The following is a 1,153,433-nucleotide window of genomic DNA, read 5'->3' as shown; positions in this document are numbered from 1 at the left end:
GGCAGGAATACTGGAGTGGGTTGTCATTTCCTCCTCCAGGGGACCTTCCCAACCCAGGGATCAAACCTGTGTCTCCTGCTTGGCAGGTGGATTCTTTACCACTGAGGCACCAGGAAAGCCACATATTGAAAAGGAACTATAGCAAATATATCCAAAATGTGAACAAACATTGAACTAATCTAAGGTTAGGAAGCACTATTTTTTTTAATATATGAGTAGGTCACATTGTTTTAGTTAAACTTTTAAAGAACAAGAAATAATATTAAGATATTATGTTGTAGAAACTTGGCAAGATAGGGGGAAAAGCATCTAATTAGTTTGTACTGAATATTGTTTCAACCATCATTCAATAAAATACTATAAAGCGCTATACTGTGAGGCATGGCTAGAATAAAAAGCTTGATGACTTAGGTAATGAAGCAAAAAAATACTTTATACTTTTATGTATAAATGGACTAAGAATTTTTTTATCTTGCTTGGCTATAGCTGCTATTAGGAGTAGTGAATATTCTATACATTACCCTGATGTGCCATGCCCAAATTTCAAATAGACTTTAATTTTCCAATTAAAACATTTATAAAATATGAACACATATAAACTGATACATTTTTAAAATACATATATAATAATCCCTATTACAAAAATGTTTCACTGTAAAAGAATTATATTTATAGTTTTCTTCAAATAATGCTACAAAATACATAAAATACTATAAATACTTATATGTAGTACAGAAAGTCTACAAATCAAATTTCTTTCTTTCTTCCCTATTTCACTGTTACATGGGTCTTACTATACACATATCATTAACATACACACAGATTCACATGCACACCTAAAGTTAAATTGTCCACTTATCTTTCCATTGATAAATACAAATTTACATGACATTCACTGATATATCAGAAAAAGCTAGGCAATGAGTATTTTCAGTAATGTATAGAGTTCATCGTACTTACTGAAGAGCCCAGTGCAGATTTTGGAGACCTAATGATTCCAGCAATTGAGTGACGAATAGACTCAAATCTGGACAGCCTCTCCTTCCTTTCCTGGAAAGATGCAGAAAGAAACCGTTAGCAGTAGTAAACTGTCTGGTACGTACACAGCTACGCTAGGCAATCAGGTGTTTATCTGCAGCTTAAGTCCATTCACTCTGTCTTGCAAGTAAATAAAATGCAAGTTTGCTAACATTACAAGTGATAAGTAATCAAATGCACATGAACTCTGCAGCATTTTATTTGCGTGTTCACTCAATAAATATGATTTGGGAAAAAATAAGAAATAGAAATTCAAGAGATAAGAGAAAACAAGAAATGCAAAGAAAACCCACAGAAACACAAGCATTAGCACACAGGGGGGAAAAACAGACACAAACTAGAAGGAATCAAATACAGAACATTTTTGACGGTTGTGAGGGATTTTCAAGGAAAAATCGGGAGAGGAGGCGGCAGGAGGAGAATTGTACGGAATGTATTTCTAAACAGCGAATTTCACTTGAGCAGCGTGGAGGTTTCCCGAGGACTGACATGATGATGAGAATGATGGCAACGGAACAGGAGAAGGCAAACCATGCAGGCAGGGGCGGCAGCTCTGCTACTAAGGGAGCACATCCAGGCTATTTGCTACAGGATGCATTTCTGCGGGTCACATACCACAACGGAAGCAAACTCTTCCTTAAAATTTCAAATCCTTAGATCCGCTCTACAGACACAGGTGATGGGAGCGGTAACAGAGGTTAGGAAAGAAGAGCAGGAGGGAAAACAACGCTGAGACCTGGAGGTGAGAAGGACAGTAGAGCGCGAGGGAGGGGAGTAAAAGCACCAACGGCCCAGTAGCGACTACAGTTCCGCCGCTGCAGCAAAGAGCCGGCATCACAGCGCCAAGCTCTGCACCTCCATGTCTTCCGACAGCAGCGATGCTCCCTCCGGCGCGTCAGTGGGAGATAACTAGAGCAGGCCACAGACAGCATCCTCTCAGGGACAAACACTGCCTCCTGCCACAGCAGTGAACAGAGGACGTCGCGGCATCGCGCCGCCAGCCTCTGCGGCTGCCTCAACGGCCCACCCTGAGAGCACTCAGGACGGCGAAGAAAGCGGGCGCTGGCCCTCGATACTCGAGGCGCACGCCAACGGGACGACTTTGGAGAGCGGGCCCCTGCGCCTTCCCACGCGCAGAGAAGCACTCCATGCGTCACCACGAGACGCCCGCCTTCCTTCAGTCAGCAGTCACCTGCCGATGTTCCGACTACCTGGCTGGGTGCAGGGACTCCCTTCCGTCATGACCCCTCCCTCGCCGCGGGGCAATCTCTCGAGACCTGTCTGAGGGGCTGTGTCCCGGGCTTCCGTCCTCAACAAGCCCATCGATAAAACAGAATTCCCAAGCTTTAGGTCGAGTGTGTGTGTTTGTTTGTTTTTCAATTGACACTTTGTCTCCAATACCTAGAGTGTAGTATATCTCTTTATATAGTAAATATTTTTCATCACATGCTACCTGGTAAACATCATGTTTCCTGGAGTTTAGCCTTTGTCTCTCCACTTGCTTATTGCCAGGTTATTTGCTGCCATTCTATGAGTGGTGGTACTGTTAGTTTTTATTATTCTACAAACATATACCTACTAATACCTTAAAATAACCTTAGGAGATCAATTGAGTCAATGCTCTTAAAATATTAAAGAGAGCAGAATCCCAATGTAGGAGTACTATGAGAACAGAACCGAAAATTACATGGGAGGATATGCAGAAAAGTAGAAAATTCAATGGAGAGACTTAAGTATCAGGAAGTATTTTATTTGTATGTGATTATAGCAATATTCGCTGTCATGGTAAAAATAACTCTCCTCAAGCTACATCTTGGGCATCAAACCCTACAAAGTAAAGAGAATAATTTCTCCCCAAGCTCCTTAATAATACTAAAGAGAAACATTTTCTTAAAAAGCTATTACTAACTAGGTAAGACTAGTAGATAGGTCTAGGTGTGGAATAAAATAATTGCTTCCCTTATATCAAGTTACAAAGTATAATATTGTCTGTATTTAAAGGAATATGATCAGTGAAAGAACCCTTTCATTTAAAAACACTCTCTAAATAACGTGATCTTAAAAAAATGTATTATTAGAAGGAATAAATAGACTTTAATCAAACACAAATAGAGTTCATAAAACATTTTAACCAGTGTCAGCTCACTTGGTGCCCAGATTTCCACAAATAAAATGTGAAATTCTTTTACCAAAAGAATTTCTGGTCAGTGCAGCATTACATATCAAGTTTAAATAATCCACCTAACAATATATTAAATTATGCTGATTATTGTGTCAATGAATTAAATGGCAACTTTAACAATTAAAATTAAAAAGCTTCTCTTCAATTACCACGGACAAAGCATCTAATTTTGCCTGTAGGCCTGCTAAGGCTGGTGATGATTTAACAAGGTAAAGAGATTTCTCCAGATAAATAGGGATCAGTTCTGGCTAAAAGTCCCTCAGAGTGGAGACAGCTGTGGGCCAATGAAGGAGGGAAAGGAGAGGCAATGTGATGAAGTAATATATGATGTTATGAAATAATAATATGATGAGTAGCCTATAAAAATTCCATAGTACAGCCGTAAAGCTATCTTGAAAGAATAGATGCAGGATCAGTTTCACATCTCATTTAAGAACAGCTTTTCATGCCATTAAAATTAAAGCAGAGCTTCTCAATAGCTCTCTCAATCTATATACATATATACATAATAACTAAGAGACTTCCATAATAATTAAAAGCTTATCTATGATAAATCTTTCAGAATATTTTGAAAGAAATATCTTAATTACAGTTCAAGCAAAACCAAACCTATCCAGTTTCCAAATCACTCTTCACTGAAACTCTCAAATTATAGTAAAATAGGTTCTCAAGTTACCTTTATCTCCTGTCCAAAAGCAAAGATATAAAAGGCAAGTACTGAGGTTTTGCTAAAAATTAACAGCAGAAAAACATCTATTTCTCCTTTATTGACTATGCCAAAGCCTTTGACTGTGTGGATCACAATAAACTGGAAAATTCTGAGAGAGATGGGAATACCAGACCACCAGACCTGCCTCTTGAGAAACCTATATGCAGGTCAGGAAGCAACAGTTAGAACTGGACATGGAACAACAGACTGGTTGCAAATAGGAAAAGGAGTAGGTCAAGGCTGTATATTGTCACCCTGCTTATTTAACTTATATGCAGAGTACATCATGAGAAACGGTGGATTGGAAGAAACACAAGCTGGAATCAAGATTGCCGGGAGAAATATCAATAACCTCAGATATGCAGATGACACCACCCTTATGGCAGAAAGTGAAGAGGAACTCAAAAGCCTCTTGATGAAAGAGAAAGAGGAGAGTGAAAACGTTGGCTTAAAGCTCAACATTCAGAAAACTAAGATCATGGCATCTGGACCCATCACTTCATGGGAAATAGATGGGGAAACAGTGGAAACAGCGTCAGACTTTATTTTTGGGGGCTTCAAAATCACCGCAGATGGTGACTGCAGCCATGAAATTAAAAGACGCTCACTCCTTGGAAGAAAAGTTATGACCAACATAGATAGCATATTGAAGAGCAGAGACATTACTTGGCCAACTAAGGTCCGTCTAGTCAAGGCTACGGTTTTTCCAGTGGTCATGTATGGATGCGAGAGTTGGACTGTGAAGAAAGCTGAGTGCCGAAGAATTGATGCTTTTGAACTGTGGTGTTGGAGAAGACTCTTGAGAGTCCCTTGGACTGCGAGGAGATCCAACCAGTCCATCCTAAAGGAAATCAGCCCTGGGTGTTCTTTGGAAGGAATGATGCTGAAGCTGAAACTCCAGTACTTTGCCCACCTCATACGAAGAGTTGACTCATTGGAAAAGACTCTGATGCTGGGAGGGATTGGGGGCAGGAGGAGAAGGGGACAACAGAGGATGAGATGGCTGGATGGCACCACCGACTCGATGGACACGAGTCTGAGTGAACTCCGGGAGATGGTGATGGACAGGGAGGCCTGGCGTGCTGAGGTTCATGGGGTCACAAAGAGTCGGACACGACTGAGCGACTGAACTGAACTGAACTGAGCTGAACAGCTCTTCCAAGTGACAGTCTATATAGATGCCGAAGTAAATTACAAATTAACAACCTGAATGAAAAAGCACGTAACCGGTCTCAAAGCAAGGCTCTTAAAAGAGGCACTAAGGAAGAAAGAATAAGATTCTTGATGTCAGAAGAAAAAAGAGTGTAAATCTGGGCAAACCACTGAACTACTCCGGCTCTTAGGTTTCCATATCAGCAAATAGACGAACCCTGAGCTAGACAAAAGTTTTCATCTTGAAACTTCTGTGACCATTGCTCAACTGCCCAGTCATCTATACTGCTCTGATCACTAAGGACACTCTCAGAGAAGAGTTCCACTGTATCAGGCTGGCAGCCAGAGTTACTCCCCCTGGGGGACTCAGGCACACCCTCCTTGCCAGTGCCCTCAGAACTTGTCCCTAGACGGGAAGGGGGAAAGAACTATGGAGAGAAGTGACACCAGAACACTCTTCGGTTAATAATAGCGCATTCATTGAAGCAGTAGCCATGTATTATTTCTCATAGACTTCTGTAAATAAACTCAATCAAATAACATTCTTAGAAGGAACAATGAAAGTGATTATTTGTCCCTGCAGGAAGAGTCAGATGTTTATTCAAATCAGCAGGCAGTAAGATTCAAGAAAAAGATAATATTCACAATATTCACTCTCAACCTCCAGGCTGTGTGCCAAATATCTTTGGGACTTCTTATGCAAAGCAGCCATGAAATTTGGAGTGATTTTGTGAGGAATAGCTGCAGGGAAATTACAATGCTAGAGAAGATTGTCTCTCAAAAAAAAAATTCTAAACTGTCTATAACTCCATAATATAAATGAAACACTGCAAATATCAATAAGTCCTTCATAAAAGGAATGAATTTATAAATAAACAAATACCTTAGTCTTCTGCAGATGCTGATCTGCTGGAGAGAATGAAGGACACACAGTTTCTACTCCCATCACAGTACAGAACTTAAGCATCAAAACAGTTTCTAAATGATTTATTCTAGCAATTGGGTTCTTACTGAAGAAAAATTATTTTAGAAGTATTTACTGCATGGGAAACTCGTTCATCATACTGTTTTTCTTGGATGCTTGCATATTAAGAATATTTATTAAAGGAAAGACAATAACAGTGAAATTTGCTCAGTTGTGTCCCACTCTTTGCGACCCCATGGACTATACAGTCCATGGAATTCTCCAGGCCAGGTTCCTGGAGTGGGTAGCCTTTCCCTTCTCTAGGGGATCTTCCCAACCCAGGGATCCAACTTAGGTCTCCTGCATTGCAGGTGGATTCCTTACCAGCTGAGCCACAGTTCAGTTCAGTTCAGTCACTCAGTTCTGTCCGACTCCTTGAGACCCCATGAATCGCAGCACGCCAGGCCTCCCTGTCCATCACCATCTCCTGGAGTTCACTCAGACTCACGTCCATCGAGTCGGTGGTGCCATCCAGCCATCTCATCCTCTGTTGTCCCCTTCTCCTCCTGCCCCTAATCCCTCCCAGCATCAGCATATTTTCCAATGAGTCAACTCTTCGCATGAGGTGGCCAAAGTACTGGAGTTTCAGCTTCAGCATCATTCCTTCCAAAGAACACCCAGGGCTGATCTCCTTTAGGATGGACTGGATGGATCTCCTCGCAGTCCAAGGGACTCTCAAGAGTCTTCTCCAACACCACAGTTCAAAAGCATCAATTCTTCGGCACTCAGCTTTCTTCACAGTCCAACTCTCACATCCATACATGACCACTGGAAAAACCGTAGCCTTGACTAGACGGACCTTAGTTGGCCAAGTAATGTCTCTGCTCTTCAATATGCTATCTATGTTGGTCATAACTTTTCTTCCAAGGAGTGAGCGTCTTTTAATTTCATGGCTGCAATCATCATCTGCAGTGATTTTGAAGCCCCAAAAAATAAAGTCTGACACTGTTTCCACTGTTTCTCCATCTATTTCCCATGAAGTGATGGGTCCAGATGCCATGATCTTAGTTTTCTGAATGTTGAGCTTTAAGCCAACGTTTTCACTCTCCTCTTTCTCTTTCATCAAGAGGCTTTTGAGTTCCTCTTCACTTTCTGCCATAAGGGTGGTGTCATCTGCATATCTGAGGTTATTGATATTTCTCCCGGCAATCTACAAGGGAAGCCCCCCAAAAAAGAAAGACAACCCCCTTGCTAAGTCAAGCGTTTTCACGTTTTGAAATAGGAAACTAAATGCACAAAAGGAATGCTTGAATGATTAAGATTTTGTCTTAAAATAACAATGCTGAAGAAATCTATGGTATAATAGAATGGGGTTCAATGAAACTCAGGCTGTAATGCTCCCCATCATACTGCCTGCTTTCCTGACTCTGTATCCTTTAAATAAGGTGCCTTCTCCTCTAGGGAAACAAATCCCAAGTGTCAAGCTATAATCAGCTTGCTTCCTGTTCAATATCTACATGTAATTTTTGTTCCATGGAGCTTTTCTCAAGTGTAGGAACAAATATGTATTAAAATTCTTTTTATAAAGTATCCAGAAGAGCAAGATGCACACCAACCCGTTTCCTTTGAGGACCTCACTGACTCAATGTGCATACTGATAGATTTTGTTCAGTAAGCAACAGTGCATTTCAGTAACGTAAAAAAGTACACTATTATGAATTAAGTCATTAAGACATCTTAACTGAAATTCTGCTATTAAAATAATTAAGGGACATAATAATAAGACCATACATTTATCCCCTTTGCTTAAACTAACAAGTTGTAAAACATATATGTTATAATGTAGAGAATATGTGGAGAATGAAAGTGTTACTCCATTAGAGGTCCCTATGTCTAGCAATCGAGGCACTTTACCAAGTTCAGCCTCACCCTCACGAACTCCCAAGCTCATTATCATATTTAACACACTGCTCTGATCAGGCCAAAACCACCCCTTTGTCACTAGTTGTATAAGGGGCACATGCCTCTCCCAGCGTCTTTGTTCTCTCTCCTCCTCTTCCCTCTCTGTCTCCCGTTTCCCTCTTTTCCTCCCATCTGGCTCCCGGCTCACAGTGTTTAGCTACCATTATTCGGGTTTTACTAATACTGACAAGGACATGTGGGCAGTTCCCATCTTTGGTCTGTTGTGAATAGTGCTGTAATGAACATTCATACATACATACTTTAGTATCTGGTTTCAACTCTTTCGGGGATTTATCTAGGAATGGAATTGCTGGGGATATGGTAGATTCAACCAGTCCATCCTAAAGGAGGTCAGTCCTGAATATTCATTGGAAAGACTGATGCTGAAGCTGAAACTCCAATACTTTGGCCACCTGATGGGAAGAACTGGCTCATTTGAAAAGACCCTGATGCTGGGAAAGATTGAAGGCGGGAGGAGAAGGAGACCCCAGAGGATGAGATGGTTGGATGGCATCACCCACTCAATGGCATGAGTTTGAGTAAACTCCAGGAGTTGGTGACGGACAGAGAGGCCTGGCATGCTGCAGTCCCTGGGGTCGCAAAGAGTCAGACATGACTGAGCGACTGAACTGACTGAACTGATGGCAATTCTATATTTAACTCTCAGAGGAACTGCCAAACTGGTTGACCCATTTTACATTCCCACCAACAATGTATGAGACGTCTAAATTTTTCACATCCTCACCAACACTTGTTATTCCTGTTTCTCTGATTATAAACATCCCAGTGGTTGTGGAGTGCTGCTTGCCTTCATTGTTTAAGGGCACTTTCACTGAAGACAGAAGTCAGAGTTGAGGTTTTTTCTTCTCTTCCAGAGCTTTGCGTTCTGGTCCCTATTGTTCCTGGCATGAAGTCAGCAAGAATCCATGCATTATTCCCCTGTACATAATGCTTCTTTCATTTTTCAGTTTGATTTTTGCTTTTATTTATTTTTTTAATATAAATTTATTTATTTTAATTGGAGGTTAATTACTTTACAATATTGTATTGGTTGCGTTGTAATCAACCAGGATATAAGTACATGTAAATTTTTCTTTTAACTATTCTTTTTGGGGTCTGTTAAATATCCTGGACTTCTGGATTGAAAGTGTTGGAAAACACAACCATGTCTGTTCAAATACGTTTCTACTCTCATCTCTCTTTCCTTTCTTAAATTCTAATTATACATGTATGTTAGTACTTTTGATATTACCCCATGATCTCAAATACTCAGTTGTCTATTTTTATCTTTTTGCTTCATTCTAAATACTCTAAATCACCTGTCTTCACAGCTCATTGTAATTTTCCTGTGTCCAGTCTACTGACAAGTCCAGCTAATGAATTTCTCAGTTCTGATAAATTTTTCATTCTAGAATTTCCATGATCCACATTGCTAATCAGCTGCTCCATACACTGCTGCTGCTACTGCTAAGTCGCTTCAGTCGTGTCCGACTCTGTGTGACACTTATATCTTTTCACACATATTGTATATCTTTTCTTAGACCCCTAAGCATTTTCATAAGCTATACCAAAGACACTAATAATACCAGGGCCATCTCTAAGGCTTCTTATTTTCTGAGCTGTAGGTCACATTTCTTACTTTTTAGTGGCCATCCAATGTTTAACAGATGGCTTCTATTAAAAAAAAAAGTAGAATCTGAATTCTACATGTTTACCTCAAGAAAGAGGCACACATATTCCTTTTTTCTTCTTTCAGGATGCTAGACCTAGGCTGTAGTAAATAAGCTGGGCTTCTCCTCTGCTACTGCTTTGGTTTGAATTAATCCATCACCAGCTTCAAACATTTGAGGCTAGATAAGTTTTTCTTCTGGAGAAGGCAATGGCACCCCACTCCAGTACTCTTGCCTGGAAAATCCCATGGACGGAGGAGCCTGGGAGGCTGCAGTCCGTGGGGTTATGAAAAGTCGGACACGACTGAGCGACTTCACTTTCACTTTTCACTTTCATGCATTGGAGAAGGAAATGGCAACCCACTCCAGTGTTCTTGCCTGGAGAATCCCAGGGACGGGGGAGCCTGGTGGGCTGCCGTCTATGCGGTCACACAGAGTCGGACACGACTGAAGCGACTTAGCAGGAGCAGCAGTAAGTTTTTCTTCAGCTGTGGATGGAATCTGAACTGTGGCCAGATTCCAGCAGGCTCTTTGGCGGGGGTAAGGGGGGCAGAAGGCGGGCTCTGGGGAGCTCTCTTTCCTCTCCAGGCTCACCCGCTACTTTATATCTGAGATAACTTTCTACCTTCTCTAGCCTTCAGAAGGCCCCTGTTCCCAGCTCTGTGAAGACCCACAAGTCGCTGCAGAGAATCCATCTGAGAGAGGGCTCCGGTGTTCTTTTGTCAGTAAAAACCCAGAGGGCTCAGTCCTCCTGCCCCTAACCTCAAACAGCCACCCCGCCCCCCTCGGACAATACGGCAACACTTTTTACACTTGAGGAGGATGTCACTCGGAATATCTTTCTCAAGCGTCCATCTCTGATTCCCTGCTGAACTCAACGAAGATGTGAGCAGACCAGAAGCGGCTTCACTCTGCGGGACGGGCTCCCCCAGATTCTAATCTGTCCCGCCAGCCTACACACTGCTATCACCAGTTTGGTTAAAGCTTGTTCAGTTGATTTCTCCTTATTCCTTTCAGCGGAACTTTCTTCTTATCACACAGCTCCACCAAAGATGGAGGAAATCATAGGTCTTTTTTTTTTTTTTTCCTAAGAAAGCTTGTCACTTTCTGGATTTTGGTTCATTTAGGTTTCTTTCTGTCCTCAGATCTCTGATGAGTCTTTAACTATTCTTTTGTACCATGTTCTCTGATAAGTAACCTACTAGTCATCATTTTATTTATCCTTATTCACAAACCAAGAAAATAAAAAGACATACTTTAAGGGTCTTAAGTATGACAAAGAAGTCGTTAATTTATCAGAAGTTACAGACTTGAATTTAACTACTATTTTCTACAGCAGTCAACTATCACAAAAGGCCTTTAAAGACTACATTTCTCAGAAAATTATTTAAAGGGTTAATGTCCAGACTTCTCAAAAATTTTGATTGCTATTCTGTTCTGGTTTTCTTTTGTTGATTGCTTTTGGGAGGTAAGGGAGATGAAGTTTACTGGTCTTGTATTTGCTGCAGGCCTCACAACGATCCGATAAAGACTACTATGTAACATATTTCATTTTTGTAAAAGGCTTTAAGTTTCCAACTTTAGCTGAGAAGTTTCATGAATGGAAACATACTGTTTGATAGTCTCATACTGCACACGTATCAATAATCCTCTTATCTGTTCAGAGCTCCTTTTGTAACTAGAACTGAGAACATTTCAGGTTTCAAGGCCTCAGTCAAGACTTAGAATGGAATCAGAAACAGCAGGATTCAAAAGAAAATCCTGACTTTAAAAAGAGAAAATCATAAATTTTAAAGAAAGGAATGTGGTATGTATAATGTTACACCTGCATTATCAGCAAATAAAACGCAACCGGGAAACCTGTTTTGGAAAGAAGCAAACTAGGTTCTAAGCGTCTGTCTCAGCCTCAGCCCTCCTGAGAGAAAATACCACACTGCAGCCTTGTGGCACCACCGCCTGAGAGTGAAGACAATGTGATAACAGGCACAGCTGAGAAATGAGGGCAAATGCTTGACGACATGGTTTTGAATTTCTGGGCATATCCAGAAATCTGGGGGGACAAATTCTCTTTTTCGCTTTAACTAATCTGCCATTGTTGACTGCTATTATGGAATGAATACAGTAGGCTTTCTTAGAATATCCATGAGTAATTAAAGATTACTAATAAATAATTACAACTATCACAACTGTCACTAACAAAATCATGCACTAACATTTTTAACGTTTTGCACATATGTTAACTTCTAACAGGAAAATGAACATTTTAATATTGAAATGCATTAACATAAATGTAAAAATTCTTTGCAAAATAAACATTTACTATATTGTGGTGATCCTTCTTACTGATTCCCATTAGTTGAACAGTTTCAGCACATGGCACACAAAATAACTGCCCAATGTGTTGGTGAAAACCCCAGTGTAGACGGTTATTAATAGATATTAGATTGCAAAAGGTTTAGTAACTGCACAGATTTTAGAACTGCTCAGTTAAACAAATTTATGCAGATTTCTTAAATGCAACATGTCTCAGAGCCTCAGAAATGTACTTTTTTTGGAGGAAATATTATTCTACAAAAGTCACCTCAAGAAGTGATGTCATTAGGATTTCATTAAAGGCAGTAGGAGAGAAAACATCCTCTTCCACTTTACATCAGTCACGGCTTTTCCTGGACATTATCTCACATATAACAGGTCCAAATTAACAAATTCCAGTTTGTCTCCTTCTGGCCACAAGCACCTACCCCATTGGTGTGCTTTTAACTAGTTCCACTAAAACCATGTTTCAACTTCACTGAAGCTCCAAGGCTTTGAGTCTCCTAGTTTCTTCCACCCCATCGCCTTCTCTTTTGTTCCCTTCCTCACTGAGATGGCCATGACGCCTCCCTCCACTGACACTCGCCATATTCTCAATTCCCTTGCTCTCCGGTCTCTTAGCTGTCCCCACACAACAAACCCCAAGCATGGGCAGGTCCAACTTTCTGCTCTCTCTGAGCTAACATCTGGCAACGCACCACTGCTGAGAGGGTCACATGATGATTGCTTCAAATGGACCCTAAATATCCGACATACGATGGCGTTTCGCTAGTCAGCTCACTTCTTAACACTCCCACCTCCACTGTCAACCCTTTCCTACTTTCTGTGTCGAAACCACCCTGATCTACCCTCCCCTGCCTCTAGAAAGGAACTACAAGGCAGAAACCCCCTCAGTGTCCCTTTTCACGCCCACACACGTATCCCTTCCCCTCCCATTCTCATCCCGTCCCCATGTGGACACATGGAGCTGTCTCTCTCCCACCAAGGACGACCACTCTACTTGTGCTTCCTGCCTTTCTGCCCTCCCAAGGACTTTACACCTTTAGAAACCTAACAGGCCTCTCTGTGATGTACTGCCCCATTGACTTTCACATTTAAGTTGCTCTCACAGGGAAACAAGAAGAGTCAGGAGGAGAGAAAGGAGGAGGAGGAGAGCACTGGAGAGAGGAGAGGGTGAGCCTTTCCCTTAACCACACACTCTGCTCCATTTATTGCACGCTCTTCACAAAAGGAAGAAAAAAAATCCCTAAAAGAGTTATCTATGTCAGCTAGAAACCTCGGGACCAAGTCTCTGCTTCTAAGTGACAGGTACTAATCTGTTTAAATTAATAAAGCACTCATCGTATTTACTGGTATTTTCAGAAATTCATTCACTATTTCACCACCAGGCACCAGGCAGAGCAGAATCAATAAGAAAAAAGAGACACCAAACTACTAGCCTAGAATACTCAATGTGCAGCTCCAAATATCATACTTGTAAATCAGGAAGAACTCTGATTAGGTATCACCATACAAGCCACAATTTCTCATTTGAAAAATAAGAGTGGGTATTCATCATCTAACCATACCAATGGTCTCACAAAGTTATTAAAACATAATGGTATATATGAACACAATGTATATAATGCTACAATAATTCTAAATAATTAAAATTATATTTTTATTAAGCAAAATTATTACATTGGAGGAAAAGTTTAGAGATATGAGAATCTGAACATCCCGTAAATCCCCTTATTCCTACTGAGTTGTCCACGGATTTTATAATTAGCATTGTCTATCTCTGTCTTTATAAAGGATACCTTAATTTATATCTATTGGAAATGCTCATAGACAAGATTATGACAAACTATAGTCCAGAAATACTAGCAGCTTGAGGAAAAAAATGCTATTAGCGCTGAATAGAGTTGACTAAGCCCTCCAAAAAAAAAAAGCCTCTCCAGGAAGGTTTCCTGTAGTTACCTCATTCAGAGCAAAACTTCATGAAGATTCTAATAACAGTACCTGAAAAGTTATGAATGGTGTTTAAATTTTTATTCCTGATGAATTTTTCACCCCACAACATTCTTTTGACTCTGATTATATTCTATCTATCTCAATATACAACTAGAGGCAAAAAGTGATTGGTTCAATTGGAAGTGGCAGCCCTAAAGGTTGAGAGGCTGTACCTGTTTAAAATAATGGCCGAAGTGAGTGCCAACTGTCTTGACTAAACTCCCCTAGGTCTGCACGACCTGCATATCTTAGAAAGCACGGCATGTAAAGGCACTGATTGCTCTACACTATCTCCATTTCTTAGCCAAACTGGCATCCCTATTTCAAGATATGTATTCAAAATATTTTCTCCTTGCCAAGTATTAGCTTCCTACCTTATTAGCAGCTTCAATGTGTTTTATCTGAGATTCAAAACAGTTTATAGAGAAGAAAATTTTCCTATGAAAGGGGAGGAAAGCTGATACAAATGTATATAAAGTCTGGTAGTACTTAGATAAATTCACCACTTCTCAGGATGGGTAAGAAAAAGAGGAAGTGGTTTACAGTGTATCCAGGTCTAATTTAACATGAATAGCTATGCTCAAAGGCACATAGCAAGCTCAGCAGAAATATACATATGTATATATATATGTGTGCGGGGGGGGGTATACACTCAAGAAAACAAGAATAATACTGTATAGGTGTGTTTGATTCTAATCATATTTTCATGGCCTTGGACACAGCAAAAGTTTTTCCAGAGCCTCAAAATGCCATTTAGCCATATTCAAATAAGCTTCTCAGAAGACAAAATTTATCCCTCAGAAAGCATTTTAAACCCGCTTAGTTCATGATAAGCTCACAATTCACATTTAAAATTCAAAGAGCATAAAGAACTTTATCTCTGACAGATATGAAACTGAAAAAGACAGGTATTGCTTTTTCTAATCTTCAATATAAGACTAAAATATCAATGATTTCCTTGGCATAGAAGTAACTGAAACTGCACAATTAATTTGCATTATTTCTAATTCAGAATACTTTTGCATAGCTATACTTTATCTCAATCAAAAACCCAATTTTTATCAGTGCTACTCAATATCTATAGAACTGACTGACAGAAACATAATATTTTCATTTGAAATAATACCAAGAGAAATAACTCAATAAAGGATGAATCTTAATTAAACAATAATCCTCTTTATCAAAGGATAAAGAAAAAAGATTATGTCATTAAAAAGTTTTTTTTTTTAATTCTAAAATGGAGTTTGGAATTTTCCTCTCATTAAAAAATAAAATACAAGCAATGAAATAACCCACCAGAAGCAATATGAAAGCATTATGAAAAGTACCCTAGCCTACGTTCTTTTTGCTTCATGTGATAAAACAGATGAGTTAATGGAGGAAATTATACAAGGACAGCAGATAATCAGGAAGTACTCTATCAGCGGATGAAAGACCAATAACACCCACGTGTTATTGTAACAGACACACACAGACACTTTAACATTATTGGTTAAAGACCAATAACACCCAGCGATGATCAACCTCAACACTGGGACAGCAGTACAACAGAAACACTCTCTCATTCTCCACAGATCACCACGCTGCGTTTTCCTTCCCTCCGAAACTTAGCCACCTGAGAGTGTGGCTAGAATAGGGAAAAAACCAACCACACGCCCATGTCCCCCTGTCCCTTACTGTCCACTTGCCCACAGGTCACTGACCTTTGACTCGCCCCCCACGACCGCAGCGCTGCCAGGCCCACGGGCACCACGACGTTCCCTTCTGATGGCGCGCCTCTCCCTGCATTCAGGAGCACCGCCGCCTCTTGGTTTTCTCCGTCTGTCAGCCTGATGCACCTCATTCGTGTGTGTCTGTGGGTGCGCTCAGTCATGTCTGACTCCCTGAGACCCACGGACTGTAGCCTGCCAGGTTATTCTGTCTGTCTGGTTGATCCACCTCATTCCCGGGTGTGTGTGTGTGTGTGTGTCTGTGTGTGTCTGTGTGTCTGTGTGTGCCTGTGTGTCTGTGTGTCTGTGTGTGTGCTCAGTCACGTCTGACTCCTTGTGACCCCATGGACGGGAGCCTGCCAGGCTCCTCGGTTCATGCAGTTTCCCAGGCACGTACACTGGAGTGGCTTGCCGTCCCCTACACGGGGGATCTTCCCAGCCCTCCCCAATGTGTCTCCTGCACGGCAGGCAGGTTCCTCTCCAGTGCGCCACCCGGAAAGCCCTTATTACCATCCCTTGTCTCCGCCCAGCCCTCAACACCAGTCACCCAACATTCCCCTCTGTGGCCCTCTTCTCCTGTCCCACAATCAAACACAGTTATCTCCATCACTTCACTTATAAACTGAACACTGAGGATTCCCAAAAGCCACATTTGTAGGCTGACCTCCAACTAGCACTCGGCATCCTTCACCCAGTCCCATCTGTTGTACTTCTGTTCCGACGACCCTCATCTTTTGCAGCGAGCACCACCAATGACGGAACTCCCAAGGCAGAACTCTGGAGGGCAATCTTGGTACTCCTCCCTCATATCCATCTCCAATCAGTTACCAAATTCCGAAGTTTGTATCTATAAAATACCTCCAAAACTGGCCCCAGGGACTCCCAGTCCAGGGGTTGCAATTTCACGCCTCCACTGCAGGGGACACAGGTTCAGTCCCCTGGTGGAGGAACTAAGATCCTGCACACGGCGCAGCACAGACAAAAAAAAAGACAGATTTAAACATCGGCCCCTTTCTTTCGGTACTCCCTGATTCGATTTAGTTCAGCACCAGCCTTCCTGGACTGGATAGTTCTTTGCTCCTGTTCGTTACAAAACCCCCAGAGTCCTCTTTGTGAGAAGGTAAGCCAGACCGATTCACCCTGCAGCCTGCTGTCTTGAATGGCCCCCAGTTCACACACAAAGGTTTTTCCATAGTATAAGCTCCGACATACTTATCCAATCTCATTTCTCTCCACTTAACTTTTCATACCCATAATGTGGTCATACATAAATGCTGAAGATTTAGAATGCACCATATTTTCTCTTACCTGCGTAATACATGATGCTTCTCCCTTTTCCTGAAAAACTATTCCAATTTTGTGTCTTCTGGCCTGTCTATCCCCTGCGTCTTCTTCAGACACAAGCAGACCTTCACCTGGAGGACTGGAGCTCTAAACCCAGGGCATTGCGTTATGTTCTCTGATGGGACCCAGGCTTAACCCTCATCGAACTCACCGTACTCTTGTCATAATGATCTGCTAACCTGTCTTTCGCTCAACTCTCAGCTCCTTGCAGACAAGGACTTAATCTCACTCAGCTTTGTATTCAAAGGTGAGACAGTGTGGGTGGCATATGAACTTCCCAGAACGGCCTCAACAGTAGCTCCATCACACGTGCCCTTCTTACCATAGACTCTGACTCCACTTTCTTGGGAAGTGGGGCATATGTCCTCTCCTCGGGATTCTGGGTGAGTACGTGACTATGGTGAAGGGACACTACGGGATGTCTGAGCCCGGGTCCCACAACCAGCTTCCTTCTGGTTTTCTCAGAATACATATTCTGGAACCTAGCCACCTCAAGCTGTAACAAATGTCAAGCAACCCACAGACAGACCCACAAGGAGATAACACAGCTCAGCTGAGCCTGGAGCCAGCACACCCAAACTGCAAATCATGGGCGTGAACCACTTAGGAGGTGGAGCTGAAGGCATCTAGTCCAAGCGTCCCAGTTACGGCACGTGAAAGAGAGATAAGCCTTCTGCACTGAGTTCTTCCCAAACAAAGATTCATGAACATAAAATGACTGGGTGTTTCAAGCCTTTACGCTTTGCAGTGATCTGTTGCATAGGAATAGAAAATCAGAACAGTGCCTGCCAGAGTACACACATACAAACACACACACGGGTTTACACGTGCACAACACATACTCACAAACGTACATAAAATCTGGTGAATCAGTAAATATATTCCCTATCAATTTTACTATGTAAGTTAGATTTGGCGGATAAAGGAGAGAATTTCCAAGTATTTTAATTGGATAACTAAACTATCTCAGCTTTTTTTACCATTAAAAAACTGAAAATCAAACACAAGAAATATATATGCCCTTGTAATCATCACCCAAGTCAGGAAATGGCACCCTGCTAGATACTGCAGAAGGCTTGCAGGCGACACGCCCAGGCACAACCATCTGAGTCCCTCTGAAGCTGCCACTATCGCGCTGTCCACAATAATCACTCACGTGCATCATTTGCAGTCTCTGGTGTGCATCCCTAGACAAGACAGTCTTGGTTTGGGGCATTTTAAAAATTTTATTTAAGGTATCTTTAAGCACCTTTTAATCAATAAGTTCCCTCTCTCTCCCTATATTTTACTTACAATTTAGCTGTTTAAAGACCCAGCCATAGGATTAAGGGTTCCACAGCGTGGGACTGCATGATTCCACACTCCAGGGGCAGTCCGGCATGTCCTCCGTCCTCTTTTCTACAAATTATCAGCTGGGATCAGAGGCTAAATTAGACTTGGTTCAACATCTTCAGTGAGAGCATGGTGGCGTGTACCAGGAAATAATGTCTGGTTCTCTCTTGTTGTGATGTCAGCAGGGACTGATGCTCAGCGTTTACCTTTACCAGTTCACAGGGTATTGTAAATGGTGGTGTTCAAATCCTATCATTCATTTCCCATTTGTTAGTTGGAATACTTCTGTAAGAAGATGCATCCCTTCATCAAATATTTGGTTAACCATTATTATGTGGTAACAGTTCATACTTACTCCTTGGAAGGAAAGTTATGACCAACCTAGACAGCATAATAAAAAGCAGAGACATGCTTTGTCAACAAAGGTCTGTCTAGTCAAGGCTATGGTTTTCCAGTGGTCATGTATGGATGTGAGAGTTGGACTATAAAGAAAGCTGAGCACCAAAGAATTGATGCTTTTGAACTGTGGTGTTGGAGAAGACTCTTGAGAGTCCCTTGGACTGCGAGGAGATCCAACCAGTCCATCCTAAAGGAAATCAGTCCCAAGCATTCATTAGAAGGACTGATGTTGAAGCTGAAACTCCAATGTTTTGGCCACCTGATGCGAAGAACTGACTCACTGGAAAAGACCCTGATGCTGGGAAAGATTGAGGGCAGGAGGAGGAGGGGACAACAGAGGATGAGATGGTTGGATGGCACCACCGAGTCAATGGACATGAGTTTGAGTAAATTCTGGGAGATGGTGATGGACAGGGAGGCCTGGCGTGCCGGGATTCATGGGGTCGCAAAGAGTTGAACATGACTGAGCGACTGAACTGAACTGAACTGAATAACTATATTATTATAAAGATAAACTATAATGATTATTTTGCAAAGGTTAACATGAGAAATTGTCTCTAAAATCTTTCATTGAAATATGTTTTCTAATGGTCTTCTGAGACAGAAAGTTCCAAAGCTATTACATAAAGTAATAATCTCTGTACCAGAACAAGGTGTTTTAACTTGGTCTCTACAATTTAATGTACACAGATATTTGTTCTACCATTTACTTATGTTTACTTGTAAAAATTATTCTTCAGAAGTCCATTCATTTGAATTACAAAAATACCATAATCTGAAAAAGATTTTAAAGAAAAATCAAAATACATAAATTTGAGACTGGCTGGCACATTAGACAGATTTCTCATTATTTTAAAGCTTTTACACAAGAGTGAACAAGTAGAAAGTAATAAAAACTACATCAGCCAATGAACACAATTCAACCAGCAAAGTACTCAAGCACACTGAATCATCTCACGGGAACAGATTCTTGAACAACTAAATTTAAATAAAACTGTATTTTCAAAGATTCAAATCTGCTATAAATAACTTTGATTATAGAGTTTATCCTGAAATTCTTATAACTTTAACAAAAAGCAATACTACTCAGATAATATTAGATGTAAAAAATCAACAAGAACTCATGATTTTGAAATGCATGACGAAGAGAGATTAATGAAACAAAATAGGTTACACAGATGTAACTCTAATCATTGGGCCTAATACTAACCAGAATACTTAAGAGTGTAAAGACAATTCTTTCTTAACCAGTTTTGCTTTTATATAAATAATGCTTATATAAATGCTTATATAAACCATTGTTTTATATAAACAATGCTTCTATAATCCATGTACAAGTACATGCATTAAATCTCATGTGGCTATCTGGATGACAACTATTACAATTTCATACTTCTTCCTTCAACAGGCAGGTACCAGCTCATTAGGAATCATCTGATAGATACTTACAAGAATGTAATTTCAACAGAACTGCAATATGTAGTTCTCTTAAGTAAGACATTTGGTGTAGATTTAAATGAGAAATCTGTATGGGGTACCTATTCTTGACGAGCTAACTGGACTATTCAGGTACATTTATTACATTTAAGCAAACAGAAGTTTCACTTAAGATTTAAACAATATTTTCACTTTCTTCATACTAAGCATAAACTAGGTATACCAGTGAAGAATGTGAATCACTTGAGTGAGTTGCCATTCCCTTCTCCAGAGGATCTTCCTGATGCAGGGATTGAACTCAGCTCTCCTGTGTTGCAGGCAGATTATTTTCCATCTGAGCCATCACAGAAGCCCTCTGTGCTAGGGGAAGTGCCTCTCAAATATAAATAAGTAAATACAAGTTATCAAAATAACAAGGGATATTCTACTACATGCAATTACCTCAAGTATAAAAATATTGACTATAATTTTAGACATTGCATTATGAAGCTGACATAATATCCTATAATTTACAAACTATTATTAATATGCCTACGAATATATTTTTACATACAATTCCCAATTATATAATTTCCTAAATATTTAACTGGGGCTTCCCAGGTGCCTGCTCATCCAAGAGACCTAAGAGATGTGGGTTCAGTCACTGGGTTGGCAAGATCCCCTGGAGGAGCACCTGGAAATCAATCCACTTCAGTATTCTCTCCTGGAGAACCCCATGGACAGAGGGGCCTGGCAGGCTACAGTCCATAGAGTTGCGCAGAGACATGACTGAGGTAACTTAGCACGCAAATATTCACTACCATTCCCCAACTACTAACAAATATTTATTATGGCATATAATATTAAAAATAAATGTCAAAAATCTAAAACTTTACTTAGAACTTGCCTTTTTGAAAAAGAAACCTAAAAAGAAGTTCTTAACGTTTTTGCCATAAAAGCAATAAAAAGGTAAAACTAATAATTATCAGAGATACTACATTGGCTGGCACGTTTTTCTGTAAAGGGCTAGACAGGAGATATTTTAGGTTCCTGGCCCATATGCTATCAGTCATCACTACCCAAAAGGGCCAATGTTTGTAGCACTGTATTATGAAAGCAGCTACAGACAACATGCCAAAGAAATTAGCAAGCCTGTGTTCCAATAAAACTTTATAGACACTGATTCCTGAATTTCATATACACTTTACATATCATGAAGTAGTCCGTCTTTTGATATTTTTTCAATCATTTTGGGGGAGAAGAGGGAGAAGGTGAGAGGAATGGAGAGAGTGGAACAGAAGCATATACGCTAACATACGTAAACAGACAGCCAAGGCAGGTGTGCTGTGTGACCAGCGGACTCAAACTCAAACTCTGCAATAACCCAGAGGGGTAGGAACAGGCAGGGGGTGGGAGGGAGACTCAGGAGGGAGGAGACATATGTACACGTACGGGTGATTCCTGATGATGTATGACAGAAACCAAAACAATGCTGTAAACCAATCATCAATCAATGAAAAATAAAAATAAAAACAACGCTTAGCTCACAGGCCATCCAAATAGAGACAGCAGGCCAGAGGCGACCCATGGGCCATAATGTGAGACTCCTCTTATGTCACTTAAATTACAGAAGCTACATAACCCAGGTGATATAAGCAGGTTCCACAGTCAGACTAAATGGGGTTCACATGCGACCTCCCTACTTCCAATCCACATGACTTCAGACGAGTTGCCTAACTCTTCATCAATTTCCTTCTGTACTAGTTGACAAGAATAATTGTAATGCCTATTAGGAAAAATAACAGTTCATGTAACAGTCTTACTTTCACAGCATCATCTTTCAGGATTTGAAATACTTCAACTGGAATTCCATCAACTCCACTAGCTTTGTTCGTAGTGATGCTTCCTAAGGCCTACATGACTTCACATTCCAGGATGTCTGGCTCTAGGTGAGTGATCACACCATCATGATTATCTTGGTCGTGAAGGTCTTTTTTGCACAGTTCTCCTGTGTATTCTTGCCACTTCTTCTTAATATCTTCTGCTTCTGTAGGTCTATACCATGTCTGTCCTTATTGAGCCCATCTTTACATGAAATGTTCCCTTGGTATCTCTAATTTTCTTGAAGAGATCTCTAGTCTTTCCCATTCTGTTGTTTTCCTCTGTTTCTTTGCATTGATCGCTGAGGAAGGCTTTCTTATCTCTCCTTGCTATTCTTTGGAACTCTGCATACAGATGCTTATATCTTTCCTTTTCTCCTCTGCTTTTCGCTTCTCTTCTTTTCACAGCTATTTGTCAGGCCTCCTCAGACAGCCATTTTGCATTTCTTTTCCGTGGGGATGGTCTTGATCCCTGTCTCCTGTACAATGTCACAAACCTCCATCCATAGTTCATCAGGCACTCTGTCTATCAGATCCAGTCCCTTAAATCTATTTCTCACTTCCACTGTATAATCATAAGGGATTTGATTAACATCATACCTGAATGGTCTAGCGGTTTTCCCTACTTTCTTCAATTTAACTCTGAATTTGGTAATAAGGAGTTCATGATCTGAGCCACAGTCAGCTCCCAGTCTTGTTTTTGCTGACTGTAAACAGCTTCTTCATCTTTGGTTGAAAAGAATATAACCATTCTGATTTCGGTGTTGACCATCTAGTGATGTCCATGTGTAGAATCCTCTCTTGTGTTGTTGGAAGAGGGTGTTTGCTATGACCAGTGCGTTCTCTTGGCAAAACTCTATTAGCCTTTGCCCTGCTTCATTCCGTACTCCAAGGCCTGTTACTCCAGGTGTTTCTTGACTTCCTACTTTTGCATTCCAGTTCCTTATAATGAAAAGGACATATTTTTTGGGTGTTAGTTCTAAAAGGTCTTGTAGATCTTCATAGAACCATTCAACTTCAGCTTCTTCAGTATTACTGGTTGGGGTATAGGCTTGGATTACTGTGATATTGAATAGTTTGCCTTAGAAAAGAACAGAGATGATGCAGTGAAAGTGCTGCACTCAATATGCCAGCAAATTTGGAAAACTCAGCAGTGGCCACAGGACTAGAAAAGGTCAGTTTACATTCCCATCCCAAAGAAAGGCAATGCCAAAGAATGCTCCAACTACAGCACAATTGTACTCATCTCACACACTAGTAAAGTAATGCTCAAAATTCTCCAAGCCAGGCTTCAGCAGTACGTGAATCATGAACTTCCAGATATTCAAGCTGGTTTTAGAAAAGGCAGAGGAACCAGAAATCAAATTGCCAACATCCGCTGGATCATCAAAAAAGCAAGAGAGTTCCAGAAAAACATCGATTTCTGCTTTATTGACTATGCCAAAGCCTTTACTGTGTGGATCACAATAAACTGTGGAAAATTCCGAAAGAGATGGGAATACCAGACCACCAGACCTGCCTCTTGAGAAACCTATATGCAGGTCAGGAAGCAACAGTTAGAACTGGACCTGGAACAACAGACTGGTTCCAAATAGGAAAAGGAGTCCGTCAAGGCTGCATATTGTCACCCTGCTTATTTAACTTATATGCAGAGTACATCATGAGAAATGGTGGACTGGAAGAAACACAAGCTGGAATCAAGATTGCTGGGAGAAACATCAATAACCTCAGATATGCAGATGACACCACCCTTATGGCAGAAAGTGAAGAGGAACTCAAAAGCCTCTTGATGAAAGTGAAAGAGGACAGTGAAAAAGTTGGCTTAAAGCTCAACGTTCAGAAAATGAAGATAATGGCATCCGGTCCCATCACTTCATGGGAAATTGATGGGGAAACAGTGGAAACAGTGTCAGACTTTACTTTTGGGGGCTCCAAAATCACTGCAGATGGTGATTGCAGCCATGAAATTAAAAGATGCTTACTCCTTGGAAGAAAAGTTATGACCAACCTAGATAGCATATTCAAAAGCAGAGACATTACTTTGCCGACTAAGATCTGTCTAGTCAAGGCTATGGTTTTCCCAGTGGTCATGTATGGATATGAGAGTTGGACTGTGAAGAAAGCTGAGTGCCGAAGAATTGATGCTTTTGAAGTGTGGTGTTGGAGAAGACTCTTGAGAGTCCTTTGGATTGCAAGGAGATCCAACCAGTCCATTCTAAAGGAGATCAGTCCTGGGTGTTCATTGGAAGCCTGATGCTAAAGCTGAAACTCCAATACTTTGGCCACCTCATGAGAAGAGCTGACTCATTAGGAAAGACCCTGATGCTGGGAGGGATTGAGGGCAGGAGGAGAAGGGACAACAGAGGATTAGATGGCTGGATGGCATCACTGACTCGATGGACATGAGTTTGACTGAACTCCAGGAGTTGCTGATGGACAGGGAGGCCTGGCGTGCTGCAATTCACGGGGTCGCAGAGTCGGACACGACTGAGCAACTGAACTGAACTGAATTGAACTGCGTTAGTATAGGATTAAATGTGGCACAGAAGGGACTAAGCAAAGTTCCTAGCATCCAATAATGAGTCAAATAAATATTCTGTTGCTGCTGCTGCTGCTGCTAAGTCGCTTCAGTCATGTCCGACTCTGTGTGACGCCATAGACGGCACCCCACCAGGCTCCTCTGTCCCTGGGATTCTCCAGGCAAGAACACTGGAGTGGGTTGCCATTTCCTTCTCCAATGCATGAAAGTGAAAAGTGAAAGTGAATCGCTCAGTCATGTCTGACTCTTAGCGACCCCAAGGACTGCAGCCTACCAGGCTCCTCCATCCACGGGATTTTCCAGGCAAGAGTTACTGGAGTGGGGTGCCATTGCCTTCTGCTGTCACAATCAAAACACAAGGAAAGTTCTATCTCATAATAGTACACATTCTAATACGCTAAGGCATTCTACTTACAAATGTCTGTGGGCATAATTAGAGAAAAATCTTTAAAAAATAGCCATAACATTTCCCAACTGGGAGATAGCATAAAAGTAATTTTGTTTCACTGGAAGCTCAAGGATGTTTCTGGTTCAAGTCTGAGTTAAAGTCAAAACCAGAACTAGAATCAAGTGTCTTCATCTGTTATTTTGAGGCCAGAAAATCCTCTGTTTAATGTATCTTTGTAGCAATTTAGTAGACATTTATTGACCAAAATTTAGACAACATACCTTTTTGAGGGACTTCGAAAAGAGTTCTTGTGAAGCATGAGGTCAGGCGCTGGCAAAACTACTCCAGACAGACACAACAGCATAGTGATTAAGAGCGAAAAATCGGCATCAAAGCGGGATTAACGTTTCAGCTGATCGGCCTTGGGTAATTTATTTAATATTTCTGGGGCTCACAGAATAGGTACTCAAAAAATATTTGAATAAAAGACGAAAAGAACCAGCTTTTCTCAAAGTTAAGGGTCTTGCTCACAATCAAAGCTTCAACTTTTGAAAATTTTGACAATTAAAGAGAAAACGTACACAGCTATAACGGGCTGGATATGAGCCCCCGCCAAAGATAAATCCACCCAGAACCTATAAATGGGAGCTTTCCTGGAAAAGGAGTTTAGAATCAAGGATCTCAAAACGAAATCAACCTGGATTGTCCATGCGGGTCCCGAATCCAAAGATAAGCTTCCTTACAAGAAGACAAACAGGAGAGGAAAACACACAGAAGAAAAGGTGTTATGAAGAAAGGGGACAGAGACTGGCATGACATGCCCACAGGTCAAGAAATGCCAGGGTTTGCCAGCAGCTACCTGCCAGAAGCCTGGAGTGAGACATTCTCACTCAGAAGGAACCAACCTGGGGGCACCTTGATTTTTAACTTCTGGCCTCTAGAAATATGAGAGAATAAATCTATGTTTTTTTAAGCCACCAAGTTTGTGGTCATTTATGATAGCAGTCCTAGGAAACTGATGCACAGCTGACAAAGAGTCACTGAATATTTACCTCGTAAAGTGATCATCAGCTGCCCTAAACATCAAAAACAAAACAAACAAACAAAAAAAAACAAGCTTACATGAATTCTATTAATCAGGAAAACTGGTCCAAAAATTGCATTATTCTCATAAATTCTATACAGTGAGATTAAAATGTGCATACATGCATTTTTATTGTTTACTCTTTCCACTCCAGGTTTTAGACACTTACTTCAGACCAAAACAACACCGTGCCCTCAAATGCACTATCAGAAGTATAGCTGCAGTCTCAAAGACAGTTTTTCCCAACAGGAACCCTGACTACTCCAGAAACTATACAGTAATATGCACAACTCAGCAGCAGCAAGGTCACAGGACCTTTTTATTCATTTACAGTACAGTAGCTGGAACAGTAGCTAACTTTTTATTTGCTTTGCTAGCATCTATTTTCACACTAATTAGCACACGCGGTTTTCACATTTTTGGATCCAGTATTGTTTCCAATTATAAGGCGCCAGCAAAGAAAAAAGGAATTTCAAAGGCAACCAACCACTAATCAAAAAAATAAGTTGATGTAAGTTTACACATATAGGGCATGTAGTAAAAACACTGGAAATAAGTATAAAATTACTGGGCCATAGTCTGTATTCTATCAGATCTTTTTCATGGTTTATATAGAAATGGCACTGGAAGGACTCTTCCAAGCTAGCTATTGTTCTACTTCAAACTTTTCACTTCACATAGTTGAGAAAAATGGAGATCAGCGGTGAGATGACTCAACTCACGACACATGTATGATGACAAAGCCACCTCCCTTTTCTACTGTGACGCCTGGCTTAGACTACATCCACTAAGTCAACCAACGCTGGGCATTGGTCACTAACTCAGAAATTTAGTGTGAGGTGAGGGGAAAATGCTCTAATGACATTAAAGTAGAAATGTTACATAGAAACAATGACTGCATTCAAATTTAGAACATTTAGTGTAAAACTGTTGTTCATTTACACCCCAAAAGATGCACTATTTTGAATATCATATCTCAAGAATGTACAAACAGAAAAAGACCATTAAAAATTTAAAATAATTATAAGAATGCTGCTAATAAGAACATACACTCATGCACACACACACACACACACACACACACACGCATTGGGGACTGGAATGGCAAAATGTTAGACATGACTGAAAACTACAAAACATCAGACAGATAAAATTATCTATTTTTTCCACTAAAGATAAAAACTAAGATGGGGAGAGCCCTGTGAATATGGATACAGGAAAGGCTGGATCCACATGTCAGAAATGCTTCATTCAGTGCCTATAAATTCCATTACATTTCAAAGTAGTTCAGTGAGAAGCCAAATGATTTTAAGTACTGTCAAATACTACTGGTAGCATCACTACTGCTAAAATTTTAGGGGCTCTGTTAAAGAGAACGGCCATAATACACTGCTTGAGGTCACTGTGGAGAAAATTCTGACATGCTCTGAAAACGGCTCTAACACTGACAGGAGCTGACATTTACTGAGCACGAACTATGTGCCAAGCACCACGCAGCCCGTCCACACAGTCTTCTGTACATCTGGTCATCTCTAACACTACGTAGCAGGCCCTCTTAGCCTCACTTCACGTATTAAAAAGCCAAAGTTTGGAGTGGTTAAGTAACTTTTGCAAGGGCAATAAGTTCTCATCTAGAACACTAATTCTTACATTCAGTCTTGTAATCTCAATCACATCACCTGATCTCTTCCCTACGATTGGGTAGGAACAAGATAATCTACAGAACCAAAAGACTAATGTCTAGAATTTTTAAAAATCAGCTTCAGGGCTCTAAGAGTCATGCAAAGATTCAAAAGATTACCCACAAATTGTCCTAAGTCTTAAAAGGTACAAAATAAAATCAAATAGCTAACTATGGTATCTTTAAACTTCAGTAGAAATTAAGAATTTTTAAAAGAATAACTTACTTTAGAACTAAATGGCACAAATGAGATGCGTTATTAGACCATATTTTGAAAAAAAGACTATCTTCACAAAACAACATGGTTCAAAATGAACAAAATCTTACTTTGCTAAGTCAAAACTACAAGATAACTGTTTCAGACTTTCTTCCATCTGAATTTCAGGCCTCTCCCCACCCTCCAGATTTCTCCAGTGATGTTAAAATATGGGTCATCACTTCTGGCCACTGACAATGCCTGATTCTGTTCCTCCCCCAGTCCCTTGCCACTCCACGCCTGCACTCGGTATATTACCATTTGCTCTTTCTAATCTATAATACTTTGTGAAATCATGAAAATAACTTCTTTACAACTGCTTCTAAACAAGAGTAGAAAGTTCAAAGATTATTTCTAAGTAAAACATTTGATCTTTATTATGTGAACTTACACTCATCTGTGAGATCCAAATAGAATATTTTTCCCCTACTTCTTGTTTCAGAGTAGAAGTCACAAAGACAATGGTTCATGGAGAAACTGGATGTTTTCCTACTTGCTTTTAAGCATGAAACTGTCTGTTGTCACTTCAGTCGTGTCTGATTCTGTGACCCCGTGGACTGCAGCCCACCAGGCTCCTCCATCCACGGGATTCTCCAGGCAAGAATGCTGGAGCGGGCTGCCATTGTCTCCTCCACGGGATCTTCCCGAGCCAGGGATCCAAGCCGCGTCTCTGATGTCTCCGGCACTGGCTGGCGGGCTCTTTGCCACTACTGCCACCACCTGCATGCCTTACTTGCAGCCTTAAATTTGGATGGTCTTCCCAGGGTTTCACCACCATCCTGGAAAAAGGTATTGCCATATCCCCTGTTCTCTATTCAGCTTTCATTTCACTTGAGCCCTGGAGAAGGCAGATTTCTCAAACAGTCTCTAAAATCCCCACCCCTTTGTGTGCTCACCCTGCATGATCACTAGGACAGTGAACACGGTGGAGTTTGTTCCACGATTAGGTTATGTGAACGTGACACAGTTGATTTTTAAAAAGGGAGAATATTCTGAGTGTGCCTGACCCAATCAGGTGAGCCCTTGAAAGAGACTGGCGTCTCCCTGAAGGCAGAGATTTAAAGCTTAACAGAGATTCAGTGTGAAGAATGTCCTCCACTGCCAGAGGGGATTATACAGCAAAGTATTCTGGGACCTCTATGAGCTAAAACTAGCCCCCAGGTGAAAGCCAGCAGACAAATGAGGGCCTCCATCATCAAATGCAAGGAACTGACTTTTGCCACAACCTCAGGAGCTTGAGGCAGACCTGCAAGCTTCATGTGAGAAGATAGCCAGCAAACAACCTGAGTTTAATGGAATCCTGAGCAAGGAGACAGGCCAGGCCTGGACTTCTGACCCAGAGAAGCTAAATCCAGGTCTTTTTTGAAGCCAGTAAAAAAGTGGTGGTTGGCAACATAGCACAGAAAACCAAAGTAAGACCTCTCAGCCTCTGCATCTCACTGGGGGCTCCTTTCCTGAAATGCTTCTTTGGGAGACTCTCGTTTCCTCTCATCATTCCTGTCTCCACTGTGAGCCTTATTTGCCCCATCCTCCTCAGGTTCCCCAAGCTTCTGGTCTGAGCCTTTTCCTCAAAATCTACCATTTTCCTGTGTGATCTCTCTCCTTTTTTAGGTAATGTCTGTTGACCAACTACAACGTTCCAGATAGTAATGCAAGCTCTAGGGAGCTATCAGTGAGGTGCGGGGGTGGGGCTGGGGGGGTGGGGGGGGGGGACAACTCCTGCTCCTGTGGAAGGTTCACTGATTCTGTTGTAATGAAAACAAAACTGTCTCCCGTGTTCCAGATTCAAATCGCCAACCTTCTTTTAGGAAACTCAGACTCAGGGAGGTAAAGTGAAGTCGCTCAGTCACGTCTGACTCTCTGTGACACCATGGACTGTAGCCTACCAGGCTGCTTTGTCCATAGGATTCTCCAGACAAGAACACTGGAGTGGGTTGCCATCTGCGTCCCCAGGGGAATCTTCCCGATCCAGGGACTGAACCCAGGTCTCCAGCACCGCAGGCCGATTCTTTACTGTCTGAGCGACCAGGGAAGCCCACGTAAAAGTGTCTAAAGTCCCTCAGTCTGAACCCAATCTGGAATACATCTTATCCTTCAACATTCTGAAACCCTTCCTCAGCTGAAAGCCCACTTCTTCACCATTCACTCCTGTGTCTACTGCAGCCCGACCTTCTCCCTGCGCACTCCACAGCACGTACGTGCCCTCTGAGCTCACTGAGAACCTCGAGCTGCCAAAGCCACAGAAAGCTCCGCAGCCTGGTCCGTCTCTCCACTGAACTGCCTACTCCTTTGTTCTTCTATCTTCCAAATTTCCCTACTTTCTTCTTTTTCTTCTCTTCCTCTTTAATTACACTGGCCACTTCCAAGTCTTCATCTCCAGCTTCAGAAGGACATCCCAAACTGGGGCTACTCATCTCGACAAGAAGTTCAGGACCCCTCAGGCTGTGAATATCCCACACTGAACTCAGTCCTCCCACGGCCTGGTGTCCCCCTGCTCGGGGCACTAGGTGGACGGAGCCAGTATGACCCCCGTCGCCTGTCGGTGGCCATCCCCCACCCCACCTCTATCTCTCCCTGTCACTCATTCCACAAAGCCGGTCAGTCATCTTTCCTGCCCACTGAGCACCCCCTAAAAATCACACTTGCTTCTCTGCCTTAGACAGAAAAGTCTATAATAATTGATAAAATATAAACATTAACATCTATTCAAAATCTGTTAGATGTTAATGCTTATATGAACAGTCAACTAAGCGTGGAGCTCAAAATTTTTATGTTTATAATAAGCATTCTTGGAGAAGGCAATGGCACCCCACTCCAGTCCTCTTGCCTGGAAAATCCCATGGACGGGGGAGCCTGGTAGGCTGCAGTCAGTCCATGGGGTCGCCAACAGTCGGACACGACTGAGCGACTTCACTTTCACTTTTCACTTTCATGCATTGGAGAAGGAAATGGCAACCCACTCCAGTGTTCTTGCCTAGAGAATCCCCGGGACAGGGGAGCCTGGTGGGCTGCTGTTTATGGGGTCACACAGAGTCAGACACGACTGAAGCAACTTAGCAGCAACAGCAATAAGCATTCTATGTTTATTTCAAAGATGAATAATAGCAGAGATTTGTGATTAAGTAGCAAATCATAATTTTAAAACAAGTAGTAGTTTTCCTACCACTTCTTACAGCTCTTCTTTGCTCTATTGCTCTTCCCCTCATTGATAGAGAGCCCATGATAAGCAAGTCATAATAGTCTTCATTTCTCTCTGGCCAGCCATTCTTGGTGACCTTCCCTTTAGTTTAAAAAAAAAAAGCAGCTATAATCTTTACAAGCTCAATTCCATAAGATGCCTGTGTATCTTATTTCCATTAATATAAATGAAACACAAAAGCTAACCTTCCATTGGTGAATAATGCAATAGATAAACTACGTAACCAAGGATTTCTGGAATTCCAGTAAATAGTAGTTCAAATGATGTCTAGATTCTACCTAGAAACTTCTAGCTTTACTTGATGAAATATTTTCTTTTGGTCCCATTACCACCTAGATTGATCAGTGCAACATATCCTAGAACAGAGCAATCTACTTTTGTGTGCTTTGTTAATTCAAGATTTGGGCGGGGGGTGCGTGGAGGGGGTACAGGGCGAGGAAGAAGCTTTAAGGTAGCCAATGCTTTCTTGCTACCACAAACAAAACAACAGACGTGGACTTTACTAATTACTGAAGGATATATACCTTTATAAAATTAGAAATGTAGAAATACTTTATCTGCTGTGATTGAGTAAAAAAAGCTAAAAAACATCTCATGCCATTTCTCTTTCATCTGTAACCTCTGCGGTCCTACAGTGCTTTGGGATGAATTTTCAGCATATATGTTCCAATGTTCTCAGATATCTATAGGTATGCCTCTTAATCAGAATAAAGCTTTATGTAAATAACACTTTAGTACACAGAGAAGCACTATGAAGAGTGAACTGTAAAGACTCTGGGGGTGATTTGGCTAAATGACTAGCTACAGGGTCTCAAGCACCCATCTGTCATTCTCCCTTCTGGCTCATTTCACAGTGGTGGCCATGCTTGCTCCCACCGCCACCCTCTCTCATCCTCTTAGGAAACAAGCAAACCCAGCCTTAACAGGCACGTACTTTCAAGGCAGATGCCATAAAAAGCACGTCATTCATACCTAGAATAAATCTTGTTCAGAAATTAATTAGAAATTGAGAATATAAAGCAATAACCTAAAACTATAAAATTATCAAGGGCAATCTGAAATATGTACAATGACCCTGTTTTCCCTTAATATACGTAGAAGCCCATAAAATCTTTAAATCTTTGCTTTTGTCCTCATGAAAAAGATTAAGTCCTACAATAAATCTCAAGAACTCACCAAATTAACTACTTTTATTCATATTATCATATTACCAAACACTGAAATATGTATATAACTTTAAAACATCATGTAATATGCTGTAAAGCTACACAGGCAATTAAGTCTTCCTAATAATCCAACCAAAAACTAGGGAGGTGGGGGCAAGGTAAATTACCATGCTTTCAAAATAGAGGTATTTATGAAAACAAAATGTGATAGCCAGATTCTTTAATATTAGAATCAATAACATCTATTGATGCGTTAAAATTCTTCTACTTTAATAATCTCAGTGCCACAAAAGCTCCTGTGGAAGCTAGCACCTTCTCAAACATACAAACATATAAACAAATAATAACAAAAGTAGCAGCTTTGTGCTGTGCTACATTTTCTATTTTCACTAAAATTTTACTTAATCTTCCACTCAGAACTGCATGCAAAAACACATCTAAAGCTAACCAAATCAGGTTTTGTGTTTCTTATAAAACAAGAAGTCTATAAAGTAAGCAGCCCAGAGTTGATGCCAAAAACTCGAAAGGAACAAGGGTCAAGGAGCCCTCTTCCATCTTTAAGAAAAAGACTCTTGACCTAAACTTGCTTACCAGCTATCAGACCTCAATCAGTACTATTTTTAGATTGATGAACATAGAAACTACGATTTTGGATGGAACTTACACATGCATGCTAAAGTCATCCCAAATGGCTACGGGTAGAAAAAGAGACAATGAACCACAGAACACTTATTCTTAGATAAATGAATAGGAATAACCAGAAACATAAAAGAATTCAGTAATTAATGAAAAAATTACTTCAGAGAAGTAAATATATAGTACAACCAAACCCCAAAAGGCTTGACAGCACAGAGGCTTTCACATAAAGTGAAAGAATAAAAAAGGTAGCACTTGTGAACATTTCTTAACACGGGGTTATGCTGATACGAGAGGACACATCTCTTGAAAAGGAAGTGCGTTTACCAGAATGAGATTCCAGGGGGCACAGTAAAGAAGGGTTAGAAAGTGCAGAGTTGTCTGCGGATGCTTTGGGGAAGTGAAAATAAGGTAAAGAATGAACGTGCCATAGATAACACAGAGTGAATATGACACACTAACTGACAGAGGGAGAAGACGGCTAGAGAAAGCAACATGGCGGCAAAGCTCAGCAAAAGAAGATGAAGCAGGCTTGCACCTGTCACCAGAATCTGAGTTTCCAGTAAAAAGAATGCCTCCTGATTAAGATCAGCCCTCATTACTCAGTATACATCTTATGGTGATAGGGATTCACTGAAAACATCATAAAATAATAACAGAGTAAAAATGAAAGAGGTCAGAACATCCCTATGAAATGAGGATAAACAGTGACTCCATGGGCCTCCTGACAGCTCAGCTGGTAAAGATCTACCTGTAATGCAAGAGACCCTGGTTCGATTCCTGGGTTGGAAAGATCCCCTGAATAACAGGCTACCCACTCCAGTTTACTTGGCCTTTCCTGGTGGTTCAGATGGTGAAGAATCCACCTGCAATGCGGGAGACCTGGGTTCTATCCCTGGGTAGGGAAGATCCCCTGGAGGAGGACATGGCAACCCACTCCAGTATTCTTGCCTGGAGAATCCCATGGACAGAGGAGTCTGGCAGGCTATAGTCCATGGGGTCAAAAAGAGTCAGACACGATGGAGCGACTAAGCACAGCACAGCACACAGTGACTTCATAAGAATATAGAACCCTCCTTTGATCAATTCAGGTATGGATCATCACATAAGCTAATATAAATGAATCTGAATATGTGTGTTTCTGAGTGGATGTAGTAACATCCGACTAAGCAAGACTGACAATAAATGTTTAAGTGCTTAAAAGCCTATTTACAGATTTATCATAAGCTAAAAAGTCCCATTATATTTAGGCCAGCATTGGCTAATAACCAAAAACAAATCATCATAGTTATAGATGGGTGTTCACAGGTATAAAAGTTCAATAAATATCTATTTGAAGATAGTGTGCATATCTATACATAGTATCTACCTGAGGATGGTGTCTGATAGCCATCTAGACAAAAACTCTCGTTCTATGTGCCTTAAGATAATGTAGGAGTAACGCAGAATGATGTAGAAATTTATATAATAGCTAATAACAAAACTTTAATCTTTTCCACTTTATTTTGAAAACATGCAGTAGAGTTGACACAAAAGAAAAAAATAAAAATTAAGAGGATTAAACACAATTTCAAGAACAAGAAATACAGAGCGTAAGTCTGTTTGGCAAAAACAGTAATGAGATACACAAAAAGTAGATACAGAAAAATATCAAATAAGGATCATAAAAATATATCAGGAAGAGAAAAGTGAAAAGGAAGCAAGACTTTAAAGCTACAGAAAATTACAGTTGTACAAATCACTAGCTAGCTACATGAGTCACTAATTATCTCGGTCTTCAGAGACATTGTTATATATAAAATGACAGATTAGACAGGATGACACCAATAGATTCTACATCCTCTAACATTTTTATGACTCCTTAAATCAAGGTAATGTAAAACTTATAAATATAAGAAATGATTCTTATAAATGACTCTAAGACACTAGTATTTAGAACACCGTAACTTAACCACGACTTTTGTAACATTAAAACAGAAATTACGTCTATTAAGTTCTCTTCAAATATAAAAGAAAAAATATATGAAGCTACATAATCACTGAATGTTCCTTTTGGACATGTCCCATTCTTATCTGAAGGCCAGAATTTACTTTCTTAATGTAGCGAATCTAGAAGAATGCCAGCCTAGAATACAGGGTCATTAACCGAGCGACTTGCGGGAGGCAGGCAATTAAATTTAAACTGCAGAAGAGCATATAAACATATGCGTTAACTAACAAATTTAAGATGGGACCCCACTCTTATATAGAAATGACAGGCACTAAACTCCTAAAATATTAGTGTGTTCCAGATAACTGAATTAAAGCACAAGAACTGATAACAGCAGTACTGAACTACACAGTTACGTATCGCAGTGAAGAGCGCCACCAGGCATCATTACCGATTACTTAACACCATCCGGAAAAATATTATTTCCCTTTGCTGACAGAAATTGAAACGAAGAGGGTCAAACTGGGCTCACCAGCCAATAAAGAAACTGAAATCTGGAGATAAGAAACCGTAACCCCGCCACAGAGGTTAAACCGAGGGCTACTTCTCCTCAGACGGCTGCAGCGCGGCCCTCTCTCCCACCGCGCCCGCTTCTGCCCACCAAGGGGATTCTCCTCAGCCGGCTGCAGCGCGGCCCTCTCTCCTTCCCAGGGCGCCCGCCTCTGCCCGCCGCGCGTGCTTCTCCTCAGACGGCTGCGGGGCGGCCCTCTCCTTCCCGCCCGCCTCTGCCCGCCGCGTGCTTCTCCTCAGACGGCTGCGGGGCGGCCCTCTCTCCCCAGGGCGCCCGCCTCTGCCCGCCGCGCGTGCTTCTCCTCAGACGGCTGCAGCGCGGCCCTCTCCTTCCCGCCCGCCTCTGCCCGCCGCGTGCTTCTCCTCAGACGGCTGCAGCGCGGCCCTCTCTCCCCAGGGCGCCCGCCTCTGCCCGCCGCGTGCTTCTCCTCAGACGGCTGCAGCGCGGCCCTCTCTCCCCAGGGCGCCCGCCTCTGCCCGCCGCGTGCTTCTCCTCAGACGGCTGCGGGGCGGCCCTCTCCTTCCCGCCCGCCTCTGCCCGCCGCGTGCTTCTCCTCAGACGGCTGCGGGGCGGCCCTCTCTCCCCAGGGCGCCCGCCTCTGCCCGCCGCGCGTGCTTCTCCTCAGACGGCTGCAGCGCGGCCCTCTCCTTCCCGCCCGCCTCTGCCCGCCGCGTGCTTCTCCTCAGACGGCTGCGGGGCGGCCCTCTCTCCCCAGGGCGCCCGCCTCTGCCCGCCGCGTGCTTCTCCTCAGACGGCTGCAGCGCGGCCCTCTCTCCCCAGGGCGCCCGCCTCTGCCCGCCGCGCGTGCTTCTCCTCAGCCGGCTGCGGGGCGGCCCTCCCCTCCCCAGGGCGCCCGCCTCTGCCCGCCGCGTGATTCTCCTCAGACGGCTGCAGCGCGGCCCTCTCCTTCCCGCCCGCCTCTGCCCGCCGCGTGCTTCTCCTCAGACGGCTGCAGCGCGGCCCTCTCCTTCCCGCCCGCCTCTGCCCGCCGCGTGCTTCTCCTCAGACGGCTGCAGCGCGGCCCTCTCCTTCCCGCCCGCCTCTGCCCGCCGCGTGATTCTCCTCAGACGGCTGCAGCGCGGCCCTCTCCTTCCCGCCCGCCTCTGCCCGCCGCGTGCTTCTCCTCAGACGGCTGCAGCGCGGCCCTCTCCTTCCCGCCCGCCTCTGCCCGCCGCGTGCTTCTCCTCAGACGGCTGCAGCGCGGCCCTCTCTCCCCAGGGCGCCCGCCTCTGCCCGCCGCGCGTGCTTCTCCTCAGCCGGCTGCGGGGCGGCCCTCCCCTCCCCAGGGCGCCCGCCTCTGCCCGCCGCGTGCTTCTCCTCAGCCGGCTGCGGGGCGGCCCTCCCCTCCCCAGGGCGCCCGCCTCTGCCCGCCGCGTGCTTCTCCTCAGACGGCTGCGGGGCGGCCCTCTCTCCCCAGGGCGCCCGCCTCTGCCCGCCGCGTGCTTCTCCTCAGCCGGCTGCGGGGCGGCCCTCCCCTCCCCAGGGCGCCCGCCTCTGCCCGCCGCGTGCTTCTCCTCAGACGGCTGCGGGGCGGCCCTCCCCTCCCCAGGGCGCCCGCCTCTGCCCGCCGCGTGATTCTCCTCAGCCGGCTGCGGGGCGGCCCTCTCCTTCCCGCCCGCCTCTGCCCGCCGCGTGCTTCTCCTCAGCCGGCTGCGGGGCGGCCCTCCCCTCCCCAGGCCGTGGGAGCGCCGAGGGCACGCCTCCCTCAGGTCTGAGAGGAGACGGACGGACACCCAGCACACGGGGCAGCCTGGCACGCGGCTGGCACGCCCTCCCAGGGCGCCTGCCTCTCCCTCCGCGCCCCCGCGGTGGGCGGAGGCCCCGGGCCGCCTTACCTGCTCCCTCCTGACCCCCGAGGTGGACGGGCAGGAGGCCTCGGAGCCGTCCCCGGGCCCGTAGGGCTCACAGGGCTGCGGGTCACAGGCAGCCTCCGGCGCGCCCTCACCCTGCGAGCCCCGACAGCTCCTGTCCATGGCGGGGCCTCCGCCGAGGGCCCGCGGGACGCACCTTCTCTCGGCCTCCCCGCAGCCGGCGGCCAGGGCAGGAAGCCGGGCTCTGCCGCTGGGCACTGTCTCCCCCTGTTGGCACGGAAGTCTGACACTCGGCTCCCGGAGGACAGGGAAGCACACACGCCACGAACGGAACGGGTGGACTCGGCCACAGACTGAAGACCCACTGTTTGAGAAACAAACCCACGCTGCAACTGACCTTTTTAAATGAAAATACCTGTCTCCTCTCTATACAACCGGTAGACGTCATCTGCTTTAGAAACTTGGATCTTGAGATCTTCGAGAAGAGACCAAACTTTCAAGCACTTCTTGAAACATAAATCTTGCAAAAAGCCTTCTTAAAAAGTCTTTCTCAACCCAGTGTATTTTAATTGATTTCAAGAAGGGATAATTCTCCAATGCTTTATAATTCATCTCATTCAAAGAGAATCTAAATTACACACAAAAATAATCTTTAACATCAATATAAAACTAAAGATATATGTACAGAAATGTGTTGAGCTTAACAATGTACAATGAGGTGAAAGGGCTGGAGAAGCAATATCATGCTCAGGATACTTAACACCACAAATGTTTAATTTGAAAATAAGGCTCCTATTTTGTTACTCTGTTTTATACTTACTTGTTCACTGCTACATAAACCGTTGTTCTATTCATTCATTTCTTTAGAAGAAGGCACTGTGCTTCTGCTAGGTGCCAGATACCACATTCAGATACTGTGCAGAACATTCTTTAAAACGGGCCAAGGTTCAAGAAACTTTTTTTAAAAACCAAATAAGAAAAAACAGGGAAAAAGCAAGAGAAACTAATTATACAAAAGTCTTTTCAATAAAACTTTCCTAGCTCACAATTCTGACATAAAGTCGCTTTCTTTAAATCGTTTGCTTCCTTTTTCAATTCCATGCACTTAAAAAAAAAAAAAAAAAAGAGGTATCTCCTGTATAATTTCATCTATTTCTCTAGTCTAAACACATACACATTTTGATTCTGCTGTTACAACAATCATTCATTTTTATATCATGTCCATTAGGGAAAAGCCTCATTTTATATTTTGAGAATAACTTAATAACATGTTACAATTAATGAATAGTAATAATAGACAACATAGGATGGGGAGCCTTTTATGACCTAGACCTTCTTTAAAACATTCTAGGTAGATTATCTCAGCACAAGCTGGAATCAAGATTGCCAGGAGAAATATCAACAACCTCAGATACACAGATGACACCACCCTTACGGCAGAAAGCAAAGAGGAACTGAAGAGCCTCTTGATGAAAGTGAAACAGGAAGAATGAAAAAGCTGGCTTAAAACTCAATATTCAAAAAGCTAAGATCATGGCATCCAGTCCCATCACTTCATGGCAAATAGATGGGAAACAGTGGAAACAGTGACCAAATTTATTTTCTTGGGCTCCAAAATCACTGCAGATGGTGATTGCAGCCATGAAATTAAAAGACACTTACTCCTTGGAAGAAAAGCTATGACCAACCTAGACAGCATATTAAAAAGCAGACACATTGCTTTGCCAACAAAGGCCATCTAGTCAAGGCTATGGTTTTTCCAGCAGTCATGCATGGAAGGATGTGAGAGTTGGACTATGTGAGAGTTGGACCATGAAGAAAGCTGAGCACCAAAGAATTGATGCCTTTGAGCTGTGGTGTTTGTTGGAGAAGACTCTTGAGAGGCCCTTGGACTGCAAGGAGATCCAATCAGTCCATCCTAAAAGAGATCAGTCCTGGGTGGTCATTGGAAAGACTGATGCCCACACTGAAACTCCAATACTTTGGCCACCTGATGTGAAGAGTTGACTCATTAGAAAAGACCCTGATGCTGGGAGGGATTGGGGGCAGGAGGAGAAGGGGACGGCAGAAGATGAGATGGCTGGATGGCATCACCGACTCGATGGACATGGGTTTGGGTGAACTCCGGGAGTTGATGATGGACAGGGAGGCCTGGCCTGCTGCAGTTCATGGGGTCGCAGAGAGTCGGACACGACTAAGAGACTGATCTGAATGGAAATCTCACTTAATACCCCACGATAACATTACGAGACAGGTTCTATCACAAACCTTAGGTTATAGAAGAGGAAACTGAGGCACAGAAAGGTTAACTAACTTGCCCTAAGTCATACAGCCAATATTTGGTTAACTCAGAATTCAAGTCCAAGCAACTCTACTCCAAAAATCTATACAATTAACTTATACTACGCTTCTCAGGTTAAATCTCTGCTCCAGCTCACTGAAAGTATTCTATTGCCAAAACAGAGCCTCAAAGGGTGTATTAGCAATTTATTAATTTTCTTTTTGCTATATGCTGACACACTCAAGAAACAATGAATTTTGATTCTCAATTTTCTTTCCTTTGCCTCACCTTTTCCCTAGACCATTTTAAAAATATAATTTGTAGTTTTATACCTACAAAGATTTACTTGTATTTTCCTACCTTTCTTTATTTCCTGTAGGTTTTATTTATTGTTTCAGTATTCACTGAGCATTTACAAGATGCTTGGCATATAAATTCACAGGCTCATAAAATCACAAAACTTTAAATCTTAAAACAATCTTGGAGATAAAATAAATCAAAATTAATGTTCACAGTCAAGGAATATAAACTCTAGAGAAGCTAGATTTCTTGCCTCTTGGTCTAGCACAGAAAAAAAGCTAATTCAGTTATTTCTCCTATGATCATCTGTACCCATTACTTTTCATCTTCACAATTAGAAAAATTTTATGTCATCTATTTACTTCACTGGGCATCCCTGGTGGCTCAGCAGTGAAGAATCCCGCCTATCGATGCAGGAGACACAGGAGATGTGGGTTCGACCCCTGGGTCAGGAAGATCCCCTGGAGAAGGAAAAGGCAACCCACTCCAGTATCTTTGCCTGGGAAATCCCATGGACAGAGGAGCCTGGCAGGCTACAGTCCACGGGGTCACAAAGAGTCAGACACGACTTAGCTGCCTAAACAACAACAACGAGAAACCTCACTGGGTTGTCTTTCAGGTCACTTCTAAAGATAATAAGCACAATGGATGTTATAGCAGTGTCTGAGGTCTGCTGCTAACAAAATGCCACAAACTGGGTGGCTTAAAGGGAAAGAAATCTATTTTCTCACAATCCTAGAGGCTCTAAGTCTGAAATCAAGGTTCTGACAAGGGCATGCTCCCCAAAACCTCTAAGGAAGTAACCTTCCTTGCTCTTGCGGCTTCTGGGAGCCCCAGTCAACCCTCTGCTTGTAGCAGCATAACTCCTGCCTCTGCCTCCGTCTTCACGTGGCTAAATGCCCTGTGTGTCGGGCTATCTGCCCTCAAGGGCACCAGTCATACTGAGTCAGAGCCTACTCTAATAACCTCATCTTAACTTGATTTCATCTACAGACACTATTTCTAATTAAAGCCATATTCACAAGAACCAGGTATTGGGATTTCAACGTATCTTTTTGAAGAAACAATTCAACCTGTAACAGGTAGGATTATTAATAGCTAGGTATGTTAATACCATTCTAATGGCAGAAAGTGAAGAGGAACTAAAGAGCTTCCTGATGAGGGTGAAAGATGAGAGTGAAAAAGCTGGCTTAAAACTCAACATTCAAAAAACTAAGATCATGGCAGCCAGTCCCATCACTTTATAGCAAACAGAAGGGGAAAAAATGGAAGCAATGACAGATTTTATTTTCCTGGGCTCCAAAATCACTGCAGATGGTGACGTCAGCCAGGAAATTAAAAGACACCTGCTCCTTGGAAGAAAATCTATGACAAACCTAGACAGCATATTTAAAAAACAGAGATATCACTTTGCTGACAAAGGTCTGTATGGTCAAAGTCACGGTTTTTCCAGTGGTCATGTATGGATGTGAGAGTTGGACAATAATTCTTCAGTTGAAGCTGAAGTATTGATGCTTTTGAACTGTGGTGCTGGAAAAGATTCTTGACAGTCCCTTGGACTGCAAGGAGATACAACCAGTCAATCTTAACAGAAATCAACCCTGAATATTCACTGGAAGGTTTGATGCTAAAGCTGAAGCTCCAATGCTTTTGGCTAACTGATGCAAAGAGCTGACTCATTGGAAAAAGACTCTGATGCTGAGAAAGACTGAGGGCAGGAGGAAAAGGGGGCAGCAGAGGATGAGATGGTTAAATAGCATCACCAACTAAATGGACATGAATTTCAGCAAACCCTGGGAGATAGTGAGGGACACAGAAGCCTGGCATGCTGCAGTCCATAGTGTCACAAGGAGTTGGACATGACTGAGTAGCTGAACACCACCACCTTGACTTTTACATTTTCCAGTTGAAGAAATACCTATTTATTCCTACCTTCTGATTTCTGAGTTTAAACCTTTTGCTGGGCCAATGCTGAAAGTATATTTCCCACCCAGTGGTGACTTAATATGTAGTAATCTTTCGTAAAGAACATTGCCAAGTCTTGCCTAAAACCTAAGTAGATGATTTTCGGTTCTCTATTACTTTCATAAAAAAAGAACTCTAAGAATTATCAGTTAGGCATGATTCCTTCCTTAGAAATTATTCCCTTTCCCCTAGAATATTTTTTTACTTAAATATTTGATGATTCTATTTATTATTATGAATTCTAACAGCCTGCCCAATATTCAAAAAATACTTACTAAGTCTCCTCTATTTGCCAAGTACTGCTCAAGGCCAAGGAATTCACAGTAAACAAAATGAAAGTGCCTATCTTTGTGGAGCTACAGATCGAGCGTCTAGCAGGGATTACAGTGAAAAAAATAGACACCAACATCATAGATATGTACGAAATAAAATTCCATAGCTAAATGAATTAATAACATATAAATACACATTTTAAAGTACTTAATGCATAGAAACACATAGAAGAAACCTGTGAGTATATGCTACATCACTTCAGTCATGTCTGACTCTTTGCGTTCCTAAGGACCATAGCCCACCAGGCTCTTCTGTCCATGGGATTCTCTAGGCAAGAATACTGGAGTGGATCGCCATGCCCTCCTCTAGGGGATCTTCCTGATCCAGGAATCGAACCTGAGTCTCATGTCTCCTGCACTAGCAGGCGGTTTCTTTACCACTAGTGCCATCTGGACCCACTCCAGTGTTCTTGCCTGGAGAATCCCAGGGATGGGGAAGCCTGGTGGGCTGCCGTCTATGGGGTTGCACAGAGTCGGACATGACTGAAGCAACTTAGCAGCAGCAGCAGCAGCAGCAGTGCCATCTGGGGGCTTCCCTGGTGGCTCAGCCGGTAAAGAATCCACCTGCAAGGCAGGAGACCTGGGTTCGATCCCTGGGATGCAAAGATCCCCTGGAGAAGGGAAAGACGACCCATTCCAGTATTCTGGCCTGGAGAATCCCATGGACTGTAGAGTCCATGGGGTCCCAAAGAGTTGGACACGACTGAATGACTTTCACACAGTGTCACCTGGAAAGCTCTAGAAAAAAACCTACCATATAGTAAACATTAGCCAACAGAACAGTAGTAGTAGCAGCAAAGATTCTAGAAGTGCCATGGAAGAAATGGAAAAGCATGATAAGATAAATTATCATGGCAAGGTGTAGAAAGGCAGTCAAAGAGCCTCTGACATCTAGAGTAGTCAGAGCGGTGTCTCAGAATGACATTGGCGTTGAAATGATGAAAAGAGTTCTTCCTCTAAAGAGGGAGGAAACAGAAAGACCCTGAGATGGGAAGCGGCGTGACCTGATCAAAGGACAAATAAAATCCGGAGGCCAGACAGCAGGGGATGGGAAGCGGTGGGCGGCTCTGCTCAGAGGAGGTAGGCAGGGACCCGCTCATGCAGTTTAAGCTGGGCTACAAAGCCTCATTCTAATTACACTGGGGTGCCCCTGGAGCATATACGCAGGAGAGACACAAGACCACAAGGAGGTCTCTCAGCCACATCATGGGAAACAGAAGTATGGGAGGCAAGGACACGGGAGCAGGCCAGGCTACAACTTACAGAGCACTTTCTCAGGGTGACCACAGGGGTCACCCTGGTGACTCAGGGTGACAAGACGCCAGATCTGGGGTGTATATTGGAGGCAACACCATGATAACTGACGGACAGAATGGATGTGAGATTTCTGAAAGTGTGAACACAAGGGTAATGCTCACGATTTTTGGCTTTAGCAGCTGATTAAAGGTGACATCATTTACTAAGAAGTGGAATACTGTGAGAGTGGCAGGTCTGAGGGTTTTGACCAATAAAATATGAGATTATCGGTCCAAATATGAATGAAATGATCAAATTCTAAGTCAGTCTCTTAAACAAAGTTCACTTTAAGTACGTCTTCTTTAGGCAGATAACTGTCACCCATTATATAATACCAGAAATAACAAAGAATTTTAGATGATATGAATAACCAAAACACTATTGTTACATATTCAAGAACCAGCTGGCAAGGTGATGACTTTTGGTAGGCATGCTAAAAATAGAAAACCTTCACATATAAATTTCAAAACTGTATGCATTTATATTATTTTTAAAATGTAAGGTTAAAAAATAGCTCAATTTCAGAAATTTGGTTTCTCTGACACTGAGCTCCACCTGCTGGTAATTTCTTATCTTTAGGTATTACACTACAAAAAAATTTTTTTAATGTGTTTATGTAGAATATCGGAGAAGGCAATGGCAACCCACTCCAGTACTCTTGCCTGGAACTCCCATGGACGGAGGACCCTGGTAGGCTGCAGTCCATGGGGTTGATAGGAGTAGGACACAACTGAGCAACTTCACTTTCACTTTTCACTTTCATGCACTGGAGAAGTAAATGGCAACCTAGCTTCCAACATGAATATACTGAAAAGTCACATTGAGAATACATCATGGTAACTTTTTCTCTCTTTATAGCTACCTTTTATTAGCTATATGCCAGGTACTGTGCTAAACATTTTTTAAAACATTACCTCATTAATTTTCAAAACAATTCTATGAGATTTCTATGACTTGGTACATTTTACGAGCAAGGATATTTACCTCAGAAAGGCTATGTGACTTCGCATATGGTCATATCTTTCATAGCATAGAGAGGATCTGAACTAAATTCTCTCTGACTACAAGTCTGCTGGCTTTATAAAACCGGTGACAATGCTGAGAATTTAGACAGAAAATTCTGAGCCTGAATCTGAGGCTTTGATTCTGATCAAATTCCTTATCTCTCCAAGATGCTCTCACCTATAAGGCAGGAATCACTGCCCCCTTGGAGGCTGCTTCTCACTGACAGTATTTTATGTCTAGCATGCAGTCAGCCAGTTTCTTCTAGTAATTTTCCTGAAGGAACATATTAGAGCAACCTAATGTGCGAGGCTTTAATTGGCCAAATGTCAATGAGTCAAATCCACTGTCTCTAAAAGAATAATCTTTCAGGAAATTTTAAATTTTGAATTGTAATAGACAGTAAAAAAATCTGTTCAGAAAAATCCTCCAAGATGGAACATTTCAAATAACAGCAAGATTTTCAGAATTCTTTACTTATCTTTAAAATCTATAGAGTGATTATACATAAAGCCAACAAAAAATAAACTACCAACTTAAATTAAGAATGATCACCTTGTAAACAGTGAGATAAACAGTGAGACATCAATTTATCTTGAACACTGCAAGTAAAAATTGAAGTTTAACATTGACAACTTCCTTTTAAATCATCAGTAATAGTTTCTAGCCCTAACAAAGGACAAGCTTTAGATAATTTTATGGGAGCTTTGTTTTCACTAACAAATCAAAATTATTTTAAACATATAAAATATTTCCAAGAGTCCCTTGGACTGCAAGGAGATCCAACCAGTCCATTCTGACGGAGATCAACCCTGGGATTTCTTTGGAAGGAATGATGCTAAAGCTGAAACTCCAGTACTTTGGCCACCTCATGCGAAGAGTTGACTCATTGGAAAAGACTTTGATGCTGGGAGGGATTGGGGGCAGGAGGAGAAGGGGACGACCGAGAATGAGATGGCTGGATGGCATCACGGACTCGATGAACGTGAGTCTGAGTGAACTCCGGGAGATGGTGATGGACAGGGAGGCCTGGTGTGCTGTGATTCATGGGGGTCGCAAAGAGTCGGACACGACTGAGCGACTGAACTGAACAATTTTTAAACATAACCTAATTTACTAGTAAATCCTTCTAACCTTACAGATCTACCTGCAAACAAGTATAGGATACCTGCAGTTGAAAACTTTTTCCAGGGAAAATAATCAGTCACCGCATAATCTAACTGCAGCTGAGAAAAATGGTACTGAGTCATTAGAAGGACATACAGCTCATGAATTATTCTAAATCGAGATTATATTCCTGGATAGACTCAATTTATAGACAGCTGTATTTTTAGACATCCATGGGCTGATTCTGATGTTATAGCCTCTACTTCCATGAGGGATTCTAGATTCTGAAAGAGATGGCCTTATGAATCTCTTTCCAGAATGAGCTGGAATCGTAGTAGTGATATCGTCAAGGGCACTGTCACAGCAGAAGTCAATGTTAAAGCCTCAGGTAAGAAATTCTGTTAGAGCCAAATACAGCAGAAAGCTCTGCTTCCCCTGCAATGTGACATGCTTTCTTTTATTTAACAGTAACTACTAACGTTATCTTCTTTTCCATTCTGGCCTTTGGGAAGCTTAGAGACAAAATAATCGCTCTACTGTAGTAACTAAGTGTGTTATAATCTACGTAGCTTTTCCTCCAGTCTTAATACCCCTGTTACAACCTCCTTTTCTCTGGTTCTGATTTTGTTTTTTATTTATATTTTTCTGGTTATCACTATCATCAGCTACCTCGAATACTCTGAGGACTAAGGCAGGAACTGAATGAGAGAATGACACAGTATATAAACGATAAATTTGAAATGTGCACAAAAAGCCTTGTAACGGGAAGATCACAGATCCCCAAAGTTAATGGTCTTTTTGGCAAACAATTTAAAACAAAACCTGATTATCTAATGTTGGTGACATCACTGTCTCTGCAACTTTCAGACCCCTAGACATGGTCATTCTACTAGGCTGCCGTTTTTAGAAGCGACACAGTGGAAGCTTCCAGCAACAGCTCTTTTTCACTTCCTGTAAATCAGCCGAGGAATTCTGCGGAAACGGGAGGGAACGCAGGAAGATTTCCTCGCGTTCTTTGCTTTTTAGCATTCTAATCCCCAGTCACACTGTACAGCCACTGAGCAAGAAGTCAAGCTGTCTCTGACTCTGACACTGGGAGACAGGAGAGAGGCAACATCCCTGAAAATCATCCAAGAAGTTCTACAAGGAATGGCAAAGAAAAACTAAATGAGCCTTTCAAATTCCTATGGAAAACAACACACCAGCATTCTCTTCACAGCATGGCTAGTCCATGCTTGTTTTACTCCTCACATACCAAATATCTTAAGTATCTACACAAATTATTTCATCACTTTAAAAGCACGGTCTATCTTTCAAAATAGATATAATTTAATTCCTCAGCACAATTCTCAAATTATAACATGCAACCACTAAATTATAATGAGACCTCTAAATTGTATGCTGTCGTGAAATGCTAGAAAGTAGAAAGGTACTTTCTCTCGGTGAGTTAAAGAAACAGTGAAGAGTAAAAATCAACATGCTCGTAACAACAGCCTGTCTACATCACTAGGTACATCAATTAAAAAACAAGAAACTGCAAGGGGCTTCACTATCAACAAAGGAGACTGGCAGAGAGCCTTCCTGATTAAATGCACTTTTAATATACTAAGACAATTACACGAATAAAGGGTGACATAAAATACTCACTGCATCATATCAGAAAACACTGCCTGATCAAACTGTGGGATCCCACGTTCAATTAGTTTTTATTAGTTGTGAACTCAGGAATTAAATTATTGCAAGCATGATCAAATGTGATATAAACTAACGATGGCTACAAAAAAAGTCTATGCATTTTCTATTATGCACAAAGGGAGGACAACAAAGGGTTTCAATGAGAATTTTCATGCTGATTTGAATTCCCTCTTTTGTCATCCAACCATGAGTGAATATAAAGAGTTATCTCACAGTCTTCTTTGCTAATAATTTACCTGCATTGGAGACTAATACATGCAAAGACTATAGCTATTTTATAAATAACAAAAATGAAAAAGGCTCACAATATCAAAAGTACAGATATTTGTAACAACTACACACTGTTAACATAAGCTATCTCAAATACCCATGATGTAAATAATAGCAAACCAAAGCAGCTATAGGTATAATGGAAGTCTATTCTCACTCATACCCTGTGCCAATAAATTACAAATTTCTCTTTGGGGGAACCAATTATTTGGAACTAAATTATTTCTATTTGTGGGTAAACATTAAAATTTTCCATTTCATTTTTTCTTATTAAATACTACCCAATAAAAACCTTTGGGAATCAATCATTATAATTTGGCTCTTGATGTAAAACTTGAAAATAATAAGAATGAAGTTTACTAAGTATTGGAACCACAAATCACATCCATATATTAGATATTTCTGAACTACAAAGTAAAATTTTGACACCCTTAGCTTGGTTCAATAAATGTTTTCATTTTATTTTCAATTAGCACGCAGTCCTCTGCCGTCTCCTTTTTCTGAGCCCCCTTCCACTCTTTCCTTTACGTACCTCTCGTTTCTGTATTTTGTTTGCCTCCTGTTCTTTGCCTGCCGTCTTCTTTGCCTTTCTTCTCTTCTTTCCCTCACCAATCCGATCCTGTTTGGCCAACCCTGCTCTTAGTCCTTCGCTCACTGGCCTCTGAACCAGCTGCCACTCGCCTTTCTGGCCCACCTACCCCACGTGCTCCTTGCTCTTGCTAAGCCCATGTGTTTCCACCTGTAGCCCTCTACCATTTCTGGTTATATCACAGAAAAAGAGGTCAGTTCTCCTTTCCAAAATTTTAAGACCTTTTCCTTTAGCTTTCTCCTCTATCCTAATTTTCCCCCCACCTCTCTCAACCTAAACTACTTCTGAAAAAGGAAAGGGACAGGCTTAAAGACAAAATTATGAAAGAAACTAAATTCATCTCCAGCAATTTCTGAGTTTCCTTTCTAACACCAACATGCACTCTCCAGCTTACCTATCTGTATTAGGATTTCATTCAAAGGATCTTTTCACACACTAGCACTGGCCACATTCAGGGTGACTGCAATTTCTGAGTTTCCTTTCTAACACCAATGCCCACTCTCCAGCTTACCTATCTATATTAAGGCTTCATTCAACGGGTCTTTTCACATGCTCACACCGCCCACATTCAGGGTGACTGCCACTCTGGTTACCCCCACGCCTTGATTTGAGGCACATTTTATTATCTCACAATGCTCAATATGCTACTTTCACAAGAGGCATTCAGAACTCTAAAAGACAAAAACTTTATAAGACAAAATTCTGTGCCCAATAGTCCTCAAACTTTTTTCAGCCCCAAAACACCTGAAGGGTGCAACACTCTCACAGCAAGCGCTACAGGTAATTATGGCTCGTGTGCAAAAGAGAAAGGAAGGGAGAAATGCTGTCCATGGAGAAACCCTCAAGCTTCAAAACGAAGGCAGATGAAAGGATCTGAGTTTGTTTGTCTTCTCTTGTAGCCCCTGTAACATCTACCACACAACAACTACGCAGCAGGAGTATAAATGATTTCTTTCTGAAAGTTATCTCTCCTTCCAAGGATTAAATGATTTTTAAGCAATTCTGAGAATGTATCTGCAAGAATTAGCCTCTACTGTAAAAGATCTCTAGATATATTCTGACAGAGAAAATCTTCCTTAGTTCAAGATCTTATCATTTGCCTGGAATTTGCACTAAAACAATGATTTTAAAAATTAACACTTGAGTCTTAATCTTTTAAATATTAATACTGAGAAAGAATTTTCTACAGAATACTATAACAAAAGAGAAAATATATTAGGATTTTAAATTCTATCATTAGGTACCAAATGAAGCAATCAATCATAATATTCACATATCCTCCTTATGAAATCCTTCAATTAAATTAAAGAAATTAATATGTCATAAAATAATTTTCAAAATTTAAGATGAAAGGCTTTGGAGATAAAAATATATGAATTCCTTACCACATGCAAGGTCAACTGTCTGCCTATAATTCAAATCAAAAGATGACATATTCTCACATGAATTTTAAGACAAATACTATTCAACTTAATACAGGAATTAGCAAATAAGTTGTAGAGACTGAAATAACTTTTTTCAGGTTGAAGGAAATTAGATAATTTTTTAAATTTAAAAGAATATCCTAAACACGACATGCAAAAGTTTATATGCCAAGTAGTTGCTTTTGACTGACCTATTTTTAATGGGTGCAAAAAAAACACACAAGACTATTAATGTATTATGGAAAAAAATACATAATGTATTATGTATTCATGATCAATAGGAACTATTAGCAATTTATTATTCACGATTATCATAACAAATTAGTCATGTACTTAAAAGTCTTTTTCATTCTTCATATATTGAGATCTCTCCTCTGTCTTTTCAAATAATGTATCTGCATTAAACTACCATAAGATAGTCTATTTTTTTTAATTTTAAATAACAGAGAATCTGTTAACACTACTTCTATAAGTAAACAGTCCAAAAAATACACAAAAATGAAATCTAATTACTGTATGAATAATAATGAATTTGTCAATAAATTAAAATCTGTATTAATTTAACTTTTTTGTGTGAATCTGCATATTGCATTTAACTTCTCTGCTTTCATTTTTTATGTTTGAGTATTATTTCAGTATTCCTAATTTCCTTGGACATGTAGATATGGGGGTCATAAGTTAACGTTTAAATCATGACAGAAGGTAACAAAGCCCACAGATAACATAATTACAAAGAAAAGAAGGCCTTGGGGTAAAGGCAAAAATCTGAGGAATATTAATGATCAATTTCATCACAGCCCTTAACTCTGATGTTTTCTTGTTAATCAATTATTCATTACAACTTTCTGCCTGCTGAATGTAGATTTTTCAGTACAGAGACTGTTTTACTTTAGGATGTCTCCATCCATGGCACACAATAAATATTCATGCAAGTTGTCTGACTGTTTACTAAGAAGGCAAAGGAAGGAAGAGGAGAAACAGGGACAAAAGTGCAAGACACAGAAAAGAAGAGGAAAATGAGCAAGGGGGAGAAGAAGGAAAAGAAAGGGGGCAAAAACCTACTGCGCACTAAACGCCTTCCTCCCTAACGCCGCCCAGGGCTTCTGATAACAGTCCCTAACGCCGCCCAGGGCTCCTTAAAGCACCTCTGCCTTTGCAACACGCGTTTAGTCCTGATAACAATCCTATGAAGGGCACGTCACTAACCGCAGTTTACAGATGAAGACATTGAGCTAAGGTGGGGGGAGGCAGAAATCTACTTAAACACAATGAAAGTCATGACGGTTTGACTCAAGTTTCCACATCTTTCTCTACCCTTTGTGCTACATGGAAAGTCACTCAGTCGTGCCCCACTCCGAGCGACTCCATGAACTGCAGCCCGCCAGGCTCCTCTGCCCATGGGATTCTCCAGGCAGGGATACTGGAGTGGGCTCCCATGCCCTCCTCCAGGGGATCTTCCCGACCCAGGGATTGATCCTCGGTCTCCTGCAGTGGCAGGCGGATTCTTTACCACTCGTGCCACTTGGGAAGCTGCTAGGAACAGGGGCTGCAGACGACCTTTTCAAGTTAGTGTTTTCATTATCTTTGGAATAAATACACAGAAATGGAATTACTGAATTGTGTGGCAGTTCTACCTTTAATTTTTTTAGGAACCTCCATATCGTTTTCCATAGGGGCTGAACCAATTAATATTCCCACCAACAGTACCGAAGCATTCCTGCCCATTCACATCCTTGCCAAACACTGTTATCTACTGTTCTTTTGATAATGGCCATTCTGATCAGAGTAAGGTGACATCTCATTGTGGTTTTGATTGGTGGTTCCCCTATGGTTAGGATGTTAAGGAATCTTGACCTGAATCATTTGGAAAAATCAACAAATTTTTTATAAGGACGCAACTCTGAGTGAACTCCGGGAGTTGGTGATGGACAGGGAGGCCTGGCGTGCTGCGATTCATGGGGTTGCAAAGAGTCGGACACGACTGAGTGACTGAACTGAACTGAACTGAACTGAATCATTATCACCTCCTAACATCTTTGTTTTATAAATTAAAAATCTGTCCATCAAATAAACATAAAGCACATTATCTCTAAATACTCTTTAATTATCAGACCCACTGGAGAATTTAATAATTTAATAAAACCCCACTCCAGTACTCTTGCCTGGAAAATCCCATGGACGGAGGAGCCTGGTAGGCTGCAGTCCATGGAGTCGCGAAGAGTCGGACACGACTGAGTGACTTCACTTTGACTTTTCACTTTCATGCGTTGGAGAAGAAAATGGCAACCCACTCCATTGTTCTTGCCTGGAGAATCCCAGGGACAGGAGCCTGGTGAGCTGTCGTCTATGGGGTTGCACAGAGTTGGACACAACCAAAGTGACTTAGCAGCAGAGAGCTAGTAAAAGATCAGCATGATAGAAATCTATGCCAAAGGACAGCTGAAAGCGAGAATTCATTAATCTATAAGACTGAAATACTAATGTCAATATTAATATAGTAATTACTGTCCATAACTTACATTGTTCTCAGATTAAGAAACTTAAATTATTTTAGAGTAAAATCTAAACCTATATAAACTGCACAAAATCCTCTAAAATGGATCTTACATATAATCTCCATTTATATACATAGAAAAAGTATAGGATTTCACCAAAGCTGTCTTAGTAATAACAAAATATTGTAAACCATGTAAACGTCATTCTTTGCTCAGAATCTTATTTCTGAGTCAGCATCACAGTGCTCACAATGGTCTGCCCAACTGTGTGATCTAAACACTTGCTACTTCTCCAACCCCACCCCTACTACTTCCCTCTGTTCCAAGCACACTGCCTTCCTTGGTGTTCCACCAACGCAAGAAACAAGCTCCTGCATCAGAGCCTTCCCGCTGCTTTTCCACTGCCTGAGATATTCTCACCCCAGGCAATCCCACCGTTTGCTCCTCAGTTATTTCAGATCTCTGTATAAACGCCACTTGATCAGTGAAGCCATATTTGACCACCATCCATATAAAACACCTCCCAGCACCCTCTTCTTCCTTCCCGTTTCATTTTTCTCAAAGAACTTACCACCATCTGACACTATACATACATATATGTAAATTTACTGTCTGTGTCCTTCATACCCTCTTCTTCCATCATTTTATTTTCTCCAAAGAACTTACCACCACCTGACTGCATATATATATGTGTGTGTGTGTATGTATATATACATATACATGTGTATATGTATATATACATAAGTCTGTCTGCTTCAGTTAAGAGTGCAAGGTCCACGAGAATGAAAAAAAGTTGATTTTGTTGACTACTGCATCCTCAGAACTTAAAATGGTACCTGATAGCTGACATGAAATAAATAAATATTTGTTGAACAAATAAATGAAAAAAAGAAGTATATATTCACTGTTGTAAATGATACTTAAAATATATTAAGCAGAAAAGTAAACAGTATTGTTATATGCTTTACCATTTATGTCAAAAGAGCAGAAAACATGTAATATAAATCCATGTTTATATCTGCATACACTGCTGCTGGAAAGTCACCTCTGAGGCAGGGCACCGAGGACTCACAAAAGGACACTGAGACCCCGTGCGTGCATATGTTCTACATATTCAGAGAAATTAGTTATGATGTTTGCCTTCATAAATAAGAAAAATAAAAGATAATCTAACAGAAATATCCACAATTCATAATTAAGAACTAAGTATCTTAACAAATTAATTTAAATGTGAACTAAGGTACATTATTAGAAAAAAAATGAAATAGAAATGTGTTTTAACAGTATTTCATAAAACATAAAATACATAATCTCATTTCAGTGTCACAGAAATCCTGGCAGACAAGCTGGGGACACATTTGCTCCTTTTATGGAAAAAAACACCAACTCAGAAAGGTTACGTAGCCTCACAAGAGCCCCACGGCAGAGGCAAAGCTCAGCTCAGGCCCCCTGGTCCTGGTCGAGCACTTTGCTCAGCACATGCGACAGGGAGGCTTGGGATTAACATTTAACTTCTGTGTTTAACAAAAGAAAATGTACCTGATGATGAAAACAGATAAAGCTTCTCTAATGTTGTCAATATGGTATCTCAACTGATAGCATTCCAATTTAGGGACTAACTATTAAAACTGAAAATACATTGAACACTACGGTAAAACGAATTACCACTGAATCATAATGGCAGACAATATTTAGTCAACAAACAAGATATTTTGTTGGCTGAAACGTAACAAAACAGGAATTTATTGACAGTGCTGTTCAATTAAGCAGAAATCAATAAAATACATAGAGAAGATAAATTTATATTGTGTATTACGCTAGTAAAAGGGCTTAAAATGTACAACTTCAGAAACATCAAAGTAAAGGCAATTATCTTACAGTAGAGCTAAAAACATTTAAAAAGAACTCATTCCACGGTGCTATCAATTCTAGCTATATCTGACATGTAAAGGAGGTTGAACAAAAATCATTATATTTGGCCTAATGTACACTCTGCTATAAAGTAAAATAATTAGATTACTCTGGAATAAAAAGGAAGTGCAATTCCTCAATTCAACAGACACTGTTTGAAAACTTAGTATGTTCTACAACTAGATAGCGAAAACCAATCATGTAATACTTTTTAACGAATTGAGAGAGAGAAAGCGAGAGAGTAAAGTCAGGCAATGTTTAGTCAGGGACTAGAAATCTTGGTATTGCCATCATTATCCAAGGGCAGCCAACAAAGAGTTTATCCTTCTACACTGCCCCAAAAGGCAGATTCTTCTGCCTGCAGAGCTAAAATTGCAGAATAAGATAAAATAATCCTTGGGTCCATAGAGCATTTAAACAACGCAAAATGCCTTTACCATTAACAGCACATTTAATCAGTCAATAATTCAATTTGATAAGAAAGGACTTGTCTTCTATATCACTTCTCAAAGTACAGTTTCCATTGCACAGTGGTCCCTTCAGGACACTCTGAAAAAGGATTGAGAAAGGATGGGACCAGTATTTCCAGAGAGAGAGCATTCTGTGCTATAGTTCTCCTCTTGGGCATTTGATACAGAAAGTTAAGCAAAGTCCTGCAGTCAAATCAGGAAGTGTCCTAACCTGGCAGGTCCCAAACTACAGAACTCATTTCTCCGTGGAAGGTATTTCGAGGACACCAAACTCTTGACTTTCTACCACCTCACTGGTCACTGCTCCTCAGTTTATGCTGACTGCTCCTTGTCCGGATCTAACTTGCAGCACCCCAGAGTGCAGCCCTTGCTTCCCTCTTCTTCTCTGCCTTCTTTCACTTGGTGACCTTCTACAGTCAAATAGTTTTAAACACCATTTGATGCCTGCAACTCTCAAATGTATATCTCCAGTCCAAAACATGCTCTGGAACTACCAAATGTCCACACTGATCGGGTGATTTATTATTTTTCTTTCTTTCTTTTTTGGAAAGACAGACAGAACCCTTGCTCTTCCTCACCAAGGCTACTCTGTGTGTAGTCTCTCCCTGCACTTGAAAGGAGAGTGAAGTCGCTCAGTCATGTCTGACTCTTTGCGACCCCATGGACTGCAGCCTACCAGGCTCCTCGGTCCATGGGATTTTCCAGGCAAGAGCACTGCAGTGGGCTGCCTGCACTTGAAACCAATGCTGTTCCTCTAGAGCTCCTCCTCAAAACCTTAAAATTGCCCTTGACTCCTCTCTCTCATACCCCAGACTTAATCCACAGGAAATCTCATGGGCTTCCCTGGTGGCACAGCCGGTAAAAGTGTCTGCTTGCAATGCAGGAGACCCGGGTTTGATCCCTGGGTTGGGAAGATCCCCTGGAGAAAGAAATGACAACCCACTCCAGTATTTTTGCCTGGGAAATTCCATGGACAGAGGAGCCTGGTGGTCTATAATATAGTCCATGGGGTCACAAAGAGTCAGACATGAATGAGGAACTTCACTTTCACTTTCAAATATCAAACCATACCCAGAAACGAATCACCTCTCACTGCCTCCCGTGACACCATCCTCACTCTCTCATCTTCTACCACCCGGGTGTGGCAAAAACCCTATTCTTCCAACCTTATCACCTCTAAGTATGTTATTGACACAGCGATCACTGAAATCTCAAGTCAGAGCACGTCCATCTTCTGTTATGACCTCCTCACCCAGCGGCTCCCCTTTCAACCAGAGAAAACACATGACCCTTCATTAGGCCAGAGAAGGCAATGGCACCCCGCTCCCGGACTCCTGCCTGGAGAATCCCAGGGACGGAGGAGCCTGGTGGGCTGCCGTCCATGGGGTCACACAGAGTCGGACACGACTGAAGCGACTTAGCAGCAGCAGCATCCTCATTATGCTCCCGGGACCTGAGACCTTCTCTTATCGCTCCTCACTCATTCCCTGTCCTCTCACCTTCCCCCTGCCCAGAGCTCCTCACTGTACCCTGGACAGTCCAGATAGGTCCCTGCCTTTGTCTTCGACATAAACACATCCTCTGACTAGAATGTTCTTCTTCCGGAAATTAAGCGGTCTACTAGCTTCCCAGTTCAAGGTTTTGTTCAAATGTCACTTTCTTGTGTAAAAATTGATCACTGGATGCCTCTGAATGCTAAGCAGGACTATGAGGTATTTTATTTTATCTACTATTTTTATTTTATGCAGTAGGAATATATTGTATTTATTTAATAACACTCACTCATTTGTAGTTATTAAACCAGCATATGTTGTTTTCAGAAATCTTGAAAATTAAGAAAAATAATACAGAAAAAAATTTCCACCAAGCAGAGATTCTGTGATGGCTATTTACCTATTATTTCATTTTTTTCATTAAAAAGAACATTGTTAATATTAAAATGTCACTTTCTCAAAGATGCTTATCTTTATTTCCATTTAAAATTGTATCCCAACCTCTGACCCACTAGGCCCCTGACCCCCTATCCTGTTTTGTTTTTATGCCCTGGCATTTAGGATCTTCCAACATAATATACAGACTTCTCTGGTGGCTCAGACAGTAAAGTGTCTGTCTACAATTCGGGACACTCGGGTTCAATCCCTGGATAGGGAAGATCCCCTGGAGAAGGAAATGGCAACCAACTCCAGTACTGCCTGGAAAATCCCATGGACGGAGGAGCCTGGGACTCCATGGAGTCGCAGAGAGTCAGACACGACTGAGCGTTCATTCAATCACAATTACAATATAATATATAGTTTATTTATTAAGTGCCACTCACCACAGAATGTCACTCCTAAGAGTCTTCATGAGTTTTATTCACTGATATATTACAAGTATCTAAAAATACCTTTGACACCTAGTAGGTGATCGATAAAGACTGCCTTAAATGTATAAATGAAACATACTTGTCCACAAATAATAGATAATTACTGTGCAATGTTGTTTTTGTTGTGTGTTGCTGCTCAGTCGTGTCAGATTCCTTGAGACCCCATGGACTGTAGTCTGCCAGTCTCCTCTGTCCATGAAATTCTCCAGGCAAGAATACTGTAGTGGGTAGCTATTTCTTTTTCCAGGAATCGAACTCACGTCTCCTGCTTTGCGGGCAGAGTCTCTACTGTCTGAGGAAAAGTAAGGAAGCCCTTACTTTTCAATACTTGATATTTATCGTTTTCTCCTTGGTATTTTGGCCAAAATTAGACTTCGGGTGAAAAAGACAACATTAGAGGATCAGCTTCCCTGGTGACTCCGACGGTAAAGAATCTGCCAGCAATGAAGGAGGATCGGGTTCAACCCCTGGGTCGGGAAGATCCCCTAGAGAAGAGAATGGCTAGCCACTCCAGTATTCTTGCCTGGAAAATTACACGGACACGGGAGCCTGGCGGGCTACAGTCCATGGGGTCACAAAGAGTTGGACACAACTGAGCGACTTTCATTCTTGCTTTCCTGGCAAAGATGTTTATACTACTTGCCTACACAATCTTTCAGATTTCTGTAAATTAACAGATGGGCCGTTATTCTCATAAAATTACAAAGCTGAAAGAAATGTCAATACATCTGACAGCCTAACGAGACTTCTAACCGTGATATCTGAATCACCTTGGAATTTTTTAAGAATATACACTCCATGGGCCATCTCAGCAGTACAGCTCCTTAAGGACGCTCTTCCACAGAGGCAATCACCACTGAGGAGTCTGTGTCTTGGTTAACACCGCCATTAACTGGGAAATGTAGAATAGTTAGTGGGCTTCCCTGGTAGCTCAGCTAGTAAAGAGTCGACGTGCAACGCAGGAGACCCCGGTTCAGTTCCTGGGTTGGGAAGATCCTCTGGAGAAGGGACAGGCTATTCACTCCAATATTCTTGTGCTTCCCTGGTGACTCAGATGGTAAAGAATCCACCTGCAGTGCAGGAGACCTGGGTTTGATCCCTGGGTTGAGAAGATTCCCTGGAGGAGGGCATGGCAACCCACTCCGGTTTTCTTGCCTGGAGAATCCCATGGACAGAGGAGCCTGGCAGGTTACAGTCCATCGGGTCACAAACAGTCAGACACAACTGAGAGACTACGTACAGCACAGAAGAGTTAATACCTACTCTTAAATAAGACTGAGGCCAAGCTTTACTATTTTTCACTGCACTATGGTTTAATTTTTAGTTCTTCCAGTTCTTCCAGTACTCAACTAAATTTCCCTTATTGAAATACAAAGATAGAATTTATAAAGAGGAGAAACCAATGGGCCTGCTTACCTGAATTTCAAGTATTTTGGTAAAATTACTCATAATGCTTAAACAGACATTTAGGGAAATACCATTCATAGTTTTAATATTTTGACTTTTTGAATAAAATGAAAAGTTATATTCTAATTATTACTGAAAGGCTGAATTATGCAAAAATTTCATTGGTATATGTGGGAGTATTATTTAGTTGTAAGAACTATGAACTGAAAATAGTTTTTACTTGTTTTGTAAAACATACTGTAGAACGTCATTAATTGGTATCAATTGGTGGAATGTCCTGTTTGATTTATAAAATGTTACTTTATTACTTTAAACTACACACAGCATTTCTTTGTAAATTCCTTGAAGACTTACTACAGGCATTACTTCAATGGATAAGATGTATAGAAACAAACAGCATTTCAGCTATTTAAAATAAATTGAATAAAATGAAACACCTGATATCACTTCCTAAAAGTTCATAAGATATTATCATCATTTAAAAAATGGGTACAAGAGAAGGTCTGAAAGTACCAGAAAGCAGTTTAGTCTCTTAAACTGTATTATGTTGTGGTTCAGTTCAGTTCAGTTCAGTCGCTCAGTCGTGTCCAACTCTTTGTTGGGTCCAATTCATTGCGACCCTGTGGACCATTGCCAGTCAGGCTCCTCTGTCCAAGGGATTCTCCAGGCAAGAACACTGGAGTGGGCTTCCGTGCCCTCCTCCAGGGGACCTTCCCAGCCCAGGGATCAAACGCATCTCTAGTTTCTCCTGCACTGGCAGGAAGGTTTCTACCACTGATGCCACCTGGGATCACAATCTGTATTAGATATACTACTCATCCATTCATTGAAACACCTCTTCTTCAGTGATTGCTGCTGCTGCTGCTAAGTCGCTTCAGTCGTGTCCGACTCTGTGCGACCCCATAGACGGCAGCCCACCAGGCTCCCCCGTCCCTGGGATTCTCCAGGCAAGAACACTGGAGTGGGTTGCCAAAGATAAAACTCTGAAGGATTATGAGTTCTTAATGAAATACTTAATGTCTCATTATATTTTAAATTGCAAACTCTAGATTTTAGTTGTAGTTATAAAATGGGGATATGTTACCATTTAGTGACAGTCTACCATTATATCAGGCTATGAAGTAACCACTTCCACAGTCATATGAGGACAAGGAAATATTATAAACCATACTCAGAGAATAAAAGCTTTACTAAGGTTTGAAAGCCAAGCAAAAGAATGACCTTCAGAAGTTTCTCTGTGGGAAAAAAAAAAAAAAAGACATATACCAGATAGTTACCAAAAATCATGAAATGAGAAAATTAACCTAGGAGGGTCCTCGGTCTATATAATAAGATCCTTATTATCTGGCAGGACAATAAAGGAGAGCAAAGAATTATAATTCACAATGTATTGCACAGGTCATTATGGCTCAATTAATTTAAAAACTGCAATAATCACAGTAACTTAAATACTTCATATTCATACCCAGATTTATCTGGAATTGGAAATTTCAAATGCAGTCTTTTTTCCTATGGAGATATTTCCTATGAATTCATTTAACAATTAAACTGTACTATTTAGAATAACATAAACTAAAAATTATTCAAATATCATCTATAGCATCATTAACTATAATAGCTCTACCTATGGACTGCACCCAGTTACCCACAGAAAAAAACAAGGAAACAGCTCAGGCTTTTTCAGCCCTGGCACTGTTAATATTCGAGGTTGAATATTTTTTTGTTGGGAATAAGAAGAGAGGGGCTGTGGTGGGCACTGTGTGATATTTAGCAGCGTCACTGGCCTCTATCAACTAGATACCAAGAGCATCCACCAGCTGGGAAAATCAAACATGTCTGGAGATATTTCCAAATGACTCATGGGTGTCAAAACTGTCCCTTGATAGAAACCACCAACATAAGATGGAAGAAGGAGGAAAGGAAGGGGAAGAGAGGAAAAGTATTTACACTAAGCATTCTTAAACAGTTAATAAATCTATACAAAATAAGTTGAATTACTAGTTGCTAGCTTTAAATGTGTTTATTGTAGTTAAAAGATATTTATAAGAAAAAATCTTTATAAGCAAAATCAATGTTTTATATTGTGAAAACAACAAAAACATCATCAATCTCAGATAAACTTCTACTGTTCTTAATAAGAAAGAAATCAATAAATATGTTTCTTATTTCTACCTTAAGAATAACACCCTACCTTCCTGCTGTATCCCAGGAATAAAAACAATTGCAGTCTTTGTTTTCAGATTTAAAGGCAAGAGAAGAGCTTTTTCCTCTGACTCTACAGGTGGTTTCTGAAAGTGCTCTCCAGGTGACCTGAGGTGACCAACAAGTTTATTTTGCATTTACACACAAGTTTAATAGGACCTGCATATTAACAAGAGTAATAACTTGTTATAGCAACCAAAATTAATTTTTGTATTCACTTATTACCTATATACAACTCCCTCAGCCTTCTCATTCACTTCCTCTCTGGCTTACCATAGATGTAACTGATCGTGCGTCCTCTTCATAATTGACTACTGGAGGTGGCTCTTTCCCGTCATTTTCTTGCACTTTTTGCTCCAGCAATTCTTTCTGGGCTGTGAACTTTGCCTCGGTGCATCTCAGCTGCTGGACTGACTGTTTCAGCTCTTCAAGTGTCTGTTTTTGGCTTAGCAGAAGTACAATACTAAAAGAGAACACATTTAATATAAATTATTTCAACTACTTTAGGAAATAAAGACTTTGAAGGAAATCATATACTGTATATATGTAGATTATGTTCCTTTCTTCATTTTCCTCTTTATAAGAGTCTTTCAGAACTATAAGAATTATGAAACTAAACAGATTTTGAGTCATCACAGTAGTTGTTAAATATTAGCATTAACAAAATGGAAGGAAGTGTTTGGAAGCAAAAACCAAATTCAAAATGCTTTCAAATTATTACGATCTATGGCACTCATTTTATTTTACAGCTAAACTGTCTACCTCACAAAGTACAGACATTTTGGTCCAGAAATGTAGAGCCTAAAATGAATTAATATGACTGAAGCAGAACCTTAATTTATTTTAAATCTCAAATGGAATATGGCTAAAATCAGATCTGTGCCTAGAGAATAAATCAAGTCAAGGTGACAGCTGGAAGCGAGCTGTGTCCTATTGTGAGGACTGTGTGCTTAGGGAAAGTTTTCTGACGAGGACTAACGAGCAAGTGAGAGCCCTCGAATCTTTCCAATACACACCGTTAGAAAGACAGCAGACCTCTTCATTCCTCCTTCAGAGCACTACAGAGGCCACGCGTTACCTTACTGTGACTTTTCTTACCCTTCAGGGCTGTCCCTAATAGGAACTTCAAATTAGTTAGCCCACCCTAAAGGCACAAGAAAGCAGGAAGCAGTGGTGAGGAGTGTCTTGAAGATGCTGATACCTGAAAGAGCTGCGCCATGCGCTGCTGAAAGCAAGTTAATAATGGACTACAGACCGTTTGGAAAGAGTCTCTTCAGCAAATGCTGCTGGGAAAGTTGGACAGTGCATGTAAATTGATGAAGTTACAACATGCTCACCACACACAAAATAAACTTAAAATGGCCCAAAGACTTAAATGTGAAACAAGATGCCTAAAAATCATAGAAGCGATCATAGTCAACAGGGTTCTACCGCACAACAGAGGGAGCTACATGCAATACTCTGACAAGCCGCCATGGGAAGGAGCGTTTTTTAAAAGTATGATCGTGTATAACTAAAGCACTTCGCTGTACAGGAGAAACTGATACAACACTGTAAATCAGTTACACGTAAATCTAAAAAATTGACCAAATACATGAGAAGATAAGCCAGACTAGGAGAAAAGATAAATGAACGACATATCTGATAGAGGACTGTTATCCAGCATATGTGAAGATCTCTTAAATATCAATAATAAGAAAACAAGCAAACTTCTTAAAAAACGAGCCAAAGACCTTAAGAGATACCTTACCCAAGAAGAAATACCGATGACAAATAAGCACATGAGAAAGTGCTTCACACTGTATGCCATCAGGAAAACGGAAATGGAAACGGCAGTGAGATAGTATTGGACATTTATGAGGAAGGCCAAAGCCCAGAACACTGACACCACCAAATGCTGGTGAAGAAGTGGACTGCAATCACCGACTGGAATGCACAATGGCACAGCCACTCTGGAGGACAGACCGGCGGTTTCCTGCAAACTAAGCTTACTTTTAACATGTGATCCAGCAGTCCTATTCCTTGGTATTTACGCAAAGGAGCCGAAAACTTACGCTCACATAAAAGCCCACATGTGGATATTTACAGCAGCTTTATTCATACTTGTCAAAACTGGGACGCAATCAATATGTCAGTCATCAGAAGAAAGGATAACTGTGCAAGGGAATACTTTTCACAACTCAAAAGAAACGAGCTACCAGGCCCCTGAAGACATGAGGACTCTCAAAAGCACATTATTAAGCAGAAGAGGCCGATCTGAAAGACTATATACGCATGACTCCAACTATGTGACACTCTGTGCAGGCAAACCTACATAAAGAGACAGCAAAAGGACCATGGCCACCAACAGCTGGAGCTGGTGGATGGATGAACGTGTGGAGCACAGACCATCTTAGTAAACATGCCCTATACGATGCCGTGATGATGGGCATAGGTCAGTACACACTAATTCACACCCACAGCATGCACACCACCAAGAGCGAGGCCGGATGCAGACTACAGACTCAGAATGACCATGCTGGGTCATTCTAGACTCATCGATTGCAGCAAGCCTGACGCTCTGGCAGGCGGTGCTGATCATGTGGGAGGCTATGCACTGTGGGAGAAGTGTGTTGGCAATCTCTGTGCCTCCCCCTCAGTTTTGCTGTGAAATTTAAACTCCTCTAAAGAAGTCTTAAATTTTAAAAATGAAGTATCAGTACAGATTTAGTAGAGTGACTCGGATAAAAAGTAATGGTAATATCAAATGCTGGTGAAGATGAGGCGAGACTATCGCGAACACATTGCTGGTGGGAATGTATAATGGTACGTGCATGCATGCTAGGTCGCTTCAGTCGTGTCTGACTCTTCGTGGCCCTAGGGACTGTAGCCTGCCAGACTCCTCTGGCCGTGGGGTTCTCCAGGCAAGAATACAGCAGTGGGTTGCTCCTTCAGGGGATCTTCCAGACCCATGGATCAAAGCTGTGTCTCTTATGTCTCCTGCATTGGCCTAGGGTTTAATGGGATCTTTCTGCATTAATCCTTCCAACTACATGAGTGACAGTCACTCAGACATATCCAACTTTCTGCAAACCTATGGACTGTAGTCCACCAGGCTTCTCTGTCCGTGGGATTCTCTAGGCAAGAATACTGGAGTAGGTTGCCATTTCCTTCTCCAATGGTAATTATCTCCATTAAAAATTAATTTAAACATATGTATCACTGGGAGTTCCCGCCTAGTCTAGTGGTTAGGATCCAGCACTTTCACTGTTGCAGCCCAGGTTCAAACCCTGGTTGGAGAACCGACATGTCACAAGCTACACGATGTGAGCAAAAAGAGAAAAGAAGTTTCACTACTATTGGTGCTTCCTGTTGTAATGTGAGGATTTTATTATCTCATATACCTTGGGTTCTTAACTAATCTCTTTAAAACAGGCCTTTTTAAATTCTTTTTCAGGAGCTCTAGATATCTATTGTGTCATATAAGAAATCACTTGAACATTTTGAGACACTATCCTAACACCAAGAATAGGAAATAAATAAAATGGAATACTATGCAGCCATGAAAAAGAATGAAATCCTGCCATTTGCAGCAACGTGGTTGGAGCTATCGATGATCATACTAAGTGAAATAAATCAGAATATAGACAAATACCACATGATATCACTTACATATAGAATCTAAAAGAGAAATGATAGAAACGAACTTATTTACAAAAAAGAAAAAGACTCACAGACATCGAAAACAAACATGATCACTGAAGAAGAAAGGTGGCACAAAGGGATATATTAGGAGTTTGGGATTCAAATATATATACACGACTATAGACAAATTACATAATCAACAAGGACCTACTGTATAACACAGGGAACCCTACTCAATGTTCTGTAATAACATACGTAAGAAGATAACCTGAAACAGAATGGATACATATACACAGGTAAATGAATCACTTTGCTGTACACCTGAGATTAATACATTACAAATCAGCCATATTTCAGTATAAAATAAAAATTTAATTTAATAAATAAGTAAATAGCTAAGCATCCTGGCTTTTAATTCAGATGTTTTTAAGAACAATGAGATTTGGGAAGGTAGATGCCCTATTACATAGCTCTAGTCCAAACGTTTTTTAGTTAATACATCTGATCAGCAAATTAAGGAACAATATTATCTTCATCCAGTTAAGTTCACTGAGCTCTACGTATAATGACCATTTCAAAAACATTATCACCTTATTATTGTTTAATAATTACTTTTAAAAAAATATTGCTGTAATCACTATATAATTATTTTATATGCTTATAACATCATTCAGCAAATGAGCTATACATATTTCAATAAGAAGTTAATTATAATAAATGCATAACTGTATAAAACAAGATGCACAGGAAGCTGTAAATAAATCGGAAACATGCAAGGGGTCAGGATTTATGCACGTGCTATTCACTGCCTACTTCTGACTACTCTTGTCAAAGTGTTAGATGCTCAGTCGTGTCCAGCTCTCCGCGATCCCACGGGCTGTAGCCCACAAGGCGCCTCTGTCCATGGGATTGTCCAGGCAAGAATATTGGAGTGGGTAGCCATTTCCTTCTCCAGAGGATCTTCCCAAGCCAGAAATCAAACCTAGGTCTCTCACACTGTGGGCAGATTCTTTACCATCTGAGCCACCAGGAAAACCCTTCTACCCTTTAGTTCAGTTCAGTTCAGTCGCTCAGTCATATCCGACTCTTTGCAGCCCCATGAATCGCAGCACGCCAGGCCTCCCTGTCCATCACAGCTCCCGGAGTTCACTCAACTCATGTCCATCGAGTCGGTGATGCCATCCAGCCATCTCACCCTCTTTCTTCCCCTTCTCCTCCTGCCCCCAATCCCTCCCAGCATCAGAGTCTTTTCCAATGAGTCAACTCTTCGCATGAGGTGGCCAAAGTATTGGAGTTTCAGCTTTAGCATCATTCTTTCCAAAGCACACCCAGGGCTGGTCTCCTTCAGAATGGGTCTCAGCAAAAATGCCACTTCCTAAACAACCCCTGACCACCCGTGTTAGGTGAGTGCTCCTCTGCCATTCTTCCATCTGAACTCCTGGTTTCATAGCAATTACCACAGTTGTTAATGTCTCATTTTATACTGGTCGACTCTACAAAAGCATAAGCTTCATGAGCCATGTGCCCACATGTGTCTTACGTTTCACTGCACTCATAGCCCCTAGTAGATATAACTGAAACATGCTGAGACAAAAATAAGAAACAGATACCTGAATTTGCAAGCCAGAACAATACTCCAGATGGTTCAAGCATTACCTTCACTATAAGCTGGATGTGAATCTTTGCAAGCCTCTGAAAATTTCTGGCCCTCAGATATCACATAATTTGCAAGATGAAATGATCAAATTGACTTCTCTAGATTCCACCTGGCTCTAAAAGTTATGATTTTATAATGTGTAAAGTATTTTTAAGTACCAGGTGATAATGGTTCATAACTATACAAAACTGAATTATCATTCACTCTCTGGAGTCAAATCAAGCATTAAAACGAGTAGCAACATTACCAGTTCTTTATGCCAATGAGTCATAAATGACATATGCTTGGTATATTTTCCCATAAAGTATTTTCTAATACAGTAGTCAAGGATCATAAATCAGAAAAAAACGGATATTACTTCCACTTGAATAAACATGTTTTGGAAGTAATAAGTAAAGATATGTATAATAGAGTGATACTTTGTGTTGTATTAAATTATACCACTTCAAAAAGTTGGTTTTATTTCTTTCACCTTATTTCTTTAAATAAAAATTTGCAATAGCTATATTTCAACTAAGACCTGCATTATTTATATAAGTCAAAAATCTGTGTTTCTTAGTGTGAATTTCATGTCACATAAAAACCATTCTTTAAGTTCATTTTTCACTTTATATAATTCAATTATAAGAATCAAAGTTATGAGATGATTTTTCATGTAGTTTTTCATGTTTTGGAGAAACTTATGGCAAATCTAAATTCAAAGGTTTTAACATTAGTCTCTCATACGTTATACTTTCATAAGAACATGAGTGCTATTTATAATAAGTAAAAATTCACATAATTTCCTTAATTTAGAGATCATTTAAGAAGGCAAATATATTATAAAGGATATTATAGTATTGGGGGAAATGTAGTTTTGTTTCATTGTTTTATTACTTTTAACTAACAAACATGATATTTGAAGCTAAAAAAAGTTCTGGAGTAAAAGTAAATCTTTGGAATTAGATAAAATTGCTTTAAATCATATATTTAAATAAGTATCTGTAGACATATATACAGGTCTTCCCTGGTGGCTCAGCAGCAAAGAATCCACCTGCAATGCAGGAGAGGCAGGTTTGAGCTTTGGGTCTAAAAGATGCCCTGGAGAAGGAAATGGCAATCCACTCCAGTATTCTTGCCTGGAAATTTCCATGGATAGAGGAACCTGGCAGGTACAGTCCATGGGGGTCACAAAAGAGTCAGACATGACTTAGTGACTAAACAGCAACAGATTTTATATATAAATATAAATATATGTATATATATAGAGAGAGAGAGAGAAATGTTTAAGAAATATTCGGTAGACGAAATGCAAACATTAACCCTAGAATTCATTTCAGACTGTTTGTTTTGCAAATTATTTTAACATATAGTTCAAAGACAAACTTCAACCTTACCAATGTCTAAATTAATGAGATTTCACAATGACTACTTAGTTACATAAATATACTTAACATTTTCAAGATTATGCCCTGATGTTAACAATAAAAACTCCATGATAACAGAGTGCAAACAGAATTTGGGTTAAACCGGACTCATTCGCTGAACTGCCAGACATACTTATCCCTTCTAACTTACTCTCCTAAGAACACTACTAAAATCATGAGATCAACCAATTGCTGCGATCAGACAGAAACTTTGGGGTCAAGAACTCATGAGTTTTCTATGCCTTCCTAGGTGTACGATTTTAAGTTATGTAAAATCTCCAAGTCTTAAAGGTAAAAAGTTCATAATTACACGGAGAGCATAGTAAAGATAACATTAAAGTGAATTAATATGTATAAAATACCCAGCATAATATATGGAAATGAGTAAGAACTCAAGAGGTGTTGTTTCCCATATATCCATCACCCATTAAGCCTCCTCTCCTCTCATCCCATTCTTATCTCCTGATGAATATAAACAGGTGGAGAAATGTGGATCACCCTGATAATGCAGATGAAGACAGAACTGAAGACAGGAGTCAAGAAAACATACCAAAAAGATAAAAGAATCTCACAAATTCTAGGTTAAGATAACCCTTAAAGACTGTCTCCTTCAACAATATATAACCAGACATGCTGGTGAGAGGGTCCTACTGTATTTCTTCATATCTAACAAATTTTAAAACAAAAGTCATTTACAATGTGTACATTTACAAAACTACAAAAAGTAGAACTATTGAGTCATCTGTAGACATGTGCAGAGATTTACTTGCAAATAAGAAAAACAAAAGATAATTATGTTTTTAATTTTATATGTGCAATGGTTGATAAAATCTATTTTTATAATCCAAAGAAAATCTAATCCTGATTCAATACTGAAAATTTTCAGATTTATTAAAGGAATATCCAGAGTAACTCATACTTTCCTGTTCTCGCCTTTAAAAGGCTCATCAATTTCAATGTGACATTTAATACCAGTTGTAATAAGAGCCACAGTATTAAGTGGGAGTGGAGAAGGAAATGGCAACCCACTCCGGTACTCTTGCCTGGAAAATCCCATGGACAGAGGAGCCTGGTGGGCTATAGTCCATGGCGCTGCAAAGAGTCAGACACAACTGAGCAACTTCACTTTCAGTTTCATTAAGTGGGAGAGGTAGGCTCCTGCTAACCTGAGTTGCATACTAGAATAGATGGTGTTGCCATTCACTGAAATTGAGGGAAAGAAAAACTAAAAGTGAACTAGTTTGGGCTGGGTTGGATTGCATTTAGGGGATTTTTAATTCAGTCTTAGATATGAGAAATGCAGGGTACTACTAAGACATCCAAGGAGGCATGTCAAGCAAGCAACCAATTACATGGGCATAGAGTTCCCAGAGGAAATCTGAGCTAGAGTAATAAGCATGAGTCATCCTCAGGGGATCACCCAGGGACAGAGCGCAGGAAGGAGACTGGCACAGCCTAGGACCACGCCGAGGGTAACTCCAAAATATACTGGCCAAGTGGGGAAGAATGAGTTTACAAAGCAGGAGTGGTCAGAAAGGGAGAAGCAAGATTTGGTATCTTGGTTCGCAAAGGCCAAGGGAAAGGAAGTCAACAAAGATACTCTGAGGAGGTCAACTAAGATAGTTGCAAAATTTAGCAACGTATATATTGTCATTGAGCACTGTCAGCCTTTACACTGTATGCTGGAAAGGCTGTATACAGTAACCTTGCTTATTTAACTTCTATGCAGAGTACTTCCTGAGAAACGCTGGGCTGGAGGAAGCACAAGCTAGATTCAAGACTGCTGGGAGAAATACCAATAACCTTAGATATGCAAATGACACCACGCTTATGGCCAAAAGTGTAGAGGAACTACGCTTTCCTCTAAAAGAGGACAGTGAAAAAGCTGGCTTAAAAAATAGCATTCAAAAAATGGAGATCATGCCATCTGGTCCCATCACCTCATGGGAAATAGATGGGGAAACAATGGAAACAGTGACAGACTTTATTTTCTTGGGCTACAAAATCACTGTACATGGAGTCTGCAGTCATGAAATTAAAAGATGCTTGCTCCTTGGAAGAAAAGCTATGACCAACCTAGACAGCATTACTTTGCCAGCAAAGGTCCATCTAGTCAAAGCTATGGTTTTTCCAGTAGTTATGTATGGATGTGAGAGCTGGCCCATAAAGATGGCTGAGTTTGGAAGGACTGATGCTTTTGAACTATGGTGCTAGAAAAGACTCTTGAGAGTCCCTTGGACAGCAAGGAGACCAAACCAGTCAATCCTAAAGGCAATCAGTCCTGAATATTCATTAGAAGGACTGATGCTGAACCTGAAACTCTAATACTTTGGCTACCTGATGCAAAGAACTGACTCACTGGAAAAGACCCCGATGCTGGGAAAGATTGAGGGCAGGAGGAGAAGGGGATGACAGATGAGATGACTGGATGGCATCACTGACTCAGTGGGCATGAGTTTGAGCAAGCTCTGGGAGTTGGTGATGGACAGGGAGGCCTGGCATGCTACAGTCCTTGGGGTTGCAAAGAGTAGGACACAACTGAGCAATGGAACTGAATTTAGCTGAAAGGTCATTGATTTTTTTTGTACAGTTCTTCTGTGTATTCTTGCCACCTCTTCTTAATATCTTCTGCTTCTGTTAGGTCCACAGTGTATCTGTCCTTCAATATCCCTATCTTTGCATAGAAGGTTCCCTTGGTAGCTCTAATTTTCTTGAAGAGATCTCCAGTCTTTCCCATTCTATTGTTTTTCTCTATTTCTTTACACTGATCACTGAGGAAGGCTTTCTTATCTCTCCCGGCTCTTCTCTGGAACTCTTCATTCACCTAAAGCCAGACATCTTGGAGTGTGAAGTCAAATGGGCCTTAGGAAGCATTACTATGAAAAAGGCTAGTGGAGGTGATAAAATTCCAGATAAATTATTTAAAATCCTAAAGATGATGCTGTTAAAGTACTACACTTAGTATGCTGGCAAATTTGGAGAACTCAGCAGTGGCCACAGGACTGGAAAAGGTCAGTTTTCATTCCAATCCCAAAGAAAGGCAATGCCAAAGAATGCTCAAACTACCACACAACTGCACTCATCTCACATGCTAGCAAAGTAATTCTCAAATTCCTTCAAGCCAGGCTTCTATAGTATGTGAACCAAGAACTTCCAGATGTACAGCTGATTTAGAAAAGCCAGAACCAGAGATCAAACTGCCAACATCTGTTGGATCACAGAAAAAGTGACAGGGTTCCAGAAAAACATCTACTTCTCCACCACTGACTACACTAAAGCCTCTGACTTTGTAGATCACAACAAACTGCGGGAAATTCTTAAACAAAGGGGAATTCCAGACCACCTTACCTGCCTCCAGAAAAATCTGAATATAGGTCAAGAAGAAACAGTTAGAACTGTACATAGAACAACGGACTGGTTCAAAATTGGGAAAGGAGTATATCAAGGCTATGTATTATCACCCTGCTTTATTAACTTATATGCAGAATATATCATGGGAAATGCCAGTCTGGATGAAGCAAAAGCCAGAATCAAGAGTGCCAGCAGAAATAACAATAACCTCCGATATGCAGATGACACCATCCTTATGGCAGAAAGCGAAGAGGACCTAAAGAGCCTTATTGGAGGAGGAAGATCAAGGAGATCAAACTAGTCAATCCTAAAGTAAATCAACCCTGAATATTCATTGGAAGGACTGATGCTGAAGCCGAAGCTCTAATACTTTGGCCACCTGATGCGAAGAGCCAACACACTAGAAAAGACTCTGACGCTGGGAAAGATTGAAGGCAGGAGGAGAAGGGGACGACAGAGGATGAGATGGTTGGGTGGCATCACCGACCTAAAGGACAAGCATTTGAGCAAACTCTGGGAGTTGGTGATGGACAGGGAAGCCTGGCGTGCTGCAGACCATGGGGTTGCAAAGAGTTGGACATGAATGAGCAACTGAACAACAAAATAGTCATGGAGAATCTTACAGATGCCTACTTCAATAATGCTGGGGCAGAAACCAGGGATTCGTGGGTTAAGTACTAAGTGAGAGTCGAGGTACTGAGTACACATTAGCACTCTTAGGACAAGTCTGACTAAGAAAACAGAAGGCAAAGACAGTAACTGAGAGAGAACACTGAGGTTGAAGAAGGGTTATCCAGGGTGAGCAGAGGTTACTTTCAGGAGTTGGGACTTACAAATATTTAAAAAGTGAGCACGGGACACAGATGAGAAGAAAAGGTGGGCATAATATATAAAACAGTGTAAACTTTCAGGGAAAGTAAGAAATGATGAGACACAAAACAGGAACAAGGAACAGACTCTTTAAGAAAATAAGGAAAGAGAAAGAGTACAAATGTGGTGGATGTGGATAAGTAGCGCAAAAATGAGGCATTCGCCACCTGATGACTTCCACTTTTTCTGCAATGTAGGACACATCCATTTGTCGACTCTGATCAGGCACATAACAGGATCAGAGGCTCGAGAGACGTGGGAAGCATCTGAAAAGCTGCACAGCAAGTAGCAGAGACCAGAGAAACGTCACACATCACAGTTTCCTTGGAGGTCTTGACAAATCAAGCCAATCGTAAAAGTACGAGAGCAAGAAATATGTATGTTCTCGTCAGGGATTAGAGGAACCACAGAAAAGTAATCCTCATTGCGCACACAGACAGTGACCAAAGTCAGACTAGAAATTTTAAATTTCAGATCAAAATGTAAACCTGAAAATAAGAGAAAACTTAAGTATTAAAATCAGTAAACATAAGAGTACAGCAAAATGAGTCAGAGAATCCATGAACACGTTTACTGATTCAGACCAGTTCAGTTCTGTCGCTCAGTCGTGTCCGACTCCTTGCAACCCCATGCATCGCAGCACGCCAGGCCTCCCTGTCCATCACCATCTCCCGGAGTTCACTCAGACTCATGTCCATTGAGTCCGTGATGCCATCCAGCCATCTCATCCTCAGTCGTCCCCTTCTCCTCCAGCCCCCAATCCCTCCCAGCATCAGAGTCTTTTGCAATGAGTCAACTCTTCACATGAGGTGGCCAAAGTACTGGAGCTTCAGCTTTAGCATCATTCCTTCCAAAGAAATCCCAGGGCTAATCTCCTTCAGAATGGACTGGTTGGATCTCCTTGCAGTCCAAGGGACTCTCAAGAGTCTTCTCCAACACCACAGTTCAAACACATCAGTTCTTTGGCGCTCAGCCTTCTTCAGAGTCCAACTTTCACATACATACACGACCACAGGAAAAACCATAGCCTTGACTAGACGGACCTTAGTCGGCAAAGTAATGTCTCTGCTTTTGAATATACTATCTAGGTTGGTCTTAACTTTTGTTCCAAGGAGTAAGCGTCTTTTAATTTCATGGCTGCAATCACCATCTGCAGTGATTTTGGAGTCCAAAAAATACAGTCTGACGCTGTTTCCACTGTTTCCCCATCTATTTCCCATGAAGTGATGGGACCGGATGCCATGATCTTTGTTTTCTAAATGTTGAGCTTTAAGCCAGCTTTTTCACTCTCCTCTTTCACTTTTATCAAGAGGCTTTTTAGCTCCTCTTCACTTTCTGCCATAAGGGTGGTGTCATCTGCATATCTGAGGTGATTGATATTTCTCCCGGCAATCTTGATTCCAGCTTGTGTTTCTTCCAGTCCAGCGTTTCTCATGATGTACTCTGCATAGAAGTTAAATAAGCAGGGTGACAATATACAGCCTTGATGTACTCCTTTTCCTATTTGGAACCAGTCTGTTGTTCCATGTCTAGTTCTAACTGTTGCTTCCTGACCTGCATACAGATTTCTCAAGAGGCAGGTCACGTGGTCTGGTATTCCCATCTTTCAGAATTTTCCACAGTTGATTGTGATCCACACAGTCAAAGGCTTTGGCATAGTCAATAAAGCAGAAAGAGATGTTTTTCTGGAACTCTCTTGCTTTTTCCATGATCCAGCGGATGTTGGCAATTTGATCTCTGGTTCCTCTGCCTTTTCTAAAACCAGCTTGAACATCTGGAAGTTCACAGTTGATGTATTGCTGAAGCCTGGCTTGGAGAATTTTGAGCATTTCTTTACTAGCATGTGAGATGAGTGCAATTGTGCGGTAGTTTGAGCATTCTTTGGCATTGCCTCTTTGGAATTGGAATGAAAACTGACCTTTTCCAGTCCTGTGGCCACTGCTGAGTTTTGCAAATTTGCTGGCATATTGAGTGCAGCACTTTCACAGCATCATCTTTCAGGAGTTGAAACAGTTCAACTGGAATTCCATCACCTCCACTAGCTTTGCTCATAGTGATGCTTTCTAAGGCACACTTGACCTCACTTTCCAAGATGTCTGGCTCTAGATAAGTGATCACATCATCATGATTATCTGGGTTGTGAAGATCTTTTTTTGTACAGTTCTTCTGTGTATTCTTGCCACCTCTTCTTAATATCTTCTCCTTCTGTTAGGTCCAGACCATTTCTGTCCTTTATCAAGCCCATCTTTGCATGAAATGTTCCCTTGGTATCTCTAATTTTCTTGAAGAGATCTCTAGTCTTTCCCATTCTATTATTTTCCTCTATTTCTTTGCATTGATCACTGAAGAAGGCTTTCTTATCTCTTCTTGCTATTCTTTGGAACTCTGCATTCAGATGCTTATATCTTTCCTTTTCTCCTTTGCTTTTCACCTCTCTTCTTTTCACAGCTATTTGTAAGGCCTCCCCAGACAGCCATTTTGCTTTTTTGCATTTCTTTTCCATGGGGATGGTCTTGATCCCTGTCTCCTGTACAATGTCACGAACCTCAGTCCATAGTTCATCAGGCGCTCTATCTATCAGATCTAGGCGCTTAAATCTATTTCTCACTTCCACTGTAGAATCATAAGGGATTTGATTTAGGTCATACCTGAATGGTCTAGCGGTTTTCCCTACTTTCTTCAATTTAAGTCTGAATTTGGTAATGAGGAGTTCATGATCTGAGCCACAGTCAGCTCCTGGTCTTGTTTTTGTTGACTGTATAGAGCTTCTCCATCTTTGGCTGCAAAGAATATACTCAAACTGATTTCGGTGTTGACCATCTGGTGATGTCCATGTGTAGAGTCTTCTCTTGTGTTGTTGGAAGAGGGTGTTTGCTATGACCAGTGCATTTTCTTGGCAAAACTCCATTAGTCTTTGCCCTGCTTCATTCCGCATTCCAAGGCCAAATTTGCCTGTCACCCCAGGTGTTCCTTGACTTCCTACTTTTGCATTCCAGTCCCCTGTAATGAAAAGGACATCTTTTTTGGGTGTTAGTTCTAAAAGGTCTTGTAGGTCTTCATAAAACCGTTCAACTTCAGCTTCTTCAGCGTTACTGGCTGTGGCATAGACTTGGATAACTCTGATATTGAATGGTTTGCCTTGGAGACAAACAGAGATCATTCTGTCGTTTTTGAGATTGCATCGAAGTACTGCATTTCGGACTCTTTTGTTGACCATGATGGCTACTCCATTTCTTCTGAGGGATTCCTGCCCGCAGTAGTAGATATAATGGTCATCTGAGTTAAATTCACCCATTCCAGTCCATTTTAGTTCGCTGATTCCTAGAATTTATACGTTCACCCTTGCCATCTCTTGTTTGACCACTTCCAATTTGCCTTGATTCATGGACCTGACATTCCAGGTTCCTATGCAATACTGCTCTTTATAGCATCAGACCTTGCTTCTATCACCAGTCACATCCACAACTGGGTATTGTTTTTGCTTTGTCTCCATCCCTTCATTCTTTCTGGAGTTATTTCTCCACTGATCTCCAGTAGCATATTGGGCACCTAGTGACCTGGGGAGTTCCTCCTTTGGTATCCTATCATTTTGCCCTTTCATACTGTTCATGGGGTTCTCAAGGCAAGAATACTGAAGTGGCTTGCCATTCCCTTCTCCAGTGGACCACACTCTGTCAGACCTCTCCACCATAACCCGCCTGTCTTGGGTTGACAGCAACACAAAAGACATAGTAAGACAATGGCAGGGCGCATCTCGGGAGGATGCATGAGGCAGACGGCTCCTTTTTAATGTTTACTTGCTTCCTCCTAACACAGCAGAAGCCAGTTTCCTGATTATACTGGTCTAATACTCTTTTAGGGGCTTCCCTGGTGGGTCAAATGGTAAAGACAAGGAATTCACAGAGAACAAAGTTCTGTATAGTCAAGGCTATGGTTTTTCCTGTGGTCAGGTATGGAAGTGAGAGTTGGACGGTGAAGAAAGCTGAGCACCGAAGAATTGATGCTTTTGAACTGTGGTGTTGGAGAAGACTCTTGAGAGTCCCCTGGACTGCAAGGAGATCCAACCAGTCCATTCTGAAGGAGATCAGCCCTGGCATTTCTTTGGAAGGAATGATGCTGAAGGTGAAACTCCAGTACTTTGGCCACCTCATGCGAAGAGTTGACTCATTGGAAAAGACTCTGATTACAGGAGGGATTGGGGGCAGGAGGAGAAGGGGACGACAGAGGATGAGATGGCTGGATGGCATCACTGACTCGGACGTGAGTCTGAGTGAACTCCGGGAGATGGTGATGGACAGGGAGGCCTGGTGTGCTGCGATGCATGGGGTCGCAAAGAGTCAGACACGACTGAGCGACTGATCTGAACTGAACTGAGCGCTTTATATTGGAGATGGCAATGGCACCCTATTCCAGTACTCTTGCCTGGAAAAGCCTATGAACGGACCCGGGGTGTCACAGAGAGTTGGACACGACTGAGCGACTGGACTAAACTGACTGAGCTGATGCTGGACTTTGACTTGTGCTGTGCTAAGTTGCTTCAGTCACATCTGACTCTTTGTGACCCTATGGACAGTAGCCTGCCAGGCTGCTCTGTCCATGGGATTCTCCAGCCCAGAATACTGGACTGGGTCGCCATTTAAGGCAGAGTAAAGACAGGTTTTAATGGGGCTTTTCAGAAAATAATTCAAACCACTAAAACATTGAGACAAATGATAAGTAATATTATACGGATAAAAACACAAAATCAGTCCTCTAGAGTCCTTGAAAGCAACTCAACCATACACTGTTTCATACTTCTATACATGAAATTTCAAGTTTTGGAAACTTTATGTCTCTAATTTCATGTAAAATGAAGTATTTCTATAAAATTACATCAATTAAACTTTCTTTCTTCAAATTACCCCTTTTGTACTCACTCTGACTTCTTTTCATAGGTCTTAGAAGACTCCTCAATCCTCTTCTCCAGCTCCAGGACAGCTTCCTCCTTGTTTAGAAGCATCTGCTGTGTCTGCATTAGCTCCTCTGCTAAAGTTCGCAACCTAAAAGGAAGTTTCCTCATTATCATCAACACATTAATTATGCTCACTTCATACAGACCAAAAAAGGCAATCATACACCTAAGGCTGCAACGTCCAAAACAGGAGCCACAAGTAGTTTAATTTAAATAAGAGTAAAATTTCAATTCCTCAGTTGCATTAGCCACGTTTCAAGCACTGAACAGACACACACTGCTAATGGCTACCTCTCTGGACAGAGAAAAGAACATTTCAATAATCTCAGGGAGTACTCTTGGGCAGTCTGTTTTAGAGGGTTTTATTCATCAAGCAGCAAAAGAGAAAAAGAAACAGGAAATGGAGAAAGAGAAAAGAACTAAAGAAAAAATACCTGTAATTCTCCCAGGAAAATAACCATCATTTTTGTTTCAGGCTAACATGCATTTATATTCTGGCTTTACCATTTTTTCTCTGAGATCGTATGAAACTTGCTGCAGCTCACTGACTCTATTTTCTCCCTCATATTTGGGCTGTAACACCTGCTTCAGTGCATTGCTTTGAAGATGAAATACACTTAGCATAAATAATGAATGTTACTTAATAGGTATTTGAGTAAATAACATCTAGTGTTATCTGCATATGTTACCTCATTTAATTCTCACAACAAGCTATGAGATACACATTGTTATCCTCAAAGAAAGTAAGGCTCAGTCACACGGTAATTTAAATTAATATCAGCTACTTCTGTTTTCACATGTTGCAATAATGTTTTGGAGGTACTGTCTATATAGATTTGAAATTAGTATGTACCCATAGATGAGACATTTTTTTATTACGTAAACTGCATCTGGCCCTGAACAGAAATATTTCTACCACAAAAACACACAACTGGAATCTAAAAAACAATACAAATGAACTTATTTTTCAATACAGAAACAGACTGACAGACATAGAGAATGAATTTATGGTCATCAAAAGTGAGAGAGAGGGGGAAACAGACCAGGAGCACAGTAGCAACAGCTGCAGATCACTGCACGCAAGACAGACAAGCATCAGGGACTTCCTGTAGGGCACCGACAGCCGTATTTAGTGTCCTACGGTGATATACACTGGGCACGAAGCTGAAAAAGGATGAACACAGATGCCGAACCCAATCACTCTGCTATGTACCTGAAACTAACACAGCATCTTGAATCGACTATAGCTTAATTAAAAAAATAGATAAATAAATAAAATCACTATAATCATAAAATATACACACACAGCTATCCTATCACATTGAAATTTTTATTCTGTTTCAGCCTTTTAAAGCAAGACAGGAAACCCAAACTATCCAAAATACTAAATAACCCAAGTATATGAGATTTTGAATTTAATTTAAAGAGATGATAAAGTCAAAAGTAAAAAATCAAACCATGAAGAAATATTTGCAATGGAAGTTACAAGGAAAAGCTCATGTAGAAAAACTTTTAGAAAAAAGTCAACCTACAATGAAAATGAACAATAAACACAGCTGGAAGTTCAAAAAAGCTTCAAATGATCAATAAGTACACGGAGATATTTACAACCTGAACCACAATTTAAAGTCTTCAGATTAAATAATCAGTAAATTATTTTTCACCTACTAAAATTGACAAGCATGAAAACAAGTGATAGTACATAGTATTCTCAAAACTGTAGAAAGAATGAGGGGGAAGGAAGGAAGGAAAGGAGAGAGGAAACTTGGAATTGTCTCTCAAACCTCAAATTAGAATCTCCTTTGACCATCTAAAAATCTGTCTTATCAATATACATTACACATGCTCACAATTAGTCCACATGAATATCTTTGTACTACAGTGTTTATAAAATAACTAGAAAATATTTAATTGTTCATCAACAGGGGAATAACTGAATAAACTTTGGTCTGATTTGAGAGAGTAACGATGACATATACACACTGTGAAGTCGCTGAGTCGTGTCCGACTCTTCGTGACCCCATGGACTGTAGCCTACCAGGTTCCTCCATCCATGGGATTTTCCAGGCAAGAATACTGGAGTGGGTTGCCATGTCCTTCTCCAGGAGATGTTCCCGACCCAGAGATTGAACCTGGGTCTCCCGCATTGTAGGCAGATGCTTCACTGCCATCTGTAAAACAGCCAGCCAGTGAGAACTGCCGCATGACACAGAGAAGCCAAGCCTAGGGCTCCATGACAGCCTAGAGGGGCAGCTGGAAGGGAGGGGCAGGTGGGAGGGAGGCTTCAGAGGGAGGGGCCGTGTACACTGATTTGTGCTGATGTCCAGCAGGAATCATCACAACACTGCAATTATCCTCCAATTAAAAGTAAAATAAAAAATGTTAAAGAAACAGAATAGTCATTAAAAGGAATGAGGTTCTTCCAAAACATGGTTCTTCCAACACATAAAAGGTGCGTCCAAGGCATTACTTAGAAGGCATGAGGCAGAAAAGTATATATAGCCTGGCTCCATTTATACTGAAATCAATGAATGTGTATACACATACTACTGACTGAATTGTATTCCCTCAAAATTCATATCTTAAAATTCTAACCCCCAAAGTGATGATATTTGGAGAGGGGGACTTTGGGAAGTAAATAGGGTTAAATGAGCTCCTGAAGGTGGAGCCTCATGATGGGATCAAGGTCCTCAGAGGAGATACCAAGAGCTGTGCTCTCTCTCCCTAGGCCTAGATGAAGCAGAGGTCATGTTAGCACATGAGACGGCCGCAGCCTACAAGCAGGAAAAGACTCTCGCCAAGACCCGAACTGGCCGCCACCTTGATCTGGAGCTTGTGACACTGAGAAATGAATTACAATGAGAAATAAACTGCTACTGTTTAATCCACTCATTCATGGTATTTTATCATGGTGGCCACAGCAGAGTAATACACTGTTATATATTTATGTGTGGAGAAGAGCCAGATTACTACAAGCCAAACTTTCATCATCACTCTGACGGGTATGGGATGAGAATAGGGGGTGATTTAAGGACAAAAGGGTTTCCCCAGTAGCTCAGCTGGTAAAGCATCTGCCTGCAATGCAGGAGACCCCAGTTTAACTCCTGGGTTGAGTAGATCCACTAGAGAAGGGATAGGCTACCCACTCCAGTCTTCTCGGGCTTCCCTGGTGGCTCAGCTGATAATCAGCCTGCAATGCAGGAGACCTAGGTTCGATCCCTAGATTGGGAAGATCTCCTGGAGAAGGGGAAGGCTATCCATTCCTGTATTCTGGCCTGGAGAATTCCATGGACTATGTAAGCATGGGGTCACAACGAGTTGGACACGACTAAGTGACTTTCACTTTTGGACAAAAAAGTCTCTCATACTTTACTCTGTATTTATCTATTAAATCTCATAACAAAAATGAATTTGAATTTAAGCTATTAAATAATAGGTAATGGAGACAGAAAAGGCAGAAAAACCATGAAACATGGTAAGAACTCAAAATATAGTAATCCAGGTTTCCTCATCCATGTTTAGAGTTAAGCAACATAATAAACCTCAACAGGTTTCTGAGGACATTATTATACAAAATATAATCAATGATGCTTATAATAATGATCCAGAATCGTAAGAGAAAAATTAAATTTAAAGCATTTTTCATTAAGAATATACATATATTTATAAGAGCATATATCAAATCTAGTAAAATTATTTTGTTGAACTCGATAGCAATACAAGGTTGGTTTAACTGGAAAATGCACTTCTGTGGAATAGTTCATACCCTGACTACCAGACACACAAAGTTACTATATTAAAATCTGAGGTCATTCTCAAGAAATCTACACTTCAACTGCTGGCCTCAAGTTATTTATTACCAACTACAAATAATATAAATTAACAACACGCATACTGCTTTGCCCTTTATAAAACTCTGCCGTATATATGATCTCATTTCATCCTCATGGGAGTCTGGAACACCTACCTCTGTGCCTGTCCCCACTCGAGCCTGGAGGGAATAAGGACCAGCTTCTCTCGCGCTGCCCTGGCCATGCTGCACCAGAGATGAACTGGAAAGAAAGCTCTCCCTCTCTGAGCACTCCCCTCCCCTCTGTTCGTTTACTTCTCTCTCCTACACCTTTCCCGAAGCTCTTCCTGCTCAGTTTTCCATTCACCCCTCTTTTCAATTCCTCACTCGTTCATTTAAACCAGGTGTTTACTAAGCCCATTCCCTGTGACAGGCACACTGTTAGACACTTGGGATACAACAGTCAGCAAGTCTGGCTTCAGGAACCTTAGACGCTCGCAGAAGAAACGGGGACCGCTTTTCCCTCTGACCCTCTCTCTTCTCCCCATCTCCTCTCTGACTGTTCGTTTCTTCTCAGTTCTCACTGTACTGCTTTCTCTGCTCCATCCTGAAATAAGCACACAGCCCCACCGACCTGCAGGACGCAGGCAGCACGGCCTCCTCGCTGCTCAGCCCTCACACCTCGCTCTGTCTTTCGCATGGCAGGTGCCCAACTCGGTTCCGCACGTCCTGTTTCTCTCATTAGACTCTCACACATTAAGCATTTTCTGCAATTTCCTAATAACTCCCAAGGCTCTCCTGATTCCTATCGTTCTGAATTATCTAAAAAGAGAAGCCAAAGAGCTACCTCAATGTGGGAGCAGCACAGTCTACAACTTTCGCCCACCACGACAGCTAAACTGGTACATGAACCACACTGCAGTGCAGGAAGCTTTAATTCTCTGCACAGACGTCATTAATACACGTCAACATTTTGTCATCAAGCCGATCACTTTACCTTCCACTTCAGAGTAAGAAAATTATTTGTGTTTGCAACTCTACACGTCTCTGCTGCATTTTGTAAAGCTCCTTACTCTGGTAAAAGAGACACCAGGTCGAGAAGCAGACACCTTCAGGGTCAGTGTTTACCTGGCTTTCCTAGACTTCCATTTTCTCCTCTAATAAAATGGAAATTAATATCTAACTTAAAGGGTTCATGTAACTATGATACATATTTTTAAAGTTTCTAGTATGGATTTTTAAGCATAGAATATTCCCTATAAATGTAACTATATATTATTAACCAATTTTACTACTGATAACAAGAAATATTTTTCTGAAAAGTAACTAAATTTTGACTTCTACCTTTTTTAAAGAATGTTTTATTAACACTGGATGCAAAAATAAACACTGTTCCCAAGGCAGGGGTCAGACTGAATGTATTTTAAATAAAACTTAAGAACAGGTTATACTATTTATACATTTTTCCCAGTTAAGGACAAGTAAAGAAATATTGTAAGAATTCTATATTAAAAGTACATAAGTTACTCATAATTCTTTAAAGCTGTTTTTCCCTTTATAACAATGTCAAGAACATTCACTTTTTGGAAATGTGCAAATTTTCAGTTCAAGAGAAATTAATGGAAGCTTGCGTGTCATTGCTATCCTTGACACAAAACAATAAAAAATCTCTACACACACACACACATCCTGATTTGATGTGACGTAACGGTAACCCTTGGAAGAAAAGTTATGACCAACCTAGACAGCATATTCAAAGGCAGAGACATTATTTTGCCAACAAAGGTCCGTCTAGTCAAGACTATGGTTTTTCCAGTGGTCATGTATGGATGTGAGAGTTGGACTATGAAGAAGGCTGAGCACCAAAGAATTGATGCTTTTGAACTGTGGTGTTGGAAAAGACTCTTGAGAGTCCCTTGGACTGCAAGGAGAGCCAACCAGTCCATTCTAAAGGAGATCAGTCCTGGGTGTTCTTTGGAAGGAATGATGCTAAAGCTGAAACTCCAGTACTTTGGCCACCTCATGCAAAGAGTTGACTCACTGGAAAAGACTCTGATGCTGGGAGGGATTGGGGGTAGGAGGAGAAGGGGACGACAGAGGATGAGATGGCTGGATGGCATCACCGACTCGATGGACACGAGTTTGAGTGAACTCCGGGAGACGGTGATGGACAGGGAGGCCTGGCGTGCTGCGATTCATGCGGTCGCAAAGAGTCGGACATGACTGAGCGACTGAACTGAACTGAACTGAATGGTAACAATATCACAAGTCAAAAACTGAGGAGTTTTATTACTGATTTCTTCACATATATGATTGAGAAAAATTCAAGGGCAGACATCTGATTGTGGTGGACATCATGTTTACCCTAGGTAACTGGAGTACAGCCCTCTTTTTACTTTGAAACGGGGTAAGAAGGGAGGAACGAGGTGAAAGCCAGAGAGTCCTGATCCACTGTTTAAACCACCTGATACAGCCTGATTCTATTTATCAGAGGTGACTGGCACGTGTGAATTCTAACAAAGGATATTAAAATCCCACACTCTCACTTCCTTTAGCAAGCATTTAGCCTTCTGAAAAATACCCCTTAGTCTTTCAGTGAGGAACTAGATTTGAAGTTTTGTATATGCACAACTTTTGGAGTACACGTGTACGCTCATTTGTGAGAAGAATGAGGTGGTACTCATGATTATTTCTCTCTTCACACATCTGATCTGTGCTAAAACTTTAACCCAGAAAGAGAAAGAAAATTGTTGTTGCTGCTGTTGTTCAGTCGCCAAGTCTTTGCAACCCCATGGACTGCAGCATGCCAACCTCCCTGTCCCTCACCATCTCCCGAACTCTGCCCAAGTTCATGTCCATTGAGTCAGTGATGCCATCCAACCATCTCATCCTCTGTCTCCCCTTCTCTTCCTGCCCTCAATCTTTCCCAGCATCAGGGTCTTTCCCAGTGAGTCAGTTCTTCGCATCAGGTAGCCAAAGTATTGGAGTTTCAGCTTCAGCATCAGTCCTTCCAATGAATATTCAAGACTGATTTCCTTTAGGATGGACTGATTTGAAGTCCCTGCTGTCCAAGGGACTCTCAAGAGTCTTCTCACAGTTCGAGAGAGTCCTACCACCAGCTTATTAGATTCTCTAAAGAGTTGGAAACTCTAGAAGTTAAATGAAGTCCTAGAAGAGCTAACAATACTTCTGTTCTCTGGCAGATCTGTTATGTTACCTAGAATTTACTGTTTCACTAAGCAATGAAGGTTGGAAAAAGAAAGGAGATAAGAATAACAAAAGGAAGATCAGAGGAAAAGGACTGATAATATTAGCTAACTTTCCTTTTTCTAGCTCTTGATCATATAAAGAAAATAGTGGCGCTTCTTGAGGCCTTAATCTTTTACAGCCTTGGCACAAAAAAAACATGCCCAAGCTTTATGCAAAATCTTCTTAAAAAAATAAATCGAGCAAAGACAACCCTTTGAAGTCGAAACTTCTCAATATTTCTCAGTCTCTACAGATCCATGGCTGTAAATCCAAAGTAGAAAAGACAAATGATTTAGAACAGAGTTATATAGAGAAAGCATTTGGCCTTTTTTCACTTGCAGTAGAATCGATTAAGAGAAAACCATTCTAGTAGATACAGGTTATATATACATGATTTTTAAAGATTTAGTTGTATTTAAAGATTGTTGTTCAGTTGCTAAGTCCTATGTGACTCTTTCAATCCCATAGACTGCAGCATGCCAGGCTTCCCTGTCCTTCACCATCTCCCGGAATTTGCTCAAACTCATGCCCATTGAATTGATGATGCCATCCAATCATCTCATCCTCTGTCATCCCCTTCTCCTCCTGCCCTCAATCTTTCCCAGCATCAGGGTCTTTTCCAATGAGTCGGCTGTTTGCATCAGGTGGCCAAAGTATTGGAGTTTCAGCTTCAGCATCAGTCCTTCCAATGAACACCCAGGACTGATCTCCTTTAGGATTGACTGGTTTGATCTCCTTGCTGTCCAAGGGACTCTCAAGAGTCTTCTCCAGCACCACAACTCAAAAGCATCAATTCCTCAGCGCTCAGCCTTTTTTATGATCCAACTCTCACATGATTACCAGAAAAATCATAGCATTGACTATACGGACCTTTGTCCACAAAGTGGTATCTCTGCTTTATAATGTGCACTTTAGGTTTGTCATAGCTTTCCTTCCAAGGAGCAAGAATCTTTTCGTTTCATGGCTGCAGTCACTGTCCTGAGTGATTTTGGAAACCAAGAAAATAAAATCTGCCACTGTTTCCACTTTTTACCCATCTATTTGCCATGAAGTATTGGGACTGGATGCCATTATCCCCATTTTTTGAATGCTGAGTTTTAAGCCAGCTTTTTCACTCTCTGCTTTCACCCTCATCAAGAAGTTCTTTGGTTCCTTTCCACGTTCTGCCATGAGAGTGTATTATCTACATATCTGAGGTTGTTGATATTTCCCCCTGCAATCTTGATTCCAGCTTGCAACTCATCTGGCCTGGCATTTCACATGGTGTATTTTACATAGAAGTTAAATAAGCAGGGTGACAGTATACAGCCTTGACAAACTCTTTTCCCAATTTTGAACTAGTCTGCTGTTCCATGTCTAATTCTGTTGCTTCTTCACCTGCATACATGTTTCTCGGGAGACAGGTAAAGTCTCATCTCTTTAAGAATTTTCAACAGTTTGTGGTGATCCACACAGTCAAGGCTTTAGTGTAATCAAAGAAACAGAAGTGATGTTTTTCTGGAATTCCTTGCTTGTTCTGTGATCCAATGGAGGTTGGCAATTTGATCTCAGGTTCCTCTGTCTTTTCTAAACCCAGCCTGTACTTCTGGAAGTTCTTGGTTCATGCACTGTTGAAGCCTAGCTTGAAGCATTTTGAGCATTATCTTGCTAGCACGTGAAATAAGTGCAATTATACGGTAGTCTGAACATTCTTTGGCATTGTCTTTCCTTGTGATTAGTATGAAAATTGACCTTTTCCAGGCCTGTGGCCACTACTGAGTTTTCCAAATTTTGGAATTTTGCTGACATATTGAGTGTAGCACTTCAACAGCATCATCTTTTAGGATTTGAAATAGCTCAGCTGGAATTCCATCACCTTCACTGGCTTTGTTCTTAGTGATGCTTCCTAAGGCCCACTTGACTTTATACCCCAGGATGTCTGGCTCTAGGTAAATGACCACACCATCGTGGTTGTCCTGGTCATTAAGATCTTTTTTGTACAGTTCTTCTGTGTATTCTTGCCATGCTAAGTCGCTTCAGTCATGTCCGACACTTTGCAACCGTTTAGACAGTAGCCCACCAGACTCTCCTGTCCATGGGATTTTCCAAGCAAGAATATTGGAGCAGGTTGCCATTTCCTCCTCCAGGGGATCTTTTCTGGTGGCTCAGATTCTTCCCACCTCCTCTTAATCTCTTCTGCTTCTGTTAGGTCCTTGCCTTTTCTGTCCTTATTGAGCTCATCTTTGCATGAAATATTCCCTTGGTGTCTCCAATTTTCTTGAAGAGATTTCTAGTCTTCCCATTCTTGTTTTCCTCTATTTCTTTGCACTGTTGACTTAAGAAGGCTTTCTTATATCTCCTTGCTATTCTATGGAACTCTGCATTCAGTTGGGTATATCTTTCCTTTTCTCCTTGCCTTTCACCTCTCTTCTTTTCTTAGCTATTTGTCAGGCCTCCTCATACAACTACTATGTATATTTAAAGATACAAAAGCCTAAAGCAACTATTGTGGATGATAAGAAGTTTTCAGTACTCATGACAATACTTTTTATATCCTCAAACCATCTTCTATCCTTATTTAAATCTCCGAGCACTTCTAAAGAGATCCAACTTCCTAAAAAAATATAAATTAAAAATTCCTAATACTGTCCCATTAATTGTGACATTTGGGTTAATAAAAACCCAAATGCAATAAAGGTTACAGTTGCCTGATATAACTTTTTTGAGACTCCTTATTCGCTATTGTTGTTCAACTGCCCAGTCATGTTCAATTCTTTGTGACCCCATGGACTGCAGCACACCAGGCCTTCCTGTCCCTCACCATCTCCCGAAGTCTGCCTGAGTTCAGGTCCACTGTATTGGTGACGCCATTTAGCTGTCGCATCCTCTCACACCCTCTTCTCCTTCTGCCCTCAATCTTTCCCAGCATCAGGGTCTTATCCCATGAGTCACTGTTTGCATCAGGTGACCAAAATACTGGGGCTTCAGCATCAGTCCTTCCAAATGAGTTTTCAGGGTTGATTTCCCTTAAGATTGACTGGATTGATCTCCTTGCTGTCCAAGGGATTCTCAGGAGTCTTCTCCAACACCACAGTTTGAAGGCATCAGTTTTTTAGTGCTCTGCCTTCTTAACAGTCCAGCTTTCACAACTGTACGTGACCACTGGGAAGACCACAGCCTCGACTATACGGACCTTTGTTGGCAGAGTAACGTCTCTGCTTTTCAACACACTGTCTAGGTTTGTCGTAGCTTCCCTGTCTAGGTTTGTCATTTGCTCTGTCAGAAGCAATTGTCTTCAGAATTCATGGCTGCAGTCACCATCCACATTGATTTCAGAGCCCAAGAAGAGGAAATCTGTCGCTACTTCCCCCATTTCCCCTTCTATTTGCCATAAAGAAATGGAGCCAAATGCCAAGATCTTCATTTTTTTAATTAGTTTTAAGCCAGCTCTTTCACTCTCCTCCTTCACCCTCAGTAAGAGGATCTTTAGTTCCACCTCACTTTCTGCCGTTAAGAGTGGCATCATCCACATACCCACAGGTCGATGTTTCTCCAGCCTGTCTTAATTCCTGCTTGTAACTCATCCAGCCTGGCATTTCTCATGATGTGCTCAGGGTACAGGTTAAATGAGCAGGGTGACAGCAAACCGCCCTGTCACACTCTTTTCTCCATCCTGAACCAATCAGTTGTTCCATGCAGGGTTCTAACTGTTGCTTCTTGACCCGCATACAGGTCTTTGTTCAACTAAACCTCTTTTCGATCCACATTTATTCTTAACACCATCAGCTGTAATACATCATAACAGATTCCACGTCAGTCTATCCTGGGTTAGTGTTTTCTCAACTTCACTGAGAATACTCCTATTTGTAGGTGACCCACACAGGACATTCATTGAAAGTAAGTCTTCAATCGCTTCAAACCTGGTTTGACTTCTCAAGTAAACAACTGAGTAGTTTGGATCATATCTGCTGACTCGGCAAGAGCCAGGGGAAACCACGTTGAATAATTTGTCATGTTTTCTATTAATTAGCTAATGATGCAGCTCCCAAAGTTCTCAACCCCTCAAGCAAATGTCCTTACTGAAAATGTAATGGTCATAAACAAACTTACTTCCTCTGAACATATTTCTTCAGTTATTCTTTATAATACTATTTAATTAAATTACCTCTGATAAATGGGCTTTCCCTACCTGGCTAACAAATAGGTCACCCAGAAACTTATTTTCATTCGGTTTTATCCTCATTCATATTTTATTTCTCTGAAGAAAGTCTGCTGTGATGAAGCATTTCAGCTTAACTTTTATAATCTTTCTTGGCTCTTGTGTGTTGGTAACACTGAGAAGAGTGTTGCATCTGGTAATGTCAACAGACGCTATTCCAGCACAGACACAAGGCCCGCGCACGATGAACACAATGCTGCGCCACCTGATTCAACAACAGAATAATCTGCACTCTACTGTGTCTTAAAGTGTGACAACCGAAAGCCATTTTCTCTTCTCGTTTTGAAATGACATGCGTGCACTGATAATAAAAAGGAAATAAATGCGGCAGTCCAGTGATATGTGCGGCATTCAGAATACTGCTGAGTTACAGCCATGGCGCTGCGGTCTGTAGCGCGCCGAGCAGCAGTGTGAAGTGAAGAGAATGCCATACGCGGTCTCTGTCTCAACTGCTCGACTCTGCCCTGCAGCAAATCCACCCAGAGACAACAGGTGAAGGACGAGCACGGCTGTGTTCCAGTGTAACTGATGTACTCTGATGTTTAAGTTTCATGTAACTTTCATATATCACAAATATAGTTCTTCTTTTGATTTTTTTAACCGTTTGAAAATGTAAAAAGCAGTATTAGCTCATAGACTGCACAAGATAGGTGGCTAGCTGGATGCGATCTATAGGCTACAGACTGCTCATTCACAGCTCAAAAAATCCAAAATAGTCACTTTCCCATGTAGAGAATTACCATTTTTCAATTAAGAGATCTTATTTATATTTCACTGTAAAAGCTAAACACATGTTGACTTTAAATTTTGTTAAATGATCTGGGAAACATGAGACCTGAGACTGGGCTTTACTTTAGAATATACAACTAGACATTTAACACAATCTTTTGGAGCTCAAATATATTTCCTACTGCTAGGTGGTAACAACTCATTATTAAGAGACCTCACCTGAAACTGGAAAACTGACCCCACAGAAAGGCAGAGGCCCTCTGCTCGCCACCATTTAGTAAAATCAATAAAAATTCCTCTTTTGGCAGACATGCTACTGTTCATATTTTGGAACAACTTGCTATCCGTAACTTGCCTAGCTTAAACTATGGATTCATAATGCTATTTACCCTGCTTTAAGTTTGCACCAGATCACAAATCAATGCCTCATCGATCCAAAATGCAAAAATCCACACAACAGATACTTAAATATATTCTTCTAATGTTCAACAGACTTGACTTTTTCAAGTTATTTTGATGAACTAAATTAATCCCAAATTAATCAATTAAATACTGATTGGATGAGAGGAAATATTTACATATACAATCTTAAACAAAAAGGTTAGTATTCTCTTTCAGCCTTTGGCCAAGAAGGGAGATCCAAAAACGAGGCAGATGTGAAAGCGGTGATGGAGGGGAAGCAAAGAGACCGCAGATGACAGAGACAAAGGAAGCAGTCTCAGAGTCGAGCCTCAAGGTGACGCAGCCTGAGTGCGTGTGTGGCGGCTTGTGCACGGTCAGGTGCAGAATCTATCAGAGGCTGAGAAGCAGCCCTTTCCCACATAGCAATCTGCCATTCAAAACATTTCCAAGATAAAAGAGATAAACAATCTACAAATAGCTGAGATGAACTCCTCTCTCTGCATATATGCTGGGGTGGGGGCGGGCAGGGGTGATATTATACTCAGTCAAGTCCAAGTCTTCACAACCCTATGTACTGTGGCCCACCAGGCTCCTCTGTCCATGGGATTTTCCTGGCAAGAATACTGCAGTGGTATTACCTTTATCATTATAGTTGATAGACAAATAATGAGAGTATGATAAAAATGTTTTGTGGCACATATTTACATGGATAAATGCAGTAACTTTGCCATTTAGTACTATATCATTAGATTTCTATCAGATCTGAAAAGAGGCAAGGAGTAACACTGTATAATCTTTTTCTGGATGTAAATAGTAATTGTGTAATAATCTCAGAATTCCATACATTTATTTGAGAAGCCTCTACATGATACATTAAAGAGCAACCTAAACTATTAATGAGTGTGGTTAATGAAAACAAAAATTTTTATGTTACATTTAGGAATCTAAAATAAGAAAACTTCACGGGTGTCTTTTTATGACTAGCAAAGTGAAAAAGATAACCTCAGGAAAAGAGGATCTCTTTAACTTCAAATACCTTACCAGTCAAGACGAGACCAGAAGTATGGCAGATCAAAAGAAGAAAAAGAGTCAAAAAGAAATTCCCTGATTCACATTGTTGTATGAAAGACACCAACAACACTGTAAAGCAATTATCCTATTTAACATTTTTTAAAATTCCAGTTAGACCACTATAAAAAATGCTAATTTTTGCCAGTAATACTATAAATTTGAGAAATATAGCTTCACTAGAAAAGTTTAACAAAAAGGACACCTTTAAATATGAAAGATATTCAAGTAGAGCAGTCCTCAGGCATTTTGGGTTGAGAAACCCTCTGAAAATCTGCACACACCCTCCCTGCAGAAAGTAAAACACATATTTCTACAAACAGTTTTAGTGGGCTTAGGGCAGACTTTCAATCCTTTCTACACTAAAGTCATCTGGAAAGTTTACAAAAAATTCCAGTGCCTGGATCTAACCCTCAGAAAATCTGATTTAACTGGTTTGGGTCAGATTCCACACATCAGCACTTTTTGAAGGCTCCCTCAGTGATCCTAATATGAAGCCAGAGACCCGCTACTGAGAAACTCCCCAAAATCTCCATAAAATATCTCCATTCACTCACTCATTCAAAAAAGATCTTCATAAATCATCTGCAACATCTGACATCTAGCCAAGAATTCTGAAGAATCTAAGAGAAATGCAGCCCAATTTTTTCTTTGTTTCATAGTCAAGACTAATCAGCAGTCTGACAGATTGCCAGCATGACCCCTATTTACAGAAAAACTCCAGAGATCAAAAATTAATGATTCTCACTTCCAAATGAACATAACCTTTCACAAAGGATAGGGTCATGGATCACTTAAACCTAAAGGAATGCAAAACAAAAAGAAAACTATTTCTGAAGTCTTCTTTAATACCATCCCTTAATAACGCATTAAAGTTTTCACACAGGACAAGAAAAAATGTAGAACACAGGGAAACACAGGCCATTAAATATTAGCATTTTCAAAACGAGCTTTGAGAGTGCTCTATTATAAAACTATAGAAAGCAATGTTGCTGAAGTTTTCACACAGGACAAGAAAAAATGTAGAACACAGGGAAACACAGGCCATTAAATATTAGCATTTTCAAAAAGAGCTTTGAGAGTGCTCTATTGTAAAACTATATAAAGCAATGTTGCTGCTATTTAGTCGCTAAATCATGTCATGCCCCGTGGACTGCAGCCCACCAGGCTTCTCTGTCCATGGGATTTTCCAGGCAAGAATACTGGAGTGAGTTGCCATTTCCTTCTCCGGGGGATCCTCCCAAACCAGGGATCAAACCCACATCTCCTGCTTGGCTGGTGGATTATCTACCACTGAGCCTCCAGGGAAGCCCTACAGCAATCTTACTAATGAACAAATGCTTAGTGAAAGGCTAAGAACTGACATAATGGAAAGGAAAATATTTAGCTTATATTCTCAAGAACTAACATAAGCTTTCAAATAATACTGCAAAAAGATGTGAAATAATACTGTATTTATTTAAAATTATTATAAATATGGGCCCCAACATGCTTCCTTATAAAACCTGTCAATTCATCTCCATTCCAAAATAGTTTCTATGTATATACAAACCTATATGGACTTTTATTTATTAATAGACTCATTCCATAAGTATTATTCTACAGCTTATTTTTGTTCTCTATCATATTCTCTGGTGATCTTTCCATACAAGCATATATAAAAGCCTATCTTATTCTATTTAAAGCCTGAATAATATGGAAAAATTGTGGAATTAGTATAGACCTACTATAATTCATTTAACCAATACCTTATTGATGAAGATTTATGGTATTCCCAGTATTTTGCCAAAATGAAAGGACTACTTAGAGACCTTTACAATACTTGGCCTCTATCCGAAGTGTGTGTGTGTGTATGTATATACACCATCATTCATACATATATATTAAAAAGTGAGAAAGTTTAACCTATAAATTGTTTGAAATGTTTTGGTGTATATCCAATTTAATAATTAATGACAGTGATATTATGCTTTACAACAGTTTTCTTGCCATATTTTGAAACAAACAAAAATTTTTCAGATGTCAAGTATTTCCAAAAGTCCCAAGAATTGTACTCAGAGTGCTTATTATCCCAAGCATTAAACACTAAAAGAGAAACCAATACAGAGAAACATAAAAGAGCGCCAAATAGACAAAAAAAAAAAAAAAAGAGTTGGAGTAATCAAGCCCTCTGACATTAGACTACCCTACAAACCTACAGCAATGAAAACAGTATGGTACTGTTCCAAAAATAGACTCATACATCAATAGAAAGGAATAGGGAGCCCAGAAATAAATCCACACACTTAGGGTCAGTTAATCTGTGACAAAAGATGCAAGAATATACATGGTGAAAACACAAACTGTTCAACTGGTGCTGAAAAACACCACTTTTTTGTGTATAGCCTCTTGAAGAAACTGAAAGAAGAGTGAAAAAGTTGGCTTAAAACTCAACATTCAGAAAACTAAGATCATGGCATCCAGTCCTATCACTTCATGGCAAATAGATGGGGAAACAGTGGAAACAGTGACAGACTTTATTTTCGGGGGGCTCCAAAATCACTGCAGATGGTGACTGCAGCCATGAAATTAAAAGATGCTTACTCCTTGAAAGAAAAGTTATGACCAACCTAGACAGCATATTAAAAAGCAGAGACATTACTTTGTCAACAAAGGTCCATCTAGTCAAGGCTATGGTTTTTCCAGTGGTCATGTATGGATGTGAGAGTTGGACTGTGAAGAAAGCTGAGCGCCAAAGAATTGATGCTTTTGAACTGCAGTGAGAAAACTCTTGAGAGTCCCTTGGACTGCAAGGAGATCCAACTAGTCCATCCTAAAGGATCAGTCCTAGCTGTTCATTGGAAGGAGTGATGTTGAAGCTGAAACTCCAATACTTTGGCCACCTCATGCGAAGAGTTGACTCATTGGAAAAGACCCTGGTGCTGGGAGGAATTGAGGGCAGGAGGAGAAGGGGACAGCAGAGGATGAGATGGCTGGATGGCATCTCCAACTCAATGGACATGAGTTGAGTGAACTCCAGGAGTTGGTGATGGACAGGGAGGCCTGGCGTGCTGCGATTCATGGGGTCGCAAGGAGCTGAACACGACTGAACAACTGTACTGAACTAAGATGAGTGCAACTGTGTGGTAGTTTGAGCATTCTTTGGCATTACCTTTCACTGGGATTGGAATGAAAACTGACCTTTTCCACTTCTGTGACCACTGCTGAGTTTTCCAAATTTGCTGGCATATTCAGTGCAGCACTTTCACAGCATCATCTTTCAGGATTTCAAATAGCTCAACTGAAATTCCATCACCTCCACTAGATTTGTTTGTAGTGATCCTTTCTAAGGCCTACTTGAGTTCACACTCCAGGATGTCTGGCTCTAGGTGAGTGATCACACCATCGTGGTTATCTGGGTCATCATGATCTTTTTGGTATACTTCTGTGTATTCTTGCCGCCTCTTACTATCTTCTGCTTTTGGTAGGTCCCTGGTGGACTTCCCTGGTGGCCCTGATGGTAAAGCCATCTGCCTACAATGTAGGAGACCTGGGTTTGATCCCTGGGTCAGGAAGATCTGCAGAAAAAGGAAATAGCAACCCACTCCAGTATTCTTGCCTGGAAAATCCCATGGACAGAGGAGCCTGGTGGGCTACAGTCCATGGGGTTGCAAAGAGTCGGACACGACTGAGCAACTTCAGTTTCACTTTTACTTTTCTGTTAGGTCCATACCATTTCTGTCCTTCACTGAGTCCATCTTCGCATGAAATATTCCCTTAGTATCTCTAACTTTTTTGAAGCGATCTCTAGTCGTTTACATTCTATTGTTTTCCTCTATTTCTTTGCATTGATCACTGAAGAAGGCTTTCTTATCTCTTCTTGCTATTCTTTGGAACTCTGCATTCAGATGCTTATATCTTTCCTTTTCTCCTTTGCTTTTCACTTCTCTTCTTTTCACAGCTATTTATAAGGACTCCTCAGATAACCATTTTGCTTTTCTGTACTTCTTTTGTTTGGGGATGGTCTTGATCCCTGCCTCCTGTACAATGTCATGAACCTCCATCCACAGTTCATCAGGCACTCTGTCTATCAGATCTAGTCCCTTGAATCTATTTCTCACTTCCACTGTATAATAGTTAGGAATTTGATTTAGGTCATCCCTAAATGGTCTAGTGATTTTCCCTACTTTCTTCAATTTAAGTCTGAATTTGGCAGTAAGGAATTCATGATCTGAGATACAGTCAACTTCTGGTTTTGTTTTTGCTGACTGTATAGAGCTTCTCCATCTTTGGCTGCAAAGAATATAATCAATCTGATTTCACTATTGACTGTCTGGTGATGTCCATGTGTAGAGTCTTCTCTTGTGTTGTTATAAGAGGATGTTCGCTACGACTAGTGTGTTCTCTTGGCAAAACTCTATTAGCCTTTGCCCTGCTTCATTCTGTACTCCAAGGCCAAATTCGCCTGTTACTCCAAATGATTCTTGACTTCCTACTTTTGCATTTCAGTCCCCTATAATGAAAAGGATATCATTTTTGAGTGTTAGTTATAGAAGGTCTTGTCAGTCTTCATAGAACCGTTCAACTTCAGCTTATTCAGTATTTCTGGTTGGGGCACAGACTTGGATTACTGTGATATTGAATGGCTTGCCTTGGAAAAGAAAAGAGTTCATTCTGCTATTTTTGAGATTGCATCCAAGTACTGCATTTTGGACTCTTTTGTTGACCATGATGGCTACTCCATTTCTTCTAAGGGATTCCCGCCCACAGTAGTAGATATAATGGTCATCTAAGTTAAATTCACCCATTCCAGTCCATCTTAATTCACTGATTCCTAAAATGTTGATGTTCACTCTTGCCATCTCGTTTGACCACTTCCAATTTTAATTGATTCATGGACCTGAATTCCAGGTTCCTGTGCAATATTGCTCTTTATAGCATCGGACCTTGCTTCCATCACCAGTCACATCCACAGCTGGGTGTTGTTTTTGCTTTGGCTCTATATCGTCATTCTTTCTGGAGGTACTTTTCCACTGATCTCCAGTAGCAACCTGGGCACCTACCAACCTGGCAAGATCAACTTTCAGTGTCCTATCTTTTTGCCTTTTCATACTGTTCATAGGGTTCTCAAGGCAAGAATACTGAAGTGGCTTGCCATTCCCTTCTCCAGTGGACCACATTTTGTCAGAACTCTCCACATGACCCGTCTGTCGTGGGTGGCCCTACACGGCATGGCTCATAGTTTCATTAAGTTAGACAAGGCTGTGGTCCATGTGAATAGATTGGTTAGTTTTCTGTGATTGTGGTTTTCAGTCTGTCTGCCCTCTGACGGAGAAGGATACAAGGCTTCTGGAAGCTTCCTGATGGGAGAGAGTGACTGAGGGGGAACTGGGTCTTGTTCTGATTGGTGGGGCCATGCTCAGTAAATCCTTAATAACTCTTTCATCTTGCATTACATTAAAATATATACATATATACACACATATACATTCATATATATTTTTTAATGGAAATGAATTATTTTAACAGTGCCTATAGACACACTGAATAACTCATTCTTGGAATAAACTTCTTGAGGATAGTCTAATCCTAAGCTCATAACCTGAATTTAGACACTGTTCATTGAAATGTAGCTAAAGCTTTACCTCAGTAAGATGTAAGCAATTAAATCTTACACCACATTATCAAAGATTTATTATCTCTAATTTACTGAATTTTTGTTCACTGCTTCATCAACATAATTAAGAAATAATGATTTATGAGCATAACTATTTTTAGCTCTAATTATACCCTAAAAAGCAATAAAACAAATTCTTCTTTGGCCACAAAATCTCTTACTTTATATATGCTTATAACAGTTAGCAATATTTAGTTTTACCCCATAAAACTCCAATATCTATATGTTCATTCTTTCTTGGTGTATTAAAATAAATTGATCAATTAGAGCCTAAACTCCTTGAGAGTATTAAACCTTGCAACCTTAAACACATAGTAAATATATCTTGAAGGGGCAATATAATGGTTTAAAAAAACAAGAATAATTTATGTCATGTTCCTTCACCAAGCAGCTCAGGAATTAAGGAATGGAATTTATCACTGCACAAGAATTGAGAAACGCTACCATCCATTTTATGACATGCATTCAACTCTATTGGTACAAGCATAGTTCCTCAGCCTCAGCATTCCTGACATTTTTGCCAGATACTCTTCGCTGCATGAAGATGGCTCAGACATTGTCAAGTGTCCCTTGAGAAGAACTGCCCAGGCGAGGGCCGCTGATTTAGAGATAGCTGGCACCGTAACACAAAGTCAAAGTGAGTCTCCTGTGAAGGGGATCAAACTTGGAGGAACAGATTCCTCCAGAATCATGTCACGCCTTCTTGGAAAGACCCACTAATGCAGGGAACACCCGATCCACCGTGCCTCTCGTCGATGGTCAGGCCACCATAACTGTCAAGCCCTCAGCTTCAACAAGTATTTGGTAGATTCTTCAACCCCGTCTGAGCAACTTGAAAGACATTAACCCTTACCAAGAGCTAGTCCCAGGATCCTACCACTCAGTTAATTATTTGTAAATGCTACATTACTGAACAGTAGAAGGGAGACTCTTTGATTATATTACATAGGGATTTTTTGCTGAATCTTTTGAAATAAAATTTCATTAAGTCAGATGATATACCACATCCAAAACTGAAGAGAAACTGAGAAAACGTCCAGCTGTATTTTTCACACAGGGATAGGTACATACAATACTTATCAACAAATTTTAGTTTCTGTCATTCCTGACAAAAACCAGGAGACAGATTAAATATCTTTGTTGCTGTTGTTTAGACAGATTAAATATCTTTGTTGTTGCAAATATCTGACGCTTTGCAACTCCACGAACTGAAGCCTGCCAGGCTTCTTTGTCCATGGGATTTCCCAGGCGAGAATACAGGAGTGGATTGCCATTTCCTTCCCACAGGACCTCACTGACCCAGGAACTGAATCCATGTCTCCTGCACTGGCAGGCAGACTCTCTACAAGAAGCCACCAAGGAAGTTCTAAATTTACTTTAAAAGAAGGATGCCTTAATTATGTTTTCTTATATGCAGAGTACATCATGAGAAACGCTGGGCTGGAAGAAGCACAAGCTGGAATCAAGATTGCTGGGAGAAATATCAATAACCTCAGATATGCAGATGACACCACCCTTATGGCAGAAAGTGAAGAGGAACTAAAAAGCCTCTTGATGAAAGTGAAAGTGGAGAGTGAACAAGTTGGCTTAAAGCTCAACATTCAGAAAACGAAGATCATGGCATCTGGTCCCATCACTTCATGGGAAATAGATGGGGAAACAGCAGAAACAGTGTCAGACTTTATTTTTGGGGGTTCCAAAAATCACTGCAGATGGTGATTGCAGCCATGAAATTAAAAGACGCTCACTCCTTGGAAGAAAAGTTATGACCAACCTAGATAGCATGTTGAAAACCAGAGACATTACTTTGCCAACTAAGGTCCATCTAGTCAAGGCTATGATTTTTCCAGCGGTCATGTATGGATGTGAGAGTTGGACTGTGAAGAAAGCTGAGTGCTGAAGAACTGATGCTTTTGAACTGTGGTGTTGGAGAATACTCTTGAGAGTCCCTTGGACTGCAAGGAGATCCAACCAGTCCATCCTAAAGGAGATCAGCCCTGGGATTTCTTTGGAAAGAATGATGCTAAAGCTGAAACTCCAGTACTTTGGCCAACTCATGCGAAGAGTTGACTCATTGGAAAAGACTCTGATGCTGGGAGGGATTGGGGGCAGGAGGAGAAGGGGACGACAAAGGATGAGATGGCTGGATGGCATCACTGACTCGATGGACGTGAGTCTGAGTGGACTCTGGGAGTTGGTGATGGACAGGGAGGCCTGGAGTACTGTGATTCATGGGGTCGCAAAGAGTCGGACACGACTGAGGGACTGAACTGAACTGAATGTTTGAAAAGAAAAAAGATTAGATTTCTCAAAACCTTTTAAAATTTTATACACTAATAACAAAAACTGGAAAGGAAACTGATATAATAGTCTGTAAGTTCAGTTCAGTCACTCAGTCATGTCTGACTCTTTGCGACTTTAACGTGATGGACTGCAGCACGTCAGGTCTCCCTGTCCATCACCAACTTCCAGAGCCTACTCAAACTCAAGTCCATTGAGTCAGTGATACCATCCAACTGTCTCATCCTCTGTCATCTCCTTTTCCTCATGCCTTCAATCTTTCCCAGCATCAGGGTCTTTTCCAGTGAATCAGCTCTTCACATCAGGTGGCCGAAGTACTGGAGTTTCTGCCTCAGCATCAGTCCTTCCAATGAACACCCAGGACTGATTTCCTTTAGGATTGACTGGTTGGATCTCCTTGCAGTCCAAGGGACTCTCAAGAGTCTTCTGCAACACCACAGCAAAAGTATCATTCTTCAGGGTTCAGCTTTCTTTAGAGTCCAACTCTCACATCCATACATGACCACTGGAAAAACCATAGCCTTGAGTGGACGGACACAGTAATGTCTCTGCTTTTAATATGCTGTCTAGGTTGGTCATAACGTTTCTTCCAAGGAGCAAGCGTCTATTAATTTCATGGCTGCAGTCACCATCTGAAGTGATTTTGGAGCCAAAAAAAAAAAGTCTCTCACTGTTTCCAGTTTCCCCATCTATTTGCCATGAAGTGATGGCACCAGATGCCATGATCTTCGTTTTCTGAATGTTGAGCTTTAAGCCAACTTGTTCACTCTCCTCTTTCACTTTCATCAAAAGGCTTTTTAGTTCCTCTTCACTTTCTGCCATAAGGGTGGTGTCATCTGCATATCTGAGGTAATTGATATTTCTCCCGGCAATCTTGATTCCAGCTTGTGCTTCTTCCAGCCCAGCGTTTCTCATGATGTATTCTGCATAGTAGTTAAATAAGCAGGGTGACAATTTACAGCCTTGACGTATTCCCTTCCCAATGTGGAACCAGTCTGTTGTTCCATGTCCAGCTCTAACTGTTGCTTCCTGACCTGCATACAGGTTTCTCAAGAGGCAGGTCAGGTGGTCTGGTGTTCCCATCTCTTGAAGAATTCTCCACAGTTTATTGTGATCCACACAGTCAAAGGCTTTGCCATAATCAATAAGGCAGAAGTTGATGTTTTTCTGGAACTCTCTTGCTTTTTTGATGATCCAGTGGATTCTGGCAATTTGATCTCTGGTTCCTCTGCCTTTTCTAAATCCAGCTTGAACATACGGAAGTTCACGGTTCACATACTGTTGAAGCCTGGCTTGGAGAATTTTGAGCATTACTTTGCGACCATGTTAGATGAGTACAACTGTGTGGTAGTTTGGGCATTCTTTGGCTAGCTTTTCTTTGGGACTGGAATGAAAACTGACCTTTTCCAGTCCTGTGGCCACTGCTGAGTTTTCCAAATTTGCTGCCTATTGAGTGCAGCACTTTCACAACATCATCTTTCAGGATCTCAAATAGCTCAACTGGAATTCCATCACCTTCACTAGCTTTGTTCATAGTGATGCTTCCTAAGGCCAACTTGACTTCGCATTCCAGGATGTCTGGCTCTAGGTGAGTGATCACACCATCGTGATTGTCTGCGTTGTGAAGATAATTTTTGTACAGTTCTTCTGTGTATTCTTGTCGCCTCTTAATATTTTCTGCTTCTGTTAGGTCCATACCATTTCTGTCCTTTATCAAGCCCATCTTTGCATGAAATGTTCCCTTGGTATCTCTAATTTTCTTGAAGAGATCTCTTGACTTTCCCATTCTATTGTTTTCCTCTATTTCTTTGCATTGATCACTAAGGAAGACTTTCTTATCTCTCCTCGCTGTTCTTTGGAACTCTGCATTCAAATGGATATATCTTTCCTTTCTCCTTTGCCTTTAGCTTCTCTTCTTTTCACGGCTATTTGTAAGGCCTCCTCAGACAATCATTTTGCCTTTTTGCATTTCTTTTTCTTGGAGATGGTCTTGATCCCTGGCTCCTGTACAAGGTCACGAACCCCTGTCCATAGTTCATCATGCACTCTATCAGATCTAATCCGTTGAAATTATTTGTCACTTCCACTGTTTAATAGTAAGGGATTTGATTTAGGTCATATCTGAATGGTCTCGTGGTTTTCCCTACTTTCTTCAATTTAGTCTGAATTTGGCAATACAGAGTTCATGATCTGAGCCACATTCAGCTCCCGATCTTGTTTTTGCTGACTGTATAGTTTCTCCATCTTTAGCTACAAAGAATACAATCAATCTGATTTCAGTGTTGACCAGCTGGTGATGTCCATGTGTAGTCTTCTCTTGTGTTGTTGGAAGAGGGTGTTTGCTATGACCAGTGCATTCTCTTGGTAAAAGTCTTATTAGCCTTTGCCCTGCTTCATTCTGTACTCCAAGGCCAAATAATAGTCTATAACAGTTATAATAGTCTATAAGTGTTATAACAGTCTATAATAGAAGATATTTCTGCTTAAAGAGAAAACTCCAAAGTCAAATTTTTATACTAAATGCTTTTGACATCTGTAAGTTTCTTTTTATCTCTAATACTCATTGTCCTCATTGAGGACAAATATCTCTTACAGGATGAAATGGGGTTAAAAAATTATATAAATTTTGGAAAAAATAAAACATTATTCTAATATTCTTATGTCATTAATAATTGGGCAAATGAATGTAACATCACACAGAATTTTTATTCTCAGAATTATCAAAATTAGTGATGATAATGGGTAAAGTTAACATATTTCTCAAAACATTTTAGTTTGACCAAACAAAAATCAGTTCATTTTTAGTTACTTTTCATTACTTTCAAGAAAACAAAAATTGGAATTTTAATCTGATAAAGGTAAACTGTAAATAGTAACACTAATATTTAAGCTTCAGATTTTCTAAATACTTACATTACTTGCAAACTTTCTGCTGTTAAATTATTCCACATAATCTCATTTGCCTGTAGATTTTCATTTTCTTCTAGTAAGGAAGTATCAAACTCAATTTCTTGCTCCTTAGCAGCCGTTGTTCTAGTAAAGCATGCCAAATAATTTTGATCAATATGAATACCCTATCATAATATGTCTTAGTATACACTAAAGGCAGAATATTTGTTCTTATTTAAAATTATGTTAACAAAGTAGAGCAAAAATAAATAGTATAAATCAAACTAAACCTTAGGCCTCAACAATCTAGTCAAGTAATTTCAGCTTAGTTTCCTCATTTGTAGAACACAGGTATTAATCTGTTTTATTCCTTCTTCAATGATAATTAATGTAAAATAAGATGATGCATACATGAAAACATAATAAATGTAGTATCACTATAAAATTTAACACAAACAGAAAACAATAGGTTTATTATTATTACATAATTGTTACAAAGAAAAGTATTACTTCATGAATTAAATATGGGTTTAAGCAATGATGTAGTAACAACTGAAAAACTTTTAAAGATCATTAAATAAATTAAATATCAATAGTTATAATCACTGAGAAAGGACTTTGAAAATAATTAAAAACAGACAAATTAGTATGACACAGCCTATGTCCTAACCAAGTTCGTCAGTATTTCTTATTTTAATTCATTAAATAATACATGGCAAAACATAATACCGTCAAAAATACTGAAAGAAGAATGAAAGTATCTATACATACCTATGAACATCTATGAAACTGTTGTATTCTGTGCTGGGGTCTATCTGCTCAACCGACATTTGAATCTCTTTATGAACGTTCACTATTTCCTCTGTAACAAGACTAGTTATCTGGCTGTATTCATCAAATATACCTTTTCTGAAAAGAAGAAGAAAGTTTTACAACATTTTAAAGTTTTATCAGGGAAACACAGGCCCAGACAGGACTTGGAATGATAAAAATGAGAAATGTAATGCCAATTTTTACAGACGGTGGCTCCACGCACCACCTTATTTCATTCATTTACCTGGATAGTGAAGTAAACGGAGTATAGAAATGTGTGCATTACCAGTTAACATTTGATGAAACAGAATAATTGCAAATGATCTACAACATGACATTTTTCAACATCTATCTAACATACAAAAATGGAAGCCTGAAACTGATCACTTTCTACTTCTAAACAGTAGCGCAGACAGGCTGGTCCTGCCACATGGGGATCAGGTCAGCTCCTGACCTGTGGGTCAGGTCCTGCGTCGGGAATGTTACTTTCACTGCGTGCGGCTTCCTCACAAGCCTGACCTCCTGGGTCTTCTCTTGCTCCTCGGCCTCTGTTCTTTTCCATATTATACTCAGAGTTTATCTGGCTTATATCTCCAATGACCTTTCAATCTCTTCTGACCGCCAGTCAGTAGCAAAAATGATCGTAACAGTTATTACCCTAATGTAATAAATGCAAAAAGAAAACTATTCTGTTGCAAAGACCCTAATCCTCACCTTAATAATGCTATGTTGTAAAAATACACAACTGCTCATTTAGTAGCCTTAAAAAGTGTGGATAGAGATGTTCATCCTGCATGTACCCAAATAAATATAAGACCCTGATTTTCTTTTCCAAAATCATCACTCACAAAAAGGAATCCCTACAAAATCTCTCTTATTTTGAAGAATTCTTTTACTTTATTTTGAATAGTGAAATACTATTTGGGTAAAAAAAAACAAAAAAATTAAATTCAAACTGCTTCAGGCAATGCTAATTTTGAACAATTACAGAAATCACCTGATAGATACAGTTGAAAGAAAAGAGCGAGGTAGAAAAATCAATTCAGATTTAGTAAATGTCCTTGGGGCCTCACAGTTGAAAGTACTGGATGATATGAGTGTAAATGAGCCTCTCTAGACAATTCTTAAAAAGCAATACAGTAAGTTGTTATGATGTTAACACTCATCTTTAAGACAAATTGGGGGAAAAAAGGAAGAAGTCTCCTAATGTTATATGAATGAATGTGACAAAGCATTCAACTTTAGTTATATTATATTTTTAAATGCTAGATCTAAAAAAATTTACTAGACAGTAAAGGTAATACACTTGTGAAATTATTAAATGTCTCTAAAGTATGTTCTCATGACGGTAAAGACACTGTTATTTCATATGGGGAGTTTGAGAAAACATTGATTCAGAAAATGAAAGTAGGAAAGGAAATATAAATTTATAAGTCAGTAATATGTAATTTAAAGAAGACATAACTAATTAAATATTTTAAGTAGGCATCTCACTATTTTATGAATACCCTTAAACGCTGACATATTCAAGTTAAATAAAATCTCTTTATCCTTCATTGGAAAAATGGGGACTCACCAGCATTAATAATGAGATGAAGTCTACCAGAGGGCAGTGTACTGAATTGATATGTATGGTAAACATGTATGCATGTGAATTACTAACCAACACTGTTAGCCCCCTAAGGGCAAAAATTGTGCCCTATTCATCTCTACATCCCCAAGCACCAGTGTGCTTTGCATACAGACAATTTCAATAAACATTTGTTCACTGTAATCTCATACAACTAGAAACAGGCAAATAAATAAATAATTTCCTTTGGGCTTATCAGATGCTCAAGATTTAAACATTCAATGGTCTACAGATAGATATCCACTTTTTAATGCCTATCAAAATAATGATTTTTTTTTTCATTTAAATTTCCAGCTAACTGGAACAAAACAAAAGCATCCAAAAAGAAGAGTGAGTGAGCATCAAATGAAGGGATACCAGACAGGAAAATCAAGAAGGACCGAGGGAGAAAAGGTCTGAAACACCCTCTGAGCTAGTCCAGTGACACAGCTTACAAAACAAAGACAAACTTTATACAAAACTTTTAACTGGGAGGAAAAAGCAATGCTACAGTCACTTCAGGAAGGACTTTTACATCAAATGGGAAATGAAGCTTACAGTGCTTTAATCATTTCTTCTTGCATCTTCTGTAAGGAATCGAGAAGCAGAGGAAGCGTAGTGTCATAATACTGACTCTGATGAAGCTGTGCCCCTTTCAACGCCAGAACATACTGATTATGCAACACATGGAGTTTCATCGTGGCTTTATCATAACGTTCCTTAGCCTTTTCAGTTTCTTTCCCTGGGGAAAAAAAAGTTGAATGAAGTTAAGAGATCATTTTAAAAGTTCTATCTTCACTGTATGCAAACTGAGTTTCTCATATATTTTATGAATAATCAAAAGGCTACTGAGCACGTATTAATTTGTCAGTACTTTGTACAAAGGATGCTCTGAAGCAAGTGTACCCTGCAGGAGCTGTTTGATGAATAAAGGTCAATATACAATTTTTTTGAAAAACTGTACAGATATTTGCTCCTTCTCATCTTCAAGGAGCTTACACCAAATTGGAGTGACAGTACACATGAAACTGCATAGCCAAGAAAACTAGAAAGTTTGTAAATAATGTTAAATTTGAAGGTCTACTTTTGAGATGTCGATAAAGACCAGGGAAGTCAGAGGAGACTCTGTGGAGAAAACAGACCTTAAAAGATAAGGCAAGTCTGGAAAGGTATAAGAAAACAGGCGAGACAATAGTTCCTTCACCTCACTCTCTTTCTCCATTTATTCCTTCATTTCATTCAATAAAAATTATTAACTGCTCATCCCCAGGAACTGTGCTAGACATTGCGAATTCAGCAATTGGCAAAACAGAGTCTTTGACAACAGCCCATGGTCTGGTGGTTTGGAATATTGAGTGAAAACATGGAGAGAATAAGCAATGTTACATAGGCAAGCAAATAAATAGCTCAAAGATAGCAAGTTTTGAGGAAATGAAGGAAATAAGCTGTATAGCTAAGACAGTTTTAGGTTGTGAATGACTTGAAAATCAAGCAGAGAAATTTAGACTTGATACAGAAGAAGTCTAGAAGATGACAAAGTAATAAATTAAAAATTTCTGTGATTCCCCTACTAAAATCATTCAGAAAATATTTATAGGTTGACAACATAAATGAATGATGATATAAACAAATAAAATTTTTAAGCAAATCTTCAATTTTTTAAGCAAACAGAGCAAATATTTCTTGTCAATTATCTAGACTTCAAGTGTTTGCCCTCCACCCAAGGAGAGCTCACCAAATGAATCTTTCCCCCAAAATAAAACTTATGTTGAGAATTTTTGATGCCAGAGGCTTTTCTCTGCTTCCATTCTGTTTAGGCTCAGCACCCACTTGGATATTCCCTATAGACAGGAGTCTGAAAAGTATCTCCTGTTGAAGAAAGTCCCCAGCCCAGGGCCAAAAGCAGAGAACAACCCAGAGTTTTTGCAAAGAGAGGAGACATCAGACTTCCTCAGGCAGACCAACAGAATTGGAACAATTTTGTCTTTCTCCTCACTCTGCCAATTCTGAAGGAAAGGAGCCACATTCAGCTGGTGAAAAAGCAGACAAATCCTTCCAGCAAACTGGCATGTCTCTATTACCAAGAAATTCTAGTGTTTCCAAACACCAGAACCATCGCTGACTCCTCCAGGGAAGCTGCAGCTTGACTTCTCCCGTTACAGACATCAGCTTGTTTGTGTGCAAGAGGGTATTTTAATAATTATCCAAATTATTCACAAAATATTGCCCTGGATAACCTATTTCACTTTATAACATAAAGAACTCGTTGATGAGAAGATAATTTAATCACCAGAGTGTCTTTCCTAAGCCCTTTCACAGCTGACTGGAAAGAGGTCCTACTACTACAGCAGGAGTATAGGGGCAAATACATTAATTCAATTCTGATCTGAAGGGATCAGAAAAAGATAACACTAGCTATCAAAGAAGTAGGTTTTCTCACTTTTTGATTACAACACACAGGACAATATATTATATGCCATGAACTAGTAAATAATCATATAAATTATAAAATATATAACTGAAATAAGAAATTCATTTAAAAAATTCTTACCCTTATTAAGAAGGATGCTGTGATTTTTTTAAAAAAATTCTGTCATCTGAATTTTTAATTTTTAAAAATGTTCACTCAGAAACCAATATATTTTTGTCCTCTGTTAATATAAATTCCTAAAGTGATTGTAACTTACTCTGGATGACATGAAGGCTAATTTTTTAACTTAGCAATTAATAAGACACTTCAATAATAATAATCACAAATGATTTTAAACATTCTTAGGAACACATCTGCTTACATGTGCAGTTACTTTAATCATTTCTTCACCGAATACTCTGTATAAATAATTTGGCCATAAACATTGCTACTTAACATCATTCTTGCAGAAATACATTTCCCAAAAAGTCTCCAAAAGCCAGTACAATTGATACATCCATGATCAGTCCTGCAGCCTTCCTCTAAAATAACAACCCCCTTTTCTACCAACCCACACAACTCAGGCAGAGACTCCCATACGAAGCTGTCACCTGAGATCCAAACTGTATACCCAGCCAAACAGGAACAAGTCTTTCAGCTGGGCGCTAAGTCACATTAATGCCTGAACACCGGCTGCAGTGAAAGTCCATGAAAATTTGCTGCAGAAACTGGAGAGCAGTGCTTTCTAAGGTCCTTTTCTTACAGTTGGCTCTATTGGGGTTTGGTTTGGTTTCATCATTTTTAAGCTGGTTTATGGTGCTCTTGCTTGATATTCAACAAATTCTGACGACATGTCAAAATTTCACGTACAATTAGGCCGTTAAATCAACTCCAAGAAATAAAGACGCCTTCTAGAGTCCACATGGCCCTAATCAGAAAACAAGGCAGCACTGTTTGAGGACTGTACCCTAACTGCATTCTAACTGTATTCTAATTTGCCGATTTTTACCGTAAGCTTAAAATTATAACTAGCAAAGTCAATGAATTCCACATTTTTCCCCCTGCATAAAAAATATTGCTTTCTTTGTATAAACTCTATTATTCCCAATTAATTACTTAGATATTTTTAGTGTAACTTCAGGAGTAAAGCTTTCCACACAAACATTTTCATGGAGACATTTAAACTATTTAAACCACCCATCTGTCTTCCTATTTGCACAGATTTTTAAGCTGTACATGACCATCTGTCTTTCTAGCTGGTATAGAAATGACTCACGAAATATGTCACACTTGGCTCACTAACATTTTATTATGCAAAATAATATTAGAAAACTTCAGAACTTCCCAGCTAATTTTTTTTCTCTTTACCAGATATCCCTGGAGAAGAAAACGGCAACCCACTCCAGTACTCTTGCCTGGAAAATCCCATGGACAGAGGAGTCTGGTGGGCTACAGTCCATGGGGTCACAAAGAGTCAGACACAACTGAGTGACGTGGCGGTTTATCAGATACAGTGTATGACCAACAATCTGAAGAAGGCTAGGTAGCCAAAGTCTATAAACAGCTTACCAGTAGTCGTCTGCAAGTTTAGAAAACAATTAAAAGCCTCTGAAAACAGCCAAGGCAGAATCCATTATATTAAAATAATAATAATAATAATAATACATAGCATGAAAATTTCTTTTAAAATAGCTTTGGGTCTGAAACTGAAACAAATCAGGGGAATGTCTTGGTGCAGTCCACTGTCCTCCAGGCGCACAGACACTCGCGCACTTGGTCACACTTATGCGTGCACCCTGTACTTCCTCCCTTGGAGATATTAATAAAAAGTTTCAAAAACACCAAAAACATGCCATGATTTGAAAAGAGAGTCTAATGTACTTTTACTTGATTTGTTTAAAAAAATATTTAGGGTTCCAAAGAGACTATGTAAGTAAATTCAAGAAATAGTAATACGGTGTGAAAACCAGTTATAACTAAATTTTTTAAAATTCTATTCACTTAACAAAATATATTACAAAAACTATGCACCATGATCCCTGCTGCATAGCATTTTAGTTCAGAATATCTCAGATCAACATTATACTTTCCTAGCTTTTAAATAACCATACCTTAGCTTAAAATTAATGTGAACTACAAACAGTAAATAAATTCTAATGACAGACACAGAATCATACCTCTGGTGATGTATGCTTTTATTTTTTTTAACCACCAAGAAGCACTGAAGCAGGGCATGGAGTCATTCTATGTGTCAATTAACAGGGGAAAAAACATCCAATTTTTCCTCCTCCACATAACAAAATTCACAAAAGAGACTAAATTACAATTCTTTTTCCTCCACTTGTTGACAAATCCATTTAATGTTTGTAATAACAGAGTGTGTATACAACATGTCATGCCACAAACAATATCATGAAGCCAGCAAAACTCAATTATAGATGTTTGACATTTATAGGAGACAGGCTAGACTAGTCATTAAGTTAGTCTAGAAAGTCAAGTATTTTTTATTAAAAACCTCTGAAGCATTTACCATTTGTTAAATATTATGGTGAAAAGCCTCCGGGTAACAAATGAGAAGTGATTATTTTCCAAAAGTAAAGTGCCTGCAAGTAGTCTCTGCTTTGATGTGGATAAATAAACGTTTTATCACCTTACATTTTTCCTTTCTTTCAAAACATTCCTTCTCAACTACACAATACTTATTACTCTGAGTAAGAAGAACATGAACAAGAATTCATCTTAACTTACAAGTTACTTGGCCCAAATGTCTGCATGTGTTTTTTTCTCATGGAAGCTAAAGTAAGAACAAGTATGCTATGTGGGAACAATGAATAAGCTATCTATTCTACTCAGTGATGTTCTGACAATAACAAAGTTAAGAAGTCACTTTTCATCTCGGTTTCTCCTTCGATTAGCTGTACAATCCAAGCATGTCATTTAATATAAATTTCAGCTTCTAATTTTTAATCCTGGGAGTTAAATTGTCTGCCCCTACTCAATCCACTGGGTTGTGATGGAAATTAAGTGGCAGAAAACTGTCAGACACACAGTTAATAACAAATAAGACAGAATTTGGAGAGCGGAAAACAATCTTTTTGATTATATGTTCCTATAAAGTATTAAAAAATATAAGAGATGCATCCATACTAGTATAACAAGATTTTATGTATCAATCAAGAAATATTTATTGAAACACATTATAGGTTTTAGACTGTTCAAAGAACTAAAATAGTGATATTTTAAAATTCAATATAAAATACCTTTAAAAAGCAAGCTCCCTAGCTCTGTGCAATATCATTTCCTTGTACACAGTGACTGCTAGATTCAATTGACCCACAGTCTTTTAATAACTGACAAATTGAATGATATTTCATGGTCAAATCTATATTCCTAATAACAATGCGATGAATGGGGGGATTCTGAGTAGCTACAACAGGGGTAGCAGCATAATTCTGAACCACCCACATATTATCTAAGAATATAATAAAGAACAAAAAGAAAAACAAATGAAACCTGCACCCTCAGTATAACAGAGAATGTTCAAAGTTTAAATTTGCAGTTAGTAGAAAAATAAACATCAAATCTTTGAAAATGATCTTGCATCCTCCCACTGCAAGCCTTCATGGGCACCAAAGACTGTTCTGGCGGAAAAAAAAGGGAAATAAAAAGAAAAATGCACTGAAGAGAAAAGGGAGACATATAAGAGTTAGCAGTGTGCCTAAGATTCGTCTAAAACCACCATCAGAGTATGCAGATCTACCCTACATGTGAAAACACTGAAGAAGTGTAACGTCTAAACCACCATCAGAGTATGAGGGCTACCCTACATGTGAAAACACTGAAGAAGTGTAACATCTAAGCCACCATCAGAGTATCGAGGGCTACCCTACACGTGAAAACACTGAAGAAGTGTAACGTCTAAGCCACCATCAGAGTATCGAGGGCTACCCTACACGTGAAAACACTGAAGAAGTGTAACGTCTAAACCACCATCAGATATGCAGGTCTACCCTACACGTGAAAACACTGAAGAAGTGTAATGTCTAAACCACCATCAGATATGCAGGTCTACCCTACACGTGAAAATACTGAAGAATTGTAACGTCTAAACCACCATCAGAGTATGAGGGCTACCCTACACGTGAAAACACTGAAGAAGTGTAACATCTAAGCCACCATCAGAGTATCGAGGGCTACCCTACACGTGAAAACACTGAAGAAGTGTAACGTCTAAACCACCATCAGAGTATCGAGGTCTACCCTACACGTGAAAATACGGCAGAAGTGTAACGTCTAAACCACCATCAGAGTATCGAGGTCTACCCTACACGTGAAACCACTGAAGAAGTGTAACGTCTAAACCACCATCAGAGTATGAGGGCTACCCTACACGTGAAAACACTGAAGAAGTGTAACGTCTAAAACCACCATCAGAGTATGCAGGTCTACCCTACACATGAAAGTACTGAAAAAGTGTAACCGTTGATCACAGAACCGACCTCGAGAAAGGTACTTTAACATGCACGTGAAAGGCAAGGGAGGCAGTCTTAGAAAGGTGATTCTTCAGAGGGAGAAATGGTAAGATGAAAGAACTCTGAAAGGGAAAAAAGAAAAATCCTACAGAAAAGCAAATAAAAATACAAGGACGCATACTTCTGTCACAAAAATGAAAGGCATGAGATTGTACCCTACTCGGCAAGCTAAAAAGTTGGGTTGCCTCAATTTCACAGATGCAGGCAAAAGACACAAGGCTCTTGGGACAGAGACAAAGGAGAGTTTACTTCTCGGTTTGTTTATGAGCAGCTAGAATATCATCATTTGTGGGAAAACAAGACTATAAAGTCAAACAACAACCAACAAACTCACAGAAAATTTGTGTCCCACGTATAACAGAAAAGGGACTATTCACTATAATATATCTTCAAATTCTTTAAATTGTAGGGAAAAAAATCAAACTTCAATTTTAAAAAATGGGCAAAAGAATTCACTAAAAATTACTTTTAAATGGCCTTTAAAGATATGAAAAGATGTTCAACCTCACTCATAGTAGAAGAAAGGTAAATTAAAATTACCTACCAAATTAACAAACACTGTTCTGACAATGATGTGGAGAAACCAATACTCTTATACATAGTTGGTGGGAATGTAAATTGGTATAATTTTTATAGAAGGAAATCTGGCAATATCTAACAAAATTATACACACATTTATATTGTTACGCTACATTCACACTTCTAGAAGTTTACACTTAAGATATTGCTTCAAAAAAAAAGATATTGCTTCAACAATTAAAAAAAAACTTTATATACAAGTTTATTCATGGTAGTAGTGTAAATAATTGAAAAAAACTGAAACATGTCCATACATAAAAAAGTGCTTAAATAACTTATAATGAAGTGCTATGCAGCAGTTAAAAAGAATAACAAAATCTACAAACTAAAATACTGTGATCTTTCAGGACACAGTGTCAGGTGGAAAAACAAAATGAAAAAGCGTATCATAATATTATGATTTTTGTATAAGAAATAAAGAGAAATGAGGGAGATATTCCCTAAGAATATAGTTCTATACAGTTCTGACTTTTGGAACCATTAATGTCTAAACATGGAACAACAGACTGGTCCCAAATAGAAAAAGGAATACATCAAGGCTGTATATTGTCACTCTGCTTATTTAATTTATATGCAGAGTACATCATGAGAAACGCTGGGCTGGAAGAAACACAAGCTGGAATCAAGATTGCCAGGAGAAATGTCAATAACCTCAGATATGCAGATGACACCACCTGTATGGCAGAAAGTGAAGAAGAACTAAAGAGACTCTTGATGAAAGTGAAAGAGGAGAGTGAAAACGTTGGCTTAAAGCTCAACATTCAGAAAACGAAGATCATGGCATCTGGTCCCATCACTTCACGGGAAATGGATGGGAAAACAGTGGCTGACTGTTTTTTTTGGCTGCACAATCACTGCAGATGGTGACTGCAGCCATGAAATTTAAAAGACACTTACTCCTTCAAAGGAAAGTTATGACCAACCTTGATAGCATATTAAAAAGCAGAGACATTACTTTGCCAACAAAGGTCCGTCTAGTCAAGGCTACGGTTTTTCCTATGGTCATGTATGGATGTGAGAGTTGGACTGTGAAGAAGGCTGAGCGCTGAAGAATTGATGCTTTTGAACTGTGGTGTTGGAGAAGACTCTTGAGAGTCCCTTGGACTGCAAGGAGACCCAACCAGTCCATTCTGAAGGAGATCAGCCCTGGGATTTCTTTGGAGGGAATGATGCTGAAGCTGCAACTCCAATCCTTTGGCCACCTGATGCAAAGAACTGACTCATCTGAAAAGACCCTGAGGTTGGGAAAGATTGAAGGCAGGAGGAGAAGGAGACAACAAAGAATGAGATGGCTGGATGGCATCACTGCCTCAATGGACATGAGTTTGAGTTAACTCTGGGAGTTGGTGATGGACAGGGAAGCCTGGAGTGCTGCAGTCCATGGGGTTGCAAAGACTTGGACATGACTGAGCAACTGAACTGAACTGAACTGAATGTCTAACCATTAACAAAATATATAAAGTCAACTAGGGTAAGAGAGGAAATGCAACTTAAAATGGGATACAATAGAAGGAAAAGTGGTGCCAGAGAAGATTTTTGAGTCCCTTGGCCTGCAAGAAGATCAAACCAATCAATCCTAAAGGAAATCAACCCTGAGTATTCTTTGGAGGGACAGATCCTGAAGCTACAGCTCTAATACTTCAGCCACCTGATGTGAAGGGCCAACTCATTGGAAAAAGACCCTGATGCTGAGAAAGACTGAGAGCAGGGGGAGAAGGGGACGACAGAGGATGAGGTAGTTGGATAGCATCGCCGACTCGATGGACATGAGTCTGAGCAAGCTCCAGGAGTTTGTGCAGGACAGAGAAGCCTGGCGTGCTGCAGTCCACAGAGCTGCAAAGGGTCAGAATGACTGAGCAACTGGACAACAAGAAACAAGAACCAAACTGCTCTCCCCAGTTTGTAATGTAAACAGTGGGGAATAGAAAAATTAACCCGAGTAATTTGGCAAACAACATCTGGCCACACTGGAAGACAAAAGGAAAAAAGGGCTCTAAACAAGTACTGAACTGCAGTAAGTAGGTTTCTTTTTCTCAGAGGCATGAGTTGCAATTCTGAAATCACCTTTTAGGGCTGAACAGATAAGCAGACTGCAAATAGTAGTAGCCAGGTTTCTCACTGTCAAAGGAGGAGACTGCAAATGTGTAAACAGGGACAGACAGAGCGAGCTGTTTGGTGTTTGAGTAGCATTAGAAGTACCAATGTGAATACTTCAGTTGCAATACAGATAGAGCAACAGACACAGAAGTCGGCACAGATGTGCCTGCATGTTTGTGTGCACTCGCTCATTTCCTATCTCTGTCTACTGAGAACAAAGACATCCCAGTAGCAATGAGCACACCCAGGGACAAACATTGGTTTTTAACTATCATTTTCCACTAAGTGAAAGCTACAGATCCTTAGAGAAATGAAGCAAAACCCAGAATAGGAAAAGTATAAGATGAGCCAGAAAATAAGTGCTCAATAAATAACAGGAACATGTCAAAAAGACAGAGGAACCAGTTTTCAGCTTCCTTCTCATGTACAGAGAAGATGATAATGTTGCTAAAACATTAATATTTGTAAAATATGGCTGAAGTACATATGAGAATTCTTTGTATTAATCTTCCAAAACTTCTGTTGTTCTGAAATAATGTCAGAATTAAAAATAGAAAGTTGTAAAAACTCATTAAAGCTCAAAAGTATCTAAATGTTCATTATATCTAAAAATTCAGTTATTTACCCTAAAGATAAAAAGTCTCAATGACAGAAAAAAAAACTTGGTTTTAATATGTATGCTTCAAAGCAAGTATATTTACACAATAAGAAAAATTAATAAAGACAGCAGAAATAATTTTTTCATGATACTTTTGTTGGTAATTCTGCTGTTTAAAATAATCCCCCAGCACTGTGCCAAAGTGTTGCCTGGTGCTTTTATGCTCAAGAAGCCTGCGACATGCCTTATGGAGCAAATATGTGTCAGATAGCTCTGTTGAGTCATGAATTACAACACTGCTAGCTGTGAGTTTAATATCAATGAGTCAACAATATACATTAAAGAAGGTGTCTTTAAACAGAAGCACACAAAAAATAAAGTGGTGTATTGACCAACTGTCAAAAATGCTGTGACCCTGCTTGCTGCTGCTGCTGCCGCTAAGTCGCTTCAGTTGTGTCCAACTCTGTGCGACCCTATAGACGGCAGCCCACCAGGCTTTGCCGTCCCTGGGATTCTCCAGGCAAGAACACTGGAGTGGGCTGCCGTTCCTTCTCCAATGCGTGAAAGTGAAGTTGCCCAGTGGTGTCTGACTCTTTGTGACCATGGACTGCAGCCTACCAGGCTCCTCCGTCCACGGGATTTTCCAGGCAAGAGTGCTGGAGTGGGGTGCCATCACCTTCTCCGGTGACCCTGCTTAAAGGGATACAATTTCTTATGTTATCCTCACCCAGGGCAAAGATTCAGTAATCAGCTAATGCTAATTCAGTATTCACATTGATTTCATAGAATGTAACTACCACAAATAACAAGAATCAATGGTGTATATATACCCAGAATTTGACCACTTCTCATCACCTCTGCTGCTGCCAGCCAGGTCCAAGAAAGCATTGAGCCCTTGCCTGGATTATTCCAGTAGCCGAGAAGTAATAATACTTCCATCCCTCCCCAACCACTCATATTATTCTCAACAAAGCTAGAATTCTGCCGGGGTCCAGCCCCGGTGGATCCAGGGTGATTCGAAGGTGGGGACGGAGTCGGTGTCCTGGAAAAAACTTATTTAATTACAGATATAGAGGGAGATTAGAAACAGATAGTGTAGTAGGAGAATTAGTGGAGAAAAGAGGCTGAATAACTGGTTTACATGGAGTATCAATCACCACCTACGTAGGCCACAGGCGTCTTTCCATTCTCCCAAAGGAGAGAAGGCACTGAGGCCTCCCCGGTCCGATCTCAGAAACCCAGGCAGAATTAGCAGGCTTGGTGAGTACCCACATTTCAGATGGGAATTCAGCCAGGAAAACGGGGAGCGAGAAAGAAACGACATGGGGGAATCAGTCTTTCCAGAAACTGATCCGATTTCTTTATTTTTCAGGTTTGTTTATATACCTTTTTGTTATACATAGGGATGAATACAGAGTCACGCAGGGGTCAGCAGACCTGACCCTTGTCACAATCAGGTGCTTCATATAAAATTATACAAAGGTCTTATGAGTTTCATCATCTTTTAGCCATGAGATCTGCTGACATTTTATGGCCCTTTCTGATACTGGTCAGTTAACCAGAAAACTTATTTTTCCAGGGGTGATTTTTTTCTTAAATCAGGCCCCACCCTCCAAATAAAGTTGCATTCCTATAGGGTGAGGGTGTAGTGAGTTACAATCAAGAAAGGAATTTACTTAACCTAAGGTTTAACATGATTAATCTTAAAGGTTAATACTTATTTCTCCTATATGCTAGTTATATTCATTATAAGGACAGGAATATGGAGATTTAGCAGCAAGTATTGGCTCAACAAATGTAAACCCTTCACCAATGTTCCCCTTAAGATCTACTTTGTCTTAAGATAGTGATAAAGTTACATAGCATAGTGATTTATAGTGATTTATAACAAAGTACAGTGATCTATAACAAAAGAGAAGATTAACTCAAAAGTCTAGTATTGCTAACATCAAAAACTACTATATTTCCTTTTCTATATTTCAAATACATTGATTAATATATTCCCAGGTGCCTAAGGATATGGAGGCCTGATGGCAATCATTGACTCATCAATGAAAAAAGCCCTATGCTAATACTCCAAACTCTCTGTGCTGTTTATGGCTGAGAGGCTGTCACACAAGCTAGTCTGTCAGCAGAGAGGTTTGACCTGAGACATCCTTGTCACACCCAGGGCAGGGAATTAGCAGTAATTATTGGCAGGACAAATGAAAAAACCCTTCACCAGTATAATTCCTAATCAACCTACTAATGCTATACTAATAATCTTCTAACTGCTCAAAAGAGTCTGTATTTAGAAAGTTTTAAAACATCCCGTGCCTCTCACAGTTGGGAGGCTGTAAACAATCACATGCGGCCAGACGAGCCTGATCAGGCAGGCCAGAGAGCCTCCAGAGTTTGTAAGTTGAAACACTCTTGTCACGCCCAGGAATTTTTATTAACTGGAGCTGCAAGTTAACTCCTTCTCTGAGAGAAATGGTTATGGGGGAGAGCTCCCCGTAAGGTACTCTGGTTTTGGGATAGATGCTCGGGAACAGGGGGTTTCCTGAGACTTGATCATGCCTTTGCGTATGCCAAGCTTCCTTCCTCATGACCTTTGCCATGGGCGGAGTTCCTCACGCTGGCTCCCAACAGAATTCTACTCTTAAAACTTAAGTTCATGTCGTTCCTTTGCTCAAACCCTCCAAAGGCTTTCCACTTGCAAAGTGAGAGTGAAAGTCACTCAGTCGTGTCCGACTCTTTGTGACCCCATGGACTATACAGTCCATGGACTTCTCCAGGCCAGAGTACTGGAATGGGTAGCCTTTCCCTTCTCCAGGGGATCTTCCCAACCCAGGAATTGAACCAGGGTCTCCTGCATTGCAGGCAGATTCTTTACCAACTGAGCTACAGGGAAGCCCTAGCAAGACCCCACATAACCCGCGCGTCCCTTCCACTTACCATCGTTCTTCGTCTCCATTCTCATCTCGTGCCTCCACACCTTCCCTTCACCAGCCCCTCAGTTCCAGCCACACAGGCATCTGTGCCACCCCTCAAAGGCGCCAGACATGATCCCGTCTCAGGACTTCACTTCCACTTTCCCTCTCTCTGGAGCACAGATAACCACATGTTCACTCCCTCACTTTTCACCCTTCATTTAAATGTCTTCCTTTGTGACACCTGACTTGATCATCCTCTGCATCCTATCTACCTACCAGGTTTTCCCCATCACACCTTTTATCACCTGACACACTATATGTTTCACTAATCAGCTGGCTTCTGCTCTGAAACGCAAGCTCCAAGAGGCAGGGATTTCCTGTGCTCCGTTATCTACAATATCATTTATACAGATGACAGTGCCTGGTATATAACAAGAAAATGCACAAACTGAGATAGTTCTTATTTTTTTTAAGTGAACTTAAATAATTTTTTTAAATTAAAAGTTAGAGGAAGATTACAATTTTACCTTCTGCATCTGTTTATATCATCTTTCTAGTAATCAAGTCCAAAACTAATATTGTTAAGGAGCTCACCTACAAAATATAGAGGAAAATCAGCAAAAGAATATAACTTCTGTTAATCTTGTTGTATATGAAACTTAGCTTTATTTACTTAATAAAACTAAGCAAAGTAGGGACAAATCAAATTATTGTTCTTACATATTATTTTTAGGAAGTTATCTGCAGAATATAAACGAATCATGTAGCATATCCTATCCCACATAATATTTCAGCATCTGATGCAAATATTATAAATGTCATTCCAATTTATACAGCTTTAACCCAATGTAAATTAGATTAATAATTAAGAGTATCATTATTCCTTATGACTTTGTAAAAGTCCTATCATATTAAGTTCCATACACTGAAAAGTATTCATGCCGTAAGTTAGCTGCTGATATATATAAATAAGTAGATCCAAAAAAAGAGAAAAACCTCCCACTTTCAGCTCATTTCAATAGACCAATAACCAACAAACATAGCCTGAACTCTATTTTGGTCTTTAGTAAATTCTGTATTCAAAACACATTTCTTCCATATGTTGAACTGAGAGGTAGGTAATTTGAATTTCAGAGTATTTTCCTAGGGGACCTCCATACATCATTCATACATGATTCTGAATTTTTTAAATCCCCAATATTTAGGGGTTATCAAATAAGAAAGCCAGTTGCCATTCTTAGTGGACTCAAGGAAATCAACTAAAAGAGCTTTTCCTAAGTTTCATTCATTTTTAAGATTTAGATTTATTTAAACACAAATTCAACCATCTGTCTCAAGTCTGGGCTCATTTCAAACTGGTTTTCATAATTAAAGTACTCCAAAGAGACAACTCAATGGATCTAATCACTTTTAATTGGCTATAATAAATCACAGAACCATTCATAACGCATGAAGAAGCAATTTAAGAAAATCTACTTTCCCATTACTGAAAATTTTACTTTTGAATGAGACTTACAACTAATCCCCCACAGCTCAAGCAGTAGACACGCTGGCACTCTGTCTGCTCTGGGTGAGTGAGGGCTGGTAGATAATCAGGCGTTTTACCAGTCCTTTCGTTTTCCTCTCTGTTTCTCATACAGAAGAAAAGAATTTGAAAAAGAGTTTGTTTCCTCTCTCTTGTTACAAAAGCTGATAAAGAAGGTTCCTCACAAGCTTCTCTAGACTGACTGGTATGGGCATGTATAGTGTGGAAGAGTTCATCCTGTCTTTCCTGAGTATGATATGCACAAAGCAGACACAGTGAGACTCCCCCCATGTAAGAGAAGCCCCACAAATGTTTTTGTGGGTATTCTGAGGCTTAGTAAATATAAAACCATTAGTGTAATTCTAGGTATCAGAATACACAGCTGTGAAGCAGTTGTTTTGAATATCTTTTCCGATATTTCAGTATATCTTCGAGCAAACTATAAAACTCCAAAGGAAAATCATATTTAATTTCACTTAATTCAACACTATATAGCATTCCTTATATTTTATAAAATTAGCATGCATTTACTCCTTAGAAGTATTTTTTAACTTTGAAAAAGGTACTAACATGGTGTACAAACAAGGCTGTGCATGGAAGTATGCGGATAAAGATGACGCATACTTTCTACAATATAGACAAGATGATGGCGAAACAAACAAACAAAATCTGGGAATGAATAAACTCAGACAACTTTACCAACAAATGAGAAGGAAGGATAAAGCCCACTAAGACTCAAAAATTTAGGTGAATGTGTCAAGTGGATATACGGAAGGTTGAAGAAAAGACCCAAATCATAATTATTCAGGCACATCTATAATACCTGAGATGAAAAACACAGTGCATGAAGTTAAAAGCAGGTTGGACACTGCAGAAGACAAGATCAGTAGAACTGTAGACGTAACCATACAAACTAACCAGCAGGAAGCAGAAACAGAACAGGACAAAGGGGGAAAGTGAACAGACCATCAGAAGGCTGTAAGAAAGGCAAATAGCATGGTGCGCACATCCTGGGGTCCTCAAAGGAAACGAGAGGGAGAGACGCAGACAGAAAATATGTGTGAAGAAATAACGGCTGAAAGTGCCCCAAACTCGGCAAAAATTATAAACTTCCAGATATAAGAAGCTCAGAACCCATAAACACAAAAAAATTACATAAAGGAGTATCAGAATAAAATTCCTCAAAATCACTAATAAATAGAAGGAGATCCTAAAAGCTGCCAAAGAAATACAAACCATGTACAGCCACAAAGAAAATGATTAGAACAGACTTCTCCTTCAGAGCACCAAAGGGCAACATCTTTAAAGACCTAACAAGAAAAAAAAAAAAAAAACTGCCAAGAAAAATTCTATACCCAGCAAAATATATTTCCAAAAAAAAAGGTGAAATAAAATCTTTTTTAGACGTACAAAAGCTGAATTTACCACTTGTAGACTTTGTTGTTGTTCAGTTGCTAAGTAGTATCTGACTCTCTGCAAGCCTATGAACTGCAGCACGCCAGGCTTTTCTGTCCTTCACTTTCTCCCAGAGTCTGGCTCAGCTCATGTTCACGGAGTCGGTGATGCCATCCAACCACCTTATCCTCTCTCGTCCCCTCCTCCTTCTGTCCTCAATCTTTCCCAACAACAAGGTCTCTTCCAGTGAGTTGGCACTTTGCATCAGGTGGCCAAAGTAGCAAAGTTTCAGCTTCACTATCAGTCCTTCCAATGAATATTCACTGTTGATTTCCTTTAGAATGGACTGGTTTGATCTTCTTGCTGTCCAAGGGACTCTCAAGAGTCTTCTCCAACACCACAGTTCAAAAGGATCACTTCTTTGGTGCTCAGCTTGCTTTATGGTCCAGCGCTCACATCCATACATGACTACTGGAAAAACCATAGCTTTGACTATATGGATCTTTGTTGGCAAAGTGATGTCTCTGCTTTTTAATACATTGTCTAGGTTGGTCATAGTTTTTCTGCCAAGACGGAAGTGTCATAATTTCATAAGATCCGTACCTTTGCCAACAAAGATCCATATAGTCAAAGCTATGGTTTTTCCAGTAGTCATGTATGGATGTGAGCGCTGGACCATAAAGCAAGCTGAGCACCAAAGAAGTGATCCTTTTGAACTGTGGTGTTGGAGAAGACTCTTGAGAGTCCCTTGGACAGCAAGAAGATCAAACCATAATTTCAAGGCTTTAGTCACCATCCACAGTGATTTTGGAGCCTGAGAAAATAAAATCTGCTACCGTTTCTAGTTTTTCCCCATCTATTTGCCACAGAGTGATGGGACTGGTTGCCAAGATCTTCAGTTTTTGAATGTTGAGTTCTAAGCCAGCTTTGTCACTTTTCTCTTTCACCTTCATCAAGAAGCTCTTTAGTTACTCTTTGCTTTCTGCCAATATAGTGGCATCATCTGCATATCTGAGGTTGACAGTTCTCCCAGCAATCCTGATTCAAACCGTGCTTCATCCAACCCGGCATTTCACATGCTGTACTCTGTATAGAAGTTAAATGGGCAAGGTGACAATATACAGCCTCGACATACTCTTTTCCCAATTTGGAACCAGTCAACTGTTCTATAACCAGTCAACCAGTTCTAACTGTTGCTTCTTGACCCACATACAGGTTTCTCAAGAGACAGGGAAGATGGTCTGGTACTCCCATCTTTTTAAGAATCTTCCACAGTTTGTCGTGATCCACACGGTCAAAAGCTTTAGTGTAGTCAATCAAGCAGATGTTTTTCTGGAATTCCCTTGCTTTCTCTATGATCCAATGAATGTTTGCAATTTGATCTCAGCTTGTACATCTGGAAGTTCTCAGTTCACATACTACTGAAGCCTAGCTTGAAGGATTTTGAGCATTACCTTGCTAGCACGTGAAAAGAGCGCAGTTTGTGATAGTTTGAATATTCTTTGGTATTGTCTTTCTTGGAAACTGTAATGAAAACTGACCTTTTCCAATCCTGTGGCCACTGCTGAGTTTTCCAAATTTGATGACATGTTGAGTACAGCACTTTAACAGCATCATCATTTAGGATTTGAAATAGCTCAGCTGGAATTTTATCACCTCCACTAGCTTTGTTGGTAGTAATGCTTCTTAAGGCCCATTTGACTTCACGTTCTAGGATGTCTGGCTCTAGGTGAGTGACCACACCATCGTGGTTGCCTCAGTCAGTAAGACCTTTTTTGTATAGTTCTGCATAGTCTTGCTACCTCCTCTTAATCTCTCCAGCTTCTGTTAGGTCCTTGCTGTTTCTGTCCTTTCTTGTGTCCATCTTTGCATGAACTGTTCCCTTGGTATATCCAATTTTTCTGAAGAGCTCTCTAGTCTTTCCCATTCTACTGTTTTCCTCTACTTCTTTGCAAAGTTCATTTAAGAAAGCCTTCTTATCTCTCCTTGCTATTCTCTGGAACTCAGCATTCAGTTGGGTATAATCAATTGATTATACATTCTTTGCAGCCTAAGATGGAGAAGCTCTATACAGTCAGCAAAAACAAGGCCAGGAGCTGACTGTGGCCCAGATCATGAACTTCTTATTGCCAAATTCAGGCTAAATTCAAGTAGAGAAAACGACTAGCCCATTCAGGCATGACCTGGGTCAAATCTCTTATGATTATAGAGTGGAGGTGATGAATAGATTTAAGGGTTTAGATCCAGTAGACAGACTGTCTGGCAAACTATGGACAGACATTCGTAACATTGCAGAGGGGGCAGCAACCAAAACTATCCCAAAGAAAACAAAATGCATGAAGGCAAACTGGTTTATCTGAGAAGGCTTTACAAATAGCTGAGAAAAGAAGAGAAGTAAAAGGCAAGGGAGTAAGAGAAAGATATACTCTACTGAATGCAGAGTTCCAGAGAAAAGCAAGGAGAGAAAAGAAGGCCTTCTTAAAGGAACAAGTAAAATGATACCAGATGGAATAAAGAATTCTATGAAAGACGGCTACATGGAAAAATATATAAGATGCTTTAATATAATTTTAAAGATATCTGACTAAATAAAAACAAAAATATTAACAATATATTATAAAGTTAAAAACATACACAAAAGTAAAATATATCACAACAATAGCACAAATACAGGAACCATACCAGTTTCAGGATTCCTTGTTATACACAAGGAGATACACTGTCACTTGAAGGTATACTATGGTAAAATAAACATAAAATACCAAAACAGTTATAGCTAATAAAACAAAGGAGATATGACAACAAAGAGAATCTTAAGAAATTTTTTCAATTAATTCAAAAGAAGGAAGAAAAAAGGAAAAGTACAATAAAGAACAATGGAACAAGGGAGAAACAATTGCAAGATGACAAATTTAAACCTGACACTGTCAAAATCAATCACATTATAGTCTAACTATCCCACCAAATAAAAGGTAGAGATTATCAAGATAAAATAGCAAGACCTCATTATATGCTGCTTATCAGCAGTGCACTTCAACTATAAAGACTAAAAAATGTTGAAGTGAAAGGATTAAAAAAATACCATGTAAACATTAATCAAAATATCTAATATTAACATCAGAACAGATAACACAGTAAAGAATAATACCAAGGATAATAAAGGTCATTTCCCATGAGAGAAAGGTCAGATCATTAGGAGGAAACAGCAATCATGACTACTTTTCACACTCAATAGCAAGCTTCAAAATACATTACAGCAAAAACCTGACGAAACTACAAGAAGAGACAAACACAATCACACTGAGAGATTCCAATTGCGCTCTCTCAACAATCCAGAGAGCAAGTAAACAGAATATCAGTGAGAACACAGCTTTTAACAATACTATCAACCAACTGGCCCACACCAACAACACAGACCAGTGCAACCAACAACAGCAGAACATAGTCTTATAAAGTGCACATGAAGCACTCACCAAGGTAACCCAACTATGGACCTTATACATTCATAAGTGTAAAAGGAATAAAATCATAAAAAAATTTCAGAACAAGTGAAATTAAATTATAAATCAAAAATAGAGACTTTTTTAAATGTCAAAACTTTAGGAAACTTAATACATTTCTAAATAACCTGTGGATCAAAGAGGAAAAAAAACAAAAGGAAATACTTCAAGTACTTTGAACTAAAGAAAATGATGGCATAATACATACAAATTTATGGAATGTTGCTAAAACAGTACTTCGGGAAATTCATAGCATTAAATGCCTATGTTAGAAAAGAAGACAGTTCTCAAATCAATGAGCTTTGTTTCCACATTTTAAAAAAAAACTTGGACAAACTGGTGTAAACAAAGCCTAAAGCAAGCATAAGGAAGAAAAGAAACAAAGATCAGAGTATAAATCAATTAAAAAGAAAGCAGAAAAACAGAAACAAAAGGAAGCCTAAAGCCGACCTGTGAGAAGATTAATGAAGCCAATAAACCTCTAGCCAGGATGATTAGGTAAAAAAGAGAAGACACAAAGTGTCAATAACAGAACTGAGAAAGAAAATATCACAGCAGATTCTGTAAAAGGGTGAAAAGGGAAGTATTCTAAACAACTTAGGACCAATAGACTTAACAAACGAACAATTCCTTGAAAGACACAACCTACTAAAACTCAAAGAAAAAGATAAACAAATAGCTGGTCTCACCTAAAGATACTGAATTTATAGTTTAAAAATTTTAGCTATAAAGAAAAAAATAAAGCAAGCAGACCCACATGGCTTCACAAGTGAATTCTACCAATATTTAAGAAATATTATGAATTGAACACAAGGATCTCTAGAAAATTGAAGAGGGGGAAAATCAAGCAGAGGATAAGAGTTAAAATTATACCAAAATGAGACTAGCTATTAAAAGAAACAAAGACAAATATGAAAATTCATAAAAACTTAGCCAATCATATCAAATAACATCAAAAATAATAATACATCATAGCCAAGAGAAGTTTATCCCCCAGATGTGAGGTTGGTATAATATTTGAAAAATGTGAAAATCAATCAAAACAACTCACTGTATCAAACTAAAATAAGAAGAAATACACATCTCCACAGACACAGAAAAATCATTTGATAAAATCTAACTTCCATTACTAAGCAGGAATAAAAATGAACTTATTCAAGCCAAGAGAATGAAAAGTCTTTGAGAAACTATAGTTAACTTCATCCTTATGATGAAAGTCTTCCCCGCTAAGATCAGCAGCAAGGCAAACATGCTTGCTCTTTCTTCTTCTGTTCAACACTATATTGGAGATTCCAGCTAGGGAAGTTAGGCAAGGAAAAAGAAAAAAAAAAAAAAAAAAAACCGTCTAGATTGAAAAGGAAAACTGTCTTTATTTACTGCTAATATGATCCTGTGGGAGTCCTCCTGAGTAGTTACTGACTCTCTAAAAGGAAGATGTGACCACCTGAAAATATCATTATGTAGTTAACTGGCTCTACTCCAATATAAAAAACGAGTTCAAAATATTAAAAAAGATTAATATTACAAAATATTTTAAAAAGAGAGGATACTACAGCAAATTTTTCCACTTAACAATCATTATGTCAGAACCTTAGTTTGGATACAAGCTATATGGACTCACAAAACTGTTTTATGGCAAACCTAACCATGTATTTAATCAACTGAAAGCATTCAGAATAATATGCAATAGGAAAGGAAAACCTGTGTATTTTGCAATCAAGAACTTACTATTCCATGCAATCAAGAAACATTCTAAATTTTTAACTTCAGTTCAATAGCTAAATTTAGTTTGGTTGTTCTCACAGACTACTGTCCAAATTAGCACAAGTTAATTTCAGTTCAGTTGCTCAGTCCTGTACAACTCTTTGAGACCTCATGAATTGCAGCACACCAGGCCTCCCTGTCCATCACCAAATACCAGAGTTTACTCAAACTCATGTCCATCGTGTCAGTGATACCATCCAGCCATCTTATCCTCTGTTGTCCCCTTCTCCTCCTGCCTCCAATCCCTCCCAGCACCAGGGTCTTTTCCAACGAGTAACTCTTCACATGAGGTGGACAAAGTATTGGAGCCTCAGCCTCAGCATCAGTCCCTCCAATGAACACCCAGGATTGATCTCCTTTAGGATGGACTAGTTGGAACTCCTTGTAGTCCAAGGGACTCTCAAGAGTCTTCTCCAACACCACAGTTCAAAAGCATCAATTCTTCAGCACTCAACTTTCTTCACAGTCCAGCTCTCACATCCATACATGACCACTGGAAAAACCATAGCCTTGACTAGATGGACCTTTGTTGGCAAAGTAATGTCTCTGCTTTTCAATATGCTATCTAAGTTGGTCATAACTTTCCTTCCAAGGAGTGTCATTTAATTTCATGGCTGCAGTCACCATCTGCAGTGATTTTGGAGCCCAGAACAATAAAGTCTGACACTGTTTCCCCATCTATTTCCCATGAAGTGATGGGACCGGAGGCCATGATCGTCGTTTTCTGAATGTTGAGCTTTAAGCCAACTTTTTCACTCTCCTCTTTCACTTTCATCAAGAGGCTTTTTAGTCCCTCTTCACTTTCTGCCATAAGGGTGGTGTCACCTGCATATCTGAGGTGATTGATATTTCTCCCGGCAATCTTGATTCCAGCTTGTGCTTCTTCCAGCCCAGCGTTTCTCATGATGTACTCTGCATAGAAGTTAAATAAGCAGGGTGACAACATACGGCCTTGACCTACTCCTTTTCCTATTTGGAACACAGTCTGTTGTTCCATGTCCAGTTCGAACTGTTGCTTCCTGACCTGCATATAGGTTTCTCAAGAGGCAGGTCAGGTGGTCTGGTATTCCCATCTCTTTCAGAATTTTCCACAGTTGATTGTGATCCACACAGTCAAAGGCTTTGGCATAGTCAATAAAGCAGAAATAAATGTTTTTCTGGAACTCTCTTGCTCTTTCGATGACTGAGCAGATGTTGGCAATTTGACTTCTGGTTCCTCTCCCTTTTCTAAAACCCAGCTTGAATATCTGGAAGTTCATAGTTCATGTATTGCTGAAGTCTAGCTTGGAGAATTTTGCGCATTACTTTACTAGCATGTGAGAGGAGTGCAATTGTGCGGTAGTTTGAGCATTCTTTGGCATTGCCTTTCTTTGGGATTGGAATGAAAACTGACCTTTTCCAGTCCTGTAGCCACTGTTGAGTTTTCCAAATTTGCTGGCATATCGAGTGCAGCACTTTCACAGCATCATCTTTCAGGATTTGAAACAGTTCAACTGGAATTCCATCACCTCCACTAGCTTTGTTCGTAGTGATGCTTTCTAAGGCCCACTTGACTTCACATTCCAGGATGTCTGGCTCTAGGTGAGTGATCACACCATAGTGATTATCTGGGTCATGAAGATCTTTTTTGTACAGTTCTTCTGTGCATTCTTGCCACCTTTTCTTAATATCTTCTGCTTCTGTTAGGTCCATACCATTTCTGTCCTGATTGAGCCCATCTTTGCATGAAATGTTCCCTTGGTAGCTCTAATTTTCTTGAAGCGATCTCTAGTCTTTCCCCTCTGTTGTTTTCCTCTATTTCTTTGCATTGATCACTGGGGAAGGCTTTCATATCTCTCCTTGCTATTCTTTGGAACTCTGCATTCAGATGCTTATATCTTTTCTTTTCTCCTTTGCTTTTCGCTTCTCTTCTTTTCACAGCTATTTGTAAGGCCTCCCCAGACAGCCATTTTGCTTTTTTGCATTTCTTTTCCATGGGGATGGCCCTGATCCTTGTTTCCTGTACAATGTCACGAACCTCCTTCCATAGTTCATCAGGTACTCTATCTATCAGATCTAGTCAGATCAAGTTAATTTAAAACAAATATTTGTTCCCGCAACATGGAAGAGAACAAAATGAGTTTGATATTTAGGATATATTGCAAAAGAAACAAAAAATTTAACTAAAATGAAAGTGAAACTCGCTCAGTCGTGTCCGACTCTTTACAACTCCATGGCCAGAATGGTGGAATTCTCAAGGTCAGAATACTGGAGTGGATAGCTCTCCCGTCTCCAGGGGATCTTCCCAACCCAGGGATCAAACCCAGGTCTCCCACACTGCAGGCAGATTCTTTACCAACTGAGCTATCAGGGAAGCCCAACATAAATGATGCTCTAGTAATATTACAAATGAAGCTATACCTTACATTTGATAACATAAATCAGTGTTTCTTTGATATAAATTCTAACATTGAAAACCTAAAGTATTTTGTGTAATTCATACAGCAGGGTCAGGAGTCTGGAATGTCAATATGAACCCAGGCTGCTTATCGATCTATACTGTGGCTGAACCTCCAGTTGCAGTCACTGAACCTGGATTCTAAGCCACTTCTCCATCAGATCCAGAATTTGACTCTGACTCACTACAGCAACTACTGCCAGATGCTATACCCTCCAGAGCCGTGTCTTCTCAGGGTGGATCTCATGTGCTGGACTGAGTTTTCAAACAGCTTTCCCAAGACCTCCCGATTTCTAAAGTAAGGACTCTAAACGCCAGAGCCATGGTTTGGCTCTCCACCGCCAGTGCCCCAGCAGCTCCTAGAGCCCGTTCCAGAAATGGCCTGGTGGGGCCTCCCCAGATAAGCTACAGTTCTGACATAAAACCTGTAAATGCTGCAAGAATCTGCCCACACGTCATGCTTATCAAGAGTAAACAACCTCACACACACATAAACAACCCCTATTTCCATGATAAATGTAGCAGCAGTTTGAAAACCAGGTTTTCAAAAGTAGTTTTATACTTTTTCATATAAACATGAGTATAAAGATAGCTATGATTATAAAAGGGAAATTTACATATGTCTCATGCATTTACACAGTTACATAAGAACTTACTTTAAAAGTACATCCTCTACACATTATAAATTGATTTAATGACAGCAATCAAATTCTTGAAAACAGAAACACACTAACACCTTTAGAAAGGAAATATATTAATAAATAAGCTCACGTATTTTAACAGGAGACTCAGTCAAATAATACACTTCTTAAGATCAATTAAAGCTATGGTCTTCAGATTTTCTAGTTTCCTTCTTATTACTAACACAGCAATAAATGGTGTTTTATCTCTACCAAAAGTAATAAAGACCAATTATTACCTGTGAATAGTCTTTGATAATATAAACATTAAGTACAAGAACTATTTAAAATTTATGATACCAGAATTAGATTTCATGTTTTAAACAAAAATAAACTATCACTAAAAGTAGATATCACAGACTTGGGAGTAATAATGTATTTCTTTTCCTAATTAATCATTCTCCAGCAGATATTGACCTACTGTGAGTACTTCACACAGATGGATTACAATATAAATGAATTAAGTCATCACTTGCTCTGAGTGAATTCAAATATGGATATTTATACTACAGGAAATTTCAGAATGCTAGCCAAGCATTAGGTAATGAACTTTATAAAACTTACTCTTTGACAGACTGAGTAGTAATGCTCAAGGTACAAAGCTGTTTTTAAATTACTCTTGATGGCTTAGCAAAGGCTAAATTTTGAAACAGGAGAAGACTTGAAGTTCCCAGGTTAGAACATCAACTAGCAATGGGTAAGTTCCTTGAATGTCTGAATCTCAACTTAAAGATAGCAAATAATAATCAGTAAATATTTCTTGATTATATAAAGCACTCTTTAAAACAAATAAGGAATAATACTTAGGTATATGAAATCTGAAAACTATGAAATAATCATACAACATTGGAACTTACATCCAAGACTGACTCTAAAGTCTGACTGATTTTTCCACTATTGCACTTTTCTTCTTTTCTGCACTTAAATAACTTACATAACTTAACTACAAACGCATTTTAAAAGATAAATTTGCGTTAAAAAGAGATCAGGGTCTCAAAATGTTGGTTGAGGTGCAAGAAAAAGTAAGTAAAAACAAGCAAACTGTGAATATTAATTCAGCTTCCCTAAAAAAGCAGCAGAAACCCTGCAAGAAACAGAAACAGGAAAAGCAATGTGGGAGGGGTAGAGACAGGGTGAGAGAGAGACGCCAAGGAAACGCTTTAGGGAGTCCTGGGCTCTGGGAGCGCCAGGGAAGAAGGGAGGGAGGCAGGGGAGGGGCGGGGAGGGAGGAGAGCAGGAAGGCCAGAAAGGGCAGCCGGAGGAGGCGGGCGAGGGAGGCAGAAAGGCCGCGACGGAGGACGGAGGACGGCGAGCGGAGAGCGGGGAGCGGGGAGCGGGAACACGGCTTCGAAACCCCCTACTGGGACTAACAGGAACACCGCATTCTCACTGCGCAAAACATATCCAAACACGGGAGCTGCTTATCTCATTTACCTCAACGACACAACGGAAGAATATACAAGCAGAGGACAAAGAGAGAATGCAGTAATAAAAGAGGAAGATAAGTTAAATGATAACACTTTTTCAGAGCTGCTTGTTGTTTAGCAGCTCGTTGCGCGTGACTGGAGCACACAAGGACGGTGGCCCCCAGGCTCCTCTGTCCATAGAATCATCCAGGCAAGAATGCGGGAGTCAGTTCCCATTTCCATCCCCGAAAGAGCAGCTACTAATGTTTATATATAACCAGGGAAAAAAGCTTTTATAATTAAAAAAATCTAAATATGACGACTATTTAATCACATTTACAACTATAACCAGAAATCTCTGTTAAAAACATAATGTTTCTCTTTCCATTTATTTCCAAAGTGTATTATGAAAATTTTATGACAATAAAATTGAGCTATAAAAGCAAAACTAAGCTATAAAATGACTTGTGATTTTAATGGTACTTAAATACAGGTAAAAAGAGGATCAATAAAGGCATCTAAACAAATATGACTTTATTTTTCTTATTTAATATTAATTCAATAAGTAAATCTGAAAGCTGAGGGAAATTTTTAAACATTCTTTGCTCCCTATCACAAGTACTACATAATTCTATTTAGTATGAACTACTCAAAAAGTTTCCACCTCAAAAAGAAAAAATTATTCAGTTTGATAATTTGTTTATTTAGGCTTATTTTAATATACCTATATATTAATCGGTCTAAGCGGATTCATTCCACCACTTATAAAGATAACTTTCAAATGATAAAAGTCACTACAATAAACATTATTCCTAATTGTGCCATACCTTTAGCTACAGCTTCTTTATATTTCTCTTTTGCGGAATTCATTTCTTTTATTAATTGTCTATAGCTGGTTTTTAATTTCTCTAATTCTGTCTTTGTAACCTGTCAAAAAAAAGAAATGCAAAAAGATTTTTAAAAGCTTAAATTTACATCTGTCAAGAACTTAAATTTCAAAGCATTAACTGATGCATCTTTTACTGCTTATGAGTCAGAAGTGCTCTTTAACATATAATTATAAACAATAAACTAAAATTAGCTTAGAAATTGGTGATAAATTCAAAGCATATGAAAAAAAGAAAACCATTTCTTAAAAAGAAGAGCAAATCATAAACTAGTGCTGTCATTATCTAAAATTTAAAGGGCAATAATTTATTTCTATGTACAGAAATATTTTCTTTAATAAAAAAACTAATTTAAAATTCTTATTTTAATCATACAGAATAACTCCGAGTTGTCATAATTCATCAGTTGTAATATGAATTTTTTTTACACTGTAACGTCTCTAAAAAGATGCATCCAGTTAATGTTGACCAGGCAGCGTTCATGACAGTGGTCACGGCATGCACACATTAACTTGGTCATTATTTCTGCAGAAAGGCTTTACAAACCCAAGTCCTTGAGTCTGCAGTCAGCCATAAAAAGCATTCAAGAAAAAACTGAGAATCTTAGGTGGTATCTGAAAAACATCTAATAAGACTTTAGAAAAGAGTTCAGAAATCAGCAGCATTAAAAACTTGCTAAAGGGACATAAGCAATTTGGAAGAAAGTCCTAGAGCCTACTTTAAACAAATTCTGCATCACCAAGGTCCTTGACAGCATGGAAGATGGCACTGTGTAAGTGAACAAACATGTCAACAGCTATGATAGATGTGTGCTAAGTCACTTCAGTCGTGTCCCCCTCTTTGCGACTCCATGAATTGTAGCCCACCAGGCGCCTCTGTCCATGGGATTCTCCAGGCAACAATATTAGAGTGGGTTGCCATGCCCTCTTCCAGGGGATCTTCAGAACCCAGGGATCGAACCCACATCTCTTATGTCTCCTGCATTGGCAGGAGGGTTCTTTACCACTAGCGCCACCTGGGAAGCCCCGTAACATATAGATACCGTTCGTCATTTAGTCGATAAGTCATGTCCGCCTCTTGCAACCCCATGGACTGTAGCACTCCCGGTTTCTCTGGCCATGGGATTCTCCAGGCAGGAGTATTGTAGTGGGTCACCATTTCCTTCGCCAGGGGATCTTCCCGACCCAGGGATCCAACCTGCATCTTCTGCACTGCAGGCGGATTCTGTATAGGCTGAGCTGCCAGGGAAGCCCACGATACAGATACAGATAGAAATTACTTCAGATCATGTCTCTTTATAAGAAAACCTCACCAGTTAACATGTTTTAATGGCCTTCGCCTTTTAGAGCAGTTTTAGTATCACAGCAAAACTGAGCACAAAGGACAGAGATTTCCCATTTGTCCCTTATCCCTACTCATGCACGGCCTCACTGATCATCAGCGTACTCCACTCGAGTCTGTCTGTACGTTTGTTACAACTGATGATAACTGATAAGAACATATCATTATCGCACAAGTGCACAGGCTACATTAAATTCCACTCATGGTGTGTATTTTACGGCTTTGAACAAACATACAGTGACATGCATCCCACCACTACAGGACCACGCACAGCTGTTTCACCATCATAGGACCCTCAGGGCTCCACGTGTTCATGCACCCCTAGCAACCAACAGTTCTGACCTTTCGAGGATACCATGTAGGTAGGATCAGATATATTTTTCAGACTGGCTTCTCTCACTTAGTGGGCTTCCCTGGCGGCTCAGATGGTAAAGAATTTGCCTCCACTGTGGGAGGCCTGGGTTCAATCCCCAGGTCGGGAAGATCCCCTGGAGAAGGGAATGGCAATGCACTCCAGCATTCCTGCCTGGACAACCCCATGGACAGAGGAGCCTGGCCAGCTACAGTCCACGAGGTGGCAGATAGTCAGACACAACTGAGCAAGGAACATTTTCACTTTCTTTCCCTTGGTAATATACATTTAAGGGTCCTTCATGTCCTTCTTGGTAGCTCATCTCCTTTGAGCACTGAATAATACTCCACTGTCTGGATGCACCACAGTTTATCCATTCATTACTAAAAGACATCTTGGTGGTGTCTAAGTTTTGACAATTATAAATAAAGCTGTTATAAACTGCTAAGTGTGGGCTTTAGCGTAGACATATGTTCTCAACTCCTTTGGATAAATACCAAGGAGCTCAATTTTTGGAACCAACGGTGAGACTATTTTTATTCTTGTAAAACACAACCAAACTGTCTTCCAAAGTAGGGTTCTGTAATCCCACCAGCAATGAATGAGAGTTCCTGTTGCTCCATAACCTCACCAGTATTTGACGTCATCAGTGTTCTGGATTTGGGGCATTCTAATTTGGGGCAGTGGTATCTCACTGTTCCATCAGTTTGCATTTCCCTGATGGCATAAAATTTGAGCATATTTCTATCTGCTTATTTGCCATCTGTGTATCTTGTTTGGTGACGTGTTTATTTTTTCATAAGGTTGCTTCTTTTCTCAGTAGACTTACTGGAGTTCCTTCTGTGTTTTAATAACAGTCTTTTATCAAATGTCCTTGCAAACTTTTTCTCCCAGTTTACAGTCCATCTTCTCATTCCCTTGATATTGTATTTTGTAGAAGTGTGGTTTTGGTTTTGTTGTTTTTTTTTTTTTTTGAGGAGAATGTCTGTGTGTGTGTGTGTCTCTGTGTGTGTATAAATACATATTTGCAGCAGGCAAGAAATATGGACACTTCCATCTGCATGACTGCCCATTGCAGTTTACTGCTCTGGTCTCAGGGAACTGAACATTTTCCTATCTGGCACACCTTTAAACTGATGTATCCCATTCATGTCTGTTGTTGAAACCTGTCTGAAAATCCTCCCAACTGGTTCATTTTATCTTGCATATCAGGCTGCTTTCAGTTCATTGTTCTTTTAAATTTGTGAAGTCATTATATAGTTTATACTCGCTTATAGACCACCCAGAGTGTGCTTGAGACCCTACTGAGCTTCACTTTCAATGCCCTTCAGTTCAGTTCAGTTCAGTTGCTAAGTCGTGTTTGACTCTTTGAGGCACGCCACCTCCCTGTCTATCAGCAACTCCCGGAGTTCACCCAAACTCATGTCCATCGAGTCGGTGATGCCACCAACCATCGCATCCTCTGTCGTCCCCTTCTCCCACCTTCAATCTTTCCCAGCATCAGGGTCTTTTCCAATAAGTCAGTTCTTCGCATCAGGTAGCCAAAGCATTGGAGTTTCAGCTTCAACATCAGCCCTTCCAATGAACATCCAGGACTGATCTCCTTCAGGATGGACTGGTTGGATCTCCTTGCAGTCCAAGGGACTCTCAAGAGTCTTCTCCAACACCACACTTCAAAAGCATCAATTCTTTGGCGCTCAGCCTTCTTCACAGTCCAACTCTCACATCCATACATGACCACAGGAAAAACCATAGCCTTGACTAGACGGACCTTAGTTGGCAAAGTAATGTCTCTGCTTTTCCATATACTATCTAGGTTGGTCATAACTTTTCTTCCAAGGAGTAAGCGTCTTTTAATTTCATGGCTGCAGTCACCATCTGCAGTGATTTTGAAGCCCCCAAAAAATAAAGTCTGACACTACTTCCACTGTTTCCCCATCTATTTCCCATGAAGTGATGGGACTGGATGCTATGATCTTCATTTTCTGAATGTTGAGCTTTAAGCCAACGTTTTCACTCTCCTCTTTCACTTTCATCAAGAGGCTTTTTAGTTCCTCTTCACTCTCTGCCATAAGAGTGGTGTCACCTGCATATCTGAGGTTATTGATATTTCTCCCGGCAATCTTGATTCCAGCTTGTGCTTCTTCCAGCCCAGAGTTTCTCATGATGTACTTTGCATAGAAGTTAAATAAGCAGGGTGACAATATACAGCCTTGACGTACCCCTTTTCCTATTTGGAACCAGTCTGTTGTTCCATGTCCAGTTCTAACTGTTGCTTCCTGACCTGCATATAGGTTTCTCAAGAGGCAGGTCAGGTTGTCTGGTATGCCATCTCTTTCAGGATTTTCCACAGTTTGTTGTGATCCACACAGTCAATTCCATTACTTTCCCCTAAATTCTGTAATCAAGATGCCACATCTTTGGAGACTAGAGTCACAGCTTCGTACCGTGACTTGCATCCAATGTAAGTAAAATTTCTCGGAATGAAAACTCACGTTGCTCCTTTGCTGTATGCCACACACGTCACACACACTTCTGCAGAGTTATAATTTTTTAAAAAAGAGAGAAAGGAGGGAATCCCCTTGCAGTCCTGCGGTTAGGACTCCGTGCTCTCACTGCTGAGGGTCTGGGTTCGATCCCTGGTTGGGGAACTAGCACCCCACAAGCCGTATGGTACAGCCAAAAATAAACATTTTTTTAAAGAACAAGAAACAAAAAGGAAGGGCGGAAAAGAGACCAGAAGTCTTACATTTTTATGAATTCCGGCTTATCAATCATTTCTCCATGGATCATGCCTTTGGTGTTCTATCTAAAAAATCATCTCCATATCTAAGGTTATCTAGGTTCTCTATTTATCTTATAGGTGTTTTATAGTTTTAAATTTTATATTTAGGTCTGTGATCCATTTTGAGTTAATTTTTGTGACTGGTGTAAAATCTGTGTAAAGATTCATTATTTGCACATTTTTTTTGTCCCTGTTCCAGTGCCATTTGTTGAAAATATTAACTGTTCTCCCCTGTGCTGACTTTGCCCCTTTTTTTCAAAGATCAGTCAAATACATTTATGTGAATCTACTTCTGGACTCTATATTCCGTTTCACTGAACTATTTGTTTATCTGTTCATTTTCTTTCACAAATGCCAAACTCTCTTGATTACTGTGTCTTTATAATAAATCTGGGAGTCACATAATGCTGGTCTTCGAATTCTGTTCTCCAATATTCTGTCGCCTATTCTGGGTCTTTTGCTACTCCATATGGATTTTAGAATCAGTTCAGCATTTGCTGGGATTTTGATTGGGATCTGCATTAAATCTATAGTTCAAAATGGGAAACACTGATATAGTCACAACATTGAGAACAAGGGATAACAATTATTTCTCCTTTGATTTCTCTCATCAGTTCAGTTCAGGCGCTCAGTCGTGTCCGACTCTTTGCAGCACACCAGGCCTCCCTGTCCATCACCAACTCCCAGAGTTCACTCAAACCCATGTCCATTGAGTAGGTGATGCCATCCAGCCATCTCATCCTGTGTCGTGCCCTTCTCCTCCTGCCCTCAATCTTTCCCAGCATCAGGGTCTTTTCAAATGAGTGAGCTCTTTGCATCAGGTGGCCAAAGTACTGGAGCCTCAGCCTCAGCATCAATCACTCCAATGAACACCCAGGACTGATCTCCTTTAGGATGGACTGGTTGGATCTCCTTGCAGTCCGAGGGACTCTCAAGAGTCTTCTCCAACACCACAGTCCAAAAGCATCAATTCTTCAGCACTCAACTTTCTTCACAGTCCAGCTCTCACATCCATACATGACCACTGGAAAAACCATAGCCTTGATTAGATGGACCTTTGCTGGCAAAGTAACATCTCTGCTTTTTAATATGCTGTCTAGGTTGGTCATAACTTTCCTTCCAAGGAGTAAGTGTCTTTTAATTTCATGGCTGCAGTCACCATCTGCAGTGATTTTGGAGCCCCCAAAAATAAAGTCTGTCACTGTTTCCACTGTTTCCCCATCTATTTGCCATGAAGTGATGGGACTGGATGCCATGATCTTAGATTTCTGAACATTGAGCTTTCAGCCAACTTTTTCACTCTCCTCTCTCACTTTCATCAAGAGGCTCTTCAGTTCTTCTTCATTTTGTCATTGTTCTCCTATAGATTATGTACATACACTTTGTTAGATTTATACCTAAGTGTTTAATTTTTGAGATTCTAATGTAGATGGTATCATGCTTTTAATTTCATATTGCACCGGTTCATTGTTAATACATAGGCAAGTGATTGATTTCTTATGTAACACTGTATCCTGCAAAGTGAAGTCGCTCAGTTGTGTCTGACTCTTTGCAACCTCATGGACTATGGCCCACCAGGCTCTGTCCATGGGATTTTCCAGGCATGAATACTGGAGTGGGTTGCCATTTCCTGCAAACTTGCTATAACTGATTGTTTGTTTCAAGAGTTTTTGGTTGATACTCTTGGATTATCTACATAAAGAACCATGTCATTTGTAAATAATGACATTCATTCCCAATCTGTATACATTTTATTTCTTGTCCTGGTCTTGTTTCATTAGTTAAGATTGACGGGATTTTTTTAACAAGCAGTGGCAAGTGGAGGACATTCATGTCTTGCTCTGACTTAATGGGAAAGTTACATGTTTCTCACATTTGTGTATGATGTTCGCTGGAAGTTTTTTGTAGATATCCTTTATCAAGTCGAGGAAGTTCACCTTTATTCCTAGTGTACTGAGAGTTTTTAATCACGAATTGGTGGTAGATTTTGTCAAATGCTTTCTCTGCATCTATTCATATGCTCATGTAATTTTTCTTTTTAGTTTGTTGATATAATGGAGTCCATAAATTAATTTTCAAATATTGAACCAAACTTTCACACCTGAAATAAATTCCACTTAGTCAAGCTGTGTAAATTCTTGTTCTATACTGTTGGATTTTATTTCTCAATAGTTCAAGGATTTTTGCATCTATGTTCATGAGAGACATTGGTCTATAGTTTCCTAACATCTTTATCTGCTCTTGGTGTTTGATAACACTAGCATCGTAGAATGGAATTGGTAACTTTCTGTTTCTTTTTCCGAGGTAAGTTTGTAGAAAAGTGGTGCAATTTCTTCCTTAAATGTTTGATAGAATTCATCAGTGAAGGCATCTGAGCTTGAAGCCGTCTGAGCCTGGTGCCTTCTGTTTTGGGCTCCTTCCATGGTGGCTCAGAGGTTAAAGTGTCTGCCTGCAATGTGGGAGACCTGGGTTCGATCCCTGGGTCAGGAAGTTCCCCTAGAGAAGGAAATGGCAACCCACTCCAGTATTCTTGCCTGGAGAATCCCAAGGACGGAGGAGCCTGGTAGGCTACAGTTCACAGGGTCGCAAAGAGTCGGACACGACTGAGCAACTTCACTTTCAATTACTTTAATAGATACATGCCTGTTCAGACTGTCCATCTCGTCTTCTGTGAGTTTCAGCAGATTGTGTCCTTCAAGGCATGCTCCCATTTCTCCCAGCTTATCAAATTTATGGACACTGGGTTGATTAAAGAGTATTTCCTTCATTATCCTTTCAATATCCATGGGATATATGTGATGTCTCCTCTTTCACTTCTGATATTACTAATTTGTACCCACACTGGTTTTTTTGTTAGCCTGGCTAGAGACTTGTTGATTTTATCACCTTCTCGAAGAATCAGATTTTGTTTTTGTTGACTTTTCTCAATTGGTTTCATGTTTTCATTTTCACTGAGTTCTACTCTAATTTTCATCAGTTAGTTTCTTCTGTGTACTTCAGATTCAATTTGTTCTTCTTTTTCTACTGCCCTAAGGTAGAAGCACAGATGACTGATTTTAGATCTTTCTTTCTTTCTAACAAATGCAGTCCATGCTATAAGTTTCCCTCTAAGCACTGCTTTTGCTATATCCCATACATTTTGATAAGTTTTCAGTTTCATTTAGTTAAAAATATCTTTATACTTTTCTTGAGATTTCTTCCTTGGTCCATGGGTTATTTACAAGTATGTTGTTTAATCTCCAAGTATTTGGGGATTTTCTAGCTATCATACTGTATCAATTCCACTCTTTTAAATATATTTTGATGTAGCTTATGACCTTGAATGTGGAATATCTTGCTGAACTGTGCAATATAAGCTTGAGACGAATGTGTATTCCCCAGTTTTTGCCTGAAGTAGTCAACAGATGTTCATCATATCTAGCTGATTAATGACATTATTGAGTTCACTCTGTCCTTACTCACTTTCTGTCGGCTGCATCTGTCCATTTCTGATGGGGGTGGGGGAAAGGTACCGAAATCTCCAACTGTAATGGAGGTCCACTCATTTCTCTCTACAATTTTAACCGTTTTTGCAGTCCCACCAATATTTTGATGCTATGCTGTTAAGCACATGTACATTAAGGATTGTACTGTCTTCCTGGAGAACTGACCCCTTCAACATTGTGTAACTCTCTTCCTTATCCCTGATAAACGTCCTTGCTTTGAAGTCTGTCTTATCTGAAATTAATATAGCTACTCCCACTTTCTTTGGATCAGGGTCAGTACGGTGTATCTTCCTCCATCCATTTACTATTAATCTCTATGTGTCTTTATATATAAAGTGGGTTTCTTATAGACAACATACAGTTTTCACCCTTTCCTCAGGTCAGTCAGGCTCCAACTCAACAGCTTCTTCTGAGGACAGACCTCGTTAGAAACAGAATGCTCTAGCCTATGTCAAAATGGTTCCCTTCCTCTTCCACGGCCAAGATCGTGGGTTGTTTCCCCCACCCCCATATTCACTGTGAGAACCTCACAGAGATTCAGGAGGTAAAATTCACAAGTGTGAAGACCACTCCACGAGTGGGTTCTCCTAGAGCTTTCAACCATCAGAGCGTCCAGAGTTTGTCCGTTATAGTTCAGGTTTCTACACCCAACACCTGTTCTTTCCTATCTCTCCTCGCTGTTCTCTGGAACTCTGCGTTCAGATGCTTATATCTTTCCTTTACTCCTTTGCTTTTCACTTCTTTCCACAGATGGCTGGATGGCATCACTGACTCGATGGACATGGGTTTGGGTGAACTCTGGGAGTTGGTGATGGACAGGGAGGCCTGGCGTGCTGCAGTTCATGGGGTCACAAAGAGTGGGACACGACTGAGCGACTGAACTGAACTGAACACTTGTTCTCAAGTCTTATGTTGCTCTGATTAGTTGTGATCCTCTATATTCACTTGTCCAGTTTCGGGGACAGTCATTTTGCTCTGTGACCTATCTTCTCTAATGGATCTAAGAAGAGTTGCTGATTTTTCAGTTTGTTCAGATTTTTATTTGCTGTTAGGATGGAGTGACAACTTCCAAGCTTCTTACATGCTGGATTGGAAAATGGAAGTCTTAACTTCTGAAGTTGCTAAAGAACCAATTCACTGTTCATAAACTGGTAAATTAATGTCTAAAAGCAAGTATTTATCCTACCTTTCTTACATGATCTATACCTCATGGCAACCAAACAGCTGATAGAGGAAACATTTTTACTGAAAATTCCAGCTAACAACTGCATCAGGAATGACAGAAGGGAAATATCGTCACTTTACAACCTCCACTGAACCAACGGGTCTAAGCAGTGGACACCAAGTGCTTCAGTAGGTGAAAGGCCGAGAGAAAACTTTAATGATTGACAAGGCTGGCAACACTGGAACCTAGTAGCAGATAATGTATACCTCTTGTTATGAAACAACAGGAAATCTATACCAGCCCGAAATAAACAGCCAGAGTATTATCAAGCCTCTAGATCTATCTTCCTGTTTGCTGGAAAACTGAAGGATAAAGGAATACATGAAACAGCATTACAAGACACTAACAGCAAAATCCAAAATGAAAGAATTCAATTCTATGGAGTAAATTACCCAGTTTCTTTAAATGCATAGCATTTTAATAGTGGGGTGGCAAGAGGAACCTACAGATTAAAAGACATTATTAAAAGACAATGTATAAGCCAGATCTGGATCATGACTCAAATGAACCAACTGCAAAAATAACATTGAACAATTATTTGAGCACAATCATGATAACTAATAATATTAAGGAATTATCTTTATTTTTAGGTGAGTTCATAACATAGTTTTCTTAAAGAGTAATTATTTAGCAATAAATAATATTTACAGATAAAATTTAAAAACTGGAATTTTCTATAATTATCCAATGTAGAAGAAAGGCAGGTGAGAGTACAGATGAAAAAAAACAAACCAAGATGTTGACTAGGTGGATGGGCAGGTCAATGGGAGTGCATGTGATCATTCTCTCTTCTTCTGTACACTTGCAAATTATCACAATTAAAACCACTGTAAAAAGTTAGGCAGAAGGGACAGGCACTGGTTGTGAAGAAAATGTAGAAGTATCCCAACGAATTTATTTTGGCAGCATTTCTTTCGTGCGAATATATACTCACATATCTTATAATCAATAATGTTTTATATTCAATAAAAATAAGATACTACTTATTAGAGACATTGAAGTCTATTTCTTACCAGGAAATGGTGACTAAACACTTTTTAAAGTCAAACAGGACACAGCATCTCAGCGAACCTAAAACTGACACTGAAGGAAGAACCCCAGAGCGGAAAGACAGACCTTGATCGTCTCTGCCTCCATCTGCTGGTGGACGCCCATGTAGCTCTTCTTCACCTGCTGCTTGCCTTTGATCATCATGGTGAGCCTGTGCAGGGGCCCGGAATTCAGGTCCTCTGCATGCGTCTTCATGATCCTGCTGAGCTGTTCGGTCTGCTGAATCATAAGTAGCCAAGACTTTTTAAAAAACAAGAAACAAAATTACATTTGTATTAGAGGCTTCCATTTAGCTGTGTTCAGGAACTTTAAACATTTAGTTTTACACAAATTATTACATTAATATAAAAATAACAGGTTTCTGGCAATTATGCAATATGCTATATGAATGTTTTGTATACAGCATCTTTAAATTCAAGTACAAATGCTCCGAAATTCAGTAAGCAGAGACTGCGGAATAGCAGGACAGGACTGAGGGCCTCATGGAGAGTCCACTCTTGCAGTCTTCATCTTACCACTTGTCTGTTTTCCAACCCTGATATATTGCTTCTGCCCACACTTTTCTACTGTCTCAGTAAGGTAACAGAAACTTACCCATCTTCATTCTAACCTGTTTCTCTGCAGCATCTGATCCTACTGACTCACACTTCCTGAAACTTTTTTTTTTTTTTACTTTATTTTACTTTACAATACTGTATTGGTTTTGCCATACATCAACATGAATCCACCACGGGTGTACACGTGTTCCCAATCCTGAACCCCCCTCCCACCTCCCTCCCCATACCATCTCTCTGGGTCATCCCAGTGCACCAGCCCCAAGCATCCTGTATCCTGCATTGAACCTAGACTGGCGATTCATTTCTTATATGATAGTATACATGAAACTCTTGTTGTTGGTTTCCATGGCCTCTTTTCTTCCAACATACTGACCTGCCTTCCTCCCTTTCTACAAATTCCTTCTCAATCTTCATACCTGCTCTGCTTTTGCTGCCTATGTCTTAAATACTTGAATTCTCTAGATTTCTATCTTTTCTCTTCTCTTAATAAATTAGTTATAAACCATTTGTTTTTCTAGCTTAACACATTGCTTCAACAGCAGACATACATAATGCTGGGTTTGGGACAAGTGGGCATATAGGTACAGCTGGAAGAACAAGTCATTTGTTATTAGACTTTCTAGCATATAAGTGGAGACGGCAATGGCACCCCACTCCTGTACTCTTGCCTGGAAAATCCCATGGATGGAGGAGCGTGGTAGGCTGCAGTCCATGGGGTCGCAAAGAGTCAGGCATGACTGAGCAACTTCACTTTCACTTTTCATTTTCATGCATTGGAGAAGGCAATGGCAACCCACTCCAGCACTCTTGCCTGGAGAATCCCAGGGGGATTCTGGTGGGCTGCCGTCTATGGGGTCGCACAGAGTCAGACACGACTGAAGCGACTTAGCAGCAGCAGCATATAAGTACTGGGGAAAAAAAGCAACAGAAGAATGCTCTTCACTATAGGTCTTCAAAATCCTATTCAGAAACAAGTTTAGTTTGGTCAGAGAAGATCCATATTAAAGATACAAAAAAAAAAAAAATAGACAAGGTATGTCTGGGTATTTCCTGAAAGTAATTTTTCTACACTATTACTTTTGATCTGTGAATGAACGGAATTAATTTTGTTACTGTTAGTATTCCAAGGTAATCCTAAAACAAAATGTAATAAGTATCTCAATCACAGGCTATCCTAAAGGAAGCAAATTTGTGGTCACAGTCAGAACTCTCCAGGGTCTAACTGGGTATTCTTGTGTTTGATACACTGCAGTATATGTTCTTTTAAAAAAAGTAATCTTTGAGGACACTTCTTTAGGGAAAAAGGTCATTTTTAGTTGTAAAATTTCAGTTGCTTTTACAAACACAAAATAAGACAGGTGGCCTATGAACTCATCATATTTACTTTCAAATTCAAAACCCTGAGTACTAAGATACCATAAAGCCATTTAAAACTGACGTAGCTCTTCCATTAAAATATAAAATTTAAGAAAGATGAAAACAAAAAACTATACAAATGTGGATTTAAAATATAACCTAAACTGCCCTAGTAACTGCCACAGCTCTGCCTTTCTAACTTGGTATTTTCACTCTAAGAAATACAGTGTTAGGAAAACACTCTATATAGCATGTGCAGAAATGTTGAGGCTACCAAAAATAAAGTGAGAACAATCAGTTTCTTTCTCAAAAAGCAAATATCCTCTATCTTCGGAATACAAATGCTCCCTAAGCGCTTCGTAGCAACAAATGCAACAGATTTTAGTGTTTCTGTGCAGGAGTCCTTGAGGCCCAGGGAGACGTCTTCTTAGAAGCTAAGGTTAAAGGTCACACAAGTAGGTCAGATTGCCCTCCAGCTCACAGGACAGCCCACCTCATTGTCTAAAAGCCCTGCTCACTGGAGTTAGTGTGGAAAGTCAAAGCCCCCCGAGGAATATATTATCACCCCGACTGTCAAAGCCTGAGTGACCTCAATATCTTCCATTTTGACCCAGGGCACAATCTATAGAATCCTATACTGTCAAGAACTCCTGCTCTGTGATTAAAAACTCCTTATGCTTTTTATCAGAACCTTCCATTTATCTTGTATCTTTAACAAAAATCTGCTCGCTCCTACTACTAACAACCTAATAAGGCTAATAAATACTCCCTCTCTTCGTAAAAAATATCTCTGCTCTTCTGAAGCTGAAGCAACCCTCGAACATGAACAGCCCATTAGCAAGTCCTTCTGATTCTCCCGCCAAAGTCTGCCACAGGCCTGCCCATTCTCTTCATGGTCACTGCCACCCCTTTTGGAAGTTTTGATTGTCTCTGGTTTAGACCTAATTGGTGTCTTCTCTTCTGCTGATACTCCTTTCCACACCATTCCCCTTAAAGCAGCAAAAGAAACTGCCATCCTCCTGCATAAAACAGTATACAGGCTCTCCTTTTCATTTAAAGGAAAATCCAAACTTCCTTCTAAGACCTAAAGTGTCTCAAATTATGTATCCTCTATCTATCCGTTCAGTTTCTATTTGGCCATCTTCCATCCAGCTGAATAAATTCGAGGAGTGTTGGTCTTTAGTTTCCTGAACATGCTCTCTTCCTGGGAGCTTATCCTCTCTTTCACATGGCAAGATCTATCTCTTTCATTCAGTTCAGTTCAGTTCAGTAGCTCTTCCATTAGGAACCAGCTAAATCGCATGCAGGTCTCATCCTTGCTATTCTCTATCTGAGCACTTAAAATAATTATTTATTTGTGTGTATACTTGTTTTTTTTTAAAAATCTCCCCAACTACAATGGAAGCTCCATGAGGGTTAATACTGTGTCTCCTTGTTCACTATTTTATGTATTAATGGTGATATAAAACCATGAAGTGAAAATATGCCACTAAAAGATTTTTCTTAATTGTTTCAAACTGGAATTAGATCGCATGAGTGAGTGAGTGAAAGTCGCCAGTCGTGTCCTACTCTGCGACTCCATGGAACTCTAGGCCAGAATGCCGGAGTTGGGTGGGAGACCTGGGTCTGACCCCTGGGTTAGACAGCATGAAGCAACGCCAACTACAACGGGGAAGGAAACCTTAACAGGCCTATCTTCAACTGATAAAACAAGCGAGGGATCGGAGCAGCGATGCAGTAAGAAGTACTGGCCCAAAAGGAACGAGTGAGCGGGCAAGAAATGTTCGGGTGGTGAATTAGACACATGGCTGGAACATTTGTCATATAGAGATATGAGTAAGATGTTAACAGATGCTTGACAAAGAAACAAACAGAAAAGGATGCATTTCAACATTTATAATAAAACTGATATAGCACTTTGCAGATAGAGCTCTTTAGTTCTGGCATAGCACTGGTCAAAGCATAAAATATTTGTTGATTAGGATAATTTCTGGAAGATAATTCCTTATAACCTAATAAACAAAATAATCATCTCATCTGCAGGCCATCTGCAGACATTCAAATTGCTTTATTATACAGAATCCTGTTTAAATGATTAATAATGTTCCTCATAATGGAATTCTACCAGCAGTCAGAGTCACTGATGCTGAAAGCCACAGATAGAGTAAGAAATAAAAAAAAAAAAAAGTAAAAATAATTGGTTTAATTTTACAAAAATTTAATCACAGGCAAAGAATAATAGAACTTGAAAATAAAACCACTATGGTTAAGTTTATAAAATAGAATATAAGTATATTAACTTTTCAGAGAAGAGCTATAAAATATGAAAGTAGGAATAATTTAACTATAATAAACTAGACAAAAATCCCAAAGGATACTAACAAAACCAAGAGTGAGAGACTGATAAGAAGCAGATTCATTTCTTAACCTTCCATATATAAGTCAACAGACAGCATTAACTAGAAAGTTTATAAATAAACAGATACAGATTTAAGCTTATAATTCTTTTTTTTTTTTTACTTCATTTTACTTTACAATACTATATTGGTTTTGCCATACATCAACATGAATCCACCAAGGGTGTACATGCGTTCCCAAACATGAACCCCCCTCCCACCTCCCTCCCCATAACATCTCTGTGGGTCATCCCCGTGCACCAGCCCCAAGCATGCTGTATCCTGTGTCAGACCTAGACTGGCGATTCGATTCTTACATGATCGTATACATGTTACAATGCCATTCTCCCAAATCATCCCACCCTCTCCCTCTCCCTCTGAGTCCAAAAGTCCATTATACACATCTGTGTCTTTTTTGCTGTCTTGCATACAGGGTCATCATTGCCATCTTTCTAAATTCCATATATATGTGTTAGTATACTGTATTGGTGTTTCTCTTTCTGGCTTACTTCACTCTGTATAATCAGCTCCAGTTTCATCCATCTCATCAGAACTGATTCAAATGTATTCGTTTTAGAAAAGTACAATTTTCCAAAACTGAACCAGGAAGAAATAGAAAATCTTAACAGACCCATCACAAGCATGGAAATTGAAACTGTAATCAGAAATCTTCCAGCAAACAAAAGCCCAGGTCCAGACGGCTTCACAGCTGAATTCCACCAAAAATTTATAGAAGAGCTAACACCTATCCTCCTCAAACTCTTCCAGAAAATTGCAGAGGAAGGGAAACTTCCAAACTCATTCTATGAGGCCACCATCACCCTAATATCAAAACCTGACAAAGATACTACAAAAAAAGAAAACTACAGGCCAATATCACTGATGAACATAGATGCAAAAATCCTCAACAAAATTCTAGCAATCAGAATCCAACAAGACATTAAAAAGATCATACACCATGACCAAGTGGGCTTTATCCCAGGGATGCAAAGATTCTTCAATATCTGCAAATCAATCAATGTAATTCACCACATTAACAAATTGAAAAATAAAAACCATATGATTATCTCAATAGATGCAGAGAAGGCCTTTGACAAAATTCAACATCCATTTATGATAAAAAACTCTCCAGAAAGCAGGAATAGAAGGAACATACCTCAACATAATAAAAGCTATATATGACAAACCCACAGCAAACATTATCCTCAATGGTGAAAAACTGAAAGCATTTCCCCTAAAGTCAGGAACAAGACAAGGGTGCCCACTTTCACCGCTACTATTCAACATAGTTCTGGAAGTTTTGGCCACAGCAATCAGAGCAGAAAAAGAAATAAAAGGAATCCAAATTAGAAAAGAAGAAGTAAAACTTTCACTGTTTGCAGATGACATGATCCTCTACATAGAAAACCCTAAAGACTCCACCAGAAAATTACTAGAGCTAATCAATGAATACAGTAAAGTGGCAGGATATAAAATCAACACACAGAAATGCCTTGCATTCCTATACACTAATAATGAGAAAGTAGAAAAAGAAATTAAGGAAACAATTCCATTCACCATTGCAACGAAAAGAATAAAATACTTAGGAATATATCTACCTAAAGAAACTAAAGACCTATACATAGAAAACTATAAAACACTGGTGAAAGAAATCAAAGAGGACACTAATACATGGAGAAATAGACCATGTTCATGGATCAGAAGAATCAATATAGTGAAAATGAGTATACTACCCAAAGCAATTTACAAATTCAACGCAATCCCTATTAAGCTACCAGCCATATTTTTCACAGAACTAGAACAAATAATTTCAAGATTTGTATGGAAATACAAAAAACCTAGAATAGCCAAAGCAATCTTGAGAAAGAAGAATGGAACTGGAGGAATTAAGCTTATAATTCTTAAGCTTCAAAAATTAAACAGGTGAATGTTTAAAAAGGCTGACTTTGCAGCCTTCCTCTACCACAAAAATAATTTTTAAGGAAAGATAACATTGTCCACTAAAAAAGGAAAGACATTGTCCAGTAAAAAAGGAAAGACATTGTCCACTAAAAAAGGAAAAACACTGTCCACTAAAAAAGGGGAGAAAATTTAAAATCTTTAGTGATTCAAAATAAAAATAAGTTGCAAAATAAAAATAACAACATCTGTTAAGTGCTACATAAAAATATTACCTGTTAAACATCTACAAGAAGGAAAATCATTATCAAATCAGAGGGGGAAAGACTTCATTGTACACTATAAATAAGAAATAGCAGTAAAGTAAAAAAACATGTAACAACAACAAAAAATGGTAGGGGAAATCACTCCAGAAAAATATGAACAATAAAATTCAAGTCATTATATTCAAGTGATCTAAAACTGAATTTTGGACACAAAATATAAAACAAGGAAGGGCAAAGTATAATGCCAAAGAATATCAGTCACAACAATATATGACCGTTGTGGTCCTTTCTCATTCTAAAAATCAGTGCACCCAAACAAAAAGCACAGATGAGGGAAAGTGACGATAAATCAAAAGTGGTGGGAGAACTAAATATACTCATCTCTACCTACGATTGCTAAGTTGCTTCAGTCGTGTCCAACTCTGTGTGGCCCCGTAGACGGCCGCCCACCAGGCTCCCCCGTCCCTGGGATTCTCCAGGCACGAACACTGGAGTGGGCTGCCATTTCCTCCTCCAACGCATGAAAGGAAAAGTGAAAGTGAAGTTGCTCAGTCGTGTCTGACGCTCAGTGATCCCATGGACTGCAGCCCCCCAGGCTCCCCCGTCCCTGGGGTTTTTCCAGGCAAGGGTGCACTAGCCTAAACCAAAAAAATTAATAATACAGAGTATCTGAACAAGAAATTTAGTAATTAATGCGTTTGATCTATCATCATATATAAAACACCACACACTATAGGTCTAGAAAATATCTATTTTTAGAAGAATATTTTTAAAAATTAGATAATATTGGGCTATAAAAATTTGTATAAATTTTCTCAAAATAGAAATAGGGCATACTAACTCCACTATCTAGCTTCTTTCAATTAAAGAAAAAAAATCAGAATTTTTTAAAGGAAAAATTCAAATCATTTCTATAAAATGCACAGGCCAAAAAAATTTTTAATCGAAAAGAATTCCTGGAAGAAGTCAGTAAAATACTATCAAGATCCATGATATATAGCTCAATTTGCTCAAAGATTGACATCTATTTCTAAGTAAAAAACATTAAAAAAAAGTTTATTAAAATTCAAGTTTAGAAGTTTAAAAAGGGAGAACAATGTAAAACTAAGGAAAGTACAAAGGAAAAGCTGAAAAGAAAAAATTTAAAATATTTACGAATTAGATAAATTAAAAATAGAAAAAATAATGTTGATAGCATTAAAAAGGAGAGCTTAGCAATGACAAAGGAAATAACAATAAAAGAAATTAAGTACAAAAGATCTATCATTAGAAAAGAGAAAACACCGTAAGTTAAGACGAAATTGATCTGAAAATAAATGAAGTGGCTCCTTTATTTCTTTTAAAGATAAACTCAAATTAGTAAAACTGACATTTCAAGAGAGAGCACACAGATCATCCCACTTTCTGCTCACAGGCACATTCTCAGTCCTTTACCAGCTAGAACCTGATCTCTGCAAACTGCATTTCCCAGGCGTCCTCCTGCTAACTGGCTTTTGTTTTGTTGTGCAACTGGAGGTCCTGGCACAAGACGGAGAGGCGGGAAGAAGGGAGAAACCTGGATGTATGCCTCTCTCCGCTTAGACTTCTTCCTCTGTCTGTCTCTCTTGCTGACTGTAATGAGCCTTCCTCAGCCCTTTGGGGCTTCCTGATGGCAGAGGCTCCATGGAGTTACTAATCTCTGAGGTGCCTCACCTTCCTCTGTTCACTCCTAGACCTTCAAAAACCTTTGAACATATTTCCCCCAATTAAATTCTATTTATTGAAGTACCTGGTATAAGTTTTATTTTCCTGACTGAATCCTAACTTTTACAGATAGAAAATTCAAAGAGGCCAATAACCATGTAATACATGGTTCAGTTCAGTTCAGTCGCTCAGCCATGTCCAACTCTGCGACCTCATGCATTGCAGCACGCCAGGCCTCCCTGTCCATCACCAACTCCCGGAGTTTACTCAAACTCATATCTATCGAGTCGGTGATGCCATCCAGCCATCTCATCCTCTGTTGTCCCCTTCTCCTCCTGCCCCCAATCCCTCCCAGCATCAGAATCTTTCCCAATACTCAACTCTTTGCATGAGGTGGCCAAAGTATTGGAGTTTCAGCTTTAGCATCAGTCCTTCTAATGAACACCCAGGACTGATCTCCTTTAGAATGGACTGGTTTGATCTCCTCACAGTCCAAGGGACTCTCAAGAGTCTTCTCCAACACCACAGTTCAGAAGCATCGATTCTTCAGCGCTCAGCCTTCTTCACAGTCCAACTCTCACATCCATACATGACTACTGGAAAAACCATAGCCTTGACTAGACGGACCTTTGTGGGCAAAATAATGTCTCTGCTTTTGAATATGCTATCTAGGTTGGTCATAACTTTCCTTCCAAAGAGTAAGCATCTTTTAATTTCATGGCTGCAATCACCATCTGCAGTGATTTTGGAGCCCCCCAAAAATAAAGTCAGCCACTGTTTCCCCATCTATTTCCCATGAAGTGATGGGACTGGATGCCATGATCTTTGTTTTCTGAATGTTGAGCTTTAAGCCAACTTTTTCACTCTTCTCTTTCACTTTCATCAAGAGGCTTTTTAGATCCTCTTGACTTTATTACAAGGCCTTAAATGAAGCACTGAACAGCGCTAAGTATTCACGTAATGTTAGATGTTAAAATATTAACAACTTTCACCTACAGAAAATGTTTAAAAAAAAATTTTTTTTAATGGATAACCCAACCAGAAGCTGACTGTGGCTCATATCATGAGCAACTTATTGCAAAATTCAGGCTCAAATTGAAAAAAGTTGGGGAAACCACTAGGCCACTCAGGCACGACCTAAATCAAGTCCTTCACAATGGTGAAGTGGATGTGACAAATGGCTCCAAGGGTAGATCAGGTGGGCAGCACCTGGAGAGCCGTGGGCAGAGGCTGGCAGCACTGTACGGGGCAGCGATCAAAACTCCAGAAGAAACAGAGACGCAAGAAGACAAAGCGGTGGTCTGAGGAGGCCTTACAAATAGCTGAGCAAAGAAGAGACGTGAAAGGGAAACATACATCCAACTGCACAGAGAGTTCCAGAGAACAGCAAGGAGAGACAAGAAAGTCTACTTAAGCAAACAACGCAAAGAAAGAGGAACACAACAGAATGGGAAAGACAAGAGATCTCTTCAAGAAAACTGGGGATACCAGGGAATATCTCATGCAAAGATGGGCACCATAAAGGACAGAAATGGCAAAGACCTAAGAGAAGCTGAAGATATCAGGAAGAGGTGGCAAGACTACAAAGAAGAACTATACAAAAAAGGTCTTAATGCCCCAGATAACCATGATGGTGTACTCACTCACCTGGAGCCACGTATCCTGGAATGTGAAGTCAAGTGGGCCTTAGGAAGCATCACTACAAACAAAGCTAGTGGAGCTGATGGAATTCCAGTTGAGCTATTTCAAATCTTAAAAGATGATGCTGTGAAAGTGCTGCACTCAATATGCCAGCAAATTTGAAAAACTCAGCAGTAGCCACAGGGCTGGAAAGGTCAGTTTGCATTCCACCCCAAAGAAAGGCAATGCCAAAGAATGTTCAAACTACCGCACAACTGCATTCATTTCACATGCTAGCAAGATTATGCTCCAAATCCTTCAAGCTAAGCTTTAACAGTATGTGAACTGAGAACTTGCAGATGTACAAGCTGGGTGCAGAAAAGGCAGAGGAACTGGATATCAGATTGCCAACATCCACTGGATCACAGGAAAAGCAAGGGAATTCCAGAAACGTATGCTTCTGCTTAATTAACTATGCTAAAGTCTTTGACTCTGTGGATCAAAATAAACTGTGGAAAATTCTTAAAGAGATGGGAATACCAGGCCACCTTACCTATCTCCTGAGAAACCTGTATGCGGGTCATGAAGCACTAGTTAGAACTGGACATGGAACAATGGACTGGTTCAAAATAGGGAAAGGAGTACGTCAAGGCTGTATATTGTAACCTTGCTGATTTAATTTTATGCAGAGTACAACATGTGAAATGCCAGAATGGATGAAGCACAAGCTGGAATCAAGATTGCTGGGAGAAATATCAACAACCTCAGATATGCAGATGATACCACTCTAATGACAGAAAGTGAAGAGGAATTAAAACCTCTTGATGAGGGTAAAAGAGGAGCGTGAAAAGGCTAGCATAAAACTCAGCATTCACAAAACCAAGATCGAGGCCCCCGTCCCATTATTTCATGGCAAACAGGTGGGGAGACAACGGAAACCATGACAGATTTTATTTTCTTGGGCACAAAAATCACTCTGGACAGTGACTGCAGCCTTGAAATTAAAATATGCTTGCTCCTTGAAGGAAAGCTATGACAAACCTACACAGTGTATTAAAAAGCAGAAACATCACTTTTCCAACAAAAGTCCATATAGTCAAAGTGGGAGGAGAAGGGGACGACAGAGGATGAGATGGTTGGATGGCATCACAGACTCAGTGGACATGAGTTTGGGTGAACTCCGGGAGGTGGTGATGGACAGGGAGGCCTGGCGTGCTGCAGTCCATGGGGTCACAAAGGGTTGGACACGACTGAGCGACTTAACTGAACTGAACTGAACTGAACGTGTTTCAGTAGTCATGTATGGATGTGAGAATAAGACTGTAAAGAAGGCTAAGCACTGAAGAATTAATGCTTTTGAACTGTGGTGTTGGAGAAGATCCTTGTGAGTCCCCTGAACAGCAAGGAAATCCAATCAGTCCATTCTAAAGGAGATCAACCTTGAATATTCACTGGAAGGACTTATGCTGGAGCTGAAGCTCCAACACTTCGGCCACCTGACTTGAAGAACTGACTCACTGGAAAAGACCCTGATGCTGGGAAAGATTGAGGGCAGGAGGAGAAGGGGATGACAGAGGATGAGATGGTTGGATGGCATCACCGACTCAATGGACATGGGTTTGAGCAAACCCCAGGAGATAGTGAAGGACCCCTGTCCAGCCCAGTGTGCTGCAGTCCTTGGGGTCACAGAGAATCAAACACGACTTAGTGACTGAACAGCAACAATCAGAACCATGTCTGAGTCAGCAGCCTTGGGACATTCAAATGTTTTACAGTGACTATAATAATTTTCATAAGCTGATTACATATATGAAACCATCAGCTATATAATTTATTTTGATGAGTTTCTGGATATCTTCTTTTCTTACAGCATTTAAAGTTTCTTTCCCTGTAAACAGAGCAGGTATTGACTAGTCTCTTTCTCTGCATGGTTTATATCCCAGTATCCAGAAACGTCTACAGATATGATCTCATCTGGTGGATATTTTTAAAGAACCAAAGGACTAAGCTTACTTAGTGAGTCAGCAAGAAATGGGTCATCTGAGTTAAATACATCCTTTAACATCAGGAGAATTTCAGCTTCTCTGTTTAATAGGTGGTGGTTTAGTCACTAAGTCATGTCCGACTCTTGAGACCCCATGGACTGTAGCCTGCCAGGTTTCTCTCTCCATGGGATTCTCCAGGCAAAAGTACTGCAGTGGGTTGCCATTTCCTTCTCCAGGGGATCTTCCCGACCTAGGGATCGAACCAGGGTCTCCTGCACTGCAGGAAGATTCTTTACCGACTGAGCTACAAAGGGAAGCCCACCTTTATAACAACGGAAGGGCTGAAACTTTGAAGACCCTGTTACTCAAGTAGTATAAATTCTCAGATTATCAAACACTTAACATAATCAAAACAAATCCTGACTAAAAACACTAGGTAGGCAAGACAATTATTAAGCACTTTAAAATAAAACAGAATCAAAATAATCAACACAATCAAAGTCAGTATCTGGGTTCTAAAGACTGGTCCCAAATATGCTGGCCCACGTCCGCTCACTTGTCACCCAACCTCAGCAGTAAGGAAACCACGGCACTACTAGAATACCGCTACTACTATTGAAAACGAGCAAGTCTACACGTCTAAGCAGGGACTTCCCTGAGCCCAGTGATTAAGACTTCGAGCTCCCAGAGCAGAGGGCAGGGGTTCAGAGCACTAAGTCAGGAACTGAGGGAACTAAGATACCACCTGCCGCTGGTACAGCTTTAAAAAAAAAATGTCTGAGCACAGATGCAGGCTACAAAGGAAACCAGATTACCTTCTCTTTTCTAAACCTCTTCCAGTTTTCTAGACTCAGCACCCCTCAGCTGCTTCTGTTCTTCTTGGAAGGTCACCCATGTTGTTCTTCTGAGGAACAGAGGTGCCTGGCCAGAGTCACCATTGTCCTTCAGAATCAAATCGCATCAGTTCAGCAGTCTGTCCTACCAAAGGTCAGGGGCTGGATTCCAGATCCCCGCAGTCCCTTCCAGCTCCAACACCAGTGGACCGTTCTCTGCTTAGCTACTTCCCTTGTCAACCTTACAAACTCCCTGCAGCTCATAGCCACAGGACTCCTTTGCTGACCCAGCTCTAGCGGATCTTTGTTAACACAGGCATGGCCTGTTCGGAAATTTTAGAGAAAGCAGTAAGTTACAGTACGGAGATGCGTGCCTACTCCCCTCCAGCTTCTGTGCTAATATTCCTGTCTCCGCCCTGCTGCAGCCCACTCCCGTTCCCGTTCCCTGGCCATGTCCCAGAGAAGTAGTTCTGTCGTTCCCTAGTTCCTGCACCCTCAAAATTTCCTCGAATGGCTCTTTCAGTTCAAAATATTTTATGAAAACAACTCTTTACTTCCTCAGTCCAACCAGTTCTTCCAGCTACTGCTCAATCTAATCTTTTTTAAAACCCCTGAAATAGAGGGGGTTAAAGAAAAAATTAAAACTGCATTTGTTCCCAGGTGGCATGAATCAGGCTGTATACTTAGGATACTCCCTTTCTCTGAAGCTCTATCGAATAAATGCTGTTTTCTTTTCTTGCATTCTCTGTAATAAAGACCCAAGCGGTGAGTTTTACGTTCTGCATTACTTTTCCCCAACTCCACCCCTATTAAAGCTGACCTTGCTTGTCTAGACAGCCTTTTCCTCCTCCTCTTTAACATTATCTACCTCAGATATACCCACAGATTGTCTCTCACTTACCCCTTATATCAATAATCTGAAACACATATCTTCATCTTATAAGTGGGATCAGAGAGATTAAGTAATCTTAATTACTTAAGGTCATACAGCTAAGGAATGGAGGAGTTCAACTTCAATCCAAACCCCCCTCTCTGTGAGCTGGACCAACACAACCTCAGATGTCTGGAGGATACAGAAGGGTGGGGACCTAAGGACTCCCGCAGCAAAGAAATCAAAATTACTTTGAGAATAATTACTACGACAAACTGATGGGAGGACCTTACAAACTGGTTACAGATCACACTAATCTGTCTTTAGCACTTTTACCATTAAAGTACAAGCTTAAGAGCCAGAGGGAAAAGCCACCGACTCCCTGCAGACCACCTGCTTTGTAGCATGAGTCACGAACAGCTAAAGTGAAGAAGTCCTTGCAGGCCAAGATGAGTGAGTCATTCTTGGTGTGTGTGACACACTCTGTTAGAAGAAACGAAGAAGGAAACAGAAGAGGACTCCCACTGGATTTAAGTTTCTAATGAACTTATTTAATAACGAACCACACTTCAAGTCTCCCTAAGCAGAATCATTAAGAAATGATTATTTTACCTAACCAACCCCAATACCACACTGAATAATTAGAAACAGCACCAGTTTAAGATGGACACACTCGCAGTATACATTTCTTTATGCTCCAGGAAAACAAAATGACTGGTTTGGGACTTTCAATTTCTAGAACATTTTTCAGAATATCGATTCATATATTAAAGAACACTAAAATTATCTCATAAAACACTGTTTTTTACATGCATGCATGCTAAGTCGCTTCAGTCGTGTCCAACTCTGTGACCCTATCGACCGCAGCTCACCAGGCTCCTCTGTCCATGGGATTCTCCAGGCAAGAATGCTGGGGTGGGTTGCCATGCCCTCCTCCAGGGGATCTTCCCAACCCAGGGATTATGTCTATTATGTCTCCTGCATTGACAGGCAGGTTCTTTGCCACTAGCACCACTTGGGAAATGCATTATTTCTAAAGATTTTCCGAATTTCTAAATGTGATTATTTTATATTTTATCTTATATTTATATTTGGTCACATTGTTTTGTGATCAAAAAAATTCCTAGAAATAAATGCATCTCTTATTTCACAGTAAAAAAGACAAATAATGATTCCATTTACAGAAATTTTAACCTCCTCTACATCCCCTCCCCTCCCAAAAGGAGACCAGTTGCATACATTAGATGTCATCCCAGCTTTCTAAATCAATGAGCATAACTCCTGAAATGTCCATTTTACTCTTAGGCAGCCAACAGAGGTCAACATCACTGGTAATACTAGAATGAATGCACAATATAAACAAAAGTAAACACTGGACTCAATTTTTTGAAAACAGAAAACTACATATAGGGAAATTTTTTGTCTTTTAGAAAAGCACCTCTAGAAAAGCATGCTTTCCACATATGAACTAACAGATACATGGTGAGAGGAATGAGTATTCCACAAACAGGTAGTAATTTAAGTCTTCTGAGTTCATTATACCAAAAAACACTTATTCTGGGACACTGAGTCAACGAACAAACTACTACTAGAGCTGTAATTACAGTAACACATTGAAAATAATCAACAAAGTGACTCAAGCTTGAAAAATACCTAAATAACAGTTGTCATAAATAGCTTTCTCTACAAAGTATATCTTCCAACTACTTGCTTGCCTTCTTCTTGGTTGAACACTTTTAAATACAACATAAAAATACATAAAGAGAAAAGTACAGTTTCTGAGCACAATAATTCAAAACATGTTTCTCCGAAACGACACTTTTTGTTCAGAGTTTGCCCATTACAAAACAAGGATGTTTTTGAAATCTCTGAATTCTTATGTGATACAGAAATTTAGAAGACAAGCCATTAAATTTCCCTAAAACTGAGCTTGTCAAAGACTGAACTGCGAGTGCAAGGGAAACCTTAGGCAGTTTCCGCTCTGAACAGCCTACCTTTCTACACTTTTTTTTTAAGTTTCCCAGTTTTCCCAGGCCAGCTCTGCAATAAGCTCTACAATAAGAATCATGCAGCAGCCTTTAAAAAAGACAACTTCTTGAATCCCATGGCCAGAGATTCTGATTTAGTAGGTTTGGAATGGGGTCTCGGCGTCAGTACCTTAAAGCTCTCCAAGTAACTCTAATGTATAAGTTCTGCTATAACAAAACATTTGTGTCTCTAAATCACTATGACATGCAAAATCACACAGTAAAAACCAAAGACCTTATGGGAAACCAGTGTTAAAGGTACAATGCTCAAAAACGTCTTCAGGGATAGAAACTGACTATAACTTTTTTAAGAGTAAAGAAAAAAAAGATAGAACAATAAAAACTTTACATGATCTTACTTGCACTAAATAACTGAGATGTAAAGTCGGTACTCCATAGTGGCGAGTTCCACATCCACAGATTCAATCAACCTCAGATCAAAAATACTCCAAAAAAAATTCCACAAAGTCCCAAAAGGCAGAACTTCAATTTACTATACACCAGCAACTGTTCAAACAGCATTTGTATTATATTAGGTATCATAAGTAATCTGGAGATGATTTAGACTAAACGGGAGGATACACAGTAGGTTATATACAAACACTGCTCTGTTTTATAAAAGAATGTGGGTACCCTTGGATTTTGATCTCCACAAGAGCAGCTGTGCTGTGTGCTCAGTCGTGTCCCACTCTTTGCAACCCCATGGACTGCAGCCCGCCAGGCTTCTCTGTCCATAGGAACTCTCCAGGCCAGAATCCTGCAGTGGGTAGCCTATCCCTTCTCCAGGGGATCTTCCCAACCCAGGGATCAAACCCAGGTCTCCCGCGTTACAGGCAGATTATTTACCATCTGAGCCACCAGGGAAGCCCAAGAACAGGGCAGTGGGTAGCCTCACCCTTCTCCAGGGGATCTTCCCAACCCAGGAATCAAACTGGGGTCTCCAGCACTGCAGACGGATTCTGTACCAGCTGAGCTACCAGGGAAGCTCCAACCTCGAGGGAGGGGCATCCCATGACATGACATCACCTTGAAAAGAAGCTTGTTCCTCAAAGCAGGTGTCACAGGGGGTGCAGCTTCTCAGTTACTATAAAGTGATAGGAAGAGCTATCTGATTTGACAGAAAATTGCAGTATCACACGTAAGCGGATATTCCTCGTAACAAAAGGGGTAAACAAGGCAGCCTGGATATGAGGGAAGTGCGCGTGCGCGCGTGTGTGTGTTTTATATACTCCTAAGCAGATCAGTTCAGAGATGCAGTTTGCAGCAGTCTTCCAGGTTGTTTTTTTTTTTTTTTGAATGTTGAGTTGGTTTTTTCTTTACTTTACTTGACAATACTATATTGCTTTTGCCATACATCAGCATCCAGGTTTGTGCATCAGTTCAGTTTAGTAGCTCAGTCGTGTCCGACTCTTTGCGACCCCATGAATCTCAGCACGCCAGGCCTCCCTGTCCATTACCATCTCCCGGAGTTCACTCAGACTCACATCCATCGAAGCTGTGATGCCATCCAGCCATCTCATCCTTGGTCGTCCCCTTCTCCTCCTGCCCCCAATCCCTCCCAGCATCAGAGTCTTTTCCAATGAGTCAACTCTTCACATGAGGTGGCCAAAGTACTGGAGTTTCAGCTTTAGCATCATTCTTTCCAAAGAAATCCCAGGGCTGATCTCCTTCAGAATGGACTGGTTGGATCTCCTTGCAGTCCAAGGGACTCTCAAGAGTCTTCTCCAACACCACAGTTCAAAAGCATCAATTCTTCAGCACTCAGCCTTCTTCACAGTCCAACTCTCACATCCATACATGACCACAGGAAAAACCATAGCCTTGACTAAATGGACCTTAGTCGGCAAAGTAATGTCTCTGCTTTTGAATATACTGACTAGGTTGTTCATAACTTTTCTTCCAAGGAGTAAGCGTCTTTTAATTTCATGGCTGCAGTCACTATCTGCAGTGATTTTGGAACCCAAAAAATTAAAGTCTGACACTGTTTCCACTGTTTCCCCATCTATTTCCCATGAAGTGATGGGACCGGATGCCATGATCTTAGTTTTCTGAATGTTGAGCTTTAAGCCAACTTTTTCACTCTCCTCTTTCACTTTCATCAAGAGGCTTTTTAGTTCCTCTTCACTTTCTGCCATAAGGGTGGTGTCAACTGCATATCTGAGGTGATTGTATTTCTCCCGGCAATCTTGATTCCACCTTGTGTTTCTTCAGTCCAGCATTTCTCATGACGTACTCTGCATAGAAGTTAAATAAGCAGGGTGACAATATACAGCCTTGACGGACTCTTTTTCCTATTTGGAACCAGTCTGTTGTTCCATGTCTAGTTCTAACTGTTGCTTCCTGACCTGCATACAGATTTCTCAAGAGGCAGGTCACGTGGTCTGGTATTCCCTTCTCTTTCAGAATTTTCCACAGTTGATTGTGATCCACACAGTCAAAGGCTTTGGCATGGTCAATAAAGCAGAAATAGATGTTTTTCTGGAACTCTCTTGCTTTTTCCATGATCCAGCGGATGTTGGCAATTTGATCTCTGGTTCCTCTGCCTTTTCTAAAACCAGCTTGAACATCTGGAAGTTCACGGTTCACGTATTCCTGAAGCTTGCCTTGGAGAATTTTGAGCATTATTTTACTAGCATGTGAGATGAGTGCAATTGTGCAGTAGTTTGAGCATTCTTTGGCATTGCCTTTCTTTGGAATTGGAATGAAAACTGACCTTTTCCAGTCCTGTGGCCACTGCTGAGTTTTCCAAATTTGCTGGCATATTGAGTGCAGCACTTTCACAGCATCATCTTTCAGGATTTGAAATAGCTCCACTGGAATTCCATCACCTCCACTAGCTTTGTTCATAGTGATGCTTTCTAAGGCCCACTTGACTTCACATTCCAAGATGTCTGGCTCTAGATGAGTGATCACATCATCATGATTATCGGGGTCATGAAGATCTTTTTTGTACAGTTCTTCCATGTATTCTTGCCACCTCTTCTTAATATCTTCTGCTTCTGTTAGGTCCATACCATTTCTGTCCTTTATCGAGCCCATCTTTGCATGAAATGTTCCCTTGGTATCTCTAATTTTCTTGAAGAGATCTCTAGTCTTTCCCATTCTGTTGTTTTCCTCTATTTCTTTGCACTGATCGCTGAAGAAGGCTTTCTTATCTCTTCTTGCTATTCTTTGGAACTCTGCATTCAGATGCTTATATCTTTCCTTTTCTCCTTTGCTTTTCGCTTCTCTTCTTTTCACAGCTATTTGTAAGGCCTCCCCAGACAGCCATTTTGCTTTTTTGTATTTCTTTTCCATGGGGATGGTCTTGATCCCTGTCTCCCGTACAATGTCACGAACCTCATTCCACAGTTCACCAGGCACTCTATCTATCAGATCTAGGCCCTTAAATCTATTTCTCACTTCCACTGTAGAATCATAAGGGATTTGATTTAGGTCATACCTGAATGGTTTAGTGGTTTTCCCTACTTTCCTCAATTTAAGTCTGAATTTGGTAACAAGGAGTTCATGATCTGAGCCACAGTCAGCTCCTGGTCTTGTTTTTGTTGACTGTATAGAGCTTCTCCATCTTTGGCTGCAAAGAATATCATCAATCTGATTTCGGAGTTGACCATCTGGTGATGTCCATGTGTAGAGTCTTCTCTTGTGTTGTTGGAAGAGGGTGTTTGCTATGACCAGTGCATTTTCTTGGCAAAACTCTATTAATCTTTGCCCTGCTTCATTCCGCATTCCAAGGCCAAATTTGCCTGTTACTCCAGTATTTCTTGACTTCCTACTTTTGCATTCCAGTCCCCTGTAATGAAAAGGACATCTTTTTAGAGTGTTAGTTCTAAAAGGTCTTGTAGGTCTTCATAAAACCGTTCAACTTCAGCTTCTTCAGCGTTACTGGTTGGGGCATAGACTTGGATAACTGTCATATTGAATGGTTTGCCTTGGAGACGAACAGAGATCATCCTGTCGTTTTTGAAACTGCATTCAAGTATTGCATTACGGACTCTTTTGTTGGCCATGATGGTTACTCCATTTCTTCTGAGGGATTCCTGCCCACAGTAGTAGATATAATGGTCATCTGAGTTAAATTCACCCATTCCAGTCCATTTTAGTTCGCTGATTCCTAGAATGTCGGCGTTCATCCTTGCCATCTCTTGTTTGACCACTTCCAATTTGCCTTGATTCATGGACCTGACATTCCAGGTTCCTATGCAATATTGCTCTTTACAGCATCGGATCTTGCTTCTATCACCAGTCACATCCACAACTGGGTATTGTTTTTGCTTTGTCTCCATCCCTTCATTCTTTCTGGAGTTATTTCTCCACTGATCTCCAGTAGCACATTGGGCACCTAATGACCTGGGGAGTTCCTCTTTCGGTATCCTATCATTTTGCCTTTTCATACTGTTCACACTGTTCATGGGGTTCTCAAGGCAAGAATACTGAAGGTTTATGCATAAGCAACCGTAAAACCCATTACTCAAATTGCTCCCTGATATGTCCATTGCACAGGAACAAATTTCTGTTCTTAAATCCAGAGTTACAGCAGAGCTGACTCTACACTTAGGCTTAAGACTTACTGCCTTCAGATACAAAGGAAGTTGCAACTCTAGCTATGTAAGTTACTTGAACTCTTGAACAGCTTGGAGGTTGAGGGCACCGAGCCACCACCTTGCAGACAATTTCCATGTAACTTTGCAGTCGGCCCTCAGAATGTGAGCGCCAAATCCTCAGACATAACCGACCTCGGAAAGCGCAGTGCTGTAGTAGGCATCTGCATCTAAGCCTGACTGCTGAGCAATAAGGCTGGCTTCCTACTGGCTCCGCAAAGAGCATCTTTAATTACTTTGAATGCCCACATAGTACATGGAACACTGTCAATATTTCAAGCCATTTCATGTTTAAAAGGTAAGCTTAATATCTCCCTTCAAATATGTTATGTTATTTGACAATTAATCTATATCGGAAGATGCCCTGGAGAAGGGATAGGCTACCCACTGCAGTATTCTGGCCTGGAGAATTCCATGGGCTCTACAGTTCAGGGGGTTGGCAAACGGTCAGATACAACTGAGCAACCTTCACTTTCACTTCATACAATATTCTACTTCTATATTCCCTGCAGTGCGCTCACCAACAAAGGTTTGCTTCCGTCTCTCACCATACAGCCACTCCCCTTTACCCATCTCAGCCCCGCCCCAGCCCCTTCCCCTCTGATAACCACTGCTCTGTACTCTGTATTTACGTGTTTGCTTTTGTTACATTTAGTTTCCTCATTTAGTTGGGGTTTTTCTTTTTCTATTTTTAAAAGTATTCCATTTAAGAGTAAAATCATTTATTTTTCTTCAACTGACTTATTTCACTTGCTGTTGAGTTGTATGAGCACTTCATGTATTTTGGATATTAGTCTCTCAACAGATACATGATTTGCAAACATCTTCTCCCAGTTGGAAGGCTGTCTTTTCATTTTGCTGATGGGGACAGAAAGCATTTAATTTGATATAGTCTCATTTGGGTTTTGTTTGTTGGTTTGGTTTTTTGAAAGATATTGCTATGACTGATAAAAAGTATACTATTTCTTCTACGAATTTTACGGTGTCGGGTCTTATATTCAAGTCTTTAATAGAGTTTGAGTTGATTCTTTTATATGACATAGGACAGTGATCTAGTTTCATTCTTTTGCATGTGACTATCCATTTTCCCAACACAATTTATTGAGAATATTCTTTCTCCATTGTATGTTCTTTGCTCCTCTGTCATAAATTAATTATATATATATATTTGGATATATATGTGGATTTCTGGGCTCACGATTCTTTTCACTGATCTATGTGTCCAATTTTCTGCCAATACAATGCTGTTTTAATTATAATAGATTTGTGATATAACTTGAAGTCAGGGAGTGTGATGCCTCCAGTTTTGCCCTCTCTTCTCAGGATTATTCTAGTTATTCAGGGTGGTCTTTTTGGTTCCATACAAAATATAAGACTTTTTGTCCTATTTCTGTGAAAAATATCCTTGGGATTTTGATTTGTTGTTGTTGTCTAGTTGCTAAGCGAGGTCCAGCTCTTTTGTGACCCCATGGACTGTAGCCCACCAGGTGCCTCTGTTCATGGGATATCCAGGCCAGAATTCTGGAGCAGAATGCTATTTCCTTCTCCAAGGGATCTTCCCAGTCAGGGGTTGATGCAGCAGGAGGGTTCTTTACCACTGAGCCACCAGGAAAGCCCTGGGATTTTCATAGGCATTACACTGAACCCATAAATCATTTCATGTAATAGGAACGTTTTAACAATCTTAATTTTTCCAGTCCATGAGCATAGCATATCTTTCCATTTCTTTGTGTCATCTGTAACCTTTTCCCATAATATCTACCAGATTTCAGTGTACATGTCTTTCACATCCTAGAATAAATTTACTCCTCAGTATTCTGTTTGTTTCAGTTGTAAATGGGACGCTTAACTTCTAATCCTGCGAGTTGGTTGTTAACGTATAGGAACACACAAAAAAATTTTGTTTTACACTGACTTTGTACCCAGAAACTTTACTGTATTCGTTAATTATTTCTAAGGTTTTTTATGGAGTCTTTAGGGTTTTGTGTACATGACATCCCGGGATTCACACTCAGTGATGGATCTACTTCTTCCTTTCCAATTCGGATGCTTTCTTTTCCCTGTTCTTGACTGATGGCTGTGGTCTGGACTTCCGATACTTGGTCGAATAAAAGTGTGAGAGTGGACATCATCATCTTGTTCCTGGTCTTGGAGATCTTTTTCACCTTTGAATATAAGCTGCGGGTTTGTCATGAAAGTGAAAGTCACGCAGTCGTGTCCAGCTCTTTGTGACCCCATAGGATTCTCCAGGCCAGACTACTGGAGTGGGGAGCCTTTCCCTTCTCCAGGGGGTCCTCCTAACCCAGGGATGGAACCAAGGTCCCCCACATTGCAGGCGGATTCCTCACCAGCTGAGCCGCCAGGGGTGCTGTGGATTGGTCATATATGCCCTTTACTATACTGAGGCACTTTCCTTCTATACACGTTTTATTGAGAGTTTTTATCATAAATGGGTTCTGAGTCTTGTCAAATGTTCTGTTGCATCAATTGAGATGATCATATGCTTTTAATCCATTATTTTGTTAATGGGATGAATCACGTTGATTGATTTGTGGGTGTCAAACCATCTTTGCATCCCTGGAATCAATCACACTTGATTATGGTATATGATCCTCTTAACATACAACTGCAGTATCCAAAGGGGGTTGGTTCTAAGATTTGCCATGGACACCACAACCGGCTAGACACTCAAGTCCCAGAGCTGGCCCTCCATTCCCATGGTTCCACACCAGTGGATTCAACCAGCTGCATACCATACAGCCTTGTCTTTACTACAGGGAAAAAAGCCATGTATAAGTGGACCCATGAGTTCAAAACCTGTGCTTTCAAGGGTCAGCTGTATTGTTTATCTGGTTTACTAATATTTTGTTGAGGACTTTTGCATCTATGCTCATCAGACATAATACCCTGTAATTTTCTTTGTGTTTCCTGTCTGATTTGCAGATTCAACTAATGTCAGCCTCATAAAATGAGTTGAGGCATTCTCTCCTCTTCAGTTTTTTAGGAGAATTTGAGGAGAATTTGAACGTTTGGCAGAATTAACAGTGAAGTGGTCTGGTTCTGGACTTCGTTTTTGGAATTTTTTTATTACTGTCTCAGTCTTCTTCCTGTTGATCTGTTTATGCAGATTTGCTTTTTCTTTGTGATTCAACCTTGGAGGGTTATATGGGATGACTGAAAAAACAGTGCACTGCTTCTAGGTGTCCAATTTGTTAGTGGACAGCAGCCCATAAAATTCTCTTATAGTCCACTGTATTTCTGTGGTATCCACTGCTATTTCTCTTCTTTCATTTCCAACTTTTATTACCAGAGTTTTCTTTTTTCCTACTGAGTCTAGCTAAAGGTTTGTCAGTACTGAGCACTGCCATCTTCTGTTTTCTGGTTGTTCTGTGTCTCCATTGTTTCTTTTTCCTTGTTTTTCTCTCTGCCATTTTACTTCGGTGATTTTCCATGAGATTTTTCTCAGTTTCCTTTTAAAAAAAAAAAAATTTTTTTTTTTCATGTCTCTGCTCTAGATTGGTGTTTACCACGAGGTTTGCATGAAATATCTCACAGATAAAACAGTCCTTTTTTCTGCTGGACAGTTTTCATTTGCTTACATGGGTTGCTTCCTTTCCTTCTTCCACTTTTGTATCTTGTTGTCTCAAATTATCCGTTTTATGTTGTGTTTATTACCAAGTTGAAGTAGCCATAGTTTTATTTTGTTTTATTTCTTACTGTTTCCTGCCCCCCCCACCTTCATCCAATAATTAAATGTTTAATAACTTATTTTGATAGGGTTGCAATTTCCTGGTTCTATTCTATCACCTTAGTCACATTTTTGTGCATTCTGCCTTTTTGTTTTAGGAGAAGAGCTCCTTTCAACATTTCTTATAAAGCACGTTTACTGGTAATGAACTCTAGGAAAGACTTTTTTTCTCCTTCATATCTGAAGAATAATAACTCTGCTGAATGTAGTATTATTGGCTGACATTTTTCATATTTCAGTATTTTGAGTATGTCATCCAATTTTCTCCAGGCATGTAGAGTTTCTGCTGAGAAATCTGCTGATGGTTGAATGTGGGCTCTTTTGAAGGTTACCATCATTTTCTTCCCTGGATGCCTTTAACATTGTTGTTGGTGGTGGGGTGTTTGTTTGTTTGGGGTTTTTTGCATTTACTTTGGAGAATTTTAATATAATGGGTCTTCAGTTCAGTTCAGTTGTGTCTGACTCTTTACGACCCCACGGACTGGAGCACACCAGGCCTCCCTGTCCATCACCAACTCCCGGAATCTACTCACACTCATGTCCATTGAGTCGGTGATGCCATCCAACCATCTCATCCTCTGTGGTTCCCATCACCTCCTGCCTTCAATCCTTCCCAACATCAGGGTCTTTTCCACTGAGTCAGTTCTTTGCATCAGGTGGCCAAAGGATTGGAGTTTCAGTTTCAGCATCAGTCCTTCCAATGAATATTCAGGACTGATCTCCTTTAGGATGGACTGGTTGGATCTCCTTGCAGTCCAAGGGATTCTCAGGAGTCTTCTCCAACACCACAGTTCAAAAGCATCAAGAACGTGTCTTGGAGAAGGTCATTCTGCGTTGAGGTTATAAGGAGTCCTCTTAGCGTCATGTATCCAGCTCCTTCCTCAGGTCTGGGGAGTTCTCAGTCATTATTTCTTTAATTAAAGTCTCTGCTCCCAGTCCCCTCTCGTCTCCATCTGGGATACCCAGTATTCTAATGCTGCCCTTTCTAATAGAAATGGGCATTTCTCGCAGAATCTCTTTTAAGGCCTTAGTGCCCTCTCTTCCAACCGTACCATTCCTAGATTTCTGTCTTTGGACTGACTAGCTCTCTCTTCCATACAGTCTGCTCAACTTCCAATTCTTTCGAGAGAAGTGTTCATCTCCTTTATTGATGTAACTTCAGAATTTGTTTGGTTCTTTTTTAGAGTTTCAATCTCTCTGGTAAAGTATTGCCTCTGTTCTTTCATTTTATTCCTGACTCAGGAATATTCCTGAGCTGCGTTTCCTTGCAGCTCCCCAACTTCCTTCATGACAGCTGTTCTACAGTAGGGGGCACAAGAGCACAAGTTTCTGGCTCGTCCCACCTGAGCTGCCTCTGGTATATTTGAGAGTTGGCACTTTCCACTTGCCACCACCCACTGACAGGTACCACCCAGTCCCCTAGAAGTCACTGTCTGGGCCTGCAGGGTTACTGATGCCTTACTACTGCTGGAGTCAACAGGATCATCCCCTGGGAAACTAGGATGTCAGGTACCTCTGGCACCTTCAGAGTCTCCCGGGTGGCAGGGTCTGCTGCCACTGGTAGGGGTGGGGGTGCGTGGAGGGAGGCCAGGGTCACGGGGTCTCTACTGTGACCGGGCTGGAGGGTGCCCAGGTCCTGCCACTGTGGGCACAGGGGCCAGGGACGGAGTGCTGGGCACTTCTGAAGCTGCACTGATGTAGCTGCGGGCTCCGCGGTCCCTGCTGCTGTCGCTGGGAGCTGGGGACAGCTCTGCGGCCAGGGGGCTGCTGCCGTCTCTGCCGAGTCCGGCGCCACCAGGCTCTCTGGGGCTGCGGCTCAGACGGCGGCCAGGGCTCTGGGGCCGCAGCACTGTGTACTGTGCTCCCCCGCGGCCTCCTCTGTGTGTTCCCAGACGGTCACCTTCACATGGGCGGACACGAGTGGCTCTCCAGCATCGAAGTGCTTTGCACAGATGCACGTTTGCTGAGTTACAGATTTTACAACTTGTTGTAGATTAAAAGGGAGAGACAAAGGGAGTATCTCATGTGGACATGATTTTTTAATTGGATGACTTGAATTTTGCTCTTGAGTAAAATGAGTTCCTTATATATTAACTCCTTACCAAAGAGACGTTTTGTAAATATTTTCTCCTATTTGGTTGGCAGCCTATTCATTCTGCTGATAATTTCTTGCTACATAGAAGCTTTTCATAAATGCTTTTGTTGCTGATTTATTTTTTGCTTTTGATGCTTGAGTTTTTGTGTCTTTTTCAAAAACCCTGCCAAGAACAATGTCAAGGAGGTTTTTATTATTCCTATGTTTTCTTCTAGTAGCTTTACAGCTTCACGTCTTACATTTAAGCTTTTTGTCCATTCCAGGTAAATTTTTATGAGTGGTGTGAGTCATACTTCATCCTTTTGCAAAAGGCCACTCTTGGCTTCCTTGTCAAATTTTAGCTGACCATATACTCACGGGTTTATTTCTGGGCTGTCAGTTCTGTTCCATTGATCTAGGTCTCTGGTTCTAAGCCAGTATCATACTGTTCTGATCATCGCACCTCTGCAATAAATTCTAAAATGAAGGGAGTGCAATGCATCTAGATGTATTCTACTTGCTCAGAACTGTTTTGGCTATTTGGGGGTCTTTGTGAGTCCATGTGAATTTTAGGGCTGCTTTCCTGTGTCTGCAAAAAATGCCATTTTGATAGAAACTGCATTAAATCAACAGATGGCTTTCGGCAGTAAGAGCATGTTAACAACACTAACTATCCCATTGCATTAGCACAGGATGCCTTTCCATTTTTGTGTCTTCTCCAGATCCTCACATCAGTCTTATAATCTTCAGTGTCCAGGGCCTTCCCTTTATGGTCACATTTGTTATTAAGGATTTTACCTTTTACGACATTGTACATGGGATTACTGTCTTTTTCAAATAGTTTATCATCAGTGTATAGAAACAAAATATATTTTACTGAATTCGCCTATTAGTTCTATTAGTTTCTTGGTATTATTTTTATTATTCTCTATAGATAATATCAGTCCTCCACAAACAGAGGCAACTTGACTTTCTCCTTCCCCATTTGGATGCCTTTTACTTCCGGCAGGTGTAATTTTACATAAATAAAGAAACACAAAGTAAAATTCACATTAGCATAGAATAAAACAAGTATTCAAACTAAAATAGCTGTCAAAATAAGGAGAGATGTTCAATTTCATGCATAATTAGAGAAATAAAAATTTAAGCTATACTAGCTATCATTTCTACCTACCAGATTAATAAAAATTCGTAAGTTTGACAACATAATCTCTTGCCTAGATCAAGTAGAAGCTGGTAGTTTCATGTATTCCTGCTAGATACATAAAATGGTGCAATGGCTACAAAGGAAATTTATATTTATAGTGACAATATATAGCAACACTACAAAGACATTTACACTTTGACCTAGAAATGACCTAGAAATTTCCAGGAATGTGGGCAGTACCAAAGAATATGCTAACCATCAGACAACTGGACTCATCTCCCGTTCTCGCTCACTTCAGTTCAGTTCAGTTGCTCAGTCATGTCCGACTCTTTGCCACCCCACGGACTGCAGCACACCAGGCCACCCTGTCCATCACCAACTCCCAGAGTTTATTCAAACTCACGTCAACTGAGTCAGTGATGCCATCCAGCCATCTCATCCTCTGTTGTCCCCTTCTCCTCCTGCCCTCAATCTTTCCCAGCATCAGGGTCTTTTCCAGTGAGTCAGTTCTTCACATCAGGTGGCAAAGTATTGGAGTTGCAGCTTTAGCATCCAGTGAATACTCAGGACTGATATCCCTTAGGATGGACTGGTTTGATCTCCTTGCTATACTAGGGACTCTCAAGAGTCCCTAGGTGTTCTCCAACACCAAAAGCTATGGCTTCTTCCAGCAGTCAGGTAAGGATGTGAAAGCTGGACCTTAAAGAAGGCTGAGTGCTGAAGAATTGATGCTTTTGAATTATGGTGGATTCCTGAGAGTCCTTTGGACTGCAAGGAGACCAAACCAGTGAATCCCAAAGGAAATCAATGCTTTGGAAGGACTGATGCTGAAGCTGAAGCTCCAAAACTTTTGCCACCTGGTGCGAAGAGTCAATTCATTGGAAAAGACCCTGATGCTGGGCAAGATGAAGGCAGGAGGAGAAGCAGGCAGCAGGAGATAAGAGGGCTAGACAGCACCATCGACTCAATGGACATGGATCTGTGCAAACTCCAGCAGATAGTGAAGGACAGGGGAGTCTGCTGTGCTACAGTACGTGGGGTCGCAAAAGAGTCGGACACGACTCACTAACCGAATAACAACAACAAAATAAATAAATTTTTTTTAAAAAGGAATCAGGATCCCTTGGGGAAAGGGTTTACTGAAGGACTGGAAAACAAACATTCAAAAGATGAGCCTGGAACACTTTAGTATGCCAGGAAATAGAGAGTACTCAAAGATTCTTAGGAAAACACTCCAGGTAACCGAAAGAAAACATGCCTACCTAGGCTTCTATCACCCAATATTTTTCCAAAAGCAATACAATGAAAACATAAAAATAAAAATAAAAAAAACACAAAATCATGCCCTCAGGATAAAGACAGAATGTACACACTTCAAAATAAATTTAAGAAAAAGTACCAAAGCACAGAGTGTGACTTCTCACCAACATGTTTCAGATTAAAGGAACAAAGGAAACCTAACAACTAAATGCAATGAGTGATTCTCAATTAGATCCTGAATCAGGAGAAAAAAAAATTTCTCTGCCAAAAAGGGACCTTATTGGAAAAGTTGACAAAAGCGAGATATGCAGTATAACTTTGACCCTAGCATGGTAACAATGCTATGCTTCCCAAATCCGGAATCGTCACAGTGTGCATGCGCTCTTAGAAAAAAACATGTTTAAGTATTTAAAAATAAAGATACATGATGTCTTCAACCAACCTGCCAATCATTCAGAAAAATGTACACATATATATATATTTAAAATACAAATTATATACAGAGAGGAAGGGAGCTACAGAGCAAATATGGCAAAAGGCTAATGACTAATAAACAGAGTGCCCTTCATAGCGGAATCTTTGTTCTGTTCTTGAAACACTGTTGCACATTTTAATGTTTTCAAGTAAAGACATAAAAATTACTAGCTACAAGATTTCTGCTTCTGTCAAGATAGGAGAACAAGCAAGGGAAACAAGAGGAACTTATCCTCTTGCATAAAACAACTAAAAGTTGGACAAAAGTATAAGAAACAGCATTCAAGTCACTGGACATCAAGCGAGTAAGGGCAGTGAACTCTGAGAGACTATAAAGAAATGAACTGAACCTTCAGATTATCCCAGTTTACTGAGTGCTGAAAATATCCAGGATATGGCTCGAGAAGAGCCAAGTAGAACTTAGTCATCTCCGTGCGTTAGACTGTTCCGAGCACAGCGACGCCAGCGCAGTCAGCATGCTGGGGAAGAGACAAGGTGAAGAGGCTGGGGAAGAGACAAGGACAGAGGACGAGAGAAAAGAGGGCGGCAGGGAGAGAAAACTCGGGAGACCTGCAGAGACTCACCACTACGTGCCTTAGCTACGTAGTGAGTGGGTCAGGGCATGAGGAAACGCCTCTAAGCCAAGGAAGTAATCCACCCCAGGATTATGACAGGCAACACCATTCAGGGCTCAGTGGAACGGTACCAGCTCCCAGTACCCAGAATATAAAGCCCCAGAATATAGGCAGCATCCTTTGCATATTAAGAATGACCTTGCCTCAGCAGAGGAGATAAATCCACCTAAGACTACACACACACTGCTGGTCCACCACACGAATGTGAAAAACCAGAGCCAAAAGATCAAGCTGAGTCCAAGTAACTTCATCATATCTCAAAGCTCAAGAATATATAAAGGCAAAACTATTCAGGACCTAATAAGGTAAAATTCATAATGCCCGATACCAAGGGTATGCAGATGCAGGAAAATACAACCCAAAATGAGGAGAGAAATCAATCAGCTGGTCCAGAAATAACAGCAAATAATAGAAGACAGGGAAAATAAAAGAGTCACTATGACGGCATTCCATAGGCTCATAAAATTAAAAGAAAGAACACATACATTAAGTAGAGACATGGAAAATATTTTACAGGATTCAAACTGAACTATTACAGATGATTCATGGATGACTTGCTCATTTTCAACATGCAAATGACTCAAGCACTTCCTTTCTCTTTTCTTCTCTCCAAATCTTCCACCTTAAGCACAGGTGTGGGGTAAAAGCAAGATGTGAGTTTCGAAAGGTATGAAAAGATGAGGATTGGCATACAGGGGCATATTCAAATTGGAATACTGGTGAGACAGGAAGTGGCACTGCCAGAGGAAGAAGGAACGAGGCAATGATATTGTTGGAACAGAAAAGGTCTGGGAGGGCGAGCTAACTCACTGATACGATTACTAAAGAGCGAGAGGGGAGGCCGGTGCAAACCAGTGGCACAGGAAGACCCTTAACACGCCTCCCGCCTCGCCATCCCAAACCTACAACCACACATGTGACCAGTTCAGCTCAGTCACCCACTCGTGTCCAGCTCCTTGCGACCCCATGGACTGCAGCACGCCAGGCCTTCCTGTCCATCACCAGCTCCCGGAGTCCACTCAAACTCATGTCCATGGAGTCGGTGATGCCATCCAGCCATCTCACCCTCCATCGTCCCCTTGTCCTCCTGCCTTCCATCTCTCCCAGCATCAGGGACTTTTCCAAGGAGTCAGTTCTTCGCATGAGGTGGCCAAAGGACTGGAGTTTCAGTTTCAGCATCAGTCCTTCCAATGAACACCCAGGACTGATCTCCTTTAGGATGGGCTGGTTGGATCTCCTTGCAGTCCAAGGGACTCTCAGGAGTCTTCTCCAACACCACAGTTCAAAAGCATCAATTCTTTGCCACTCAGCCTTCTTTACAGTCCAACTCTCACATCCATACATGACCACTGGAAAAACCATAGCTTTGACTAAATGGACCTTTGTTGGCAAAGTAATGTCTCTGCTCTTTAAGACACTGTCTAGGTTGGTCATAACTTTTCTTCCAAGGAGCAGGGGTCTTTTAATTTCACGGCTGCAGTCACCATCTGCAGTGATGTTGGAGCTCAAAAAAATAACATCTGACACTGTTTCCCCATCTATTTCCCATGAAGTGATGGGACCAGATGCCATGATCTTAGTTTTCCAAATGTTGAGTTTTAGGCCAACTTTTTCACTCTACTCTGTCACTTTCATCAAGAGGCTCTTTAGTTCCTCTTCACTTTCTGCCATAAGGGTGGTGTCACCTGCATATCTGAGGTTATTGATATTGCTCCTGGCAATCTTGATCCTAGCTGGTGCTTCATCCAGCCTAGCATTTCTCATGATGTACTCTGCCTACAAGTGAAATAAGCAGGGTGACAATATACAGCCTTGACATATTCCTTTCCCAATTTGGAACCAGTCTGTTCTTCCAAGTCCAATTCTAACTGTTGTTTCTTGACCTGTATACAGATTTCTCAGGAGACAGGTCAGGTGGTCTGGTATTCCCATCTCTAGGAATTCTCCACAGTTTGCAGTGATCCACACGGTCAATGGCTTTGGTATAGTCAATAAAGAGAAGTAGATGCTTTTGTGGAACTCTCTCACTTTTTCAATGAACCAACGAAGTTGGCAATTTGATCTCCAGTTCCTCTGCCTTTCCTAAATCCAGTTTGAACATCTGGAAGTTCATGGTTCATGTACTATTGAAGACTATTGGGTTGGAAGATTTTGAGCATTACTTTGCTAGCATGTGAGATGAGTGCAATTGTGCAGTAATCTGAGCATTCTTTGGCCTTTGTCTGGGATAGGAATGAAAACTGATCTTTTCCAGTCCTGTGGCCACTGCTGAGTTTTCCAAATTTGCTGGCATATTGAGTGCAGCACTTTCACAGCATCATCTTTCAGGATCTCAAATAGCTCAACTGGAATTCCATCACCTCCACTAGCTTTGTTCGTAGTGATGCTTTCTAAGGCCCACTTGACGTCACATTCCAGGATGTCTGGCTCTAGGCGAGTGATCACACCATCGTGATTACCTGGGTCGTGAAGATCTATTTTGTATAGTTCTGTGTATTCTTGCCGCCTCTTCTTGAATATCTTCTGCTTCTGTTAGGTCCATACCATTTCTGTCCTTTATTGTGCCCATCTTTGCATGAAATGTTCCCTTGTATCTCTAATTTTCCTGAAGAGATTTCTAATCTTCCCCATTCTATTGTTTTCCTCTATTTCTTTGCACTGATCACTGAGGAAGGCTTTCTTATCTCTCCTTGCTATTCTTTGGAACTCTGCATTCCAATGGGTATATCTTACCTTTTCTCCTTTGCCTTTCACTTGTTTTCTTTTCACAGTGACTTGTAAGGCCTCCTCAAACAACCTTTTTGTATTTCTTTTTCTTGGGGATGGTCTTGATCACTGCCCCCTATACAATGTCACGAACCTCTGTCCATAGTTCATCAGGCACTCTGTCTACCAGATCTAGTCTCTTGAATCTATTTCTCACTTCCACTGTATAATCATAAGGGATTTGATTTAGGTCGTGCCTGAGTGGTCTACTGGTTTTCCCTACTTTCTTCAACTTAAGTCTTAATTTGGTAACGTATAACACATGTAATTGCAGCCATGAAATTAAAAGACACTTACTCCTTGGAAGGGAAGTTATGACCAACCTAGATAGCATATTAAAAACCAGAGATATTACTTTGCTGACTAAGGTCCATCTAGTCAAGGCTATGGTTTTTCCTGTGGTCATGTATGGTTGTGAGAGTTGGACTGTGAAGAAAGCTGAGCGCCAAAGAATTGATGCTTTTGAACTGTGGTGTTGGAGAAGACTCTTGAGAGTCCCTTGGACTGCAAGGAGATCCAATCAGTCCATCCTAAAGGAGATCAGTCCTGGGTGTTCATTGGAAGGACTGATGCTGAGACTGAAACTCCAGTACTTTGGCCACCTCCTGCGAAGAGGTGACTCATTGGAAAAGACTCTGATGCTGGGAAGGATTGGGGGCAGGAGGAGAAAGGGATGACAGAGGATGAGATGGCTGGATGGCATCACCGACTTGATGGACATGAGTTTGAGTGAACTTCAGGAGTTGGTGATGGACAGGGAGGCCTGGCATGCTGCGGTTCATGGGTTGCAAAGAGTCGGACACGACTGAGCAACTGAACTGAACCGAACTGAACACATGTAATGCTGCTGCTACTCGCTTCAGTCATGTCCGACTCTGTGCGACCCCATAGACGGCAGCCAACCAGGCTCCTCCATCCCTGGGATTCTCCAGGCAAGAACACTGGAGTGGGGTGCCATTGCCTTCTCCTGAACACATGTAATAATTCCAAGCAAAAAAGAACTGTAAACTAGGGGCTGCTCCACAATAAGGGATAAAGAGACCACAGCAAGATGCACAGTGACTCTGAAACCCGTCCCCCAGTGTAGTGGCACACAGCTGGGAGGCATCTCACGAGCCCAGAGTTTGTCTTTAAGGGTCAAAGGGTCTGTGCCCCACGTTGGGCACCATCCCAACCCTTGGGACCTGCACCAGAGACAAGGCCCCCAAATACCTCGCTTTAGAAACCAATGGGGCTTATGTCCAGGGTGGGCTGCGTGGATCTGAGATCCTCCTATGAAGGGGTTCAGGTGCGGACTCACTGGTTCCAGAAACCAGCACAGGGGCCAGTTTGCAAAGTGACTGGATTGTACCTGACGGAGATGTGGCTGCTCGTCTGCTGGAGGGACAGATTACCTAGGATTTTTCCTCCTGGGTTTCTGCACTCTGACCCCACCTTGCTGCTGCAAGGGGGAGAGCACACCATCTTTCTAGAGCCAAGAGCCTGCCCCACCCACAATGCTCATCACAGGCCTCTCTAAAGCAGGGGGCATGCCCCATTCCCACCACTCCACCCCCACGATGGAGAACACCGCAGGCGTGCCCCTCCCCAGCACTCTCTCCTTCCCACCTCCCTAAATCAGGGGCAAGCCCCATCCCAGCACTCCCCCCATACCCCCCATGATGGGGAACACCACAGGTGCACCCCTGCCCCTCCCCAGCACTCTCTCCTTCCCACCTCCCTAAATCAGGGGCAAGCCCCGTCCCAGCACTCCCCCCACACCCCCCCCATGATGCGGAACACCACAGGCGCACCCCTGCCCCTCCCCAGCACTCTCTCCTTCCCACCTCCCTAAATCAGGGGCAAGCCCCATCCCAGCACTCCCCCCATGCCCCCCATGATGGGGAACACCACAGGTGCACCCCTGCCCCTTCCCAGCACTCTCTCCTTCCCACCTCCCTAAATCAGGGGCAAGCCCCATCCCAGCACTCCCCCCATACCCCCCATGATGGGGAACACCACAGGTGCACCCCTGCCCCTCCCCAGCACTCTCTCCTTCCCTGCCTCCCTAAATCAGGGCAAGCCCCTTCCCAGCACTCTCTCCTTCCCTGCCTCCATAAATCGGGGCAAGCCCCTCCCCAGCACTCTCTCCTTCCCTGCCTCCCTAAATCGGGGCAAGCCCCTTCCCAGCACTCTCTCCTTCCCTGCCTCCCTAAATCGGGGCAAGCCCCTCCCCAGCACTCTCTCCTTCCCACCTCCCTAAATCAGGGGCAAGCCCCGTCCCAGCACTCCCCCCATACCCCCCATGATGGGGAACACCACAGGTGCACCCCTGCCCCTCCCCAGCACTCTCTCCTTCCCTGCCTCCCTAAATCGGGGCAAGCCCCTTCCCAGCACTCTCTCCTTCCCACCTCCCTAAATCAGGGACAAGCCCCGTCCCAGCACTCCCCCCATACCCCCCATGATGGGGAACACCACAGGTGCACCCCTGCCCCTCCCCAGCACTCTCTCCTTCCCTGCCTCCCTAAATCAGGGGCAAGCCCCTTCCCAGCACTCTCTCCTTCCCACCTCCCTAAATCGGGGCAAGCCCCTTCCCAGCACTCTCACACAGCCACACTAACTCTCTCGAAGAACAGCCTATACAAGGAGCCCTCCTGACTGCCCAGTTCTGGGGGCCAGAGGAGTTTTCACTCCTGGCCCCACAGGACTCGAACAGTCAGAAAGACTGTTCTGGGCAGAATACCACACCCAGGACGCTATATAAAGAGCAAAGGGAAACACCCCTAGTCTGCACAGGAAAAATACCCCATTAATCGTTCCAGACTTCAACCTGAATGGGAGGTTTCATGCCTGCAATACACCTAAAGGCTATATAGGTTCTCTCTGGGAGCATAAACAAGAAAACACCATCTGCGCACCATTGCATCCTCACGACAGCACGCTGGTACATCCCCAGAAAGAAGCCCGTGCACTCATCTGCAGCCCCAGTTCTTCCAACTGCTACCAAGGGGACGCCTCTGGAGCTCGATCTGGAGGTCAGCAGGGTATACAGCCCTGTGCTGTAAGACTTCATGTATCTATCTGATTACTTCAAAAGCTACTGTCTGAGAAACAGGCTTCCAATCAGCCTGAATCCAGGTGCTGACTGAGATCACTCCCTTTAGAACTCCTGGCACACCCTGGACAAGTGAGAGCTATCAAGAATAAATCAGACTACTTAGGCAAGCACATAGGACCCAGAGACTGTCAAGAGCTGGAGCATGGCTGAATGAGCACAGCCCTCTCTTACATAAGGCCTGGTTCTTCAAGACTGGGAGAGGGAGCTTTTTTATCTAATACATAGAAACAATTACACAGAGTCAAGAAAAGGAAAAAACAAAAAACAAAAACAGGAATATATTCCAAGCAAAAGAGTAAGATGAAACCTCAGAGAAAGACCTTAATATAACAGATATAAGTAAAATGCATGATACAGAGTTAAAGAGATGCTTACTGAACTCCAAAGAAGAACGGATGAACACTGTGAGAGCTATAATGGACAGACGGAAAGTATTCTAAAATATTACACGGATGCCACAGAAGCAAAGAACACAATAGCTGAACTGAAAAATACACCAGAGGGGTTCCAGGGCTGACTAGATAAACTAGAATAACAAAACAGCAACCTGGAAGGGCAGCTGAACCCACCCAGACAAGCAGCAAAAAGAGACAAGGATTTTAAAAAGTGAAGATAACGAGACCTGTGAGACTACACCAAGCAGAATAACACTCACATCATAGCGGGCCCCAGAAGGAGAAGAGAGAACAGGGGCAGAAAAATTATTTGAAAAAAGGTGACCATAAACTCCCACAACCTGGGGAAGAAACCATTCAGATCCGGGAAGCAAAGAAAGTGCCAAATAAGATGAACACAATTAATCAAAACATCAAAAAAGGTAAACATAAAGAGAGAATCTTAAAAGCTGCAAGAGAAAAACAAATTGTTGTATAAACAGGAACTCCCACAAGACCATCTGCTGATTTTCCAGGAGAAACTCTGCAAGTCAAAAGAGAATAACACAACATACTTAAAGTGACGACAGGGGAAAACCTACAACCAAGAACACTCTATCATTCAGAACTGAAGGGGAGATTTTTTAAAAAGTCTTCTAAACAAGCAAAAGCTAAAGGAGTTCATCAGGATTCCCCAGTGGCTCAGTGGTAAAGAATGCATCACCAATGCAGGAGATGGGGGTTCAAAAAGAGTTAGGAAGATCCCCTGGAGGAGGAAATGGCAACCCACTCCAGTATTCTTGCCAGGGAAATGCCACTGATAGAGGAGCCTGACAGGCTGCAGTCCACAGGGCTGCAAAGGAGTCGGACTCGACTTAGTGACCAAACAACAATGAAAAGGAGTTCATCATCACTTAACAACACCCACAAGAAGCGTTAATGGGTCTTCTTTAAGCTGAAAAGAACCGGCACTAACCAATGAAAACCATGACGGCAAAAACCTCACCGGTAAGAGCAAATCTACGGTAAAAGAAGCAGATTAACCACAACCACGGGTAAGAGGGTTAAAAGATAAAGTAGCAAAATCAATTAAAACCACATAATTAGTTAACGGGTACACAAAAAGATGTAAAATATGACATCAAAACATAAAACATGACTGAGGGGAATAAAAATGCAAGTTTTCAGAATGTGTCCAAATTTAAGTTGCTACCAACTTAAACTAGACTGCTATATATATAGATCATCACATGTAAACCTCATGGCAACCACAAAAATATATATATATACAGTAGATACACAAGAGATGAGAATGGAATCTAAACATAACACTAGAGAAATTCATCAAACCACAAGAGAAACAAGCAAGCGATGAAGAAAGGAGGAGACAGAAATTACAGAAACAGCCAGAAAACAAACAACAGAATGACCTAAGTACACACCTATTAATAAGTATATACCTATTAATATTTATTTTCAATGTAATTGGACCAAATTATCTGGTTAAAAGCTATAGGTTGGCTGAATGGATGAATTTTTAAAAATTAAAAAATAAAAGGCTAACTTATATGTTACCAAGAAGAGACTTAGTTCAGGTTTAAGGACATGAAGACTGAAGGCAGAGGGATGGAAAAAGATATTCAAAGAGAAATGAAAAGAAAGCTCGTACAGCTATACTTAACATTAGACACAACAGACTTTAAAACAAAGAACATAACAGAAGACAGAGAAAAGCATTATATAATATAAAGGGGTCGATTCAACAAGAGGATATAACATTTGTAAATATGTACACACCTAACATAGGGACACTTAAATGTATAAGGCAACTATTAACAGATCTACATGGAAAATCCGACAGCAGTACAATTGTTGGAGACTACCCCATTTACATCAATGGGGAAACAACAGCTTGAAATGAACCATTAGACCTGGCTGGTTTGAGAGAAATACACAGAGTATTCCACCGCAAAACAGCAGAACACACACTCTCCTCAAGGGCGTGCAGGGCATTCTCAAGACTCGGCCACATGCTGGGCCACAAAACAAGTCTCAATAATCTGCTTGAAATAATATCACACAATTTCTATCAAAATTCTAATGGCATTTTGCACAGACTAGAATAATTCTAAAATCCGTATGGAATCAAAGTCCCCAAATAGCCAAAGCAATCTTGAGGAAGGAAAGAAGGGAGGAATGAACAAAGCTGTGGGTGTCATGCTCCCTGATTCCAAACCATGCTAATGGAAACAGGACGATGCTGGCAGGAGACACACAGATCAATGGAGCAGAACAGAGAGCCAGGAAACAAACCCACACGGGAATGGACAGCTGATTTACACAAGAGTGCCGGGAAAAACACCAATCACCTCAGAAATGCAGGTGACACCACCCTTATGGCAGAAAGCGAAGAGGAACTAAAGAGCCTCTTGATGAAAGTGAAAGAGGAGAGTGAAAAAGTTGGCTTAACACTCGACATTCAGAAAACTGTGATCATGGCATCCAGTCCCATCACTTCATGGCAAATAGATGGGGAAACAGTGGAAACAGTGACAGACTATTTTTTTGGCTCCAAAATCACTGCAGATGGTGACTGCAGCCATGAAATTAAAAGATGCGTGCTCCTTGGAAGAAAAGTAATGACCAAACTAGACAGCATATTAAAAAGCAGAGACATTACTTTGCCAACAAAGGTCCATGTAGTCATAGCTATGGTTTTTCCAGTAGTCATGTATGCATGTGAGAGTTGGACTGTAAAGAAAGCTGAGCACTAAAGAATTGATGCTTTTGAACTGTGGTGTTGGAGAAGACTCTTGAGAGTCCCTTGGATTGCAAGGAGATCCAACCAGTCCATCCTAAAGGAGATCAGTCCTGGATGTTCATTGGAAGGACTGATGCTGAGGCTGAAACTCCAATACTTTGGCCACCTGATGCAAAGAACTGTCTCATTAGAAAAGACCCTGATGCTGAGAAAGATTGAAGGCAGGAGGAGAAGGGGATGGCAGAGGATGAGATGGTTGGATGGCATCACCAACTCGATGGACATTGAGTTTGAATAAGCTCCAGGTGTTGGCAATGGACAGGGAGGCGATGGACAGGGAGGGTTGCAAAGAGTCAGACACAACTGAGCGACTGAACTAAACTGAATTTACAACAAAGGAGGCGAGAATATTCAATAGGAAAGGGCAATCTCTTTGATAAATAGTACTTTGATAAATAGTCACATGCAAGAGAATTAAACTGGATTACTATCTTACACCATACACAAAAATCAACTCAAAATGGATTAAAAACTTGAACGTAACATCAGAAACCATAAAACTCCTAGAGGAACACACAGTCACTATGTTCCTTCTCATCACTCTTAGAGATATTTTTGGATCTGATTCAAAGGTAATGGCAACAAAAGCAAACATAAACAAGACTAAAAAGCTTTGGTACAGCAAAGGAAACCATCAACCAAACCAAAAGTCAACCTACAGAATAGAAGATATTCGCAAGTCATACATCCAATAAAGCACTAATATCCAGAACATATAAAGAATTCATACAACTAAACAAGAACAACAAAACCCAACTCTACAGTAGGCAGAGGTGCATAAAGAGATGCTCATCATCACCAACTATTAGGGAAATGCAAATCAAAACCACAATGAGATATCATCACATATTTGTCAGAAGGGCTATTATCAAAAAGACACGTACTGGAAATTTTTAAGAGAAAAAGGAACCCTTATACACTGTGAGTAAGCATGTAATTTAGTGCAGCCACTGTGTAAAACAATGTGACAGTTCCTCAAATAATTAATAACATACCTCATAGGTACTAGAACCATATGATCTAGTTATTCCACTTCTGGATATTTATCTACAGGAAACAAAAACACCAACTAAAAGGGAGAGATGCCTCCTTATGTTCACTGTAACACTGTTTAAAACAGTCAGACATGGAAATCACCTAAGTGTCCATCAGGGGATGAAGAGATAAAGAAGACGTGTACGTACACGCGACAGAGTACTTCTCAGTCATAGGAGAGAAGGGAATGCTGCAATTTACGACAGCATGCGCGGGCTGTGGGGCAAAGTGAAGTCAGTCAGTCAGAGAAAGACCAACACCCTATGATTTCACTTAAACGAAGAATCTAAAAAATCAAAACAAACGAACAAAGAAAACAAAACTCGCAGTAACAGACTGGTGGTTGTCAAACGGAAAGAGGGTTCGCGTGTTAGTGAAAAGGGTGAAGGGGTCAATTATATGCTAACAGATGATAACGAGACGCTGGGATGATCACTTCATAGGGTACACCAGTTTTACTGGAATTAAAACAAACGAACAAAAAACTATCCTAACAACAAAAAGAGGTAGGAAGGGAGGAAGGGAAAAAGGTTAATTCATTTGTCAAAAAAGGGAACAAGTCTAAGTAACCACGTACTTTGTAACAGAGATTCAAAAGATATGAAATAAAAAATGACCAAACTGCAGGGAGAAACAGAGTCACAATTATAATCAGAGGTTTCAACACCCCCTCTCAATAACTGATAGGATAGGAAGACAGAAATGAGTAAAGAAACTATCAACCATCATGACCCGTCCCTTATAGAACAGTGCAAACAGCAAGCACAGAACATGAAGTGCGTGCGGAAGAGGTACCGAGACAGATCACACTCTGCCATGAAACAGGCACCCACAGATTTAAGAGGATCCGAGTCACATAAAGTCAGATCTGAGAGAACAATGGAACTGAATTTGAAATTAATAACAAAAATTTCTCTTAAAAGAAAAAGCTTCTTGGAAACTAAATAGTAGACTTTAGAAGACTACATGGGTCAAGGGAGAAGTCAAAAGTGAAACTAAAATGTATTCTGAACTGAAAAAAAAAATGAAAATAAGCATCAGAGAATTTTTTGAAATGCAGCTAAAACAGTACTCAGAGAAAACTGAGAACACTACAGAAGAAGATGGTCTTAATCTCAACTTCTGCTTTATTAATTCAGAGAAGAAAGAGTAAATGAAGCCCAGGTCAAATGGGAAAAAATTAATAGATTGCAGAGCAGAAATCAATGCAATAGAAAACAGAATATCAATAGAGACAATGACTGAAATCAAAAACTGGTTCCCAGATAACATCAGTAAAACTGAGAAATCTCTAGCCAGTCTGATCAGGGAAAAAGTTAGTCAGTTAGTTAGTTAATTCAGTCGCTCAGTCGTATCCGACTCTTCGCGACCCCATGAATCGCAGCACGCCAGGCCTCCCTGTCCATCACCAACTCCGGGAGTTTACCCAAACTCATGTCCATCGAGTCGGTGATGCCATCCAGCCATCTCATCCTCGGTCGTCCCCTTCTCCTCCTGCCCCCAACCCCTCCCAGCATCAGAGTCTTTTCCAGTGAGTCAACGCTTAGATAAGACCACTACAGATTCTCCAAATAGGAAAAAACAATAAGGCGAAATAATAAACAACACTAAAAATTAATGGACAACTTAGAAAAAAATGAACAAATTCCTGAAAGGCACCAAAGTTCACTCAAGAAGAAAAAGATAATCTGAATAGCTCTCTGTTTGAAAAATTAAATTTATAACTAAAAACCTTCTCCTGAAGAAAACTCTAGACCAAGATTATTTCACTGCTGAATTCTATCAAACATCTAAGCAAGAAATAAACCCAATTCTACATAAACTTCTTCAGAAAATTGAAGAGAAATACTTCCCAACTTGTATAATGAAGCCAGAATAACTCTGATACCAAAACCAGACAATATTAAAACAAAAGGGCTCTAGAGCAAAATCCCTCAGCAACACTGATAAATAAATTCTCCAAAAACTAATTTTTAGCAAACTGAATCCAGTGATATAAATAAGGGATAATACAAAAAAAGATGAAGTGGGATTTAATGTAGGAATACAAGTCGCATTTTGTTTTTTTTTTAGCAAACATCAAATGTTTCAAACACCTGAAAATCGATGAATACATTTCAACATGTTACCAAACTGAGAAGAAAAAACAACATAATTATCTAAGCAGAAGAAGACAGACCAGCTGACAAAATCCAATGTTAATGAACAAAGTCTTAGCTAGGCAGGAACAGAAGGGAATTTTCACAAGCGTATAGAAGATATCTACCAAAGTTAACATCATAACGAATGCTGAAAGACAATGCTTTTCCCCTAAAATCAGGAACAAGACACGGATGTCTGCTGTCAGTACTTCTACTGAATTTTGCACTGGGGGTTTTAGCTATTGTTAGAAGGCAAGAAAAATAAATAAAAGGCATCCAAACTGGAAAAGAAGAACAAAAAATCTCTTTGTTTACAAATAATATAATCATCTATGTAGAAAAGTCAATGGAATCTACAAGGAAAGGGCAAATAAGTATGTTTTGCAAAGTTTACGTTATGAGATTAACATATATAATAACCATGAACAGTGGAAAATGGAAAACTAGGAAAAATGCTACTTAAAAGAACATCCAAAAATATGAAATACACATAACTCTGAAAGGTCTATACACTGAAAACTGTAAGATTATTCAGAAAAGAAAATACACCATGTTTATGGTGTATATATAAAGCTCCACTACAATATGGTGTATAATAAAGCTCCAATACTGTTAAAATATACATTTTTCCGAAATTTACCTATATATATATATTTAATGCATTCCAATAAAAACTCAGTAGCCTCTTTTTTAAAAACTGATGAGTTGTTCTAAACTACATATGGAAATGCACAAGAATTAAAATAGTCAAAACAATTTGGGGGGAAAAAAGCACAAAGAGAAACTACACTATCTAACTTTGAGATTACTAGAAAGTCACAGTAATCAAAATAGTGTTACTGGTGTCACGGTGGACAAGGAAATGGATGGGACAGATCAAGAGTGTAGAAACAGACTTACTCATTACGGTCAACTGATTTTCAACAAAACAGTAAAGAAAGCTTAATCCTGTCTAAAAATGTTGATGGAATAAATGGATATCCATTAACAACAACAACAACAAAACTGACTTTAATCTATAGCTTGTCCCATATACAAAAATTAACTAAAAATGGGTCATAGATGTAAATATGAACGCATAAAAGTATAAAACTTCCAGATGCAAAGACAGGAGAAAACACCTTTGGATCAGGCAAAGATTTCTTTTTTAGATATAATACGAAAAACCTAACGTGCTAAAGAAAAAACTGATATATTGAACTTTACTTTTAGGTAGAATAAATGATGCATTTTCAGCATTAAGAGGAAAAGCTGACATGCTCCTTGTTTTCCTCTGGGTTTCCAACCATTGTTCAACTGTTATCTCTCAAGGTTTCCTCTTTGAAAGGCAACACTACCCACTTAGACCACTTCCTCTCAATCTATCACCCTTCCCTAGCCCCCTTTTCCATGCCCCACATTCTCCTGCCTTTTTTAATCATCTTAGCATTTGTCTCCTTCTATGGACTCCGGGAGTTGGTGATGGACAGGGAGCCCTGGCATGCTGCGGTTCATGGGGTCACAAAGAGTCGGACACGACTGAGCGACTGAACTGAGCTGATCCCTCACCTTGACACTTCAATATACACGTTGATGATTCCTCCTTTGTCCTGACCTCACAAATTCTGTATCTTCTTACCCATTAATCCTATCTCTTGTTCCTTTCAGTACCTTACTTTCCTAAAGAGAATAATTCCAGTTAAACATAGTCTATAAAACATGGCTAGTTTTCCACTCCTTTCCAAAATCCCACTGACATACAAGATAGTTCAAGTGTAAATTTACAATCGCAAAGAAGATAGAAAAGGCAACAATCACAGATAAGACATGCCAATAAAAATCTTGGAAAATATTATAAAAGCAGGTAAGGGGTAACTGAGCAGCATCAGGAAAAGCTGAAACACAAGTGTCCTACAAAGTAGAGGTCAAGAAGAAAAGGCCTTGTGATAGGAGGGGAAACTGGAGGAAAGCGCGCGAAGAGGCCGAACTCCCGGGCATGGTGGCCACGGCTCACGCCGGCGCCTGAGAGCGGGGAGCTGCTAAGTGAGTCTGTTCTGAGAGTTCTTGTCCAAAGGAGAAACCTTTTCTTTCCTTTTTAATGGGGCTTTCCTCGTGGCTCAGCAGGAAAAGAATCCGCCTGCAATGTGGGAGACCTGGGTTCGATCCCTGGGTTGGGAAGATCCCCTGGAGAAGGGAAAGGCTCCCCACTCCAGTATTCGGACCTGGGGAATTCTCCATGGAGCTGTATTAGTTCATGGGGTTGCAAAGAGTTACAATCTATTGCAGTAATCATTTCACAATATACATAAACCATCACACTATAAACCTTAAATCTATACACCGATGTATGTCAATGATATCTCAATAAGACTCTGGGGGGCAGGGAGAAGAAAAGACCAATCTACATGGCCAGATAACTCCAGGAAAGCCCGGGAACTGGGAGGAAATGAAGGAAATGGAGAGGGCGCTGAAACAGGAGGATCGGTTCAGGCTACATAAGGAACAGCCAGGATTCTAGGGCCTACTGCTCAGCCCACAGACAGGCAACTATTCCTCCCCCAGAGCAGACAAAAACAAGCAGAAAACATTAACCAGAGAGCCTCTGGATGCAGAGACACCAGGCAGCTTACCAAACCAGGAGGATTAACTAAAACATGGCTCTCTGAACACTCAACCTACTTTCTCTACATATTCCCATAACAGAGTAGTCACACAAAATACAGGACACCAGTGAAATCTGAATAGCGGACAAAAAATAGTCCTTAGTGTATGCATCCCTGGAGGAGGAAAAGGCAGCCCACTCCAGTGTTCTTGCCTGGAGAATCCCACGGACAGAGGGGCCTGGCGGGTCGCAGAGAGTGGGACACGACTGGGCACACACAGGCTATGCATTTCTCATTTCTGTGTGCAGATTTAACTGATGATCTATATTTTAATTTGCTACATCCGGCAACCCTACCTTCAGACTAGAACCTAGAGAAATGTTCTTTGGGGAACCTCACTGGCCCAGGAAAGGAAGTTAAAGATATTCACATTAGGAGTTCTCAGAGAAATCAAAGATCTTTCCCAGATCACACATACCACACACACACACATTCCCCATAAGAAACAGCATTTCCTCTACAATTTACTCAGATCTTAACACCCGTGAGTGCAAGAAACACACTAATTCTGACTTTCCAAAGTAAAATAAAATTTTCTTAACTTTGAATAAATACAGTGAAATGTGAAGTCAGACAATGGAAACAGAGCAAAAACCCAAGAACTATTAAGGTGTGTAATATTTCACCTTTAATGCCTTCAAAGGAAAATGAGCAGTAGAATACTGACCTTTATTTTTATAGCCCTTAATTTTTAATTTTATAAATTTTATAAAATGAATAATAATAATATAACCTTTACGTTAAAAAACCATATTGCTCATTCAAAGAATTTTGTGTCATTAAATCATCTGTATATTAGCATTTTAGTAATGAAATGACAGCAAAGAACACCTACACATTAAAATATTCCATGTGACTATACTAATGACTCACAGAAGAATTCAAGGAAGGTGGGTTATAAAGAAAGTTTGTGCCAAAAGGATAAAACCACAGGGCTCAAGGGACCCAAGGAAGTAGGGTACTTAAGAAAATGGTTCTCAAAGGTGACTAATCATTAGAATAATCTGGACATCTACTGGGGAAAAAAAGATTTCAAAGCTCAAAAATTTCAGACCTAATGACCCAGAATACTGGGAGACGGACCCAAATCTTAGAGTCTGTGAAACTCTCCCCATGCGATTCTGATGGACAACAGGATTTCGGAGCCACTGCTTTGGAATGCTGACTTAGGCGTGCTCATTCACCAGCGTGATCTATTTGCTTTAAGGACAATTCGAAGCTACAGACGATAAATGACGAGAGTATGCTTCTTACCTTGGATACATTGCTGACATAATTCATTTGGATAGTACTTTCCTTATCAACTTGATTACAAAGGTTCTGTAAAGTAGACGCATATTCTTTATCACTTTTTATTCTCAGGGCCATGAATTTCTTCACTGTTTCCAGTAACCGTAATTCCCAGTCTTGCAATTTTAACACAGCTTCGTGTGAATTCTTCAGGTCACTCCCAAACCCCATCTTTGTAAGGCACTGTCTTATCCTCCACACCGCACAACTGAGCCTTCTAATCAGCACATATCTGTGTACGTAAACAAAAGGAAAAGAATCTTAAATCAAAAGCAAATTAATCTTCAAAGCAAAGTTATGGCCCATTTTTTTAGAATGAAAAAAAAAAAAAATCATTACAATAGAATGTTTTCCCCCAAAGATCAGGAACAAGATGAGAATGTCCAATCTCGGCACTTTGATTCAACCTTGTTCTAGTCAGTACAATGAAGGAAATGAAACACTTTCCATTGAAACTGGGAAGGAAGAAATGAAACTATATTTATTTACGGATGATATGACACTGTATCTAGAAAATCCTAAGAAGTACAATTTTACAAGTATTACAACTAATAAATGAGCTCGGTAATATTACAGGGTACTAGATCAATATACAAATAGCAAATGTATTTCTATACTCTAGCAATGACCAACCTGAAAATAAAACTTAAAAACAATTCCATTTACAACAGCATCAAAAAGAATAAAATATTTAGGAATAAATTTTGCAAAATAAACACAAAACTTAACTCTTAAAATTATAACACATTGTTGAAAAATGCAAAGAAAACCTAAATAAATGGAAAGATTCATGTTAATGGATTCAAAAGACTTAATATTGTTAAACAGGCAATCCTGTTCAATTTGATCACCAATTTAACTCAATCCACAGTAAAATATAAGCTAGCTTTTTTTTTTTTCCAGAAATTGATAAACTAATCCTAAAATTTACTTAGAAATGCAAAGGAGCCAGAACAGTCGACCAAACAAAAAACCAAAACACCATGAAGAAAAAGAACAAAGTCGGAGGACTCAGAACTCAGGGCCATGTCTATTCAACGGAGGGAAAAAAGTCTCAACTACAGATGCTGGGACGACTGAATTCCACATGCAGAAGACTTCAGCAGGATGCCTCCTTACACCACACACAAAACAATTTACTCGAAAGAAATCACAGATTCAAACAGCTAAAACTGTGAAACTCTCAGAAGCAAATAAGCAGTAAATCCGTGACCTGGGCTCAGACAATGGCTTCTAGATATGACACCAAAAGTACAAGAAACAAAATAAAAATATATAAATTTTGTTTCATCAAAATTTAAAACTTCTATACTTCAAAGGCCAACATCAAGTAAGTGATAATGCCACAGAATGGGAGAAAACACTCACAAATCACGTGTCTGATAAGGAATATCTGCCTGGATTACACAAAGATCTCTTAAAGTCAGCAACAATGTGACAAACTAATTAAAATGGGCAGAAGGCAGATACGACAGACATTCCTCCAAACAAGATCTACAGACGTCCACTAAGCACGCGGAAAGGTGTGCAGCTTCACTGGCCATCGGGAGAATGCCAACCAAGACCGCAATGAGATGTCATTTCATATCTCTAAGATGTCTAGAACAAAAAGACAGATAATATCTAATGTTGGAGACTGTGAGAGCAGTCTCTGAAGAAATCAGAACCATCATATATTGGTGGTATAAACTTAAAATAGGCAGTTCCTCAAAAATTAAACACAGAGTTATCATATTTGACCAAGAAATTCCACTCTTAGGCATATACTCAAGAGAAATAAAAACATATGCCCACACAAAAACCTGTGTATGAATATCTGCCAAAGAGTCATCAACTGATGCATGGATAAATGAAGTATAACTATACAAGGAAACATTATTTGACAATGAAAAGGAACAGATACGAGGCACGGCATGGATAAACCTTGCAAACATTCTATGTGAAGAAGTCAAACACAAAGACTGACACGTGTCCTCTTATATGAAATGTCCAAAATCTATCTTTAGAGACATAAATCGGATTAGTATTTGACTAAAGCTGGCAATGGAGAAGGCAATGGCAACCCCCTCCAGTACTCTTGCCTGGAAAATCCTATGGACAGAGGAGCCTGGTAGGCTACAGTCCCTGGGGTCGCCAAGAGTCCCACATGACTGAGTGACTTCACTTTCACTTTTCACTTTCATGCACTGGAGAAGGAAATGGCAACCCACTCCAGTGTTCTTGCCTGGAGAATCCCAGGGACGGCGGAGCCTGGTGGGCTGCCGTCTATGGGGTCACACAGAGTCTCGGACACGACTGAAGCAACTTAGCAGCAGCAAAGCTGGCAAATGTGGGCAGAAATGAAGGGCGACTGCTAATGGGTAATGGATTTCCTTTTGTGGTGAGGAGAGTGCTCCAAAATTGATTGTGGCAATGGTTGCACAACTCTGTGAACAATAAAAGCCACTAAATTGTACAATTTAAATGGGTGCATTATTCAGCATGTGAGTTGTATCTCAGTTGTTTACAAAATCACTAGAGCATAACTTGTAATCATCTAAAGGTCAGTGGGCTTCCCTGATGGCATAAGGACACTCCTTAAGGACGCTGTTCCACAGAAGCAGTCGCCACTGAGGACTCTGTGTCTTGGTTAACATGGCCACTAATTAGGAAACGTAGAGTAATTAATGGGCTTCCCTGGTGGCTCAGCTGGTAAAGAATCCACCTGCAATGCAGGAGACCCCGGTTCAATTCCTGGGTCAGGAAGATCCCAGGGAGAAGAGATAGGCTACCCACTTCAGTATTCTTGGGCTTCCCTGGTATCCAGATGGTAAAGAATCTGCCTGCAGCCTGGGTTCAGTCCCTGGGTTGGGAAGATCCCCTGGAGGAGGGCATGGCAACCCACTCCAGTATTCCTGCCTGGAGAATCCCTATGGACAAAGCGGCCTGACAGGTTACAGTCCATGGCGTCACAAGGAGTCAGACACGACTGACTGACTAAGCCCAAAGGTCAATTATCAGAAAATTACCCCAAATCTATTCCTGCTGGTTTGATATAAATCCCAAGAACTATGATAAAATTTATTTTCCCCTCCAGCCTCCTAGAATTTCAGGCAGTCAATATTTCAGGGTCAGTTATAAGAAAGAAACAAAACACATCTTTAATTTTTAGGCCTGGCTCATATCAGAAGTCAATTTAATTGAGCTGAAATCCTCTAGGCTAATCAGAAAAAATGAGATTTATCTCTCTAACCTCAGTGATACACATTTAAAATGATAAAACTGTGAGTTTTCCAAATAGGAAGCAAATTTCAATCTTTTCCCAACTGAAAACTGTTCAGTTTTATTCTCAAACAAGTGGGGGGTAGGAGGGAAAGATGGTGGGAAAATATACTTCATCAAGGTTTCCAAAGTACCAACCAGGACACTAAATGGACCTTAACATAAATAAGTCAACAACAAGTAGCTGACTTTTCCACTTTAAGATCAAGTAGGAGAATTCCAGGGGCTTCCCTGGCAGCTCAGTTGGCAAGGAATCTGCCTGCAATGCAGGAGACCCCAGTTCGATTCCTGGGGTGGGAAGATCTCCTAGAGAAGGGACAGGCTACCCAATTCTGTATTCATGGGCTTCCCTGGTGGCTCAGACAGTAAAGAATCCGTTTGCAATGTGGGAGACATGGGTTCGATCCCTGGGTTTGGAAGATCCCCTGGAGGAGGGCATGGCAACCCACTCCAGTATTCTTGCCTGGAGAATTTCATGGACAGAGGAGCCTGGCGGGCTACAGTCCACGGGGTCACAAAGAGTGGGACACGACGGAGCGACTAAGCACAGCACAGGGTAATTCCAGTCTTTTCACTTTGCAGGCAGTAGCCTAAAAATGTACTTTGACAAACTGTATCAAAAAAAATTTTTTTATAAAAAAGAAAATTTTTCCATTATTTTACGTATAGCTCAACTAAGTCTCAGTGAAGATATACTCTATCTCATACCACATTTTCAATGGAAGAATAAGAAACATTTTTTTTCCAGACAAAGAAAGGTGAAACATTTTGCTTTTTAAAGAAACTATTTCTGAGACTGTGGTTCACTTTATTCTGTAACTTAGAATAAATATCACTTCTGCTTCTAAATGCATCTAGCTGTGATCTAAGCTTTGACAATAATTTTTTCTCTCATTATTAGGAATTTCAACAGAAAGATGAAGAGCTTAGATGAATAAAAACGGAAACAGAATCCGGCAGCTGAGACACACTCCAGCCCACTCTGAGGGCTTGCCTATCTACTCCAACATTCTAGGTCAGGGCAAATATAAATATATAAATAATTCCTTGAAGAATGACAAATAAAAAATTTCTTAACTCCATAATTAACTGATGTCTAATTATTAAATTAGTAGAGACGATAAGCGGTTTAGGAATTAAAGGAAATGGTATCCGACAGATAATTATTCCATAGATGTCAAACAATGTATGTAAGACTATTCAATTCAGTAGTGTTTAGAATTTTTTTAAAAACTGGAAATATTAAGAGGAATTGACTACATAAATTGCAATCAAAGCTACTACATTTGACTGTAACTGAGAAATCCTAGGGAGTACCATTCAAATCTGGTCTATGCGAGCTTGTTCAGGATTCAGTCTTCACAACTGTATGTGGTGGGCGTGATCGTGGCACAGGCATCCAGTGGAGTGCCGTTCAGCCCTAACACAGAAAATGAGAAAATCCGCGCGTGGATCTGGAGCCATCAAGAGCTAGTACTAGAAAAAAGCAAGGTACAGAACTAGCTTTCTTCACATTGTATAAAAAGAAAGCAGAAAAATAGAAATTAAATTTACTTGTAAGTGCACAAAATATTTCTAGAAGAACATACAGCGGCTGGGACACAGGAATGAGAGGAGACTTTCATCAAATGCCCTTCTGAACGTTTGAAGTTTGTTTTAAGTGAACATACTATACGCAAAAATTAATGAATTAAACAATTTTTGCAAGAATCCTTCAAGCTAGGTGTCAACAGTACAAGAACCAAGAACTTCCAGACGTACAAGGTAGGTTTAGAAAAGGCAAGGGAAACAGAGATCAAACTGCCAACATCCAGCAGATCATAGAAAAGGCAAGGGAATTCCAAAAAATCTTCTGCTTCATTGACTACACTAAAGCCTTTGACAGCGTAGGTCACAACAAACTGCGAAAAATTCTTAAAAGTGATGGGAATACCAGACCACCTTACATGCCTCCTGAGAAACCTATATACAGGTCAAGAAGCAACAGTTAGAACCAGACATACCACAATGGATTGGTTCCAAATTGGGAAAGGAGTCCGTCAAGGCTGTATATTGTCACCCTGCTTATTTAACTTATATACAGAGTACATCATGAGAAATGCTGGGCTGGATGAAGTACAAGCTGGAATCAAGATTGCCGGGAGAAATATCAATAACCTCAAATATGCAGATAACACTACCCTAATGGCAGAAAGTGAAGAGGAATTAAAGAGTCTCTTGACAAGGGTGAAAGAGGAGAGTGAAAAAGTTGGCTTAAAACTCAACATTCAAAAAACTAGGATCATGGCAACTGGTCCCATCACTTCATGGCAAACAGATGGGGAAAAAATAAAAACAGTGAGAGACTTTATATTTTGGGGCTCCAAAATCACTGCAGATGGTGACCAGCCACAAAATTAAAAGACGCTTGCTCCTTGGATAAAGAACTATGACAAACCTAGACAGCACATTGCAAAGCAGAGACATCACTTTGCCAACAAAGTTCCACATAGTTAAAGCTATGCTTTTTCCAGTAGTCGTGTACAGATGTGAGAGTTGGATCATAAAGAAGGCTGAGCGCCAAAGAATTGATGCTTTTGAACTGTGGTTGGAGAAGACACTTGCGAGTCCCTTGGACTGCAAGAAGATGAAACCAGTCCATCCTAAAGGAAATTAACCCTGAATATTCATTGGAAGGACTAATGCTGAAGCTGAAACTCCAATACTTTGGCCATCTGATGTGAAGAGCTGACTCATTTGAAAAGACCCTGATGCTGGGAAAAACTGAAGGTGGAGGAGAAGGGGACGACAGAGGATGAGATGGTTGGATGGCGTCACCAACTTGATGGACATGGGTTTGAGCTTAATGCGGGAGACAGTGAAGGACAGGGAAGCCTGGTGTGCTGCGGCCATGGGGTGGCAAAGAGCAGGACACGACTGAGGAACTGAACCACAACCAAAAAAGGTTTGATGAGAAAGAGAAAAAAAACTAATGAAAGCTGGAGTAACCCAGGAAAGTTTCTTAGAAATGGCAAGATATGAGCTAAGATTTGAATGATCATGATTTAGATTATAAAAGGTCAGAAAGGAAATGTATTTCAGGAAGCAATATAGAGAAAATAAGTGAATAGGGGTGAAGTAAAAAAGAAACGTCTCCAAAATCAAGCTATATGTTGCGAATAGTGGCATGCCAATTTATCTCTTGCTATTCTAAAGTTAAGGAAACTAATAAGGCTCAAACTCCTTTAGTCAATTGGTGTTAAGGCAAAATGACAAAGTCATGAAAGTAATGTATTAAATGATTAAGTTGCTGGTGCTATTCAAGTGTGTTCGGTTTGAAAAATTTCCTAAAGCTGAGCATCTGTGATTTGTGTACTTTTCTATATGTATGTTACAGTTAATTAAAAGAGAGAAATATAGATTTTAATATGGAAGCTAGGTATAAAATAGATTGATAAGAGCAAAAATATAAAAAAAGACATAAGAAGGAAAATTTATAAGTCATTATAGCTATACAGCTTGAGAAATGAGGATCTATCATTGACAATGTCAGTGAGAGGTAAAAAGGTACCAGGCTTGACCTGATAAATGGATTTAAGGAAGAGACAGATGATACAGGACAAGTTTAAGGTTTTTAAGAAATGAAGATATCAGTAGAAATGGAAGAATGAGAATAAGGAGCTACTTTAAAGAAAATACCTTCATTTCAGCAGGAAATAAATGCTTAGGTAAAGCATCAAGGCTAAAAGATACAAACCTGAGAGTCAAGTGCTTAAAAGTGATAAAGCTAAGACCGAATGTTGACAGAAAAGCAGATCATTAAGGACAAAGCCCATGAGCATCTGTCAGCGGAGGAGCTGGAGGAAAAAAGGCAAAGGGCAGAAATTAGGTAAGCAGGAGAATAAAAGAGGTTTGACAGTTACAGACACTGAGATTTAAAAAAAGAAGCTGTTAGCAATGTCAAATGTCAGAGAGAGATATGAAAACTGCAGAAAGTCATTATTAGAATTTTCAGGTAAAGCCGTCATAGGAAAAGAAGTACTTCGGAAGCTCCTACCACCAACAACAAACAAAAAGAACAAACAACTGTTAAGGAAAAAAGCAAAAATTCAAACACACCATCAGCAGGTAAAGGAGCACAGCTTCAAGCCACAAGTTTCACTGCACAGTTTCAAAGGGAAAAAAGGGAAAGTCCTGGCACTCTCGGCAGCAGCAAATGTGCCCCAGAACCACCCAACGTCTAGAAGCAATCCTGAGAAGGAAGGAGGAACACAATCTTGAGAAGCCACGCTGGATACCCCAACATGAAAAGAGGCAGCAGAGACCAAAGAGGCCCACCAAGGGAAAAATCAAGAAGACAAAGAAGCAAGCTTCTCTGGACCAAGACAGGACCTCAGAAAATCAGGGAGGGCAGCCTTGCCTTGCCGTTTTCCAGGGCTCTGTGAGAACTGGTGGATGAGATGAAACCTAGGAGCGCAGGATGGTTAGTGGACTCTCAGGAGAGAGAGTGTCTCTCAGGGCGCCAGGCAAGGCCAAACTCAGTCCCAGCCAATACCTCTCAGCCCTCGGTCGCCAGGCTCATATGACAAATGAGCCAAAATCAAAAGCAAGACCTTTTAATCCATGGACAGAGGAGTGTAGTGGGCTACAGTCCACAGGCTGCAAAGAGTTGAATAGACTCAGGGCTCAAAGAGTTGCGCAAAAGGAAAACCTAGCTTCTGACCCAGGTAACACGGCAGAGGCCGTTTTCCCAGGTCCGCCCCACAAAACACAGCTGTCAACGCTGGGAATAGCAAAAGGGACAGCCACAGAAGAGCTCTGAAAGTCAGGGGAAGGGAGGTAGAGTCCTTGGGCCCAGGCCTGGGAGAGCGGCAGAGGCAGGGCGTCCTGGGCCCCCTCACCCGACAGGAGAGGGTGGTCCATCCCTGGCTGCCCACCCGCTAGTCTGGGGGCCCCCTCACCCGACAGGAGACGGTGGTCCATTCCTGGCTGCCCACCCGCTAGTCTGGGGGCCCCCTCACCCGACAGGAGAGGGTGGTCCATCCCTGGCTGCCCACCCGCTAGTCTGGGAACAAAAGGCCGTCGGCGAAGGCCAGCTCCCCCGGGATGCCACGGGGGTCCCTCTGGCAACATGGGGCCAGCCAGCACCACCAGCAAAGAAGACAGACGGAGAGCCTCCCCAAAAATAAACAGCCAGGGGAGGCAGTCTCCTTCCCATCGGGGCCCGAGAATCCCCCTTTCCGCCCAGAGAATCGGAATGCAGCAGGAAGAACCAGCGAGAGGGACCCGGCCACAGCAAGAGCCCACAGCAGGCCTCTCCACCCCGCAGGCCCCAGGCTCTCCTGCCCCCAGAAACTCCGGAGCCGCTGCACGGAACTGGCCAGAGGGCTGAGCTGCAGCAGGAGGTCCCGTCCAGGAAGCCCCTGCTCCCTGAGAGGCTAGGGTGCTCCTCTCCTGCCCAGAGGCAGCAGGGCAGCGAGGGGCACGGGGAGGAAACCCGATCTCACCCCTTCCCTACCAACCAACAGCCAGCAGCTCAGCCCAAGAAAAACGTCCTCTGCGCCCTCAAGCAGCACCAGCGAGGACCAGCGGGCGCCCTCGTGACACCGGATCAAGCAAACCGAAATAACAGCAGGAAGACCCTGAAAATGAACTGTCGCTAGAGCCACAGCCCACGAGAACGGGCCAAGGACTGCTTGCTAAACCTAAACAGGGATGGACTGCCGGTAAAGACAAAAGACTGAAATAGGCCCCCGAGTCTCCTAACCCAACAGACAAAACACTGAGGCTTCGGTCGAAACTCACCTGTCGTATCAAGAACCAAGAAAAAAAATTACAGTTGAAACAAGACAAACAACTAATATCAACATCAAGATGAATCAGATGCTGGAATTATCAGATGAGGATTTTTATATCAAACACCATAAGAAACTCTTCCACAATCAGTTACAAGTTCTCTTAAAACAAATGCAAAACAACAGTTTTAAGTTCCCTTAAAACAACTGTAAAAATAGGAAATCTAAGCAAAGAACTAGAAGAAATTTTTTAAATATATGGACATGATAGAAATTAAAAATGCAATAACGGGAATAACAAGCCTCACTAGATGGGCTCAGGAGTCGACAACAGAGAGTCCAGTGCAAGCAAGAATCCAGGAATAGAGCGCAATCAACCCGGACGAAGAGAAAACAGACAGAAAACAATAACAATGATAAAGCCTTGGGGACCTGTGGGACAACGAGAAGGACCCAGCACTTGGGGACCTTCCCTAGCATGGCAGTGGCTAAGACTCCCCGCTTCCACCATAGCGGGGGAAGGTTCAGTCTCTGGTGGGAGAAAAAGATCGCATATGCCACACAGCCAAAAAATTGGCAATACTCTAAAGTCTTAGAAAAATGACCCAACATTTGTATCATCTTAAGTTCCAAAAGAAGAGGAGGAAGTAGGGCTGAAGAGTATTCAGAGAAATATGCGACTCTTCACGAGTCAGGAATCACGACGGTGGTGTCAGTCGGGGGCAGACAACAGATCGAGACAAGAGAGGCGAGAACCCGCAGACAGACCCACACAGACATGCTCCACTGTTCTGTGACAAAGGTCCAGAAGCAAGCTGGCAAAAGACAACTAGCCTTCTTAATAAATGACACGGAAGCAGTTAGGTAACTACAGGCGAAATAAAAGGGCGGAAATGAACCCTGACCTAACACCATACACAGAAATCAATTCAAAAGAATCACAAACTTGAACATAAAACTGCAAAACTTCTAGAAAAAAGAAACCAGAAGCAAAATCTTCAGGATCTCAACCTAGGCAGAGTTCTTAGACTTCAAACAAAACACATAATCCAAAAAAGGAAAAAATGGATAAACTGGGCTCATCAAAAGTAAAAAGGTTGCCCTGTGAAAGTACATGTGAAGATGAGAAAAAGACAAGCCACAGGACTGGGAGAAAATTTTACAAACCACGTATCTGACAGAGAACTAGTCCCTAGAATTCATAACATCTCTCAAAATTTAACATTTAAAAACAACAATCCAACTAGAAAATGAGAAGACGACAGACACTTCACAGAAGAGGATACAAAAATGGCAAATTAACACGAGAGGATGTTCAACATGAACTAGCCGTTGGGGAAATGCAGTCAAAACCACAATGAGATACCATTCCATAGCTATCAGAATGGCTAAAATAAAATACGACAAGACCAAATGCCTGTATGGATATGAAAAAACTGGGTCACTGATCTGCTACTGGTCAGTAGACAAGAAATGGTACAGCCACTCCAGTTTCTGATTAAACTTTAATTCAACACCGTATGACCCAGCCATTGCACTCTTGGACATTTATGCATAGAAATGAAAACACACATCCACACAAAAACCTGTACCCAAATGTTCACAGCAGCTTTATCTGTAAAAGCCAAAAGCTGGAATCAGCACAGAGACCCTTCAACAGGTGAATGCATACCGTGGAATAATACCCACATTAAAGGGCAACAATCTCTTGACTCAGACAGCAACTTGGATGAATCTCTAGGAATCCTGATGAACAAAAAAGTCCACCCAACAGTTACACACTCTATGATTCCATTTATGTAATATTCTTGAAGTGAAAAATCTTGGGAAAACGACAGATTAGGGGTTGTCAGGGTTTAGTGTTTAGAGTAAGCGTGGTTACAGGAGAATACCAAGGATACTAGAAGTAGTGTTGGAACTGTTCAGTATCTTGGTGGTAGTGGCGTATCCGTCAATCTAGACCGGTGATAAAATGCTACAGAGCTTAATATACACACAGCAAAGGAGTACAGTGGAAACCGGAGAAATACATGAATAAGGTCAGTGGATCATGTCAATGTTAATATGCTGGTTGTCATAGTTTTACTAAACTTTACTAAAAGGGGAAATGGGACCAAATGTAAAGGGATTATTATTTCTTATGATTGCATATTAATCTACAATTACCTCCAAAGAAATTCCAGGTATAAAAAAAGTAATGCCCGGACCTCAAACTATTAGTTGGAGGAAAAAAAATAACATGGAAAGCATGTCACAAACTTAGGTACTGTCTTCCACAAGTCATAGGGCAGAGATGCCTACGTCAACCACAAAGAAGTCGAAAAAAGAAAAGTAAGAGGAAATCACAGTCATGCTGCAGACAAGAATTACAAAGACAGACAGAGCGCAGGTGGGGGTATAATACAGACTCCTTTGTAGTCTAAGCTCCGATCGGGCAAGGGATTACTCTGCTCTCTTCCCCCATAAGCACTTCAGTGCTTGAAACCATGCCTTGCATGCTGCTGCTGCTGCTGCTGCTAAGTCGCTTCAGTCGTGTCCGACTCTGTGAGACCCCATAGACGGCAGCCCACTGGGCTCCCCCGTCCCTGGGATTCTCCAGGCAAGAACACTGGAGTAGGCTGCCATTTCCTTCTCCAATGCAGGAAAGTAAAAAGTGAAAGTGAAGTCGCTCGGTCGTGTCCGACTCTGTGCGGCCCCATGGACTGCAGCCCCCCAGGCTCCTCCGTCCACGGGATTTTCCAGGCGAGAGCACTGGAGTGGGGGCCACTGCCTTGCATAGTGCACAATAAAAGCCTGGGACATGGACTCACCGGATGAGTCTCCCCTGCCTTATGCTCGCATCTCCGCGTGCCCTACAATCCGCACTTAGCCCTCTTGATTCTTCAGGATATTCAGTGATTCTGGATATTAATTCTATCATTACTTGTAATACTGAGTATTACATTTACAACCCTGATCTATAGGTTAGAATTCAAACCCCTTTGTCTGGTAATCTAAGATGGTCTCAGATCGCCTTCCACCCTCAAAAACAGCACCACAGCTTCCTACCTATGGTCCCTGAATGTCTCACCATCATACCTCTCTGCCTTTGGAGATGTTGTTCCTTCAGTCTAAATGTTTCTGTCCCTTGGCCCCCTGGAGAATTACCAACAACTAAACTGTAAAGCCATTTTCTCTGTGAAACCTTCTCTGACCATCCATACAACCATCACTACCCAGGACAACTTAGGGGTTCCTTTTTCTCAGCTCTCAGGGATCATGTATGCACACGTGATTAATGTAGCACTTCTCATAGTATAATTATTTGTTCAGGTGTATCTCTCCCATCATACTATGATCTACATGAAAATAAGAATATTACAGATTTTCATCTATCACAGGGGCTAATATTACTACTCATGTGCAGTAGGCATTCAATTTATCAAATAATTGCAAGAGCGAATTCATTTTTTAAAAAGATTTACAAATGAGACTTTAAAACAAAAATTCCTATAATTTAGTGGATACTAAGCACAAATCGGGGCTTCCCTGGTAGTACAGTCATGAAAGAATCTACCTTCAAGGCAGAAAACTCAGGTTTGATACCTGGGTTGGGAAGATCCCATGAAGAAGGAAATGGCAACCCACCGCAGTATTCATGCCTGGAGAATCCCATGGAAAGAGGAGCCTGGTGGGCTACAGGCAGGGTGTCACCAGAGTCGGACATGACTTAGGAACTAAACCACCATCAGCTACAAGTCAGGCAGAAATAGAGTAATATACAAAAGGACATGCATGTTATTAGCAAAGATGTTCATTTTAAAATACCATCTTTTTAAAAGGTAAAACTAATAAAAATCCTAAAAAACTACTGACTTTTCAGTTCAGTTCAGTCGCTCAGTAGTGTCCAACTCTTTGCGACCCCATGAATCGCAGCACACCAGGCCTCCCTGTCCATCACCAACTCCCAGAGTTCACTCAAACTCACGTTCATTGAGGCAGTGATGCCATCCAACCATCTCATCCTCGGTCGTCCCCTTTTCCTCCTGCCCCCAATCCCTCCCAGCATCAGGGTGTTTTCCAATGAGTCAACTCTTCACAACTGACTTTTAGACTTATTTAAATCTTTCTTATTTAATGGTATTCAGTTTGGTATTTAGGATTGAGTAAGTTATCTCAAATTTTCAATTCACCATAAATAGTGATTAAAGACTTTAAAAGAACCATTAAAAGTTGCCATATTTTCAAAAATTAGAATTTCATTCTGTATAGAATACATCTATAAATACATACTGCTTAGACAAAAACTGACATTATTAAACAGCAAACTATGAAACAGATACTTAGTCTTTGGGAGGACAATGGAATTCCAATGGCATATTTTATAAGGATGTGTGTAAGTACCTGTTCTAAAATGCCTCCTCATTTTCAACTTTTGGCTTCACAACTGCCAATTTTTTTTACATCCTCCAAATACACAAATGAAAATAATGTTTTTATATAGCATAAGGAAACTTTAATCTGTATTTAACAATTCCTCTCAAGTAAGGGGAATTTATTTTAACACAGACGGTATATTGTAGTCAAGAATATTTCCTTAAATATTTCCTTTCTTAACACTGAAAAAAAAATCAAATATACCATGGAAGATATGCTTATTTAGAAAAATCAAAAGATAAGTGAATAAAAGCTGTGTAAAGAATCAGGAAGCCTTTCATTCTTCCCCCAAGACAGATGTTCACAAGCTAGAATAAATTTAACAGAGTTTGAATCTATAATCCTTAATTAATAAAACCTATCAAATCACTTTATGGTTCAAGTTACTTTATCAGAATATGTTTGCTCATTGATAAAGACTATAAAACCATTAACCAAAGAATAAAAATAATTACTTAACAGTATTTCTTACCTTTTATATGCTTCAATACTGACAGAAGTCAAGAAACCGTGACTATCTGAGCAGAATTTTAAGCTGCTTGCAGTAAGACAGAAAAAAAAGGTCACAAAAAGCCACTGAGTGTGCAAGTAATAACCACAGTTACAAACCAAAAAACTGACCTCACATGAATACAAAACGGGGTGCTTTTTCAGAAGCAGTTAAGCAGGCAGAAATGAATGGTCACCAGAGTTTAACTACAAAGACAACGTCATTCATTACCAGTTAATACATACTGACCTTGACCGCCTTTCAGATATGGATCCTAAAACTCCTCCTACACTTTCCTTATTTCAAAGTGTCGCTTTAGATTAATTCAAAATAAAAGGTGCTTTTTTCTTGCTGGCTTTTAAACTTGTCTAATTGTTTCTGGGTTTTTTTAATTGCAGTATAACTGCTTTACGATGTTGTTAGTTTCTGCTGTGCAAGGTGAATGGGCTATATATATAGCCCCTCCCTCCTTAGCCTCTCCTGCTCGGGCAGCCCTTAGGGCAACGCAGAGCAGGAGCTGAGCTCCCCGTGTCACACAGCAGCTTCCCACCAGCTAGCTACGTTACACACGGCAGTGTGTATACATCAGTGCATCCAACTGAAACTGCACTAGATTAGCAGACCGCCTGCTGGAACAGCGTTAACAGACAACAATGTTTCATTAAGAGAGAACACTGAATAAATCCCTGCTTTATTGACTATGCCAAAGCCTTTGACTATGTGGATCACAATAAACTGTGGAAAATACTTCAAGAGATGGCAATACTAGACCACCTGACCTGCCTCTTGAGAAACCTATATGCAGGTCAGGAAGCAACAGTTAGAACTGGACATGGAACAACAGATTGGTTCCAAATAGGAAAAGGAGTATGTCAAGGCTGTATACTGTCACCCTGCTTACTTAACTTATATGCTGTGTACATCATGAGAAATGCTGGGCCGGAGGAAGCACAAGCTGGAATCAAGATTGCTGGGAGAAATCTCAATAACCTCAGATAGGCAGATGACACCACCCTTATGGCAGAAAGTGAAGAGGAACTAAAAAGCCTCTGGATGAAAGTGAAAGAGGAGAGTGAAAAAGTTGGCTTAAAGCTCAACATTTGGAAAACTAAGATCATTGTATCTGGTCCCATCACTTCATGGGAAATAGATGGGGAAACAGTGGAAACAGTGTCAGACTTTATTTTGGGGGGCTCCAAAATCACTGCAGATGGTGACTGCAGCCATGAAATTAAAAGATGCTTACTCCTTGGAAGAAAAGTTATGACCAACCTAGATACCATATTCAAAAGCAGAGACATTAATTTGCCAACAAAGGTCCATCTAGTCAAGGCTATGGTTTTTCCAGTGGTCATGTATGGATGTGAGAGTTGGACTGTGAAGAAAGCTGAGCACTGAAGAATTGGTGCTTTTGAACTGTGGTGTTGGAGAAGACTCTTGAAAGTCCCTTGGACTGCAAGGAGATCCAACCAGTCCATTCTAAAGGAGATCAGTCCTGGGTGTTCTTTGGAAGGAATGATGCTAAAGCTGAAACTCCAATACTTTGGCCACCTCATGCGAAGAGTTGACTCATTGGAAAAGACTCTGATGCTGAGAGGGATTGGGGGCAGCAGGAGAAGGGGACAACAGAGGATAAGATGGCTGGATGGCATCACTGACTCAATGGACATGAGTTTGGGTGAACTCCAGTACTTGGTGATGGACAGGGAGGCCTGGCGTGCTCCGATTCATGGGGTCGCAAAGAGTCGGACATGACTGAGCAACTGAACTGAACTGAATAAATTCTGTGTGAGGTTATAAACAAATTAACAACATGTTCACTTTGAAATTAACTTTTTTTTTTCATTTTAATAATGTATGTGCAATACTGATATTTAAAATTATTTGGGCAAAAAAAAGAGCTGGACCTATTTGCCAGCATATTCCTCAGTGCCGGGAATATCAAAATGCATAAAATGATAGCCCCTTGTCTCAAGAAGCTCACCACCTACTAAGGGTAACAAACAGGGAAACAAACAACACGCCACAGGATTAAACCGGTTCACAAACACAGATCGGGTATAAGCTCAGCGGGGATAGACCCAGAGAGCATCAGCGAAGCCTCCACAGAATATGAAAGCCTGGGGTACAAAGTCCTGCAAAGACAAGAGAAAGGAAAGAGTACAGCTGAGCAGAGCACTCAAAAAACCTTTACTAAGAAGAAAACATCATTTCACAATCATGTGTGTGTCATGCTGTGCACCTTAAACTCATACAATGCTGCATATCAATTATATCTCATTAAAGCTGGAAAAACTATTGTTAATTGAAAAAAAGACAATCCCTGGCAAGCCTTGAGGAATAGTCACAAAAGGAGCACATGTACACGCACGTCTCTCGGCAAAGGTGTGCGTAGGAGGCGGCTTGGGAAACACTCCTGGGCTGAAATCCTAACCTAACACGTCGCAGCTGAGCAACTGTGCATTTCAATTAACCTCCTAAAAGATCTTATCTTTAAAATAGGGACAGTAATACTGAGGTTGCAGGGCTGTTATGAAGATTAGAAGACATAAAGTATTTAACATGTAAGGCTTTGGAGAGACATTAAAAAGCAGTCATTGCTAAGAAATCATGAGAGAAAGTGCTACTCAAGACAGAACATGGAGGAGCAGGTGATGGGAGAGGGCTCCTTTCTAAACACAAGTCTGAACACAAGCAAAGACAGCAGGTGGGAAAGTGGAGACCATGTGTGTGAACCACGGCCAGTCTGAAGGAAAGAGGGAACAAAAGGTAAAAGGATCGAGTGTGGCCACACAGCATACAAATCTGTATGTCCTAACTTCTAAAAATATCAGTTATCTTCAGTTCAGTTCAGTCGCTCAGTCGTGTCCGACTCTTTGCAACCCCATGAACCGCAGCACACCAGGCCTCCTTGTCCATCACCAACTGCCGGAGTTCACTCAAACCCATGTCCATTGATTTGGTGATGCCATCCAACCATCTCATCCTCTGCCATCCCCTCCTCCTCCTGCCCTCAATCTTTCCCAGCATCAGGGTCTTTTCAAATGTCAGTTCTTCACATCAGATGGCCAAAGTATTAGAGTTTCAGCTTCAACATGAATCCTTCCAATGAATATTCAGGACTGACCTCCTTTAGGATGGACTGGTTGGATCTCCTTGCAGTCCAAGGGACTCTCAAGAGTCTTCTCCAACACCACAGTTCAAAAGCCTCAATTCTTTGGTGCTCAGCTTTCTTTATAGTCCAACTCTCACATCCATACGTGACTACTGGAAAAACCATAGCCTTGATTAGTTATCTAGGTACCTCTTGACTTTTAACTCTTCCTATATGATCAATTATTATAAAAGAGTTCAATTTTCAAATTAAGGCCAATTTTTTTTTTCCTTTCAAAGAGAGTTACAATGTAGGGAGAAATAAATAATTTCTCTCCCGGAACGTTTCTGGTTTCCAATGAACAATGTCATCCCTGTTCCATATCCCAGACTCTTGAACCAAAAGTCTCACCCTTCTCTGGTCCCTTACTTTTTTCAGGTTTTATCTGAACTAATTCTAGCTCTAATTTCAGCACCTCAGTGATAAATTGGTCTAAACTGCAGGTCGAACCATTACCGTGGTTGCCTAGGGAAGGAATCTGTCTTTTTGCTCTGGGTCTCAATAAAAGACTTTCATCCATTCATTTATTCATCCAATAAGTACTTCTAAAAAATCTACAATACGCCAGACGCTGAGTGAGGTCCTGAGCATAGAGATCAGAAAATTCTGGCCGCCACCTCAGGAAGTTTACGAGCAGAAAGGAAGAGCTCTGACATCAAACAGTGACTGCTCTACGGAATCCCTGTACCAAGTGCAGTAAAAACACAGACGCACAGCAGAGGCCCAGCTGAAGTAAAAGGAAGGAAAAGCCTTCAGAGACAGCCCCAGCACGCTCAGAGCAGTGCTTTCCTCACCGCCACTTTCTTCCCTTCCTCCCAACCAAAATATGACTCTCCCCACCTGGAAAATATGGCTAAAATCTTACCTCCTCCTTTCTCCCCACAAATCTCCACTTGTTCCTTAATGCCGTGTAATGCTTAAAGAAAACCAACTAAATCTGTAAACTCCAAAGCCAGCAAGGAAGGAAGGAAGACAGCAGCGACTGCTACGCCAGCACCAGAGGGAGCAGGTACCGCGGTCTCTTCTTGTGCTTAGCTCTGCCGGCCTCCACGCACTTGCTTATGTTATCACCAGCATTTCAGCCTACTTCCCGCTTGAAACTGCATTTTTTAAAGATGAAAACGTAGGCTGCTACAGCCTTATAATGTCCACAGCGATCACACACACATTCCTAACAAAAACCAACTGGCGGGGAGCTGGGAGTGGGCCATGGTGGGTGGGGGAGCAGCTCCTGCAGATTTCTGGTGCTTTAAGCGAGCTCTAACTGCCAGCTGGTGCCCACCTGCCAATGCAGGAGATGTAAGAGACACAGGTTCGATCCCTGAGTCCAGAAGATCCCCTGGAGGAGGGCATGGCAATCCACTCCAGTATTCTTGTCTGGGAAATCATACTGACAAAGAAGCCTGCGAGCTACAGTCAATGGGGCCACAATGAGTCAGACACGACTGAAGCTACTGAGCACACACACATGGCACCAGTGGGTTGAATACAGCATAAACCGCCTAGCTCTTTTTATCTTTCACTTCTGCAACCAAATGTAAAAACCTGAGCAAATGTATATTTAAAGCTGGAATGATTAAAAAAATAAAAACTCAGAATAAACAATTTTATCTCCAGCAACCTTAGAGAATTGGAAGGAAAAAGTAAACTGTAAATAACCTTTGAATGACTAATGTTCCATGAAACCAAGGAAGTCTCAAGAAAGATATTAAATATACATAAACTACATATTGTAAAAGAAAATACAGATAAATCATGAAAAACAAAAAAGGTGGGGACTGTTCAAGATTAAGAGAATAAAGAGATAAGACTCAAATGCAATGCATGAAACCCAACTGAATCTTGAATCCAAAAAACTCAAAACAAAAAAAAATGTTCAGGGACAACTAGGGATATATGTATACGAAACATTACATTAAACATATTCTTAAGCTAATGTTATTTTCTTAAATAAACACTGACATGATAATCATGCAAAAAATTACCCATATTATTCGGAAATACATGCTTAGCTTTATATCCTGTAATATAATGTAAGAGATGTTTAATATCTCTTCAAATGGCTTTTAAATAGATAAGTGCATAGAGAACATGTAACAGCGTGCTGGCGTGAGCAGACCCAGACGGACGGCAGCGTGGCTTCTCACCACCAGCACACTCACTTCTCCGCAGCACTGAGCGCTTTCAGAATGAAATCTGGAAGGGGTGGCAGAGCGCGCGGGGCTGCCGGCTGGATGGACGCGCCAGGTAAGGGCAGCACCAGTACCAGCAAAAGGCAACCCAGCGCTGTGACCCTGGGCAGCTCGCAGACCCGCTGGAGGCCTCAGCCAAGCTAGCCTTACCTTACCTCCAAGGTGACCTTCCAGCTAAAAACCCCACTACTCCACGACTTCCTCTCAGGTCTAAAATTCAAAAGATAACCAGATATGAAGACACAGGACTGTCAATAAAAACATTTAAAACAGCTAGCCAAATGCCTGGCACATAGAACACAGAACAATAAATATTTACTCCTCTCTTTTGAAACTATTGTAAAACTTCTTCAGCAAAAAAAAAAAAAAAGATGTGACTAATTGACTTATAAAAATAAGTAACACAAAATTGGAAAGATCTACTTTAATATCTATTCAATTTCTACTGAATTAAAAACTGTCAGTTTGAGCCACAAATAAAGCAAAACAAAGTATTAACTAGAACATGTAACAAGTCTGTCAGATGCTTTTATTTCCAGCACTAATGCTATTTGTAGCATTATACTTAGTTTCCCTTCTGGAAAAACAACCAATCCTTGAGGTAACGGGAAAGATAATAAACTAAAAAGATTCTGCACCTGATGCTAGCATCCACACAGTTGCTCAAAACCCCAAAATCATCCTTGAGTGTGTTGTCTCTTTCCACACCAAAAATACCCATAGATTTTTTTTAAAAAGGAATCCCAAATTCATCCATCTCCCTCTTGTTGCCAGCATCTTATCAGGGCACCACTCTCTCTCACCTTAGCTCCTAAAATTGTCAACTTTTACCTTCAGCCCACTCAGTCCATTCCTCAGAGTACTAGAATAATGATATTATTTAAGGAGAAATCAAACGACATGCCAAACCCTTCAAAACTCTGAATATTTCTGTAACTTCCTCCTACCTATCTTGGTTTCTCCCACTATGTCAGCCACACTGAAGTTTTTTCTGTTCCTCAAATTCACCAAGCTCTTTCCCCCTTCAAAGTTTTTGTACCTGCTATTCCTTTCTTTTCTTTGTCTCCACTCAGCTTTATTGAAATATTATTGGCGTACAACATTTGTAAGTTTAACTTATACAAGGTGACAATTAGATGCACGTATATACTGTGACGACTGTCACAAGCTGGATTAACATGGAGATACCTTCACATAATTACAACTGTGTTTGTGTAGCAGGGGTCATAATGTTTCAAATCTATTCTCTTGAAAATTTTCAAGCATACAACATTTTTAATTAAAGTCACCATGTTCTGCATGAGATCCCAGAACTTACTCATCTTATAACTAGCAGTCTGTACTCTGACCAGCATCTCCCTATTCCCCCCACTTCTCAGCCTCTGGCAACTATAATTCCACTCTATCTCTATGCGTTTGGCGTTTTAAGATTGCGCATAAAAAAGCGAGCACACACAGCATCTCTGTGTCTGACTTATTTCACCCTTCTACTCCTTCTAATGAGAACACTTCCCCCAACAAAACTATCACCGCTGCCGCCCTCCCACACAGCCTCGGTGACACAGCTCCTTCTCACACACAGCTTTCCCCTTCACTACCAATTCCTCAGAGGAGCTTTTTGTGACTCTGCTATCTGAAGTGGCTCCTGAGACCATATCTCCAAGTCATTTGCTTCCGTTCAAAAAATATTTACTGCAATTCATAATTGTTTTGCCAGGTTATTTTTTCACCTGTCCCAATTTATAGAATACAGGCTTCCCTGGTGTCTCAGCAGCAAAGAATCTGCCTGCAATGCAGGAGACCTGGGTTTGATCCCTGGGTTGGGAAGATCCCCTGGAGAAGGGAATGGCAACCCACTCCAGTATTCTTGCCTGGAGAATCCCATGGACAGAGGAGCCTGGCGGGCTATAGCGCATGGGTCACAAGAGTCTGACATGACTTAGTGACTAAACCACCACCACCACCACCAATAACCTCAAGAATATAAGCAATAAGACAGGATATCCAATTTATCCATCATTATATCTCCAGAATCAAGAAATTCTCTGATCCTTAAATAGAAGTCTATTCAGTTCAGTTCAGTTCAGTTCAGTCGCTCAGTCGTGTCCAACTCTGCGACCCCATGAATCGTGTGTACATTAAATGAACGAATAAAACAGTAAATGAATATAGGACTATGTTAAAATAATGGCCTACCAGAAATACAAAAACCAGAAGGAGAAATGTCTTTGAGAAGAAAAATAAAATACATGGAGTTTGGTGCCATGTAGTTGAAAATAAGGGATTGGTGAGCACCCAGGTCAGGGAAGAGATACAGATTGGGCTTCTGCTGATTGTGTTAGCTGAAAAAAAAAGAGTAATTACATCACAGATATTAACAGAATTCAGGATAAATGCCAAGCAAAAAAAATTAGTATCACAAATATAAAATGATCGCAGCTTGCCTAAGCAGAAGAATAATCTAACATAAAGAACACCATGAAATTAAGACAAGCCAAAACTGCTTCAGTTTGAGAAAAAAAAAAAAAAATATATATATATGTATACACACGTGTATGTGTATGTATATGTATGTATATATATTTAGTAATTTACTAAGAAGAGTAAAGTAATCCTACCTTGCTACTATTCGTTGCTGGCCATATCTCAGCTAAAGTAGCAGATCCATGTTGAAGCACAAAGCATTAGGGGAGAGGAAGATAGTTGAGAAAACGAGCAGTGAAGTCTCACAGGGAGCGACCTCGGTCTGCGCAGAAAACACGAGCTGCAAGAGGGGACTGAACTAGTCAGAGCTGGTCCCCACGGGCAGAACGCTAAAAATGGGCACCCGGAGTACGGTGGGCCCCCACAGTTCGCCAGGCTCACCACACTGAGGACCAGGATCTTCTGCTTACCTAGCCTGCCCATTCTCTGCTTCCTCTCTTCCCTTTCTTTCCACAGCTTTCCCCGTGAGTAAAGCATTTTATTTTCTCCCCAACCTGTATCTTCAGTTTTGAAAAGGTAATTCTTGTTTTTCCTCCATTTTCACAGCATAAAACCAATTTCAACTTTGAAACATATTAGAAGAAGCAAATTTTTAAATATTTATATATAACATGTTAAGATATTACAGCCTAAGAAATAACTATATAAGGAAAACTTAGTCAAAGGCTGAGAAGGTTTGGGAAGGATGCTCCTGGCAGACACCTACTTTCCCGGTCTAACATGACTCAGTATGCCAAAGCAAGGTACCAGCATTGGCTGTTCTCTCAATCCTTGAAGCTAGGAGAATCTCTAAGATGTTCCTTGGCCACTGACTCTCTTTGAAATCTGAGGTTTACACCCCCATCACAGCTTCTCACTTTTTGTCTCATGCCCCCGTATTTCTAACCTTGACTTCTCGGTTTATAATCAACTCTTTTCTTTCAAGCTTCTCTTTTTTGTTTGCCTATTCTATATCCTGTCATCTCCCCTGCTTCCTTCACCTTCACATGAATCACGTGAAACATACAGATGTTACCAATAAACATCTCCAACCTTGGCTCAGACGGTAAAGAATCTGCCTCAGTAGAGGAGGCCCGGGTTCAATCCCTGGGTCGGGGAGATCCCCTGGAGAAGGGAATGGCAACCCACTCCAGAATCCTTACCTGGAGAATCCCATGGACAGAGGAGCCTGGAAAGCTACAGTCCACGAGGTGGCAAACAGTCAGACACAACTGATCGACTAACATATATACTTCAACCGGTAAATAGCATTACTCTTTTCTTGCTGGTCAGGAAACTAACCAAACACAGTACATCACGAATATCTTCCAAGTCTCCCACTCATCTAAGCCCTTTAACCGCTTCCAAAAGCACTCCTTCTTTGCCCCTAGATAAGCATTTCACTCCGAGATGTGGCAAGGTTCTCAACGCTCGATGGGTTGGACATCTACATACACTGAAAGTATTATAATGCCTCTTCTTCCACTAAACTGCAACAGAATTAAGGACAGAGATTATTATCAGCATCTCACACATACAGTCAGTACCCTACACACACAGACAGCATCCCACACATACAGTCGGCACCTACTCACTACAGTCAGCACCCTACACACAGACAGCATCCCACACATAGTCAGCATCCCACACATACAGTCGGCACCCTACACACTACAGTCAGTACCCTACACACAGACAGCATCCCACACATACAGTCGGCACCTACTCACTACAGTCAGCACCCTACACACAGACAGCATCCCACACATACAGTCAGCATCCCACACATACAGTCGGCACCCTACTCACTACAGTCAGTACCCTACACACAGACAGCATCCCACACATACAGTCGGCACCCTACTCACTACAGTCAGTACCCTACACACAGACAGCATCCCACACATACAGTCAGCACCCTACACACAGACAGTCAGCACCCTACACATACAGTCAGCATCCCACACATACAGTCAGCATCCCACACATACAGTCAGCACCCTACACATACAATCAGCATCCCACACATAGTCAGCACCCTACACATACAGTCATCATCCCACACATACAGTCATCATCCCACACATACAGTCAGCACCCTACACATACAGTTGGCACCCGACACACTACAGTCAGCATCCCACACATACAATCAGCATCCCACACATACAGTCAGCACCCTACACATACAATCAGCATCCCACACATACAGTCAGCATCCCACACACACAGTCAGCACCCTACACACACAGTCAGCACCCTACACACAGTCAGCACCCTACACACACAGTCAGCACCCTACACACAGTCAGCATCCCACACATACAGTCAACACCCCACACATAGTCAGCACCCCACATACAGTCAGCACCCCACACATACAGTCAGCACCCTACACACACAGTCAGCATCCCACACACACAGTCAGCACCCCACATACAGTCATCATCCCACACACACAGTCAGCACCCTACACACACAGTCAGCACCCTACACACACAGTCAGCACCCTACACACACAGTCAGCATCCTACACACACAGTCAGCACCCTACACATACAATCAGCATCCCACACATACAGTCAGCACCCCACACAGTCAGCACCCCACATACAGTCAGCACCCCACACACACAGTCAGCATCCCACACACACAGTCAGCACCCTACACACTGTGGTCAGCATCCCACACATACAGTCAGCACCCTACACACACAGTCAGCACCCTACACACACAGTCAGCACCCCACACATACAGTCAGCACCCCACACATACAGTCAGCATCCCACACATACAGTCAGCACCCTACACACACAGTCAGCACCCTACACACACAGTCAGCACCCTACACACAGTCAGCACCCCACACACACAGTCAGCACCCTACACACTGTGGTCAGCATCCCACACAATACCTGTAACATTACAGCCACCAAACAAGTGACTACCGAATGGATGAAATTCCAAGGTGAATTATGACTTCCTCTGATTTAAGCCTTTAACAAGCGTTGTAGCATTAAATGATAAAATCAATACTTGGTATTGATTAAAATGGTATTTAAGTATGAAACTTTTAATCATGACTTCTCTCTTAAACTGCTTTCTATAGAGTATCTTCAGTCTAACCTTCAGTATTATAGTAAACAGTATTACTTATAGATTTCCCAGAAACAAAACTGTAGTGAATGTATGCCTAAGTGTAGATATTACATATGTCATCCAATTCCACCTGAAACACAGACTTCAAATTTACTGGACAATTCATTTAACTTAAAATTTGTTCAGCTTCTCAATCAGCAGAAGAACTTGAGAACTGTCTCGAATTCCATATTCTAGTCTCTCACTGTGATAAAGAAACATGACTTCCAAAGACCTAAGAACACAAAAGACAATTATTCAACTGGGACTTCATATCTGACATTGAGAAGTGGCAAACATCTCGCTTAAGGAAGTTAGTGAAAGCACCCGTTTGTTACTTATGCATCAGCCTCATAACTCAAGTCTTTTCTATAATCTTTATTGTTCAATAAAAATTCAATATTATTCAATGAAAAAGTCATATTTTCCACTTGAAATAGTTTGGGTTAAAAATAAGTAACAGCTTTCAGGGTAGCAGCTCTAAATGGAATATTTCCTTGTTCAAACAAACCCATGAATAAAACTTAGATTCCTTGTGTTACTTCAAAGGTATCCTTATCCTTCTCAGAGCCCAGCAAAGGTTTCTACAGACAAGTGAAAGTGTGTAATAATTACTCTCTAGTTCATCTTAATCATCCCCACCAACGTGGTCAACTGCACAGGCTACCATCTAACTCACGCTCATAACCAAACCCAGTTCCTGACCCCTGAACGTGCTTCCCTTTGTGAGAGGACTAGGTTGACACGGGAGAGAGACCCAGGGTGCAAAAGAGACAGACTCATTCTCGGGGCCGTGCACGTGCCACTCTGCAGCTGCGTGACCCTAAAAGTGAGCACCAACGTACACTGTGTGTCCCGGTCTCTCACCTCACCCTAGTCCTGGCCCTGCTTCTCCTTCTAAGCTTTCCTTCTCCTACTTCTCTAATCACAAATGTCCCGATTCTGATAAACCAAAATCTAATTCTGACAAACCAAATATCTAAAATCAGGTAATGAATTCAGATTTCATTTCATATTCATGTAAAACCATGTTTTCAAAGAAAATTTCTTGTTCATGACATGATGTCAGGTGAAAAATATATTAGGTAGGGATAATATATATACAGTATATTATTATACAATATAATAATATATAATAAGGGCCTAAGTCAAAGAAAGTAAGTTGCAGGCTTCCCTGGTGGCTCAATGGTTAAGAACCCACCTGCCAATGCAGGAGACACAGGTTCAATCCCTGGTCCAAGAAGATCCAGTACCCCAGGGAGCAACTAATCCCGAGCTTCACAACTATTGGGCCTGTGCTCTCAAGCCCAGAAGCTGAAGCCACTGAGCCCGTGCTGCAACTACTGAGCCTGTGCACTCCAGAGCCCACGCTTCACACCAAGAGAAGCCACCGCAAGAAGCCGAAGCAACGCAATGAAGAGTAGCCCCCACTCGCCGCAGTGAGAAAAGCCCGCACAGCAACCAAGACCCAGCACAGCCAGAAGCAAATAAATATATTTCTTAAAAAACGAAAACTGCACGTGTATGAGATCGACCTGCTTTGTCCTCACTTCCAAGGAAATGGCAACCCACTCCAGTGTTCTTGCCTGGAGAATCCCAGGGATGGGGGAGCCTGGTGGCCTGCCGTCTATGGGGTCGCACAGAGTCGGACACGACTGAAGCGACTTAGCAGCACTGGGCTCGGTTGTGTCCAGTTCTTTGCAGCCCAATGGAATGCAGCCCGCCAGGCTCCTCCGTCCATGGAATTTCCCAGGGAAGAATACCGGAGCAGGCTCTCATCTCCTCCAGGGGATCTGCCGGACCCGGGGGTTGCACCCGCGTCTCTTGTGTTTCCTGCGCTGGCAGGCGTATTCTCTCCACTAGCGCCACCTAGGAAGCCCCCTTTCTTTGGGCAGCAGCGTTTCACAGTTTTCTTCTGCTGAACTACCCTCCTCGGTTGTCAATCTCTGTAGTCTGGGTGGCACTAATCATTCCCACTCTTAAGTTCCTGGAATAGGTGCAGGGGGACCAGGCATCCAGGTCTGGACCATCAGCATATTCCCTGCCCCAAGCAGTAGTTCAGGGACGAGCATGTGACCCAACTGGACCGATAAGACTCAGCGAAAAATGCTATAGGAACTAAGACAACTTTCAGCAGAGACTGCGAAACTAAGAGAACACAGTAAGTTCCGACTTGACAGTGAGCCAACCCAAGAGGCAACTGAGAACACTCTGCCCCTAGATTCAGTCACCTTTAGTTTAGCGAGTTCAGACGCAGCTGCCGGAATTCGGAGTTACTGTGGGGAAACAATCCTCTTTGCATTTCTCAAGTCCCTGCTCAGAGTCTCCTAAGGAAAAGGTACACAGGGATACCTGCGTAACAGATAGAAATGGGAAGAATAACTCCCTAAAGATAGGGACCCCCAACGAGCTTTAGAGAAATAAAGTCCTTTTCTTCCCTTCCCTGGTAGACATTCACTCACATTCTTTTCTTAACACATTTCTTCTGCTACATCGTATTTTTTACTCATGCTGACCAATATTCTAGGTTACTAAATCTAAAGACACGTTCCCTCCCCCCTCAGATCCGCTCAGTGAGTAATCTCTCTCCCTCTGCAGGGTGTTCTCAGCCCCACCAGAGTTTCACACTTAGTAACATCAGGCAATAAGCTACTTCTGGTGGCTCGGTCACGAAGTCGTGTCTGACTCTCGCGACCCCGTGGACAGAGGAGCCTGGCAGGCCAAGGTCCATGGGATTCTTCAGGCAAGAAAACTGGAGTGGGTTGCCATTTCCTTCTCCTGCATTGTAGGCAGATTCTTTACCAACTGAGCTACAAGGCTTACTTATTATTTTATTCAAGAAATATTTGCTGGGAGGCTTCTAAGCTGTATGTCATGCATTTTTCTATACACACATACACACACCCACACACAACAGAGGGGTACCCTTCTAATATAGGGTAAGAAGTGACTGATCCGTAATCAGCAAAACATCTACCAAACTCACAGCTCTTGAAAATCAGACTGCTTGCCTACTAAGAATGGAACAGGAGGACACTTAGTAAAAATGCCAGGATGTTGGTATATTGCCTACTATGCCGCAGTCTTCAGTAAGGCCGTTCAAAAAGGCGGCACACTTTGAGTCAAGTCTTAATGAAAGGAAAACCTTTTCAGTCTTTCACTGCAAACGCAAGATGGCTGATAATCCTGCAATTTACAATGCTGAAAATCAAATATCCCTAAACTAAAATTTGTGTTTTTAACCACACAAAATAAAAGGTGGGGAAACCCTGGAGCTCCAGGCCCCTCCACAAGCATCCTAGCAAAAGATATATCAACGCCCTGGGAGCAGGGACAAATGAGCTGCGCACTGTTACTTCCAAGAAGTTGCTCAGAGTGGCCTAGAGATGGAGGCCAAGATGAAGGTTCAGAAGCTACGGCTTGCTTGATTTCAAATCCCTGACTATTGACACACTGAACTGGGAAACTCTTTGTTGTGGGAGGCTGTTCTTTGCATGGCAGAATGTTTATCAGTGCCCTGGGGCACTACCTCTCCACGCCAGCAGCACCTGCCTACTCACCCCTCAACGGAGCCCCTACTGTGACAATAATAATGTCTGCAGACATCGCCAAAGGTCCCTGGAGGGTTAAAAAAAAAAAAAAAAACGCCGCCTGTTGGAGACCCACTCACCGGCTTAGGGTGGCAAAGTTTAGAGACATTCAGGTAACAGTTTGATCCAAAGACCAGGGTTTTGCCTTTGGGAACCTGGGAGAAGTTGATCAAATACAAATAAATCAGAAACTTACTAAGTTCATAAGAAAGCTGTATTGCCAAAGAAACTCCCAACAAAGCTGTTACTGCCCAACCCTCAAAATGCCTCCCTGGACTCCAGCCTCTCAACAGCAAAACGGCTCCTGAGGCCACACAGCCCCCAGCAAGGACATTCTTCTCAACACCCATCTTGGCCGTGACCAGGAGGAAACACGACAACGACCTTCCTCGGGGGAGAGAATGGACAGACACAGTGCTAACCAAAAATCTGGTTCCACTGCCAAGGCGAAAAGTTCGTGCCACCCTTGACCGATGAAACATGTACACAGCGCGAACTGGAAAATCTCCGTGGGTTTCTTCCCCTTTTTCTCTTCTCCGATTCAGAGTCTTTATTGCCCTTAGATTCTTCTTCTTCTATCACCAAACGCTGGCTTTATTATAATCAGCTATATTTATGACTGAACCGTAAGTTCCTTGACCCTAAGGCTGTCTTTTCAAACAGAACTGAGAGAAATCAGCCAGTGATCCTAGACTTAGGCAGTAATTAAACAAGTCTTTGGGTTGTCCTCCTCTGCTGGGCTCAAGTGGTAGATAGATTGGAAGCTGCAAGTGAAACACTGCGTCTCGTTAGCAGAGGGCATTTTTCAAAGGTTTCTATGTAAGGGAGGACACAGAGGCAGGCTGGGAAGATTGCGGTGAAAGCCTTTTCATCACGCTGGGCTAGCATCCACTCCCTGTCCCCACGGTCACAGGACCGTCCTCCTGCCTGAGGGGACCTCCCGCCCGGACTCTCCGTCTACCCGGCTCCCACCACGGGACTGACCACGCTTCCTAGTCTCAGCTGCAGTAGTTCATACCTGATTCAGACCTGGGTTATCATCATATGCTAACTGCCCAGACCACAGGATCAAGGATGAAAAAATGACCCAATTCCTTCAATGAAATGCAATCCCAGAGCCTTTGCTAAAATTACGAGTAGGAAAAGGGCTGTCTAGGCTGGGCTTGCTAACCTGAAACAGTGTTAAGCCAACAGGGAGCACCACAAGGAAAAACTCTCCCTGAAAGCATATCTAACAAGAGAGAGCCACCGAGGTGGCTGAGGCCATCGTTTGAGCCCCTCAGCCATCCACACCTGAGGAGACTACACCCCTCTTGCTCCCAGTGCCCCGAGATACTGTGAATGGGGTTTTGGTCTCATGCAACTGAAAGATATTAAAAAATCTAATATCAGTTACCAGTTATCAGACAAAAGTGGTGTTAATTTTCAAACCAAAAACAAAACAAACAACCTGAAGCGATATGAATTAAACTCAGTTCAGTCACTCAGTCATGTCCGACTCTTTGCGACCCCGTGGACTGCAGCACGCCAGGCCTCCCTGTCCATCACCAACTCCCGGAGTCCACCCAAACTCATGACCAGTGAGTCGGTGATGCCATCCAACCATCTCCTCCTCTATCGTCCCCTTCTCCTCCTGCCTTCAACCATTCCCAGCATCAGGGTCTTTTCAAATGAGTCAGTTCTTCGCATCAGGTGGCCAAAGTATTGGAGCTTCAGCATCAGTCCTTCCAATGAATATTCAGGACTGATTTCCTTTAGGATGGACTGGATCTGTTGCTATCCAAGAATTAGAATTACTTGCCTGAATTCACACACCTAATCGCTGGCAGCACAGATCCAAGCCTGAGTGGGTCCAGCTCCAATGCTCTTTGCACGACATCTACTCTTCCTCAAGAAAACAGTGTGAAAACTCCTCTGTGCTTTAAAATCCCCTGTAGCCAAAAAGTAAGACCTTACCTGAAGTGAATATAGCATTTGCTAAACAACCAAAAAAGGAAGTTTCCCACAACTTCCTGCTTTCTGTCCCATTCCTGCAACAACTTGCCTCCTGAATAACACAGAACATTTCTGCATTGTTTTTATAACGTAAGCTACTGTAAGGACGTGTAACAGCAAGTGTCTCTAAGCAAAGCCATGTCAATCTTAGGGTAAATCAGATCCAAAATAATGATAGAACATCAGAACCTTAGAAAAAGGCCGTCACCACAGACAAGCGACTATTCTGTTATGATTAATTGTAAAACTCAGAAAAGGACACCCAAACCATCTTATAAGTAAGAATACTATTATTTATGTTAGTATTTTAAGATATTTGTCAGAATGATATTAACTTGTAAAAAGGAGCAGCTACTTAAGAGTCAAATCTCTTTCAATATTATTGTTGAGTGTGAGAGAGAAGGGAAATGGGATAGAATTTATGAATATAAGACCCCTGACATTTTCAAAAAACCTAAAAACTATGGGAATTTTTGATGGAGCCTGAACATTAGATAACGACGTTTCGCAAGCCAACTTCTGTTTCCCTAGATGCACACTGACTCGCATCCAGTCACTGGACCCGCCGTTCCATTTTAAACCGACTGAAGCATGCCTATGCTCTGGCTTTCATCTACCACTCTCTTATGCCTCTACTTCTCCTTCACTTCTAGCAGTTGCTTCCCTTTTCAATAAATTTTTTTTACAAAGCAGCAACATTTTATCACTTGACAAAAGTTATTATACAGGATAACTTCAAACTGAGAACACAGTCAAGGTGACATGTGGACACTGGGCAGCTGAGTGGGGTCATGAATATCTCAGGATCTCACTTCCAATAAGAGGAAATTATTTCAGTAACACTTCAGATATTTCAACATGAACTTTGAGTCATTCCCAAGTGGATGAAATTGCTGCTAAATCCAGGACTGCTAATGGTTCACTATATTTTTACGTTTTTCCTTTATATGAAAGACCTAAATTCAAATCCCAGGTATCACTTTATTGGAAAATCTCCTTGGATATGACCTAAGATTGGTTCCAGATCACAAAATGAAAATACAAGTTATCCAATCTACAAGGGTGTGATGAAAATCAAAACAAATGCATAGAAAAGTCTAACGTTTTCAGCAAGTACTAAAGAAATGCCAATGCCCCTTGCTCATAACAATATCTAAATCCATGCAATGTACCCAAAAACTTTTACAGATGGAAACTGCTTTTTACTTTGAGGTTAAAATGTTGAGGAGGGGATAAAGGGTTACGCATAAAAGTAATAATACAATATATATGTGGGTGCGTGCATACTCAGTTGCTTCAGTCGTGTCCAACTCTTCGTAACCCTATGGACTGTAGCCCACCAGGCAGGCTCCTCGGGCCATGGACAAGGCAGGAATCCTCCAGGCAAGAATAACAGGTGGGCTGCCACTTCCTCTTCCAGGGGATCTTCCCGACCCAGAGATCAAACTCGTGTCTCCTGCATCACCTGCACTGCAGGCAGACTCTTTACCCACTGAGCTGCCTGGGAAGCCCATATACACACATACACATATACACGTACATGACTATTGGTAAGAGAAAGAATCAGCCTCCTGCTTTGTAAAAAGCTATACTATATTTAAGTCTAGATGAAAATTCTTATACTTTGTCCAACATAATCCTTTATAAATAATCAGGCTAATGGTTTATCAAGTTATTTGTCATTAAAAATCACCTGAGATGACTGCATTGCTCTATTCCTTTTAACTCCTCTCCTACTGCCAACTTATTCAATATACAGAAAGCAAAGAGGCTTGACAAAGTGATGGTACTTAGAACACATGAATTTGGAACAAATTCACAGTGGACTAAAAAAAAAAACACAACAGTGACTGGGTCAGAATCATTAGAAATTCCACCAGACACCACAAACTCTACACTAAAACAAACAAAAAGGTAATGCTTAACATGTTTCTTTTGCTCCTACCAAAGCAAAATTTTCAATCCTCAATGAAAGTTAAAATGATGACTAATCTGTATAAGAATGTATATGGAAAGCATGTGATTCTGAAGCAAATATCATTCAAGAGAAAGTCAGAATACTGTATAAACACTCTCATGAAGTAATCGTGTGGCTGCTAGGGCGGCTACCGACGCATCTGTTGCCAAAACTGAATACTGGTAGAAGAGTCAAATGCATTTTTGTTTGCAGAATGTGAAATTAACAAAAAGCCCAAACGCCTGACGGGAAAAGCTCGGGAAACCCTCCCAAGCTGAAGACATTCAGAGAGCAGAAGGGACACAAACTCCTGAGTGTCCGACTGCTGTCAAATATCACCAAGAAACAGCAGCAAGCAGCAAGCACTACAGGGACCGAGGACGAACTCTTTAGCTTCATGACAGTGCAGCTAGCTTTGCAATCAAGCCAGAAACACTCTTCTGGTCGACAAACCCACAGACAAGAAAAGCCAAGTCGAAGAAACTTCATATGTACACTAACAACGTAATGTAAAGACATCCAGCCTTCATTTTAGAAGCAAAAAAAAAAAAACTGTTTAACAACTTTGAGGACTGGAGTTCTGTTTACAGAATTATTAAGGGTCTGAAGGGATCACCTGAACTTTCAATTAAACCTGACTGCATTTTACGAAGGTAATTTTATCCTAGGTCCGCAAAGATTTCAAGAAATACCACTTGCTAATGCCAAGGGTCTAATGACTATAATTTTTCTAAATCTTTACTTCAACTTATATATTATATACACTACTTCTATGTAGGATGAACTATTTAAGAGCAATTTCATTCACAAAATGTAATTTTTAAAAAATTTTTTGATTGAGCGAATGTAAAGAACATCATTTATACTAAACACCTAGAATATAAATATTCTACTATTAAGAGTTTCCCCTTTTCCTAAAACCATTTGCCCCACTCTGGAAATACATTTTCTGTAAGTAAAATAAGTTATATTGGAAAACTAATTTCAATTTTTCTATAGTAATATTATTTACTATAAAGACCATGGTGCTATTAGTCAAATATTTTTAAACGTTCATCATCAGTTACTCTTAAAACTGTAAGGCTCTTCAGCGTCAATTACATAAAATTAGTAATCTCTTCTTCTGTAGCATTATAAGACTGATATGAAAAAGTGAAGAGTATTCATTTCAGGAAAAGGCAGAAATAACTTGGGCCTCAATGATATACTGTAAGGTGTGTCTCAAGTATTTGTTACTAATAACAGCAATTTAGCTTTTTTTAATGACCCACTTTCCTCGGAAAGAGTGGATTCAAGTTTATCCCTATAGCAGTGTCATTCTCAATCACAGATGGAATTACAGAGGGCACAGTAGCAAACTTCATGTTAGAATATGTCCCACATCCACATGTCTTGTACTGAGGTGGGGGAAAACATTGAGAATCCCTGACTAGAAGCACAAAATCTTTGTTTTCCTGCTGATGAGACAGTAAGGACTATTTAGTTCAAATCTTATCTCTACTCAATTCAGAGTTTGTCACAACACCCAAAAACTACAGGATGGTCTGTGTATTTAATTATAATTGCATTCTTTAAGAATCAAAACCCCACACTTTGAACACACATTTTGAAACGAGGATGCCTGTAAACACTGCTCCCTAAAATGTAACCCTATAGGAGACCGGAGGAGACATTTCTGTAGGAGACAGAAAACACTCAGTTAAGAGTTTTGTGTATTATTACATTTGAAAACAGAGTTTTAAACAGATTAAGTAAATGTAGCTTAAAGCGGCGGGCTGTATTAGTTAGAGATTTAAGAAGGTGACATTTAGTTTTTCTGCACCACTTTTAGGCAAATATTTGTGGTTGAAAGCAATGTAGGGAAACCATCCAAAAACAGATGATAACAATATGAAAGAAAAATAATCCAGGAATTCAGACGGACTGGACATGTTTCGAGGTAAAAATCATTTAAGGTCAATTTCTGATTATCACTACTGAGATAAAATAAGCCAACAACTATTACAACAACAACAAAAAAAAAACAGCTAATCTGAGATACTTCTATTATTTGGTTGGTACAAATGTAAATGTCTTTCAATTTCAGTCAATTTAATGTACATTATTTTTATTTCCAAAGTCTAAAACTTATGGACTTTTAGGATGGCAGAATAAACACAGTAACACCTGAAGAGCTAAAATTAAAACGACCGTGAAAGGAACTGAATGTGAAAGCTGAGTGCTCCCTGAATGCAGGCATCTTACCTCGACTGTCGCATTTCTTCTTCATAACAACCTTACGGGGCAATTTTATTAATACCATCCCCTTTTTACAGATGAAGAAACTATGATTTACAACAAGGACTTATTGTATAGTACATGGAACCTGTTCACTGTTATGCCACAGCCTGGATGGAAGGGGAGTTTGGGGGAGAATGGATACATGTATATACATGGCTGGGTTCCTTCAGGTTCACTGGAAATTATCACAACACTGTTGATCAGCTATATCTCAATACAGAACTAAAAAGTTTTTAAAAAGTAAAAAAAAAAAGAAACTATGGTTTAAAGAGATTTTTAAAAACTTGCTCAAGATCCCACAAAAGAAAATCCTCATTTCTGACTGAAACCTAGATTATCTGGCTCCATAATAAAAAGAATTTTCTTTTCACTATACCCTGCGATCTCACAAGAAACACATACATTGAACTTTACAGTCTTTTAATCATAACCTTCTGAAGGAGGAGGCAATATTAAGCTTATAGTGAGCAGTGGTACCTTATAAGGCTAAAAATTAGTCATTGTTTGATAAGTATAAATTAAAACTTAGGAAATAATTCCAAGTTATGCATGACATTAAATTTTTAAAAGCTGAACATGAAGTATCTCTCCAAAATAGAAAAATCCAAAAGTTTCTGTAGACAGGCAGTAAGGAAACATCTTACTTAGACATTCCGAATTCCAAAGAAAAAAACTTGAAAGGCTTCATATTTTGTCAGTTATACAGCAGTCTCATATGGTTAACTAGGACTATGTTTATACTTAAGAAAAAAGAAAAAGTGGGTAATTGCCTGGGACTGATTCTTTTGTTCTGACTCTATTCTGTTCTCTATTGATTCTTTTCCATTTTTCCTCCAGATCTTGGAGCCCTCTTCTAATTTAGGCTAACTGAGTCTCAAGTTCAGGAACTCCTCCAAGTTTAGATGTAAGTGCTGACACACTGCAATGAAGACCATAAAACTGCAAAGGTTGGTAGAGCGTTACAGAAGAAACAAGAGTTTCAGTTATTTTCAAAACATTAACTACCATGGAATTACTTTTCTTCTGTAGTTTTCTGAATTGATTTTAAAGCATTTAACTTTCATAATAAAAAAAATAGTTGAGGGAGATGGAAGGGAAAACTTGGAGCTTTGATTAAAAAAACATCTCAATATTTTATTCTTTCCAAAGTTCCAGAACTATGACCTGCTTGTTCCCTTTTATTTCCCAATGGCATCGCATGAAAAATTAACCATACATAAGCATGCCTGGTGGTGCAGAGGTTAAAGCGTCTGCCTGCAATGTGGGAGACCTGGGTTCGATCCCTGGGTCGGGAAGATCCCCTGGGGAAGGAAATGGCAACCCACTCCAGTATTCTCGCCTGGAGAATCCCATGGATGGAGGAGCTTAGTGGGCTACAGTCCATGGGTCGCAAAGAGTCGGACGCGACTGAGCGACTTCACTTTCACTTTCACTTTCAAGCATGCCAACTGGTTCCAAATAGGAAAAGGAGTAGGTCAACGCTGTGTATTTTCACCCTGCTTATTTAACTTATATGCAGAGTACATCATGAGAAACACTGGGCTGGAAGAAGCAAAAGCTGGAATCAAGATTGCCGGGAGAAATATCAATAACCTCAGATATGCAGATGACACCACCCTATGGCAGAAAGTGAAGAGGAACTAAAAAGCCTCTTGAAGAAAGTCAAACAGGAGAGTAGAAAAGCTGGCTTAAAGCTCAACATTCAGAAAATGAAGATCATGGCATCTGGTCCGATCACTTCATGGGAAATAGATAGGGAAACAGTGGAAACAGTGTCAGACTTTATTTTGGGGGGCTCCAAAATCACTGCAGATGGTGACTGCAGCCATGAAATTAAAAGACACTCCTTGGAAGGAAAGTTATGACCAACCTAGATAGCATATTCAAAAGCAGAGACATTACTTTGCCAACAAAGGTCCGTCTAGTCAAGGCTATGGTTTTTCCTGTGGTCATGTATGGAAGTGAGAGTTGGACTGTGAAGAAGGCTGAGCGCCGAAGAATCGATGCTTTTGAACTGTGGTGTTGGAGAAGACTCTTGAGAGTCCCTTGGACTGCAAGGAGGTCCAACCAGTCCATCCTAAAGGAGATCAGTCCTGGGTGTTCATTGGAAGGACTGATGCTAAAGCTGAAACTCCAGTACTTTGGCCACCTCATGCAAAGAGTTGACTCACTGGAAAAGCCTGATGCTGGGAGGGATTGGGGGCAGGAGGAGAAGGGGACGACAGAGGATGAGATGGCTGAATGGCATCACTAGCTCGATGGACATGCGTTTGAGTGAACTCCGGGAGTTGGCGATGGACAGGGAGGCCTGGCGTGCTGCGATTCATGGGGTCGCAGAGTTGGACACGACTGAGCAACTGAACTGAAGCATACCAAAGTCAAATGAGATATGGAAAAATAATGAGGCAATCCAAAGAGCTATACATTGTGACACACAGCTCAATTTCAATATTTAAGAATGAAATATTGTTAAGTATGAAAAACAGATTTTGGGCATACGAAAATTGAAATACTTTAGCCACCTGATGTGAGCAGCCAAGTCACTGGAAAAGACCCTGATGCTGGGAAAGACTGAAGGCAAAAGGAGAAGAAGGTGGCAGAGGATGAGATGTGTAGTTAGCATCACCAATTCAATAATCACAAACTTTGGCAAACTCCAGGAGACAGTGAGGGACAGGGAAGCCTGGTGTGCTGCAGTCCATGGGGTCGCAAAGAGGGGTCAGGCACAACTTAGCAACAACAAAAAAAAAACGAAAAGCAGGATTCACATACTTAAAGGGCAGGAATTTCCTAAGTATGGGAAAATTATAAATATATATACACATACATGAACTTATACCCATTTCTTATTTTTTATCATAAATTGAATTTTTGTATTAAAATATTTATCAACACCATGAAATAACACACCAGATAGCTTTGAGTCCTACCAAAATTAACTTCAATCTCTCTAAATTACTTCCTTTTCCATGGAAAAGTTATATTAAAAAAGTTCATGTTTGTAAGGTTTCTTTTTCCACTACAGAAACATTCTTCTTCCAAAACAACATACATAAGGTTGATTCAATTAAGTATGTTACCAAAACAGTGCATAATTGATAGTCCCTTCAACTCATCTCCAAAACATGCTCATTTAAAAATCAAGTACAAAAGTATAATCTATTAACACAAGTCCAATTTCAAAACAAAACTTTTATTTGTATAACAAGTTCATTAGATTTCCTTTTTTTTCTGATTACCAAAACACAATTAACTTAAGGCTTTGATTTACAAAGATGATGACTGCTTTATAACAGCCTCACGGAATTCAATTACTATGGTTGTTATAAACACTATTTCCATCTACAAACAGAAATAAGCACTTTACAATATTTTGGTATAATACATATTTATTCTGGTTTTCAAAGTTGATCATTTCAGTTCTTCTGTTCCTTAGTATATACCATGTAACAGCTGTTCCTATTATTGTTGTGTAGGTGGTGAGTATTCACCAGCAACTGAACTTGCCTGTATTGTTTGAAATTTTTCAACGTGAAATACTGGAGGGGGGGGAAAAGGCAAATGTGAAATGTTCACAGACCAGAGTTATAGGTACATTAATAGCTGAAGATGAAATGAAAAGGGCAGGTCTACCAAAAGCCTGACTTATTTCAACTACTGACATCAAACTTTGAAATAGTGCAGAAGCTGCATTAACCCGACCCCAAATAATTTACCATGGTATATATTTAATGAAGAGAAACAGATCTTCTGCAAAGGTCTTTCATGGCAGAAACTGGAAAAAGGTTTCCAAGTATGCCTATGTACTCCCTTTGAAAACAGTTCTCTTGGCTCAAGAGAACTAGCAGAAAAGACGACACAGATGACAAAACACACACTGAGTCTTCCTTTGCATTGACTGACAAAACGCTAGGCTCTTCACGTGTGTGTTTTCCTAGAGCCCACATAGGCGGATACAGCAGGACTGCAACACTGCTGTCCAAGAACTCCACTTGGCAAAATTAAAGCCCCCAGTCCGTAGTTGAAACATACTTTCTAGTCTTTAACCACTGAAATAGTTTTGGTCTATTCTTACTGAGTTTTCTATTAGACTTTTTACATCGCTGACTCCATTTGACAACTTAGTATTTTAAAACATCTGGAGAAAGAGAAAAAAAATAGCACCACACCTTTAGAGTAATTTATGTCAAACTGATAATGGGGCCGCTACGAGTCTATATACAGTGGCTTACGAATTTAAAAGATTAAGGCTTTTTAACCCTAAGGCAAACGAAAATAAAAGTGCCAGCCTTATGAAATTAATACACGGTGGGCTGCACTGCACCGCCTATCAAAATCATAAATGCGCAAAAGTAAAAAGCGATGGCTTCACAGTTAATTTGTGCCAAATGTAGCACGCTACCAGCACCAACCCAGGTAGCGTGTTTCGGAAGGTGGATCCTGAACGTGGGAGGCAAGCACAGAGCTGGCCCCGAGGTGCCTCCAGACACCTCCCCAGCCCTAAACGGCAAGGAGGCAGCAGACCCGCCGGAGTCAGCTTCACGCCCCGTCCGCCTCCCGAGGGCCGCTGCGGGCCGCAGCGGGAGGGGCGCGGACGCCGGGGGTCAGGGGTGACCGGGGCGAGCTGGGGGCGGGCGGAGCGGCTCTGAGAGGCCGCGGCGCCAGGACGGGCCGCGGGTTCCGCGGAGACCAGCGGGTGCGGGCGCGATGGGCGGCGCCCGCGCTGCCCCGGCACCGCCCCGCAGCCCGCAGCCCCCGCACCCGGCGAGCGGGCGGGGCCGCCGGCCCGCCTCACCCCGCCGCCTCAGCCCCGCGGCGCCGGCACGCGCCCCCTCAGCGTCCAGGCGCCGGCGGTGAGGAGCGCGGGCCTCGCCCAGTCAGCCGGGCGGCCGGCCCGAGCCCCGAGCAGGGGCGCGCCGCCGCGGGCGCGGGACGCCGCGGAGACCCCGGCGCCGGGAGCGGGAGGAGGCGGCGGCGGCTGAGGGCGGGGACGGAGCCCCGGGCGCCCCTCGGCGGGCGCGGAGCGTGGCCCCGGCTCTCGGCCGGCCTCCCCCGCTCTCCACCCCACCTCCCCGCGTTGCCCTGGGCAACAGCGCCCGCCGCGGGCGGCGCGGAACTCACCTACCTAGAACCTGACAAGCGGGAGCCCCTCGGACGCGGGAGCCCGTCGCCACCCCGCGTCACGGGGCCGCCCCAGCCAATGGGTGCCGCCGTCACGGGCCCTCGCGGCCAATCCGGCGGCGCTCCGGTCTCCGGGCGCCCGAGAGCTGCCGGCCAATGGGCGCCGGCAGGGGGCGGGCGCTGCCGTCCGACCCCGGCCCTCCCCCACCAGCTCCCGGGGGGCGGGGCGCGGCCCGGGCTCCAGGCCCGCCGGGCGGGCTGCGGGCGGCGGCCGGCGTCGTCACAGGAAGCCTGGGGAGGCTCGCCCGCCCGCGGCCGGGAAGCGGCCGGGCCGGGGGTGATAAGCCGGGGCCGCCTGGAAGGGCCTGCCCGACGGCTCAGCGGCCGGGAGGGACTTCAGGGCGTAGGGGCGGGGGCGTGACTAAAACGCCAAGGGCCCCCGCAGGCGACGCCGGGCACTGAAGTCGGCTTTGGGGGCGCGGACCCTCCACCCGGAGTGCGCGCGCGTCACTCCTTCTCTTCGTGTATCTTGCATGCAGCTCTTGTAGCCTTCATTCTCCTCAACTAGCTTTCGGCTGGAATTACCATAAAGACGGGAGCTCCTCATTTCTGTAATTCCCAGTACCTGAGACCCTCGTAAAGAGGCAAGACACGAGGTGCTATAGTTGTGATCAGTTCCGTCAGTTCAGCTCAATTCAGTGGCTCAGTCATGTCCGACTCTTTGCGACCCGATGGACTGTAGCACACCAGGCCGCCCTGTCCATCACCAACTCCCAGAGTTCACTCAAACTCACGTCCATCGAGTGAGTGATGCCATCCAACCATCGCATCCTCTGTCATCCCCTTCTCCTGCCTTCAATCTTTCCCAGCATCAGGGTCTTTTCAAATGAGTCAGCTCTTTGCATCAGGTGGCTAAAGTTTTGGAGTTTCAGCTTTAGCAGCAGTCCTTCCAATGAACATTCAGGACTGATCTCCTTTAGGATGGACAGGTTGGATCCCCTTGCAGTCCAAGGGACTCACAAGAGTCTTCTCTAGCACCACAGTTCAAAAACATAAATTCCCCGGTGCCCAGCTTTCTTGATAGTCCAACTCTCACATCCATACATGACCACTGGAAAAACCACAGCCTTGATTAGACGGTCCTTTGTTGGCAAAGTAATGTCTCTGCTTTTAAATATACTCTCTAGGTTGGTCATAGCTTTTCTTCGAAAGAGCAAGCATCTTTTAATTTCGTGGCTGCAATCACCATCTGCAGTGATTTTGGAGCCAAAAAAAAAATAAAGTCAGCCACTATTTCCACTGTTTCCCTATCTATTTGCTATGCAGTGATGGGACCAGATGCCATGATCTTCATTTTCTGAATGTTGAGCTTTAAGTCAACTTCTTCACTCTCCTCTTTCACTTTCATCAAGAAGCTGTTTAGTTCTTCTTCACCTTCTATCACGGTGGCATCATCTGCATATCTGAAGTTATTGATATTTCTCCTGACAATCTTGATTCCAATTTGTGCTTCATCCAGCCCATAATTTCCCATGATATACTCCACATAAATAAGCAGGGTGACAGTATACAGCCTTGACATACTCCTTTCCCGTTTTGGAACCAGTCTGTTGTTCCATGTCCAGTTCTAACTGTTGCTTCTTGACCTGCATACAGATTTCTCAGGAGGCAGGTCAGGTGGTCTGGTATTCCCATCTCTTGCAGAATTTTCCACAGTTAGTTGTGATCCACACAGTCAAAGGCTTTAGCATCGTCAATAAAGCAGAAGTGGATGTTTTTCTGGAACTCTCTTGCTTTTTGTATAATCCAGTGGATGTTGGCAATTTGATCTCTAGTTCCTCTGCCTTTTCTAAATACAGTTTGAACATCTGAAATTTCACCGTTCATGTACTGTTGAGGCCTGGCCTGGAGAATTTTGACCATTACTTTGCTAGCATGTGAGATGAGTGCAATTGTGCAATAGTTTGAGCATTCTTTGGTGTTGCTTTTCCTTGGGATTGGAATGAAAACTGACCTTTTCCAGTCCTGTGGCCACTGCTGAGTTTTCCAAATTTCCTGGCATATTGAGTGCAGCACTTTCACAGCATCATCTTTCAGGATTTGAAATAGCTCAACTGGAATTCCATCACCTCCCCTAGCTTTGTTTGTAGTGATACATCGTAAAGCCTGCTTGACCTAGCATTCCAGGATGTCTGGCTCTAGGTGAGTGATCATACCATCGTGATTATCTGAGTCGTAAAGACCTTTTTTGTATAGTTCTTCTGTGTATTCTTGCCACCTCTTCTTAATATCTTCTGCTTCTATTGGGTCCATACCATTTCTGTCCTTTATTGAGCCAATCTTTGCATGAAATGTTCCCTTGGTATCTCATTTTCTTGAAGAGATCTCTCATCTTTCCCATTGTATTTTTTCCCTCTATTTCTTTGCATTGATCACTGAGGAAGGCTTTCTTATCTCTCCTTGCTATTCTTTGGAGCTCTGCATTCAGATAGGTATATCTTTCCTTTTCTCCTTTGCCTTTTGCTTCTCTTCTTTTCACAGCTATTTTTAAGGCCTCCTTAGACAACCATTTTGCCTTTTTGCATTTCTTTTTCTTGGGGATGGTGTTGATCCCTGTCTCCTATGCAATGTACAATGTAACCTCCGTCAATAGTTCATCAGGCAGTCTATCAGATCTAGTCCTTTAAATCTATTTCTCACTTCCACTGTATAATCATAAGGGATTTGACTTAGGTCATACCTGAATGGTCTTGTGGTTTTCCCTATTTTTTTCAATTTAAGTCTGAATTTGGCAATAAGGAGTTCATGATCTGAACCACAGTCAGCTCCCGGTCTTGTTTTTGCTGATTGTATAGAGCTTCTCCAAAATCACTGCAGATGGTGACTGCAGCCATGAAATTAAAAGACACTCACTCCTTGGAAGAAAAGTTATGACCAACCTAGATAGCATATTCAAAAGCAGAGACATTACTTTGCCGACTAAGGTCCATCTAGTCAAGGCTATTGTTTTTCCAGTAGTCATGTATGGATGTGAGAGTTGGACTGTGAAGAAAGCTGATCGCCGAAGAACTGATGCGTTTGAACTGTGGTGTTGGAGAAGACTCTTGAGAGTCCCTTGGACTGCAAGGAGATCCAACCCGTCCATTCTGAAGGAGATCAGCCCTGGGATTTCTTTGGAAGGAATGATGCTAAAGCTGAAACTCCAGTACTTTGGCCACCTCCTGCAAAGAGTTGACTCACTGGAAAAGACTCTGATGCTGGGAGGGTTGGGGGCAGGAGGAGAAGGGGAGGACAGAGGATGAGATGGCTGGATGGCATCACTGACTCGATGGACATGAATCTGAGTGAACTCCAGGAGTTGGTGATGGACAGGGAGGCCTGGTGCGCTGCAATTCATGGGGTCACACAGAGTCGGACACGACTGAGCGACTGAACTGAACTGAACTGATAGAACTTCTCCGTCTTTGGCTGCAAAGAATATAATCCGTCTGATTTCAGCTCTGACCATCTGGTGATGTCCCTGTATACGGTCTTCTATTGTGTTGTTGGAAGAGGGTGTTTGCTGTGACCAGTGCATTCTCTTGACAAAACTCTATTAGCCTTTGCCCTGCTTCATTCTGTACTCCAAGGCCAAATTTGCCCTTACTCCAGGTATTTCTTAACTTCCTACTTTTACACTCCAGTGCCCCCTGTAATAAAAATGAGATCTTTTTTGGGTGTTAGATCTAGAAGGTCTTCATAGAGCCGTTCACCTTCAGCTTCTTCAGCACACTGGTCAGGGCATAACTTGGATTTCTGTGAGAGCGAGTGTGATGGGTGCTGTTAAAAAGCCTACAGCAGTTCTGTGAGTAGTTCCATGTTGCACGTTCTCACCTCTTCCAGAATCTAGAATGAAGGAAGAACTGAAGCTGGGTTGCTCCGCCTCTGAGGCACCGTTCCCCCAAAGAACTTAGTGGAAAATGAGTAATTGGAGCTGAACAAAGACACCTGGGTGGTCTGTACCTGTGTGACAGGTGTTATTAGTCACTGTTCCAGGGTGTGTTTCTGTAACCGACTCTTTAAAGCATTGTATAGTACACTGCATTGGCTGAACCACATTCTTTTTCTGGAGCAAATTTTAAGGTCAACCCAAACTCCATCTCCCCCTCCAAAATTTGTGTATTACGTGGGAACTAGAGAACAGTGAATAATTAATTCATAGTTGATCACTTCTAAATAGTTCCTTATTTTACTGTAATGGACAGCCCTATACATAGAAAAACAAATTTTAGACTTTACATGTATACTCTGTTAAAAAACCAAAATGTGCTGTGAAGACCAAAAAAAAATTTTTTTTCTATTGTCTTTTGGGGGTTTTGTTTATTTGTATTTTTTCAAAACTAAAAGAGCTTTTATTCTTAAGTTATTCTATATTTGAGAAAGGTTAAGCGAAATTACGAAGGTTAGACATAATCAATTAGAATCAAAATGTAAAGACAGAAACTTTTAAAAAGTTGCTTAATTTACCCTACTGAAGCTAGAAGGTATTTCCCTTCTTAGAGTATTTGCCTTAGAAAATTGGTAATTGTTGCATGCTTTTTCATCACTTTGAAATGTATACAAATTATTTTGAAGACTGGATAGATCTTAGTCATTTTGTTTTGTTAGCTTTATATCCCAAAAATGTCTTTATTAAGGACCTGGGACCTCTCTCTTTGAAATGCAAATATCAAGAAAAATAGTGCCAATGAATGGGTAAAGATATTGTGGTATACATATATATACAGGATAGAATATTATTCAGCCTAAAAAAAAATGAAATCTTGCCATTTCAACATCATGGATAGACCTTGAGGGCATTATGCTTAGTGAAATAAGTCAGACAGAGAAGTACAAATGCCACGTAATCTCCCTTATATGCGGAGTTAAAAAGTAAAATAACTCGTAGATCACAGATGCAGAAAACAGAATGGGTGGTTGGCAGAGGCAAGGGGTGAGAGGTGGGTGAAATGTGAGAAAGTGGTCAAAAGGTACAAACTTCCAGATATAAAATGAATAATGGGGATGTAATAGACATCATGATGACTGCAGTTAATAACACTGTCTATATATTTGAAAGTTGCTAAAAAAAAAAAAGGTAGATCTTAAAAAGTTCTCTTCATAAGAAAAAAATTGTGAATATATAAGGGATGTTAACTACACTTATTGTGGTGATCACTTAAAAATACATGCAAATAAGGAACCACATTGTCCATCTCAAGCTAGTGTAATAGTATATGTCGATTAAACAGATGGGAGAGAGAGAGCTAAGTCGCCTCTCTCCCAGTTTCTGTGGGATGGTAGGAGCCAAAATTCCTGGGCAAATTTTCCCAAATTGCAAAACTACCTTCTGCCATAAAAATGAAACATTTGGTTTTCCTGTGAATAATACTTATTAGCTCACACTGATGGTCATCCCAATTATGAAATAAAGGTAAGATGAATTATATGTGCCTTGTTATCAAGGCCTGTTACTTGATGACTAGCTATTGTTTAACTTGGAAACATAAGTAATAGGTTGTGTCTGCTGGGCTGTCTAAAAGGATGGCTGCTGTCTTTGCAGTCTCTTTGTGGATGGCCTGCACTGCCCATCACATTCTGGTCTAATGCTTATTCAATAAGAAAAGTGTTTTATTTCTCCACTACCTTTGTGGAGAGACTTTCTGGGTTGGGAGAACATTTTGTTTTTAACTATATTCTCCCCAAAATACCTATGCCCAAAATATTAAGACTATAAAGAAAGTAATTAGTTTCTAGGTTTTTATTTACTCTTGAAAATGATGTCACATTGGGTAATAACATCACCAAAACTAACAATACATTTTAATACAGTCAGAAATAATAAAATTAATGTTTGGTGTGTATTTTGTAATGACTGTTCAGTGCACAAACTAAAGATAGGTGAATAAACCTCTTAAAATAGAATATTTTCTGTGAATATTAAATTCTGTGGTATGTGTCAAATCAATGTGAAAGAAATTGATGAATGTTTATGCGTGAAATGGCTAGACAAAGGCAAAATACAACTTTGGGGATTGCTTCACCAAGGCACATCTTCTCCGAGAAACTTAGAATGCCTCTATCCTTATACAAAGAAAAATCTAAAGCTGGAAAGATGTGTTTGTCGAATTTGTGATTACGTATTTGCAGAGGGTAGCTTTAAGTAAAAGTCTGGTGTGAAAAATATAACTGTTTGCTATACACTGTGTCTTTGTGTGTGTGCGTGTGTGTGTGTGTGTTTTAAGGAACTCAGATCTCTGAAAAGATTAAGAATCTTCCTAGTTCTTCAACAGTTCTCTCAGTTCTCACCTGTTCACTCCAACTGAAAAACTGCCTGCCATATGCCAAGCACTGTGCCAAGAAATGCAGTTTTGAATAAATGTACTTGAAATAAATGAATGTGGCAAAAATCTATGCTATATTTTTGAAACTCAAAAAAACAATTATAGGAAATCCATTTAAAATGTTCCTTCTGTTATAATTATCACTGTGCATTGCAACACATTTAGCAAACACTTTGTTTCACTTGATTGCTGTTCAAATTTCCTTACATCTTGTAAATGTAGGGAGATTACAGAAGAATAAAGGAAAATAATTTCCTGTCTTGATGATCTATGGGATCCATAAAATACTAGACACCCACAAAGGGCCTGAAGGGATATGTATCTCAGTTGAAGTTGTTAGCATAAGACTTAAAGATGCATTTTCTGTCATTAAAATTTAGATCTATACCAGGCACTACAATGACTGTAGAAATGACAGTCTTCCCTAGCTATAGATAAATTTCTGCTGTATAGTCCATTTTCCCAAGTACCAATTTTTTACGGTTCTAGTAACATTACTTACCTGAACAAATGAATACAATAACATTGATGTTGAACCTTTGGTAGTAAAAAATGATTTATAATTTTTTTCCTTACCCTATGTCGCCACTCCCCACTCCCATTTACCTGTGTAATCGTTTCTCACAATAGTCTTTAAGAGAAATTTTGGCCATGTGTCATCTTAGTTCAGTGGCCTCCACATCTATCCTTCCCTCTCTTCCCTAAATTTATATCTCCTCTTTTCTTCCTGTTCACCAACTCCTGTGCTTTGTACTTTCTCTAATCCACAATTCATACCTAACAGCTTACACATATCACTCCTTAAATGAAGAGGCTTAAGGCATGCAATATGAAAATCATACCTACCTTTATGCTATACATACTTCAGTTTCTGTTTTCAGTGCATACAAATTTCTTTGATTTTTAAATTGCTCTCTTGAATGAATACTGTCACTAGAGGTCATGTCTGTGTGAAATTTTATTTTGATATTTTTTTATTTTTGTTTTTCCTTTCTAAATTTCAGTTTCTTTTAAAATGGCTATGTGGTTTTGTTTTACAAATCTACCACGAAAACCCCATGAACAGTGTGAAAAGGCAACAAGATATGACACCGGAAGATTAGCATCCTAGGTCAGAAGGTGTCCAATATGCTACTGGGGAAGAGCAGAGGGCAGTTACTAATAGCTCCAGAAAGAATGAAGTGACTGGGCCAAAGCAGAAACAACACTCAGTTGTGGATGTGTCTGGTGGTGAAAGAAAAGTCCAATACTATAAAAACATTGTATGCGAACCTGGAATGTTTAGGTCTATGAACAAAGGTAAACTGGATGTGAAGAGGAGATGGAAGAATCTTCCAGGAGATGGAAAAATTGAACATCAACAACTTAAGGATCAGTAAAATAAAATGGATGGGAATGGGAGAATTTAATTCAAATAACCATTATATCTACTACTGTGGGCAAGAATCCCTTAGAAGAAATGGAGTAGCCTTCATAGTCAACAAAACAGTCCAAAATGCAGTAATTGGAAGCAACCTCAAAAATGACAGAAAGATCTCAGTTTATTTCCAAGGCAAACCATTTAACCTCAGAGTAATCCGAGTCTATATCCCAACCACTAAGCTGAAGAAGCTGAAGTTGACTGATTCTGTGAAGACCTAAACACATTCTCGAACTAAAACCAAAAAAAGATGTCCTCTTCCTCATAAAGGATTGGAATGTAAAAGTAGGAAGTCAAGAGATACCCAGAATAACAGGAAAGTTTGACCTTGGAGTACAAAATGAAGCAGGGCATAGTTTAACAGTTCTGTCAAGAAAACAAGCTGATTATAGCAAACACCCTTTTCAAACAACCAAACAGACGCCAGACTCAACGTAGAAATCATCGGATGGTCAATACAAAAATCAGATTGATTATGTTCTTTGCTTCACCTAGCCTGACTCTTATTGAGTATGAGGGCTACTCCATTTCTTCTAAGGGATTCTTGCCCACAGTAGTAGATATAATGCTCACCTGAATTAAATTCGCCCGTTCAAGCCCATTTTACTTCCTGATTCCTAAAATGTTGATGTTCACTCTTGTCATCTCCTGTTTGACCACTTCTAATTTGCCTTGACTCATGGACCTAACATTCCAGGTTACTATGCAATATTGCTCTTTCCAGCATCAGACTTTACTTTCACCACTAGACACAGCTCCAGCTGAGTGTTGTTTTCACTTCGGCTCTGCCTCTTCATTCCTGCTGGAGCTATTTCTTCACTCTCCTCCAGGAGCATATTGGGCACCTACCAACCTGGGGAGTTCATCTCTTATGTCATATCTTTTTGCCTTTTCATACTGTTCATGGGGTTCTCAAGGCAAGAATGCTGGATTGGTTTGCCATTCCCTTCTCCAGTGGACCATGTTTTGGAAGTGTGAAATACCAGGCTGGACGAAGCACAAGCTGGAATCAATGATGCCAGGAGAAATATCGATAACCTCAGAGATGCAGATGACACCACCTTTTTGGCAGAAAGTGAAGAAGAACTAAAGAGCCTCTTGATGAAAGTGAAAGAGGAGAGTGAAAAGGTTGGCTTAAAGCTCAACATTCAAAAAATAAAGATCATGGCATCCAACTCCATCACTTCATGAAAATAGATGAGAAAACAATGGAAATAGTGACAGACTTTATTTTGGGGGCTCCAAATTCACTGCAGATGGTGACTGCAGGCATGAAATTAAAAGATGCTTGCTCCTTGGAAGAAAAGCTATGACCAACCTAGATAGCATATGAAAAAGCAGAGACATTACTTTGCCAACAAAGGTCCGTTTGGTCAAAGCTATAGTTTTTCCAGTAGTCATGTATGGATGTGAGAGTTGGACCATAAAGTACGCTGAGCACTGAAGAACAGATGCTATTGAACTGTGGTGTTGGAGAAGACTCTTGAGAGTCCCTTGGACTGCAAGGAGATCAAACAAGTCAATCGTAAAGGATATCAGTCCTGAATATTCATTGGAAGGACAGATGCTAAAGATGAAGCTCCAATACTTTGGCCACCTGATGTGAAGAACTGACTCATTGGAAAAGACCCTGATGCTGGGAAGGATTGAAGGCAGGAGGAGGGGACGACAGAGGATGAGATGGTTGCATGTCATCACCGACCTGATGGACATGAGTTTGAGCAAGCTCCAGGAGATGGTGAAGGACAAGAAGACCTGGCATGCTGCAGCCCATGGGGTCACAAAGAGCTGGACACGACTGAGTGACTGAACAACAACAACAGTGTTCTTTGCGGCCAAAGACGGAGAAGCTCTGTGCAGTCAGCAAAAACAAGACCTGGAGCTGAATGTGGCTGAGATCGTGATCTCCTTATTGCAAAATGCAGGCTTCAGTTGAGGAAAGTAGGGAAAACCAGTAGGCCATTCAGGTCTCGCCTAAATCAAATCCCCTATTTATTGGAGGTAAGGAATAAATTCAAGGGGTTAGATCTGCTAGACAGAGTGCCTGAAGAGCTATGGACAGAAGTTTGTAACATTGTACACAAGGCAGTGACCAAAATTATCCTAAACACAAAGAAATGCAAGAAGGCAAAGTGATTGTCTGAGGAGGTTTTACAAAATAGCTGAGAAAAGAAGAGAAGTGAAAGGCAAGGGAGAAAGGGAAAGATATACCCAACTGAAAGCAGAGTTCCAGAGAACAGGAAAGAGAGAAAGAAGGCCTTCTTCATGAACAGTGCAAAGAAATAGAGGAAAACAATAGAATGGGAAAACTAGAGATCTCTTCAGAAAATCTGAGGTATCAAGGGAACATTTCATGCAAAGATGAGCATGATAAAGGACAGAAACAGCAAGGACCTAACAGAGGCAGAAAAGATGGCAAGAACACACAGAAGAACTGTACAAAAAAGGTCTTAATGACCCAGATAATAACCATGGTGTGGTCACTCACCTAGAGCCAGACAGTCTGGAGTGTGAGGGCAAGCGGGCCTTAGGAAGCATCACTACAAACAAAGCTAGTGGAACTGACAGAATTCCAGTTGAGCTCTTTAAAATCCAAAAAGATGATATTGTTAAAGTGCTACACTCAATACGTCAGCAAAGTCAGAAAACTCAGCAGTGGCCACAGGACTGGAAAAGATCAGTTTTCATTCCAATCCCAAAGAAGGACAATACCAAAGAATGTTCTAACTGCCATACAATTGTGCTCATTTCATATACTAGGAGGGTAATGCTCAAAATCCTTCAAGCAGAGTTCAGCAGTATGTGAACCGACAACGTCTAGATATACACGCTGGGTTTCAAAGAGGCAGGGGAAGCAGAGATCAAATTGCCAATATTTGGTGGGTCATGGAGAAAGTAAGGGAGTTTCAGAAAAACATCTGCTTTATTGACTATGCTAAAGCCTTTGACTATGTAGATCACAAGAAACTGTGGCAAATTCTAAAGGGGATGGAAATACCAGACTACCTGACCTGTCTCCTGAGAAACCTGTATGCAGGCCAAGAAGCAACAGCTAGAACCAGATGGACTGGTTCAATGGACTGGTTCCAAATCAAGAAAGGAGTATGTCAAGGCTGTATATTGTCAACCTGCTTATTTAACTTGTATGCAGAGTACATCATGAGAAATGCCAGGCTAGATGAATCACAAGCTGGAATCTACATTGCCAGGAGAAATATCAATAACCTCAGATATGCAGGTGACACCATCCTAATGGCAGAAAGTGAAGAAGAACTAAAGAGCCTCTTGATGAGGGTGAAAGAGGAGAGTGCAAAAATTGGCTTGAAACTCAACAGTAAAAACAAACAAAGATCCTGGTATCTGGTCCCATCACTTCATAACAAATAGAAGGGGGAAAAGTGGAAGTAGTGAGATTTTTTTCCCCCTGAGCTCAAAAATCGCTCTGGATGGTGACTGCAGCCATGAAATTAAAAGACACTTGCTTCTTGGAAGGAAAGCTATGACAAACCCAGATGGCATATTAAAAAGCAGAGACATCATTTTGTTGACAAAGGTCCACAAAGTCAAAGCTAGGGTTTTCCCAGCAGTCATGTATGCTGTGAGAACTGGACCATGAAGAAGTTTGAGTGCTGAAGAATTGATACTTTTCAATTGTGGTGGTGGAGAAGACTCTTCCGAGTCCCTTGGACTGCCAGGAGATCAAACCAGTCCATCCCAAAGGAAATCAACACTGGATATTCATTGGAAGGACTGATGCTGAAGCTGAAGCTCCAATACTTTGACCATCTGATGCAAAAAGCCAACTTTTTGCATTGGAAAAAACTCTGATGCTGGGAAAGATTGAAGGCAAAAGGAGAAGCAGGCAGCAGAGAATGAGATGGTCGGATAGCATCACCGACTCAATGAACATTAATTTGAGCAAACTCTGGGAGATAGTGAAGGAGCGGGAAGCCTGGCATACTGCAGTCCACGGGGTTGCAAAGGAGCGAAAGTGACTGAGCGATTGAACACTCATTCACTATTCCCAAATAGGTGCTTCCTAGGCGGCCCAGTGGTAAGGAATCTGCCCGCAAGCAGGGGACACAGATTAAATCTCTGGGTTGGGAAGATGCCCTAGAGAAGGGAATGGCAACCTAGTACAGTATTCTTGCCTGGGAAATCCCATGGACAGAGGAGCCTCCTCAGAGGACTAGAGTCCATGGGATTGCAAGAGTCGAACATGACTTAGCAGCTAAACCACCACAACAACTATTCCCAAATAAACTTATTTTGCTGGTAATATAGCTGGTTGTTTTGGTTTTTAAGTCAACACTTTCTAGGGAAACTGACTTGTCCATGGAAAAATACTTTTACAGATACTCTAGGGAGGGGAGAATCTTCCAACATTCAGATTCGTTGCCTTATCACATCAAAAGTAAGTCTGTCAATCTATAAGTTCCAGTAATGCAATTAACTTCTCTCATCCTTAAATATGAGGAGACATTGGGACTTACCACACTTTTGAGGAAACCACTGTCATGAAAATCAGACACGAAAACAAACAAACAAAAAAATTACCAGAAAAGGTGAGAAAGATTTGAACAAAACCAAAGGTAAGAGCAGAAGAAAGTTTCAGCACTATGAGCAATACCATCAAAGAAAGAAATTCCATGAATAAAAAGAGGATACTTAAAAAAAAAATATTCAGAGGAAAGAAATGAACTTTTGGAAATTAAAAAAATAAAAAGTCTTAACTTGGCAGTAAATGATAAAACGAAGTTGAGAAGTTTTAAGAGAAAAGCGAAAAGACATTTGAAAAATATGAGATAAAAGAAAATTCAGGATCAATCCAGGAAGTTGTACAGGTAAACTATAGCAGTTACAAAAAGAGAAGGGGAGCAGGATGGAGCATGTGTGGAATTACCAAAGAAAGGCATTTCCCCAGAACTAAAAGAAGTATGTTTGCAAATTGAAATGGATCTAGTGAGTGCCTGAAAAATAAATGAAAAAGATTCACAGAAAAGCACTTAATCCTAAAATATCAGAACAGCAGAGATAAAGAGAATTCCCTAAATGCTTCAAATAGAATAACAAACAGATTGCAGACAAAAGATCAGACATGATAATAGAGGATGACATTGGGCTTTTCAACAGTAAAACTGGAAGCTAGAAGAAAATAGAGCAATCTCTTCAGATTCCAAAGGGCTATTACTTGCAATTTACAATTTCCTGTAAACTCAACCATCAATCAAGTCTAAGAACATAACAAGGGCATCCTCAGATATGCAAGATCTCAGAAAGTTTTCTTCGAAAGGAACATTTTATTAGGAGGACACTTGAAAATGTTTTCCACCAAAAAGGACTGAAAAAGAGAGATGAAGACATGAATCAATACTGGAAAAAGAAAATTCCCAGAATGATGATGAAGGAAATTTCCAGGATAATAACTATATGAGAGACCTGAAGAGCAGCCAGTACAGACTGAGGCAAGAGAATGGGAGTCTTGAGAACTGATGTCTCCAAATAATGAAAACAGTAACAGGATCAGCAGATAACTTGATGCAGTTCACTACTAGACGAGATGTATTGGCATTATGACACAATTTGGAGATGACTGAAAGCGTAGGCATGTAAGATATGAAGCAAATGAAAAATGACAATTATGAGCCACAGGAATGTAACTTTATTGAAAAAACTTTACATTAAAAAATGTAACCATAGTGTACATGTGACTCAGCCTTAAAAGATAATTCCATAATCATCCTACTCTAAACACTGAATGTTGATTTAACAAAAAATTACAATATTGTCCTTCTTGCAATACTGTAAGAATAGAGTGAAGGAAAGTCTTGAGTGGAAATAATTTGAGAGAACTAAATCTTCTTCTTTAATCGTAGGAAGTCAGCATATATTCGCTAATTCTGAAAAGCCAAGACAGGGTATTGAAAGTCTGCCTCACACTTCCAAGGATAAAGTCCAGTGTTAAGAAGCAGAGTTCAAGCATGGGGAGGAGGGTGGGAACTGAAGGGTAACAGTGGTTAGGGACAAAGGCTCCTTTATGTCATGAATCTTGGGCCATCGTTTCACTTGCATTGCTTTGATAAGTATAAACATTAAGAAGAATATGTTGGTGAATCTGTCACACAGCCAGATTTAAGAACTGCTAGAATGAAGACCTGGTAGCTCAGATGATAAAGAATCTGCCTGTGATGCGGGAGACTCGGGTTCGATCCCTGGGTCGGGAAGATCCCCTGGAGAAGGGAATGGCAACTCCAGTATTCTGGCCTGGAGAATCCCATGGACAGAGGAGCCTTGTGGGCTACAGTCCACGGGGTCACAAAGAGTTGGACACAACGGAGGGAGAAACACTTTCAGGATAAAGAACAGGACAAGGAACACCTGTCTCTGTCACTGCATGTAGCATATGTGGTTAAAAGAATCGTGCCAGACATAATCTGCTTTCTAACTTGGATGGCTATTCACTCACATATTTCCTGAGCACCCAGCACATGTCAAACGCTGTGAGAAGCTCTGAGGTTATGACAGGAAACTGCAGGGCAAGCCTCTTCACCTGAATGCAAGCCGGAGATGCAGACAATAAGCCACAAACCTGCAGACCATCGAAAGAGATGAGGCTAGGACAGGGATAAAAAAATGGGAGAAGACAAAGACAGCTGGAAAGAGCCAAACAGCTAAGATTCGGGTCTTAGCTTTGGATCTCTACTTCACAGTATACTATGGACGCAGACAAAAGCCTTAGCCATTCTGAGGCTCCGTTTCTGTACCTATTAATTGCATAGTAATTCTATCTTCACTGATTCTTATGATAATTGAGATAGAGTAAATGAATGAATTGTCAATAAATAAATTCCTATTCAGATGTAAGGTTTTTTTTACCCTTGGAGAGCGCTTATCAGTTCTTAATTGGTTTCTTGGTCTGCTTCTCTAGTGTTCTACAGTACAGATTAAGCTACCTAACCATCCTTTCCATTTTGATGTTCCCACATTCAAATGCTTTAGCTTGCACGCAAACCTAGTCTCCTAAACTCGACTTCAGCCTTGGCAAATCTACAAGCAATCTGACTATCCACACGTCTCTCCACCTCACTGTTGCCTCTCCCCATTCACCTTCACCGATAGAATACGTTGTGTCTCCACATGTAGTTTCTTTTTAATTGATTTACAGCTATAGTCACTGTTTTGGTGTACAGCCCCATGCGCTTTGAGCGTGGCACAGCCATGGAACCACTACCCTGGTCAAGACGCAGAGCAGCTCCAAGCCTCTCCTGCCCTCGCAACCCCGCTCCCCGACACACACACAGTCTCTTTACCTAACCCCTTTGAAGTCGATGCTGCCTCACACGGCCCCTCGTCTGCTCTCCCTCTCTATAGTTTCGCCTTTTCCGAAATGTCATTTAAATGCAGCCTGAGAGCATGCAGCATTTGAGTCCGACACCTTCGCTTAGAATAATGCATTTGAGAACCATCTAGGTTTCATCATGCCTCGGTAGCTTTTTCCATTTTATCGCAGCGTAGTATGTCATTGTTCATCAGTTTCCCAGCTGAGGGACATTTGGGTTTTGTTTTGCAATTTTCAGCTATTATGAAAAAAGTTGCCATAAACATTCACATAGAGGTTTTACGGAGTGAACACAAAGACTTGTTTCACTTGGGAAAAGACGGAAGAGCGAGATGGGAGAAGGCGGAAGAGCGAGATCGCCGCGCCCTGTGCTCAGTGCCGTGCCCAGTGCCTATTTGCAGGAAACTGCCAAGCTTCCTCCAATCCGGCCACACGGATCTACACTCCCACCGGTAATGCACGACAGTTCCCTCATTTCCACCCACACTTGGTATTGTCAAGTGTTTTTCTGAGGAGGGGCATGAGGATTAGTGGTTTGTTTTCTCATTCTGATAGGTGTATAGTGGTATCTTGTTAGGGATTTAATTTACATTTCCCTGTGGACTAATAGTGTTGAGCATCTTTTCATGTGGTTATTTGCTATCCACTTATCTTCTTTGGTGAAGTATCTGTTCAAAGCTTTTGCCCATTTGAAAAACTGGATTGTTGTTTTGAAAAGAAAGAACAAAGTCAAAGGACTATTACGATCTGATTTTAAGACTTATTATAAACAAGAGAGTGAGGTATCAGTGAAAACATAGATATATAGATCAATGGAATGGATAAAGAAACCAAAAATATACCCATGTAAATATGATTAGTTGACTACTGGCAAACATGCAAAGACAATTCAGTAGAGAAAGGAACTGTCTTTTCAACAAGTAATGCTGTAACTCTTGGACACTGACCTGCAAAAGTTTTTCTGGTGGCTTGTTTCTTTTACCCATATCTCTCACCTTACACAAAAAACTAACTCAAAATGAACCAAAGACCTAAATATAAAATGAAAAACAAAAAAAAGCAGGAGAAAAATCTTTGTGATTTTCAGTTAACAAGAGTGCTTCAATAAAACACCAAAAGCACTAAATGTGGAAGGGAAAAGCTGGTAAGGTGGGCTTGATTAAAATTAGGGGAAAATTGATCTGTGAAAGCTATGGGCAGGAGAATGAAAAGACAAACCACAGGAAATATTTTCAAATCACACATCTGATGAAGGGCATGTGGGCAGCATATAACTCTGATTTTAAAGAACTGCTTTTCATTCTTTCAGGCTCAACTCAAATTTCATCTCTGTGAAAAATTCAAAGACCAGATGAACTAGAATTCATATGTCTAGACCACTAGTGGATGAATGAATGAGCATTTCTCAGCCATTACTACTTTTCCGTAGAACAGTATTCACTAGTAAATATACTCATATATTCTGGCCTCTTTTTAAACTGAAAACCTAAATATATTTGCCAGACACTTGATACACTGTAATATGTTCCCATGGAATGAAATGAAACTTTATTGACTGAAATAACAAGTGCTATGAATGGATGGCATCATCTTACAGATTTCAAATTGGTCACATTATGTGTTAGCCTTAGGGAGGTTATATCTAAGGAGGGCAGGTCTGGCAAAGTATATTCTGAAGGTATCAGTTCAGTCAGTCAGTCGCTCAGCTGTGTCCGACTCTTTGCGACCCCATGAATCGCAGCACGCCAGGCCTCCCTGTCCATCACCATCTCCCAGAGTTCACTCAGACTCGCATCCATCGAGTCCGTGATGCCATCCAGCCATCTCATCCTCGGTCGTCCCCTTCTCCTCCTGCCCCCCATCCCTCCCAGCATCAGAGTCTTTTCCAAAGAGTCAACTCTTCGCATGAGGTGGCCAAAGTACTGGAGCTTCAGCTTTAGTGTCATTCAGATTCGCGACTATGTATTTGTCTAAGTATATAGTTATAGACAGTTAAGAAAATGGAAAACCTCTAAGTTAATATTTGATCTGTTTTGTTGAAATAGCAATTCCCTTCAGTTTTGGTTTTTGCCAAATATACTGTTGTATTATTATCTTCTTTGAAAATCAGATTTGGCCTCTTCTAGAGGCCATTTACCTAACTGCATTTGTCAAAAGTGCATGATTTCCTAAATTTAAATGCAGCCTCTTTGCTAGGCCTAGAATTAGTGCCAAGAACCAAACAAGAAGCCCATAACAAATCAGTATCCCAGGCAGCACTATCCTAGGAATCCAGGAAAGTACGTAGCATTGATATTTCCCCCAAATATTTAAAGACCAGAGGCTTATGATAAACAGGGCTTTCTAAGGGAAGGGTGGGCCCAGCCAGCAGAGTGAACACAGGTGAATGCTGGCACAGATGCCACGCTCAGGAGACCCTGTCCTTCATTGAATGCTCCCCTTGGCAGGCTTGGGATGCTTAGTAACTTTATCTTTGAACTTGTGCCTTGTTAGTCAAGTTGGAGGGAACAATGGAAAGTGCATGTGCACAGAGAAGACGCCCACGGTGTGAGTTTGCACTGTTCCCTGCCGCTCTCCTCAGCAGTGCGCCCAGCGCCCCAGCGTCCCGGCCTCCTGAGGACCCACGTGCCTGGGGCTCAGCCATCCACAGTGTGCACAAGGCCAGCGCATCACACCTGTGACGGCATCAGTGTGCCCAGCACCCCGGCGTCCCAGCCTCCTGAGGACCCACGCGTGAGAGGGCTGAGCCATCCACAGTGTGCACAAGGCTAGCGCGTCACACCTGTGACGGCGTCACCAGGGACACCGACAACCCTAGAGGCTAGGCTTTCCATCCAAGTCAGAACTTCTTCAGATGCAGGAAGAAGCAAATGGCATCCTTCGAAACGTGAACCTGTAAGGAATCCTATCGTATTCTTTCTTATTTGTGTTCCTGCCTGTATTGGCCAACTACTCATATTAAAATGATGGCGTATGAGGACACATGATACGTGAGAGCAGATGACGTAAAGTAAGGACAGATTTCCCTTTTTGTCCTTTCTTACTCATTAGGAAGCTAAAGCTAGAGGGAGCTGATAGATGTGCAAACATCAAAAAGTGAACTTTTAAAAGCTGAGTTAGGAAAAAAGAACTGAGTTAGTTTTGTGCAGTTTACACTGTTCTGGTAAGAATGAAATACATACTCATATATGAACTATGTAATATGAACTCTGTAGTTTTTGGTGATTATACAAGTTAAATACTCTTATATTTGCATTTAAAATTGCTAACACATCATAGAAAGATGAATGGTAAAATAATTTAAAATTAAAGATTCTATCTAGTGGCAAATAAAAAGCCTATCTCAATAGAGACAGAGAAAGAAAAAGAGGCTGCAGAAGAAAGGTGGGGAAAAGCCTTCTATTTTAGCACCTTTAACATTTTTTCCCCTGCTTTAATGAGCACAGTTTGATTGATATAAAAAAGCATTCTTTAAAAAATCCTTTCCTTGCAGAGTGAGCCTGAGATTTTTTTGCCTATTTAATGTTATTAATCAATGTCCAAATTTAGTAAGAACTCTTTAATACTTAGTCCATTACCAGTGGCATAAAATACACAGAAATTTTTTTTCTTGTAGCAGTTATAGATTGCATTTACTCACTGATAAATTTATATTTCATCTCCACTTCCCCAAGCCTGAGTGAACTACTCACAAGCCCAAAGGGGCCTAAAGGTAAAGGTTTTACTGTCTTCTTCTATCAGCTGGGCCTCTGAATATCAAATGTTGTTATTCAGTCACTCAGTCCAACTCTTTGCGACCCCATGGACTGCAGCAAGCCAGGGTTCCCTGTCTACTATTTCCCAGAGTTGGCTCAAACTCATGTCCATTGAGTCGGTGATGCCATACAATCATCTTGTCCTATGTTGTCCCCTTCTCCTCCTGCCTTCAATCTTTCCAGCATCAGGGACTTTTCCAATGAATCAGCTCTTCGCATCAGGTGGGCAAAGTATTGGAGCATCAGCTTCAGCATCAGTCCTTCCAATGAATATTCGGGGTTGACTCCTTTAGGATTGACAGATTTGCTTTCCTTGCAGTCCAAGGGACTCTCAAGAGTCTTCTCCAACACCACAGTTCAAATGCATCAGTTCTTCACTGCTCAGCCTTTTTTACTGTCCAGCTCTCACATACGTACATGACTACTGGAAAAAGCATAGCTTTCACTAGACGGACCTTTGTCAGCAAAGTAACGACTCTGCTTTTTAATATACTGTCTGGGTTTCTGATAGCTTTCCTTCCAAAGAGCAAGTGTCTTTTAATTTCATGGCTGCAGTCACCATCTGCAGTGATTATGGAGCCCCCCAAAATAAAGTCTGTCACTGTTTCCCTTCTTTGCCAACTATTTGGCATGAACTGATGGGACCACATGCCATGATCTTCATTTTCTGGATGTTGAGCTTTAAGCCAACTTTTCACTCTCCTCTTTCACTTTCATCAAGAGGCTTTTTAGTTCCTCTTCACTTTCTTCCATAAGGGTGCTGTCATCTGCATATCTGAGGTTATTGATATTTTTCCCGGCAATCTTGATTCCAGCTTGTGCTTCATCCAGCCCAGCGTTTCTCATGATGTACTCTGCATATGAGTTAAATAAGCAGGGTGACAATATCCAGCCCTGACGTGCTCTTCCTGATTTGGAACCCGTCTCTTGCTGCATGTCCAGTTGCTTCTTGACCGGCACATAAGTTTCTTGATAGGAAGGTAAGGTGGTCTGGTATCCCCCTCTCTTTCAGAATTTTCCAGTTTGTTGTGATCCACACAGTGAAAGGCTTTAGTGAAGTCAATCAAGCAGATGTAGACGTTTTTCTGGAACTCTCTTGTTTTTTCGATGATGCAACGAATGTTGGCAATTTGATCTCTGGTTCCTCTGCCTTTTCTAAATCCAGCTTGAACATCTGGAAGTTCTCACACTGCTGTTCTCATACTGCTGAAGCCTAACTTGAAGGATTTTGAGCATTACCTTGCTAGGATGTGAGATGAGTACAATTGTACAGTACTATGAACATTCATAGTTCATACTATGAACAACATTGGTATTGTCCTTCTTTGAGACTGGAATGATTTTTTTTTAAGTCGCTCAGTCGTGTCTGACTCTTTGCTACCCCATGGACTATACAGTCTGGAATTCTCTAGGCCATAATACTGGAGTAGGTAGCCTTTCCCTTCTCTAAGGGATCTTCCCAACCCTGAGACTGAACCCAGGTCTCCCGCACTGCAGGTGGATTCTTTACTAGCTGAGCCACCAGGGAAGTCCTGAGATTGTAATGAAAACTGAACTTTACCAGTCCTGTGGCCACTGCTGAGTTTTCCAAATTTGCTGGGATATTGAGTGCAGCACTTTCACAGCATCATCTTTTAGGATTTCAAATAGATGAGCTGCAATTCTATCACCCCCACTAGCTTTGTTCCTAGTGATGCTTCCTAAGGCCCACTTGACTTCACATTCCAGGATGTCTGGCTCTAGGTGAGTGATCACACTATCATGGCTATCCAGGTACTGAAGATCTTTTTTGTATAGTTTTCCTGTGTATTCTTGCCACCTCTCCTTAATCTCTTCTGCTTCTGTTAGGTCCATACAGTTTCTGTCCTTTATTGAGCCCATCTTTGCATGAAATGTTCCCTTGGTATCTCTAATTTTCTTGAAGAGCTCTCTCGTCTTTCCCATTCTATTATTTTAGTCTACATCTTTGCATTGTTCACTTAAAAAGGCTTTCTTATCTCCCCTTGCTATTCTTTGGAACTCTGCATTCAGATGAGTGTACTTTTCCTTTTCTCCTTTGCCTTTCACTTCTCTTATTTTCTCAGCCATTTGTAAGGCCTCCTCAGACAGCCATTTTGCATTTCTTTTTCTTGGGGATGGTTTTGATCACTGCCTCCTATATAATGTTTTGAACCTCTGTCCATAGTTCTTCAGGTACTCTGTCTATGAGATCCAATGCCTTGAATCTATTTGTCACTTCCACTGTATAATCATAAGATTAGAGAATGTTAGAGAATGTTTTTATATGCAGTATTGGGTTCCAATAAAAATAACAAACTGAGTATTTGTTATACACTTAGATATGTACCAAGTGCTTTGACACTCACTGTATCATTTTAAATCTTATAAAAACCCTATGGGATAGGTACTAATATTATCCGAATTTGCAGAGGCTAAAACAAGAAGAAGAAAAGAGAGTTAAATATATGACTTTTAGTCTCACAACTTGTTAGTATAGATACTGTGATTTGAATCCAGAAGACCTAATGCAAGAGCCGTTTAACTGTTCTCTACGCTGCTTTGCCAGTCAACTCTATTGATTCAGAAGTAGGGGAGTGATTTTGAGAGGAAAGAAGGATGATCAACATCCAAGCAAAATGACAAAATGGTAGGGGATATCAGATTTTTAAATAGCATGCTATTTTTTAAATAGCACAGCTAATATGAAAATCTCTTTAAATAAAATACCTAGGAATAAATCTACTTAAGGAGACAAAAGACCTGTACTCTGAAAACTATAAGGTGCTGATGAAAGAAAGCAAAGAAGGCATAAACAGGTGGAAAAATATACCATGTTCATGGACTGGAAGAATCAGTATTGTCAGGATAACTATACTACTAACTATAAGGCTGTCTACAAATTTAATGCAACCTCTCTCAAATTACCAACGGCACTTTTCACAGAACTAGAACAAAAAGTTCTCAAATTTTTTATGGAAACACAAAGACCCTGAATAGCCAAAGCAATCTTGATAAAGAAAAAATGGAGCTGGAGAAATCAGGTTTCCTGACTTCAGACTATACTACAAAGCTACAGTGATCAAAAGAGTATGGTACTGGCACAAAAATAGAAATATTGACCAATAGAACAGGATAGAAAACCAAGAAATAAGCCCATGCACTCATGGTAAATTAATCTATGACAAAGGAGGCAAGATTACACAATGTTGAAAAGACAGTCTCTTTAATAAGTGGTGTTGGAAAAACTGGACAGGTACAAGTGAAAAAAAATGAAATTAGATCGTTCTTTCACTCCATACACAAAAATAAGCTCGAAGTGGATTAAAGAGCTAAATGTGAGACTGAACACTATAAAACTCCTTGAGGAAAACATGTGTGTTGCGTTAGTTGCTCGGTCATATCTGACTCTTTGTGACCCCATGGGCTGCAGAGCACCAGTCTCCTCTGTCCCTGGGATTCTCCAGGCAAGTACACTGCAGTGGGTTGCCATTCCCTTCTCTACGGGATCTTCCCAACTAAGGGATCGAACCTGGGTCTCCTGCATTACAGGTGGATTCTTTACCAACTGAACCACCAGGGAAGCCCAAGGATGCTGGAATGGGTAGCCTATCCCTTCTCCAGGGGATCTTCCCAACCCAGGAATCGAACTGGGGTCTCCTGCATTGCAGGCAGACTGTTTACCAGCTGAGCTACCAGGGAAGCCCAATAAGGGATTAGTCTCCAAAAGTTACAAATAGCTCATGACATTTAACAGCATCAAAACAAATGACCCACACTAAAAAAATGGGCAGAAGACCTAAATAGACAGTTCTCCAAAAAAGACATACAGATGGCAAATACAAAAATGAAAAGATGTATAACATCACTAATTATTAGAGAAATGCAAATCAAAGCTACAGTAAATTACCACCTTACACCAGCCAGAATGGCTATCATCAAAAATCCCACAAGCAATAAATGCTGGAGAAGGTGTTGAGATAAGCAATCCCCCTACACTGTTGGTAGGAATGTAAATCGGTACAGCCACTATGGAGAACAGTATGGAGGTTCCTTAAAAATCTAAAAACAGAGCTACCATATAACCCTGCCATCCCACTTCTGGGCATGAAAAGTAAATTAGTCCCTCGGTCATGTCTGACTCTTTGAGACCCGTAGCCTGCCAGGCTTCTCTGTCTATGGGATTCTGCAGGCAAGAATAGTGGAGTAGGTAGCCATTCCCCTTTCCAGGGAATCCTCTCAACCCACAGATCAAACCTGGGTGTCCTGCATTGCAGGTAGACTCTTGGCCATCTGAGCCACCAGGGAAGCTGTATTCCTGGGCATGTGTCTGGAGAAGAACATGATCTGTGAAGATACACACACTGCATCGTTCATGGTAGCACTGTTTACAGCAGCCCAGACGTGGACGCACTCTAAACGTCCATCAGTAGGGTAACGGATAAAGAAGAAGTGGTACATACATACAATGGAATGTTAACCATGAAAAAGAACGAAATAATGCCATTTTCAGCAATATGGATGGACCTAGAGAGTGTCATATTGAGTGAACTAAGTCAGAGAAGGAGAAATATGACACCCCTTAAACGTGGAGTCTAAAAAGAAATTAACAAACAGACTCGCAGACTTCAAGAACGAGCTTATGATTGCTGGTGGCGGGGGCGGGGGGGCTAGTTTGGGAGAAAGGAATAGTCAGAGAGTTTGAGATGGACATGTACACACTGCCTTATTTAAAATGGATAACCGACGATGACTTCCTGTATACACAGCGAACTCTGCTCCATGTTATGCGGCAGCCTGGATGGGAGGAGAGTTTGGGGGGAGAGTGGATACATGTATATGCATAGCTGAGTCCCTTCACTGTTCAACTGAAACTATCACAGCATTGTTTGTTAATCAGCTATAACCCAACACAAAATAAAAATTTTTTTAAGATCTCGTTATTGCTCTAAAAGCACAACAAACCTAGGTTTGAGAACCTTCTCCATGATTTCCCAGCTTTGTGGCCTTAGGTAAATTATTTGCCTAAACCTTAATGCTCTCACTTGTCAAAATGAGGACAGCAATAGTGCCAGCTTCACAGTGTTGCTGTGAGGATTAAGTGGCATTACACACATTATGTTTATCCTGGCACCTGGTATTTAGTAACTGCTTTACAAGTGTTAGCTGCTGTTACTGTTATTTTTAGTATTTTACTTACTTGAGTTTCTCATCTTCAAACACCCCTTTTCCTTCTGTCTTTGTAGTCTGAGTCATTCTTCCTACAATTTAAGCAGGAGTTGACCCCTACCCATTAAATCTCCAGGCAATCAGAATCTTCACTATCTTCTTGCAATTTTATTTGCCATCCACTATGTCTCAACTGATTTAGTGCCAGATTATAGATTTTCATCCACACATTTTAATGCAGAACCTTCCTTTTTATCTGGCTTTGAAGCATATTGTGTTAAATTCCCAAATGGTACCTTCAGAGTTCACAGCAAAGTCCTTATCATAACTCTCAGAAAACTTAAACTTGTTATTAGGGGAACAATGATTGCTTTGCATTTCATTATTGAATAAAAAATCTAGAAGGACAATATCAACTTTTAAATGAAATTATACACCTGGAAGGGGAGTATAAATGTAAAAAAAAGAGATCACCTCATTATCACTCTTTCAAGCTGCTAGAGTGAACTTGAGTCATTGTATATTCCAACATCAAAAACTCTCTGGGATATACTAAAGAACATCATTATGCGCACAGCAATAAAATGAGGTTATCAGAGGGAGCCACTAAAAATAAAAGATTGCCAAGACAGTTTCTTAAAATGGATATTACAATAAGCTCATTAGTAAGTATTCTGAAATAGCTCTAAGATTTTCCAAATGAAACTGAATTCCTTAGAGTTCTTAACTAGTCAAAGGAATCAACTTTATGGTTATTTTTTTTTTTTCTGTTTAGTTAAATCATCTATACCTTTTTGCTGATCCAGGCAAGAATGTATCTACCTGTATCTGTCTAAACACGAGAAACATTTGACTTCAGGATTGGTATTTATTAGAGTACTCATGTGAAAATAAGTGGAATTAGGCTTATTTTTAAAGACCTGGGTTACTAACAAAAGCCTTTTGAATGAAGAATAAGGGTACGAAAGGAGTCACTCCTCACCATCTTGCTATAATCCTCTAAACTGCCTTCATAAGTTAGAAAGTCTTCTAATTGCAGAATATTTAGAAATTGGTGCATGTTTCTTCAACAAACCGGCATAAAAAAACTTATTTTTGGTTGATAAGCCTACGTTTATAAATACATATACCAACCACTTCATTTCTCCCTTTTCCTTTCATCTCATACAGAGAAAGCGAAGTTTCAAATGGGATCTAAGGCACTCTTTCAGTACTTTCGGCTCTGTGAACTTCTCATCTTTAATGTTTGAGGTTCTAATAATATCATTTTCCCCCCTTTCCTTGGTACTTATAACAAAGAACGTTGTTAGTTCTATATGGGGTGGGGGGTGGGGAGTCCTGATCCCATTCTCTGCCCAATGCTTAGGCTATTGCTGTGTGGGGCTCCTTTCATCCGCTTCCTCCACATGGAGCTGCTTTAGTAGAATTAGAAACAAAGAAATGCACAATTAGTCATTTGAAAGTAATAAAGACAAACTAAGAAACACTAGGATTTTTTTTTCTCCCCCACGCAGCAAAGAGAGGTGGAATTGTGGGCTAAAACTGACCACGGTTGTTCTCTGAGATTTTTAGAAATCAGAGATTTTCCAGAGACAGCCAGCCTGTGGAAGCAGACCACCGGCCGGAGCGTTCCGCTCTTCCAGCCTTGCTCCAATTCCTATCCCCGCGCGCTCTCAGGAGCATTAGCCCCGGCCCTGCGTCTCACGCACGAGCCGGGTCGACACAAGCCCGAAAGTGGGCGGTCCCGGCGGGGGTCGGCCCGGCCCCCACCACAGAGAGGCGGTGCCTCCGGCGTCCTAGAGCGGCCGCGGGCAGCCGGCGCTGGGCCGGGGTCCTGGGGCTAGTCTCGCGGGTCCCGAGCTGCGCCGCCCGCTTCCGGTCGTGGAAGACGCTGGCCGTCCTTCGCTCGGGGGCGCTGGCCTCGAGTCCTCTCGTCAGGTGGCGACGCCCAGGCGGGGCGGCTCCCTCTGAGGAGTCGGGTTCCGCCTGTTAGGCCCCCGCGGCCTCCGCCTCTAGCCTCCTCCAGCCGCGGAGACGCGCTTGTCTGCGGCGGGCCGGCGGGCGGAGGGTGCGTCTGTGGGCCGCCGCGTGGGTAACCGAGGCCCCGGGCCCAGAAGGGCCGGCTCCCGGCCGGGCGCGCTCCCTCTTGTGTCGCCTGACTTCGGGCGGCCTGGTGAGCCTTCGCGAGTTTTCTAGAACCCGGCTTCCATACCTAGTGGGCTTTGTGAGAAAGAATTGAGATAATAGATGTGGACATGAGTCAGTGCTGTTTATTTCTTGAGCGCTTCCTGTGGGCCTGGTATTGTTAACCGCTAAACACGGAAACACTTCTTCTCAGTAAATGCTTGGAGATTGCGTGCTGTGCAGCAATCAGCACTGCAAAGCTGCGAGGTGAGAACACTCACCCCTGGTGAGGAAAACTGTCAGGGCCCGCGCCCTTCTGAATGAAGCTTGTTTGAAGATGAGCGGTTGGTTGGCGTATGAAAGAGGAAGTGTGTTAGTCACTCAGTCGTGTCCGGACTCTGCGACCCTGTGGACTGTAGCCCACAAGGCTCCTCTGTCCATGGGGTTCTCCAGGCAAGAATACTGGAGTGGGCTGCCATGCCCTTCTCCATAAAACGGGAACAGATTCTAAATAACCCCCAAAACACACAATTTTAATTGTGGCGTTGAGGATTTATAGCAGGGAGATTCCTATGGGAAGGAGGTGGAGATGGGGAAGAGACCTGAAAGATGAGGAAGAATCAGCCAGATTCTGCTAGTATTGCACGCCTGGGCAAGAGTACCTGTGAGGACTGACGCTGGAAGGATTTGCAAAGCACCGACAGTGGGCTTTACTCCTGTTCTCTCTTCCTCCTTGATGTCTTTCCCTCCCCATGGTAAAAGGTGATGAAGCTGGCAGCTAATTTTTGTCCCGATCGGTTTTTACTTATCCTAAAGCACCACACAGTTTCTGTCTCCTGTTGGATCAAAACAAGAAGTTTTTGAAAAGCTAAATAAAACAGGATCCTATCATCTGTGGTTTCTCATTGCCTTCAAAGTCAAATTCCATCGGCCAACGTGCTTATGTAGTTCTCTGTTAAGAGAACCCTCTTCAATTCCAACTTTTGTTCTGCGGCATCTTTACTGTTTTCAGTTGATGTTGGCGTCTTATGGAGTCAGTCTTTATCTCAAAGTTTTCTAATCTAAAAGCTGTTCAAAGCATTGCACATTATGAAGCAGTTGTGTTATTAGGACACTGATTCCTGGTATCTGAAATATTTCCTTTACTCCAGAAAATGTTTATCCTTTAACCGCTGTTTGCTAGCACAATAGAACAATACTACTTTATATAGTTGCAATTATTGCAATTAAGAATTCTATCCAAGTCCAACATATAAATTGTTACTGTGCCTGGATTCCTTTTTTACCCACTCCGGAACCTTTCACTTCCGAGTCCCCCACCGCAGAGGCCAGCCAAGAGTTCCAGAACCATCTGAGACTTCCAGGATGGAGGCTGGCTCACCTCATCCCACCATCTTTCCTCCCTGACTGGATGTTGTGTATATATCTTATTCTTTAATTTCATTTGCTTATTGCTGCTCACAGTACCATAATTCTACTTTAGGCATCTTCTCTATGGTCGTAACCATTGCTTTTTTTGGTCTTTTCTGTTGATGATTAGAAAATTTATTGTTTTATTTGTGAACTAAAAGAGATCTGATCGTAAGATAGCATAGTCATAATACTGTAGGATGTTAATACTAGGTGGTGTCAGCTAGTGTAGCTAACTGTTCCTCCTCTGTTTCCACAGTATCCAGTGAATATGTCCAAGACAGGATTATCACATTATGACTAGTTTTTTGTATTATTCTCCACTCACTAATTAAACTTCCCTACTGACAAAGAGACTGAGTCTGTCTTTGGTAGAAACCAAAATTTGTATTTTTCTTCTTGTTCAAGTAATATAACGACCAATAGAAAAAATTAGAAATTCCAGGTAAGCAAAGCAAAACAAAGCAGAAGGAAATAAAATTCATCCATGATTTTCATCATTCAGGACCGACAGATTTATGCACTATGTAAGTGTATTGCACACACATTACATACACATAGAGACAATCACACTTTTTCTTAGTAAAAATGGAATCACACAACTTTAGCCTTTTGTAATCTTCCTTTTTGCTTAACAATATGTGATAACTGTTTTCTCTTGATTCACTTTTTCAAGAGTTTTTTTCAGCCTCAGAGTTATTGATACTTGGGACAGATAATTCCTTGGGGAGAGAAGGGAAGTCAGGGCTTCTCTATTTTAAGGTGTTGAACAGCATCACTTTTACCCACTAGATGCCATTAGTACCATTCCTCACTTTGGTGTGACTAGCAAAAATGTCTCCAGACATTGCCAAATATCCCTAGGGGGACAAAATCAGTTAATTTATATAATCACATGTTATAGCATATAATGTTAATCATTTTTCATGACACCTGTCTACCAACTATTAGAAATCAATAGTAAATGCTTTTCAATTTTTTTTTTTTTTTTGGTCTGCACCTTGTGGCTTGTGGGGATATTAGTTCCCTGCCCAGGGATTGAACCCAGGCTCCAGCAGTAAAAGCCCTGAGTCCTAACCACTGGACCACCAGGAAATTCCTGTAAATGCTTTTCATTTTGCTTTTCATAGTTTGCTTTAGAAATAGTAACATCAAAAGAATACTAGAAATTTTTAAAACGTTAGATGTTTTAAATTCTTTATTAAACTCTGCAGTAATGCCACCAGACTCATGAATTTTTTCTTATCTTAAAATGTGCCTTCTTTATAACTCTCAAGTTTGTTATTGTTCAAAATTTAAAAGGTGACCTTGAATGATTAGAGCCAAAGTTATCTCAAAGCAAAGATATAGTAGCAGTGTGAGAAAAGCATTAGAACTTAATAGCCTTTGAGAGGAGTGAATTGCCAAATGAGTGATCTTGATAGTTTTCTTGCACAGATATAAGGCATGTGATGATTATTGTCATTGTAACCTCTTCTAGATTTTTCCTTTTCAAAAGATTTTTTAAATGAAAGCATTCTTAAACTAAAAATTTATTAACATCTCTCAAAGGCTGTTTTAAAAATTCAAGAGAAGTTTTGGAATCTGTTACATAGTTTAAAAGTTTGTTATTGTTAAGCATATACAGAACATGCACATTGCATAAAATATAAACATGCAGTTTAATGAATGACTACAATTTGAACATCGTGTAAAGAGGCAGGTCACTGGCAAAACTCAAGGAGCACCCCTACTTCCATGCCCATTCCCAACCAGCTTCTTCTTAAGTGTAGCCCGTTCCTGATATTTATGGAAGTATCACGGAGTTACTTCTTGTCACTCTTACTATGTAAGTATGAATCTGTTTGCATTAGAGTTTAGCTTTGCTTGTTTTCGAAGTTACATAAATGGAATCACACAGTAATCCTTCATATGTGTGGTCTTTTTAGAACAGCATTATGTTCATGAGATATATCTGTGTCATTGCTGACTCTGTAATGCATTTATTCGCATTGTTGCGTTGTTTTACATGGTGTAAATTTATCATTACCCTTGACAGACATTGTTTCTGGGTTTTGGCCGATGAGCATTCTTATACATGTCTGCTGGGACATGTATGTCCACATTCCTAATGAGTATATATCTGGAAATTGAATGGCTGCTTCATGGAGAACACATTCTTCAACCTAATGGCGTAAAAAGTTGTCTTCCAAAGTGGTTCTATCAGTTTGTACCCCCACCAGCAGTGTATGAGACTTCCTAGTTCTCTATATCCTCACTGACACTTGGGTTTTTTTTAGTCTTTCTAATATTTAGCCTTTCTGGTGGGTTTGTAGCAGTATTAATTTCTTTCTTTTTTTTTTTTTACTTGAAGAATATCACACTGCTTGAAGTAAGTCAGAAAAAGCCAAATATCACAAATATCATTTACATGTGGATTCTTTAAAAAATAATACAAATAAACTTATTTATAAAACAGACACAGTAAATAAACTTATGGTTGGTTAAAAAAACAGAAAGGTGAGGGAGGGATAAATTAGGACTTTGAGATTAACAGATACACACTACTATACACAAGGTGGATTAACAACAAGGACCTAGCATATAGCACAGCGAACTCCATTCTATGTCTTCTAATAACCCGCTGCCGCCTCCCTGTAGCAGCTTTAATTCCTGAGCCGCAGTGAGGTCGAGCACCTTTCCACGTGTTCATGAGAAATGTGATCTTTAACAATGTCTGCTCAAGTTTCTGGCCCACTCGTCTATTGTTTTCCTTCGGTCTCCTTTTTAATATTTTATAGCAAGTATTTTCTCCATCTTATTTATGTTTCACTCTGTGACTTGCTTCTGTACTTTTTAATGCTTAATATTTTAAAATAGCTTGTATTAGGAATATATCATATATAGCATTTAATTAGATTTTGTTTTACAATCCTTTTGAGAGTCATTTTGTTTTCATAGGTAAACTTATTGATATGATAGATATCCCTTCTGTTTTCTAGCTTTTATTTTTTACTAAATATGCTCCATATATTTTGTATTTGTATTTTATATTTTGTACATGTGTTTCTCCTGAATATGTGAAAAAAATTAGTACTCTCAGTTGCTTTAAGCTCAAAGTTACCATAACTTTATATAACATACTTTATTCTCTATTTCTTTTTTAAAAAGATAATATATAATAAAAAATTTTTAATATATATATATTTATATCACCACCATGAATAGTATCCAGTTTCTACTTCCTACCCTCTAAAACCTAATTTCAATTAACTGCATTATTTTTCTATTTTTTCTAATGTTTGCTTTTATATCTTGAAATGTGGTTGTACAATGATTACTTGATCTGTCAGCTTTAAAACCTACCTTTACAACTTCACTGTAACACAGCAAGTCAACAGCTTACACACATTCCATCTTTACACCCACTTCTCCTTTCCTCTTTTTTATTTGTGTTATGTCTACATTGTCACAATTCATAAACTTTACATTATATTCCGTAACCGTAATTTTCATGGTTGTTTTCATTTTAAATTAAATGGATTAAATTAAATGGATTCACTGCTTTCCTCCAGCAGTGTTGGAAATATTATTAGCTCCCCAGTGTTATTAAGAAGATCAAGTGAAAATACTGACTCAACATCCGTTAAACTTAACTGAGGGTTTGCATGCCCTGTGCCAGGCGCCTGGAAATACAGAGGGCAACACCGTTTCCTCTGCCTTTAGGGCATTCCATGTCTGTGGAAGACACAGACCATTTCAGTGCCGCGCGATGAGAGCTATGTCAGACATGAGAACGATGCGCTCCAGACCTGGGGATGGGGCAGAGAGAGGATTCCTGGCAGAGTGGTAACTGGGTTGCATCATGGAGGATGAATACAATAGGGCCTCCTGATGACAGGGTGGAAAGCATTCCTGGCCTAGAAAACAGCAAAGGCAGAGGCCAGAGAGAGAATCCAAGGTCAGGGATTTGTAGGAACTCTGAATGTCCAAACATGAGCTCAGCGATTAGGTGGAGACAGGAGAAGGGACGGGGCTGCAGAGATAAGCAGAGGGAGTCCCGAGGCCTGTGTGGGACTTAAGACGCGACCAGATCTGGCTTTCTGAGGAACAGAGGCAGCAGGGAAGGAGGGAACTCGGTGAGACTGGGCCAAAAGAAGGAGATTAGTTGGAAAGTCATCTTGGTCATAACCAGGTGATTCTTGGTGAGACTGATTTCGAGATTTTAAAAGTTTCATGAGACTGAAAATAAACTAGAATAAGGTAGGTGCAGCCAAACAACTTCACTGGGTTGTTGATGGCCCATGAGAGATTATTTTAAGATTGATTATCCAGGCTCTGACAAATGGACTGAAATTGGCACTATTCTGATAGTATTATTTGGGAGGACTGGGTCATATACTTCCATGTAAGGAGTGTGGTGAAGTTTTGTCTACAAGGAATTTAAATTCAAATGAAGGGAAAATGACCCTTTTTCTGGTAGCAGAATCAGTTTGGAATGGACTGATTGAATTGAATTGAATTGGAAGCAATTCTTGTCCTGAGCAAGTTGTAACTACCTCATTCTATATCCTTTTTTAAAATCCCTAAGTATGCATAAAAATTTGTTAAAACTGACAGTCTGTACTCTACACCATGGGGGGTGGGGGGTGGGGGCGGGGATTCAGGAAATGCTCTTCCTGTGCCGCAGAAAGAGATCCAAAGGGGTTTGCAGTATACCTCCTCCTTGAGACCAGTCTGCAGTAAGCCAGGCCCAACCGAGTCATCAGTGTGATCTTAAGGAAGACACAGCAGCATTCAAACCTGAGCAAGGGCGAGAACCCTGTGGACCTGCTCAGGAGACCACAGGGCAGAACCCTGGGAGGTCTCAGAAGCAGCTGGCAGAAAATTTGGTGAGATGATTTCTGGGGGTTAGTCAGAATTGAGACTATTATAGTTTGTGTACTAAGAAAAAGGTGTTTCCTTCTTTTACAGCTGCAGGATGGTGTGATCTTGGACAATGAGGTCACATAGTAATCTGGGAAACAAGGATAAGGCCAAAAGTGGTATGAGGGCCAGAGAGTGACAGGAAATACTGAGGACAGAAAGTCAGGATGCGGTAACATATTGCAGCCTGGACTAGAGATAAATATTTAAAAGTCATAGAGATGAAAGTTGAGGCTGTGGGAATAGATAATATTGCCACAGAGAGAGTGTTGAGAAAGAATTTTGTAAATGGTAAATCATTGCTGAAATGTTAGCAATTAATTTCACATGCTATCAGAGTGGTTTTATTACTTTATAAACGTGTCATATATGTATATTCAGTATGAATTATATCCATATATATGTTTTAAAAGAACATTTTACCTTTTTCCATATACTAAACTTACAGGGACAAAAGTCTTTAGTGAGTTCATTGGAGCTGTTGGTATCTTTAGTTTCCACTAGAGGAGTATCTCAGCCCTGGCGCTGTTAATCACTTGGTTTGGGGTCAGGTAGTTCTTTACTCTGGGGGACGGGCCTGTGCACTGTAGGCTGTTTAGAGGCAGCCTTGGCTTCTCTAATCATTAAACACACTCACTGCTAGTAGCACCCACCCTCATCCACCCGTGTGGCAAATAAACATGTCCCCAGATATTGCCAAATGTCCCTTGTACGCAAAATCAGGCCTGTTTGTGCACAACCCTGGGAAGGTATACATCCAACAAGCTTTATGAGTGAGAAATAGAAGAGTGAAATTTTGTAAAATAACAGATTCTTTAATGGGATCATTCATTCATTTTAGCTGTCAGTTCAGTTCAGTCAGTTCAGTTGCTCAGTCGTGTCCGACTCTTTGCGACCCCATGAATCGCAGCACGCCAGGCCTCCCTGTCCATCACCAACTCCCGGAGTTCACTATAAACTCATGTGCATTGAGTCAGTGATGCCATCCAGCCATCTCATCCTCTGTCATCCCCTTCTCCTCCTGCCCCCAATCCCTCCTAATATCAGAGTCTTTTCCAGTGAGTCAGTTCTTCACATGAGGTGGCCAAAGTATTGGAGTTTCAGCTTTAGCATCATTCCTTCCAAAGAACACCCAGGGCTGATCTCCTTCAAAATGGACTGGTTGGATCTCCTTGCAGTCCAAGGGACTCTTAAGAGTCTCCTCCAACACCACAGTTCAAAAGCATCAATTCTTCAGCACTCAGCTTTCTTCACAGTCCAACTCTCACATCTGTACTTTTTTTCTAATTGCATATGTTCTGTGTACAAGGCTCAGGCATTCATAAAATCAAAGCTGTGTTTCCCATAGAACATATCAAAGACAGCCTCAGTAGAACAATTAATTTTCATCAAACCAATTTGAAAACTTGTCAGTATTCATATGGAATCTATGTTGAAGTATAGCCTAGACACACTACATCCATGGCTTCCCATGATTTCAGGCTCTCTGGGTCAATAAGGGGCCCAGCATAGATCAGGGAGAAGGAGGAGAGTGAGAGCAGGGTGATATCGACTACTCTAGCTACTACGAGGCTGGCGTGGGTTGGCTGAGGGTTACTTCTCTTCTCAAAGTGGTACACTCTCTTTACAAGTCACTCCCTGCATCCTTTTGGGTAAAGAGTGATAATAGCTTCTTAAGGAATAAAGAAGAATACTACAAGGATTAAACATTAAGGACTATATAAGGTTTGTGCGTATAAGGATTCAGAAGCGCGCCAGCTGTGACGGACCGCGCAGAAGCATGGTCGAGAGGAGTTACCCCTCGCCCAAGGTTGGGGGTTGCGACGGCACAGGAGAGGCCTAGAGGAGCTACCTGACCCCAGAGGTCAGGGCGGCGGCAGAGAGGAGCAACCCCACGTCCAAGGAGCAGTGACTGGACATGGGCAGCACGGCCAAGAGGAGCTACTCCACGTTCAAGGTCAGGAGGGGCGGCGGTGAGAAGATACCCGTTGTCCAAGGTAAGGAGTAGCTGCTGCACTTTGCTGGAACAGCCGTGAAGAGATACCCCATTCCAAGGTAAGAGGAACCTAAGATGGTAGGTGTTGTAAGAGGGCATCAGACGGCAGACACACCAAAACCATAATCACAGAAAACTAGCTAATCTGATCACATGGACCACAGCCTGGTCAATGAAACTAAACCATGCCCATGGGGCCACCCAAGATAGGCGGGTCATGGTGGAGAGGTCTGACAGAATGTGGTCCACTGGAGAAGGGAATGGCAAACCACTTCAGTATTCTTGCCTTGAGAACCCCATGAACAGTATGAAAAGGCAAAATGATAGGATACTGAAAGGGGAACTCCCCGGGTCGGTAGGGGCCCAATATGCTACTGGAGATCAGTGGAGAAATAATTCCAGAAAGAATGAAGGGATGGAGCCAAAGCAAAAACAATACCCAGCTGTGGATGTGACTGGTGATAGAAGCAAGTTCTGATGCTGTAAAGAGCAATATTGCATAGGAACCTGGAATGTTACGTCCATGAATCAAGGCAAATTGGAAGTGGTCAAACAAGAGATGGCAAGAGTGAACGTCGACATTCTAGGAATCAATGAACTAAAATGGACTGGAATGGGCGAATTTAACTCAGATGACCATTATATCTACTACTGTGGGCAGGAATCCCTCAGAAGAAATGGAGTAGCCATCATGGTCAACAAAAGAGTCCAAAATGCAGTACTTGGATGCAATCTCAAAAACGACAGAATGACCTCTGTTCATTTCCAAAGCAAACCATTCAATATCACCGTAATCCAAGTCTATGCCCCAAGCAGTAACATTGAAGAAGCTGAAGTTGAAGGGTTCTATGAAGACCTACATGACCTTGTAGAACTAACACCCCAAAAAGATGTCCTTTTCATTATAGGAGAATGGAATGCAAAAGTAGGAAGTCAAGAAACACCGGGAGTAACAGGCAAATTTGGCCTTGGAATATGGAATTAAGCAGGGCAAAGGCTAATAGAGTTTGCCAAGAGGACGCACTGGTCATAGCAAACACCCTCTTCCAACAAGAAGAGAGGACTCTACATGTGGACATCACCAGATGGTCAACACCGAAATCAGATTGATTATATTCTTTGCAGCTAAAGGTGGAGAAGCTCTATACAGTCAGCAAAAATAAGACCAGGAGCTGATTGTGGCTCAGATCATGAACTTCTTATTCCCAAATTCAGACTTCAGTTGAACAAAATAGGGAAAACCACTAGACTATTCAGGTATGACCTAACTCAAATCTCTTACGATTATGCAGTGGAAGTGAGAAATAGATTTAAGGGACTAGATCTGATAGACAGACTGCCTGATGAACTATGGATGGAGGTTCATGACATTGTACAGGAGACAGGGATCAAGACCATCCCTATGGAAAAGAAATGCAAAAAAGCAAAATGGCTGTCTGGGGAGGCCTTACAAATAGCTGTGAAAAGAAGAGAAGTGAAAAGCAAAGGAGAAAAGAAAAGATATAAGCATCTGAATGCAGAATTCCAAAGAATAGCAAGGAGAGATAAGAAAGCCTTCCTCAGCAATCAATGCAAAGAAACAGAAGAAAACAACAGAATGGGATAGATTAGAGATCTCTTCAAGAAAATTAGAGATGCCAAGGGAACATTTAATGCAAAGATGGGCTTGATAAAGGACAGAAATGGTATGTACCTAACAGAAGCAGGAGATATTAGGAAGAGGTGGCAAGAATACACAGAAGAACTGTAGAAAAATGATCTTCACAACGCAGATAATCACGATGGTGTGATCACTCATTGAGAGCCAGACATCCTGGAGTGTGAAGTCAAGTGGGCCTTAGAAAGCATCACTATGAACAAAGCTAGTGGAGGTAATGGAATTCCAGTTGAGCCATTTCAAATCCTAGAAGATGATGCTGTGAAAGTGCTGCACTCAATATGCCAGCAAATTTGGAAAACTCAGCAGTGGCCACAGGACTGGAAAAGGTCAGTTTTCATTCCAATCCCAAAGAAAGGCAATGCCAAAGAATGCTCAAACTACCACACAGTTGTACTCATTTCAAACGCTAGTAAAGTAATGCTCAAAATTCTCCAAGCCAGGCTTCAGCAATACATGAACCGTGAAATTCCAGATGTTCAAGCTGGTTTTAGAAAAGGCAGAGGAACCAGAGATAAAACTGCCAACATCCGCTGGATCATTGAAAAAGCAAGAGAGTTCCGGAAAAACATCTATTTCTGCTTTATTGACTATGCCAAAAAGCCTTTGACTGTGTGGATCACAATAAACTGTGGAAAATTCTTCAAGAGATGGGAATACCAGACCACCTGACCTGCCTCTTGAGAAACCTATATGCAGGTCAGGAAGCAACAGTTAGAACTGGACATGGAACAACAGACTGGTTCCATATAGGAAAAGGAGTACGTCAAGGCTGTATATTGTCACCCTGCTTATTTAACTTATACTCAGAACACAGCATGAGAAATGCTGGGCTGGAAGAAGCACAAGCTGGAATCAAGATTGCCGGGAGAAATATCAATAACCTCAGATATGCTGATGACACCACCCTTATGGCAGAAAGTGAAGAGGAACTAAAAAGCCTCTTGATGAAAGTGAAAAAGGAGAGTGAACAAGTTGGCTTAAAGCTCAACATTCAGAAAACTAAGATCATGGCATCTGGTCCCATCACTTCATGGCAAATAGATGGGGAAACAGTGGAAACAGTGACAGACTTTATCTTTGAGGGTTCCAAAATCACTGCAGATGGTGACTGCAACCATGAAATTAAAAGACGCTTACTCCTTGGAAGGAAAGTTATGACCAACCTAGATAGCGTATTCAAAAGCAGAGACATTACTTTGCAACAAAGGTCCATCTAGTCAAGGCTGTGGTTTTTCCAGTAGTCATGTATGGATTTGAGAGTTGGACTGTGAAGAAAGCTGAGTGCTGAAGAATTGATGCTTTTGAACTGTGGTGTTGGAGAAGACTCTTGAGAGTCCTTTGGACTGCAAGGAGGTCCAACAAGTCCATCCTAAAGGAAATCAGTCCTGGGTGTTCATTGGAAGGAGTGATGTTGAAGCTGAAACTCCAATACTTTGGCCACCTCATGCGAAGAGTTGACTCATTGGAAAAGACTGTGATGCTGGGAGGGATTGGGGACAGGAGGAGAAGGGGACGACCGAGGATGAGATGGCTGGATGGCATCACTGACTCAATGGACATGAGTTTATAGTGAACTCCGGGAGTTGGTGATGGACAGGGAGGCCTGGCGTGCTGCAATTCATGGGGTCGCAAAGAGTCAGACACGACTGAGCAACTGAACTGAACTTAAGGTTTGTGCCCTAGAAGAAGAAAGAGAACGTCTTTAGTATGTAGGATAACCATGATGGTGTGATCACTCATCTAAATCATAAACCCCAGAATGTTAAGTCAAGTGGGCCTGAAGATGCATCATGACATACAAAGCTAGTGGAGGTGATGGAACTCCAGCTGTGCTATTTGAAATCCTAAGAAATGATACTGTGAAAGTGCTGCACTCAATATGCCAGCGAATCTGGAAACTCAGCGGTGGCCACAGCACTGGAAAAGGTCCGTTTTCATTCCAATCCCAAAGAAAGGCAATGACAAAGAATGTTCAAACTACTGCACAATTGCAGTCATCTAACATGCTAGCAAAGTAATGCTCAAAGTCCTTCAAGCTAGGCTTCAGCAGTATGAGAACTTCTAGATGTACAAGCTGGATTTAGAAAAGGCAGAGGAACCAGAGAACAAATTGCCAACATCTACTGGATCACAGAGAAAGCAAGAGAATTCCAGAAAGATATCTGCTTCATTGATTATGCTAAGTCTTTTGGCTGTGTGGATCACGGCAATGTTAAAACTGGACATGGAACAACAGACTGGTTCCAAATTGGGAAAAGAGTACGTCAAGGCTTACATTGTCACCCTGCTGATTTAATTTATATGCAGAGTACATCGTGCAAAATGCAGGGATGGATGAAGCACAAGCTGGAATTAAGATTGGCAGGAGAAATATCAATAGCCTCAGTGTTCTTGCCTGGAGGATCCCAGGGATGGGGGAGCCTGGTGGGCTGCCGTCTATGGGGTCACACAGAGTCGGACATGACTGAAGTGACTTAGCAATAGCAGATATGTAGATGACACCACCCTTATGGCAGAAAGTGAAGAACTAAAGAGCCTCTTGATGAAAGTGAAAGAAGAGAGTGAAAAAGTTTACTTAAAGCTCAACATTCAGAAAACTAAGATCATGGCATCCGGTCCCATCACTTCATGGCAAATAGAAGGGAAAAAAGTGGAAACAGTGATAGATTTTATCTTCTTGGGCTCCAAAATCACTGCAGAGAATGACTGCAGCCATGAAATTAAAAAGAAAAAAAAGTTTGCTTCTTGGAAAAAAAGCTATGACAAGCCTAGAAAGCATATTAAAAAGCATGTAAGAATTAAAGATTTTAAAAATTTAAAAAAATAAATTAATTAATTAATTTAAAAAAATAAAAAGAGCAGAGACATTACTTTGCCAACAAAGGTCCATATAGTCAAAGCTATGGTTTTCCCAGTAGTCATGTATGGATGTGAGAGCTGGACAATAAAAAAGGCTGAGCACCAAAGAATTGATGCTTTTGAACTGTGGTGTTGGAGAAGACTCTTGAAAGTCCCTTGGACTGCAAGGAGATCAACCAGTCCATCCTACAGGAAACCGTGAATATTCATTGAATGGACTGATGCTGAAACTAAATACTCTGGCCACCTGACTCGAAGAGCTGACTCATTGGAAAAGACCCTGATGCTGGGAAAGATTGAAGGCTGAAGGAGAAGGGGACGACAGAGGATGAGACGGCTGGTTGGCATCACTGACTCAACAGACATGAGTTTTAGCAAACTCTGGGAGATAGTGAAGGACAGGGAAGCCTGATGTGCTATAGTTCATGGGGTCACAAAGAGTCAGACGTGACTTAGTGACTGAACAACAGCAAACAGAAATGTCAGGTGAAATAAAGAGTGTAAAAAGCCTTTTAAAAAATAATCATGAGGGTGTTGAGTATCACTTCTGTGTTTTGCCTATGATAGGTTCTTTAGACATTTTCTCTCAATCCTTGTGGTAATCTTAAGAGATTAAATTTATTATCCTGATTTGTCAGAGAAGGTTCTAAAAAATGCTTCTTCTAAGTCACAGACCTAGTTCGTATGTAATGAAATCAGAATGTTGACCCAGGTTTTCTGACTTCAAAGCTCATCCTACTAACTGCCATGCTATTCTGTCAACATTTTACCATAAATTAACAATCAGGGAATTATATTCTCTTAGAATGTAGTTTACATGGCTTCCCTGGTGGTCCAGATCATAAAGAATCTTCCCGCAATGCAGGTAGACCTGGGTTCAATCCCTGTTTTGGGAAGATCCCCTAGACAAGGGAACTGCAACCTACTTCATTATTCTTGCCTGGAGAATCCCATGAACAGAGGAGCCTGGTGGGCTACAGTCCACAGGGTCACAAAGACTTGGACATGACTGAGCAACTAATGCTGATTTCAAAGCTCATTATACTAAGTCCCTTGGTGTTCTGTCAATATTTTACCATTAACAATCAGGAGGTTACGTTCTCTTAGAATGTAGTTTCAGTTAAGTGATCAGAATGTATTATGGTTTCAGAGGAGTGATGAAGCTCAATCTGATCATCGATGAAGATCATCCGATCTCGAGAGGTTAAGAAATGAAATGTCAAGGATATAAAGATGGCAGTGGCATACCAACTATTTGATAAGTCTAGTAGTAACAGCTTGGAGATGAGTAGTATTGACAGGTAAAATGTTTTGTTTTTTTTTCCTAAAAATTCTGTGTCACACAAAGTCTGACCTTTCTCATTCTGAGATATGTCCACTACATTATTCCAATAGTGATGCCTCAATTCCAGAGGTCTTTCCTACCCTCATGGGAAAAAAGAATCTCAGACAAGTTCCACAAGGCAGAGCATCTCATTTGTTTCTGCATTCCGACCACAAAGCCTGGTGCGCTTTGCAGCAGACATTCTGATCTGGGTTCTACAGTCTGAGTCTTGCTGTAGGGCTTGTTTATCCTCATTAACAAGCCTGTGACTGTCTTCCAGGTCACCTTGTCCCCGCAGCACAGAAAAAGATATTTATGTCTGCTGTCCTCCTAAGCTTTTCTTCCTAATAGCTTTGCTACCTATTATTTAAGGACAGACAGGTGCCATTTAATAAAACATTTGTAAGAAGGTTGAGGGAATGTAAAGTTTAACCTTGGATCAGCAACTCTCCAAAGACAGGGACGATTGCAATCACTGGAAGCAGAAGAATTTCTCTGAGGATAGTAGTAAAAGTGTAGAATGAAAACTAATGCCCAGATTCCTGGTGAATAGGTAATGGAACAGGAAACTAAAAGCCATTTTTCCTCCCCATCATAAGCAAAAATCAAGATTTATCTCAGGTCTCATAAGAAAGATACGGAATTTCCTAAACAGAAGACCACCATTCAGCTAACTTAAACTTTGCTTCTTTTCATATGTCTTTCATATTGCATTTTTACTTCCTTCAACTCACATATTTTATGCTATTAAAATGTGTTTCTTAAAAAACTCTTTACTATAAAAGTCACCATTATTAAATCATAGAACACAGTAAATGCTCTTCAAATAATTAGGTCAATAAATGCGGGGAAAGAAGGGTGGTAAAGGCTATGGTATAATCCTCTCAGTCAAAGGTCAAATGCACCTACCTAGCCTTGAGGGAAGGGTGTCCGCAGAACACGCGCTGTCCTTACAGAGGACTGACAATGGCGATAATGATGATGACAATCACAGGTGAAGCTCCAATCTGAAAATTTAATTAAATTGGAAGCCAAGGAAAATTGCTAAGTATAGAGCAAATATCTACTATTTCTGGTTTAAACTTTAGAGAGTGAATTAAAAAGGTATAAAAAGAGTGCTTTACTACAGTACAGATGAGGAAAAGTGATGCTTTGAACAACAGTCCCAGCAGCTCATTTTAACCATAACCGGTTGACATGATAAAACATAGGACTTCAAGAAAATATCTGATCTAAATGCTGTTAGAGAGGTTTTTCACAAGACATAGAAGCCCAAGAAGTATAAGACAGAAGACAGTTCAGGGTGAGGCTGGATGTCCATGTTCTTTACAACATAGAAATTGTGAGACACTTGTAAGTTTAGAAGAAAACTTAAAAATCTCTCATATTTCATTTGGCAAGCCAGTTAGATTTTTTTCCAAATAAGTGAAAAATTAGTTACTTTGTAATCTATTTCCTTACCATAGGCACTTTTTGCTCTCAAAGGTAGCCTACTAAATTTAGTGGGAAAATATTTCTTCCTATATAAAGGAGAGCTAATCTTAAAGATCAAATTCCATCTTATGCAAAATAACTATTATTTGACAAAAGTTTGCTTGTAATGCATTGTAAAGCAGTACAAATAGTTTTAAGTTCTAGTTTAATATAAATTTTAATATATATTTGTATACAATTCATTTCAGTTCAATTCAGTTCAGTCGCTCAGTTGTGTCCGACTCTTTGTGACCCCATGAATCGCAGCATGCCAGGCCTCCCTAGTTCATCTAAAACGTTATTCTTTTGACAGCATAATTTTGACCAGTAGCACAATAGTAAAATTATCTCAACAAAATAAAGATGAAAGTAAATTCACACTTTGTAAAACTTTATGTGAACTTCAACTGGTATGATCCCCAAAATTATGGTGAAAAAACAGTTGAAATCAGATCTCTATTCCAGAATAGGAGTAGAATAATACATCTAAGCTTTTAGAAGATCATTAGCCATTTTGAAATAAAAATATATCAGATACATAATGTATCAATGAAAATAAATGACTATTATTCCAAGCTTAGTGAAACAAAATCAGCCCTATAAATGCTCCCGTCCTCAGCCATCACAGCCTTTCAATTACATGTCAAGAGAAAAGGTTAATTATAAGTTTAGTGTGCTTCCCTTTTGTGTCTAATGAATCAGTGTTACCCATGAAGAACATGAAGGAAGTGGAACAATGAAAGAGAGAGACAAATACTCGAAGACTGCTACTTCAGCAGGTTCTGAAGAACTTCCTAAACATTGATGTCCCACCACAGTGGAAAACACTGCTTCTCTATGTAAGTTGTTTATCCAACAAGCATTTACTGAGCATTGACTTGGGTCCAGCCATACAGTGTTGTAAAAGGAATGAACACATATGACAATATTTCTGCCCCCTCAAAACTCACAACTCTGAGGTAGTGATCTCATGTATTTGAAGCTCTGTTCCTACCGTTCCTAAAGAAGCCCATGACCCCAGCAGCTGTCAAAGTCATCAGGGGTTTCTTCTCACCAAAGAGTTTCTTGGTTTATTTCCCAAAAGAGCTATGTGCATGTACTGAGTCACTCAGTCATGTCTGACTCTTTGTGACCCCATGCACTGTAGCTCACCAGGCTCCTCTGTCTAGGGAGTTTTCTGGGCAAGAATACTGGAGTGAGTTACCATTTCCTACTCCAGGGGATCATCCCAACCCAGGGATAGAGCCCAGCTCTCCTGCATTGGCAGGCAGATTCTTTACCACTGTGCCATTTTACAGACATTTAAAAATGCTACAGCATTTTGTAAATTTAAAGCAACACACAATAATTTAAATATAGCCAAAGACCTTTAATATAACAGGATTATAATTTCATTGTATAATAAGAGAAAGAATAACCTATATCTCCATCTACAAGTCATTTTAAGATCACTCTGGTTTCAGAGTTACAAGTGCTGAGGCACTGGGAGCTGGCCTGCTAATTATTATACTTCATTAAGCTGTGCTTCTTTTCACAGCTATTTGTAAGGCCTCCTCAGGCAGCCATTTTGCTTTTTTGCATTTCTTTTCCATGGGGATGGTCTTGATCCCTGTCTCCTGTACAATGTCACGAACCTCAGTCCATAGTACACCAGGTACTTTCTCTATCAGATCTAGCCCCTTAAATCTATTTCTCACTTACACTGTATAATCATAAGGGATTTGATTTAGGTCAATACGTGAACCATGAACTCCCTGATGTTCAAGCTGGTTTTAGAAAAGGCAGAGGAACCAGAGATCAAACTGCCAACATCCACTGGATCATGAAAAAAGCAAGAGAGTTCCAGAAAAACATCTATTTCTGCTTTATTGACTATGCCAAAGCCTTTGACTGTGTGGATGACAATAAACTGTGGAAAATTCTTCAAGAGATGGGAATACCAAACCACCTAACCTGCCTCTTGAAAAATCTGTATGCAGGTCAGGAAGCAACAGTTAGAACTGGACATGGAACAACAGACTGGTTCCAAATAGGAAAAGGAGTACGTCAAGGCTGTATATTGTCACCCTGCTTATTTAACTTCTATGCAGAGTACATCATGAGAAACGCTGCACTGGAAGAAACACAAGCTGGAATCAAGATTGCCAGGAGAAATATCAATTACCTCAGATATGCAGATGACACCACCCTTATGGCAGAAAGTGAAGAGAAGCTTAAAAGCCTCTTGATGAAAGTGAAAGAGGAGAGTGAAAACGTTGGCTTAAAGCTCAACATTCAGGAAACGAAGATCATTGGATCCGGTCCCATCACTGAATGGGAAATAGATGGGGAAACAGTGGAAACAGTGTCAGACTTTATTTTGGGGGGCTCCAAAATCACTGCAAATGGTGACTGCAGCCATGAAATTAAAAGACGCTTACTCCTTGGAACAAAAGTTATGACCAACCTAGATAGTATATTCAAAAGCAGAGACATTACTTTGCCAACAAAGGTCTGTCTAGTCAAGGCTATGGTTTTTCCTGTGGTCATGTATGGATATGAGAGTTGGACTGTGAAGAAGGCTGAGCACCGAAGAATTGATGCTTTTGAAGTGTGGTGTTGGAGAAGACTCTTGAGAGTCCCTTGGACTGCAAGGAGATCCAAGCAGTCCATTCTGAAGGAGATCAACCTTGGGATTTCTTTGGAAGAAATGATGCTAAAGCTGAAGCTCCAGTACTTTAGCCACCTCATGGGAAGAGCTGACTCATTGGAAAAGACTCTGATGCTGGGATGGATTGGGGGCAGGAGGAGAAGGGGATGACTGAGGATGAGATGGCTGGATGGCATCACGGACTCGATGGATGTGAGTCTGAGTGAACTCCGGGAGCTGGTGATGGACAGGGAGGCCTGGCGTGCTGCGATTCACGGGGTTGCAAAGAGTCAGACACGACTGAGCGACTGAACTGAACTGAATGGTCTAGTGGCTTTCCCTACTCTCTTCAATTTAAGTCTGAATTTGGCAATAAGGAGTTCATGATCTGAGCCACAGTCAGATCCTGGTCTTGTTTTTGTTGACTGTATAGAGCTTCTCCATCTTTGGCTGCAAAGAATATAATCAATCTGATTTTGGTGTTGACCATCTGTTGATGTCCATGTGTAGAGTCTTTTTTTGTGTTGTTGGAAGAAGGTTTTTGCTATGACCAGTGCATTTTCTTGGCAAAACTCTATTAGTATTTGCCCTGCTTCATTCCGTATTGGAGAAGACTCTTGAGAGTCCCTTGGACTGCAAGGAGATCCAACCAGTCCATTCTGAAAGAGATCAGCCCTGGGATTTCTTTGGAGGAAATGATGCTGAGGCTGAAACTCCAGTACTTTGGCCACCTCATGCGAAGAGTTGACACATTGGAAAAGATTCTGATGCTGGGAGGGATTGGGGGCAGGAGGAGAAGGGGAAGACAGAGGATGAGATGGCTGGATGGCATCACAGACTCAATGGACGTGAGTCTGAGTGAACTCCGGGAGTTGGTGATGGACAGGGAGGCCTGGCGTGCTGCGATTCATGGGATTGCAAAGAGTCGGACATGACTGAGCGAATCAACTGAAGTGAACTGAAGCTGTGCTACTCTAGGGACATCAACTGTGTGCTGTGAGTAAGGGATCATTCATTTGATCTGCTGAAGTGTAGAAAAGTGAGAAAGTGAAAGTGTTAGTCGCTCAGTTGAGTCCAGCTCTTTGCGACTCCATGGACAGTAGTCCGCCAGGCTCCTCTGTCCATGGAATTCTCCAGGCAAGAATTCTGGAGTGGGTAGCCATTCCTTTCTACAGGGGATCTTCCTGACCCAAGGATCAAACCCAGGTCTTCTGCATTGCAGGCAGATTCTTCACTGACTGAGCCACCAGGGAAGCTGTAGATTTACTCTAAAGTGTACACTCTGTGATTGTGCCTCACTCAAGGAACCTTTGCTCTTACAATGGGGTGGGGGGCACAGAAGGGGAAGAGAATATATGCCTCCAAGTGGAAACATTTCACCAAGCATTTGACTGTTTTTCATTGTTGATGCAAAATAACATTTGCATTAAGGCAGCACAGGGTACCTCTAATGAAGCTCAGTGGCATCCAAGTAATACACAAGGTCCTTAGTTGTCCACTCACCCGCTTCTTTGTAAGGTGAATCTACTGTCTAAAATAATTTGGCTGTGCAATATTTTTTAAAATATGCCATCTCTAGTCTTCACAAATGTATAAAATGCACTTTATAATCTTTATTAAGAGACCTGGGTTTGATCCCTGGGTTGGGAAGGTCCCCTGGAGGAGGGCATGGCAACCCACTCCAGTATTCTTGCCTGGAGAATCCCCATGGACAGAAGAGCTTGTCGGGCTACGGTCCATGGAGTCACTAAAATTCGGACATGACTGAGTGACTAAAGTGAATTATCTAATATTTGATAATTATTAAATTCTGATTTGTCCTTTTGAAGAAATATTAAGCAGCCATATAATGAATATTATGTAAAACAAAGGAAAAGTTTTAGAAGAATGGCAGCATGGCTTACTGGTTAAAACAGTGGCATCTGAACCAGACTGAGTACATTTTAAAAACACCTGCTTTTTAATAGCTAAATATCTGGATGACCTTTTTGATTCCCAGCTTTCTTAGTTGAGGAAGAATAGAATTGACTTAAAGCTTTTCTGAGAATCAAAAGGATAATGTTTCATCTATTCCAAGGAGAATATTTTTCACACATCTCTGATGTTGGACTGTGACTTACAGTTGAAGCTGTCTTACAACCGCAGAGTTGCTGTTGCTTACACATGTAAACCAGGCCATCAGTGTTCATGCGATTGTCACATCAGCTGAACTACCTACATTGTAGTAGCACACAATTTGAATTTAATTGCCATTTTAAGTTCCTTGTAATAACACTATGATCAACATGGAAATGAAAGTTATTGTGGAGGATGGTCCTAAGATGGCGGAGGAATAGGACGGGGAGACCACTTTCTCCCTCACAAATTCATCAAAAGAACATTTCAACGCTGAGTAAACTTCGCAAAACAACTTCTGAATGCTGGCAGAGGACATCAGGCACCCAGAAAGGCAGATCATTGTCTTCAAAAACAGGTAGGAAAAAATATAAAAGATGGAAAAAAGAGACAAAAAAGGTAGGGAGGGGGTTCCATCCCAGGAAGGGAGTCTTAAAAAGAGAGAAGTTTCCAAACACCAGGAAACAGTCTCGGTGCCGAGTCAGTGGTGAGCCTTGGAAGCACAGAGGGCAACATAACAAGGAGGAAAAATAAATAAATAATTAAAAGCAACAGATTACGAGCCCAACGGTAACTCCCCCAGCGGAGAAGCAGCGCAGACGCCTGCATCCGCCACTAGCAAGTTGGGGCTGGGCAGGGAGGCGCAGGCTGCAGTGCTTTTTAAGAATTGGGCCGGAATGCCTCGAGCGTAACCAGAGTGAACTAACTTGGGCTAGCAAACCAGACTGTGGGATAGCTACCACGTGAAAAGCTCTAACATAAGACACCGCCAGGACCATGCGCAGAACAAAGGGAGGAACAGAATTAGCCGGCTGCAGACCATCCCCCTCTGGTGACAGGCAGCCAGAGCCAGAAGGGCTGGAAGGGGGCAATCGCAGCCCCAGAGAAACATTAACTTCCAAACTGCAAGCAGGCTTCTTTGCTAACTAAGACTTCTTGGGGTTCTGGACAGTCACCATCTGCCTAAGAAGGGGCACCAGTTGTACACCCAGAAAACTGAGCAGCAGGGATGGGAAAGGCGATAAGTTGCAGCGGCCGCGCTCACCAAACACCCGAGCTGCTTGGACCTGGGAAGGGCACAGAACGCAGGCCCAACGGAGTCTGCACCTCTGAGGACTACGTGGGTGCCTGAGCCTGAGCGGCTTAGACTGGGGAGGTGCATGCAGCCCAGGGCTGGCCTCAGACGGTTCCTGGTGGAGAAACCTAGAGCCTGAGCTGTGTGTGCCGTGAGCGGGGGCAGGCCCAGCGTGGCTGAGACACTGTGAGCACACGCCAGTGTTATTTGTTTGCAGCATCCCTCCCTCCCCACAGCGTGACTGAACAAGAGAGCCTAAAAGAGTGTCCACCACCGTCCACCTTGTGTCAGGGCGGAAAACAGACACTGAAGAGACCAGCAAACAGAAGAAGCTAAAACAGAGGAAACCGCCTTGGAAGTATAGATCTTGAGAAATATAAGCCAGACCAAGGAACTATCCGAAAATGAACTGACCCCACACTGCCCACAACACCACCAGAGAAAGTCCCAGAAATACCTTTACTATTTTTACAATCATTCTTTTTTTGTTTTGGTTTTTTCTTCTTTTCTTTTTCTTCTTTTTTTTTCATTTTAACATTTTTTAATTTTTAAGTTCTTAAAGCAAACGCCATATATACATATATTCTTGTGGTTGTTGTGGTTTTTTTAAATAATTCTTGTGACTTTGTGGTTTTTTTTTTTTTTCTTTCTTCTTCTTTTCTTTAATATTGTATTTTTGAAAATCCAACCTGTACTCTAGATTTTTAATCTTTGCTTTTTGGTATTTGTTATCAATTTTGTACCTTTAAAAACCCAAATTCAGTACCCATTTTTACTTGAGCGCAAGATTACTGGCTTGACTGCTCTCTCCTCCTTTGGACTCTCCTTTTTCTCCACCAGGTTGCCTCCGTCTCCTTCCTCCCCCTTCTCTTCTCTACCCAACTCTGTGAATCTCTGTGTGTTCCAGACGGTGGAGAACACTTAGGGAAATGATTACTGGCTGGATCTGTCTCTCTCCTTTTCATTTCCCTCTTTTACCCTCCTGGACACCTCTGTCTCCTTCCTCCCTCTCCTCTTCTCTGTATAACTCCGTGAACATCTCTGAGCAGTCCAGACAGTGGAGCGCACATAAGGAAGTGATTACTGGCTAGCTTGTTCTCTCCTCTTCTGATCCCACCTCACCTCATTCCAGTCACCTCTAACTCCCCCGTCCCTCTTCTCTTCTCCATGTAACTCAGTGAACCTCTCTGGGTGTCCCTCAATGTGGAGAAACTTTTCATCTCTAACCTAGATGTTTTATCATCGGTGCTGTATAAATGGAGAAGTCTTGAGGCTACTGTAAAAATAAAACTGAAAACCAGAAGCAGGAGGCTTAAATTAAATCCTGAGAACATCAGAGAACTCCTAACTCCAGGGAACATTAATCGACAGGAGCTCATCAAACGCCTCCATACCTACACTGAAACCAAGCACCACCCAAGGGCCAACAAGTTCCAGAGCAAGATATACCACGTAAATTGTCCAGCAGCACAGGAACACAACCCTTAGCTTCAATATACAGGCAGCTCAAGTTACTCCAAAACCATTGACATCTCATAACTCATTACTGGACACTTCATTGCACTCCAGAGAGAAGAAATCCAGGTCCAGCCACCAGAACTCCGACACAAGCTTCCCTAGTGAAGAAACCTTGACAAGCCACTGATACAACCCCATCCACAGTGAGGAAACTCCATAATGAAGAGAACTCCACAAACTGCCAGAATACAGAAAGGCCTCCCCAAACGCAGTAATATAACCAAGATGAAGAGACAGAGGAATACCCAGCAGGTAAAGGAACAGGATAAATGCCCACCAAACCAAACAAAAGAAGAGATAGGGAATCTACCTGATAAAGAATTCTGAATAATGATAGTGAAAATGATCCAAAATCTTGAAATCAAAATGGAATCACAGATAAATAGTCTGGAGACAAGGACTGAGAAGATGCAAGAAAGGTTTAACAAGGACCTAGAAGAAATAAAAAAAGAGTCAATATATAATGAATAATGTAATAAATGAGATCAGAAACACTCTGGAGACAACAAATAGTAGAATAACGGAAGCAGAAGATAGGATTAGTGAAATAGAAGATAGAATGGTAGAAATAAATGAATCAGAGAGGAAAAAAGAAAAATGAATTAAAAGAAATGAGGACAATCTCAGAGACCTCCAGGACAATGTGAAACGCTCCAACATTCGAATTATAGGAGTCCCAGAAGAAGAAGACAAAAAGAAAGACCATGAGAAAATACTTGAGGAGATAATAGTTGAAAACTTCCCTAAAATGGGGAAGGAAATAATCACCCAAGTCCAAGAAACCCAGAGAGTCCCAAACAGAATAAACCCAAGGCGAAACACCCCAAGACACATATTAATCAAATTAACAAAGATCAAACATAAAGAAGAAATATTAAAAGCAGCAAGGGAAAACCAACAAATAACACACAAGGGGATTCCCATAAGGATAACAGCTGATCTTTCAATAGAAACTTTTCAGGCCAGGAGGGAATGGCAAGACATACTTAAAGTGATGAAAGAAAATAACCTACAGCCCAGATTACTGTACCCAGCAAGAATTTCATTCACATATGAAGAAGAAATCAAAAGCTTTACAGACAAGCAAAAGCTGAGAGAATTCAGCACCACCAAACCAGCTCTCCAACAAATACTAAAGGATCTTCTCTAGACAGGAAACACAAAAAGGGTGTATAAACCCGAACCCAAAACAATAAAGTAAATGGCAACAGGATCATACTTATCAATAATTACCTTAAACATAAATGGGTTGAATGCCCCAACCAAAAGGCAAAGACTGACTGAATGGATACAAAAACAAGACCCCTATATATGTTGTCTACAAGTGACCTACCTCAAAACAAGGGACACATACAGACTGAAAGTGAAGGGCTGGAAAAAGATATTCCATGCAAATAGAGACCAAAAGAAGGCAGGAGTAGCTATACTCATGTCAGATAAAATAGACTTTAAAACAAAGGCTGTGAAAAGAGACAAAGAAGACCACTACATAATGATCAAAGGATCAATCCAAGAAGAAGATATAACAATTATAAATATATATGCACCCAACATAGGAGCACCGCAATATGTAAGACAAATGCTAACAAGTATGAAAGGGAAAATTAACAATAACACAATAATAGTGGGAGACTTTAATACCCCACTCACACCTATGGACAGATCAACTAAACAGAAAATTAACAAAGAAACACAAACTTTAAATGATACAATCATTGGACCTAATTGATATCTATAGGACATTTCACCCTAAAACAATGAATTTCACCTCTTTCTCAAGTGCTCACAGAACCTTCTCCAGGATAGATCACATCCTGGGCCATAAATCTAGCCTTGATAAATTCAAAAAAATTTAAATCATTCCAAGCATCTTTTCTGACCATAATGCATTAAGATTAGATCTCAATTACAGGAGAAAAACTATTAAAAATTCCAACATATGGAGGCTGAACAACATGCTTCTGAATAACCAACAAATCACAGAAGAAATCAAAAAAGAAATAAAAATATGCATAGAAATGAATGAAAATGAAAACACAACAACCCAAAACCTGTGGGACACTATAAAAGCAGTGCTAAGGGGAAAATTCATAGCAATACAGGCATACCTCAAGAAGCAAGAAAAAAGTCAAATAAATAACCTAAAGCAACTAGAAAAAGGAAGAAATGTAGAACCCCAGGGTTAGTAGAAGGAAAGAAATCTTAAAAATTAGGGCAGAAATAAATGCAAAAGAAACGAAAGAGACCATAGCAAAAATCAACAAAGCAAAAAGCTGGTTCTTTGAAAGGATAAATAAAATTGACAAACCATTAGCCAGACTCATCAAGAAACAAAGGGAGAAAAATCAAATCAATAAAATTAGAAATGAAAATGGAGAGATCACAACAGACAACACAGAAATACAAAGGATCATAAGAGACTACTATCAGCAATTATATGCCAATAAAATGGACAACGTGGAAGAAACGGACAAATTCTTAGGAAAGTACAACTTTCCAAAACAGAATAAGGAAGAAATAGAAAATCTTAACGGACCGATCACAAGCAAGGAAATTGAAACTGTAATCAGAAATCTTCCAGCAAACAAAAGCCCAGGTCCAGACGGCTTCACAGCTGAATTCTACCAAAAATTTTGAGAAGAGCTAACACCTATCCTACTCAAACTCTTCCAGAAAATTGCAGAGGAAGGTAAACTTACAAACTCATTCTATGAGGCCACCATCACTCTAATACCAAAACCTGACAAAGATGCCACAAGAAAAGAAAACTACAGGCCGGTATCACTGATGAACATAAATGCAAAAATCCTTAACAAAATTCTAGCAATCAGAATCCAGCAACACATTAAAAAGATCATACACCATGACCAAGTGGGCTTTATCCCAGGGATGCAAGGATTCTTCAATATCTGCAAATCAATCAATGTAATTCACCACATTAACAAATTGAAAAATAAAAGCCATATGATTATCTCAATAGAGTCAGAGAAAGCCTTTGACAAAATTCAACATCCATTTATGATTAAAAAAAAAAAAAAAACTCTCCAGAAAGCAGGAATAGAAGGAACATACCTCAACATAATAAAAGCTATATATGACAAACCCACAGCAAACATTATCCTCAATGGTGGAAAATTGAAAGCATTTTCCCTAAAGTCAGGAACAAGACAGGGGTGCCCACTTTCACTGCTACTATTCAACATAGTTCTGGAAGTTTTGGCCACAGCAATCAGAACAGAAAAAGAAATAAAAGGAATACAAATTGGAAAAGAAGAAGTAAAACTCTCACTGTTTGCAGATGGCATGATCCTCTACATAGAAAACCCTAAAGACACCACCAGAAAATTACTGAACTAATCAATGAATATAGTAAAGTTGCAGGATATAAAATCAACACAGAGAAATCCCTTGCATTTCTATACACTATTAATGAGACAGTAGAAAAAGAAATTAAGGAAACAATTCCATTCACCATTGCAATGAAAAGAATAAAATACTTGGGAATATATCTACCTAAAGACCTATATATAGAAAACTATAAAACACTGGTGAAAGAAATCAAAGAGGACACTAATAGATCGAGAAATATACCATGTTCATGGATCAGAAGAATCAATATAGTGAAAATGAGTATACTACCCAAAGCAATCTACAGATTCAATGCAATCCCTATCAAGCTACCAGCGGTATTTTTCACAGAGTGAGAACAAATAATTTCACAATTTGTATGGAAATACAAAAAACCTCAAATAGCCAAAGCAATCTTGAGAAAGAAGAACAGAACTGGAGAAACCAACCTGCCTGACTTCCAGCTCTATTACAAAGCCACAGTCATCAAGACAGTATGGTACTGGCACAAAGAGAAATACAGATCAATGGAACAAAATAGAAGGCCCAGAGATAAATCCACACACCTATGGACGCCTTATCTTCGACAAAGGAGGCAAGAATATACAATGGAGAAAAGACAATCTCTTTAACAAGTGGTGCTGGGAAAACTGGTCAACCACTTGTAAAAGAATGAAACTAGAACACTTTCTAACACCATTCACAAAAATAAACTCAAAATGGATTAAAGATCTAAATGTAAGACCAGAAACTATAAAACTCCTAGAAGAAAATAGGCAAAACACTCTCCAACATAAATCACAGCAGGATCCTCTATGATCCACCTCCCAGAATACTGGAAATAGAAGCAAAAATAAACAAATGGGATCTAAGTAAAATTAAAAGCATCTGCACAACAAAGGAAACTATAAGCAAGGTGAAAAGACAGCCTTTGGAATGGGAGAAAATAATAGCAAATGAAACAACTGACAAACAACTGATCTCAAAAATATACAAGCAACTTATGCAGCTCAATTCCAGATAAATAAATGACCCAATCAAAAAATGGGCCAAAGAACTAAATAGACATTTCTCCAAAGAAGACATACGGATGGCTAACAAACACATGAAAAGATGCTCAACATGACTAATTATCAGAGAAATGCAAATCAAGACCACAATGAGGTACCATTTCACACCAATCAGAATGGCTGCAATCCAAAAGTCTACAAGCAATAAATGCTGGAGAGGGTGTGGAGAAAAGGGAACCCTCTTACACTGTTGGTGGGAATGCAAACTAGTACAGCCACTATGGAGAACAGTGTGGAAAATCCTTAAAAAACTGGAAATAGAACTGCCTTATGACCCAGCAGTCCCACTGCTGAGCATACACACCAAGGAAACCAGAACTGAAAGAGACACGTGTACCCCAGTGTTCATTGCAGCACTGTTTATAATAGACAGGACATGGAAGCAACCTAGATGTCCATGAGCAGATGAATGGATAAGAAAGCCATGGTACATATACACAATGGAGTATTACTCAGCCATTAAAAAGAATACATTTGAATCAGTTCTACTGAGGTGGATGAAACTGGAGCCTATTATACAGAGTGAAGTAAGTCAGAAAGAAAAACACCCATACAGTATACTAACACATATATATGGAATTTAGAAAGATGGTGATGATGACCCTGTATGCAAGACAGCAAAAGAGACACAGATGTAAAGAACAGACTTTTGGACTCTGTGGGAGAGGGAGAGGGTGGGATGATTTGGGAGAATGGCATTGAAACATGTATACTATCATGTAAGAAACGAATCGCTAGTCTAGGTTCAATACAGGATACAGGATGCTTGGGGTTGCTGCACTGGGAAGACCCAGAGAGATGATATGGGGAGGGTGGTGGGAGGGGGGTTCAGGGTTGGGAACTCATGTACACCTGTGGTGGATTAATGTCAATGTATGGCAAAACCAATACAGTATTGTAAAGTAAAAAAAAATAAATAAATAAAAATTAAGTAGACTAAAAAAAAAAAAGAAAGTTATTGTGTATGGACAAGGCAGACTAATAGAGCAGGAGGACTTACATGTGGTACTAGCAAACAAATATTTGTCCCTAAAGGAAATCAGTCTTGAATATTCATTGGAAGGACTGATGCTGAAGCTGAAACTTCAATACTTTGGCCACCTGATGTGAAGAGCTGACTCATTGGAAAAGACTCTGATGCTGGGAAAGATTGAAGCAGGAGGAGAAGGGGACAACAGAGGATGAGATGGTTGGATGGCATCACCGACTCGATGGACATGTGTTTGAGCAAGCTCTGGGAGTTAGTGATGGACCGGGAAGCCTGGCATACTGCAATCCATGGGGTCACAAAGAGTCGGGCATGACTGAGTGACTGAACTGAACTGAAAGGAAAGACTGCAATTTCACACAGTCATGCAACGCAGCCTTGAAGAGGAGGCTGTGTTATGTTTTGTCGCTGTGGGATGAGCTTGTCATATACCAACCAGTGCCACAGAGGGCAAGAGAAACCATGAAATAGCTTGAAATTGATGAAAGGAATCTCAAAGTAATGAGAGGGTGGTCTGACCAACTCATGCCTTCTGTAGAACCATCACCAGAGTGGTAGAGACAGTGTGTCAGAAATGCCCTATCGCCTTTAGATAGGAGGTGCCTAACTTCCCAAGACATCTGGCTCATGTGAAGGGGAAGGCCCATGTATTGTCTGTGTAATAATTTAGCAGGCAGTTTTTAAAAGTTCTTTCTTCATTATATATAAGGTAATGATCCATCTTAAATCAATAACACTTTGATTCCAATGAAATATGATTTGAGGAAATTTCTAATCATATGAAAAGTATTTATTTCCTGAGTTACATATGATAAGAAAAACAAAATCAAAACAAAAAACAAGCAAACAAAAATAAAACCAGACTATAAACTAGAATGTGTGTATATTTTGCTGTAAAAATTTAATAAAGATGGATTTAGAGAAAATGTACACCAAAAAACCTATAATAATAGGTTGGGAGGTTAATTAGTATTTTTTTCTTTCTGTTTAAAATCTGTTACAAAACTTGCCACTTTCTTATAATTACAAAATGCTTTGAATCGAAAAAAATGTATTTAATGAACATAGCAAAAAATTTTTAAAGTCAACAGGTTAAGGGGTATATATAAAGCAAATATAAAGCTCTTTCTGATCCCAGACTCCACTTTTGTCTTCCCAGAAGCAATTATTGATTTCATTTTCTTATATGAACTTCTCAAATTTTCCTATGTATGAACAAACATATATGTATATGGTGTAAAATATTAATAAACAGAATATGTAATAAACAGAAATTACATAGAGTTGGAGACCAGAATGAGGAGATCTCTTGCCCTGTGAGGTAACAGAGTTCAAAAGGAAGCAGACGCTTCTTTGCTGGCAGGGACTCAGCCAATGAAAAGCCATGGCCTCTGCGTCACTACAGCCTCCCAACTTCCTCTCCCCTCTGTAAAAGGCTTCTTTCCCCCTGCCAGGTGGTGGCTTGCCGTGGTTGCCGACAACCAACTGTGATTCTCTCTGACCCCAAATAAACCCATCCTTGCTGGAGAAATATATGGCTACTTGTTTCAGGTCAACAATATAATTAAATATACACATGTGTAGTTTTTACATGAATGAAAATGCGCTTTACATACTCTTCTTGACTTTTATTTCTTAGTCTAATGCTATAACCTGAATATTGTTCTACAGCCCAGAGAGACTTTAATTCTTCTTGACATCCATATCGTATTTTATCTGTCAGGATTCAGCGCATGAAACAGAAATCAATCCAAGTACTTCAGATAGGAAGGGATTTAAATATGGTACTTACGCAGTTGTAGGCTGGTTCAAGAAACAGAAGACAGCAATGCGCTACCAAATACCAGTTTCAAGGGCAGGGGGTCGGCTGATTGCTGATGTTTTTTCACTGCTAGAGCCCACAGCAGCCTCAGATCCCCCTGAGGCTGGTGACCAGGCTCTGACTGCTGCATCTGGGCTGTGGCCTCTGGATAATGACAAGGCTGATAACTAGACTTTGGAATGCTGAGGCTGGCTGTAAACACTAATGAGCTGGCAGCTCATTACAAGGGAGGCCTTCCTCTAACTTCCAGCTTCCAAATCTTACACACACACACTGCTTGGTGGAAGCAAATTCTCATCGAGAACCCTAGCTGCAAGAGAGTTTGAGAAAAATAATTTCTTCCGGGAAAGAATGGATGCTAAATGCTAATTGACTATAAACCGCACAGTGTTCCCCCGTAGCCACCCACTGTAAATTACTCAATCAGTCCTCAGCTGTGTGTGTTCCCTGCGTATGATACGTAGGGTTCTCAGAGCATTCTGCTGTCACAAACAAGGCACCAACAAGTGTCAATATAAATATGTCTTTGAGCACCTTTGAAATTCTAAGAATAAATTTTAAGAATTTAATTCTAAATTCTGCAGTAAATTCTAAGAATTAAAATAGAAAGAATTAAAATAGGAGGGGCTACCTTTGGTTTGTTGATTTTAAAAAAAAACCTAATAAGCAGTCAATCTAAGAAAGACACTGAAATTTTCATTCAAGACAAATTGAGGGTTATAACCTGGGAACAGCCTCTCAGAAAGCTCTAAGAACTGTTCTGCTAGTTAAAGGTCAAAGCACACGTATTCATGAGGTTTTTCACGAAATGACATATTATCAACATTTGGCACAATCCTGATCTAAATGTACAAACCTAGTAGCGGGTCATGTGTTGCTGTGGATCCTTCCAAGATTAAGCAGAAAGGTTATCTCCTAAGGAATTACCTTGTTGATGCTAGGAAAATGTTGCTCTTAATGGTTGAGCAGCTATTTCTGTGGATGGGTAGGTTTGGTCAGTAAATGATTAGGTTACACAATGTACCGTGGAAGGGAGAGAGGAGATCAAAGGGCAGGGGAAATTTTCTTGTTTAAATTATCCTTGCCTTAGACTACAAACTTTTATTTCATCAATAAAAATTGATGAAAAAATTGTACACATCTCTACATGGTGAGATGGGAAAAAACTCATTCCATACTGCCTGAAATACAAATGACATTAGTAGCTCAATTGTGACCCCAAAGATAGATTAAATTATTTTTAAAAATGCTAACCATGTGACATTTTAATCAGACAGAAGAACATCCCACACCTCCACTTGTTCTCCTAGCTCTGTGATACAAATGAAACGCCGTCATTCCCCCGCTTAAAACCTGCAGTGGGGCTGGGTTTCTAGGTTCATGCTTCTCACCAAATCTCCAGCCCCTGTGAATTCACGGTGTTTACCAATCCTGCCCCGAGGTCAGCACAGGAATGGGTGTGGCTGGCCAGCCAGCCACCAGGGAGGGAACCTAGGCTTCACCAGTGCTGCATCCTGACCACCTACGCCACACCCAGGCAGAGGTAATAACAGCGACTAGCACTCTTGGAGTGCTTGCCAGAGACCACGTTCCTTCTTTCAATTCCTAGGATGATCCTTAGAGGAGTAGGAGAACTTGCCCAAGGTCAGAGGCTGCCCTTGCCACCCTCCTAGGGTGTGAATTTGTTCTGTGGTTCATGACTAAGCAGGAATTCCTGACATATGAGTCTGGCAGAGGCAAGGGAACTAATATTTGGTGTAGCCAAACAAGGGGTAGAATCCCAGTCTCAGGAAAACCCACAAAGGGTTCTACAGCCGCAGACTCCACCTGATACCGGTGGTTCTTACTACGATGATGAGCAAGAAAGTGACTGCAAATTAAAATAAGTCTACTACTGGAGAAGCAATGCAGAGTGCGTGTATATATTCATTTAGTCCATCAACCAGGGATTCCTTCACTAACTGTCTGCTATTTACAGAATACCGGAGGCCTGTGGGGCCAAGGAAATAAGACAAGGTACAGCTGCCTTATGCTCTCAGGGAATTTACAGTCACTTTCAGTTCAGTTCAGTTCAGTTCAGTCGCTCAGTCGTGTCCCACTCTTTGCGACCCCATGAATCGCAGCACGCCAGGCCTCCCTGTCCATCACCAACCCCCGGAGTTCACTCAGACTCACGTCCATCGAGTCCGTGATGCCATCCAGCCATCTCATCCTCTGTCGTCCCCTTCTCCTCCTGCCCCCAATCCATCCCAGCATCAGAGTCTTTTCCAATGAGTCAACTCTTCGCATGAGGTGGCCAAAGTACTGGAGCTTCAGCTTTAGCATCATTCCTTCCAAAGAAATCCCAGGGCTGATCTCCTTCAGAATGGACTGGTTGGATCTCCTTGCAGTCCAAGGCACTCTCAAGAGTCTTCTCCAACACCACAGTTCAAAAGCATCAATTCTTCGGCGCTCAGCCTTCTTCACAATCCAACTCTCATATCCATACATGACCACAGGAAAAACCATAGCCTTGACTAGATGGACCTTAGTCGGCAATGTCTCTGCTTTTGAATATGCTGTCTAGGTTGGTCATAACTTTTGTTCCAAGGAGTAAGCGTCTTTTAATTTCATGGCTGCAGTCACCATCTGCAGTGATTTTGGAGCCCCCCAAAATATAAAGTCTGACACTGTTTCCACTGTTTCCCCATCTATTTCCCATGAAGTGATGGGACTGGATGCCATGATCTTCGTTTTCTGAATGTTGAGCTTGAAGCCAACGTTTTCACTCTCCTCTTTCACTTTCATCAAGAGGCTTTTGAGTTCCTCTTCACTTTCTGCCATAAGGGTGGTGTCATCTGCATATCTGAGGTTATTGATATTTCTCCTGGCAATCTTGATTCCAGCTTGTGTTTCTTCCAGTCCAGCGTTTCTCATGATGTACTCTGCATATAAGTTAAATAAGCAGGGTGACAATATACAGCCTTGATGTACTCCTTTTCCTATTTGGAACCAGTCTGTTGTTCCATGTCCAGTTCTAACTGTTGCTTCCTGACCTGCATACAGATTTCTCAAGAGGCAGGTCAGGTGGTCTGGTATTCCCACCTCTTGAAGAATTTTCCACAGTTTATTGTGATCCACATAGTCAAAGGCTTTGGCATAGTCAATAAAGCAGATATAGATGTTTTTCTGGAACTCTCTTGCTTTTCCATGATCCAGCGGATGTTGGCAATTTGATCTCTGGTTCCTCTGCCTTTTCTAAAACCAGCTTGAACATCAGGGAGTTCACAGTTCATGTATTGCTGAAGCCTGGCTTGGAGAATTTTGAGCATTACTTTACTAGCATGTGAGAGGAGTGCAATTGTGTGGTAGTTTGAGCAATCTTTGGCATTGCCTTTCTTTGGAATTGGAATGAAAACTGACCTTTTCCAGTCCTGTGGCCACTGCTGAGTTTTGCCAATTTGCTGGCATATTGAGAGCAGCACTTTCACAGCATCATCTTTCAGGATTTGAAATAGCTCAACTGGAATTCCATTACCTCCACTAGCTTTGTTCGTAGTGATGCTTTCTAAGGCCCACTTGACTTCACATTCTAAGATGTCTGGCTCTAGATGAGTGATCACATCATCATGATTATCTGGGTCATGAAGATCTTTTTCGTACAGTTCTTCTGTGTATTCTTGCCACCTCTTCTTAATATCTTCTGCTTCTGTTAGGTCCATACCATTTCTGTCCTTTATCGAGCCCATCTTTGCATGAAATGTTCCCTTGGTATCTCTAATTTTCTTGAAGAGATCTCTAGTCTTTCCCATTCTGTTGTTTTCCTCTATTTCTTTGCATTGATCGCTGAAGAAGGCTTTCTTATCTCTTCTTGCTATTCTTTGAAACTCTGCATTCAGATGCTTATAGCTTTCCTTTTCTCCTTTGCTTTCGCCTCTCTTCTTTTCACAGCTATTTGTGATTAGAATAGATAAATACACACCAAACACTGGAGTAACAAGTAGGGTTCAAGACAATACAGGATCTTTGTAGTGGCTGTAAGAAATTTGAAAAAAATTTACACTATAAGTTTATATTTTAAATATAATTTGTTTCATGGGATTTTCCAGGCAAGAGTACTGGAGTGGGTTGCCATTTTATTCTCCAGGGTCATATCATACAGTCCTATCAAAAAAATTGACAGCTGTAACTTTATTACCCTACTACTGTGGGTTATATGAAAGGGGAAAAAAAAAACCTCTTAAAGGGCTCTAACAGTGAATGTGTTAAGGTTTCTCAGCACAGCTACAGGAACTTTAGCGATCTATCATTATGTGCTCCATTCAATTTTCAACTCCATGAAAATTACATGTACTTTTGGAGGGTGCTAGAAGTTTTTATTTACTTATTTTATTGAAGTATAGTTGATTTACAATATTGTGTTAATTTCAGGTGTACAGCAAAGTGATTCAGTCATATATATATATACATTTTTGGATTATGTTCCATTATATATTATTACAAGATATTGAATACAGTTCCCTGTGTTAGTAAATCCTTGTTGCTTATCTATCTTATGTATAGAAGTTTGTATCTGTTAATCTCACACTCCTCATTTATTCCTCCACCCTCCCCTTTCCCTTTGGTAGTTTTCTGTGTCTGTGAGTCTGTTTCTGTTTTGTATATACATTTGTATTAATGTTTAGACTTCACATATAGATGGTATTACATTCGCCTTTGTCCAGCTTACTTCACTTAGTATGATATTCTCCATGTCCGTCAATGTTGCTGCAAACGGCAGTGTCTTGCCCTCCCTTCTCATGGCTGAGTCATATTCCATTCTATATGGGCCACACCTTCTTTGTCCATTCCTCTATTGGTGGGCATCTAGTTTGTTTCCATGTCTTGGCTACTGTGAATGGTGCTTCTATGAACACTGCAGTGCAGGTATGTTTCCAAATTTGAGTTTTCTTCATCTTTTCCTGATAAATACCCAGGAGTGGAATTGCTGGATTACATGGTTAATTTCTAGTTTTTTAAGGAACCTTCATTCTGTTCTCCATAGTGACAGTACCAATTTCCATTCCTACCAACAGTGCAGGAGGGTCCACTTTTCTCTACCCTCTCTGGCATTTACTATTTGTGGACTTTTTGGTGACGGCCATTCTGACTGGAGTAAGGCAATAGATTCTTCACTGTGGTTTTGATTTGCATTTCTCTACTTATTAGCAATGCGGAGAGTCTTTTCACGTGCCTATTGGCTATCTGCATGTCTTCTTAGGAGAAATGTCTATTGAGGTCTTCTGCCAATTTTCTGATCGGGTTGTTTTTTCTATATTAAGTTGTATGAGCTGTTTTTGTATTTTGGATTTTTGTTGTTGTTCAGTCACTCAGTGGTGTCTGACCCTTTGCTACCCCTTGAACAGCAGCACACCAGGCTTCAGGCTTCCCTGTCCTTCACTATCTCCTGGAGTTTGCTCAAACTCATGTCTATTGAGTCAGTGATGCCATCCAGCCATCTCATCCTCTGTTGTCCCCTTCTCCTCCTGCCCTCAATCTTTCCCAGCATCAGGGTCTTTTCTGATGAGTCAGCTTTTTGCATCAGGTGGCCAAAGTATTGGAGCTTCAGCTTCAACATCAGTCCTTCCAGTTTTGGATATTAACTCCTTATCAGTTAGACTGTTTACAAATATTATCTTCCAAACAGATTGCCTTTTTGTGTTGTTTATGGTTTCCTTTGCTGTGAAAAATCTTCTAAGTTTAATTGGGTCCCCTTGTTTAGTTTTTCTTTGTCAGAGAACATTTTGCCTATGTTCTCTGCAGGAGTTTTATGGTGTCCTGACTTATATTTAGGACTTTAAACCATTTTGAGTTTATTTTTGTGTACAGTGTGGAGTGTCCTAGCTTCAGTGATTTACATGTAGCTTTCCAGCGTTCCCAACATCACTTGCTGGAGAGACTGGCGTTTCTCTATCGTATACTCTCGTCTCCTTTGCTGAAGACTAATTGACCATAAGCGTGTAGGTTAAGTTCTGGACTCTACTCTGTGCTGTGACCCATATGGCTGTTTTCATGCCAATACCACTCTGTTTTGATTACTGCACCTCTTAGTATTGTCTGGACTCTGGGAGGCTTATACCTTCAAATTTGTTCTTTTTCCTCATGATTGCTTTGGCAATTCTGCATCTTTTGTGGTTCCATGTACATTTTAGGATTATTTGATCTAGTTCTGTGAAAAACACCATAAGTATTTTGATATGGATTGCATTAAATCTATAGATTGCTTTGGGTAGTATGGCCATTTGAATAATATTATTCTTCTAATCCAAGAGCAGGAAATTACATGTATTTTTAATCCTAGTTCTAATTTCTACCAAAGTCAATGATTTTGCTGAGATGTATTAGTAAAAACTTCCCATAGAAATCATTAAAAAAAAAAAAAAAAAAGCCCTGTCCCCTGTGAATAAACCTGAAGAGTAGCAAATAGTCCCTCTCTCATCAGCTAAGGCGCCTGGGGAGGGAAGGTGTGTGTACTGCCAGTCTTGGCCAGCTGGATGTACCTCTGTGCGTGAGGGTCAGGGCATAGCCTGAGATGGATACGTCATGGCAGCCAGCACTCATGCCATCCTGCTGGAGGGTGGAGCCTGGGAGAATGGCCTGAGCACCTATCCAATGGTCACAGACTCTTATGGGATGTATTTTTGACTGTGGGTTGACCCCGTTGGCTCCTGTCCTCTGTTTAGTTCACATTCTAGCTCAATGGACTGGCTCCCCAATAACCTGACAGTAAGTTCATTCTGTTTGTCTAAATTAGATGGACTCAGTAGTTGCTTTTTGCCATCAGGAATACAGAGGAATCAAAGCCTGGGGAACTTGGGGCCGGGGCTTGAGGGCACTGAGTGTGTACACGGTGGGTAGTGGGTGGTGCTGCTGAAAGAACATGCTGGGGCCTCTGTTATCGACAGTGGCAAGAATACTTCAGCCTGCTGCTCACTTAAAAAGCAAGAGGCAGCTTGGGCCCCTACTTTCGCCACCTGCTGTGTGACCTTTTAAAGCCTAAGTTTATCATTCACCCTTTACAGTGAGGAGGACAAAGAATCTGTAAGAGCCCTTCCGACATGAAGACTCTGGAAAGGCTGTTTGGGCAGTCTAGGCATCCAAGGTTGTGGCTTTCAAAATGCATTTATTCTTTGTTCAATAAATACCTATAGGCCATATGTTTCTAATAACAAAACAAGAAGTTATTAAACTAAGTCACCATAACTAATACTTACTGAATATGTATTAGGCACTACATTATACTATATTATTAAATACTATATTTTATGTACAGTCTTCCCAGGTGACTCACTGGCTAAAGAATCCGCCTGCCAATGCAGGATTTGATCCCTGGATCAGGGAGATCCCCTGGAGATGAAAATGGCAACCACTCCAGAATTCTTGCCTGGGAACCCCACGGACAGAGGAGCCTGGAGGGCTAGAGCCCGCGGGGCCACAGCGAGCCGTACATGGCAGAGGCGGGGAACGCGCGCGCCGTGTGCAGGGCAGGCCTCATCCCGCTGTGTCCACTTTCCTGCGCTTTGCAGTCACTGCATCTTTTACAGGCTGAAGGGTCCAGCAACACCGGTTTGAGGAAGTCCATTATTTCAGTAGCATCTGCTCATTTTGTTTTTCTGTGTCCCATTTTGGTAATTCTCGCAATATTTCAAAGTTTTTATTATTATATTTGTTATGGCGACTTGTGATCCGTGATCTTTGATGTCACTGTTGTGATTGCTTTGGGGCACCACAAACCACAGCCGTACACAACAGTAAATGTAGCTTTAAATGTTGTATGTGTTCTGACTTCTCCACTGACGGGCTATTTCCGCATCTTCACCTTCTCCTTGGGCCTCCCTATTCCTTAAGACACAATAAGTTGAAATTAGGCTAATTCCAGTGGTCATGTATGGATGTGAGAGTTGGACTGTGAAGAAGGCAGAGCGCCGAAGAATTGATGCTTTTGAACTGTGGTGTTGGAGAAGACTCTTGAGAGTCCCTCAGACTGCAAGGAGACCCAACCAGTCCATCCTAAAGGAGACCAGGCCTGGGTATTCATTGGAAGGACTGATGCTGAAGCCGAAATGCCAATACTTTGGTCACCTCATGTGAAGAGCTGACTCATTGGAAAAGATTCTGATGCTGGGAGGGATTGGGGGCAGGAGGAGAAGGGGACAACAGAGGATGAGATGGCTGCACAGCATCACCGACTCGATGGACATGGGTTGAACTCACTCCCGGGAGAACTCCGGGAGTTGGTGATGGTCAGGGAGGCCTGGTGTGCTGTAGTCCACGGTGTCGCAAAGAGTCGGACAAGACTGAGTGACTGAACTGACCTGAAGAGGCTAACAGTGGCCTCTAAGTGTTCAAGTGCAAGAAAGAGTCCTACATCTTTCATTTTAAATCAAAACAGAGAAACGGTTAAACTTGATGAGGAAGGTATGTCAAAGGGCAAGATAGGTCCAAAACTAGGCCTCTGACACCAAGCAGTTAGCCAAGTTGTGAATGCAAAGGAAAAATTCTTGAGAGAAATGAAACATGCTTCTCCAGTAAACACAAAAATTATGTGGGGGGAGGGGACAAAAAAACAGCAAAACAGCCTTATTGTTGATGTGGAGCAAGTTTTAGTGGTCTGGGTGGAAGATCAAAACCGCCACCACATTCCCGTAAGCTGAAACCTGATCCAGCGCGAGGTCCCGAGTCTCATTCCGGGAAGGCTGACAGGGGTGAGGAGGCCGTGGAAGGCAAGTCTGAAGGTGGCAGAAGCTGGCTCTTCAGAAGATCTGCCCAAGATAACGAATGAAAGTGTCTACACTAAACAATAGGTTTTCCGTGAAAACAAAACAGTCTTTTCTTGGAGGAGGATGCCTTCTCGGGCTTGCATAGCGGGAGAGGAGAAGTTAATGCCTGACTCCAAAATTTTCAAGCATAGGCTGACTCTCTTATTAGGGGCTGACTCTCTTATTAGTCGACAGCAGCTGACGACTGGCGGTTGAAGACAATGCTCATTTTACATTCCCCAAACTCTAGAGTCCTTAAGAATTACGCTAAAGCGACTCTGCCTGTGCTCCATAAACGGGGGAAATGCTGAATGACAGGACCTCTGCACACAACGCGGTTTCCCGAATATTTTAAGCCCAGATTTGAGATCTACTGCTCAGAAAAAAAATTATTGTCCAAGTAGGACTGCCTGTGGACAATGGTCACCCAAGAGCTCTGATGGAGATGTACAGTGAGGTTTTCACGCCTGCTAACACAACTTCCATTCTGAGGCCTGTGAATCAAGGAATAATTCTGAATTTCAAGTCTTATTATTTAAGAAATATATTTTATAAGGGTACAGCTGCCATCAACAGTGATTCTTCTTATGGATCTAAGCCAATTAAACCGAAAACCTTCTGGAAAGAATTCACCATTTTATATGCCATGAAAAACATTTGTGATTCCTGGGAAGAGGTCAAAATATTAATATTAGTAGGAGTTTGGAAGAAGTCCGTCCCAGCCCTCTTGGATGACACTGAGGGGTTCAAGATTTCTGTGGAAGAAGTAACTTCAAATGTGATAGAGACAGCATGAGAACCAGAATTAAAGTGGAACCTGAAGCTACAGATGAATTGCTGCAACTTATGACGAAACTGTCATGAATGAGAGCTTCCTGCTCATGGAAGGAGTTTCCTGAGATGCCATCTACTCTTGGTAAACACGCTGTGAAGCCTGTTGAAGTAGAAATGAAGGATTCTATTACGTAAACCTAGCTGATAAAACAGCAGCCGGGTTTGAGAGGATTGACTCCAAATGTGGAAGTTCTACTGTGGGTAAGACGCTATCAAACAGCATTGCATGCTGCAGAGAAATTGTTAAAGGAAAATTGCCTAGATGAGGCTAACTTAATTGTTGTCTTATCTTAAGGAATTACTGCAACCACTCCAGCCTTCAGCAGCCAACCCCCTGATCAGTTAGCAGCCATCAGCACCAAGGCGAGACCTTCTACCAGAGAAGATTACAGCTCATTGAAGGCTCAGGTGATGTTTAGCCTTTTTTAGCCATAAAATATTTTTCAAATAAGGTAGGTACATTGTTTGCTAGGCATAATGCTATTGCATACTTAATATACAGTATTATATAAACATAACCCTTATATCCTGGGAAGCCCCCCAATTCTTGTGACCTGTTTGTTTGCAATATCTGGATTATTGCATTGGTCTAGAACCAAACCTGCAATGTCTCCAAGGTATGTCTACATTAGGCACGATATGTATTACACTACAAAGAGAGTATTATTTAATTCCATAGACATAAGGCACAATACTTTAAAATAGGTGCTGTTAGTATTGATGCTCTATAGATACAGAGGGCTTCCCAGGTGGCGCTGGTGGTAAAGAACCTGCCTGCCAATGCAGGAGACGCAAGAGAAGCAGGTTTGATCCCCGGGTGGGGAAAATCCCTGGAGGAGGGCATGGCAACCCACTCCAGTATTCTCGGCTGGAGAATCCCAAGGACAGAAGAGCCTGGCGGGCTATAGTCCATGGGGTCGCAAAGAGTCAGACACGACTGAAGCAACTTAGCACGCATAGATACAGAAGACTGAAGCTCACAAAAGTTAAGCAGCTTGTCCAAATTACCCAGTTAATTAGAGGAGAAGTCAGGATCTAAATCTAGGCCTGCTTGGTGGAAAAGCATGTTGATTTTAACCTCTTAATTAGATGTAAAAAAGAAAAAAACTGTGCCACCAAAATAAGAAATTGCTAATTCTTTAAATTTATCTTAGCTTGGATTCCCCTCCGAGCGAATTTGAGACAAGGCTTTGAATGTATGTGAGGTCATCTGAGAGGGAATCTCAGGAGGCCCAGGGTGAGGAGGTCATGCGGAGAAAGGAGAGGGGCTGATGAAGGATGCATTAACAAACACACTTCTGTGTGGGGTCGGTCCCCTTTGGAACTTTGAGACACTGTAGAACACAGCTCAAAACGGACCGACCAAGGAGAAAGGAAGCTGGCATATTTACCTGCCAATTCTCATCCTTTATTGACTGATTGAGGCTCCTAAAGGGATGAATTCCCAGCCATTTCTGGTCTGCAGCATACACATGCTGAGCCAGAGGTGCAGGTGTTTAAGCAAGGATGTCCTTGGTGTACGTGGGAACCACCAGTGCAATACAGGAGACCTTTGGGCTAGGCCCATGAGATATGAGCGGGACGTCGACAGCATCTGCTACAGGACATGAGCTAATTCAGAACAATCACCAGAAATTTTACTAATTGTATTAGAGCAGCTTACTTCGTAAATAAGTGAATTTCTGCTTTAGTCAAATTGTAACAAAATAAATTAACTTTCAGCTTTAATTCTCAGTTTAAGGAAGTTTTATAATATAAAAACAAAGTAAGTAAATGATGTTCATTTCCAAGACCATAGTACAACTGATTACAGGTGGAATTACATATTCAAAAACATTTGCAGCATTAACTGGGCCAACCCAGCATTACTTTGGAGTATCACTATTGCTGCTGCTGCTAAGTTGCTTCAGTCGTGTCCGGCTCTGTGCAACCCCATAGACGGCAGCCCACCAGGCTCCCCCGTCCCTGGGATTCTCCAGGCAAGAACACTGGAGTGGGTTGCCATTTCCTTCTCCAATGCATGAAAATGAAAAGTGAAAGTGAAGTCACTCAGTCATGTCCGACTCCGTGCGACCCCATAGACGGCAGCCCACCAGGCTCCGCCATCCCTGGGATTCTCCAGGCAAGAGTACCGGGGTGGGGTGCCATTGCCTTCTCCGGAGTATCACTAACCATTGTCAAATAAATAACTGCTGCTTTCACACGGAATATGTAAGTACATGGGATCGAATTGCCCCTGCAAGTCTGAAAGTCTACAGGTATTCTGGAGGATGTGGTCTTGTTTCATTGAAATGGCATCCTAATGACTTTTCCAAATGAATCGTGTATATACCCTTGTGACCTAATTTTTATTTGATTTTGTTACATCAAACCACCCTGAACATACAAACTGGTGAAAATCTCTTCAGCTACTTTTTCATCCTATAGCAATAAGCAAGCAAAGACTCTGTTTTATTTAAGAAACCCCATTTTCTTTATGTAGGTAACAAATTGCATTTCAGAACTGAAATAGACACAGATAGTCAACAGTCAGACTGAAATTTCCCCAGAGTTCAGAACTGTTTTAAAAATTGTTTGCTTCCTTCTCATATAGTTTTTAATTGGTTCTAAATCATGAATGCCAATAAATGCTTTTCCTATGCTTCTCGTAGTAGAGGAAGAGGAGGCCCAAACACTTTCCTTTTAAAATATTGATTCCTGTATGTTGACTTTGTAATTGATGAGTTTGCAGGAAGGTTAGAGACTGGCAGTTTAAAAATAAAGCATTTGTTATGGAGAAATGAGAAATTAATTACAGAATTTTTAGATTTACCCTCTAAATGTGGAGGGACTCAGTGAAGAAGTTCTTGAAGAAAAATGGAAAGGGGGAGAGAGATGCCAATTCAGTGTAACAGCTAACTTGAGGGTGTACTCCTAGAAATACTCAATTATCATCAAATCCTAGGCTGAAAAACCCTCTAGCTTTTTAGCTTTGAGTTTATTTCCTATAAATACCTCAGCCACTGAGTTTATTTAGTGGAGGCTGCAGTTATTGCCTCATAGAAAGAAAGCACACACAACTCATCTTCTTAAGGAGAGAGGGAGAGAGACTGATATAAATCCAGAGGTGGGTCAAAGAGGATTAAATATCCCCGGAGTCTGAAAAGCTGAAAACTTGTTGATGGGAAATATATACTCATTCTAAAAAAATTTTTTGGCCTCCTAAGAAAGAATGGCAGAAAAATCCAAATGTGGCTTGGGATTATAATATTCATTTAATATATTTAATATGTGGCTATTACCATTGATATTTTCTTTAAATCTAGAAAAGCGTTTCAAAGGATAATTAGACTGAATAACAACTTAAGAATGAAATTATTTCCATCGTAATCAAAGTCTTGTTTCTAATTTAACATTCAGTATTTGAACCCATCTAGGTGGCTAAGCTGGTAAAGAATCTGCCTGTGATGTGGGAGACCTGGGTTCAATCCCTAGATTGGAAAGATTCCCTGGAGAAGGGAAAGGCTACCCACTGCAATATTCTTGGGCTTCCCTTGTGGCTCAAATGGTAAAGAATCTGCCTGAGATGCAGGAGACCTGGGTTCGATCCCTGGGTTGGGAAGATCCCTTGGAGAAGGGAAAGCCAACCCACTCCAGTATTCTGGCCTGGAGAATTTCATGGATTCCATGGAGTCACAAAGAGTCGGACAAGACTTTCACAGGTGGCCAAACTTGGGAATTTGGAGTTTGTTTGTTTTTTTTTTTTACTACAGTTCAGCAGGCAAAAACTTAATCTAAAACTGCCAGAGCTTGAACTCTATGAATACGCAGTCACCCTTGTAAAACTCTCTGCCTGTTTGCTTTGTCTGCAATGATTTCTCAGGTCTCAGGTGTAATTTACATTGATAATTTGCTTGCGTTAGGACACTGGGAATGCAGAATATACATTACCTGTCCTTTGCAACTGTTATCACCAGTCTTACCATTAGAATTATTATATGGGATTATCTTGTTATTGATATCTGCTCACAGATATAGATAAATATTTGAGGTAAAAAACAACAACAACTTTACTTGAAATGATAAAATATAACCACTTCTAAGACATGATATCTTATCACTGCAGATGGTGATTGCAGCCATGAAATTAAAAGATCCTTACTCCTCGGAAGGAAAGTTATGACCAACCTAGATAGCGTATTCAAAAGCAGAGACATTACTTTGCCAACAAAGGTCCGTCTAGTCAAGGCTATGGTTTTTCCAGTGGTCATGTATGGATGTGAGAGTTGTACTATAAAGAAAGCTGAGTGCCGAAGGATTGATGCTTTTGAACTGTGGTGTTGGAGAAGACTCTTGAGAGTCCCTCGGACTGCAAGGAGACCCAACCAGTCCATCCTAAAGGAGACCAGGCCTGGGTGTTCATTGGAAGGACTGATGTTGAAGCTGAAACTCCAATACTTTGGCCACCTGATGCGAAGAGCTGACATTTGAAAAGACCCTGATGCTGGGAAAGATTGAGGGCAGGACATTTGAAAAGACCGACATTTGAAAAGACCCTGATGCTGGGAAAGATTGAGGGCAGGAGGAGAAGGGGACGACAGAGGATGAGATGGTTGGATGGCATCACCGACTCAATGGATGTGAGTTTGAGCAAGCTCCAGGAGTTGGTGATGTACAGGGAGGCCTGCTGTGCTGCGGTTCATGGGGTCGCAAAGAGTCAGACACAACTGAGCAACTGAACTGAACTGTAGACATGATATAAAAATTTTAAATCCCACATATACAGTAGTAGAGATAGCTGGTCTCAGGTTTTCTTAATTGTTTTCAAAAATGAGAAAACAAAACCTGACTACCATGGACTGGGTAGGAATGAGGGGCTTCATTTCTTATCGCGCTACATCTATATTAATGGAAAAACAACCTCAGCATGTAGATTTCTGGATATTACATTTTCATAAACACAAGCACAAATGAAGTCACACAGTGCCTGCCATGAGTGCCTATTTATAGGTAACAAAATCACTGTATTCCTGTCTTCTGTTATCTTTCTTCATTTTCAATTTTAAGCACAACTGTTTTTGTTCCTGTGTTTTGATCCGTACATTCTCTTTGAACCAACCGTCTTCCTCTCTTTAGCAGCATCTCGCTCTCTTCCAAGGGTTTCAAAATGTTTGTTCAATTCTGCACACTCCACTCTGCCATTAAGACAGTGGTTCCTAGGAGAGCTGCTCGCTGCCCTGTGACCCAACTGCAATCGCACAACGCCACTTTCTGGAGGTGCTTACAGTGTGAAGAGACTTGGTTCATAAATTAAATAAGACGACAAATTTACAAATGTTTCTGAGTGTTCAGTTATTCTCCTGAAGGTCAAGACTCACCGGCCCCGTGAACCTGTTTCTGTGTCTCTGAAGTGAAGTGGGTAGAACGCACAGCCTACAAGGTTTCTTTTAACTCTAACATCTGTGCCTCGGCTGTGGGATTGGAAGGCCCAGGTTAGAATCCTGGGATATTTCTCTACCGCCACAGGAAAATCACTTAACCTATCCATTAATGAGGACAATAATCCCTGCCTAAGGGGGGTGACTATTACTAAGTCCACCAGGACTTCCCTGGTGGCTCAGAAGGTAAAGCGTCTGCCTGCACTGCAGGAGACCCGGGTTCAGTCCCTGGGGCGGGGAAGACGCCCTGGAGAGGGAAATGGCACCCCACTCCAGTGTTCTTGCCTGGAGAATCCCATGGATGGAGGAGCCTGGTGGGCTGCAGTCCATGGGGTCACAAAGAGTCGGACATGACTGAGCGACTTCACTTTCATTTTTCACTTTAATAGGAATTACTAGAAAATCAAATAAGTTAATGCACGTAAAGCACATTGGACAGTGCTTGGCATATAAGTATCCTTTAATAATTATTCAAGTTAATTTTATAATATCTTTATTTTATAAGTATTCATTTAAGCCATGTATTTAACAATTATTTATTCAACACCTTACTTGGTATAGGTACGGGGGAAGATATTATCACTAGCGTCAGGGATCCTAGGGTCTCCTGGAGAAGAAAATCAAGTAACCATATGATTACAGTTCGGGGCAGTAAGAGCCTTAATAGCAGAAAGAAGGCTGGGCCTGGGTGGGGTGGGCTGAGGGACGGCTTTGGGGCTGGATGAGATCACGTCTAAGTTAAATCCCCACACTTGAACTACAGTTAAGCAGAGTCAGCACAGGCAGAGGGCACTAGCTGGTGCAGGGCAGAGGGACCAAAGGAGCGAGGAGGGCCATACAGACGGAAAGTCTTGGCCAAAGACCCAGCCCAGAGTGTTCAGGACGGTAGCTGGTTCTGCACGCCTGGGGAGGAGGATGTCTGTGTGCGGCAGACAAGCTAGTGAGGCAGAGAGGACCAGCAGCTAAGATGGAGAGACCTGGGGAGGAGACTGAGAAGGATCGGTCAGAGGGGCAGGGGGAGAGTCAAGGATAACTCAGTTACACGAGCTCAGTTACACAAGCTGGAGCAGATACATCGCTACTTTACTCCCCTTTGTCTGGCTTCCTTCGAATTAAGTATTTTTTTCATGCTTCTGTTTTATCTGCACTATTGATTTATTAGCTAGACTCCTTTGTTTTGTTGGTTTTCCAGTGGTTATTCTAAGGCAAGCTTGACAGATTTTACTCTCTAGGTCCAGAGAGTAAATCTTTTAGGCTCTGTGGACCACACAGATATGAAAATAAACAGGCTTGGCTGTGGTCCAATAAAACTTTATTTATAAGGCATGGCAGGTCAGATTTGGCTCACAGGCTACAGTTTGCTAACTCCTGCTCTAGGGTTTACAACATACGTCTTGAACTTACCACAGTATGCCTGTAAACAGTATTGCGCCAGGTCAAAGAATCGTTCAGAACGGCGCCACGGTTCATTTCCAGCTTTGCTCCTCTCTTCCTTTGTACTATTATTGTCATATTCTCAAAAATGTGTCCCTTGCATTCTATAACCTCCACAACACAGTTGCTATTTTTGCTTAATGTCAGTGATCTTTTTTTAAGGATTTTTTAAATGAGAAAAAATATTTTTTTTTCTGCACATGCTACTATTTCTCCTGCTCTTTCTTTCTTTCAATTCAGTTCAGTTCAGTCGCTCAGTCGTGTCCTACTCTGCGACCCCATGAATCGCAGCACGCCAGGCCTCCCTGTCCATCACCAACTCTCGGAGTTCACTCAGACTCACGTCCATTGAGTCCGTGATGCCATCCAGCATCTCATCCTCAGTCGTCCCCTTCTCCTCCTGCCCCCAATCCCTCCCAGCATCAGAGTCTTTTCCAATGAGTCAACTCTTCGCATGAGATGGCCAAAGTACTGGAGTTTCAGCTTTAGCATCATTCCTTCCAAAGAAATCCCAGGGCTGATCTCCTTCAGAATGGACTGGTTGGATCTCCTTGCAGTCCAAGAGACTGTCAAGAGTCTTCTTTACCTAGGTTCAAACTTCCTTCCAGTATCACTTTCTTCTGCCTCAGCTGAGATGGAGATGGTTGGAAATGTGAGGAGGCTGGTCAACATTTGTCTCTTTCCCCGTGTGGCCCCTTCACTTGGCTAGCTTGGCTTCCTCACAGCATAGCAGTTGCAGGGTAGTCAGAATTTTTATATGAAGTCTGGCCCTCCCAAGACTGGGTCGTGTCAGGGACCCAGGAAGCAGCTACCAGCTATTGTATTGCCTAGGCTTAGAAGTTATGCAGTTCCATTTCCACCGCATCCCCCTGGTCAAAAAGCGAGTTAGAGAGTCAGCCCAGATGAGAGCTATGCAGGTGTGTTGTGTGTAGGGTCCCTGAGGGTGAGGAGAGTGAAATACCCTTAAAGGCAAGGACCGGTAGCCCAACGACTGTACACTGAGGAGCTGTCCCTTCTTCCTGCACACCGACATACACACAAGGCCAGGCCCAGGGGTGACAGAGATTCTCCTTCTGACAAAGCTCCTGGGTCAAGCAGGCCGCCCAACTTGGCGACACTCTTCTTTCCGACACAGGAAAAATCACGGGAGGAGTTTGGCAGTGAGGACGTGCTTATCGTTTATCACATCTCCCCTCTTCTCCCAAGAGAGCACCTCGCTACTGCTGCTGCTGCTGCTGCTAAGTCGCTTCAGTCGTGTCCGACTCTGTGCGACCCCATAGACGGCAGCCCACCAGGCTCCCCCGTCCCTGGGATTCTCCAGGCAAGAACACTGGAGTGGGCTGCCATCGCCTTCTCCGTAGCTAACGCTAGCCTATATAATGGGTGTTGTTGAACACATCAGTGACGCAGACTGCGTCACATTGTTTTCCAGGGTTGCAGACACACGGAAAACTGGAACTCTCAGAATAAAAATGGACATGTGTTGGCTGTTCTGTCTAGAGTATGTATCATTATTAGAGCTCATTTTTTCTTCTACACGTTTCTCTCCAGCTGATCACAAATTTGCTAAACTCTGACAGAAAGCTACATGAGGAAAGTCACAGTGGGTTATTAGAAAGTAGAGGGAAACCTAAATATTGCTAAACGGGTCATAAATGAAGCTTTAAAATGAGTAGCTAGATAGTCTGAGTACTGATTAGAGAAATTTTAAAGATTTAATTCCATGTGAGATTGGGTTAAAAAAATTAAACTATTTAATGAATTTACCCACACCCCATAGATATGAACATGCTTTAAAGAAGAAATGCTTTTTATGTCTTTAGTGAGTTTGAGGGTTTTTTTATTTTATGAACTAACCAGCCAAAATCAGTTTCTTCCCTGTAATTATATGCCTTTCCATTCAAACTAGAATGATAATCAAACAAAAAGTATTTATAACCAATGTTTTAAAATGAGTGCTTGTCGTCAAATTTCAGTGAAGAAAACAGTAAGAAAAAGCAGCCACAGACAAGGTAGGCAAGGTGCAGACGCTAAATGTGAGGGACTAAAAACTGCTTATAGAGAATATGTTCCACCCTCGTAACAGAGACTCAAACTGATACCGTAACGCGGTACTGTTATTTTCCATCACAGCCATGAAAAGGTTTTAAAAGGTGGTATTTGATACGGGTAAGTGCCCAGTTGCTCAGTCGTGTCTGGCTCTTCGCAGCCCCACGGACTGTAGCCTGCCAGGCTCCTCTGTCCAAGGGGTTCCCAGGCAAGAACGCTTGGGTAGGTTGCCGCTTCCTTCTCCAGGGGATGCTAGTAAAGGTACATTGAAATAGTCACCCATACATGGCTGATCGGAGTGTAAAATGATGCGGCCTTTCTCAATAAATTTGGCAATACACATGAAGAATAGTAATCATGTTCCTACCTTTTGACCTTGGATTTTCTCTTCAGAGATTCTATTCTAGGAAATAATCTGAGGGATAGACAAAGATTATGCACCAAGTTTGTTGTAATGGCAAAATTTATAAAATATTTCTGTCAGAATCATTTTAACTGCAAGTACCAGAAACCCTGATACAAGCTTACTTGAAGAAAAGAGAAATGTATCTCATATAAAAGTACGGAGGGGGAGGGAGGCAGGTTTCAGGCTTGCGATTCAGTGGTTCAGCAATGTCATCGGAAACTAGGTTTCATTAATCTCTCTGCAGCCTTCAGAGCTGGTTGTCCATCCACAAGCCACAGTGGTCTCAAGAAGAAGAGAGTCTATTACCTCTTGTGACTCTGTCTTAGATGCGAGAAAACGTCCTCAAATCTCTCCATCAGAACTTCCCTTCACATCCTACTGGCTGGAAGCAGCCATATACCATTTCTGAACCAATCGCTGGGAAAGAAAGTTGTATTATTCTTAGACCAATCAGGTCTGGGAAAAAGTTCCAGACACACCTTGGAATTGTTGAAAAATAATTTGGGGAGATTTCATATTGCTTTTTTTTTCTTTTCTGTTTTCTTATCAGACTCTCTTTCGGAGTATTCCAAGCTGGTTCTGTTGCACTACTAAGCAATGGAATTTTTTGTGTGTGTGCCACTTTTCAACCTCCAGTCAAAGGCACAGAGAGCCTCAGGAGGTTGGGTGCAGTGGCAGCTTCAAATAACCTTTAGGAGGCAAGGAGATAAGCGCTTTGCCCAGGGATTCTTGCAGGAACCCTTCCATCGGAAAATTTCCTTTTAAAAAATTAAAGATCTGATCATAATCAAATGAGGTCTTCAACCCAAATTTTCGTTCAACTTTATTCTCGCTTTTCATTTCCTTGAGCTCTGTTGCCATGGCAACATCATGAACTGAGTAGCTCAGCCTGAATGCTTGTCCATGTCTGCGACACTATTTAAACCTGCAAGGTTTTCTAAAAATGAGTCTTCATATTTTCTCTCTCAATCTCTTCAGAAATCTTTCTGTGGATTTACGATGCGTCTTCCTGATGTGAACACCAGCTCTGTGTTCAACACATAAACAGTCTCTAAGAATTTTATCACAGGCTTCATTCCTCACGCACAGAGATTATGTATAAAATGACACCTTATTTTTGCAGAATTATACAAATAGATGCATTCTGTGTTGTATGTTATACACTGTCCTATACTTTTTTCAGTAAATGTGATTATCAGAAAGTTCAAAAAAAGAAGAAAAAAATCTTAAAATGTGAAAATCTTTATATAGCTAACAAAAGCACACAACCAACAACTTTGAAAAATATGAGAGTAAAAAACATATTTAAAAAGAAATGATTGGTATGTTTTCCAATACAGGGTGCTATTGAAAAAAAATGTATATATTTAATATTTAAATTTACTGCTCCAATCTTGACAAGTTCTTTGAATGCTTCAGAAACTACACTGAAAGCATGATTCAACTCACTCTAAAGACTTTAGGCTAATGAGATGCATTTTCTTTGTTTTCCTGAATTAGCATGAGAAGGCACGACATTAGCATCTTAATGCTTTCGTGTATGTTGACTGAATCAGCCTATTTAGGATGTGCAGCAGGAAAGTATGTTTGAGAAATTAACCGTTATCTTTCTTTTCATTTCTTCTGCCTTTCTCTCCATCAGGCTATGTATTATTTCGATCAGATGGGGAATGGGGCAGAGTGAACTATGCTGGCTATCAGGCAGACGACTGCTCACACGCCACTTCCAGGTACAATGCTTGTGCTCCAGATGATGCACAGGAACGGCAGAGAGCCGCTGGGCTTGCAGGAGCTGTGCGGACCAGCACAGTGGACCATAAACTGGGCTTGTGGACAACTGACACTCCAAGAGCTGTCTGGAACAACCTAACTGATGAAAGGCAGCTAGGGTTGGAACAAATCCTAGAATTGGGATGCAAAGCTCTCCAAAGAGACCATGTTTACATTTTTTGAAGGTAAGCAAAATGGGGGCTGACCAAGATGGCCTAAATGTTTCCCTCAGCTTGACAAAGCTTTAGAGGAACTTGTTCTTGACCAAGGGCTTCCCAGGTGGCGCAGTGATAAAGAATCTACCTGCCAATACAGGCAAAGCAGGAGACGTGAGGTTGGGAAGATCCCCCAGAGAAGGAAATGGCAACCCACTCTTCTTGCCTGGAAAACCCCACGGACAGAGGAGCCTGGTGGGCTGCAGTCCACGGGCTCAAATAGAATCCTTGATGATAGGCTCCTGACCATCTCTTTCCTGGAGCACTTACTTTAGAAAACCTGCAGTTGTAAATTATTGTTCTCTTTGAAATGTAAATTTTATGCAACCCAGAAATGTTTTTCTCAGGGACAAAGGGAGCCATCCTTTTGAAATTTAATCATCAAGAAAGATAGAGGCCCTGTCTCCTAGTCTCTGGCAGAAATTAGGAACCTAACTTGGATAAGTGACAATTAGTAAATATGGATAGCCTAATCACATTGACAGACGGCTCCCATAATTTTCCACTAGCTCATCTCAGCATTTAAAAATCCTCCCACTTTTCATGTCAATGGAACTGAATTCAATTTCTCTCCCCTATTGCAATCATATTGAATAAAGTTTTCCCTGGCTATTTTACTGGTCTGGCACAATATTCCTTTTATAGGACTCAGAAGTAAACAATTAAGCTGTCATATAAAAATTTTAAAATTTTATGTATTGTACAGTTCAGTTTGTGTCATAAGACTTAAAAATAGAAACATTTCTGCTCTGTAGCTGGCTGAAAGCCTGGTTATTTTGTGTATTGGAGTCAGATTAAAAAATGAGCTGTTTCCTTATATACCTGCTTCCTTTTTGGAATGATGTTTGCCTATTCCTCTTGCCACCTAAGATGGTTCTATTTCTTCCCCAATTGGATCATTTATATTCTTTTCTGGAACATAAAAGTTATTCTCAAGATTGAAAGCAGGGTCTGTAAACTAAATAGCCTTGTTCCTGATAGACATTCAGCCAATGCAGAGAGAGCTGTATCCTTTCCTCACAAGGCCAATGCACTTCAGTCGTGTCCACCTCTTGGTGACCTTATGGACCATAGCCCGCCAGGCTCTTCTGTCCATTGTGTTCTCCAGGCAAGAATGCTGGAGTGGGTTCCCATGCCCTCCTTCAGGGGATATTTCCAATCCAGGGATCACACCCGCGCCTCCTGTGTGCCCTGCATTGGCAGGCAGGCGCTTTACCACTGGCGCCACCTGGGAGGCCCCATACATAGAATAGTCCCTTAGTCAAGAAGGGACAGTTCTAATCTCAGATTTATTTTCACAGCTTGAGAAGCAGATATAATTCTTCTTTCAGCTATAAATAACAAAGGTTTTAAACCCCCCGTAACAAGAAGGAGCACTCTAATAGTTTTACTGCTGCAGTAAATAATGACCACAAACACAGTTCCACGGGTTAGAAGTCTGCGCACAGCCTCTCTCAACAGGGTCTGCTACTGAGGGCCTTCCCAAACTGAAATCAAGAAATCAAGGTATCAGCTGCATTGGGCTCTTATCTGGAGACTCTGGGGAAGATCCTGCTTTCTGTCTCATTCAGATTGTTGCCAGAATTCAGTTCTCTGGGGCTTTACAGGACTAAGCTTCCATTTCCTTGATATGGCCTCCCCCATCTTTAAGTCAACAGTGGTCAAATCCTTCTGATGCTTTGACTATCTGCCTTCATCTCCTGCTAACAGCTAGAGAAGTCTCTCCTCCTTAAAGAGTTCCTGAGTAATCTTCCTATTCTAAAGTCATCTGATTAGTGACCTTAATTATACCTGCAAAGTCCATTATGCCATGTAAAGTAACATATCCACAGGCGAGACATCACCAAGTAAAGATCAAGGGGACCAAAATTCTGCCTACCATAGATGAGTTTGGAATATATTTTGGAGGTGCAGGTGAAAAGATGTGCTTCAAAAAACATTTCATATTTTATCTGATGAGACATTTACTCCTTCTTTAGAAACTTATTACAGGCCCCCATCATTTCCTTGGATACATGGCATTCATTAGTCCACAAATATCCTGTCTGAGGGCTTTCTATGTGCAAAGACAGGGGAAAGGCCACTCTCATTCAAGAAAAGTTTGAATGTGGTCATAGGAAGTGGTTTGTGAGGCAAAGACAGGATGAAACTAAGAATTTTTGAGTGTGGAAGTTACTTTCTCCACTGTTCTTCTATCTAGGTATGGTGGCATAAACAAGAGTAGAATAAATGAAGAGGAAGGTGATCTCAGCCTTGAGCTCACATACAACATGTGATGAGGGAAATAAGAAGTTTGTCATAGTAACGAAGGGAAAATGGGAAAGAAGACGCAGAAAGTCCTAAATAGGAAGAGGCCAGATAAAGGTAGAAACAGCCCTCGGTCCACGCATCACTGATCAGCTAACCGCTTTGGAAGAAAAAATGATCAAGGTTCATACATTTTGAAAAGAAACCGTTTTCATGTAAGTCAAATCTCACCACCTGGAATTAATCTGGTCATTTCCTAATGATAATGCATTGCTAATGAAATGCATTGAGATCCTTCACAAGTACACTATATATACATACATGCAAACATATATACATATTCTTTGATAGGAGGACTCCTGTTCTGGGGACAAAAGTCCAAGTGGAGATCAAGCAGACAGCTTGATGAACGTAAGACAGGAAAATACAGAGAACCAAAGGGCCCCTTGGAGCGTGCTCCACTTTCTCTCGCAAGCCCAAGGCCTCTGCAAGAAAAGCCTACGACCCCCACGGAAAATGCACGTTTCATTCTGCTGCTCCTCCTTGCAGGTACTGACTTGGATTTTTAATGAGAAACAAGCCTGCACCCATGATCCAAAATTTAAAGCCTCTAGGTCCTTGTATGAGAAACAGATGAACAGATTTTGCTTTTCCTTGCTTTGGATCAGCTATAGCAATCATGCCCTCTAGCCTCTGAAATCTGTACTGCAAAGGCCATTTTAACAGCAGTTTTTTTCAGCTTTATCCTCCTCAGCTTTGGTTCTTGAACGCAAAAGTCAGTAAAAAATGTGATTCAGATGCACAAAGACTCCTCCAGGTGAAAGTAAAGCAAGCAAGTAATCTCATCTGGCTGCGCAAATATGGCTATGCAGCAATTCATTTGCCTTCCTAGCTCTATTTTTTAAAAAAGAATTTAAAGTGGCATTTATGCTATATACTTTCGTATTACAGGAAGAATACTCCCTAAAATATTGCCAAGTAGGAAGTTATCCATCAATTCCTAATAAAGGCACCCAGCTAAACTCATAATGACAAATTACGAAAGTTGCCTGCCTGACCTTCATTAACCATCTGGCATTTAGAATGCTAATTTTTAAAAAGCCACATTGGCATCTATAAAAAAGACTTTCAGTTGATTTCTTTCTGCTGCTTTGAGATCATCGAACAGGAGGTCTGGGCACACTTACTGTTTGCTCACTTGTTCCTGTGACACCTTCATGTCCTGTCTGCATGCCAGAACACACCTCCCCCGACAGAACAGAAGCGGTTCTCAGGGCAGGAGTATCAGTGCCACCATCTCGGGCCACCTTGAAGAGAGCTTCATCCTTTTCCTCCTTGATTTTGAACAGGGCACACATTTGTACACACTGAAGACATTCTGGCAATGGATTTGGAATTCAGATTGGTTGTCAGGCTTTTGAAAATGCCTTCCTACCTGAATTGGATCACGGCTAATTGCTCTGATCAAGTGTAATACATACTTAGGAAAGGAAAAAAATTATGAGAAGTGACTTCAGTCTATATAATTTTATTTCACGGACAGAGACAAATGACTGGTTTATTTGGGTGAGGAAACGTTAAAGATTAAATGCTCCCAGCAGCCGCTTTCTGGGTCTCCACGCACAAATGACTGATCTCATTTGGCTATTTTAAAGGCTACTCAGAAATCAAGTGAGAGTAGTTTGAGAGATCTCCCCTAGTATAGAGAGTATCTGATTCATAGCAATAGCTATGTGTAGGGATTCCCAGGTAGCTCAGCTGGTAAAAAATCCGTCTGCCAGCACAGGAGACACAGGAGACCTGGGTTCGATCCCTGGGTAGGGAAGATCCCTTGGAGAAGGGAAAGGCTACCCACTCCAGTATTCTGGCCTGGAGAATTCCCTGGACTGTGGAGTCCATGGGCTCGCAAAGAGTCGGACACGACTGAGCGACTTTCACTTCAAATACTTCAGTGGCTCTGTGCACTGGGCATTTTCTAGTACACTAACTTCTCTGTTTGACAGCTCCATCTGAGAGTAGAAATAAACAACCCAACATCACCTTGGAACTTTGAGAGCTGAAACCATCTTGGAACTTCAAAAGGTGTCACTTCAGAAATGGAGGAGTTGGGGGTGGTATGCTCAGGAGCTAGTGCAGCTGAACAGATCTCCCAGAGCCCAGGACTTTTCCTCACATTTTCATTGTTTCACATTGCTTACAATTCTTGTCAGTGAGAAACTAATTTGATTAACTAATATCAAAGGCTTGTATAAGGACCACAAATACCTCTCAGATGGTTAGTGTAATATCTGTCATTCAGAAATGTATGTATGTAACTGGGTGAGATTGCTTTAAAAAATCTTTGGGACAAGAAATGATATTTTGTTTAAATTTCAAGACCGTATTGCATGGGAGGAAATTAAGTATAAGTCCTGTTTAGGAGGCCTTCCTCTCTGGTATGGGCTTCCATGGGGGCTCAGATGGTAAAGAATCTGCCTGCAGTGCGGGAACCTTGGGTTCAATCCCTGGGTTGAACCACTCCAGTATTCTTGTCTGGGAAATCCCATGGGCCGAGGAGCCTGGTAGACTACGGTTAAGGGGTTGCAGAGTTGGACATGACTGGGCCGCTGAGTCTCTCTGGTACTATGTGAGATCCCAGGTGGCCAGAATCCCCAGAATTCTGATGAGCCTGGTGCTGAGCTCATCCAAATTGAACTGAGACACTCACGATTCGTGATTATGTGGTTTCCTTGATCCTTGTATCCACTGCCTCTGCACCAAGTCAGCCACCGGGCACAGCTTCAACCCCACCACCTCTCCACTTCTTCTAGGTTCTAGAAGGCAATTGTATTCAATACTTAGAGCTGGGTTCTCCCCCTCTTATTCAATTAACAGAGGCTTCACACTCTATACAATCTTGCTGTTTAAAAATCAAGACTTTGAAATGAAGTCATTAACCTTCCCCTGAGCAAGTGAGGCTCTAGACCTTCAGGATATTATTCTGTTGAGCACTTGTGCCCTGCTCTGTAACTAAGAATTAGGTAGAATTTCTCTAAGCTTCTTCCCTCATAGCTCAGTTGGTAAAGAACCCGCCTGCAATGCAGGAGACCCCGGTTTGATTCCTGGGTCGGGAAGATCCCCTGGAGAAGGGACGGCTACCCACTCCAGTATTCTGGCCTGGAGAATTCCATGGACGGTATAGTCCATGGGGTCGCAAAGAGTAGACACGACTGAGCACCTCCCACTCTTACTTTCTCTAAGCTTTGCGTCTTTCCTCTCAAATGCCACAGCCCCTCACAGGATGCAGAACACACACCGGCCCTGCCAGGGTAGACTAGCTCCACGCGGGCCGCCTCTGGGCCTCCATTCTTTCATCATGAAATGCACAGCCTCACTGGATCAGCTATCCAAAGGACTGGGTATCTAAAGCTCCCTACCATGATGAGTCTGACCCATACTGGTTCTGTAGCAGTACTTTATTCTTCTTTAGCAAGATGTCTCAAGCTCTGAACTACTCACTTATGAAAAATTAGAAACAAATCTATTGTAATCTGGGTATTACTTGCAATGAGCAAGGGTCTTAGCACATTAACAGTGATTCAGAATCAACTTGTAGTCCAAATTCTTTCTGGCACTCCTACTGACCTATTTTTTTTTTCTTTTAAATAATCCATAAACTTTCCAAAGATCTGATTAATTTTGGATTTTTAAAATACTATTTTAATAAAATTTCTCCCTAATGAAGTGGTTACACATCACACATAATTCAGTGCATTATCTCTCTCAGCCCCAGTAAGAAAACACCAGGAAAGTAATTTCGTTCCCTCTTTGGTATATAATGAATCTTTTCATGTTTCTTCTAGTTAATTCCTTGAAAAATTAAAACGAATGACAGCCTGAACCGTTTTCCCCACATTCATCTGTGATGTTGTGTGGTTAATAGTCCAGTCTCATATTTGTGTGGGACCAGCTGTCAAAGATGGCACCGTGGGGAATGCACTATAATTTTAAGACCCATTGCAGAGTCACATATGTCCATAAATCTGCATCACTAGAATGCTTATGGGAAGACAGTCATCACCAGATTTGAAAATAAATCCTTTATTGCTTTCATTTTGAACTTCACTCTTTACTTGACTCAAATTATCTTGATCAGCTAATGGATGAGGGGGCCTCATAATGAGTGAACAAGTTTTTAGAAGCCATCTCATTTGCACAACTTCTTAAAGTTCTTGCCAGAGCCCATTTTGAACACAGCCATTCCAATTATCTCTGTTCCCTTGAAGAGATATCGTCTTGACCTAGTCAAAGCCACATCTTGGGTGAGTTTTTCAATACATAGAACTATGAGGGAAAATATTGGGCTTGTTCTACAAACCTCTCTGAGCCTCCAGGACTTCATCTGTGGGCAGAAAATACTTTCATGTGAGAGAATTAGACAAGATACACGAAGAAAGGTGGTCAGTTTATTACTCCTTCAGCCTGAGTGCCTTCCTTGAAAGCGGTCGCCGGCAGCCTCCTCTCCCTCACTGGCTTCCGCCCCACGGCCCTCCTCAGAGGCTGCTTTCCCTCCCTGTATCACCACAGCGGTCTACCGTCTCCAGTTCTTCACAGGGCCTGCTCGGGGAGGCTGAAGACATCCCCTGGCTGGAATCACAGACGCCTTGTTCTGGCCTCAGGACAGCCGGTCCTGCCAGCCTTCCGCCTGGCCCAGGGTGCTCTGCGGCCGTTCACCACGGGGCTCGTTCCCCGCACGGTCTCTACCGTCCCTCACCACGCGCGCGCCCTCTCTCAGCAGATGCCCTTTCCCCCCATGACACTAAAACTTAGAGACTCCAAGGCAGTGCTCAGCGTCTCCGCTGCTCCTCGTGCTCCCGCCCAAGCTCTGCGCCACTCATCTGTCACCCCATGTCGAGGCCCTGCAGTCTCGCCCTCTTCATTGACTTCTCCTCAGCATATAAACCTGACCGCGCCTTCCAGCTCCAAAAGAACTGTCAGTCGCGCCTTCTCCTTAGTTGCCCTCACCCCCAATCCTGCTGCTATTTCTCTTTCACTGCCAGTATTTCCGAAAGAGCACCCGGCCTTACTGTCTTCTTTTCCACCCAGTCTGGGTTGCACTCCCACCGCGCTGTCGATGCTGCTGGATTCAGGAGGGCATGACTGACTCCGTTCCTAGGAAAGGTGCAGGGCACCGGGGACACGGCGGCAAACAAGGCAGGCATGAGTCCCACCTTCACGGAACACCAAGCATGGTGGGTGCATCTTTCAGGACTTCTGAAAAAACAGTCACCGAGACGGGATTAGACACGCAAGAGATCCGCTGGGGGAAGTGCCTGTGCAGGGCAGGAGCTGGTGTAGGCAGGGAGAGCTCCTGGACACCGTCAAAGGAGAAGAGGAAGGAAGGGTGGGATGGGAGAAGTCACAGGCTAGAGCGAAGCTCCAAGAAAGTCTCAACTGCGCTGATGGGCCCTGACCGAGCAGAAGTTTCCTGTTGGAGAAGCCGTGGAGCAGGGCTGGGTGGCTCTCCCACTCCCGCCGTGCTCAGCCAGTGAGGGCAGGCGGCCTGAGCGGAGCGTGGCTTAGTGCTTCTCCGAGCATCAGGAGGATAGCGTGCCTTTATTGCTGGCGGGAAGCTTGGAAGAGGGAGGCGTGTGGAATGAACTGTGCCTCCTGTGGCTGCATTAGGTCTCACGGCCTCAGTGATAACCGAGCTTTCCCTCCTTCCACTCCAGTCCTCCTCACTCCCAGACGCCCCCTTTGCTGGCTTACCTAGTGGTGTAACCCAAACCCTCCTACCCGAGGGGTCTGATACACTGGAAATCACAGCCTGCTCAGGCCAGGGTTGCTGCATACGTCTGTTCACAGTTACAGCTGGGTAAGGAGTGCCAAGGAGCACCCAGCTGGGCCATCCTGCTTCCACACAGCTTCTTTTCTGGCCTCGTCTTGTTGAAACAGCCCTTCCTTCCTTCTGTTGGTTGGGGTAAACGATCTCTGCCAAGACGCTGGCTCCTCTTCTCACTTGCTGGTCCTTGGATTGGAGGGGTCCGAGTGGTTGGGCAGCAGTCCTAGCTTGTAGTTCAAGGGACTCTTGCCATCCTTCCACACAAGAGTGTGACTCCGTCGGTGACCAGGCCCTCCAGCCTTGCAGAGTCCAGAACTGAAGGAAGGAGATGCCCAGAGCGCCCTGAGAGGTCACAGAGGGTGGTGATAAGTGGGGCTCTTCTGTGCCCCCTCCTGGCTCCCAGGTACGTATTCTTCCTGCGTGCATGCGTGCGAAGTCGCTTCAGTTGTGTCCGACTTTTCACAACCCCCATGGACTGTAGCCAAGCAGTCTCCTTTGTCCGTGGGGTTCTCCAGGCAAGAATACTAGAGTGGGTTACCGTGCCCTCCTCCAGGGAATCTGTCTGACCCAGGGGGGTCGAGCCCATATTTCTTAACATCTCCTGCATCAGCATGCAGGTTCTTTACCACAAGCGCCACCTGGGAAGCCCCATGTATTCTTCCTACTGAGACGTTTAGAGGCCCTCTGATGCCAGCCCATTGCTGACAGCCTGCTGGGCCTAAAGGTGGTGCTTCAGGTGTGTCTTTAGTAGGCTGTTCCAGTATTCTGTGAGGCTGGCTCATTCTGGAGGGAGCAGTGGGGGATAGCAACTGTGTTCTTGGCCGGGAAGAGGTTCCCCTGATTGGATGCCATGTTACCTGGGATTCTGTCCTGTGGCTCAAGCATCCTGTGAGCCTCCAGACAGGGACACTGCCTATGCATCTGCGAAGAGGAAATAGGGATGATTACTCTGAGGGCGGACTACCAGCCCTTCTAAAGTAGAAGGGGCTCAGTGTTGTTTGCCTGCCGCCAAGCAGACAGGTTGGTTTGCTCAATGAGTAACGCCAGGGCATGGAGTCAACACCAATTTGCGCCTATGGTTCACAGGCTAACTATTCAGAGGCAGTGGCAGCTAGATCAGCCTTAGCAAACAGAAGTACACGTCGTAGATTCCTGGGAAGCGTTCATCTCTGCTCCTGGCTCAGTATTTCCACTCTGCCGTGACAATAATGAAAGTTGGCTCATGTCAACTGTCATTTTTGTTTACTTGACTGCTCACTGTCTCTTCCACAGTAGAGACTTTCTGCCGGGTGTTACTGTGGGAAATAAAAATTCCTCAGAACTTGCCATCATTTGCTTCCATCCCAGAACTTCCTGTCCCTAGTTTTCCAGTGCTGTGCCTTCTAGGTTCCTGGTTAGTGGTCTGGGTAGGTCATCGCTCACTGCCCAGGAATCTATATAGATATTCTTGCCTAGGGTCTCTTTCTGTTACACATAAAATTAATGATGAGATGCATCACTTGCATTTTGGGGAGATTTCTGCTCTCCACTTGCCTGGAAGCTTCCATGGATGGAGGAGCCTGGTGAGCTGCAGTCCATGGGGTTGCGAAGAGTTGGAGATGACTGAGCGACTTCACGTTCACTTTTCACTTTCATGCATTGGAGAAGGAAATGGCAACCCACTCCAGCATTCTTGCCTGGAGAATCCCAGGGACAGAGGATCCTGGTAGGCTGCCGTCTATGGAGTCGCAGAGTCAGACACAACTGAAGGGAATTAGCAGCAACTGTGTTACAAAGCCATTTCTGAATAATGTATATACAATTACCATCCACTTTTAGTTTCCACCCACATATCGACCTGATCCATAGGCACACCAAGCTTAGGCTTCTTTTCCCTCCTACAGATGGTCATAACGGGCCCCACAGATAGTCCTAGATGTGATCTGGGATAGAGGCTACCTGTTCATGAAGCTGATTCTTGCCCTCTGGTCTTGCTCCTGCTTGTAAACGTTAAGCAGCACTGGCCAATTTTGCCCCTTGGGATACCATACTCTCTTAATTTTCTCTACAACTTCCTGGATCAAGCATCCTGGGCCACCACCCTGTCCTTGCTGGTTGTTATGATAACTGTGCCCTTCTGGCTGTTAGTGGCTGAGCTCCACCGACTAGCTTCTATTACCTCCCATCCTGAGTGCAGTTCTGTGAACTGCCTGGCCTGCAGACAAGGCCACCCCTGAACTCCTGAGTGTTATTGGTGCCCCCTCACCAGCACATTCCCAGTGGCTTTGGAATCTTCTGGGCCCCTCATGGAATATACAATCCCTCAGTAGGCCTCCTAGCGTCAATAATGTATCTACTTCAGCATCCCAGTTTCTTTAGCTTTTTCATTCACTCCTATATTATATGAAGGGCAACTCGGGCATTTCCACTTTGCCCAGCCTAGGACATTGTTTTTTCCAGGCTTCTAAGTGCCATCATAGCTGAAGACTTGTCCCATCCCCTTGGGTCCTTGCCAGGGTAGTAAATCCCATGTCCTGAGAAAGTTGTCTCAGGTTACTGAATTTTTTCTTATTCAGTTTTATTCTGTAACCCCCTTGATCAAATGCTGTATCCCCAGAATGCAATCCCAGAGGCAGCCTCCAGTTCATGTATTAATATAACACATGCTAATTCTTGCAGCTTCTTCAATGGAAATCGGTTTCCTTCCTTCCTTCTCAGGTACAGCAAGTCTTCAGTCAGGTAATGTGGGGTTAATCCTAGTAATTAGCTTGGCAGTCAGACATGTGGGTAGAATTAGTTCCTGAGGGGGTTATCTGGTGCTTTGTGGGAAAAAGAACTCAGCAGAATCTTCCTTCTTGGAGCTTCTAGTTCTTCCTCCAGGGAGGTGGGCCGCTTCTCCAAGCTCTGGGAATTCAGGGGGCTCTGCAAAGAAGCACCCAGCCATGGGCTGGCCGTAGCTCAGCGGTTCCTTCGACTACAAAGAAGCACCCAGCCAGATTTTCCCATTTCCCATTTCCATGTCCCAGGTTTTCCCAGTTCCAGTCCTTCACTTATCACACAGACCTCCTTTGGCTGAATACTTAAGCATCACTGATGTTCAGCAACCGGATCCTGATGCTTTCCCTCTGCAGGAGATAAGGGCCTCTTTGTAAACTAGTTAAGCGCTCACCTTGAGCCTCGGGTTCTAATTGTCCCTCTGTGAGGCTTCAGTATAACTTAGTAGTAACCAGCCAACAACACTGCAGGCTGTGTTCCCCACATAGTCTCCATACGCCTGCATCACCTCATCAACCACGAGGGCATTTCCCTCCCCTGGATGCCTCCCAGATCATCGCTTTCCCAACATCGTTCCAAACTCCTTTTCCAGTCTCATCTCCCGCCGTCCCTCTCCTCCTACCAGCACATCAGCCTCCTTGCCATTCTCCAGGCATTTTGCTTGGCCACACCGTGCCTGCACTGCACGCTGCTGCCCGTGGTATGCCCTCTGCCTACAGCTGCACTTTCTGCACCTCTGTGACCCACTGGTCAAGCTCAGCTCGGGCACTGTCTGAGAAGGTCGTGCAGCAGACACGCATTTGCTTTAAGGTCAAACAGACTCGGGTCATAATTCCAGTTTTCTCACTTCCTGCTGCAGGAACCCAGCAGCTTCCCCGGTGGTAACTCTTCTGTTGGCGCTCAGACAGCGGGGAGGATGGGTCTGTTGGTGCAGCGCAGAGTGCAGCTCCAGGCAATGCTGGGGGTGTGGTAAAGTCTACCCGTGTGGGGTGCAAATGGAGCTGGGCTGGCATATTTTCAATGCATCCAAGGATTTCTAAATGTCAAACCACCTCTGCAGGCCGTGGGAGCCCTACGCCAGTCAGAAGAGTCAGGCAGTGATTGCTGGAGCGGGTGGTGAGAGGTGTGAGGCCAACTTAGCAGTCAAGATACTGGAGCCAAACGGGTCTACACTCAAACCCTGACTCTGCTGCTCAGTGGTATGGCTGTGGGCGATTTACCCAAGCGCTCTGGGCCTCGGTGTCCTGGGAAACCTGGGAGCAGTGAGGGTGTCTCACAGCATGGTCGTGTGGGTTAACTGAGGGAACGCACAGAACGTATCCAGTGTTCTGCTCAGAGCTCTGCAGGTATGGCTGGATGTAAACGTGGCACTGATTGGGCCCCATTCCCGCCCAGGTGAGGCTCGCTAGGACAGAGAAACTGTCTCAGGCGGGGAAAGGCATCTTCCCCTTCCCGGCGGCCTGCGGGCCTGATGAGCCTGCTGGCCTCCTCTGGTCGTTAAAGCTCCTTGCCCCTCCTTCTCTCCTGACTCTTCTCCTTTGTATTCGGGGCCCCATTTCTGCCCAGATTCCTGAGCCCCATTCTTCCCAGGCTGTGCCCAGTGCTTTGAATCTCATTTACTCCCTCACCGTGTCAACATTTACCTGTTCTGTCCCCGTTTGATTAGGGCCTTGCTGGGGAGCCAACTAATTAATCTGGTGAAGCAATTAAGGGCAGGGCATTAGTGGCTGGTAATGCTCCATTCCTCCTGGGGTGTCTGCCGTTCCCTTTAATAGGGGTCTCCTTAACTTGATGCAAAGGAGGGACTGATGGGCTCATTTCAGGGCCCTTGCAAGGTCAGCATCACTGGAATGCCGGCTTTCACAAAATCCAGCCGGAGGGTTGAACAGGAGCGTGAGGCTGAGAGCAGGGCTCTCCTGCTCCTTGAAGTCAGTTCTCATTGCTGGGGCACAGAGCTGCTTCAGGGGCCATTTCTGAGCCCTGCGTGGATCTGGGCCTTTTTTTGCCAGGACTGGTGGAGAAGCCCTTTCTCAGGGCTTTCTGCCTCCTTGAATAAGTCTCTCTCTAACCTTTTCCCAAACCACCAGTGAGGGACTTTAGACCATACCTTTCTAAGGATGTCATCCTCTTGCTTCAAACCAGTTGCTGGGTCCCTACGACCTTCGGGTCAAGCCTGAACTCTTTAGTCTGACATCCCCTCCTGCTGGCCCCTCTGCGCCCTCCCCCAGGGTCAGTTCCTGCCGCCCTTGTCACACCACCCGCGTTCCAGGCAAACTGAACGACTTGCTGTTCCTCAAGTCCCGGGGACCTGGTGTTTGCCCCCACACCCACGCCACAGCACTCCCATACCACCCTCGTCTCTCTCTCCTCCCCCCATAGATGGCCCTGTGAGCTCCTATTAATTTTTTCAGAACTCATCTATTATTCAATCAGTTCAGTCACTCAGTTGTGTCCGACTCTTTGAGACCCCATGAATCGCAGCACGCCAGGCCTCCCTGTCCATCACCAACTCTCAGAGTTCACTCAAACTCACGTCCATCGAATCGGTCATGCCATCCAGCCATCTCGTCCTCTGTATCCCCTTTTCCTCCTGCCCTCAATCCCTCCCAGCATCAGGCTTTTCCAGTGAGTCAACTCTTCACATGAGGTGGCCAAAGGATTGGAGTTTCAGCTTCAATATCAGTCCTTTCAATGAACACTCAGGACTGATCTCCTTTAGGATGGACTGGTTGGATCTCCTTGCAGTCCAAGGGACTCTCAAGAGTCTTTTCCAACACCACAGTTCAAAAGCATCAATTCTTCAGCGCTCAGCTTTCTTCATAGTCCAACTCTCACATCCATACATGACCACTGGAAAAACCATAGCATTGACTAGACGGACCTTTGTTGGCAAAGTAATGTCTCTGCTTTTTAATATGCTATCTATATTGGTGATAGCTTTCCTTCTGGTAAAGTCTTCACTATCCCTTCACTATTCCACCTTGGCAGAATGAGCCATTTTCTCTTCTGTCCTATCAAGTGTGAGAAAAGCGAAAAGTAAAAGTGTTACTTGCTCAGTCGTGCCCAACTCTTTGCAACCCCGTGGACTGTAGCCCGCCAGGCTCCTCTGTCCATGGGATTCTCCAGGCAAGAACACTGGAGTGGGTTGCCATGCCCTCCTCCAGGGGATCTTCCCGACCCAGGGATCGAACCTGGGTCTCCCACATTGCAGGCAGATTCTTTACGGTATGAACCACTCGGGAAGCCTACCAAGTGTACCTCCATGATGATATTTCCACTTTCAGAAAGGTCCTTGTTTTATATGTATCACCCCACATTAAGTGAAAGCTCTTTGGGTATTTGGAGCATGTCCTGTTTGAATCCTCAGCCTCAGGGATTCCAGGTGATCAATAAATGTGTTCTGAATGGGATGAATATGGCTATGGATGAACAAAACTGAATTTGCATTCTGTATCTATCACACATTATCGAGCAATTTATTTAATCTCCGAGTGCTCCCGTTTCCTATTTTGGCAAACGGGAACAAAAGATTAACCTATGGAGACAGAAAGGAGATTTTCTGTACACAAGAGCTCTGCGCCATGCAGGGCACAGACCAGGCTGTCAAGTTGGGCTTCTCCCCTCTGCATGGCCCGCCTGGGGACAAATCAAAAGTTGAGCTGAGTCATAGTACTTTTGAAGACATATGCCCAGATTCACAGGAGAAATCAAGACACTTAGGGGAAATCCAGTGTTTGCTGAGCACCTTCTGTGTGCCTAGCCTTGCACTTGACATTTTACACGCTTTTCCCAAAGCTCTTTCTTTGGGTGTCCAGCTTGCTGACTGCATTGTGCTTAGAGAGTAACGGTGGTTGCTCAGTGAACATTTTAATTTAAATAAATTGAACAATCTTTTCTACATCGATTCAGAGTTTGAGGACCATTTCTTCTGCTGCACCTTCGTGGCAATTAAGTTACAGATTTGCCTTGAACAACTACTATTATGCTAACAGATTTATATGCTGTTACTCCTGATGGCTTGAAAGAGACTAGTCCTTCAGAATGGAACAAACGTGTTTGGCTTGCAGTTTCTGCCTGATTCATGAGCAAAGAATTTGAAGAAATAAATCTCAACTGTAAATTGACATTTTGTCCACCAATAACATAGAGATAATGAGAGAGAGAGGGAGAGAAAGGGAGATTCCTATGTGTTTATGAACATGAGGAGATAAAGTTTCCTCCTGTGGTAGCTATTCAGAGCCTAGGCTGGAATTTTGGAATAGCTTGCTTGTTAAATGCTAGGAGACTCAAATAATTGCAAGTTGTTCAGATTGCTATGGAACGTCAATCTTTGAGATGTATTGTCTGTAAAGACTGACAAGAAAATCTTTCAGGAGCCAGGACCCGAAGACTTTCTAGAGATAAGAGGAAAAAAACCCTACAATGAGCTTTCAGTTACAAAACAGTTTCAGACAAAGGGAGGTGAAAATGAAACATCATTTCCTGGACTTTGTGCAAACTGTCTGTCAGCGCCTGGGTAAGACTCTCAGTCCTTCCCTGTCAGACACGGATCCTACTGTATGCGTACAGAATATTGCCTCCTAAGAATGGTGTACCTAGAAGGGCACACAAGTAATGGTATTTTGCTGGTGTCTGATGAGTATGTATTTATTTATGATGAAGCAATTATTTATAGGGTACCTCATAAATGCCAGATCTTTAGGCACTGGGGAAATGGCAAAGAGCAAAATAATGTCTGCTCTCACGGAGTTTAGCTTCCGAAGGCTGGGGCTGGGGGTAGCTGGAGAAAACATGGCTGCCAAATAAATTAATGAACAAGAAAAATATCAGAGTGAGAAGTGATAAGCGCAGGGGAACATTAAAGTCCCTACTGTGGGAATGGGGTTGGCAGCTGCAGGGACAAAAGGCAGGTCACCGAGGGTGGAGAGAGGAGATAAGGGCATGGTGGGGTCGCGCTGAAACAGCAGATGGAGGCCCAGGTGCTGGGTTTGGATTTTACTCAGTGCAGTGGGAAGCTGCCAGGGGATTTTAACCTGAGCAGCGACAGACTCCAAAGAACATCTAGAAATGTGGGCAGAGAACAGATCACAGCACGCTGAGAGTGGACGCGAGGTTTCTAATGAGAAAGTGCAGTTCTGGCTCGGGAAAACCACGATGGTGGCACAGACCGGGAGACACTAGTGAAGACGGAACGAGGGGAATGGCCTGTGATTGGCGTCTGGCTCCTGTCTAGTAACTGCTCATGGAGCTTTTCCAGATGAAACTTTAGGCAGGAAGACAAACTCCCATGAGAAGGGAACGTAATTCTGGCAAAGACGTGGCAAGGAACTAGACTGCCTTAGCCTTTTCAACATTTAAACACTGAACGTAAGCCAAGATCTGTGGTTTACGCTTTATCTTATTTAATTGTTTCAATTCTAAGAAGGAGATATTACAATTATTTCTATTTTATGATATGGGGAAACTGAGGCTAAGAGACCCAAGCTCACACAGCTAATAAACAGTGTAGTTAACAAACGATACCATTTTAAAATAGGCATATAATTAACAAACAGTATCATTTGAAAAACAGGCATTTTTCCAAAGAAAACATTCAGATGACCAATAGGTAAATGGAAAGATGCTCAACATCACTAATTATCAGGGAACTGTAAATCAAAGCTACAGTGATATCACCTCAGACCTGTCAGAATGGCTATCATCAAAAAGCCAACAAACTCTTAAGTGCTGGCAAGGATGTGGAGGAAAGGGGAGCCTTTTGGTAAAGCCTTTGGAATGTAAATTGGTGCATCCACCATGGCAAACAGTATGGAGGTTTCCCTCCAAATTAAAAATAGCACTATCATACGCTCCAGTATTTCTATCCTGGGTATTTATACAAAGAAAGTAAAACAGCAATTAGAAAATATATATGCACCCCAATGTCTATAGCAGCATTGTTAACAATAGCCTAGATACGAAAGAAATCTAAGTGTCTACCAACAGCTAAAGAAAATGTGGTGTACACACACACACACACACACACACACACACTGAAATACCAGTCATAGGAAAGAATGAATCTTGCCATTCGTGATAAATTGAATGGACCTGGAAGTGAAATTTGCTCAGTCACGTCTGACTCTTTGAGACCCCATGGAGAATTCTCCAGGCTGGAATACTGAAGGGGGAGCCTTTCCCTTCTCCAGGGGATCTTCCCAACCCAGGGATCGAACCGGGGTCTCCTGCACTGCTGGCAGATTCTCTACCAGCTGAGCTGCCAGGGAAGCCCTGAGCCAGACAGAGAAGGACGAATGTTGTAGCTTTCCCTTGCAGGCGGACTCTCAAAAACACACAAGTACAACAAACCAGAAACAAGAGCTGCAGGTACAGAGAACAAACGCACGGCAATGAGAAGCGGGAAGGGTGGGGGCAGGGGTGAGACAAATGAAGGGGATTAAGAGGCACAAATTCCCAGTTATCCAGTAAAGGTCACCGTGCTGTAACGTGCAGCTGCTGACCCTCTCCCTAGATGGTTGGATCCTGGTAACAGTTCCAGCAGGGTGTTATTCCACCAAGGGGAGTTGTGCATTATTCCTGCACCAGACAAGTCTGGAACAGTATCCTGGTTGCCCACCACACCCTGACTATCTCATAAGCACTTAGTACAATCTCAACACACCCAGAAAAACATTCTGGCTTCAAATCTGTACGAGCTGCTGTGAATGGACGTATCGGAGGACACCCAGAAAACATTAACGCCTCCCTGCACCAGGCCCAATGCTTCCTCCCAGCTGGCATTGCAGTGGTTCTGAAGACTCCCCCAGATGGGCGCTTGCCGGAGTCCAGGCATTTCCACTCTGGGACCCCACTGACCTGCAGGCCTGTCGTATTTGCAAGACGTTCTTGCCTGAAATGAAAGAAATGTCATTGGTCACTTTCACTGAATGTCTATATGCACAGTTGGTGCAACAAAAGTTAGTGCCAGACCAGCGGGGCGGGTACAAGCTGCCTCCACTGTCTCATCCCCAGTCCTGAGCCCATGAATTGGGCATGAAGTGGGCTTGTGGATCTGAGATCTTATGCTCCAAATGTAGCACATTTTTCTGACTCCAAGAAATGCTTCGTGACTGCCTCATCACTCTGGGCTGGCTTCCTTGAAAGTCTGAAAAAGAACGATCACTTCAAGGGATTGATAGAAGATATGCTTAGTGCCAGGAAAGGCTCGAGATGGCAAAGAGCTGCTTCCGGCTCTCTGTAAATCGGCCAGAAAGTATGCACGCAGAAAGAATCCGCCTGCCATTGCAGGAGCTCCCTGGGTCCGGAAGATCCCCTGGAGGAGGAGGAAATGGCAGCCCACTCCAGTATTCTTGCCTGGGGAATCCCGTGGACAGAGGAACCTGGTGAGCTGCAGTCCATGAGGTCGCAAAGAGTCAGACACGACAGCACCACACCGCCACCAAGTAGGGAGCACAGTCAGTGTTTTATAATAGCCTTGTACTGTGTGGTGGCTCAGCTGGTGAAGAATCCGCCTGCAATGCGGGAGACCTGGGTTCAATCCCTGGGTTGGGAAGATCCCCTGGAGAAGGGAAAGGCTGCGCACTCCAGTATTCTGGCCTGGAGAATCCCCTGGACTCTAAATTCCATGGGGTCACAAAGAGTCGGACATGACTCAGTGACTTTCACTTTCATCAAACTGTACTTGTTTTCAAGAATGAAATATATGTGATTTTCTGTAAATAGGCAAGGACATTTCTTCACTTTGCCAAGGGCTCTCTCTGAATCAACCACTGAATATTTGTCAGGGTCGGGAGCACATGGTTTGAGTCTGCGGCTGTGACTTTGGAATAAGATCTAAAGAGGGCCAAGGACTTGCCAGGTGGGTTGGTGGCTCAGACGGTAAAGCGTCTGTCTACAATGTGAGAGACCTGGGTTCGATCCCTGGGTTGGGAAGATTCCCTGGAGAAGGAAATGGCAATCCACTCCAGTACTCTTGCCTTGAAAATCCCATGGACGGAGGAGCTTGGTGCAGGCTACTATCCATGGTGTCGCAAAGAGTCGGGCACAACTGAGCAATTTCACTTCACTCACTTTCACTATGAGGTTCTAACGTAGGTGCACGCACCTCACCGCTCACTTACAGGACAATCTTCACCAGCTGAGAGCTGCTAACGACGCAAGTTTGTGTTCTAATTCTGAAACCCTGCTGATTCTACTTCAGTGCCTCCTAACGCCGTAGCCCTTTCCTATGGCCTCTTTCAACAGTTTCCTTAGGCCCTTATCTCCTGGTAGTTAATCGGAACAATGTCACTTCTGACTCATCTTTTCACATTATTACCTCGACTCTCATGGCATTGTGAAACAGATATTATATTTTGTCGGTTTCTTGATACATAAACCTTTTTTCACATTGCAACGTCTTTGAGATTGTGATGGGTTTTGTTCTCAATGGCCACTTAACACTTGCTCTCCGTGTAGCAGCGGTGCTGTATTAACAGCAAGGTATCAGCAGTGGTGTACTTGTCATTGCCTAAGCTAGCTTGGTCTGACATATTTTTCCTGGTGAAATAAATGCATTCGTTGTTGTCAACTGCTAGCTCCTAACAGTCTATTCAAGGAAGGAATATGAGTCTTGGTTATTGCCTTAAAACCTTCTATTGAACAAACTGGGATATTTTCCAGCAACAATATTTTCAGAATGAATGAGGCTTTAAAATTGCAGAAACAGCAGTGCAGCATTCTTTAAAACATGGCACATCATCAGGGCATCCGTGGCACAGACGATGTTTCCGAACAGGTGAAACGTGGGTGCAGACTGCTTTGAAACTGAGAGGGACCCAGAACAGGTACATAATGAATGTGAACCAACTTCAGGAGTACCCAGAGATTCTCCAACTTTATTGGTGCATGACATTTCTAGGGTCTGAGTTCTTTTTCATAGCACATCTAGGCTAAAAGAAATATCCAACAGTTTCATTTTTTAAATCCTTTGATCCAACAACTTAATAGCCATTTGTAAAAATAACTTTGGGGGCTTCCCTGATGGTGCAGGGGATAGAATCCACCTTGCAACGCAGGGGACACCGGTTTGATCCCTGGTCCGAGAAGATTCCACATGAACAGAACAACTAAGCTACTGAGTCAGTGCTCTAGGCCCGCGAGTCCCAATCCGAGCCGAGCCTTCGAGCCGCGTCTGCAGAAGCTTGTGCAGCTACAGTGGGTTCTCTGCTGCTAGAGAGGCACCGCAATGAGACGCCCGTGCCCCGCGCCCCGCGCCCCAGGGGCGCCCCACTCCCGGCTAGAGAGGGTTCACGCCAGCAACAAGACCCAGGACAACCCCAAATGGAAACAAACAAATACAGAAAGAAGCTCTTAAAAAACCCTTTTAATTTCACTCGTAGATAACTAGAATACTCACTAACGGAATGGGCGTGCCTTTGGGGCGCTACACAACTTTTCAAACCGTGGAATCAACCTGGACACCTTCCCTTCCTGACCCACATTGTTTTTTCAGTACAGGCTTTCTTTTATCACAGCAATTGCCAATAACCCAACTTGACAAAATACAACATCATCAAAGTATAGTCTGATCCCACGTTGAATTTATGAATAACTTGGAGCTCATAGTTGGCACCATGTCTAACATATGTCAAACATTATTGTGTCTCCCCTGAAAATATTAACTGCCCCGTGGTACCCCCATTAGTTCACCGGCTCCTTGAGGTGGCTTGGTGCTTATTTTGGGAACCATGACCTTAACCAATCCATTTGGCTCATGGTTTATTTTTATGAATGCAAAAGGGTAATACATAATAAAAAAGTAATGCCTAAGTAAGTTATGAGACCAATTCAATACATATAAAATAAACACTCCAAAGTGATAAATCATTTGTCATAGTTGTAGTGACAGAAATTTTTCTTTCTTTGAGGAACATAAGTGCTTCTTATAACAGATGGCATCTTATGTCCTATAGATCAAGCTAATAAGGCATTAGATTCTGAATTGATCTCCCAGTGTCCAGCACTTAATGCTATGCTCCTTTGCCAGATTCGTTACCCTAACTCAGGATTTCCAACACTTTTCTTTATCAGAATATTCAAAATTTGCCTTTGCCTGTATGATAAAATCTAGGTCTTCAATGTGACAAGTAATGCTCTCTGCAGCATATTCTAACCTACCTACCTCTGTAGCCTATTCTTTACCTTTCAGGGCCAAGAGATGCTCAGCTTGCATCTTCTAGTAACTGGTAAAGCACTTCACTCCAGGCTTCAGTCTCCCCATCTATAAACTGAAAGGTTGGGTCACTTCTGCAGTTTAGCTTTTTTGAAAAAAAAAAATATGGAGACTGACATTGGGTTCCCAACATTTTAGTCTATGATTAAATTTGATGTCCATATAGTTGGTCTATTGTAACAGGACTGTGTTGCAAATAAAGTGAACTATAACAACATAAATAATAAAAAAGCTGAATGAAGTTAGCTATATAAACCCAGCAACTGGAGTTTGAAGAGCGTCTGGGTTGGGGTGCTGGGAGGGAGGCATGCCTTTCAGGGTGTGGAAACTGCACCCGTTCTCCCACACCTTGTCCTGACAGCGCCTCTTCCATCTGGCTCTTCCGAGTGGTATCCTTTCATAGTAAGCTGGCAATCTAGTAAATAGAAAAAGAAAAAAAAAGCTCAGTCCATCATCTTCATTGTTTTCACTGAGCTTTGTGGACCTTATAGACCACTGAGCCTTGGTTCTTAGACCAGCATACGGGCCCGTCTAGATTCTTTCTAACTACTCAAATTGAGCTCAGACCAGGAGCATCACGTCACCTGGAAATCTGTCAGAAATGCCGAATCTCAGGACTGGTTGAATCCGTCTGCAGTTTGAGCATGATCCCCGGGTGATTCACAGACACACTGAAGTGTGAGAAGCCCTTGCACCCGGTGCTATTGAGCAGGAGTGTTCAGCATCTGTGGTTCCCGGGTACAGACTTCACCAGCTGCCAAGCCCTGGCTTGCAGTCTGACTTGCATCTGACTATCTGCCTTCGTGTTTCTGCATTTCTTACCCCATCATCTCCATGCCCCCCTCCTACTGGCTCTTCAGGTTCATCTTTGCTTCCCTGTCCTTTAGCTCTGCCAGACTTTAGTCAAGTTCCTTTCCCAGTCTAAGTCCCCATTTCCTCAGCTATGAGACGGGAATGATAGTATCGATTTCATGAGGTTGATGAGCTAACATGTGGAAACTTGGTGCCACAGGGCTTGCGTAGCACTAGTGTTGTTGTTCCGTCTGGAACGGTGACGGCAGTGTACGGCGCAGACAAAGCCCCCTGCCCTGGGGTGTGGCGCTGCTTAACCAGCGCTTGTTGGATGCTGGAGCCTCGTCTTGACTTGCCAGGCAGCTCCTCATAGGCCCAATGGGTCCCAGAGATTGTCAGAAAGCCGACCGTGAGATTTCTGCATGTGCGTGACATTGCATTTTTGCATCATACAGGTTTTTCTCATGCATCCAGGCCAAGTGCCTCGTTTCTGTGTTTGGTCCTCTGGCACTTGACCCTTGACAGGCAGGCTTGGTGGGTGGAAGGCTTTCAGGAAACCTCCCTCTCAGAACCTCTCCTGTCCTTTCCTGTGGGGTTGCTGTGGTGCAGGGTGTCTCAGCAGCCAGCCAGGGTGAAGGTGTCCTGGTCCCAATCAGACACTGTCTCTCTCCATCACGCCGCTTGTCTCAGCTCTTCACCGTGGACGTCTGCATTCCAGCCTCGCTCTCTCACAGCTGTCTTGTCACAGATGCTGATGGCTTTAGGGAACACGTCTGCCTAGAAGGAAACAATGACAACCCACAGGCTGGTGCTGGCGCTTTGTCCACTGTAGTACAACAGACATCCTTTCTCCCTGACTTCCGGTAGTATCACACGCTATTGTAGAAATATCTTGAAAACTCTTGATTTAAATGTTAAATCAATTTCAGAGAAATAGAGATCCGTCACGTGGTTCCTTTGGGCCTTCTCTGCCCCCATCTCTAACTGATGCTCATTCTTTTTTGGTTAAATCACCAAATTTATTTTGGCAAATCTAAAGTAAACACACTTCACCCTCTTTCTTACCACTCCCCTTTGGTAAGGTCAGGGCTAGTGTTTGTGTGAATCAGTTTCCTGAAACCAGGTCAACATGAGCAGAGAGGGCTTAGAAACCAAGGCCCTCTGGCGTTCACTGGAACACCTTAAAATCACTTCTAAACTGAGGCCATCATCCTCACTGGGATTTCATCACCATTTTGGTGATTAGCTTCTCTTTCTATTATAAGCCCTAGTAAAGCTGTATGTCTCACTGGAAACACCCAGGTTCTTTGCACCCTCAAACCTACCATTTAAATCCAAGACACTCAGGGAGATCATTAATCCAGACATTCGACTGAACAGAGCCCTTTACCCTTTTCTCCCCCCAAGTAGCAAGTTATGCTAAGTGCGGGAGAGGAAAATGCAATAACTCATGGAAAAGGCATTCATTTTACTTTTAAATTTCAATCACCAGAGTGAAGGGTCAGGAAAGGCCACGACAGAAATTCTTACAGAAGAAAATCTCCCTGTTGCCCCACAGCCAGTCATCTTCCTGCTGCATAAATCACTGCATTCTGTGCTGTGTCAGCTCCAGCTGTAATCCAAGTGCCAAAGAGAAGGGCTTTCTTCAGGGCTTCCGAATGTGACGGTTGTATTTATTTTGGGTCAGCCTGATGGATGAAGGGCCCTTTCAAAATAGCACGATTCATGAAAGGGCCATTCCTACATATGCTCTTGGTGCTGGCCCAGTCCCACTGTGGGAACGAGGGATCCGCGGTGCTGTGCACGGCCCTGCCTGCAGCCCACACAGGCCTCCTGTCCCCACTGGGGCTCCCACGCCGCTCTCCATGTCCTCCTGCTTCACTCCTTTGGTGGGATACCAAAATACGCGAAGATGAGAAAGGTGTGTATTAAAAGGCGGAGATGTTACTTTGTCAACGAAGGTCCGTCTAGTCAAGGCTATTTCTCTAGTAGTCACATATGGATATGAGAGTTGGACTATAAAGAAAGCTGAGTACCAACGAATGGATGCTTTTGAACTGTGGTGTTGGAGAAGATTCTTGAGAGTCCCTTGGACTGCAAGGAGATCCAACCAGTCCATCCTAAAGGAGATCAGTCCTGGGTGTTCATTGGAAGGACTGATGTTGAAGCTGAAACTCCAATAGTTTGGCCACTTGATGCGAAGAGTTGACTCACTGGAAAAGACTGTGATGCTGGGAGGGATTGGGGGCAGGAGGAGAAGGGGACGACAGAGGATGAGATGGCTGGATGGCATCACGGACTCGATGGACGTGAATCTGAGTGAACTCCGGGAGTTGGTGATGGACAGGGAGGCCTGGCGTGCTGCGGTTCATGGGGTTGCAAAGAGTCGGACACGACTGAGCGACTGAACTGACCTGAAGAAGCCAACAGTGGCCTCTAAGTGTTCAAGTGAAAGAAAGAGTCCTACATCTCTCAGTTTAAATCAAAACAGAGAAACGGTTAATCTTGAGCTTGAGTTTCATGATTGAGCAACTGAACTGAACTGATGCTCTTTTAAAAAATAATTTTATTTATTTTAAAATTGATTTTCACCATGCTGGATCTTCACTGTTGCACATGGCTTTGCTCTAGTTGCAGAGAGTGGGGCCACTCTCTACCTGCAGTGCCCAGGCTTCGCATTGCTGCGGCCTCGCTTGTTGATGAGCACGGCTCTCGGGCAGGTGGGCACAGTGCCTGCGGTTCCCAGGCTCTAGAGCTCAAGGGTCGTGGCACATGGGCTTCGTTGCTCCACGGCAGGTGGGATCTTCCTAGATCGGGGATCGAGCCCGTGTCTCCTGCATCACCACTGAGCCACCAGGGAAGTCCAGGCTCTTGACTCTAACCGACAGCAAATGAACAAAGTAGAAAGTCTCGCAAAGCTAGTTTTCTCAACTAGATGTTCCCGGGCTTCTTAACCCTTCAGATTCTTTCCCACCCTCCGCACAGTAAGAGGTTGGAGGCTGGCCTCAAGCACGCAGAGAAGAGCACGACCCACGGCTTTGGCAGCCTTGCCTTGCCTTTTGCGCTCTCCCACATGGCACAATTTCCTTCTCACCACCTGTCCTCAGCTCACCTGCCGTCTGTGCTCGTAGCCCTGTCCTGCTCCTTTCCCCCTCCCTGGAACATGCCAGCCTCTCGCCTGCCGTCTCTCATGACAACGCACCTCCACACCCCACTTGCCCCTGGGTCCTCACTTGGGTTGGAACGAATGTTAGCGGCATTCTGGTTTGTTTGTGAAGGAGGAGATCGCAGCTCAGAGGCTTGGAAGCTGCCTCCGCCCTCCCCTGCCCCTGCATGCCCAGGGCCCTGAGCACCTCTGCCACGCCAGCAGCCTCACCGTGCTCTTGGCGAAGGTGAAGGCTTCCTCCGCAGGTTCACCGTCCTCCACTGTCCTCCGTAGGTTCTGTGACCCATGCAGCTGAGGGCTGTCTGCGGGGGTCTCAGACTGAACTTGTCCGTGTGCTTCTGGAGGAGAGCACGGAGGAGGGCTCAGTGAGGAGTGGAGTAAAACAGATCGAGAGCAGGACGATGGAGTTCTTATCCAGACTAAAACTCCTGCCTTGCAATTACTTTTCACTAGGACGTACAACTGGGTATGTTAAACACACCATCATTGCTTCTGCGCCACACGTATTTTACTTATCTTCACAGCAACCCTACTAAGTAGGTATGGTTACTATTTTTTTTCAGCTGAGGAAATGGAGGTTTCAGAAGATCAATTCTTTGGCCACAGTCACATGGTGCCTCTGCTCCAGAGCAAAGATCTTAGTCCTGCGCTGGAATGCTGCTTCCACAAGAACTGTTGGAATGGATGTGACAGAGATGAGAGGAGCTGATGATCCACAGAGGAGTTATTTTGAGAACAGTTAACTAGAGACTTGGAAATAGAAAGATTGTGCGGACCTGCTAACAGCCTTGGAGAGTCAGATTATACATGAGGAGTGAGAAGACCGTGGAAGGAAGAAAGGAGAACTTTCAGTTATTAGGGAAGGGACCAAGAAACACATCAGCTGCTCACACCATCTGCCCTGCACGCTTTCCTGGTGCCTATCCACTGAGACCGCCCGGGCGAAACCCCAGGCTCTAGACTGCTCTTCAGTACCTCCTGGGACCGTCACACAACCGCTGGGTGCGAACGTAGAAACCGGAGCGAACGGTCACTCTCCGCCCAGGATCGCTCTTGCCCTGGGCCTCCGTTGCTGTCTCCTGGGATGACCTTGATGCTTCCCCTTTCCAGGCACCTGGCTCTGCTTCTGGATTGTATTGACTTCCCTTCCCAGCTGCCTGATGAAAATCTCCACTGGGAGCATCACCTATCCTCAAACTCAGTACTGCCAAGCTCAATCAATTTCACCCCCAAACTACTCCCCCTGACTCCCTGTTTCCCCAGCTGACCAGGTTTGCAAGCAGTAATCATCTCTGAAGACTCATTTTCCTTCTCTTCCACAGAATTCAGCTGATAGCCGAGCTGATGCAGCTTCCATCTCTAATCTGTCACCTTCACATTAGGACTACAATTCTAGTTTGAACCCTCATTTTCTTTTTCAGAAATGATTATTGATAAGATTTTTGATAAGAGAGCCTCTTATCTCTCAGCTCTGTTATTTTTTCCTTCATCTTGGGGCCAGTTCATTCTGGAACAGCTTCCATTATTCTGCTTCTCTGCATTAAAATGTTTGATGACTCTCCACAGCCAAAACAAGCGCATATTCTTCAGCTTGGCTTCAGAGCCCCCAAAATCTGGCCCCTTGTGGGGACACCTGCTGTTTTTCCATCCCAGAAGCCAGCTCTTGCAGTGGTAGTGTCTTTCGGATTCCTTATGGGGACTCATTCCCGCGTCCATGTGAATTGACTGGCACTGATCCCTCTTCTTGGCTCCGGGAGTGGACATAAGACACAGTAGCTGGTTCGGGGGAGGCAGAAATGACTTAAATCACAGTAAAGGGTCTCTGTTCTGAGTCTTGGCTGAGCGGTTGAGAAAAAGAAGCTCGTTTTCTGTTGAGACTGCTAGAATTGGTATGGTAAGAGACTGAAGCTGCCCGGAGTTAACAACTAAAACGTGATAATGAAACCAACGGGGGGAAAAGAGACATTTACAGGGCAAGGTGGGAGTCCCCGGATCCAGCTTTGATTGAAGCCAGAGCTCCCCTTGACTTTGCAGTGAAGTGGGCCAATTCTTGTATTTCTGAGCTTAAAGAATCCTGAACCTAAAGAATTCTCATACAGCCTTTGCCTACCCTTTCAACTGTCTCCTCCTACCCCTCTACAGTTACGCCAAACTATTTGCCTTTGTCTCAGAGCCTGGTGATCTTGTATGCTCAGGCCTGTGCTGTTCTTCCAGCATGGGACACAGCCTGTTGCCATCTCCACCTGCCTGGTCTTTATAGGTTTGTTTCGGATGTTACTTCCCATCGCGTGTCTTTTCTGCCCTGTGGCCACACTTGCCACACTTCTACTCTTGCCCCCGTTTGAATCCCACTCTCCACACTGAGGCTTCTCTGTCATTAAGGATTCGGCATCTTTCACCAGTGGCCCATACTAGATGCTCAATAAACTAGTGTGACTTGGACCAAAGAGAATAGGAAAATAAAGTGTTTCCCGTGTAAAAATAAAGCTAACATTCGTTGCAGAGAGCTGACTTGAAGTCCTAAGAAAAACAACAGGAAATAGCTTTTATCCTTTCTACTTCTTACTATTCCAGAAGATACATTGGCATTTCCACCGTACTTCCTTAATCACACAGGGACAGTAAACTATAATTTTGGGGGCACAAAAGCACTTAGAACCTGTGGGAAGCAGCAGTACTTCTGGCTGCAGGAAGACATTGCGTTTACTTTGATATTGGCTGCTTCCTTTTAAATATAGACTCTGTTGTTGTTTTGTTGTTGCTTTAGTGTTTGGGTTTTTTTCTTCTCAAAGTCAATACTGTAGATTTATTTCACTAGCAATGTCAGTATTTCTGAAGCTATTGTATTGCTTTCTTCTTCAGAGTACTGCGGATTCTTTGAGCCTTGTGGGTTTTACCATGACACTATTTGAAAGGAATGTTCAGTTGCGTTCAGTGTTTATATAACACCTGCCAGTTTATCCTCTAAGTGATTTGGGCTCCTCTAGGGAAGAGGAGAATAATGACAGTGCAGTGTGGCAGAAGAGGGGCTCTTGCCATAAATGCTAACTGAAGAGCTTAAACAAGAAAAATCCTTGCGTCTCTTGTCTGTGTGGCGTCAAAGACTCCCTTTTCACCTCACAAGTTAAAATAGTTACTTTGATGTCATATACACACAACCTATGGAATCAGACATTGAATTCAAAAGGAATCCTAGGGCTGAAATCCAGACCTTTCCCCGCTGTATTTCTTCACTGCCATAGGCTACATATACTTGAAGAGCTTCTTTATAGCTTAGCAGAAAAGAAATCACGGAGGTTGTGTTTTCCTCAGTAAGTAGCTTAGAAAAGGAACTTCAGGTAGTCTGTGCTTTTTCCAGCCTTCCTGCACTGATATTTTTAGTGTATGGGACTGTTATTTTCATGAAAGGTTAAAAGCAGACAAGCGTGCTGACCAAGGCTGTTCTCCTTAAAAAGGATTCCCCAAGGCCCTGTCTGAGTCCACTGGCCTTCGTCTGCTTACTGTTTCTGCTTTTCCTGCTCCTGCTCTTTCCCACCACCTTCCCCTCTTTTGCACGGCTTCTATTTATTGTCGCTCAGTACTCCTGATTATTCATGACTTTGATGTCTTACTTTCTCTCCTTGGGTATTTCACTTAATTCCCCAAATGGCTGGTTCAGTCTAACTCCTTAAATTCAGAACTCTTGAGAGGGATCTTTCTAGGGAAAACTCACCTGTTGGCTCTCCTAAATTGGGTTGGAGATCACATGCAACAGTGAGATTTGGGGAAAGATCACGTCTGAAAATGGCTGTGGGCGTGGCAGTTCTTGGCCCATCCAGACAAGGCAGCTCATATTTTATCACCGATGTGTATGGCTACATTGCCTAGAAGAGCATATAAACAATAAAGGATTTCCACATCCTTATGGTATCAGGGGACATTATCAACACATTTTAGAAAGCTGTTTAAAGGCTACTCAAAGGAAAAAAATTTTTGAAAGGGTAAAAGAAAGGAAGAGTGTTACATATTACCATCATTTATCCCTCTTTGGGTATCTTGACTGTCATTTCTTTGGGATATGGAGGAGGAAAAAATAAACACAGGTTTTCAGTCAACTTTCTGAACCAGAACCTGGCTTCTGCATTGGGCTTAAAGTTCACTTTAACATAATTTGCATCCTTAAAAGCAACATCTTTTCACCAAGTAAACATTCTCACTGCTTTCTTATTACAGCAGCATCATAGTGAGCAGAAAACGTTAAAAGAGGTGAATTTTAGGGAAGGCAAAGTTCAACCACTCCAGCAAACAACTGAATCGATGGACTAATTATGAACATCATTGTCTGGGATGGACTCATCTCATGGGAACTTTGCTGTGACGGACCATCAGTGGGTTTTTCCTGATATGCTTTGTGCCTGGGAAAGAAAGGAAGAAAACTAATTTCTCGAGGTCTGAATCTTATTTTCAGGATGCAGTGAAGTTGGTAAGAAAAATCTAGAGGCTCAACTCAGATGGGCAGCAAGTAACATTTGTTGTCTGGTTGACAGTCTTTTTTTTTTTAAGTCAGCAAGTGGTAATGATGACATCATACAAAACCATGAAACAAAAATCAGCAAAATTCTCAGCACAAAAGATCTGTAGTGAATGCTTCTTTTCCTCATTTTTTATTGACATTTTTCTTTTCCTCAAAGGTGTGACAGACCGTCCACTGCTGGGGTCAAGCTCAACACTCACTCAGCTCATCTATGCTCTAATAGACAGCACATTTATCAAGCACTTCATGGAGGGTACGTTTTTAGCCTTTGGTCAAGGGACAGTAATTTCATAAATAACCTATTTGATATTGAAACATATGATCCTGCCTATAATCCTTGGGCTTAAACAACTGATAAAATCAAACAGGCTGCCTAGACTTACTTATTTACCTACTTAGGTATTTACTTACTATTAATTTCTGTTGCTGCCATGAAATTAAAAGACACTTGCTTCTTGGAAGAAAAGCTATGACAAACCTAGACAGCATATTAAAAGCAGAGACATTGCTTTGCTGACAAAGGCCCGTCTAGTCAGAGCTATGGTTCTCCAGTAGTCACGTATGGATGTAAGAGCTGGACCATAAAGAAAGCTGAGTGCCGAAGAATTGATGCTTTTGAACTGTGGTGTTGGAGAAGATTCTTGAAAGCCTCTTGGACTGCAAGGAGATCCAACCAGTCCATAAGGAAATCAGTCCTAAATATTCATTGGAAGGACTGATGCTGAAGCTGAAGCTCCAATCCTTTGGCCACCTGATATGAAGAACTGACTCATTGGAAAAGAGCCTAATACTGGGATAGATTGAAGGTGGGAGGAGAAGGGGATGACAGAGGATGAGATGGTTGGATGGCATCACCAACTCAATAGACGTGAGTTTGAGTAAACTCTGGGAGTTGGTGATGGACAGGGAGGCCTGGCATGCTGCAGTCCATGGGGTCGCAAAGAATCAGACATGACTGAGCGACTGAACTGAACTGAACTGAATTTCTGTTGTGTATTCTGTATTATGATGTATTTTAGGAATAGGGGATGGGTTGGGGTCAGCAATCTTCAAGTAGAAACCCCAAATATTAACTGGGAGTCTTTGAAACCCCAAATATTAACTGGGGATCTAGTTGAGTAGATAAAATACATGTGGGGCAAGTTGTAAGGTAGAATCCCAGTGGTGCTCAGTCTGAACTCTACGTTATAATCACTTGGGGAGCTTTAAAAATTACTGGTGCTGAGTCCTTCCTCCAGAGACCCTGATCATACAAGGTCCTGGATCGTCTGGGGAAGACTGTAAGTCCTAGTGTTTGATTCTTGACCTTGGGACCACATCTAGAGTCATCGGGACGACTTTCAAAGGTCCTTGCTCATAGAATCTCTAGGGATGGGCAGAATCTCTAGGGATGGGAGCTAGTCTGCAATGTCTCTTGGGTTGACAAGCATGCCTTTAGAGACGTTCCCAGCAAGGGAAGAGAAATGATGTCTGGTATAGTCAAGAAGATCCCACGGAGAAGAGCACAGCATGGTTTGACCCAGGGGGTGGCAGGCTTTCATGTGAGGAAAAACAAGGGCACAGACCTGGAACCAAGGCCAGTGGGGGCTCAGTTGGAACACAGGCTGGACAACAGTAGGATGTTCCTGTTTGAAAAAATGGCAAACACATTTGGAGAAACAAGGTAAATAGAATCAGGATTTAAAAGTCAGGCTGCAACACTTACAGAATGGCAAAAATCCCAAACACTGGCCACAAAAAATGCTGGCAAGCAAGTGAAGCAATAGGAACTCTGATTCGTTGCTAGTGGGAATGCAAAAAGGAACCGCCACTTTGGAAGATAATTCAGCAGCTTCTTACAAAATTAAACATATTCTTACCATAGGGTCCAGCAATTGCACTTCTTGGGATTTACCCAAATGAGATGAAAATTGTGTCCACACAAAAACCTGCACTCCCATGTTTATATTGCAGCTTTATTCATAATTGCTGAAACCTGGAAGCAAATGGGAATCCCTTCAGTAGGTGCAGAGAAAAACAAACACATCCAGACAGTGGGATAGTATTCAATGCTAAAGAGAATGGAAAGCCATGGAGCAATCTTAAATGTATATTGCTAAGTAAAAAATGCACATCTGAAATGGCTGTGTAATACATGAATCCAACGATATGGCATTCTGGAAAAGGCAAAACTACAGAGACAGCAAGATCGATGGTTGCCAGGGGTTAGAGAAGAAAGAGGGATGGACAGGCAGAGCACAGAGGATTTAGAGGAGTGAAACCATTCTGTATGGACAACAGGGGTGGGGACAGGTCAGTGTACATCTGTCAAAACCCCAAATATCACACCAAGAGTTAACCCTAACCTGAGCTAAGGACTTTGGATGATAATGGTGTATCAATGCAGGCCCAGTGATTGTAACAAACATACCACTCTAGTCCAGGAGGCTGATAATGAGGGAAGCTGTGTGTCTTAGGGTGACGTGGGGGGAAGGAATATATGGGAACTCTTCATTTTCTGCTCAGCATTGCTCTCATCTTAAAAAGTACTCTAAAAAGAAAGTCGTCTTTTTTTTTTTTTTTTTAATGGGGGCAAAAAAGCCAGTATGGGGAATGGAAAGTTTAGACTGGAGGCAGCAAGGTGCTTTTATTTCTTGAGCAAGGAATAAAGTGATAAGAGCAATGTCTTAAGAAGAAGACCTTGGCCACAAATGTATGGAGTGGATCAAAACAGCAAGGAGCTGTGGCAACAAAACAGACGCTAGATGATGAGAGAGGGTTGAGGATTTGGTGGCGATCTGAGGCTCAACATGAAAGCAGCCTTGATGATTGGCATCTCATCTTGAGCCCCAGGGTTCTCTTTTCATTGTTCTGATTAATGAAAGCAGCGTTGAAGCTATCTGAAAGGGAAAGGTATGAAAAAACAGAGTTGAAATGTGCACTCTGCTCTGAAATATCTGTGCTTCAGAATGAGGCTAGAAGGCAGCATATGGGAAGCACTTGAGTACATTAAAAAACCACCGTGTGAATTATTTTAAAAATCTAATTTGCAAAGGCCATTGGCATTGCTTGGGTGCATTTGTAAATCAGGCAGTCGCTGAAGTCATCTTGAACAGCTAGAGCTATAATTTCCATGAAAAGCCTCAAAATATTAAAACATTAATTGAAAAAGAGCACTTTGAAAACCCTGTTTGCAAAGTTCAGTCAGCTGGGCAGGATAGGGTCAGGCCAGTTTTTCATCTGCAAGATAGGCTAAGCCTTTTTGCATGATTGCCCTGGAAAACAAATCCTTCATACGGTAAATGAATGGCTCCTTGGTCTGTTTGCTTTATTAAAGGCGAGCAGTCCTTTTTATTTATCATGCTCTCAGTTTCTGCTAAACTCTCAAACTAGAATATAAAATATCCTGCGTTATTTAATCTGCAAGCTATTGTTTATTCCCCCATCGTGTGAAGCCAGGGCTGGCAGACTCCGCTTTTATCCTAATAGCTGTGAAGTGTCAGGGGCATCTGTGATGAGCAGCCTAGCAGGACAGGGGTCTGTGTTCCCTGCCCTTCTCCTGCCGGCTGGCAATTTGGTGGGGGTGGGCACAGGCGCTCCCCCAAGTGCTGCGTCCTGCCAAGCCTTCGATCACCTTCACAGAAGAGAGGGCGGCGCAATGTCAGCAGCCACACAGCCTCACGTTTCCTCCGAGGCAGCTGGCAGAAGCCGCGGAGAACAGAAGGGTGAGTGTGGGCTTGTCTCTGAAGGTCTTTGCTGGTTTCAAGGTCAGGTAGTGAAGGCACGCGGAGCCTGGAAGCATGGAGGAGGAGGAGGAGGAACTCGGACTCGCCCTTCCTGGCGCAGGGAGTTTACATTAGCACGTTTTATGCTCTTTCCATCTTATGAGAGGAGAAACGTTCTTCTCACCAGCAAGCTGCCGAGCGGGCGCTGAGCCCCGACTGCCCAGTTTCCCAGCCCGAGTCCCCCCAATTCCACCGCTCTTTGCCCTGGGCCTTCGGCCAGCCCTTCCGGGACCGCGAGGGTTCTCTGCTCCCCCGTCTGCGTGAGCCCCCCCTGATGGCCGAGCCCCACCTGATGGCCGAGCCCCAGGGCTCCCCCATGGAGAGCCGCTGCTCCGCCCCGCAGGCGGCAGGCCCGCTGAGGAGTGCTCCTTCGCGCCACACGCCCGGTTTCCGCGAGCCGGGATTAACGCAGGCCGCGAAGCACCTTCCCATTAGGCTTGCGGCTTCAGTGAGGTGTCAGAATGTGGTGTCTAACGTTTTACGAATAACACTGATGTGCTGCTGCTTGGATCCCTTTCCACAGCCGGTGCTATGACCATCTGGACACTTCCTTCTCTTGGAGTTTCTTGGCTGGTGGCCAAAGCAAGTACAGAATGCTGAACAGATCGATATAGTTAAGCACATCACCATAATCCGCAGACATTCAAACGTGAAGACCTCATTCCCCTGACAAAGCTTATATCCAGCAGAATGTTCTTCGGCACAGGAGAGAGATTCGTGAGGACGTCACCCCTGGGGACGGGTTTCCGCACAGCTTAGGCCACTTGGGCAGAGTTTCGCGGTGTGGACTTTGCCAAACTGTGTTTATTGGCACTAGGGTTCCCGTCACAGTCTGATCACGCCAGCAGCCTTTCCTTACAAAAGGGGCGTTTCCCACGTTTGTCACCTAAAACACGGCGGTGACACAGGAATTCATTTGAGCTCTGTGTGATGGATATCCTGGTCTAGTGAAAATAAAAAACACCTGTGTGTGTGTTTTTTTAATGTTTACACTGTAAAGTTTCACATGTAACCCTTTCAGCATGTGAAGTCAAGACAGGAAGGCTTTTAAAAATCAAGGAATATTTCGTGAGCGTCTCCTGTGTGCCCAGTGCTATTCCAGGCACTGGCGATGCGGTGACGCTGTATCGCAGGCTAGGGGCTTTCCCTTCACGGAGACAGACAAGCAAACGTAGACAGAAGGTAATTTCAGGGGCCTGGAGATGCTGTGAAGAAAGGCGATGTGGAAATGCAAGGCTGGACAGGAAGGCAGCATAGTGAGATAAGGAGTGCAGAGAAGCTAGGTCAATTATGTGGAGAGACGTCATGCACACGTCAGGAAGTTAGGGAAGAAGTAGCCTAAACAGAAAGAACACCAAGGGCAGTGTCCTGTGTGAGAATGAGCTTAATTTACAGGAGGAATAGCCGTAGAGCCACTGGGAGCTTCAGAGTGAGATGAATCGGCAGAGCCAGATGGTGCGGAGCCTTCCTGGACGCGGAAGGCCCGGGGAGTCAGCGGGGGGTCTAAAGTAGGGAGGTGACATTAGTTTTTATTATTTTATCTTAATATTTATTATCTGTGATTCCTTGTTTTTGTTTTAATAAAAATTGCTTTGGCTACAGCAGTAATTCTTAACAGGGGACGATTTTGCCCCCCAGGGGACCTTTATCACTGTCTGGAGGCATTGCTGGTTGTCACAACTGGAAAGTGCTACTGACATCTAGTGGGCAGAGGCCAGGGATCCTGCTCAACACCCCATGATACCTGGGATAGCCCCACAGCAAACAGATCGACCGCCTAAAAAGTCAGTACTGCTCTAGTCGAGAAACTCTGAGCTTTGGTATAAAGACCTGATATTTTAGCAAGGAGGAAAGAGTGGAAGTAGAAGCCTGGGGCAGGAACCCCGGAGAACTGACGGTTATTTGGACTAAAATGGCAGCAACAAAGCTGGAGAGAGGTGGAGAGATGCAGGGTAAGTTGGATAAGTTGGCTGCAGGATGTTAAGGAAGGGAGTCAAGGGTGACTCCCACGTTTCTAGTCTGAGCAACTGGATAGATGGTGAAGTCATTTTCCAAGGTGGGAAAGAACAGGTCCGAACTAGATTGGGAAGGGAATGTTCAAGAGTTTTGCTCTGGGCATCTTCAATGTGACATGTGTTAGACCGCAGAGAGATGGCGTGAGCAACTGAATGTGAATCTGAAACTGAATGTCAGGGTTGGGAATAAAACCATGGGTGACCATTAGTCAAATCCATTTCACCTGACTTCACTAATCAAGGTGGTCTTCAAAAGACTTGCATGTCTCCCAAGCTGCAGGTAACTAAACAATAAGGTATTTGTAGTCTGCTGTGTCTCGTTCCAGCTGAGCTGGTTAAGACTGGTTAGAATTGCCAACGCTCCAAATGGGCCTGCGCAAGTGTCCACCTGGTGGGTTTTGTGACGTCAGAGGGCCAAAGCTCCACCCTCAGAGCGTGCTGAGTACCTGCAGAGACCTGGCGCTGGTTATGCCTGGGCAGGATAATCACCATGCCTTTTCCAGTCGCCTTTCCCCACATTCCCCATGCCTGCTTCTTTATTCTTTATCCTGCAATTACTCCGAGCCCATTGCTTTTGGAGAGGCAGATCTGAGACCTCTCCCCTCTCCTTGCTTGGCCACCTTGCAAATATACCCTCTCTATGCTGCAAATTTTGGCATGTCAGGGCTTTGGCAAAGTGAAACTAGTTCAGTTAACAGTTCAGTTCAGTTGCTCAGTTGTGTCCAGCTCTTTGCAACCCCGCGGACTGCAGCGTGCCAGGCCTCCCTGTCCATCACTAACGCCCGGAGTTTACTCAAACTCATGTCCATTGAGTCAGTGATGCCATCCAACCATCTCATCCTCTGTTGTCCCCTTCTCCATCCTTCAATCTTTGCCAGCATCAAGGTCTTTTCCAATGAGTCAGTTCTTTGCATCAGGTGGCCAAAGTACTGGAGTTTCAGCTTCAGCATCAGTCCTTCCAATGAACACCCAGGACTGATCTCCTTTAGGATGGACTGGTTGGATCTCCTTGCAGTCCAAGGGACTCTCAAGAGTCTTCTCCAACACCACAGTTTAAAAGCATCAATTCTTCGGCGCTCAGCTTTCTTTATAGTCCAACTCTCCCATCCATACATGACCACTGGGAAAACCATAGCTTTGACTAGACAGATCTTTGTTGGTAATGTCTCTGCTTTTCAATATGCTGTCTAGGTTGGTCATAGCTTTTCTTCCAAGGAGCAAGCATCTTTTAATTTCATGGCTGCAATCACCATTTGCAGTGATTCCGGAGCCCAAGAAAATACAGTCCATCACTGCTTCCATTGTTTCCCCATCTATTTGTCATGAAGTGATGGGACCAGATGCCACGATCTTAGTTTTTTGAATGTTGAGCTTTAAGCCAGCTTTTTCACTCTCCTCCTTCACTTTCATCAAGAGGCTTTTTAGTTCTTCTTCGCTTTCTGCGATAGGGTGGTGTCATCTGCATACATGAGGTTACTGATGTTTCTCCCGGCAATCTTGGTTCCAGCTTGTACTGCCAGTTAACAGTTTACCAGCATGTAGGTAGTGTGTACACCCTTGAGATTGGATTAGAGAGCCTAAGAGAGGGTTACTGGGAGGAGCAGAGGGGAGAGTGCTGATCTCCTCAGTATTTAGGGGCCAGATTAAGGTAGAAGATGCAGAGCTGGGCACCGTGAGGGATGTCAGGAGAGAAGGGAAACCAGACAAATGTGGCGTCCTGGAAGACATAGGGGAGGTGGGAGAGGTTTGGAGAGTGGAGCTGTCATCTATGTTGAATGTTTCTGAGAGGTCACATAACATCAGAGCCAAAAAAAACAGACCCCAAATTTGGCTTAATTTGGCCAAGGCAGTGTTGGCACAGGCTAGGGTAGGCTTCTGTGAAGTGGATGGGATTGAACCCCCACTGGAGAGGGTTGAAGGGAACATGGAGGTTTAGGAGATGTAAGAACAAATAGTAATTCTTTCAATAGATATTGCTGAAAAGAGAAGCAGAGAAATGGGATGGTGACAAAATTCCAACTGTAGAAAAACAATTATTTTCTTCATAGAATCCCCTTGTTTTTGCAAGTCCTAATTTGTAACGTTTACTTATGAAATTAACCAATAAGAATTCAAATGAATAATCTCATGGTTTCCTAGGTGTTGGTATATAACACATGTATTTTATTAAAATAGAACTCTATTTCATGAATGAAGTTTAAGTAAAATATTCTAGAACCACTGAAGAACCACTAAAACTTCAGAGCAGTAGTTTTTCTAAGAATGTATTTGGAAAACCACTACACAAAATTAATTTCAACAACAAAACTTCCTGTACCAGCAAGGGCAATAAATTTCTACTCTCAACAATTCCTCTCTTCTGAGCCTGAAATTATAGCAAGATTTTAATCTTGGCACTGTCACTTCTTAGCTCTTTGAACAAGTTGCTTCATCTCTTGAAACACAAGATTTCTCATTTACAAATCAGTAGGGGTTACTGTGAAGATTAAAGGAAATAATATATGCAAATCGTGTGTGTCCTACATGGGCCCATCTCCTTTTTTCTGGAACCTTTTCTCCAGGACTCTGGCTGAGGGTAGTGGTGCAGTGACCTCGTGCTGCCATATTATATGTAACAGTGCTGGTCATCGTAGGGGGCTCTGCTTTTTTCTCTCATCTCACCTTTGCTGTCTTTTCATCTTAGCAAGTACAAAGCCCACAAGGCAACAGACTTTGCATCCACTTGCTTCCTGTTACCCTTGAAGCATCTAAGTGACATTAAAAATAAGGCAAGATTTGTTTCTGAGACCCTGCAGATAACCAAATATGGAAGCTGTGACAACTTCAAGGGAAGAATACCACCAAATTTTTGGTTTAGGATTTTGATACAGCCAGAACCATAAACAATTAGCTTTCCCCAATGCTCCTAACATAAATGGAAGATTCTTCTAAGAAACGAAAACCAAAAAAGACCAAAAAAAAAATTAAAATAAGAGCTCTTCAATTATTTATACAAGTAGAAGTGAGAAAGTTTCTACTGACTTAACCTTGAGAGTGCTGAAGGGACCTGTGAGAGGAGTATTGATGAGCAAGAGTGTTGGGGGAGGACCATGCCCTTTGTAAATACAGACCGAATATCAAGTGATGGTTTGAACCCTCCGGATACACTGAAGGGTGCGTGTGATCTCTGTGCCAGCTACAGCTGTAAGAAGTTTCAACACGTTTGTCTCTTCCAGATCCCAGGTCCCCACTGCTAAGTCACTTCAGTCGTGTCCGACTCTGTGCGACCCCATAGACGGCAGCCCACCAGGCTCCCCCATCCCTGGGATTCTCTAGGCAAGAACACTGGAGTGGGTTGCCATTTCCTTCTCCAGTGCATGAAAGTGAAAAGTGAAAGTGAAGTCGCTCAGTCGAGTCTGACTCTTCACGACCCCATGGACTGCAGCCTACCAGGCTCCTCCATCCATGGGATTTTCCAGGCAAGAGTACGGGAGTGAGGTGCCATTGCCTTCTCCGCAGTTCCCCACTACTGCACTGCATTCCCTTAGGTTGGAGCCTCAACTTCCTAAAACACCATCGATGTGAATATTCTGAGATGTGCCTAGTGGACAGGAGATAATACCCCTGCATCAGAGTAGAGAACTGTCTTTGACTCTGGCCTATGCCTAACACCCTTCCTGGGGTAGCTTCCATAATGAATGAACCCTATCTTCAAACATGGAGCTCATCTGGGCTTTTGAAAACATGAAAAGCTTTCACCATCATACCAGTCAGCACCAGTGAGGACTAACCAGGTCTGGTGGTGGTTTCTGCCATGCAGATATCTTTACGTACACTGGTTGAGAACTTTCAAACTCAGGGGAGTGAGGGGTTGGTTACAGAAAGCCCATGATCCCTCCCACATTATCAGTATCTTCAGTACCAGATTTCTGATACAGAAAGGCTCCAAGAAAGACTGCATTCATTCTTCAGAGGATTTCTCCATTTCTGTCTTATTTCACTTTCCCTTAATATCATTGTATTTGCCTCGGCATCATTTTACTTTCTTATATATATATATATATATATATATATATATATATATATTATATAATGTTTCAGTTTGTGTGGATTAGCTTTTAGCTTTGAGATAAAAGTCAATTCATAGCAACTTAGCAGGGTCTAGTGATTCTCAGGGTTTTCACACTTGAGATCCTTTAACAGGTTAAACATCTTACCTGATCCCCACGTTATAATAGCAGATCTTTCTTTTCCATTGACTGAGAAATTACATAATGACAAAAGCAGAAGCATGTGAATACCTTGCAGTAGAAGCCAAACGAGTTCACAAGTCCAGTGAGCGCGAGCGTTGGGTTGTGTCAGCCCTCGCTGCCGTCAGCCCTCGCTGCCGTCAGCCCTCGCTTCCAGGGAGCGGATCCTCTCCTTCAGCGGCCGCTCAGGAGTCTGTGCCCCTTTCCCACAATCCCCCGCGTCCGCACACAGACTTCCATGAGAAGAAACCGAGCAGCTTCCTGAGGCGCCTTCCTGAAGACAGACTCCCTCACCCGCCAGGTCCCACACCTGCCTCTCATTTGCAGGAAAGCTCTAGCCTCCTAAGCCTTCCCCAAGTTCCAGAGAGCAAATTTAATCAGAGAAGTGAGAAAATGCAGAAACAGAGGGAAACAGTCAAGCAAGACAAAAAATAATAATAGTCACCCTGCTTATTTAACTTCTATGCAGAGTACATCATGAGAAACGCTGGGCTGGATGAAGCACAAGCTGGAACCAAGATTGCTGGGAGAAATATCAGTCACCTCAGATATGCAGATGACACCACCTTTATGGCAGAAAGTGAAGAAGAACTAAAAAGCCTCTTGATAAAAGTGAAAGAGGAGAGTGAAAAAGTTGGCTTAAAGCTCAACATTCAAAAAACTAAGATCATGGCATCTGGTTCCATCACTTCATGGCAAATAGGTGAGGAAACAATGGAAACAGTGAGACTTTATTTTTCTGGGCTCCAGAATCACTGCAGATGGTGAATGCAGCCATGAAATTAAAAGATTCTTCCTCCTGGAAGAAGTCATGACCAACCTAGACAGCATATTAAAAAGCAGAGACATTAGTTTGCCAACAAAGGTCGGTCTAGTCAAGGCTATGGTTTTTCCAGTGGTCAGGTATGGATGTGAGAGTTGGACCATAAAGAAAACTGAGCACCGAAGAATTGATGCTTTTGAACCATGGTGTTGGAGAAGACTCTTGAGAGTCCCTTGGACTGCAAGGAGATCCAACCAGTCCATCCTAAAGGAGATCAGTCCTGGGTGTTCATTGGAAGGACTGATGTTGAAGCTGAAGCTCCAATACTTTAGCCACTTGCTGCAAAAAACTGACTGACTCATTTGAAAGGACCCTGATGGTGGGAAAGATTGAAGAGCAGCCTCCACTCGCCACAGTGAGAAAAGCCCGCACAGCAACCAAAACCCAGCACAGCCAGAAGTAAATAAATATATTTCTTAAAAAACAAAAACTGCACATGTGTGAGATTGACCTGTTTTGTCCTCACTTCCAAAGAAATGGCAACCCACTCCAGTGTTCTTCCCTGGAGAATCCCAGGGACAGAGGAGCCTGGTGGGCTGCGGTCCACGGGGTCACAGAGAGTCGGACACAACTGAGCGGCTTAGCACACACGCCTGCAAAAGCCATCAGTGAGAGCCCGTGTCCTCTGAGCACGGCTGCTCCTTCTCCTGGCTTGGCCCCACTCTGGACGACGTGCACTAAATATGCTCTTTATTTCACCAGAAACGAATGTCAGTCAATTGACTTTGCTGCACATCAGGCAAATAGACCCAAGTTTGGTTTGGTAACAGAAGTGCCCATATCTTTCTTAAGCAGCCTCCCAATTCAGAACACTCACTTGGTTTTGGCCAGTATGCAACATAAACCTTCTGGTTTGACTTTATTAGATCCTAAGATAAAACCTTACCATTTTGGAGCTAGGAGTGAAGGTAGCGGTCCTCTACTTTTACCACTTTAATTTCCAAATAAGACACTTAAGGCCAAGGCAAAGGACTGGCTGGCCCGGGGGAGGGAGAGGACAGAACTAAGTCCTCAGAGCATTTGGCCCCTGTCCTGTCTGGGCCCGTGTGGGGACAGGCAGGCCTGTGTCCTGGGGCCGGGAGGTCCTCCAGTGTGTCAGGCTGTGCCCTGCCCTTAGCACTCAACTCCTGTAACTTTTACCCAGAGTTTATTCCTCCCCACAGTTACCTGGCAGAGATTTAATTTATTGTCAGGACTCAGATAGAGGAAAGCCTTTCCATGAAGCATCTTTTGGTTCAGTTCAGTCGCTCAGTCATGTCCAGCTCTTTGCAACCCCATGCACTGCAGCACACCAGGCCTCCCTGCCCATCACCAACTCCCAGAGTTTACCCAAACTCATGTCCATCAAGTCGGTGATGCCATCTAACCATCTTATTCTCTGTCATCCCCTTCTCCTCCTGCCTTCAATCTTTCCCAGCATCAGAGTCTTTTCCAATGAGTCAGCTCTTCGCATCAGGTGGCCAAAATATTGGAGTTTCAGCTTCAGCATCAGTCCTTCCAATGAACACCCAGGACTGATCTCCTTTAGGATGGACTGGTTGGATCTCCTTGCAGTCCAAGGGACTCTCAAGAGTCTTCTCCAACACCACAGTTCAAAAGCATCAATTCTTCAGCACTCAGCTTTCTTCACAGTCCAACTGTCACATCCATACATGACCACTGGAAAAACCATAGCCTTGACTAGATGGACCTTTGTTAGCAAAGTGATATCTCTGCTTTGTAATATGCTATCTAGTTTGGTCATAGCTTTTCTTCCAAGGAGCAAGCATCTTAAAATTTCATAGTTGCAGTCACTATCTGCAGTGATTCTGGAGACCAAAAACATAAAGTCTGTCACTGTTTCCACTGTTTCCTCATCTATGTGCCATGAAGTGATGGAAACCATCTTTAGACCTTCACAAGCCAACTAAAACAGGGTTTTCGTTTCTACTGTAGAAAGACCAATAACAATGGCTAACAGTTATGAGCACCTACTATATGCCAGTCATGTTTACATGTTTTATCTCAGTTAACCTTCCTAACAACGTATGACATAAAAACGAATTTTTATTTACAGCTTAAAAAGGAGGAAACTGAAGCTCAGAAAGATTAAGTCATTTTTCAGAAGTACCAGCAGTGAGAAACCTCCCCTGGCAGTGTGTCAGTTAGCCACTGTGCTGAATCCCTATGCTGTGTTGGAGAGCAGTCGCAGTGTAGCAGTCATAACGTGGACGTGCACTTGTGTTTAATGTACATCTGTCTTTCTGACTGGACTGTCAGCCTCGAAGGGAAGGGATTTCTCTCTCCCCGTACCTAGCAGTTTCTGGCAGAGGAACTTCTCAGTACGTATTTGCTGAATGAATGCATGAATGGAAGAAAGTGCAGTTCCCAAACAGTCCATGAGTAATGGTCATTTATAAATGAGGGCTGGTCTAGTGATTTATCGACCTGAAGATGATTTCCCAAATAGATACTACAGATTATTGGCAAAAATGTCACATAATGAAAAGGCTTTGTGTGTGAGGTCAGTATGAGAACTTCGGATTTCTCTTGGTCTGTCTCTCTTTTTCTTGCTGAGGAAGACACCGAGAGCTAGAGAAGACGCAGGGGCGGGGGAGCAGTATTAGGGTGGTGGTCGGGACAGCTGGGCCCCCCGCCTCCCCATGGCTTCCTCTGAGACCCTGCAGCTGAGACAGCCTGCTCTTTCTAAGCAGGGCATCGCGCGTGTTCAGTCGCTCCAGTCGTGTCCGACTCTTTGCAACCCCATGGACTGTAGCCCACCAGGCTTCTCTGTCCATGGGTCCTCTAGGTAAGAACACTGGAGTGGGTTGCCATGCCCTCCTCCGGGCGATCTTTCCGACCCAGGGATCGAACCTGAGTCTCATGTCTCCTGCATTGGCAGGCGAGTTCTTTACCACTAGCTCTGCTTAGGCCTTTTCATTGCAAACCTTCTTGAATTCTGAGATTCGCCAGGTGGCACGTGGGTGGATCCAAAATCCAAGTCAAATAAAAGAGCTCTGTCACTTTGGACTTCCCCAGAATACATATATTCTGTATTGCAAATTTGAAGCTACTTTTTATATGACAGAAAATAGAGACTTAAAAAAATGAAATTTAACCTACGCTTCTTTTCCAGGGACAAGGCCCTCAACGATCTTGTGTTTGTGATGGTGAGACTAGCGAAACTCACCTGAAAGTTGTCTTCAGACAGAAAGATACTGTGACTTTAAGCTAATCCCCCAGCCCATCCTCTGCATATCAGATGGAAGGGCGGGGCTCACTGAAGGGCTTCTTCAAGGGCAAATGTTCCATGATTTCATACTTCTGGAATCAACTCGTGATCTTTCTTCATGCCACCAACATGTGTGGGCCCTGGATCGAACGCCCCAGGACGACACGTGACCACTTTCTTTCTGCCGCTGTCTTTCTGTTAGCGCTCCAGCTTCGGCCACATCTATCACCTGTCTGTGACTGTGGTCAGTTGAAAGTCATTGCTTCTCTTTCTTTTTTAAAAATTTGATCCCTGTTTACAATTTTTTTTATGATTGTGAATTATCTAAGTAAATACCAATTCTCACTATGTCATCCTCTAGCCATGAATCTTGGGATTGACACCCATCTCTTATGATAAGAGAAACACAATATGTTTGTGTTTAAAATGTGACTTCTTTGGGGAAGAATATCCTTAATATCATAAATAAGTAGTTTATTTGTTCTGACATTTTAAATTTTCTTGATTTTTAATCTTCATAATGTTCTCTTGAAATGTATTTTGCTTTTAAAAAAACACAAGTAATAAAGATTAAGTGTTTGAAATTAACTCTGAGTGCCCATTATTCAATTAATAAGAGAGACTGACATTTTCAGTGATGTTATGAAGCCCACCACATACAAGTTTCTGATAGATATTTTTGGAAAAGTCACATCAGCTGTTCTTAATATCATGAGCTTCCTTTTATCCTCTACCACTTTCCTTTTTAAACTTGCTAGATATATTTACAGAGCATCACATTTTCCCCACAAGCTGTTTTAATTTGCATTTTTCTCAATGACTAATCTGACATACCAGATAGGAGATTTTTATTTTTTTCCAACTCAGTAAATGTTAACCAAGTATCTTGTTCTGTTTTTGTGAATTCTGAGAAATCTCGCAATGATAGATGAGAAATAGAGAGTCCAATGTCTTCGTGTTCTCGCTCTCAAAATAGCCGTGTTTTTGAGATTATCCTTTTTGCACAATGGCAGTCCCCGTTTCCACTTCAGTAACTTTGCGGTAATGGAGAGTCGTACGAGTGCTGCCAGAATCACTGTTTTAGACTCTTGTGTCTGTCTCAGAGGATTCATGGTGGTAATGCTGTGACCATGTGCTTCTATTTGAAATTATCTGAGTTTCTTATTTGTAGTTATGCTGCACAACGGTGTGATTCGGAGTCTACTTTTCTTCCAAAGCAATACGTAATTTTATTACCTTGTTTTTCAGTAGAATGCACTTTCTTATTTCTCAGACATTGAGAGATTGTTCCATTTCTCTGTATTCGTACCAAGAAGAAGGAAGCAATTATCCCTTTCTATTTCTTCTCTGTTACATTAGTTGCCAAGCTAATCCTCCTGGTGCTTCCAGTGGACATTTGTTTTCCAGTTATTTATAGTCAACTAAAGATCACTCTTCAGGAACTCTTGTCTGTGTTCCACATGTTTGATTGTAATAAGGCAATCATCTGGCAAGAGCATTCAATGAGGAACTACGCAGAGACTGGCTTCAGGATTTTCCACATTTATTGCTGGTTAGAGATGGGACTTGGGAAGTGAGGCTGCACCTCATTTTATTGCACTTTGCTCTATTGCGCTTTGCAGATGCTGCATTTTTTACAATCGGAGGTTTGCAGCAATTCTGTCTCGCGTAACTCTATTGGTGCCATTTTTTCCAACAGCGTTTTCTTACTGTGTCACAGTTTGGTAATTCTCACAGAATTTCAAATCTTTTTATTATTATCAAATCCGTTATGGTGATTTGTGATGTTACTATTGTAAAAAGATTACAGTTCACAAAAGGCTCGAGGATGGTTAGCCTTTTTTAGCAATGACGTATTTTCAATTCAGGTGTGTACCTACTAGAGTATGCAGGGCTTCCCCAGTGGTGCTGGTGAGAAAGAGCCCACGTGCCAGTGCAGAAGGTATGACAGGCATGGATTCAGTCCCAGGGTTGGGACGGTCCCCTGGAGGGGGGCATGGCAACCATTTCAGTATTTCTGCCTGGAGAATCCCATGGATAGAGGAGTCTGGCGGGCTACAGCTCATAGTGTCACAAAGAGTCAGGCACAACTGAAGTGGCTTAACACACATACCGTCTACACTACGGTATAAACACAACTTTTATACACCCACTTGGAAATCAAAGATTTCCCGTGACATGGTTTGTTGCAATATTTGCTTTGTTATGGTGGTCTGGGACTGAACGCACACTATCTTCTGGTGTGCCAGCATTCATTCTGTGCTTTTCACCAACAGCACATCCGGGGTCACAATACACGGAGGCATCCCCATGGGAGCAGCAGTCTAGGTCCCTAAACATAGACTGTGTGTCATTCTGCCTTTGCCAATGGTGTTTGCATATCTTAAATAAACCTTGCATCTAGGTGACGGGATGATTCTTTTCGGAAACACCATGACTGAGGCTATAGAAGCTGCTAAGTTCAAACAGGAGCCAGGAGTTGAGCTGAGGGATAGCAAAGACTGAGAAGGAAAAACTATTCCAGTTTTCAAAAGGATCGAGGGAAGTCAATGGCCTGACAGACTGCTAGCTTTACTTGTGAAAAAATCATCAGGTCCCTTGAGAAGTTAGGTAGAAGGACCCCAGATTGACAATAGGGATGAGACAGGTTAAACAGAAATCTCTAGACAGAGAAATGAGTAAAATCTGTTTCTAAAGCTAGAGAACTCAAGACGAACTTTCCTATTCAGTAGCACTGACTGAAGGTCTGTAGCAGGTGAGTCAGCAGTCACTACACGACTCATCCACTTCACCACCAAACAAACGGTTCCTTCGCCGGCATTGGCATCCTTAGTGGACAGGCATTACTGAGCCTACCTAGAGCGGTGCCCCCGCCCTTCTTATGCTCCTCACTCATTTCGACCACGTAACTCCGTACAGGCCTGCAAGGCTCTATCTATCAGGAAAAGGGGGCACTTGCCCAGGTTGGTCGAATCTTTGATCACTTCCTCTGGGCCACAATGACTGTGGGACGGTTTGTGACCTATGTCAAGCCAGTGAGAGTATTTATAGCTTATGTCATCCCTCAAGATTTTCCTGAGGTGGCAGGGCAGAGCTTTCATTCATACTGGGTCAGGAAGTTACCAGGATGTAAACCCACACCTGGCCATTCCCAGAGCCTTGTGAGGGCGGCTGGCCTGGAAGACCAAAGCTGATATGTGGAAAGAAGCAGAGAAGAAGCTTGAAAAGACACATAGAGAGAGACTGTTTTGTTCAGCTTTTGAGTCCTATATCCAATCCCTGGAATCAGATCCCAGCTTTTCCATGGTGTGTTTTATAAGCTAATTCATTTCTTCTTTAAATAGTTGGAACTGTGTTTCTACACTTTACCACTGAGATCTTGAGAATCCATGGAAATTTCTGCTTTAATTAAGAATATGGAGAAGACTATCCAATTCTTATCAAGACCATCCTAGGAGGGAGTTTTGGGGGGAAAGAGGGGGCTGGAAGGACTTCCCAGGTGGTCCAGTGGCTAAGATTTGCATCCCAATGCAGGGGCCCAGGAGTGATCCCTGCTCAGGGAGCTAGGTCCTTCATGCCACAACTAAAGATTCTTCAGGCCACAGCTAAGACCGAGTTCAGCCAAATAAATAAATACTAAAAAAATTTTTTCAAGTTGTTTTTTTTTTGTTTGTTTTGAGAGATCACATATATATTGGGAAGTTGGAGGCAGAGGAGGTGTGGAGAACTACATTCCCAAGGCTTGGCTCCTGAAGAAATCGAGCCTGCAGTAAAAAGGCAGGGAGCAAGCTATCCACCAACATCCACAAGAGACCACTGGCTCATTCAGACACCAGGTTTGTCCAGAGCTACCTCACTGTCTTATCAAGGAACCATTGCTAAAGCACACACTCAGGTTTATCTTCTGAATCCTGATCTAATATCATGCAGTTCAAGAGTCACCCTACTCTAATAGCATAGCGTTTAGTTTATCTGTCTTTCAGGATTACGCAGAAGCCAAGCACTCAAGAAAATAATATTCAAATCTTGGAAGAGGCAGGACAATACAATGGAATAAAGGTTAAAAAGCAACAACAACACATTTTAGGCTTTATTGTATTGATTTAAAGAAAGCAACTAAAGGGAAATAAAACTTCAATGGAAGATAAGTGTGCTAAGTTTCCTCAGTCGTGTCTGACTCTTTGCAAGCCTATGGACTGTAGCCCGCCAGGCTCCTGTCTCCATGGAACTCTCCAGGCAAAAATACTGGAGTGGGTTGCCATTTCCTTTTCCAGGGGATCTTCTCCACCCAGGGATCGAACTCCCGCCTTTTATGTCTGATATACTGGCAGGCAGGTTCTTTACCATCAGCACCATCTGTCTCCCAGACAACTTAGTCTTCTGAGTTACACAAGCTGGAATCAAGACTGCCGGGAGAAATATCAGTAACCTCAGATATGCAGATGACACCACCCTTATGGCAGAAAGTGAAGAAGAACTGAAGAGCCACTTGATGAAAGTCAAAGAGGAGAGTGAACAAGCTGGCCTAAAGCTCAACATTCAGAAAACTAAGACCATGGCATCCGTTCCCATCACTTCATGGCAAATAGATGGGGAAACAGTGGAAACAGTGAGACTTTATTTTGAGGGGCTCCAAAATCACTGAAGGCAATAGCAACCTACTCCAGTATTCTTGCCTAGAGAATTCCATGGACAGAGGAGCCTGGTGGGCTACAGTCCATGGGGTCACAAAGAGTCGGATACGACTTTGCCTATGTGTAATGAACTGTAACTTCCTCCAATTTTAAAGGAAAACTGGAGAAGGAAATGGCAACCCACTCCAGTGTTCTTGCCTGGAGAATCCCAGGGACGGGGGCGCCTGGTGGGCTGCCGTCTATGGTGTCGCACAGAGTCAGACATGACTGAAGCGACTTTGTAGTAGTAGTAAAATCACTGCAGATGGTGATTGCAGCCATGAAATTAAAAGACGCTTGCTCTTTTGAAGAAAAGCTATGACCAACCTAGATAACATATTCAAAAGCAAAGACATTACTTTGCCAACAAAGGTCCATCTAGTCAAGGCAATGGTTTTTCCTGTAGTCATGTATGGATGTGAGAGTTGGACTATAGAGAAAGCTGAGTCTGGATGGCATGACATGGACATGAGTTTGAGCAAGCTCCAGGAGTTGGTGATGGACAGGGAGGCCTGGCATGCTGTGATCCATGGGGTCACAAAGAGTCAGACACTACTGAGCGACTGAACTGAGCTGAACTGATAGATAACTAAAACTCCAACTGATGCTTGGATGGGATGTACAGCTTATATCATCTACGGTTGGGGCTTCAGGTGAGCTTTGATTAGGGTTTCATGTCTTTCTCTGTTATTCTCTTAGCTTTTCCAGCACCGCAGATGCAGGCTTCCAGAGAAGGCCTCTCTTAGAAAACATGCACTTTCTTCTTTGTTTTTGTACAAGCCCTCTTGCCCCTAAGCTTGCCTTTTTATTTTAGGATCTTAGTGAAGACCATGCGGCGGTCTAACCTACTGACTCTTTCTCACCAGTGTTTCTAGCGCTATAGCCTTGTTAGTCACATGACCACCATTCTTAGGCTCAACTGTTTTGCTATCACATGACAGCAGTTGGCAGTTTCCCAGCTTAGAATAAAGTCTGTTCAACACCTAATTTCCATTCAACAGCTCTCACACTAAACAGTCTGTTACTTTAGGCACCGTATTTCCGGGAATAAATTCTGTGTCTGTTAGGATGCGTTTGGTTGAAGGGATTGGGATATAGAAAGTGGTTTAAGCCCTGAGAAGTGCGTTATTGGTCTGTGTGGTGCAAGGGGGCTGCAGGCACGGTGTGATCGGGGCTTTGGCTCCATCCCTTCCAGTGCTGGCTCTGCCTGCCTGCTGGGTTGGTTTGGCCTTCAGCCTGGCTTCCTTCAGGTAGTGAGATGGCTGCTGATGACTAACAAGGCCACCTGTTTCTTATTTACAAATAATGAATTTCCCTCTAAATTTCAGTCTTTCTGGCACATTAGTAGAAAGATAGCAGCTCCGGTTTGTGATGAATCTGTACTTACCAGTTTCCACATCTCCATATGTACTCCTAACAAAATGTAATCCCCTCATTCAATAAGGAGAGAGGAAATCTTGGTCCACCTATTTTCACAATCATTTTATTTCAGAATACTTTATTCTAAGCAGCTTTTTCTTTTATCAGGCTCAGCGACCTATTTTTCTTTTCCTCTTGTCATCAAATAGAACAATTTTCTTATGTCCAGATTGATGTCTGAGAGCAAGGAGGATACCTGGTTGTCGGCAAAAATGGGAAAACCCTGGAAAAGAGGCTGCGCCAAGAAAATAACACTGTTATGCTACTTCTTGCTTGATGACTCTCTTCCTGTTTACAGAGGTGTCATAGAGAGAGATAATGTTGCCATTCCCTGTATACACACAGCCTGGAATTTAGAGATCTCGTTGCGCTTTCGTGCCACCTCTGCAGGGATCCGTGGACCCCACTTTGTACTCAGCACAGCTGTATTTTAGACTCTTTAGTTCGGTTCAGTTGCTCAGTCATGTCCGACTCTTTGCAACCCCACAGACTGCAGCACGCCAGGCCTCCCTGTCCATCACCAACTCCCAGAGTTTATGCTAATTCAAGTCCCCTGAGTCAGTGATGCCATCCAACCATCTCATCCTCTGCCATCCCCTTCTCCTCCTGCGTTCAGTCTTTCCCAGCATCAGGGCCTTTTCTAATGGCCAAAGTATTGGAGTTTCAGCTTCAGCATCAGTCCTTCTAATGAACACTCAGGACTGATTTTCTTTAGGATGGACTGGTTGGATTGCCTCATAGTCTCAAGAGTCTTCTCCAACACCACAATTCAAAAGTATCAATTCTTCTGTGCTCGGCTCCCTTTACAGTCCAACTCTCATATCCATATGTGACTACTGGAAAAACCATAGCTTTGACCAGACAGATCTTTGTTGGTAAGTAATGTCTCTGCTTTTTAATATGCTGTCTAGGTTGGTCATAGCTTTTCTTCCAAGGAGCGTCTTTTAATTTTATGGCTGCAGTAGCCCTTGCTATTTTATTCCTTGTTGCTAAGGCATAGCCCAACACATTATGATTTTCAAGTAGAATTCAAACCACTTCCTTAGGAATGAACTTAGTAAAAAGAACCCAGTAGTAGAGTAGTTCATATATAAACCTGGGTTTACTTAGAATGTAAAACCATATGTTAAACTAAAAAGAAAAGCAGTTATGAGGAAGATGTGGTCACAGTGGTACCTGCTAACCTGCCAAGGCAGGAATCCAGCTGTCATGCCCTGTGTCTGGGAAATGTGCAGAGGTGTACAGAAAATGGCCTGTGGGAAGTCAGAAGGGAGATGCTCCCTGCTTCTTAGAAGTTCTGGGAAATTCCCAAAGAGAAAGAGGAGAAGAAGAGAAATTTGAAAGAGACACAGAAAGAACTCAGAATCTGCAGGAAACCTCCCTGGTGGCTCAGCCGGTAAAGGATCCGCCCGCAATGCGGGAGCGCTGGGGGTTCGGTCCCTGAGTGGCGAAGATCCCCTGGAGGAGGGTCTGGCAACGCTACCCCCCCCGCCCCAGTATTCCTGCCTGGAGAGTCCCCGTGGACAGAGGAGCCTGGCGGGCTACAGTCTTTGGGGTTGCAAGGAGCTGGGCATGACTCAGGCACACACACTGGACTTGGCGGCTCAGGCTCATAATTCCTCCCCCAATGCCATTCTCTGGGGCTGTACATGGAACTGTATCTCAAAACCTAGCCTTTTCCATCACAAGGCCCTTTGTGAATTTAGATGTCACAACCAGAGTACAATCTGACACTACCTTAGTCATGACGGCAGATTAAAGACTATACGTTTACAGCCTGAAGTAATCTGCTTGCGGGAGCGCTCTGCTGGACTGGAGACGGTTGGGGTTCAGTGGACAACTGGTCTGAATCGCGCAGGCTCTGGTGCAAGGGTACCTGGTTCTTTCAGAACAGCTCTCACCTCTCTTGCTTCAGGCAGCTACCCTGTCCCGAAGCTGCTCAAATGCCCAGCAGTTTGACCACGTGGCGATGCATACAAATACAAACACTTTTGGCTGTTCTCTCTTTATTATGAGCCCTGAAGGGGAGTCCATTTAAGCCAATAAGCATTCCAAGGGCAGAAACGGTTATCGTGTTATCACTGTGCCAAAAAACAGGTGGATGTCAATTCCTCACGTTATTGCCTTGCTTCATTTCCATCCAGCCAGACCTTCTTCCTCTTTCCGTCACCTGCTTTGTATTCTGCTGGTAGATCTCGCGCCTCCTCACCAAAGAATGCAAGCTAAATTGTTTTTAGATAAAAATGTCATCTGCCTCCCTCCAAATGGGAAATTCAATCATACAAATGACTGTACAAACGCCTGTGGAGGCCGGTTCTCCGCTTCCGACCTGGTGTCACTTAGGCGGAGATGTTCTTTGGCAGCTGTTGCGCATTATTATAGAGGCTGAAAGCCCGTCCCACCAATCACGGGAGAGGTTACCCAGAGCTGCGCTCCCTCCCTCAAACAGATGACTTCAGGCTATAAAATCGTAATTGTCAAAAGCAACCAAGAGAGCAGACTGCATTTGGGAAGTTCAAGGCATCAAGTTTAGACTATAGGGCAGAGACAGAAACAGGCTCAGTGATTCGCTGTGCCGTCTGGGAACAAACAAGGACCAATCACACCTGGGACATCCCCTGCGACAGCAGGTGTCGCAGCTCTGAGAGCTTTAGGTGGGGAAGGGGCTGCAAAGCTTGGTGACCTGTCAGCTGGCTTCAACCAGATTTCTCTGCTCATTCCAACAGAATACTTCCCTGCTATTGCCGCTCTTCTCTGTCGAATAGTGCTCTTAGGTATATTCAGAGCACGTTTTTAAGATCTATTCATTTTATTAGATGCAGCTTAAAGAAAACTTTAGTTTATGTAATGCATGTATTTGGAAGGCAAAGGCTAATTATTAAAGACATCTAACAGGAAACAAGGGCTTCCCTGATAGCTCAGTTGGTAAAGAATCTGCCTGCAATGCAGGAGACCCCGGTTCCATTCCCGGGTCAGGAAGATCCGCTGGAGAAGGGATAGGCTACCCACTCCAGTATTCTTGGGCTTCCCTTGTGGCTCAGCTGGTAAAGAAGCCGTCTGCAATGTGGGAGATCTGGGTTTGATCCCTGGGTTCGGAAGATCCCCTGGAGATGGGAAAGGCTACCCACTCCAGTATTCTGACCTGGAAAATTCCATAGACTGTAGAGTCCATGGGATCGCAAAGAGTTGGACACAACTGAGCAAATTTCACTTCACTTTCACTTCAGTAGGGAACAAGTCAGTGAAAGTGTGCAACAAATTCATTCTAATGTAGTCAGATGACTGCGATCCCCCAAAGAATGGGAGCAATTCATCAACATGCCTTAGCTTCTTTATAGCATCACCAACTCAATGGACATGCATTTGAACAAACAATGGGAGACAGTGGAGGACAGAGGAGTCTGGATAGCTGCCGTCCAGGGGGTCAACAAGAGCTGGACACAATTTAGCAACTGAGCGAGAACAACTGGCTTCTTATCTGGCATCCACAGAGATGGTGAAAGGGAGGGAGACAAGGATGCACCCCGGGCTAGGCTTCAGCGCAAGGGGGTTCCATGTCCATTATCTCAGACAGTCCTAGTAAGCCCTGTTAGATAGAAATTATTACTTCCATATTTCCCGGTAAGGATACTGACGCTGACAGTATCTAAATTGCCCAGGTTTCTACACAGAGTGAGTGAGCTAAACTTTGACCACAACCATGGGAATTTTCAGCAGAGTAAAGCATCAATCCTAGGAAAAATGTGATCAGAGCCCTCTAAAAACTACTGAAGTTACAGTCCAGAACAATCCATATAATTTCTCCCTCATCAAAACTCACCCTTCCAAAAAACAAATACCAACCAACCAACAAACAAAACCAGACAAGAAAATACACACACACATCCCACAGAAAAATTTTGCCTGTGTCTTGTGGCCTGGCTGGTGAGCTTATTATGTAAAGAAATCATTGGCCTTAGACCTGGTTGTCAACTCAGGACCTCTGATGGGAAGTGAATGGTGGTTTAGTTGGCTTGGCACTGCACAGTGTGTTGGTCTGAGGGTTTGTCCAGAGAATTTAGAGAGGGAAGGGACAAAGCAAGACAGCAGACTCCCTTCAAGAGAAGGGCAGACCAACGGTCAAAGGCAGGACGAAAGTTGAAGGTTGCAGAGCCAAGATGTTAATCTGGTGGAAGCAGAGAGTTAGACAAAGGAGGACAGGGAAAGAGCAAAGACAACTACCATGGACAACCATGCTCAGTCCCGGTCAGCTCAGTCGCTCAGTCGTGTCCAACTCTTTGCGACCCCATGAACCACAGCAAGCCAGGTTCCCCTGTCCATCACCAACTCCCAGAGCCTACCCAAACTCACGTCCATCGAGTCGGTGATGCCATCCAACCATCTCATCCTCTGTCGTCCCCTTCTCCTCCTGCCCTCAATCTTTCCCAGCATCAGGGTCTTTTCCAATGAGTCAGCTCTTCTCATCAGGTGGCCAAAGGATTGGAGTTTCAGGTTCAACATCAGTCCTTCCAATGAACACCCAGGACTGATCTCCTTTAGGATGGACTGGTTGGATCTCCTTGCAGTTCAAGAGACTCTCAAGAGTCTTCTCCAACACCGCAGTTCAAAAGCATCAATTCTTCGGCGCTCAGCTTTCTTTCTAGTCCAACTCTCACATCCATACATGACTGCTGGGAAAACCATAGCCTTGATGAGACAGGCCTTTGTTGGCAAAGTAATATCTCTGCTTTTTAATATGCTGTTTAGGTTGGTCATAATTTCCCTTCCAAGGAGTAAGCGTCTTTTAATTGCATGGCTGCAATCACCATCTACAGTGATTTTGGAGCCCAGAAAAATAGTCTCTCACTGTTTCCACTTTTTCCCCATCTACTTCCCATGAAGTGATGGGACCAGATGCCATGATCTTTGTTTTCTGAATGTTGAGCTTTAAGCCAACTTTTTTACTCTCTTCTTTCACTTTCATCAAGAGGCTCTTTAGTTCTTCTTCACACTCTGCCAGAAGGGTGGTGTCATCTGCATATCTGAGGTGATTGATATTTCTCCTGGCAATCTTGATTCCAGCTTGTGCTTCATCCAGCCCCAGTGTTTCTCATGATGTACTCTGCATAGAAGTTAAATAAGCAGGGTGACAATATACAGCCTTGACATACTCCTTTTCCTATTTGGAACCAGTCCGTTGTTCCATGTCCAGTTTTAACTGTTGCTTCCTGACCTGCATATAGGTTTCTCAAGGGGCAGGTCAGGTGGTCTGGTATTCCCATCTCTTGAAGAATTTTCCACAGTTTGTTGTGATCCACACAGTCAAAGGCTTTGGAATAGTCAATAAAGCAGAAGAACCTTGAAGAATCTGTAAACCTTCCACTTCGGGATTGCTCAGTTTTTAAAGTATAGGACATGTGAGGTGGGTGTTATATGGTAGAGTAGACAAGAAACGAAGATGGAGATTCATAAAAATTATCCATGAAATAGACTTGGGTTTCATTGTTGTTCTTATCATATTATTCAGATCAACTCTCCCCAGTCCCAGCAACTAGTAGCTCCATTCTCTCCCTGAGGAAGCATCTTGTCTGTGCTTTCTACTGGACCTCTTCCTGATGCATGCGTGTTGTTGTGCTTCTATCTTGCTGTTTTTCTTACCTCCCATTTCTTGCTATGTTTTCTATTATCTATATTATCCCAAATGTGACTTGCAAGTTTTTACATTTCCTGCTTAATTCTATAGTCATTTATTTGGATTTTTCACAAAATCCCCTGAAAAAAATTTTTACAGTCCATGGAAACAGAATATTATTGCCTGTAAATTAAAATAGAGATGCTCAGAATATCAGCATTCAGATAACTTTTTCGCCATACAAACAGCCCCCTTTAGTGTTCCACAAAGAAGAATCTGGTACTTAAAGAATCTCCCTGGAAAATATGTAAGCATATTTATAAACTTGCTTTTCAATACCTTCATAAGAGACGCTGTCATTCAACCTTGAATAATAAGACACTGAAGTACAAAATGTTGTTGGGAGTTCTTCTGTGATTAAAATAAAACTGACGCAATTCTCAAGCTAAAATTCAAAAAGGAGGTAGTTATAATCTAAAAGTGGGCTTGGGTTAGGCTGTTTGGCTGACTCTTTACCCTTCTGTAGATCCCCTGGAGGAGGAGATGGACACCCACTCCAGTATTCTTGCCTGGATAATCCCAGAGACAGAGGAGCCTGGGGGGCTACAGTCCCTGGTGTCACGAAGAGTCAGATGTGACTGAGGCGCTTAGCTAGCACACAGAGGAGAGGAGTACCTGGAGCTTTTTCTTGGCCAGTACCCTCACCCTCTTCCAAGAGAAAGAAAAGTTCTTTACATAAATGTATTCAGAAAGCAGGACAGTCTGCCAATCACTCTTTTCCTTCTGCATGCACGTTCTCAGAGAATGAGGGAGGTGTCAAGACCCTGCCACCAGGCTGGTCCCAGCAAGCCTCTGAAACCACTCTTGAGTTCCATTTGGGCTGCCACCACGGAGTGGTATTTTCTTCTCTCTGTGACTCTGGAGTTTGCTTTGACGGAACATTTCAAGTCAATATGAGACACAAGTCAGACTCAAGTTTTTTCAGGGTTGAAGTGTGTCTGAGAATAGGTGGCTGGCATACTGAGCCAAAATTCACAACATTGTCTTCTCTTGAATTCAGAAGCCCCCCAGGGTCTCCTCAGTACATCGTCACACAGTCTCCTTTGCAGGGCCATGGTTAGGCCCCTTAACAGCAAATCCAAAAGCGATTTCCCTTAATGCATCTGCTCTAGGCTCAGAGACTAACTTAGTATTTGTTGTATTTCCAGATCTCTTCGGTCTCTGATGGTTTGCAAATGGGAACGCACAGCTGCAATGTGGCAATGAAAGTGGGGGAGGCAATCATTTACATTCTCACACACAGAGATTTCCTAGTCAAGGTTACTTATAAATCAAATAGATGTCATTTCATAAACACCCTGCCAAACAACTGTACTCCATTACCGAAATGGGAAGCAGGGCTGTTAATGGGTACCTAAGGACTAAAATCAATCTAACTTACAGGCACTCAGCTGCTACAACAGTTGTGAACATGTCTGAATGTTAATAAACACTGATTAGTATTAATATCATACAAGATTTTAAATGTGGCTGGCATGAAATTCTCATTCTAACGGACAGAGAAGCCTGTTGACACAGATTTATTCTCTTTATTCCTTTGTCCAAAGAAATTTCCCACAGGTTTGACAGTATTATTATCAGTTTCACAAAGATATTATGGCACTTCTTGAGTTTAGAGACCATAACATTCTCATGAAAAGAGAGGAAGTTGAACGTTCATTTGTCACTTGAAGACAACACTGAAATGATACACCATGAGCTGCAAGTGGAATGTGAAAATTAGGAGAAAGGGTGTGTATATGCGGACCACGATAATGCAGAACAGCTGGGAGTGAGGGGCTGCTCCTCAGAGAAGCTGACAGCAGCCAGGCCTGCATAACAAGTGGTAGAGCTTGGACAAGGCTCTGCTTTTGTTTCCTTACAACATGAGTGTAAAGAACGAAAACAAAGGGAAGTGAAACAGCTCGACTGGAATTTCAAAGTGGTCTGATTTTAGCAAGTTTCATGTGAACTCTGAGAACTCTAATTTCTTTCTATTTTTTCCATCATTATCTGCCTTGTCTACCCTGTGATATGAAATGATTAGACTCAGACTGGAGAGTTAGGATTAATATGAATCAGTGGATTTTACTCGAATGGCTTCTATTATCTAGGATTGTTATGTATTTTAATAGCTTTATTGAGGTATAATTGACAAATGAAATTTGTATACATTTAAGGTACACAACTTGACCTTTTGAATTATGTGTACACCATTAAATGATCACCACAATCCAGGTAACAGTATATCCATCACGTCACATAGTTACCATTTTTCCTTTTTTGTGGTGAGAACACAAGCAAATTTCAACTGCACAATAAAGTTTTGTTAATTGTATTCACCATGCTGTACGTTAGCTCTCTAGAAATTATTCATCACCGAGATAATGAGGCAGTGCAGGGGGAAAGAATTATCTTTTCAGCAGTTAGTGCTGGGTAACTTGGATGTCTGTATAGAAAAAAACGGAATCTGTGTCCCCCTAAGGATGTATATAAAAATAAATTCTAAGAGGGTTGCAAATTCTAATTGGTGAAAGGTTAACGTTTTAGCAGAAAAAACAGGAGAATATCTTCATGACTGTGGCACAGGCAAAAAAAAAAATCTTTAACAAGACACACAAGGCATTTAAGTATATTGAGAAAATTTGATAAATTGGACCATAAGATTAAGAACTGTGTGTCAAAAAATACTATTACAGGAGTAAAACTACAGCTCATGGTGTGAGGAAAGATATTTGTGATACAGATATCCAGCCAAAGACTTGGAAACATGTTGTGTTAAGAAAAACACAGACAATATAAAATTTTATTTGAACAGAGAATGTTCCAATGGCCAATAAACATATGAAAATGTCCTCAACTTCACTGGTCACCGAAAAAATTTGCCACACTGAAATCAATAAAACAAGCTTGTCAAAAAGTATAGTTTTCTAACAAACTTATGATTACCAGGGGGTAAGGAGAGGAGGGATAAGCTGGGGGATTGGAATTGACACATTCACACTGCTATGTATAAAATAGATGATCAGGACCTACCGTATAGCACGGGGGACTCTACTCAATACTCTGTAATGACGCAGATGGGAAACGAATCTTAAAGAAAGAGTGGATACATGTGTAAGAAAAACGGATTCACTTGGCTGTACACCTGAAACTAATACAACATTGTAAATCAACTATACTCCAATGAAATAATTTTAAGTATTTTTTCACCTTTTAGGATATTTAGTTATTGATGTTCTTTCTCCTGTGTCTCTGTGTTTGTTCAGTTCAGTTCAGTCGCTCAGTTGTGTCCAACTCTTTGCGACCCGGTGGACTGTAGCACGCCAGGCCTCCCTGTCCATCACCAACTCCCGGAGTTTACTCAAACTCATGTCCATGGAGTCAGTGATGCCATCCAGCCACCTCATCCCCTGCCGTCCCCTTCTCCTGCCTTCAATCTCTCCCAGCATCAGGGTCTTTTCCAGTGAGTCATTCTTCGCATCAGGTGGCCAAAGTGTTGGAGTTTCTGTTTGTACATATGGCCAATTAGCCAATGGTAACAGGTAGGTCTCATGTTAGTGTCTACACGTACGACCCAAACAGGTGAAGAAAGTCGTGTTTATCTTCTTTTTGTATCATGTATATATCTATCACTCCCACACAGCCTGCTGACTCAAAGCATAGGGTCTACATAGTACACACATCTTTGCTTTATATGTGGGCTTATATGTAGGAACGCAAGGTGTCTTCATCTGGGTGCTGAATATATGATGTGCTCAATTTATAAATATGCATCCAACTGTGCACTTATAATTTGCTTACACCTCTGTATAAATGTTACACACCTGTTATAACTGTTACGCTTCAGAAAAAAGGTTTAAAACTCAAAGAACACCTGAACTAGAGTGTTTGCTATGCCCTCCAGAAGAGGGCTTCCCAAGCGGTGCTAGCAGTGAAGAATGTGGCTGCCAGTGCAAGAGACGCCAGAGACTCGGGTTCGATCCCTGGGTCAGGAAGGCGCTCTGGAGAAGGAAATGGCAGCCCACTGCAGTATTCTTGCCTGGAGAATCCCACGGACAGAGGAGCCTGGCGGGCTACAGTCCATGGGGTCACAAAGAGTTGGACATGACTGAGCACACGCCACACACACACACACAGAAAAGTTGAAAGATTGTAAATACAATTGGACACACGTGTGTGCTAAGCAGCTTCAGTCATGTTGGAGTCTTTGTGAGCCCGTGGACTGTAGCCCGCCAGGCTCCTCTGTCCCTGGGAGTCTCCAGGCAAGAACACTGGAGTGGGTTGCCATGCCTCTTCCAGGGGACCTTCCTGACTCAGGGATCAAACTCGTGTCTCTGGCATCTCTTCTATTGGTAAGCAGGTTCTTTTCCACTGGTGCCACCTGGGAAGACCACACTTAGACACATGTATACTCCATGCTTATATCCACTAGTCATTAAAATTTTGCTGCAATTGTTTTCTCTTCCTCTCTCCTCCTCTCTCTATTCACTGCTGCTGCTGCTGCTGCTGCTAAGTCGCCTCAGTCGTGTCCGACTCTGTGCGACCCCAGAGACGGCAGCCCACCAGGCTCCCCCGTCCCTGGGATTCTCCAGGCAAGAACACTGGAGTGGGGAGCCATTTCCTTCTCCAATGCATGAAAGTGAAAAGTGAAAGTGAAGTCGCTCAGTCGAGTCCGACTCTTAGCGACCCCATGGACTGCAGCCCACCAGGCTCCTCCATCCACGGGATTTTCCAGGCAAGAGTACTGGAGTGGGGTGCCATTGCCTTCTCCAGTTCACACACACACATTTTATTTATGCCAAGTAAAAGCTGTAGACATTACTATACTCCACTTCTGAATTCTTCAGTGTGTATCTCCTCAGAACAAGGACATGAATCACATTAAAGTACTACATAACCGCAATTCTACTACCACATCGAAAAAAATTGTTTTTATGTAAATTCTGTATTCAGATGAGCTCAGTTGTCCCCCAAATGCCATAAAATTTGTCTGTTTAAATAGCCAGCTCTCCTCAGGGGCGGTGGCCCCCCTCTTCCCAGCTGCCCCAGGAGCGAGGCCATCCACTCTCTCCACCCACGGCCCCCGGGGGTCTGTGAGCGAAGCCTGGAAGCACCAGGGCGGCCTGTGTGTGAGGCGCCCAGAGGCTGTGTGTTCTTGTGCTCGCCTGCCCTCATCTTCTGGCAATTCACTGGAAGAGACCTGAAATCCTCCCACTTCATCGCCCTTGGTGCCCTGCCTCAGGCAAACCAGGGCTCATTCTCTCTCTCTTCTTGAAGGCATCTATTTTTAACTCAGATTTCATGATGGTTGGATGCACTTAGCTCTTAGATGGGTTGAAGAAAGCGGTTGTACAATATACAGCCTGTGCCTGTCCGAGGATGGGAATGACACTTTCTAACTTTGCCGATCCTAAGGGGAAGCCAGAAGCTCACTCTGTTTTTAAAATTCAATGTCTTGTCTTTCACAGTTATTCTTTTTGATGCTCAGGTTGTCCCAAATTCCAAATGTGGCCGGTATGATGCCCTCAAGCTGGCTCTTGTGGCCTTTTCTTGACTTGTCATTTCTCCTTGAGCATTCTCCTTCTAGCGTAACACCTTCCAGGCTTGCTTTGTGTTTTTGCTGCCTGAGGCCTGGAGTCACATCGTTTCTCCATGGACATTTGGTTCCTTTTATTGGGGAGTAGCAATGAGAAACCCGAGCACTAAATATGCTCATTGCCACATGCGTCATTATTTCTAGGCCATTTCAGTGACAAAGAGAAAAAATACGAGGTTCCTTTTCTTAATCATCAGTTCATATGGATATTGTCTATTCCATTTCAACACCACCTCCATTTCTTATGGTGCTTTCACTCCCACAGTGAGAACTCGGGTTCCAAACATTGATATATTTAATCATTTACTCTATTCTATAATAAAAATAAAATCATTTTAGAATCCTTCTCCAGGGGATCTTCCTGACCCAAGGATCATATTGGGTCTCGTGCATTGCACACAGCTTCTTTATCATCTGAGCCACGATACTTATACTGCTACCAATAATAAACCAGCTAAGTGAAACCCCAGATTTTTTTTTGCAGTTCTGACTGCATAACTGTGTACGTATAATAGACCGTGTTCAGATGTTCCTTGAATTGATGCATTTTTGTGTTCATGTTGCAAATTTGATATGAAAAATTCTAGGTTCACTTGTTTCTGTTTATATGCCATTTTAGGTTTTTCCCCCTCCTTGTTGTTATAATTATACTGGTATAAATATATAAAACACTGATTTGATTCAAAGGTAAGACTTATATTAAAAGATATACTCAAAAGGTCTCACTCCTTCCCTACTCCTTCCCTTCTGTTCTCATCCGTCACTGGGTCATCAGTTCAGCTCTGCTAGTTTCTGATTTGTATCACACCCCCTACCCACCCAGCCACATGCACATTTTCCCTTCTTGACTTGAACTAAAGATCATCAGGGCATTCAAGAGGATTTTCTATCAGTTATCTTGGTTTACAGCGCAAGTGCATTTGTAGTAGAGGAAGAAAATTCTAGAAAGCTTTTTTTTTTTCCATAAGGGTGACAACTGACTTCAAAAGCTTATTGAAAATAAAAGCTGTGTGCAGAAAACTGCATTCTCTTGCATCATTTGTCAAATATAAATCTTGGTAGTCTAAAAGTATAATAGGAAATGTAATTGCTACATTAGAACTGTAATAAGTTTCAGTTAATTTCTTCCACTCTTGTTCCTGTGTTTTCCTTTTCCTCTTTCCTCCTCCTTTCTTCCTTTCCACTCTTTCTTTATTGCATGGATACTGGACATCCTTCTTTGCACGGGGGTACAGAGATGGACAACAAAGACGAAATCTCTGCCCTTAAGAAACTATTCTATTTGGAGAGACAGACAGTGCATGAATTATAATAAAGTAGTGCAGTTTGCCATTTCTGCACTGTACTGTTGGGTGGTAACAGGAGTTAAGGTGATAGATAAAGAACAATAGTTGCATTGTGTAAATATCTCAGGAGCCATGGAATTCAGGGAAAGGTAATTAGGGTATGAAATTTTCCTCCTTCCCTGTGTTGAACTGACCAAATTTGCTTTGACATGATGTGCTGGAGATAGGAGTATTGGGAATAAAGACAGTAAAACAGAAGCTCCTCTACAAACCAACTTTCGCTTAGGAATTTGGAGAGATTAAGCTGAGCTGCATGCTTGTGCAAGAGCGTCAGATCCGCCCCCTTGTAGATAAATGGGGTCAGCAGTCGTCTGCTGACACAGTGCTGATCATTAGCAAGTCTGTCACATTTGTGCTCTGTTTCCAGCTCTACAAACCCTGTCAAATTCCCTAAGTGCAAAAACATAATAGTATTCACTGTATTTAGAAAAACAGGTGCATGTTTATGATGGAAACCAAAGTAATTGTCTCTACACAAATATTCATACATTGTCCATAGACGTGTTGTCCTTATAGATAAATGGACATAGGACTGAACTTGGAATTAACTCAAATTTAACTCAGATGACCATTTTATACACTACTGTGGGCAAGAATCCCTTAGAAGAAATGGAGTAGCCATCATGGTCAACAACAGAGTCCAAAGTGCAGTGAAAGTGAAAGTGAAGTCGCTCAGTCGTGCCCAACTCTTTGCGACCCGTGGACTGTAGCCCACCAAGCTCCTCCGTCCATGGGATTCTCCAGGCAAGAATACTGGAGCAGGTTGCCATTTCCTTCTCCAAAATGCAGTAGTTGGGTGCAATTTCAAAAACAACAGCAATCTCAAAAACAACAGAATGATCTCTGTTCATTTCTAAGGCAAACATTCAATATCACAATAATTCAAGTCTATGCCCCGACCAGAAGCTGTAGTTGAACAGTTCTATCAAGGCCCAGAACACTTTCTAGAATTAACACCCCCAAAAGATGTCCTTTTCATTTTAGGGGACTGGAATGCAAATTTAGGAAGTCAAGAGATACCTGGATTAACAGGCAACTTTGGCCTTGGGGTACAAAACAAATCAGGGCAAAGGCTAACAGAGTTTTTGTCAAGAGAACGCACTGGTCATAGCAAACAGCCTCTTTCAACAACGCAAGAGAAGACTCTATACATGGACATCACCAGATAGTCAATACCGAAATCAGATTAATTATATTCTTTGCAGACAAAGATGGAGAAGCTGTGTACAGTCAGCAAAAACAAGACCAGGAACTGACTGTGGCTCCAATCATGAACTCCTTATTGCCAAATTCAGACTTAAATTGAAGAAAGTAGGGAAAACCATGAGACCATTCAGGTATGACCTAAATCAAATCTCTTATGATTATACAGTGGAAGTAACCAATAGATTCAAGGGATTAGATCTGATAGAGTACCTGAAGAACTATGGATGGAGGTTCGTGACTGCACAGGAGGCAGGGATCAAGACCATCCCCAAGAAAAAGAAATGCAAAAAGGCAAAATGGTTGTCTGAGGAGGCCTTAAAAATAACTATGAAAAGAAGAGAAGTGAAAGGCAAAGGAGAAAAGGAAAGATATACCCATTTGAATGCAGAGTTCCAAAGAATAGCAAGGAGAGATAAGAAAGCCTTCCTCAGTGATCAGTGCAAAGAAATAGAGGAAAACAACAGAATGGGAAAGACTAGAGATCTCTTTAAGAAAATTAGAGATACCAAGGGAACATTTCATGCAAAGATGGGCTCGACAAAGGACAGAAATGGTATGGACCTGACAGAAGCAGAAATACAAAGAAGAGGTGGCAAGAATACACAAAAGAACTATACAAAAAAGAGCTTCATGACACAGATAACCGTGATGATGTGATCCCTCACCTAGAGCCAGACATTCTAAATGCTAAGTCAAGTGGACTTTATGAAGTATCAATACAAACAAAGCTAGGGGAGGTGATGGAATTCCGGTTGAGCTCTTTCAAATCCTAAAAGATGATGCTGTGAAAGTGCTGCACTCAATATGCCAGCAAATTTGGAAAACTCAACAGTGGCCACAGGACTAGAAAAGGTCAGGTTTCATTCCAATCCCAAAGAAAGGCAATGCCAAAGAATGTTAAAACTACCACACAATTGCATTCATCTCACATGCTAGTAAAGTAATGCTCAAAATTCTCCAAGTCAGGCTTCAGCAGTATCTGAACCATGAAATTCCAGATGTTCAAGCTGGTTTTAGAAAAGAAAGAGGAACCAGAGATCAAATTGCCAACATCCGTTGGATCATTGAAAAAGAGACTGAGTTCTAGAAAAACATCTATTTCTGTTTTACTGACTATGCCAAAGCCTTTGACTGTGTGGTTCACAACAAACTGTGGAAAATTCTTCAAGAGATGGGATTACAAGGCCACCTGACCTGCCTCCTGAGAATCTGTATGCAGGTCAGGAAGCAACAGGTAGAACTGGACATGGGACAACAGACTCGTTCCAAATCAGGAAAGGAATACGTCAAGGCTATATATTTTCACCGTGCTTATTTAACTTATATGCAGAATACATTATGCAAAATGTGGGGCTGTGATGAAGCACAAGCTGGAATCAAGATTGCTGGGAGAAATATCAATAACCTCATGTATGCAGATGATACCACCCTTATGGCAGAAAGTGAAGAAGAACTAAAGAGCCTCTTGATGAAAGTGGAAGAGGAGAGTGAAAAAAATGGCTTAAAGCTCAACATTCAGAAAACGAAGATCATGGCATCCAGTCCCATCAGTTCAGTTCAGTCGCTCAGTCGTGTCCGACTCTTTGCGACCCCATGAATCGCAGCATGCCAGGCCTCCCTGTCCATCACCATCTCCTGGAGTTCACTCAGACTCACGTCCATCGAGTCCGTGATGCCATCCAGCCATCTCATCCTCTGTCGTCCCCTTCCCCTCCTGCCCCCAATCCCTGCCAGCATCAGAGTCTTTTCCAATGAGTCAACTCTTCTTATGAGGTGGCCAAAGTACTGGAATTTCAGCTTCAGCATCATTCCTTCCAAAGAAATCCCAGGGCTGATCTCCTTCAGAATGGACTGGTTGGATCTCCTTGCAGTCCAAGGGACTCTCAAGAGTCTTCTCCAACACCACAGTTCAAAAGCATCAATTCTTCAGTGCTCAGCCTTCTTCACAGTCCAACTCTCACATCCATACATGACCACTGGAATTAGCCTAATTTCAATTTATTGTGTCTTAAGGAATAGGGAGGCCCAAGGAGAAGGTGAAGATGCGGAAAAACCATAGCTTTGACTAGATGGACCTTAGTCGGCAAAGTAATGTCTCTGCTTTTGAATACACTATCTAGGTTGGTCATAACTTTTCTTCCAAGGAGTAAGCGTCTTTTAATTTCATGGCTGCAGTCACCATCTGCAGTGATTTTGGAGCCCAGAAACATAAAGTTTGACACTGTTTCCACTGTTTCCGCATCTATTTCCCATGAAGTGATAGGACCAGATGCCATGATCTTTGTTTTCTGAATGTTGAGCTTTAAGCCAACTTTTTCACTCTTCTCCTTCATTTTCATTAAGAGGCTTTTTAGTTCCTCTTCACTTTTTGCCATAAGGGTGGTGTCATCTGCATATCTGAGGTGATTGATATTTCTCCCGGCAATCTTGATTCCAGCTTGTGTTTCTTCCAGCCCAGTGTTTCTCATGATGTACTCTGCATAGAAGTTAAATAAGCAGGGTGACAATATACAGCCTTGACGTACTCCTTTTCCTATTTGGAACCAGTCTGTTGTTCCATATCCAGTTCTAACTGTTGCTTCCTGACCTGCATACAGATTTCTCAAGAGGCAGGTCAGGTGGTCTGGTATTCCCATCTCTTTCAGAATTTTCCACAGTTTATTGTGATCCACACACTCAAAGGCTTTGGCATAGTCAATAAAGCGGAAATAGATGTTTTTCTGGAACTCTCTTGATTTTCCATGATCCAGCGGATGTTGGCAAATTGATCTCTGGTTCCTCTGCCTTTTCTAAAACCAGCTTGAACATCAGGAAGTTCACTGTTCATCAGTCCAAGGCAAATAGATGGGGAAACAATGGAAACAGTGACAGACTTTTTGGACTCCAAAATCACTGCAGATGGTGATTGCAGCCATGAAATTAAAAGACTCTCACTCCTTGGAAGAAAAGCTATGACCAACCTAGGCAGCATATTAAAAAGCAGAGGTATTAGTTTTTCCAGTGGTCATGTATGGATGGGAGAGTTGAACTATAAAGAAAGCTGAGTGCCGAAGAATTGAAGCTTTTGAACTGTGGTGTTGGAGAAGACTCTTGAGAGTCCCTTGGACTGCAAGGAGATCCAACCAGTCCATCCTAAAGGAAGTCAGTCCTGGATATTCATTGGAAGGACAGATGCTGAAGCTGAAAGTCCAATCCTTTGGCCACCTGATGCGAAGAACCAACTCATTGGCAAAGACTCTGATTCTGGGAAAGATTGAAGGCAGGAGAAGGGATGACAGAGGATGAGATGGTTGGATGGCATCACCAACTCGATGGACATGAGTTTGAGTAAACTCTGTGAGTTGGTGGTGGTCAGGGAGGCCTGGCGTGCTGCAGTTCATGGGGTCGCAAAGAGTCAGACATGACTGAGCGACTGAACTGAACTGATCGAACTTGGAAATCTAAACTGTACGTAAGTGTAGGGGTTTGTGAACTAACAATATGAGACTCAATCCCACGTCTTTTAGATCAGACATATTCCCTTAGCATTGAGTTCTAAAATTTGTGTGTGAGTCAGAAATCCTTTGTACTGTGGAATATTGGGGCAAGACCCTAGCAGCTGCCGGGACCATTTGTCCTGAGGTTCTTTCCTTTAAGTTTCCCTGAAGCAGCACAGGCTGCCCCCAGTGCTTGGCAGCTGAAGCTAGGAACCGACAAACTTCTGCAAGTCAACAGACTCAAAAAGAAAAAACAGGAAATCCCCTGTAGTCAAAATAGTCTTTGAAATTTTCTAAAATGGCTTGTGTATGCAACTTTAAATAGTAATTCTAAAATTTGAGCACTACTGATTCAGTCTTTCTAAAAAGGTGGGAAGTGGGGGACAAAAGTAAGCTCTCAATGCTGATGCAAACCGTTCAACCTTTAAGACCATCATCTGAGTGTAATGGAGGAAGGAAAAGGATTCTAAAGTGCTTTTGTGTATCCTCGGACTGATTTCATGTTTCAAAAGCAAGAAGCACGGTTATTTTTCACACTTGATAATGTGTGTGTTGTTTTGAGGAATAAATGCACTATGTATGTGAAAGCACTTCGTTCAGGGCTCAGCACGTGGTTGCTGCTGCTAAGTTGCTTCAGTCGTGTCCGACTCTGTGCAACCCCATAGACGGCAGCCCACCAGGCTCCCCCGTCCCTGGGATTCTCCAGGCAAGAACACTGGAGTGGGTTGCCATTTCCTTCTCCAATGCATGCAAGTGAAACGTGAAAGTGAAGTCATTCAGTCGTGTCCGACTCTCAGCGACCCCATGGACTGCAGCCTACCAGGTTCCTCTGTCCATGGGATTTTCCCGACAAGAGTACTGGAGTGGGGTGCCATTGCCTTCTCCGAGCACGTGGTTAGTTCTCAATAAATAAATCGGAACTGATTTGGGGCCTAGGATTTGCTTGACCAGATTCTCATGCAAATGACTTAAAAGAGTAAGAAATACTCCGCCGCCTGCTGCCGGTCATTGCAAATATGCGTTTCTCCAGGCGTTGCTAAACTGCTGTCGCACTAACGCGGTAGGGAATTGCCCCCAGAGCCCCTGAAGTGGGGTCGTGCTTACCCAGCGGGGCGATTCTCAAATCAGTATGAAAAACAAATGCCTTTGGACAGCGTACGTAAGGTCTAGCTGTCTCCTTACCTGCAGGTCCGTGCACAGTTGTCCCTCTCCACTGCTCCTGAGCCTCCAGCCCCTTCCTATCCTCCCGCCTCGTGCCCATCAGAGCCCACGGGAACTTGCCGCCCAGCGCTCCAGTGCTTTTCCTCAGCAGGTATGTGCAATCTCTGCGAGAAATTCCTTGGTCACTATTTTAATTCTCAGTAATGAGATAGAAAAAAATTAATAACACCTTCTCTTAATGTTACTCACTTGAGTATTAATTAATTTGGAAGGCAGTGTGTGTTTTTCTCTGTACATGTTTGGGGCTAAACTAAAATTAACCCCTAAGAGGAAATATAGACTGTTTAGAGAAGTGCTCTTCTTTAAATATTTCACTATCAATTTTTACAAGGAAATTGCAAATATAGTCCTCTTATTAAAAACAGACAGTACAGAAGAATATAAAGTGAAGATCATAATCCTTACCACTCCCCGCCAATTCCAATCCAGGCTCCAGAGACAACCAAGTGCTCTTAACAGTTCTGTGTGTATCTTCCTGGATTTTTAAAATTTATATATGTTATTGATATGGAGTCCCTTGGACAGCAAGGAGATCAAACCAATCCATCCTAAAGGAAGTCAGTGCTGAATATTCATTGGAAGGACTGATGCTGAAGCTGAAACTCCAATACTTTGGCCACCTGATGCGTAGTGCTGACTCATTGGAAAAGATCCTGATGCTGGGAAAGATTGAAAGCAGGAGGAGAAGGGGACAACAGAGGATGAGACAGTTGGATGGCATCACTGAAAATGAACGTGAGTTTGATCTAGCTCCGGGATATGGTGAAGGATAGGGAATGCTGACATGCTGCAGTCTGTGGGGTCGCAAAGAGTTGGACACAACTGAGCGACTGAACAACGACATGAATTGATATGTAAGTATATGATATGGATGTTGGGGCACATAAAAATATCTAGAGTTGTTTTCTTTATGCTTTACAAAACTGAAGTTAAATAACAATGTGTCATAGTTTAATTTGCTTTTTCCAGTTTATGATGTCTCGTGGGAAGCTTGCCCTATGATTGATCGCACTATTTTAAACTTTGTCCTATTTCGTAGTAATGCATGGACTATATAACCTATTTGATGTATATTTCCTCATGGACAACATGAGTAAGAAACCATTCAGTAGTAGTTTTCACTACTAAAAATAATGTTCCAAGCAATGTGATTGCTCCATGAGTGTGCATATTTGTGCTTTCCTAGAGTAGATGTCCGGAGAAGGCAATGGCACCCCACTCCAGTACTCTTGCCTGGAGAATCCCATGGATGGAGGAGCCTGGTGGGCTGCAGTCCATGGGGTTGCTAGGAGTCGGACACAACTGAGTGACTTCACTTTCACTTTTCACTTTCATGCGTTGGAGAAGGAAATGGCAACCCACTCCAGTGTTCTTGCCTGGAGAATCCCAGGGACGGGGGAGCCTGGTGGGCTGCTGTCTCTGGGGTCACAGAGTCAGACACGACTGAAGCAACTTAGCAGCAGCAGCAGCAGCAGCAGCAGCAGCAGCAGCAGCAGAATAGATGTCTCAGAGTGAACTTCCTAGGCCATAGGTAAAATCAAAAGACTTTACTAGATGCTACAAAACTGTTCTCTAGTAAAGGCTTGGTCACTGTTCACCAAGAATGCAAGAGAATACCTGCTTCCCTTACACCCTTGCCCTCAGCAGGTAGTGTCCTCATTTTGAAAATAAGATAGAGAATAAATTATACCTATTTACTTTATATGCTTTGTTCTCATATCCAAAGAAGTAAACCATTTAAAAATTGCCTTTATTAGTTTATATATTTTCTTCTGTGTATTATTCTTTGTATGCATTTTAATGTTTGAATGTTTGTCTTTTTCTTGATGAGCTTTAAGAATTCATTACATAATCTTGACATTGTTTTAGGTCTAATACTTCTGTAGGTTTTTATTTTATATAAATAATTCCTTAATCATAGGAATTTCTTTTGGTGTACAGAGTAATCATCAGCCTTTTTTCTTTTTTCAAATGGATAACTAGTTAATCCAACTATTACTGAATAATCTATTCTTTTCTCATGCATTTGAAACATTTCCTTTATCGTACACTAAAATCTCCTATATACTTGGATTTGCTTTAGAACTCTCTAAGCTGTTCTATAGATACATTTGCAAATGGCCCCTCAAATACTGCCCTATTCTGATTGCTAAACAATATACACATTTTTTATATCTGATGAAGTATGTGCCACACTGTTCTCAGTTTGCGGGCTTCAAAATTCTTTGTATAGCTATTAGATCATACTTGCTAACATTGTTATTTAAATAGCAATGCTTATTTTTCATCTATCTTGTCAAATATTTATGAGAGGAGTAAGTTGACATCTTCTATTAAAATTTTTTAACTTTTCTTTTAAACATAATGATAAATTTACATATCAGTGATTGTCAGCATATTTCAAATCCATTTTTTCAGATGCATAAAATTTCTTGACTGTTAGGAGGAATTGGTGAATAATAATGTCTGCTAAATTTAAACATCACTCTCTCTTTCTTTTAATACATTTTATCTTTCAAAACTCTTGTCACATTTGTTTTCTTTTATAGCCTTTGTTTAGAATATCCGTATTTTTCTTTTACTTTTTAAATTTCTTGTGTCATTTTCATCTTGTATCTTGGTTAATAGCATATAGCTGGATATTTTTTTCTGTAACCTGGGGTTATTTTATTTGGAGTTCAACTCATTCTCAAATACTACTGTTCCCACTGTGTTTATCCACTGTGAAGAAGTTGATTTTGCCTGAAATTTCTGGCTGTACTGTATGCACAGCAAAGGCTGTAATAATGCCTCTGCACTGTTAATGGGTTCTCGCCCCACCTGAATACCCGGTGCATGGGGAGCCAAGGCAGTTTCACCGCCTTCAAATGACTAGAACATTCTGATGAAATAGATTTTGTAAAGAAGCCATCAGGTGCAAAAAGAGAGTGGAATCAAGTTAGTAACCTCTCTTAGGGAACTAATGTGGAAATCCTGAGAGAGCATAACTTCACAGGGAGTGATGAAGCTTCCTAGCTGGATAGTGAAGTGCAGAATGTCTTATCAAGAGATAGCACAGGACAGCTTAGCCCATGATTTAGGGGAGAGATTTTAAAGAATCAGACTTTGAAAAGGGCATGTAAGTATGAAATCAAACAACATATACAACATTTACATACCTGTACCAGTTGACTGGTCCAACTCACAGGTGGTCAGATTTGACCTCAGTTTACAGTGGGCCTGTAAGCTAAATGCACACGAGAGACTAGGACATAAATTCCGACCCTGAGAGGGTAATAGTGACTGACACATAGGACAGGGGAGAGCCATTGCATATGCTCTTTCAGCAGAAATGATAGTAAGGGGAATCAGAGGAAAAATGTTTTAGAGAAAGCCAGCGCTTGCAAAATGGGCCAGGTGAAAAGAATACTAATTGTAATATATAAGGCAAGCATTCAAGGGTGAAGGACTCAAGACTGTAATCCATCCTTTTCTATACCAGATTGAGTGCCATCCACACCATGCCAAGAAAACCTTCTATGTAGGGCCATGAACTCGGCGGAAAATTGAGGAGCATCTATAAATTCTATTCACTTCCTTTTCCAGTTCATTAAAGGCATTCAACTAGACCAGACCCAACATGGACTTTTGCAACAGTCCACTACACATTGCCCTAGACTTAATTATGTGATCATTAATCATTGCAGATTGTTTATAATCACCCAGCATTTTCAGTATAACTAGATTCTTACACAAGCCTGTTTTGAATTAATTTTGTCAATAAGATTTGGAGGCTCAGATACAACGATCCATTGACACCTACGTTCATCAGTTAGGCAGCGCTCTCCCTCCCGCCGCCTTGGGGGTTGTTCTGGGGAGCTCTGCCTGCCTCCTACGCAGAGCCAGCTTTCTGTGAGACACAGTTCTTCTGTGCGCTGGTTGCTTGTAAGCCTTTTCTTTCACTAGCTGTAGTACAACTTTTTAATCTGTTGACATAAGAACAACCAGACGATGCTCACCCACATCATGCTTGCTTCTTACATGTGGATTACACACCTGTTTTCTGTCCTGTTCACTTTTGCACCTGCCGTGCTCCTGTTTTCAGCAATATGCCTTTGTTTTCCATTGGAAATAACTTGATGTATTTCTCTAACATTTAGATCCTTTTATGGTCTGCGGTGCTGGAGAAGACTCTTGAGAGTCCCTTGGACTGCAAGGAGATCCAACCAGTCCGTCCTTAAGGAGATCAGCCCTAGGTGTTCATTGGAAGGACTGATGCTAAAGCTCAAACTCCAGTACTTTGGCCACCTCATGCGAAGAGTTGACTCATTGGAAAAGACCCTGATGCTGGGAAGGATTGGGGGCAGGAGGAGAGGGGACGACCGAGGATGAGATGGCTGGATGGCATCACCAACTCGATGGACATGAATCTGAGTGAACTCCCGGAGATGGTGATGGACAGGGAGGCCTGGCGTGCTGCGATTCATGGGGTCGCAAAGAGTCGGACATGACTGGGTGAATGAACTGAACTGAACTGAACTGAACTGAACTCTTTTTTAGATTCCTGTCCCATGCAGGTCATTACAGAGTATTTAGAAGAGTTTCCTATGGTATTCAGTGGGTCTTTATTAGTTACCTATTTTATATATTGCCATTTTGGATGTATTAAATGTTTTATAACTTTCTTAGACTACATTTTGAAAAGAGCTATTTTTCTTAATTTTTCAACAGACTTAAATTTTTTCTACAGACTTAAACAAAAGTTTCTATACTTTCCTTTAAAAAGAAGTTACACATCTCTGCATTTGTTAACAGGTTCTGTTTTTCTGGACTCAATTCTTTTCTAGCTCTCAGTATCTTTCCCTATTTTTAACTAATAAAACCCAAGTTTTATATGTACATACTATAGAATCAAATAGTTCTACAAGGTTTATAATGAAAAAGAGTAGTTCTCCATTCTCACTTCAGCATTTACCTCTCCAAGAGACAATAGATTTCAACTCTTAGCTGAATTTTGGTATTTCCTTCCAAGACTTGAGAGAAGGTGCTTGAATTTTTATCATTAGTTTTTGCTTTAGACATTATCCATTGCCTTCCCATTATAAAAATTAGAGTTGGCTCCTTTTCTTTCCCTGATCCTACCATACGTGTGTTCCATTTCTTTTACCTTATCCTCCTAATATGATTGCATATTTTATTATTATTATAATTAATAAATTATTAATAAAAACAAGATTTATTTTGATTATGTCAGTGCTATCTATAGCTGGAATGGTAAATTCTGATATAAACTTTTATATAAACTGTTATTCTTTCTTGCACAATTATCTTTTCTCTGGAGTTAATAATTGTCTTAATTTTTTATTTTCTTGATTTTTTAATTTACTTATCACTAATTTATCCCCCCTGGGCTTCCCTCAGAGCTCAGTTGGTAAAGAATCTGCCTGCAGTGCAGGAGACCTGGGTGTGACTCCTGGGTCAGGAAGATCCCCTGGAGAAGGAAATGGCAACCCACTCCGGTACTCTTGCCTGGAAAATCCCATGGATGGAGGAGCCTGGCGGGCTGCAGTCCATGGGGTCGCAAGAGTAGAACACAACTTAGCAACTAAACCATCACCAGCCAATTTATCCCCTGACTTGCCATCAGTTGTCAAAATTTCCTCTTAATGCTGTCAGGCTCATTAGCATCACCTCCATCTTACCCTTCTAAAGAAAGGCCTTACAGAAACTTCTGCCGTGATCAGTCTGGAGTGCTGGGTCTCCAGGCTGATGTATAGCTCTCATCCTGGGATCTCCTTTCTCCATCATCCTGGCATTCCTTTTGTCTTCTAGTCCACCGCCCCTCCTGGTCCCTCTCGTCTATGTTTTCCTCTTTCCTGACTTAATCTCCAAGATCCTTGAAAATACAGAAATGGGAGGGGATATTTTGGGGAACTTGCATGTCTGAAGACACTTTATGTAGGTCTTACACACTGATTGGCTGGGAACAGATATCTGGATTTGGACCAATTTCTTTAAGGCATTACTCTGCCACCTCCAAGCTTTCAAGGTTGCTGGTGAGAATCCTGAACTTTTCTGATTCCAACTTGTTTAATATTTGGCTGGTGTCTTCTTTTTTCCTTCATGTTCCGGGTCTTGAGATTTCACAGGGGTGCACATCAGTGGAGATCTCTTTCCATCCGCATACACTGTGTACGTGGTAGGAACTTAGTTTTCTACGTTGTGCAATTCCAGGAGTTCCTTCCTCGGTTACTTTGTTGATTATTTATTCCTTTCTATTTTTCTTTCTTTCTTCTTTCTGAAACTCCAGTTATTTGAACATTAAGACTTACTAAATTAATATTCTAATTTTATTTTCATTTTGATTCCTTATTTTCCATTTTTTGTTCTTCTCTACTTTCTGGGATATTTCCTTAATGTCTTTCAATTCTCCTATTAATCTACTTGCTTCTATTATATTTTCAGCTTCTAAAGCATTTCCAGTTTCTAATATTTTTTCTAATAAGTTTAGTTTCAGGTTCTAATAAAACTTGAATCCTGTCTTGTTTCATATTTGAACTATTTTCATTATCTAAGCGTGTTTCCCCCAACATTTTATTACAAAAAATTTCAAACATACATACATGGTGAAAGAATCAGTCAGTTCAGTCACTTTGAAAATATAATAGAAGTGAGTAGATTAATGAATAATGAAAGAATAGTATGATAATAACCACGTGGACCCTATTCAAATAACTGTAAACATTTTACTATAATTTGTTTTACCTATCTCTACATACTATATGTGCATATATATATTTGCCAAGCCATTTGAAATTAATTGCAGATAACATGTCACTTCACTCCCAAATTCATTGGTGGGTACAGCAGAGAAGGAAATGGCAACCCACTCCAGTACTCTTGCCTAGAGAATCCTGTGGACAGAGGAGCCTGGTGGGCTGCTGTCCATAGAGTCGCACAGAGTCAGATATGACTGAAGCGACTTAGCAGCAGCAGCATAGGGTGATAAGCTCATCCTTATTTGCCCAGAATTTTCCTGGTTTTAAAGTGACTGTCTGTGTCGTGAGAACCCCTCCAGTCCTGGACAAACCAGTACCCTTGATCAGCCTAAGTGGGTCACTCTAGTGATGACATTCTCCTACAGAACCATAATAGCATCACCACACCTATGAAAAATGCTAACACCATCATGAGATCATCTCAATTTTGCTCTACATTAAATTTATCCAACTGTCTTTTACAGTATCTATATGTGTATATATGCTTAGGTTCCACTCTCTGTTTCTCTTTGCTTTTTAAGAACTTAAACCAGTCATCTCACAGAATAATGTTTTATCATATTTTGGATTTGTTTGATCCCTTCTTGATGTCTTACTCCTCTTCTAAACCTACATCCTATATATTAACGGTAAGACTGAAAGTTTATTTAGATTGAGGTAAAATATATTTGGCAAGAACGATCTGTAGGTTACACCATGCACCTCAGGGCACATCACTTTAGGAGGGACAAAGTGTTGAGTTTTCTCCATTGTTAGTGATGCTAAGTTTGAATCCTCAGGTAAGCTGATGATTCCCAGATCTCTCCATCAGGAATACATGTTACTTCCTTGGCAATTAGCAAACAATCCATGGGATGATACTTTAGGACCCTTCAAATATTCTGCTCCTCACAGTCTTTCATCTCATGGTCTTAGCACACATTGATTATTTTTATCTGGAACATTCTTTCAAATGGTGTTGCAAATGGTGTCATTTTAAAATTCACTTATTCATTCTACATTTATTAGCCGATATTCTTCTCTAATTACGAAATTTCCCTGAACTTGGGATAAACTGTATTTTCTCCTAAGAAGACTTAGTAAATGTTTACTCTTTACTCTTTCACTGCAGTCTTCAGAGTGAAGAATGGTACTATTGTCCCTCCCAAGGTGGAAAATAAGGTCTCTCTCTCTGTCTCTTTCTCTCCCTCTTTCTCTTGTCCAGTATGGACTTCTGGCTTTTGTTGTTAATGTTAATATAAGAGATTTAAAAGTTAGTTTACTAAGTCTTTTTCAAGTTATACTGTATAAAAAAGATTGATGGTTATTTTGGTTTTAAAATGAACCATGTGTTTCATCACTTTCCTATTGCAGTAGTGCTTAATAAAGTGTTTCTTGCTTATTTTTGAAAAACAAAATTTAGTTTCCCAAATTACATTATACATTTATCACCATATCTTCCCCAGTGGAATGTAATCCTCAGGAAGACTCTGTGTTGATCTCTAAACACGCTGTACAGCTGTTGCATTAACCAATAACCGGGATCCAGACAAAGACACACAGAACTGAATAAACACATTTAAAAAGAGAACTCACATCAACACAGTGCCTAACATACGGCAATTTCTCAACAATGTTATTACATTTCTAAAGATATTTAACGTTCAATACTGTAAAAATCCCATTGAGAGTACTCTCAAATCAAGATAAACGGCATTTTTAAAAAGTATATTTAATGAAAGAATAGTCTTTTCAATAAATGGTGTTAGAACAACCAGGCATCCATATGCAAAAAAATGAAGACCCCCTATCTTACACCATGTATAAAAAGTAACTCAAAATGAATGATCAAAGACCTAAATGCAAGAGCTAAAACCATACAATTCTTAGAAGAAAATGCAAGTGTAAGTTTTGGGGAACTTGGAATAGGCAGCAGTTTCTTAGATATGGCACCAAAGCATAAGCCACCAAAAAATAAATAAATAAATTGGATTTCATAAAAATTTCATATTTCTGTGCTTCAAAGGATAGCAAAAAAAAAAATTAAATGACAGTCCACAGTATGGGAGAAAATATTTTCAAATCATATATTGGGAAAGGATCAGGTGTTTATAATATATAAAGAACTATTAATATCAATAATAAAAACTCTTTTTAATGAGAAAGAATCTGAATCCACATTTCTCCAGTGGATGTAAACAAATGGTGAATGAGAATATGAAAACATGCACACTGTTTTTAGTCACTAAGAAAAGGAAAACCAAAACCATAATGAGATGCACTTAACACCTATTAGGATGAATGCTATAGCCAAAAAAATAAAAGGAAAATAATCATGGGTGAGGATATGGAGAAATTAAAACCTTCATAAACTGCTGGTGGGAACGTAAGATAGTGCAGCCATTTCGGAAAATAGTTTAGTACTTCCTTGAAATGTTAAAATGTAGAGTTTCCATTTGACCCAACAATTTCACTCTTATGTATATACCCAAGATGTCTGAAAACATATGTCCAAACAAAAGTTTGAAAAAGATAAATACAAATTATGAGCACGTTGAAAATATCTGGATAGGGAGGGAGATGGGTGGGAGGTGCAAAAGGGAAGGATATATGTATACCTATGGCTGATTCACCTTGAGGTTTGACAGAAAACAACAAAAGTCTGTAAAGCGATCATCCTTCAATAAAAAATAAATAAAATTTAAAAAATATCCTAATACAAGGAAGGGCATCATTAGTTTTCTCAATCTGAGCTATAATTTTCCATTTTTAAGCTTTTAAAAAAGCTTTGAATGAAAGACAATTATTAAAAATTTTCAGTAAAACAAAGCTAAGGTGAAAATCAGAATGAAATAACTTAAAGCAGCGCTTGGCCATTTTGCACTTTCTATGTGGTCGTTATATATCTGAAGAGAACTGCCTCGGGGCTAGATGTCTTCCCAGGTTCTGCACCTGTTTCCATGATAACCTGTGGTATGGTACTACGGTTTGTGTTTCTGGAAATTCATATGAATCTCTTTGTAGCTAAAATAATCCTCCTTTAATTGGACTGACATGGCTAAGTTACTGAAATTAGTTGTCATACAAACCTGATAAGAACTAGTGTTTATCTTCCGTTTCATAACTTTTTCACTTAATCATATAGTATGAAAAATCTTTTCAGTGTCAACAAACATACACATGGCTCATTTAAAATGACTGCATAGTATTCCATTGTGTGACTGACATAAAATTTGATAAGTCTTCTATGATTAGACTTTTAAAGACATGACTATCCTCCCCACTTGCCTGATTTTTGTCCCATTTTTAAAAATTTATTTCCCAAATAGGTTTTTGATTAGACAAATCCTGAAAAATAGTCTTTAGATAAAACAAAAACAAAAATCTCAAAGATGAAAGATCTGTAATGAAAGGATGAAAACTATCATTCTGGGACTTCCCTGGTAGGGTAGTCTCCACACTTCCACTGCAGGGGTCACAGGTTTGATCTCTGGTCAAGGAACTAGGATCCCACAGGCTGCACAGTGCAACCAAAAAATAGAAAAAATAAAACCAAACAAATAAATAAAACTAATATCCTAACAGTTATTTCTCAACAACATGGCTGAACATGAACCAGAATTCAAGATTTCAAGAGAGAGAGCTGGGGTCAGAGAGTTGATGGCACAGAGCCTATGTCCTGACTGGCATAAAAGACAGAACCGAACAATGACTGGTCTCCCTTCTCTGTCAGAGGAACGTGCTTCTAAAAGCCAGATTTTAAAACTGGGGTACGATTCAGGCAGAGTTTTGGCTCTGGAAACACCAATCAGCTGGGTTATTTACAGAGTCTGAGGTCTGAGTGTCCTGCCAGTCATAGCAGAGCAGCAAGTTACCACCCTCAGAGAAGGACGTCCTTTTCTTACTTATGGTTAGCTAATGTTGAAGGGTAGTGTGTATCTGTGGATGGCAAGCAGAGTTTTCAGAAAAAATCATTTCTCTCCCAAGAACGCATTTCAGGTTTTCATTTTTTCCTCTCAGTATAGTTTTGTCTGAATCTCAAACATTTTGATTTGTGATTTAACTGGTATCGTTTTAAATGTCTTTACCAAGCAGATATTTTTAATGAAGCACATCCATTTGGAATTTTATTTCTTGAAATTTAAGATACATATTTAGTTCACAAATGGCTTTCATCTTAGGAATAACTGACAAAGGAGGCTGTATGGATCCACGTGACTCTCCTCTTCCCATAGGGTTAGAGCTCTAAGTGATGGTTGGAATATTTTCCCCAAATAAAAATAGAGTCAGCTTTCATGCACTTCAGTATGCATTTCTAGATGGGACATGAAAAAAAAACAACAACAACTTGGGTACAATTCATCCATAATGAGGACCCTTCTTTTGCAGTCATATATTTGAAAAGTGCTTCACTAAAACGATCTATTCCCTAAAACTAATTTTGTTTTTAGCTTTCTTTTCAGTCTACCCTAACCCAGTTATAGGAAATTAGATTCAGATAAGTGTGGATGGTACTAGAATTGTTTATTCTTCTTTCTTAGCTCACTTACTTCAATTATTATTTTAAGCATAATAGATTGTAATGAGCTAACTCATTGGAAAAGACCCTGATGCTGGGAAAGACTGAAGGCAGGAGGAGAAGGGGACAACAGAGAATGAAATGGTTGGATGGCATCACCAACTCAATGGACATGACTCTGAGCAAGCAGGTTTGAGATGGTAAAGGACACAGAAGTCTGGCGTGCTGCAGTCCATGGTGAGCAGTCGGACATGACTGAGCGACTGAACTGAACTGAATAGCTCAGAGTGTTTGACCAAATTGCTTATTCAAGAGAAACTGGATTTTCAGGGGTTAAATTTATTTCGGAGGAAAAATGACAGAAAGGGGTGGGTGGGTTTATAAGGACAGAATGATGAGCCTAAAGGAAAGGACTGGCTGGCTGTTCTGTAATATCTCCTTAAACTCTAGATTTCTTGACCCAGTTTATCCTACTGATAATTCAAAACTCTTTCCCCTAAAGTTCTCATTTACAAAATGGATTGTGATAGCTTCAGTTTGTAGGTTTAACATTTTGAAAAAAATTATTCTGAGTCATTCCCAAAGGATAGTTTTTACCCTGATTTGTAGTAAGGGATTAATTCTGCTTCACAGTGAGTATATTTTGGAATTTCTAGGTGTGTGGAAGTAAAATTCTCCTCAAAGATGGGCCAGTTTTCTGGACATTGCTACACACTACTTCATCAGTCCAGTTCAGTTCAGTCGCTCAGGTGTGTCCAACTCTTTGTGACCCCATGAGTCACAGCACACCAGGCCTCCCTGTCCATCACCAACTCCCAGAGTCCACCCAAACCCATGTCTATCAAGTCGGTGATGCCATCCAGCCATCTCATCCTTTGTCGTCCCCTTCTCCTCCTGCCCTCAATCCCTCCCAGCATCAGAGTCTTTTCCAATGAGTCAACTCTTTGCATGAGGTGGCCAAACTACTGGAGTTTCAGCTTCAGCATCAGTTCTTCCAATGAACACCCAGGACTGATCTCCTTTAGAATGGACTGGTTGGATCTCCTTGCAGTCCAAGGGACTCTCAACAGTCTTCTCCAACACCACAGTTCAAAAGCATCAATTCTTCAGCACTCAGCCTTCTTCACAGTCCAACTCTCACATCCATACATGACCACAGGAAAAACCATAGCCTTGACTAGATGGACCTTTGTTGGCAAAGTAATGTCTCTGCTTCTCAAAATACTATCTAGGTTGGTCATAACTTTCCTTTCAAGGAGTAAGCGTTTTTTAATTTCATGGCTGCAGTCACCATCTGCAGTGATTTTGGAGCCCCCCAAAATAAAGTCTGACACTGTTTCCACTGTTTCCCCATCTATTTCCCATGAAGTGATGGGACTGGATGCCATGATCTTCGTTTTCTGAATGTTGAGATTTAAGCCAACTTTTTCACTCTCCTCTTTCACTTTCATTAAGTGGCTCTTTAGTTCCTCTTCACTTTCTGCCATAAGAGTGGTGTCATCTGCATATCTGAGGTGATTGATATTTCTCCCAGCAATCTTGATTCCAGCTTGTGCTTCCTCCAGCCCAGTGTTTCTCATGATGTACTCTGCATAGAAGTTAAATAAGCAGGGTGACAATATACAGCCTTAACGTACTCCTTTTCCTATTTGGAACCAGTCTGTTTTTCCATGTCCAGTTCTAACTGTTACTTCCTGACCTGCATATAGGTTTCTCAAGAGGCAGGTCAGGTGGTCTGGTATTCCCATCTCTTAAAGAATTTTCCACAGTTTATTGTGATCCACACAGTCAAAGGCTTTGGCATAGTCAATAAAGCAGAAATAGATGTTTTTCTGGCACTCTCTTGCTTTTTCGATGATCCAGCGATGTTGGCAATTTGATCTCTGGTTCCTCTGCCTTTTCTAAAATCAGCTTGAACATCTGGAAGTTCACGGTTCATGTATTGCTGAAGCCTGGCTTGGAGAATTTTGAGCATTACTTTACTAGCGTGTGAGATGAGTTCAGTTGTGTGGTAGGTACTTTGAGCTTTCTTTGGCATTGCCTTTCTTTGGAATTGGAATGAAAACTGACCTTTTCCAGTCCTGTGGCCACCGCCGAGTTTTCTAAATTTGCTTGCATATTGAGTGCACCACTTTCACAGCATCATCTTTCAGGATTTGAAACAGCTCAACTGGAATTCCATCACCTCCACTAGCTTTGTTCATAGTGATGCTTTCTAAGGCCCACTTGACTTCACATTCCAAGATGTCTGGCTCTAGGTGAGTGATCACACCATCGTGATTATCTTGGTTGTGAAGCTCTTTTTTGTACAGTTCTGTATTTTCTTGCCACTTCTTCTTAATATCTTCTGCTTCTATTAGGTCCATACCATTTCTGTCCTTTATGAAGCCCGTCTTTGCATGAAATGTTCCTTTGGTATCTCTAATTTTCTTGAAGAGATCTCTAGTCTTTCCCATTCAGTTGTTTTCCTCTATTTCTTCGCACTGATCGCTGAGGAAGGCTTTCTTATCTCTTCCTGCTATTCTTTGGAACTCTGCATTCAGATGCTTATATCTTTTCTTTTCTCCTTTGCTTTTTGCTTCTCTTCTTTTCACAGCTATTTGTAAGGCCTCCTCAGACAGCCATTTTGCTTTTTTGCATTTCTTTTCCATGGGGATGGTCTTGATCCCTGACTCCTGTACAATGTCACAAACCTCATTCCATAGTTCATCAGGCACTCTATCTATCAGATCTAGGCCCTTAAATCTATTTCTCACTTCCACTGTAGAATCATAAGGGATTTGATTTAGGTCATACCTGAATGGTCTCGTGGTTTTCCCCACTTTCTTCAATTTAAGTCTGAATTTGGCAATAAGGAGTTCATGATCTGAGCCACAGTCAGTTCCCAGTCTTGTTTTTGTTGACTGTATAGAGGTTCTCCATCTTTGGCTGCAAAGAATATAATCAATCTGATTTCGGTGTTGACTATCTGGTGGTGTCCATGTGTAGAGTCTTCTCTTGTGTTGTTGGAAGAGGGTGTTTGCTATGACCAGTGTGTTCTCTTGGCAAAACTCTTTATCCTTTGCCCTGCTTCATTCCATACTCCAAGGCCAAATTTGCCTTGGAGTGTTTCTTGACTTCCTACTTTTGCATTCCAGTACCCTATAATGAGAAGGACATCTTTTTTGGGTGTTTGTTCTAAAAAGTCTTGTAGGTCTTCATAGAACCGTTCAACTTCAACTTCTTCAGTGTTACTGGTTGGGGCATAGGGTTGAATTACCATGGTGTTGAATAGTTTGCCTTGGAAACAAACAGAGGTCATTTTGTCGTTTTTGAGACTGCATCCAAGTACTGCGTTTTGGACTCTTTTGTTGACCATGATGGCTACTCCACTTCTTCTGAGGGATTCGTGCCCACAGTAGTAGACATAATGGACATCTGAAGTAAATTCACCCATTCCAGTCCATTTTAGTTCGCTGATTCCTAGAATGTTGACGTTCACTCTTGCCATCTCCTGTTTGACCACTTCCAATTTGCCTTGATTCATGGACCTGAGATTCCAGGTTCCTATGCAATATTGCTCTTAACAGCATTGGACCTTTTTTCTATCACTAGTCACATCCACAACTGGGTATTGTTTTTGCTTTGGCTCCATCCCTTCATTCTTTCTGGAGTTATTTCTCCACTGATCTCCAGTAGCATATTGGGCACCTACCGACCCGGTGAGTTCCTCTTTCAGTATCCTATCATTTTGCCTTTTCATACTGTTCATGGGGTTCTCAAGGAAAGAATACTGAAGTGGTTTGCCATTCCCTTCTCCAGTGGACCACATTCTGTCAGACCTCTCCACCGTGACCCACCCATCTTGGGTGGCCCCATTGGCATGGCTTAGTTTCATTGAGTTAGACAAGGCTGTGGTCCGTGTGATTAGATTAGCTAGTTTTCTATGATTATGGTTTCAGTGTGTCTGTCCTCTGATGCCTTCTTGCAACACCTACCGTCTTACTTGGGTTTCTCTTACCTTGGACATGGGGTATCTCCTCACAGCCGCCCCTCCTGACCTTAAACGTGGAGTAGCTCCTCTCGGCCCTCCTGCGCCTGTGCAGCCGCCATTCTTTGGATATCAGGTTGCACCTCTCAGCCGCTGCCCTGACCTCGGGTGTGGGGTTGCTCCTCCCGGCTGCTCCTGTGCCATCGAAGCCTGGCACTCTCAGCCACTGCCCCCGACCTCAGACGTGGGGTAGCTCCCCTCGGCTGCTCCTGTGCCAACGCAGCTACACACTATACATCGTGGAATAATAATTCTCTTGGATTTTCTTACTCCCTGATTTTGCACCTCAGTCTTTTCAATTCACAGTCAAATCTTTGTTCCACTATCGAGCCAACTCTAGGACCCGTGGCTTCCCTGGAAAGGTTTAGCAGTCTTTTTAATTTTAATACAGAAAGATTTTTAGTGGAAAGTTCTTTCTTCTTCCATATTGAGGAAGCATGTTGAAGTTGCTAACTGATGGGAAGTTACATTCGAATTCACCATGGGTCTGCACTTCTCTCCGAGAGGAGTGTGAGTCTGTAGGTGTTGTGACAAACCTTACTGTCAACATCTTTGCCATCTGCGTGGTTTTTACACGCAGGCTGATAGCTTTTCTCAGATTCACAGTTCATCCTTCCCCTTTAAACGGGCAATGCAAAGCTGTGAGTCACTGTGATCTGAGTAATAGCCCCTCAGATTGGATGTCTGGGCACTCTCTGGTTGAGCAGCGTCTTTCCTGACCGTATGGACATGTAGACTTTGCCCTGTGATGTCAAGAACCGGAGGGGAGTTTGAACAACAGAGAGGTTAGATTTGAAATCTTGGTGGTCTTCTCTTGAAGGGGGTTATGACCTCACAAGGAGAATGGTCTCAGCCTGATGGCCTGTGAGTTAGTGCAATTTTGCTGTTGTTTTCAATAATTTGACTGAGTTTAATACCAAGTGTTCAATTTAACACAAAACTGACTCCGCACTCTCCTAGACACTGTAGACCTAGGATGCTGTGGGTTACGGACAGCCTCCACCCTGTGTTCATTCAGGTGACCAGGTGAACTTGGGCCTGGGTCGGAGACCTCTCTGGTTGTTCGCTCTCATCATCCATGGATGCCTTGGGAACCATGAAGTGGTCTATAGGACTATGGGGAAGTTGAGCTCCTTGGAGCTCCAAGGGAACAAACAAATAAGAAGAATGTATTAGTCAGACTACAGACAAGTAACTTGAATCTCTTCAAAATGTTTCCCACTGTTTCTGGAGCAGGGGGGCAATTACCCAAGTTCTTACATCTGAAAGCTCCAGTGCTCACATCTGCGGTGTGCTCGGGGCCCAGATTGTTCCTGATGCTCCACTGCTTCTCTGTCACTTGCAGTGAAGTGGCTTTATGCATCAGTAGCCAGATCCTGCCATCTTGCACGCAGTAGTTTCTGCGAGAAACACGCCATCCTCAAAGTCAGCCTTGGCCTTCATAAACCCTAAATCAGCATTTTTTTCTTTTTTCAGCAGTGCTGCATGGCATGTGGGGTCTTTATGCCCCACCTTCAGTTCAGTTCAGTCGCGCAGTCGTGTCCGACTCTCTGCGACCCCATGAATGATCAGACCTGGGCCTCCTTAGTGGAAGCACAGAGTCCTAACCACTGGGCCACCGGGGAATTCAAAATCCTATATGCACATTTTTGATGGGCATGAGTCACTTTTCCAAAATCTGCAAATGTCACAAAGGAATAACATTTTCTGTTAAAATGTAAATTTTGAATATACATGGGCTGAACACAAATTTGAACTACGTTCTTTATGCAGTGGGCACTGGTGGGAAGTTTTCCAACATATACAGTATCCTTTATTTCCTTTTGGTGTACTGTACAAGTCAGAGCTTTGCTGGGCTTCTTTTTAGGTGATGTATCTGATTTTCACTCTGGCTCACTGATTACCTGATCAGCCCAGCAGCCCTTGCCCTGCCTCACACATCCTTTTCTTAATAGCCAGTGTCAAAACCGCACCTGTTCTTGTGTGCACCCAACAAACCTCATGAAGTTTCATTGATTCAACTTTTCCCCTCATAAATTATAATTATCCTTCTTTCACTAAAGTCTCAAATTTTGTCAATGGGAACCCCTTCAGGCTGGTTTTTGTGTTCTTTAAATACACTTCCATTAATCGTTACTGATTTGCTTTTTGGCAAAACAGCTTGTTCTTTACCTGCCCTACACCTAGAATCAACCATTTCTCCAAGGAGTCCTGATTCTGTGAGTGGGGAATAATACAGAAACCAGAATCTTCCAGAAAATCATAATAGCTGCATAGTATCCCCAACAGGCCACTTTGGAAAATGCACGGAAAAACAGATAAAGAAACCCACATGATTCCCCTAAGCATACCTAAATGCACATAGTGAGAAATCTGGAAGGAATTATCTGTCAGAAAATGACACTGTCACAGTTTTCCCTCGTGTTAAGGAAACTCTCCTTTTTCCCCTTATCATCTGTGGTAGTTTCAAAATATGTTTACAAATGTTTAGACCCACCTCTTTTCAAAGATGAGATCTAATTCCTCTCTCCCTGAAAGCAGGCACTACTTAACGTCTAAGAAAATGTGACGGAAGTAATGCTCTGTGATTTCTGTCTGGTCTGTCTCTCGGGACACTTGCCGCTGGAACTCAGCCACTGTGTTATGAGCGAGCTTGAGTCGCACAGAGAGGCCACATGTGGGTGTTTTGCCCTGCAGTCTCAGCCAGGTCCTCAGCCAACAGCCGGGATTAACAGGGAGACCTGAGAATGAAGACGCTTTCATGAGATTTCCGCCCCTGAACACTGTGGAGCAGGGATGAGTCATTCCCACTCACAGAAACCTTGAGAAATAAGAAAGAATCACTGTTGCTTGAGGTCTAGTCTCTTCAGTGAGCCTGAAATGGAAAAACACTTAACTTACCCTTGAGAGATGCGCTCAAACTTTCAAAAACACTCTGCTGACCTCCTTTTCAGGAGTAAGGACAAGAGAGAAAGCACACCAGTTGGCTTTTTACTTCCTAACAAAGCATCATGCTGTTCAGCTGATCATTTGTAACGTTCTTGGTTGCAAGTTTTGGAAAATTTAACCAAAAGTAACCTAGTACAGAAGGATTTATTGCTTCATGCATCTGATGGGTCCAAGTGTGGATCTGGCTTCAGAAATGGCTGAAGTAAGGAAATGGAACAGCGTCATGCCAGTGTATGCCCTGTTTTCTGTGACTCTGAGGCTTTCCCATTTCTTCACTCTTAGATGACAGATGGTGATAAGACGGCACCAGTAATTTCACACCAACAACCTTCCAGGTTTAAATCTAACAACAACAGCAAATTGCCTTTTCCTCAGCATACCCAGCAAACAGTCTTATTACATTTCACTGGCTCTGATAGGGTGTGTGTGCATCTCTGGACCAATAACTACAAATTAGGGGATACAAGTTCTGACGGGCTAGATGAGTTACCTGAACTTCCTGAGGCACTGGAAATGAAAACGGAGAAGCTGATTTTGAGAAGAAATCAGGTGTTAGTAACCAAAGTATAGATGGGTAGATAAAGATAATCATACAGCAAAGTTAAGCTAAATGTACCATATGGATAAGCTGAAGTTTTCTAGTGCACATTAACAAAACACCTTTTGGAATTTCTTCCCTCCTGCCTCCTCAATCTAATGAACAAGTACAAAGAACAGCATACTGTTCATTGAGGTGGTGTAGCAATTTCATCTTTCCAAAGAAAAATGAATTTCCCGTTGATTTTTTTCCATCAATTTTTAAACACTATTTACAAAAAGCATTACTTACTGCTTCTACTTTTAAATACATTGAGCACTTCTAAATATCCGGAAATCCTAGCTATAAGAATTTACCTGTCCACTACATACACAGCACTGCTAAACAAAACTGCTGATTACAGGGGCTTTCCAGGTGAAGAATCCACCTGCTAGTGCAGGAGATGTACGAGATGCGGGTTTGACCCCTGGGTCAGGAAGATCCCTTGGAGAACAGAATGGCTACCCACTCTGGTATTCTTGCCTGGAAAATTCCATGGATAGAGGAGCCTGGTGCGCTACAGTCCATGGGGCTGAAGGGTCGGACGCAACTGAGCACAATAACGGTGATAATCTGAGGCACCTTTCAAATACGACCATTCGGGCCTTAAACCATTCCCCCGCATTGCCCATTCCTCACCACCAATCCAGTGGACAAGTGCAGGCATGCGTAAGGCTTGGAGGTGAATTCAGAGAAATTCACATCTGAGAGTCATTTACAGAGGACAAGCTTTCCCATGAATTTCAACACAAAGTGTACAATATGTACTAACATTACCAAATACTTCGTCATATACTGGCAACTTCTTCAACAACCAGAGATTAGATGTTGCAAAATTAGGACTCATTTTTCAAGTGTGAACACATTAACCTGTAACATTTTGCAATTTCTTTCCTCCCACTTCCTGCAAACCAATGAAAAGTATAGATAATAATGTACTGCTCATAGAGGTGATTTAATAATTCTAGTCTCCAAAGACAATATTTCCTATGAATTTTAGCAAAAAAAGATATTTACAAAGTGTATTTTTTTGCCTCTACATTTTACATATACCAGGCATTTCTAAATTATTGATAGACTAGATGTTTCAAATAAGGACTTAATTTTTCCACTATATATATATCCACTTTCTGCAAATAGGGTGGTGTCATCTGCATATCTGAGGTTACTGATAATTCTTCTGGCAATCTTGATTCCAGCTTGAGCTTCATCCAGAAAGCAAAGAGGAACTAAACAGCCTCTTGATGAAGGTGAAAGAGGAGAGTGAAAAAGCTGGCTTTTTAAAACTCAACATTCAAAAAACAAAAAGATCATGGCATCAGGTCCCATTACTTCATGGCAAATGGCAAATAGGGAAACAATGGAAACTGTGACGGATTTTATTTTCTTGGGCTCAAAAATCACTGAGGATGGTGACTGCATCCATGGAATTAAAAGGTGCTTGCTCCTTGGAAGAAAAGCCATGGCAAACCTAGACAACGTGCTAAGAAGCAGAGACATCGCTTTGCCAACAAAGGTCCATCTGGTCAAGGCTATGGTTTTACCAGTAGTCATGCATGGATGTGAGAGTTGGACCATAAAGAAGGCTGAGCCCTGAAAACTTGATGCTTTCAAACTGTGGTGCTGGAGAAGACGCTTGAGAGTCCCTTGGACTGCAAGGAGATCCAACCAGTCAGTCAGTTTAGTTGCTCAGTCATGGCCGACTCTTTGTGACCCCATGGACTACAGCACGCCAGGCCTCCCTGTCCTTCACCAACTTCCAGAGTTTACTCAAACTCATGTCCATTGAGTCGGTGATGCCATCCAACCATCTCATCCTCTGTCGTCCCCTCTCCTCCTGCCTTGAGTCCGAGCAAACTCTGGGAGATAGTGAAAGACAGGGAAGCCGGGCCTGCTGCAGTCCATGAGGTCACAAAGAGTCAGACACAACTGAGTGACTGAACAAAAGAAGCATATATATGTGTGCGTGTGTACATATATATATATAAACAAGCAAAAAGAAGCATATATGTGTGTGTGTACGTATATATATAAACAAGCAAAAAGAAGCATATACGTGTGCGTGTGTACGTATATATATAAACAAGCAAAAAGAAGCATATATGTGTGCATGTGTACGTATATATATAAACAAGCAAAAAGAAGCATATACGTGTGTGTGTACATATATATATAAACAAGCAAAAAGAAGCATATATATGTGTGCGTGTGTACATATATATAAACAAGCATATAGATACATATACATATCCACAGTCTTGAATAAACTACACACATGTAGCAACAGCTATAATCTGAAAGTGTCTTCAAAATGTGAATATTCTTAAAACCCTTCCCTCCTCTCATCCCTCTGTCAGTCTAGGAGTCTATAATGCTCAAATTTTCAGAAGATGATCTTTTCCCAGAAATTGTTGTGCAAAATGCACCAAATTTACCGGTTTATAACTCAACACATTTTCATACACTGCAACCTCTTTAATGTCTAGAAAGACTAGATGTTGTCAATTAGGACTCATTTGTCCATTTTATACACAATGTGCACTTGTCCATTGTACACACAACAAAACACAGGAACACAAGAGACAGCAGTAAGTTCTTACATCGATACAAACACACTGGCACAAGGCTCTCTAGGTCCTTCTCCTCTGCCCTCCCCTGTGTACTGCTTAAAGACATTTTTGGTTATTCCTCTCAAAAAACATTTCACATGAATTTTAATGAAAATATACTTACAAAATGTGATGTATCATTACTTCTACTTTTAATATGTATCAGGTATTTTATAACATCTGGAAAGATTAGATCTTTAAAAAAGCACTTAAAATTGGCAACTATACATGCAGTTAGCAAGAACAGAATGCACTTAACAGCACTGGTGAGACTGTTAGTCACTCAGTGGTGTCTGCTCTTTGCCACCCCATGGACTGTAGCCCACCGTGCTCCCCTGTCCATGGAATTCTCCAGGCTAGAATTCTGGAGTGGGTTGCCACGTCCTTCTCTGGGGGATCTTCTTGACCCAGGGATCAAACTCAGGTCTCTTGCATTGCAGGCAGTATGAAAATGCCCTCTATATTTGACCTGTCTGGCCCAGAATATTTTTCTTTCCATCTCATGGAAGCAACGTGCGTATTCTGACTCTCCTCTCTCTCACCCTTCTTGCTCAGCATGTAACCTGCCTGCGACAGATGGCATCGATTATCAGAGCTTTTGTGCTCAGCCTCCGTTCTGAGTTCTTGGCCTTTCTTTGGTGCCCCTCCATTAACCTACTGGCCCTTCCACAAAGCTTCACTGTTTTGGCTCCAGCTAAGTCCCAATTTTCAATATAACACCACAATGGAAATCTCTATGGCCTTTAAATTTCCCTAAGTCCCAGACAATATGCTTGCTTAGTTCGCTTTTTTACAAGTTGAAGCTGAATTCTAGTGTAAGTATAGAATTGAGTTAGTCCTTGAAGGCCACCCTAATTGGATTTGACTCGATTCTTATTATAAAAATCAATCAACCAGATCTTTTAGTCTCTGAAATTCTTAACCTTATAGGAGGATGAGAGGAAGCCAGAAGTATAAATTCAATGACACTTTTTTATTTAACAGCAAGAAAAATGAAAAGCAATCTGAAAATTGGGAATTTCTTATCTTCATCACACAATCTTTTCTCCTAAGAATCTGCAGTATGTGGCTAAATTTTAATTCATGACATTATATACTTCAATTCATCAGAGCTTATTTGAAAGAAAGGAGGGGTTTAATATTAATTTTCATTAATATTATAAAAGTTATTTATAATGAAGGAATCTCTATGTTATGATTTTGAGTCAAAACAAGCAATGCCTCTTTTTTTTACTTTGGAGTCTTTACTATTGTTAGTTCTGTAATCACACTTAAAAAATTTTATCCTCGTCCCCATTTGGGGGGAGAATTTTACTAAATAGATCATAGGATGTTTTATCAAACATACAGAAATAACTAGCCAAGGATTCTGTTACATGTAATCGTAAGTGATATGATACCTATATAAATATCTACCTTCATCTGAACTACAAATATGCTTTGCCCAGTACAGTGATAAAAGTATGATTCTGGATCTATAGTGTAAAAAGTCTTATATTTATATGCATTATTCTTTATGAATTACATAAAATGCAGTTATGGAAATGTATTTAGAATTATTTACTTTTCTTTGTAGTTACATTTTAAAACTGCATATTTTTTCAATAAGTTTTGTGCACAAATTTTAATCATCATTTTAATTATTAATTTTTGCTGTCAGAAGACTGTTCTATCATCTACTAGTTTTGGAACCCAAAGGACCCTGAGCTACAGCCATAAAAAGGAACAAATCGGAGTCAGCTGTAGTGAGGTGGATGAACCTAGAGACTTTTATACAGAGTGGAGTAAGCCAGAAAGAGAAAAATGAATATCGTGTATTAGTGCGTATATATACGGTATCTAGAAAACCAGTGCTGACGAAGCTGTGTACAGAGCGGAAATGGAGACACAGACGTAGGGAAGCACTTGTGATACACAAGCGTCCTTTCTGACACCACGTCCAGAAACGTTTGATGATCAATTAAGACACGTATTCCTAGTCTCTGTCTAACCCTGATGACATCTATGAATCATTGAATCTGCCACATAAAATATCAGCTCTAGAAAGAACAGGCAGAAGAGGCCTACTTAGACTCGAACCTTACTTTCCACTATTCTTCGAGAGTTGCCTGATTCCCTGCATAATTTGGCAGTCACCAGCCCAGCTATAGACCTTATGAACCCCATGGTGTGGGAACCAACGCTACATGTCCCACTTTATGGAGGACCAACACGTGGAGAACGAAAGGAAACTGATCAACAGACATTAACAGAAAGGCCAGGAGAAAGTAGCATTGTCATATAGACACTACCATGTTTAAAGCAGATAGCTAGCAGGAAGCTGCTACATAACACATGGAGCCCAGCCTGGCATTCTGTGATGACCTAGAGGGGTGGAATGGGAGGGGCAGGGAGGCTAAAGGGAGAGGAGGTTATATATATATATAATTATGACTGACTCGTGTTGATGTACAGCAGAGACCACCACAATATTAGAAGCAATTATCCTCAAAAAAAAAAAAAAAAAAACAAAAACGAACCCTGAGCTAGATAAACTGAGGCTTTGAGCTTTACATTTAAACTATGCAAAATTCTCTTTTAACAAGAAGAAAGGGATTTTTATACACTCATCAGTTGGCTGATGTTATTTATGCTTCATGAAAGTAGAACATGGGTTTAGCCCTAGATAGGGTGACTTATCAGTTTTATCAGTTAGCAAAACCAAAAGATTCTAAACTGAATATTGTGTCTGTCTGACAGACACGTGCATGTTCAAGATCTGTGACTGCTGTGATTATTATTGCTGACACATTCTGGGCCGTGCCCTCTGTCAGTATCGGCTGGTCGTCCTCTTTTTGCTCTCCACGTGTTGGTTCTCCACAAAGCAGGACACGGAGAATTTGTCCCCACACTTTGGGGCTCACAAGGTCGATTGCTGGGCTGATGACTGCCAAATCATGCAGGAAGTCTAGCAACTCTTGAAGAATAGTGGAATGTAAGGTTCGAGTCAAAGTAGGCCTCTTATTCCTATCCTGCCTAGAACTGATATTTTATTTGGTGGGTCCAATGATTCCAAAGATGTCATAAAAGTTAGACAAGAGACCAGAAATGTGTGCCTTAACTGATCATCAAACATTACTGAATACAAATGTCAGAGACAAATTGTATAACAAAGATGAGTAGCCTCTCCTGGCCGTGCAGGTGGGTCTGTTTCTTTGTGGGCTCCATTTTGGTTCATGTGCTAATTATCCTTCATAATTTAAAAGACAGTGCTAATTATCCCTCAGGTTCATTCTCCTTTGTTCCTTTTACTTAAAAAAAAAAATGCCCTCAGTTTTAACTTGACACACCACTGCCTGGTTGGAGACTGCTCTTCTCAGCTTGTGTTGTGGCTACATGAGGCTAGTCGGGGTGCAAGTCAATGGGAGGAGAGCATAAGGAACGTGGGAATATCTGGTCATGTCCATAACGGCAACTCTCTGCCTCCTCCCATCATGGGGAAACGGCAACAACAAGAGGTGCTGCCTAGGATGGAGATGGAAGTTGCCTAGCAAGGATGCTTGGGCCAACACGGTACCCTGCTGTTTGGCTGAGAATGTGGGGCACAGATTGCTTACTTCTGAGTTGTTACATGAAAAGGAAGGAAACTTCTAATGTAAGTTACATTATTCGGGGTCTCTTTGTCACCTCGGCTTAGCCTGTGTCCTAACTAATGGAACAATAGAAAGTCTTAACCGCTGTAAGAGCCAGCATAGCCATTACCATTTTTGATAATGACTAATGAAATATAATTGTCCTCAGTTCAGTTCAGGCACTCAGTCGTGTCCGACTCTTTGCAACCCCATGAACCGCAGCACACCAGGCCTCCTTGTCCATCACCATCTCCCGGAGTTTACGAGACTCACGTTCATCAAGTCTGTGATGCCATCCAGCCATCTCATCCTCTGTCATCCTCTTCTCCTCCTGCCCCCAATCCCTCCCAGCATCAGAGTCTTTTCCAATGAGTCAACTCTTTGCATGAGGTGGCCAAACTGCTGGAGTTCCAGCTTCAGCATCATTCCTTCCAAAGAAATCCCAGGGCTGATCTCCTTCAGAATGGACTGGTTGGATCTCCTTGCAGTCCAAGGGACTCTCAAGAATCTTCTCCAACAGCACAGTTCAAAAGCATCAATTCTTCAGTGCTCAGCCTTCTTCACAGTCCAACTCTCACATCCATACATGACCACAGGAAAAATCATAGCCTTGACTAGATGGACCTTAGTCGGCAAAGTAATGTCTCTGCTTTTGAATATACTGTCTAGGGTGGTCATAACTTTTCTTCCAAGGAGTAAGCGTCTTTTAATTTCATGGCTGCAATCACCATCTGCAGTGATTTTGGAGCCCAAAAAAATAAAGTCTGACACTGTTTCCACTGTTTCCCCATCTATTTCCCATGAAGTGATGGGACCAGATGCCATGATCTTTGTTTCTGAATGTTGAACTTTAAGCCAACTTTTTCACTCTCCACTTTCACTTTCATCAAGAGGCTTTTTAGTTCCTCTTCACTTTCTGCCATAAGGGTGGTGTCATCTGCGTATCTGAGGTTATTGATATTTCTCCCGGCAATCTTGATTCCAGCTTGTGTTTCTTCCAGTCCAGCGTTTCTTATGATGTACTCTGCATAGAAGTTAAATAAGCAGGGTGACAATATACAGCCTTGACGTACTCCTTTTCCTATTTGGAACCAATCTGTTGTTCCATGTCCAGTTCTAACTGTTGCTTCCTGACCTGCATATAGGTTTCTCAAGAGGCAGGTCAGGTGGTCTGATATCTGGTCCCAGATATATAATATGACCACCTAATGTATTCACTGATAAACTTCTCAAGTCAAGATTAGCATATTTAAAAATCCGCAATGACAACACACAGCATAATAGGTACAATACAACATCCTGTGAAGACACAATGACAATCGCAAATATACACCCTGAGGAGTATTTCCCGGAGAAGGCAATGGCACCCCACTCCAGTACTCTTGCCTGAAAAATCCATGGACAGAGAAACCTGGTAGGCTGCAGTCCATGGGGTCATGAAGAGTCGGGCACGACTGAGCGACTTTACTTTCACTTTTCACTTTCATGCATTGGAGAAGGAAATGGCAACCTACTCCAGTGTTCTTGCCTGGAGAATTCCAGGGGTAGGGAAGTCTGGTAGGCTGCCATCTATGGGGTCGCACAGAGTCGGACACGACTGAAGCGACTTAGCAGCCGCAGAGGAGTGTTTCCATGCTGTGCATGTGCAGGCTTCACGCCACCTCACCAGAGACTGGAGTGTCAGATAGGAGGTAACATGCCTACAGATCCTTTGGAAAAGGCAAGAGTGTAACTGAGAAATGGGAACAGAGAGATGTAGCTAAAATATGGAACCACAAGTTGTGTTTCTCTTGGAAACATGTTTGCTGATAAGTAACTGGTACTAAAATACATTTTGAAACTAAAATTGACAGTTTCAGTGAAACCTTAGGGCAAATATACCACTCACAGAGGGCAAAACAGTGGAGGAATAACATGCCTATCCAATTTGTGCCTTTAGGTAAAATCTATCACCTGTTTAGACTGCCACAGAACAGGCCTGCTTTCTGCCACTCACCCCTTTTATCTTCAAGAGATAAGGCTGGCTAAGCAGAGACTCAGGGCAGCTGCAGGCTGACAGAAATTCCTGGCAGTGAAGCTGTTTTTAGGTTTCTCTGTATAATTAGAATTCTATTTCCAAAGGTTTTTAATGCAACAATGAGATAAATGAGAATACTTGTTTTATTCACTAGTCTTGCTTAGCTACATACTAAAGAATTTATTCTAGGTTCGGGGCAATGTCTCTGAGTCTTAGAAGTCTCATGGACTTGTGCAGTCCTTTGAATATTCCGCAAAAGAGGCCAATGTGAGCATTTCCTTGGAAGATAAAACAGCCTCAAGCATCTGAGACCTTGGTGCCACAAATTTACCCTCCCCTGAGAAGCTCAAATCTCCTCTCCAAATGGATGAATATGTATAGAGGATCTTGCCTTTCATGCCTGAATACATGGGGGGCATGTACTGCTGAAAACCTCTGAAAAATAGACTTAATTAATACAAGAATATGCCTGAAAGCATTCCTATAGAGACAAATCAAACGAGTCTTTATAAAGCTCAGCAAACAATGTTTCTTGCTCAGAAATCTTGAAAATACAAGTTATTCAAGTGGTCATATTTATAATTCAGATTAGTGAGATTATCATATTCCTGCAAAGTCACCAAAATCTGCACCACTGTGACCCCTCTGTTGTCTATTGTGTGTCCCCTCGTTCATTCCATGCTTTAAGTCACTTGAGGGCAAGACACTGTGACAGGTCCCTGCAAGGTGAACGCATTCCCCATTTTCACCACAGAGCCAACCATTTCCGAGTGTTAGATGTTGCACTGACTGTAAAGAATAATGACAACTGGGCATTGTTTTTATAAAACCTAGAATCTAGCTGAGGAATGTGACTGGTTTAACTCTTTTTCAGGTATTTCAAAGCCAACTGTAATTAGCTGCTAAGCAGAATGAGTGGTATAAAAAAGTAGGCAAAATTCTTAACAAAGTGCCCAGCCCTGGGCCAAGGACTTTCCACTTACTGTTCCATCAATTTTCTTTACCACCTCTGAGTGACTGTTTCTATTTGAGGAAACTGAAGTTTAGAGAGGGAAAATAATTTGATAAAATCCATGTAAACTAGTAAGGGAAGGGGTCAAGGACTAAAATCCAGACCTCTCTCCTCCAATGACCTGAGTTTTTAGGGGCAGAAGTGATCTGACTTGAGCACAGTCTTGAAGGAAGGAAGCTTTGGCAGGGGGAAGAACAAGGGCCTCCTGAGCTGGGCTCTGAGGGAACCAGGGACTGGAAGGTAGAGCCTGAGGCATGCTTGCCTGCCCAGGAAATGCCCGTGATCCTGGGGTCAATCACCTCTTCCTCGTGTTATACAGAGAGCTAAGCAGCTGGCTGTCTCTTCTATACTCACTTTCTAACTGAGTTAGTTTGGGGTACAGAAAAACCTGCACTCTATAATTCAAATAAAAAGCCCCGGTTTCTTTATGGAGAAGGGCATCTGGATATTAGCATTTCCAATTGTGCCTTGGAGCCAGGAAGTAGATAAACACATCAGAACGTTGACTTTTCATTATGTCCTTGAGCAGATCACTGCAATGGAAACTTCAGCCCAATTAAGGTTTATGCCACAGACCTAAGGTTCCAATAAAGCCACTAAATTTGTAAAGAAGATTCTGTTTTAAACCTGCTGGAAATTTCAAGCTGGTATCTCCCAGGGTTTCTAAGATACAGTTGCCTCCAAATTGGCCCTTTGTGTCGTGCCCTAGGGCAGCACAGCAGTGTTGCAATTGTGTCTAATTAACCTCCTGCTAAACCCAAAATGTCAGAAAGGCGAATCATCAACCTAGAGCTAGATGCTGGGTTGTTGTTATTTTCAACAGGAATAGAACTAGCTGTTTTCACTTTTGAGGCAACTGTTCTGGAGTCAAAGAGTCGGACACGACTGGGCGACTTTCTCTTTTCATTCTGAAAGTTGGCAGGATATTAGCACTTTGTATTAGGATATTTGCATGTTAAATACGAGATCTGAATATGTCTTAACTTTGATACAGTCACATTTTAAAACCAGTAGTGGGGAAAGACAGATAAATATAGCTTGATATTGATTTAGGGGGATGATTTTTTAACTAAGTTTGATTCCATATAAAATTCTGTTTTCTACATAACTCGAGGTAACTAATATAGCTGGTTTTCTTTTTTTTTTCTTTATTTAAAAAATCTGGTAGCCAGGTGGGGAGAGCAAAAGACTGCATTCTGATTCAGTTGGGACAGGCTACACCACGCTGGAGTAGCAACTCCAGAATCTCCGTGGCTTTAAACATCATGGCTTTATGCTTCGATCATACTGCTTGTTCTTTAGGTCAGCTAAGACCTAGCTGAGAGCAGATTATATCTCGGTGCTGCCGCAATTGCCAACCGCTCCTCTGTTGCCGTGTACCAAATTATCACAAATTAGCAGCTGGAAATAACACACACTATTATCTTACAGATTTTGTAGGCCAGAAATCTAGGTACCACTTAGCTGGGTCCTTGGATTTATGGTCTCTCAGTTCAGTTCAATTCAGTCGCTCAGTTGTGTCCGACTCTTTGCGATCCCACAAATCGCAGCACGCCAGGCCTTCCTGTCCATCACCATCTCCCGGAGTTCACTCAGACTCATGTCCATCGAGTCGCTGATGCCATCCAGCCATCTCATCCTCTGTCATCCTCTTCTCCTCCTGCCCCCAATCCCTCCCAGCATCAGAGTCTTTTCCAATGAGTCAACTCTTCGCATGAGGTGGCCAAAGTACTGGAGTTTCAGCTTCAGCATCAGTCCTTCCAATGAACACCCAGGACTGATCTCCTTTAGAATGGACTGGTTGGATCTCCTTGTAGTCCAAGGGACTCTCAAGAGTCTTCTCCAACACCACAGTTCAAAAGTATCAATTCTTCAGCACTCAGCTTTCTTCACAATCCAACTCTCACATCCATACATGACTACTGGAAAAACCATAGCCTTGACTAGATGGACCTTAGTCGGCAAAGTAATATCTCTGGTTTTCAATATGCTATCTAGGTTGGTCATAACTTTTCTTCCAAAGAGTAAGCGTCTTTTAATTTCATGGCTGCAGTCACCATCTGCAGTGATTTTGGAGCCCAAAAAAATAAAGTCGGACACTGTTTCCACTGTTTCCCCATCTATTTCCCATGAAGTGATGGGACCAGATGCCATGATCTTTATTTTCTGAATGTTGAGCTTTGAGCCAACTTTTTCACTCTCCTCTTTCACTTTCATCAAGAGGCTTTTGAGTTCCTCTTCACTTTCTGCCATAAGGGTGGTGTCATCTGCATATCTGAGGTGATTGATATTTCTCCCGGCAATCTTGATTCCAGCTTGTGCTTCTTCCAGTCCAGCGTTTCTCATGATGTACTCTGCATATAAGTTAAATAAGCAGGGTGACAATATACAGCCTTGACATACTCCTTTTCCTATTTGGAACCAATCTGTTGTTCCATGTCCAGTTCTAACTGTTGCTTCCTGACCTGCATATAGGTTTCTCAAGAGGCAGGTCAGGTGGTCTGGTATTCCCATCTCTTTCAGAATTTTCCAGTTTATTGTGATCCACACACTCAAAGGCTTTTGGGCATAGTCAATAAAGCAGAAATAGTTGTTTTTCTGGAACTCTCCTGCTTTTTCGATGATCCAGTGGATATTGGCAATTTGATTTCTGGTTCCTCTGCCTTTTCTAAAACCAGCTTGAACATCTGGAAGTTCACGGTTCATGTATTGCTGAAGCCTGGCTTGGAGAATTTTGAGCATTACTTTATTTGCGTGTGAGATGAGTGCAATTGTGCAGTAGTTTGAGCATTCTTTGGCATTGCCTTCCTTTGGGATTGGAATGAAAACTGACCTTTTCCAGTCCTGTGGCCACTGCTGAGTTTTCCAAACTTGCTGGCATATTGAGTGCAGCACTTTCACAGCATCATCTTTCAGGATTTGAAACAGCTCAACTGGAATTCCATCACCTCCACTAGCTTCATTCGTAGTGATGCTTTCTAAGGCCCACTTGACTTCACATTCCAGGATGTCTGGCTCTAGGTGAATGATCACACCGTCGTGATTATCTTGGTCGTGAAGATCTTTTTTGTACAGTTCTTCTGTGTATTCTTGCCAGCTCTTCTTAATATCTTCTGCTTCTGTTATGGTCTCTCACAGGGCTTCAATCAAGATTTTAGGGCTAGGAGTCTCATCTGAATGTTTGACTAGGGAAGGAGTCGTTTCTAAGTTCATGTAGTTGTTGGCAAAAATCAGTACTTTGCAGGTTGTGAGATGGGGACCTATGTTTCTTGCCATGTGGGCCTCACCACAGCAACTCAAAATATGGCACCTTGCTTCAGGAAAGCCCACAAGGACAAGAATAGGCCTGCAAGACAGAATTCACAATCTTATGTTATATAATAATGGAAACGACATCCCATCACCTTTGCAATATTCTACTCGTTGGTATTGAGTCATCAGACCAGTTTATACTCAAAAGGACTGCACAAGGACATGAATTCCAAGACACGGAGGTCTTTGGCTCTGTCCACCACTCGCCAAGACAGAGAAAAGCAAGCGTGAGGGGCCATGCACTGAACTAAAGATACAGCACTTCACTTCTATTTCACTGGTCAAACCAAGTCACATGGTCATAACTATCTTGGGAGACGTATGTGCTGGTGGTCAGCCATGTCTGACTCTTTGCAATCCCATGGACTGTACCCACCAGGTTCTTTTGTTCATGGGGATTCTCCAGGCAAGAATACTGGAGTGGGTTGCCATTTCCTTCTCCAGGGCATCTTCCCAACCCAAGGATTGAACCCATGTCTCCTGCATTGACAAGCAGATTCTTTACCACTGTGCCACTTGGGAAATTAATGAAACTAATATCTTGGGAGAGGGGAGATGCAATTCTACATATGCCTGGGAAGAAAAGAAACAGGACACTTGCCAACACCCCCAATGACAGCCATGTTTGTCTATGAAATAAAAGTACTTTAGGCTCTGTAGAGGAATTCACCAGTTACAGACAGATCAATGCATAAAATAACAGATTAAAAATTAACTAAATAAATTAGGTGCTCAGTCACTTTAGTCATGTCCAACTCTTTGTGACCCCATGGACTGTGGCCCACCAGACTCCTCTGTCCAAGGGATTCTCCAGGCAAGAATACTAGAGTGGGTTGCCATGCCCTGCCCCAGGCAATAAATTATACCAACATACAATTGTCTTAGCTTAGGCTCCCCTAGAAGCAAACCCCGAGATAAGAAATTGAGTAGAAGTAATTTATTTTAGAATTAATAATTTATTTAGATCATAGTGGATAACGATGTGAAAGAATAAGGAAAGAAAGCTAAAAATTAGTGTGTGATAACAGTTGCTACTGTGGGCAATTGGGGCTCAAACCCTCTGACAGTACTCCAAAGAGGATGTCTCATCTGTAGGATAAGTCAAGTAGGATATTTTCCCTTTAACGCCTGTCTGTCTTTGGCTCAGGACTCTTCCCAAGGGAACAGCTAGCCTGTACTTGATTGGGCTGAGAGAAAGGTCTCAGGTAAAGAGTTCTGAGTGCTTGTAATATCTAAGTCGACCAGCATGGTGAGTGATAAAAGTGTTTATGGGCCAGATCCAACAGCATCTTCTTCAAACCATTGGACTTGTCTTGTGTGTAAACTGGAAGTCAAGGGAACTGGTTTCAGAATCAGGTTGTTATGCTAAGTGAGCTGATAACTGCGTCATTGAAAATCTGTGCTTCTCTCCTACCCTGAGCTCAACTTCTAAGTGTGTTTAGGGAAAAAAAAGTAATAAGAAGGAAACTCTAAGCTTCTTAGCGGTGCATAATCAAGATAGCTTCTTTTATTACTATTATTACTAATAGTGATGTGTAATAATAATGACGGGTCTGAAAGGCCATGTTTGCTTTTATTAATATAATATTACTGGAGGATTGCAGAGGAAGAGGAAAGAGGGGGCAGTTTGCTATCGTTACCAACAACCTTCCTAACTTCTTATCCACTGACAGTTGCTACTGAAGTGCTATGGAGGTGGTAGGGTTGAAGGCGTCAGAGGGTGGGGGCTCTGGAGGTTGTGGCGACGCAGGAACAGGAAGGTAACCTTGTGGCTTATGGTAACTTCTGCCTCTGTGTGTTAACGTGCTAGGGCTGTAATAATGCATGTTCAGTTGGTCAGTTTTGTCCAACTCTTTGCAATCCCAAGAATTGTAGCCCGCCAGACTCCTCTAGCCTTGGAGTTCCCAGGTAGAAATGCTGGAGTGGGTTGCCCTTTGCTCCTTAGCAGGACCTTCCCGACCCAGGGGTCGGATCCATGTCTCCCGTATTGGCAGGTGTATTCTTTACCACTGCACCGCCTGGGAAGCCCCAGGGCCGTAATGATAGAGCACCACAAAGCAGGCAGCCCTAACAGCAGAAATGCTTTGTATCACCATTCTCGAGGCTGGAAGGCTGGGAGAGAGTTGTTTGGATTGTTTTCTCCTGAGGGTTGTGAGGAAGACTCCATTCCAGTCCTCTTGCCTAGCTTCGTATGGCTTGCCGGCAATCTTTAACATTTCTTGGCATGTAGAAGAAACACCCTGACCCCTCCCTTCATCTTCACATGGCCCCCTGGCTTTGGGCTTTGGGTACGAGTCTGTGTCCAAGTTTCCTTTTTTTTTTTTTTAATGACACCAGTCGTATTTGACTGAATGACCACATCTTAGCTAATTATACTAATATCTGCAGCAACCAACCCTATTCCAAATCAGGTCACGTTCCGAGGTCCTGGGGGTTAAGAATTCAAACTATTAATTTGAAAGGGGGGACACTATTCAACCCATAATATCACATAACTCAAAATATATTGTTTCTCTATAGGTCCAAAATTCAGCTTTCCACCTAAATCCTAAAGACTCCATGAAGATCCTCTCTTTGTAACCATGTAGATGTCTGCCTTCACAACCTAACAACTGGCAATTGATTTTACATAAGCTTGCATTTTTCCCTGTTACACATGTGCAAATATCTCCCAGTCAAGTTCCTCAAAGACTGGGATCATAGGAAACATAAGTCCAAGATGGGACACATTTTACATTGCCTTAATATGTGCTGATAGAACATAGGGTAACTTGCAACCTTTTTCAAAGTAAGTTCTAGAAAGGCAGAGGATCCAGAGACCAAATTGCCAACACTCATTGGATCATAGAAAAAGCAAAGGAATTCCAAAGAAACATCTACTTCTGCTTCATTGACTACGCTAAAGTCTTTGACTCTGTGGATCATAACAAACTGTGGAAAATTCTTCAAGAGATGGGAATATCAGACCACCTGACCTGCCTCTTGAGAAACCTGTATGCAGGTCAGGAAGCAACAGTCCAAACTGGACATGAAGCAATGGACTGATTTCAGAGAAAGCAGTACATCAAAGCTGTATATTGTCACCCCCTGTTTATTTAACTTACATGCAGAGTACTCATATGAAATTCTGGGCTGGATGAAACTCAAGCTGGAATCAAGATTGCCGGGAGAAATATCAATCATCTCAGATATGCAGATGACACCACCCTAATGGCAGAAGGAGCAGAGGAACTAAAATGCCTCTTGATGAAAGTAAAAGAGGACAGTGAAAAAGCGGGCTTAAAACTCAACATTCAAAACACCCAGATCGTGGCATCTGGTCCCATCACTTCGTGGCAAATAGATGGGGAAGCAATGGAAACAGTAACAGACTTTATTTTCTTGGGCTCCAATCACTGCGGATGGTGACTGCAGCCATGAAATTAAAAGATGCTTGCTCCTTGGAAGAAAAGCTATGACAAACCTAGGCAGTGTATTAAAAAGCAGACATTACTTTGCTGACAAAGGTCTGTATAGTCAAAGCTATGGTTTTTCCAGTAGTCATGGTACGGATGTGAGAGTTGGACCATAAAGAAAGCTAAGCACTGAAGAATTGATGCTTTCAAACTGCTAGAGAAGACTCTTGAGAGTCCCTTGAATAACAAGGAGATCAAACCAGTCAATCCTAAAGGAAATCAACTCTGAATAATCACTGGAAAGACTGATGCTGAAGCTGAAGTTCCAATCCCCTTGCTGCCTGATGTGAGGCGCTGACTCATTGAAAAGACCTTTATGATGGCAAAGAATGAGGGCAGAAGGGGGCACCAGAGGAGGTGATGGTTGAATGGCATCACTGATTTAATGGACATGAGTTTGAGCAAGCTGCAGGAGATAGTGAAGGACATGGAAGCCTGGTGTGCTGCAGTCCATGGGGTCGCAGAGTTGGACACAACTGAGCTACTGAACAACTCTAGATGAGCAGTAGTTCACAGCCTTACAGAACTTTACAAACACACATTCCTGAGCCACATACAGATCTGGAGAATCATATTTGGGGATATAAAATCAAAAAGGCTGCATGCTCATAAGTTCCTTTTGTGACTTTGATTCAGCCATACTCATTGGACAATACTTAGGAACCTCTAGGATAGAGTTCAGTTCCCACTGAGCCTTTGACCACTGCTTTCAAGGCTAATGTCAGTTTTATATATTTCTAATTCTTCTGGGACAACAAAGTATAGAGCTTAATTTCTTAAAGCTCCTAGGCATGATATTGGCAGAGATCCATGATCAAATATGGGAAGTTATGAGTCAATCAGAGTGAAATAAATTTCCTTACTGTAGGACTTTTTAAAAATTTTAATAGGATAATGTACATTGTGAACTGGGGTAAACAGGATAATACAAAACTCTTCTTACCTTCTTTTTACATTTTGTTTATTTATTTTGGTCCCATCAAGCGGGTTGTGGAATCTCAGTTTCCCAACCAGTGACTGAACCACAAGTTCACCAGGGAAGTCCCTCTTCCAGCTTCTTTTATTAAAGAAACTTCTATTTTTCCTAGAACATCTCCCAAGACAATTCCTTTTAAGGACACTTTTTAGAAAGTGAAGCTATTTTCAGGAGGCCTAACTCTCAGCTCCAACGTATTATTCACAGAAGATAAGACCTCTTTGACTTTTTTTTTTTCATCTATAAAGTTGAGGAAATTTGCTCCAACATATTTCTAGATCTTTTAAAAATAGCTTACTGATGTGGGGCTCACGATTTGTCATGATGTTATTTAATATAAAGCCTGCTTTACTGTGGTATCTTTGCTTCTTTCTATCACATTAGGGAGAAACTGAGTTTCCGCTGTTACAAGGTACTCTGCTAGGCACTTCTGGGGAGATGAACGAGACAGAATAATGACCCTTCTCCTCAAGGAAGTCTTCAGTCGTGTTGGCGAGTCAGACACGTATACCTTCATTTCTCTCTTCCCTCTGTCCCCTCTCTCTTCATATCACCTACATCTGTCTTTGGTATCCAGAAGAAATACCTGCAGCCAAAGATGCAGTACAATGTTATGTTATTTCTCTATTTGTCTTCATTATCTCCAGCAAGAAGATATGCCAACATAAAAATTAGGAAAGGTCAACTGTCCCTTCTCCTAATATGGGAAGTGTTTTAAATGGTTTCTTAGAAAAAATGGGTGTTGGATCCCTTTGTGACTTCCTTTAAATTAAAATGAGCAAGGAGAGGGACTTCCCTGCTGTTCCAGTGTCTAAGACGCCACAGTTCCACAGCAGGGGCATGGGTTCGATCCCTGGTGGGGGAAGTAAGATCGCACATGTTGTATGATCCGAAAAAGAAAAATAAATAAGCAAAAAAAAAAAACCAAAAACCAAAAACTAGTTTCTTCTAAAAGAATAGTGAATGATTATTTTTTAAAATAAAAATAAAGTTATCACAGAGAACAAGCAGAATGAGAAGTAAACCCAATACTGTAGGCGAGTTTGGACTGACCCCCAAAACAGCTTCTGATATGAGAGAACCCGTGCATGCTGAGCGGGCGACGCAGAGGGGAAGCAACTGTGCACTCGCCCCTGCTGCCTGTCTCTCCTGCTTGCGAGATGCTGCGCGTGCCCTGGGGTCGTGATTCCAGATGCTGGATGTTTGGTTTGGGGTCTTGAGGGTAGCCTGCTGAGCAGTGGTTCTCAAGACATCAGTACCTCCTTCTAGGGTGTGGTGGCCAGGGTTAGCATGTAAAAATACAGGATGCCTAGTAAAATATGGATTTCAAATACATAGCTTTCTTTCACTGGAAGTATGTCCCAAGTATTGTATAGGACAAATTTATATTGAGAAATATTTTGCTGTTTCTCTGAAGTTCAAATATAACAAAGCATCCTGGATTTAATCAGATAAGTCTACTCTAGAGAGATTTTTTTTTTTTTAAATAATTTGTGGCAGGAATTTTGTCACCACGGTGATGGAGGGAGGAGGGATACAAGATATTGTGCACATGTTGACCACTCTTACAGGACAGAGAATTGTCCCAAAGCCATGTGACTTCTGAATATTCCACTGGACACTCATGAAAACAAAGTAGGAGTCGTTTTAATCTACAATGAATTTAGCAAGTAATAGAGTCTTAAAAGTCAGAAGGCAACAACTATGTAAATTAAAGTATGATCCTATTAACACCCTGTTTCATTTCGTACGCCACCAACAGTCATTCCGGAAAACCATATCACTTGTGGCACCAGTGCGCATGGTATTTGAGTCACCAATATGCCACACAAATTATCTGTGGCTGTCACCATCATAGTGCTCCTATATGTGTGTGCCCAAGTACCGGATTATTCACTGTTCTTACAATATTGAGCCCAGATTCTTACGTATGAAAAAAGGAATCTATTTCTCTTTTTCATTAAAATTAGGACACGAAATATTTTGTTAAAAATATCTGTGGAGCTAGACCACATTCCCTATGAATTCATTTTAGGAGAGGAAGGGGGACTTGGGTTTGATAGGTTCAACACCCGCTGGTGGAGGGGCTTGGGACCTGTTATGTCTACAAGGCAATGTGGATAGGCTCCAGTGAAAGAAAAGAACTTTGAAAGAAGAAAGGGTCTAAAATTTTAGAAGAAAAATCTAAACGGCACGACTGTGCAAACGACTGCAACCTTTTCACCTTTTCTTTTCTCGTCTAAATCCCCCTGAGAAACACAGAATTCCAAACTTGATTCTGCTTTGAATATTTTTTAAATGTTATTTTTTTCCTGTACGTTTTTGGACACTAATTACATCACTGCAGGTTAGATATATTTCTTTGCATTAATTCAGGTTGTGCTTTATTAATTCTGACAGATCTGAATGGAAAAGAAAGTCAAACCTTGAGGTGCCATACGGCTTAGTAATACCAATACTTCCATGAACATAAGTAATTATAATGTTGATTAGAGCTTTTAAAAACTCTATTTCCAAGTGAATACATTGTCTCACCATGTAGAAGACAGACCTAAATCCTGAAGACATCCAAACGTAATGATTACAAATCACATTCTAGTCTATTAAGCAATTTGTCTAGCAATTAACTTTCTATATTGTTCTCTGAACCACTGTTATCATAATAAATAACATTTGGGTAAAACCAAAGTTGGGGAAGCTATGAGGCTGTCCTGGGGAGAAGAAGGGAAAAAATAGATGCCAGTGACAAGGAGAGACGACAAAGAGGAGGAACAGCGATGAACTGGGGCGCTCCAGTTATCATCGCTGCGTAATAAATCCCCCTCATGTCAGCAGCGAAAAACAACAGCCACGTTAACTATATTTCACAATTTGGGGGTCAGGAATTACTACAGGGTTCAGGTATGCAATTCTTCTGCTCCACGTGGCATCCACTGGGGTCGCTCAGGTATTTGGCTGGAGGATGGGCTGGCCTGCAAGCTTCAAGATGACCCATCTCACGGGCTCAATGCCTTGACAAGGAGGTGGGAAGCCTCAGCTTGCCTGGGCCCCTTGTGCTCTCCACATCACCTTTTCTGCAAAGTAGCCAAGCTGCTCACGTGGTGGCTCAGGAGCGCTTCCCGAGAAGAGGAAGCAGAAGCGGCCCAGAAACCAGTGCAGTGTCGTTTCTGCTGTATTCTCTTGGTCACCGTCACAGGCAGTGGATAAATTGAGAGGGAAGGAAAATAAACACGCCCCGTCAATGGAAAAAGATCAAGGAATTTTGGGCCACTTAATCCACCAAATCTGAAGGGAAAAAGAGGTTGATGGATACACATTACACCACCCCAAGATGCAAACTCATGTCCATGCAGAAAAAACAGTGAGAAAAGAGACAGAGGGAAACAGCCCAGTGTAAAAAGAATAGGAAGGTCAGCAGAGGCACTGCTACTGTGCTTCTGGAGGAGTCTGACAATGAGTTACATTTACATCATGAAAGATTACAGCATCTGTAATATGAGAACGTCATATTAGCTAGTTTAAAAAGTATATCAGGCTAATATTTTGAAGTATTTTATTACCCATATTTGATTCCTATAAGATTACTTCTCCAAAGGCCCTCTTCAGAGTGACGGAAGAACTCAGCAAAGACAAAAGTTTATATGTTCCCATTTGGCCTTCCTCATTAAGTTCATCAAGCCCATTACACACAACAGTGTGAGAGTCTCAGGTTGTTTACCACCACTGAGGACTTGTAGTTTTAAATGAGCCCGAACTTATGGGGAATCAGAAATCAAAGTTGTAAAAGGGACCACGAATAGGAAGGATAAAGACACAAGAACTGTGATGTGTTATGCCACTTGCACAGTTACTTTTTATATGCGAACACTGCAGAGGTGGGAAGCATGTGGGCCAGAGGAGAGCTCTTTATTGACACAACCAGATCAACAACCAGAATACCTTTGCAGCACGAGTCCCTCACATCTAGAACCACAGGCTTCTTGATGAGAGCCGTGGAATCTTTTCAGTTGTGTTGGTGGGTGGGGGTTGAAGAATAATGGATTTTCTGTTTATGCTCAGGAGAGAAGCCGCCTCCACTCACCTCCCAAAATAAGAGAAGAGAGGGAAAAACCTTTTGTTGTTTTCCAGTGAAGATGGAAAGGATGCTAGGTTTTTACCCTAACCATCTGGATTGTAAATCAAATCTCTCTAGGAGTCAGCCAGCCCAGAGTGTTCCACCTACAGAGGTCTCTAGAGGTCTCTGGCTTCACATCTCTTTATAGATATATTCCTAGGAGCCAACCTGGGTGCTTATCTCCGGATGTTTGGTTTGGGGAGAGATAAGAAAGTTTTATTACCCTTTCAGATCAGAGCAATTAGCTGTATCATTAGGGGAAAAAATGGCTACAGATCTAATCCTTATGGTATGTGAAAACGTGTCCAGGGGAAATGAAAGCCAATATTATATTCTCTATCTTAAAATCATTTACATTTCTATGTCTCGGGAGACTCAGGCTTTTTATGATAGCAGTAAGGAATCCAGGGAAGTTTTATTTCCCCACCATGATGTAATAGCGGTTTCCTGACATGTAGCGTGGCAATAAAAAAAATCCTCGCTAATCTAAGGGGTGCAGGTGGAAGTATATTTACGGTCAGCAAGACTAAGGTAAATAAGCTGCTCAAGTCATTCAATTTATTTTGTTTTTACCTTCAAGTAATCTGATCACAAAGGTGTAAGTAAATAGGGCTTTCTTTTTTCCCCTCTAACAAGTGGTTGTTAGAGGGGGAAATGGTTAAAGATAAGTGAATAGATGAGTAGTTCAATCTGTACTCAATCATCAAGGGTCCTCAATCACCGAGGCCTCCTCCGAGCTTCTCACTGCCGCCAGTATGTGTCTTGCTGGTTGCAAGATGGCTGCTCTACTTCCTGGCATCACATGCGCATTCTAATCAGCAAGAAAGAGGAGAGGCAAAGGCTAGAGGCTTTTTCTCTTCTTTCTCTTGGAAACAGTAACTTCTAAGAAACTTACCCCGTAATTTTCACTTATATCTTACTGCCATCCCTAGCGAAAGGAAGTCTGAAAAGGTAAATATTGTACTGATCACTTTGATACCGTGAATATAACTGGGTTTCTTGTAGCAAGGAGGATGGAAGGAAGAGCTAACAGAATCATCACCAGTAATGTCCCCCATCCCCTGATCCTCAGTGTAAAGGAGACTGAAAATCCCAGTGAAAGGTCAGGGTGAGGTCAGGATGAAGGTCAAGGCAAGGTCAGGCATGCTGGGGCATGCCCCAGCAGAGGGCGCTGCAGACACACCCCGGAGACGGGTCGGCAACCAAGCCGACCAATCAGGAGCCAACACGAAGCCCTCGCCGTCCAATCAGGAACCGACACGGAGCCCTTGAACACCAATCACCGCTGAGCCCGCGTTTTCTTCCTTATATGGGACCCCCGGCCCAGGCGATAAAACCCCTTCCCCACCCCTCACACCTCGCAGACTCCGCAGACTCCCTTTACCCCGCAGACTCCCTTTGCTTCGCAGACCCCCCTCACTCCCCTGCTTACCCGCCCCCGGGAGTTCTGCCCGAGAGCAACCGCCCAATAAAAGGCCCTGTTCAACGGTCCATAGGGGTGGTTCCTTCTTCCCGCAGCGTTTCTTACACCCAGGTGGCTTGGGAGTAGCCTGAAAGCGAAAGAGGTTTCCGTCCCACTTCCTGTCTGGAACTGCGGAAGGAGACTTCTCAGTTGGCATCATCTCAGGATGGATGGGTAGGACGGTGTGTTTAGGCAGAGAGAAGACCTGACGACGCAGAGGCCCCGGGAGGGGGAAGAGGATGCAGAAGATGGATCTGGTCACCAGAGGCTGTGGCCGAAACAGCAGCATCAGCATCATTTCCTGTCCAGGCCCCCCAACCAAATGTGACCTGGTACCTCAGCAGCAGATGAAGTGCTACAAAGACTGGTCTCTAAGGAGCCAGTGGAGGTTGGCAAAGAGCTGAGGCCAGATGGTAGACCACATATACCGCCCCAACACAAGTGATGGTATGTACGCTCCCCCTGCACCCCAGGACCATGGGGAGGATGGAAAGAAAGGCTATGAACTTCGAATTGTGTGACTGACTCTAAATCCTGAACTGAACCTAATTAACTGAGAGACTAATTTTTAAACCGAATGTGCCTAAATTATCTTTAATCTGCAAGGTCAAAATTATTTTTCCCTACCATCTGAAGAAATGGTGAGTGGGGATAGGGTGAGGTCCTGAGTCAGCTGAATTTGGTCATGAAGATATGAAAAAGTTACATTTCTACAGACTTCAGTAGTATATACTTTTAAAAGCTATAGTCATGGGTAAGTCTATGCTTATGGTGGGAAAGGCATTCAACATTAGAAATAAGTGTCTGACCATTTTTGATACACAAGCAAAGAAGTTCCTTTATTCAGACAACAGTGACAAAGCCTCCCATGAACAGATGCTTGCATCACTCGAACGGCTAGATTGCAACTAGTCAAGTGGGGGTACAGACCGTCTCTGGGGCTCTCTGAGCACAGAGGGGGCCCCACAAAGACAGCTTCTGCGTGTTCAGGTGCTGAATAAGGTGACTTATACAGTGTGCATAAGGCTGAGCAAGTCTCAGCAACGTCGGGAGAGATACTGGGCAATATCTCTGCCTCAGTACCTAGGTCACTCCTAGAGAAAGCAAGAGAGAGAACGTTTTTCAGGACTTAGCTGTCACCGCAAGGAATTCTTAGGAGGAAGTGATAGAAGCAGAAGATGATCAGAAAATAATCATGATGACACACACTTATAATAGCTATTATTGGCTATAAATTTCTACTCTGTGGGAAACATGAAAATAATAGTTATTTATCATCTTCAGTTCTCACAATGATTCTTGTGAGGTAGGTATTTTTAGCCCCACATTTGCATGTGAGGGAACAGACTCAGGGGGATTAAGGCACTTTAAGCCGATGGTGGCCAGTGAGTCCCATGTCAAAGCAGGGTGCTTTTCACTACGCCAGTACATAGGTGGCTACTGCACAGAAAGAGGGAAACAGTCTTCAGTCATTTGTCCCAATCCTCTCACTCTGAATGTGGGGAGAGGTTGTCAGAGACAGGGAGTGGGTTTTACCCTTTGTCCCTGGATGCCCCACCTCCCACTCTTCTCAAAAAGGCAGTTCCTGAAGCTCCCCGTGCTTCCATCTGGGTCCCTAACCAACAAAATATGGGTCCATAAGTGGGAGGAATAGGATCTTACACAGACAGTTTTGTGGTAACAGCAATAGACTCCTGATTCCTAAAAGATGCAGTCAGTGTTCCTGGTATAAACACAGAGAACTTTCTGGAATTCATAACCAATTACATGTGCATTTGGGATTTTTCCATTACATTCTTTGAGATACTCCCTCTCAACCTCATAAGTGATGTCACCCCTGGACGGCCACCAGGGAGCACAGGGATTTCATGTGTCTTAAATCTGTGTCCAAATTATAATAGCATAACTAAGTCACATTATAGTATTTATAAATATTCAACTCATTATTTTCTTTGACTCACTGGAGTATAGCACTAAAAAAAAAAAAATCCAAACATCAGCTTTTGGTTTATTTCTCAGAATACAACTCATTACATCCAGAGTTTTATGAGTCCCTTTGGGAAGATAAGGACAGATCGAATCTTACTCATAACAAAGGAAAACAACCATTGCAGCTACTCTGTGGCTTCCAGCTCTTAGATCTAACTTTCTCCTTTTGCCCAAACTTCTAAGGGTTCTGTGGGGTGAAAAGATAAGGGGGTCCAGATGGGTAGGAGAGAATTACAGTGTGTCCTTCCCTGATTCAGGATAAGAGGATCTGATGCTTGGGAATTGATATTCCAAATATTTTGAGCTTTTCATATATATAAAAAAAGTAGAAAGAATATGGTATTTATTGACATATTTCATGGGCTAAATTTAAAACTTTGCTGTCACAGACTCTTAAAGTAATTTATAACCCGGCCCACACTGAAAGGTCCACAAATACGGATCTATAATGGGATAATGTCATCTCTTGTGTTGCCCCTAAAAGTGATCATGTAAGAAGAGGGAATAAGTCCAAGATGGCAGGATCAAGGCTGGTCTTGATTCAACAGCAGGACAAGTCACAATGCCTTAGGGGTCAGACACACTTGGACTTGATCTGGGTTGGATATGGCAGATGAGTTTTGCTAGAAAGAATGTCTAGAGTAGATTAAAGCAAACTTAGCTTAGTGGGACAAGACCAGAGCCAAATGTTGGGTTAGAACCTCAAGGATGTTTACAAATAATTGATTCCAGTCCCCTAGAGAAGAGAATGGAAGTGCTGGGTGGGTTTTGGGCAGGGTTCTAGTACCAGCAGGACAACACGTTTAGAAACCAAAGCAAAAGCCCAGTTATAAGCAGTATGTGCCATCAGGGCAAAGGGGAAATTCTGCAGTCTGGTAAGCCCAAGATGCCCAGAAGCTGGTAAGCCCACAGCCTATGTCACAGATGGGAAAGAGGCATTTAATATGTTCATGAGATTGGTTCATGGCTGAAGGAGCACAGAGGTTTGCTTCATTCCACAGCTCAGAGGAGCATGTGGATGGCACCTCTTGGCACTTCCCAGGATGCAGGCTTCAGAGGGAATGCGATGTGAATAGTATCCACTGGAGTCCTCCCACAGGGTGGCTATGAGTGGGGGATATTTAGTCCAAACACTTAAGCCTTTACAGTTCTTAGCCTGGTGCAAATAGAGCAGAAGGTACTGACTGTAAGTTCATCTTTATCTGTGCACATTTAGACTGATTTATGAGCTTCCCAGGTGGCACTAGTGGTAAAGAACCTGCCTGCCAATGTAGGAGACATAAGAGATGCAGGTTCAATCCCTGGTTGGGGAAGATCCCATGGAGGAGGGCATGACAACCCACTCCAGTATTCCTGCCTGGAGAATCCCATGGATGAAGGAGCCTGGTAGTCTATAGCCCATGGGATCTCACGACTGACAGTCGGACACAACTGAGGTGACTTAGTATACACAGCACAGGCTTGTTCAGATGTAATTTTAAAACCTCTTGCTCCGTGTTTTATACTATACATTGCTGGATGTGAAGAGCGAGGGAAGCAGTTCTGCTGAGGCAAAATTTGCTTGTTGGAGATAAGAATCAGAGATTTTTTTTTATTACTAAAGTGCTTTGATTCTCATCTTTTGAGAATCATTTATGAGAACCATTTTTAAAGTCTTTATTGAATTTGTTTGGAGAAGGCAATGGCACCCCACTCCAGTACCCTTGCCTGGAAAATCCATGGACGGAGGAGCCTGCTAGACTGCAGTCCATGGGGTCGCTAACAGTCGGGCATGACTGAGCGACTTCACTTTCATTTTTCACTTTCATGCATTGGAGAAGGAAATGGCAACCCACTCCAGTGTTCCTGCCTGGAGAATCCAAGGGATGGTGGAGCCTGGTGGGCTGCCGTCTATGGGGTCGCACAGAGTCGGACACGACTGAAGCGACTTAGCAGCAGCAGCAGCATTGACTTTTGTTATGATGCTGTTTCTGTTTTCTGTTTTGATTTTTTGGCTGTAAGGTATGTGGGATCTTAGCTCTCCAACCGGGGATGGAACCCACACCCTCTGCATTGGAAGGTGAAGTCTTAATCCCTGGACTGCCAGGGAAGTCCCTGATTCTCATCTTTAAATTGACTTGTACAAGTTTCTCACATGAGCCTGGAAATTTTTACACAAGGAAGATCAGCAGACAGCTAAGCAGTGAAACCAAACAGGCCTGAAAATTTGAACCCAGGGCATTTCCTTGCCAGAGACCACAATTTCTGGTTAATAGAGCACATTTATTTCCCTCCATTGCTGTGTCTTCAGAGAGTGCCCATCTGTTACTCCTTACGTCAATAAACCACATTTTTATTCTGGTGTCCAAACCACCTTCCACTCAGGCTGGAATGGCAAACTATAATCTGAAGAGTTGTAAATGTCTGCCCAGAAAATCATTCACTCATATTTTCTTCAGGCATCTTGTTTGGCCCAGATCTGAGGCCATAATTGATTAAGGTCGGTCATGATAGCACCAAGCTAGAGCTGTGATCACTCAGTGTCCCTTCATCTGAGAAAATAAACCAAGGGGAGCAGTACCACATGGCCGGGAAGTGAGGTATTTCAGAGTTGTTTCTGTGGCAGGCTGGGAGAACAAGTCAGCTTCCCACAGAGCTTGAGTCTCTCAATTTCATTTTCATGATCAGCTTAGCTGCTTTTCAAAGACGTACCGTGACACTCACGTGGGGGGAAAGCTTGTGTTACTTGGCTTGGCTAAATATGCTGACAGTGAAAGGGTTAGGAAGCACTTCCCCCTTTTTCCCCTTAGTGAATTGAAAGGCACTTTGAAATTATATTTAGTGTCTTTGAACTTTTCTGTGCTCACTGCTGGTAGCATTTATAGAAGCCACATGGTGATAGAGAAGTCTCAGTCTCAAAGGCAAGCTGAGATGAGTGAAAATAATGATCTAAATAAATATTCTGTCCTGGTTTGGATGACAAGGCAGGTTGAGATGACAGCAGGATCCCAGTTACCAGAAGCCTAGACTCCCCGCTGAGGCCTTCCTCTTCCTCTCTTCCCTTTCAAATCCTTCATGCAGCCCTATTGATGGTACCTCCTAAATAGCTCTTGAATCTATCTGCTGTTTCCATCTCCACCACGAACACCTGACCTTCAGTTTTCAGCAGGGTGGACAGACACACACACTCACCATTCCCAATCCAGGGGCTCCTTCCTTTCATTACTGTGCTCTCATTGTCCATCCCTCCCCCCTTCCTCAGAGCTGAAGTGATCTTTTTATAATGAGGTCTTTTTATAACATCAATCAAGTTATGCATCAATCAAGTTATGCATCAATCAAGTTATGTCACTCTTCTGAATTAAATCCCTTTCTGGGCTTCCTCTCCCACTCCAAATAAAATCCAAACTCCTTACCAAGACTTTCAAGTCCCCCAATTATCTACCTCCCTCTCCATGTTCATTTCCTACAACTCTCCCATCATCCATACGGCTCCAAACACACTGCCCTTTATCCTGCTCCTTCAACTTGGCACTTCTGTCTCTTTCTAGAATGTGCTTCCTTGCCATCTTGATTCCTTAGTAACACTCAGGTAATCTGATTAAATGTCCACTCCATAGTTTTTCATGATTACCGATGGATTTTCACTCCCTGCCAAGTCTGTCGTTTTGTAATTACTTAATCATTTACCCATTTGTTGTTACCTTCCAACAGACTACAGGACCCATGAGAACAAGTATTTCTTCAGACAAGTATCTCTCACTGGTACCTCTTACTCTGGCTTATTTCTCTAAAAAACCAGATCAAACCGCTAAGGGATGACCTCCTTTCCTATGGGCAGAAGAGCTGCTACCACCCTGTTAAGGAAGCTGAAAAGTTAGCATTTGGTCAGCTAATCACTATATAGACTCCGCCAAGTTCAGGTTTTAGTAAGTTCTAAGGGAAAGGAATGTCTATCCCCTGGAAGGTCAATTCAAGTTCAGGCTATGCTTTTAGACAACACAGTGGCTACCATAAAAACCTGTCACATGCTAAATCCTGCCATCCTGCTACCCACAGAAATAGGTTCCTTGGAACGTGATCGTATAGAAACTGTTGTTGTTTAGTTGCTAGGTCGTGTCTGACTCTTTGTGAACTCATGGACTGTAGCCCACCAGTCTCCTCTGTCCATGGGATTTTCTAGCCAATAGTCATGATCTCTTCCAGTTGCCTGATCTAGGAAGTAAACCTCTCCCAAGTGCCAAAGAGGAATGATTCATAGACAGAAGCAGTTTTATGAGTGAGGGGAAAGGCTGGTGGGATACCCAGTAACCTTCCAGATGCAAGTCACAGAGACAAGAAGCCTACTCCCAGGGACTTCTGCCCAAAAGACCGAGCTGAGAGCCCTCACCTGAGCTTTAGAGCTCAAGACAGGAAAGGTCTTACATAGACTCCAGCTACGCATATGTCATCCTATACTGACACTTGGCTATTTAGAAGGAAAGAGGTATGCTTACTGCAGAGAATTAAGCAGATGAAACACAGCTGAAACATACTGAGAGTCCTAGAAGCAGTGCAGCTTCCCAAAAGTGCAGCAGTGACTTACTGTGGGGATCACCCACAGCGGGGTGCAGAGGCGACCAGGGAAATGACAAAGCTGACACAGCCGTCTACAGGGGAGTCCTGGAACCGCTAAACTGGCAACTACCTCTCATACTCCAAGGTCAAACCCATCCAATTACTCCCCAATCTAAACAAAGGACGAATTAGACAAGTGGGGCTCCAGTGGAGATCTAGGAGGCCACGTGTGGCTAGTTAGTGAACATCAGCAATAGTTCTTTCCTCAAACTACAGCTTATCAAGCCATCAGAAAGGCTCATCCAGGAACAGGAGACAAGCCCTATGTAAGTGGTCAGCTGAGGAAATGGTACTTCCTGGCATGAAAAGTAAAATCAGTCGACTAGTGAGACATGTCCCATCTGTACAATAACCAACTCCAAAACTATACCGCCCCAGAGGTCCCCAGATAAGGCCCAACCAGACCAGATGAATATATCCTGGGGAAGACTGGCAGATTAGTTTTACTGTCATATCAAGAGTACCAGGAAATTTCAGGTATCTCTTGTTGTTAGTGGACACAGAACTGAAACAGCAGCTGAAGTGGCCAAAGTATTAATGAAAGAAATAGTCCCCAAGTTTGGGCTTCCAGGATCTCTACAGTGATAATGACCTAGTATTTGTGTCTGAAGTGACAGAGGGGATAATGAATGTCCTGGCATAAAAGGACCTTACACTCAGCTTGGAGACTTCAATCATCCAGGCAAGTAGAGAAATTCAGTGAGAACTTGACACAGACCTTACCGGAGCTATATCAGGAAACCCAAGAAAACTGAATTAAGTTGCTTTCAATTGTTTGGCTCTTCAAGCGGTTAGCCCTGGAGATAAGTTAAGTGCATTTGAACTCCATTCCCCAATGCCCCAGAGAAGAGACCCTTTAAGCCCCTTGAAGTGGAACAACTCAACTATGCCCTCAGGTAGAAGAAACCAAGAAAGGTCTCACTGAACATGGTAACCAAGGGGGCTTCCCTGGTGGTCCAGTGGTAAGAATTCACCTCGCAGTGCAGGGGACACGGGTTCAAGCCCTGGTCTGGGAGGATCCCACATGCCACGGAGCAACTAAGCCTGTGCGCCACAACTACTGAATCCACGTTCTAGATCCCACGAACAGCAGCCACTGGGCCTGTGAGCCTAGGGCTCCTGCTCCCAACAAGAGAAGCCACCGCAGTGGGAAGCCCGCACCCTACAACAAAGAGCAGCCCCCGCGCCCCGCAGCTAGAGAAAGCCTGCACAACGAAGACCCGGCACGGTCAAAAATGAGTAAATAAATCTCACAGTCAAAAATTATTGAATAAATCTCTTTCAAAAATATGGTAACCAGGTGCTGTCTGCACCCACTGACCGGAGCCTGGGCGCACATAAAATGTGGAAAACCAGCAGCCCGAGAGACCCTCCCCGCTAAGTGGAGTGGGCCCCACTGGGGGTCCTAACCAAAGCTGCCCTGGAACTGCAGGGTCACTCCATGGGCACATCACAGCTGAGCCAAGAGGGCCCCAGGCCCCAGCCGCCAAAGAGACAGCCTGCGGCCACAGTTGCCCACGACTATTCCTGTCTGACCTGAAGTTTCTCTTCTGGGAAAACAAGTGTGACCAGAGAGGCTCAGGTCACAGCAGTGAGCCTCAACATCAGGGCACACTTGTGCCTACAGACTAAAGACCTAGATAATGTCATTTTTAGGAAAACGTGGACACATGACCACTTTTCTCTTGCTAATATTTGGGCCGTGTATCTTAAATTGCCTGGCATCGTTTGTCACCAAAACTTTAGACAGATGGTGGTCGCTCAGGGGCTTGAACCGTCAACCCTGAAGCCTGGTGATATCACCCACATGTAAAAGCGGCTGGGAGAAGTCCTGCTTCTCCACCCGGGGATAGGACGAGGCCCAGACTCAGCAGGAAAGAGTTTCAGAAGAGGAACCTCACCCCTCAGAGCCCCTCCAGAATGAGGAGCAGGACAAAAGATGGAAGAGGGATTTGTCACCATTAACAATTCTTGGGAAATAAAAATAGAGCCTGGGTAATAAAGTCTTGATGCTTCTGAATTGTGGTGCTGGAGAAAACTCTTGAGAGTCCCTTGGACTGCAAGGAGATCCAACCAGTCCATCCTAAAGGAGATCTGTCCTGAATATTCATTGGAAGGACTGATGCTGAAGCTGAAACTCCCATACTTTGGCCACCTGATGCCAAGAGCTGACTCATTGGGAAAGACCCTGATGCTGGGAAAGACTGAAGGCGGGAGCAGAAGGAGACGACAACGGATGAGATGGTTGGATGGCATCACCGACTGGACGGACATGAATTTGAGTAAACTCCGGAAGTTGGTGATGGACAAGGAGGCCTGGCGTGCTGCAGTCTATGGGGTTGCAAGGAACCGACACAACTGAGCGACTGAACTGACCTGACTGAATCTTTCTTTCCTTTGTGCTTGGCCCAGTTTCACTCGCTCACGGGCACTGCGTGCGGAGGTCTTGCCTTTGTCTTTTCAGACCGCAGCTCCAGCCGCCAGAGAGCTGCTCCTGACGCCTCAGCTCCACGGCGCGTGTGCGCAAGCGCCGCCCTGAGACTCAAGATGGCGGCGGGGAGTCCGGGGCTGAGGCGTCTGGGGCGGGAGGAGCAGCGCTCAGCAGGCCCGCGGTGCGCCTGACGGTGAGAACTCTGCCCCCTCATTTCCGGAGGACAGGAACCCTACAAAGTAGTCCCATCGGCGGCCTCGCAGGGAGTGTGCGCTCTAGTGCCGAACTTAGGTCCAGGCCTGCGTGCTCAGCCGCAGAGTCCTGTCAACTCTTTGCGACCCCATGGGCTGTAGCCCGCCAGGCTCCTCTGTCCAGAGGATTCCCCAGGCGAGAAGACCGGGGTGGGTTGCCATTCCTTTCTCCAGGGGGATCTTCTCACACCTCTCCGTTTAAGCTTCCTTTTACTCCTGAACTGAACTTGGTCTCATTCTGTTGCCTGGAGCGACACCGGGCGGGAGAACCCTTGCGGGGAACCGACTCCAGAGGCTTAGTAATGGTAACACTGTGCCGGTATCTGAGGCCAGGGCCTTAACGAGCTGGGGGCTTTCACTTCCCGCGCTGGGGAACACACTCTCTTAGAGCCCTGAGCCACCAGGCAGGAAGTTCAACACCCCCTGGAAAGAGCACGTGGAAAAGCCCTGAGAGGGAAAGGGGCCCCCGGAGCCCAGACGTCAGTCAACACAAATGAGGCACCAGACATGTGAACGAACCTTCCTTGGACCCTCCAAATCTAAATGACCACCAAATAAATACAACTGGGGATCATGGCATCTGGTCCCATCACTTCATGGGAAATAGATGGGGAAACAGTGGAAACAGTGTCAGGCTTTATTTTGGGGGGCTCCGAAATCACTGCAGATGGTGACTGCAGCCGTGAAATTAAAAGACGCTTACTCCTTGGAAAAGTTATGACCAACCTAGATAGTATATTCAAAAGCACAGACATTACTTTGCCGACTAAGGTCCACCTAGTTAAGGCTATGGTTTTTCCTGTGGTCATGTATGGATGTGAGAGTTGGACTGTGAAGAAGGCTGAGCGCCGAAGAATTGATGCTTTTGAACCGTGGTGTTGGAGAAGACTCTTGAGGGTCCCTTGGACTGCAAGGAGATCCAACCAGTCCATTCTGAAGGAGATCAACCCTGGGATTTCTTTGGAAGGAATGATGCTAAAGCTGAAGCTCCAGTACTTTGGCCACTTGATATGAAGAGTTGACTCATTGGAAAAGACTGTGATGCTGGGAGAGATTGGGGGCAGGAGGAGAAGGGGATGACAGAGGATGAGATGGCTGGATGGCATCACGGACTCGATGGACGTGAGTCTGAGTGAACTCCGGGAGATGGTGATGGACAGGGAGGCCTGGTGTGCTGCGATTCATGGGGTCACAAAGAGTCAGACACAATTGAGCGACTGAACTGAACTGAGTGACCTCAGTCAATGCCCCATGAGGCAGGAGAATGGCCTAGCTAACATTCCTAACCTGAAGATTGAGGCAGGAGAATAGCCTAGCTAACATTCCTAACCTGAAGATTTTGAACTTAATGAAATGACTCTCATTATAAGGGATTAAGTTTTGGCTGGTTTGTGAAGTCACAGGCAGGTAGATTGACTTTTATCCTTCAAAGAAGGCATGACTCTCTACTCCTTAAAAAAAAAAAAGGTTATAATCACTTAATGATATGATTGATATGCAAAGAAGCTATAATCAATACTTAAGAATGAAGATGATGGGGGGGAAAAAAAGAATGAGGATGCTGAATGCTGGCTTCACAGGTTCAGAAGCAGATTTCTGGCTGTTTTCTAAGATAGTCTAAACCACAATAATATCAAGAATATCTCCTCATAAATAAAAAATACCATCATACTGTCCAATTTAATTCCAATACAGTTTTCCTCCAGGCCTATCGAATGAGTCTACCCCAATAGTGTGTAATGTAGTAATTATAGGTGCACTTTATCAGATACTGATACAGGATCCAATCAAAATATTTAGATTTGTTCGAGGATGTACAGCATTTTCAGAACTGAATCCCAAAGAACCTTCCGCACCCTCTACCAACTCGACTAACAGCAGATAAGAGAAAATACCTAGCAATTTTCGTGATGTTGTTTGAATCTGATATGCAGGAGAATATAGTTTCTGTTGGTTTTAATCACATATGTTATCTCCAATGCCTGGAATAGGGCCTGTGGCATAGTAGAAATTCAATAAATACTATTAATAAAATACATCACTGAATTAGAAAAAAATTAAAAATACAATTCTGGGAGAAGAGTTCCACTTTCTGAGGTTATCAGACCACCAGCACCTCTTCAGGACCTTAGGAATGAATAGCTGCTATTCAAAAGATTACAGTACCAATGTATATCATTTTAAATTTAAGAAATTACAAAAGGGGAATGAAGAATAACATAACTAATACCTATGTACCCTTACCAGCTTAAGTGACAATATATTGCCAACAGCATTCAATTCACCCAGTATGGCCCTCCCTAGGAGACTTCCCCACTCTCCCCTGCAGTGTAATCACTGGGCTTAATTCGGTGTTTATGTCATATTTTTTTGGTAATTATATGGATATGCATCTTTGAGTAACAATCATTTTATGTTACGTGTTTTTTAAAATTATCAATTGAAATAAAGTTGTGCAATATTATGTTAGTTTCAGGTATACAACATAGTGATTTAACATTTGCATATATTATTAAATGATCACCACAGTAAGCGTACAAACCATCTGTCCCCATATAAAGTTACTACAGTATTATTGATCATATTCCTTATGCTATATATTACATCCCGTGGTTTATTATTGTGTTGCATATTTTAAATTGTGTGTTATCATGCTCTGAATTCTTCTGCCATTTACCTTCCTTTGTATTTAAATGTACCTCCTTCTAGAAGTCCTACACACATGCCTGTGCACATACATACAGATTCATGCTACTTGGTAGCCTCATTTTTTTCTTTATGGTTTTTCATTCTAAAATATTTCACAAATACAAGAAGTAATAAAACAAGCTCATTTGGACATCCCTCAAGATATAAAACATTGCAAATGTACTAGAAACCTATGTGAGCCCTTCACTGCGTTTGCCTTATTCACGCCCACGCTTGTCCTCCTCCCATAACCAGAATCCAGCGTTATTTTCTATCCCCTCAAAATATCTAATATTCGTTTTATTATTTTAAAGCTTTATATAGCATCCTCTTCTAGAAAGAAAAATACTGATTTTCTGAGAGTCTGGGCTTTCTACAGGGGTGTCAGTTCCAACACCCCACCTGCTAAGCGTCCCATGCCTAATTTCAGGTCCTGTTTACAGCCTACCTTCCAGATTCCTCAGGACTTGAGATGCCCCAGGGCAGCCTGTAGGCATCACCACCATCAGGTTTTCTCTCTTCATTTTTGACACTGGCAGATTTTCATTGTTTTATTGTAAGCTCATCTACACATTTAAAATATGTTTATTTAACTTTATACAGCAGAGAGTTTTTCAAAATATCAAAGTTGCTAAATTTCTGGAAGTAAACGTCTCTAAAGTTTTTCCTAAATATTCTAAATATATGGCAGTCAGCACAAGCATACCGTCATCTCCCATAAGAATCTGACAGTTTAAATAGCTGACAGATACTTAATGAAACACCTGCTGGAATTTTTTTTTTAGAGGTGTGTCAATTTCTTTAAACAACTCACTTTGTTTCAGGGTTAATGTATTCATATGATAATTTTTGTTTACATAAATGCATTTTTAAATAGAGAATAACAATATATGCCTAAGAGATTAAAAAACTAGCAGACATTTCCTTTGTTAGAGTAAAAAGAGAGGGAACTCTTTCAGAGGCAATTGGTAGAGTGTTTGTTAAAAAATGTAAGGCAAAAACAGCAGGACAGCCTCCAAAATGGTTAGACCAGGTTTAGTGACAGAACATTTCTGAACTGAATTGGTTAACTCGAGTACGAGGAGGGGCCTACTGTCTAGTGAAGGGCGGTTTCGGAGATGACGGTAAAGCAGGAGTAACTCTGGTCACCACCAGTGGAGCTCTGTGAAAAGTCTATGTAATCGAAACTATATACAGCACAACAAATAGACCGGCATTCCCAGTGAGGTTCAAGTTTGGAGGTTATGATTATCTTTCTATTGGCTATATGAGTTAGTCTTTATTTTGCTTTGATACTCTTTCTACGTTTGAAAATCCTTCCTGATTTAGTAAGCATTCCCCATCTTCATTTGCCCCTCCCGCAGTGTCTAAACTTCTCCGCCCTGCTCTAGCCTCTGGAGGCTGACTCACTGTCACAGCGGTCACTTTTGGACCCTTGACTTTCAGTTGATGCAGCTAATGAGAGAGGCCCTGGCTGGGAACAGAAGGGAGAAAGAGAATGCATCTGGTTGTTGATTTCCCCAGCACCCTCCCTGACAGGTAGTCACAGAGTATCTGCATCCCTCTACCCAAGGCCCCAACTCCAGCCAGATAATATTTCTATCAGTTACCATCTCCTCATTATGATAATTCTCCTACTCTTGCCCCTCTGGCATTGGGTGATCCTTTTACCTCTTACTAGTATCCCCATAGCCCATAAACACTGCCCATATCTTTATTAAACTCTTTACAAATTATCCAGCTTGATTATACCATGTAATTTTTGCTTGAACCCTGACTGACATAGATGGATGATTTTAGTATGAGATGAGACTGAAGAGATAGGTAGGGGAACAGTCATGCTAACATGATCAGATACATTTTAAAAAAAGATTTCTCTGGCTGTAATACTGAAAACAAATGTAAGAAAGCCAGAATGGATGTGGGTATATCAATTAGGACATTTTATCAGCTGCCCAAGAGACACTAATTGTGCTTGTTATGGATAAGATGAGGAGATAATGAAGATTACTCCTAGGTTTCCAGCTTGCATAACCAGATGATATAGTGGCTTTAACATGGAGAATGCTGGAAAAAAAAAAAAAAAAAAACAGGCTTTCCAAGTCAAGCAAGTGAACACAGTGAGGAGCTCCTTTAGTTTGATTCAGAGTATATTTGATATGAGGGGCTTTTGCAGCATTCAGGATAAAGGCAGGTAACCAGCTGGATATATGGTTTTGAAGCTCAGAAGAGAGTACCTAAAGATGTAAATTTGTGAGACATTGACCTAAGGACAGAGTAAAGAATGAAGAGGAGAGGGCTAGGAATGAGATTTGAGGAATCCTGTCATTTAATGACTGGTTACAGGCAAAGTCTGCGAGCAGACTGAAAAGGAACAGCCAGAGAGGAAAGAGGAGACCCACCTATAGAGATGAGTCTTTGTGTGATGAGAACACCCGACAGTCTGACTGATGAGAGTTTCTAACATGCAGGCCCATCTCACCTGGTGTTGGCAGCCTAGGGTGGTGGAGTCTCATTAGATTTCTTTCCATCCTTGGAAAACTACAGAGACAGCGCAGCTAAAAGCAGGGTTAGAAACAGTGGTTTCAGACTCAGATAACCCAGATTGGCATCCTAGCTTTGCCTCTATCAAGTATAACCTCAGGCAAGTTGCTTCACCTGTCTCATTGGTAAAATGGGGATAAATTATTTTTTCACCTTAAGATTTTATGAAAATTAGATAAAATAAATGTATTCAAAATCTATATAGCACAGTTCATGATAGAGTAAATGTTGGATATCTTTCTTATTTCTCATGGAAAATTAGAAAATAACACTAGGAAAGCAAACAAAATAAAAAACATAAGAAAAATGAGTAAAATTTAATAAAATGACTGGATGCACTTCATTCAAAAGGTTGGAGGGATTGGGGAGTGAGGAAAAAGCAGGGTCAGAACACCAGTTGTAGCCTCAACCCACAGAACCGAGCTTTCCCACCAGCTTCAGTGCCCCTTCTAGTGCTCTTGCAAAAAGAAAAAGCACTGAAAAGGTCAAAAAGGAAAGGAGAGTGGGAAAATGAGGGAAGGGGCTGGTCTTCCACCAACTGCACAGTAAAGTATCAAATGACCAAGAGAGAATACTGGATTTTTTTTTTTCCCCTGAAGTTTTGTCCTTTACCGTAAGCAAACAAACTCATAAATACACTTTTGTAATTCAATGAAAAATATTATATGTGGTTCACATTGAAGTTTCTGATTCCAGACATTTTAAAGATGTAGGGAGTCATTTCAGTTTGTAAAGTGACTACTTTGTGAGGGTAACCACCTTGTCATGGTTGCCTAGAACCTTCCTGGCCTTAGACCTGAAAGGCCATGTCCCAGAAAACCCACTAGTCTTGGAAAAACCGGGATGGTTGGTCATCTGACTGACATTTGCCTCTGATATTTGCCTCTTTGCAGAAGAAAGAGACTTCCACCCGAATCGGTTTCACAGCAGGGGACCTAACCAGCTTGCTGTTTGTGCAGGGAGAAGAGGCAATCTGTACAGGATCTAATTTGAAGGGTTATCAAAAACCTTGTGCTTCCAGGGGTCTTCTCTGGTGGTACAGTGGTTAAGACTCACTGCAGGAGGTATGGGTTTGATCCCTGGTCAGAGAACTAAGATCCTACAGGGTGCATGGCCACAATGTAAGATTTTAAAAAAACAACAAAAAACCTTATGCTTCCAAACCAAACTGTTTATTATCCTCAGCCCTGTTTCTGCTTCCATTGAAATTCTGAATTGGTTAACTTGAGCTGGGGCTACCTGAAACTTCTTTTCAATGCCAAGGTAGCCTGGGAAAGTAAGAAAGCTCTTATTGGGTCCTCACATTTTCAGTTCAGTTCAGTCACTCAATTGTGTCCTACTCTTTGCAACCCACTGCAGCACGCCTGGCCTCCCTGTCCCTCACCACTCCTGGAGTTTACTCAAACTCATGTCCATTGAATTGGTGATGCCATCCAACCATCTCATCCTCTGTCATCCCCATCTCCTCCCGCCTTCAGTCTTTCCCAGCATCAGGGTCTTTTCCAGTGAGTCAGTTCTTTGCATCAGGTGGCCAAAGTATTGGAATTTCAGCTTCAACATCAGTCCTTCCAATGAACACCCAGGACTGATCTCCTTCAGAATGGACTGGTTGGATCTCCTTGCAGTCCAAGGGACTCTCAAGAGTCTCCTCCAAAACCACAGTTCAAAAGCATCAATTCTTTGGCTTTAAGCCAACTTTTTTACTCTTCTCTTTCACTTTCATCAAGAGGCTCATTTTACCTCAAGAGGCCTAACATTTTACCTCAATATAATTTATCAGACTAGTCAGTTCCCTGGCAGAGTCTGGTGAAAATGGGTTAAAATCACATATTTTGATGGAGTATGGAACAGATCAAGAGAAATTCAGATCATGAAAGGACTTTACTTGTGTTGAATTTAGATAGGGTAAAATTGCAGAAACTGAAGCTGTGGGTAATTATTAGTCAAACCCATTTCACATGCCTTCACAAAAATTTTCATTGTTGCCACAAAAGACTTGCATGAGGACTTGACTGGTGGTCCAGTGGTTGAAACTGTACTCTCAAGGCCAGAGGTGCAGTTCAATCTCTGGCCTGGGAACTGAGATCCTAAATGCCTCTGGGTATGGCCAAAAAAAAAGACTTGCATGTCCTCCAGTCAGCGTGTAACTGAAATATTAAGATGTTTGCTACAGCTGTTTCCCATGAACTTGGGGTCAGCTGGGTCTAGTTCAAGCTGAGCTGGTTAAGACTGGTTAGGACCACTCACCCTCCAAGTTGTCCTGTGTGTGTCCGCTTGGTGGCTTGTTGATGTTTTGATGTTGGAAGGCTGAAGCTCCACCCTCAGATCCTGCTAAACACCTCTGTGTCTATACCCGCAAGAGGCCCATAGCTTAGTTACATCTGCTCAGGGCAGTGACTACCACACCTTTTTCCAATCACCTTTCCCCGCTCTCCCCACACTTCTCAGGCCTCAGACCGCATGCTGCTTTATTCTTTATCCCATAAATACCCGAGACTCTGGCCTTTGGGGTGGTGGTTCTAAGATTTGATTTTCTGTTTCCTTGCTTGTCTGCCTTATGAATTAACCCTCTGCTGAAAATCCCAGCATCTCAGCATTTTGGCTTCTTACACATAGGGCAAAACCAACCCGGTTTGGTCACAAAACATCTAGACAAGAATTTCCAGATTTTTTTCCTTGAAATATTTGGTCCAAGTTTCTCTGTATAAAAGTGCTCCATGGAAAATTGATTTTGGAAAATCCCATTTGCTCTTCCCTTTCTCTGGAGACTCTTCATGATTGTAGCATGTTAAGAGCTCTGAGAAGTCCAGCATCAAAGAATCCTTTTCATTTCTGTTTGACTCATCATTTCTCCACTTTATTTTATTACTTAATCCTTTTGTGATAGCATCTTGAAGAAATAATGTATCATAGAATGCTTTGGGGGAAAGATGTTATAATTTTCAAGAAGAAAAACCTTTTTTTTTTTCCTTTAGCACATTTGAAGTAAACAGGTTCTAAAGGAGTAAACTGACAACCCAACCAGATGGGAGTTTCTTTAAAAAATTTTTTCACGTACTTCACAACATAATGATGCACATACCTGTCCATTCATTTATTGCACAAGTATTTATGAATATTGAGCATTTATGATTGTCCACTATATGGCAGGCAGAGTTCCAGATGCTAGAGGTATAAGCAAGAGCTAGATGAAGACCTTGCCTGCAGTGAAGTGTCATTCTAATGGGAAAATATAACACTGAATCAGGGCTTTCACCACAGCTTGAAACGTTTGTAAAATCAACCTCTAGGCTTCGAACTAAGAGCCCTTACTGGTGTCTGGACAATTACCCCACTATCTCCTGACTTTACAAACCTGGCTCTGAACTCCTAGCTCTACAAGCACCCACTGCCCCCCTCAACTCTTCTCCCAATGTCCTTGAACTTCAGCTTTCTCCTGTGGAATTGTCTCTCCAGATGTCAGCAGGGTGAGGTATCTTCCTCAGAGTAACCAGCTCCAGCTCTTAACTGCAGTTCCCAGCCCTGACCCTGCAGGTGGATCAGCCCTAAATCTTCAGGGGGCAGGTGGTGGTGAGGCGGTGGTGCTGAGGGAGGTGTTCAGAAAGAATGGGTCCCACACAGTGTATATGCAACTGTGTGTATACTGGATACACTGAACATTTGAAAAGTCACATAAATTTGGTAAAAACGCTCCATTTTGTTAAACAGCAAGGGGGAGAATTACTCTAAAACTCAGACATGACTACTAATAGACATATAAAGTACTTGTCTCCGAAAGCAAGGATTCAGTCATGTCTGCCATAGACCTTTTCAGATGTTTCACATTTATTCCTTTTGAGGCAGAACATCTGAAGCTCTGTTATGCAGTTATATAAATCTAAAGAAAGGCAAGAGGAGTTAGAAAATTAATGTTCTGGTATGTACTTGAATTTGTAAGATGAAATCATTACCCAAGTCTTCTGGCCAGTGGCCCAGGGAGCATGTCTGTTGCAAAAAGTAAGGGTAGGGGCTTCCTTGGTGGTCCAATGGTTAAGGATCCTCCTTGCAGTGCAGGGGACACCGGTTCAATCCCTGGCCTGGGAAGATCTCACATCCGTGGAGCAGCAAGGCCTGAATGCCACAACCACTGAGCACACAGGGCCTGGAGCCCAGGCTCACGACTAGGGAAGCCACCGCAGCGGGGAGCCTGCTCACAGAAACTAGAGAAACCCCAGGATGGCCAAAATACAGCACAAGTAAATGAGAGTAAACCCATTTCAGTACTTCCTCTGAGGCGGAACTAAGTTAACATCTTAGTTAACTTTGATGACATCTGAAAAGCTTAATTTTACTTTTCAATTTCCTAAATGCAAAATGCCTGGGAAAAAGAAACACAATGCTAATAATTTCCTAAAACAACTCCATTCTCTTCCATTTTAAATTACTAAAATATTAAGACACTTGTCCCTATTTTATAACTATAGACAGCAATGTGCTGATAACTGTTTAGCAGCTGGCCCTTTGCAGGGAAAATATTCTGGTTTGTAACATTCACCAATTTCTACAGTGTAAATTCGCACACCATGGCTGATTCCAAGCCACCAGTGTGACAAAGACTGCTGAGTTGAGAAGAGATGCAGGTGATTAGACCTGGAGTCAGTGACAGTGGCCCACCGAGCACCACTGACTCTAAGTTGACAAGTTCTTGGAAGACATTTTTTTTTTTCAAGATTCTTCTTTTACAGTGATGGGAACTGCCACCAAAGATGCTCTGATTTTGTTTATGTTTGCAGAAACACAGATAAATTCATATCACGAATCTTGTATTTTCAAAATCTACCTGAAAGAAAAAAAACCTCAAGCTGTAACTCTGTTAGAATTTCTAAATCACAGAGATACATATAACATTTTCCTTAAGAGGCATAGAGCGCAGTGTGCTAGACAGTCAGAGTCCTGGCTTTGAGTTCAGGTCTCACCCCTCTGTCTGTGATGCGGGCTCCTTATTTTCTCTCGCTCTGTGCCATCGCTTCATTACCTGCGAATGAATAGGACTAATTATCACACTGGGGGCTTCCCTGGTAGCTCAGTTGTTAAAGAATCTGCCTGCAGTATAGGATACCCGGGTTCGATCCCTGGGTTGGGAAGATCCCCTGGAGAAGGGAATGGCAACCCACTTCAACATTAACAAATAGAGTTATTGTGAAAGTCAAATGCAAAAGTGCTTTGCAACAGTGCAGAGCACAGAGTGAGGATTTAGTAAATATTAATGTTTTCATCTATTCCTGCTTTATTGACTATGCCAAAGCCTTTGACTGTGTGGATCACAAGAAACTGTGGAAAATTCTGAAAGAGATGGGAATGCCAGACCACCTGACCTGCCTCTTGAGAAACCTATATGCAGGTCAGGAAGCAACAGTTAGAACTGGACATGGAACAACAGATTGGTTCCAAATAGGAAAAGGAGTGCGTCAAGGCTGTATATTGTCACCCTGCTTATTTAACTTCTATGCAGAGCACATCATGAGAAACACTGGACTGGAAGAAACACAAGCTGGAATCAGGATTGCCAGGAGAAATATCAATAACCTCAGATATGCAGATGACACCACCCTTATGGCAGAAAGTGAAGAGGAACTAAAAAGCCTCTTGATGAAAGTGAAAGTGGAGAGTGAAAAAGTTGGCTTAAAGCTCAACATTCAGAAAACGAAGATCATGGCATCTGGTCCCATCACTTCATGGGAAAAAGATGGGGAAACAGTGTCAGACTTTATTTTGGGGGGGCTCCAAAATCACTGCAGATGGTGACTGCAGCCATGAAATTAAAAGACGCTTACTCCTTGGAAGAAAAGTTATGACCAGCCTAGATAGCATATTCAAAAGCAGAGACATTACTTTGCCGACTAAGGTCCGTCTAGTCAAAGCCATGGTTTTTCCACTGGTCATGTATGGATGTGAGAGTTGGACTGTGAAGAAGGCTGAGGGCTGAAGAATTGATGCTTTTGACCTGTGATGTTGGAGAAGACTCTTGAGAGTCCCTTGGACTGCAAGGAGATCCAACCAGTCCATTCTGAAGATCAGCCCTGGGATTTCTTTGGAAGGAATGATGCTAAAGCTGAAACTCAAGTACTTTGGCCACCTCATGCGAAGAGTTGACTCATTGGAAAAGACTCTGATGCTGGGAGGGATTGGGGGCAGGAGGAGACGGGGACGACCCAGGATGAGATGGCTGGATGGCATCACTGACTCAGTGGACACGAGTCTGAGTGAACTCAGGGAGTTGGTGATGGATAAGGAGGCCTGGCGTGCTGTGATTCATGGGGTCGCAAAGAGTCAGACACGACTGAGCGACTGAACTGAACTGAATGTTTTCGTATAACTGGCTACTTCTAATGAAATAAACACATAGTTAATTTGGGGGATGGCTCAGCAGCAAAGGGTGAAGGGGCTCTGCACTTGGCAAGGGAAGAGAGTGGGTTGGGGTCATGCAGAGGCTTGGCTTGGTCTCCTTGGTCCACAGCTTGCTCACTTTACTTCTGTAAGGCTGAACTTTCTTATATGGAAAGCAGGCATGACAATAGCACCTAACTCATGGCATTGTTGGGAAGTTTAGTATAAATGCATAATAAAGCGCTAAGAATAGCATCCAAGCATGTAGTAAGAACTAAATATCAGCCACAATGATTGAAGTACAGGCTGTGTTGAACAGGAAGGGTGCTATAGCTGTAACTTGAACAGAAGCACAAGCCCAGGACTCTAAACATTGTTACTACCTCCCACTGGTGTGGACTCAGGAAATGGGGTGGAATTGCACATAAGGGCAATTACTTGAATTAACTCATGGGAAAGAAGAAAAACAAGGAAATGAGCTACTGTCTGAAAAAGATAACTTGATATCTTTTCCAACAATAAATTCTAAATTGTTTTGATAACAGCTTAATATTTCTCTAATTCTCCATGTTATAGTAATAATTGCCTTCTAACTTGTTTGAACTTGTCTCTGGGAGACATATTGCTCCTAGACACTTCACTGTACATAAAACCACCTGGAGTAATTATAAAACACTCTGATGCCTACGAACTGGTTCAGTTGTTCTCAGGTAGGACCTGGACATTTGTAATTTTTTTCAACTGGCCCATATTATTTCAGTATTTAGCCAGGAGTGAGAACTTCTATCCTAGAAAAAGTGTTTCAGAATTAAATCAATTGTCATCAAAAACCTTTTTCTCACAGCTGCTAGTTCTGAGTACTTCAACATGATAAGTAATTACTGACTGTCCCTTTTTCTAACACTCTACTGAATTCAGAATTTAATTTCTCTTTCTCCCACTAAGCAAAATGAGAAAGGGAAAAAAAAAGAAAAAAGAAAAAATAAGCTTCAATCAATGTTTTTATCTTTATTCAACCAATATTTATTGAATTAATTTTTGCATGTAGTGTAAGATAAGGGCCCTTCATCCTGTTGCATATGGATATTCGGCTTTTCCAGCACTATTTGTTGATAAGACTGTCCTTTACTTCGTTGAATGATCTTGCCACCCTGCTTAAAAAATCATTTAACTGTATTTGCAAGGGGTTACTTCTGGGCTGTATGTTCTCTTCCAGTGTTCTGTGTCTGTTTTTATTCCCGCTCTTCGGGTGAAATTTTGATAAGTGAAAGGTAACTGGAGTGTCAGTAAAGGATCAAAGAAAATATCAAAGTTAGAGAAACCTGGGCCAATATTTTATTTTTAGCCTGGCAACATATAAGCCATATATACCCATTACAACACAGGTTTAGCCACCTCCAGTTTGTTTTGGTCTCTTTAGAAGAAGGAGAAACGTAGAATCGTCCAGTATAGCCTCTGATAGTCTCTTCTCCTCACCCTTCTTCCTGCCAGCCTCTGTTATCCTGCTTGCTTGCTTTATCTGCTCTTCTCCCAATTCCAACACAAAGGCTGAAAGAGAGGGGAGACTTCTATTTTCAGGATCTGAACTTACTTGGTGTGGGGTAAATTAACATGCCTGGTTGTCAGTCATTTATATACTTTAATATAAAATACACAATGCTGATACTCTGGGATGCTTAGAGACCACTGAGATGTAAAGATAAACGTCTAATCTGACATCTGCCTCTTTTAGAGTCAGGACTATATAAACTCAGATACACATTTGGGGTGTTCTTCGCTCCTATTGCCTCTTCAGGGTGAAGACAAGAACAGGAGTTTTAGAAGTGCGACCAAGGAAAGCTTGGTGCTTTGGATTGGGTTATGAATGTTAACAGTGTGGAACAGGATACAGAAAAGGAAGGTAGAAATGAAAAGCATTGCCTTCTTTTGTATTTTGCTGAGTCCTAGTTCTTGATCAATTTAACCATTGGAGATGAGTTGGGTATTTTGGAATTCTGAACTAGCCTCAAAAAAGCTGATGTGTGTGCTATTCCTACTGAAGTTTGCAAGATGCTCAGAGCGCCTCAGAGCATGCATGAAGAGCACATATTTGAATATCAGCCATGAGAATAAAGCTATTTTTGTCCTGGGGTTGAATGGAGGATTTCTATCTCCCACTGTTTCACATTCTGCTTATTACGAAAAGAGAGAGTGAACTTCTTTCACAGCAGGTGAAGCTCTTTCCTCGTCAGTAGAAATCCTCAGGGATGTTGTGGCTTCCAGTTATTCTCTTAATCCCTGCCATCTTGATTTTGAATTCACAGTATACAAAGGATAAGACATTTGTAAATGTCTTATACAAAAGACATCCCTCATAATGACAGTTTAGAATAATGCTATACAAGAAAGGAGTCTTCGATGTGTTTACTGTGTAATCAGGCAAAATTTACACAATTAGTATATTTTCTTCATTATTCCCCAGGGGTTCAGCCAAAGCCCAAACTCAGGTCAAATCTAGGCTGGAAGACAGTCTACTTGCACTGCCTGACTCTGGAGCTTTTATCTTCCTCACTTGCGATTTTCCTGGGCTACCAACCTGATACAAAGTTGAGTGTTTCTAAAATCCATGTTGAATGTGAAGATTTGCTCTTAAAAATGAAGGTGAAACAGGAAGACAACATACAATTGCACCGTTTTGAAATTATGACTGGATGGCATTTGTTCAAAAAAGATTTGTTCTGATATCATTCCTAATAGCTATCAGGTATGGTCTAGGGCCAAACTTTATAAATACCTTTTAAAATTAAGATATTTTAGAAAGGTCTTTTTGATGCTGCATGTTTAGTCTTGAAATCATTTGCTTGGGTGTTGCTGCCCCAGGTTCTCAGTGTTTGGAGAGAGGTTTCAATGGATAATCACTTAGAACATTTAGAGTACTCAGAGGAAATAATCATTTGAATGAAACATTGACTCAAAGAAGAAAAGTGTCTATATTATTTTAAATGCATCATACATGCTCAGTCATTCAGTCACATCAGACCCCATGGACTGTAGCCCGCCAGGCTCCTCTGTCCATGCAATTTTCCAGGCCTAGTGGAACATCCCTGAAGCCCAAACACATCAGAGACCCTAAAGTAATTAGTAGCAAATGTGAGTAGAGTGGAACATCCTAGATCTTTCCTCCAAGACTAGAGGGGTGAACGGTCATTCTGGGGCCCATCTAAAATGAACATTCTTCAAGACTCCCTTCATAGCACTTACTACAGAATATTTCACTTCATCAGAGAAGAGTATGAGTAAGCTGGTGTTAAAATATACAGTCCAGCCAGGAAAAAAAAAAGTTATTCGTTACAATTTTGTTTTTCTGTGAAAAGAAACTTTTGATATCATTATCCAAAACAAAAATCACTGCAGATAGTGACCACAGCCATGAAATTTAAAGAGACTTGCTCCTTGGAAGAAAAGCTATGACAAACCTAGACAGTGTATTAGAAAGCAGAGAAATCACTTTGCCGACAAAGATACATACAGTCAAAACTATGGTTTTTCCAGTAGTCATGTATGGATGTGAGAGTTGCACCATAAATAAGGCTGAGCACCGAAGAACTGATGCTTCCAAACTGCTGGAGAAGTCTCTTAAGAGTCCCTTGGACAGCAAGAAGATCAAACCAGTCAATCCTAAAGGACGTCAACTCTGAATATTCATTGGAAGGATTGATGCTGAAGCTAAATCTCCAAAACTTTCACCATCTGATGCAAAGAGCCTACTCATTGGAAAAGACCTTAATGCTGGGAAAGATTGAAGGCAGAGAAGGGGCAGCAGAGGATGAGATGGTTGGATGGCATCACCAATTCAATGGACATGAGTCTGAGCAAACTCCAGGAGACAGTGATGGACAGGGAAGCCTGGTGTGCTGCAGTCCATGGGGTTGCAAAGAGTTGGACATGACTGAGTGACCGAACAACAACAACACTATCCAAAACAACTCCACTAAATAAATAATAAAAATTAAAATGTTAATTGGCTATACTCTCTTATCTGTCCAAACTGACAGGTAGACAAGGGTGTTTGTAGCAGTATTGCTCACAAGAGCAGAAGATAGGAAACAGTCTACATATCTACCGGTAGTAGACTGATTAAATAATGGTACAGTCATACAATTACATATTCTTAACCCCAGAATGTGGATGTGACTGGTGATAGAAGCAAGGTCCAATGCAGTAAAGAGCAATATTGCATAGGAGCCTGGAATGTCAGGTCCATGAATCAAGGCAAATTGGAAATGATCAAACAGGAGATGTCAAGAGTGAACGTCCATATTCTAGGAATCAGTGAACTAAAATGGACTGGAATGGGTGAATTTAACTCAGATGACCATTACATCTACTACTGTGGGCAGGAATCCCTCAGAAGAAATGGAGTAGCCATCATGGTCAACAAAAGAGTCCGAAATGCAGTACTTGGATGCAATCTCTAAAGCAACAGAATGATATCTGTTCATTTCCAAGGCAAACCATTCAATATCACCATAATCCAAGTCTATGCCCCAACCAGTAACACTGAAGAAGCTGAAGTTGAACGGTTCTATGAAGACCTACAAGACCTTTTAGAATTAACTCCCAAAAAAGATGTCCTTTTCATTATAGGGGACTGGAATGCAAAAGTAGGAAGTCAAGAAACACCTGGAGTAACAGGCAAATTTGGCCTTGGAATACGGAACGAAGCAGGGCAAAGACTAATAGAGTTTTGCCAAGAAAATGCACTGGTCATAGCAAACACCCTCTTCCAACAACACAAGAGAAGGCTCTACACATGGACATCACCAGATGGTCAACACCGAAATCAGACTGATTATATTCTTTGCAGACAAAGATGGAGAAGCTCTATACAGTCAACAAAAACAAGACCAGGAGCTGACTGTGGCTCAGATCATGAATTCCTTATTGCCAAATTCAGTCTCAAATTGAAGAAAGTAGGGAAAACCACGAGACCATTCAGGTATGACCTAAATCAAATCCCTTATGATTATACAGTGGAAGTGAGAAATAGATTTAAGGGCCTAGATCTGATAGATAGAGCGCCTGATGAACTATGGAATGAGGTTCGTGACATTGTACAGGAGACAGGGATCAAGACCATCCCCGTGGAAAAGAAATGCCAAAAAGCAAAATGGCTGTCTGAGGAGGCCTTACAAATAGCTGTGAAAAGAAGAGAAGCAAAAAGCAAAGGAGAAAAGGAAAGATATATCCATTTGAATGCAGAGTTCCCAAGAATAGCAAGAAGAGCTAAGAAAGCCTTCCTCAGTAATCAATGCAAAGAAATAGAGGAAAAGAACAGAATGGGAAAGACTAGAGATCTCTTCAAGAAAATTAGAGATACCAAGGGAACATTTCATGCAAAGATGGGCTCGATAAAGGACAGAAATGGTATGGACCTAACAGAAGCAGAAGATATTAAGAAGAGGTGGCAAGAATACACAGAAGAACTGTACAAAAAAGATCTTTTAAGACCAAATAATCATGATGATGTGATCACTCACCTAGAGCCAGACATCTTGGAATGTGAAGTCAAGTGGGCCTTAGAAAGCATCACTACGAACAAAGCTAGTGGAGGTGATGGAATTCCAGTTGAGCTATTTCAAATCCTGGAAGATGATGCTGTGAAAGTGCTGCACTCAATATGCCAGCAAATTTAGAAAACTCAGCAGTGGCCACAGGACTGGAAAAGGTCAGTTTTGATTCAAAGAAAGGCAATGCCAAAGAATGCTCAAACTACTGCATAATTGCACTCATCTCACATGCTAGTAAAGTAATGCTCAAAATTCTCCAAGCCAGGCTTCAGCAATACTTGAACCGTGAACTTCCAGATGTTCAAGCTGGTTTTAGTAAAGGCAGAGGAACCAGAGATCAATTTGCCAACATCTGCTAGATCATCAGAAAAGCAAGAGAGTTCCAGAAAAACATCTATTTCTGCTTTATTGATTATGCCAAAGCCTTTGAGTGTGTGGATCACAATAAACTGTGGAAAATTCTGAAAGAGATGGGAATACCAGACCACCTGACCTGCCTCTTGAGAAACCTGTATGCAGGTCAGGAAGCAACAGTTAGAACTGGACATGAAACAACAGACTGGTTCCAAATAGGAAAAGGAGTACATCAAGGCTGTATATTATCACCCTGCTTATTTAATTTGTATGCAGAGTACATCATGAGAAACGCTGGACTGGAAGAAACACAAGCTGGAATCAAGATTGTCGGGAGAAATATCAGTCACCTCAGGTATGCAGATGACACCACCCTTATGGCAGAAAGTGAAGAGGAACTCAAAAGCCTCTTGATGAAAGTGAAAGAGGAGAGTGAAAAAGTTGGCTTAAAGCTCAACATTCAGAAAACGAAGATCATGGCATCCGGTCCCATCACTTCATGGGAAGTAGGTGAGAAAACAGTGGAAACAGTGTCAGACTTTGTTTTTTGGGGCTCCAAGATCACTGCAGATGGTGACTGCAGCCATGAAATTAAAAGACGCTTACTCCTTGGAAGAAAAGTTATGACCAGCCTAGATAGCATATTCAAAAGCAGAGACATTACTTTGCCAACAAAGGTCCATCTAGTCAAGGCTATGGTTTTTCCTGTGGTCATATATGGATGTGAGAGTTGGACTGTGAAGAAAGCTGAGTGCCGAAGAATTGATGCTTTTGAACTGTGGTGTTGGAGAAGACTCTTGAGAGTCCCTTGGACTGCAAGGAGATCCAACCAGTCCATTCTGAAGATCAGCCCTGGGATTTCTTTGGAAGGAATGATGCTAAAGCTGAAACTCAAGTACTTTGGCCACCTCATGTGAAGAGTTGACTCATTGGAAAAGACTCTGATGCTGGGAGGGATTGGGGGCAGGAGGAGACGGGGACGACCCAGGATGAGATGGCTGGATGGCATCACAGACTTGATGGACGTGAGTCTGAGTGAACTCCGGGAGTTGGTGATGGACAGGGAGGCCTGGCGTGCTGCAATTCATGGGGTCACAAAGATTTGGACACGACTGAGTGACTGAACTGAACCCCAGAAAAGAACGGTAATGTTCTTTATGAGTTGTTGTGGAAGTATCTCCAAGATCTACTACAGGTGAAAAATAAAAATGGAATGAAGGACAGTGTGTGCAGTATGCCATCATTCACACAGGAGGGGGACAATGTGTATTAAGATTTGCTTGTATAGGCACAAAATGTGCCTGGAAAGACATACCAGAAACTCATATCATTGATTTTCCAGCCGGGGAAACTGAATGGCTTTAGAATAAAGATTCAAGGAGAACTTTTCACCATATGGCTTTTTGAACATTTTGAGTACTGGAGTGAATGTGTTGTTTCCAAAATAAAAGGATACATTTTTTAAAACATGTCTATGAATTATTTCTGTCTTTTTGAGTAATTCTTGCAGACTGGACTAACTGGGTGCACAGGGTGATCTAGCTTTAAGGACTCAGCAGGAAAGACAGTCAATGTATAGGGTACAGTTATGTGAAAGTTCCAGCAACTTGTTTTGTGCTGTGTGACAATTTTTCATGACTGTGTTCCTGAGTTGCCTTTGTTACAAAAAAGGTAATTGCTAAAAAACTACTCTAGAGGTAAAACTTGTGGGAGGTAATTATACAGTCTCTTTCAATATTAGTTCCATTACTCTTAAGAAATTCCAGTAAAGAATGTGGTTCAAATTCTAATTCAGTTCTATATTTGCTGAAGTGTCACTTATGTTTTTGGAAGAATGTCTTTGATAGAAGGCCCTAAACAGAAGCGAAAGGACACAAGAAAAGACAGTGTTGGCATCAAGACCACTGGCTTGCTGGGTTGGTGTCATGTCTCATTTTATATTCAGCAGGCATCCAACACTGAAAATAATCAAAACAGGTTTTGGCAGTTAATTATCAAATGGCAGGGCTGTACAGCCAGTCTAATTGACTGCGCCAACACTGACCATTAAAATTAAAGCAGCTGAAAAAAATCACACCACATGTAGCAATGGCCTTAATTACCCCATGGTGGTAAGATATATGCTTAGGGAAATTATGTAAATCTTTCATTCTATTAGGGGTGACAGGAAATTTTGTAGTGATCACATTTCGCTTTCTACGTGGCACAGAAATCACACATTGAGGAGAGGTGAATCTAACTTTCAAACCAATTTCTAGCCAGCATTAAAAGACCAATTTTTTCCCACTACAGTATTTTTATGTAAGCTATTGCCTGTATTTCATTTTGCCAGCTGACCTACAGCACTTTTTTCTCCTCTAAAACAGGCTGAATCTAGTTTAGGATAATTGCATATAACTGTCATGACTCTAGCCTCTTTTAATCTGATACATTTCTATAGCCTTTCCCTTCCCCCCAACCCCACAACACTGACATTTTTAGAGAAAGCTATCCCGTCTAGAGCCTGGCTTCCCAGGTAGCACAATGGTAGAGAACTCATCTGCTAATGCAAGAGTTGCAGGAGATATGGGTTAAATCCATGGGTCAGGAAGATCCCCTGGAGTAGGAAACGGCAACCCCCTCTTGTACTCTTGCCTGGAAAACCTCATGGATAGAGGAGCCTGGCAGGTGGCGAGCTACAGGTCGTGGGGTCACAAAGAATCAAGCATGCACACACACATCCCTCTAGAAGTTTCTCCCTCTTGTGTTTGTCCCACATTTTCTCTTCCTTAAGTCTGGCATTCTTGGGTGGAGGTTTGCACAGGACAGAGATGTTGAGTTCTTCTTAGAATGTGTCATCTGGAAGCACACATCCATTTTTCCCACGTGGACAATGCTAGTTTTGATCACCTGGTTCAAGTGTTGCCCAGTTTCTGCCCTCTTTAATTTCTGGGGTGTGTCCCTCACCTGCAATAAGCAGTCTATGGGGAGCTACTTTAAGGCGATGCAAATACCCTGCTCTGCTCTTCTAGGTCTGCCATGCATTGATGATTCTTGTATAATCCAGTCTTTACCATTGTAAATGATGACTTCCTGAATCCAGCACTCTCTCTGCATGTACCAGAAAGGCCTAGTCATTCAACTTTAAGCAAGAGAAGTCATCCGTCTATCCATCACCAGTAAAATTTCATGAATACATATTTTTCCATTGATTTAAAACTCATTTGTGCTCGGTAGTGTCCAATTCTTTGCAACCCCATGAACTGTATTAGCCCGCCAGGCTTCTCTGTCCATAGAATTATCTCGGCAAGAATACTGGAGTGGGTTGCCATTTCCTCCTCCAAGGGATCTTCCCGACCCCGGGATGGAACCTTTGTCTCCTGAGGCTCCTAAATTGTCAGGTGGGTGATTTACCACTGAGCCACTTGGGAAACTCATTATTAAGACATTATTTTACTTATTTGCAAATGGAAATTCCTTCAACTGGCTTCTGTGTCTTTGTGACATGTCTCTATCATGTTTTTGAGTACTTGCTTAGTTTCTAGAATAACATGGTGATCCCATATCATCTTCTAACTACCCTGCCCCAATCCTGGAATCAGTTATTTCTCTGAGAAAACTTAGTTGTTTTTAGTGAAACTGATATTAAAGACAAAAATCTGGATGCTAGGTACATTGATTGCTGCTAGCGTGTCTTTTCCTCTTGGCCCTTTCTGCAGACAGGGCTAGAAAATATACACCTTTATATCCACAGATTCGTATACATACACAGAAATAAACATACACATATACACATACACATGGTTTATGATAGCCATGCCAGCTTCCAAGGTGGCCTACAGTGATCCTTGCCTCCTGGGGTTCACACCTTGCTGTGCATACGACATTGTATTTAATATAAGATTTGGTCTGAGTTTGGGCTTCCCTTCAGAAGATAAAGAATCCGCCTGTGATGCAGAAGACCCAGGTTCAGTCCCTGGGTCGGGACAGTCCCCTGGGAGAAGTAATGGCTACCCACTCCAGTAATGCTTGCCTGGAGAATTCCCTGGACTGAGGAGTCTGGCAGGCTACAGTCTGTGGTATTACAAAAAGTAGGACATGAGTGAGCAACTAACACTTGGACTTTTTCGCTTTGGTCTGCAGGACCAACAGGACACGGCAGAAGTGATGCTATGTTTACTTCTGAGGTTAGTTACTAACCACACTGTGGCTTCAGTTTTGGTTCCTTTCTCTTTCCTTTTCTCGTCTCTCTCTGGGGGATGTCAGCTGCCATGAGCAATGTATGCGGAGGCCAATACGGAAAAGAACTGAATTTTCTACAACAACCATATCGATAAGTTTGGAAATGGTCCTCCAGCCTCAACCAACTGTTTAGATGGCTGTAGCCTTAGTCAACAGCTTGATCGATATGTCATGAGAGACAATGAATCAGAGCCACCCTGTCAAGTCATTCCCTGATCTTTAACCCACAGAAACTATAAGATAATAGATGTTTGTTGTCTCAAGCTGCTAAGTTTTAATTTGTTAGGCAGCAATAGATAACTGATAGGTGCCCATGTACATTTTCACAGTCCATATATCCATTATACAGCCCATATCTCCAACTCCAGCCCGTTGCCATAGTTCATATTCATATATCCCTTCTTCCTCACTGGAAACTCATGTGCCCAGCATCAGTATCTTAATTCATTTGCTCAATTCTGTGCTACAGCCAGAGTTCCTTCGAAACTATAAGAGTCCACCTCTCTTCATGTCCTCCCCTTAGACTCATAGCCTTCTATTTAAATAAAATATATGTCATACATTAAACAGTTAAATTTCTTGGCATATTCCTTGATGTTAAATGTGCATTTCCTTTATAGAGACTATATTACTTTTCTATTGTTGCATTAAAAAATTACCACAAAATTGACAGCTTAAAATAAAACACCTTTATTTTCTCAGTCTCTCTGGGTCAAGATATTGGATATGAATTAGCAGGGTCCTTTGCTCAGGGATTCACCAAGCTGAAATCAAGGTGTCAACTAGTGATGAGGGTCTCATCTGATGTTTGAGGTCCTCTTCCCACGTTCGTACAGGTTGTGGGCAGAATTCGGTTTCTCGCAGGTGTGGGTCTGAGAACCTCAGCTTCTGGGGACCCCTCTGTGTGTAGGCAATTCACAGCATGCCTATTTTCTTTAAGATGCACAGGAAAGTATTTGCTGCTGTTTCTTGACTCTTTCAGGGTTTTCCTGACTAGGGTTAGCCCACCCAGGTGTTCTCCTTTTGATTAAGTCGCAGTCAACTGTTTAGGGACCTTGTTGTGTCTATAATATCTCTTGCCATATAACATAACATAATCATGAGGGTGTCATTCATTATACTCACAGGTTCAGCCCACATTTGAGAAGGGGGATTATACAGGGATTATATTGTATACCAGGGAAAGGTGGAATTTCCCTGGGCCATCTTGGATTTCTGCCACAGATATTACAGATGCTTTAGGGGAAAAAATGCCCTAAAATATCCCACTTTGGGGGGAGCACACTGAAGTGACTACAAAAGCTGGGCAAGTGACATAAATGAGTAACCTAAGCCAGGCATGGCTCTGTTCAGCAGCGGGGCAGCTACCTACCCCCAAACGAATGTCACTCAAGGATGTGGACCACTATTGTCAGATCACCTGATTTTTTTCAAGAGAATTTAGAAATCTGAATTTGCATATGTAATCTGCCTTTTTAAGCATGTTGCAAACTAGCTCAAATTAAAAAAAAAAAAAAAGAGTTGTGTGGACCAGTGATTGCTAATTGGGACTCCATTCAGACTGCTATCTACCATTTTATGAAATGAGTGGTCCCATGATTGTGTGAGTAAATAACAGGTTAGGAGACCTGCCTGAGCATCCCAGAAATACTTGTGTCGGGCTTTCAATTAGAACTCAATTCTTGTGTTCCTGAGCATTCCCTTTATCCTTAGTAATCATTGAACTTATTCCACTGTTATGTATTCAAATAATCCATTTGAAATTCAATATGCTTTAAATAGGTTAATCATTTCTTGAGACATTTACCTTTCAAACTAAAAAAAAAAAAAAAAAGAATTGAATCATTTCCCCTTCCTTTTATCTTGAAATCAAATACCACTGGGCAGATTTTTATTAAAAGTTCCTCTACTAAGACAAGGTATAATTTATCAAGCTTTAGTAACATTTTGATGTATCATTTTTGAAAAAAAAAAATCTGCCAAGAGACTAGTGATGTGATATCTGGATAAACAGTTGCCTGCAAGTTGAAAAACAAAGGTTCTTCTCAATTAATTTATATCACATTAGACATTTATGTCAAGTGGATGCTTCATGGAGTTTGACATCAGGACAAATATTATTAGTAATAAATCAATCTTTCAGGTATTTTGTAAAGTATAATTAGTTACTATCTGAAGAGTGCTTTGTATGTAGAAAATGCTTTATAAATCCCAAGTATGAGTTCTCATTAATAACCTTGAATGCATTTCACATTAATCAAATGTGAGTTAATATGACATGAATCAAAATTGCCCATGACCCAAGAGTGGTATAAATGGTGTAATTATAAAACTCAATGAGTCTAACCAAGTTCAAAGGAATGAAAAGTGGAAATAGATACAGTTAAACACAATTTCAAAACAGTTTTAAGAATCTAAGGGAAATTGTTGTATAGGGGAACAGCAAAATTATAGGGCATAATAATAAGCTTTAGCTATTTGACTATTGCTTTGAATTAAAGTAAGATTTTCTTCTTTTTAGAATTCATCATTTGACTTCATGTGAAAACCTTAAAGGGATCAAATCAAGGAATAACTACCTGCCATAAATCCTTGCAGTACTGGAAGACTTATAAAGACATTCTAGGATTTACAGATTGGAATCTTTTCTGAAAAGAAGAAAAGTTCCTTTTCAAAATGTTGCCCAGTAATTTGGAATTAAAACTATTCCTATTAGAACTTAAAAGTTAATAATAAAAAGACAACTAAACCAATTAAAAATGGGCAAAGGATCTAAATACACATTTCTCCAAAAGAAAAGTATAAGTGTTAGTCACTCGGTCATGTCTGACTCTGCAATTCCATGAACTGTAGCCTGCCAGGCTCCTCTGTCCATAGAATTCCCCAGCAAGTATGCTGGAGTGGGTAGCCATTCCCTTCTCCAGGAGATCTTCCCAAGTCAGGTATCGAACCCAGGTCTCCTGCACTGCAGGCAGATTCTTTACCACCTGAGCCAACAGGGAAAGCTTTCCTCCAAGGAAGACATTGAAATGACTAGTGAACCCATTTGAAAAAAAAAAAAAGTTATTGCTGTTTAAGTTCCAGTTCAGTTCAGTTCAGTTCAGTCGCTCAGTCGTGTCCGACTCTTTGCGACCCCATGAATCCCAGCACGCCAGGCCTCCCTGTCCATCACCAACTCCCGGAGTTCACTCAGACTTGTGCCCATTGAGTCAGTGATGCCATCCAGCCATCTCATCCTCGGTCCCCTTCTTCTCCTGCCCCCAATCCCTCCCAGCATCAAAGTCTTTTCCAATGAGTCAACTCTTCGCATGAGGTGGCCAAAGTACTGGAGTTTCAAGCTTTAGCATCATTCCTTCCAAAGAAATCCCAGATACTTCTTAAATATCACTTTCATGCAAGCACACAAATAAATGTATTTGTATATAGCGTCTCTGATCTTGGGCAAGCCCCTGAGCGCCTCTCTTCCCATCAGAGTCGATCCCATGATTTTCTTTCATAGCACTTACATCATGGTTGAAATTTCTCCCCTACTGTATTACTTTGATTCACTCTTGTTTCACAGTGCCCAGCACAGTGTCTGGCACACAGTTAGTGTTGAATGAGGGAATGATTGGGGTCAGGGATTGCATGAATAGCTGTGGGTTTTATCAGTTAATAAAGTAACACTTGCAGAATCGATGGGTTGAAAAGCACAAAAAGAGTTCATATAAGGCAGTGAATGGCATATGATTCTCAAAATTGCCTTAGGAGTCCACCCCAGGAGACCTATTATAAGCATTATTGAATACAGGGTATGCATCTGTCAAAGAAAAGTTCACCCAATTGTGACTTTAAAGTGATGAAAGGGTAATACTCCATTGTGTATATGTACCACAGCTTTCTTATCCATTCATCTGCTGATGGACATCTAGGTTGTTTCCATGTCCTGGCTATTATAAACAGTGCTGCGATGAACATTGGGGTACATGTGTCTCTTTCAGTTCTGGTTTCCTCGGTGTGTATGCCCAGCAGTGGGATTGCTGTGGTACATATACACAATGGAGTATTACTCAGCCGTTAAAAAGAATTCATTTGAATCAGTTCTGATGAGATGGATGAAACTGGAGCCGATTATACAGAGTGAAGTAAGCCAGAAAGAAAAACACCAATACAGTATACTAACACATATATATGGAATTTAGAAAGATGGCAATGACGACCCTGTATGCAAGACAGGAAAAAAGACGCAGCTGTGTATAATGGACTTTTGGACTCAGAGGGAGAGGGAGAGGGTGGGATGATATGGGAGAATGGCATTCTATCATGTATACTATCATGTAAGAATTGAATCGCTAGTCTATGTCTGACGCAGGATACAGCATGCTTGGGGCTGGTGCATGGGGATGACCCACAGAGATGTTATGGGGAGGGAGGTGGGAGGGGGGTTCATGTTTGGGAACACATGTAAGAATTAAAGATTTTAAAATTAAAAAAATAAAAAACAAACAAAAAAAAAAGTGATGAAAGGGGTTTCACCACCTAATGGTTAGGGTGGTATTTTTTATTTGGATAAAAGATTGACTTATCCATTATATGAAAATTGAATTGGGGAGATAAAATGGTAAAAGAACCTTAAATTCTAGAAATAAACCCGAAAAGGTGCCGATATTAGAAAGAAACTACCAGAAAGAGCTCAGGAGATCTGAATTTATTTAGATGGAAGAAATGACATTTCAGGTAGAAAAACACTTTTAAAAATAGTGGCTAACTAAGAGGAAAGCGGACTTGAGACTGAAGAGACCTGAAGAACAGCAAGACCAGAGCAAAGGGCAACCTCAACCTGATAGGAGGAAAATATTCCTGGAGCTAATCGCAGTTGGGAAGAGGCACCATCTCCCTAAAGAAGTGATGATGGTAAGCTCAACAGTGATGTTCAAATGGAAATTAAATGTTTACAGAAAAACGTGTTCCCTCCTCTGACATAGGAAGTTCTACCAGCCGACTCAGGAGTTTGTCATCCTCTTCATGCTCTCCTCTCCTTTTGCTTCCTGTGAGGTTTCCTATTGTATTCGAGACGGGGCCTGACGAGTGTTTACACTTGTGTGCTTAGTTAGCATCTTATGATTGATTAATTGATTGATTGATTGATTTCTGGCTGGGTCTTCCTTGCTGCACTCAGCTCTTCTCTAGTTGCAGGGGGCAGGGGCTACTTACTGTTCATTGCAGTGTGCTGGCTGCTCATTGTGGTGACTTCCCTTGTTGTGGAGCATGGGTGCTAGACCACATGGACTCAGTAGTTGTGGTGCTTCGGCTTAGTTTCCCCAAGGCATGTGGAATCTTCCCAGACCAATGATCAGGCCTGTGTCCCCTGCCTTGGCAGGAGGGTTCTCAACTGCTAAACCATCAGGGAAATCAAAGAGGCACTTATTTGAACGCCGTATTTAAAATCTCACCTGAAAGACTAGGCCAATGAAGGTTATACAATACGGTTTTCTCAGCTTGGTTTCAGTGCAAGAAATGCTATCTTGGGCCAAAACTTCCAAACCTAAATGCCATTGTCCAATAGTAAGAGATTCAAAATATCTGAGACACTTAACTTTCTACAGAAATATGATATATTTGTGGATTTCCCTGGTGGCTCAGACAGTAAAGCATCTGCTTACAATGCAGGAGACCTGGATTCGACCCCTGGGTCGAGGATACCCTGGAGAAGGAAATGGCAACCCACTCCAGTATTCTTGCCTGGAGCATCCCATGGACGGAGGAGCCTGGTGGGCTACAGTCCCTGGGGTCTGAAAGAGTCGGACACAACTGAGCAACTTCACTATTCACTTATGATATATTTATTATACATTTGAAGATACAAATTGGAATTTGTGGTTCAAGCAGCAAATTTATAACATATACTTATTTCTTCTTTTCTTCCTAGACCCCAGTAATGTGGCAATAAAAAAACAAGCCCATATTATATTTTGAGAATGGAGAAGGCAATGGCAGCCCACTCCAATACTCTTGCCTGGAAAATCCCATGGACAGAGGAGCCTGGTAGGCTGCAGTCCATGGGGTTGCTAAGAGCCGGACACGACTGAGCGACTTCACTTTCACTTTTCACTTTCATAGACTGGAGAAGGAAATGGCAACCCACTCCAGTGTTCTTGCCTGGAGAATCCCAGGGATGGGGGAGCCTGGTGGGCTGCCGTCTCTGGGGTCACACAGAGTCAGCCACGACTAAAGCTACTTAGCAGCAGCAGCAGTATATTTTGAGAAATCTCTGGAAGATAAAAAGGAGGCCACCTTGTTCACAGATTAAACAAAGCAAAGACAGGACAACTCCGAGGATGGTGTGGCAATGAGAGGGGAATTCTGGTCTTTCTGGCAGAAACTCAGGGGAAGCAGGTTCCATGGGGAGGTGGGAGTGCAAAGGGGAACCAAGAGAGAGGCTGAGGCCTGCTCACCCTGTGAACAACTCCACCCTACAGCCTCCGCCCCTTTCTCTCTTCCCCGCTGTGCAGGCCGCCAAACCTTCAGTTCAGTTCAGTCGCTCAGCTGTATCCAACTCTTTGCAACCCTATGGACTGCAGCACACCAGGCCTCCCTGTCCATCACCATCTCCCGGAGTCCGCCCAAACTCATGTCCATCAAGTCAGTGAGGCCATCCAACCATCTCGTCCTCTGTCGTCCCCTTCTCCTCCAGCCTTCAATCTTTCTCAGCATCAGTGTCTTTTCTAAAGAGTCAGCTCTTTGCATCAGGTGGCCAAAGTATTGGAGTTTCAGCTTCAGCTTCATTCCTTCCAATGAACACTCAGGGCTGATCTCCTTTAGGATGGACTGGTTGGCTCTCCTAGCAGTCCAAGGGACTCTCAAAAGTCTTCTCCAACACCACAGTTCAAAAGCATCAATTCTTCAGTGCTCAGCTTTCTTTATAGTCCAACTCTCACATCTGTACATGACTACTGGAAAAACCATAGCCTTAACTAGACGGACCTTTGTTGGCGAAGTAATGTCTCTGCTTCTTAATATGCTGTCTGGGTTCTTCCAAGGCGCAAGCGTGCCCACCACATCCAGTGCATCAAATCCCCGAGGATGACCACCCCCAGCCAGGATAACTAGGGACTCCTGCAGTAGCTCCTCTGGCCTTCAGTACTCACTCCCATTATACTCTACCCTGTAGCGTGTAAAAATGCAAGTGTGTCAATTTCTCCCTAGATTAGAGCCCTCTAGTGACTTCCCAGTGCTCTCAGGATGAGGACTACAATAATTAGCTTGGCCGGAGATGCCCTGTGGGCTTCTTCAGTGGCTCAGAGCTAAAGAACCTGCCTGCAACGCAGGAGATGCGGATTCGATCCCTGAGTGGGGAAGGTCCCCTGGAGGAGGGCATGGCAACTCACTCCAGTGTTCTTGCCTGGAGAATCCCATGGACAGAGGAGACTGGTGGGCTACAGTTCGTGGGGTCACGAAGAAGCGGAACCAGCTTATGGGACTTAATGTGCACGCATGCACGGAAGAGGCCCCGCAAGGTCTGGGCCCGCCAGCCTCTCCAGGCTCGTCTTGCACATTCTCACCTTTGTCCTCTGCACTCCATTCACACAGACCTTTCTCTGGACGGAAAAGCAGTATTCTCTCTCCTGCCCCAGGATTCCAGCATCTGCTGCCCTGCTTGTATGTCATCCTTTTAGCAGGCTATATTTTCTTGAGCCTTCAGATTTCATTTCAAATGTCACTTCCTCAGGGGGGGCTTTCTTGATTAGGTCAGGCCCTAGGTCTATCATTTCTTGTACTTTTTCCTCCACATCAATCTCTTCAGTTTTCTGACAGCAAGAACAATGTGTATTTTCCTTACACCCCCAGACCTTGACAACAGTGCCCAGCATACAATAGTGCATCAGCAAAGCAGACCTTTTCCTCTCAAGGCCCTGGCTGTCTCTCAGTTCCTGGCCTTGCCTCGCAGTGTTTGACCTTTTCTTTCACAGGAAGGACAAAATGAGCTGTGCCAGGCTTCTCCTTGGCCAGAAAGATGAAGCAGGTCACCATTCCCTAGAATGGGTGTAATGGGAAGGGATGGGCCATCAGCACAGCAGGATCTCGCCCTGTCCCACTCTGGCTGCCTTTATGGCCCTCTGCACACTAGTCTGCAGATCAGAGGTGGTAAATGAAAGCCAAAGAAGAGAGTTCTGCCCTGGAGAGTAAACCCTGAGGCTGATAACCCCGGGTTATCAGTGAAAGACTACCCTGAGGCAGGACTGCCAGCGAAAGGAGCCGAGCTCCCACTCCCTGTAGGACGGGGCAGGGGTGGTGGTGGTAAGTATGAGAGGCCATTCAAAAGTCTTTTAAATGACTTATGTTACGGTAATATACTATTTATCAATCATTTATCATGAGATGGGCACTGAGCCAAGCATTTTAAACATATTACCTTATTTAATCCCGTCAACAACCTGTGAGCTAGGAAGTATTATTTTACCCATTTTACAAATGAGGAAAGACCCTTGGAGAGTTCAGTAACTTGCAGTTATCTCATAGCTAAATAACTGGCAGAACCCACTCTCCAGGGCAAATCACTGTGCTGTGTACTGCGCCATCAATGGTAAAAGTGGCGCAGACAACTGCAATTGACCAGAGCTAAGACATTAACCAGGCAGTCAAGACATGCTGTTAGGCAAGTTTTCTAGCAAATGTAGCCTGCTGCTGCTGCTAAGTCGCTTCAGTCGTGTCCGACTCTGTGCGACCCCGTAGATGGCAGCCCACCAGGCTCCCCCATCCCTGGGATTCTCCAGGCAAGAACACTGGAGTGAGTTGCCATTTCCTTCTCCAGTGCATGAAAGTGAAAAGTGAAAGGGAAGTAGCTCAGTCATGTCCGACTCTTAGCGACCCCATGGACTGCAGCCTACCAGGTCCATGGAATTTGCCAGGCAAGAGTACTGGAGTGGGGTGCCATTGCCTTCTCTGAAATGCAGCCTAATGTAACTTTTTTTAAATGACCAACTCAGCATCTTTGCCTCAAGTATATTCATGGTCGTGTTAAAGCATAATATGCATGATTTTAGATGTGCTGGGTACTGCCATAAGAATTGTTATTCCAAGGCATAAGAGCTATATATATAAATGGTTAGAGACTACATAATATGTTCCATTAGTGAAAAGTGTGCCTTGAAGTCTTTAGGTCAGTAAACCCTGCAGTTGAATCTGTTTGGACCATTCTGAACAACTTGCTATCAAGCACTTCACCTGTGGCTATAGTATGTTGAAACTTCCAGCTGGGGGTGTGTGTGCATATCTACATCCTAAAATTAGACAATTGCAGAGGCAAAAAGAACTTTCTGTTTTTCAGATATAAAAACCAAGATTTGGAGAGATTAAGTGAATTTGCTTTTAAAAAATAAAAATTTCCCAAAGAAATTTCCAGAATTCAAGATGATTCTTAATTCATCAGAATAAAAATGGTTCAGTGGATGGGGAGAGCATTTAGACATCCCTTTTATAGCTTGGTTCAAATGAGATCTTTTAGGACAAGAAAACAAGAAAACCTCTTTCTGGGTTCCTTTTCTCTGTACCTCACCTGTCTACGGCTCTAGGTATTAGTTTATGCCATACAAAAGCTCTAGGCTTTTAAAATCTGTCCAAAACCCCCCTACCCCCTTGTTATATAAGGTACCTGAGAATTGGACATAGGTGATACTGGGCGGTTAGATGACCTAAGTATGAGATGATGACTGTCCAGTAGAGAAAATCAACTGCTTTCCTTTCCTCCCCAGAAAGTGCCCTGCAGGGGCTAGATAAGCGCAGGCTGTAATAGTTGCTTACTTGCTGGTTCTTCCTAATGGCAGGCAGCCCTGAAGCTGACCAAGTAACAAGTACTCACTCAGCCGAAGGTCACTTTTTCTGGCCTAGCAGCCTTTCCACTTGGAAATACCATCTGGGTCTAATGTTGATCTGAAAGGGGAGGCCATTATACCACAGAGCTCCAGGCATCGACGTTCTGAAGGTTTTTAAATTGTGCTTCTGTTAAAAATGAACTCAAACCTGTGGCACTTGTGCTTTATTGCTAGTGAAAAGAGCTGATTACCATGGTTAGCGTAGCTGCTTTTATTGAGATGTGGAAGCCAAGTAGTGGAAAATAAATCCTGTAGCTCTGTATAGGGAGTCTGAAATGAAATTCATCGCTCCAGTTAGCTTTCAGAAAGAAAAGGCCTGGGGACGGGGCTCTGGTTTCTTTGGATTACCATTGTCCGTGAAATCAGAGAAGGGGGCTGAGTAGGGTATAGAGAAGGTCACTAGGGGTTTCCAGGCAGAGAGAGGGACCTCCAGACAGCATAGACTCAGGTCTAGTAGCAAAAGATGAGATCTGGGTTACCGTGCTCAAGGCAGAAAGGCTAGAAACCCCACAGACAATTGGATTTACCTTTACAGTTAAAAAAAAAAACAAACCTGCCCTGGAGGCTAAGTCTAAGCAGTTCTACTGGAATTGGGAGAGGGTGATGGGCAGTTTAGTTGCTCAGCCATGTTCAACTCTTCTGCGACCCCGCGGACTGTAGCCTGTCAGGCTCCTCTGTCCATGGGATTTCCCAGGCAAGAGTAGTAGACTGGCTTGCCAGTTGCCGAGGATCTAGTGGAACCTACATCTAAAGATGCAGTTTTTATCTTCATTCAGGGAGCGCACTCTTCCCCTTTTGGATTTACTGACTGTATCAGCCGTGTTGGCCACGGCCAGTTCAGTTTCACTCATTTGGCGTTGATTCAGGTTTGGCTCTTCCAGGGCCAGTTAGCTGCAAGTTGAATGATATTGATTATTACATATCTGTTTTCCTGATGACATCCCCTGTTTAATCTCCAACACTATATGAAGTGAAGTGAAGTGAAGTGAAGCCGCTCAGTCGTGTCTGACTCTTTGCGACCCCATGTTCTGTAGCCTACCAGGCTCCTCTGTCCATGGGATTTTCCAGGCAATAGTACTGGAGTGGATTGCCCTTTCCTTCTCCAGGGGATCTTCCCGACCCAGGGACTGAACTCGAGTCTCCCGCCTTCTAGACAGATGCTTTACCGTCTGAGCCATATATTTACAAGTTTGTTTTCCTGAGGTAACTTTGGCTTATGACATTATGTTTCATATGTCTAACAGAATCTGACCTCTGTACACACTACAGAAGTCTCTCTCTATATATATATATACTCACCGTCAAAATCCAGTCTCCATTCATCGCCATACAGGTAACCCCCTTTACCATTCAGACTTTCCTCCCAAGGGCCCCTTTCCCTGCTGGTAACAACCGATCTGTTCTCTGTATCTTTTTCCTAATTTTGTTTTGTTTGCTTGTCATATTTCCATGTATGAGTGAGATCATACAGTCCTTGTCTTTCTCCTTCTGACTGATTTCACTTAGCATAGTACCCTCAAGGCCCATCCACGTGGTTGCAAATGGCAAGCTTATAGTCACAAATTTCATAACACCTGCTTGAATATATCTCCCAAATCTCTGAGTCTATGCAGTCACTCCTAGAAGTAGACTAACTGCATATTTCATAGTTCAGCCCATATTACTTGAAAAGGGACAATGACTCAGCCACAGTGTATACACATTTCATGGTTCACATTTTGAAACCTAACTGTGAGCAGGTTATTCAGCATGTCTAATAATTTCTTTGGGAATTTCTCTTGCGTATGTGAATATACTTTAGACATGAGCTGTTGAAGCTAGCTTGAATGTGTGTGCTGATCTTGTAGTAACTTTGTACTATATTGGCCATGGTTCTTTCACTTGGACAGCCCCTACTTGTCCCACCCGGTAGCACTGTAGCTTTATCAAGGGGCCATCACCACTGCAACCCTCAGTCCTTGGAGGGACCGCATTACAGGCCATTTTGAATCACATGGAGCTGAAATCAGAGCTTTGGTTCCTAATATAATTCCATGAAGAACATGCACTCTCAGAATTAAGCTGACTAAAATGAACAAGCCTCACTTGAGGTCCAGTGGTTAAGACTCTGTCTTTCAGAACTTCTTTGGTAGTCCAGTGCCTAAGACTCCACCTCGCAGTGCAGACGATATGGACCCAATCCCTGGTTGGGGAACTAAGACCCCATAGGTCATGGAGCAAGTAAGACCACACGGCACAACCGCAGAGTCTGCACACTTCCACAGAAGATCCTGCGTGACACGAAGACCTCGTGTGCCACAGCTAAGAGCTAAAAATTTAACAATCTTTTTTTAAAAAAGGGGGATGCTGGGGATGTGGATTCGATCCCTGGTTGGGGAACTGAGATCCCACATGCCTCAGGGTGTGGCCAAAACTTAGATGAATAAAACAAACAAGGGATTTTATTTCAAGGAAAATAGATGCATTCGTGACAATTTATAGATTAATCAAATCATAAGTGAAAGTGAAGTCGCTCAGTCATGTCTGACTCTTTGCAACCCCATGTACTGTAGCCTACTAGGCCCCTCCATCCATGGGATTTTCCAGGCAAGAGTACTGGAGTGGGTTGCCATTTCCTTCTCCAGGGGATCTTCCCAACATAGGGATCGAACCCGCCTCTCCCACATTGCAGGCAGATGCTTTACCATCTCAGCCACTAGGGAAGCCCAAGATCCTAATAAATGAAGTGCAAAATGCACAGAGACAATCCTCAAAGAGTAAATACAGCCAGTAAACAAACTTGAAGAAATGTTCAATCCTTATGTCCCTACCAGTAATCCAAGAAATGCAAATTCTTAAATGAAGATACTGCCTTCATTCTTTAAGTCAGAAAAAAATTAAATGAAATTAAAATAACCAGTGCTGCTTAAGTGACAGAGTCTGTCACTTTGATCCAGGCTGTCTTTTTACTGGCTCCTTCTTTTAAAGACTATTTTGACAATAAATACTGAGAGCATTAAAGCCAGGTATACTTTTGGTTCAATCCTTTCTAAGAAAATAATCTAAAATGAAACAAAATCGCTTGTGCATAAAGATATTCACTTCAAAATTATTTACATTAGCAGAGATTTGAAACAAGCTCAGTAGTGAAAAATAGGAAAACGTTAAACATAAATTAATGCAATCATGAATAATTATTCATATAAAAAACTGTTTCTAGACTTCTGGTCAGTATGATAGTTTGATATTCCTTCTCCACCTCAAGTATATTAAAATTCCACTTAAAAATTTACATTTATAAATAAGCTCAATTTAAAAAATGTTAAGCCTCAAAGCACAAGTTGAACAGTGGCCTAAATACAGCCAAAAATGAGGTATTGAACTGGGAAACCTAGAGAACACACTGAGAATTCCAAAACAAGATAAAAAGACAGAAAACATGAGTGAGATATTGAGACATGGAGACTAGAAAGTTCAGGTATAACAGATAGCCAATTGAAGTTTCAGGAGTAGAGGGACAGAATGGGAAGAGGCAACATGTAATTAAAAAATGACTTAGATTCTCCAGCTGTAAGGAGACATGAGGTCGAAAATAAAAAGGACATGCCAAAATGAGAGTAAAACCAGTGCACATCTAACCACATCACAGTGAGGCTGCAAGCATCAAAATTACAGAGAAAATCCTGACAGCTACCAGAGAGAAATTCTGATTACCTACAAAAGAACAATAATGGCCTTGGGTAACTCACTTCTAAGGCATATTCACATACTAAAAATCTCAGTGGTGTTACTGGAAATGCTGAGCCTCTACCAGTAGTTGGATTTCTCAGTGTTGCCTGTCCTTTGTATCTACGAAGATTATGTATTTCTATATAATTTTGTACTCTGATGCCTTACTGAATTTTCTCAGGGTTTACATAGTGTTTTAGTTGATTCTCTTATTTTATTCATGTATATAATTTTATCATCTAAAAATAATAATACTTACACCTTCTTTTACTAATGTATATTCATTTTGTTTCTTGGTCTTATCTAATGGTGTTAACCAGAACTTCTGGAACAATGTGAGTTAGCCATGACATATTATCTTGCTCATCACTGTAAGGGCCATTTCCAGTACAATCTTAAATTATTTGAGGGTGGATTCATCTTTAACATAAGAAAGCATAACTACTGTTTCCTGCTTTATTTTTAGATTCCTTATGAAGAATAAATGTTGAGCATTATTAAATACATTTTCAGCATGTGCAAAGATGATCATGTGATTTTCCATTTTGGTTTATTAATATGATAAGTTATGTTAATAGCTTTTCCTGATGTTGAATTATTTGTGCACTTCTAGATAAAATGTCACTTGGCCATGGTTTATTATCTTTTTAATGTGCTGCTGAGTCTTGTTTGTTAATGTCTTATTTAGATTTATTACATGGATATTCATAAGAAAGACTGATCTGTCATTTACTTTTTATTCCTTTTTGGTTTTTTGTTGTCATATTTGGGTTCTGCTATTTCTATTTTGTCATTTTATGAAAAGAATTTGGAAGCTTAATTTGTTTCATATGTTCTGTAACAATTTACATAGCACTGGAATTATCTGTCTTTTAGGAGCTAGGTAGAATTCTCCTGTGAGAACATCTGGATCTGATGATACCTGAGGGGTTGCTTTTTGACCACTTTTCATATTTCTTCTTTGGTAATGGCTGCTTGTATTTTCAAGTCTCTTCTGAGATCTTTTATTTTTTGTAATTTAAATTTTTGTGTAGTAAATTAATTATTTAATGACATGTCCATCTTTCTTCATCTGAATCCCTCTTTGAGAGGAATAATGTCTTAATTATTTGTTAATTAACAATGCTTGGCAAATAATTCTCGATGCCAATGTATGTTTATAAAATGAATGACCTAGCGGATTGTGTCCATCACAAACCGACTCTGCCCTGTATAAAACATAAGTGTTGCCTCTTCCTGTGGTTTTATTTTCTATGCCATGCAAATTCAAAACTGAGAGTTTTTTTGCTCAGAGTATGGAGAGAATGTAGTATTTTAGACTTGATACATTATGAGACATCATTAAAGTGCTATTTCTCCCAAAGTAGTTCTGATAGCGAGGCTGCTCTTCTTGGCTTGACCGACCCTCCCAGTGCCTGTGCTTGGGAGACATCCAAGACGCCACAGCTGCGCACCCCTTGTCAGCCCTGGGTGTGCTTGCTGACCTCACAGTTTGTGGAGTTGCTGTCAGTATCAAAACTCTTCTAGCTAGGCAAGAAGGATTTCTCTCTGGGAATAAAAACCAAGGATATTTTTCAAAAAAGTAAGTTTTAGCCGAAACCCACTGAACACTGTGTGTGTTTATCACAATCACATTCCTCCACTCTAGTTTTTACATCTTCCCTCTAAAACCTCAACTTGAACTCACAGTGAGTTCTTAAAGCTTCAGAAAAATACAGTGCTTTCTGATATTTTCCTGGTTTGCGTTTTCCAGGAGAGGAGTTGCTCAATTTCAGTGAGATGTGAGAAGGTGAAGGAGGAAAGTGTTAAAGATAAAGGGAAGAGCCACAGAATGATCTGACCCAATATGTTTTTTTTCCCCCAAGTTCACAAAAATAGCTTTATTTTTTAAATTACCTTCATTTTTTCTTTTTAAATTAATTTTTATTGGAGTATAGTTACTTTACAAGATTGTGTTAGTTTCTGCTGCACAGCAAAAATGAATCAGCCACAAATATAAATATCCCCTCCCCTTTTGATCTAATCTGAGTTTTCAGAGTGCCACCAGCCTTTCAGAATCAGTATTCTAGTGGTCATTCATCTTCCAATGGGCTTAATTTTTCAGAATATGGGTGAGGGAAATGTGTGGGGGTGGGGGTTGTGTGATGACAAGGGCCAGCTCATTTGGGTGCGGCTAAGCAGGTGGGAGACCTTCCCGGCCTTCTGCTTGACTGGGGAACGCCATTGCTTTTCATATGGCCTGAGGGAGGGATATTACCACAGGAACTCTTGAGACAGGAAGGAGGGGACACCATTCCAGTTTGTGCAGTGAGAAAATGGCCAAAGAGGAGACACCACAGGAAACAGCAGGACCTGCCACTGGTGGCTAGAACCAGGCTGCAGGCAACTAAACGTGGCCCTTGTGTCTCATCTCTGAAAAATACAGATGGCCGCTTCTTGTCCTGTATCAAAAAGGATTGAGAAGTATTGCTTGACAGAGTCTTTGGGGCTGAACCTTCATCCTCATAATCTGGGGGAGAGTATTACATCTGTGATTTCCTACATCAGTTTTATCTCTATTCAGAGTAAAAAAATACAATTAGGTTATGACATTTCTCTCCAAATATTAAGTTCTGGGTTTCCTGCTATTTTAGGAGGGGGGAATGGTAAACAACTTAACAAATGATCTCAGTATGGACAGCATATGTTTGGGGATATAATATTTCTACAACTACTATTTGAACAAAATTTACATTTTTAGTTCAAAGTGTATAATGTCAAGGTGAAAAAAGATAACTTTCTGAAATCTAAGATATTTTAAATCCCTCCACATTTCAAAATGAGAAGCTAACACTTTTCTTCAAATTCAGGCCATCCCAAGAATTCTTGAAAAAACACACTTCAGGAGACTCATTTCTTTCTGAGGGCTGTTTGCACAGTCTGCGATGACTAGGGGTTTAAAGGTAATTAAGGTTGGTGTCCTCTAACTGTCTGATAATCTAGATTGTGTTGGTCATAAGATTAAATTATCATCTCCGTAACACTAAAAGCAACACTTTTAATGTTAAAGTTCCATTGATAACTTTTGGCTAACTGAAAAAAAATAATTCACCCCATTGCCTCTTTTTTAAAAAAAAGTATGTATTTATTTAGCTGTGCAGGGTCTTAGTTGTGTTATGCAAGATCTTTTAGTTGTGGCATACAGGATCCAGTTCCCTGACCAGGGATTAAACCCAGGCTCCCTGCTTTGGCGCTTAGAATCTTAACCATTAGACCACTAGGGAAGGTCCTACCCAGTTGTCTTTTAAATTCTTGCAGCCATTCTCTTGGCTTTCCCTACAGCAATATAATTTATCATATCACAAAAAGAATGGCCATTTTCTTTGCTTCAGTCACTATGTTTTAGGACTGGGTTAACAAAAATACAAATAAGTCTACTTTAAAGTATTAGTACATAAAAGTGTCAAGAGATTGGAAACAAGCTTTGGAAGGGATCTGCAACTATTCCTCCCTCTAACCTGAAGAGATGCAGAATATGCAAGATAACCAAACAAATTCAGGATTTAAAAGCCGCTGTAGTAGCTACTGATGCACAGAAAGCAGACAGGAAGTCTCCGGCTGAGTTCATGATTGCTGTGGTGCACAATTCTAATATTTAATTACTCCTGTTTAGCACTACATAACCAATACTCTTGGTTGTGGGGACACAGCTGAACGACCTTGCTAGCTTAGAAACTCAACTTGTGACCTCAGTCATGGCACAGCCAGGGCTTCCCGGATAGCGCTAGTGGGAAAGAACTCACCTGCCAGTGCGGGACACCTAACAGACTTCGGTTCAGTCCCTGGGTTGAGTAGATCTCCCGGAGAAGGGAATGGCAACCCACTCCAGTATTCTTGCCTTGGAGACCCCCATTGACAGAGGAGCCTGGTGGGCTACAGTCCACGGGGTCATAAAGAGTCAGACACAACTGAAGTGACTTAGCACACACCACAGCCAGCGCTTCTACAATCAACAGCAGAAAATAAGAATGTTCTCTGGTAATAAATGTTAGCAAAGGGTATATATATTTCTGTTCTTCAGATGACTGTGTCGGTTTAATCTAATTTCAATGCAAAGATCCATTTGTCTCTGGTTCTGCATCAGAGGCAAAAATTACTTTATTTGATTAACTCTGAGAACTGGGGAGAAGTCTTCTATATATCTTAATATTCAATTCTAATGCATTCATTAGGAAGAAACAATTCCATAACCTCAAGTAAATCGTTTCAAATTGGAATGGTCAAAACAGAAAAGTTAATATCCAAATAGAATTTGGTGTGTTACATAAGCATGTGCAATCATCTAAAATTAAAACTAATCACTTCATATCAGAAGCAGTAATAAAAGCCAAGGTTCTGCCTCATTGTTCTCCACTGAAGCGTGAATAATTCATAATTCAGGTAAGCGTTCCTTCTCCCCCAAGTATTCCATAAGATTTTACCAATTTTATTATTAAAACTGTGTCTTTCCAGCATTTCAGCTTCACCAGAATTGAACTGGTAATATGTGTTGTACCTTCCAATATTACTGTTCGTAGTTCTGTCCTTCAGCCCTCATGCAAAGCAGACCGTGACCAGGTCTCATGGAGCAAAACAAACTTTGAGGGCCTGGCCTTGCTTCAGGGCTTCTCATTCTCCCTGAATCTGACCTGCTTCCTCTCCACAGTTTCCAGTGTTCTCTTTGAATCCAAATCTCTTCTTATTCAGAAATATCTGGTCCCATCTATCCTTCCCAGAAAGCTGCCAATAGTGAAAAATTAAAATTATCCTCTTCTAATAGTGTTTTGGGGCTTCCCTGGCAGCTCAGAGGTTAAAGCATCTGCTTGTAATGCAGGAGACCTGGGTTTGATCCCTGGGTCGGGAAGATCCCCTGGAGAAGGAGATGGCAACCCACTCCAGTATTCTTGCCCGGAAAATCCCATGGACGGAGGAGCCTGGTGGGCTGCAGTCCACAGGGTCGCAAAGAGTTGGACACCACTGAGTGACTTTACCTCAGTAGTATGTTTTACTTCTCAATAAATGCCCCCATCAATAGTGTTCCTAGTTTCATCCATCACATATATACATTTTTTAACATTAAACATTTATTGAGTTTCTACTGTGGGTGATGTGCTAAAGACAGAAAAAACTCACACTTTGCCTCCAAGGGGGTGACAGATGGAGCAGGCTGGATACTGAAACACCAGCGGTAAGAGGTGCTATTTCACATAGAGCAGAAATGTGAAAACGACAAGCAGGGGTGGAGCAATTATCTCCACACAGACACAGCTGAATCACTCGGTATCTTGGGGGAAATTGAAGAGGTTTCTGCCTGACTGATTCTAATTTCTCCGTGAAGCAGGAGATGAGATCCTTTCTTGAGAGTCACGGTAGGTTGAAAGATATAAAGGCTTGAAATGGTTGCCAAAGTGATAGAGAAAGACAGCTACTTAGGAGAATTAGGACCAGTTCCAGGTAACATGGAAGACTAGCTCACAAATCTGTGAAAGTCCCATAGCAGCCTGACTGAGTGGTTCTTCTCCATGGAGGCTACAGTGGAAAGAAGGGACCAGAGTGAACGGTGCTTATACGTCACAGATCTTTGCCAGAAGGAAGGAGGTGAAGCCAGGACAAGGCTGATAACCTGAGAGATGATGGATGGATGAACAGGCAGGATACTATGGAGTAAGGCACTATGAGAACAAAATGATAGGATGTGCAGGGGTTTAATATTTCAGTGGGATCCAGTGTGGTTCAAGGATAAGCCATGGTGCAGGTGACTGAATGGAAGGACTTCGGGTGGGGAAGTATGCAACAATTCAATGAAGTTTTACAAAGCCCAGCCTGGTGTCAGGTACTGTATTAAATCATGAGTCAGACCCTATACAAACTAAAAAAGTTCAGAGTAAAACTGGTAAATATCCCATTGAGCATGTGATAAATAGTAACCAGGGCTTCCCAGGTGGATCCATGGTAAAGAACCCGCCTGCCAACGCAGGAGACACAGGTTCAATCCCTGGGTTGGGAAGATCCCTTGGAAAGGGAATGGCAACCCACTCCAGCATTCTTGCCTGGATAATCCCATGGACAGAGGAGCCTGGCGGACTACAGTTCATGGGGTCACAAAAGGGTTGGACACAACTTAGCTACTAAACAACTACAACCAATAGTAACTGAGATTAAATGCCCAACTATACAAAGGAGAAAGTATAGTCCACAGCTTGGCAAGTTCAGAGAAGACTTTGCCAGAGTTATTCGAGGGAGTGCGGTGTGAGGAAGAAGACACATGACAGTGATGAAGAGTAGCTAACAGCATCCAGTCTCGTGATTGGCAAGTGAGGGCTGCAAGCCCCAAACGTGTTCAAGAGGAAAATTATCTCTCCTTCCCAACAGCTCTGGCTGCCCTAAATCCCACCGAAACATTTCAGCACATCATCACCTCCACTGCTGGCCTGAAGTACCACTTTCAACACCTCAGTTTCCTCTTTAAATCCTTCCGTTTCTTCCCAGCTCCTTCACCATTAAAATAAAAAGCCTTAACTCTCACATCGCAGAAATGAGTATTATGAGAGCCTTTGGCCTTCCTCTCCCCACACCCCCTGTCCAGCAGCGTTTCTCCCCGCCTTCCCACCATGTGTTTCTGCAGTGTGTCACCTGCTTCCCTTCTCTCTGATTCATACACTCGTGCTCATTTCCACATGTTTTGCTCATCTGTAACATTTCTCCCAACCTTCCCTTCCAAGTTAAGTCACTTTTCACAGCCTGACTGGAGAAAATCAGTCACGATGTGACTTTCCTTGACTCTCTGAGTTATCTTACTGCATAATGTGGTCCTTAGAACTGTGTTATCTCCTGGTATTCTCCAATAGTTCTCTTTTCAGCTAAGGTCCCTGAAGTCTTGATGTGTACCTCTAGATTCCCACAGTGATTTGTAGAGAGTTGAACACAGAATAGGTGTTTGAGAGGCAAATTACTCTGGTAGAAAGTACCCAAGTCAAGAGATCCCATTTTTTAATTCCAGCTCTACCCCTCAGGCTAAACTCTCTTTACTCGTGAATTGAGGAGCCTGATCCATGATCACTCAGATGCCCTTCACCTGCTGCAGTCTGAGTCTAGAAATACTAATTATTTTATCTGACCAGAAGCTCTGATAATGCATACCATGCACTCATATTGCTCTTTTTCTAAGATACTATCACATAGCATGTACTATATTTAATAAGATTCAAACTAAATATTCAAAGTACACTTTAATTGTAGGAGTCAAGTGCAATGTATGACTTAATATAAATATTCAACAAATATCTATAAAATGTATTCATTCATTCAACATTTCAAGCACAATTCTAGACATTGTAGGATGAAGTGGTAAATAAGATAGGCAAGAATGACTTTTTTCTCTTGGAGTTTATATTCTAGTGGAAACAAATAGATGGTAGGTAAATGTATTAACATAAGGGCTTCCCAATAGCACAGAGGTAAAGAATCCCCAAGCCGCAAGAGACAGGCGTTTGACCCCTGGGTCAGGAAGATCCTGTGGAGGAGGAAATGGTTACCCACTCCAGTGTTCTAGCCTGGGAAATTGCATGGACAAAGGAGCCTGGCAGGCTACAATCCATGGGGTCACAAAGAGTCGGACACACCTGAGGGACGGGGTGCACACACACAAATGTAATATAATGCCACGTGCTATGTCATTCATGTCAATAACTGCTACGAAGAAAAATAGAAAACAGCAAAAGGATAGAGGCATGGGTGATTTCTGAGGTAGTCATCTTAATTTCAGTTCCATACAGTGACGATATGGGCCTTCTTGTAGACATGACATGTATAGATGTAAACATAGACACAGGCGTAGATGTACAGAGAAATACAGATGCTAGCGTTCTGCGCACAGCGCTGTGTGCCACACAACGAGCTAAAGTGTGTCATACTCACGAGTTCAGTTCATCTTCCCAGCAATCCTTTGAGATACACTGCTTCATTTGATAAATGAAAAGACTCAGAGTTTAAATAACAAATGCAAAGTCACTTCACTAAAAGTGCCAGTACTGGAAACTACATTCTATTTCCATGTCATATGCACAAACATGTTACACTGAGTTTCTTGTACAAAGATATTCTAAACTAAAATAGGAAAATAAGCCATCATGTGTGCTGATTGCCATCTTCTTATTTTAAATATATCTTAAAAGGTCAGTCCTTTGCATATTCAAGAATTGTGATGGAGGGCCATATCACCATAAAAGCTGATAAAATAGCTGAATGTAGAGATCTCCAAGATATACTGGTATAAGAAAAGGCAAAGTGTAAAGATGTAATATATTATGCAGCCATGTGTATATAAAAGTGGATGGATTTTTTCATGTGTGTGTATAAGCACAGGATATCTCTAGCAGGATAAAAAACATATTCGTATCAGTGGTTTCCCTAAAGATGAATAAGAAGGAGGTTTATTTTTTACTGTATGTAATTTTAAAAACTCTATGTGCATGTATTACTTATTGAAAAATTGGTTTGAAAATTTTAATGCAATAATTACCAAAAAGGCACCTGAGGACTTCCTGGTGGTCCAGTAGTTAAGACTCCACATTTGCACTGCAGAGGGGACACAGATTCAACCCCTGGTCAGGGGAGTTCCACATGCTGTACGGTGCAGACAAAAAAAAGACACAAATTATTTAAAGAAGAAGCTTTTGCAATTAGATCCTATTCTTAACAAGGCATACAGATTTTCCATGAGAGAGCTTTCACTAATGTGTGACCACAGTGAAAGTTAATGCTATGAGAAGCTTGGCCTACTTCATGGTTGTTGAAACATGATCCTCAATAGCCAAAGAATAAATGGACACTAGAACAAGTAGAGTAGAAGTGATGACTCCAGAGAGCAGGAAGTTACAACATAATTGATCTAAACACTCCAGTTAGAAACAGTAATTCTCCACCAGACATCCACACAATACCAGGATCCTAAAAGCTGCTTGTTGGAGAAGGCAATGGCACTCCACTCCAGTACTCTTGCCTGGAGAATCCCATGGACGGAGGAGCCTGGTAGGCTGCAGTCCATGGAGTCGCGAAAAGTCAGACACGACTGAGCAACTTCCCTGTCACTTTTCACTTTCATGCATTGGAGAAGAAAATGGCACCCCACTCCAGCGTTCTTGCCTGGAGAATCCCAGGGATGGAGGAGCCTGGTGGGCTGCCATCTACGGGGTCGCACAGAGTCAGACATGACTGAAGCGACTTAGCAGCAAAAGTTGCTTGTAAGTATAACAGAATAAGGATGTGGATTATTTTTTAATCCTTTACTCTTTTGTAATAGTTTTCCTTCAAACTTTCACATCTCCACTGAAAACTTACAAAGGAATATGTTATACACAAGAAAGTGGTGGAGAACAAGTGAGAAAATATCAGAAATCTCTGTATGAAATTTCAAGAATGTCAAATTCCAGGGTTATACTGTTATTTAATGTATTTAAAATATAAAATGTAGTTTATACTAATCATTTGCCCTTTTGAGTCATGAAATGTAAGTTTGTAGGTAATGAGCATGTAAGAAATTCTACCTAATTCAAATGCATGCCTCTATTAAAACAGGTGGAGTCCAGGGTACACCCTTACCATAATCCACTGGGAATTCAGATCTGTAATTAGTCACTCTTGGGACTCACTACTTGCCATTCAGTGTGAGTGCAACTGAGAAAGCATTTATCTGGCAATCAAAAGCTTTTTATATGTTATATGTGTCAGCTTTGTGTAGTCAGTTAGCTCTGTAATTAACTCTCCTTTATAAAACTCTTTGGAGAAGGATGTAGGCGTACAGGTAAAGAAATGTGGCTGGTTGTCACTTTGTGTCATTTTGTAAACTAGCTATAGCATCAGGAAGAGAAAGGTGCGGGGTCAACACAGGCTGGAACACAGCATTATATGGATATTTAATTTCTGACATGATTTAGAAATAAATGACTCTGGTTTGACATGGACCCTGCATCCACAGAAATGTGAGCTCCTCACTTTGGAACTCCACTCACAATGGTGAGGTTGCCACTCAGTTTTCTTCCTTACAGAGCAGGCAACTCACTGAGATCACTGTCTACACTAAAAAAAAAACACTGTACATATTTAGAACAGAAATTTCAGCAGCATAAAACCACTTGGGCTGAAATGAGGCTCTTCTGACCTTATGTAATTAGCATCGTGTTGTAATCAAACACCCTGGATAACTTTGAGTCTTTCCCTGGGTTCCATAAATAATTAAGCAGGGACTCTGATGGCTTACCCAATTAATGATATAAATTTTATTTCCAAGAAAGATTCTATTTATCTCTAATAAGTGTTTACCGTTTTATGAGATTTTTTTTAAAAAGAACATTTGGAATTTGGGTCAGGAAAACCCAAGGGATTTCTGTGACTCATTGACAAGTGATCAGAACAAGAGTAGAATAACCTGGAATGTACAAAAATAAATAGAGCAGATTTTCCATTAAAGTGGTTTCATAACAGAGAAAAACATATTGGAAAATATTTCCTTTGATAAAACATAGAATTATTAAAAAAATGTTTTTTTAGTAGTTGGAAAAATGAGATGTTCACAATTAGAGAGCTCTATTAGTCACATATCTGGACCATATGCTTGAAATAAGAAATCCTCTATCTGAAAAAAAAATGCCCTGAAATCACCTTCTGTCTACAGATGGCCCTTGTTGCTCAGCTTTTGTGTATGCAACTAGATCTCTGAGGCCAAGTTTCCATTAAATCCCCGCACAGGTGTATGTGGAAGACTGAGGAATCACTTTTCCTACCCACTGTGATGTAGCATGACAACATCAACCCCTTTAAACAAAGAAGGCTTGAGCCAGGAGAAGCAACGATGTGTACAAAGAAAGGCCAACAGTTCTGCTCAGATCTCTAGCCTTCTTGTGTTACTCCATCACCCCTGACTGAATAATGTCATTTCTTTTCTACCAGACACAAGACAAGATGATGGGAATAATATAAAAAGGGACATTAATAATATTCTTTTCTTCTCTATACTGAATAAGGAGCATGCAATTGCTCAGAGCAGATAATAACATAGTGATAATAAGCTTGCATTCTCCCAAACACAGAACAATAAGTAACAGTATTTGATCAGCTCTCCAACGCTTGGGAAGGACCGTACAGTTATAGACAGTTTGAATGGGGAGTGATTCGGGTGGGCCAGAGTCAGAGTCTGGAAACAATAGACTGTGAGGTGACTTTGGAAACCTGAGAGGGTTGAGACAGGTAGGAAAATGTGCCTTAACTCAAAGCAACTATTTAAATATTGCATAAATGCAAGAACGAGCAAGGCCATTTCAGGAAACAATGATAAGGCCAATGATTGTCTTGGACTGGCTACAGAAAGAAGAGGGGGTCAATTTAGAAGAGCAGCTACTACAAAATATAGACTATGGATTGGTCCCTCTTGACATCGAACACCCTCACTGAAAGGTCATGAACAAGGTGGTAAGCAAGGGAAAATAAATTATGCATAAGTGCAGAGCTTAGCTATATAAAAAGTCCCTGAAATTTTAAATTAGTTATAAAAGCACTTAACCAAAGGTCATGTCCTCATCTGGACATGGTTGAGAAAACATGAAAGAAAGCAACAAGGATCCTTTGAATATCCAGAGGGGGGAAAAACACAAACTCGTACCCTAAGATTATTCAATTCTCCATGACAAAATTGACGCTCACTTAGAGGCTGTTCACTCTTACTTTAGAGAAAATCTAAATCCTCTCTTCATTGCAGATTAGAAGCAAGAAATTAAAAGGGGGAGCTTCTAGACTCGGGCATTCTTACCATTGTAATATTTGAGAGCTGACAGTCTGACAATAAAGAGGAGGCGGAAAAAGTATTAAAAATAGCCAGAAATTGAGAGATGTGGTAATTGTTTACTTGAAACTAAAATCAATTACCTCAGTAAAAAAAAAAAAAAGTCCTCACTAAATCATCTTACTGCTGTATTTTCACTTTCTAATAATTTTGTTTCTGTAATAGAAGCTCATATTGTACAATACAAGCCAAAAGAAAATGGTTTAAAAATGTGCCCAAATAGCCTAACTTTCTCTGATTTTCTGACCAATTTCAGATGTTACATCCTGTACTTAATTTCCCATTACAACATGTGGTTGTGCTTACACTAGACATCTATAACATTTGCTTCAAGGGAGCTAAACGAAGGCTATTGTACCTATTGAACTACAATGTCTTCCTTGTAATGCTGTAATCCTATCTTTGCCAGGAAATAAAAAAAATTTAAGTAACAATGTTTAAAGGCATATGTGGTCTAAGAAAATGTCTTTTTTTTTTTTTAACTAGGGAGAGTTCTTGCCAACAGAGTTCTCTTCTCATTGATTTCATATCATACAAAGTGTTCTAAGTGAACACATAAAAATGGAAATTTCTTCCAGGCTGAATAAAATCCTGATGCAGCAGTCATACTTCGTTGCTTTTGTATATTAACCATTAACCTACAAGAAACCAAAAAGGCTAAGGTCTAGCCTAGAGTCTTTTGTCTGCACTTTGAGCTGTCAGACCGTGTCCAAATGGGGCTGAAGAAAAAAATAAGGAGGGGCTTCCCTGGTGGTCCAGTGGCTAAGACTCCTTGCTTCCAGTGCGGGGGGCCTGGGTTCAATCCCTGGTCAGGGAATTAGATCATACAGGCAGAACTAAGAGTTTCCAGCTAGAAAGATACTGCACGCTGCAAGGAAGATCGAAGATCCTGCACCCTTCAGCTAAGACACGGGATAGCCAAATAAATCAATAAATATTTAAAAAAAACAATAAGGATGATATCATGATGTGAGAATCCAAGGACCTATTCTTGGGCCATAGGTTATGATGCCTAGTATTAAAGCATTTTGAGTACTTCTTATACCCAAGCACTGTTACAAGCTTATGACCTACATTAACCCATTTAATTTTTTTTAAGCCCTATTATGCAAGATTAGGGTTTCCCTGGTGGCTCAACTGGTAAAGAATCTGCCTACAATGCAAGAGACCCCAGTTCTGTTCCTGGGTCGGGAAGATCCCCTGCACAAGGGACAGGCTACCCACTCCAGTATTCTTGGGCTTCCCTGGTGGCTCAGCTGGTAAAGAATCCGCCTACAATGAGGGAGACCTGGATTCGATCCCTGGATTGGGAAGTTCCCAAGGTGAAGGGAAAGGCAACCTACTCCAGTATTCTAGCCTGGAGAATTCCATGAACTGTATAATCTATGGGACTGCAAAGTCGGACACGACTGAGCAACTTGCACTTTCAGGCAAGATTAATATTATTCCTCTTTTAAATAGGAATGAAGTAACTGTGGGTGGGAAGTTAGTAAACTGACCATGATCTGGGGAGCAAAACCTATATTCAAAAAACGATTCATCACATAGGAACTCTTTTTATTAATTACTGTACTTTTCAACCAAATACTAAGATTTGTTTCAAAATTATGGAGTTGACAAGATGATATAGCACCTGTGGTGATTATCAGCACCAGCTGGTTATAGCTCTCTGCCATGCCAGTTTTACAAAAAGAATAAAGGACAGTAAAGCAGAATTCCAAAACACAGCACCAGGAACCTGCAATACAGTTGCTGATCTTCAGGAACATGGCAACAGCTGATTTTGTGGAAAGAAAGTGAAAGTCGCTCAGTCGTGTCTGACTCTTTGCAGCTCCATGAACTATACAGCCCATGGAATTCTCCAGGCCAGAATACTGGAGTGGGTAGCCATTCCCTTCTCCAGCGGATCTTCCCAACCCAAGGATCAAAGCCGGGTCTCCCAAGTTGCAGGTGGATTCTTTACCAGCTGAGCCACCACGGAAACCTTAATTTTGTGGGCTCCTCCTTATTAGCTGAAGTCCTCAGTGTAACAGTACTTCCTTACAAAGGCAAATACAGCCATACAACTGCTCATGAGATTCAGTTTGTGGTCACTCCCATTGTGTTATTCAGGATTCTTTTCATTGCAAAGGGCAGAAACCAACTTAACTCACTTAAGCTAATGGAGTTTTAAGGGTTCACCACTGGCTTCAGCTGAAGCTAGACCTAGGTGCCCAAACAGTGTAGTTTGTGTGTTCTCTACCTCCCAGTTGGCTCACACCCCATGTTGCTTTCATCCTCAGACTGACTTCAAGGGGTAGCAAAATGAGTATTAGAAGGTCTAGGTTTAGCATTCCCAGAAAACAATGAGCGCTTCTCTTTCCCAGTGATTCTAACAGAAAGTTCTAAACTGATGTTTATGGCTCCGACTGGCATGCTTGAGTCACATGTCTGTCTCTGAACCAGTCTCTCTGGCCAAGGCATATAATGCTCTCATCTGTCATGGACCAACCACTGGCTTTAAAAGAAGGTTCAGCCCCAGCTGACTCACAGGCTGCATCAATGGAAGAATGTGCTTCCCCCAAGAGAATGGCTTTACCTCAGTATAGGGAAACAAACACTGAACAGAATAAACCACAGATGTCCCTTATATTCAGCCTGGCACGCCAGAAGAATAAGTTGCCATCTTACCATAACATTTTGAGGAGCTGTGGGAGTCTCCATCAGAATGTCTTTCCTACAGTGAACTATCCTCTGGCGAGTTAAGGCAAGAGTGAGCCAAAGAACGTCAACAAGGCTTCCCTGAATCAAAGCTATGCAGATGTGCACACAGAGCCGCAGCAGAATACCAGCCAGCTGTGCCCACCTGAGATGGGCAGCTGTTTGGGCAAAGGCAACTTTTAGCGTAGAGGGTAGAGAGGCATTGCTACTAAAGTACTTTGCCACACCACAGTCAACAGACTGAATTCACACGGATGATTCTTCTTGTGAAAGTAACTGCAAGTCATGCATTCATCAGACTTCGTGGCTTTGCAAATATGCAGAAAGCAATATTGTCAGCAGTAATACCTTCGAATGCCAAGAATTCCATTTGGAAATAAAACATGAAAGAGTTTCTACATTTTCCTGTACACAAAGGTTATTCTGATTTAACTCAGTTTTTCATGCTGCATAGATTTCCATTCATTAGAAGTTGCAGTCACCCAATTCAGAGAGTTCTCTTCTTATAAATACATTGTATTAAAAATTTCCTTTGTAAGTCAATGCCTTTAAAGTTGGAATCTATTTTTCCATTGAAGATGTATTATAAATGGTGACTGGGTTCCAGGGCTAACCCATGAGTATTAATTAAGTAATTTGAATATGCTAGCTACAACTGCTTGCTTGCATGCATGCTAAGTCACTTCAGTCATGTCTGACTCTTTGCCACCTGGTACAAGGCAGCCTGCCAGGCTCCTCTGTCCATGGGATTCTCCAGGCAAGAATAATGGAGTGGGTAGGCATTCCCCTTTCCAGGGGATCTTCCCGACCCAGGGATTGAACCCAGGTCTCTAGCATGTCTTGCACTGGCAGACAGGCTCTTCACCACCAGCGCCACCTGGCAAGTCCCGGTGTACTGCCTATCACATGGTAAAACACTCAATGGGTATAGCTATTACCATTAGTTATCTAATGTGAACAAAATGATCAAATTAAAATTGTTATTAAAATAATAAGAATCAAGCTAATGAGCATTTAGAAAAAGGATAGAGAGGACACTCAGTAAGTTACTATGAAAAAACATGTCCTACTTCTTTTAATTCCTAATTCTACTTCAAAGAAGAAGATATTTAATAATATATTTTAACTTAAAATTATTTTTATTACTAAAAAAACGTTTAGGATTTATCTTACTACTTTTCAATATAGAAAAAATTTTAAACATTGTATTATATTTTTATTTTGCTATTCTATGTAGTTGCAAAACTGAATCAAATATTATGCATAAAACTAGGAGTAATGTTTAATGAATTGCTTTTTACCTACTGAGAACTTTTCACAACTTCTCTCCTTCCACCTGCTTGCCTCCAGATATAATTTCATTTAAACTGAGGACACAGGATATTTCTATTCCCTTAAAAAGAACTGTAATGGAGACAACCATAATTGAATTTACATCTTAATTATTTACTTTTTTTTTATAGCCTAAATATTGTATGCCTTAGAATTATTTTGCAGATAAAATATCACCATGATTAGTTACGCAGATACTCTTTTGACATAGGTGAAAAGTTCTCTTTGGTAACTCGCATAATTTCTCATAAAAATTAACTTCATTTAAGAATGAATTCCACAGAAAAGGGAATGCTCCCGCACTGTTGGGAATGTGAGTTGGTGCAGCCACAGTGGAGAACAGTGTGGCAGTTCCTCAGAAAACTAAAAATACAATTAGCATATGGTCCAGTAATCCCACTCCTAGTCATTTATCTGGACAAAACTACAATTCAAAAAGATACATGCATCCCTATGTTCATAGCAACACTATTCACAATATTCAAGGCATGAAACATTGACAGATGAATGGATAAAGAAGATGCATATGCAATGGTATGAAAAAGAATGAAATAATAACACTTGCAGAAACATGGATACAACTGGAGGTTCTCATACTACAGGAAGCAGGTCAGAAAGGCAAGCACCTTATGAGATTGCTTTTATGTGGAATCTAAAATATGACACCGAGGAACCGAGAACTGGGAGAGGCCAGACCCTGCAGAGCATGCAGGTCACGGCAAGGAGACGGCTTCCTTGGGTTGCAGTGGGAAGCCATTGGGTAGTCGGGAACAGGCGAGGGACAAGATGTGAAGTTTGGAAAAGAGACTGAGAGAGACAAGAGGAAGGGCGTTTCAGTAGCTCGAGCAAAGGCCGACACTAATGCACTAATATTCCTCTCTGCTGCCTAATTCCAAGATGAAAAATAAAAATCGTTTCTGCACAAGTGGTGTGTTGGGAACAGAGAAGTCAGCTATTTAGCTAGAATAGTACAAATGGAGCTAGAATAAAATACCTGTTTCTACAATGACTGTAGAGAAACTACTTACCCGAACTGTCAGTTTACAGTGGATAGTAAATTAGGGGAGAGTGTGAGAGGTCAGAATATTCTGAAACACATCTACCACCTTGCCTCCTTCCCCTCCTGCTAGCGACAGCAGGACACCCGGGTGCTGTTATGAATAGAAAAACACCGAACACCTTCTTTCAAAGTAAAACGCTGCCATCTTGAGGTTTCCAGAGCACAAAAATAATACAGAACACAAAAAATCTTTCAATTTGTGGGGGAGAATATAGATAATTATATGTATGTAAATAATTTGAAAGAAACAGAGTAACCTGACCAATTTAACTCCCGTGCTTTGCTTGGCCCAACCTCTGTTCTATTAAATCAGCCTGTTTGCCGCTGATTTTGCACACTTTCTTTTACAGTGGGCGACAAATTCATTAGCGTGTGTGTTCCTTCGGGCTTCCCCCCAACCCCCGCCTCTCCCTATAATAATCTAGGTCTGTTGCCTTTTCAAGTGGTAAATCTTCGGCTTCCCTTTCATGATTATTGGCCTATTCAAGTTTTATATTAAATTTTGATAATTTATATTCTTATAGGAAAACTATTACTCCTACATTTTCAAATTCATTGTTGTAGAGTTGCATATAATATTCCTCTATAAAAGTTTTAGAGTCTCACTTACCTGTTCAGTTCAGTTCAGTTGCTCAGTCATGTCCGACTCTTTGCAACCCCATGGACTGCAGCACGCCAAGCCTCCCTGTCCACCACCAACTCTCAGAGTTCACTCAAACTCATGTTCATCGAGTTGGTGATGCCATCCAGCCATCTCATCCTCTGTTGTTCCCTTCTCCTCCTGCCCCCAATCCCTCCTTTAGGATGGACTGGTTGGATCTCCTTGCAGTCCAAGGGACTCTCAAGAGTCTTCCCAACACCACAGTTCAAAAGCATCAATTCTTCAGCACTCAGCTTTCTATACAGTCCAACTCTCACATCCATACATGACTGCTGGAAAAACCACAGCCTTGACTAGACGGACTTTTGTTGCAAAGTAATGTCTCTGCTTTTCAATATGCTATCTAGGTTGGTCATAACTTTCCTTCCAAGGAGTAAGCGTCTTTTAATTTCATGGCTGCAATCACCATCTGCAGTGATTTTGGAGCCCCCCAAAAATAAAGTCTGACACTGTTTCCACTGTTTCCCCATATTTCCCACTGTAATTATATATAATTTTCCATCCTTAATATTATATTTTTGTCAGTTCAGTCAGTCAGTTCAGTCGCTCAGTTGTGTCCAACTCTTTGCAGCCCCATGAATCGCAGCAAGCCAGGCCTCCCTGTCCATCACCATCTCCCGGAGTTCACTCAAACTCACATCCATCAGGTCAGTGATGCCATCCAGCCATCTCATCCTCTGTCGTCCCCCTTTTCTCCTGCCCTCAATCCCTCCCAGCATCAGAGTCTTTTCCAATGAGTCAGCTCTTTACATGAAATGGCCAAAGTACTGGAGTTTCAGCTTCAGCATCATTCCTTCCAATGAACACCCAGGACTGATCTCCTTCAGAATGGACTGGTTGGATCTCCTTGCAGTCCAAGGGACTCTCAACAGCCTTCTCCAACACCACAGTTCAAAAGCATCAATTCTTCAGCACTCAGCCTTCTTCACAGTCCAACTCTCACATCCATACATGACCACAGGAAAAACCATAGCCTTGACTAGACGGACCTTAGTTGGCAAAGTAATGTCTCTGCTTTTGAATATACTATCTAGGTTGGTCATAACTTTCCTTCCAAGGAGTAAGCATCTTTTAATTTCATGGCTGCAGTCACCATCTGCAGTGATTTTGGAGCCCCCCAAAATAAAGTCTGACACTGTTTCCACTGTTTCCCCATCTATTTGCCATGAAGTGATGGGACCGGATGCCATGATCTTCGTTTTCTGAATGTTGAGCTTTAAGCCAACTTTTTCACTCTCCTCTTTCACTTTCATCAAGAGGCTTTTTAGTTCCTCTTCACTTTCTGCCATAAGGGTGGTGTCATCTGCATATCTGAGGTGATTGATATTTCTCCCGGCAATCTTGATTCCAGCTTGTGCTTCTTCCAGCCCAGCGTTTCTCATGATGTACTCTGCATATAATTTAAATAAGCAGGGTGACAATATATCTTTGTATCTCTCCCTTTTATTGCAGAATTTTGAGCAGGAGAATGATATATTTGGACTCTGTAACAGGAAGACAGCACTGATGATAATGTATAGAATGGACTGAAAGAGAGAAGCTATGGAGAATACCATCTAGGAGGCATGTATTCCTTCTTGAATTCGTGGTAACTATAGGCGCAGTGGTAAAGAATCTGCCTGCCAAGGCAAGAGATGTAAGAGACACAGCTTCGCTCCCTGGATCGGGAAGATCCCCTAGAGGAGGAAATGGAAAACCAATTCAGTGTTCTCGGGGGGATAATCCCATGAACAGAGGAGCCTGGTGGGCTACAGTTTGTGGGGTCACTAGGAGTTGGACACAACTGAGCAACTGACCACACATGCGCACAACAGTCTGAAAGAGGGAAACGAAGATCTAAAGGGTCCTACAAAATGAAATCAGCAGGAGTTGGTGACGACTGGCCTGTGCTACAGAAAGGAGGAAGGTTAATGCAATGCTGCAGTTTCCAGCCTAGGATGATGGAAGTGTCCTTAACCAACGTGGGGAAAATAATGATTTCCTCTGGGGACACTGGAGTTTGAGATGGTGGAAGGGTGGTCTGGATTCAGAAATATAAGTCAAAGCTGGAGATGATCACTGAAGATGTAAGAAAACTTGAGATCAGTTGAAAAAAATCTACAGAGGGATAAGAAATAGTTGGTGTATTAAAATGTGAATAATTCAGAATTTTTTGTAGATACGTAACATTTTCAGGCAGCTGAACAAAATCAGAGAGTATATGAGAGAAGCCAAAAGAGTAACAAATTTAAAAAGAAGCAGAGAATTTAGGAAAACCATAGGACAACACACTAATTAAAATGATGGAGAATTAGACTACACAAATAGAAACTTGGACATGGAACAGGTACCCTGAATAAACTAATACAAAAAATTTTTAAGTACTTCCAACATACCTGACACTCGTAAGATGAATTTCTCTAATATATGAGCCCTTATAAATCAATAAGAAGAGCATAAAAGAAAAAACAATAAACTGGACTTTCTCAAAAATTAAAACATTTGCTCTGTGAAAGGCTCTCTTAAGATGAAAAGACAGTCTTCAGATCAGAGAAAAATAGTTGCAAACCACATATCTGAAGGAATTTTATCTAGAATATATAAAGAATTCTCATATCTTAACTGCAAAATAACAGATCCAATTAGAAAATAGGTAAAAGGCACAAAGAGACTTTTTATCAAAGATGAAATATGAATGGTTAATAAACACGGGAAAAGCTGTTCAACATCATTAACTGTGAAGGAAATGCAAATTAAAGTCACCGTGAGCTATTGCACACCTAGCAGAATGTGTGACTTGTTTTAAACAGTGAAAATACCAAATATTGGAAAGTATGCAGATGCATTATTCATAAACTGCTGGTGAGGATGTAAAACGTCACAGCCACTCTGGAAAATAACTTTGCAGTTTATTATAAATGAAGCATGCACCTGCCACACAGCCCAGTAGTCACATCCCTGGGCCCTTATCCCAAGAAACAAAAGCGTAACATTCACACAAACTTATGTATATGAATGTTCAAAACACCTTTATTTTCAATGTCAAAATTGTAAACAATCCAAGTGAATAAACAAATGGTTAACAAACTCTGGTTTCTTCATGTAATGGAATATACTGTGTGTGTGCTCAGTCGTGTCTGACTCTGTGACCCCATGGACTGTATAGCCTGCCAGGCTCCTCTGTCCATTTACTGGGTAAGAAAAAAAGGTCAGTTTTCATTCCAATTCCAAAGAAAGGCAATGCCAAAGAATGCTCAAACTACCACACAATTGCACTCATCTCACATGCTAGTAAAGTAATGCTCAAAATTCTCCAAGCCAGGCTTCAGCAATACGTGAACCATGAACTCCCTGATGTTCAAGCTGGTTTTAGAAAAGGCAGAGGAACCAGAGTTCAAGTTGCCAACATCCGCTGGATCATGGAAAAAGCAAGAGAATTCCAGAAAAACATCTATTTCTGCTTTACTGACTATGCCAAAGCCTTTGACTGTGTGGATCACAATAAACTGTGGAAAATTCTTCAAGAGATGGGAATACCAGACCACCTGACCTGCCTCTTGAGAAATCTGTATGCAGGTCAGGAAGCAACAGTTAGAACTGGACATGGAACAACAGATTGGTTCCAAATAGGAAAAGGAGTACGTCAAGGCTGTATATTGTCACCCTGCTTATTTAACTTCTATGCAGAGTACATCTTGAGAAACGCTGGGCTGGAAGAAACACAAGCTGGAATCAAGATTTCCGGGAGAAATATCAATCACCTCAGATATGCAGATGACACCACCCTTATGGCAGAAAGTGAAGAGGAGCTAAAAAGCCTCTTGATGAAAGTGAAAGAGGAGAGTGAAAAAGTTGGCTTAAAGCTCAACATTCAGAAAACGAAGATCATGGCATCTGGTCCCATCACTTCATGGGAAATAGATGGGGAAACAGTGGAAACAGTGTCAGACTTTATTTTGGGGGGCTCCAAAATCACTGCAGATGGTGACTGCAGCCATGAAATTAAAAGATGCTTACTCCTTGGAAGAAAAGTTATGACCAACCTAGATAGTATATTCAAAAGCAGAGACATTACTTTGCCGACTAAGGTCTGTCTACTCAAGGCTATGGTTTTTCCTGTGGTCATGTATGGATGTGAGAGTTGGACTGTGAAGAAGGCTGAGCACCGAAGAATTGATGCTTTTGAACTGCGGTGTTGGAGAAGACTCTTGAGAGTCCCTTGGACTGCAAGGAGATCCAACCAGTCCATTCTGAAGGAGATCAGCCCTGGGATTTCTTTGGAAGCAATGATGCTAAAGCTGAAGCTCCAGTACTTTGGCCACCTGATATGAAGAGTTGACTCATTGCAAAAGACTCTGATGCTGGGAGGGATTGGGGGCAGGAGGAGAAGGGGACGACAGAGGATGAGATGGCTGGATGGCATCACGGACTCGATGAATGTGAGTCTGAGTGAACTCCGGGAGATGGTGATGAACAGGGAAGCCTGGCGTGCTGCGATTCATGGGGTCACAAAGAGTCAGACACGACTGAGCGACTGAACTGAACTGAACTGAACTGAATATTGGAGTGGGTTGCCATTTCTTTCTCCAGATATAATGGAATACTACTGAGCAATAAAAAGGAACAAATTATTGATCTGCAAAAAATTTGAATGAATGAAAAGGTCATTATGCTTAGTGAGTGATGCCAGTCTCGAATGGTTGCATGTTAGATGATTGTACTTGTATACCACTCTTTTTTTTTAATTAATTAATTGCTTGGCTGCATCAGGTCTTAGCTGTGTGGGATCTTACAGCACATGGATTCTCGGGTTGTGGGGTGTGGGCTCAGTAGTTTCAGCTCATGGGCTTAGTTGTCCCACAGCATGTGGGATCTTAGTTCCCTGACCAGGGATCAAACCTGAGTCCCCTGCATTGCAAGGTGGATTCTTAACCACTGGACCACCAGGGAAGTCCCTTGTACCATTCTTAAAATGACTCTAGAGACGGAAAACAGATCAGTGGTTGGTAAGGGGCAGGAAGGAGGGTGGGCCCAACTCTAGATGAGTCATATGATGGGGACCTTTGTGGAACTAAAAGAGCTCTGCATCTCCATTGTGGTGTTGGTTACACGAATCTACGTGTGGGATAAAATTGCATAGAAGTTTCTACACACAGTCAACTGGTAAGATGCATGAGAACAGGCCCTTATCTGCCTTGTTCCCTGCCGCCTTAGCTTGGTTTACTCCCTAAATGGAAGAATATCTGGTTACTAGGAAAGTAATCACAGGCCTAGGCAATCCTGGGAAGGAGCGGGCAGGAAGAGAGACAGAGGAGGAAGAAAAGTCAATAAAAGCAATGACCAGCAATGGGCAGGTCAGTACTGGGATCACACTAGGTCTCAGTGCGCTGGAAGGGTAGGGAGGCTGGCGCATTCATCAGACACCTCCCGGGCCCGTTGGTTAGAAAGACCTTCAGAGGCATTCAGGCATCTGTGAGCACACGCCCAGGGCTTAGGAGAGACGGCTGAGGAGCCCCGGGCACCACGAGTGGCAACTGTGCGCAGGCAGCCCCAGACAGGCTGGGCAGGAGAAAAGGCTCCGTCCGTGGGGGCCTCGGGTAGTAGTTAGGTAGTGCTTCATAAACTGCACGTAGTTTGTGTAGTTCTTCATGAAGAACTATGCAAGGTTACTATAGAACAGGGCAGACAAGGTCCTGTTCTCACAGCTTACTGCGTGTCTGTGTGTAGAGACTCCTATGCAATTCTATCCCATGCATAGATTCGTGCAACCAACACCACAATCAAGATGCAGAGCTATTTTTAGCTCCACAAAGATCCCCGTCATATGACTCATCTAGAGGTGGACCCAGCCCCATTCCTGCCCCTACCAACCATGGACTTGCGTTCCATCTCTAATGTAGTTCTAAACTACACATAGTTTATGCAGTTCTTCATAAACCACACTCAGTTCACAGTTCAGTCACTCAGTCGTGTGCGACTCTTTGCAACCCCATGAACTGCAGCAGGCCAGGCCTCCCTGTCCATCACCAACTCCTGGAGTCCACCCAAACTCCTGTCCATCAAGTCGGTGATACCATCCAACCATCTCATCCTCTGTCGGCCCCTTCTCCTCCCCCCCTCAATCTTTCCCATCATCATACAGTTGCATAAATGGAGGACTGGGGATGAATGAATCAAAGAGGGGATGAAGTAACTGATATGCCAGAGGAGATTGGTTTTTCTTTCTCAGTGTTGGCCTTGATTTTGACCCAAGAGCTTAGCCTCCATTTGCCGGGCTAAGAAAGGTCCGTCAGATTTCTCCTGCCATGTGTTCTTCTCTCCTGTTTGCCTCCTTGGATGCTGCTTCATATACCTCCTTGCTCAGAAAGAGGTGTTTCCTGGGCTTGTTCCACTCTCAGAAAAAAGACCTTTCTGATTGACTTCATTCCTGCTCACTTTTCAGTGAGAAAAGCACTGCTAGGTTTCTTGGACATAAATATACACTACTTATTGATCCAGTTTTCCTGGTATGAAAGCTATTGCCTATAAATTAGTTGGCCTACTTTTAGAAGTTGCATTAATTCTTTGGGGCCAGCTGAGTACCCTTTAGTGCACAAACAGCAAGAGAAGTTGAATTTACAGTGTTTCACACTGCAACCATTAGTTTAGATCAATGTATACTAGGGACCACTTCCTGCATTTCTCCTTTTTATATAGTTTTCATCTGGGCTATGAATTGGACATCCTGTCCTGAAGAAAGAAATATTGTATCTTTGGGATATTTAAATTCTTGATTAATAATAGTCAAAAATCTTTTAACCTTAAGTGAATATTGCTGATGTGTGCATTCTTATTTTCCTCCCAGAGATCTTGGTTCACATAAGCTCAGCTTAATTTCTTTACATAGCAAATCTTCTGTGGGACTGAACTTTCTTTAACCATGCACACAGTAATAATGAATTTGAAGTTGCTAAATAGATCTGATTATATTTCTAATTGTTTTCTATAGGACCTTCTCTCTCATTTATCATAATCAATTGTTTCTTTTTTTTGTTTTCTGGCTTCCTAATGACCTGCTACAATGCTCAATAATTAATGTAGCATTCCTGGCAGAGGTCATCTAAGTAGTAACATTTGAACATAAATTTATTAAATAAACTCACTTATCTTTATGGTTCCTGCGATGGTTAATTTTTTGGTGTCAAGTTGGCTAGGCCCTGGTGCCCCAGTTGCTGGTCAAACACTAATGTAGACATTACAGTGAAGATATTTTTTAGATACAACATCAGCCCAGGGATTTCTTTGGAGGGAATGATGCTGAAGCTGAAACTCCAGTACTTTGGCCACCTCATATGAAGAGTTGACTCATTGGAAAAGACTCTGATGCTGGGAGGGATTGGGGGCAGAAGGAGAAGGGGACGACCGAGGATGAGATGGCTGGACGGCATCACTGACTGGATGAACGTGAGTCTGAGTGAACTCTGGAAGTTGGTGATGGACAGGGAGGCCTGGCATGCTGCGATTCATGGGGTCACAAAGAGTCGGACACGACTGAGCAACTGAACTGAACTGAACAGTTAAACCAACAGACTATGAGTAAAGCAGATTACCTTCCATAATGCAGGTGGGCCTCTCCAATGAGGTGAAGGCATTAAAGGAAAGGACTGAGATCTCCCTAAGGAAGAAGAAATTCTGCTATTAGATCACTCTGAGACTTGAGACTGCAACATCCACTCTCCCCTGAGTTTCCAGCCTGTCTTGCAGATTTCAGACTTGCCAGCTCTCGCAGTGGCATAAGCCAATTCCTTAAAATAAATCTCTCCCTTTATACATATATATGCATGCGCGCGCGCGCACACACACACACACACACACACACACACATCCTATTGGTTCTGTTTCTCTACAGAACACTGACAGTTCCTAAATCTTCAGAGGAAAGTCCTATATGACTTTTTCCATATATATAAGTATTCTTTCTTTGCTTCTCCTCCATCCTTCCAGACATCATGTTGGGTGTTAAGAACATGAATAAGGAAGTCTGCAGTTTCAATATGATGAGATAATAAGAGAGAGAGGTGGGAGGGAGGCAGAGATATACAGACAGGAAGGGAGGGATTACCCAATACCAGGAAAACCTGAGAGAGCATGACAGAAAAGTCACATTGAAGCTGGATCCTGGTAGATCAGTAGGAGTTAGCTAACTAGTGTAGGAAGGAGGGGATCTTCTAGAGTTATGACATTGGGTTCAAAAACATGGCAGCCCCCTGTCATTACTTAACTCATTAATTAATGAATGAATTAACTCATTCAGCAAAGATTAATATTTATAGACTGCCTGTTGTATGAAAGATGTGAGCTTTGTCCTTAATTCCGACTCACATCTTTTCAGCTGCAGAAGGTCCATCATAGCTCTCGCGCTGGGTGGCTGCCTCTCCGAGTTGTGTTACTGTCAGGTACCATAACAACTGCTGGGATAAAATTGGGAGCAAAAGCAAACAGATAAGTGAGAGATGTTTAGGATTACCTGAGAAGGCAATGGCAACCCACTCCAGTACTCTTGCCTGGAAAATCCCCTGGACGGAGGAGCCTAGTAGGCTGCAGTCCATGGGGTCGCTAAGAGTCGGACACAACTGAGCAACTTCACTTCACTTCACTTTAGCATCTAGTAATGGAAACCCCCAAATAACAATGGCTTGAGCAGGAGAGAATTTTATTTTCCTCTCCTCTAAATGCCTGGCCCTATGGCCTAGACTTGGAACGCTAGCCTGAGGTGTCTTCAGTCTTGCGGCTCTGTCAGCCCTGATGATTCAAGATGGTGGCTCTGGCTCCACCCTCTTGTCTCCGTTAAGCCAATTAGAAAGAGGAACAGAGGAGGCGTGGCTGTTCGTCTTCACAGACACTTCTGGAAGTCACTTACACCACTTTTCATAAATACCCGCATTTCCCAGAGCTTAGTTATACAACTAGCTTCATTGAAAGTAACAGTTGCTCGTATCCAACTCTTTGTGACCGCATGGACAGTCAGGTCCCTCTGTCCGTGGGATTCTCCAGGCAAGAATATTGGAGTGGGTTGCCATTCCCTTCTCCAGGGGATCTTCCTGACCCAGGAATCAAATCCGGGTCTCCCACATTCTTTACTGTCTGAGCCACCTGGGAAGCCCATTAGTGGTAGCCATATGCCCAGAGAAAAACTGAAGAAAGAAAGAAGACTTCCCTGGAGGTCCCGTGGTTAAGACTCCAGCTTTCCAATGCAGGGGACATGGGTTCGATCCTTAGTCGGGGAGCTAAGATTCCATATACCATCCAGCTGAAGAAAAAGGAAAGACAAACATGGAGAGCCAATGAACTCTGCTGCAGAAAGGAGAGAATACGAATGAATGTGACTCTGCAGACTACACCCTGAAGCTGAGAAATAGAGTTAATAAGCAGGAGTTAATTGCTGTTTTAATGACTTTTAAGATCTTTACTACATAATTACATTGTCTTGATGATAGCCATTTAGAGCTAGTGGTTTAAAAGTAGTTGAATTTTTCAAAAAATCAGGAAACAAATTTATTGTTTTTGTGTGAGTCAATTGACCAATGGTTAAAGCAATTGGTTTTTAATAGTAAATCTATATCTATTAGATATATCTTCATTCTTTCACGTTTTGAATGCTTTATATGATACATATGAGAGGAAAAGACAGCCATTGAAAGCACAAAATAGAATTCAACAACAAGATTTCTCACTGATGGAAAATGTCTAAAGTTTTTGTTTTTTTAAATATTGCATTTAACCACATCTATGTAGTGGCCATGAAGGAGCACTGCTCACACTCACCCCTCTAAGAACCTACTGTGAGGAGGATTATTGATTGACTTGACATGACATGTGTCTAAAGCTTCAAAAGTTTCTCACTGAGGCAACACGCCCTCCAGATGCTCCCGGCCAGAATGACTGAGCACAGTGGGAGAACTAGAGAAGGGACCCTTGGATTTCCAAGTCTGGTTCTCAAAGGGTTTTCAGCTTCTGCTCTCAGTCTTCACCTTCCCATACCACACAAAGCCCAGGCATCTGCCTCAAAAATAAGAAACTAGTAAATAAGAGAGTGGTTAATCAATTGCTGACACCAACCACCAAATCTGTGAAGACGTTTTAAAACATCGAGCTCCCAGTCAAATTGCCAGATGACTTGCAGCCACATGAATAATCCTAGGTAAGACCTGTAGAAGAACCCCTTGCTTGAGTTCAGTTCACTTTGCTGAACCACAGAATCATGAGCAAGTCAAGTGGTTGCCCTAATAAGCTTCTAAAGTTTGGAACAGTATAACAGGCAGCAATAGATAAAGTGTGTGTGTGTGTGTGTGTGTGTGTGTGTGTGTGTGTGTGTGTGTTAGTCGCTCAATCATGTCCAGCTCTTTGTGACCCCAGAGAATGTGGCCCGCCAGGCTCCTATAGCCCATAGGATTCTCCAGGTAAAAATACTTAAGTGGGTAGCTGGTCCCTTCTCTAGAGATAACTGATACGCACCCAAAATAAAATGTACTGAGTGGAGACTAATATATAGATATATATATTTATAAGTATATAGTAATAACATATGGCAAATACTAACAAGATGAAAGTTCAGCATTCTATATTAATATCAAACAGAATAGATTTTAAGACAAAAACTACTATTAGAGTTAAAGAGGGTCAATATAATTCTATGCTGCATACATCTAATAAAATATTCTGAAAATAAAGTAGAAAAAAGAAAAAGATGGAACTACAAGAAGAAATAGGCAAATTCACAATCAGCACAACTATATTAAGGATTAAAATATCTCAGTTGGTAAAGGATCCATCTGCAATGCAGGAGACCTGGGTTTAATCCCTGGGTTAGGAAGATCCCCTGGAGAAGGGAAAGGCTACCCACTCCAGTATTCTGGCCAAGATAGTTTCCATAAACGGAGGAGCCCGTTGGACGACAGCGCATAGGACAGCAAAGAGTTAGCCAAGACTGAGCGACTAACACACACACCATATGGGAAAGCACAGGGCTAGAAGCAGAGTGGGCTTTAGATGCTAAGAGCAAACCTGGGCCAGGGCCCAGTAAGAAAGTGAGGCCTGAGGGTCTCAGTTGAGAAACGCAGTTCTACAACTGCAGGCAACTGCAGTCTACCAACAACCCAGTGAGCTTGGAAGAAGACCATGAGCTGCTGATGAGAACACTGCTGCTGTATCCATCAGTTTTAATTTTGTGAAACCCTAAGCAGGGAACCCATGCCTGGATTTCTGACTTACAGAAACTGTGAGATATTAAAAATGGATGTTTTAAACCTCTAAATGTGTGTTAATCTGTTACATAGATTATAATACCAATATAGACTCAACCATTAGAGAAGCATATTCTTCTCAACCACACATTGAATATTTACTAAAATTGATCACAAGCAGGTCTTAGGGCAAGTTCCAGGAAATTTCAAGTAACTAATGTTGCATAAGCTATGTTCTTCAATCTCGGTACAATTAACACAACAGTCTATTCATGAGTTTTGGTGAATTTAAAGTTTTTGGTGAAGGAGGAAAGAGGAAAGTGAAAAAGTTGGCTTAAAGCTCAACATTCAGAAAACTAAGATCATGGCATCTGGTCCCTCACTTCATGGCAAATAGATGGGGAAACAATGGAAACAGTGACAGACTTTATTTGGGGGGGCTCCAAAATTACTGCAGAAGGTGACTGCAGCCATGAAATTAAAAGACGCTTACTCCTTGAAAGAAAAACAAGAAAAGCTATGACCAACCTAGACAGCATGCTAAAAAGGAAAGACGTTACTTTGCCGACAAAGGTCTGTCTGGTCAAAGCTATGGTTTTTCCAGTAGTCATGTACAGATGTGAGAGTTGGACTATAAAGAAAGCTGAGTGCTGAAGATTTGATGCTTTTTAATTTAACTTATATGCAGAGTACATCATGAGAAACGCTGGACTGGAAGAAACACAAGCTGGAATCAAGATTGCCGGGAGAAATATCAATAAACTCAGATATGCAGATGACACCACCCTTATGGCAGAAAGTGAAGAGGAGCTAAAAAGCCTCTTGATGAAAGTGAAAGAGGAGAGTGAAAAAGTTGGCTTAAAGCTCAACATTCAGAAAATGAAGATCATGGCATCCGGTCCCATCACTTCATGGGAAATAGATGGGGAAACAGTGGAAACAGTGTCAGACTTTATTTTGGGGGGCTCCAAAATCACTGCAGATGGTGACTGCAGCCATGAAATTAAAAGACGCTTACTCCTTGGAAGAAAAGTTATGACCAACCTAGATAGTATATTCAAAAGCAGAGACATTACTTCGCCGACTAAGGTCCATCTAGTCAAGGCTATGGTTTTTCCTGTGGTCATGTATGGATGTGAGAGTTGGACTGTGAAGAAGGCTGAGCGCCAGAGAATAGATGCTTTTGAACTGTGGTGTTGGTGAAGGCTGTTGAGAGTCCCTTGGACTGCAAGGAGATCCAACCAGTCCATTCTGAAGGAGATCAGTCCTGGGTGTTCATTGGAAGGACTGATGCTGAAGCTGAAACTTCAGTACTCCACCTCATGCAAAGAACTGACTCATTTGAAAAGACTGATGCTGGGAAAGACTGAAGGTAGGAGAAGAAGGGGACGACAGAGGATGAGATGAACTCAATGGACATGAGTTTGAGTAAACTCCGGGAGTTGCTGGTGGATGGAGAAGCCTGGCGTGCTGCAGTCCATGAGGTCACAAAGATTCAGATACGACTGAGTGACTAAACTGAAAGTTTCTGGTGCCTTAGTGTAGCCTAAAAGTGCTGAGAGGGCTGGCTCTACGTGAGCAGGCACTGAGGTCGGAAGGAGGCTCCAGGAGTGGACACTTTGGAGCCAGGAGCGCCTGACTGTGCCCGTGGCCCCACCAGCGGTGCCTGTGCCTGACTAGGGCACGAACAGCCAGTCGCTAGGGCCAGCCGTGCAGCCACTGGACAGGAGGGCCAGCAGCGACTCTGAGGAGGCTTCTCCCCGTCTCTTCCAGACTCAGGAGAGTCCTCCCTCACCCCAACACCACCTGAAGAGAAGCAGGCCACAGCGAGGAAGCGGCCGAGCGAGCAGCTCGATGCTGTGTGATGACCCGGATGGGCGGGATGGGAGGCGGAAGGAGACCCCGGAGGGAGCGGGTGAATGTGCCCCTCGAGCCCATCCACTTCCTGTCCGGCAGGAACTAGCGCCGCCGCTTCCCTGGTGGCTCCGGGGCAAAGAACCTGCCGGTCAGTGCCCGAGAGCGCGGCTCCATCCCTGATCTGGGAAGATCCCACACGCCTGTGCGCCGAGACGCCTGAGCCTGCGCCCTGGGGCCTGGGAGCCGCAGCTCCTGAACCCCGGGCGCCCCGGAGCCTGTGCTTTGCAGCAGGAGAAGGCGCCGCAATGGGAAGCCCGCCAACAGGGTCCAGAGAAGAGCCCGCACCGCGAGGAAGACCCCGCCCCGCCAAAAGTAAAAAAACAAAATCATTCCAAAGCCCTAAAAGGTATTTTTTAAAAGAACGTAATGCAGCACTATAAAACAAGTATTCATATACCCCAATAAAGAGAAACTTAAAAATAAGCACGAGCCTTGAGCCCAAAGAGAATGAATCTCCCCTTCGATGATGGCAATGAGGACAGCTGGAAGGGAGACAGATTAAGATACGAATCTGGCTTGTTTTAAAATTTGGTTGTTTTCTCTGCTATAGGGCACAGGTAGCTGGTGAGGTGTTTTTTTTCCCCATACCCGAGAAATGTGTGATTAAGAATTTTGTTTTAAACACATTACACATAATTTTCTTTAAAACTAATTTGAAAAAACTATTTAAATTTTAAAACCACATCTAATGGCAAATATCTGCTTGCTTGATGGCAAATCAACCTATCTCTACATCAGCACCTGAAACTCAAGTGCTTAACAAGGACCGAGAAGGTCACGTGCATGAAGGAAGTGGACTAAGGTTTACAAATTAGGATATGGTGGAGCCTTTGGTAGCTTGAGAGGCACATGCCCTGAATAAATAATCTTAAATTCTTAAATTTATTCCTTTAAATTCTTAAAATATCTTAAATTCTATCCAGTGGAGCATCATCTTGCTTCTTTGATAATATGCACTATGTGTCTATTTGTTTTCTGTATTATGGCTTGATCGAATTGTATCATAGCTAAATATTTTTATATCAGTTTCCTCCACAGAGAGATCTGCCAGATGCTGAACAAGTATCCTATTCATCTTTCTATCCCCAGAATATATCCCCTAGCATACAGCAAGCCTGCAGTAAACGCTTGTGGTGGAATTGATGAATGAATGAATACATAAGCAGGGGCCCATCGGAGCAGATTGTCCAGATCAATGCATGAACTGAATGATGGCAAGATAATCAAATCACCAAGGAGAGCACGAGGCCCCTCGAAAGGGCCTGCCCATCCATGACATGACGAGCAAACAGCTGACAGCCCTCGGCTTCATGACAGTCTGCAACCTGGGACGCTAGAAGCTCAAATTTGGAAAAGACACTGATTTCTTTCATTTTTAATTAGGTGACCAGTGGTTAGATTATTATTGCTAGAGACAGGCTGATTAAGAAGTCGCTGATGAGTCATCTGTCCTGCGAGGAGGGCTGTCCCGCAGGCACATTTACAGAAGGATAGCTTCCCTCTGGGACCTCTGCTCTCTGGTCCTGTCACTTCTGGATAAATGCTGGTCCCTCGCTGTTGGGGGCTTCAGGAACTTTCTCTGAGCAGGCATCCTTTAGAGGCCATTTTAATGGAAAAACTTTAGAAATGGAAATGCACCCAAAATGAATTTGCCAGGGCTTCTGGGTGTGTCTCGGAGAAGGCAGTGGCACCCCACTCCAGTACTCTTGCCTGGAAAATCCCATGGATTTTCCAGAGGAGCCTGGTAGGCTGCAGCCCATGGGGTCTCGAAGAGTCAGACACAACTGAGCGACTTCATTTTCATTTTTCACTTTCATGCATTGGAGAAGGAGATGGCAACCCACTCCAGTGTTCTTGCCTGGAGAATCCCAGGGATGGGGGAGCCTGGTGGGCTGCCATCTGTGGGGTCGCACAGAGTCGGACGTGATTGAGGCAGCTGAGCAGCAGCAGCAGCTAGGAGTGTCTCTCTTTTTCCTGGAGAGTAGGTGTCTTAAGGTGGCAGTGGTAAGGCAGCTGAAGGAGGCAAGGGTTCCACCTGAGAAAGACTGCTCTGGAGAAGTGATTAAAATAGCATCAAGGGGCAGGGGAGAGAGAGTTTAGGTGGGGGGTGGCCGGGGTAGGAGGTGGAGACTGGGGATGGTTGAGAGGGTCTCTCCTAAATATTGGTGTGTCTGAAAAACAGAAAAACATCTTTTGCACTTGGCAAAATTTTCAAACTACTGCCAGCCTGTAGGCAATCTTGTTACTTCTCTTTTTTCAATTTTTCATTTTCAAAGGGCTTTCAAGGCTCATTTGTGTTTCTCCATTTTTACATAAACAATTGATTATATGCATTAAGTGAAAGAGTCAGTGAGATAAGACAAAGAGAGAAAAAGAGAAAACTCCATCTCTGATTATTTTAGATTAGTAAAGCCTTGGTTACTTTCTAAATGGAATGCTATTAATCAAGTTCCTAAGTTGAATCAAAAAACACACACATATACACAGCAAAAAGCCAAACAAACAAAAACAAAAACAAAAAAACTAAACTTCAAGTGCAGCCTTCAAAACAGTTTGAAAAATACAGCACATTTGGATTAAGGGTTCCAAATTTAAAAGTCTAATAGCGTGAAATAAAGAAAACTGGTTTACAGTGGTGCCAGCCAGGAGTCCTTCTGGACTACCTAATGCGTTCTGCCTATGTGTCTCAGATTTTCTGAAATAGGTGAAACATTTTTATACATTTTCTAGCATTGTTCATTTGCTTGATAAATTTATTTTCCCATAAATGGTAATGGTTATGCTCAGTGAAGTGTCCGATACAGTGGGACTGTATCAAGAGTTTTTAAAAAGGTATATTCCAAGAACACAAGGAATTTAACAACAGAAAATTAACAGATTAAAAAGGAAAAACTTAGCAACACCCACTATTTCTTTTGCTCAAGAACTTGTCATTTGGGTAGGATTTGGTAGAGACAGTCCATCTCTGCTTCACACAGCTTTAGCTGGAGTGGCTTGATTGGGGCTCGTAATTCAGCTGCCAAGAGAGCTCCCTTACAAGCACGGTGGTACCAGCTGTTGTCCAGAAGCCCCGATGGAATAATGGGGAGATTCAGTTCCTCTCCACAGAGCTGCTGGGGCTGCATGCAGCTGGGCTCCAAGAGCTGGTGTTCCCAAAGACTTGAGTGGAAGCTGTAAGACTGCTTAGGAGTTAGAGTTGGGAATTGCAGAAGGCAATGGCACCCCACTCCAGTACTCTTGCCTGGAAAACCCCATGGACAGAGGAGCCTGGTGGGCTGCAGTCCATGGGGTCGCTAAGAGTCGGAGACGACTGAGCAAATTCACTAAGAGTTTTCACTTTCATGCATTGGAGAAGGAAATGGCAACCCACCTCAGTATTCTTGCCTGGAGAATCCCAGGGACAGAGGAGCCTGGTAGGAGGCCGTCTATGGGGTCACACCGAGTCAGACACGACTGAAGCGACTTAGCAGCAGTAGCAGCATGATGCCTGCCTTCTAGTAGTTAAGCAGGTCTCCTAAGGCAGCCCAGGTTCAAGCAGAGAGGACAACCTAGTGTGGTTTGGAGGTGCTGGCTTTTGTAGGAGTCGTATGAGAATGCTAGCTGTGTGCACTCAGAGATGATGGGGCCTGTGGAAAGGAGCAGCTCCTCTTCTTTTAAGGGGTAGATGTTCTCATTGACATGTTTGGTAGTTAGAATAGGAAACAGGAGCCCATAATGGCGGTGGCTCAAGTCTAACTCCTAAGCAGTGTTACAGCTTCCACTCAAGTCTTTGGGAACACCAAAGATAAGGAAGGGAAAAACCCGGGGAAAATAAAGCAAAGGAAGGTCCGAGGACCAGAGTGAGGATCTCAGGTAGAACAAACAGCACTCCTGGCTTGCCCCATTTACACAAGACACCCCGGGGGGGGGGGGGGGCCAGAAACATAGAAAGAGGAGCCAAAGGGCCGGGGGTGTTGCTCTTCTCTTTGTGTCTTGTGGGTAGGCATGCCCTCATGCCTCAAGGATTTATTTTCCTTTACTTTCTAAATAAAACTGAGCTGTAACACTGATCTGTCTCTTCAAATTTTTGTTGTGATGAGACAGAACCGAGGAAATCACACACTCCCCCGACAAAGACTAGTTATTTACCATCTTAAAACAAAATATTACAGCCATTCTTACAGTAAGGGTGAAGTCATATCTCAGGGTTTGGGTTAGCATTTCCCTAATGACTAGTGATGTTAAGCGTCTTTTTCCCGTGGTTCTTGGCCTTTTCTGTATCTTCCCTGGAAGTCCTGTTTTCTGCGTTGGCTCTCCTCATGTGCCTGGAAGTCCTTGGCTTTCTGCCCTTCATTGTGGAGATCTGGAAAACTACCTAGGAACACTTCACCTGTGAATGAAGCCTGTCCACTCTGAGGTTCTCTTCTGGTTTATCTGGATGAGGCCATTTGACATTGATATATTTAGGGATTTCCTCTTGGCCTGATTGTAGCTATAAGAGTCTTCCGACGCTGACTGGAGAGCCAGAGTCTAGTTGACTGTTTCGGAAGCTCGATGAAGGGCACGGGTCTCTGCATTCAGCATTCAGTTGAGTAGACAGTCACTTATCCCCTGACTTTGGCGTCGTACCTGTGTTCCCTCAATGTGGATGGATTCTCTCTACTATCACCGGCTGTACAGAGATCCTGTTTTACTTTCTCTAGAGATAAACCTCCATCTTCCTGCCTGGATGGACAGTGGGCAGCTGGCCAGAGGCATGGAGAGGAGGAGGGAATTTTAAAATCTAGTCATATCTCAAAAGATACTTACATTATTATTGTTGCTGTTGTTGCTCAGCCACTACTTTGTGTCCGACTCTTTGTGACATCCATGAACTGTAGAACGCCAGGCTCCTTTGTCCTCCACCCTCTTTCAGAGTTTGCTCAAATGCATGTCCATTGAGTCGGTGATGCCAGCTAACCATCTCCTTCTCTGCTGTCCCCTTCTCCTTTTGCCTTGGAACCCCATGAATGGTATTTACCCTATACTCTTCATTATAGCTTGACCCCAGCACACACACTCATATCAAACACACTTCACATCCAGTCCCAAAGCTACCTGGAGCTAACAGTTCCTGAGCCTTCTCAAGACCAGAATAAACTGTGAATTGTGTTCATTCTCAGTCTCTCAGCTGTTAGCACAAGAGCTGGGCTTCTAGTCGGTTTACTCTCCACAATCCACTTTTCACCTTACAACATTGTGTTGCTGTTTTGGCCTCTCAACTTGGGACCATGTTGACAATGTTTGACTTTTTAAAATCAGTATTTGTTTATTTATTTTGGCTGCACCAGGTCTTATTTGTGGCACTCGGGCTCTCCAGTTGCAGCGCTTAGTTGCGGCACGTGGGACCTCGCTCCCTGACCAGGGCTGGAACCCGGGCCACTGCACTGGGAGCACCGAGTCTTAGCCACTGGATCGCCAGGGAAGTCCTGACTTGTTAACGTACACCTCGTCTGTGGTCAAAAGATATAAGACTCTTTCATCATGGTGGCTGTAGCTAATACTGTAGTTAATATAATACTGCATTGTCTGTTTTAAAGTTGCTAAGAAAGTGGATCTTAGTTTTCACAAGAAACAAAATTTGTAGCTGTATGAGGTGATTGATTTTAACTTAAAGTTACTGTGGTGATCATTTTGCAATATATACATATATACCAAATCATTATGTTGTACAGCTTAACTAATACAACGCTGTATGTCAATTATACCTCAATAAAACTGGGAGGGGGAGAAACCTTGCCTGAAGTTTTAGCATGGTTTGGGGAAGGAATGAAGTTATATACATCGTTTTATTCCAGTCAGCATCTTCATGTAGAGTCTTTGCTTTGTTTTATATATACATACACATAGACACACACACATTTGTACATATTCTTCTAGCTGCTGGATAATGTTTAAGTTTGTTTCCTACTGGAAATGTTAGCTCTGAAAGTGAGTAGGGAAGACGTAAACTGAGGGACTATAACTTTCTGATATATAACCAAGCTTGTAAAAGTACTCTGAAATGGCTAACTACTGTATATTCTTTGGTAGTTTAACATCTAAAAAATTCTAAGTTTATTGGTGTGTAAAAGTTTATTGGATGGCATAGCAGTGGAGCCTGGAACCAGACTTCATGGGTTTGAAGAACAAGAACTTGAGTAGTTTATTGAACTCCTTTGAGGCTTATTTTGGTCAGTTCTAAAAAACAAAATGATGAGTATTGACCTCATAGGTTTATTGAGAGGATGAAGTGAGTTAAAACATAAAAAAAGCTTTCAATACTCCCTGGTATCAAGTAAGTACACAATAAATGTTAGAAGTGAAATGCAATTTAAAGTATTGACTTTAAATTTTTAAGTGTGCAAAACCTTAAGATAGTCTTCATTTACTATTTATGAAATTAAATGACCTTACCTATCTTAAGTATATTCAAAAGTATATTCAAAAGAAGAGACATTACTTTGCCGACTAAGGTCCATCTACTCAAGGCTATGGTTTTTCCTGTGGTCATGTATGGATGTGAGAGTTGGACTGTGAAGAAGGCTGAGCACCGAAGAATTGATGCGTTTGAACTGTGGTGTTGGAGAAGACTCTTGAGAGTCCCTTGGACTGCAAGGAGATCCAAGCAGTCCATTCTGAAGGAGATCAGCCCTGGGATTTCTTTGGAAGGAATGATGCTAAAGCTGAAGCTCCAGTACTTTGGCCACCTCATGCGAAGAGTTGACTCATTGGAAAAGACTCTGATGCTGGGAGGGATTGGGGGCAGGAGGAGAAGGGAACGACAGAGGATGAGATGGCTGCATGGCATCACTGACTCGATGGACGTGAGTCTGAGTGAACTCCGGGAGTTGGTGATGGACAGGGAGGCCTGGCGTGCTGTGATTCATGGGATCGCAAAGAGTCGGACACGACTGAGCGACTGAACTGAACTGAACTGAACTGAACCTATCTTAAAAAGAGTGACCTTTGAAAAAGTTAACACTTTTCTTTCTTTAACAGGACAAGTTAAAACATAATAATTTTTAGTTTGTACCTACCTTAAACTTCATCCATTCTGCTAAAACTTAGGAAAAAATAACCCTTTACATTTTTATTGTAACTCTATTGACATAAATTAAAAGTATGAAGTAGTCATAAGTGAAAGTGAAGTCACTCAGGCGTGTCTGACTCTTTGCGACCCCATGGACGGTAGCCTACCAGGTTCCTCCATCTATGGGGTTTTCCAGGTAAGAATACTGGAGTGGATTGCCATTTCCATAGTGTATGTCAAATTAATAAAGCCAGTGTATAATTAAGAGCAACTTAAGATAATCCCTTAATTCTTTAGATGACATGTGTTTTAAAGAATTACCTCTTTCTTTTAGTAATTAAAGCCACGTACATTTTTTTGTCTCCCTGCTACCAAAAATGAACTTCCTTTTAAGTCTTGTTGCTTAATTAGAGGGTATAAGGCTTCCCTGCGGATAAAAAGATTTTACCACTTGAAAACCTGCATTGCGTTATCCCGTCTAGCGGTCGGCTGCAATAAAGCATGAAGCAAGAGTGACATCTGGTGGTCACATCGGTTCATTACATACAGCTATGCCCTTGGAATTATTTCATCGGGGTTTTAAGGCTCCTTTTCATTAAACAAACAAACGAAAGTAAAAAACGTTTCAGTGAGTACTTTCATTTTTTATGAACTTCAAAAGTTGTTTTGAGGTAAAACTTGTGCTCAGTAGCCTCGGTCATGTCCGACTCTTTGAGACCCCACGGACTGCAGCCCACCAGGCTCCTCTGTCCTTGGGGATTCTCCAGGCAAAAATATTGGAGTGGGTTGCCATTTCCTTCTCCAGGCTATGTTCTCAACCCAGGGATCGAACCCGCGTCTCTTATGTCTCCTGCATTGGCAGGCAGGTTCTTTACCACTAGCGCCACCTGGGAAACCCCAAATTAAAAAAAAAAAATTCAAATTTATTTATTTTAATTGGAGACTAATTACTTTACAATATTGTATTGGTTTTGCCATACATCAACATGAATCCGCCAGAGGTATACACGTGTTCCCCATCCTGAACCCCCCTCCCACCTCCCTCCCCGTACTATCCTTCTGGGTCATCCCAGTGCACCAGCCCCGAGCTTCCTGTATCACGCATCGAACCTGGACTGGTGATTTATTTCACATATGATATTACACATGTTTCAGTGCCATTCTCCCAAATCATCCCACCCTCGCCCTCTCCCACAGAGTCCAAAAGATTGTTCTATACATCTGTGTCTCTTTTGCTGTCTCACATACACACACAGAAAACTTGTAGAAGATTACAAAAGTAATAAGGGATTTGTGTACGATGAAAATCAATTAGGGGATATTTTGAATTCCAAAAATGCACACACGAAAAACGACAGCTAGATTTATCTTGTTTTGTTGTTTTTCGGTTGTTTTTCTCCAAAATATGTATTGATTCAGAATTCTGGAACTATATAGGGGTTTTGCAGATGATTCCTCCCACAAATCAATTTAAAAGACATCAAAACCAAATATATACATATATGTGTGCATATACAACAGCACACACACACACACACACACACACACACACAGACTTCCCTGGTGGCTCAGTTGGTAAAGAAACTGGCTGCAACGCAGTAGACCAGAGTTCGATCCCTGGGTTGGGAAGACCCACTGGAGGAGGGCATGGCAACCCACTCCAGTATTCTTACTTGGAAAATCCCATGGATAGAAGAGCCTGGCAGGCTATATATAGTCCATGGGGTCACAATATATTGTGACACAATTTAGTGACTAAACCACAACGACAGCAAAATAAATAAATAATAATCAAAGCTAAAGACAATATTATCAACACAGAACTAAGGGGACATGTGTGATCTTGTCTATAAACTTCACGAGGCGCCAGTGAAGAATAATTCGGTTTCAAGCAGGGTACGTGTAAATGGCAGGAGCAAAGAGTAAAGGACAAGCATGCAGGGCAGACATTGTAAAAAGCTTCTCTCACGCTGTCCAGTGTGGACGTATCAGAGCTGGAACTGACGACAGGAGCATATGGGGGAAACGACATGGAGTCTGGTCTTTGAAGCCCGTTAGCCCACATCCCAAGACAGAAGTTACAAGAGACAGCAAGCAGGAGAGCTGTTGTCTGTGACCCCTCACTACATGGAGAAGGAATGGGAATCCTGGGACTGCTATCTTTTTTTCTAATTTATTTATTTTTAATTGAATGATAGTTGCTTTGCAGTATTGTGTTGGTTTCTGCCGAACAGCAACATGAATCAGGCATAGGTTTGCCCTTTTCCCCTCCCACCTGAACATCTCTCCCCCTTCCCTCCCCATCCTACCCCTCTAGGTTGTTACTGAGCCCATGGTTGAGTCATACAGCAAATTCCCGTTGGCTATCTATTTCACATACGGTAGTGTATGTTTCCATGTTGCTCTCTCCATACATTCCACCCACTCTTTCCTCCCCCGCCCTCAGCCGTGTCCATAAGTCTGTTCTCAATATCTGTGTCTCTGTGTATCTGTTGCTGCTCTGCAAATAGGTTCATCAGTACCATCTTTTTAGATTCCATATATAAGCGTTAGTATATATTTGTTTTTCTCTTTCTGACTTACTTCACTCTGTATAATAGGCTCCAGGTTCATCCACCTCATTAGACTGACTCAAAGGTATTCCTTTTTATGACTGAGTGATATTCCATTGTATATATGTACCACCGCTTCTTTATCCATTCATCTGTCAAAAGACATCTAGGTTGCTTCCATGCCCTAGCTATTATAAATAGAGCTGCAATGAGCAATGGGGTACCTGTGTCTTTTTCAATTTTGGTTTCCTCAGGGTATATGCCTAGGAGGGGGATTGCTAGGTCATATGGTAGTTTTATTCCTAGATTTTTAAGGAATCTCCATACTGTCTTCCACAGTGGCTGTATCAATTTACATTCCCACCAAAAGTGCAAGAGGGTTCCCTTTTCTCCACACCCTCTCCAGGATTTTTTGTTTGTAGATTTTTTGATGATGGCCATTCTGACTGGTGTGAGGTGATATCTCATTGTAGTTTTGATTTGTATTTCTCTAATAATGAGAGATGTTCAACATCTTTTCATGTATTTATTGGCCATTGGTATGTCTTCTTTGGAGAAATGTCTGTAAAGGTCTTTTGCTGGGACAACTATCTTGATCTCGAGTGATAGTGGCAAGTAAAGGCAGATAAGTGTGGAGAAGTAGGTGTAGCCACATACATACAGACACACACACACACACATGAGACAAAAGATATGATGACTGTTCCCCAGAGTGGTTCACTCATCCTAAACAGAAGAGAAAACCACACTAGAGTAAAATGTCTTCACAATTGGTTAGGAAGTATCACCATCTCAATTCATCTAGCCTCAGGAGTGTGAATAGAACTATGAAGAAACAGAAAGCAGAGATAAATTTCCCTGAAGACAGGTACCTATAGACATAGCTTGGGCTTCCCTGGTGGCTCAGAGGTTAAAGCATCTGCCTGGAATGTGGGAGACCCAGGTTCGATCCCTGGGTCGGGAATATCCCCTAGAGAAGGAAATGGCAACCCAATCCAGTACTCTTGGCTAGAGAATCCCATGGAGGGAGGAGCCTGGTAGGCTACAGTCCATGGGGCTGCAAAGAGTCGGACATGACTGAGCGACTTCACACCATAGACATAGCTTCCTCCCTATTCATCTCATGCAGCTACAGAAATGAACAGAGAATACAAACCAATAACGTTTCATCTTCAGGCTCTAAAGATTCAAACAGTGCCCACAGAAATAGGAAAATAACTCAGTATGAAGCCATAGGTGGTATTTCTAGGCAAATAATAACCTCAAATAAATTATTCTGATTTGAAGTTCAGAATAAAAGAGACAGAGACAATCTTTAATAATATCTATAAAAAGAGAAAAAGAAATCAAACACCAGCATCAAACAAGATACCCTAGACAAAGTTTACTCTTGCAAATAAAAATTAGGAAAAAAATTTAGAAAATAATGTTTAATAATGTCAGGGAAAATTGATACCAGAATAAAATAAAAATAGCACAGAGTTCTGTTGCCCTAAAGGTCTGGGAACGAGCAACAAGAATGAAGACAGAACAGGAAATCTGGTGCAATGGGTGAGGAGACCTGTAGCCTCTATTGGACTGAGGTGTAAAGTCCACTCTGAGTCCAGCTTTTATTCCCGATTGCAGACTACAAGACTTTCTTTGATCTATCTTTCCCAAGACACTACACTGACATAGTCCAGCTCTGCTTGTTTTCACCCCAGGCCATTTCTCTGGGATAGTCTCAGGAACAACCAGCAATGTTCATACCTAATGCCGATCTGGTGTTCCAAGGTCCATGCTTTCATGATCCCAGTCATACTCCCTTCTGGGTCTGGCCCTGGAGTCTGTAACAAGGCTATTACTCTAAGAAAAACATGAAAAATAATCATCAACACAGTTTCTTGATATATGCTGTTTTTCCAGGTGCTATTTATATGAAATTTCTCAAGGCTGTGAAAGTACATTATTAGAAATTCCCTCTACAGAGTTCAGTGTTTTAGGAGGGAGATAATATTGCTGGATCTCAAATTCATTTGCAAAATTTACCCTACAGAAAAAAATGAACAAATAGAACTAAGATATGTTCAAGATGTCCAAAAAATGCAGAAGAAAAAATGGATCAAGATAATTTAGAAAAAAAGATAATTAGATATAGAAGAAAGACAATAAAAACTCAGACTATAAAGAATTGGTACAAATAAAAGGACAGGCTCTATAGAACATTAACAATTTTTTAAAACTTTCAGTAAGTAGAGGCTTACCTAAATCTACAGATTTAAAGGGATCATTAAAAATAAATAAAATCAGATTTTGTATTAAAAAATAAAGGGATCATTATACCACAGATAAAAATTAATTAACTGGAATAAACTGCTCTACGAAATCATGTATAACTATGATTAACATCTTATTCATTTGATTTAATTATTCAGATTCCCAGCTGCTTTATTAGCAGGAAGTCCAATTATCTCCCTCTTGAATCTCCATCCTCCTACAGAACTATCCAAGCATTCGACGTCTCCAAAAGGTCAAAAGGAGGCCACTCTGGCCTCCACCTCTATGCAGGAATAGAACTGCACCAAGATTTGTCCGCTCACATCAGTAGCCTCCACCGCAACCCAAGAGGTTACTGAAAATCAGTTCATATAGATGAGGCTAAAAGCAGGTTACCATTAGGCAAATAAGAGAGTAAAAATGTGGCAGGAGAGAGCCATTCATGGATGCCAAAATGAGTCTCAAAGAATCTCCCTCCAAGATCTTTATTGATTGAAGAGAAAAAATCAAAACACCACATCGGAAAGATGCTGCCAACACCACTTTAACCAAGGGATCCATGTTGATGTCCTCTCCAGCAATGGGACATCGTTATAGTTCATGATAGCAGGCACTGATAAGAACATCTTCATTTGTGGGATTTTTTTTTTTTTGCCAAAAATATGTAATTTCCATCTAATTGTGCATGATAAAATACCAGACAAACACAAATTGAGGGAGATTCTAAAAAAATAACTGACCAGTAGGTGTACTTCAGAAGAGTCAAGGAGAAAGACCAAGGAGGACTGAGGTCATGTGACAGACAGAGGGGGTGAAGGAAGCATGACCTAAAGGCAGCGTGGCATCCCGAATAGGATACCGGACTGGGGAAGGGACACTGACAAGAACGGAGCAGATCTGAAGAAGCTCTGTGGGTCAGTCAGTTTACTGTGTCCATGTTAATTTCCTGGTTTTGGTCATTCTGTTAAGATTATGGAATCTGTTGTTAACTTAGGGAAAGCTGAGTGAAGAGCAAACAGGAATTGTCTGTACAATTTTTGCAACTTTTCTGTAAGTCTAGAATTATTTCAAAATAGAGAGATTTTTCTAAGTCCATAGAATTCACCTAATCCTGACACAGACGCCGGTCAGGGGCACATTGTCCTTTGAAAGGGAGGGATCCTCAAAGCTGTCCCAGCCAAGTTAGTCCCACTGTTGGGCTCCTCAGAGAGTAGCTTTTAGTGCTCAATTCTTTCCTTTTTTTTTTTTTTTTTTAATACACAGGTACATCTCAGCGTCCCTGTTGGGTCAGAAGTTCTGGGGTGAGACTGGTTTCTGATTGTGACTTCTTCGTGATATCAAAGGGCACTCCCCAGGTGGCACTAATGATAAAGAATCTGCCTGCCAATGCAGGAGACTTAAGAGAGGCGGGTTTGATCCCTGGGTCTAGAATATCCCCTGGAGGAGGGCATGGCAACCCACTCCAGTGTTCTTGCCTGGAGAATCCCATGGACAGAGGAGCCTGGTAGGCTACAGCCTATAGGGTCGCCTATAGACACGCCTGAAGCAACTTAGCAGCAGCATAATGTCAAAGCTATGTCTGCCTTTCACCACAGAAAACAATCCACAGATCAAGCAGAATCTTTATTTCCAATTCTTGAAACATGGAAGGTCAGATTATTGCCTTTCCCTATTTTTCTCACCACTCACTCATCCCAGATGGGCAGACACAGCTGGTTCCCATCCTGCGCCCTGGCCCTGTGAGTCATGTGCTCCTGCTATCGGCAGGCTCCAGTCCGCTGGGTTGTCACCTACAGGGACTCCTCACCTGAGAGAGGGGAAGAGGCACTGAGGGACCTCAGTCCTGGGCAGCAAGGAAACCTCCAGTGGCGGGAGGAGGTGGGATGGCTTTGTGAGACAAGAGAGCGTACTGCTCAGATAAATCCAGGGTTTAGGATCAAGTCCATTGATTACCAGTCTTCTCAGATGTGACTTTCATCAGGGCCCAACTAGCTGCGCTGGTGCAGGCGTGAACAGCAGAGAGCTAGGTTCATCCAGGGTAAGGTTTTGCTAGACATGGAACAAAAGAGAAAAGGCATAGCAATTTAGGGTATAAGCAAAGGCATCGTTGAAATGACAAACCTTTTAATTTAAGCTGGAAAAAAAGAGGTGTTTAAAAAAAAAGGCTAGCAAATGGGGAGAAAATGCAGAGATGAATGAATAAGTATATTTTTATGCATTTCCATCTTTGTGCAGATGTTCTACATTTGCTGAATGAATTACTTCTTTAAAAGAGTGAGATTTTATTTTTATTCTTTATATTTTGTATAATATATGTTATACATTCTTGTATCAGTTCAGTCACTCAATAGTGTCTGACTCTTTGGGATCCCATGGACTGCACCAGGCCAGGCTTCCCTGTCCATCACCAACTCCTGGAGCCTACTCAAACTCATGTCCATCGCATCTTGTATATTTTATGTTAATTATCAAATATTTTACATAAAAACACAATGCAGAGGTGAAAACACAAAAATTCTGTTATAAATCTCTTTACAAGGTAGATAATAAAGCCCAACCTTCCATTTACAAATTATGCCACTCACGCTTTGTTTCTCAGATAGAGGATTTCTTTTTCCTTTGAAGAGTAGTCATGCTTAGTTGATAAAGGATTCGAAGTGCTTGTTCTCGGGGAGCTTCCAGTCGGGGCAAGAATTTTGTTCCGGGTAGAACTGATAAAACATTGCTTTAGGAAGATTTTCTGCCCACACCTGATCATTATATTCTAGCGTGTTTTCCTCACCATGTCAAGTAAGACCTGGCTCATGCAAACAAAACCCTCCAGCTGCCCTGGCCCAGCCAGCAAGGATGGTGGAGTCTACACGACAGTGCAGATGATGTTCGGTACCGGCGGCCACAATCTGGCACAACCGTGAGGGGGCTTCCCTCATTGCTCAGCTGGTAAAGAATCCGCCTGCAATGCAGGAGACCTCAGTTCGACCCCTGGGTCAGGAAGATCCCCTGGAGAAGGGAATGGCTACACACTCCGGTATTCTTGGGCTTCCCTGGCGGCTCATTCGGTAAAGAATCCACCTGCAATGAGGGAGACCCCGGTTCGATCCGTGAGTCAGGAAGATCCCCTGGAGAAGGGAATGGCTCCCCACTCCAGTATCCTGACCTGGAGAATCCCATGGACTGTCGCAAACAGTCAACACGACTGAGCGACTCTCACTGAGGCGACAAGAGAGTGCCTCACAGAGACTCCCCAAACGCCCTCGGACGCGCGGCCGGCCTCGCCGCAGCCGACCCCGCACCTGTGAGGAGAGCCGGCAGAGACCTCAGGGCTTCCGTGTGACGCGCCTTTGGCCTCAGGCTTGTCTGACCAGCGCCCTCTGCTGCCCTCTGGTGATCCTTAGCGGAAACGCACGCCCCAAAGCTCCATGAAGGGCTGCAGGAAGGCAATCTAGTTCCGGGTGAGAGATGACCCGGAAGTGAAGCTGCAGGCGCACCTTCCAAGAGGTCGCTGTGGCGAGAGGCGCAGTGACAGAGGCAGAAGGCCCACGGGTTCGACTTGTGCGCCTCCTTTCCGACCCCGCTCCCGTCTATTCCCTACAGCTGGAGGTTCTGACTAACAGCACGGCGGCCCCAGGCCCGGCACCGCGTGCCCCGCTGCACCTCAGAGGTGACAGCCAGGGGGCGGGAGCGGCCCTCCGAAGACTTTGATGCCAGCCCTCAAGGACTTCTCTGGTGGCTCAGACGGCAAAGCATCTGTCTACAATGTGGAAGGCCTGGGTTCGATCCCTGGGTTGGGAAGATCCCCTGGAGAAGGAAATGGCAATCCACTGCAGTACTATTGCCTGGAAAATCCCATGGACAGAGGAGCCTGGTAGGCTACAGCCCATGGGGTCACAAAGAGTCGGACACGACTGAGCGACTTCACTTTCTCAGGAGACCACAACAGCTGTGGGTGGGTGGGCTGCCCACCGCGCTCACACTGGCCCGCCTGTGCTCGTTCCCCTGAGCCACCACCCCAACCCCAACTCCTTTCCAGCTTTACTGCTCCAGCCCTTGTCCAGTTCCTGTCAATTCAGTCGCTCAGTATATAGGACTCTTTGCAACCTCATGGACTGCAGCACAGCCAGGCCTCCCTGTCCATCACCAACTACCGGAGTTTACTCAAACTCATATCCATCCAGTCAGTGATGCCATCCAAGCATCTCATCCTCTGTCGTCCCCTTCTCCTCCTGCCTTCAATCTTTCCCAGCATCAGAGTCTTTTCCAGTGAGTCAGTTCTTCACATCAGGTGACCAAAGTATTGGGGTTTCAGCTTCAGCATCAGTCCTTCCAATGAACACCCAGGACTGATCTCCTTTAGGATGGACTGGTTGGATCTCCTTGCAGTCCAGGAGATCCTCAAGAATCTTCTCCAACACCACAGTTCAAAAGCATCAGTTCTTCAGTGCTCAGCTTTCTTTATGGTCCAACTCTCACATCCTTACATGACTACTAGAAAAACCATAGCTTTGACTATAAAGACCTTTGTTGGCGAAGTAATGTCTCTGCTTTTTAATATGCTGTCTAGGTTGGCCATAGCTTTTCTTCCAAGGAGCAAGTGTCTTTTAATTTCATGGCTTCAGTCACCATTTGCAGTGATTTGGAGCCCAAGAAAATAAAGTCTGTTTCCATTGTTTCCCCATCTATTTGCCATGAAGTGATGGGACCAGATGCTGTAGTCTTAGTTTTTGAATGTTGAGTTTTAAACTAGCTTTTTCACTCTCCTCTTTCACTTTCATCAAGAGGCTCTTTAGTTCTTCTTCACTTTCTGCCATAGGGTGGTGTCATCTGCACATCTGAGGTTATTTTTATTTCTCCTGGCAATCTTGATTCCAGCTTGTGCTTCATCCAGCCCAGTGTTTCTCACGATGTACTCTGCATAGAAATTAAATAAGCAGGATGACAATATACAACCATTATGTACTCCTTTCCCAATTTTGAACCAGTCCATTGTTCCATGTCTGGTTCTAACTGTTGCTTCTTGACCTGCATACAGATTTCTCAGGAGGCAGGTAAAGCAGTCTGGTCTTCTCATCTCTTGGAGGATTTTCAACAGTTGGTTGTGATCCACACAGTCAAAGGCTTTGGCATAGTCAATAAAGCAGAAGTAGATGGTTTTTTGGAACTCTCTTGCATTTTCGTTGTCGAACAGATGTTGGCAATTTGATCGCTTCTTCCTCTACCTTTTCTAAATCCAGCTTGAACATCTGGAAGTTCTCAGTTCCATATACTCAGAGTGGTTCTGCTTCCCTGAATGAACTTCACTGAAACACTCCCTCTGGGATAATGAGTGCCTGCTCAGTCACTCAGGCATGTCCAACTGTTTTGCTAACCCATGGACTCTAGCCCGCCAGGCTCCTCTGTCCATGGGATTTCCCAGGCAAGAATACTGGACTGGATTGCCATCTCTTTCTCCAGGAGATCTTTCTGATCCAGGGATCAAACCTGCATCTCCTATGTCCCCATTGGCAGACAGATTCTTTACCACTGAGCCATCTGGGAAGCCTCTCTGCAATAATCCATAAGAGCAAAGTGAGTACCCTGTGCCCCTCCTGCTTCCCTGGATAAATCAGCACCAAACACAGATCTCTGGAAGCTGCATTTCATTGGTGGAATCCAATTCATATTTGCATTCTTGCAAATAAGGTAAGCAGAAAGTGTGTGGTGTTTCTTTTGTTTTTAAGTATTAAAACGTGGAGGTGATATTTGTTAGTGTCCTGATTGAAACAGATGGCATCATTAATCTGGGTAGTTTAATGATAATTTATGATGTGGGTAAGGTTTAAGGCAGGCTTCCCTCCTGGCTCAATGGTAAAGAATCCATCTGCCAAGGGAAGAGACACAAGTTCAATCCCTGGGTGAGGAAGATTCCCTGGATAAGGAAATAGCAACCCACTCCAATATTCTTGCCTGGGAACTTAGTGACTAAACAATGACAACAACAAGGTTTATGGCCAGTGGAGAGCAGTTGCAATCCCAAAGCCTGAGGAATAAGGAGAGGGAGCAGATAATAAAACCAGAGAAGGGTGAGGAGGGTGTGTTTAATTGGAGCTTTAAATATTAGAGTACATTTAGAAAGTCCAACATTTTGCAGAAGTGACTTCTTCAGGATGCCTCCACTGTCCCTCCCCGCCTTTCTTTCTTTTTCTTACCTAAAGTAATTACTTCTGTGAGCTTTTTTCTCATGTCATGCCAACTCTGATTTCTCTTATACTTTCAGGGGGCTAGCCTAAAAAAATTTCATATTGCTGTAATCCATGTTCTCAAATATCTCAGAAATTTTTAATGTACATTCACTCATAAAACTATTCTGTCTTCTGTATTTATTTCTTTATTTTGCAGTTGGCACTTTTAATTTTTCTCAAGAGTTTTCATGAAGCTTATTTTCCTCCACCAGTATTCTTATTTCCCCATAGTCTCGAAGACCTAGGACTGTATGCTTTTACGTAAGTTCTACTAGGATTTCCCTAGTGTCCAATGGTTAAGACTCTGCGTTTCCACTGAAGAGGGCATGGATTAGATCCCTGGTTGGGGAACTAAGATCCCCTATGGTGGAGTCAGTGCAGCCAAAAAAAAAAAAAAAACCACCAAAAAGCATAATAAAAAGAAATAGCTCTACCAGTTTCTTCATTTTCACTTTAAAGGCTCTAAAAAGCCCTTGTGAAGATTCTAGGGGTTCTGGAATAATTTTAAGGAGAATTAAAAAAAAAAAACAAGTATTCTTTCTTTGCCAGTTTTAGATTCTTAAAGACCTTAGTGGATTTTTCTAAATGAGAAGCTTCAAAGTAATTTGTTTGCTTTCTTTCTCCCTATGAGCTTTCTTGACAGTCTGACCAGAGAGAAGATGAAAATTTCACATGAGCCTCTTGGAAGTACTTTAGGAGGCTATCCTTGAATCTGATTCTTTCTCTTCTACTTAATAGAGTTTTATCCCTCACTCTGGGCTGATGTTAGTTGCTCAGTCATGTCTGACTCTTGCAACCCCATGGACTATAGCCCGCCAGGCTCCTCTGTCTATGGGATTCTCCAGGCAAGAATACTGGAGTGGGTTTCCATTCCGTTCTCCAGGAAATCTTCCCCATCCAGGGATTGAACCCAGGTCTCCTACATTGCAAGCAGACTCCCTACCTTCTGAGCCAAGAAAGGGTTTTTAATGAAGTTTTTCTTTTCTCCTCCTGGTACCCTAATTTTAAAATGAAGGTGAATTTTTTAAACATGAAAATTTTTTGGAGCTCCTTTCTTCCCTTTCAACTTTAACAGTCTCTGACTTCTTGTAAGAAATGTGCTTCAGCAAAGCTTAAAGGCAATGGGGAATTCATTACTGAGAAAATTTTGCATGAAGTTGTAGCCTTCTTTTCTGCTTCAAATACCCAGTTCTTCCTGAAAGCCTCAGGACACGCAATGGTCTTCTCTCATGAAGAAAGACATGATGCAAAAATTTAGACTCAAGCTGGTACTGCCTCCCTATTGTGAAACTGAGGAGTAGATGAAAGAATGTGGGTTTTAGAGTCGGAATACAGAGCTCAAGCTTTGTGTCACTGTCACCAAATATCGGCATATTTGTAATTGATTTGCTTGGTCTTTTTCAACCACATTTCCTTTACCTGCTAAAGAGGGAACCATGTCTACTACTAAGAATTTAAGAGAATTAAATTTAATAGTAAACATAAAAGTGTCAAATATGACTTAGCACATAGGGGGGCATTCAGAGGAGAAGCTATCCAGATATCCAAGCCCAGATACCAAACAAACTGACCGAGGGGTGCCTATTAATTGATAGGAATGAAAAATATCAGACAAGCCCCACCCATTGATTCAGTTCAGTTCAGTCGCTCAGTCGTGTCCGACTCTTTTCGACCCCATGAATCGCAGCATGCCAGGCCTCCCTGTCCATCACCAACTGCCGGAGTTTACTCAAACTCTTGTCCATCGAGTCAGTGATGCCATCCAGCCATCTCATCCTCGGTCGTCCCCTTCTTCTCCTGCCCCCAGTCCCTCCCAGCATCAGGGATTTTTCCAATGAGTCAACTCTTCACATGAGGTGGCCAAAGTATTGGAGTTTCAGCTTTAGCATCAGTCCTTCCAATGAACACCCAGGACTGATCTCCTTTAGAATGGACTGGTTGGATCTCCTTGCAGTCCAAGGGACTCTCAAGGGTCTTCTCCAACACCACAATTCAGAAGCATCAGTTCTTCGGAGCTCAGCTTTCTTCACAGTCCAACTCTCACATCCATACATGACCACAGGAAAAACCGTAGCCTTGACTAGACGGACCTTTGTTGGCAAAGTAATGTCTCTGCTTTTTAATATACTGTCTAGGTTGGTCGTAACATTCCTTCCAAGGAATAAGCGTCTTTTAATTTCATACCTGCAATCACCTTCTGCAGTGATTCTGGAACCCCCCAAAATAAAAGCTGACACTGTTTCCACTGTTTCCCCATCTATTTGCCATGATTTGGAAGGAATGATGCTAAAGCTGAAACTCCAGTACTTTGGCCACCTCATGCGAAAAGTTGACTCATTGGAAAAGACTCTGATGCTGGGAGGGATTGGGGGCAGGAGGAGAAGGGGACGACCAAGGATGAGATGGCTAGATGGCATCATGGACTCGATGGACATGAGCCTGAGTGAACTCTGGGAGATGGTGATGAACAGGGAGGCCTGGCGTGCTGCAATTCATGGGGTCGCAAAGAGTCGGATACGACTGAGCTGATGGGACCAGATGCCATGATCTTAGTTTTCTGAACTTTAAGCCAACTTTTTGCCCTTGATTATGCCTTAATGGGTTTCCCAGGTGGCACTAGTGGTAAAGAACCTACCTCCCAGTGCAGGAGACCTAAGTCACATGGGTTCAATCCCTGGGTCAGGAAGATCCTCTGGAGGAGGGCATGGCAACTCAATCCAGTATTCTTGCTTGGAGAATCCTGTGGACAGAGGAGCCTGGCAGAGTCCGTGGAGTTGCAAAGAGTCAGACACAACTGAACACAAGATAAGACAAACACACTTTGAATGTCTGTTCTTTAAGAACTGTCCAACCACCAACAAAAAGACATGCCATGGCTTGGAAGAAAATGTGTGTAAAACCCAAGTCTGATAAAGGACTACTGCCGAAAATTTGCAAAGAACTTATTACCAAGCAAGAACTTATTCCCTGTTATGCACAGAAGCCAATACTATGGCACTACCTTTTCAGAAAAGAAAAAGCTTTATTGGTGGATTGGCATTGCAAGGAGACAGAAAGCTCTCAAATCTGTGTCTGATTCAGGATTCCGGGTGAAATTTAACGAGTGATGGGGAATAGATTGGTATGTGCAAAAGCTGGCAGGGTGGGTTTCAGTTGAAGGACTTTGGAACCTGGCCATTTATAGCAAGATCCTGTAAAGGGGCTTCAACACAGAGTCTCCCTGGACAGAGGGCCCTTCCCTTGCCACAGGGCTCCAGTGTCCAGGTTCTGGTCATGGCCTAGTCATTTGGCTCTATTTCAGAGGTTGGGGGGAAGAAATTTTGGTTCCAGTGTTATTTGAGGTCAAAATTGTCCCCTCTGTGCATACTTCAGCTGCATGACCTGTGGTTTCTGTTCTGTCATCTCTGAAAAACAATTAAGTATCTTTTCATTGATAGAGCAGGTCCAGTTTGGGCTGGTCCTGCGGTTACAAATTCTTACAGTTCAGTGAGAAGGAAACAACTCAATTTAAAAGTGGATGAAAGATATGAACAGATAATTTGTATTAATCATTAAAATTTTTTAAATTTTCTTTTATGTTATTTTGAGAGGTTATGAAGCCATCTGGGGAGAGACTGCCCCTCCCAGGGATAGCCAGTTCTTAGAGACAGCAAAGACTGCGCTGGAAGCACATCCTCCTTTACAGACAAGCCCATCAGTCCCAGATCTGTAAATGCAACCACCTATTTGTCTTATTCTCACATATCAAACCATTATTCACCTGCCTTAAATCATCGCAGGGCCAGGTACCATCAGCTGAAGACCCATATCCCGCTGGAATCACTCAGACTATCTACTCCTCAACTTTTCTTTGCCCTCAGAAGCTCCAGTAAAGCTGCCTCCTCTTCCCTACTCACAAGTGGAGGGGAGGGGAAGGGGGTAGGTTTCGTAGGCAGCACCAGCGCTGCTCTTCGGGAAGATTGTAAAGTGTACGTGTGTGTGTGGATTCCTCAGCACCCTTTCTATGCTGCCCCCAAATTTCCCAAGGTCTCCCACCTTCCCCTGTCCTCTTGGTTTCTTGGAGAAGGACCCAAGTGCCTCTCTCCATTCTCTAGGGCAATTGTCTTCATTTTTGTTCACTTATCCTTTAAAATAAGAAAATCTGTGTACCCTACTGCTCATTTTAAGAAAAAAACAACCAAACTTTGTATTTAAGTGTAGCAGGTTTAAGATGTTGTGATAGCCTTAGGTGAACAGAGAAGGGACTCAGCCACACGTGTATATATATACATGTGTCCATTCTTCCTCAGACTCCTGTCCCATCCAGGCTGCCACACAACCCTGAGCAGAGTTCCCTGTGCTCGTCAGCAGGTTGCTTGTCCATTTTAAATGCAGCAGTGTGTACCTGTGCACCCCAAACTCTTCAACTATCCCTTACCTTCATCCTTCCCGACAACCAGAAGATTCTTCTCTATGTAAATAGAGTAAATGACTTCATTTGTTATCATTTCTTTTTAGGTTCCACTTGTAAGAGATGTCATATGATATTTTCTCCATCTCTGACTTACTGCACTCAGTATGACAATCTCTAGACCTATCCATGTTGCTGCGAATGGCATTATTTCCTTCTTTTTGATGGCTGCCTACTGCTCATTTTTAAAATCACTAAAATTGTATCATACATTTGAATAAGTTGGTTTCTTGTTAATCGTGCTCATGTGTGCTTGCTCAATTGTGTCTGACTCTGTTTCCTTAATGGACTGTAGCCCGCCAGGAATACTAGAGCAGGTTGCTGTTTCCTGCTTCAGAGGATCTTCCCGACTCAGGAATTGAACCCATGTCTCCTGTGACTCCTCCATTTGCAAGTGGATTCTTTACTTTTGTGGCACCTGGAAAGCCTTCTTGTTAATAGATGGTCCAAAATATTAAATATCTTATAATTTGAACTAGAATGATTGACTGTAAGTGGAATTAATATTTTAAAATGCATTTTGATGAAATAGGTCTTGACTACTCTGCTGAGTGGGCTTCACAGGTGGTGCTAGTGGTAAAGAACCCACCTGCCAATGCAAGATATGCAAGAGACACAAGTTCAATCCCTGGATTGCGGTCAGGAAGCTCCCCAACTGGATGAGGGCCTGGCAACCCCCTCCAGTATTCTTGCCTGGAGAATTCCATGGACAGAGAAGCCTGGCAAAGCCTGGCAAACCATAGAGTCGCAGAGACACGGCTGAAGTGACTTAGCATTCATGCAGCTTGCTGAATAAGCATAGCTCACCTAAAGAAGTGACATTGCACTTTATCTGTGGGTGTTATCCAGATTATGTATACATCATCATTTTGGTAGCCTCACAAACCATTCGATTTATATTTAAAGGAATAAGCATCATTATCTATGCTTTTTACCCTGTTGTGAATTTAATGTTCCAACATGGGCCTAACACCCTATTTCTCAAGCTAAACTTCACTTTTAATAGAAATGTATGTAAGATACCTGTGCTTTGTTTAATCGTTGTAAGAGGGTTACTTGAACAAAAGCTTTGATACTTGTTTGTTTTGCTCTCAGACGGATGAGCCAAGTACTGTGGTGAGATCTGAAATAGGGGTGGAAGACAGGTATGCCATCATCTCATACCACTGGGGAGTGAGGCATTTCAGGCAGATCAATTTTAGGAACAAGTACACAAAAATGGTGACATCACTTACAACTATTTGTGTAAGTGCACACTTTGGAAAGTTTTCAGGTATCATCGTGACTGTGAATGCCTATTGTTATCCTTTAAACCTTAACTCTATTTCAGACTTTATATTAATGAACTAAAATCATTCATCCTGTTTAAAGAAACTTTGGATATCATGGAGCTGATTGTAAAACATATTTTGGAAGGTACTAGTACTTGTACATTGTCCCAGAAATTACTCAATAATGATTATCAACCTTTTCCTGCACTTAAGATCCATTCTGGTTTATTTTATTTCTAAGCTGTTAAAATATAGGTGTCTTTTTCAGATTACTGACAAAAGCTATTTTTTCCTTCTCCATTTTACATAGACTCTTATTTCTTCCAACCACAAAGACTACAGATTGTATTCACTTAAAATTTCAGTAAATTTTCATGTTTTTTTTTATTTTAATTTTATTGGAGTATGGTTGATTTGGGCATCCCTGCTGGCTCAGATGGTAAAGAATCTGCCTGTAACGCAGGAGACCCAGGTTCAGTCTTCCTGGGTCAGAAAGATCCTGTGGAGAAGGAAATGGCAACTCACTCCAGTATTCTTGCCTGGAGAATTCCATGGACAGAGGAGCCTGGTGGGCACCATTCCATGGGGTCGCAAAGAGTCGGACATGACTGAGTGACTGATAGACACACATGGTCGATTTACAATGTTGCATGTTTGTCTTCAATATATAAAATAATGCATTACTTGAGACATTTCAAATGGGATTGATTTTTTTCCCTTCTGCCCAAGTCCTCATTTCTTCTTTAAGTAGCCTAGAAATGAAAACCTAATTTTTTAGTAGTTGGCTTTCCTGATTGGACAGATGGTGAAGAGTATGCTTGCGATACAGGAGATACGGGTTTGATCCCTGAGTCAGGAAGATCCCCTGGAGAAGGGAATAGCTACCCACTCCAGTATTCTTGCCTGGAGAATTCCATGGATAGAGGAGCCTGGTGGGCTTCACGGATTGCAAAGAGTCGGACACAACTGAGCAGCTTTGTAGTAATGTCAACTACAAATTGGCTCATGTCACAAGCATTGCCAGCAACTGAACAAGGGCATCTGCCGTCTGCCTCTGTGGAGCCGGAGCCCGGTGCTGCTGCAGCTACTGACCGTCAGTGCCCCCGAGGGAGTTCAGGGCGGACTGGGGCGCTCTGTGCTCCATGGAATCTGGTGGGACAGGTCTTCAGAGGGTTGGAAATTTTCAGGAGCAGATTTTAAGGTCCTAATCCTTGCATTTCCTCTTATCTAGAAAGGCACTAAATCCCTTCATGATGACATCAGATCCTCATGACTAGCAGAAAACCTCTGATAAAGTAAACACTTGATTGCATTGAAGTCCCCCTTCACTGAAATCTTATATATTGACCTTCCTCCACTACATCTTTGGAGCAGTCTCTCAGAGCTATCTGGTGCTGCTTCCCATGCAGAGCTGGACCATAAAGAGAGCTGAGTGCTGAAGAATTGATGCTTTTGAACTGTGGTTTTGGAGAAGATTCTTGAGAGTCCCTTGGACTGCAAGGAGATCCAACCAGTCCATCCTAAATGAAATCAGTCCTGAACATTCATTGGAAGAACTAATGCTGAAGCTGAATCTCCAGTACTTTGGCCACCTGATGTGAAGAACTGACTCATTGGAAAAGACCTTGATGCTGGGAAAGATTGAAGGTGGGAGGAAAAGGGGACAACAGAGGATGAGATGGTTGGATGGCATCACTGACTCAATGGACATGAGTTTGAGTAAATTCCGGGAGTGGTGATGGATAGGGAAACCTGGCATGCTGCAGTCCATGGGGTCGCAAAGAGTTGGACATGACTGAAAAACTGAATTGAACTGAAGTCTCATCCATACATTGATACTGGAAAAACCATAGCTTTGACTAGATGGACCTTTGTTGGCAAAGTAATACCTCTGCTTTTTAATATGCTATATAGGTTGGTCATAGCTTTTCTTCCAAGGAGCAAGCCTCTTTTATTTTCACGGCTGCAGTCACCATCTGCACTGATTTTAGAGCCCCCCCCCCCCCAAAATAAAATCTGTTACTATTTCCATTGTTTCCCCATTTATTTCCCATGAAGTGATGGGACCAGATGCCATGATCTTCGTTTTCTGAATGTTGAGCTTTAAGCCAACTTTTTCACTCTCCTCTCTCACTTTCATCAAGAGGCTCTTTAGTTCTTCTTCACTTTCTGCCATAAGGGTGGTGTCATCTGCATATCTGAGGTTATTGATATTTCTCCCAGCAATCTTGATTCCAGCTTGTGCTTCTTCCAGCCCAGCGTTTCTCATGATGTACTCTGCATAGAAGTTAAATAAGCAGGGTGACAATATACAGCCTTGACGTACTCCTTTTCCTGTTTGGAACCAGTCTGTTGCTCCATGTCAAGCTCTAACTGTTGCTTCCTGACCTGCATACAGATTTCTCAAGAGGCAGGTCAGGTGGTCTGATATTACCAACTCGAAGAATCTTCCACAGTTGGTTGTGATCCACACAGTCAAAGGCTTTGGCATAGTCAATAAAGCAGAAATAGATGTTTCTTTGGAATTCTTTTGCTTTTTTGATGATCCAACAGATGTTGGCAAATTGATCTCTGGTTCCTCTGCCTTTCCTAAATCCAGCTGGAATATCTGGAAGTTCATGGTTCACATACTGTTAAGGCCTGGCTTGGAAAATTTTGAGCATTACTTTACTAGTGTGTGAGATGAGTGCACTTGTGTGGTAGTTTGAGCATTCTTTGGTATTGCCTTTCTTTGGGATTGGAATGAAAACTGACCTTTTCTAGTCCTGTGACCATACTGAGTTTTCCAGATTTGCTGGCATATTGAGTGCAGCACCTTCACAGCATCATCTTTTAGGATTTCAAATAGCTCAACTGGAATTCCATCACCTCCACTAGCTTGTTCCTAGTGATGCTTTCTAAGGCCCACGTGACTTCACATTCCAGGATGTCTGGTTCTAGGGGAGTGATCACACCATTGTGATTATCTGGGTCATGAAGATCTTTTTTGTATAGTTCTTCTGTGTATTTCTGCCACCTCTTCTTAATATCTTCTGCTTCTGTTAGGACCATACTATTTCTATCCTTTTGTGTGCCCATCTTTGTATGAAATGTTCCCTTGGTATGTCTAATTTTCTTGAAGAGATCTCTAGTTTTTTCCCATTCTATTATTTTCCTCTATTTCTTTGCATTGATCACTGAGGAAGGCTTTCTTATCTCTCCTTTCTATTCTTTGGAACTCTGCATTCAAATGCTTATATCTTTCCTTTTCTCCTTTGCCTTTCACTTCTCTTCTTCTCTCAGCTATTTGTAAGGCCTCCTCAGACAACCGTTTTGCCTTTTTGGTTTCTTTTTCTTGGGGGTGGTCTTGATCCCTGTCTCCTGTACAATGTCACAAACCTCCATCCATAGTTCTTCAGGCACTCTGTCTATCAGATCTAATCCCTTGAATCTATTTCTCACTTCTGCTGTGTAATTGTAAGGGATTTGATTTAGGTCATACCTGAATGGTCTACTGGTTTTCCCTACTTTCTTCAATTTAAGTCTGAATTTGTTAATAAGGAGTTCATGATCTGAGCCACAGTAGCTCCCGATCTTGTTTTTGCTGACTATATAGAGCTTCTCCATCTTTGGCTGCAAAGAATATAATCAATCTGGTTTTGGTGTTGACCATCTGGTGATGTCCATGTGTAGAGTCTTCTCTGTGTTGTTGGAAGAGGGTGTTTGCTATGACCAGTGCGTTCTCTTGGCAAAACTCTGTTAGCCTTTGACCTGCTTCATTTTGTACTCCAAGGCAAAACTTGCCTGTTACTTCACGTATCTCTTGATGTCCTACTTTTGCATTCCAGTCCCCTATAATGAAAAGGACATCTTTTTTGGGTGTTAGTTCTAGAAGATCTCGTAGGTCTTCATAGACCCGTTCAACTTCAGCTTCTTCAGCATTACTGGTTGGGGCCTAGACTTGGATTACCGTGGTATTGAATGGTTTGCCTTGGAAACAGAGGTCATTCTCTCATTTTTGAGATTTTTATCCAAGTAATCGCAAAATGCAGTCCTCATTTTTCCCCAAATAAAACTTTATTCACAACTCTCAAGTTGTGCATCTTTTTTAGTCCACAGTAGTTACAGTTTAGATAAAGTTTGGCAAACTATAAACTGTGTGCCAAATTGGGTCCAATGCATGTTTTGTATGGCCCCTAAGCTAAGAATGGTTTCTGCATTTTTAAAGTGTTGAAAAAAATCAGAGAAAAATAATGTTTTATTAGAAGAAAACTTGGAGAAGGCAATGGCACCCCACTCCAGTACTCTTGCCTGGAAAATCCGATGGACGGAGGAGCCTGGTGGGCTGCAGTCCATGGGTCGCTAAGAGTCAGACACAACTGAGCGACTTCACTTTCGCTTTTCACTTTCATACATTGGAGAAGGAGATGGCAACCCACTCCAGTGTTCTTGCCTGGAGAATCCCAGGGACGGGGAAGCCTGGTGGGCTGCCATCTCTGGGGTCGCACAGAGTTGGACACGACTGAAGCGACTTAGCAGCAGCAGAAAAACTACATGAAATTCACATATCAATGTCCATAAGTAAAATTTTATTGGAACACAGGTACAGTCTTTTGGCCACAGGTTGCTTATACACTGCAGTGACAAGGTTGAGTAGTTGCAAAAAAACTGCATAGACAGAAATGTCAAAAATATTTACTCTCTGGTCCTGTACAGATGTTTTTGTTCTCTGCATCAGATAATTTTCGTACAACTAAGAGTATGCTCCAGGGTCAAAATAAAGTAGTGTACAGACTGAGTTGACTTGGCACATTGTCTTTAAAAGAGCAGAAAAGCATGCTTTGAAATAGGATTCCATCTAGTGGTTTTCTATATTCTTCAGAATGAAGTCCAAGTTCATTATCATGGTCAAGAAGGTCATTCCTGATATTGTCCTTCCCCTCCTCTGCAATTTCTGCTGCACTCCGCCTCCACTCACCCCGACTCAGTTACTCTGGCTCTCTACTAACAGACCCTGAGGCTGGGAAAGAGGGAGGGCAGGAGGAGAAGGGGCGACAGAGGATGAGATGGCTGGATGGCATCACCGACTCGATGGACACGAGTTTGGATAAACTCTGGGAGACAGGGTGATGGACAGGGAGGTCTGGTGTGCTGCAGTCCATGGGGTCGCAAAGAGTCAGACACGAATGAGTGATGGAACTGAAGTGCTCCTGTGGGACTCCTAACTCAGGGCCTTTGCATTAGACCTCCCTGCTCCACCCCCCTACACACACCGCCCCCCCCCCACCCCCACACACACAGGTATCAGCATAACCTACTTACTCATTGCATTTTCCATTCTGCTCGAATGTTATCTCACCAAGAGGCTTTCCTTAACATACTCTTATTTGCTAAAATATAAACCACTTGAGAGCAGGAACTTTAAGACAGTTTAATTCAATACTGTATTTTAGAAGTGCAGCTCAGAGTCGATGCTCAAGAGTATTTGTTGATTGAATGAATTCATGATCCCCTGAAATGGATGTGTGACTTACTACATGCAAGAAAGATTCATATTTAAAATACTGCAAGTTCCATTGACAGAAGACCTGCGTGCACACATGGACTATCCTGCTTCATGAATGAAAAGACTTAGGGGGGAAAAGAAAAAAGTGAGTAAACGCCTTGGAACTCAGAAGACATTTGCGGATAAAACTGAACTGGTAGCTCAGATGGTGAAGCGTCTGTTTACAATGCGAGAGACCTGGGTTCGATCCCTGGGTTGGGAAGATTCCCTGGAGAAGGAAATGGCAACCCACTCCAGTACCCTTGCCTTGAAAATCCCATGGACGGAGGAGCTTGGTGCAGGCTACTGTCCATGGGGTCGCAAAGAGTTGGGCATGACTGACCGACTTCACTCTCTTTCACTTCCACTGTTGGCCAGGCTTCATAGACCCGCTACAGCCGTGGGCACTCAGAAGCTACCTGCAGTGGGCTAGACGCTCAGTCGTGTGCGACTCTTGGCCCACCAGGCTCCTCCATCCAGGCAAGAATACTGGAGTGAGTTGCCATCTCCTTCTCCGGGTCTCCAGCACTGTAGGCAGATGCTTTACCATCTGAGCCACCAGGGAAGATCCGTTGTATTATGAGGGCCTCTCATAATTGTCTGTTGGCCATGAAAGGGGTCTGTGGTGTGGACTTTTTTAACGTTTAAGATTACTGACTCCCAGAGAAGTCATTTGCCTTAACTTTCACTTTCCAATGCAACTGAGCTAGTGGATTCTGTAAGTTTAAGGATCACCAATTGGAAAACCAATATGCGGGTGGTGTTTTGCAATATGAAAATGTGCCTTATTGAAACTCTTCGAAGCAGAAAATGCTGACATAGTTTTTCTAACAATCCGCTATGGAAATAAGACAGGGAAATGGGTGGGATTTGTCCAAAACTGAAAGTTGGCCTGGAGACAATGCAAATAGAGCAGATAAGTGAGAATTGTGAAGAGTTGATCTCTTAAGAATTGGTGGTAGAATCCACCTTACTTAGCATCTTTTTAAATGGCCTGGAGGAAGCTCTATTAAAGAATTATCGGATTTAAATTGACTTTTTCATTGTCTGGCAGGAAGGGTTTAGATAAGAGATAGCAGTCATTCGCATGTTAATGAATCCTATCTCCACCTGAGGGATTTGAAAAGCTGACTTTGAGCTGATAAAATGCACTCTTACCACCCCAAAGAAGTATGGGTTAAAGGAAAAAAAAGTTTGTGTGCCCACTTGCAAATGCATGCCCTGTTGTTGGAGTTGTGGGGGAAGTACTCACTAACTGAAGTACTGACTGAACGTGAAATATAAACAAGAATTTTGGAAGACAAGGAGCACGAGTGAGTTTTGGGTTAAAAAGTAATATTTTTCTAAGAGGTAACCAAAACCTCCCTTGGAAATTCTGACACCACCTCCAACCACCACCACAAAAGACCATTTCCTAGTCTTATGTAAAGGAAGGGGGTTGATACAGTAGCAATATTGTGTATTTTTTCTCTTTTGTTACTGAGGAAAACAGCATTTTTGAAGGGCAACTAAACTCACTGGAAAGACTTGGGTAGGCATGGGTAGGAGACGGCTGAGAGATCATGAAAGTGCTATGAATAAGTTGAGAAGAAAGAGGAATATAAGACAGAGGGTGAGAAGGTGATTTTTGTCTGCTTTTTTTTTTTTTTTCCCAGTCAAGACCTGCCAAGGTTTGCATATCTATTGTTGGTTTCCCTGAGTGTTACTGAAGACTTTACATAAACTGGATTCAAATTACCTTTCCAAAATCTTCTTTCCTTCCAGTCTCAGACCACCAGCAGGCCGCACTGAAGTGCACCTAACTAACAAATGTTAATTGCTGGCATTCCCATTTTTATTCTTGAAAACCCATTCAGCTGCCCTATTCTGTGAAAGTGAAGTCGCTCAGTTCTGTCCGACTCTTTGCAACCACATGGACTGTAGACCACCAGGCTCCTCCGTCCATGGGAATTTCCAGGAAAGAATACTGATGTGGGTTGCCAGTTCCTTCTCTAGGAGATCTTCCCAACCCAGGGATCGAACTCAGGTCTCCCGAAATGTAGGCAGACACTTTACTATCTGAGCCACCAGGGACATTGCCCTATTCTGTGACGCCTTCCCAAAAGGCCTCCCTGCCTCCTGTGTCAGGATTCAGTTCAGTTCAGTTGAGTCGCTCAGTTGTGTCCGACTCTTTGCAACCCTATGAATCACAGCACGCCAGGCCTCCCTGTTCATCACCAACTCCCGGAGTTCACTCAGACTCATGTCCATTGAGTCCGTGATGCCATCCAGCCATCTCATCCTCAGTCTTCCCCTTCTCCTCCTGCCCCCAATCCCTCCCAGCATCAGAGTCTTTTCCAATGAGTCAACCCTTGCCATGAGGTGACCAAAGTACTGGAGTTTCAGCTTCAGCATCATTCCTTCCAAAGAAATCCCAGGGTTGATCTCCTTCAGAATGGACTGGTTGGATCTCCTTGCAGTCCAAGGGACTCTCAAGAGTCTTCTCCAACACCACAGGTCAAAAGCATTAATTCTTCGGCACTCAACCTTCACAGTCCAACTCTCACATCCATACATGACCACTGGAAAAACCATAGCCTTGACTAGACGGACCTTAGTCGGCAAAGTAATGTCTCTGCTTTTGAATATGCTATCTAGGTTGGTCATAACTTTTCTTCCAAGGAGTAAGCATCTTTTAATTTCATGGCTGCAGTCACCATCTGCAGTGATCTTGGAGCCCAAAAAAGTAAAGTCTGACACTGTTTCCACTGTTTCCCCATCAATTTCCCATGGAGTGATGGGACCGGATGCCATGATCTTAGTTTTCTGAATGTTGAGCTTTAAGCCAACTTTTTCGCTCTCCTCTTTCACTTTCATCAAGAGGCTCTTTAGCTCCTCTTCACTTTCTGCCATAAGGGTGGTGTCATCTGCGTATCTGAGGTTATTGATATTTCTCCCAGCAATCTTGTTTCCAGCTTGTGTTTCTTCCAGCCCAGCGTTTCTCATGATGTACTCTGCATTTAAGTTAAATAAGCAGGGTGACAATATATGGCCTTGACGTATTCCTTTTCCTATTTGGAACCAGTCTGTTTTTCCATGTCCAGTTCTAACTGTTGCTTCCTGACCTGCATACAGATATCTCAAGAGGCTGGTCAGGTGGTCTGGTATTCCCATCTCTTTCAGAGTTTTCCACAGTTTATTGTGATCCACACAGTCAAAGGCTTTGGCATAGTCAATAAAGCAGAAATAGATGTTTTTCTGGAACTCTCTTGCTTTTTCCATGATCCAGTGGATGTTGGCAATTTGATCTCTGGTTCCTCTGCCTTTTCTAAAACCAGCTTGAACATCTGGGAGTTCACGGTTCACGTATTGCTGAAGCCTTGCTTGGAGAATTTTGAGCATTACTAGCGTGTGAGATGAGTGCAATTGTGCAGTAGTTTGAGCATTCTTTGGCATTGCCTTGCTTTGTAATTGGAATGAAAACTGACCTTTTCCAGTCCTGTGCCCACTGTTGAGTTTTCCAAATTTGCTGGCATATTGAGTGCAGCACTTTCACAGCATCATCTTTCAGGATTTGAAACAGCTCCACTGGAATTCCATCACCTCCACTAGCTTTGTTCATAGTGATGCTTTCTAAGGCCCACTTGACTTCACATTCCAAGATGTCTGTCTCTAGATTAGTGATCACATCATCATGATTATCTGGGTCATGAAGATCTTTTTTGTACAGTTCTTCCGTGTATTCTTGCCACCTCTTCTTAATATCTTCTGCTTTTGTTAGGTCCATACCATTTCTGTCCTTTATCGAGCCCATCTTTGCATGAAATGTTCCCTTGGTATCTCTAATTTTCTTGAAGCGATCTCTAGTCTTTCCCATTCTGTTGTTTTCCTCTATTTCTTTGCATTGATCGCTGAAGAAGGCTTTCTTATCTCTTCTTGCTGTTCTTTGGAACTCTGCATTCAGATGCTTTTATCTTTCCTTTTCTCCTTTGCTTTTCACTTCTCTTCTTTTCACAGCTATTTGTAAGGCCTCCGCAGACAGCCATTTTGCTTTTTTGCATTTCTTTTCCATGGGGATGGTCTTGATCCCTGTCTCCTGTACAATGTCATGAACCTCATTCCATAGTTCATCAGGTACTCTATCTATCAGATCTAGACCCTTAAATCTATTTCTCACTTCCACTGTATAATCATAAGGGATTTGATTTAGGTCATACCTGAATGGTCTGGTGGTTTTCCCTACTTTCTTCAATTAGAGTCTGAACTTGGTAATAAGGAGTTCATGATCTGAGCCACAGTCAGCACCTGATCTTGTTTTTGTTGACTGTATAGAGCTTCTCCATCTTTGTCTGCAAAGAATATAATCAATCTGATTTCGGTGTTGACCATCTTGTGATGTCCATGTGTAGAGCCTTCTCTTGTGTTGTTGGAAGAGGGTGTTTGCTATGACCAGTGCATTTTCTTGGCAAAACTCTATTAGTTTTTGCCCTGCTTCATTCCGCATTCCAAGGCCAAATTTGCCTGTTACTCCAGGTGTTTCTTGACTTCCTACTTTTGCATTCCAGTCCCCTATAATGAAAAGGACATCTTTTTGGGGTGTTAGTTCTAAAAGGTCTTGTAGGTCTTCATAAAACCATTCAACTTCAGCTTCTTCAGCATTACTGGTTGGGGCATAGATTTGGATAACTGTGAAATTGAATGGTTTGCCTTGGAGAGGAACAGAGATCATTCTGTCGCTTTTGAGATTGCATCCAAGTACTGCATTTCGGACTCTTTAGTTGACCATGATGGCTACTCCATTTCTTCTGAGGGATTCCTGCCCACAGTAGTAGATATGATGGTCATCTATGTTAAATTCACCCATTCCAGTTCATTTTAGTTTGCTGATTCCTAGAATGTTGACGTTCACTCTTGCCATCTCCTGTTTGACCACTTCCAATTTGCCTTGATTCATGGACCTGACATTCCAGGTTCCTATGCAATATTGCTCTTTACCTCATCGGACCTTGCTTCTATCACCAGTCACACCCACAGCTGGGTATTGTTTTTTGGCTCCATCCCTTCATTCTTCTGGAGTTATTTCTCCACTGATCTCCAGTAGCATATTGGGGACCTACTGACCTGGGGAGTTCCTCTTTCAGTATCCTATCATTTTGCCTTTTCATACTGTTCATGGCGTCAGGATTAGCTGATCCTTTTTATGGCCTCTCAAAGTAGTTCTCTTACTGCTGACCTCAGCACTTTTATTCTGTCTCATTTCATAGCTAACTGTTTACTCCTCCCCACCCTGCAATCAGTGGCTCCTGTAATAAGTGAAGAAATCTTGTTATATCCAACTTCACAATTTGTTCTGTGTCTTAAAATTTCTACCCAGTGTACAAAGAAGGGAAACATATTTTTAATGTTTTTCTAAGAGAGACCTGATCTCTTGCAACGTTTGAGACTCATTTAAAGGTTCTGGGCAATGGTATAGATCGTGCGTGACATTTGGGCCCAGCCAGGGTGGATCATTAGTTCCTGTCAGAAGAAAATGACTGTAAAATTATAAAAATTTGCTGGCGTATGCTTTGACTTATACCTTTGGTACTTCCTCACCGTGTTCTTAGAAACTTAGCTCAGAGAAAGGAAAATGAGAACTTGAATTCTAACTGTTTGGTGATAGTAAATCACAAGAGTAGGGACTGGAGTGATGCTAAGATGAACACAAATTTTTATTGATTGTTTTCTGCCAAAAATGAGAATAATAAGAATCTTTCCCAAGATACTGTTAGCAGAAACACACTGACTGAAACCATCCACCCTGGCCAAGCACCATAGTAACCATTTACATGAGTTATTTTACATGGGGAGATCCTAGTAAGGAACAGGGAACTAACAAGCCACCACCGATCAGAAGAGTTTGGGAAAGGTCACAAGGAGACTTCACATGTCTGACCACCTCCCAGAATCCTTCTCTCTGGCATCCATCTTGGCTGAGAAATGCGTTTGCCACCAGGAAGGACTCTGGGTCAAAATGGTTGGCCAAGATCAAACCCAGGTCTCCTGCATTCTTAACTGTCTGAGCCACCAGGGATCGTAGGAAAATGGAAATTTATAGCCAAGGAACAGGGTGGGATATCAGTGGATGGGAAATTACTAAGAGAAAAAAAAAATCAGAGATCAGGAGATTTCTGGCAAAATATTAACTGTGACGCGCCAAGGGCTTTAATGTCTGTTGCGAGTGTGTGTTCCTCGGTTCTTTGTCTCATCATAAACTAACCAGATTTTTGCTGAAGACAGGCCAGGGTATACAGACCTCTTCTGGGGGATTGTAGAAAGTGTTGGGCTTTCCTGGTGGCTCAGACGGTAAAGAATCTTCCTGCAATGTGGGAGACCTGGGTTGGGAAGATTCCCCTGGAGGAAGGCATGCAACCCACTCCAGTATTCCTGCCTGGAGAATCCCCATGGACAGAGGAGCCTGGTGCTATAGCTCATGAGGCCTCAAAGCGTCAGACATGACTGACTGACTAAGCACAGAGGTTGCTGGAGGGAATTAGCAACCTGATCAGTTATCCTGGGTGGTCAAATGTCTAGGTGAAGGACTCTGGTTAAAATGACTAGCAGGGTTCTTGGTAAAATTAGATTTTACAGGGAAATTCATGGATGGACCTAGGAGAAGGCTCAGGAGGCTGACTAAAGTTTGGCCAAGCAAAGAATCTTTGTCGTCATTATTTGCAGGAGAAAATATTTCAATAACTTAAATATGTGTAGTAAGTTTCAATAAATTCCACAGTGTTAAAAACTGCATGAGATGTGAAGAAATGTGAAAATAAAAATAACATTAAAGACTGTAACAGTAGAGCTCTAACTGTTTCAACTCTCCTTAATAAAAATAGGAAACATCACCAAATTTAAATGATCTAAATCACCACATCGAAGTATCTACTTTTGTTTTAAGTAAATAAAGTTCTGTGCTGTGCTTAGTCACTCAGTTCTGTCTGACTCTTTGTGACCCCGTAGTTTTTAGCCCTCCAGGCTCCTCTGTCCATGGGAATTCTCTAGGCAAGAATACTGGAGTGGGTAGCCTTCCACTCCTCCAAGGAATCTTCCCAATCCAGGGATTGCACCCAGGTCTCCCTCATTGCAGGCAGATTCTTGCTCAGATTCCCTGAGCCATCAGGGAAGCCCAAGAATACTGGTGTGGGTAGCCTATCCCTTCTCTAGGGAATCTTCCTGAGCCAAGAATCGAATCAGGGTCTCCGGCATTGCAGGGGGTTCTTTACCAGCTGAACTACCAGGGAAGCCCAAGTAATTAAAGTACTTCATAACAATTCTCCCACTTTTTGCAAAATGGAAACCACATTACTCACATTTTGTCACTATAAGTTGAGTTACAGGAGCAAAATGGTTTTGAATGACTAGAGCTTAGTCATTTCCCCAGTGACTATTGTCCCCTTCAGAAACCAGATGGGCACAGATTTCGAAGCATGCCACTTACGCAAGCGCTGGTGTTCTCAGTGGCATCCAGCTCTTCGGGGCCTCAGGGACTAGCCCACCAGGCTCCTCTGTCCCTGGGTTCTCCAGTGCTAAAGTGGATTGCCATTTCCTCATGCAGGGGATCTTCCCGACCCAGGGATCGAACCCAGGTCTCCTGCACCTCCTGCATTGCAGGCAGGTTCTTTACCTTGAGCCACCAGGGAAACCTGCCACTTATACAAGATCCACCCGTGCATCCAGGCTGCTGCCGAGCCCTGTTCGTTTCCCTGGCCGCTGGATTTCGTATGACCTTTGCTGTGAGCTTGTCCTTGAAAACAGAAGATCTGAAGATCAAGAACGGCTAGAGCTGGACTGCCTGCTTGCCTTGCACCGAAAACGTATTCCCTATAAACGGCCTAAAGAATTTTTACTGTATTTTGCTACCCATTAAAAATACCTTCAGTTAGAGATCTCTTTTAGGACAACAAGCATCTTTACTATTGCTGTTAGCGTGCCCGCACCTTTGAGAAGATAAGGTGTAAAGGGCTGATAGCGTCTTACTATAAACTGTCATAGTTAATAAATCAGTGCTTTTTCTCAACGTTGATGGAGGTGAAGTAGACGGAGCCAAAGGTGAATGGACTTGTGATGAGGGAGGGGAAATACAAAGGGAAAGGGCAGGTCTCATTAGGCTGCCTTTGTGAGGATGGAGAGAAGGGACATGCTGAGAGCTGGAAAAAATCATGTCAGGAGAAGTTGTGCAAGACTTTGAAAAATGGGGAAAAAGATTACTGAGTGTTCTGTGGAAGGTTAGGTGTTATCCAGTCCAAGCTTCCTGGTTGCCCACATCTTTCATGGTCTCAGAGATATCTTATCACTGTCCACTGAAGGAAAAGGTAATATGGTGGGGCTTAGGACACACTCTTCCAAAGTATGGCGCCTTGGAGCATTGAACATTTGAACCTGCAGGAGTCTGAGAAAACTACAGAAGCAAGAGGACATCTCTGACACTTCCTTCCCCACCCCAACGCCTTCCCTTCTCCCCTGAAGTCAAAGGACCATCCTATGAGAAGGCCTCTTCCCATCCCTGGAAGAAAGGGTCAATCCTATCTTTAAGATGGAAGAACGTCTTGGATGCCATCACCAACTCGATGGACGTGAGTCTGAGCAAACTCTGGGAGATGGTGAAGGACACGGCAGCCTGATGTGCTGCAGGCCCTGGGGTCTCAAGAGTCGGACGACTTCGCAACAGAGCCGTGAACCGCAGCCTCACACCCTTTGTCCCAGTCTTTCTCCACGACTGTCCACGCCTTGGCAGACCACGTGTGAAAACATTCAGGTTTAACCAGTTCTTTAGTTCTTTATTTCCTTATGAAGACTCTTGTGTCAGAAAAAACTGAAATAAACTCACATGCTTTTCCTTTGTTCATGTCTTCGTCAGTTTAATTTTCAGACCCAGCCAAGGACACTTAAGAGTATCAAGGAAAATGTTTTTCCTCTTCCAGAAATACAAATAACTCTTGTACGTAGAAACGCAAACAAGTTTTTGCTGGTGGGATGTGATTAATTACTGTGTTGGGAATATTGGCCAGTTTGGCATCTGCTGCAGATTCATTTCAGCCTATCTGATTGCATGTATCTTTGTTTGCTCTTTGCAGTCTCTTCTGACTTGCTTTTTCAACACACCTTCCATTTTTTCCAACACCTTCCTGGTTACACCATTAATTAACACATTTTAAAAATATCTTTGACATATATTCATTTTACATTTGATCGATGGCTATGATTTTCCTTTTTTTAAAAGATTTAAACTTTAACAATTAAAAAAATCATCCTCGAACATCCCCAGTGGCTTTTCCTGACAGAGCCAGGGAACACAGACCTGAGAGGCAGCCCCAGCACCTCAGCTGTGGCTCCAGGAGACGAATACCAAGCAATAGCAGAATTTTAGTCTTTGTTGACTTTTCCCAGTGTTGATGCAAACTTATACAGATCTCTGAGTTTTTATGTTTCTTTGTTTAATCTTAACTTGTGGCTGAAGGTATAGAAATGGAGTTATGAGTACTCAATGCATCTCCCTATATGTGTGTGTGTGTGCTTCTATTTCAGAAAGGCCTTTGAAAATGATAGTCACTCAGTTGTGTCTGACTCTTTGCAGCCCCATGGACTGTAGCTCTCCAGTCTCTGCTGTCCATGGGATTCTCCAGGCAGGAATACTGGAGTGGGTTGCCATTCCCTTCTCCAAGGATCTTCCCAACCCAGGAATTGAACCTGGGCCTCTTGAATTGCAGGCGGATCCTTTACCGTCTGAATCACCGGGGAAGAAAAGCCTTGACCTCTTGGTTTGTAACTATAGAAGTTTTTCCTATCTTTGGGTAATATTAATATACTAGTTAATAAAGTTACTTAAACCACTTTATTCTGACTGGTTTATAGAGAACTAAGAGTTTACATAAATTGTATGCAGAAAATAAAGGAATTAAATATCCAATATTTTGAAAGTCTTGTACTTAAAAACAAACCTATCCTACAGAAAGAGTGAAGGTCTAACATTTTAATAATTTAAATGCACATAATTTAGGTGAATCTTGGATAAAAGAGAATAGCTAAATAATTTTGGTTAAAAAGCACTCTTGTCTTCTCTTTGATTTCTCAGTGTTGAGAATAATATAAATGTATGTCATGGAATAAAAACTTTTCCTCTACATTCTTAGGTTTAAGATTTGGGTGCTTCAAATTAAATTGACAAAAGATAGATTAGCAAGAGAAAAGATAGAGTTTTAGGTATGTACCTACATATATGTAACAGAATTTCACGGGAAAATGTGACTCAGAGGGGTGATTAGAATTTGAGGCTTATATACCACTTCAAGAGGACAGGAGCAAAACAGAAGAGCATTTATGGAGAAACACATGGCTTTTTGGAACGATGAATGGGTCACGGGGGAGACAAAGTTTTGTTGCAAAATGTGCTTAGGTGTGGTGTGGAGTCTTCTCATTTCAGGTGATGGCTCAATCTTCCCTGGTTGCTCCCAGGGAGGGGAGTTATGCCCATTAAGTTCTTCTGAGTTCTTTCAGAGGCTCTGCTTTAAGGCAGATAAGGGATTTCAGGCACTCAAATGCCTTCTGTTCAAAATAACTTCTGTGCTGCCGTAGCAGATTCTGGACCCCTTCCTGGACATTTTACTTTACTTGGATTTATTTCCCTTATGTTACAGGTATATTGATCAAATACACTGACGTTGCTCTCACACAATGTTTAGGACTGTGGAAAATGTAAATTTTGTTAAATTAAGTCACTATTCTGATAAACTTTTTAAAAGATAGTTGCTTTTACTTTATTTATTCTGTTGAAGCACAGTTCATTTACTATATTGTGTTAATTTTAGGTGTAGAGCATAGCGATTCAGTATTTTGCAGATTATATTCCATTATACAGGTTGTTATAAGATAATGCATGGAATTCCCTGTGCTGCACAGCAGATCCTTGCTGCTGGTCTGCTTTACGTTTCAGTTCAGTTCAGTTCAGTCGCTCAGTCATGTCCGACTCTTTGTGACCCCATGAATTGCAGCACGCCAGGCCTCCCTGTCCATCACCAACTCCCGGAGTTCACCCAGACTCACGTCCATCGAGTCTGTGATGCCATCCAGCCATCTCATCCTCGGTCGTCCCCTTTTCCTCCTGCCCCCAATCCCTCCCAGCATCAGAGTCTTTTCCAATGAGTCAACTCTTCGCATGAGGTGGCCAAAGTACTGGAGTTTCAGCTTTAGCATCATTCCTTCCAAAGAAATCCCAGGGTTGATCTCCTTCAGAATGGACTGCTTGGATCTCCTTGCAGTCCAAGGGACTCTCAAGAGTCTTCTCCATCACCACAGTTCAAACGCATCAATTCTTCGGCGCTCAGCCTTCTTCACAGTTCAACTCTCACATCCATACATGACCACAGGAAAAACCATAGCCTTGACTAGATGGACCTTAGTCGGCAAAGTAATGTCTCTGCTTTTGAATATGCTATCTAGGTTGGTCATAACTTTTCTTCCAAGGAGTAAGCGTCTTTTAATTTCATGGCTACAATCACCATCTGCAGTGATTTTGGAGCCCAAAAAAGTAAAGTCTGACACTGTTTCCACTGTTTCCCCATCAATTTCCCATGGAGTGATGGGACCGGATGCCATGATCTTCGTTTTCTGAATGTTGAGCTTTAAGCCAACTTTTTCGCTCTCCTCTTTCACTTTCATCAAGAGGCTCTTTAGCTACTCTTCACTTTCTGCCATAAGGGTGGTGTCATCTGCGTATCTGAGGTGATTGATATTTCTCCCAGCAATCTTGATTCTAGCTTGTGTTTCTTCCAGCCCAGCGTTTCTCATGATGTACTCTGCATATAAGTTAAATCTAGTAGTGTGTATTTGCCAGCCCACCCCCTTCCTTTGTCCCTCCTCCTCCGTCCCTTCTCCACTTGGTAACCACAAGTCTGTCTTCTACACCTGTGAGTCTGTTTCTGTTTTGTATATGAATTCATTTGTATAATTTTTTAGATTCCACGAATAAGTGACATTATATAGTATTTGTCTTCCTCTTTCTGACTTATTTCACTACGCATAAGCTTATCCAGGTTCATCCACATTGCTGCAAATGGCAGGTTTTTAAATTCCTTTTTACGATTGAGTAAAATTCTATTATATATACATATGGAAAGAAAAAAAGGAAGTGTTAATTGCTCAGTTGCATCCTACTGTTTGTAACCCCATGGACTGTAGCCTGCAGGTTCCTCTGTTTATGGAATTCTCTAGGCATGAATACTGGAGTGGGTAGCCATTCCCTTCTCCAGGGGATCTTTCCAACCCAGGGATTGAACCCAGGTCTCCTGCACTGCAGGCGGATTCTTATTGTCTGAGCCACCAGGGAAGCCCCTATGTAGCACAGCTTCTTAATATAATCATCTGTTGTTGAGGCACTTAGGTTCTCTCCATGTCCTGGTATTCTGACAAACTTTTAATTTCCAACAGCAGTTATGTTTTATTATGTCAGATTTAAGATAAAATCAAGATCTTCAGGTAGTTTAAAACCTTGTACTGTTAGTAATTTAAACTACCTAATAGATAATCCCTGAATACCAGGATAATACTAAGTAAATTAGAAGCAAAGTTTGAGGTTTATTAACTTTTCTTCTTATTTTGTATGCTACAGAAAGACTGTATCTTTCAGCCATGTTAATGAACATGCTCATTTTTGCCATCTTAAGAGGGGTAAAAGAGATGTGCATTGCTGGAGAAACATACTTGCATCACAGGCTAGTTTGCTCAAGTGCTTGTGTATGATATCCAGTTCAATAATTGATCCTTTTGGGGAAGAAAACTTCTCCTTTATCCACTTAGGTTCAATTCTTTGGGGCCTTGTGAGTTAACTGACAAATGAACAGGAGAAAAAAACAAGGTTTATTTGAATACACCAGGCTCATAGAGTAATGAGTAACTCACTGAACAGCTGGGGGCAAAAGTTTATATACCAACTTAACAAAAAAGAGGTAGGTTTAGGGTTTCAGTGGAAAGTATGGAAAGTTCTGCTGGGCATCAAGATGCTAATGAGTAGCTGAATTTGCACTGCCTGGGGCGAAGGGCCAGCCTCCTTTAAACAGGAAAATCTCTGAGAAGGGTCAATGGCAGTTGTGTTTTCAGGAGTATCTGCTTAAGTACAGATAATGTTTCTTTCTGTAGCAGCTGATTGTTCAGATGTTCTAAATTTAAAGAACTTGTGATTCCTTCACCCCCAGGCCATCCTCTTTTCTGTGAAATAAAAGTTACTTAGTTAAAAGTTAAAATTGTTAGGAGTAGTTGAAACCATAATAGGAACAAGAGTAACAGAGAAATAAAATTGTGAGTGTGCTTTTGTTCATCAAAACAAGAGTAGGGTTTTTCCTCTTAAAATAACTTTTTTAAAAATTCTTTGGACTCCTTTACATTTAAAAATGATTGAGGCCTTCAGAAAGCTTTTGTTTGTATGAGAAATATACAAAATATTTATTTCTTGATCATGGGAAAGCAGCAATATCATAGGTGGAGGTGGTAGAGTCGCTAACTCCTGTCTGAATCTTGCGACCCCGTGGACTGTAGCCCGCCAGGCTCCTCTGTCCATGGGATTGTCCAGGTAAGAGTACTGGAGTGGGCTGCCATTTCCTCCTCCAGGGGATCTTCCTGACCCAGGGATTGAACCTGGGTCTCCTGCTTTGCAGGCCGATTCTTTACCGACTGAGCTGTGAGGAAAGCCATAGGAACCCAATGCATGTTAAAATAATAATATATTTTATGAAAAATATATTTTCTAAATCCAAAAATATTGTGTTTCTGAAATCTCTTAAATGCCTGGCTTACCAGAAAAAAGCTGGAGTCTCTTGTCTCCTTTTGCATGTAGTCAGCTGTAATATTACACATTCCATAGCATCTGTACTCTACACTTGTGAGAAAGTGAAATGAGAATGAGAAAGGCAAAAATCATTTTAATATTGTTATGAAAACAGTTTTGACTCCGTGCATCCCTGAAATGACCTTTAGGGCTCTGTCCTGGCTATAGACTGAATGTTTGTGTCCTCTTAAAGATTCATATGTTGAACCTAATCCCCAATATGTTGGTATTAGGAAGTGGAGCTTTTTGGAGGTGCTTAGGTCAGGAGAACAGAGCCCTCATGAAAGAGACTGATGTTCTTACAAAACAGATCCCAGAGAATCCTCTTACCAGCTTCCAATCCTAAGAGGACACAGTAGGACGCAGGCATCCATGAACCAAGAAGCGGGACTCCCACCAGACACTGAGTCTGCAGGGCCTTGACCTTGGGCCTCCTGGCCTGCAGAACCGTGAGAAAGAAATGCTTACTGTTTAAGCTGCCAGTTACGCAGCCTTCTGTTATAGCAGCTGGTTGACAGAAGGAATCAGTAAGCCAGTCTGCATCAGGAATAGAGCACAGTTTCATTTCACCTAAACAGGACCATGGCCCGGGAGACACAGACTCAAGAAGATCTGAACTGTGTTTCTCTGGACTACAAAATGGGGGAGGCTTTTAAAGGCAAAACCCACAGAATTACGTAAATTGTTTGTTAAGAATTAGGATTGGAAAAAAAAAATTAGGATTGGAGTTGGCAGGAAGAAAGTGTGCTTGTTGGCTTCCCCGCTGACTCCGAGGTAAAGAATCCACAGGTGATGAGAGTTCCATCCTTGGGTGGGGAAGGTCCCGTGGAGGAAGCATGGCAACCCCCTCCAGTATTCTTGCCTGGGGAATCCCATGGACAGAGGAGCCTGGTGGGCTACAGTCCATGGGGTCACAAAGAGTGAGATGTGACTGAAGCGACTTAGCATGCACATGCTAAGGGTACATGTTAAGCAAGGGTCCAAAATGGTTGCCTAGTTCCAAGGGGAGACATCGAGACAGTAAGATTGCAGCTGCCACATGCTAGCAGGTATGGTTTTGAAAGTAATGCTCAAAATTCTCCAAGCCAAGCTTCAGCAATATGTGAACCGTGAACTTCCTGATGTTCAAGCTGGTTTTAGAAAAGGCAGAGGAACCAGAGATCAAATTGCCAACATCCGCTGGATCATGGAAAAAGCAAGAGAGTTCCAGAAAAACATCTATTTCTGCTTTATTGACTATGCCAAAGCCTTTGACTGTGTGGATTACAATAAACTGTGGAAAATTCTGAGAGAGATGGGAATACCATACCACCTAACCTGCCTCTTGAGATATCTGTATGCAGGTCAGGAAGTAACAGTTAGAACCTGGACATGGAACAACAGACTGGTTCCAAATAGGAAAAGGAGTATGTCAAGGCTGTATATTGTCACCCTGCTTATTTAACTTATATGCAGAGTACATCATGAGAAACGCTGGGCTGGAAGAAACACAAGCTGGAAACAAGATTGCTGGGAGAAATATCAGTAACCTCAGATACACAGATGACACCACCCTTATGGCAGAAAGTGAAGAGGAGCTAAAGAGCCTCTTGATGAAAGTGAAAGAGGAGAGTGAAAAAGTTGGCTTAAAGCTCAACATTCAGAAAACGAAGATCATGGCATCCGGTCCCATCACTCCATGGGAAATTGATGGGGAAACAGTGGAAACAGTGTCAGACTTTACTTTTTTGGGCTCCAAAATCACTGCAGTTGGTGATTGCAGCCATGAAATTAAAAGACGCTTACTCCTTGGAAGAAAAGTTATGACCAACCTAGATAGCATATTCAAAAGCAGAGACATTACTTTGCCGACTAAGGTCCATCTAGTCAATGCTGTGGTTTTTCCTGTGGTCATGTATGGATGTGAGAGTTGGACTGTGAAGAAGGCTGAGCGCCAAAGAATTGATGCTTTTGAGCTGTGGTGTTGGAGAAGACTCTTGAGAGTCCCTTGGACTGCAAGGAGATCCAACCAGTCCATTCTAAAGGAGATCAGCCCTGGGATTTCTTTGGAAGGAATGATGCTAAAGCTGAAATTCCAGTACTTTGGCCACCTCATGCGAAGAGTTGACTCATTGGAAAAGACTCTGATGCTGGGAGGGATTGGGGGCAGGAGGAAAAGGGGACGACAGAGGATGAGATGGCTGGATGGCATCAGGGACTCGATGGACAAGAGTCTGGGTGAACTCCGGGAGTTGGTGATGGACAGGGAGGCCTGGCGTGCTGCGATTCTTGGGGTCGCAAAGAGTCAGACACAACTGAGGAACTGAACTGAACTGAACAGTGTCCTTCGGAGAAGGCAATGGCACCCCACTCCAGTACTCTTGCCTGGAAAATCCATGGACAGAGGAGCCTGGTACGCTGCAGTCCATGGGGTTGCTGAGGGTCGGACACGACTCAGTGACTTCACTTCCTCTTTTCACTTTGATACATTGGAGAAGGAAATGGCAACCCACTCCAGTGTTCTTGCCTGGAGAATCCCAGGGGCGGGGAAGCCTGGTGGGCTGCCGTCTTTGGGGTCACAGAGTCGGACATGACGACTGAAGCGACTCAGCAGCAGCAGCAGCAGCAACAGTGTCCTTGAGACTGATACAGTTCACAAAATTCAAGTTCTCAGTGATGCAGGAATCCTTCTGAAACCACACCCACAATGGCCACTTGGCTTCGTTTTAAATATCTGAACCACAGTAACTTCATTATGATTTTTAACTGCGTTCTTTTCTTTAATGGTTAAAGCAGATATAGGCCACAAAACAGGTTGTCGAGTTAGCATGAAGTTCAAGCCAAATCACCTATAAGCCAGAAAGACTTCCCTATACCTCTGTATGCGAAATTTCTCCCATCAAGCCCAAATGGATTAATATGGTCTTTAAGAAAAGTGTCTGTTTATTCTAGAATATGAAACAGTACAATGGAGAAAACTTGGAAAGTAAATTTTATTTTCTTAGGTTTTATAACACCTGAGTTTGAAATGAGGCTATAAAATATTTTAAATTTTAGCAAAGATGACTCCATTTTAATTGATTACTTCCTTGGTTCACTGATTAATAACCTTCAATTATAATACAAAAGCTCATTCTGTAACTTTTGTGTTATCTGCCTACATAGTCGAGATTCTGTGGCTTATCAGAATAATTTTGTTTATTTAAGGAAAAAAAAGAACAAAATCTTCTCACTTTTGAAAGGACTAAGGTTCTTTACATTCATGTTACCTTGTATATTTACTTTAAAAGTCTTTTATTGTCATTTTGATTAAATGAGTAACCGGGTATTGGTGCTCAGTAGCCCATGATCCTGCCTTAATTAAGTTTCCACATCTACTCTGCCAATTCTTTTGGAGTTGCTCTCCCAAAATCAAAACACTCAATTCAGAAAAAATAAAATATCAGGTTGTTCTTTACAGCTAAATGTGTCTTTGGATTTGGAAAAGGTTACTGGGAAAACCGCAATGATTTGGTTTCTCGTCTTATAGATAGATAGATGCTAAAAATAATGAGGTTCATTTCAGATGTTCCTATTTTGAGACTTGGGTGGGAAGAGTCATCATATCAGAGGAGATGTTCACTCTTTTCTAGAATCGGTTCGGAAAGACAAATATTGAGATGAGTTTCAGAGCTTGTATCTCTTTTTAAGAAACTGATTGTTACAAGCTCTGTTTCTGTTTGGCTGAGCTGCATCTTCTGGCTGTGTGGGGTTTTCTCCTCTCCAGCTGAGGTCCGCAGACTCCCTCGCAGTGGGCTCTTTTGCGGTGGCACGCAGTCTCTAGGGCCCGTGGGCGTCAGTCGTGGTGGCGCACGGGCTTAGCTGCTGCGCAGCATGCGGGATCTTCCCAGACCAGGGATGGAACCCGCATCCCCTGCACTGGCAGTTGGATTCTTTACCACTGAGCCTCCAGGGAAGCCCCAGAGTTTTATTCTTCACTGAATGTCGCTAGAGGTTTGCCAGTGCCCTTGCTGGCATAATAGGTTTTTACTCTCAGGGGAAATCAGACCAAAACTTATGAAACAGGAGTGCACCGTACCCCAGTAGAGAGTTTCCCTTTCTTTCTCTCTGATGTTATTAGCCACAGTAATAAATGAGTCACAGCCACTGAGTCTTTGAAACCTATCTCTACCTATTTCCTTCTATCTATAGGGCTTCCTAAGTGACCAGTGGTAAAGAGCCCAAAGACACGGGTTGGGAAAATCCCCAGGAGTAGGAAACGGCAACCCACTCCAATATTCTTGCCTGGGAAATGCCATGGACAGAGGGGCCTGGCGGGCTACAGCCCACAGTCTCAGAGAGGCGGACACGACTGAGCGTGCACGCATGCCTTTCCATCCATCGTCTACAGCTTGTAATCCGATGCGTGCCTGAGGACTCTTGTAAGTTACAGCCCAGAGTCTGTGTCCTAACAAATAAGGACAGTCTCAGAAACTAGTGGGAAAAGACCATAACAAGCACTTCAAACTGCTAGCATTTCTAAACCAAACTCTTGCCCACCTAGCTAACTTTCAGACCTTACCAGTAAATAGAGTCAGAACTTCCAGAGCTCTTTTTAGTCCCAAGAGCGGACGGATGAAGAGCCAGCAAAGCAGGCATTAATGACAGAGGCCTAAAGGGAGTGAGGGGCAGACGTGAGGACGACTACTTCTTTGGAATATTGTTCAGGAGCCCCCTTGTTTGGAATATTGTTGATGCTGTGTTGTTGTTTCAATTTTTGGTTAGATAAAGAAGCCCTTTCTCTTTCTTCTTAAGCAATCTATAACCCATACAGCTTAGTAGACTGCTTTTTGAGCTAAAACAAAACATTTTTATATGGTGTTTGATTCTCACTTGCTCTCCCAAATTCAGACACTTTCGTGGTCTCGTAGCTATTTGCATACATTCAATAGGAATCTATCTGCCTTTCTATCAGGATACAATTGGACAAACTGCCTGGAATTTATGATTTGAGAATAGCCCTTTTAATCAGTTATGACAGGGCATTTTTTATGGAAAAAGAAGATTGATTTTACATTGGGACCAATACCTGTTAAGCCCACCTAGGAAAATTGCCTTTCAGAGTCCCAGGCCTACAAATGAAGAAAATATTTACTGGCAAGCTAGGAAACTTAGCTAATTTTGAGGACCTCAGAAAGAGTGGATGTCATCAAATTTACATGTACTGCAGAAGAAATCTGGTGGAGACAGGTTTGGGAACTTGATTTCTTAGCCTCAGGGTAGCAAATAATAGCAGCATTTAAGATTCCAGTCCAAGATTCCTTACAGTATTTCCAAAAAAAAAAAAAAAGATTCTTTACAGTATTTCCCAATCAGAAGTTTATTTTGTGGGCTTAATGCTTAGTGGTTAAGTCTGAAAAGCAAACTCAAGGAAGCTTATATGGTTGGTTAACACTCTTGATCACAAACTTTTCTATGAAAGGCTGGTAGTAAATATTTTAAGCTTTGCAACAGGGCCAGGATCAGGGTGCGGTGAAATGCAGCAATTCCTTGCCAAGCCATATTGGAGCCTGAGGCTAAAGGGAGAAAAGGGAGGACATCATTACTGATCCTGCCTTCATCTAACATTTTGACATTGCAGTCAATTGGCGGGGATTGGGGGTGGCATTCTTTCAATTTTTAAAAAATATGCGTCAAAGTATCATTCATTCATTTCCTCATCACTTAGCTTTTGGTGCCTCTTAAATCTTGTGCGCAAGGGACGTTCCTCAGCCACTTCACCCCATCCTGGTCTTGTTTTGTGAACCATATGTTCGCTGTGACGTTTCTCAGTTCTGCCCGTGTATCCAGAAAGGAGCAACAGACGTGTCACGGAACGAAGGTATTCCAGTGGATTTTTAGCTATGGAGACTGAAATTTGATTTGCATATAATTTTTATGTCACAGCAAATTATTCATCTTTTGGTGTTTTTTTTTTCCAACAGTTTAAACATGTGAAAACCGTTCCTAACTTGCAGGTTTGGAGAGTCAGTCAAACAAGGCTGTCTTTTGCTGATTCTTGCCCTCGCTTCACCTACGTAGACAATCAGGCCAAACCTAAGAAAACCAGTCTGTGAGTGTGTGTGTGTGTGTGTGTGTGTGTGTGAGACTAAGAATAACTTTTAGAATTATCCTTATTACAAGGAGAGGAGACTGAAGGAAAAGTTGTGGAAGACTCTGAAATGACAGAAGGGAGCATGCTAGAGGCGGCCTGTGAAATGCTCGGTGCGGTCTAGCCCCTCTTGGCCATGACCTGTAACTTGCACTCCCCTGGGTGACTTTGCCACTTCCTTGCTTGTAGTCAACTGCTAGTAAGGCTAACGATTTTTGTTGGTGAAGATGCAATTAATAACTTCCCTGTGACTTTTTGCCCGTTTTTTCATCTGTTGAATTTATTTCGGTACTCCTGATTGCCATTATTTGTGTCTTACCTTCAGAATCTCCTTAAACTGGCTTTTTGCAGTTCTCTAGTTTCCTCAATAATTGAGTTAAAGCATTCTTTAGCACATGCCTATTTTATATTTGCACAAGGTTCATGATTTTATCTTTCAAAAATATATCCCTTAATAATAGGTTAGGACAAACATAAAATTATGAACATCCAGTTTACATCCAGAGGAAAAGAGAACAGCTCTTGGATTATCCAGTCAACATTGGCTAATCACCAACTATGTGGCAGAGTGTTGGGGATACAGACATAAATATGGAAGACCAGTTCCTTCCTCTGAGAGTTGATGATCTAGAGAACATCCTGGTCCTTAATACTGATTCATCCACTCACTTATTCTCTTACACTACAAGTATTTATTGAGGCCGACTGTTAGCACTATAGCTCAGTCACATTTGAGTTGAATTAACTTTTCCAATCTGATCTTCATGTGTTTTAACACTTTTAACATTGTTGCTGTGGGAAAAATGTGTTATGCACTTCAAGCAACATTCTTTGATTAAACAAAAACCTTAATAAGCTAACACAACATTGTTAACCAACTATATATATAAAAACATGCTAAGACGCTCAGTCATGTGCAGCTCTTTGTCATCCCATGGACCGTAGCCCACCAGGCTCCTCTCAATGGAGGATTTCGCAGGCAGGAATACTGGAGTGGGTTGCCATTTCCCTCCCCAGAGGATCTTCCCTCCCCAGGGATTGAACCTGGGTCTCCAGGATTGCAGGCAGAGCCGCTATGTTCTTATTAAAAAAAAAACAAAAAAAACAAACCTTAGTAACATTTCTAAAGCTTTTAAAAATAGAGGTGGTAGAGGTCCTACTTTCATAATTTTTCATCACTAAAGATTAGTAACAATTTATGAATTTTTAATTACTCAGTTATATTGGGAATTGCCTGTATTATCCATGAACTGCAGATACTTTTCTGAATCATGCTGTTTTTGTTGTGAATGTTTTTCAGAATTCTTCTTTGGAATTGCCTGCAAATGTAGAAGTGCACTATTGTAGAAATTCCTTTAAAGAGGATTTTATTTTAGAAAGAATCAAAAGTCTTTGGGGAAGAATTTTGGTCTCATTGTACAGATATGAGACTAAGGATTAAAAATGATAAAGTTTTAGATGACTTCCTTTCCACCCTGAGTCTTTTACTACAAGAAAAGTAAAAATCATCCAAAAACCTTTTCAAGTATATAAGGCATTAACTGTAGAGTACTAAATGAAATTTCTACTTGAATTCTGATTCTGTACTTCATTTACCAGTGGGTACCACTATTAACAATATGATGTGTGTCATCACCAAATTATTTAGGAGTTGATAAAGACAGCGGAGAAGGCAATGGCACCCCACTCCAGTACTCTTGCCTGGAAAATCCCATGGAAAGAGGAGCCTGGTGGGCTGCAGTCCATGGGGTCGCTAAGAGTCGGGCACGACTGAGCAACTTCACTTTCACTTTTCACTTTCATGCACTGGAGAAGGAGATGGCAACCCACTCCAGTGTTCTTGCCTGGAGAATCCCAGGGACAGGGGAGCCTGGTGGGCTGCCATCTATGGGGTCGCACAGAGTCGGACACGACTGAAGCGACTTAGCTGCTGCAAAGACAGATGCTAATACACTAATCCCATATGTATTCTAAAAACCTTGAATTGTGTGATACATATTTGCCTACAATTTTTCTTTTACTCATAACACTCATGGCCATTTGATATATAATAGAGGTGACGTTCCGTATCAGAGTTTTATCACTACACTGAAAAGACACTATGTGGTAAGGACATTATGCCCACAGATTCTTCCAGCTGGTTTCAGTAATGGTCAGCATTTCTCATGTCTCCCTCCTGCCTTTTTTTTTTTTCAGTACCATTTGAAAGTAAGTTATAAATACTATGACATTTCACCTTAAATCTTTTAGCATACATCTCCTTAACAAAAATTTGTAATTGTAATATTCTTTTAATGCCTAAGATAATTGAAAATAATTATGTAGTATTATCTAATATCCAGTCCATATTCAAGTATCCCCAACTGTACAAAGGTAATTATCTTGGTTATTTTGTTACATTATTTTAAACTAGAATCCATTCTAAGTTCATATATTTCATTGGATATTTTTGCTTTTTCAGTCTCTTTATGTTTAGTTCAGATACCTACTTTCTTTTCTTTTTTTAAAATTAAGGACTGAATTTTTGAAAAGCCTGGTTTATATGTCTTATAAATTACTGTTCTATATTCCTTTCTCTTAAACTCGGGTTTATTAAGATATAATTTATATAGTATGAAATTCATCCTTTTTAGTGGATAGTTCTATGAATTTTGACGAATTCATTCGGTCACGTAACCACCGCCAGGATCAAGATATAGAATACTTCTAACTCCCCCACCAGAGTTCCATTCTGCCTCTTCGAAGTAAACCCTCCCCCCAGTGCCAGGTTCTGGCAACCATTGTTCTATTTTCTGTCCCTGCAGTTTTGCCTATTTGGGGAAAGTCATGTAAATGGAATCACACGGGATGAAGCCTTTAAGTCTGCCTTTTTTCACTTAGGGTGACGTGCTAAAGATTCGTCCACTGTGTAGATGTACCACAGATCATCTTTTCACCAGTGGAGAATGTTTGTGTGCAGGTTTTAACAGCTGTGCATAAAGTTGCTATATGTATTTGCATACAGGCTTTTATATAAACATATGTTTTCGTTTCTCTTTCATAAACACTTAGGATTAAGATCTCTGGGTCATATGGTAATTGTGTCTTTTATTTCATAGACACCTGGCAGAATGTTCTCCAAAATGACTGTTACCATTTTGCACTTCCACCATCACTACATGAGGGTTTAAGTTGTTCTACAGCCTTGCCAACATTTGCTGTGCCAACGTTTTAAATTTTAGCCATTCCAGTAGAGGTGTGATGGTATCTCAGTGAGATTAATTTGAACTGCCTCAAGGAATGATGGTGTGGAGCCCTATCTTTCAGAGGTCAGGGAAGTTCCTGGACTAAGTACCATTAGAAATACACTAGCCCACCAAAACATTAAAGTCATTTCTCTATTGCCTTTTTGTTTCCTCCTTTCAAGCTTTCTCTCTTTGGGCTGAGGTTATAAACCAGGCATGATACCTGTCTCAGTCTAGTCAGAGGCTGCCAAAATGTTCCTGCTATTTTTTACCTGCTTGTGTGAATCAGAGTTTCTCTGCCAAAGTAAGAAAATAAGTTAAAGTTAGGGATTGTTAGGTACTTCTTGGGAATCATTATCAATGGGGGCACACACAAGTGGCTTTCTCTCTCTTTGTCTCTCTCTTGCACAGAGACACACACCTACACGCATCTCACAGTCAAAGAACTGATGGCTTCACAGAAAATGTGTCCCATGCTCATACTTTTCCTTTAGAAATGGTTATTCCCCCATTCACCCACCCTGTAGAATTTCTGTTCAGTGTAATCATTCTCCAATTTGATCTTAGCAAATAGTCCTTATACTGTGTCTGAAAAGAATGATTCGTTTTCTCCGTAGACTATTCTACAAAACTTGATCTATAAGAAGAGACTCTGGAAGCATATCTCAGTACTGCTGAGGTGTAGGCTGGAGTAGAGAGGCACACTCAGAAATGCAGCATCTCGGGGCGAGGGGAGGCTGGTTGGTAATGAAAGCAGGTGGGACAGCATGACATAGGCAATACAATGTAAAGCAGGTTTTAGGGTTAATGTTCCTTAGAATTAAGTTTCTTTTGAAATAACAAATCTTCTTACAGTTCCTATTCTTGTCACTTGACTACGTGCTCCACGCATCTTTTCAGTCAAGATTCTGACACACTTGACATGCCCTTAAGACCACAAAATAACTGTTCTTCTTTCATTTTTTAATTTATAAGAATGTACATGGTATGTTGGTCATAGAGAAATTGTTATTTATCATGTTGTGGTTGACATGGAAAACAGCTGTATTAAGTTTAGAAACAGAGTGCCTCTGGTCCACAGCATGTGAAGACTTTGCCTATCACTATCTCAGTTTTGTTACCTGTCAGTAAGTAAACACCTTTGATTTGTAGCCCAATAAAGATTCAAACTATTCCAATTAGATCCAATTCATGAATGTTTAAGAATGTCAATTTTTACAAATACAGAGGAAAATATACTGATTTGTCGGGGGAAATCATTGGCAGAGCAGTAGGAATTGGGAAGAAGTCCTCTTTCCCCATATTCTTCCCCAAGATACACACACTCACACACACACTTACTTCCAACATAAGGTTGAAATGAATATATAAAGTGAAAGGAAAAGAAGTCACAAAGAACGGCGTGCTTCCTATAACAGTTCAGTTCAGTTCAGTTCAGTCGCTCAGTTGTGTCTGACTCTTTGCGACCCTGTGGACTACAGCACGCCAGGCCTTCCTGTCCATCACCAACTCTGAGTTAACTCAAACTCATGTCCATCGAGTCGGTGATGTCATCCAACCATCTCATCCTCTGTTGTCCGCTTCTTCTCCTGCCCTCAATCTTTCTCAGCATCAGGGTCTTTTCTAATGAGTCAGCTCTTCCCATCAGGTGGCCAAAGCATTGGAGTTTCAGCTTCAACATTGGTCCTTCCAATGAACACTCAGGACCGATCTCCTTTAGGATGGACTGGTTGGATTTCCTTGCAGTCGAAGGGACTCTCAAGAGTCTTCTCCAACACCACAGTTCAAAAGCATCAATTCTTCGGTGCTCAGCTTTCTTTATGGTCTAGCTCGAACATCCATACATGACTACTGGAAAAACAGTGGTTCTCAGCTCTCTGGATCTATTCCCCTGGAGGGGGCAAAAGGTCCTGGGACCCTATTTCCTCATTCCCATCATTAGGTGGAGGTGGGAGGTGCGAGAGCTGACTCTGAATGGCAAGCGTTGCTGCATAACCAAACTTAGAAGAGATTGTGTTTATCTCTGCCTTCACAATTGGGTTATAGATGATATAATTTTTAATCCCTGTACCCTAGTCTTAACATTTAATTAGTGGGAAATGATGGACTCCAAACAGGGTTGATTTGTTTGCTTCACAACATACAGTAGGCATAACTGAACAAACACACAAAAAACTAAACATCAGCAAACATTAATGTGCAATTCAAAAGCAAGTAGAACAGAACTGAAACCCAAAGCTACTCAGGATAACACAGGTGGTATACCGATAATGTGCGTCCTTCCAGAAAGTTGAGGGAATTTATGTAGTTTATGAGGTTAAAGAGAACAGTTGCTAAAATCATTTCTTCCATTGTTTCATACTTAGGTATGACTCTAACTTTCTATCTTTGGAAAAAATAAAAAATATTTTAGAAAAGAAAAATAACTTTAAAAAGTACCTTATCATCCCTTTCTACATCCAAAGAGAAGTGTCTACTCCCTGAATGGCAAAAAAAGAACATCTTATCACTTGGCTAAAGAGGCAACATAAAACAAGAAAATCTCATAATCCAGTGGCTATGAGCCAGCAGTGTCAGACAGAAGTCAGAGGTGAGAGTCACCCCACATCACCTCTGGGCCACCTTCCCGTCTCCCACCTGCCCCAGAAGGGGTTACACCTTGAACGGTCCATTCAGTCCCTCTAGTTTGCGGATCCTGGTTATGACTGCCTTACCTCTGGAAGGAGAGAGAAAACCCTTAGTACAAAGGGAACAGGTTACGAAGGGGCAACTTGAGAGTTGTGATACGATTTGGGAACGCAGCAAACAAATCTGGAGTGTAGACGCTTGATTCCTACACTGATGCCACCAGTTCTCAATGTCTAGAATTGTGGCTTGCCATCTCTGAGTCACTTAATAGTAATTATAAGGACCTGTCATTTCTTTACTGTGAGCAAATGTACAACTCTTCTACATTTATGTAATAAGAAACAAAAATGTTATCAAATTTAAGAGGGAAAAACATTAAATTGGTTAGGGAGTCACGCGTAACTTAATTCTTTCTAAAGGTCCTACTTTACCAGTTGACAGTGAAAAAGTATTAGCTGTGATATAGAAGCTGGGCACAGAATTGAGGGAAGAAGGCTCAGCAGTAGAACCTACCTGACAACGCAGGAGACGGGGTTCATCCTGTGGGTGGGGAAATGGCCAGCCACTCCAGAATGCTCCCCGGGGCAATCCCATGGACAGTGGGGCCTGGCGGGCTACAGTCCATGGGGTTGCAAGAGTCGGACGTGACATAGTGAGTAAACAGCAGCAAGTGGCACAACATCCTTGTGCTTTAGTAATTTCATTTAAGGCTTCCCCAGTGGCTCAAGCCGTTAGGAACCCGCCTGCAATGCAGGAGACACAGAACGGGTTTGATCACCGGGCACAAGAAAAGATGAATATGTGAATCTCAAGTTTAAAAAAAAGGGAAAGAAGCCCCTGCATCTGCCTCAGTCACCACATTAACTTATATAGAAGTGGGAGAGCAATGCATTTCCTGCTTTAAACTTGGTTAATCGCTTCCTTTCATGAGCCTGAGTTATCTTTGGAGAGTTATGGGTGATAATTGGTTGTTTTGCTTTCTTTTTCTCCCGTTAAGTTGCACGAAGGCTTAGTTTCACAGGCCTCTTTGGTGAAAACATTTCTATTCCCTCGATAACAAATGATGACACACGGAGTGATTTACTGTTCACAGCTCTGTAGTCAGGGGTCCTGGCCGGGGCACCGGTCCCCAGGGGGCTGGAGTCCCGGGGTTCGCAGGGCCGGGCTCCCTGGAGCCCACGGCCTTCTCCCCAGTCTGACTGCAGAACCCCGAATTCCGCGGGATGGGGCCCCGGCGCCCTCCTCGGCAAGGGAGACTGCGTCTTCCAGGCCAACAGTGAAGCAACGGCTGCTGCTTTGAATCTCACCATCTGACTGTCTGTAAAGATTTCCCACCATTACATCAGGCCATCTGGAATAACTTCTCTTTAAAGTGCAACTGATTAGCGACTTCAGGTGCTGGTGATTCGAGCATAAAGAAAAGAAAGTGAAAGTGAAGTCACTCAGTCGTGTCGACTCTGTGCGACCCCGTGGGCTGTAGCCCACCAGGCTCCTCTGTCCATGGGATTCTCCAGGCAAGAACTGGTTGCCATTTCCTTCTCCAGGGAATCTTCCCAACCGAGGGATCGAACCCGGATCTCCCGCATTGCAGGCAGATGCTTTACTGTCTGAGCCACCAGAGAAGCTCGGGATAAACAAAGTAGGCCTTAATTCTGACAGGGGCTATGGTCAACAAATCCTGCAGGCCCCACAGCTGCCTGCGGTGGTAACTGCTGTAAAGGAGATGGACGGGGAGGTGTGACTCCAGGGAAGGGTTGCCTGGGCTGAGAGCTGCAGGTGAGCAGGACTCAGTCACAGGGTGAGCTGAGGGCAGACAGGGGAGGCAGCTGCTACACCTTTATACTGTGCCCGAAACAGACCCACTGGAAAAGACCCTGATGCTGGGCAAGACGGAAGGCAGGAGAAGGGGCCGACAGAGGACGAGATGGCTGGATGGCATCACCGGCTTGATGGACATGAGTTTGGGTAAACTCTGGGAGTTGGTGATGGACAGGGAGGCCTGGCGGGCTGCAGTCCACGGGGTCGCAAAGAGTCAGACACGACTGAGAGACTGAACTGAACTGAACTGAAACAGACTCTTCAAGAGAACCGATCACTTCCTGAAGGAAATCCCTTGAAAGCTGGCTATTTCTCCATCTTTGGCTTTTATTAGTGTAGCAAAAACACAATTGAGTAATGAATTAAGTTTATTGAACACTTGGGGTGTTGCATGATTTCCAGATGCATAAAACCATGTCTTCTGCCCTCCAGAGTGTCCTTGTAGGTCATCCAATGTACCTACCACAGCCAGTGAGACCAACAGAACATTAACCGAGCTCTACTTACATCACTGGTGCCATAGGGTGCTTTGGCCATTTATAACAGCCATTGTTACCCAACTGCAAGCGTGCAAAATTTATGTCTGTGGGTGTGTTTTTACAGGCAAACGTGAACTTCAAAGTGAGTACATATATCACCAGAGAAGAAAGAAAAGGCTTTTCTTTTAAAGTTTTAAACATTTTAAATTTAGATACTGGTTTTTAGTGTGAATTTGAGTATGAAGTGAAGTGAAGTCGCTCAGTCGTGTCCCACTCTTTGCAACCCCATGGACTGTAGCCCACCAGGCTCCTCCGTCCATGGGATTCTCTAGGCAAGAGTACTGGAGTGGGTTGCCATTTCCTTCTCCAGGGGATCTTCCCGATCCAGGGATCGAACCTGGGTCTCCCACATTCCAGGCAGATGCTTTAACCTCTTAGCCAGCATACCCCAAGTTTGAATTTTATTCAAATATGCAAATATTTTGTATTATAGAATCTATTAATCATTATTACACTGAAATAAGGCATATGAATGTACAAGTTGCTCTCCTGGGCCCTTCATTTCTTCCCTATCCATCATCCTCTCTCTACCTAATTCATAAATAAGTTACTAAATCCTGAAGACTCTGTTTCTCAATCCCACGCCACACTTCACTATCCCCACCATGACAACCTTAATTCATGCTTTTAAAGTCCATCCACTGAACAGTTCCTAAGTGGTCTTACTGCTAAGAGCCTCTTCCTACTCTAGTTCATTTTCTATACAATTGCCAGATTATCTTTCTAAAAAAACTGAACAAAGTCCCAGTCCTCAAGGAGTTTGCACTCTAGTGGGAGAGATTAAAAGTGAAAAAAGAAAAGACAAAATAAACATGTGCTAATGCAATACAAAGAAAGTGAAAGCATGATAAGAGGAAAAGTGGGTTTCCCAGGTGGCGCAGGGTAAAGAATCCTGCCAATGCAGGCAGAGAAGGCAACGGCACCTCACTCCAGTATTCTTGCCTGGAAAATCCCATGGACTGAGGAGCCTGGTGGGCTGCAGTCCATGGGGTTGAAGAGAGCAGGACATGACTGAGCAGGTCTGCAGGAGGGAAAGTAAAGGCGGGTGTAATTTATTTTATTTCAGTTTAATTGATAATTGACACACAGTGTAAGCATAAGCATGCAGCAAAAGGAAGGAATAACTTTAGATACAGTAGTAACATTTGATCAGGTGGTAACAAATGTTAATGCCCTCTAGCCAAAGACCAAGAGGAACACATGCATAGTTAAATGAAGTTGGGTTTACTGACCTGTTAGAAAAAGGCACATAGCATACTATGAGGAATTGTGGAGAGTCTCAGTAAGAAGGCTTAGAAGATCTGCAGGATTGGGTTTGTGCTTGGTGATTTCTGAGGAAGGTTTAAGGCTTTCCTCTGGATTGGATGCTTTCAGGAAGTAGAAGTTATTCTGATTGGGTATTTTAATAATTGCTAGCTAGAATGGGGAAGAGTGAAGCAAGGCTCAGGTTGTAATTGTTCAAGAAAAAGTAATAATAATTCATATTAGGCAGAATGTTGGGTCATTTTTGTGGTCTGGAGTGTGCTTGTGTGTGTCATCCCGGACATGATTATGGAGGCATCTTATTTTTTCTTCTCATAGTCACACGGAGTGGCCATGTCCGATGTTGATGTTTGTGAGATTGTTTTGTTCAACAGAACACTCAAGTCCAGTTGAGAACACCAGTAACATCAAGCCCTGGCAAAGAGTTCCAGGCCAGCTGCTGGTTGTTCAGGCTGCTTTCCTTTTTTTCACTAACAAAGCCATCCAGTGCTGTTACTGTCTCTACACTGCAATTTGTTACTCTTGTTCATAATTCTGTTTCCCGAATATTTAAAATACTTGTCAGTATTACCGAGTGATGAATTCTAAAATTCATTTATCTCTGGTGACGATAGTAGTAGCTTCAGTTCAGTTGCTTAAGTCGTGTCCGACTCTTTGATACTTACTAAAACAAAGGAACCCCTCTGCTACATGCTGCAGGATAGCAGGCACCTGCTTGTGGCTGAGTGGCTGTGGAACTGGGAGGAAGAACCAGTGCTATAAATTTCAGAAACCCCTTCAGAAGTCTCAGTTACTTGCCTTCTCTCTGAAAACAAGAAACTGTAGGTAGATTTTCCGTGTAGTTCTGATAGGTCTGCATGGTGCCAGGCTGTCTCTTTAGTAATCATGCAGGGACCTTGTTAAAATCAGGAATTCTGGACCTCCAATTCCAGCGTCTAATACAGCCAAAAGTTTATGAGATGCCTTCATGTTGCTTACCTCCCTCACTTCAATTGTGAGTAGTATTCTATCAAATGAGTATACCAGTTCAGCCATTCTTTACTGATGGACATCTAGATTATAGATTTTGATTATTATGAATAAAGATGCTATGACTATTTCTGCACAAGTCTTTTTGTAGGTATATGCTTTTATTATTCTTGGATAAATATCTGTAAGTGGGATTGCTGGGTTGTATGTTTAATTCATATGCAACTAATGGGTCCACAATTTTGAGATAGAGAAATAAAAAGCTTAGAATACCCTCTCCTTTTGCTCAAAGCATAGCCTGGAAGAGATGCCAAGGAACTTGTTAAAAAGCCTCAGATAACCATGTCACTCCTCACCTTTCTTCTGGAACCCTGAGAAATTCCTTTTTCCTCTGGAACCCTGAGAAATTCCTTTAAAGTTAGAGGGATAAAAGATGTGTGGATAATATCTGTAGGTGAATGCAGTTTGGGCAGTATCTTGGAAGAAACCTATGTAAAACCCTTCGATCAATCTCTGCCTGTAGGATTCTTGGCATTCCATCTCACTGTGATCAAGCTCAGAAAGGGAGATCTTAAAATAAAAGTGATTCCTGATAAGGAGGCCTCGATTAGCAAAAGTCTGATGGCAGGTCAGGTGAAGACTGGGTAAGGCTGGCCAGTGTGGTGGTGAAGTCAGGATGTTCAAAGGTCTCTGTGCAGACAGGCCTTGAGTGCTGCAGACAGGCCTTCAAAGTTGCAACGCTGTTTTCTCAGTCATCCTTGATCTATCCTTGCCTCCTTCCTTCCAATCACAATGAAGACTGTATCTGTCCACAGGTGATTGCCATTTCATCTTCTCAAGGGCCTTGCTGTATTCTCTCTTTGTATTTCCCTACCTCCTCCTTTCTACTGGCTCATTCCCATCAGCATGTCCAGTTCAGTTCCGTTCAGTTCAGCCGCTCAGTCGTGTCCGACTCTTTGCGACCCCATGAATCGCAGCACGCCAGGCCTCCCTGTCCGTCACCAACTCCCGGAGTTCACTCAGACTCACGTCCATCGAGTCAGTGATGCCATGCAGCCATCTCATCCTCTGTCATCCCCTTCTCCTCCTGCCCCCTTCTCCTCCTGCCCCCAATCCCTCCCAGCATCAGCATGTCCAAGTCCTTGTGAAAGCCACTCCCAATTTCTCCCTTGTGAAAACTAACCTTCTTTCAACACCAGGTACAACTCCTAGTTACTGGTTTATGTCTCTGGTCTCATTACAGTCAAATCTTCAAAAGGGCTGTCTGCAAAGACTATTTCCTAGTTTTCTGAGGAAATCTGAATCTCCAAAGTCCACCTAGAGCCCTTTATCTCTGAGCAAGCAGTAAGCAATCATTTTTTAAAAGTCCTGTGCGTGATGGATGGAGCAATGGGTGCAGAGGATGGAGTCCTCCATAGCTGTGCGGCCTGGGATGCTGCATGACTAACTGGGTTGAGAAACTGTTTATCTGTGTGTGTCTAAATAACCGGAAAAAGTGAAAAAGTTGGCTTAAAACTCAACTAAGATCATGGCATCTGGCCCCATCACTTCATGGCAAATAGATGGGGAAACAGCAGGAACAGTGACAGACTTTATTTTGGGGGGCTCCAAAATCACTGCAGCCATGAAATTAAAAGACATTTGCTCCTTTGAAGAAAAGCTATGACCAACCTAGACAGCATATTAAAAAACAGAGCCATCACTTTGCCGACAAAGGTCCGTCTAGACAAAGCTATGGTTTTTCCAGTAGTCATGTATGAATGTGCGAGTTGGACCATAAAGAAAGCTGAGCACCGAAGAATTGATGCTTTTGAACTGTGGTGTTGAAGACTCTTGAGAGTCCCTTGGATTGCAAGGAGATCTAACCAGTCAATCCTAAAGGAAATCAGTCCTGAATATTCATCGGAAGGACTGATGTTGAAGCTGAAACTCTAATACTTTGGCCACCTGAGTGAAGAACTGACTCACTGGAAAATAACCTGATGCTGGGAAAGACTGAAGGTGGGAGGAGAAGGGGACGACAGAGGATGAGATGGTTGGATGGCATCACCGACTCAATGGACATGGGTTTAGGTGAACTCGGGGAGCTGGTGATGGACAGGGAGGCCTGGTGTGCTGCGGTTCATGGGGTCGCAGAGTCGGACACGACTGAGCGACTGAATTGAAATTACCTGATAAGTGCGTTCATCCTGAAATGCACTTAGGGAAAGCCGGTCCGTCCCTAGCAACAAGTGTCTGCAGACAAGCGCAGAAACACGGCAGAGCCGGTCCACCCGTGAGTCCCTCGCGGGAGAACCATTCTCGCGGAGAGCACGCCGGGCACCCAGGCTGGCCTCGGGCGGGACCGGGTCTCCTCAGCGGCCTCGGCGTCCGGGTCGGGCGGTGAGAGCGCCGGTTCCCGGCCAATGGCGGTTCCCGAACGTGCGCCTAGCGACGTCAGCGCGGCTGTGCCCACGGACGTCACCCGACGAGCTCGGAGGCGGCTCCCCCCGGCCCCACGAAGGGGGCGTGGGCTCCGGGAGACCGCGGGCGACGCGGACAGGGGGCGGTGAGCCCGCACCGGTGACGGCGGGCCCGGCCGAGCGGCCCTCTGGGGGCGAGCGGCCACGCGCGCCGCCGAGGCCCCGCCCCCTTTCCGATCGGCCACACCCCCTTCCCGAGCGGGCCGCGCGCTCCCGAGCCGGCCCCCTGCCGCTGAGGCCCCGTCCCCTCCCCGATCCGGCCGCGCGCTCCGGCTTCGCCTCCCCGCGCGCGCCTCCGCCGCGGCCCCGCCCCTTCCCGATCGGGCCGCGCGCTCCCGTTTCGCCTCCCCGCGCGCGCCTCCGCCGCGGCCCCGCCCCCTTCCCGCTCCGGCCGCGCGCTCCCGGCGCGCCGAGCTGTGCCGCGGGCGCGCGCGCCGCCGCCGGCAGAGCCGCCGTTAAAGTGGTCTGAGGCGCGCCCCGCGCTTCCCCCGCCGCCGCCCTGACCAACTGAGGCGGCGGGCCAGGCTGCGAGCGGCCGCGCGGTCAGCAGGCTCGCCGGCCTCCGTCGCGTCCCAAGAGCTCGCGCCCCGCCGTGGTCTCCCGGCGTCCCGGGGCAGAGCATGTAGCCCCCCAGCGCCGCGTGTGTGCCCGTGTGTGTGTGTGTGCCCGCGTGTGCCCGCGGGCCCGAGGCCGACCCCCGCGCGGCCTGCCCTGACCCGGCCCCTGCGCGGGGCCTCCCCTATGGGCCTCCTGCTCTCGAAGGAGCCGCGCCGCCGCCCGCGCCAGAAGCGGCCCCGCTGCGGCAGCTGGTGGCGCCGCCGCCGCCGGCCTCTCCTCAGGTGGCCCCGCGGGGCCCCGGCCAAGGCGGCGGCGGCGCCCCGGGGCCGAGACTGCCTCTTCCGCGGGCCCTGCATGCTCTGCCTCGTCGTGCACGGCCCCGGCGCGCCCGCCCCCGCCGGCCCGGAGGAGGAGCCGCCGCTGTCGTCGCCGCGGCCGCTCGGGGCCTACGGCGCGGCCGCCTCCTCGCAGCCCCCGGCGCGGCGCCGCGCGGGCCTGGCCGCTGAGGACGCCGCGCGCCGCCTTCTGCTCTCGGCCGCCGCCGCCGTCGCCGCGCCGCCCGCCCCCGGCCGCGGGGAGCTGGGGCCGGCCGCCGCCGCCGCCCGGGAGCGGCCGGCCCGGAGCCTCCTGTGGGCCCGCGCGGGGCCCGTGCGTCCGCCCGCGCCGCCCGCCGCCTCGCGGCTCTTCCGGGCGCCGCCGGCCGAGCCCCCCGCGCCCCCCGAGATGGTGTGCAAGCGGAAGGGGGCCGGGGTCCCCGCCTGCACCCCCTGTAAGCAGCCCCGCTGCGGCGGGGGCGCCTGCGGCGGAGGCGGCGGCGGCGGCGGGCCTGCGGGCGGCGGCCCCGAGCAGCACCCCCCGCCGCCGCTCCGCGCCCCGCGCTCCCCCGCCGCTCCGGGAGGGGCCCCCGCGGAGGCCGGCGGGGACGCGGTCCGAGCGGGGGGCGCCGCCCCCTCGGTCGCCCGGCAGCCGCAGCACGAGTGCGGCGACGCCGACTGTCCGGAGGGCCCCGATCCGCCGTGCGACTGCCACAGGGAGCCGCCCCCCGACGCCCCGGACATCAACCAGCTGCCGCCCTCCATCCTGCTTAAGGTGGGTCTGCGTGCCCCCCGCCCCCCGCCGGGCCCGCTCGGGGGTTCTCTCTGCTGCACGCCCCGCGGGGGGGACTCCCTGACACCCGGTTATTTCAAGTGCAGGGGCTTGGAGTCCGCTGAAGGTCCTTTTAATCGCTTGGGTCTGCTGCGCGTAATCCCGGTTCACCTAGGGGAGTCCCAAGCCCACTGTTGTAGAAATTGTAGGTTTTATGTGGAAAAAAAAAATTTTTTTTTTTAAATCCCTTGAGCGGTTTGTACTTAACCGAGTAAAGACTTGTATATTAGTGTTGGAAAGTGTTCAGACAGTAATTTCAGATTTGATAACTGCTAGCTGATGTCAAAAAACAGTTACCTTTTATCTATCGAGCACTTGACCACGATGATCAGGCATAGTGCCAGAGCTTTATATACATAATATCTCACCGAATCCTTCAGCTGACGCCGTGAAAGAAATATTGTTAACATCTTTACACAAGAAGAAACCGATGTATCAGCGCAAGTGCCTACAGTCGAAAGTTAGGCCGACGTGGTGTGTGTTCCTGTGGAGCTTACAGGCCAGCGGTGCTTCAAGGGGCGGAATGACTTGCCCAAGGTCACACACAGACAGATCTGCGGAGTTTAGGCCTGTCTGACTTGAAAACCCTTTTATTTATGCTATGTTCTATTATCTTAGGTAATGCAGACAGATTACCAGACGGTAAGGACAAGTGTATTTTTTGTTGGGGGGATACGTGAGTGGGGAAGAGGTAGATATCCCGTGGAAACCTGGTCCCACTTTCAGCTACCAAGTAAAATTTGCAGTTTTGTCAAGCAGCAGCAGCAGTGATAAACTTAATTACGTGATACTTTGTAGTAAGTTAGTATTAAAAAGTTTCTTTTCCGTTTATTTTCTCTCCTCTCACCCCCACACTGCAGCTTTCTGGAGCTTAATAAATATAAACCCCCTTTATCACTGTGGATGATATTTAAGACTAGAAAAACCTAGATAAAAATTTGGCTAGTTTTATTGTTACTGAAGTAGCTGTCATCAATTATAATTTTTATTCTGAACAATATACTTTGATTGGACTCTTTGCATGTTGATAATCCTGTGTGCTTGGATTTGTTTTACTGTGATATTAATATTTTTGTAAATAATATAGCAAAGAACTGGGAAAGCTTAACTTTTCCACATGTCCAAGAGGATGCGATGGTTGGATGGCATCACCGACTCAATGGACTTGAGTCTGAGTGAACTCCGGGAGTTGGTGATGGACAGGGAGGCCTGGCGTGCTGTGGTTCATGGGGTCACAGAGTCAGACACGACTGAGTGACTGAACTGAAGTTGTTTACCTTTCAGTGGTGTATTTTTGAAGGAGTAATTACTGCCTCTGTATGTTCAGGCTGTGCATTTTAGGGCAGAGGGAATGTTCTTGAATCTTTTAACTTAGTGGACAACATGGACAAATGAAATATCAACAAATATTTGGCATAGAGGTTTGATTGCTGTCCTGTTATTTGGTAAGTAAGACTGTTTAAAAACAAAGTAAAAAGCAGATACTTCCCACTTTCTACCTAAAGTATCATTATTTCATGAGGTAGAGGACATTTTAATACAAAAACAAAAATAAAAGAAAAGAAAGGAGGAAGGACATGATTTCATAATAAAGAGAGTTCCAATACAATCAGTTTATTTACAACATTGTTCTTTTCCACATTTTTGCTAAGGACTGTCGAAAACTTGTTCTAAGGAACATTTGGGGAAATTATTCATTGGACTTCCCCTGTTGTGTTGCAGTATTTACACACGTTATGTAGATTTCCATTACTTGTATTAGAAACATGGATAGAGCTACTCTGTGTGGTTTTCATGGTCCCCGTGGTATTCAGCATAAGCATGAGTTGGACTGTCTAGAATGAATTGAAGTTAGAGTTTTTTAGTGTTTAGCAACCCAGTTAACTTTTGGGGATCAAGCTTTGAAGGGCAGAGGCTCTTTCTACTTAAATATTGTTCATTGCTCTGTCTCCTCCCCTAAGTGCAGTGCCTGGCATTTAACAGCACTCAGTAAATATTGATGAAGGAGCAAATGACCAGGTGTTTTAGGAAGTCTGGGTTGAGACTCTGAGTGAATATACACCATGCCAATAATGGAAGTCTCCAAGAAGTGTTTCTATCCTGAGTTGTTTTGAGCCGCAACAGAGCCTTGGATGGTGAAGAGTTTCTGGCTCTTATGGCTTGAAGAAGAGAAGACTTAGGGAGCTATGACTTTTTTTTTTAACGGTACCAGCGGGTTGTGCTTATAGAGGCAGAAATCCATTACCCCCATTAGAAAATATGCCCAACTTCCCTGATAATGGGCCATAACTTCTAAAATTGTACTGCTGAGTCCTTTGTACCAGAAGTTACCATAGTTACAGAGAATGGGAAGGTGGAGGGGAGAGATTTTGGGAGAAAGATGTGACGAGATATGATTTAAAGATGTTTTTAGGGAAGTTGACTCAAACTACCATACTTGTTCACTTTTTCCCAGGTATGGTAAAAGCAAAAGAGAAAAAACTCAATTCTTTCTACTCTGCTTCAGTCAAATTTTTGACTCAATATCAGTAGGTCTTTTTCAGTTTTGTTTTTATTTAAGTAGTGAGTATTACCTGCTTTAAGTTCACATAATGCGGGGATAGCAAAAGTTTGCCTTGGTTCACCGCTACCCTCCATCTAGTTTTTTCTCCAGAGGTCACTAACTACCACTACCAGTTTAGATTTTTTTTTTTTCTAGACCTGTATTGTGGGGTACAGTAGTTTCTAGTCACATATTACTATTAATATGAGAGTCCCTTGGACAGCAAGGAGATCCAACCATCCATTCTAAAGGAAATCAGTCCTGAATATTATTGGAAGGACTGATGCTGAAGCTGAAACTCCCATCCTTTGGCCACCTGATGCGAAGAACTGACTCATTGGAAACGACCCTGATTCTGAGAAAGATTGAAGGCAGGAGGAGAAGGGGACAACAGAGGATGAGATGGTTGGATGGCGGCATTGACTCAATGGACACTGGGTTTGAGTAAACTCTTGGTGTTGGTGATGGACAGGGAGGCCTAGCAGTCCTTGGGGTCCCAAAGAGTTGGACATGACTGAGCGGCTGAACTGACTGAACTGATTACTATTTAAATTTACAGTAGTTAAAATTAAGTAAAATTTAAAATTGAGCTTCTCAGTCACAGTAACTGTATTTCAGAGATCAGTAGTCATGTGTGGCTGGTAGCTACTGTATTGGTCTATGCATATCCAGAATATTTTCTTCATTGTAGAAAGCCCTATGTAAAACTTCATAGCCTTTTCCACAAATGGCATAAAAATGTACATGTTCAATTTTTTTCATTAACTGTATGAATTGGAGGTTTTTTTGTTGTTAGTATATGGTTTCCTTCATTCTTTTTAGTTGTGTAGTATCGCATACTATTATGCCATACTGTATTTATTTCAATATAGTGTGATATTCAGTTCCGTCGCTCAGTCGTGTCCAACTCTCTGTGACCCCATGGACTGCAGCATGCCAGGCCTCCCTGTCCATCACCACCTCCTGGAGTTTACTCAAACTCATGTCCATGGAATTGGTGATGCCATCCAACCATCTCATCCTCTGTCTCCCCCTTCTCCTGGGAGCTGTGTAAAAATGAATTCTTTCTTGAAATGGTGAGCTTCACTGGGAATTGTAATTATGTAACTTCAGGAAGAGACCTTTGAGGTCATTTGATCACTCCCTACTCCTTATGCATGAAAAAAAGCAGGCCTGGAGAAGTGAAATGGCTTACCCCAGGGCATTTTAGATAGTGAATGGGAGACCCTGGGCTAGAACTCAGTTCAGTGTTTCCAGGTCGTGAGGTCTTTTCAACATACGGTGTGAAAGGGCTTGATTAACCTTCTCTCAGAGATTTTATGAAAGAAATTGCTTAATTGGAGGGTAGGTGGAAACTTAACACCAGTCAACTTCTAACCATTATGAGTCAGAGGCTAATTTTATAATTGGGTCTTTGGGGTTGAATTGTTTTTAAATACAAGAACTTTGAGAAGCAGGGAATGGCCCTTCAAAGTTCAACTATGGGGATATCATTTTCTTAGGTATTGAACACTTAATTAAGCCCATTACGTTTGATCTTGAACTGGTAATGCATTTTTTTAGATCAGATAAGGTAGCCTCAGTCTTTGGTACCTGTTGCCTTTAAAACTTTAATCGATCTTGCCTACTGATATGACAGTTAGGTTTAGGTTTTTATATAGTAGAATCACTATAACAGTTTTATCAAATGACAGCAGTGGAACATTTTTAAGTAGTTGCTATTTGAGTAACTGGGTATTTTGAATCTATATTTAAATTTCAGAGGCTTTGTGTGCTATATATTTAGATACCTTGGTCTCTGTCAGCGGACTATTTCTTTTCTAAGCCAACCGGGTAAGAGATCCAGAATCCATCACCACCATTAGAAAATCACTTTACCATGAATGCGTCTCTGATAGTGTGTCAGTAGTTAATTAAATCTGTATTTTTATAGCTTTATTACCAACAGGTTGCTTTAGTGATCAAGGAAGAGTTTTACAAGAGAAATGTGTTTTGGAGGAAAGCTTATGTATCTGATCTGTTTTTTTCAGATATTAAAAAAGCAATGAAAATGGAAGTCAAAGAAAATGAGTAAATACAACTTTTTAAAGCTTTGAATGTAGATTAGTAGTGGGTAAGAGGAACTAAGTTAGTGTAGCTTTTTGTGAATGCTTTGACCTAAGGTTCTGGTACCACATAAATTCTAGAAGGTATGTCTCTAGAGTTCCAGGGATGATCTTAGCCAGTGCTGAAATGAAGTGTCCTTAGGAAGTCAGGTTCAAGATACCTTTTGGCTGAAGAATGCCTGGAAATCTTGGATAACTTAATTAAATCAGGCTACCAAAAGGTGAGACTTGTTTTCTTCTCATTTTGGGAAGCCTGTAAATTTTTGTGCCTTGTAATGAGTAGCTGTCCAAGGGAGTTAACCTTGAGCTGTTCTTTATCAGCTTAAGATATCAGGTTCTATAAATGATAGGGAATGTGAGGGAAGATATGTGAAGGCAGATATGGAAGCATTCACTATTAAAATAATACTTTCTTAAAAAGTTATTTTCCTTTGGTTAAATATCCTGTTTTATGCTCATCAAGAGTCTTGAAGCAATAAGCACATAGTGTCCAGCACAGGGAGATACAGCCATTATTTTGTGTGACTTCACATGGAGTAAAACCATTGAATCACTGTGTTGTACACCTGAAACTAACATAATATTGTGAATCAACGATACTTCGATTAGAAATAGCGAATCCTGCCCAACTGTTGGCCACTTTGGAGCCCCGGTGGCGTGGTAAGGACACCCGTGTGGTGGGAGAAGCTAGGAGCAGTGTTGGGAGATGGGCTCATGTGTGCGTTCATGGATGCGGTGCCTTCCTCTGCCCTGAGAGAATCTGAGCAGCAGTGCCCAAAACAGTGAGCATGCTTAGTGTCCGTATCTTAGCTTCTAAATACCATTGTCTGCGAAAAGGAATCAGTGTTCTTGGAGAAGTGACTGATTCCAGAGTTGGGACAAGGAAGACACAAGATGAGCTTAGACTGTTTTGTGCCGGAACACAAGGAAGTGCTCAGAGTCCTGGAGATGTGTCAGAGGGCACATCGTTTCATAGAGTCTCCTCCCGAATACTTAAGGAGTCATGTTTTATTGAATTTGGTGACTTGCTTTAGAATAAAACTTATTCTTCTGTGAATACTTGACTATAGACTGACACTCAGTGTAGTCATAGATGGGGTTTTATTGGTTTGCTGTGCTTTAAATTTTAAAGGTTAAACTATGAGAAATTATTTTGATTATAGATGAGGAAATAGTTTTAGAATCTATGACTTCCCTTTGGCTGTATGGTTAGAAAAATACCAGAAAGGGTTCCCTGGAGGTCAGTGGTTAGGACTCCATGCTTTCACTGCCGGGGCTCGGGTTCACTCCCTGGTCGGGGAACTCAGATCCCTGCAAGCTGCATAGTGCAGGTTAAAAAAAAAGGAAAAATACGAGAAATATATTTTGTGTCTCTGTTTTTCTAAGTGGTGCTTTATTCAACAGACTAGTTAGTAAATGTTTCTTTCAAGCTTTCGGCAAGTTGTTGTAAGTAGACTTTAAGAAAGAGACAATATATGATGTTCATAGGAAAAAAATGGAAAAGACCAGAAAAATTGAACTGACACAGAGGAGATAGTCAATCTGAAATTGCTACACACATTTACTTCTTTTCTTTCTATAACTTGCATGCAACCTGCTTGCTTATAAACCTTATCTCCATCTTGTAGTAGTGTCTGATAGTAGGTAAGATCTCTTCATTAACAAAAGAAATGGCCAAATATAGGTGTCACATGGTTAATTTTTAAAGGTCTGTGGGATATGTATGCCCAAATGTTAAGCAACAGTACATTCTCTGGAAGTTTCTTTAGTCTGAAGTATCTTTTGATGACTTATAGTGATGCCTTAGTCAAAAGTAGAATCTTCAAGGCTTGACAGTACTTGGGTATTGGCTTGGTAGTGGTTAGTTCAGATTGTATCAGTAATATGACTTGTACATTTTCTGGTAATTAATAGTTTAGTTGCATTGTCCAGATCTGCCCCTAAAGATCTAGGAATACTTAGCGTGTTTTCAACCCAGGTCTTGACTAGAAGTCATCGCTGTTTCCCGATATCTTTCCCTTTATATTGCTGTTGTAACAGAACCTACCGTGTTCTAGCTAGGCACATGGGCTCTAACCAGAGACTGTTTCTTAACCTCTCATGGATAGGGGTGGCTGTGACTAAATATTAGGCAATAGGGTGGGAGCAGAAGCAACGTCTACATCTTCCAAGTCATCCTGTGAAAGCCAGCCGCTTGCCCTCTGCTTCCTCTTCTGTTTTCCAGGGCTGCTTGCTGTTCAGTCGCTCAGTCATGTCGGACTCTTTGGGACCCCATGGACTGCAGCACACCAGGCTTCCCTGTCCTCCGCTATCTCCCGGAGCACGCTCAGACTCCTGTCCGTCGAGTCAGTGATGCCATCCAGCCATCTCATCCTCTGTCATCCCCTTCTCCTGCCCTCAGTCTCTCCCAGCATTAGGGGTCTTTTCTAATGAGTCAGCTCTTCACCTTAGGTGGCCAGAGTCCTGGAACTTCAGCTTCAGTCCTTCCAGTGAACACCCAGGACTGATCTCCTTTGGGATGGACTGGTTGGATCTCCTTGCAGTCCAAAGGACTCTCAAGAGTCTTCTCCAACATCACAGTTCAAAAGCATCAATTCTTCGGTGCTCAGCTTTCTCTATAGTCCAACTCTCACATCCATACATGACCACTGGAAAAACCATAGCTTTGACTAGACGACTTTTGTTGGCAAAGTAATGTCTCGCTTTTTAATGTGCTGTCAAGGTTTGTCATATCTTTTCCAAGGAACAAGCATCTTTTAATTTCATGGCTGCAGTCACCATCTGCAGTGATTTTGGAACCCCCCCAAAATAAAGTCTCACTGTTTCCACTGTATCCCCATCTATTTGCCATGAAGTCATGGGACTGGATGCCACGATCTTAGTGTTTTGAACGTTGAGTTTTAAACCAGCCTTTTTACTCTCCTCTTTCACTTTCATCAAGAGGCTCTTTAGTTCCTCTTCGCTTTCTGCCATAAGGATGGTGTCATCTGCATATCTGAGGTTGTTATTTCTCCTGGCAATCTTGGTTCCAGCTTGTGCTTCATCCAGTCGGCATTTTGCATGATGTACTCTACATATAAGTTAAATAAGCAGGGTGACAATATACAGCCTTGACATACACCTTTCCCAATTTGGAACCAGTCCATTGTTCCATGTCCAGTTCTAACTGTTCTTCTTGATCTGCATACAGGTTTTTCAGGAGGCAGGGCTAGATGACCTGGATTAAAAGAGTAACTCATTTTCCCCTGTATTTTAGGACAGTGAGCAGCAAATACAAGATGACCCATGCCTCTATCTTTTGCAGCCTTAGAATACCTTCTTGGTGTGGACTTCTGTCATGCTCAGGCTGTTCTTAACAGAACTGTGTTAACGTAAGCAACTTCCTGGCTTGATCCAAGTGCCATTTCAGTTTTTCCATTGTCATTTTTTCCTCTTTCTTATTTAACAGAAATGTTGGTCCAGGTCAGTCCTTTATGTTCTTTTCTTCAAAGCACCCTTTGAAATGCTCTTTCTCTTCAATCTCAGCTTATCCAAAGATAATTCAGACATGTCTTTGAATATATAATTTTGAGGTCAGTGAACAAATCTCATACCTTAGTGTCTCCCATAGAAGCCCAGATACATGTACACACATGTTTGTTAAATGAATTAAGAGAAACACCATGGGGCAGAGTCATTATTTTCTGAGAAGTTAGGGTATGGGCGAGATAGCATTTTAATGCCCTGTTTAAGAAAAGCCGGTATATTAAAACATATGTTAGTTAATTATTCCTGTTTAACAAGTTTGGCAGTTTAAGACCACAAACATTTATTATTTCATGTTTTCTGTGGGAATCTTTTTCATAGCTTTGCTGGGTCCCTCTGATCCAAGGTCTCTTACGAAGCTATGATCAAGATGTCGCTGGGGCTGCTCGGCTGGGGCGTGAGAGTTTTCACCCAGGCTTACTCGCGTGGTTGTTGGCAGGTCTCAGGTCTTGCTTGGCTGTTGGACAGATGTTGCAGTTCCTTGCCATGCCATTTGAGACTTCTCCAAAGGGCTAATCACATGCAGCAGCAGAGTCAAGAACACCCAAAATAAGAGGCCGCAGTTTTCTTAACTCAATTTCTTCTGCCGTACTCTTCATTAAAAGTGAGTCAACAAACCCTGCTTATACTCATGAGGAGAGGCTTACACAGGTGTAACTACCAGGAGGTGGGGTCATTGAGGGCCATTTTATAGGTTGCCTACAACAGACCATATGCAGAGATCTGTTAAATATGCACTGGTGTTTCAGCTTCAATTTTGCTTTTTTTTTTTTTTTAATCCATCTTTGCTGGTACAGGTGTTATCTTCCCTTCACTCACTCATTGAATTTCATTTCACCTGAGTAAAATCTACCTAGATTTAGTCAGTTATCTGTTGTGACAATCATCTTACTTTTACAAAAGAACAAATTAAGGTCCAAAGAAGGTGCTATCCAAAGTCACACATATTTTAAATAAGGTGTTTCTTGGTTCCAGAATATGCCAGACATCTTCTGTTTGCTAAGGGACAAGTTAGCCCTTTAAAATCATGTAGTCCTTTAACCTTCAACAAATGATCTAGTTTCTCTAAATTTTTATTTTCTTGTCTATGAAATGTGGAGGACAAGAATAAAAAAACCTACCAGAGAGAAACTTCTAACTTTGGCTGTATAAAAAGTTTGGTGAATCCTCTCTGCAAACAGTATATGTATATATATACACACACACATATGTCATATATGTGTATACCCACATATCAATACCCATATACATATGTATGTATATAACTGGGCAAAATTGCCCTAAACTATTAGGGCTTTGGGAATTGACCAAAGGCAGACAACAAATTAATATGTATTAATTCTTAGGAAAACTACTAGAGCTTCAGGTAAGAATAGTGGAAGTCTATACCACTCTTGAATTGAGACCCCTAACAGCAATAGATCAAACCAATCAATCCTAAAGGAAATGAGTCCTGAATATTCACTGGAGGGACTGATGCTGAGGCCCTAGCTCTAATACTTGGGCCACCTGATGTGAAGAACTGACTCATTGGAAAAGACCCTAATGCTGGGAAAGATTGAAGGTGGGAGGAGAAGGGGACGACAGAGGATGAGATGGTTGGATGGCATCACTGACTCAATACACGTGAATTAGAGCAAACCCCGGGAGATAGTGAAGGACAGGGAAGCCTGGTGTGCTACAGTCCATTGGGTCACAAAGACTTAGTGGCTGAATAGCAACAACTAGCTGTTTTGGTGTCTTAAGAGGGTAACTCAGTTGAGTTCAGTTGCTCAGTCATATCTGACTCTTTGCGACCCCATGAATCGCAGCACACCAGGCCTCCCTGTCCATCACCAACTCTCGGAGTTCACTCTCACTCATGTCCATCAAGTTGGTGATGCCATCACTGACTCAGTTAGGGGCAATGAATAACAACCTGTATCTGTCAGCTAAATGTGATGAACTTTGTAGGAAGAAAATGGTTAAAACCCACATATTTTCAAGTTTCATATTGTGGTGCCAGTTCGGATGAGGTGGGGATCAGCTAGGAATTTAACCAGCGGATCTTGGAAATGAGAGACCCATAAAGGGATAATAAGCTCTTCACATATCCTTGGTTTACTCAAACTACGCACATGTCCTGGGGAGACTTGAGAGTATCTAGCAGAAAGCAAGGGCCAAAGCAACCTTGAGAATAGGCCTTGAATATGCTCTTCCAACCCATGCACAGATTGAAGGGCAGCCTCGAGGTATTTGAGCATTTTTTTTTTTTTGCCCAAATTTAGACACGGAAGCTACGCTAAAGAAATATGAATAAGAATTAAAAGTTGAGCAGAGACATGCAAACAAACATTCAAACTTCAGATCCTACCATTTAACACCAGGGAGATTAAAGTTGAGACAGATTTCAGAGAAGTAAATCAAATTCCAGAGTTGCTACAGTATGTTATCTAAAATGTCTGGTTTTGAATGCAAAATTATGAGACATGTAAAGAGACAGAGAAAAAGTGACCTATACTGAGAGGAAACAAAACAGTTAATAGAAATTGAGTAAGCACAGACATTAGACTTAGGAGATAAAAACTTCAAACTATAATAAACATGTTAAAGATTGGAAGGAAACATTGTTCATATAACATTGACCCGAAGAATGGAAAGTTTCAATGTAAAGACACGGAAATTGTAAAAAAGCATTTTCTGATGCTATTAAAAATAGAAGTGCTTTCCTGTCTTACAGTTGTATTTATTTATTTGTGATTATGTAGGCTGGCTCTAGTTGCAGTGAGTGGAGGCTTCTCTTACAGAGCACAGGTTCTAGATTGAATGTTGAGTAGCTGTGGCGCACAGGTTTAGTTGCTTTTCAGTATGTAGAATCCTTCTAGATCAGGCTTCAAATTCATGTCTCCTGCATTGGAAGGTGGATTCTTATCCACTGCACCACCAGGGAAGTCCCTCCTTATTTTATTTCTGAATTGTTCATTGATAGTGTATACAGATATTTGCTTCTTAGCTCTAAATTTTTTTGTATATAATTTTTCCATATAAGATCATGATAATTGTAACTGTTCAGTTCAGTTCAGTCGCTCAGTCATGTCTGACTCTTTGCAACCCCATGAATCACAGCACGCCAGGCCTCCCTGTCTATCAACAACTCCTGGAGTTCACTCAGACTCACGTCCATCGAGTCCGTGATGCCATCCAGCCATCTCATCCTCTGTCATCCCCTTCTCCTCCTGCCCCCAATCCCTCCCAGCATCAGAGTCTTTTCCAATGAGTCAACTCTTCACATGAGGTGGCCAAAGTACTGGAGTTTCAGCTTTAGCATCATTCCTTCCAAAGAACACCCAGGGTTGATCTCCTTCAGAATGGACTGGTTGGATCTCCTTGCAGTCCAAAGGACTCTCAAGAGTCTTCTCCAACACCACAGTTCAAAAGCATCAATTCTTCGGCACTCAGCTTTCTTCACAGTCCAACTCTGACATCCATACATGACCATAGGAAAAACCATAGCCTTGACTAGATGGATCTTAGTCGGCAAAGTAATGTCTCTGCTTTTGAATATGCTATCTAGGTTGATCATAACTTTCCTTCCAAGGAATAAGCGTCTTTTAATTTCATGGCTGCAGTCACCATCTGCAGTGATTTTGGAGCCCCCCAAAATAAAGTCTGACACTGTTTCCACTGTTTCCCCATCTATTTCCCATGAAGTGATGAGACCGGATGCCATGATCTTAGTTTTCTGAATGTTGAGCTTTAAGCCAACTTTTTCACTCTCCTATCTCACTTTCATCAAGAGGCTTTTTAGTTCCTCTTCACTTTCTGCCATAAGGGTGGTGTCATCTGCATATCTGAGGTTATTGATATTTCTCCCAGCAATCTTGATTCCAGCTTGTGTTTCTTCCAGCCCAGCGTTTCTCATGATGTACTCTGCATATAAGTTAAATAAGCAGGGTGACAATATACGGCCTTGATGCACTCCTTTTCCTATTTGGAACCAGTCTGTTGTTCCATGTCCAGTTCTAACTGTTGCTTCCTGACCTGCATACAGATATCTCAAGAGGCAGGTCAGGTGGTCTGGTATTCCCATCTCTCTCTGAATTTTCCACAGTTGGTTGTGATCCACACAGTCAAAGGCTTTGGCATAGTCAATAAAGCAGAAATAGATGTTTTTCTGGAACTCTTGCTTTTTCAATGATCCAGCAGATGTTGGCAGTTTGATCTCTGGTTCCTCTGCCTTTTCTAAAACCAGCTTGAACATCAGGAAGTTCACGGTTCACAAATTGTTGAAACCTGTCTTGGAGAATTTTGAGCATTACTTGACTAGCGTGTGAGGTGAGTTCAATTGTGCGGTAGTTTGAGCATTCTTTGGCATTGTCTTTCTTTGGGATTGGAATGAAAACTGACCTTTTCCAGTCCTGTGGCCACTGCTGAGTTTTCCAAATTTGCTGGCATATTGAGTGCAGCACTTTCACAGCATCATCTTTCAGGATTTGAAATACCTCCACTAGAATTCCATCACCTCCACTAGCTTTGTTCGTAGTGATGCTTTCTAAGGCCCACTTGACTTCACATTCCAAGATGTCTGTCTCTAGATGAGTGATCACACCATCGTGATTATCTGGGTTGTGAAGATATTTTTTGTATTCTGTGTATTCTTGCCACCTCTTCTTAATATCTTCTGCTTCTGTTAGGTCCATACCATTTCTGTCCTTTATCGAGCCCATCTTTGCATGAAATGTTCCCTTGGTATCTCTAATTTTCTTGAAGAGATCTCTAGTCTTTCCCATTCTGTTCTTTTCCTCTATTTCTTTGCACTGATTGCTGAAGAAGGCTTTCTTATCTCTTCTTGCTATTCTTTGGATCTCTGTATTCAGATGCTTATATCTTTCCTTTTCTCCTTTGCTTTTCGCTTCTCTTCTTTTCACAGCTATTTGTAAGGCCTCCTCAGACAGCCATTTTGCTTTTTGGCATTTCTTTTCCATGGGAATGGTCTTGATCCCTGTCTCCTGTACAATGTCATGAACCTCATTCCATAGTTCATCAGGCACTCTATCTATCAGATCTAGACTCTTAAATCTATTTCTCACTTCCACTGTATAAGCATAAGGGATTTGATTTAGGTCATACCTGAATGGTCTAGCGGTTTTCCCTACTATCTTCAATTGAAGTCTGAATTTGGCAATAAGGAGTTCATGATCTGAGCCACAGTCAGCTCCCGGTCTTGTTTTTGTTGACTGTATAGAGCTTCTCCATCTTTGTCTGCAAAGAATATAATCAATCTGATTTGGGTGTTGACCATCTGGTGATGTCCATGTATAGAGTCTTCTCTTGTGTTGTTGGAAGAGGATGTTTGCTATGACCAGTGCATTTTCTTGGCAGAACTCTGTTAGTCTTTGCCCTGCTTCATTCCGCATTCCAAGGCCAAATTTGCCTGTTACTCCAGGTGTTTCTTGACTTCCTACATTTGCATTCCAGTTCCCTATAATGAAAAGGACATCTTTTTGGGGTGTTATTTCTACAAGGTCTTGTAGGTCTTCATAGAACCGTTCAACTTCAGCTTCTACATTGTTACTGGTTGGGGCATAGACTTGGATTACGGTGATATTGAATGGTTTTCCTTGGAAACGAACAGAGATCATTCTGTCGCTTTTGAGATTGCATCCAAGTACTGCATTTCGGATTCTTTTGTTGACCATGATGGCTACTCCATTTCTTCTGAGGGACTCATGCCCACAGTAGATATAATGGTCATCTGAGTTAAATTCACCCATTCCAGTCCATTTTAGTTTGCTGATTCCTAGAATGTTGATGTTCACTCTTGCCATCTCTTGTTTGACCACTTCCAATTTGCCTTGATTCATGGACCTGACATTCCAGGTTCCTATGCAATATTGCTCTTTACAGCATCAGACTTTGTTTCTGTAACCAGTCACATCCACAGCTGGGTGCTGTTTTTGCTTTGGCTCCATCCTTTCATTCTTTCTGGAGTTATTTCTCCATTGATCTCCAGTAGCATACTGGGCACCTACTGACCTGGGGAGGTCCTCATTCAGTATCCTATCATTTTGCCTTTTCATACTGTTCATGGGGTTCTCAAGGCAAGAATACTGAAGTGTCTTGCCATTCCCTTCTCAAGTGGACCACACTCTGTCAGACCTCTCCACCATGACCCTAATCCGAATGCCCTTTAATTCTTTTCCTTATGTAATTGCCCAGGCCAGAATCTCTAGTACAGTGTTGCGTAGAAGTGGAGACAGCAGAAATCTTTGTCTTGTTCCTCATCTCAGGGGAAAGTATTCAGTCTTTCACTATTAAGTATAATAATAATCGCAGGATTTTTACACATGCTGTCTATCACATTAAGGAAGTCCCTTCATTCCTAGTTTCCTGAGTATTTTTGCCAAGAAAGGGTATTGCATTTTGTCAAATGCTTTTTCTACATTAATTGGAATGATTGAGTTTTCTAAACCTTTATTTTATTAATGTGGTGTCTTAAATGGATTCATTTTTGCCTGTTGAACCATTTTTGTATTCTTGGGATGAGTACCACTTGACTGTGGTATATGATCCTTCTAATACGCTGCTTGACTTACTTTGGTGATATGGTTGACTCTTGAACAGCGTGGATTTGAACTATGCAGGTCTTACATGCAGGTTTCTTTTCGACAGTAAGCACTGTGATAGTATGTGGTCCTTGGTTGGTTCAATCTATGGATGGTGAATTGCACATAGGGAGGGCCGACTATGAAGTTACACTTGGATTTCAACTGCATGAAGGGTCAGCATCTCAATCCCTACGCTGTCCAAGGGCCAAGTAGGCTTTTTAAGGGTTTTTTGCATTTAAATTGGTAAGAGACATTGGTGTATAGTTTTCTTGTGATGTCTTTGACTTTAGTGTCAGAGTAATGCTAACCTCATAGAGTTAGCAAGAGTTTCCTTAAACTTCAGTTTTGGGAGTCATTTAAGAAGGATTTCTGTTTGTTCTTTAAATGTATCACTGTTAGGGCCGTCTCGTCCTTGGTCTTTCTTCGTTGGAAGTTTTTGATTACTGACTCAACATTTTCTCTTATTATAGGTCTACTGAAATTTTCTATTTCTTCTTGAATCAGTTTTTTGTAGTTTGTATATATCTAGAAGTTTGTTTCGTTTAGATTATCTAATTTGTTGGCATACAGTTGTTGATAATACTCCCCTATAATCCTTTCTTTTTCTGTAAGGTTGGTAATAATATCTCTTTGTATTCATGGTTTTAGTAGACTGAGTGTCCTTTTTTCCTTTCTCGGCTGTGACCTTAGCTATTGCATGTCACGCTTCCTCTTTAGGACAGTCCGTAATAGTGACTCTTTGAGTAATGGGCACTTGTACTAGAATGGTTTTCTGCTTTAAAAAGGTAACTTTTCATGGCTGGAGGATGGCTGCCCCCTCACCCACATTTTTGTGGGGTCACACAGCACACATTTGTGGGGAACCTGGTGCTCAGCCATTTACAGACAGTGTGCTCGGGGTTTCTTATGTAGTGGAGCAGCTCCCTTGCTGTGATTAGCCCTTGATATGAGGGATACACTTTTTAAAAAAGATGAATGTTTTCTAACTGGTAAAAACTTTTATTGCCTTTAAAATGTTTAACACATATAATGTGGTTCCTTTTTTATTCACAGATATTTTCCAATTTATCTCTGGATGAACGTTGCCTTTCTGCGTCATTGGTTTGCAAGTACTGGCGTGACCTTTGCTTAGATTTCCAGTTTTGGAAGCAGCTGGATCTTAGTAGTCGTCAGCAGGTATGGATTCTGATACTAGAAAAACACTCAATTTGACCTACTCAAAAAATGTCTTTTTTCTTCTTAGAAATCACTTCTTTCACACTGTAGTTTTTCAGGATAGTTCAAATGACTAAAATCTGTAATTCTGTGCTTTAGTAATTTATTTTTTTTTTCAAATTCAAGTTGAAGCTAGGTTTCTGTGATAGATATATCTTTTAGTTTGGATTGGCAATTTGGGGTTGCTTCTGAATCCTTTTTGTTGTGGTCCTCTTTGTTTCCCCCACCATATTATTATTTTTTTCTACTACATTTGAAAAGTTACTAAACTTTTCACTTTTTGGAGAGAGAATTAGTAGACAGCAATGGCAAACACCTAAATAGTACTGCTTACTTGCCATGTATGTACTGTTCTGTGAGTTTTATGTATATTCATTTGATATACAACCTTACTATCATTATCCCTATTAATATAATAATTATTATACTTTTGATAATAGTATTCCTATAATGTTATTTTGTGTGAAGAAATGGAAGCAAAATGGAATAAGATAACTTACTTTGTTTTAATTTTCACTTTGATGAGTTTTCCAATCCTCCCCTTTGCCCAGCTGCCCATTATGTTTATATGGTGGTGTCATTTAAGAAAGAAAGTACTTTATATTGCCTTATTACAGACAGTTGGTTGGACTTGTTAAATTCTTCCTTGGCTGTCAGTACTTGAAAATATGATTTTATTGGAGTACTACACCTGCTCGAAACCATCCATGATCTTGTTAGTAGGGATGCACTGGTGAATGTTTTAACAGCTGGCTTTCAAAAACAAATGAACAAAGAAAAAGCCCCGATTTGTTACATTTTCCAGTTTTTGTGGTACAGATGCTCTCACCATGACCAATTTCAAGCTAAAAGTGTGATGTCACAGAATGTGATGCTATCGCTGATGTGGAAAGGGATACATACTCTAGACTGCCTGATTTGGTACAAGCCAACTCCAGCATACCACGGGTAGCCTGTGTGTCTGTTTATAACATGCCCTGAAAAAAAAAAAACAACTTCCTGAGCATTTGTTTTTAAGTTTCCTTTTTGTTTTCCTGCCTTATTGGTAAGGGTAAGACAGTTATACAGTGTTTACCTGCCTGAGTTCATGAAGTTTGTATCCTGGGGGAATGGTGAAAACTTAGTTGTGGCTGAGAGTGTAGAGAGCGGTAATGTGAAGTAATCCATTGGGTTTTAACTTCCTTAGTCTTGAATATCCCAGCTCTTTGTTACTAACTCAGACTAATAGCTTTTCTCCTCTCCTGGTAGTTAGGTCTGGAGGTTTGAAAAAAAAGAAAAGAAAACAGAGAAAGAGGCACACTGTTTCCAACAAGTAGAAACAAAGCTGGTTTCAGCCTTGGTCCGTACTCCTTGTACTCCTCAACATGCCCCGATTGTTTTCTTCTTCCTTTCTAACTTTCAGTTCAGTTCAGTCGCTCAGTCGTGTCCGACTCTTTGCGACCCCATGAATCGCAGCACACCAGGCCTCCCTGTTCATCACCAACTCCCGGAGTTCACTCAGACTCACGTCCATCGAGTCAGTGATGCCCTCCAGCCATCTCATCCTCGGTCATCCTGTTCTCCTCCTGCCCCCAATCCCTCCCAGCATCAGAGTCTTTTCCAATGAGTCAACTCTTCACATGAGGTGGCCAAAGTACTGGAGTTTCAGCTTTAGCATCATTCCTTCCAAAGAACACCCAGGGCTGATCTCCTTCAGAATGGACTGGTTGGATCTCCTTGCAGTCCAAGGGACTCTCAACAGTCTTCTCCAACACCACAGTTCAAAAGCATCAATTCTTCAGTGCTCAGCCTTCTTCACAGTCCAACTCTCACATCCATACATGACCATAGGAAAAACCATAGCCTTGAGTAGACGGACCTTAGTCGGCAAAGTAATGTCTCTGCTTTTGAATATGCTATCTAGGTTGGCCATAACTTTTCTTTCAAGGAGTAAGCGTCTTTTAATTTCATGGCTGCAATCACCATCTGCAGTGATTTTGGAGCCCCCCAAAATAAAGTCTGACACTGTTTCCACTGTTTCCCCATCTATTTCCCATGAAGTGATGAGACTGGATGCCATGATCTTTGTTTTCTGAATGTTGAGCTTTAAGCCAACTTTTTCACCAATTCAGTTCAATTCTGACCCTAACTCCTGGAGTCAGTGCAGACCTTACAGTTTACGGGCTCAGTCCCATGCCTGTCCCTGCTTAATGTACCTGCCACAAGTCCTGAAAGTGAAGTCAGTCAGTTGTGTCCGACTCTTTGCGATCCCATGGACTGTAGCCTACCACACTCCTCCGTCCATGATATTTTCCAGGCAGGAGTACTGGAGTGGGTTGCCATCCCCTTCTCCAGAGGATCTTCTTGACCCAGGGATCGAACCTGGGTCTCCCGCATTGTAAGCAGATGCTTTACCATTTGAGCCACCATGGAAGTCTGGAGCCACCTATACTTCTGACTGACCATTTTTAAAACTAGAAGTTCCCCATGTCCCCTGCTCAAGGTGATTATTTGCTAGAGTGATCAGAACTCGGGAAAATACTAATGTTTACTCTTTTAGTGTAGAGGATATAACCCAAGACCAAACAAATGGAAAAGATGCCAGGGGCAAGATTTCAGGGAGAGGGTATGGAGCTTCCATGTCCTCTAAAGGCATATCACCCTTACAGCACTTTAATATTCACCAACGCAGAAGCCCTCCAGATCTCATTGTTCAAGAGTTTTTATCACCTATCTTTGGCTGTCCTCTCTTCCCAGAAACTCAGAGGATGGGACTGGAAGTTTCCATACTCTAATTACATGGTGTCTGGTCTTTCTCGTGACTAGCGCCCATCCTAAAGCTCTCTAGGGGCCCCAACTTAGGTCATTTCATTACTGTAAACTCAGGCATGGTCACAAGGGGCTAACTAAAGAAAACAAAAGACATTCCCATCACTCAGGAAATTCCTAGAACTTTAGGAGCTCTGTTCTAGAAACTGGAGACAAAAGACCAAATATATTTTTAAAATTATATGACAGTTCTTATTATGCTTTAATATTAAGAAGCTTTTCGATTGTGGTTTTCATGCTATAATCTAATTGTTATATATTAGAAAAAAATTAATGAAAGAATAGAAAGTAAGTTTCCATTTTTAGCAAAGTTTTAAATTTATTGCTTTTTTTTCCCCTCTCATAGGTCACTGATGAATTATTGGAAAAAATTGCATCAAGAAGTCAAAATATAATTGAAATCAACATTTCTGATTGTCGCAGTATGTCTGATACTGGCGTATGTGTTCTAGCATTTAAATGTCCTGGACTTCTTAGGTATACAGCTTACAGGTGTAAACAGCTTTCTGACACCTCTATTATTGCAGTTGCCTCTCACTGTCCTTTACTTCAGAAAGTTCATGTAGGCAACCAGGACAAACTGACTGATGAAGGACTCAAACAGGTAAATTTTAGAATCTATAAGATGGTTTTGCATGTATTAATGTGTTTTTTTGCAGTGTCACTTTGAAAGATTTTTATGTTAAAAGTAGTACTCAGAGAATAAGTCATTTTTTTATGTATCCATGAATATTTGGGTTCATGAACTAGAGTGCTGTGGCTGTAATGGACAAATTAACTTCTTTGGGTGTTTTAATGAGTGCTTGAACTTTTTTGACCAGCCATTTTATTTCTGTATTCTTTTGTTACTTAAATTTTGTACTAAATTTTGCTTTATGTAGGAGCTTCCCTGATAGCTCAGTTGTTAAAGAATCTACCTGCAATGCAGGAGACCGTGGTTCAGTTCCTGGGTCGGGAATATCCTCTGGAGAAGGGATAGCCTGTCCGCTCCAGTATTCTTGAGCTTCCCTTGTGGCTCAGCTGGTAAAGAATCCGCCTGCAATGTGGGAGACCTGGGTTTGATCCCTGGGTTGAGAAGATCCCCAGGAGAAGGGAACAGCTACCTGCTCCAGTATTCAGGCCTGTAGAATTCCATGGACTGTATAGTCCATGGGGTCACCAAGAGTCGGACACGACTGAGCAACTTTCACTTGCTTTATGTAACAACAGTATGCAGTTTGGGTTAGCATGAGCTTTTAAAAATTAACTTTTAATTCCTCTTTTATGTTACTAGGTGAAATGCTTACATATTTTAAAATATTTTAAATGCAACTCCACCTTAAGGAGTATAAAATGAAGAAAAAGATGGTAACTGCCTATATTAGGCACAGTAGTTGGGTTTAAATACAGTATTGTGTATTTTCTAGTTGATTCACTTTCTTTGGAAATGGTGTTTAAAGTTTCTTGTCTCAGAGTGAATATTGAATGGATTCTATGTGCCAGTCCCTGAATTTGTGAATGTTTTGAGTATTTAGTAATATTACCACTAATGTACTGGTCACTTTTTGTGTTTTTATATTTAGCCCTTGAAGTAACTTTGTGGGAGTTGTTGATATTGAACTTTTTGTTTAATTTTCATTTTGTAAAGGAAGAGATTAAGTCTTAGAGAGATAAAGAAACTTGGCTAATGTTCGGCAGACAGTGGACCTGGGACTGAAAGCCTGGGTTCCCTGAAGCCCTGCCGCCTTATTATCTTTCTGGTTTTCCATGCCAATCGACTGTACTCTCCTAGACCTCAAATAAGGGAGCCTCTCCATGAGGGCAGAAGCTATGCACATTTACCACTCTACACACAGTGCCCTTGGCAAGCATTTGTTGAAAAAAAGAATCAATTATTAATAATTCCGTTTAAGAACTTTGTCAGAACAGTTTTTTAAATTCAGAATTGAGATGTAGTCCCAGTACTTCCTAGTAAAAGCAGAATATCAGTGAAGTCCTAGATTTAAGTCTCATCTCAGATAAAACCAGAAATAACATGTATATCCCTAAATTTAGACATTATATATGGATTAACTGAAAACTCAGTACTAGAAGAAATTTGGAAAGTCTGTCCTAAATAGTACTGGGTTTGTCAATCCAATTTACACATTACGAATGCTTCAGTTCCCTGGTGGCTCAGACGGTAAAGCGTCTGCCTACAAGGCCAGAGACCCGGGTTCGAACCCTGGGTCGGGAAGATCTCCTGGAGGAGGAAATGGGAACCTACTCTAGTATTCTTGTCTGGAGAATCCCATGGACAGAGGAGCCTGGCGGGCTACAGTCCACAGGGTCGCAAAGAGTCGGACACGACTGAGCGAATTCATTCATTCATTCATTCATTTTGTCTGCAAAGACTAATTGTGCAATAACAGGTTCTGCTATCTACAGGATTACTCACTAGCAAAGCATTTTACACAGTTAAGTCTATTGAAATAATCTTTAGGGTAAACTATAAATTTTGTAGACATGATGTGATTTTTTTGTGATTAGAAATTTCTCAGCAAATTATACTTTGCAGTGAAACATTTTAAAAAGTCTATGTATATTAAGAAATGGATTAAATTTGTTATATATTTAAATCTGATGTAACACAAATAGGTGCCAGCTGAGCAGAGTGCCATGGTGCATACCTTACAGTAGAGTAAAGTCATATTTATGGTTGAAATAGAGGGAAGCTAAAGAGTTCTTTAAGGAGCAAGATTTAATATGCTACTTAAGTGGTATGAATTTATCTAATGTTTACAGCTTTGAGACTAATTATGTAAATCTTTCCTAGAATGTGATGTGTTTTGAAACCTGAAAATTTATGACAGATTAGAAGTTTGCTTCAGATTTTTATGGTTTCTGAATTATGAATTAGTTATATATGAAGAAATAACCTGATAAAAGTAATAAAATAGTTTAAATCTTTTTCACCTAATTAAAAAAAATTTATATATTTTCCTTTTTTTAAAAATCAATATTTTCAATTTTCAATATTTTCAGTATTTCAATTTTCAGTATTTTTAAAAATTATTTTTAGTATGCAGATAATTGCTTTACAGGGCTGCGTTAGTTTCTGCCGTACATCAGTGTGAATCAGCCATGGGTATACATATGTGTTCCCCCTGTCTTGAGCCTCCCTCCCGCTTCCCAACCCATCCCACCCCTCTGGGCTGTCACAGAGTGCTGGCTGAGCTCCCTGCGTTATACAGCACCTTTCTATTAGCTGCCTGTTTACACGTGATAAATGTATGCATTTCAGTACTGCTCTCTCAGTTCTCTCAGCCTCTCCTGCTCATTCCCCACCCCCCGCCGCTGTGTATATGAATCTGTTCTCTGAGTTTCTGTTCATCCCAAGTAATTTTTCAAAGTAATTGCATCTGAACCTCACTGTAGTTCAGTGAGAAATCCTTTCCTGTGCTTAAGACTGTGCTATGGTGGGGGGTGTATGTCCCCTTTTAGCCTCTTTGTTCTGATGAAATAGTGTTGTGGAGTAGTATGGTAGAGAATGGCTTTCATGTATACATAAAATACAAGTAAAAGTTTCACGAAGCAATTTTCTGTTCTGTACTGTTATGTTGAATAAATATTGATCTTGATTCCCTCAGTAAATTAATTTCTCATTGGTATTTGATAAGCTCTGCTGTGGAGTGTATTACAGTTTTAGTGAATTAACAACTTAAAAATGTATAATAAAGTTTCAAAGGCCTAGGACGGAACTTTCATAATTGATGAATTTTCCTGGTATTTTCTTTTCTACTCATAAACGTAGCAATTAAACTGTTTATTCTACAGATCAAGTTAAAAAGTTTTAGGAATATTTTCCTGTTAGTAAAAACTAACAAATGTTTTAGAATGGTATACATGTATTTTATTGATAATATCTTAAAAAATATATTTTCATCATAACTACTATAATTTTAGTTGACTTTAGCAAATACCATATGAATGTGTTTCTTAAAAAAATTATTTTTAATTAGAGGATAATTGCTTTACAATATTATGTTAGTTTCTGCCATACATCAACATGTACATATGTCCCCTCAGTCTTGAACCTGCCTCCCACCCTGTCCCACGCCTCTGGGCTGTCTGTGAAACACCGAGTTTGAGCTCCTTACATGATACATCAGCCTCCGCCGGCTGGCTGTCTCACACACGGTAGGGTATGTGTTCCCGTCTTCTCTCTGAAGTCCTCACACCTGCCCCTTCCCCTGCTGTGTCCACAAGTCTGTTCTCCGTGTCTGCCTCCATCGCTGCCCTGGGACTAGGGTCATCAGTACCATCTCTCTAGATTCCATATATATGTGTTAATCTGTGACATCTGTTTTTCTCTTTCTGACTTGCTTCACTCTGTATAATTGGCTCTGGGTTCATCCACCTCATTCGAACTGACTCCAGCCTGGCGGCTGAGCACTATTCCAGGTGTGTCTGTGCCTCCGCCTGTTCTGCATTCATCTGCTGGTGGGCGTCTGGGTTGCTCCCATGTCCTGGCTGTTGTAAACAGCGCTGCAGTGAACACTGGGGTACATGTGTCTCTCTCGGTTATGGTTTCCTCAGGGTATGTGCCCAGTAGTGGGACTATTGGGTCATATGGTAGTTTTATTCCTAGTGTTTTAAGGAATCTCCGTACTCTTCTCCATCAGTTTGCATTCCCACCAACAATGCAAGAGCACACACCCTCTTTAGTATTTATGTTTGTAGATTTTCTGATGATGGCCATTCTGACCTGTGTGAGGTGATACCTCATTGTAGTTTTGATTCGCAGTTCTCTAATATTGAGTGATGTTGAGCATCTTTTCATGTGTTTATTAGCTATCTGTATGTCTTTGAATAACGTCTGTTTAGGTTTTTTGCCCACTTTTTGATTGGGTTGTTTGTTTTTTCCAGTGCTGCCTGAGCTGCTTGTAAATTTTGGAGATTAACCCTTTGTCAGTTGTTTAATTTGCTGTTATTTTCTCCCATCCTGAGGGTTATTTTTTTTAACTTGTTTATAGTTTCCTTTGCTTTGTAAAAGCTTTTAAGTTTAATTAGATCCTACTTGTTTATTTTTGTTTTTATTTCTATAAATAGGAGGTGGGTCATAGAGGATCTTGCTGTGGTTTATGTCAAGCAGTATACTGCCTATGTTTTCCTCTAAGAGCTTATAGTTTCTGAACTTATATTTAAGCCTTTAATCCATTTTGAGTTTATTTTTGTGTATAGTGTTAGGAGTTGTTCTCGTTTCATTTTTTTATATGCTGTGTCCAGTTTTCCCAGCCCTACTTATTGAAGAGGGTGTCTTTTCTCCTTTGTATATTCTTGCATCATATATTCTTACTGTATTCTCCATTGTATATTCCTCCTTTGTCAAAGGTAAGGTGCCCGTGGGGGTGTAGCTTATCTCTGGGCTTTCTGTCTTGTCCCATTGCTCTTCGTGTCTGTTTTTGTGACAGTGCTGCACTGTCTAGATGACTGTATCTTTGAGGTATAGCTGAAGTCGTGCTGTGTGGTCAGTCGTGTCCAGCTCTGTGTGACCCCATGGACTGTTGCCTGCCATGCCCCTCTGTCCATGGAGTTTTCTAGGCAGGAGTGCTGGAGTGGATTGCCATTTCCTTTTCTAGGAGATCTTCCGGACCCAGAGATCAAACCTACGTCTTTTGCGTCTCCTGCATTGGCAGGCAGGTTCTTTACCACTGAGCCATGTGGGAAGCCAGGAAGATTAATTCCTCCAGCTCCTGTTTTCTTTCTCAAGATTGTTTTGGCTATTAGGGGTCTTTTGTGTTCTATACAAATTGTGAAATTATTTTTTTTCTGGTTCTGTGAAAAAATACCATTGGTAGTTTGATAGGGATTGCCTTGAATCTGTAGATTGCTTTGGGCACTATAGTCATTTTCACAATATTGGTTCTTCCGATCCAAGTAACTGTGTATCTCTCCATCTGTTTGAATGTATTTTTTGACTTAAGTTTATAAAAGCAGTGATGTAAATCATTTTAGTTTGGAGTTGTAATGGGTCTAAAATTTAATATATTAAGTATTGGATTCACCTAACAATATTTCTTAAACTTTTGGTGAAATACCTGATAAGCTTTTTTTTGCCGTATTCTCTGTTCTTTGTGAATTACCACCTTGAAATCCTGATATTCTTATTTCTATTAAAATTATCATTGCCATATTTCTATTATTTATATGTATCTTGTAAAACTAAAATCACATATTTAGGGGGGAAAAGAGCTATTTAATTAAGAATAGTAGGCCGTGTATGTTTTTCTAGTATTTTACTCCCATGTAGCACGTCACAGCAAACAGGAGACAGCAGAGTAGTGAAAGTATTCAAAGAAATCTAAGAAATTGTATCCATTAAGTTAATATTTTATGTGACTGCTCGTATTTGATTACAACAGTTTAACCCCTCAATCCAGTTAATGGATCTCTGTAGAAATTCTGGAAATAGTCACTGAAGGCATCTCCTAGATTAAAATGTACAAGATAATAGATGTTGTGTTGGTAAATTTGGGTCTTGCTCTATTACGGGTTTTTAGGCCTTTAAAAATGAATATGTAAAGTAAGATCAGCAGAATGATGGAGTGGACAGCTCCCAAACCCCATTCCTCCACAGAAATGTTTGAAAACAAACAGAAATCATCACAACCAACTTTGCCAGAATTCAGAAAAACAGTGTTTGACAGCAGAGTGAACGCTGGCAGGGAAAGGCAGTTTAAAGACAGCAACAGAGCTCTGCAACGCTTTGCTTGTCTGTGCCTCCTGCCTTCCCCAGCTTGGCAGCAGCACTGAAGAAGCAGCCTGAGCTTCCAGGGCATGTCCCTGGTTCCACAGGGAGCAGAGCAGACTTTATTCACAGTCCACTGTGTGTGTGTGTTCTGACCCGCTTGGGAGCTTCTTAAAGGACTCATGTATGATGCTCATGTTTGTTTCACCTAATTCAAAATACATTCAGGGTGGGTATTGTAAGCAAATACAAAAATCTGCAGTCGTTGGGACAGAAGATTATGGCTGAATCATGCACTGGATCACACAAGGCCTGAGAGGAAAAAGCCAAGGAGAGAATTTCTTTGGAAAATTAGGATAATCAGCTTTCTTTATGGTCCAGCTCTCACATCCATACATGACTTCTGGAAAAAACATAGCTTTGACTATATGGACCTTTGTTGGCAAAGTGATATCTCTGCTTTGTAATAAGCTGTCTAGGTCTGTCATAACTTTCCTTGCAAGGAGCAGGCATCTTTTAATTTCATGACTGCAGAACTTACTTTGATTATAATTGGATTAAGTTCTCTAATTAAAGGGCAAAGATTGGCAGAATAAAAAAAAAAATCAACCATGCATATAAAGTCCAAAAAACATCCCTTTTAGATATTGACACAATGAGGTTGAAAGTTAACAAAAATGGAAAGAATTATTCCACTCGAACTCTAGTAACCAAGGAAGCTGTAGTGCTCCTCAACTTATGGTGTTTTGCCTGAATAATTTTTTGACTTTGTGATGGTGTTCAATAGGTGCTGCACTTCAGATTTTGAACTTTCATCTTTTGCTGGGATACGACACTCAGGTTTCTGGGCGGCGCCAGTGGGCTGAGGCTCCCAGTCAGGCACACAGTCACGAGGGTAGACAGCTGTCACAGCGACAGCCACTCTGTACCCGTACTGCGGTTCTCTCTCTCACTTTTGGTGAAATTATACAAAGTGCTCAACACTTTGTTATAAAGTAGGCTTCATGTGAGGGGGTTTTGCCCAACTATAGGCTTTGTTATAAAGTAGGCTTCATGTGAGGGGGTTTTGCCCAACTATAGGCTGATATAAGTCTTCTGAGCCTGTTTATGGTAGGCTAGGCTCTCCTGTGGTGTTCAGTAGATTAGTGTATTAGTGCATTTTTGACTTAGGATATTTTCAACTTACAGGTTTATCAGGAATTAAGTCTATTGTAGATTGAGGATCTGTATTATTATGAAAAAAAAATTTTAAGTAAAAAGGTTACAGGAAGCAATGAAGGTCATTACAGATTGATAAAAATGTCAATTCATCAGAAAGATACATCAGTTATAAGCATATGACCCAAACAACACAGCTCCTAAATATATAAAGGGAAAATTCTCCTAAATATATAAAGGGAAAATTCTCCTAAATATATAAAGACTTTAAGGGAGGAAAAGACAGTTTCACATTAATAGTTGGAGATGTTAATACCCTGCTTTCAGTAATGGAGAGAACAACCAGAAAAAGATCAGCAGTAAACCAGAGGGCTTGCACAGTGCTGTGAACCAGTTACAGCATGTATCTGCTGACGGATGCAGACAGTGGACTGCACTTAGCAGCAAAAGAGCGTGCGTGAAATAGTCTCAAAGTTAGACTGTATCTCCAGTCACAAACAACTTTTAATAAATTCGGCAAGATTGAAGCCATACAAGAATCTTTTTTGACCATAGTGACATGAATTTAAGAATCAATAACAGAAAGAAAACTGAAAAATACACAAATGTCTGTAAGGTAAATAATATTCTCCTACACGACCAATGGGACAATGAAGAAATCACAAGGGAAATTGGAAAATATATTGAATGAAAATGAAAATACAATATACCAAAATTATGGCAACAAAAATAGTGTTCAGAGAGATTTATATTGTAAAAGTTTATGTTTACAAAAGAAAAATCTGAAATAAGTAACTTAACTGCACACCTGGAGAACTTAATTGGACACTTGGCATGGTTGCTCAGTTGCTGAGTTGTGTCCAGCCCTTTGCCACCCCATGGACTCCCACTGAGCTCCTCTGTCCAACCTGGGAAGGATACTGAAGTGCGTAATTTAATACCTGGAGGAACTTGCAAAAGAAGACCAAACTAAATCCAAAGCTAACAGAAGGAAAGAAATGATGATCAGAGCACAGAAAAATGAACTAGAAAGCAGAAAAGTTATAGAGAAAATCAATGAAACCAAAACCGGTATCTTTGAAAATACCAGCAAAAATGACAAACCTTTAACTAGATTGACTAAGTAAAAAAGAAGACTCAACTTACTAAATGGGAAATTTAAGAGCAGACATTACCACTAACTATAGAAATAAAAAGGATTATATAAGAAAATTATGAACAACTATATACAACAAAAACTGGATAGCCTAGATGAAATGGGTAAGCTCCTAGAAATGTACAAGCTACAACACTGATGCAGAGATAAGCAGAAAATCTGAATGCAGATTTGTAACAAGTAAGGAGATTGAATCAGAAGTAAAAATCCTTTCAACAAAGCGAAGTCTGGAATCAGATGACTTCCCTGTTAAATTTGGTCTAACAGGTAAGGAAGAAATAATACCAATCTGTCTCTCAAACTCTTTCAAAATATTTAAAATAAAGCAACACTTGGTAGTTTCTGTGAGGCCAGCATTACCCTGATTCTAAAGCCAGGCAAAGACACTGCAAGAAAAGACAACTATAGACTAATATGTTTAATGGCTATAGGTGCAGAAATCTTCAGCAAAATACAGCAAACAGCATGTTAAAAGGATTATATACTATGACCGAGCATAATTTATCCCATGAATGGGAGGATGACTCAACATACAAAAATCAGTCAATGTAATGCACTGCGTTACCAGAATGAAGGAAGAAGCACCCATATAATCATCAGAAAATGCATTTGGTGGTCAAACCCCTTTCCTTGATAAAACACACAATGAAATAGGAATAGAAAGGTACTTTCTCAACATGATAAAGGTGATATGTGACTGAAGTGCAGCTGATATACTCAATGGTGAATAGCTAAACAGTTTTCCCCTAAGATCAGGAACAGAAACAGTGTTGCATGTGCTGTGGAAGAATTTGGTGGTTCATCAAAAGATTAAATGTAGAACTATCATCAGTCACTCAGTCAGTCCAGTCGCTCAGTCGTGTCTGACTCTTTGCGACCCCATGAATCGCAGCACGCCAGGCCTCCCTGTCCATCACCAACTCCCGGAGTTCACTCCGACTCACGTCCATCAAGTCTGTGATGCCATCCAGCCATCTCATCCTCTGTTGCTCCCTTCTCTTGCCCTCAGTCTTTCCAGCATCAGGGTCTTTTCCAGTGCGTGGGCTCTTCGCTTCGGTGGCCAGCATATTGGAGCTTCAGCTTCAGCATCAGTCCTTCCAATGAATATTCAAGATCGATTTATCTTAGGATTCACAAGTTTGATATCCTGGTAGTCCAAGGGCCTCTCAAGAATCTTCTCCAGGACCACAGTTCCAAAGCATCAGTTCTTCGGTGCTCTGCCATGTATCAGCCACTGTTCATATATTCTGACTGTATATTCATAACATTTAATTTCTCTCTTGATTTACTGCCACTCTGTGAGATTGGTATTATTTCATTTTTATAGATGAGTAAGTTGTTACAGAGAGGCTATTAGTAATTTATCTGAGATAAAGTAGTAAGTGATAGGGCTGGCATTCATATCCAGAGGTGCCTTGAGTTCATACTCAACCCATTTAGCTCATTTCCTTCCCTCTGCACATGGCATCCTTGTATGCCTGCTTAATCGTGTCTGACTCTTTGTGACCTCACGGACTGTGGCCTGCCAGACTCCTCTCCCCATGAGTTTTCCAGGCAAGAATACTGGAATGGGTTGCCATCTCCTTCTCCAGGGGATCTCCCCAACCCAGGAATGGTACCTGTGTCTCCTGCATTGGCAGGTGGATTCTTTACCAACCAGTGCCACCTGGGAAGTCAAACACTCATTTTTTGTCCCTGTAATGATGATTGTTACTTACAGTGAGGGTGAGAAAATAGAGATCTCGAGAAGCATTCTTTATCAAAATGTTTTATAGTTAAGTAGTTTTAAGAGTGTTTTAAGCATTCTGTCTCTAAATTAGGATCACAGTTGACAATGGGAAGTAAATGTATTTTGGGTGCTTTTTATGTGACAGGCATTGTATTTTGTGCTTTCATATTTTGTTATCCACTTTAAGCTTCACAGTAGCCCTGAAGTATTTCAGGATGAAAAATTGAATCTTTTGAAAGTTAAATAACTTACCCATGTTCACATAGTTGGGAAGTTATGGAGCCAATATTCTCTTTCTGTTTTGCTTGATTTCTGAATCTTGTCATGTGAGACCATATATAGGATTTTAAGCTGGAATGTACAATTCAATGACTATAGAAAATATTTTCCCTCTGTAACTGGGAGTATTGAGGCTTCATATAATTCAAGAAGCCCTCTTCATGGGAATTTATAGTACTTATAAAAATTTTTCTTCTCATAAATCCTAGTGAATAGTGTTCTAATAGCTTCCTTCTTTACCCATTGATAGTAATTATAATGTATAAGATGTTTACTTAGTACTTTTATATGCTTTTCAGTGTGCCAATATGCATTTCTAATTGTGTTATTAAAAAAAGAACTCCACAACCCAGTGAGGTACAGGTATGCATTGTTAAAATTCAGTGTAAGTCTTCTCACCTAATGGGCCTGAGAATGGAAGTTGGTCAGTTAACTGAAATTCAGTTAAATGATAGAATCACAAAATCAATATGTATGATAAACATTTAGATTAAAAGTGCTATATAATTGTAGATTCATTTAGTGACTCTTTTGATATAGAGTCAAGGCCTTTTTCTTGAATTAGAGATAGAGTTTTACTTTATTTTACTTATATAGATTTACCCACGGCTCAGTGGTAAAGAATTTGCCTGCAATGCTGGGGACACAGGTTTGATTCCTGGGTCGGGAAGATCCCCTGGAGGAGGAAATGGCAGCCCACTCCAGTATTCTTGCCTGGAGAATCTCATGGATGGAGGAGGCTGGTGGGCTGCAGTCCATCGGGTTGCAAAGAGTCAGACGTGACTGAGTGTGTGATGGATGGATAGATTTTATTTGAAGTATAACAGTGATGTGGCACTGCTGACTTTCAGTTTTTATTAAGAATTGAAGTGGGACAGGAATATGGGTGCAGCTTCTTTGAGGTTGTGATTTTCCCAGTATTTTATAATTTTATAGTGTCTTACTGAAAACTAATTTATTGGCATGTTTTCATGGCTTGTTCTCATTGAATGTAGAACATTCAACCTACTTTTTATAGCATGAGCTTTCTTTTTCTTTCTCATTTAAGTCAGTTTATTTAATATCTATGGTAATTATGTTAAAATAATTATAATTAGAAAAAACAGGTTTGGAAAGAAACATCACTTCCTGTTGACTTATTATTTTTTTTAATCTCAAGTTTTACTGGCATTTGTTTTTTCAATGTGGTGGTGGTGGTTTTTTTACTGTGGTAGACTCTTCATAATATTTACTATTTTAACAAGTTTTTCATTTCAACAACTTTCAAGCGTGCAATTCAGTGGCATTACGTACGTTCACTACGTTGTGTAACCATCATGGACTCTATTCTGATTTCTAATTAGTATACTTTCAGGACCTTTTCTAGCTACCTCATGTAAGTGGACTCATACACTTCTAACTCTTCTGTGTCTGGCTTATAACTTGCATAATGTTTTCACTGTTTGTAAAGTCAAACAATATAAATCTAGGAAAAAGATTCAAATCTGAGTCCTTAAAGTGGGTCAGATGAGTGGCAGTTTGAAAAATTTGCTTTGCTTTCTTTGATATCTCATTGTTTGTGTTCCTCTACTACCAATGATGAAACTACTGAATCAAATTATGAAATTGTTATTTTTATGATTTCACAAACATGAATATTTAGTGTAGTTGGGCGAAGTTACTATGAGATATGGATTGGGTTTTTTTCACTGCTTTCTTTTGTCTGTGTGTAATAGTGACAGCGGTGAGATAGCAGTAATGGAAAGAAGGAACAAATTCCCTCTTCTGTTGAAAGTATGCCTCATGTTTTAAGAATATGTTTTCACTACTGGTTTTGACCCCTTCCTGTGACCTTGGAAACCTGATCTCACTTCATCCCAGTGCAGTCTGTGTTGTGGTTTCAGTTATCTCGATTCTTTGTCGAATTATACTCTTCCTAAGGTGTTTGTTTTATTAAAAAAGTGACCCAGTAACAGCAAATAGCTCATTAAAACATATTCTCTTTTGTAAATTCTTAAGGGTAGTGTGCAAAATTTTAGTTAAATTTTGAGATTCAGGGAAAATCATCTCCAGGTATTTTAGAGAAAATTTTGAAAAGTACCTTTGGAGTTCTAAGGGCTTCCCTGGTGCTCAGAAGGTAAAGAATCTGCCTGCAATTCAGGAGACCTGGGTTTGATCCCTGAGTTGAAAAGACTCCCCCCTGGAGAAAGTAATGGCTTCCCACTCCAGTATTCCTGTCTGGAGAATTCCGTGGACAGAGGAGCCTGGTGGCCTACATCCATGGGATCACAGAGTTGGACATGACTGAGTGACTAACACCCAAGGTTCTTGAGCAAAACTGTGAATAATCTTAAATGACTATTATAAAGAGGAAAAGAATCTTAAATGACTGTTATAAAGAGGAAAAGAATAAGTCAAGGATAATCCTGTTTATATTGATTTAGTCTGTTTATAGTTCTAACTGCTGCCATGTGCTAAAGTGAACTATGGATGAATAGGTGGCTTCATTTAAGTGCCAATACCCTCTGTATTAAATGCTTTGCTTCAGAGCTGACTGATGGGTGCCCTTGACACAGGAGAGTTGGAGGAGAGTTTCTGTGACTGCTCATTCGACTTGCACCTTTCCTAGGGAACCAGATACTGGACTTGAATTGATAGAGATTCATAGCCTCCTAAATGACATACTGGGGTTCTGTGTCTTTGGTACCTAAGAACATTTACTTGGTGAAGAATGAGAGTTCAGATTGTGCCTGGCATGTCAGATGCAAACAGCACTGAAGGGCAGGCTGGGTGTGAATGTGTGTGTGTATGTTTACTTCTGGGCTCCTTGTTCTGTCCGTTGATCTGTGCCTGCTTTTGTGCCAGTATCATACTGTTTTGATTACTGTAGCTTTGTAGTATAGTTTGAAATCAAGTGTGTGATGCTTCCAGCTTTTTTCTTTTTTCTAAGGATTGTTTTGATTATTTGAAGTCTTCTGTGGTTTCATATAAATTTTATGATTATTTGTTTTAGTTCTGTGAAAAATACCATTGGTATTGCACTGAATACGTAGACTACTTTGGATAGTATAGTCATTTTAACAATATTCTTCTAGTCCACGTGAATGGTTTATCTTTCCATTTATTTGTGTCATCTTCAGTTTCTTTCATCATTGTTTTATAGTTTTCAGAGTACAGATCTTTTACCTTCTTGATTAAATTTATTTCTGGAACTTTAGAACATTTATTTGGGGTAACAGTGACTAGTACAGATAGACACCAACATGGATGTGGTCTTTCCTGGTATGTTTAGTGAGGCTGTCTAAAACAGAACATCAGTTTCTTCAGTGAGACTAAATGATGGTGATTGTCCCTTGAAATGCTCTTCCCTAGTAAGTTATTAGGGTCCCGTGCTGCTAATATCAGCTGAGGCCATTATAGTGGTTCTTATGTATGTATGCTGCCCATGTGGCTGTTTGCTCTATGGAAAGTCACAGTCACTTGTTTATAGATAAGCCATCAGAGCTACTTGCTAAGGTCAAAACACCATGTAATTGGTTTAAACATCTCTTCCAGACTGCAGCAGTATTCAGTTCAGTTCAGTTGCTCAGTTGTGTCTGACTCTTTGCGACCCCCCCATCAACCGCAGCACACCAGGCCTCCCTGCCGGGGTCCAGCCCCAGTGGATCCAGGGTGATTCAAAGGTGGGGACAGAGTCGGCGTCCTGGAAAAAACTTATTTAATTACAGATATAGAGGGAGATTAGAAACAGATAGTGTAGTAGGAGAATTAGTGGAGAAAAGAGGCTGAATAACTGGTTTACATGGAATATCAATCACCACCTACGTAGTCCACAGGCGTCTTTCCATTCTCCCAAAGGAGAGGAGGCACTGAGGCCTCCCCGGTCCGATCTCAGAAACCCAGGCAGAATTAGCAGGCTTGGTGAGTACCCACATTTCAGATGGGAATTCAGCCAGGAAAATGGGGAGCAAGAAAGAAACGACACGGGGGAATCAGTCTTTCCAGAAACTGATCCGATTTCTTTATTTTTCAGGTTTGTTTTTGTTATACATAGGGATGAATACAGAGTCACGCAGGGGTCAGCAGACCTGACCCTTGTCACAATCAGGTGCTTCATATAAAATTATACAAAGGTCTTATGAGTTTCATCATCTTTTAGCCATGAGGTCTGCTGACATTTTATGGCCCTTTCTGATACTGGTCAGTTAACCAGAAAAGTTATTTTTCCAGGGGTGATTTTTTCTTAAATCAGGCGCCACCCTCCAAATAAAGCTGCATTCCTATAGGGTGAGGGTGTAGTGAGTTACAATCAAGAAAGGAATTTACTTAACCTAAGGTTTAACATGATTAATCTTAAAGGTTAATACTTATTTCTCCTATATGCTAGTTATATTCATTATAAGGACAGGAATATGGAGATTTAGCGGCAAGTATTGGCTCAACAAATGTAAACCCTTCACCAATGTTCCCCTTAAGATCTATTTTGTCTTAAGATAGTGATAAAGTTACATAGCATAGTGATTTATAGTGATTTATAACAAAGTACAGTGATCTATAACAAAAGAGAAGATTCATTAACTCAAAAAGTCTAGTATTGCTAACATCAAAAACTACTATATTTCCTTTTCTATATTCCAAATACATTGATTAATATATTCCCAGGTGCCTAAGGATATGGAGGCCTGATGGCAATCATTGACTCATCAATGAAAAAAGCCCTATGCTAATACTCCAAACTCTCTGTGCTGTTTATGGCTGAGAGGCTGTCACACAAGCTAGTCTGTCAGCAGAGAGGTTTGACCTGAGACATCCTTGTCACACCCAGGGCAGGGAATTAGCAGTAATTATTGGCAGGACAAATGAAAAAACCCTTCACCAGTATAATTCCTAATCAACCTACTAATGCTATACTAATAATCTTCTAACTTCTCAAAAGAGTCTGTATTTAGAAAGTTTTAAAACATCCCGTGCCTCTCACAGTTGGGAGGCTGTAAACAATCACATGCGGCCGGACGAGCCTGATCAGGCAGGCCAGAGAACCTCCAGAGTTTGTAAGTTGAAACACTCTCGTCACGCCCAGGAATTTTTATTAACTGGAGCTGCAAGTTAACGCCTCCTCTGAGAGAAATGGTTGTGGGGAAGAGCTCCCCGTAAAGTACTCTGGTTTTGAGGGTAGATGCTCGGGAACAGGGGGTTTCCTGAGGCTTGATCATGCCTTTGCGTATGCCAAGCTTCCTTCCTCATGGCCTTTGCCATGGGTGGAGTTCCTCACGCTGGCTCCCAACACCTCCCTGTCCATCACCAACTCCCGGAGTTTACCCACACTCATGTCCATCACATCGGTGATGCCATCCAGCCATTTCATCCTCTGTCGTGCCCTTCTCCTCCTGTCCCTAATCCCTCCCAGCATCAGGGTCTTTTTCCAATGAGTTAGTTCTTCGCATCAGGTGGCCAAAGTATTGGAGTTTCAGCTTCAGCATCAGTCCTTCCAATGAATATTCAGGACTGATTTCCTTTAGGATGGACTGGTTGGATCTCCTTGCAGTCCAAGGGACTCTCAAGAGTCTTTTCCAGCACCACAGTTCAAAAGCATCAATTTTTCGGTGCTCAGCTTTCTTCACAGTCCAACTCTCACATCCATACATGACTACTAGAAAAACCATAGCTTTGACTAGATGGACCTTTGCAGCAGTATAACTTACCTATTTTAACATGAGACTCTACCAAGCTGTCCACAGACATTGATGTCTAAGAGTCTTGTAGATACCTGTTACTCCTTTTATCCAGATTCTGTTCAGATTTCTGTTCTAATCCTGACTGGTGCACTAAGTGTTGAGGTCTCTTTATTGCTCAATATCTGAATAAATTGACAAATAAGACATTGGAATAGTGGCAGAGGGAAAACACCAGCTTTAATACACAGAAAGGCTAGATTGGGAATGTTGCTTACTAATAGAGTTGAATACATCTGTTAATGCAAACACTATAGTTTGGTCAGTGGGCGCAGTCATCATTCACTAGGCTGAATCAGCAGTGCCCTGCAAATGTAGAAGTAGGTTGCTCCTTGTGGGCAGTTTATTCTCAAGGAGCAAAAGAACAGAGATGAACTGAACATATTCAGCTTATTAATATAAGCTAATTAATAATCCTTGTAGAGACCAGGAGTTAGACCGGAGTTCACAGGAAGGACGCAATAGTAGAGAAGCGTTTCCTGTGTGTTTCTGTGTGTGTTTTCTTGATTTATTCATTTTAGAACATCTGTGCTGTTTCCTTGCTATGGAAAGATGAGGATTTAGCTCACTTATCCTTTTCTGTTTCCTATCCCTTCCTAGTATCAACATAGTTCTAATTTTGATCAAATAAGTATTCAGTATTTACATTTTATAATTGTGTAAATACCTTTTGTCCTCATTTACTTTACTAGTTTTTATATCTTAACAGTGATGGAGCCCACAGCTTGCCCCTTCCTGTTTTAGTATCTATATATAGATACTTAGTTAAATTTATTTTCTTAAAGCAGACAACAGTCTGGACTTCTTGAATGTATACTTTTGCATTATTGGTCATCTTCGTGTCTTACCTTCACTGTTATTCTTAATGTTCTCTTCTTCTCGCTGTTCTGTGAGATGTTCTGTTGCCTAGATGTCATGCCTTCTTTCTCAGGATGTAGGCTCATGTTTTATAGGGCACAGACTGTGATCTCTTCCTGTACGGGATGTACGAATATATGGGACTAAGGCTTTTTTGAGAATTTGCATGTGTGGAAATGTCTCTTTTCTACCTCTCACACTTAATAGAATCGTATATTTGAAATAATGTTCCTTCAGTGCTTAATGGCGTTGCTCTGTTGCTTTCTCTCATTAAGAAGTTGATGCTATTTTCGTCTTTAGTCCTCTGTATGAAATCTGCTTCTTCCTAGCGGTCTGTGGAATACTTTTATACCCACAGCTATGAAACTTTATGCTGGTTTGCCTTGGCATAGAGCTACTTTTGTCATTTGTGGTTGGACGTACGGGTGAGTCCTTTTGGTCTGGAAGTCAATATCCTCTCATCCTGGAACATTTTATGGAGTTATTTCTTTTAATTCCTCCATTTTCACTGTGAAAACAATCATCCTCCCATTTTCAGAAGTGTGCTTTTGCTCTCATCTGTCCATGGCCTACCCCCGTCAGAGGACGCTGTGGTGCAGGGCCCTCAGTGAACTGCACTCTTTCCCTGCTGTCTGAGAGGGGCAGGGGCGGGCTCTGCAGTGGCGGGGGGTGCTCTGAGGGGCTGGCAGCTTCTTCAGTGGACGTCTCAGGAGCCCTGGCGCCCTCCACACCAGCCCTGCCCTCGCCTCTGCACACGTGAGCTTGTTGGGTGTTTTGGTCGTCAGTTAAGATATTACTGCTTTCTTCACTTACTGACTTTCAGTTTGGCTCTCTCTGGTCTGAGTAGCATGCCAGTGTATGTTTGTTCTAGAAATATATGTGCCTTTTTAATGCATTGTAAGATCTGGGAGCACATCTAACGAACATGATGAAAACTGATGACAAAAAATGCTGCCACTGAATCTGCGACAGCGGTTATGTTCCATGAGACTATTTTTGCTTCCTGTTGTTTACAGAGTTATGCATACTGCTGAGCTACTATGATTGTCCGTTAGTAAGGGAAGGAGAGGTTAAAGTTCATCAGAGAATAGCAAGTAAATAAAAATGTACCTTTTTTTTTTCCTCTTATGCATTTACCTGGAATCCTTGATTTCCACCTGTGGACCCAATTTAGAACTGCTGAATTAAATAGAACATGGTAGTATATGGGACCATCATCATGGATCCCTTTATTTGTCCATTTTTCAAAAAGACTTCTTTACAGTGAAAAACTCTGATCAACCTTTTCAGTCATTCAGCAAATATTTACTAAGTATCAGCTGACTATTAGACACAGGCACCATGGTTACATTAGTGAAATCTCTGTCTTCATGGAGTTTATATTTCCAGTGGAAATATATTTGGTTATCGTGTTACCTAGATTAAAATAACATGCCTTGTGTATATCACCATTCCTAGAAAAATAGTTGAAATTGTGTATCTTTCTTACTTTATTTGAAACAAAACTTGAAAGTTTTTGTTTACGAATGATTTATTTGCAAAAAGATGTGAGAAGATTGGTAAAAAAGAAAAAAAAAACCCCAATACCCATTATTGTACCCATCAGAAATAACTACTGTAAACACTTGGGTGTATATTTCATCTCCTTTGTATACATATGTATATATTTAAATATGTATATGTGTACAGAAATATTCATAATTAGTAGAATTATATTATAAAACATGTACAGTTTACATTTTATTTGTCAAGTGTTTACTTCAATTTTGTTGTTGTTGTTCAGTTACTCAGTCGTGTCCAACTCTTTGCGACCCAATGGACTGCAGCACGCCCGGCTTCCCTGTCCTTCACCATCTCTCGGAGCTTGCTCAAACTCACGTCCATTGAGTCAGTGATGCCATCCAACCATCTCATCCTCTGTCATCCCCTTCTCCTCCTGCCTTCAGTCTTTCCCAGCACCATGGTCTTTCCCAGTGAGTCAGCTTTTCATATCAGATGGCCAGAGTATTAGAGCTTCAGCTTCAGCATCAGTCCTTCCAATGATGAATAGTCAGAGTTGATTTCCTTTTGGACTGACTGACTAATATTACTTGCAGTCCAAAGGACTCTCAAGAAACTTCTCCAACACCACAGTTCAAAAGCATCAATTCTTCAATGCTCAGCCTTTTTATGGTCCAGTTCTCACATCTGTACATGTCTACTGGAAAAACCATAGCTTTGACTCTATGGACCGTTGTCAGCATATTAATGTCTTTGTTTTTTAATATGTTGTCTGGGTTTGTCATAGCTTTTCTTCCAAGGAGCAAGTGTCTTTTAATTTCATGGCTGCAGTTATCATCTGCAGTGATTTTGGAGCCCCCCCAAAATAAAGTCTTCCACTGTTTCACCATCTGTTTGCCATGAAGTGATGGGATGGGATGCCATAATCTTAGTTTTTTGAATGTTGAGTTTTAAGCCAGCTTTTTCACTCTCCTTTTTCACCTTCATCAAGATGCTCTTTAGTTCCTCTTCACTTTCTGCCATAAGGGTGATATCGTCTGCATACCTGAAGGTATTGATATTTCTCCTGGCGATCTTGATTCCAGCCTGTGCTGCATGCCGCCTGGCCTTTCTCATGATGTGCTCTGCATATAAGTTAAATAAGCAGGGTGACAATATACAGCCTTGACGTACTCCTTTCCTGATTTGGAACCAGTCTGTTGTGCCATGTCTGTTTCTAACTGTTGCTTCTTGACCTGTTTATAGGTTTCTCAGGAGGCAGGTCAGGTGATCTGGTATTCCCCTCTCTTTAAGACTTTTCCACAGTTTGTTGTGATCCACAAAGTCATAGGCTTTCAGTTCAGTCGCTCAGTCACATCCGACTCTTTGCGACCCCAGGGACTGCAGACGCCAGGCTTCCTTGTCCATCAGCAACTCCCAAAGCTTGCTCAAACTCATGTCCATCTAGTTGGCGATGCCATTCAACCATTTCATCCTCTGTCATCCCCTTCTCCTCCTGCCTTCAATCTTTCCCAGCATCAGGGTCTTTTCCACTGAATCATTTCTTCCCATCAGATAGGCAGAGTATTGGAGCTTCCTTCAGCTTCAGCATCAGTCCTTTCAGTGAATATTCAGGACTGATTTCCTTTTGGATTCATTGGTAGAAATTACTAGTCAGTCAGTGTAGAACTGCCTGAAGTCAAAGGCTTTAGTGTAGTCAATGAAGCAGAAGGAGCTGTTTTTCTGGAATTCGCTTGCTTTTTTTATGATCCAATGGATGTTGGCAGTTTGATCTCTGGTTCCTCTGCCTTGTTGAAATAGCTTGTACATCTGGCAGTTCTCGGTTCATATACTATTGAAGCCTAGCTTGACGGATTTTGAGCATTACTTTGCTGGCATGCAAAATGAGTGCAATTGGGTGGTACTTTGAGCATTCTTTGGCATTGCCTTTCTTTGGGATTGAAAGGGAAACTGACCTTTTCTAGTCCTGTGGCATCTGCTGATTCTTCCAAATTTGCTGGCATATTTGGAAAAGTGCAGCACTTTCACAGCTTCATCTTTTAGGATTTCAAATAGCTCAGCTGGAATTCTATCACCTTCACTAGCTTTGTTTGTCCTGATGCTTCCTAAGGCCCACTTGACTTTACATTCCAGGATGTCTGGCTCTAGGTGGGTGATCACACCGTCGTTATATCCAGGTCATTAAGATCTTTTTTGTGTAGTTCTGTGTATTCTGCTTCTGTCCATACTGTTTCTGTCCTTTATTGTGCTCATCTTTGCATGGAATGTTCCCTTGGTATCTCTGATTTTCTTGAAGAGATCTCTAATCTTTCCCATTCTATTGTTTTCCTCTACTTCTTTGCCTTGATCACTAAGGAAGGCTTTCTTATCTCTCCTTGCTATTCTTTGGAACTCTGCATTCAAATGGGTATATCTTGCATTTTTTCCTTTGCCTTTCACTTCTCTTCTTTCATCAGCTATTTGTAAGGCCTCCTCAGACAACTGTTTTGTTTTTTGCCTCTCTGTTTTTTGGGGATGGTTTTGATCATCGCCTCTTGTCATGAACCTCCATCCATGGTTCTTCAGGTACTTTGTCTATCAGTTCTAATCCCTTGAATCTATTTCTCACTTCCACTGTGTAATCTGAAGGGATTTGACTTAGGTCATACCTGCACGGCCTAATGGTTTTCCCTTCTTTCTTCAATTTAAGTCTGAATTTGACAATAAGTTTATGATCTGAGCCACAGTCAGATCCCGGTCTTGATTTTGCTGACTGTATAGAGCTTCTCCATCTTTGACTGCAAAGAATATAGTCAGTCTGATTTTGGTATTGACCATCTGGTGATGTCCATGTGTAGTCTTTTGTGTTGTTGGAAGAGGGTGTTTGCTATGACCAGTGCATTCTCTTGGCAAAACTCTGTTAGCCTTTGACCTACTTCGTTTTGTACTCCAAGACCAAATTTTCCTGTTACTCCAGGTATCTCTTGACTTCCTACTTTTGCATTCCAGTCCCCTATGGTGAAAAGGACATCTTTTTTTGGTCATTACTTCTAGAAGCAACTAGACCTACTTCTGGTAGGTCTGCATAATAACTGTTCAACTTCAGTTTTTTTGGCATTAGTGGTTGGGGCATAGACTTCAATTAATGTGATATTGAATGATTTTCCTTGGAAATGAACCAAGATTATTTCAATTTAATGGTTATCTAATATTCAATTTTATGCAAACCCCATAATTTGTAACTTTAAGTTATTTTCTCTGTTTTACTATTTAAAAATGTCTTGTGCTAATTTCTTGTAGCTAACTCTTACCAAACACCTTTAGTTAATTATTTCAATAATCTGTTATGAATAATTTTAAATACATGGAAAATTTGAAAGAATTTTAGAGTGGACACCTGAATACCCACTATGCAGTTTGTATAATTAACTTTTAGTGTGTTGACTTTACTGTACATCTAGTCAATTATCCATTCTTCTTACATTTTTTGGTAAATATTTAGATGCTGAGTCATATAATTTTCAGGCAAATTTTATAAAATTTAAAAAATTTTCTAAATCCTCCATGATTTGTAGTAATAATTTATACACTTTGAACTCTTGTCAGCACTGGGTTTCTTATTTTAATGTAACTTTTTAGATACTTTTTGATTTATAGATTTTTACTAAATTTTCTCATTTTATCTAAGATGACTTTCTTCATATATGATACTCATAAAACAATGTTTATTTATCGTTTGCTTTAATTATCTAATTTCTCCTCTAGATTTTGGAAAGGAATGTATGTAATTTGTTCTATATGGTGTTTAATGTTTTTTAAGGGGGACATTATATTTGTAACTTTTAAATGTACAGTTGAGGAAAGTAATCAGGAAATCACTAGTCCCTTTTCTTTTAGTGTTTGTAATAAGTGTGTAAATGAGTGTAAACTGGAATATTGGCTCTAGGACATTCACTCTTTTTTCTCTGTCACAGTGTCAATGGGCCGATGGAGAAAAAGGACACATTGAGGGCAGTCAGAGCTAGAAGTAGAATCTCATGAATTAAGCCCTCGTTCACTCACTCACTGTATCATGTTTCACTTCTTGGACTTTGGTTTTATCCCTTGGACCTCTATTCCTTTCAGTCTAACAGTATGACTGATAAAAAGACTTAAGAGTAATGAAGATACAGATTTGAAGTGTTAAGGAACCTAGGCCTCTTCGTGGATGGGTAGTGTGAGGCAGTTGAAGCAAGCACGGAAATGATTAGAAGGTCGCAGGGTTTACACAGCAGTGTTTTAAATGAGAGATTGCCTGCATTCTATTTTAAGAGGAATTGATAAATAATTATTTAACTTTGGTATAGCTATTTAAAAAGTTATTTGGAAATCCCGCTAGAAATATGTTGACTTTGTTATTTTTGGACCATTCAGCGAAATCTCTTTATTTACAGCTGGGGTCGAAATGCAGAGAACTGAAAGATATTCATTTCGGCCAGTGTTACAAGATCTCAGATGAAGGCATGATCGTCATAGCTAAGGGCTGTCTGAAATTACAGAGAATATACATGCAGGAAAACAAACTAGTAAGTACTTCTTTTCATCCTTCTGTTTTTCATTTAACTCTTGAATTCTTTATAACTCAGTGTTATCAGTTTTTTTCTGCTGATTTCTTTTGGTGGTTTAGAGGCAAATTCTACTTCAAAGAAAGAATCTTCTTAAAACAGTGATTTTTATAATTTGATTTTATAGTCATGTGGATGCTTGCTTGCATGTGGTACTTACATGTTAAAAATTCTTCATTAGCATGTGCTAATGTGTTTTTTCTAAACTGTGACAGTGGTAAAAATTAATTGGAAAAAATGAAATTTGGCTGCCAAACATGAGTATGTAGTTGTCATTCCTTCTGGTTCCCCTAGGGATTATAGTAATTTTAGATAGTTAGAAATTTTTAATATTCAAGAAGATGTACATTTGTAAAATAGACCCTTTCACTTTGTATGGCGTAAAATGGAATTCAGTAAATTGAGACAGATAATCTTGGTAGTTACATAGGTTTTAGAGTGTTACATAGAATTTATATTATATTTTAAGCACATGTGTAGAGAAGCATACACACTGTTTTATAAATATATTTAAAACCATGTAATTTTCTCTTTTTGAGATATACTTTACATATCATAAAATTTACCTTTTTAAAATGTACAATTCAGTATTTTTTAGTATATTCATAAAGTTATACAGTCATCATCACTAATTCTAAAATGGTTTTATTATCCCATAAAGAAACTTTGTGTCCGTTAGCTGTCCCTCTTCATTCCGCCTTCTGCTGCTGCTGCGAAGTTTCTCGCTCGTGGCAACTGGTAATCCACTTTTGGTTTCCATGGATTTGTCTATTCCAGACATTTCATGTCAACAGAACACAATATGTGGTCTTTTGTATCTACCTTCTTTGCCTGACCATATTTTTTCAAAGTTCATTTGTGTTTGTAGCATGTATCAGAGCTTCATTCCTTTTTATAGCTGAATAATATTCCAAATTCATTTAACTTTGATTTGATGAGTATGCAGTATAGAAAAAGAAAACTTTTTAACAGAAAAAGTTGTCACTGCAGAGGCATTAGTAGAGTTCTTGATGTTGAAAAAATACTCTACATTAAAATGTAGGCAAGATGGTCCTGACCATGTATCAGATTTACAAAGAAGATGTGCTTTTTAACTGTATCTACAAAATTAAGAGATCTTTTTTTGTTGCCCCTCCCCCCTAGAGTTAGTTTACAAAATTTAGTAAATACCTCTCACGTATTAAGGTAAGTTTTGAAAAGTCTCTAAGAAACATCAGCACTTCAAGTAACATAGTGCTTTTTTTTTTAAAAAAAAAGATTATAGTAAGAAAAAATTTGAAACACTGTGAATTAAAAGTATATGCTTTTATTAACACATAGAATTATATATTTCTCTAAAATTACATAATAAAAATACTTCCTATTCCTCTTTACATTTAATACAATTTTAATAATCACTCCTGAGTCTTTATGTTCTTTTGGAGACAGTAAGGTCTTCCGGGTCAGAGAGAGTGAATTTTTGAATCCTACATTGTGACCCTGGGGAGGCTACTTAGGGTTTCTGAATGTCTTTTGCAAATTGGGTTATTAGTATTTCTCTTTTTGCGGGTTGTGGTTTTGAGGATTAAATGACATAATGTCCTTAAATTATGCAGTATTAATTCTGACTCATAGGAAACATAAAAAAACTAGTGGTTTTTATGAGATCTTGACTGTGTTTGTCGTCTGTTTCCAGTTTACACTCAAGATAAATTAAAAGGTGGTAATCCCAACTTACAGTTTTTATATTTCTCCCATAATGGAAACATTTGTTGACTGATTAATATTTGTTTTCTTGTTGAGCAAAACCAGAGAAACATTTTTATTTTTTTATTTGTCTTTAGGGTGAAAACCTTTTATTAATTAGAGAAAACAACATAAAATGAAATTTAAAATTGACATTTAGAAAGGGCAAAACAAATCCTACCTGATCAAAGTCGTGTTTGTTTGGTTGTTCACTTTTAATGTCCCAAATCAACATTACAAAATACACAGGTGGCGCCTCTGCACCCAGGCCAGTTTTCTTTACCTGTCTCTTGAAATGTAGCCGTCTGTGAGCCACTGATTCCAGGAACATTTCAGCCACCAAGAAGCTGACTGATCTACAGCTTTGAAACCCTGCCCCGAGCATAGAATCCCACATACAGACGACGCTCAAAACATCTTTGTTTCAGTGAAAAATTTTGGTCAATGGTTTCTCAAAGGAATTGACCATGTTTTTTGAAGATTCTAGTTATATTCAAATGTCCTTGATATTATGGTCCATTAGAAAGATATTATGTACTTAGATGCTAAAGGAAATAAGTTTTTATGTAGTGTTAATCAGGAAACATTTTGATTTCATTGTAAATTGAAGTAATTTTTCCTATATTTTAGTTCAGTGAAATTCTTTCAATTTAGAAAGAGAAATTGAGAATCATTTGAACTCTTTCTGTTGGACAGTTAAGCTGTTGTTAACTCATCTCCCATAGGAACTTTGGTTTGTATTTTTAGGAATTATGAATAAGGAGAAATATTTGAATTACTTGCAAAGCTGTGATTTTAAGTAGTCTGGGTTTTTTCTCTCTGAGATATACTATCATTAGTTCCTTAGCAACAAATATTTTAAACAGGGTAAGTAGAAATAATAATCTGGTTAATGACAAATAATATTTATATATGTGGATATGTAATTATACTGTATATTTAATTATAGACAGGGACAGTCAATGTCATTTAATGGAACAAACAGCTAATACAGATACTTAGGAGAATATTGTGTTTGAAAGGATGCCAGCAGAGCTTTACCTGCACAGATAGATATTGATCATTAGCCCAATTATTTTGCTGATTCTCGTATCAGTCTTCTTAGGAAGAACCTTCTCGAGAGTGTTAGAGTTTCATTGTGTGGCCTGAAAACAGTCACAGTGTGGTGCTTTTCCAAAGCATAAAGCTTGCTGACTTCAGAATGTCAAACTGTGTGCTTTTATATACACTGAGTATTTGACTAAGTATATACCGTTTTTAATATTATATCTTGGCCTTTAGATGGCAGCATTGTCTTTGTGTATTTCACTGACATAGCTTTTGTGTCCTTCATGTAACTGTAAAGATAAAATGCTTGTACATGGGTTTTTGCAGATATTTATGGTTTATTTTTAATTTTGTCGTTTAAATGATTTTAGGGAAATTTTCTTTAAAAACATGAAATGCTTAGCTTTATCTTGAATGTTACATGGTGAACTTGCCATCTTACTCAAAGTAGCAGAATATTTAAGTGTGCTTATTTGTGGCACTGTAAGTAAGGTAGACGTTAGAATGGGGAAAGGGATGTGTTATTTACCAGAGGGAGCTTTATGCAGGCGTCAAGTGAGGACAATGACTGGACATTTTTGGATTCAGATGATTGATGGTGGAGCAAAGAATTGAGGACTTAGATGTAAAATCTTCCGCCTCAAATAATGGGTTTTTGTTTTAGTCATTTTTTGAATGAGACAGGTGCCATGCACCTAGATTGGATGTATCTTGCATTTTCTATAAAATGTTGTATAGATTATGAAAACAGATCTGAGGAATACCACTATAACAGGTGTCTAGCATATTGTATACAGCCATCTGTTGTCTATTAGCTATAGCATTAATATCACTTCTGTGCAGTACTGGCTACAGAATTATTCTAAAGCCATGTTTAGTTTGTGTATATAGTTATTGATGATCTAGAAACTTCCGTAAGTACATTTTCTCTGCTTTTTAATTTCCTTGCTCCAGATTCTGCTTCTCTACATTTTGAACAGACGTTCTTTGGGCTCCTTTTCATTTAATTTTAAAATGATGGGGTCAGATAGATTATCTACATTTGCTATCCAACTTGATGTCTTGAAGTACTTATGTCTTAAAGATGTCTTAAAGTTTTATGATTTTGAAAATGGTTTCTATCCTAAGGCTTAGGGTCAGCATATTTGCTATATATGTGTTATACTTATTTGACTTATGTTTAGGATCTTCTACTTTGTAGAGTTGAGTTATAAACTAGCATAGATTTTGGAGTTACCCAAGAAACTAGTAATATATTATGAATAGATTTTAGAAAGTTTTTGGGAAATGATGAATGTTTTCTGGTTAAAACTTGATTTCCTGTCAGGTAATTATGACTTTTTGTTTTTTTCAACCCCCTGGTAAATTATTTTGCTAGTTTTATAATTCTGTACCATCTCCCTTGGCTCCTGCTGTAACATTATTTGTAACATTGTTTTTAATGTTGCTATCCTTTGGAGGCCTACATGTATGAAGTAGGATCTAAATTTACCTCTCCGTTTCCTTCTTCCAGGCTGGAAGCATTTTAGGGAATGAATGAAGCAAACACTTAAGTTTGAGTTGAAATGAATTCATCCCATTCATGATCCAACTGTTTCTTAATCGTGTGATGCAGTTAATTATCTTAATTTTTGTACTTTGATCTCCTTGTTTGTAGAAAGGATATAATACTACCTCAGACTTGTTCTTAGGCAGATCAGACTAAAAGAGATTGAGGTGAAGTACAAAATGTTGTTCAGTCGCTCAGTTGTGTACAACTCATTGCAGCTCCATGGACTGCAGCACGCCAGGCCTCCCTGTCCATCACCAACTCCCGGAGTTTACTCAGACTCATGTCCATTGAGTCAGTGACGCCATCCAACCATATCATCCTCTGTCTTCCCCTTCTCCTCCTGCCCTCAGTCTTTCCCAGCATCAGGGTCTTTTCTAATGAGTCAGCTTTTCACATCAGGTGGCCAGAGTATTAGAGCTTCAGCTTCAGCATCAGTCCTTCCAATGAATATTCAGGGCTGATCTCCTTTAGGATGGGCTGGTTGGATCTCTTCGCAGTCCAAGGGACTCTCAAGAGTTTTCTCCAACACCACAGTTCAAAAGCATCAATTCTTCAGTGCTCAGCCTTCTTTATGGTCCAACTCTCACATCCATACATGACCACTGGAAAAACCACAGCTTTGACTAGATGGACCTTTGTTGGCAAAGTAATGTCTCTGCTTTTTAATATGCTGTATATAGTTCCAAATGCAGAAGTCTTTATTATAAACTTTTTTCTTCCTCTCCTGACTGGAGTTCACTTTCTGGAGTGTACCAGTTTGCACTGGCTGTTGTCGGTGCCTGCTGTCACTGACTGTTTCTAATTTCATCCATTAGTCACCCAGAGTTTAATTCTTTATTTTTGCTGCTTGCTGTAATTTGAGGTTGTTGAAGCAGCTAAGTGAATAGATTGGTAGCCATATTATCGTCAACTAGGGTAAGTAAGGTAAACATTTGCATCAAAGCTTAAATAGCAGCAACTAATTCAGCATCCTATTAAGGCTTGTCTTTCCTGACTCTTTCTTTTCACCTTAGAGTGAATATATTAAGGGATTTGGTCCCCGCTACCCTCCAATACCCCCACTACATTTTTGTTGTCTTATTCCTCAAATACTCTTTGAAAAGTGAGTTTACTTGTAATCCAGACATAAGTGATGTACATTTATGAAGGATTCCATTTTATAAGTACTCACTTTGGCTTCCAAAGTCTCCTAGGGTGGATATTCATCTTCATTGCCTTTCCCCTCTGAATGGACAAAACATTTACTTGCATCAAGAGTGGTAGTTTCCAGTAAACAGTGATGCGCAAATATGGCATTCTAGAGAAGGTGACATTAAGTTATTAAACTTCATCTTGTCTTTGTTACTACATTTCAGAATTTTGCTTTCAATTTTTGATATTTAAAAAGACTTAGTAGTGGTTATCTCACTGAGTGTTTATCATGTACCCAGGCACAATGTAGTTTTACATAATTAATTTTCACTTATTCCATTTTACAGATGAGGAAATTGAGCCCTCGAAAGATTAAGTAACAATAGATAAATGTCACAGTCAAGGTTTTAACCCAGATCTGTTGGATTCCCAAGCATTTGTCTTCAAGACCTTTGATTGCCTGGATACATCACAGATGGAGCTAAATCTATATGTCTTTGAACCAAGCAGTAATTTCCAAAAGGCATTATCCCTCTTAAAACATTTACTGACAGGTGCTGTAAGCCATCAAAGGAGGAAGTTAATTGTTAGCATGAGCAGAAGATCCTTTTGCTAGAATAATAACTGATTTTAGGGGGAGCTGCTAATACTAATAGAGATACACTGAACTCTTCTAGGAAAATTAGTAAAATTGTCAAAGAGAAGAAGTGTCTTCTGGAGAGTGTTCAATGTTGATATTAATCCTGTATAAATATAAACGTAATTTTATTAGAATTGCACTCATGCAACGTTTTTTACTTTCCACAAACATAATGTATTTTTTATGAAGTTTGTGTTTAGAAGCTAAATACTATTTCATTTTTGTCTAATAGATTTAATAAAAATTCTAATGAGTTAATGAACTGAGAGCTTTCCACTCTATCCCTTAACTCTGTTTCAGATGTTGATTTGGTGCAGTTAAAAATGGAATACCTACTGTGTGCCAGGCACTCAAATAGTGTTAAGGAATTTAAAAAGTTATACTGCCAAAGAAAGGATATCCTTTTCTAGTGATAAGTGCTGTGGAAATGCCAGTCGCAAAATAAGTACTTCTGTGAGAGACCAGGGAGGAATCCGGAAACCCTTTAAATAGTCGGTGGCATTTGAATGGGGTCTTGATTGCTACTTAGCGATGTGGTGACTGCGATGCAAGCAAACGTTCCTGTGAGGAAAGTGCCGCTCTGGGAAATAGCACTGACAGAACAAGGCGTTAGGAAAACATGTGGCATGTCCAGTTAGTGGTGGGGTCAAAGTGAGATTAGGATTTTATCGTGGTGGGAGAAGTGTTCATAATTGGGTCTGTGAAGGAAGGTAGGGACCAGGTTGTTAAGTTTCTTGAGTGTTATGCTAAGAAATTTGTGTATCTCTTGCTAACTGGGATTGTAGTTTGAGATTTCTAGTTTGAAATGTGGTCAAATATTTCAGTCTTGTATGTTTTCTAATTTTAGGGAATTAAAAACATTCAAAATACTGAAAAGAGTAATAACATCTGTAATATATGCCCGTCACCTAGACATCGACAGTTGTTAGCCTTTTTGTTAAATTTGTTTCTTCTTGAATTAATAAAGCAAATACACTTGAAGTCTCTTGTCTTACATCCCATGTTACCACTATCTCTTTCTAAAGGTAACTACTGTGATGATCTAAAACACTTAAAAAACCAACAGCTTTAGCAAACATGATGGATACCACAAGCAACAATCTAGTCTTGCTCAGTGTGTGGCCCCAAGTAGTTTGTGTCTGATGCTATCTGGCCAACTTCTGGTCTCACACAGTTTGTCAGGCTACAGTCTCCTTTGTTTACTTTTAAGTTGTTTTTGGTATCTAGCTTAATGAGTATGTAATGCTTTCTTTTAAACTTTTAGTGTTCTATGTATGAATGTGGGACCCTTATATTGCTTCCATTGTTTTACTTTATAGGTAAGGTTAACAATAAAAGCTTTGTGTAAGTCTCTTGGCTTATCTGTGAGAATTTCTCTGGGAGCTAGTCTACAAATGTAATTAAAGGGAGCTAAGATATCAGATACATTTTGATATTTTTGATAGATGATGTCAAATTGCTCTTCGTGAGTAACTGAAATCATGGTTTACAGGTGTATCTTACTGATGGATTGTCAGCTCTTTCAAGGGTAAAGAGTACCATGTTTCCTTTTTATCCCATCCACCCACATATTGGCACATAGTAGATAATAAATGTTGGTTTAGTGACTAATGGCTTACTGTTGTATTGAATATACTTTTCAAGGTATTTCTTCTAGCATTGGGAACATGCTTTAAAAAGTGGCTGGGCTTAAGCTTATAAATAAAAGCTTGAAAAATAGGTTAAAGATGGAGAGTCAGTGGTTTTCTGACTTTTCAAGTAAGTAAATTTCTTTGATCTAGTTACTCTATTAATGATGCTCTTCTTCATGTATCAAGTTTACCTAGCCAAAGTCATTAATGTTCTCAAGGATTATTTTCTGGGATAATATTTCTTAACAACATGCCATTCTGGTGAACTAGAATATAATTTTATCCTTGTCAAAATTACATTGACTCATACCTTCTTACCATTAATAAAATTGGTTTTATTTTGTTCAGTGATATTCAAAAGATCTACTTTAATTAAAAGCTAGAGTTATTTGGCAAACTTGAAAAAAAGTTAAAATGTTACTTGGCATATTTTTCAATCTGCAGAATGAATGCATTTTTATTCATCATCCCTTCTTTGGTTGAACTTACCATCTCTCTTTTAAAACTGCTTTTCTGTTTTCCTTCTGTGGGTATCTTTTTTTGTCAGATATCTTGGTAAGGACTTAACTGAACTGTATTCTTTCATTTTAAAGGCATAGAAAACCATAAAGAGTGCGTGCGTGCGTGTGTGTGTCTCTCTTCTCCTGTGTACCGGTGTGGTAGAGGGCAGGCAGCAGCTTCGAGAATATCCAAATAAGTTTTCTTTGGATTGTATCAGTTTTGTTTTTTGTTTCTTTTTTACCCAGCATGTTTATTTAACTAATGGTATTAATTTAATAACATTGAATTTAGTTCACAGATTTTTTGGGGCCCATCAGCTGATGATAGGAGTTCCTCAGATTCAAACAGAATCACAAGTTGAAGTAAGCTTGGTATTAAAAACTGATACAGATATTCCAGTATTGATAATGAAGAATTTATTATAGCTAAAAGTTTTATTGTTGTTTAGTTGCTAAGTTGTGTCTATTTAGCGACCCCATGGACTATAGTCTACCAGGCTCTTCCATCCATGGATTTCCCAAGCAAGAATACTGGAGTGGGTTGTCATATCCTTCTCCAGGGGATCTTCCTGACCCGGGGGTCGAACCTGAGGCTCCCATCACGTCTCCTCGATTGCAAGCGGATTCCTTACCACTCAGCCACTAGGGAAACTCAGAATAGGAGACTCAGTATTTGCATATTGTTAATTTTTTTTATTTTGATCAGATTCTAGATTACTGAAAATAAATTTATTCTGGGTTTAAAATTTATAGTTGATAGATTATCCCTAGTATTGCAATTCTTTTACTGGTGTTATTTTCCACTTACATACTCTGTAGTTTAGATCCTTTTTTTTTTTTTTAGTTTACTTTACTTTTTGTTAGTTTTTGTTTACGTTTTCTAGGAGTGCATATTAAAAAATCAGAAAGAGGTTTGGAACAAATCAAATTATTTCTCAAATATAAATGTGAAAGTTTGGGGGCTTCCCCTGTAGCTCAGTCGGTAAAGAATCTGCCTGCAGTGCAGGAGACCCGGGTTCAATCCCTGGGTTGGGAAGATCCCCTGGAGAAGGAAATGGCAACCCACTCCAGTATCCTTGCCTGGAAAATCTCATGGACGGAGGAGCCTGGTGGGCTGCAGTCCATGGGGTCGCAAAGAGTTGGGCACGACTGAGTGACTAACACTTACAGATAGTTTGATATTTTATATGTTTTAAGTTCTTGCAGGACACAATTTTATACACACACATATATTGATATATTAAGTACTTTTTAATCATATGTAATTGTAGTCAGTTCCATTGTATAATCTATGATATATTTTCATAAACTATAATTGTTTCAAGCTTATGAGTGAAGAACTTAAAGGAAAACAGTGTGAAAGATAATGGTATGTTGTGTATTCCACTGGATTCTGTCATGGCCTAAGACATTTCTAAAGGCTGGCTTTGTTATTTTTTATGTCTACAACTCAGAAATACTCTTGCTAAACTACTGTATTCATCATTTCAGGAACTTGTGGGGGTCGACTACAAAAATTTCTCCGGTTACTTGTCTCTGTTCTCATGATGTTCTCAGCTAGTCTGTTTACTCGACATTCTCTGTTGCCATCTTGCTTTCTTCCAGTATGTGTTCAAGCTGAGCAAACGATGATTTTTTTGGTTAAATATTCTTCAAGAATTCAACCACATTTATTACTTTCTAGTACTCTGTCAGCTTCCTTTATTATTTCTTATTAATCCATTGATAATTTGTTGTAGGTTTCAAGGCTTCAGTCTAATCATGTACGCTTCTTAAAAATGGGGATGTCTTTTTTTAAATTTATATATAGTAACTGACTGTATATTTGTTAATGTTTTGACTAAATGGTTAAAAAGTAATCTTTTTATACTTAAAAATTATAAATTTTCTGAAAAGGACAGTTAGTTAAGATGAACCATTCTATTCTGAAGTCCATTTGGTTTTCTTCTGGAAAAATTCTTTTTGTGCCCAAAAGAAAGATCTTAAAAATTAATATCTTTAATGAGGCACATGTCAGTCACTTTAAGTATGATTATTTTTACTTTAGTATATATATATATATAATATACCTTTTACTATAAAAGGTTCAGTTTTTATTAACAGCTAAACTGGTGATATATATTTATTCTGTAGTGGTGTCAAGTAATTTTCATTAGTGTTCTTCCCAGAAAAATGGCAGTCATACTTTGAGGAAGTAAAATCTTTCCTCAAAGATAAGAGAGAGGTATGTCCTCCTCAAGAATTAAGTAGCTTTTAAGAACTGATTTTTAAAAACTGAATCAAGGCTTGTGACTTTAAAGTTGTTTTCTTTTTTATTGCGAATTACCCGGTAGATACTTGGTTTGCACTCCATCGAGGGTATTTGAGTTGCTTCAGTGCTTTCGCCAGTGTGTTTTCCTTCCTTGCTTTCAGAAAACGCTAACAAAAATCTCTTGAGCTTGCTTAGAATTGTGGTCCTCTTTCTGTTGTCATTTTTAATCACTTGATTTTTCTTAAAAAGATGAAAGTCAACAAATTGCATTTATGTTTGTTTAGAAGAGCTTGCTTTTATTGTTGCAGTTAGAAAGAGATAAGTATAATATTTGATACATATCTTGATTGCATAGTACCCAGAAAATGTATCAAACATATCTGGCATTAAATTTAATTAGAATATTGACATTGTATGCTTTCAGCATGATATACCATGCAGAAGATTACACTGACAATTTTTAATACTTTATATTCTTATTTTTTAAGTATCATGAATTGGTTGCATTTGTGTTATTATCTTTTGGTTCTTTAATATGTCCTAATAGTTTTATAGAATCAAAAATTAGGGAAAGAATACAGCAAAAGAAGCATAGATAGGTATCTTGTTAGAATAATGTTGTTTATTTCTTCATTTTCTTGGAGAATTAAGTGGCATTCGGAAAACTTAAGGAGAAAATTGGGCAAGTATTGGCTCAGCAAGCTGTATTGTTTATCCTTGGATTAAATTGTGCTTTTTCAGTTTAGAAGTGCTACCTTTTTCTGGTGTACTTAGATGACTTTCTTCTGTAAAGTCAGTCCAACTGTGTATATAAGCATCATCTGTTTTTATATGTTAGAGTCTATTTAAAACCATCACATTATAATAATATACTTTATGATACTTTTAGATTACTACAGTCAAGATAGACTTTTTTTTTTTTCTTTTTAAGAAGAGTAAAATAGTGCTGACTATTGGTCAGTATTAGTATAGGAGATATTTCAGATACAGTCATTTTCAAAGGTGTAAATCATTATCAGTTGGTGTATGGATTTGCCCAGTGGCACAGTTTCATTCTTCAGATGTGAGAGCCTTTCCCCTTTCTCTCCATCAAGGCATATCTTTCTTTAGCTGTTGTACATACTAATTTCTCCAGTTATTGGAATTAACTTGTAATCACCTTAATGCTTACTCCTCACCTTGGAGATTTTGTATTTATCCATGTCTAAAGTTAGTTATTTGTTTTTATGCATTATAATATTAAGTTTGCATGGGTATATTATTGATCAAGTACTTCCTTCTTCTGACCTTTCCTTTCTTAAAAAAAAAATAAGTGACTTAACCTTGAAAGTGATCTTAGAAGGCCTCTAAACCTGCTTTCTGCAAATCCTTTTATTGCATGCCTGATGAGCTGTGTGTGTGTGAAGGTTATTTATTAATGAATATATAAGAACTCATGCAATATTCTAATGACAGTTGAAAATTTGTTAATGAAATGGTATCAAAGTGGTATTTGACCAAATTTTTTAAATTTCTAGCATTTAAAGTTATTGCTATTATTGCCTTAAAGGTTACATATACTTACCACATTGTTTAAACAAAACTGGAGGAACTTATTTTCAGTACTGATTAGTACCAAATTAGTGTGAGAATCCACAATTTAACAGTCTAAACCTTGCCTCTTCTGAATATGTACATTGTTTTAGGGGACCTTCCCATTTTAGGTGGTGTATGGTGCTAAGTAGTGGTCCTGGTAAAACTTTTGTGGTTTCATTTACAATTAACATGCTCTTTGACAGCTGGCCTTTATTAATCTCACACCATGGGTTTGAAACTTTTTCCTTAAAGCTTTATAGTTGAATTAGAATACATTGTGTCCTTTGTTTTCTCCTGGAAAAGGATTTAAACAAACTTTCTATTGCACCTGTTGAATATGTATTTCATAGTAAGCACCATGAAGTTTGCAGCATTTAAGAAGATGAAGAAGCAGAGATAAAAGATACATATTCAAGAAGGCTTGGTTTCACAGTTGGTGCATAATCCTTTCTGCTGTCATTGGTACCCTAACCCTGTAACTTCCAGAACAAAAGCAGCTGAATTGGAAATTGTGGGAGCTGGGGAGCATTCAGTTGGCAGCCCATCGCTTGGCCCATAGGCGTTGTCAGCTCTCAGTTTGATGCTCTTTATTCTTTCTGACAGATGTGAGGTAGGGTCTACGAGGGGGAAGTCATTACTAGAGAGAGGGCAGTGTCAGATCAAAAGTAACCAGTGATCAAACAAGGTAAAGGGCTGTGGAAAATAGGCTCTCTTTCTGGCCTCAACACCTGCCTGATCACTGAAGGGGATAGTTTTTCTGTGTCAGGGCAAGTTGATTTTCTTTGATGTACAGTGAATTAGAAGTCAGAATGGAAGCTTAACTGGAGTGCAGAAGATTTTACATCCTAGTTCTTGAGCAGTTTAGATGTTTAAATGATTTATTTTAATTATCTAGAGGTTATAGAGTCATTCTCTATAGAATATAAAGACCTACCCCTACTAACTTTGTTATCAGTATTTCTTTAGAGATAGTATTAATGAACAAGCAGATTTCAATATAGTATACTACAGGCTGAGAAGTCATCAAACTCTTTCTTTCAAACATCTAACTAGAACTAATCAGAACATTTATATAATTATAATGGTATATAACAAATGCTAAGCATAGCACATAGTAGGACCCTTCAGTGGTAAAATTTCAAAAGTAACTTCACTAAGTAATTTAAAAAAATTGAATTAACTCTTTCTCCCCAGTGGGAAAATTATTACTGTTATTATTAGAAATTATTATTGTATTTTGTCTTAAGGTAACCCTTTCTAACCAAATTATTTGAAGGAAAACTTAATGAGACAGTTCTTGAGGTTTTATATGTGTGGTTCTTTTCTGTGCCCTTTCATCTTTGTAGGTATGTGATGAAAGTCTGGAAGAGGATGATATTTTTATCTTCCGTTAGTTTTCTATATGGATGAATTGACAATTGAGGCATATTTCTAAAAATTTCAGTTTTTCTTCACATTAAGGTTAAAGATTTGACTGCTACTAGATTTCACTGTCCAATTTTTGGTATTTTAAATACTGCTGAATTTCATCCAGGCTTATAGTTAGCAGTCATTTGTCTTCAAATGAGAATTTACAGCCTTTTAAAAATTATTTTTAATCTAATAATTTGTCTGCTCATCTTTGCCAAAAGTTTCATTTTTGTCTGTTTTTGATAATTAGGTGACATAAATCTCCTTTCTTCATTCAGGGTCTCCTTTTTCAGTATGTAATTTGACTTAGGAATTCTAATATTGGCATTGAGTCAGGTGTCATAAATTTCTATTTGATTAATTTCATTTGGAATAAAATGTCTTATAAATTAATATTCTATTTCTATTTTTGAAACTTTAAAATTCAAGAAATCTTACTACAGACTCATTACACCATCTAAATTTTAACATATTATCTAAGAGTGATATAATTTAGTAAATTAATCTAAGGAAAGTATGTTTCTAATCTTAAACTTGATACTATTTAAATCTAATTTTTAAAATATTCTCTGTTGCATTTTTATGTTCTTTTTAGATTGTTAGATGGAAGGTTCAGTGGCTCCATGTTGGTCTCTTGGATTTTGTAACTTCCATTTATAAATTGTTTCCCTAAATGTGGAAAATGAGGTCTTTTCTTCTTAGGTTTGATATACTGCAATTGTAGCAATTCCCATTACTTGATTTATGGGTTAGAACATTTATTTTTTAAGTGGTAGTGGTAGTTTGTCAGGATTATCTAACTAATTACTAATTTGATATGGAGGTAAGTGAATTTTAACCTTACCAAATGACCTTTATGTTTTACTTACCAGTTTAGAGTATGTCACTGATAGTTTAATAAATCCAACCACTGTCGTCTTTCATAAGAATAAGATGATTGTACTCAATTTCTTTAACTTTTAGACATATTATGACTTTTTAATAATAACTTTTGAGGGAATAAAAGCTTGTTAAATATTTATATTGGTTTTAAGACTTTGATTTTGTGCTTAGTCGTGTCTAGACTCTTTGCGACCCTTTGGACTGTAGCCCAGCAGGTTCCTCTGCCCATGGGATTTCCCAGGCAAGAATGCTGAAATGGGTTGCCATTTCCTCCTCCAAGGGATCTTCCTGACCCAAGCATCGAACCATGTCCTGCATTGCCAGGTGGATTCTTTACCACTGTGCCACCAGGGAAGCCTCCGATGATTTTAGAGTTACTTGGTTGTAGAATGGCTTCCCTGGTGGTGAAGATATATATATATTCATATCTGCCTTTGTATTTTTGCAAATATGGTTGATTATACCTAGGAATAGTTCATACTCAGTACACAGGTATTTTCTGTATACCTAGGAATAGTCAGTTTAAAGATATGTAAATATTGAGTGAGGTAACTAATAAAATGTTTTTAGAGGTCACATTAGCACATTTCAACTTTGATTGCCACACATTTTTTCCTTTGAAGAAGTTGCAACCAATCATATCTGTAAGAATGTGGAATAGGAATAAATTTTTGTACCAGTTTCCACTTTTAGAGAGTTTCAGTCTAAATGGCGATCTCAAATGTGTGTGTATATGTGTGCTTATATATAAATACATATGTAATATATATATTTGTGTCTATATATTCAAAATAACATAAGATAGTGAAGTAATTTCAAATTAATGTAATTTGGATTTAAAAGGGAGTGTTTTGTTCCGTGGATTATGCTTCTTTGCTTTATGAAGGAGTCTGAGGTGTCCACATTGAGTGTTGATTTGTCTTGTTTTGCTCCCTAAAGTATATCTTAGTGAGATTGCTTGAGTGATAAATACAGCTGGCATTAAGTGTTTAGGGTTATAGTTTGAGAAGCTGCATGCAATTCATTCCGTTGAGGTTTGTTCAGTGTCTTATAACGTGAGGCATACCTGAAGAAGTGGAGCAGTAAATCCCTTGTCTGCTTCTTAGAAGTGTCAGATAGCTTCAGGAAGATTTGGTGGTTTAGTTTTGGTCTAGTTCCTTTGGTTTTTCTCAGTGTAGACCAATCATTTAGGTAATTTATTGGAAAAAAATTATTAAATACATTGATTTATAATATTTGGGGAAAGAGAAGCTAAAATTAGAGCCAAAGGTTAGAGGGTGGAATGACATTTTATACCCTAGAAAATGATATTGAAAGCCTGGAAGTTAACAGGTTAATAGTGCTAAAGTTACAAGTGGTGTAATTCTGGAAAATATGTTTTCCTTAGCTCCTTCATGGTTGTACACTACGTGGATCAATTATTTTCCATAAGTCCAATCTCCTCCCATTCACTTATTCATTCATTCATTGTTTATTGAGTAATAACCACATACGTGGGCTTCCCTGGTGACTCAGTGGTAGAGAATTCACCTGCTGTTGCAGGAGATGTGGGTTCGATCCTTGGTTTGCAAAGATCCCCTGGAGAAATGGCAACCCACTCCAGTATTCTTGCCTGGAGAATCCCATGGACAGAGGAGCCCTGGTGGTCTAAGGTCCATGGGGTCCCAAGGGTCGGACACAGCTTAGCAACCAAACAACCACACACACTGCCCTGTGCTTCTAGACCCAGGTTTCCTTGGGTTGTGCTAGCCTGCTTACTATAAAGTAACTCAGTTAACATGAGCAGTTTCTTTCCATCCTGTTTACCTGTGGATGAGCCCACTGGGGAGGACAGTACCATTGCCCCGGCAAGACCATTGCGTTAGAGCTTGGACTCAGCCTTTCTTATATTGAAAACTACATTTTAAGAATATGAAAATAATGGTGTTTAGATATTTTTTTTGCTAATGATGATAACCTCTAAGTTAGTTACCAAACTAAGGTGAAATATTTTGAAGATTAAAATTAAAAGGAGCTAGTATATGGTATGGGCTTCCCTGGTGGCTCAGAGGTTAAAGCGACTGCCTGGAATGCAGGAGACCCAGGTTCAATCCCTGGGTTGGGAAGATCCCCTGGAGAAGGAAATGGCAACTGACTCCAGTACTCTTGCCTGGAGAATCCCATGGAGGGAGGAACCTGGTGGGCTACAGTCTATGGGGTCACAAAGAAAACATGGTATATTCATTAAAATGACTTGCTAGCTTTTAAAGAAGACTTTGCTGTTAAAGGTAGATTTGTTCCATTGAGCTGTAATAGTATATGGGTAGTAGTACTTGAAAAATTAAATCTTATGAATTGAGTTTTTGGCATTATTTTGTTTATTTTAATTATTATTAGTATATTTGTAAGGACTTTGCCATCTCTATCACACAGAGTCCTCCCTCATAGTTATATAGTCTCTCTGGGCTTGATGCTGGGGATAGCTAGATTCTGAGCAATTGCTTTCCTTTATGACTTACTACTGTGAATTTTATGAATGATATTGTGGCCTCATTTCCCTCTTTTCTTTGATATCTTAGAAATCAAGAAACATAGTAATTGATGTAAAAGCACTCAGAATTTCTCTTTTTACTATAGAATAACTTTTTCGTTTTAACCCTCATTTTCCAGTGCCTCAGTTTCTACTTGTTTTTCTCCTGTAGGGTGGATTTCCACGAACTGTCTCAATTCCTTTTTGGAAAGAGGAGGGATATACCTAAATACAAACTGAAGTACTTATATAAGTTTATTTTAACTTTAAAACACCTTTGTCTTTGAATAGGCAGTATGGTGTAATGGAAAGTGCTTTGAGGTTTGAATTAGGGAGCTATAGGTTTATATATATATAATGGGGCTTCCCTGATGGCTCAGAGGTTAAAGCGTCTGCCTGCAATGCGGGAGACCCGGGTTCGATCTGTTGGTGGGGAAGATCCCTTGGAGAAGGAAATGGCACCCCACTCCAGTTTCTTGCCTGGAGAATCCCATGGACTGAGGAGCCTGGTGGGCTGTGGTCCACGGGGTCGCAAAGAGTCAGACACGGCTGAGCGACTTCACTTTAACTTTCACTTTCAGGTTTATATAAGGATTCTGTATCTTAGTTGAGCAACTTTGGGAAAATCCCTGGGAGGTGTTTGGTCATTTGTACTGAACACTCATGCGTACTAAGTTGCTTCAGTTGTGTTTGACTCTTTGCAGCCCTATGGACCATAGCCCCCCCAAGCCCCTCTGTCCATGAGATTTCCCAGGCAAGAATACTGGAGTGGGTGCCATGCCCTCCTCCAGGGGATCTTCCCAACCCAGGGATTGAACCTGTGTCTCTTGTATCTCCTGCACTGGCGGACTGGTTCTTTACCACTAGCGCCACCTGGGAAGCCCATTACCTCAGGCAGTTTATGTAAAAGTGGTAGTCTTATATTAAGTGAATAGTGACACTTTTCCCATAGTCATTTATCTATTACACTATTAATAATATTGAAAGTGAACTGTAATTAAAAGAATATTTGAGAGGATCTTACAAAATACTAAGAAATATAAGAGGCTTAAATAACCCTTGTTGTCAGAAAAAATCTTCATGCACGTTTAAAAAATTCTATAAGTATAGAAAAGTACAAAATGAAAACTTCCTGCTAATCCATCTGACAGTTATTTTTGGAAAACTTTTAATGCACATGCAAATATGTATATATATTTTTTTATTTGTCTATCATTCCTTTAAAATTTTTTATTTAAAAAATTAAATTGAAGTAGAGTTGATTTACAATATTATTTTAATTTCAGAAATAGTGATGCAGTGTTTTTCTTGATATATGGCATTTAAAGTTATGGCAGAACAGTGGCTACATATCCCTGTGCTGTACAGTGTATCCTTGTTGCCCATTTATTCCATGCATGGTGGCTTGTATCTCATAAATCCCATACCCCTGTCCTGTCCTTTCCCACTCTGCCATCTTCACACTGCCAACAACTAGTTTCTTCTTTATATTTGTGAGTCTGCTTCTGTTTTGTTATAGGCATTTGTTTATATTTTTAGATTCCACATGTAAATGATAACATAGAGTGTTTGTCTTTCTCTGTCTTATTTCGCCAAGCAAAATAGCCCCTCTGGGGCCATTCTCATTGTAGCAAATGGCAGAATTCTATTCCTTTTCATGGCTGAGTAATATCCTAGAGTGGGCCTTAGGAACCATCACTACAAACAAAGCTAGTGGAGGTGATGGAATTCCAACTATTCAACTATTCCAGTTGAGCTAAATCCTAAAAGATGATTCTGTGAAAGTGTTGCACTCAATATGCCAGCAAATTTGGAAAACTCAGCAGTGGCCACAGGACTGGAAAAGGTCAGTTTTCATTCCAATCCCAAAGAAAGGCAATGCCAAAGAATGCTCAAACTACCACACAGTTGTCCTCATCTCACACGCAAGTAAAGTAATGCTTAAAATTCTCCAAGCCAGGCTTCAGCGATACATGAACTATGAACTTCCAGATGTTCGAGCTGGTTTTAGAAAAGCAGAGGAACCAGACATCAAATTGCCAACATCCGTTGGATCATTGAAAAAGCAAGAGAGTTCCAGAAAAACATCTATTTCTGCTTTATTGACTATGCCGAAGCCTTTGACTGTGTGGATCACAATAAACTGTGGAAAATTCTGAAAGAGATGGGAATACCAGACCACCTGACCTGCCTCTTGAGAAATCTGTATGCAGGTCAGGAAGCAGCAGTTAGAACTGGACATGGAACAACAGACTGGTTCCAAATAGGAAAAGGAGTACGTCAAGGCTATATATTGTCACCCTGCTTATTTAACTTACATGCAGAGTACATCATGAGAAACGCTGGACTGGAAGAAGCACAAGCTGGAATCAAGATTGCCGGGAGAAATATCAGTCACCTCAGATATGCAGATGATACCACCCTTATGGCAGAAAGTGAAGAGGAACTAAAAAGCCTCCTGATGAAAGTGAGATAGGAGAGTGAAAAAGTGGCTTAAAGCTCAACATTCAGAAAACTAAGATTATGGCATCTGGTCCCATCACTTCATGGCAATTAGATGGGGAAACAGTGTCAGACTTTGTTTTTGGGGGCTCCAAAATCACTGCAGATGGTGATTGCAGCCATGAAATTAAAAGACACTCCTTGGAAGGAAAGTTATGATCAACCTAGATAGCATATTCAAAAGCAGAAACATTACTTTGTCAACAAAGGTCTGTCTAGTCAAGGCTGTGGTTTTTCCAGTTGTCATATATGGATTTGAGAGTTGGACTATAAAGAAAGTTGAGTGCTGAAGAATTGATGCTTTTGAATTGTGGTGTTGGAGAAGACTCTTGAGAGTCCCTTGGATTGCAAGGAGATCCAACCAATCCATCCTATGCAAAATCAGTCCTGAATATTCATTGGAAGGACTGTTGCTGAAGCTGAAACTCCAATACTTTGGCCACCTGATGCAAAGAACTGACTCACTGGAAAAGACCCTGATGCTGGGAAAGATTGAAGGCAGGAGGAAAAGGGGACAACAGAGGATGAGATGGTTGGATGGCATCACTGACTCCATGGATATGAGTTTAAGTAAACTCTGGGAGATGGTGATGGACAGGGAAGCCTGGCGTGCTGCCGTCCATGGGGTTGCAAAGAGTCAGACACGACTGATAGACTGAAGTGAACTGAATGCCTAGCAGTGGAATTGCTGGCTCATATGACAGTTCTGTTTTAGTTTTCTGAAGACATACATTTTAATTCAAAAAGGTACATCACATATTCTGTTCTATAGACTTCAGTATTGCTGAATACTTTGACTCTTTCCTTTTGTTCCCCATTAGAAATGATAATGCCTATAAATTTCAGTGGTTTTCTAGCAGAAGAATATATTTTCATATGTACCCTTTTTATGATATCTTGTTGATAATTTTCAAAAAACTAAGAAGCATGTCTTCTCTACATACTATCCTTCATCTCTCTGCCAAGTGTTTTTGTTTTTCTTTCAAATAGTGACCGTGTCCACTGCTGGAGTTTTTTGAGAACATCAGATAGTTTTATACTTAGAGGTGGGATAAGAATAAACAACGTACTTTAGGAACTCGATACTCCTGTGTTCTGTTCTATCATTAAGGGACATGTTTTTCTTGTGAGAAGTGACTGATGCCCTCCCTTAGGACGGCAGGTCAGACAAAGGAACCAATGACACCTCTTAGTGCTTATTCTTGTCAAAAGGTTGAGCAAGGTAGCTTCTGTGTCAGAGATGTGTTGATTCTCATCCCAGCACGACCAATTAACAGGTCACAAGTTCCGGATTTCTTAAGCACTTGGATTTAAATATTTTGAAGATTTGATTTCCTTAGGCTAAATGGACAGGAGTTTGAGCAAACTCTGGGAGATAGTGAAGACCTGGAAGCCTGGCATACTACAGTCCAAGGGTTGCAAAGAGCCTAACACAGTTTAGCAACTGAGCAACAATAGGTGTTTAAATTGGAGATGGTACCATTTGCTCTGCTTGACCTTTGATGAAGCTACGTGGATTGAGATGGTGTATATGTATCATCCAACAAGGCATCTTGGCAGATAGCATTTCGTAATTAAGTTAAACGTTTAATGTGTGAGAGTTAAACGTTTCTTTTCTTGTTAACTTCCCAACTGCCATTCCACTTCTCTCTCTCTGTGACTAAAGAAAACCTGGAATGGAGTCATTGCCAGAAGTTTGCTGGTGGTGAACATTGTTGTTGTTGAGCAGTTTGGCAAGTGGTAGAAGTAACTGTTGGTCATTTTGCACATTTGATAGGGCCCAGTCAGCCTTCCGTCTTACAGGGAATTTTTGAAAGCGTTATTTTAACCCCTAGTATTTGTGGTTTTTTCAAAACACTATGTTTCTTTTTCTTTTTCTTCAATTTATTTATTTTAATTGAAGGCTAATTACTTAATAATATTGTGGTGGTTTTTGCCATACATTCTATCTGTGTTTCTTACTGCTTTTATATTTTGTACTCCTAGTAAATTATCCACAGTGGTTATTCCAGTCTGTTACTTTTTTTTATGAATCCCTATCATTTTCTTTGCCATAAGCTCCCATCATTAGCAATTAAATCCTCCTACTATTTAATGGAGAATATGGAAATCGATCTCACAATGGTGTGATCACTCACCTAGAGCCAGACATCCTGGAATGTGAAGTCAAGTGGGCCTTAGAAAGCATCACTACGAACAAAGCTAGTGGAGGTGATGGAATTCTAGTTGAACTATTTCAAATCCTGAAAGATGATGCTGTGAAAGTGCTGCACTCAATATGCCAGCAAATTTGGAAAACTCAGCAGTGGCCACAGGACTGGAAAAGGTCAGTTTTCATTCCAATCCCAAGAAGGGCAATGCCAAAGAATGCTCAAACTACTGCACAATTATACTCATCTCACACACTAGTAAAGTAATGCTCAAAATTCTCCAAGCCAGGCTTCAGCAATACGTGAACCATGAACTTCCAGATGTTCAAGCTGGTTTTAGAAAAGGCAGAGGAACCAGAGATCAAACTGCCAACATCCAATGGATCTTGGAAAAAGCAAGAGAGTTCCAGAAAAACATCTATTTCTGCTTTATTGACTATGCCGAAGCCTTTGACTGTGTGGATCACAATAAACTGTGGAAAATTCTGAAAGAGATGGGAATACCAGACCACCTGACCTGCCTCTTGAGAAATCTGTATGCAGGTCAGGAAGCAGCAGTTAGAACTGGACATGGAACAACAGACTGGTTCCAAATAGGAAAAGGAGTACATCAAGGCTGTATATTGTCACCCTGCTTATTTAACTTATATGCAGAGTACATCATGAGAAACGCTGGGCTGGAAGAAGCACAAGCTGGAATCAAGATTGCCGGGAGAAATATCAATAACCTCAGATATGCAGATGACACCACCCTTATGGCAGAAAGTGAAGAAGAACTCAAAAGCCTCTTGATGAAAGTAAAAGAGGAGAGTGAAAAAGTTGGCTTAAAGCTCAACATTCAGAAAACGACGATCATGGCATCCGGTCCCATCACTTCATGGGAAATAGATGGGGAAACAGTGGAAACAGTGTCAGACTTAATTTTTGGGGGCTCCAAAATCACTGCAGATGGTGATTGCAGCCATGAGATTAAAAGATGCTTACTCCTTGGAAGGAAAGTTATGACCAACCTAGATAGCATATTCAAAAGCAGAGACATTACTTTGTCAACAAATGTCTGTCTAGTCAAGGCTATGGTTTTTCCAGTGGTCATGTGTGGATGTGAGAGTTGGACTGTGAAGAAAGCTGAGCGCCAAAGAATTGATGCTTTTGAACTATGGTGTTGGGAAGACTCTTGAGAGTCCCTTGGACTGCAAGGAGATCCAACCAGTCCATTCTGAAGGAGATCAGTCCTAGCTATTCTTTGGAAGGAAGGAATGATGCTAAAGCTGAAACTCCAGTGCTTTGGCCACCTCATGCGAAGAGTTGACTCATTGGAAAAGACTCCGATGCTGGGAGGGATTGGGGGCAGGAGGAAAAGGAGATGACAGAGGATGAGATGGCTGGATCGCATCACTGACTCGATGGTCATTAGTTTGAGTGAACTCTGGGGGTTGGTGAAGTACAGGGAGGCCTCGCGTGCTGTGATTCATGGGGTCGCAAAGAGTCGGACACGACTGAGCAACTGAGCTGAACTGAAGTATGAGCTAAATCGTATCATCTATGATTCACTTAATTGCAAGTAATAAGACAGCCTGACTCAACCCGGTTAAACAGTAAGAAGTTTATTGGCTCATGACTGCTGTGTGTGGAGTCCAGTCAGGCTTTTGCTTTGATCTGATTCTGCATCTTTTACTGTGTATATATGGAGCCTGTTCTTTCTGACTCTGCTTAGCTCTTTTCTGACTCATCTTCAGTCTAAGTCTGGATCCGTTTGTAGTTTAGAGATTGTTGACGGTAGTTCCTAAGTACACGCTGTGCATTTTTGTAGTTAATTACTGTTTACTAGTACTGTTCACAACGTACCTAGTATGTTCTACTTAATTTGATATTTGGGTGCAAAGTATAAAGAAACAATAATTTTTTTTATCCATTTACCTGTTAATGGACATTTGGGTTGTTTCCAGTTTTTCAACTCTTAAATATAAACTTTTCATGAATATTCATGAAGAAATCTTTAGTGGGCAGAGGTTTTCATTTCTCTTGAGTAAATGCCTAGGTTTGATATGGCTGGGTCATGTAGTTTGTGTCACTTAAATTTCACTCTATGAATAACTGGCAACGGATTTTACAGAACAGTTGTAAACTACTTGTTTTCTGGTCCTTCCAAAGGTGTCTGATGCTCCGTTCGTGCTCCATCCTCTCTATTGGTGGCAATGTCTGACTTTTACATTTTAGCCAGTCTGAGTGGATGTGTGGTTGTATCTCACTGTGGTTTTCATTTGCTTTTCCCTTTTGTCTAATGATGTTGAGCACCTTTTAATTGTGCCTGTTAGCCATTACTCTCACTTCTTTAGTGAAGTGTCTGTACAGATATTTTCAAAAATTTTGGATTTCTTTTATCAATTTGTAAGTTCTTTATATATTTTAGATGCAAGTTCTTGTGTCGAATATATGCATTGTGGTTACTTGCTTGTCTGTGTCTTTCCTTTTCCTTTCATTTTCCCTTGAAGAACAGGTTTTAGTTTTGAGGATGTCAGATTTGTCATTTCTCCTTAATGATGATTGCTTTTGTGTCTTGTGTAAAACTTTTGGCTAGTATCAGCTGTTTGTCCTTCGTTACTCTTTGTGTTTCATATTCCTCTCCTAGAGTGTAAACTCCAGAGTAGGTAGCTCATAGATGTATCTTCTGCCTAGAAAATGCCAGGCACATAGAAGTTGTTCAAAAGTAATTTTTGAATGAATGGATTTTGTTTGTCTTATAGCCTTGAAAATTGTATACCAGTTAAGCAACAAAGCAGCCCCAAGCCCCTGGGAGCCACCGTCACACATTGCTTGTCCTGCTCTCTTCCATGCTCTGGGCTTGACTTACCCTTTACTGTCTTGACTGATGCCTTGCTTCCCCTGTCCTGCTGCTCATTCTTTTGTTCGAGGCCCTTTAGTTGTTGTGTCCGCAGTGCAGTTATTTTCTTAAGCTTGCCAGATGCCACCGTCTTCCCTTTAAGGTTTACCTGTAAACCAATTTCAAATGAATCAGTAAGATACTTACTCTGTGTCTCAAAAATGGTACTTTTTTTTTTTTTTGCAAACTAACTAAAGTTTTATTGTGGATGATGAGGTAGAACCTGCCATCTTAATATTCATCTTCCACTTTGTTCTTATTTTTCATAGTGGTCACCTTTGTTTATTCTTCTCATCTCTGGAATACTATTTCTTTCCCTCTTTCCAAAATAAATTCTACTTACTCTTTAGGACTTTTACTTATTTTTAAGATCACATTTTTGCCTAAATCCTCTTGCTGAGTGTTTTATGTTGTCATGTTTTACCCTTCTGGATTGTTTTACTTTGTTAAGAATTCTTATATTCTTCTTTGGTAAGGTTTTGGTGATAGAGGTGATGCTTCTTGGTTGGTCACTTTTTTTTTTCTTGAGTGAGTTTGATGGTGACACTGCATGAGAACGTGTGCCTTCTATTAGCCTTTACCGCTTTTAAAAATCGTTTTATTTTTAATTTTAAAACATACGTAACATAACTTTTGCCATTTTAACCATTTTAAAGTGTACAGATCAGCAGTGTTAAATAAATTCCCATTGTTGTGCAACCATTCTCTAGAACTATTCATCTTATAAAACTGAAATTTTATACCAGTTTAGCAACGAAGCAACCCCACGTTCCTGGGAGCCACCATTATACTTTCTATCCCTATGAATTTGATTCCTTTATCTCATATAAGTGGAATCTAAGGAATCCATGTTTGTTTTTTGGTGTTAGCCATCTTAATGGATGTGATTTATTATCTCATTGTGCTTTTGATTTGTATGTCCATAATGAGCATCTTTTCATATGCTTATTGGCCATTTGTATATCTTTCAAGAAATGTCTGTTGAAGTCCTTTGCTCATTTTAAAATTGGGTTATTTTCTTGCTGTTGTTGAGCTGTAGGAGTTCTTTATATGTTCTTTGATTATTAACATGCTATCAGATATATGATTCAAAAATATTTTCTCCCAACAAATAGGTTACTTTTTCACTCTGTTGATTGTTTCCTTTGATGCATAGACTTTTAAGTTTTGATGTAGCCCTACTTAGGTATTTTTACTTTTATTGCCTGTGGTTTTGGTGTCATATTCAAGAAATCACGGCCAAATCCAGTATCATGAAAGTTTCCCCCTATGGTTTTTCCTAAGAGTTTTATAGTTTAAATTTTATGTTTAGGTCTTTGATCTATTTTGAGTTAACTTTTGGATATGATGTAAAGGAAGGGTCCAGCTTAATTTTGTTTTTGCATGTAGTTATCCAGTTTTCTCAGCACTATTTATTGAAATGACTGTTCTTCCCCCATTGAATGGTCTTGCCACATTGTTGAAAATCATTTGACTGTGTAAGTGAGGACTTATTTCCGGGTTTTCTGTTCTTTCCATTGATCTATATGTCTGTCTTCATGATGGTACTATCTATACTTTTGATTACTGTAGCTTTATAATAATTTTTTTGAATCAGGATGTGTGAGAGCTCCAACTTTGTTCTTTTTCACAATTGCTCTGGCTGTTTGGGGTCCCTTGAAATTGCATGTGCATTTTAGGATAGATTTTTCTGTTTCTACAAAAAATGATGTAGAGATTTTGATTAAACCTATATTTATCCATTTGAGTAGTATTGACATTTTAAATATTCCAGTCTGTGAACACAGGGTGTCTTTTCATTTATTTGTGTCAACTTTAATTCTTTAAGCAATGTTTTGTAGTTTTCAGTATACAATTCTTAAAACCCCTTGGTTAACTTTATTTCTAAATATTTTCCATTTGTTGCTATTATAAATAGAGTTATTTTCTTAATTTCGTTCTCAGATTTTTCATTATTAGCCTAGAGAAATAAAACTGATTTTTTTGTTTTGATTTTGTACATCTCTGCTATACTGAATTAATTTAATAGATTATTTTTTCATTTAATATTAGGGTACTCTATGTATAAGATCTTATACTCTACAAAGATAATTTTGTTTCTTTCTAATTTGGATACTTTTGATTTCTTTTTCTTGCTAAATTGCTCTGACTTTGACTTCCAGTACTATATTAAATAGAAGTGGCAAAAAATGGACATCTTTGCCTGGTTCCTGATCTTCATAGAAAAGCTTTTATATATATTCATTTCACTCTTGAATAGGATGCTATCTATGGTATGCCCAATTTTTTATTGGACAGTATTGGTTACAAACCAGTGTTCACAGTATACTGCTTCTAGATGTAAACTTACCAAGCTTATTGGCATTAAAGTTTTAAGCTTGGTCTTCTATTCCAGTAAGCACCTCAATAGTATATTTAATGACTTTACAGGTATTTATATGGCTCTTGTGATATTATCATTCTGTTTGGGAACATCTATTAAATAATTGATTTCAATTTTACAAATGATTTAAGAGAGCTAATGTAGTACTTTTTGCCACTAATATTTGGCAGGTCAGCCATTTTGATTTTAATTTTTGGAGAAGTTACTGGATCAAAAATAACATACCAAGAAATCTTGCTTCTGTCCATGTCCATCTTCTCCCTTGCTCCCTATATATAACCTGTGTCTTTAATGAAAATATAAGAAAATAGAATACTGTATTTTTATATTTTTTCTTAAATAAAAAATAGATAGTACTTACATAAAGAGTGCCATGCCATTTACACAAAAGGTAAAGTAGTATATATGCTGCACTTGTATTTTTTCATTTCATAGATCTCTCATAATACGATCATCTCTTCCATAAGGTTGCTTTCATTGTTTTTTTCTCTCTTCTGTAACTGTGATATAGCAGTTAATTTTTTGGAAGTAGCATAATACATTCATTCATGTATGCACCTAATTTGTGCCAACTCTCTTGCTAGTACAAGAATTATTAGGTCAGTTATATATTTATAATTTTGTACAAGTTTAAGTATATTTGTAGGAGAGATTATCAGAGTAAGATTGCTAGTTCAGTGGGTACAGGACCTATGATATTGGCAGATAGTCCCGGATTCCGCTCCTCAGGGGCTGAATCATTTTGGGTTCATGTAAGCAGTGGGTTTGCATCGAGCGTGATCATTGCCCTCAGCCTTGCTAGTAGTGTATTGTCAGTCTGCTTGATTTTTGCTGTTTTGATAGGCAAGAAATGGGATCTGAGTTAGTTTTAATTGTTATTTATCCCTTTATGAGTCTGATTGGGCAGCTTTTCATATGTTTAAAAAAACCATTTGGATTTCTTTATGATTATTCATCATTGGGGTATTTTGCCCCCAAGTTGCTGGTCTTTCTTTCCTGTGTTCCTGGAGCACTTGTAATATATGTTATTAATTCCTTGTAGGAGTTCTAAATGTTTTTTTTTTTCCCCATTTTGTCGTTTTGCTTTAGCCTTTGCCTGTAGCACTTGTGCCATGCAGAAGTTTTATTTTTTAATGATTTTTTAAATGTGCATTAGTCTCCCACCTCCCCCTTTTGGCCTCTGAATCTTGGGTTTCAGTTAGAAAGGCAGAAGAAGTACTTTGTGAATGGACTGGACTATCATCAGCCACTTACTGGCCACCCTAGCGGGTGGGAGAGGCACTGAGATGTTTCCCGGACACTAGGATACAGATACAGTCTTGCATGATAGCATCCAGCACCAGCCCGCCCTTGTGTAAGGCAGAGGCCCCTGCATATGTGGACAAAGTGTGGGAAGAGTGCAACCATTCTTTCTGACCTGCATTAATAAACGACCTGCATTGAAATTTGGTCAGCATCCGGGAAAAAGCATCCTTCTTCACTCTTGTATCCTCAAAGAAGAAGCAGAATAAATATAAAGTCCTGAATATATCTCTAGCCATAGTCATTCCAATATCCATTTCTTTCAATTTAGCGCCTTATTGGTAATATATTCAGTAATTAAAGATTTTAAATGTCAGTATTGCTATAGATTTGAACATATTACAGTAAGTGCATACATGCCACAAGAGTAGTAGTAATAATATAGTTATTAGCAACAGCTGTTAGGCAACATGAAAATTACGCTCATTAAATATGTCACTGAATGCATACTATTAGGACACCCTTGCTAAGTGAACTAATTGGTGATAATTTGTTTAACTTTAGATTTTTGTCATAAAGCTTTGTTTGCATAAATAGGGGTTAAACTTGTGCTTTTTCTTTAAATGAATTTGTATGATTGTTCTGAAATGAAAACCAGCATTATCTGTTGTTGCAAAGCTAATCTTTAAAAGAAAAAAACTTTGAAAAATAACCTAATCAAATATAATGATATGCTGAAAGTCACAGTTTCAAAGGATTATGGAATTACTTTAGCTATTTATTTTTAATGCAAAATGTTGGATTTTCATTCTAGAATAAGCTAGAAATTACATATTTAGTAACTGACCCTCCATTAGTTCAAGCAGAAATTGTGAGAAGCAGAAAACAGATGTCTTCTCTCAGATGTCAGTGTTTAATAAAAAATAGTTAAAATGTTTAGAGTCCTAGCTTATAAAGATTTTGTTTAAAGAATTTTTGTGTTGAATAGACTTGTAAAAGTGATTGAATTATTATAGTCCAATTATTTTTTTAGCCCTTTTTTTCTCAACAAGGGAGAAGAAATGAAAAAAAAAGTTGGATGCTTTCCAAGAACTCTATGTATGTGCATGAGAAGTTCTAATCACTTGCTTCAGGTCTGAGTTTTATTGGACAGGCTTGTCTGGTGGGTTAAAATCCCCTCATGCTGTCGCAGATGATAACTAGCTTATTTTCCTCCCCTTAAAAATAGTAAGAGTTTATTTTTTATAGCTGTCTCCGACCTGGGGATATAAGCCACTTTGGCTTATATGATGCTGGCTTAAAGAAAAGAATGAAATATGAAAAGACAAAAACAAAGAAGGGCGTAAAAGACAAGGTAAGGAAAGGAACAAAGCTCAAGGTAAAAGAACAGGAAGATTTTGGAGATTAAAAAAGATGAAATAAGTTCAGAGTTAGTGAGGAGAGGAGATAGGTATGCAATGCAATTCTGAAGGAGAATCTCATTGTCATCTTAGAAAATGTTTTTTGAGGTGATGGAATGAAATTTTTTAAAGAAAGTAATTTTTTTTTTTAATTAGGGATATCAAAATTGAGTAATTTTTCATGGTGGTTAAATAATACTCAAGGCCAACAGATCACTTTCGGACCTTAGGACACAATTTTAGATTATACGCGATAGACTTATTTTTCTTTGCACACATTTCAGATACACATATTTGAGAAAAAATATTGCTCACTTTTTGGTAGTGTCTAGCCTAGGTTTTAGAGGTAATTATTCTAGTTTTTATAATACTATTAATAGAAGTGACACATTTATAAATAAATTGTTAAATTTAAAATGAAAATTATCAAAAATTTAAATTACTTTGTTTCTCTGAGAAAATTTTATCTAATTAAAATAATTAGATAAATAATTAGATAATTATCTAATTAAAATACTTTTAGAGTATTGATTTTTATTTAAAATACATAATTTTTAGGAGTGGCAATAGTAATTATTTTCAGTATTAATTTGCATTTATTTAAAAATAAAATATTTAAAAATATTCAGGAAATAGCAATTTAATGCTGATAAGAAAACATCAGAATCTTCACATTATTTCAAATGTCTTATGAAGTAAATTCTGTTGAAAAATTTTAGTAATTCAAATTTTTTCATTTGTTAATACTTTCTGTATGGCAGTGCACAGCTAACATTCATTAAATATAACTTCCCCCTAATGGTAGTTGCTTGTCCTGACAAAAATAGGGCTACTTTAATCCAGGAAATATGATACTTAGTTTTTGTTCCACTGTAGCTTTAATGCCACACTGATAATTTAAATATCCAGTACATTTTCTGTTTTAAAAAATGTCTTTATAGGAGTTTTTCTTCTTTATGTTGATAATTCTGCTTGTTCTGCACTTAGAATGGTCCCTTTCAAGAATTGGATTGGTTATATAAATTTAACTCTGTTACATGGAAGAAAACTAAGTGAATGCCTCTTTAAATATACCTCTTTTGCTCTCTGTGTGTGCAGAATGGAACTGCTGGAAGGCGGCTCTGCTTGCCCCCACCTTGTGTCTTTTGGGGGAGCAGACAGAGCAGAATGTTCCAACTGTGTCAAAGTAGGCATGGTTGTGTTTGGCCTGGATTTTGGGATTTGCTGTAATTTGGTTTTAAAATGAATATATAATTTCCACTGTTGATTTTTATAGCTGTAAAGTTAAAAGAATTTTTAAATTATTAGTTAGTTGTGTTATCATAAATGTAATGGATGTTAGACAATTGTTTTTGTAGCCATCACTTGTTTGGTTTATGATTTTAAATGCCATAGACAGGAATGTTAAATGTTTCACTATTTGAGAGCAGTCACATTGTATCTTTATCTTGTTGCTAGTGATTCTTTGTACTGGAAGTCTCTCAAGCCTGTGAAATTAGACTGCTGTTTTCTCTTTTCTCTTTCTGTTTGCATCCAGTGCCAGAAAAGCTTAATTAAGCACAGTTTTGGTGAAGAAGAATTAAAATGATATTTGAAGAATTATGGACAAATAGTAAAAGATATCAAATGCTATCCATCTTTAAAACTAGTTTCCAGTTCTTGCATAAAATTTCATGTTCTTTTTGCATGTTGGTTATTGAAGAACATTTTTTTCGGTATGCATTTATTCTTTTAGCAATATTGGATTATTTGAGACCTATTTAAAAATTGAAATAGAAATAATTGCAAATATATTAACATATAGCACATACCACAAATATATTAATACATAATTGCAAATACATTAAGATAGTAATAGGAAGTTGGGAAACATTTTTGCCTGATGTCTGTACATGCTACCTGCTGTTTAGCAGAGCCTTAGGAAGGGTATAAACCTGCTCATAAGGCATTAAGTTACTGGATGTTGTATTCTGTTTTTGAGTATGATATAGTCAGACACGACTGAAGTGACTTAGCATGCATGCGTGCATTGGAGAAGGAAATAGCAACCCACTCCAGTATTCTTGCCTGGAGAATCCCAGGGACAGAGAAGCCTGGTGGGCTACCGTCTATGGGGTTGCACAGAGTCGGACACAACTGAAGCGACTTAGCAGCAGCAGCATACTGGATATAGCTCTAAAATAATTAAGAATACTGGATATCTTTTTGTTTTGTGCCTGAGTTTTTTTTCTCTGTATTAGGGAATCTAACATTCATTTGTTAAAAGGAAAAATGTTTACAGTCTTTATATATATCTCTTAGTCTGTTTTTTTATTGTATGTACAGACATTGAATTGTTTTATGAACTATTTCATAGAAGTCATTTTGGGCAAGAAGCATGTATTGAATTTTATAGTTACTTAGTGATCTTATTTGCTTTCATTTGGCAAATACAGTATCAATAAAAACAAGCCTTATGTGATTATCTGCAGATAAAGATACATACATTAAATACCTTTGCATTTAAATATCCATATTTGTTTATTTATACTTCTAAGATTCTTATTACTTTTACACTGAACAGTACTGTCACTTGATTAACACTGACAGTTTGAGTAGATCTTGGAATACATGTTTAATCATTTTGTTTTAGAATAATATTTTTAATGTGACTGTAAGTAGTATGTGCCTACTTGCATAATTTTTTTCATGAATCTGTCTTGTTAAGATGTGTGGAAATGTTTTCTTACTGTGCTTGAGGTGGTTAACCTTCAGCATAACATTTTAATTTTTATACCAAAATAGTTAATGGTATGTTCTTTAGCAGGTTGCAGAAAAATTAATGTCATTATTAAAGGTGTTCTTTGTATCAGATTTTTTGAAAAGTTACGTCCAAGGTTTTGGGAATATGATTTTTAACAAATAAATGAATATACATAGGTTTAATTGTTGGAGAACTAATGTGTCAGATTTATGTATATTGAAGAAGACTTTACAATGGAAAATTTAATGAGAAGAAAGTTAACATTTACCAGCCCAACCATTCCACTTGAAGCTTGATGGGATTTGACAGAAATATAGTATAGAACTAGATATTGAGACCATTATATATAATTTGAAATTATTATTATAAAGATAATAACTAACAAATAGCTTTTAAAGAAGCTAATGAGGAAAATATATTGGCTTGACATTAAAACTTATTTTATAAAATTAGCTGGGTTTATAACTTACAGGGTCTCTAATAGTTTAATAATTTGCTATGAATTAATCACTACTGATCTCTAAAATATCAACAACATGATTTCCAATATGTATAATTTTTTGGTCTCTTCTGCTGTACTTTTACCTAGTTCATTATTTGTTTATTGTATTAGGCTATTATTGTACTATTTAAAAATGACTACTTGATTGTCTAATAATGAATAGATTACATTGAACCCAGGAAATAGGTGTTGTCTTCTGAATTTGAAGATGTTACTTTTTGTTTTGACATTTTCATATTAAACATTTTACAATTCTTTTCCAAAGGCAGTCATTTATAAACTTTTGAGTGTCTGCTAGCAGAATGATGACCAGTGCTTGCATTTTGAATGATAGGATTTTATTAATCATCTATTAAGTGTCTTTCTTAGGTTTAATTTGTAATCTATGACAAATAATTTATTGTTATAGAGAATTATTTAATGAGAAATTAGAATTTAAATTTTATATTGCTGTATAAAAATGTCTTACATTTCAACTATGGTTCGTTTCTTGTTGTTTACCTTTTAAAAATGTATCTGTCTAGCAGGTATTTACTAGCACATCACCAGACTTCTTCTCCTGTTACATTTTTAGAGGGTCAGGTAAGCAGGATGGACTTTACTGAGTCTTACTCTTTTTTAAGGATAGAATTTCACTGGATACAGAATATAACATTTTTCATGGATCATAATACATTGTGTTCGAGATAGATCTGTGTGGACCTCTTTCAAAGAGGTTACATTGCTGAGGACCCTTGTTAAATAGATATCCTGAGATGGCCTCATCAGCAAGGTGTGTGTGTCTGCATTGCGATTAGACTCCAGTTATGTTTTGTACCCATTTTAGGATGTTTAAAAAATGATTACCTATTAAACATACTCTATGTATCAAAGATGACTTTCCTAACATTATAAATTTAAAGTATTATATAGATTTAGAGCATGTTAATTGGCTTTTAAGTAGTCTATATTTTAAAATATTTGAAAGATACTAGATTTATATCGTAATTGAATTACCAAATGATGTATATTAGAAAGCATAATTTCAAGTTGTGTTTGAGGATTCTTTGAGTCTTTATGAGACTATGTTAGTGAATTAAATAAGCATATGTTGATACTTAGTTACTTAAAGGTTCATATTTTGGGGAGAATATGAAAGGTCTCTTAGTTGTATTATAATTGGAAGAAAAATAGTGAAAGAGAACTGTTAACAGATTTAGCTAAAATTATGCACATTTGGAGTAACTTGTAGTGTTTTTTCAATTCATTGACATAAGAAAAATATTTTGAAATTTAGTGTATTTAACATAATTTATAGCAGTGCTACTAAAAGTATACATAAATTACATATTTTCTCATTATTGAAAAACAAAATATTAAATTATAAATGAGAGAATCTTCATGATCTCTTTCTCTAATCTATCTCAATACTAAGATATTTCTATTTTTAACAACAAATTTAAAAAAAGTAAAACTGAGAATAAGTCACTCAAGCTGATTTTCTCTCTGTCGTCTTCTCTAATCTCATAACTCTAGATAGATTCTGGAAAATACACATGAGGATTCTTTTTGTGAATTAGTTTTTTTTTACTTCAGTAATAAAGCAACCTTACTGATACGTTATTTTTCTTGCTAAGTCTCAGCTATTCCCCCTTACTCTCTAGAAGCTTCATCTTTACAGTCTTGTTAGCTGATCAGTTGATCTGTCGCCCTTGATTGATTTTTAGAAATAGTTCGCATAGTGAACATGATGATATATTGCATGGCATTTGTTGAGTATCTTTGTTTATGAAGCTATAAATAAAAATGGAAAAACTTTTAAAATATGAAAACAAGACAGTAAATGATCTTAAATTTTATAATAGGTTATAAAACTTTTTTATTAAATTAGTAATATACCCATCTTACTTGGCATGCAATGTTATGAGACTAAAATATGATTGTAGATTTTAAGAATTTTATAAAGTATTAATGTTACATAAATATAGTAGTTATCTTTTAGAACTGCAGTGATTTTAAAATAATGACATGAAGTTAAAATATTTCACTACTCTTGTAAGTAGTAATTTTAGAATCTGAATGTTAATTTATACTATTTGTGTGTGTGTGTGTGTGTGCACACGTGTATGGTTAATTTCTAGATAGTATAGACAGACCATAACTATTGAACATTGTATTAAACTTAATTAAGTTTATAATGTGGAAGAAGAAATAAACTAAGAGTAAAATTGAGGATTAAAGTAAATATTTCATCAGTATGGCATTTGAAGCACAACATGTGCCATCTGTATGAATAGGATACTAAATTATAAATTATTTCACTTATTGCACTAATTTTTGAAATTTACCTGTGGAAAATCTTAAGAATGTGCTGTTTCACAGTGAATTATTTTTCTTTTTTAAATCTAGTCTTTATAAACATAATCTTGATCAAACCATTTTGATTTTGGCAGGCTATGCAAAATCTGTGATTAAATACAAATAAGGGTGTATTATATTCTGAAGAATATGGAAAATGTTAGCATTTAAGGCTGGTTGATTACTTTTAAAATATTGGTTGTACTAAAGACAGTGTTTCATAGCTGATGTTTCTTGCCTTCATTTTAGGTGTTTAAATTGTTTTATTTTGAAATAATTTCAAAGTAAAGTGTTCTAAAAGTAGTACAGATATCTCACAAACCCTTTACCTAGATTCAGCAATTTTTTAAATTGAAGTATAGTTGATTTGCAATATGGTTGTATTTTGATTTACAATATGGTATTTGATTTATGGTATTTGATTTACAGTATGTATTTTGATTTACAATATGGTTGTACACCCAAAACCTTGGTGTACAGTTGCACATATATATGTTGTTTTTTCAGATTATTTTCCACTATAGTTTTATTATAAGACATTGAATATAATTCCCTGTGCTAAGCAGTGAATTCTTGTTTTTATCTGTTTTATGTATAGTAAGTTATTAATATGATTATTAGATTTATTAATTTTTAATATTTTGATTGTCAAAGCATATGTTTTTCTTGATGCTTGTACTACTAAGAATTTTATTTTCAGATATTTAAATTAGGGTACCTTTACTTTTGCTATTTAAATCTTTTGTTTATAAAATATAAACACTGTAGCAGAGAATATTCAGAAATGGTTTTCATATATGCTTTGAGACTAAGACTTAGGCATTAAATAACTGCAATGTATATTTACCTACATATTTTACAGAATATGTTGTCTTCTTTGTCATTGAGGCTGTTGAGTTGAAATGATAACATATCTTAGTAATGAGTAGAGAAGTAACATACTTATATAATATATAAATATAAATAATTGAGGACAGTCACTAAACCTGATACTGACCTATGTTTAATCTTTCTGTTGCTACTATCCAACTCTGACTGAAAGGTTAATGAGCAGAATAGTTTACTGTTGCTACTAAGGGTATATTTTGCAGTTGTTACCTTGCTGTAATGACTGACAGAATTAGGTCTCTCTGTTTTAATTTTTCCCCAAATAACACAGTGATGGACTTGTATGTGGTGGAAGGTACAGTTCAAATTAAAGGGCCTAAAGTTTCTTCGTTTTGAAGGTGCTTGGTCTACCGTTTTCAGATGGTCATATCTCGTCCTAAAGTGTATGTTTCCAGTCAGGTGCCCAAGGCGGGAAGTAAATGTAAGTGGCGTGCAGGACTTCTCCAGAGCTGGTGTGATCCCAGGTGCTTCTCTGAATAGAAGGGTCTATGTGTGTATCAGTATTGTTGGAAGGCCTGCTCATCAGGCAGAATGCTGGAACAGATGAATTCTTTTTTCTAACGACTTTATGCACCATCTTTTCTTAAAAATTCTCCTGTGTGTTCAACGGATCAGAGGAACTGAAAGTGGAAGATGGAAGGAGAAATAAAAGCAGCATGCTCATTGGACAGTCAGATCTTTAGTAAGTGAGATTTGGCTGTAAAGAGGACGGAAAGAGGACAGAAATCATCGGTGGGAGTTTGTAGTTAATGAAGTTTAAATTCACGTTGTATTTCATATGAGTAACTTGGGTCTGACTTAGAAGCACAGAGTTCAGAGTCTCTCCCATTATTATGGTGAAATTAGGAATATGTTTTAACTACTGAACTGAGTATGCATTAGCTTAGAAATGGTCACTTTTGGAACATTTTAATTACAGGGTTCTGAAAAAATAATACATTTGTGAGTAGATTATATAGACTAATTAAGTTGATCTGCAAATAATAATGAAGTAAAAGTCATTCTTTTGTGTTTCTATGAAGTGGTAGATTTACATGGTTGTATTTTAAAGGCTATATAAACATTTACTACTTTACCTGTACTTTTGAAGTAACAAATGCATTAGAACACCAGGCCTTTTTTCCCTAAAGTTTTAAGGGACTCTTCAACTGAAACTTAGGTTTATAAAAGTTAATTTCTTTGCTCACACTTTGGCATTTGGACAGTGTCATAACATGTGTGACTGCTTAAATAGAAGATACGTGTGAAATTACTCTCATCCTACTGTTGGATTGCCTTCCAGCAATGGCTTGGACTGCTACAATCAGGCAATCTGCTACTGAGGATATTTAAGTTTAGAAAAAGGAGATCCATTTTTTTATATATGTAAGAAGAAAGGAAATTGCTTTTCTACATGGAAATCTTGCTATACTAGCTTTGATTGCATCAGAAACATATAGGTAGTTCATGATATACAAATGAGCAGTGTTTTAATAGTTGGTTTTTTAAGGTTGTGTATTTTAGGAGTTGAACTAGGAACACATTTTCTTTCTAGGAGTGTTTTATGTAATGGGTCCCTAATCTGGTCTATGGTAGCTTTTTACATGAACTGTAATGTTGATATTATAATGGGATCCAGCCAGCCTTTATAAGACTGTTTCTGTGGGAAAAAAATCTTCAGAGCACTAGCTTATTTTAGGTGGTTCAAAGGACACATCTCTGTCTTCTGTTGTTGGCTCCACAGTGCCATTTGGGTGGGCAGGAGTGGATATTGGGGTCTAGAGAACAGGTCTTTTAGTTTTAAAGCAAAGGGTCTGACTAGAACTCTTCCACTGGAAATACTGGAGCACACTCAACAGTTCCTGGCATTGAGCCTTCATCTCTTTTTTTCCTCTTCCCCAGTTCATTATTAGCCTCTTGTTATCACCTATTCTTTTTGTAACTAGGATTTCGTTCCTCTTCATTTATGAGACACAAAGTAGTATTAGCATTTCTTCATTTTTTCTTGTCATCAGAGCAAGTCCTTTATCTTTTTGAAACGTTTTCCAGAGTTTATACAGATACCAAACAAATAGGGATTTGGGAAAGGAATAAAAAGACTCCTAGGAAGGGAGCAGACCAAGAAAAGATACTAATGGTGGGTTTGGGGGTGCCCACAAACAAAGTTATTTTCTGTATATATTTGGAAGAATACTCAGACTTCCTTGGAGCATTCCTAAGGAGGAGCGTGAAGAGAATAAGTGATAGAAAGTACATGAGGAAAGGGTAGATAAGTTTCTCCAGTGGGGATTAGAGGCAAAAATGCAGTGATTTCAGTAGTGCTTATCTTACTCTCCAGGGAAGTCATGACTTCCTGGTGGCTCAGATGGTAAAGCATCTGCCTACAATGCGGGAGACCTGGGTTCAATCCCTGGGTCAGGAAGATCTCCTGGAGAAGGGAATGGCACCCCACTCCAGTACTCTTGCCTGGAAAACCCCATGGACGGAGGAGCCTGGTGGGCTACAGTCCATGGGGTCGCAGAGTCAGACATGACTGAGCGACTTCCCTTTCACTATCTTACCCTCACTCCCTTTCCCCCTTCAGTCCTAAATTTAAATCATGTTGACTTGGTCTGGAATTACGCCTTATTCAAAACCAACATGGCATGGCTGAAGTTAAGCTGAAGAAGTTTAGCTCAGAGGTTAAACCTCAGCCAGGAGCAGCAGCTAGTGAAGGAAAATCATCTGTGGACTTTTCATCCTTGGATTGTGTAGCACATGTGTAAGTAAGGGATGCTTGTAAGTCACATATAACTTGTTTAAAACCAAAGACTTAAATTCCACAGTATGATGCTTCTGTGATGGTTGTTTAATATGGCAGTTACAGAAGGGCCCTGCAGTAAAACTGAAGAAATGTCCTGACATATATGTAATTGTTAATTGTGAGTAGATCCTTCTAAATTGGTTTTTTGAAATAGTTTAAAAATATCTCAAAGTTCTAATGGAAATTAATATTTTATTCTTTATTAGAATATTTCAAATTATATATATTGTAACCACAGTTAGGTTATGTATGTGAAGCTATAGAGTTTAAGTGGTCAGTTTCTGACATAATTAAACATTTAGAGGTATAGATAGCCTGATGGGATCATTAAATGGAAATAAGGTAGTTAAATTTGGGACAGAGAGTCTTTAAAAAATGGTTTCTTACAGTAAAAATAGCTTTCACATTTTGTAATGAAGAGATACTTGGATAGTCAAGGGATGATTAGATCATAATATAAGGGTTAGGGTAAGTGGGTATGTGATAAATGCTTTTTTCTTAACCTCACAGTCCTTTGGCAGCTATTAAAGAAGGTAGCCCACTCACATACTACCTGTTTTGTGAAACCTTGCAATTGTAAAACTGATTTTCTATAGGAAATTCTATTTCAGAAAATCCTGGTCATGGTCAGGAAGACCTTGAATTTTCCTCAAACAGAATTATTTAAAAGTAGCTCTTAATGCACAGAAATTCACCTGCTTAAAAAAAAACAAACCTTAAATATTTAATTTATAGACTGATACTTTGCATTTTGATAGAAATTTTCAATTTTAGAAAAACTTTTTAGTGATTTTTAGCCATCTATTGTACATATTCTAAATAGAATAATTTTCATTTGAAGTGTTGAATATAGAACTTGGTGTCTTAAGTATAAACGGGTAAGAGGCGAAGGATCCTTATATTTCTTTGTTTTTTTAAATTACCAAGTCGGTTCGTCCTCACTAAAGAAAGCTTGGGAAACACAAAGCACAAATGGCAGGAGTCACAGGTTGCCCACAATCCCTGACACAGAGGCAGATCAGTCACTGTTACCTCTGAGGGCATGTTCTGTTTTCTTATGTAAATATAACTTATATTTTACAAGGAAGTTATACTTAATTTACGGCTTCACTGATTAATATATTTTGAACATTATGCCACAGCAAGAAATAGTCTTGTAGAACATTAGTTCTTCATGGCTGGGAGGTATGTTTATTTGGTATTTAAATTGTTTGTTTTTTGCTCTTTATGGTATGGTTCAATGAGTGTCTTGGCACATGATGCATTTTCATAGGTATCTTGATTATGTCTTTTGTTTTTAAAGGATGTAAAATGCAAGAATATCTTGAAAATGGCCCCTTTTCTTATTATGAAAATAATACATGTTGATTGGAACTTAGTACATAAAAGTATTTCTTAAAGTATTTGTTTTCAGAGTTTTTGCAACTCCATAATCTACTAGTAACAGTTTGGTCAACTCCATTTTAGACTTGTTAATGTATATAGGCAGCTGATATAAATATTTATTTTAATATAAAAATGGCTCATATTAAGTGTTGCTTTGTATAATCTTTTTCCAAATTATCTCAAACGTATTTTTCTGTTAGTAATTACAGGACTGTGCTGTTATTTTTAAAAGTTATTTTGTAATACATTGTGTTGATGTGCCATGTTTTGTGTAACTATTACTATTAGTGCATATTTAAATTGTTTCTTCTCATTATTAACATCCCTGAAGTAATGAGCTATTGCTATATCAGTTTCTTCTTTTTTCTTTCAATTTTGTAATTGTATCCTAGGAATTTATTCTGAAAGGTAAATTTGGAGTCTAGGGGGTATTTGTTTTTTTATTTTTATTTTTATTTTTAATTTAAATTTTTTTTTTTTCCTTTTTTTAAAAAATTTTAAAATCTTTAATTCTTACATGTGTTCCCAAACATGAACCCCCCTCCCACCTCCCTCCCCATAACATCTCTGTGGGTCATCCCCATGCACCAGCCCCAAGCATGCTGTATCCTGCGTCAGACATAGACTGGCGATTCAATTCTTACATGATAGTATACATGATAGAATGCCATTCTCCCAAATCAGCCCACCCTCTCCCTCTCCCTCTGAGTCCAAAAGTCCGTTATACACAGTTGTGTCTTTTTTCCTGTCTTGCATACAGGGTCGTCATTGCCATCTTTCTAAATTCCATATATATGTGTTAGTATACTGTATTGGTGTTTTTCTTTCTGGCTTACTTCGCTCTGTATAATCGGCTCCAGTTTCATCCATCTCATCAGAACTGAATCAAATGAATTCTTTTTAACGGCTGAGTAATACTCCATTGTGTATATGTACCACAGCTTTCTTATCCATTCATCTGCTGATGGACATCTAGGTTGTTTCCATGTCCTGGCTATTATAAACAGTGCTGCGATGAACATTGGGGTACATGTGTCTCTTTCCATTCTGGTTTCCTCGGTGTGTATGCCCAGCAGTGGGATTGCTGGGTCATAAGGGAGTTCTATTTGCAATTTTTTAAGGAATCTCCACACTGTTCTCCATAGTGGCTGTACTAGTTTGCATTCCCACCAACAGTGTAGGAGGGTTCCCTTTTCTCCACACCCTCTCCAGCATTTATTGCTTGCAGATTTTTGGATCGCAGCCATTCTGACTGGTGTGAAGTGGTACCTCATTGTGGTTTTGATTTGCATTTCTCTGATAATGAGTGATGTTGAGCATCTTTTCATGTGTTTGTTAGCCATCCGTATGTCTTCTTTGGAGAAGTGTCTATTTAGTTCTTTGGCCCATTTTTTGATTGGGTCGTTTATTTTTCTGGAATTGAGCTGCATAAGTTGCTTGTATATTTTTGAGATTAGTTGTTTGTCAGTTGCTTCATTTGCTATTATTTTCTCCCATTCAGAAGGCTGTCTTTTCACCTTGCTTATATTTTCCTTTGTTGTGCAGAAGCTTTTAATTTTAATTAGATCCCATTTGTTTATTTTTGCTTTTATTTCCAGAATTCTGGGAGGTGGATCATAGAGGATCCTGCTGTGATTTATGTCTGAGAGTGTTTTGCCTATGTTCTCCTCTAGGAGTTTTATAGTTTCTGGTCTTACATTTAGATCTTTAATCCATTTTGAGTTTATTTTTGTGTATGGTGTTAGAAAGTGATCTAGTTTCATTCTTTTACAAGTGGTTGACCAGTTTTCCCAGCACCACTTGTTAAAGAGATTGTCTTTACTCCATTGTATATTCTTGCCTCCTTTGTCAAAGATAAGGTGTCCATATGTGTGTGGATTTATCTCTGGGCTTTCTATTTTGTTCCATTGATCTATATGTCTGTCTTTGTGCCAGTACCATACTGTTTTGATGACTGTGGCTTTGTAGTAGAGCCTGAAGTCAGGCAGGTTGATTCCTCCAGTTCCATTCTTCTTTCCCAAGATTGCTTTGGCAATTCGAGGTTTTTTGTGTTTCCATACAAATCTTGAAATTATTTGTTATAGTTCTGTGAAAAATATGGCTGGTAGCTTGATAGGGATTGCATTGAATTTGTAAATTGCTTTGGGTAGTATACTCATTTTCACTATATTGATTCTTCCGATCCATGAACATGGTATATTTCTCCATCTATTAGTGTCCTCTTTGATTTCTTTCATCAGTGTTTTATAGTTTTCTATATATAGGTCTTTAGTTTCTTTGGGTAGATATATTCCTAAGTATTTTATTCTTTTCGTTGCAATGGTGAATGGAATTGTTTCCTTAATTTCTTTTTCTACTTTCTCATTATTAGTGTATAGGAATGCAAGGGATTTCTGTGTGTTGATTTTATATCCTGCAGCTTTACTGTATTCATTGATTAGCTCTAGTAATTTTCTGGTGGAGTCTTTAGGGTTTTCCATGTAGAGGATCATGTCATCTGCAAACAGTGAGAGTTTTACTTCTTCTTTTCCAATTTGGATTCCTTTTATTTCTTTTTCTGCTCTGATTGCTGTGGCCAAAACTTCCAGAACTATGTTGAATAGTAGCGGTGAAAGTGGACACCCTTGTCTTGTTCTTGACTTTAGGGGAAATGCTTTCAATTTTTCACCATTGAGGATAATGTTTGCTGTGTGTTTGTCATATATAGCTTTTATTATGTTGAGGTATGTTCCTTCTATTCCTGCTTTCTGGAGAGTTTTTATCATAAATGGATGTTGAATTTTGTCAAAGGCCTTCTCTGCATCTATTGAGATAATCATATGGTTTTTATTTTTCAATTTGTTAATGTGGTGAATTACATTGATTGATTTGCAGATATTGAAGAATCCTTGCATCCCTGGGATAAAGCCCACTTGGTCATGGTGTATGATCTTTTTAATGTGTTGTTGGATTCTGATTGCTAGAATTTTGTTGAGGATTTTTGCATCTATGTTCATCAGTGATATTGGCCTATAGTTTTCTTTTTTTGTAGTATCTTTGTCAGGTTTTGGTATTAGGGTGATGGTGGCCTCATAGAATGAGTTTGGAAGTTTCCCTTCCTCTGCAATTTTCTGGAAGAGTTTGAGTAGGATAGGTGTTAGCTCTTCTCGAAATTTTTGGTAGAATTCAGCTGTGAAGCCGTCTGGACCTGGGCTTTTGTTTGCTGGAAGATTTCTGATTACAGTTTCAATTTCCGTGCTTGTGATGGGTCTGTTAAGATTTTCTATTTCTTCCTGGTTCAGTTTTGGAAAATTGTACTTTTCTAAGAATATGTCCATTTCTTCCACGTTGTCCATTTTATTGGCATATAACTACTGATAGTAGTCTCTTATGATCCTTTGTATTTCTGTGTTGTCTGTTGTGATCTCTCCGTTTTAATTTCTAATTTTATTGATTTGATTTTTCTCTCTTTGCTTCTTGATGAGTCTGGCTAGTGGTTTGTCAATTTTATTTATCCTTTCAAAGAACCAGCTTTTGGCCCTGTTGATTTTTGCTATGGTCTCTTTTGTTTCTTTAGCATTTATTTCTGCCCTAATTTTTAAGATTTCTTTCCTTCTACTAACTCTGGGGTTCTCCAATTCTTCCTTTTCTAGTTGCTTTAGTTGTAGAGTTAGGTTATTTATTTGACTTTTTTCTTGTTTCTTGAGGTATGCCTGTATTGCTATGAACTTTCCTCTTAGCACTGCTTTTATAGTGTCCCACAGGTTTTGGGTTGTTGTGTTTTCATTTTCATTAGTTTCTATGCATATTTTGATTTCTTTTTTGATTTCTTCTGTGATTTGTTGGTTATTCAGAAGTGTGTTGTTCAACCTCCATATGTTGGAATTTTTAGTAGTTTTTCTCCTGTAACTGAGATCTAATCTTAATGCATTATGGTCAGAAAAGATGCTTGGAATGATTTCGATTTTTTTGAATTTATCAAGTTTAGATTTATGGCCCAGGATGTGATCTATCCTGGAGAAGGTTCCATGAGCACTTGAAAAAAAGGTGAAATTCATTGTTTTGGGGTGAAATGTCCTATAGATATCAATTAGGTCTAATTGATCTAATGTATCATTTAAAGTTTGCGTTTCTTTGTTAATTTTCTGTTTAGTTGGTCTGTCCATAGGTGTGAGTGGGGTATTAAAGTCTCCCACTATTATTGTGTTATTGTTGATTTCCCCTTTCGTACTTGTTAGCATTTGTCTTACATATTGTGGTGCTCCTATGTTGGGTACGCATATATTTATAATTGTTATATCTTCTTCTTGGATTGATCCTTTGATCATTATGTAGTGGCCTTCTTTGTCTCTTTTCACAGTCTTTGTTTTAAAGTCTGTTTTATCAGATATGAGTATTGCCACTCCTGCTTTCTTTTGGTCTCTATTTGCATGGTATATCTTTTTCCAGCCCTTCACTTTCAGTCTGTATGTGTCTCTTGTTTTGAGGTGGGTCTCTTGTAAGCAGCATATAGAGGGGTCTTGTTTTTGTATCCATTCGGCCAGTCTTTGCCTTTTGGTTGGGGCATTCAACCCATTTACGTTTAAGGTAATTATTGATAAGTATGATCCAGTTACCATTTACTTTATTGTTTTGGGTTCGGGTTTATACACCCTTTTCGTGTTTCCTGTCTAGAGAATATCCTTTAGAATTTGTTGGAGAGCTGGTTTGGTGGTGCTGAATTCTCTCAGCTTTTGCTTGTCTGTAAAGCTTTTGATTTCTCCTTCGTATTTGAATGAGATCCTTGCTGGGTACAGTAATCTGGGCTGTAGGTTATTTTCTTTCATCGCTTTAAGTATGTCTTGCCATTCCCTCCCGGCCTGAAGAGTTTCTGTTGAAAGATCAGCTGTTATCCTTATGGGAATCCCCTTGTGTGTTATTTGTTGTTTTTCCCTTGCTGCTTTTAATATTTGTTCTTTGTGTTTGATCTTTGTTAATTTAATTAATATGTGTCTTGGGGTGTTTCGCCTTGGGTTTATCCTATTAGGAACTCTCTGTGTTTCTTGGACTTGGGTGATTATTTCCTTCCCTATTTTAGGGAAGTTTTCAACTAATATCTTCTCAAGGATTTTCTCATGATCTTTCTTTCTGTCTTCTTCTTCTGGGACTCCTATAATTCGAATGTTGGAGCGTTTCATATTGTCCTGGAGGTCTCTGAGATTGTCCTTGTTTCTTTTAATTCGTTTTTCTTGTTTCCTCTCTGATTCATTTATTTCTACCATTCTATCTTCTATTTCACTAATCCTATCTTCTGCCTCCGTTATTCTACTATTTGTTGCCTCCAGAGTGTTTCTGATCTCATTTATTGCGTTATTCATTATATTTTGACTCTTTTTTATTTCTTCTAGGTCCTTGTTAAACCTTTCTTGCATCTTCTCAATCCTTGTCTCTAGGCTATTAATCTGTGATTCCATTTTGATTTCAAGATTTTGGATCATTTTCACTATCAATATTCGGAATTCCTTCTCAGGTAGATTCCCTACTTCTTCCTCTTTTGTTTGGTTTGGTGGGCAACTCTCCTGTTCCTTTACCTGCTGAGTATTCCTCTGTCTCTTCATCTTGGTTATATTGCTGCGTTTGGGGTGGTCTTTTTATATTCTGGTAATTTGTGGAGTTCTCTTTATTATGGAGCTTCCTCACTGTGGGTGGGGTTCTATCAGTGGCTTGTCAAGGTTTCCTGGCTAGGGAGGCTTGTGTTGGAGTTCTGGTGGGTGGAGCTGGGTTTCTTCTCTCTGGAGTGCAGTGGAGTGACCAGTAATGGGTTATGAGCCATCAAGGGTTTTGGAATAATTTTGAGCTGCCTGTATATTGAAGCTCAGGGGAGTGTTCCTGTGTTGCTGGAGAATTTGAGTGGTATGTCTTGTTTTGGAACTTGTTGGCCCTTGGGTGGAGCTTGGTTTCAGTGTAGGTATGAAGGCATTTGATGAGCTCCTATTGCTTAATGTTCCCTGAATTCAAGAGTTCTCTAATGTTTTCAGGGTTTGCATTTAAGCCTCCTGCTTCTGGTCTTCAGTTTTATTTTTACAGTAGCCTCTAGACTTCTCCATCTATACAGCACCGATGATAAAACATCTAGGTTAAAGATGAGAAGTTTCTCCACATTGAGGGACACTCAGAGAGGTTCACTGAGTTACAAGGAGAAGAGAAGATGGAGGGGGTAGTTAGAGGTAACTGGAATGAGATGCAGTGAGATCAAAAGAGGAGAGAGCAAGCTAGCCAGTAGTCACTTCCTTATGTGCGCTCTATAGTCTGGACTGCTCAGAGGTATTTATGGAGTTATACAGGGAAGAGGAGAGGGAGGAAGTAGACAGAGGTGGCCAGGAGGATAAGAGAGAGGAATGAGAAGGAGAGAGACAAATCCTGCCAGTAACCAGTTCCTTAGGTGTTCTCCACCGTCTGGAACACACAGAGAGTCACAGAGTTGGATAGAGAAGAGATGGGGGAGAAAAGAGACAGAGGCCACCTGGTGGAGAAAAAGGAGAGTCCAAAGGAGAAGAGAGTGGTCAAGCCAGTAATCTCGCTCTCAGGTAAACTTGGGTAGTGAAGTTTGGGTTTTTAAATGTACAAAATTGACAACAAAAACCTAAGAGCAAAGATTAAAAATCTGTTTTTGAAGACAATGGACTGCTTTTCTGGTTGCCTGATGTCCTCTGCCAGCCTACAGAAGTTGTTTTGTGGAGTTTGCTCAGCTTTGAAATGTTCTTTTGAGGAATTTGTGAGGGAGAAAGTGGTCTTCCTGTCCTATTCCTCCGCCATCTTTATGCTCTCCTCGGGGGTATTTGTTTTAAAGTCTGCTGCCTGTTGGCAGAATATACTTCAGGATGAATGGGTGTGTCAGTTTGTACTCTCACAGTGTATCTGAGTGCGCATTTCCCTGTGTCTCTTCTGAACCATTTGTTATCCATCTTTTAATTCCTGAAAATCAGCTAATGAACAGTTGTGTTCATTAAAAATTAATGTTACCTATTTATTTTCTTTTCAAAGCAAAATAGTTTTCTCATCTATGAAGGGCAAAGGATGGAGGAAATGAGGACAAAGGTCACTGCTAAATAGCAGCAAGAGATGCCACCCTGCTCGTTTCGATCTTTTAGGGGTTTAGCAGTTTTAAAGAATAATTGCTTACATATATTCCACAAGGGAGGTACCCCCCAAATTAGATTAATATTTCTATCAAAATTTCTATAAAGCAAAATTTGTTTTGACTGCAGAACATACTAGCAAGAGTCAGGGTTATATGTAGTGTTATGGAGGCCAAGTTGGTTTGAATTTCTGTCCCACTATTTACTAGCCATGTAATCTTGGGCAAGCTACATAAACCTCTCTGAACCATAAAATGGTAATAATATTTTCCTCATATAATTGTTTCATTGAGAATATATATGTGTGTACGTGTGTGTTTCTGTGTGTGTGTGTATGTGTGTGTTTATGTGTGTGTATGTGTCTGTGTGTGTGTGTGTGTGTGTGTATCATATGCCTAGCATAGTGCCTATACATTCTAGGTACTCAAAAAATGAAAATCACCATTATTTGTTGTTCCTATTCCTGTTCTGTTATTTTTACTACTACTACAATCACTATTGTTACTTTTACTATTAGTACAAATGTTCTTTCTCAATCCTTATTTTTACTTGATATAAATTAAAAAATGAAAAGCAAAATAGTGAGAAATAGTTGTAGTAGCAATTTCCTTAGGCATATGGGGTAGAAAGGGGACAAAGTTGTGTTTCTGTCAATTTATAGGAATAAACAGAACTTAGAACATGAATTTTTAAGGCTGTATTCACTGATCAACTGATATTTAGGAAATGATTGTTGTTATGTCTTTCATAATACATACTACTTAAATAGTTTTCTTATAAACTGCATACACACACAGACAAAACTTAAAGCAAACTGGAGGTCTTAGAACCCTTTCAATGGTCAGTCTTATCTTTATTCCTCAAGATTTTATAACAACATATCTCAGTAGAAGCTACTCATTACAAAGAAGATACCTCCATGGGTCAAGATTAAAGGTAATTTGTTACATAGAATATTTTGTCCAGTAAATCTTACTGTCTACATATCGGCCAGTTGCTTTCATTCAAGGATTACGTATAAACAAATGGAAATACATATGTTTAACAGAATCAAAGTTTGGTATTTATAGAGTAAAATAGAATTTTACTTATACTACAGAGGAGTTAACATCTTAGACTAGATAACTGAAGGTCACTCATTACAATTTAAACCTTTTTTTAAAGGCAGTCTTTCTAAAATATCATGTTAAAGAGAATGTATGAAGATAATTAGCCTTTTCTTGGTGGCCCGAGGTCATCACTGTGACTATCAGTGACATTACTCTGTTACCTACAGTGATACACGCAGGGATAATTGAAAGGTATGGCGTACTTGACCTGATACTCAGTGGTTCCAGACTTATTACTTTTTAGGTATACTATCAAAAAGGGAAAGTGTTAAGTACTGAAAAATGACAGCTATTGAGAAAGGCATAGTCATTAAATGGTAAGGGGCAATTACTAGTGTCAGTGTTTTGGATTTTTTATATACTCACAAGTGATAATTAGAGAAAAGAGTATGAAGGTTCAAGTTCTTTTTTATACAAGAACTTCAAATTGCACTTAAAATACTATGACTCAGCAGTCTGTGGACACTGTGATGGAAAAACGTCAGCTTTATTTGCTGTACACAGGATGATAAAATACTTGACAAACCACACAGTGGAAGCCCCTTCACTTAAAAGGAGTGAGAGTCTAGTTGGATAAGTTAAATAATAATAATTTTTAACATTTCAGTCCAACACTCTGTGAAACAGTGTATGTATATTCCTTTGATTCCTTTAATCCTCACATCAACCCTGTAAAGAAGGTACTGTTATTATTTCCATTCTCCAGATGAGGAAACTTGCAGCGCAGAGATGACAGCTACTAAATTTCAGGGCCGAGGCTGGAATCTGGGCAGTGTGACCCTAAAAATCCAATGCTCTCTGCTACCTCTGTTATAGCAAATTGCTGAACCTAGTGAAAATACCTCTTTGAGACTTTTATCCATGAGTAATGTGGGTCAGAAAGCTAACCACCAGTGTATCTGTCTCATTCATTTCACAGCATCACACATTAAATCTTTAGGTCTACTTGAGACATTGGAAGGCCTATTCTCTCTGAATATTAAAGTACTCACAGAATAAAAACAGTGATAAATATATACTGGGAGGGATTGGGGTTAGGAGAAGAAGGGGACAACAGAGGATGAGACGGCTGGATGGCATCACTGACTTGATGGACGTGAGTCTGAGTGAACTCCGGAAGTTGGTGATGGACAGGGAGGCCTGGTGTGCTGCAATTCATGGGGTCGCAAAGAGTCGGACACGACTGAGCGACTGAACTGAACTGAACTGAAATATATACTGTGTATACATCTTTTCATGAAAATACATAAAGACTTAACCCTCAAAAGGATCCTCTAACAATACACAAAGTCACATATTCTTCTGTGTACATAGCTGTGAATAAGACTTAAAAATCCACATCTAGTAGCTGCTGGATGTAGGAGTCTGCTCTGAGTACTGCAAGAGTTCCTTACGTCATTATTCTGTCAGTGAAGCCTCTAGGAGTGCGTTTTGATACAAATTCATTGGACCCAGTTTGACAGTTTTTTGAAATAAAAATGTAAGCTATCAGATATATTACATAGTAAAGGTCAATATTGTTTTTTTTTTTTTTCAGTATTGTTTTAAGAACCTTTAGTTTTTAGAAGTTGATAGATAAATGTATGGATGTTTCTGTGGAGGTTGGTCTAAACAGTTCGAAAAGGACCGTTTAACAACTGCTTGAGTTCTGACATGAGCTGCTCCCTGTATGCTAAAACTGCTGATAATTCTCTTAGTTTTCTTCTCTTTATAAACCATTATTTTCAGTTCAAATTAAGCATGCCAAAACTCAGTGGAACTAAACTCATTATCTTATCTACCTCCTTCTTCTCAGTCTATTTTTGTGTTGTGTTCTCACTTTGGGGTAAAATCCCAAAGTGTTTCTTCCTCTCACATAGGACAGAAACCCCACACTCTCTAAAATGGTCATCTTGATTTCTGCTAGGCAAGCCTTGTTCCTGCTGTGTCCTCGCAAACCCACTCTGCCTTAGCTGAGTCCACATGTGGTTTGCAGAACATGCCATTCACACTCACTTCTTCCTGCTCAAAGTTCTCTTTCCCCTGTTTCTCTCCAGGCTCATCTTGTAAGACTTGTTGATTTATGACAGCTTTTTGAGGTGGGTATTATTATCGCCCCATTTTTCAGAGAAGGAAATTAAAGCCTAGAAAGTTTACCTAAGAACTGATCAAATTTTTCTCTTGGGAATTAGAAATTGGTAAAGAAAAAATGGATCATTTTTTTCATAGAAAAATTCTGTTGTAGATCCTCCAGTAGAGGATCAGTTTCAAATGGCAGTGTTTTATTTTTTTACTTTAGAGACAGATTCAGGAGGTCTCACTGTGCACAGGGTAGGGAAATTGTTTTTTTATCAAGCATGTATAAAGGGTGTGATATGAGGTAAGAAAATAAACACTGAGTGTGAAAGGCAGAAACAGCACCTAGAGAGGAGTTGACGAGCTCTTCCGGTGCCCAGGTCTTTCATTCTTGTGTTGGTAAGTGTTGAGATTTCCTTTCTCTGGAGTTCATTTGAATTGATTTCTTGTTCTTGGCAACCCAAAGGGAAAAGTAAAGCAACATGTGTATTTGTGTGTACTTGCCAGTTTAGTTTCAATTAATTAGAGGAGCTCTTCACTGAAAAGTGATTGTATTCCATAGGTTTATTTATCAATTTGATTGGAATCTAGAAAGTGGTTTCTCATGAAAACAATTATAAGTACTAACAGTGTTCTTTATAAATGTGGGGTTAACCTCTTAGATTTAACTACTAAAAGTTATAATGAAATAAAAATAGATAACACTCCTGAAATATAGTCACTAAAGCAGAATCAATAATTCAAATTAAGACTAAAATAGTTTTTCTTGAAGGCTGGTACTTGAGGAAAAACAGATTTAATTAAAGAAGCATACAGTAGTAGATATAAATTTGGGTGGAAATTGTGGCTGCTTTGTATTTATTTAAAATAGCTATATCAAGAGAGCGTTTCGTGTTCCTGATAAATTGTTTTGTGTTTAAAACCCCAGTACAATTAAAAGGGCTGGAGATAGATGTCTTGGGGCTGTGAGAGAGATTGAGGAAGGAACTCAGTGTCTGATCTACCCTCCGCTGAGAGCAGTCTTTCTGGGGACCAGACCTCCTTGGGTCCCTGCGTGTGTTTCTGTGGCTGCGCTGGGCCTTCGCTACTGCGCCTGGGTTCTCCCTGCGTTGTGGAGAGCGGGGGGTCGGCTTCGTTTGGTGGCCTTGCCTTCTTGCTGCGGTGATTTCTGTTGTCACGGAGCACAGGCTCTCGGGTGTCAGGCTCAGCAGCTGTGGGGCACAGGTTTGTCCACAGCATGTGGGATCTTCCCAACAAGGGATCGAACCCGTGTGCCTGGCATTGCAAGGCGAATTCTTAACCAGGGAAGTCCCTGGTCAGTGGTTTTTAATCTCTTTGGTTTATGGACTTATTGTTTACACTCTTAAAATTATTTAGGACTGCAAAGAGTTTTTGTTTGTGTTTTGTTGACCTTTGAAGTTAAAAAATGAGAAAATGTGAATATACAATCGTATATTCCACCATTCATCCACTTACCTCATCACAGGTCATAGAGTTCCTGAAGAACCTCACTGTATATTCAGAGAATGAGTGGATATAACAATTAATGTGTTAATATTATTATTAACAGATACCCAAAGCAGATACCCAAAGCAGAGAATCCCTGGACCAAACTTTAGAACTTGCTTCTGTAGTTAAAACACTTCAGTTTTGAATTTCTTTATTGTAAATGAGAGAAGCCTTTAGTTGAAGTAAAAATGTATATTTTATGTTGAGCAAACTCATATCTCTCAAATTCGGAGTTATTTTCCACACTGAAATAAAGCAATTTGACTTCTCTTTCTTTGCATTTAGTGTGTATGCCCAGCAGTGGGATTGCTGGGTCATATGGCAGTTCTATTTCCAGTTTTTTAAGGAATCTCCACACTGTTCTCCATAGTGGCTGTACTAGTTTGCATTCCCACCAATAGTGTAAGAGGATTCCCTTTTCTCCACACTCTCTCCAGCATTTATTGCTTGTAGACTTTTGGATAGCAGCCATTCTGACTGGCGTGAAATGGAACTATATTGTGGTTTTGATTTGTATTTCTCTGATAATGAGTGATGTTGAGCATCTTTTCATGTGTTTGTTAGCCATCTGTATGTCTTCTTTGGAGAAATGTCTATTTAGTTCTTTGGCCCATTTTTTGATTGGGTTGTTTATTTTTCTGGAATTGAGCTGCAGGAGTTGCTTGTATATTTTTGAGATTAATTCTTTGTCAGTTGCTTCATTTGCTGTTATTTTCTTCCATTCTGAAGGCCGTCTTTTCACCTTGCTTATAGTTTCCTTTGTTGTGCAGAAGCTTTTAATTTTAATTCTGTCCCATTTGTTTATTTTTGCTTTTATTTCCAATATTCTGGGAGGTGGGTCATAGTGGATCCTGCTGTGATTTAAGTCGGAGAGTGTTTTGCCTATGTTCTCCTCTAGGAGTTTTATAGTTTCTGGTCTTACATTTTAGATCTTTAATCCATTTTGAGTTTATTTTTGTGTATGGTGTTAGAAAGTGTTCTAGTTTCATTCTTGTACAAATGGTTGACCAGTTTTCCCAGCACCACTTGTTAAAGAGATTGTCTTTTCTCCATTGTATATTCTTGCCTCCTTTGTCAAAGATAAGGTGTCCATAGGTATGTGAATTTATCTTTGGGCTTTCTATTTTGTTCCATTGATCTATATTCCTGTCTTTGTGCCAGTACCATACTGTCTTGATGACTGTAGCTTTGTAGTAGAGCCTGAAGTCAGGCAGGTTGATTCCTCCAGTTCCATTCTTCTTTCTCAAGATTGCTTTGGCTATTCAAGGTTTTATTGTATTTCCATACAAATTGTGAAATTATTTGTTCTAGTTCTGTGAAAAATACCGTTGGTAGCTTGATAGGGATTGCATTGAATCTATAGATTGCTTTGAGTAGTATACTCATTTTCACTATATTGATTCTTATATTGAGTCTTCTTAAAAATGAAACATATCTATGAATTCCATAGGTTACCTTATAGAAAAAAAAAAAGACTGTTAGTGTATATGTAAAAGATACATGTCAGTTTCTGAAAAAAATTTTTTTGTCTTAAAATACCCCACAAAATAAAAGCATTTTATTCCTTAAAGTATTATTTAAACATAGTAGAGCATTTAAATTAAAACGTTTCTTAATGGTTCAGTTGGGTTTAAGGATTTGATGAGGTAAATTATTATCTTGATTGCAGTTGTTTAGTTAGAAGAAAATTTTCAGACTTTGTATGTAGTAATTATATTTTGCAAGCATCTTAGTTTTTTCAACACTTCTCTCATCCTAGACAATGATAAGCTAATTTACTTTTTAAGAAGGGTTAATTTGAAAGTGATTATTTCCTTGGGCTAACTCACTTTGGGAGGCTTCTAAGATTAGAAGCCTGATTAAGGTCAGGAAGCAGTATGTGTTTCCAACTTTAATTTTGGAGTTTTGTTTGAAATGGTTATTCCATAAACGATAGGTGAATCCTCCATCCACCTTTTTGAGAGAAATTGCTCTTCAGTTAACAATGGATTGATGTGTTCAGGAAAGTATTTTTGACTGCTGATGACTTTAGAGTCATATAGGGATATCATTACCCTATCTTTGTCTCTATTTTAGTGTAAACTTTTGTTTTTCCTGGGATGCGCTTGTTTAGTTAAATTGACATCTGTATTTTCAGCTAAGTTAGCCTTGACCAACTGCTTTATTGATTGGTCCAAATTTATGGCATATTTTTCAGAAAGACTTATGATGGGTTGGCGCAAAGAAATGTCATATTCCAATCACGACATGAGAAATGGTTGGATTCCCTGTCCTACTAGGAGGTATTCTTGAAATTAGTTATCCTGTTGTATCTACCACTAAGAATGAGAAATACCTGGATTTTGTTATTAGACTTAAAAACATGATAAATAATTTTAGATCCATAGAAATTATCTTTCTAGAACTGATGTGCCAAAGATTTTTGGATCCCAAATTTTTTATGGTTCTCCTAAATAGAAAAATAGTGTCTCTTAGTTATTAACCCACTCCATTTATATTGATACCTAATACATATTTTCCAGGAATAATGCAGTTTTGTTGCTTATAATTCATGCGAGAATAAGTGTTATTTCTCCAGTGTTTGTCTGTTTTCTTGGGGTTGGATCTATGGTAATGCAATTAAAAATACAAAACTTACTACAACTAATTTCCATTGCATTCACATAGTAGTTAGTTAATACAGTGTTTACATTTCTGCCTGTTGGAATTGTAACTTTAAAGTGCTGCATATGAAAGATATAAGAATTTTGCAGCATGGACAAGCTGTAGTAATTGTGTGCTAAAAGAAATTTGGTAAAATTGCTGGCTTAGATTTGTTTTGCAATTCAAGTGATGCTAACAGTTTTCCATGAAAAGAACTGTTTTGTTCTTAAAATTTCCTGAATTAATATGAATTTTTAAAGCTCTTAAACTCTTCATAGATTGTTATTGCTTAATTTTTCTGTATAATTCTGTGCCCCCTTCATTTTAAGACAGGGTAACAGAAAACTGAGCAACAAAGCCAAAGGTGAAGAATTAATAAGTGGTGGGAATCATAGAGTCCACAGATCCCTGAGTTTCATCTGATTTCTTCCTAAAATCAGGAGACAAAAATCCAGTAAAGAGCTAAAATTAAAATGCTATAGTGGTTATTCCAGGAATCAATTTCATTTCAAAGAAAAAAAACTTTAGTAGGTTGATTACTTTTTATTATGTTCATGTATATGTATACTACATTTTATTTTCTACAATCTGACTATAGAGTATATTTTAAACTATGAACATTTAAGCATATATACATATTCTTTAATACTCATTTTATTTCACTAACTACCATCTTTTTTGTAAGTCATTTTGAGGCATCAGTTTTTTGGAACTAGGGGAATTTTACCCTTATATATGTAAAGCAATTGCATATAGACCTTCTTTGTAAAAATTTGAGGTAATGAAAATGTAGCCAGAACTACAGATCTTTATTTTCCCCTTTCTCTTTGTTGCCTGTTTCTGTGTAACAGAGGCTAAGTGAGTCATTTTATACTAATGGATCATTTTTAGGTTTAGGAGCTGCCCTCTAGGTTTTCTCAAATTGGTACCATAGCAAAATAAAACTAAACAAAACTTCATAGAATTAATACATCTCTTCTGTATATAGAGCACTGTTAAACATATTTTACAGGGAGAAAAAAGAACTCCATATGGAGATAACTAAGTAGTATAAAAGAAACAGACCTTTTATAGTTATTAATTTTTTAACAACTGCCCTATAATACAGTAGATAATTTGGTCCACACATTTAATTAAAACCATTATCTTTCTTCTTGGAAGCATTTATTATACAGTTCCAAAATTGCTCATGAAAACAAAGTCATGACTCTCCTTGTCTCTAAATGGGGCATTGAACAAGCAGTGTAAAGAGAGTGTGTCTCTTTATAAAGAATCCTTCATTTTTAGATTGGAATATGTTTTAATTTTCAGATGAGTTGAAATTTAATTTGCTGTAATTTTTTTCATCAAATAGAAAGAATTGTATCAATTGAGTGAAACTTTTGAAACTTATTTAAGTCCCTAAAAGTTTTTTGAATAAAAGATCTAAACACTAAGTCATTTAATTTAAACAGTAGCACAACCAAGGAGTCATTTAAAATGTGTTTTAAAAATTAAAAGTGAGACACTGATACATCTCTTTGTGGCTTTAAAAATTCTACTTTAAAAATTTTAAATTCTACTTTAAAAATTATACTAACTCAAAACTGTAATCAGAATTCTTTGTGAGAATGGACACATTCCTTTTGAGCTTTAAGAAATTAATTTTCTGAAACTTTAAATATAGGGGATAAATTTGGACGTTTAGGTTCATTTACCCATCACTTCAGATGTTCTGGGAAGAAATATCTAATGATTTTTCCATGACATCTACCCTTTTTTTCAGATTCTCGACTGACATTTTATCGTGTTATTGTGTTCCACGCTATTTAGTTCCTCCTGGATTCTTCCGAATTTCACATGCACTGCTTCAATCAGCTCCTGCAGAGCGGATAACATACCTAGGGACCCAGGTCTTACTGGACAAGCAGCCAATCATGAACAGAGGCAGACTTGGCCTTAAATTTTAATTCTTATATTTTTTTGCATTTCAAAGTATAGATATTCATTTTATCTATTAAAAAGTAAAGCCCAGTAAGTGTACTGTAGGGAATATTTATCTTACAAAGGAAGGATTATGTAGAAATGAGCCCACCTGCTGGTTTTACTTTCCTTTTCCAGTAATGTTTATGTTGTAACTTAAACATTTTTCTGGCTCTACAAATTATGTATGTCTTTGTTTTCTAGTGCATATTTCTGTTATGTAAACCTGCTTGTATACATATGAAGAAAACCAATTTGAAACATTTCTGTTTATGCACAAAGTATACCTTAATGGTATCTTGGGCAGAGGGTAAGAATTTTACCTTTACAAGGGAAGTAGAAATGGTGGGTTTGCTTACGGAACTTTAAATTATGCAGCTGTAAATTGGGAATTTAGTCTGTATGTCAGAAAGACACAGTCACTTCTGCCATCAGTTTAAAAGATAAATAAGATTTTGGTGAAATCTTGTCTAAGATTAACACTATTAGAGAATTTAAAAAACTGTTATAATAATTAGACTGTTTTAGAATAGCAACATAAAGTTGGGGTTACTGTTTCAGATGTATATTCATGTAAAAATTAGGTTTCAGTATTGGCACTTAGGTAACAAAGGAAAATATGGTATATTTATATTTTAATGAAATACTGGCACTATATAAAATGTTAATTTTTAAATCAGTGAGCCAGAATTTCAGTGTGGATATGGAAAAAGAGATTGTCATTTTATAAACTGCAAGAATAAATACATGTGTTTTAAATGCTGAAGTATTCAGTTTTAAATTTTTGCTTCATTTTGAAAACATGTAAGAACTAAATTAGACTTTTAATTAGTGGTTAATAGAAGTGGATAAGGAAACCTGTCTGAAAATTAAAGAATGAATGTAGAGTAAGATTTCTGACACTTGAAACTTCTGTATGAGGAGGATAGTATGTTATCAAGGAACATAGTGTATTTTGTGTTGGTCATCGCTGTTTTAACATGTATGTGTTCTACGATTACATTGTTTCTCATACCTCAGACTGAACTTGAGTTGATGTCTTCATAGCATGATTGGGTTAGTAACCAGTGGCATTTAAGTTTTGCAATGCAGAACTTAAGGCTTTAGGTGTTCCCAATAAAACTTTTATATAAGCCTCTTGAAATTGTTTTGTTTAGATCCTGCTTTATTGCACTCCCTTTCACTAGTAGAGTAGCCACACCCCCTCCTTTTTTAAAATGCAGTTTATACAAAAAATAATTTTTCTTAGTGTCATAAGTTCTTTTTTTTTTTACATTTAGAAACCAAATACCATATGCCTTTTTCCTACCTTTGTATTAAGCAGCAAGAAGACTATTACATGAATAGATTAAATTTGGAGAAGGAAATGGCAACCCACTCCAGCGTTCTTGCCTGGAGAATCCCAGGGACGGGGGAGCCTGGTGGGCTGCCGCCTATGGGGTCGCACAGAGTCGGACACGACTGAAGTGACTTAGCAGCAGCAGGGCATTTTCTATCATATATGCTATATTATTGCAAGATTTCTGTAGTACTTGTGTTTCTCTCTCCCAAAGAAGAAAAGAAATTTAGTTATGTAACATAAATTTTTATAAACCCCACTTGGGCATTTGTGGTATTGCAAAAGTGAAATTGTTTCATCATGGTTCAAATAAGAAGTAACATAATTGCTTTTGGTGAGAATAGCTTACATTTAGAATCTGCCAGAAAATCGAGTCTTAAGCTGTTTTTACAAATAAAGAATATAATGCCGTATAGAAACCTGAATTTTAAAAAATAGGCTGATTCTATTTTAGCCAAATATCTTAGTTTTTTGTTAGTTTTAAAAACTTTCTAGAAAAGTATAGAATGTTAAGTATTATACTTAATAAGAATCCTAAAGCATGATTTAAGCTGGTATAAAATGACTTTAGTTATTTCTTAATTTATCATGAATACTGGCTAAATTTTAAAAGTTTATTTCTGTGTTGTGTAAAATTTTACAGTATTGAAAGTTGCTTTTTAAAAGAAATGTTACCGCAACATTTTAAAAACTTTTAACAAAGTCTTCTGTGGATGAATGGCAATCAGTATCAGTTTTAAATTCTTTTGCAGTGTAACCAAAGCAATTTTCTTCTGCACAGTACAACATTTAAAATAAAGTTTATACATTGGATTTTTTGACGTTTGAGTTTTAAAATGGCCACGTAGTCTTAAACTGATTTCATTGTGTTGGATTGTTTACTGTTTGAGCCACCAGGGAAGCCCATTTGGAAATGCTTTGGGGAAAATTCTCTTTATAAATGGAGGTTGAGCACCACCTGTTGGTCAAACTAATGTATTTTAATTTGTGAATTCAGCAAAAATGTTTTTGTTTTAATTGAATAATTGCATTCCTTAACTGCTGATGTCTTATATATTATATAATGCTGTCATAGTATAGATTTATGTCTAAAAGTTATGTTCATGAAATTCACCAGAATGGCTTATTATAGATGATAAAATAATGCACCTTTACCGCCTTCATTATTTAAGTTTTCATCACTTTGCTCTTTGCCACTGAATTAGAAAGTTACCCTTTTTTAAGGAAGTGAGTGGTCTCAAGGCTGGGTTTATTTATGAAGTTTTTTAAAGAAGATGATTATTTTATGTGCCTCATGTGGAGATTATAATGAGAAAGTCAGTTAGACAATTCCTATGTTATTACCTATGTCTTGGCTTCCCAGGTGGTTCAGTGGTAAAGAATCTACAGGAGACGTGGGTTTGATCCTTGGGTGGGGAAGATCCCCAGGAGGAGGAAATGGCAGCCCACTCAAGTGTTCTTGCCTGAAAAATCCCCTCGAAAGAGGAGCCTGGCAGAAAGTCAGACATGACTGAGCATGCACCTGTGTGTTAATTTTTAAGAAAATGAAATCATTTTTTATCTGTTTTTCTTATTTAATAACAAGTTGAAGTTTAAAAACAATGAATTCTTGTATTGAAAACAGCAATTACTAATTTTATTACAGTTTTATGTCTTTTATAATTTAGACGATTGAATGTTTTATTTCATTTGAAATGGATGCTTATAACTACTATACATTAATAAAGCAAATTGATTTTAATAGTTATTAATGTTAATTTTAATATAAATGCAAAATTAAGAAAATAAAATATTAGAAGAAAGCAGAAAATGTCAAAAGTGACATTTGATACCCCAAGGTATTAAAAATATTTTTTCATTTAGACTAAGTATAGAAGGCAGCTGGGGTACTTCTACTACTACTGGCATCAAAGTGAGTGCTACAGCTGTATCAAAGTCGTAACCTTCATACATTAATAACGTACAGTAAATAAGTCAGTGCTTTTGGGTTTTAGAGGTTGATCTTTTTATTTTAGGTCATACTTTCTAAGAAGAAATTATTCCATACTTAGTATTAGATGTATTCATAACAAGAAAATGGTATAAATAAGGGTCAAAGAAAATAAGTTTCAGGAACTTACATTAGTATTTCATACATGGTGACAGAAAGCAGCTCATTTTTTAAAACATGAAAATCAAGACTTGTAGTGTCAGCTATATTGTTTGAAATCATGAATTATACCCCAATTCCCCTCAATTTATGTTGCTTTTTTCTGTATCCATTTAATGTTGTCACTTGTAACTCTTTCAGTGCAGAAATTTCAGACTTGATCCCATCTCTCATCTTTCCCATCAAACTCAGTTTCTCTACTTTGAAAATGACTCTTCATTCTTTCTTCTCTCTATATTTTCTTTCTGACTACTCTAGAAGGTTTCTAACTCATGTTATTGTCTTCAACCGCTTTTCTTTTCCACCTGTCTTCAGTAACATTGAAGAGTATTTTTGCATTTTTCTTTTGAAACGAAAACACTTGGCTGGACAGAGGAAACAGCCCTTCACTCTCAGTTGCTTACACAGTTGAATCTAATAGCCTTAGAACAGCATTCACTGGGACCTTAGCAGTTGTTTCTAGTGTACCTTTCTAGAGTTCCCCTTCGCATCCCCACCCTTTGAAACTAGATGTCACCTGCTTTGTGAAGAGTCACTTTGTTGTTTTTGTTGTTCAATCACCAAGTTGTGTCAAACTCTTTGCAACCCTGTGGACTGCAGCACGCCAGGCTTTCCTGTCCCCTACTATCTCCTGGAGTTTGCTCAAATTCATGTCCATTGAGTCAATGATGCCATCCAACCATCTCATCCTCTGTTGCCCCCTTCTCCTCCTGCACTCAATCTTTCCTAGCATCAGGGTCTTTTTCCAGTGAGTCAGCTCTTCGCATCAGGTGGCCAAAATATTGGAGCTTCAGCATCAGTCCTTCCAATGAATATTCAGGGCTGATTTTCTTCAGGTTTGAGTTTCTTGCAGTCCAGGGGACTCTCAAGAGTCTCCTCCAACACCACAGTTCAAAAGCATCAATTCTTTGGCTCTCAGCTTTCTTTATAGTCCAACTCTCACATCTATACATGACCACTGGAAAAACCATAGCTTTTGACGATGTGAATTTCTGTTGGCAAAGTGATGCCTCTGCTTTTTAATACGCTGTCCAGGTTTGTCATAGCTTTTCTGTCAAGGAGCAAGTGTCTTTTAATTTCATGGCTGCAGTTACCATCTGCAGTGATCTTGGAGCCCAAGAAAATTAAATCTGCCATTGTTTCCGCCTTTTCCCCATCTATTTGCCATGAAGTGATGGAACTGGATTCCATGATCTTAGTTTTTTTAAATTTTGGGTTTTAAAGCCACCTTTTTCACTCTCCTCGTTCACCTTCATCAAGAGGGTCTTCAGTTCCTTTTCACTTTCCGCCATTAGATTGATATCCTCTGCGTATCTGAGGTTGTTGATATTTCTCCTGGCAGTACTGATTCCAGCTTGGATTCCATCCAGCCTAGCATTTCTCATGATGTACTCTGCATAGAAGCTAAATAAGCAGGGTGACAATATATAGCCTTGCCATACTTCTTCCCCAGTATTGAACCAGTCCATGGAACCATTACTCCATGACTAGTTCTAACTATTTCTTCTTGACCTGCATACAGGTTTCTCAGGAGAAGGTAAGGTGGTCTGGTATTCCCCATCTCTTTAAGAATTTTCCACAGCTTGTTGTGATCCATACAATCAAAGGCTTTGGCATAGTCATTGAAGCAGAAATAGATGGTTTTCTGAAATTCCTTTGCCTTTTCTGTGGTCTGACAGATGTTGGTAATTTGATCTCTGGTTCCTTTGTCTTTTCTAAATCCTTTGTACACCTGGAAGTTCTCAGTTCATGTAATGCTGAAGCCTTGAAGAATTTTAAGTATGACCTTACTAGCATGGGAGATGAGTGCAATTGTCCGGTGGTTTGAATATTTGTTCAGTTCAGTTCAGTTGCTCAGTTGTGTCCAACTCTTTGCGACCCCATGAATCCCAGCACGCCAGGCCTCCCTGTCCATCACCAACTCCTGGAGTTCACTCAGACTCACGTCCATCGAGTTGGTGATGCCATCCAGCCATCTCATCCTCTGTCATCCCCTTTTCCTCCTGCCCCCAATCCCTCCCAGCATCAGAGTCTTTTCCAATGAGTCAACTCTTCGCGTGAGGTGGCCAAAGTATTGGAGTTTCAGCTTTAGCATCATTCCTTCCAAAGAAATCCCAGGACTGATCTCCTTCAGAATGGACTGGTTGGATCTCCTTGCAGTCCAAGGGACTCTCAAGAGTCTTCTCCAACACCACAGTTCAAAAGCATCAATTCTTCGGCGCTCAGCTTTCTTCACAGTCCAACTCTCACATCCATACATGACCAATGGAAAAACCATAGCCTTGACTAGATGGACCTTAGTCGGCAAAGTAATGTCTCTGCTTTTGAATATGCTATCTAGGTTGGTCATAACTTTCCTTCCTTCGTACTGCCCTTCTTACGAATTTGGATGATTGACCTTTTCCAGTCCTGTGGCCACTGCTCAGTTTTCCAAATTTGCTGGCATATTGAATACAGCACTTTCCCAGCATCCTCTTTTGGGATTTGAAATAGCTCAGATGGAGTTCCATCACCTGCACTAGTTTTGTTCGTAGTGATGCTTCCTAAGGCGCACTTGACTTCTCACTCCAGGATGTCTGGCTCTAGGTGAGTGCTCACACCATCGTCGTCATCTGGGTCGTGAAGACCTTTTTGGTACAGTTCTTCTCTGCTCTTCCACCTCCTCTTGACCTCTTCTACTGCTGTTAGGGCCTTGCTGTTTCTTTCCTTTGTTGTGCCATCTTTGGATGAAATGTTCTCATGTCATCTCCAATTTTCTTTCCCTCTAGTTATAAATTTTTTTCCTATTTCTTTGTATTGTTCACTTAAGAAGGCTCTCTTCTTTCTCCTTCCTATTCTCTCAAACTCTGTATTTGGTTAGGCACGTCTTTCCCTTTCTCTTTTGCCTTCTCTTCTCTTCTTTTCTCAGTTATTTGTAAGGCCTTTTCAGGCATCCGCTTTGCATTCCCGCATTTCTTTTTCTTTGGGATGGTTTGGTCACCGCCTCCTGCACAGTTAGGAACCTCCGTCCATAGTTCTTCAGGCGCTCTGTCTACCAGATCTAATCCCTTGAATCTGTTTGTCTCTTCCACTGTGTAATCACGTGGGGTTTGATTTAGGTCATACCTGAATGGCCTAGTGGTTTTTCCTACTTTCTTCAATTTATACTTGAATTTTGCAATAAGGAGCTCATGATCTGAGCCACTTTAAGAATTAATTACACTGATTTGAGCTCTTTGAGCAATTGGATCATATTACTAGAAGTCTCTCATCACTAGAAAAGCTATTGGTTTATGTGTGTATAGTTATGAACTCTTTGAAAGCAGTGACTGTGTGTTTTGTTTGTTTGTGTGAACTCTTGAGTTGCAAGTCCTAGGTATAGACCTTGGCACAGAAGACGATGTAAATTTATAGTAAAGGGTATGAATTCTGGAGCAAGACTGCCTGTGTTCAAATCCCAGCTCTTCTGCTTTGTCCCCTGGAGTAATTTATTTTCTCAACCACTAAATAAATGTGTTTGTATATGTAATATGGTTAGAACAGCACCTGATACATAGTAAACTTAGTAAATGCTGACAATTTTTACTTTAAAAATGAAATAAGCTAGTTAGATAATATATTTGAAATTGAGAAAGTACACAAATTTGAAGCATAGTTCTTAAATAATTTTTTTTTTGCAATAAAATGGCACATTTTATAACTAATTTAAAATCTTTCTTTGAATACATGTAAATGATTTTGTTTGAAAATTTCTTAATTAAGAATTAAATTGTGTTAAGCTTAGTAACCTTATACTTAAGACTTTGGAGGATATGCACATGTGTATAAATAACTTTTTAATCTTTTATTAGAGTTGTTGCTATATTATGTTATCATAAAACCCTCATAACTATGAACCATAATGGAGATTTAGAGAACTGTTGTTGGAAATAGAAGATGAATTGGCACTTGGTCTTTTTAGGTAGATTTTTAAATTAAAAAATGAAGATGTAGCATAGGCTTTTTCATTTTTTTATCATAGGGTGAGTACAGTCAGTGTCTTCAATTTAATGTGTTGTTCTTATAACTTTTCTATCCTTGTTGGTGTGATGAATTTTTTTCATCACTTCCAACCAACTTGGAAGTAAAGGTTTTCCTGTTTTCTTTCCTTTGTTCCTGGGGGAGGGAGGACAGGTGGGGATGTAAGGAAATGTCGAGGAACTATTTTTCATACACACATGCAGTGTTATAGTTAAATCAGATTTCTTCAGTTACTGATTTTTATTCACCATTTGGCATTGGTAAGATGAAGGTTAAAAGCATCCATTGGGATCTGTGCTTCTGAATCAGACAGTTCTCCTCAAAAATTCATAAAAACATTCATAATGAATGAGAATCACTGAGTAGTGTTAATATTAACTTAGATTGTAAATGCAAAGTATTTTAAATGAGCTTACAACTTCTTGGAATTATAAAATGTATGTATTTCAGACAATAGAGTAAACAAATTTGATCTTCTGTTTGATTGAATTGTATATTTTGCAATCTGGTACCACTGAATATACATACTGCATAAGTTTTTAAAAATATTATTGATATGTATCATTTTTTCCTATGGTCAAATGCTTTTATTAGAAATAAGTGTAAAATTGACTTCCTGTGTTTGCTTAATATGTGTGTCTGCATTGAATTATTTTTTTTAATGATTGATATACATTACTTCTGAGTTAGATCCTGTTGATAGTGTTTCTAAGTAATGTGTACAGTTTAAAATGAATAATTTAACTGCAGATGGCTTTCTGCTTATTTTTGTATGTTTCATCATATTGTTATAAAATATAAGATGATTTAGTAAATATAATTTATTTAGGGGATTTAATTAAATATTTGTGTGTGAAATTAGTTTAACTACAGAGTTTTAAAGTTATATTTTTTGGTTCAGTAAATTGAAAATTATCCCCTCCAGGCTGTATATTCAGAATCAAGTAGGGACATTAAAACTTAGAGGAAACATTAATATTCCAGAATTATTTGTTGGGAACAAAATTATGCTCATCTTCATATTTGAAAATAGCTTTTAATTATTGGATTTATAATTTTCACACTTAAAGATTAGAAAAATTTTAACCTTTTTAAATGAATAAGCCACTTAAAATTAGTACAAAGTATTTCAATTTTATATATAAATCATATTAGTAGGCAGTATTTCATTTTATAACACAAATTCCTTATTGTAAGATGTAATGACTCCTACCCAGAAATATTTTAATTTCAAAGTATCAGTGATAATTATATTTTCAGATTAATAAGAAGCTAGTAGAAATACATAGTATTTATTCTGATGTTTTTTGGTGTCTGATGAATACTGACACTGTGCTGTAAGTCTGGGTTAAATGTTATTTAGGAAGAGAAAGACATTAATAGAGAATTAAAATGCAGTGTTATATGTGCCTTTTAATAAGTCATGATTCAAAGGAAACTTTAGAGCAGTGCTTGTCTTCTTCAGGGTTCAGAGAAGGTCTTTGTGAGATGATGATGCTTTATCTGAAGAATATTTCCAGTTGGTAATAGAAAGTGAAGAAGGAATTTAGGTTAAGGGAACATTATGTGCAGAGGTGTGGAGGCATTCAGAGAGTAGGGCTAGGAAGAAGAGGTTGTGGACCTGTGAGGGTGACTGGAAACGTGGGCTATGAAAGCTCTTTGGATGTTGCACTAAGAATGTTGGGTTTTATCCTGTAAGCATTGGTTGGGCATTAAAGAATTTTTGAGTGGGAGAGTAACATGCACGTATTTGCATTTTCAAAAGGTTTTCTGGTGGAGAGTGAAGGTGGAAAGACCACTCAATTGCTACAGTAGTTAGGGGAAAGATGACGAGTCCCTGATGCAGGCAGGGGCGGCGAGCAGAAAGGGGGAAGGCTGACGCAGAGTCAGTCAGCGTGTCTCGATGCTTAACGGGGTATTGTGGTCCATAACATTCTGTGGTAGTGCCCGAGAGCAGCTGGCCTCTAGGTTCCCAGGTGGCGCAGGGACGCTGGAGAGGGGACCTGGTTTCGGGAGTTGGGGAGGACTCCCCTAGTGAACAGGCCACGTCTGGGACGTCAGAGGACTCTCGTGTAGGAGACGTGCAGGTGGGCAGTCAGAGGCCCAAGATTTGGAGCCCGAGAGACAGAGATTTGGGAGTTAGCATGCTGGTTCCAGACTCGTTTCCTCAGCTGTTTTTGTTTTTCTGCTAATGACTCATAAACACAGAGAATAAAGACATTTTAGAACTTGAATTAGAGAAATGTGGGGAGAACAGATGTCTGCGCATGGTCCATTTCAGATCTTACGGAGACTGTCTGGAATTCGTTTCTGCTGCCTCTTCTCTGCCACCAGCTGTCTCGTGTAGTCAGTGAAGTTGTCTTGAGGGAGAGGAGAGCAGATGACCCAGCTTTCCGGATACTGATAAATTTAGCGGGGGCCTGATTGTTGAGTGTGCTTTCCACTCCCTCGGCTTGGTTACCTGTAGTTCTCTGTTGTATGCATCAGGGTCTCTCTCTGTTGGTGTGGGCAGTTGAGAGTTGACTGCAGTAAAATCACTGAAGTGAGCAAGAATAATTGTTTTGCTATCTCACTACCACTCCTGTTATTTGTTTCAAGGTTGCAGAAATGAATCTCATCCAGTATTTAATAGCCCAATATTTTATAGGCATTGTATAATATTATACATGAATATGGGTCTTTTGGATGCTGAGTTCTTTCCAGGACAGTTTAAGTCTGTGCTTCAGTTGTTTTAAATGAAATTACCTGTGTTACCATCCTTATTTGGACTTTTGAAGTCTTAATAGTCTGTATATCTTGGAAGTGTTTTGTTAGATTTTAAATTATGATACATGAAATATATAGAAAAGCAAGATTAAACACATTAACATTAATCTTATTATTATATATGCTTGAGATTACTAAATAGTCTATCAATTTACAGAACATAATTTAAATGCCATTTGCAATAAAAAAATCCCCAACAATAAATATCAGGGACTGAATCCAACAAAAGATGGGTATGACCTTTATGGAAGAAATTATACAACTTCATTGAAAAACCTAAGAGCTAAATAAATGGAGAGGGATACTATGCTTTTGAATGGGAAAGTATAAGAATAGAAATTTTCTCCCAAATAAATGTAATGAGTTCAATAATGAAAGTCTGATCAAAATCTCATCTAGTATTTTTTTTTTTTTTACAGCATTAAATAGTCTAACTTTAAAATTGATACGGAAGTGTAAGGGGCAAGAAGAGCCAGATAATTTTGAAGAACAGTGTGAGTGAACTTGCCCCATCACATACTAAGATTTATGCTCTGTCCCACAAAGCAGTAGTTAATTAACTAGGATGCTGATGACTCAGGTAAACAAACTAGTGGAATGGTTTACCTTTCCACCCTTGTTTCCTAACTCCTCTTTGTACACAACCACCTGCCAGCCTACCTGAATTATACATGCCAACACTCATGCCTTAAGAATTTCAGTTCTGTGCCTTGGGTTGCCATTCTGTACAGAATTCCCTTCATCCTTGTCTACTGTACTTCACTGAATCTAAGAGCATTGTTATTTTATGCAGCACTAAGAAAAATGTTGTCTGTTAAACTGATACATCATCATTGCGGGATACGTTGTTTCAGAGAATATTTAAAATGCCAGTGTCTCCGCATAACTTAATCCTTCATTTCTCTTGAGTGAAGTGAAAGTCAGTCAGTCGTTTCTGACTCTTTGTAACCCCATGGACTGTAGCCTGTCAGGCTCCTCTGTTCATGGAATTCTCCAGGTTAGAATACTGGTTCTGCAGACTTAAACTCCAAGCTCCAGTCTCTTATGTAAAAATCTAGGTAACAGAAATTGCCTTACAGAGTTGCTTAAGGGTCAAGATAATATTCTTACAGCAACCATCACATGATTCACTGTACTGCTCAATATTTGGTAACTCTTGCTCATACTAGAATTGTAGAAAGCACATACTTTCAGAGATGGAAAATTCAGTGCAAAAGCCTTCAGACATATCTGTCATTCTGTAGAACTTTCGCAACAAAGATGTAAGTAAATGATGTACAAATTCTTAGGAATTTACTTGCAGGTAAGAGAAATGGGCTTCCCTAGTGGCTTAGATGGTAAAGAATCCACCTGCAATATGGGAGACCTGGGTTCTATCCCTGGGTTGAGAAGATCCCCTGGAGGAGTGTATGGGAACTCGTTGCAGTGTTCTTGCCTGGAAAATCCCACGGGCAGAGGAGACTGGAGGGCTGCATTCCATGGGGTCACACAGAGTCGAACAGGACTCAAGCAGCTCAGTACACACATGTACCAACCGCTTCACCTGCAGTATCTCACTTAATTCACAAAATAATATAATCAGGTAGATATTGTTGTTACCCATATTTTTCACATGAAAAAATGGAGGTGAAGAGCTGGTAAGTCATTTGTATGTGGTGTCATTGCTAGTTAATAGAGGAGTTCCAGTATATTTCAGTATGTTTCATGGAGTTGCACAGATCTGTTTATGCTTGCTCAAATCTGTGATTGAGTTCCTGTAGTAAATTCTTCGAGAGATTCCCCCATAGCTCAGTTGGTAAAGAATCCACCTGCAGTGCTGGAGACCCCAGTTTGATTCCTGGGTTGAGAAGATCCACTGGAGAAGGGATAGGCTGCCCACTGCAGTATTCTTGGGCTTCCCTGGTGGCTCAGCTGGTAAAGAATCTGCCTGCAATGTGGGAGACCTGGGTTCGATCCCTGGGTTCGGAAGATCCCGTGGAGAAGGGAAAGGCTACCCACTCCAGTATTCTGGCCCGGAGAATTCCATGGACTGTATTGTCCATGGGGTCACCTAGTCAAAGCTATGGTTTTTCCAGTAGTCATACCTTAACCCTATCCCTCTCTGTTTTGGGTTCCTGTTTTTAAACTTGGTGTAAGTGATTATCAGTAGTTTGCAATTTTCTTTTCTCCCCCCAATATTCTTTTTGTTATTTTGTCAGTGTTGATTCATGTGGTTCCACTTCATTCAATAATTTAAAGAATTTCGGAAAACTCAGTGTACATAGTTTAAAAATTCAAAATATGTTAGGTTTAGAATGAAAAATGGGCAGCTCCCTTTTCATTCCTTAGATGCACAGAGATAACTGCTTTCAATATTTTGTTTTTGTCTCTCCTTTTTATTTACCTCTATATCCTGAAATTCATACTACCATTTTCTGTCTTTGCAGTTTTAATTACATAGTGTCTTTCTACTATGAAAATTATTTAAAATTTTTAGCATATTATTATTACTATGCATATTTCCCTCCTTTCCTCTGACCGCATTTTGCTTTCCTTTTTTTCTCTTCTTCTCTTCCATTATATTTATATCATACTATTATGACTATCTGAACATTTACAACAAAGCTATATAATGTACTATGCTCACTTTTTTCCCTTGTGTAAATTTTTTTGAGTTACTAACTTCCCCCCCATTAGCTTGATTTTCTTTGTACCAGTTACCAGTTCTTACCCTGAGTTCTGACAGAACTATGAACTCTTTTCAGTATGGTGAAGCTAGTAACATCACGCATGAGTGTGTCTGTGTGTTCTGGTTGGAGGCGTTGCTCCTGGAGCCGTACGCCCTGCTTCAGTATAGACTTCTTCTGTCTCTTTTCTGCGTTAGACCCCTGTTTCCTGATTTCTGTGTTTTCCTTTTACTTTTTTTACTTCCTCAGTTTTAATTCCAACAGTGGTTTCTTGAGAAAGCATGCATGGAGTTTATATTTTGCTACTTCCCCCACCTTGAAAGTTTAAGGTGATATTTTATGTAGAGTTAATTCTCTAAATCCAGTGAAATCTGATATTTTTTCTAATTGCCCAATAGTAAATAAAAGTTGTTTATTCTTATCCTGTGGTTAAAGAGTTCAGGAGGAAAAATATGAACTGCTGGCTTGCTGAAACTTTGCCCCTCCAGTTAAGCACTGTCAAAGATGTCAGTTACTTGAGTTTAATAAATGATAAAATACATGGAGATTTAGAGAAGACATAGTTAATATAACTCATTATATAGAAGAGGTACCATCAGTTACAAAGCAGCGTCATGCCTCTGTTTTCATTGATACAGTGGCATTTAAGTAATTCTTGGCTTAAATGAAAACATTTAACTTGTAGTGTTTAGAGGCAGTTAGAACCTGATTTCCATATGAAGATATTCAAGGTACAGTCTAAATATAGATAAATTAAAAAAATGTCTTTTCTAGTTTCCCGTGGAAAAAATTTAACCAGAGTAGGCATGTAGGCTTGTCTTTTATGGTTTTTAAGTGGAAGCTTTCTGTTTCTGACATTGTGGAGAAGCCTTTTCACATAAATAACCTCCCATAAATCATTTCAAAATGTCTGAGTAAGGGCCTGAATAATTTTTTTCTTGAGTAGTCTGCAAATGACATCTCAGTCATTAACTACTTTAGGATAAAAGCATTTTGCTAACATTGAACTTCACTCAAAATTCTTAACTTGTTTAGATTGGCATATGCTGTTTATAGTATTGTGTTTGGCTTGTTTGTTAGATGTCTTTTTTTTTTTCCTTAGAGAGAAATTTTACTGTTAGTTAGTTTGTCAGACATCATTGTAGATAGGGGGATAAAAATCTTGGTGGTAGATTGCAGTGTTTTATACTGAGCATTATTGATCCATAAAGACTTACAATATATTATTCTAAGATTGTCATTGCTAGAAAGGCTTGAGGAAGGATTAAGAAACTACATTGACAGAAGTCATCATTTTAATGACAGGCAATTTAGTTTGAGGTAACTGAAGCAGGGAAAAAAGCAATCAATCATCACAGCAAGGATTTTCACAAATGTTTACCAGTCTATAATGAATGTTGTGTAGATCATCAAGGTCATTTGATAGCATCTCTGAAAGTAATGTTTTCATACTCTAACAAAGCAATTCAAATATTTAAAATAAGCTACTATGTCCACTCTATAAAGTTTTGTGGCACAATGAAGTGATGAAATAGACAGGATCAAAAAGTTGGGAAATAGGGAAAAAATCCAATTAATTCATTAAGCATTTCATTTCATCCTTGAAAATAGACGTGCTTTCTCTCCAAGTGATAGTTTATGCAAGTCTTTGGCTGAAGAACACATACACATAAAAGATAAATTTATATTGGGTCACATTTACTTTCTTGTATTTTTGTTTTCAAGTTTTAATGCTGTGTTAAAGTTTACACTTTAATATCTTCAAATTCATTTCCCTTGATTACTTTGAAGGGATAATCTGCGTTCAGATGGTCAGTATCAGTTCTCTTTGGTTTGGAGTTCTCATCCACAGCAGTTCTGGGATTGTAAATGGGAAGGAGTGCTGAGTTATGACACAGATTGGCCCAGAGAAGGAAGTCAGAGGAGGTGTTTTCCAGCGTGCATCCTGGGCTGCTTACGGAATCCCTGGTTGCCAAGGCCATCTAGTTAGTTTGGGGTTGAAATCTAGGCTCTGTCCTTAATGTATGGGTGATCTAATCCAGAGCCATAAATCTTCTTTGTCCTCATTTCTGTTTGTGCAGAATGGGAATAACACCTTGCCCAGGTGGTGGTTGTGGAGGTTAATCTCACGACTTCTGTAGGGGGTTGCAAAGAGTGGGACGTGACTGAGCACCTGAGCAGCAACAACGTGGTTCTGGAGGCAGAGTAGGGCTGTGAAGAGGCTAGTTCACACCTTCCTCCCTCTGTCGGAGAGCAGAGATAGCAAAGCACTGATCTCTTTAATGGTTACAGAGGCGGGTAGAAGGGAGGCATTGTTACTAGCCTACATTTCAGGAAAATAAGGGTGAGTCACAGCAGGTTTACCATAGGCCACACCGCCTAGAAGGTGAAAATTGTGATGCGTTTTTAGAGTTTTTTTTTTTTAAATAATGATTTCATATAACTGTTTGGATTTAAATTATACCCCCTACCTCCACCTAAACAAAAACCTGACTTTTTAAAGAATGATTTTTTAATTGAAGGATAATTGCTTTACAGAATTTTGTTGTTTTCTGTCAAACCTCAGCATGAATCAGCCATAGGTATACATATGTCCCCTCCCTCCTAAACCTCCCTCCCATCTCCTTAGATCAAATGGTTTGTTGGAATCTTGGGTCATAGGCACCACCTCCATCAACCAGGACTCTCGTTGTAGTTAATGGGGAAGGACATACACTTGTCATCTACTTTGTGAGGTACATGTTTGCATTTCATTTAGCATTCTTGATAGGTAATCTTATAGGTCTGTCTGTCTGTCTCTGTCCATGTATATTTTATATATAAATTCCGAGTGAATTGATGATTGTGGATGCAGTGTTCATTCTGACGAGCAACTCTGATTTGGGGTTACACAACCTGGACTTTAATTTGATTGTCACTTCCCTTGTGTGGATTTGGGCAGCTGTTTAACCTTTCTGTTCTTCCCTTATATCCTCAATTAGAATAATAAATAGTACCAGCATTTGTGGTGTCTTTAGATGACTTAGGTATCTTGAGACAGAAGAACAAAGCTGGAGTCCTCATGCTTCCTGATTTCAAGCTGTATTACAAAGCAGTAGTAGTCAGATCAGTATGATATTGGCAGAAACACAGGCACGGATTTAATGGAACAGAACTGAGAGAACCCAGAAATCAGCCTGCGTGTCTGTGGTCCATTGGCCTCCCTGCTGGCTCAGTGGTGAAGAAGCCACCTGCTAATGCAGGAGACAGACTTTCGATCCCTGGGTCAGCAGGGTCTCCTGGTGAAGAAAATGACAACCCACTCTGGAATTCTTGCTGGGAAATCCCGTGGACTGAGCCTGGCAGGCCGCAGTTGCTAAAGAGTAGGGCACGACTTAGTGACTCAGCAACACAGCGGCATGTGGTCCATCAATTCACGACGAGGGAGCCAAGAGTGTAAAGTGGGGAGAGCACAGTCACGTGAATAAACGGTATTTGGAAAACTGGACCCCTTACCTTACACAGTACACAAAAACAGCTCAAAATGGATTACAAGCTTGGAAAACATAGGCAGTAAGCTTCTTGATACTGGTCTTGGCGATGATTTCTTGGATTTGACACTAAAAACCAGGGCAACCAAAGCAAAAATACACAAATGGGAGAAGCTCAAACTAAAAAGCTTCACAGCAGAGAAAATCATCAACAAAATGAGAAGACAACCTGTCTAACGGCAGAAAAATATTTGCAAATCACCTATCTGATAGGGGGTTAATATCCAAAATATATGAAGAGCTCATTCAACTCAGTATCAAAAAAATCCAGCTAAAAATGGACAGAGCATATCTCAAGTATTAATAACAAAGAGATGCAAAAGTCCAGACACTGAAAGTGCTTCATATTCATTAATCATAATTATTTTTCCATACTGTATAGATTATTTTATTTTTATATACACATACACACATGTATAAAAATATTCATGACTTTTTACAGTTAGGAGGCTCATGATATATGTAATAGATTTTTGACAAAGAGAATATTGGTTTTTTCTCCTAAGTAGTTTGGAAGGATTTTTCCAACTGAATGAAAGGATCTACATGACATATTAAGATTTCACAGAAAGATACATGGTGCAAGCTTGCATTTATGACTCTCTCTCAGCGTGGTATTTTACAGTTGTTGTTTTATAGTGCATGATTTATTGGCAGGTATATCCCCAAGTCATAAACCACGTACCAGAACACAAATGTGTTCTTAAGAAATTGGCTATAAAAAGAGTTTTATTTGTATTAGAAGCCTGTCTTTCATAGTGAGTGGGTTGGTGCACTTTCCCATTGTTTCCTCCGTAGTTTGAATCTGTGTTGTAATGAATAAAGAGAACTCTTGTGACCAGGTGTCAAAGGCTCACCAACTGTCTTAACTTCCTTTGTTCGTGTGTGTGTGTGTGTGTGTGTGTGCTTAAGTCTTGGGTTTGGAGCAAACTTTCTCCCTCATTTCAGCCCTCTTTACCCAGCAGTGATCCTTTCTAGCCCAGGTTTAGGGTCTGAAACTGGGAAGATGCTTGTGATGAATACGTATAAATGCACGGATGGGATGACCGGTCCCTTTCTCTAGCTGTAGTTTGCTTTTCTTGTTGCAAACAAATACTGGATGTAAAGTGAAGGGAGGAGAGGCCTCTCCCATGCCAGCGACTTGGGCGTTTGTGGGATTAATAGAGAAGAAAGATCTTTTAATAGAAAGGGAAGAAGGCTCCAGGTTTAACAGTTTATTTCAGCAGTTCAGAGTACAAGGTGGCATTTTTACCACGATTTGCTTAGGTATAGGTATTGATTTTCATTAACCATTTTCTTTCCTGTGCCATTCTTTCTTTTTTTACACTGTTTTACTTACTAAATCATTTCTGTTTATCATGTAATTATGTGGAAAGGAGATGAGTTCCTGTGCATGCCATGGTATGAGGTGAGAGGGGAAGGGGAAGGAGACGGGGAGAGGATTGTATACTGAGAATAAATAGACTTCGGGACCGAATTTCAGCAATCTATTATGCCTTGTTTTTATGTGATTCCCCCCCGCCCCACCACTGATACTATTAAATGGGATGTGGAGGACATAATAAAATATTGTTAACAGAAGTTTATACAAAGTTAATACTGAGAGAGGAAATTTTAAGTGGCATTCATTCTCAAGGTTAATGACTAATGAATGCTCTGTTTCTTTAGTTTTAATAGATGAATTTCCTTGGGGACATGAGGTTTTTTAAATAAAGTGTGACTCCTTTTCATTTTATTATAATGGTTGTTCAATGTACAGTTTAGCTGCATTTGTAAATGTGCGAGGGGAGTACCCTTGTTTAGATTTGCCGGTGGAATGGAGTGTAAAGAAGTTATCACTTCTTAGTGGGATGTCTGCAGACACTTAGAGTTTCTCAGTATTCCAGGTGCCCTTTTTGTTCTTACGCGCGCCTGCTGTTTCTTTGGAGTCTTACCGTTTATATGGCAGCATGCCTGGCAGCCCTTCTTTCTACCTCTCCTCAGATGTCTTCTAGGTTCCTGGAGATTGTTTACTTCTCTGGTTTCTAATCTGTATGTTTGAAAACTCTATTTCGGAGTTGTTGAGGAAATCTTTCAGCTTTGGATATTCGCTGGTGCTGCTTCTGTTTTCATTTTGCGGGGACCTGGTTAGTCTCTTACTGAGGGGCTATTATAGCCATACCACTTTGCACTGAGGTTCGTAGTAGCAGAAGGAGGAATTGTGTTTTAGGGCAGCACCAAAGTTTTACTTGGTATTTCTAGTAATAATTTGTTGAGAAAAAAGCTCATCTAAAAGATTTCAGGAACATTATTCTTTTTTTTTTGTGGTAGTTTTTGTGGTAGTTTTGTCTTTGGTGCTGGAGATTCAGCGGTGAATAGTACATGGTCCTCTCTTTGTTTTTTGGGGGAGATATGAGTCTGGGTGGTGGAAGAGGGGCAGGGAAAGAGAGAAGGAGATACAATACCCCCATTTTTATATTCTTGCCTCTCCTCAGATCGCTACAGGATGGAGAATCAAGATTCTTCTTTTGTGCCCAGCTTTATGATGATACGACAAATACTTGTAAGTGAAAGGATTTAGAGGGGATGAATAGGCAGAGCACAGAGGATTTTTTAGGGCAGCAAAATACTCTCCGTGATACCATAATGATGGAGATGTCATTGTACGTTGCCTAAACACATGGAATGTATTACAGGTCTAAGAGTGAATCATAAAACAAGAACTTTGGGTGATTGTGACGTGTCAGAGTAGGTTCATCAGCTGTAACAAATATATATATATTAAAATACTCTGGTGGGATGTTGATAATGGCAAAGACTACGCATATGTGTGAGGGCAGGAAATATGTGGGAAACATCTATACTTCCCCATCAGTTTTCTCTGAACCCAAAGCTATTCTTAAAAAATAAAGTCTCATCAAAAAATAAAGGAATTCACATAGTTCTTCATTTGTATCCAATATAATTAAGTTTGACGAAGTTAGTCTTTCTGTGTATATTCTTCCTATTGAGTTCTTCAGATTATTCCTGTCTTGAATTATCTCTAGATAATGCTCTCAGTACTCATATAAGTTAAGGACTGAAAGCTTTCATAACAGTATAAGGAAAGTGTACATTCCAAGATAATTTAATTTATACAGTCAATTGCAAAGTCCTTAAGTTAAAAACCTACAGAAAGAGTTATAACAAGCAACAATTTATATCAACTCTTGTTAGTAGTGTTTGTATATCTTTAAAGAAGATGAATTTCTCCCCTCTAAAGTCATTTTTTCCCCCCAAGGGTTGAATTCTAACTTTTTAGTTTGACACTTAAAAGTAAATTGAACTTAGTTCTGATTGAACAGTTTATCAGGGAAGGAGTGAGGAATCAGGCTTTCTGCAGTGACTGAAGTATTGTGCCAAGTGGCTGATGCATCTCCAAAGAAAAACATGAGAATTTATATAATCTAAAGTTCTGGTCCTTTTCTGATAACGTTGAACCAGAGCCGTTTCATAGTTACAGATTTGCCTTTAAACCTTACACTTTGAGATAAAATTCTTTGAAAGTAAAAAGGGGAAAGTGCTGGGTGGAGTTGGTATAAAAGCCATGGCACACACACGCCCGTGTGCAGAGACACACACCCCACTCCACTGAAACTCTTGCCTCTTTGGAGGAAAATGAGAATGGAAATACCGCTTACTCATGATTTATTCATGAGCAGTTTATCCAGTTTGTTGATCATTCAGATCCTTTACTTCTCATTATTCTTCCCCTCTCCCCTGTTTCTCACCTCTAACTTCCTACCAGTAAACTTCTAGTTTTTCTTTCTCATTACTAACTCTCTACCTACCAGAGGGTGGAATGTGCCTGGGACACACAACAAGTTAAATTAGCCAGCTTTGTACCTTGTTAGCAGCTACTGAACTAAAAACCAAATCTTGGTGGGAACTGTTTTTGGCGTATAGTTGCTTTTGCCATCTCTGTTTATAATGGATAAATGAAAGTTAATTTTTCAATAATAACATTTAGAAAATATATTTGAAATGAAAAGGACATGATCACACATTCTAGGAATAGGTCTCCACACAAATGTAGCTTTCTCAGATGGATCTTCTTGGTGGTGGCAGTGGTTTAGTTACCAAGTCGTGTCTGACTCTTAAGACCCGATGGACCATAGCCCCTCAGGCTCCTCTGTCCATGGGATTCTCCAGGCAAGTATACTGGAGTGGGTTGCCATTTCCTTCTCCAGGGGATCTTCTTTAATCTAACCCTAATAGAGCAACTCAAGTCTTTCTTTATCTTTTCACCTAAGTTTATCTTCATCGGACTGGCTTACCTGTGTACCATGTTTATTAGGATGGACTGACTGACCTGTGTACCGTGTTTATTAGGACTGACTGACTTACCTGTATCCCATGTTTGTTAGGACTGACTGAGTTACCTATGTACCATGTTTATTAGGACTGACTGACTGACTTGTGTACCATTTTTTTAGGACTGACTGACTTACCTGTGTACCATGTTTATTAGGACTGACTGACTGACTTGTGTACCATGTTTATTAGGACTGACTAACTGACCTGTGTACCATGTTTATTAGGACTGACCAACTGACTGACCTGTGACCTATGTTTATTAGGACTGACTGACCTGTGTCCCATGTTTATTAGAACTGGCTGACTGACTGACCTGTGTCCCATGTTTATTAGGACTGGCCGACTGACCTGTGTCCCATGTTTATTAGGACTGGCCGACTGACTGACCTGTGTCCCATGTTTATTAGGACTGACTGACTGACCTGTGTCCCATGTTTATTAGGACTGGCTGGCTGACCTGTGTCCCATGTTTATTAGGACTGGCTGACCGACTGACCTGTGTCCCATGTTTATTAGGACTGGCTGACCGACTGACCTGTGTCCCATGTTTATTGTGGCAGGTAGTTGTGCACTCTAGCACATTGCAGCCCCAGACTAGGCACAAAATATTTGTTGAACAGTCAGCAAGGGAAGCAACTTTTTCCATTTTATAGGAATGGAAGTTAATACTAAAATATAATAATTTTACCAAGGTTACATTACTACTAGTAGGGGTAGGATTAAGTAACATTGTAAATCTTATAATGAATGTCCTGAATATTGACAATTCACATAATTAAGATTTTCCAACCACTTAAATTTGTTAGTCTATATAAAGTAAAAGTTGAATATTTTGTGGTTATATATCATTTCATAGTGGAGCTTTTTGATTTTCAATGTAGTAGTAAAAAATTTGGTCTGATTTATTAAGGTGTTGTGAAGTATGTCTTGGAAATATTTTCTCCACTATGTTTGTAGGATTCTGTGCATAGCCATTTCAGAAATACTAGATATTCTGTTATACAGTAACTGAAGAGTCTATTGCAAAAAAAAACTTCAACATTTGGATTCATGTGTATAAATTTAGAAGCATTTCAGTAACAGAAGGGTACACATTTTAGAAAATAGTAACATTTCCAAACTTAAATCTTTTTTCAAGGTGGTATTTGTAACTTTTGTTTAACAAACTTATAGCTCATATCAATCCAAAAAAGTAAAATTAGGTGAACACATTATGAAGAATTTAATAGAAAAACTTGAATATCTAGATGCAAACATTGCTAGATGTTTGATAGATTATATAACATAATGGCAAATATAAAATATAATACTATTGATAATAGTATTTGTTTTCCTTCAAGTTTTCTTTATTTTATTTAGGGAAACTGGTTCTGTAATGACAACTAGATTTTTAATGATTCTCTAAAAAATTTCTAATGATATCTGTTACTGAAAAATCCTGAAAATATTATGCTAGTCTTTTAAAAATTTCACTAATATCTAAATGTTAAATACTTTTAATGGTGGAAAAATGGATTTTAAAATAATTTTTGTGGGAAATTTTAAATATTTGCAACTTATTATGCTATCAAATAAACATAAATTCCTCTGTCATTAATATTATTAAAAGTTATTTCCCGGTTGTTGTTTAGTCACTCAGTCATGTCCAACTCTGTGCGACCCCATGGACTGCAGCCCTGCAGGCTCCTCCGTCCATGGGATTTCCCAGGCAAGAACACTGGAGTGGGCTGCCATTTCCTTCTCCCGAAGATCTTCCCGACCCAGGGGACCAGTTGTGTCTCTTGTGTTGGCAGCTGGATTCTTCTAAGGGATTCTTGCCCACAGTAGTAGATACAATGGTCACCTGAGTTAAATTTGCCCATTCCCATCCATTTTAGTTCGCTGATTCCTAAAATGTTGATGTTCACTCTTACCATTTCCTGTTTGACCACTTCCAAATTATTGATACATCATTTCTAATCATTCTGCCTCAGCACATATAGAAAACCCCTCCAAAGGACAGTTAAGGGGGCCCGAGTTTCTGGTGGTGTAAGTGCCAGAACGTGCGATACCCGTATTGGTGGAGTGTCTAGAGCAAGCCTGTGCATCTCCCCTGCTGGAAGATCAGGGCGCTGGTGGAGTCAAATCTGGTCTAGGGCTGGGTGCGGACCGCGCCCCCTAGTGGCCATACACCCTCTGGCTCCTTTACCCGGGCGCGGCTCCGTTAGCTGCAGGACAGCTGCAGAGGCGCTTCTCTTTGTGGGCCTGACTGTAACACTTGGGAGAAATCGGGGAACCCACTTCCTCCCTGCCTGTTTGTAGAACTGGTTGCCTGGCATGACTTTGCCCTCTCCTCCACTTCCCATCTCCCATCCTTTCTTCACACCTATCGGAAGGGAAAGCCAATGTGCTTAGGGTTCTGTGTGTATTTACCTGTGGGTGTCCCTCATAGTCATCTGAGTGTGTAGATTGCTAGATCTTTTCTCCTTCCCAGGACATAGCCTCTCTGTCTCTTAATGTGAACTGAGAAGGCTGAAGACCAGCCTCTGGTCATGATTAATCTTGCGTAGTGAACTCCAGGCCCTGCTGACTTCCTGTGGATCACTCTTTGTCTGCACTAACTAAGGGTTTTGCTTTCATCTCGTGAAAGCCTTTAAGCTGCCCACCTTTAACCAGTTCAGTTCAGTCGCTCAGTTGTGTCCAACTCTTTGCGATCCCATGGACTGCAGCATGCTGGGCCCCCCGTCCATCACCATCTCCTGGAGTTTACTCAGACTCATGTCCACTGAGTGGGTGATGCCATCCAACCATCTCATCCTCTGCCATCTGCTTCTCCTCCTGCCTTCAATGTTTCCCAGCATCAGGGTCTTTTCAAATGAGTCAGCTCTTGGCATCAGGTGGCCAAAGCATTGGAGTTTCAGCTTTACCCTGTTGACATCAACAGCCGGGCCTCTGTTGCCCTGTCTCCGTGACAAGGTGATGGTGTGTCTGTTTCGCTCATCTCCCAGAAGGCACAGGAGCGGCCCTGCAGAGAGCTGGCTCCTCAGCCTGCCTGCAGCACACCAACTCCAGCGCAGTTTTCTTTTTCCTTCTTTTTTTAAGTTCCTGGCACTGCTTCCCTGACTAAACTGTGGTTTCTCCTGAACTGATGTTTGTGGAGACAGCCAGTGCTGTAGGGAGTTTATCCATCTTGGTAGGAAATATACTACCTTATAAGTAGCTACAGAGCAAGTTTCATCTTCACCGAGGTTAAAAGACTAGTAGTCTCAAGTTAGAAAGTTTAAAAATGTTATTTTATTCCACCGCCTCTGGTATTCAGATTTTACTTTTACCAGATATTGAAATAATTTTTTTTTTTTAGGGTACTGTTGGTATCCTTATATGATTCTTTTGCTTTGGGAATTCTTTTTTACCTTTTGCTTTGCTTTGTGCTTTTTACACCTCATATTGTCCCATCTTTGACATGGGGAAATTGAGTGTGCCTTTCGGTGCAGACTGTAAAGCGGCTGCCTGCAGTGCAGGAGACCTGGATTTGATCCCTGGGTTGGGAAGATCCCCTGGAGAAGGAAATGGCAACCCACTCTAGTACTCTTGCCTGGAAGATTCCATGGACCGAGGAGCCTGGTAGGCTACAGTCCATGGGGTCACAAAGAGTCGGACACAACTGAGCAGCTTCACTTTGGACTTCCTAAAAACTCCCATTTTTTCACAGCATCTTTATGCAGCCCTTTACCACCTGCTGGTCACATTACTTTCTAACTGGTTCCGTGTGGAGAAAGCTGTAAGGCCCAGAGAGGTCGCCCTGCTGGCCACAGTGTCACGGTCAGGTTCAGCTCCAGGGCTCTGTCTGATGTGCTCCAACCGTGCGGCAAAGAATTACTTTACATTAGAATTCTCTGGACTTTTTGATAACTATTCCTAAGTCTTTTTTTAATAGTAAAATGAGTTTCACAGTTTTTGCTATTTGGAAACTTCTAAGCCAAGGATTGCCACAAACCCATGTATTAAATGTTGATATGCATTTCTGATAGATTGTATTTTCTTTAAACCAACATACTTACTTTGTTCCCATCTCCCTCCTCTATCAAATCTCTTCAATTCCTGAATCTCACAGCTTGAAAAAGTGTTGTTTGTGCTTTCCTTTTCTCCGATTCAGATTATGCTATGAAAATAGCTGATAGCAGCCAGGGACTTATTGTTGGGAGGAAAAACCTGCCACTTTTAAATCACAGAAACTTGTTATTTAAATGGAAATTATGTAATTGCTTTCATTATGATCTATAGACTGCCTTGGAAATATGTATACTCTGGGTATAGCATATCACAGGTTTTTGTTATGTTCAGTTTTTCTCTTGGTTACTGGGATCTAATTTGTGTCATTGGAATTTCTTTTAAATTCTCAGTGTGTTACTGCTTTAAGTATCTATCTTGAGCAGACTCTTCTGTTGACTAGTTTTCTACCGCCTACATTGTAGGAACCTAGGGTGTTTTAGCAGAAAAAACTTAGAGATCATCTCGCCTGACTTCTGTGATCATGTCTGGGCAAAGGGAAAGACTGAATGACTTGGCCAAAGCCAGCTTGCAAATGAAGACCCAAGCCTCCTCGTAAGCCAGGTCTTCTGGTCCCAACTCTCGTTCTTTACACTGTTCCACGTAATCTCCTTAGTAAATGGAAAACAGAATCTTTGTGTTTTTACTTGAATCTGTTCCTCTTGTGGGAATCACACTTAGGTTTTCTTTTCAACAGTTGACTGCTTCTTGCTGCCTGTTTTTAGCTCCAACATAGGAAAAGGTAGAAAGAGGAAGAAGAGAGAGCTAATATTATTAAATTTCTTCTAAAGTCATGCTCTGTTATTAGTCTGTTGAGGCTGTACCATAGACCAGGTGGCTTAAACAACAGAAATTTATTTTCTCATAATTCTGGGGGCTGAAAAACCTAAGATCAAGATCCAGTCAAGTTCCTTTTCTGGTGAAGGCCCTGTTCTTGCCACTCTTGTTGTGTCCTTACGTGGCACAGGGCAGGAAAGGAGTGAGAGGTCTCTGTCCTTTTTTTTCCCTTTCTTGTAAGGGCACAGACCTATCCCATAAGGGCCCCTACCCTTGTGATTTTATTTAACTTGAATTACTTCCTAAAGACTATCTCCAGATGTAATCACAGGGCGTCAAGATTTCAACATACGAATTTTGGTGGTGCACAGTTCAGTCCATAGTATTCTCTATTATCATAACCCTGTGCAGTAGCTAACACGCCTTATGGCTGCTGACATGCCTGCCTCAGTGGCCTTAACGTGATCTCTCTTCAAGGTCAGGGTGTGACTCGTCTGAGGAGAGGCAGATGGATGCAAGCACAATTTCTCCTGCACCCTTAGGCAAAACAAACTCATGCACCCTTATAGGATTGTTCCTAATTCTCCATTTCAGGCACAAATAGGCCAATGTTTAAAAAAAAGATCTCTGATGAGTTTAATATTATTTCATTGTACATTGCTGTTTAAACCTTCCTGGGAGGCATTACGAGATCATGATTGAAGGCACACATCCTTGCGCTTTGGTATCAGAACACCTCTTACTTCTGGACCCTGGCTCTGCCAACAAGCGGCCGTGAACCTGGGCGGGGTATTTGTCGCTGCCTCAGCGTCTCGTCTGTAAACTGGACAAAATTCCCTCACAGCTGCTGGCAGTGAGGGTTAAAGGAGAACAGTATCTGCTAAATGGTGAGTATTCAGCCAATACTAGCGATCATCTTCATCTGCATTTGCCGTTCTCCCTGACCATCGGGCCCACATCACTTGAACTTCCTCTCTTTAGTCCTCCCCTTGTCATTTAAGGCCTTGATAAGTTTCACTTAATTCCGTATCCTATCTTGATAGGGTCAATGCTTATGGGCATTTTAATCCAGACAGAAATGACAAAGCAGCAGCAGCATCCAGGTTTTTTGTTGTTGTTGTTGTTGTTATCTAATTATTCCTGTAGAGACATTACTTTGCCTACAAAGGTCCGTCTAGTCAAGGCTATGGTTTTTCCAGTGGTCACGTATGGATGTGAGAGTTGGACTGTGAAGAAGGCTGAGTGCTGAAGAATTGATGGTTTTGAACTGTGGTGTTGGAGAAGACTCTTGAGAGTCCCTTGGACTGCAAGGAGATCCAACCAGTCCATTCTAAAGGAGATCAGCCCTGGGATTTCTTTGGAAGGAATGTTGGCTGAAGCTAAAACTCCAGTACTTTGGCCACCTCATGCGAAGAGTTGACTCATTGGAAAAGACTCTGATGCTGGGAGGGATTGGGGGCAGGAGGAGAAGGGGACGACCGAGGATGAGATGGCTGGATGGCATCACTGACTCGATGGACATGAGTTTGAGTGAACTCTCGGAGTTGGTGATGGACAGGGAGGCCTGGCGTGCTGCAATTCATGGGGTCGCAAAGAGTCGGACACGGCTGAGCGACTGAACTTAACTGAATTATTCCTGTAGGTGGAAAAATCAGAAATCAACTTATGATATTCCAATAATCTCTATTTTGTGGATAAAAAAACCGAGGCTCAGAGGAGTTAATACTTGTTTAGTTGGAGCAAGCCAGGATTCTCTCCCTGGTCTGCCTTCACATCTGTGCTGTTTCTATTTGTTGTTGTTGTTTAGTTGCTAAGTCACGTCTTGCGACCCCATCAGCTGTAGCCCGTCAGGCTACCCTGGCCATGGGATTCCCAGGCAAGGACACTGGAGTAAGTTGCCATCTCCTGTTCCAGGGGATCATACTGCTGCTGCTATGTTGCTTCAGTCGTGTCCGACTCTGTGCGACCCCATAGATAGCAGCCCACCAGGCTCTGCCATCCCTGGGATTCTCCAGGCAAGAACACTGGAGTGGGCTGCCATTTCCTTCTCCAATGCATGAAAGTGAAAAGTGAAAGTGAAGTCACTCAGTCGTGTCCGACTCTTAGCGACCCCATGGACTGCAGCCCACCAGGCTCCTCTGTCCATGGGATTTTCCAGGCAAGAGTACTGGAGTGGGATGCCATTGCCTTCTCCTGGAGATCTTCCCAATCCAGGGATCAATCCTGCATTAGCTGGAGGGTTCTTTACTGCTGGGCCACCAAGGAAGCTGTTTCCACGATACCATATTAAAAACAATTGAGCTCTTTTGAGTGATGATCTGATTAGCATCAAGTTTTGTAACATCTGAAATATCTGTGGCCCATATAGAGCCCAGGCAGTCTGTGACCCAGGCCTCGTGTAATCCTGTTTGCTGAAGCAGCATGTTAGTAACTGAAACAGTGTGAAAAATAGTTTAAATGTTTGTGCTGTTCCTGAAAATGCCAAAGTGCTGCAACAGTCATAGTGAGCATCAAAACTTCTAAACATTTTCTCTGGCAAAGAAGTTGTTGTTGAAGTCACAATACACACTTTGATAACTAAGCAAGGAAGATACAAAACAACCACCACAACAAGCTCCAAGACGTTGATTAACCTCACAGAAGTAATGATATCTCACTAAATGGTTTGGCTCCAGATATTGTTTGTTAGTCATAATTATACAAATGCTAGTATGAATCTAACCAAAATTATAATATAACTAGGTAGGAAAGATTGTGTGTATGTTGGATCCGAGTGGAGGAAATAGAACTCAACCCGTGTCTCATATTGAAAAGTCAACAGAGTATGGCCTAAAACTTGAAGTCAAGAAATAGAAACATAAGCATGGTGTTAATTCCAAAATCATCTTGTGAAAGAACTGGAAATGCTTATTACTTCTTGGGAGGGGGAAATTAAGATGGAGGAGAAGACCCTGCTGTTTTTTAAGAAAAGAATCCTTCTGAAGTTATTTGCTAATTCAAGCCAGATGCACATATAATTTTAATAAAATGAAAGCTAAAAATAAGAAAGCAGAAAAAGCAAACTTTAGCCAAATGATAAGTATTTTGACTTTAACTTAGCTGATGCTTTGTTTGAATGTCAAGATAAACATTGATTTTCTTTACAAGGCATCACACTTAATTAATCTGCCTAATATTAATTTAATATCTGCAAGGTACTAGGCATGGCAGGGAATGTAAATGTAGACAGTAATCCTTGATTCCAAGGAAGTTGTGATCTAGTCACGAGATGAGATATATGCAAATCACCTGCATGGAGGATGGTAAAGAAAACCTGCTGGGAGAGCAGTCTTTCCTCCTGAATCTGAGCTTCGCCTCAGGCCTTGGGTTAATCATGTCTCCAGTGATCTTGACCTCATTTATGGATTTGCAGAGTTGACTTTGTTCTAGACTTTAATCTCTTTCCACTCTTGATGGTCTTGACCCTTTTCTCACAGTTTCTCAGGACTTTTTTGAGTGGGCTTCACCTAGGAATATACTTGGCAGGTTAGAGAAAGCCAGTAGGCAGGAACAGAATATCTTCTTTAGCAGCTCTACTTTTAGTTCTGATTTTACTTATATAAGAACAGATGTTTTTTTGAGTATCTACGGTACGGCAGAGGCAAATATTCTGGAGGTTGTTTATAATATTTATATGAGATCGGAGCCAAATGTCCTCTCTGATTTCCTTCCAGACTGCTCCTTTGAGTCGGAGACTCTTATGACTGTAAGGGTTGGAATCCAGCAGCATGGATTACACGTGAAAAAACAGGCATAGAGAGGTGTAGTGGCTTGTGTCAGGGCAGAGAGTTGGCTATTTTTAGAGTCAACAGAGCAGTCAGTATTCAGAGTTGTGGTTGAAAGTTTTTCCATGGTTCCCCTGTGCCTGTTTTTTTGCTAAGCACTTTTACACAGGTTTCTCACTTCATTACTGCTTTGTGCTTTAGGCATTATTTCCTGCCCCTCCCTGATAGCCAGATAAAAAAGTTTGAGATCTGCTTTTAGTAACATCTTTAAATGTGAGTTTTTCTAAGTGGCTTATCTAGGATTGCCAAGCTATAAAGAAGCTTTAGGAAAAAAAGTGATAGTGCTGTTGGGAAAAATTGCATTATTTTGGATTTTAAGAACTCCATCATTTGAATTTCAGCCAATTCAAAACAATGTAATATGTGAAAATAACAAAGTGTGGAAATAAATTGACATGTTTCACATGTAAGAAATGACATCCTGGGAGGTAGAACCAAAACATGTTATGCACTTCATCAGTCTTTCCATGGACTCACGCTCAGAATTCATTGGGGCTGAGCCTCAGTATGAACCCAACACAGTTCTGTTATATCCCCAAGAACCAGGGAAACCTGTTGCTACTGAATTAAAAAGTCTGTTATTGGATTGCTTAAAAATATTCTGAAATCTGTTCTTTCTCCTTTATGAATTTACCTTTGAATCTGCCCAAGTGTTGGGATCAATGAGCGTATATTGAAAAGTGTATCATTTTCTAAATTTATGATTTTATGAAATACTACAAAAAAGGTAGTAACAACCAAATGAAAAAGTTAAGATCAAGTTTACAGTGTATATGTATTAAAATATGCTGCATGTTAAGCTTTCAGGACCCTAGAACATAACTTATTTTATTGATAAAATAATTATCTTCTGCCAAAATTATCCTCTGTCTTAATGTTTTTCAGGATTATGGAAAGGTATATTTCAGTATGTTAGAGAATAAACAAATGTGTGTGACATGTATATAAATTTCCTTCCAGATTGACTAATCTCTTTGACAGAGATGCTACTCAGCACTGTTCTGTTGCGTTGTATGAATTTACTGTGCACTCACTGAAGCTGCACTAAATTGTCTCTAATATCATAGATATGTGTGTAATGTAGTGTGCTATGCAGGTTGCATAGTGTCCAACTTTGATAAGTCTGTGAACCAGTAGCTTGTAATGAGCCAATTTGAGGAGGATATTAACATAAGCATTGATTCTGAATAATTTTCTTTTTAAAAAAATTGAAGTGTAATTGATTTTACAAGATTATGTTATTTTCAGGTTTATAATATAGTGATAAATATTTTCATATGTTACAAAATGGTCACCACGATTAAGTCTAGTTACTGTCAGCATACAAAATTTTGGGGGTTGTTGATTATATTCCCTGTGCTGTACCTTACATTTCTGAGACTTCTTTTGTAACTGGAGGTTTGTGCCTCTTGATCCCTTACCTATTTCAAACCCCCCCCACTCCCCCTACCCCCCCACCCCCCCTACCCACCGCCCCCCGCCCACCTCCTCTCTGGCAACCACCAGCTTGTTCTCTGAATCTCTGAACCTCGTTTTATGTTTCATCTTTTGTTTTATATTTTTAGATTCCACATGTAAGTGAAATCATATGGTGTTCGTCTTTCTCTGTCTGACTTATCTCACTTAGTATGATACTCCCTAGGTCCATTCATGTGTTGTGCGTGATTTTCGGAAGGGCATACTTCAGTACCTCTGACAGCCCTGTGTAGGGGAGAGCAGAGAGTAGGCTTGTCTTTTGTCCTTTGTTTTTACCACTCTAACTTAACTCACCTTTGTGGGATAGAAACATAGTTTTGTGAAATTATGGCTTTTGTTAACTGATTGAGTATTCTACAAGTTAGCATGTTGTGTTTCCTTGGAATACACTTAAGTAGGAATCCGTTACTCTTTAACATTACAGAATTAATGGTGGAGAAATAATTAGAGGCATTTATGATTTCCATTTTCTCTTAGTATTCCGTACATCCCTTGGGAATAAGTGATGTCTTTAGAATGTCTTAATGATTACTTAAAATTCATATTGGGTCATCAGACTTAGTCACATCGGTGATTTAAATAGTGGAGAGAAGGAAAGCATGAGGGCCGGTTTTCTCTTTAGGTGGGTACTGGATTCAGAAAGAAGCTGTGTGTAGTCAGAGAGTTTTGAAAATTGGTAATTGATGTCTCCTCTGAAATACAACCAACTATATAATTTAGCCAGTTCAAGCTCATTTGAGGGAATCTGCTTGAATAGGTTGCAATTTTTTACAACTATTCTTCTCTGTTTCTTAGAAGAAGAGTTTGGCATTTAAGAACTGATTCAGCAATTATTTGTTGTAATGAACCTTGAAAATTCTTTACATTGAAAGTTCTAGATTCTATAAATTGTATTCATATCTTAATTAGTTTTTTCTTGAATTCAAAACACAAATTTACCTAAGATACCAATATTGTAGGAAATGGTGATTTCATATTTATTATTACTTTCATGTAGATACTTGTTTATAGATTTTTTATTATTTGCCTAAATATTTCTTAAATTATTGCTCCTTCTAACTATCTTCAGTAGTTAATGCTGGATGTTAGAAGCGAGGAGGATGCATATCAGCTGGTAGCAAAATCTGACCTGCTGGGAGAGGGAGCCAGAAAGGAGAGGGAGAGGGGAGTAGAGTTCCAGAAATGATACTGGTGAGCCACGTGACACGGAAGAAGCCACTGGATGGTGAGAGAGTGCTTCTGTACATCCAAAGGACTGTGAGTGAAGAGGAGGCCTCTTATGCTTTAACAAATGCAAAAATATTAGTAAAGATTTAAAGTAATACATTTAGCAGGTATGAATGGTTTGAAAGCAATCTCAAAAGAACCATTCCACATGCTTAAATGCAAGGATTACCATTAGAGACGGCCTGCTGAGGCACAGAAATGAAGATTGAAGCAACTTGTTTTCTTAGAGTAGAATGTTCTTTCTGTAATTCATGTCAATTGTCTTTAAAGAGAAATTTCACAGACAGGTTAGGAAAGCTTTGCTTTTCTACATTAGCTTCAACATTGCTTTGAACATGCAGTAACCATTTTGAATGTTGTTTTCTGAGAATGTTTTATTGACTTGGTTTGCTTTTACTTGCTGAGCTGATTTATGAATACAGGTTTTTGTTTGCTTGTTTTCTTGTGGTCTTTGGATGTGCTGCTTGGCATGCGAATCTTAGTTCCCCAACCAGGGATCCAACCCCTGTGCTCTGTGTTGGGAACACACAGTCTTAACCACTGGACTTGCGGGGAAGTCCCCCGTGAATGCAAGCGTAACGGCTTCATCTGATGGCGGCCCAGGTTCATTACGCATAAGCGAATTTGAGAATTTCCCAGTTGGAACGTAAGGAATAGCAGCAGTCCCTGTTACCAGATGTGGTGTGGATAGAATAGTGTTTGCCCTCTGCTGTCATGGAATCTGATATCGGGAAAGCTCTCTTGAAGGCCTGGAGTTATTTCTGTGACTTTTACCTCATATCAAGGCAAGGCATTGTCTGAAGCGTGTTTCATGTATCTTTATGTATGTAGCATAGTATACTTAAATGGTATTTAAATTCTCAGACATGTGCACTGCCAACTTTCAGAAAAGAAATGATTGCTGGAATCCACACCAAGTATATTACTGTGCTTTCCCTAGTTTTTGTAGTTTTACTTGCTCCAGAATTTCTGGAAACAGTTTGAAAATAGTGTTTTTTTAAGAATATTGTTTTACCAAAATTTGTTATCATTACTGATTTTCTGATTTAGCAAAACACTTGCTGAGTTGACTTTGTCCTTATGATATTTTTAAATCTGTCAAGCACTATTCTTCAATCATGTATTAGTATGTTTCCCATTTTTGCTTAATTGCTCTGGATGCTGTACAACCTAAGCCAGTTTTATATCTGGTAACAAAAAAATCCAAAAGCCTTTGACTGTGTGGATCACAATAAACTGTGGAAAATTCTGAAAGAGATGGGAATACCAGATCACCTGACCTGCCTCTTGAGAAACTTATATGCAGGTCAGGAAGCAACAGTTAGAACTGGACATGGAACAACAGACTGGTTCCAAATAGGAAAAGGAGTACGTCAAGGCTGTATATTGTCACCCTACTTATTTAACTTATATGCAGAGTACATCATGAGAAACGCTGGACTGGAGGAAGTACAAGCTGGAATCAAGATTGCTGGGAGAAATATCAATAACCTCAGATATGCAGATGACACCACCCTTATGGCAGAAAATGAAGAGGAACTCAAAAGCCTCTTGATGAAAGTGCAAGAGGAGAGTGAAAAAGTTGGCTTAAAGCTCAACATTCAGAAAAAGAAGATCACGGCATCTGGTCCCATCACTTCATGGGAAATAGATGGGGAAACAGTGGAAACAGTGTCAGACTTTATTGTTTGGGGCTCCAAAATCACTGCAGATGGTGATTGCAGCCATGAAATTAAAAGACGCTTACTCCTTGGAAGGAAAGTTATGATCAACCTAGATAGCGTATTCAAAAGCAGAGACATTACTTTGCCAACAAAGGTCCGTCTAGTCAAGGCTATGGTTTTTCCAGTGGTCATGTATGGATGTGAGGGTTGGACTGTGAAGAAAGCTGAGTGCCGAAAAATTGATGCGTTTGAACTGTGGTGCTGGAGAAGACTCTTGAGAGTCAGTCCCTTGGATGGCAAGGAGATTCAACCAGTCCATTCTAAAGGAGATCAGTCCTGAGTGTTCTTTGGAAGGACTGATGCTAAAGCTGAAACTCCAATACTTTGGCCACCTCATGCAAAGAGTTGACTCATTGGAAAAGACTCTGATGCTGGGAGGGATTGGGGGCAGGAGGAGAAGGGGACGACAGAGGATAAGATGGCTGGATGGCATCACGGACTCGATGGACATGAATCTGAGTGAACTCCGGGAGTTGGTGATGGACAGGGAGGCCTGGCGTGCTGCGACTCATGGGGTCGCAAAGAGTTGGACACGACTGAGCGGCTGAACTGAACTGAACTGAACATGAAAATCTCCCAGTTGTGAAATTATAGGAGTGGAACAAATCTAAGTAATAAACTAATAGGTGCAGATTTAGAAACTTTAAAGATATGTCCAAATTGCTTTCCAAAATGCTTATGCCAGTTTATACTCTAAACAATAATGGAAAGGTATTCTTTTTTTTAATATTATATCTAACACTTGTGCAAAAGGATTCAGCAGTTTCACTTCTGGATACACATATATGTGTATCTTACAGAAGCTTTTGTACATATTTCAAAGAGATATGCAAGAATGTCCATTGCAACATTGTTTGTAAGAATTTAAATATACATTGATAATATAATTCATAAATATATCACAGTTTATTAAAGAATTGAAAATAGTTAAATTAATGGAGTAGATTTACATATCAATATGTCTACATCTCAACAACATAATGTTGAATGAAAAGCAAACTGTAGAAGGATATATAAAGTATACTTTTTATAGAAAGAATAAAACCTGTAAAATACTACTTTATAGGACTAGTGTAATATTATTTAGCTTTTCAGAGGGTTTATTTAGGATGGAGAAATGTGTGTTGTGTCTAACAGGGTAGACAGTCATCTATGATGTAGTTGTAGGAGAGCAACTATATGATGTGTTTACCATTGTATGTCTTTCTGTTTGTAACCTACTTGTCTTGTAGTCTTGCTGACTTCTTTTTACTCAATGTCAAGAAATCTTGTGAATTTTGAAAACCAGATAGTGGATTTTATCAGGGCAATAAAGTGTGGCTGTAGAAGGATTTCTTTTAAAGGGTCGTTTGATTCAACTGATAAGGGATCAGGCATTTATTGAGTAGCTATTATCAGACCGCAAACTAAAGGGGTCAGACTTGATTTTCCTGTTCTAACTAAATAAGGAAATAATAATAGCTAAAAACAACTATCTCTGAATAAACGAGAAGATTTATTTCTTCCTCATTAATATGTAAAGAATTCTAAGAGAGGATACCGTGAGATCTTTTGTATCTTGCAGGTTGGTGAAAACAAGAGGTGTGATAATACCTGGTGGGTGCATGTGAGTCATAGTGTTTCTGGAAGATACTGTAGCAAAATCTCTCAAAATTAAAAAGAAAATGTTCTTTACCCAGAAATACTGCAGATAACTTGTACATGTTTTTCAAAATATATATATACAAGGATATTCATTGGAGTACTGTTTGCAATAACAAAACAAAATAGACAACAAAACAATAAATAACATAAATATAAAATTGGTTAAATAAGTTTGTATTTTCATATGATAGAATACTTTGCAGTTATGTAATTGAAACAAGCCTATGCATGTTGATGTGGAAGATCTCCAAGACGTTGTAAGTGAAAACAGGAAAGCTGCAAAACAGAGTATCAAGCTTGAAACTGTTGGAGGAAATTAGAAAGAAAGATACACAGGAACATATATTATACATGAGCAGATACGTTAAAATTATTTTGGTAAGAAACTTGAGTGATTACTTCGGGAAATGAAAGTGAGGAGAAGATGGATTTTACTTTTCATTTGGTAGTTTTCAGTACCCTTTATATTTTCTAAACTAACGCATGTCTAACTAATGTTTTTTGAAAAATGCTAATAGAATTCTTTCTGATTTTCTGTCTCTTCACCCACCACCCTTATTTCTGCTTTTATGATAAAACACACAGCTACAGCAAGGAAACAAGCAAAAATCAACAGAGTGATTATATAAAACACAAAAACATGTTTTCAGTGAGTATAGATGGTCACTGAAAAACACCCTTCAGAATAGGTTGGTATTAGTAGTTATTTATTGTCTTGTTAGTTTAAAACATGCTGTAAAGGGCAGGACAGTAATGTCTGAAGCCAATTGGTCATTAACTGTGGTAATCGTTGACCTTAAAAAGAACTGGTCTTCTAAATGATTTTCTGAAGTTAATAACTATATTTGAAGATTAGCAGTTATATTGTGATGGTGACAAGCATGCCAAAAGACTTGGCCCCATTCATATGAAAAATTATGTTTTTAGTGTGTAATTTGCAATGGCATTCATCAAAATTATTCATTCTTTCTAAAAGGAAAAAATTGATTGGGAGCAGTCACAGTGCCAAGGTTAGCATTAATGGTGCTAAAGCATCTAAATTTCCTGGCTTTTAAACCTTTTAAAAACATTTGAAAAGATTTATATGGCTTCTTGGATATGTAACAGTTCTTAAAAAATAATAAGGTCACTTTTTTCTTGCATGCAAAAAATGTGTTTCCCAGTTATAGAAGAGAAATGTCAGGCTTTTCTAACTAGTTTTACAGTCTCTTCATTCATTGGGGTTTGCTTTTGAGTAAAGGAAAGAGAAGTTGGTTTCCCTGCTCTAATGTGGTGGCCTCCAGTGGGGCCTTTTCCCTGCGCTCATGTTTTGTTAGTATAGGAATATGTCTGATGGTGGGCAGGTGACCTCTATTAACGTGTTTCAGAAAGCATGGGTCACGCATGTGCTGTTTTTCTCAGCTCTGCGCTGCTTCTCAAGACATCTTGCCTGGGGTGGTGGACTGTGGACCAAGGTCACGGGGGCGGGGGGGCACATTGCTCCATTTTCGTGCTATGTCTGTAAGTTGCGCTCTTAGGCAGGTTCATGGCTTTACAAAGATATTACCAGACAACCAGCTTCACTATTTGAATAAGCTAAATATAGAATTCTCCCAGTAATAAAATATGCATGATAACTTTTTAAATATGGATTCACTCTGTTTCTTTAAATTAGCATGTTGGCACAGAATAAAGCAGTATATTTAGTAGTGTTTGGCCAGATTATAAGTAGGAATCAGCCTTTGCTGTTAATCATTTTTTAAAAATCATAGTTAAAATAATGTTCAGAGGTCTTATATGAGATGCATTCCTGGCTTGTCTCACAGCATCCCTAGGAGGGAAAGAGATGAAATCCTCCTTTCTTAAAGCAGTAACTGGGATAAAGCACGTCTAGACATGTAGTGTGGGGTCAGGAAAGGCCGAATGATGAAGATAGTGTGTCCATTTGCCTGTTGAAGAAGAGGAAAGAATAGGGTGTGGGGAGGATTAGGATGGGTTGAAACCTGGCTTTGGATTTTTCTCAGTCCATCCTTGCTCAAATGTTTCAATATCAAATGTAATTTAGAAAACTCAAGAGGAAGAGTGAAGTTTATTGTATTAATCCAATTTTTTACTTTTTCTCTTCCTCTTTCTTATTTCCCAGTGTTCCAAGAGTAGTTCTTTTATTGTTTATTTTCCTTTTCAAGAACTACTTGCTATTTTTTCAGGGTAGTTCTGCCAACAACAAATTTTGTAAGTTTTTCTTCATCTTTGAATGAATGTCTTGGTCTCCTAGTCATTTCTGAAGGATGTTTTTGCTGGATATAGAATTCCGGCTTGATGGTTCTTTTCTTTTAGCACTTGAAAAATATTGTCCCATTTCCATCTAGTGTCCTTGGTTTCTGAGGAGAAATCTGGTATAATATTGAATTGTTTTCCAAATTCCAGCTTTAAAGAGACTTTGCTGCTTTCAAGGTTTGTTTTAGTTTTAGAAATTTGATTATGTTAGAGCATGTGATTGTTTGTGTTAATCCTTTTTGGAGTTCACTCATCTATTTGAATTTGTAGGTTTATTTTTTTAAGCAGGTTTGGGGAAAATTCCACCATTAGTTCTTTGAGTACTGTTTTAGTTCCACATTCTTTCCCTTTTTTTTTTTTTCCTGGAATACTTACAGCATGAATGTTACATTTTTCTCAGTCTGTTTTCTCTCTGTTTTCATATTGGGTACTTTATATTTTTCTATCTTCCATTTACTAGCTCTTTCCTCTCTTATCTTCGTTTTACCATTGATAGCATCCAGTGACATTTTTTCTTTTGGATTATTTTAGTTTTCAGTTCTAAAACTTCCATTTTTTAAAAATATATTTTCTATATCTTTCTGAGACATTTTAAAAATTTTGCTTTAAGAATGTCTGTACTTGTTTATTGGAACATTATTACGATGTGTGATTTTATGTTTTTGTTGGATAATTCCAGCATCTCTTGATCTTTCCCTGGGAACCTGAAGACAACATCGTGGTGAATTCTCTGTATTATTTTTTTGCCTCACACACCCCTGATTGAGTGCTGGAGAAGCTAGCAGTCTGGAAACATCAGTGGACATAGGCAAAAACCAACAAACAAAAACAAGCAAAACTCAGGAAAGCCCCACTGTTGTGCTTTTTCTGGCCAAAGTGTCAGAGTCTTCCATGCATTTGTTTTATTTATATATAATGCCCACCTTTTTTTTTTGTTTGGTTTTTTTTGCTGTACTTCTCAGGAAGAGTAGGCTAATGCCTTCTGTCCTGGAACTAGGAGAAACGCTGTGTGAATGTTAATCCCTGACATGTGGGAAATGTGAATCATGTCCCTTCCTAGCTTAATGTAGATGACGATACAAATCCCCAGAAGCCATGAATGCCTTGAAGATGTTCAGAAGGCAGTCCACGTTAAACGCCAAGAGTAAAAAGTAAAATGTGTTCAGAACTGTAAAAAAACCAACTTTGAATATCAGAAGTTTAGATATATTAACTTTTAAGGAAATCTTGTTAAAAATTTCAGACCTGACGTTAGAAGAAATGATAGCAGAATAAAACAAAGTTAACTGTAATCGTTTATACTTTTAGGAGAATGACCTTATATATGACAAAACTCTGATAGTCTTATCTCCATTTTTACAGAATATAAAAGTGAGGTAGAGAAGATTAAGAAATAATAAGAATTCCAAGGTGGCTACAAGTGCTGCCTAGGGCAGAACCAGATTTTTGATGCTTGGATGTTTTCATTCTTACCGTGTATTTTGTACATTCACATCTCTGGGCCTTTGTACTGTGGTTCTAAGTGGTCCTAGCTCACGTTTCCTGTGTCTGAAATGGTCTTTTAAAGGTCTCTCCTTTGTGACTTTCAGGATACCATTTGGTCCTCACACAAGTGCACAAGAGCAATTCTTATGTAACATTTATATCATGTTATTATGGGTAGACTGCTCTCCACCACCAGTGCACACACATATATACTATACAGAGCTTTCACACACTTGACGGTAAACATTTGTCCATTGAGTTAACATTAAAATCTGGCTCCCAGTTAGGCACTTCCTTTGTCGTGTTTCAGTGCCTCCTCTAAATATAAAGAACTCTGCAATGTTAGGCAAGGACAGATTGCTTAAGATTTCAAAAGACCAAGCCTATTCAACCAAGTAAACCAAAAATCTCATTGAAAAGATGTATTTCTTTTGATGCTTTAGTGTTTCTTTTTTTTTTAAATGAGATTCCAAGAACTTGGTTTTCACCCAGATTAAGATATGATCTTTTCCCTCTTTTGCCAAATTAATGAATTCATTTGAAAGCAGTTGTATTGAGTTTGTAGTATATCAATTCCTTACATGCGTTGTCTTTTTTAATCCTCACACAGCTCAGTGGGGTTGGGTACTTAAGTACCTGCGATGAGAATATTGGGATCTGGAGAGGTTAAGTATGCAGCTGGCAGGAGGCGAAGTGAGTGACTCAGGTCTAGTCCTCGTGACTTCAAGCCTAGACCGTGTGCAGGTCTAGAGACATCTCAGAGCCCACACGGTCATGCCCATTCTTCTGTTTAGGTACGTGCTCGTGCACATTAGATTTGCTGATCTTGATGTCTTGAAAACACGAGGAAGAGGGAGAGGTCTGTGGGAGGGCAGTAAGCAAAGCTGCAGGCTGCGTGGCGTCTGTTCCTCACCCGTCCTTGGTGCGCACACGCTACGTGGTTTCAGTCGTGTCCAGCCAGGCTCCTCTGTCCACGGGATTCTCCCGTTAGGAATACCAGGCTCCCATGCCCCGCCTCCAGGGGATCTCCCCGACCCCGGGATGGAACCCACATCTCCTCTGACTCCTGCACTGGCAGGCGGGTCCTTTACCTCTAGCGCCGCCTGGGAAGCCCCCAAGCCTTGGTGCTTGGTTTTGATTCCTGTGGTTAGAGGTGAGGACCAGCACCGGAAGGAACGATGTACGGAGAAAGAGGCATTGTGAGGTGGTGCGCCCCAAGCGGAAGGCTTTGGGGCAGGCGGTGAGGATGGGTGCATGACCAGAAGCTTCGGCCCTTGGAGGGAATCACGCCGGAGTAGTCACGAGAGCAGGAACAGCCGGGAGCTCTGCTGAATGGCGTGGAGGCCATGGGAACCAGAGGTGGTGGCCAGAGCAGGGCAGCACCCTGGGCAGCCGCAGCTAGTAGCCAAGCGTCTGAGCAGGAACGAGGTCCTGCTGTGGGCATCTCAGAAGCCTGGAGAGCATTGGGAGAGGCTGGTGCCCACCAGTCAGGCTGGTGGGGAACTCTGCTTCCCTCATTAAGTCACTGAAAGCAAAGGAAACCCTGCTTTATGATTCCATGCAAGTGAGGTCTGGGATATATTTGATTATTATTTTCAGATAAAATACAGATGAGAAGCTGTGTAATGCAAGCACATTATCACCATGTCGCTAATGCAGTTGATTTTGAGAATTCCCTGGGTTGCATCTCTTCACTAAGCATCTCATATTTGTGTTCATTTAGAGTATTTTTTAATACAGCGTTGTTTGTTATCCAGTTATATGTTGGAACAGGGATATGGTGTTTACCATTTTTTTGCTCTATATTTTCATTCTAAACTAGTGAACTGACTCTATGTAGTATTTTTTATGTTTCTTAAGATCTTTTAATATATAGGGGAAATATATAAACAGATTTTCAAAAACTTGTGTTTTGGCTTACCCAAGCAAAGTGTACTTAGGTATATTGTTTATTGTTTTATAGTATGTTTTCTTCTTATTGCATGGAAGAATAATGACTAGGTAGAAATATGGTACTGATTTATAAATAAAAATATTTTATAGGTTAAAATAAGTTAGCTTTTTCTAAATTCTAAGAAAATTTTCATTTTGTTTCTTAAAATTTCTAAAGTTGCAAGAAGATTATTTAGGTTTTACTCTTATTTATAAGAGTAAATTGTATTTTATTTCTATTATTATTTTTTAGAGATTGTGCAAGCTGTCTGTGTCTATTTCTTTAATGTACCTAAAATTCGTCTTCTAGTTTCTTGTTGGGAAAAATGCCTCAAGTTCATGAAGACTGTAAACTTTCAAAAGCCTTATCCCATAGTTTTTTCTTTTTTTAAACATTTGTTTTCTGTTATCATAAGAATATAAAAATATTGATGTAGAACTCTGGAAAATAAAAGGAACATAAAGAAAATTAAAATCACACTTATATAATCCCACTAGCAAGAGGCAGTTAACATTTTATCACGTGAGTTTTTCATTCTGCTTATATACTTAGCAGAATGATGTTTAAACTCCTAATAATTATATAATCCTGTTTTATCACACTGTATTTTTCTGACTTCATCAAATGTTTAAAAAGATATGATCTTTCATGGCTACATGGCAGTCTATCAAAAATATACACCATAATTTAGCCATTATCCTATTTTAACACATCTGAGAGGATTCTGTTCTTCTCTTGCTGTAAATGCTGTTGCGGTGAGTGTCCTGGTCCATAAATCTGCCCTCCTCTCTGCTGGGCCCATTGCCCAGATGTTCCTAGACGTGCTCCTTCTGGGTAAAAATGGGTAAACACCTTTAAGACCTTTACACTATAGTTTGCATAAATGTGAATAAAAATCAGCTAGTATAGTGCCTGGCAAATAGGCACTCAGCTACCGACTTTTTCTTAGCAGTAGAAATTCTGCAGTATCGTTATTTCATCCTCAGTGAACTGGTGTTTCCAGTACCCGCCTTTCCCAGTTTGATTCATTGCTTCACGTATTCAATAAATGTGTAGGGAGCAGCTACTACCTACCAGGCCCAGTGAAGGTGTCTGTTGACTTGGACTTAGAGAGGATGTTTTGAAAATACTGAAAGACCTCCTTTGACCCTTTTTCCTAGAGACATGAATCTGGGTCTTGACATTGCTCATGAGCTCTGCTCTTTCTGAGCTTCTAATTTGAAAAATGAAATTAAACATATTTATACATACTTTTTCCCCCTCTGCCAAAATTGACAAGGAAAACGCCTCCTTCGCATTCTTGTTACTTAGCATGGCTGCTTTCGTGAAGGCTACGTGTGCAGACCAAGTGGTCAGGGCAGCTGGTGGACTTGCTGTCTTGCTTCTGGTTATGGTGGGAACCTTATTAAAGGAGGTGGGGTTTTATGAGCTGTTTGAAATGTAAGAAAGAACATTTAGCGAGCTATGAATGTATTTGTCTGACATGATGAAAAATGTATAACCTAATTTTAGGTTTTGTTTTCTGATAATAGGTTTTCTTGTTTAAAGAATGTTAAACATGAATATGTAAGAAATGTTCTATATTCATACATTAGGGTGTTGGTACATTTTTTTTTTAAACAGGAGATTATTGGCTTTCATTTCTGATTAAAACACAAATTGTTAGGACTTTATACCTTGGTTAGATTTTATTCATCCTGGGAAGCGTTTTCTGTTGTTAAAATATTAAAAGTTAATCTGAAATATTTTCACAAACACGAGTGACTTTTTGAAGGTTGTTCTCTTGATTCTATATATTTTCTTTTTGCATATCATATATCACCCTCCTAGGGAGGAGGTAGTTCTTTCTTGTTATAGAATATTATACTTATAAATCAAATCTTCTCATATATTGATGAGTTCCTTAAAATCACAGGAAAGAAACGTCACTATTCTACTTATTTTCTGACGCATTGTATATTTAGGAGCATTACAAAGCCCAGTTTTGGTGTATATACTTTGTTGTGCTTTCCGAAAGCTGAAAGAATAGTAATGTACTGCCATATCCAAGTGCTGTTAGACTAAAATAGTTTGTAAGTCAGAACATTAAAAAGAGTCAATGTACCCTTAGAAAATAGAGTTGTTTGGATTGCTTCCTTTTATTATCGATAGTTTTAGACGTATTACAAAGTATAGGTAAACCTGTGTACAATTAAACTTGCTACTGATATTTTACCAACTGAAAGTCTCATTTGCCTTACATTTTTCTCCCAATGTGTGACTTCAGCCTGGTGAACAAGTGTAGAATCATTCATGTATTGCCATTTCTGTTTCTAACGACTTGGTGGTAGGTGGGACATATCATAATATCGTAATAGAGACTACCACTAAATGCTGCTTTATATATTTAATCAAGTGCAGTGATAGGAAAAAAAGTTAATTTTGTGCAATAACGTTCAGCGCGCCAGCACCATGGAATGGGGGAAAGGATGCATGTACACTGTGTAGGGGCTCCTCTTTGTTAAGTACACTGTATGGAGTGTGTCCAGCACATGGGGATTTTCTTTTAATGCTTACAAGAAGCCTGTTAGGTTTCTATCCCATTTCATACTTTTGGAAAGCAGATAAATTCTTTAAAGTCAGACAGCTAGGAAGACGAAGGGCTGGATTGCAATTCAGGCTGAGTCCAGTGACTTCAGATAATCTTACATTTCTGAGATAAAGGAAAAGTTTAATGTCACTGGTTTGAAATTAATACAATGATTATATTTAAAATCCTTCGTAAATTGCTCATACTATGAGCAGCCAGTTAAGAAAAGGTGTGATAGTGGGCATAAAGGGTTCAGAAGAAACACGAGGAAAAGGCAGGAGAAGCAACAGGGAGAGGTAAGGGAATGGGGGAGATGGAGGAGAGGGCCGCTCGTATCAGGAGGGGAGGAAGTGTTCGGGCAGAGGCTGGGGAGCAGGCAGAGAACACAGAGGCCTCGATGGTGTGGGAGTGTAAGGAAGTTAGGAGGCCTCGATGGTGTGTGGGAGTCTAAGGAAGTTACCTTTATCGTGGTGGTTTTTCTCTTCCTCCGTGACTTTCAGCAAGCCTCTTGAAATACTAACTAGCTCTTCGGCTATTCTGAGCACTGTTCTTTGTGTGTGAGCCTTCTGGGACTTCAGTTCATTTTACCCTTTGTGATGAAACCCCATTCAAAGTTAGATGAGTCAGAATTCAAGTTGTGTATACTACTTCTATCTTCCCCTGTTTTCTTGCATAACGCATGGTGCATCCACACAGATTTTGGTAAGTGATCTGTCTGGTGGATTTAGTTTAGCCCTCAGTCATATTCTTATGAATTTCACTTTGTACTCTTTGAAATGAATCCTCAAACTAACCATATCTGTTAATTTAAAAGTTGTGTTTAGAAATGAAATAAAGCTTGGCAGAATGGAAGATGCTTTACTTTCAGAGAATTGAAACATTTTTTCTGTGATATGACCAAAGAATTAAATTAGTTGTATGTTTATGAAACAAGGACTTTATTATCAGCTATGTTTATTTATTACTTAATGGGTCTCAAATTTAGCACTCATGTAGATTCTTTGATTGTATTTTAAGTACATTATGGAGTATGTTGTAATGCAAAGGACACTGGGCTCACATATAAGGTGGGGCAGGTTACTTTAACTTCTGCGTTTCTTCATTTGTGAAATGAAATTTGCACCTGCCTGCGTATCTAACTGGGTGAGTGAACAGATGTGTATGTATACTAGAAAATGTCTTGTAAATATCGTTGCTAAATACAACTATGATTGTTAGGTTTGGATATTTCTCTTTAGATTTATTCCTTTCATTAATTAAAGGGTGAGCTGATGCAGAATAGACTAATTATTCTGTTTCATTTACATTACCCAAGTATTGAATTTCAATAAAACAGAGTATTAGTTAAAGAAACTTGGTCAGCAAACTAGAGGGAAATGGTTGAGTCATAGCTGACTTAGCATAGATCTTTTTAATAGGGACACGTATCTGTGCCGTTAATTCTGGACCAGTGTCTTTCCCTTTCACAGTACTTTAATGCATAACTTATAAATCTCTTTTTATCAGCCAATCTGACTTCTCTAACCCCAGACTAACATTAAGCAAGACAGAATGAACAAAAATCAGGCAAGGTCAAACAAGCAATCAAATGATCAGATTCTCATTGGCCACTAATGGAATTTTAGACTTTTAGAAAATGATTAGTTATGAATCTCAGTGCCCTTGTTGACAAAGGGTCAGTTTTTATAAAATTGTTGTAAATTTTTAATGAGATTTTTAAATTACCATGTTGGATTATTATCTCCGTAAAACTATACATAGTTCATTTTTCATATTAAGTCTCACATGAACATTTTTGCTGGAATGATAAGGGTATTATGGCTCTGATTTTTAAAAGATCCTATCTTCTAGAGATAGACTGAAATATTTACTGATGGATGTGATGTTTTAGAGGTGGATAGGGCTATCAATAAAACAAAGTTGACAATGAGCTAGTAATTATTGATGGTGGATGATTGGTAAATGGAGGTTTATTTTATTGTTTTTTCTACTTTTTTATGGTTTTGAAATTTTTCATCATAAAATGTTAAAAGATTGTACTGTTTTGTGCTTCTGATTTGCCTAATGAAATAGTTGAATCATGCTCATCAAAAGCCAGAGTTGTATTAGTAAGCATGAGTCCCTAATGACCCTTGTCTTTTCACGATTTATAAAGGCCACACGCATTCTAGCTCTCTGCTGAAATGATATTGGGCGTATAATGATATCAGGTATACAGTAGCTTAAAGTATTTGAGAAGAATCTTATTTGTGTAATTGAATATACTTTTTAGTCATAGTTTCGACTTCTTTCTATGTGTTGTTGTTTAGTTGCTACGTTGTATACAGCTCTTTGGTTGACCCCATGGACTGCAGCCCACCAGGCCCCTCTGTCCATAGGATTTCCTGGGCAAGAATACTGGAGTGGGCTGCCATTTCCTTCTCCAGGGGATCTTCCTGACCCAGGGATCAAACCTGCATCTCTCCTGTTGCCAGGTGGATTCTTAATCACTAACCCAACTTTCTTTGTGTACCATGTAATTATTGCACATATATAGAAAGGAATAATTGGTTAGGCTAGTGCAAGTGATTAAAGGAGGGATCACGCTTGCAACAAATGTTTCTCATTTGCTCTTCTCACTAGATTGTAAGCTCCGTGAAGGCGGTTTGTCTTGGTCACGGTGTGTAGCGCAGCACATGGCGTGTAGTATTTACTCACTAAATGTTGTCTGACCATAGTTTAAAAGAATACTATGTTTAAATAATGTTCTTTTATTTCTTTTTAAAATTCACTAAAAATATGAAATTTTTATTACAGTAAGAGCACAGTGAAAAGGTCTTACTGAAATGATTCATAAGGCGAATCCATATCAAGTACTTTGTCTCTGTATTCAGCCATTTCCTTTTATATGGTCAGTATGAATCTCTTTTGTGTTTTTGTTACACTGTCTCAAAAGGAGGGTGCATTAATTGTAAGTTTTTATAACCTGTGAAAAAATAGAATACAGAAAAGCAAAGATGAAAATGAAAAAGAAATTTTCATAGAGTTTGAAGACTAAACTAAATAAATAGAGAAATTTTATTGTATTTCATTTTAAAACTCCTGAAGGATCATGTATATTTGAAAGTGAAAGTCACTCAGTCGTGTCTGACTCTTTGTGACCCCATGGACTATACAGTCCATGGAATTCTCCAGGCCAGAATACTGAAGTGGGTAGCCTTTCCCTTTTCTAGAGGATCTTCCCAACCCAGGGATCGAACCCAGGTCTCCCGCATTGCAGGTGGATTCTTTACCACCTGAGCTATGAGGGAAGCCCGTGTATGTTTACTCGGTATTGAAATCAGATTCTTCACTTGGGACTTTTATCATTATAGTGCTTCATGTAGAACTTCTTCATCCGTTGTCAGATGTGGATGCTTACTGACTGGCTCAGCCTAGCTCCTGGAGGTGCCCCTTGCTGTGGTATACTGCTGTTTACACAGGGCAGGACCCTGCTGTAGGCGTGACCCACTGGCAGCCTCCCTGAGACCAGAATATCCCTTTAGTTGGTCCTCAGTTTACCTGATGGGCCTTGAAGGACAGCTTCCCTTTATCACCCTTCCCTTAGAGCCTTTAATGAATGGCACCATGCGTTAGGTGCCTGCAGGAGGCTGGAACTCGAGGGGACCTTATAGTTCTTCAACCCCTGTATGTCTCATGTTATCAATAAAATAGATTCCTTCCATACCAAGTCACAACCATTCTGCCAGACATTCAACCCTCCATAACCTGGTTACTTCTTCAGACTTGGTTTCAGACCTGGATAGGGGATGGTGGGATGATGAACGAGGTGGAAGAACTAGGGAGGAGGCAGATTGTGCAGGGCCTTGTAGCTTATAGGAGCTGGGATTTTATCCTTCAAGTAATTGGTATCACTGGAGGATTGTGAATGGCAGACTGACGTGATGTGATTTGTACACGTTGAAAGATTGCAGTGGCTCGATGGGTGGAGGATAGATTTGTGGAATCAAGAGTGGCAGAAAGATGTTCAGTGTGCAGGCTGCTGAAAATGCCCAGAAGGATGGCATGTTCTGGACCATGGTGATCTGTGGTGTCAGTACAGGTCAGTAAAGAGATAACCCAGTGACGCCACGTACGCCCAGGACCGTCTTCAGTGCTAACACTTGGAGGGGCTGGTTAGTTGTTAGATTTAGTTATGGGTTGTTTATGGATTGACTCCATAAGAATCTTTAAGAGAACTTACTAGAAGTATGTATTTCCAAGTCCTGAATTTGTAGGTTTGGGGTGAACTCTAGGGAAAACTTTTTTCTGAGCAAAGTTGTGAGATACTTTATATTATTTAATACATTCATGTAGGATTATACGGAATAATTCTTTAATGTCACAAGTGTAAAAATGTACAAAGATTTCTTGACCGTTTTAGAATTAATGATATAAATTTCTTTCTTCTATTGATAAGCTAGCATCATTCCCCAAATTTAATCTTTCAGCACAGATTACAAATCTCTTTTCATTGACTCAATCTTACTCTGATAAAGATAGATCTCCCCACCCATGTTCTAAGGAAACTTTGTCTTAAAATAAGAAGAAGCTGCATCTCTTTATTTAGAGTCCTGAAATTTATGTAAAAGCTTTTCCCATCCATATTTTCTTAGTCTTTAATTTTAATCCTTTTTAGGTGGATTATCAATTTCTACTTATGTGGTTTTATAATTCACTACCATTAACCCAGCTTCTTCATCACCTCTGAATTAGATAATGCCAACCCACTTTTGAGCTTCCCCAAAGGCTCAGCAGGTAAAGAATCCACCTGCAAGGCAGAAAACACAGGAGACCTGGGTTCAGTCCCTGGGTCGGGAAGATCCCCTGGAGGAGGAAATGGTAACCCATTCCAGTGTTCCTGCCTGGAAACACCATGGACAGAAGAGGGCTATAGTCCATGGGGTCGCAAAGAGCTGGACTCAACTGAGCGCGTGCACACACACACACATCCCACTTTTACGCTTTCTTATTTGGGGAGGATTCTTAGGATATATAGGAAACTATTACGGCATTTCAGCACATCTATTCTATCCTTAGGGGATGAAAAAAGTAATCAAGGGTAGTGCTTCTCTCTAGAAAATTCTTTAAAAAATAGACCCATTGTGCCTTGATCCCTGCCACTCTACCTCTCTGGGCACAAAGGGAGGGCCTTAAATTAGCTTTTGCATTTGACTGGAAATTAGCACTGAGAAACGAATCACAACCTAGTATATATAAGTTAAGAACATGGATTACAAAATCTAAAAGATCGAAGTTTAAAGCCTACTTGGCCATCTGTTAGTGGTTTGATTTGGGAGAAGTTAATCTCTGATAGGCTTATTTTAGTTACCTGTAAAATGGGGCCAGGTATACCCTGGAGGAGGGCATGGCAACCTGCTCCAGTATTCTTGCCTAGAGAATCCCACAGACAGAGGAGCCTGGTGGGCTATAGTCCATGGGGTTGCAAAGAGTCAGGCATGACTGAAGTGTCTTAGCACTAAAATGGGGCTAATATTGCCTGTCAAGGCTATTATAGGGATCCTCTGTTACAGAGAGGACTTAGCTTGGCCCACAGTAAGTCAAGTCAAGTCGCTCAGTCATGTCCGACTCTTTCCGACTCCAGGGACTATAGCCTACCAGGCTCCTCCGTCCACGGGATTTTCTATTCCCTCTTAAGCTCTTTGGCTACTGGTACCCCAAACGTTGAGCTGTGTCCAAAGACTGAATCTCTAGATTCACAATTCAAAAATATTATATAAACAATAATATAAATAATAATTTTATAACAGTAACTCTTCAAGCAAAATTAGTGATCCTATACTGCTCACCTTCTGCTTTTTCTCTTTCTTCTAGTTAAGAATATTTTAGTCAGATAGGAACATTTCTTCCATAGTGGCTATTACATTTGCCCCCTGTCTTTGAGTTTTCTAGGCCTTTTGTTTCTACCTCCTGGGTAGAGTTCTTCTTGTGCTCACATTTGCTCTCATGAGAAACCACCCTCAAAGGATGTCTGGTTGAGTGCCGCTCTCAAGAGCTTTTGAGAGCCAATATCTTCCTTCTGCCTTTGCCCTCTGTGTTTCTGGCTTACATTTGTTTGGGCTTCAGCAACCAGAGAGGGCCCCTTAGGATTCACAGTGGAGGCTCTACTGGAATCTTGTGTGTGTCTGTATTATTGAGGCTTTTCATGGCCCTTGTGACTCTGAAGGCACAGGACATTGCTAATCCCCGATGCGTTTCCTCATCGTAACACTAAAGGCACGTGTATCCTCTCCATGCTGGTATCAGAATGTCAGTTGGCTTTTAGAGTGCCAGCTTAAGGGGATGGTCTTCTCTGTCTCTCTCATGTGAAGAGATGACACTGTTGAATCTGTGGTTCATCTTCTCTTTTTCTCCATCACAGCTTTGACTAAAAGGTCAAAATCTGCTTTGCCAGCTGGTCTCATTCCCCCCTAATTTTCCAATATCACTTTCCAAATCCTGAGCCACATTTCTCTTTGCATATGAATTCTTATTTACTGGCTGGTTTTATCACAGTCTGTGAGTAAGTATGATCACTCAAAAATCAAACCATTCCAGATGGGCTTTTCAACAAATAGGGCAATTCATGAGCAAACAAAATGAACCTTTCACCTTACTTCACACTGTTCATGAAAATTAACTCCAGGAACACCATAGGCCTAAATGTTAGTTCTAAGACCACCATCAAGGAAATGAAAAGACAAAACACAGAATGGAAGAAAAAGATTTGTGAAACAAATACCTGATAAAGGATGTGTATTTAAGTTATATAAAGAACTCTTGCAACTTAATAAGAAAACAACTCACATTTAAAAATGTCTAAAAAAATAAGCTTATCATATGACTCAGTAATTCCAATCCTAGATATTTATGCAAGAGGAATGAAACATATGTCCATACAGAGACTTGTATATGAATGATCACAAAGCATTATTTATCAAAGCCCCACACTGTAAACAAAATGTTTATAACTGGTGAGTGGATAAACAAAATATAATATAGTCATACCATGCAAATCCACCCAGCAGTAAAATGAGCCAACTACTGATACAGGTAATAGCAAGGGGGAACCTCAGACAGACAAACAAAAAAATTACTAGTGAAAGAAGCTAGACACAGAAGACTTTATTATCGAATCCTGTTTACATGAAGTTTCTAGAAAAGGCAGCTGTAGGTGTGTGAAACAGATCAAGGGTCATCTCGGGGCGGGAGCAGTGACGGACTGCATATGGGCATCGGGGAGAAAGGGACTTTTTAGGGCGGTGTGCTGAAGGCGTTCTGTAACTGGAACGCAGTGTTGGTTGCACACTGTGTCAAGTTCACAGAGAGCCCCTGTCCCCCAGGCACTCCCTCTAGGCTTATTCGGCTCTTAAGGCTCTGTTGCTGCAGGAGGCGCCCCAACCTCTTATTTGACTCCTTGAGCTAAAAGAGGAAGACCCACGAAGCCAGTTTTTATACTTCGTCTCTGAAAGCTCTAACACCTTGGACCTGAGCTTTCCTGTGTCCTTCATCCTTATCTGAACTCCTCTTCCCCTTTTTGAAGATGGATCTGGGAGAAGCCTGATGTCAGATTAGGCAGGATGTTGAACCAAATGGCGATAGGTGTTGAACCTGTTTCCCTCTCCTTCCCGCCGCCCCCTGAGGTTTTTTTTTTTTAATAGAAATTGGTTTTCACTGAAGCTTCAGGCAATTTCAGTGCCTTAAATATTCTTTCTTGACATAATGTTTTTAGAAGGCTGAGTGTCAGGAAGGCCCATTTTTAATTTATCAATGGCACCCTTAGTCTTAATATGCTGAAGCACACTTTACTTTTGAGGGCAGAATTAATCTTTTATCAGATGTACCATGGATGCTGTTGGTTTGATTATTTTAGGAAAACGTTCTTGTGTTGTTTCAGAATTAATGCTACCCACATAACTTTATTTTCCAATATCTGCTCAGAATAGATAAGGGAGATACAAAGTAAGAGTCACCCATATTAAAGTTAATGCGAAGCAGGCGTAAGTCACTGCTGCTTGAAAAACTGACGGTGGTGTTTAACTTGTTGATTTCATCTTGACCGTGAGGAAAGTGAATCTGAAATTAACCCTATCATAGAGACTATCTGGACCTTCTTTCATATGCTTCAGCTTGTAGAACAGTGGAGAAAATGTTAGCACAATTATAGGAAGATAATTTTATATATGGAAAGCTTTTGGAGGCTGGAGGAGACAAAAAAGGAATTTCAGTCTGCCCTTTGTTTAAAGCAGGGCCATGCAGAAATGCCAGAAGCTGTCAGTGTAACTTCTTGGCAGCTCTGGGGCCTCAAGTTTTCACATCCCTAAGAGTCACTTAGGGGCTTGTTAAAAATACAGATTCTTGGGTTACACCTCTTTTGACTCTGAGGTTTTAATAAATTCCTCAGGGGATTCTAATATGTATCACATTAGTTAGGGTTCTTCAAAGAGTCAGAATTAGTATGACGTCTGTGTGTGTGTGTGTGTGTGTGTGTGTGTGTGTGTGTGTGTGTGTAAAGGAGATTATTGTAAGGAATTGGTTCCTGTAACTCTGGAGGCTGATAAATCCCCAAATCGGCGATCTGGAGACCAAGGAGAGCAGATGGCGTAGTTCTAGGCAGAGTCTGAATGCATAGGAACCAGGAGAGCTGATGATGTGAGTTCCAGTCCAAAGTTGAGTCTAAAGGTGGGAAACCGGTGTCTGAATGTGAAGGTAGGCAGAGAACGAGAGAAGGAGGGAGAGAGAGGGGGAGAGGGCAGATCCTCCTTTACTCCCCTTTCTGTTCCATTCCTCCAGCGGACTGGATGTGACTGAGGTTGAGTGGTCACCTCGGGGAGGCAATCTGCTTTATTCAGTCTGCTGTTTCGAATGTTAATCTCACCCAGAAACCTTCACGAACACATCCAGAATAATGTTTAATCAAATATTTGGGCATCTCATGGTGTAGTCAACATGACACATAAATTTAACCATCCTACCCTCCAAATCTGAGAAGTTTGAAGCAGTGAGGGGCAAAACCAGATTTCTTAGAAGAAACACTTGTAGGGAGAAGCCTTATAAAGAGACTGTTGTTGCCCTTTAGGAGACAGTTGTACAATCTCAGTTATCAAATACGTCAGGGCTGAGCAAGCCATAGTGACAGAAAGCTGCCCGGACTTGGGGGCAGGGGTTGGACCTGGGGGACGGCTGCTGCTGGGCATGGGGCTTCTTTTTGGGGTGAGAAGCATGTTCTGGAGTTAGATGTTGGCGATGGTGGCACGGCTTGGGAATCTGCTAAAAACCACTGGACTGCTCCGTTTGAAATGGTGAATTCCATAGCACGTGGAGTAAATGTCAGAATGCATGCATGTCTCTTGAGGGAGGCATGAAGAAGTGGAGGTGGATAGTGTTGACGTCTCTGAGACGTGAAGACGTAAACAAACATGGGCTGACAGAGGGAATGTGGTGTTGAGGGTGGATTTAAAAAGTGCAGGACATCTTGGGACATGCCTGTGGATTCAGACAGTCCACTGGAAAAGGAAACGTTGATGCCGCAAGGTGAGGCCGGGGGAGTCTGCAGTGGCGAAATCCTGCGGTGCCGTCCTGACTCTCTCTCCTCCCCACTCTCCCCAGGTGACGGACCAGTCGGTGAAGGCGTTCGCTGAGCACTGTCCTGAGCTGCAGTGCGTGGGCTTCATGGGTTGTTCGGTTACTTCTAAAGGAGTCATTCATCTAACCAAGGTAGGTTCCACGGCTACGTCTCCTCGGTGTTTCCCAGCATCATTCGTACCAACGCCCTCGCAATGCTCCACATGCTTGAATGAGGACTGGTCAGACCAGTATAGAGCTGTAAGTAGTGTTCGGTAAAATTAAAATCAGTTTAAGTCAACAATACAAAATCTATCCTTTCTGAAATGGGACATTCATTTGAACAAGAAGCTTGCTTTTTGGCTTTTTTCATTTGCTAATAACTGTGAATGTATACAGTAAAGAAACTGATATATATGACAAGAATTGTTTCGATTTTAATGTCATGTAGTGTGTTAGAAGATACTTTAATGAAAGTTTTCACTGCTCACGTATCATTAGATCTTCTGAGTATTTGGCTTTTAAGAAGTAAATATGGTCAGTTCATATGATTAAGCTGAACATATATGGTGAAAAGAGAAGTAAATGTATGCCAAAAATTAATTTCACAGTTTACTTACATACCAAATATATGAAATCTCATATTTTAGCAATAATGAAAACATCAGTTCCTTTGTAATCTCTCACTTGTCATGCATCATCTGTGCTGTTTTTCAGAGTTCTATAATAATTATGAACTAATTCTTACATACATGTTTTAGAAGACTGGTTACTATAAAATTTACTTGTGTCTTATTCAAAATTTGTCATGTCTCTTCAAGCTTACAGTTTAGGGAAAAGAGTTTACAGTTTCTTCTCTCCTAGTGAAAGTGAAAGTCGCTCAGTCGTGTCCAGCTCTTTGAGACCCTATGGACTATACAGTCCATGGAATTCTCCAGGCCAGAACACTGGAGTGGGTAGCCTTTCCCTCCTCCAGGAGATCTTCCCAACCCAGGGATCAAACCCAAGTCTCCCGCCTTGCAGGCAGATTCTTTACCAGTTGAGCCACCAGGGAAGCCCAAGAGTATTGGAGTGGGTGGCCTATCCCTTCTCCAGGGGATCTGCCTGACCCAGGAATCGAACTGGGGTCTCCTGCACTGCAGGCGGATTCTTTACCAACTGAGCTACCAGGGAAGCCCTCTTTCCTCCTAGGAAAAGAGCAGATGTTTATAAATTACCTAGGACTGTGGCAATAAGGCCCAGAGGGTAGGAACCCAGGCTCTGTTGTCAGCTTGGGTTTGAATCTTGGCTCTGCCATTAATCAGCTGAGTGAACAAATTATTTTTCAGGGAATTAATTGAAGTAGTTCCTCAGTATCAGGACCATGGTAAGTGCTAGGTAAACTTTAGCTACTGTTATTAAAATTAGTGGTGGTTCAGATGGTAAAGAATGTGCCTACATTGCAGGAGACCCAGGTTTGATCCCTGGGCTGGGAAGATCCCCTGGAGTAGGGAATGGCAACCCACTCCAGTGTTCTTCCCTGGAGAATTTCATGGACACAGGAGCCTGGCAGACTACAGTCCATGGGGTCGCACAGAGGTGAAGACAACTGAGCGACCAGCGCTTTCACTCTCCCTGAAAGAATCGGTGCTTGCGCGCGTGCTCAGCTGTCTGAGTGTGTGCTGCCTGGTGTGCTGCAGCCCGCCAGGCTCCCCGGCCCAGGGCCTCTCCAGGCAAGAATACTGGAGTGGCTAGCTGTTCTCTTCTCCAGGGGATCTTCCCGACCCAGGGATCGAACCTGTGTGTCTCCTGTGTGTCCTGCACCGGTCAGCAAATTATTTACCACTGTGCCACCTGGGAAGCCCAAAGAAGTGCTACCATAGCTAAATTGCTAGAAGTTTGGAGCAAACTTGGAGGAAAAAAAATCACATCACTGTTTTATTCTAGTATATTTGAGACAGTGCCTGTGATTATTCTGCGTCTTCCATGACTGATGGGCTTTAATTATATTTTGAGGATTAGAACCTAAAGCTAGCAGAGCGCACAGGCACGTTATTCTCTATTACTGCTTTACCAGCACATCTTCGTGTAACCAAGACCATATGCAACCATGATTTTTTACTCCTCTTCTATAACCTTGGCCTGAACATTTTCGTAGATGAATGTTTTTCCCGTCACATCATATACTGCTGTTTATAGTGCAGAGTAGAAATGCCTTTGGATGAACAGATTGTGCACAACAAGTGTTATAATGACCATATGTGGGCTTTTTACGATCACTTGAAATTGTACTCATTAAAGACAAAACAAGACTTATTAGATCAGTAAGTGCTTCCCTGAACATTCTGAGATGGCCAGAAATTATGGTACACTGGTGCTTAAAAGATCAGAATTATTCTCTGTGACAAAGTAGCAGCGACAGCAAATGTCAGCTTTGGAAGGCTTGATTTGCTGCGAAGATTATTCTGAAGATTGTCTACCAGGATTGGGGGTTTGGCCTGTCAGCACTCGGAATCTACTGGATTCACATCAAAGCCAATCCGCAGTGGGTTAGGTTCATCCCTGTGCTCAGCACAGTGTTTTGGTGAGAAGACCCGTCTGTGGCATGATACTGCTTAGTTTCATGGATTCAGGTGAAGGCAAGATAGCCTTTTAAACGTACATTACTCTGGCTAAGCTAGTTTAGTTGTTTCAGCTTTTGAAAACCAAAGGTAGACCTCAAAATAAAGCTTTTTGTTAAACTGTGTTCTGACAGTGTTTTTATACTAAGACATTATACAAATGTAATTTACATTCACACAATGTTTGTAAATATATAAATGTTCCTAGAAAGTTGTGTTACCCTTATGGTCCTCATGGTGGATAGTTTTCAATACTTTTTTCTCAATATTTTATGTAATTTTTAAATAAATGATTAGAGGATGTGAAATACAGAGTGTTATCAGTATAAATATATTTAATTTAATATGATTGAGAAAATCTCTCCAACTTCCTACTTTGCAGTCTATGACTCTTGAATTTGCTAATAGAGGCAAATGCATGAAATCTCTGTGCTTTGGTTTCTTCCTGTGAAGAGATGTGTCTGTAATAGAGGATCTATCTCTAGAGTTTCTCACAGCCAGACAAATCTCTGACTTTAAGAGTCATTGGCCTGGAAGGGACTGTGAGTGGCTGCCCTTGAATGCAAGGAATGTCAAGTCCTTACTAAATTAGAAGGGAAAATTGGGGATTTGTGACATCTTAGATTGTTAAATCAAGGGCAAGAAGACAGAAGATTGGGAACAAGATAAAGAATATTGATATTCCATTATCGTGGTCTCATGGACTTAATTTTACTTTGATGTTCTCCGTCTTGTCTGAACTCTATTGATGACGCACCCTTAGTCTTCAGATACATTCTGTTAATATAAGCAATAATGGAGTAAGAGGCCTTCCTTCTAAGCTATGCAAATGAGAGTCCAGAAATAGCTGACAGCGAACACACACAGGTTGAGAAGGTAAAGTCAGCTTTCCTGGAGTGGGTTCGGAAGCAGGGACGAGACTTCTGAGGTCTCTGTTTTGCCTCCGAAGTTGAGAACGTTAATGACGTGCAGTGTCCGGCAGAATTGTGTCTCCTCCAACCCAGGACTTCTCTCAGGTGTGGAAGCGTTTCCAGCTCATAGCACAGGGAAGGGTAGCCCAGGCAAAGCCTAGCAGGCGACCTGGGTAAACACAGAACAGAAGTCCAGGGAGACCGGGGCGGCCAGACGGAGAGAGCTGCGTAGAAAACCCTGGAGATGAGTGTATGTTCTCCCGTGCTTATCTGGTCCTAATAACCCACGAGTAAAGAAATCCCAAGAGAAACAAGGAAGCAGTAATATTTTGAACTGAAGGAGAACAAAGACACAACACACCAGATTTAGTGGGATGCTGCTAAAGTACTCCAAACACCTACATACGAAGAAAGGAAAGGTCTCAGGTTAACGGCCTTAGCTTCTGCCTTATGAAACTTGCAAAGAGAAGAGTAAATTAAACTCAAAGTAAGCAGAGTGAAGGAAATAATAAACATCACAGTGGATATTAGTGAAATGGAAAACAAAAAGAAATATTAATGAAAGTGCAAAGCTGGTTCTTTGATACACTAGATAAATCTGTAACAGAGGGAAGGAGAAATTGCCAGTGCCGTGACTCAAGAGGAGCAGCGTAACTGCAGAGTCTCCAGATGTTAAAAGGGTAACGGGACCATCATGAGCACCCTTACGTCTCTGTATTCAACAAGTTAGATGAAATGGAAAATTTATTTGAATGTCGTGAATTTCCGAAGCTCGCTCAAGAAGAAATACTCAGTAGATAACCTGGATACCTCTGTTCGTTAAAGAAATTACTTTTGTTGTTAAAAACCTTCCCTCAGTCATACTCCCTGCCCAGAGTGCTTCACTGGTGAATTCTACCAAATATTTGTTATATTTCAAAACTTTTTCGGACCTCCCTGATGGCTCAGATGGTGAAGAATCTGCCTGCAACCCAAGAGACCCAGGTTTGATCCCTGGGTTGGGAAGATCCCCTGGAGAAGGGAATGACTACCCACTCCAGTATTTTTGCCTTGGAGAATCCCATGGACAGAGGAGCGAGATACATACTTGAGTTATTTACTATTGGAATGATATAGGATTAGGGGTTTGTATCAAAATACCATAGAGCAGATGAAAAAATAGAAAAGTGGATAGGCCAATAAAGGAAACAAAAATGGCAAAATATAGATAATTGAGGAGGGTTATAGGACAAGAGGGTTCATTATGTTGTTCTCATTACTTTTGTTTATCCTTGAAAATTTCCGTAATAATGAAGCTTTTAAGAGGTTAAAATTGATATTAATATACCATGATAAATCATGTTATTCAATCACATACTTTTTAAGAACTCACAGGAACATGGAAGTAGCTCAGGATAATAACGAATACTCAAGTGCATTATATATAAGTTTGAAATCATTTGAACAGATAAGCTAGTGGAGTCTGAAATATCAAAGTAGCATGTTATATAGTACATGTAGTTGTAGTTGGTGTGCAAACTTGAGGTCTGCTCTGAGTTCATGAGTTTCATGCCACTGATCCATTGTGAATTGACTCCAGTCAGTTTGCATAATCTCAACCAATAGTCAGGAAGATGCTATTTTATTCATAAATGACTAAATACTCATTTAATGACTAGTCAATAAATGTTAAAAAGATGAAGAATTTTTGAGAAAACTTCATTTTTGTTATATGCTATATAAAATTTATATTTGTCATACCTTAGGGGTAGATGTTTTTCCTTTTTAGATTGTTGATATGTTTTAAAGTTGTTAATTAATTAGATATTAATTCTGATACTGTGCATGCATGCTAAATCACATCAGTCATGTCCGACTCTTTGCGACCCTATGGACTGTAGCCCTCCAGGCTCCTCTGTCCACGGGATTCTCCAGGCAAGAATACAGGGGTGGGTTGCCGTACCCTCCTCCAGCGAATCTTCCTGACCCAGGGATTAACCTGTGTCTCTTATGTCTCCTGCATGGGCAAGGGGATTCTTCACCACTAGCACCACCTGGGAAGCTATCTTAGATATTATTGTTGTTTCAGTTGTCAGTTTCTAAGCTTGAACTGAATTCTTGGGATATGTCAGATATGGGTATGTTTGTTTTTAAGGAGAGGTGTTTTTTGGAAGGTAACAGCTAAAAAAATTCAGATATTTTCTTGGACCATATCATATTTAAAGAACTTTTTGTAAAACACATATTTTAAAAGTGCTTATGGCTGAAAATATGAAATGTTTTCTAAAGAAAAACAAAATTGATTTTTTTTCAGTCAATTTAACATAAGTAAGTGAAAGAATGTTCATCCATGCAGCTAACTCAATTCTCGTCTTCTTTTTCATGTTTATTCAGAGACTAGAAATGAAAGATGAACTTTCTTGCCTTCTAAATTTCAAAACAACTGATCAGTTTAGAATGTCTTATTCTAAAGATAGAACATATTGTTTTTCTGCTTTTGGGGTGATATTGCTGTTAAGTTATAGATTCTCATTTTGTTTGTTTCTGATTAATTTATAGGAACTTGAGTGGTAGTTTGAAACGTGGAAATTGTGTTCTTGAATTCATTCAGCTCTGAAATATTCCCCTTTGAGTAGACAAGTGACGACTCTGAAGAGGTGTTTGTAGGATGCTGTTGGTTCTTTTCAGCTTTTTGAGAGTTAAGAGTTGAGCTAGAAACTAAGTTTTGAGAATTTAGATAATGATTCTCTAGGCCTGGTGTGATCCATTAATAGATTTTTTTTCTTAGAAGTTTACAAGGGACAGCAGGCCACTTATTGCTGTCATCAAAGCTAATGGTATAACTGCTGATCCTAAGACTTTGGCATTTCACCTCATCTCTTAGCCTCAGTTTTCTCATCTGTAAAATGAGGATAATAATAGCATCTACCTATCTCTTGGGCTGTAGAGGAAGAGTATTTGGTACATAGTAAAGCAGCATTTGAAACATAAATATAAATAAGTAATTATAAAAATGTTCATTATTACATACAAAATCTCCTTATAACTCTTTAGTCCTAATCCACTCATGTTCTTTCATAAAAATAAAAATGTAAAATGATTTTCATGAAAATAAATCTCAGTTAAAAGCTTTATGACCTTCATTCTACCTGAGTGCCAATTCAGAATATTGAGATGAATAACTGTCTGCTCTTCATGAGTTTGTTTTCTCCCCTTTAACCCACTGAACAACTAAAATAATATTTTAAATCATCAAAAAATTCCTACCATAGCAATGCACTGAATCAGAGGCATTTAGTGTTGTACCTCATTAAATTTTGTTTTATTGAAATAGAGTGGGTTCACATTGTTGTGTTGATTTCCGCCACACTGCAGAGTGACTCGGTTGCACATCCACGTGCATTCTGCTCAAGCAACACTCTTGTGCACTGCGGTGCATCACAGCGCGGTGGGCGCCGTTCCCCGTGCTGTGCGGCGGGGCCGCGTTGCTGGTCCGCGTTGCTGGTCCGCCCTGCGTGTGGTGTTTGCGTCTCAGATGTCACACTCCCAGTCCACCCCCCACCCCCCACCCCCTGTTGTGTGTCTGAGATTCTCTTTCTTTTTCATAAAAGCTCATGTGTGTCGTATTTTAGATTCCACATATAAGTGATGTCGATGACATTTGTCTTTATTTCTGACTTACTTCACTTGGTGTGATAATCTTTAGTTACATCCATGTTGTTGCAGTGGCGTCATTTCACTCTTTTTAAATAATATTCCATTGTGTGTGTGTGTGTTACATACCTACGTGTGTATATATGGGGCTTCCCCCGGGGCTCAGTGGTGACAAATCCACCCGCACTGCAGGAGACACAGGAGATGCGGGTTTGATCCCTGGGCCGGGAAGATCCCCGGAGGAGGGCATGGCAGCCCACTCCAGTATTCTCGCGGGAGCATCCCCCGAACACGGGAGCTTGACGGGGTGCAGTCCAGGGAGTCGCGCAGAGCCGGGCGTGCCTGAAGGGACTGAGCATGCGCGCACGTATACGCGTATGCTGCCCCTTCTCTGTCCGTTTGTCACTGAACATTTTGGTTGTTTCTCTGTCTTGGTTATTGTAAATAGTGTTGCTGTGAACATCGGGATACGTCTATCATTTTGAATTATATTGTTCTCCGGATATAGGCCCAGGAGGGGGATTGTTGGGTCACGTGGCAGCTTCACTTTTTTGTTTTTAAGGAGCCTCTGTAATGCTTTCCGAGCGGTTGCGCTAATGTACATTCCCACCAGCAGCAGAGGGGGGGCCTCTTCTCTGCGCCCTCTGCCGCATTTGTTATTTGTAGACTTCTTAATGATGGCCATTCTGACTGGCCTAAGGTATGTTATACCTTACTGTTATTACACAAACGAGTGACTTTGATTTTTATTTTTCAAATTAGTGTAGGCAGTGCCTACATAAGCGGTAGCATCTTACCACCTTTACTCTTTTCATTCTACTAAGGCAGTAATGTGCGTTCCGTGAGGCTACTCTTTGTGCTTCATGGCCCTATCACCCTTGCTCTAGTTACAGTGCCTAGTTGTGCTTCCCTTTCATCCCAGCAGCTGCCATGGCAGCAGGTATCAGTGTTTCGCTGGTAAAGTGAACGAATTCGTCTTTCAAATGACTCAGTTTGTGGAAGTCCTAACAAGTAAAATGAACAGATAAATTTCTTTGTTGTATCTATCCTTTGATAAAATGCTTTCTTCAGGCTTTAATGTAAATATATAAATATTAAATGAGGAACGTTGGCTATCTTTCTTGAACGGACCTTTCTTGGATCTTGGCTTTACACTTTATGTGTCATTTTACCTTGCTTATGTTAGCCTCAGTTCGTTCACTCCTTGTGTTTTTATCACACACTTGTTTATAAATACAGAGTACTTCTGTAAGCAAGGATTTCAACTTTATTTATCTGGTCTCTAACACATGAGGTCAGTCTTTATCCAAGAGAGAGATTAGGAGATACTGCTCTCATGTTCTTTTTGACTTTCAGATTCATTCACACTGTGCAGTAACAGGGATTTTATTTAAGGATCAGTGTGAGTCTGCTTCATTCAGTCTTGTGGTTTACATATAAATACATAGCAGTGTCAGGCACAGATGGGGTCATGTCTCTAAGTCAACAGAACAGACTCCCTGAATTAGAGAATGCGATCTGGGGCTTGATAAGAATAATTTGTAATGAAACTTAAATGAGGAAATATACCACTGAGGGAAGGAAAGTGAGTGGATCTCATTTATTAATTAATTTTTATTGAAGTATAGTTAATTTACAATGTTGAGTTAGTCTCAGTTATACAGCAAAATGATTCATTTATCATTTATTAATTTAAAATAAACATTTATTGAAAATTACAGTTAGAGTCTGGTTAATTTAAAAACATATTCAATTGATTAAAACATTGACAGTTATATTCACTTAATAGTTTTGAATTCCTCAGACTCACACCAGTCAATCCTAAGGGAAATCAGCCATGACTACTCATTGGGAGGACTGATGCTGAAGCTGAAGCTCCAGTACTTTGGCCACTTGATGCGAAGAGCAACTCACTGGCAAAGACCCTGATGCTGGGAAAGATTGAAGGCAAAAGCAGAAGGGGACGACAGAGGATGACATGGTTAGATGGCATCACTGACTCAATGCACATAATTTTGAGCAAACCCCAGGAGGTAGTGAAGTACAGGGAAGCCTGGTGTGCTGCAGTCCCTGGGGTCGCAAAGAGCTGGACACAAATTAGCGACTGAAAAAAAAAGTTTTTGAACATTTATAAAATATTTACTGGTGTTTTATTGTCAACTGATTCAGCTATCTTATTTAAACAATGTTTCCACTGCACCTGGGCAGCTCCTGTTAGCCACAGGGAAGTCCCTACATATGTGCAATATTATATATTCACTTACACACAAATGCACGCTGTGTCAATCATTAATCATAGAGAATCCAGATAATCATGTTTTTCTTTACAATTTTGTTTAACATTGTGCAGTGTTAATAATGATGGCCTAAGGGTCTCCTGGATGCTGAGGGAAAGATAAATTATGTTGCATCTTTATTGAAGTCACCGTCTTTGAAAACAGGGAATTCATTTCCATGGTAACTCACTATTAGTCAAACATAGAAGGTGTGTGTTCAAAAATTTTAGCTTGGAACCGCAATATTTATTTGGGCCTACATACTATTACTCGTTATTTCCCATAATAATTTTTGGAATAGAGTTTGTTTGCGAGCTTTCTCTTCTCCGGGCACACTGGCCCAGCAAGAGAGTCCAGTAGCGTCCATTGACTAAAGGCAATTGAGCTCCTCATATGTTTGCTCTCCAGCCCAGAGGTATCACAGGTAGTTACACAAAAGCTGTTGATCACAGTGTATTTGCAAAACCGTCAGGAGCATCGCCGCTTCCCCACTGTAGACTTCCTTACAATTGATTGTCTCCCAGTGGGATGATAGGCTATCCACATTTTTCTCCACGAAAAAAGCTGCCCACTGGAGCTTTCTCTGTTATATTCACTAGTGGAAATGCTTGGTTATTATGTTCGATCAGAGGTACTTTTCGACATGCAATTGGCTATCAATCTTGGATCTTTAAAAACGAAACAATACCCCTGTGCCTGAGGAAGCCGCCAGCAGCTCCAGATACTTTTCCGCTTTCATCTGGCTCAGAGGAGAAAACAAAGTCTCTGAGCACCCTGGGTTTCCCAGGCGAGGTGTGGGGCATACTCTGGGAGTTCCTCCTTCTTCTGGGCTGTCACCATGAGCTCCTGTTAGACTGTTTCTTTTCGTTTGGAAGCTGGCCCGCCCTTCTCCTTTCTCTCCTGCTTCGAGCCAGTCCCAGGTCTGTTTGCCCTCCTATCCTCTCTTCTCTCTGAGCGTCCTCTTCTGTGTCACAGGGGACTTTTCTCTGCAGGCTGCATCTAGCGGGAGGCAGGAGGGCCGAGGGAGGGAGTCCCTCCGGTGTTTCTTTGCCTCCTTCTCTGTCTCAGGTTGCGTTTCTGGGTACAGGCTTCCTCTCTCCGTGATCCCAGCCCTGGACAGCCCTCCTGCAGCCCCAGCGTGCAGTGGGAGACCAGGCACCTGGTTTTCATGAACACTGAGGCTTCTTTCTTGTCTCTCTAGCTTTGGGGTGCTCGTGGCCTCCTGCTGTTGGAAAATCTATGGCTTACATTAGCCTCTCTTCTCAGCTTCTACTTCATCAGGATAGCCTTTTTTTTTTTAAATGAAATTCCCTTCATGTAATTGAATAAATGCTTATAGGGATTTGTTTTCCTAGTAAGATACTAGAACGTATTTCTGTTTGCATCATTCAGGATTTCTTACATGAGACCACATCTAAGAGAATAGAACTGATATTTATCTCCCCTCTAAGAACCTTGTAACAATATGATCAAAGCACAAAGCAGAGAATTGCACACTATATAACATTTAAATTAGACTTGACCTTTCCTTACACTGGAGCTTCCCTCATAGCTCAGTTGGTAAAGAATCCACCTGCAATGCAGGAGACCCTGGTTCAATTCCTGGGTCAGGAATATCCTCTGGAGAAGGGATAGGCTACCCACTCCAGTATTCTTGGGCTTCCCAGGTGGCTCAGCTGGTAAAGAATCACCCTGCAATGTGGAGACCTGGGTTTGATCCCTGGGTTGGGAAGATCCCCTGGAGGAGGGAAAGGCTACCCACTCCAGTATTCTGGCCTGGAGAATCCCATGGACAGTCCATGGGGTTGCAAAGAGTCGGACACGACTGAGCGACTTTCACTTTCATTCCCTGGACTATCTCTAGCCATACTCTTGTCTTGGATCTAGATAAGCTAAAACCCGATAGATAGAAACAATTAGGTGTGTGACAGATAGGAATAATGAAGCTGCAGCTCTTGGTGATTCCCAAGAGTAGGATGGAGGGCCAGATGCTTAATTATAAAAAGATAGTCTTTATACATGCTCCTTTCGCTTTGTGTGCATGCTCAGGCATGTCTGACTCTCTGTGGCCCCATGGACTGAAGCCCGCCAGGCTCCTCTATCCATGGGATTCTCCAGGCAGGATACTGGAGTGGGCTGCCATTCTCCTCTCCAGGGGATCTTCCCAACCCGGGGATTGACCCAGGTCTCCTGCATTGGCAGGCACATTCTTTACCACTGAGCTACCTGGGAAGCCTATGTTCCTGGAAAGGGTAAAATTTAAGTGTTTCTCAGTGCTGTAACATGTGCTAATTCACAGAGGCAAAGGTAAAGAGAAATATGTTACTAAGTTAATTGTTGTGAACTAGTTATTTGAGTTATTTTTAGTTACCAGTTAATTAAAGTTATATATTGGATGGTTTTGACTGACAATTAAAAATAACCTATTACCATATCAGTTGTTGTCATTTAGTTGCTCAGTTGTGTCCGACTCTTTGAGACTCCATGGACTGCAGCACGCCAGGCCTCACTGTCCATCACCAACTCCCGGAGTTTACTCAGACTCCTGTACATCAAGTCAGTGATGCCATCTAATCATCTCATCCTCTGTCATCCCCTTCTCCTCCTGCCCTCAGTCTTTCCCAGCATCAGGGTCTTTTCAGTAGAGTCAACTCTTCACATCAGGTGGCCAAAGTATTGGAACTTCAGCTTCAGCATCAGTCCTTCCAATGAATATACCAAATCAGTACTTCTGTTTATTTTTTAATTTTTAGATCTTGGTCATGCTTTTTGTTGATGTAAGAAAGTGTAAGTGACCCAAATTGTATAATATTGAACTAAATCATAAATTTTGAAGTTTAAAGTTAGTGGTTTAAAATTTCATCTCAATTACCTTTTCAACTCAAAGATGGAAGAAAGTGGTTGAAAGAAGAGAATTAGTTCTTTGTATCAGAAGGTAGTGCTTTAATATATAAATCAAACTTAATAATTTCTGTGCTTCATGTTTGAAAAATTTGCATTATCTAATAATAGTTTCATGTTCTGTGTGATCTAATATCAAGGAAAACCTTGTAAAGGCCTTCTTTCTGAGTGCCATTTCTTATTGTTAACTGATATACTGGGCTTCCCTGGTGGCTCAGCTGGTAAAGAATCCGCCTGCCATGCGGGAGACCTGAGTTCGATCCCTGCGTTGGGAAGATCCCCTGGAGAAGGGAAAGGCTCCCCCCTCCAGTGCTCTGGCCTGGAGAATCCCGTGGACTCTATAGTCCACGGGGTCGCAAAGAGTTGCACGCGACTGAGCGACTTTCACCTTCACGGTACTGCCCATAGCATAGTTGTTAACCTAGAATTTTACATCATTCACTTCTGCCTCTTAACACTGAGTGTGACTTGTCCATTCCAGATGTAATACATGTAAACCAATGCTGTTGCTTCTTATAACTTTTTTTTTTAGGACAAAGGTAAAACTAAGTACAACAAATGGGACCTGAGTCCATGTTTGTAGAGTTCCTGACTCGGATTTTGAGTGTGAATCCTTACATGCTCTTTAGAAAGTTGCAGTTTTCTAAGATTTTCCTTAGAGAGTGTCTATTCTTTTCTTATTATTTTGGCATTTAGATGATACCATGAATAATGAAATCAAGTACAATGCCAGAAGTGAAGATTGTGGAAGAAATAGTATTTTTCCTACGTGCATCCTGATATTTTTCTTTCTTACTTAGTAGGGGTGATCTGATTGGTTCATTTTTCGATTGTTATATCAGCCTGGTTTTCCCTCTGAAAGGGGTGTCTGAGGCTTTATTGGGGACTCGGCAGGAGAGGGGGGAGGGGAGGAGTCAGGTGCACATCTGGGGATGTTTCTCCTCACACAGATGCTGAGGAATGCCTGGGTTAGCTGTGCCCCCCAAGGACGCAGGGGGCCCCAGACCCTGGGTGAGCCCCAGAGGAGAGCTGTAGGTGCCTACTGACGGAGCCAGACGCTCTTCCTGCATGTGTTAGGAAATCTGTTGCCGGTTTATGGAGGCGGGAAAACGAGCAGTGGCCCGGTGGGTGGCTGCTGTCCCGGGTGCCCGGGTGCTCTGAACAGTACTCGGTCACAGAATGGAAGAACTAGAGCCTGAATTAAGTTTCGGGCACTCTTCACTCTGAACTTTGCTTTATTATGAGGCTCAGAGATGACAGTGTAAGCCCAAGAGATTTTCCATGTGACCATGAATATTCTAAACCAGGACGAAAGAAATCAGTTACATATCCTGAGTCAGAAAGAAAGAAATAAAAGGTATTTCCTTTTAGAGAGTAGGTGCACCATTTCTGTAACTTTTTTTTTGGATCCCAGGAAATGGCAGTATATGCCAGAGTATTATTTTTTAACTAAAAATTGTTATTGTCATTTCTTTGCTTTACAGTTTCACACATTTAACAATAAAGAATGGAATAATTTGATTTTTTGGCCTTCATAGTGTAATATCAGGAAGTCAGTGTACAGGTCACTTGGCATAGATACGATAAACTTTTGTCCTAGGCTAATGACATTTCGATGACTACTTTTAAAAATAAGAATGTAAAACTTTTATTTGGAATATATTTCCAAAACCCTTGGCACATTGAAGTAGTATGATACATGGTTGCAAGCGATTGAAATGGGTTCAAAATCCCATGAATTGTCTTCTTTAAAAAAAAAAAAATCTGTGAACTTCGTGTAAGAAAATGAAAGAGAAGCGCACAACCAGCCCATCAGATGAAGCAATCTCCCCTTGCTTGTTTCCTGTTTGATTTAAGTTACCCTTAATTTATTTAAGCTTTGCTTTTTTTTCTTATTTAAGTGAAGCAGTATGAATATTTTATTTTTTAATTGAGGAGAAATTTTGTTTCCTAGCACCTGCAGACTGAAAAACCTGACAAGGCTTCTTAGTTCTGCTAACTTCAAGTGCTGTTTGTAGTTTGTTATGAGCTCTAGAAATCTTCTATGGAGAAAAGAAAGGGATTTGGTGGAAAGAAAAGTCCTCGGGAAAGAGTCAATTAGAGAGTGTGCTGCCTGCCAGACTGGAAGAGGAGGAGCCGATCCGTTCTGAGTCTGTTCGGAGAAGCAGGGATGCAATTAACAAACGCACGTCTCTGCAGCAGTGATTAGAATTTTGGGTGAACTACTCAAAATTCCTGCCATACATATCAAAACTCTGTCAAATTACAGAGACTTCTTAAATGTTCTTCATTTTAAGAACAAATATGGAAAGAGATGATGCTTCCTGTTCTAAGATAACCTTTGATTGTGTGGAATGAGATTTTTTTTTTTTTAATGTAATGCTTACATATTAGTGAACTTTCTGTTCAGATATATCACTTTTAGAAACATGTAGCTTCAGAGCTGCAGATCCTGCGTTTGATACAGTTACAAGAACAGAATCCTGGTTTAGGGAAACCTGAACCCTTGAAGTTATTTTTAAAGTTTTGACCCCGATTTCAAGCTCATTCTGCAATAGAGACATTTGATGGTTTGGTTGGATGCACCTAGTTCTCTGTAAGGCCACTGCTGACTCAGAAGTGAGTAAGACATGGGCCCTGACCTGTATTAGCTTGCCTTTGACTCTAGTGCTTAATTAGGTTAAATTATAAAGCAGTGTGTGGTGGGAGAATGAGCCGCCTCGGTGGGTATACAAAGGGCAGAGTCTCTGACTCTGAATCCTGGGGGGTTTTACAGAGGGTGTGTCCTGGGGCTGTGAGCTTGAGTTGTGGTTTGATAGAAACTGAAGCCAGCCTGTAACTACTCCGGGAGACTTGGGACAATATGCTGCTAATGCTTTGTTTTTAGAATCATGCTAGCTTGCTATTATTTTTTTTTATTATTATTTTGGATATATATGCCCACACAGTAGTTTAATCAATTAATTAATATTTTTTTTACTCACTATAAATTGAACAGCTAGTATGTTTGTAGCTAGCCAACCTAATGAACTGAGCACATTGATATATAATGAAGACTTTTACATATTAAATTTAGAAGTGTAAATGCTGTCTGTGTGCTGATGAGCCTCACATCTGTTTGGCATCTCTCCTCGGATATTCAGGCATCTCAAAGGTAGCATTTTCAAAACCAAACTCTCTCCCTACCTTCCCCAAAGCATCTTAATTAATTGCAGTCATACCTTCCAGTTCCCCAAACCAAAAGCCTTGGCGTCATCTCTGATTCTTACTTTTTCTCTCATGCTCCATAACTCAGTTGTCAGAAAATTCTGTCGATTCTAATTTCAAATATATCCGGAATCTGGTCACTGTATGCCACCTCCGGGGGCTGTCACAGTGGTCCAGGTCCCTGCTACTGCCTGACTTCATTAATTCATTACAGCCTCTCTGCTCCTCTGCTCCTAGTCTAAGACTCACACAGGGGCTAGAACGAGGCATTTAAAATGTGAGTTAGATCATGTCACATACCTGCTTAAAACCCACCGAGTCCCCACACAGAGCAGAGCAGAAGCTGAACTTCATAACTTTGACCGGCAAGGCACCATACAGTCTTTCTTAGTCTAAGACTCACACAGGGGCTAGAACGATGCATTTAAAATGTAAGTTAGATCATGTCACATACCTGCTTAAAACGCAGAGCAGAAGGTGAACTTCGTAACTTCGGCACCGTACAGTCTTCCTGTCTTCGCTCCCTTGTTTGGGCGTGCCTCCAGTTAGTGTTCCTTCTGTTCACCCTGCTCCAGGAGCTCTGGCTCCTCACTAACGCTCTGACATCGTAGACCAGCTCCCATCGCAGAGCCTTTGCACTAGCTCTTGCCCCAGACATCAGGATGGTTTTGTTTGCTCCTTCACTTCCTTCAAACTTCTGCTCATGTATCTTTTCAGTGAGATAATTTTTGACTTTTTGTTTAAAATTACACTCCATCTTCCTCCCTTCCACTGGTCTCCATCTACCTTGCCTTAAAAAATTTTTTTTCTCTATGGTATATGCTTACCGCCTTTTAACATAGGATATAATTTGCTTACTTATTATTTCCACTGTCCCTTTCCAACTAATAATATAAGCGTGCTGTGTACAGGGATTTTTGTCTGATGTGTTCACTGCTGTATTTTTAGCATCTGGAATGTTTTCTGGTATATAATAGATGCCTAATAGTTACTGACTATATGAATGATATTTTCAGTGCTTTTTTTTGAGTGATTACAGAGGCTGAGCTTTATAAGTTATTTTTACACTTTCAGTGAAAGTGAAAGTGTTAGTCACTCAGTCGTGTCTGACTCTTTGCATCCCCATGGACTGTAGCCCACCAGGCTCCTCTCTCCTTGAAATTCTCTGGGCAAGAATACTGGAGTGGGTTGCCATTTCCTTCTCCAGGGGATCTTCCCAATCCAGGGATTGAACAGAGCTCTCCTGCATTGCAGGCAGACTCTTTACCCACTGAGCCACCAGGGAATACCCTTTCAGTAACTGAATTTAAATATGACTTGCTCTGCACTAGGGAAGTGGCTCTCTGTTCCGGATGGATCAACTGGGTATCTTTTTCAGAAGTAGTGGTGGTTATTAGTATCTTTTGAAAGTTTCCCCATATGATCCTAATGTGCACCAAGGTTGGAACCATGTGCTCACTAAAGTGTGAATTCACTATATGTGAATGAATGCTTGAGAGCGAACCATCACTGCTGTAGCAGAGATGCAGATTTGGATTGGCTCAGGCATTAAGATCAGATGTTTGCAGTGAGAGGTTGGTCATGAGTAGCACAGCCCCGGGGGGCTGATAGGAGAGGCGCTAGGGAGGGGCGAAGGGAAGGCGGACTAGATGGAGCAGACACGGGGCACACGCAGTAGCTGTAGCAGGAAGGAAAGTGGATTCCCCTGCTCCCTTGGCAGCTGTTGGCAGTTGCTTTCTGTCTAAAGGGCGTAGGTCAACTGGGGACTGCCTGGTTAGTAATTTGTTTTAAGGCAGGTATATTATATTTCTGAGACTCACTAATCTTTCTTCTCTCTGAAGTAATCAGGAAGTGAGCTCAGTTTTAAATAACGAGTCCAGGTCTCTAAACACAATGAGAATAACTTCTTGAAACTTGGAGATTTGAGCTATTTTAACGTAACCTATCAGGGAACGGTAGGCACGGACAGTGAAGGGCTTTCATATGCACGCTGTGGAATTCCTGTCTGCAGGTGAAATGGTTTCTGTTTCCTCAAAGTTTCAGAGAAGGGGGGAAATATGATCAAAGTTATTTAAACAATATTTCTGTGGCTGGTAATGTGGCAAGGAGTTAGAAGGGATAGCTCTAAGGAGGAGCAGTGAGTAAAAATGTCCTGGGAAGCAAGACCGCGCGAATAATATGGTGAGAGATGGCAAATCCAGCAGGAGGGCAGGAGAGCCAGCCAGCTTTGGATTTGGAAACAAAGCAAAGATACTGCAGACCAGTGTGGTTAAGAAGGTGGTGGCTGGAAGGACACCTAGAGAAGGGCCAGAGAGCTCACGTAGCAGCTCCTGCAGATGCGATCAGCGTCCCGGGCCATGGAAGTCTCCTTTTCATGGTTAGGACTGGAAATTGATATTGTCTCTGCCCGGCTCTCAGGCAGTGGAAAGCTTTCAGCTACAGCCTGAGGGTCTCAGTTCTGTGAGGTGCTGGGAAGGATTTCCTTGATGTCCTCAGTGTGACTTGCTAAGTCACTTTAGTCGTGTCCGACTCTGTGCGACCCCATAGACGGCAGCCCACCAGGCTCCCCCGTCCCTGGGATTCTCCAGGCAAGAACACTGGAGTGGGTTGCCATTTCCTTCTCCAGTGCATGAAAGTTAAAAGTGAAAGGGAGGTCGCTCAGTCATGTCCGACCCTTAGCATGGACTGCAGCCCACCGGGCTCCTCCGTCCGTGGGATTTTCCAGGCAAGAGTGCTGGAGTGGCTGCCGCCGCCTTAATTCAGCTTCTGTTACTACTTCTGCTCTCGAGTGCCAGCCATAACCAACCAAACTGAGGTTCGGCCTAGCTGATGAGCAGAACAGATGCCCCTCATCCTCCCCCTCGGAAAACCAAGTTCTCCTCTAAGTGTAGACCCTGTCCAGATGCGGAAGCCTTCCTTTGCCCAGGGTAGAAATTCCCTCTGCCCCGGCCCGCGCCTGGCATCTCAGTGTCTTGGCCCGTAGTTGTAGTTTGGCCCTGTGCGCGCCACACCTCCCTGCATTTCTCCTGTGTCTCCCTCGTGGTTCCCAGTAGGCGGCTCTCCCCGGGCCCCTCTCTCTCCCCCGAGCCTGTGGCCCCCCTGCAGTCCCCGTCTAGGCAGCCTGACCGGTGCCTGGCAAACGAGTGTGTGTTGCCGATCCACAGCCCCGGCGGCCTGTCTTCACCTTGACGTTGCTCCCTGAAGTTTGTGACTGATTGCTCTGAAGCCGGGTCCCGGTGACGCCAACATCTGCAGGGCTGGCAGGAAGTAATTTAGGGACTAGTTGACATTTGAACATGGTTAACCATACAGAAGTTTTTATCCTTCGCGAAAGTTATCACCTCCAGCTGGCTTCACGTAAATTATCCTCGCTGGTCTGAACCAGTGGGACTCCCCCACTTGCCGCCTTTGCCAAGGGCGCTCTGAGTCCCTGTCCGTTGCTTCACCCGCTGGAGTCAACCTGCGCAACTGAGGATTTTGTTTCAGGTTGTACTTTTCCAGAGTCTGAAGAAAATTTGAAAGCCGTTTGAGGTCTTTTTATAATCCTCCAAGTCTCTGTTTCCTAGGTAACATTTTAATGTCTCATTTTGTTCTTAAATACATACACAGCCATACAGTCTTTGACTAATTTTAGCCTTTAACCTGAATTGGCTATAAGTCATATTTTTTTTTCTCAATAAAAGCAGTATTAAACTGAAAGTTGATTTACTGACAGTCTACATTCTGACTTGGATTTCTTTTCAAATACCTTACTAAACTGTTTAAAAATGGGAACAAAGCCCTTCAAAGATCTTGGTTGTATGGCTTCTCTTATTCAAATCCTCTGTGATTTGTGTAACCCAAGACTACCAGTGAATTTGTAAGAAAAGTCAGTTTAATTAAAATGTCAGTTTCCTAAATGTAATTATTTGTTTCAGACTATGAAGGATTATGTTGGGTAGCTTTTTATGAAACACTGCAGGGCACTATTATGAAATTCCCTTAGCAAGGCAAGGAGTGTGATGAATCTGACAGAGCTGTTTGTGGCATTCTGAATGAAAACACCAGAGCCTGTAGAGATGCTCTGGACGTGCCTTATAATGTTGCCGGTTCCCAGGGCTTAGCCTCCTGGAACTGCTTTGGATGCTGTCATTTTTCAGGTTGAACTGGCCAATGTGGTCACAGGGAAGGCTTCATGAGCAATGTCAGCGACTGTCAGCTCATGAAAAAATCGGCCTTAATTGAATCTCAGGGCAAAACGCTCTTGACGATCTCAATAGACAGCTGGCATGCGAGAACCAAAGTAAACCTTTCTTTTCATGTTTGAGTTTATGCTCCATTGGAAGAGAAAAAACGCTTCATTTATGGACAGTAAACCCAGGGCAGTCACATCTGACCCACCTTGCCCTGAGGAGTGGGCCTGGAGGCAGGATTTCTAAAAGCTTAGGAGTTAATCAACTAGAATGAGAGTTTTATCATATCTAGAATTGTGACTTCTTTCCGTCCTATTCCTTCTAGAAGATTTTGGATTTTCCTAAGTCCAAAAAATAGGTTTCCTATCATCTCTCCCTGTTATCAGCACTTTAGTAAGTATTCAGATCTCAGTTACCTTCCCTAATTTGAGGGGCCCAACTGGCACAAGTGAAGCTTCTTTATTACAGACCTCAACTGTGTCCTCTCACTGTGTGCTGGTGGACGCAGTCAGTGTCCTCCTGTGGTAAAATGCACATAAGAACAGTTTACCTTTCAAGCCGTTATTGAGTGTCCTCTTCAGTGGTAGCAGGTATATTCACAGAGTTGTGAGATTCTTTACTGTGAGGGAAGCTAAGAGATAGAGTGGTAATTCACATAGCAACTTTGTGTGAGAAGCTGTGCTAGAGCCCAGAATATGTGTGTGTCAGGAGGTATTTATGTGACTGGATAGGATTTTTATGATCCTGCATCTTCCTGCTGACAATAATGCAGGATAGTTAAGAAAATAAAGTGACGCTGTATATGTATCATATGTGACCATATTTAACAGCTCACACACGCACATGGTTACAGCAAAATTCATCCTTCAAAATAGTTTTTAGCAGCCCTGTGGTTCCATTTCATGTATTTCTGATTTTGCTGAGGTACAGACACGAGGCTACTGTCAGGATATGAGCTCAGCACGCCCCCCAGTGCCTGTTACTCACAGAGGCTACTTGATTCTATACATGTTCCCAGGACAGTAGTGATGAAAATTTTTTGGGTGTTGGGATCAAAAGTACCCTGTAAAGAAAGCTAACTATAAAAATAAAGTGGCTTAAGAAATTTTTTTTTTAATTGAGATATAGTTGACAATATTAGATTATGGTTATAAACATAGCGATTCAAAATTTTAATAGATTGTACTCCATTTATAGTTGTCAGAAAAAGGTGTTCTTTTTTTAATATAGAAAATAGAGTACATTACTGAGGGGAACGTTTGAAGGATAACAAATGATTTAAGTGATGTCTGAAAGACTACGGGCTTCCCTGGTGGCTCAGTGGTAAAGAATCTGCCTGCCAGTGCAGGAGGCATGGCTTTGATCCCTGGGTCAGGAAGATCCCCTGGATGAGGAAATGGCAACCCACTCCAGTATTCTTGCCTGGGGAGCCCCATGGAGAGAAGGGCCTGGTGGGTACAGTCCATGGGGTCACACAGAGTCAGACACAACTTAGTGACTAAGTAAGCAACAACTGAAGACTGTGGAAACTTGTATTGCTATCTATTTTGTATTCTATATAGGTTTGTTTTTTTTTTACCATTCCTTTTGTTACTGAAGAAAAATTGTTTTGTTCAATGCCAGCCTGCTTATTTATGGGGCGAGGTAAAGGCTAGGGCCATGTTTCAGCTATAAAGTTAGACCCCACGGGAACCTCCGTCCGGGCCCTGGGTGTGGTACAGGAGACAGGGATCAAGACCATCCCCATGGAAAAGAAATGCAAAAATGCAAAATGGCTGTCTGGGGAGGCCTTACAAATAGCTGTGAAAAGAAGAGAAGTGAAAAGCAAAGGAGAAAAGGAAAGATATAAGCATCTGAATACAGAGTTCCAAAGAATAGCAAGAAGAGATGAGAAAGCCTTCCTCAGTGATCAATGCAAAGAAATAGAGGAAAACAACAGAATGGGAAACACTAGAAATCTCTTCAAGAAAATCAGAGATACCAAGCGAACATTTCATGCAAAGATGGGCTAGATAAAGGACAGAGGTGGTATGGACCTAACAGAAGCAGAAGATATTAAGAAGAAGTGGCAAGAATACACAGAAGAACTGTACAAAAAAGATCTTCACAACCCAGACAATCATGATGGTGTGATCACTCAGCTAGAGCCAGACATCCTGGAAAGTCAAGTGGGCCTTAGAAAGCATCACTACAAACAAAGCTAGTGGAAGTGATGGAATTCCAGTGGAGCTATTTCAAATCCTGAAAGATGATGTTGTAAAAGTGCTGCACTCAATATGCCAGCAAATTTGGAAAACTCGGCAGTGGGATTGCTGCTGGGAGGGATTGAGGGCAGGAGGAAAAGGGGACGATAGAGGATGAGATGGCTGGATGGCATCACCAACTTGATGGACGTGAGTCTAAGTGAACTCTGGGAGTTGGTGATGGACAGGGAGGCCTGGTGTGCTGCGATTCATCGGGTCGCAAAGAGTCGGACACGACTGAGCAACTGAATTGAACTGAACTGACAGAGGCCTGCTATCACTGAGAAAGTGTCCCCTGCTGCGGGGGCAGTTTCCGTGTGTCCCGCCCCTCGCTCTCCGTGCTCCTGGTGGCTCTGACGGGCATCAGCGGTGAGCAGTATGAGGCCTCTCTGAGAGCAGAGGCCCTTTCCGTCTTTCCCGCCCCTCACTCTCTGTGCTCCCCATGGCTCTGACAGGCATCAGCGGTGAGCACTACAAGGCCTCTCTGAGAGCCGGAGCCCTTTCCGTGTGTCCCGCCCCTCGCTCTCTGTACTCTCGGTGGCTCTGATGGGCATCAGCGGTGAGCAGTACGAGGCCTCTCTGAGAGCCAAGGCCCCTTCCGTCTTTCCCGCTCCTCGCTCCTTGTGCTCCCGATGGCTCTGACAGGCGGCAGCGGCAGCAGCTCGAGGCCTCTCTCAGACCTGAGGCGGGAGGAGGGTTTCCCACACTGCCCGGCTCTCCAGAGCGGCTGTGTCCAACCCTGGAGCCCCAGCCCACACGCAGACGTAGAATAGATGTAAACTAAACAGCACGAAATGGGATAACAAATTCAGGTCCTTCAGCATACTGGTCCTGTTTCAGATACTCAGTGGCCTCGTGTGACGAGTGGTTACTGTGTTGTATGCTAGAGACAGAAAACATGTCGGTCACTGAGGAAAGTTCTCCGTAGAGTGTTCCTTGTGCTTTGTCCTGCAGCAGTGGGGATACCTGCATCTTCTCCCGGGTTTGAAGCTCACCTGACTCACTTTTGAGACCTTTGGCAGTCAGGTTATGCCCGCAAATTAGGAATCACCTCCCCCCACAGAAGGACTTAGGGCAGCCTGGGGCAGACCGGCCTGTACTGGAAGCGCTCCCTGATGCGGCTGGAAATGCCCGCTGCTGGTTCTCTGCTGCTGCTGTGACAAATGACCACACACACAGCAGCTTAAAACAGCACAGATCTGTTACCTCCTGGTTATCTAGTGAGATCAACACAGGTCCCATTAGACTAGAATGATCTGGCCTGTATTCCTTTCTAGGAAATTGAGAGATGTTTTCTCATCCCTTCAGGTTTTTGAGGAAATTCACTTCCTTAAGTTGGTAGCTCTGAAGTCCCGATGTCTTGCCAGCAGCTCTAGAAACTGCCCACATTCCTTGGCCCCTGGCCCTCTTCCTCTAGACGCAAAGCCAGAGAAGGCAGGTGGAACCCCTTTCACAGTTTAAATATCCCCTGCCTCTTCTTCTATCACGTCTCTGACTTTAGCTGGGAGAGGTTCTCTCTTGCTCTGAATAATCCAGGACAGGCACCATATCTCAGCATCCTTAACTTTAATCATATCCACAAAATCTCTTTTGCCATATAAGGTGGCATATGAGGGCATAGATATCCTTGGGAGTGGTGTTATTCAGCCTACCAGTTCAATTCAGTTCAGTTCAGTCGCTCAGTCGTGTCTGACTCTTTGCGACCCCATGAATCGCAGCACACCAGGCCTCCCTGTTCATCACCATCTCCTGGAGTTCACTCAGACTCACGTCCATCGAGTCCGTGATACCATCCAGCCAACTCATCCTCGGTCGTCCCCTTCTCCTCCTGCCCCCAATCCCTCCCATCATCAGAGTCTTTTCCAATGAGTCAACTCTTCTCATGAGGTGGCCAAAGTACTGGAGCTTCAGCTTTAGCATCAGTCCTTCCAAAGAAATCCCAGGGCTGATCTCCTTTAGAGTGGACTGGTTGGATCTCCTTGCCGTCCAAGGGACTCTCAAGAGTCTTCTCCAACACCACAGTTCAAATGCATCAATTCTTCGGCGCTCAGCCTTCTTCACAGTCCAACTCTCACATCCATACATGACCACTGGAAAAACCATAGCCTTGACTAGACGGACCTTAGTCGGCAAAGTAATGTCTCTGCTTTTGAATATGCTATCTAGGTTGGTCATAACTTTTCTTCCAAGGAGTGCAGTCACCATCTGCAGTGATCTTGGAGCCTAAAAAAAATAAAGTCTGACACTGTTTCCACTGTTTCCCCATCTATTTCCCATGAAGTGATGGGACCGGATGCCATGATCTTCGTTTCCTGAATGTTGAGCTTTAAGCCAACTTCTTCACTCTCCTCTTTCACTTTCATCAAGAGGCTTTTTAGTTCCTCTTCACTTTCTGCCATAAGGGTGGTGTCATCTGCATATCTGAGGTTATTGATATTTCTCCCGGCAGTCTTGATTCCAGCTTGTGTTTCTTCCAGCCCAGCGTTTCTCATGATGTACTCTGCATGTAAGTTAAATAAGCAGGGTGACAATATACAGCCTTGACGTACTCCTTTTCCTGTTTGGAACCAGTCTGTTGTTCCATGTCCAGTTCTAACTGTTGCTTCCTGACCTGCATACAGATATCTCAAGAGGCAGGTCAGGTGATCTGGTATTCGCATCTCTTTCAGAATTTTACACAGTTTATTGTGATCCACACAGTCAAAGGCTTTGGCATAGTCAATAAAGCAGAAATAGATGTTTTTTTGGAGCTCTCTTGCTTTTTCCATGATCCAGCAGATGTTGGCAATTTGATCTCTGGTTCCTCTGCCTTTTCTAAAACCAGCTTGAACATCAGGGAGTTCATGGTTCACGTATTGCTGAAGCCTGGCTTGGAGAATTTTGAGCATTACTTTACTAGCATGTGAGATGAGTCTACCAGATGCATCCAGATTAATTCTTTGCATGTTATTAAGCAAAAACAGCTTATTTGAGATATAGTTTATTTGAAGAAGATAATTAAGAGCCTGCCATCTTTATCCACCTTGATAAAATATCACCAAGATATCTCTGAATTAACAATTTGCTCATATTTTATCTTTTATAAAAAAGAAAAGCTGTACAAAAATGGTATTATCATGAAGATAAATATCTGAAATCAATGTTAAAGAAAATAGTCCTGTCAAATTGTAGGTAATTAATGTGATCGACTTAACAGCTTTCCCACATATTAGAATGCTACTTTTGATTTTTATGATGCCTCAATAAAATCTGCTTGATTTTAATGTTTATTGCCATTTATTTGTTCACCTTAGATTTCTGACTCATTTCTTATTTATTATTAAAATATTATGTAACCATTTAGTTTAATAATTCTAGACTATAGTCTATTATTCAGTGCAGTGATATTCTGTAATCAACTATTCTTAATAGTTTTTGAGGATGTAGTATTTATCTTTCTCCTCTTTCATTTTATTTATCTCATTAGCTAAGAAACCTTTCCAGCTTGGACCTACGTCATATCACTGAACTGGATAATGAAACCGTGATGGAAATTGTCAAGAGGTGCAAAAATCTTAGCTCTCTCAATCTCTGCCTGAACTGGATTATAAATGACAGGTAACCATCTTAACATCTTAAAAACACTTTTTCAAAGGGAAGCATGTGTTCTGCGTACCAAGCACTGATTATCATTATAATAAGGCACGTCTAAAGAAAATGTGATATAGCCATGACTTTTAAAATAGATATGTTTAAGTTTTGAAAAACATTTAGAAGTATACTTTTAACCCATCCAGTTTTGGGCTTCCCTAATGGCTCGGACTTTAAAGAATCTGCCTGAAAGAGAAGACCCAGATTCGATCCCTGGGTGTGGAAGATCCCCTGGAGTAGGAAATGGCTCCCCACTCTAGTATTCTTGCCTGGAGAACTCCATGGACAGAGGAGTCTGGTGGACTACAGTCCATGGGGTTGCAAACAGTTGGACACTACTGAGTGACTCACACTTGCTTATATTTGCAGCAACGTTTAAGTGCTAAGATTCATGTTTCCTAAACAGTTATAACAACAGAAGCCTATTGAATCTTCTCTTTGTCACTCATCCAAGACATATTGTTTATTTGTCACTTTAATATTTTTGCAACTTTTTGTGGTTGATTTTACTGTTCATTTATCAAGGAAAATGGTTCTGAGAAACTATTTCAAACATTATGCATTCAGATCTTTTCTCTAGGATGACAGTTTGTTTTCTGTATAAATAGAATTTGTTTTGAATGTTAAAGTCATGTGATGGATAGTTTAATAAGTAGTGTAAAGATGTGTAAATTGTTTTAAAAATAAGCATTTAAAAATGTTTTAAAAATAAACAGTGATAATGGATAGGTCAGTTTTTCTCTGAAATATTGCATGAGGGAAAAAAAAATACAAGAACCCTTGAAAATAGACTTCTTTGTAATGAACGCAACTGCAGAGTACCACTATTCTGTACTTACTTGGTGCTTCTCCGACTCTTTGTCACATCATGGACTGTAGCCCGCTGGGCTCCTCTGTCCATGGGATTCTTCAGGCAAGAATACTGGGTGGGTTGCCACGCCCTCCTCCAGGAGATCTTCAGGACCCAGGAATGGAACCCAGGTCTCCTGCATTGCAGATGGATGCTTTACCATCTGAGCCACCAGGGGGTCCTACTGCTGATTAGTTTAGGTGGGTTCTTAAATACAGGCATGTGATAAGGTTCTTGCTTAGTAGCTTTTCAAGAATAAATAAGTTTTAAAAAAGGCCACCAAAAATATATTGCTTTCAAAATAGAAAGCCCTATTTCAGCTAAAATTAGAACCTATTTAGATTTAAATGTTTTTTGTAAAATAGTGCAGTGATTTATAAAGTTTGTCAGATAATGCTTTAAATTTAAGACATTTCCCCCTTTCACTTTTAATTTCCCTTTATCCTTTTAACAGTAAAATCATGTAGACTCCATTTTCCCCAAGAATGGCAAATTCTAGTGGCATTCCTATAAATTACCAGCATTAGCCTTTACATTATGTGTGATAGCACTTGACTTGGCTCTTAGTAACATTTTTCTTGAAGAATTTACTAATCCAGAATTGGTCCATGGTCTTCATTTATAAAGGGTTTTTATCGTTTCTGAGTAATAGTCACTGTGTGAGGTGTATCAAAATCTGAAGAAAATTGATGAACATTTAAAAAATTAAATTCTTTTTTATAATCTACATTCTTCCCCATGATCAGTTATGTGACAAGTTTTAAAATAATCTTTTAAATGTTTTCCGTAACAACTGATAAAAAGAAGTACATGAAGAACATCATTCCGTGGTTTCAGGTGTTTAGTATTAGCTTAATATTCAGGTAAACGTCTTAGTAATGCTTCAGATTGAAAGGTGAAAACTGCCACAAAATGGATATGAAAACAATGGAAAAGACTCAGTACTTGGAGCCTCCAGAGGTGAGTGAGATGCAGTCCATATAGCATCATAAGGGTTATCTGCTCAGTAAACAGGTTTTGCTTTTGCTTAGATTTGTATCATTTACACAAAGATACTCAAGGATTTCTCATCTTCTGGTGCTTCAAATGCTTATGTAGTCATAACTGGGTATTTACACATGAAAAAAAAAGAGCAGCCTTCACCTTGCCTTTCCTTCCCTTTGTTAGGTTCCATCTGCTCAAATCCCTTTCCATAATATTTCAGTTGGTTTTTTTTTTTTCCTGTTTAACTAGAATGATTATTTGGTGTTTGATCCTAAATGCTGTACTGTAGAGAATTATTTGCAAGGAATGAAAGGGTATTTTTATGTTTTTAATGGAAAAGTTTGAATTAATTGAGAAAACATGCATTTTAATGAGGTTGAGCGGTAGAGTTTTAAAGATCAGACTCTTTTAGGTTTTAATTACACCACTTGCACTTATCCTGTGTACTGTAATAGGAGTTTCAAACATTAAAACCCACTTTGCAGTGTCATCTAAATTAGTCAGCTCATTGTTCTTGCCATACTCTATCACTAAGCTAAGTAATATTTGTAATTATATTGGTATAAATCTAGGACTTCCCATCAGGCTTAATTATAATTTCAGCACTTAGCCGGGATGGGTTAGTAACCTTTCCCATGGAGGACACTAGAATGCACTAATGCATTTAGCCTATCAATTAGTGTCTGTTTTACATTTGTTCATTATTATTATCCTCTAGTAAATCAGAAAGCATTTATTAACCCCCTACTAAATACTTGGTGCTGTGCCTCAGACTGTGGGACACTGAGTTCCTGCTGATCCCAAAGGTTTTCCTCTTTAGGTGACATAAGACTTAATGAGTGAGATAATAGTGAGCCTTGTAAGGACAGAAGGAAGGACAGTAACCTTTATCATCCAGGTAATTGATAGGCACTTTACACGTGTTCTCATTTAATCCTTTCAACATCTTTTGTTCTGCTAAAGGTCATACTATTCCTATTAAATTTAGCCCGTTTGTTTAATTTTTCTTTGGCTTTTCTGATTGGATGTGTTTTTTCCATCTTTACTGCAGTAAAAATTGGATGGGGACAAACAAGAAAAAGCAAATGGCTAATGAGTCAATTTCCATTTCATAGTTGGAATTCAGACACAATTGACATTTATACGTAACATTCTTAGTTTAAAAAAAAATCTCATTATTTTCTTTCATAATAAAGTTATAGTAGAACCTTTAGATACTATTTTATACCTATACCTTTTCATAATGCCTATGAAAAGGATCTATGTTTAATGCTGCTAGCTTTAATAATGAATTCTTCACATGAAGATTAAGTTTGATACTCTTCTCAGATCTTTAGATATAAGATTTATCCTGGATTTTAAAAGATTTTGACAATAAATATTTTCAAAGTTCAAAATTTTAAAATATTTAGTAACTTAAGGTCTTTACTGTTAAGCGCACGGAACCTTTTAGCATTTTGTGGTTCTTGATCTGTGTGACTAAGACATGCTGTTCTTTATCTTTGTTTTTTAAAAAGCACTTTTTGTATTTAGAGAGTTAAACATGATATTTTCTTGTATTCAGAAGGATGGTCTAGTAGTCATTTGACATTTACCATTGCTTTTGAATACAAATAAAATCCAAGTGTTTTATAAAAAGAGGACACTGACTATTTCTATTGATGATTTAAATTAAACATCTGGTTATTATTTCTCCTGTACTCTTTCTGACTGGAAGTTTGTTGGAACGTTTACTTGTATTTGATATAATTGTTTTGCTATTTCACATTCAATTTGGTCTTCACTGTTTCTTTTCTTTTTATGTTTCGTATAGAGTCCAGAAGCTGCATGACTTAGACTTATTCTTTGAATTTGCAGCTTAAAACAAAATTGAATGTATTGACTCTGTTGAACACAGATAGGACACTTTCTTTAAGGAGTTAATTTGCTGCGTGAGTCTTATATTTATGTAAAGGGGGCTGTTGCATCAGTGAACATCCTAAAATTTGAGAAGTTTTAAATCTAAGATTGTTGTGACCAGTTTCTTTTAAGTATAAAATAACATTTGCAATATGTTACTGTTTCTCTTTATATGTACTAGTGTTTAGAATAGTAACTATAAATGTTTTCTCATTAAATAGACTTTTAAATAACAACATTTTGAAATTGCAAATTGGCGAGCCAGAGTTGAGTCCAGTCCACAAAGCTGTTTTGTTTGGCCCGTACAATAGTTAAAAAATTGAGTAAGTTGCCAACTTTAAAAAATTGGGTCGCTCACGTAAAAATCTGAATTTGGGCCTTCTTTTGGGAAAGGTGCAGATCTAGCAACACTGGACCCACATTTTCTCTTGTCAGCGATCTTTCCAGGATGAGTAATGGGCTTTTCTCGTCGGTCATTCTTCAATTTCTTCATTATTCCCACCCAGCACGATCTATTTTATAATATCCACCTGTACCCACCTAGTCTACGAATTGAATTCTCCCTTATTGAAATTCAGAATATAAAGATTTTTAGGTAAAGATTTCTTGTTTTAAATCAAATAGTTCTTTTTAAATTGAGTCTGATAAAATATATTAACAGATAATGGAGAGTTAATTTGTTTACCTAAATTAGTTCCTTCTTATCTCAGACCTCGGAACTTTGGCCAACAGGTTGAAGTTACACAGGGGGACAGAATTCAGCTTAAAATAAGTTAAAACCTTGGTTTTCATTGACTGCCTTCCAAAATAGAGAACTCATTCCCACTTACAGTTCAGACAGGAGTGTTACGAACAGTTTCCTGAATAACAGTTGAATTAGTATACTAAACTACCTCCAACTTTAAGTCTGTGATTCAAAGTGAATTTATTTGCAGTGCTTAATATTTGATTCATGATTCCTTTGTTTATAAAACTTAGAAAAGCCTTAAGACTTCTTTTTTTTCTTCTCTTTTTCTTTTTCCGCACAGAGCCCTTTTTAGTCTTTTAGGCACTCTGAGATTGAAGTCGCAGAGTGACAGATTACTCCACCGCCCCTTTCAGGGAGACTGGCAGCACCCTGGCTCATGTAGAACCCAATGAGGCTTTCTATAAAGATTTTTCTAACTCCCTTGATCTTCTCTGGATGTTTATTCTGTTTCTTCTTTCAAATTTCCGTTGATTCAATAAAAAACGATGACATTTAGAAATAAAGTTCAGAGAGGATTTGAGCAGGTGTTGGCGATATAAAATATTTGCTGAGTGCCCATTGTGTTTTATTTCCAAGAATTGTTTTGTGAACATATGCTATATATTGTTTTTATAAGTGTTCGAGGGCTGGATGGATAATCTACCATCTTCCTGTGAATGTCATGTCACAGTGGACTTAGAATTTTATTTCATTTCAATCCCCTAATATTACTTAATTCTCCTAGAGACAGAGGTTTAACGATTGCCCAAGCGGGGGACAAACCTATCCATTAAAATCCAGCAGGCATAGTTGAATTTGAGTTGGAGGATGTTTTGTTTTCTATTAAAGTTAAGTGGTCTGGAGGAGAGAAATACTTTTCACCTTGGAGTACTGAGTGTGAAGTTTGAGCAGTTTTCTCTATAAAAGCACGAAAACTTGGAAATAGAGAGGCAGTAAAAATAGTGCTGCCCATTGAAGCAGCTCCGCGGTGGTGCTTGGAGCCGGGCTCTCCTGCTTGCAGAGACTGCGGAGGAGCCTGTCTGCATGCCTTTGGTGCCTAAGAAAGTGGCCGGGCTGGTTGGGTGGACTTTTACTAAAACTGAATTTTATTTGTTTCTCTATAATTTTACTGCATAGTTTTGAGTATGTTCTGTATGTATCAGATTTTTAAAAATGAATAACTGTCTTTTACTGACTTCCGGGAGAATTGCAGGGACAGAATGGAGCGTTTCTGAGCTGGTGACACTTGTTTGAAGCTGGCTTAGTTTTGACCCTCTCTTTTATAGTCACAGTTATTTGTAAGGCCATCCCTAGAAGAATAGAATGATGCTGGGGTACGTGTTCTTCCAGTCCCCTGTGCATGCGTGTGTGCGAAGTCACCTCAGTCGCGTCCGACTCTTTGTGACTCCATGGACTGCAGCCTGCCAGTCTCCCCTGTCCATGGGATTCTCCAGGAGGGAATACTGGAGAGGGTTGCCATGCTCTCCTCCAGGGGATCTTCCCGACCCAGGGATCTAACCCACGCCTCTTATGTCTCGTGCGTTGGCAAGTGGGTTCTTTACTAGCGGTGCCACCTGACAAGACCTCAGGCCCCCTGGCCATCTTTGAAAATGGAGCCTCTGGTGTCCTATCCATTAGGCACTCTCTTTAAAAGCACGCTTGTTTTCTGTGGTGCTGCTGAGACTGAAGGCTATAATATTTTCTCTCCTTTGTTTTTGAACCAATGTTAATAATAAAAGGTAGTAATAGCTACCGTTTATTACAGTCTGTCCAAAGTGTTTACACCCTGTGTTTCATTTAATCTCTGCCACCCTGAGGAAGATACTAGCTTCATTTAGATGAAGGGATTAGAGTCCAGGAAGATTAGACCACTCTCACCTCCTAACTGGTGGACACAGCCTCGGAGCCCACTTTTCCGCCTCCAGAGCCCCAGCTCTGACCGCGAGGGGTGCACTGCCTGCCCCAGGCCTCCTGCCCTGTGTCCTGCTTTGCTCAGGCCAGTCTCAGCCCTTCCCTGTGGATTTGGGGTGTCGTCAGGTTCCTGTCTGTGCCGCTGCCGCCCCTTCTGCGATCTGCATGTCCAGCTTTGGATGGCAACTTTTGTGGTCACCCTACCCTCAGACTATGCTTGGTCTTCCTGAACGTCAGTAGAGTCTTCCCTTTTCTTTTCCTTATGGGGTATCTGAGAAGTGAGAGTTTCGGATAAGACCGGTTGTGGTTCAGTCTTGCAGTCACATCCTTCTCTTTGTGCCCATTCATGGCAGCCTGCCAGGCCTCCCTGTCCATCACCATCTCCCAGCGTTTGCTCAAACTCATGTTCGTTGAGTCGGTGATGCCATCCAACCGCTTCATCCTCTGTCACCCCTTCTCCTCCTGCCCTCATCGGAACTCAGGGTGTTTTCCACCGAGTCGGCTCTTCGCATCAGGTGGCCAAAGGATTGGATTTTCAGCTTCCAATGAATATTCAGGGTTGATTTCCTTTAGGATTGACTGACTTGATCTCCTTGTTGTCAAGGGACTCTCAAAGAGTCTTCTCTAGCATGACAGTTTGAAAGCATCAGTTCTGATGTGCTCAGCCTTCTTTATGTTCCAACTCTCACACCATACATGACTACTGGAAAAGCCATAGTTTTGAATATACAGACCTGTGTTGGCAAGTGATGTCTCTGCTTGTTAACACGCTCTCTAGGTTTGACATAGCTTTTCTCTAAGGAGCAAGCGTCTTTTAATTTCATGAGTACAGTCACCATCCGCAATGATTTTGGAGCCCAAGAAAATAAAGTCACAGTTTCCATTGTTTCCCCATTTACTTGACATGAAGTGATGGATCCAGATGGCATGATGGTAGTTTTCTGAATGTTGAGTTTTAAGCCAGCTTTTTCACCCTCCTCTTTCACCTTCATCAAGAAGCTCTTTAGTTCCTCTTCAAGTTCTGCCATAATGGTGGTGTCATTTGCTTCTCTGAGGTTATTGATTTTTCTCCTGGAAATCTTGATTCCAGTTTGTGATTCATCCAGCCTGGCATTTCTTATGATGTACTCTGCATATAAGTTAAATGAGCAGGGTGACAATATACAGCTGACATACTCCTTTCCTGATTTGGAACCAGTCTGTTGTTCCATGTCTGGTTCTAACTGTTGCTTCTTAACCTGCATACAGATTTCTCAGGAGGCGGGTCAGGTGGTCTAGTATTTCCATCTTTTGAAGAATTTTCCATAGTTGTGATCCACACAGTGAAAGGCTTTAGTGTAGTCAGTGAAGCAGAGGTTTTTCTGGAACTCTGTTGCTTTTTCTGTGATCCAACAGTACAAGAACGTTCATATGTACATGCTGGATTTAGAAAAGACAGAGGAACAAGAGATCAAATTGGCAAATCTTATCTTTTAGGATTTGAAATAGCTCCACTGGAATTCCATCACCTCCACTAGCTTTGTTTGACTAAGACCTATAGATTTTAAAAACATCTAAATTTTGTAACAAAAACATTTTTTTCCCCAACAATGCCATTTACAAATGCTCTTAATTTCTTCCTAACTTTATTGAGGAAAAGTAGAAAGTATTGCTCATTTTTATGGCTAATATCACATCTGGCTCATATTTGATACCAAAAAGAATTTCAAGATGAATTTAGAATAGATATTTAAGCATGTGATGATGCATATTTATTTTTACAAATATTTTAGCTTCTGCAGATGCTCTCTGGCAGTTGTAATAAATTAATCATTGCAGAGTAAAGGAGAATGCTGCTAAGTCACTTGAGTCGTGTCCGACTCTGTGTGACCCCATAGATGGTAGCCCACCAGGCTCCCCCGTCCCTGGGATTCTCCAGGCAGGAACACTGGAGTGGGTTGCCATTTCCTTCTCCAATGCATCAAAGTGAAAAGTGAAAGTGAAGTCGCTCAGTCGTGTCCGACCCTCAGTGATCCTATGGACTGCAGCCTTCCAGGCTCCTCCGTCCATGGGATTTTCCAGGCAAGAGTACTGGAGTGGGTTGCCATTGCCTTCTCATAAAGGAGAATACTAGGTGCTATATACTTTGAGTAAGTATTACTGAGTTAAAAAGAAGGAAGTTAACTTCATTGAATGTTTCAATACCTTTGGTAAAAAAATAACTGCCATAACTAATCTGTATATGTGATTTTTCAAATAGCTGATGATATTTTTCTATAGAACAGAAAGTTTCTCTGATGAAATGATGTGTGCTTTTATCCTCAGATGAAATTCAAATTAAAGGTACTTTTTCATTGTTTGGTATGTAGTGATACTGGATATCAGTTCTGATACTGGTTTTTTGAGTAATTCTAGTTATTGAATATCACTTACAGGAAATATTAATTAATATATAGCACTGAAGCATTTAACCTAGTACAGTTACTTGAAAGGAAAATCTGTATGAGGTCATCTGTATCTTATCTGTGTCAGCCAGGTTTGATATTTAACTCCAGTTCTGAAGAGATGGAAGCTGGATTTGACGTGGACGAGTTTGTCTTATTGATTGTCCATGTTCGCATTATTTTGTCTTGTGGAATAATGTCAATTTTTATGACAGTTCCAACATACAATGGTAATTTTAAATTTCCACTTTGTCTTTGGTTCCTAGTGAGCGATGATAAAGTATAAGTAAACATTTTTGTAAGTAATAATAAGAGCTTTTATAGTATCATATTATTGGTATTCCTGGGTGTGCTATTTAAATATTGTTACTGATTCTGTGTTTTTAAGGCAATATAAAGATGAGTGAATGTATATATTAAGCAGTTAGTTTGTGGGATTAAAAATCATGTTTTATATGTTATGAAATCAGAATTCCTGATCAAATTATGGGAAAGGATGGACACAATTTATATGATGAAGAATGCACTGCTGTGCATTGGGAGGCTTCCTAACCTCAAACCCATTTTAAAGTTGCCAACATTGAACAAAATCTTCATCTATTGATGAAAATGATAATAGTTTATTGACTGTTCAGACAAATATATGACTTCCTGCCCTGCCTCCCCTTCCCTAAGGAGTTGTCTTATTCTTAATCCCCAACCAGAAATGGTAATTAAAATAACTCACTGTTGTCAAAATTTTAAAGTGTATGATAAATGAAGCCCAGTAAATAGTGAAAATATGAGAAAGGTGATTAAATCTGACAATTTCCTTGTAAAAGGCTTGAGATGATAAATATCTCCTGTGATTAGTTATTAATTTTGTGCAAGAGATTTTGCTTCAGCCTAAAATATTTTATGAACAGTGGCGTAAAGAAATATCTTAGAAGATAGGTACACACATGTTTAACCAGAGGAAAAATTGCTGGAACTTGACTGGTTATAATTAAAAATGGCAGACTTGACATGTTTGTGCCTGGGCCATTTTCTGAATGATGGCCCTTTTAGAAATTAAAGAAGAAGACAGGGCGACCTACAGAATGACACAGTACTTTCAGCTTGAGCCTTTTTGCCTCATGAAGATGGAAAGGTTTTATGTATATCACTCCTCAACTGATAAAGTATTTAAGGTAGCATAAAATAACTCCTTGCTTACTGAAGTTCAGAAGTTAATGAGACTTGTTTCATTAACAGTTATAGTTGCACTGCCAATAATTTGCCTTAAAATGAGTGCGAATTCCTCTACTGTTAAGGAAAAGAGGAAATAATAATGGTGGTTGTAATGAGTGCGGTATCACGTCACTGTCGGCTGAATCCATAGCACGTTGGTCGACTGGCGGCAGGCGACATTGTGTGGCTGTGTGGTGTTTTGCTTATGACTCTCTGCTTGGAAGGGGAACCTGCCTGTTTGTCTATAGCCCTGTGCCCCAACCTCAGCCCCAGGCACCTCGCGTAGAGCCCAGCTCAGAGAAGTACCTTAATACCTGTGTGTTGAGGGAATGAATTAGAAATGCTGCTTCTGCAGGATGTGTAAGTTTGTTTTTAAGTTTGGCTTGAGCTCTGGTTAAAATCCAGGCGATTGGTCCGCATGTCCTCTTTTCCCCGGGCTTTATTTATTTCTGAGCTAAATTGGTACTTACTAAAGTGAGGGCTGCTGTCCTGTCTGGGTTCGGATAGGGCTCGCTTTCGGCATCGCAGCCTTTCTGTCTGACAGCGGCAGCTCCGCGTCCCGGACAGTGTGCTCCGTGCTTAGTCTCTCAGTCAGGGCCGGCTCTTCGCGGGCTCCTCTCTCCGCGGGGCTTCTCCAGGCAAGAATACCGGAGGGGGTTGCGTGCCCTCCTCGTAGGTTTAGAATGTTGAATCGTTGGCTTCTGTCTTTTGAATGGAATCTTTGGAGTACTTTTAAATGAAGACCCAGAAACTTTGCTCTTCATATGTAATGATATCTTGTATTAATTGAAAAGAGGCAGAGGACACAGATACGGCATTTTTTTCTGTTTCTTGGTGAGAAGAGTATGGCTGTATGAGAAAACTTTTTTCTTAATTCTTCCTTATAGCACTTTTAAGTGCTGCTGTTGAAGTGTATGTTTAATATTTGGTTAATTGTTAGTATGAACCTAAGCATACTGATTAAGAGCAGGTTCACATTAGAACAATTATCTGGTTAATTGCTCTGGTGCAAAAATAGGCTAAAAAATCATCAGAACATCAACTTGTGAAAGCACTGGCAGGAGTTGAAAACCACTAGGCATCCCTCCTGCAAATCGCATCAGCAAAGCAATTAATTTAGGTTAATTGCTTTTCTGTTTGTTCAAGATGCACTCTGGAACTGTCTTTTGAAATCATGGCAATTAAGATTAGTAAGCAATATAACGAAAGAGTGTTAGAATTGCCACTATTTTTCAAAAATGGTAACTATTCCATATGAGCCTATATAGCAGATCTGTCACTCATGTAGGACTTTGAGATAATTAGAGCAAAAGGGGAATATGTTAGACACACAAGATTCCCTTTAAGAATAAATTGAGTGGATTATCTTTCCCGAATGGTAGCGCAGCGTTATCTTTAATCTGTAGTTATCGAGTCGAATTATCTAGTTTCAGTAATGCCCACTAAGGAGGCTTGTTCACATAGGAGGAATGTCCCTAAACACCAAAGACGGCGCTGGCTGGTGGCATTTTCTCTAGACAGGTGTGTGTTTGGCTTCTTGTACGGCTTCTCATAACCTAATCAGGATTTTTGAATGTCTTAAAAACCAGATTAGACATCCCTCTGTTTTTAAAGTTTTCCTTTATTGAGTATTTTGGCAGCACCAATTTGTCTAAAATTGAAAACGACTTGAGTTTCCAATTGTTTCTTTATGAAGCCATGTTGTAACTGAACCTCAGCTAAAAAAAATGTCAAGTTTAGGAAATTAACCATTCCCCAAACCGCTTCTCTGTTCACCATATTGTCAAACAGCAAGTAGCTATTTCCTTCATTTCTCTCCTTCCTTAAGGAGCAGTTCTTATCACGCAGTATGTTTAGTGGCATATCCTGCCCCATGAAATTACCCAAAGCAGATTGTATTGTATTGTATTAAGGACTGTGGCTCTTGAAATCAATCTTTTAGAGACAGTCATGTTAAAGGAAGTTTTGGTAGCATTTATCATTTAGTGACTTTCTGTAACTGTGACAAAAATTTAGAGAGATAGTCATTAAAATTAGATTTGATACAATAAATTGTATTTCAAGTTTTGCTTTGGCATTCTACTTTTTGCTTGTTAGTGGCTATAAAAATCTCGTTCTTTATTTCTGCTTAAATCTGTATGACTAGATCTCTAAAGCCTTGCTGATGAACTATACCACAAAATAATTTTTCTCTAGTGATCATTTTTATGGAGAAGAACAAAAGGATATTTACTTTTTACAATGATATGTTTTTCTTTACTTTTTAAAATAAAATGTCATAGTTTCTTGAAGTGCAGCATATTGATCCAGATTTTTTGGTGATTCTATTTGTTGTGAATTGTTTGACTAGAAAGCTACATGCTGAAGGTTGAAATATCAAATCAGATGAAAATAAATATACTGACTAGATTAAATAGAAAAATGTGGAGGACTCTTAGAACACAGAAAAACAAAGAAATCTAAAGGATGGTATCAGTCACTAGGTCTGGATGTTGGTCTTCTTTTAAGTCTGTCATTGAAGCAACAGAACAGTGTTCTCTAGATTGGGGGAAACTCAAGCTAGATTTTTCTTCTTTTTGGTTTTAAGACATGAATTCTGCAGTTATTTATAGTTGAAAGATGGCATAGGTGTTATAAAAGTTTGTCGCTATTTTGCAGGCTTTAGAAGATTGTAGACTATAGCCACACACTTCACCCACCGCTGTGTGCAGGCCTGTGTGCATTAAGATGTAGCTATCCTTACATCAAGAGGGCGTCTTTCCCTAGCCCTGGCACCTGCCCTGGCTTTGTGACTTGCTCTAACCAAGAGAATGCAGTGGAAATTTTGTGGGAGGGCTTCCAAAGTTTGGCTTCAAGAGGGCTTGCAACTTTTGTTCTTGCCTTTCTGGAAGCTGCCCCGCCTGAAGAAGCCCAGAGTTGTCTCTCTGCGAACGGGAGATCACCTGGAGATAGAGGTCTAGCCAGGGTCATCTGTCAGACGTGTCCGTGATGCCGGGTCAGACCATCCAGCCTCACGCAAAACTTTGGATTCCTGCAGCCCTGTGAATAAAACCAGCAGGACTGCGCCGCTGAGCCCAGTCCAAATTGTTGGTCTAGGGACCCATGAGCAGATAAGGGCGGTTTTTGTTAAGCTATGAAGTTTTGGTGTGGTTTCTTACTCAGACAGTGATTTTGTACCTGATCTATGTTGAAATTTTATAGTAAGTTGCCAAGAGTGTTTTATTCATTACCCTATTTAATTATCACATCAACTCTGTGACAAAGGTATCATTGCATGCGTGCGTGCTAAGTCAGTTCAGTTGTGTCTGACTCTTTGCGACCCCTATGGACTGTAGGCCACCAGGCTTCTCTGTCCATGGGATTCTCCAGGCAAGAATACTGGAGTGGGTTCCATGCCCTTCTCCAAAGGATCTGAGCCACCGGGGGAAGCCCTATGGGAATCATTACACTCTACTTTATAGATGAGGTTAAAATAGAAAAGACTCAGAAGGGTAAAGGATCTTGCGGACAATCCCAACTAGCAAGCACAGTCAGGGCTGAATGGAGATCTCCCTGACCTCAGTCCCATCTACCAAACTTCCCGCGAAAGCTTATTCTGAGTTTTATAATACATTTAGTTGCAATAAGCAGTTAAACTTACCAGTAGACTCTGTTGAATGTAAGTGCTAGCTAAATTGCATTGTAATAAAATAAATATCATTGATTAAATAAAATTACAATAAAATAACATCCATTTGAAGTTTCTAGTGTTACTGTTTAATTTTGATTATTCACCTAAAAAAATGCAAGGGGAAAAAGACAGGTCTTCTGAAAGGTATAGTGTGGATACAAACTTAAAAGTACATAAGTAAAGGGCTTGATTTTAGATATATTTAAGACAGTTTTCCGTGTTTCATATTATTCAGAACAGAACCTTTTCTACCCTATTGTCAAGTTAGGGAGAACTGGAAAGGAGTCCACGTCTTAGAAGAATTATGGCTGAAACTTAATCACTGTTATGTTTGTCTTTAACATCTGTGTTTTTTAATAATAAGTCTTGTAAGGACATAACTTCTATGGCATAGTGTCAATAATGGTACTAACACCTATGACAAAAATACCACAAAAAATTCCACAAATAGAAGTGAGAGTCTTTTCATGTTTTAAACACTTTTAATTTTAACTATCACCTTAAAGACCATGCCTCAATAAACTAGTTAAGACTGGTAGGTGGTTTTGATATGTATACCATAGCTCATCTTACCATTTGCTATAGCAGCACACTAATCAAGCCTGCCTCCAGGTTTTACTGCCTGTTAAATAAAGCCTGGAAACATTTCCCTCCGTGATTTATTATGGTATTTTGAGAAGTGGTTTCATTTGGGAAATACAGTTTCCATTTGTTTTCCTTTTAACTTGAATTTAAACTCGGTTCTTATTTTTGGTTTTGATTAATCTTTTTTTTTTTTTTCATTAGCAAGTTACCAATATGTTTTAGTATTTTGATGTTATGTTGTGTTACACACACACACAGAGATGAATATTTTGTGTGAATATATACCTGGAGAATCTCACATTTGGAGAGAGAGAGTAGGTTGAATTTTTTTCTTTTAGTTTTAATTTATACTCAGACGGATTGTAAATTTCTTAGAATGTGACATTGATAACCGCATAGGAATTAAAACTGTGCCTGGGACTTTTGTCTTTTCTGTAGTCCTGGGTTTCTAACCAGAAGTTTAGTAAATGTGTGTTGATTGATTAGATGGCAATACAAATAAACCTAGTGAGCATGAGCTAGTGTTCAAGGTCAAAAAAAAAAAGAAAATGAACTGTTCATACTAGTCAAGAAATAGAGCAAATCAAAATAAGTCAGTCGAAATAGTCAAGCTCATGTAAGGAGTGTAGACTTCACCTTTAAAAATGCTTTATAAATGTAATTGAAGAGTTAAAGAGGCGCAAACTGACTTCTCTAACAGAGTGGTGGTTTATGAGAGAGGTTCATGGATGCAGTTTTAGTGTGACAATATGTTAACCTCGCTGAATTAACAAAACTGAGTGAAGGCAAGGGGAGAGAAATCTGGAAGAAACATGATATCCTTGCGGCAGCAATTTGTTTGGAAAAGGGACAACAAAATATGTCATGACAATGCCCTGGCTTTCATCATTAAACTTAGTAAGGAATTTAAAAAATGAAACAAAATAGGAGAGTTTTCTGTAACATTTTTTTCCTGCAGATTTATTTGTTGGATAAGTATCTTCAAAGAAATATATATTACTTATCATACAGTTAATATTTTGCATACTGTGTTCTTATTGGAATTACAAATGTTTAATGATTTGTAGCTTTATAAGTTGTCCATTTTCTTCTTGTTTCCAAGATTTTTCTTTTACAAATTTATTCCCAGTACGAAGACAGCATTATTAGGTTATAGAGGAGCTTTGTTTTTGTTTTTTGTTTTTTCCTTTTTGGTGATGGCTTTGGCAGTTGTCTCCAAGTACAAATGTAACATGTAACAGTGACGCTTGTTAGAGGGGAGAAGTGTGAAGTATCCCCGGGCAGGCCCCGAGAGGTGTTTAGACATCCACACGGCCACTGCGGCTCCTTGATGCTGGCATCCTGTTTTGAAAGTGTAGCTGTTTTAAAAGAGACAAGGCCAGCATAACTTTTCACTCCTGCTGCTCTGTGTCTGCGTTTCCCTCGACAGTATCTTTCTGTTGCTTCGTTTGCGTGGCCACACTCATCTTTAGTGGCTTGCCACTGATAGTTGCGTCTTACATTTCAGTCCTCTGGATAGGTTGTGGAGTGCACACTGTTCTCAGGTAAGAGAACTGAGAGTTTGTGGTGATCCACACTGATGAGCTTGGGTGTGCACATGGGGGAGACCATGGAATAGTAAGTAATTCAAGGTAGCAGGAAATCCTAACAAGTGCTCTCCATGTTTTTAGTATTAAATTGGCATTGATTTCATTTCACTGTTGGGAGAATAGTGTCCCGTAAGCATTTAGGTGGAACAAAACTTCTAGGTTTAAACCTGGACTGTAGTTAATCTTCAGTGCAGTTCATCCTCAGGAAGGTAATCAAAAATATGCAGGTTATTTTGAAAGTTCTAGTAAAGCTGTTATTTAAAAGTGCTAATCATATACAGGTGAAAATTCCAGAATATACCCAAAATGTATTCTAATCATCAGTATCAAGCTGCGATCATTTATTTTGAGAATCGCATTTGCAAGCTAAGTCCATTTAAAATCAATACTCAGTGTAAAAGTAATTCTTTTAAAAGTGAAATTACTTCTTTTAATTTCAAAAGAGTAGACACACCGAGCTGGGTTGTTTGATTTTAAGTATTTGTACAAGTGAAACTTAACTTCCAAAGACTTTGGAGTAGGAAAATTGACAGCTTTTGACTTTATATTTTAAAGGCTATGTGGTGGAAATTTTTGTTCAAATTTAATTTCTATCTAATTTGATGTGACTGCTTTTGACATTCACAAATTATGTCATTCATTTCGGCATGCAAAGAAGAAACCCAATGACTTTGGGATTCAGCACTGAAGAGCTCTCACAGGTGCTTAGGCATGTTACCTCTGTCTCCACCAGGAATAATGAGAGGATACCTAAATGAGATGCTGTAGCTTTCCCAGAAGCCCCTGTGGACAGAGTCTTCTACCCTTTCGAATCCATCACAGAGCATTTGATTCCCAGGAACTGTGCCCCCTTTAATTTGTGTCTTCTTCCCTTACTTAGAGCTGTGATCTCTTTTACTTTTCTGTTAATGTAGTCATTGGTGACATTCTCTCAGTAAGTTTTCCCCACTAACTTAGGTCTTCTTCCATTCCTGAAGTCTGTAGAATATTTTCTTTTATTGTCAGTGTCACTGATGACATTTTCATCTGATTCTTGACATATTCATTTTATAATACATGGCATTGTAAGGAGTTTTTTGGGCAGTGACATTTTGGCAAACACTTGCCAGTGGCTACCAGAGAAGGTCAGTTAGATGCAGAACAATGAAATACATTTCTCTGGAAGTCTTCTCTGCAGTACTAATGAATAGGGCTCGTGGAGGACAATGGGAGTTGTTGTTATTGTTGCTCCAGACTTTATCATTGTCATTCACTGTATAACCTTGGTAAACTTATTTAAGTTCTCTTTTGTAAAAAAAGAAAAAGCTTATTTAAGTTCTCTTTTATAAGACTGGGGTAATGAGAACCTACCATAGTGAAATGTTTGGAGGCTTAATCATGTTTCAAAAGCACCTTGAGTATGAATCATTAGTTCATTATTAGAATGGTGGCTGGGGTGGTATCATCCATCATCGATGCTTTATCACCATTGTAGCCTTATGGTTCCCTGCAAATTGACAGCAAAGGTCTTAAATCAAACGTTTTAAAGACACTAGCAGATTCTTGAAGGTTACTTATTGCTTATGGTGTGGTGACACTGCAGTGTTCATAATTATCTGAAGAAAATAAGGCATTTAGTGTACATTCATTTTTGTATATTTTCGTAAGCACCTCTATTTTCAGATTAAATGGGTGAAGTGTTTTCAGATTCATAAATGGAGTTTTTTTTTTTACCATAAAATAAAACACCTTAATACATAGCTACTTTACCTCTGTGAATGTTTTTCACTCGCAGTTTGCATCCAAATTTATTTTAATATTATACTTTAAAAAAATATATTTTAAGATTTTCTATACATATACACATACTCACACATGCATCATGGAATAATGAGATAAATGAAATTCAAAATATCTCAGGAAGCAGGGCTCTCAAACTCTAATTTCTGTTTCAGTTAAGGAACCATAATGACTGAAAGTTAAGGAAACTCACTGTTCACTTTGCGTGTCCATGTATAATTCTTCGTTCGGTATACTCCATGGGCCCTCGGATCTGATTGGGTGTGGCTTCAGAGGCTCTAGCCCAGCCGCCTGCCTGTGCTCTGTCGGCACTTCATCTGTTGCATATGCATGCATACTCTTTTCTTTTCTTCCTCCCGTCTTCTTACCACGTTTTCCTTCATCTTTCATCTGAATCTATTTGGTTAACATATTAAATCACATTCTGGCTATCTGACATTCAAGATGCTGCTTATAACTAAAAGATCAGCACTTTCCAAAAGTATTTTAAAAGTCAGGTTATTTATTCTCAGTTAAAAATAAAAAAAGACTACAACATATCCCCGGAACTGTAGGGCTGGGGCAGCTCTATGAGAGGTTTAAAAATACAGCAACATCTCCCTGGAGCTTGTGTTTTGCAGGAGTGCCGTGGGGAGGACACGGCGGACTGCCAGGGGCAAACCGCTAGAGGGAAGGCACTCAACACGCTCATTTCCCTTTGCTCTGTCTTGCTCTGTTTTTCCAGCCCTCTGGCTTGCAGGTTTATTAAAATGCTAATGATGTTTATTCTATTTTTATTGGCAGCTCTCCAGATTTGATTATTGATATATCTGAGTAACTGTGAAATGCAACATCAAGGTCTCACTTGACTCTTTTCCTGAGATTTTGTCAGTAGAAATATAAATAACCACAATGTCAACTGGATCATATGGTAGTTTTTCATCTGTATAAGAGTGAAATGTTACAAGAGCACTGTCAGCTCTGGGAATGAGCTTTTACTGGGATAGTGAGGGGTCTCCCGTGGGCTCCATCCTTAGGTGAGTGTTCTGCCCTACTCTCTGAGGAACAGTCGTATTGCCAGTAACGAGTGCCTGCGTGTGTGTATGCGCTTCCGTTGCTGTTCTCATTTTCTGGCCTTTGGTATTTCATGTCTTGTACAAACGGACTAATGTGTACTGAGAGACTATAGAGTAATCCACCGTGACTGGCAAGGGAGTGAGGAGTTACCATGTTGCCCCCTGCTCTTCTGCAGATTTTAACCACAGAGCCTTGGGGTTCAGAAGGCTTCTGAGGATGCCTCCCGGGGCTCTTGTTTTGCAGTTTGGAAGCTGAGGCCCCAGGCTCACCCGTGGCTTGGCCAGGTCTGCGCGGCGTGCGTGTGCTGAGGGTGGGCCGGGAACTGGCTCCCCGGGTGCTCAGGCCACTTGGTTCCGCTCTGAGCTTGTCCCTCACCTTCCATTGTAGCCACTTACTTGCCATCAACGCTTGTTTTCTTTCATGGCCTAGAATGGAGCGGGAGTATCTCTTACATTGCGTGCTCTTGTATTTCTCTGATGCCCCTTTGTAAAAATAACAACACATACACAAGGAGGGTTTTAGTTATTTTTCTTTTTTAAAGTGGAGACTACCTAAAATCTCACTATCGAAATCCTTCCATTGTTGACATTTTGGTGACTGTATTTTTAGATACGCACATGTGACCGTGTCCTCCCACCGCCTCTTTCTAGAATTATGTTGTGTTTGCTATTTTGCTCTCTGTATTTATGTCAACAATATACTATGGATTTACTTGTATTTTGATAAATACAGATCTGTGTCACCATTTCATATGAATTTATGATAGGGTTTAACATATTGTACTTAACTAATCTCTTATTGATAGACATACTAATAATTTCTAATATGAATATTCTTATACCTATGTCTTTGTATGCTTTTAATTTTTGTCTACTTAGGGTTAAAATCTTGAAATGGAATTTGTGCATATAAGGATAAATATACATATAAACTTTTACGTATCTTTCTCATTCCCCATAGAGTATATCAATATATAACTGTGTCCCTGGAAAAGAATATCTGTTTCTCCATACCTGTGCCAACTCTGGATGTAATCATCACCTACTTTGGTGCATTTAAAAATAACCTCAATATTTCATAACTGAAAACTTATAATAAATTATTTCAGCTTTAGTTCAGTCACTCAGTTATGTCCGACTCTGCTACCCCATGGACTGCAGCACACCAGGCCTCCCTGTCCATCACCAACTTCTAGAGCTTGCTCAAACTCATGTCCATTGCGTCGGTGATGGCATCCAACCATCTCATCCTCTGTTATTCCCTTCTCCTCCTGCCTTCTGTCTTTCCTAGTATCAAGGGCTTTTTCAGTGAGTCAGTTCTTTGCATCAGGTGGCCAAAATATTTGAGTTTCAGCTTCAGCATCAGTCCTTCTAATGAACACTCAGGATTGATCTCCTTTAGGATGGACTGAATGGATCTCCTTGCAGTCCAAAGGACTCTCAAGAGTCTTCTTCAACACCACAGTTCAAAAGCATCACTTCTTCAGTACTCTGCTTTCTTTATGGTCCAATTCTCACATCCATACATGACTACTGGAAAAAACGTAGCTTTGACTAGACAAACCTTTGTTGGCAAAGTAATGTCTCTGCTTCTTAATATGCTGTCTAGGTTGGTCATAACTTTTCTTCCAAGGAGCAGGCGCCTTTGAATTTCATGGCTGCAATCACCATCTGCAGTGATTTTGGAGCCCATAAAAATAAAATCTATCACTCTTTCCATTGTTTCCCCATCTGTTTGCCATGAAGTGGTGGGACTGGATGCCATGATCTTAGTTTTCTGAATGTTGAGCTTTAAGCCAACTTTTTCACCCTCCTCTTTCACTTTCAAGAGGCTCTGCATTTTTTCTTCACTTTCTGCCATAAGGGTGGTGTCATCTGCATATCTGAGGTGATTGATATTTCTCCCGGCAATCTTGATTCCACCTTGTGCTTCTTCCAGCCCAGCGTTTCTCATGATGTACTCTGCATATAAGTTAAATAAGCAGGGTGACAGTATACAGCCTTGACATACTCCTTTTCCTATTTGGAACCAGTCTGTTGTTCCATGTCCAGTTCTAACTGTTGCTTCTTGCCCTGCATACAGATTTCTCAGGAGGCAGGTCAGGTGGTCTGGTATTCCTGTCTGTTTAAGAATTTTCCACAGTTTCTTGTGATCCACACAGTCAAAGGCTTTGGCATAGTCAATAAAGCAGAAGTAGATGTTTTTCTGGAATTCTCTTGCTTTTTCGATGATCCAACGGATATTGGCAATTTTATCTCTGGTTCCTCTACCTTTTCAATATCCAGCTTGAACATCTGGAAGTTCTCAGTTTATGTACTAATGAAGCCTGGCTTGGAGAATATTGAGCAGTACTTTGCCAGTGTGTGAGATGAGTCAGTAGTGCAGTAGTTTGAGCGTTCTTTGGCATTGCCTTTCTTTGGGATTGGAAGGAAAACTGACCTTTTCCAGTCCTGGTGAATTATAATTAGATAAATTATTTAAGCACGTGTGTTTTCCACTATGAGACAGTACAGCATAGCAGTTATATCTGGAGCCGCAGTCTGGCTCTGATTCCTGACGCTGCCACTTCCTGCATTTGTCACGGGGTAAGTTGTGTAGCCTCCCTCTGTCTTGTTCTCCTGTCTGTAAATGAAGATTGCAGTGATGCCTACTCCAGCCTGTTTCTGTCTGACTTAAATGTGGTTGAGCATGTAAAGCGCTTAGGACAGGTCCTGGCACATCCTGAACTACTGAGAGCATGCGTGCCATAGTGCTTGTTATTATTGCGTCAGTCAGTGAGCTTTTGATTTCCACCTGCAGTTGACGGTGCACAGTGCTGGAATGTGGGGTTTGAGACACAAGTATCCCAGTGATCAAAAAGACCCACCATATACCCAAAGAAGCAAGACAGAAACGAATGAAAAGTTTTGTAATCAAGTTAAATAGCAGCACAAAACTGCGCCGTAAGAACAGACATGGACACAAATGTCATTAAATGCCAAAAGACTGGCATATTCCTGAAACAGGAAGCGCAGTGCCAAAGTTTACAGTACTTAGAAGGGCGACACCAAAATTTGCTCTCCTGTTTTGTATTCTTTTTTCCCAACTCCTCTTGTGGTTTAGAGTGAAGGTTATGTCAAAATTGGTGCAGCACAGTCTTGGTTTGTGTCTGGCTTAATGTCATTGTTGGGTGATAAATTACATGGTCACCCTTTTATCTGAATTATAACTTTCTGTGGATGTCATTGTGATGATGTGATGTCAAATTCTTGCTTTGGCCTGGGAGCTGTTTTGACCGTTATCTTTGCTTATTTTTTCTATACGGATCACTTTTATAGTTTAATGTAGAGGACAGTCTTATTTCCAGGTACTCAGGGGAAAGCTCATTCTTAACTATCACTTACTGCTTACAAATGTTAGAAGAGATATTTGGTTTATTGCCAGAGAAAAATAGTTTATTGCCAGATTATTGATGATCCAGCATGTTGCATCAAGGTATCAACTGAGACTTTATTTTTCTGAAACCAAAGGGAGAAATATTTCAGGGTGAATTATGGCAGTTAGGAGGAAAATATTAAATTTATAAATAAAACAGATCCATACTTCCTTAGAATTTTAACATATTATTTTGCACACAGCGTGCTTGTAATGCTAAAGACATTTTCCAGATCTTCAGCACAGATTTTTAAAAATATTTTAACGTCCTGCATTGTTGACATCTTAGCCCGTTTCCTAATACTTGATTGTCAGTTGAACCTTCATATCTGCCTTCCTTGCCATTGATGTCACAATAATACATTTAAAGGATGGAGAGTTTGGTTTTTGAATTGATGAATAAATGGTAAGGAGGGATATAAAGGAATAGAGGTTGACTATGCTGGACCCTGGCAAAAAGGAAACATTGTTAAGCCCTTTCATTGTAACTGTCCCTTAATTGGGTAATATCAAGTGTTAAAGGGAGATGCTTGTCACATTTGGATTTATTGTGTAGGAAATTCGTGTTCTGAATCATAATGTGTCTAGATGACTGCTTTTTCAGATCTCGATGGGAACATTGTAGTATTATAATATTAATGTTTAATTCAGTGTAATGTGTATTCCCTCCCTCCTTTTTTGACCACTGATTGTGTGCCAGGCACTGAACTTAGTATTGGCAAGACATAGTTGAATAAGAAATGGTCTCTGCCTCTTGGAGGTGGTGAGAGGCTAATAAGACGAGTGAATAGCCATAAGATTCTAAAAACCTCCCTGCATATCATTTCAGAATAAACAGAAACCACTAACACTTACATAGGGCGTTGACTCTGCTAGCCACTGTTTTAAGTGCGCTGCACATAGAAAGTTTCTAACAACCCTGTGAGGTAGGCACTATTAATTGTTCCCATTTTTTTCAAATGAGGAAATCAAGGCATGAGAGATTAAGTTGCCCATTGTCATGTGAATAAAAATATAACTTTTCTATCCCAAGTGAACCCTGTAGAGAAGCAGTATTCATGTATTTCTTTCATGTCTGATGAACATTAGAAGAAGTAAGTGTTGTGTGATCCAAGAATTGGTGAGAGAATATGCCAGAGTATGTTTTTGTTTATTTATCATTTATTCACTGGCCAGGTGTTTGTCAGACACTTGCCATGACTGCACATTTGGGGAAGGACAGTTAGCAGAACCTTTGTGTTCCCTGCCTTCATGGAGTACTTGGCAGTGCTTCCTGTGACACAGCCAGGTGACTTCTGGGTGATTGCATGGTGCTCTTGCTGCTTTTCGTTTGCATCAGTTCTGTGCACTTTGGTGAACACGCTCTGAAACCCTGCTCGCTGTTCTTGTAATCGAGGGAGCCAGTGCTCTCCAGTTTGGACGAGCAGGTGGGTTTTAATTACCGTACATTGCGCTTGTGTGGAATCTGGAATGTTACATATTGTACAGTGACTTCCTTTAACTGCTGCTTATATATTAATACCAAATCTCATTGCTCTACTGATGAGAGATGGTGGTCCCTGGCTCTGATTTATATTTTCCAGCTTATTTTCAGTGACTAACAGGGATAGAAGTGAGATCGTATTCCTACTGCAATTATATTCCCTTTTACATATTGAGGGATGTGTTAACTTTTCCTGTCCAAATGAGAAAATAATTCTGGGTGCCGAGTTGACTTGTAATTGCCCAGTGTGTGACTGCCAACTACGGCAGCTCCGCGGAGAGAGGCTGACCTGTGTGGAGGCCTTGGGATGCTAGTGGGTAGTGCCTGGTGATAAGAACTCACCCACTGGTTGAGTTTGCACTGTTTTTTTTTTTCCCCTTTCAGCATGCTAGGATTCTCCCCCCAGAGAGGTGATCACTTAAGTGCAGTCTGGGCTGCTGAAAAAGCAATCTCCCACCTTTCTTTCAGGGACCTGGTGTCTCCCACCTTGGAGGCAAAATGGCATAGGGGCTGGCTGACCTTTACCTGAGACCCAGGAACGGGGTGGACAAAAGGGGGGGCTCTGCTTCCTTTCCAGCCTCGGCCAAGGGTCTTCTGGGAGGACTGCCTCTGGCTGTTCCTTTAGGCCCCTGTCAAGACTCCTGCCTTCCTGCTGAATTATGCGGGCGAGGAAGGCGTGCCTGCAGGGACCACAATTAGGGATTTTAACGTGATTGTTTTTAGATCTCTGCTCCTGCTTTCCCTCCTTTAACATCTTCATTCTTTTTCTTTTTTTTTTTTTAAATTTCAAACTTGTTTTTGGGACTTTTTCTTTTTAATGTCCGTAATCTTTATTTCAGCTTTATTGAGATGTAATTGTCAAAGGAAACTTATGTATATTTAAGGTGTACAATGAGCTTCCCTGGTTGCTCAGACGGTAAAAGCTTCTGCTTGCAATGCGGGAGACCTGGGTTCAATCCCTGGGTCGGGAAGATCCCCTGGAGAAGGGAATGGCAACCCACACCAGTATTCTTGCCTGGAGAATCCCATGGATGGAGGAGCCTGGCGGGCTACAGTCCATGGGGTCGCAAAGAGTTGGACCCGACTCAGCGACTTCACTTTCTTTCAAGGCGTACAGTGTGATAATAAACATTTACACTGTGAAAAAATCACTGCAGTCAAGTTAACTAGCATATTGATAACCTCACATTGTGAGCCCTGTTGTTTGTGTGTGGTGAGAACACTTGAGACATATTTTCAAGTATACAGTACAGCTTTTTTTGTTGTTGCTGTTATTTTTTTCTGCAAAAAGCGTTTCTCTTCTCCTCTTTGGTGCTGGGCTTGAGAGGGGGCTCCAGGGTGGTGGAAAAGCTGCCCAACGGCTCCAGGGAGAGGCTTCAGGAGCTCCGACCCCAGAGGGACTCTTCCCCGGCCTTGGGCTCTGGGGCGGCCTTCCCAGAGAGGGCCCTGGCCGCCTGCAGTGCGCGCGGTGGTCTCCCTGCTCCCCGGGACACGCTCCCTGGAAAGTCAGGCCGTCCAGGGGACTTCTCCAGGCTTCTCTACCGGAGGACGCAGCTCCGGAGCGGCTGGGCTGGACGCGCCTGTCGTGAGGCAGCTTCTCCCGCCCCTGCAGAAGGCCCGGCCGCCGGCCACTGGGCTGCTTTTGCATCACGGGACGCCAGGCATACTGGCCTCCCCCAGCCGGCGGGGCAGAAGGCCCGGGCCCGCCGCAGAGGGAGAGGCCTCCACGAAGGAGGTGTGCGGGGCCCGCGGCTGCAGCCTGGCCGCGTGGTGGATGGCGGCCTGCGGGCTGGGTTTATCCCCAGAGGGGCGCTGCCTCTCGGTAGACGGAAAGCCTTTCCTCTGGTGTTTTCATCTTCAGTGCAGACCTCAACATAGAACGCAAGTTATGGAAAACTGCTCTTCTTATTGATTGGCTCATTTCCCCCCAGTAGAATGCCAGCCCAGTTTTACTTTGCGTTTTCAAGGCTGGTTGACTGAGAGCTTTCTTCCTCTGTTCTTTACTTCAGAAGTAGTGGTTTGTCTAATTACTGTACTGTAGTTACAATTATACAGAAAAGGTCAGTCTAGTCATTGCCAATTAAAGTCGGAAAAAGCTGCATTTATAACCACTAAGAGCCATTATGTCAATTTAATGCTGTTCATCAGTGTGTAACCCGTCTTCTAGGATATATAAATCTCATTTTGATATTATGGTACACTCACCCTTTTAAAGGCCTTTGGTGCTGCAGAGAAGAGATTATTGCAAGTGACTTATATTAATTGCACATCCTTTCACTGGGTCTCTTCATGGATTTTAGGACTTGAGTTTTGTAAAACTTGATCATCATAGTAAGTAGGAATAAGCCTTCCCAGTCACTGGTTGATCCTTTTATTTCTAATTATTTGACAAAATAACCTGTTGTGATGTAGGTTTTCTAACGTTTTTCAGTGACTAACACGGGTATACTATTTAACTGAAATTCTCATTGACATCATGTTTCATTTTATATACAGGAAAAACCTAGAAACTTTTACTGTCCTAATGAGAAAATAATCCTGGGACCTAAGCTGATTTATCACTGCTATTTTCTTTTCTTTGCTAGTCTCACTTTTATATCTGTGTAGCATTTAAGGATTTTCAACATCATGGACTTAGTATGTTAGGAAAACATGATTGAAAATGAAATATTTGTGTTAATTTCAGCCCCTTATGAGAAGTTGGAACCCTTCTCAATATATCTTTATATACTGGGCAGGGTATTCACATATCACCAGGCTTTTACAAATCTGAAATGTTATCTTAGGTAAGCCTTTTGCCTTATTAGTTTTTTTTTTAATAAAATTGCATAGTGTTTCGAATCAAGAAGAAGGGGGAGGTGGAAAATTTGAGTTTGTCTGGCCTTGACTTGTGAAAGCCTTGAGAACATACCTACAACTTCATACTCCAGAGTACACTTCTCTGCTTAGAGCAATTGTCTGTGATGTTAGCCAAGAACGTTCTTATCCTTATTCTCTAAGACTTCATAAATCTGAAAGATGGGATCATTGATTGAAATACCACCATTTACTTGCTAGGGACCTCCCTGCTATCTTGATTCCTTTTTCCCTGTTCCATTAACGTTCAACGTTTACACTGAGGCCTATGAAACCCCCCTTAGCTGTCTTTGCCTCTTTCAGTGTTCTGCACCCAAGAGAAAATGTAGAACTGAGTAGACTTACCAGGGCTCTCTTTTCTTGTGTTAGCTCTTAGAAGCTATTGTCTTGAATTCCTGAATCTGAATATGTCATCTTTGATTGCGTCTCTCTCCCCATCAAGTCTGCCTTGCTCTGTGTCAAGCCGGGGCTGAGATATTTCACTTTTCTTCAAAATAACTTTTTTCCTGACCCTCCAGAAATCACATTTTGGATGGAATTGATTTTATGGTCCTTGGTCTATATGTCCACTTGGATAGCCCCTGGCTCCTGTGCACACACACACCGTTAGAAGTTGGCTGTTACTACTTCATAGTCACAGTTTTATTTGTGGAAATTTGATATCTTTATTATAAAACATAGCACTTCCTATTTAAACCTCTCCTTTTGAGTTTACAGTTTTCTTATTATAGGTCCTATGTATTTCATATTAATTTAGTTTTATATATTTAGTAATTTTATTTTATAGTGAATGATATCAATTTGATCTTTTCTAACTGGTTATTATTGATCAAAAGAGTATACATTTTTGTACACTTTAAATACACTTTTGTATATAAATTTTATAACTGACCATGTTTCTGATTATATCGTTTCTAATAGTTTTACAGTTGATTCTCTTGGCTCTTAAAGGTAGACAGTAATACCATTTGAAGATAATGGTAAATTTACCCTCTTTTTAAAAAGATTTTGACTTTTATTTCCTTTTATTGTATTCTATTCATTCATATATTTGATCATAATTTTAAAAAATCTTGCTCTTCCTATAAACTTTCTGTAACCACCCCACCCCCCCATTTTTAAAAAAAGCAGTTATATTAAGTGAAACAAAATGGCAACAAGTATTAATGGAAAGTTACCTTTGGGTAATTAACGTTGAAGGGTGATTTATAGAAATAATTGGTGCATCAATTTTATTTAACACTGAACATTTAAAAGGCTAAACTGAATTTTACTTTTGCTTTTCAGTCCTATCAAATATAAATTTATTGGCTTTCAGAGGCATTTTCTTTTATCTTTTCTTTTTGTTATGTAGCCATATTAAAGTTTGGCTCTTCTCAATATCACTATATGATGTATTTTGTGTATGATATAGTGAAACTAATAATGCATCTATGCCTTTTAGTTTTAGTTTGTGTTTTTTTTTTTTTTTTTTAAGAAAAATCAAACTTGAATTCACCGGTTATTTGGATCAGTTCAGTCAGTTCAGTCGCTCAGTCGTGTCTGACTCTTTGCAACCCCATGAATTGCAGCACACCAGGCCTCCCTGTCCGTCACCAACTCCCGGAGTTCACTCAGACTCGCGTCCATCGAGTCCGTGATGCCATCCAGCCATCTCATCCTCTGTCGTCCCCTTCTCCTCCTGCCCCCAATCCCTCCCAGCATCAGAGTCTTTTCCAGTGAGTCAACTCTTCGCATGAGATGGCCAAAGTACTGGAGTTTCAGCTTTAGCATCATTCCTTCCAAAGAAATCCCAGGGCTGATCTCCTTCAGAAGGGACTGGTTGGATCTCCTTGTAGTCCAAGGGACTCTCAAGAATCTTCTCCAACACCACAGTTCAAAAGCATCAATTCTTTGGCGCTCAGCCCTCTTCACAGTCCAACTCTCACATCCATACATGACCACAGGAAAAACCATAGCCTTGACTAGACGGACCTTAGTTGGCAAAGTAATGTCTCTGCTTTTGAATATGCTGTCTAGGTTGATCATAACTTTTCTTCCAAGGAGTAAGCGTCTTTTAATTTCATGGCTGCAGTCACCATCTGCAGTGATTTTGGAGCCCAAAAGATAAAGTCTGACAGTTTCCACTGTTTCCCCATCTATTTCCCATGAAGTGATATTTGGATATTCATTGACTATTCCTAAAACTCTATAGAACACAGCTAACATGATGTCTCAAATAAAGAAGTGTCATACTGGATTTTGTTGCATTTTCTCTTCAAAAAGCTAACTTTCCTGTAAGAGATACCTGGTCATCTTTCCATGACTAGATCTATATAAAGCATACTTTATAGTAGTGATTTAGAATTTTAGAATATTTGTTGATGGAATGTATTTTAATGATTTTAAATTGTACTGCAAAATAAATTGAATGGAAAAATCTTTTGAAAAAAATCTTCCCCTCTTAACTTACGTTTAAAAAAATTCCCTTGCTGCTGCTAAGTTACTTCAGCTGTGTCCGACTCTGTGCGACCCCAGAGACGGCAGCTCACCAGGCTCCGCCATCCCTGGGATCCTCCAGGCAAGAACACTGGAGTGGGGTGCCATTTCCTTCTCCAATGCATGGAAGTGAAAAGGGAAAGTGAAGTCGCTCAGTCGTGTCCAACCCTCAGTGACCCCCATGGACTGCAGCCTTCCAGGCTCCTCAGTCCATGGGATTTTCCAGGCAGAAGTACTAACTTAATGTTTAAAAAAACTTCCCTTAATTGTCTCACATTTGTATGTTGTTCTTAGCTTACTCCTTTTTTCCCAGTTAGTTCAGTGCCGTTTATAGGAGTGCATGAAGTGTAAAAATCGACTACTACATGATGCATGATCAGATGGTGGATATTGGCGTATGTACCAGCTAGATCTGATTCTTACGTTTTGATATAAATTTATTGAAACTCTTGTTTTTTAATTTGAGTAACATAATTTCAAAAATGCTTAAAAATATAATTATATTACTTAATAGATTGTTAGTTTAGTCATTTGTGTAAGTAGTTATGCTGGTCCCCACTGTTTTAATTTTCTTCTTTTCGGGGGGTGGTGGTTGTCATGCATAAAAGCTAATGTGCATTAGAATCAAATTATTATTTTTGGAACTTCAGATAAGCAGAAATGCTGCTGTTCTTCTTTGTGTGTTTTGATTTATTTTAAGAAAAACTCCCATTTTAGACAGATATATTAAATGATTGTTAATACCTGTTTTATGACAGATGAAAATTTGCTGATACTAAGTGTTTTAATAATAACACATTTAAAATTCCTCCAAGTAAGGATAAGCAAATTGTAGGGGTTGATTTAGAGTAATATGCTACCAGCAAGCTTTGATACTTTCTCTACTCCAGAAATTTTTAAATCCCCAAGTTGTGAAAAATGCAATTATTCTCTTTTTGTACTTTAGTATAGTATGTTTAGGATATACAATTAGGACTTTGTAAGCAGAATGACATTAATGTACATTGCTCCAGAAGTTTTTGATATCAAGTACATAAATTTTGTTCCTAGATTAAATATATTACACTTTATAATATATGAAATGAATTTTGTCCTGTTGCTTCATTGTTTGAACTCAAACATGTATGTATATGTTTGAGCACCTAATGTGTTCTGATTGGTACTGGGCACAGAAGGGTAAATAAATAATATGGTCTCTTAAGTTGCTCATCGGCATCAATAAGAAGAAAGACAGATTAATAGATGAATAACTATAGCATGGTATGATGCTTACTGTAAGTCAAGAGAAATAAAAATCAATCCCTTAGTAGGGTCAAGGCAAATATTCACCCCAAATTTTAGTAGTTTATAATAGATAAGACTGTATGTGGTTAATGAGAACTATGCATAAGCTGCTTCTAGTGGCTCAGACAGTACAGAATCTGCCTGCAGTGCAGGAGACCTCGGTTCCATCCCTGGGTTGGAAAGATCCCCCTGGAGAAGGGAACAGCAACCCACTCCGATATTCTTGTGTGGAGAAGCCCATCGATAGAGGAGCCTGGCAGGCTACAGTCCATTGGGTTGCAAAGAGTTGGACACGACTGAGCAATTTACGCTTTCATAGAATTAAAATTCAATTTTAATTGGCATCCCTTTTTTGGGCAAAAGTTACCTTCTCGATTTGTAATTCTCTAGTTGTCCAGACTGTCTCTCAGAATTCTGCAATTTTGATATGCTATAAGTTCAATTTAAAACACCACGCAGAGGGACGGCCCTGGTGGTCCAGTGGCTGAGACTCCATGCTCCCAGTGTAGGAGGCCTGGGTTCGATCCCTGGTCAGGGAGCTAGATCCCACATGCTGCAACCAAACGACCCTGCATGTCCCAACTAAGTCCAGCACAACCAACTAAAGAAATAAATAATCAGAAAACAAAACAAAACAACTGTAGTGTATGACTAAGTGAAAGTGAAGTCGCTCAGTCGTGTCCGACTCTTCGAGACCCCATGGACTGTTGCCTACCAGGCTCCTCCGTACATGGGATTTTCCAGGCAAGAGTACTGGAGTGGGTTGCCGTTTCTTTCTCCAGATCTTCCCAAATCAGGGATTGAACCTGGGTCTCCCGCATTGTAGGCAGACGCTTTACCATCTGAGCCACCAGGGAAGAGGTCAGTGTATGACCAAATATACACTGCAAAAAAGAAATAAGCTAAATGCAGAGAAGGAAAGATGGTAATTACAGTTATGAATAAAAATGATCTGAGAGCATAAGATATGTATTGCAAGATGGATTTGTTAAGGAAGTTTTATTTTTATTTTATATTCTAAATTAGAACTTATTTTAGGACAAATTTGTACCTGAGTTCTAATAATATATGTTTATTTACAAATAATGAATTTATAAACCTGGAAGTAGGGAGATTAGGAAGGCTTACCTGTAGGTTCATCAAACATCAAGATAAATTCTATGGAACATTTCTGGGATCCACTAGTAAGGATTGGTTTCATTGTTCAAACTCACAGAAGCCAGGTGACTTGAGGGCTAATTCTAGAGGCAACGACTGAAGTTTGTGTTAGTCTATCTCTAATTGGAAACAATAAACAACTGTAGAAACCCACTTTATATGTCTTGCCTTTCTCAGTCTGAGAAACTTCTCTTGAGGACATCTTTACAGTGTGTGTGTATGTATTTGAATGTGAGTGTATATGTTTAATTTATTTGTTACAAAATAATTCAATTGGTTTGCCATGAATATTCACTGGAAAAGACCCTGTTCCTGGAAAAGACTGAAGGTGGGAGGAGAAGGGGATGACAGAAGATGAGATGGTTGGATGACATCATGGACTCAATGGACATGAGTTTGAGCAAACTCTGGGAAATGGTGATGGACAGGGAGGCCTGGTGTAATGCATTTCATGGGATTGCAGAGAGTTGGATTTGACTTAAAGCAACTAAACAACAACGACAAACTGTAAATATTAGTTTATTAATTTCTTGGTAGGTACTTACAAGAAAATGGCGAATTTAAATTGTTTTTCTTACTAAGGCAGAAGGGAGTCCCAACTTCTTATTTATCTCTTATCTATTGCTTAAATTTATGGAAATCCACAGTTTCTGGATTGTAGTCTTTGGTTTCTTTCTTTCAGAGCACTCTGGGAGGATTATGGTCCTACCTGATTTCTCTGTTATTGTTTGGTCTGCTCAGGGGTAACGATTGGGTGAATCTCCTTTTACCAGCGTTTTTTCATCTTCTTTATTGTTGTCCCTTGGCTTCTTTTTTTCATATCACTGTTTTTCCCCCTCAGTTCAGTTCAGTTGCTCAGTTGTGTCCGACTCTTTGTGACCCCATGGACTGCAGCATGCCAGGCCTCCCTGTCCATCATCAACTCCCAGAGCTTGCTCAAACTCATGTCCATTGAGTCGGTGATGCCATCCAACCATCTCATCCTCTGTCGTCCCCTTCTCCTCCTGCCCTCAATCTTTTCCAGCATCAGGGTCTTTTCAAATGAGTCAGCTCTTTGCATCAGATGGTCAAAGTATTGGAGTTTCAGCTTCAGCATCAGTCCTTCCAGTGAATATTTGGGACTGGTCTCCTTTAGGTTGGACTGGTTGGATCTCCTTGCAGTCCAAGGGACTCTCAAGAGTCTTCTCCAACACCACAGTTCAGAAGCATCAATTCTTTGGCACTCAGCTTTCTTTATAGTCCAACTCTCACATCCGTACATGACCACTGGAAAAACTATAGCTTTGACTAGACGGACCTTTGTTGACAAAGTAATGTCTCTGCTTTTTAATATACTGTTTAGGTTGGTCATAACTTTTCTTCCAAGGAGCAAGTGTCTTTTAATTTCGTGGCTGCAGTTACCACCTGCAGTGATTTTGGAGCTCAGGAAAATAAAATCTGTTACTGTTTCCATTGTTTCCCCATCTATTCGCCATGAAGTGAGGGGACTGGATGTCATGATCTTCATTTTCTGAATGTTGAGTTTTAAGCCAGCTTTTTCACTCTCCTCTTTCATTTTCATCAAGAGGCTCTTTAGTTCTTCTTTACTTTCTGCCTTAAGGGTGATATTATCTGCATATCTGAGGTTATTGATATTTCTCCTGGCAAGCTTGATTCCAGCTTGTGCTTTGTTCAGCCCAGCGTTTCTCACGATGTACTCTGCATATAAGTTAAATCATCAGGGTGACACTATACAGCCTTGACATACTCCTTTCCCAGTTTGCAACCAGTCAGTTGTTCCATGTTTGATTCTAACTGTTGCTTCTTGCCCTGCATACAGATTTCTCAGGAGGCAGGTGAAGTGGTCTGCTATTCCCATCTCTTTAAGACTTTTCCTCAGTTTGTTGTGATCCACACAGTCAAAGGTAAAGCAGAAGTAGATATTTTTCTGGAAACATCTGTTTTTTCTGTTTCCCCCCAGCTTTCTCATCTCATCTTGAGATTGCCTGTGATCCTTTTACACCGTTTCCTTCTCTCACCTCTTGAATTTACCCCTCACTAGCTGCTTATTATCCCTTTCTCTTGCCTATCTCCCTTCCATTATGAAGTTAGTTTTGTCTTCCAGATTGAGTGTTCGCATCGTTGATTTGGTGGAAGATGGAGGACAGTAGATTAAATCACTTGTTGGTCTTGCTCTGATGTTTTCCTGGCCTATCAGTTAGATTTGACTGTGGGACTCTGGGCTATGTGGCGGTTCCTACACAGCTTGGAGAAGGAAAGCCTGCCTGAGAGAAGGAAGTCTTACCAGATAGGTAAGACTTACCAGGACACCCAGATAGGACGCAATAGATAGCAGTATCAATGATGTTGGGACATTTTATGAAAAGTATGACTGTTTGTAAAGCATATTGCCTAGTCTGTTGGATACTCTGCTCAACCCTTATAACCCTTCTTGATGGTGAACAGCCTCATGGACTGGGAACTGATTGGAAATGACAGTTGTTGTTGCACAGCTAATACAGGGTCATGAAACAAACAACAATGATTACCTTTGTGTAAAAATTTTATTTTTTGTTCATTATGTATTTTTGCAATAATTATTCTTTTACAGATTGCACCAAATGCTTAATGATCCTGATCATTAAGTATTTTTGGTGCCCCTTTACATTTTGTGCTTCTGGTTTAATCTTTGGAGGGAATACAGTAGTTATTTTATTTTAGTATCTGCTTTATAAAAAATCTTAGTCACCTGTGTATTCAGGTTCATAGAGGATTGTGAGTATAAAATCTTTAGAACTCATCGAGTCTAATTTCTTTTTTCATGGATGAAGAAACTGATCATAGTGGCAAAGTTGAGACTAGATTTCCTTATTCACTGTGGTTTCTGCTGGCCATTTAGGCTTTACTGTGGAACAATGCATCATTTAAGTCAAACATTTTGTTTTAACCTTTGATATTAAAGTTCCTGAGGAGAAAGAATGTCATTGGAGCATACTGTATTGTATTCATTACTGAAGGCATTAATGCATATTGCTCATTCCTAGACCACTTACTTCAAAAGTCTGCCAGGTTTTTCACAGAGGAAAAAATGTAAGTGGAAACATAAATGTCCTTATTTAAATTCCTTTTCCATTTTGCATAACAGAAAGATCAATTTTGATTTTTATGCGTAACATTTGAGCCTAGGTCACAGTTACTTTTTCAAAAAGTTCTCCTATTATAATTATCTGTCTTAGGAAAGTTTCTTTTAGGTGTCTTCAGATGGCTATGCTCTTCCTAGGATTGCCCTCTTGACTTCTGATTTGGGAATTAAGATTTTGATAGAAACCTTATCTCACCTTAGCTTCATTAGAGCTGATAAAGTAAGATCCACAGCAAATACAGAACACTGGTGATGTGACAGGCAACCCAGTACAGATCTTTTAGGAGACAAGCTAAGAGTTTGATTGACAGATTGTCCTATAATTTTGTGAAGCAAAGAAGATTTTCCTTATTAACCAATGAGACAACTGGGCTTCATTGGCTAAATTTAGTCCTACTTTTATTTTGATGACTTTTTTCCTTTTTATAGAAAGTAAGGCAAACATTTTTTGTCCAGTATGAGCAATGAGGTGACTACTATGCAAAATACTATATTTGAACCTCTTATTCAAAGAAAATTCAAAAGGTTTAGAAAGAGGGAAAAAGTGACTCTACACTGAAAACGTCAGCAAATTTATGTTAAAACTGTTTTTGTTATTGTTTTCTTATTTAGTTGCTAAGTCATGTCCGACTCTTTCACAGCCCCATGGACTGTAAGCCTCCATTTTCCTCTGTCCATGGGATTTCCCAGGCGAGAGTACTGGAGTGGAGTATGTTACTGTCTCCTTCTCCAGGGGATCTTCCCAACCCAGGGATCAAACCTGTTTCTCCTGCATTGCAGGCAGATTCTTTCCATTGAGCCATCACGAAAGCCGAGTTAAAACTATAGGCTTCATGAAAAAGCCTTTGGTACGTTCTTTAGATAAGCTTTCTGAGAAGAGTTTGGTTAATACAGCAATCATAGGGAGTGATGAGCCACATGAAAACCAAGGTTGTCAGATTCACCAGTGATGCTAAAATTACTGTGCAAAAAGCTGTAGGGGAAAAAAATAATTTTATAACATCTAAGATTATTAATTGTGAAGAGCAAAAGGTACCTTTACAATATTGAAATCCAACCAACATTATCTTAATCAAGTGATTAATTGGAACCACCAGTAGTGGGGGAAATAGAGATGATGTGCCTTCAGATGTGATCCTGTGGAAAGTATAGAATCTCCTGTAGTATTCTTTACAAAAATCCTTAATCTGAAATTAACCACAAAACAGTAATTAGACACATCAAGATTAACAGGACCTCCTGTAAGACAATTTGTATGGATCCTTTTTTAGAAAGTGTCAGTGTGATAAGAGGCATAAGGAAAAAGTAAAGGAACATGACAATTAAATGCAAAGCATGATTCATTGAATCCTGAATTGAAAAAAGCATCTGTTAAGAACATGATTGGGACTAGTGGAAATAGTGTGTATAAGAAAAAAATGCTTGTATCAAAGTTAAGTTTCTTGGGTGTGATAATGATACTATAATAGGAGAATGTCCCAGTTCTTTGATGTATTTATAGATAAAATGTTATGAGGTTTGCAACTTAATTTTCAAAAGATTCTACAAAGAAAAAACTGTATTGAGAGAGCAATACAACAAATGTGGTAAAAAGTTAGTAAGTGATAAATCTAGGTGAAGGGATTTATAGGTGTACATTCTACTCTTTTTTTCAGCATGTTTGAAATTTTTCAACACTACAAGTTAAAAACAAACATCTGATCCCTAACTATATACAAGGTTGAAAGTTAAGGAGATGGGGTTAGGGCGAATCACCCAAGAGTTTACTGCCAGCATTTTTCTCTCTTTTATGCATTGGAGAAAAATGATCAAGGTGAAAAAGACTTACTTTTTTGAGCACAAGCCATATGGTACATAAGAAAATAGAGAATGTGTGATATCTTAAAGTTAGGGCTATTATTTTCTATTCATAATAAACTAATGGAAAATTAACTTGGATTTAAAATGAGATGGAATGAGTGTGACTTCCTGGCAGTAGGAAGAGTGTGGGCTGTGATGCCCGGGTCCCTGTATGGAATGGCAGCTGCAGCCACTGTCATGGGCTGCCCCATGAGCCCACAATTTCAGTTGCTAGCCTTGCCGTGTGTCGTGGGCAGCCAGTGAAACTAGGACTAGAGCCCACCTCTTTAATGCTCTATGCATGCGTAATGCACTTCAGAGTGGGAACTGAGGAGGCTTAAATGGAAGATCTGCTTATATTTAAGTAATCCAAATGGGTGAAAATCAGGGTAATGAGGAACCGAGTGCCAGTCAGAAACTGTCTTCAGCTAAGTCATTTTTCAAATGACAGTATCTCTTAATGTTTGCGTATAATGATAAGTATTCTTCAGCTGTTTTACTGTTTTTGGCTATTCCGTACAAGTCTCCTCCTTTACATTAAAGCCTGCGGCATGCACATTGTTGCGTGGCTTACTCCAAGGCACTGATGGGCTCGGTGTGGTGGTGACACCGTTGGTTCTGAGCTTGGGCATCTGACTCAGCAGTCCTTTATTTCAGTATGCCTCCTGCACACCCCTTCAGAGACAGGAAAGAATCTGCCGCAGTGCCGGAGTGCTGGGCTTGATCCCTGGGCTGGGAAGATCCCCTGGAGGAGGGCATGGCAACCCACTGCAGTATTCCTGCCTGGAGAATCTCATGGACAGAGGAGCCTGGTGCGCTACTGTGCACGAGGTCTCAGAGAGTCGGACACGACTGAGCGACTAAGTACAGCACATATATAATAATAGTAGTGATACTGTTGTGGCCCATTTTCATATTCTGTGTTTTCTTCAGAATCTGTAGCATCATCTGCTGCTTGGTGGTAGTTATCAAAATTAAATATAGCGCTGTAGAGGATTAAGTAATTTACCTGTTTGCCCATTGAAACCCCTCCCTGAGATCTGTCACCTTTGCGTGAGGATATTCAGGTTTTCAGAGTCCTCTTCAGCACATTCTTAGTCTTGCACATTTTATCATAGGTTTATCACCTATATATGTAATCCTATATGAATAACTTAGGTCGGTCTGTATTTATTTCTTCATATAGATGAAATCATACTGTATAAATTCCCCTATGATTTGATTCTTTCACTCAAAATTATTTTTTCAGATCCATCCACTTTGGATGGAGATGGAGTTTACTGTTTAGGATTTGACTGAATGAGCCTAACATAATTTATCTATTTTATTTTGTAGTATATTTGGATTGTTTCCAGTTTTTTATTACCATGCTGCTGCAATGCTGCTCAAATAAATGAATATTCTTACATGTCTCCTAAGCACATGTGAAGAGTTTCTTGAGAGTATATCCCTAGGAGTGTGACAGGTGAATTGTATGTAGGATTGTGCATGTTCCACTTCCCAGTGGAATAGCAAACTGTTTTCAAAAGTGTTCAAATAAATTTACACTCAAAAGAGAAGTGAATCAGAGTTCCTTTGTTCCATATTCTTACAAATGCCTGGTGCGACCAGCCTCTTAATTATTGCTCACTCAGATGGTAAAGAATACGCCTGCAGTGCAGGAGAGCCAGGTTTGATCCCTGAGTAGGGAAGATCCCTTGGAAAAGGGCATGGCTATCCACTCCAGGTAAAATTCCATGGACAGAGAAGTGTGGTGGGCTACAGTCCATGGGGTTGCAAAGAGTTAGACACAGTTGAGAGATCACTACTGAGATTTAAAAAGACATATCATTGTAGTTTTAATTTGCATTTTCTGGATTAGGTAGCATGGTTTTCCATTTATTTAGGCCTTTTAAGGTCTTGCAATAAGATTTTATAATTTTCTTCATCAAGAACTAGTATATATTTTATAATTCTTAGATATGGTATTACTATTGTAAAATTTAAAAAAATTTTTCTGAGACTTACTAGTATACAGAAATAAAATGAACTTTTAATGTTGATTTTTGTATCCAACAACTTTGTTATCTTCCCTTACTAATGCTTAAATTCTTTGGGATTCTCTACATAGACAGTCACAACATTTGTCAATGATGACACTTCTTCTTCTTATCTATTGCTGCTGAACTGTTTGCTTTAGGCTCTGTTGCTAGGCTCTTACAAGCTCAGAAGCTCTACATTTTCTGTTGAGGATGTTTTATGGCTCTATCATGACCCTCTTTTTCTCTGTAATATTTTTGATTTCAGGTATTTTTTGTCTGATATTAATATCAGACATTGACTTTCTTTTACTGTAAATAGTTTAATTGTAGCTGCCGAGCTTCAGTCAGTTCAGTCACTCAGTGGTGTCCAGCTCCCTGTGACCCCATGAACTGCAGCACACCAGGCCTCCCTGTCCATCACCAACTTCCTGAGTTCATTCAAACTCACGTCCGTTGAATCAGTGATGTCATCCAACCATCTCATCCTCTGTTGTTCCGTTCTCCTCCCGTCTCCAATCTTTCCCAGCATCAGAGTCTTTCCAGATGAGTCAGTTCTTTGCATCAGGTGGTCAAAGTATTGAAATTTCAGATTCAGCATCAGTCCTTCCAGTGAATATTCAGAATTGGTTTCCTTTAGGATTGACTGGTTTCATCTCCCTGCAGTCCAAGGGACTCTCAAGAATCTCCAACACCACAGTTCAAAAGCATCAATTCTTCGGCGCTCAGCTTTCTTTCTGGTCTAACTCTCACATCCGTACGTGACTACTGGACATGTATGCATGTCCATATATGACTACTACATGACATCTGTGTGATTTCTAATATATTGGATTTTTAGACCAAGTTGTTATGTTGTTTATCTGTTTCACTCTCCTAACCTTTCTCCCCATATTCATTTTCACCTTCTTTTGAATTCACAGATTCATTTTTTTCTCTTTTAATCTCTTCAGAACTTATATGCTCTGTGTTTGTTGTATCATAGGTTAGTCTCTCTATTTTAAGACGAACAGTTAACAAAATACTAAAGTTAATGAATATGTACTTTTTGGTCAAACTTACCTTTCCCTTTTCACATCAGAAATTATTGTTTTGTACAATTGATGTTTATTTAGATTTACCCATATGTTTACCAGTACTTTCTCTTATCATTTCATTTTACATTTCTCTCCTCCATCTGGGATAATTTTTCTTCCTCTTCAAAGGTATTTAGAATTTTCTTTAATGAGAAGTTCTTCCAGGTTTTGCTTTTTTGAATATGTCTTTATTTTGTCTTTGTTCTTTTGAAAGATAGTTTGGCTGAGTATGAAATTCTGATTTACAAGTTGTTTTCTCCCAGCTCAGTGAAGATTTATTTTACCATCTTTTGGCATCCTTTGTGATTGTTAGGAAGTGATTTTATGTCTAATCCCTGTTCCTTTGTGGATAGCAGTCTTTACTTTCTGGTAGGTTTTGACATCTCCTCATTGTCTTTAGTATTGTGTGGTTTCATGATGATTTATCAAGCTGTGGATTTCTTTTTAATATTCTGCTTATAATTTAATAGAGTTTTTAGATCTTAAGATTGGGGCTTTCATTAGTTCAAGAATGTTTTCCATTTTCTAATTGAAAAACTCCCCTCTCTGATCTGCTGTGTAGAATTCTGATTGTGTTTAATGTGGTTTCCTCTGCTGTGTCTCCTACTCAGCATTGCCTAACCTCTCTTCATGTTTTGCTTCTCTTTATCTGTCTGTGCTAGATTCTGAATAATTTCCTCACATCTATCTGGAATTTCTTGGTCTCAATATCAATTTTCTTTAAATTGTAAATAATATAGTTAAGACAAGTGAGAAATTATTAGTGTAAGAATTTCGGCTTTTCTGGTGGCTCAGTGGTAATGAATCCATCAGCCATGCAGGAGATGTGGGTTCATCCCTGGGTGGGTAAGATCCCCTGGAGGAGGGCCTGGCAGCCCACTCCAGTGTTCTTGCCTGGAGAATCCCATGGACAGGGGAGCCTGGAGGGATGTGGTCCATTGGGTCTGACAGAGAGTCGGGCGTGAAAAACTGTACCGACTGAGTGCTCGTGCAACTGTGAGAGTTTTGAGACACGAAAGTGAATGAATTTGCTGTTCTCTCCGAGGCGTGCTCCAGTAGAACACCTACACAGTCCTATAGAAACACGAAAACTGGCATTTCTCACATAGTTATGTGAACTGATATTTATATTTTTGTGAGGCTTGCTCCAGTAGAATACCCACACAGTCCTATAGAAAAATGAAAATTGGCGTTTCTCACATAAATAATTATGTGAATTGATATTTATATTTTTGTATCTAAAATATTTCCCAACTTTACAAATATGTGTTATTTCACTTTTTATTTTGAAAGTAAATCAAGTGCTTTTATTTTCTAAGATATGTTTTAATAATTTTAGGTAGTATAAAGGCTCACTACAAGGTTTTATGTGTATCTTTTACCTTTGATTTATCTGTTATTTGTGTCTAATTACTTTATTTGTGAGTTTAAAAGAAACCTCTTACTTTGAAAAGTGTTCCTCTAGTTGAAGGTAAACTTGGCTGTATGTCAAATAATTTCTGAGTTTTAGTATTCATTTAAATTAAAAATATTACAATTAATATATCCATTGATTTGCTATCATTGCATCAATGAAACCATTATAAAATTGAAAGCATGTTTATTTGAATTTGAGTTGCTGGATAATTTAATATTTCCTTTTAAATTTCTATTAAATTTCAAGAAAGTACATAATGAACAAAACAGAAAGGTACTTGAAAGAAAAATAAAGGCTGGGATCATAGATTTTAAGGAAAATTATTTTAGAAAGAAGAAAAAACTTTAACAGCACCATAATTGCAGATTGATAAAATTGGTTAAAAGCATGTGTACACTATGAAAAAAATAGAAATAAGCTTTTAAAAGAAGTAAATAGTTTGATAATGCCAAAAAGGAATATCAGTAAGGAAGATAGCTCCAGGAAGCATAAATGGAAAAATATAATTTGATAGATTATGAATGTTTGTAATTTACTTTTGTAAAGTAAGAATATAATTGGTTTCTTTTTTTCATTTTTTGTGAAGAGTGGTTATCAAAAGTGTAGTTTTGTCAGTTTTCTCCAAAAACAGTACTTTCAGCTGATGGAGAGGAGAGAGGGTGTGGAAAGTGAGAAGGAAGAATGTTGTTGCCTTGCCGTTGCTGTTGCTCAGTCTTCGTCGTGCCCGACTCTTTGCAACCCCATGGATGGCAGCACACCAGGGTTCCCTGTCTGCTGTTTCCCAGAGCTTGCTCAAACTCATGTCCATTGAGTCGGTGATGCCATCCCACCATCTCATCCTCTGTTGTCCCCTTCTCCTCCCGCCTTCAATCTTTCCCAGCATCAGGGGCTTTCTGATGAGTCAGCTGTTTGTATCAGCTGGCCAAAGTATTGGAACTTCAGCCTCAGTCTCAGTCCTTCCAATGAATATTCAGGACTGATTTCCTTTAGGATGGACTGTTTTGATCTTGCAGTCCAAGGGATCCTCAAGAGTCTTCTCCGACACCACAGTTCAAAAGCATCAGTTCTTCAGCGTTCAGCCTTCTTTATGGTCCAGTTCTCACATCCATGCATGACTACTGGAAAAACTGTAGCTTTGACTATATGGACCTTTGTTGGCAAAGCAATGTCTCTGCTTTTTAATACACCATCTAGGTTTGTCATAGGTTTTCTTCCAAGTTCTTAAAACTTCAATTTTAAGGTCGTTGCCTTAGCATATATTTTTTCTACTCCTATTTCATGCTTCATCTTGTTGTGGGGAAATGCTAGTCTTGGAGGTGGGAGGAATGACTGATTCTTCAATAGTTTTCTAGATATTTGATTGATGTTGTGAACCATTTAACTTCAACCTTTATGCCCTTTGAAGCTTAAAAACCATGTTATTACAACTCGAAAACCTGGGTTTATGAAACTTAAAGAGGGGTTTGATTTTGGTTTTCCTGAGATTTCCTTGTCTAAGGCAGTGAGGTGCATTGTCTTAGCCACTTGGACTAGAGGATGAGGCATGGCCTACCAGGGGCTGTGCTGGAAGAGGGAGCTCCTGTTACTATGCCCTACTACAGTGATAAAGAAACAGAAAGTAATTCCAGAGTTATCTTCAGTTCAGTCGCTCAGTCGTGCCTGACTCTTTGTGACCCCATGGACTGCAGCACACCAGGCTTCCCTGTCCATCACCAACTCCGGGAGCTTGCTGAAACTCATCTCATTCAAGTCGGTGATATCATCTAACCATCTCATTCTCTGTCATCCCCTTCTCCTCCTGCCTTCAATCTTTCCCAGCATCAGGGTATTTTCTAAGGAGTTAGTTCTTTGCATTAGGTGGCCAAAGTATTGGAGTTTCAGCTTCAGTATCAGTCCTTCCAGTGAATATTCAGGACTGATTCCTTTGGGATAGACTGTTTTGATCTCCTTGCAGTCCAAGGGACTGTCAAGAGTGTTCTCCAACACCACAGTTCAAAAGCATCAATTCTTTGGTGTTCAGCTGTCTTTATAGTCCAACTCTTGCATCCATACATGACTACTAGAAAAAAGTTATCTTAAAGGATGTAAATTAAAATAATCCTCATTTAAATGGAATTTGTAAATCCCTCTTTTTGTGCCAAAGAGGTGACAATTTAATTCAGATTCTAAGATTCTGGTTGCTTTGGTGATAAGAGGCTTAATAGCTTACTCTTACTACTGCTATCTTTGTGCATTTCTCTCTCAATGTTGATAGTAATTGTCTTCAAATTGTAAGAAAAAATTTTAAGGCAACAAATAAATACAGTGTTATATTCTATAAGAGTTTTTTTCTCTGTTCTTTAAAAATGCTCTTTTGACACTAACAGACACCGGAAGTTCTTCATTAAATAAGTCTTTAAAACTGACTTCTCTGTTTTTTAAAGTAATTCTTTTATTCTGATTGTCACTTGACAATAACCTCTTTGATATCCTTGACTTCCTCACAGTAGTAAACATTGTAAGATACTTCTTAACTTGTGTGTTAGTAAATGAAGTAAGTGGGAGAATGAAGGAAACTGATGAGCTTAATGGAGTTGTTCAGTCGCTCAGTTGTGTCCACCTCTTTGTGTCTCCATGAACTGCCCCATGCCAGGCTCCCTTGTCCTTTACCATCTCTCTGAGTTTTCTCAGATTCATGTCCATTGAGTCAGTGATGCCATCCAGCCATCTCATCCTCTGGTGACCCCTTCTCCTCTTGCCCTCAATCTTTCCCGGCATCAGGGTCTTTTCCAATGAATTGGCTCTGTGGCTGGCCGAAATATTGGAGTGTCATTTTCAGCATCATCCAGTAGGTGTTTATTTAGGAAAATTTTAAGTAAGCTGGTTTGGTGAGGAGTTAAAATGAAGCTTGTTTTGACCTGCCTGAAGTTGGCTTATATGGAATTTCAAAGTTCTGTCTCCTTCTGACAGTTCTGACACAGGGGATCTGAGATGCCAGTGTCCTTACAAAAATAGAAGTCTGTCTGTTGCCCGGTGATCCCTACTCATTTGCTTTTATTGAGTTGATTGTTTTGTTCCTGATGCATTTATTGTACAAATACATCTGAATACACAATAGCAGGGCTTTCCTGGTGGCTTGGCTGGCGTAGAATCTCCCTGCAATGTGAGAGACCTGCTTTTGATCCTGGGTCGGGAAGATCCCCGGGAGAAGGGATAGGCTACTCACTCCAGTATTCTTGTGCCTCCCTTGTGGCTCAGCTGGTAAAGAATCTGCCCTCAATGTGGGAGACCTGGGTTCGATCCCTGGCTTGGGAAGATCCCCGGGAGAAGGGAAAGGCTGCCCACTACTGTGTTTGACCTGGAGGATCCCGTGGTCACAAAGAGTCAGACATGACTGACTTTCACGTCACACAATGACAGTATTAAGAAATGAATTGTCAAGTAAACGTCATGCACATTTTAAAATCATAAATCATGATTCTCAGTTTATCTTTGTTTGGCAAGTGCTATAAATTAGAATTGATCAAAGTATAGAAATAATTGGGTCCAGTTTTTCTATTAAAAAAAACTTTCATGAAACTGACAATTTAAGGCACTGATTTGTTTATTTAATGCCATGAATTTCTTGGTTCTGGTGGGTTTAGAGTAAAAGTGCATATTTCTAAAACAATGGGTTTAAAATGTTACTGTGGTTTTCTATGACATTTGCATTTTTAAATATGGAAACTACTTAAAATTATTGTCTGAGAGTTTAAATTACTTAAATATTAGCATGTTTATTTTCAATATATATGGAGATTCAGAGCCATGAATTCCATTTTACCAGTTTTTCCAGGTAAAACAGGCTAACTGAAAGATTTTGTCAGTTTCATTCCTATTATGATTTAATTTAGTTTGAGAATTTCAGTAGATTATATATGTTTAAAAAGTTTCTGATAAGAAAAAGTATGCAAAATCTATTAGACATACTATATGAGCAATGTTTATGAAATAGTTTAAAATATATTGGCAGTAGAGAATTGCTGGGTACAATTTTTTGCCTACAGCAATTGACTATCAAATGATTAGGAATGTTGGAATGCTTGGTACATCTTTAAAAGAGAAATCTGCAAAAGTCCATATCTATCCTTGGCAAGTGGCTAAATTCATGTATTATTGCATTCTATATAATTTTATTCTTATATCAGATTTTAAAATAGTTTTAGCTGTGGGAAATTGCTTTCTCCATTTAACAAATGATTAAATAAGGGCCTTTTTATGTTAGAAATAATTCTAATATATATATATATGTGTGTATATATATATATATATATATATGCATGAGAGAACATAAATTTGAGCCAAAATGATTTCACATTTATTGTATCATTTTGAGTTCATATAGGATTAGCTTATTAAACACCTTTAAAGAATCACATGCATTAACTTTTGAGGGCGGTAGAGTATAATCAGGTATACTAGATTACATTAATCTAATGAGGTAGAGTTTCCTCCTTTGAGAAATGGTTCAAATTAAAAAAACTTTATTTTTTGATGCCTTTTAATTTTATCTAAGTGTGTCAGTTATATCAAAGTATTATAGAACCTGAAAGGTTTCCAGGGCTATCACACATCCTTGGTTCTGCTCATCTTAGAGACTCACATTGCTAATATATTTTCTGAAAGCGATAGATGAAGAGATGTTAGAACATGTTATAATTTTTCAGTCTTAAGTTTTTGTCCACTAGCTTAAGATTTTTAAGAAAAATCAAGGTCTCTTTACCAGCTTCCTGGAACAGAAGTTAAAGATTTTAAGAATGTGAGCTGTACTTTTCCTGCCAAAATGGAGTTTTCTCCCACATTCACATGGAGATAAATTTCAGAAGCACCCACATGTGGGAGTGTCCGTCTAAGAAAGGAGTCTTACTTTTTTTTTTTTTTTCATAAAAAATGCAAGGGTACAGGTATGACGCACAGTTCACTGCAGTTAAGAAGCCCAGTGGAGGCTTATTGGATGTGACCTTGGTAGAGCTGTCTGGGCTTCAAAATATGATCAGATCTTCACGCACGTAAACAAGGATGGAGGTATTTTAGATGCAGATGTTGGTAGAAGCAGAGGCCGGAGAGAGCACGATGTAGTCAGAAAGCTGAGCGTTTCATTGTGAGTGGATGTCTGTTGTAGGCAGTCTAGGCACGAAGCGATGCCTGGGGTGGCACTCCAGGTTCTTTATAAGATGCTGCAGCAGTGAATGAATACGTGAACAGCGTGTTTGCTTCCCTAGTGGCTCAGACCGTAAAGACTGCCTGAAGTGTAGGAGACCTGGGTTCAATCCCTGGGTTGGGAAGATCCCTTGGAGAAGGCATGACAACCCACTCCAGTATTCTTGCCTGGGAAATCCCATGGACAGACAGAGGAGCCTCACAGGCTACGGTCCATGGAGTTGCAAAGAATCAGACACGACTGAGCAACTAACACTTTATGAAACATACTTTTTCCATTATATGTGAATCCTGTTCTTCTGGTAAAACACATTAGTAATCTATGTTCATTTTATTTTATTGAAGAATATTTTTAATAGTTGAATAATTCTACATGTATCTGTAACGTCATACAGTTCTTCCTTAAGCATTGAAATCTGTCATGTAAGGACTTTAAACAGTTTAAAAAAATCCTGTCCAGTTGCTCACCAACATTTTCTTCCTTATTGTGTTCTTTGTTTCCAACTAGTTTCTAGATGCAGTGATTAGTATTATTTATTAATATTACTTATGTTGGCTTCAGGGAAAAATCCATTAGCAAACATATATATTTATAAACAGACAGCATTTTTGGACAGAGGTGCTCTTGTTAATGCCAGCATGCTGTTGCTTTGAGTTGATTTAAGGAAAATAATCAGGAAAGTATGGAAATTCAAGCCCAACTGATTCACTATTTACTGTTATCATTTTGGGTCTGTGCAGATTTAGCTCATTGAACACCTTTTAAGAATCTCCTTTTGCTGGAAGGAGTGGGAAAAAATTTCCAAAATAGTCTTTGAAAAATTACTGTTTGCAAAAAAGATTACAGGGGAAGCAAAACATTGAATTCAAAATAAAGATAATTAGAGTGTAGCTTCCTATAGTTTCTAAAGTGCCAGTGCAAAAGTGATAAGAATGGAGGGAGAGAGTATTTTAAGTGCAGACAAATTAATGCCGCCCAAAGCCAGCTCGAATGGTTGTGGCTTTGTGTTTGTGCGTGCTTGGCTCTTCTTTTTACTTTTCCTGCTAGCACTTGAAATGTAGGCTTTTATGTGTCCCAAGATTTGAAAGAGAATGTAACTGTTCCTTCTCTGAAGTAGCTGCCATTCTCATAGGAGGAAGCAAACTTTGAAACAAATAATTAGTGTGAGATAAATGGAAAATAGAAAGCTGAGTTAGACATGGCAGGTGAATCCACTCAGCCTGGGATGAATGGTAAGGTCAGAAATGTTTTGTGGAGGTGTGAGGCCTACACACAGACTTTTTTTCATACAGGCATAATGACTTGCAGGATGAGGGGAATTTTCCCATACAGCCCCTGGAGGAGTGTAGTACTTATGTGTACAGGCCAGGAGGTGTAAAAATGAGAAATAGCCTGATACTGCGGGGGGTCTGATTTGAGGGTGATTGTGGCGAAGTAAGGAAGGTTGAAGCAGGTCATGTAGTGACTTGGATGCCATCTTGAGGTGTTTGGAAATTCCTCAGAGGTTTCTCATTGCTTTAGATTAATTAGAGGCGCAACCTGTACAGGTCTGTTTTTAGAAATAGATCTCATCTAGTTGTGTAGAAGGAGAAGAGTGATGGGAAAGAGGAGCAGACCAGTCCCTCCCAACACCCCACCCCTCCGCCGCCCCAGCCCCTTTCACTGAGAAAATATTGATTGGCTTTTGCAGCGGCTGGAGTGACAAAGCTAAGGAAACCTGGCGGGCTCTGTTCACAGAATAACTGACCAGCAGACGTTCAGCAAATCAGAAGGTGGTGTGGACAGAACTATAGTCACAGTGGTCGTTATGACAGAAGGAAAGGCATGTGAGAAAATGCCCGGGCTGTGAGTGTTCAGGGGGACACGCAACCTGAGGACTGTTTAAGCTCACCAGGGATCTGTCACCTGGAAGCTGAGTGCGCCCTTGTGGGTTTTAGCATTCTGCCAGATAAATAAGCTACTCTGAGGAGACCAAGGTAGAGCATAGGAGGCGACACCACGTCTGGAGGAACAGAGATGGTTCACTGTTACGAGAGCATGACATCTGCAGGAAGAGACAGGAGAGGCAGACAGGGCCCGTCCTGAGGAAGACTGACTGGAGAAGCGATGCCGTCACATTCCCACGTTTGGGCAAGTAGGAAAGGTTCAGGGTCAGAGTTCAGGAAAACTGGTGAAAGGGGGACAGTGTGTGTGGTCCAGGTAGGAGAAGATGATGCCCAGACTGAAGGCAGGAATGGGGAGAAAGTATTATGGGAGATACGTTTGCGAAACAGGAGGCGTCATCGGTGAGCCTTGCCATCTGGTTTGACGTGGGCAGTGGAAAAAGGGGTGGCTCAGGCTTCTTGTGGATTTCACTGGACAGTGCCTTTCACTGGATAAGGTAAGTAATCTCGAGTTTTGTGGGCACTCTTTGAGTTTATATATACTTTGCCGTTGAATCTAGAGGGGAGAACTTGGGTGAGAAATCCGAGCCAGGTTTTGGAAGATGTCCATACTATTTGGCAGCTGTTACAGCTGTGGGTGTGAATACGCTCTCCTAGGATTGCTGTGGTGTAAGGTCACCTCAGCAAACACCATGGATAAAGCATGGACAGAGAGTGATGAAACCCCAGAGAAAAGGAAAGGGAGGAGTCAGAAAAATAGGCCAAGTGGTTGTTACTTGAAGCCAAAGGCAGGGAAACTTTCTAGAAGGAGATGTCAGGCGCCTTAGAGATGGTTGTGAAGTTGAGGGCTGAGGAGAGGCCTGTGGATTTAGCATTTGTGAGGATCATGCTGGCTTTAGGGAAAGCTGTTTTACCAACGTGGTTGGAGGGGGAAACCCGGAGTACAGTAGACTTGAGGAGTTTTGTCAGTTTTTTTTTAAGGTGGGTGAGATTTGAACTTGTTGAGACTCTGAGTCAAAGGAGATGAGAGACATAGGTGAGAGGAGGGGGAAGTTCCTGGAGAGGGGTCTAAGAGGAATTCAGGGGACATGGTTAGGCAGGAGGGAGTGTCAGGAGGAATGAACCTCACAAAGGGAAGAAATCCTCTAGCTGTGAGTAGAGGGGTTGCTGATTAAACATTCTCAGGGTTTGTGAAGTGTTAGCTTCATGGCCCCTAATTGTTCTTTGAAGCCTTACTATTTCTGAGGTGAAAGCCATAGGCTGTGTGGGAGGGCCCTGGGGATGGAGCGAAGCTTTGGAAAGCTTCTGTGGGAAGGGGCAGAAGGAGCTGACCAGCAGAATGCAGAATTGCTGAGTGGTTTTGCGAGCTTGGAAACCATAATTTTGTAGTGGCACCAGGCCACACGGTTGCTGTACTTCATCCAGTGGAACTCAGCAGCCCAGTGATGGAAACTCAAAAATGGTGATTACCACTGGATCTGGAGGCGCTGCGAACCTAGGGTGGTCCCAGACAGGTGTCGGATTCCATACATTCAAATTTGTAGATGACAGTATAGAGTCAGTGTTTTTATGAATTCTAGATTTAGCAAGTGTTATATCCCAGGTGCTAAGTGGACATAATTTGTTTCTTATCTAGTGTTTTCTGCTTCGGAATATCCTCAGTTACTTAAACACGAAACATTCACTCTACATGCTCCCCCCCTCACACTTTCTCCACCACACACACACACACACCCACACACCCACACACCCACACACCCACACAAAGTATGATGTGATTTTAATTCTTCTAGTGCGTATTTTATGCCTGGAAGCGTCTGTATTTCAGTCAGATCACTTGTTTCACGTATTAAAGATTTCTAAATTGGTCACCTAAGAATAGCTTTTCCTTTGACGAATGATGTCCCTTGAAAAGAGAGAAATGCTCGTTCCCAGTGAATTAGTAAATCTGAGGCACTTCTCACCTCAGAGTCTAGCCCATAGGGGGCGCTCTCTATAAAATTTGCCCTGAAGGTCTCTTCCCCCTTTTAGCTGGACAACCTGATTGCTCTTGCCTGCCAGTTCAAGCAGGCCTTCTCCCTGGCCGTATCTGTCAAGCACCTGTCACAGAATTTCATGGCTTTCCCATGGCTCTTGAGTTCTGTGAATGCAGGGAGTGAGTCTTTGTGTTTCAGTGTCCCGGCACAAATGAGACAGTAAGTAAGCAGCAAGTAAATAATAAAGGCACAAACGAAATAATAAACGCATACATGATTCATTATTTCCTCAGGGTAAAGGCTGTGAGTGAGAGAGATGAAAGCTTAAACTTTATTTGTGACAAGCTATTTCTCTCTACCCCCTCACCTTATGCAGTTTACCTTTGCAATTCAAGAAGGGGTGTTTTACTTTCTGTTTGATGTCAAGCCCAGTTATTCTAAGCAATGAGATAGGCGGAAAGCATAAAATTGCATACAGTCCAAAAGCCCACACAAAATCTTTTACCAAAATTACTGCAAGACAAAAAACTTGGGAGTTTTAAAATTTTCTCTTTTACTCTGTGTGCTTAAGTTCTATGGATAATACATATTTAGAGTAAAGGCAATGAAAAACTTGCCAGACATGCCAGCAGACAGAGACAATGGGAAAGAAGCAAAGGTTTTCTGTAAATGTCAGTCATCATGGGGTTTGCAGTCTTGTTGCGGACATGTTCTCACTGTTGCCCGTAAGACTCTTTCCCCCAGTTAGCTAGAGTCTTATTGTTGTTATTTTTTTAAAATAACTTTGGACAAGTTCCTTAACGATACATTATCTTGCCAACAGTCTTGTTGCCCTTTTGATTTTGGATCTTTAAGTTATCTTTGCATTATAAACACCCTAGTCCTGAGAACAAAAAAATAGGCACAAAGGTCCTAGAAAAATAAGAGAAAGTAACTTAAAATTCAAGTAGTAAGCCATTAAGAATAGCTTTAATAGCTGTGAGTTTTTATCTTAGAAGTGTTATGCCCAAATTATCAATAGTTCTAGCCATATGCAGTGTTATTTCCTGGCAACTCATCCAGTTTTCACTGAACCTAAGTTAACTAAATACTCCTCTCCTATCATTTGAAGTTTCACATTATTCAACAGATACTTTTTGAAATAAACGTTGAAGTGGTCATGTTAGACTATTTATTATCAGGAAGACAGGGGCACTAATAAGATACCTGTCCAGAAAGTTTGATTATCAAACTGAATTCCTGACTTTCACAGCAGATAGTTAGTTCACAAGTATAGTGTGTTTTCTGAAGCACATAATTATTGGGCAGTGATAAGCTCTGGGATAATTAAAGACCCTCGTCAGTGTGTAGTTACATCTGGAGCAGCTTTCTTCAGAGGAGGCATGCCTGCCAGGGTCCAGCCCCGGTGGATCCAGGGTGATTCGAAGGTGGGGGGACGGCGTCGGCGTCTTTGGAAAAATACATATTTAATTACAGACAGAGAGAGAGATTAGAAACGGATAGTGTAGTAGGAGATTAGTGGAGAAAAAGAGGCTGAATAACTTGGATTACGTGGAATAGCATCAATGCTCCAGATGGGAATTCAGCCAGAAAAACGAGGAGCATAAAAGAACGATATGGGGGAATCAGTCTTTCCGGAAACTGATCCGATTTCTTTATTTTGGGGTTTGCTTATATACCTTTTGTTACACATAGGGATGAATACAGAGTCACGCAGGGGTCAGCAGTCCTGACCTTTATCAAAATCAGGTGCTTCACATAAAAAGGTCTTAGGGATTTTATGATCCTTTCTTTCTGATAACCAAAAAACTTTTTTTTTTCCAAGGGAGTTTTTTCTTAAATCAGGCACCACCCTCCAAATAAAGTTACATTCCTATAGGGTGAGGGTGTAGTGAGTTACAATCAAGAAAGGAATTTATTTAACCCAAGGTTAACATGATTAATCTTAAAGGTTAATACTTATTTCTCCTATATGTTTAAAGGTTAATACTTATTTCTCCTATATGTTAGTTATATTCATCATAAGGGCAGGGAATATGGAGATTTAGCAGCAAACATCAGCTCAACAAATGAAAATCCTTTCACCAATGTTCCCCTTAAGATCTATTTAGTCTTAAGATAGTGATAAAGTTACATTTTTAAAGTTACATTTTATAGCAAGGACACAGTGATTTATGACAAAGTACAGTGACCTATTACAAAAGAGAAAATCCATTAACTCAAAAAGTCTAGTATTACTAAACTTAAAAATTACTATATTTCCTTTTCTATAGTCCAAATACATTGATTAATATATTCCCAGGTGCCTAAGGATATGGAGGCCTGGCTGCAATCATTGACTCAACAAGAAGAAAAGGCCCTGTGCTAATTAAGACTCTCAAAATACTCCAAAACTCACTGTGCTGTTTATGGTTAAGAGGTAGTAAACAATCATGTGCATAGTGGCAGGAGTATGGATAATCCTGTCACACAAGCTAGTCTGTCAGAAGAGAGGTTTGACCTGAGACATCCTTGTCCCACCCAGAGCAGGGAATTAGCAGCAATTATTGACACAACAAATGAAAAACCCTTCACCAATATAATTCCTAACCAACCCACTATACTAATAATTTCCAACTCCCCAAAGAATTTGCCTTTAGTAAGTCTAAAACATCTCATGCCTCTCAGATTGGGAGGCTGTAAACAATCACATGTGGCCGGACAAACCTATACAGGCGGGCTAGACAACCTTCAGAGCAGTCCATAAGCTGAAACACTCTTGTCACGCCCAGGAATTTTTATTGCCTTGGAGCTGCACGTTAACTCCTCCTCCAAGAAAAACGGTTATGGGGGAGAGCCCTCCGTAAAGTCAGAGGTGCAGGTGAGAGCGTAAAACAGACTCTGGTTTTGGGGTAGATGCCGGGGAACAGGGGGTTTCCTGAGGCTTGATCACGCCTTTGCGTATGCCAAGCCTCCTTCCTCATGACCTTTGCCGTGGGCGGAGTTCCTCACGCTGGCCCCCGGCATATGCCACTTTTCACTCATGCATGATTGCCAGCAGGTGGTCATGTCCGTTTTGAAACACACCAAAGCCATGGGTGGTGGTCCCGGTTTTATGAACGTGGCTGAGATGAGGAGCCGCTGTCCCGGAATGGAGACAGAGTGCAGGAAGGACGCTTTTCCATGTAACGCAACATAGAGTGGCGGCTGGTCGCCAAGCCTCCTGCCGCAAAAGACCGCCTTGGGCTCCAGCATGTGATATACAGACAGCCGGCGTCTGCAGACCGAGTGACAGAAATTGCACTTATAAGAAGTTACACTGAGTGGCATCATCCTTCTTTAAACATGACGTTTCAAGATTTTTCCATATTTCATGATTTGGGGTTACGATTTTTATCATGAGAGAGGTGTATTTTGTTCTCAGAGAATTTCAGTTGATGGCAACTTTTTATAATATGGAATTTCTGATGATTAGTTTTTAATTTTTATTATTTTTTATTTAAAAGAGTGGGTCATGTTATCTGATCCACAAAATTAGTTTCTTGGAATTTAAAGTAAATGTGACCTTTTCTTTCTTTATGTCTGTCTTTCTATCTAATTTAAAGTTATAACTTTAAAATAGTAACTTAAAACCTGATTTAAAAATCCTGGACTCATTATATTTTCTTTTTGTGCTATATTAAGAAAAAGTGAAGTGATCAAAATTAGTTTTTTCAGACTAATTTAGAAGCATGGGAAGTTTCAAACTCCCTCTGAGTTTGAACCACATTTCTAATAGCTAGTCACAGAAACTCCTAGGATTACCAAGTCCTGTTAATTTTCACCAGTTGGGCTCTATTAACAGTGCAAATTTAGTGTCATTATAAACATTTTTTTCTGAGAGGTTAGTTTTATATATTAGTGTGTGTATGTGTGTATATACTTATATATTTGCTGTGAGCAAAGTGCTATTAAATACTACACTGTGTGTGTTTGTGTAGGTTGGCTGTTGCAATTCTTGCAGCTACTTCTTTGACTGTGATCGTTCATTCCATATTGCTTGTCTGGGCAAGAAAAACTAGTTCTTATATCCACTACCCACTTCAGGACCAGAAATACCATTGTTTAAACTTGATTACAGCATACCAAGAAACATGTTACTGAAAATTGCTATCACTGAAACTTAGTGGTTTTGGATCTGATATATGAATACTTTTTTTTTTACATTTAGCAAGCTTAAAAGCCCATTTACCTTTTTGTGAGAATGAATGAAACTTAGAGGAAATGAGTGATTCAGGAAACATTGTGCTGTGCTAAGGAGCTTCAGTCGTGTCGGACTCTTTACAACCCTATGGACTATAGCCTGCCAGGCTCCACTGACCATGGGATTCTCCAGGCCAGAAACGTTAGCCAGTAGTAATTTGAATTAATTCTAGAGTTGAGCTCATTAATAAAGGAGGGTCTTTCCATTTCTACATCTAAGAAGTTTAACTGAGCTTAACAGTATGAACAGTACTTTTGTTTTACTGATACACAGCACACATACATACATTTAGAGATGTATACATATGTATGCAGTGTATACATGTATACGTTTAGAGATGAAAACAAAATGTTTTCTTCAGAAGTAGTCTTACTTTTTTCTCCCTTGTTTGGAAATAGCAGCTGTCGTTGCTCATTGATGATTGAAATACCCCTTATCTCTGTTGTGCCTATAAAGTACTAACTGTGTTGGAGGCGCTGACAGCTGGATGGTTTGAGAGAAGAGGTGAATATTTTAGAACTTTTTTGCCTCCATCCTTCCGCCTCCTGAAATATTTCTTTTTCTGATAGATCAAATATGTTCAACTTATTATAGAGATTAGAATGATTGATTAGAGAGGAAATAACCATCTTATTTTTCTACGCCTGAACCCCCAAATCCCAAATCCAAAATTGAGAGGAAAAGGAAATGCCAAATGCGAATGTTAACCTTTTGAAATAAAGACCTTCTTACCCACTTCCTGTCTCTGGCTTTCTCAAAATTTCATATGTAGCCTAAGTTCCTTGCTGTTTAGTGGAAAAGAAATTTTTAACAGTGTAAAGAATTGTGAAGGAGATGGGAGAGGAGAAACATCTAGATTTGTCCACTGCTGAGGAGTGTTTCAGGCATTAGCGGAGGACTGAGTCTCTTGCAAACATGGCTTGAATCTCAGGGATGTGAGAAGCTGACCAAGGCCTTTTTCTCACTAAGACCCAGATGTCGTGTAATCCTCGCCCTCTTGAATGTCAGGTAAAATTACCAGGCACAAAAAGAGCACACTGCCAGTGAGTATTCTCTGGACTCCCACTTTTGTTTCTACTCTGCATTGAAGCCATCCTCCCAAACATAAGAAGGAACTGTGTCCAGGATTGAGTGGTTTGTGGGGATCTTTGGCTCTCCTCAGAACCACCACCAGCTTTCTCCCTCCACACCTATGAGGGTGCAAAAACGACGGCTCATTTGTATAAGAACCCCAGCTAGATGATTTCCGTAGACACTCCTCCCATCTGATTCATACTCCCAAACCGCTTTTCTAATGAAACTCTGAAGCTGCCACTAAATATATGGGATACATTAGGTGGTTGCCAACCTTTTTAAATTTGTAAGTTACTGATCACAAAGTGTTATTTTGGACCACGAGAGAGAGCACCAATGCTTTCTATCTAAACATAGGGTAACAAAAATATAGTTATATAATGCTGTGACTATTAAAATGTAAATTCATAAAACACGTTTCTAAATCCATGACAGCTTTTTCTGTCAATAAGAAAGAAAGAAAAGGAAGTGCAGTGGAGGCTTAGGGCACAGCAGAAGTGGCAGGAAAGGAGCCCGAGGACTTCTGCAGAAGAGGCTGCCAGCTTGTGGTGACTCCAGGAGCCCAGATGCCATTGGGGCCGGGGTTGGGAGTCAGTGGGCTCATCAGTGCAGCGCGTTTTACACTCCTGGACGCTCTTAAAGTCTGCGCCTTCGCGGGGACCTGCCAGTATTTACTCTGCCACAGCGTTCATCTCCTGTGGTGCCTCTGTGGATACGGTTGTGCTTTTCTTTCCTTCACTGCACGGTGCCAGGCCCTCCTTGGAAAGAGAGCTTTGCTATTATCTTAGAAAGAGTGGCTCTGGTTCAGCTGTGTAGTTTGAGGGAAAAATTAGTTGTGTTTCTTTTTTATTGGTCATTTTCTGAAATTACATCTATCTGCTAGTTTTAAATTTATGGGTAGACATAGAAGTACGCCCCAGTTTAAGAAAACCTGATATACTAAATTATATTAAAAAAAGACAAATTTAAGAGGGAGTTATTTTCATCATAAAATGATTTCTCAAAACGATCAAAAGAGATTGACTGTTTGACTCTGCTGATATATTTTCTGTATTTATTATCACATATTTGTTCATGTATTTGCTTCCAACTCTGATTCTCAGATGAAATACAAGAATTTTTTTCTTTCTTCCATATAATTTCCCTCAGTGGACTATTATGGTCATGTAACAAATACTAGAATTGCTTGGCATTGGACTTAAGAATTGCTATTTATTGTTTTTTGCCGTTTTTGGAAAAAATGAAGTTAGATCTTTGGGCTTTTCTAAATGATGGTTATATATCTTCAGAACAGCTAATAAGGGCGGCCAGTGTTCAGCCTTTCCTGGCAGTAATACTACTTTATGGTATTAGAACATTAAAAATACGTATTCTTCACTGTATATTGAGGCATTAATAAGACAGCAAGTATGTCCTGAGTACCTACCACGTGTTGGACTTCCACTAAACCTTCTACAGATGCCAACTCATTTGAGTTGCATTTTAACTGATGAGGAAAAGGGAACATAAAAATGTAAATGTATTCAGGATTTTCAGTTAGTCAGAAAGAATTCAAGCTGACATATTTGACTCTAAAACTTAAGCATTTCTTTACTCTTTTCTTATTCACATCCTCTTCCTTTTGTTTTACTAATTTTCATTTGCTATGTATAGACCACCTCCTTTCCCTTCCTTTCCCATAACCCCTTCATTTCTTTCTTCTCCTCTTCCAGTAAATCTCTACATGTTGTCTGAATTTCTGACACTGTGGTTGACACTGGGAATTCAGTGTTGCTGTCAGGGAACTTAACTTTCCCTCTCCAGAATGGGCTTTTCGTTTGTCCTCTGAATGAATGTGCAAAGGAGTAAATGAATAGAGAAAATAGAAACTTTAGATTTCTCTTATAATTTCAAATACTTATTTTTTTCTATTAGTAAATAAGACTAACTCAGCAGATAGAATTTAAAATGAATTATTAGGAAATGTTAAAATATAGTGCAGTGAAATCTAGGGCAGGTGTCCACTTTCCCTAGATATAGTGCTGGTTGCTAACCCCTCAAAGAAAGAGCCAGGTTTAATGTAAAATTTTTTACACATGGACAGACAGAGGATAGTTCAGAGAGGAGACAGTTTATGTGAGAAGTTTAAAATTTACTTTAAGAATTTCAGAATTTTAAATGTTTGCACTCTAACTCTTTACTGTTAGTAATAGATGCTTTTTAACTACCGTAGTACTTATAATTTCACCAGATTTTGCCTGCATGTTTCTCTAGACTCTTCAGAGTGATCATATTCGTCACTAGCTTGCTGCCAAATGTGCCTCTGAGTGCATGTTTACCACAATTTACTTAATCATTTACATTTCCCTCTTTGAAGGAAAAATTTATTTATTTCCGATTTTTCCTACTGCTAACAGTACTATAGGCAGCCGTTTTTATGCATATAATATTCCTTTCTCTTGGTTCCATGTGTGTGTGCTAACTGTGAGGTAAACTAATCCAGGACACCGAGAGGGAGATGTTCTATTCATATTTGAGATTACAGATTATGTGTGTGTGAGGCCCAGCAAGGAAAACGTAAATGCTTTTTGGTGATGTTTACACAGGCTGGCCTGGGAAATCAGTTTATCTTTTGTACTGTAAGAACATCGTTGTTAAACATATTGTCAAAAGGAAGGAGTAAGGAAGTTGAACATATTTCGTAGATCATTGTTTACTTGGATGAAAGGCTACGTTTACGGAAATGTAAGCTTTTTAAACTTGCAGATCAAATCAATTAGAAAACGAAGTCCTTTTGAAATAATTCTTAAAGAGAGACTGTCATATATATATATAGCCTTTGAATATTTGTTATATTACATGAAGCAAAAAAGTTTATTCACTAGTGTGTTAGCTAATTAGGGTTTTCAACTGTTTCATGTTTAACATTAGTAACAGTACACAGGTTTCCATCTATTGTGGTCATTGTTAAGTATATATAAGAGATAATTTTCAAAGCTATGTGTAAGCTGTTTATACTCTTCCTTTTCTTAAAAGAGATTTCCTTCAATCAAAGGTAATAGAAAATAATTGTACTCTAAATAACTAAAAGGATTCCATGAAAAAGTTCCTTAAATTCAGCCTTGATATTTATTGAGATAATTTTAGATATTATAAGAGAAAATTGAAGGTTTAATGAAAACATAATTATGATAGCTATGTAATAATTGGCATTCATAATTATAATAACAAATGTTATAATATTATTATTTAACTAGCTAGCCAGTGTTCTAAATTCCCTCTGTGGTAACAATTTATGTTTTGATGAAAATGTGGTCTCTTGCTTCTCTGGGACTCTAAGGGGATTCACACTGGTGATTAGCTTATAAGGAGGATATCTTCTTCCCCCACTTTTTTTTTCCTAATGGAATGTTTTATTAGGATTTTCCTTCAAAGGTATGGATTCTCATTATTAAAACCAAGAATGCCTATGTAAGTTGTAGTGAATTGCCTCACTACAATTTTAAATCATTTATAGTCATCCTATTAATGAGGACTCTGGGGGTCTCTTCATCTGTGATTTGGATACCTGAATTTTTGGGTTGCTTGCAAATCTTTCACAGATCACTCCTAAAGCAAAATATTATTACCAAATAGTCATGGACTTATTTATAATAGAATTCAGAACTTCCAGTGGTGAATAGTCAGAGAAACACATTTATTATTTAAGATTCATTAGATACTCAAGGAACCTTTAATGTAACCGGTAACTAATAATTTAGTGGTGTCAGAAGTAACTTGAACCAAGAAGTTTGTGTCAGAATAGACATAAAGCAGGAGCAGATCTAAACCTGTAAAATTGTTCCTTCTCCTGTTTGAAAAATGTTATTTATTTCAGTAGCAGAGTCAAGAACTACAAGGAGATTTATATGGATAGTATGTCTCTTGAGTTGTGCTGTTTTGCTAAAATTTGAAAGTTTAGAAGGACTTGAAAAACCTGGAGTAATGAAAAATATTGCTTATTCTACCTTCATTTTTTAGAATCAAGTTCTAAATGGGAAATATATTAAAAATGAGGACTGTGACTTTGAAGTTAGTCTTTCGGGTTAGGTCAGAGCAACGTGGGGCTATTAACTGAATGTGTCCGAGCTGTCCTACCCTCGGCACACCTGCCTACCGTGGCTGTGGCCATCTTTGAGTGCATACATCTTATTATGTAGTTGGAACGCAGTTGACAGTCTATCTGAAGTTTAAAACAATATGGTGGGGTTTTAAAGTGGACTTTGTTTAACACTTTAAACCCTAGTGGTTGATAAATGTGCCTATAAGGTAACAATAGGAAATAATTGGTTTAAGAAATTTTCAGTATGCAGAAAAGCAGTCCTTACAAATGAAGTTGTTCTGAGTTTTTACATCTTACCACCTAGAGTAAAAATCTTGAACAGATAGCTTAAAAAAATTTTTTTTTCTTTCTTCATTCATGTGAAATGAATCCACATGTAATATCAACCCTTGAAATCCCATCCCATGGGCCTGATGACATTAAAACAATCATTTCATTGTAGTTTTAAAGGCCTCCCTCAAAATTATATGACTATAGCCAAATATTTATGAGTATCTTTTTTCTTTTCACTCCCACCTACAGCTTCTTGATTACTAAGATCTGTGATTTTTCTGCCAGGTTTAAGGTTTGTGATTTGTGCCTTAGAATGGCAATCTCCTGTGTGTATAAGGAGAAGAAATTGTTCTTCCTCTCATTTCTCTCCTATTCTGAGTCTCAGTTTTGACCTCACAAAACCTTTTTAGTGTTTCTTTTCTTATCTATGATAAAAACTAAATATTAAATGTCAGTTATATTTAGTATATGTTCATGGGTATATAATAATGTATGACAAAGGGAACCTAAAAATAGTTAATGTATAAATATTCTTCCTTTAAAACAATTTTCTCCTATTAAAATATTGCTGTTTAAATTAAAAATTATGAAGTATAGAATTATTTACATGGACTTATCAGAACTTTTATCAATTCTTACCTTGCCTGGTCATTTTTCTGAGATTTTTTATGCATCTGTGATTAAAGACTTCCCTGGTGGCTCAGATGGTAAAGAATCTGCTTGCAATGCAGGAGACCTGGGTTCGATCTCTGGGTCAGGAAGATCTCCCCTGGAGGAGGGGAATGGCTACCCTCTCAAGTATTCTTGCCTGGAAAGTCACAAGGACAGAGAAACCTGGTGGGCTGCAGTCCATGGGATCGCAGAGTCAGAAATGACTGAACAACTAACACACACACACATACACACACACACACACACACACACACACACACACGATGAGAAAGCATTGTTCAGTTAAAAGATTATGCAACGGCGTCTTCAACAAATGGTAACTTAATGTAATTTTAAATTTAAAAGATCTTAGTATACCTGCCAATAATTATTTTCACTTATTTTGAAAAATCTTTGTTCTAGTTAGGTTTTAGCAATAGATTTTAGCAATCTATCATGATAATGAATTACTGCTTTAAGGACTGCTATTAATATATCCTCAGGAGTTATACAACTACCGTGACATATTTTTATTCAGTAATTTTCATCTCAGTAGAGACATATTTAAATAAGTAATGTTATTCAAAACTGTTCGTGAAGTCTTTTGACTCCTTTTCACTGTATAGAAAATATTAAGGTTAAGACTGTAAAGTGATTGAAGCTAACCGGGAGCTTACTTTGATTATAAAGGAAAATGATATTCAATTAGGCAATTTCATACCTGTGAGACTTTGCAGCAGATAGTGGTAGGTTGTCTATTTTAAGAGCATAAATCAGCCTGCAAATGGATTCCTTAGAAATATGTGTATGCAACTCTGCTTGAAGATGCACCCCCTTAATTTACAATACTGTCATCCTGTGACTGACAACCAGTGAATTCACTGCACTGACTTCATAATACCTGACAGCATATACAACCACAGAACAAATCGGTAAAACCCTGTTTTGTGAAAAGACACTGCTCAACGAACCTTTCTTTTGGTTTTCTATTTCTTAACTCATGTGTTCCGTCAGGATGCAGTATAGGTAGATTGATTACTTACAGTTGAAAGAAAATACTTAAATTCAGATTTTCTGTTAACGATAATCAAGACTGGAGTGCATTTTAAAGTCAATCTGTTTGATGCAATTCTCTGAGGATGCAATTCTCAGTAGCTGTTGGTATCACATCTACTCAAAAATCACATCAACCAGAAAATTTTGTTTAAATAGCTGGGTGGGAAATGAATTGCTACAGTACCATGAATGTAAATGTAATAATTAAACTTGGTTGAGCTTGTTTTTATAGTGCAAATATTTAAATATCCAGATGTTTCTGTTGAAATTATATATAGTATTGAAAAGTTTATTTTCTTTACAGTTGGCATTATCTGCTGAAATATATGTTGGAAGCGATACTCCCTGGTGTATTCCAGTTACTGTCTTTAGCTAGTGTCGCACGGTCTATATCTCATTAAAATCTTAAAGTGCTTTGAAAAAAATTGTGCTATGGATCTTCACATAATTTTTAACTGTGCTTTGTAGACTCTTGTTGACTTTGGTAGTTTAATCAGCTATCATGACAAGCCATCAGGAGTATTGTGTTAAGGGAAGGTTTCTTGGTTATTGTTTTTTTTTTTTTTTTATCATAGACCTTCTGTATGCCACAGGGCAAGTTATAATAAAGTGATAAATTATTGTTGGTATATTAACCCTTTCACTCCATCTGTTTCATGGCTTTCTTTCTGATTGTAATAGTATTTTTAGCAATGAAGCTGACACAGGCTAGTTGACTAAAGAACCCTTAGTAGCACAACTGACTGTTACTGGGGGAAACAATACCAGAAATGAAAAGCATAAAACATTGCCCACCACTCATAATAGATAAAAATCCAGTGAAAGCAAAATATTATGACTGAATGATGATTAGATTTTCTGGTTAATGGAAGATTATGGAGAAATTCTTAATAATGAATAAGTAGAGAAAGGAGAAAAAATTGTTCATGGAAACTTGCAATTGAGATTTAAAATTCTCAGTTGGGCTTGTTATTCAAACATTTTCGATGTTTGGATGATTTTGTACATAGCATGTTTAAAGAATGAGTTTTTAATCCATGCTTGTTTTATTAGATTGATTTCATTCAAAGGAATTGGCGTTAGAAAAATTATTTTATTTATTTATTTATTTATTTTAGAAAAATTATTTTAAAAAGCTAAAAGCTGTGATCTTTAGTTCATATTGTACTAAACATAGTTTTCTGAGACAGAATTTTAAAAATAGATTTAACAAAGTTTGAGTTTCTATTTTTTTAAACAGTGGCTTGCTACAGAATTTTATCCTTTCTAGTTTATCATGTTTCTGAGCTTCTCTTTCGTTGTCATCTTCCTAACGCTAAGCACCACCCTCTCTGTGAGTATTCCGTGTCAGTAACCTTTCTTTGAAGCTCAAAGTCCTGTTAGTTATGCTGACTCTGCATTTTACTTAGGTCAGTTGAGTGAGCGTTGATAGCAGTTTTCAAAAGAGAGTCAAGATGCGCAACGCCTTTGTGCCTACACAGCTTTTCTGCACTGTTTTTCTTTGTATTATAGTTTGGACGGACAACGGCAGCAGTTTGCTATTAGTCACCGTTGTTGTCAAGCCTCAGAATTTATCACTGTAGCCTCACGTAGCCTTAGTGCTGCAATAGTGATGACAGTTTGAAAGCTGCTTCTGCAAAGACAAATGTCTGACTTCCAAATTTGTGATTATACTTTCTTAGCCAAAAATGACTTCTTAAATTTTATATTTGTGTCTTTCTCGTTATTCTTATTGGCACAAGCCAAAGAGCAACAACAAAACATACTACAGAGACACGAGGTCAGGACCAAAACTGTGTTGATTTGAAGACTTTAGATGCCCGAAGGCTTCTGGTGACGCGAAATGGAATCTGTGTGGTGTTTGTAATAGTCTCTTCAGCGTTCCTCAGAGAGCTAAAGAACAGACTAAACCTGTTTCTCTAAAATATTGTGCTTTAATGGCTTTAAAGACAGTGAGCATTTTCATCTTACCCTTCTTTTAGAAAGTAGGCGCGCAACTGATCCATGCTGTATGTTTGTTCTAAGAATTAATGATATAGTCACATATATATGAAATAAAGCTATGACTGTGGTCAAAAGTAGAAACTTGAAGTTTCTCCTAGGGTCTCAGCAGTCTAGAATGTTAACAAAATGATTTTTAATCTGAAGTAAAAATAGTCTGATTTGAGTTGGATGGAATTTCAGATTTATTTCTTTAGCAGACAGAATTTTTTTAAAAAATTAACAGAAGAAATTGACTCTTAAATGAAAAGAGAGAGAAGTGAGTGAACCTAATCTAGTTTTACCTGTAAGCCTCCAAAATAGTTTCTAAGAAAATATGCCCTTGAGCTGATATTTCATATACCAGGTTCTAGCCTAAGGGCCCAATTTTTTCCGCCTGATTTTTAAACTGATCAAATTAGAGGCTAAATTATCCTCTCTATTTTAGTTAAGCCATGTGTTATTAGCAGGGTACTCTAGGCCTATCCCTGGTCGACAGCTGACCAGAAACGACTTCCTCTGCACCTCTCATAGCTGCACATGATGGCTCTGGAGAAAATTCTCAAAAGCCCAATTCCATCAGAGCAATCTAAAATTAAGGAGTTGCGAAACAGGATTTTTACACTTGCAGGCTTTTAGAATTTTTGTTGACTGTTTTTGCACTGTGAGAACATGCAGGTGTTTTGTTTCCCTGGTTTCATTTCTCAGGAAGGTGGAAGAACATATATGGACTAAGGAAAGGTTTTCAAGTTGCCTCTGGGAACTCATTTAGCTTGAAAAGGATCCATTGTCTCCCGTGCACCAACTGTAACATAATTCTGGTAACATGATGAACATCATATGTAAATGTCAAACAGAATATCCTTTGACATAGCCAACCGTTGATCAAATCTGTCTGCTGTTTTAGAAAAGGTTTCATAAAATTCCATAACCTACTCTCCCTCCCAAAGACTCTAATAGTTACTCATATACATAGATTCAAATTCTGAGTATCTCATTGAGAAAATTCTTATTTCTGTCTAACTTGAATTCTAATTGATATTTAACTCTTTCTCATTTTGTTCAGTCTTGACCTTGACCTATTTTTATTGATTTTTCTGGAACTTCCACAAAACTTTCAATTTCTTTAAGTTTATTTTTGTACATTAATCTTGTTATCTTCCTGTATAGTACAAGTAAAAAAGGCTTTAATATTTACTGTTCTTTATTTATGCTGTGTTACATTTTTTCCTGTGTGTCACTTAGATATGTATATCTGTGATTTTAAATGGATTCCTTTCAAAAAATATAATGTAGGATTGTATGGCTTCTAGTACATTGATAGCAAGAAAAATATTATTGGCCAGGTTTCCAGCCTAGCATTCCTTCTCCTTGGGTAATTAGATAGATAATTTCAGGGATGGAGTTTTAGACTGAAGATACTGCCCTCATCGCTTTCTTTTCTTGAAAAGGGGATATTTGATTGCAGTTAAATTGTGAAGTTCTAAAGCTATGCTAGCTAAATTTCTTACTATGTCAGCAAGCAGAATATTGTTTGCACTTCTTTGCTTTTTAAATGCTGCTCAGGGAGCTGCGTAAGTTATAATTGATGCACAGAAGAGATTTCGAATTTTATATGCCTATAAATTGGCACTGCTACATAGACTAGAAAGATGAGATCGGAGAAGTTATTTTCCCGTGAGAATGATACAAATTACTGTCAAACTGTTTATGCTTGCTGTAAAAATATTTTCAATGTGCAGGTATTTGCTTACTAGCTGGGTAGCACTCTTATTAAAGTCGAATCACATTTTTAGCCAAAGTGAACGGTTTTCAGTACCGTTGCATCTTGTTGTAATAGGCCAGTTTAGTTATTCCAGTGCTTAAGTATCTGTAATTGTGTTCGTTCTCTAAAATTCAGATAAATTTGCTCAGGTTTGGAGTTTAAAATTTTTAAACAGCCATAGAGTTTATCTGGGGCAGCCTTCTTATTTTACATATGATGAAACTGAAGCCTAGTGGGTTAAGAAATATACCAAGGTCAGAGACCTAGAAATTAGCATAAATGCGACCAAAATTAAGTTTTCCTGTGTCACTTTGGCTCTTTTCTGATATATCTCATATCTAAGGAAATTGTTGTGATTAATGTGTATTTATATCAGGAATATAAATACATCTGTTCTTATCAGCTTCAGCTAACTTCTAGTTGACCTGAAATTGCAGTGTTGAAGGTAAATTTGTAGGACTTATTTGGTGAAGTTGGCCAAAACTCTAAAACCGTAGACTAAAGTAAGCATAAGCAAATCCAGTGTTTATCTTACTTTGTCAAGGCAGTTTAGTAATGTCAACATCAGGCGTGTAAAGTGATTCTTCACCACGAATAAGCAGTCACTGACTAAAGCTAAGTGGAAGCTTTAATATAATTTCAAAAAGACTCCTAGTTGGTAGGCACTCTGTTGTTGAAACTTGGGAGAGGAACTCACAGCCCCAGGCACCCAGAAATTTCAGTTCATTTTGTGAGTGGCTGTTGCTAAGAGTGATGTGATATGTGCGATATGTGCCATTTCAAAGTGTAGGTTCTTGGTTTTGCTTCCCCTTTACCAATTGCAGAGTCTAAGAGATCCTGTGTTTTGCAGGGGTTTAGTTTGCCTTATTGGTATGTAGAAGGGACAGGGGAGTAGGGAGTGTCAGCTAATGAAAGGTGACAATAAGGTGACAGCTTGAGGTGTGCTGAAACAGGATGAAACTAGGACTTGCTTTCACTCAGACTGCTGTTTTTTCTTTCGTTCTAGAAGGTAAGCTCCCAGGAAAAGATTCCATGATACATCTTTTACTAAAAATTCAAAACACCAGAAAATAATTTGTTTCATTAAAATTGTCCATAGAAAGGTAAATATAGTAGCTGAATGCGTTTCAGTGCCCACAGTGATGTTTATTTTAAGATTTTTCTTTAGGAATTGGCAGTATAGACATGATTGTGGATCGTTAGGGAGCCTCCTGCAATTATTTTAAGAGTGCTTGATGTTACTTTTTGGAGCTTTGCCTGTGTTGAGGGGAAAAAAAGTGTGAGGTTGAAGGAAGTAAGCAGACTAATGCACTTCTCTCTGGAGAAAGCTATAATAAAATAGAGACATTTGAGTGATTCCGATAGAACCTTGACTCTCCTGTGGAAGGTTTTACCAAAACTGTGGTGGCCATAAGAAAAGAAAAAGACAGAACTCTCAACCAAGCATATATATATATATATATATATATATATATATATATATATACACATACATACAGCAAGCAGTGCCACAGTGAAAACATCCTTTTCCCAAAAGGTCTGTTACAGTGACGTAGGAGATCTTATATGCAGCAAAAGAATACTTAGTAAAATCGGACTTGAAGATGAGCAATAATAAGGCTTGCATCCCGCAGCCTGGAGTAAGGTCATGTGTTGGCAGTATTAGAGGCAAGCCCTCTAGTGAACTGAACGTTAGGCTCATGAATGTGGTAGCCCCACCAATAACCAGGGTGACCGTGGGAGCTTGCTGTTTCTTTGCACGTGCTTTTCTGAAAGGCTGTCGAAGGAGCAGCTCCTCGAGCATTTTCTGTGAAGACGTATGCTGGCAGATAATGCCCTAGACACCGCTGAGAATCACTGGCATCTTTCTTGATGACTTTGACTATGTGGTACTCAGAGGTCTCGTTTTTATGTGAATACAAATTGGCACATAGTTTTAAATCCTATAAGGTTGATTTTCTAATTTTAGATATTTTCCCCTAGAAGTTAGTTCTGTTTCTTTCCTCTTATATGTGTGTATACCTCCCATTTATGGTGATATAAAGGGGTGGCTAAGAGCTGGACGTGACTGAGCAGCTAAATGTGCATGCACGCAAATTAGGTGCATATTTTAAGGGAAATTCATAAGTGGATTTATTAGAAGATACTGCAGGCACTTTACATTTTCTTACAATGCACTTAATTTGTGATGCTTTTACAAAAAATTTGAAATCCATGTTTCTATGACATACAGGGATCAAGACCATGAACTCAGGAGCCAGGCTGTCTGAATTTGAGTACTAGCTTTGTTACTTGTTAGCTGTATGACTTCTTTCTTTTTTTTTTTTGGCCTAGTCTGGGGACATATGGGATCTTAGTTCTCTCACCAGGGATGGAACCCATGCTCCCTGCGGTGGAAATGCAGAGTCTTAACCATTGAACTGCCAGAGAATGCCCTGAAGGCTTGTTTTTTTTTTTTTCTGTATGACTAATTAGCAAGTTATTTAACCTCTGTGTGTCTCAGTTTCCTCATTTTGGAGTGGAAAAGATGGTATCTACCTCATAGGATTTTTGGTAGGATCAGATATACTTGTATTTGTATATATAAGTATGGGTATATGTGTGTGTGTGTGTGTGTGTGTGTGTGTGTGTGTGTGTGTGTGTGTGTGTGTGTATTAGTTGGTATTTTATTTTAGAAGTTAAATTATATAAGATTATCTATATATATTATAGCTAGTACCTACCTAGTATATGATAAGTCCTTTATAAGAGTTGGCTATTGCTATTGTTGATATTTGTATTCTGAGGACCCAATATAATTTCAAAACTGGACATATAATTTTAGAGAATATTTTATTGCTCTTCAAAGGTGTTTCAGTATTTGTTAATTTGCTTTCACCCTCTTCCAATGCGTGGAATTAAGAGTATTAGTTATCCAAAAAATGTAAGATGTTTAGGGTGGAATATGAAAGTACAAAGTAACAAAGTATCACTTTTCATCACTTATTTTCAAAAATAAGATGAAGAAAACCTTTAAATTGAAACCATATTTTTGTATCTGTTAGAGTTATATAGCCTTTGTCTTTTGTATAATGAACAGTTATGTTAAAATATGCAGAAGATCATTCTGTAAAACTTAAAAATATTTCTTTTCTCATTTTTGTCAATCGTTTGTGTATGTAGGGGAGTCTGTCAATCTATCATCATTTTATATATTTCATTGCCAAAAAACACGAAGATTTTCTTAATAGTGTTAGTCTGTCTATTTAGAAATTCTTTAATAGTGATGGACTAAATCTGAAATCTCTTTATTCTTTTGAGCTTTTGACTTATATAAAGAAACGATAAACATTGTGAAGAGGATAGCCTCATTCATCCTGTTAATTAATCAATCAGTCAATATCTGAGTGCCTAGTATACTACCGGCTACTGTTCTAGGCACTAAAGATACATGAGTGACACTTTTGAATCAGACAATAAACCAGTCAGTTTTCTTTCCTCTGTGGTATCGGAACTTAAAGGTTATAATTATTAATGACATATATATACACATTCAGGACAGAGTTCTTCTTTTACCTGTCATGGCAGTTAAAATGACTTTTTTCTCTTCCATAAGGTCTTTAGCTACTAGAGCAGTGGTTGAATCTGAAGATTACTTCTTAGCAAGGCGCGACTAAGCATGAGGCCGCTGTTCATCTAACTCCCGTCTTGATGTGAGCCACCTTTTCCATCAGATTTGGATAATAAGTGGTGGTGTGCTCTCTGGTTTAAACTAATTTTATTCACCCTGTGGATTGACTGCTTTGTTCCCAGAGGCTCAGGAGCCAGAAGAGGGATATTTTCTGCCCTCCCATTCTCCGCGGGGAGTTTGTATTCCTGTAGTGAAGTGAAGCTGTGACTCTCAGGGAGCGTTCCCTCCACCTGGCCCCTGGCTTTTGGGGTGGGGTGAAGTGGAGACGGGTGGTAGTCATAAAGGCCGTGCTGATAGCACTAATGCAGTGTGTGTTAGCACTGCGGCAGCTCATGGCGAACGCACAGGACGGAGCCCCCCACATGCCCGCGCCTGGTGAGCAAGACGAGAGCCAGCGGGCAACTCATCAGATACCACTGTTTGTGGGCCACCTTCTGAATTGTGACAGGTCCTGTGCCATGGAAATCCAGTCATAGATTCATTTTTTAAAATCGTGTTCTCCAGAATTGTTTGAACACGTAGAGAGTCGATTAGGAGTTGCTGCTGTTGTTACAATGTCGGGAGGCTGGATGCATCTGAAATGAGTAGGCCGCGCTGACTTATATTCTCATTACACAGAACTTCGGCAGAGTGTCTAGTGGGAGGTTACTGTACAGGCAGCGTCTCATTAGAACATTAGAGGTACTCATTTAATCTTCTGACAAAAATGTGAATGCGGCAGTTTCATGGATTCTAAAGGTCTACATCCCAGAAGTTTCTTCATGGAGTTTCGGAGAGACGGGAAGTGCATTCTTTCTAAAGTTGAGGCTCCTGATTTTCTCAGTGTTAACAATGGACCCTATTATGCTGCTTCCAACTGAGCAGGGCTGGAAGAGCTTCACAGCTGGCTGGGCACCTGACATGCCCAAGGCAGGGACTCTGACCTGCTCATATGGCCCTGGTTCCTCCTGGGGAGAAGAGCAGTTGCCTTCCCCGTAGGGCCTAATTTATTCCAGGCTATGAATAGAACAAGCTGGTTGACTTGGGACTGGTGGCATTCCCCTCGCTCCACCTCGGGACATGATTATTCTCGCCAGGGTCGGGTGGGAGCTGAGTGGGACCCTCCCACCTGACCCCGTGCAGTCCTCACCCAGGGCGCTTACCAGGAGTGATAAGAGGCTGTTGCAGTAGCACATTCTGTCACATTTATTTGTATTTTTAATGAGCCACTGACATCCTCTTTTGCTTTTATCCTAGCCTGACTTTCTAGTAACTTTTGATTACAAAAAGTGTGTTAATTCAGTGAACTGTTGATGAAAGATGTTAATACATGGATCAAGAAAATCATACTCTTGGAATATTGCCTTTTAGAAGCCATGTGTTTTTGTAGTTTGTAATATATGCAGAGCATTGCACTAGGTTCTATCAGCAACAACAGAAATAACACAGGAAGCAATGCTTCTGTTCCCAAGGCAAGGGAAAACCTGGAGCCGTGGAGAAGTTGAGAAGCAAGTAGAAGGAAACATATTAACCAGTACATGCTCCTATACTGTGTTCTAACCAAAAGCCTGAAGTTATATTTAAACACAAAGAACAGATCACTTTCTGGGATGAAGAAAGAGTTCTTGTAGATAGAAAATCGTGCTGCAAGTCCTGGAGTGTTTAAGCAGGGTCCAGGTGTATAGAGGGCTAGCTGTCATGAGCAGTTTTTGGCAAGTAGAGGAAAACTTGAATCTTCCTAGTGGGGCTGCATCTCTCCTAACAGGGTGCCTTTTACTTCAGTGGTTGCTCAGAGAGTATTTGTTGAATTGAATCAGTTTTCTCCGTAGAGGAAGAGAGACTCAGGTCTCTGATGCTGTCAGCACGGTCAGCCCGAGCCCTTGAGATCCTCATACCCTTCAGGCATATGGATTTGTGACCAAGAGAGACTTATGTTAGAATTACGGTGGATGGAACTTCTGTATATTCTGTGCTCTAGTTGTGGAAGACAGAAGGGGGCATTTATGGTTTACAGTGGGGGGATAAATGAGGGACTAGGCAAGGATGTAAGGTAGGCATTGCTTCTGGAGTTTCTTAGAGGGTTAGAATAAGTGAGGAAGGAAATGGTCAAATTGCAAACTTAGGATTTTAAAAACGTATAAGAAGTATTGGCTCAGTTTAGGTACAGAACTAGAGACTTGAAAAAAAAACACAAACAGCTAGACAGTAACGCACGCCACCTCAGTGTTAGTGGGCAAGGCGGCTTATGATGGAAATAATTGCAGCGATTTGAAATGAGTGCCTTCTGTGTATATGAGTGAAGTTCAGTGAATCAGCACAGAAAGGGAAGAATGCAGGGAATAGGTGAGGCTCCCGAGAGGAGGTGACATTTTCAGTTCAGCTCACTTCAGTCGCTCAGTCACATCCAACTCTCTGCAACCCCATGGACTGCAGCACACCAGGCTTCCCTGTCCATCACCAACTCCCAGAGTTTACTCAAACTCATGTCCATCGAGTTGGTGATGCCATCCAGCCATCTCATCCTCTGTTGTCCCCTTCTCCTCCCACCTTCAATCTTTCCCAGCATCAGGGTGGTAACATTTTACTTGAATCTTAATGTATGAGTTAGGAGGTTTTGGGGAAGAGGAGAATAGTAAAGGCATTTCAGATTGAGGAAACCACATGTATAAAGATAGATTTGAAGGGTCATGTCCTGTACTAGGAAGTGCAAGAAGCTGGAAGGATCTAAAACACAGGCTAAGTGTGGAGGTCGTAGCTGAGAGAGGAGTTTAGAGAGATAAATAGGAGCCAGAACATGCGGGGCCATGGGTGTCTCACCAAGAAGGTGGGAAATTGTCATTATGAGTAATAGGAAGGGACTGGATGGTTTCTACTGAAAAGCAGAAAACAGCCGCACAGCGGCGCAGAGGGAGATCAGAAGCAGGGCAGCCTGAGGGGAGACCTTTGCAGCGGGCCAGGGGAAGAAGCTATGACATCCTGCCCCTCGGTGAGTAGTCGAAGCAGAATGGAAAGGAGAGGGTAACTCGGGCCGTTCAGGATGTGTGTAGGCCTTCTGTTTTAAAGGCCGAGGGAGACGAGAGACTCTTGCGCGTTTCAAGTTCATACTCACTCCTGTCCAACTCTTTGCAACCCCAGGGACTGTAGCTGCCAGGCTCCTGTGTCCATGGAATTTTCCAGCAAGAATACTGGAATTGGTTGCCATTTTCTATTCCTGGAGATCTAGAGTTTAGTCTTTCGCTTGGGCATCTGGGTAGGTGGGATGGTGTTGCTAAATTCTAGAAAATTGAAGTATAAACTGATTCCAGGTGGAAAAGAATGAACTCAGTATTGGACATGTTGAGTTTGAAGTTACCATGGTTGCCCAAGCTGAGCTATTCCTTAGGAACCTAGAAAGTTTGGTCTGAATCTGAAGATAGAAATCAGGACAGGAGGTAAAGATTTGGGGGCCATCAGGATATATATAGATCATAGTGAAAATCATCTATATGCATGGGTAATAGAGAAAAGAAGAGGTTCAAGTTTAATACTCAGCAAAGCATAAATGGTGGTTTTGGACTCTGAGAATACATGAGCACCTCCTGAGACAGAGCTATCCCATATCATTAAGTCAGACTGCCTGCCAGCTGTTGAGTGATAGTAGTGTTATTTCTACCACCAAGTAATGGAAACTGATCTTCTATAGCTGTTTTTTCCTTCCTTCTGCCAGCCTCCTGACAAAGAAGACGCCTTGAGAGAATTTTCCACAACTATTTAATATGGGGTTTCCCAAACTGTGTTCTATGAAGCACCTCCTGCAATTCTGCAGATGTTAATAAACATTAAATAAACTCCTACACTAAAAAGAAGAAAAAAAAATCCACCAAAATGGAACATTTCTTTATTGCAGTTCTTCTCAAAACCTTTAATAATGTGCAGACACTTAGAAATTTCCAAGAGGGGTTAGCTCCTTCCTGAGCTTGTCTCTTTCTCATGTAGAGACCTCTCTTTTTTTTTTTCTTTTCCAGGAATACCTATTAATATCTCAAGGTATTGCAAAAAAAAATAACCCCCTCTTGATTGGAGATGTTAATGTCATCTCCATGAATCACTGGGCTTTTAATCTTTGAGAATCTTTTATATTTGAAAGGAATACTCACATTTCCTTTTTTTTAAAATTAATACTCAGTTTTTAAAGGTTTACAATATTTAAGCCGAGGTTTTATAAACCTTTAAGCTCAATTTATAAATCTCGCCATTTTTAAAGCTAGTAATTTTAGGTTATAAACACTCTCTCATTTGTTCCTTGATTAATAGTCAATTAGCTCATAGATTTGACAGACTAAATTCTCCTAAACATTTCACACCATTTCAAACTTGATTAATTAAATTCCTTTAGACATTTCAAGTGATAATTCCCCCCCGCCCGGTATACTTAATTTTCCCGAGTGTTTTAAACCTTTAGCATGATAACCTTGAAAAATCTCCCCGAGCACTTAAACACAACTTACAAACTGGAAACCTAATGTATGTATTAGTCAATCAGTTTTCAAAAACTGTGTAAACGTAGTCAGTCAGACTGTCCTAAAATAGTTTAAATTAAAATCTCAAGTTTACTCTTAGTCAACTTCTTTTAAATAGTTTAAATAAAAATCACAAGCCTAAAATGTCAGATTTCCTAATGTGTCAGATTCTCTTAAATATTTCAAATACCATTAATATCAAACTAAACATTCCTAATCCTAGCAAAAGTATACAATTTATTGTTTTGAAACACTTCATTATTTTTGTATGTATCCCTTTCCTCTCTGGGATTGCAGAGTCACTTACCTGACAAAGTACAGAGAATCATCATCCCAGCCTTGCCAAAGCGAAGGACTCAAGGATTCAAGGAATTGGAACCCTGAGTGTTTATTTCTGCAGGGACCGATCTCAGTTACTTTTCAGAGTGATGACATTTTTTTGTGATGACATGAGTTTTTCTTGAAAAATGGTCATGCATTTTTCATCCCATTATTCTCTATCTTAAGTTCTTTTTTAAATCTGTTTTTATGTGTCTGATTTGGATTTATGATATTCTTTACCCCTCTGTGGATTATTCCTAATTTCTCATCACCTGACCTGGTTCTGCACTCACTTCCTCCTTTGCTTCCCTGTTTTTCTCCTAGACTTAACTCCAGGAGTCATTTTACTGACGTCAGGCCAAGGACCTTACTGTATTTATTCTATATTATATGTTCCTACGACTTTAGGACTTTTCTCGTTTCTTTTTACAGTCTTTTTGGTTTACTACATGCTTGCAAAGGAGATTTTGTTCAGTCATCTTTATTTCAAAATTTCTATTACATCTTTTTGTCTTTTTTGAAGCCAGTCATTAGCAAAATGTCTTAGCCAATGGTTATTTAGCTTAAAAACAAAAAAACAGTTATAGAAGGTGATCAACCTATGTTTTGTTATTTAATTTCATTGTGACTGTGAACAATTTCATTTTTATCTCATTAAGGCTTGGCTGCCTCAGCTTTTAAACTAGATGAGTATCTTGCCTGTCTGAAGGCAGGGGGCCAGATGAGATGCTGTCTAGGGGCCTTCTCTGTCTCTGATAGCTCTGATCACTCCTTTTCATCTTGCTCAGCTGCTCATTACTGGCGTGGTCTATATATGTGGGCCGTTTTGTAGAATTACTCGGAGAAATAACTTTTCAACTTTGAATTAGTTGTAAAAATTTAAAAATCAGGAGATTTTCTTTTCTTTTTTCCTAAAAGTTGGAAGATGTGAAAATATGGGGTGTGTTACCACTGTTCTCCCAGCATCTTGAGAGGAATGATGACTGCCATCTCTGGAGGGACTGTGCTTTCCAGTTTGCCCCAGTCCCTCCCTGTATGTATGCTGTTACTTAAAAATGGGTCCAGAAAATGAGGCCAGTCTAGAAGTTAAGGACTGATGTTTATATATATGATAGTATGTGCATTTTAAACACTTTTTTGTTTACTATAAATATATTTTTCAGCATACACACACACTAAATTCTCACATTTTAAAAGCTAATTTAGTTGTCATAGTCAGTGAATAAAGCCTATGGCATCTTCTGTTTTTCTTTTTTTTTTTTCCCGCTAGAGAAAACTTCCTGTTTTTACCATGGATAACTGGAAAGGACAAATATTTTTGTTTGCATAACTTGAGCACTTATTGTTCTATCAAGTTCTTGCACCTGGACATATATTATTCAGTTATTCCTTAGTTTTTTTCTAATATGTCTTGAATTTGTCCAATTGTCCGGTGATTGCATTTGCTTAAAATATATTGCTTGGAGATTGCACTCTTGTGTACACTTTAAAAATACATGGCTGTGTTTTTTGGATTACATTTCTGCATAGGATTAGAGGCACTCTGTTAATATTCTGGGTAAGAAAAGAAACCTGCAACCTGTTTGTCATTTACCTTGGTGTTCTGGACTTGGGACATGAGATTCTATCCAGCAGCTTGAGAGCAATATTTAAAAATGGTGTAGCATCACAAGTCAATGATAAATGTGTTCACCCTAAGAATTTCAATGTGGTGAGGAGCTGCAGCGGTGTGATTAGCATTCAGTGGCCTATCTCTAATTCTCTTTTCAGGCTTTGAAAAGCCAACCAAGCTTGAAACATTTTGCTATGTGCCAAGCATTTGTGTGCTTCATTCAGTATCAGGGTAAATTTTCCCATTTGAGTGTTTTTCTGACGATATACACAGTTTGAAAAACAAATGGCCACAGATGAGAATATAAAAGTCACTTAGCATCCTACACCATCACAAGCAAAGAATGTGGGGCACCTGAACACACAACAACTTTATTTCTTATTATAGGCTATAAAATTATTTTCCTGCCTAATTTGTTTTAGTCAGACATTTAGTGATGTGTACCTAATTGTCTTTCAATAACAGTTGCACTCAATTAATATAAATGATGATTTATGCTTGATGTCATGCTGAATTTATAGTAATTTGGAAGCCAGAGACAACAACTTATAGGGAATTGAATGAAATGTGTTCACTAAGATACTAACAAACCAAAAGTACTTTAGGAGTAAACAAATTGTCACTATGCACAATAAATCCATAAACAATTGTGAAGTTCTAGGAATTGTCGAGTATGAAATCTGTACGTGTTGTGTTCACAGAATGGCGTATAAACTCCTGGAGGATGTTTTCTGTTTATTACAGACAATGGTAACCAAGATTAGCTTTATGACCTTCATATACAGCCTGCTGTGTAATCCAAATAGACACTGCCACTGGTCTCTTTCTATAACTGGGAAAGATATGGAAAGGATTATCATTTAAATAACTCATAAAATTAATAATTAAACATTTCTTTTGATTGTAAAAGAGCCAAAAAATAGAAGAAATCAAAATATGTGTTCTTTCTTTTGAAAAACCAATTTTCTGAAGAATGACTTTCACAGCTATATTCCTAGGATGGTTATTTCAAGTGTTGTGTTCAGAGATTATTTCAAGGCAGAAGGACTTGTTGTGTAGAAATTCTGGGAACAGACTTTCCAGGTCTTCCTTCCATCCAAGAAGGCATCCTTAGGGTTGAATCTTTTCAATGTGGGGAGTGTACTTCTTAGGCGACATTTTCATATACTCATCAGTTTTTGAGGAGAAAGCAATGGCACCCCACTCCAGTACTCTTGCCTGGAGAATCCCATGGACAGAGGAGCCTGGTGGGCTGCAGTCCATGGGGTCGCTAGGAGTTGGACACGACTGAGCGACATCACTTTCACTTTTCACTTTCATGCATTGGAGAAGGAAATGGCAGGCCACTCCAGTGTTCTTCCCTGGAGAATCCCGGGGACGGGGGAGGCTGGTGGGCTGCCGTCTATGGGGCCGCACAGAGTCGGACACGACTGCAGCAACTTAGCAGCAGCAGCATTAGTTTTTGATGGTGTCTGTTCTGAGGGTCCTTCAGTAGTATTCCCACCTTTGAGAAAGACATCTCAGAAGTACTTTTTTCTTTCCACTTGTCAGTATTTTTCACTGTATTAGATTGATTCACATGTATTACTTCCATTCATAATTCATCGTGTCTTTGATATATTGAAAACAAAATTTAAGAAAATAGTGTTTCTAGCACATTTTATATAACCTGCAATAGTTATTGACTTTCTGTTCACTTTAGTCATTTTAAAATCGCCATGATTATTAGTAACAAATACCTTGATTAGCAATAAACTAGCCCATACGTAGGATCTAGATTAGGGCAATGCAGTAATATTTTTCTGATTATGAGAGTATATCAGCATAAATTATTATTTGATAACTAATAAACTAGGTTACGACTGCTCTAATGAAAGATAGAGTGTGGTTTGCCTCCCTCATCTTTCCTCATAGAGTTCCTCAGTCACCTGGAGCCTTCCAGATTGAGACATGCTGTCAGATCCACTGTTGGGTCCCGGTATCTCAGACATATATCTGACCTATAGCAGATGACTCAATAAATACCTACAAATGAATGAGTAAGTAAATGTCGTTGGAGGTGACTGGTAGAGATAATGCAGTCATTTTTGAACTCGATGTCTGGGACCAGTGGGGAGAGACTATGTGATGAGGAGGTTCTCACCCCCGTCCTGTGCTCCTCTTCCAGTGTGTATGTATACACCCGCTCCAGGAGTAGCTGAGCATGCCTGTCCTGCCCATTGGGCTTAAAGGGCTCAGTGGCTAAAAATGTTTACCAACTGCCCACTGAGAACTTCCCTCGTGGTCCAGTGGTTAAGAGTCCGTGCTTCCACTGCAGGGGGCATCGGCCTGTCTCTGGTTGGGGAACTGAAATCCCATATGCTGCGTGGCACAGTGGAAAAAAAAGAAAAAAGAAACAATTGTCCATGAAGGTTAAAATGATCTACTCTTTTAATTTAAGAGATACTGAGATGCAGGCACTTGCCCTCGAGGTTTTCACACAGAAGCAGAACCGAAGTGGGAGCTGGAATCTCCGATGTATCTACAACACTACCCAGCTGGGGGACAGATGTCTCAGTGAAAGCGGACGTGGGAGAGAAGTAGAGTGAGTCATTGACAGGATCTAGACTGCGATCAACTGGATCAGTGTACACTGTGTAATTTTAGAGGAGCAGCTTTCTACCTGTAAATGGGGGTACAGTGATGGGGAATTAAATTAGAGAGTTTAGGACTATGAATGGCAGATTAAGAACCAATGAAGTGTGATTGGAACCAGTGAAAGGTTATACAATTCCCTACCCCTGCTTTACCCCTATTTTAGAGTTTAAATATCAGAGGAAGTCAGAGAGAAATGAAAGGTTTATGAAAAGGTAATGTTTGCTAAATATAGGCTATTCTGACCGTAAAGTGTACCAGCAGGCCATCTGATCTCTAGAAGTGTGATTTGCATCGTTTTGTATCTTCCAGTTGTCTCTTGATCATGCTTTTGTTTTCCTCCTTCTTTTTTTTTTTCCTGACCCTTATTTTGCATCAGAAAGTGAAAGAGATGGGGCTCCCCTGCCTCCTGGGCCAACCCCAGGGCCTCATTGCCACCCTCCTCCTCCTTTATGAGCAGCAGTGTGGCCCTGTGGACTGTAGCCCACCAGGCTCCTCCATCCATGGGATTCTCCAGGCAAGAATACTGGAGTGGGTTGCCATTTCCTTCTCCAGGGGATCTTCCCAACCCAGGGATCGAACCCAGGTCTCCCACGTTGCAGGCAGACGCTTTAACCTCTGGGCCACTAGGGAAGCCCAGTGTATTTATAATGCCTGTTAAATATCCTTGTTCACTAATCCTGTCATCTGTGCCATTTCTTTGTTTATTTTTATGGGTTGATGTCTCCTGGGTATGAGATGTATTTTCATCTTCGTTTCTCATGACTGATCATTTTGATTGGGTGCCAGACATTGTGAATATTAGGTTGTTGGGTGCTGATTTTTTTCTTTTTGTATCCCTTTTTGTCTTGACTTTGTGCTGGGATGCAGTTAAGTTACTTAGACACAGTTTGATCATCTATGGCTTGCCTTTAAGCTTTCTTAGGTGGATCCAGAAAAGCTTTTAGTCAAGGGCTAATTTGGCCACACTAGTGGAACATTGTCCTTCTGAGGCCTTGAGTTGATGCCCTGTGGGTCAGCAGGTCTTTCTGTCCTGACTTGTGGAAGTCTCAGGTATTTCCAGGCTTGTGTGAGCTCCAGACATTGTTCCACTTTCTCCTGAACGATGATGCCTTCTCTAGCCTCATTTGTTTTCTTTTATGCAGATGCAGACCAGTCTTTAGGTCAAGACTCTGCTGGACACCTCACTGCTCTGTGTAGCTCCCCCCTTTCTGGAACTTTGTCCAGCAGATTCTAGCCTCCTTGGGGCTCTAGAACTCTGAACTGTGTCCCTTGAACTAAGCAAGACTTTTGCACTTGAGTGTTTGGGGTCTCCTTTCCCATGCAGTGGTCTGGAAGTACTCTCACCAGTGAGTATTTGATGTGTAGGGCTCACTTGTTTATTTCCCTGCTGTCAGAGATCACTGCCCTGCATTGCTTGTCAGTGTCTGAATACCAATTTTTAATATCTTGTCTTGCTTAGTGATTTTCTGAGGTAGAGTGTAAATCTGGTTCCTGTTCTCATCGTGGCTGGAAGCAGAAGTTTCAGAGTTGATGGAAAATTTATTAATATTAAAAAAATCTTTAGCTGTTGATATACCTGAGATTCTTGGTCATATTAATATAATCAGAGCCTGAAGTCAGAATCTCTGGGTCAGTTCAAGGTGTGCTATTGGGCCCTACGTTTATGACACAGAGCTCTAATGTGAGGTTCTCTGTGGCCACTGCCTGAACTTTCATAAGCTTCTCAAGGGCTGAGACTTAAGTAATCAATCCATTTGGCAAATATTCATTGAGAGTTCATTACGTGATAGGATTTTGTTAGTCACTGGGAATATAGAAATGAATAAAGCCATGATCCCATATTCTAATGGAAAAAGCTGACATGTACAATTTTATACAATGACTGAAAGATTAAGAATGGAAAGGCTCTTTCTGAGAGACCAGAGGTCTTAGAAAACTGTGTTTGCAGGATATAACATATAATTAGATCTTGTGTACAGTAGTGTTCAATAAATGTGTGTGGGTGAAGAATATTGCAACTCATTTATAGGCATAGTCTACTTAGAAATATATTAACATGTTCTTCTCTTAGGTATCTAGAAAGGATAGCTTAAACGTATACACAATAAAAACATGATATATGTTTTAAGAAAAAGTTAACTTGGTTTAGCTTGTACTCTCAGGAATATTATATATTGACAATTTCTAAGACTTTAAGTGTAGCATTGATAACTAAGTTATGTAGATCTGCTTTGTTTTTAATTGTCATTTCAAACAGTTGAAAAATACCAATTCAATCAAATCTTCATTTTTAACTATAGCTCCCCCCATTGTTGTTTTTTCTTTGCTTATGCCTGTTCATATTTTGAAAAGCAGCATCTGCAGATAGTTATTTATATGTATGAATTCACTGATTCATTCTAGTGCGAAATAGGTCATTCTGGAACAGTGAGAAATGTGATTGCTGAATTTCAAGCAGTTTTTGATGCTCAGCTGGATCTGCAGAAAAAGAAAAGGGGTCAGGCCAACACTTGTTGAAGATTTCTTATTGCCATTGTCCTGATGAAAGAGACTTGGTGCTGGTAATACGGACTCTTCTGTGTACTGGCAAGAGGGAGAAGGAGGCTTAGACCCCAGGTTTAATAACTATTAGGGTGTTTTATTTGACTTGCTAATCAGAATCAAGGAAACACATAAAATGCCAGCCTCATTAAAGTGTGTGGGGCTTTTTCTTCATGAAAGAATTATGGCATAGCCAATAATAGTGATATTTTTCAGGCACAAATCTGCTTTTTTCTTTTTTAAAGCATGCTAATGTAGTACAAGGAAGGAAAGCATAGTGTAGCAGGCTTGACAAATGGTGATTGTCAATAAATTCTTAAGTATTAAAATATAGAATACTTTGAAAAAAATTCTATAGTACTCAGCATTTGAAAATTGAAATTGTTTAAAGCCTTTTTCTTTTTCCTCTGTGTGGAAATTAGGGGTCTATGTAGGAAACTGCTCTCAAGCAGTAAACTTTATTTACAAACTTGAGACAGGGCCCATTAATTAAAATCTAATTCCTACAGTCAAGTGGCAGTTCTGTTTATGATACATGTATTAGTGCATTCGTTTTTGTCTTTTTTGAATGGCGTAGCTATAATGCACTGTAATTATTTCTATTAATATCCAGTTAAGAAATCTGAGAGATTCTGTACTTGGAAATAACATACTTTAGTCGATTTCAAGTGTTATTATAAACAGTTTGCATTACTGAAGAGTTTGTTTCAAATTAAACTTGAAAAGAGGATTTTGCAAGAGATTAATCAAGAATTATGGTTCGAGTTCTGCTTGGGTGTTCTTGGACCCAGGGCGTTCTTTCAGTACATTAGAAAGCAAATGAATAAGGCCGAGGGCCGCCAGAGCGCTGAGAGCTCTGCCGGGCTGGTCTGAGAGCCGCCGTGAGCTCGAGCACGCCCATCCCGTGCAGGACTGGGGCGAGGGGCGACAGCCAGGCCTTAGTGTCTGTGCACTGTGGTGTGAACCGCTTTATTTGCTCTCGAGCTGGACGAGAAGACCGGCATTTGACCCTGTTATCTGACAGACATGACCAAAGAGAAACTCTCCAGTTCTAACTGCGTGGATGTAGTTTACCTCCCACCCCCGCCCCTCCTCCGTCTCCTTTGGACTTAGTGTATTTGATGGGTGAAGACTGACTGAGGTAAAATGCAGTAGCCTAACGGAGCGCACCTGAGCTCCGCCCTTGTTCCCACGCCCCCTGTTACCAGGAGGCTTTGCGGGCCTGCTCAGCCACTGGTCGGCCCTGGGCCCCGCCCACAAGCTGCCCCTGCCAGGGAGCCGCCGCTGGTTAGTGAGGCAATGTCAGCCATGTCAACCGGCGGAGCGTGCGGGAAGAGGCGGGCCCGGTTCTCTCCGGGTCTCGGGCCAGTATGGGAACTGGGGGCCCAGGAACAGGCCGGGGGCCATGTGCCCAGGGCTCCAGCGCCGTCGCCAAGGCCACCCGCCGGCCGGGCCCAGGCCCTGAGGTGGTGAGCGACCTGGGCCCCGCCTCGCAGGCGGCCTGAGAAGCCTGCGGCGCCAGGCTCCCTCAGCGATGACCGTGGAGCTGGGTCTGGGGACCTGGCCCCGAGGGAACCGCCCTCCTCGCTTAGCCAGCTCGGGGACCTCTGAGGGGCAGGCAGTGCCTCGGGACCTCGCCTTTTCTCGTCAGGAGGAGAAGGAACCTTGTGACCAGACCATAACCTGATCTCTGGGGTAAAGGATCTGACACCAAAAGGTTTACAACGACGAACCCCTCTGCACCCTCCTCACCTTTCCTAGAAAAGGCCTTTGGTGGAAGCTTTCGGGGAGTTCGTGGTGTGTAAGGCATGAGTTGCTCCTCTCCTTCCATGGCCCTCAGTAAACCTGCCTCTGCTCCAGACTCCCAACCTTTCTGCACTGTTTCAAGTCACTGTGCCTCAGGCATATGTACCTGGGTTTCAGTAACAGTATTACTATAAAAAAATCACAAAGCATCTTAATCATGTATCGCTCTTGTATTGCTCTATGTTGTTTATATTCAGTCAGTTCAGTTCAGTCGCTCAGTCGTGTCCGACTCTTTGTGACCCCATGGACTGCAGCACGCCAGGCCTCCCTGTCCATCACCAACTCCTGGAGTCCACCCAAACCCTTGTCCATTGGTGATGCCATCCAACCATCTCATCCTCTGTCGTCCCCTTTTCTTCCTGCCTTCAGTCTTTCCCAACATCAGGGTCTTTTCAAATGAGTCAGCTAAGTGGCCAAAATATTGGAATTTTAGCTTCAACGTCAGTCCTTCCAATGCATATGTAATAAAAATAATGAAAGCTCATAGGATTTCACGTTTGGGAATCCTGGGAGGGGAGCATGGCTACTATCTCAGTCTCTCCATTACTCCTTGCCTTGCCTTTTGCAAAGCTCAGGTATTTTCCTGCCTACTCTAATTTTTACTTTCCTGAAAGGTCTTTGTCTGAAGGTGTGACTCTTTTGGCCCACTGGGGAACCTGATCTAACGGGGTGCTTTCTCCCCCAGTTTGTCTTGTTTCAGGTAAGAACACAAATTCAGGCTATCTAAGGAGTGTTCTACTTGGTGCTGAAAAAATGGAGAGGGTAATAAATAAAACTTTTTTTTGTAGTCTATCTTCATTCAAATATATGAATGAATATATTCACTCATATCTTCATTCAAATATATAAGCCTCGCCTAACCTGATTATCCTTAAATACTACTTCATTCATTCATGAGTCCATCTATCATACTGCAATCAGTCATTCATGGATTCATCCTTCAAAGTTACTAGATGCTCAGCTCTAAGGTTGCGAAGATGACTGCTATATCTGAAGAGCACATAATATTTCATAGTTTCCTAAGCCCTTTCTCTGAGACTCTTGTGATTATTTATTCAACAAATACTTGCTGAGCTCTCCCTTTTCTTGGCACTGTAGTTACAACTGAACAAAACAGACCCTGCCTTCATGGATTTTCATTCCAGGAGGAGGGATGGATAATGAACAAATAAAAATACTCTTCAGATAGTGATAAGAAGAGTATTACTATGACAGCGTAAGTGGTCTAGGGAGTAGGATGTGTGCTTGGGGAATACGATTTGCAGTTTTCTCCAGCTGGGGAAAGGGTCTGCCTCACTGGAGAGCTAGCGCTGGAGCAGAGGCTGGAGTGAAGTCAGGGGGTGAGCCGTGGGGATCACTGAGGAGAGAGCAAATATACAGGCCTTGAGTCAGAACCACACTGGTGTGCTTGAGAAGCAGAAAGAGCAGTATACCCAGAGCAGAGTCCGTGAAGGAAGCGGGGAGACCGTCTAAGGTTGAGGTGCTCAGCAGCAGGCAGATTATGTAGGGCCTTGTAGGTCATGTGAAGAGGTCTGGTTTTCTACATGTGCTGAAGATCTATTGGAAGGTTTTAATTGAGAGAGTGACCTGATCTCATTTATGGTTTAAAATAATCATGCTGGCTGGTGAGTAGTGAATACACAGTACCAGGGAAAGGATGGAGAGAAGTTAGTTGGGCAGTGTTCTATTAGCTTAAGTAAAATATGATTATGGTGTGGACCTGAATGATAGGAGTGGAGATTAGCATATAGTCTAAGGTTATAGTCAATTTGGATTGTATGTGGAACCAAAAAGAAGAGGAGAGACTGTCCTCCCTTGATGACTGGTCTTGGCCCACATAAAACCCCATGTTGCTGTACTAAACTGTAGCTAAGGAATGGAGTTTCCAAGGTGTTGAGTGTTTTTGAAAGCTTGTTCTTTTTCTAGTCCATTGCCTTTTCCATTTCCTTCTGTTCAGAAAACTGAGAGCTTCCTATATTTAGGCAAGGAGGCAATATTCTGTATATCAGCATTGTGTATGTAATGAACAAATTTTATTATTTTATCACCATAAAGGCTACAGAAATTTTCATTGCATTTTTGTGAAAGGACATACTCAATATTCTAGGTCAGTTTCTTTAAGATTGATTTCTCCTTTCCATTCCAAGTGACCTTTCTTAAGTAGTACAGCAATGAATGATCGTCATGTGTAATTTTAGAGAGAGAAAGAAATACTTAAAAGGCTCCTATAAATCAGGAACAGGATAGAAAATGGAGGCAACAAGTAGTAAAAAGGAACATTGAGAATTAGAACTGCTCATTTATGGACAGGATTATCTTCGAGGGATATTACTATCTTTCTGTAGTGATGGTCCCAATACTCCTTCTCTCTGATACGGAGCCACAAGGTGCTTTCTGTGAAGTGGGTGGGCCAGGGAACAGAGGCAGCCGTCCTGCACATGTGCTGTGCTCTCTGAGCCTAGATGCCCAGCTGGACCAAGGCTGACCCTAGTGTAGGCTGCAGATAAAGGGAGGGACTGCAGATTGTTCCTGTTTTCATCACTAAGGAATGAGCCGACTCTTAGGCTGTGCTATTGCCATATCATGTACACAGCACTGATCAAAGTGCTTTATATATATGTATTTGTTAATTCATTTAATCTTTACACAAGCTTGCAAGGAAGTTATGATTACTTTCCTGCTTAAGATGAGGAACCTGACCCCAGAGAGGTCAAGTGACTGACTGACCTTGGGCTCATAGCGCCATGGCTAATCAGTTTGCAGAGCCAGGATTCGAGCTCAGGAGGCCTGGCGCTCCTGTTCTGCACTTCCCCCTACACCAAACTTCTCTAGAGGAGTAGCATGTGTGTAAAAATGAAGCAGGATAGTATTATTTACATTTCATAGGATAGATTCTCAAGTTTCAGAAAAATAGAAATAAAGACTTAGAAAAATTTTTATTTTATTCCCTAGGATATAATTAATTCAATTTCAATAAAAACAGCATCAAAATAAGTGTATTTTGGCAGACATTGGTTAGGATACACGTCAGAGAAAGATGAGCAGAAAGAAGATGTGGGACAGGCTTACCTGAGTCAACCCTAAACAAATGTGTGCCCATCCTTACCGGTCAGAGTCCTTTAGGCTCCCAAGAGGTGTATTTACTTTATGTACGTGTCACCTATCCCTTTAAAAATGTCTTTTGCTTTATGCGTTCCCGCATATTCTTTCAAATGAAGTATTTCATAAAGGCAGCTTGAATTCTGTAATTCACCTTTGTATTTCTCTGTCTTTAAGACTTGTGGAGTGAAAAGAATGTTTTAAAGAAGCTTAGTGAAATGACTTTTTCAAGCCACAGAGGAAACTGAATTGTTTTATATAATAGTTAATCATAGTTTAAAAACTTTGATTTTTTTAATCTCAGTGAACAAAAGATATCAAATAATACACTTTTACAGTTGGGTTTAAAGTTGAGAGGTTTTCAGGGAAAATTCTATATAATTTATTTTTGTAAAAATTCCTATTTTAAAAAATTTTTCTGCTTTTAATTCTTCCAGCTCTTAAAAATGGCACATTTATTGGATGTATATCACATATCTTGAAATTCACCATCTTAAGGTGTATTTGGAGAAGGCAGTGGCAACCCACTCTAGTACTCTCACCTGGAAAATCCCATGGACGGAGGAGCCTGGTGGGCTGCAGTCCATGGGGTCGCTAAGAGTCAGACACGACTGAGTGACTTCACTTTCACTTTTCCTTTCATGCATTGGAGAAGGAAATGGCAGCCCACTCCAGTGTTCGCGCCTGGAGAATCCCAGGGATGGGGGAGCCTGGTGGGCAGCCGTCTATGGGGTCGCACAGAGTCGGACATGACTAAAGTGACTTAGTAGTAGTAGTAAGGTGTATTTATTATATTACAACCATCACCACAAGCTAACTGTAGGGTATTTCATCAGCCCTGTAACTAATAGTGGTCTCTCCCAATTATCCCTTTTCTGCAGCCCCTGGCAACTATTCGCCTCCTCTCCATCTCTGCAGACTTCCCTGTGCTGGACAGGTCTATCAGTGGGCTAATCGTATGTGCCTTCTGTGTCTGGCTTCTTTCACTTCACACAGTGTTTTCAGTGCTCTTCCATGTTGTAGCACCTGTTTGTACTTCATTTTTTATTGTCAGATAATATTCCATTGAATGAATATATATCCCACATTTTGTCCATTCATTAGTTAATAGACATTTGAGTTGTTTCTACTTTGTGGCTATGTGGAATAATGCTGTTACGAACATTTGTGTGTAAGTTTTTATGTGGGCAGATGTTTTCATTTCCCTTGGATATTTTTTTATATATTTATTGTTCAGTTGCCCAGTCATACCCAACTCTTTGCAACCCTCTGAACTGCAGCACTCCAGGCCTCGTCTGTCCCTCACCATCTCCCAAAGTTTGCCCAAGTTCATGTCCACTGCACTGGTATTTTGGTCATCTGATGCCAACAGCTAACTCATTGGAAAAGTCTAATCCTGGGAAAAACTGAGGGCAGAAGTAGTAGAGGGCATCAGAGGGTGAGATGGCTGGATGGCATCTCTGATGCAATGGAGATTATATATATAGATATATATAGATATCTATATATATAATATTTTACAGGTGTGCTTAAAATTGTGTTTACAATATATAAAATGTACATATTGTATATGTCCTCTTTGTTTCTATCCATCTATCTATTTATCTGTCTGTCTGGAAGTGGAATGGCTGGGTCATGTGGTAACTGCAAGTATAATACTTGGAAGAACTCTAGACCCTTTTCCATAGTGGCTGTACCGTTTGATAGTCCTACCAGCAGTGTATGAAGCCTCCAGTTTCTCCACATTTTTGCTGGCACCTGTTACTATCTGTCTTTTAAGTTGTATTTTATTTTCACATTTAGGAGAAGTGGAATGCTCTCCTGCTTTGGTTATTCTACACTTTCAGTTTTCGCCTACTACATATTGTCATGGAGGCTTCCCTGGTGGCCCACTGGCAAAGAATCCACGTGCCAATGCAGGAGCCGGTAGTTTGATCCCTAGGAAAAGGAAATAGCAACCCACTCCAGTATTCTTGCCTGGGAAATCCCATGGACAGAGGAGCCTGGTGGGCTACAATCCATGGGGTTGCAAGAGTCTGACACAACTTAGTGATTAAACAGCAGCATCCTGTGGTGGAGTTGGTAGCAGTGATATAGTAGAAAGAGCCCTCAGGTTTGAATTGTGTTTCAGACCCAGCTTCTTACTTACTACTTGAGTGACCTTGAGAAATCAATCACTTCACTTCTGTGAGCCTCCGTTTCCCACTATTTCAAGTAGGATTAATCCCTTACTTTCTCGCAGTGGTTCAGTAAAATAATATGTAAAGTTAATCTGCAAATTGTGTAGCATCAGACTCTTCTTATTCCTTTTCTGTCACTGTCAATTTGATTTTTTTGGGATGTGTATTCTTAAGCAAATAAATAGAGGGAGATATTAAGGTTTTTTTTTCTTTTCCCCCGCTTCAATGGCCTTTTTTAAAATAGAATATAAACTCTGTGAAAATTAAATTTTCTTTTTTTGTCTGTGTAATTGTTAGTTAACTTTAGTTATATCAGCAAAAATATTGAAAGCAAAGCTTGTCTTCTGTCCAGTTCCTTTTGGGAAGAATATGATTTGTCTGGGATAAGAAATGAAGCAGATAATTTACATATACAGATAATCAAGAGTTAAATGTAGCTCTCTTTCCGAGTTTTTTAAATTTCTTCCCCCATTTTTCCTATTTGTGTTTGTAACTTGGTTATGTATCCAAAGAAAGCTATGTTTTCTCCTTTACCTTCTTTATCGTTACAAGCAGCTTTGAGAAACATATGTAAGATCTAATGGCTTAATAACAAGATTATCTAAAAGCCTTCACCAGTTTACAGCAGTCCAACTTTTCTGCTATAGTTTTACCCGAATCACCTCCTGAAGACAAACTGGCACAGTGTCAGTCTTTCGCGAGTGCTAACAGCCTTTCTTTCGTAGCGCTGTGTGCTTTCTCTGCCTGCCCACATCATGATGTTCTGCCTTTTCCAGGAAGCCTTCTTTTCTCTTCACCCATCTGAATCTATTTTATTTATTGTTGGTTCTTTGTTAATTCATACTTTAAAAAACCCCCAAAAACCCAACATCCAAATTGTGAGAAGAAAAAGGTAAAATTCTTTTTACTTACAGAGTTCTATCTTTCCAGTAATTTTTAATATGTTTTTAATAGAAATGGGGACATCCTATAGGTGTTGTTTTGTGACATGTGCTTTGTCACAAAACTATGAATCACGTATTACACTCAGTGGATGAATCCTTTTACTCTTCGTATCTGTTTTTAATATTTTCATGTGTGTTAGTCCTACTTGTGCAGCTAAAGCAAAAAGCTCCTCAGAGGACAGAGACTATTTCTTAAGCTTTTGTTCTTCCTTATCAGGAATGCACAGGGGTCTGCCCTGTAGGAGATACTCAGTAAGTACTGTTGATTGAATTGGACATTTTGAACCTCTATCTTAGTGTGATCCTTGTAAAATTCAGGAGTCTTAGAGGACTGATAAATTTCTGTATTTTTGTTGTAGGTAACCTTTCTAATAAAAAAGAACATTTAGAAATGTAATCGCGTGTAAAATTAGTATTTGGGTAATGGAGAGAATAAAATTGATGAAGGAAATTTGAGAATGTCCTACATACAGCTTAGAATCTGGTAGTTTGTTCCATGGAAGCAGAAAAGAGGGTGTTAACTTGAGGGGAATAAAACAGGAAAATCAGTAAAAAAAAAAAAAAGTGTTAAGATTTGCTTGGTTGTCAACTGAGAAAAAGGATGAATGAAGGGGAACTTTCTGAGAAGTGAAATAAAGTCAGTACAAAAACTGCAGAAGAGACCTGTTATCCTTCTAACTATAAAAGACCAACTAGCTTCTAAAACATCCCTTCCATCAGAATGAAATCAATATACGCATTGTGGTAAATGAAAGAGAAAATATCTTTCCCGTGAAACAGTTGACAAATAAAGTTTTACTGCAGGAGTATGAAATTTCCTGAAAAAAATGTGTGACATGACATGAAAGCTCAGAATTAATCTTCTCACATGATTTCTTTAGCCTAAGTGTCACAAACCTCTGCTGACCAGTGCTGTGTTCTATTGTTCTTAAATCCCTAGGGCAGGTTTACATGGAAAATATCAGATGATAGGACCCCCTGACCAAATGATCATTAAAGCAACAAAAACAACAAATGTACTATTTTTGAAGCAGAGACAATGCCCAGCTTTGTGTGTTTTTCTAAGGAATGCTGTTTGAATTTGAAAGTTCTTCGTGCCACTGGAAAACAAAATGACTGCAGCTTAAAAGCATGCTGCTGCTGCTGCTAAGTTGCTTCAGTCGTGTCCGACTCTGTGTGACCCCATAGACGGCAGCCCACCAGGCTCCCCCGTCCCTGGGATTCTCTAGGCAAGAACACTGGAGTGGGTTGCCATTTCCTTCTCCAGTGCATGAAAGGAAAAGTGAAAGTGAAGTTGCACAGTCGTGTGCAACTTAGTGACCCCATGGACTGCAGCCCACCAGGCTCCTCCGTCCATGGGATTTTTCAGGCAAGAGTACTGGAGTGGGGTGCCACTGCCTTCTCCGAAGCATAAGCTGCAGGAAGTTTTCAGAAGTTTTAGACGTTGAATTACTGAATACAGGTTACCTTCTGCATAATTATATAAAGCTGATGAAATGGGTCTTTTTTGCTCTGATTGTTTTCCAAATTCTATCAAAGTGATGATGGTTTTAAGCAGAATAAGGACAGATTAACTGGCTCACATAGAATAAAACCTTTAGACAGAAAAATTAGATAGTTCCATAGTTTCACAAGATGGTATATGTATTTGCAAAGTACCCACTAATTCCGATGGCAAATACCCTTTCTCCCCGCTCTGATTGGCTTTATTGTGGGGTTTATCATATGTCTGACTTTTCCTACTAGTTAATATTACTTCTGACTTTACATTGTTTAGAATAGTATATATTATTGGCAGAAAAAAAATGACATGAGAAAATTGCTTTCTCATAAGATATCCCATCTTATAAATGATGTAATTTAAATATTTCTTCTGCCAGGAATTCTTTAGACAGTCAAACATGAGTGACACATGGGGAAGATTGCAACACTGTGTTGTGTCTGCAGCAGTATCTTCTCATGGAGGGTTTTTGTCTTGTGTTTTTGATTGTTGGTGTCGTGTGTCCAGTTGTGAACATAAAGGAGGGCAGAACCATAGCGAAGTCAAGCAGTAAGACAGGTCAACAGGGTGGACCAAGCTGAAATGGAAAGACATCTCTTCATCACATACACACCAAAGACAAAGCCACAATGTAGGCATTGTTTCCATTTTACAAATGAGGAACTTGTAACTAAGAACGATTAAATAATTTGTCTAAGGTCCCAGTTAGTTGTGAAATCAGGATTAGACCTCATCTCTGAGTTCCATCTCTTTAATCACCATACTCTTGACTTTGTTCCCTCCGTTCTAAAAATTTGCTAAGATAGAGCTACCAAATGGAGATTAAAACTTGTAATAAGTTATTTTCCCAATTTGAGACTGATTAGGCATTAAAAATTTTGATATTTAAAAATAGTACAGTGTCAAGAGTCTGGGGAGTAATCAGCTTCTCTGATAGGCTTCCCAGGTGGCATGGTGGTAAAGAACCTGCCTGCTAGTCAGCAGACTCAACAGATGTGGGTTTGATCCCTGGGTCAGGAAGATCCCCTGGAGTAGGAAATGGCAACCCACCCCAACATTCTTGCCAGGAGAATTCCATGGACAGAGGAGCCTGGTGGGCTACTGTCTGTGGGGTCTCAAAGAGTCAGAAACACTGAGTGTCTGAGCACACACATAGCTTCGCTGATGACCCCTCTTGTCTCTCCATATTTCATTTCCGTGAATCTCACTGTTTGGAGACAGAAACCCGGTAGTTTGTAATGGGAGCTTAAAGAAGAAAGATGTATTTAATCCTCATTCCTTGAGGACAGGCTGCCGAGACTGACTGAACTCATCTCATTTGAGTCCCAGCCACTCACATTCTGCGCTGAATGAGCTCCTCCGCCCTGGAGTGCAGCTGCCCTGGGAACTGGTGAACCCATTCACACAGGCCTGTCAGGCACACCATTTTCTCCAGGTTTCTTTTTTTTTTGCCTCTGTGATGTCTGTTTTGAACTTTTTATCAAGTATATCCTTACCATTTCTCCCAACTAAAGTGGCATCCTTTGTACATTCTATTCTATATTTTAGTGTTTTTGAAATTTTTTTTGTTAATTAAAATAAAAACAAAACATAGTATAGACGATGATTAAGAGTTGGTACTTGTTGTCCAGTTTCCCTGTCCATGTGCCATTGCAAGGCGTGGGAGAAGACTGCTTGGAAAATCACAAAGTGTGTTTTAAAATGGCTAATTATAAACATTCTCTCCTTTTTGTGTCAGAAGGGTTGCAAAGAGCTGGACATGACTGAGCAACTAAACATACAGTGTTAACATACAGCAGAGAGGTAACTCGATTTAGTTCAAAAGCTGTTTTCTAAGGGAGAAGAATTAGCTGGAAACAGTGTCGCATTAATAGACACTGCCCACGGCTGGATTCTGCGTACAAAACACTCGTTCATGTTTTCCTTGAAGTCTTTTGGTTGGGTCCAGCACTGTTTATCCTGAATGGGCTCAGTCTGGTTGGTCCTTGGCAAGCGTCAGGGAGTAATGAATAGTGGAACATCGAAGGATTAAATGCCGTGGCACAGGCTCTCTGTCGGTATGATGAGCTAACCATGGCATTGTTCGATGAGAAGGCCCTGTGTCCTTTTGGAAATAAAATCTTGGCCTGTGGACAGAGGTCTGTGTACACACATTGAATTTCTCTGTCTTCCTGCTATGCTATTCCATTCATAATTAAGCTTTGAAAGCAAAGTTCTGAAGAGGTTCTTGAATGCCTCTCCTAGCATGCCCAGAAACAAGCGGTTGATGTAAAAATGACACAGCCTTACCCTTTCATTTGGTAGCTCTCCGAAATTCACATCAAAGGCTTGGGGAATAAACTCTACCAGCTAGAGAGCAGTGTAGAGATTCACTGTCTTCTACACCCCACCCCACCCCCAAATTTCTTCCTTCTGAAAACTGTGGTAATTTACCCGAGATTTTTGCTATGGAATTTCTGATGTTCTGATCTTTTATATCTACGGCTCCATCTATATCTGTAGTGAAATGTCTAAATTTGTCTCAGTACATCTAAATTCCAAGAATGAATTGATCTTCTTATGAGTATTTTTGCCTTGAAAGCAAAGCAAAGAAAAATTAAGCTCTAGTGATTGATTAAAACTATGGCATTATAACTTGCCTTTCCTTTCTAATTTTTATTCTTAAAAACAGAATACAAATTCTGTAATCAGAGCCTGCCAGAAGGTACCTGAAGAAGCCAGGAATTTTTTAAAAAAACCTTATTTTAGCTGTGTTAAAACTGCTGTTGATATTATAAATTACCAAGAGGAACCTACTAAGAGTCCTTTTAAAACATGTTTTAGTTTTGTGTTATGAAACCAACTCCTGGTAAAGTATAAACAGTTTAATAAAACCACGAAAACCCTGCATTATGTAAATATTTAAAACCTGAGGATCTACTAAAGATAATTTTTGAAATACAAATATGATAACATAAGTTCTGAGATTCTCTTAAAAGCAGTTCACAGTGGGAGGGAGATGGGAACTGTCCCCAGTGAACGACAGCTGACCTCCAGGGGTGCATGTGTGATGCTCTTTGAAATTATTTCCTCTACTTTTTTCTAATTAGAGATTTTTCATAATAAAAAGTTAAAAATAATTTCTGGTGGTTCAACATGATGCCATCTTCAGATGAAATGTTTTCTTGCTAAAGAAAACCTAGAAATTAAAGATATCTTAAAAAAACTTCACAAGGACTTATAATATATAAACAGTACTCTGATATGTAAATAATTTTTCCTTTAGTGATTTCATTTAGATTACTAGTGGTGGAGATATGGATATAAAAATCATGCTATGAATAGTGTGTTACCTAAAATGCTTGCATCCTTGAGATAATTAAGATTGTTAAATTAGTCTCTAATATAGATTATCCATAGATGAACAGTATTCTAAAACATTAATATATTGCAGTGCAAGGAGTAAAGCCATACCAGGTGTAACTTACTCTCTGTAAGGTAACTGAGAAAGTGGTTGCATTTTTGTGGTATAACTTACCATACTGTTGTAGGCATGGGAAAATTTTAGATTACAGAATATCAGTTAAGAGAATGAGAGATGTTCTGTGTACCAAAATTAATTGATAAGTGAACAACAGACTGGTTCCAAATAGGAAAAGGAGTACGTCAAGGCTGCATATTGTCACCCTGCTTATTTAACTTATATGCAGAGTACATCATGAGAAACGCTGGGTTGGAAGAAGCACAAGCTGGAATCAAGATTGCTGGGAAAAATATCAATAACCTCATATGCAGATGACACCACCCTTATGGCAGAAAGTGAAGAGGAACTCAAAAGCCTCTTGATGAAAGTGAAAGTGGAGAGTGAAAAAGTTGGCTTAAAGCTCAACATTCAGAAAACATTCAGAAAACTAAGGTCATGGCATGTGGTCCCATCACTTCATGGGAAATAGATGGGGAAACAGTGTCTAGGCCCGATATTGCTGCTTGAACTGCCACCCCCAACTAAGGGAGGCCTGTTTCATTGTCTGTTTGTTCCATGCCAAACTCACTCTCCCAAGAGCTTGCTCCCTGGTCATCTGATTTCTGGCTCTGGGCCAGTGTGCGGGCTCTCCTTTGCTTCTCTGCCTCCTGCTCCGCTCTCCCTGCCCCTCTATCTGCCCTCTCTATCACACTTTCTCCCTCCAGAGCAACGCAAGCAGTTTCTGGTGGTGTTGGGGGACAAACGTTTCCCTATAAACTTGGTGTTAATTTTGAGCTACCACCAAAGACATTCTGGAGGATATCCTATGTGAGTAACTGAATTAAAAAGCTGTTTCTGCTCATGTCTGAAAAACACCATATTTTCCATTTGCACAGGAGCTGTGTTATTGATAGTGAATAATGGTTTCTTACTGAGCTGAAAAATCATTTTGCTAGTTCTTCCTATGTAGGCTGTCAATGCCTAAATAAATTGTGGCACATATGCAAAGGATAACTAACATTTATAAACAAAATCATAGGATATTTTGTGTTGGAGTAATTGATCATATTTTCTGGAGTCTTTACGAACTTGCTAACAAGCCTAACCATTCTAAGACACCTTGAGTGTATATCTAGGAAGATAACTAGATTGATATGGTAATCATACTGTTTAAACAGACCCAGAGTATATTCAGCTGTTAAGAATTTTAAACTTTTAGACAACAATTTTATCTTTATTTTTAAAAGTCATATTTTGGCAGAGACAGCGTGTCCATGTTCAGCATTGATTTTACCTGACTGGGAAATTGATTTATCAGTTTTTCTTATTTCTAAGAAGACAGTTCTCTTCATAAAATTCCTAGTTCTTTTCAAATAATTGAATTTGTGTCATTGTGTTCTGGCATCTGACTTAAAGGTGAAAACTCTATGAATGATGCCGTTTATCATTACATCAGCTCTTATTGTGAATGAAATGTAACTACATTTGTAATTTATTACCTCTGGCCTAATATCAACAATGATAAATTGTACATAAAGGTTCCTAACACAACAAATACTAAGATTTGTTGGAGAGAAAATGACCTCAGTTGTCAGGAAATTATCAAATCAGTTCGATGTTAGATTTCATTTCATTAATTTGAATAGCTACCGAGTTGATTTATTCTCTGTACTATGTAGGGGGAAAGCTGGAGGAGACTTCTGTTCTCCAGTTTCTTTGTTAATAGCTTACCAAAATAATTTATTTAAATTTTATGTAGCTTGAGTTTTCCCACATAATGGGCATAAAGATCATCCTTTCTCCTTCTTCATAACAGTATGGTAAAGGTTAAATAAATACCACATATTAAGTGAGAAAGCATCTGAGGTTCCCACTGATTTCTGTTCCCAGTTCTTGCTTCATTTTCATATTATAGGTAAACAACTTTGCCATCTGATGGTATTTATAAAAGTTGCTTAGAGATCTTCAAAAGTAGGATTATGAGCACATGTGAAATACTTAATAGGGAAGAAAAATACATGTCTTCCTGCCCCGGTGAATGTAAGCATGTGACATGTTAATATTTTTAAATGAATGTATAAATGATACATTTTCTTTCTAAGAGGGACTCCTTATATGTAAAATAGAAAAGCTTAGTGTTTCACTTACCATATTTGCCTAGAGAAGCAAGTTTTTTCCCTTGGAGTGATGGTTGGTAGTATTGGTTCCCTACCAATTTTGAAATGTTCTGATAAAATGCATAATAAATAGGCCTTCCCAGACAAATATTAAGTTGATTTCTCATAGGAGGTCACTCACTGGTTTATTTTTTTGTACCCTGGTTTCTGTCAGTTTTGACATGAGCCTTTTAAAATTTAGGCTTTTATAATAATTTTTTTTGTTTCACATTCCATAAGGTTTCTAATCAGAGTGAATCATGTAATAATTAGTCCTGAGAAATGCTTTAGACACTAACGTTTTTAGAACAAAATTTGAGAGCCCTTACAGATTTTCAAAGTAATATATTTTCAATTACAAAAAGACCTTTCTCCCATGAAATAGTAGGAGCACATTGGCAGCTTTTGTTTTTTGTTGTTTAATCACAGACACGTTTTTATGCATGAATGAGAAATTTCTAAATGTTCATTGTCCATGTGAATGGACAACATGGAATTTAGAAATAGTTTTGATGTTCTTTAAAGATACAGGAGAGAAATAGGATGAGTAAGTAGGGAGAGGTTTCCTGGATTTTTTTCTCCAAACAGCATATACTGTTACACTTGTCCTACTGGCATTTGTGATACAGAAACTTGATCATATAAAAGTGAAATTGCCAACTTTGCCAGGGTTTGGACAAATTTCTGGATATAAGATACACAGAGATACTTAATTAATTTTATCCATTTTATTAGAAAGATGACTTTGTAACTTGTTTGTGCAGAAGAGCTTTCCCCTCGTGTTTTGCCCTTGGTTCTTGATTAGCTAACTGGTCGCCGGGAGCATAATTTGCACGAAATAATGACTGAAGTAGCACATGCTGCTCAGTGCCACAGATTGTGTTTTATATCTGAGCTCTAGTAATCATTTTAAGAGCCCAAGGCTCTTTGCAAGCTTCAGGGAGCGTACTATGTGCAAGTACAATTTTGGTGTTTAAACCGTAGGCTGTGTGCTGCTATTTTGGAACATTGAATGCATGAGGAATTACAAAGGAGGAGAATATGGGCATCTAAAATGAAAGATTATAGTACACGCAGATGTGTTCTTCTTCAGCATCCTGAAGTTATGGCTTTCTAAGTACATTAATGGCTTTGATTTTTAAAAATCATGCTCTGTTTCTTTCCAGTTGTACATTTATTTACATCTTGAAGTAGAGTTAGGTATTAGAATAAAACATAAACACCCTACTGAGTTAAAAATTTTGAATCTCATTCTGTTGTCATTACCCTTAGACACAGCTACTCACTTAACACTTAGTCGGGTCTGCGTATAATCTTTGCAAATATAAGTGCAGTGGAATTACTGAATCAAAAGCTGTTAAAAACTGTCAGTGCAGGATTGTGCACCTTCACTCCCTATTCAGGGTGGTAAAGAAGATTCTTCTGAGACACCCAGATGCTAAACACTGCATGCTTTAATATTTTTTCGTTAGTGACCCTTAGGGAATATCTAGCAGTATATAAATTACCTTTTTAGCTTTTGGATACTTTTCAAGATGGAGTTTCTTATTAAAAATTCAGAGGAAATCTTCTTTGGTAATCATTTTCATGCTTCACATCAGTGGATTCACCTTTGCTTTCTTACAAAATTTTGCTCTTAGTAAATTACTGACAAGATAGGGGGAGAGGAGATGTTGCAAGACTGAATTTTCTTATAAAACTCAGGGGTGCTCTGGTTCCAGTGGGAGATAATTGTCTGCCCTAAGCTACAGCATTTTACTTTTTTAAAGTAGATTAAGATTTTTAGTGGGACTATTATTATAAGAATGTATTGTAAAATATAGAAAAGGTGTTTTTTTTCCAATAGGGAAATATTTAACAATTTTAATAAGTCATAAAATGTGGCATGTAAAATACAGAAAAGGTGATATTTTTTGATAGGGAAATATTTGTCAATTTTAATAAATCATAAAAATTGCATTTTAATTGACTGTCCATAGAAGCATACCTGGAAATATGTATGATGCTTGGGATTTGGGGATGGGGATAGGGACAGGGAGAGGGGAGTGAAGGGGTGTGAAGAAGTCTGTGTATGTGTAAGGTTAAATTTTTAATTGAATATTTTAGTATTTATCTACAGTAAATGGTTTAGAAATGTTTTATTCTTGTCTCCTTTGCTGATTCTCTGGATAATTATTTCGCAGATTAAGGATATATTTAATTTGGAGCCTGAAGAGAGCATACTATAATTAGCCCTTCAATTCATTGTCCTTTATTCCTTCAAAACAGAAATAGCCAAATTCTCTAAAATATATAATACATCTTAACAGTGTGCACAAATCCAGTACTTACTGATTATTTTCCTTCTCTTCCCTTTGGGAAACATTCATCCCTCTGGTATTTAATCGAAATCCCTCTGGTATTTAATTTATTTGTGTACTCATTTCAGGAAAGTCTTTAATGAGACCTATAGACAGTTTCTTTGTAAGTTTTCTTATTTGTGTAAATATAGACCCACTCAGCTCAGCCTCACTCTGGTTTCTCCAGGCTGAGTCTTGGTGTCATTCAGCTACTGTCATTGTGTTCACCTTTTCTCAGCCTAGCAGATGCCAAGGCTAAAACCAGAATATAAACAGAAGAGGGATACAGTGTTTTCTGGACAGAAGAGTTAGACACATAGATTAGCGAAAGAAGCAGGAACTCATGGCACAACAGTAGCGCTTCTGACTCCAGATTAACAAAAAAACATGATTATTTTTTACTACTGCTAAAGCTAAATGTTTTATTTTGCTACGAGAGACTATTCTAATCTGCAGTGTAGTATACGGATTAGAGTTTATTAAATATTTACAGGAACAATTACATGCACCTCAATTTAATTGAAATGCATTTTAAGCAAATGGAGATGTATGGAGCTCACAGATTAAGTTAAAAATTCACTTTTATAAGTAGCAGTCCACTTCTTGGAAGGGTCCTTTGGCCTGAGCCCTGTTTTAGGAAAATGTATAGGATATTTATTTCGTATTTAAGGAGTAGGAGAAATGGCATAAGGTCTGATGCCTGACCTCAAGGAGCATACTTAACAGGCTGCCTATAGAAGAAAGTTTTACATAAAATGGACAGTAGAGTAGCAACCAGTAAGACTATGCAATAAAATGCCCAAGTGGGTGCTGTATTAAAGGAGAAATAAAAATCGATCTCCTTTTCCAAATGAAATTGTATACAAATTCCAGGCTAGAAAACAGAGAAATGTGATTTTTAAAAACTATAATTTTGTCATATAAGCTCAAATGTATGCAATATTTACTCAAGAAATAATTCAAAATGCAAAGGGGCTGGTCTATAGTAAGCAATCAGTAAATGTTCTTTACTTTTGTTATTATTACTGTTAGTTTTAAATTATGTGTTTTGTATAGGAGTTGCAAAACAACATTAGCCTTAGCTTTCAATCCATTTCTATATTTTGTTTAGGTTGTACATTTCAGAGAATTCTGAATTCATACAAATAAGTAGTTGTATGTGGAAGGTTTTGTTTGGTTTAGTAGCTTGCTTTGTCTCATTGTGATAGTCTTCATTTTAATCAAGATGGCAAGAGAAGTGATTCTTTTAAGCAGAGCCACTCTCCCCAAAGGCGGGGGGTGGGGGGGACTCAAAACTCGGTGGCGCAAGTTAATTTACTGGTTATTTTAATGTATACCACCCTCCCCCCCAAAATGGTGAGTGTGTGTATATGTGTTGTGTTAATGTATAACAATCCACAAAGTAAAATAGGACCAGACGTCAGAGAACCCCTTAAAATATCTTGAAGTGATGCAAGCGTAGAAAGGTATGTAGTTTGTTTCTTATAAGACCTGGGTCATTCAACCACAGCATGGAGTTCCACTCTGATGCACCACCTGTTTCTGTGTGGCCCATGAGCTAAAACTGGCTTTTACATTTCAGTAGCTGAAAAAATAAATAAAAAGAAGAGTTTATCTTGACACATAAGTTTGGAGGCAGAACTAACAGGACTTGATGATGGATTTGAATTTGAGGCAGAAGGAGTGAGATGTCACTGAGACTTTTCAGTTGGTTTTTTAGTACAGGATGAAGAGCAAAGCCATTCTCTGAGACAGGTAATCTGGGAGAAGGGCTGTCAAGAGTTCTGCCGTTGGCATGTGGAATTGGAGTTGCCTTTGAGGCTTTCCTCTCAAGTGTTCTGAGTGATCTGTGTGTGAGTGGGTTGTATGTGTCTGTGTGTTAGTAATCTGTGGAAAGGTGCTGCTTCAGAACCATAGGTATGGTTGTGAAACCTAGAGACTGCTTATAGACTAACAAGGGAAGGGGGGGCCCCTGGACCAGGTGTTAATGGATGTCTTTCAATGACCAGGTGGGAGAGCGTGAGCCAAAAAGTACAAAAAAGTGAGAGTAAAAAGAGGAAAAGAGTGTTGTGTGTTAGGTGTCAAAGGAAGAAGAATGTCGGGGAATGGTAGAGTTTTAGAGAAGTCAGCAAAACGGGATGGATGAGTGTCCATGGATTTGGGGATATGAACATTTCTCAAGGCTAGAAAGCAAGAAATGTGATGAGGAAACAAGAATAGAATCCCTAAATTATTGTTTTATCAAAGTTATTTATACTTTTAACTAGATTAGTTTTAAAGAAAATCTGCATTCCCAGGTGTGATCTTTTTATTGTTCAATTGATCTCCAACTTTATGATGGCAGTTAATTAAAAAGTAGGATTCGCGTAAGTTTGCTTCACAGCATATTTTGATAGAAAACATATTTTCCCTATCACCTATACTTAAAATCTTACTTAGATTATACAGCAGATCCCCTTAAATAAAAAAGTGCAGTAATGAGAAAAAGTTGTTGCAACATTCAAAGTGACTTTGAAAAAAAAGCAAAATTGGTGACTCTTGGGAAATATCACTTTGCTCACAGGCCTTGTCAATTTTCAGTAGGTTCTCAGCCAACTTAATTGTATTACTCTGATTTGTTAAATAATTCCTTCCTCCTCTACCAAGATTTCTATATGTGGTGGATGGAAACTATTATCAAAGAAAGGTTAGAAAAGCAGAGTGCTGGGTGGAGTAGAAGAAAATCTGCTGTGCCTTTGGTTTATAGGAATTCAGGTGAGGATTTCCCACATGTGGTTTCATATATATATATTTCTTCTGTTTTCTTATTTTATTATGGTGTGTTTTAATGTGAAAGGTGATACTGTTGGGTTCTTTGGCAGCAGACACTGAGAGGGAGGTTGGTTGGGGTCTAAGATGTTTGTTAGGGATCAACTGCTGTGAAAGCAAGTGAGAAGGGGGTATTGGGCACAGGGGAAATTCAGACCGTGATGCTGGTGCTGCCAAGGCCTCCACGCAGCCTGGGGAGCTGGACTGCTGTCCGGGGTCCTGCTCAGGGCTGAAGTGGAGATGGGTCTTTCTGTCCCTGTGGAAGGCTGCTGCTTGGGTGAGCCAGCTCCCTGTAGCCAAGGCTGACCTGAAAGACCAGGTCCACAGCAGAGCAGGTGCTGACCCCACCCCATATTTGGCAGCAAGACCTTGCTTGGACGGGGATCCGAGTGGCATACCTCATCTCTAACATGCTGTCTTATAATTTTCCATGTGATTGAGTTGTATACCTTCTATACGTTTATATTGGTTTGGCTGCTTTGCATTACGGGGAGGAACAGCCACTCACACTCATTCAGTCAGGAACATTCTGGCCCGTGGAAACAGAGCCCCAGAGGAGGGGTGGGCTTCCGAGCGTCCTTCATCCCACAGCCCCCGCTGCCTTCCCTGGGATTCTCCTGACTTTGTCGTCTTCAGCGTCTCACAGGCCTTCCCCCGCGGCTGACCTCTGCACGCACGTGGGCCAGAAAGGAAAGGGAAGGGCGTCCGGGGAGGCTGCACAGAGCCTGCACACTCCTGAGCCGACCCCTGCACCGGGGAGCTGCGTGCGGGCAGACGTGGAGAACGGGCTGACCCAGGAGTTGAGGATCTGGGGCCGGGTCCGCGAGCCCCGGATGGAGTCTATTTCTAGAACCCGTGGATTCCCAGGAGAAGTCGAGGGCTATTGAAAAAGGAGGGCAAGCCACCAACAAGTGATGACACGTGGGGTTTTGATGAATGTGGTGTATGTTGCCTGATAGCAGTAATCGGTTTTCCTAACCTTGGTGTGCTTAACTGCAGACCAAGTTATATACCAGAAACTTCGTTCCTGAAAACCCAGTTTCCCTTGTTCTTTGAGCTATTACCTGGGAGGTAAATTAAACTTGTAAACAGTAAAACTGCGCTAGAGTCGGAACATCCAGTGCAGGGAAGGAAGATGCAGGGACTGTGCAGATAAGGTAATCAGCGTTCGGAATGGATATGTTGAGTTTGTCCTGTCTTTTTTGCTCTGGTTCATCTCTGGGTGGAGATGATAATGGGAGATTTGGGGGTGAAAGAATCAAAGACTTAGAAAATTAAAAAATGTAAACCCAGTTAAATCACTGAATGCTGACTTGTGGGTCAAGCTGAAACTCCAAAGAGAAAGAAAAATGAATAAAACTGGCATATAGGAATTGTCAGTGTTAAAATATTTATCCATTTAACAATTGCCTAGTCCCATCTGGGACACCTATTGTATAGATAGGAAATAGAGGCTATAAAAATTTCATTTTCTCGGAGATTTTGTTGGAGTTTCTATAGAACATCAGCATTTGATTTCTCTGCCTTTACTAAGTGGTTGAGATTGCAGACTGACACTTATTAATTATACCAGATTTCTAGTTTTAATTAGAGAATCTCTTCTGAGACTAAACCTTTTTACCATTAGACTGTTTGAAACCTATGAGATAAAAAGGGAGAGTTCTTTCAGAAAATTATTTACATGATTTTAATTAATGATTATAATCTCCATGGTCATTTTTGCAAAAGAGCATTTAATCCCTTAACCAGTTTTCATGATTTGCATTTTGCAAAAACATGTCAGCCCTGCAGGCTTATTATCTCAGAGTTGTGTTTTTTTCCAGATGAAACTTATTTGGGGGTGAGTTTTAGTGAGCTACTGCTCGGAGCCCCGTTTCATACCATAACACCTGTTTCTCATGCAGAGCAAACCGATTGGTAGAAAAGTAAAGTTGGCTTCTTTTTGCCAAGACATAGCCCTTGGCAAGGTTACCTTTGAAACCAGTTTTTCATGCAGAGACCGTATACAAGCGGCATCGCTGTTGCCAAGATTCTCTGACTAATGAAGGGTCGGGGAGATGGTGTATTCTTTTCATTGCTCGCGGCACGTATATGTAGCATTTCTTCTGAGAAAAGGCACTCTAGCGTTTCAAACAGAAGTTAGAAGTTTAACCTTCCAGGAGGAAGGTCAGTGTTAGTTTTTATTGATAACACAGAAGAAAGCCACTTTATAAGAATATGAAAGATAAATTCTTTGCTAAGTAGAAACGATTAAACAGTGAGTTCCCCACCTTTCTTATGAAAATCAGCCTGAAACTCTTTTCCATTTTCAAAGTTGCTTTTTTTCTTTTTCCTAGCTGAGGTGTGGAACAGATCTTTCATACCGATAATGCTAAGCACTGCTGTCCAAACCCAGATGCCTGTACAGGACTGCCTGGTCTGTTTTGGTACAATTCTGCCATATATATTTTTGGTCCTGATTAATTATATTTAATGAGAACATTTACATTTCCCATATACTTTAAGCTACTTGTAGGTGAATGGTTTCATCAGCTCTGAAACTGATGTTTTGCTTCACAAGTGGGAAAATCCTAGAAAGCAATGTTTTGCAAGCATACACAGAGCTAGGGAAGGAATGCAAAATGTGTATCCCTGTATGTATGATGAAAATAGTTGCTATCTTAACTCTGTGTGCCTGAGTGTGAAGCCTTAGAGAGAGGGGGTCTAGTGTTTATTTTCCTCCTCCAAAAACAGTCATTAGGTTCATGTTTGCTCCCATTTAATGAGTTTTCATATTTTATACCTTCTTAAATACTGATTATTTGTGGGTTATATTTTTCAAAAATTGTTCTTCCTTTAAGTCACGGGCAAGGAAAAATAAGGCATTAATTCCGTAAAATTTCTGCCATATTGATGCATAATATTGCCTTCCTAAACAAGTGCAGGTAGCTGACAACATTTCTTTAAATAACAAATTTTGTTACAGAGATACTGCCAAAAGGCTTTGCTTACCCCCTCAGTATTGCAAGAATTCAACTTTTTTCACTTTAGTTTTACAATCTTTTCTTATTAATTTTGGTCAAAGACAGTTGGACACAGCATTATTCAGTTGTTCATCAAAAATTGGGAAATAAGTTCTACAAAAGGGACTGAAGACAAAGCACTAATACTCATCACAGTTCTCGTTTTCATTACTATTGTTAGTTGATGTTTTACAAAGAGGAACTCATGGATCACTCGGGGCTGTCCTTGTAGCTCATGTTCTAGCACACTGCAGATTATAAAGGACTATTGCCAGGAAGTGAGGAAACTTGAAATAAGCAGAAAAGTTTGCTCCTGTGTGAAATTTTATCTGTTCTGAACAGAGGCAGTGTGCTGGGTGGCTTCACACACCTGTCTGTAGTTGGGATGTTTTAGAATGACCACGAGAGCAGCTAACACATGCTGAACATTTGATACGTGCCGAGGGTTCTCCTAGGCATATTGATAGTATTGACTACTTCAGTTTTCATAGCAATGCTATGAGGTGTATCACCATTTTAAACATGAGAAACCAGGCATTTATGGCTAGGAAATGACCCAGCTGAGGTTTGAACCAGGCAGTCTGAGCCCATAGTCCCTGCTTGACCCACTTCTGTGTCACAGTTGTAGTGCTTTAGTGCTTTGATTTCCCAAAGCAACTTTGAGAGATCTCCTGCAGCCCTTCTTATTTTCCATGTGTCCGTGAGTATAAGGATGCACCTGGCCGGAAGACACTCAGCAGCTTTCCTAAGGTCAGAGAGCAGAGGCCCAGGCGGAGTTACCACTGTGCCTGCTGCTTCCAGCTGTCTTGCCTCTGGGGCCCTGTGCTGGTAACTCGGAGATCTGGTCCACCAGGAAGCCACTTGGCCTCAAGTTGTATGTAGAATTGAGAGTTGGGCGTACGCTTTTTCTTCCTAGTGAACTTGCAGCCCAGAGGGCGCTAGAGCATGGTGAAGTAGGCAAAGTGGAGGGTCACTGGAGAAGAGAGAAAAGGAAAGGAAGCTGGATGGGTTCAGACTGAGTGGGGCCAGGGGAAGCAACTTGGACCTCACTTGCCAGACTCAAGTACTGTCTGAGCCTGAGATTATACGGTGACCTTACATGTGACTGTCCCATGCCCTTTGTCATAGAGGAGATAGGGCCCTGATTTCTCAGAATGCACAGGCCTTTTGTATGTGACTCAGCTGATTGCAGATTTGGCCTCTAATACCTAAGTGGGTGATTTCTCCTTAAATGAATGGGAAATGCAAATCCTTGTGAAAACTTAAGGATGGTTTCCCCTGCCAATGGAGAAACAATGGTTGGAAACATCTCATTGAAGAGAATTCTCCTTTCATTACATACCAGAATAGTCCATAAGCCAGATCATTATCCTTTGTGTTTCTATGAGAAAATTAAGTTTTAGCTTTTGTTAGGCTTTTGTGGTAAAGAGTACCTCTTAATAAGTTAAATTTGTCTGGTTTTAATTCTCCTCAAAGATATTTACTTGAAAGCCGGCTCAGTTCCATCCCCCATGCCCCCAGTGTCACAGGGATGCTCTGAATAAATCAAGAGCCTGCAGACAGTAGGTGGTGGTGTTCAGTCCCGGTCGAAAGTGCTCTGTGTCATAGAAATAGTCTGCCTCCCTGCCTTGCTTCTTAATTGGATCTGTGCTCTAGGGGGCATTAGGTTGAAGTGAACAACTGTGTAGAAACAACGTTGCATTCCTGAAGCCAAGTCAATTAATCACACAATGCATTTCAGAGGAGTTACTTCCAAGTAATTGTTGTGTAAATGAGGCCCATTGCAATCGCGGGATAGTAAACAAGAGACCAGCCTGCTTTACCTGACCAGAAATGCAAGGTGAGTTGGCTGCTTCTAAATTCCCTGGGAGGTGATCCCCAGACCTCACTGCTTGCACCCACGTGGTAACCATACCGATGTTTATAACCGCTTTGGTTATGTTTTCCCCAGGGAGTCTATAATTACACATTGAACTTTTCCAATCAGGTTAATAATGATGGAAGTTTTGAATTTGAGGGCATTGTGTATTTTTCAAATGAATTTTTCTGGTCCTTGTATATCGTTGAGGATTAAAACACAGGTAAGGAATGTCTTGTCTTTAAAAGCATTGGAACTTTGCCCTGTGGCTTCTAGAACATGAGATACCAAATACATTATTTATATTTTTAATCGGGAGTCAACAATTATATATTGAGACTTACTATATCAGGAGTATGTGCAAAATTCTGAAAAGGCGCTTGTGGAGAGAGTTTCAGGATCACTTTGCCCCATCATTACACATATCATTTTTTAGCAATATAATTAAGGTGGTCGGTAAAGTTTCCCTCTGGCCTCACTAGGAGGCACCCGGTATTCTAGTAAAGCATGCCCAGGAAGTGCAGTTCCTGCTGAAACAGGACTGGTGGTTTAGTTGCTAAGTTGTGTCTGACTCTTGCAACCCCATAGACTCTAGCCCACCAGGCTCCTCTGTCTATGGGATCCTCCAGGCAGGAATATTGGAGTGGGGGGCCATTTCCTGAGCCATCATCTTCTCAGACATCAGAAGGGTTTGACTTCAGACCTCTGAGGTGGTGTTCCTGAGAGGGCCTGTTCAGTGATTGTTCTGGATCAACTGTAAACACAGTTCACAGTTGCCAGTGACACCTGGGAAGGTGTCAACCCTGGAGCTTCCTCAGCTGCGGTTCTGAGTTTTGCAGAAAATTATTCTGAAAGGATGAAGCCCGTGTATAGAGAGAAGTGGAAAGAAACACAAAGAAAGGAGGACTTCGTTGGCCCTGCTTCCAGTTATTCCTGAATGCAGTTTCCTCTTCTGTGGAACCCAGTCGATGGGCATTTTATCCAAACCTAATTCTAATTGTGTCAGAATTCTAATTCCAGTCTTTCACATTAAACAAAAGAGCCTGCTGGGTTAGGTATATCTCCCCAGGCTTCCAGAGCACCCCACAAACCTCTGTGATCAAACTCATCAGGCTTCTGGGTTTTTGTCTGTTTCTGTAAAGAGAGGACTGTCCTCGTTACTACTTAGTACAGAGTCTGGCAGTCAGTGGGCGATAGGTAAATGTTGGGTGAAGAGTGAATGAGCCTCCACATAGCTTTGTGTCCTCCTCCTTTTCTGGCAAGAAAAGGTTTTAATCTTGGCTTTGCGTGATCTAGTCACACAGCGTCTTAAGACAGGTATAGAAGCTGTAACAGTGTCATTCTTCCAGCCCCCTGAGTTTTTTTCCCTTCTTCCCTGGGTAAAAACTCCTGGAGCCTGATTTCATTAGGGTTGAACTAAACCTAGATAAGAATTTATATCTATGTTTTTCCATATTTCATTATTGAAAACAGTGTAAATATAGTACTGAATGCTTTCCATAATAAGGCCTTAACATGTTGCATTTTAGGAAAACTAGCTTATGCTCTAAAATCTTGCTATATTTTTCCTCATCTTCCTCTGCTGAGTCTTCCACATAGAACACGCTAACTACTTCATTTTTATGTTTTGGTTGTTCTTCATTTTTTCTTGTGTACTGTTTTTCACGGTAGGTTTTGTCTTCAGTTTAGATCCCTGTAGATAATATCTTATCGTTGAAAGTAGTTAAAGTCATGAGTAACATTTTCTTTTCTATAACTTATGTCTCACGTCTTCATAGATGCTTCAGGGCATAGGCAAGGTGGTCACCGACGTTTAAAATACTCTTCTCTTCCCCCCTTTACCCACTTTAGCTCTGAAATTTCAAAACCAATGCCGTTCAGTCTTTATCCATTAAGCATGATTTCTCCCTAGGTTTTGTGTTCCAAATGTAGTGATACAGACACAAAATTTTCCATTTTTTATTTTGTCCTTTTTACTCTGCCATTTAACCAGCTATTGCTATGAAACTGCATTAAAATATAGCCTTACTGGTATTTCTAGCTTTAATAACTTGACTTAGGGCTAAATGTGTTCTTCCTGAACTAAAAATATCTGTAAATGAAAAAAGGGCTATCATAAAAGGAGCACATGTTTTTCAGTAATTTTTAATGTGATTTTACCTTTTTGAAAAGTCCTTTTCACTTCAGGTATGGTCCTTTTTTGTTTAGCTCTATAATATTTTTCTGCTGAAAGCAACATATTTCGTGTCGAGAAGGTTGAGTGCCCCTTAGTTTGCCTCTAAGACATATTAAATGTTTCTAACGCAAAAGAGTTAATGGGAAATGAGTTGGCGGTTAAGATTAAGATATGGCTGAAGGCTCTTTGTCGTCCTCTCTAGGAATATTTCTGCAGATCATGACATTGTAACTGTTCTTGACTTGCTTTTGCTCCTACTTGGATTTGCAGTAATGTCTCTCTCATTTATATCACATTTTGGGAGGGCTTAGGGGGTGTCAGTAAGAATTCTTTTACTGCTCTTACTTTTTATGTTTTGTCACGTGAGCTCTCTTAAACTTTAGTTTGGTAAAATCAGGTATGAGGGAATATAGATGATGACTGTTTTTAGACATGTTAGATCTCAGTTGAAGTTTATTTAGAGAAGCGTCACAGGCATAAAGATTACGGATAAAGATCAGGGCCAAGGAGGCATTTGGGAATCACTCAGGAAGAACTATATACACATCACTTGGCATAAATGAGGTTACCCCATTCGAGGGCGCTGAGGGAGTTCCTCTAACACATGTTGGGAAACAGACTAAGAAACAGTCAGAAAGACAGGGGAACCAATCTGATGCTGCCAGAGAGAAGACGGCTTCATGAGCGGGCGTTTCACAAAACTAGATGTTGCACAAGCTGTTTGGGATTGATCCTGAGATAGACTCAGGAGATTGTACGACTTAGGTAGTGCTGCTGGAGTATACTCTAATATGTGAAGGATGGAAACTAGATTATGATACACCAATGAGTAAGTGAAAGATGAGACCGAAAGGACAGCACGTTTAAATGCTTTGGCCTGTATTCAAGAAGGTGAAAGGAAAAGGTGACAATGCCTTTGGGGTTAAATAGAATAAGGGAGGTTCCTTTTAGAATTTGAGAATCTTGAGCATGGAGAAACACAGAGAGAGAGGCCAACTGAAACTGGGAGACGGGAGTAAGAAGGAAACAATGGACAAGTTTGGGATGAGGTAGGTAAGGATTCTGATCACTGGTTCCAACATGTGGAGATACTTTCCCATGCCAAAAACAAGCTCTGACACCTGTAGCTGGGCGTCCTGCAGTTCAACGCAATTCTGACACTGTTTGCCCAGAGTAGCATCAGATTCCAAAGTGAAGGATTTGGTCCTAGAAAACCACCCTCTCTTTAGATGCCAGTTGCAGCCCAGGCTATTACCCGTGCTTCTGAGTGACTTGGCCACATATTGGAGGTTCTAATGTCCCCCCTCAGTGGGTTCAATTAACTTGCTAGATTGGCTCACAGAGCTCAGAGAAACATTTTACCTACTAGATTACTGGTTTATTATAAAAGAATGTAACTCGCAAACAGCCAGATGGAAGAGACGCACAGGGCAGGGGATGGGGAGAGGCCAAGGCGCTCCCATCCATACCATCTGGCCACTTTTCCCAGACCTCCACATGCTCACCACCCATAGGTTCTACTGACACCATCCTTTCGGATTTTATGGGGCTTCATTACTTGGGTACCATTGACTAAATCATGAGTTAGACCTTCAGCCCCTCCCCCCTTCTGGAGCTGGTAGGGGAAAGAGTTTGGGACAGAACATTCCAGTAATCTAATGACAGGGGTGGTTCTCCTGGCCATCAGCCCTTTCCTTAAATGGGATCCAAAAGTCACTTTACTAACATAACAGAAGACAAAATTGTTTCTCTCAGTGCTTTGGGAATTCTAAGGATTTTAGGAGCTGTGTGCCAGAATGAGGGAAGGGTCTTTTCCAGTGAGTCAATTCTTTGCATGATGTGGCCAAAGTACTGGAGTTTCAGCTTTAGCATCATTCTTTCCAAAGAAATCCCAGGACTGATCTGCTTTGGAATGGACTGGTTGGATTTGCTTGCAGTCTAAGGGACTCTCAAGAGTCTTCTCCAACACCACAGTTCAAAAAACATCAATTCTTTGGCACTCAGCTTTCTTGACAGTCCAACTCTTACATCCATACATGACCACTGGAAAAACCATAGCCTTGGCTAGACGGACCTTTGTTGGCAAAGTAATATCTCTGCTTTTGAATATGCTATCTAGGTTGGTCATAACTTTCCTTCCAAGGAGTAACCGTCTTTTAATTTCACGGCTGCAGTCACCATCTGCAGTGATTTTGGAGCCCAGAAAAATAAAGTCTGACACAGTTTCCACTGTCCCCATCATTTCCCGTGAAGTGATGGGACCGGATGCCATGATCTTCGTTTTCTGAATGTTGAGCTTTAGGCCAACTTTTTCACTCTCCACTTTCACTTTCATCAAGAGGCTTTTTAGTTCCTCTTCACTTTCTGCCATAAGGGTGGCATCATCTGCATATCTGAGGTTATTGATATTTCTCCAGGCAATCTTGATTCCAGCTTGTGCTTCTTCCAGCCCAGTGTTTCTCATGATGTACTCTGCATGTAAGTTAAATAAGCAGGGTGACAATATACAGCCTTGACAAACTGCTTTTCCTATTTGGAACCAGTTTGTTGTTCCATGTCCGGTTCTAACTTGCTTCCTGACCTGCATATAGGTTTCTCAAGAGGCAGGTTAGGTGGTCTGGTATTCCCATCTCTTTCAGAATTTTCCACAGTTTATTATGACCCACACAGTCAAAGGTGTTGGCATAGTCAATAAATCAGAAATAGATATTTTTCTGGAACTCTCTTGCTTTTTTGATGATCCAGCAGATGTTGGCAATTTGACCTCTGGTTCCTCTACCTTTTCTAAAACCAGCTTGAACATCTGGAACTTCATAGTTCACATACTGCTGAAACCTGGCTTGGAGAATTTTGAGCAGTACTTTACTAGCATGTGAGATGAGTGCAAATGTGTGGTAGTTTGAACATTCTTTGGCATTGCCTTTCTTTGGGATTGGAATGAAAACTGACCTTTTCCAGTCCTGTGGCCACTGCTGAGTTTTCCAAACTTGCTGGCATATTGAGTGCAGCACTTTCAGAGCATCATCTTTCAGGATTTGAAATAGCTCCACTGGAATTCCATCACCTCCACTAGCTTTGTTCGTAGTGATGCTTTCTAAGGCCCACTTGACTTCCCATTCCAGGATGTCTGGCTCTAGATGAGTGATCCCACCATCGTGATTATCTTGGTCGTGAAGATCTTTTTTGTACAGTTCCTCTGTGTATTCTTGCCACCTCCTGTTAATATCTTCTGTTTCTGTTAGGTCCCTAGCATTTCTGTCCTTTATCGAGCCTATCTTTGCATGAAATGTTCCCTTGGTATCTCTAATTTTCTTGAAGAGATCTCTAGTCTTTCCCGTTCTGTTGTTTTCCTCTTTCTTTGCACTGATCGCTGAGGAAGGCTTTCTTATCTCTCATTATTCTTTGGAACTCTGCATTCAGGTGCTTATATCTTTCCTTTTCTCCTTTGCTTTTTGCTTCTCTTCTTTTCACAGCTATTTGTAAGGCCTCCTCAGACAGCCATTTTGCTTTTTTGCATTTCTTTTCCATGGGGATGGTCTTGATCCCTGTCTCCTGTACAGTGTCACAAACCTCCGTCCATAGTTCATCAGGTACTCTGTCTATCAGATATAGTCCCTTAAAACTTATTTCTCACTTCCACTGTATAATCATAAGGGATTTGATTTAGGTCATACCTGAATGGTCTAGTGGTTTTCCCTACTTTCTTCAGTTCAAGGCTGAATTTGGCAATAAGGAGTTCATGATCTGAGCCACAGTCAGTCAGTTCAGTTCAGTTCAGTCGCTCAGTCGTGTCCGACTCTCTGCGACCCCATGAATCGCAGCACGCCAGGCCTCCCTATCCATCACCAACTCCCAGAGTTCACTCAGACTCAAGCCCATCAAGTCAGTGATGCCATCCAGCCATCTCATCCTCGGTCGTCCCCTTCTCCTCCTGCCCCCAATCCCTCCCAGCATCAGAGTCTTTTCCAAGGAGTCAACTCTTCGCATGAGGTGGCCAAAGTACTGGAGTTCAGCTTTAGCATCATTCCTTCCAAAGAAATCTCAGGGCTGATCTCCTTCAGAATGGACTGGTTGGATCTCCTTGCAGTCCAAGGGACCCTCAAGAGTCTTCTCCAACACCACAGTTCAAATGCATCAATTCTTCGGCGCTCAGCCTTCTTCACAGTCCAACTCTGACATCCATACATGACCACTGGAAAAACCATAGCCTTGACTAGTCGGACCTTAGTCGGCAAAGTAATGTCTCTGCTTTTGAATATTGTATCTAGGTTGGTCACACAGTCAATAGTTGTACTTAAATAAAAACAGGATATTTATTAAAATGCAGGTTTTAGCAATCAAGCTGTAAGTTGCTCCTTGGGAATTTGAATGGGAGGACTGAGTTTGTCCTAGCAGTGCCATCTATGGATGGTAGTGCATTTTATCTTAGCAACATAAAAAAATTTTCACAGATTGGTCTTTTATTTTATTAAATTTTATCTCAAGCTGCTTTGCATTCTGATTAGCTCAGGGAACTCTTTGCAGTCAACAGCATTTGGTTGGTTTTAAAAGAGCAGTGTTGCAGCAATGCCTTATCTGCTCCGTCTGCAGAATCACCGAATTGCTTTGTTGCTGTTGTTGTTGTCAGGATTCACTTTCATTTCCAGTGAAGTTTCCTTAAAATCCTCCTGCAAATTAAAATTGCATTTCCCAGTGGTAGTTATATGGTAGTGGGTATCCTGGATTTGGGCCTCTCTGTTTTAGAAGGCCCTTATGCTCTGCTGCACTTGAACTCTTCAGCCCTAAATTATCTTAATCTCACGAGTCCAGACAATAAGGACCAAGGTTAGTAAAAACTGTCCAGAGTAAACTCTATATTTTTAATTAAGTGACATTAACTTGGATATCTTTATGTTTCCAGAAATGCTGAGATCCTTGCCACTGAGATTTGGTTTACCCTAATGACTTTGTGCTAATGAGTGCTGTTATGATGTATGCAGTGGAAAAGACAGGAGGCGAAGCAGATGCATCTTGTGAAATGGGTTGAAAGCATTGGTAGTGATGAAGTATACCCTTGTTGAATAAACCCTGTGCAGGTGTAGTTTTTCAGTTTTCACGTTAATGGCAATTTCTTTCTTTACGCTCTTATGAAAAGCTCTTTGCACTTAACTGGCATGAAAAGTAAGATTTTTAGTAATAGGGAAGACCTGTTAAAAGTAGTTTTAAAAGTTAATGTTTCTGAACCTAATAGTGGTTTTTCAAAGACACCCACACTTTATGAAGATGAATGCCGTTCTGAAGGAAACTACATTAACCTGATCAGAGCCTTAAGATTAGACATATTATTGAATCTTTTGCAGAATTTGCCCTTGCAGGGGCTAATTGGATATAAGAGAATGACATAGTGAATATAGTAATTTGTGATTAGATTTCCAGCATTGATAGATTCATTTATAAATCTGTTATAAGGAGAAAAACTTGTACTTAACCTGCTGTTTTAATGCATAATACTTTAATTTGAAATGTATGCCATGTGTCCAAAGAATTATCTTAGGACAGCAATAGAGAAAGAATCAAGCAGCTTATTTAGGTGGGTAGTTCTAAGAGTAGTCTGCAAATTAGTTTTGTTGTTTGACCACTGGAATGCTGTCTAGCTTCGAAATAATATCTAGCAGTCTAGAATATGAAATGGAAAAAAATCATTTATCAGCCCTTGGTTTCAGTCATCTGCATGAAGAAGGTTTTGAAATTAGAAAGATATATGTGGGAGTCCTCAGCTCTCATTTCTTCCTCCAGCTGTGTGGGGCATGACACCCTTTGAAACCAAGAAAAGGAAGACGGCTTTCTTCTCTGATTCGAACCACTGGAGCAAGATGAGGGGAAGGAGCAGGAAAAATAAAGTGATCTTCCTTTTGTCAGCGTATCAGCAGGAGGTTTAGTTTACCTCTGTGATTTTCTGACTTACCGGTTAGAGAGTCCTGCTTTTTAATGAGGGTGATTTAATTTGCAGCTGTCTCCTAAAAGTTCTTATTTTCTGTTTAGGCCTACTGTTGGTATGGTGCATATACATGAAAACACAGTAAGAAGAGATAACACAGGATTATCCATTTAGAAATGATTTTCCCTGGTTTCTTTGCACACAGCCATCACTCATATACTGTATCTTCCTGACATCAAAAAGTATTTCCTTAATGTTTATATTTTCAAAATGAAATAAGCATTCTAGAGTAGCCTTCCTGCAAGTCAAACTAAGTCTTGTCCTCCTCAGTCTTCAGTATCCACCTTTTAAGATACGTACTCTACAAAATAACGTAGGTATAACAGGAGAAAGGAAAGCAAGGGATATAACAGTTGTAATAAGCATGATTCAGTTGTAAATTTTAGAATATGTCTTTCATATAGTTTTTTCCTATTTCTTTTACCTTCTGCCTCCAAAATAACAAAATTCCTATGAAAAGCATCAAAATATTTCTTGCTGTAGACCATGGTGTGTGTGTGTGTGTGTCTGTGTGTGTGTGTGTCTGTGTGTGTGTGTCTGTGTATATCTAAATAGTATCACACTCACACCTTCAGGCATTTGTTTTAACAAAAATCTTATGATCTTGTTTTCAGCAGAATCAGATGTTCTTTAAATGTTTTCTTACATCGTTCCAAGGCCAAGAGTATTCTGATTGCCCCTTTAAGCTACCCCGGATATATGTTTAATTTTTTTGGTGAGAACCGTGTCAGGGCTTCCATGTGCATGCTCTTTCCAGGCACCCATTACTCAGCACAGGTGGCAAACATTCATTTTGGGCTAACGCTTGTCCAAAAAAAATCTGTTAGCAATTAGGAGTATTTCTATTTCACTTGTGTAAAGAAAACTTACTTTTTTTTTCTGGCTTTAACAAAAACTCCATTGACTCAAAAAGTATTTCATGGTGCTTTCATGATGGCTGACTTTTGATATTTTAGTAGAATAAGTATGTCAAAATATTTAACTGAAAATTGAATGTTATATGTATATTGTAATTACTGCACACTTTTTAATGAGACATGTTAGATTGCACAGGCAGAAACAGCCACTTGATGATATTTTATATGCTGAATGAACCATAAACAATTGAAAAAGTAATATCAGAGTGCTGTTTTCTTCAAGCGCCTTAGGCTATCTGAAAATATGAGTTAAATGTGAAATGTCAACACGAAGTAAAATAAGTGAAGTAGCACAGCAGCTGTTAACTGTCAGTAGATGTCCAAGAATAATTACCAGAAATGAAAATTGCAATTTGAGAAAATGTGCTCCTTCCTAATGGAAATCTCACCACATGATTGGTTAGATGATAAACTGTTTTTCAGAGTAATGTGCTAGCCCGTAACTTAGAACTGGCTATATTTTGATTTTTTAACAAGAAATGACATATATTTGTAGGTGCAAACCAAGTCTTCGTTCCTTGCCCAAATGTTGGTTTACTTGTCGTTCCTGTGTGCAGGTATCCTCAGTATAATGAACTCTATAGGAGCAGATCCAAGTTTGTGGAGCCTGCCACTTACTATAATCTTCCCCCCATGCCTTAAGAAGTCAATCACAATATTACAAATAAAAAATTAGGCTCTAACTGTGCAGTAGTCTAAATAACTGTTTAAGTGTCTTATGAAACCTTAGGACTGTGCAACTATGATGCTAGGACTGCTCCCAGGCCTTGGAAGGGCTCATGCAATCTAGAGGCCCTCAGTCTTATTGATGACAGAAACTAACATTTTTGTCAATATAATTATTCTGTTAGGTTTTTGTTTTCCTGTGTATAATAGTAATTTTTCTCATTTTACCACTTACTTTGAGTGCTTTAGCATTTTTAACTGAAAATTTAATGTTATAATCAATTAATTCATTCAGTATTCACTGAGTGATCAATTATTGAACTAATATTTATGAAGCGCAGTGCTTACTAATAGGAGTATAATGATATATATGTTCCTGGAGAGAACATAAAAGAAGGACACATATAACAATAAATTGATATGAGGTAGATATTATCTATTTAAGGTTACTGAAATACAGCATAGTTAGTACCTAAAAAACAAAGAGCTATATCAGGGAAGGAGCACAGCCCCGCCCATCAGCAGACAATTGGATTAAAGCTTTACTGAGCATGGCCCCATCCACCAGAGCAAGACCCAGGTTTCCCTATAGCTAGTCCCTCCTATTAGGAAGCTTGCACAAGTCTCTGCTACTGCTAAGTCACTTCAGTAGTGTCCAACTCTGTGCGACCCCACAAACGGCAGCCCACCAGGCTCCCCCGTCCCTGGGATTCTCCAGGCAAGAGTACTGGAGTAGGTTGCCATTTCCTTCTCCAATGCATGAAAGTGAAAAGTGAAAGTGAAGTCGTTCAGTCGTGTCTGACCCTCAGTGACCCCATGGACTGCAGCCTTCCAGGCACCTCCGTCCAGGGGTTTTCCAGGCAAGAGTACTGGAGTGGGGTGCCATTGCACACAAGTCTCTACCCTCATCCATAAGAGGGCAGAGAGAAGACGCAAGAACTACAATTCCACAGCCTCCAGAAGAAAAACCAGAATCAGCAAAGGCTAACCAAAATGATCACATGGACCACAGCCTTGTGTGACTCAGTGAAACTGAGCCATGCCATATAGGGCCACCCAAGATGGACAGGTCATGGTGGAAAGTTCTGATAAAACGTGGTCCACTGGAGAAGGGAATGGCAAACCACTTCAGTGTTCTTGCCTTGAAAACCCCATGAACAGTATGAAAATGCAAAAAGATAGGACACTGAAAGAGGAACTCCCCAGGTCAGTAGGTGCCCAGTATGCTACTGGGGACGACAAGAGAAATAGCTCCAGAAAGAATGAAGAGTCTGGGCCACAGCACAAATAATGCTCAGCTGTGGATGTGTTTGGTGGTGAAACTAAAGTTTGATGCTGTAAAGAACAATATTGGATAAGAACCTGAAATGTTAGGTCCATGAATCAAGGTAAATTTGGAAGTGGTAAAGCAGGAGATGGCAAGAGTGAACATATGTATTTTAGGAATCAGCGAACTAGATAAAATGGATGGGAATGGGTGATTTTAATTCAGATGACCATTATATCTACTACTGTGGGCAAGAATCCCTTAGAAGTAGTGGAGTAGCCATCATAGCCAACAAAAGAAGGAGGCTGAAATGCAGTACTTGGGTGCAGTCTCAAAAACAACAGGATAATCTCAGTTCATTTCCAAGGCAAGCCATTCAATATCATAGTAACACAAGTCTGTGCCCCAGCCAGTACTGCTGAAGAAGCTGAAGATGAACCATCTAGAAGGCTGTAAGTCCTTCTAGAACTAGTGCCAAAGAGATGTCCTTTTCATCATAGGGGATTGGAATGTAAAAGTAGGAAGTCAGGAGATACCTGGAGTAACAGGCAAGTTTGGTCTTGGTGTACAGAATGAAGCAGGGCAAAGGCTAACAGAGTTTTGCCAAGAGAACTCACTGGTTTGAAGAAAGTAGGGGAAATCTCTAGGGCATTCAGATTTGACCTAAATGAAATCCCTTATGCTTATACAGTTGATATGCTGAATAGATTCTAGGGATTAGATCTGGTAGACAGAGTGCCTGAAGAACTATAGATGGAGGTTCATAACATTGTACAGGAGGCAGTGACCAAAACCACCCCAAAGGGGAAAAAATGCACGAAGGCAAAGGGATTGTCTGAGAACACCTTAAAAATAGCTGAAAGAAGAGAAGCGAAAGGCAAAGGAGAAAGGGAAAATTATACCCAGCTGAATGCAGAGTTCTAGAGAATAGCAAGGAAAATTAAGAAATCCTTCTTAAGTGAACAATGCAAAGAAATAGAGGAAATCAAGAATGGGAAAGACTAGAGATCTCTCCAAGAAAATTGAAGCTACCAAGGGAAAATTCCATGGGCATTTTAGGCATTCCATCATGCCCAAAAACGGGCACGATAAAGGACAGAACGGTGAGGAACTAACAGAAGCAGAAGAGATTAGAGGTGGCAAGAATTCACAGAACTATACATAAAAGGTCACCACAGTGGTGTGGTCACTTACCCAGAGCCAGACATCTTGGAGTATGAAGTCAAGTGGGCCTTCAGTTCAGTTCAGTTGCTCAGTCGTGTCCGACTCTTTGCAACCCCATGAATCGCGGCACACCAGGCCTCCCTGTCCATCACCAGCTCCCAGGGTCCACTCAGACTCATGTCCATCAAGTCGGTGATGCCATCCAGCCATCTCATCCTCTGTCGTCCCCTTCTCCTGCCCCCAGTTCCTCCCAGCATCAGAGTCTTTTCCAATGAGTCAACTCTTTGCGTGAGGTGGCCAAAGTACTGGAGTTTCAACTTTAGCATCATCTTCCAAACAAATCCCAGGGCTGATCTCCTTCAGAATGGACTGGTTGGATCTCCTTGCAGTCCAAGGGACTCTCAACAGTCTTCTCCAACACCACAGTTCAAAAGCATCAATTCTTCAGTGCTCAGCCTTCTTCACAGTCCAACTCTCACATCCATACATGACCACAGGAAAAACCATAGCCTTGACTAGGTGGACCTCTGTTGGCAAAGTAATGTCTCTGCTTTTGAATATGCTATCTAGGTTGGTCATAACTTTTCTTCCAGGGAGTAAGCGTCTTTTAATTTCATGGCTGCAGTCACCATCTGCAGTGATTTTGGAGCCCCCCAAAATACAGTCTGACACTGTTTCCACTGTTTCCCCATCTATTTCCCATGAAGTGATGGGACCGGATGCCATGATCTTCGTTTTCTGAATGTTGAGCTTTAAGCCAACTTTTTCACTCTCCACTTTGGGAAGCATCAATACACACAAAGCTAGTGGAGGTGATGGAATTGCAGCTGAGCTATTTCAAATCCTAAGAGATGATGCTCTTTTAAAGTGCTATATTCAGTATGCCATCAAATTTGGAAAACTCAGCAGTGGCTGCAAGACTGGAGAAGGTCAGTTTTCATTCCAATCCCAAAGAAGAGCAATGCCAACAGACGTTCAAACTACCATAGAATTGCACTCATTTCACATGCTAGCAAGGTAATGCTCAAAATACTCCAAGTTAGGCTTCAGCAGTCTGTGAACCGAGAACTTCCAAATGTTCAAGCTGGATTTAGAAAAGGCAGAGGAACCAGAGATCAAATTGCCAGCATCTGTTGGAATATAGAAAAAGCAAGAGAATTCCAGAGAGAAATCTACTTCTGCTTCATTGACTATGCTAAACCCTTTGACTGTGTGGATCACGACAAACTGGAAAATTCTTCAAGAGATGGGAATACCAGACCACCTGACCTGTCTCTTGAGAAAAAATCTGTATGCAGGTCAAGAAGCACCAGTTAAAACTGGACATGGAACAACAGACTGGTTCCAAACTGGGAAAAGAGTACGTCAAGGCTGAATATTGTCACCCTGCTTATTTAACTTATATGCAGAGTACCTCATGAGAAACTCTGGGCTGGATGAAGCACAGCTGGAATCAAGATTGCCGGGAGAAATATCAGTCACCTCAGGTGTGAAGATGATGCCACTCTGATGGCAGAAAGTGAAGAGGAGCTGAAGAGCCTCTTGATGAAGGTTAAAGAGGAGAGTGAAAAAACGGCTTAAAACTCAGTATTTAAAAAGTGGTGTCTGGTCCCATTATTTCATGGCTAATAGATGGGGGAAAAGTGAAAACAGTGACAGGCTTTATCTTGGGCTCCAAAATCACTGCAGATGGTGACTACAGCCACAACATTAAAAGATGCTTGCTCCTTGGGGAAAAAGCTTTGAGAAAAGTGAAAGGGAAAGTGCAGGTCGCTCAGTCCTGTCTGACTCTTTGCGATCCCATGGACTATACAGTCTGTGGATTCTCCAGGCCAGCTATGAGACACCTAGACAGCATATTAAAAAGGCGAGACATCACTTTGCCGACAAAGGCCCATATAGTGAAAGCTGTGGTTTGATGCTGAAGCTGAAGCTCCAATTCTTTGACCACCTGATATGAGGAGCAAACTCATTGGAAAACACCTTGATGGTGGGAAACATTGAGGGCAGGAGGAGAAGGGGATGAGAGAGGATGAGATGGTTGGATGGCATCACTGACTCAGTGGACATGAATTGAGTAAACTCCATGAGACAGTGAAGGACAGGGAAGCCTGGAGTGCTTCAGTCCATGGGGTCACAAAGAGTTGGACACAACTTAGTGACTGAACAAAACTATTACCTAAAAAATCCACGTTGATATGTTAATGATAACAGACTTTTCTGTTATATAAATTATTAATGGTATCATCACATTTCTTTTAGAATATTTATTCCACAAACATGAGATAAGTCTAGATCACGTATTTTAAGACATCTATTTAAAACATTGTGTAAAAAAAAATAAAAAAAAATAAAACATTGTGTAGATTCAGTTATATGGTATTGTGACCTTTATTGCAGATACAAGATGAAAATTAATAATTCATTTCAGAGAATGAACTGAACAATTTCATTTGTAAAATATATTTTTTTGCTTTAAACTATTATTTAACTTTTAAGTTTAAATGCTTGGTGCTCATTTTCAAGATTCAAATGTTCCATTTAATTTCAGATAATTCTCATTTGCTTTCAAATAGTAATAAGAAAATATAAAGGAATTTTTGTTGTGTTTTGAATAGTTGAGGATAATAGTGAGAAATTCTTAAATTCCTCTTCAGATAAATCATAAAATAAGTGATAGTTTTGTGAAAATGCACATTTGTATAAATGATAATAAAATGGTGGAAAATTGTAATTGACTCCCTTCCAAAATGATACATAATTAAAAGAACACTTTAATAGTTTGACACTGTCCTTAAATTTTAGATATAAATTTAGATTCTTAAACCTATTTTATATTCTGCTATATTCAGGAAAATTAATATATAGGTAATTTTAAAAAATTATAGTCCTCTAGTATTACATGTTTTTTGAAGTCATTTTAGGATGGAAATTATAATCATTATGATGGATCCTTTTATTCATCTTCTGATGAAGCAGTGGGGGTCATATGCATGTGTAAGTCCACGCCAAGTATTTATATCCCAGGCTTTTTAAGTTAAAAAATATTGAAAAGGTAATCTATATATTTAGTTTTTATGTTTAAAAACAACTTTAACGTTTATTAAATCTTGGATATTGAAAGTGTGTTTCTTTAGCCCAACATGGTGACTTCATAGCAGTGTTACGGAGTGTGAATGGTCTCTGAGATTTCGTAGCCTTCCTTTAATCAGTGTCGTGATGTCTCTCTTATTCTCAATAGAGACGTGTTGCATTTGGAGTCCAAAGATCCATAACTTGGTCTGCCTAGTTTCTCTTCCTCCCTTCCCCTTGTTAGCATTTGGACAGATTTCTTTCCAGTAAGGATATCAGTGAAAGTTCCTTCCAGAAGCTTGATCTTCAATCCTCCCCAGTCCACCTTCCAGAAGCCTGATCCTCAGTCCTCCCCAGTCTGCCTTCCAGAAGCCTGATCCTCGATCCTCCCCACTCCGCTTTCCAGAAGCCTGATCTTTTGTCCTCCCCACTCCGCTTTCCAGAAGGCTGATCCTCAGTCCTCCTCAGTCTGCCTTCCAGAAACCTGATCCTCAGTCCTCCCCACTCCACTTTCCAGAAGCCTGATCTGCAGTCCTCCCCACTCCGCTTTCCAGAAGCCTGATCCTCAGTCCTCCCCACTCCACTTTCCAGAAGCCTGATCTGCAGTCCTCCCCACTCCGCTTTCCAGAAGCCTGATCCCAGTCCTCCCCGTTCTGCTTTCCAGAAACCTGATCCTTAGTCCTCCCCACTCCGTTTTCCAGAAGCCTGATCTCAGTCCTCCCCATTCTGCTTTCCAGAAACCTGATCTTTAGTCCTCCCCACTCCACTTTCCAGAAGCCTGATCCTCAGTCCTCCCCACTCCGCCTTCCAGAAGCCTGATTCTCAGTCCTCCCTAGTCCACTTGTGAATCCGTTCTTCTCCAGGTTCCCTCAGTATTTGACTCTATGTGTGATGTTAGAATTTCCAGTTCAGAGAGCCCTGTAGTGTTATTTCACTTTTCTCACTTAAAAAAAAAATTTATTCTCATCACCTCTTGCTTAAGAGGCGTTTTGCCCTGAAACTCCACAAAGTTACTAGAAAATGGAACCCTTTTAAACCCTAAGTTTAAAATCTTTTCTTTCATGTTCGAACCAATTATTTTTCTTGCTTTCCCATCTATCAAGCAGTATACTTCATGTAATTGATGGCCTATTTTCTAGGGTTCAGTAGCCAATCATATACCTTGAATTATTACCTTGGAGAATGAGAGAGTAATTAGAAGTAAAATTTATCAAATTTGAATTGTCTTTCCCATCTGTAAAAATTCACAATAAATCATTCGATGGTTACAACATGCAAGGAGTTAATTGCCATGTTGTGTTTTTGAATTCCAACTTTTAACCATTATAAAATATTTCCAAAAATTAGCAGTACTTTCCAAACTAAAAATGTACATATTTTTTGACCCAGAATTCCATTTCAAGGTATTTATCTAACAGATAAACTCTCATGTAGGTGAAATAATATTTAAGAATATTTGCTGTATGTGTCATTTGTATGTCCGGTGTACACTTTTAAAAAGTTCTATATATGGAAAGTTTTAAAATAAAATGCCAAAACAGCATACGGTATTTATAGGCAGACAAATTGCATATATACACATACATATGTATGTGTGTGTGTGTGTATATATATGTTGGATACACATATATGTATACACACATATGGCATATATTTATAAATTGCATAGATTATCTCTGGAAAGTTAAAAAGAAGCAGCCCAGTTGAGAACCTCTGACAAAAGGAAGACTTCTCTGAACAGGTTAAGCCCAGGAAGCCTGAGATAAAAACCATCAAGCCTTGTACGTCTTACCTAGGTCTGCGGTGCCGATGCTGCACTTACTGAAAGTTTCCGTGTGGATGAGAGTGCGCCAGATCTGGCAGAGCTCAGAAGTGCCGCTTGCATTACAGTGATGTGTGATGCTGGTCTAAATTGATAACTTAGCATCTCATAGGAATTTGATTTCCACGGGCTTATCCCAAAGAGACTTTTTAGTTTTACTCTAAGTACAAAATCATTTCTCAAGTGCTAAGGTTGGGGCTGGGTCCAAGCTGTAATGATCCAGATGAAGGGTTGCCCTGGGAAACCCTGCCGGACCTCCGCTGGGCACCCTCAAGTGCCCCTCTCCTCCGTGACCATTACCAGGGCTCCCTTGTCTTGGATTTTCATTTCAGTTCTTCTGCTTTGACTTCATAGACCAGACTGAGCTCAGCTCCCAAGAGACACGGGAAAATGAGTGCTCGTTATCTACACTACAAATTGTGAAATTATTTCTCAGACAGTGAAACTTGATGGACTCATAAAAGAATATTATGTCTATGCAGACTAGCTCAGAATAGAATAAAAGGCGCAGTAAGTGATTGACATCAATATAGGTGTGTCTACAGTATATATTAGTAAACAGGGCTGCAATATTAGGGGCTAGAAGCAATCTAGTTCATATTTTAAATATCAAGTAAAAATTATCTTCACAATTATGAATCTTTAAACAGTATTATTGTTTCTCAGTATATGACATGCAAACATACCACATCATTTTTATTGCCAAAAAAGAAAAAATAATTAAAACTATAAAAAGCTGTTCTTAGTGTCATTTTAATGTGTCTTTGTTATTGCCATTTATCTCTGAGAGATAATAAGAAAAATAAATTGAGAAATAATACATCAGTAGATGATAAATTTTGTTCATAGCAAACTGTTTTTTAAAAAAATCCCATTGTTTTTCATCCAAAACAACAGAGAAAGCAAAGACACATCTGTTATAAATGTCTGTTTTGATTTTACATCATTTTAAAAGTAAAGATTTGGGTTCCCCCCCAAATTTTCAAGTTAGTCTTCCTTTTTGTGTGGTTTTCATCTTACCTAATTTTCTGAAACATAGGGAAGAGTTTTATTCATTTTAATGAATGCATATATGAAGGAATTTCTCTCCTGTTCGTACTTAAGTGTTCACACACAGATCCTTCACTGGTTAATCTGACAAACTGGGAATAGTAGTTCTAAGACTGGGCTTCTTGTTTTCCTTATACGTTAACAGCAGTAAGCCAGGGGTACCCAGAGGGTGAATGAGCTGCTGAAAAGAGTGACAGCTCACATCTCTAAAAACCGACTTAAGCCAAGGTTACTGAGTAGCTTTTACCTTATACTTAACCTCCTTTGCCTCACGATCCTTGCATGGTTGACTAGGAGAAATGCTGGACCCCCGACTTTTATATACCAGTGCACTCTGGTGTCTGCTTTCCTTGGAGTGCTCCAAGTAACACCATCACCATCATTTGTCAAGCTGTTGAGGGACAGTCTGTAGAACAAGTGACTAGAGTTTTAGGGAATGTCAGCTTTCCATTTTGATAGATGAAGCAACTTTTTTTTTTTTAAAAAAGGAAAAATGAACTTTAAATAGAAAATAAACACACCCTGGGTATAAAAGGCAGCTTGACATATTAATGGAAAAGAGCCTGATATAACATTGTGTCTCCACTGTAACAGTGTACGAGATACAAGAAAAACACATGCAAACAGAAAAGGCTGGGTATTGGAAAATAGTAAAGGAAATACAAAAGAGTGACCACTGGCTGCATGAGACTTAGAGGATGATTCTTCTTCTTTCACTTCACTTTGCTGAACGCTCAATTTTTTTATGAACCTGTATTGCTTAAATAATAATGAAGTGAAAGGAAAGCCCTGTCCTTTGGAAACTTGGTGATTTTAAGATATTTATGTTTTTGCAATTACTTTGTTGTCCGTTCTCTTAATATTCTGTAAATTTATGTTTTATATGTCAAAAAGAAAAATGAGAGAGGGAATTAAACCATAGAAAGGAATAAATACTTCATCGAAAATGAGAATATTTATTAAATGCTTTATTGTCCCCCCAAAAATGTTGGTATAAAAATTGCCTCAGTATTTTAAATCTTAGATGGGGAGTATTGTGTTTCATTAAGCTAGGGAGCTTATCTATGTAATGTTTCCTATAGCACAGAATGTGGCTCACTCCCAGCTAGTGATGAGCTCGTAATTATTTGTGGCTCTCTTTATTGATTCTCTCCTTATTCTTTTCTTTTTCATCCCTTATGGAATAGCTGAGTTTGTTGTTAGGAATGTTTGTATTCTTTTTAATTGATACCTGTAGTATTGTAAATATAAATTTTATATGGATGGATTTCTATTAATAACTTTATGTTGGATAGCCTTGTATCCATGGCCACATGAGCATGATGTCTGTATGCTAATATGCTTGCTTAATCTTTAATATATTTTAATAATATAGGAATGCCAGGCTATGGAAGAGCAAATGAAAAGGTCATTTTTTATTCATGTACTACTGAATGTACCTTCTGCTTGTAGCTCATTATACATGCAGCGAAGCCCAATTTTTTAAAAGTGGAAAGCATACCAAATTAAACCACAAGTTTTGCAACTGATGTTCCTTTTGTAAAAGGAGTGCTCTCAATCTTTTCAGTGTTATTTATCCTGACTGCTTGTTACTCATTTGTGCTTCTCTCTTCTCCGTTATAGTCAGAATCTCTAATCCCATTGCGAGCAGAAGGCTGCCACTTTTCATCAGAGAAGAGGCAATAAACACGCATCACACTTAGGTATTCGGGCTTTCATCTGGGGCGCGTAGAGTGTTTTATGCATGAGTAGTGTTTCCCCGGCATTTTTTTTTCTTAAAGTAGGAAAAATGAAGCCTAGAGAGCTTAAATGGCGGAAGGAAGCCCACACCTGCAACAGTGGGAGCCACGATTTTCATCAAATATGCATCTGTGAGAATATGCAGGATTTCTTGACTTGGATACCAGCTTGTATGCCATGCTTGACGAGGGACACAATTGCACAGAGTGAAAACTCGTGTGAGAACATGTTTGTCGCAGCCCGGTCAGGGTGCCCGGTGACATGGCCAGTGAGTGCTGACGTAGGGAGGCTTGATGAGTGTGGCTGTTCACTTAATGTCTTTAAGTAGCAAAATTATAAAAGGAACTCAACTGGGAAGAAAAAGTGGTGGGTTTTTTTTGTTTTTGTTTTTTTCAGATTCTGACCATTTAGAGTTGTGTGACTGTGGTTGAGTGGGTCGATGGCTAGGGTCTCGTTGGTACAGCGGAAGTCCTGGTTCTCAGGAAGGAGCCCCTTTCTCAGTTAATCTCTCTCTCCTCCTCTCCCACCCCTGCCCCCAAGACATAAATTATCTCAGTGGAATTCAGATGTGTATTATTAGTCATAAGAGCATGAGTAAGAGATTAACAGAAAATAAACAACCTTTAAAAATATTAATTTAAAAAGACCATCTTGTTTTAAAAGATTTCTGAATGTACGTCTGTGATTTTCAACTTGCTTTGCCCTGGATCTGTGGGGCAGGGCCTTGAGGATGCAGAAAATCAAAGGAGTGAGGACTCAGAAGGTATTTTTTTTTAATCTCCTGCACTTTTGGTGGTTGTATTCAGGTTAGTGTAATACATACCTGTGGGATTGGAAGCAGACTGGAGCCGGGACGTCAGACTTACGTTGAGAAGGAAGGCATAAGGTGTGGAGGCGGCCATAGAAGGAGGAAACTTAAAACCGGGGAAGGCTGTGTCTTTGAGAGGGTGATGGTGAAATTTAGAGATTTCACTGTAGAGGTTAGAATTTGTTGCTTTCTGTGATGGGTGGGACTTTGGGAAGACAGATTTCTGGAAAGGGTTTTCTGAAGTGAGAGACTAGTGGCTAAAAGTGCCGCTGGGAAAGGGGTAACTAAACTCACCAGCCTCTGATACTTTCCACCAGGTGAAGAATGTATATCCAGAAAGCGCTGTATTGCCTATGTTCATGTTAGGGATGGGTGGCCGAGAGCTAAGAATAGCAAAGAATGGGTTGGCTGAACAGTAGAGGAATGTCTACCTCATCTCACCGTACCTCTTACCATTTGTTACACAGACCAGATTAAATTTTTAAATAATATAGTTACTGAGTCAGTTCTAATAAAGACTCTCCATTTAACTGAAAACTGTTCAGTTCAGATCAGTGCAGTCGCTCAGTCATGTCCGACTCTTTGCGACCCCATGAATCGCAGCATGCCAGGCCTCCCTGTCCATCACCATCTCCCGGAGTTCACTCAGACTCACGTCCATTGAGTCTGTGATGCCATCCCTACAGGGCAACCCAAGACAGGTGGGTCATGGTGGAGAAGCCTGACAGAATGTGGTCCACTGGAGAAGGGAATGGCAAGCCACTTCAGTATTCTTGCCTTGAGAACCCCATGAACAGTAGGAAAAGGCAAAATGATAGGATACCAAAGGAGGAACTCCCCAGGTCACTAGGTGCCCAATATGCTACTGGAGATCAGTGGAGAAATAACTCCAGAAAGAATGAAGGGATAGAGCCAAAGCAAAAACAATACCCAATTGTGGATGTGACTGGTGATAGAAGCAAGATCCGATGCTGTAAAGAGCAATATTGCATAGGAACCTGGAATGTCAGGTCCATGAGTCAAGGCAAATTGGAAGTGGTCAAACAAGAGATGGCAAGGGTGAACATTGACATTCTAGGAATCAGCGAACTAAAATGGACTGGAATGGGTGAATTTAACTCAGATGATCATTACATCTACTACTGTGGGCAGGAATCCCTCAGAAGAAATGGAGTAGCCATCATGGTCAACAAAAGAGTCCGAAATGCAGTACTTAGATGCAATCTCAAAAACGACAGAATGATCTCTGTTCATCTTCAAGGCAAACCATTCAATATCACAGTTATCCAAGTCTGTGCCCTAACCAGTAACGCTGAAGAAACTGAAGTTGAGGGTTTTATGAAGACCTACAAGATCTTTTAGAACTAACACCCAAAAAAGATGTCCTTTTCATTATAGGGGACTGGAATGCAAAAGTAGGAAGTCAAGAAACACCTGGAGTAACAGGCAAATTTGGCCTTGGAATGCGGAATGAAGCAGGGCAAAGACTAATAGAGTTCTGCCAAGAAAATGCACTGGTCATAGCAAACACCCTCTTCCAACAACACAAGAGAAGACTCTACACATGGACACCACCAGATGGTCAACACCGAAATCAGATTGATTATATTCTTTGCCGCCAAAGATGGAGAGGCTCTATACAGTCAACAAAAACAAGACGGGGAGCTGACTGTGGCTCAGATCATGAACTCCTTATTGCCAAATTCAGACTTAAAATTGAAGAAAGTAGGGAAAACCACCAGACCATTCAGGTATGACCTAAATCAAATCCCTTATGATTATACAGTAGAAATGAGAAATAGATTTAAGGACCTAGATCTGATAGATAGAGTGCCTGATGAACTATGGAATAAGGTTCGTGACATTGAACAGGAGACAGGGATCAAGACCATCCCCATGGAAAAGAAAACTGTATGAAGCAGAATTTACTAATACTAGCCAAGATATTTTTTAGCTGCAGTTTGTCTGCATATGCACATATATGGATATAAAGATACATTTAGATAAAATGCAGATATATGCTTAGCGTGCACATGCTCAGTTGCTCAGTCATGCCCAGTTCCTTGTGACCTCTGTGGACTGGGGCCCACTACACTCCTCTGTCCTTGGAATTTTCCAGGCAAGAACACTGCAGTGGGTTGCCATTTTCTACTCCAGGGGATAGTATAACTACATATATAGAAACTTAGAGTTTCCTACTGATTTCCTACTATATTCCTACTGAATATATATATACACATATATACACATATGCACATGTATACTCTTTACCATATCTTCACCATATCTATATAGGGCATGTTTTAAAATGGTTTTCTAGGGTGTATATATATATGTGTATATTATTATAGATATATATATAATATTATATATTTATATATATTATATAAGATATATAATATCAGATATATAATATATTATATATTTATATATATTATATAAATATATAATATCAGATATATAATATATTTATATATATTATATAAGATATATAAGATATATATACTATTATATATTTATATATATTATAAGATATATAATAAGATATATATAATATTATATATATATCTATAATATATACACACATATATATTTACCCTAGAAAACCACTTTAAAACATTCCCTATATGGATATGGTGAAGAGTATATATGTGTATATACTTATATATTTCTACACATATATATTTATATATATTATAGACATATATCTATAATATATATACACATATATTTACCCTAGAAAACCACTTTAAAACATTCCCTATGTAGATATGGTGAAGAGTACTCATTTTTTCCTCAATTTATCCTTATAAAATTCAGAAGCACGCTTGGGTATTGTAAATGCCCATCAGTACAGTAGTTGGGGAGAAATTGTGGATCTGTTAGCCTGGAAGCAAACATCTTAGGATGGCAAACACCTGTCTGATATACCCATTGCGAACATTTCATGCTCAGACGGCAAATGACTTTCCTTTGAGAACAAAGCAGCAAAGCGAGAAGGTAGAACAACTCCTTCACCTTTCTCCCTGTCAGTCCTGGGCCAGACCAGCCAAAAATGCCAAGGTATAGACGGCGAGCCTCTGACTTGCCACGCAGCTGCGGTACTAGACTTGTCCTCTAGGAGAGGCCATTTCTCATGAGCAGAGCAGCTGCTTTCCAGGGTCCTCGGTTCTTGGAGCAGGGTCTCCATCCCTCTGGGCTCTCACTTCTTCTATGTAAATGAAGAGATGATAAGACCCTTAGGGCCCTGCCAGTTCTAATATCGAGAGATTACCCATTTAGTCTCATCTGCCCTGGAGCTATTTCTTGACTATACCTTTAGGATAATGTACTGTATATGTCTGTACCTTGTAGATAATGCCCTAAAGAGTTCAGTTCAGTTCAGTTCAGTTCAGTTCAGTCGCTCAGTCGTGTCTGACTATTTGCGACCCCGTGAATCGCAGCACGCCAGGCCTCCTTGTCCATCACCAACTCCCGGAGTTCACTCAGACTCACGTCCATCGAGTTCGTGATGCCATCCAGCCATCTCATCCTCGGTCGTCCCCTTCTCCTCCTGCCCCCAATCCCTCCCAGCATCAGAGTCTTTTCCAATGAGTCAACTCTTCGCATGAGGTGTCCAAAGTACTAGAGCTTCAGCTTCAGCATCATTCCTTCCAAAGAAATCCCAGGGCTGGTCTCCTTCAGAATGGACTGGTTGGATCTCCTTGCAGTCCAAGGGACCCTCAAGAGTCTTCTCCAACACCACAGTTCAAACGCATCAATTCTTCGGTGCTCGGCTTTCTTCACAGTCCAACTCTCACATCCATACATGACCACTGGAAAAACCATAGCCTTGACTAGATGGACCTTAGTCGGCAAAGTAATGTCTCTGCTTTTGAATATGCTACCTAGGTTGGTTATAACTTTTCTTCCAAGGAGTGAGCATTTTTTAATTTCATGGCTGCAGTCACCATCTGCAGTGATTTTGGAACCCCAAAAAATAAAGTCTGACACTGTTTCCACTGTTTCCCCATCTATTTCCCATGAAGTGATGGGACCGGATGCCATGATCTTCGTTTTCTGAATGTTGAGCTTTAAGCCAACTTTTTCACTCTCCTCTTGCACTTTCATCAAGAGGCTTTTTAGTTCCTCTTCACTTTCTGCCATAAGGGTGGTGTCATCTGCATGTCTGAGGTTATTGATATTTCTCCCGGCAGTCTAGATTCCAGCTTGTGTTTCTTCCAGCCCAGCGTTTCTCATGTTGTACTCTGCATAGAAGTTAAATAAGCAGGGTAACAATATACAGCCTTGATGGACTCCTTTTCCTATTTGGAACCAGTCTGTTGTTTCATGTCCAGTTCTAACTGTTGCTTCCTGATCTGCATACAGATTTCTCAAGAGGCAGGTCAGGTGGTCTGGTATTCCCATCTCTTTCAGTATTTTCCACAGTTTATTGTGATCCACACAGTCCAAAGCTTTGGCATAGTCAGTAAAGCAGAAATAGATGTTTTTCTGGAACTCTCTTGCTTTTTCCATGATCCAGCGGATGTTGGCAATTTGATCTCTGGTTCCTCTGCCTTTTCTAAAACCAGCTTGAACATCAGGGAGTTCACGGTTCACGTATTGCTGAAACCTGGCTTGGAGAATTTTGAGCATGACTTTACTAGCATGTGAGATGAGTGCAATTGTGCGGTAGTTTGAGCATTCTTTGGCATTGCCTTTCTTTGGGATTTGAATGAAAACTGACCTTTTCTAGTCCTGTGGCCACTGCTGAGTTTTCCAAATTTGCTGGCATATTGAGTGCAGCACTTTCACAGCATCATCTTTCAGGATTTGAAATAGCTCCACTGGAATTCCATCACCTCCACTAGCTTTGTTCGTAGTGATGCTTTCTAAGGCCCACTTGACTTCACTTTCCAAGATGTCTGGCTCTAGGTGAGTGATCACATCATCATGATTATCTTGGTCGTGAAGATCTTTTTCGTACAGTTCTTCTGTGTATTCTTGCCACCTCTTCTTAATATCTTCTGCTTCTGTTAGGTCCAGACCATTTCTGTCCTTTATTGAGCCAATCTTTGCATGAAATATTCCCTTGGTACCTCTAATTTTCTTGAAGAGATCTCTAGTCTTTCCCATTCTGTTCTTTTCCTCTATTTCTTTGCATTGATCGCTGAAGAAGGCGTTCTTATCTCTTCTTGCTGTTCTTTGGAACTCTGCATTCAGATGCTTATATCTTTCCTTTTCTCCTTTGCTTTCCACCTCTCTTCTTTTCACAGCTATTTGTAAGGCCTCCCCAGACAGCCATTTTGCTTTTTTGCATTTCTTTTCCATGGGGGTGGTCTTGATCCCTGTGTCCTGTACAATGTCACGAACCTCAGTCTATAATTCATCAGGCACTCTTATCTATCAGATCTAGACCCTTAAATCTATTTCTCACTTCCACTGTATAATCATAAGGAATTTGATTTAGGTCATACCTGAATGGTCTAGCGGTTTTCCCTACTTTCTCCAATTTCAGTCTGAATTTGGCAATAAGGAGTTCATGATCTGAGCCACAGTCAGCTCCCGGTCTTGTTTTTGCTGACTGTATAGAGCTTCTCCATCTTTGGCTGCAAAGAATATAATCAATCTGATTTCGGTGTTGACCATCTGGTGATGTCCCACTCTGTAGTAATTGTCCTAAGAGAAAAGCACAGTGTGTTTCAAACTCAGATTATTTTCAGAATCAAGTCTGAAATATCAGAAGCTGTTCCCTAGAATATTAATAGGTCTCATGCTTGAGAATTACTTGGCCAAGCCAAGTGAAATAGGCCTTTGTTCTGCAATACCGCTCAAAGCTTTTCTGTGCTTAAATTTATTGTGACCCAAGGTTCTGGGGTTCCATGATGCAGTCTTTTTCCACCTTGTTTGGGTGAAGTCTCCCTTTTTGTGTAGACAGTCTCTGTACTCTGAGAAACAATGTTTTTTGACTGTCTTCAATCTCTCCACAGACATATACAACTAAACAAAGGTTAGACAAGGTGAGTGGTTCTCTTCCTGAAATGTGGGTCTCTGGTTTTGGCCTCCAGAAGCGACTGCTGCAGAAGCGCCTGTAGGCATTGGGCTGTGAGTTCAGGATTAGACAGAAGTGTAAGAATGTCAAAACAATAAGAATTTGCAGACCACGCCTAAATTTACCCAGTGTTTTGAATTCATTCCCCTCTCCCCTTTCTCATATAAGAAAGTGTTTATGTAGACAAGTAGGGAAGGAGTCCTTATCTTAGTTTCTGAGTTATTTCTAGCTTTAAGTTCTTTCTCTTAGGGAAAAAGCATGAACTTTTAAATTGACTTCAACTTAGATCTACCACTTAACTTGGTCTAACTATCAGACTGAGCCAGTATTCTGCATTGTAAAAATGGATATGGTACAATGGTGGAATGGAGTTGTATTTTACAGGACTAAGTAAGCTAATATTTAGCAAATTACTAGCTCCTGAATGCTGACTGATGCTAGCTGTGTTTATTCTTTGACTGTCTGGCAGAGAGGTTCTGGATGTAGGAACAAGTAATCTGGCCTCATCACATTGCTAACTCATTACTAACTACCCCAGTATATAACATTGTTGTCCCTTCAGCTTAGTGTCTCTATAACTCAGTCCTCTCACTCCTCAAGTGAAGATAAAACTACCTTACATGGTGTTTTAAAATATAAACTGAGGTAAGAGACCTGTAATTAATTGGAAAAGATTTTTTAAAGTACTAATTAATATTATTTTTAGTAGTGGTAGAATTATTATTGACTTTCAGTCTGACCGTAAATCTTTCCTATTCCCAGTGTTATATCTATTGTAATGGGATTGCTGGAGGAGCATACTGTTTTAATAGAATCCCTTAGGATGGATTTAAGAAAAAGTACTGAGCCTCTTGTTTTCCATCTTACGTAGGAAGGTTTATATTCTTTCAAACATTTGTATCCACGTTCTTTCATCTTCAACTGCACAACTGTAAAAGATTTAGAGTTTCTGAAGATTGTGCATTTAATTTTTAGCTGAATTGTATATAGATCAAATCCATGCATCAGAAAGTCTTCAAAAAGAGAATTTATAGAGCTTGGGGAGATGGAGTTAAAAATTTATAAGTCTTTGGGGCCCTTAAATTAGAAAGATATGAAAAATCTATTTTTGACTTAAAAACTACATTTTAGAACTGTGGGAAACTAATGCTGTAAAGTCTTACTTGAAAATCATACCGTTGATTTCTTCTGTAACACTTATGATGTATCATTATTAAACCTTTTAATTTCATAGAACAAAGATTTGATTTGGCATTGAAATCTTGTTCAGGTTTTTTTTAAAGCATTTTCTTTTGAAACTAATTTCTGATGGGAAATTTTGATAGTTTATTACAAAAAATTGGGCCTTTTTTTTTAAAAACAGCAACAACAACACTAGGTTTTAAATTTTGTTGTGAGACATTATGTTTATCTCACATTATGTCACTTTTTTGCCTAAGTTTTTCATTTGTGTTTTTGACCTCTGAATAGACTAATGGTTTGAAGACATTTGCAGAATGCTTTGGCGTAACAGATAGCTTCCCTGTCTTTTTTGATAAATCTCCATTTCCTTATTCGATATTTAGGACGGAGATATAGATTACCAGATATGCCTCTAAAGCCCTTGCTGCTTCCTCTGTCTTTTGCAGCTATGTTTTCATAATTCACTTTCTAAGTGCCGATAGTTAGGTCGGCACTTTGTAATTTCCTGTAGGAGTTAACTGTGTAGACAGAAAAAGTCTTACACTTGTGTTGTGAAGAAACGATTTCAGAACATGTAAACCGTTGGTAACACTGTGTCCCGTCTAAAATGTGCTCAAATTGGTGACAGTTCCCAAGATCATGGACCACGTGCCTATTTTCATACTGTGGTTGATGGCAAAGAGTGCTTCTTGGATGTTTTTCTAGGAGTTTATTGGAGAGTGTATGAGGCCATGAGTTTCTGTAAGTTCTGTTTCTGGGCATAGCTCTGTATCAGCACCATGGTATGAGTAACTCTGCTTAGCACCCAGTCATGAAAGTTGATTAAGCATGAGCCTCCATTGTTAGAAGGAGGAACATTCTCAGTTAAAGACTTTTAATATAAAATACTAAAGAAAAAAAATCATAAAATATTTTACAAGTATATATTTTCTGACTTGGAAGTATTTAATAATAGCCAGCAATTAAAATAATAACTGAGCCTCTATGAATATAAAGCACTGGATGTATATTGTACCACTTTGTCATTATGATAACCCTATGAAGTCATTCCCTCCCTTTTATTATCAAGGTTAATAATAACCACATTGAGTCTCATGCGTGACATGTGCTAATACATTGCCGTTCTTTAAATAGATGCTTTATTGCCCAAAATACCTAATCCATAGCACTCCTACATTACCAACTTTGTACTCTGCCTTTATGTTCTTGTATAGGTGACGTCTGTGGGTAAACTTCCTTGGTAAAAACCTCACAAAGCCTCAGATATTATCACCTCATTCCTACAGATCATTTGACCATTAACTTACTGTTTTAAAAGAAAGATACTGACTCCAAACTCATACAAGAATATGTCAGAAATACAGAATAATTGTTTAGAATTGGTCATTCATCATGCTGCTCCGTGACTTTATTTTTAGTTAGTCAGTTCAGTCGCTGAGTTGTGTCCGACTGTTTGCAACCCCATGAATCGCAGCACGCCAGGCCTCCCTGTCCATCACCAACTCCCGGAGTTCACTCAGACTCATGTCCATCAAGTCAGTGATGCCATCCAGCCATCTCATCCTCTGTCATCCCCTTCTCCTCCTGCCCCCAATCCCTCCCAGCACCAGAGTCTTTTCCAATGAGTCAACTCTTCGCATGACGTGGCCAAAGTACTGGAGTTTCAGCTTTAGCATCATTCCCTCCAAAGAACATCCAGGGCTGATCTCCTTCAGAATGGACTGGTTGGATCTCCTTGCAGTCCAAGGGATTCTCAAGAGTCTTCTCCAACACCACAGTTCAAAAGGATCAATTCTTCAGCGCTCAGCTTTCTTCACAGTCCAACTCTCACGTCCATACATGACCATAGGAAAAACCATAGCCTTGACTAGACGGACCTTTGTTGGCAAAGTAATGTCTCTGCTTTTGAATATACTATCTAGGTTGGTCATAACTTTTCTTCCAAGGAGTAAGCGTCTTTTAATTTCATGGCTGCAATCACCAGTGATTGGTGATTTCATGGCTGCAGTGATTTTGGAGCCCAAAAAAATAAAGTCTGACACTGTTTCCACTGTTTCCCCATCTATTTCCCATGAAGTGATGGGACCAGATGCCATGATCTTTGTTTTCTGAATGTTGAGCTTTAAGCCAACTTTTTCACTCTCCTCTTTCACTTTCATCAAGAGGCTTTTTAGCTCCTCTTCACTTTCTGCCATAAGGGTGGTGTCATCTGCATATCTGAGGTTATTGATATTTCTCCCGGCAATCTTGATTCCAGCTTGTGTTTTTTCCAGCCCAGTGTTTCTCATGATGTACTCTGCATGTAAGTTAAATAAGCAGGGTGACAATATACAGCCTTGACAAACTGCTTTTCCTATTTGGAACCAGTCTGTTGTTCCATGTCCAGTTCTAACTGTTGCTTCCTGATCTGCATACAGATTTCTCAAGAGGCAGGTCAGGTTATCTGGTATTCCCATCTCTTTCAGAATTTTCCAGTTTATTGTGATCCACACAGTCAAAGGCTTTGGCGTAGTCAATAAAGCAGAAATAGATGTTTTTCTGGAACTCTCTTGCTTTTTCCATGATCCAGTGGATGTTGGCAATTTCCTCTACCTTTTCTAAAACCAGCTTGAACATCTGGAAGTTCACGGTTCACGTACTGCTGAAGCCTGGCTTGGAGAATTTTGAGCATGACTTTACTAGCATGTGAGATGAGTGCAATTGTGCGGTAGTTTGAGCATTCTTTGGCATTGCCTTTCTTTGGGATTGGAATGAACACTGACCTTTTCCAGTCCTGTGGCCACTGCTGAGTTTTCCAAATTTGCTGGCATATTGAGTGCAGCACTTTCAGAGCATCATCTTTCAGGATTTGAAATAGCTCCACTGGAATTCCATCACCTCCACTAGCTTTGTTCGTAGTGATGCTTTCTAAGGCTCACTTGACTTCACGTTCCAGAATGTCTGGCTCTAGGTAAGTGATCATACCATCATGATTATCTTGGTCATGAAGGTCTTTTTTGGTACAGTTCTTCTGTGTATTCTTGCCACCTCTTCTTAATATCTTGTGCTTCTGTTAGGTCCATACCATTTCTGTCCTTTATCGAACCCATCTTTGCATGAAATGTTCCCTTGGTATCTCTAATTTTCTGGAAGAGAGCTTTATTTTACTTCCACGTTATTTCATGCAATCTTTACATCGCAAGGAAAATACCATCTTATCATGTCTCTGCGTCTGAGTACCATAATTTATTTAACCTTTCCTGTTTGTGTTTGCAGTGATAGGATTTCTGTATCATTGGGCTTATTCACTGAAAGCTTTGTTGGTTTTGTTCATCTTGTATTCCTGGGATCCAGAAGACCCCTAGGCGCACAGGATGACCCATAATATATAAATGAAGGAATGAATAATCCCGGACTACACTCCAGAATGGTTTTGCTAACTTGTGTTGCTGCCACGTGTGTATCTGTTTCCCCTTGGCAAGGTGTGAAAGTTGACAGTTAGGTCCCCAGTACCGTTTTATAAGTAAGCTGCTCTCAGAGTGAGAGCTGAAGCTCCAGATGGTCAGAGGCATGTCATGGCGGCTGTGTTTCAGTTGGCTTCTAAAGGGCAGTCAGACAGTCCACTGGGTTGGAAAGTGGTATTGGTCTGATTCCTAAGTATATATCTGTTATTCAGGATCTTATTACATGTAAACATATAGTTTTTATTATTTTGAAACTTTGGTTTAGAGCCAAACTTTGGTTTAGATTCTCCAGGGGATCTTCCCAACCCAGGGATCGAATCAGGGTCTCCCACATTACAGGTGGATTCTTTATCAGCTGAGCCACCAGGGAAGCCCAAGAATACTGGAGTGGGTAGCCTATCCCTTCTCCAGCGGTCTTCCCGACCCAGAAATGGAACCCAGGTCTCCCTCATTGCAGGTAGATTCTTTACCAACTGAGTTATCAGGGAAGCCCAGTTTCGAGCCACTGTAATGTTAATATAAAGTTTTCTTTTTTGTTTCCCAAGATATAAAGTAATATGCTTCAACATTTGTCCTTTTTTTAAATAAACAATCAAATAATGTCATTTTAAAATTTATGATGGTGAGGAATGATGCCAGCATGGGGCTTTAGGCATTAATTATGTATTTATTTTATGCTGATTTGATGCTTTGTCACATTTTTCAACAGCTTTGGGATAGGGACTATATTTCAATCAAATCTATAACAATTTTTTAATTGAGATCCATTTTTTTTTCTACTTCAGTTTATTAGAACATACAGACCAGGATTTGAGGTAGCTTTCTGGGATTATTGGGCTTCCCTTTTGGCTCAGCTGGTAAAGAATCTGCCTGCAATGTGGGAAACCTGGGTTCAGTCCCTGGGTTGGGAAGATCTCCTGGAGAAGGGAAAGGCTACCACCCCAGTGTCCTGGCCCGGAGAATCCCGTGGACTGTACAGTCTCAAAGAGTCAGACAAGAATGAGTGACTTTCACGTTCACTTTCTTTCTGTGATTTTACTATTGTCCCCAACATGTATGAATCAAACTCAAGAGTTATGCTTGTGTTGTTAGTCAACTGTATTAATAGATAATGATAATTTTTTTTAACAGAAAAGATATTTAAATTCTGGGGACTTGATAATAGTGACTTTGAACATTTCACATAACGTGGCTTTTGGAAGGAAGACTATTTTAAGCATTGTTTTTTCTTTTTAGAGCAAAGTTCAGAGTCATCTTATTGTCTTATAACTAGCTAATGTGAACATTTTCTTTCATTTTAAGCTACTGCCAATTGTTTTGCCAAATAGGGATCATATAAATTCACAGGTGTAGCATTTACTAAGTATAGTTGATATCAGTACATTTTTTTGTATAGCTTGTCTCTGGTCAAATGCAAAACACAGCCTTTTGCAATTTGGAAAGGCCTTCTAGCTTCCAGGTTGTTTTTATTGAGGCCATGGTTGGGCAATATGATCTTCATTATTCAAATTGTAAAACATCATATCATGTTCTCAGGATATTCCAGTTTAATCTTATATTGTGAGTTGATCAATTAACCTGAATAGCTGAGATAATAACAGGATTTTAAAACACAGGCAACCTTTGGACGCTGTTAACTGTACGGGAGGTCCAAACCTTTCCCTGAAGAGCAGCAGGGGGGCCTTTTAGCTCAGGGTAGCCCTTCTTTGCTCCCCTCACAGAGGTTAGTATACGTTTATGGAAAGCGTCAAGATAGGAGTATTGCAGAATAAAATACCCAAGGAATTTGCATAATTTAAAATTATATAAACGCCCATTTATTCATAAGTCTCCTGAAGGACCAGGGCAGTTTATTTGTATAAGAGTATGCTGATGGAAGTTTCAGATCATCTTTCTTCCACAGACCTCAACCCCAACTGCATCATCAGAGAGTTCCAGTTCTCAGTACTTTAAAGTAGGGTGAGAAAGACACTTGTGAAACAGTGTAAGTAGAATCCTTCTCAATTTTACAGACTTTCTCATAAATATTTTTAAGTTTTCACGTTTGTTTGTCTGCTTGGTTAATGAATTAATGAGTGTCATTTTACATATATATAAAATGATCAGTATCATAAAGCCTAGTCTGTCCCCACACAAAGTTATTAACGTTATTATTGACTATTTCTCATGTTTTATGTTACATTCTCATTGTTTCATTTATTTTATAACTGGAGATTTGTACCTCTTAATTCCCTTCACCTATTTCTCCCCACTTCCCGTCTCTCTGGCCACCGCCGGTTTGATTTCTGCGTCTGTGGTTTTGTTTTGTGTGAGTGAGAACACACGGTATTTATCTTTCTCTGTCCGCTTTGTCTCGCTGAGCATGACACACTCTGCATTAAATCATGTCAACGCAAGTGACAGTTTTTTTTAAAAATACTTATTTATTTGGCTGTGCCAGGTCTTGTTGCATCATGTGGGGTCCAGCTCCCTGACCAGGGACCAAACCCGGGTCCCTTGCATGGAGAGTGCAGAGTTCTAGCCACTGAGCCTCCAGGGAAGTCCCAGGATTTATTTTTTAACGGCTGAGTGATATTCTGTTTTATGTATACCACATGTTCTTTATCTCTGTGTCTTTTGATGGACGTAGGTTATTTCCATATCTTACTGTTTGTATATAGCACTGCAGTTAACAAGTGGGTGAATGCATCTTTTTGAATTAGTGTTATTATTTTCTTCAAGTAAATACTCAGAAGTGACATTGCTGAATTACATGGCAGTTTTATTTTTAATTTTTTGTGTAATCTCCATGCTCTTTTCCAAAATGGTTGTAGTGATCTGCAGTCCCATCAACAGTGTGTGAGGGGACCCTTTCCTCTCAGTCCTCTGCATCACTTCCTATTGCTTGTCTTGTTATCATTGTGATGGGTGTGAGGTGATATTGTACTTTTGATTTGTATTTCCCTGATGATTAGCGATGTTAAACGTCTTTTCCTAGTATATGTTGGCCATCTCTCTTTTGGGGAAAATACATCTATTCAGGTCCTCTGCCCATTTTTAAAATCAGGTTATTTGTTTTCTTGATACTGAGTTGTATGAGTCTTTTGTATATTTGGATATTAACCTGTTATTGGATATATCATTTGCAGCTTCAGTAGAGAGCTTGTTTTCTTGATAGTTTTCTTCACTGTATAAAAAACTTTTTAGTTTTGTGTAGTTCCATTTGTTTATTTTTGCCTGAGGAAGCAGATCCAAAAAATATTTCTAAGATCAGTGTCAAAGAACATAATAGTGCCAATGTTTTCTTACAGTTTTAAGGTCTCCAGTCTTACATTTAAGTCTTTTATCCATTTTGCATTTATTTTTTGTATGTGGTGTGAGAAAGTAGTCCAGATTCGGTCTTTTGAATATAGCTGTACAATATTCCCAGTGACATCTATGGAGAATGCTGTCTCTTTCCCCCATGTTGTGATCTGACTTCTTTGACACATGTCAGTTGGCCTTATGAGTATGGGTTTCCTTCTGAGCTCTCTGTTCTGTTCCGTTGATACATGTCTGCTTTTGTGCCAGTACCATGCTGGTTTTGATTACTGTAGCTTTGTAGTGTAATTTGAAATTAGGGAGTGTGACACTTCCAGTTTTGTTCTTCTTTCTCAAGATCATTTGGGCTATTGGGGTATTTTATGTTTACATACAAATTTTAGAATTATTTGTTCTCATTCTGTGCAAATGCCCTTTGTATTTTGATAGAAATTGCACTGAATTTGTGGATTGATTGCCTTAGGTAGTATGATAATTTTAACAATATTAATTTTTCCAATTCATGAACACATTTATTTGTGTTGTCTTCAATTTCTTTTTATCAGTGTCTTACAGTTTTATTAGAGTATAAGTCCTTTACCTCCATAGATTCATTCCTATGTATGTTACTCTTTTAGCTGCTGTTGTAAATAGTGCTGTTTTCTTTATTTCTCTTTCTGATAATTTGGTAATTCTATACACTGATAACAGACTATCTGAAGCTTCTGTGTCTTAATTTTGGATCCTGCCACATTACTGAATTCATCTATGGGTTCTGATCATTTCTTTGTGGCCTCATTAGGATTTTCTACACATAGAATCATGTCATCTGCAAACAGTGGCAGTTTTACTTCTTTTCCAGTTTGGATTCCTTTTCTTTCTTTTTTCTCCTCTGATTACCATGGCTAGGACTTCCAGTCCTATGTTGATTAGAAGTGGCAAGAATAAGCATCCCTGTCCTGTTTCTAATCTTAGAGGAAATGCTTTCAGCTTTTCACTGAAGAAGACGTTGGCTATAGGTTTGTCAGGTATGGCTGTTATTATTGAGGAAGGTTCCTTCTATATCCACCTTGTGGAGAGTTGTTTATTTGTTGTTGCATCATAAATGGATGCTGAATTTTGTCATCTACTGAGGTGATCATATGAGTTTTACTCTTCAATTTGTCAATATTGTGTATCACATCGATTGATTTGTGGATAGTGAACCATTTTTGCATATCTGACATAAATTCCACTTGATTATGGTGTATACGCCTTTTAGAGTATTGTTGAATTCAGTTTGCTAACATTTTGTTGAAGACTTTCCCATTTATGTTCATCAGGGATATTGGCTTGTGATTTTCTTTTCTCTTTTCCTTCTTTATGCTATATTAGTCTGGTTTTGGTATTGATGTGATGCTGACCTTGTAAAATTAGTTTGAAAGCATTTCTTCCTCTTCAGTTGTTTGAAGAAGTTTGAGAAAGATAGGCATTATTCATCTCTAAATGTCTGATAGAACTTACCAGTGAAGCCATCTAGTCCTGAACTTTTATTTGTTGGGAGTTTTTAATTACTGATTCAGTTTTATTACTAGTAATGTTTTCTGTTTCTTCCTGGTTCAGTCTCAGGAGATTGTACGCTTCAGGAATTAATGAATTTCTTCCAGGTTGTCCATTTTAGTGGCATTATAATTGCTCATAATAATTCCTTTTGAGCCTCTGCATTTTTGTGGTATCAGTCATAACTTCTCCTTTTTCATTTTATTTATTTAGGCCTTCCCTGTTTGTTTGTTTTTTACCCCTATGGTGAATCTTGATAATAGCTTATCAATTTTATCTTTTTTAAAACTCAAATCTTAGTTTCTTTGATCTTTGCTATTTTTTTAGCCTCTATTTTATTTATTTCTGCTCTGATCTTTGTTATTATTTTCTACCAACTTTGAACTTTGTTCTTTTTCTAGTTCCTTTTAGAGCGAGGTTAGATTGTTTGAGATTTTTTTGTTTCCTGAGGTAGGCTATAAATCAACTTGTATCTATAAATTGATACATTAGATTCTGATTTACTTTTAGGTTCCCAGTTTTGGAACAATATGCTATATAGGTTGTGCTGCTGCTAAGTCGCTTCAGTCGTGTCTGACTCTGTCTCACCAGGCTCCGCCGTCCCTGGGTTTCTCCAGGCAAGAACACTGGAGTGGGTCGCCGTTTCCTTCTCCAGTGCATGAAAGTGAAAAGTGAAAGTGAAGTCACTGAGTCGTGTCCAACTCACAGTGACCCCAGGGACTGCAGCCTACCAGGCTCCTCCGTCCATGGGATTTTCCAGGCAAGAGTACTGGAGTGGGGTGCCATTGCCTTCTCCTATAGGTTGTGCTGGATATGTTAAATCAAGAGACACATATTATCTGGAGGTAATGGAAATTTTAAGTAAAGTTATATAAACTGTGTCATTTAATTTGCAAGAGGCACTATTCTAAACACTTTGCATTTCCTTTAATCTTTATCAAAGTTCTTTAAAGTAGATGCTCTTATTGTACCCATTGTATGGATAAGGAAAGTGAAGTGTAGGGAGGCTACATGACCTGCTGAGGTTCCCAAGGCTGGGTTTGATCTGGTCTCTGGGACTGAGACTCCCGAGTCTGTGCTCCAGAGCACCCTGCCAGTCTGCCTTTTGAAGACAGTGACATTTCTCAATTACATTCAAAAGAGTTCGTGTGTACCAGAACCCTCCAGTAAACATAGTGTCTTAATTCTATAAGCAAGTAAATGTTTTACGAGTGTGTATTTTAAATAAAAAGTACTTTTGAGCTATGTTGTTTACCACATCTACCTTGTTTGGAAATAATACCTTGTAAAATACGAACTGATTTTCCTACTGTGGTGCTTACTTTCACATTGACAAGCTATGATATTTTCCTTTTCTTATAGTGGAACTTTTCATAGATAGAAAATTTACTTCCCTTAGGTAAATAGATAAATATTTCTTTTGCATCATCAAGAAATATAAGGTGAGTTCCTTGAAATTAACAGCTGTTTGTAATTTTCAATAGCCATACCGTCTACAAAAGAAATTGTTACAGATTTTATTGCTTCTTTTGCTTCTGTGAGGATCAATATTATAGGGTCTTCTCAATCAGTCTGGTTTATCTATTGTAGAAGATATATTTACGGAGGAAAATTCTGCAGGATCCACTTTGGGTTTCCATTACACATCCTTATCCTATTATTTATGGTTTAAAGTCTGCCTGTCATCACGTACGGGTTTTCTGCCTTTAAGACTCTCTGTATTTTAATACATGCTCTTTATCCTTTTTATTAGACAGATTTTACATAGATAATTCTCTTTACAACTGCAAGTAACTCATTCCTTGTGCCTATAAATAATGTTCTCCTTAGTTGACATATGTTTAATAACAGTGGTGCATTTTCTATTTTTATTCAGAATTCTAAGTATACACAGCCGCGTGACTTGTCTTATCAGTGTGCTTCAGACCTTCACACATGCATTCAACAAACCTCAAGATGTCTTGAGCATCTCATTAAGGATGAGTGAAACACAGGCCCCTTGTCAGGGTGCTGACATACACTTGATACAGTGGTCACAACAGAGGGAGGAAGAGCTAGGAGTCAGGAGGAACTGTCCATCTGAGGAGAGTCCATTGCCGGAGTCTGACCAGACATAGAATATACATGAGTCAGATGGGTTAAATGTAATCATTTCTAGAGATTTGTGGAACTATTGCAACTGGAGAGTGCATGTCTGATGCAGGGACAATCATGGCTGGGAGGCCTATCTGTGACCTTGGTAAGGCCTAAGTACATGAAAAGTTCAGTGTTTTGAGAAACTATTTGTATAACAATTGTGTTTGGTGGGCCAAGTCAGATAGACTTATATAGAATTTTGGGGCCAGAAGTTATTACCTAGGGTTTCAAACTACATTGAAAAAAATAGATTTGGGACAAAATTTGAGCAAAAAAAAAAAAAGTAGCAAAATCATGAACAAGGGCACAGAGGCTCCCAACGAAGTGGCAGCAGGCTGGCACTGAGCCAGGCACTCCGCTGGGCTCACCAGTGAGCACACCAAGCACACGCCTGATATACCACCACCCAAGTTGCAGCAGAAACAGTCTTAAAAAATGCTAAAATTAGACTTCGGCCTTTTGTTCATGAATTGTGTAGTTTAGTGGATTTTAAAATTATTATTATGAAATTAAAGATGGAAGAGGAACCATGTTTTTCCCAAGATTTATGACCTCTATTTGCCTTAATCTGGTGTGGAGAAGCCAATAAAATTAAAGATTCCAGGCATAGAGGAATTAAGTGTTTGGCTGAAGACCAGACTCAGGATAACTGGGCATGGATGTTGCAGGCTAGGCTCAACAGCAAATGTGGTGTGGCCATACGCAGTTCACCTGCTGGCCATTAAAACTTTTTTCTCCCCAAATAATGTTGAATGTCTTTATAATTAATGTTTGACATTGATTGTACTAGCTATTAAGAGATTTACAAACTCATAGATTTGGGCTCTGTATTAATTTTTGCAATAAACATGCATTTATTCTCCCTTTGTAGGGATTTATAGACATAGATTCTAATCAGTGTTTAAAGTTTACTTTGAAAAGAATTAGGCTGCAAAGTTACATGGTACAATTGAGTGATACAAAAATGTAAAATGACTTTTAAAAGCTTTCATACAGTTGATAACTTTGCAGTTTTTCTCAGTGGTTTCCATTTTAAGTATTAATCTTCTGAAAAATAATTTAATAGTTATATAATCCTTGCTATATTTTTATGTATTTAGAAATGAAGGTATAATATCTTTTCTCCCATTGTATATCAGGCTTTGGTCATGTGAGGTTTATATTAATAGTAAATGCCTGTTATTAATATCCTCATTATTTTTATATTATATATCAAAAAGATCTTTCATATCTAATAGATGTCCTCAAATATAGAAATCTCGACTGTGCTTGGCAATCTTACTATGGCTGTTCACAAACTTTTGTTATGTCTTGAACTTAAACTGAATGCTTTAAAAGATTTACAACTCTTTCCTTGATCCTATTTGGAGGCCATGTTTACAAAGAGTTCTTTGCTTAGCACAAATCATCTAGATCGCAGGTGAATCATTTTATGTGAGAAAAAGTAAAATTTACAATGGAGTGAAGAAAAACTGTCAGTTAAATTTTTTGGTCTGTTTCGTATTATGTTTGCGTATAATTAAAGGAAAACATCACCCTCACATCCTCAGCAGTATTAAGCGTTTTTGTGTTTATTGCAACTTCCATGGTTCCCAGCGTGCTCTGGTGAAGCCTTTTATGTGCAATGTCTGTAGCTGCGTAAATCAGAAGACTCCATGTTACTTCAGGTTGGGCAGTTCGTTTAGATAATTAGTAACAGGAAAAGAAAAGAAATTTCACTATTTCCCCGGATTGAGGGAAATTTTGCTGAGAGGTCCATGGTGTTTACTATTTGCTGAATAATACTAGAATCCTAATCCAGTTTCTGGTGACACATTTTAAAAATGCCCTTAGTGATTGGATAAGCAATCTACCTTTTAAGGCACAACCTTATATAATGTTTTCCACCAAACATGCAGGTAGAATAGGAACCTTAAATGAAAAACTTGATGCTTATTGAGGAGATCATAGTTTGGGGCTGATTTTATATTGGTTCTTAACTTTTAGTCCAGTTGATAAGATATAATGTGGAAGACAGCATGATGTTGAGGGCTAAGAATATCTGAGATCCCTTTCCTGAAGTTATCTCGTTATTGTTGGATAGTTAGGTTGCTTGGAAAAAAGATGATAGAAGAGATAGTTATCTGTTGAAGATATTCCAGAGAACTAGCCCATGGAACACTGACTCTGGGCCAGAAGGCTATTACAAAGAGTCTGCAGCAAGCATTGTCTGGTTTCATTAATAAGTTATGTCATATATGTATACTATTATATATGTGTATTACAAATTTCTGGAAATAAACAAATTTTAAAATATTGATCAGTTTCCAGGAATCTTTTATTATTGCATATTTTCTTAAAATATAAAAATAGAGTTATTATCATAATGGGATCTTTGAATTTTTTAATGTAGAACTGGTCTTAATTATATACTCACTTGAATGGCTAAAAGTCTGAAAATATCAACATTGGTGAGGGTGTGAGGAAACTATAATTCTTATAAATGTTGTTGGGCATTTATAATGGTATAGCAACTTTGGAAAGAAATTCATTCATCTACTACATACATACTACTAATACTCTGTGACTTAGCAATTCTACTCCTTAATTTTTACCCATGAGAAATGAAAGCATATGTCCATAAGAAGGCTGTATAAGAATGTTCCTAGCACTGTTATTAGTGATTTCCCCCCAAACTGCAAACAATTCACATATGCTTCAAGATAAGAATGGATAAAGAAACTGTACTATATTCATTTAATGGATGAGTTGACAATTGAAAGATACAATCAGGATAAACTAATGAAATATGAAACAAAAAAGATGGATCTCAAACTCTGACACTGAGTAAAAATAAGTTATTCAAAAGAGTACATATTGTATGATTCCATTTTTATGACATTCCTGAACAGACGAAACTAGGCTATATTAAAATAAAACCTAGTCACAAAACAACTACAATGGCAGTTGCAAGTATGGGTGGGTATGAGGAATGACCGGAAGGGAGGCAAAATAGTCTAGATTTGACAGGGGTTCAAAATAGATACTTAGGAGAAGGAAATGGCAACCGTCTCCCGTATTCTCGCCTAGAGGATCCTGTGGACAGAGGAGCCTGGTGGGCTGCCGTCTATGGTGTCGCATAGAGTTGGACACGACTGAAGTGGCTTAGCATGCATGCTTGCATTGGAGAAGGCAATGGCAACCCACTCCAGTGTTCTTGCCTGGAGAATCCCAGGGACGGAGGAGCCTGGTGGGCTGCCGTCTATGGGGTTGCACAGAGTCGGACACGACTGAAGCAACTTAGCAGCAGCAGCAGCAGCAGCAGCAAGATAGACACATACAGGCTGATATCATTGGCGATTTGTGCATTTCACAGTGGGTATATCTTTTTATTTTGTTAAAGAGAGAACTATTATAAACATTGAACTCTAGTTAATGATGTGTATGCTAAAGTATTAATGTTTATGCGTGAAATGTACTGATGTCTGCACTTATTATAAAATGTGTTAAAATGTAAGAATGGATAGATAGATACCTAGGTGGCTAGAGAAATAGATGGGATACATCTGAGATGATGTAGAAGAATGTTAATTATGGAATCTAGGAGGTGATTAATGGCTTTTCAGTGAACAATTCCTTCAACTTTTTGGCACGCTTGAAATTTTCCATAATAAAATTTTGTACAAAGATGAGTGTTTATTCTAAAAAAGTTTAGAAGACATACCTTTTTGGAATTTATTCTAATTTGGGATGAATATTTGGTAAAATTCTTTAAGGTTTTCTTTTTTATCCCTTTCACAACTTAAAATTTTGTCTTATCCAATTATAATATGTCATCTTAATTGCAGTTAGTTTGTTACCTTTATAAATCATATTTCTTGGTGTCCTATGTGTGATTAGTTTCATGCTATTTATTAGGCACTGTATTCATTTCCTGTGGCTACTGAAACAAATGACCACAAATGTGGCAGCTTAAAAGCAACTAATATTCTCTCACAGTTGTGGAGGTCACATGTCCAAAATCAGCTTCACTGAGCCAAAATCAAGACGTCAGTGTCCAGGGCCCACTCAGATAATCTAGGATAGCCTCCCTATCCAAATCTTTAATCACATCTGCAAAGACCCCCGTTGTTTTTTTTTCCCTATTAAAGCAAGTATACTGTTGCCAAAGCCTTTGACTGTGTGGATCACAATAAACTGTGGAAAATTCTGAAAGAGATGGGAATACCGTACCACCTGACCTGCCTTTTGAGAAACCTATATGGAGGTCAGGAAGCAACAATTAGAACTGGACATGAAACAACAGACTGGTTCCAAATAGGAAAAGGAGTCCATCAAGGCTGTATTTTGTCACCCTGCTTATTTAACTTATATGCAGAGTACATCATGAGAAACGCTGGGCTGGAAGAAGCACAAGCTGGAATCAAGATTGTTGGGAGAAATATCAATAACCTCAGACATGCAGATGACACCACCCTTATGGCAGAAAGTGAAGAGGAACTAAAAAGCCTCTTGATGAAAGTGAAGGAGGAGAGTGAAAAAGTTGGCTTAAAGCGCAACATTCAGAAAACAAAGATCATGGCATCTGGTCCCATCACTTCGTGGGAAATAGATGGGGAAACAGTGGAAACAGTGTCAGACTTTATTTTGGGGGGCTCCAAAATCACTGCAGATGGTGACTGCAGCCATGAAATTAAAAGATACTTCCTCCTTGGAAGGAAAGTTATTACCAACCTAGATAGCATAGATAACAAAGGTCCGTCTAGTCAAGGCTATAGTTTTCCCAGTGGTCATGTATGGATGTGAGAGCTGAACTGTGAAGAAAGCTGAGTGCTGAAGAATTGATGCTTTTGAACTGTGGTGTTGGAGAAGACTCTTGAGAGTCCCTTGGACTGCAAGGAGATCCAACCAGTCCACCCTAACGGAGATCAGTCCTTGGTGTTCATTGGAAGGACTGATGGCTGAGTCTGAAACTCCAATGCTTTGGCCACATCATGTGAAGAGTTAAGTCATTGGAAAAGACCCTGATGCTGGGAGGGATTGGGGGCAGGAGGAGAAGGGGACGACAGAGGATGAGATGGCTGGAAGGCATCACCAAGTCAATGGACATGAGTTTGGGTAAACTTCAGGAGTTGATGATGGACAGGGAGGCCTGGCGTGCTGCGATTCATGGGGTCGCAAAGAGTCAGACACGACTGAGCGACTGAACTGAACTGAACTGATGCTGTATATATAAAGTAACAGTTACAGGCTGCATGGATTAGGACCTGATATCTTCAGGGGCCATTACTCAGCCTACCACAGGCATTTTTTTTTAATGTGCCAAGTTCTGTGCTAGGGCTTCAGGAATAATAATTAACAGTTAATCGCTTACTCTTTGCTAGATGCTGTCCTATATGCTTTACATTCTTTTTTGTTTTTTAACTAAGGAAAAAAATTGATTTAGTTTAATATAAACTTATTGGAGCATACATTTCTTCCTTGTATATGTCAACTAGTGAAGCCCTGAAGTGTTAGTTTTCTGAGAAATATACTTTAGAAAATTCTGTTCAGTCCTAAATAACCCTGTCTTATTTGTGTGGAAGATTTTTAAACTGACAAGACTGTGAATTCTCTTTGGGAAAAGACTTGTGTTCTCCATCTTTGTATCCATATAGTTAGGGGCAGAATAAGGATTAATAAGTGTTTATTGAGTAACAAAAAGCACTTTTGCAAATATTATGAAATGTAACTTTTACAAAATCCATGGAAGTAGGTATTGTAATTTCCAGAATTTTCCTGAAAAGACTTAGAGAAGTTGAATTACTTTCCCAACCCCAAGACTGTGTCTTACACACACATACACAAAAACTGTGACATTCTGAGCATCTGAAACATATTTCCACTGTCCATAACTGATTTTGTATAATAAACATTAAGTTTTTATAATATTTTAGGACAGCTATGTGTCATCTGTTTTATTATTGCATTATCAATCATGTGTAATATACTTTAAAACTTTTAACTCTTTTTTTAACCATTCCAGTATTAATTTTTAAATTTGTATCATATGTAATAAACTTTTAAACTTCAGTCTTTTTTTTAATCATTCCAGTATTTATTTTTAAAATTTTTATCTTGTTTTGGAGAATAGCCAGTTAACAATGTTGTAATAGTTTCAGGTAGACAGCAAAGGGACTCCGCCATACGTGTACATGTAGAGGCTATTTTCATGTGAATTAGGTCCACAGTGGTATTAAGAAATGGGAGGAAATTTTCTAAATAATACAGAATATTTCAGCACTTTCTCGAAACTTCACCCTTTCCCTAGAAATATATCATGTCTGTCTAGTCTTTTTGTAGCTTCTTTTGAACATCAGATTTTTTAAAACTCACTGATATTATAGATCGTATAAATAACCATACCGTCTTCTTTAGTTTTGCCCCTTGAAAGCTTATTCCAAAATCTTATTCTGATTCCAGAAGCTAGTATATCCCTGACTTTATTATTTTGCTATCCATATTCTCCACCTTCTTTCCTCCTCTCAAATATTTCTTTGTAGTTTTGTGTGCATTTCAAGAGAAATAAGGCTGGTTATAAGTAAAGAGATAAAATGAACTTAGGCTCCTTAGTAATTATTAAATATATGAATATATTATTGCATATGTTACATATAACAACTGGTTACATTATATAGATATGGTTATATGTTGTATATATTTTCTTTTTTTTCCTCTTTATAATATTTTTTGAACAACCTTAAATCAAGCCCATACTTCAACTAACTTGCCCCTGAGTATATATCGTATTCACTGCTTTGCTTATCCTGTTACGCTTTATATTTCCTTTCACCTTTTTCAAAGTATGATGTGGCACTGAATCACCATTAATTTTCCCAAAGCCCCAAATTTTGCCAGATGGCCTAAGAGTGTTGTGTGTCTGATGAGCGCACGCTTACCTTTGAATAATGGATCACAAAAAGGAATTCATTCTCTAACTTCTCTCATTCCCAGGACAGCACCCACGATACCCTCAGTAACCGCAGGAACACACAGCGGATCAGCTGACCCCAAGCACATTTACCTGGCATCCCTTTCAAATGTCTAGCCTCACTCTTGCCTCTTTACTCCCCCAAGGACCTTTGAAAACAATCAGCTATTTTTTTTTTGTCACCTCTCAGTCTTCCTATGAATACCAGAATAGATTTCTGTATTTCCTTGGGTACTTAAGAAAAGCTTTTTTCGGTGTAGAGCGGAAATATTAATGCTGTTACTCCATTTTGCTGCATGGTTTGTTGATTACACAGACAGAACAGTAACTATAGTAAACAAGGGAGCATTTAGAAGCTCGCCAGAGATGGATGCGCCGTTCACTTTGGTTCACCGTTTAGAGTAGCACAGAGCTGAGGGCTGGTTCCTTCTGGCTGTCAGACACGATGCTGCCTGCAAGGTGCCTGCTGTCTGGAAACAAATAGTGAAATGTGCTGTCTTCCTTCTCCATGCTTCCGTACTGTCTTGCTTTTGCAACTTTCTGCGAGGAGAAAGCGGGTGGTGCTTCCCGTTACGGTTCCCATCAGTCTCAGCACTGGTTTCACTAGCTTCCCACACTTTCTCCAAGAACAGAGAGATGTGTTTTCCCCCCGTATGGAAGAGACTGAGGACTAGTCCAAGCAAAGCGATCTGAATTTTAGTGGTTACAGCACTTCAGGGGCTAGGCTGCTAAAATTCCTTCAGCAAGTGCATTTATAGCAATGAGATATTTGTTAATTGGGAATGGAAGAAGTGATATATTAAGAATTGTATTTATAAGTGTATTTATATACATGTGTGCGTCTATACTACATACTACTTTGAATATAAATTAAATTGTTGATAATCAGTTGTCATTGATGGATAAATTAAAGCATTAAGAAAGAATCGTCTAGAAGTATATTTTACAGGCAAACGGACTGTGATTTATTCAAGAATCATTGAAGTGGGCAAGTAAAACTAAGTAAGGTTTAGTAGGCTTCCTCTGGAATTTTAAAATCTCATTCTGTTATATTTAGTTGAATATTATTTGAGAAGGAAATGGGTAGGACATTGTTTCTCTTATCCTTTAGATAAATAAACATGAACAGAAATCAATTGTCATTCTTCTTGGGATTAAACATGTAAACTTTTCATAAGAGGGTTCTTGGTTAATACCTCTTAGTGTCATTTCTAGAAACATGTGAATTGTTTCTTTTTTATTTTTAAAGAAGTGTAAATGTTATTTTTTTTTTCTAAGTGAGGAAGTTATCTTTCTGCGTGAACATGAGGCACCAACACGTTTAAACGTGACCCACTGCCTCTCTTCCTTGTGAATGTTACAACAGAGGTTATTTCACCCCTGACACTGTATTAATATGTAACGATATGGCAGAAAATAGGCATAAAGCAATGGCAGTCCCAGAGCTTTGGAAGTAGGTTTTATGAATTCAGCACTGATGGGATTTAAGCCTCAAAGGGTTCAGAGTTCAGTGCAGCTAAACGTCAATAAAGTCAAATTGATGTAGTACCCTTGTCTTCATCAAGACCATGTGATCTTTCCCTTGGTCTTTCTGAATGAATATATGGTAACTTTATTCCCACTGGCTGTACTTTTCTCACTCCCTAGCCTAGAACTCCTTCCTCATACCTTCTTTGTCAGAAACTAATAAGAAGCCTTCACCACTTTCTTCTCCCAAATTGCAGGATTAATTAGTTTTCTCTAATTGTGCTTAAATTAACTATAAAATTATTTTATTGGCTTTTGATCAAGCCCGAAATTTGCTGAGCTTAAAAATTAAGGATAAAGTACAGACTTCCCGAGTATGAATGCTTAAAGCATGTGGGAAATGTTTGTAAGGGAGAAGATTAACCTGCCTTCTTTGAGTCTTCCTACAGCTATCTAATGATATAAGCTTTCAAAGATATCCAGTTAGGTACCCTCTTCATTGCATTTTAAAGTAAATACGTCTTTTCTTTCATATTACTAAAGCCATTTTTTCAAACAAAATTTTGAGTGGTACATTGGAAGGTTGGGAAATATTGTCAGGAGCAGTAAATCCATTCTTTTAACTTCCAGACAGTATCTTTACCTGCTTTGTCTCAGTCTTCTGGGAATTCGGCTTATCCAGAAAGAGATCCTGTGCCTTCCCAAGTGAGAGGAGACCTTTCGTCAGCATCCTGTCTGAGCTGACTCCAGGGCTACACAGGTCATGGGAGGTCTGTGCTGAACATCAGTCTTTGGCTCTGTCACAAAACTGGTATTGAAGCGCAGGCCAGCTCCCGGAGTGCAGAGGTTAAAGAGGCAATTAGTCACCACAAAGCCTTGTGGCGTCTTCTGGTAAGGAAGTATTTAACTCTTTCCTGAATGATGCCTGAAATCGCATCTTCAGGATACTCTTATAGTCCACACAAATAATTTTGTCTTCTTCATTTTAAATTAAAGGTGTGCTTAATGTTTGGGGAATTGAGACTTTCTTATCAGTAGTGAAAGCAGTAAGGGTAATGGGGGTGGAGACAGGCAGAGAGGTTATCCATTGGATGTTTTATATTCCATCTAAATTTCATATTAGCTGTTTGGAAGCCCAACAAGTCTCTCTGGAATATTTCTAGCTTTACCACTGATGTTCTTATTTATTGTTGCAGGGGGCGGGTAGGAGTTGGAACTTGCCAGAATTTTGCCTGGCTTCTTTTCAGAAAAGGAGTGGCCTCTGATGAACCACAGTCCACTGAACTGGACTAACCATAGTTTTACCTATAAAAACTATAGTTTTTACATTCCTGTTTTCTTTTTAAGGCCTTGGCTTTTCCTTCCACACAGTAAATTTTTGTTACATATAGGAGAATAAAATCTTCTCTTCCATCCTCTATCTTAAAATATGCCAGAATACCATAAACATAGCACCAGTTTTAACTGTATTAACATTGTGCAATGCCTAGACTCCCCCAGAGATATTGGCTGTAAATTGATGGAAACTCAAAAAACTTTAAGGATAGAGATCTCTTAACTTTTCTCATTTTAAAGTAAATACATCCCCCCCCACCCAATTGAGGAATGACTAAACTGCTGAATTAGGAAACCTTACCTTTAAAATTTCCCCTTCGCTTCTAACATTTCCTTCAGTCCTGAAATATGACTCTTTCCAGTTGATTTTCAGTAGATACAGAGAAAGTGATAAGGTTTTTCTGCTGCTGGGAATGAACATTAAAATCAGCCATAGCAGCAAAAATAAATAGTAGTTGATCTATCAAGGTTATAAGTATTATGTCCATCATTTTATAATCATGTGGCTTTCTGATTAGATGTTTTAACATTTCTAACACATTGTTTGCACTTAATAAAACCTTGTTGAAATAAATATGTAAGCACTTAGAAATATTTTTCTGCTTCTTGAATATTTGGAGGCATGCTTAGAAAAAGTTAGCTCGAGTTATTATATAAAGGTCTAGTATAGCTGCAGTTAAAGGATGGAACAATGACTAAAATGAAAAACAAGACGTTTCGATGAGTGGATCTGAAGCATTAAAGCCAGACCCAAGTTTATCTAAATGTGTTAGCTTGCTTTCCTCTCCACCACACTCCTGCTTTGGGAAAACGTTTAACCATTTTGTTTCTCAGCAGCCTAAGGACAATGTGCTTTTAAAAAAAATCACAGGCTTTATTCTATGTGAAAAACATTTTTAAAGTTCTCTGGAAACATTCCTATTACATTAAACGTGTTTTGCTGTAGAAATGAGGAAGCAAAATAGTCCCGTAAGAGCTGGTTTGTGACGGCCACTCCTCAGTATGTTCAGGTCAGTTCAGTCGCTCAGTCGTGTCCGACTCTTTGCGACCCCATGAATCGCAGCACGCCAGGCCTCCCTGTCCATCACCAACTCCCAGAGTTCACTCAGACTCACATCCATCGAGTCAGTGATGCCATCCAGCCATCTCATCCTCGGTCGTCCCCTTCTCCTGCCCCCAATCCCTCCCAGCATCAGAGTCTTTTCCAATGAGTCAACTCTTCGCATGAGGTGGCCAAAGTACTGGAGTTCAGCTTCAGCATCATTCCCTCCAAAGAAATCCCAGGGCTGATCTCCTTCAGGATGGACTGGTTGGATCTCCTTGCAGTCCAAGGGACTCTCAAGAGTCTTCTCCAGCACCACAGTTCAAAGGCATCAATTCTTCAGCGCTCAGCCTTCTTCACAGTCCAGCTCTCACATCCATACATGACCACAGGAAAAACCATAGCCTTGACTAGACGGACCTTAGTCGGCAAAGTAAATGTCTCTACTTTTGAATATGTTATCTAGGTTGGTCATAACTTTTCTTCCAAGGAATAATAAGAGTCTTTTAATTTCATGGCTGCAATCACCATCTGCAGTGATTTTGGAGCCCCAAAAATAAAGTCTGACACTGTTTCCACTGTTTCCCCATCTATTTTTCATGGAGTGATGGGACCAGATGCCATGATCTTCGTTTTCTGAATATTGAGCTTTAGGCCAGCTTTTTCACTCTCCTCTTTCACTTTCATCAAGAGGCTCTTTAGTTCCTCTTCACTCTCTGCCATAAGGGTGGTGTCATCTGCACATCTGAAGTTACTGATCATATTCTTTTGTTGCCTTATTGCTCCTTTTTCAGTGCTGTCTCCTGGGTTCTTCCTCTCCAGTTAGGGAGCCTTCAGATGCTGGAGGTGGCTGGAGAAGGCTGGCCCAGAAAGGGTCTGCAGATGACGGCAGCAGCTCTGCCTCCTTCGCAGGAGCAACAGCACCCCTTTCCGCAGAGTTGCAGACCCACAGAACTTAACGCTGCAATAACATTTCAGTTTACAGGCTACTTTCTGTGGTAATTAAAAACAAGCAAACTACTCTTCTTATTTTGTAACCTTTCACTATCTCTGTGTGACAGAATAGGCATTAGTTTTCCACTGTTTAAATAGCAAATTTCTAAATTAATCTTAGATTCACTAGTCAGATATTGGCTTTCCAGAGAACAACATTTGGTAAGTGAGAACTTAATGAATATCCCAAGATAACTGTTGTAACTGGTGGAGCTGGTGACATTTTGCATGTGGCTCCTAGTCTTTGCCCCTGAGGTATATTAAGAGCGTGTTTTGAGCAAACGCTTTAGTGTTTTAATTGCAAGTCAGCTTAAAAAAAAAAAAACAACTCTCTTGCAATAAACATCTCTTCTGTGAGATTATCTTTAGATGTTTGTATGAAAAATTGACTTAAGTATATATCTGATACTGTGCTGTTAAAAGGATAAAACAGAAGAACATTTACAAGAAAGCGTACCGTAAAATACAAAGGGCACTCAGCACACCACTTTGATACCATGTGTCACTTTCCCAAAATAGTCTTTCTTCCATTTGTCCTTATGTGCATTTCTTTAAAGATAAAATAACCATTTCATGCTTTGTAAAGCTAAGGTGTTGCATTACTGGAAAATGTGCCTGTAAATGGAATGTTTATAAATGAAATTATATTCACATATAAGTAGAAAGGTACTATTCGTTAATTCTTGAATTGATTCATCTTGTAAATGTTTAACTGTAAATTTGTCTTTCTTAACATAGAGATATTTTATATCGTACACATTCTGAAAGCAGGATATACCTGTAAATCATGCCCATTCACTCACTGCACTGAGATTGGATTATTCCTCAGCAAAACTTGATTTGAGGCTTTAGAAAAATCAATCAAATATCATTATTCTTTTTGTAAGATGCCAAATTGTGTTTTGGTGACCTCTGCTATCACTTTAATGGCCCGTATATGAGTTAGTCAGGATGAGCTTTCATAGCACAGAACTGGACCAAAGTCGCTCCCTTGTTTCTCCTTTTAGACCCTGTACCTCCTTTTCATTCCTTCTTCTTTTGTTTGTGTGTGTGTTGCAGCCTCATCTGCTTTCACCCACTCACAGTGACTATAATCCAGGGCGGCTTGTTGGCTTGTCTGGTTTCAGGGAATGATGAAGCTGGAGCTCCATTTCTGAGCCCCCCAAATGGATCACTTTTATGATGTGTTTGCATTTCAGGAGTTTCAGGGTTTGATCTACATGTTTATTCAACCTTAAGCTTACCTAGCTCCCTGTTGCACTTATTTGCCAATTGCTTTACAGCACTATTCATACTTTTTGTTTAAATCTGTAGGGTGGTTTTTGTCTTGTTACATTTTTTCTTCTGCTTGCAGATATGTCTATTATTCGAATATAAAAGTGACTTAGGAAAGAACATCCTAAAGTTTACTTAGAAATTCACCCAGCCACATGCTAATGCATCTCTAATGGGGACATTTCTTTTCACACCTCTGAGGTGATTGAGCCTGTCCTTTAAAGTGAGATTTGCAAACCAGGGTCTGGCAGCTCCAATTAGCTTCTTTTGGATGTGAAGCACATCACAAACAGTAACAAGGTCTCCTAGGACACTCCTCTTGCAAGCAATGTAGTCATATTTCCTCATTAGTTCTTTTCAATTGTCACTAATGCCACGTTCCAGCTTTTGAGTGGGAGACAAAAAACATAAAAATTTGGTATGTATGTAGAATGGGCCATTGTTTTCCATAATTCGAGGCTCTTTTGAATTCCTTTGATAGTTTTGAAGCTTACACAGCTTAATTCATTAACCTTTACCCTTCACATAAATCAGGTGATTAAGAATCTATTGCTAAGGAGACAGCGTTTTCCCGAAACTAAGTAATGCCTTCTCTTCTTGGAAGAAAAAACCTATATTGCTCACAAAAATAACCTTTTTGTTGTTTTCCATATTTCATCAAATGTTTCAGGTGTATTTTAGAACATTATCAAAAGCAAGTGAGCATAAAAGCACATTATTATAAAAATTTATTCTGCGTGCTTTGGGTAGTTTGGAGCAGGTTTTCTGGCCCTTTTCGGTATTCTAACAAAGTTTATATATATATGTACTCAACAGCTGTTACTCAAGAATTTACAATGGGTGCAATTTTTTTATTCAGAACCCTGCCAAAACATGAAAGCAAGAAAATAATCTGAGAGGAGGCAATTCAGAATGAACTAAAATATATTTAAATGCACCTAGGACATTTGATTTGGAGAAGCTTTTCACAGAGGCCCTCATTTTCACGAAGAACGGTAATGTGGGACTCTGAAGAAGATAGGGGTGTCTGTGGTTTCATGGAGCTGAGAACAGAATGTCTGTCTTCCCGCTCTTCATTCGCTTTTGCTAAGACATGCCTTCTCTCACTTCTCAGAACTCAGGGAGAGGGTGGAGCCGGCTCGTGTTTGATGTTCACGGGCTCCTTTAACGGTATTTGATATTCTTCTGCATCTTCCACTTGGCATATTCCTATATTAGGAATTTTTCTTGATAATGTTAGAGATTATTCCTTTCTTGAAGGATCTTTGTTCTTTCCCCAAGTTTTATAATTCCTTGGGTTGTCATGTATGCAGTAGGAAGTCTTTGAATGCATTGAGCCATAGAGAATGGTGGTCATGTGGTATTCTGAGGCTCATCCTTAGGGAGGGCAGGGACGGGGTGGGTGAATGGGCACATTTTGAGTTCTGAATTCTGAGTTTAGGGATTCATGGCTTACCCCTGGGAACAAACTATGACTTATCACTGAAATTAATGAATATTCTCCTTTTCATTATCTGTGAATAGCCAAGAGGATTGTGAAGCAAAGGTTTTAAATGTGGTCTTTGGTTCTTTTGTGTTCCTGCACTCTCTGCAAACATTTCTCTCTTTTTGGTATCATTTTAAAGGCCTCTTAAATTTACATGAATGCCTGTAGTCAGAGTGTTGAGGTGATTACTAACGCTTTGTCACTTTTTTTTGTTGCCTGCATACAGTCTATACAGTGAACTGGGAAATGCTCTGATGTTAAGTCCTGACTAAAGGGCATGACTGGGCTTCCCTGGTGACTCAGTTGGTAAAGAATCCGGCTGCAGTGCAGGAGACCCCAGTTTGATTCCTGGATCGGGAAGATCCCCTGCGGAAGGGATAGGCTACCCACTCCAGGATTCTTGGGCTTCCTTGGTGGCTCAGATGGTGAAGAATCCTCCTGTAATGCGGGAGGCCTGAGTTTGATCCCTGGGTTGGGAAGATCCCCTGGAGGAGGGCAGGGGAGGGCAACCCACTCCACTGTTCCTGCCTGGAGAATCCCATGGACAGAGGAGCCTGGTGGGCTCCAGTCCACGGGGTCACAGAGTCGGACACGACTGAGCGACTAAGGACAGCACAGCACAAAGGTCACAACTAGAGCCAAGACTTTTCAAACAGAGTAGAATTATTAGAGTAAATGTGTTCAACAGAACGTGTGTTGTGCTAGGGTACGTCTTGTAAATATCTGTCCATGGAATTCTCCAGGCAAGAATACTGGAGTGGCTAGCCATTCCCCTCTCCAGCGGATCTTCCCAACTCAGATTTAACCCAGGTCTCCTACATTGCAAGAGGATTCTTTACTGTCTGAGCTCCAGAGAAGTGCCCAGATATGCTCTAGACTGGACTCTGAAAGTTTCCGGAGGAAAGGACAGTCACCAACCAGGAGCTGTCACCGTGACTTGCTGTCACTACGGGCTGCCTAGGGAGCTAGACCTAGACTAATTGCAGGCCTTCAGACACTGGCTTTCCCTGGTGGCTCAGACAGTAAAGAATCTGCCTGCAAAGCAGGAGACACAGGTTCAGTCCCTGGGATGGGAAGATCCCCTGGAGAAGGGAATGGCAATCCACTCCAGTATTCTTGCCTGGAGAATCCCAAGGACAGAGGAGCCTGGTGGGCTACAGTCCATGGGGTTGCAAAGAGTCGGACATGACCGAGCAAGTACTCTTCACTGCAGACGCTAGCCAGGGACCAGATGTGGGGTTCCATTTTCCACCAGTTTGCACTAACAGGATAACATGAACCACTTCCATTTTCAACTGTCAAAAAAATTAGCTATTTTACCTATTTATTTGAACCATTAATTTGCTGTTAGTATGATATTGAGTTTCAGTCCAGGGACTTCTCAAAGATCACATCTGTGAAATATGTTATATTTAATTTAAAAAATAATAAATTTTGCTAAAAATCTTCCAAGGAACATTTTATTTTCCCTCTATGAATTCCTTTTTGAGGAATAGCTTTATGTTGCACATAACTTTTAGCACACTGGTTGGGATTACAGGATAATTGAAAAGTATTTGGAAAACCTTATGCAGCTGAACTTTTTAAAACAGAGCAAAAATCCTACGTGATCCTTTGTAAAAGTAAAATGCTTTTCTCTTATATTTCTCTGAAACATATATACTCTTTATTTCTTAATCATGTGTTTTCTCTTGGCTGTTGCCTCTTGAGTAAGCTAAATATATTTGTGTTATCTGTTCATAATAACTTTTCTGTCTCACGTAGGGAGGAAACCTGATGCTCATGGCCTTTCATCATTTTTAGGACAGTTTCTACCCAGTGATTGATTATCTTATTTTATGTGAATACCAGTTCTTGTTGCCTGTGAAATAGCATTTGATCTGGCTTGTACGGGGAAATCACTTTGTGTTAGTTGCCGTCTGTAGTCGGCTCTGTGTGTCTCTTATGATCACATGTGCTTGTTGCATATCTGATACAGAATCAGGTGGTGAGAACACAAATAGGATATTGTGTTTGTTTAGATTGTTTTCCATAATCAGGCGTTTTGAACTATTTGAAAAGACCGTGAAAATAAAATAAATGATGTGAACATATTTCTGCACTAATATTTCATTTTGTGGTCATACAACATGTTGGATCTGCTAACTTTTTTGGAAGGTGATGGAGGTGGACAGAGAGCTATGCATGGCAGAAAGCAGACTTTTTAAATTAACTATTTATGATATTATAACCAAGCAGGACCTTTATTTTTATCCTTAGGATATGAAAATCAGTTTTAAAAGTCATATGTAAAACATGGTTGTTGCCTGTAGTTAGCTTCATTTCTGCTTTTATTTTTCTTTTTTAAGACTTTATTCAAATATTACATTAAAGTCAAATGATGCAGAATTAGGTTTAAAAATTTCCCTTCATAATAAGCTATATCAATCATAATTACATTGTTACTGTTTTAAGTTTTCTATTGTAACCATGGAACAGCTCACCCATTTTTTATAATAAATCTTTTTTTTTTAATAGCCAAAAAAATGTTTATTCAGTTAGTCTGAGGAACTTAGAAATGTTTATCATTCTATTAAGATGATATTATATAAAATATTTTTAAAAGAAAAATATGTCTTCTCTATAACTAATTTAACCTTCAGTAATGAATTATGTGAAGTAAAATTGTATAAAATTTCCTGACATTTTATGAAGATACCTACAAATAAGCTAGACAGCAAATAAAATATCTGAAAGACAGAGATGGATACTCGGTAATTTTTTGATGGATTATACACACAGGTATCAAATCACTTGATCCTTACTTCCTAGAAAAGGTTAATGACTCTTTGTGCTTTTACCCTTTTACCTAACTGTTGTTTATAAAGATTAAAATGGGGACTGCATTGAAGGATGCACATGCCTACGTGTTCAGTTTGATTGCACAGGTTTTTCTGATATTACAGGGGACTGAATCATCAAATAGACAGTGTTGTTAATCATTGTTTATAAAGTTCATTGAGGTTTGTGTTACATGTTCCACTGTGGACATTAGAGCAGGGTGCATCACTCAAAATTTTAACTTAAATGAAACCAGAAGAGACTAAATCATACACATCTATATCTATATTATTTAAATGGCCTATATATATGCAACAATTCATCTAAAACATTAATAATAAAACCAGGGGAAATATATTAATATTCCTATACATATGATTTTTCTTTCTTCTTTAATCAGTGTCACAAATTTTTAAAACATTTTTATGTTGAATAAAACTTCACAAATGTGTGTCAGTGTGATCAAACTCCACCATTAAAAATTAAACCATGAGCAATATTACATTCACTTATAATGAGCCAGTTCCCTTCGCAGGAATCGAACCAGGGTCTCCTGCATTGCTAGCGGATTCTTTACCAGCTGAGCTACCAGGGAATCCCTTGTAATGAGCATCCATGTTTCACAGTTTCATTACTCTTTTTAATGTAAATGATAAATATTCATTATATAGCGTATGTTTACTAATCCTTTATTACCAAATGTAACAGTGCTGTTAGAGGAATATCTCTTTTTCATCAGTTTAGCTTTACAAGATGCACTAGTCATAAATGTATTTAATTAAGGTCATTTAAGTATTAAAGCACTTGAGTTTAAAAAGCAGGGAATATAATACCTTTTCCCGAAACACCTTGAAAGCGGTTTGTGGAAAGAAGAGAGCTGTGGTATTCATCAAGTGCTGGCCTCTTCCTGTGGTAGTCGTGGCCAAACTCCTGCTAATTTAACTTGAAGCACATTAGTGTAACTCCCCACTTCTTTGTGTGTGTTTCAGGTGTGTGGAGGTTATCGCCAAGGAAGGACAAAACCTGAAAGAGCTGTATTTGGTGTCCTGTAAAATCACAGATTACGGTATGTAATGAGCCATTGTCCTAATTGTTCACAAGAATACAAAGGTACAAGATCTTTGAAAGCTTTTTCAAAAGAAATCAAAAGCTACTGTCTCATAGAGACTGAGCTATATCTTTACTTAGGCAAACTCTGATCATACTGCCCCAAATCAAGAAATCCTGAAATTAGAACCAGAGTAAAATGAGTATATATATCAGTTTTTTCACCACATGAAATCATATACATACTCGCATACTCACATAGGATTAAAACATATGGCTAAAATTTCTATATGATGAAAATAAATGGTAGGATAATTAAATATTTGATATAATTTAATTATTATGTTGTGATTTGCTTAATTTATGTCATGTCAAATGCACGCTTGCTCACTTTCCAAATGCCAACCTTCTTAATGCCTTAAATTCTTTAAAACATTGGAAACTTCCAATAGGAAGTTTAGATATATAGGAAGTAAAAGGTCTATACATTTGTTTGTAAAAGTTTAAGTATGTTAAGTTTAAATATTCCTTTCAAGTGGAGAAAAGCAAGTCATTATATAAAAATATGAAAAGGATGAAATCATCCTATTGGAGTAATAAAGAAAATAACCCACCTAGGCATTCCTCTTTTGTTCAGCACATTATAAATATTTTTACTATTAATTTGCATATTTAATCTAAATACAGAGTTTTAACTAGATGTTTTTAAATGATTTCCATTTCTCTCTTCTGATTTTTAAATTTCTTTACATTGGAGAATATGATTTCTACCTCGAGGGAAACTAATAATTCATTATATTGTTTTTTGTTTTTTTTTTTTACTGTTAATCCAACATATGCTGATAATTGATTCCAATCCTAAGATATCATACTGGCCTGAATGGGAGAGTTGTATTTTATCAGTTACTAAATTCATCCTTTGGAAAAACTCCATGTAAGCTATAACAAGAAATAAAAAAATAACATAAAGGATTTGGCTTAAAGATAACCCTAATTTCTTTTCCGAGTTTATTTTTTGAGAATGGTGAATTTCTTACATGGATTTATCCATACTGTTTCTGGGTTGTTGTCTTTTTTCGTAATTACAGCATGAGAAAGGAGTGTTTTGATGTTTTCTTTTTGCTTGTAGTTTGTTTTCTGGTTTGGCATATTAGATTGCCTGTAAGATACAGTAACTCTAAAACCTTCAATGCCTCCCTTTTGTCTAGACCTTAGAGTGTTCTCTCTGCCCCAAACCAGGCAGATCCTCAATACCTGTAGATTTGGTAATTAATTAGTACATTCATTCATTCCAAACGCTTTACTTGGCATTCAAAATCCTTTACCATTAGTCCCCTACCTGCCTCTCCAATCTTATTAACTGCCAGGAAAAGGGTGGACCAATCCCGCAATGGAAACTGTTCCTAAAATTACACATTGTTGCAGTACCAGTAAGTTAGCCAGTGCAAAGAAATGGTCCGGACGTTATGGAGAAGAGGAGGCGCTTTAGACCTGGGACAGCTGTGGAGTCAAGTTTGGTCCTTGTGCCTTGGCCTTCGGGACGTTCCTTCACGTCTCTGAGGCTGTCTCCTCCCATGTAAACTGACTTCGTGCTCCCACGTGTTCCTGGTCTAATGAGAGCGCAGTGTGTACTGCTGAGCGAACTTGCTTTCCTGCAGGAGAGGGACGGAGGGAAGATTCACACACAATTCTTCTACCTCCTCTTCTTTCCTGGGAAGGAAGGTCTTGGGAGAGCCCTTTGTTGTTGCTGTTGCTATTATGTATTGTTCTTGTTTACTGCTATTGTTCAGTGATATTCTCTTGTTCTGGTGTTTTGAGACTTTAGGTTTTGTTTTTGTTTTTTCCTCCTGGTGAGGTGAAAATTATGTTAATCCTTTGCCCATGTGGTCTGCCCTTATCCATCTCTCCGAATTATTTGGGTCAGCTCTTGTCAACCCTCTCTGCAGGTCGGGATTGCCTGGGGAAATTGTAAAGCATCCTGATGCTTGAACCTTACGCAGGGATTTCAGAGTTTCCCAGAGGTGGTGCCTAGGCAATAACATGGGCCTAGACGATGGCAATGTCAGCCGAAACTGAGAACCACTGACCTAGTCTACTTGAGAGAAACTAGAAGTGAACATTTTGAGGGTTGCCTCCCTCCATGGAGAAATCGATCGTGGTTTTCTTTTTTCATACCCTCCAGCTCTCAAGCCCTCTGCCCAGCTCGTCTCCCTTCCTTCTCCCTGGGGTTTTAGGTCCTCAGAGGATTTGTGGTGAAAGCCTCTGTGCATCCGTTGTGTTCTTCAAAATGTTGGGGCACAGTTGAGGTAAAAGGGTAAAGGTCGATAGTTTATGAGATTGTGCCATAATTGCTACTTGACTGTAAAATTTCAAAAAATTACTGAACATTCAGCTCATCTCCCTTCCTCCTTGTACCCTGCCGATAACACATGTACAGTTTTGTCAAAAAGACAGCAGAGAAGATTATTCATTGTAACCAGAGAAACAGCATGTTTTTGGAAGTAACTGCTCTACTAGGGGAGGATGTGATCCTTTGCCCTGTGTTAATTATAAATTTTAAGAAAGAAAAGCAGATGCTATTTTTCTTCTTTAACTGAATATATATTCTGTAGGATTTTTTTTTTTTGAAGCTACTTAGAAATAGTACAATTTGATGTGCCTGATACCAGAGGACTCTCATCCTTCAAGAGACTACCCTAATTCTCCTTCCTGTTGGTTTGCACATATTCCAGCCAGTCTCCTTCTGACCTCCTTTCCCCTTGGTGTGTTTGTACATGCTCCCAGTACAGTATCCTGAGATTTTTGAAGTTCTTTGCAGGTTGCATCAATTCAGAAACAGCAGCTCGCCTGGCTTATCGTTTGTAATTTTTGTTGAGATTCTCACAGGTGTTGAATGTGGTATTTTAGTACTTAGCGACACCTGGCCAGGCTGGTAGGCAGTTATGTTCATTTTAATTGATATATGGTATACTTGTTATGGAGAAAAGTATCATTCTAATAGGCTTCTTATTCCCCAGAGTGAACATAGATCTTTATGGTAAAGGATAACAATTATAAACAAATCAATAATTCAGGCACAGCTGAATGGAAAATACAGTCTTGGGGAATTGCTCCCTAAAGACAAAATAAAATTGTCACTCTTCTGTCACTAAACAAATAAATGTTATGGGCTGTTATCACAGGAAAAAAATTCAAACTAAGGTGTCAGAGAGTTAGGTTAGAATTTGCCTCACCTTTTTTTTTTTTAAATGATCTGGACTAAGTTACTTAACCTTTTAGTTTGGTCATCTGTTAAGCACATGATAATGCAGACCGTAAAAGGTGGTGAAAATGAATAAGAAGCATCTGTATTTTGCCTGGTGGCATAGTGGATACTCACTAACTAGCAGTTCTTCTAACTCTAGAATTGCAAGAACTCTCTTTCTGTTTTTGTGAAGAAGAATCAGGCCTCTGCCTCCTCCAAGGGTGGCCTTCTGTTTGTGGGAATCGTTCTTTATAAGTTTGACCTTTATTAGTCCATGCATGCCTAACTGGCTTCCACACCTGAGCTCTCTAAACCATATTGTTCTTTGTAGGGAATGAAAAGAAAGATGCACCAAAAAGTCGAAAATCTTTGTCTCCCTATCTTAGGCGTCTTCCCTTTCTTTTCTCTGGATTACCTTCATTTTTGTTTGGATAATTTGCCTCCCCTGATGCTTTTTTTTGTTCTTATAATAATTTGCCAGTGAAGAATTTCCAACCTGCCTTGCCGCTTGCTTTCAAATACTTTTCTGTTGAAAAATTCTCCTCCTTCAGAAAGGTATGTCTTTAGGATTAACGGGAACAGAAGTCAGCGAGTATCATTCATGCCTGCGGAGGTCAGAGCCAGTCTTGGGCAGTAAGGCAGAGACCCTATGGTCTAATAAACGAGATGGATGAAGAAAACCCTTCTCTCAGCTCGCATCTTGGCAGTGAAGGTCACCAGTGTGACACCGTGTCAGGGAGCAGTTGTAAAAAGGACCCTGGTTTGTGGGTTGTTAGCACATTCCCTTTGACTTTAGCACTCCTGAGGGTCTTGGAAATGCACTCTAAGGGATATCTTTTTGCTTCCTGTCTCAAGTTGTCAAATAACCTTTTAATTAAAGAGGACTGGAAACACTCAACTTCTGACCTCGCCGTCTGGGGCCTCCAGGGTCCCTGCTGCCCCAGAACAGCCCTTCGCTGCCCCTCCTGTGCTCGCCCGGCCCTCTGCCTGCTCCGAGATTGAGCGCCCAACCGCAGGCCTGCCGTGGAAGCTTTTGGGTTACTCTGGGCCAAAGTGACCTCCCAGAAAAGGAGGTCAGTGTTCCAGCGATTATCATGTCAGATGCCATTTCAGCTGGCCTGCCGCGATGGACACGCTGTCCACAGACACTGCCTCAGTGCCTGCTGGGTGCGGGCCCTGTGCTCAAGAGGCCTGCTGGTGTGTGTGCCCCTGGGGCCTCAGTTCTGCGGGGCCCGGAGCACAGCGCCGCCTGCTGATTACAGGAGGAGGAAAGGAAAACCGGTAATGCGCCTCCTTCTTCCGGACGAGAGAAAGGGCAGGGAGTGCCCGCAGCCATTCATCTCTGCCCAGGTCTAGCCCTTGCCTCACCCCAGCCTTGCTGACCTTCTGGCACTATGGAAGGATTAATAGGTGGTACGGTCACTACCTTTTCCTGGGATACCAGACCTCTTCAGCTATTAGTTAACCCAAATTAGATCCTGGATACATGGTCAGAATAAGCACACTAAAGAAACAAAAAGAGACCCCAACAAGCACTCGGGGTTGCACTAGTATCAGAAGTGTCTCTTTTTCTTTTCTTTTTCTTTTCTTGCCAAACCAGTGCTGATTCAAGAAGAAAATCTTACGTGAAAGATAGTTTGGCCCTTTCTTATGCCATCTTATTTTACATATTATTAGGTATGCATTACATACAGTGATGTTCCATTTAAAATTAAATTCTTGTTTTTTTTTCTTTTATGTTTTGTTTCATTTTCAGTTGTATTTCAGACTACTCCAAGATTGCTGGGTAAGATTCAGCTCCTTTTGTCAGCAGGAATGACTCTAATAGTTGTGAAGTGAGAGAGACAAACTTTAAAAGTAGATTTGCAAGCCCAGAAGAGTGCCTTATTGTTTCCTGGTGATTATTCACATTTTCTCTCCATTCTGTTATTTAAATATAGATAGCTTTTACTGTTTCTAACAAAATGATACTAAAATGCTAAATCTTTGATTGTTGCAAATTCTCCTTGTGGTGTGCCCAGTAAGTCTTCTGTTCCTGGAGCACCTCACCATTGGGTTTGTATGTCTCCTTTTGTACTTAACAACTGTTATTGTCTTTTTTCTTTCTTTTCAGTAATGGTCATGATTTTTCACCAAAATTTTAGTAATTATAATTTAAAAGAAGCACTTCTTAAGACATTTCTTTTAAGAAAAGTCTCCCATAACCAATTCAAGGGCCAACTCTAGCTTTGTATGTAATAGAGTTTTTTTAATTAACAAATCGTCTAACTTACATTTAAAAGACAAATGGACAAATTTCTGTGCTTGCCCTGAACTTTCTTATACCTCCAAATACACTAATGTTGTTGCTTCAATTAATTTATTAATTTTTATAGCCAAATACTTAATTCCATATACAACTTAATTGTTAACTGAAATATTTACCCACTTTCCTTTTCTCAGTTATTTATTAGCATTTTTAAAATAGAAAGCTTGATTTTAATTTTAATTAACTTTTAACATTAATCTCATGAAGGAGTTCTGTTATAGATCAAAGAAATTTGTCCCAAATCACATAAAAAGTCATTTTTTCAGAGTGCCTACTCTAGTACCCTTAGTACCCTTCAATATTCAGACTAAGCATTTATTTTCCTTGAACTGTGCTGTAATATGGTCATTATTGATTATTATCAGTATTATATCAGCAATTAGTAAATCTAAAGGGGACTGCGATAAACACCAAGATAACTGCTATAACACTAGATTTCTTGTTTCCCACAAAAAACAGTTTCCTAATGTTTAAGACTTGTTGAAACCAGATGTCTTAGGTGGTAGTGAGCTCTTTCTTAAAGAGTTATTCACACTGAGATAATCTCTTGAAAAGAAGATGGAAGGTTGGAAGCACTGGAGTGAGGAGTTGACCTACATAATATCGAAATTTCTTTCTAATCCTGGGATGTGTTCTGGGCTGGCCCCATTTCTGTTTCATTCAGCAGATGTTTACTGGCTGTGTGCTGGCTGGGCGCTGCGGAGTATGCAGAGATGAGTGAGAAGTATATACTCTTAACGTAGGGAAAGCAGATAAAAGCAGTGAGAATGTTTCGAGCAACATGATGGTGTCAAATTTTTAAAAAAGGCCCTATGAGACGTAGGGACTCAGGAGGACAGGGCCATAAGCGAATGAAGTCTTCGCTGGAGGAGGCGCGGTGGGCGGAGAGGAGAAGGGAGGGCGTTTGAGGTTGCGCAGTCTAGGGAAGGCTCGGAGCGCGAGCAGGTGTTGGAATGGGTGCGTTTGCGTGCGTTGGTTAATCTAAAGAAAGAGCAGAAATCATCCGAAGTGATTACGTGCACACACGGGCAAATTTTGAAGAAACCTTATGAAAATATTCTAGTTGAAAATTCAGAGTAAGTTCCAGCTTTCATTTCGACTTTTCCTGTCTTAGTCACCATTCCCATGGTAACAACATCTCTTAACATCTATAAAAGGGAACACTACTCTGGGTTCTAACTACTAATCAAGTACCCAGCTCAAATGAAAGAATGTGAAATGTTAATTTTCATAACAATAGAATAGCTAACATTTATTGGATGTTTCCATTCATTTAATCACGTGTATTCATTTAATTCCCTTAGCACCCTGTTTTAGATATGGACTGTTAGTATTCTAGCTAACAGATGTGGAAACTCAGGTTCACATAGTTTGTGAGTAACTGTATGATATTGTGTTGTTGTTCAGCCACTAAGTCGTGTCTGACTCTGCGACCCCATGGACTGCAGCACTTCAGGCTTCCCTGTTCTTCACTATCTCCCGGAGTTTGCTCAAATTCATGCGCATTGAGTTGGTGATGCCATCCACCCATTTCATCCTATGTCATCTCCTCCTCCTGCCTTCAATCTTTCCCAGCATCAGGGTCTTTTCCAGTGAGTCAGTTCTTCCCATCACGTGGCCAAAGTATTGGAGTCTCAGCTGCAGCATCAGTCCTTGCAATGAATATTCAGGACCGATTTCCTTTAGGATGGACTGATTGGATCTCCTTGCAGCCCAAGGGACTCTCAAGAGTCTTCTGCCGCACCACAGTTCAAAGGCAGCAAGTCTTCGGCGCTCAGCCTGGATCCAACAATGAATCAGTCTCTTGGATAACCACCCATAGGTCAGTGATGTGCTTAGGGGTATTTATTGCTGGAAGGCTTTGTTGGATTGTACCAGTTGTCAGAGCTTAAATGATGTAACTGAAATTCATGATTCCATGTTTTGTCCATCTTTGTATTAAAAAAAAAGTATCACAAAGCAACTACTCCATGAGCTTTAATTATATAATTATAGGACTTAATAGGTTTACCGTGCTTATTCACTATAACTTTGTTGTGCTGACGCCAAGCATTAGCTGCATTCTATGGTGAAACATTCCTGTGCCAGGAGGTAGAGACTCTCACTGATACTCAGGATGTATTCATATATTCAACAAATGTTTCTTAACTTCAGAGTTGTATATAATTCTTCAGGAGTTAAATTTTTTCTTGCACTCTTTCTAAATTTTTACCAAAAGTTTATGAAGGAAGCATAAATATTATTACTCTTTTTTAATGGATGAGGAGATCGAGCCCATATAGGTTTTCATTAATTAGCGACACTGGAACTATAATCTCCCTCTAAATCATTTACTGGATTATGTGCAGATAACTTCTTAAATTTCGCAGCTTTTCTTACAGAAATGATTTCTTTATTTAAATGATCCTTTAAAAGCAGTTCAGCTAACATTAAGAGACGTGGCTTCCCAGCAGTGTTTTAAAGTCCAGGTATTTCTAGAGACACACAGTTCTGTGCCGTTCCCTGAAGCATCAGCAGTCGCCCTCTTCTCTGGGTTCTTTCTTGAGCCCGAGCTCAGAAGTTCCCGGGACCTCAGTGTCATCACCTGAGTCGGCGCCTCTCGGTCCTCTTCTGTTAGGAGTGCCGCTCCCAGGAATGTCCTCTGAGGAGTGAAAATGGAGCCTCTTCACTGTGGCTCTGCTGTCTGCCTCCTTTATGCTCTTCAGCATCGGTCCAGTTCAGTCACAGTCGTGTCCGACTCTTTGTGACCCCATGGACTGCAGCACGCCAGGCCTCCCTGTCCATCACCACCTCCCAGCGTTTGCTCAAACGCATGCCCATGGAGTCGGTGATGCCATCCAGCCATCTCATCCTCTGGCGTCCCCTTCTCCTCGCGCCTTCAGTCTTTCCCAGCATCGGGGTCTTTAGCATCAGTGCTCTCATCTGCTGAGATAGTTCACGGCGAGCAGGAGACGGGCTAAAGCTCAGGGCTCCACCTCTACCTCCTGCAGCAGTGAACTGGGTCTGCGAGGGCTCTCTTAGGGTCTCCCCTTCCCTTTCACATAATCTAAGACATTTCACCCTCCCCAGCTGTGTTTTTGACTAAATCTCCTTCCCTCTTCCCCGGTTAATTAGCCTATGTAAGACACTTGGCATCTGATATTTATTTGGAAAAAATAAAGTAAAACAAAAACTTCTGCCAATTTTCCCACTAGAAAATGATAGTAACACTTGTAGCAAAATAGAAATTAAACATTAAACTAATTGATTTTACTGTTTGTCGTTCCCTAATTAGGCTCACATTGTTACACCCACGGACACTGGTAGGATTAAGCCTTACCAGGTCTTTCTCATTTATTAGCAAGATTTCCTTATATTAAGAGCAACTTTCCTTTATTAACTTCTTGGTTTACTTGAGTTCAATTTATATAGGAAAGGACGGAATAATACAGGATTTTTTTCTCTTTATGTACCATTTTCCAAAATGCTAATTTGGTTTCCAGTATTCTCCAGGGTGACCAATGAGCAGTTGTTACTTTTGTGTAGGTGTTATTATAATCTTAACAGTCCCTTGCAGTTATTCTTTTAATTGTTTCTCAGATTGTCCTTTTGGCAGTAGACGCTTCTTCGGGTTGATTCCCCTGTCTTTTTGACACTGACCCATTATGTCAAGATGTGCCGGGCTCATCTTGTGCATTTCACGCTGGAGACATGGCATCACTCGTTTTTCTGAAGAACTTTGGTTCTGTGAATGAATTGGGCTTTTTAAAGAAATTTATCTTCTATGTCTGTGCTGCTCTCTGAGCCTTATATCGCTGTATTTTCTGCCTTTCATTCCTCCAGCCTGAAACCTATTTTAGTTCCCATCACAAGTCCAACCTCTCCATTATAAACGCAGCAAGTTCAGCCCCCCTGGGTTTTAGAGAATCCTCATTTAGGGATTCTCAACACCCTAGAAACTTCTAGTTCCATACACAGGAAGACCTCGTTTTATTTTGCTTAGTTTTATTGCAAGTTATAGACACTGCAGTTTTTACACATGGGAGGTTTTGTGGCAACCCTCTGGAGAGCAAGTCTGTGGGTGCCATTCCTCCAGCAGCATCTGCTCATTTCATGTCTCTGTGTCACATTTTGGTAATTCTCAAAATGTTTCAAGCTTTTCCTTTATTACTGTATTTCTTTGTGATCTGTAATTAGTAGTCTTGATGTTACTACTGTGACATACTGAAAGCTCAGATGATAGTACTTTTTAGCAAAAAGTAATCAAAATATTATGTACATTCTTTAAAAAAAACCATAATGCTATCACGCACATAATAGACTACAGTGTAGTATAAGCATAACTTTTATATGCACTGGGAGACCGAAAAGCTCCGTGTGGCTCACTTTCTTGTCACTTCACTGTGGTGGTCTGGAACCCACCCTGCAGCAGCTCCCAGGTATCCCTGTATCCAGCACTCTCCTAATTCTACCTTACTTTCTGCTTTTGGAGAAATTAGGAGTGGAACTTGGGAAAGAGAAGTATTTTTATATTTTAGCTGCCCCATGAATTCTCTGGGAATTTCCTTCCGATTTTGTCTCAGATGTTCTGCATTTAAGTGCTAAAATATGACCTCTTGGACCCATTTGGAAATAAGTAGAAAAAGTGTTCAAACTGTAAGGTGTGACATCATCTCATTTCAGGGCTTTTAAACTCCCTTGTTCTACAGTGAGAAATACATTTTGCCTTTAAAGTGCTTGTTGGGTGTTCACTAAAGTGATTGCATCACTGACTAGAGTGACTAGCAATTTGAAAACCACTGCTCTTGTTCACCTCTTTCCAAGGATAAGATACGAGCTAGATCTGTCAGTCAGCGGCCCGCTTGAGTAGAAAGCTGCTGGATTTCCGTGGCACACAGTGGACGCTGTTCTTGAGATGGACGGTGCCAACCTTCTCAAGCTCTTCAAACCCCATGTATTGATCTTATTATCCATGAATAAGTGTTAATATTCCTTTCCTCTCATATTTTTGGGAGTCAGAGAATCAAACAGATTCTCTTTATGATTTTACTTAGAATAGATATTAAATGGAAGTTTGAGGCAGAAAGGTAGTTTGGTTAATTTAATTTCCTAATTAAGTCAAACTTACTTTTATCAATAACTTAAATATTAAACTGTTCATTTTAACTCTTATCCTAAATCATTCTTTTGGCTTTTTAAGACTCAGTCAATTAGAATTTACCTGTCAAATGTATTCCTTTTCTTGGGTTTATCTGCATGACATTAAATAAATAGTTTGAACTTTTCAACTTTTCAAACAATTGTGTTGAGTTTGACATGGCTGATCCAGCCTGTGTGCTTCTGTATGCAGTGCGTGCTGAATGCCTGAAAGCAACTTGTCTTTCATGGAGGATCACTGCATGTGGGCACAGAAAAGGAGATTTTAAAAACTAAAAATCAGGAGTAAACAAAAAAGAATTGTCTTCAAGGAGTTATGGACATTGCTATTATGGTTCTTTTCTATTTCTATTATGGCTCTTTAGAATGAACTACCTTCATACTGATATCATGTAAATGTTGCTTGCCTAAATACTTTTATATAATAAATAATTCTTAGAAGCAGAAAAACTAGCTAAGTACTCTTTGATTGATACTTGTAATATATTTTTAATCATCTCTCTTTCTTGGGTTAAATTTCCAATTTTTTTTCTTCCTACTCTCTCTTTCCTCACATATGGCTCTAGGAGCTTCTCCAAGAAAGCAGTTTTGCTTTGAAGATATTTCATTTCCTCTCATGAAGGATTCTTCTGTTCTTTTAGATTTGAAATCACAGTAATGCCCTCAAAGACCCAGCCCCTTCCTGCACTCTGTTAGTAAATCTTTCCCAAGTCAGCCTTGGAAAGTCCAGTTTGGAGATTTCAAGTCCAGAGATGCTTCTCTGGGGTACTGAGGATGGGACAGACATGCAGAGAGCTGCTCATGACCCAGAGGAAGCCATCTAGAATGACCCTTTCTGAAACTCCTTGAGGAGGAGGGTTACATTTGAAATTTTAAATCATTTATGCCCTATAACCAAAAGCTTCTTCTAACTGAATGAGGAGACTGTGTGTTAAGTTGCTTCAGCCTGGTCTGACTCTCTGTGACCCCATGGACTGTAGCCGACCAGGCTCCTCTGTCCACAGGATTCTCCAGGCAAGAGTACTGGGGTGGGCTGCCATTTCCTTCTCCAGGGGATCTTCCCGACCCTGGGATCGAACCCAGGTCTTTTACGTCTCCAGCATTGGCAGGTGGGTTCTTTACCACTAGCGCCACCTGGGAAGCCAGTCTCCCCTATTGATGATTTCATTTACCCACAGTCAACTGTGGTCCAAAAATATTAAGTAGAAAATTCCGGAAATAAGCAATTTGTAAGTTTCACATCGTGTGCCTTTCTGAGCAGCGTGCTGAACCCTTGTGCCGTGCGCACCATCCCGCCTGGAGGGTGAATTCCTCCTGTGCCCGTGAGTCCCGGCTGCTGGCTCTGCCTGTCCCCCAGTAGTCCTTGCAGTTCCCAGGTTGATCGTTGCAGTGGCACGGTGCTTGTGTTCCTGTGGCCCTTATTTTACTTAATAAGGGTCCCAAAGGTGCAAGAATAGTGATGCTGACAGTTTGGATATTCTCTTACTTTGCCTAACTTATAAGTTAAGCTTTATCATAGGCATGTGTGTATAGGAAAAAGCATGGTATACATAGGGTTCAGTGCTATCCAAGTTTTAGGCATCTTCTGGGAGTCTTGGAAAGTATCCCCCACAGATAAAGAGGGGCTGCTGTTTTATATGTGTGTGTGTGTGTTGATAATAATATACATATTAAATAGCATATATACGAAATACATGATATATATATATATATCATAATAAATAAGACTCAAGCCAATTTTGAACAGCAATAAGGAACTTAACATTTCAGCTCTACAAAATAAATGAAGAGTTTGAAATTCAATCAGTCCTATTTTATGTTGAGGCAAATGTACTTGGCTTTTTATGAGAATCATACCTTCTGCTCTGGTTTACATAAGAAATTGGGTGAAATCCTCTAAAGCATTCGTTTTCAACTTTGCCATTACAGCACACCTTGCAGTCAAGGTTTGCAAACCATTTTCTTTGTGAAAATTTCTAAATTAGACTAGATTCAGTAGGATTTCTTACTTTCACGCACTTGGATTTTGATAATGCTTTCTTGAGTGGCAGAGAGAGAGATGAATTTAGCAGGCATGCTGAAATTTGCACGTAATCTGTGGCTTCTTTGTTGTCAGAGGTTTCAGTGTGGTGCCTATCAGGATACCGTTATTCGTTATTTACTTGCTTATAAATTGTTTTATAGGGAAGGCCAGTCCTTTACTCCATAAATGCATATCCCCCTAAAATGTATGTCATGATCTTTTGCTTCCACACTGTTCTGGGGTTAGAGCAAATTCAGGGAGTGCACACGAGTGTGTGCTACACGTGTCCTTATTATCCATCACATTCATCAGTCTGTGAAAGAAAACATTGGTTATAGCCCTGGGGGCACCGAGGACAGATGGGGCACCAAACCCAGCAGAGGCCTGAAGAAAGGTCCCCCCCACACACAGTTACACAGAAAGGCAGATCACGCAAACAGCCTTTCAGCAATTACGCTGCTTTGCTCACAGCACACACTTCATCTTTTTGTTAAACAGAATGTGGATTTGAAACCTATTCTATTCTCTGGATTTATGAAAACAATGGAATTTTTAACTTTTTATTAAAAACAAATTTTTAATAGCCTACATAGCACATACTTTTAAATTAGTTATTTTAAGACAACATTTAAATTAGACACCTACTGTAATTTCTTAAGATTTCCTGATATATCTCAAGGCTCTTTAAAACCTGTTTTACATGCAGTGGGCTCTACAAATATTTACCTCTTTTTTGTCAACTTCAGGAAACCAGTTGAAAATTTTTAGAATTAGACTTTGGAGCTGTGTAGTGTATTTTCAGACTATTACAAATCTATCTAAATCTACAACCTGCTAGGCAAGATCGAATCCCTTCCAACTTGTGATTGTAATATATGATTTGTGCGGCCTTGAGCCTCTCACAAACGCGTTTAGTGTTTTCTGAACTGAGCTTCTGTTCTGTGCCAGCCAGGTCTCTAACTGTGTGTGTTCCGTCCACTGGTTGCCCGACTGAGAGCTGAATTATTCTTGCCAGCACATCCTCAGCTCCCCACCACTCCAGAGAAGATGGACTCCGGGGCCAAAATTGGACCCTCACTAACACGCTTGCTTTCTGCCACTAGTCATCCTTACGCAGTGAACAAAAATCCAGTGACCTATATTCTTCCATTTAAATCCTTAAAAATTTAAATTAAAACTTTGTCAACAGTAATTCTAACCATACTGAGGCAAAAAGAGCGTTCCCTACAATCTGGCAGCACTGAATGTAATTCATAACTATCAAAAATCCGTTTTCTCTGCATAACTTTTAAGAACGCTCCTGATGTCTTGAAAATTCCATGCAATTTTCTTTAAAAGTTGGTTTGGAATGCCACTGTGCATCTTGAAGCCCACATACAGTGAGTTAAATTACAGCAATAGCATGTTTCTCAAGCGCCATATAGTTGCAGATCCTTTATCCCGAAGTACCTAGTAAAGGATTTTCTCCTTGAACAGTGAAGGAAGTGGAACTTCGGGGTTGTTTCCATTTAACACATGATGTGCTTGCAGACTTAGAGATGTGTTTTGCCTTTCCTCCTTTCTCTTCTTTATTCGTTCCTGCTTCTTGTAAAAGGAATTAAGTATGTAATGCTGATTATAAAGCTGGATCCTTATCATCACTATTCTCAAAGCCTCATTTCCCCACATGGCTCATGAGAGTCCTTACTCTTCGGAGGGTTAATCTAAATGCAGAGTGGAAGGCTGCCCCTGCTGGTCTTCTCCGTCTCAAATGGCGTCACTATTCACTTGGTTCCACTCCAGTATTCTTACCTGGGAAATCCCATAGACAGAGGAGCCTGGTGTGTTACAGTCCATGGGGTCACAAAGAGTCGGACGTGACTTAGCTGCTGAGCAACAACAGTTTACTTAGTTACTCCAGCCAAAACTTAAATGCCCCTGATGCCTCGCTTTCCCTCATACCTTTCATCAGTATCCGCTAACAAGCCAGGTCAGCTCTGCCCTCAAAATGTACCTGAGTGTCGCCACTGGTAACTGCCCTAGACACGGAGTTGGATTCTTTGTCTTCCTCTTACCTTATGGTCTATCACAGGGCAGCCACATGAACCTCCTAAAATAACATGAACGAATGAAGATGTTACTAAAGTTAATTTGTTCATGACTTCAGCAGGATTGTTTTTTACCCTGGGTTACATATGGGCTTAAAACCAAAAGAAATACTAAAAGTTAAACATTTAGCTGCCTTGCCTACCACGAGGTCATATTGTCCTTGCGTGCTGAGTCACTCCAGTCGTTTCTGACTCTTTGCGACCCTGTGGACCGTAGCCCACCAGGCTCCTCTGCCCGTGGAATTCTCCGGGCTAGAATATTGGGGTGGGTTGCCATGCCCTCCTGCAGGGGCTCTTCCCGAGCTGGGGACTGAACCTGCATCTCTCGCGTCTACTGCACTGTAGGTGGATTCTCTACTGCTGAGCCACGAGGGAAGCCCTGAGGTCATACCAGGTTCAGCTCAACACTGAGACGTTTAGCTTTTACAGGATGCACTTGACCCAGTCTAACTCGGAAGGGCAAAGGGTGGGAACCTCCGCTTGCCACAGGGCAGTGACAGGCGGTCCTCTTCTGTAGGAGGCCCTGTGGCAGCCCAAGCCACAGCTCAGCCAGCAGCAGTCAGGAGACATCTTTCACCACCAGAGGAAGGCTCAAGTACAAGGAGATGAGATCCATGTAGAACGGGTGTGGGCGCTACCCTGGCTTAGAGGCGTCAGCCACCGGGAGCTGGTAACTTTTAAAGCAGTCAGTCGGCATAGCATCTAGTATCCCTAGAAGTTACACGTCCGGTTGTAAGAACGAGTGTACTCAGGGAGTCTAAGCATTAGGGTCCTCACCAGCTTGTTTACAGTTCTCTTAGACCAGACAGATGCTATCTACCAATAGGGACTCACTGATACTTTAAGCAGTGGTGCATGTGCCATTTTTGGAGGACATATCTAGGAAGTTAACCAAAGGTCAAGTTTTCATTCAGAAAAGGAAGGTTTTCGCTTGTTTATAGTTTGGTTTTGATTTTATTCTGGGACATAGGAAAGCCAACCTTAAGAGAGCTAATCCCAAGAAACTTCTGTGCTTTCATCGAAAGAGGTGGAAAGAAATACATTGTTAATTTACTCAAATATTTAAATTCAGATTCTTAAATTCTACTTTTGTTATTATAATAATAATTAAAAATTGTAAGATGAAGTCATTTAATTAGAAATTATTTCCGTTTTAGAGACTTGGTTTTCACTTGTCATGCTTTCATTAAAAACATAAAAACATCCATACATACCATCCTTATTGCTGTTTGGGGTTTTCTTTTCTCTTTTTGGATCATAGTAAACAGTTACTAGCTATAATAAAATATATATTTATATATATATAATACATATGTATTTGAATATATAATATATATGAATATATACATTATACATTATATGTGAATATAATATATTCATAATATATTTTTATATAATAAATATATTACATACATTATATATGTAATAGTATATAAGAATATGGCAAAGCTAACAAAGTCTGCTGCGTATGCCGTGAACCTTGCTGCTACTTCTCTGCTACTATATATGAAGAGACTCTTCCTTCTTTCTACTCTTAGGTTATTTAGGGCGGTGAGGACAGCATTCAAATGTTAGTTGCTTTGAGGTTTCATTCTCTGCAGATCAGCTTACGGGCATCAGCTATTTCATAGTTCCATGTTTCCATGGTAAATGTAAGTGAGCACAGATGTTTTTGATTACCCGTCACCTATAACTCTTTTGCGATTCAAGGGCTTAGGTTATATTCCACCTACTCAATTATGTTATCCACTAGCCAAATGCTTTAAAATAATTTACTATATTTTTTTCTACAACAAACTCATTTTTGTGAGATCTTTCTAAATGGATATTGTCTTTGTTCATGGAAAATTTCAAGAACATAAGTTTGATTTAAATGCTTTTAACCAGTCACTTATCATTAATGCACTGAATCATCATGGAGATGCTGGAAGCAATTTAAAGTTCTGCTATTGGATACCCTCTAGTGAGACTTTATTGTCTTGAGATTCCGGCTTATTTATCTAAATAGAAAGTTGAAGATAGAGTCTTTATTCAGTGTATGGATTACATTAGTATAGGATGTTACAAAATTTACTTTTCCATCAAGCACATGTATTAAATTTTAGCAGTAATCACATATCCATTGTCATTTCTGAAATATGTTATTGTGCTTCTGAGTGTGCCAAAAGAGACTTGATTTTTCCTGGTAGTCTCTCTGGGGAAAAGCCATCAAACAGAAAGATAATGAACTATAGGTGTAGTTAGAATCCTGCCCTTTACAATGTGTCTAGAAGGGAAGAGTCCTCACGTCCTCCCCACACACGCTCCGTCACCAAGAGGCACCACCCTGCTTCTTTCTGTGTCCACCCTGGTCTGGGGAAGCCTCAGCAGTAAAAGAAGCTTCTGGTTAAACCAGAAGTCGGCCTCCTCTTCACGGTTGCCATGGTGATGTTGTTATTGTTATTATCCCCACACACATACCCGGTGATCATAAAGCAGCTTCCGTTTATAGAGCATACTTGCCACAAATCCGGGAGGGAAGGAGCGTCATCCCCATTTTATAGATGAGAAAACTAAGACCCAGGAAAGTTCTGTAACTTTTCCAAGGCTATTCAGCTAGAAGGCGAATCTAAATTTATCTGAACCTGAATTTCATCCACATTCTATTATGTGCTTTCCTGTTTTCCACCTACCTATTCTTGCCTTTCATTATCTCCTTCCTCTACATCTTGACACTGCATTTTAACTTGTTCCTTCACTCTGACTGTGGTATATGAATGTGTCTCTGCTTCAGACTGTTGAGTAGTGTGTGCTCAAGCACCAAAACACGTGAATATTCACTTACTCATTAATCAACCAACCAGTGTTTACTGAGTATGTTATGTGTAAAGTGTTCTACAAGATAGGTTAGTTAGCATGACGTTTGAGATGGGCCTGCCTTCTCTTGCTTATGTTCTCCTTGAAAACAAGGAATGCCTTAGAAATGTAAGAGTGAGGGAAAAATTTAAATAAAAAAGACCTAAAGAGTTGGAAGTAGTTGATTTCAGGAAGTAGGGTTTGGAACTAACACACATGTGCGGCATGAGACAGCGTGTCATAGCATCTAACTGTTTCTTTTAACAGTAAATGTGTATTGTTCTGACAGAACTGAACCCAACAGTAAACAAATTTCAAAAAGAAAAGCATTCCAGGCTGTGGTGGGACAGGAGGGGTATAGAAAAGTGCTAGACGTTTTGGAAACATGAGAGCCTTGTGTGGCTCTAGATGGTAATGAGAAAACCGCAGTTGTTGCCGCCGGTATATTTACTGAACCCCTTGTTCGTGTCCGTCACTGCACCAGACTCTGGGGCCACGAAGGTAAACGTCAGTGTCCTCCTCTTCATCCTAGGAAGTGGTCTTGGGCGGGCCGTGAGATATGCACCCTGGAGGGTGGTGGGTGGCGTAGATGACAGCATCTAGGCAGCAGATGCCTGGAGGTCCCCAGGGTTGCACTGAAGCAGCTTGGCGCGGCCGGGAGGGAGGTGACCCGCAGAGCGAGGCGCAGGCTCGCTGGGATTGGCCAGACCGGGCGTTTGCCCACGGTGGACAGTTCTGAGGTGAGAGTGGGGACTTAGTTCACAGGGAGATGGTAGCGAGCTTTAATGCTAGAATTTAGACTTTATGCTACCATTGGTGGGAGTTGTTGGAGGGTGTTTGAGGAGGGAAGTGACAAAATCTAATTTATCTTCCAAAACAGAACTCTTGCTGTGGTGTGCAGGATGAGTTGCACTGAGAACACATCAGTGAAGAGACTGATAACAAGACAGATTTTGGAGGAGTTCAGGAAAGAAATGGCACACCTCAGTTTTCTCAGGGTTTTTGTCTCTGACGTTCTGACCTCAAAAATTATATACACACACACGTGTATATATATAAACTCCATATTCCAGTGACATCTGTATCATTTAGAATTTATATTTACATATTAGAATTTATATGTATAATATATACTTAGAATTAAGTTCTTTAAATCTCCGCTCTGTAGATCATAATCTTAAAGAGCAAAAATGCTCCAGGGACCAATGTAACATGCTAAATACTGTATAAAATCACATCAGCATCTGTGACTCAAGAAACAGTTTGCAAATGGAATTCTTAATGAAGTTCAGGCCCTTTTGTTTGAGTCGGAGAGAGTATTTTTCATGTATTGTCACTCGCCTGAATTTCAAGTATCTTTGATTCTCATTCTAGGCCAGTACTGTCCAATACAAAATGTAATGAAAGCCACAAATGTGAGCTACATGTGTAATTTAAAGTTTTCCAGTAGAGTATTGAAAGAAGTGAAAAGGAACTGGTGGAATTCCTTTTAATAATATGCTATATTTAATAAAAATGTATCTAAAATATTATCACCGCGTCATGTAATCAATTAAAAATATTACTGCTGAGATGTTTTACATTCTTTTTACGTTCCTTTTTTATCTGAAATCTTTGAAATCTGCTGTCTGTTTTCCCTTTAAGCATGTCTCAGTTTGTACTCTGCGTGTTTCAAGTACTCAGTAGCTAGCTATGTGCACTAATTTCTGTAGTGGCTACAGTATTGGAGAGTGCTGCTTGAGATTAACCATCTTTAATGTAAACCTCCATTTCTGAATTCATTCTGAATCTGTGAAATATGAGAAAAATGGATGTCAGTTTGACTACTGTTTTTCTTTTCTTTCTGGCAAAGACACCATCAGTCACTGAAAGTGGATTTTATTTATTCTATTGCCTCAGTGACTCAGGATGTTAATTCATCCATCTAGTGAAGAGGCCTCACATTCACCTGCTTCTTCATCTTCCTGAGGCTTTTCCTTTCTTTTTATAATCTCATCCTTTGTTCTCAGCTGTAGTTTCATTTATAAATAAAGCAGACTATTCATCTGACATCTTGGAAGACAGGAACAAATCAGGCAGAAATAAAAGGAAACCATCTCCTTCGTAACTCCTTGCTCTCTTGTAATGAAACCTGTATCATTTGATATAATAATCAATTCTTCAAATTGTTTTCAAGGTGCCATCTCCTTAACATTCTTGGGTAATGAATAGCAAGAAGCGTTGCTCTCTCGTTAGGGTGCCTGGAGGGGTCCCGGAGGCCCTGGAATGGATGCCCTGTAGAGGACATCCTCTGATTTGTGGGCTGTGCTTTTTGATGAAATGATGTGGTGTCAGTGGAATACCAGAGTTCAGCATTTTAATATTACATATAAGTTGGGAGGGGCAGAAACTAGCTCTGAGTATTTTGTTAGTAATTTACCACATGCTGGAGCCCTTAGTCTTCACATAATAGACCTTCAGTATCTGTGTTATTGTTGTCCTGAGAAGGAAATCTACTTAGGATATTTGCTAATGTTGCCTGAGGATATAAATTAATGGTAGAGAAAGGATTTAAACCCACATGTCTCTGACCCCGAATCTGGCATTCTTTCCACTGAAGTATGCTGCCTGCTTGGATATGTTCTTTCCCCTGAACACGCTGTGTCATGAGTGTTGAGTAGAACGTGGTACAGTGGACCCTGGGGAGAGTTTCTAGTTCCTGTCTTGCCACTTACAGTGTGTACGAACACGTGCGAATTCTTTATCTTTCTTCGAACATTTGTATCTACATCTGTCTCAGGTAATGTGCTAGGAGTCATGAAATTAGTAATGTGGTCCATTTTCTAGGAGTGGGATCGTGGTGAAATATAATGCTGTCTGTCTTCTCGAATCACCATCTGCTTGAAGGCAGAGGCTTTAATACATTGGAGTCAAGCAGGCCCGGATGCAGAACCCAATCTTGCCTCTTAATATCCGTGTGAAGACAAGTAGATTAGTCTCCCTGAGACCCAATTTCTTGTCTGTGAATTGGACTGTTGTAAAGATTCGAAGAGAAAATGTAGTAGATAGAATTTGTCCTTTCTTTACTTTTCCCATTAGAAAAAAATGAGAGTCTCATTCATAAAACACTGCTTACACAGGAGTTAAGCTGTGTCAAAGGAATTCAGAGAAGGAAAAACGTAATTGAACACTGGACCGTGATCAGGGAAAATTGCAGAGAGGATGAAGATTACAGACCAGTGGAAGAGGACGGCAAGAAAGATTTGGACAGGAACAGTAGGCAACAGAGTAAGCAGGGTCCTGTGAACAAAGGCGAGGCCAGGCACGGCAGACAGGAGAGCTTTCAGAGGGTGATGGCTGGGAGCGTTTGACCGTGGTTCAGGTTGCTGAGCTTTTGGTCATAAGCTAACCATGAAATTAAGTAGCTTCTTCTGAGGGTCTAACAGTCGCTGAAAGAATAAATCTGTTTTGGTGGGCTGTCTCTTCCGGACTCAGCTAGCCACCCTGCACTTCATCAGCCACAGATTTCAACCTTGGACTCCTCTACTGCCTGCATTTTTCCATGTCTGCATTGTTTTCATTTTTCTTGTTCCATGTCTAGAACGTTCACCTTCTTTTAGAATAGCAGTTTTATGCTTTTTACTAGTTTTCACAAAACTAAGTTAAATGCTCATTGATTTAATGCTATTTATTTAATTCATTTAATATTTATTTTATTTGATAATATTATTAAACTTTAGAGACTACTTGAATTTCTTACATCTCATATTATTTTTCAAATATAATTTAAAGATCTTGAATAATTTATAAACCCTGTGGAAATTTGAGACCATTAGGCCTTTGGTTACATTGATACAAACATGTACAAACTCTTAATGGACAAATGATTTTTTCCCTTAAAGTGAAGGGAAGTTTTGTAGTGTCTAAAATAAGGCCTGCTGGAACTGATGAGGAATATATCCCTGTTTTTTGGTTATTCGAGTTCACCTGATACAGTGTAAATATCCTATACTAAAGAATTTATTTGGCCATCTTTACTCTTTAATGGAGGCTTACATCACATTCAGAATTATTCATAGTACCTCAAAGGTGCATGTATTTTAAATAAACCAGGTTAAATATGAAATAATTGGCCTTGGACACCACTGAATTAGAAGAACCACTTCTATATGTCTTATACACATGTATGTGAAAGTATTTACTAATAAATAAAATTCAGAACTAGCAGATGCTGCAGGTGATGTAGTATGAAAATGGTCTAATACCATTTTAATTCATTTTCTGTTTTTTGAGAAAACCTCTAAGTACATTATAAAGTGAACATATAAGTTTAGTGAATCTTCACGTCCAGATGTAGAAACAAAAATTTCCAGTACCTCCAAATCCTCACCCCCACATTACCTTTTTCAATCATTACCCTTTCCCAAGGGTAATCAGTATCATTCCTTCTGACAGCAGAGATTAATTTTTCCTGCTTTTCTACTTAAAAACCACTTTTCTTTAAACATATGTGACACTATAGAAATTTCTAAACGACCTTGTGGTATGCTTTTTGTCTTTTATGTTTATTTTTTTAAATATTCAATTTGAAATGCTGTCTTCAGTATGAAGATGAACGGTTCATAAATGAATTATCTGTGGCCTCAGAGGGAGGCAGGGAGGCTAACACATGCATGAACACACACACACACACAAAGAATTTGCCCTACCACAGATTTTTCTGACATAAAAGCAATGCAATATTCAGAAAACGCACTATTTCATTGATTTTTTGGGGGGGTAACATTTGGAATTATTTGTCATCAAAATGAAAGATTTTCTTTTTAAAAACAATTTTTTTAAAGTGATCCCATATTACTAGCCTTTATTGGAATTAATTCTGAAACCTCCTTAAAGAGTCAGAAAAATAACCTAGCTTTATGAATCAGTGTTTACTTATGATTCAGTGTTATTCTGTCTCTTCCAGACCTTCTTGGTTATTCACTTTTACCTTTAAAATTTATTTTAAAATATGTGGAATTAATCATAATGATGATTGTGGTGTAATTTTAACATAATTTTGAAAATCTCTGCTGGCTAATTCTTACCCTTCAGTCTCTGCACCATAGCCCTGACTGGGACACTGAAGGGGTTGTCACTTTTGAGCTGAAGGGCGTTAGTCTGAAGTGAGCCTGATCCAGGAGGGGGAGCTCTCTTCCAAAATTGGTTGGCTCCGGTATTACTGGATATAAATTTCAGTTCATTGCTACATTTTGTTTTTTGCCATAAGTTATCTATTCAGGATATGCTATGAGGAGTATGATTTAAAGGAAGATTCCTGAAGAACAATAACATACCCACTTTTTAAACATATGCATTATATAAAAGAAGATACTACCTATAAAAATGGAACTGCCTAGGAAAAATATGCGTTAGAATATGTATTAGATTAAATAAAGGAAAATATAAGAAATTTTCCTATTTAGAGGGCTTCCCACGTAGCTCAGACAGTAAATCGTCTGCCTGCAATGCGGGAGACCTGGGTTCAATCCTTGGGCTGGGAAGTTCCCCTGGAGAAGGAAATGGCAACCCACTCCAGGATTCTTGCCTGTGGGCTACAGTTCATGGGTCACAACAGTCGGACACGACTTAGTGCTATCCTTCTCTTCTTTCTTTCTTTTCCTATTTATGCAGGCCTCGACTTTTAGATGCATGGAAAGCATCTGCCCAGACTGCTTACTGCTCAGTCAGAGGGATGTAAAAGGAGAGGCTGCACTGGCATTGAACCCTCCTGATCATCAAAAACGCCAGAAAAGCCATGCGTGTTTGATAGCTTTGTTTAGAACATATTTGCAAATGGGAGTTTAGAAAACCCCTGCATCTCCAATTTCTTACCGGATGATCTATTTTGATAGAGCCACTGATCACGTCAGAAGTACACATGGCTAAAGAATGATCACTCATCATTCTACCATGTCAGTCTAAGAAGCTTTTTGTCTAGGCAAGCTTATTAAAGCATTAAGACAGAAGAGAAAAAAGATTTGGAATGAAAAAAATATAAGAGTTATGCCTTGAAAAAGAAAACAGAATCATAGTTATCCAGGTGCTGGTTAATGGCTTGATGAAACGCCAGCACCCCCCTGCCCCACAGTGGCATGTCTTGTTGTTTGGCATTTGCTTTAAAACAATTCAGTCAGTGTGCCCATCAGGGTGGGGGAAGTAGGCAGGGGTATACATGAGCCCAGTTTTGCCTATGGGTTAATAGTTGAAGCTGAAGTGATGGACACATGGAAGGTCATTATACTGGTGTTTTTTTTTTTTTTTACTTTCGTATGTGTTGAAAATTTTCCATGATAAGAAAGTTTCAAAAATTTGTCCCCCAAACACTCTTAGAACTGACCTGAACAATTCTTCCTGTTCGCAAAATCTTCATAATGGCAAGATTTTTATCATTAAAAAAAAAATGATAAAAATTGAAAGAGTCATAGCTTTGTTTATACATCTTTCTCAAGGTCAACAGTTTTTGGATTCTAGTTCCAGTCTCAAGGAGACAAAGTATTCTTGTCTGATGTACAAGAAGAGAAAATTTCACTGTGCTTTGTATTTAATACTATACTTTGCATGTTAGTGCAGGATATTAGTCCAAGATATATTAGTTTGATATATTTGCATAATAGGAAGTTAATTTCTTCCGAGTCGGACTAGATCTATCGATCATTAAACTACATAAAGAGAGAGGGTTTGTACTTCCTTCTAGCTCTTATTTGGAGAAGGCAGTGGCACCCCACTCCAGGATCTTGCGTGGAAAAGCCCATGGACGGAGGAGCCTGGGAGGCTGCAGTCCACGGGGTTGCAAAGAGTCAGACTGAACGACTTCACTTCACTTCGCTTCACTTCACATACTGCCTACATGGTTATATACCTATCCCAATTTTATATTTTCAAAAGTCATTGTTCACATATATATATATATACCTGTCCCAATTTTATATTTTCAGAAGTCATCGTCCATGTATATATACATACCTGTCCCAGTTTTATATTTTCAAAAGTCATTGTCCACGTATATATAACTTTTATTGCATTATTTTTTAGATGTAAACAGGTAAAGTCATGTTTCATTACTCCTTTCACTTCATTGGATAGAAGTTCTAATTTAGCTTTCATTTCATTAAGTACTGTGATGAAATCTCCCTCCCCTAAGCAATGGAATGATTTGCTTAGGTATGTTAACGTGTGTTTTATATAAGGTGCCCCTGAAAATGAATTATGTTGATGCCTCATTTTCCAAGCCGATGACAGGATATTGTAAAACAGCAGATAAACCATGCTAGGACAGATTTTCTCCCAGCACAGGCAGTATCTAAATACCAGACTGAAAGAGATAAACTGGAAAGAGAGGCTTTGATCTGAAAGAGCAGCCTTCGGGTCCCTTCTGGGGAAGTGGATGAAGGTTACACAGCACATCAGTCATCCTGGAGTTCACTTTTACTTTTTTAGTTTTTAATCTTATCTGTTATTTGACTTCATTGCTGGTTGGAATGTAATAGGTTATGGTTGTGTCTTCCCTCAGCGCTTGGCTTATGTGGGGTAAGAGCAAGTGACACCTTCTGGTAATGACAGTGGCACATGGTCTCTGCTTTGAAAAGCAGAAGTCGCACCCAGTTTTGTAATAATATGCCCAGCAGGAAAGCGTCGGCCGAGGGCTCCTGGCACATAGCTCAGACTGTACCTCAGGACACTGGGGAGTGCTTTCTAAGACCCCAGCACCAGGCTCCACCTCAGACCTGTGAAACCAAGGTCTCTGTGGGAGCTGGGGACTCAACAGATGACTCTAAAGATCAGACTGAGATGAGCACATCCAGTTCTGGTACTGCCTTCAAACATACGGAGTAGCTTTGCAGGGAGTGGGGAAACGGCAAGTGCAAATTACCGTCCCTGTATCAGACCTACTAAAATTTGACTCTGCAGCAGTGTCGTGAGGGTGCAGGGGTGGTAGGCTGTGTAGCTTACCACCAGCCAGGTCTGGAGCTTTCTGTTAATGTTATTTAGTGTTTATTGATGGGTTTTATGATTAAAGTATCACTGCTCCAGAGACCATTATCCTCTTTCAAATTAAAAAAAAAAAAACAAACGTGGGTTTAAAAACATCGTCTATATGTATAGTATTTGCTTTCCACATTTGCTTCCTGGGCCTCCAGGATTACAAACCATGCCGCCTCAGCCTTGTTCCTTAAACTCAGCCTCTTGTAGTCTCTACTTGCAGAAGCTGTGTAGTTGTGTTAGAGAAAGCAGACAGAGACTTTTTAGGAAAGGAGCCCCCATGATTGAAGATGGGCATAAGGGAGCCAAGAATAAAGGCTGATGTTCTTTGTGTTTTAGCTTCTAGTTACCTACAGTCATGCACATTTCCGTTCATCTTCAGGAAGTCTTACTTTCACATGCCTGTTAATATTACCACTTTTTAAATCTCTCATTAATAAGTCAAGTTTGAAGTACAGAATTGGGCTTCTTCAAATGTAAACAAGATTTTAGCCACTTACCCTCAGATTTGATCCTGGCTTCCTTATGATAGCTGATGTTTGTTGTAGAGATAAAATTAGGTGGTTATTTAGATGGCACCTCACCTCAGGAATCTGACGCAGACAGACCCTAGCAGTCCCTAAGAAGACGCATGCCCAGCAGCTTCCCTGGCAGGGACCTTGTTTTTCATGTTTGTCTGCATCCCCCCTTGCTTAGCTGCTTGTCAGCAAGACTTAGCGTTATTCATATTTCTTATATTAAAAAATGTTTATTGACCACTTATGTGTGAGGCCTATTTTCAGGATTGGCACATTTATTAACTTAATTCTCACAGCAGTCCTACTAGGGAGTTATTATTACAGATGAGAAAAACTAAGACACAAAGAAATTAAATAGCTTCCCCAACGTTATGCAGGTATTAAGTGATAAGAGCTGAAATTCAGACTTACAGAGACTGACCCCAGTGCACCCTTATCTGTTACTCACCTGGTCATCGTTAAGCCAGTGAATGATGATGACTGTTTTTGGCCCCAAACTTAACTCAGAACTCTAACGAAAAAAATAGCATAGTGTTCCTTTCGTCCTGACAGAAGGAGCAATGGGTTCCTGCCCCCAAACCAATTTTAGACTTAGTAACTTCCTTGAAACAAAAGGCACACCGGTCCGCAGCCCTGAACGCCTTCCTGCCTGTCTGCCCGCGCGCACTGTGCGCAGAGCCTCGCGGGAGGAGGGCAGCGGGGAGCGGCCCCGGCAGTGGTGCCCCGAAAGCCCTGTTGCCTGCTCTGAAAGTTTCTTCCGGGAACACACTGCTCAGTTACCATCCTGGAATCCATCTTCAGATCCACACTCCTCTCCCACAGAGAGACTAGGAAACCAACAGACAGGAGCTTCAAAGCTTTATGTTGGAGTGATGTGCTGGTCCTTCTTGAGGAGAGATCCCTGGATAGTGTTAACAGGAAGAACCTGGTGGAGAAATTAATTCAAAGAATCACCCTATGACCTTACTGCTTATCTAGAAATATTCCTGCAGACTGCAAGTATAGCAAATACATTATTTATATGTTCAGATGACAACACGTCCACGGGCACATGGTCACCGTATGAGGTTAGATAGCCATTTGGGATTATCCTCTTTATTATCAGGTATAATCAAGAGTTAAGTCCTTTGCACAAAATTTTTCTTTTTCCAGTTTCATTGCTGTCTTAAGATTTAGCTTAGACTTAAATTCCAGGTGGGCAGTTAACTACATTACACTAAATAAAAGATCAGATCATCAGGCTATTTTTCAATTTAATTAATTGATCAAAAACTCAAATATAGTGCCATATCTAGATGAGAAATTTTGTTCTTTTAATCCCTTGAAGCCAAATTTTTATATTTAAAAAATAAAAAATTTGGTCTAATGTCAATAGCACTGGTTATTTGTATATAGGAAATGATCATATATAGGAAATGCTCTTTAAATGCATTGCTTTGTTTTTATAAAGTCATTTCTTTAGTTCTCTGCTAGAATAGCACTCTTTAAACTACTTAGGAAAGGACTGTGTGTAGCAGCCTGTATTTTCAGCTCATATCAATTTTTCAGTGCTTTAAAGGTGTTGATTGTGCTTATGAAAGCATTAGCACCCTGTATGACATCTTCAGAAGAAAATGATTGAACATTTTTTTTTTAATCGCCAAAGTGGAAGAACTGTTTGACTAGTAAGTTCTCAGATTAATCTATTTCTGTAGTGGGAAAAAGTGGTAATGGGTTGAAAGGAGATATCTTGCTAGACTCCTAGATATAGAATTACTTGGTTTCAGACTAATCATAAAATTCCAATCATAGAATTCAGAATATTGTAGCTAAATACATTATATATATCTCATATATTATGAAGAGGACATTTGCACTTTTTGTAATTTGATCTTTACTGTTAAAATTATTTTTCTTATAGAATAAAAAAGTATATTAGAATTGCTGCTGTGCACTAAAATAAGCTGATGATATTTGTGTTTATTTTGGTGATTTAAATTTCTTAGTTAATCTGTATTTTCCAACATATATGTACAGAAAAATTAGTCCAACAGAGTTCCCTTTTAGCTAATATTTATACGAAAAAATTTAATTCATTTAGAACGTGTTTCTCTTAGCTATGAGCATCAATTCAACTTCACCCAATCCATCCGTGATGAATTAGCACTGTCAAAATGTTGTCTTTACCGTGAAAGTAGGTATAGATTTAGTCATTGTTGGGCCTGACCACGGAGCTTCTTCATCATTCCTAAGGATGCGCCCGTCGGTTTTGCAGTCCTCCTGAACCCAGCCATTGCTGCAGAGCGTCTGTCCAACACGCGTTATGCTAGATTTCCTGGTTTTGCATTTGTAGACATTGCTTAAAAATAACAGGATGCCCACTGTAGGCACGCTTTATCTTCTGGACACTCAATACGCAGAGAGCATGGACGGACGTCAGGCCCAGTCACTGCCGCTTTCTTGTTGGGTGTCCGTCTTGGGCTACTAGATTTACACGAGCCTTTTTTCTCACCTGAAAGAAAAAAGAGAAAGTGAGGAGTTTAGGAAGAAGGGCATAAAAGGACTTACACAAAGCCCCTGGCTTATGATAGAATCATTCTGTAATTAATTGTTGTTTTTGTTTTAAAATGAAAATCTTTTTTCAGGATGGAAAAAAATATTTAACTTACCTGTCTGACCATTGTGAATCTGATATTGTTTTTTTTTTTAAGAAAAAAATGAGTGTTTGTTAAAAAACAATTAAGTAGTAGCAGATTCGAAAAGCTGGAATTCTACACTGTATGGTTTTGGCTTTTATTTATCAATTAGAAAATATCTTTCTCCTAATGGCACTTTTTTTTTCAAATAACCAAGTATCATACAAACAAAGTACATAAAACATATGAGCTGTAATGTATTTTAAATTTGATTTCTGTGTTTTTCCATCTCTCTCTTCTTAAAGGAGCAAATCATATCCAGCCATCCTTTTATAAATGCTGTTACTAAAAAATGTGCCTAAAAATGTTTCAGTTATGACATTTTGGGCTTACGTTTATTAGTAATTTTCAACCTAAAGTGTCAATAAATTTGTGTAAACATTTGAAAACTTTAGTAGCTTTTATATTAGAAAAAGTATTGTTCAAACATATATAAGCATGCTGCTGCTGAGTCAGTTCAGTCGTGTCTGACTCTCTGCAACCCCATAGACAGCAGCCCACCAGACTTCCCCGTCCCTGAAATTCTCCAGGCAAGAACACTGGAGTGGGTTGCCATTTCCTTCTCCAGTGCATAAAAGTGAAACGTGAAAGTGAAGTCGCTCGGTCGTGTCTGACTCTTCACGACCCCATGGACGACAGCCCACCAGGCTCCTCCGGCCATGGGATTTGCCAGGCAAGAGTACTGGAGTGGGGTGCCATTGCCTTCTCCGATATATAAGTATAGTTTTCCCATAATTGACTTTACAGTAAGGTTAACATGGTATTATTTGTTGGATATTTCTGCCCTCAAATGTGATTATTGGAATATGTTGTTAAATTTTGAATGACTGATGGTTTCCAAAATTGTCATTATAAATAGGGCTGCCAATTTTAAATATTGTCACTCTATTAAAGAGAATGTTTATTGTGTTAATGTGTAATATGCTTTATTTTTTAATGAAAATAATTATCAAGTTGTCAAAATTATTCTGATAGAATATAATTTAAGAAAATATTCTAAGTGATTTAAGTCTGTTTAAAACGGTTTACTTGATTTCAGCATGTATTCCTGTTATATTCAAAAAAGCTATCACAATATAATATTGAAGTATGGGTTCTTTTAATATCAATAATATATATTATTTATATATATTAATATTAATAATAAATAATATATATAATATTTATATTATTGATATTAAAAGAACCCAAACTTCAATATTATATTGTGATAGCTTTTTTAAATAAAGATACTTCTTGCAACCTTACTCACATTGCAAGTAAAATGATAAATATATCTAAATCAGTGTTAGGCTTGTGTTATGTTGTTCTGACATTTGAATAAACTGCTTTGGTGTTTAATCTTATAATTTTTCTTAGCCCTAGAAAAGGTTAATTTGAGACCATTGACATCTTTTGTAATTAGAAGTTAAACATGCCAGCCAAAAACTTCTCTATTAAAATAATTATTTCAGGTTTGTGTGTTATCTTAGTTATGGTTGGTTTCAAGGGAAGAAGTAGATTTATCAGTATAAAAACATATATCTATATTAGACTTTGAAATATATATTCCAGGTACAGATACATTTTATCTCATAAATTTATTATGGTTACTGTGTAAAGTAGATTCAAAACAGGTGATTCAGTAGATTATATTTCTATTCTGTAAATTTGTTTCAACCACATTAGATAATTTCATAACCTTCTAAAGTTGCTAGGTTTTGTCTTTTTGAAATGTTCTTATCATGGAAAATTTCAAATGTTAACAAAAGTCTCTACAAAAAACAATAATGAAACCCTAAATGCAATTCCTCAGTTTCAACAGTTATCAGTAGACAGCCAGCCTTGTTGGCTATACATAGCTCACCTTCCACTGTCTTCCCACACACAGAATTATTTGGAAGCAAATCCAGGAGAAATTAGGCATTTACGATCGCCGTTCGTATGACATTTAATCACATAATAACTGCCTTGGCGGTGTTCTTTAATATTCAGCTGTATTTTGGCTAGCTGCTCACGTATAGATGATTGACCATTTACCTCCTGCATAGTGTCATTGTTTTCAGACAAGGAAAATACTGAGTTTGGTATTAGCTGCCATAGTCACGACCAGATCATTGTGATCATTGTCATGTATAAATCATAATAAAGGTAGGAAAAGGCAATGTGGGTATGGATGGCCATATTAAAAATGCCTGGTCGCTTTGTTTCTTAGCAGTATGGCAGAGTGAGTAAAAACAAGAGGCCAATTTAAAAAGGTCCACTTAGGGCAGTCTGAAAACACACATCACAGGCACAGAGAGAATAGATATCAAACTCTGACAAGCTTTCAACAGAAAAGCCAGAATGTCCTCCGAGGTACTCCTGGAATAGCTGCGCAGCCTGCACACCTCCACTGAACTTTCTAGCTCTCTCTCGAGACCCTTGGCAACATGCCACATCAGCCCAGTGCCAGCGGTACAGGGACTAATCACCCTTAGGCGCGGCGTGCTCTGAAGGTGCATATAATTCTTTCAAAACCTGAAAGAGGATCACAAGACTGAGGCATCTATTTCCAATTAATTTGGTCACAGGAGTTTATCTGTCATCTTTGTTCTGTCGTAGCAGTTTGCGGTAAACCTGCTTCACATGGATTATCAAATATTAAGAACAGTGGATTGCAGAATTTTCCCCCCAGTCAATTCCTATTTTGTCACTTTTGGTTTAAAGTAGATGAAACTAGCCATGGGTTTAAAAATGAACTTGACGTTTTCAAACTTCCATGAAAAGGAATTGGTCAAACTTCTGGCACGATGACATAGTAGGTTATCGTATACACTGTGCTGATTGATTCTGATTTTCTACAAAAGGTTGGTATAAACTTTTTACTCTAGAAAAGTGCATACAACTTGAGCAGCAAAAATACTTCCTTCTTTTGGTCCAAGAACGAAATATAGAGATTCTATGCACAATATCTTTATAGTGTGCTGAAATGAATACTAATTTTCTGAATAATATCTTTCAATATTTATGTATCTTTTATCTACCTTAAAAGCATAACATTATTTCCCTCTCTACGATCATAGAGTTCCGCTGCCAAACAAGTAAGATATTAGATGGTGTGTTCCTGTCATTCAGTGGCTCAGTCATGTTGACTGTCTGCAACCCCATGGGTTGCAGTATACCAGGCCTCCCTGTCCATCACCAACTCCTGGAGTTGACTCAGACTCATGCCCACTGAGTCGGTGATGCCATCTAGCTACCTCATCCTCTGTCGTCCCCTTCTCCTCCTGTCTTCAGTCTTTCCCAACATCAGGTAACCAAAGTACTGGAGCTTCAGCATCAGCATCAGTCCTTCCAATGAATATTCAGGGTTGATTTCCTTTAGGATGGACTGGTTTGATCTGATAGATGGTGTGTCAGCCATTTAAAATTTTTATTTAACTTTAACTCAACAGTTTTAGGCTGTTTTGGTGCAAGTAAGACAATCTTGCCTGGGTTTGAGCAAAGGAATTGGTCATTAGAGAAGAATGCAGTGTTTTACAGCAAGTGGCTGCCAGGAGCTCACGGGCACCTGGGAGCTGAAGTCGTGTGGCTGCTTTCCTCTATCATCTCACACGCTAGTAAAGTAATGCTCAAAATTCTCCAAGCCAGGCTTCAGCAATACGTGAACTGTGAACTCCCTGATGTTCAAGCTGGTTTTAGAAGAGGCAGAGGAACCAGACATCAAATTGCCAACATCCACTGGATCATGGAAAAAGCAGGAGAGTTCCAGAAAAACATCTGTTTCTGCTTTATTGACTATGCCAAAGCCTTTGACTGTGTGGATCACAATAAACTGTGGAAAATTCTGAAAGAGATGGGAATACCAGACCACCTAACCTGCCTCTTGAGGAATCTATATGCAGGTCAGGAAGCAACAGTTAGAACTGGGCATGGAACAACAGACTGGTTCCAAATTGGAAAAGGAGTATGTCAAGGCTGTATATTGTCACCCTGCTTATTTAACTTCTATGCAGAGTACATCATGAGAAACGCTGGTCTGGAAGAAACACAAGCTGGAATCAAGATTGCCGGGAGAAATATCAATAACCTCAGATACGCAGATGACACCACCCTTATGGCAGAATGTGAAGAGGAGCTAAAAAGCCTCTTGATGAAAGTGAAAGAGGAGAGTGAAAAAGTTGGCTTAAAGCTCAACATTCAGAAACGAAGATCATGGCATCCGGTCCCATCACTTCATGGGAAATAGATGGGGAAACAGTGGACACAGTGTCAGACTTTACTTTTCTGGGCTCCAAAATCACTGCAGATGGTGATTGCAGCCATGAAATTAAAAAACGCTTACTCCTTGGAAGAAAAGTTACGACCAACCTAGATAGCATATTCAAAAGCAAAGACATTACTTTGCCGACTAAGGTCCGTCTAGTCAAGGCTATGGTTTTTCCTGTGGTCATGTATGGATGTGAGAGTTGGACTGTGAAGAAGGCTGAGCGCTGAAGAATTGGTGCTTTTGAACTGTGGTGTTGGAGAAGACTCTTGAGAGTCCCTTGGACTGCAAGGAGATCCAACCAGTCCATTCTGAAGGAGATCAACCCTGGGATTTCTTTGGAAGGAATGATGCTAAAGCTGAAGCTCCAGTACTTTGGCCACGTCATGCGAAGAGTTGACTGATTGGAAAAGACTCTGATGCTGGGAGAGATTGGGGGCAGGAGGAGAAGGGTTCGACCGAGAATGAGATGGCTGGATGGCATCACGGACTCGATGGACGTGAGTCTGAGTGAACTCCGGGAGTTGGTGATGGACAGGGAGGCCTGGCGTGCTGCGATTCATGGGGTCGCAAAGAGTCGGACACGACTGAGCGACTGAACTGAACTGAGTACCTCTGGAGACCTCATAGAATGGGGGAGTGGACTTCTGTTAATATTGTTACTGCAACAATGTATGCTCAGTTGTTAATATACTATTACTGAATTTTGTAAACATTAGAAGGAAGTATACCTTATGTTACAAATTTACAGAATTAAATAGCTTGAAATTTCATAATAGGGGATGGAAATGTGAGTGTGGCTCCTTGGAAATGTCTGAAATACCCCAGCACCTTCATAATAGCTCTGGGTAGTTAATAGTGTTGTTTTCCGCGGTGACTTGTCCAGTTTGACGCAACCAGCTCATCAGGGGGGAAACCGAGAATGAAAAGCGTCACCTGTACAAACCGCAGGGTTGTCCTTGCTCATGAGATGACGCGCTGTGCCTGTGACGGAAGCAGCAAGGCTTTTAACAGCTGCTGGTGTGTGAGGGGCAGAGCTGGCCTCCCTTCAGGCCCTCAGCTTTCTGATCGCCTTCTTCATCGCTGCGCCTCCCCCTTTCTCTTGAGCTCCCCTCAGCGTCTGTTCTTCCCTGTGCTGCCCCGTCCTTCCCATTTCCATTTCTGATCTGTATTGACACAGGTGGGAGGTGAGGCATCCACGCAGAAGAACTTGGGGAACTTGAGGCTCAGCTTCCAGTCCTCCGCAGCGCTGCCCTTTTCTTTGGGCTTAGCTGTTCTGACACTTATTGTCAGAAGCACTGCTTGGCTGTGGGCCTTAGAGGCTGTAGTTTCATCCTCTGAATGTTTTGGTAATTCATGTTTCTTGTGTGGAGAGGGTCTCCATCAACCTCATTTCCCTCTCAAGCGGCCGTCTTGGTGTTGGCTTTGACTAGGAAGTCCCTTCATTGTTGTTCAAAAGGCGAAGAAGGCTGACTCTGCAGCTCAGGTGCAGGATGGCCAGATTTCTTCCAGAGCAAACAGCGGGCCAGCACCCAGAGTGGGAAAGGAAATGGCATCAAAGAGGGGTCATCCTGTCCACCCCTGGTGACAAGGACTAGGATGCTCGCGAGAAGGGGAGACGCAGAGGCCGAGAGAGGGCGAGAAAGCGAGGAGAGAAAGGGCATGACTTGGTGAAAATGGCCGTGACTAATAATTACACAGCCGGCATCCCACACTTAGTTCTGAGTCAGGCCTCAGAGGTGTGTCCCCCAAGACCCCAGCTGGTAGCAGAGCCTGACGGAGCCCGTGGGAACATGCAACCCCTGCTTCTGTTCCCTCCCTTGAAGAGTCTTGATTATAATGGAAATCCTGCCAGACCCTTCATTAGGAAAGTACAACAGGGCAGTAATGTAATTCATCACCTGTTAGAAGGCGCACTTGTGGGCTATTTACTAGAAATCTATTAAGTATGACACGAAGACAGATTGCAGTCCATTTCTTAACGTGACATTATAATCAGGATGTATGCTCACTGAAATGGTTTATAGAACCCTTGTCGGTGAGTCCTATCTATTAACCTAAAATCTGCATAAGTGAAATGTAGCCAGTGTACCACCCTGAGACTATGGATGCATTTTCCTCTGGTTCTCAACAGAGAAAAGTTGCGTTTTTAAATAGAAGTGTTGTGTTCGTGGCAAGTTCATTGCCGTGTATTTTGCTCATCAGTGCTTTGAATGAAAGGATTATAAACAGAGCAGCCACTTCATTGTCCTGTTAACTGAATGTTGAAGGACTTAGTCTTTATGTGAACCTGTACATTTCCTTGACATCCTAATATAAAATTTTTTTGTATAAATAAGGTCAATATTGATGGCCCCATACTCTAATTCTGTAAAGTGTGCCCTGATGTACTCACTGTACAGGTATCGTTTTAAGCCTTTGTGTTTATGCATGAAAGAAAATTTCATCTATGTATCATCTCCAAACCAGTTAAAGATGAGAATCTCTTTGACTTTAACTCAGAGGGATGACTTTAAGAATACGTGTGTTTGAATGTACTCAAAACACATTCCCTTGTGCTCAGGGTTCATTTTTGCCTTTTTTTTCCTCACCTGAATAGTACTATATGACTCCTCATTAAGTTATCATTATAGGTAGAAGTCCACTCTGTGTTGCTCTAAAATATACTTTAGAAATGCTGCACAGTGACCAAGAGGTCAGGTTTAACATTTTCAGGATCAGCCTCGGTGCAGTCTCTGTGCATTTCTGTAATAAAGTTACGGGCAAGTGCGGCTTTGTCTGTAGGGGGCCTTGGGTTCTTGGTTTCAGTGAAGGAAAGGAGAGCGAGAGGCCCACCAACCTGGTAGAGTGAAGAAGTCCCCTGGGTGTGGCCGGAGAGTAGACACTTGCTCCTGCTTACCATGTTTATTCCTTGGTTTTCCTCCCTTTGCCACGCTGGCAGGAGTATCAGGGAGCAGGATCTTGTCTGCTGTCTAACGTCCTTGCCTGGTGCCGGGTTGTATTATGCTTGAATGTAGAAGCTGCCACTGCCAGTCCAGATTTCTTTGAAGAGCACATACCGTCTTCTGGCTGGGGCAGAGCCAGTAGTGTTCAGTAGACCAGCGGGATACGTGAAGTCCAGAGGAGCAGCTGAGAGAAGCCTTAGTCAGGCCTTGACTCCTGCTTTCCCTGCCCTGACTCAGCAGCTCTCCACCGCTCCTCCTTCTGCCTGCTTGTAGCAAGGGGCTCCTCCACTCGTCAGACCTCTCTCCCTGCAGAGACAGAGAGAACCCAACCTGTGGCTCCTTGTCAGCGTCTCCCTGGGTACGTCTGTGACCTGCACAAGGGTGCAGAAACAGAAAGAACAAAGTGCCGTGATGACGTCAGGATTTGGCTAAGACGACCTTTCGCTGCGGATGGGCCAGTCAGATCCAAAAAGCTCATCTTCAGCCCTGGGCCTCCTCTTTCGCCCCATCTCCTGCCTGCCTCCAGCAGGAGCTCTGCAGGCCAGGCCGGCTCCTCTCATTCGAGGCCTCGGTCCCGTCTCTGTGACCTTGCCCACGCCTCAGATGTCTTCCCTTTCCCCTCACTATCATGTGTCATCTCTTCTTCGAATGAGCAGTTCCCTGATAACAGTCAAGTACTTACTCGCTTTTGTATCTCTTCCAGAATTTAATACAGTATATTTTACTAAGGAGACATAGTAAATATCTATAGAGTTGAAATGTTTCATTAGGTAAAACTTCTGTCTAGTTTCAGGCCTCTTACACCTTTACAATTAAGGTTAAGGATTTGTGAGAGCATGAAGATGCATTAACATTTAAAACAGTTCTTATTAAAATTGATTTCTTCATTTTTAAATCTCTTTTCCTTTTCTTTGTACATCTCCAGTATAAGTCAACAGGATATATTCCTTGAAACCCAAAGGCATGAAAATAAGCCTTTCATTGTGTGCCTTGTATCTCATACATCTAAAATTAATGTTCTCCGAGGGATAGTTCAGGGTTCACGATGAATTCTTGTTAAAATGAACAAAGTCCTTAGTTAGCTGTTAGCCCCAAAATAGAAATGGTCATTATCAATAATCAAGCCCCTGTCATAGATTCTTACTCTTTCAGAGGGGACCACAGTGTTTGCTGCCTCGTTTCCAGAAGAGGCTTGTGAGGGAACCACTGCCTGAAGTCACAGCTGTCAGACTCTGGAGTCTCAGCAAGGCACGCTGGGTTGAAAAACCATCTTTCCAAAGGGTCGAGGAAGCAGAAACTGATTTCTCACACCCCATTACACAGTTTAACTAACATAACAAATGCCAAATAATTGCTGGCACTAATGGGTAGGTGGATATTTACTTTGTGTGGTTACCATGGATTCCCTTAGCCTTGGTGGGCCTGCTATGAGTGACATGCTGCAAATTTAAGGAAATAGGAGTGATACGATTAGCTTGACTCAACAACTTGAAAAGGGTTTGTTTATTTGAAAGACAGAAACTAGATCATATTCCGTTGGCTTTGATTTAACATATTGTCCATGGGAGTTGTTTCAGTATTACATCATTTTCTTTAATCCAGGTATGTACGTGTATGTGTTGTGTGTAACTTTTATTATATATCTTAATGTATCATGCACGGGAATAAACACTTGACAGGCACTATCCTATTAAATTTCATTAAGTATAATCATCTCCACTTTACAGATTAGGAAACCGAGGGATAGAGAGGTTAGGTAACTTGTTAACGATCCCACAGTAGTAACTAGTAGACAAAGGATTTAAACCCCGCTGGGTCCCAGAGCTTATGCCTCAAGCCTTATATGTAGCTCCTTATCCGACATTAACTGGACCCTTGTCAGAAACGCAGGTTGTCGCACCCACCACAGCCCTGCAGAATCAGAAGCCCTGGGGGTTCAGTTCAGTCGCTCAGTCGTGTCCAATGCTCTGCGACCCCATGGACCGCAGCACGCCAGGCCTTCTGTCCATCGCCAGCTCCCTGAGTCCACCCAGACTCACGTCCGTGGAGTCGGTGACGCCGTCTGTGGCCATCCCTGCGGGTGACTGTGGTCACGCTGGAGGTGGAGAGGCATGGCCTCCCTGCTCCGCCTCCAGGCCTGGGCCCCCAGCCTGCGCCTGCCCAGCCCCAGCTGCCTGCTGGTGTCGACCCACTGCCCCTCCAGCCCCGCCGCTCATCGCCCTGCCGGCTTTTGTGAGTCCAGCCATGCAAAGGATATTCCTTAAGGGTATTGAAAGCAAGCTATGTGCTAGCTTTCTTCCTGGAACAACTACTTTATTTCATCGTTATCCGATAAAAGGTACGAACCTCCTGCCCAGAGAAATGCACGTATGTGTGTCCGTGCAGAACTTGTCAGCATGTTGGGGTGACTGAAGTTCAGCTGAGCTCTCTCAGGCAGCGGCTATAACGTATCGTCGAGGTTATATAAAGGCCCTGGAATGCCCTCACAAAACGGTAGTAGGCAGTTCATCTCTGTCTAACAGTATTTTTTATTTTAAAAAAGCATGACCTCTGTGTTCAATAGTGTATTTTCTTTAAAAAAATAAAAGGAAGAGTCTGATCTCTGACAGTTATGTCTCTGTGAACCTAAACAATGCTTGCTTTCTTGGGGCTTCAGGTGTTAAAAAATCTGGAAGCCAGGGGTGATAGCACACACCTTGTAGCATCCTTGAAAATTCAGAGTAGTAAACATAAAGCTCCTCGCAGTATAAGGGCACTCATTAAACTGTGTGTGTGCGCGCATTCCTTACCATTTGGAAAATAAGCACAAAACAACAAAGAAAATAAGTGATAACCCATAAATAAAATAAATGATAACTCAGGAGTAACCACAGTTGCTTGTCATTTTTAAAATGTATTTGGAATATGCAGTTTAGTAAACTCCATTTTTACTAAACAATATATTATGATTCTTTGTGAACCTGCTTGAAAAGAATTATCTCCAGTGAAGAATCTCGTATAATACATAAAGACTTAGCCTGCCTACATCCAACTAAAAATTCTTTGTCCTATAATAGTGGTGAGGGATAAGCATTGTTTAAATTTTAATTTGGTACTTAAATAGCAAACATCCTTGAAATTTCCAGCCCCTTTCTGCCGTCAGTCCCCAGTGATAATGAGCTTGGAAAGAGGGAAGGCAAGGAAGGTGACTGTGGGTTTGTCTCTCATGTTTTTTCAGTGTATTCTAACACTTATAATTCTCCCCCAGCAAGACTAGAATCAATGGTGTTTCACTTCTAGATACGCTAGCTTCAGCCCTCAGACTAAATAGTCTATTTACACTGAAGTCTGTTCCATGGCCTCTTGCACTGTCTTCCTCTCTTTCCACTCCAGTTGCTTGCCATAACACGGAGTGTCTCAGAGAGTAAGAGGGAAAATGCCACCGCAGCATTCTGAAGTGAAGCGTCTGCTCTTCTGCTCGCACCTTACCTTCCGCGGCTGTTTCTTCACTGTTGTCTGGAATCGTGTGTTGTGCGTGCGTGCTCAGTGGTGCCTGGATCTTTGAGACCCCATAGACTGTCCCCTGTCCGTGGGATTTTCCAGGCAAGAATCCTGGAGGGGGTTACCGTTTCCTCCTCCAGGGGATCTCCTGAACCCAGGGGTCCAACCCCTGTCTCCCGCAGCTCCGGCATTGGCAGGCGGACTCTTGACCACAGGGCCTCCTGGGAGGTCTTCAAGAGTCATACTGAACGCCCAAACTCCCAGTGCAGGAAATCCCGGGCAGACCGCTCCTGCCCCCAGATGCCTGCCACCAGTGTCAGCCGCACCTCGTCTTTGAGTTTGTACATTTGCCACTGAGAAGGACAGGGTAGGCCTTTTTTCCTTCATTTTTGTTAATTATTTACTACTGCCTAAAATTAGCTATTTACCCATTGACTCTGTTGGCTGAATGCTATGTTTTACCTTCAAATAAGCATGCACAATTCAGATATCTTTTTCCCTCTGTATTTCAAACATTTTAATATAAATCAGCTTCATTATGGGTTTAAGGGAAATTCAACGATGAGAAGAAAAATTGTAGATGGAGAATCTTAGATTCTTCTTCTTCCTCAGCACTTAAAAATGTTCTTTATACTTGTAACCAGTAAAGATAGACTTTTAAAATAAAGTCATGATTCTTTCAAGTGGCCGTATGTCAGCCCTGAGAGAAGTCAGATTGTATCATATATAACATCTGAAGATTTATGATCCCTTGGAGAATGCTAGCAGAAATCTTCCAGCTTTCTCACAGTTGTATTTAGCTTTTAAACTTTTTTATATTAATACCTTTTTATTTGCCTGTAAACATAGTCTCTTCACTGTCAAATATTTGAAAGATACAGAAATTAGGGCAAGAAGATCACCATCAGCAGCATTCAGACATACAAACCACTCTGACCTTTGTTGAATTGCCTGTTTCACATTTGTTAAATGTATTATAAAGCAAAGGGTTGGAGTAAACTAATATTTATATTTGTTGTGATATTATACACCCACTGTATAACGCGCCCATTATTATACACGGCTTAGTAACTTACACTGCCGCTTTTCTTTCGCTTTGTGTATTACCTAAGAAAATAGTAAGCTCATCCAACCAGTTTCCGTTCGTAAGCCAAATTCTGCTAGTCCTGTTGCCATTAAAATGAAAGAGACTGTAGTAAAAAGCGCACGCATCGCTGGCAGTGACACCTTTTTCAGTTTCTTTTTAGCGAAGTTGTGAGTGCTCAGTCCTCAGTCGTGTCTGACTCTCTGTGACCCCGTGGACTGCAGCACACCAGGCTCCTCTGTCCATGGGATTCTCCAGGCAAGAACACTGGAGTGGGCTGCCATGCCCTCCTCCAGGGGATCTTCCCACATCTCCTGAGTCTCCCGCATTGCAGGCAGATTCTTTACCCAGTGAGCCACCTGGAAAGCCCTTTTAATGGAATAGATTGTTCCAAAAATTTTTTTTAATGTATTAATTTTAAAAAGGTTCACTTATATACTATATTAAAAATGCAAAGATCAGGTGGTATTCAGTACATTGTAAGTTGATAATCGATTAGAATTGAAATTGTATAGTATGACATTCACAAGTGGCTCAGTGACAAAGAATTCACCTGCCAATGCAGGAAATGCAAGAGACGCAGGTCAGGAAGATCCCCTGGAGAAGGAAATGGCAACCCACTCCTGTTTTCTTGCCGGGGAAATCCCGCGGACAGAGGAGCCTGAGAGGAGCCTGGAAGGCTGCAGTCCATGGGGTCTCAAAGAGTCAGTGTGATTGAGCACTGAGCACGCAAGTTGGATATTGTTTCTTTATGTGTCTGTTTACCTGACCTTAGACTTAATCCCTCCCTGGCTGCTCAGTTGGTGAAGAATCCACCTGCAATGCAGGAGTCCCTGGTTCAATTCCTGGGTCTGGAAGATCCGCTGGAGAAGGGAGAGGCTGCCCACTCCAGGATTCTTGGGCTTCCCTTGTGGCTCAGCTGGTAAAGAATTGACCTGCAATGTGGGAGACCTGGGTTCGATCCCTAGGTTGGGAAGATCTCCCAGAGATGGGAAAGGCTACCCACTCCAGTATTCTGACCTGGAGAATTCCATGGACGATACAGTCCATGGGGTGGCAAAGAGTTGGACAGGACTGAGTGACTCTCACTTTCGGACTTAATCCTGTTAATTAAGCATATTTCAAGAACTGTAATGAAAAATAAGATTACTGTAGGGAAGTGAATATCCATAAGTTTTTGGCAAGGCTTCTAAATTGATAGATTTGTGTCACCCCGTCTGCTTGTATTGGATGTGCTAATGAGCAGTCAAAGCCGATACCTGAAAAAAGGGAAGAGAAGTATTTGAGCACATTTATAGGCAATCCATAGCTCAGTGACTAGACCCTGAATATCTGAGAATTGATTTTATAAAATGGCATATTTTAAGAATGGGAACTTTCTCAAGTTCTTTTACTCCCAGAACAAAGACTGTTATCTTACTGCATTTTTAGGACGATTGTCTAGGGCAGGCTTTTGATATAAATAAATGATGCATTAACATTATATGCAGACAGAGTGTATATGCCAGCAGAAAGCTCAATGGGGGAGAATTGTATGTTTGCACAACACTCTTCCAAGGTCAGCTCACTAACTCTTTGCCGAACATCACAGTTCAGACTTTTTTTTCCTTATTCGATATAGTTTCCTTTTTCTGTTAACAGGTTCCACGAATCTGAGTCTGGTGAGGTAGTGTTCTGTAATCCTCCCTTGACCTGTTTCTGTGCATGCAGTTTTGTAAACATCTAACCAGCAGCTGCACGAAACAGCCTAGTCATCTAAAGTAACTGAACCTGGACCTACAGGAAACTGGGCAATAATCAAGGAAGGGGTTCTACGGAATAGTCAAATTTTCAGTCAGTAAATGCTTGTGATTAACTGACCGAACACTGCTCTTTAAGGACATTACTGTTTATTGTCTTCAGTCTTTTGACAGCTGTAGCAATAAATGACAGAAATGATGTCTGATGGAAATCGCTCCAGCATCAAGTATTTTTGAGTGGAATATTAAATTTACTTATCCAGTTAAAAATTACCAATGAAGAAAGTCTTTACAATTACTGACATAATTTTGTTACTCTTTAAAAACCACTTCCCTGGTGGCTCAGAGGTTAAAGCACCTGCCTCCAATGCGGGAGACCCGGGTTCAATCCCTGGGTCGGGAAGATCCCCTGGAGAAGGAAATGGCAATCCTCTCCAGTATTCTTGCCTGGAGAATCCCATGGATGGAGAAGCCTAGTAGGTTACAGTCCACGGGGTTGCAAAGAGTCGGACACGACTGAGCGACTTCACCTCACCTTAACTGTATAATAGGGTATCTAGTTTGAAGTTTAGAAGCTAACAGTCATGTTAGCTGAATGCATTTAATTTTAGTTATTTTCACTAGATTTTGCTTCTCTCTAGTTACAGTTGAATCATTCAGCAACTTGATCTTGTGATAATACCACTGTCACAATTACCTAAATTTCTACCTTTAGTTTCTTGTACTGACTTAAAAATCTTTTTACCTTTTACATTTTTGATAGTAATTAATTTGGTACTGATTTGTTTTTAGGTTGCACAGTGACAGTAGCCAGGATAATAAAGATCATTACGGTAAAACCTTGCTTATAATTTTATTGCTCTGTTTTGCAAGCTGCACGTCTACCCAAAGTGGTACACTTTTCTTCTGTGATGAATGTTAACCCCTACAGGCCAGAGGGAAACAAGGGACAGAGCCACTATCTGTTCACTATCACCTTTGATTCCACCCCGTAAATGACTACCTTTTATCGATAAATAAGCTATTGTCTAAGTAGATCCCAAGGTCATCACGGTCAGGTAAACGTGACTTTTGGTAAGGAGATTACCCTCTGAAGTCCTTACTATAAGCTGTGAGGGCCTGTTAATTGAAGATGTCGAAGAGTCCGTCCTGGTGCCCATGATAGATTCCATTCTACATTCTCATGATTTCCTAGGCGACAGACTAAAAGGCATTCCAACTAAGTTTGGAGATTACACTAAGCTAACAGGGGTTGCAGTGCTTGGAAAGCTAGAACTAGAATTTGAAATGACCTTAATGAATTATATAAATCACCTTTCAAAAATATGGAACAAATTCAAGGTTGTTTCCTAAGAAAGAAAAGTAAACTGTACTGTCAGCAGAGGAAGGAAGGTTGTCCAAGCACAGAGAGAGTAAGAAAAGGACCGCGAGCTCCAGGTGAGTCAGCAGAGCGGTGCCCACCCTGAAACGAGACTGTGGGGGCCAGCCCTGCTCCACCAGAGGCATGTGTAGCTCTTCCGAGGCCAGAACAACAGAAAATTAAGATGAGATCCATCTGGAAGCAGCTCCACACCCCAAAGTCTAGTTCTGCAAGCTGGGGCAGAAAGAGGGTGTAGCATGTGCCCAGGGCACCTCTGAACAACCGTCCACAGAGAGAGAGTGGGGTGCCAGGCCCCTCTCACACCCCAGGTTTCAGGGCGTACAGGAGGATCAGCACGCATGGAAAGGTGGTAAGAGTTTGTTGTCTGTTAGCAAAGCATGCTGCACAGCTCCTATGATACTCAGACTCAGGGAGTTAGAAAGTAATCCTTCGTTATGTTTGGTGTTGTATAAGCTTTTATTAAACTCTTTGGTTGACTTTGAATTTCTACCTTTTAATAGGAAGTGTAAAAACTGGAAAAGGTCTATAGCAAAACAACAGGAATGCTTAATGGAATGTAAAATAAGCCATGTGGGGAAAGATTAAAGGAGTTTGGTTGCTTAGCCAGGAAAATAGAAAGCTCAGAGATGACTTAATAACTGTCTTATAGTATGTAGAGGTTTATCATAAGGATGCAAGCCAGTGCTGTATCCCTACAGAGGAATGAGCAAAAGAAGCGAGTGTAGAGTAGCAAGGGGGGGCTTGCTTTTACATTAGAAGGGGTTTCTTGATTATAAAATGTCAGTAAACATTGTCGAAGGTTACCGAGCAGTAGAATATAATCTTTGAAGATTTTCCGAATGGAATGAACACCCACGTGGTTGGAAGGCTTAAGAGTTGACCTGCTTGATGGTAGAACTGAGCCAGACAACTGTTTTGAGGAATTCAGCAGTTCTGTCGTGAACATAAAATATCATAGTCCTCTTCCTTCCCTGTTCTTCTATAAAGAAAAGTTTACCTAATTACTAGGAAGGCTTTATTTGACGATTTCACGAGATGACTTTGCTCACTGTTTTTCCTGTCTCTGAATAAGTGCAGTTCTTCTTTCTGTTTCCTTTCCTTTCATTTAACAGTGTCTGTCGAGTGCCTGCTCTGTGTAAAGCACTGCTCAAGGCTATGAATGATACAAATAACCCAACACTCCTTCCTTCTTGCCTTCACAAACATTTGATGGGCATCTCCACTGTGCTGGACACTGCGTGACACGCTTAGAATCCAAATACAGGCGCAGAGACGGCTCCAGAGGCCAGTGGATGAGAATCATAAGTAAACAGAGTTGCAGTGTGGTGTGATGGGGCCTGTGCCAAAGGTATGAGCGGGTGGCTCGGGAACACACGAGACATGGTCGATGCATCTGCTGCAGAGCAGGGTAGCGTCTCGAGTTTGCTGGAGGAGATGCCGTCTGAGCTGCACTGGGCTGTGGTGAGAAGGGAGTCCATTGTGCTCTAAAACACCAGCTGTTGAAGACCACTGGGAAAACTGCCTGTATGTAGCGAGATACATAAAAGCGTTTGTTTCTTTCCGTCAACTGAAATGTTATCGATTCTGACCTCTGCCCTTTCTTTGATACTTAATAAGACAATGAAATCTGATTTACAGTCAGTTTTCTGTTAAGAGGTGACATACATGTTTCTAAATTCACCATGCTGCACAGAAAATTGCAGCTTTAAAGGAAAAGGAGGCTGGGGCAAACACTCAAAAACTTCATCAAGGGGACACATGATTTTTCAAGGAGAGGGACTTCCTGAAAATGGCAGCATGGTTTACACACCTTGAATATTTAAGTCCATAGTAATACTACGGCACTACGCAGGTTCCGCAAAAACCGTGGTGCTGTGCCTCGAAAGGGACCTGAAGTTTACTTGTGGCGGTCACGGCAGAGGGCGAAGTGGTGGAGGGCGGCCGCCTGACATCGGAGGGAAACTTGCGATGGGAGACAAGGAGGGATGCGGCTCCCCACCGGGTCACAGCGCAGGAAGCGAGATGAGAAGTGTGCGAGGCTGCTCGAGTGTGTTTTGCAGATTTCCCCACAGTCCGGTTCAGCTGCGTACACTTCTCTGCGCCCACCTAGTCTCTCTCACCAAGAGCCTGGCATAAGCAAACGTGAAACTTTCGTTATGTTCCAGTTGTTCCCTCATGTATCAGTTCTGTTGGAACAGATTTGCAATTTTGAAACGAACTTTATTGCAGAACTGACTGTATATTGTTGCAAATTAAGTTCATAATTTCTTTTTTTTACATCATCTCCCGAAATCTCTAACATAGTGTATAGAGATTCTGTTGGACATATCAAGATTCCCCATAAATGCAGCCCCCGACTTAATGAGGATAGAAGGGACTTCCGGTTTTTCCAGAACTGCCTTTTCTCTCAGCTTCTCTAATGGGAGCGTCTGCAGGGAACTTGGAGAAACAGGAGAGGGCCATGAGTGCAAATAGCGTTTCTCAGTCTGAGCTTCTGCATTTGCAGCAATTCTTAGGGAGGTGCCGTCACAAGGACAGCAGGCCTTTTTTTCACTCTGACAAGGTAAATGGCCAGAAAGGCAAAGGAAAATCTCAGGTGGTAGGGCTTTGGCCATGGATCAAGCTCCGCAGCCAGACTTGCAGAGAGAGTGGCGCCTACAGCAATGTGCTCACTTTAGCAGGGAGACCGTAAGTCCGAAGAACTGACTCCTTTTTTGCCCTCTCGCCTTTGTCGGTGGGCACAGCTTCTGACCTGGAGGAAGAGGAGAGCCTCACTGGAGGAGATTCGGTAAGGACAGAGGAGGCAGCGGCTGGGGAGGCAGCTCAGCAGCACCCCTCATTGGGCTTCTCTCTCCTTTTGAAATATTTTTCCCCCACAAAAGACATAGAAAGGATGCTTTGTTTTGCTATTTCTGCAATGTCGTTTGTTTGTTTGTTTTTCCCACCTAATTCAAGAGTTTCTGCAACAGTGTAACTCAGTGTTACACTATCTGAGGTCAGGGAGGAAACAGTTTTGGATTTGGATTGTGTAGCAGAGTCATCAGAGACACTTGAGGCGTTCTTGAAGTGGCCAGTGTTCTCCTGTTCACGCTGAGCCCCAGAGTCACAGGTCCAGAGAGGGGGAAAGCTTCTGTCTGGCCACAGGTAATTCCCATGTAAAAATCGGGAGCTGAAGGGTTACCTTACAGTAGATGATAAAATCCTTACATAGCCTCAAGCAAACATTCAGCTGACAAAAATGTTATTGTATGTTCTTTCTTGAAAGCTTTAAGATATGCTTGGGTTAATTAGATTTCCAAATATGCAAATATGCCCTGGTGAGTTTTTTCTGAAATGCACCATTTTAAAATTATGTAGCTTGGCATTAGTGTTCAAAATACTGAATTGTAAGACTTAGCCTGAATAGCTTACTAACATATCATATAAATTCATAATTGATCAAACCCATTTATTCCCCACTGTCCACATTATACTGTTCAAATTGGGTTAGAAAGTTTTATGGAAATTAGGTTCTCTAGCATGCTTTGGGGGCAGATCAAGGCGTAGTTTAAATTACAGCAGTAGTTCTTCAAAAAATGCCAATTCACTTGTCTGATATCAGTGTTTCCAGTGTGCTCAGTTTAGGGAACACAAGGCTTCTGGAGTCCAGAAACCGTGGATCACCTGAAGGAAATTAGAACACAAATTTTGATCTTAAGGGGAAAAAATACTTTAGCAGGTACATCTGCAATGATTTCATTTTGCTCACCTGCTTGTGCCAGCGAATAATTCGAAGATTTCAGCTTCTAAATAGTTTTTTTTTTTTTAATATTAGATTTTCTTTTAGAAATGTCATCTATTTGGGTATTCTTTATAATCATTCTGGTTACCTGAAATGTTTGATCTGTGTTGGTTAAAAAATAATCATTTTTGGGGGGGAAAGTGAAAGTGAAGTTGCTCAGTTGTGTCCGACTCTTCGACCCCATGGACTGTAGCCTACCAGGCTCCTTCGTCCATGGGATTTCAGGCAAGAGTACTGGAGTGGGTTGCCACTTAGAAAGTGGTCTACAATGCATGATATCCTTCAGTGCTTTATTAAACAGTGTATACTGAAATACACTACAGATAAGCTGACCATTTCTGGATAACTCAGGTTTACTGTGCCCATGGGCCTTTCACTGTGCCTAGTGAAATATGGAAAGCTTTTTATTCCTGCTTTTAATGACCTCCACCACAGGGTGGACAAACTATTTTTGTAAAGGGCCAGGTAGGAAACATTTTAAGTTTTGTAGGCCGGGTACTCTCTGTTGCCCCTCAGCTGCCCCTGCCTTATGAAGGCAGTCTTAGCGAATCGTTAGCGAAACGACCGTAACTGATTTCCAGTAAGGCTTTGTCGTCTTGTCAGCAGTGGTTGAGTTGGGCTTTCAGGCTGTGGTTGGACAACCTCTGACGTCAACTACTGTCTTTCTCTAGTGATTTGTTAGGAGTTCATTATTGCCATTCCTTGGTGTTCCGCTATTCTTGTGCTTCCTTCCTTTAGCAACGTCTCACCCTTTCCTGTTTATTGCTTTTGATGTGGCTTGGCCTACATGAAAAAAAAAAAAAAACTAGCTTGTTAGATTTGTACCTAAAATAAGAATCATTAGACAAGGGACAGGCAAAAGGCTTTCTAGTAAAGACGGCACAGGGTACATTTACTCTGGCTTTCCTTCTCAAGCCTTGCTCGGGGGCCCTTTTGTTTATTTCTAGGTTCTTGAACAACTGTTAATGTGGAAAATAAGTTTTCCATTAAAAGAATCTTGTTGTAGATCAATAGGCTTTGATAACTATACATCACGTTTCTGTGAAAGTAAGAACACATTTTTCAGCTACATTTTCACGGCCATAATTTGCTGTGTCTCATCCAGTGTTTTCCATATTGATGAATAGTTTATCAAGAGTAGCAGATGTGTCTTCTCTAAAAGGAGAGATTAAGTTGCCTTTCGAATGAGAAGAAGTCGCCCTGCCCTCGCCGTGACCGGCACACTGTGTTATCTGGTGCTCACTGTAGACTGCTTTATTCGCACAGCTGAACTTTGGTTTTGAGTTTCTGGGGAACTTTCACCGGCCACATAGCTCAGTTGTTGGGAGCACTGGCTTTGGATTCAGACTGTGGCTCTGTCACTTACAGCTGTGTGACACTGGTGACGTTACTTAACCTTTCTGAGCTGTGGCTCTTTCATCTCTAGAGTCGGGATGACAAGGATGGCCACCTGAGGGCGGAGGTGCTCGTTTCTTTGATCCTGTTTGCCTCATTATTCCTCCTCTTTTCCTCCTCCTTCCCTCTAGTGACGTTCAAATCAACCAAAGGTTCAGGTCTTACCCCGCCATTTCAGTTACACTGTCCTGTTAAGGCCCTTTTATTCCAGTTCGTCACTGAAGCAGGTGATACCTGCTTCATAAAACAACGTGTGGCACGCTGAAATGGTGGCCACAGAGGTGTATGGGATACAGAGGGTGAGAACTTATGACTAAAAAGCCACGTCCAAGTACAGCAAGCGTTATCCTTTCATTTTTGCTATTACATCACTAGATATTTAAGGTGTAATCTACATCTAGTTTGGGATGCATGCTCAGCAAAATATTGAAAATTTTGTATTAAACAGGCCCTAAAATAAAGTCCCCCAGCTCTAGGAGGAGATACGTCCAGCTGTCTGCATTGCTCAGCGAGCCCCTCCATGAGTATGCCTTCAGGATGTCCCAGAGATCTCATTCTGTTATTCAGTTTCCTAGTTGATGTCACCACAGGAATTTGGGAAGATCTGCTTCCCTAAGCATCAGCTGTTCAACAGTTACTGTTCTAGTAATTTCTGCATAAACACCATTCTCAGTCTCTTTGTTATCCCCAGTGTTTTGTGTGTGTTCCCCCACAAACTGATCGGAACTCATCACGACCCCAGTGATGAAACGAGCAGTCCAGTTGATGGAAAGTGCCATGTTGGGTAATTAGGCAACTCGCACTGGCACCCAGAGCAAAACTGCTTTTTGTTTCCAGGCAAGAGTTGTCCCATCTTCAAAACAAGGAGATGTAAGCTTAGGGTTTACAATGACAGAATAAAAACATTTTTGCACCTTTTTCTTAAAAATCACACCCACAACTAGGAAAAAAAGAAGCGCAAACATAAAGTTTGGCTATGATTACAGTAGAGAGCCATCCGCCATCGCCCAGGAATACGGCCTTTGAAGTTGGAAGGCAGATGGGGCAATGACGAATGGCTAATGAAAGAGTGGGGAACAGTGCTGATGCTTGTTCAGTGCTGTGAGTATTTGTTGACACTGAAAACTGCCTTTAAAATAGTTAAAATGGCACAATCTTAATTTTTTTTACCACAATGAATATTTATAAAGGAATGATAAGTGATTTAGTAGAGAGAAGGGAGGTCAAACGAAAATGCCTGCAGGTTGAGAGTACCAAAGAACAGCCAGCCAGTTTACCTCCCAGAAAGATCTGAGAATTGGAGGGCATTGTAGTAATAGTGCGGAGAAGGCAACGGCAACCCACTCCAGTACTCTTGCCTGGAAAACCCCATGGATGGAGGAGCCTGGGAGGCTGCAGTCCATGGGGTTGCGAAGTCGGACATGACTGAGTGACTTCACTTTCACTTTTCACTTCCATGCATTGGAGAAGGAAATGGCAACCCACTCCAGTGTTCTTGCCTGGAGAATCCCAGGGACGGGGGAGCCTGGTGGGCTGCCGTCTATGGGGTCGCACAGAGTCGGACACGACTGAAGAGACTTAGCAGCAGCAGCAGTAGTAATAGTGAGCATAATGAGACAAGGATTGTTCAAAAATGTGTACAAGTCGCAACTAGAACTCGTGGTTACCTCCACTGTCCTTGGTCAGATGACCTCTCCACTTCCATCCAGACAGGAGATGATGCTCTGGGGAAGATGGAATCAGAGAGCATAGAACTTGGAGGCTGCAAGGACTGAAGAGGGTGGGGGACCACACCGAAAACACGGGTAGTCTAGTGGTATTGAACCTGAGTCTTTAGCCTCTTCTCCTGAGGACTCCAAAAGGCAGATGGTCAGGGCTGGTTCCTGTAAGCCATCTCACTGCAGTCATAGCTGACTTTAACATATGAGCCAGAGACGAGCCACAGCAGTGACTGACACGGTTGAGAGTCATTTCCTCTGGGGAGGAGGAGGGAAAGAAATGGGAAATTACTCTTAAGTTTTTGATTGGCCTTTCATTATTACTTGGCTTCTAAACTGTTGCCAAGAGAACACACTGATCATAGCAAACACCCTCTTCCAACAACACAAGAGATGACTCTACACATGGACATCACCAGATGGTCAACACCAAAATCAAATTGATTATATTATTTGCAGCTGAAGATGGAGAAGCTCTGTACAGTCAAGAAAAACAAGACTGGGAGCTGACTGTAGCTTAGATCATGAACTCCTTATTGCAAAATTCAGACTTAAATTGAAGAAAGTAGGGAAAACCACTAGACCATTCAGGTATGACCTAAATCAAATCCCTTACGGTTATACAGTAGGAGTGAGAAATAGATTCAAGGGATTGGATCTGATAGACAGTGCCTGAGGAACTATGGACAGAGGTTCATGACATTGTTCAGGTGTCATTGATCAAGACCATTTCCAAGAAAAAGAAATGCAAAAAGACAAAATGGTTGTCTGAAGAGGCCTTACAAATAACTGAGAAAAGAAGAGAAGCAAAAGGCAAAGGATATACCCATTTGAATGCAGAGTTCCAAAGAATAGCAAGAATAGATAAGAAAGCCTTCCTCAGTGATCAATGAAAAGACACAGAGGAAAACAACAGAATGGGAAAGACTAGAGATCTCTTCAAAACAAATAGAGATACCAAGGGAACATTTCATGCAAAGATGGGCTCAATAAAGGACAGAAATGGTATGGACCTAACAGAAGCAGAAGATATTAAGAAGAGGTAGCAAGAATACACAGAAGAACTGTACAAAAAAAGATCTTCATGACCCAGATAATCACAATGGTGTGATCACTCACCTAGAGCCAGACATCCTGGAATGTGAAGTCAAGTGGGCCTTAGAAAGCATCACTATGAACAAAGCTAGTGGAGGTGATGGAATTCCAGTGGAGCTATTTCAAATCCTGAAAGATGATGCTGTGAAAATGCTGCACTCAACATGCCAGCAAATTTGGAAAACTCAGCAATGGCCATAGGACTGGAAAAGATCAGTTTTCATTCCAATCTCAAAGAAAGGCAATGCCAAAGAATGCTCAAACTACCACACAATTGCACTCATCTCACACGCTAGTAAAGTAATGCTCAAAATTCTCCAAGCCAGGCTTCAATAGTACATGAACTGTAAACTTCCTGATGTTCAAGCTGGATTTAGAAAAGCCAGAGGAACCAGAGGTCAAGTTGTCAACATCCATTGGATCATCAAAAAAGCAAGAGAGTTCTAGAAAAACATCTACTTCTGCTTTGTTGACTACTCCAAAGCCTTTGACTGTGTGGATCACAACAAACTGTGGAAAATTCTTCAAGAGATGGGAATACCAAACCACCTGACCTGCCTCCTGAGAAATCTGTATGCAGGTCAAGAAGCAACAGTTAGAACTGGATATAGAACAACAGATTGGTTCTAAATTGGGAAAGGAGTACGTCAAGGCTGTATACGGTCACCCTGCTTATTTAACTTCTATGCAGAGTACATCATGCGAAATGCTGGGGAGGATGAAGGACAAGCTGGAATCAAGATTGCCAAGAGAAATATCAATAACCTCAGATATGCAGATGACACCACTGTTACGGCAGAAAGCAAAGAACTAGAGCCTCTTGATGAAAGTGAAAGAGGAGAGTGAAAAAGTTGGCTTAAAACTCAACATTCAGAAAACTAAAATTTTGGCATCCAGTCCCATCACTACATAGGAAATAGATGGGGAAACAATGGAAACAGTGAGAGACTTTATTTTTTGAGGCTCCAAAATCACTGCAGCCATGAAATTAAAAGACGCTTACTCCTTGAAAGAAAAGCTATGACCAACCTAGACAGCATATTAAAAAGCAGAGACATTACTTTGCCAACAAAAGTCCACCTAGTCAAAGCTATGGTTTTTCCAGTGGTCATGTATGGATGTGAGAGTTGGACTGTGAAGAAAGCTGAGCACCGAAGAATTGATGCTTTTGAACTGTGGTGTTGGAGAAGACTCTTGAGAGTCCCTTGGACTGCAAGGAGATCCAACCAGTCCATCCTAAAGGAGATCAGTTCTGAATACTCATTGGAAGGACTGATGCTGAAGCTTAAACTCCAACATTTGGCCACCTGATGCAAAGAACTGACTCACTGGAAAAGACCCTGATGCTGGGAAAGATTGAAGGTGGGAGGAGAAGGGGATGACAGAGGATGAGGTGGTTGGATGGCATCACCGACTCAATGGACATGAGTTTGGGTGAACTCTGGGAGTTGGTGATGGACAGGGAGGCCTCGCGTGCTGCAGTCCATGGGGTCACAGAGAGTCAGACACGACTAAGTGACTGAACTGAACTGAACTGAAACTGTATGCATGCAATATTTTGGGGTTTTTAAATGATTGAAAGACATAAAATAAGGGAAGATTTCTAAGAGCCCATCTTGCCCTTTGTTTGCTTTAGTCACATTCAGTCATTGTCCTTTAGAGAAAAGTTCCTGTTTCTAGTTTGTTTCTATACTTGTTTCTAGATTCTTAACTTCGTTATGTAAGGGAAAAACAGTTTTTTTAACCGAAATTTATTTTGTAAGTAGTGCTAATTGGCTACATTATATTTTTTGTGTATTGTATGTTCGTATTTAGATAGATATTTTCCTCCTAGTAATTATATGTTTGTACAATGTACCCCAGTATTCTTCCCTGGAAAATCCCACGGTCAGAGGAGCCTGGTGGGGTCACAAAGAGTCAGACATGACTTAGCAACTAAATAACATAACACACTGGACTATGTATACTTAAAGATCAGTAAATTGGTCTTGATTCAGAATATCTAATGATATAACATGAACTGGGCTAGCTTCCATTATCTTTTTTTTTTCCTGTGAGGAAACTGTGTACTAAGTGATGAAATAGGGTATGTTTAAAAACATATTTGAGAGAAAGGTATCCTAGCTTAATATCCAGTTGCCTTGCGTTTTGCATAGAAAATGTGTGCTAATTTCAAAAGATCATATCTATGTCTTAGAGAAGGAATGGGATTTTATATTTTGCAGCATCTTATTTCCATATAGAGATATCTTTTTGGTCTATCCACTAACAGGCTTATGTTTTAATTCATTTTTATGAATCTAAACAATGAGTTGATTTAACAGACATTGTTATAATAGGTATTTTTCAACAGACTACTGCAGTTGATTTATGCAGTTCTTTATGTTTGCTCCTATGAAAAGACCATTTTCATCTTTTGTTTTTATTTTCCAAACATACAAGGGTCACTAAACCTCTTTAGAAATTGCTTCTGAATAGTCATTCTTTGTATGGAAAAACTACAGTATATTCCTTAAGTGAAATTCAATCAACTCCTTTATGGTAGCTGGGCTTAAAAGACATCGGTGAAAATACCCACACAAGCTCTTAAGATGAAGGCATTTGTTTCAGCTGACTTTAGTATGTGCTTAGCCATTGTGCATCAAATAATGAGTAAAACAGACAGACTTCCAATAAGCAAGTACAATATAGACAAAAGGGAGCACCGACTTAAGGTCCCGGTGCCAAATGCAGTAAAACACTCTGCTTATAGCAGGTCAGGCTTGGGTTTACAATTAGCACTAATTACTGGGGAAAAAATCAAAACCGCAGCTTTAAGGAAGGACACTTTTCACTGCAAGATCAAAGCCAGTCTCCGCAGAATAGGGAAGCCTCAACCACTTAATTGCACTGAAGTGCTAATTGGATTGTAAGGAACTTTCATGAGTTCCTCCAATTAGCCAGCCCTCCCTGACAAAATCCAAAAGAAGAGATTATGAGTTCTTAGAGCTTTTGTCTATATGGTTGCCATTTGTATACCTGAGTGAATGTAGCCTTGTCTCCTTTTTATGCAAACTGAGGTCTTGGGTGTCTCAGTTATTAACTTCCCATAAATAGCCTTGAAGGTAAAGCTGTCCATTGGATATAAAGTCTTAACTGCATGCAAATGCTAATGGGACAACATTTAATGGGAACTATCATTTTTAGTAAGATGCTTCATATTCAAAGCTTGAGAATTGGGTGCGCTTCTTGGCTCAGGTTGGTTGTCTTATGCAGTTAGGCTCCAGTAAGGATGTTTCTATTACATTTGATGTTTGTATTATATTTAAGTACTCTACGTTCTGGGTAACTTCGTTTTGAAGGAAATGGGTAATCAGTAATTTCATGGTGTTTATTCTTTAAGTAACAATTTCTTATCCAAGAGGATTATTCACGGTTCCAATTGTGCTTTGCCCATACACTGCGCCCCCTGTGATTTTTATTGTTATTGTTTGATCATGTAAGGCAGCAAAAATTTTGCCAGCTCACCACATGAAAGCTTCTATGACAAAGTGAATTCTTTGGGCAAAACTATCCATTTGGATAAAGAAAATGGGAAGCTTTGCTTAATGCTAGGTCCGTCCTACATCGAGTGAAATAAAAATTTGGCAGCTGTGGCATGAATTCACCTGTCTATATTTGACTGGGTCCATGGTAAATCTTGAAAATCTCTCACTGACATAAAATGCATTATATTATACTCACATTCCTCAAACGCTGTTTACTTGGACACTTGCCTAGGTGATAAGTGTGCTAGGTCTCCTTTGTATTGGCTAAGGAAGACAAACTTAAGCGTTTATCTGGGATTTCAGATGTTCTGAATTATCTGATTAACCTCATTAACTAGAAAAGAATCTAGTTTCCATACTTTACTTTCTATTGTATAAACCCTAGAGTGAGTCTTCAAGTAGTAAAATTGTTGATTTGCATCTCCAAAATTTGAGTATGCTAAGGATAACAGAACAACAGTGTCAGAGAACAGTAATATGATTTTCCGTGCTCTCAAAGTCAAATGTGTTTTCTGCTCAGTTTTTATATTTTATAATAAATAGAGGTATTAAGACAATAAAGGTACCTACTGTGTGCAGTTGGTACTTTTAGACATTCTACATACTTGGACTCATTTTCCAGATAAGAAAACTGAAGCCTAGAAAGACTCAGTAACATAGCTATTAAGCAACCCAACTAGAAAAGCCAGGATTGAAATCCAGTTTTTCTGACTTCAGAGCCTTTGCTCTCAGCTTATCACCATTAGTGGCAAAATCGACCCCTCCCTTGCGTTTGGTCTTAGCTCCTCGTGCGTCTCCCATGTGGGACTCACAGCTCATGTCTGCACATTGCTTGTCAAGTTTCTTGTTCCCCGTTTGGGAAGCAGGGGGCCGTGTCTGCGGTGGGGATCAGGCGCCGTGAGCCGGCCGGCCACAGTGGGCTCTCGGTCCGCAGGACTGGCAGAGCCCTGCCTCTCGCAGGCCCTCCAGGTATTCCAGTCAAGTCCCGGGAGCTACACAGTGTTTGAAGCTTAATAAAAGATCAGGACTTGAGAATCCTACAAGTAATAAGAAGAAAATACTTTATTCTTTTCTAGTGTATGACTACTTCTTCCAAATATTTTAAGTTTTTCCTTTCCTCCTCATCATGAATACATAATTTTCTGTTACAGATGAAAACTTCCCTAAAGGAGGGTGGGTTTTGTACCATGAAATTATTCAGATAGGTTTTTAAAATTAGATTAATGGTTGGCATGTGGTGTTTAAAGTAACTGTTTTCTCTGTAAAATTTTAAGCTTTTGCTAAATTCTCGCCTATCTGAGGAATCCTCTATGAGTCCTGAAATTAGTTAAGTTGTTAAAAGAAATTTATCCATGATGTAAATTTGTTGATATCTACTTCTCTGTTCTACTTTATGAACAAAATAATTAGCTTATAGCTACAGTTTCCTTAAAATAAAATGGAAAGTCATTCATTTCTAAGAAACGTTTGCTCTGTTATTTACAAGAAATTATCCCACTGACATCTTCTGGACTACATTTTATAATGTAAGAAAAAAATTTAAAAATCCCATTTGACATGCACGGTAGCAGCAATAACTTCTTTGTAATGGTCTTTCAATTTGTGCATTAAATGATGTTTCTTATCCTTGTCTATATTTGGGAATAATACCAATATCAAAGGGCATGTGTTGTGTGTTGTGTACGGGGCCTGACAGAGTGGATGGTTAATCAGCCAGTCAGGTCAGTCGCTCAGTCGTGTCCGACTCTTTGCGACCCCATGAATCGCAGCACGCCAGGCCTCCCTGTCCATCACCAACTCCCGGAGTTCCCTAAGACTCACGTCCATCGAGTCGGTGATGCCATCCAGCCATCTCATCCTCGATCGTCCCCTTCTCCTCCTGCCCCCAATCCCGCCCAGCGTCAGAGTCTTTTCCAATCAGTCAACTCTTCGCATGAGGTGGCCAAAGTATTGGAGTTTCAGCTTTAGCATCATTCCCTCCAAAGAAATCCCAGGGCTGATCTCCTTCAGAATGGACTGGTTGGATCTCCTTGCAGTCCAAGGGACTCTCAAGAGTCTTCTCCAACAGCATCAATTCTTCAACAGCAGTATAAAGCTCAGTTCAACAGCATCAATTCTTCAGTGCTCAGCCTTCTTCACAGTCCAACTCTCACATCCATACATGACCATAGGAAAAACCATAGCCTTGACTAGATGGACCTTTGTTGGCAAAGTAATGTCTCTGCTTTTGAATATACTATCTAGGTTGGTCATAACTTTTCTTCCAAGGAGTAAGCGTCTTTTAATTTCATGGCTGCAGTCACCATCTGCAGTGATTTTGGAGCCCCCCAAAATACAGTCTGACACTGTTTCCACTGTTTCCCCATCTACTTCCCATGAAGTGATGGGACCGGATGCCATGATCTTTGTTTTCTGAATGTTGAGCTTTAAGCCAACTTTTTCACTCTCCTCTTTCACTTTCATCAAGAGGCTTTTTAGTTCCTCTTCACTTTCCCATAAAGGTGGTGTCATCTGCATGTCTGAGGTTATTGATATTTCTCCCAGCAATCTTGATTCCGCCTTGTGCTTCTTCCAGCCCAGCGTTTCTCATGATGTACTCTGCATATAAGTTAAATAAGCAGGGTGACGATATACAGCCTTGATGTACTCCTTGTCCTATTTGGAACCAGTCTGTTGTTCCATGTCCAGATGGTTAATAATTGGTAGCTATTTACATCATGGAATGCTAGCCACAGTGAAAGCGGGAGTCACTGAGTAATGTCGCTGCTTCTGTACCACCCTACGTGAAGGGTTTTCTACTCTAAGTCGTAACTTTCAGATACAGTTGGCCCTTGAAAAGTGCAGGGATTTGGGGCCCCAACCCTCCTTGCAGCTAAAAATCTTTATAACTTTATTGTTGTCCTTCTCTCCATGGTTCTGCACCCTTGAGTTCAACAAACCGGTGATCATGAAGTACTGTCGTACATATTTATTGAAAAAAATCCACATGTAAGTGTACTCATCCAGTTCAAATTCATTGTTGATCAGCTGTATTTATAATACATAACTTTACATATTTTAAAATTTTTTGTAAAACACACGTAACGTAACATGTGCTCTCATAACCATCTTAAGTGAGCAGCGTGGCAGCATTGAGTGCATTAACCGTGTTGCACAGCCATCACCCCTTTGTTTCCAGAACTTTTCAAATAGAAACCATTACCTCTTTTACCTTAAATTTAAAAATATTATCCACTTGAAAAAACTAGACAACAAAAGTGTATTTATCAGATCTATAGTGAGCATTTATTTATTATGTTCTCTTTTATTCCAAAAGTGCTTCACTCTGTGAGGAGTCCCATTTACTCTAATGAATTAATGAATAAGAGACATCATCCAAAACCTCTTGGTCTTTTCTTACCCAGAGTCCAAGAACCCACCTCCTACTTTTTGTTCCCTGCCACTCATCACCAGCTTCCCACCCGTGATCCCTTGAAATCAAGTGTAGGTGAGAAAGCTGTTCAACTGAGAATGGTGTTTTCACATCCAAGTGAAAGCATTCTCCAGCCAGGTGTCTTTCAAGATACATTTATCAGGAAACACGTTTGACATTAGTTCTGTTTTACCCACGGCGGGCCAGGTGTTGACTGGTTCTGACTCACCCATGAGTTTAGATCGTCTCTGATGGCCTCCCCTGGCCTTGCCCCGTCTTGATGGCAACTCCCCCGCCAGCCCCTTAGTTGGCAGGCATTGACCAGGCCTGACGGCCCCCCGTCTGGGCCTCGTGCCTGGGTTGCCTTTCCTGCCAGAGTGCCCCTCCCCGACTTGAACCCCCCTTCTCTGCAGCCAGCTGGTCGTTGCTATCACTGTGTGCTCAGCTCAGACTCGCCTTCTCAAGGGAGCCTCTGGCGCCCAGCCACCTGCCTCTGCCCTGTGCTTCCACAGCTTCCTATGCAAAACCGCTGCTCACCTGCGTCCCATTCTGCTGAGAGTAAGGACTCACTGGCCTTCTTGCCCTCTAATTCAGGAACTCCCTAAGGTTTGGCAGGGTGACTTGTAAATATGTATAACCCTATTTCCTAGTAAAGTACCTGGCACAGAGAAGGCAGTCAATAAATCAGTTCAGTTCAGCTCAGTCGCTCAGTCGTATCAACTCTTTGCAACGCCATGAACCACAGCACGCCAGGCCTCCCTGTCCATCACCAACTCCCGGAGTCCACCCAAACCCATGTCCATTGAGTCAGAGATGCCATCCAACCACCTCATCCTCTGTCATCCCCTTCTCCTCCTGCCCTCAATCTTTCCCAGCATCAGGGTCTTTTCCAATGAGTCAGCTCTTCGCATCAGGTGGCCAAAGTATTGGAGTTTCAGCATCAGTCCTTCCAATGAATATTCAGGACAGATTTCCTTTAGGATGGACTGGTTGGATCTCCTTGCAGTCCAAGGGATTCTCAAGAGTCTCCTCCAACACCACAGTTCAAAAGCATCAAATAGTAGTTATTAAATAAATGTTACAGTTTTAGAACTTTTCCCATTGTAGTCAGCCTGTCAGACCCAAGTACAGTGGGGTCCTGTGTTTGTATTTTCAGCCTATCAGGACCCTCTGGGGGTTCCTTTTAAGATGAGAGTGGATGACTGAGCAACTGTGAGTGTGTTGGGAGGACAAGTCGAGTCTCAGAACCGTGGATCCGTGAATGTGCTCCGGCTACAGGAAAAGCAAGGTCGCAAAAGGAATCAAGAGCCATCAGGAACCACAGAGTCCCCCGAGTTTCCCTCCTGCCTGTATCATCCCTGTTCTTGGTTAATCTGAATATCAGTTTCCACAACAGAATAAGGGCCCAGGACTAGTGTGTGATGTGAGAAGCAAAGTACACAGATTAATATTAGTCACTGAGAACAGATCTAGTGAGACGGCCCCTGCAATGAAATTAAATGAATTTTATTACTAAGTGCTGAATAAACCTCCCGGAGCTTTTCTTGCCTTTTTAGGACCATGTTAGTTCCAAAGACCAAAAAAGAAAAAGCATCAAAGAAACAGGGAACTCAGAGGCTATTTCTTGTCCCAACTTTAGCAAACCACTTGAAGCTCTGGTCTGTGTCGATTGAGACCACGTTGGAAGGGACCTGAAACTGATGTTTTAGGTAAAATTCAGCAGACTTAGTCCCCATGTTGTAAGAACCATCGTAACAAAACTTTGCACATCCATCAGGCATGTGAACTGTTTTGTATAATAAAAGCCACTCCTACTAAAACACAGCATATGATGGAGTGATTAGCATGCTTTTCACATTGTGACCATTGAGACGTAGCAGCCAAATAAGCTGGTGAATTTGATGAGTGAGTCAAAGGGGGGGGGGGGTATGACGTTGATGAGAACCAGGTGAAAGGCAGGTGAGGCATATCACAAAATGCACGCAGAAATAAAATCCACCTCAATAACAAAGAGTTCCCTGTGCGCATGTGAGTGTCCGTGTGATTATTTCGCAGCCCTGCATATTAAATAACGATTCTGACTCAGAATGCTCGAATTTTCTGTGTAACTGAGTAAAAAGTAAGTTGAAAATACATGAGGTTCTTCTAAAGGATTCCTGAGCACTTTTCCTTTGTATAAACCGTCTTTGTACTTTGCTAGACCTAGAGTTTGGTGAAGAGAATTTCACCCATCAGCATCTGAACTAACCTTAGTGATCAGTCCTGAATGCAGAAGGCCCCCACCTAAGTGGAGAACGATCCCGTGGCCCAAGCACTCGTCAGAAATATCACGGGCGTTGTGCATGTAGAAGGCCGTTTGATGTAAGCACCAAGGCTGTTACCATGGCGACCACATTCCAGTCCCTTCCTGACGCTGGAGCACCTGATCTTCATGTCTCCACTAATTTCCACAGAACCTTGACCAGACTTGACATTTTTAACTCTAATGTGACAGACTTTAAGAAAAGTGTGTGATCGCTCCATCATTCATAAAACCGAGGAGGCCAGATTTTGAAAGGTGTGCAATAATCCCTGTAGAATTTGGAATCTGAGGCAAATTTTCCTCCATTGTCCCATTCTTAGCCTTGTGACCGGATTATTTTCTGTGCAGTTTTGGATGTTTTACTGTTTTGCTCTGGGAAAAAGCACAGGCCTGTCTAACGTGGGGAAAACGGGCCACAGAGTGTTAGCTGGTGGCCAGATGCTTTGAGGAGGGACAAGGACTAGGAGGAGCGATCGCTGTTTCGAGGTGTGCCAGGAGCACCCAGCAGTGTTCATTTTCTAGCCTTTCTCCGTTCCTCAGGGAAGGGAGGGCAAAGTCGGGGTGATCCCGAGCCTCGTCAGTTGGCCCTGTCGCAGTCTGCTGATGGGGGACCCCCAGCTGGGCAGGAGCCGTGGCTGCTGAAGGGGGAACGGCTGAAGGGTGGGGGGTTCTGATGGTTTGAGGATGGGAAGGAGCTCCTAATGAGGCCCACTCCTTTCTGAGGTGGACACAATGCAGGCAGGCTGCAGGTCACGTTTTAAAGGATGTGGTTTCTTGTAAATTCTAATTTGCCATGTTTTTAACTGAACTGAGTTGTGGGGCATCAGCTTGAAATAAGATTAAGACATGATAATATCTTCTGGCGGCAGGACAGAGAAGCACCTTGTCACTGTCTCTGCATTGAAAAGCTCAGTTATTTGCATTTTGGTCCTTTTTAACAACAGGTTACCTTGTAGCTGACCTGGCTATAGAGGGATAAATAATGTAGGCTTTCCTTTCTTCACAGAAGGAGACGGAGAGGATCTGTTGGATGCTGATTCACAAATTTTTAGCTGGCTGAGGTGACCTCACTCTGAGGTCTATATTAGCGTACCTTTCGTTCTGAGAATGAAGATTTGATTTCAGTCAATAGAGGTCTTAAAACTAAAGAAGAGGAAACGGTGCTAGCCTATGAAGGGAAAATGGTGCTAGCCTAGGAAGGGAAGGGAGATATGTAAACTTATCCAAAAATAAAGGAACAGTTCTGTATCTCTATGTGCTGAGAACAACTGACCAAAAAAAAAAAAAGAATCTGGCCTATATTTTCTCCTTCTAATTTTACTCACAATTCACTCTTTTAAAAGCCACTTCATCTCTGTGTACCAGAGCTGACTCACAATCTTAAGGGAGATAATTAGGCCCTCCGCCTGGATTGCATGGCCCTTGTACCATTTCAGCTTAGACATTTCCCCTGCCACGTCAGCGGCTGAGAGTTTATTTCATGGACACAGGGCCTCATGCACTGCACAGAGCGCCTGGTTCACAAACTGCTGTTTAAGGATGAGCCTACACGTCACTGTCCGTCACCCTCTAGAATCAACGAGGTCACTTAAAGCTGTTCAGTGAGAATAGTAATGGAGCTTCATTTTGAAACATTTTTTGTTTTCCCTCAATCCAACGGAATCATCAGGAAGTTCCCACCACAAGTATAAATATTTGCAGACTATATTCTCTGTAGTTAAAATGCAATTCAAGGTGCTAGCTTTGTTATATGTGTGCTTTAAGTGTGAGTGCGTGTGCTGTGTTTGAGCGTGCAGAGCAGCTTAGGTGACACCTGAATAGATGTGGACAGAAAATTGTCCAGTTATGTTAGGTGGAGAAAAGGAATATGCCCCAGGTTGAAGAATCCAATGTAGTCAAGTGAGACAAAATCTGTAGGAGGCTCTGAGAAATGACGTGCCACAATTTCTTCACTAAAACCAATTTTAAGCATAGTACGTTTTCGTAATGTATTTCTAAATGTGTATTCCAGGTAGGAATTAAAGATTCTCTTTGTCGTAATTTTTTTTTTTTTTTTTTGGTACTTTGGCCTGAAGCCTTTTTTTTTTAAACCAGTGAAAAAATCCTGTTTCCTTTCTGTCCTCTGCAGTGTGAGAACTGTTTATTAGCATGTTACTTCCTGAGCACGCGAATTGGCTGGGTCTTGGAGCAGCTGGTGGAACCAGATGTTGTTTCTGCCCGCTCTTCCCGGTCTCCATCCCGTTTTCCTCACCTGTGCTCATTACAAAGCCAGTGCCCTTCATCCTCTGAGCTCTGTACTTCTGGCACCAGGATTTCTAATCAGTGACACTGGAAGGTTGAGAAAGCACACGGGAAAAAACTGATAATCAAGCAATGACTATATTAAAGCAGTGAAACCATGTAAATTTAACACGAAAGGAATCAACCTCACAGTTCTGAAGGTGACAACTCATACCCTCATGTTAAATGTGAACTCAATGCAAATCCATTCGCCACCTTCGCAGCGCTACCAATGCTGAGATTTGGGCCCAGAGCAACTAAAAATGTGTCGTTGTTTTGGAGCCGTTTTCTTTTTCAGTGCTTCTCTTGACTTTCCCTAAACTGTCCAGCGGGCAGTCTCTCTTCTGCCCGCTCTTATAAGATTAATTTTGTGAAGAACTGGTGAAACGTGTCAGAATCTCATCAGATCACTTTATCTTAGAGACTTAGGAGCATATCACCTAGAACAGTCAGTCTCTTTTCTCGGCTGCTGTTGGAGGTGCGTCTTGTGGGCCTGCAGCAGGACAAGTTAATTGTCACTGTGGGGTCTGAGCTAATACTACAGTCTTTGGGAGCCTCCTGTGTGCGAGGGGTTTCCTTTCATCCCACAGCATCTCTGCGGGAGATTAAAATCCTTATGTTCAAGGTGAGGAACCCAAATCGCAGAGAGCTGAAGTCACTCACATGACTTGGAGCCTACCTTGGAGTCTACCTGCCCTCTGCCACTGCACCTTCTGACTGTGGGAGGAAAGCTAGAGGTTGCCGGCACCACACTGTATGCAGCAAAGGGGACACGTCTGCAGCAGTCGTCCTGACGCCTACCTGTGCAAAGCAGTCACCTGGGGAACATAGTCAACGTGCAGATTCCTTGCTGTATCTGCAGAGGAATCTGAACACACCTCCAGGAATCTGACTTTTCAACAAGCCCAGGGAATTCTGAAGCAGAAGTCCACTTTGAGGATTGTGTTTCTATAGGTGTTAATGGAATATCTGTCAGTAAATACCCACCCGTCCATCCATGCCTCCCATCGTGTGCATGTGCGCATGGGAGAGTTTCTGTAATAGTTTTCACTTTAAGGGGGAGAAAACTGACTTGCCACATGATGTTTAAGTTTTTCATAGTTTTAATGGCAACCCCTTTTTTATCAACACCGCTCCTCTGTCCACTTTCTTCCTCCCAAGAAAGCTAAAGAGTTGGTTTTGCTTTCTTCAGATTTATTCAAGAGTTCATTAATTTTTGAGTTAAGTCTTTTTAAGTATTGCTTTTCATTTTGATAGGGTCAGATTTTATTTGAGATTGATGTCCCTTAGTGTTTTGAGAAAGATTTCTTGGACACTTTTAACCACAGAGATTGATTTTAACTACTGGGCATAACTTACTTTTTAAAAGATCTTTGGAAGATGGGCTATTCTGAACCCACATATAAGTGTAGGCTACCTTGAGAATCTGTGTCTCTGAAATAATAATGAATTGGGGAAAAGCAGGTATAGCAGCAAATCTTTCGTTATGAGAAATTTTTAATTGAAAAAATCAGTTTTCCATAAGCCAGTGCATTTTTCATGGAGAAGCGCTGTTGGCGACACTTGCTAAAGTGCTGAACATTTTGCTAATTTAAAAAAGGTCTGCTTCAGATCGATCGTGACCTTATCAATAGGCTGATCTCATTCGTCTTTGGAGACTCTTGTCACAGGGAGCTACAATATCTCTGAGCTGCCTCCACTCTGATTGCAAAATCAACATTAAGGAGGGTTGCAGAATCAGTTTGTGGTAAAGTGAAGCATCTCTGTGATCTTTCTTAGTTATTAGTTTTTAAAACATAAAACATCTTTGTAATCTTTCTTAGTTATTTGTTTAAAAAAAATCACAAGCCCACATTACTGATAATCACTCTAATTTCTTTTTTTATTCTTAAGACTGAGAGCTACTTAGATAACAGGGAGAATGAGTTTTTGGTATTTATTGAATTTGTGATTCTTTTAGATCAGTACTTCCTCCTGCTTAATGCATTATTTTGTTCATATAAACTGTTCTCTTCATTAGAAACAAATGTCAAATATCAGCAACTGTGATAAAAAGTAAAATTACTTATGTTTTACTAGTTTTCAGCATTTACTTCTAAAAAATGTTTTATTATTTGAAAGAATAATTTTGTTTCCTTGAAGTTGGGTAAAATTTAGAATGGATTTTCAAAATGTATTACATATTCTGTACTTAACATATCTAAAGGTCTGTCAGTAAATTAATGAGATTGAATTTCCTGTGTGGACTTTGAAGTAAATTTCTGGCTTTAAAGTTGTTTTTTGTGTCAGAGCAGAAATTGTGCAATCTGTAGTTCCTTGAGCATAATTTTATAGATAATAAGGAAAAGGGGAAAGTCAGTTTTCCTATAGTTAACCTTTCATTTCTGCTTTTTACTCTTATTAATTTTGTACTAACCATTTCAGCTTTCTCCTATTAGTTTTTCAACTTTCCTTCGTTTCTAGTCTTCTGTGATCAAAACTGTTTTCTCTCCATCTGCTATCTTTTCATTCATATCTCCTTTTAAAATCTGTTTCCTCTCCTGTAGACTCATGAATATGCCATGGTATGTCAACTGTCTTTGACTAATTAGAAGGGGAAAAAGGATTTTTCACTTTTGAGATTGTCATTCTCCCTGTGTACCAGTGGAACAATTAAAATCTACTGTCTTTGCTTACTAATGATTCCACAAGTTAGACGTGGGAAATTGAAATAGGATGTTTTCCTCGAGGACCCCTGCAGTTGGTAACAGCGCACCGTCCCTTGAACTGCAGGCGGCGGACTGCTGTTCAGGGTATATTGTTCAGCACACTTTCCCAACTGATCTGTCCTGAGACAGTACTGACTCCTTAAAGCTGTTGCTATTTTACATTATTTTTGTTTCATGTATGTGCCAGGAAAAACATGATTGAAATGGTTCATATTATAATAGTTAATGAGTTATTTTATATTCATTTTATTTTGTGTACAACTGTTTATCTTAATTCTCACTTATAAATATTATGTTAAATGAGGTCCTCTTTTAAGAAGAATATTTAGTTAGCACTTAATTTTCTCATTTAATATTCAAGCTATCAGAAAATATTTGCAGATATCTTGTTCACTTTTAGAGCTACGTCAGCCAAGTTGCACTGGTCCCACCAAACACCCTCTTTCAAGAAGACGAGAGAGAACCCCACACGTGGACATCACCAGATGGTCAACATCAAAATCAGATTGATTATATTCTTTGCAGCCGAAGGTGGAGAAGCTCTATACAGTCAGCAAAAATAAGCCTGGGAGCTGACTGTGGCTCAGATTTTGAACTCCTTATTGTAAAATTCAGACTTAAATTGACAAAAGTAGGGAAAACCATGAAACCATTCAGGTATGACCTAAATCAAATCTCTTATGATTATACAGTGGAAGTGACAAATAGATTCAAGGGATTAGATCTGATAGACAGAGTACCTGAAGAACTATGGATGGAGGTTTGTGACATTGTACAGGAGGAAGGGATGAAGACCATCCCCAAGAAAAAGAAATGCAAAAAGGCAAAATGGCGCTCTGAGGAGGCCTTAAAAATAGCTGAGAAAAGAAAAGAAGTGAAAGACAAAGGAGAAAAGGCAAGATATACCCATTTGAATGCAGAGTTCCAAAGAATAGCAAGGAGAGATAAGAAAGCCTTCCTCAGCGATCAATGTAAAGAAATAGAAGAAAACAATACAATGGGAAAGACTAGAGATCTCTTCAAAACAATTAGAGATACCAAGGGAACATTTCATGCAAAGATGGGGTCAATAAAGGACAGACATGTTATGGACCTAACAGAAGCAGAAGAGATTAAGAAGAGGTGGCAAGAATACACAGAAAAACTGTACATAAAAGATCTTCATGACCCAAATAACCATGATGGTGTGATCACTCACCTAGAGCCAGACATGCGAGACTGCAAAGCAGTCTCGCGAAGTCAGACTGCGAAGCATCACTATGAACAAAGCTAGTGGAGGTGATGGAATTCCAGCTGAGCTGTTTCAAATCCTAAAAGATGATGCTGTGAAAGTGCTGCACTCAATATGTCAGCAAAATTGGAAAACTCAAATTTGGCCACTCCTGTGGCCACAGGACTGGAAAAGGTCAGTTTTCATTCCAATCCCAAAGAAAGGCAATGCCAAAGAATGCTCAAACTACCACACAATTGCACTCATCTCACACGCTAGCAAAGTAATGCTCAAAATTCTCCAAGCCAGGTTCAACAGTTCATGAACTGTGAACTTCTAGATGTTCAAGCTGGATTTAGAAAAGCCAGAGGAACCAGAGATCAAATTGCCAACATTCGTTGGATCATTGAAAAACCAAGGTTGTTCCAGAAAAACATCTACTTCTGCTTTATTGACTACATCAAAGCCTTTGACTGTGTGGATCACAATAAACTGTGGAAAATTCTTCAAGAGATGGAAATACCAGACCACCTGACCTGCCTCCTGAGAAATCTGTAAATAGGTCAAGAAGCAACAGTTAGAACTGGACATGGAACAACAGACAGGTTCCAATCAAGAAAGGAGTACATCAAGGCTGCATATTGTCACCCTGCTTATTTAACTTCTATGCAGAGTACATCATGAGAAATGCTAGGCTGGCTGAAGCACAAGCTGGAATCAAGATTGCCGGGAGAAATATCAGTAATCTCAGATATGCAGATGACACCACCCTTATGGCAGAAGGTGAAGAGGAACTAAAGAACCTTTTGATGAAAGTGAAAGAGAAGAGTGAAAAACTTGGCTGAAAATTCAACATTTAGAAATTAAGATCATGGCATCCAGTCCCATCACTTCATGTCAAATAGATGGGGAAACAATGGAAACAGTAACAGACTTCATTTTGGGCTCCAAAATCACTGCAGATGGGGACTGCAGCCATGAAATTAAAATCGCTACTCCTTGGAAAAAAAGCTATGACCAAGCTAGCTAGCATATTAAAATGCAGAGACATTACTTTACCAACAAAGGTCCATCTAGTCAAAGTTATGGTTTTTCCAGTAGTCACATATTGATGTGAGAGTTGGACTGTGAAGAAAGCTGAGTGCTGAAGAATTGATGCTTTTGAACTGTGGTGTTGAAGAAGACTCTTGAGAGTCCCTTGGACTTCAAGGAGATCCAACTAGTCCATCCTAAAGGAGATCAGTCCTGAGTGTTCTTTGGAAGTACTGATTTGAAGCTGAAACTCCAATACTCAGGTGTGGCTGATGCGAAGAGCTGACTCATTTGAAAAGACCCTGATGCTGGGAAGGATTGAGGGCGGGAGGAGAAGGGGATGACAGAGGGTGAGATGGTTGGATGGCATCACTGACTCAATGACTTGAGTTTGAGTAGACTCCAGGAGTTGGTGATGGACAAGGAGGCCTGGCATTCTGCAGTCCATGGGGTCGCAAAGTGTTGGACACGACTGAGCTACTGAACTGAACAGCCTAGAACATGTTATAAAAAATACAATTTAACACAATGAGAATTTACTGAGTACCTACTGTATGTATAAAATTTTCTAGGTGTTATGAGAATTAACAAAAAAATTTTAAATTTGCTAATTAGTGGCACAGTAAGATATATGATTAAGTATCAAAATAACTTTAGACCCAATCAGTGGTCTGTGAGTTCAGAGGAAAGTAATATCAGTATGAATTGATGACCTTGGACAGGTTGGTTGAAAAGATAGTATTTACACTTGTCCTTCACAGATTGATATATTTCAATGTCATGTCCGTATCAAAGACTTTTTACTTATTATTTTATATTTAGAAGATAAAAGGAAGGAATCAAAGGTGATTTTAAGATTTCATGCTGGGATAACCTGAAGAGTGAAATGACATTAGTTGGGGGGGTGGGTATCTTGGGAACTGGCTGGAGAGAGAAGTTGAAACATTCTGGTTTGGGACATTTGAAGTATGAGATCCAGTAGGAAGAAGATGGAGATATAAGAGACCACAGGATGCACCAAGGACAGATACGGATGCAGTTCTGTGTAGTCGGAAGCAGACAGCTGGAAGTGCAGAGATCTGGGTTATAGTTGGTGCCCTCCCTGAGCCCAGCTAGGCAGGGTAAGTTTAACCAAGAAACCTAGTGGCTTCTAGCTTCCATTGTCTTATACATAAGAGTCTTGAAACTCCTTGCATGTTAACATTCCGTAAAGAAACAGTTCAGAGTTTGCCACACACGAGTGATCACTGAGTCCATAAGAATACATTTGACCTTTTACGGCCAGAGGGATATTTAGTGAGAGTGAAGGAAGGCAGTTAACCCTGGAGGGGCACTGCAGCTTCGTGGTGGGTGAGGACAGAGTGGAGAGGAATGTGTCGTCCTGGGTGGATGACAGTGTCACGGAGAGGAGAGCGGCAGCGTGTGCGATGGCGGCATGGGTGTGCACCGTTGCAGCTCACGTCTGCTGACCTCCTGCCCACCCTCTGCTGAGCCACTGGAGGCTGTCTCTCAGAGGCTGTGGCCACTCATCACAAGATACAGATTTCCCCTGGCGTTGAATATTTGTATTTTTTGCATCAGGAAAATCAAATTACCTTATTGACTGTTCTAAGCAAAACTGGACTTGTTTAGGCCGAATCATATTTGCATACACAGTCAAGTACACAATATAGTTCAGGCAGGATATGTAGGATATATGAAAGTGCTGTTTATGCCATTTAAATAGTTCGAATAACCTTGCCTTCCTCTCTGATTACTTACTTCAGGTCTGTATTTTAAAAACATGCTGCTGCTGCTAAGTCACTTCAGTCGTGTCCGACTCTGTGCGACCCGATAGACAGCAGCCCACCAGGCTCCCCCATCCCTGGGATTCTCCAGGCAAGACCACTGGAGTGGGTTGCCATTTCCTTCTCCAATGCATGAAGGAGAAAAGAGAAAGTGAAGTCGCTCAGTCATGTCTGACTCTTAGCAACCCCATGGACTGCAGCCTACCAGGCTCCTCCGCCCATGGTATTTTCCAGGCAAGAGTACTGGAGTGGGGTGCCATTGCCTTCTCCATTTTAGAAACATGCCAATGTGTTAAACAGAACCACTGAAAACATCATTTGATTATCTTAGTTATTTGATGGGATATTAAAATAACACAAACACACTTGTGAACCGAGAAGTTGACATGTATCAGAAAAATCATAATCTGAAGAAGTCTTTGAAGGCCTAACAGTTTCTTTCTTTCAAATTTAACCCTTCAGTAAAAAATGATTATGTTAAATTACTCATAATTTATAACCAATTCTGTGACTGGAGTCTCAAATAACTAATTAGTTCTTTATCCCCAGAGATGATACTAAGAAAGTTTGAGTCCTGTTGGAAGGAGATGTGGAAAATTGCCAACATCTAAAATACCTACTTTAATTTTGAAAGTATTAGCAATGCAAATCAAAATCCAAATTTTATTCTGTCAAAGAGATAAAACCATAGAAAGGTGATTTTATGGAGGAAACCAAAGAGTAAATAGAAAAATGTTTGAAAGAGATGAGCCATCAATTCTTTCATGTACCTACACTTAAATTGGCAGATATAGTCATACTTAAGCTTAGACTAAAATCTGTTTATTTTAACATATGCATATTCCTGTCCTTGTAGTCCTACAAGTATTAAGATGTCCAGATTTTAAGAAACTTGTTGAGATAAAATGAGAATAAGAAATATTAATTCTAAATTCTATTCACTCTCATGAGAATTTATTGTTTTGAAACAGACTTTCTCTTTGAACCATTGTATGAACAATGATAAAAAGCCAATTATACTTTTTTTTTTTTTTTTAACTGCTTTGGACAAGTAGAGGTTATTTGTATTCACCTCATGGAGTGCTATGCGGAGAACTTTTGTTGCCCACTTTGATCTATGAAAAATGACTATCTTGAACTTTTTTGCTATTTCCTCTTGTCTCATACATCCTAGGCAGCTTTCATCGTTAAAATGTGTTTGATGCAATAATCTGCCATTGTTTAAGAGCTCAAGTGTATATTAGATATTCTAATATACCACTTAATCCCCACTCTGGTTTTCGTTGTTGGAGCACGAAGCTGAGACTCATCCTTAGCTGAAGTAAGCTGCCCGGGCTCACATAAGCGAGCTCGTGGCAGAGCCAAGGTTCGGAGCCTGTCTGCTTACCTCTCCTCTACACTGTCCTTGATTTCTTGGCTCTCCCTTCCAGGCCCCTGGTCAGTGCCAGAGAGGCAGAGATGAGAGAGAGCTTCTCCCCCACCTCTCTGGCCTCAGGGCCCTCAGTCTAGCGGGGGTCGGGGGTGGGGGTCGCTGCCTGGCCTGGTTTGTTTCCCCTGGCACTCCTGGGCCTGCCCGAGGTGGTTCTCCCTGGTATCAAGTGACATTAGCCACCGCCTCTGTTCTCCCAAAATCTTCGGGCAATTTTCTGTCTCAGCTGCGAGGTGACTGTTGCCTAAAGCAAACTCTCGTTGTCACACTACCAAGTGTTTCCCAAGACTTCTGGTATTCTCTCAACAGGAAAACAGGGCAGACAGGTTGCAGAAGAGTCAGGAAGGAGTGTTACCCGTATGCACTGAAAATGTGCTTGTGCAGCAGTAGGGGTCAGAATTCCTGGGCATGTCGAGCCCTGAGTCCAGACCGGTATCGAGACTTCTTTATGCCAGCCCCGTGTGACCTGCTGCCGGTCTGGTCCATCGGGACCGTGGCGGCAGTGAGTCTGTGCCGCTCAGCACGTGATGACGGCCTCTCCGGCACGTGTCTACCACTCACCAGGACATTGGTGGCGGGCCAGCCTCCAGATGCCCGGCTGTAACTGTCGCACAAAGGAAACATTACCTTTCTTGGATGTCGCTATTATAGTTCGAAAGTTAGTCTTGCCTTCGTGGCTGCATCACGCTTGGAATCTCTCTCTGACGTTATCAGTTTGGGCCCATGGTGCTCACGCTAGCTGTCACACATGGACCACATCCATCATGTGATTCTTAATTTGCTCCATTATGACAAATGGATTTAGACACAAACTTGCAATTACCTATTTTGAGGTTAATAGCAGGTTTGGAGTTGTAATTGGTTCCCAAATATTCAATTTAGGGAAATTATTTCTCACCCGGCTCAAAAACATGTTCTAAATGAGCAAATTGTATTTTTTCCTATCACTGCAAAATTGTGCCAGATGAGACCAGATGCGTCATCTAGGCATACGGATATACCCAAAAGTTTTTACCAGACGAGTATCTGTGCATGCTGTGGGGTGTTCTGCCCTCTGCCATTATCTGACTTATCCACTTGATTTTTGTATGGATCTCAAATTATTGCTGAAGGTTTTACTCTATAAACTCTCTCCTTATAGGGACTATTGCATGGTGGTTATTCTATTTTCAGAATGTTCAGTTCATTTCAGTTCAGTTCAGTCGCTCAGTTGTGTCTGACTCTTTGCAACCCCATGAATCGCAGCACGCCAGGCCTCCCTGTCCATCACCATCTCCCGGAGTTCACTCAGACTCACGTTCATCGAGTCCGTGATGCCATCCAGCCATCTCATCCTCTGTCGTCCCCTTCTCCTCCTGCCCCCAATCCCTCCCAGCATCAGAGTCTTTTCCAATGAGTCAGCTCTTCACATGAGGTGGACAAAGTACTGGAGCTTCAGCTTTAGCATCATTCCTTCCAAAGAACACCCAGGACTGATCTCCTTCAGAATGGACTGGTTGGATCTCCTTGCAGTCCAAGGGACTCTCAAGAGTCTTCTCCAACACCACAGCTCAAAAGCATCAATTCTTCGGCGCTCAGCTTTCTTCACAGTCCAACTCTCACATCCGTACATTACCAAAACCATAGCCTTGACTAGATGGACCTTTGTTGGCAAAGTAATGTCTCTGCTTTTCAATATGCTATCTAGGTTGGTCATAACTTTTCTTCCAAGGAGTAAGCGTCTTTTAATTTCATGGCTGCAGTCACCATCTATAGTGATTTTGGTGCCCCCCAAAATAAAGTCTGACACTGTTTCCGCATCTTATTTCCCATGAAGTGATGCTTCCTGCAATTACCACTTTTTAACCTAATGGTGAGACAATATTTGTAAAGGTTGCTATACCTTTTGATTTTTCTCTTGCATCTTTTTGTTATGACATATTTTAAATGATTGTATATCTAAAACCATCTCAGAAAGTGTTTTTCTAAATGAGCAGAGGTCCTCTCATAGGGTTCTTTTTGAGTACAGGGACTTTTTCTTGGTGAGTTTGTGTAGATTAGAGTTCTCTTTCTGTACAACTCTCTCTCCTTACATGTGCTTTCTTGTACATCTCTGAGAAATGGTAGACAGTCATCTATTTCAGAAAAACTTGCTTTTCCTTACAAATCTTAGCAACAGGAAACCACAGGCCTATGGGATGCCAGTCAACAAGTGACTTGAAAACATTGTTGTGAGGGATGGAGAGCTGGCCATTAGAGGTAAAGAAGGTTCAGAAAGCAGCTTGATTAGAAGCGGCTGAGGAGACTCGGCTGGGAATCCCGGCTCTGGAGTCTTGCAGCTTGGATTTGACTCGTGTTCAGCTATGTTCTATTGGACCGTGGGCAATTTCCTCATCAGACAGTCAGTGGTGTCTACCTGATAGAGTTGTTCTGAACACTGAGTAATTCTGTAAAGCTCTCGGCACATCCCTAAGTGCTTAGGAAAAGTTAGCTGTTAATATCGTTATCTAGTCATTGCTCTTATCCAAAAGGGAATCTCTTTCCATGTGGTTCTTTGAGGATGATCATTCAGCTTTTCCTATGAAGAGACATTTGTTCTTTTCCCAACTATTCCCCCCCACCCCTTTTGAATAGTTCTAATAGTGAAAATCGAAGTTTTCTTCCGTATGACTTCTGTACTTTGGGTCCACATCTGCCCGCCAGGATGTCTGTAGTGTGCTTTCTATAATAAGTCTTTTCCAATATTTGAAATATCTTTTCCATCCTCTCTTCCAGGCTTTTTCTTCCCAAGGATGATGACTCCAGTTCTCTTAACTGTCTTATTTATGACATTGTTAGCAGGACTGTTACCTTCCTACTTGTCCTAAATCGGTCCTTCATTCACACGTTAATGTCACTATTAAAATAGGATCCGTAGAATAAAACCAGATGTTATCTGACCAGTGTAACATGTGACTTCTCTTGCTTTCCATATAAATAGTATCACCGTCTAAGTTGTTTTTAGCTTTTTTTCCTGTGTGCTCATTGGGGTAGGTAGGTGGTGTTGAATGCACTCTGCTTTTTTCTCTTAGATACTAAAATCCTAAACTACCTGAAATCCTTAGGTTCTCGTCACATGAACTGTGAAGTGCCCTAAGCCATTTTTGGTTCTATTGATATTTTAACCCAAGTGTAAGACTTTTTATGTTATTTACAAAGACTTTTTATTTTATTTATTTTTATTATACACACACACACATATATATGTACATGTATATGTTTAACTTTTGTAAAAATGTTAAGTTAAATGTAGTAATCCCCTTGGTGACATAGCAATGAGGAAAGGATATATGTTGGAAGAAGTATTAGGAATGGTTCATTAGTTTTTTGGAGCACCTAGCTTAGTGTGGTACACAGAATAGATACTCTGTCTTTATGGACTATAAAATATTCAAATAGTGACCACTCCTTGAGTACTTGCTATGTACCAGGAACTGTCCCAAGCACTTTACAGGCCAGTTCTACTTCTTAGCTGCATTTTTATAGCATACACTTTATAATGTAAAGAGAGATCTGAGAACTTGCAGAAGCTCACACAGCTAGTTAATGATGGGAAGGCAGACAGAAACCAAATCCTGTGTGTCCTGAAGATGAGGGAAAGGGTGTCGATTCGATTCCAAAGCCATTGGTAGGACCTTGAAGGGTGCTTCCTAGGGACTGATGTAGCTAGGTGTGTGGCTTTCAAAGGATTGCTCAGGCTGCCCTGCAGAGAGAAGATTGGAGAGTGGCCAGAGGGCAAAGAGGCCCCTGGGAGGCTGTTCGCGGTTTGGCAGGCATGGCCTGGAGGGCAGAGGAGTGGCAGAGAAGTGGAAGGGGGGATCTGTTCGGGAGTGGGGTCCTCAGAATGTGGTGGGTGGTTGGGTGTGTGGGCAAGGGAGGACTCTGGGGTGACTCCCATATTTCCTGCTTCAGCTGCAAGATAACTCTGATGATTAAAAATGTTGATGCAAATTAAAGAGACCTAATTACTTACCGGATTTTCTGCTCAGAATATATCTTAGTGGGTGACTGAATGAATGGCTGACACATGTTAAAGACTACTTTCTGGAGGTTTACTTTACTTTATTATTACTCTATTATTTACTTCTCTTTCCTCATATTATTAAGGAAAATTTTGTAAGACAACGTCCTTAGACAGTGGAGCCTTTTTTTTTGATAACCTTAGTACCTCAAGAGATTTTTCTCTCTAGAAGAAAATGCCTTTTTCTTTTTTCCATGAGAACAGTTGGCAGGCAGCAGTTCCCATTTGTTCCTTTATGTTTCCAGGCTTTTTTGTCTTCTCTGTTTCTATGAGATCAAGTCATGGGTACATGTGTCTCAACACCTCTGTTCAGAGTATGTTTCAAACCTGTTGGTGAGAGAAAGGGCAGAGCTGGAGAAAGGTAAAAGTGAGGGACAGACAGAGGAGGACCTCAGGGTTTCAGGGCTGCAGGGACCCTCACAGACAGCGCCTCCTGAGCTGCTCCTTTCAGGGTGGAGGAACCTAAGGGCCTGAGGAGTTGGGCTCCGTCCAGTGCGGCGCCTTCGATCCTCAAGCTCGGGTTCTCTCTGCTGCTGCTACTGCTGCTACGTCACTTCAGTCATGTCCGACTCTGTGCGACCCCATAGACGGCAGCCCACTAGACTCCTCCGTCCCTGGGTTTCTCCAAGCAAGAAAACTAGAGTGGGTTGCCATTTCCTTCTCCAGTGCATGAAAGTTAAAAGTGAAAGTGAAGTCGCTCAGTCGTGTCCGACTCTTAGAGACCCCATGGACTGCAGCTTACCAGGCTCCTCCATCCATGGGGATTTTCCAGGCAAGAGTACTGGAGTGGGTTGCCATTGCCTTCTCTCAGGTTCTCTCTACCACCTTGATTATCCCTGAAGCTCTGTTTTAGAACCAGCTCTTTAGGAAGGAACTGTAGAACAAGAACCAAATTCTGAGTTCAGGAAGAAGTAGCTTCCACCTGATGGTTGGAAACAATCATAGAAATATGTATATTAGTGAGAACTCCAGATTTTAGCGATCAACAGGTGAGACATGTGAGAAGAGAAGAGAAAAAAGCTTAGCGTAGATACCCGAGTAAGAGCCAACGGCACAGCGTCAAAGTCAGATGTCAGGACAGCGGGAGTCCGTGGGCACCTCGAGCCCAGGTGTCAGCATGTGCCGAGCTGCGAAGGGGGCCAGGAGGCTCGGGTAGACCCAAGACAGGGCTGAGCATCGCACAGCCCAGGGAGAGTCCACTGCTTCCTGAAGGCCTCCTTCTGTGTTACCTCATGGTCTTGAGAAAGCATTTATAAGACAGTGTCCTTAGGAGAAAAGCTTAAGACCTACAGGAGCTTGAGACCAGAGCTTTAAGTAGAAAGCAACAGGCATGAGTCGCTTCCACTGGGGAGCTAAAACCAGAACCTTAGTGCGTAAGAAGCCGAGCCCTTGAAGCTGGGGTCCATCGGCTATGCCGGGGTAATGGCCATTGTACTCCGCCTGTCAGACCCAGACCGACGCTCTAATTTCCTGATCAGTCCATGATAATGGGTGGGGAACTGGAGTTCACTGAGAGCAAGGAGGAGGAAAACCACGGGTGTTTTATAACAAAAGAGTTATAAAAAGGTGTACAGGGAACAGTCACCGTCACAGTCCTGGTGCCCTCCCAGCACCCAGCCCTGCTAACAGCTAGCCGCTGCTCTGATGCACCCCTGCGGGTGCTCTTCTGCATGTGCCAAGCAAATACGCTGTCCTGCTCCCTTCGTGTCTCACAGAGCAGCGCCGTGTTACGTGCCCTGTTCTTCCTGCTGCTTACTGTCTTCATCTGGCAAAGAATTATTTCATGCTACAGGAGCCATTCAAACCCAGAATGCATCCAGGGCTTTCTGTCCCTAATGAAAGTCTCAAGATACGTATTTGTGACTCAAGATTAAGTCAGACTGATGACAGTAACAATGGGAGAGCGCTGGACCTCGTGCTTGAGAAGGCCGCTATTTGATTGCACCCCGTGTCCAGGCTGCGAGGCCACATTGGTGCAGACCCCGCTGTTTCAGCCCTGTCGCTCACCAGGCTGACAGTGCTGAGTAACTGAGTTAGCCCCGCCACGGCCTTCCTCGTAAACAGGAGAGGGCTAGACTGACCGAACTTTGAAGTAAATTCCAGTTCTAGAACTGATAAGACTGTCTGAGGAGTTTAAAATGTCACCAGTCTGCCGTCAGGTACTGGAACATGTCGGTTATTAAATTTATTATCGTGGCAGTGCATGTTATGGCAACTTCCTTCAGAAAGAATTGTCTTCAAAGTGATTGACTTTTTAAACTGTGAAAATTCTAGATATTCAGAAAAGCATAGAGAATAGTGTACACACATCAGTATGGGCGTGTGCGTTGTGTCCAACTCTTTACGACCGTCAGGCTCCTCTGTCCATGGGATTCTCCAGGCAGGAACACTGGAGTGGGCTGCCTTGCCTCCCCTCCATGGGAAGCATCAGTATACCTTAGCTTAAAAAGAAGCCAGATGATTACAGCAGAATTAAAGTCCATACTTGACATCTCATCTTCCCCTCCAAAAGTAACCTCTCTCCTGATTGTGGTACTCATCGGTCCCACCCACATCCGTTTCTTTTGGCTTCATTTGTGTGTATCTGTGAACAACGTGGATCGTTCCTTTGCAGGCTTTAAAATTTCATGCAGGTGACACTTTATGTGTTTTTTCTGCTCGCTTTGTTGTTGCTGGTGTTCAGCATTATGCGTTTTTGACTTGTCCACGTTGGTATATGTGTCCTAGTTAATTCGTTTTTGCCATCTTGTAAACAGTGCCAATTTAATTATTCATTCTCCAATTGAAGGACATTTAGGTGGTTTTTCTCTTTTTCTATTACAAACGGTGCTGCAGTGAATATCCTTGGATATGTTTCTTTGTGTCTAAGAATAAATCTAGGAGCGCATCCCCAGCTTGGCTAGATATTGCCAATTTGCTCTCCAAAGTTGTGCTAATTTACACTCCCACCATCAGGTATAAGATTTCTCATTGCTCGACGTCTCTGCCAAGGTTTGGTATTGCCAGACTTTTTAACGTTTGCCAGTCCGATTGGTATGAAGTGATATCTCATTATGGCTTTAATTTGTATTTACTTGATTTTGTCATGAGGTAGAGAATTTTTAGGTATGTTTATTGGACCTTCTTATCTTAGATTGCCTGTTGGTATCTTTTTGTTTGTCTGTGTAGGAGACTGTTTTTATCGTATTGATTTGAGACATTCTTAGACAGTCTGGATGCTAGCCTTCTGCCAGTCACGTGCTTTGTGAGCATCGTCTCCATCTATGGCCTGGCTCTGCTTTCTCTATGGCATCTTCACGAGCGTGTCTCATTTTAATGTAGTTGTATTTATCATTTTTTGCCGTTTTGTTCCTTTTATTTTGCCTTTTAGAGGCCTTTTCTATTCAAAATTATACTTAGATGTTATCCATCCAAATCCATTTTTTAAGTGTGTTAACCATTTGTTGAGTATTCCATCCTTTACACAGTGTCCTTTAATTAATTAAAAGATGCATTCTAAACCATAGAACACTCCCATCAGACTTAATATCCTAACAAAAGTATTTCTCTCAAGATGGCTGCCCTTGCTCTTGGAAATTTATCTTTTTAAAATTACATTCAAAGTCTGCTATAAATTATTTAATAGCCATCATCATTGGTAAATTTTTCTTTAAGGGTAGGTTTAATTTTTGGCAAGGATTAGAATTTCTATAGAATAAGCTTAGTGATGAAACTAGAGAGTGATTTTTTTTTTTTTAACTTGAAATGAGATGTACCTCCAAACTCTTAAGACTACTTTTTTGGTGTGAACATAAAATGTCTCTGAAGCAGACTTCTAGAAAAACTCTCAAACTTGTTTGAAATAACAGTTTCAATATAAATACAGGCAGAAAATTGCCATTATGTTTATTTGGAAGTTTCATCCTGGTACATTTAAGTCAGTTCCTTGTGACTTAGCAAGGCAGCCAGTTCTGCAAATAGATGAGTGAATGAAATCCTGAGCAATAAATGCAAAATTGAAAATATATAAAGTGCTGTGAAACTGAAGAAGGTGTGTAGGGAGGATCTGACCATTGAGAGGAGTCAAAGAGGGCTCCTTGATAATAACAATGACATTTGAACTGAACCGGGGAGGATGAACAGAAATCCTTCAGATGAAGGGCATGATATGCAAAACACGCAGCATAGGCACAGGAGGATAAAGCTGGCATTAATATGCAAGGCACCTTCGAGATCAGGAGTTTATTTAATGTGGTCAGAAATACTACATTCGGCAGCCAGTGTGGTCCCTTACACCAGATGCAGCCACCAAAGTCTCAAGCAGGGGACCAGCACGATCAGATCTATACTTTGGATTAAAATCATCCTGACAACGGTGTAGTTAGAGAACTTTTTCTGTAAGGGGCCAGAGTGTAAATAATTTAGGTTTTGTGAGCTGTGTGATCCCTCTCCACCTTTGTGGCCTGAAAGCAGCCATTGATAAAACAAATGGATGGGCGTGGCCGTGTTCTGATTAAACTGTATATACAGAAACAAGCAGGGCTGCCCTGGTAGTCCAGGGGTCAAGAACCTGCCCGCCTGTGCTGGGCGCTCGGGTTCAGCCCCTGGTCCCTGAGGGTCCCATACACTGCAGGGCACCCCAGCCCATAGGCCGTAACTAGGGAAGCCTCGTGGCAGCCAGTGGAAGCCCTGATGCAGCAACCGGCACCGCCCAAAGGAAATAAACAAGCAGCTCTTTAAAGAACGAAAACAGGCGGTGGCAGGGTTTGGTCCTCGGCTGTACTTTCCTGACCTCTGCGGTAGAGGTGTATTTAGAAGGAGATGCACCGCTGACAAGATCAGCTGGAGTGATCGGTCTGGATTGGGTCAAAAGCCAATTGGTCAGAAGCCACTTGGGTTCCAAGCCAGGACTGTGAGCGCCCCGGTGGAGAGGAAGGAACGCTGAGGGACTGCTAAGGGGTGTCCGTGGACAGTTGGGGTGCTCTGGGATGGGGTGGGGTCGCTCGTGACGGAAGACCTGCTCTGGGACCTGCCTCCGGGAGCCTTGCATGTCCTTGGACACCCCTCCGCCTCATCTCTGAGCTCTCCAGGAGGACAGAGTCTTGTATTTTTATAGACATCTCAGATGGGGGAGCCTGCTGGGCTGCTGTCTATGGGGTCGTACAGAATTGGATATGACTGAGGTGACTTAGCAGCAGCAGCTAATGGAAAGGCGTCCCAGGAGACTCAGTAGTAAAGAAGCCACCCGCCAAACAGGAGACTCAGGTTCAATCCCTGGGCCAGGAAGATCTGCTGGAGAAGGAGAGGGCAACCCACTCTGGTATTCTCAGCTGGAAAATTCCACGGACAGAGGAGCTGGTGGAGTGCAGTCTGTGGGGTCGCAAAGAAGCGGGCCTGACTTACTGACTAAACAGCAACAGCTGATGCCGAAGTCCTAATGCAGACATCAGTGCTTGGGAGCACTGGCTAGGTTTAGAGCGTACCCTGTGTGAATCGCGGGCCCACCGGGGTGCGCACGGGCCCTGCAAGGGAATGTCAGGCTCCCATGAATGATCACGGGTCTCGGTTGGTTTGTGGCATTGCCTCCCTCTAGGCTTCATTCAGCCTTGTGCCCGGAGGAGGATGCTCCCCGCCAGAGCGCCTGCGTGCAGAGGCCTTGCACGCACACAGAGGCCTTGCACGCGCAGTGCCCACCGCAGCACCTCCGAGCTGGCCGCAGACATTTCCATGCGCAGCTGCTGCCCTGAGCTGCTTGAGACACGGAGCCCGCAGGGCCTGCAGCTCGTCACTCCACAATAGCGCGTCCCATCATACAGTCCCTGGAGGTCCCCCAAAGTCCTCTCCTCTAAGAGCTGAGATAATTTAGCTGTATTCTGCCACTTGAGCCCCACGGGGGGAAGGGCGCTGGGTAAGATGCTGAACTACATTCCACCTGAATTCTTCAGTCCTCTCGACCCTGAAAGGTTCTTATCTTTTGAAACGTGAGTGCTAACTTGAAGACAGTGAGGAGTTTTTCTTTCTCTATCTCTAACATGGGATCAGGATTATATCCTTCCTCAGCCACCAAGTCTTGTGTTAATGGAACTGAAACTCTCCAGGGAAGCATCCCAAACCTATTTAGTGCTCCCAAGCACTAAAGTTTGCATTAGGACTTTGACATTAGCTGAGGTGTCTATAAAAATACGCGCTTGCAGCCAGATCCCCAGTGGCCTCACCGCAGAAGAAACTTGGAGCACTCCTCATCTACCCAGGAGCTGGAACAAGGTTCACTACTGTGGGGGTGTCCATTCTGCAACTCAGCTGAGCATCATCTGCAATTCTTGGCAGAGTATAGCCCTGCTTCTGTCCCAACAGTGGAAAAATGCATTTGATTTTTAAACTATTGTCACCCAAGATGCATTGAGAGAGAATTGTGGAATTTTAAGAAAAGAGTTTTTTAAGATGAGTGCTTGATTTTCTGATTACTTCTTTCCATGTCATTTTCCCCTGCTAGTTCACCACCTTGTGCTGTAACAGAACCCCTCAGCATTCTGGCTCACGTCTTGCCAGCAAATCCTTACCTTTAGCATGCAATCACAAGCAAAGTGGTTTTGTTTTTTTTTTAATTTTCACTTGATTTAGCAATGATTTTTCTTAAGAGACAGTGCTTAGAATCACCTTAGGTGAAATCTTCTGGGTTGGTGGCTATGTTTTGCTGTTTGTGTGGCAAGTGTTAACCAAAGTACATTTTTCAATTTTATGAATGAGATACCAGAAGCCAGGAAGCCTCCTTCTCAGCCTGGGTGGCACATTTGGATCACCCAGGGATCTTTTAAAAGTACTGGTGCCCAGGCCCTCCCTCAGATTAATTGAGTTTCATTCTCTGGGTGTGGGGTCAGGGCTCCAGTATTTCCTTAAAAGATCCCCTGATGATTCTAACGTTTGGCCGGGTTTGAGGAGCCCAGCCTTTTAAGGCGCACATCCCAGTTGTGGGCCTCCACACTTGAAAGCCCTTTGTCAACAGAGAACAGCCTAACTGCTTATCCGAGCTCCTTCCGCCAAGTGCCGCACCCCTCATCCGGGGAATCCCGCGCTAGTGTGCTGTCTGTGCACACCCTCCAGGGGCCCCATGGCTTTACAGTTTTATTGAGATACAATTTTATTGATATTGCTGTGTAGTGCTGTGTGAGTGTGAAAGGTACAGCATAATTGTTTAGCACACATACATAAGTGTTTACGACAATAATACTCCACGTTTTCTCAAACAGGCAGTCCCACGTATTTAGCTGTATGACACCTCCCACACACATGTAAAGCACGGAGTTATTTGAGGGCTGGGCCCATCCCTTGCTAGTCTGTGTCACACTATACAGTGCCTAAGACATAGTGAGGACTCAACATATGAATGAATGAAACTTACTAGAAAACATCGTTTTGTGGGGAGACGTAGCACAGGTCAGAGGCAGACTGCCTGACCTCGCATGACAGCTTGGCCGCTCACCGATACAGCCTCGGGCGAGCCACTCAGGGTTTCTCAGCCTCAGTTTCGTTTTCTGGTAGGTGAGAATAATACTGTTTCCTACTTCATGGCACGTGAGAATTAAGTGAGATGCTACCATCTGTGTAGTGGCCAACACTGCTTATTCACCCAGTTGTGTCCGATCCCATGGGCTGTGCCCACCAGGATCCTCTGTCCATGGGATTTTTCAGGCCAGAATAAACAGATGTTCACTGTTATTATTACCTTCTAATTGTTTTCCATCTGGATATAAGTCTAAGTATTTTCTGAGATAGAGATGAAGTAGGCCAAACCATGAAGTGGGCCAGACATGGTTAGTGAAGTTTACATGAGTCTGATCTAGGTTGACTGGGCCTTCCTGCCCTTCTCGTCCGAGGCCTCATTGGCTGGCGTTGGGAAAGGAGGACACAGAGCCACGTGGAATCAGCTAGTGGAAGACTCTGCAAGATAAAGAGATGATCCTGGGTTTTGAAAGGATGTGCTATAGCAAGACAGTGAAATAATTCAAATTGTGTATGAGCAGAATTATTCTGTACGATTTTACTGATTAGAAATAGTAGATACTAGAAACAGGTTGATCCCCTACAAAATCTGACATGAAATAATGAAACTCTATGAGGGTAGGGACTAACTCTGAATTTCCTGCTTTAAAACAGCCGAGGTAAAAAATTGCAGACGCGCTAATACTTGATGGCCACAGTCATCCACCCAGAGGTCTTGACTGAAACTTCATCATAGCGCTTTCTGCTTGTGGAGGTTCTAGTAGTTAGAAGGCTAGAGGAAAGAAGACAAATAAAAGAGAGAGCCAAGAGTCAGGTTATTTATTTCTCATGTTGTATGCCCTAAAAGTATCAGGATTTCTTACAGTTTCGTATATGCAAAATCACCATAGTGATAACTGGAAATACAGTGAGTGCAACCTGAAAATAATAGAGCTATAAACAACATTACCCCATTTTTCTCTACACTTTACTTGTAGGTAAAATGAAAAGTGACATGCAATATCTCATAGCACAGTACTCACACATCATGTGAATTCTGTAACCATGAACTGTTGCTGATATCACGGGGTTGATGATGATCATCCCTGACTCATTCATCAATAGAGGAGGAGCCTCCACTTACAGATCATACTTGGGAGCACTGGCTGGGAAGATGCATTAAAATTCAAGCTAAATTATGTTTGACCTAAGTGTAAATAGTGATTCTTATCTTGGATATTCAAGCTTGGGAATTTTAGTATTATAGGAAAGAAGTTTGTAGATCCTAGAAATGCAGGGCTATGCATGACAGAGATTATATTCCACTGATTTGAAAATATTTCTTTTCATATATAGCTCCAATAAATATTTCACAATCCACAGAAGAGATAACACCCAAAGGATAAGGAAGGGCCACTATTGTTCAGGTATAAAAGTGAAGCATATGGCTGTTTTCTAGAAGATATGTTTATGGTAATATAACATATGGGTAGCATATGGAGGGAGTCAAGTTGAAGCCCTCTGGAGATTGGACTAATATATCACGACTAAGCAGATGGAAATTGCAATGCCTTAGCCACCCACTGACTGTCTCTCTTAGAATTAAAGGAGCTTTTTAATAGCTGAAAGCGAGGTTGCTTTTAAAAGTAAAAATCATTTAGATACATATTTACATACAGCGTCTTTACTTTTGTCTTTAGTATTGTAAATGATCTGACTACCATTTGGGAAGGCTGATGTAGGTAACAGACAGCTAAGTGACTAACAACCCTTTCCACCCTAGATTCATAGACACGAGTGACTTTGATGGCTGGAATCATGTTTTCCCACACAGTTTTTCTCAGTAGGAGCTGTCTTATTTCCTGATTACTGATAACCAGATTCATCTCAGCTTCTCTGTTTTCCCAGAACTTTTTTTTTCTTTTTAACAGCTTGGCTGTATCATTTTGAATGATACTTCACTGGGTTCTTTAAAGACTTTCTAACACTCATCCGGCTTATGTTAATCCCGTTTTGGGTCACCATGAGGCAGTTGTTTTCCTGTCTCCCCGGCAGGCTTGCATAATCCACTAGAAGCCTGTTGTCAAGCGCACTTCTTCAGCCCGGTGAATTTGCGGTGGTCCGGGGTTGTGTTATTTGGGCTCCTCTCTCATTGTTTGCCTTTAGCCCACGTACTGCTCACAGGTGATGCTGTCAAAATTGCGCAGATAATCAGATGTGGCCGGTCCAGGTCCCTCGCCCTGTCCGAAAGGTTGAACATTCGTCACTTTGATCTTGACCTTGTTGCTGCAGTGAGTGCGCACCCTGTCTGCCCAACTCAAAGGTCGTGCTGGCCTTCTTGATTTGATTTTCTACCCTGTCAGTCAGTACACCATTAGGCAGAGTGCCGCCAGTGACCCCTGCAATCTCAGTATCGCAGGGAGCAGGGTATGGGCTTCTGCTGATGGGGACAAGTATGTGATCGCGTGCTGTGATTCAGTTCAACATCTATTTATTGCACGCCTGCCGCTGGCTTAGAAATACGCAAGGTGCCACAGGAGAGAAAGAAATACAGGGACGTTTTCCCCCTTCAAGGGGCTTACAGTATTATTGCCTGCCGACAAAAATCCATCTCACAATTAGGAGAGACGGACGAGAAGTGCTCTGGGAGGTCAGAGTGAGCTTTTCAGGACCTCGGCCACTGGATTTATTCTGCAAAAAGATCTATAACCATGAGCTGCTTTTGTGTGTGTGCATTTTGAAAGCTCCCACGTCAGCCTACGGCAGCAGCCCTTGAGCGACTGTCTCACAGGCTGTTAATGACATTCAGAGCTGTTAAGTGGAGTTTCCCAGAAGATGAAAATCAGCCTAACACTGGCTTCCGAGCGCTTTATTCTGCTCTCTGAGAATCACTGCACACAATAGATTGAATAAGATGGGGCTGATAGACATGTCCGCTTCACCAACTGGTGACTGAGTATCTTAGCCTCTTTATGTTCTGATGCTATGGGATGTTTCATAGACATCATGTAATTTTTTTTTTAATCTCTAAGTTAATTCATGCTGTTTTATGTTTATGAGAACATGGCATTTTTGCCTAAAATAATAGGACTGATTTGTCACCCAAGTTTTATCTTGTTTTTTTAAAAAAACTTAAACATTTTCATATGCTCACACTGGCTGTTGTATTTTTCTCAGCTGTTTTTCTTACCCATGGTAATCTGCAGCGATGAATTGTTTAGTCCAGTTTTTGCTCCTCTTTGAGTTTCTGTGCACTGCTAAATTCCTGCTAGCCTGCTTAATATAATACAAAAGTAAGTGTTCAGTACAAGTTCATGGTCGGGAAAGGTGATCATCTTATTTCTTTTGTAATTTATAACCTGGAGAGTTTACCACTGTGAAATATTTAGGAGAGTGGTCTTGCCACCCAGCCTCGTGTTTACACATGGGATTTACTGGTCCAGTGTTCAGTCAGAAGTCAAAACAAAACAGGAATGGAGGCTCTCGTGTCTTGTCCCTTGGAAATGTTTGCAGAAAATTCCACAGGCAGATGACTGTGCTGTGAAAATAATGGGCTTCTTAGTACATCTCGAGACTTCACCTGCAATGGGGCCTTTGTGTAACACATCAGTCAGCCTGCTCATGTGAAGCCATCAATAGTTCCGAATCCAGGAGAGCAGGACCAAAGAATACGTGTTAGATCTTCCAAGGCAGAGGGTGGCATGGGGAGGAGGGGTAGGTAGCCAGAGGCAGAAGGAAAGCAGCAATCCTCAGAGGACTCCCAGCCTCCAGGAATGATTTTAGAGGAAATAAATAGTAAATTAAATGACTTACAAGCTTCTCTGACCCCATTCAACAATAGGTTGAATAATCTTGTTACATAAAACAAGGAAAGGATTTATACATTGATGTTTTCAGTATTAAGAACATGAGCAAATTTAAGAGTGTGAAATAGTTACATAAACACCGAAGCTACTGAATATCTTAATGAGAGATTAGAAAATACTGCATTCGAAAAATCAGGTTCATTCTCAGACTCATCCAGTAGTGCAGTTAACGCAAACTAAAAGGAAAAATATCAATGCAGCTTTTTAAACAACAATCACATGTACAGTAGTGATAAAGAAATAAGACTTTTTTTGAGCAGATGGTGTACAGCAAAGTGGCTGGTGTGAACTATAGTATTATTAACATATGGGTGTTAATAATATAAGTGAGTGTTTTAAGTTCAAAAGAGAATTCCCAATTAAATTTTTCTGTATTACTTGACTCTTGACTATAGTGGTGTCTACAGCCCCAGAGCCTCCAGGATTTCTTGAGCTTACAAACAGGTCTCCTAATGGATTAGCAGGTGGCATGTGGTACCGTGTATCCTGCCCCCAACCCGCTGCCCTCCACGGTTGCTGCAGTGATACAATCTCAGCTTCCCCTCCCTAGCTTCTTCCCCTGTTCAGTCTGATTTACAGAATGAGATTTTAAAAACCTATTGGACAAACTGGTGCTGGCATTTCAGCTCAGATATGTTACTTAGCATTCTTCTTTGGCTTCGTAAATGGAAAGTGGCCCTTTATGCCAGCTTACACGTTTACATCTTTCAAAAGTGTCGAAGAAAAAGTGGTATATGTAATTCTATTTGATAGAATTATACAATAAAAAAGACATTCTTTTTATTGTATCATTCCTTCTAAAGTACTCCTAGGGTATAAAATGTTTTTAAGGCAAACCATGCAAATACATATCACCTTCTTTCTTAAAGACCCCTAACAATCACTGGAAAGTCTTCTGTTATGACTGACAACACTTGTTAAGAGAGATGTCGTACAGTATTTTGAAATGAGAGGTGTGTGTGTGTATGTGTATATATATAGAAAGAGACAGAGAAATGTGTGTATGTGTGTTCATATGCCTCTTCTGAGAATCAAGAACATTATTTTGTTTGTTTTAGTTTGGTTTTTACAGAAAAGCTAAGGCAGGTCAATAATGTTTATATACATTTGCTAAGGTCTCCTGCCAATGTAAAATGATGGCAATTACTTCCAAATCAGCTCTTAAGAGTCCTTGGTTTTGAAGGCTGCGATTCATACATGGCAGAGTCTAATGTAGGCATCCTTGCATCTTCTCAAAGGAAATAGACATGTAAGTAACATAGATAAAATACCACTTTCTATTTAAATAGCACCTTGTGTGAACTAAGTACAGTGGAGCAAAAGGCATCTTGTTGCTCTGCTGACCATTCTTTTCTGTAGACAGATGACAGTGATAACCTCCTTGGAATAAGCCTCACAGATCACCTGGCTTGACACCCACACCTTCAGAGCACATTGTATGTCCAGTCATACCAGCGCTCTGTTTTAAGCCAAGATTTGGTACCTGGCTTTTTAACACTCATGCACTTTTTAACCTTATGCACTGACAAAGAACACTGAAGTATGTGATAAAATGCGTATAAGTAGTTCAAAGTGCATTTTCATGCTTTTATAGGAAATATGATACATGAAGGTTCCAGCTGTTAAGACTCCTAAAGTCAGGGGCCTGTCTGAAATGCACTCACTAGCAGTGGCTGGGATTCCCCACTTCCCCTTCCCCCAGGCCAGATGCTAGAGGCTACATTTCAGATACAGTAACTGGAGCCAGTCTGTAGACAGAGTGTGTAGTGAAAGAAGAGAAGAAAATCAAAGAAAGAAAACAAAATAGGAAAGAAAATAATAAAGCAAGCTTTTCCAATATGAGTATGCAACTAGTTTCAGAAAGAAAAACACACCTTTGGGAAAGTTACCCTGCTTAAAAAGGTTTAAGGCTTGGCTGAACTTCTCAATAACTTCAGTGTAGGCATAGAAATTTTAAAGGATTGAGTATCAGAATATTGTGTCCGTTTATTCTGTCATATTGGCTATTTTGAAATTAAGAAAAAGATTCGTTTAGTTGATACAAAACACTCACTTAATATATTGGATGACTGAAAAAATGGCGACTTGTTCTCACTGAGACCTGCAGTGCAAGGTGCACAATTAAATATGTCATTTGAAATAGCTTTTTCTTCCTCGAAACTCACTTTGGTATTATTATTATTCTACAATAAAAGTAATTCTATTATTATTCTACAATAAAAGTAATTCTTTCCCAAAGCCTAGATCTGCCATGGAAAGTAAAAGAGGTGGAGCAAATCTGAGTCAGTTAGAGAGAGAAGAATGTCAGAAACCACAAAGGTGTCGGCAGTTTTTCGGGTCTCACAGTGGTGCTTCGACCCCTGAGTCCTAGTTGCGTGCAGCACAGTCACAGGCCCTGGAGTCTGAGAGCAGCCACAGCCCTCGTCTTCCCTGAGAATCCAGACGTCTTCCTTGGTGTGGTCGTGGTGTGGAGCTGATCACGTGGGGCGAGAGTGCACATCCGTTACTCTTCTCCTATTCCCATCTTTTTTTTTTTTTCAGAGTTTCTCAAATGAAAATAAATGGAATGGTCAAAGTCAGACAGTTAGGGAGAATTGTATCCTGAAATAAATCATCAATTTTTACCTTTTAACCCTGCCTTACACTTTGCGAAAGGGAGAATAGCAAGTCAAGATGAAAACCCCAAGCAGAATTAAATCAACACAGTAAAATGTAAGAAAATAGTACTGGATACATGTCAGAGACTGTGTTGGAACCCTGTCTGGGGGATGGGATATTGTTTATTTATTTATTTATTTATTTATTTTTTACTTTGTTTTACTTTACAATACTGTATTGGTTTTGCCATATGTCAACATGAATCCGCCACAGGTGTACATGTGTCCCCATCCTGAACCCCTCTCCCACCTCCCTCCCCATACCATCTCTCTGGGTCATCCCAGTGCACCAGCCCCAAGCATCCTGTACCCTGCATCGAACCTAGACTGGCAGTTCGTTTCTTACATGTTTCAATGCCATTCTCCCAAATCATCCCACCCTCTCCCTCTCCCACAGAGACCAAAAGTCTGTTCTATACATCTGTGTCTCTTTTGCTGTCTCGCATACAGGGTTAGGGATATTGTTTAAAGTCTGTATACTCAGCACAGATTCCTTATATATTTGAAATAATTAGGAAAACCAGAAGGGCTTTAGAATCTCTGTTTTTCTGAGTTCTGATTAACCTGATGTGACGAATCCTGGAGAAGTTAAGTCACATTATCTCAGGTGTGATTGGAGTGGCTGTTCATTGTTGGTAAGTCAGCCACGGTGATGCATCTTCCCAGGTTGTGTGTGCCGAGTGATCGGTGAGGGGCACATTTTGCACAAGCTGGTGAAATTGGATAAAATGGCAACTGTAGGAGTCTTCCAAGTCCCGTGTCACCCTTTATCTCTTTCTCTCGTTTCTGTGGCTCTGTAATGGTGATCCAGGAATGACAGTCGGCCATTTACAAGGCACTCATAACGGAGATCGCAGTGTGTCCCAGAGTAAGCTGGCAACTCATTTCTTCCCTCAAATGAGAAAGCGGAGTCTTCTTTAAAGTGGCTTGGCCAAGGTCACGCTGCTGATCCTCAGGCCCGTGTCTTCTGACTCTCGGTCCTGTCCTTTCTTCACCGCTGCCTCCTCCTGTCTTTTGATTCCATGCAGTTTTTCCTCTTTGAGCTTTTAGCTCGGCTTTCATAATAACCATGCCCTTACACTCAACTCCTAGGATTGCTAGTCATACCCACAGTCAACACTGAGCTAGACTTTCTGTGTCATCCTTTGCAGGCTTCTTGCTTTTGGCGGTGATAGTTTTCAGGTTTAAAAGTAACGGATTTTAAATGCTGATTTAGAGATAGTTTCTGGGTTTCCACCTTCTGGTATTCTTTCCAATTTCTCTTTAAACTTATTTTTAACAGGTATCTCTTATTTTGAAACAAATCACATTCTATTCACATATTTTAAGATTGTCTTTGATCTTTAAAAATCTTTTGCCATATATTAGAGAAAAGAGACTGTCTTATGTCTTCAGTGAGTTAAGATATAATAATGCTTTGGGTGGTGGTTTAGTCGCTCAGTCGTGTCTGACTCTTTGCGACCCCATGGACTGTATAGCCTGCCAGGCTCCTCTGTCCATGGGATTCTCCAGGCAAAAATACTGGAGTGTGTTGCCATTTCCTTCTCTAATTCATGCTTTTAAAACAAATCAAATTTATTTAATAAATATATTTAGGACTGAGAGTTGGGTAGACAACAGTCAGCACTTTATTTCAAACCGTTTAATGGAATTGAAGTAGTAAAGAGTTTCTTTCTTTTGTATTCTTCACAGTAATCCCACCTGCTGTTAGCCACATGGAGGTCATTAAAATATTCAATCTCGTTGTATTCATAGATAGTTTTAAACATAAACATATTCCTTAAATGTGGTCCTTTTAGGAAAAAAACAGCATTAGCTACTATTACTATTCAAAAGATATACCAATGAGAATATTTCATTAGATGTTTCATAAAGTCATAAAATAAACTTTCTAATCTCATGAACAATTCATTCAGTGAAAATTTATTAATGCCTACAATATGCCAGATGGTGTGCAAAGTGCTGACGGTGACCTTGAAAAGCACACGGTAAAAGCCCTGGTGTTGGAGAAGACTCTTGAGAGTGCCTTGGACTGCAAGGAGATCCAACCAGTCCATTCTGAAGGAGATCAGCCCTGGGATTTCTTTGGAAGGAATGATGCTAAAGCTGAAGCTCCAGTACTTTGGCCACCTCATGCGAAGAGTTGACTCGTTGGAAAGACTCTGATGCTGGGAGGGATTGGGGGCAGGAGGAGAAGGGGACAACAGAGGATGAGATGGCTGGATGGCATCACGGACTCGATGGACATGAGTCTGAGGGAACTCCGGGAGTTGGTGATGGACAGGGAGGCCGGCGTGCTGCGATTCATGGGGTCCCACAGAATCGGACACGACTGAACGACTGAACTGAACTGAACTGAAGGAGAAAAGCCTGGGTCAGTGACTTTGAGCACGTGTGCCCCTTTGCATCGTGTCCAGACCACCTGCCGCGTTTGTTAAAAATGCAAGTTCCTGTACCTTGCCTCAGACCTATCGAGCCCTAATCTGCATACAGGATCAAGGACTCTCTACCCAGGGATTCTGAGGCTCACTCATTTGAAAGGCACCTGGGTAACAAGAAGTTGGACCCGAAAAGAAACAAGTTGCAACACTGGGTAATAATCATAATAATAGGATTGGCATTGATAAACACTTCATGTTTATGTTTCTAATGAGTGGAAAGTGTGAGTGTGTGACCTGTTATGAAGTGAGCACATGGACAGATATTTATCCAAAATTCCATGCCTGTGGTGCTCTTAAACCTTCACAGAAATTAATTAAACATAGTGTTCTAGAGATTCTGTCTGTTTTGAAGTAGAAATCTCAGAATGAAGTGTTTGCAAGGAGTAGAAATAAATCTTCCTTGCATTAAAGTAGAAAGATACCTGTTTAAATTAATCAATTAAAAAAAAAAGCTCAAAAATGCTAAAGAGATCTTGGCTTCGCAGACATTTCATAGCAAGAGCAGTATCAGGTGACTCTGCTTGAAGTCAGCACTACGGACTTCTGTTTAGCTGTGCAGGCGGTGAAGCCTCAGAAGTATTTATCCATAGCGTACTTGGGTTCTACTGTTCTGCTCAGTTCAACCAACTGTTCAACTCAAACAGAAGTGGTTGTTCACAAAGGCTGTATATAGAGCCCCAAGGAAAAATGTCCGTATTTACCAGCACTACCAAGTGATACATAGAGGTAAGTTCCAAGATGCTGGTACAGTCTTGAAAATGTCAAGGTAGGAAACATTGACAAACTAATGTAAATAAAATTCCCCGCCCCCCAAGAAAGGATATAGCTTTCCATTATTAATGAGGTGCTCATTTTCTAAATCAGTCATCTTTCATAGACGAGCATGAAGTAACACAGGACATAATTATATATAAATAGGCAGTACTGTGCAGTGAGACAGGAAAGAACTTAGGGTGCTGCTGTATCTGCTCTTTGCCTCACTCCTTCTGCTGTGTTTGTGCATTTAACAAGTGCTTATTAAGTGATAGTGCCAGGTGCTGTCCAAGGCCCTGGGACTGCAGCCTAGAGTAAACATGCGTGATCACTCCTACTGCTTGCCGTTGGTGTTCCAGTTGGAGAGTAGTCCGTGAAAACATGAGCAAGCCAAGTGATAAAACAATTCTTAAAGAAATTTGCCAGACTCGATGCCAGAACAGTACAGAGCAGAGCAGAGGTCCAACCTGCCTCAGCATTAGCAGAGAAGGCCGTCCCTAGAAGGAAACCCCTCAGCCCCAGCGTGAAGGGCTAGAAGGGACTAGGCACAAACGTGTGGCACAAAGACACTGTGCAAAGAGACACAAAGACCCTGCGGAGGGCAAGTCTGGTGAGCTGAAGTTACTGCCGGAAGGCCGGCACAGCCTGGATGACACGGTGAATACGCAAGAGGAAGTCCGATAGGCATGTACAGTGTCCTGTGTGGGCAGTGCACTCAGCTGTTACTGACATCCCAGATGCAGTGGGAAGCCAACAGAGAGTGTTAGGCAGAGGAAAGTGATCAGAAGAATGTTTGTTTTAACTTACTTTGGCTGCTGTGCACAGAGTGGACTGGGGCTGGGGGCAGTGTGGCGGAAAGGTGACCACTGCTGTGGTCCAAGGACAGTCGGCAGTGGCCATGGGGATGGACAGAGGTGAGCGGATTCAAGGTGTATTTTGGTGGTGGGATAAATGGACTTTGCTGATAGATGGGATTTTCTTCTGGAATTTATGTGAAATTGTGAAAGTGAAAGTGCTCAGTCGTGTCCGACTCTCTGCGACCCCGTGGACTGTAGCCCACCAGGCTCCTTCGTCCATGGGATTCTCTAGGCAAGAGCACTGGAGTGGGGTGCCATTTCCTAGAGCATTATTTTCAGGAAGAATACATATAAATCCAGACTTTATAGATATGGAAATGTAGAGAAATAGGGAGCAAAAATTTCACAGCTGCCAACTTCCATCCTTCCTTCACCCTGGACTTTGTCCTCTGGGGGGTGGTCTCCACGGAAACTCTTTGCCTTTGTATACACAGATGGGGGAGGAGATGGAACAAGGCAACAAGTCACTTTCCTGCATCGTTTCTGTGACTCCTCCCGCAAAGCTCTGTAAGAATTATGGGGCCCTGTAATGATATTGGCAAGTGTTTCTTAGCATCATTGTGTTCCACAGATACCTGATTACAACTGCTGTTTTTGACTTTTTGCCATGTTCATAACATTCTGTTTTTTTAATTTTAAAAATATCTTTATTATTAAAAGGTAGTTGATTTAAAGTGTTAATTTCAGGTGTACAGCAAAATGAGTCAATCATATACATGTGTGTGGATGCATGCTAAATCGCTTCAGTCGTGTCCTACTCTTTGTGACCCTGTGGACTGTAGCCCGCCAGGCTCCTCTATGCATGGGATTCTCCAGGCAGGAACACTGGAGTGGGTTACCATGCCCTCCAGGGGGTCTTCCCGACCCAGGGACCAAACCAGCGTCTCTTATATCTTTTACATTGCCAGAGCGCTCTATCACTAGTGCACCTGGGAAGCCCAGCGTGTTTTCTTTTTCATGGTCTTTTCTCTTACAGATGGATTACAAGACACTGCAGTAGATAATCGTTGGTTGTCTTTTATGAGTGTGTGTGCTAGGTCACCTCAGTCGTGTCCGACTCTGTGTGACCCCGTGGACTGTAGCCCGCCCAGGCTCCTCAGTCCATGGGATTCTCCAGGCAAGAATGCTGGAGTGGGGTGCCATTTCCTCCTCCTGGGGATCTTCCCGACCCGGGGATCGAACCCACATCTCTTAAGTCTCCTGCCCTGGCAGGTGGGTTCTTTCCCTTTCAGTTCAGTTCAGTTCAGTCGCTCAGCCATGTCCGACTCCTTGCGACCCCATGAACCACTGCACGCCAGGCCTCCCTGTCTATCACCAGCTCCCTGAGCTTGCTCAAACTCATGTCCATCGAGTCAGTGATGCCATCCAGCCATCTCACCCTCTGTCTTTACCACTGGCGCCACCATAACAGTGAGTGTATGTTACTCCCAAACTCCAAATTGAACCCTGTTCCCCTGCTTTCTTTTCCCCTTTGGTCACTGTGTTTGTTTTCTGTGTTTGTGAGTCTATTTCTGTTTTGCAAATAAATCAACATTTTAGATTGAGAGTAAAATCCAAGAAAATCTGCTGAAGCATTTAGAATTCAGAAAAAAAATTTTTTTTAATATTTTTATTTTTGCTAGCAGACACATATACACTTATATACCTTCTCATAGTTATATATTATTTTTATAATAATTTAATATGTTTTCCCTCTAAGTAGTAGTAAAAGTAATTTTATTGCATTTAGGTTAATTTATCAGATTTAATAATGCCAAACAAATGTGGCTCATTTTAAGTAATGAGACTGGAGAAGGAAACGAAGCATCAGGAAAAATTGGAAACCACAGAATAATTAGATTTAGGCTTTCAGAAGCATTTGGCTCCATATCCTCCACCCCACCCCAAAGGAAATAAAAGGGCAAGCCATTTAAAAATGAATTTTTCTCTGAAGACTTTTCCCCTATTGTGTCTGTTTAGTCTAAACAGTCTTCAATATTGACAGGGGGTTTCTTTTCACCACCGCTGTGGCAGGTCCCTTTGAGGCAGAGAGAATTCACCTTTCATTGCCTTGTGTTATTTCCCCTCTGCTTAACTATGGAAAGAAAGGTAAATGGTAAATGGCAGTGCAGAGATGGAGAGCCTTAGACTAGTCAGTCCTGTACGAGGGGAGAGATTGTTTTCTCTCTCCTAGCGCCAATGTATGTTTGGGGGCGGGGGTTGGGGGGGCTCCGGAAATCTGCTTTAGCAAAAAATTCTTCTTCCAGAGAGATAATTAGGAAATACATAACTTCTGTTTTAAGAGCAGGTTTTCTACAAACCGGCTGCACGCACCTACAGTGATGACTGTGTAATCACAGGCAGGCCTACAGCTACGTAACAGATGAAAGAACCTTACTGGGAAGATTAGGGATACATGGGTCTTGCTCTTATGGTAATAATATGTTAGGAATTAATCCTGTTAAAACCACTACCTCTTTCACTTCAGACTCTTGCCTCTTCCCCAGAAATAAAATTTTGAAGCTATTGATCAGTGAACTAAGTATGCAAGCTATATGTTTTCCTTAAATCTGGGTATGTAAGGTCATTTAAAAGCAATAGTAATTGTGGAGTTTCTGTATGTAAAGTGAAAAATGTGATGTTTCTAAATGCAATATAACCTCTTCAAAAGGAATATCTGGCAGGTATTTTGGGGGAGGTCATCTTTGCAAACTTTAAAAAAAAATCAAAGTAGCTTTTTGTCTCTTAGAAAGAATCCTAGAGCTAAACTCACTTAAGTAAATAAAGGTTTAAAAGAATAAATGTTTCACAACCAAGGGTGTGATGGATTGGTACTGTATATGTATTTTCCTGAAAAGCTAGTCAAAGCCTTTTTTTCCCACTGCCTCTTTAATCTTCGTGAAAAGCTTTCCTTGGAGCTTGAGTGGGCCCCATAGGAGCCCTGTTTTCTCTTCATGTGTTTCTACGTGCCACTTCTCTTTACCAAATTTTAACGTATACTCACGTTTCCTTCACCAGTGCTCAAAGAGCAATCATATTTTCTCATATTAATTATTGTTTAGAATTTCCTTTATTATGGTTGAGAGGAACTCTCCAAGAGCTTCTTTTCCCAAGGCAGCTCTAATATTTTTAAAGGCTCTGTACGTGGATGGTAAGAAATTAATCATTCTGTAATATTATCTACCATCCTTAAAATATTTGGATATTTAATGTCTCCATGCAAAAGGAGGTCAGTTATAAGAATAGGTGAATTGAAAAGAGTAATTGCTAACATGATATAAAAAAAGGTCAAGTGCAATCTGTTATTCCTGTGCCTTAACTTCTTGGAATACATGCAGAATACCAATCAGCGTGTGTCAAGAAAAGGCGTTCGTTATGTTGGGTATCAAAAGACTGAGGGGCTTTTCCTCCCCTTGAAGCATACTTCTTTGAAATTAAAGAATCTTTCCTTCAGAAGAAAATTACTGTGTTAGAGAAAAACATAACCTTGTGATAGATGGTATGCTCTTTTATATCCAGTTTTATTTACTAGAGAATCATTATGTGTTTATAGTTAAAGTCTTATGAGAGCTTATTAACTGAAGAAAGTCTTTTCTGTATGTTTCAGTTTTCACATTTGGCTCATAATCTTTTGTATAAAAGGAAGTGATTGTTCTTAGCTGTTGGGCAGATGGGATGCTCAAGAATCAAAGACTTTAACGCTTTGTAAAGAGCCATACTTACTTGCTTGCTCTTCTCTGAAATCTTGGGTAACATAACTGTGCCGTAGGAGTTACCGTTGCATTGTTTCCTCATATGGCTAATTGCTGACAGCATGCAGTGTGACTCTGAACCATTATTTAAATATTGCTATTATATAATGTTGTTATTCCATAATGTTACAGTTATTATTAGAGGCTGTGTATGATTTACAACATTTCACTCTGTCATGGCTAATTCACCAACATAGATTAACCTTTAACATTTTAAATATTTGAAGAGAAATTGACTTAGCATTTGTTTTTCTATTTGATGTCTTTTTATTAAAAGTCAATGGACTTAGAGACCATCATTTTATATAACCACTGAAGGCTAGTTCAATAGATGACAAAGTTTAACATATTTTTTACATGGCTTATTCATCTGTGTAATTTACAATTATCATTTTTAGGTACACTTATTTGTTATTGCTGTATTTTCTTTAAATGTTTCATCAGTTACTTTATTGTGCTTTGTTTTCAAACAAAATTCAAGTCAGTAGTTCAACAAAAATAACTAGGTTTCCAGTTCTCCATTAACTTATCAGAGAGGAGAAGTCAGTTATAGACAACTCAAAATGTTCATTCAGTTCAGTTCAGTTCAGTTGCTCAGTCATGTACGACTCTTTGCGACCCCATGAATTGCAGCACGCCAGGCCTCCCTGTCCATCACCAACTCACGGAGTTCACTCAGACTCACGTCCATCGAGTCCGTGATGCCATCCAGCCATCTCATCCTCTGTCGTCTCCTTCTCCTCCTGCCCCCAATCCCTCCCAGCATCAGAGTCTTTTCCAATGAGTCAACTCTTTGCATGAGGTGGCCAAAGTACCGGAGTTTCAGCTTTAGCATCATTCCTTCGAAAGAAATCCCAGGGCTGATCTCCTTCAGAACGCACTGGTTGGATCTCCTTGCAGTCCAAGGCACTCTCAAGAGTCTTCTCCAACACCACAGTTCAAAAGCATCAATTCTTCAGCACTCAGCCTTCTTCACAGTCCAACTCACATCCATACATGACCACAGGAAAAACCATAGCCTTGACTAGACGGACCTTAGTCAGCAAAGTAATGTCTCTGCTTTTGAATATACTATCTAGGTTGGTCATAACTTTCCTTCCAAGGAGTAAGTGTCTTTTAATTTCATGGCTGCAGTCACCATATGCAGTGATTTTGGAGCCCCAAAAAATAAAGTCTGACACTGTTTCCACTGTTTCCCCATCTATTTCCCATGAAATGATGGGACCGCATGCCATGATCTTCATTTTCTGAATGTTGAGCTTTAAGCCAACTTTTTCACTCTCCTCTTTCACTTCATCAAGAGGCTTTTTAGTTCCTCTTCACTTTCTGCCATAAGGGTGGTGTTATCTGCATATCTGAGGTTATTGATATTTCTCCCGGCAATCTTGATTCCAGCTTGTGTTTCTTCCAGTCCAGCGTTTCTCATGATGTACTCTGCATAGAAGTTAAATAAGCAGGGTGACAATATACAGCCTTGACGCACTCCTTTTCCTATTTGGAAGCAGTCTGTTGTTCCATGTTCAGTTCTAACTGTTGCTTCCTGACCTGCATATAGGTTTCTCAAGAGGCAGGTCAGGTGGTCTGGTATTCCCATCTCTTTCAGAATTTTCCACAGTTTATTGTGATCCACACAGTCAAAGGCTTTGGCATAATCAATAAAACAGAAATAGATGTTTTTCTGGAACTCTCTTGCTTTTTCCATGATCCAGTGGATGTTGGCAATTTGATCTGTGGTTCCTCTGCCTTTTCTAAAACCAGCTTGAACATCTGGAAGTTCACGGTTCACGTATTGCTGAAGCCTGGCTTGGAGAATTTTGAGCATTACTTTACTAGCATGTGAGATGAGTGCAATTGTGCGGTAGTTTGAGCATTCTTTGGCATTGCCTTTCTTTGGAATTGGAATGAAAACTGACCTTTTTCAGCATTAGTAACTGAAAAAAATTTTTTTCTTAAAAGTACCAAATGTTCCTAATTTATTTTGAAGTAGAAAAAATATTGCCACGACTGCCCTGTCTATCTGCTTCACTCATGGTAACAATAAAGGAGAGATTTCTGTACGTAGCTCGAATAGGCTAGTTATTCTGCTTCCTTTGACTTGAGAGGTGGCTGTTAGACAGTAAGACATTGACCGGAGATCATGACATGTTAATCACCAAATTACACACTGGAGTAGTCTCTCCATATCCAAGGGAGGCACACGAATTTCCTTATTCATAAGATGCAAGGAGGAAGAGCAGGAAAGGACGCAGGTGGCCAGAGGAGTGATGACTATAAACAGTAAGTGAAGTCGCTCAGTCGTGTCCGACTCTTTGCAACCCCATGGACTGTAGCCCACCAGGCTCCTCTGTCCATGGGATTCTCCAGGCAAGAATACTGGAGTGGGTTGCCATGCCCTCCTCCTGGGGACCTTCCCAACCCAGGGATCGAACCTATGTCTACTGCACTGCGGGCAGATTCTCTACCATCTGAGCCCCCGGGGGAGCTCTGTGAAGGGTAAATGAAGATGCAAATAATGCAGATTCTTTTTTTGATGTGACAGCAAATGTATTAGCAACCCCCATAGTTCTTTATCTCTCCACAATCCAGAGCAAATAAATATTAAGTGGACTCCCCACTCCTCATCTTCCGGTATAGTGGGGGATTAAGAGCTTGAACTCTGGAATCCTCTCTGTCATTTACAGCAAAACCATTGACAAGTTGCTTACCTTTCTAAGTCACTCTTCAGTTCAGTTCAGTTCAGTTCAGTCGCTCAGTCATGTCTGACTCTTTGCAACTCCATGAATCGCAGCACGCCAGGCCTCCCTGTCCATCACCAACTCCCGGAGTTCACTCAGACTCACGTCCATCGAGTCCGTGATGCCATCCAGCCATCTCATCCTCTGTCGTCCCCTTCTCCTCCTGCCCCCAATCTCTCCCAGCATCAGAGTCTTTTCCAGTGAGTTACCCTTCCCATGAGGTGGCCAAATTACTGGAGTTTCAGCTTTAGCATCATTCCTTCGAAAGAAATCCCAGGGCTGATCTCCTTCAGAATGGACTGGTTGGATCTCCTTGCAGTCCAAGGCACTCTCGAGAGTCTTCTCCAACACCACGTTCAAAAGCATCAATTCTTCAGCACTCAGCTTTCTTCACAGTCCAACTCTCACATCCATTCATGACCACTGGAAAAACCATAGCCTTGACTAGATGGACCTTTGTTGGCAAAGTAATGTCTCTGCTTTTGAATATGCTATCTAGGTTGGTCATAACTTTTCTTCCAAGGAGTCAGCGTCTTTTAATTTCATGGCTGCAGTCACCATCTGCAGCGATTCTGGAGCCCAAAAAAATACAGTCTGACACTGTTTCCACTGTTTCCCCATCTATTTCCCATGAAATGATGGGACCGGATGCCATGATCTTCGTTTTCTGAATGTTGAGCTTGAAGCCAACTTTTTCACTCTCCACTTTCACTTTCATCAAGAGGCTTTTTAGCTCCTTTTCACGTTCTGCCATAAGGGTGGTGTCACCTGCATATCTGAGGTTGTTGGTATTTCTCCCGGCAATCTTGATTCCAGCTTGAGCTTCTTCCAGTGACTCTTACATCTTGTGTAAAATTGGTTTTATGCAACAGGTATTTAATGAGTGCCTGATATGTTTTAGATACTATTGTACGACCTGAGGCTTCACAGTAAAGTTAAGATGGAATAATAACAGCCTGTGTGTTCTAGATAAAAAAGTAAACATCTCTCCTTTATTATTATCATCATCATCATTAAAAAGGTAATCATATGAAGGGAGGCAAGCAGAGGGCATAGTAGTGTTAGTGTTTGTTTCTGCTTCAGAATAAATTAGGAACGTTTTACTCTTTATGAGCAGTGAGTGATGAAATAAAGTCTCTACCTTTAGTAATAACCTCCCTCACAGGGCCTTGGAGAGAGTCAGTGGGGTAGAAAGTAGGGCCCAGTGCGTGACGCAGAGGACATGCTTTCCCCATCATCATTAACATTTTATGTACAAAGCACTGAGTGTAGGTGTTATAAGAAATGCAAAAAAAAAATTAGGGGGCTGGACCTATCCTTTATGATTAATAGTCTCTTTATATATTTGAGATGTAGATTACTTGAGGTTGTAATTCCCCAGATGTAGACTTCTGAGGCAAAGACTTGAATAAAATATCTAAGAGGCTGTCTCGGGGAGTGGGGATGAGGGTCACGGATGGAGACAGGGCACGGCGAGAAATCCCTGAGAGGGTGCATTTATGAGCACGCAACCGCAGGGGCCGCTGGGGCCCGGGCCCCTCGGAGGACTTCTGGGAGATGACAGAGAATTTGCCTCTGAGTTGTCTCCTCAAGGAGAGAAGAAAATGAGGTATTTGCCAACCTTTGCCTTTCTCTTGTTGGCCAAGGGCTGCTTCTGGGGAGTTGATTCCTCAGTATCTTCAACCAGCACTGTGTGCTGCCCAGGCGTGCTCTGGGGTCCAAGCACGCTCGCAGCGAGGTCTCAGGTGCTTCACAGATCCGCACTGCACAGCTGCAACAAGCGGCTGTGTGTGACAAGCTCAGAGGACATAGACGCACAAGCGGAGGGATAAGATATATGTCCATAAGGTGCAGATATGTCCATAAGATAGAGATACATCCATTAGATGGAGATATGTCCATAAGATAGAGATATGTCCATAAGATGGAGATACATCCATAAGATGGAGATGTATCCATAAGATGGAGATACAGCCATAAGATATAGATATATCTATAAGATGGAGACACAGCCATAAGATGGATATGTATCCATAAGATATGAATATATCCATAAGATATATTTATGGATATCTTATGTATCCTATGGATCTATATATCTTATGGATATATATATATATCTCCAGCATTTGTATACATGTGTGTGTTATAGATAAACATTAGTATGGAAACACAGCACCTGAATTATATACATAGAGGAAAATATACTTGAGAGTTTTCTTTCTGAAAGCATTACAGGTAATTGTTTGGCAAGGAGGAACGTTTTAGAATGGCCACCACTTTTTGATCAGTTCTTTTATCAAATTAGAACTTAATTACATAACATCCATATGAAAAATCAATCTTTTTTTTCCTCCTCAGTTGCTGAAGCACTTGGACACTCCAAAGTAAATTGAATCTTTACATCAATTTTCCAGGAAAAGAAACGATAAAATCTTTGTCCTTGAGGTTCCACTTGACAGGGTCAAAAGCATTTCTTTCATTGTATTATACTGTAACACAAATCAGAAAATGCAAAGATTTCAGAATTGCTCTCTTTCACATATTATCTTTGTAGCTTTCCTCTGCAGCTGAGCAAGGTGTTATTAGGCACAAGGAGTTTTGTTGAATTCTTAGATTGGTTTCAAGAGTTTTGTGATGGATGGTTTACTCAATTTAAAACAGATCATCTGGTGAAATTGCTTTTAGGTTAAAAGGAGGGTTCCTCAGCTTCTTTTCAGGACAGATCCTTTCAATTACTTAGTTAAATCCAGAATTGCTAAGCTGTGAAGTATGTAGATGCCAGGTACACTGGCGGTGAATGTGATGAAAAGAGAATTCTAGGAGGCTAGGGCAGCCTTGAGAACCAGCCTTGTCTGCTTGAAAGTTTCATAGACAGTTAAGTCCTGACCGGACTGCTTTTTTTTTTTTTAATCAATCCTGCTTATTCTGAATACGCTAACCCTTAATTAATGATTATTCATTTGACATGAAGTGCTATGCAGATACCTAGAAGCCCTCTGGAATATTCTACCCAGTTATGTGTGATAAATACTTCTCTAAGATGACTTCTCGTACCTGATTAGCAATGTATGTGACTCTCCACCATGGAGCTTAGCTTTTAGCGGAAACTAAGCTGCATCAATGCAGCCAACAGAAAGGTGTTTTGTGTAGCTCCTCCATATTTTTGGTACTTTCTGGTGGAGGCCACATGCAAACTGAAGTCTCAGGGGAACACTTTCTCAAGTCTCGTCTCACGACTCAGATGTCACCTCCTGTGGTTATCCTGTCCAGAAGAGCCCTCTGTCCCAGGCCCTCATCTGTATCAGCCCGCCCTGTTTACTTTTTTCAGCACGTTCATCACTATCTTGCGTTCTTTATGTATTCTTGTTCCTTTATTTGTTTGCATGTTTGACTTCTCCCACTGGAACAGTCCCGCCATGGAGGAGGAGAATTTATCTGTCTTATTCATCATTATACCCCAATGTCAAGGACAGTGCTTCCCATAGAGTAGGCGCTCAATAAATTTCTGTTGAATGAATCAATGAAAGAATGGATATTAAGAATCCTGTGTCCTTGAAAATAAACGTAGCATATCAAGTACTTTAGTGTTGTCAGAAAGAACCTTAACTCTTTCCAGCTTAAAACAAGGCATTTTCCTTCACTGTAGCAATAATATAGAGATCTGAAAAGGAGGCCTGTTCTCAGCAGTAGAATACTGAGCTGTTGACAGTGGATTTTCTGACAAAGGAGCACTAGTTGTCAGGGTTCGGAGGATGCTCAGGAGCAGACACTCTTTGTCAATGCACCAGGCAGCTGGGGAAATATAATTGCTAGGTACCTGGGAGTTAAGAGGACACGTAGAAAGAAACAGGAGGAATCAGAGGCTTAATAAATCTCCACTTGCTCATGGCTCAAACAACCCAGTCCTCCCCTGGTTCCAGACCAGTCCTCCCCTGGTTCCAGGGGCCTGTTTACCGAGGCCAGAATGAAGATGAAAACGCCACCATCGGCCCGAGAGGCAAGCACAAGCAGGGTGTGTTTGAGGTGAAACACGCCGTGGGATCTCAGAGCAGGCCAGTCTGTCCTGTCCTGAAATGATAGGTCATTTAGTCTTCTCACAAGTACTGATCAAACATCTTTTGTGCTCCAGCGCCGTTTAGACCCCACCTCCTTGCTTCCTGCTCCTCCCACCCCCAACGCAACTTGCACGGAGGTGCTCCGCTTGTGGTTTCCGTATTGTGGCTTTTCTCGTGAAATTTTGTTTGGACAAAGGGCTTTGCCGCTGTAACAGGCCCGCCAAGCCTTCTCTGCACACCTTATTAACACTAGTAGGGAGTGCTTCGGGCATGAGATAGAACACTGGTGTGCTGAAACACAGAAGGGACGCTCTGTGTCCCGCTAGAATCTTCCTTTCTGCCCCCTAAGAAATTGGGAAGTCTCCAAGGCTGTTCTCGGTACTCCATCATCTTTGTGCAGGGCTAGCTTTTCGAAGGTGGCAGATGACCTTGAGCCTTTGGGTAACTGAGATTGTAAGTTAGGTTTCTGTCTGTGGTATTACACCAACTCAAGTTTCTTATTTGACTGAATACGAAGAAGCTAGGCTTATAGGATTGCTTCTGTTAGATTTCCCAAGATGTGACTGTGACAGGAAATTTTATTTTAAAACAATGCTGTGATCCAGGTACTTACTGACAGAAGACCTTGGTTTAAAAAAAAAAAAAAGACCTTGTCAGTCTTCAGTTGGGTGCAGCTAGACTGTTAAACAGACAAGTCAATTTGCCGAAGGTACCTCATCTTCATTCATTGAGCTCTCAGGGAGAGTTTTATTAACCTACTGTGTTTTCAGGGGTCTATACCGCTTTTGCCCAGTGGGCCATTACCCAGTGGGATTGAACCGGTTGAGATCCTTGCATAGACTCAACATCTTCTTAACGAAAAATGAAAACAGTATCATATTGCCTTTTGAATCCCTTTGGAAAGAGAAATATTTTTAGAAAAAAAAGATAATTGAAAAGCTCTGTATTCATCTTTGTGTGCCCTAGGACATTGATTTTTCCGACGTTGTAATGTATTACATAGTGAAATAGTCCTGTGGACTTTCATACATATTAGTGACTGCGGAGCCCAGAGCACACACTGCAGCCCTTCCACACTCAGCGATTCAGCGTGCCTTGTGGTGTTTCTGTCTGACCTCAACCCATTTGGGAAATAAAATGTCCCACACGCTAAAGGGAAAACATGCCTTCCCCCCATCATTCCTGCTCTCACTGGGTACCTGTGTAAGGAAGCCGGTGCAGGCCTCCTTGCTCAGAACCTGCCTGGTGATGCTCCGAGCATCTGCCGCAACCTTTTAAGTCCCCAGCAGAACTGGCCCACCTGCCCGGTCACAGGCAGTGTGAGCTTTGCAGGAACAGGTGCGTGGCAGATACTGAAACTGAGTCAGAACTCAGCGAGTCCGGGACAAGTCAGCTCGAGTCACATGCCTTTGTCTCCCTGGAAAGCAGGAGGTGGAGGGGGGAGCCGCGGGGACAGCAGGAGAGGGGAGAGGGAGCGAATGTTTTATCTCAGTGTCAAGTCTGGGTGGCCCCGGCATCTCTGAGAAGGGGTCTTCCTCATCGAGTCAGGGAGGGCGCGTCCCTCTCCGCCATCCTCGGTCGTGACCGCGGGTCTCCGCCTCGTCTCTGGCCCGTGCTTGGTTTCTTCTCGTCTCACCTCTCCGTTGCCCTGCTTCGTGGTGAGGTTTGAATGTGATGCCCCGTTGGTTCTGGGCCCCTCCGGGTTCACAGGAGGCCGACCCAGCCGCCTTGACCCCTGGCTGGTGCAGAAATGGGAGTTTTGGGCCGTTCACCCCGGCAGCTCTGCCCGTCGCTCCCTGCTGTTTAGCACCCACGGTGAGAGCCGGCTGGCGTGTAGCTCCTCGGGTTCTGCGTGGGGCTGTGTGATAAGGAGGAGAAGCGTGGCTCGCTGTCTCCTGTTTGGCGCTCCTCCCTGTGACCGCCCCTTGCTCGGGGGCTGCTCTCCTCTTCAGTGGCTGGTTTCTTCTGTGAAACATCCATCATGAGGCTCATTGGAACCGAGTTCGTGTCACTGGTTACCTCGGTGCTATATGTGAGAATATGTGGAATATACGGGGATGTATGTGAATGTGGGAATATGTATGCCCAGCCAGTGCCCCCTGCATCCTATAGGGTACCTAACATGGGGATGAAGGAGACGGGAGAGAAGTCAGATTCCATTTTGGAAGGAAACAATTGCTGGCAAAAAGCTGAAACTGTAATCCAAAGTCGGGAGTAAATGTTTAGGATTTTCTAAAACCAGCGCCAGACCTCCTCCTAACACTTGACACTAAAACTCTGCCACAGGGTGCTCTGAGATGAAATCTGAGAGCCGCTCCAGTTTATCATTAATGATAGAGAGCTCCCTAGACCTTACCACTTGTGTTCTATTAGTTAACTAGTACTGTCATAAAGTGTTTTCCTGAAAATGGGCCTTGGCATCAAATTAGTATGTGTGTGCATATAGACTTACACAATTTTAAAAATTGGTTTCTTTTTAAAGCAGAATAAATGGAAATAAGTCTTTGCCAACTGTGTATTTATTTATTCTTTTTATGTATTTGCAATGTAAACACAAAAACGTTCCCTTTAGCAGCCTTAACTTTGAACACTGTTGCACATGGTAAATTTAGCACACATTTTCTTTCATAACTAGTGTGATGAAAAGAACCCAGGGACGTTCAGCCTTCAGAATTCCCAAATAAATCACATGCACTCTAAGGTTGTGGTAAGAGTGTGTGGATAATTAACTTCTGACGAGGTTGGAAATAAAAATTCAGTGACCACCTCCATCTTTCCTATTTAAATCTGAAGTCTTCTATTCAGATTATTGTGCCTTGTTTTTACTCAATTTATTATCATCAAGCAGTATATTTTACCCTTTGAATTTTCATGTGATTACATCCTGTGGCTTTGAAGTACATATAATAGCAGATATTTTTTTCACTAAGCAATAAACAAAGAAGTGCTATGAAAATAGAAACAAACTGTAAACTGTGATCCTGATATGAGCAACTTAGTTCCTAGTGGGATTAGGGAGCAATTTTCACGGCTTTGAAAGCAGAGCAAAAAGTTGTAGTAGTGATAAATTATACTATGGAGACCTCTTAAACACTTAGCCTTGGTGAACATTAAACCTGTCTCTTCAACAGGTTTATTGCAGGATTAGGCACTTCCTGGAGAAAGATTCACTCTGCCTTTGGCATTGATGTAAATTTGGTTTCTGCTAGATTTATAAAAGGTGCTAGACAGAAAAAGTTCACTCCAGAATTTTGGGTTGGATTTATTCATATCCCACATGTCACTTCACAGTCCCTTACAGTTGACCATCCAAAAAATCTCAGATTCATATTGAGCTAAGTTGTCCCAATCCTCTGTAATAATTCATATTCAACTAAAAATTCGGTTAACTCTTTTCTGGCCACCAGAGTTTTGTTGGTTAAGTGACAAAAGTCCTTGCTGCAGAGCTTTTTGTGGGCCATGTATTCAGATTCACGTCCACAGTTTAGATACAAGTGCAGCAGGCCCAGTCACTTTGGTTCTCAATCTGCCAACTTGTCAAAAAAGAACTGTTGTTTTGAAGTATATCTAAAGACTGAAAACGAGTCACAAAACTCAATAATTTTGCTGTTTGGGCTTAAGTTTGGAGTATGCGTTATGCAATTTTGGCATAAAACTACATCTTCAAAGTGTGCTTGGTTATACTATTGAGCCATCATTCAGTTCATTTATTCTTAAGTATTTATTGAGCACTGTACCCTGGGCGTGTCATAGGCACTGGAGATAAGGCAGTTAAAGAAACAGGCCAAAACTGTTGACCTGGGGGGCTTCCAATCTAGTGTATGGGACGAAGTAGAATCAGCTGAGAAGTGAGACCAGGCCGGGGAGCTCGAGAAGGGCGGGGAGTAGTGCCATTTATCAGCCGGCAGAGACGCGCCGTATGACGTGGGGCACTCTGCACAGCACTCGGAAATAACCTGGACGGCACAGAATAGACGAGTGTCTATGTGTAACTGCATCGCGTTGCTGTATACCCGAAAGTAACGCAGCATTATTAATTGACTATATGCCAACATAAAATAAAAAGTTTAAAAACAACGACAAGGAGATTGAGGGAGGATCTCACTGAGAAAGGAACTCTGAAAGGTCTGAGGCAGGTGAGAGTGCCAGCCGCGAAGATTTGGGAGCCAGGGGCGTTGAGTGAATCTGCGCGGAGGGAACTCTCCGTGTACCAAGGCCGTGAGAAGGGGGAGTGATTTGTCTGTTGGTCCAAGAGTGACGAGGGCAGTGTGAGTGAAGTAGAGTGAGCAGCGTCAGAGGCCAGAACATTAAAGCCTTTATTTTAGGACCTCACTCTGAGTGAGGCTGACTCGAGAGATTGCCCTTGAGAGGAGGAGGGACCCTCGAGCTGATTCGCTGGTGTAAGATCCCTTTGGCCGTTTGTGAGAGTGGTTTCTAGGAAGCCAAAGGCAGATGGAGAGGAGCCGATTAGATGCTGTTGGACTCATCCGTGATTCAGGTGGAGAGGAGGTTGGCTTGGACTGGAGCGCCGGCAGAGGCGGTCGGAGAGGCACTTGGCTTCTGGATCAGCGGAAGGCGGAGCCAGCAAGACTTGCGGGTGGAGCAGACGCGGATGCGCCGGCCCGCCAGCGTTAGAGCCCCGGTTGCATGTTATGTAGAAGCCAAGCAAGAAAGCCAATTTCCATTTACTTAGGACCCTACAGGCTTTTTCTCTTTCTGATTCAGGGGAAATCTGTGTTCCTGTGTCCACAAAGCACAACAGCATGATGCAAGTAGTATTTATTGCAAGGTAACCGAAGTGTTCGGAGACGGCAGGGGCACCCACTCCAGCACTCTTGCCTGGAGAATCCCATGGGTGGAGGAGCCTGGTGGGCTACAGTCCATGGGGTTGCTAAGGGTGGGACACGACTGAGCGACTTCACTTTCACTTTTCACTTTCATGCATTGGAGAAGGAAATCGCAACCCACTCCAGTGTTCTTGCCTGGAGAATCCCAGGGATGGCGGAGCCTGGTGGGCTGCCGTCTATGGTGTCGCAGAGAGTCGGACACGACTGAAGTGACTTAGCAGCAGCAGCAGCACAAAAACAAGAGCTCATGCATGGCTTCCCTGAATCAGAGGACAAAATCCAGAGGACGGCTGAGCACCCCTCGGTTGGTGTATTTACTCAGCAAGGTTAAGCACGCAAATCTGCAAAGGAACACAACACGTCCTCGTCTTTGAGGGGCTGAACGCCTAATGAAAGCACTTCGCTGCCCGTAACTCGGTGGAGCACTGGGAATTTATTTATATCATTTACAGAGGTGCATGTCAGCCATGTAACACTTTCAGACATAAATATAGATTAAATAGAGATCTATATACATAGATATTTCAATGTATGTATTTTATGTATCCATCAACGAGCAGTATAGTTATGTGAGTGCAAACACGTGAATATTTCCTTGTTACAAACCTTTTAGTCTTCAGAATTTGCTTGTCTGTTGTGATCAGTACGAGCAATAGTGAAGTGAGAGGTCATAGAAGTTACACAAAGCTTTTTGCCCAAAGAGAAAAAAAGTAAATCACTTGATAAAGTTGGTACTCAAATTTTAATGAAAGCGTGCTGATGCAGATGCCTTGAAAAAACGCGCGTGTTGAGTAACAGATTGGGGCCCCGCCAGGCCCCTCTGCCCGCGGCGCTGCAGAAGGCACTCACTGAGCCCCCCCCCCCCCCCTCCCGTCAAGGAACCGAGAGAGTGGTTTGCTTTCCCGCGTGTCGGTCGGTCTGCCTCGACCCTCGCTGAAAGGCTCCCTCACCAAGGACTGAGCGGACGGCACCTGCAAAGCGAAGTGAGGAGGAGGAGACGGGCTCAGGCTTGTCCTACTCTGCAACCCTGTGGACTGTGCCCACCAGGCCCCTCCGTCCATGCGGTTCTCCAGGCGGGGATACTGGAGGGGGTTGCCATTTCCTTCTCCAGGGGCTCTTCCCGAGCCAGGGATCGAACCCGGGGCTCCCGCATTGCAGGCAGGTAGGGCTGTCGGTAGTTTCTCTACGACCCTGTGCTAAATAGAAATAACTCTGAAGCTGTTAGTCCTCACTCTGCCCAGTGGAGGTTAAGTCAATAATCTACGTGTTTCGGAGTTTTGCTTGTGAACTTTTCTGTTTTAACTGGTATAAGTTCTTGAGGGTTTTTTTTTTCCCCCTTCCCCCTCCCCCTTGTAGTTCCTAAGCTTCCTTTAACTCGTTTTGGAATAAGCCGAAATGAAACAAAATCATACATTCTAAGTGGAGTGCTTAAAACGGAACTGAGTTCATTGATTAAATATGAAACGGAGCATCTTTTCGCAAACTGAAAGCCAAGCCTTTTAAATCTTCTCTGAACATTGGTCAATCTTAAACCGGCTTGGCACTAGTTTCTTCATGCGATTTTGCGTATCAGGTGTTTTCAGACCAAATGGTAGGTGAGCTCCAAGTACACTATGTGCCTTAATGTCAGTGCGTTAGCCCAGTTTATTCGGCTCTGCGTTGAGCAATTGAGAGAATCTGCATAGAAGTGCTCAGTATGCTACAATTAAGAAGCATGCTTGTGGAAGGCACACTCTTGGTTCATTTTTTTAAAAGACCATCTGTTTCTTGGTATGCTACTTGTGAAGGTTTTCCTTTCATCTTTCACCTTCTTTAAATAAAAAAAAAAAAAGAAAACCCACAGCTTTCTAAAGCTTTTGATATTATTTCCTCCTTAGGTTTTACAGAATGCTCAGGCTGTAGATTTTCAGCTGTGGTTTTACCAGCATCCTCACAAGATCATTTTAAATCCTCAGGAATCTTAGAAATTAGAAAAAGAAAATAGGGAGACCTGCCCCCCACGCTCTATTATTCCCTTCTAGGAAGCTGACAGTTTCTGTCAGCAACCGGGAATCATAGTTGTAATAGTCGTGGTGGTGCCAATCTACTGATATTTGCAAGTTAACAGGGTTAAACATATTTTACTTTTATATATTCAAGAAACTTTTACTCATTTCTTTGAAGTGCCCTAAGGAAAGGAGAGGAATGCCCCGACAGGCTATGAAATAGGAAATCCTAAGTAGGATTCTTAGACCCAGAGTTGCTCTGTCTTAGTGACACAACCTTTGATCATGCTCAAAGACTAAAATTTTAGCATGTTGAGAAAATGGTTTCTTATTCTGAGGATTTTAAATTCAGAAAACAAACTTCTTTGACCACATGTTGAAGGCATTTTCTCATTCAGTCTATGCTGAAGGTGAAAAATGTACATTATTTTGTGAGAGATGAACAGGATAAAGGGAAGAGGTAAAATATTCTTGAGTTAAATGGCACATTTTATGCCCAGCAGCCAGGGGAAATAGGATAGCTCAGTTAAGAAGTTTATTTTCTTATATAAGAAAGAAGAAAGACGTTCCTATAGCCTGTGCTCTGGAATAAAAATAGCAGATTTTAGACTTGACTTCATTTGAAATGATTAAACATAATGCCTATTTATTGTTGAATTTCTTGGAGGAAAGAACAGTCTTGTCAGAAATCGTATATTCTCAAATCTATTTGGTGTCATTTTTATCTCATGAAACTACATTAAAAAAAAAAAAAAAAAGAAAGGTAAGCAGGAAGCGATGGAGCTTTAAGGAAAGTTAGAGAGTCAGAAAAGAGGCTGAAGTAATTGGGGTGACCCTGTTCACCTCTGTGCTCGCCTGCGGCGTGGATCCAGGGGATTCTCACAGCACCTTCAGCCACTACCAAGAACCTTCCCCATCTCCAGGGTACCGTTTGTTTTAGATTTTAAAAGCTTGACCCTAAACTAGGTTTAGGTGGTTTTACTTTTTATAAAACCTTGTGAAACAAGGGATTTGATGATTGTAGTCCCACACCACCTAGTCTTTATAGAGTAAATACGGACAAATGCCTGGGATCTGTATCTTGTGTTTACTGCACCAGCTACACCGTCCAGCGGGACACAGGTGAGGTCTGCTCTACCCAGAAGCAGCAGCCAGCTTAGGTTCTTAGCAGACTTCCCCCCAACACCCACCCAAAAAGAAGAATCTATTGCCCAAGAAAGAAAGTATTAAATGAGCTTTTATATAATAAGAGAAGCTTTCTGCAAAACGCCAAGAGTGAGAAGTCCAGAGGTGCCTACGAGTTAGTGGGGATAGCTGGCATCAGGCATCCTTTGTCTGCTGGCAGATGTGTAAAGTTCTTTGAGCCGATAGATGTCAGGCTGATTGAACCCAGATGGGAGACCGCGAGAACTAGCAATAACGATGAAATGTTAGGGAAGTCAAGTTTGGATTAAGGTATTTGGTTCTAGCAGCTGAACAAGGCAGCAGACAAGGCTAGAGTAAACGCAGCTCTCTTGTTTAGCTATTGATTTATTATAGGCACCAAAATTACTTTTATTTTTACATGCAGAAAGGTACATTCGGGTTCTAAAATTATATGTCCCAAGACTAGATTACGCAAGAACAATGTGGTTCACTGTAAATTTCTTAGAAGCTAAGGAGGGGGAAAAAATCTCATTACTTTCTTAAGTTCTTGCAGAAAAGACAGATGCATATTTTTTCCAGACTATTGGTGGAAATTTTTCTTCACATATAAAGAATAAACCATCCCACCCCCCACCCCCTCCAGCCCCTACTCAATCTGGGAAACCGCTCTTATGAAATAGCAGTTCGCTAAAATAAAAACACCAAAGACATATTAACTAGGGTTCTTTTTTTTTTATTGTTGGCATTGAATACAAATCAACATTAAATCTGAGACTATTTTTAGTGTCAGATTCCCAGATCTAAAATAGGATATACAAATAAAATTGTAAAAATTGGCAAAAATGTTTTACTTCTGTTTCATGCAGCTTGTAATGGTTGAGACTCTTCATTTAGAATTCAAACATCCCCCTCCAGATTCCATATGGCATAAATTTTAGGAAGTTCTAAAAATAATGAAGGGACGCTTGGGTCTAAGCAAATAATGTATTTTAAACTTTCAATTATAGTAAGAAACTAGTTTTTCTCTACACAAAAGATAAGTTTATTAGCCTCTCCATCAATGACTAAAATGTAGTTCAGGGTTCTATCCACATTTATTTTAGAAACCATTTATCAAACACATGGAATATGGTCAGGAATCTTTTGGTTGCAATTAGTAAAAAAACCCCAACTCAACTGGTTTGAACAAAAAGGCAGGGTGGGTTTGACTGGTTCGTGGCCCTGAAGGCCCTGAAGAGGCAGTCCCAGTTAGCCATGAAGTTTGGACCAGCTCTTCGCATTCTCAGGCTCCAGTTCTGTTTTCCTGCATTGCTTTCCACTTGCCTCCCTCAGTCTACTGGTGTTGTCCGTAGGCAGATTCTCCTTGTGGTAGCAAAATGGTAGCAGTGGTAAACCCAAGACCTCATACATACCATCCTGAGTGAAGTAAGAATCTGTGGATGGAATTCAAACGTGTTAAGTTCCTCATAGCCTAACTCCAGGGCTGAAGATGGGTTCTATCAAACCAAAGGACAGCTAAGTACTGGGGATTGGTTGGTTCTAAAAGGAAATCCAAACTTCTGCTGAGAATAGAGTGCGATAATGGACAAGATGAACTTCCTCCAGCTGATTCAAGCCTAGGTATTCAAATCAGGACCCTTTTTACTGTTGCAGGGGATATATGCTGGCTGCTTCCTGATTATTTCTCATCTTCCTTCCCTGTCCTGGGAAGATCCCCGGGAGAAGGAAATGGCACCCCACTCTGGTACTCTTGCCTGGAAAATCCCCTGGATGCAGAAGCCTGGTAGGCTACAGTCCATGGAGTCGCAAAGAGTCAGATACGACTGAGCGACTTCACTTTTCCTTGTCCTAAAAACACTCAGCTTTCCTTTTAGAATCAACCAATCCCCAGTACTTAGCTGTCCTTTGGTTGGATAGTCTCCCGGATGTGGTGTGATGAGAAGTTTAATGGATCTGCTTCACTTAAGGATCAAAGATTCTCAGGGGCGTTCTCAACCGTCTTATCTAAGTAGTTTTCCAAGAGGATCAAGGAAACTTGCAAGGTGATGTCCTCATCACTGTGGTCATCACCATCATCATCGCCAACTCTCTGTGTATCTTCTTTCCTTTGCTCCTGCCCCAGAAGAAAGTGTCTGTTCTCTCAACCCAGCACACGTACTTCTCTCGTCCCATTTCCTCTGCCCTACACCAAGACTTGATGCCGTTTCTATGCCTCTGCCTCCTCAGGAGATAACAGAGGCAGCCAAACAAACCTCTCTTCACCCTGTCAGTCCCACACAAAGCACACCTCCCCTTTTTCCTTCATGACTCGTCTCTTGGGAGTGATATCACAGTCCAGGCCAGCTTCCTGAAACTCCTTCTGAAACTCCTCCTCACCCTCCCACACAAACACACATCCTTCTGAAGTCTCTAATTCAGTAAGTATTTATTGTGAGCCTACTGTGTGAAAAGCTAATAACTGTTATGATTCAAAATGTGCCCTTGTCTTTTAAACCACTTACAATCATTTTTTAAATTTATTTTTATTGAAGTCTGGTTGATTTACAATATTATATTAATTTTTGCAGTATAGCAGTGATTCAGTTACACACATATATATATATACATTAAAAAAATCAATATAATCTTTTCCTTTATGGTTTATCTCAGGATATTGAATATAGTTCCCTGTACTACACAGCAGGACCTTGTTGTTTATTCATTCTATATATAATGGTTTGCAACCTCGCAGTCCAAGCCCCTGCCAATGGCCTTCGGCTTGGAAACCATGAATCTGTTATCTATGTCTGTGACTCTGCTTCTTTCATAGATAGGTTCACTTGTGTCATAGTTTAGATTTCACAAATAAGTGATATCATACGGTATTTGTCTTTCTCTTCCTGACTTAGTATGATAATCTCTAATTACATCTGTGTTACTGAGTATGGCATTATTTTGTTATTTTTTAATGGTTGAGTAGTATTCCATTGTATATATTGGGTTGGCCAAAGAGTTCATTTGGGTTTTTCCTCATGGAAAAATCTAAACAAACTTTTTGGCCAACCAGTATATATACAGCGTCTTCTTTACCCCGCCCATCTGTTGATGGGCATGTGGGCTGTCTCCATATCTTGCCTACTGTGAATAGTGCTGCTATGGACATAGGGGTGCATGGATCTTATTGAATTAGAGTTTCATCCAGATATGTGCATGGGGGTGGAATTGCTGGACCATATGTAAATCCATTTTTAGTTTTTTGAGGAACTTACATATTATTTTCCATAGTGGTTGCACCAACTTACATTCTCACCAACACTGTGGGAGGATTCTCTTTTCTCTACACCCTTATTTATAGACTCTTTAATGATGGTGCTTTTGACTGGTGTGAGGCGGGACCTCATTATTTAGTTTTGATTTGCGTTTCTCTAATTTGGAAAAGCCTCTGATGCTGGGAGGGATAGGGGGCAGGAGGAGAAGGGGACAACAGAGGATGAGATGGCTGGATGGCATCACTGACTCAATGGACGTGAGTCTGAGTGGACTCCGGGAGTTGGTGATGGACAGGGAGGCCTGGCGTGCTGCGATTTGTGGGGTCACAAAGAGTTGGACACAACTGAGTGACTGAACTGAACTGAATAATTAGAAACAATGGAAACAGTGAGAGACTTTACTTTTGGGGGCTCTAAAATCACTGCAGATGGTGATTGCAGCCATGATATTAAAAGATGCTTGCTCCTTGGAAGAAAAGCTATGACAAACCTAGACAGCATATTAAAAAGCAGAGATATTACTTTGCCAACAAAGGTCCATCTAGTCAACGCTATGGTTTTTCCACTCATCATGTATGGATGTGAGAGTTGGACCATAAAGAAAGCTGAGCACCGAAGAATTGATGCTTTTGAACTGTGGTGTTGGAGAAGACTCTTGAGAGTCCCTTGGACTACAAGGAGATCCAACCAGTCCATCCTAAAGGAAATCAGTCCTTGGATTTCAGTTCGTTGGAAAGACTGATGTTGACGCTGAAACTGCAATACTTTGGCCACCTGATACCAAGAGCTGACTCATTTGAAAAGACCCTGATGCTGGGAAGGATTGAAGGCTGGAGGAGAAGGGGACGACAGAGGATGAGATGGTTGGATGTCATCACTGACTCAATGGACGTGAGTTTGGGTAAACTCTGGGAGTTGGTGATGGACAGGGAGGCCTGGCATGCTGTGATCCATGGGGTCACAAAGAGTCTGACATGACTGAGAGACTGAACTGAATAATTAGTGATGCTGAGCATCTTTTCATGTGCCTGTTGGCCATCTGTATGTCTTCTTTGGAGAAATGTCTATATCTTCCATCCATTTTTCGTTTGAGTTGTTTGCTTTCTTGTTAAGTTGTATTCGCTGTTTGTATATTTTGAAAATTAAGCTCATCATATTTTTTGCAAATATTTTCTTCCATTCTGTAGGTTGTCTTCTCATTTTGTTTATGGTTTTATTTGCTATGCAAAACTTGTGTTTTGATTGGATTATATTTGTTTGTTTTGCTTTTATTTCTGTTGCCTTGGGAAAGTGTCCTAAGAAAACATATGTACAATTTATGTCAGAGAATGTTCTGCTTACATAAACCACTTACAATCTTAGAATAGCTATTCCCACCCTGGTTAAGCCACTGAAACTCCTTCAGAAATGGTCCTCATGGCATCTGGTCCCATCACTTCATGGCAGATAGATGGGGAAACAGTGGAAACAGGGAGAGACTTTATTTTCTTGGGCTCCAAAATCACGGCAGATGGTGACTGCAGCCATGAAGTTAAAAGACACTTGCTCCTTGGAAGAAAGGCTCTGACCAACCTAGACAGCTTATTAAAGAGCAGAGAGATTGCTTTGCTGACAAAGGTCCATCTAGTCAATGCTATGATTTTTCCAGTAGTCATGTATGGATGTGAGAGTTGGACCATAAAGAAAGCTGAGCGCCGAAGAATTGATACTTTTGAACTGTGGTGTTGGAGAAGACTCTTGAGAATCCCTTGGACTGCAAGGAGATCCAACCAGTCCATCCTAAAGGAGATCAGTCCTTGGATTTCAGTTCTTTGGAAGGATTGTTGCTAAAGCTGAAACTCCAATACTTTAGCCACCTGATGCAAAGAACTGACTCACTGGAAAAGACCCTGATGCTGGGAAAGATTGAAGGCTGGAGAAGGGGACGACAGAGGATGAGATGGTTGGATGGCATCAGTGACTCAACGGACATAAGTTTGGGCGGGCTCTGGTAGTTGGTGATGGACAGGGAGGCCTGGTGTGCTGCAGACCATGGGATCACAAAGAGTCAGACGTGACTTAGAGACTGAACTGAACTGAACTGATGTGAACTTTATTGTTACATTTTCATTGCGCTGGCAATATATGAGTACTGTGTCCTTTAAAGCCTGTGCGGAGTTACAGATAAATCTGACCCTCCTTCCACCAACCGCTGCTCTTCCCTAATGGAAGGCTCTGTGACAGCTGCACTTCTTGCAGACTATTTTTATACACATTCATACATATATACCCTTATAAAATCCTTGTGAGACACATCTATGTTGATACTTACAGAGCTGCTGCTGCTGCTGCTAAGTGGCTTCAGTCGTGTCCGATTCTGTGTGACTCCATAGACAGCAGCCCACCAGGCTCCCCCGTCCCTGGGATTCTCCAGGCAAGAACACTGGAGTGGGTTGCCATTTCCTTCTCCAATGCATGAAAGTGAAAAGTGAAAGTGATGTCGCTCAGTCGTGTCCGACTCTTAGCAACCCCTTGGACTGCAGCCCACCAGGCTCCTCCACCCATCGATTTTCCAGGCAAGAGTACTGGAGTGGGGTGCCATTCCCTTCTCCGACTTACAGAGCTAGCTCCCTCTTTTAACCATTTTGTGAATCACATGAAATGAGCATGTCATGTTGTATTCCTCTGTTCCCCTATTGATGAACACTAAGCTTCTTCATTGTTTACCATTACAAATTCCTCTTTGTGGACCTCTTTGCATGCAGCGAAGCAGTATATTTCACTGGTTAATTCCCAGCTCTCTACTTACTAGCTGTGGGACCTTGGATGAGTTGCCTAAACAATCTGAGCTTCATTCTCCTCATCACAGAGTTGTTATAAGGATTATATGAGTTAATATAAATCAGGTGCTAAGTTACAGGTCAGAACATAGTAAGCACTTCATAATGTGAGCGTAATGTGAACCCTGAGTTACACTCATTTTTTAGTTTAATTGATATTGCCAAAGTGCCCTCCAAAGTAGCCACACAGGTTTATAATTCCTCAGCAGTACTGAGTACTCATTGTTCTAATTCATCCCAACACCTTATATTAGCAAACTATTTTATTTCCTCTTTTGTCCAATAAGAAAATCCAGTGGTATTTTAATTTGCATTTCCTTGATTAGTAGTGAATATGAACAGTTCTACATACTTATTAGCCAGCTGATTTCTCCTCTAAGTTATCTGTAGCCATTGCTCATTTCTGTTTCTGTAGACTTTTGTCAATTTTTTAAAAAGTGTATTCTTGATACTAATTCCTCATTACCTGCTGCAAATAATGTTTTCTCTCAGTGTCCCGCTTGTTTGCTGTAGCTTAAAATATACCTGTCTTTAAGAGATTGAATTTTATGGGGCTACAGTCTGTTTTTTTATGTGCTTCAGGCCTTGAGACGAGATTTGAAACCCAGCTGTGCCACTTACTGACCCTAAGATCTTAGACAACTTGCATAATCTCTGAGTGCCTCAATTTCCTCAGCTGTAAAATGAGGGTAGTAATAACACATGCCTCATGTTGTTGTGAGGTGGATGAGTTAATACATGTAAAGTGTCTCGCCCAGAGTAAACACCATTTTCTCTTTTGTATCATTTTTTATGTTTTCCATTATTAAGTAATCTTTCCTCAAAGCAAAGTCAAAAGGATCTTTTATGGTATTACAATTATTTTAATTTTGTTTTCTTTTCTTTAGGTCTCTAACTGACTTGGGATTTTTTTTTTTTTTTAACATATAAGATTGGTATCTACTGGGCTTCCCTGGTGGCTCAGATGGTAAAGCACCTGCTTACAATGCGGGAGACCTGGGTTCGATCCCTGGGTCGGGAAGGTCCCCTGGAGAAGGGAATGGCAACCCACTCCAGTATTCCTGCCTGGAAAATCCCATGGACAGAGGAGCCTGGTGGGCTAGAGTCCAGGGGGTTGCAAAGAGTCGGACACGACTGAGCGACTTCACTTTGCTGTCTCCCGGTTTTTATGTAATGGCGGTAAGCTGTCTGTGAATCGTTTGTAGAGGGTTTTCTCCTCTGGTTTGCTGTGGTGCTTCTCCCACACACAGGGGTCTCATATACGTAGGGACCTGTTTCTGGAGCCTCTGCTGTCACCCATTCTGCCGTGACACTACACTGTGTCAGTTATTGTAACTTTATTCTGGCAGGAGGTCTAGTAGATTCAGTCCCCATTAATGCTTTTCCAGAGTTGCCTTTCGCATTCTTTGATATCAACTTCACAACCAATTTCTTAGTTTTTGTTTAAAAGCAGTGTTGGATTTTGGAGGATTGCACTGAATGTAGAGGTTTTTCTGAGAGGATGTATTTCATAACACTGAATTCTCCCATCTATAAATTAGATAAAACTCCCCATTTCTGGTCTTCTTCTATACCCTTTCATAGGCTCTAACGATTTTCTCCACAGATATTTCCTGTTTTACTAGGTTTATTCCTATAGAACGTTGTTTTCGTGTGTGGTACTATTGTCAGTAGAATCCTTTTCTCTCTTAGATTCTAGCTGATTGAAGCTGGGGGTTTTGAGCGTAGCCACGATTCTGCCCCCTCAAGGATCACAGGCTTGTTGGTGTGAAGGGGCTTGTGTGACTCAGTAAAGCCATGAGCCGCGCCACGCAGGGCCGCCCGAGATGGACGGGGAACAGGCAGAGTTCTGACGAAAGGTGGCCCCAGAGGAGGAGCTGGCAACCTGCTCCAGCATTTCTGCCTCAAGAACTCCATGAAGGGTATAAAAAGGCAGAAAGATACAACACTGCAAGATGAGCGTCCTGGTCGGAAGGTGTCCAGTACGATACTGGGGAAGAGTGGACAGTCCCTAACAGCTCCGGAAAGAACGAAGTGGCGGGGCAGAAGAGGAAACAGCGCTCAGCTGCGGATGTGTCTGGTGGTAAGAGTAAAGTCCGATGCTGTAAAGAACAGTACTGCATAGGAACCTGGAATGTTAGGTCCATGAACCAAGGTAAACTGGATGTGGTCCAGCAGGAGACGGCAAGATTGGATGCCAGTATCTTAGGAATCAGTGACCTAAAATGTATGGGAATGGGCGAATCTAGTTCAGATGGCCATTATATCTACTTCTGTGGGCAAGAATCCCATAGAACGGATGGAGTAGCCCTCATACTCAACAGAAGAATCCAAAATGCAGTACTTGGGTTCAGTCTCAAAATGACAGAATGATCTCCGTTTGTTTCCAAGGCAAACCACTCAGCATCACAGTAATCCAAGTCTGTGCCCCGACTGATGCCAAAGAAGGTGAAGTTGAATGGCTCTATGAAGACCTACAGGCCGTCTAGAACTCACACCAAAGTAAAGATGTCCTTTTCATCACAGGGGATTGGAATGCAAAAGCAGGAAGTCAAGAGACGCCCAGAGTAACAGGCAAGTTCGGCCTTTGAGTACCAAATGAAGCAGGGCAAAGGCTAACAGAGTTTTGTCAAGGGAACACAGTGGTCGTAGCAAACACCCCTTTCCAACAACACAGGAGGAAGTTCTGCACATGGACATCGCCGAAGGCAAATGCTGAAATCAGATTCTGTTCTTTGCAGCTAAAGAAGGAGAAGCTCTGTACAGTCAGTGAAAACAAGACCTGGAGCTGAGTGTGACTGAGATCATGAGCTCTTTATTGCGAAATTCACGTGTAACGTGAGGAAAGTAGGAAGAACGTGAGGCCGTCCAGGTACGACCTCAATCAAGTCCCTTATGATTGTACAGTGGGAGTGAGGAATAGATTCCAGGGATTAGACCTGATCTAATCGGATCTGATGGAGTTCATAATATTGTACAGGAAGCAGTGACCGAGACTATCCCAAAGGAAAAGAGATGCAAGGAGACAAAGTGGTTGACTGAGGAGGCTTTACAAGCAGCTGAGGAAAAAGAGAAGCAAAAGGCAAGGAGGAAAGGAAAGATACACCCAACTGAAGGCAGAGTTCCAGTCAATAGCAAAGAGAGATAAGAAAGACTTCTTAGTGAACAACGCAAAGAAATAGAGGAAAACAATAGAATGAGAAAGACTAGAGGTCTTGTCAAGAAAACTGGAGATTATTAAGGGAACATTTCATGCAAAGGTGGGCATGATAAAGGACAGAAATGATAAGAACCTAACAGAAGTAGAAGAGATGAAGAAGAGGTGGCAAGAATACACAGAACTATACAAAAATGGTCTTAATGACCCAGATAACTATGATGGTGTGGTCACTCACCTAGAGCCAGTCATTGTGGAGTATGAAGTCAAGTGGGCCTTAGGAAGCATTACTACAAACAAAGCTAGTGGAGGTGATGGAATTCCAGCTGGGCTATTTCAAATCCTAAAAGATGATGTTGTGAAAGTGCTGCACTCAATATGCCAGCAAATTTGGAAAACTCAACAGTGGCCACAGGACTAGAAAGAGTTTTCATTCCAATCCCAAAGAAAGGTAATGCCAAAGAGTGTTAAAACTAGTGTTAAAGCTAACATTCAACATTCATGCTCTCATTTCACCTGCTAGCAAGGTTATGCTCAAAATCCTTCTAGCTCAGCTTCATCAGTTCAGTTCAGCTCAGTCACTCAGTCATGTCCGACTCTTTGTGACCCCATGGACTGCAGCACGCTAGGCCTCCCTGTCCATCACCAACTCCCGGAGCTTACTCAAATGCATGTCCATGGAGTCGGTGATGCCATCCAACCATCTCATCCTCTGTCGTCCCCTTCTCCTCCTGCCCTCAATCTTTCCCAGCATCAGGGTCTTTTCCAGTGAGTCAGTTCTTCATATCAGGTGGCCAAAGTATTGGAGTTTCAGCTTCAGCATCAGTCCTTCCAATGAACATTCAGGACTGATCCTTTAGGACAGACTGGTTGGATCTCCTTGCAGTCCAAGGGACTCTCAAGAATCTTCTCCAACATCACAGTTCAAAAGTATCAATTCTTCGGTGCTCAGCTTTCTTTATAGTCCAGCTCTCACATCCATACATGACCACTGGAAAAACCATATCAGTATGTGAGTCAAAAACTTCCAGATATACAATCTGGATTTACAAAAGGCAGATGAACCAGAGACCAAATTACCAACATTTGTTGGATTATAGAGAAAGCAAGGGAGTTCTAGAAAAACATCTACTTCTGCTTCATGGACTATGCTAAAGCCTTTTGATGGTAGATCACAACAAATTGTGGAAAATTCTTAAAGAGATGGGAATGAATACAGATCACCTTACCTGTCTCCTGAGAAACCTGAATGCAGGTGAAGAAGCAACAGTTAGAACCGGACATGTAACAACAGGCTGGTTCAAAACTGGGAAAGGAGTAGGTCAAGGCTGTATATTGTCACTGGCTTATTTAGCTTCTCTGAAGATTACATCATGCAAAATACCAGGCTGGATGAAGCACAAGCTGGAATGAAGATTGTCGGGAGGAATGGCAACAGCCTCAGATATGTGGATGACGCCTGTCTAATGGCAGAAAGTGAAGAGGAACTAAAGAGTCTCTTGATGAGGGCTGAAAGTGGAGAGTGCAAAAGCTGACTTGAAACTCAACATTCCTAAAACTAAGATGATGGAGTCTGGTCCCATCACTTCATGACAAATAGGAGGGTAAAAGGGGAAGCAGTGACAGATTTTATTTTCTTGGGCTCCAAAATCACTGTGGACAGTGATTGCAGCCATAAATTTGAAAGACCCTTTCCATGGAAGCAAAGCAAACCCAGACAGCATATCAAAAGCAGAGACATCATTTTGCTGAGAAAGCTTGGTATAGTCAAAACTATGTTTTTCCAGTAGTCATGTATGGATGTGAGAGTTGGACCATAAAGAAGGCTGAGCCGCTGAAGAATGATGCCTTCAAACTGTGGTGTTGGAGAAGACTCTTTTGAGAGTCCCTTGGACTCCTCGAAGATCAAGCCAGTTAATCCTAAAGGAAATCAACCCTGAATGTTCATTGGAAGGACTGATGCTGAAACTGAAGCTCCAATCCTTTGGTCACCTGATGCAAGAGCCAACTCATTGGAAAAAACTCTGATGCTGGGAAAGATTGAAGGCCAAAGGGGAACTGGGCAGCAGAGGATGGGATGGTTGGGTAGCATCACTGACTCAGTGGACATGAGCTTGAGCAAACATGGGGGATGGTAGAGGACAGAGGAGCGTTGCGTGTTGCTGTCCATGGAGTCACAAAGCATCGACTCGACTCAGTGACTCAACAACAACAACACTGATACCTGTTCTCCATGCTTGGTCCTGCAATAAACCTTCTCTGTTAAACAAGAAGCCCAACTGATTGTTGTTACTGTATTGAAAAGCAGTGTTTTTAAATGCATCTCGTAACTGGCCACCTTACTCAACAGTCTCAGTGTTTTTAATATTTTGCCAGTTAGAATCTCTTGAGTTTTTTAGGTAAATAATTGTATCTTCTGGAAATCCTGATCATTTTGTCTCCTTCCAGCTTTTCTGCTTCACATTTCTTCTTCTTGTACTGCCGTTATCCAGGACCGTATATGCCCTGGATACTAGCAATGTCAGAGACGTCTCTGGCTCCATCCTGACTCTAACGGTCAGTAACTTATTGTACCTTCCTGTCTGATGTTTGCTGTGGGCTTTGTTTTCTCTAATTTTTAGAAGTTGGTCATTTCAGCTGCCCTGGGTCTTGGCTGCTGTGTGCAGGCCCTGTCGAGTTGCTGGGAGTGGGGCGTGCTCCCTGGTCGCGGTGCTGGGCTCCCGGCGCAGCGCCATCTCTCGTTGCGGAGCGCGGGCTCGGGTGTGCAGACTTCAGTGGCTGCAGCGCACAGGCTTCATTGTTCCCCGGCGTGTGGGATGTTCCCTCACCAGGGATGGAATCAGTGTCTCCTGCATGGCAAGGCAGATTCTTCACCACTGGACCGCCGGGGAAGCCCCCACCGCGGGTGTTAGCTGAACACTCTTGGGGGGACTCTACTACGCCATGCTTTTTCCCATAAGAAACAGTCAGCCTTAAAATCCCTTGTCAGCCTTCTTCATCTGTAAAGCAGAAGTCCGAATACATTTACTTGTAATTTATCACTGATTGAGTTTTTAAGAACACGGGAATTTTAATTTACCTCGTTCCCTTCTTCGTTACTTTTCAAGAGAGCCCGGCCCAGCTCCTCCGTCACTTGTCTTCCTGTAATGGGTACTTTTTGAATTCTTGGATAGTTCATCCCCAGTTACCCCTTGGCTAGACCTTCACCCACTCTGGATGTCTCCCCACGACCCCTGTCCCATACTGTGAGCAGATGACAGTGGAGATTCTGACCTGCATTTATTTGAGTGGCTTATGGTGAAGTCACTTCAGTTCAGTGTAGCTCTCCAAAAAGAATGTCGTGAACTTGCTTATCTAAGAAAGCAGATTCTTGGAATGCTGCCAGCGTATACCGTATATGTTAAGCCGTTTAGCTTCAGTAATAGTGAGGTAAATGTAAACATATTTATTCACTTTCATCAAGATTGAATTTTATCCCTGAAATGTTTAAACCTTGAAGTAGAAGACAGCTCTGCCCTGGTCCCAGGGCCTGAAGTGTGCAGTTTACTATTCTGAAGGAGATTCTTTAGGGACAGTTAGCCTGAGCCTCCGTTCACTTCAGTAGCCTTCCCCGTCTCTGCACGCAGCCCACCCACTCACCTCTCTTGTCTCAAGATTTAAAGTCTCGGAATGTGCTGGGCAAGGATTTGAAGGAGGTGCTGCCACTTGTATTTTGTTTTCTTCAACAATCCCTGAGGCACAGAGGCCTTAATTAGTGAGGAAAGGAAAATTGTGCCACTTAAGCTTATGGTGCAGGACAGGCTAGAGAGATGTTTTACTTCAGGGCCGGGGGAGGGGAGGTTTCAAAAGCCTCTGGAGCTAATAGCTATTCTTCGTATTTCCATCATTCCCATTGTTGCTTAAGGATTTTAAAGACCATTACGTTCAACCACCTTGCTAAAGTTTCCTGTGCTCATTAGGCAAGGCAGCTAATTACGGTTTGAAGCTCTGTTAGCCTACAGAACATGCAAGTTATGTGTAGCCGCTGAGCAGTAAACATCGGTCACATACAGTAGGTGTCATTATTTGAAACTAATTTGACAGTCTTGAGACACTGTGCACAAATTGTGCTTCTTTTCATGGAAACTTGGCGCCATTGTTCTTCCTAAGTACTCAGGATCCACTTAAGGAAGTTAATAACGAGTCTTCAAAATAGTCTGGCTGAAAACACGCCCTTTGTGTGTTTCTACTCAGTCTGCGTTGACTCAAAGTATAGAATTTTCTGTTTAATTCTGTTCATTTATCCACCCTGCCCCCACTCCAGAATCTCAGGATAAATTGCTCTAAACATCTGTGTATGTTCATTTAAGTGTACAAGTGGGAGCATCACAGGTTTGTGGGTCATAATTGCCACGGGGCAGGGTCCGTCCCTGTGGGTGCTTGCTGTGCTGTAGGCAGCAAAAGCATGCTGGCGTGTCAGAAAGAACATTCCATCAGCAGATCGCTGTCCCGGAACCATGAGTCTACAGCTGTTGGGGACTTTCAGCATACTGCAGCTTCCCAAACTAGCATTTCAGACCCTCGTAGGAAGAGCCCAGTCTGCAGTGGCCACCTGGACACCCACAGTGTGTTTCCGTAGACTCCTACGCTCAGTGATGGATTTGCTGAACTCCATCCTACCATGTTCCCTCCCCTCAAAGAGCCTTAGCATCCCCGACCACTTTCCAGGGCTCCCTCTCATCACTCAGCCTGCTTACGCTTCATGATCCAGCTTTCAGCCCACTTCTATGAAGTCTTTTTGGATTATTCCAGCACCCATGGGATTCTCTCTTACTTTGAACTGATGGCTCTTTACAGGGAATTAATTGCTTACAAATTTTTGGTCACTTATCTCAGTTTTATATATATCATCTTCTTGAATAAAACCAGGGTTCCTTCGAAATTTGAATGTGTGAACATATTTGGCTTTAAAACCATATATTTTTCATCTGTCTTTCACCCAACCCATACTTTTATTTTCCAGTACATAAGAACTAGGCCTGGAACTTACTAGGCACTTAAAAATCATTTGTTGAATAAATGAATGGATTTTTCTGTATGCAGAAGACAGTATTTTGAATATTCGTGAAACTAGCAAAAACATCTAACCATAGCTAAGTAACCAAAATACATGAGGATTAGTTCTTAGCCTGATACTAAGTATAGGAGAATACCAAGTAGAGTCCTGTTGGATATTTGTTTGCTTGGCTGGGTTTTTGTTTGTTTGTTTTGCTTTGATTTGGAAAGAAATTAATTTGCAGCCGTTCTGGTGTGGCGCTGCGCTGAGATGACAGGGTTTGGTCCTGAGCTCATACGTGCATATTGGTACTGTGGCTATTGCATGTGGAACTGCTCAGTAGCAATGCCCAAAGGATGTCTGTAAAGTCATGTGGCTGATCTTTAATCAACATCCTGGAATTTTCCTATTTAAATCTCTGTGATCTCCTACAAATTAGTCATCTTTTGAGACTATTCCTTATTCATTGCGCTGTAGTCGCACTTCATTGATCTTAACAAGGTGATCATCTGAGGTGTAAATGGATGATATGGCCAAGGAGAGGTAGAGGACATCAGGGTGGGAAGGTGCAAATTAGCTAGTAATATTTTGCTCCGTTTATCAAAGAATTACTGTATATGTCATGGAAGTTTTATCTGTTTTACTAAGATATTAACTGTGATTCAGAAGTCAACTATATTTCCAGATCAGACTGGAGGTGTCCTCCGTGCAGTCTAATAGCACATCACTTTCCATGCAGAATATGGAAACTGCTTTAGAGATATGCCTAATTACAGGAAAGTTAATATACCAGTCGTGTTATAAGTGACCGAAATATTACATAATGTTTAGGACCGTGTAGTTTCTTTGTCTTGTTCAAACTGTTTGAATGAGAATCCTTAGCTGCTTTTGAGTCTCTTTGGTTATGCCAGTTTCCTATTTATGACAATTCACATTTATTAGTCACGTTCCTAGATACGTTCTGCCCACCAGAATCCTGTTGCCTTCTTGCCTTTGTGAGTTGTATCTAATTATTCAGTGGGAGGAGAGGCGATGTTGGAGTTTGGCACTGTCAGCAGACCTGGGCTCCAGTCCTGTTCCACCTCTTATTAGCTATGGTCCTTAACTCAAAGAACCGCGTCTGAAATGTAGCCCCTCGTTTATATGACACAAGCAACATTGACATGACAAGAATGGGACAAGGATTAACTGGGCGAATCCAGAGAGCACGTAGTCATAAACTGTCACTCCTTTTCTTATTGCTGCATTATTCATAGTCTGTTTGGTGGGTGCTCTGTCGCTTTCTCTTTGTTTTTAAATTAATTTTTAGTGGAGTATCGTTCATTTACAATGTTGTTAGTTTCTGCTGTACAGAAAAGTGAATTGATTGTACATACACATATGTGTATATATGTATGATATGTGTGTATATGTGTATATACGTGTGATATATGTGTATATATACCGCATGTATATGTGTGTATATACACCACGTGAAAGTGAAGTCACTCAGTTGTGTCCGACTCTTTGCGACCCCATGAACTGAAGCCCACCAGGCTCCTCCGTCCTTGGGATTCTCCAGGCAAGAATACTGGAGTGGGTTGCCATTTCCTTCTCCAGGGGAACTTCCTGACCCAGGGATCGAACCCGGGTCTCCCACATTGCAGGCAGATGCTTTAACCTCTGAGCCACCAGGGAAGCCCTATAAATATATATATACCAAGACTGGTATACAAAATCACTCTTTTGTAGGTTATTTTTCCATATAGGTTATTATACAGTATGCTTTCTCTTTTATTTTGCTTTTATTTGAAGTAGTTTTTACCCATTATGCTTTAGTGTATGAAGCTTGAAGTATTATAGCAAATTTTGGATGTATGTGCTAAATATAATGTATCTTGAATACCTTTGATGTTTAAGGAACATGCTTTCACAAATATGTATTAATTAATTCTATGTATTAATAGAGATTATTCTCACTATTTGATTGGCCTGTCATCTAGTTCCCAAGAAAAGGTAAAAATGTATATTTAGATCTAGGGAATTTAACTAGAGTTACTAACCTCCCCTAGAGAAAAGCCTGCTTTACGCATGCAGGCTGCCTCTTTTCCTTTTCAGTTTATTTGGGCCTAGTATTAGGTGGGTTCCCAGTGTGATCATGTCCTTTTGTTCTTGCTTAGCTTGATTGAAGTTCCGTACGTCATTCTCAAGAAATGGTGCCAGAGGCACGAAGGTAGACCCACAAATTACCATGAGCTGCCTAAGGCAGGTGAGGCCCAGAAAAAATATAAAGCACATAGGGTGTATTAAAAGAACAAGTCTCCACTCAAATAGTGACATATGAAATTTTACTGTGAAAATAATTCTAGATGGACAGAGGTTTGAAGATAATCTTTTAGTTTGTGGATAAGTTATAACTTGAACAATATATCCAAAGACAGGAGACGTATGCTTACGTGTGCGTCTGGTGTATGCGTGTACATATGGTGTGTGTTGTGTGTATCTGTATGTGTATACGTACATATGTTGTGATTGTATGTTCAGATTTACCTATAACTGGTTGTATTTAACTAAAAATATCTGCAGGTATGCATATTCGATATATTTTAAGGTCTCATTTTTCACAGTAGAGACCAAGTATGCATTATTCCACAAATAGTAGGCAAATAGAAGTCTCGAGATAGTCCACATACCTTGTCTTAAGGGGATACTTGCTTAGTAATCGGGGGGCTTCCCTGGTGGTGCAGATGGTAAAGAATCTGTCTTCAATGCAGGAGACCCGGGTTCAATCCCTGGGCCGGGAAGATCCCCCTGGAAAAGGACATGGCAACCCACTCCAGTGTTCTTGCCTGGAGAATCCCATGGACAGAGGAGCCTGGTGGGCTTCACGGGGTCACAAAGTCCATGCAGTCACGAAGAACAGGACACAGCTGAAGCAATGGAGCATGCATGCACACTGATAATATGTCGGCACTGAAGTGGTTGTTTTATACCGTTGGTCCTTTAGTAACTTTATTTGGGGAAATATGCTTTGGTTTCTGTTATTACACTTGATTATTGTTACGTATAAGTGAGTGAGAGTGAAGTCGCTCAGTCGTGTCTGACTCTTTGCAACCCCATGAACTGTAGCCTACCAGGCTCCTCCATCCATGGGATTTTCCAGGCAAGAATACTGGAGTGGGTTGGCATTTCCTTCTCCAGGAGATCTTCCCGACCCAGGGATTGAACCCAGGTCTCCCGCATTGTAGGCAGATGCTTTACCATCTGAGCCACCATGAACTTTCTATTAAAAACTTAATTTTATAGTTGCAGCTTTGTTGTCAATGGGGATTATTTACCTGTCAAAAAATTGAGATGTCTATTATGTCCCTGCTTTGGGATGCAAGCCCTAAACTGGGTTTTGTAAGTAAATAACATTTTTTTCATCTTTTCGGTCTGCTTAATATGACTGGAAATCAGAAAGCTCTGTTTCTGTGAAGGCTAGATTAAGGCAGGGCAGAAGGAGGGGCAGGGAAGCCAACTGACCTGGGTTGTCGGTCAGCAGTGATGACGAGGCTCCGAGGCAGTGCAGAGGCAGTGGGCACGCAGAGTCGGGGGAGGCTGAGAGCAGCCTAGAGGTGGAATCAACCGTAAGTCACTGACTGAATAGGACAGCCAAGAAAGCAGGGTCAAGGACGCCTCTCCTGGCTCTGATCCGGGCAACTCATCGGTGCCACCTCCTGGTGGGGAGGCAGAGGAGTCGTAGGTCTGGCGTCAAGAGTGGTGAGTTTATTTTGAACACCTGTAGAACATCTAGGTGAGGTCCCAGGTGCAAAAATGCAATATGGAGCTCTGAAAAGAGGGACTAGGCTTGGAGTCATTAATGTCTTAAAAGCTCATTCTTGTATAGTGAATTGCACTGATATTAAAGACAAAATATTTTTCTTATAAACATGCAATTACAGGTGGATTCGGGAAGGCTGCCCTTGTAGTCCTTGTATCGTATGACCAAGGCTTCCCTCCTCCCAGCTTATGATGTGTGCTTTGATGGCCTCAAGAAAGCCAATTCGGGGTGGGGGGAGGGCGGGATGAAGATGGACAGGGAGAAATTGCTTGGAAAGGTGTAAGAGTCAAGTTCAGATCACGGTGTGAAAGTGAATGTCCCATCATTCTGCATTTTGCGCTATGATGATTTCTGTTTTTCTTGGTTAGTTTTGATAGGATTATTTCTCCCCAAGAAAACTGTAAACCCCTCATAGTTACAGAAGTGTCTTCCACCTTGTACGCTTCCTCTGTCCTCAGCTATCATCACACTACATCACCTGTGTCCCCCACCACAGCTCTTTAATAGAAGAACACAGGCTTTGAGACCAGGCCGACCTGGCTGTGAACCCTAGCTCTGCTGTTAACTGGCCACACGACCTGGGATAAGTCTGTCCAAGGCCATCCATACCTCTCTCTGCTCAGTGTTCTTTCCTGTAACATGAGGACTGTGCTCATACTACTTATGGGGTGGTACGTTTGCAGTTCCAGGTGTTTAGTCTACAGAGAAGACAGTTTGATTTTGTCCAGTCCAGTTCTGTGCAGCATTACAGTGAGAGTGAGATACTATGTCTATAGTATCTTGAGGGTGCTCAATAAATAAATTTTTCAGTAACTGTTATATGATTGACTACTACTACCATAAATATGCCTCAATTAACTATTTTCAAAATGATATCAAGGAAAGTTCAGTTCAGTTCAGTCACTCAGTTGTGTCCGACTCTTTGTGACCCCATGAACCGCAGCACACCAGGCCTCCCTGTCCATCACCAACTCCCGGAGTTCACTCAAACCCATGTCCATTGAGTTGGTGATGCCATCCAGCCACCTCATCCTCTGTTGTCCCCTTCTCCTCCCGCTCTCAATCTTTCCCAGCGTCAGGGTCTTTTCAAATGAGTCAGCTCTTTGCATCAGGTAGCCAAAGTATTGCAGTGTCAGCTTCAACAGTAGTCCTTCCAATGAATATCCAGGACTGATTTGCTTTAGGGTGGACTGGTTGGATCTCCTTGCAGTCCAAAGGACTCTCAAGAGTCTTCTCCATCACCACAGTTCAAAAGCATCAATTCTTCGGCGCTCAGCTTTCTTTATAATCCAACTCTCACATCCATACATTGCTTAAATTGAAAATCTAAAGTGAAATACATATAGGAAGAAATGTCTTTACAATAAGATCTGTGAAATAATGCAGTATTTTCCAGAAGTATGTTGCCGAAATCTTTTTGCTTAAAATTACAAATCAAGTTACATTTAAAAAGACAAAATCAAAATGATTGAATGGTTTTCATTTTTATTATATCGAGGTTGATGAAATGCACATGAAAGTTCTTCAGTCTCATAAGTTACTGAGATAAAACATATTTCTGTTCTGTTCAATTTTTATTCAGTCAATGCCGTGAATGATGATTTTTATTATACAAACTACAGTGAAATTTCAATTGTCTGGAGATCAATTATCAACCAACTTCAACTTGAACACAAACCCAAAAGCCTGCAAGTTATTTAAAAAAAAAAACAAAACCCTGTGCAATTAAAATAGATACCACAAAGTACGTGCATAAAATCTCTGTACTTTTGTTTTTAAATTTCCATAATAAGAACTTTTAAAAAATAAAGGCAGATGAGAAGAAAGTACAAAAAGATTTTTTTAGATGGTCTTGAAGATACATCACCTTCAGATAGCTGCTTTACTTCATGGAAAAAGGAAAACAACCTTTGAGGTACCAGACTTTGCTTAGTTAGTGAAGGATAATGCTTGCTTAGCTTTTTGAAATCTCGAAGTGTTAATGACTGGGACTAAGCAGGGTGACCGTGTGAGAGTGTAGTAACCCGTGGGACCCACTCTTCTTGCCTGTCCCGCTGGTAATTCTAGTTGCGTTAGTACTGTACCAGTAGTAAACATTTCTTTAAAACCCACTCTGTGATGTCATGTTGGAATCAGTAAAAGTAACTTTAAATATTTTCAAAGAACCGTCTTGTCCTTTCCTCCTGCCAAACCCATTCATTCCAACTTTATATGTTGTGACAAGTGAGATTATCCGATTTCTCAAGCTGTCCAACAACCTGGACTCGCTGAGAAAATAGCTGTGACAACAGGAAGAGAGAGAAATACATAGAAGGATGTGAAACCACGCAGCATAACGTGGGAACAATTAGAGCAGAGATTCCAAACCTGCGCTTCAGGGGCCGCGCCCACCTCAGGAGCGTGTCTAGCTGAACTCCCAGTCTGTCGCCGGCACTGTACCTTTGTTTGTGCTTGTTGATTACTTTCAGTTTGTAACGCTCAAGTGTCAGGTGATTCACGTTTTACAAAACTGATTTTAAGTCTCCCATGAAGACCCGGAAGCACCGACTCTACGTTCCTGAAAGGGACTACTTCTGGAGAGTTTGCACTGACTGTAGTGATTTGACCCAGACAGTGGTGTCCCGTTCTCCGCTGCCCCCATCTCAGGGAGGGCATTTCAGTATTCACGGTGCCCGCCCATCCTCCTTATCTTCCCAGCCCTGAGGCTCCGTGTTGGTTGTATTTATCTACAGTCTGGCTAAAACGAAGCTGAAGAAAACATTTGTTCATCCGAGTCTCCATCAAAAATGAGGAATAGGAAGGTAGGCTTAATGGGCTGAGCGTTATTGAAAGAAAGGAAACAAGTGAATTTTTTTACAGAGGAGAAAAATGTTTCAGTGTATAATATGCACACAGTGTGGGTCCATGTCAAAATAGTACAATAAAAGCAGCTTTGCTCATTTACTTCGTCTGCATGGCCCTTAGGCATTGGACCTGGTAAAGAGTCCATAGCTTGGGGCACAGCTTCTAATTACAGAAAAGCATGGTACTCAGGGAGAGTCTTGCTAGGCCTGATAAACGCTGTGTAAAAAGACAGAGTAGATAAAACTTCCCAGAGCTATTCCAATCTAAAATAGTCAAAATAAGAAACTTTCAGTGTATAGGTTGAAGCATTTGAAATTGCCAATATTTAATAATTTTGACCCAGAAAAATGGCGGCTTCCCTTTGATTAACCTGCTATAAAGCAGTTTCTGCTACCTGCTTATTTCACTTATGTGGGATTCCTTCTTTTCCCACAATATCAAAAATGTGATGGTGATTTATCCTGGTTAATAAAATTCATAATGCACTGAAGAACAGTTACAGATATTATGTGAAGCTTATAAAAGCAATTAAAACATACAGAACCATGCTTCATTACCGTCTGAAATACAGCTTATGTTCATGGATGAGATAATATACTTGCAGTGTAATGATTGAAAACATTTTGCAGTTGCTAAGCCCTTCATTATGAGAGGACAGTAGCTTCACAAATCTTCTAATCCCCTGAGATAGAATGCTTTTTCTAGAGAGGCTTCTCTAATTTATCATCTAATAAATATGTTCTGGAAATTAACTGCATTGCGCTTTGTTGGTTCTTCTCTGTGGGTGCAGCTTTCTCCTTTCATAGGCTTCATCTTAAAAAGGGGTCATCACCTGAAATTCAGTAGATTTTATAAGAACCTTCAGTAAATGCAAAGGATTCTAACCAAAGCTTGGGAGGGTGCAGTTTTATTTAAACTCTTTCATTTCTTAGCACCTGAACAGTTCTTCCAAATAATGTATCTAGTGCACACAAATAATTTTTAAGCTCATAGTGGTTACACTAAGCTGCATGCATATCCTAAAAAAATTGGAATAATAATTAATAGAGAACTATATTATCTGATATTCCTTTGTTTTTGTTTAAAGCATAAAATTCTAGAGAACTAAAATGTTTAAATTCTGCTTTTTAACTTTCAAACCTATTATCACTGAGGATAAATTGCATTTCTTAAACTAATAATAGTTTGTTTATAACTGTATATATAAATATTTATGATATTACTGATTTAAGGGAACTGTCAATCATAGTCTGTTTTCTTGAAGACATCTTCCTCTGGACCTGAAAAATAGTTGGCTGAATTTAATGACTATTACATATTTTGTGGATAGATGGTGGGATGAATTAAATGGAAGCACAATACTATTTCATCAAGTTTGCTGCAATTAAATAGAGTTGAATTCTCCTACCAAAAAACATACTGAAAAAGTCATGTTAATACATTTATTTTAGCAAAAATAGTTCCTTTACTGAAAATATCCTTTTGCATAAAATGATAGGTGTTTACTTGTTTATTTTCAAATATCTTGAATTAAAAACAGTTCTTAAGGCTTTCGGTGAAATCAGAAAAAGCGTTGCAAATATGTTATGGAGGAAAGATTTAAGTTATAGAAACTATTCCTGAGAATATATGGAGAATTTTCAAGCATCTGGGATTCTATTTCAAATATTATGTTACTCAGTGGTAAATATTGATATAATACTGCAGCTGATAAAATAAAGTATATCCCAATAGATTTTTAAAATAATCTATTTGCCCACATAGATAAACCTAAATATAGAGCAGAGTAATAGTGCAGGAACCAGGAATAACTAAGAAGATATTATTGTTTAATTAGGTTTAATTATATTTTCAGGATATACTGCTCACCCTGGATGCTAAGCTGTCCTGCTTTTACTCTACCTTTAATTTTGCTTTTTATAGACTGGCTATTGGCAGCCCGCTGCAGTGTTTTCCTGGAGAATCCCATGGACAGAGAAGCCTGGTGGGCTATAGTCCATAGGGTCACAGAGAGTCAGACATGACTGAAGTGACCCAGCATGCATGTAACACATATACATATAAAGAGACTGAGCTTTCCTTTAATTATATATTTCATTCAAGTCCCAAGAAGCAATTTTTAATGAATGCCTAAAATTGAAAACAATTAGGAAAGGCCATGTTCTTTCTTAATAATTGAAATAGCTGATACTCCACATGCTTTTACCTTCTCTTCCTCCTAAAATCTTGCTAAAGTGACATTAAAGGGATTTATTTTTTTTGAGAGAGAGAGTAGGAAAGGATATGAGAATGAGAGATGGCAACACATGTTTAGAAAACGCAAATCAGAAGGAGGAGTGCTAGCAGCCTTAAAGCAGTGAGACTCATAGCCTCAGTGCTCAGAGAAGCGCTCCATGACAGGCTAGCTAGTGCAGGCGAGCCTGTTAGCCTGCAGAACCCCTGCAAGTCACAGCTCTTAGAAACATCCGAGAAATTAGAAAGCCCTCGTGATATGGTCAAAGATCCGCAAGTGACCAGATATTTGAAAGAAGCTTCTGATGTAAGAGAGATGAAAAAAAACAGGAAAATCAAGCTGAAAGGAAACAGAGGCAATGCAAATAGCAAAAGAAAGCATCAGAAACGTCAAGCACTGTTCTCAGAGATAAGAAAAGCAATTCCATCCTTGCAAAAGAACTGACTGCTCTGAAAGGAAGGAGAAGATGAGTTTCCAGACTGATGGGCCCACCAAACGCCCAGCGCCATGGATGAACATAGGTCTACCTGAAGGCACATTACCGGGAAGGTTTACATTGCTCAGGATGGAAAGGAGATTCTAGAAGTTACTCGAGAAAGAAGACAGGATTCGTGCTGTAGATCAGGAATGAGTGGCTCCAGTTCTTTTAAAAGCAAATCTCTTAATTACCACCATGTAGGTGGTAATTATTTTGCCACTGTTTGGCTCAGCACTGAACATATATAAACAGTTGTGATAATTTAAGTATCTTATCTTTTGTTTACTCTCCATAACCACACTGAAAGCAAAGCAACAAGGATTTCCTTTTTCTTTCGTATTTTATTTCCTGTGTCATTTTGCATGCAGTGATCATACAACGAATATTGGCCCAGTTAACCTGCAGTTCACCAGTTCTCTATGTGACTTGTTATTTCTCAGTATTATCGAACTCTCTTTAACTTCATCTTCCCCACACACACAAAAATCTTGGGGAATACTTCTGATTAACATGAAATTGGTATCCCTATTCAGAAAGGCACATCCGGCAGTTTTCCTATTAGAGCCGTGAATCGCCAAGTCCCTAGAGGTGGGACTGCCAATCAGAGCCCCAGTTTCACATTCCAGAAATACTGAGGATGAGGTCACTAAAGCAGAAATCAGGTGGGTGAGGCGTCTCTCTCATCCGGCTGGCCCTGGAATGGGCCTGTGGATAGAAGTGAAGTGCATGAGTCACAGGGGAGACAGGCGGGAAGTTCCACACTGCAACACAGAAATGGTCCAGAGGGCTGTTATTAGTGATGGGGAGCTTCCTGAACATAGAAACCTGACCGGATACAGGAGACCATAGACTTGCGGTGACTCTACCGGATGTGCCGACTCCCAAGGGGTTGCCGCAGACAGGCCTAGCTCGTGACCCACCTCCCCACGTTCCCCCAGATAACCAGTCCCAGTCCTTCAAAGAAGGTTTTGAAAGGAGCAGATCTTTGCCTATCATTGTATTTGAGCACACTGTTTGCAAGATGGAGGTGGGGGGTGGGGGTGGAAGGAGGTCAGGCCAACAGAACAAGAGTGAGACGCATGGATCTTGTGTCTGAAGGGTTTTGCGGAAATGTCGGAAGGATCTGACGGGTTCCAGGGAGATAAATCACTACAGAATAATCACGACATGCCCTGATGAAGTATCGATCCTGAGAAATAAATCATGTGACTTATAGACATTAAAAGCAAGACACGTATGAAGGGGAAGAATCAGGCTGCACTTGGGTTTCTCCACAGCAGAAGTGAAACACTTGTCTTTGAAAGCTCTGAACATAAAAATAAGTGTGACCCCCAAATTGAATACTTAGCCATGTTGTTCCTTAAATGTAAGAGTAATAGTCTTTTTTAAGCATTCAAGAATTTAGGAATATATGATGAATCTTTCTTTGAAAAAAACAAAAAACAAAACTACTTAAAGATGCTACCTAACCACCCAGGAGAACTAAAGGGCCTCTTGATGAAAGTTAAAGAGGAGAGTGAAAAAGCTGACTTAAAGCTGAACATTCAGAAAACTATGATCATGGCATCCAGTCCCATCACTTCATGGCAAATAGATGGGGAACAGTGGAAACAGTGGCTGAATTTATTTTTCTGGGCTCCAAAATCACTGCAGATGGTGACTGCAGACGTGAAATTAAAAGACACTTACTCCTTGGAAGGAAAGTTATGACGAACCTAGATAGCATATTGAAAAGCAGAGACATTACTTTTCCAACAAAGGTCCGTCTAGTCAAGGCTATGGTTTTTCCAGTGGTCATGTATGGATGTGAGAGCTGGACTATAAAGAAAGCTGAGCGCCAAAGAATTGATGCTTTTGAACTGTGGTGTTGGAGAAGACTTGAGAGTCCCTTGGACTGCAAGGAGATCCAACCAGCCCATCCTAAAGGAGATCAGTCCTGGGTGTTCATTGGAAGGACTGACGTTGAAGCTGAAACTCCAGTACTTTGGCCACCTCATGCGAAGAGTTGACTCACTGGAAAAGACTGTGATGCTGGGAGGGATTGGGGGCAGGAACAGAAGGGGACGACAGAGGATGAGATGGCTGGATGGCATCACGAACTCAATGGACATGGGTTTGGGTGGACTCCAGGAGTTGGTGATGGACAGGGAGGCCTGGCGTGATGTGGTTCATGGGGTCACAAAGAGTTGGACACGAGTTAGCGACTAAACTAAACTGAAATGAACCAGCCAGGAGATTAATTAAATTAAAAAAAAAAAATCTCAGGAATAAAAAAAAATCATAGAAAAGCTCATTATTTCACCCATTTAATATAGAACCAGAGCAAAACAACCATGAAAATTGTGGCTAGAAAAGCATATGGAAATGCTGAAACCTGACAATGTAAAAATAATAACATACCTAATGAGAGGAAGAAGAAAGAGGAAGAAACATTGGCCAGTTTTCTTATCTTTCCAAGAAGAGTCAATAGATTCTGTCTAACATTAAAGTGTAGAATTTTAAAAATAGCTCAGAATTTTTTCATTTATGTAAACTTTTTAAAGAATTGCTGTCTTTTATTGTAATGTTTAGTTGAATTTCTATGATTCTTTTAATCTAAATTCAGTTTCTTTTCATTAAATTCAAGTAAAACCAATTACTTTAAAAAATGATATATAATAATATATACTTCTGAAGTTATTTTTATTTTGCCTGGCTAGATGCAAAAGATGTTGGGAGAATGCTTACCAAAGATAGTGGTGGTATTTCTGGATAGAGAGGTTTGGGGTAATTTTTAAGCTTTCTTGGACTTTCCTTTATTGATTTAATTTTTATGATAAGTTGTACCCTTTTAATGACTCAGTAGAGTCATTGTTTAAAAATCAAGGACCCAAATAAAGTTATTTTGATTGCACTGCTAAAAAAGTATATACAGATATTTCAGTAACATCTAAGAAGAAAACACATGTTTATTAACTGAGCCGTATTCGTATTTTCTGCTGGTGTGACTCGGCTGAGCACTATTATTGAGAACCCTTTGGGGGCTTTTTGTGTAATTGTAGAAAAGCCATCCTGTGCATGGTTTTCTGTGTCCGTTAAGAACGTTTGGTTGCAGGTAACAGAAACCAACAGAGGCTACTTTAAGTGAAAACAAAACAAAAGCACAAAGGCAAAGACAGTACTGGAAGAAACTGGGCTGACTCCCAGATCCAAAGACCGGAACTCAACAAAATGGCCTTGGCAAGATGAGAACGTGGGCCGCTAAGTGGCTGGGACTAACAGTGTCCCTTCAGGGAGGCTGCCCCAGGGTGCATGATCTCCGTTGCAGGCAGAATGCAGAGCCCTGCTGGAGAGTGTGTTCAGTCAAGTTTGGGACTGATGCCCTGCAGAAGGGAGGGGACCTTTGATTCCAAAGTACACCCGTGGGAAGGGCAATGGAAGGGTCGCTTCCAGAAACTGGGGATGAAGGGACACTGGGCAGATAAAATTACCAGTGCCCCCTATCTTTGTCTCACTTCAAGCTTGCAGAAAAGTAAGCCTCTCTCTCACTCAGTATGCCTCTAGAGGAATTAGCTGATTTAGTTTCTTTATCAGATCTGTTCCTTCATTCCTTTCAAAGTAATTACAGGCTGCTTCTTCCCTGTCTCATGACACTGATTATTGGCTAAAGCTAATTCATCAGCTAGATATAGGTGAAACACCTTTAGCTATCTTTCAGGAAAAGCTTAGTAAATTATTTGTCATTCTCCAGCCCAAGAAACGTTCTCCCTGTAAGTAAAAGTTTATTAGATACCGTGAGAGGTCTCTGGGTTCAGCCATTTTCTGTCCTAGCTATAATTAGAAAGCTAGACAAATTATATCAACTCCTAGGGAAAAAAATCCACACACATACTCTTTTTAATAAATCCAATTTACTCTATTTGCTTGGTATTAACAACTGTTAATGTTATGTCCAAATTCCCTTCCTTCCTTGTTGAAAAGAACTCTGTCACTACAGCCAGGACATACAAATGGATAGTTAATTACTCGGCACAGAGGGTTATGTGATTCATCATTGCAATGTGGAAGCGAATGTTGCCAGTTGTCAGCTTTTTCCAGACTACATACTGTTATATGGTTTACGTCCCAATCAATGGTGGCAAAGCTCCAGAAAGAAATACTACCTAGAAGTCAGAGACTCATTGAACTGATCAGTCTGTAGCCCTTTGTCAGTGATTTCCAAACCTAGCTGTGCATCAAAATCACTTGGTGACATTAAAAAAAAGAGAGAAAGAGAGAAGCAGGAAAAGATACAGCTTCCTGGTATCCACCCCCGAAGCGATGGGTCAGGGCCTGGAGTTTATACAGTTTGGGGTGTCTCTTTAAGAAGAGGAATGCAAAGCATCTTGCTTTAACAGATTTTACAAAAATACTTTACCATGTAGATACATTTCTAAGATCCGGGTCCTGGTAAAGGTCCATGTTGATGACGGACCCCGAAGCTTAACTTCACTAGCTTCAAGGTGGGCCACGTGTAGACTAGCACTGGGGATTGATGTGTGCTCGCCTGTCTGCGTCTGTGTGTGCGTGTGTCCTCGTGAGCGTGCGCGCCTGTGTGCCTGTTCAAGGCCCAAGAGAGAGGACCCAGGGATGGGACTCTGCCTTCTCCCTCGGAAACAAAATGAGTAGAGAAAGTGTAGTGTTCTCTACGTTTGAATCCAGCCCTGCACTACACTCTGAACTCTCAGGCTGAAACACTTTGAATTTCATGTTTTACTGCCTTTGCCCTTCTTGGGGCAGAAATGCCCATCGGCAGGAATTGTTGGCGGTTTCTAAACTCGTTCACACACAGGACAGCAGCCCCCGAGTCACAGCTGCACTGGTTACAGTCAGGGAGGGGTCACTGCACTCAACTAGCTGTGTTTCATCTTGGTTTAAAAATAGCCTTTTGCTTTTTTCCCATGATTTCCCATGATTTTAGATATTGAGTTTTGGCGCAGTAAGTGTGTTTGTTTGCCTTAAGGAGTGCTGAGTGGGTGAGAAATGACATTATAGGGAATGTCAAGTTCTTCACTTTACTCTGGTAGAATTGAGTGATCTGTCCAATAGAGCTCTGAAAAAATAAAAAGTGTTTAATCCTTTGTGAAAGTAAAACATGCCTCATGTTGAACATCTGAAAATGAACAAATACTTAAGGAAAAATATGTTACCCACAGTCTCGCCAGATACCTGCAGTCATCACTCAGTACACATTTTTAGAACAAAAGAATAGCATGAACTCCAGAGAATACAAGCAAAACCTTTTCTAAGTTTTTCCCCAATTTCCTGTGATTGTGACACCTAAAATGCATATATTTAAATGAACATCTATTGAGTCCTCACAAGTGAAGGCCCTGTGCGCGATAATGATGATGTAAATAAGAAGCAAGGTGGTCCTTGCTCCTCTCAGTGGAATTTGTATCCAGTAGACGAAGCCCAGTAAATCCCTGCCAAAGCAAGGGCACCTAGAGCAGCTGTGTAAAATCACATGCAGGGAATTTCTTTCAAATCCCACTGCGCCTAGTGATTTCTTCTCTCTGGACATTCCTGACTGTTCTCTTTCTCTCATTCCATACCCAGCCCATCAGCAAGTACTGTTGGTCCTCTCCTTAAAATCGGCTCACAGCTCGACTCCTCTCCCTCTGTTCCTGTGCCGCCCTGAGCCAGGCCACCATCCCTTCCTATCTAGGTAATTGCAATGGCCTGCTTATTCATCTGCCTGATTCTGTTCTTGCCGCCATACAGTCTGTTCTCCATCCAGAAGCTGGAGACGTCCTTTGAAAATTTTTCAGCTCATAACAACAGCCTTCTGCCACAAATTCTCCAATGTATTCTCACTTTATTTAGAGTAAAAGCCAATGCCGTTACATGGGCCTAAAAGATGGTTTTGCCCAACCCCCTTTTCCGCCAACTCCCCAGTCTAAAACCTACTATTCACGGTCTTGCTCTTGTGCTCACTCTAGAGCGAGCCAGGAGCCTGCCTCCCTCATGGGCTCGGCACGAGGTTTTCCCTATGCAGTGCCTTTCCCTCGGGCGTCTGCCTGCAGGACTTGATATCCTCTCCTTCAGATCTTTGTTCAGATGCCACTCTCTCTGCAGTCTTTCCTGTTAGTCCTAATTAAAACTAGAGCACTCCTACCCCCTGGTCCCTGCTTTATTTTTCTCCAAAACACTGTTACCGCTCAAAATCCCATATATGCTTATTATTTATTTATTTTCATAATGCAAGCTTCACAAGGGCAGGGATTTGCTCTCTTTACCCCCAGCTCCTGAAACATTCCTGGTGCCTCATAGGTGCTCAGTTAGCGTTTGCTGAAAGAAAGAGCACGATGCTGACATGCCTCCTTGTTCTCTCTTCCTATGGTTCCCTTCTGCTCAATGTCAAGACGCTTTCACAGTGCTGACTGGGCGGCTCAGCAGCGCCTCTGCTGTCACTAGCCTGTTTCTTAAATGGTAGTTGCTGAAATCGCATCGTACTTTCCTGTACTCCAGGGCAGATAGGTGTTAGTAGCCGATGCCTGCTTGAAACTGATGCTGTCTTTACAGTGGTCTGGAAAATTCAGTTCAGAAAGGGGCCAACCGAGAGAGATGACAGAGACACCACTGTACTTTTCCATATCTACGAACGGACATGTTTAAGCCCAGAATTTGCTTCTTATAAAGTGAGGAAATCTAATATAATGTCAGGATTTTGAAAAGGATGCATAATTCTTTGATAAGTAATATATGTATTTATGCAGGCTGGAATAAAAAAGAATTATTGAACCAGGGACTTTAGGTTCTCCACAAATGTTAGAGTGGTCAGGTGTTTGTTTTTTTTTTTTTCTCTTCCTCATCTCAAATTCTAAATTTAATAAGGAGATTGTCAGGGGAACCTAACATTCCACTCAAAGGGTTAGTTACCAGCAAATACAGCACCGCTGGAAATCAGAGTTGTGGATCAGATTCCTGTTCAGTGAAGGCAGGTTCTAAATGCGCCCCTTGTTCCTTACACTTTTGAAAGTCCCACATTCAGAAGTAGTTTCTGCCTGCTCAATCACATTTGTGTCTTTCTGCATTAAAATAAAAATAGTCAAGAAGGGATAAAGGGGAGAAATATTTATTCTTGCTCCTGATGCATATAAAGACCTTTATTTTTAAAAACTCCTTCATTTGAACTCTTACTTTTCCACTAGCTTGTTTATCTCATAGGAAGGAAAGAAGGCACAGCCTATAAATAATGCTTGCGTTTCCGTTTCAGGATGTATAGGGCAGGAGAGCCTCTTCCCTGAAAGGTCAAGGGCCACAGCCAGCTCACTCCCTTTCTGAGTTAGACAGTTCTCTCGCGTTGCTGTGCGGAACTTGGTAAAGCAGAGACACGTAAAATAAATGCCCGGTGTGCAGCATCCTGAAAATTCCAGCACAGTGCAGATTTTCCACTCATGTTACCCACCGTTGTCGGACAATTTTTGTTTAAGATTTATTTTTCAGTCGATTTTTAGAGGTGTAGAGTTCCTAAAGTGAAGCATACTCCACAGTCTTCGAAATTTTCACGAGGAAATGAGCATTTGGAAAGTTCTCCATGACCTTATTTCTTCCCTTGAATTTGCTTTCATATTTTAAGAAACTTTAAGACTTTTCATGTCTCCAGAGGATAGATTAAGTTTATTTTCCTGGGAGTTTTCTTCAAATTACATGGAAAATTATATGTTGTCTAGAAAACTATTCTCTGCTATAGCCTAATAATAGAAAAAATATGTATGTGCTTTTCTTCTTCAGCAGTTTAGTAGTTATTATAGCTTACTGAGTGATTGCAAGGATAGAGGCACTGAACTAGGCTTTCTGGAAATGCGTGGTGTCGGAAAAGGCACACAGCACGATTAGTCCTTAGGGAGATGAAAGTGGAGCCCACGGCGAGGCACCTCTTCAGAGCCGCTGGAGCATCTGTAATCAGAGAGACAGATACTACCAAGTGTTGGCACAGCTGTGGGCTCACTGGAGCGTTCGTGTTCCTGGTGGGGATGTAATCCGGCAGACCCACTTTAGAAAATGCTTTGGCAGTTTCTTAGGAAATTAAGCATACACTTAACCGTATGACCCATTAATCCCACTGTCAGGTATTTACCCAAATGAAATGAGAACACGTATTCCCACAAAGACACCTACGCTCGTGTCCACAGAAGCACTGTACCTGATAGCCAAAAAGCAGAGACAGCCCAAACGCCCATCTGTACTGGAGTGCATGACTTTTCAGCGTTGAGAATGAGCAGACTTCCAGTACACACAGCAATACAGACGAATCTCAGCAACATAGTGGACAGCTGAAAAGCCAGCGCAAGTGTGTTGAGTGGTTGACATTCAAAAGTAAGAATACTGGTCTGGGCGATTGGAAGTCGAGCTCGTGGCTATCCCTTTGGGGGACAGCAGTGACTGGTGCTGGGCATGAGGGTGCTGCAGGGGTGCTGGCCCTGCTGCGCGTCTCAGTCCAGATGCTGGTGCACAGCTGTGGCAACTTTGTCAGAGTTCATCAGGCTGTTCCCTGAGGACTGGTGCAGTTTTCTGCCTGCAGGTTATACTTCCAAAAATTATATTAAGACTATAAAAAAACTGAGTGCCACTTGGTTTCCACAGATTTAGGGGTTCTAGGAAAACACTCTCCACCTTCATTGCTACAAAGACTTTACCATCTAGTGGGAAGACAGGCTTGTTGATAAATAATTCTCATGTGAAACCAACTCTTCGAAGTGCTGCATTAGAGATATATACAAGTGCAATGAAGTAAAGGAAAATACTTAACAAAAAAAGGACAACTGGCAAAAATGTTATAGGCTGTAGTCACTGTTGGATTTGCTTCATATACTGGGAGGAACAGAATAATGTTTAAAAGTGGAAGACAGGCTCTACATTAGAAAGAAAGTGAAAGTGAAGTCACTCAGTCGTGTCTGACTCTTTGCGACCCCCCTGGACTGTAGCCCACCACAGGTCCTCCGTCCATGGGATTCTCTAGGCAAGAATACTGGAGTGGGTTGCCATTCCCTTCTCCATACATTAGAAACAAAGGGATTAAAGCTTTGGATTATGTACAAGGAGTTGGGACTGTTGGAGAGACAAAGTTGTTTTCAAATATCAGAACACAGAAGTTGTTTATATCCTTCAAGATGAGTTCTTCTGTTTTCAGTTGACTGCCTTTGCCTGAGTCGTAGGTTATTTTGTTCCAGAGGTTCTCAGCCGTGAGTGCACGTTGGGATCACAGGAGCTTTTATAGCTGCTCCCGAGTCAGAGTCTCCAGGGCTGGGACTCGGGTGTCCGTCCTCTTTCTAGGCGCCTGTGAGTCTCCTGAACCGCCGGGGCCAGGAGCCCCTGCTGCAGTCCTGCAGGGCAGAGGGAGCCTTCGCTGGGACCGTCACACAACAAGAAAGGCCTCTCTTTGTTTTGGGAGCTACTGTGGCTTTCACAAAGAAGAGCACTTTTCATATTTGTCTCTTTGTACCTGTGCCAAGAAATTTCTTTGCAAATGGCTTTTATCCAAGTATGACATGAAAGATGTTAATCCTACTGTTAAATTTTAACCTTAATTCTTTCAAGCACTGGGGCATTGCTTCTGATTTTATTACAGGTACATAGATCCGCAGCAGACGATAGAACTGGAAAGGACAAAATGGCACATGTAGGTCACTTGTTAATGCACTCACATGACTAATCTTTCTCCTATGAGGAAAAAGTGTATTTTTAGTCCTAACATTTATGTATCAGATCTTTCAATGTAAAAATAATACCTGCTTTCACTTAGAACATTTTAGTCCTCTACTTAGTTCATTCACTTGATATCACTCGTTAGCTTATCCATTTTCTTTCTCTTCGTTTTGAGATAAATTTTAGAATCACAGAAAAGTTGCAGAAATAGTAAAGGGTTCATATGTATTCTTCTCCCAGCTAGCTCTAATGTTGACAGCTTATATAACCATAGTGCAATGATCAAACAAGAAAATTAACTTGAAATGATAAGATTCACTAAACTACAAATCTTATTTGAATTTTACCAAATTTTTCCTTGATTTTCATGTCTGGTCCAGGATTCAATCCAGGATGTCACATTGTGTTGATACCTAGTTGTCAAGCCTCCTTACACTCCTCCAGTCTGTGACAGTTCCTCATTCTTTTCTTATACTTCTTTATCTGATACTTCATTATCTTGACCCTTCTGTTGACTACTGGTGAATCATTTATAGAATGTTTCTCACTTTGGGTTGGTGTGGTGTTCTCTTATGAGTAGATTGAAATTATTTATTTTGGTGAATAATTATTTGTGGAAATAATTAGATGATACATTTATATCTGTATATGTTATTGCTAGTGTTGTCAATTTTGATTATTTGGGTAAGGAGGTATCTGCTAAGTCTCTCCACTATAAAGTTACAACCCTTGATAGTTGATAAATACCTTTGGTGGGCTTCCTTAGTGGATCAGACAGTAAAGAATCCACCTGCAGTCCAGGAGACCTGGGTTCGATCCCTGGGTGGTGGTGGGGAAGATCCCTTGGAGAACGGAATGGCAACCCATCCCAGTAATCTTGCCTGGAGAATTCCATGGGCAGAGGAGCCTGGCAGGCTACAGTCCATGGGATCATGAAGAGTTGGACACAGCTGAGCAGCTAACACACACACAAATATCCTAGCACTATGCCAATATTATGTTTCCTCTCGAAACTTTCATTCACTGATTTCAGCATCCATTGGTATATCTTGCCTGCAATAATTAATACCGTGGCCTTCACCTGATAACATTTTTTTATTTCCCTTATTCCTTATATGTTTATTAATAGGAGCTCTTCTATAACGTGCCTTCCCTTGGCTGTTTGTTTGTATCGATATGAAGCTGTGAATGCTTGTTCAATTTTCTGAACCATAATCATAATCCAGTATTATCATTGTTTATTTTGCTGCTCAAATTGTTCTAGCTGCAGCCATTGGCAGCTCCTTCTGATTGAATCCTCTGTCCTTTTGATATACCCTCACTCTTTCATAAGCACTTCTTTTTTCTACAATCACAAGATGCCACAGAATCAGCTTCTATTTTACCTGTCCCAGGTCTGGAATTTTTCTAAGAAGCACTGATCCCTTTTATTCCATTTACTGGAGAATGATATTTAGATCTGGGTGCTTGTAGACCATTGTTACCGGGGTGTCCTTGGTCCTATTTCCACTCAGCAGAATAAGCTAGGAAATATATGTGTGTATATTAAACCAGGCATGCATGTGCTTATACCATATTTGTTAGTTATTTCTATATGTATTTATCTATCATGTGTGTCTAAAAAACCATGAGTTCATTCTCGTATCCCTGATTCCAATTCAGTACTGCAAGGTTCATTAAGCCTCCCCCCTTTTCTTATTGGTGACTTCTTTAACAGTGAGAAAACTAGCTCTCACTATTTATAATCTTGGATTATGCATGAAGTGGTTACTGAATCGCTAACTCATACCCCTGCAAGAAATAGATTTCCTAACTGGAGTGCAGTAATTTTCTGACAGTTCTGTTTGGTTTTCACTTTACAGCATTCAGTCACAATCGTGTTTCCAAAGCGACTTACTTCTTCGTTCATCCCCTTCAGCGTGGCCGTTTGACTGGTCCTGGTCACGGCGTTTATCTGTAACAGGTTCGCTTCTTCCTGTTGATGTTCTGCTTGGGCAGAATATCCTGGTTAGTTTTATTTTCTTTATTTGGGGAGATATATAAAATATTACTGTGGCTTAGAGAGTCAAATTCAGTTGAGTTCAGTTGCTCAGTCATGTACGACTCTTTGTGACCCCATGAACCGCAGCATGCCAGGCCTCCCTGTCCATCACCAACTCCTGGAGTCCACCCACACCCATGTCCATTGAGTCAGTGATGCCATCCAACCATCTCATCCTCTGTCGTCCCCTTCTCCTCCCACCTTCAAACTTTCCCAGCATCAGGGTCTTTTCAAATGAGTCAGCTCTTCATATCAGGTGGCCAAAGTATTGGAGTTTCAGCTTCAGCATCAGTCCTTCCAATGAATATTCAGGACTAATTTCCTTGAGGATGGGCTGGTTGGATCTCCTTGCAGTCCAAGGGACTCTCAAGAGTCTTCTCCAACACCACAGTTCAAAAGCATCAATTCTTCAGTGCTCAGCTTTCTTTATGGTCCAACTCTCACATCCATACATGACTACTGGGAAAACCATAGTTTTGACTAGATGGACCTTTGCTGGCATAGTAATGTCTCTGCTTTTGAATATGCTGTCTAGGTTGGTCATAGCTTTTCTTCCAAGGAGTAAGTGTCTTTTAGTTTCATGGCCGCAGTCACCATCTGCAGTGATTTGGGAGCCCAAAAGAATAAAGTCTGCCACTGTTTTCACTGTTTCCCCGTCTGTTTGCCATGAAGTGACAGGACTGGATGCCATGGTCTTAGTTTTCTGAATGTTGAGCTTTAAGCCAACTTTTCACTGTGCTCTTTCACTTTCATCAAGAGGCTCTTTAGTTCCTCTTCACTTGTGCCATAAGGGTGGTGTCAAAGCTAGAGCCAAAGAGACATTCCAAGCAGTGTGCGCCCCTCCTCCCCCCACCCCACATCTCATCCCCTGTCCTTTTCTCCCCTTCCCCACCAGCCCACTACAGGCAAACAGTCCCTGTGGTTTCTGCTGTGTCCTTCCCATACTCCTGTCATACAAGAGAGCAGATTCCTGTTTTTAATTCTGTTATGCTTTGCATAGTGGTAGCACATCATGGAAACTCTTTTGTACTTAATTTTTTCGCTGAATGACTTGAAAGTTCCAGTGGTCTTCCCGCATTTAACTTTTTTAAAGGCCGCCTGGTGTTCCATTGTGAGGATGTAGCATAGTTTAACCACTCTCCTGTGTATGGGCATTATGCCGTTTCCATTATTTTGCAACAATCAATTCTTTAATGAATAAACTTGTACATGTATAATTTTGTGTAATTAGAAGTATATATCATTGGAAGGAAAGTAATGACCAACCTAGAAAGTGAAAGAAAGTGAAGTCGCTCAGTTGTGTCTGACTCTTTGTGACCCCATGGGCTGTAGCCTACCAGGCTCCTCTGTCCATGGGATTTTCCAGGCAATAGTCCTGGAATGGATTGCCATTTCCTCCTCCAGGGGATCTTCCCAATCCAAGGATCAAACCCGGGTCTCCTGCATTGTAGAGAGACACTTTACCATCTGACCTAGACAGCATATTAAAAAGCAGAGACATTACTTTGTCAACAAAGGTCTGTCTAGTCAAGGCTATGGTTTTTCCAGTAGTCATGTATGGATGTGAGAGTTGGACTATAAAGAAAGCTGAGCACTGAAGACTTGATGCTTTTGAACTGTGGTGTTGGAGAAGACTCTTGAGAGTCCCTTGGACTGCAGGGAGATCCAACCAATCCATCCTAAAGAGATCAGTTCTGAATGTTCATTGGAGGGTCTAATGTTGAAGCTGAAACTCCAATACTTTGGCCACCTGATGCGAAGAGCTGACTCATTTGAAAAGACCCTGATGCTGGGAAAGATTGAGGGCAGGAGGAGAAGGGGACAACAGAGGATGAGATGGTTGGATGGCACCACTGACTCAATGGACATGGATTTGGGTGAACTCCGGTAGTTGGTGATGGACAGGGAGGCCTGGCGTGCTGTGGTTCATGGGGTCGTAAAGAGTCGGACATGACTGAGCGACTGAACTGAACTGATTCAGGGTAGATTCCTAGAAAGGGCGTTCCTTTGTCAGAATTGACTACATGCATGCTCATTTCATTCAGTTACTCTGTTTGCCTATGGAAACACCTTTCAGTGAGTTCATGTATTACCTTGATCATCATATGTTTCTGAATTACAGCTTTGAATGTGTAACTTTTTAAAATTCAAGTTTATTAGTTATACTTAGCATGTTAAAATGTATTAAAATTGCATTTGGGATAAGGAATTAGTCTTGCATAATTCATCCTTTGCCAAGGCTTCATAAGTACCACTGTAATATGTCAGCAGCCCCTAGTAAAGGCAGCAATCGTGCTTTCCATTTATGCTTTCCTCCCCAGTGCAGTCTACGAGTTCATGATCACTGACGCAGAGGAGGACTCAAGAGCTCCAGCAGTGACATAGTGACGGCGCATTTAGATGATGCTGTCGTCTGCCCAGAGCTCTCCATGTTTCAAAACTCATTCAAGTCTTCATTTTTAGTCCACTGGGCCACTGTAGAATGGTGTGGGAAAATATCTAATAAGTCATCATATTTATGCAGTGCAAAGCCCTTTACACGTATTTTCTCACTTGAACCTCAGACCAAGCCTGTGAAGTAGGCAGGACAAATAGTCAACCTCCCTGTTGTGCAGGTAAGGGAGCTGAGACACAGGAAAGTTACAGTGTTGTTCTAAGGTCAGCATCTACTAAGCAGTGAGGCCGCAAGTGAATCTGAGACCATACCACAATACTGGTTTAGCAGCTCATGGAGAATGAAAAAAATATCCAAAGATAGGACATATTCACAGAGAGGTAAATTACTCAGTATATATTTTGGAATTTAAAGATTCTCTTGGACCCTGTTTTACAGATACAGGGCAAATACTTGGCTACCTCTGAGCTGTACCGTTTCAGTCCTGAATGGTGGTAAAAGGAAATATATTCTGAATATACACGGCCTCCTTCACCACGCTGGGCACTGCTGCTGTGACAGTGAGCCCTTGCTCCGGAGCCAGACTATCTCCATTTGCACCCTTGTTTTGCCACTTAATAGGGTTGGAGAAGGCAATGGCAACCCACTGCAGTGTTCTTGCCTGGAGAATCCCAGGGACGGGTGAGCCTGATGGGCTGCCATCTGTGGGGTCGCACAGAGTCGGACACGACTGAAGCGACTTAGCAGCAGCAGCAGCAGGCGTGGGGCCTTGGAAAGGCATCTAGCCTCAGTTTTCTTACCTCTACCATGCCTGATTTTTTTGTAGGTCTATTTGTTGTTGTTGTTCAGTTGCTCGGTCGTGTCCGCCTCTTTGCGACCCCATGGACTGCAGCACACCGTTTCCCTGTCTTTCACCATCTCCCAGAATTTGCTCAAACTCATGTCCATTGCGTCAGTGATGCCATCCAGCCATCTCACCCTCTGTCATCCCCTTCTCCTCCTGCCTTCAATCTTTCCCAGCATCAGGGTCTTTTCCAATGAGTCAGCTCTTCGCATCAGGTGGCCAAAGTTTTAGAGTTTCAGCTTCAGCATCAGTCCTTCCAGTGAACACTCAGGACTGATTTCCTTTAGGATGGCCTGGTTGGATCTCCCTGCTGACCAAGGGACTCTCAGAAGTCTTCTCCAACACCACAATTCAGAAGCATCAATTCTTCATCTTTATAGTCCAACTGTCACATCCATACATGACTACTTTTGGGTAACTAGAGGGATTAAAAGTAACTTCACCAGAAAGGCTCCCTGGTGCCACCTAGACATCACTCTGACAGTGATCATTCCATTTCCTTCAAAGCGCTGGTTGCACTTTGGGATCACGTATACCTCTCGTCCGCTTCCCATCTGTGTCTCCTCCTAGAACGTGGGCTTCGTGGCATCGAGGACTCGGCCCACTTCTGCTCCTCTTTGTATCTCTTGGGCCCGATGCTCCTAATCACTGAATGGACGTTTCTTGGCTCCGTCCACCACTTCCTTGGCCTTGTTTTTATTTCAGCCTCGTAGGATGGCCTGCAGCTCCCCTGTCCCTTCACGTCTCTCTGCCCTGCCATGCGCTATTTCCTTAGCCTGCCATACCAACCCTCGCGCCTGTGTCTTTCTGGAGAATCCTTTCTCAAGATCCCTCGAGACCTAGCTCAGCTCTTCCTTGAGGGCTCCCGTGACCCCTCTCGTCCCCTAAAGACTGAGGGGCTGCCCTGTCCCTTAGCGTGTCTCTGTAACAGAGCCGGCCACATTGCACTCATTGGTATGCTCAGCGAATATGTTTAAGAACTGACTCGGTAGCAGGCACATGCTAGGTGCTGAGGATACAGCAGTGGGCAGATCTGTCATCCCAATGGGAAAAGGGAACGACAGAAAGAAAAGTGCATAGGTAAGCAAGCAAGTAATAGCGGAAAAGTGATGGAGCAGTTAGTTCTGAGACGCTGACCTTTGCCCCAAGATCTGAAAAGTGAGAAGTTTGGGGGTGGGAGCACTGGGGAGTGAGCCGTGTTGTGACTGTGTACCTGGCTGTTCCCCATTCCCACCCAAGCCCCTCCCCGCGCCCCACCTCCTGAGGGCCCTCCTGACCGGCGCTCGAGCTCTGTGACCCTGTGCGCCCCCTGGCGCCCCGCGCTGGCCCTGCAGCCTGTGGGCCTCGCCAGGGCCGGGCCCAGGGTTCCGGGCTCCCGGCGCTGAGTGCACCCGGGGCAGGCTGCCGGCTCCAGCCTGCTACCTTGAGATGACGGGAAGACTCTCCCGGCATTCTGCGACCCAGTTCCCTGCTCTTTAAAAAGGAACTACTATAAGGCTTTGGGGAGTTGCTGTCAGGATTAAATGAGAAAACATGCCTGAAATTCCTAGCCCTGTGCCCAGCACCTGGGTCGTCCGTCAGTGCTGGAGAAAGGGCTCTAGTGTGCTCCCAAGGTTTTTGTCGCATCAGTGAATGAGTTAAGGAAAAGGAAAATTTAATTCTTACCTCAGTAAACAGAACTATGGCAAAACAGAAACTGAATACCTTGACTGCATCTTCAGCTGTCTTAGCTATGGTGTTTTAATTTAGACAAAAAAGAAGGGAAACCAGGGGATTGCCATGCGCTAGTGACTTGAGCACCCAGAACCGGCAGTTGGTGACTGTCCGTGTGCCCATCAAGCGGCCTCGGGAAGCTCCGCTGATCATCTGAGTGACCGGCGTCTGCAGAGTGCGGAGCCTTCACGTTCCAGCCCCAAGCCCTGATGGAAAGGCACAGTCCACCCATGTGGGGTCACCTTGCATCTGGCGCTCCTTTCGAGGTCATAATTCGAGCACTTCGTAGTGAAAAGGATTTCTTTCGTGCCTTCTAATTCTTCTGTCATAAGAGAGCCTGAGGATATCATAACCAATGAATTTTATGACACTACCAGAGACAGCAACAGTTTTCTTAGGTCAGGAACACCGATAGGATTAACCTGAGATGCTGCTTATACTACACGAAAAAATCACTCTGACGGCGCAGCACACCTTGGGCAGATCGCTCCTGCCCTGTCCCGCCTCCTCGGAAAACTAAAGGCCAGCATAGCATGTGCACAGTTGAGGACATCAGCGAACTGATATCCTGAGGAACTTCTGGGATTTTTTTTTTCTTCCCTCATATTAATAGCATTTTCACTGGAAAACACTGGGATCATGACTGTTGTTTTTATAAACTTTAAATATCTGGCGCATTAGGAATGCTTTGATACTTGAATACATAGGCATGAGTTTTCTAGTTTAAAAAATTGCTGAGATAATTAGCAAAGAGGTTTTTGCCCTGTGTTTTTCCTGCAAGCTTTAAGAGTTAACATTTATTTACAGGAGTACTTCCTCTGCTCTGATCATTCTGGTCAATGGGAGAATATCGTCTGCTTTCCATGTCACAGGAGTCAGCTCATCCTATCTTAGAATGAGGAAATAATTAGCAAACAGTTATCATTCCTTTTCAATATTTGTGGCGTCGTGTTCAGAGTTTTCCTCTACACACCAATGCACCGTAAACGTTGTCTGGCTGGAGGTATTGAAATCTGTTTTGCTGTGCTGCAAACGTAGAGGTGTGTGTGTTTCACTAGAAGCCTGTAGCCAAGAGCCACATTCGCCGACTGGATGCTCTGACGGGGTGACAGGTTATGGAGCCCTGCAGTGACGTGTGGTGTACATCACAGACTGTGGGATAAACCTCTGTGCGTCAGTAGAGGTACAGGGCTGAACGGCCAAGCAGACTAGGGGCAGGGGTAGTGTTTGTGTGACCGGCTTCATCCCCTGTGTCAATAAGAGGAAGACTTCCGATACGGTGCGGACATTCACCATAACAAATGCTAGCACCAGCTAAATTCAACTCTGTGTATAATGTCCTCTTAATTCCCAGCTGTCTCGAGAAGGACTAATGTGAAAGATGTTATACACTCTTACATTTTATAGATCATGAACAGATGGGGGAAAGTGTGCCAATTGGTAAAGAAATTCATATGCAGAATAACACACCTCAAAATGGTGTTTCTGAAGGTTTTTCTTTTTTAAAATTATTAAATTTATCTTGGATAAAATTTAATTACTCCTTGGGGGTTTCCTGTAATGTTATATGCGTAATTCATTTGAGTTTATGCCCTCTACAGATATGAATGTTCGGAAGTACAGGTAACCTTGTAATGAATAAAACTGATAAAAGGTTGTGTTCCAATAAAAGGGAAATTATGGAATGATTATTCACTTTGTGAAAGGCTCTGTCATAGGGCACGCTTTCCTAAAGCATTTTAAATTGGATTGCATTTACGAAACATTCGTTTATACACAATATTTCAGGAACAAATGTAGTGAGGAAATGAGAGAACTAGTCATAATAAGATAGAGACCCCTTCCGCTGCTGACATGTGTGCTTCCTGTCTTCCTCTGCCTCCCCTCGCAGCTCTAATAGCCATCGGGCGATACAGCATGACAATAGAGACCGTGGACGTCGGCTGGTGTAAAGAGATCACGGACCAAGGGGCCACCCTGATTGCACAGAGCAGCAAGTCTTTAAGATACTTGGGGCTGATGAGATGTGATAAAGTGAGTTGCCTGTCGACCTTCTTTCCTACGTATCAGTGTCGTTTACAGCTTGATATTAGATTCTTCTTCGCTACCTGGGTATATATATGTACACATGCACGTACTTATGTTATTACAGGTATGCATGGGAAGCTGCCTGGTTTTCTAAACTAATCTGAGATGATCTTTGAATATCTCTGTTTAAAAATGAATGTTTGTGCTTATGCAGAAAGAAAACAGCAATCACACACACACTTAACTTAGATTTTGGCTTCCTGTCCGCAAGTCCGCGGACCACAATTAAGCGTGTTTGCGTGGCACACTGCAGTGCGTGTGGCTTAACAGTGAAATTCCGCTCAGGTTCCAAGTTTCCCGCAGCAGTAAGTTGGAAGGCCCGCTGCCAGATGATGCTGCCGCAGTCTGAAGTGCTCACTGCTCAGCGTCTTTGTGTTCTGGCCCTCGGGGGGCAAGAAAGGGCCCATGAGGCAACGTTAGGTGGGAATCCCCACACTGCAGATGCTGCTTTTCACACATGTTGAGAAGCGGCCCTAGAGGCCCCACCGAAGGTCAGTGGAGCTGGCCAGAGGCATGAGCCTGAGTTTGAGAAGTTGGGCTGCATTTAATAAAGATGATCAGAAGCTGTACTGATAACCAGGCATTGGAGAGGCACTTTCCCCTTTGTCTCTTTTACGTTTTCCCGGTAACAAATCTAGGAGATGGTCTGTGCTGCGAAGGGGAGAAAACGGAGCTCAGAAGGACCAGACACTGGCCCCATGCCCCCGATCCAGGGTGGCACCCCAGATCTTCAAGCCTGTGGCCAGTGCCCGGGGCCCACCCCAGGGGCTGTCTCCAGAGAAGGGGGTGCTTCCTTGGAAAAGACCCACCTCAGCTACTGGCTCTGAAAATGTTGGCAGCTTGTAACAGTTTATACACATGTGCTGCTTTTTGTGATTGGTGATTAGGGACAATGTAGCAAAAAAGCGTGAAGCTAAATATATATGCCTCTCAAAGGGCATGCATTTTCTAAATGTAGCAAATTTGGGGACAAATAAGAATGGCCCAAATTCTCTGTGCGCTTTGTCAGTTTTGTTAATTGACCTAGTTCTTTTTTCCAGATGTTTTACAATCCCAACTTACACCAGACCTTTCCAGTTAGTTATGATTAGAGAGATTTTATATACTCAGCCCAGCCTAGAGCGCTGACTGAGTTTATTACTGAGCAACAGCGGAGAGCCCGGGGTGGCAGCCCGGGGTGGCAAGTCTCTCTTAAATTTCACTACTAACTAACTTTACACTGCTACTAACCCTGTCACTTCAAAATGATTCCTTTTAAAACAAGTGAAAGAGTCCATAGCCGGCAGAGTGTTCTAGAAACCCCGAACAGTGACAGCAGAACTCTCCGGCTTCTGCCTGAAGGAATCGCTGCACACGAACTGCCTGCGCAAGGGCAGGAAAAGGTGAGCATTCACAGCCGGGTCCATGCGCCCACAGCCTCTGGCGGAGGCCACCGTGTTTCTAGTCCAGACTCTAGACCTGTCGAGATAAGCACCCTCTTTGGAGCTGAATTTGGTACTCCAGTTAGTTAAGAAGATCCTTTCAGATGTATTTGCTGACTAGCATTTTGCCAATTTTCAGTAAGTGGAAGGATCCTTTTCTGCATAAATGCAAATTCGTCCAAAGTAGGGCTGTCACAATCCAGCCCGCTGTCACCAGCCCAGCCCTGCCGGCCAGCGTCCTCAGGCTTAAGGCAGTTTAGGGCCAAACGCGGGAGGTTCTGTGCGGACGGAAGAAGTTTCCAAACCACACCCAAAGCGCACGTAGAGCCACGCACTAAAAAGCCTGCTGGTTGACTAAGTCAGTAAGTGTTAGTCGCTCCGTCGTGCCCAGCTCTTTGCAGCCCCATGGACGGTAGCCCACCAGGCTCCTCTGTCCATGGGATTTCCCAGGTAAGGGTACTGGAGTGGGTTGTCATTTCCTTCTCCAGGGGATCTTCCCGACCCAGGGATCGAAGCCAGGTCTCCTGCACTGCAGGCAGACACTTTATCAATGGAGCTGCGCCTGCTGGTGGGTTTAGCTGGATGGAAACCCAGCGTGAATGCTCTGTCTTCCACATGTGTACTATGCTGTCCATCTCCAGGTTCCATACTCCAAGGAGTATGTGAGTAGCCGAGAGCCAAAAGGTAGCAGTTGAGGACGTGGACTCTGGAGCCAGAGATGAGGCGCAGATCTGGGGTCTGCACTTCGCTGTGTCAGCTCGGACAGGTTGACCTCTGAGTGCTTCCGTCTCCTCATTTGTAAAACGAGGATAATAACTGTACCCGTCTTGTAGAAATGCTGTATTTACACGAGTGGACATATATCAAGCCCTTAGAGTAATGCTTGTTACATATAAAATGCTTAATGTTAATAATTATTCTTATCATCAACAATATTATATTAACCTGGGTCTTGATTTTTCAATTTGCAAATGAGAAAAAATTGCATTGTCTGCTATCCCATTTTTGAAAGGAAATCTTTAGAAAGAGGAAAGACATGAACTGAAAGATGTTGCCATTTCACTTTTCCCTCACTTAAATTTAAGATTTTTATTTCTACATAAATAGATCAATAATTGCATATTAAACACACTCTACGAAGGGAAACTGATGCCTCTGAGGGATAGTGTATTTGGAATCAACTTACTGATCCAGGCATAAGGCTGAAGAAAGATTTGCAGTGGGGAACAAAGGTGAGTTAAAGATGAAACTATTCAAATAGGCAGGAAAGCAAAAAGAAAGAAATAAGAAAAATGATGAAGGAAAGGATATTAGAACCAAAACCGGAAACAGTGCAGTTCTGTTTAGGAGGCAAAGAGCCACTGTCCGTCTCCGTGTGGTCCTCTGTGCCAGCAAAGACAGCAGGAAGAAAGTTCGTTTGGGCCTCTCACTCATCTCCATGTACCTTAATCTAAGCTGCTAGCCCCTGGAGGCTTCTTCAGTTGAGTTCTCTGTCCCCTCTCTCCACACCACCTAGAGCCAAAGGCGGGGGCAGAGAGATGCCCTGGCCTCCGCAGCGAGCCCCCCTGGCAGGCCTGCGGTCGGCGGGCTTCCTGATCTGGAGGCGGACGGGCTTCCTCACGTCCATGTGTCCCAGGGCCGGTGCCCTGCGATCCTGGGCTCTTCCGAAATGCTGAAACCCGATTCTATTTTCTTTCACTCGGGGCCACTTATATTTGATTCGGAAGCTATACTTTAAAAATGTCTGCTTTTTTTGCCCCCTCACTTGAGCTTTTGAAGAATTAAATAACAAAATACATTGTTATCTGTTGTAGGGGGGAAAAGGTGTTTTTCTTCCTCACGCTTTCATTAGATAAAGAACAGATGAGAAAATATATCCTTTGTAGATGAAAGCAGCATGTACTTAGATTATCAGACAGCGTCTAAACTCAACAGCAGTAAATCTGTCTGGCAGCAATGGGTGACTCCTAGGAAGGAGTCCTCCAGTCGTTAGACAAATGCAGTGTTCCCCTTGTGCTTGTAAAATTAGGAAGCACATTAAGAAGCCCCTGTGTGAGTAGCTCTTCCGATTGCTGGATGGATAAGCATGTTAGAGGCATTACTTTGGGTTTGAAGCCGACGCCACTTAATCCCCTAAACTTCAGTGCATTGTGAAAGCGCAGAGAAGAGAGCGCTGTGTGAGACGGCTTTGATGAACTGGGGTGAACTTATATTCTTAAAGACTGTTCAAAGGCTTACTTGACCTTGGGAATTAGAGTTGACCCGAAGTCACCTATCAACTTAACACGCATTTATTTGGTGATTTAGTTAAAACTACTTGTATAACCAACGGGACTCTCTAATAAGAGCAATATGTTTTTTTCTGCTTTCCGCAATTATAGACAGTCAGTCGCTTTGGTCATGGAAGTCGTTTTCACAACTTCAGTGAATTCTAGATTCTATTCAGATCTGTTTCTTCTAATAATATGGTATTTTCCTCACTTCTTACATGGCAGTTTAGATGGAGAACAAAACTAAGAAGGACCAAAAAAAAAAAAGTTCCTGGGAAAGCTGTAGGGCCAATGGAAATGCAGTGTTCAAGGTTAATGAAAAATGTTTGGGGTAACAAGGTTGATGAAAAGCAAGGGAGCCCAGTGGTGTGGCATTGGCTGAGAAAACAGACCTCGCCAGAGGCAGGCCGGCTGGTTTGGGAAACCTCCGTGATAAAATGTCGCGGTGGAAACCTCTGCAACGTGTGTTAATACAGAAGTTTGGAGACAGAGGGCCTGAATTATGAGCAGCAAATAACATCATAAATGTAGCAATTCTCAAATGCCAAACCCTTGTGAAAAGCAGTTGGATGAAAAAATTCTGGAGCTTTTAAAAGCTCCCTTTCACTTTCTATATTTTTTTCTTTTTCTGTAACTTCATGCAGAACTAATTTTATACACTGTTCATTTGATTTGAAAATGCCAGCGTCTGGGGTAGCATTAAAGAGCATTATTGAGGGAGCCACTCTTGGCAAAGCGCTTGGCTGGAAATGCTTGTTGGCGCTCACGTGTCTGTGGAGTCGTTGATGGGTGTGGGGAGCCCCCGCTCACCCCACTGTGCTCTCTGCCCAGAGCAGGTGGCAGCCCTTCAGTGGGGAAGCCGCCTTGCCTCGGCCCATAGGGGCGCCAGGAGGGCCATGGGGGCCACCCGACTTAAGGAGCAGACGTAAATAGATTCTGAAAGGTCCACCCCAATGTCCTCTGACCAGAGCCTCTTGGAATTTCTTTGATTTCTAGTTGACATAAATTAGAATTACACAGGCGTGAAGAGTCCGCCCAAAAAAGATCAGAGAGACTGCTGGGGGAGGAGAGTTGCCTCTGTGATCCTATTGATTATCCAGCTGCCTTGAGGCCAGGGGCCTCCACGGAGGCCGACTATTATTGATCCACACACCATGGAAATAATCAAATTAATTCATTTCTCATCAAACTGCCACTGCCAAGACCTTTCTCCTCACCTGCCCTCATTCCTGAAGTGCTTAGTTGAGGAGCGAAACAGATGATCTCTTTTAATAAGGGATGATTTCTTCAGGTCGTAAGAAATCCTTGTTTTCACACAGGGTTTCTCTCATTGAAATGGTGGAGAGATTTAATCAAATCAATGAGCAGTCAATGCAGAAAGAAAGTAAGGGAGACCAGTCAGTTCCTTAAGGCCAGGAATCTGCTTTGCAACCTTAAAATATCAAGGGCCAAGTTTTGCGTGCCCAATGTAATGTAAAAATATTCAGGAGGAATTGACCACTGCGTTGTTTTTTTTTCAGGAAGTAATTATGGTAAGAGAAAGCCTCAACAGCCTAAAGATTTCTGCGTAAAAAATGGAGTTTTCATCAGCTTATTTAGGAGCCGTGAGCAGGAAAGCCCTACGGGGAAAATAATATAGGACTCTGTAACTATTATACAGAACTAACTGGAAAAATCAGTTTAGGGGAAAATAATTTGCGGGGCCCTGTGTCCAGGACTGTTTGGATAGCAGTTCAGCCATGAAACAAAACGTGTACCTGCAGGGGCTGCCCTTGCCTGTAGTGTGTCCACAGCTGTCTCCAGGTTGCCGGTAGCCAGAATTTTAAGATCGCAAATGTATGCCTTATCAAGGAAAACAAAACAAAAATGCTCCCCTGACAAGGCGTGAGCGGTCTGACGGTATCAGATGGGGCGGTCGTGGGAGACATATCCGTTCCCCAAGCTGTCCGCCAGGCCACGTGCTCCAAGAGAGGATGTGAAAATCGGAGAGTTGTGTCTGGTTGGGGCTCTAAAATCCAAACTCGAGTCCTTCGCTTGAAATATCAGCATCTTGTTCCTTTTGCTGATAAAACAGTTTCTCCCAGTGATTTCTGCACAGGAGCACTTTAAAACACATTTTTACAGCCCTCTCCTGATTATCCCTGGTAATTGAAACAGGGAAAAAAACATCAGCTGAAATTCAGAGGTTATCTCTCCACCTCATTTTAGGCAAGGCCCCATCTCCTCCTCTTTCAGCCCTCCTCGCCTGAAGTTCTCCAGAGCAGTCACTGAAGGCCTTTCTAGTGTTTAAGTAATAAAGTAGGAAAGCCTGCTGTGGCACCTCACACAGTGGTCACCCTGGTGAGCGCTAGGGGCAGACCTCTACGTTTCCAAATTCTTCACTCTTTGCTTGACTGTCTGTGGGGCTTCGGATAGCTTAAGCTCTAAAAGCCTGTTTTACCGTCTGAAAAATGGGATCATATTTGCACCACAGGATGGTTATGAGATTAGATGAGATACTTCAATAAAGGACTCAGCCCAAGGCCATGCAGTCTGTAAGCGCGCAGAGTCAGCTACCATGACTGTTATCATTATTGACTCACGTATGCACATAGCTGCCCTGGAATCAGATATCTAACCATGATGTGAACTGCCCCGTTCATGTATTCTAGCCATGAATATAAATTCACATGCTCAGATCTTACAAAGAAAACCTAGGCCCCTGAGACTCAAACAACAACTTTTTTTTTTTTTTAATCTGTTTTATGAATAGCTGCTGCTGCTGCTAGTTAGGACCCATTAAATGATGGTCAAACGTATGGAGGACAAAACCTCGAGACCTGCAGGGCTAAGTCCTTTCTTGTGAACAGAGAGAGTAAGGGCTCGGCAAGTCAGACCGCCCGTCAGTTCCACGCTGGTGTGTTTCTTCAGGGAAGACCGCCTGTCCCTGGAACCTTTTAGGGGGTGTGCAAGTGGCTGCTTGTGTCTTGCTCACTCCTTTTGTGGGACTGATGCATGGTGAAATGTTTTTTTAAAGGAGGAAAGAGGAGGCCTGCCATGCTGCAGGGTGAATAGAATGTTATGTTGGAGTTTGCCTGAAGCATCATTGCTTTGCAGTAAATAGTCTCCTTGGAACTCTGATTTGGCTTAAGTAGTTATGAAAGTGAAAGTGAAGTCGCTCAGTCGTGTCCGACTCTTTGCGACCCTGTGGACTATAGCCCAACAGGCTCCTCAGGCCATGGGATTCTCCAGGCAAGAATACTGGAGTGGGTAGCCATTTCCTTCTCCAGGGGATCTTCCCGACCCAGGGATTGAACTCAGGTCTCCCACATTGCAGGCAGACGCTTTAACCTCTGAGCCACCAGGGAAGCCCCTAAGTAATTATAAGGAGAGTTAAGGTTGGAGGGTCATATTGGTTTTTTCTGATTTAGAAATAGAAGAGGTTAACAGGGAGTTCTTACAGGAATTCAGACCCCAGCACTCCTAAGCATCTCACTTCGCAAAGTAGAAATGAGGGCCGCCTGCCAACACTCTGGAGACTGGGGGTTCTGTGGGTCCCTGGAAGGGGGCCCCCCAGCCAGCCCCCCAAAACCCGGCCACTCAGCACCAGGCTACCAGGGGCTACCACGTCTGGCAAGTAGTTTTTCAAGAGAAAGCCTCAGTTTCCTTCCCCAGCCTCCAATGTTTATTGTATATTTTATCAGTGTATTCAAAAAGCATCTGTTGAGCTCCTTACTATGTAACTATAACAGGGGACAGGTGAGAAAAAAACAGTGAACGAGATCAGAGTTCCTGGCCCATGGAGCCTGCAGCCCGCTGGGGAAGACAGACAAGCAAATGGGCAGGCACAGTGGCATCAGGGTGCCAGAAATTCTGTTTCTTCTGCGCGAAGAACCTCGCTTTGGCCTCACGTAGCTTTCAGCAACCGTCCTTGGAGTTTTGTCTTTCTGGCCCTCGACGGTTCAGTTGCCGGAAAGGACCAACTGTGAACACTTGCCGTTACTTTTCACCACCCCCGACAGGTCTTTCCACGCTGCAGCCGACAGCGACTTCCATCTCACTGACTCCGCTTTCCGCCTTCCTGACCACAGCTCGCTCCATCCCCGAGCAGCTACACCCGCGTGGCGCCAGGCCCCTGGCTCCTGCTGCCCCTCCCAGGCAGCCTCTCTGCACCTGCATCCCCTTATCGGTGGAGTGGGAATGAGAGGAGCACCGATCTCAGGGCTGTTGGGAGGATTAAGGGAGTCGGTGCCTGTAAAGTTCCTTTCCGGAAGAAAGTCATGGGTGTGAGCCCTCACTTGTGGTGGTGGGTTCTTGCATCCTCATCCCCAGGACACCCTCCTCCTAAGAAAGTAAGGACTGTGGGGTCCTAGCCTGTGCTGTACAGCCAGGCCCTGCTTCAGTGGCTGGTGCGTTACAGATAGTAAACGAACACGCAGTGGACAGTGGACAGGTGGCTTGCGGGTTGTCCCCACCTGCGCTCTGTGCGGCCCCAGGGTCCTGAGGAGGTGCCTGCGAGCCTCTTAGGGATGACAGGGTGGCTAGGAGGCCAGAGGGCCTGTCCCGGCACCTAACAGCAGCCCCAGTGACCCCACTTTGACTGCTTTATCCGCTTGGCTTATCTATTTGATTTGTTTACTTATTTATTACTTTGGTTTGCCGAAGTATCATACAACCAAAAGCGAGTTTGAAAACCATTAGATCCCACTGCTTGTGACTCATTTGACAGAAAATAAAAACGTATCTATTTCGCGTTCACTTTTCAGGGAATAAATAAGTGAGTAAGAAAGACGACACCTTGGATTTAGAACCAGTTCCCTGTGGCTGGGGGGCCCTGAGTGCTGCCTCGGGGGCCCAGGTCAGTCAAGGACGGAGTTCAGACATCTGCGGTGTGACGAGACGCACCTGTCCGAGCCTAAACCTGAACTGCTCTAATTCATGTAGAGCCTCTCTTCTGAAAGGCAAAACTGTCGCTTGTTTATGCAGAAGAAATTTTTGCTGCTAATAGAGTTATTTTAGGAAACAGGTCAAATCTGTAAATTCTACCTGCTGGAAATTCAGTTTTAGAAAGATTTCTTTTTTTTAATCAGGTGTCCACTAGTGATTACCATCGCTCTAAAGCTTTATGTAAGAAAATAAAAATTGAAATCAAGAAAGCCATTAAGCACAAAAGAAAACATAATTTTAGGTTCTGAGCATTTTCTCTCTCAATTGTGTTTTTCAGCTTAACTTGCTCAAGTCTAAGTTAGAAACACACAGATGTGTTCCCATAAATATGTTACACTCGCTGCTCCCTCAGTGACAGTGTTTATTAATTATCCTATTAGGACCCAGCTCTCCTCAGGTAGTCTTTTGGGGTGCCACCAGGTCTTCCCCAGTGGTTTTGTCCATCCAGGCGTCCCACACATGTCAGGATTGGTTACCTCTGCTGCACGTGCAAATCTGTACGAAAGATGTACAGCCTTGCAGGATGGGTCAGTACCATGGGTTTGCAGCCTCAGGACATCCTATCCCAGACTACACCTGAAGTTTCCACCTGGCTTGAAACATCCTTCTGGGTGGAGGCTCGCTCTGTGGAACAGGGAATGAAAACATCGCTGATTTTTCTCTCTGACGGTCTAGTTGCTGGACGCCTGTCACCCTGGTCCCCAATCAGAGGCTTCAGGTCGGCAAGCCCCCGTTCTCACTTAGTGCTGCAGGCGTTTCTGTGATCCCCGTTCTTCCAGATTCCTTGTAGCTTTCTCGCCGGTGAGTAGCAGCAACGCTAGTGTTGACAGGCAACCCACATTTCCCGAGAAAGAGACAGCCTGAAGCCAGGCCAGTGGTGATACTGACAGAGCCGAGCACTTCGACCATCGCGGGTTCTGGGTGGAGAGGCTGCATCTGGCCAAGCTGACTGCGTCTGTGAGCCTCTGCCTCTCTCAGGCTCCTCGCATCCTCGGTGTCCGTCTCTCTCTGCTTTGGGATTTTGAGATGAGTTTTTTTGCCACCCAAGAGTAATATTTCTTACCTCTGTATAAAAAAATACATCCTCGAAGGCCTTGGGCTCTTAGCATGAGGTTCTTGCATGAGGCCTAGTGTGTTAAGGGTGGCCTGTAACCGCACATATTTAGCGGGTGGTTTTTAGACTCCAATGAGATAGTCATTTTCTCCTTAAAATTATATCAGACACTCACTCACGTCCTTGAGAAAGCACTGGGTGCTTGTGTGAGCTGGGTGTAGGGGACTCTTTCCTTCCGTTAGATGTTGGGAAGGTCAGGTGGCCACCTTCTGTGTCTCTGGGATCTCGTCAATCAACCTGAGCTTCACCCTGAAACCTTCCAGGGGCTTTAAAACATACTTATGCCAGGGTCCCAGTCCTCCAAGACTGGCATGCGCTTAGTCTGGGATAGGATCAGGCCACTGAGACGTTTTTCAAAGGTTCCCCAGGTGGTTCTAATCAGCAGTTGGACTGGGAACCACTGAATTCTTGTTTGTATTCTTGGTTGCAGACACAGTTTAATTTCTTTTTTTAACTTAAAAATTTTTGTGAGTTAAACCCAAGACATTTTGACTTCGTAGGAAATCCACTGAGAAATGTTTTTTCTAGGCAGAACACCTGTTTCCCCTTAGTCTCCACGGACAGAACATGTTCATGTTAATTACTTTCGTTTAACAGTCACCACCATGCCTCTGCTATGAGTTACATAACAAGATCGCCTAAGCTGTGTGTGCGGTATTCTGGATGTTCTTAGTTATCCCCTAGTTTCAGTAACTGCACGAGATTTTCTGGGATAAAACTGTCCCTGGAATTCTTTGGTGGCTGCTGAGGCTGAAGTCCAGAGACCTCTTAAATGAATTCTCTTTTGGGGGGATTATTGGCACAGTTGAATCCATCCCCATGTCAGGAAACACTGATATTTTTTATGTATGAGTCACCATGGGGTGCGGAGAGAGACCTTGGTTTGGCTGAGAAAGGAAGCGGAGTGGAAAGGCACGTGACTGCCTGCAGACGCGGGCACCTTCTGCTCATGCTCAGAGTCCTCCCGCAGTCCTCCCCAGCCTCTCCCCTCACTGCGGGTCCTCCCGCAGCCTCCTCCTGCCTGTTGAGCTGCTGGACCGCGGGGAAGCTCAGCTTGCAGCCCCAGGGAAACAGACAAGGGGAGAGACCTTAGAAGCGGCGTCCAATTCCTGGCGTCCCAGACCTCCCTGCCCTGGTCACAGGTGGCATCGGCCGGATGTGGCGAGTCACCCAGACAGGGCCATGGGTATCCTGCTGCAAAGGGAGGGAAACAGAATCATGAAAACACCCACCCAGCCTGCAGAGAGCCGGCGTACGTGGTTGACAGTGCAGGTCCTGAAGAGAAAAATCCCTGTGTGGTCTGCTGTCTCATTCTGTCCTTAGTGGCCTATGTAAAGCATTTTACACTGCACTTAGATGACTCATCTCATTGACATGCAAATTTGAAGTATTACTAAATTCCCGTCCCCCTTACTTTATCCATTTGAGTACATGCCCATCTTGGGGCCAGCGGGCACTTGGCAAAAGAGCAACTGGGTCTCATTTGCATTTGCATCGCCCACGAGGATTTCTGCTGGCACTTGGCGAATGCCAGGCCGCAGGGAGAGCCAGCACGTGTCCCAGGAGCCGAGCCGCTCCTGACTGCCCGGGAGACCACACGCTGCCCCCAGGCCGCCGGGAGTCAGCCCACAGGGCTGTGAGCAGCGAGGGGTACTGCCCGGGGAGTCTGCCGGGATGGCAGACCAGCTGAGGGGGAGAGCCAGAGTCAGGAGGCAGGAGGCCCCTGTGCTGTGCCACACTTGCCCGGGCTCCCTGGGGGCTCCTTACTCTTCGGCCTTCAGAAAAGGGGAGGGGGGGACCTATTTTCTCCCCCACCACTGCACCAAGCTCAGAGCAGTGCCGTTGCAGCGAAGAACCTGCTTCAGTTACCCCGTCGAGTCTGTGAGATGGGCTGGAGAAGCGTTGCCTTACAAAAGTGAAGGATGGATGAGCTGTTTTCTCCTTGCTCTTGAGCACATGTCCTTTCTCCCCTGAATAATACGCGTGTATTTCATGCGTGTAGCATCAAAGCTGATATCTCCGTGTCCTTCTGGAGTCCACTCAGACACCCCCGATTTTGGAAAGCCCTTTCCAGTCCTCCTGGTGGAGGTCGGGGCCTGCAAAGTTCTGCCCACCGCCGCCTCTCCGTGCCCCGGAACGTGTTTCTCAGGCTTTGCTCTCCCTGTTGTCATTGTCCATCCTTTCTGCTCAGGAGGGTGGGGGGCTGTCCCTGCCAGGCTGGCCTGTCTGCCTCTGGGACCCAGAGGGACAGGAGACTGCAGGGAGAGAACGCCGGGTTATGGCCTGGGCTGGCCACTGGCCTCCTCAAAGGCCCACGGCAGTCCTGTGGCTTCATCACGCTTCCTCCATGTCTCAGGGTCTCACACAACCACAGTTCCAAACAGGATCTTCTGCAGGCCAGAGGAGAGCGGTTAGAATTATAAAGGAGATCCGTTAGAATTCACATGCAGAGCAGCCGTTTTGAAGAGGTCGTCAAGGTCTTTGAAATGTGTTACAGTAGCCCGCAGTCATTCTGTGTTACCTGGAAAATGAACGTCCGTGGCCGTTTCCTAGGAGGGTGCTCAGCGAGGCCCTGGTGAGACAGCTGGTGCACCGCATGGCGTACAGGGCAGGGTGGCCCGGGGCCCAGAGTGCCTGCGTTGCGGGTCTGGATTGCGATCCTGGCTGTATTCACCAGCTGTGACCCCACGTGAAATGCTGATTTTGTCTGAGGTGCGATTCATCTGTAACCAGCAGTGTTCATGCTTAGATGCTTGGAAAATGGTAGATGGTCACTGAACGTTTTTCCTACATCCTTACTAGGATGGGGACGTACTTTCATTTTGCCTTATTGCTCATTAGGATGAAAAATAAATTATTTTCAAGTATTTTGCCAAAATAAACCATGAAGAAAAAAATGTCCTCAGTTTCTATCCTACCTCATGAGCAGCTAATCTGGAAGAGTACGGTGTTTCTCCATGGGGTGCGTGCGGCAGTTTCAGTGGGAGAATTTTTCCCTGTTTGGGACTGTACTGCCCATGTAGCTCAGAGCTCCCTGACTTCCAGGATCTAACGCTTGATGCTCTGAGGTGGAGCCGATGTAACAGTAAGAGAAATAAGTGCAGAGTAAACGCACTTAAACCGTCCTGAAGCCTTCCCCCACGCCCAGGCCGTGGAGACACTGTCTCCCATGAAGCCAGCCCCCGGGGCCACAAAGGATGGGGATCGTGGACAGTTGAGACAACAAATGCCAAATATGGCTGTGACAATGAAACCAATCAACCACCAACAACCCCCCCAAAAAGAGCCCCTCAAGTAACAGTGACGGCGTGCAGAGGTGCTGAAGCCCAGGCAAGTAGAAGGTGGAAATAGCGTTGCTCTGAGTCAGACACTCTGTCCACGGTTCCCCTGCCAGCAGACAACTGTGGCCTCAGAAGGAACCTTAAATGTCCCCAAATTGCAGTCTTCTGTGGGGCCCACCTGGGTCTGCTACCCTGAGCAGGGTGCCCTGGTGCTGTGAACTGGAGTGTGAAAGCTTGTGAATCGTGGGTTTCTGCAAAGCTTTGGGAACCTGCATATGGCCAGGCGCCACGAGCCTGCTTCTCAGCGCTGTCTCCCTAGCATACTGAGCCACACATCCCCAGTAGGAAGGGCTGCCGTCGGTCCATCTGAAGTATAGCCTAAGGCTTCCCTGGCGGCTTAGATGGTGGAGAATCTGCCTGCAATGTGGGAGACCCGGGTTGGATCCCAGGGTCATGAAAATCCCCTGGAGGAGGGCATGGCAACCCACTCCAGTGTTCTTGCCTGGGGAATCCCATGGACAGAGGAGCCTGGCGGGCTACAGCCCATGGGGTCTCAAAGAGTCAGACACGACTGAGCAACTGCCGCACTATAGCCTCAGCACTTCTTAGTACCGCCCGGCGGCCATGTGGCCCAGCAAGCCTCAGCTCATGATGCTGAACCGCCATCGCGAGCCGCTGTGGTCTCCTGTGCAAAAGCGTTGGGAAGCCCGGGCAAGGTGTGTCAGGACGGAGGTACCCGGTGGAGTCAGATGGCAAGAAGAGAAAGGAGAGGAGCTCCAAGAATCACCTTGTGTGTGAACTGCGAAGGGTTAAAGGAGTTTGGCGCTGCCGCACTGTCGAGCTTCTAGAGCCTGCCCCCACTGTAGCGGAGCAGTCTGGGCACGAGGTGAGCTTGTCGCCACCGTTTCTGACGCAGTACTGTTTGGTGCTTCTCTGGTTACTCGGTACATGCCCATGGAGCAACACTCAGCCACCCAGTTATCACTGAGTACTCTCTATGTGCCAGGCGCGTGCCTGCTGCGAGGGGCTTGGCAGTGAGGAGAAGCAGGGGCTTATATTCTGATGGGATGGGAATGTGCCAGGTGGTATGTGTAGGCCTGAAAACGCGGAGATGACTAAGGTACTCCTCGCTGTCAAGGAGCTTATGGTCCAGGAAAGATGCGATACGTTCATTGCTCGGGGTGCTTTGGACTGATGTTCACTTTTTGCAGGGAAACTTTCTCCATTAAAAAAATGATTTTAAGTAAATCATTATATTCTTAAGTGTAGTTTTAATATACTCCAGTGCCAAATATTTCCCCTCGACACAAGAAATACATTCTATTTTATAACATGAGTCAAAGAGGAAATGAGAATAACTTAAAATGAATGGTTTCTTCAACAGATTTCATCAGATATTGTATTTTTTGAACAATAGGTATCATTGGAGAGATAATTTAGGCCTAATCTTACACTTTTTGGAATTTTCTTGGGAAAGTGTCTATAAGGAGGTGAAGAAACAGGTGATGGTTTAGGTAAGTAGGTTAAACTGAATCTCAGAAACCCTGCCCAGTCTCTCCTCACCCTGCTATAGTAGCCACAGCGATAGGATGAAACCATGGTATCATTTACCTTAATTAGCACAGCAATTTGCCTCACATTTTCAAAAAGTGCTAATAGATGTTAACTCAAAATAGATTAAAATACCAGACAAATTGCTACTACCTTAAAAAGAGTTATAATAATTTTGAAAATGTAAATTATGGTTATACAGTCTTTGGAGAGAACTATAAAATCCAATTTTTCTTATATTTAAAAAAAAACCCTGCAGTACATGCTTCGCCCCCCCCCCACCTTAATCACAGTAATTTCTCCAAATGACACTGCTGAGTATTTCTTTAAGAACATCCACTGCATTTCTCAAATCTTATGTGTAATATAGAAATTGCCATTGATAGTTTGCAGCAGAGAAAAAAGAAATTAAGAACAGATGACCAAGGATCATGGGAAAAATTTTTTTAATTCATCTTCATGTTCCGTTTTTATGTTACATACATTTTATGAGATGGAACGAGAATAGTTCTTTTCATTCTAGCAAGTGGAGCTGTGCATGACAGTGTCTGCAGAAACGCCTATGTAGGCCTGAGAGCTGAAATGATTTGGACTGCCCCAGTGTCTTACACACAACTTTTTCTCTAAGGCACCAAACTGCTTTTGGAGTGTATACAAAGAGGTGAGCATAGTGTATACTTGTGAGGAGTAAATGAAAATAGCTTCAGTATAAAATGTGTCACACCTTATCGCCAGGAGACACTATAAGTAAAAGATAGAACCTTCCCTAGTGGGAACACATGTATTTCCCCTGAATAGCTTCTACCAACAAAGCTCTGAAATGGAGTATTTGCATTTCCCCTACTGCTTTATTTTCTAGAGTTTACAGAACACAGTTAGCAAACGGACTGCCTAGAAGACACATTATATCCACAGAGGATTACCTGTAGCATGTTTTATACAGCTACACAAAACCAGATGACTGTCCTTTTTTAACCCACAACCTATGAAAGCCAGAAATCTAGCCCACTGTGTATTCTCAGCTATCGGTGGGCCTTGCTTTATGCAACAGAAAAGGTAGACAGAATTTCAGTAAATCAAGGGATATAAAAACATGTTAAGAGAGCTGACTGACTAAATTAACCCTACCATGAGTCTTTGCTAGAGTCGACAGTTGACCCCTAACTGAAGCTAATTCCTGTACTTCATAAATCAGCACCTTCATGTATCAAGTTTGCTTAAGGTGAATTTTATCTCTCTTCATGGCAGCTATCACATGGTGATACTTTATCTTTATAAAAATTGGGCCTCCAAAACAAAATGCCTGTCAGTCCTTGGTGTAAAACTTTGTACAGGCCTATGTGTAGATCAGAAGAGACGCACTGCAGAAGACAAGCCCGTCTTTCTGGTGGGTTTAGAGGTTTTCTCTTCTGCCTCCGTTTTTCATCTGTTTTCAGCTAGTTGTTGCTTGAATGCTGGTGATTGGGCCACATCTACTTCCTCTGCCATTTGAGGGAGATTTTCTGAAAATCCTTCGGCCAGGTGACTTCAGCTGTTCCTGAGTGAGACCGGCCTCCTTCCAAGTTTATTTGTGGAAGCAGGGAAGAAAGTAACCTCACCCGCAGCCTGGGGGAACATCAGGTGAAGGAAAGGGAGGGTTTCCTGAAAGCGGCTGTTGAAAACCCAGACTCTGTTACTGAGAAAAGTTTCGGAGCCTTCTCCAGAGAGCTTAAGATAGGATAGATTCTCCTTATATATGAAGTGTATTATCAAGGTTGCTTCTTACCCTGTGGTGATAGCTAAGTTATCAAGGTTTATTTCTGAAATAGCTCAGAAGTTGAACAATATTGAACATCACTGTAGAGAATTGGTCACCCTACCATAGCATTAATCAACTCAGTAATGATCATTTATTGAGCCTCAGCTCTACTATAGGAACCACCATTTGAGGAGTTCTTTATGTCAGTCACAGTGTTCAGTTCAGTTCAGTTCAGTCACTCAGTCGTGTCTGACTTTTTGAGACCCCGTGAATCGCAGCACGCCAGGCCTCCCTGTCCATCACCGTCTCCTGGAGTTCACTCAGACTCATATCCATCGAGTCCGTGATGCCATCCAGCCATCTCATCCTGGGTCGTCCCCTTCTCCTCCTGCCCCCAATCCCTCCCAGCATCAGAGTCTTTTCCAATGAGTCAACTCTTCGCATGAGGTGGCCAAAGTACTGGAGTTTCAGCTTTAGCATCATTCCTTCCAAAGAAATCCCAGGGCTGATCTCCTTTAGAATGGACTGGTTGGATCTCCTTGTAGTCCAAGGGACTCTCAAGAGTCTTCTCCAACACCACAGTCACAGTGCTAGGCATATTATTTTATCCTTGTAGCACCCGTGATGTTGATACTTGTATCCTGTTTTTGCAGTTGAGGAAACTGAATTTCAAAGTGAAGCCAGGACTCTGACCTGTGCCTGGTTGACTGCAAGGTCAGCTATGGCCACCACGTTTCTCCTCTGCTTTGTGCACAGCTCTATAGTCTCACCAAAGAGAAAAGGCAGTCTCTGGTGCCCAGACTTGGTTCAGGTAGAAGAGAGTCAAGTGGAGAGATGACTGCGGTGCAGGCTGAGGGTGCTGCAGCGATGGGCCTGCAGGTGCCCGCGTGGGCTCAGAGCAGGAGTGCCCCACGCAGCGTCGCCAAGGGAGCTTCTGAAGGAGCAAGTCCCCGCGCTGAGGACGGGTCTTGGGGAGGTTGCTGGTCTTGGCCAGTAGCATGTTGGTGTCTGGCAGCGCTTTGCTCTTGGGTTTCTGTTTTCCGTTTGTAGTTTGTTATTGTTTTCTTCATTCACTAAGAAGTGAGTCTGGCTCACGAATGACAAAAGGATCATGGTTCTTGTGGATCTTACATTGGAACAGGAGCAGACATTAAGCAAAGCAATTATAAACCGACTTTTGAAGGTACCATGAAGAAAAAGTAGGCAGTGTTGGAAGAGAGAATGACCTGGAAGCCTCGCCTGATTTGAGGAGGGAAGCAGGCTGAGAGCAAGGATCGAAGCTCCCTGGAGAAATGACACTGAACTGAGGATGAGGAGGACTAGCCGTGGGAAGGGGGTTCTGAAGAGGGAGGCGGGTTTAAAAGTATTCCAGATAAAGAGAACGGCAGGTGCAAAGGCCCTGAGGCCAGAAAGGACTCGGACAGCTTGGTAACTTGACATTAGGTCAGGTGACTGGATAATATCGGAAATGTCCTGGAGAGACAGGCACAGCCAGGCGATGCAAGACTTTGTCAGTTACTGTTTCAAGCAGACTCACTCAAGCTAGACTTAGGTAGAATTTAAATTTTAAAAGATGTTATGTTGCTTAGAAATCCTTTTAAGGTCAGCAGTTGATATTCTCAATTCTGATTTGTATATCAGTTTTTCTCTTTATTCAAAATTATTTTCTTCGTGTTTTTGTAAACAAAAGTCATACATTGTAACACAAAAAGATTGAACTGCATAGCTTGGTTGAATTTGGAATGACAATTGATTTCAATACAAGAAAGTCTTGAATAGAAATTCTGACAAAAAATAAGCCTCATCAGTGCAATGTGGAAATATCAACTCTGAATTTAGCAAAGACTACATGTAACATAGTTTAACAAAACACCATGTTATTTCAGAAAAGTGCAGAGGACTTAATGTCACGGTCAGCATACTCCCAAGCTGGCTTTCAAAGCAAATTGCAAGGGTCTGATATTGTTTGAGGTTTTTCCTGATGGTCCTGATCTTTTTCAGTAGTGGACAGACGTGGAGAGCAAGCACAAAAATGTGTCTCAGCAGAACCTTCTTGCAGACCAGCTTATTCAATATAAATGAAGCATTATTGTATTTGAAAATGCCGAAGTGTTCGATAAAGATTTTAAATAAAGCAACCTAAAAGTTGCGGTTCTTAGGTTAATCATTTATTTATCTGAAGGATGAAGGAAGCTGTCTACTTTTGTGATATGAACTGCAATCAGCTTAAAAATAATTGACAAATTAATCCCTTCACAGCACAGCAATTGAAAAGGTGTTAGTTTTAATTAGGCCTGTCTGATTGCCTTGTCTAATCAAGAATCAAGGTGGTGTCTTTGATGGTTAAGGTCTGTTGGGGCCATCTCTGACCTGCCAGCCATATATGTTTTAGTGATTGATTCCCCACATTTTCAGCCTTTTTCCACAAAGGGGCCTGAGGTTTGCCAGCACCTTAACATTTAAGGGGAAGAAAAATGAACATTTTGCCCACCACTCCTATCCGGAGTCCCGTGCATCCTCTCCAGCAGCCTATGGTTCTCTCCTAAAAAAGCTGCCAGGTGGGTGGCAGAGTCAGAGATGCGTGAGAGTGTCTCATGCTTCCTCCCCTCCCAGGCACTCACCCTTCAATGGACATGGTTCAGACCTAGGCAAGCATGCTCATTTATGCTCCCAGAAAGCACTAACTTCCTGGTACCTTACATCTTTAAAAAAAAAAAACCCCATGGGGGAACATAGCACTTAGTACTACGTAGAACTTAGTACTACATAGAACTTAGTACTACATAGAACTTAGTACTGTGTAAATTCCCTGGTGGCTCAGAGGGTAAAGCATCTGCCTGCAATGCAGGAGACCTGGGTTCAATCCCTGGGTCAGGAGGATCCCCTGGAGAAGGAAATGGCAACCCACTCCAGTACTCTTGCCTGGAAAATCCCATGGACAGAGAAGCCTGGTAGACTACAGTCCATGGGATCACAAAGAGTCAGCCACGACTGAACGACTTCACTTTCACTCTCACTACATAGAACTTAGTACTATGTAGAACTTAGTGGTACTCAGTACTACACAGAACTTAGTACTGCTTAGTACTACATAGAACTTAGTACTACCTAGTACCAGGTAGAATGTCATACTTAGGGCAGGTCTTCCCAGCAAACACTTGCTGGTGCTGCTGAGAAGGACGAGGGCGGGTCGCGGTGCCCATGTGTGATGGTGGCTCTTGTTCTCTGGCAGGTCAACGAGGTGACGGTGGAGCAGCTGGTGCAGCAGTACCCGCACATCACCTTCAGCACCGTCCTGCAGGACTGCAAGAGGACGCTGGAGAGGGCCTACCAGCTGGGCTGGACGCCCGGCGTGTCTGCCGCCTCCTCCTAGGGTGCGGAGCTGGGGCGGGCGGCCCCGGCCGAGGCGCGACTGTGCTGTGTCCCCGCGTGTGCCCCCTGTGTGTGTCCGCGTCTCGTTTGCATACTGCATAGCGTCCGCGCAGTTGCTATTTGTTCCCAGGTGAGCTGGTCTTTTTTTGTCTTAAAAATGAAAGATTTTGACAGGCACAGACCTTTAGTTTTTAAGTTCAAAGGTTTATTTCGCTAATTTTTTTTTTTTAACTGCGGAATCAAAAAAAAAAGATCCATTATTTCGAGCTTCTAATTTCTGCCAGTGGAGATGCCCCCAAATGAAGGCAAGCGCCTTCTTTTCTGATGGGAAAGGACTGTGCAGTTCTGTGGATGGTCACCAGAAGGGAGTGACGTGGCCCTAATCGAAAGCCTGAGAACTAGCGCTTTTCAGGATTTCAAGCACATCCACGGGTGTCGGTTCTCATCCTGTCTCACACGTGCGCGCGCACACACACACGCACGCACGCACTTTCTCCCTAGGCCTTTCTCCAGGCCCCGCCCTCCCCTGCCACTCCCCTAGCGCCCTGCCCCCACGGGGCTCCCCACCTCCCGTCCGGTGGGCAGCTTAGGGACTAGAGAGAGCAGGGCCTTCTGTGAAGTTTCCGTGTGGAGTCAGCGATCTGAACCCCGCTGGCCCGCTCATAAAAGTTAATTATTCACTATTCTGCCAAATTCTCTGGAGTACTACGTATTTGAGTTTTACGTTAACATTTTATTAGCTTTTATTTCACGGATAGTAACTGGTCTGGATATATTTTAATGATATTTGGAGCTAATCTTAGCATTATCCACATTAAAGTCACCAATGTAATTAATAGTGTGCAGTTATTAAAAAAAACTCTACAGATCATTTAATTATTTTTGTTAATTTGGTAATTATGAAAGTATATTTCTGAGATTCGGGGCTAGTCACATTAATAGAAGGTTAATGAATGAGCTATAAGTAGACAATCTTTCTATTGATTTGTTTTTTTCTTTTTGCTTTGCTTTGGGCTTTAGAACAGGTTTTTTGGAGATGTGCATGTTATATTTTCACTAGTCCTTATGCAAAGATCTATTGCTGGTTAATGTATGACTTTAGAAGAAAAGTTAGAAAATCTTTTCATTAAGATTCTGTTTACACTTGTCAGAAATAAGCATTTTTTTGTTTAGTTAAAGATCGCCAGCTTTCAGTTTAGGCAATACCTATTAGTAAATGAATATACGTTTTGATTTCACACATCTTTACAATTAATTCATAGTAGGGACTCAGGCTCATAATAACCTTTCCTAAGTCTTGATTTATAATCAAGACAGCAAGGGAGCCTTTTTAAGCTAAAGCGTGATTATCTTTCACAGTAGTTAGATATACAAAACCCTGACTTGTGAGTTTGCTATTTATTCTTTCTCAATGTGGACATAACTGTTTTTCTTTTTTTTTTGGTCTTTAACAGATATACTCAGATTTGAATTTCACTTTATAGAAGTCCCAGTGTTGCTAAAATGATACTAGCTGTAAGAAGTGAAAAATAGCTTTACATTCAAGTACCATTCTCTTATTTATAATAACTCTTTTTATGTAAACAAGTGTTTCCTTTGATCATGTCAACATGTTTCTGATGTGGCATGTTTTTGCTTTTAATTCCAGTCAGTTTGGAAAATCTAGTCGCTAAACACCAAAAGTATTTTTTCCATCACTAAATGGGTTACTAATTTAATTTGAAGGGAATAAAATTTATGTAAGAAAAAAAGCTGTTTGCTATTAATAAATTGTAATTCTTCTTACACATCCAACGGTATTGTCTTCATATTCATTTCCCCACCACTGAAAAATATCTTAAGTCACAATATTTTAACTGGTTTTTTAAATCCAAAACTAATTTATAAGATGACATGTATAGTGATAGCTTGAGTGAATAAGCAAAGTTTAATTTTTATATATGTCACACTATATTTTAAATAGTTAAAGAGGGGAGAGCCAGCAATGATATAGATGGTGCCATTTCCGTTCAAAGTTGTAATAATCTTGGGAGCGTTACAGTTTGGTTGTCCAATGGTTTCAAAAGTGTATAATTGATTTTTTTTTTAATGTTGCGTTGTTTGAATCTGAAGCACAGCACTATAACATGCGTTAGCCTGGGGGGTGGGGGTGGGGTGGGCGACTTGCACTTATTCTTTAAGGTATCGACTAATCCAGAAAGCCGGACGCATCATAACCTGGAAAACTGCTTTGGTGTATTTGTAGGGATCTGTAGAAATACCATATCCAGCCTCAAAGCACTAATCTCAAAAACAGCCAAGAAAACATCACCTTGAATGATCCTGTGATGGTTGTTGAATGTGTTCTCATTAGATACTTTGAAACAAGGCTTAAAATGATTTTTTTCCTGGGCAATCTAAAGTTTCTTTTTTTTGCTTAGAATGTCATAAATATATGTGAACATGTTTAACGCAGGGCTTTTTATCCTCTCCAAAATGTCAACAGTATTTTCAGAATAAAGTCTATATGAAATATATTGCTGTAGTGGAAAAGTCTGGTCTTTCGTCTTTAATGTCTTTTTGAGTGGGTAAAGGAAATTCATCCAGTTTGTAGCTTCTATATTTCTGTGAATCTTTTGACCTTGCAATGGGTTGCAATAAAAGAGAAAGAAAACACAGTGTCTTTTGTTTTCTTTTAGAGACAATAAATGGCCTCCCTGATGCTGGTCGGGTGTGAGGCATGAAGCAGCCGGTGCCCTTGTGTGTTTCACTGTAGACTTTATGGAGGTTCAACTAACTCAGAATAATAAACAAGACTGAATTTAGGAGGTTCTCATTTGGCCAGTGAGTACTGAGATAAGATTGAAAACCTCAAGGATTTAAATAATAGGTTTGTTTAAAATACCATTTTCTAAACATTCATTTACTTAGCTTCTTTTTTTTTTCTCAAAGTAAATAAATTTATTGAGTTAAAAACATGTGTCAGGCACTGGGCATTTAAAAATAAATAAAACTCATTCCCATCCTGAAATTGCTCATGGCCTAGCAAGAAGATATTCTTAAAAATTAGCCACAGCAGTGGAGCGCAATGGATGTGATAATTAGAGGGAGCACCAATAGGAAAGGCAGCAGCCTTTTACAAAGAGTGAACGAAAATAAAACAAGGAAAAACAAGTTGAAGAGGCAGACAATAAGAAAAATTACCATTTTCAGCCTTGGCTATTTATAGGTTGTTTTTTGAAAGAGTCTCCTGAAAATTGGTGTCACTGGCTGCCATCCACATGGGCTTATCTGAATCGACAGCATTTGCATCATTTGTGGTGCCTATAACTATTTTTAAAGGATTCATTACAGGAGTTCCCATTGCCCAAGAGAAACAGGCAGAAATCATCCCAACCAACAAATAGCATGCCAGCAAGCATGAACTCACTCTCTCAATCACAGAGAATAGCAGGAATAAGCCAGCATTACTGCAAGTCCACAGGGAAAAAAAGATGAGACCCCCCCCCCATCCTCAGAGGCTTCAATATCAAAGGCTAAGATACATAATTCAGCATAGATGTTTGAAGTATTCAAATATATTAAAAATTATTTATAACATGTATAAGAAAAAAACTACCAAAAGATGAACAAAAATATTTTTAAAATAAATAAAATTTCTAGAAATGAAAACATAATTGAATGTTAAAATGGAAAAGCATCAGAAGAAAGGATTCAGCTATAGAGAGAATTCGTAAACTGAAAGGTAGATCTGAGTAACGTAAAAGAAAACTTGAAACAAAACCATGCTTCGTTTTTCTTCGTGTGGATAATTTCCATATGGATGGCTGACAGGTTAAGGCACATGGGACATATTATGAGGCTCTCCCACATATCTGTCTAATCTTGCAGAGGAAAAAAAAATAGAACAAAGGGGTGGCATTGTTTAAAATTATAATGGTGTTTCATTTGTTTATGAAGAAGAAAAGAAAGATTTTAGGGAAGGATATCAAAGGCTTAATTTCAGGTTAAGTTAATTTTGAGATGCTTATTAGACATCCAAATGAGCTCATTGAGTTACGCAGTTCGATACAGGAGCTCCGTTCCGAGGAGTGGTATACAGATGGCATTTTAAACCCTGAGTCTGTCTGAAATTATCATCTCTGGTCATCATCCATTACTTTAAATAGAAAATGAAGTCTAAGGACTGTGTTTTTGATCACTCCAAAATTTGGAAGGCAGGAAGAGAAAGCAAACCCTTCAAAGGAAACTGAGGCAGAATAACCTGAGAGGAAGGCGGACAACCAAGTATGTTCTATCCTAGAATCTAGTGAAAGCCAGCAAAATTAAATGAGCCGCTGCTCAGGGAGACAGTTTACCAATAAGAACGGGAAAAGGAAAAGGGAATCCTTGCAAAGGTTTAGAGTGCTGGTGGCACTTGGCAGGCAGGCCTGGGACCACACGGAGGGCTTCCACCGAATCCGAAGTTCTGCTTCATAAGTGGAAGAGTGGATTCACCAGCGCCTGTTTATTACGGTGCTTCGCAATGTGTGCCTATGTGGCCCCTACTCTGTATCGAATACTTTGTCAGAGGCTAAGAGGAAGTTCCTACCTTCTGTAAGTCGGTCGACTGGTGGTCCAGAATTGCTAACCCTAGATGCGAGCTCCCCTGCCTGGGTGGGGGTGAGGCTAGCTCTGTGTGAAGCGGAGTTTACCAGGACCCCCGTCTAAGCAGGTGGCAGAACCGGAAGAAGATGCTGGTCCAAGCCGTCTTCGCTCCTGCGCTGGGAGCGCAGCGTTGCCTGACTCTCCGGGCCCATCACCCGAACTTATGTCCACGTGGGAGGGGAGCAGCGGCGAGGACTCCTGCGGCGTGTCTGCCGCGTCATTCCCCACGCAGAAGCCCTGAGCTGCTCTGTAGCGCACGGGGGCCCTTTATTTTCGCTTCCCTTTCAACGGCACAGTCAAATCTGGCATCGAAACCTTTTAGTAACACAGAGGCTTGTCTGATAATGTGAAAATCTATAGCTGAAAAGAACAGTCAGGGTAAAGTCTATCCATTTCATTACATGAACAAACCGCGATTTATTTACCGATCCTACGACTGCTGAATACTAGGCTGTTTCCCGTGTGGCTATCAAGCTTACTAAAATTCATCCCCCGTTTCTTGAGACACTTAGTAGAAACACATGTAGCAGTATTATTTCCTCAGCCCCTGAAATGCAACCTTCTATCTCCAAGAAATAAACTTTGGAAAACTAACATCATCTCATAAAGAGCATTTCCTTTCCTATGATTTTGCTTGGCTAATAAAACTCTGTATGACTGTCCTCAGCCCAAGAAGAGAGAAACATCCAAAGAGTGTGTGATTATTTCAGCTCTTATATTCACCGTGTGCTGGGTGGGTGTTTCTGATACTTTTCTCAGTTTGGCATCAGATCAAGTGGCAGGAGAATTCGTGGCTAGATCAGGCTGGTGGGCGCTCCCCTGAGTTCCCTTCTATAACCTGAAGTTTTCCAGTGGGGTGGCTGTGTGTGTGCTCATGTGCTAATATGCTCCATACAGTAGGAGACAATGTCGACTGAATGCAACCTATTTAGTCTTCTTTGTTTCTTGGAGTTTTTAGTGATTAACATAATGGAAAATGAAAAACTAGTGAACTAAAGGGCTTTTTAAAAGCATTGTTTCAAAAAAAAAAACAGATGCTGCTTTGGTGGGCCTGGGTGGCTACTGACGATGATAATTTTTATAAATAAGACCAAAATGAATGGTAAAAGCTCAGCAAGCTTGATTCTGTTAGAAAATAATTCTACTGTAATTTAAGCACCATCTTGCAACTGACTCACTTATTGGCTTAAGTGGAAAAAAAAAGACATCTTGATAATTGGATTTCAATGAAGCTTGTATTAGTGTTTCTTCGATTCCAAATCAAAAGATGGATTGCTATTCAGGGCCCATGGATGAATATAGAGAGGCAAATACTTGGAAACACGCTCATAGATACTGAAATAATAGGGTTTAATGTGAAAATTAAGTTACTGGCACCCCTTGTTATTAGATAACATAGATGACTGAATTTGCTCAAATGTATCCTAATGGATATTTAGTCTATTTCCTTTCTCTTTCCCTGTGGCTGCTGTTGAATGTTACTGCCCCCATTTCTTCCTAGTTACACTTCATCTGTGGAGCTAACCAGAGTCTAAGAATATTAGTGATCAGAGTCTTCATTGCCTCCAAGGATGAATGATACATTTGAAAGTGATCCCCTAACATGGAATTGGGGGGAGGCAGGGAGAATTAAGTAAACTATATAAGACACTCCGTGTTTTGAAATATCTTGTGAATATAACAGAGAAAACCAGGTAACACACACTGTGTGTATGTTTGATACAGTTTGTTAAAATCACAGAGCAAGTGCCGTTTAATACAGAGAACGAGGCTGGCAGTCCAGAAGCCCCTATCCCAGACTCCCCTTTCTAAGCCCAGACACTTCCCTCCTGCCAGATAAAATCACTCTCCTGGCCTCTATAGAGATCATTTTCTTGCTTTTGTTTTTGTTCACTGAAAAGAAAGAAAAGAAAATGTGTGTGTGGCCAGTGAAAAAGGAGGTGGAAGAGATTCAGGGTTTGCCATCTGAGTAGTCTTAAAGTGTCTTCTAGCTACCACTGAAGCTTAAAAGAATGAGTGAGAAATTAATGAAACAAACGTGGGGAAGTATTAAAGATGGGTCATTGTGTAATAAAGAGCACTCCAGGAAACCTGCTTTTTGATATAAAAAAAAACACCACCTATTTGAATCCTTAAAAATGTATCTTGGTTTCGCTTGGTTTTGAACTTTACATGAAAGAATCACATGGTGTGTATTGCTTTGTAGCTTTCTTTTTTTACATGATAGTGTTCGTAGGATCCATGCATTTCATTGTGTGGAAATGCTGTTCTACTACCGAAAAGCGTTCGGATCGTTTCCAAACCAAACGTCCTTGTACAGGTATCACAGTGCACACAAGCACACAGGATACATGCTTAGGAGAAAAACTGCTACGCCTTGCATATCTTCCATTTCATTGGGTGAATCCACACCGTTTCCCAAAACTGCTGCAGGAACTCCCATTTCCACCAGCAGAGTGTGGAAGTTCTGACTGATCACCTGTTTGCTTCCAGCTGCCCTGCAGCCGTGTCTTGCTACGGTTCAGTCTGCATCCTCCAGAATATTAGGGAGCTGGGTACTGTTTCATCTGTTTATTGACCACTTAGCAAAGAGTGGTTGTAAAGGCCTTTAAACCAATGTTTGCCTTCCCGTTTCAGATAAAAGAAGGAACCTAGACAGGAAAGGCCTGAGAGGATTGCCATGGTTTCACTGTGGATCTTAGCTCTGGGGGCAAAAGCTGAGCAAGCTGGGCCAGGGGATGAGAGGCCCTTTAAGAGGTTTACAAACTAAAAGGACAGAGCTTGCTCTCCCTTCACCTCCCTGTCGCTCTAGTCCCTCCTCTCCCTATGACTTTACTGCACCCTCTTCTATGGAAGGAGGCCATTATCTTGGATTTAAATGAGAAATTATGGGCATATGAGCATTGCCTGAATGCAAAATTGTATGGTTGTTGTGATGCTGTAATTAAATTAAATACCATGTAAACCAATGAAATAAGAATGGGAAAAAAAGAGAGTTGTCACTTCTCTGCTATAAAAACAAAGTTGAATGCTTTCAAAAAAATTCAGATGAAAAGATAGGGACAAGAAAAATCCTTCAGGCTAGTTATAGGGCACACAAGGTATAGAATGTGGAAAACATTATAAAGACCTGAGGGATTTTAGTTTGCTTCAAAAATGAATTTAATTTCTGACTCTTTTTTTAAAGAAATTGAAGCTAGAAATCATAGATGATGTGTTATAGAGATAGTTTATTCAAGAATGACAGTGTAGAACACAAAATCAGTCTTGTCTATACATCAAAAGATTAGCAAATGAATGCATATATATGTGCTTTTATATGAAAAATAAAATATTGAAAAATATATATACTTAAATGATTCTTAATAAACTTTTAAAATTAAGTAACCAGCTAGCTGTCCTTGCCATGCTGACAAGAGGGATTTCACTGTTCTTGCTTAGACCAAAACATACCCTACTGATGGGAACTCATATTTTAAAAAGTAATATTTTTTCAATTGAAATATAATTTGCCTACAATAAAATGCACATGTGTTAAGTTACAGTTCTTTGTAACTTTGAAAAATATGTAGCCTTTTGTAATACCTCAAGCTGTACAATGTATATAAAACAAGCTATATAATATACATGTGTTTGTGCATATATAAATATTGTGTGTGTACCACCTAGGAATTGTCCCTGTCACCTCACTCCAGCTCAGTCACTGTTCTGGTTTCTGTCACAGATTATTTCTGCCTGTTATTGAATATCCTATAAGTGGAATCACAGAGCACATATTCTTTGTGTCTAATGTCTTTCCCTCGCACGATTGTTTTTGAGACTTATGCTATTGGGTGTATCAGTCGTTGCTGAGTAGTATTCCATTGTATGAATATGCCACAATTTATCTGTGTTACTTTTAATAGACACTTGGGATATTACCAATTTTCGACCAATATATGGTGATTTAGTGGCTAAGTCGTGTCCAACTCTTGCAACCCCATGGACTGCAGCCCACCAGGCTCCTCTGTCCATGGACTTTCCCAGGCAAGAACACTGGACTGGGTTGCCATTTCCTCCACCAGCGGATCTTCCCTGCCAGGACTCGAACGCGAGTCTCCTGCACTGCAGGTGGATTCTTTACTGACTGAATCACCAGGGAAGCCCTGTTTGACCAATGTATATAAAGAGCTGTAGATATCTTAGTAACTGTTTTATGGGGCATGTTCCTAGGAGTGGAATCTCTTGGGTAAATGCCTGGGAGTGGCATTGCTGAGTCACGGGACATGCTATAAACATAGTCCTTGTAAGAAAACTCTCAAACTGGTTTCTACAGCGTATGTCCCACTGCTACCAGTACCAGTGAATGAAAGGGTCAATGGATTCCTGTACCTCCTCACCAGCTGTTGATATTGTCAAACAATTTAGCCATTTTAGGGACCCATTAGAACTTTAAATGGGCTTTTGTTTTAATATTTGGATAAATTTAAGGATAATTGATATCTTAACAATGTTGAATCTTCTAGTCCACTAACATGGAACATTTCTCTATTTTTACAGTTTTTGGTAATTACTTTCAGCAACTCACAGTTGCTTTCAGAGTAAAGATCTTGACTGCTTTCCTTAAATTTATCCCTATGTATACTATGCTTTGATGTTGTTATAAATGGCATCTGCCTTTTTTCACTTTTCGATTGTTTGCTACTAGTATGTAGAAGTGCTACTTATTTGTGTACATTGCCTTTGTATCCAGCAGCCTTGCTAAATTCACTTCTTAGTTTTTATTAGTTGTCTTGCAGATCCCTGGGATTGTTTTAATAAAAACAAAATCTGCAGTAATAAAAACAATGCTGTTTCTTTCTGATCTTTATAACTTTTATTTCCTTTGCTTAATTTATTGTACTGGCTTATGAACTCCAATACAATATTACATACACATCATGAGAGATGACCTCCTTTTTCCTGATCTTAGGGGAAATTGTTGCATCTTTGATAATTATCTTAGTTATATGGTTTTGTATGTGCAAATAGTAAGGTTGAAAAGATTCATTTCTATTTTTAGTTTGCTTAGAATGTTTATTACAAATGAATATTGAATTTTGTCAAGTGTTTTTCTTAATATTTTAATATCTAGTCATATCTGTTGTTTCTCCTAATATCATTTTTCTTCATCCTGAAGAACATTTTTTGGTATTTCTTGAAACCGATTGGTAATGATCATATAGATTCTTTCATTTATTTTCTTCCATTATATTCTAGCCTCTTAATGTCCTTCTGTTTTCTGAAAGAGGATGTGAAAGTCATATTGTTTATTTCTTAAATGGTTGAAAGAATTCTCCAGTGAAATTATTTTTGTGTTGAGACAACACAGGGGTTTTTTCATTACCCTTGAGTTTTAGAATATTGGTGTGAAGTTGTTGTTTATAATTCCCTGTAACCTTTTTAATGTTTATAAGATCTATAAAGCTACCCCTCTTCAGTCCTGCTTTTGGTGATTTATATTTTCTCTCTAATGAAGAGATTTATGTTTCCCTCTAACCAAGCCTCCATAAGTTCAAGGTCATTAGCCAAGAATTTAACTAATGGAACAAAGTAAAAAAAAAATCAACAGAGAAGATAACAGAGGCCAGAATCTCTACAACACATGGTCTATAATGTCTTGTGTCCAATCAAAATCTAACAGATATGTGAAGGCAAAAGGAAAATCTGACCAATACTCAAGAAAAAAATAAGCGAGTTGAAATAGACCTGATGTGATCCAGATATTGGAGCAGACAAAGTCTCTCTCTCTTTTTTTTTTTTAAAGAAACTATTATAAATATGCCCACGTATTGTGATTTTAAAAAAAGGTCATAAAGAGTCAACCAGATATGGAATCTCAACAGAGAAACAGAAATTGTATTTTTAAAAAATGGAAATTCTAGAACTGAAAAGTACAATACCCGAAATAGCAAATCCATTGAATATGGGTTTAAGAGCAAATGGAGTTGGAGAAGAGTCAGTGGATGTGAATATATAGCAATAGAAATGGTCTAAGCTGAAAATGGAGAGGAAAAAAGGCCGGGCGGAGAAAACAGAGAAAGGACTCTGTGACGTGCAGCACCGGTGGCCTAACACGCAATGCAGTGTGAGCCCCAGACAAAGAGGAGGAAGAGAAGAGAGGTGACAATTATTTTAAAAAACAAACAGTCAAGTGCCTCTAACTTGGAAGGACTTAAACTCTAAGCTCTTCCTTGCCTGTGCTGGCAGAACTCAAACATCCTTTCAATCTTTTCAGCCTTCGCGGAACTCTCTAACAGGCTCCCGCGCGCATGCGTGGAACGCGAGTCAGCCCGGGCTCGGCGGCGGTTTATATGCAGATTCCGACGATCTTTCATTCCCAGGATTTCCCATTCAAAGGCCAACCTCTTGGACACTTCCCTGACTCTTAGCTCTAGAGACGGCAGCTTTCTGCTCGAGCCTAGACGGCCTCTAGCCTCCCTGGTGCCGCGCAGACTGCGTCTTCCCCGCGAAAAGCTGTGTCGAAGCGGGTCTCGCGCAGAGCGTGCCTGCCCTTTAAATGGTTGAGCCCCTTTAACAGCCGCCTACTTTGGGTTGTTCTGCGGTGCCTTCGAGAGGTTTTATGTTTCTGTTTTTTCCCTACAGTTTAATTGTTATCTGTGGGAGGGTTAATCCAACACAGACTGCCGTGCCGCTATCAGCCCCACGACTCCTTGTGCACTGATATTAAAAAAGGCCAAATTTAGACTGGAGAATTGCCGTCAGTGCCACGTATATGCTTTGTACAGTTGCAGAGACAGCTTGTTGCCTTCTAATACCCGTATTCTCTTTCTTCTTCAGGAATAGTGAAAATGAAAGTCGCTCAGTCGTGTCCGACTCTGCGACCCCATGGGCTGTAGCCCACCAGGCTCCTCCGTCCATGGGGTTCTCCAGGCCAGAACACTGGCGTGGGCTGCCGTGCCCTCCTCCAGGGGCTCTCCCCAACCCAGGGATCGAGCCCAGGTCTCCGGCATGGCGGGCAGATTCTTTACCATCCGAGCCACCAGGGAAGCCCTCTTCAGGAAAACCCAGTTGGATGGAAAGTCACATTTCCCAGTTTCCTCTGTGGCAATATCAGTGCTGCTGCAAGCAGAAACTATTGGGAGGAAAGGTGTAGACATCACTTTAAGAGAGAAAGAGACAGCAGAACACCCCTCGTTCTCTTTTTCTCCCCTCCCAGCACGTGGTGTCGGCGCAACAGGCGGGGTATCGTATCCGCCTTGGGTCGTGAGTTGATAATAACGGATGGAGGAGAGTTCATGCATCCCCCAGGAGCGTGGTCCCTAGTCTCTGCTCAGTCCCCACAGCAGATCTGCCTTCCAGCAGGGCTCTATGAAATGAGGGAAATACAAGCTTTCATCCTGCTCCAGCTGCTGTTAGTAGTAGCTGATGCTCATCCTCACTGACATGGATTCAGGAGGCTCGTATAGGTAATGCGCCAGTTATTAACGGTACAAGTATTTGTGCTGTATTAGAACTTTAATCAAGAAAGTATGTGAAATGGGAGGGCATCGGCTGCAGACCAGATCTGAATTCTAGCCCTGCCTCTTCCCACTGTAGCTGCGTATTTTTAGGCAAGCCTCCCTTCCAGGGCACAGTTTCCTAATCTCTGAAAATGTCTCGCTAAACTAAGCTAAGCTAAGCTATGCTAAGTCACTTCAGTCGTGTCCGACTCTGTGCGACCCCATAGATGGCAACCCACCAGGCTCCCCCGTCCCTGGGATTCTCCAGGCAAGAACACTGGAGTGGGTTGCCATTTCCCTCCCTCACTAAACTAAACGATCCTTCATTTTCCTCCCCTATTCCACTGGAACTCTACAGTGTAGATCACGTTTTTTACCGTTTTGCATAATTATGGAGGTTTTATTCTATTTTTTATTTAATTTGACCATGAATTTTTACCTCCAAACAAAAGTCCCTTTAGCCCTGATTTTCCAAAATCATTTGGTGATCAGAATCAGAGTCCTGTGTTCCCGTGGATCTTGGTCTGTTGACTTCAGGTTTTGAATGGAAAGCATTCTCTTTTGCAGGGCACCTCTCTGCTCACAAATATTTCCCTAATTTTTTAAAAGGCTAGAATCCATCAGTGGCACAAATCAAACAAATAAAACATATTTTCAATAGCACAGAGGCTCAGGACTGTGGCTGAGCTGATGAAACGGTTTTTATTTTCTAGATGACTATTTTTCAAACTAGAAATATGTTTTGCATCAGTGATGTGTTAAGGTCAAGTCAAGAAAAGAGACAATATGTCCCATGTCACGGCGAGCAGGATAATGAGAGTGTTCTCTGGGAGCTGGCTCAGAGGCTGTTCATTTCACCGGCAAAAGGTTATACCAGACAGATTGCTTCTCATTTGATGCCTTAAATTAAACTGCTGACATGGCCTGCCTCTAAGTAAGACGCATACGTGTTTGCCAAACAGACCCTAAAGAAAAGCCCTGTTTGAGAGTGATGGTTCCTTCAGCTACAGCCTTGCAGGCTGTTTTTAAGGCAGGCTTAGGAATTGAACCAGGTTTTCAACAGCAGCATAGCTCCTAGTGTGGTCATCAGGTAGGCCCAGGGGCTGGGGGGCTGGGGGTTTATCAGAGTGCTCTGGGATAGAGGTTAGAGGAGTACCTGCTTCTCAAATACCGCTTGGACATGTCACACATTCCAGATGCACGTGAGATCAGGGGGAATAACTGAGGCTAGAGAAATCCCGATCAGAGGTTCCTTTCTGCTCCTCCCACCCGCCCATTCTGGCCTCCCCTTACCTTTCCCTCTAGCCAGCTCTACCCACCTCCACGTCAGAGCTAAAGGAAAACTGAATGTCCTGGCGAGGGGTCTCCTGATCAGCTATAGGGGTATCACAGGTGCTACCCTGGGCGTCGGAATCTGCATCCCAACCAGATACCTGGGTCATTCAGAAGTCCTGGTCCAGACATTTCACACAGGATGAGGCAAGGGTGATGCGCCAGGCACGGTTCGAGGTTTGGAGGGTACAGCAATGATTGTAACAGACATATCTTCCTTGCACTGAGCTTACATTGTGATGGGGGAAGGGGGCAAGATCAGTAAACAGGCAGGCAAGTGCTGGCGTTTCTGCTGGTGATGAGTCTAAGGGAAGGGAAAGGGGTGAGGGAGTGCCTACCTATGAACGCACATCCTCACAAAGACCGTAAAATTTGAGCAGAGATAAAGGAAGCAAACGCTCCCCTGATAGCTCAGTCGGTAAAGAATCTGCCTGCAATGCAGGAGACCCTGGGTCAGTTCTTGGGGGGAAGATCCCCTGGAGAAGGGATAGGCTACGCACTCCAGTGCTCTGGCCTGGAGAATCCCATGGACTGTATAGTGCACGGGGTCACAGAGTCGGACACGACTGAGCGACTCTCACTTTCACTTTCTTTCGAAGGAAACAAGCAAGGAAACCTGCGGGTGAGCGGCCAGGAGACCCGAACCCCAGTCCAGGGCCTCCCCCTCCTTGCCAAGCAGAACATTTTGAAGATGCTCAGACTTCCTGGTACTTATTCTTCTCATCTGCCAATTAGGAGTAAAAATAACTAATTTTTGATGAATTTGGGGGTGACTTCAAGGATCAGAAGTAATGAACATAGGCTTGAATGCCAGGATTGGGGCTCCTTGACCCCCTGCCTCTAACTCACAGGGGAGAAACTGTGTGATGTGAGTTACAAATGGAAGTGTAAGGACTGAGCTCCGGGCAGCTGTTGTTGTCCAGTTGCTCAGGATGTCCGACTGTGACCCCATGGACTGCAGCCCACCAGGCCTCCCTGTCCTTTGCTATCTCCCGGAGCTTGCTCAAACTCACGTCCATCAAGTGGGTGATGCCATCCAACCATCTCATCCTCTGTCGTCCCCTTCTCCTCCTGCTCTCAATCTTTCCCAGCCTCAGGGTCTTTTCCAATGAGTCAGCTCTTCGCATGAGATGGCCAAAGTTTGGAGTCTCAGCTTCAACATCAGTCCTTCCAATGAATATTCAGGACTGATTTCCTTTAGGATGGACTGGTTGGATCTCCTTGCAGTCCAAGGGACTCTCAAAAGTCTTCTCCAACACCAGTTTGAAAGCATCAATTCTTCAGCGCTCAGCCTTCTTTATGGTCCAACTCTCACATCCATACACGACCACTGGAAAAAACAAACCTTTGACTATACAGAATTTTTTCAGGAAAGTAATGTCTCTGCTTTTTAGTATGCTGTCTAGGTTGCTTATAACTTTCCTTCCAAGGAGCAAGCATCTTTTAATTTCATATCTGCAGTCACTGTCTGCAGTGATTTTGGAGCCCCCCCCAAAATGAAGTCAGCTACAGTTTCACCATCATTTGCCATGAAGTGATGGGACCGGATGCCTTGATGTTAGTTTTTTGAATGTTGAGTTTTAAGCCAACTTTTTCACTCTCCTCTTTCACCTTCATCAAGAAGAGGCTCTTTAGTTCTTCACTTTTTGCCGTTAGGGTGGTGTCATCTGCATATCTGAGGTTATTGATATTTCTCCTGGCAATCTTGATTCCAGCTTGTGCTTCATCCAGCCTGGCATTTCTCATGATGTACTCTGCATAGAAGTTAAATAAGCAGGGTGACAATATACAGCCTTGATGTGCTCCTTTCCCAGTGTGGAACCAGTCCATTGTTCCATGTCTAGTTCCAACTGTTGCTTCTTGACCTGCACACAGGTTTCTCAGAAGGCATATAAGGGGGTCTGGTATTCCCATCTCTTTAGGAATTTCCCACAGTTTGTTGTGTTAAAGGCCTTAGCAGAGTCAATGAAGTAGATGTTTTTCTGGAACTATTTCTTTTTTGATGATCCAAAGGATGTTGGCAGTTTGATCTCTGGTTCTTCTGCCTTTTCTAAACCCAGCTTGAAATCTGTAAGTTCTTGGTTCACATATTGCTGAAGCCTGGCTTGAAGGATTTTGAGCATTACTTTGCTAGCATGTGAGATGAGTGAGGTTGTGCGGTAGTTTGAACATTCTTTGGCATTGCCTTTCTTTGGGCTTGGAATGAAAACTGACCTTTTTCATTCCTGTGACCGCTGCTGATTATCCCAAATTTGCTGGCATATTGAGTGCAGCACTTTAACAGAATTATCCTTTAGGATTTGAAATGGCTCAACTGGAATTCCATCACCTCCATTAGCTTTGTTCATAGTGATATTTCCTAAGGCCCACTTGACTTTGCGTTCCAGGATGTCTGGCTCTAGGTGAATTATCACACCATCATGGTTATCTGGGTCATTAAGATCTTTTTGTACAGTTCTTCTGTGTATTCTTGCCACCTCTTCTTAACGTCTTCTGCTTCCGTTACGTCCATACCATTTCTGTCCTTTATCGAGCCCATCTTTGCATGAAATGTTCCCTTGGTATCTCTGATTTTCTTGAAGAGATCTCTAGTCTTTCCCATTCTGTTGTTTTCCTCTGTTTCTTTGCATCGTTTACTGAAGAAGGCTTTCTTACCTCTTCTCGCTGTTCTCTGGAACTCTGTATGCAGATGAGTTTATTTTTCCCCTTCTCCTTTGCCTTTTGCTTCTCTTCTTTCCTCAGCTGCGTGTGAGGCCTCCTTGGATAGCCATTCTGCCTTGTTGCATCTCTTTTGCTTTTGGATGGTTTTGGTCACCACCTCTCGTGCGCTAGGAGCCTCTGTCCATAATTCTCCAGGCACTCTGTCTATCAGATCCAATCCCTGAATCTGTACAATCATAAGAGATTTGATTTCAGTCATATCTGAATGACCGAATGTTTTCGCTGCGTGTGTGCTGAGTCCCTTCAGTCGTGTCCAACTCTTTGAGACCCTATGGGCTGTGGCCCGCCAGGCTCCTCTGTCTATGGGATTCTCCAGGCAAGAATACTGGAGTGGGCTGCCAGGCCCTCCTCCAGGGGATCTTCCTGACCCGGGGATCGAACCTGAATCTCTTACATCTCCTGCACTGCAGGCGGGTTCTTTCACCACCAGCATCACCTGGGAAGCCCAGTGTTTTCCCTACATTCAATTGAAGTCTGAATTTGGCAATAAGGAGTTCATGATCTAAGCCACAGTCAGCTCCCAGTTGTTGTTGTTGTTTTCACTGACTGTATAGAGCTTCTCCACCTTCGGCTGCAAAGAATATAATCAGTCTGATTTCAGTGTTGACCACCTGGTGATGCCCATGTGTAGAGTCTTCCCTTGTGTTGTTGTAAGAGGGTGTTTGCTACAACCAGCAGGTTCTCCTCCCAAAACTCTGTTAGCCTTTGCCCTGCTTCATTCTGTCCTCCAAGGCCAAACTTGCCTGTTACTCCAGGTATCTCCTGACTTCCTACTTTTGCATTCCAGTCCCCTATGATGAAAAGGACATCGTTTTTTGGTGTTGGGCGGTTCCTCTAAGTCTTCCCAGAGCATGGGACCCAAGCTGTGGTCTCACTTCCCAGAAGGGAAGTGCCTTCCCGTGACCTCCACTCACTGATTTCCTTCCTGACATTCTCTCCACCTGGCGTCCTCCCCACCTGCTCATCTCCACGCCCAGACCTCTGTCATCTGCTGTCCTCTGACGTCTCTGAGTCACCTTTCCCCAGATGATGGTCTTTCCCCAGGCAGGGGTGCTTTCACGTTGCCCTGGCAACAAGGATTTCTCTCCAACTCGGTAGCTCTTGCCGAGTCTACGTTCCCTCCTCCCTGGCCTTCATCTTGGACTGTGCCACACGTAGCATCTGGCTGCTTTGTGACCCCTGTCACTACAGTGTAAGTCCTATTCCATGAACTTAAAGCCAGGATGTTCAGCCTCTGCGTCCTGTTTGCTAGGTCAGCAGGGACTGTGGGGCTGACCCACCTGGAAAGTGCCCGGCCAGCATGACATCTGGGGAAAGTGAGCCCGGGGCAGTGGCCGGGCAGCAGCCTACATAGTTTATTCCTCACCAGCAATCAGTTCTTCCTGGATAATATGAGAGAATGTCTGTATTTAGTGTTTCTGTAATTTTATTTTGCGTTTCAGTTGAGTAAGTGTTGCTGAATATCTGTAGAATGTGTGATAATTCTTTTTTGTAAAAAACTCAATAAAAGAAACATTAGCATAGGAAAATATTTTATGTTGTGTAAAACACTTGGCTGAGGAAATGTTTCAATGCATTATATCGAAATGCTACAGACGCTCAGCAGCTAGACTCCAGGAGCAAGCTGTGTTTGGCACTAACAGAGCGGGAACTCGGCAGTGCCAGGTTGGGAGAAGGGCACTGGGGAGGCCGCGATCCGGAACAGAGCTGGGTGTCAGAGGTTCCTCTTTGACTGAACCAGCATTTATTTGAGACCATCCAATGTGAAGCACTACATCTAGGCTCTTAGGAAAATACCAGTGGAAAAATGCTCCCAACCCACCCTCCTGGGACTTACAACTGGAGATGGTCTGGGTATAAACAGGAACTCGTTTGGCCCGTTTCTAGGGGAGACCTGTGAACAAAGCACCGTACGGCATGCGGGGAAATGAAGACAGAACACAGGTAGGCTCTGCTGTTGGTTCTAACAGGAGTGAGAAAACGAATCCGAGAATTGTCGTAAAAAATGTTAAACGTGATGAATGGTAGCTTTTGACACTGACGATTTTATATTATATTTTTAAACCCAGCATCTCATAGCGCTTCACAGTCCTGCTTGATGGGCTTTTTGTTGTAGAATTTTGGTGACTTGCAGAGTCCCCAGTAGTCACGTACGAATGCGAGAGCTGGACCATGAAGAAAGCTGAGCACCAATAAACTGATGCTTTGGAACTGTGGTGTTGGAAAAGACTTTTGAGCGTCCCTTGCATGGCAAGGAGATCCATCCAGTCCATCCTAAAGGAGATCAACCCTGGCTATTCATTGGAAGGACTGATGCTTAAGCTCCAGTACTTTGGCCACCTGATGAGAAGAGCCGATTCATTGGAAAAGACCCTGATGCTGGGACAGATTGAAGGCAGGAAGAGAGGGGGATGACAGAGAATGAGATGGTTGGATGGCATCACTGACTCAGTGGGCATGAGTTTGAGCAAACTCTAGTTCAGTTCAGTTCAGTTCAGTTCAGTCACTCAGTCGTGTCCGACTCTTTGCGATCCCATGAATCGCAGCACGCCAGGCCTCCCTGTCCATCACCAACACCAAAGTTCACTCAGACTCACGTCCATCGAGTCAGTGATGCCATCCAGCCATCTCATCCTCGGTTGTCCCCTTCTCCTGCCCCCAATCCCTCCCAGCACCAGAGTCTTTTCCAATGAGTCAACTCTTCTCATGAGGTGGCCAAAGTACTGGAGCTTCAGCTTTAGCATCATTCCTTCCAAAGAAATCCCAGGGCTGATCTCCTTCAGAATGGACTGGTTGTATCTCCTTGCAGTCCAGGGGACTCTCAAGAGTCTTCTCCAACACCACAGTTCAAAAGCGTCAATTCTTTGGCACTCAGCCTTCTTCACAGTCCAACTCTCACATCCATACATGACCACAGGAAAAACCATAGCCTTGACTAGATGGACCTTAGTCGGCAAAGTAATGTCTCTGCTTTTTAATATGCTGTCTAGGTTGGTCATAACTTTTCCTCCAAGGAGTAAGCGTCTTTTACTTTCATGGCTGCAGTCACCATCTGCAGTGATTTTGGAGCCCCCTACAATACAGTCTGACACTGCGTCCACTGTTTCCCCGTCTGTTTCCCATGACGTGATGGGACGGACACTGCGTCCACTGTTTCCCCGTCTGTTTCCCATGACGTGATGGGACGGACGCCGTGTCCACTGTTTCCCCGTCTGTTTCCCATGACGTGATGGGACGGACGCCGTGTCCACTGTTTCCCCGTCTGTTTCCCATGACGTGATGGGACGGACGCCGTGTCCACTGTTTCCCCGTCTGTTTCCCATGACGTGATGGGACGGACGCCGTGTCCACTGTTTCCCCGTCTGTTTCCCATGACGTGATGGGACGGACGCCGTGTCCACTGTTTCCCCGTCTGTTTCCCATGAACTGATGGGACGGACGCCGTGTCCACTGTTTCCCCGTCTGTTTCCCATGAACTGATGGGACGGACGCCGTGTCCACTGTTTCCCCGTCTGTTTCCCATGAACTGATGGGACGGACGCCGTGTCCACTGTTTCCCCGTCTGTTTCCCGTGACGTGATGGGACGGACGCCGTGTCCACTGTTTCCCCGTCTGTTTCCCATGACGTGATGGGACGGACGCCGTGTCCACTGTTTCCCCGTCTGTTTCCCGTGACGTGATGGGACGGACGCCGTGTCCACTGTTTCCCCGTCTGTTTCCCGTGACGTGATGGGACGGACGCCGTGTAGTAGTGTTAGTCGCTCAGTCACGTCTGACTCTTCTCGACCCCATGGACTGTAGCCCCCCAGGATCCTCCGTCCATGGGATTTTCCAGGCAGGAGTGCTGGAGTGGGCTGCCATTTTCTCCTCCTCTCTGAGTGGACTCTGCTGCTGCTGCTGCTATATCGCTCAGTCGTGTCCGATTCTGTGCGACCCCATAGACGGCAGCCCACCAGGCTCTGCCATCCCTGGGATTCTCCAGGCAAGAGTACTGGAGTGGGGTGCCATTACCTTCTCCGGTTCATGTGGACAGTGATCACCAAAATGCCCTCGTGCTTCTCTGTGCGTCTGACCTCATGGGCCTCTCACACAGTAAATGCTCAATAAAGGTGTGAGCGCCGAGTGAATTGGACCTGCTGTGTGCTTGCCGATTTTACCCTGGTAGCCTCCCCCACTTAAGGCACATGTGGTCTCCTGACTTTATCATAACTTGAGCTTGCCTAAAATCCACAGTATGGAAAGGAGTCTTTCAGTAATGGCACTCCCTCTGCCTATGAGGATTTATGGCCCAATAATTCCGATTTCCGTTCAAAGTCCCAAGGATTCCCTTGCAGAGGCTGCAAACTTGCAGAATCCAGACCACTGACATCAGACATGTTTCTCTGAAAATATTTGGCTTTGAATGGCTGGGGCATTTAATAGTGGGCTTCCCTGGCGGCTCAGAGGTTAAAGCGTCTGCGTGGGATGAGGGAGACCCAGGTTCAGTCCCTGGGTTGGGAAGATCCCCTGGAGAAGGAAATGGCACCCCACTCCAGTACTCTTGCCTGGAGAATCCCATGGACAGAGGAGACTGGTAGGCTGTAGTCCATGAGGGCGCAAAGAGTCGGACGCGACTTCCGTTTCTTTCCTGCCGGTGTCGTCTTCCAGTCCTGCCATCATATTACCCGACTAAAAACCTAACTCGCCCCCGCTGTCAACCCCGTGGGACAGAAATCTCACCTCGACCCATCGTGAAGATTCATGACATCTGAGTTTTTAGGGGCATGTAGATCATTGTAGCCCCAAGTCCATACCATTCCAACACCACGAAATGTGGCTCGATAGTAACCTCTACTCCCGTCTCCCTGCAGAAGAAAACTGAACATCTCAGCCGACTCGTAAAGGGCTCCTGACCCCCTGACCTCCGCAAATGCAACCGTCATTGAGGAAGTGTCAGGAGAGACACTAGAAGGGAGGCCTAGGATATAGGGGCCTTAACACGCTGCAACTGGGGCTTTAAAATGAAGAGTCATATGACTTAAAGAACCAGGGTGTTTTTTTTTTTCCATTTTGCATAAAAACAATCTAACACTGGAGTAAAAGAAATAGGAAGTATATCAATTTTTAATAAATACAAGCCACAAAATAAATTTAATAAATTATAAATGATAAAATTATTGAAAAATTAAATATTAAACATTCCCACATAAAAATGTAGAACATTTATTAATTAGGGAGCATTTTCAGAGTAATACTTGCACTTTAAATTGCTCATGACTTTTCAAACACGCAGGGTTGTAGACCTCTAAAAAGCGGTCTCAGTACATTTGCACAGCTGGTCACCACAAAGGGACGCCCTAGGTCAGTCCCCTGCGGATGGTCAGTGTGGGGCGAGCACAGATGGTTGAGGAGAGTGAGCAATGGGGCCAGGGGTGGAATTCCTAGGACTCGAGTTTATGAAGCAGATAAGAGGTCTCGCTTTCCCTATTTGGACACCCAAATACAAAGAAGCGCAGTCACCGTTTGATTGAACATTTCTGTCAGAAGCCTGGAAGAGCGCTCCATGTGAACATGTCTGGCTCTTTCCCAGCACGCTTTAAGGAAATTCACAGTCCAGGGGCTATATTTCTGGGTCTTAGACTGGAAACCAAGGGGAAGAAAACACAGTGAATGAGCATATCTGGGGAGAGGCCAGCTTTCATTCTTCTCCTCACCTCGTGTGACTCTTTTCTCTCCTTTTCCCTCCTAACTGGCACACGGTTATTCCTCAGGTCCTCCCTGCCCTCTTCCCCCTTCTTCCACGACAGGAGGTTGGAGGGCTCACTCTGCAGACCCCCGAGCAGGAATCTCAGCGCACCTTGGGGCCCATGCCTTCCTGGGGCCCTGTGCAAGGCCACCGCCCTCTTCCGGGGGCTCTGATTGTTGGAGGAGAGCTCGGGGGGTAGGCGTGGGGGTGCGCGGTGCAAAGCCCCCCTTCGTGGAGGGCCCTCCCGCCCAGCTGCAGGGAGCGGGTGCAGTTAGCGGGCAGGCGGCTGGCGTTGGCTCCTTCAACAGAAGCCACGTGGCCATCACTGCTGCAGGGCCAGTGCGCTGGGTCGTGTCGCCGATACCCCCTGCACAGCCCCTCACTGGGTTGGCCAGCACTTCCTCAGGCCTGCATCCGAGGCCAGCTTCTGCGTGGGGCCCGTCCTGCCTTCTCCTCCGTTCCCTTCTAGGTACATTCATCTGTAACAGCCGTCTCGCTCCCCAGCTGTCTCAGCTTGAAGAACCAGCCTTGCAACAGTGGGTACTGAGAGCCGTCTGAGACAGAGAGGGTAAGATGGAGCTTTAGAGCTGCGTCGATCACTGCCTACCTGGCAATAAAGACCCGTTTTCCAGCACGTGGCGGCGGGCCTGTTGTTGGCACTTTGCTCGGTGGTGAACCGGGCTGGTGTGTTGTGACAGCGAGCATACCGGTGAAGCAGCATGAGAAGCACGGAACAGCTGGGAAGATGCAGCCCTGCAGGGGGCTGGCCACGGAGGACGGGGAACACCCGAGGATGGCTGATGGCCAGAGAAGAAAGCTGGAGGCCTCTGCCCGCTCACAATGACCCGCTCATCATCTCTAGCTGGAGAGTGCGGCCGGCCAAGGACCAAGCCGGGCCTTCAAGTCAGGGGAGACGAACCAACCAAGACAGGTGTGTTAACCCGAGGTCAGCACCCGGGCTGGGAAATCTGGGACCTTGACAGAATCAATCAGAACGTCGGGGTGGATTTCCTCACAGAGTCATGGCAAGTCCCAGGGGGAGAACCACAAAGCCGGCTCCGGGGGTTCCGGAACAAAGCCATGCTACCTTCAGGGAAGAATTAGACACCTCTTGAAATACAAGTCTGGCGTAATAGTGGGGCCCTCCTGGAGGCAGAGTGCCTGGCCTGGGGTAGGACGGCGAACCCAGCATCTCAGTTTGCCCCAGACCTTCCCAGGTTTCCACTTTTAACACTGCAAGTCTTTCATCCTGGGAAATCCCACAACCCTGTGTAAACAGACGGTCATACTAAGTCAGCGGGCAGCCTGCATTCTCCATCAGAGTTTGGGTTCTGTCGGGCCTGCCGCATCAGAAGGTTGGGTAGCCCTGAAGCACCTCATTGTGAGGCGGACATGATCCACCGGGATCAGACGTGAGCTGGGCCCTGCTCCATGAGCAGGTAGCCCGGACCCAGAGCACCCACCCTCTTTCCACATCCCCTTGCCTCAGCGCTAGCTGATGCATGTGTAGGGCATCTTGTGTGACCAGCTGAAAACAGGGAAATGCCTGAGTTCAGTACACAGACGCATTGGCTCAGTATGCGGGTTCAAGCCAAGAATGGCCGGCGGCCTCAGCAGAGGCTCGAGAGCGGGCTCGAGAGGCCGTGCGTGCCAAGGGATCGTGGGCCACTCCCGATGTCTTTGGTCTTCAAACTACAGAAAGAGAAATGACCCTAGGTTTGAATATGTGTATATTTTGGGGGGCTGTGGGCTATTGCACTTACTTCGTCAGCACATATGCCAGGATATATATGTGGGCCAGGCATAGCACACGTCCTGGCTCTCTGGTTAGCTGCTCGGTAGGAGAAAGGTTAGAAGTTTGGTAAGGCAAAGTCTGGGGAAGAGGCGTGCCGATGAGCCAGTGACACCACCACGCGGAAGCCTCTAGAGAGTCACCGCTGCAGAAAGCAGCAAACGGCCAAGCAGACAGGATGACCAGGCCCGCCGACATCGTCCAGCCTTGGGCATCAGTCACGTCGGGGATGGCAGAGTGGGCACCTGGCCGCAGCGGCCACAGCAACAGAGTCCACACGCTGGAAGCCCGCTTCCCAAGGCTGACTTTCTGCTTCCTCTGCTGGTGGGCCCAGCGACAGTGACACTGAGCGCCCCCCACGGCCTCAGTCCAGAAGGAGGTCACTGCTCACCCGGTGGGGAGCTCCTCACACTGAACCTCTTCCCTTCTGGAAGGGTCGCAGTCTGTTGTCATAGGAACAGACCCAAGTGTGACTTTCCCACCACTCCAGGGCATAGCGGGCCCTGCCCTCCAGGGGGCTCGTGCAGCATTTCACCCGTGGGCATAGGATTGCACATCACATTGACCCCATCAGGGGACCCACTTTCCAGCAAAGATGTGAGGAGTGGCTGCATCACCGTGGGAACCCTGGTTGGCGGTGTCGCCTTCCCTGCTGCTCCGAAGGATACAACGCACGCACTGAACCAAAGGCCTCTCGTGGGCGCGGCGTCCCCAGCGGGCGCTGTGTCCCCAGGGGGCCCCACTCTCACGGAAGTGTACCCGGGTCTGGGGACCAGGAGGTGGAGGTGGGCGTGACCCCCGCCCCCGTCCTGTGACACACCGGGGGACCTTCTGCTTTTATGTCCCTACGATCCAGAGTCGCCCCACAGGGGCAGGCGTCCTCGGGGGGCACAGCGGAGTCCCGGTGAGTTCGCACTGCAGTCGCTGCTCGGGACTTGTAGGATCTTTGTTTCCAGGGACAAGATGGGTGCAGACGGAGCCGAGCTGCACTGTCAAGGGGAGGGCGGCGCGGGCTTCTGCGGCACCCTGGGGCCCGCGAGGGATGTGCACGGGGCCAAACGGGTGCCCCTTTCTCCTTCCTCGGCCGGTGGTGACGGCAGATGGACAGATTCAGCAACTCCGTCGGGGCCGAGGCGGCCTCGGGCGAGCGTGGTCCGGGTCAGCTGAGCTGGTCCCCAGGAGGGGGGGGAGGGGCAGCAGCAGGAGCCGGGAGCCCAGAAGGCACGTGCCTCGCTCGGTCGGCCCCAGGGGGGCGGGGTGGCCCGCCCGGCTCCCCCTTTCCTGAGGGGCTCACGGAGCCCCCGGAGGCGCTGCTTGCCAAGCTCATGCTCAGAAGGGGCTCTGAGAGGCACCGAGGGTGGGCGGCAGTGGACCCCAGAGGCTGTCCTCTGGGGCGGGACTGGCCACCCCACCGGCACCCAGCAGACAGCTCCAGCGGGCAGCTCGCTCGGGGTCTGCCCGGCTGCGGGGGTCCTTGCTCAGGGTAACGGTCTCCCTGGAGCCCCTCTCGTGGGTGACTGGGCGAGGAGGAGCAGAATGGAGACCTGGCCACGTTAGCCCAGCACGGTCCTCGGGGTGGGCGGAGGTTGGTCGGTCTGGTTCCGTAGCGTCCCTTCTTCCTCTGCTAATTCTGCCTTCTTCTACATTTTATTCACAGCTCTTCCACTCTAAAAAAAAAAAAAAAAAAATCTTTTATCCCAAAGTCGGCTTCTGTAGAACCCATTCCATTTCAAGCTCTGAAGGGACCTTTGGTCCAGACACAAAAGAACTGAGATGAATGCCGCCTTCCAATCCCTGTGATGACGCCTGGGAGGCCACCTTCCAGGAGAGGGACAGTCCGACCGCCCTAGAACAACCGCTGGTTAGAGGTAGGGAATGTAGGGGTGCAGTGTGGCGAGTGGGGGATGAAAGGAAAGTTCTAAACCACCTCTGGGCCTCAGGGTCTGCAGAGCCAAGCCCTTTGAGGGCCTGGCCATCCTTGGCGGAGTAGGTTGGGGCATGCAGGATGGGCCCAGTGCTGGGCACAGAGGACGTCGGCAGACCAGGGTCCAGAGGAGAGCGTGGTGGGCACCTGGCAGCCTGCAGTGCCCAGCGTACTCAGCGGGCCTGTCAATTTGTCTGTCTCACCGCTCTGCCCAGGCTCCGTCTCTTTTTCACGGCAGTTAGCAATGTGTTGCCCCCTGAGGTCACTAGGGAGTGCTCCGCAGGGAGCTTATAATACAGGAAACATATCTGTAGACGGAGTCCATTTAAAAACTGAAAGCAGCCAAGAAAGAGGCCCTATAGCTCAGATGACCCAGCTCTCCAGGGATCCCTTAGGAATCTCTACGGGCTCCTGGAGGTGGCCCCCAGTTAGAGCAGCACCAGTGATCCCCGGGGCGATGCTGTGGATCCAGCGTCCAGAGAATCTGTGTGGAAGGCTTTGGTTTAAACCATGGGGGTCTTTCACTGTGTTTCCTATGGCTATAGCGTGGCCTGAAAAATAAATGATGTATCTGTTTGGCATCTAGACGGATGGATGGATGGATGGAGACAAAGGTGATACAGAAAGGAGAAAGGCAGATAACCTCTTCTGTAGTGTATCAGTTAGGATGCTTTTGACTACAGATAACATTATCTGATTGAAGGTGGCACCAAAATGAGATGTTTATTATTTCACATTAGCAGCCTGGTGACTTCTAGGTTTATGCTGTGGTTCAGTGATGTCGTCAAGAGCCTCGCTCCTTGAGATTTTTATGTGTTGGCACCCTTCTCTGAAATGAATTGACCCAGTGTCATTTCTTACAAAATAGTCTCCAGCGTAGGAAAAGAAGCTCTTTCTTATTGCATCTTCTGTCTGTTTCTCCAGAGAAAGAAAAGCTATATCAGTCATGATAGAGTAAATTATACGGCAGTAACAGCCTCCCACCCTTAGTGGCTTAAAAACAATAAAAATACATTGCTTGCTCCTGCTCCGTGTCTTACACAAATTTGCTGGCTTCGTCTAATGGGCCCAGACTGATTGAAGTTCTCATTTTAAAAGGGATTTCGGAATTGGTGGTGGCAAGGAAAGAGGAGACTGCTGTTAAATCTTTTGGCCTGAAATGACTTCCTCTTAGAGTTCACCATAACTTCCTCTTTGATTCCATCAGCTGGAAATCGGCCATGGCCCTGCCTCACTGCAAGGGGACAGGGAGGTACAATCTTCCAGGTATTCAGAAGTAAAGGAAAACCAGATATTAGTGAGTGTTTCCTGTATCGTTCAGCTTTCCACAAAAGTTCTAAGTCTCCTGTATCTCTTTGTCCAGAACTGGGCCACGTGATCATGACTACCTTGGAACCCTACCCACATGGAATGGACACCCTACCCAGTGTCAGCCCTCTGGGGCAAAGAAACATTTGTGCCAGCGAGTCAGGAGGGCGATTGATTTGGATAAGCAAACATCAGTACCCACTGCTTGCTATAATAGGACTCTTACTGCCAAATGCAATACCTGTGAGTCAATTTTAAAGGTCCCTCATGGAGGGTTTCCTTTTAGATTTAGAGAATCATGTCTTCCATGGGCCCTGACCTCGCTCACTGATCGATCCTCAATCACTGTCACTGGATGAGACCGGCGGTGGGTAGCCTGAGGGCTTCTGCCCTCATCCCCTAACAGCTTGGACCGATGCTTGAGGAATTTTAGACAATTAGGAAAGCTCTGGCTTGTTAGTTCTTCCAGAAAAATTAATTCAAGCAAGCAAACAGCCAAAGTCTCTGAAAGAAACTGACTAGTCCTCTTCCTCAGTTAACGAGGGACAGTTGAATTTAGAAGGTTCTTTTAGCCTCTTTCCTCTTTCTCTCTACCCATCCATCCCTCTTGTAAAATAAAACACCATAAAGCGCATTACCCTATTTTGCCGTGGTTTTAGCCCTCAGATGTTTATGATTCTGCTGCAGCATGGGGGCAGTTTACGTGAATGGCTGCAAGGGGAGAGGGAGGCTGCAGCAGATGGCTGAAACTCCAGAAAAGCCAGCCGCAGCACCCCCACCACGACTTTAAGTGAGCCACTTCTGGGTGGGTACAAACCTGGAAGCTTTTTACCTATAGCCTCCTTGAAAGGAAAAGCAGAGAGTTGGAAGAGGGGCCCAAAATCTCTAGTACCAACTCAATCCCAGCCCCCGGCAAGTACGCCGTGTGTGTGTGTGTGTGTGTGTGTGTGTGTGTGTGTGACATACGGCAGTTTGAAACAGTTAAACATAGGAAGAACGTTTTTCATTCACAGATGGTTAAAAAAAAAGGCATTTATTTTTTCATATAACACGTTCCCAGGGTTTGGAGCCAACCGCCTCCAAGGAGGGTCACAAATGCACTCAGTGCCCGCACGACTTGGGCTGATGTTCGAAGGTCTGCTTTGGCTGAAAGATGAATAAAACCGTGGTTAAGTCAGATATCCCCCAGTGGCCCTGGAGCCTAGGGCCACTGGTGATTTCAGCAAGGCTGTAGGGAAGAGCCCAGCTTGTCACATTTGCTTGAGATCGTTCCACCTGCTCGAGGCAGCCGAAGGAACAAAATTTATCCGTGGGGCTAACTCCTTCTCGTGGCACGTAGCCGGCTCTAGCACCACGGCTCTCCCGGGGCCGCGGAGGAGAGGAAGGGGACGGCAAGTATGGTGTCCGTTTCCACAGTGAATAAAGCACTACCGCCTTCCAAGGCTCTTCTGCCACTGGGAGAGCAAGTCGGGTGTCTGGAGTGTCCAATCAGGGCGCTGAGACTCTGCGCGCGGCGCCAAGACAATTATTCCACTGAGGCTCCTGACAGCAGGAAAGGAGAGTTAATTAAATCTCATTGTAAGATGAAATAGCGTAACTATATATTCTAGAACTAGTGCAATTATGCCTTCTCTTGGAGCGCTGTAAATTCTTTGTGACTGGGATGCGTTATCAGAAATTTTCGTAGACTTCTAGAACTCGACAGGTTTTAGGGACCATGAAGAAGAGCGATTTCCTTGTGTAAAGATGGGAACAGAGAGATTAGGTGACAGAGTAAGAGCCACAATAAGCCTCTTGACACCAAACCCAGCACTCTTGCCATTTCCTTCAATCTGCACTTTTGCACAGAGATGAAACCTACCGCAGATGAAAACAGCAGGTGGTCCAAATAGCCTCTGGAAATCTCTTAGAAAGGCAGCATGCTAGAAATGAACACGTCTGCCGTTGAGTCCAGCATGGCCACGTTAACAGTTGTTCACTCATTATGCACCAAGTGAAGTAGAGGGTTGGGGTTGAGAGACCCTGTTGTATAGAAAACGGGTCTTTTAAAGTCAAGAATCACAATCCGGAAAGATGCTTCCACCACAAGAGCCCAGAACTGAGACCAGCTCATGGATCAAAGGGTCCTCACTGTGGCGACCAGTGATCTCGGAGCTTTCTGTGAGCTCCCACCTCTCTGCTGCGTTGTCCTGTGAATTCCTGGCCTCTCAGAGTCCTGAATGCTGTCTCCTCAGCTTAGCAAGGCTGTGGGTTCTTTCTCCTCCCTGGGCAGGAATCTGACTTCCTCCAGGCGGGCGACTGCGGCAACCACAGGCTCACCTTGTCTGTTTCTCTCCTCTCGGTGTTCACTGCTGTGTTGGTCAGGGTTCTCCAGAAAGAAAGAAAACTAACAGAGTAGGGGTAAGAGATTTGCTGCAAGGAGTTGGTTCATGCGATTCTGGAGGCTGACAGGCCCCAAGATCCTTAGTCAACAAGCTAGAGACCCAGGAGAGCTGACAGTGTCGTTTTGGTTTAAGACCAAAGGCCTGAGAACCAGGGTGGTATAGTTCTGGTCTGAAGGCTGGCAGACTTGAGACCCAGGAAGAGTCAATGCTTCAGTCTGTGTCTGAAAACAGGCAACAAACAAACAAACAGAAACCAACCCAGTGTTAGAGCTTGCAGGCAGTCAGTAAGGAGGGATTCCCTCGTACTCACAGTGGGGTTGGACTTCTGGTTCTTCTCAGACCTTCAACTGTTAGGATGAGCACCGCCCCCCACGACCCCCCACCCCCCACACTAGGGAGTGAACTCTGCCTGATTCAGTTTATCAAGTTAAATGTTAATCTCATCCAGAAACATCTTCACAGGCACACCCAGAATAATGGTTGGCCAAATATTTGCGCACAGTATGGCCCAGTCAAGACGACATGTAAAATTAGCCACCAAAACTATCCTGTGCTGCTTGTGGTCCAAGGTCTAGAAGCTTTTGCTTCAAATGTTTCTTCCTTTCTCTTGCTGTTGCTGTTTGAGATGCGAGAGCAAATTTGGATTTTCTTACTCCATCATGGCTGGAAGACGAAGTCTGGCAGCTGCATTCTTTTTCCGAAGGTTACTGACAAATTATCTACCTCCAAATTTGCCATTTTGCACTCTGACTGGCAGCGAATGAGAGTGCCTCTTTTCCTGCCTCACCAACAGAATGTTTTGTCCTACTTTTGGATTTTTGTCAATCTCATAGGGAAAAATAACATCTCAGTAGAGTTTCAGTTTGCGTTTCTCTTGTAATGAGTGACACTGATAATCCTGATATATGTTTTGCCTTTGTGTTTCTTTTTCTACAAACTGTTAGCCCATGTTATTTGTTCATTTTTCTATTTTGGGTTTGTTAGCCTGTTTTTCTTTTCTAGGAGTTCTTTATATAGAGAAATTATCACTTTGTCTATATATGAGTTGCAATTATTTTTTCTCTTTGCCGATTCTACTTTTGCATGGAGAAAGCTTTGTTTTTCTTTTTGTAGCTGAATTTATCAATCTCTTTTTTTATGGATTCTAAATTTTTAGTCATAGTTAAAAAGGCCTTTTCTATACCAAGATTATAATTCTCCCTTGTTTCCTTGTAGTACTTTTATGGTTTCATTTTGCACGTTTAAATCATTAATTTTGCTATGGGTCCAATTTTCTCTGGGTGTTGTCCCAACACCCAGCAGAAAAAGTCCATTTTTTCATATACTAAATTCTATATGTATTTTATTCTCCTATAATTTCCATTTTCTTCCAAGGGCCTGTCTTTTTATGTGGCAGTGCACACCTTTTAAATATTGAGGCTTTTCATTATGTTCTAGTATCTACTAGAGCTGGTTTCTAGCCCACCTGCCCTCTAAAAACAGCTTGTTTAGGCACAGAAAAGAACTGTTAGTACTTCTCCTGAGGTCATGTCAAATTCATAACTTAGGAAGAATTAGGATATTTATGATGAAAAGACTTTTTGATCAAGAACACTTTGGGTCCATCATTCGTGAAAGGCCCAAGGGTATTCTGATGGCTTCTGAACGCTGCCTTCCAGGCACTGCAGTGAGCTCGCCTGGCCAGTCCTCAGGCGAGTAGAAGTATAGTTGTAGAAGTATATTTCACTCGGAGGCTGTGTAGCCCAGAAAGCCAGAGCTGGAGCAGGCCAAGTGTCTGTAGGATGTCCCAGTGGGAGTTCTCCCTACATCCATGTTAATAACGTGGAACATATTAGATCTCTCAACTGCTAGATTCTTCCGAATGACCCTTCCACATGGCTCAGCAAAGCCATTTCATTGCTTCTGAGTAAGACAGGCCCCCCTGGAAAATTATGGAAGGGATCAGCTTTTGGCAACCTCACCTTTCCCGTTTTTCATCATTTCCCCCAACACAGTATTTCCTCCCTCCCCCAAGGCACTCCTCCAGCCATCAATAATAGCTCCTAGTTCTTTCTTAGTTCCCTCTTATCAAAACCCATCCTTGGGAAAGAATATGCTATCAGTCATTTACACCTTACTGTGAAATTCTTTGTATCTAACAGTGGCAAGAAAGGCTGGATTTATCTAGGAGTGTTCTGAGCAGCTGGCAGCAATTGGAGGAGGCAGGCAAGGGGCCCTCCGGGTGTCACTGAAATATTAGCAGGTAGATCGCACCTTCTGGGGCCCCGCTCTCAGGCTTAAGGGGACCCCGCAGACCCCAGGAGATGCTCCTGTCATCTTTCTCCCCACACTCGAGAGAGGAACCCCGAGGCAGCACGAGTGATTTCCCCGAGCCCGCAGACTGCAGCGGGCATCCGGCCCAGAGCGCTCGCGTTAGCCGGAGAGGGTGGGCTTAGAAGCGAAAATAGGAAGCGCCTCGCTATGCAGCTTCTCCCGCAGCGCATGCGAAGGAGCCCTTCTCCACCTCTGGCAGCCACGCCAGGGAGCCTGTCTGTCCCTTTTTTAATTTATTGACTTGCCCTTGGCCAGCACCCTTAACTTGTTTTTGTCGTTCCAAGGTTTTTTGCTTAAAACTCAGCCAGTCTTGTTTCCTTGCTGGGATCCGGATGGTTAGTGTGTCAGCTTCCTCCAGCGCCAGTGACCGACCCCCGGGCCGTCGTGTAGGAGAGCCCGCGTTATTGGGACCTAGTGACCTGGACTCTCTTCAGCTTCGCTGTTCAGTGTTTCAATGAGCACAGCCTCCTCTGTGGACCCAGGCTCCCCTGGCTGTGCTCGGAGGATGCCTCGTGGAGGCCCAGACCTCCCTCGGGACCTGGCAAGCGCGGCTGGTCCGGCCTGGGGCTCCATCCTCCACCGCTGCTGCTTTGGAAGGGAAACTTGGTGCCCGTTTCAAACAAGGGCATTTTTGAACAGTTGGAAAAAACCTCGAGCTTCAGACGTAAGGGGAGCCTTCGGAACTAATGAGAGAGGAACGTGAGCTTACCGAAGCTCGTGAACGTGTGGGAACTGCGCTTCATTTCTGAGCACTTTGCCAGAGCGGCTCTGCTTCAGGAACTGACCGCAGCGCCGGGTACGAAGGGCCTCCGACCCTCTGCCGGGCCTTCTCGTCTCTCAGCCTCAACCCTGAGCCAGAGGAGACTGGCGGGGAGCCCGAGGATGCGCCTCCGACCGGCGCGTCCCGCCCCTTCTTCTGCGGGCTCGTCTGTCTCAGCAGCTAGGCTAGTCTCGCCTCGGGACTGTTTTTAAATTAGGTTTCCATAAGGCTGCTCATCACAGATCAGGTATCCTTTATTTTTCTGTGAAAGTGAAGTCGCTCAGTCGTGTCCGACTCTTTGCGACCCCATAGACTGTAGCCTACAGGCTCTTCTGTCCATGGGATTCTCCAGGCAAGAGTACTGGAGTGCGTGGCCATTTCCTTCTCCAGGGCGTCTTCCCGACCCAGGGATCAAACCCGCGTCTCCCACATTGCAGGCAGACGCCTTACTCTCTGAGCCACCAGGGAAGCCCCTGCTATTTTTTCGTAACTCTGGTTCATTTTGCGTCAAGTCCCGGCTCTGCCGGGGTGGAGGAAAAGCCCCCTCCGTCCATCGAGGCTCCTAACTGCCTTGCTCTCTGGGGCCAGCGCCCGGAGGCCCGCGCGGAGGCACGGTGGCCGGGGACGCTCCTGGTCCACACCGCCCCCTCCGCCCTGGTTTCCGCTCGGTGGTCCACGCGCCGGCCGCTCCTGCGCAGCTGGACCCCGAGGCCGGCCCCTCTCCGCCTCTCGGGGCCGCGCTCCGTGTCCGAGGCGTCACGGGCTCTTTTCACGCCCGAGCCGGGAAATCTCTGCGGGACGGTCGGCGGCCCTGCTGCGGCCCGGCGGCCCTGCAGCCCTTTCAGCCGCGGGGAAGGGGCTCCGCGCTCCCGTCTCAGGGCCCAGGGAGGGCCTCGGGTTCCCCTCCTTCCACAGCGCTCAGCCCAGGGGGCGCGGACAAAGGCCCGCCTGTCCAGGAGCTGCCGGCATCCATACTCTCGAGGGCTCCTCCCTGTATCGCTTCTGTCCTCCCCAGCCCGGGGAGTGAGGACTCGGGGTGGGCAAGACTGCATTTCCGCCTTTTCCCACGCGCGTGCTCAGCGCTCAAGCTTTCGGTCGCTTCCTCTCTCAGGACACCCAGGGGCCCCGGCTCTTGGATGACAAAGGCCAGGAAGGCAATTTTAGTTTTGATCCTATGGCAGCAGCCTCACCTTGAAGCACGGACCCTAAAAGTGATTAAGATGGGTTGATTAAAATTTCAAGCATACTCTGCCACAAGGATAAAAGAGCTTAGGAAACAATAATCTCTCCCGAGAGGGTCCCTCCGAAGCAGCCCTTGCCGCCTGCCTGCTAAAGGGTGGCGCGTGGCACATCAGGATGGAGGCCCTGGGCAAACAGCGGTGCCGCTGGGGTTCCAACATGGCTGCTTTTCGGCGCACCGATGTCCGTCTCCGCTTTCTGGAACACTTGCGTTCTGAGGTCCGCCTAGAACAAAGGAGTGCAGACACTTCCTAAGGCCGTGATACCAGGAGCCTGTCTGGCATGATCTGTCCTGTTCCCTTCCTGCCCTTTTTCTTCCTGGGAAAGCATCCTGAGGGCAAAATTCCTATGAAAATGGAGCCTGGGGCCCTCAGTAATGTGCTTATCTCTCTTTCCTCTACCATCTCTTCTAGCGCTGCTGCTAAGTCGCTGCAGTCGTGTCCGACTCTGTGTGACCCCATAGACGGCAGCCCACCAGGATGCCCCGTCCCTGGGATTCAACAGGCAAGAACACTGGAGTGGGTTGCCATTTCTCAGTTCACTTCAGTCGCTCAGTCGTGTCCGACTCTTTGTGACCCCATGAATCGCAGCACGCCAGGCCTCCCTGTCCATCACCATCTCCCGGAGTTCACTCAGACTCGCGTCCATCGAGTCCGTGATGCCATCCAGCCATCTCATCCTCGGTCGTCCCCTTCTGCTCCTGCCCCCAATCCCTCCCAGCATCAGAGTCTTTTCCAATGAGTCAACTCTTCGCACGAGGTGACCAAAGTACTGGAGCCTCAGCTTCAGCATCATTCCTTCCAAAGAAATCCCAGGGTTGATCTCCTTCAGAATGGACTGGTTGGATCTCCTTGCAGTCCAACAGACTCTCAAGAGTCTTCTCCAACACCACAGTTCAAAAGCATCAATTCTTCGGCCCTCAGCTTTCTTCACAGTCCAACTCTCACATCCATACATGACCACAGGAAAAGCCATAGCCTTGACTAGATGGACCTTAGTCGGCAAAGTAATGTCTCTGCTTTTGAATATACTATCTAGGTTGGTCATAACTTTTCTTCCAAGGAGTAAGCGTCTTTTAATTTCATGGCTGCAGTCACCATCTGCAGTGATTTTGGAGCCCCCCAAAATAAAGTCTGACACTGTTTCCACTGTTTCCCCATCTATTTCCCATGAAGTGATGGGACCAGATGCCATGATCTTCGTTTTCTGAATGTTGAGCTTTAAGCCAACTTTTTCACTCTACTCTTTCACTTTCATCAAGAGGCTTTTTAGCTCCTTTTCACTTTCTGCCATAAGGGTGGTGTCATCTGCATATCTGAGGTTATTGATATTTCTCCCAGCAATCTTGATTCCAGCTTGTGTTTCTTCCAGTCCAGCGTTTCTCATGATGTACTCTGCATATAAGTTAAATAAGCAGGGTGACAATATACAGCCTTGACGTACTCCCTTTTCCTATTTGGAACCAGTCTGTTGTTCCATGTCCAGTTCTAACTGTTGCTTCCTGACCTGCATACAGATTTCTCAAGAGGCAGGTTAGATGGTCTGGTATTCCCATCTCTTTCAGAAGAGATGCCATTTCTATTTGACTCTAAATTCATCCCATGTAGAAATCAATATTTTCTTTAGTATGTGAGTAAATCTATAATAGACACCCTTTTTACATTTTTTCAGTATATTGTCAGATACTCTTCAAGTAAATAGAACTCATTTAGACTTTCTCTTTTAATTACAAGTCCTTTTTACATTTGTTGGTGTCAGAAATCCCATTTTCAAAAGGAATATTTCTTTTAATTGATTGTACCACTTAGAAATGAAAATAGCTATTAAAAATTTTAAAGCACCTATATTGAATCATATAAAAAGGAACTTACTTTGAAATTCCTAAAGGTAATGTGGGGGAAGAAGATCACTGTTTGGCTCAATATTCAATGGTATTAATATAAAGGCATAAATCCATACATATGCATGAACACCTATACATGTACAGATATACTCAAGAGTGTGATAATATGGAGATGAGAAGTGGGTGACTCATGAAGCAAAAAAGGAAAACGGTGCCTACCAGGGAAGAGAAAAGAGTAAATTGACTTATAGGGGGTAACTGCTTTGTGCTCAGGACTTCTCAAGCCTGCGATGCAGACATCATCACCTCCATTTTACAAAGAAGGAAACCAAGGCATAGAAGGGTTAGGAAGCTTGCCCCCACGTGACATGTCTGCTTAGCAACAGAGCTTGGCTTTGAATCTAGGTCTGTGAGACTCCAAAACCTCCTCCTGTCACAGAATGCCAATATTACTGATTACTTACCTGGTGTTTTTTATACTTGTAAAAATCCATTCCAAAGGATTAGCTCCAAGGAGTACAATGGAAAGAGATAGCCAACTCTGTGTTCTTAAGCACACAATACCATTTCACACATTGAAAAGAGGTTGGCTACAACAGATCTTGCTGAAGGTATTGATTTGATCAGTGCAATCTTTCAAGATATGATCCAGGTCTTTAGCAAGAGCTACACTATTTTTGCAATCCATTGAGTGGTGACAGGAGTTCACTTCACACCGTCACAAATTTCCCACGAGAGCTCACATAAGCTTGCAGCTTGGTAACATGTGGGAAAGTGTAACATTCTACTCACAGAGTAAAAGTAATATGTCACCATCGCAGGGTAAAGTAATCAAGTGCGTGTGTATTCTAAGTAAAATGGAGTTGGGCGGAGGGGGCGAGGGCAGGTCTTCACACAGAAGACGGATTGTGGGCTCAAAAATAGCAGGCGATGTGGCATTTCTCACTACAGATTTGCTTCTGACACTCAACCTAGCAATATGTGGTCTAACAGCTTCGTTTCCTTATCTTCTGCACAGGACTGAAATTCAGACATTCTAATTTTAAAATCAGTTTTTCCAAGTGTCACTCATTTTGTGGCACTTTGGGTCCCCGTAAGTAGAAAAGCTACTTAGGTCTGATTTTCTTGAAGAATCTACCTTTTGCGTAAGATGCTTGATAAAATGTGCATTCTTTGTACAGCTAATGCCTTGATAACTGACTTGACTTTTTTTAAAAAATTCCTTCATCTAAGCAATAAATAAAAATTAGGGCAACTCATGTCCAAAGACCAAACCGTCTTTACAAACATTTTCTTTTTATTTTAGCAGCAGCTCCTTTCTTTCTTTTCTAATAAATCAGTATGTTGTTCGCCAAACTTAAAAATTTAAGGGGAAAAAATTTTAAATAGTGTCATTATCTAGAAATCGAACCCAAAACTAACTAGTAAGCCAAGTAAACTGTGGCTAACCAGTTGCTCATTCTCTGCCAGAAAAATGGCTTCAGGATAAATTCATTCTTCCCTCTTCCCCAAGGTATATATTTACTCCTCAGAGTCACAAGGAAGAAATCAAATGGACCAGGAGCATTGGAAGTTCTAGGTGAATATTTTATTTCTATTCTTAAATACCATTCAGCATCTTGGTGCAACAGCTTGTATGACCCCAGAGGTCTCTGAAGACACTCTCAGCCAGAATAAAGAACACCAGCTCTTGCGTCAGGAAGTGCTCAGTGCTGGGACTGCTGCTTCGTAACCAGGTGACCCTTGGAACATCCCTTGGCCCCACCGAGCCTGGTTTCCTAATTGATAGTAACTGAGATCATTAAGCCTCTGATCTCATGGGGTCAAGCGAGGTAATATTTGAAAGTAGTTTCTAGGCTCTGAAAGTTAGTACAGACTCTTTTAAAACTAGGAAACTCATATCTGAAATGGCCCACATTTACAGCAGCAGTTTCCTTTCATTGCACTTTTCTTTGGCATCAAAGGGAATTTCAAGTAAGTTGAAAGGAATTTCAACCAAGTTACATTAACACTAAGAGTTAAACTGTTGGGGAAGACTCTTGAGAGTCCCTTGGACTCCAAGAAGATCCAACCAGTCCATCCTAAAGGAGATCAGTCCTGGGTGTTCATTGGGAGGAATGATGCTAAAGCTTAAACTCCCGTACTTTGGCCACCTGATGCAAAGGGCTGACTCATTTGAAAAGACCCTGATGCTGGGAAAGATTGAAAGCAGGAGGAGAAGGGGATGACAGAGGATGAGATGGTTGGATGGCATCACCGACTCAATGGACATGGGTTTGAGCAAACTCTGAGAGTTGTTGATGCACAGGGAGGCCTGGCGTGCTGCGGTTCATGGGGTCACAAAGAGTCGGACACGACTGAGCGGCTGAACTGAACTGAAGAGTTAAACAAGCATCCATACGCCAAGCATCCATACGCCAAGCATCCATACGCCTAGCCATCCAACTGCCACTGTCGTGAATGTTCTTTCTCAAAGGAAAAAAAAATGTGACGTGATTTCCAGTCAAAACATGAGTACCACCAACCCCTCCCCCAACCTTTCTAAAAAAAGAAAACAAAGCTTACTTGTTAGTTTAGGGATTCACTTATTTTATTCTGCTCCCTGCTGCCTGGAGTTCAGGGCCCTTCTATGAAGGACTTTAAGGGCCTCACCACTCCATATACTTGTTGAGAGGAGGGAACATGTTTGCATCTGTAGCGCATAGCACAGTGTTTGGCACAGAGAAAACTGCGTAAGTGTAGGTTGAACTCAGCTGTTGAACTGAGTGAAACTGACGAGATAGATGCATAGGACAGGGCAGTGAAGCCGAGCCCATCGGAAGGAAGGGAGGCCAGCGGTGGAGGTGTGGTTGTGACCTGTGTGTGAGGGCAGAGCGCAGTTCTGCTTCCTCTGGGAGGCTGTATGTGCTTTCTTGTGTCTGTGTATATGGATAGGTGATGGTAAATGGAAAGAATACAGGTCAGAATTGCCATGGCTTGCTACGTGTGCAAGTCCATTTAAGCAACATTTGAGTAACATTTGTTCTTTAAAAACAATCAAGAACCTCTTCCTTCCTCTATTCGTAAAAGGCTATCCACCTTGTCTTTTTTTCCTGACTTTCCAATTTGGCTTTCCAACCAACAAGTAATATTACTTAGTTTATCGTCTTACCGTGACTTCTAAATCTATATAAAAAAAGGAACAATTTATGGATGAAGAAAAAATCAGTCTAGTTATAAATATATTAATGTGTTTTATTCCACTCAAGATGCCTCCCTGGTCTGAATTAGGTTGTAATGGAGCCAAACATGGAGCTTAGCGCTGGTTTCATGGGGAGAAGCTGAGTAGTCAATTTTAATTACTTGTTGCCATATCCTTAAACAATGCACCAAGCGTGGAAATGTTCAAAATATCTTTCCTTCTGTCTGATTTCACTTTAGTCAATCCAAATTTGGCATCATTGCTTTCTGAAATATTTTTGATTGTAGAGCAGTTGGTGATTTTAATAATTTAGTATAGAGGAGAGAGTGAAGAGAAAGAAACTGGAATTTAAAGCACAATGGCAAAAAAAGTTAATTTAAAGTGATGTTTGGTTTTTTTTTTTTTAAAGGCTCCCTTTGAGATGCTGTTGTGTAATTGCATGGATTAAGGGAGCTGACGGGAACTTCACGGGCGTCTCAGTGGAGGTCTCTGGGGTCAGCCCTTGGCTCTCACGCCTCACGTTAAACAACTTTGTCAATTTTCCGTCAGATTGATTTTTCTCACAGGTCTAAAGGCCTTGTCTTATTTCGCCTCGTTTCTGCGGGGGTTCTTAGCATTGCAAACTTCCATTTGCCTTCTGTTTCAAATCGTGAAGAGTGGTTTTCATCTCCGAGAGACGACCTGAGAAGCCGGTGGATATGAGGTGCTCTGTTTAATATGGAGACCGTGTGGAGTGGCAACCAGTTTCCTTCAGTCTTTTTATTCCACTTGGACTGAATCGTTCTTTAAGGATAATCATGTTCATTTAGTTTACCTAGAGCCATATTTTGCATTTGATGTTTTAAATTTTTCATTTACAATAGTTTTGAAGGAGATCAGATAGGTTGGCACTTTCAAAATAAGTAACCACGAGAAAATTCCAAATAGACCCCCCTGAGAAACATGGAGACCTTAATATTTAGGAGCTGACCTACTTGACCGAGTGACTCCTGTGAGAACTCAAGCACTGCCTAAAGAAGCTAGTTCCTGGCTCTTACTGTTGAGTTCTTTTGTGTTGAATATTGGATCCCTCAGGGTTTTTTTTTTTTTTTTTGAAAGTCGTTGTTAGTTCCAAAAAAGAAAAATCACTTTTACTCCAATTTACCGAAAAAGAGTTCCTTAGAATGACTGTTAGTCTTATGAGTTCCTTTGAGATTTTTGGAACGCACGTAAGAAAAACACCACATTTACATAAGCAGGACCAATTATATTTCCCATTGCTGTCCTTACACGTGCTTGGCTACTTCTTATTTAAAAGGAAACCACAAAAATGTACATGTCGCGCATTTCTGTTTTCTAAACCTTCCAAATATTGTCTTCCCGTACAAGCTCCCATTTGCTCCTCCCTCCTGTGACTTGGTGAGAACGTACAGATGGCAGGAGCGTGTCCTGCCCTGAGTGAGAGAAGGAAAGTGAAGTCACTCATTTGTGTCTGACTCTCTGCGACCCCATAGACTGTAACCTACCATAGACTGTAGCCTACAGGTTCCTCCGTCCATGGGATTTTCCAGGCAAGAGTACCGGAGTGGGTTGCCATTTCCTTCTCCAGGGGATCTTCCCAACTCAGGGATCAAACCCGGGTCTCCTGCTTCACCAGCAGACGCTTTACCCTCTGAGCCGCCAGGGAAGGCCCTGAGACGCACCAGTAAACGCAGAGCTGACCTGGTCCCCAGCCTCCTCAGCCTAGGCCCTTTCCACTGCCTCCTGCTGCTTAAAAGAACTTGTCAAAGACCAGGGGCTTCTCAAATTGATTTCCTGGCAATTTTTCTTTCAGAAAAGGAAATGGTTTCTTCATCTTCAAGCTATAATCACTTTGTCACATTAATAGGGAATATCTTCTCATTTCCAGACTCTTGACAAATAGGTCCCAGTGAATAAATGAACCCTGCTCTTTCTGCTACCTGCTAATTTATTAGCTGTTTTCATATTAATATCCAGGGCCAACCTTAGGAGGAGGCAAACCAGGTGTCCAATGCCTGAAATTCTACCACTGTAGCTTCTATGTCTTTGCCAGCATTTGCCCCAGTGGAGGTGCAAAGGGTTTTCAAAGGATCATGAGGCATGAATTGAGATTTTACTCTGTGCCAGTCTCCGTGGCTAGAGAGGCAAATAATAACAACGTGAATTGAACTCTTATAACCACGAGGCAGAATGCTCAGCACATCTCACTATCTCACTTAACTATGACAGTGAAAATATTAGTCGTCCAGTCGTGTCCGTCTCTTTGTGACCCCACGGACTGTAGCTCACCAGGCTCCTCTGTCCATGGGATTCTCCAGGCAAGAATACTGGGGTGGGTTGCCATTTCCTTCTCCAGGGGATCTTCCCAACCCAGGGACTGAACCCAGGTCTTCCGCATTGAGGGCAGATTCTAGGAAACAACCCAATACATGGGTCCCATTATTATCCTCATTTTACAGATTAGGATATTGAGAGTTAGGTTAGGAAATTTGCCCAAGGCTTGCAGCTAAGTAAAGAGAGAGGGACAAGATTTGGAACCCAGTCAGTTTGGCTCCCAATCCTTTGTTTTTAAAGGTCATTCTCTGTGTAACATGTTTCCTGCGTATGAGAAGCCGCGCCGCATTCAGAGAGAGTGGGGTCATGGGAGCAGAGCGCTGTGGGAAGCGGAGGGGCGGGTGCTGGGCTTCGCCTGGCACAGAGAGCACTTTGCACAGGAGGACGCTGGGGCCCGAGGCTGGAGGACGGGTAGGAGCTCTCCAGCAGGCCGAGGGGTGAGGTGGGGAGGGAACACCAGGCCGAGGGCACAGCCAGGGCAGATCGGAAGGCCGTGACAGCGTGCAATGCGCTTGGGAACTGCAAGGGATTTGGTGTAGTTGGAGCAGAGACATCTCGGAGTTGGATCACTGATAGGAAACAGGTTGAGAAGCTGCAGGTAAATGCCAGATTACAAAGGACCCAGGATGTTCTCTGCCAGATTTTTAGAAGTTTTCTTTTGGAGCAACAACAGCCCTTAAAACATGTTTAGTGAGATGACTATGATTAGATTTATGGTGGAAAAAAAGTGAAGTGTGGAGCAAGAATGCCATTTATCGTGCTGTTAGAATACCTGAGAAAACGCAGAACTGACTGTGTGTCATCCAGTCAGTGTGACAGATTACCCCCAAACTTAGCAGTGTGAGGCTTCCCTGGTGGCTCAGAGGCTAAGCGTCTGTCTGCATTGCGGGAGACCGGGGTTGGATCCCTGAGTCAGGAAGATCCTCTGGAGAAGGGAATGGCAACCCACCCGGTACTCTTGCCTGGAGAATCCCACGGACAGAGGTGCCTGGCGGGCTACAGTCCATGGGGTCATAAAGAGCCGGACACGACTGAGCGACTTCACTTTCCCTTTAGCCGTGTAAGACAATTAGCATTTATTATCTTATTTTACAGGTCAGGAACCCAGGCACGGCTAAGCGTGGTGTCCCTGACTCAGGGTCTCTCACAAGGCTGCAGGCCCCTCAAGGTCTGCCAGAAGGAGGCCCCACGTCTAAACTCCCTTACGTGCTTCTTGGAAGGTCTCCACAGTCCGCTCCCAAGCTTATTATGTGGCAGCTATGGCAGGCTGCTGGTCCTTGTTGGTTCTTGGCCAAAAAATCAGGTCCTTGCCCCACGGGCCTCTCCACAGGGCTGCTCAGAGCAGAGAAGCTCGCTTTCCCCAAAGCTCTCCACCGGCTCTGAGAGGCAGTGAACAACCGAGAGATGGGGCGGTTCAGGAAGTCGGAGAGGGCGAGCAAGACAAATGCCGGAGTCTTTGAGGATCCGGACCTCACAGTCCGCATCCAAGAATTTTGGTTAGATTCCGTCTGTTAGAAGCGAGTCACTGAGTTCAGCGCATCCGAGGGGGGGGGGTCTACACAAGGACACGCACGCCAGGGGAGCCAGTGGGAGCCAGTGTAAGTGCTGCCTACCAACGCCTGCTGCGAGCTGACTCACTGGAAGAGGCCCTGATGCTGGGCAAGATTCAGGGCAGGAGGAGAAGCGGACGGCAGAGGATGAGATGGCTGGATGGCATCACCGACTCAGTGGGCATGAGTTTGAGTAAACCCGGGAAGTTGGTGATGGACAGGGAGGACTGGTGTGCTGTGGTCCATGCGGTCACAGAGAGTTGGACACGACTGAGTGACTGAACTGAACTGAACCAGTGCCAACCTTTTGGAATGTTGGTTTTGAGCTGTCTGTGGGGCCTTAAGGTACTGATGTCAATTGACTAGTTGAAAATATAGATTTGAAGTTGAAAAGGAAAGTTGGATAGTGTATAAAGCAACTTTTTAGATAGCTCTTTGGCAGCTGTGTTTTAACAGGGGTCACACCATGTTCTCATTTACTTAGGAAACATTCATGCCTCCTCTGTAGAGAAAACACCATGCTAGGCCTTCAGCTAATACTTTGGTAGGCTGCTCTTCCATTTCTTAATGGGGTTCATCTTGCTGCTTTGTAGCACTTAAAGCCTTTATAATGGTGTTAAAATGCAGTTACAAGACCTCATACACTCCTGTTCAGTTCAGTCGCTCAGTCGTGTCCAACTCTTTGTGACCCCATGGACTGCAGCATGCCAGGCCTCACTGTCCATCACCAACTCCTGGAGTTTACTCAGACTCATGTCTATTGAGTTGGTGATGCCATCCAACCACCTCATCCTCTTTTGTCCCTGTCTCCTCCCGCCTTCAATCTTTCCCAGCATCAGGGTCTTTTCAAATGAGTCAGTTCTTTGTATCAGATGGCTAAAGTACTGGAGCTTCAGCTTCAGCATCAGTCCTTCCAATGAATATTCAGGACTGATTTCCTTTAGGATGGACTGGTTGGATCTCCTTGCTGTCCAAGGGACTCTCAAGAGTCTTCTCCAACACCACAGTTCAAAAACATCAATTCTTTGGCACTCAGCCTTCTTTATGGTCCAACTCTATATGGAGTTGGAAATGACTCCTGGAAAATCCATAACTTTGACTAGACAGACCTTTGTTGGCAAAGTAATGTCTCTGCTTTTTAATATGCTATCTAGGTTGGTCATAGCATTTCTTCCAAGGAGCAATCATCTTTTAATTTCATGGCTGCAGTCACCATCTGCAATGATTTTGGAGCCCAAGAAAATGAAGTCTGTCACTGTTTCCATTGTTTCCCCATCTATTTGCCATGAAGTGATGGGACCGGATGCCTTGATCTTTGTTTTTTGAATGTTGAGTATTACTTAAACACAGCCAGGGAGTGATGACCTTGGCAAACGAAATAGTTCGCATAACTAGCCCACATGAAAGGCCAGACTAAGGAATGACAATACCCAGAAACAGCTGAACTAAATCATGTGCCGGCTGATCTACAGAAGTAGCCTGGGATGCGAAACTGACTAGGACAAGGAGCCAAAGCCCACCGCTGCCTTTATTCCAGTGAACTCAGAATAAACTGTGTTGTAAGAACTATAATTTGACTGTGGCGGAGTTCATGGTCTGCAAATCCAAGTACATTACTGATAAGGGTATTTTCTGCTTGTCTCTACTCAAGGTGAATTACATACTTTTACAAAAATGAAATGATAATTTAAGGCCATTTTCTGGATAATTCAAGCGGGTTAAATCTAATTATCCCAGACACCATTACAGCGATAACAGCCTATACAACAGAGATTTAATGCCCAAATGAAGAGTCACTTCTGGTAAACAGTATTCAACATTCAAAGTAATTAGGACAGTGCCTTAAAGTTTGTTGAAATTGGATTTTCCTTATATCCAGATAATTAAGATGAGTCAGTGATTTTCCTGAAATCTCCAGATAATTGCTTCACTTACCCTCTTGGGGTACCTGTGAAGAGCTGAATCCCTGTGTGACTTCAGGCAGAGTCCCTGGTGTTTCAGAGAAGCTGTAAGTACCTCACACTTTGTTACAGAATGCAGTTTGTTACTCACAAAGCAAAGAAAGTACAGCAACCCCCCCAGATAATTAAATGCCCATCCTGTCAACACTCAGTGTGATGTATTAACACGTGAGAGACTACAGTGCATTACAACTTTCTGCAGACGCATGACGAAAACTATACAGACAAGCTCTGGGGAAAAAATACGGCTAAAACCAGGAAAACAGTATCACTGTTCCGCCCAAATATGACTCAGGGCCTTCCACGAGGCTAATGTATGTCTTGTCAAATTATCCTTTGTTTCCTCAATCAAGACTGCTGAGTCTGTGGACTGTGATGGAACTGTGATGAAATGTAGTCCACTGGAGAAGGGAATGGCAAACCACTGCAGTATCCTGCCTTGAGAACCTCAGGAACAGTATGAAAAGGCAAAAAGATAGGACACTGAAAGAGGAACTCCCCAGGTCAGTAGGTGCCCAATATGCTACTGGAGATCAGTGGAGAAATACCTCCAGAAAGAATGACGAGACGGAGCCAAAGCAAAGACAACACCCAGTTGTGGATGTGACTGGTGATGAAAGCAAGGTCTGATGCTGTAAAGAGCAATATTGCATAGGAACCTGGAATGTCAGGTCCATGAATCAAGGCAAATTGGAACTGGTCAAACAGGAGATGGCAAGAGTGAACGTCAACATTTTAGGAATCAGTGAGCTAAAATGTACTGGAATGGATGAATTTAACTCACATGACCATTATATCTACTACTGTGGGCAAGAATCCCTTAGAAGAAATGGAGTAGCCATCATAGTCAACAAAATGCAGTACTTGGATGCAATCTCAAAAATGATAGAATAATCTCTGTTCATTTCCAAGGCAAACCATTCAATATCACAGTAATCCAAGTCTATGCCCCAACCAATAATGCTGAAGAAGCTGAAGTTGAACGGTGCTATGAAGACCTACAAGACCTTCTAGAATTAACACTGAAAAAGGATGTCCTTTTCATTATAGGGGACTGGAATGCAAAAGTAGGAAGTCAAGAAATACCTGGAGTAACAGGCAAATTTGGCCATGGAATACAGAATGAAGCAGGGCAAAGGCCACTAGAGTTCTGCCAAAAAAATGCACGGGTCATAGCAAACACCCTCTTCCAACAACACAAGAGATGACTCTACACATGGACATCACCAGATGGTCAACACCGAAATCAGATTGATTATATTCTTTGCAGCCAAAGATGGAGAAGCTCTATACAGTCAACAAAAACAAGACCAGGAGCTGACTGCGGCTCAGATCATGGACTCCTTATTGCCAAATTCACACTTAAATTGAAGAAAACTAGGGAAAACCACTAGACCATTCAGGTATGACCTAAATCAAATAGCTTACAATTATACAGTGAAAGTCAGAAATAGATTTAAGGGACTAGACCTGATACAGAGTGCCTGGTGAACTATGCATGGAGGTTCATGACATTGTACAGGAGACAGGAAGCAAGACCATCCCCAAGAAAAGAAAAGCAAAAAACCAAAATGGCTGAGGAGTCCTTACAAACAGCTGTGAAAAGAAGAGAAACTAAAAGCAAAGGAGAAAATGAAAGATATACCCATTTGAATGCAGAGTTCCAAAGAATAACAAGGAGAGGTAGAGCCTTCCTCAGCAATCAATGCAAAGAAATGGAGGAAAACAATAGACTGGGAAAGACTAGAGATCTCTTTAGGAAAATTAGAGATACCAAGGGAACATTTCATGCAAAAATGGGCTTAATAAAGGACAGAAATGGTATGGACCTAACAGAAGCAGAAGATATTAAGAAGAGGTGGCAAGAATACACAGAACTGTACAAAAAAGATCTTCATGACCCGGATAATCACGATGGTGTAATCACTCGTCTAGAGCCAGACATCCTGGAATGTGAAGTCAAGTGGGCCTTAGGAAGCATCACTATGAACAAAGCTAGTGGAGGTGATGGAATTCCTATTGAGCTATTTCAAATCCTGAAAGATGATGCTGTGAAAGTACTGTACTCAATATGCCAGCAAGTTTGGAACTCAGCAGTGGCCACAGGACTGGAAAAGGTCAGTTTTCATTCCAATCCCTAAGAAAGGCAATGCCAAAAAATGCTCAAACTACCACACAATTGCACTCATCTCACATGCTAGTAAAGTAATGCTCAAAATTCTCCAAGCCAGGCTTCAGCAATACGTGAACCGTGAACTTCCAGATGTTCAAGCTGGTTTTAGCAAAGGCAGAGGAACCAGAGATCACATTGTCAACATCAACTGGATCATTGAAAAGGCAAGAGAGTTCCAGAAAAACATCTATTTCTGCTTTATTGACTATGCCAAAGCCTTTGACTGTGTGGATCACAATAAACTGTGGAAAATACTGAAAGAGATGGGAATACCAGACCACCTGACTTGCCTCTTGAGAAATCTGCATGCAGGTCAGGAAGCAACAGTTAGAACTGGACATGGAACAACAGACTGGTTCCAAATAGGAAAAGGAGTACGTCAAGGCTGTGTATTGTCACCCTGCTTATTTAACTTCTATGTAGAGTCCATCATGAGAAATGCTGGGCTGGAGGAAGCACAAGCTGGAATCAAGATTGCTGGGAGAAATTTCCATAACCTTAGGTATGCATATGACACCACCCTTATGGTAGAAAGTGAAGAAGAACTAAAGAGCCTCTTGATGAAAGTGAAAGAGGAGAGTGAAAAAGTTGGCTTAAAGCTCAACATTCAGAAAACGAAGATCATGGCATCCAGTCCCATCACTTCATGGCAAATAGACGGAGAAACAGTGGAAACAGTGTCAGATTTTTTTGGGGGCGGGGAGGGCTCCAAAATCTCTGCAGATGGTGATTGTAGCCATGAAATAACAAGACGCTTATTCCTTGGAAGAAAAGTTTTGACCAACCTAGACAACATATTAAAAAGCAGAGACATTACTGTGTCAACAAAGGTCTGGCTATGGTTTTTCCAGTAGTCATGTATGGATGTGAGAGTTGGACTATAAAAAAAGCTGAACACTGAAGAATTGGTGCTTTTGAACTGTGGTGTTGGAGAAGACTCTTGAGAGTCCCTTGGACTGCAAGGAGCTCCAACTAGTCCATCCTAAAGGAGATCATCTGTGAATATTCATTGGAAGGACTGATGTTGAAGCTGCAACTCCAATACGTTGGCCACCTGATGTGAAGAGCTGACTCATTTGAAAAGGCCCTGATGCTGGGAAAGATCAAGGGCAGGAGGAGAAGGGGACGCCAGAGGGTGAGATGGTTGGATGGCATCACCGACTTGATGGACATGAGTTTGAGTAAACTCTGGGACTTGGTGAGGGACACAGAGGCCTGGCCTGCTGCAGTCCATGGGGTCAAAAGAGTCAGACACAACTGAGTGACTGAACTGAACTGAACTGAACACGTCTTGTTAAATTATCCTGTTTCCTCACTCAAGACTGCTGAGTTTGTGGCCTGTGATGGAGCTGTATCTCCAGTGAAAGTGAAGTCGCTCAGTCATGTCCGACTCCTTGGGACCCCAGGCACTGCATCCCACGGGGCTCCTCTGTCCATGGGATTTTCCAGGCAAGAGTCTGGGGTGAGCGGCTCCGGTAGGGCAGTGGAAGCCATGCCTATGCAGCGCTTTCCTCCATCACCCCGTTCTTTGGCTTCACGGAACCACCCGGATGCCTGGCCTTGCTTCTGTCGCCTAGTCTCCTCTCTTCTTTCTTCACGTGCCTCTTCATCCAGCTTGACGCAGGACGCGCCAGTGGTTGGGGCTACTGTCGCGACTGATGCTCTAGATTGCTTGTGTTTCACAAAAATCCATCAGGCAGTTGAAGCCATTGTCCCACTGGCTTCCCACCGGTATCTGTGTATTTACTAGTGTATTTGGAATGAGAAGGAAACGGCACCCCACTCTAGTACCCTTGCCTGGAAAACCCCATGGACAGAGGAGCCTGGGGGGCTATAGTCCATGGGGTCACAAAGAGTCGGACACGACTGAGCGACTTCACTTTCTTTGGAATGTTTGAACCGAGAACCCTGTCTGACTTCATGCGGATCCTAATCACTACCTTATATTTTTAAAATATGTTTCACTTTTCCAGGCCTCCAAATATTTATATAATTTAAATTTTTCATTGATACATAAGTGAAAGTGAAGTGAGGTCGCTCAGTTGTGCCCGACTCTTTGCGACCCCATGGACAGTAGCCTGCACCAAGCTCATCGGTCCATGGGATTTTCAAGGCAAGAGTACCGAAGTGGGTTGCCATTTCCTTCTCCAGGGAATCTTCCCAACCCAGGGATCGAACCCGGGTCTCTCACATTGTAGACAGACGTTTTACCGGCTGAGCCACCAGGGAAGTCCAAAGATGTCAGAACCCACTGTCAACTGTTAAGTTAGGTGGTAGTTTAGATGCTAAGTGGTGTCTGACTCTGTGTGACTCTGTGGACTGCACCCTGCCAGGCTCCTCTGTCCATGGGATTCTCCAGGCAAGGATACTGGAGTGGGTTGCCATTTCCTTCTCCAGAGGATCTTCCTGACCCAGGGGTCAAATCCAGGTCTCCTGCATTGGAGGCAGATTCCTTACCCATTTAGCTATTGAGTTTATGTTTGCAATGAAGAGAAGGACACGGAAAGTTGGGTCGCTTATCTACCTTCATAGAGATTCGGTGATAGGACTTGGACGATATTATATCATAATTACATATATATGCTATTATATTACAGCATCCTGCTGAACTGCTTCATCACTGTTTTCTTCTGGCCCCTGACCCAGTCCTCAACACAACAGTGTCCACGCTTCCACCCTGCTGTCTAGAGTTGCCATAATCCAGGAAACCTGGTCTATAATCTTTCACCAGTGTACTCTCTTTAGCTCAGTCTCTTCATTGAAACTTGCGTCTTTCCCCCATATTTTGCATCCCCTGAAGCTCTTTCATGCTGTAACTCAAACCTCTCCCGACCAGTAAGCCTCAAGGCTGCAAGAGGGTTCACAATCAGTGCACTTTGCTTCTTGCTGTTACTGCTTTCTATGTGACTCCCTAGCCTTCTTCCCCTGCAAGCCAGCTCCACTGGCTTGTAACACTCAGCTCTACCACCCTCTCCTCTCTCTTGCTGCTTTCATCCACTATGCGTTCCCCCAGTTCACCTTTCTTCAATTCTTTTTTTTTTTTTTAAGATGATCAAATTTGTGTTTTATTATTATTATTATTATTTTTAATTTTAAAATCTTTAATTCTTACATGTGTTCCCAAACATGAACCCCCCTCCCACCTCCCTCCCCATAACATCTCTGTGGGTCTAGCTTAGACTCCTTGACATATCTTTTCAAAACTATTTTTTTTCAGCTACCCTCAACTCCCATGGATGGAGGAGCCTGGTGGGCTGCAGTCCACGGGGTTGCCAAGAGTCGGACATGACTGAGCGACTTCACTTTCACTTTTCACTTTCATACACTGGAGAAGGAAATGGCAGCCCACTCCAGTGTTCTTGCTTGGAGAATCCCAGGGACGGGGGAGCCTGGGGGGCTGCCGTCTATGGGGTCGTACAGAGTCGGACACGACTAAAGTGACTTAGCAGTAGCAACTCTAATACCTCGGTGCTTTTCTTCACGAGGACCTTCCTGATCATCTGAGCGCACAGACCCTTTTTCCTGAGTTTCCCCATCAACTGCCATCGTTATGACTGTCACCACCACCTCTTCCAGGAGCACCACTATTACAAAGCTGCTACTTGTATTATTGCCGTCATTTATGGAGGAGATACCCGGCACCAGACATGGGCTAATGTGAATTCTCTCTCCTAATCTTCCCAACAACCTTGAAAAGCAGGTAGCTTTATATTACACATGGGGCCGGGGCCTTAGCAAGACTGGCTGCCTGTAGCCCTTGGTATGAACCCACGTGAATTTTTAATACAATGGCTCACTCAATGGCTCAATTAGTTGCCATCAATAGTGACTTCAGTATAATTCAACACATTTCTCGGACGATCAGCTATACACCAGGTTTATGCCAAACACTGGGGTTACAATGATAAAACAAATAATAGCCCCTTCAAAATGTATGGTAACGTGGAGAAGACAGATAATTAGACATGCAATTACAACCCAGCAGGCTTATATCTGGGGGAGCAGACAAGAGTACAAATAGAGGCCCACATACCATATGTCTAAATATTTAAAGCTAATAAACTGTTAAACAAAATATGTTCTATTTTCCTTCCTTGAAAAACATATTTCATAGAGACAAAACTGAAAAACATGAGTATAATTATAGCCTTTATATGACTTAAAGTTGGCAAAATGTCAAAACTGACTGAATTAATTGTTATTGCATATGTCTTGAGTGTTATGTTGATGAGCTAGAGATATTTGAATGAATAAAAAATAAGATGTACCTAATTCATAAAAATCATAATTTATTCCATAAAATGTGTTATTTGCCTTCATTTCACTGAACCACTAATTAAATGTTCCAGTCAAGATTTTTCATATAATTTGTGTTCTCTTGTAAGTAATGTCTAAAGAATTAAAATAATAAGATATAATTTTATTAAAATACATACCATTTGAATGTATTTTGTAAAAGTATAAATGAAAGTAAAGCTTAAAAATGAAGAAGTTAAAATTATATTTTAAAATAAAATTTTCTCCAGCAGAAAGGTGAATGGTAGTTGCCAGGGGCTGGGGACAGGGCAAAGGGGACTGTCGTCCAGTGGATACAGAGATTCAGCTTCGCAAGATGAAAAATTTCTAGAGATTTGTCTTGCAACAAGATGCTTGTAGCCAGTACTACTGTCAAAGAAGCGATGGCACCCCACTCCTGTACTCTCGCCTGGAGAATCCCATGGATGGAAGAGCCTGGTGGGCTGCAGTCCATGGGGTCGCTAAGAGTCAGACACGACTGAGCGACTTCACTTTCGCTTTTCACTTTCATGCACTGGAGAAGGAAATGGCACCCCACTCCAGTGTTCTTGCCTGGAGAATCCCAGGGACGGAGGAGCCTGGTGGGCTGCCATCTCTGGGGTTACACAGGGTCGGACACGACTGAAGCGACTCAGCAGCAGCAGCAGCAGCACTACTGTGTTGCTTTTCAGTTACGTCCAGCTCCTTTGCAACCCCACGGACTGTAGGCCGCCAGGCTCTCTGTCCATGGAATTCCCTAGGCAAGAACACTGGAGTGGGTTGCCATTTCCTTCTCCAGGGGATCTTCCTGACCCAGGGATCGAACCCAGGTCTCCTGCATTGGCCGGCAGATGCTTTACCACGGAGCCCCAGGGAAGCCCAGCACTATTATATTGTACACTTAAAAATGGGTGAGGTGGTGAATTTTATTGTTATGTATTTCTATTTGTTTCTTTTAAAATGTCCAAACTCTATTTAAAGTTAAAAATTTTTTAGTGTACATCATTTAAAGGCTATATTTTTATTTATCTTTTCAAATATGTCTTGTTACATATTTTTGTTAAAAAACTATTCGCAGCTCTGTTGTTAAATGTCCATCAGCTGTCAATGTTAAGAAGCAGTATCGTACTTCACCCACGTGACACAGAGACCCATAGGGACAAATTCCAGGGCGGTGCACATCAGCAGCCATGTGTAGCTGCCCTAAATGCCACCTTGGGGGGTGAGTACCTTTGGTGTCTCCAGCTGGAGAAAGGAGAGACACAAGTAAATGGAAACCCGGCACTGCTGGGAGATGGTGCCTTGTTGTGTAAAAATCGACTGCATCTGAACTTTATGAAGGGAAGAATTTGACAAGCGAATTAATTTGTCGCCCCTCTTACCTAAGCGCCTGGACTCTGGAATCCTCCTGTACTCCGAGGTGGAGTCCTGCCCCTCCAGCTCCCTGCTCAGCCACTGGCCAGTGTGGCATTTGGACGTGGTTGCCGTTTGCGTTGAGAATCTAGGACGAGAAACCTGAATGTCGGCTTCCCTGGGGCTTACCAGAGGTCTCAGGAGGACCAGCGTCTGGGATCGCAGACACCAGCCCTGAATCTAGGGTCGCAAATGAGGAAAGGGCCCCCAGAGCCGGCAACTGACGAAAGCGCAGCGTCTCCCGGCTTCCCCACCCCTGGAGCTCCTTCCTGCAGCACTGGGGGCTCCACCGCCACCGTGGGCCCTCTCTTTCGGGGGCCCCCCGTCCTCCCCTTTCCTTTCCTCTCAACTTTACTTGTGACTCCTTCTCCCACTTTTCCTGAAAGTAGATGGCTTAGGCCGGTTTCCTCCCAGAGGACACTCTTGAGTTTGGTGCTTCCTGGATCCTCCTGAAGACCATTTTCAGTTTCCTGAATTTGGGTCACTGGATCCTGAAATCAGGGGACACATTTGGTGAAAGATGGATGGGATTTAGCATCTCCAAAACATTCCTTATTAAAACGTCACCATTTTGATTTCTTTCTTTCCAAATATTTTAAACCATGTTAATTAATTCCATCCCCTTTAACCACTTTTCTTGTTGGTCTTACTTTAATTTTTAAAGTTCAGATTAACAGTGCTTTGAACACCTCACAAGGAAGTTCCCCGTGTTTGGGGTCCCTTCCTGCTCAGCAGCTGACCCTTCAGAGACATAAAGGAAGCCAAGAAAATGGTTGGGCCTTTAATTCACTCCCACATTGTGATTCATAAATTTGATAAATTATATTTGGACAAGCTCAGATCATCGTATGTCTCCTGTTCTTTAAAGTCAGACTTTGTAAGGCACTCTAACTTACACGCTGGTGACCTTGCGTGGCAGCAATAGCAACATTAGTGACCGTTGAAAATGCCATTTAACAACAGCAAAAAACCTAAAAATCTTTATGAAAGGTAATAAAAGTTAATTTTCACAGACACTTTTCAAAATTAAACAGTTGAGACACCTTACATTTTCCTCGTAATTCTAAAAATAATTAGATCACAATGTGGATTAATTTCTTGTCACATTTAATTTCTTAGACAAAAACTGTAAAAAAAAAAAATCCTCAAATGAAACCATTCAGACAATGTTGCCCCATCCCCCTCCCTTTTCCCCCTGCATTTTTCTCTATAAAGATAAAGATTAGGCCTGCTAGAATTAGGATTGCAAACCAAGATGGGGTTTTTTTCATCTGGTAGCTCATTTTCTTTAGAGAAAAGGTCATTAAACAATCAAACTTTTGATTAAGAAAGAAATCTTCCCATTGATTCCTTATGATATTTTGGGTAATAGACTTGACTTGCTCAAAAATCTTGTTTTCAAGAGCCCCAAATGGAAAAACATTATAGTATCCTGGCAGCCATAATGGGCTCTTAAACCATAGTACCCTAGTGGTCATTTAGAAAGACCCGGGTTCTGATCCCAGCTCCACCATCCACTCCCTGGTGACTAAGTGCCCTCGTTCCTCTGAGCCTTGCTTTCTGCGCCTGTAAATGTGAGACACTAGCACCTCCTAGTCGGTTGCTGTGAGGATGAAATGAGACGATCAGTGTAAAGCGCATAGCACAGGTCAGTGTCCAGTCTATTTAAGAAAACCACCCTGATGACGCCAGCTTGACTTTCAGGACAGGACAAAATGTTGTCCACTTGGCATCAAATGAAGACTTCAAGGTAATGAAATGGCTTTGAAACAGAGAAGGATTCAGACTTTGGGGGGCCCTTTGAACCCCAGGCTCAGGAGGAGTTACGGGACACTTAAGACTCAAGCAGGTGGTGACAGTTTCCAAGTCATCTCCTGTACTTCCTGGGAACTGTGCGACCCTTGACCTCTGCCCCTGGCCTCTCACCTGTGTGGAGATGCTCCTCCCAACAGGGCCCTGGTTGGAGGCGAGAGTGAGGAGCCTGTGTGGGGGCCTGGTGCTGAGGGGCACCCGGGGAAAGCCTCAGCAGCTTGAAGTGGGCAGCGTGGGGCTGCGGGGGGTGGTCGGGAGGCGGGCACCACCTTGCACGATGTCCAGCCTTATCACGGACCAAAGTCGGGAGCTGGGAGTAAAGCCAGAAGCCCAGGTCCCTCGAGCCTAAAGGGAAGAAAGGATTTCATACCCTGCTCACTCCTTGTCCACCACCTTCCTCACCTCGCCTTCTTGGGCCACTGCGCCTTCCTTTACGGCCACCAGGCCCCATGCAGGCTGGTGCAGCCTGGGTCTGGAGCCAGGCGCCAGAGTCCGGACCCCTGCTCTGCCTCTGGTTGCCACTCACAGATCATGAACTCTTCGATTCTCCGTTTACTTATCTGTAGGAGGGGATGAATGCATACCATTGATTTTACAGACGGGTGCGGAAGATTAAACACAAAGTTCTCAGTAAGCACTAGCTCTTCTAAAACTTTGAGAAACAGTGATTTCCTGATGTACAGGCTGCGCCAGACAGGCGTGGAAGTAGGAGGCTCAGCAGGGAGGGAAGCCACCCCACTGTCCTCCAAGAGAAAGGACAGTTCCATTCAGTTCAGTGGCTCAGTCGTGTCCGACTCTTTGCGACCCCATGAATCGCAGCACGCCAGGCCTCCCTGTCCATCACCAACTCCCGGAGTTCACTCAGACTCATGTCTATCAAGTCGGTGATGCCATCCAACCGTTTCATCCTCTGTCGTCCCCTTCTCCTCCTGCCTTCAATCTTTCCCAGCATCAGGGTCTTTTCAAGTGAGTCGGCTCTTCATATCAGGTGGCCAAAGTATTGGAGCGTCAGCATCAGTCCTTCCAATGATTATCCAGGACTGATTTCCTTTAGTTTTGACTGGTTGGATCTCCTTGCAGTCCAAGGGTCTCTCAAGAGTCTTCTCCAACACCACAGTTCAAAAGCATCAATTCTTCGGCGCTCAGCTTTCTTTATAGTCCAACTCTCACATCCACACGTGACTACTGGAAAAACCATAGCCTTGACTAGATGGACCTTTGTTGGCAAAGTAATGTCTCTGCTCAGATTCCAATCAACAGCAATGTGGAGAGGAGGTGCGTGGAGCTGCACTAGTATATTAGGAAGGGCTGGGAGGGCTTTCGGTAGAGTGTGACGGCTTGTGCGTGTGAACCCAGGAGGGAGGCCTGGCCCAGCATTAGTTGAACCAGAACTTTTATCTACTTTATGAAGGGAGTGTCCATCAGGGTAGACATGCCTATACATTCCCAGTGAAAGTGGGGGTGTTCTGGGAACTGATACTGATGGGGCCACGGTGCAAGGATGACTCCTCCATAGGAGATCTAAGCTAGGAGAGATGTAAATATTCTGGTTAGCCTACGTGAGGGTGAACCAGAGAGTGGGAGGATTCTTCAGGTGGCAATCGAGAACTATAAATTCAGCATTAACCTGTGGCTACCACATGCTTGGTGCAAAGGCTTCATTGTCCCACATTTATGGTCTTCTGGCCCAGTCCATGTCAGCCAGTCTCCCCACCAGGAACCCCACTCGCTGTTTCTCAGACCTGCTGAAAACGCCCTGGTCTCTGTAGCTTAGACAGCACTGTGTCCTCTCTGGACACTTCCCAAACTCTCCTCTGTCGCTCAGTATGTCTGACCCTTTGTGACCCCATGGGCTGAGCATGCCAGGCCTCCCTGTCCATCACCAACTCCTGGAGTTTGTTCACACTCAAGGTCCATCAGGTTGGTGAACTCTCCTTACCAAAAGCAGAATTGGCCGGTGGATGGCCTACCTCCTCTGCCAGCCCTCCCCTTGTCCGGCTGTCGCAGCAGGCCAGGGCCAATGGAGGCCAGGAGATATCTCCTTGCATTCCTGTGCCCAGGAATATAGTGGCACTCAATTAATTTCTGCAAAGTGACTTGACTCTCTTTGACCATTATTGTATCTCCAATACTGTGTAAAGTAAAGCCCGAGTTTTCTTTTTCTTTTTTTAAAGATGATTTTTAGGAAGACAATACCTTCTGTTATATTACCTCCTTCTGATAAGAGTGGCCTCTAAATCTTTAACTTGGTAACATATTTTCCTTATCCTAAATCCTTGCCTTGTCTGAACTCTGAATACATCCTTGGCACTTTGTAGAGGTCAATAATGCTCTGGTCCCAAACCCTTCCCATCTATGTACGTGTGTAGACGGAAGCGTAGAAAAGCCCCACGGATCTTTAGAACAGTTTGACTCACTTAGGAATGATTTTTGAGATTTTTTTTGCAGGGTCAGCCATCTGGCCCCCTGGTACCATGGGCAGTCTGGTGTCTCCCAGCCTCCCGTCCCCTCTTTTAGCTGGTGACCGCTTGCTCCTGTGGTCACGTCCAGCCCCCAGCCCCTCGAGCCCTTCTCCCCTCGAGCCCACCTCTGGATGGTTACAGTGGACGGAGCAGAGGGGTCGGGTGTGGAGGGTGGAGAAGGAAGGGAAGGGGCTCCTAGCGGCAGGGCGTCAGAGGGTCTGGGAGGGGACCGCTGGAGTCAGGAGGTGTGAGCAGGACCACTCCCCTCCGGGTGGTCACAGCGGAGGACGGAGAAGGAGGGGGCTCCCGGCGGCGGGCCATCGGGGCTTGTGGGGGCGCTGCTGGAGTCAGGCGGTGGGGGCAGGATAGCTGCTGGGCGGCTCTTTCTGGCGGCCCCGCCACCAGATGGGGCGCCGTGTCTGGCCGGCAGGAGCCGGGGGGCGGCGCACCGAGCGGGCTCCCTACTTAGCTTCGTGACACACACGCAGCCCGACTGTGAGAGCCCGCTCTGCGTGGGGACACCTGGTCATGTCTGCCTCCGCCAGACGGCGGGGGAGAACGCTGGCATTTCTCAGTGGGAATGGAGAATGGCCGCAGGCTTGAGGTGCCAGCGGAGCAATGAGCTGTTTTCTCCCTGCTGCTTCTCCTCCTTTGCTCAACCTCCAGGGCCTCCCATCAGAGCAACTGGTGTCGCGCCACCCCAGCCCTGCACCCCGTGTCCAGGCCTGATTGTCGTGAGGCCTTAGAGGGAAGAGCAAAACAGAGGTGGACTCTTCTCCCAGCCCAGCAGCAGCAAAGACTGGAGATTCTTTTCTTTTTTTAAACTGAGGATGGGAATGCAAACTGGTACAGCCTCTATGGAGAACAGTGTGGAGATTCCTTAAAAAACTGGAAACAGAACTGCCATGCGACCCAGCAATCCCACTGCTGGGCATACACCCCGAGGAAACCAGAATGGAAAAACTGGAGATTCTTACAAGACCCGCTAAGCTGCAGGAAACAGCGCCGGCCAGTCTCTCGGAGGGGAGGGAGGTTAATAGTGTGGAGCCTTTAGGGGTCCGTTTGGGGACCACTGTTATTTAATGTGTTTATTATTGATTCAGAGGAGCGAGTGGATAGTAACTTAGTGAAGGCTGTGGAGGGCACCAAGTTATTTCACTTAGTAAACACTGCGGAGACTTGTGGAGAATTCAGGAAGGATTTTCCTTGGAGCTAAAAGAAATTAGAAATGAATACGCCTTGTTAGATGATGTACTGCATCCCAGTGGGCCAGCATGGATTGGTTGCCAACAATAGAGAATATTTCCCAGAGTTTAATTCAACCTCAATTTTCAAATGCCCTGAGTGTGTTCACCTTCCCCCTCAGGAACATGGAAATTCGGTTTCCTCTCTAATGCCTGTCTCAAATTTCATTTTAGAAGTTCTGTCTATTACTTCTCACAGCTCTAGCAGGGGGGTAGGTGTGCCTTGTTGGATTCTCAGTATTTTTACCTCCTCCTACACAGCACGATAAAAGCAGACCCTTAACGTTCCTCCTAGCCATTTCTGCTCCAAAGTATTTCTTTTATCTTTTCTTTAGCCATTTTGCCATTATTTGCTTTTCTTGGTCCCCAAATCTTGGTAGCTACTTCACCTCCTAATTTCCCTTTCAGGCCCCCACAGTAGTCTGGTTCCAGGCCTGGCAGGTTGTCCTGATGGCCTCATTTCTTCCAGCTCCAGAGGAAGAAATTATGGAAATTTTATACAAATACGTATTTATGCAAATAGTTGTTTATATACCTGTCCAATAAAATGGCCTGTGGTTGAAGCTCAAAGGCCTAGAAGCCAAGTGAGTATATTGAAAATTCATTTCCAACTTGCCGTCTAGGTCCTCAAGTTCCAAGTATTTTTCTAGCTCTCTGTGTGCATTGGCATACTATCCCCCAGTGAACTGGTTTACAGTTTTCGATTCCCAGAGCAGGGATCTCTAGGCCCCAGTGTGGTTGCATGGAGTATTTCTTGTTGTTTAAAATATTCTTGAACATGTTGAGAGATAGAGCAGCTTTGATGAGACGTGGCTCTTAAAATGAAAGAAAGTTTTAAAAAATTTGACACAGTAGATTGTTTGACTACATTAGGAACATGGGTAAACATGATTTGAGGAAGAGGATGAAGTGTAATGGACAATGCCCACCAAGGCAATGAAGGAGACTAACTTTTTACCCTATTTTCAATCAATTTTTTCCCATTTCATAGAATCTTCCTATTTGCACCCCCCTCCTGCCCTTGTGTATAATCACTTATTGAATTGCCTGCTCCACAGTGTAGACAAGGAAGAAACAGCGCTGGAGAAGCTGCATGGAAAAAAATCTTCCAACTATGTTATTATTTAGAGACTTTTTATAAAGCTTTAATTCTAGCAAAGCAGGCTTCTACTTGGAGGTCTCCTTGTATTGCCTGCTCTTGTCTGAGAGGAAAATTTGTCTTCCCAGCCCAGGGTAAATACATGGATCATCAGAGAAGGTTAAATCCAGAGAAATCTTAAAGGTCATTTTATTTTTGTGTGTGCTTTTAAAATCATTTATTAATTTTCATATTACAATTATTTTCCCCAAGCACAAGTTGGTACACGTGTGATTTGCAGAAAATCTAACCCAGATTTCAGTTTAAGCAATTATAGATGGTTTCCAATGTACTATGGTTTTTGATTTTATGATGGTGCACAGTCAATAAGCATCCGTTAAAGACAACATCACATTTTGAATTTTGCTCTTTTCCATGGGGTCTGAGGACAGAGGGAGCAAAACTTGCCCACTGCACTGAGGAGGTACCTTGAGACTAAAGAATGGGGCAGGCAGCTCCCTGTAATCAGCGGATCCATTTATTATGTGGTAACTTACAGAGTAGAATCAGGTGGATGGTGACCCAGAGCTGTACTTTACATCTCCAAGGGGCCATTGTGACAATGGTATAGTTAACCTAGGCTGTGGGGGAATGTGCTTGCAGGCAGCAGGTGCATTCCTAAGTCAAGATTTATGATGGAGACTCATCTCATGGGTGCCAGGAATATATCAGTGAAGGTCTTAGAGGTCATTTTAATTAACCCTTTGGTTTCTCAGCGCTGGAATGGAGAAGCACAGGTTTAAACTCCCTGCTTGAATGGGTGAAACAAGTCCGGCAACTCATTCTTGAGTAGGGGAATCAAGAAAAAATTTGACACATGGGAATTAAAAAGTGACCACCTTTTAAATACTTGCAGTAGTACAACTGTAAGTGGAACCCTTCAAGCTTGTGTAAAGTGCGGCAGGAGACCTCAGGCCGTTTATGTCTCTTACCACGTCAGTTCTTTTCTCCCTGGAAGCGTACCTTCTCTTTCTCTTTTTAATTTAATTTTATTTTGGAGTATAGTTAATTAAGAGTGTTGTGTTCAAGTGCACAGCAAAGTGATCGCTATGCATACACACTTATCTATTCTTTTTGAGTCCTTTCCCCATTTAGGTTATTACAGAATATTGAGCAGAGGTCCCTGTGCTATACAGTAGGTCCTTGTCGAGCATCTCTTAAATATAGTAGTGTGTACATGTCAATCCCAAACTTCCAATCTATCCCTTCTCCCCTCCCTTCCCCTCAGTAACCACAAGGTCATTCTATAAGACTGTGAGTCTATTTCTGGTTTGTAAATAAGTTCATTTGTATCATTTTTAAAATACTCCACATATAAGTCATATCATATGATATTTATCTTTCTCTGACTAACTTCACTCAGTATGATAATCTCTAGGTTCATCCATGTTGCTTCAAATGGCGTTATTTCATTATTTTCAGTGGCTGAGTAATAGGTCCTTGTATATACGCACCACATCCTTTTCCACTCATCTGTTGATGGCCATTTAGGTCGCTTCTATGTCTTGGCTATTGTAAATATTGCCGCAATGGACATTGGGGTGCATTTGTCTTTGCAAATTATGGTTTTCTCAGGTATGTGCCTAAGGGTGGGATTGCTGGGTCATGTGGTGGTTCTACTTTTAGTTTTTTAAGGAACTTCCATACTGTTCTCTGTTGTGACTGCACCAGTTTACATTCTCACCAACAGGTAGAAGGGTTCCCTTTCCTCCACACTCTCTCCAACATTTATTATTCGTAGACCTTTTGATGATGCCCACTTCTGACTGGTGTGAGGTGATATTGCATTTTAATTTTGATTTGCATTTCTCTAATAAATAGTAACGTTGAACATCTTTTCATGTGCCTTTTGGCATCTGTATGTCTTCTTTGGAGAAGTGTCTGTTTAGATCTTCCGCTCATGTTTTGATTGCGTTTGCTTTTTACGAACAGGCACTTGAGCTGTTTGTAAATTTTGAAGATTAATCCCTTGTTAGTCACATGGTTTGCAAATGTTTTCTCCCATCCTGTGGGTTGTCTTTTCCTTTTGTTTCCTTCTCGATCTGAGTGTGTAGGTTTAGGAGGGGACATATGAGGAGCTTTGTGGAAAGCATAGGGGACTAGCCCAGCCAGCTGGCTCAGCCTAATCAACAAGGGTGATTATGGGGTAAGACGTCACATCAGGTCATTCTCACATCAAAAGTGAATAAAATTAAAAATCCATTGTCAAGAGTAAGTTTTGGTGATGGGTTAATAATAGAAGATGTGTCTTCTTATCTCCTGAAGTACTTCCCAGGTTCCATATCAGCGTCTGTCTCTGCAGGAAACATCTGCTAGCTGCTATGACATGCCGCTGCTATCCAGGACCGAGGTCCTCACTCCTTCGGCTAGTGGGAGTACAGGCTGAGGCGCTGGCTGACCACTGTCCTCTGCCTCAAGCCAGGAACTAGCCCGGGCTGGAGAGAGCTGCCTTGCCCCAAGCCACATCCCGAGATGACTTATCCTGAGAGCACTCCACAGTAAACTCCCTCCACGCTGCTCCTCACAGAGTCTGCTTCCCGGGGAACGTGACCAGGGCAGATGTTTAGGACAGATACTATCATCCCCACTACAAAAGCACAGGACCGGAAGCTCAGATCAGCCAAGCACTCCTGTTTGTTGTTTAGTTACATATCTCTGCCGCTCCAATCAACAACCATCAGAATCCCTGAAACACTTCTTAAAAAACTTGTATGCCCAGGGTCATACCCAGTTCTATCGACTCTGGGCTGTCGTTCTCAGTGAATATGTTTTGAAAGCTTCCCAGGTGACTCTGAGGGATGTCCTTGTTTGAGAATACCTGGGAAGAAAGATCCAGTGTTTCTTATGCGTTATTTCCCACCCCACCCCCAGCACCTAAGACAATGCCTGGTCTCTGACAGCACTCCATAAATGCTAAGTTAATGAATGAATTCCCCAAAGTCACAGAGTGGCTCATCACAAAGCCCTGGGACTCGTGACCCATGGCTTCCAGCGCTGGAAGCTTTTCTTTATTTTTTTAACCACACTGTCCGAGCAATATCTTAATCATAACTCCTTTGCCAATTGTTTGTTGAACTTAAAATTCCTTTTGGCCATGGCAACAAAAATAAAACCACACAGGAAGCTGCATACTAATGGGCTCTGTTAATAATTTGACCACCAGATTATATCATACCCTCTCCACTGCCATCCCCCACTGAAGAATCAACGTGCTCGAAAGATGATGGATACGCATATTAGTCCCTGGTTGTAATGAACACATCCATTATAACAGCTACAGCAACTGCAACGGGGATGATGTGCTTGGTGAAAACATCTCCAGCGCCTTGTAAACACCTCAACCTTCTGGAAGCCCCCCTGTGGGGCTATTTACTGCCTCTACGAAGCAAGGTAGCTACCGTCTAATTATACACAACTGGCTTGGTTAATCCTGTATAATAATAATTAAAAACAATTCATATATTTTTTTCTTTTTCTCTCTTTATTAACTTTAAACTTTTAAAAGCCTCCAAGGTCCCTGTAGAATCAAAAGCTTATTAAAATATCAAGACACGCGAGCCTTTTCAAGTGCATATTATTACATTTGTTTTTGTTAACATGACAAGGCCCGAAAGAAACTCAGCAGACTTTTGTAGATCAAAACAAAGGCAGTTGTGAGAGAAACTGGAGCGCCTGTGCAATGTCACCCAGAGTCATAAAGAAAACAGCCGGCCCCAGGAGCCTGCCTCTGCAGCAGGCCAGGTGGCCGGGCCATCGGGGACAGGACCGGCAACTGGGAGAGCGTCCCAGCTCACTGCCAGGAACCCACGACCCATGGGGACCATCCCTAGGGAGGCCTCCTGGGCTCCGGGGGCTTCCGGCCACCTTGGCTACCTGACCCGTGGAGCCCTGGAGTCAGATCCAGCCCGTGCAAGAGAGGTTGCTGCAAAGTCCCAGTGAACAGGGGAAGGAGGCCGCTGCTTGGCTCATGGGAAAATGAGAAGGTGGGTTGCATCCATAAGCCGCACGTCTGGGGGCCATCAACGAGATGAACGTGCTCCAGCCTCCCATGGGCCTGCTCTCCAGGCCACAGGCTCCCCTTCCTTGATTCTCTTCCCCCTTGGAAACCTCCCTTTGCCTTATTTCACCTCCGTGGAGGCTTGGGAGGTGGGGGTTGGGGCTAAGTTGTGTTCTCAGTGTGACTGATTGGGTCGCTGGCCTCCCTGGGATGGCCTGGGGCCCCAAAGACGCTTGGCTTAGCCCAGGTAAGACCAATTACTAATTCCCGAAGTGGCCCCTTCTGACTCCCCAACCAAGAAAGAAGTGCGTATGTTCTGTGGAGTACCCGAGGATTAGAGGGAGAGGGTTGGAGTTGTGGGGAAGGGAGAGATTCCCTTGCTTATCCAAACTCACTAATTAGCACTAAGTAATTTTAATTGGTCTCAAGAAGCAGAGGAGAGTGTGAATCCACACAGGCCATACACAGGCAATTGCTGTTCTTACCCCAGCAGTGATGTTACCTGTCTGAGCACCTTCTGGGGTCAGGCCCTGTGCTGGGTGTTTTACAAATGGTAACCTCCCACTCGAGGCAGGGAACCGTATGTAGCTCAAATCCACGTCCCCAGTATAGCAGTTATGCTTAGTACACGTTTATTAAATGGATTAACTCACTTATAATCCTCACAGTAACTTCAAGGAGGCATTAAAAGTCCCATTTAGCAGATGCAGAAAGTGAGGCTTGGCAGTTTGCCCAGGGCCCCGCTTCAGTGACTTTCTTCCCTTGGGTCTCACATCACCACCCTCTCTGGGTTTCTGTCCTCCTCCTTTACCCATCCCTCCTCTTCTGCCTGACCTCTTCATTTCGGAGTATCTTCTTTTCTAAATGTGCCCCATTGGAAATCTCACTGAACCCCGTGGCTTGAAATACTGACAACTCCTCCCTTTCTATTTCTAGCCCAGACGTCTCCCACACTCCAGACTTGGATCTCCAACTGCTGTGTGGCATCTCTTCATCTCCATTCGGAGGTCTTTGAGATATTTCAATCTCAGTGTGTTGAAAATTAAAGTCCTGATTCTCCTTCTCCCCCACCAACTTTACTTTGTGTGATGCCCTCCCCAACCCAGGGATGGCAGCTCCATCTTTCCTGTGACTCAGGCCAAAAACAGAGGCATCCTCCCTGGCTCCACTCCTTCTCTTGTACCCTGTCCACCCTCTGTCCTCAGCTCTTCAATGTTGACCCTCTGGTCTGAGCCTTCAGTATCTCTTGCCTGAATTATTATAGCAGCTACTGCTCTCCCTGCATCTAGCCTTGCCCAGCCCCCCAATACTGCAGCTCGATCATGCCAGTCCTTTGCTCACAATCCTGCAACACACACCATTTAATCCCAAAATTCAAAATTTTTCAAAAACCTACAGTGTCCAACATGACCTACCACTCTCCCTTAGCTGCCAGGTCATTTTTAAGTTCTCCCCTGATGCCCTCAACTCTAGCCATCCCACCCCCCACCTTTGTTCTGGCTGTTCCCTCTACCTAAAAGACACTCCATCCAGAAACTCCCCAGGCTAACTCACACGCTTAACGTCTAGTGCAGATCCCACTTTCTCAGCGATGCCGCCAGGACAGGGCAGCTTAGTCGACAAGTACGGAAGTCGCGAGTATATAGGAATTTTTTATAGCAGCTTGTCATTGTCGCGATGTCCCTGTATGGGGTCTCTTGAGAGAACGTTGGGAAGCCCAGGTACTGTTGCGCTTGGGGGTGAGTCACATGTGTATGCCAGCTTGCTCCCTAGTTCTGCACAGTAGAGCCAAACACCCACCCACCACGTATTGGAATATAAAAAGCTACTTCCCTCTCGCAGTAAATTTGGGAAGAACTGACTGTTCCAGAGAGTACATGAGTGTCAGGGAGATGGTTCCGTGTTATGCTGGGACTTCAGGCTGGAAAAGAATTCTCTCTGCTGTCTCCAGATGACCTGACAAGGTGACTTTCAAGCACCTACAGGCTTCTCCTTCTCTCACTTTATCCTAGACTTTCATTCTCATTTTCCCCTGGAAGGTTGTATGTGATCCACTCGGTTAACTTGGAGAGAGGAAGGGGAGAGAGAGAGCTAGGGAGACAAAGAACACAGCTGCTGAGCTTGACAGCTGCTGCCTCTGTTACTGAAACTGGGAATTAACCGAATTGGAGAGATTGGAGGGAATTAGCAAGCTGTTGGATGGATCTCCTGGGAGTTGCCTCCCTTTGAGCTGGTGGGGGTGGGGGGTCAGGGGGAGGAGGACCGGGGTAAGAAGCTCCCTGAAGACCCCGTGGGTGAGTGCTCAGCCCAGTGCCCAGCCTGAGCAGCAATCAGCCCCCCACCAGTGAACTCAGGGGGCTCAGTCTCCCCAGCTTTGCCCCCTTCTCAGACTCTGCAGCTTCCTTCCCCCACCGCGGACGTTTTCTGCCTTGCCTTTCTATCACCTGTGGTAAAGCAGTTATCTTGATCAGGGAAGCATGAAGGGCTCTGACATTTTAATTATCGTCTGTCTCCTTGAACAACACGAATAAGAGGAAAAACAAATCCCCTAAGAACCACCCGCTGGAGGGCTTTGCCAGGCCTCGTTTTACCCTACCCCTCGTTGTATGCAGCTAAGTAGGGTCCAGGCCAAGAGTCACAGAAAAAAAGAGGGTGAGGGAAACGCAAGGCCATGTGGGGCCTGCGGAGCAGAGCTGAGATGGCCCGGGAGGCTGGGCGCACGGGCGTGACGAGCGAGCACCACCTCGGCCCCCTTGAGCGAGCCTCACCTCAGCCCCCTTGCCGGGCGTTTGTGCGGGTGGTAAGCAAGTCGCATGATCTCTCTGCCTCTGCTTCCCGAGCAGGTAAGCGCTCAGACCGCAGGCAGTGGGCAGCAGGTGCTTTCAGTGGGCTATGCTTACCTGCATCTTACCAGTGTTTGCACATCTTTTACTCTCTTCCTCTCTCTGTGTGGTCCCAGAATTACGCTCCCTTTCTCCTCCCAAGAGTTTCTACAGCCTCATCCCTGTGACTATTATGTTACACTGCAGAGGGACATTAAGGTGCAGATGAAATTACGATGGCTAGTCACCAATTCAGTTCAGTTCTGTCTCTTGGTCGTATCTGACTCTCTGCGACCCCATGGACTGCAGCAAGCCTGGCCAACACCTGTCCATCACCAACTCCCAGAGTTACTCAAACTCATGCCCATCAAGTCAGTGATGCCATCCACCCATCTCATCCTCTGTCATCCCCTTCTCCTCCTGCTTTCAATCTTTCCCAGTGTCAGCTCTTTGCATCAGGTGGCCAAAGAATTGGAGTTTCAGCTTCAACATCAGTCCTTCCAATGAATATTCAGGACTGATCTCCTTTAGGATGGACTGGTTGGATCTCCTTGCAGTCTAAGGGACTCTCAAGAGTCTTCTCCAACACCACAGTTCAAAAGCATCAATTCTTCAGTAGTCAGCTTTCTTCACAGTCCAACTCTCACATCCATACCTGACCACTGGAAAAACCATAGCCTTGGCTAGTCACCAAGGGTCATCAAAAATGGTAGAGGGAGGCAGGAGAGGTCAGAGGGGTGCAGGGTGAGGAGCCAGCCCCCTAGGGTGCTTTGAAAATGGTGGAGGGAAGTCACTGGGTGGCAAGGCACACAGGTAGGCCCAAGAGACCAGAAAAAGCCAGGAAAGGATTGTTTGTTTGTTAGTTTGTTTTCAGGATTCTTTCCCACAGCTTCCAGCAGGCATGTCCTGCCAACACCTTGGTTTCAGCCCCAGAAAGCACATGTCAAACTTCTGGACTCCATAACTGTAAGATAATAAATTTGTGTTGTTTCAAGTCGCTGGATTAGTGGTCATATGTTATAGCAGCAATAGGAAGCTGAAACGCATCTCACGCTGTCTGGTATTTATAGAGCTATGTGAAGGCCAGGCTCTTATTTAATTGTCACTGGACATCCAGCACAGGCTCACTGAGCTCCTGTTGTGTATTTAGCATCATTCCAGGGTCTTCGGAAGAGTGGGAGGAATGCAGGACTCTGTTCGCTGGGACTTACCATCTAATAGAGGAAAATAGACACATGTGTATGAAATTCGTGATACATGACAAGCTGTAGGAAAGAAGGGGGTGTTCACTATGGGGATACGGGTTTGAAGGGCTGGCTAGGATCTGGATATTTCCCAGACTTGACATTCATATGAAAGAATTATGCATGTTTCCTGATGTGCAGTTGAAAGAATGCAGGTGGTTTGACTTTCTGCCTTTATGACTGGCAGAGAAAGACAGTAGTAGAGCTGAAACTGTTTTCTAACTCTTGCTTCTTAACTGTCAACTCTAGGATACATCACTTTATCCTCTTCATCTGTAAAATGTGGAATATATCCGGATTTTATATGGACTAAGTAAGACATGACCTATGAAAGCGCTTTGTAAACTATCAAAATACATAAAAATAAGCTTTCCCTCCTCTGATCTCTATTGTAAAAGTTGGTAGCTTATATTACCATCTTCAATAGTTAGGCATAAAAACTGATGCCAGCAACTTTGGGCTTTATCCAGGGACTGTCAGATAAAGACTTTGGGGTACTTTTGGAAAATTGTTAACTACAAACGAATAGCTCCTCTCCTAAATGCAAGGCGTCTCTATAAACACCAGAACAGGGTAGCTTCTGGAAGAGAACTTTGGGGAAGTAAGAACTATATTCAAGATCCTATAATGAACTAAATGGAAAAGAATGGCTATATACGTATAACTGAATCTCTTTGCTGCACAGCAGAAATTAACACAACATTCTTAATCAACTATACTTCAATACCATATCCCTAAAAATGAAAGAAACCATTTGCTTAGGATCACAGGGTAAGTGATGTACAGTACAAAGCAGGAAAAGGCAAGGTTCATGATTCTGTCTAGTTCTAAGAGACCCACTTCCTGAGTTTCGGGACTTCAGGACAACATCCACTATACATAAAAGCTCTCTGGGAGGTGCATGCATATATCCAGTATTAGAAGATTAGCGTGGGTTTTGACAAGGAAGTACCCAGGAATCCCCAGGGACTCGACTCCAAGACAGTATCTGGTCTGACATTTATTTCTAATTTTCCCTGGTCTGAGACCATCCAGCTCCACAGACCAGCAGTCATCCTCTGACCTTCCCAGGGATCCCAGCCCACCCCATAAGGTCATCACAAGGAGCAAATGAGCTGGGGCTGCAGCAAAGCTTTGCAAACTGGAAAACAAGGCCTCTCAAAGTGTGATTTCAAACCAGCAGCAGCAGCGTGACCTGATAGAAATGCAGATCCTCAGCGTTTCCACCCCACACCACCGAGTTGGCAACTCTGGGGATGAGATCTAGCACTCTGTGCTTCATTAAGCCCTCCAGGGCATGCCGGTGCCTGCGGGTGGTTTTAGAACCACCTATGCCCACTTGCAGGGCCTCCCCGGTGGCTCAGACAGTAAAGACTCTGCCTCCAATGAGGGAGACAGGTTCGATCACTGAGTCAGGAAGATTCCCTGCAGGAGGGCATGGCAACCCACTCCAGTATTCTTGCCTGGAGAATCCCATGGACAGAGGAGCCTGGTGGGCTGCAGTCCATGGGGTCACCAAGAGTCAGACACAACTGAAGTGACTAACCCTCACTCACTGCCCACTTACAGCGTTGCTTCTTTTCCTGTGTGTTTCCTGGGACTTCTAGCTCGGAATATGCAACTCTTCCCTCTTAGGAAAGGTAACAGTCCTGCTTTGCCTGGGACTGGGCTGGTTTTACCACTGGAAGTTTCTTGTTCCTAGAAAGCCCCATACTTCCAGGACAATCAGGGTGTTTGGTCTCCCTGGAAATGATTTCTCTAATGCTGCCTGGAGCTCACTGCCTCCTCTCCAGCCGGCTCCCATCCGCTCTCAGCACCGCAGCCTGACTTCCAACCTTCACCGAGACTGTTCTTGCCTATGGAACAGCGTCTAGCCGGTGGAAGGCAAGAAATGAGCTTAGTATGAGGCCGTACTGATTCAGTACCGACTCGAGCCAGCCAGCCATGTTTGCTCATTTATTTGTTTATTATGTCTACACCCATACAAAAAACACTGGGCAAGATGTTAGGGGTACAGAGATTGAGAGCTCGCCAATGTACTTAACCAGCTATGTCTAAGCTTTCCGCTCTGAAATTACAACAAAAAATCCTAGCAGCCTGTTCACTGGACTGTGAGGATAAAATGAAACCATAGATAAAAAGCGTGTACTTTGGTCCGGCACACTCGACAAACGAGCGCTCCTTTTCACACCGTCTCTGCTCTCCGGTTCCTCCTGCTGGGTCACCACAGTCCAGCACTGGCCGTGTCACTGCAGCCCAGAGGGCTCTCGGTGTTTACGTGTCACAGTGCCCGCCTCCTCGACCCTGCTCGCCTGTCCTCCCTGTGGCCTCAGACTCACCAACCCCTAAATGCTTATCTGGTTTCTATCTCTTCCTTTTGGGACCATATCCTCTGCCTTATTTGTCCTGCAGAAACCTTCACAAAGGACTTTCAATGTCAGTTTCTCCAAGAAGCCCTTCTTGACTTCCTTAAGTGAACAAGGAATATGGCCCTTAATCTATTTCATCGTCTGTCTTTTCATGTCTTGGGGGAATGAATATGCGATGCTTATTCTAGTATCCTTCCAGGACCTGGCAGAGCGTAGGGCGGGAATCACACTAACCTGTCATTGCAAGGTAACATGAAGAGTGCAGTGGCAGAGAAAGGTGCAGGCCCCCATGGGCAGAGAAAGGACCCTAGGATCATCTTTAGGGGAGACACTGGAAGTCCTCATCCAGGCACTCCTGGATGAGGGTGCCTAGTGCCAGGTAGAATTTTACCAGGTGAAATGTATTGGATCACATGTTCCAGAAGGCCAGAAAGTGAAAGTGAAGTCGCTCAGTTGTGTCCAACTCTTTGTGACTCCATGGACTTAGCCTACCAGGCTCCTTTGTCCATGGGATTTCCCAGACAAGAGTACTGGAGTGGATTGCCATTCTCTTCTCCAGGGGATCTTCCTGACCCAGGAATCAAGCCCAGGTCTCCTGCATTGCAAGCAGACGCTTTACCATCTGAGCCACCAGGGAAGCCAGAACCAACTCAAATGCCTACAGGTGTGAGGAAGGTAATGTGTGAGGGAGACAGGCAATTTGTGAGCAGCCCTGCAGACAGAATGAGCACTGTTGAAAGTCTAAGGGAGGCAGGGCTCCAGCCCAGCATTTCCTGGTGGACGTGCATGCCCGGTGTTGTCAACTTGTCTGCTTTTGCAAGAGGAGCCACAACTTCTGATCAGTTTCCCTCAAAGATGTTCTTCCCCACCCACACTTGGGCTTCCACAGCTCCATTGCCTGCTTCCTTGGTGCTGGTTATGAGGATTGGTGTGGCTTTCTGCTGAGTTTCTGGAAGGATTTACCCTGAAGTAACAAGGAATTGTAGAAATACAGCAGATTCCATCACCAAGGGATGGTGAATATGTCAATTCTCCTTATTACCTGTGATAATGATGGATTTACTTCTTGCTTGTGGCAAACAGTGAGATGGTTTTAGTGATCCTGTTAGGTGTACAAGGAATACACATACTTAATTTAAATGTGTGAATATTAAGATGAAGACCAGGCTAAAGGAATTCTTTTCCAAGCAATGCTTTTCATTAAAAAGTGGTACTATCTTCAGGACCTTCCATCCAAATGGAGAAGAATAAATCTTCTTCTCAAGTGCACATGGGACATTCTCCAGGATGGACCACGTTTTGGGTCACAAATCAACCCTCAGTAAATTTAAGAAAATTGAAATTGTATCAAGCATCTTCTCCAACTACAATGCTATGAGACTCGATATCAGTTGCAAGGAAAAAAAACTGTAAGAAACACAAACACATGGAGATTAAACAACACATTTCTAAATAACCAACAGGTTACTGAAGAAATCAAAAGGGAAATCAAAAAATTTCTAGAAACAAATGACAATGAAAATATGACCACTCAAAACCTATTGGATGTAGCAAAAGCAGTTCTAAGAGGGAAGTTTATAGCAATACAATCCTACCTCAAGAAACAAGAAAAACATCAAATAGACAATCTAACTTTACACCTAAAGCAACTGGAAAAGGAAGAAGAAAGAAACCCCCCAAATTAGTAGAAGGAAAGAAATCATAAGAGCCAAGCAAAAATAAATGAAGAAGAAATGAAAGAAACAATAGTAAAGATTAATAAAACTAAAAGCTGGTTCTTTGAAAGCTAAACAAAACTAACAAACACTTAGCCAGACTCATCAAGAAAAAAAGAGAAAAGAATCAGATCAACAAAATTAGAAATAAATAAGGAGAGGTTACAATGGACAATGCAGAAATACAAAGGATTATAAGAGACTATTATGAACAACCATATGGCAACCTAGACAGCATATTAAAAAGCAGAGACATTACTTTGCCAACAAAGGTCCGTCTAGTCAAAGCTATGTGTGTGTGTGTTTTTTTTTCCAGTAGTCATGTATGGATGTGAGAGTTGGACTATAAAGAAAGCTGAGTGCTGAAGAATTGATGGTTTTGAACTGTGGTGTTGGAGAAGACTCTTGAGAGTCCCTTGGACTGCAAGGAGATTCAACCAGTCCATCCTAAAGGAGATCAGTCATGGGTGTTCATTGGAAGGACTGATGCTGAAGCTGAAACTCCAATTCTTTGACCACCTCATGCAAATAGCTGACTCATTTGAAAAGACCCTGATGCTGGGAAAGACTGAGGGCAGGAGGAGAAGGGGAAGACAGAGGATGAGATGGTTGGATGGCATCACTGACTCAATGGACATGGGTTTGGGTAAACTCCAGGAGTTGGTGATGGACAGGGAGTCCTGGCGTGCTGTGGTTCATGGGGTCACAAAGAGTCAGACATGACTGAGCGACTGAACTGAATTGAAGTGATATGGTAATAAAATAGATAACCTGGAAGAACTGGGCAGATTTTTAGAAAAGTTCAATCTTCCAAGACTGAACCAGGAAGAAATAGAAATTATGAACAATCCAATCACAAGCACTGAAATTGAAGCTGTGATAAAAAATATCTCCCAAAAAACAAAAGCCCAGGACCAGATGGCTTCACAGGAGAATTCTATCAAACATTTCGAGAAGAGCTTATGCCTATCCTTCTAAAACCCTTTCAAAAAATTGCAGAGGAAGGAATACTTCCAAACTCATTCTACGATGCCACCATCACCCTGATACTAAAACCAAACAAAGAAAACACACACACACACAAACTACAGACCAATATCACTGATGAAAATAGATGCAAAAATCCTCAGCACAATTTTAGCAAACAGAATTCAGCAACACATCCAAAAGCTCATACACCATGATCAAATTGGGTTTATTCCAGGGATGCAAGGATTCTTCAACATACACAACTCAATCAATGTGATATACCATATTAACAAATTGAAAGATAAAAACCATATGATAATCTTAATAGATGCAGAAAAAGCCTTTGACAAAAGTCAGCACCTATTTATGATTAAAACTGTTGAAAAAAAAAATGGGCATAGAAAGAACCTGCCTCAACATAGTAAAGGCCATATATGATAAGCCTACAGCAAACATTACTCCCAATGGTGAAAAACTGAAAGCATTCTCCCTAAGATCAGGAACAAGACAGGGGTGTCCACTTTCCCCACTATTTATCAACATAGTTCTGGAAGTCCTAGCTACAGCAATCAGAGAGGAAAAAGAAATAAAAGGAATCCAGATCAGGAAAGAAGAAGTAAAGTTCTCACTGTTTGCAAATGATGTGATACTGTACATAGAAAGCCCTAAAGAGAGTATCAGAAAATTACTGGAGATAATAAGTGAATTTAGCAAAGTTGCAGGATACAAAATCAATACACAAAAATCACTGTCATTTCTGTATACTAACAATGAAAAATCAGAAAGAGCAATTAAGGAATCAATCCCATTCACCACTGCAACAGAAAAAATTAAATATCTAGGAATAAACTTATCTAAGGAGACAGAAGAAGTGTACACAGAAAATTATAAGACAGTAATCAAAGATGGCATAAATGGATGAAGAGATATTCCATGTCCCTGGGTAGGAAGAATCAATATGGTGAAAATGACTATTCTACCAAATGCAATCTACAGATTTAATGCAATCCCTATCAAATTTACCAATGGCATTTTTCATAGAACTAGAACAAAAAATCTCACAATTCATATGGAAACACAAAAGACTCCGAATAGCCAAAGCAGTCTTGAGAAAGAAGAATGGAGCTGGAGGAATCAACGTTCCTTACTTCAGTTTAGACTACAAAGCTACAGTCATTAAGACAGTATGGTACTGGCACAAAAACAGAAATATAGACCAATGGAACAAGATAGAAAGCCCAGAAATAAATCCATGCACCTATGGGTATCTTATTTTTGACAAAGGAGGCAAGAATAGTCAATGGGGCAAAGACAGCCTCTTCAATAAATGGGGCTGGGCAAACTGGACAGCTACATGTAAAAGAATGAAATTAGAACAGTTCCTAACACCATACACATAGATTAACTCAAACTGGATTAAAGACCTAAATGTAAGACCAGAAACTATAAAACACTTAGAGGAAAACATAGACAGGACAGTTGATGACATAAATCAAAGGAAGATCCTCTATGACCCACCTCCTAGAGTAATGGAAATAAAACAAGAGCAAACAAGTGGAACCTGATTAAACTTAAAAGCATCTGCACAGCAAAGGAAACTATAAGCAAGGTGAAAAGACAACCCTTAGAATGGGAGAAAATAATAGCAAATGAAACAAGTGACAAAGGATTAATTTCCAAAATATACAAGCAGCACATACAACTCAAATGCCAGCAAAACAAACAACCCAATCAAAAAGTGGGAAAAAGACCTAAACAGACATTTCTCCAAAGAAGACATACAGATGGTAACAAACACATGAAAAGATGTTCAACGTTGCTTATTACTAGACAAATGCAAATCAAAACTACAATGAGCTATCACCTCACACCAGTCAGAATCAGTTCAATTCATTTCAGTCGCTCAGTCGTGTCCAACTCTTTGGGACCCCGTGAATCGCAGCATGCCAGGCCTCCCTGTCCATCACCAACTCCCGGAGTTCACTCAAACTCATGTCCATCGAGTCAGTGATGCCATCCAGCCATCTCATCCTCTGTTGTCCCCTTCTCCTCCTGCCCCCAATCCCTCCCAGCATGAGGTGGCCAAAGTATTGGAGTTTTAGCTTCAGTATCAGTCCTTCCAATGAACACCCAGGACTGATCTCCTTTAGGATGGACTGGTTGAATCTCCTTGCAGCCCAAGGGACTCTCAAGTCTTCTCCAACACCACAGTTCAAAAGCATCAATTCTTTGGCACTCAGCCTTCTTCACAGTCCAACTCTCACATCCATACATGACCACTGGAAAAGCCATATGTCCATCATCAAAAAGTCTACACACAATAAAAGCTGGAAAGGGAGTGGACAAGAGGGAAGACTTGCACTGTTGGTGGGAATGAAAACTGAAACAGCCACTCTGGAAGATGGTATGGAGATTCCTTAAAAAACTAGGAATAAAGCCACCATATGACCCAGCAACCCCACTCCTAAGCATATACCCTGAGGAAACCAAAATCGAAAGATACACATGCATCCCATTGTTCATTGCAACACTATTTACAATAGAACATGGGAGCAACCTAGATGTCCTTCGACAGATGAATGGATGAAGAAGTTGTGGCACATATACACAGTGGAGTATTACTCAGCCATAAAAAGGAACACATTTGAGTCAGTTCTAATGAGGTGGATGAACCTAGAACCTATTATACAGAGAGAAGTGAGTCAGAAAGAGAAAGACAAATATCATATTCTAACACATATATATGGAATCTAGAAAAATGGTGCTGAAGAATTTATTTACAGGGCAGCAGTGGAGAAGCAGACATAGAGAACAGACTCATGGGCATGGGCAGAGGGGAGGAGAGGGTGAGATGTGTGGAGAGAGGAACAGGGAAACTTACATTCAGTCCAGTCCAGTTCAGTTCAGTTCAGTCTCTTAGTCACGTCCAACTCTTTGCGACCCCATGAATCGCAGCACGCCAGGCCTCCCTGTCCATCACCAACACCCGGAGTTCACTCAGACTCATGTCCATCGAGTCAGTGATGCCATCCAGCCATCTCATCCTCTGTCATCCCCTTCTCCTCCTGCCCCCAATCCCTCCCAGCATCAGAGTCTTTTCCAATGAGTCAACTCTTCACACGAGGTGGCCAAAGTACTGGAGTTTCAGCTTTAGCATCATTCCTTCCAAAGAAATCCCAGGGCTAATCTCCTTCAGAATGGACTGGTTGGATCTCCTTGCAGTCCAAGGGACTCTCAAGAGTCTTGTCCAACACCACAGTTCAAAAGCATCAATTCTTCAGTGCTCAGCCTTCTTCACAGTCCAACTCTCACATCCATACATGACCACAGAAAAAACCATAGCCTTGACTAGATGGACCTTTGTTGGCAAAGTAATGTCTCTGCTTTTCAATATGCTATCTGGATTGGTCATAAATTTTCTTCCAAGGAGTAAGCGTCTTTTAATTTCATGCCTGCAGTCACCATCTACAGTGATTTTACATTACCATATGTAAAATAGATAGCCAATGGGAATTTGCTGTATATCTCAGGAAACTCAAACAGGGGCTCTGTATCAACCTAGAGGGGTGGGAGGGGGAGGGAGATGGGAGGGAGGTTCTAAAGGCGGGGGTTATATGTATACCTATGGCTGATTCATGTTGAGGTTTGACAGAAAAACAACAAAATACTGTAAAGAAATTATCCTTCAATAAAAAATAATTTTTAATAAAGGTGGTACTGCTGCTGCTGCTAAGTCACTTCAGTCATGTCTGACTCTGTGCGACCCCATAGACGGCAGCCCACCAGGCTCCTCCGTCCCTGGGATTCTCCAGGCAAGAACACTGGAATGGGTTGCCATTTCCTTCTCCAATGTGTGAAAGTGAAGTCTCTCAGTTGTGTCTGACTCTTAACAACCCCATGGACTGTGGCATACCAGGCTCCTCCGTCCATGAGATATTCCAGGCAAGAGTACTGGAGTGGGGTGACATTGCCTTCTCCAAAAGGTGGTACTATTACCAACTCAAAGACAGAGCTATTGCTAAGATGGAATTTCTCAAATTTTCACCTTTAATCTTGCTTTGCTTCAAGAGGGACATTTTGGGAGAGTTAAAACTTACTCTAAAATGTACCTTGCATGTACAAACACACATTCACAAACTTAAACATGTGTATGAAGAAGCCAGGGGTTCTGTTTGCCTGAGATTATTTTCACCCTGTTGTTTTGATTGGCTTGTCTTGCTTTCCAAGGTAGCAATCAACATTCTATGTTTATTAAGTGATTAAAATGACTTCATAATAGAACTAGTACAATTTTCACCTTGATAGCTATGAATATTAATTAATGTAATTTTTGAAAGGTAGTATGAAAATTTTTGTTCAAAAAATAGTACAAAAGGGTATTTATCCCCAGGAAAATTTTAGGCTATGTTGATTGAAATATCAGAAACCATGTAAGGTGTATTAAAAATAAAAGTTGCTTTAAATTCTGGTCTGTTTATTGTTCTCAGCTAAATTGCTTCTCTACAGAGAATGCTACTGACCAAAAGGTGAAACTAGGCCAAGAAGCACTGTGGAAATTAATAAAAACCCAGAGTGCTCTTCTTAATAGAAAGTATCTTCTATGTGTCCAGGATGTTCAAAAGTGAATGAATCCAGTGTTGCGTAAAACGCTCCCATGCAGTCTTTAGCTTCATGAGAATTTCTGCATAGCAGATATTTTCTGATTATTTTAGTGAAATCGTCACTCATGTATCGACTTTGAACTAGTTAACTCCTGAGTAGGAAAAAAAGAAATGCAGATTTATTTTGAAGGACAGGAAAAAAGCCAAACCAGTTGCAAGCCACAATTACTTCTCTCCAGTTCTGAAAGATTTTTCAGCTTTTTAAGAAAAGAGAATTAGCATAAAGTATTTCCTGGGCAAATCTTACGGCTGAAAACTGAAGAAAATTGAAATAATGCCCCCCCGTGTTTGGCTTCCTTCCTCCATAACTGAAAACTCTTCCATATGTTTGCTGTCTTTTCCCTCCTCACCCTGTTCTCAATCTCTTTTTGATTTCCGGAATGGCTGATCTCATTTTCCTGTTTCTCTGTTTCGGCACTATTATTTGAGAACAGCAGGGCGTCCGCGGGAATCGCTCTCTGATGAAGCAGAATCTTGCTCCTTGTTGGCATGTTGGGTCCTTGTGTCAGTGATGGGAACACTAGGATCTCAGGGGTTCCAGCTATTTACAAGGGTACAATGTGCGTTTTGTCATTCGCATCCTGAGGTCTAAATCCCTCTTCAGATTTCAAACGAGTGAAAAAAAAAAAAAAAAAGAGCCAGTTCTTTGGCTGTGGGCAGCAACAAATGTGGCTCCATGCAGGAGACAGTACCAGACCCATGCAGGGCCAGACCTCGGCAGGGCCGCTAATTACCGTTAGCAATAAGGCGTTGACCGTGGCTTCTGCGGGCTTAGCAACATGGACATGCCATCCGGCAAGCTGAGTACAGGGAGGTGACCGTGCCTGAGCACCTGGCCCCAATTAGAGTTTGTTAAGGGGCATCTGGGAACCACATTGAACGGACTTGCCTCATACCAAGGATAATTTAACGCTGAGACGCATATGAACTCTTTATTTCACCCCGAATCAGGACATGCATTAGCATTTAAAACCCTATCAAGTTCACCGTGTCAACCCCGTTAGGAGAGCAAAGACAATCCCTCCAACTTCACATCCCCATAGCACTCCAGACTCGGGTGTCATTCATGCATTTAAAACAAACTGCTTAAATGTTATACTCTGGCCCTGTCTGTACTTATTCCCTACTGACTTTTCCAGTGAGCTGACTTTCTTTGCTCCGCTGTGTTCACCTCTGCTCTTAGTTTGGTGTTCTCTCTCCTCTCTTTAAAACTGGATTCTTCAGGAACGCTCTTGAGTCAGCCATTTTCACCTTAGCGAGAATGAGAGTGTGGGTTCGTGTGTATGTGTGTGTGCACTGATGAATATATGTATACAGAAATGTGTGTGTACATGTTATCACTTTTCCCAGATGTTTCTACTTATCTCTAATAATAAGTGAAGCATACAAACGTGAACTCTAATAATAAGAAGGTCTAACATTCGAACAAGACTGGAGTGAGCTTAGATGAGTCATAACCATTTTATCCATAGTTCTCTCTCCACAGCCATTCTCAGTTAGGGGCCTGACACCTTCTTCTCTTGGTAGAATAGCCTTGAGTGGCCGGTCATTAGTGTGAAGGCTCTCCTGCTATTTCCAGCTCACCATTTAGAAGTTCTACTTCTTACATCCTCCATAGGAATCTTCTCCCCTGCAATGTACAAGTTAGGTAACTTACGCTCTTCAAAAGCACAGAATAAAACTTAAAGAGGCCTGAAGGTCAAGGAGCTAAGATAAGATTCACAAGTCTCTTCACCTGCCTTTGTAGCATGTGGGTTGCCATGGTGATGGGAGCATGGGAATTAGGAAAAGATGAGGAGAAGCTGTAAAACTTTCGTAAAGGCTTCCTTCTCTGAGTCTAGCCTAGACCAAGATATTGCTTGATTCTCATTATGTGATGAAGGCTGAATGCTCCTGAATTCTGTTTCTTATCACCTCTGCATTCTCCAGGCTTCCCCAATCCCTTAACAGGACCAGCACTACCAGAGGATGGTGTTTCTGCAGCTTGCATTTTGAGCCTTATTTTTCACTGTGGAGTGAGAGACTGTTGGAATTTCAAGCCTCATCAAGGGTATGGGTGATTTTGTAGGGGTCTTGGAGGAGTGTGTGTGCTTGAGGTTGTTTTTCAAAATGGGTAAAGTGGACCTCTGGCACTCTTCTCAGGATTCGTGGCAGAAAGAAGGCCTTTTGAAATATTTGTCTTTGACTAAGCACTCTCAGTTGAGGGCCTCTTACCTCTTATGTAGAAAGAGATGGTCAGAGCCCCTGGGCACCAAGCCTTTGACCATTGATTTATAGACATTCCAGGTTTACAAGGGAAACTCTAAACAAATGCACATTTTGTGACTAGAGGAATTTGGCCCAGAGGCCTCCCTGGAGTCCCTGGCCCTGGAGAGCTGGGGGGAGTGGGGCCAAAGCTGGTGGCTCAAGTCTGTCACCTGGAACTTCTCCCTAGTATCGGCCTTCCGGGTCTTCCCCATCAGAAGGCAAGAAAAGGCAGAAAATGGTAGTCGCAAAAGCAAGAGAGCGCAGTCTTCCCCCCGAAGCCTAGGGCACGTGGCCTCTGCCTCCCAGTCCACGGTTCTGAGTGCTGGAAGCCCAGCTGGGACCCTCCACAGGAGAGACGCAGTCTTCCTCACAAGCTGGAGGCCTGGTGTCCTTCAGCAGACCACCCCTAGAGAGAGGACAGAGCGCCTGAGGGAGGGAGACAGACGTGCCCGTAGAGAAACTACGAGCAGGGGAATTATTTAGACAAAAGAGCTTTAAACTTCGTTGTCTGCGTGAGCACCCCAGAGTCAGAGGGTAATGGCCTAGTGGAATAGCCTATGTGGTCTGGACCCACAGTGGGGTCCCTCTTCCCCTGGACTAGGGCCATTTCTTAAACCCTAATGTGGGTGTGGTCTAGGGAAATAGTGTCAACATACGAACGTGGGGACTGGGGGGAACCGGAGGACCCAATATCTACTTACTTCCAGCTGATGGTTACCATGAGAAAATGTATTGCCAACTGATTTTTTCTTTTTAAGTGAGGCTAACTAGGAATTCAGATTTTTATGTGCATCTCTTGTTCTTAGAAAGCTAGTTCAGTTTTTACAAAAACAAAAAAGCTTTATACCACATATAGCCTGTGGATGCTAAGTTACCCATATTTGCCCAGAGGCTTAGACATTAAAACTACGCTTTCCAAGATTCATCATAGCGAGTGTTCTATGAAAAAGCACGTTTGGGAAATTCAAGATCAAGTTAGTCACTCACATGCGGTGAAGGCCATGCAGCAGCTCACACTTCAGGACTCTCAAATATAACTTGAGAGGAGAACAGTCTCAAAAGAACATGTCTAGCATCCGCTTGCTTCTTCCGCCCTTCCTCCGGTGGTCCAAGCCACCATCGTCTCTCCTTTGCATCCCTGCGCTCACCTCCTAAGCCCTCTACCTGTCTATAACTGCCCGTTATCTCAACACTGCAGTCAGAGAGAGCTCTTCAGAATACATCAGATCATGTCCCTTAGGCCCCTGCAAGGGTCTCTAAGATCCTCGGTGTTCTGGCCCTGCTCTCTGACCTCACTTCCTGCTGTCCCCTCCTTTGCTCATCCTGCTCATGAACCTCCACTGCTGGAGTTTTACACTGACTGTCCCACTGCCTTAAACGCCCTGCCCCCTGTATGCCCGTTAGTGAAGCAGACTTCTGTGACTACTCTGTTTAAAATTGTCATGCACCCCAGCCGTGGCACTCCACTTAACTCTGCTTTCCTTTTTCTTTTCATCCAGAGCACACATCCCTTCTGTCATTGTGTGTAATTTATTTGTCATGACTATTGTCTACGGATTATCTTCTCCCACCGGAAGTAAGCTCCATGAGGGCAGGAGTGTTTGCTTTGCTCACTGATACAGTTCCTGTAGGTAGCCTTGGGCTTGCACAAAGTACAGTGGGAGGGAACACCACTGTATCTTTTATAATGAGTATTACTATTAAAAACGGATTGTGGCCACGCTGCTCGGCGTGTGGGATCTTACTTCCCTGACCAGGAGTGGAACCTGCACCCCCGCAGTGGAAAGCCCAGAGTCTTAACCGCTGACTGCCGGGAAAGTCCCCTCCGCGTTTCTTTGTCTTGACTTAGTGAAGGAGCAGAACGACGCTTGGAAACCCATCTCTGTAGATGCTTCAGTGCCTCACAGGTCCTTGTGTTGTGAAGAATAACCAGCACAGCCCAAGGCTTGTTTTGACCCTGGATTGCATCTGGAGGTTCGGCGGCTCATAACGTGTCAGGGGCCACACGGCGTGGGGGCCAAGAGGAAACCACAGGCTCCTTAAGTTTGGCTTTCCTAAAGATGCTCCAGACGCTCGCAAGCCTGGAAGCGGTGGGTCTGTAGAGGGCAGAGCCCACACTTGCCCTGCCTCTCAAATCTGGTCTGGGATGACGTCTCCTTGGCACAAGCCTGCTCCCCACAGCCCTGACTGATGTTCCATTAAGGCCTCGAGGTAGTGAGCCCATTTCCCCTGGAGCTTGAATGGAACACTGGCAGAAAGGCCGGCCGTCCCTGAGTGCTGGCAACTGGTCTACCCCCAACATCTGTTCCTTCCCTTCTTCCTGTTACCACCACGCCAGTTAATTTTTGACTCCGTGAACGTACTTCCTGCCACCCCACCCACCATCCTCGCGTTCTTCCCGGTGACCTTCCCTCCACACCCGCTCTTGAGGGATGGACCGTCCTCAAGACATGGTCCCAAGTGAGCCTGACAGACAGAGCTGACATGCCAGCGGGATCTTATTTCAGCCGTAGCCCCTGCCCAACACACACATGTTTTAAATGAACACTGCACACAGCGCAAGACACCACACAGCTTGCTGTCGGGATTTTTAACTTGAAAACGTGAATTGCTTACCAGACGGGGAGGTCCTGATCTTGGCTGAAATTCCCTTCCTGTCACCGACAGCCTAGTCCTACCCCTAGAAGGCCTGGGATGGATGGCCACTTGGGGATGGGCCTGAAAGCCAGCCAAAGGCTCCAGAGCTCAGGAAAGAGGCTCGCAAGGAAGGGGGCTGTGAGGACTGTGGACAGTCCTCTGTTACCCTGGCAGATGAGACCTGAGAGGCAGTTTTCAGCCTCTGAAGCTCCCGAGAGCTAGGAAAGGAACAGGATGGAATCACTTTAGTGGCCTAATGGGAGAAAGGTCTAGAGCTCCAGGGCTGGCCTGGGTTGGGTCTTCCCACTGGGCTGGTCCTACATTCTCCCTGGTTTTGATCACATTTAATCCTCCCTCCAGGCCTTCATCACTTTATGCTTCCACCCTCCAACCCAATTCCATCCATCTTAGAAGCCAGCCGCATTCTCCCTCTTCTGTGGGCCCTTCCAGGTCCAGGAAGTCCATTATCTGTTTGCCTTGGATCCCTAACTCCCTTGACACACAGCTTAGCATTCCATTGCTTTGGACTATATCCTACATACAGATTCTTTCTCCTACTATCTTTTCAAAGATAACTCTTTACAATTCAATGTGTTGACATAATATTAAAGTGAGGCCCTCAGAGAGGTCCTGGCTGACCAGGACAATGTGACGTAAAGGAATCAGGCTGTGGTTCTGATGTGGAGAATAAAGACATCCACACGGGAGGCATGTACCCCAAGGGTTTCACAAGATGATCCATGCAAATAAAGGAAGAAAGACAGTATTAGAGCTTCTAGTTGCATTTACTTTTCAGTTTCATCTTCTTAAGATTTCTGTTGAGTATGTGTAAGTTATCATACATGTATCATATTATTATAGCAGTATCAGTTCAGTTCAGTCACTCAATCACGTCCAATTCTACGTGACCCCATGGACTGTGGCATGCCAGGCCTCACTGTCCATCACCAACTCCTGGAATTTACTCAAACCCGTGTCCATTGAGTCTGTGATGCCATCCAACCATCTTATCCTCTGTTGGCCCCTTTCCCTCAATTTTTTCCAGCATCAGGGTCTTTTCAAATGAGTCAGCCCTTTGCATCAGGTGGCCAAAGTATTGGAGTTTCAGCTTCAGCATCAGTCCTTCCAGTGAATATTCAGGACTGATTTCCTTTAGGACAGACTGGTTGGATCTCCTTGCAGTCCAAGGGACTCTCAAGAGTCTTCTCCAATACCACAGTTCAAAAGCATCAATACTTCGGTGCTTAGCTTTCTTTATAGTCCAGTTCTCACATCCATACATGACAACTGGAAAAAACATAGCGTTGACTAGATGGACCTTTGTTGGCAAAGTACTGTCTCTGATTTTTAATATGTTGTCTAGGTTGGTTATAACTTTCCTTCCAAGGAGTAAGCGTCTTTTAATTTCATGGCTGCAATCACCATCTGCAGTGATTTGGGAGCCCCCCAAAATAAAGTCTGTTACTGTTTCCACTGTTTCCCCATATTTGCCATGAAGTGATGGGACTGGATGTCATGATCTCAGTTTTCTGAATGCTGAGCTTTAAGCCAGCTTTTTCACTCTCCTCTTTTGCTTTCATCAAGAGTCTCTTTAGTTCTTCTATTGCAGTATAGGTGCATGCAATTTATGATTAAAACACATAAATTGGAGGGGATGGGTCAAAGTTATTTTAGAGGTAGGTGTGCAATGAAAAAATCTTTGAGATACTGGCATAGAACTACAAATGGGAAAATAACTATCTTGATTTGTCTACATATTTCTGAATAAAATGAAAAGAGATAATCTGATTTTAAAAGGAACTAGTCTGATGTGTTGTCTTAAAGTCTAATCCCAAACCACTGGCACTTCTTACTATGATAACTGCTGTGGTTTTTGAGGAATCTTTCCTTGTAAAAGTGCTTGTTTCTGAGATTTCAAAATATAGCAAATTATTGATGTCTACGAGTTGTGGGACCAGGGACAGTGAGTATTAATCTCTGAGTAATCAATGAGTTGAAACTGGATAGATTCTCTTAAGTCTTTAATGGCTAAATGCCATTTTTTGGCTGTGAAGATGGGGATAAGGACAGAACTGAGTGACTGTCACGAGACAGTTGTTGCAGATTACACATTACACACTTAATGTAATCTGGTTATACAGCAAAGGGTTAACTAGCAGGCCTGGGTGGCTCAAACCCTCCATCCTCCAAAGAAAGGATTGGCTCTTCTCTGGTTTCTGGGAAGTAATGTCTAAATCCTCAGAATATCCTGCTTGATAAGAGTGACTTTCCATAGCTGGGGCCTTGGGTGATCCCACATAACTTATGTCAATGATGTGACTGATGGTGGAAACCTTGAGCCACCCTCCATCAGTCTGTCCTTGGTGAGAGTTGGAGCCTGAGTGACTATGGTCAGGCATGGGGGCTTTCCATGACTACGTTACCAACCCCAGCAGCAGCCCTGGACATCAAGACTGAGGTGAGCATCCTAGGTTGGCAATGCTCGGTGCATAGAGCTTCACATCATTGCTGGGAGGGCTAAGCGTTGTCTGTAGACTCCGACTGAGGGAGTGTATTGGAAGCTTATATCTGCACTATACTCTTTCCTGATTTTAATGTTTATCTGTTCATCATAATAAACTATAACCATAAGTGAAACAGCTTTTCTAAGTCCCGAGTCCTTTTAATGAAGACTCATAGGGTGGTCTTGGGGAGCTTGAGGACAAGGACGAGCATATCCAGTTGCTCACACTCATCTGATCTCACTGCACAGAGGAGGAACATGAAGCTTGAAGAGGTGGAAGTGAGTTGCTCAAGCACACAGCTGGAAAATAACAGAGCAGGTATCCAAATCCAGGACTCAGTTCTGTTCAGTTCAGTCGCTCAGTCGTGTCCGACTCTGGGACCCCATGGACTGCAGTACTCCAGGCCTCCCTGTCTATCACAACTCCCAGAGTTTACTCAAACTCATGTCCATCGAGTTGGCGGTGCCATCCAACCATCTCATCCTCTGTCGTCCCCTTCTCCTGCCTTCAATCTTCCCCAGCATCAGCATCCAGGACTGTTTGAAACTAAAACTTGTACTTAAAGTGAAAGTCACACAGTCGTGTCCGACTCTTTGTGACCCCATGCACGGTATAGTCTGTGGGATTCTCCAGGCCAGAACACTGGAGTGGGGAGCCTTTCCCTTCTCCAGGGGATCTTCCCAACCCAGCAGTCAAATGAAGGTCTCCCTCATTGCAGGTGGATTGTTTACCAGCTGAGTTACAAGGGCAGCTCAAGAATACTGGAGTGGATAGCCTATCCCTTCTCCAACAGATCTTCCTGACCCAGGAATCAAACTGGGGTCTCCACCATTGCAGGCAGACTCTTTTCCTGCAATCAAATATCAGCTCTGCCACTTACTAGCTATGTGACTTTATCCAAGTTACTTAACATTTCTCTGCCTTCAGTTGCTTCCTCTGTAAAGCAGGGATGATGAAAACAGCCTCAAAGGAGTGAGAATTTAATGAGATAGCTCATGTACAGATATTTAGAAGAATGCCTGGCATATGGTAGACACTTAGCAGTTATTAGTTTATGTAATTATGATGATGAAAGTTGTACTGGAAACTGTATTTACTCTAAACTGAAAAAATAGGCCACTAGTTACATAGATGTGTGTGTGCATGCACATATATGTAGTGTGTACACACGCAAGTATGTAGTGTGTGTGTGCAAGTGCCTGTATGTACATACCAGCTCTTCCCAAATATTGTCCCTGCTGCTCCTCCACGCAGCCGTTTTTTCACATGTTATTGGTCCAGGGTGACCCTATCAAACCGAAGAGAAGGCTGGGCTTCTGCACCCTTTCCCCCTCCTCTTAGATGTAGCTTCCACTGCCGGGGGCAGCCATCTTTGCCTTAGGCTGAAGTTGATGCTGATGGCAGGGTGGAGAGGCAGAAAGAATCTCATTTCATGATGATGTGCTTGAGCTGCTGAATTCTTGGGTGCTGCCCTACTTTTAGATTTCTTGCTGGAAGAGATCATACATGTCATTATTGTTTGCTGCTAAGTCGCTTCATTCGTGTCCGACTTTGTGCGATCCCATAGATGGCAGCCTGCCAGGCCCCCCCCGTCCCTGGGATTCTCCAGGCAAGAATACTAGAGTGGGCTGCCATTCTCTTCTCTAGGGGATCTTCCCAAGTCAGGGATCGAACCCTGGTCTCCTGCATTGCAGGCAGATTCTTTAAAGTCTGAGCCACCAGAGAAGCCCAAGTCGTTCAGCTTTAGAAAGTCTGAAGAGCGATGGGCCTCGCTTCCCTTCGGTTAACTGGGATTCTTCAGATGCGAGAATAAGAGAGCCAATGAAAACTTGCAAGACCGCCACAGGGTTACATCGGTTCGCGTAACAAAAGATGGACAGAGTGAATGTTGTGGGTGAGATCGGGGCTCTGGCTGTTTCTCTGTTTTCCCAGCTCTGGTTTGCTCTCCGTGTCAGCTCCGTGCTCAGGCTGGCCTTGTAAGATAGCTGAGTGCTGGTGCTGGGTGTTGCCCCTCTAGACGCCGTGTCCCACCTCTTGGGACCACCCCAGTAGGTGAAACTCTATTTTTGTTTTGTGTGTAATAGAGATTCCCAGATGTCAGGGAAGGCGGGTCCAGGGTCTCGTTTAGACGTTGGTGTGTAAGCCAGTCATGGCTCCGAGGGGTCTGAGGATGATACTTCCGCACGCCCAGTGGGAGGAGGGCCGGGCGGCACGTGAGGAGCGGCAGGGCCCCGTGCCGTGTGCGCTCTCGCACTTTCCGCCGAATGTGGCTGTGCGAGGATGGAGCTGCTGCAGTCAGGAGGCCAAGAGAGTCACGGAGATGACGTTCACGCACAACCATCCACCTGAGGCCAGCCACCTGCCTCTCTGGGCCTCTTCTTCTGTAACCCTAACAAACTGCTTCAATGGGGGTGTTTGGGATACTTTTAGCTGAAACCTTTCTTGACTAACCCGGCCACCACTGGGTTATGTGCTTCCTTGTTCATACACAAGGAGAGAGGACCGATGCAAACCCTATGCACTGAATCAGAGGCCTCCAGTTCATTCTGATGGAGCCATCCGAGCACCACGGTGACCTTGGACGACCTATCCCGGACGGCCTTAGTCCAACCTGGAATCAGTCTTTCCCAAGCCTAAAATCGGGGGTGTGAGAATTTGAAGAAAATAACCACAGCATTCACCACACACCTCAAATCGTACATGGGCACGTATTGTAAGCACGCTCGGACGTTTCTTCAGAACTTTCCGTGAGGCGTGTGTTCAGCGGGCAGCCTCCAGCGTTGGCCCCTGGGGACCCAGCAGGATGCTCGTGCCGAGGTGGGGGTGTTAGTTCAGGCCCTGCTGTCAGGCTCGCTCTTGGGTTCCACCGGGGCCCGTGCTGGGTCAGAACAGCTCCGTGCTAAAGGCTCCCCTACCAGGTCTCCTGTGCTCTCCCCTGTCACAGGGGTCAGGCCTACACGTTGGTCTGAGCTCTCCCCTCCCCTCACAGACCGCCTCCTGCGGCTTCCTCCTCCGTTTCACAGGCCTGGCCCCCGGCAGGTCTCTGGCTCGTCCAGCTCTTCCACTGCATGTTGCTCAGAGGCCCAGACTCGCGCAGGCAGCTCCTGCGCAGGACAGTCATGCGCGTATCCAGGTCCACCGCTGCCCCAGCAGGGAGCACCCCTCTCCTGAGAGTGCACCCTGGGGGCCTGTTTGCCTCTCTAGTGCTAGCCTGGTGACAGAGTGAATGTTTCAGGCTTTGCAAGCTATCCAGTCTCTGTCTGAACTACTTGGCTCTGCCGTAGAGCAAAGCCGCCACAGGTAATATATAAACAAGTCGGCCTGACCGTGTTCCAATAGGACGTTATGGACAAAACCAGGCGGCATCCCAACTGCTGACTCCTGATGCAGAAGATTGATGGGAGGTAGACAGAAAGAAAAGAGTCAGCCAAAACAGAGAGAGAAAGATGGGCTGACGATAGTGGAGACAATTAAATGAAGGGGAAACTTCATATTATGAACTTAACACATATTAATATATAAAAAGTAGACTTTATAGAAAACTTCAAGGAAAATAAAGCCATAAAACCATGGCCACTTTTCCCCTCTGTGTTTATTTCCTTTCAGTAATTTTCTACTCATTATCTCGTGATTTTCAGTAATTTTCGATTGCTTTCAGTGATATTGCCAAATTCTCTATAGTTACATATTATTTTTACTCAATATTGTTATATCATTAATGTGTCCCCATACCATTAAAATATTTTAAAGAATTATTTCCAATGGCTCTATAACATTCTACATTGTATTTCATAATTTATTTCTTTATTCTTTAATTGATTTAAGATTAACTTCAGTATCTTGACAGAAAAGGAATTTGGATATTTACCCAATACAACCTGTTTTCATCTTTAAAAAATACATTGAAAGACTTCATGGTTTCCAATATTTGAGAAAAGTTTTACATTCATGGAATTTTCAGAAAGTCACAGTACATTTCAAAATCCTTGAGAATTCTATAGTAAAGAGATAAAAACACCTTCCCTCATCTTAACTCAGAATTTCCCAAATATACTTGCTAATTAAATCCTTCAGTTCAGTTCAGTTCAGTGGCTCAGTTGTGTCCAACTCTTTGTGACCCCATGGACTGCAGCACACCAGACCTCCCTATCTATCACCAGCTCCAGGAGTTTACTCAAACTCATGTCCATTGTGTTGGTGATGCCATCCAACCATCTCATCCTCTGTCATCCCCTTCTTCTCCCGCCTTCAATCTTTCC

The 1,153,433-nt window shown here is 41.4% G+C and overlaps 2 protein-coding genes and 1 non-coding gene across 3 annotated transcripts in view; 2 read left to right on the top strand and 1 right to left on the bottom strand.

Moving 5' to 3' along the window:
- The window catches only part of FER (FER tyrosine kinase), a 459,494-nt gene extending 234,149 nt beyond the window's left edge, over window positions 1–225,345 (bottom strand). The window contains exons 1-10 of the mRNA XM_052643475.1: window positions 225,334–225,345; window positions 185,463–185,730; window positions 139,967–140,140; window positions 129,603–129,702; window positions 103,496–103,679; window positions 101,287–101,424; window positions 100,540–100,659; window positions 76,199–76,321; window positions 60,648–60,837; window positions 961–1,050 (exon numbers count right to left, since the gene is read on the bottom strand). Coding sequence (XP_052499435.1) covers window positions 961–1,050; window positions 60,648–60,837; window positions 76,199–76,321; window positions 100,540–100,659; window positions 101,287–101,424; window positions 103,496–103,679; window positions 129,603–129,702; window positions 139,967–140,140; window positions 185,463–185,669 — 1,326 coding nt within the window. The 5' untranslated portion in view covers window positions 185,670–185,730; window positions 225,334–225,345. The remainder of the gene's footprint in view (window positions 1–960; window positions 1,051–60,647; window positions 60,838–76,198; window positions 76,322–100,539; window positions 100,660–101,286; window positions 101,425–103,495; window positions 103,680–129,602; window positions 129,703–139,966; window positions 140,141–185,462; window positions 185,731–225,333) is intronic.
- A 324,923-nt stretch (window positions 225,346–550,268) lies between these two features.
- FBXL17 (F-box and leucine rich repeat protein 17) lies at window positions 550,269–1,067,595 on the top strand. The gene is made up of 9 exons (XM_052642856.1): window positions 550,269–551,174; window positions 567,044–567,166; window positions 570,360–570,617; window positions 593,526–593,657; window positions 703,476–703,583; window positions 728,840–728,970; window positions 890,989–891,065; window positions 1,045,149–1,045,291; window positions 1,064,879–1,067,595. Exons 1-9 carry the CDS (start codon window positions 550,269–550,271, stop codon window positions 1,065,017–1,065,019), a joined length of 2,019 nt encoding a protein of 672 aa, XP_052498816.1. The 3' UTR covers window positions 1,065,020–1,067,595.
- On the top strand, window positions 610,074–610,145 carry TRNAS-GGA (transfer RNA serine (anticodon GGA)). The gene has a single exon. It is a non-coding gene; the product is annotated as a tRNA-Ser (tRNA).
- Window positions 1,067,596–1,153,433: the final 85,838 nt, after the last annotated feature.

Source organism: Budorcas taxicolor, chromosome 7 (genome assembly GCF_023091745.1).
Source record: "Budorcas taxicolor isolate Tak-1 chromosome 7, Takin1.1, whole genome shotgun sequence".
Taxonomy (NCBI): domain Eukaryota; kingdom Metazoa; phylum Chordata; class Mammalia; order Artiodactyla; family Bovidae; genus Budorcas; species Budorcas taxicolor.
Note: the sequence above shows the minus strand (reverse complement) of the source record. Positions and strands in the feature narration are given on the sequence as shown.

Excerpts from the sequence above, each read along its gene's own strand:
- FBXL17 (XM_052642856.1), top strand. The coding sequence starts at position 550,269 with ATGGGCCTCCTGCTCTCGAAGGAGCCGCGCCGCCGCCCGCGCCAGAAG. Across the intron at positions 570,618-593,525 it reads CTGATGAAGGACTCAAACAG|CTGGGGTCGAAATGCAGAGA; the intron begins GTAAATTTTAGA and ends CTTTATTTACAG. Across the intron at positions 593,658-703,475 it reads ACATGCAGGAAAACAAACTA|GTGACGGACCAGTCGGTGAA; the intron begins GTAAGTACTTCT and ends CACTCTCCCCAG.